Raw genomic sequence first — 1153433 nt, 5'->3', positions numbered from 1 at the left:
TAGGCAAATGAATGAAAGAAAAATGGAGGGATATGTGGGAGGGAAGGGTTAGATTGATCTTGGTTGACACAACATTGTGGGCCAAAAGGCCTGCACCATTCTATGTTCTAGGTTCTAAACTACTTACAAGTAAAGGAGCAGTTTCCTATCCAACACATCAATCACCTTTCTTCAACCCTAAGGTTCAGAGTAGTCTGATCTTTACTACTGACACATCATCTTCTCATGCTGAGCAGCAACCGTGCAAGAAATTGAACATTCAACGTTTTGGGTCGAGACACTTAGTCTGGACTAAAGGAAAGGGGATAAAGAGCCAAGTTAAAAAAGGTGGAGGGAAGAGGTGGAACAAAAGTGATAGGCAGATGTGGAGTAGACTCGATCGGCCAATGACCTAACTCTGCTCCTATGTCCTTATGAGGGTTGGAAATAGTGACAGAAGTTAGGAGATAATAGATGTAGATGAAAGTGCCAGAGGGCTGATACTGGTGTAATCTGATTGGAAAGGAACATGGAGCATGGAATTACTGTCTCTGTTTCTACACTCCCCTTCCCCTTCTGCCCATTATCTCTCAAATACAACTCACATTTTGCACCAGAAGATGAGATTGTCATCACCACATGATGGTTGGATTCACATAGTCATATTATAAATGTTAGGGTTCTATATAAGACCATAAAGAATTAGGCTATTGCTATTTCATCAAGGCTGATCTATTTGCCTTTCAGCCCCAATCTCCTGCCTTCTCCCCATATTCCTTCATGCCCTGACTAATCAAGTATCTATTAACCTCTGCCTTAAATATATCCAAACACTTGGCCTCCACAGCCACCCATGGCAATGAATTCCACAGATTCACTGCTCTCTGGATAAAGAAATTCCTCATCTCCATTCTAAATGAACGTCTCTCTATTTTGAGGGTGTGTCTACTGGTCTTAAACTCACCCACCATAGTAAACATCCATTCTGTAGAGGCCTTCCAATATTTAATAGGTTTCAATTAGATCGCCCCTCATAGAAAATTCCAGTGAGTAGAGGCCCAGGGCCATCAAACGTTTCTGATACGATAAGCCTTTCAATCACAGAATCATTTTCATGAACCTCATTTGAACCTCTCCAAAGTCAGCACATCCTTTATTAGATAAGGAGCCCAAAGTGCTCACAATACTCCAAGTGAGGCCTCACCAGTGCCTAAAATACGCCAACATCCTTGATTTTATATTCTAGTCCTCTCAAAATTTGCCTTCCTTACCACCAACTCAACCTGCAAATTAACCTTCAGGAAATCCTGCCCAAGGACTCCCAAGTCCCTTTGCACCTCAGACTTTTGAATTTTCTCTCCATTAAGAAAATAGTTTATTTCTTGTACAAAGTGGATGACCGTGTACTTCCCAACACTGTATTCCATCTACCACTTCTTTGCCCATTCTCCTGATCCAAGTCCTTCTGTTGACCTAGAGATGGCCTTCACTTCTATACTACAAAATCTGACTCCAGATTCTGCACAGATCAACATACCAGCTTGGAGGCGGTTTTCCACCCTCTGTGAAATTTGCAGAACTGCTCACCACCCAAGTATCTCCTTGTGTCCGTGTCCATCAATCGTTTCCTATAGGCGGCCCTTACAAAGTTGTTTGGAGTGGCATGACCTCCAGAACAAGAATTACCCTTCTCTTCTAGGTCATACATGCACCATGACCCGAATCCTTCTGCCACACACACATTGCCAGTGCCTGAGTTGAACTGATGGCATTGGACTGAGTGATAGGTGTTACCTTCAGTGCCAACTTCTGGCTCAGCTGCCGCTACCAAGACAAATTAAAGTTCTTAGATATAGAATCAGAGAGACATGAAGGTTTGGCTGTTGTTAGACAAGAAATTTAAGAGGCAGGTCCCAATACAATCTACATCCTGAGACAAGATAGATCCTGCACCTTACTGTCTGCTTGTTGCACTTTATTCTGCTTTCTGTTATTGCTTTACCTCATACTACCTCAGTGCACTGTTGCAATGAATTGAATACCTCAGCACACGTGGCAAAAATAAAACACTCCATTTTCAGCCGCCACTACCGAGACAACTTGAAGTTCAGAATCAGATTCAATATAAGCATATGTCATGAAATTTGTTAACTTTACAGCTGCAGTTCAGTGTACTACATGATAGATATAGGAAAAAACGGAATTACAATAAGTGCAAAAATAGAAATAAAAAGTACTGAAGTTGTGTTCATGGGTTCTCGGATATGGAATCAGAAAAATGCAAGGGTTTGGCTGTCGTTGTTGGGAAGAGAAGGATCCCAATTCACATCCTTTACATCTGAAGAGATTTTGAAACGAGAGTTAGTGGGGTTAGAGGAATCCAGAAGGTGAAACAGAATTAATGTTTCAGGTCAAGATCCTTTGTCAAAACTTCACCTTAATTGCTGAGTGTTTCCATAATATTGTTTTTTTTTATTATTTCAAATTTCCAGTGCCTGAAGTTTTATTTTCTATACCCCCTGCCCCCCCCCACCCCCTCTACTCAGTTTCACAGCACCTGAGAACACCCTCCAAGTAATCTTGGAGCTCATGCTTTCTTTAATATGTCCTGAAATTATGTGCTTGCACAACACAATATGTCCACAGACTTACAAGTCAGCTGCTACAGAACTTGGAGGGGGCTGAAAGCAGTGGGAGAGGTGCTGGGGAATAACCTGCTTGCAACTATGACTTTGCAATGAACTTACTGGTGATCTGTGATGATGCTTCTGTTGTGAAAGGCATCCTTCAGAATTCCTTCCTTGAGCTGAGGAGAATCCGTACTCCGGCAGATTGGGACAAATCTGAAGAAAAGCAGGCAGAGAATTCCATACAGGCACAGCATCTTCGGCCCACTCTTTTGTTGTCGGCTCATTCTGTTGTATTGCTCCACTGCAGATGGACAACTCCCACAGCACCTTTATCTGTGTTGACATTAAACTGCAACTTTTTCCACTTGTAGTTCAGCCAAGTTACCAGTTAATAGATCCAGAATGTGTCCTTCACTTCGGTGTGACAAACTTCTCAGCTTCCTCTGACTGCAAAAATGTAACCAATTGAGTCATAACAGCATTTCCCATTAAGAGGCAAACAGCCCATGTTATGCTTACCAATCTGAAAAAAAAATCTTACTATTTGAGTAAAATAGTGTTTAAAGCATAATTTCCAAACCTTATTGTTATTCAGGGTGATTGTTAAAACTGGAGGCTCCTTATGGAGTCATAGGACACTACAGCACAGAACCAGACCCTTCAGCACACGTAGTGCCTGCTGAACTATTAATCTGTCAGTTACTTACTCCTTTATTTATATTTACTGATTATTTTTTTCTGATTGGAATCATACTTGGAATAGAAACATAGAAAATCCGCAGCACAGTACAGGCCTTTTGGCCCACAATGCTGTGCTGAACATGTACTTTCTTAGAAATTGCCTGGGATTACCCATAGCCCTCTATTTTTCTAAGCTCCGTGTACCTATCCAGGAGTCTCTTAAAAGACCCAATTGTATTCGCCTCCACCACTGTCGCCAGCAGCCCATTCCACGCACTCACCACTCTCTGTGTTAAAAAGTTACCCCGACATCTCCTCTGTACTTACTTCCAAGCACCTTAAAACTGCCCTCTCGTGCCAGCCATTTCAGCCATGGGAAAAAACCTGACTATCCACACGATCAATGTCATCATCTTAATACACCTCTATTAGGTCACCTCTCATCCTCCATTGCTCCAAGGAGAAAAGGCCAAGTTCACTCAACCTATTCTCATAAGGCATGCTCCCCAATCCAGGCAACGTCTTTGTAAATCTCCTCTGCACCCTTTCTATGATTTCCAAGTCCTTCCTGTAGTGAGGCGACCAGAACTGTGCACAGTACTCCAAGTGGGGTCTGACCAGGGTTCTATATAGCTGCAACATTACCTCTCAGCTCCGAAACTCAATCCCACAATTGATGAAGGCCAATGCACTGTATGCCTTCTTAACCACAGAGTCAACCTGCGCGGCAGCTTTGAGTGTCCTATGGGCTCAGACCCCAAGATCCCTCTGATCCTCCACACTGCCAAGAGTCTTACCATTAATATGATATTCTGCCATCATATTTGACCTACCAAAATGAGCCACCTCACACTTATCTGGGTTGAACTCCATCTGCCACTTCTCAGCCCAGTTTTGCATCCTACCCATGTCCCGCTATAACCTCTGACAGCCCTCCACACTATCGACAACACCCCCAACAAAATTCAATCAAATTCCCCAAGAAAGGGGGTTTGTGGAGTCCCTCCAAGATGGATTCTTAGAACAGCTTGTACTGGAGTCTACCAGAGAGAACCCAATTCTAGATTTAGTGTTGTGCAATGAACCGGATTTGATCAGGGACCTCGAGGTAAAGGAGCCATTAGGAGGTAGTGACCATAATATCAACACACATCAAAGTTGCTGGTGAACGCAGCAGGCCAGGCAGCATCTCTAGGAAGAGGTACAGTCGACGTTTCAGGCCGAGACCCTTCGTCAGTGACCATAATATGATAAGTTTTAATCTACAATTTGAGAGGGAGAAGGGAAACTCGGAAGTGTCAGTATTACAGTTGAACAAAGGGAACTATGGTGCTGTGAGGGAGGAGCTGGCCAAAGTTCAATGGAACAATACCCTAGCAGGGATGACAGTGGAACAGCAATGGCAAGTGTTTCTGGGAATAATGTGGAAGGTGCAGGATCAGTTCGTTCCAAAGAGGAAGAAAGATCCTAAGGGGAGTAAGGGGAGGCCGTGGCTGACAAGGGAAGTAATGGACAGTATAAAAATAAAAGAGAAGTATAACATAACAAAGACGAGTGGGAAGCCGGAGGATTGGGAAACTTTTAAAGAGCAACAGAAGGTAACTAAAAAGGCAATACGCGGAGAAAAAATGAGATACGAAGGTAAACTAGCCAAGAATATAAAGGAGGATAGTAAAAGCTTCTTTAGGTATGTGAAAAGGAAAAAAAAACAGTTAAGACCAAAATTGGGCCCTTGAAGACAGAAACGGGTGAATTTATTATGGGGAACAAGGAAATGGCAGACGTGTTGAACAGGTACTTTGGATCTGTCTTCACTAGGGAAGACACAATCTCCCAGATATAATAGTGGCCAAAGGAAAATTGGGTAATGGATGAACTGAAGGAAATTTATATTAGGCCATTAGCTTTCTTCACAGCCTGCTGTACTTGCATGCTTGCTTTCAGTGACTGATGTTTGAGAACACCTAGATCTTGTTGTACTTCCCCTTTTCCTAACTTGACTCCATTTAGATAATAATCTGCCTTCCTGTTCTTACCACCAAAGTCGATAACCTCACAGTTATCCACATTAAACTGCATCTGCCATGCATCTGCCCACTCACCCAGCCTGTCCAAGTCGCCCTGCATTCTCATAACATCCTCCTCACATTTGTGAGGAGTTGGATAGACTGTTGGGTCTGAAGGCTGATAAGTCCCCGGGACCTGATGGTCTGCATCCCAGGGTACTTAACGAGGTGGCTTTAGAAATCATGGACACATCAGTAATCATTTTCCAATGTTCTATAGATTCAGTATCAGTTCCTGTGGATTGGAGGGTGGCTAATGTTGTCCCTCCCTTCAAGAAGGGAGGAAGAGAGAAAACAGGGAATTATAGACCAGTTAGCCTGACGTCGGTAGTGGGAAAGATGCTGGAGTCAATTATAAAAGATGAAATTACGACACATCTGGATAGCAGTAACAGGATCGGTCCAAGTCAGCATGGATTTACAAAGGGGAATTCGTGCTTGACTAATCTTCTGGAATTTTTTGAGGATGTAAATGAAAATGGACAAGGGAGAGCCAGTGTATGTAGTGTACCTGGACTTTCAGAAAGCCTTTGATAAAGTCCCACATAGGAGATTAGTGGGCAAAATTAGGGCACATGGTATTGGGGGCAGAGTACTGAGACATGGATTGAAAATTGGCTGGCTGACAGAAAACAAAGAGTAGCGATGAATGGGTCCCTTTTGGAATGGCAGGCGGTGACCAGTGGGGTACCGCAGGGTTCGGTGCTGGGACTGCAGCTGTTTACATAGAAACATAGAAAATAGGTGCAGGAGTAGGCCATTCGGCCCTTCGAGCCTGCACTGCCATTTATTATGATCATGGCTGATCATCCAACTCAGAACCCTGCACCAGCCTTCCCTCCATACCCGCTGATCCCCGTAGCCACAAGGGTCATATCTAACTCCCTCTTAAATATAGCCAATGAACTGGCCTCAACTGTTTCCTGTGGCAGAGAATTCCACAGATTCACCACTCTCTGTGTGAAGAAGTTTTTCCTAATCTCAGTCCTAAAAGGCTTCCCCTTTATCCTCAAACTGTGACCCCTCGTTCTGGACTTCCCCAACATCGGGAACAATCTTCCTGCATCTAGCCTGTCCAATCCCTTTAGGATTTTATACATTTCAATCAGATCCCCCCTCAGTCTTCTAAATTCCAATGAGTACAAGCCTAGTTCATCCAGTCTTTCTTCATATGAAAGTCCTGCCATCCCAGGAATCAATCTGGTGAACCTTCTTTGTACTCCCTCTATGGCAAGGATGTCCTTCCTCAGATTAGGGGACCAAAACTGCACACAATACTCCAGGTGTGGTCTCACCAAGGCCTTGTACAACTGCAGTAGTACCTCCCTGCTCCTGTACTCGAATCCTCTCGCTATAAATGCCAGCATACCATTCACCTTTTTCACCGCCTGCTGTACCTGCATGCCCACTTTCAATGACTGGTGTATAATGACACCCAGGTCTCGTTGCACCTCCCCTTTTCCTAATCGGCCACCATTCAGATAATAATTTGTTTTCCTATTTTTGCCACCAAAGTGGATAACTTCACATTTATCCACATTAAATTGAATCTGCCATGAATTTGCCCACTCACCCAACCTATCCAAGTCACACTGCATCCTCTTAGCATCCTCCTCACAGCTAACACTGCCACCCAGCTTCGTGTCATCCGCAAACTTGGAGATGCTGCATTTAATTCCCTCATCCAAGTCATTAATATATATTGTAAACAACTGGGGTCCCAGCACTGAGCCTTGCGGTACCCCACTAGTCACTGCCTGCCATTCTGAAAAGGTCCCGTTTATTCCCACTCTTTGCTTCCTGTCTGCTAACCAATTCTCTATCCACATCAATACCTTACCCCCAATACCGTGTGCTTTAAGTTTGCACAGTAATCTCCTGTGTGGGACCCTGTCAAAAGCCTTTTGAAAATCCAAATATACCACATCCACTGGTTCTCCCCTATCCACTCTACTAGTTACATCCTCAAAAGATTCTATGAGATTCGTCAGACATGATTTTCCTTTCACAAATCCATGCTGACTTTGTCCGATGATTTCACCACTTTCCAAATGTGCTGTTATCACATCTTTGATAACTGACTCCAGCAGTTTCCCCACCACCGACGTTAGGCTAACCGGTCTATAATTCCCCGGTTTCACTCTCCCTCCTTTTTTAAAAAGTGTGGTTACATTAGCCACCCTCCAATCCTCAGGAACTAGTCCAGAATCTAACGAGTTTTGAAAAATTATCACTAATGCATCCACTATTTCTTACAATATATATTAATGATTTAGATGAGGGAATTAAAAGTAAAATTAGCAAATTTGCTGATGACACAAAGCTGGGTGGCAGTGTGAAATGTGAGGATGTTATGAGAATGCAGGGTGACTTGGACAGGCTGGGTGAGTGGGCAGATGCAGTTTTATGTGGATAAATGTGAGGTTATCCACTTTGGTGGTAAGGATAGGAAGGCAGATTATTATCTAAATGGAGTCAAGTTAGGAAAAGGGGAAGTACAACAAGATCTAGGTGTTCTCAAACATCAGTCACTGAAAGCAAGCATGCAAGTACAGCAGGCTGTGAAGAAAGCTAATGGCATGCTGGCCTTCATAACAAGGGGAATTGAATATAAGAGCAAAGAGGTCCTTCTGCAGCTGTACAGGGCCCTAGTGAGACCACACCTGGAGTACTGTGTGCAGTTTTGGTCTCCAAATTTGAGGAAGGACATTCTTGCTATTGAGGGAGTGCAGTGTAGGTTCACAAGATTAATTCCCGGGATGGCAGGACTGTCACATGTCGAAAGATTGGAGCGACTGGGCTTGTATACTCTGGAATTTAGAAGGCTGAGAGGGGATCTTATTGAAACATATAAGATTATTAAGGGATTGGACATGCTAGAGGCAGGAAGCATGTTCCTGCTGATGGGTGAGGCCACAGTTTAAGAATAAGGGGTAGGCCATTTAGAACGGAGTTGAGGAAAAACTTTTTCACCCAGAGAGTGGTGGATGTATGGAATGCTCTGCCCCAGAAGACTGTGGAGGCCAAGTTTCTGGATGCTTTCAAGAAAGGGATGGATAGAGCTCTTAAAGATAGCGGAATCAAAGGTTATGGGGATAAGGCAGGAACTAGATACTGATTGTGGATGATCAGCCATGATCACAGTGAATGGCGGTGCTGGCTCGAAGGGCTGAATGGCCTACTCCTGCACCTCTTGTCTATTGTCTAAGCTTGTCAGGCATGACCTGCCTTTGACAAAGCCATGCTGACTATTCCTAATCATATTATGCCTCTCCAAATGTTCATAAATCTTGCCTCTCAGTATCTTCTCCATCAACTTACCAACCACTAAAGACTCACTGGTCTATAATTTTCTGGGCTATCTCTACTCCCTTTCTTGAATAAGGGAAAAACATCCACAACCCTCCGATCCTCCAGAATCTCTCCTGTCCCCATTGATGATGCAAAGATCATCGCCAGAAGCTCAACCATCTCTTCCCTCACCTCCCACAGTAGCCTGGGGTACATCTCATCCTGTCCTGGTGAGTTATCCAACTTGATGCTTTCCAAAAGCTCTAGCACATGCTCAAGCTTTTCAGTCTGCTGTAAGTCATCCCTACAATCACCAAGATCCTTTTCTGTAGTGAAAACTGAAGCAAAGTATTAGAAACATAGAAACATAGAAAATAGGTGCAGGAGTAGGCCATTCGGCCCTTCGAGCCTGCACCGCCATTTATTATGATCATGGCTGATCATCCAACTCAGAACCCAGCCTTCCCTCCATACCCCCTGACCCCTGTAGCCACAAGGGCCATATCTAACTTCCTTTTAAACATAGCTAATGAACTGGCCTCAACAGTTTGCTGTGGCAGAGAATTCCACAGATTCACCACTCTCTGTGTGAAGAAGTTTTTCCTAACCTCGGTCCTAAAAGGCTTCCCCTCTATCCTCAAACTGTGACCCCTCGTTCTAGACCTCCCCAACATCGGGAACAATCTTCCCGCATCTAGCCTGTCCAATCCCTTTAGGATCTTATACGTTTCAATCAGATCCCCCCTCAATCTTCTAAATTCCAACGAGTACAAGCCCAGTTCATCCAGTCTTTCTTCATATGAAAGACCTGCCATCCCAGGAATCAATCTGGTGAACCTTCTTTGTACTCCCTCTATGGCAAAGATGTCTTTCCTCAGATTAGGGGACCAAAACTGCACACAATACTCCAGGTGTGGTCTCACCAAGGCCTTGTACAACTGCAGTAGTACCTCCCTGCTCCTGTACTCGAATCCTCTCGCTATAAATGCCAGCATACCGTTCGCCTTTTTCACCGCCTGCTGTACCTGCATGCCCACTTTCAATGACTGGTGTATAATGACACCCAGGTCTCGTTGCACCTCCCCTTTTCCTAATCGGCCACCATTCAGATAATAATCTGTTTTCCTATTTTTGCCACCAAAGTGGATAACTTCACATTTATCCACATTAAATTGCATCTGCCATGAGTTTGCCCACTCACCCAACCTATCCAAGTCACCCTGCATCCTCTTAGCATCCTCCTCACTGCTAACACTGCCACCCAGCTTTGTGTCATCCGCAAACTTGGAGATGCTGCATTTAATTCCCTCATCCAAGTCATTAATATATATTGTAAACAACTGGGGTCCCAGCACTGAGCCTTGCGGTACCCCACTAGTCACCGCCTGCCATTCTGAAAAGGTCCCGTTTATTCCCACTCTTTGCTTCCTGTCTGCTAACCAATTCTCCATCCACATCAATACCTTACCCCCAATACCGTGTGCTTTAAGTTTGCACACTAATCTCCTGTGTGGGACCTTGTCAAAAGCCTTTTGAAAATCCAAATATACCACATCCACTGGTTCTCCCCTATCCACTCTACTAGTTACATCCTCATTAAGTACCTCTGCTATCTCCTCTGGTTCCACCGTCACACTTGATTGGTCCTGTTCTCTCAAATCTTATCCTCTTGCTCTTCACATACCTGTAGAATGCCTTGGGGTTTTTCTGAATCCTGTCCACAAAGGCCTTCTCATGGCCCCTTCTGGCTTTCCTAATTTCATTCTTAAACTCCTTCCTGCTAGCCTTATAATCTTCTAGATCTCTATCATTACCTAGTTTTTTGAACCTATCGTAAGCTCTTCTTTTCTTCTTGACTAGATTTACAGCAGCCTTTGTACACCACGGTTCCTGTACCCTACCATCCTTCCCGGAACATACTTATGCAGAACTCCATGCAAATATCCCCTGAATATTTGCCACATTTCTTTCGTACATTTCCCTGAGAACACCTGTTCCTAATTTATGCTTCCAAGCTCCTGCCTGATAGCCTCATATTTCCCCTTACTCCAATTAAACACTTTCCTAAATTGTCTGTTCCTATCCCTCTCCAAAGCTATGGTAAAGGAGATAGAATTGTGATCACTATCTCCAAAATGCTCTCCCACTGAAAGATCTGACACCTGACCAGGTTCATTTCCCAATACCAGATCAAGTACAGCCTCTCCTCTTGTAGGCTTATCTACATATTGTGTCAAGAAACCTTCCTGAACACACCTAACAAACTCCACCCCATCTGAACCCCTCGCTCTAGGGATATGCCAATCAATATTTGGGAAATTAAAATCTCCCATCACAACAACCCTGTTATTATTACACCTTTCCAGAATCTGTCTGCTCCTCAACGTCCCTGTTACTATTAGGTGGTCTATTAAAAAAAACACACCTAGCAGAGTTATTGATCCTTTCCTGTTCCTAACTCCCACCCAGAGACTCCATAGACAATCCCTCCATGACTTTCTCCTTCTCTGCACTATCTCTGATCAACAGTACCATGCCCCCACTTCTTTTGCCTCCCTCCCTGTCCTTTCTGATACATCTAAAGCCTGTCACTTGAAGTAACCATTCCTGCCCCTGAGCCATCCAAGTCTCTGTAATGGCCAGACCATCATAGCTCCAAGTACTGATCCACGCTCTAAGCTCATCCGCTTTTTTCATAATACTCCTTGCATTAAAATAGACACATCACAAACCATCAGTTTGAGCGCGTCCCTTCTCTATTACCTGCTTATCTCCCTCTCGCACTGTCTCCAAGCTTTCTCTATCTGTGAGCTAACTGCCCCTTCCTCTGTCCCTTTAGTTCGGTTCCTACCCCCAGCAATTCTAGCTTAAACTCTCCCCAATAGCCTTTGCAAACCTCTCCACCAGGATATTGATCCCCCTGGGATTCAAGTGCAATCCGTCCTTTTTGTACAGGTCACACCTGCCCCAAAAGGAGTCCCAGTGATGCAGAAATCTAAATCCCTGCCCCCTGCTCCAATCCCTCAGCCACACATTTATCCTCCACCTCATTCGATTCCTATACTCACTGTCACGTGGGACAGGCAGTAATCCCTAGATTACTACCTTTGTGGTCCTGCTTCTCAATTTCCTTCCTAACTCAGTAGAGGCTGTCAGCTTCAATGTTTTCAGGACCTCCTCCCTTTTCCTACCTATGTCATTGGTACCAATATGTACCACGACCTCTGGCTGTTCTCCTTCCCACTTCAGGATATCGTGGATGCAATCAGAAATATCCCGGACCCTGGCACCTGGGAGGCAAATTACCATCCGTGTTTCTTTCCTGTGTCTACAGAATCACCTGTCTGACCCCCTAACTATAGAGTCCCCTATCGCTGCTGCCACCCTCTTCTTTTCCCTACCCTTCTGAGCCACTGGGCCAGACTCTATGCCAGAGGTGCGACCACTGTTGCTTCCCCCAGGTAGGCTATCCCCCAGCCCCCAACAGTACTCAAGTAGGAGTACTTATTGTTAAGGGGGGACAGCCACGGGGGTACCTCTCTATCCTCTGACTCTTGCCCTTTCCTCTCCTGACTGTTACGCACTTATCTGTCTCCTGAAGCCATCTAACTTTTATTTAAAGTGTCAGGCTATGTTGCCAAATTATTTTATTAAATCCCTGCCCTGATCCATCATTTGGTTAGGTCAACAATTTGAGATCTACCTTCTGCAAGATGGTATGCTGGGTTAATTAATCTTTTTCTAGGAGGTAGTGATGGCTACAAATGTATTCTGTACTTAGGCTAAGGAGGGAAGTTCCAGGGTTTCCATTGCTGATAATCTATTATCCAACGTTTCACAGTGGGTGCAGTACTTTCCACTGTGAAATGCTGAGATACAAGGTTGGGTACATTGTAATACCATCCCACTCTCAGAACACACAGTAAGTCAGCCATGATGGTGCTGACTCAATGGGCTGAATAGTCTAATTCTGCACTAAAGTCTTATGGACAGCTAACATGTGGATGCTTAATAGCTCTCAATTAACAAGAATAGTCCTGAATGAGGAGCGAGAGGGCAAACAGCACCAGTTCTCCCCACTGTATATGCAGACTTCTTCCCAGTTTTGGATTTTGTTTCTGTTGAAGGGTCAGTAGATGCTGTCAGCTTCAATGGTAAGATTTCACAGAACTCAGACCCTGTCCTTTGTGCAATTAAATCATTAAAAATAAATTCATAAATAAAATTTACAAATTGAAGTACAAACCCCATTTCCAGAAAAGTTGGGATATTTTCCAAAATGCAATAAAAACAAAAATCTGTGATATGTTAATTCATGTGAACCTTTATTTAACTGACAAAAGTACAAAGATAAAATTTTCAATAGTTTTACTGACCAACTTAATTGTATTTTGTAAACATACACAAATTTAGAATTTGATGGCTGCAACACACTCAACAAAAGTTGGGACAGAGGCATGTTTACCATTGTTACATCACCTTTCCTTTTAATAACACTTTTTAGTCGTTTTGGAACTGAGGATACTAATTGTAGTAGATTTGCAATTGGAAATTTTGTCCATTCTTGCTTGATATAAGACTTCAGCTGCTCAACAGTCCATGGTCTCCGTTGTCTGATTCTTCTCTTCATGATGCGCCATACATTTTCAATAGGAGATAGATCTGGACTGGCAGCAGGCCAGTCAAGCACACGCACTCTGTGTCTACAAAGCCACGCTACCGTGCAGAATGTGGTCTGGCATTGTCCTGCTGAAATAAGCATGGACTTCCCAGAAAGAGACATCGCCTTGATGGCAACATATATCTCTCTAAAATCCTAATATACGCCTGAGTCAATGGTACCTTCACATACATGCAACTCACCCATGCCGTGGGCACTGATGCACCCCCATACCATCACAGATGTTGGCTTTTGCACCTTTCGCTGATAACAATCTGGATGGTCGTTTTCATTCCTGGCACGGAGAACTCGACGCCCGTTTTTTTCTGAAAACTAGCTGAAATGTGGACTCTTCTGACCACAGCACACGGTTCCATAGTGTTTCGGTCCATCTGAGATGAGCTCGGGCCCAGAGAACTCGTCGGCGTTTCTGCATAGAGTTGATGTATGGCTTCCTCCTTGCGTAATACAGTTTCAAGTTGCATTTCTGGATGCAGCAACGGACTGTGTTGAGTGACAATGGTTTTCCAAAGCACTCCTGAGCCCAGGTGGCTATAATTGTAACAGTAGCATGACTTTTCTGTGCATTTTCAATCTTATTTTAACTCTGTCCCAACTTTTGTTGAGTGTGTTGCAGGCATCAAATTCTAAATTAGTGTATATTTACAAAATACAATTAAGTTGGTCAGTAAAACTATTGAAAATCTTTTCTTTGTACTTTTGTCAGTTAAATAAAGGTTCACGTGAATTAACATATCACAGATTTTTGTTTTTATTGCATTTTGGAAAATATCCCAACTTTTCTGGAAATGGGGTTTGTAGTTTTGAAAAGATAGCATTTGCGAATGAATGATTAGAGTGAGTTTTAGCTGAGGCAGCATCCACTGAGTTTGAGCCTGCTAACCCCAGGAAGAGTAGAAAAGAATTGAAGCACTCTAATCAATCTTCTTACCAAAGCTGAATGCTCGTGTGTTCTGGGATGCAGCTTACATCAGAGACAAATCAGAGTACATTTCATAAATAACTTGAATGAGGAAGTGGAAGGGTGAACTTACAAATGGCATGGGGTTGTGGATAGCGTAGAAGGTTGCTATAGGTTACAAGGGGACATTGACAGTATGCGGAGATGGGCTGACAAATGGGAGATAGAATTCAATCTAGAAAAGTGATAAGCAATTCACTTTGGAAGTTTGAACTTGAAAGCAGAATAAAGAGTTAATGGCAAGATTCTTAGTGGAGTTGAGGAACAGAGGGACTTTGCGGACATATTCATAGATACCCCCAAAGTTGCAGCACAAGTTGATAGGGTGGTTAAAAAGGTGTACAGTGTGTTGACCTTCATTAGTTGGGGGATTGAGTTTCACAGCTATTAGCTAATGTTAAAGCTCTAAAACTCTAGGTGGACAACACTTGGAATAGTGTTTGGTTCTGGTCACTTTATAGGACGTACAGCAGTACAGCACAAGAACAGGCCCTTTAGCCCACTATGTTGTGCCAGACCAATTAAATTATTAATGAAATGGTCAACTAAACTAATATCTTCTCCCTACACAATGTCCGTATCCTTACATTTTCCTCACATTTACGAGCTTATCTAAGCATCTCTTAAAAGTCTCTAATGTTTCTACCTCTACCACCAACCCAAGCAGCGCATTCCAGACACCCCACCACTCTGTGTAAAAAAAACTTGCCCCTCACAGCTCTTTTGAAATTACTTCCCTCACCTTAAATGAATGCCCTCTGGTATTAGACATTTCTACCCTGGTAAAAACATACTGTATTGTCTGTTTACTCTATCTATGCCTCTCATTACTGTGGAGTAAAGGGAATTACAGAGGCATGAGATGGCAGCAGAGCATCAATGGCTGGAATTTCTGGAAGCAATTCAGAAGGCGCAGGATATATACATCCAAAAGAGGAAGAAGTATTCTAAAGGGAAAGTGATACAAGCATACTAACAAGAGAAGTCAAAGCTAACATAAAAGCCAAAGAGGGCATATAATAGAGCCAAAGTCAGTGGGAAGTTAGAGGATTGGGAGGCTTTTAAAAACCAACAGAAGACAACTAAAAAGTCACTAAGAAGGTAAAAATAGATACAAAAATAAACTAGCCAATATACTAAAGAGAATACCAAAAGTTTCTTCAGATACAAAGTGTAAAAGAGTGGCATAAGTGGATATTGGACTGCTGGAAAATTATGCTGGAGAGTTAGTAATAGGGGGATAACAAAACGGCGGACCAACCGAATAAATATTCTGCATCAGTCTTCTCAGTAGAAGATACTCACAGTATAATGGAAGTTCCAGGTGTCAGGGGTCATGAAGTGTGTGAAGTTAGCATAACTAGAGAGAAGGTATAAACCCCAGAATTCTGAAAGAGGTGGCTGAAGAGATTGTGGAGGCATTAGTAACGATCTTTCAAGAATCACTAAATCCTGGAATAGTTCCAGAAGACTGGAAAATTTTAAATGTCACTCCATTCTTCAAGAAGCGAGAGAGGCAGAAGATAGGAAACTATAGGGCAGTTATTCTGACCTCAATGGTTGTGAAGATGTTGGAGTCGATTATTAAGGATGAGGTCTCAGGATACTTGGTGGTGCATGATAAAATAGGCTATGGTTTACTCAAGGGAAAATTTTGCCTGACAAATCCATTGAAAATCTTTGAAGAAATAACAAGCAGGATAGACAAAGGAGAAACGGTTGACTGTGTGTACCTAGATTTTCAGTAGGCCCCTGACAAGGTGCAACACACGAGGCTGCTTAATAAGCTATGAGCCCATGGTATTACAGGAAAGATTCTAGCATGGATAAAACAGTGGCTGATTGGCAGGAGGCAAAGAAGGGGAATAAAGAGAGCTTTTTCTGGCTGGCTGGTGGTGACTAGTTACATTCCACAGGGGTCTGTTTTGGGATCAATTCTTTTCACGTTATATGTCAATGATTAGGATGATGGAATTGATGGCTTTGTTGCAAAGTTTGCAGATAATATGAAAATAGGTGGAAGGGCAGGTAGCTTTAAGGAAGGAGAGTGGCTACAGAAGGACTTGGACGGATTGAGAGAATAGGCAAAGAAATGGCAGATGGAAATACGGTGTTGGGAAGTGCGCTTCGGTATAAGAAATGAAAGGGTTGACTATTTTCTAAATGGAGAGAAAGTACAAAAAATTAAGGTGCAAAGGGACTTGGGAGTCCTTGTGCAGGATTGTATAAGGTTAATTTGCAGGTTGAGTCTGTGGTGAGGAAGGTAATTGCAATGTTATCATTCATTTCAAGAGGACAAGAATATAAAAGCAAGGATGTAATGTTCAGACTTCATAAAGCACTGTTCAGGCCTCACTTGGAGTACTGCGAGCAGATATGGACCCCTTAACTTGGAAAGGATGTGCTGAAAATGTAGAGGGTTCAAAGGAGGTTCATGAAAATGATTCCAGGATAAAATGGCTTGTCATATGAAGAGCATTTGATACTTTGAGCCTGCATTTACTAGACTTCAGAAGAATAAGGGGTGACTTCATTGAAACTTACTGAGTGGGCAAAGGCCTTGATAGAGTGCATGTAAAGCGGATGTTTCCTGTGGTGGGAGAGTGTAAGACCAGAGGTCACAACCTCACAATAGAGGTTATGTATGTTTAAAGCTGAGGTTGATAGACTCTTGAATGGTCAGGGTATGAAGGGATAGGAGGAGAAGGCGTGAGATTGGGGCTGAGAGGAAAATTGGATCAGCCATGATAAAATGGCGGAGCAGATATGATGGTCCAGATGGCCTAATTCTGCTCCTATATCTTGTGGTCTTATAATCTTATAAACACCTATTGGATCTCCCCTCAGCCTCCATTGCTTCAGAAAAAACAACTCAAGCTTGTCCAGCCTGTTATAGTATGTGTCCTCTAATTCAGGCAGCATCCTGGTAAACCTCTTCGGTACTCTCATCAATGCCTCAATATTCTCCCTATAATGGGGCAAACAGAAATGTATGAAATACTCCAGATGCGGTCTAACTAGAGTTTTATAAAGCTGTAACATACCATCCTGACTTTTGACCTAAATGTCTCAACTAATAAAGGCAAGCATATTATATGCCTTCTTAGACACCCTATCAACCTGCGTAGCCTCTTTCAGGGAGCCATGAACTTGGACCCCAAGATCCCTCTGCTCATCAACACTTAACGATTTTGCCTTTAATAGTGCACTGCCTCTGCATTTGACCCACCAAGATGCAACACTTCACTTTTGGCTGGGTTAATCTCCATCTGCCATTTCTCTGCCCTTATCTGCATCTGATCTATATTCTGCTGTATACTTTGTTGGTCGGCCATGCTATCCAGAACACTATGGATCTTCTTATCATCTGCAAACTTACTAACCCACCCATCTACATTTTCAACCAGGTCATTTATATACATGACAAACGGCAGAGATCCCAGTACAGATCCCTGCGGAACACCACTAATATCAAACGTCCAGCTAGAACAGGTTCCTTTGACTAGTACTCTCTGTCTTCTATGGGTAAGTGGCCAATTCACCATGGATCCCATGCATCTTCTGGATGAGCCTCCCATGAGGGACTTGTCAAATGCCTTACAAATGTAAACAACATCCACGTCTCTACTCTCATTAATCACTCTCGTCACCTCATCAGAAAACTCAATCAAGTTAGTAAGAGGCAACTTGCCCCAAAGTTATGCTGACTCTCCCTGAAGGTTTTCCAAATGCTCATAGATCCCATCCCTAAGAATTCTCCCCAGTAATTTCCCTACCACTGATGTGACTCACTGGTCTATCCAGGATCATCCCTCATTATCAGAGAGGATGCAGAAGAGATTTACCAGGATGCTGCCTGGATTAGAGAACACGTCGAGTGAGCTAGGGCTTTTCTCTTTGTAGAGGAGGAGATGAGAGGTGATTTGATAGAGATGAAGCATAAGTGACAGCCAGAGGTAGGCTTTTTTTTTGTACAGAGTGGTAGGTGCATATAGGCTTAAATATTAGAGACATTTAAGAGATGCTGAAATCAGAATCAGAATCAGGTTTACTATCACTGGCATATGTCATGAAATTTGTTTTGAGGCAGCAGTACACTGCAAACATAATAAAAACTATAAATTGCAATAAGTATACACTGTATAAAAAAGAAAATTGAATTAAATAAGTAGTGCTTAAAGAGAAGAAAAATATTTAAGTAGCATTCATGTGTCATTGTCCACTCAGAAATCTGATGGCAGAGAGGGAAGAAACCCTCTGAAATGTTGAGTGTGTGTCTTTAGGCTCCTGTACCTCCTCCTTGATGGTAGCAATGAGAAGAGAGGTACATGAGAAAGAAAAATCCCTCTGCCACTTCTTTGTCCTGTCTCCCAATCAGTCCTAGTCCTTCTGTAGACTCCCTCGATTCCTCAACACTATCTGTCCCTCCACCTATCTTCACATCATCTACAAACTTAGCCACAAAGCCACCAATTCGTCATCCAAATCATTGACATATTACATGAAAAGTTCCCAACACTGACCTTTGTGGAACACGACTAGTCAGCACCAGCCAACCAGAAAAGGCCTCTTTTATTTTGACTCTTTGCCTCCTGCCTGTCAGCCAATCTTCTATTCATGCTAGGATCTTTACTGTAATACCATGGGCTTTTATCTTATTAAGCAGCCTCATGTGCAGCACCTTATCAAATGCCTTCTGAAAATCCAAGTAAACAGGTCAACTTCTGCTGACTCTCCTTTGTCTACCCTGCCTGTTACTTATAACCATATAACAATTACAGCACGGAAACAGGCCATCTCGGCCCTTCTAGTCCATGCTGAATGCTTACTCTCACCTAGTCCCACCAACCTGCACTCAGCCCATAACCCTCCATTCCTTTCCCGTCCATATAGCTATCCAATTTAACTTTAAATGACAATATCGAACTTGCCTCTACCACTTCTGCTGGAAGCTCATTCCACACAGCTACCACTCTTTGAGTAAAGAAAGTTCCCCCTCATGTTACCCCTAAAATTTTGCCCCCTCTCAACTCATGTCCTCTTGTTTGAATCTCCCCTACTCTCAATGGAAAAAGCCTATTCATGTCAACTCTATCTACCCCCTCATAATTTTAAATACCTCTATTAAGTCCCCCCTCAACCTTCTACGCTCCAAAGAATAAAGACCTAGCTTGTTCAATCTTTCTCTGTAACTTAGGTGCTGAAATTCAGGTAACATTCTAGTAAATCTTCTATGTACTCTCTCTATTTTGTTGACTTCTTTCCTATAATTCGATGAGAGAACTGTACACAATGCTCCAAATTTGGCCTTACCAATGCCTTGTACAATTTTAAAATTACATCCCAACTCCTATACTCAATGCTCTGATTTATAAAGGCCAGCATACCAAAAGCTTTCTTCACCACCCTATCCACATGAGATTCCATCTTTAGGGAACTATGCACCATTATTCCTAGATCCCTCTGTTCTACTGCATTCTTCAATGCCCTACCATTTACCATGTATGTCCTATTTTGATTAGTCCTACCAAAATGTAGCACCTCACATTTATTAGCATTAAACTCCATCTGCCATCTTTCAGCCCACTCTTCTAACTGGCCTAAATCTCTCCGCAAGCTTTGAAAACCTACTTCATTATCCAAAACTCCACCTATCTTAGTACCATCTGCATACTTACTAATCCAATTCACCACCCCATCATCCAGATCATTAATGTATATGACAAACAACATTGGACCCAGTACAGATCCCTGAGGCACACCACTAGTCACCGGCCTCCAATCTGACAAGCAGTTATCCACCACTACTCTCTGGTGTCTCCCATCCAGCCACTGCTGAATCCATTTTACTACTTCAATATTAATACCTAATGATTGAACCTTCTTAACTAATCTTCCGTGTGGAACCTTGTCAAAGGCCTTCCTTAAGTCCATGTAGACAACATCCACTGCTTTACCCTCGTCAACTTTCCTGGTAACCTCTTCAAAAAATTCAGTAAGATTTGTCAAACATGACCTTCCACGAACAAGTCCATGTTGACTCTTCTTAATCAGACCCTGTCTATCCAGATGATTATCTATACCATCTCTAAGAATACTTTCCATCAATTTACCCACTACTGACGTCAAACTCACAAAGAGTTACTTCCATTACTTCCTCAAAGAACTCCAACAGATTTGTCAGGCAAGATTTCTCAAGGAAACCATGCTGACTATATCACGTACCTCCAAGAACCCTGAAATCTTATTCTTAATAATGGACTCCAGCATCTTTCCAGCCACTGAAGTCATGCTAACTGGCCTATAATTTCCTTTCTTCTGCCTCCATCCCTTCTTAAAAAGTGGAGTGACATTTGCAATTTCCACACCCCCAAAAGCAATACAGGATCTAGTGATTTTTGAAAGATCATTACTAATGTCACCACAACCTCTTCAGTTACCTCTTTTAGAACCCTGGGGTGTAGTCCATTTGGTCTAGGTGACTTATCTATCTTCTGCTGTTTCAGTTTCCCAAGCACCTTCACCTTGGTAACAGTAATTACACTCATTTCTTCCCTGACACTCCCAAATTTCTGGCAAAATGCTGGTGTCATCCACACTGAAACCTGACACAAAATCCTTTGGTATTTTCCAGCTGTTCAACATCATTTTGTTGCATGGGACTCCTTGTATCAATGCCTACACTAATTTTAATGTCATCTGCAACAATATATTTCTGAATTTTACAATTAGTAATGAGCTTAAGGACTGCAATAGGTGGTTGGCTATTTCCAAGATATTAAGTAATGTTTGTATGACTTGCTAATAAAATGTACTAAGGTTTATCTGTACTCAAATCATTAAATGGGAGATGATTTTGGGACATTGGGTGACATGCATATTGCTGTTCAACGTAACTGCCAGTCTTTTAATTTCTTCTTCCAACTGTCTAAGTGTCTCTTGCTGGGATTTATCTAATAATGGGTAATTAACGGCTGAAGGTTGTCTAATACGTGTCTCCGCATAAAACTTGTTATTTCTAGTCTTTTTTGTTCAGAAATTAGTAACGATCCATTCCCAAATTAAAATATGAAAATGGGTTGCACCAACCCTTTTATTAAACATAGGCATTTAATGAACTGATTTACATTAATAATCAAAACAACAGTTGGCTATCTAGCTCTTCAAGCTCGCTTCCCTATTTATCAAGATTCCACCACCTCAATACCATTTCCCTGCTCGATCCTAAATCACATATTAGCCATTAGTCTATAACTAACTCATTGTCATGAACTCCTACAGCTCCCAGGGTGTTGAATTCACTAACCGCTGTGTGAAGGAGTTTCACGTCACAATCCTACTTGGTTTATATAACCATATAACAATTACAGCACGGAAACAGGCCCATCTCGGCCCTTCTATTCTATGCTGAACTCTTACTCTCACCTAGTCCCACCGACCTGCACTCCGCCCATAACCCTCCATTCCTTTTCCATCCATATAGCTGTCCAGTTTAACTTTAAATGACAACCTTGAACCTGCCTCAACCACTTCTGCTGGAAGCTCGTTCCACACAGCCACCACTCTCTGAATAAAGAAGTTCCCCCTCATGTTACCCCTAAACTTTTGCCCTTTAACTCTCAACTCATGTCCTCTTGTTTGAATCTCCCCCACTCTCAATGGAAAAAGCCTATCCACCTCAACTCTATCAATCCCTCTCATAATTTTAAATACCTCTGTCAATTCCCCCTCAACCTTCTACGTTCCAAAGAATAAAGACCCAACTTGTTCAACCTTTCTCTGTATCTTAGGTGATGAAACCCAGGTAACATTCTAGTAAACATTCTCTGTACTCTCTCTATTTTGTTGACATCTTTCCTATAATTTGGTGACCAAAACTGTACACAATACTCTAAGTTTGGCCTCACCAATGCCTTGTACAATTTCAACATTACATCCCAACTCCTATACTCAATGCTCTGATTTATAAAGGCTAGCATACCAAAAGCTTTCTTCACCACCCTATCCACATGAGATTCCACCTTCAGGGAACTATGCACCATTATTCCTAGATCCCTCTGTTCTACTGCATTCTTCAATGCCCTACCATTTACCATGTATGTCCTATTTTGATTAGTCCTACCAAAATGTAGCACCTCACATTTATCAGCATTAAACTCCATCTGCCATCTTTCAGTCCACTCTTCTAACTGGCCTAAATCTCTCTGCAAGCTTTGAAAACCTACTTCATTATCCACAACTCCACCTATCTTAGTATCATCTGCATACTTACTCATCCAATTTACCACCCCATCATCCAGATCATTAATGTATATGACAAATAACATTGGACCCAGTACAGATCCCTGAGGCACACCACTAGTCACCGGCCTCCAATCTGACAAACAGTTTTCCACCACCACTCTCTGGCGTCTCCCATCCAGCCACTGCTGAATCCATTTTACTACTTCAATATTAATACCTAACGATTGAACCTTCCTAACCAACCTTCCATGTGGGACCTTGTCAAATATAGACAACATCCACCGCTTTACCCTCGTCAACTTTCCTAGTAACCTCTTCAAAAAATTCAATAAGATTTGTCAGACCTGACCTTCCACCCACAAATCCATGTTGACTGTTCCTAATCAGACCCTGTCTATCCAGATAATTATATATACCATCTCTAAGAATGCTTTCCATCAATTTACCCACCACTGACATCAAACTCACAGGCCGATAATTGCTAGGTATACTCTTAGAACCCTTTTTAAACAATGGAACGACATGAGCAATACGTCAATCCTCCGGCACCATCCTCGTTTCTAATGACATTTGAAATATTTCTGTCCCTGCTATTTCCACACTAACTTCCCTCAATGTCCTAGGGAATATCCTGTCAGGACCCGGAGACTTATCCACTTTTATATTCCTTAAAAGCTCCAGTACTACTATCTTCTTTAATCATCATAGTTTCCATAACTTCCCTACCCATTTCCCTTATCTTACACAATTCAATATCTTTCTCCTTAGTGAATACCGAAGAAAAGAAATTGTTAGGAGTTTCCCCCATCTCTTTTGGCTCCACACATAGCCGTCCACTCTGATTCTCTAAGGGACCAATTTTATCCCCCACTATCCTTTTGCTATTTATATAATGGTAGGAACCCTTGGGATTTATTTTCACCTTACTTGCCAAAGCAACCTCATATCTTCTTTTAGCTTTTCTAATTTTTTTCTTAAGATTCTTTTTACATTCTTTATATTCCTTAAGCACCTCATTTACTCCATGCTGTCTACATTTATTGTATATCTTTCTTTTTTTTCCAAAGTAAGTTTCCAATATCCCTTGAAAACCATGGCTCTCTCAAACTTTTAACCTTTCCTTTCAACCTATCAGGAACATAAAGATTCTGTACTCTCAAAATTTCACCTTTAAATGACCTCCATTTCTCCATTACATCCTTCCCATAAAACAAATTGTCTCAATCCACTCCTTCTAAATCCTTTCGCATCTCCTCAAAGTTAGCCTTTTTCCAATCAAAAATCTCAACCCTGGGTCCAGATCTATCCTTCTCTATAATTATATTGAAACTAATAGCATTATGATCACTGGACCCGAAGTGCTCCCCAAGACAAACCTCCGTCACCTGACCTATCTCATTCCCTAACAGGAGATCCAACACCGACCCTTCTCTTGTTGGTACCTCTATGTATTGGTGCAAAAAACTATCTTGCACACATTTTACAAACTCCAAACCATCCAGCCCTTTTACAGTATGGGCTTCCCAGTCTGTGTGTGGAAAATTAAAATCTCCCACAATCACAACCTTGTGCCTGCTACTAATATCTGCTATCTCCTTACAAATTTGCTCCTCCAATTCTTGCTCCCCATTTGGTGGTCTATATACACCCCCATAAGTGTTACTTCACCTTTCCCAACCTTCAATTCCACCCAAATAGCCTCCCTAGACAAGCCCGCTAATCTATCCTGCCAGAACACCACTGTAATATTTTCTCTGACAAGCAATGCAACCCCTCCCCCTCTTGTACCTCCACTTCTGTCACACCTGAATAAATTAAATCCAGGAATATTTAGTTGCCAATCACACCCCTCCTGTAACCATGTTTCACTAATAGCTACCACATCATACTTCCAGGTATCAATCCATGCTTTAAGCCCATCCACCTTTCTTATAATGCTCCTAGCATTAAAATAAATGCACTTAAGAAATTTTCCACCTCTTATTCTCTGTTTATCACTAACTATGCAAACAATTTTATTTTCTTTTTCTTCCTTCTTCCCTACATCTGTTCCTACACTCTGGTTCCCCTCCCACCTCCTATCTAGTTGAAATCCACCAGAGCCTCTCTAGCAAACCTAACCGCAAGAATATTTGTCCCCCTCCAGTTCAGATGTAGACCGGCCCACCGGAACAGGTCCCACTTTCCCTGGAAAACTGCCCAATTATCTATAAATCTGAAGCCCTCCCTCCTGCACCATGCTTTCAGCCACGTGTTGATCTGCATCATCTTACTACTTCTAAACCCCCCTGCACGTGGCACTGGTAGCAATCCTGAGATTGCTATCCTGGAGGTCCTGTCCTTTAACCTGGCGCCTAACTCCCTTAACTCACCTTTCAGGACCTCCACACTCTTCCTACCCACGTCATTGGTCCCTACACGGACCACAACATCCGGTTGCTCACCCTCCCTCTTGAGAATACGGAGAACTCGATCCGACATATCACGGACCTTGGCACCAGGGAGGCAACAGACCATCCGGGATTATCCATTTACCTTATTCTTAAGAAAAAGTGCCCTAGTCCTAGACTTCTCAGCCAAAGGAAGCATCATCCCTGCACCCAACCCATCACACTGTTATGAGTTTTGCATGTTTCAATGTACCATGTTTTCTCATTCTTCTTCGCTCTAGAAATTGCAGCCTCAGTCTCAACTCCACTCAAATGGCAAATCTACCAGTGCTAGAACCAGACCAGTGAATCACTGCTCCATTTCCTCTTTGAAAAGTGCACCACTTTCCAGGTAATACTGCCAAAAAATGTACACAATACTTCACACAATGTCTAACTAAACAGCTTGTATAACTTCAGTAAGACAGCTTCACTCCTATACCTGCATTGAGGAGTGTTTAAGATGAATACAGCATCAGTTTAACCATTTTTTGCAGTGAGGCAGTGAACAAAGGACATACCCTTAAAGTTACAGCAGCATGTTCAAGAATGAAGTCCTACCAGCTGACAAATAGTGACATGACAGATGGCAGTTGTGGGAATCTGCATCAAACTAAATACTGGAAGAGCTCAATGGGTAAGGCGGTATCTGTGGAGGGAAATGGACAGTCAACATCATTTCCCTCCATAGATGCAGTCTGATCTGCTGAATTCCTCCAGTATTTTGTTTAATACTGAGAAGTATCCTCTAAGGAGCGAAAATTGTCAGGTTTACTCAGTCTTGTTGCTGGTGCCACGGTAAAGTGATCATTGTCTTCTGAAATGGCTTCGTAGTTAAGGATGGCCCATAAATGCCAGCCATGTCAAAACTGCATGACTAGATGAAACGTTCACAAAGTGTGCACTGAGCACTTTTTCACTACATCTTATTAACAAACAACAATTAACTCAGAGTGGATCAATTATAAGCAGGCTTATTTTACTTGCAAGGGAAGACCAGCACTGCACAAGAGCTGCTGATAGCTTCAAAAAACAGACAGCACAGTCACACCTATCTACACACGTACAGCTACTGCAAGCATATGGTGCATTATGTTCCACTGCTTAATCAGTGTATTTGGTATTCTTCCAGTAACCAAATCCACTTGTCTGCAGTTTATTCAGGACTCGGGTTTCATCGGCATAATGTTGCATGAACACTATTAGCAAAGCACTCTGGTACAATACTGGTTCCATTTTGTCAAAGTTGAAAATTCCACATGTGAAATCTGAATTTCTCTTCCAAACCCTGTATGTGATAATCAAATAAGAATTTCAAAGCACATTAATACAGAGGGTATAAGAAGTGTATGAAAACTAGGTCTATTAATAGTGGAAATACTGATCAGCTGTGATTTACCTGAACTGGCTTGAGAATCACAATAACTTCCTGTTGTTCCTGGCTTCATACTGGTCCTAAACTTGAGAACCATGTCAAAACTGTAGATGCTGGAAATCCAGAGTAACACACACAAAATGCTGGAGCAACTCAGCAGGTCAGGCAGCATCTATGGAAATGAATAAACAGTTGACTTTTCAGGCTGAGACACTTCATCAGGATCATATTGACCTTTCTCTCAGAGAAGTACCATTTGTCATAGTGGAGAGACTTGAGTTCCTGAGATTGATGCAATCTGGATCTTAGCTCCTGGTAGGATCACTCATGGTATAATGGTATAAGGCATCGGTCAGACCACACTTGGGGTACTGTGAGCAGTTTTTTGCCACTTAGATAAGAAAAGATGTACTGACATTGGAGAGGGTCCTAAGGAAATTCGCAAAAATGATTCCAGGAATTAAAGGGTTAACATATATGGAGAAATTGATGGCTCTGGGCTGGATAAAATCACTGGAGTTTAGAAGAATGTGAGGGGATCTCATCGAAACTTATTGAATATTGAAAAGTCAAAATAGTGTGAATATGGAGAGGTTGGTTCCTATAGTGGGGAGTCAAGGAACAGAGGGCACAGCCTCAGAATAGAGGGACATCCATTTAGAACAGAGATGAGGAGGAATTTCTTTAACCAGAGGAAGGTAAATTTGTGGAATTTATTGCCACAGATGGCTGTGGAGGCCAAGTCATTGAGTATATTTAAAGCAGAAGTTGATAGGTTCTTGATGTCAGGGAGAAGGCTACAAGAAGGGGGTTGTGAGGGATAATAAATCAGCCATGATGGAATGGTGGAGCAGCTTCAAAGGGCCAAATTGCCCAATTCTGCTCCAATGTCTTATGGTCTTAAGATGGTACAGTCAAGGGGGGGGCGGGTAGGGAGGGGAGGTTTCAAAGAGTAGTCCATCATGAACTCAACAGTGGAACTGGCGGAAAATGACACATTGCAATGGCATTGAAAGCAGAGGAAGGCTGCAGCTGTGATGTGTCCCCAGTCATCTTGCATGCCATTCCACTGGATCCTGATCTCGATCTATCAAGTACTGTGTGATGGCAACCTGTGCATCAGCCTCCCCACATTAAATAAAGTCACACACAGGCATGCTCCATTAAGGGAATGACTGCTTGGGAGGAACATCATAGTTGACTTGAGCAATCGCAATACTGCATCAGAGACATTTCTTGCTATCTGTATTTATAAAATACACTGAAGTATGCATACTGTTCACGCCACAAAATGTGTAAATCGAGTTTTTATTTTTTCTCAAATGGTTCCATTATGAAATAAAATTACTGCCACAAACCTTACAAACTGTCAAAGATATACGATAAACAAATTAAAACTATCACCACTTAAAAAGACCAATGTGCTAGGTTAAAATTAGAAAAAAATTCTCATGTCACAGACAGTTAGTTCCCAGCTAATAAAACAATACCAAGTTACAAGAGTATTACTACAACACCAATGTGTACACACAGGCATGCTTGGTTCAACAGAATCTGCAGATACTGTTAGAAGGCGCTATGTTTCAGCATAGTTCCAAAAATTGCTCATGCAACCATAATGACGTGCATTTGCCAGTTCTGCCTCCTGTGCTTCATTCCATGTCCATCCATTTCTGTAAATCTCATGATGGTACAGTGTAATGATGTTGCTCTGCTCTGCATGCAGCAGTTAGTTCACTGAAGCTTTCAGCCAAAAACGTTAGCAACTGTACCAAAATTGTGTTCTCATCACAAAACTGCTGCATGCAGTGGAGTTCAATATAGTGTGAACTGGTTTCCCCCTCATGTTTGGAGATTTTAGTACTGTTTTTGTTGATAATCTTGGCAGTAAGAGACAAGAAGGACAAATGAAACATTAAAATTATCTCTATTGTATCTCAAATGAATTCACGGTACATACTCAGTTTACAAACATGATCAGCATGCTGCCGTCAATTAACACATGGGCTAAGCACCTACACAATAATATTCTCCTATATCCACCATTAAGAAATATATAATTTAACTAGACTGCTAATAAACCTATTAACATTGATTGCACATGATTAGCATAAATCAGAAAAGTACGTTAAATTAATTGAGACACAGAATGAGTACAAAACATTCTACAATACAGCCCATTGTACAGAATCCTGCTCATTGGGCCCAGTTTATACTGATTAGTATCCTGATGAAGTCAACATTATTTTGTAAATTCAGTCAACTTCCTTTTTCTGGACAAAAGTGACCTTGATGCAGCATATTAATACTCAATTGAATTTAAGACTCAGTCTTGATCCTTCAGCTTTCAGTTAACACTCATTGAAGTAATTATGTCTTCACCTCAAATAAAAATTAACTTTCAAAGTGATCCATGGGGGAAGTTTACTTTTTCCATTAGAAAATAACATAAAGACACATGAATTTTGAAAGGAACAGACAGGAAGACCAGTCCATTTCAGTTTATGCAGAGCAATGCCAGAAATTCTTTAATAAACATTGGTATTTCTCAATCTAACAAGTTATGAGATGGAAGAAGCTATGTTTTTGGCAGACTAACTCCTCCATTATTAAATCTAAACACTATGGGAGAATATTCAAAAACAGATCACACAAATTTACAGAATTCTTTTTGATCTATAATCAAGTGCAACACAATGATTTACATTTTCAAACCTTGCACTCATTTAACACCCCAAAAAAGTGAGAAAGTGAGCATTGTATTAAAGGAGACACAATCTCCGGGGGGGGGGGGGGGGGAGAGAAGAGGAGATGTCTCAGTGGTGCAGTTAAACCATTTGTTCCCTTTTTAAAAATTAGCTGAATTGGAATAATAGAGGTACAGATTTACTGCTTATGGATTGGTTAAAACAAACCTATTTACATCCACTGTTTCTTGAACAGTTTCATCAATGATAAAAAGTTAACCTCTGGATTCTGCACATTGTAAAAATAGATATTACACTGCTAATACAATACTCATGTTTAAAAGTGTACAGGCATTCTTTTGTTCTATGCTCTAATAAAAACAGCAGCTGGGGCATGGTGCTATTATCTGTACCTGCAACTAGCTTGCCTAACACTGTTTGTTAAATGGGTAAAGAGGTTTGGTGGGGTGGGAATATGGAAATCGTCTCTGATTGAACTACTTCTCCATGGACAAGTTAGATTAAATGAAGGAAAGCTAAGCAAAATGCTCAAGAAGGGAGATTAGTTCACAAGGACTTCTGGGTAAAAAAACATTTTCCTTCTTCACAGGAGTTAGCAGAATGAGGTCTTGAAGCCTGTCTGATGTGAAGGCGAGTTGCTGGTTTTAAGTTGGGCAGAGCACTGCAAAAAGAATAAAAACATATTAATAACATATTTGTAAAATCAGAAAATTATATAACAATGATTCATCTTGGAAAAGGAATGGTGCTGGAAACGAAGTGGAGGAGGTGTGCATACACTGGAAAAAAAGCTAAAGGAAATGGGAAACATTTTCAGCCATTCTGTTGGTATTGTTCACTTAAAAGACCAACAAGGAACACACTGAGTACAGTTTCCTTGTTCAACATTCTAGTGTCATTCTGGGCAGGTAAATGGGTAGTGCATGCATAAGAACAACACAGAAAAAAAAACACAATATGAAAGTATTAAAGTCCATAATGAATTCCTTAATCCATTAGCTGCAAAAAAAAATCGTCATTCAACTGAAATTAATGCAAAAAAAACTTATTTTATATCCTAGGACCTTGAAATAAATGCTGGTGCCAGAACACAATATTCTCTGTCTCTGAGTTGTGCACACATGGTCTTTATTCAATAGAAGACTAAATGGATGAAGCTAATGGATGACTGATTTCTATATATGTTTAAACTTATTTAGTCTGACATAAGTGGAGCTTCATTGTGTTGTTGGCAAAGTAGATGGGTTTGATGATAAATAAATGAGCTTCAGATACCTGGAACCCCAAGTATTTGTCCTTTTCTTTATGCCATAAAGATTTTGACTTCTAGATGGTGTACGGTCTGTGAAAATGACAGTTGTTCTTTGAGGAACAGCTGTCATTCTCACACATCCTCCTTACATAAAGTGAATATTTTAGTTCTGCCTTGACCAGAGGGAGCACATTTTTGAGAAATTATGAAAATTATACACTGTTTATAAATATACAAAAAAACCATTTAGTGTTTATAGCCATAGAACCCTACAGCACAGAAACACCTAGTCCATGCTAAACCATTAACCTGCCTAGTCCCATCGGCCCGCACCTGGACCATTATTGCCCTCCATACAGCTCCCATCCTTGTACCTATCCAAATATCTCTTAAATGTTGAAGTTGCCCCCGTATCTGGCAACTCGTTCTTCACTCTCATCACCCAATTGGGGGGGGGGGGAGAGAGAGTTCCCTCTCATGTTCCCCTTAAACATTTCACCTTTTACCCTCCACCCATGACACCCATGATCTCTAGCTCTAGTCCCTCCCAACCTCAGTGGAAAAAGGTTGCTTGCATTTACCCTATCTATACCCCTGATTATTTTGTATACCTCTGTCAAATCTCCCTTAATCTTCTACAGTCTAGGCAATAAAGTCCTCTTCAACCTTCCCCTATAACTCAGGTCAAGTCCTGGCAACATTTTCTCTGCGCTCTTTCAACCTTATTTATATCTTTCCTATAAGTAAGTCACCAAAACTGGACACAATTTTTTTTTGGATCCAAAGATGATCTCACATTTCCCTATAGAGATCTCAGTTTTTGTTTACTGATTTACATTGGAACTTTCTACTTCTATTGACACAGCTTACTAGTCTTTTAATCATGAAATTCATCTTAGGTACTTTGTTTCTTGAACACTTAGGATCTCATAAGTGCATGAGCATGGACTGAAAACGGGGTGGCATGGTTATGTAGCAGTTATCACATTGTTATACAGTACCAGACATCACCGATTGGGGTTCAATTCCTGGCGCTGTCTGTAAGGAGTTTGTATGTTCTCCCCATGACTGCATGAGTTTCCTCTGGGCGATCCAGTTTCCTCCCACATTCCAAAGATGTACAGTTGTGGACATGCTATGTTGGCACTGGAAGCGTAGTGGCACAAGTGGGCTGCCCAGCACAATCCTCGCTGATTTGATTTGAAGCAATAAAATCAGATAAGATCTCTGTTGCAACATTTCGACGTAGTACATATGACAATGAAGCTAATTTTTAATCACATAGAAGACAGAGTTGGAATAGATGTCTCTTTTTAAGGCTGGAAGGATGCCCCAAGGATCAGTTCTTAGCCCTCAGACTTTTACTATTTAAATATAAGGTAACCCAAATTTGCCAATGACACTAAAGTTGGTCTCAGTAACAGAATATAGAGTAAGTGGGCAATAGCTTGGCAAATGAAGTTTAATGTGGGAACATGAGAACATGCACTTCACTCAGAGAAATCTAAAGGTAGATTATTGCCTAAATGGAGAAAAATTACTTATGTTTGGAGTATTGAGGGATATAGCTGTTCATGTACACGAATCATGAAAAGTTGGCAAGGACTTAAGGTGGCAAATAGCATATTGGCCTTTATTGAAGGAGTTAGGAGATTACAAATAGGGAAGTATCATTATAATGAAAAGTCCAGAATCTGACATGTTAACTGCTTCCTTTTCCAGTGACATCACCTGACTTGCTGAGTGTTCCCAGCATTTTTTTTATTTCAAGTGTCTGTCGCCTGCAGCTGTTCATTTTCATTTTTACAACTGTACAGAGTAGAGTTGGTGAGGCCACACTTAGAATACTGCCGCAGATTTGGTCCCTTTATTTAAGGGAGCATTTAGTATTGGAGGTAATCTAAAACAAATTCAGTAGCCTATTCAGATCACTATCCTATCACAAGCATCTAGTGAAGTTAGATATTTTACTCTGGAGTTTAGAAGAATGCGGGGGAGGTTGCTTGATAGGATAAATGTTGTAATACTTCAACTAGTGGGAAGTTTTGAGCAATGGGACATATGTAATTACAAAGGGTTGGTCACTGAAAACTGAATTTCTCCTTGCAGAGGGTGGTGAATCTTTGTACTTCTCTACTCCTGAGAGTTGTTTTGGCTGGATTATTTGAAATATTTAAAGAGGAGATTGACATATTTTTGAAAGATCGAGGAATTGATGGCTATAAGGAGAGGAGTTAAGGACTGAGCAATCAGCCATTTTTCATATTGAACGTGGAAGGCTTGTAGGGGCCAAGTGGTTTACACGATTATATTTTCTTGTAGAGGGAACATGGCCCAGATATTGGAGAACAACACCTAAAGAAACATGTCTATTATTTATGCACTGGTGAAAGAGTAGGTTTTAAATATCTACTTCTGTTTTTCACAACAGCCACTTCTATTTTCACCAAGAAAGAATTCCATCCCTGAAAAGTTCTGTAAAGAAACAGGTACAAGGTATAGGTTGTGACGCTTGTCATTAAACATCTGCAATTATAAACCTATAAAGGAATTATCCCTTGCATTACTAATCCCCCTCACCCTCCCATCCAATGAAGACCTAATGCTAGAAAGCCTCAAACAGGAAACAGATCGTTCAACAAATGTCCTTTGATTTCCTTGAATGTACAAATATATTTGAGACCTTAAAATTTATTTTAAAAAGCACAGATCCTTAAAATGCCGTATTTGTGCTAATACCTGAAGCAGAATTAGGAAACTATTTTAGATTCCAGCCTTTGTGATTTACATTTGGCTGTATTTTCTTTAATTAACTGGTCTTAAACATTATTAGGAATTTCCAATTATCACTGCATTTTTTTCAAATTAGCAGGTATGTTTACATGAAAATGAGGAAACACTTTTCACAAAGATTAGGGGGATTATCACAGCTCTAATTAATTGCATTCCCAGTTCTCATTTCATACCAGTCAAACATCAATAAAGATCTGTGTCCCATCCATGCATGCAGGAAAAACAGGGAGATACATTCATGTGAAGAAAAGAAAACCAGATGATCAATAACATGCACGTGATTTCAGATTGTAATGAACATCATTCCACCAGCAGTATTTCAATTAAATGAATCTATTAACAAACCAAAATTTTAAAAATGATACACATTATATGAAACAAATGGACTGGTTAAAAGGTAGTTAATTAGTTTTTAGGGTTCTGGTGAAGAGACAGACATGCATGAACCCCTTTATTAAACTAACCACCACGTAATCAACCATGATTTCAGAAACCAGTGAACCTTTAAGGAGTGAAGATACTAAATGCTAGGAACTGCACAAATATACAAGTACTGATTACAACAAATACCCATTTCCATCTGGGGTGCAGATAGTATGCACAAACCTCAGTCAATCCAGCCTTTATACGAATGGTAGCACAACAAAAAAGCAAAACAAAGTCAGAGAGGAAAGGAAAGAAAATTTAGATTTAAATTTAATAGGAACAAAAATCAAAAAGGAACATAAAGAGAAAACCTGAGGCAAATGCAGTGGGAAAAAAATTGCAATCCACTGTTATTAAATTGGCTTGGGTGAATTAAGACAAGTCTTATTTGTATCATATAGCATCTTTCCATTTACAAATGATTCGCTATTAAGATCAAGGGTCCTAACTCTAAATCAGAAAGAAAGGCAAAACTTGGCCTCATAATGGCACAAAACTACTGCTATGCAACAAGAAGCGTATGTGCATAGAGTGGAACAAAGCCATAATGAATCCCTCATCTCTCTGCTGGTATACCATCTAATTGTTAAATTGACCTGGGCAGCTGAAGAGTCCAGCGTGCTGAGAACACTAATATCCAATTGTCACCACATTGGATTAACTCTATTTTTACTTTAATAGCGCAATTGCTTCACCCGCTAAAAGCCATTGCAATCCTCCGTACCAAATAGTTGAGGCACTTAACAACATTTAAAGGGAAGCTGGACAGATACATCAATCGGGAAGGTTTAAAGCAATATGAGCAAATGGGACTAGCTTAGATGAGAACCTCGTCAGCGTAAACCAGTTGGGACAAAGAGCCTGTTTCAATGCTGTACAGCTTTAAGGCTTATGACAAAGATTTAATATTTAATTAAGTCACACAACATGTAACATATGATTTTAGTTTTGCAATTTATGGGCTTCAAATAATTCGATGCAATCTGTTCCTGGGTGAAGAAGAGGCTAGGACCTAATTGCTGGACATAGTGAGAAGATGTCCCTACTTAGACAAGGGCTTCTATCTGATATTGTGAACACTGGTTGGAGACCTTGCAGTCAGTCACCAAAACCCGTGTTCTGCCTTCACTTTTGGATGCAGGCCGCTGTGGAGGAAAGACCAGGCTTACACGAAGAGCTTGAACCTCCAGAAACTAAGAGAGCATACACTTTGGGTGCAGTTTGCTCAACTTGTGGCTATATAGAATGCAAGTGGAAATACAAGAACAACATGGCCCTAACATTTCAAAAACTTCTGATAAAATTTTCATGAAAATTACTAATCCTTTTTGTAGTTCCTCATCTTATTAGATTAAGGAATTCTCTATTACAAATAATAATATCCCAAACAATTATCACCCTATCCACCCAAACCTGCGGTACAAATGTCCAGATATTTAACCAGTAATATGTCACTCATTCAGTACTAAATTACACATTCCTAAATATTCACTGCAATGAAGGTGGAATAAACTCTCTTGGGCACAATTAATAATAAGATGCATTTATCTTCCTGCTCTGCTCTTCTTTTGGTTATTTTCCTTTGAAATCTTCACTGATAAATATCTCATGTTTAGAATCAGCCCGCAATAAAAAAAGCTGAAGATAAATTTACAATAATAGATTTGCTGGTAGGCAAATCGGCACTACACTCATTTTTTTTTTGTTGGAGGATTTATGAACATTTGGAGAGGCATAATATGATTAGGGATAGTCAGCATGGCTTTGTTAAAGGCAGGTCATCCCTTACAAGCCTGATTGAACTTTTTGAAGATGTGACTAAACACATAGATATAGTGTATACGGATTTTAGCAAGGCATTTGATAAGGCACCCCAAGCGAGGCTTATTGAGAAAGAAAGGAGGCATGGGATCCAAGAGGACTTTGCTTTGTGGATCCAGAATTGGCTTGCCCATAGAAGGCAAAGAGTGGTTGTAGATTGGTCATATTCTGCATGGAGGTTGGTGACCAGTGGTGTGCCTCATGGATCTGTTCTGGGACCCCTTCTCTTTGTGATATTTATAAATGACCTGGATGAGGAAGTGGAGGGATGGGTTAGTAAATTTGCTGATGACACAAAGGTTGGTGTTGTGGATAGTGTGGTGGGGTGTCAGAGGTTACAGCGGGAATCAATAGGATGTAAAACTGAGCTGAGAAGTGGCAGATGGAGTTCAACCCAGATAAGTGTGAGGTGGTTCATTTTGGTAGGTCAAATATGATGGCAGAATATAGTACTAATGGTAAGACTCTTGGCAATGTGGAAGATTAGAGGGATCTTGGGGTCCGAGTCCAGAGGACACTCAAAGCTGGTGCACAGGTTGACTACGTGGTTAAGAAGGCATACAGTGTATTGGCCTTCATCAACTGTGGGATTGAGGTCAAGAGCCAAGAGGTAATGTTGCAGCTATATAGGACCCTGGTCAGACTCCAGTTGGAGCACTGTGCTCAGCTCTGGTCACCTCACTTCAGGAAGGATGTAGAAACTATAGAGGAGATTTACAAGGATGTTGTCTGGATTAGGGAGCCTGCCTTATGAGCAACGGAGGATGAGAGGTGATCTGAGAGAGGTGTATAAGATGATGAGAGGCATTGATCATGTGGATAGTCAAAGGCTTTTTCCCAAGGCTGAAATGGCTAACACAAGAGGGCACAATTTTAAGGTGTTTGGAAGTAGGTACAGAGGAAATGTCAGGGGTAAGTTGTTTTTTTTTTTACGCAGAGAGTGCGGACTGTGTGGAATGGGCTGCCAACGACGTTGGTGGAGGCAGATACAATAGGGTCTTTTATGAGACTCTTGGATAGGTACAAGAGTCAATGGTGTTTCTACAAAGAATCAACAAATTCTCACTCTGGAAACAGAATCTACCCTATGCTGCCCAAGAAATTCAGAAAAATCTGTATAACTTCTACCTGCAATTAGAAATGAATGCAATAGTCGGTGGTGATAATAGAATTCATAGTGCTGAAATCTTATTAATATTTAGGGATATCAATACGGGCAAGCACTGAATAAAACTAGTTTGCAACAACTACACTTCAAACATAAGTTCAGTTGAAGTAAATTAGAAGACACTGAAATAAGATACTGAAGCCAATATGAAAGTATGGATCAGCACAGGTCAGCACCTGTCAGTCAAACCCATCAGCGAAAGATGCAGAAGAAAATTTACACTTACCTTTAAGAATGTAATCTGTTAACAAGGTTGGCACTCTTTCACTATCTTCCTTCATTGCCTGGAGAACTAAAAGTGAATGCCAATTAGATTTTCAAAATTCGTTTTATAGTGAGGCATAAAAGAAAGAGGACTATGAAGCACAAATACCTATAGAAATTAGTTTTGTACTTGGAAAAACTATTCGTAATCTACCAAGCTATCAGTAGATTCAGATTTAGCATTTGTATATTTTTTTAAGACTGAAGGTTGTAGAGATGGATTCTAATTTCATTGTGGGTGGTTTTGCAAACCTTAAAGTAATAAATTGATAATCATTTTACACTCCATTCCATTCTTTTTTTTGCATTTCAAAGGGAAAACAAAATCAGGCAGGGTAAAAAGTACCATGACTTTCGACTGGAATCTCCCATGTTTAAATCTAATGGAAAAGTACATTGGTTTCTACTTACAGGTTTCAATAATAATGATGCCTAACATGATAGAGGAAATTATAAAATTGTGCTACAGAGTATAGGAACAAGCAAATAGGTTAGTTAAAGGTGTGGCTAAAGGGACAATACAGGAGGAAGGGCTTTGAATTTCCAGATCACTGGATCTACATTATTATTGAAGAGAGCTTTACAAGTGCTTTTGGGGAGGATTGTAATGCAAGGCTAAATTGCATCTATCTTAATGCAAGGAGCCTGACAAGCAAGGCACATGAAAAGTGTTGATCAGCACTTGAGAATATGATTTTGTTGCTATCACAGGGATTTAGACAAAAGTAGAACTCAATATTTTGTGGCATAGAATTCTCAAGTGTGCAGAGGAAGAAAAGGAGGTTGCATTGCATACTCATTAAAGAGTATGTTAGTGTAGTTATAAGGGTATCCAAGAACCCTCTTTAAATAAACCTTTAAGGATAGAGGTGAGGAACAAAAAGGGGGGTGGTCAGCAGGAAGCAGAGAATCAGATACGAGGACAAATTATAGACATATGATAGATAGATAGATAGACATACTTTATTGATCCCGAGGGAAATTGAGTTTCGTTACAGCTGTATCAAACAAGAACAGAGCATAATTATAGCAATACAAAAATCAACAACAATATGCAAGCTATGCCAGATGGAAATAAGTCCAGGACCAGCCTATTGGCTCAGGGTGTCTGACCCTCCACGGGAGGAGCTGCAAAGTTCGATGGCCACAGGCAGGCACAACTTCCCATGATACCCAGTGTTGTATCTCGGTGGAAAATGGCCGGAGTCCAACAGCAAAAAGTTCAATATCCGGGCTACAAACACGTTCCTCAATCATAATAAGGCCAGAATTGCACCATCCGTTGTTAACCAGAACAGCAAGCCCCCAACTCCTTTACGCTTACCACTCTCAGTGCACTTCCGGTCAGCCCGAACGGTCCGGAAGCCTGCCATGGAAAAGTTTTGGTCGGGTATGTCCTCATGCAGCCACGTTTCAATAAAACACATAACATTGCTCTCCCGAAATGTTCTCCGACTCCTGGCTAGCACCGTCAACTCGTCCATTTTATAACCCAGCGATCTCACATTGCCCATAATGAGACAGGGAAGACACGGCTTATAACGCCTCTTCTCCATAAGTCTCTGTTGTCTCGACCCGGTCCTCTTTCCTCGCCTTTTTGATCTCCCACTGCATCCTCTGTGTGTTTTCCTCCAGATTTCAGCAGGGATATCCGCCCCTCTGTTCGCTAAACCGGCCGGCATAAACACAATCAGCTGGTCCCTGGAATAAACAATGCGACCATACTGCTGCCCCGCTAATGAGATGTGTCCGAATGTAACTATAAAAGAGCAATAGTTATAGTAGTTGGAGGTTTCAGCTTCCCAACACATACTGTATTTACTTTAGTGTGAAAGGTACAGAAAGGGATGGAATTTTTCAAGTGCATCGACAAGAAAATTTTGAGCCAGTCTGTAGAAAACCTGACTAAAGATGGAAAAGTACTAGGGAATTCAGCTCTGCAAGTGGTTGAAGTGTCAGTGACGGACAATTTGGAACAGTTCTTGTGGGAAGGTCTAGATCTGACATAGAGGAATCATTCAAAAATGAAATAATGAGGGTTCAGGGCTAAAGCGTTCCCATAAAAGTGAAAGGTAAAGACAAGGTCCAGAGACCTCAGATGTTAAGAGAAAGGGGGCTGGATAAAGAGAAAAACAAAGAAGCAAATGGCAAAAATAGAGAACAGAGTAGAGGAAGCCCTTCAGGAGAACAAAAAATGTAGAGTACCACCAAAAAGAACTAGAAGGGCAAAGAGAGGGCATAAAATATCACCAGCAGACATGATTAAGGAAAATCTTAACGCATTTTATAAGTACATTAAGGCAAGAGAGTCAGTAACCAGGGAAAGAGTAAGGGGCACATGGATCAAAGTGGCTATCTGTGCATGGATCCAGCAGATGGAGGTGAAGTCTGAAAAATGTACTTCTCATCTATATTAACGAAGGAGAAGGACAATGTAATTGGGGGTGTTCTTCGAGGATGGTAGTGAAAATCTAGAACATATTATCATCATGAGAAAGGAGTCATTAGACTTCCATACTTATATAAAAGGTAGAAAACTGCAATGGAAACAAAGTTACAGGGACTTGGTTATGTGAGATATGGGAGGTGATTGCTGGAGCCCTGACAGAAATGTTCATATCTTTGCTGGTCACAGATGAGGTGTTATTTTACAAAACATTTTCAAATCCAAATGATCTTATGACTCTTTGAAGTACAGGTGTCCCCCGCTTTTCGAACGTTCCCTTTACGAAACCTCATTGTTACGAAAGACCTACATTAATACCCTGTTTTCACTTTCAGAAGGTGTTTTCACTGTTACGAAAAAAAGCAGCGCACGGGGAAAATCAGTGCGCAAAAAAATCGGCGCACGGTAAAAGGCAGCGCACCGAGCAGCCACTCTCCCCGGATTCGGAACAGCATTCTCACCGGCATTGCTTAAACACGTGCCTGTGAGCAGCCGTTTGCAAGATGAGTTCAAAGGTATTGGAAAAGCCTAAAAGAGCTCGTAAGGGTGTTACACTTAGCGTAAAACTAGCCATAATTAAGCGTTTTGATCGTGGTGAACGAAGTAAGGGCTAAGTGAGTTTGGTTTGTGAAAGCTGACGAAGATGATGTTGAAGAGGTTTTGGCATCCCATGACCAAGAACTGATAGATGAAGAGCTGATGCAATTGGAAGAAGAAAAGATAACAATCGAAACCGAATGCAGTAGCGAACTGAACGTGAAGCAACTGCGTGAGATTTTCGCTGCAATGATAAAGTACGACTTTAATTTTGAAAGGGTACGTAGGTTTAGGGGATATTTACAGGATGGTTTGAGTCCTTATAAAGAACTGTATGATAGAAAAAATGCGCGAGGCTCAGCAGTCAAGCAAGCCCTCTGCATCAGCCACAGCAGATGACGAACCTCGACCTTCGACATTGAGGCAGGCAGGCAAGTCACAGGAGAAGATGAGCTGCCTGCTGTAATGGAAACAGACGACGAGATGACACCCCAGTGTCCCACCACCCCAACACCCAGGCCGCGGACAGATACTGTACCGATTCGTGGAGAATGCAGCAGTAGCCGGGAGGCACACAGCACATCTTTAAGAAAAAAGACAAAATAAACATGCTAATTAATTAGGTGCCGCCCGACACGTAATTAATTAGCATGTTTATTTCGACTTTTTTCTTAAAGATGTGCTGTGTGCCTCCCGGCTACTGCTTGACCCCTGCATGCCTCGCGGCAATGTATCGCTCGGCGGCCTGGAGGGTGGGGGCCACTGCACCACCCAACCTGCGACGACTCAGTCTAACACACCATCATCAGTGTGTTCAGCGCTGAACCAATTCCGGTAGTGATACTACACTGTACATATATTAATTCTACTTTATATAGGCTGTGTATTTTTACATGTTATTTGGTATGATTTGGCAGCTTCATAGCTTAAAGATTACTGGAGAGCGCTTGCGCCGTGTTTTTGCCAACAGCGCTTGCGTGAGATTTTCTGCCGAGAGCACTTGCGTGAGATTTTCGCTATGGAGAACAGTTCAGTAATGATTGTGGAGAAGTATTTCTACTTTATATAGGCTGTGTATTTATCATATCATTCCTGCTTTTACTATATGTTACTGTTATTTTAGGTTTTATGTGTTATTTGGCATGATTTGGTAGGTTATTTTTGGGTCTGCGAACGCTCACAAATATTTCCCATATAAATAAATGGTAATTGCTTCTTTGCTTTACGACATTTTGGCTTACAAACCGTTTCATAGGAATGCTCTACCTTCGGATGGCGGGGGAAACCTGTATTACATAAAAAGATGTTGAAAAATCCTGCAACTAGAATTAAAAACCAAAATATCTGGAAACAATCAGCACATCAGGCAACATCTGTGGAGACAAATGAAATTAACTTTCAGGTCCATGAATTCTCTTCTGAGGAAAGATGTTTCAATGAAAGATCACTGAAGGTAAAATGTTTTAATTTTTTTTCTCTCCCCACAGATGCTGACTTACCTGCTGTGCATTTCCCTGTGCATTTCTGTTTGCCAATTTCACAAGGCTTTATCCCATGCCACAATGCTACCAGATGTATGTGTAACATAATAGGTTATGTAATACTCAAAACACAAGTACAAAGTAAATTTATCAAAGTACATATATATCATCATATACAACCCTGAGATTCATTTTCTTGAGGGCATACACAGTAAATTCAAGAAACAAGAGAAATAATAACAAACAAGCAATAAATCGAGAACATGAGATGAAGAGTCCTTGAAAGTGAGTCCATAAATTGTGGAAACAGTTCACTGATGTGGAAAGTGAAGGTGAATGAAGTTATCCTCTCTGGTTCAAGAGCCTGACGGTTGAGGAGTAAACACTGTTCCTGAACCTGGTGGTATGAATCCTGAGGCTTCTGTACCTTCTTCCTGATGGCAGCAGCAAAAAGAGAGCAGGGTTTGGATTGTGGGCTCTTTGATGATGGATGCTGCTTTCCTGTGACAGCACCCCTTGTAGGTATGTTCAATGTGGGAAGGGCTTTACCTGTGAAGGGCTGAGCTGTATCCACTACTTTTTCTAGAATTTTCCATTTAAGGGCATTTCTGTTTCTATACCAGATCATGATGTAACCACAAATAAAAATCAGGTTTAACATCACCAGCATATGTCATGAGATTTGTTGTTATGCAGCAGCAGTACATTGCAGTACATAATAAAAACTGTAAATTACAGTAATTAAAAGTTAAATTAAGTAGTGCAAAAAGAGAAAAATTAATTAGTGAGGTAGTGTTCATGGGTTCAATGTTCATTCAGAAATCTGATGACAGAGGGAAAGAAACTATTCCTGAATCACTGAGTCTATGCCTCCAGGCTCCTGAAACTCCTCATTGATGGTAGCAATGAGAAGAGGGCATGTCTTAGGTGATGGGTGTCCTTAATGATGGTTGCCTTCTTTTTGAGGCATCGCCCCTTGAAGATGTCCTGGATGCTGTAGAGGCTAGAGCCCATGACCAAGTTCACAACTTTCTACAGCTTATTTCAATCCTCTGCATTAGCCCACCTCCCACTGGACGGTGATGCAGCCAGTTAGAATGCTCTCCATGGTACATCTGTAGAAATGTGGAAGTGCCTTTGGTGACATACCAAATCTCCTCAAGCTCTTAATGAAATATAGCTGCTGTGGTGCCTTCTTTGTAACTGCATCAACGTGTTGGGCCCAGGATAGATCCTCAGAGATGTTGACACCCAGGAACTTGAAACTGCTTACCCTTTGCACCTACGATAACTCGATGAGGATTGATCATTGAGGGATTAATCAATATACTAGTATATTTTCCTCCTCACGTCTATAGAAGTTTTTCCAAAGTTTTTGGTGTTATAACATGATACAACAGTGGCCGAATATGACATTGAAGCTGTGCACCTGTGCTCATGGAGATTGTACTTTATACTTTATTGTCGCCAATTAATTGGTACTAGAACGTACAATCATCACAGCGATATTTGATTCTGCGCTTCACACTCCCTGGATTACAAATATTAAATATTAAAGATATTAAAAATAGTTAAAATTAGTAAATATTAAAAATTTAAATTATAAATCATAAGTAGAAAATAGAAAAATGGGAAGTAAGGTAGTGCAAAAAAACCGAGAGGCAAGTCCGGATATTTGGAGGATACGGCCCAGATCTGGGTCAGGATCCGTTCAGCAGTCTTATCACAGTTGGAAAGAAGCTGTTCCCAAATCTGGCAATACGAGTCTTCAAGCTCCTGAACCTTCTCCCGGAGGGAAGAGGGATGAAAAGTCTGTTGGCTGGGTGGGTCGTGTCCTTGATTATCCTGGCAGCACTGCTCCGACAGCATGCGATGTAAAGTGAAGGAGATGTTGCCAATCCAAACTGACTAGGGTCTGCACATGAGGAAATTGAGGATCCAGTTGCACAAGGAGGTATTGAAGCCAAGATCTTGAAGCTTATTGATTAGCTTGAGGGTATTGAATGCCGAGCAATAGTCGATGAAGAGTTTCCTAATGTAAGCATCTTCGCTGTTCAGATGTTCCAGTGTTGAGTGAAGAGCCAATGAAATGGCACCTGCTGTGGGGCTGTTGTGACGGTAGGCAAATTGGAATGGATCCAGGTTACTTCTCAGGCAGGAGTTGATGTGCTTTATCACCAACCTCTCAAAGTTCTTCATCACAGAGGATGTAAGTGCTACTGAACTGAGGAGATTATCTGTTATTTTAAGAGTTATCACTGATTTAACTGAATGCATTTTAACACAATGCAGTAACTAAGCAATAAAAATACAATAGACCACTATAATGAGTATAAAATATTCTGGTTATTCAGGGTGACCTCAAAATAACACAGATGTCAGAGGACAAATTCAACACCCACAATATAAGTTGTACTAACATTTACCTAATTTTGGAACCCTTCTTTCTCCTGTGTGTCAGTGCTATTTCCATGACAGGGCTCCATACAGATAGCTCAGTCCCCTTACCAATGTTAAAGTACTTAAAAAACAAGTGCATTCACTGTCTCAACAGATTTCCACAACTTCAACCCCTTTTCTCTCCACTCAATCCTTTCCCAGAATCTATTGTCTCTTCCTTAGTATAACAAATGCCTGTCACATTCTTCTGGGAATATGCAGAAATCACTGTAGTAATAAAATCCCACATAATTGTAGAAAGGTGCACACCGACTATCCCTGCACACTAACTTTCACCAGATATCATTTACAGACATTGATGTGATGAAGTACGGGTCCCCAGATACTGTAGTGTGCGAAAGTCTTAGGCACTTGGGTACAGTACTGTGCGAAAGCTGCGACTGGTGAAGCACCTGGGCAACAGTTGTTGTATGCACAGTTTCTCCCATCTCAGTCACTGAAGCTTGTACCTCCTCCAGAGTTGATATAGGTCTCTTGGTGGCCTCCCTCGCTAGTCCCCTTCTTGCACGGTCACTCAGTTTTTGAGGACGGCCTGTTCTAGACAGATTTACAGTTGTGCCACATACTTTCCATTCCTTGGTGATCGACTTAACTGTACTGCAAGGGATGTTCAGTTACTTGGAAATTTTCTAGTATCTATCTCCTGACTTGTGGTTTTCAATAATCTTTATGCGAAGTTGCTTGGAGTGTTCTTTTGTCTTCATGGTGTAGTTTTTGCCAGGATACTAATTCACCAGCAGCTGGACCTTCCAGATACAGGTGTATTTTTACTACAATCAATTGAAACACCTTGACTGTACCTGGTGATCTCTATCTAACTAATTATGTGACTTCTAAAATCAATTGGCTGCACCTGTGATGATTTGGTGTGTCATATTAAAGGGGGTGAAATCTTATGCAATCAATTATTTTGTGTTTTATATTAGTAATTAATTTAGATCACTTTGTAAAGATCTGTTCTCATTTTTTCTGTTGATCAGTGTCAAAAAAAAAAGCCAAATTAAATCTACTGTGATTCAATTTGTAAAACAATAAAACATGACAACTTCCCTGTGGGGGGGGGGGGCTTGAATACTTTTTATAGGCACTGTGTGTGTGTGTGTGTGTGTGTGTGTGGTAGATTGCCTAAATACTGCATATTGGTTAAAATAAGGTGGTGGTTAAGAAACAGAAATAAGAGTGCTTAGGTTTATAGTAGCTCAGTCATAAGTGTTATTTGGTAACTGGAAAGACATAATATATTGTACTGTGCAAAACTCTGAGGCACCCAGCTATATACATGTGCCTAACTCTTTTGTAAATTACTGTATGAATTCTCATGATTCTACACCGTCCAACATTAAACAATCCATTTGCTATGATTTTGCCTAGTTTATTCCATTATTCTTCTTTGTAAATCTAATACATTCTAATAAAGCTAGAAAACCTCATGTGATAATAATTAGCAGACTAGACTGTGTCCTCTACTTCGCAATGAAATAAAGCATACCCAGAGGAATGCAATATTATATCTCTTACAGTGTACTGAAACTGCAAAGTAACAAGTTTGTTATATCGAGGTTGTAGTGTTATTCACTAGAATTGACTGACGAAATCTTCCTCAATGTTTTAAAAGTTAAATCTAGCCTGATGGTGAACTCCATTTTTTAAAATGATCTTTACTCACTTTTTGTTAAAATTTGAAGATCTTCTACAGATGGGGGTCCAGCCTTCTTCTCATAAGGAATGACCGTGGTCAAATACTGTTAGAAAGAGTAAACAATAATGATCTGTCATTCATACACATTTGTTAATACAAGAGACAGATTTACACCAGCTATCTGTACATCTCCACTGGCTACAGGCTAAAACCAATGGAAGGAAAGAATAGAGGGTGGGGTCAAGTCCAATTTTTTGTTCCATTACATGCTTTTTTTATTTACATGCTAGAAACGGTCAATGTCCATCAATAAGCCACAGAAGTAAATAACTAATATATATCATAATTACCGCTCAAGCTGAACAGCAAAGCAAAAGACAGACAATATTCTTAGAAGATGCATTCCTATACATTGCACATCACAGAAAATGTGGGAGTGATTTAAATGGAACACAGAAAATAAAGAATGAGATGTGATCAGATGGTTGAAAAAGTTCTGTGAAATTTATAGTACTTCAGAGGAATATATGAAACTATGCTTCAAGTTCTTAAATGTTGAAAATTGAGCCATCAAGCGATCTTTTATATTGTGATATGCCAATCAGAACTGAGTTGCAGTCATCTCTCTTTAAATCAGTGATTTAGTTCTGTGTAATATGGGGGGGGAGGGGGGCAGGAAGCAAGCTAAAGTCAGTTCCTATATGACTATCAGTTGTCACCCCTGTCTTATATTTAGGGTAGGAATACACCATCTTGAGGTTTAATGTAAATCCATAGTCTGCATTCCTGTAACCACCCATATGGGATCTATCAGCCTTCTGCTAACATTTAGGAAAATAGAATAATTAGACTCTGAGGCAATTGTACTTTACCTATACATGGGACACTGAAGAAAGGACCTCATTAACTACAGCACCATAAAGATGATTTCATTTCTAATCAAGAACAAAGGATTCACTGCAGGGAAACTATATGCTTCTTAAAGAAGATCAAGAATTCCTCACGAATCTTGCAACAAAACCTGCCTAGATAGGAATCACTTCTTTCATAGGTCCATTGCCATGTTCTTTCAAACAGCAGACCACCTCATCCTTATAGAGTAGTACAAATAATGCCCAATCTAAAAAGGTTACATTACAAGGTTATCTGATCGGTAGGCTTGTACTCCTTTGACTATAGAAGTTTTAGAGGTGTTCTGTTCAAAATGATTAAAGGCTTTTATTTTCTCAATGTGAACAAATTACCTTTTCAAATGCAAATTCAGTAATTTTGTAAACCAATAGTTTTACCTTTTCCCTTACAGATTTACTAAAGTCCACATCAAGTATGGAATGCAAAAACAGAATACTAGAATCCTTATGATACACAGGAGTCAACCATGTGCCCAATTAGGTCCATGCTAAATTATTTAGGCTAACCTTTTTCACTAAAACCAAGAAACAATATTCCTTCCAGTTACACTAACTCTCATCTGAATGCCTTTCTCAACTACCATAGAATCATTCACCATGAAAACAGATGATTTGGCTCAACTCATCCACGCTGAGTATTAGTGTTCCACATTAACCCCATTGTCCTGTACTTGGTCCAGAACCCTTCGTACCCAAGTAAATCAAGTGCTCATCGAGACACTACCTAAATTCTGTCAGTGACCCAGTATCAACCACTCTCTCAGCCAATGCATTCCAGTTACTTACTTCTCTTTGGGTGAATAAGCCACCCTCATAGTCCCTCTTGCTCATAAGACCAAGCAGAATTATGCCATTTTGCCCATTGAGTCTGTTCCACCATACGATCATAATACTGTAGCTGATTTTATTATTTGCACTCAACCTCATTTGCCCATCTTTTTCCTGTAACTTCTGACACCCTTATCGATCAAGGAACTATCAACTTCAATTGTAAATATAACCACTCACTTGGCCCACAGCATCTGTGGCAATGAATTCTACAGATTTACAACACTCTGGCATAAGAACTTCTTCTTCATCTCTGTTCTAAAGGGATGTCCTTTTATTTCAAGAAAATGTCCTATGGTTCTAGACTCCTCCATGATAGGAAGCACCCTCTTCAAATCCATTCTATCAAGGCCTTTCACAATATTCAGTAAATTTTAATGAGTTCTACCCTTGCCCCCACCCAGCCCAACTTCATCCTTCTAAACTCCACTCTGCCAATCCACATCATCATTAATCCTCTCCCTCAGAACTTACTCCTGCATCTTCCCAATCTTTGATGTTAGACTTACAGGTTTACAGACTCCATGCTTTTCCCTGTTGCCTTTCTTGAAAAGGGGGATGGCGCTTGTTGGTCTCCAATTTGTTATTATCTCACTTGGAGGATTTAAAACTTCTAGAGTTCATTAAATCTCTTGGGGAAAAAAAATCTTTGGAGGAATATAGAAGTTATTTTATGCTCTAGATTCCAGCATCTGCAGTCTCATGTCCCCATCAATCTCTTCCCTTGCCTCCCACAACAACCTTGGAGTTCTCCTTTATCTTAAACCTATGTCCTCTAGTTTTAACTACTTGTTTTATGTGGAAGTCATTTACGTTATAATTAATTGAATCTCCACACTGGCACCCTTAGGACCTGACTGGTGCTGAACTATGGAACATGCCAAACCACAGAAATTGCCCGAATCTTCTTCCTCTGAACAGGAGAAATATTCCTTTAAGAACACACATTCTCCAGGTCATATAAGGGTCTAAGTAGGAAAAGCTGAGAGCTGAGATTGCAAAAGTTGCAATGGATGGCAAATTAGACACAGATTAGTATCGACCTTAGCTAATCTTAGTTAGAAAGTTAATGAGGAAATTTCATTCCCTGCACCAAATTGTTGATACAGATAATAGATAGCTGGCAGCCCACATACCAGAGCCTGTCATCCTGAGAAGGATATTGTTTATTCCTTTGTTGCTTTCTGTGCAATAACAGTTCCCATCTATATCAGCACATTAAGACCAATTTCCAATATCTAAACCTGTCCCCATCTTGTATATAGACATTAAATCTATTAACCATTTTTGCTAGAAGGTCAGTGGTTGATGGATTAAGATTAGAGTCCATTATTTCCCGTGCCTGAGTTTATGCTGTTATTCTACATGGATCCCACACTGACATAACGTATAACTCAATGAACGTATGCTGACGAATTTTATTACTGAATTAATGTCTCTGTCCCAATGATTCTAAACTTTAAAAATACAGAAAGCTAAAGGTACAGTCACAATATCAATACTGGTAGTTCTTGAGTTACAGAGGTTTGGTGCTGCATTCTTACTTAACGATCTGTATTTCAATTTTCTTAGCCATCTTTGTGCCATCTGTACATGCACAAAGAAATGTAAGTTTAAAAAAATGGTTTATCTATTTACCTTTATTCACAAATTCCACAAGTACTAATTTATCTCAATATCCTTATCTCAAATTTCTGGGTAGCAATTTGTGAACTCTGAAAGGGCAAATACTTATAACCAGAAAGCAATGCAGGAGATACCTGTACTAATTTTGTTGATAGTGGTTCTGTCTTCAGATACTCTTCACTGTTCTTGGAATTTGCCATCTTTACCCTATTTGCTCATCTCCAACCTCTCTTAAAATACGATATAGCCCCCTAAACTTAAGCTTATTGTAGCTGGAACTCCTTGCTCAAATCCTGCCAATCAGGCTTCAGGTGCAGATACAGTATTGAAATGGTTCCGATCAAAGTCAGCAGTAACATTCTATTATGACAAATCATGATCTTGAGACCTTGACCTAATGTGTGTGGAGGTTCAGGAGGTTGGTAAATTCAAATGGAATGTTTACTGAACAATAATGCAAACTACTGAAGCCCAGGACTCTTGCCTTTTGTCCTATTTGTTTTGTAGCTTGGTAATTATACTCTTCTAGATTAAGAACGAAGGCCATGAATCACAATTAGGCCTAAACGGACTCTTTCATGATCATGTAGAGAACAAATTGCCCAAGGCTTGTTGAATTCTTTGCCTATAGGTGGCACCATTTCATAGAAATGTGACCAACCGGCCTGCAATGTTGATAAAGCAATTCATAAAGCCTATTTGTTCCAATGCCCTTAAAGAAATTTATATGATCAATACATGAAAATGCTAAATTAATTATCCTAATCAATTCCTTCTCAGTTTATAAATGTTTGAGCTTAGTTCCTTATACATTACCAATAAATTGCTGGTTGCTATTAAAGATTAGCTTTATTTGTCACATGTACATTATCACTAGAACTTCAATTCATCAAAGGAAAGGACCAGCAATTACTAAAGCAAAACAGCATGAGAATGCCCAAGTGTAAAAGACTGCCTTGAATCACACTTAACTTATAAAAAATGAAACTTTTCTGTTTTCTGCTAAATTTATGGTGCAAATCAGACAGTTTCACTAGTTTAATAAAAAAAATGTACACCATCCACCCAGTACACAATCACAAAAGATGCACGTTGCAACCACATGAAGAAGTGACTGGAAGGGAACATAAGGCACCTGTTTCTCACCACCTGAGCTTCCAAATGTCTGGCGAAAGCCATTCTGAATGACATTTGAGAGTCCCTCCATGCTGAAACGCTGAAGCAGGAGAAAGCAGAAAAAGGACAGAGAGAGAAAGAGTATATGAAAATTACAAGCTCACAACTGACAGCACACAGTGGGGATGAAAGCAAGAAAATGCTAGACAAAGTCCAACCAGAAAACATAGCTGTTAACACATATTTAAAATGTCACTGTCAGTCTTTCAAAAATAGTAATTAGTACAATGAGGTCTCAGTTTCACTAAATTTCATACATTTGCACTTGCAGTTCTTTAACAGAGGAGCTTTTGTAATTGTGTAGAGATAAAATCTAAGATAGAGCTACAACGCTTGATGATACAATAAAAATGAAAGGATCACAGCTTATTAATACATGTATTCCATCCTACTAGCCTGTCCCTTTTGCTCAATCAACTTTTCTCTGAACCTAAAAAAATTGTTTTGTCTGAACACCTCGATTTCAATGAAAAGTTTAAAAAAATTGAAAACTTTACCTTTGTTTCTCTCTTAAATGAGTACTTCCATCATCTTTTTCTTTCATAACTTTGGAATTATCCAACTAAATGAACTTAATATATAAAACAACTAATATGGACAGGACATATTGATTGTATTGGGCTAACTATTTTAAACATTCAAGTAAACAGTAATTTTATCAAAATTCTTCATGACTAACAAATTTTTTATCTTAAGTATTATTTTTCCCAAATTCTACCTTGGATATTTTAGAGCTGCAAACAAGAATTTGAAAGATTAAGCAAAAAAGCTTGACCAAAAAAAAACTGGTAGAAATTAAATGGACTGAAACTTGTTTCCAGTTAACACAGAAAATAATTTAATGATTTTAAGATCAAACAGATATTGCAAGGAATATTTCATGGAATTTACTGGCCTCCTAACTACCATTTCTTCAGAAATGTTTCAACATATAACAAACCATCACAGTATCTTACACAAGTGTTTTGATGTTGAATTGTGCCCTTCAAGTGTAATGCCATCAAAGTGAGTTTGTACAGCTGAAGTTGTTTGCAGAGGTTCTGGGAAAACTAAGCACAGTCAGAAAGATCCAATACAAAAAAAGTGCTGGTCTGTGAGTTTAACTCTAAGTAACTGACATCAGATGCACTATATTTGTCATTTCTGACGATGAATTAAGGTTTGACAATATTTTAAGATGGACAATATTTTAAGTTGCATTTATTGCCATGAGGAAACTCTGGCAGTCCTTGACTGGCAAGGTTAGTTTTAGAGCATGCAACCAGGCACTTCAGCCCTACTCATCCATGCCAACCAAGGTGCCTTCCTGAGCCAGTCCCAAATGCCAGCATTGTCTCTCCTCAATTTTCCTCTAAATTTTGTCAATCCAGTCTCTCCTCATTACACAAGCCTTCCAATCCCAAGAAAATCCTTCTGAATCTTTCCTGCATCCTTTCTAGCTTAATCTTATCCTTCCTATAGTATGGCAACCAGAACTGCACATAATATTACAGCTGCAGTCTCACTAACGTATTAAACAGCTATGACTACCTAATTGTGGTACTCAGTACCCCAACTAATGATTTAACTTCCTCACTACCTTGTATAAATGTGTCACGACTTTCAGAGAACTACGTGCTTGTACCCCTAGTTCTCTGCGTTCTGCAAAACTCCCCAGGGCCTTGTCATTCACCATGTATGCTCTGCCCTGGTTTAACTTCCCAAAATGAATCACTTTGCACTTATCTGAGCTCAATTCCATTCACCATTTCTTGGCCTATTTTCTCAGTTGATCTAGATTCTGTTGCAAGCTTCTGTTCCCACCCACATTCTCGTCCACATTATTAATATAAACGACAAACCACAGGTGTCCAAAAGTATCAAACAATGATTAGATAGCAAACTCTAATTCACAAAAAAGGAAAAATAGTGATGCATGATCATGTAGGACAAAGAAATAAAAGGAGGTAACAACAAAAATTTTGGTCTCGCCTCATATTATTTCTGTACACATCAAAATATTTTGCGTATTTAAAGTTAACCTCACACATATAAATGAAGGATTTGTAAATCACTTATAATGACAGGATCTTACAGCTTGTTCTTAGTGCTGGAGAACACTGGAGAGGAAGTCATGTATCAAGCTATTGCTGGAGTAACGCACACAAAATGCTGGAGGAGCTCAACAGGCAGGCATCTACAGAGGGGAATAAACAATTGAGGTTTCAAGCCGAGACTCTTCTTCAGGACTGAAAAGAAGCCGCCAGATGAGGGGGAAGGTAAATGGGTGGGGAGGCAGGAGAAAAGAGAAGCTGTAAGGTGATAGGTAGAAACAGTAAAGGGCTGGAGAAGGAATCTGATAGGAGAGAAGAGTGGACCATGGAAAATAGGGAAGGAAGGCAGCACCAGAGGGACATGATAGACAAGAGCTAAGGTGGGAAGGACAGAATAGGGAATGAAAAAGAGAAGGGGGAGGGAAGAAATTAATGGAAATTAGAGAGAATGCCTTCAGGTTGGAGGCAACCCAGATGGAATATGAGATTTTGCTCCTCCACAGTCTTGGGTCCCATGCTACCAGATTCGGGAGCACTTATTGCCCTGCAGCCATCAGCCTCCTGGATTGGCTCCATTCACCTCAGCCGCTGAACTGACTTTGCAGCCCGTTGACTCACTAATGGGGACTCTGTAGCTTATGTTCTATGTGTTATTTGTTTACTTATTTTTAAAAAATTATTTGAATGATTTGTTCTCTTTTGCACATTGGATGTCTGGTAGTCTTTGTTGTGTGTGGTTTTTTGTAGATTCTACTGTGTTTCTTTGTTTTGTCGATGCCTACAAGAAGATGAATCTAAGAGTTGTATATGGTATATATACTTTGATAATAACTTTGAAGTTTGAACCTGAGAGTGGCCTCATCAAGGCAATACAGAAGGCCATAGACCAATATGTCAATTAGAATTGGGGACAGGAATTAAAATGGTTGGCCACAAAGAAATTCTGCTTGTTGCAATGGGAGCAGAGGTGCTCGACACAACCATCTCCCAATCTACTTCAGGTCTCAGTGATGTCGATGAGGCCACACTGGGAGCACCAGATACAGTAGATGACCACAGCAGACTAATTGGGGAAGTGCTCCCTTACTTGGGAAGACTGTTTGGGGACCTGAATGGTGGTCAGCAAAGTTGTTATTGTCTTTTTTAAACTTTTTTTTGTGATGGATATTAAGAACTTAAAAGTAATGCAGGTCCACATCATCAATGAGTTGCTCACTGTCAGGAAAACTGAAGAAGCTGGACTTGGTGCAGACCATGATGCTGCCTGCTACAGAGAAGCATCGGTGTCTCAAGGAGATGTGTAGTCGAACAGTGAGTGATTCTCTCAGTCACTTTCCTTGTGATTGCAAGACTCTGTTGGATATCAGTGGTATAGAATGCTGCAAGTTCAATTCATTGGTTTATTGGCGAATGGCAAGGGAGCTGCACGGCCTTAGTTATAGCAAGGACTAGGCCTCAAGCTGCGGTGTCACCTGTTTGCAGCCATCCGGACTAAGTGTTGGAGTCAGACACGCCAGCAGAGTCCAATGTCCATGATAGAGTCAGTGCTGCCCCCAGCATTCATTCAGCCCTCAGTATTTGACTGCAGACTGCTGAAACATTCATGAACTCAGGGACTTGGACTATATTTTTTTGTGTGACTATATGTGCTTGCCATCTTACATGTGCTATATGTGCCTTTCGCTGTGGATGACTGCTGGTACTGTGTCTTGCACCTTAGCCCTGGAATAATGCTGTTTCGTTTGGCTATAATCATGGGTGTTCATGTATGATTGACAGACAACTGAACAACAATTTAACTTGAGCTAGATGTGAGATATCACAAAGCAAAAAAAAATCTTTTTGAAGTTGAAATTTCAATTAAATTTATCGCGAGGAAATGCAATCATTTAAACCTGCTGGCCTTGGTCAAATAAATTTTGTCAGTTCTCATGGGCCGAATGGCCTCCTTCTGCTCCTATATCTTATGGTCTCCTTGCAGATCTAAAAGTCAAAACAGCAGTACTCCATCGATGCTGACATTGATAAGTCATTTATCGATAATGTCAAACCAGACAGAAACATTTACATGGGGGCAATACCTATCTAGGAATGTAGATAATAGAATTCTGACTGTAAAATATAAACTTAAAAGATCTCACTGGTAAGTAGTGTAGCTACAAAACATAACTACAAATTAATTTAGAAGCATTTTCACATAAAAGGTAGGAAAGAACTACAAGCTAATCTGTCTAACCCTTACTTTGATGTAGGGATGTAGTGGTGTTCTCATGCACAGGTCTACTGTTATGAAATTATCTCTCCTCTTTCAAAACAAACCTTCCAGCTTCTCCAGCATTATGAAATTGTCTCTCCTCCTTCAAAACAAACCTTGCAGCTTCTCCAGCATATGGAGCTATTCCTTTGACATGTTAATCTACTAAATTTGCTCAGTGGGAGAAAATTGTATATGGGCACTGGTTTCCTTGCTTAGTCTTCAACTAAGTTGTAACAAAAGGCCTGTATAAATTCTGTAATGTTAATCTGTATAATAACATGGAGGAAAGTCCACCGCAAGAAAATGAGATTTTATAATCAGACTTTAAATGATTCAGGATGAATAACCCTATTCATAGTCAACTTCATTATCATGCAGTGTTAACAAGGAAAATTCCACACAATTTGGCATGGCACCCACTGGAAACAGTCGGTATTCCCTGAATGATTAAAAAAAATCATTTGATTTAAGTTCTGGTCCTGGAAATAAACTTTAATCTCTTTAAATGTCAGCCTAGCATTCTCAAAACATTAAAGGTAATGAATCTGATGTCAGAAATCATATTATGTGGGAACTGCACATTCTAAAAAATATTTGTGTTGCAGCATTAAATGGACGCTGAAGTAATGAGAGTACTGGATAAAAGCAATATCAAAAAATGCTCAGTTATATTTCTATCCCCTGTTCTCATTATTAATCTGTTGGAGGCAATGTCTGAAAGTGCATCTCTGACAGCCTCCAGTCAACTAATAGGACAGCTCAAAGTCCCCTGTGACTAGATCAGTTTTACAGCCATGAAATTTTAAATTACTGCGTTTCCCTCTGCCCCTCCTCCATTCTCATCTCAAGGGACAGTCTAGATCTTTCGCTGCAGAATACTGTTCTATTACATGCTACAGTAAAGCCATGCTTCCTCATAATGCTGACTGATAAAACAGCATCCCTTTATCATTTTGTCCTTCAATAACATTTTTCTACAAATTGAATAAGGATGCTTCAATACTCTGAAAATAGTGTGTTGGCTTAATATTTTGAATAAGTTAATCACAGATAATGCCAGGAGATTTGCTCCTCTGCTGGTCCAGCCATGACTCACCGTTCCTGGCATGTGGCCTTTCTCTTGCTTTCCATTCTGTGGGCTTCCGTTCTTCTGTTTCTTCTTTTTCTTCATGGTTTCCCTGTGCTCTTTCTGTTTGTTTTGAACCTCAATGAGTATGGAAATGAAGCTGTTTTTCACCTCTTTTTCAAACTCCAGCTCATCACGTAAAGCGAGCTGCTGAATCAGCTCCTCTGAATAGTCTTTGATTGCACTCTCAATCTCCTCCAAAAGCTCATTTAATTCAGCCATAGGCAATCGCTTCACACCTGAAATAAAATGTTGAATACAACAGCTGAGAGGCTAAACTGAATGCACAATAAACAAAGAATTTGGTGACAGTTCATGGAATCAAATATTTAATAATTTGTGATTCACCAAATGACAATAACTATGCATCTGGATTATCAAATCTTTTTTTGAGAAATGCATATTTGCAGACACAAATAAAAGCAAGGAAAAGATTACAAACTTTAATCTAAATGTCAATTGCATTACCTCAGAACATACTGATAATCTAAGAACAAATATGATTCTCAATTAACTGGCTAGCCACAAATCAAAATGTATAGCAGAATAAGAAATGTTTATTCATTCATTCACTTATGTAAGCACACAGGAAAATTTATGTGGTTTAAAATGAAATAAAATGGCATTTGACCTCAGAGTGCACAAATAATTCTAACACAAATCATACTCCCTTTGAGCAAAATGCACATCCTTTATTTCCCTGTGCAGCATTTTCATTCATTTCTTTTCATCTACAAATCAGAATATGTATGCCTTTCACATCTCTGCCTGACTACTGAAAACTGTAGTTCAAGGATGTCGACCACCACTTTGTAATGTAGTAAGTATAACTGAGGATACCCTTTCTTTATCTGAGGCACAATTAAATAGCAGTGTTTTACACAAATAGATTTTCACAATGTCAAGCAAAATCCCTTCTCACTTCCTTTCTAAAAAGTTAATCATTGAATACAGCAATTTGCATTGTATTTTAAACAATATTTGTGTCGACCCTATTTCACAATATTTACTAAGATCTGTGGGAATGAACACTGTTGTGTTTTAAGAACAGCTCAGAGATAATATTATCCATGCATTGTTTAGCTGGATTTAGGTGATGGAACCAGGAATCAGTGATTTGTGGTAAATTTGCTGCTCCTGTAACACTGAAGGGAGCTCATGAGTAACTCATCCCAAAGAATATCTGATTATAATAATATTTATCTTTCATTTAACAAGTGGTGACAAAAGACGCCTGATTTGCTTCAGACTAACAGATTGGATGGCGTCTGCCTGGGAAACGATTCAAAATATTTGGTCAAACTTACCTAATAAGGAGCTATAACAGCGAGCAGCAGATACACTAATCCAGGAGTCCTGGGCCAAAATTACCCTTCTTAATGTTCTGAATAAAAGTCACCAAACTTCAAAAATAATTCATCATGGAAAGGCTGACACATTTTGATGTGGTATCATCCTACAAAAATGTCTTCTAAAATCAAATTAGACTTGGTATTGCATTCTTCCAGGGCAAATCTTCTGCTGTGATTAATACACAAGAAAGTGAAATTCACTTGCAAATTGTGCAAATGTATCAGGAAACGACTACTCACATTCACTAATATGCTGTGAAAAGCAGCAGCAATACAATTTCTTCAACTCAAAGATTAAAGTCTGGTAAAACATGAAAATGAATCTCAGGGCTATATATGGTGACATTTTATACTTCGATAATAAAAGTTTCTTTGAACTTTGAAACAACAACTGCTTCCCAAGTGTGAGGTATGGAAAGGAGTAGATCGGTCTGTACATTCTAAAACCAGCAAGCACCAAATCACAGCTTTGCATAAGGTGTAAATTATGCCCAAACTTTGCAAAATTTAAGGAACAGCCATATGATAGCTACTAACAAAAACAAAGGAGTTCTTTTACATTTGGCAGTTCGAGAATACTTTTTCTTGGACAATAGAATACTTTTTCAGATATTTAATGAATACTTTGCTTCAGTATTCAATATGGAAAAAGACCTTGACGATTGTAGAGATGACTTGCAGCGGACTGAAAAGCTTGAACATGTAGATATTAAGTTAGAGGATATGCTGGAACTTTTGGAAAGCATCAAATTGGTTAAGTCACCGGGACCAGATGGGATGTACCCCAGGCTACTGTGGGAAATGAGGGAGGAGAGTGCTGAGCCTCTGGCGAAGATCTTTGCATCATCAATGAGGACGGGAGAGGTTCTGGAGGATTGGAGGGTTGCAGATATTGTTCCCTTATTCAAGAAAGGGGGTAGAGATAGCCCAGGAAATTATAGGCCAGTGAGTCTTACTTCAGTGGTTGGTAAGTCGATGGACAAGATCCTGAGAGACAGATTTATGAACATTTGGAGAGACATAATATGATTAGGAATAGTCAGTTTGGCTTTGTCATAGCCAGGTCATTCCTTACGAGCCTGAGTGAATTTTTTGAGGATGTGACTAAACACACTGATGAAGGAAGAGCAGTAGATGGATTTCAGCAAGGCATTTGATAAGGTACCCCATGCCAGGCTTATTGAGAAAGTAAGGAGGCATGAGATCCAAGGGGACACTGCTTTGTGGATCCAGAACTGGCTTGCCCACAGAAGGCAAAGAGTGGTTGTAGACAGGTCATATTCTGCATGGAGGTCAGTGACCAGTGGTGTGCCTCAGGGATCTGTTCAGGGACCGCTACTCTTTGTGATTTTTATAAATGGCCTGGATGAGGAAGTGGAGGGATGGGTTAGTAAATTTGCTGATGACACAAAGGTTGGAGGTGTTGTGGATCATGTGGAGGGCTGTCAGAGGTTACAGCGGGACACTGATAGGATCCAAAATTGAGCTGAGAAATGGTAGATGGAGTTCAACCCAGATAAGTGTGAGGTGGTTCATTTTGGTAGGTCAAATATGATGGCAGAATATAGTATTAATGGTAAGACTTTGGAAGTGTGGAGGATCAGAGGGATCTTGGGGTCCGAGTCCAAAGGGTACTCAAAGCTGCTGCGCAGGTAGACCGTGTGGTTAAGAAGTCATACGATGCATTGGCCTTCATCAACCGTGGGATTGTGTTTAAGAGCTGAGAGGTAATGTTGCAGCTATATAGCACCCTGGTCAGACCCCACTTGGAGTACTATGCTCAATTCTGGTCGCCTCACTACAGGAGGGACGTGGAAACCATAGAAAGGGTGCAGAGGAGATTTACAAGGATGTTGCCTGGATTTGGGAGCATAACTTATGAGAATAGGTTGAGTGAACTTGGCCTTTTCTCCTTGGAGTGACGGAGGATGAGAGGTGACCTGATAGAGGTGTACAAGATGATGAGAGGTATTGATCACGTGGATAGTCAGAGGCATTTTCCCAGGGCTGAAATGGCTGGTACGAGAAGCATAGTTTTAAGGTGCTTGGAAGTAGGTACAGACGAGATGTCAGGGTTAAGTTGTTGTTGTTGTTTTTTTTTTACACAGAGTGGTGAGTGCGTGGAATGAGCTGCCGGCGGCAGTGGTGGAGGTGGAAATGATAGGGTCTTTTAAGAGACTCCTGGATAGGTACATGGAGCTTAGAAAAATAGAGGGCTATGGGTAAGCCTAGTAATCTCTAGGGTAAGGACATTTTCAGCACAGCTCTGAGGGCCGAAGGGTCTGTATTGTGCTGTAGGTTTTCTATGTTTCTATGACAATATATATGCACTTGAAATTAAAGCTAAAGGCAGCCTCCAACTACTAACAGCATTTTACACAGGATTACAGTTGTAACTGGGTCCATTCCAATGCAACAACTGTATCTAGCTTCCTTCTGAGGAGATTTATTAAACACTGTGTGGTGTGCTTAAAGAACATTTGAATGCACTTCATGCAACAATAAAATCCTATGATCTTTTGAAAGAATCTGGAGCCATGTGCTTCATGATGATAAGTACTGCATCTGGCAAAATCCCCCCAAATTTAAATGTGAAGATTAATTATTGTTTTTGCTTTTATTAGCTTGCCTCATAGAAGAAGCAAATGCTGGTGACAAGCCAGTTAACCATTGGTGATTTAGAAAACCATATGTCACTCTCCAGAAGATGAACAAAATATTCAAAGTTTCATAACAATGATTCTGAAATTCACGGAATACTATACAGGAATATTTTATGGGATTTCAGGAAGATACCTACAAACATCCAGCAAATGATCTAAAATTTGAAAGGCAGAAATTTTAGAAAAATTAATTGTTTAAAAGCATTTCAAACTATTGAAAACCTCTGTTGGGATCCGTGAAATAGGTTTAGAACGTCTAAATATCTGGGAAAAAAGAACTTAAAAACACTTCAATTTTATGCATACCTTGCTTTACCCAGGTACAGGTGGCCCCCGTTTTCTGAACTTCCACTTTACAACACCTCGCTGTTACAAATGACCTACTTAGTTACCTGTTTTCGCTAACAGAAGATGTTTTCACTGTTATGAAAAAAGGCAGCGCGCGCCCAAACAACCAAGCTCCTCCCCCAGAACTGCATTCTAGCCAGCATTGCTTAAACACGAGCTTTATCTCAATTTATTTTGTGCATCCATTAGCAAGATGAGTTCTAAGGTACTGGAAAAGCCTAAAAGAGCTTGTAAGGGTGTTACACTTGGCGTAAAACTAGACATAATTAAGCGTTTCGATCGTGGTGAACGAAGTAAGGACATTGTCCGCACGTTGAACTTGCCTGCGTACACCATTTGCACTATTTATACACAAGAGAGAAAGAATTTTGAAAGCTGCCGACGTTACTGTTGGTTCTGCTCGTAGCAAAGCGGTCTCTCTTAGTCGGCATCCAATAATGGATAAAATGGAAAGTCTATTGCTTGAGTGGATTGATGGGTGTACAAAGCGTGGTGTTCTGTTAAGTTTTCTTATACTTAAGGAGAAATCAGTCAGTCTTTTTAATAAGCTGAAACAGAAAGCACTGGACGATGGTGATGAAAATGTTGCAAAAGTGGAATTTAAAGGTAGTCATGGGTGGTTTGATCGGTTTCTGAGCCGAGGGCAGCTTCATAGTTTAAGCAGTGGTCCCCAACCTCCAGGCCGCCGACCGATACATTGCCGCAAAGAATGCAACGGTGCAGCGGTAGTCGAGACGCACCCAGCATATCTTTAAGAAAAAAGCCGAAATAAACAAGCTAATTAATTAGGTGCCGCCTAGCACGTAAATGTCGGCCCAGATCAGAAGCGATTGCCGATTGCATCAGGTGGTTATTCATATAAACAAGTGTTTAACTGTGATGAAACTGCAATTTATTGGAGTCTTCCCGATTCCAGTAAGTGAAACTACACTGTACATATATTATTTCTACTTTATATAGGCTGTGTATTTTTATGTGTTATTTGGTATGATTTGGCAGCTTCATAGCTTAAAGGTTACTGGACAGTGTTTCTGGCGAGAGCGCTTGAACCGTGTTTTTGCCAAGAGAGCTTCCATGAGGTTTTCGCTGCACTAGACAGTGCTGCAGAAAAGTATTTCTACTTTATATAGGCTGTGTATTTATCATATCATTCCTGCTTTTACTATTTATGTGTTATTTGGCATGACTTTGTAGGTTATTTTTTGGGTCTGGGAATGCTCAAAAATTTTTCCCATACTAATAAGTGGTAATTGCTGATTCACTTTACGACATTCCGGCTTACAAACCGTTTCATAGGAACGCTCTACCTTCGGATAGCAGGGGAAACCTGTATCATATTCTACTTGCATCAAAACTTTTAACAGCTGCTTAGTTCATTTCTGTGGGGGGCGGGGGGGCATCTTACATCAAAAATCCAAATTTATAAATTCAATTTCCTGATTTTGGCACCAAGCTTGTAAACTCAATCTCAAGTTAGTCAACAAATCTGTCTCTGGCAGCAAGGAGCTATTTAAGTATTGCAAATGTGAGAAGCCAGTCAACTATCCAAACTAAACTAGCATCAAAAGGAAATGTCCAAATGTCCAATGCAATTCCAGTTGAAGCCGTCATTCCTCCACACCTGACCTACAAGACAGTGGGATTTTCAAACTTTTGAACTTAAAACAAAAAGATTTTGTTCAGTTTAAAAATATTGTAAATTTTTCGTTAAATTTCTAACAATGAAAATCAAACTAATGGGAAAAAGAAAACCACAGAATAAAACTTGTATAACTATGGTGGTAAGGAAGTTGCATGTATTAAATTCTGCTTAAAGTACATGGCAATGCAAACACAACCTTTCACCTACTGGCAATAATGGTGGTGAGCAAGCAGGGTTTAGTTTCACTGGAGTTAAAGCAGAAGAATAAGAAGAGTTTTAAGATTTCTGTAAGGATTCTACTGACCAACTTTTCTTTCTTTTCTTTTTAAATCTTTTTATTAATTTTCAAAATTATAAACTCAATAACAAAGTTGATACAAAACGATTGGAATAATCTTAATCAGCATATACAAAAGGATTTTAAGTAACACAGGTATAACAGACTTCCAAACTCATAATGAAATTAGTCATAAAAAAGAAATAAAAAGAAAAAAAATATATATATATAAACAAAGAAAAATCCCCAAAAGAAAAAGAAAAAAAACCCAAAAAGAAACAGAACAGGGCTAGACCAATATCTTGAATCAGACATGTTCAGTAATGTAGTCAACTCCACTCCTCTATTCATATAATTTAAGTTAAAAAGAAAGATTCAGAAAGGTCAGATTACATCATATGAAAATGTTGCATAAAAAGTTTCCAAGTTTCTTCAAATTTAACCGAAGGGTCAAAAATATCACTTCTAACTTTTTCTAAATTTAAACTTAATATAGTTTGAGAAAACCATTGGAATGTAGTAGGAGGACTGATTTCCTTCCAGTTCAACAAAATAGATTTTCTAGCCATTAAAGTAACAAATGCTATTATCCAACAGGCTGAAGAAGACAAAGACCTATGTTCTACCATTGGCAATCCAAAAATTGCCGTAATAGGATAGGGTTTTAAATCAAAATATAGAACTGTTGAAATAATATCAAAAATATCTTTCCAATATTTTTCCAAAAGAGGACAGGACCAGAACATATGAGATAAAGAAGCCACCTCAGAGTGACATCTTTCACAAGTAGGGTTTATATGGGAATAAAATCGAGCTAGTTTATCTTTGGACATATGGGCTCTGTATACTACTTTAAATTGTATTGATGAATGTTTAGCACATATAGAAGAAGTACTAACTAATTGAAAAATTTTATCCCATTTCTCTATAGGTAGACAAAGTTGAAGTTCTCTTTCCCATTAATTTTTAATTTTATCAGATATACCTGACTGTAATTTCATAATTATATCATAAATAATTGCTATTAATCCCTTCTGAAAAGGATTTAAACCTAAAATTTTATCAATAATACCAGTAGGATTTGAAGTCGGAAGGTAGGCAACGTAGTATTTAAAGAATTTCCTATTTGTAAGTATCTAAAAATAATGGGATCTAGGCAAATCAAATTTCTTTGATAACTGCTCAAGACATAAAACAGTTATCCAGAAAATTAAAAAATTCGTTTTCCATATCAAAAAGGCTTGGTCCAGTTATCCAGACATAAATCACTGAAAATTCATTTTCCATATCAAAAAGGCTTGGTCCATTACCAAGGGTTGAAAAAAGAAATTAGATATAATAGGACTTGATAACATAAATTCGTTCAGGCCAAAAAATTTACGAAATTGAAACCATATTCGCAATGTATGTTTAACTATAGGGTTAAACTTTTGTTTATTCAATTTAGATAGTACAAAAGGAAGTGAAGTTCCTAAAATGAAAGCTAAAGAAAACCCCTGTATAGAGTGGCCTACATCAAAGTTGCTGGTGAACGCAGCAGGCCAGGCAGCATCTATAGGAAGAGGCGCAGTCGACGTTTCAGGCCGAGACCCTTCGTCAGGACTCCAGCTTTCAAATCCCTTACTCACTCTTCCTTCAGTTAGTCCTGACGAAGGGTCTCGGCCTGAAACGTCGACTGCGCCTCTTCCTATAGATGCTGCCTGGCCTGCTGCGTTCACCAGCAACTTTGATGTATGTTGCTTGAATTTCCAGCATCTGCAGAATTCCTGTTGTTTGCGTATAGAGTGGCCTTCAAGGTTTACCCAATATGGGCTTGGAGTTGTATTCCAATCCTGCGTCCAAAATATTAAATATCAAATATTAATTGCCCAATAATAAAATCTTAGGTTAGACAATGCCAAACCACACTCTTTCTTAGATTTCTGTAAGTATTTTTTTTACTTAATCTGGGATTTTTATTTTTCCATATATAAGAGGAAATTTTAGAATCAATAGTATCAAAAAAGGATTTAGGAATAAAAATTGGTATCGTTTGAAATAAATATAAAAACTTAGGTAAAATAATCATTTTAATAGCATTGATTCGGCTAATCAATGGTAGAGACAATGGGGACCACTTAGTAATCAGTTGTTTAACCTGATTAATTAACGGTAAAAGGTTAAAATTGAATAGATCCTTATGTCTCTTAGTAATTTTAACTCCTAGATAAGTAAAATAGTCAGCAGTCTCTCTAAATGGACAATTTCTATAAGTGGGAACCTGCATATTTAATGGAAAGAGTTCACTCTTACCTAGGTTCAACTTATAACCAGAAAAACTACTAAACTGAGCAAGCAAAGTTAATACTGCTGGAATAGATTTTCCTGGGTTAAATAGTAGATCATCTGCATATAGTGATAATTTATGAGTCTCATTTCCACGGGTAATGCCAAATATATTAGGGGAGTCACGAATGGCAATAGCTAGCGGTTCCAAAGCAATATCAAATAGTAATGGACTAAGAGGGCAGCCCTGCCTAGTACCACGGAATAGATGAAAAAGAGGGGATCTTTGATTGTTAGTAAATACCGAAGCCAAAGGGGTGAGATATATCAGTTTAATCCAAGATATAAATATCGAACTAAAATTAAGTTTCTCAAGGGTGTTAAATAAATATCTCCATTCAACTCTGTCAAAAGCTTTCTCAGCATCCAGTGAAATAACACATTCTGGAATTTTGGGTGAAGGCGTATAAACAATATTCATTAATCTCCTAATATTAAAAAAAGAGTAACAATTTTTAATAAATCCAGTCTGATCAGCAGAAATAATTTAAGGTAATACATTCTCCAATCTCATTGCCAATATTTTAGAAAAAATCTTAGAATCCACATTCAGCAAAGATATAGGCCTATAAGATGCACATTCAGCAGGGTCCTTATCTTTTTTAAGAATTTGGGAAATAGAAGCTCGATAAAAAGATTGTGGTAATTTACCTATAGATACTGCATCCCTAAAAACACTACATAGCCAAGGAGTCAGTGTAGTAGAGAAAAATTTTAAAAATTCTACTGTAAATCCATCTGGGCCAGGTGCTTTACCTGAGTTCATCAAAAAAATAGCGTTCTTTATTTCCTCTACTGTAATAGGTACATCTAGTTTTGAACATTCATTAGATGATAATTTTGGAATATTCACTTTCTTAAAAAATTCATGCATTATAGTAGAGTCATCAGGAAATTCTGATTGATAAAAGGAGGTATAGAATTCTTGAAAGGATTTATTAATCTCGTCATGGTCAACTGTCAAAGTGCCACCTTGTTTACGAATCTTAAGAATCGGTTGTTTAACCGAGGCCGATTTCAATTGATTAGCTATAAGTTTCCCAGTTTTATCACCATGTATATAAAATTGACTCTTAGTTTTGATTAGTTGACTTTCAATCGAAGATGATAATAAGAGATTATGTTCCATTTGAAGTTCAACTCTCTGTTTATAAAGTACCTGATTAGGAGCTATAGAACATTTCTTATCAATTTCTTTAATCTTGTCAACCAGTTTAAGTATTTCCTTATTAGTTTGCTTTTTTAATCCAGCAGTATATGAAATAATTTGTCCACGAATGTGTGCTTTAAAAGTATCCCAGAGTGTCCCACTGGAAATATCCTCTGTAGAATTCATTGTAAAGAAAAAATTAATCTGTTCCTCAATAAACCTAACAAAATCTGAATCTTGAAGCAAAGTGGTATTAATTCGCCATTGCCTAGAATTAGTAAATGTATCCCTTAAGTTAATAAATAATTTCAACGGTGCATGGTCAGAAACAGCAATAGAATCATATTCGCAACCAGTAACAAGAGGAATTAATTGAGAGTCATTAAAAAAAATAGTCAATTCTTGAATAGTGCTGATACAGACAATAGACAATAGGTGCAGGAGTAGGCCATTCGGCCCTTCGAGCCAGCACCGCCATTCACTGTGATCATGGCTGATCATCCACTATCAGTATCCAGTTCCTGCCTTATCCCCATAACCTTTGATTCCGCTATCTTTAAGAGCTCTATCCATCTTTTTTGAAAGCATCCAGAAACTTGGCCTCCACAGCCTTCTGGGGCAGAGCATTCCATATATCCACCACTCTCTGGGTGAAAAAGTTTTTCCTCAACTCCGTTCTAAATGGCCTACCCCTTATTCTTAAACTGTGGCCTCTGGATCTGGACTCACCCATCAGCAGGAACATGCTTACTGCCTGCAGTGTGTCCAATCCCTTAATAATCTTATATGTTTCAATAAGATCCCCTCTCAGCCTTCTAAATTCCAGAGTATACAAGCCCAGTCGCTCCAATCTTTCAACATATGACAGTCCCACCATCCCGGGAATTAACCTTGTGAACCTACGCTGCACTCCCTCAATACCAAGAATGTCCTTCCTCATATACATGTGAAAAAAATGAGAACTCTTTCTCATTCGAATGTAAGAATCTCCAAATTTCTGAGATTCCAGAGTCGGTCATAAAAGAGTTAAGAAGAGTTAATGATCAGAAGTGACGTTAGAGACAGAAAGGATTCTAAGAAGAAGAAAAAAACAATCCACTATTTTAAAATACTCCAGTAACATTTCAGAAAGAAAACAAGCATTAAAATTGTAACTAAATAACTTACAAAAAGTATTAAGAGTCAGATATACAAGATCACTAACAGGAAGCATAATATCATTTAACAGTATAAAGCAACCTACGCTGCAAGATCAAGGGAAAAACCCTCGAACTATACAAATCAAAGACAAGAGAGAAAACAAAATGATACATTAATCCTCCGCAGAGAGAGGCAGATCATCGAGAAAACTTTGGGCTTCCATTGGATTTTTAAGCAGGCTACGCGAGCTGTCCCGCATAACCACTCTCAGACGGGCTGGAAACAGTAGCACTATTTTATAGCCCTGACGATGAAGTTCTGCCATCTGTGGTTTAAAAGCCATTCGTTTTTTCAGTACGTCTTGGCTGTAGTCTTCAACAATCCTGAACTTGAATTCTTGAAATTGGATCATATCTTTCTTCCGAGCAGCTCGAATAACTCGTTCCTTATCATGGACATAATGAAACTGAATGATGATTGGTCTCGGTCTGGCCACATTTTCCGGATTAAAACGAAAAGAACGATGTGCACGTTCTAATAGTGGGGGCTCCTCCAATATATCGGAGCCAAACACATCCATTAGCAACGTAGAAAAATATTTGGTAGAATCTCCCGTCTCAGCATCTTCAGGAAAACCGATTATTCACAAATTCTGTCGTCGGGAGCGATTTTCGAGATCGATAATCTTAGCGTGATAACGTTCCAATTGCTGAGTTACCAAAGTTAAACTTTTTTCAAGAGCTTCAATTTTTCTATCCCTTTTGCAGCCATCTTCATCTAGTTCTGAGATTCTGACTTGATGTTGATCTATTTCACGTCTGAATATTCTTGATTCTTCTTGCATCGACTTCAACACTTCTTCAATTGCGGTGAGTCTTCGATTAACTGTATCTTCTAGAAGTTTCTTCATTAGTTCCATAGTTATTGGAGCTTCCTTCGATGTTCCAGAATCACCATTTTTTTTCTGTTCCCGCCGGAACCTTTCCCTTTAACTTCTCGTGCTCTGGTATTCATTTTCAGTAAGTAAAAGTCGTAATTCAATGATATAAATGTGATATAAATCGTTTAGTGTAGGTATAGGTAAACTGAATAAGAGGGGTTACACGTAAGAGAGTAAAGAGTACGAAGCGACTCCAAAATACAGCTCACTCCATGGGTCCCCTTCCGGAAAGTCCCTACTGACCAACTTTCAGTTTTGCAGGTTACATCTAGGTCACCCATCAATGCAAATCTCTTCAATTTGCTGCAGGTTCCTACCTATAACTCCTTTTGTTGCACATGTGTACGAGATGATTACAAAGAATAAAGACCACCTTAACTATCCATCCAAGTTAGTTTGAAAACCCTCTCACTGTAATATCTAGTTACTTCTTCAACACTAGTCAAAACTAGACATCGGGGTGACCTGTTGGGGCACCCTTTGAGAGAAGGGTAGTACAGTCTGATGTGACCAGAATGAATATTAAATTTTCCTGAATGCTATTGGTATCGCTTTGCTTGGAAATTGAAGAAGAACGACGCGTAGCAAGGCAAATATAGCTCCTCCTCATTTAACGAAGGACACATTTGATGGCATCCTTTCTGGTTGATCTGGCACCCTTGTGCCTCTCATTGTCATTCTGGAAAAGTGCAGTCCTTTCATCCGCCGTCTCCTCTTCTCTTCTGCTGTTTATTCTTTGTCTCTGATCTTGGAGACGTGTATTTCTCTGCTCCTTTGTCTCTTCCTCTCTTCTCCTTCTGTGCCTGTTTTTGTCATTCTGGAGACGTGCGTCCCTTTCATCCCCCATCTCTTCATCTCTTCTGCTGCTTGTTCTTTGTCTCTGATCCTGGAGATGTGCATTTCTCAGCCCCTTTGTCTCTCCTCCTTCTATGCCAGTTGTTGTCAGTTTGAAGACGTGCATGCCTCTCCTCCTCTGTCTCTTCTTCTCTCATCTTTTTTGTCCTGACTCTTTGATCCTGGAGTCATGTGGCCCTGGCCTCATCTGATTCTTGTTCTCTCCCTCTCCTTGCCGTTTCCCGACGACGTTTGGTGTCACCTCTTGACCATAATGTCCCCCTTCTCTTTCCATGCGGCATAATTAAGCTGACCATATCTTTTTTACCCTAATGCTGGATAGAAGATATGAAGCAGTAACACCAAAGCCTCCAGGATGCTGATTATTCTTGATGATGTGGTTGGCGCTCTCCTAAATGGACGTGATATAGTCACCGCTGTCCTTTGACTGCAGCAAAGGGTTTGATGGGTGTTTTGAAGTACATCGTTACAATAAGATTTAATTATCTCTTATTGATGGGTCTCAGTTTGATCTGTCCCAATCCTGCACATGCTGATGGTGATTAGCAGAATGTGACTGCTCGAAATAGAGCTGCCCTGCCCTGCCCTTTTGCTCCGGTTGGTGTCACTGCTGTGAGCAAAGTGAGTCACTTCTGAGGCTGGCCGTGTGCATGCGTCGCGGTGTCGCGTTGCAGTTTCCATCATGGCTGACAGCGGCTCTCGGGTGAAAGCGAGGCTGCTGATTTTGGCGAGTGAGCAATTTTATACCAATATATAACCCTGAACTTTGCTTGCATTCTGTAAGTTAGCGCATTTTAAGTCGACTTAGCCAAGAATAGTGCCGCTGTAATGCACCGTTTATGCTAATTGGAGGTCACAAACAGACAAACAAAGCATGAGAGTTTTAGCAGTATATAGATGTAAATCATTTGTTGGAAGGCAGTATTAGTTCTAGATTGTCCTATTAACTTGAACTGTATTCCTTCATTCAATTCCTACAACCAAATTTAAAGTAGTATTCCATATTATATTTTTCCCTTTTCTTTGGCTATTGTATTATGCCTCTGTAAGATCATGTTTGGCTTCAGAAATCTTTCTTCATTAATCAGCTCCTTTATGAAAGGGAATTTTTTCCCTAAGTCTTCTCCCGATTATACCACAGGTTTAAATATTTCCCCTCAGTTTTGGTAGTCAGAGCTGGGCACAACAGCTAGGGGTGTGATCTGACCAGAGCACAGTACATTTTGAGGTGAATGGAGTCAATTGAATGCACCTACTCCTCAACTGGCTAGCTGTCCTATCATAAAACAGGTGGTCATCAGGCCAGTTCTTTTCTAACCACTTCAACTGCTTTACCAATTACCTTCCAGTTATTAATCAAGTGTGTGAATATTTATCATTTACAATGCTCAGATCTATTCTCAACTCCTTACATGATGAAATAGGTTTTGCTGGTCCACACCAGGATTTGATTATCTTCCAAAATTATAAGAGAAACACAAATTACATTTACACAGAGAGCCAATGAGATGCCTCAGCCACTTCCTTTTTAACTTTCATCAGTGTCAGTATTGCCAAGTTCCCTGTAATCATTAATGCAAGTCTCTATTCACCAGAATCTCAAAGGACCAACTGTGTCATACAACAGATTCAAGCACAGGACAGAAGCCAGGTATTCTGTGAAGCAATCATTAAAGCAGGTGGTGTATTTATTATCATGTTGCACATAAAAAGGTGCAGGTTACAACAGAATTTCTAAGTTTTTGTCTTTAAATTAGACGAGACAGACCACAGCTTCCGTTTCTTTTCTTTGTGTCTCAGTAGTAAATACATGACCTGCTTTTACAGAATTGGTTTATCTAGGCATTTGTAGTAGACTAATTCAAAGACCAATGGCAGCAGCATCTTTCAGCTAGGTAATAATAAATGCATATATGACTATTACTTTAAATCAATTTATTTGATTGAATCAATTACTGTGTATGGTTTTTGCAATAAAAGCTAATCTGAAACTTATTTCTGACGAAAATAAGATAATTACTTTATAGCCTCTTAAAGAGTAATCTCAACATTTTTCAGAAATAATTAAAAACTCTCTTTATCTGAGACAGTTCAAATGGATATTACTAAATCCCAATGAATAAATCTTTTCCAAATCTGGTACAGCAAAAGATCAGGCACATTCTGACATCAAAGCCTAAGTAACATATTCAGTTTATTCTGTACTGATTCTTCTTTGAATTCAGCATACTAATCTTACTCGCATATGCTCCAGAAATAAAGGACAGACATGAGAAGCATGTGATGCTATCCAGGTCTTCCTTCAAGAGATTTTCAAAATCCAACAACCAGAATGAGTTACAATCAAGGCCAGTTTAGCATTTAAAAAGAAAAAGGCTAAAAAAAAAGGTCAGTAAATTACAATGCACATGGTTATGTTTTTAAGTGACTAAAACTTCATAATTAATTGAGATTGCTCAATGGTGTTTTAAAAAGGTTATTTTTTAAATCACCAGTGGTTTCTGGTTAATTGGGCCATCGGCTATTCACGGCAGCCATTTATTTAGGACAACTCTTAAAGAACTGAAAGAAAATCAAGAAAATAGCCAAGACTCCGTTTATTTGGGACACTATCCTATTTAATTGGGGCAGAAGACTGTTGCCGAACAGTGTCCAACTAGCTTCTGTGACAGGGTCCTGAATTACCCCTATGAACTGTGATTTGGGGGAGGGGGAGGGGGGGAGGGAGAGGGGGAGGGAGAGGGGGAGGGAGAGGGGGAGGTGGGGAGGGGGAGGGGGAGGTGGGGAGGGGGAGGGGGAGGGGGAGAGGGAGAGGGAGAGGGAGAGGGAGATGGAGAGGGAGTTGTTCAACATCAGACACCTCGTTATTGAGAGACAGAGAGAGGCGAAAACTGCTTTGAGATGGTGTTATGGTTTCTCTGCAGCATGTTTACACTTTACAAGGACACTGTCAGCTTCTGTGTTCTTACAGAGAGAGAAGGGAGGAGCTACTTGATGGATAGCTGGTGTTCAGCATGGTAAGATAAATAGAAGGTCAGCTGATAGACTGACAGACACATGGTTTTGGACACTGAATGAGCTTTGTTGTGCCCACAGAAAAGGTGGGTTTTTGGAGGATCGATCAAGCGGATCTATCAGTGGCTCTCACAGTGTGAAAAGGGTGTGACCGGTGGGGAGTTATTTCTGTGTCCGACCCTCGCCTGGGTTGATAGTTCCACCACAGAACGGTCCCCTTTGTTGTGGTCACAGTCAGTGACTTCTAAAGGATTACAGAGGACAATGGGAAGGTCGACGGCGTCAGCTTGCCTGAAGACTCAAACCTCTCTCTCTCCATCACTACTCAACTCAATACCACGAACTGAACTGAACTTTACTCATCATTGTAAGACTATCTAATTACCCCTAGATTTGAAGAAGCTTGGTTCTCATATATTTCCACACTTATACATATCTAATCATTGCTAACCTGTTTTATATATCTGATTTTATATTACTGTATTGCATAGTTACTAATAAATACCATTAGTTAATAGCAATACCGGACTCCAGAGTGTTCTCCATTTCTGATGGTTCTTTAACCCATCACAGGGTACGTGACACTTCATTCACATGCACTTGCATGGCTGTTAGACACCACTCCATGCTTTGAGCAATCAGTTTTTAAAATAGTATCACTTGCATGTGTTTGTGTTCAGAAAACAGTGATTTTTGTCACTGATAGTTGGGGAGAAAGAAGCATTAAGACAATTTGGAACTGTTTTGCTCACCACAGTTTCAAGCAGTCAGGCTTGGACATGCTGAAACACCCAGGAGTAACACTGAAACAATTTCACCACTTCAAGTTAAGAATTATGAAGAATTTGAAAGTATTGACAATCATCTTGAATGTTACAATTAAAATGAAGATTTGGAGGATGCAATCATCTTAAGTGTTGTATTAAGGCAGTCCATTATAAGACAATAAAATATAGGAGTAGATATCGGCTATTTGGCCCATCAAGTCTACTCTGCCATTTCATAATCCATTTCCCTCTAAGTTCCAATATCTCCTGCCCTCTCCCCGTATATCTTCATGCCCTGACTAATCAGGAATCGATCAACCTCTACCTTAAATATACACAATAACGGCCACCACAGCCGTTTGTGGCAACGAATTCCATAGATTCATCACTCTATGGCTAAAGAAATTCCTCATCTCTATCCTAAATGAACGTCTCTCTAGTCTGAGGCTGTCCTCTGGTCTCAGACTCCCCCACATTGGAACCATCCTCTCTACATCCACTCTATTGCGGCCTTTCAACATCTGAAAAAAGGACTTTTCAACATTCACAGGAAAATATAAGAAAAAAATCACAGCATGGTTCTTGTACACCCTTCAATGGCAAAGGAGAAGGTTACTTCCTTCTACAAAATGTTTCTAGCTGTAGAGGCAGTTAGGGATGGGTCTGTGGATAGTACTACAAATTAAAAGAAAATTTTCAAACACTGGTATTGCGTGTTTAATTCATCTTGAGTGCATAATTCCTGGTTATTTTATGCAGAGCATGGGTACATTAAAGAATAAAAAGTAAATAAATATAGGAATACAGCAATAAAGACAATTAAAGTTTGACTAATTATCCACAGCATGGGACTCAGCCATTAGTATCCTGGGACTGCATCACTTTGAGAACAGTTAGAAATATCAATATCATAACCAGCTTAAACTCTACCATGACACAAAGAAACCACTGTGCATTCCTATTTACTTCCTGAACCTTTATCAGGTCACCCCTTCATCTAATCTGGCAGATGTAAACTGCAAGGGATAATATTTCCATATTTTTATAATTTATAATGTTTGCTTTTTTTTTCAAGCTGCTATTTCACACACAGCTTCTGTCTGCAACACATACCAAATGCTGGAGGAACTCAGCAGGTCAGGCAGTATCTTAGGAAAAGAGTAAATGGCTGACCCTTCATCAGGAGTTCAGAAACTTCTGTCTTATTCCCGTCAGCCTCTCATCACCAAGAATAAAAATACCTTTTACAACATTGCAAACACATGTTGTCTTATTACAAAACTAAAAATATTACTTAGATTTTCTTTTGAAAAGAACCATCCCTACAACCCAACTTTAATTACTAGAATGCATAGATGCTTACGTTCTTCATAACTGTTGCTGGTGTTAGATCTCTTGAGTGTTTGAATTTCCTGGGAAAGTATGGAAAGTCTGTCAGACTGAGTGGGTGTATCATCTTCTTCAGGATCAGGAGATTCTTGCATCATCTCTTCTATTTCCTCAATTACCTTGTAAAGTAGCAAGGTATGTTTAAAGTTGCCAGTATTATATTATAATCACAATTAATACATTTAATAACTGCAACAATAATAATGTTCTTATCATAATAATTGGATCAACTGTTCCATTAATTATGTTAATTTCAAACATGCACAAACTTTTCAAATTCAAATCCAAATGGCCAGCTTTAGTAGTGTGACAGATCTCATTTATCTAGCTCTAAACTAAATTTGAAATTCCACTTGTTCACTGAGATAGAATTCAGAAGGAAACAATGATTTGGGAATCTGCCCATTTGTTCTTCTGTATGTTGCATATTTGAATGGAGCTCATCGAAATCAAAAATTTAAAAATGACACTAGCAAACTTGCGTTAAGAAAGAGCCTTTACACATTCATTCGGGGTCTCCTACATAACAGGAAGGAGAGAAAGGAGGAAGGGATTAGATTGATTTTAAGAGTAGTTTAAAATGTCAGCACAACATCGTAGGATGGAGGGCTTATACTGTTCTGTATTGTTCTACGTTCTAAGGTAATATCCTGCTTTCTCGAGTCTAGAGCCAATTAGTCTTGGTGAAATTCAAACAAGGCATTGGGGTGAGTACATGTCATCTGACTATATGGTCTACAACTGTTTTTGTCATTCTGCTGAAAATGGAAGGTAGACTGATTGGTAGTAACTAGCCAAATTGAATTGGTTTTGTTTTTTGTGAAAGAGACATAGATAATCAATTTTCTACACTGTTGATAGATGCCAGTGTTGCAATTATACTGGAGCAGCTTGACTAGAGGAGCAGCTAATTCCAGAGTTGAGATCTTCAGTTATGCATTTGGGGTGTTGTCAGATCCCATAATCTTGACTGCATCTGCTGCTCTCAGCAGTTTTCTGTTAGCATATAGCGAATCAAATTAGTAAAAGACAGAATAATATGATAGTGGAGATATCAGGAAGAAGCTATGTCCTTCAAATCCCAGCCAGGTTCCTAGCCACATTTAGTGACAGACACTGAAGACCTCACCCAGAGTACATTGTATACCTTATTACTTTCAGTCCTTCTTCCAGCCATTGCTCAATATGAAGAAGCGCTGATTCATCAGTTCAGGGAGGGCAGCAAGTAATAAGCAGAAGTTACTTTAGTCAGAGGGTGGTAAATCTGTGGATTATGTTGCCACGAGAGGCTGTGAAGGCCAAGTCATTGGGTGTATTTAAGGCAGAGATAGATAAGCTTTTGATTAGCCAGGGCATCAAAAGGTATGGGGGGATGGCAGGGGATTGGGGATGACTAGAAGAATTGGTTCTGCCCATGATTGAATGGCAGAGCAGACTTGATGGGTCGAATGGCCTACTTCTGCTCCTATATCTTATGGTCTTATACTGCAACGCCCATGTATGATTGAAAGCCATAATACTTTATGAGATCTGAAATCAACATTCAGGTCTCCTCAAGTTCACATACCACTATGCCAGCACCTCTGGTGAATCTATTGAACTGGTAAGAGCTGGTGCACTGCAGAATTATGACAAAAGAATCTGGCACATAGTCTGTATAGGATAATTCTATATCAATCTGTTGCCTCACTTGTCTGTGAAACAGAATTGAGATGCTAGATCCATATATTTGAGAAGAGAACTTTACAAAATTAGCTGAGCTGGAATCAGCACTTGTGCAAATTTGGTGTCAAGATCAATGCCTGTAGTTTGTCCAGTTTTATTCCCTGCTTGTTTAAACGTTCAATGAATTAAAATAGAACTCATAGCTTTAGCGACTCATTGAAACTAAGTGAATTCACCTGTTCAGCTGTGAAGAGCGGTTCATCATTTATACAGGAGACGATAATGGAATGCATGTCTAGCTGATCCCGTAGTTCCTCATCATCAGAAAGATCAAGGTTAAGGTTATCGTTCATCTAGAAAAACAAAATAAAATCAATGTCATTGGCTTCCAGTATTACCCTCTTGAACAACACTGATGTGATCAACCATTAGCTTCACTGGCATGACATTCTACAAGACCACATATGACTAATTCATTTTGAGAAATAATGTTTTTTCTAAACAGTGTTACAAATATTAACGCAGTTATCTTTCCAGTTCCGACACGATGGCAAAAACACAATTCTTAAATTCTTGCACTACAAGTAAAAGTGCACCTTTATTCAACTTAGGGAATGGTACAATAAATTCACGTTATCACTTAAAATTGTATGAAAGGATACCTCAATACCTATCCACATATCTTTACTAAACTGCAGATGTTACTTGCTGATGATATTAGTGCCTCTGTGCAGGTTAAGAATTTTTTTTAAAAAGTGAGTATCAAACTACAGGTATTCCTCCATATCAATTATAACAGCAATCTCAAATTCTCAATCTGTTCGCTACATTTCTGCAGCTGGTAATCATCTCAGTCATAATCTCATTTTTGTTCCCATGCCAAATACATCCTCATCCCTCACTCTTTTCAACTCAGTCCATATCCTCTGGTAATTTTCACTTCATCATCACGTAGCATTTCATAGCCTTTTTTTTTTGCAAGCTGAACTCCACCACCATTTGGTACCTCCTGGTTTTACTATTCCAGTCTCTTCCAATGGCTTCCTGCCAATCAATTCCTATAAACTTAACCTCAACCAAAATATTGTTCCCATATTGTAACTTATGTAAAACCTATTCATCTACTATCATGCTTGCTGAGCTATCCTGGTTTCCTGTTTTAAAATTCTGACCAATTTCAAAATCTCAATTTTGTTTTCAAATCAGCTCATGATGTTGTTCCTCACTCATTGTTACTTCCTCCAGTCCTTCAACTAATCCAAGATTTTCCCATTCCCCCACTGACATCTTTTATATTCCAGATTTTCTTTATTATTTGTGGCTTTTACTTCAGCCTAAACCTCAGATAAACCTAAACCCCTGTCTTCTATCAAAATATCCCATAAAGCCTAGAACTCTGATCAACTATGTAAATTCTTCAAAACACAGCTCAACTAGTCTTAAGTTTGAAATTAAAATCATGCTTATGAATCATCTTGGGTCACTTTATTTTGTCAAATAACTGCAAGTCATTGTAAATAAGATAAAAAAAATGAAAAGCATTATCTTACCACTTTATGCACATCAGCTTTTCCATAAGATTAACAAAAGCATTTTCAAGTTCTCTATAGTCTATATGACTTAAAATTCAGAGATATGGAACTTCCAAATATTTCCTACTTAAGAATAAAGATCCTACATTTATGTTCTCCTTTGCTTACTTTATCTCAAGTAGTTACTTTATCTTTTTATCTCAATATACAAATTGTATGAGTGATGACCATTCTAAAAGGCCTCTAAACAGGAATACAGGGAATAAAAATCTACAAATGGGATATCAAAATGGTATACTGTATCTCATAAGTCAAACGTCAAGATTTTATTGAGCAGGCATGACACGTTGTTTGTCTTGTGTTTGAACCAATGATATGCATTAAGAATGTTAACAATGAGCCTCAAATCCATGTACTGGGAGCACAGTAGAACCTCACCAAAGAGGTGCACTCCTTCGCAACCATCCAACACCCCACCCTGCCCTATCTGTGTTTCCTACACTAGCCTCTTCGGTTAGCACAGATCCAAGAGAACTGGAGCAGAAGACGTTCTCAATTCTGAGATCCAACATGATGGAGAAAATTAAGGTATTGGTTTTACTGAACACCTTTAGAAAGCTTTAAAAAAAGCCAGATCTCAAAAGTGGCAATTATCACCATTGCAACTATTTTACCATTCGATTACATCATGGCAGACTTGCATCCAAAGCCTGCCCAACTCACTTTTCCTTGCCATATACACTCAATGACCAATTTATTAGGTCCTCCTGTACCTAATAAAGTGGCCACTAAGTGTATGCTCATTGTCTTCTGCTGCTGCAGCCTATTCACTTCAAGGTTTGACGTGTTGAGAGTTCAGAGATCATCTTCTGCACACCGCTGTTGTGACATATGATTATTTGAATTACTGTCACCTTCCTGTCAGCTTGAATCAGTCTGACCATTCTCCTCTGACCTCTCTTATTAACAAGGCATTTTTGCCTATAGAACTGCCACTCACAAGATGTATTTTGTTATTTACACTATTCTCTGTAAACTGAAAATCCCAGGAGGTCAGCTATTCGATTTCGCAAACCATCTCGTTTGGCACCAATAATCATCCATTTAGATCACATTTTTCCCCCATTCTGATGTTTGGTCTGAACAACAACTGATCTTCTTAACCATATCTGCATTCTTTTATGCATTAATGTGGTGTACCTAATAAAGTGACAAGTGTATATGTTGGCTGGCTTGCTGAATGTTTTCAACATTCTGTTTTTATTGCATTTCAGTAATATTGTCTGTTGAGCCCGCAATTCAGTCCTAATTTTTTTTTGGAAACTCATCTCCAATTTAGGTAGGGCCTTACTCTTACTAAAAAATTTACCCCTTGCTGATATTAAGAAACATTCCACATAGTATGACAGCATTTGCTTTTGTATTCATAATTCAATAGGAACAGGAAGGTTTTCCAGACATCTGTCTTTTCATCCAAAAATGATTTTTCAATAGATGATCTCTCTGATAGTTATTTACTCCTATTTATTGCATCTTTGTTTTCAGTTCAACAAATCTGCTGAGCATGCTTCCAACTCCACAAGCCCTGCTATTGTGCAATCCTTTTTGGACAGCTTTTGAGGATCGAAGCATATTTCATCCACTGGTTTCCACAAATAATACTCATTACATTTTCAAAAGAAGCTTGATTTTCTTTCATAAGCCCATGCCAATTGAGCCTATTTATATGACAGTGCAGCACAGTTATTACATGCTGTGTCATATAATGCAGTCAATCATTTCCTTGACCATGATTGTTCTTGGCAAATTTTTCCACAGAAGTGGTTCGCCACTGCCTTCTTCTGGGCAGTGTCTTTACAAGACAGGTGACCCCAGCCATTATCAATACGCTTTAGAGATTGTCTGCCTGGCGTCAGTGGTTGCATAACCAGGACTTGTGATGTGCACCACCTGCTCCCATGGCTTCACATGACCCTAATCAGGGGGAGCCAAGCAGATGCTACACCTTGCCCAAGGGTGACCTGCATGCTAGCGGAGGGAAGGAGCGCTTTACACCTCCTTTGGTAGAGACATATCTCCACTTGCCACCTGTAGCAGAGTTAGAAGAGCTCAAAGCCACTCAGGTTCAACCTCGACCTGTGGTACTGTCTCTATGCATTTGCAGGGTCCCTATGTGACTCTTGAGTTTCCTTGGGAAGCTTCAGTTTCATTTCTCTCCTTCCCATCCTAATTAGCAGTGTGACATTCCAATCTGCTGTTACGGCTTCACAATTTTGGAAGATCATTACTGATGCATGTTGTCTGTCTTTGCATGCCATGAAGCCAAGGACTTGTCCAGATTTCTTTTTAGGGACAAAACACATTTGGGTATTAAAGGATGGATGGCTTCAGATTTTAACACACAGGGACTGGTTGTGGGAGAAGAGATAGGTATACAGGAGGAACACATTGTACCTGAACAAACTGGGATCAATGCTCCTATTGAAATGATTTAAACTAGCGGTCGCCAACTGGTTAATCATGATTGACCGGTTGATCTTTGAGACTTTCCCAGTAGATCTCGAAAAAAATTAAAAATAAATAAATACACAAGTACTGTTGTAATGTGAGCATTATAAAATAAGTAATACTAATTAGGATAATGGTAATATAGCAATACTCCAGCTACTGAAAGCTGTTTGTAAAGAGAGATTGTTTCCGGGTTGCGGGGTTTTAGTTCCATTCTTTCTGCCCAGAGCACATGTGTGTAGCTCCCCTGCTACGCACCACGGTAGAAAAGACCAAAAGTAAAACCCCGCAACCTGGAAGCAACCTCTCTTTACAAACAGTTTTCTATAGCCACGTAGCAGGAGTATTGCTATATTAACATTATCCTAATTTGTATTATCTTACCTTTATAATATTCACATTACAACACTTCTCCCCCTTTAAATTGCAACATTCCCCAAATGTAAATAATTGAGAAACAAAAAACAGTGGTGTCATTATCTTGCATACCTCTGAAACTTACACTAGTGTCTCAGTAACAGCTTACCAATACAAAACACCTGAAAAACGTGGCAGATACATTCAGTCTAACAAAGGAAACCGTCCATTCAAATATTCAGTCTGTCAGGAGGTTTGCGAGGGCACTGTGCTGCAACAGATGAAAATTATGAAATCTAAGTATAGGAGCTGTCTTACTGACAGATACCTCACAGACTGGCTGTCTGTAGTTATGAGCCAAATTTCCAGGAACTCGCAGAAAGTATTCAGCCCCAGTCATCACACTGAGTGCAATAGTCAATTTTTATTCATTTATTTTCGTGCTGAAATAAAATTAAATAATGAAACATAGAATTAAAGGTGTTGTAATGTGAGCACTATAAAAATAAGTAATACTAATTAAGATAATGGTAATATAGCAATACTCCCGCTACAGAAAGCCGTTTGTAAAGAGAGGTTGTTTCCGGATTGCGGGGTTTTACTTCTGGTCTTTTCTGCCCAGTGCGCATGCGTGTGACTAAACGATTTAGTAGTCCATCTTGCCTTTCACTAAGGCTGAAATATGGGATCTTGGGCTTAAAAAGGTTGGCGACCACTAATTTAAACCAACCTTGGAGAAGAAATAGAATTTAAAAAATAGAAGAAAGAACAGGAACCAAGACAGAATCAAAGATAGCAAAAAGAGTTATCAAATACTGAGGAAACGATAAGAGAAATAAAACGAGAAGGGTGAATGACCATATTAATTAAGGATAATATTATAGCTCTAAATTCAGTATCACATTAGCAGATAGTTATTCTAGTTCAGAGAATTTTCAGTATGGTAATTACTCATACACTACACTGAGAGAAAAACACAAGAAACAAAATAATAAGGGACGAGGCAAGAAGAAATTACTGTGAAAAGCATTCAGACCCTGGAATATGCTCATTTACCTGATTTTAACCTAGTAGGCAGCGGCAGCTGGCAATAATTAGCTAATCACAAAGATACAGCTCTGAAGTAAATTATACACTTAGCTAAAAATGGTGTCACCTATAGAAAAGAGATGCTAGGGTGTGTAAAACAGCCCGAAATTTGTTATTTCAGGAGCTGTGATGTAGTTTAAAGCAATGAATGGCAAAAGAAGCTTCAATTTTGTATCAACAATATGCAGTAGTAGCTGTAGTATTGACAGTGGCCATAAACACAGAATCAACGCATGGAGAATTTTACATTATTAACATGCATTTTGATGGAGCCACTACATGAGGATCAAGTAATAACTGGAATGCTAGCAAGAAAGCAAAATAAATTTCTGACATTTAGCTATTTCATGTAACTACCCAAAATGAGTAGGTGAAACACTTGTTAGGTGCTGAAAAGATAGAAGTTAAATCATATTATGTTGGAAATGAGTAAAAGGAAGCTTAATCAGAATCAGATTTATTACCACTTACTTATTTAACTTAAAATTTGTTGTTTTGCTACAGGAAATGGAGTTAGGTCACAGGTCAGCCACAGGAGTGGCCTGGGAGGAGCTGGGTTAAATGGCCTTTTACTTTTACTATATTTGAGAACCTCTCCAAGGAGCTTAGCAAGAAGAGTCGACTGTTTCAATCTCTAAATACTGAACTAATATCCAGTTGATATCCAAGTCCAAAAAGATTAGTTACTTATCCTCTCCCTTATGTCCAGCCAATTCTCCCATGTCAGTGTGAACACCTGCACTCATAAAAGGGGTACTGGTTATAAACCACCCAGGAAATGAAGAAACACAGAAACATAGAAAATAGGTGCAGGAGTGGGCCATTCGGCCCTTCAAGTCTGCACCGCCATTATGATCATGGCTGATCATCCAACTCAGAACCCTGTACCAGCCTTCCCTCCATACCACCCAATCCCTTTAGCCACAAGGGCCATATCTAACTCCCTCTTAAATATAGCCAATGAACTGGCCTCAACTGTTTCCTGTGGCAGAGAATGCCACAGATTCACCACTCTCTGTGTGAAGAAGTTTTTCCTCATCTCGGTCCTAAAAGGCTTCCCCTTTATCCTCAAACTGTGACTCCTTGTTCTGGACTTCTCCAACAATGGGACCAATCTTCCTGCATCTAGCCTGTCCAATCCCTTTAGGATTTTATATGTTTCAATAAGATCCCCCCCTCAATCTTCTAAATTCCAACGAGTATAAGCCTAGTCGATCCAGTCTTTCATCATATGAAAGTCTTGCTATACCAGGAATCAATCTGGTGAACCTTCTTTGTACTCCCTCTATGGCAAGAATGTCTTTCCTCAGATTAGGGGACCAAAACTGCACACAATACTCCAGGTGTGGTCTCACCAAGGCCTTGTACAACTGCAGCAGTACCTCCTGTACCCGAATCCTCTTGCTATGAATGCCAGCATACCATTCACCTTTTTCACCACCTGCTGTACCTGCATGCCCACTTTCAATGACTGATGTATAACGACACCCAGGTCTCGTTGCACCTCCCCTTTTCCTAATCGGCCACCATTCAAATAATAATCTGTTTTCCTGTTTTTGCCACCAAAGTGGATAACCTCACATTCATCCACATTAAATTGCATCTGCCATGAATTTGCCCGCTCACCTAACTTATCCAAGTCACCCTGCATCCTCTTTGCATCCTCCTCACAGCTAACACTGCCACCCAGCTTCGTGTCATCCACAAACTTGGAGATCCTGCATTTAACTCCCTCATCCAAGTCATTAATATATATTGTAAACAACTGAGGTCCCAGCACTGAGCCTTGCAGTACCCCACTAGTCACTGCCTGCCATTCTGAAAAGGTCCCATTTATTCCCATTCTTTGCTTCCTGTCTGTTAACCAATTCTCTATCCACATCAATATCTTACCCCCAATACCGTGTGCTTCAAGTTTGCACACTAATCTCCTGTGTGGGACCTTGTCAAAAGCCTTTTGAAAATCCAAATATACCACATCCACTGGTTCTCCCCTATCACTCTACTAGTTATATCCTCAAAAAATTTTATGAGATTCGTCAGACATGATTTTCCTTTCACAAATCCATGCTGACTTTGTCCAATGATTTCACCGCTTTCCAAATGTGCTGTTATCACATCTTTGATAACTGACTCTAACATTTTCCCCACCACCGATGTTAGGCTAACCGGTCTATAATTCCCCGGTTTCTCTCTCCCTCCTTTTTTAAAAAGTGGAGTTACATTAGACACCCTCCAATCCTCAGGAACTAGTCCAGAATCTAGTGTTTTGAAAAATTATCACTAATGCATCCACTATTTCTTGGGCTACTTCCTTAAGCACTCTGGGATGCAGACCATCTGGCCCTGGCGATTTATCTGCCTTTAATACTTTCAATTTACCTAATACCACTTCCCTACTAACATGTATTTCCCTCAGTTCCTCCATCTCACTGGACCCTCTGTCCCCTACTATTTCCGGAAGATTATTTATGTCCTCCTTAGTGAAGACAGAACCAAAGTAGTTATTCAATTGGTCTGCCATGTCCTTGCTCCCCATAATCAATTCACCTGTTTCTGTCTGTAGGGGACCTACATTTGTCTTAACCAATCTTTTTCTTTTCACATATCTATAAAAGCTTTTACAGTCAGTTTTTATGTTCGCTGCCAGTTTTCTCTCATAATCTTTTTTCCCTTTCCTAATTAAGCCCTTTGTCCTCCTCTACTGGACTCTGAATTTCTCCCAGCCCTCAGGCGAGCCACTTTTTCTGGCTAATTTGTATGCTTCTTCTTTGGAATTGATACTATCCCCAATTTCCCTTGTCAGTCACGGGTGCACTACCTTCCCTGATTTAATCTTTTGCCAAACTGGGATGAATAATTGTTGTAGTTCATCCATGCGATCTTTAAATGCATGCCATTGCATATCCACCATCAACCCTTCAAGTGTCATTTGCCAGTCTATCTTAGCCTTCTTTAAGTTCAGAACCTTTGATACTGAATTAACTATGTCACTCTCCATCTCAATGAAGAATTCCACCATATTATGGTCACTCTTACCCAAGGGGCCTCTCACAACAAGATTGCTAATTAACCCTTCCTCATTGCTCAATACCCAGTCTAGAATAGCCTGCTCCCTAGTTGGTTCCTCGACATGTTGGTTCAAAAAACCATCCCGCATACATTTCAAGAAATCCTCTTCCTCAGCACCCTTAGCAATTTGGTTCACCCAATCTATATGTAGATTGAAGTCACCCATTATAACTGCTGTTCCTTTATTGCATGCATTTCTAATTTCCTGTTTAATACCGAAACATCATTTCTGGAGGCATAGGACATATAAATATGAAGAATCACAAGTGATGATTTTTAAATACAAATGATTATATTGCATATGATCAAAGTAATTCATGGGAACATACAGTAAACTGCTTTTTATGGGGCCTGACAAGGCTTTGGCTCCCCTTGAATATTAAAGAAATTCTGAGTTTGACTCTCTTGAACTTTAATATTGGAAAAGTGACTACTACACTTCAAAAGTAGAGTACTTAATTGACAACAAAGTGATACAGAATGTTCTGAGGATATAATGTGTAAATTTCAGAATCTTTCTTCTAAATTGTTCTCAGTTTTTTAATAACTTCAGTCACTGGCATTAATAAATCTTGATTTCCAGCTGCTCCATCGTTGAAGGAAATAAACTGAGTAGCGCTTCCATCTCTATTTCTATGGAAGCAATGTTGACTTTTATCATTCATACTTCATAACTTCAATAAAATTGAAGAATTGAAAAATGCTCCTATAATTTAAAAAATGCTGGAAATACTGAACAGCTGCGCAAAAATGCCTTTATATTACTTTTCAGAAATACTAATGAAAGATCAACAACTTGAAACATTAACAATTTCTCTCTTCACAGATGCTCTTGATTGCTAAGTACTTCCGTAATTTCTGTTTTTATTTGAAATTTCCAGCATCTGACACCTTAGGACTTTTGAAAAACTGCTGTAGTTTCTTTTCAAAGATCATCTGATTTAAATAGAACAATACGGTGAATGAACAGACCTTTCTGCCCACAATGTCCGTGCTGAGCCTGGTGCCAAATTAAACCAATCCCATATGCCTGCACACAGTCGAGATCCATCCATTCCCAGCCTGTCTAAATATCTCTCAAACGTTGCTACTGTATCTGCTTCTACCCCCTCCCTTGGCACAGTGTAACACAACTTCCATAGTAAATCTCTTAATTTTACCCCCCTTGCACATTACAGCTATGCCCTTGCGTATGTGACATTTCCATCCTGGAAAAACTTTGACTATCTAACTGCTCTATGCCTCTCATAATTTTATATACTTCTATAAAGTTGACCCTCAGCCTCCAACATGACAGATAAAGCAAATCCAAGTTTGTCACGTCTCTCTTTACAGCTCATACTCTCGAATCCAGGGAACATCCTGGTGAATCTCTTCTGCATCCTGTCCACATATTTCTTGTAACATGGAGACCAGAAATATACAACTTATTTCCAAAAAAATAAGTAAAACATCAAGTATCCTAGCAGAAAGATATCACCAATTCTTCAATTCAGATACAAATAATCAGATACCTTTCTATATTGGTTTCTATATCCAGCCTTTTGAAACAAGTCATTTGTGTTTACCTAGGGTAATTCATAATTAAACAATAAACATTGCAAGAAATATGATTTTAAAAAAAGTTCTGCACTTTCCTATAGAAATAGACGGGATTTTAATTTAAGTTAAAACACTGAAAATTCTAGCACGAGGCTGCATTGCTTGCTTGACTGACCAATCTCTCACTGTCTTATAATGCTAAGAATCAAGGCTGTGCTCCTGACATACACATCATTTAAAATTTATAAACAGAATGTATCCTGTTGACCTGCTGACAATTTGACAGCTCAGTGTATTAGCATTCCCAGGGGTAGGTGGCAGGACTGTGCATGGAAACAGATCCCTTGACAATACATGGTCAGTAATCTTGTAATCACTTGTCTTCCACTTTCACAAGCCATATGTTATATGTTTTCTCTCCCTTGCATATTCTGACATAAATGTGCATAATTCACTGGGTCTTGCGAACTCTTATCCTTTTGTCTAATACTGACTTCACTTACTAATCATCACCTGGCTGCTTAACTAATCGCAGGTTGTAGATGTTACGTGGATGTAACCTTGCTGAGCAACTACAGTACAATTTGCTGGAGGAACACAGCAGGTCAGGCAGCATCTAGGGAAAAAGAGTAAATAGTCGACGTTTCAGGCTGAGACCCTTCATCTCCGCCCAAAATGTCGACTGCTTACTCATTTCTACAATTGTTGCCTGGCCTGCTGGGTTCCTCCAACATTCTGTGCACATTGCTTGGAATTTTCTCATGTGTGTATAGTACATTTTGTGGATGGCACAAACTGCATTCTCATTGGATGAGAGTGCATGAATCATGTAGACTGCTTTTGTTGAGAAATCATTTAATTACTTCTACTTGCACACACTGACCATCTAACATAGGTCATAAATAAAGTTAAGCACATTGCTGGCCAAATATGATACTGTTTCATTTAGCAATCTACACAATTCATTAGTTCAGTGAAAATGTTCACTTGCCCATGTGTTTCAATACATGAAACTCATTGTCATCCTTCGGCTTTCCAGCTTTTACTTTTTCCTTACACAGGTGAGAACGATTTACTTAAATCAATATTGTTTACGTAGTTAGTAAGATGACACCAAAACTGGTGGTGCAACAGACAATAAAGAGGGCTATGTAAGTTTACAACAGGTTCTAGACCAACTTCAGAAGCAGGCCAGACAATGCCAAATGGAATTGAAATCGCCTAAGTGCCAGACATTTTGGCAAATTAAACCATGGGAGGACTTGCATAGTAAAAGGGAGGGATTCGAAAAGAGGGACATAGGGGTACAGGTGCACATTTCACTGAAGTAGAGACACAGATAGACACGGTGGTAAAGAAGGCATTTTGTACACTTGCCTTCATTAGTTTAGACTTTATGGTTCAGCTGTACAAGGTGTTGCTTTGGCTGCACTTGGAATACTGTATGCAGTTCTGCTCAACTAGGTATAGGAAGGATGTCATTAAGCTGGGAAGGTGCAGAAGATTCACAATGATGTTACTGGGATCGAAGAGCCTGAGCTACAAGGACAGATTGTTTAGGCTGGGATTTTTTTTTAATACTGCACTGTAAGAGGCAAGTAGTAAACTTATTGAGGTTTACCAAATCATGAGGGGTACAGGTAAGATGAAAGCTCACAGTCCTTTTCTCCCCCAGATAGGAAAGTCTAAAACTTCCAGTCAAGAAGGCACTAGTGGACAATGATTCCTTGAGCGACATCCTTCAGATAGCCAATTATTTCACATTTTCAACATCTACTTATTCATTTTATTTTGGCTGTGTTTATGAAACTGTTGGAGCCTGTGACTTACAGGTGAGAATATTCCAGGAGAGGAGTGCAAGCACAAGCTGCCTTGAGCAGAAGCTTGAGACAAGGCGCGTGGCCATGATTGACTCAATTTCTCGCCGATTAAAGTGTTGAGGATGATTGAAACATTCAGTTGAATGTGAAGAGACTGAGTAGTCACTCTTTATGGAAGGCCACACTGCTGTATTCTGCTGACACACTCTATGGGAGACCATGCTGCTGTGTTCGGCGGTCACCCTCTGTGGAAGGCCACACCGCTGTGTTGATGCTGATGGAAGCTGCTACGGAAATTCTGAGAATGCTGTGATTATTGGTGGGGTCTGTACTTCATATTGGTCTCCTTCAGTTTTCTTTCTTCTTTGCAGATTGCTGGCGGTTGGAGAGTTGCCATTTTCCAGTAGGCGATACAAGACCATAAGATATAGGAGCAGGATTGGGCCATTTGGCCCATCGAGTCTGCTCTGCCATTTCATCACGGCTGATCCAATTCTCCTCTCAGCCCCAATCTCCTGCCTTCTCCCCATATTAGATAGATTACGCTCTGTCCGCCAGAGAAAGCAGGATCTCCCAGTGGCCACACATTTTAATTCCACATCCCATTCCCATTCTGACATGTCTATCCACAGCCTCCTCTACTGTAAAGATGAAGCCACACTCAGGTTGGAGGAACAACACCTTATATTCCGTCTGGGTAGCCTCCAACCTGATGGCATGAACATCGACTTCTCTAACTTCCGCTAAGGCCCCACCTCCCCCTCGTACCCCATCTGTTACTTATTTTTATGCACACATTCTTTCTCTCACTCTCCTTTTTCTCCCTCTGTCCCTCTGAATATACCTCTTGCCCATCCTCTGGGTTCCCCCCCCCCCTTGTCTTTCTTCCCGGACCTCCTGTCCCATGATCCTCTCGTGTCCCCTTTTGCCTATCACCTGTCCAGCTCTTGGCTCTATCCCTCCCCCTCCTGTCCTCTCCTATCATTTTGGATCTCCCCCTCCCCCTCCAACTTTCAAATCCCTTACTCACTCTTCCTTCAGTTAGTCCTGACGAAGGGTCTCGGCCTGAAACGTCGACTATACCTCTTCCTAGAGATGCTGCCTGGCCTGCTGCGTTCACCAGCAACTTTGATGTGTGTTGCTTAGATAGGTTAGATTCGATTCAACTTTATTGTCATTGTGCTGAGTACAGATACAAGGCCAATGAAATGCATTTAGCATCTGACCAGAAATGCAAAGAATAGTGTTATTTACAAAATAACTGTGAATAAAAAAGTGCTACAGCACACAAATATAAAAGTACTGAGACAGTACAATACGGATGCAATATTGCTTAGCGCTGTGATGAGAGGTTCAGCAGAGTCACAGCCTCAGGGAAGAAGCTCTTCCTGTGCTTGCCGGTGTGGGAGCGGAGGCTCTTATAGTGCCTACCAGATGGGAGGAGAATAAAAAGTCCATGGTTAGGGTGAGATGCATCCCTGATGATGCTTTTTGCCCTGCCCAGGCAGCATTTATGGTAGATGTTCTTAATGGTGGGCAATCGGGTGCCGATAATCCGCTGGGCAGTTTTCGTCACACACTGGAGTGCTTTGCGGTCCGTTACGGGACAATTGCCATACCACACTGAGATGCAGTTGGTGAGTATGCTCTCAATGGTACAGCAGTAAAAGTCCGTCAGTATCCTGGGACAGAGGTGAGCTTTCTTCATGCTCCGCAGGAAATAAAGGCGCTGTTGCGCCTTTTTGACCAGGATGGAGGAGTTCAGGGACCAGGTGAGATCCTCGGAAATGTGGACACCAAGGAATTTGAAGCTTGATACACGCTCCATTAAAGTTCCATTGATGTAGATGGGGACAGGGATGGGGATATGCCTTCATGCCCTGACCAAGCAAGAATCTATCAACCACTGCCTTAAATATACATAAAGACTTGGCCTCCACAGCCACCTGTGACAAAGAATTCCACAGATTTACCACTCTCTGACTAAAGAAATTCCTCCTCATCTCCATTCTAAAAGGAAGTCCCTCTATTCTGAATCTGTGGCCTTTGGTCCTTGACTCTCCCACCATAGGAAACATCCTCTCCACATCTACTCTATCAAGGGCTTTCACCATTCGATAGGTTTCCATGAGGTCACTCCTCATTCTTCTGAATTCTAGTCAATACAAGCCCAGAGCCATCAAATGCTCTTCATATGACAAACCATTCAATCTTGGAATCATTTTCATCAACCTCCTTTGACCCTCTTCAGTATCAGCACATCCTTTCTAAGACAAGGGGCCCAAACCAACTCACAATACTCCAAGTGAGGCCTCACCAGTGCTTTATAAAGTTTCAACATTACTTCCTTGCTTTTATATTCTAGTCCTCTTGAAAAATTAATGCTAACATCACATTTGCCTTCCTCACCACAGACTCAACCTGCAAATTAACTTTTAGGGAATCCTGCACAAGGACTCCCAAGTCTCTTTGCATATCGAATTTTTTCACCATTTACAAAGTAGTCAACCCTTTCATTAATTCTATCAAAGTATATGACCATATACTTCGCAGCACTGTTTTCAATGTCATTTCTTTGCCGACTCTCCTAATCTAAGTCCTTCCTTAGCCTCTCTACTTCCTCAAAACTACCTGCCCTTCCCCCGATCTTCATATTGTCCGCAAACTTTGCAACAAAGTCATCAATTCCATCATCCAAATTACTGACACATAACGTAAAAAGAATCAGTCACAACACAGACCTCTCTGGAACACCAATTGTTACCAGTAGCCAGCCAGAAAAGGCTCCCTTTATTCCTACTCTTTCCCTCCTGCCAGTCAGACACTATTTTATCCATGCTAGAATCTTTCCTGCAATAACATAGGCTCATAGCTTGTTAAGCAGCCTCATGTGTGGCATCTCGTCAAAGGCCTTCTGAAAATCCAAGTACAGAACATCAAACGATTCTTTATTTCTCCAAAGAACTCCACAGATTTGTCAGACATTTTCTCTTGAGGAAACCATGCTGACTATTGTCTACTTTATCACGTGCTTCCAAGTACCCTGAGACCTCATCCTTAGTAATCGACTCCAACATCTTCACAACCACTGAGGTCAGAAGAACTGTCTTATAGTTTCCTTTCTTTTGCCTCTCTCCCTTCTTGAAGAGTGGAGTGATATTTGCACTCTAGTGATTCTTGAAAGATCATTACTAATGCCTCTATGATCTCTTCAGCCACCTCTTTCAGAACTCTGGTGTGTACACCATCTGGTCCAGGTGACTTATCTACCTTCAGAAATTTCAGATTCCCAAGAACCTTCTCTCTAGTAATGGTAGCTTCACACATTTCCAGCATACTGCTAGTGTCTTCCACAGTGAAAACTGATGCAAAATACTTATTCAGTTCATCTGCCATTTTGTTGTTCCCCCATTACTACCTCTCCAGCAGCATTTTCCAGTGGTCCAATGTCAACTCTTGTCTCTCTTTTACACTTTACGTATCTGAAGAAACTTTTGGTATCCTCGTTAATATTATTGATTACCCTACTTTCGTTTTCCATCTTTACCTTCTTAATGACTATTTTTAGTTGCCTTCTATTGGTTTTTAAAAGCTTCCCAATCCTCCAACTTCCCACTAATCTTTGCTCTATTAAATGCCTCCTCTTTGGCTTTTATGTCGGTTTTCACTTCTCTTGTTAGCCACCGTTGTGTTATCTTTCATTTAGAATGCTTCTTCCTCTTTAGGATGTGTATATATATCCTGTGCCTTTTGCATTGCTTCCAGAAATTCCAGCAATTGCTGCTCTGCATAATCCCTGCCAGTGTTCTTTTCCAATCAATTCTGGCCAACTCCTCTCTCATGTCTCTGTAATTCCCTTTACTCCACTGTAATGCTGATACATCTGACTTTAGCTTCTTCTCAAATTTCAGGGTGAATTTGATATCATGATCACTTGCCCCCAAGGGTTCTTTTGCCTCAAGCTCTTTAATCAGCTCTGATTCATTGAACAACACTCAATCAAGAGCAGCTGATTCCCTAGTGGGCTCAACTATGAGCTGTTCTAAAAAACCATCTCGTAAGCACTCTAGAAATTCCCCCGCTGTAATCCAGCAACATGACTTTCCCAATCTATCTGCATATTGGAGTTCCCCATGACTATTATAACATTGCCCTTCTGGCATGCATTTTCTATCTCCTATTGTAATTTGTTAGATATATTGGTTTTCTGTGTGAGAGAGGGTTTGGGGATTTGGGGTTTGATGTTCTTGGTGTTTTTCCACGTGGATGATATTTTATGTTTTCATATATGAGAAAGGGGGTTGGGGGTTTGGTGTTATTGTTGACATATTCCAGGGGGTTGGGGCAGGGGACAATGTTAATTTTTTTGTGCGAGGGAAGGGGCTGGATGTTTGGGGTTTTCAAGTTTTTGTTCCTTTTTTGACTTGATAATAAGGAATGGTAAACAACAACAGATTCTGCAGATGGTGGAAAACTTGAGAAACACACAAAATGTTGGAGGAACTGAGCAGATCAGGCAGTATGTAAAGAAGGGAATAAACAGTTGATGTTTCAGACCTAGACCATTCATTAAGACTGGAAAGGAAGGGAGCAGAAGACAGAATAGTGTTATTTTTCTTGGTCAGGGTGATCTACAACAAGGAGGAGACCTGCAAGTTGTAGTGCTGTCATGAATCTTCTTGGTGGTAGAAGTCACTGGTTTGAAAGATGCATGTAGAGCAGTTTACACAAATAACTGCAATTTTCAGACAATACATAATGCAGCTACTGAAATAAATTAGTGTTTAGCATTGTGGATGGAGTACAAATCAGACGAACTGCTTAATCAGAGATGGTATCAAGCTTCAAGTGTTGTTGGTGCTACTTACAGCAAAATTGAGGGTATTCCATCACACTTCAAACATATGTTCCCTGACATAAATTCATATTGATTCTGGAAAATATTATTATTTTCTAAGTGTCCTCCAACATTTTCCCTACTTTTCCTTTCTCATATTTTCTACATTCAAAATGTTCTAAGATTCCCACCAACACATCCACTATTTCTGAAGCTTTCAAAGTCTTGGGATGTGTGCCTTCTTCATAATTTGTAATTGCATCAATATGTTGACACCCAGGAGCTTGAAGCTGCTCACCCTTTCCACTGCTTGCCCCTCAATGAGGATCAGTGTGTTCTCCTGACTTCCCTTTCCCGATGTTCACAATCAATGCCCTGGTCTTACTGACACTGAGTGCAAGGTTGTTATTGCAACAGCACTCAACCAAGCAAACTTTCTCACTTCTGTATGCCTCCTCCTTACCATCCAATATTCTATCAACAGCTGTATCACTAGCAAATTTACAGATGGCCTATGCGCTATGCCTAGCCACACAGTCACAGGTGCAAAGAATAGCACAGCTAGCTATGCACACATATTTGAGGTGCGCTGGAGTTGACAAACCACACTTGTTGAAAGGACCATTGTATACTACTGATTTTCAAGGACCTGTATCTCGGCTCCAAATATTGGCTATTTATTCATTGATGCTGCCCGACTTGCTGAGTTCCTCAGGACTCTGTTTGAACTGCCTAAAATATGTTCCCTCTCTTCATTGGGGCAAATGGAACTTTCATTAATTTTCAAATTAAATTAAACCCTTTGTTACAGAAAAGATTTATCAAGTGAACATTTGTTAACCAGCTGAGATTTGCACTACAGAAAGCTCTTACTCCATTGCTAAAATCCTTGGGAGTCCAATATCAGAGAACAATCATTGTATAGTCAAAAGTTCACAACTAATTGTTTTACATGGAAGTTAATGGAAATTTCAAGCCATTCATTTACAGATCTATTAGAGAGGTCTCAGAACACAAAGGTAGCTTATTGGGCAAGACCTCAAACATTAAATTCTGAACAAAAGAGGGAATCTGGAGAGTTCAACTCATTTGCTTTCATTTCTTCAACAGGAGGTTTTAGATGGTGCATCATGAAGGATTTTAGAAATGAAATAATCCACTCTTTGCCGTGGTTCCTCCTCATGGGACAGTTCTCTAGTTATTTCTCGAGAACGAGGACTGCAATGCAGAATTTCTACAACATAAAGTGCCAGGCTTTAACCAACACAAAGAAATACACCATTCACTTAAATTAGTGGGAAAGCATAGATGCAACTACTGTCAAAATAATTTTATTAAACCAAGAACAATAACAAAGCTGTAACTTGTTACATATAGACTTTATTACACAAATGCTGACTGATACTTCTACACTTTAATTGCAGAATTTTGAGTACACTGTTGTACCAAGTTTATTGACACCAGTGGAAACATAGGTAATAGGGAGAAGCATTCTTTCCATATTTGATTTACACAATGTTTATTACAGGCAGATAAAAAGAAGCCATCCTTCTGGTTCATTAATGCCAAGCTTTACATTTCCAATTGTAAACGATAGTTCGGGAAAGGAAAATGGAAGAATGCTCATTAGTACGGAGCTTGAACACATAAAAGTTTTCAGAAAATATCAGAGATGACTGCATTTTTTGAGGGAAAGATAAATATTTGGAGTTATTCAGATAAAAGTAAGAAATTACTAGCACACAAGAGCCAAAAGAGCAATCAGCAAGACAAACAGCAATTAAGCTGAATCTAATCAATAAAATCATCAATGCAGTATTCCAGCTTGATAAAATGAGTTGATACCATAGTAGAAAACAAAGATATTTTCACATTTCAGAAACACAACACTGCAGATGCTGATAGTCGAAAGCTGTAAGTGCATAGACACAAGAGCTGGGTCTGTCATTGATTAAGATCATGACTGATCATTTATTTCAGAACTATTTTCCAGCATTTGAGACTGCATACACTGGAATCTGGAGTAAGCAACAAATTGCTGGAGGAACTCAGTAGGTCAAGCAGCACCTATGGAGAAAAAGCATGGTCGATGGTCCAGGTCAAGACATAGCATCAAGATTCTAGTTGATGTAGGTTGAGGGAGATGGAGCTTAGGGAAAGAGGATGGTGAGTGATAGATGAAACAGAAAAGGAAAATAAAAGCAGATGGAGCCAAGTGGGGAAAGGGAAGTGTGGAGAGATGATGGTTCAATGGAACAAGAGGGTAAAAGACCAGAATGGGGGAGTACAAATTGAAGGGGAATGTGGCAGATGCAAAAAGTGGTCACAGTGGAGAATGAAGAAGAAAGAAATCCTTGTCAAAGAAATAGGTAGAGGCAGAACCCCAAGTCACTCTACTCGCTTGATATCCAAAAGTGTATCCCTCAGCTCTCTTGAATGAACACAACAACAGAAGCTCCACAGACTCCAGGATAGACACTTCTAAAGTTTCACCTCTGAAAGAATTTTCCCTACTCAGTTCTAAATGACTTACCCCATATTATTAATCTGTACCCTCAGGTTTTGGATCTTTCAAGAGGGTGAACCTTTCAAGATGTCAGGCCCTGGCAGTGTACCTGGTAGGGCTCTGAAAACCTGCACCAACTAACTGGCGGGAGGGTTCAAAGACATCTTCAATCTCTCACTGCTGGAGCCAGAGGTTCCCATCTGTTTCAAATGGATGACAATCATAACAGTGCCCAAAAAGAGTAGGATAAGCTGCCTCAATGCTTTGAGAGGCTGGTTATGGCTAGAATCAACTCCTGCCTAAGCGAAGACCTGGACCCACTGCAATTTGTTTATCACCACAAGAAGTACACAGCAGATGGAAACTCACTGGCTCTCCACTAGGCCTTGGATCACCTCGAAAATAGTAATACCCATGTCAGGCTACGAACTATTGATTACAGCTCAGCATTCAACAAAAATCATACCCTCAGTTTTAATCAACAAGCTCCAAAACCTGGGCCTCTATACCTCCCTCTGCAATTGGATCATTGACTTCTTCACCAGGAGACCACAGTCTGTGTCTCAAATAACATCTCCTCAATGATAATCAACACTGTCACACCTTAAGAATGCGTGCACAGCCAACTGCTCTACTCCTTCTACACGAAGACTGTGTGAGTAAGCACAGCTCAAATGACATCTATGAATTTGCTGCTGACACAACTATTGTTGACAGAATTTCAGATAGTGACGAGGAGGCTTACAGGAATGAGAAATTTCAACTGGTTGAGTGGTGTTGCAACAACAATCTTGCACTGGACGTCAGTAATACCAAGGAAATGATTGTGGACTTAACGAAGGGGAAGTTAGGAAAACACACAACAGTTCTCATCGAGGGATCAGAAGTGGAAAGGGTGAGCAGTTTCTCTCCTGGGAGTTACATCTCTGAAGATCTATCCTGGGCAACAACAAAGATGGCACAACAGCGGCTATATTTCATAAAGAGTTTGAAAAGACTTGGTATGTCAAAGACACTCACGAATTTCTACAGATGTACTACAGATTTCTACAGATATATATATATATAAAATTCTGACAGATTCCTCAGTCATGGGAAATACCTTCTTTATACTGAATCTCTCACCAATAGTAATTTTATAGATTTCCATGAGATTATCTCGCATACTTCTAAACCCCTCATAAGGCAAACCCACCACCCTGGAAACAGTCTAGCAAACTTTCACTGTGCTCCCTCAATGGCAAATTCCCCAGTCAGCAAACAGCTGCAAAGAGGAAATGAGGGTTAATAATTTATTTTGAAGACTCTTTTTAGACAAAAAAAACAAATACGGTTTTACATTTACTTAGTACTTTTCAAATCTGTCAGGACATACTAAAGCAGGAGCTCCCAACTTTTTTTTAATGCCATGGAGCCTCATCATTAACCAAGGGGTCCATAGACCACAAGTTGGGAACCCTTGTCTAAAGGTTTACAGTTAATTTTTTTTTGAAGATTGGTCATTTTAATTTGCACAGAGTTAAACTGTGGGTGCTTTTACATTAAAATTAATTTGCTCAAAAAATGTTTCAAGGAGATCAGTTGGGAGGCATAAATATTAGCCAAGACACTGTGATGACATTCGCAGGATCTTTTATACTCCACCTTTACAGATGAAATGGCAATTTTTTGTACATGCTTCTTTTAAGTGTGTGTTCATTCATTACCATGTGTCCTCCTCTGCAGTGAGAAGATGAAGGCAGACTTGGTTACCTCTGCAGAACACTCTTGGTCCCTGTGCAATTAAGCTGCTATGTTTCTCCCATCACAACAGTGAATAAAGCTCAAAAGTACTTTACTAACTGGAAGCTGGCTTGGGATATCCTGAATAACATCTGAAAGGTTCTACATAAGCTTAAGTTTCACTTTCCTGCCAGAATTTTCTTTTATGAATATCAGAGGATAAGCCATTCCTACCACAAATGAGAGAAAATCTGCAGATACAGGAAATCCAAGCAATACACACAAAATGCTGGAAGAACTCAGCAGGTCAGGCAGCATCTATGGAAAAGAGTAAACAGTCAACCCTTCAGGCTGAGACCATTCATCAGGACTAGGCTTGCTGAGTTCTTCCAACATTTTGTGTGTGTTGCTACGCCATTCCTACTTAGTCTTATATGGCTTCTCTGCATTTTGGCACATACTCGTCAGAGGTTCCAAAATGAAACCAAGGTATGTTTAATAATTTTGCTGATGTAAGCAGGCAAGAAGATGCAGTACCAATTAGACCTTTGCGGCATCAGTAAACAACTGCTTACTTTGCATCACTGCTCATTTCCACAAGCCTTGAATATCAGACAAAAGCATATCACTTTAGAATCAATGAGTGCACATGCTATTTCATCCAATGTCATGTTTAGGTCACATTCTTGCTGAGTTGCTTTTCCTAGAACTTAATAAGTACCAAGCTGTCCATTTTACTGGGTTTCTTCAGCTTCAGAAATTCGCTAGTCTAATAAGCCATTAATATTCAATTGTTTTCTTAATCAAACCAACCTTGGTTGAAAATACTATGTAAAATGTGTGTGCATCTATGTTTTTTGCAGCTTGAACAGCTTTGTTTGTTCTTAAATCTATGCAACTGTAATATTTCACACATGTCCATGCTACTGGAATAAAGGCATATGATGTTAACTTGAGTAACTATTACATCAATGTCAATCCAAAATAATCTAAATTTTCAGATGAACAGAATTCAACATAAAAGCATCCACAGTTCTACTCTGTGGGCAGTGCAGTTTTTACCAATATCTTACTGAAAAACACTTTTCCTGGGAAATTAAATTCTAGATAGTTGTTTATTTTTCTAGGCTTGATTGGGGTGTTTTTGAAGCTATTGACTAAGGTTTACTGCATGATATTACTATTACTTTAAGTCTATTTGCCCCACAGAACTTCAACTCCCAGCTTTTTTTAAAGTTACTGTTAAATTGGCAAATCGGTTTATTATTGTCACATGCACCAAGGTACAGCAAAGGTCACAAAGAGGGAGAATGAGGTCAGGAGTCTACCTTGGACTGCACCCTAGCACAAATACAGGGAGAAGACAGAAAAATAGTGTTGAGAGAGAAAATAAATCAGCCATGAACAAACAGAAGAGCAGAATTGATGGGCCAAATGGGCTCATTCTGCTCCTATGTCTTATGGTCAAGTTTTCCCACTGTTCTCTCCACCTCTCTGCAACTTAGCACACTTGTTTTCACATTTTTCCAGTTCTGTGGAAGGGTTCTTGATCTCAAGCACTGACTCAGGCTATGTCCACACTAGACCAGATAAATCCGTAACCAAAGCCTTCCCTCTTCGTTTTGACCCTCCGTCCACAATGAAACGGCATTTTCCTCCCCCAAAAATGGAGCTTTTCAGTAACGCTCTCCAGAGTGAATAAATCTGAAATGCTTAATATACGGCATACTGTGTATGGGGTAACCGGCTATTTTTAAAACTGCTGTCATGACGTGCTGGAACAAATGGTGGCGGTAGCGTGGCATTTCATTGTTTTCTTGAACGCAACCTCCAACACCACACCAAAATCTGACAATAGATGTGTAACAGCCTAATGTAACATTGTATGAAAATACAAGATTACACTGATGCAGACATGTTTTATACATTTAACAAGGTGCTTTATTAATGTATTGCTTGTACAAACATTCAATAGATGCAATTGTCACTTTTGCCCAGTAACTCGTTTTATTGCACGTTAAATACAGCAAAATAATACACAAAGACATGGCAAAAGTAAAGGCAAACAAATGAGGTAACAGCAAATTTCACTTTTGCCCAGTAACAAGCCTTACTGCATTTAGTTGTATGTGTTGTCCCTTTCATCGGTGAAGAGACTATGGCTCTAGGAAATGTTTCTGGACAAACTTGCACCAAGTCTTTCGTTTGGCAATTTCCTTTTAAGTTTTTCTAGGCTGTAACTGGACAAACTCGCACGAAGTATACCGTTTCCTCTTCGCTTGGCTTCTATGTGTCCTGTGCATGCCCAATAGGAGATTCGTCCAAATATCCATTTTAATGTGGACAGAGGTATTTTCAAAAACGCCTAGTGTGGACGCCTGTCATTTTTACGTGAAACCGGCGTTTTCAAAATTATCCGGTCTAGTGTGGACGTAGCCTCAGTTTCTATCCCTATGGCTACTGATTGACTTGCTGAGCTTCATTAGAGTTCTCATTGGGTAGACAGCATCACTGCTGGATGTTTGATTATTTGTAGCAAGTATTGTTTGGAGTATCTAGTCCAGATTACATATGGTGATACCATTATTCCCAGCCAGTAGAAAAGAGTGGCTTTACTTTTCACATGTACATCAAAAATATACAGTGAACTGCGGCATTTGGGTCAAAACAAATCAGTACGGATTGTGCTGGGTGCAGCCCACAAGCATCGCCACACTTTGGTCACCAACAAACACGCCCACAACTTACTAACTCTAGTCATACATTGTTAGAATGTGGGAGTAAACCAGAGCACCTGAAGGAAACCCAGACAGCCATGGGAAGAATGTACAAACTCCTTACAGACAGCGGCGGGAATGGAACCTCAACCAGTGAGCACTGGTGCTGTAAAGCCATTACCCAAACACATTACTGTGCTGCCCTATCAAAATGATGAACCAAGTCCTGAAAAATCATTGCTCAGGAAGACTGCTGTTTTTGTCATTGGAGACTCACAAAGTAAATAAGCCACGATACATGACACAAAGCAATACACACAAAACTCTAGAGGAGCTCAGCAGATCAAGCAGCAACTTTGGAAAAGAGTAAACAGTCTACGTTTCTCTCCTGATGAAGGGTCTCTGCCTGAAATGTTGACTGTTCTCTTTTTCCATAGATGCTACCTGGTCTGCTGAGTTCCTCCAGCATTTTGAGTGTATTGCACCTGCACCTGCAGATATTCTCTCATTTGTGACTCTAATACATAGCACAAACACGTCTTTAAGGCTGCTTGTCTGCTGGATGTCTCTTCATTTGATGTCTGGGGCTTGTCTGAACTATTCTCAACTGTTTTATCTTGGTCCATACATTTGTTCACACCATATAATGATTAATCACAAAAAATCCCAGGAGAAAAAACACGGAGGCAAAAGAATTCGAAACATAAAAGCCAAAGTAAAAGGTTGAAAAACATACCGCATATACGCCTCTTAATAGCTATAGAATTATTAAGTCATTCTTTAGTTACTGATTCCCAACTCAACAACAAAACCTCATGTTCATACATCACCTCTAATGCAGAAAGTCCTTAAATGGTTAATCAAAACAAAAAAATTATATTTGAATCACATATTATGGTAGGTGAGACATCAACAGAAGAACTATAAGGAGTAAAGTAAATGAGGAGAGATAGAGATCCAAAAATAGTTAATAATTCCAACAAATTTAGACACAGTCAACAAACATGCAGCAATTAAAACTAGAATTCATCAAGTCATTGGAACTGGAGAACAGAAATCTGAGAGTTGTATGGCCAGAGAGGATTCTGAAATGTGGGGTAATGGAGGAATTTTACAACAGGTGTGAGAAGGTAAAATTGAGATGATGCTCGATAGCAGCCAAGGCAGATTAGAAAGTATAAAAAGGTTGATGGACACATGCAGCTTGGTGGGAATCAGGACATGGGCAGGAATGTTTTGAAAAGTTAAAATTTTATGAAACTTAGAATATGGGAGGCCAGCCAGCACAGTGTTGGAATGCCGAGTTTCAGAGATAACACTCAGAAACAAATGAGCCAAAGCTGGATACAATTCAATGACATTGTGTGTGAGAATAGGTGGGCTTAATGATACATAGACAAAACCTGACCTTCGGATCAAACATGACAATATTGTTAACAACTAGACAATTCAGAATGATACTACAGAGCAGAGCCAAATTTAGTAATTAAGGAAGAAAGCTGAAGACGACCAAAAGCAGAGCAGAATCTGCAATTACTTGGAAGAAAATTCTGCTCATCTGGTGGTCATAAGTAATAAGGTTAACAAAACCTATCAAATATTGAAAGACCTTAATAGAATGAATATGGAGGGAATTTCTCCTGTAGCAGAGGAGTTTAAGATTAGAGGGTTCAGCCTCAGAATAGAGGGATGTCCATTTAGAACAAAGATGAGGAGGAATTTCATTAGCCAGAGAGTGGAGTATCTGTGGAATACATTGCTACAGAGGGCTGTGGAAGTCAAGTCACTGGATATATTTAAAGCAAAGTTGATAGCTTCTTGATTAGTAAGGGTGTCAAAGGCTACAGGGAGAAGACAGGAGAATGGGGTTAAAATGGATAATAAATCAGGCACGATGGAATAGCAGAAGAGGTTCAATGGGCTAAATAGTCTAATTCGCCATCCATGTCTTATGGTCTAAAAGTATTGTCAAAGTACAACCAGGTGCCATCAGTGTCAATCTGGACAGTATATGCACACTATGTTTTTAAATGTTATGAAGATACAGGTGAATAGGTGGGAGCCAACAATAACTCATCTGATGTGAACAGGAAGTGAAGCTATAATAACATACATTAATACTGACTGGATAGATATGAATGGAATCCCACCTAGGGGAAGAACTGTGAAATGGCAATGAGGGATTACCAATGGTATTAAAACTGCAAACTGAATATGCAAAACGGGGAAGATGAAAAAAAATCAAAATAATTCAGGGCTGATTCTATAAGTAGCAACCAAAATCTGCAAGTATGGTCATGCTGAGATTCAAAATGTCAAAACACTCACCACCTTTTCTGACAGATTCAGTGTTGGCAGGTGCAAAGCACGGGTATGGGATGTCTTCCAGTCCACGGCCATTACATTACCATAGTTATCAGTCAATGCATTCCAAATCCTAGAAAGAAAACAGGTGCATGAATGGAACATCAATGAAGAATGATACAGATGCAATCTGCCAGAAATTCAACTTTGTTTTAAACGCCTTTTAACCTGTAATTCAATGCAACAATGATTCCAAAAAACTTACGATATAAACCTATGCTTCACACGACTTTTCATAATTCTCCAATTTCCATAAAATTTTGGAATTTAAATAAAATTTGCAAAATAAAAAATTCAGATAGAGATCGAGTAGCATTGTTCTATGTATTTGTCTCAAATGGGTTTAAGAATAAACAAAAAAGAAACCAGGTAATCCATACAGCTCAAAAAGACCAGAGAGATTCTGTCTGCAGGACAATTTACAATTCATTAAGGAACAGTAATCTGATAAACCCAGTCAAGGATAACAGATCTAAAACTATGTACTCTGGAGCCTTGTGGCTCAAATCCACAAAATCAATGAAAAAGGGTATAGTAAACAGACCAATAAAAGCTAGACTGCACAGATGGGCACCCAGGTGTTGATGACCCATACCAGTGTACACTGAGGATAAAGAGAAACTGAACACTTCCACTGTTGTCAAATATGGAGTCATTTTCAAAGTTCAACATTCGAGTAATAGAACACTACAACACAAAAATCAGGCCTTCTGCTCATCTAGTCTGTGCCTAACCTTTCATCTGCCTAGTCCCATCAACCTGCACATGTACCTATCCAAACCTCTTAAAGGTTGAAGTCCACCCCATATACACCAGTTGTGCTGACAGCTTGTTCCACACTCTCAACACCCTTGAATGAAGAAGTTCCCCTTAAACATGTAATGCCTTGGTTAAGATTTCTACTGCTATTCTATAGGTATTTTATTTTAGTAGTTTTCTGCAAAAGCAGTGTCCTGCTGGTGGAATGTTTTGGTTTCAGCTAGAGATAAGACACCATCTTGTTCAACTTGCAAAGGTTGTGTCACCAATCAGGATGGTGGGATCGGGAGAAAATTCCAGGAAGAGTGGGGCAGAGATTTTTGTGACTGTCTGCCGTCTGGTTTGGGGTCTTTTGGCTGGAGCTGCGGAGCAGGAAAGGAAGGAAGGATGCTGCACAATGTTGTTGGAAGGAGAGTCTCTGTTGCTTTATGCAGGTGAATGGCTCCAAGCAGGAAGGGCCAATACTCCTGAGGGAGAAAGTGTTTGAAATGGACTTCGAGGGAATCTTGAAATGTGGCATGTGCTTTCATGCAGACCATGGGTCCAGCATGTGAGTAAAAGTCGACTCCAGTATAAGCTCCAACAGCCATATGCACATTGGACTGGTTTAATTGTAATGGACCCTTATTTTCTTTTTCTTTTCTCTTTCCTATTAACTATTTGATAAAGCTAAAATTTGTACATATACTTTCTTTATAATTTTATGCACTGTACGATCTATTATTTCTTGCCAACCAACAAGTGAGTAGGGCAACATTTACACAGTATTTGCTCAAATCAAGATTTCTTTAATAGGAACATCCCGATGTTGCTGTTTGGTTGAACACCAAATCACACCGACTCTAGATGTATATTATTTATGAAAGGTGGCCTTCTCACCACTGAATCACAAGGCTGTTAACAGAACTAGCTAATAAACCAAGTTTGTATACGAGCCCAGCGAGAGTGTTCTCTGAAGTCAAACCCACACCCGATGGGGAAGAAGAACATGAGGCTTGGGTGGAGCAGACACCTCAGTTAATGGATGAGTGGCAGTGTTCAGATAATATGAAAAATCAGAGACTTGTAGAGAATTTAAAGGGTCCAGCCACTGATATAGTGAGGTTCCTAAAGGCAGAAAACCCATCAGCCACCTCAGCTATTTAACTGGAAGCTCTGGAAGATGCTTTTGCCACTGCAGAAAGTGCAGCTGATCTTAGGATGAAGTTTAAGCACACATTCCAGGAGGAAGGAGAGAAGCTATCTGCCTATCTTTCCAGGCTGAAGAAATGGCTGCAGTGCTTGTGCCACCAAGGGGACATTCAACTGTGTTCAGAGCTGCTTTTCAGAAGATGCAAGTTCCTCCGAAGCAGGATGATGAACAGAAACAAGGAACTGTGCAGTACACCCACACTAAACCTGTCATGTTACATCCTGGAGGAGTAGCTGGACTGATAGGAATCTGCAAATTTGCAGAATGCCCAACGCCTCAACCAGTCAAGTGGATGTTTCTAATGATCAGGAAGAGGAGTGACACTTAGCTGCAGGAGTGCTGGTGAGATCTGAACTGCACAAATCTTCCGCAGTCTACACAAACAGGTTGACAGTGATGGTCAGGAACACCTCAGGAAGAGAAGTTACCCTCAGACGTGGGATGCTGATTGCCCCTCTTTTTCTTGTGATGGTACTGGCTAGTCTTCTGGGGGCACTGGAAGAGAAACAGTCTCCTGGATCAAGGAAGTTGACCTTGAAGTCATTCAACTTTGGTGACTCACTGATGCCCGAGGAATGGAAAAGGAGATTAACTGAGAAGTTGTTGGAATGCGGAGATGTCTTTTCTACTGATGAGTCTGATGCTCCAAGGGTACTTGCCACACTATTAGAGTCACTTTTGAAGGTTTCACACTTAACAAGTACACGCTTGCCAGAAAACCTGTCCCAATCCACACTTGCGAGATCCCTTCTGATGCCAACAAAATTGGCCATTCTCCAATTCAGAATCTCAACCAGAGGATCCTTTTCCGTAATTGCTTTGAAACTAATGGCATTATTCCTGCTGCTGTCTGTAAGGAATTTGAATGTCCTCTTGTGACCACGTGGATTTCTTCAGCGTGTTCTGATTTCCTCCCCAAGTCCAAAGGTGTACTGGTTGATAGGTTAATTGGTCATTGTAAATTATCCCAGGATTAGGCTACGTTGAATGAGGATTGCTGGGTAGTGGGTCTCGAAGGGTCCCAATAAATAAAATAAATAAAAGATCGTGAAGTGCAATATGTTTCCCTCCACAAACTTCTGTCACCTGCTCTGTCTCAATCCCTAATATCCCTAATTCTCTCTAGTTGGGACTTCTAAGGAAACTTTCCTATACAAAATTAAACTCTTTTCCAGTCAACCCTGTTACAGAATGTAGAAAGTTAAAATCACCTAGATGGATAGACATTTTATTGATCTCAAAGGAAATTACAGTGTCACAGAAGCATTACAAGTGCATAGATAGACAAATATTAGAAGATGAGTAAGAAAGAATAAAAACAAGCTACCACAAACAGTCTAACAGGAGGTGGTTAGCCCCTACTGCAATTAAGTCTCAATAATGGCTGTAATGTCATAATTCCACATACTCTTCCATGCCTTAAACTCATCCACGTTTTCTTGAATTGAAATATATGCAGCTCAAAACATTAGTCACCATGCTCAAACTTTCAATTCCTGACTTTGTATGTAGGCTTAACAACATCCTTCTCCACAACCACTCTACCATCTGTTCTGGCTCCCACCCCACTTCAACTCTAGTTTAATGTCTGCCCCCACCCCCATGCAGCATGGTGGGGGTGCTTGATGGATGCTGCTTTCCTGCGACAACACTCCATGTAGATGCGCTCAATGTTAAGTTTTCATCTGATCTATTGTTCACTGGCTTTGAGCAACTCCTCGACTAACAGTTTAAATCTCAATTTATGCAAGTGGAGTGTACCAGGATCTAGAGGCAGGGGATGGAAGACAGCTAATTTCAGGATCCAGGGAGGCAAGATGACAGGCAGATCAGAATGCAGCCGGGAATAGATATGGTTGTACCCAGAGAAGGTGGGAATTTAAGGGCTGAAAATGAATGGGTCTGTGCAAGGATATCTGAGGGCATGACTGAGGGAGGAGACAGAAAAATGAGTGATTATGTTCAGGGACAGGGAGGACTGAATCTAAAGGGGTGGTTGAAAGGAATGAAAAGAGGGAAGGCAATGGGTAACGGCACATGTGCCAAAGGCCAATCGAGAACTTTTGAAATGTAGCTATTTTAAAGCAGTCGGTTTGAGCTCAGCAAGATCCCACAAACAGCAAAGGGTGAAATGATTAGATAATCTGCTTTAAATAAAACTGTACTTTCGATTGAGCAATGATGCAGCCAATAACACAATATGATCATACTTCCTGGCATAGTTTACATAGTGATACATGCATTTATTTTGATTTCCTATTCAGAGCATTCCTTCAGTACCACACTTAATGATATTAAACAAGCTAATGGACTGCAGAATAAAACAAATGCTCTCACTTGGAGACTATCACTAAGCTAAAATTCACCCCATCTTTCACTGGTCATTAATCTTCCCCACTGCCACCTGCTCTCTCCAGGAAATTGACCAAAGATAATAAGAAAGAAAAGACTGGAAGCGAAAGGCCATTGATTGAATAGATTGAGACCTGCAGGTAATGTGTGGCGTCAATCAATGAGGAACTTGCTGGTAAAACTTTAAAACAATAGTAGGGCATGAATGAATAGAGCAAAGGCTGGAAAAAAAGCCAAGTGCTCCTAAGCATTCCCTAAGGCAATAAGTACCTGATATGTCCAGAAAATGACAATACAACATGAATGAATTAATTGCTTCAACTGGAAATGCTCTCATGGGACTTTCACTACATTGAAGATACTTACACTCAAAAAGAACCATTTACATACTGCCTTCTTCACCAAGATTAACAAAACCTTATGGGCATTTTGTGAAACTCCAATGATTAGCAGTTTCCTAGCAATTTTCAACATACAACATACAAAATTAAGTGGTTGCACAAAAGAAAGCTGAACAATTGACTGCAACTGGTAGCAAAGAACTCATGACTCATCTGCATGACTATTTAAATTTTTATCAATATAAAGCTTAAGCTGTCCAACCAAATGGTGTTAAGGATACTTAAATTGCTTGACTTTGCAATGGGTACTTAAATTTGCAATTTGCTTAGAACATTACTATGTACAGCAAAGAAACTGGTCTTTTGGCCTAGCTTTATTGACTTGCCTAATAATCCAAACTAATCCTATCCGCCCGCACATGATCTATATCCTTCTATTCCCTGGTAGTTCATATGCCTTTCTAAATCTGTCTTAAATGTCAAATAAACTCTTCTCTGGCTACTAGTCAGGTTTGGTACTAATTTTAACTGACGTTTTAATGACAAACTCCACCATCTTCATCAGGGAATATGCTCATGCACATCCAGTCCCGTGGTGTATATACCCCCATCGTCTGTCCCTCCTGATAGGTTATCCCTCATCCAATCAAGTTTCCACTGTCCCACGTTGTTAACAATCGAATTCCATTTCTTACTTGGGGCAAAACCTTTGACTTTGTTAAAATTCTCCTCTTCTAGTTTTATTTCAATGGCTTCCTTCTTTCTTCAGGCAGTCCCAAAAAATGCTGGCGCTTGGTGAGGGAAGGAAGCCACTGAAATAAAACTATGTTTTGTGCCATTGAAGTCAATCCTATGGCCATTGCGAACGCAGTGTTCTGCTGCCACCATTTTTTCTGCATAACCCAAACCAATATACTTCCTGTGCTCCTTGATGTGGGTTTCCACCGTGTGCACCGTCTGGCTGATATACGCTGCTCAGCATTAACAGTGAATCCTGTGAACAGTAGATGTGACATCAAAATGTCAGCTAAAATCAATACCTGTATCCAGCTGGTAGCCTGAGAAGAGTTTATTTGTCATATATGCCAGAAAGCACAAGATCCTTTTTCGTGTCTTAAATGGCATTACTCTATCTGCTTCCATTACTAACCCTGGCAATATGAAACAAAACTTATCTCAAATATCTCCTTTAAGCCTCCCTCTCCCACCTTAAAGCTCTGCCCTCGAGTATTTGACATTTTCAGCCTGGGAAAAAGATACACTATCTACCCTATCTATATCTGTCATACATACTTCTATCAGGTCTCCCTTCAGCCTCCGACACTCCAAAGAATCAATCCAAATTTGCTCCCTCCTCAAATTACTACTCTAATCCAGGCAGCATTCTAGTAAATCTCTTCTGCACCCTCTCCAAAGCTTCCACATTCTTGCAATGCGGCGACCAAAAATGAACATTGGTCTATCGTGGTCTACCCAAGGCTTTAACCAATTTCCCTCTGGGATCAATAAAGTATGACTATGACTATTATACAGTGGTATTATTTCTTGACTTTTATACTGAACACCCCAACTGATAAAAGTAAGCATATTGTACGCTTTTTTTAAACCACTCTATCCACTTGACACTGTACTTTCAGGAAGCTATCAACTTGCACCCTAAGATTCAAAAAGAACACTTTAATTTCTTAGATATAATAGCAACAACACTGAGCAGAATATTAGATAAAGCTCAACATACTTTAATCTAGTATAATACACATACAAAAAGCTTGAGGAACTAAGCAGGTCAGGCAGTAACCAAGGAAAGGAATAAACAGTTGACATCTCAGGCTGAGACCCTCCATTAGGACCGGAAAGAAAGGAGGAAGAAGCCAGAATAAAGATGTCAGGAAAGACAGGCAGGTGATGGGGCAAATTTGTAGCCATTGGGATGAGCTGCAGTGCAATAAAGTTGCAGTGAAATCAAAGCGAAAAGTACCAAATTCTGGTCTTAAGGTGTTATACTTAAATGCATGCAGCATAAGGAATAAGGTGGATGATCTGGTCGTACAGCTACAGATTGGCAGGTATGATATTGTGGCCATCACTGAGTCCTGGCTAAAGGATGCATGTCTCTGGGAGCTGAACATCCAAGGATACATGGTGTATCGGAAGGATAGGAAGGTAGGCAGAGGGGGAGGCATGGCCTTGTTAGTAAGAAATGATATTAAGTCATTAGAAAGAGGTGACATAGGATCGGAAGGTGCAGAATCTTTATGGGTTGAGCTAAGAAATAGCAGGGGTAAAAGGACCCTGATGGCCTCCAAACAGCTGCAGTGATGTGGACTACAAATTACAACAGGAAATAGAAAAGGCTTGTCAGAAGGGCAGTGTTATGATAATTGTGGGGGATTTTAACATGCGAGTGGATTGGGAAAATCAGGTCGGCACTGGATCTCAAGAGAGAGAATTTGTAGAATGTCTGCGAGATAGCTTTTACGAACAGCTTGTTGTTGAGCCCACTAGGGGATCGGCTGTACTGGATTGGGTATTGTGTAATTAACCGGAGGTGATTAGAGAGATTGAGGTGAAGGAACCCTTACAAGGCAGTGATCATAACATGAGTGAGTTCACTGTGAAATTTGAAAAAGAGAAGCCGAAATCTGATGTGTCGGTATTTCAGCAGAGTAAAAGAAACTATAGTGGCATGAGAGAGGAACTGGCCAAAGTTGACTGGAAAGGGACACTGGCGGGAAGAACGGCAGAGCAGCAGTGGCTGGAGTTTATGCGAGAAATGAGGAAGGTGCAAGACGGGTATATTCCAAAAAAGAAGAAATTTTTGAATGGAAAAAGGATGCAACCGTGGCTGACAAGAGAAGTCAAAGCCAAAGTTAAAGCAAACGAGAGCAAAAATTAGTGGGAAGACAGAGGATTGGGAAGTTCTTTAAAGCTTACAAAAGGAAACTAAGAAGGTCATTAAGAGGGAAAAGATTAACTATGAAAGGAAGCTAGCAAATATCGAAGAGGATACTAAAAGCTTTTTCAAGTATATAAAGAGTAAAAGACAGGTGAGAGTAGATATAGGACCGATAGAAAATGATGCTGGAGAAATTGTAATGGGAGATAAGGAGATAGCGGAGGAACTGAACGAGTATTTTGCATCAGTCTTCACTGAGGAAGGCATCAGCAGTATACCAGTCACTCAAGGGTGGCAGGGAAGAGAAGTGTGCGCAGTCAGAATTACGACACAGAAAGTACTCAGGAAGCTGAATAGTCTAAAGGTAGATAAATCTCCTGGACCAGATGGAATGCACCCTCGTGTTCTGAAGTAAGTAGCTGTGGAGATTGCGGAGCCATTAGCGATGATCTTTCAAAAGTCGACAGATTCTGGCATGGTTCCGGAGGACTGGAAGATTGCAAATGTCACTCCGCTATTTAAGAAGGGGGCAAGGAACAAAAAGGAAATCATAGACCTGTTAGCTTGACATCGGTGGTTGGGAAGTTGTTGGGGTCGATTGTCGAGGATGAGGTTACAGAGTACCTGGAGGCATATGACAAGACAGGCAGAACTCAGCATGGATTCCTTAAAAAAAAATCCTGCCTGACAAACCTATTACAATTTTTTGAGGAAATTACAAGTAGGCTAGACAAGGGAGATGCAGTGGATGTTGTATATTTGGATTTTCAGAAGGCCTTTGACAAGGTGTCACACATGAGGCTACTTAACAAGATAAGAGCCCATGGAATTACAGGCAAGTTACATACGTGGATAGAGCGTTGGCTGATTGGCAGGAAACAGAGAGTGGGAATAAAGGGATCCTATTCTAGTTGGCTGCCGGTTACCAGTGGTGCTCCACAGGGGTCCGTGTTGGGGCCGCTTCTTTTTACATTGTACATCAATGATTTGGATTATGGAATAGATGGCTTTGTGGCTAAGTTTGCTGATGATATGAAGATAGGTGGAGGGGCCGGTAGTGCTGAGGAAACAGAGAGTCTGCAGAGAGTCTTGGATAGATTGGAAGAATGGGCAAGGAAGTGGCAAATGAAATACAATGCTAGAAAGCGCATGGTTATGCACTTTGGTAGAAGAAATAAACGGGCAGACTATTATTTAAATGGGGAGAGAATTCAAAGTTCTGAGATGCAACAGGACTTGGAAGTCCTCGTACAGGATACCCTTAAGGTTAACCTTCAGGATGAGTCAGTGGTGAAGAAGGCGAATGCAATGTTGGCATTCATTTCTAGAGGAATAGAGTATAGGAGCAGGGATGTGATGTTGAGGCTCCATAAGGTGCGGGTGAGACCTCACGGAGTACTATGGGCAGTTTTGGTCTCCTTATTTAAGAAAAGATGTGCTGACATTGGAGAGGGTACAGAGAAGATTCACTAGAATGATTCCGGCAATGAGAGGGTTATCATATGAGGAACATTTGTCCGCTCTTGGACTGTATTCCTTGGAGTTTAGAAGAATGAGGGGAGACTTCAGAGAAACATTTCGAATGTTGAAAGGCATGGACAGAGTGGATGTGGCAAAGTTGTTTTCCATGATGGGGGAGCCTAGTATGAGAGGGCATGACTTAAGGATTGAAGGGTGCCCACTCAGAACAGAGATGTGAAGAAATTTTTTTAGGCAAAGGGTGGTGAATCTATGGAATGTGTTGCCACGGGCAGCAGTGAAGGCCAAGTCACTGGGCGTATTTAAGGCAGAGATTGATAGGTATCTGAGTAGCCAGGGCATCAAAGGTTATGGTGAGAAGGCAGGGGAGTGGGACTAAATGGGAGAATGGATCAGCTCATGATAAAATGGCAGAGCAGACTCGATGGGCCGAATGGCTGACTTCTGCTCCTTTGTCTTATGGTCTAAAGAGGTGAGGGGAAGGAGTACAAGCTGATAGATGACAGGGGGAAGAGGTAAAGGGCTGAAGTAAAAGGAATCTAATAGGAGAGGAGAGTGAACCACGGGAGAAAGGGAAGTATTTAATTTAGTTTGCTTATATCCCTAGAATGAAAGGCCATTGACCAATTTTTCATCAGGTATAACTTCACGATAAAAGTAAAACCTTGCCTGGCTGTTTGTGTTTCATGGAAAGTACAGATCTAAACAGCATTTTCCCTTCAGATATTTATGTACATTCATTCTGGTCGGGGCTACTGGATAGAAATTGGGAGTACGTAACGTGTAAAGGTTATTTTGGGAATGACTGAAATGAACAATTAAAAGTGCAAGCATGAGTTACCCATTTCTTTAGCCTGCAATTTGAGTTAATTAGCACAGCACGATTCAAATATGCCTGAATGGAATAAGAAAACCCATTTCCACTGACAGCAATGTAGGAACTGCCACCACAAAACTTTAAAAAGATAGAAAAGAAATAAACGATATAAGATCTACAGAGCAGAATGTTGAGTCCATCTGGGTAGAGATTAAGAATAGTAAAGGGGAAAAAAAATCACTGGTGGGTGTTGTCTATAGGCCACCTGATAAAAATAATGCAGTGGCAGAGGCAATTAACCAAGAAGCAGAAGTTAGAGAAGTCAACGTTCATGCCATCAGGTTGGAGGCTACCCAGATGGAATATAAGATTTTGTTCCTCCAACCTGAGTGTGGCTTCATCTTAAAGAACATTGACTTCTCTAAGTTCCACTAATGCCCCACCTCCCCCTCGTACCCCATCAGTTATTTATTCCCTTACATATACACACACACACATTCTTTTTCTCCCTCTGTCCCTCTCACTATACCCCTTGCCCATCCTCGGGGTTTTCCCTCCTCCCCCTTTTCTTTCTCCCTAAGCCTCCTGTCCCATGATCCTTTCGTATCCCTTTTGCCAATCACCTGTCCAGCTCTTGGCTCCATCCCTCCCACTCCTGTCTTCTCCTATCATTTTGGATCTCCCCCTCCCCCTCCCACTTTCAAATCTCTTACTAGCTCTTCTTTCAGTTAGTCCTGACAAAGGGTCTCGGCCTGAAACATCGACTGTACCTCTTCCTAGAGATGCTGCCTGGCCTGCTGCGTTCACCAGCAACTTTGATGTGTGTTACAACCACCCTCTGCCTTCTTTGGGCAAGCCAATTCTGAATCCACCCAACCAATTGTCCCTGGGTCCCATGCCTCCAGACTTTTTGAAAGACATGGGAATCCTTATCAAATACCTTGCTAAAATCTACATACATACATTGCTCTACCTTCATTGATGAGTTTTATTACATCCTCAAAGAATTCAAACAAGCTTGAAGTTTGACTTGTCCCTCACAGAGCCATGCTGACTATCCCTAATCAAACAATGCTTCTCCGAATGCCCGTGAACCCTGTCTCAAAGAATCCTCTCCAATAATTTGCCTACACTGAAGTAAGACTTGCAGGTCTATAATATCCAGGGTTATCCCTAATTTTTTTCTTAAAAGAAGGAATAATATTTCAAAGGTTCGAAGTATATAACATTGAAATTGTTCTTCTACAGATAGCCACGAAATCAAGAAAGAAAAGAATCGCAACACGATCATTAACCCCCCAAATCCCCCTCCCCCGGAGACAAAAGATAAGAAAGATTGGGTTAGAAACACAATACAAAAAACTATAAGACTGAAAAATGTCTGCAATCCAAGTCCACATCCAAACTGCAGAAAACCTGGGCAATATTCTCTCTCTCCATAGCAGAGTGATCTCATCAGCGATAAAAAGGCAGTCTCCCCTATCTGGCAGCAGAGCAATCTCCCAGTGATAAGACAGCATGCAACCAGCATTTCAATCTCCCTCATCGTTTAATTAGCAAAATGGAGTTGAACGCTGGCTCACAGCCTTCTCGTGACAAGGTTCCTACACGCTGCCTCTCTCTCCTGGAATCCCCTCAGAGAATGCACAATGCTAGAACACCCAAACGATCTCCAAACTGCAAATCCCAGGCTCCAACAGTTCCAGAGTCACATTCAAGATGAAGAACAAATGTAAAACACAAAAATTAAACATCTGGTTTCATGATCTATCCAGAAGATGTTGACCAAAGGAGCACTGCATGCAGGCACCGCCTTGACTGGAAGTTTGTCACCCTCCAATCATCTGGGACTATTTCTGTGGCCAGTCAGAATGCAAAAATTATCAAAGGCACAGCAACCTCTTTCTTTACTTCCTATAGTAACCCAAGATATATCCTGCCCAGTCCCAGGGACTTATCCATCAGCACATTCTCCTTCTTAACGTTGAGATGTTCTAGCTTATCAGCCTTTTTACAATGTCCTCACAAATGTCAAGGTTCCTCTCACTGGTGGATGCTGAAGCAAAGTATTCATTAAATACCTCCCCCACCCTCCTCCGACTCCAGACTTATTTCTTTTTCTATCCTTAATTCACAAGAATTTAACCGCTCACAAAAGCAATTTTAAAAAGTATGTATAAAATAAACAGAAAAATGGTTGAGAATTGGAGTAAAAAGCACTGTTGAAAAAGCCAGTTCAGGTGCAATGGATTAGATTTCAATAGTAAACATCTTTAATTCCCTAATCCCAAATTCAGCATAAATGGATAGAAATATAATTTAACATTGAAGAGGTCTATTTCTTTAAACTTAAAAAACTAAAATTTTCAATGAAACAAGCTTATTAGACTGAATAAAAAAAAATACAGATTACCTCAACATCATATGCCCTGGGCAAAGTGGTATTTATAGATGAAAGTCAAATCAATGACAGGCAATCTGCTATAAAAGCAAATTGCTAGAGGGCGGAATTCTTGGACGATTCATTTTTGCTTCAAAATTTCAATAAATGGGAAGAACATTTTTTACCCTTGAAAACCTTCTGCAAGGGGGCCCCATTTTCCTTAAAAATTAACCTGCAGGAAGTGGAATAAAATTATCCAAATTTATATTCAGAAATCAAAATTATCTGCATGTTAATTATTTTCAGGCAGATGTCAGAATCACTCATTGCAGTGCCACTGCTTTTGGCAATAAATGCTTAAAGTAATTAGGAAAATTAGTGCCCAAGATTTAAATATTTTACTAAAATACAAGTTTAAAAAACAAATTTAATAATCCTTTATATAACTACATTAAACAAGCTCTAAATCATGTTGGGGTAAAACACAACACTAATACTAGAAACAAAAAAAATTGTTTAATGAAAATTCCTCAGCTTAAAACAGCAAGTCTGATCTTTTCACAAATACAATCTGATTTCTGATTTTTCTGGCAGTTTGTTTTCATTGTAATGTGGATTGAAGTTTGACGGTAACTTTAAGAATAACAAGTCCTCTTAAAACCTAGCTACTGAAATTTCAGTGGTTATGTATTTTAAAATTCATTTAAATCTATTATAAAACTATAGATAATTCTTGCTATGCAGGACAGAATTGGAAAAGCACAAAAGATTCATGATTGTTAAATGTTATTTTCGGTACACGTACAAAGGAGAACAAAATAAATTGTTATTCCAAAGATTCAAAGTACATTTATCAAAGTATGTATACATTATACAACCCTGAGATTCGTCTTCCCACATATGGCCACAAAACAAAGCAAAACATCACCCCCTTATGCACAAAACAAATAATGTAAATGGCAGAATAAAACAAGTGAAAAACACCAACCCACAAAGTCATCGAAAGTCTAGGATCGAAAGAACTGAAATGTTCAGTTCAGCTCAGTTCCATTCAACCTAGCGCTAGGTTGTTCGTCATCTGTAGATCGCCTCGATCAAAATCGTACAAAATAGCAACAAAGTTAAAAGGAGCAACCAGGACAAACCTTGGTTGTTTTCTCTGTCAAGCCAGATGCTGCGGGGAGATCTGATAGAGGTTTATAACATAATGAGAGGCATAAAGAGAGTAGACAGACAATATCTTTTTTCCAGGATTAAAGTGTCTAAAGCCAGAGGCATGCATTTAAGGTGAGGGAGGCCACTCATGGGAGCTGTGTTTTTGTGTTAAAACGCAGAGTGGTGGGTGTCTGGAATGCACTGCCTTGCGTGGTCATTCAAGAGGTTCTTAAATTGGCACAGGAATGTGCATAAAAGGATATGGATATTGTGCGGATAGAAGGGATAAATTTAGTGGCCATTTAGTTACTAATCTACTTAGTTCGGCACAACATTGCGGGCTAAAAGACCCGTTCCTGTGCTGTACTGGTCTATGCTCTATCTACTAATAAAACACTTTTTTGCCATCGATGTGCAAACAAATTTGGAATTGCGCGTTGCTAGCTTGTAGGAAATATATCTGATGATGACAATGACAGAACCAAATGTATTGACTGTAATTAGAAACGTAGAGGTTGTAAACATGTTTGGTATCTATGATTAACTACACTGAATAATTTATTCAATTTATTTTGATGGACACTTTCACAAGGAGAGCAATCACATTTGAACAACTAACTACCCAAATGAACATGCAAGATGAACAACAGCCCAAAGCACAAATTGAAAAGCAATGAGAACCAGACACCTCAGAACTGTACAATACAAACCACATTCAAAGTAACGTTCTCACCTGCATTCAAAATGTCAAGTGGAAAGCAAATTAAAAAAAAATACTTGCAGAGAATAGCAGCCAAAACTAATACTTATTCCCAAGCACATCCCATTTCCGTGCTTTATTCTTAAGTGAATACAAATATTAAGAACAGAAATAGCATTTCTTTTTGCACTACAATGTTTGCCTTATTCTGCTGTATTGCTAAATAGAGAACTACTGAAACCGAGGACACTAATCAGGTGCAATCAACAATCTGCTGAAAGAACTCAGCAGATCGAGTAGCATCTGAGGGAGGAAAGAAACTGACAATACAATATTTTGGATTGAAGCACTAACCTGCTGAGTTCCTCCAGCAGATTGTTTGTTGTGCCAGATTCCAGTATCTAGTCTCATGTCTCTCGGCAGTAACTAAGTCGTGGCTTTCTTGATTTCATCTGACCTGATAACATGAGGTCTAGAGAATTTCTGAGGCACAAGAACCTATGGTATCACAGGAAAGATACTAACATAGATAGAGCATTGGCTGATTGTTAGGAGAGCACTCAGTAAGTACATTTCTTACATGCTTACACACACAAACACACAAATATTGCCTCGTCATTTATTAAGAAAAGTTATGCCCCTGCCTTTAGTGTTGACTATAGTCACGAAATACCTGTCGAATGTGACCATGGTGACTGGAAGTCTGAGCCACTGGCAGAACTCAATAGTGAGTTGGATATCCACAAATATTTGATGTAAGTGGAGTGTGCTGGAGAAACTACCAGTTGACATGATTCTGAGGTTGTTGCACAAGTTACTGAAGAAGGGAAATACCAATCACATCTATTTGTTACTTCAGGAGCAGATAGTGCTGCTTCTTATTTTGTCATGCATTCATGCTAAAACTAAAGCAATGGTTGGGTTACAATCACAAACAAGAAAAACTCTGCAGATACTGGAAATCCAAGCAACACACAAAATGCTGGAGGAACTTAGCAAGCCAGGCAATATCTATGAAACAGAGTACGTTCAACATTTTGGGTCGAGACCCTTCATCAGGACTGGAGGAAAAAAAAGATGTGGAGTCAGAGTAAGCCTCTGGCGGGGGGAGAGAGAGGAAGAAGCACAAGGTGATAGGTGAAACTGCGGGGGGGGGGCAGGGATGAAGTAAAGAGCTGGGAAGTTGATTGGTGAAAGACAGCGGGCTGGAGAAGTGGGGATCTGATAAGAAAGGACAGAAGGCCTCTCCCCCCCCCCCCGCCCTTTCGGCTTCTGCAGGGATCGCTCCCTATGCAACTCACTTGTCCATTCATCCCTCTCAGCTGATCTCCCTCCTGGCACTTATCCTGGCAGGTGGAACGAGTGCTACACCTGCCCCTATACCACCTCCTTCACTACCATTCAGGGCCCCAAGCAGTCCTTCCAGCTGAGGCGACACTTCACCTGTGAATCAGTTGGGGTCATCAACTGTATCCAGTGCTTCCAGTGTGGTGTCCTGTATACTGGCAAGACCCGATATAGATTGGGAGACCACTTCACCAAACAACTATGCTTCATCTGCCAGAAAAAGCCAGGTCTCCCAGTGGCCATTCATTTTAATTCCACTTCCCATTCTGACATGTCAGTCCATGGCCTCCACTACTGTTGCGATGAGGTCATACTGAGAAGGAGGAACACCTTATATTCCATCTGGGTAGCCTCCAACCTGATGGCATAAAGATCGAGTTCTCAAACTTCCAGTAATGCCCCCCTCCCTTAACCATTCCCCATGCCCTTTTCCCCCATCACCTTATCTCCTGCCTCCTTGGTTGGCTGCCGGTGACTAGTGATGTTCCACAGGGGTCAGTGCTGGGACCGATACATTTTAAGTTGTATGTCAACGATTTGAAATGACGGCTTTGTGGGCAGGTTTGTGGATGAAACAAAGACAGGTGGAGGGGCAGGTAGTGTTGAGGAAACAGGAAGACTGCAGAAGGATTTATATTAGGAAAATGGGCAAATGGAATACAGTGTCAGGAAGTGTATGACCATCCACTTTGGAAGGAAGAATAAAAGCATAGACTATTTTTAAATAGGGAGACAATTCAAAAATGATGCAAAGGGACTTGGGAGTCCTCATGCAGGATTCCCTTAAGGCTAAGGGAATTGGTGGTGAGTCAGACTGAGTCGGTGGTGAGGAAGGCAAACCCAATGTTAGCATTCATTTCAAGAGGACTGGAATATTAAAGCAAGGATGCAATGCTGAGCCTTTATAAAGCACTGGTGAGGCCTCACTTGGAGTATTATGAGAAGTTTTGGACCTCTTATTTAAGAAAGTATGTACTGACATTAGAGAAGGTTCACAAGAATGATTCTGGGAATGAAAGGCTTATAGTACGAGCAGTGATTGGTGGCTCTAGGCCTTTACTCGTTAGAACTAAGAAGAATGAGGTGGGGGGGATCTCATTGAAACCTATCGAAAGTTCAAAGGCCTAGATAGAGTAGAAGTAGAGAGTATGTTTCCTATGATGGGGCAGTGTTGAACCAGAGGGCACAGCCTCGGTATAGAAGGGCATCCATTTAGAACAGAGATGAGGAAGAATTTCTTTAGCCAAAGGGTGGTGAATCTCTGGAATTTGTTGCCACAGATGGCTGTAGAGGCCAGTTGGGTATATTGAAGATAGAGGTTGATAGGTTCTTGTTAGTTAGGGCATGAAGGAATATGGGGAGTAGGCAGGAGTATGGGGTTGAGAGGAAATGGATCAGCCATGATGAAATGATGGGGAAGATACGATGGGCCAAATAGCCTAATTCTGCTCCAATATCTTATGGTCTGATCTCCCTTCAAAGACCAGTGGGATATATTTAAGATTGAAGAAGGGGCAGTCGGTGAAATTATTTATTATGTGAGACTGTATTAGTATTCACAATTGAGGTATGTCTCTGGACATCCCCGAAGAGAATTAGAGAGAGAGTACAGAGCAGGCTCACGAGGTTAATTCTGGGAATGAAGGGGTTGACATATGAGGAGCGTTTGGCAGCTCTGGGCCTGTACTCACTGGAATTTAGAAGTAAGTGTGGGATTCTCATTGAAACCTACTGGAAGTACCAGTTGAAAAGACTAGATAGGGTGGATGTGCAGAGGACGTTTCCTATGGTGGGTATACGTGCATACGGCTGGGCGATCTGGAAGACCGTATGAGGAATCTGGAGCAGCAGCTGGATGACCTTCGACTCATAAGGGAGAATGAGGCAGTCATAGATGAGAGCTACAGGGAGGTAGTCACACCTAGGTTGTCGGAAGCAGGTCGTTGGGTGACAGTCAGAGGGGGGAAAGCGAAGGTGAGCAGACAGGTAGTGCAGAGCACCCCTGTAGCCATTCCCCTGAATAATAAGTTTACCGTCCTTGATACTGTTGGCGGGGACAACCGACCAGGTGTGAGCCACGGTGGCAGGGCCTCCGGCACTAAGTCTGACCCTGTGGTGCAGAAGGGTGGGACGGAGAAGAGGAGAGCTGTCGTCATTGGAGATTCTATAGTCAGGGGAGCAGACAGGAGATTTTGTGGACGTGAGAAGGACACCCGCATGGTTTGTTGCCTCCCGGGTGCCAGGGTCCGGGATGTCTCTGACCGGGTGCACGACATCCTGGTACGAGAGGGAAAGCAACCAGAAGTCGTGATACATGTTGGGACCAACGACACAGGCAGGAAGAGGGATGAGGTCCTGAAGTGTGAGTTTCGGGAATTAGGCAGAAGGCTGAAGAACAGGACCTCAAGGGTGATGTTCTCAGGATTGCTGCCAGTGCTACGTGACAGAGATGGTAAGAATTGGAGGAGATGGCAGTTGAATGCATGGCTGAGGAGTTGGTGCAGGGAGCAGGGTTTTAGATTTTTAGATCATTGGGATCTCTTCTGGGGAAGGTGGGACCTGTACAGATTGGATGGGATGCACCTGAACTCGAGGGGGAGCAATATCCCTGCAGGTAGGTTTGCTAGCATGGTTCGAGAGGGTTTAAACTAATTTGCGAGGGGGATGGGACCCAGAGCGATAGAGCAGTGAAAGAAGTGCATGGAGTAAAGCCAGATCTAACATACAGAGAGGCTTTGAGGAAAGAGAAGCAGAATAAACGGTGTAAAGACAGTAACGTAGCAGGGCTGAAATGTGTGTACCTCAATGCAAGAAGCATCAGGAACAAAGATGATGAACTGAGAGCTTGGATACATACTTGGAATTATGATGTAGTGGCCATTACAGAGATTTGGCTGGCACCAGGGCAGGAATGGATTCTCAATATTCCTGGATTTCAGTGCTTTAAAAGGAATAGAGAGGGTGGAAAAAGGGGAGGAGGGGTGGCATTACTGGTCAGGGATACTATTACAGCAACAGAAAGGGTGGGTAATGTAGCAGGATCCTCTTTTGAGTCAATATGGGTGGAAGTCAGGAACAGGAAGGGAGCAGTTACTCTACTGGGGGTATTCTATAGGCCCCCTGGTAGCAGCAGAGATACAGAGGAGCAGATTGGGAGGCAGATTTTGGAAAGGTGCAAAAATAACAGGGTTGTTATCATGGGTGACTTTAACTTCCCTAATATTGATTGGCACCTGATTAGTTCCAAGGGTTTAGATGGGGCAGAATTTGTTAATTGTGTCCAGGATGGATTCCTGTCACAGTATGTGGACAGGCCGACCAGGGGGAATGCCATACTAGATCTAGTACTAGGTAATGAACCGGGTCAGGTCACAGATCTCTCAGTGGGTGAGCATCTGAGGGACAGTGACCACTGCTCCCTGGCCTTTATAATAACCATGGAAAAGGATAGAATCAAAGAGGACAGGAAAATTTTTAATTGGGGAAAGGCAAATTATGAGGCTATAAGGCTAGAACTTGCGGGTGTGAATTGGGATGATGTTTTTGCAGGGAAATGTACTATGGACACGTGGTCGATGTTCAGAGATCTCTTGCGGGATGTAAGGGATAAATTTGTCCCGGTGAGGAAGATAAAGAATGGTAGGGTGAAGGAACCATGGGTGACAAGTGAGGTGGAAAATCTAGTCAGGAGGAAGAAGGCAGCATACACGAGGTTTAGGAAGCAAGGATCAGATGGGTCTATTGAGGAATATAGGGAAGCAAGAAAGGAGCTTAAGAAGGGGCTGAGAAGAGCAAGAAGGCAGCATGAGAAGGCCTTGGTGAGTAGGGTAAAGGAAAACCCCAAGGCATTCTTCAATTATGTGAAGAAAAAAAGGATGACAGGAGTGAAGGTAGGACCGATTAGAGATAAAGGTGGGAAGATGTGCCTGGAGGCTGTGGAAGTGAGCGAGGTCCTCAATGAATATTTCTCTTCAGTATTCACCAATGAGAGGGAACTTGATGATGGTGAGGACAATATCAGTGAGGTTGATGTTCTGGAGCATGCTGATATTAAGGGAGAGGAGATGTTGGAGTTGTTAAAATACATTAGGACAGATAAGTCCCCGGGGCCTGACGGAATATTCCCCAGGCTGCTCCACGAGGTGAGAGAAGAGATTGCTGAGCCTCTGGCTAGGATCTTCATGTCCTCGTTGTCCACGGGAATGGTACCAGAGGATTGGAGGGAGGCGAATGTTGTTCCCTTGTTCAAAAAAGGTAGTAGGGATAGTCCGCGTAATTACAGACCAGTGAGCTTAGGTCTGTGGTGGGAAAGCTGTTGGAAAAGATTCTTAGAGATAGGATCTATAGGCATTTAGAGAATCATGGTCTAATCAGGGACAGTCAGCATGGCTTTGTGAAGGGCAGATCGTGTCTAACAAGTCTGATAGAGTTATTTGAGGAGGTGACCAGGCATATAGATGAGGGTAGTGCAGTGGATGTGATCTATATGGATTTTAGTAAGGCATTTGATAAGGTTCCACACGGTAGGCTTATTCAGAAAGTTAGAAGGCATGGGATCCAGGGAAGTTTGGCCAGGTGGATTCAGAATTGGCTTGCCTGCAGAAGGCAGAGGGTGGTGGTGGAGGGAGTACATTCAGATTGGAGGATTGTGACTAGCGGTGTCCCATAAGGATCTGTTCTGGGACCTCTACTTTTTGTGATTTTTATTAACGACCTGGATGTGGAGGTAGAAGGGTGGGTTGGCAAGTTTGCAAATGTCACAAAGGTTGGTGGTGTTGTAGATAGTGTAGAGGATTGTCAAAGATTGCAGAGAGACATTGATAGGATGCAGAAGTGGGCTGAGAAGTGGCAGAAGTGGGCTGAGAAGTGGCAGATGGAGCTCAACCTGGAGAAGTGTGAGGTGGTACACTTTGGAAGGACAAACTTCAAGGCAGAGTACAAAGTAAATGGTAGGATACTTGGTAGTGTGGAGGAGCAGAGGGATCTCGGGGTACATGTCCACAGATCCCTGAAAGTTGCCTCACAGGTGGATAGGGTAGTTAAGAAAGCTTATGGGGTGTTAGCTTTCATAAGTCGAGGGATAGAGTTTAAGAGTCACGATGTAATGATGCAGCTCTATAAAACTCTGGTTAGGCCACACTTGGAGTATTGTGTCCAGTTCTGGTCACCTCACTATAGGAAGGATTTGGAAGCATTGGAAAGAGTACAGAGGAGATTTACCAGGATGCTGCCTGGTTTAGAAAGTATACATTATGATCAGAGATTAAGAGAGCCAGGGCTTTACTCTTTGGAGAGAAGGAGGGTGAGAGGAGACATGATAGAGGTGTACAAGATAATAAGAGGAATAGATAGAGTGGATAGCCAGCGCCTCTTCCCCAGGGCACCACTGCTGAATACAAGAGGACATGGCTTTAAGGTAAGGGGTGGGATGTTCAAAGGGGATATTAGAGGAAGGTTTTTTACTCAGAGAGTGGTTGGTGTGTGGAATGCACTGCCTGAGTCAGTGGTGGAGGCAGATACACTAATGAAGTTTAAGAGACTACTAGACAGGTATATGGAGGAATCTAAGGTGCGGGCTTATATGGGAAGCAGGGTTTGAGGGTCGGCACAACATTGTGGGCCGAAGGGCCTGTACTGTGCTGTACTATTCTATGTTCTATGTTCTCTGTATATTCAGAACTAGAAGGCACAGCCTCAGAATTGACGGGCAACCCTTCAGGACAGAGGTAAGGAGGAATTTTTTTAGTCAGAGAGTAGTGAATCTGTGGAGTGCCCTGCCACAGACTGCAGTGGAGGCAAAATCTGCAGGTATATTTGGCAGAAGTTGATAGATTCCTGATCGGTCAGGGCATCAAAGAATATGGCGAGAAGGCATGTGTATGAGGTTGGATGGATTCCGGGATCAGCCATGACGGAATGGTGGAGCAGACTCAATGGGTCGAATGACTTAATTCTGCTCCTCTGTCTTTTGGTCTAAGAGGAATGGCTCAAATGTATGATTATGAATCCAGTGCAAATATCAATGCCACACAATACATCAAGTCCAGATAGTACAACAAATTTTATACCAGCATTTTAATAGATTAGTACAATAAAGGCTTACCAGATAATTTCAGAGTATAGATAAGAATCAAAGTTGCTTCAAGTTCAAGAGTTACAGACCAATTTTTCATTCTAAATGTCATTACTGAGTCAAACATTCATAACAATACAATAGTAATGCACTAAAAATAAAATGAAAACTGATGTTGGAATCCTACAACACCAAATATTTTCCCCCTTCATGTTCTCATTCATGTACTTACTTCCCCTGCTCACAAAATATGAAATGAACAAACCTTCCAACAACTTCTTGCACCCAATACCACTAACTCTGTGCCTTCGTTTCTTTTAGCCTCTATCTAATCACAAACTGCCAACCCTATCTTTTAATCATCTTTATTTTCAAACTACTACTGCCAAAGCTGCTGCATACTTCTACCACTTTCCATTTTATTGCTGTTTCTAAGTTTCACATTACCCACTGTTGCAATCACTGAAACAGTGAGACCAATTGACAGCATTTACACTCATATTGCATTATTGGCAAAATAAAATTTCCTTTCTTAATCTAGTATCATGCTTGATATTATTTTTCAGTCTATTTGTGGACAAGCAAAAAAAATATTGATTGTGGACAAGGAAGAACATGAACAAACAAGGCTTTTGTTCCATATTAAAATTAGTTGTTTATCACTTTATTCTGTCAGACTATTTGTTACATTATCTCACATCAGTAAACTATAAAACTGTTGTTCCAACTGGGCACAATCCAATATGGTACCAGGCCTCTGCTGCTCCACTTCAAGGAAATGGAATACATTACTTTTATTTTCTGAGTCTCACGATGAAAAAACTGGTCAGCTTAATCCAAAGTAAGGATTTTCTGAAAGCAAGTGAGAAAACAAATACTGAACTTCACTTTTATATAATTTCCTATGATAGCTCAGTTCCAGGAAAGGAAATTTTAATTTGAATTGTAAATCCTTAAATCTATAAAGTAAATTCTGACACGCAGCAACGTGACAATATATATAGCTTAAGTAAAATGCTGCAAAATCTGTCAATGAATGAGTAGTTTTCTAGGATGTATAATTTTGATTAAAACCTCAGATAAGTCTCTTCACCATAACTAAAAAGCTGATTATCGACTACGGGAGGAAGAAACCAGAGGTCCATGAGACAATCCTCATTAAGGAATTGGAGGTGGTGAGGTCATTACTTTAAATTCCTTGGTGTAATCCTGGATATGCTGGTTTTAGGTCAGATCCTCAAATCAGACATGTGTCCTGGGACCAGCACGAAAGTGAGCAAATGCTATCACAGAAGGCAATACAACACCTCTACATTCTTAACTATTTGCAATTGATTCAGCATATCACCCAATTTTTTGACAAGCTTCTATAGATACAGAATGGAGAGCATCCTAACTAGTTGCATAATGGCCTGCTGTGGAAACACCAATACCTAAAACATGGGTATATGGGGTGTCAGGGAGGGGTAGCACCTCTGGTGGGGGAACATGTCGCGTCCTTTTCAGGGCGGTTAGTCCACCTTTGGTCCCCACCTGGCACTCAGCTCTCACCTGTGGCTCCCCGTAGCTGTTTGCATGCGACAGCGGCCACACCCCGGGCAATGGCTTCGACAAGCCGGCTAAAACAGGTGAGGGTAGCCAACGGGTCTCAAACCCTCGGTGAGATAGGGAGTTGTCTATCCCAGCATGTGAAGACAGACTCCGGTGGATTGAGCGGATGAGACCAATGGAAGGTCCAATGGTCAAGAAGGCGGTCTCTGCAAGTGTCATGGAACCTGTAGAGCAGGATAAGACACAGACGATGTCCTGGTCATCCACTGCGCCTAGTCCCATCTCCAGCCGTCTAGACTCTGTCTTGCCACTGGACCCAGATGGGAATTGGGAAGAGAGAGTGAGGCTGACGCTGCGCAACTCTCCCTCACTTAAATCCAAATCACGCGCTAGTCTCGACACCATCATTATGGTGTCGAGGTCCTCATCGATGTCAACGATGGATGAACCACAACAACCTAAAACAGAGAAGCCTCCAAAAAGTTGTGGATACAGCCAGTCCATCACAGGCAAAGACCTTCCTACCATTGAGAACATTTATATGGAGCACACCACAAAAAAAGCAGCATCCAATATAAAGGACCCTTATCTCCTCGCTACTACCATCAGACAGGTGGTACAGAAGCTTTAAATCCCATACCAGCGGGTTCAGGAATAGTTATTATCCTACAACCATCAGGCTCCTGAACCAGCGTGAATATCTTCACTCACAACTTTGAACTGATTCTAAACACTACAGTCTTACTTTCAAGGACTCCACAACTCCTATTTACAGTATTTTTTTATTTGCACATTTTGTCACTTTTGCACATTGGTTGTTTGTCAGTTTTTATGTATAGTTTTTCATAAATTATCTTGTATTTCTTTATTTTCCTGCAAGTGCCTAGAAAATCAAGGCAACATAAAAGAGTTAATTAAACATGTCAATACTTTTAAGCTTTGGAAATGGGCAAAACCTTTAAATAAAAGTTACAATGATTGTTGACGGCATAGATATTCTCAATGTAAGATCAGAAAAAAAGAATTCCTTCCACTTGACACTTGTGGAGACAGAAGTAATAAATACAAGAATAAACATGAAAGAAGGTCATTTAGTATGCCAGTTCATTGTTTACCCATTGTAAATCCATTGGCTCCATTTCCCATCAACCCTATTTCCAGCACAAATGGATGTACTTATCACAGGTAGATTGTAAGGAAAAATAAGGTTTTCTTGTCATGTTGGTCATTATGTCTTGCTGATCTCTTCTGACAGCTATATCCAAGACTTTGTCTGCTTACTCATTGATACGGCTACTAAACTAGTCTTGATGCCGACATTGAAGTCTACACTCAGAGTCCATTTTGTGATCTTGCTCAGTTAGTGGTTCTTAGTGGTTTTCCATGATCACTAGTTCATCATACCAAGGATGGCAAGTTATCAGGAGGTGGTTTCCTTAGCTATGTTTGATCAAATCGAAGCGAGGCCTTTCAGCAATATGGTGCCAGTGATCAAAGTGGCAAATATTGATGTCCTGCAGACAGTTCATAAAACTACTTCTCCTCCTCCTTTTAAATATACTTCTACTACTAATCTGTGTGTGATTGGAGCCTGTAATTTACATTTTGATAATGTGTTTTTGAACTGACTATGGGACCTGGCACTTTTGACATCTCCTAGGAAATTAGGTGTTGTTGACAGCAAGGTTGAGAATAGAGAGTGCAGCCTAATGGCAGAGTGTGAACCCATGAGTGGCTCTATTATGTGCCAATTAAAGCGTTAAGCAAGTTTGAAATCGAGGACAAGAGTGGAAGGCAAGCGTTAGCGCTGTGTGCCTGCATTTGCCCAGTCTCCCTCTCTTTCACTGCAGCCAGAGAAAAGTACAGGAGTCTTAGGCAAGGTTTGATCAGCGTGGCCCGTGGATTGGACTCGCTTTTAGAGGGCTAAGCAATCCATGTTACACGCGTTTCTGGCTAAGGACTCTGCGGTTTGGTATTTATGATTCTGTATATTATTTGCTCGATTTTTGCTGTTTGCGTGACTTGTTTTTTTTTTGCACATTGGGGGTTTGATGTTTTCTTTGAACAGGTTCCATGGTTACCTGCCAGAAGATGAATCTCAGGGTTGTATTCAGTGTAAATACTTTTGAATCAGATGTGTTGAGACTTCATGGGGTAGGGAGTCAATAAGGATTCTATGGGCTACTCCATCCCACCTGTCTGCTACTGTGGTAGTCACAGGGCTAAAACAGCCATCAGAAAATAGAAAAGACATCCTTAACATACTTTGCATATACATCGATGGTTGATCATTTGGAAAGTTCTCTGAAAACATTAAGAAAATAAGGAAATTTACTCAAAGGGGTGAATCTTTAATATTGAATCATAATATCTTGTATCAGGAATTGTTTACAACATTGATGGCAATTTGGACTTTGGGAAATAAATATAATATATGCAAGGTGCCAATATTTATACAGTAACCTTTTCATTTAAAAGAAAAGCAATTATACCTTTCACCAGTTGTCAATGGTTTTTCTCTCTAATTCAATTGTGACCATATCACAATGTCACCACCTCCAGTAGGATGACATGTACATACCCAGGAAGTATACTGCAGTAAGTATGAATATGCCAGTGGGACAACTCTCCTAACTTAGATGCTACATGTAAAATTTCTTTTCTCATGCCTCTGACTTTCTGCAACAATTTTATCAATTCTGCCAAACACCATTTTGGTCGATTTTTGATGCAGTCTATGACATTCGTCATAAAATTTCTATTTGCCATGCCACTTTATTTCCTATGTCTTCGTGGGAGCAGAAGCTCATTATATGGACTATATGTTTATGATAATAATCATAATGATTATATTATATGATTATGATAATATCATTACTCATTAGTTAATCACTAATTATGCATTTATATTATAGACCTCATGGTAAAATCTGGAATCTATTATGTTTTACTTAATCAAATGTGGGCATCACTAGCAATGCCAGAAGTTGCTGCCCATTCCTAATTGCCCTCAGTCTGAAGAGGGCTTATCAACCAACCACACAGTAAAGCATGATTGATAAATTTCTTTCCCCAAAGGACTGATGAACAAGACAGGTTTTTACAGTACTGTGCAGAAGTCTTGGGCACATATATATTGCTCTGTACTGCTGCCACAATAAAGACAAATTTCTTGACATATATGAGTGATGATAAACCCAATTCTGATATGGGTCTTTATTGTGTACCAAAGAGTGGGAGGGGGCAGGAAGAGGTGAATCATGGTTGGAAAAAAAGGAAAGGGAGAGGAAAGGGAGTGGGACGCACCAGAGAGACATTCTGTAATGATCAATAAACCAATTGTTTAGAATCAAATCACTTTCTTTGGTGTCTCAGGGGCTGGGTGTGACTGCACCTGCATAGCTCCAAGGAATGGAGCTATGAAGTTAAATTCAATTGAACAATGGTCCAACACGTTCTTCGCTTGAATATCTATATATTACTAAAACTTTCATGCGCTGTCTATCTGTTTGTGACCTTCAATTAGAGAAAACAGTGCATTACAGCGGCATTTTTTTTTTGGCTAAATTGAAATAAAATGCGCTAACTTTCAGAATACAGGCAAAGTTCAGGGTTATATATTTGTATAAAATTGCTCATTTGCCAAAATAAACAGGCTCCCTTTTAACCCGAGACCCAATCGGCCATCATGGAAATCGAGACGCAACACCCGGCGCATGCACACGGCCAGTCTCAGCAGCAACACCTACCGGAGCAAAAGGGCAGGGCAGCTCTATTTCACGGGGTCACATTCTGCTAATCACCACCTTCAGCATGTTCAGGATTGGGACAGATCTAATTGCCACCCATTAATAAGAGATAATTAAATCTTATTGTAATGACATACTTCGAGACACCCATAAAACCCTTTGCTGCAGTCAAAAGACAGCGGTGACTATACCACGTCCATTTAGGAGAGCACCAACCACATCATCAAGAATAATCAGCATCCTTTGGCGTTACTGCTTCATATCTTCTATCCAGCATTAGGGTAAAAAAAATGGTCAGCTTAATTATGCCGCGTGGAAAGGGAAGGGGGACATTATGGTCAAGAGATGACGCCAAACGTCGTCGGGAAGCAACAAGGAGAGCGAGAGAACAAGAATCGGATGAGGCCAGGGCCTCACGACTCCAGGATCAAAGAGTCAGGACAAAGAAGAGACAGGGGAGGAGAGGCATGCACCTCTCCAGGATCACAGACAAACAACAAACAGCAGAAGAGATGAAGAGACCAGGGATGAAAGGGCTGCATGTCTCCAGAATGGCAACGAGAGGCACAAGGGTGATAAGTAAACCAGAAATAATGCCATCAAAAGTGTTCTTCATTAAATGAGGAGCAGCTATATTTGCTTTGCTACACGTCGCTCTTCTTTAATAAACTGAGGTTTTCTACTTCAGTTTCCAAAGCAAAGCGATACCAATAGCATTCAGGAAAATTTAATGTTCATTCTGGTCACATTAGACTACACTACACTTCTCTCAAAGGGTGTCCCAACGAGTCACCCCGTTGTCTAGTGAGATTCTAAAATGTACCACCGCTAGACCTTCTCACGTATGAAATTGGTTCAATCTCCAACTTACACCTTCAATAAATATGTATTAGCTTTATACGAATGTCAACATAGATTTGACCAAATTAACAACCACTTCTTCTGTTGTCCATCGAAATCCGATGACGACGTCCACTCCTTTAACGGTGAGGTCTTTGATGACTATACAGTCCTATCCTGGACCCACAAGCTCTATTACAGGTGGGACATGTATATGTGGTAGTGGTGGCAACCATGGCTGCATTTCTCCTGGCTCTCTTCTGCTGTCTTCTGGTTGTTCTTTCCATCTCCAGAATACAAACTCCATTCCTACACAGCTGTCACCAAGTGGTACGGTCAGCAGCAACATCCTCCAGGTCCTCGGGTCTGATCTTGCACTTCCTTAAGGCATTCTTCATCTGATCCTTATAGCGCTTCTTTGGCCCTCCAGCTGAGCGTCGACCATGATGTAGCTGGTTGTATAACACTCTGCGGGGTAGCCAACATGGGGGCATCCTTATCACGTGCCCCAGCCACTACAGTTGACGCTGGGTGATCATGGCCTTAATACTTCTGCAGTTGGTCTTTACAAGTATTTCAGTATGAGGCAGCCGCTCACACCAGGTAATTCCCAGGATGCGCTGGAGGCAGCTTATGTGGAAGCGCTCCAAGGACTTGATGTGACCCGATCTTCACAGCTATAAAGGAGAATGGTGACACAGACTGCTTGGTATACGGTGACCTCTGTGGAGGGACGAAGGCTCCTGTTCTGAAAGACTCTACGCCAAAGTCTCCCAAAAGCAGCTGATGCCTATTTAATGCAGCTCTGGATGTCACTGTCAATGCCGCTATCCTCAGAGAGAATGCTCCCCAGATATTTGAAAGATGGCACTACTGACAGCTTTTCATCACTAACAGTGAAGGCAGGTAGAGTCGGCGGGGCACTGGTACTCCATTGGCAAACCACTTCTGTCTTGGTGGTATTGACGGTCAGCCCCATCCTGCTGTACGTTCTCACCGCCACAGCAAGGACAGTCTGAAGATCCTCCAGAGTATGGGCCACAAGAGCACAGTCATCTGTAGCACCTTAATGAAGATCAGCCCGACTTCGCAGCATGAAACTTCCCTTCAAGCATTACAGAATTCAACCATTTTTCAATGTATTCCATCTATTTTACCAATAGCCTTGAAGGCTTATCTTACATTCAGAAAAAAAAGTTATAATATAGATACAGGTAAAGTCAACCGACCCTGACTTTTTACTTTGACTTGAAAAAGCCTTTCTAACTCATACAAATACAATTCTGTGCCAAGATTAATAACCAAACGACTTATGGTCAATACATGCAGATTATCTAGATTCAGCAGCTATTTTGAAATTGCAATTAAGATGACATGCTCAAACTACACACTTGCCTAAATTATATCAATTTTAAGTGGAGAACAAAATGGTGATTTTTTTTTAAATGAGAAAGAAGAAGGGGAGTAAGGCTTACATAAGTGCTGATTCCAAAATGAGAAAGTTTCATCTTTTGTGTACCAGTATTTTAGATCTAAATGGTTTTAAGAAAATTGGAATGTTTGACTTCTATGCCAAGAGATAATCTAGTATAATTTCCAGAAACCACTGATCTTCACTTAAAATTTAAGAAACTCTACAGGTTCTACAAGGTAGGAGTGATTACCAGATATCTAGGAAAGCCAAGAATTTAACTCGAAGGGTTGGATTCAAAGGTAGTTTCCAACTACATCATCAAATAAGCTCAAAATGCACAGATTCTAATCATTCAGTTATTTTGGCTTCCATCCAAATTAAAACCAATTTTGACTTTGCCTTTTCTTATTTAAAATCAGAGTGAATATGCAGTTACTTGGAGAGACATGCTGGAATCTAAACACAGCATTTTTAATCTCACCAGAGTCATGATTATACATTTTGCATACATTGATAACTTGCTGCATGGGTACATGTTAACAGTAATTGCTCTAGAACGTAAAAGATCATTGACAAATCTGCCCGTCATCAGCAACCTTGCTACCATTCCAAATCAAATAATGCCAATTGCTATTATAGGAGGTATGAGATGGAAATGGAAAAGAAAATGAGAGGGGCAGGCAAGCAGAGAGAAAGAAAGAAATGGATGGCTAGGCCAAAAGATGAGGTTAGGCAAATTAAGATACAAAGAGCAAGAGAATAATGCCTTGTGCATTAATGCAAGCAATTAGAATATCGGGATTCCCTCTTTAAACTCAGTAGAACTGGCACTATGCAACAAAAACATTACTTACAAGGCAGAAAGAGTGGGGGTAAAATTACAAGTACCAAAATAGGAAGCTACTTTATAAGATGACCACTAGGCAATTGAAAGATTGTATTAATATCAAAGTTAAAAACAACAGTGAACAAAGAGGTCTTTCTCATTGAGATACATGTTTACAGAATTGTAAAGGACATCATGCTAATAAAAAAAAAACAGCCTTTCAGTATGGTTTTAGATATTCTGGATAATACACAGCATGAATATTAATTTACATCAGTTACGTCTTGACAGGCATCTCCTGAGCCCAAAGGCTTCATAATCCCTTCACAGCAGCCTTGTCTTTCTCATGGGAAATGGGGTCTAATCACATATGAGATAGAAGCTCGTTTATTTTCAGTGAATAACAGGCATCTATCTCTCCCAAAAACATGCAGCAGTGCAGACTTGAGAGGAAAATACTCAACAGGAAAATTACACATGCACAGCAGTTCAAGTGAGGAATACAAAATAGGTCACAATTGACAAAGTAGCAGAAAATTTACCTTGCTTTTAGTATTTTTTTTGTCTACTAGAGAGCCATGTGACATGGAAAAAAATCCACAATGAATTTTAGGAACAAATTTTGTACTATTTAAAATGCATAGATGCATGGAGATGGCAGATTTTTAAATACGATCACTGAGAACAAAACAGTTTATTTCTAATATCTCAGTGAAAATGGCATCACTTAGCAATTACGGCAAAGAATGCCAATGCACAACTTAAAGTCCACATGCATAATAAAAGTGAAAATGTTCATTTTGGATACAAGCTTAAACAGTGATACAGTCCTACAATCATTTCAGTCCTACAAACACTCTCTGCAAAGGCAGAAAAAATAAAAGCTGATTGGTGGTCCTTTATAAACATTTCAAACAAAGAAGTGAATCCTTTCAGGAAAGGAGATGGATCAGAACCACAAACAAGAGAAAAATCGGGAGATGCTGGAAATCCAAGCAACACACACAAAATGCTGTAGAAACTCAGCAGGCCAAACAGCATCTATGGAAAAAAGGACAGTCGACATTTGAAGCCGAAACCCTTTGCAAATGGATCAGAATCAATCACTTTATTGCTAGCATACACACACATCAGAATTGATTGTGGTTCAGTGCCAAGCATACAACACAGGACAATACATAACAGAAAACACAATAGCAACCAACAATTTATATCACAATAGTGAAAACAGCCATGAGCAACCAACAATTCAAATGTGCAAACATCAATAATCAAACTTAAATGTGAACATATGAAAAGATAAAATAATTATCAACAGAACAAGGACAAGACCACTTAATGGATGGATGAATAGTAGGAAATTCCCAAAATAAAATGTTATTTTATTTGTTATATTTGTGCAAGTACAAATGTGATTAGACCTCATTTCCCAATTCAAGAAAGAACAATTATACAAATTATCACCAGTCTTCCCTTGTATCATTTACACAAATAATTTTCTTAAACTTTGTTAACAATTTGTATGTCAACAGCCGTCTCTATTTCCTGAGGAGACTGAGGTCCTTTAACATCTGCCGGACGATGCTGAGGATGTTCTACGAGTCTGTGGTGGCCAGTGCTATCATGTTTGCAGTTATGTGCTGGGGCAGCAGGCTGAGGGTAGTAGACACCAACAGAATCAGCAACCTCATCCGTAAGGCCAGTGATGTTGTGGGGATGGAACTGGACTCTCTGACGGTGGTGTCTAAAAAGAGGATGCTGTCTAAGTTGCATGGTCAATGTTTCCCATCCACTACATACTGTACTGGGTGGGCACAGGAGTACATTCAGCCAGAGACTCATTCCACCAAGATGCAGCACAGAGCATCACAGGAAGTCATTCCTGCCTGTGGCCATTAAACTTTACAACTCCTCCCTTGGAGGGTCAGACAACCTGAGCCAATAGGCTGGTCCTGAACTTATTTCATAATTTACTGGCATAATTTACATATTACTATTTAACTATTTATGGTTCTATTACTATTTATTATTTATGGTGCAACTGTAACGAAAACCAATTTCCCCCGGGATCAATAAAGTATGACTATGACTAACAGAGAGAGCTATTTTCAGATGGATTAGGTCCCAACTCATTCATCCAAAGCTCTCATTTTCCTTGCCACTAGTGCAGTGCATTTGCTAGTATCTTCTACAACATGTACTGTAATTACTTCTTGATCTGGTTTTGTAATTGACTGGAATGCAGCAATTTAAAAAAAATGTCTCATCTCCAACCACCTTCTTAACAATTACGAAAAGACAGTAAGTTCTAATTTTGCAATTCACACAGAGGTGACTTGGAGAGGTGGGAGCATGGTTGTGTGGAGAGAAGAGGCATGGGGGAAGAGAGGAAAGAGAATGAAGATTTACTTTACTTAACATTCTCATGAATATCGAAATATACAATGAAATCCATCGTTTGAGTGAATGACACTACCCGAGGATATGATGGGGGCAGCCCACAAGTATTGCCATGCTTTCAGCTCAAACATAGCATGCCCACAACTTACTCACCCTAACCCATACATCTTTGGAATATATGAGGAAAGCATAGCACCCCCCAGAAACCCATGCAGAGAGATGGAGAACATACAAACTTCTTACTGATATTGGTGGGAATTGATTGCTGATCTGTAAACTGTTGTGTTAACTGCCAGTTACCATGCCGCCCCAAGTAAATCATATTCATCAAATTCTAGTGTAGTGTGTGGGTCATCAGCATGTATAATTTCAGAGTCTTTTCTACTTTTCAGCATCATCCAGAAATTATTTTTCCAGTCTGACAGGACAATAACCTAAAGAAAGGGAACTTTTTAATATTAGGGAGCTTAAGTTAAAAGAACCCTTAGAAATCAGTGCTCACAATATGATTGAGTTCAACTTGAAATTTGATAGGGAGAAAGTAAAGTCTGATGTAGCAGTATTTCAGTGGAGTAAGGAAAATTACAGTGGTATGAGAGAGAAGCTGGCCAAAGTAAATTGGAAGGAGCTGCTGGCAGCGACGTCAGCAGCGCAGCAATAGAAACATAGCAAACCTACAGCACAATACAGACTCTTCAGCCCACAATGCTGTACTGAACATGTACTTACTTAGAAATTACCTAAGGCTACCCATAGCCCTCTATTTTTCTAAGCTCCGTGTACCAATCCAGGAATCTCTTAAAAGACCCTATTGTATCCACCTCCACCACCGTCGCTGGCAGGCTATTCCATGCACTCACCACTCTGTGTAAAAAAAACTTACCCTTGACAGCTCCTCTGTACCTACTTCCAGCACCTTAAAACTGTGCTGTCTCGTGTTAGCCATTTCATGGCTGATCCATTTCCCCTCTCAACCCTAATCTCCTGTCTTCTCCCCATATCCCTTTATGTCCTGACTAATCAAAAATCTATCAACCTCTGCCTTATACGTACTTAAAGACTTGGCTTCCACAGCCACCCGTGGCAGCAAATTCTGCAGATTCAACACTCTGTCTAAAGAACTTCCTCATCTCTGTTCTGAAAGGACATCCTTCTATTCTGAGGCTGTGTACTCTGGTCTTAGACTCTCCCACCATAGGAAACATCCTCTCCACATTCACTCTATCAAGGCCTTTCAACATTCAATAGGTTTCAATTAGGTCACCTCATTCTTCTGAATCCTAATGAATACAGGCCCAGAGCCATCAAATGCTCTTTATAGGCATTCAATCCATGAATCATTGTCGTGATCCTCCTTTGAACCCTCTCCAGTTTCAGGACATCCTTCTTTGATAAGAGGCCCAAAACTGTATTCCAAATAAGGCCTCATTAGTGCTTTATGAAGCCTCAACATTACATCCTTGCTTTTATATTCTCATCCTCTCGACAAGGATAGGAAAGGTGTAGAGCAGGGGTTCCCAACCTCTCATGTCATGGAGCAATACCATTAACCGAGGGATCCCTGGTTTAGAGGGATATGGGCCGTGGGTAAAAGTGAGCAGCTTCGATGGTCAGCATGGACCTATTGGTCCATAAGGCTTGTTTCCATACTTTGTGACTGTGATGCCCACATTCTTGTGAACAAAATCCAAAATGCTGAAGTGCACTCACCACATCCCCAGCTCTGGACGGATCCTCCGACACTATTTCCAGTTTTGTCCGGAAACACCTTTGGAGATCTGAGCAATGGCATGTGTTTCTGGGAAAAATGAGGAAAGTGCAGGACATGTGTATTCCAAAAATGAAGAAATACTCAAATGGTAAAATAGTACAACTGTGGCTGACAAGTCAAAGCTATTGTAAAAGCAAAAGAAAGGATATACAACAAAGCAAAAATTAGTGGGAAGTTTTCAAAAACCTATAGAGAACAACTAATAAAATCACTAGATGGCAAAATAAGAAATATGAAAGCCAGCTCGCAAATACTATCAAAGTGGATAGTAAAAGTTTTTTCAAGTATGTTAAAAATAAAAGAGAAATGAAAGGGGATATAGGACCACTAGAAAATGAGGCAGGAAAAATAATAACGGGGGCAAGGAGATGGCTGATGAACTAAATGAATATTTGCGTCAGTCTTCACTGTGGAGACCCATGTTGTAGAGTGTGAAGGAAGAGAAGTGAGTGCAGTTACTATTATAAGAGAGAAGGTGCTCAAAAAGCTGAAAGACCTAAAGATACACAAGTCACCCGGACCAGAGGAACTGCACCCTAGGGTTCTGAAAGAGGTAGCGTTAGGGATTGTGGTGGCATTAGAAATGATCTTTCAAAAATCAATGGACTCTGGCATGGTGCCAGAGGACTGGAAAATTGCAAATGTTACTCCATTCTTTAAGAAAGGAGGAAGGCAGCAAAAAGGAAATTATATACCAGTTAGGCTGACCTCAGTGGTTGGGGAGGTGTTAGAGTCAAGTGTTAAGGATGAGGTGATGGAGTACTTGGTGACACAGGACAAGATAGTACAAAGTCAGCATGGTTTCCTTCAGGGAAAATCCTGCCTGACAAACCTGTTGGAATTCTTTGAGGAGATTACAAGTAGAATAGATAAAGGGGATGCAGTGGATGTCAAAGGCCTTTAACAAGGTGCCACACATGAGGCTGCGTACCAAGTTAAGAGCCCATGGTATTACAGGAAAGTTACTAACATGGTTAGTACATTGGCTGATTGGAAGGAGGCAGCGAGTGGGAATAAAAGGATCCTTTTCTGATTGGCTGCCAGTGACTAGTGGTGTTCCGCAGGGGAGAGTGTTGGGACCACTTCTTTTATGCTGTATATAAATGAATTAGATCAGTGGTCCCCAACCACCAGGCTGCAAAGCATGTGCTACCGGGCTACGAGGAAATGATATGATTTGGCAATATGACACCATATGAGTCAGCTGCACCTTTCCTCATTCCCTGTTGTGTACTGTTGAACTTGAACACCATTCTCTGCCCCCTGCCCCCCCACCGGTCAAATATTGCATATTCTCAATATTAAACTGGTCTGCGGTGCAAAAAAGGTTGGGGACCCCTGATAGATGATGGAATAGATAGCTTTGTTGCCAAGTCTGCAGATGATACGAAGATTGGTGGAGGGGCAGGTAGTGTTGAGGAAAGAGGTAAAATGCAGGACTGAGACCTAGTAGGAAAATGGGCAAGAAAGTGGCAAATGAAATACAATGTTGGAAAATGCATGGTCATGCGCTTTGGTAGTAGAAATAAATGTGTGGACTATTTTCTAAACGGGGAGAAAATCCAGGAATCTGAGATGCAGAAGGACTTGGAAGTCCTTGTGAAGAACACCCTGAAGGTTAACTTGCTGGTTGAGACGGTGGTGAGGAAGACAAATGCCATGTTGGCATTCATTTCAAGAGGTCTAGAATGCAAGCGCAAGGATGTGATGTTGAGGCTTTATAAGGCACTGGTGAGGCCTCACACCTTGAGTACTGTGAACAGTTTTGGGCCCATCACCTTAGAAAAGATGTGCTGGCATTGGAGAGGGTCCAGAGGAGGTTCACAAGGATGATTCCAGGAATGAAAGGGTTATCGTACAAGGAAAATTTGATGGCTCTGGGTCCGTACTCGCTGGAATTCAGAAGAATGAGGGGGAATCTCATTGAAACCTTTCAAATGTTGTAAGGCTTAGACAGAGTAGACGTGGAAAGGATGTTTCCCATGGTGGGAGAGTCTAGGACAAGAGGACACAACCTCAGGATAGAGGGGTGCACTTTCAAAACAGATGCGGAGAAATTTTTTTAGCCAAAGGGTGGTGAATTTGTGGAATTTGTTGCCACATGCAGCTGTGGAGGCCAGGTCGTTGGGTGCTTTTAAGACAGATTGATAGGTTCTTGATTGGACATGACATCAAAGGTTATGGGGAGAAGGCTGGGAACTGGATTCAAGAGAAGATAGAAAAAAGATCAGCCATGATCGAACGGCAGGCAGACTCAATGGACCAAATGGCTTAATTCTGCTCCGATGTCTTATGGTCTTACATATGAAAGAGAAGGATACCTCTAATGGTTACTGCAATTGGATACCATCTCCTTTTTTGAAAATAAGTGAAAATTACAGCCTCTGAGATCCCCAGTATGTCCCCCTCTTCACATGTGGTAGATGTGAGATAATTCAGTAAATTTGTGCTAGAAGTTCCTCTCCAGCAAGTTTTGAAACTTTAGTAGGGACTCCATATCTTCTTGCAGTCCTGTTTATAAGCTGACTTCTTTTCAGACTGGGACGACAACCAAGCTGAACCTAACTTCTGCCACCAGATTTCTGAATGGTCCATAATCTCATGAACACTACCTAGTTATTTGTTTTTTGCACTATTTGGTTTTATTGTAACTTATAGCAATTTTTTTATGTTTTGCACTGTACTGCTAACACAAAATAACAAATTTCACAACACATGTCAGTGATAGTAAAACTGATTCTGGTAACCTGTTCTGAGATGGAGTTGATAACACCCAGTTCAAAGATATGGTCACAGTTCAGAAGTTCTTCCAAATAGTGCTGACTGCCATTTCACAGCTCTCAGACAGATTGGACAATACTGAGGAATCAAAGAATGTGACGGTATCAGCAAGTTGCACCCACCATATGTTATTTGGCTCATGGGTTTTCTGTTGTACCTTTTTCTTCAGGTACTTTTAAAGCTGTCGCTTTACCCAAGAGGTTTAATGCCTTTCGTTCACAATTCCCGTCAGGTGGGAGTACTGTAAAACCACTGTAGGAAATATTAAGGAAGTTCATTTAAAATTATAAAAGCAAATTGATCAGGATCCATCAGTATCCAAAAAGACAAAAACAATGGCTGTGCAGCCCCTTCTCATAAATGAGATGCAAGTTGTGATAAAGGGTCACCAATCTGAGATATTAAACATTTCTCTTTGTGAAAGTATTAGAGTATTTCCTGGTTTTTTAAATAAACAAATGAATTATATCTATTTCACAAAAACTCTGGTTTGTGATGTAGCTCAGCAAACAGGTATATAATTAACACCTCGGAATTCTCAATGGAAAAATAACTAGAGCAATTATTTCATGCCCCAAAGGCAAGTTTGATTTGTAGCAACAATGTGTAGTAACAAACTCAGTGTCATTATGAAAGATATTACCACTGTTGTCCCCAGTCACTACAATCTTGTTTTGGACTGGGAATTACTGACCAAAACAATTTTTGAATTAAAAATTCTCTACTGAAATACTTTCCTTTTCTGAAACACTTCCATTCAAATACAGAGATGCAATAGTCTGCAGCTTCTGGAATCTGGAGCAAAAAGAAAGGGCTGGAGGAACTCAGCAAGTTGATCAGCATCAGTCAGCTGTGGGAGAGTGGGAATGATGTTCTTGATGCAGGTTCTCAATTTAGACCATCAACAATTCCTCCCGCACACCCCCTTCCCCAATGCTCTTTGACCCACTGAGTTCTACCAGCAGCTTGACTTTTATTTAGATTTTATCGCAGCGGATATATAAACCTCCATAAAAATCCACCACCATCAACTAATCAGGACAGAACTTGATGCCTTAAAACCCAACAAACAGCATAACCAAAATATCTGTTCCCCCAACCAATGGTGAGCACTGCCCCCTTAGGATGTTTATACCAAAATAAAACTTGCTTTTAATACCCCTTTTATTGTTCTCTCCAAAATCAGGAGGGAGGCAAAGTCGTAGAATCCTGCTATAACAAACTAAGCAGTCTAAATACCCACATAGCTAAGAGGCAAACAAAACAAAATCAGTGTCAAGGAACAATATTTAGTAGATGGGAACTCCAGTGCTGGATAATTGATATTCACAACCTCTCCAATACCACTTCCTTAAATATTAAATGGACAAAGACAAAGCATGGAAACTGAGATTTAAAATACCATCCTCCAATTTTCAGGAAGTGACATATATTTGTATCCTAATTCCTAATACCTACAGCAATGCAACAATATCAGTGGGAAACGAAGTTATAGAAAACTTCAATATAACTTATCTGTTTTAGTTTGCACGTGTTTATAGTTACATTGCATTAAGCTGCTAACCTACACTTCTAGATAAATATTTAAATATTCAAAAAGGAAAAATAATGTTGTGTTCATCATGTGCCAAAGCCGCCTGATGTAGTATATGCATCAGACTTGATGCCCTGTCATCTCAATGGAGAATGCACTGAAATGAAAACAAACATATCAATTTCACGTAAACAGTAATACTAAATTGCAATAGCAACAAAGCAATTCCAAGAATTTATAAACCCACCTGTTGTATATGTGGCCTGGTTACACAACAATGCTATTAATAAAAACGCTGAAGACAGGAGCTAAGGTTCATGGTTCTTTACTGGCAGAAACCGAACTTGGCACACACATACAGATCAATACTCGCCTAATAGCATATGCTCAATATGTGCCTAATAGCGCATTCAACGACGTGTTACTAAAACATAAAGTAGACCCTTATTATACTGTTTCACACAGAAGCTTCTTCTGCGTGGTTTCACAGTGCATGCCACACATTAACCTGTCCCGCAATGCGTCCAATAGACCAGCTCCAAATTGACAATGTTCTGATAATTTGCGCAATTCAGCACAATATTCAGAAATGCTTTCATTTTTGCTCTGATTCCATTTGTGATATTTAAATCTTTCAGCAATGACTAGTGGTTTGGGGTTTAAATGCTGTTGGAGAGTGTCTACTATTTGCTTGAACGTTTTGTCAGCTGGCTTTTCAGGGGTTAACAAGCTCCGTAGCAGGCCGTATATTTTTGCTCCCATAATACAGAATAAGGCACTGGCTTTCTTTTCATCCTTAACATCATTAGCCTCACAATATAACTCCACTCTTTCAATGCAAGTTGACCAGTCTTCAATGCCACTATCAGGTGCCGTAATGGTTCCAATCATCACCATCTTTGTTATGTTAATTTAGCCCCATTTTCCCCTTGTTTTCTTTTTGACCCACATATCCTTTTTGCTAGCGCCATGAGTGCACTCGATCTAGATGTGTGTGTGTCGTTCCTTTTTATCTCCCTTCTGGGGCAGGCAGACCCTCAGCCTCTGGGGGTCAATGCTGGCTGTGGTCTCGGCTGGATGTGCTGCGGCTCCGACTGTGTCTCTTGGTCTCCTGACGTTCCCGACCCTGGCCGTGCTCCCGCTTCCTTTCAGACTCGCAGCCTCACTCTGCTTCCTTCTCCCACTCCTTGGCTTGTTCCTTGTGCTCTTCTTCCGAGTGTCGTTATCAATTAAACACGGCGTTCCGATACAATGTAGGATTATTAACCTCGTCGCCAATTTGTTGTGTATGTGGCCTGGTTACACAATAATAAATTGCAATAGCAACAAAGCAATTCCAAGAATTTATAAACCCATCTGTTGTATATGTGGCCTGGTTACACAACAATGCTATTAATAAAAACGCTGAAGACAGGAGCTAAGGTTCATGGTTCTTTACTGGCAGAAACCGAACTCGGCATACACGTACAGATCAATACGCGCCTAACAGCACATTCAATGACGTGTTAGTACAACATAAAGTAGTCCCTTATTATACTATACGGTATACGGTATAGTACCGTATAGTATAGTACGGTATACGCTATACAGTACACCATCTTAATTAAAATACCAAATGAAGCTACCCTGTAGCAGTGTTTATAAAGTCGGTAACAAGCTTAGCCAAGCATACATTTTCTATGCACTGCAAATTTACAGGTATGTGACTCAAACAGACATCTGTTACCTGATATTAAAGAGGAAAATCAAGTTTACCACAAAAATATTAATATTCAGTACAGATGTTTTCTTAAATTTATGGGAATGTATGCTGGCAAGGCCAGCATTAATTGGAAATTCTTAATCACTCAAGATTACTGTGATAAGACATCTTCTCGAAATGGTGATGATATGCCTGGCTTTATTGATAAAGGATCATTTTGGCCCAGGTACAATAAAGGAGTGGAAATGTAATTACAATGAGGAATGGTGTTTAACATGAAGGAGATTCTGCAGCAATCTGGTACATGGAGCTTAGAAAAATAGAGGGCCATGGGTAACCCTAGGTAATATCTAAAGTATGCACATGTTCGGCACAGCATTGTGGGCCAAAGGGCCTGTTTGTGCTGTCGTTTTTCTATGTTTCTAATTATCTGCTGTGGTACTGCCAGAGTAGTTCAGGCAAGTAAATTAATTAGGTAATAGATATAGTTCAGGCCGACGCCATGGCATGCAATGACAGATGAACTAAATGCTGGCGGTGAACATGATACCAATCCAATAATTTGCATTGCCCTGGGTAGTGTTGAAGCGATTGAGTGAAATGGAAGTTTCATTCACCAAGGTAGGTGGGAAATATTCAATCACACCATTTGTATTTGATGCAAAGACTTTAGAGTCAGGAAGCCAGTCATTCATGCAGGATAGATACTCAGATCTCATGAATACTGACTCAAATATATTGTTAATGATGTTCCCAAGATGTTTATGGCAGAGAACTTGGAGACATTAAAGGATCTTAATAAATAGTTTCTCTTGACATTCCATGAACTATTATAGGAGGCAAGCTCTAATAGTTGATGACATGTCAAGAGCAACTATTATAGTTCCCCAGATTGGTACATCAGGTAGACACGCTGCATTTTATGCCAGTGTCCATTAAGGACATTGAAATCACCATGTGTTCCTCAGATTTAAATTATTTTTTAAAACACACAAGGATTTTATGTTCTGCATAAGTCTGGCAATAAATGCATTCTGTTGAATGGAATGCAGATCCTTCAAATTTAAAGTAGGCAACAAATTTTTTTAAATGATCTAAAAGAATGCAAGAGTGAGTACAGAAAAGGAGTACACAAGAGAACAAAGAACAAAACAGAAAAAAACAAAGGGGTCAAAGGCATAAGCATTGAAGAGATTGACAGAAAAAGCACGAGTGTGCACTCAGGCCAACCTACCACTCATTTTTGAAAAAAAGCACTGTAGTTTTATAGGTAAGCATGGCAGCTAATATAGAACATAGAATAGTACAGCCCATTACAGGCCCTTTGGCCCACAATGTTGTGCTGACCCTCAAACCCTGCCTCCCATATAAGCCCCCACCTTAAATTCCTCCATATACGTGTCTAGTAATCTCTTGAACTTCACTAGTGTATCTGCCTCCACCACTGCCTCAGGCAGTGCATTCCACACACTAACCACTCTGAGTAAAAAACCTTCCTCTAATATCCCCCTTGAACTTCCCACCCCTTACCTTAAAGCCATGTCCTCTTGTATTCAGCAGTGGTGCCCTGGGGAAGAGGCGCTGGCTATCCACTCTATCTATTCCTATTATCTTGTACACCTCTATCATGCCTCCTCTCATCCTCCTTCTCTCCAAAGAGTAAAGCCCTAGCTCCTTTAATCTCTGATCATAATGCATACTCTCTAAACCAGGCAGCATCTTGGTAAATCTCCTCTGTACCCTTTCCAATGCTTCCACATCCTTCCTATAGTGAGGTGACCAGAACTGGACACAGTACTCCAAGTGTGGCCTAACCAGAGTTTTATAGAGCTGCATCATTACATCGCGACTCTTAAACTCTATCCCTCGACTTATGAAAGCTAACACCCCATAAGCTTTCTTAACTACCCTAGCCACCTGTGAGGCAACTTATATGTACACAATAAAAACATGCTTTATATACCTTGAAAAGTTAAATGGTAAACATATTTTAGATAAATAAAATCTGTCAACAGCTCAGTTTATATTAGGGTAGATGAACAAAAACTTAATCAAGGAGGAACAGGGCGATACAGTAGCAAAGCCGTTCATACAATTGCTTTACAATGCCAGCATTCATCGATCAGGGTTTGATTCCCACCGCTGTCTGCAAGGAGATTGTACATTCTCTCTGTGTTTCCTCCCCATGTTCCAAAGACTTACAATTCAGGTTAGTGAGTTGGCACCACAGCTGTGGTCATTCTTGTGGACTGCCCCCAGCACATCTTTGACACAAACAACGCAGTTCACTGTATGTTTGAATGTACATGACAAAACAGCTAATCTAAGATCTCATATCTTTGAAAAGCAAAGAAGAGATTTTGGAAGTCTATGTTGGTCCTGTATTTGTACCACTAAGGATGTGCTTCCTGTTGCAAATAAGTCATGCTCTCAGCCCCTTTATCGCTCCAGATCATCGTTCCTTGTAAATGATGGGGAAAAGGTAAAAGGTTAAAAAAAATGACCACATTAAAGAAAACTGAAATGCACTGAAGCATTATATAACACCTGATAAAAACAAAAATTGATAGCCAATTACAAACAAAACAAAATCATAAAATATCTTGAAAATTATCTATTGATTTGATGCAAGTATGGAAAACAGCTCCATAAACAGAACCAACTCACTGGTTAATTAGCTGCACAATGAGTGAAAGCAAAGCTGCCTAAAAGTTCCTGCAACCATTCATATAAAATTCTAAAACCACCAATAACGTGATCAATAAACCAACAGATCGGCATCTGCTTTCTGCTCAATACTCGTGTGGCTCTACAAAAAAAAATCAAGAAATGTTATAAATTCCTTTTGAAATAAATTCCACTTCACTTAGTAGGAGCTAACTAATTTTTCAATACAACTGAAAGCAATCAAGCACAAAGGACCAAGAAGGTTCAGATTAAAATACAAAAGTTCCCAAATAGAAGTTGTAAAACGTTCTATGATAAATGTCGCCATCCCATTGCTGGAATAGATTAACTAATATAATCTGGCATGTTTCCACAAATCCTACATCTTTACAGCATGAATCACACTGTCTCTAAGTTATGAAATAAACAACACTGAATAAGGAAATTTTCATCTTTTGGTTAATATTGAAAAGTTTTCAGTAGGAAACAAGAGAAAAAAATTCTGTATCCACGGCATTTCCAAATTATTTTAACATACTTTATGGTCAAGATTCTGAAACTGAACTAGTCTTCAAAAGCTCTATCCATTTCTGCCAAACGAATTCCACTTTACAATAAAATCTTGAGAATGTAGTGATCTAAAATCAGTTTCAATGTACCTTATTAGCCATAGGCAGAAGTGATTTTAACGAGACTCACTACCACATGACAGTAATAAGCTCCCCAGGATATCCATGGTGCAAGACATGGCAACAGAATGTCAAGAAAATGCGTTGGAGAAGTTCCATTTTGTGCATACCTGTACTTTGACTCTGTCTTGTTCAGGCATGACCTGCTACATATGCTGTAGAGCTACCAATGGAATGAACTGTACAATCAGAGTTTATTATAGATGAAGCAGCTGTAAATGGTTTCCAGGATGCTGCCATGAAAAATTCCTGCAGTAATGGCCTGGAGCCAGGATGACTAACTTCTGATAATGACAACCGTCTTCCTTTCCAATCATTAGAGCATTTTCCCTTTGAAACCCACTGACTTTGGTTTTACCTGGATACCTTGATATATAGCCAGTCACAAGCTAACACACTCACTCTCATCTGATCTCGAGTACTGGTAAATTGAGTTCTTTGGTCTATGTTTGGACCAAAATTGCCATGACTTCTGCAATCATGAAGCTCTGTCTAAAGCCAAACTGGACATCAGTTACTAGTGAATAGGTGCTACTTGATCGCACTCCCACTTGACCAATGATTAACAGTACACTGCGAATGAGCTGTAATTAGCCAGATAAAATTTGACCTGCTTTCTATGAGCAGAACATAGGTAGGCAATTTTCTCCATTGGTCAGCCAGATGCCAGTGTTTTAACTGCACTGGATCAGCCTGCCTCAAGGTGTAGCTAATTCCAGAATCTGCTAACACTGCTGTTAGCCCAAATGCATTGCTAAATATAAATTGTTAAATTTCTAGAGAGACAAAGTTTAGAATTCATCTGCCCCTTCCCTCTTCGGGCCGGAGAATTCATCTGCCCCTTCCCTCTTCGGTCCTGACGAAGGGTTCCGGCCCGAAACGTTGACTTTTCTTTTCCACAGCTGCTGCCCGACCTGCTGAGTTTCTCCAGCGTATTGTGAGTGTTGCAAAGTTTAGAATTTTCTTCCACTTGTTCCAGCTTTATTTTCGGTTAGCTGACTTGTACAATCGGAGAAAATAAAACTGTTTCAAACCATGAAGCGGCATTTGTCCAGTCCATGGTTTGGCTTCGTGAACGAAGATTTAGGAAGGGGGCTGCCCACATCTGCTGCAGGCTCGCTGGTGGCTCACGAGGCCAATACGGGACAGGAAGGTCTGGTCACAGCCGCTGCAAGGGAAATTCTGTTCTGGATTTGGTGCTGCTGTGTCACGGTTCCTCCTCCTTCTCCTTTTGTCCTCAATGCCAGCCCTGCATGCGTTCTCGAAGGAGGAGACAGGCCTCACGATCGGAGGCTAGATTAGACCACTGGCAATGGTCAATGTGACAGGCACCAAGGGATTTCTTCAGAGTCCTTGTATCTCTTCTTCGGTGCCCCTCTGTCGCGCTGGCCAGCGGAGAGTTCGCCATACAGTACAATCTTGGGCAGGTGATGATCCTCCATCCTGGAGATGTGCCCTGCCCAGCGCAGCTGCGTCTTCAACAGCATGGCCTCGATGCTGGTGACCTCCGTCTGTTCGAGGACTTCGATGTTGGTGACAAAGTCACTCCAGTGGATGTTCAGGATGGTGTGAGGGCAACGCTGGTGGAAACACTCAAGGAGTTGTAGGTGGTTACGGTAGGTGCCCACTACTCAGAGCCGTACAGGAGGGTGGTCAGTACAACGGCTCTGTACGTACTGATCTTTGTGCCTTTCTTCAAATGCTGTTGTTCCAGAATCTTTTATACAGCCTGCCGAATGTGCTGTTTGCCTTTGCCAGTCTGTTGTCAATCTCTTTGGCGATCTTGGCATCTGACGAGATGGTGCACCCCAGGTAGCTGAACTGGTGGACTGTCTTCAGCTCTACCTCACCGATGGTGATGCGGGGAGGGTGGTAATCTTCCTGAGGTGCGGGCTGATGGAGAACTTCTGTCTTCTTCAAGCTGACTTCCAGTCCGAAGAGCTCGGCAGCCTCCGCGCTGCAGGGCTGTCTCTGTGTGGGCAACAAGGGCAGCATCATCAGCGAAGAGTAGCTCTCGGACAAGTTGCTCCAATGTCTTGGTGTGGGACTGTAGTTGCCTCAGGTTGAACAGGCTGCCATCGGTGCGGTATCGGATGTAGACACCATCCTTGTTGTCAAGGTCTTCTGTGGTCTTTTCCAGCATCATGCTGAAGAAGATGGTGAAGAGATCCGGCACGTAACTCAGCCAAAAACAGCACCCTACTTCTAATCCACAACATTCATTATAAAGGTTCACAAAACAAAAGAATTTCACATAGTTAGTAACTCAAGTCTACATGGGTTATCTAGTAGAAATTATGGCTAAAGTTTATTGCTGTGAATAGGGAATATTGTCCTTCAGCAATCAAGCTTACAATAATCACACTTACTTTAACCTCCATGTACTGAAGACTAACAATGGGTGACAAAAATGGTAAAGAATACCTCATTTTGCATCCCTGCAAAGGAAAACAAGATGCTGGGAATCTGAAATAATAAAAAAACAAAAAGCCGGTTCTATTGCAAAAGAAGTAAATAGTTTTCCTTGTACATAAATTCATCAGTCAAGATAGATTGATTCAGTCCCACTCAGTTAGATTATGAATAAGGCGGCTGCAAGGCAAGATGCATAGCAAACCAACTGCTCTTCCTTAAATGTAACACAAACTTTGTTCATTTCAAACAATAAAATAGCTATTAAATCCATAAGGATGACCCCATTCACTTCACCTCTAAAAAGTTTGTCGTATAATAGTAATTTTCCTGACAAAGATACAAGAGTAGACTATATACTGTTCACTACTCACTGCAACATCCCAAAGAAGAATGTTACAAAACCACTGATTTATAGATTATGACAAGTAAGGCAACATTTCCCACGTCACACAGTCATACCTCACTGGAATGAAGTATGTTACCAATTGAACTGAAAAAAATCTGGAAACAAAGTTCCTAAAACATTAACTTGAAATATTGTGTATGGAATGAGTTTTTTTCAGTATTTTGCTAGTTTAATCAGTGTATATTGACCTTTTCCTTTTCTCTCTCTCCAAATGGGATTAACACTTCAAGATTACAAGCAGGTAGAATAATGACAGATATTTCAAAAGTGAACAGATTTAGCCATCAAGATGGTGCAAGAAGGAGCCAGTGAAAGTAATAGGTTCCCTGTTTTACTTGATATGCACTGATGCTGAGAATACATTCTGTTGAGTGGTGCCATAACAGCAGCTCTCACTCAGCATCAGTAAAACTAAGGAACTGATCATCGAAAGGGAAGAAGGGTGAACATCCACCAGTCTATGGAACATTGGTGGATTTGTGGTGAAGAGTGAAAGAAGGTCTAAAGTCTTGGACCGGTCATTTCATATGTTAAGACAAGAAAGGCATTTGTTTTCTTAAGGAGGTTTGGCATGTCACCAAACACTCCAATTAACTTTTACAGATGTACATTTGAAAGTATCCTGATTGGTTGCATCATAGTCTGTATAGCAATTTGAATGCACAAAAATGCAAGAAGCTGCAGTGAGTAGTAGACTCAGCCTAACACACCATGGGAACATCCCTCCCTGCAATAATCTATGTACCTACATGAGGCACTGCCTCAATAAGACAGCCTCCATTAATGAACCCCACTATTTAGCCATGCCACCTTTTTGGAGCTACCATTAGCAGGAGATAAAGAACACTGAATCCAACACAACTACATTTAAAAGTAGTGACTGCCGTTCAACTGTTCAATTCTTGTACCGACCAGCACAATGCTAATCACTACCTCAGTAACAGCAACACTATGATTACCTTGCATTACAATGATCTCTGTTCTAATTGCGTTCTTTTTTGTATAATTTATATTTTTCATGACCCCTACCACTTAGGGCATGCCCTCTTCTCATTGCTACTGTCAAAAAGGAGGCACTAAGAAGCCTGAGAGCACACAATCAGCGACTCAGGAACAGCTTCTTCCCCTCCGCCATACGATTCCTAAACAGTATTTCTGTTTTGCACTTTTCAATCTATCCAACATATATATATATATTTACTGTATTTGATTTATTTTTCTTTCTACATCATGCATTGGATTGTACTGCTGCTAAGTTAACAAATTTCACGACACATGCCAATGATAATAAACCTGATTCTGATTCTACATGCCTGTGTAAACACTATATTTGAGTTAGAATGGTCAGTTACTTTGAGCGATCCTGCAAGCAACCATGTTCCAAAGTAGATACTACCCCTGTCTTTCTTGGCAGGTGTTGTCAGAATAGCCTAGGCAAAGAAGTGAACTACTTTTTTTGTAGCCGGTAATAAAGGTTTAAAGCAATTGATAGGGTACTAATCCAGCTATCTACTTTCTCTAATTGATTCTCAGCTACTAAAGTATTATTGGAGCTACTAAAGTATTATTCATCCAAACATGCCAAATAAAGTTTGAGGGAAGTCATGCTAAAGTAGTCGCAGCATGCCAACGTCAACCTATTCTACAATCTTAGAAAATTAAAATGAAAAAGTCTTGAGATCAGAAAGTAAGCATCTTCTGTTGTATAATCATTCTAATGTGGTTCTACAAGTCCATTTTGGCAATGAGTAAATCATCACAGTACCTGCTCCTATTCATACAGTTTACAAGCCTACTTTCAGAAAAATAATTCTGGATATTAATGATCTCCTCAATGAACCTTCTATAAGGTCCATCTTCTCCTCCCTGCCATACTTTAACTGCGATAGGAGGGTGACAGCTCATTAACTTCCATGACTGCAAGGCAATAAGGGATGCCAATACAGGTAGGATATACTAACACTGCACTAAGTGGCACTTCATATACAGTAAGACACTAACTTCTTCCACCTTCGTGTTGTTAATGCCGGGAATTCACACTTTTCTACAGAAGGACATCCTTTAAGAATAGAGATGAGGAGGAATTTCTTTAGCAAGAGGGTAGCAAATCTGTGGAATTCATTGCCACTGACAGCTGTGAAGCCTAGTTATTGGGATATTTAAAGCTGAGGTTAGTGAGTTCTTGAGAAGTCAGTGTCAAAGAATACAGGGAGAAGGCAGGAAAATGGGGTTGAGAAAGATGACAAATTATCCATGATAGAATGGTGGCCTGATCCTGCTCCTATGTCTTATGGTCTTAAAATTGTTGTGGAGAAAGTTCTGCACTTTGGGTACCACAAAAACACTCATGAAATTTATTGCAACCTCTCAAGTAAATATTTATCAACAAGCTTAAATTACAAGCTTCCCCCTCCTTCACCATTCCCCCATCCCCTTTTCCCCCTCTCACCTCATCTCCTTGCCCGCCTATTGCCTCCCTCTGGTGCTCCTCCCCCTTTTCTTTCTTCCATGGCCTTCTGACCCATTAGATTCCCCCTTCTCCAGCCCAGCATCTCTCTCACCAATCAACTTCCCAGCTCTTGACTTCACCCCTCCCCCTCCCAGTTTCACCTATCACCTAATGTTTCTCCATCCCCTCTCCCCACCTTCTAACTCTGACTCCTCATCTTTTTTCCCCCTCCAGTCCTGCTGAAGAGTCTCAGCCCAAAATGTTGACTGTACTCTTTTCCGTAGATGGTGCCTAGCCTGCTGAGTCCCTCCAGCATTTTGTGTGTACTGCCTAAATTATAAACCTCAATCCTATAAGCTTAGATTATTTTGAGAAGTTCAATTAGAATTAAAGTAATAAGTAATGAATACCATAAAATCAGTCAATAAGACTTAAATGTATATGGTGTATGTAGCATATAGACAGTACTTTCCAAAGGACTGTCAAAGGAGCACACAGATGTGACTGATTTTCATCAAAAAGATGGGTCATCAGAAAAAAAAATAGAGAGAAGGAAAAAATAAGATTTTGGCATAAACTGCACAAGGTTTTCTTATTTATATTTAAATCAAAACTTGAAAGTACAACCAAGTTTAGACTTGTTTATGGTTACAACACACCACTATAGTACAGGTACATTGGTTATAAACATAAGAAAGTAATTTGTCAAATATATAAAAAATACTTAAAAATGATAGCCACAGTCTTTTCTTTGAAGTCTCTCTCTCTAAATGATATCTATAGCAGAATTTCTCAAGAACAGTAAATTAATGACCACATAGCCTATTTTACTAGATTGGTTTATTATTCTCATGTACCAAAATACAGTGGAAAAACTTTGTTTTGCAAGGTTATCTATACAGATCATTCATCACATCAATACATTGAGGACATACAATTGAAAAATAATTCAGAATATAGTGCTAGTTACGGAGAAAGCGCAGTGCAGGAAAACAATAAGGTACAAGAACCTGATACGGTAGATTGTGAGGTCAAGTGTCTATCTTATCATATGGAGGTCTTTTAAATAGTCTTAACCATGGAGTAGAAGCTATCCTTGAGCCTAGTGTTATGTGCTTTCTGGATATTGTATTTTCTGTTTAACAGGAGAAGAGAGAATATCCAGGATGTGATAGGTCTTTAATTACATCACCTACTTCACTGATACAGTGAAAAGAAATAGTCTGGACATTAGAGATAATTCAGTCTTCCTTCAAGTTCTGCCAGAGGGCCTTACGTAGCAACTAAACAGCTTGATTTATTCTGTCATTAGCAAGACTGCCCCGTGCCAGCGGAACACCTTAGTACTAGTCTTCTATCTTGGACTCATTGCCAGAGAACTTTAAGGATAATCAAAAAAAAAATAAAAGCTCCTATAGAAGACCTGAGATTTAAAAACCACAGAAAAGCATCAGTATTTGCAGCATTTGTGTCACACAAAGCAATCATAAGAACCTGATGCCAGGTTAAATTCAGCTGCTGCAGTATTGCTGCATCCTTAGCTTCTAGCTCCAAGCAAATAACCTTGGTAGCACCTAAATATTATAGGATTTCATAAATCATTTCACCTCCAAGGTATTGGATAAATTTAATAAAAACAGATCTAATAAAAATCATTATTGCAGCTTGTGAAAGCAATCCTTCAATTGTTCCCTAGTTGTGATTTAGTACATACTTTTGATAATTGTGATCCCAGTCCTTTGTTTCTGAAATTTGGACTACCTAGGCAGGCACAATCTTCAAAATCCGCTTGAATAACCAATGCTAGTGGCTTTTCCAAGCCAACAGCACCAGCATTGCAAAGCTACTTATACAAACCTGACTCTGTCAGGCAAGCAATTACACTCACATGCCCAACAGGGTATGCCACTTTCTTTTTTCCCCATCCTATACAGTAGAAGATACACAAGACTGAAAGCATATGCCACCAGGTGCAATGGCAGATTCTGTCCTGCTGTTCTAAGACTACTGAATGGTTCCCGAGTACAAGAGGAATATTGACTTCACATTCTACCTTTCTATGACCTTGTACCTTACTGTCAACCTGCACTGCACTTTCTCTGTAACTGTAACACTTTATTCTGCACTACATTGAGTTCCTCTGTACTACCTCAATGTAATGAATCCATCTGCAAGATGAATTCTTCATGGTACTTCGGTATAGGTGACAATAATAGACCAATACACAATTTACCAAGAGCAGACTCCTAAAAATCAAGCTCAATGTTGTATGAAATTACCAAGTAGCCAGAGGGAATGATTTCAATGTTCTCAAAGCCAACATCCTGAATTCCTCCTGGAAATCCCTCACCTATGACAGCACAAAGTGGAGGGGCACTGAACATAGAATGGCAGTGCAAAAACAGGCCCTTCAGCCCACAATGTCTGTGCCAAACATAATACCAATCTAAACTAATCCATCTGCCTGAACATGGTCAACATCCATCCTTCCCTTGTCCCATTTACATGCCTTTCTAAATGCCTCTTGAATGTTGTAATGGTATCTGCTTCCACCACCTGCAAGTTCCAGGCTCCTACCACTCTTCTTGTCTCACACATCTTAAAACTTTCCTCATCTTTCCTTAAACCTGTGCCCACTAGTATTTAACAATTTCACCATGGGACAAAGACTACTGAGCTTATCCATGCCTCTCATAATTTTATATATTTCTATTAGGTCACCCCTGCAGCTAATCTGTTCCAGAGAAAACAATTCTAGTTTATCCAACTGCTCCAAGTAGTTAATACTCTCTAGTCTAATCAAAATCCTACTAAACCTCTTCTGAATCTCTCCAAAGTCTTCTGTAATGCAGCAACCAGAATTGCACACAATACTCCAAATGTGGTTTAAGTATGATACAGCTGCAATATGACTTGCCAATAGTTATACTTGCAGTGCTGACCAATAAAGGCCATGATACTGTATACTTTACTTATCATGCATAAACATAGGAGCACAATTAGGCTATTCAGCCCATGGAGTCTGCTCTGCTATTCTATCATAACTGATTTATTTTCACTCAACCCCATTCTCTTGCCTTCACCACAGAACCTTTGACACCGTTACTAGAGGAAGTTATCAACCTCCTCTTTAAATCTTTAAATGCACCCAATGACTTGGTCTCCACAACTGTCTCTGGCAATGAATTCCACAGATCCACCATATTCTGGCTAAATAAATTCCTCCTCTCTGTTCTAAAAGAACGTAATCAGAGGCCTGATGGTTGAGGGTTAGAAACTGTTGTTGAAACTGGTACCGCGAGTCCTGAGGCTTTCGTGCCTTCTACCTGATAGCAGCATTGAGGAGAGAGAATGACCTGGGTGGTGGGGATCTCTGATGATGGATGCTGCTTTCCTATGACAAGTGTTTCATGTAGATGTGCTCAATGGTTGGGAGGGCTTTACCCGTGATGTACTGGGCCGAATCCACACCTTTTTGTAGGATTTTCCATCCAAAGGCATTAGTGCTTCCATACCAGGCCAGTCAATACACTCTCCACTACGCACCTCAAGACGTTTGTCAAAGTTTAAGGTGTCATACCAAATTTCCGCAGACTCCTTAGGTAGTAGAGGCACTGACCTGCTTTCTTCCATCTATCACTTATTTAACCATCTCTTAATCTGTCCAAGTCCGTCTGCAGACTCACTGTTCCTCAACACTGCCTGTCCTCCATCTATCTTTGTACTGTCTATAAACCTGGCCAACGAGCCATCGATTCCACCATTCAGATCATTAACATATACTGTGAAAAGTAGTGCAAACACTGACTCCGTGGAATTCTATTCACCGGCAGCCAACCAGAAAAGGCCTCATTTATTCCCACTCTGACTTCTGCCAATCATCCTACCTAGTGATGCCATTTTCATGATCCCTCTGTATGTCAGTGCTCTCAAGGATCCTGCCATTTATTATACACTTCCCTCTTATTTGACTCCTAAAGTGCAACACCTAACACTTCTTCAGCTTAAACTCTGCCACTTCTCAGCTCATATTTTTAACTGATCGAGAGCTTGATATCTGTTGACAATCTTAATCACTATCTACAAATCCATCAATTTTTGCGTCGTCTACCCATTATTCCTTTTTCTTTGCACTATATTCGTTATAGTAATTTTATGATTTTGCACTGTACTGTTGCTGCAAAACAACATACAAGTCAGTGATAATAATCTACCATCAGAATCTGAATCAAGTTTAACGGTTAATCGCTCCAAATACACTGTTTAACTTACACAGTATTACAGCATTTATTTTTCTCATCATATTGTGTGTAGATGGCCTTCAAACCCTTGACCCAGAGGGTTGTGCAAGGCTGAAACATTGATGAACATTGAGCAGAGTCAAAACAGGAATAAAGGTGTTGTGCTTGGAAAAGTGTAAAGAGGCAACTTACACTGTGGCTTGAAACTCAGTCTACACCCAATCTCCATCTCTGACCTTATAAACTCGTCACCATATTAAAGATACAGATTAGTAAAAGATTTGAAGATCATATAGATTTTGTTCATACTTCTGGAATGGTGAATGGAACAAAAAGCTAGAAACCTAAAACCAGAAATTACTTGAAATAATTCAGTTCTGATGAAAAGTTATTGAACTGAAATTTTACCACTGCTTCTTATTGTCATGGTGATGTATGACTTGCCAGATATTTCCAACATTTTGTTTTACTTGGCTAAGAAAATGCAACCTGGTCTAAATGGGCTAGCCACCTACCTAAATGAACTCTGTGCTACCCCAAGCTTGCAGCTCCATAAGAAGCTAAACATACATTTAAGTGGATTTCAAACTACTAGAAGTGATATTGGTATACTAAATAAACCGAATTCATGATTTGCAAACTTTCATGATACCCTTCTGCAATGTTAATATAATTAGAATCATAATGCTTCAAAATATTGCTTGCAATATACAATCTGTAATAATTGGATTTTATTCAGCTTCCAAAATAACCTACACAACATACAGCTCAACGCAGTCAGCTTTGTTTACATGATGGTCATTTGCCCAATGCTTAATAAAATTTAATAACAATATTTTCATTTTAAAATATCACATTGCAACTCGCTATGCAGAGATCTCAGCATAACAAAAAAAGAACTTTCATCCAAGATTGCAGATTTACTGTTTAGTACCCAGGGTATCAATTTTGAAAAGAGCAACATTGGGTTTGTGAGTATATACAACAGTCTGTTGTAATTAGACAACTCAGAATTTTAGCTATCTGCTGCCAAAATATGAAATATCCAAGATGGGGTGGCATGATAGTGTAGTGGTTATCACAACACTTTACAGTACCAGTGACCAGGGTTCAATTCCACCGGTACATGTAAGGAGTTTGTACACTCTCCCTGTAACTGTATGGATTTCCTCCAGGTACTCCGGTTTCCTTCCACAGTCCAAAGACCTACCGGTTGGTAGGTTAATTGGTTATTGTAAATTGCCCCTTGATTAGGCTAGGGGTAAATCAGGGGATTGCGGGACAGCACGGCTTGAAGGGCCGGATGGGCCTACACCTCCCTGTCTCTCAATAAATAAACAAAAAAGACAACTCATTAACTGCAGACAGTGCATACAGCTTACCTAAAGATAAATCACTTTTGTAACAAGTACAAATAAAAGTTAGCTCTGCCTATGCAGGGCAGCCCTGTGGCAGAACTCGTCGAGCTAAGGCCTCACAGCATCAGAGTCCCAGGTTCAATGGTGACCCAAAGTACTGTCAGTGTGGACATTCTCCCTATGACTGTGTGGGTTTCCTCTTTGGTGCACCAGTTTCCCCTATATCCCAAAGGTTGGTGGGTTAAATGACCACTTTAAATTACCCTTGATGCATAAGTGAGCAGTAGAATATGTGCGTCTATTAAGATGTGTGGAAAATGTTAAAAATGCTACTAAGACAGGATTAGTACAAATGGGTGGTTGATGCAGACTCAGTGAGCCAAAGGGCCTTTTCTGTGCTGTGTCATGTCGTGCAAGCCTTTAACATATCGAGTATGGTCAATATTCAAAACTCAGCGAATAGCTTTGTACTATATATTTTAAAAAAGTTTTGTTACTATGGTATGTCTGCATTAAGGAAAATCAGCAGACCCTGAAATGCAACAAAATAGAAAAGGACACTGCAATTCTCGCAGCACCTGGAAAAGAGCTGCAGAGGGGGGATGGACCCACAAGCATAAAGCGTCGGTTCAATGGGAAGTGACCACACATGTGGAGAGGACAAAGTTTGCATCAATTCAGATTCACTGGGTGGATGCAACAACGGGTCCACCGAGACCGTTCCCCGCCCACCAACACTCGCATACCATGACATGACCCCCTGGCAACCCACAGCCCCATACTCACTCGTCGTCTCTCATGATGTTCTCCTCGGAAATAGGCTTGACCGGTGCAATGTTCTCCGTGTTGGTGTTGTAGTTCCGGAAACACACGGTGAGCTTCTCGTCGAAGTCATTGACCAGGTCCTCCATCGACTTGAAGCTGACGATCTCGCCGGAGAAGTTGTCGAGCTCGGAGAAATCTTCCAGGCTTTGCTCCAGCGTCCCGGTGCCGCCAGCCGGGGCCGCGACGCCGTTGGAGTTGACCTGGTCCAGTTTGAAACTACCCGAGGGTGCCTTGAACTCGTAGAAATCCTGCCAGTCCTCGTCGAACTGCGCCAAGGGAGCCGCCATGGCCACGGCACTCGGACCTCCCGACCGTCTAACCCCCCGCCCCCGCCAGCGCGCACTCGCCAGTTGACAGCGACAGCCGCGAGCGTGACGTCACCTCCCAGTACGCCATGACCTCACACGAAACAGACCGGCGAAGGAGGTGGGGTGAGCGCGCGGGCGGGGCGTGTCCACGTGACCACCACACCGATGCCAACCGTGGAAACCCGGGGCGCGAGCCGGAGCTACTGGATCGTGGACGCGCTGGAACATTCGGCCCCTCCAAACTATCCCGCCCTTCAAAATAAAAGCAAACATTGCTAGCCTGAAACGTTAACCCTGTTTCTTTTTGCACCAAACTCTCTTTGCAGTTATAGAGGAATACTCTTCCCCTCTGCCAGCGCTACTATTTAATTTAATTGTTTATTATTCATACTTCTTATTGTAATTTGTGGTTTTAATTATTATGCATTGCAATGTACTGTTGCAGCAAAAACAACATGTTCCAGTGATATTAAAACCTGATTCTGATTCTGATTCCAATGCAGGCATTTTGGCCAAAAGAGTTCATGTCGACAACGTTTTTCCAATTAACTAGTCCCCATTTCCTGCATTTTAAATCTTTAATTACTCTGGTATTCAATATCAGTCATTATTGCAACTGAGCATTAAAGTTATGAGTAGAGACTGAATAGACTGGGTCTGTTTTCCCTAGAGAAGAGGAGACTGATGGGGTGGCAGTATTATATAAAACTATGAGAAGGAATTGTAGTACTCTTTGTACTCCCCAAAGGTTGTGGTGTCTAAAATAAGAGGACATTGGTATACAATGAATGGTAGGAAGTGTAGACTGATTGGAGAGGGAAATTTTTCAGCAGGATAGTGGTGGGCTCTGGAATGCACTGCCTAAGAGAATGGTGGAGCCAGTGATTCTCAGAATTTTTAAGCAGCATCAAGATGAGCACTTGAATCACAGAGGTATAAAAGGCCACAGACCAAATTCAAGTAAATTGTACTAGTGTAGATAAACAGTCAGCATGGATGTAGTGGGCCAAAGGGCCTGCTTCTGTGTTTTATGACCATGACTCAGAGCAAACCTACATCTCAAGCTCACCTTCTGCACCGATTCCCATATCCTCCAATTCACTTCGCGTCTCACAATTTCAACAGCGGAAACAAAGCTTCCACAGGCCTCTAAACTAGAGAGTTTATGATCCTCTGTAATAATAACAATAGATTTCTCAACTCGGTTGTAACTGGCTGGCACTTTATTCTGAGACCCACTGATGCTTCCCCAACAGTGGAAATATCTTCACACCAGCTAACCTAGCAGTCCATCACAAATCCTCCCCCACCTCTGATTTTTCTAAGCAGTAGTGTTTTTATCAAACATGGTAGATAGAACAGTACAGCACAGTATAGGCCATTTGACCCATGATGTTGTGCTGACTTTCTAACCTACTCCAAGATTAATCTCCCACATTGCCCTCCATTTTTCTTTCATCCACGTGATGAGGAGTCTCTTAAATTTCACTAATGTATAAGATCGTTAAGTGCCATATGGTATGACGTAAGCGATCACAGTCTCTCCATGCCCCTGGTTGCTCTTGGCAAAAACCTCTACAGAAGTGGTTTGCCATAGTCTTCTTCCGGGCAATTTCTTTACAAGACGGGTGACCCCAGCCATTAGCAATACCCTTCAGAGATTGTCTGTTGAGTGTCAGTGGTCACATAAACACAACTTGAGATGTGCACCAGCTGCTCATACGACCACCCACCGCCAGCTCCCATGGCTTCACGTGACCCTGATAAGGGGGCTACGCAGGGGCTACACCTTGCCCAAGGGTGTCCTGCAGGCTAGTGGAGGGAAGGAGGGCCTTACACTTTCTTTGCCAGAGATGTATCTCCACCCTGCCACCCATAAGACCTAAGAGCAGAATTAGGCCATTCAGCCCATTGAGTCTGCACTGCCATCTCATCATGGTTGATCCATTTCTCTCTCAACCCCTTTCTCCTGCCTTCTCTCCGCAAGCTTCCATGCCCCGGCTTATCAAGAACCAATCAGCCTTAAATACACCCATTGACCTGGCCTCCACAGCCACTTGTGACAATGAATTCCACAGATTCACCATTTCCAGCACCACCTCTAGCAGTGAGTTCCATACACTTACCACTCTCTGACATCTTCCCCTAAACATTCCATCAATCATCTTAAAATATTAGCCATTTGCTTGGCAAGTAATCCCTTACTGATCAATCAATCTTATGTATCTGTACTGCACTAATTCCAAAGTAAATATATCTTTCTTTACAAATAAAACATCTTTGCTGCTGGAATGGAGAAGCAGGTCAGACAGCATCTGTGGTAACAGAAACAGAAATGTTCAGGTCCTTGACTTTTCAACTTCATTAGCATCACACAACGTAGTAAAAGCCACGTCATGTTTGCATACAAGCAACCACCTATACTAACTATGTTTACCAGCACATGGTCCGTAACCTACACCTTGGTGATTCAAATGTTCATCTTGGTACTTCTGTCAATGGTGAGGGAGTGTTTGATCTCCACCACTCAGGCAGTGCATTCCAAATTCCAACCATTCTCTGGGTGAAAAGAAATACTCCTCTGAGCCCACCAAATCTCTTAACATTATCCGGAAGCGAGAACCTCTGTTATGAGGTAAGGTCTATCAATATCCCTCATAATTTAGTACACCACTTTCTCATCTTCACTCCTCCGCCCCCCCCCCATCACTTTGTGCAAAAAAACCTTGCCTATTCAGAGTTTCCTCTTAACTGAAAGGCTCCATCCCGGGTAATATCCAAGTGAATCTGCTCTGCATGGACTTTGTCCGCACTTTTCCCTGTCTCAGTAAAGTAGATATGAAAGCCTGAAAATACGTACCACCAACTCAAGGAGAGCTTCTAAACCACTGTCATAAGACTATTCAATGGTTCCCTAGTACAGTAATATGGGATTCAGGAACAGCTTCTTTCCCTCTTCCATCTAATTTCTGAATGGATATTGAACCCATGACCACTACCTCACTACCTTTATATTTCCTTTGGTTTTGCTCAACTTATTTAACTGTTTAATATATATTTATATACTAAATGGGGTGTCAGGGAGGGGTAGCACCTCTGGTGGGGGAACGTGTTGCTTCCTTTTCAAGGAACAACAATACTAACTGTAAATCACAGTTTTCTTTTTTTCCTCTTTACTATCACGTACTGCATTGTACCGCTGCCGCAAAGTGAACAAGTTTCATGAAGTACGCAGGTGATATTAAACCTGGTTCTGATTCCGATTGTCTGCCTGCACTGCACTTTCTCTGTAACTGTAACACTTTATTCTGCATTGTTATTGTTCTCCTTTGTACTACCTCAAAGCACTGATGTGATAAATTTATTGTGTGAATAGCACGCAAAACACAGCTTTTTACTCAGAACTTGAGACAATAACAACTAATTTGTCTATTTAGGACCACTGCTTTTCCTGAAATATATTAATAAAGGAACTTGATAACTATTATTTCCAGTGGTTTAGTATTGGAAATCTGAAACAATGAAGATAAATATAGTGATTTAATGCAGAAAATAATTTTAGTTTTCAAACTGTATCAAACCTTATAAGTTTTGAAGTCAGTGGTAAATACCTATCTAAACACAACCTAATGAGAGCCAATCCAAACCCAACCCAATCCCACTTATTGCTTTTTCCATACCTGACCCAACCATTCCCGGACATGCAACAATTTTAAAAACTTACTATTGATCTGTTTGAAGCTGGAATACGAAATATTGATCAAAAATAGGGGACACATGTGGTAATACCAAGTCAACCAAATTGGTTTTGGCAAACTGTAGCATGGCTTGGCCCTACCCAACCTAGAATTTAGTGGCAACACACACACAAAATGCCAGAGTAATTCAGCAGGCCAAGCAGCATCTCTGGAAAAGAGTAAACAGTCAATGTTTTGGATTGAGACCCTTCATCAAGACTGGAGAGAGAGAGAAGTCGGGGGAGGAAGGTGGGGGAGGGGAGGAAGAAGTGCAAGGTGGTAGGTGATAGGTGAAACTGAGAGGGGGAAGGGGTGAAGGAAAGAGTTAAGAAGTTGTTTGGTGAAAGAGATAAAGGGCTGAAGAAGGGGGATCTGATAGGAGAGGACAAAAGACCCTGGACTCAAGGGGAGGGAAGGTGAGGGCAAAGATTTAAGGTGAATGGCAAAGGAAAGATAAGTATGGGCAGCTGCATTGTTCACATAGAGTGGAAACATGGACATGAGGCATTCTATCTGTTTTAGAACAGATACTCAAGTTTGAACGGGGAGAACAATCAGAATTAGGCCACTTAACTTTTCACATGCAACACTCACAACAAGCTGGAGGAACTCAGTAGGTCGGGCAGCATCCGTGGAAAAGATCGGTTGACATTTTGGGCCGGAACCCTTCGTCAGGACTGAAGAGGGATGGGGCAGGGGCCCTATAAAGAAGGTGGGGAAGGGTGGAAAGGAGAAGGCTGGTAGGTACCAGGTGAAAAACCAGTAAGAGGGAAGATAAAGGGGTGGGGAAGGGGAGCAGGGAGGTGATAGGCAGGAAAGGTGAAAAAAGAATAGGGGAAAACACAATAGGTAGTAGGAGATGGAACCAAGAGGGAGGTGGTAGGCAGCTGGGGGAGGGGACAGAGTGACATAGGAATAGGGGAAGGGAGGGGGAGGGAATTACCAGAAGTTGGAGAATTCTATGTTCATACCAAGGGGCTGGAGACTACCTAGACGGTATTATGAGGTATTCCTCCTCCAACCTGAGTTTAGCCTCATCATGGCAGTAGAGGAGGCCATGTATGGACATATCTGAATGGGAATGGGAAGCAGAGTTGAAGTGGGTGGCTACTGGGAGATCCTGTCTGTTTTGGCGGACGGAGCGGAGGTGCTCCACGAAGCGGTCCCCCAATCTGCATCGGGTTTCACCAATGTAGAGGAGGCCACACGGGGAGCACCAGATGCAATAGATGATCCCAAAAGACTCACAAGTGAAGTGTTGCCTCACTTGGAAGTACTGTTTGGGGCCCTGAATGGTGGCAAGAGGGGAGGTGTAGGGGCAGGTGTAGCACTTACGCTTACAGGGATAAGTGCCAGGTGGGAGATCCATGGCGAGGGACGTGTGGACCAGGGAGTCACAGAGGGACCGATCCCTGCGGAAGGCGGAGAGGGGTGGAGAGGGAAAGATGTGCTTAGTGGTGGGGTCCTGTTGAAGGTGGCGGAAGTTGCGGAGGATAATGTGCTGGATCCGGAGGCTGGTGGGGTGGTAGGTGAGGACAAGGGGAACTCTGTCCCTGTTGTGGTGGCGGGAGGATGGGGTGAGAGCCGAAGTGCGGGAAATGGAGGAGATGCGAGTGAGGGTATCATTGATGACGGCAGAAGGGAAACCACGATCCTAAAGAAAGAGGACATTTGAGATGTCCTGGAATGGAAAACCTCATTCTTGGAGCAGATGCAGCAGAGACGGAGGAACTGGGAATAGGGAATGGCATTTTTGCATGTGGCAGGGTGGGAAGAGGTACAGTTGAGGTAGTTATGAGAGTCAGTTTTCACATGGCTATTTAATAAAATCATGGCTAACCTGATGGTAACCTTAATTCCGCATTTCCGTATACCCATGCCATTGCTTATCAAGAACTTATTTACCTCAACCTCAAGCATTCAAAACCCAGCTTCCATCACCCTTTGAGAAAGAGACACAGAATTTGCTGAGGAAAAAAAACTCATCCTTGTCTATATTTGAACTGTGCCACTACAATACTAGATTCTCCCTCGACAGGAAACATTCTTTCCACATCCACCCTATGAAGACTCCTCAGGTTCTTAAATGTTTCAAATAAATCCTCTTTCATTCTTCTGAACTCCAGTGTTTACAAGACTAAACTATGTAACCTTAGCTCATTTGACAAGCTATCTATTCCAGGCATTAATCTAGTAAACTTCCCTGACATGCTTCCAATGCATTAGAACCTTTTCATAAATAAAGAGAGCAGCATTGTACATAGATCTTCAGATGCGTTCTCACTAACGTCCCATATAACGGAGGCATAACCTCTCTTCTCTTGCATTTAGAACTTACCCTTCCAACTTTTGTATTCATATACCTGAAAGAAATAGTGCAAAAGTGTATATATATCTATATATTTATATTTAATTGTCCAAAAGAGCAGCACAAATAAAAATTTAAGGTTCATGTTGTAGCAATTACTTGTATAACCCGTACTCCTCTAAGCAACACCTCTGAGGGAGTGTTTCAAAGAATCTGAAGGGAAGAACTTTGTACAACCATCAGCAAAAATCCCCATTTATGATTTTGTCAAATGGAAGAGTCGTAGAGAGCTACAGCATGGAAACAGATGTGTCAGCTTACCAAATCCAGCCGTCCATCATACATACACTAGTAGACAATTGCTACTCTAACCCACATTAACGACCCTCACCATCACAAGATCAATCACTATCAATGGAACACTCGAGACAAGGACTGTCAAACAACAAATGTGCAAAAGAAGACAAACGGTTCCAATACAAAGAAAAAACATATTAATACTCATCATCATCATTGTGTTGGGTGTGTTACATACCCCGTGGGAATCTTGTGACTGTCTTATGAGCATGATGTAATGGTCTTGTGGAGGTCACATGATGTAATTTTCCCACCAGTGTGAGGTCACATGATGACCTGTTCTCAACAGGTATATAAAGGGAAACCCTGGTGACGCAGTTAAGTTCCTGGTTACTTCATTAGTTACTCCGTTATGCTGTGTATTTGTCATGACGCAGTTTTGTTTTAAAACGGAGTTTTCTTTTCTATTTTAAGGTGCAAAAATTGGTGCTGGCAATTTCGCCAATTGCTGCCAGGTTTGTGTGTTGCATCTATAACTTTCCCTTTTCAATAGTGTTGGAGAGTGAAGACTTTATTAAAGGATGGGAACCTGAAGGATTGGAATAAAGTTGGAGTCGTTCAGCGGCTTTATGAAGGATCGACCATATTGAGGATTCATTCATAATATAGTGACCTGTATCCGAGATAACTCCTGCAAGAGCGGGGAAGTTGTGCAGTGTTCACTCACCAGGAAAGGATCAGTTCCTTTAAGCCGTATTATTTCTTTCGTCGTGAATCCTTTGGAGAATCAGCAGCCATGTCACGTCTTCGAAGAAATCTGTTTCCAGAGAAGTCTCTCCTTATTGACTGTGTAAATCACTTGGACTTTTGAATTTACCATTTTAAGACTGGGTTTGAATTTACCACTTTAAGAACAGTTTTCGCATTTACCCTTTTAAGAACTGTTCCAGAGTTGCCCTATAGCAGTTAACTTCCGGTTATGTTAGTCGTTTGAATACTTTTCGCTATTTGTTGAGCAGAGTTTAATAAATGTTTGTTTGTTTTTATGAAACCTGCCTCAATTGATAATTCATCGTTGCCGATCACGTGACAGGTGTCATATGACATAGGCGATCATGGACTCATGATCATGAATGTTCTTGGCAAGTTTTTCTACAGAAGTGGTTTGCCATTGTCTACTTCTGAGTCCCAGCCATTATCAGTACTCTTCAGAGATTGTCTGTCTGGTGTCAGTGGCTGCAGAATTAGGATTTGTGATACGCACCAGTTGCTCAAACGACCATCCATCCCCTGCTCCCGTGGCTTCATGTTATTATGATCAGGGTGGGGGGGGGCAGAGCAGGGGCTACACCTTGGCCAAGGATGGCTGCAGGCTAGTGGAGGGAAGGAGCATCTTACATCTCTCTTTTGGTAGAGTCGTATCTCCACCCTGCTACACGGAATAATAGTAATAATAGATCTTAAAAGGCGGGGCAAAGTCAAGATGGAGCTTAACAGCGACTCCTTCGCTTGTATCTTTGGAAACAGCTTTATTTCTATATTTGATATCTCTTTTTTTTCCTTTTCAGGGTGTGGGGGGGGGTTCTTTTGAAGACCCTGACGTGGAGTTACACTTTGACTTCAGTTCTTTGCGGGAATGGGACCCACTCTCAGGGCCTCAGGAGTGGCCACTTTTTGATATCCCATGGATGCAGCCTGGAAGACGAGTGTGCCTTCTGAGTTCCGGGATTTCGTGGCTGTGGGGACGTGCTGGTTCCAGGCCGGTGCCCCTGCCTGAAGCATCGCAGGAGCTGCTGGGGTTGTGCGTCCAGAGAGCATCGCAGGAGCTGCTGGGGTTGTGCGTCTAGAGAGCATCGCAGGAGCTGCTGGGGTTGTGCGTCCAGAGAGCATCGCAGGAGCTGCTGGGGTTGTGTGTCCAGAGAGCATCGCAGGAGCTGCTGGGGTTGTGTGTCCAGAGAGCATCGCAGGAGCTGCTGGGGTTGTGTGTCCAGAGAGCATCGCAGGAGCTGCTGGGGTTGTGTGTCCAGAGAGCATCGCAGGAGCTGCTGGGGTTGTGTGTCCAGAGAGCATCGCAGGAGCTGCTGGGGTTGTGTGTCTAGAGAGCATCGCAGGAGCTGCTGGGATTGTGTGTCCAGAGAGCATCGCAGGAGCTGCTGGGGTTGTGTGTCCAGAGAGCATCGCAGGAGCTGCTGGGGTTGTGTGTCCAGAGAGCATCGCAGGAGCTGCTGGGGTTGTGTGTCTAGAGAGCATCGCAGGAGCTGCTGGGATTGTGTGTCCAGAGAGCATCGCAGGAGCTGCTGGGGTTGTGTGTCCAGAGAGCATCGCAGGAGCTGCTGGGGTTGTGTGTCCAGAGAGCATCGCAGGAGCTGCTGGGGTTGTGTGTCCAGAGAGCATCGCAGGAGCTGCTGGGGTTGTGCGTCCAGAGAGCATCGCAGGAGCTGCTGGGGTTGTGCGTCCAGAGAGCATCGCAGGAGCTGCTGGGGTTGTGCGTCTAGAGAGCATCGCAGGAGCTGCTGGGGTTGTGCGTCCAGAGAGCATCGCAGGAGCTGCTGGGGTTGTGTGTCCAGAGAGCATCGCAGGAGCTGCTGGGGTTGTGTGTCTAGAGAGCATCGCAGGAGCTGCTGGGGTTGTGTGTCCAGAGAGCATCGCAGGAGCTGCTGGGGTTGTGCGTCCAGAGAGCATCGCAGGAGCTGCTGGGGTTGTGCGTCCAGAGAGCATCGCAGGAGCTGCTGGGGTTGTGTGTCCAGAGAACATCGCAGGAGCTGCTGGGGTTGTGCGTCTAGAGAGCATCGCAGGAGCTGCTGGGGTTGTGCGTCCAGAGAGCATCGCAGGAGCTGCTGGGGTTGTGCGTCCAGAGAGCATCGCAGGAGCTGCTGGGGTTGTGCGTCTAGAGAGCATCGCAGGAGCTGCTGGGGTTGTGCGTCTAGAGAGCATCGCAGGAGCTGCTGGGGTTGTGCGTCTAGAGAGCATCGCAGGAGCTGCTGGGGTTGTGTGTCCAGAGAACATCGCAGGAGCTGCTGGGGTTGTGTGTCCAGAGAACATCGCAGGAGCTGCTGGGGTTGTGCGTCCAGAGAGCATCGCAGGAGCTGCTGGGGTTGTGTGTCCAGAGAGCATCGCAGGAGCTGCTGGGATTGTGCGTCCAGAGAGCATCGCAGGAGCTGCTGGGGTTGTGTGTCTAGAGAACATCGCAGGAGCTGCTGGGGTTGTGCGTCTAGAGAACATCGCAGGAGCTGCTGGGGTTGTGTGTCCAGAGAGCATCGCAGGAGCTGCTGGGGTTGTGTGTCCAGAGAACATCGCAGGAGCTGCTGGGGTTGTGCGTCTAGAGAGCATCGCAGGAGCTGCTGGGGTTGTGTGTCCAGAGAACATCGCAGGAGCTGCTGGGGTTGTGCGTCTAGAGAGCATCGCAGGAGCTGCTGGGGTTGTGTGTCCAGAGAGCATCGCAGGAGCTGCTGGGGTTGTGCGTCCAGAGAGCATCGCAGGAGCTGCTGGGGTTGTGCGTCTAGAGAGCATCGCAGGAGCTGCTGGGGTTGTGTGTCCAGAGAGCATCGCAGGAGCTGCTGGGGTTGTGTGTCCAGAGAGCATCGCAGGAGCTGCTGGGGTTGTGCGTCCAGAGAGCATCGCAGGAGCTGCTGGGGTTGTGTGTCCAGAGAACATCGCAGGAGCTGCTGGGGTTGTGCGTCTAGAGAGCTGCGCAGGAGCTGCTGGGGTTGTGTGTCTAGAGAGCATCGCAGGAGCTGCTGGGGTTGTGCGTCCAGAGAGCATCGCAGGAGCTGCTGGGGTTGTGCGTCCAGAGAGCATCGCAGGAGCTGCTGGGGTTGTGCGTCTAGAGAGCATCGCAGGAGCTGCTGGGGTTGTGTGTCCAGAGAACATCGCAGGAGCTGCTGGGGTTGTGCGTCTAGAGAGCATCGCAGGAGCTGCTGGGGTTGTGTGTCCAGAGAGCATCGCAGGAGCTGCTGGGGTTGTGCGTCCAGAGAGCATCGCAGGAGCTGCTGGGGTTGTGCGTCCAGAGAGCATCGCAGGAGCTGCTGGGGTTGTGTGTCCAGAGAGCATCGCAGGAGCTGCTGGGGTTGTGTGTCCAGAGAGCATCGCAGGAGCTGCTGGGGTTGTGCGTCCAGAGAGCATCGCAGGAGCTGCTGGGGTTGTGTGTCCAGAGAACATCGCAGGAGCTGCTGGGGTTGTGCGTCCAGAGAGCATCGCAGGAGCTGCTGGGGTTGTGCGTCCAGAGAGCATCGCAGGAGCTGCTGGGGTTGTGTGTCCAGAGAGCATCGCAGGAGCTGCTGGGGTTGTGTGTCCAGAGAGCATCGCAGGAGCTGCTGGGGTTGTGCGTCTAGAGAGCATCGCAGGAGCTGCTGGGGTTGTGCGTCCAGAGAGCATCGCAGGAGCTGCTGGGGTTGTGTGTCCAGAGAACATCGCAGGAGCTGCTGGGGTTGTGTGTCCAGAGAACATCGCAGGAGCTGCTGGGGTTGTGCGTCCAGAGAGCATCGCAGGAGCTGCTGGGGTTGTGTGTCCAGAGAGCATCGCAGGAGCTGCTGGGATTGTGTGTCTAGAGAACATCGCAGGAGCTGCTGGGGTTGTGCGTCCAGAGAGCATCGCAGGAGCTGCTGGGGTTGTGTGTCCAGAGAGCATCGCAGGAGCTGCTGGGGTTGTGTGTCTAGAGAACATCGCAGGAGCTGCTGGGGTTGTGCGTCCAGAGAGCATCGCAGGAGCTGCTGGGGTTGTGTGTCTAGAGAACATCGCAGGAGCTGCTGGGGTTGTGCGTCCAGAGAGCATCGCAGGAGCTGCTGGGGTTGTGTGTCTAGAGAACATCGCAGGAGCTGCTGGGGTTGTGCGTCTAGAGAACATCGCAGGAGCTGCTGGGGTTGTGTGTCCAGAGAGCATCGCAGGAGCTGCTGGGGTTGTGTGTCCAGAGAACATTGCAGGAGCTGCTGGGGTTGTGCGTCTAGAGAGCATCGCAGGAGCTGCTGGGGTTGTGTGTCCAGAGAACATCGCAGGAGCTGCTGGGGTTGTGCGTCTAGAGAGCATCGCAGGAGCTGCTGGGGTTGTGTGTCCAGAGAGCATCGCAGGAGCTGCTGGGGTTGTGCGTCCAGAGAGCATCGCAGGAGCTGCTGGGGTTGTGCGTCCAGAGAGCATCGCAGGAGCTGCTGGGGTTGTGTGTCCAGAGAGCATCGCAGGAGCTGCTGGGGTTGTGTGTCCAGAGAGCATCGCAGGAGCTGCTGGGGTTGTGTGTCCAGAGAGCATCGCAGGAGCTGCTGGGGTTGTGCGTCCAGAGAGCATCGCAGGAGCTGCTGGGGTTGTGCGTCCAGAGAGCATCGCAGGAGCTGCTGGGGTTGTGCGTCCAGAGAGCATCGCAGGAGCTGCTGGGGTTGTGTGTCCAGAGAGCATCGCAGGAGCTGCTGGGGTTGTGTGTCCAGAGAGCATCGCAGGAGCTGCTGGGGTTGTGTGTCCAGAGAGCATCGCAGGAGCTGCTGGGGTTGTGCGTCCAGAGAGCATCGCAGGAGCTGCTGGGGTTGTGCGTCCAGAGAGCATCGCAGGAGCTGCTGGGGTTGTGCGTCTAGAGAGCATCGCAGGAGCTGCTGGGGTTGTGCGTCCAGAGAGCATCGCAGGAGCTGCTGGGGTTGTGTGTCCAGAGAACATCGCAGGAGCTGCTGGGGTTGTGTGTCCAGAGAACATCGCAGGAGCTGCTGGGGTTGTGCGTCCAGAGAGCATCGCAGGAGCTGCTGGGGTTGTGTGTCCAGAGAACATCGCAGGAGCTGCTGGGGTTGTGTGTCCAGAGAGCATCGCAGGAGCTGCTGGGGTTGTGCGTCTAGAGAGCATCGCAGGAGCTGCTGGGGTTGTGTGTCCAGAGAACATCGCAGGAGCTGCTGGGGTTGTGCGTCCAGAGAGCATCGCAGGAGCTGCTGGGGTTGTGTGTCCAGAGAACATCGCAGGAGCTGCTGGGGTTGTGCGTCCAGAGAGCATCGCAGGAGCTGCTGGGGTTGTGCGTCTAGAGAGCATCGCAGGAGCTGCTGGGGTTGTGCGTCCAGAGAGCATCGCAGGAGCTGCTGGGATTGTGTGTCCAGAGAGCATCGCAGGAGCTGCTGGGGTTGTGCGTCCAGAGAGCATCGCAGGAGCTGCTGGGGTTGTGTGTCCAGAGAGCTGTGCCTTTTTGGTGCCGACTCTCCGGGCTCAGAGCTCAGAAAAAACGACACAACAGACTTTTAACATCATAAATCAGTGAGTTGTTTGTTATGTCTCCCCTCTCGCTGTGAAACGGGGACACCTCTTTTTCCCTTATTAGGGAAAGAGACAGCCTGTGGCATGTCGAATTACCGGGTGAACAAGCAGTCTTTGGGGTACTGCAAGTCTACATCTTCATTGATGCTTTGCTGCACGCTTGAGTGCTTGGTGGAGGGTACTGAGGGTACTGAGGGTACTGAGGGTACGGTTGCATTGATAGAATGTTTTGGGAAACAAATAAAACAGCAGATTCTGGAATCTGAAACAAAAGTAGAAATGCCTAAAGAACACATCCAGTCAAGCAGCTTCTGTGGGAAGTGAAACCAGTCACCATTTCAGGTCAGGGATGCCTCCTCAGAACCGGGAAGAGTTGATGGCTTCTAGTTTTCAAATCAGAGCTGGTGGAATGGGTGGAGTGTAAGACAAAGACCACATGGAAAGCATTTTTTTGCTTTTGTCGTAGAACATGGTCGCAATCCTATTTCTCATTTCCACATTTATCCCAGCTATTCCTCAGGATGTGAAAACAGTTCTAGTCGCATACGACTACTTTATTTTTACCCAAACAGGTGATGTAAGACTAAATTGTGTTTTGCTTTACTGTCTATTAAAACTGATTTGCAATTATGTCAATCTTGCAGCACAATTTTAGCAGGGGCTCAGGTGAACGGAACTGTCTTGATTTCTGATTCAATAATTATTGACAAAGGCAGTCCTATTTAGTCAAAGAGAGCAAGCAGTATTGTTAAAAATGCTCAACGCAACACTGTCTTGCCAGTCATTTTAACAGTTTTTCTTTCTGTATTTTCTGACAAGGATTTACTTATCATTTTTGGATATGCATATGAATGTAAAATAAGTAGCAAAGATTTAAATATGAGGAAGAGAAATTGGACGAGGGGGAGAGCTCTTGACTTAGCCAAATTGCTACCATGTGAAATAAATGAAGCAATATTTTTCCTTGGATCCAAGTCTCATATTTTATTACTGTAATAAAGAAACACACTGGGAAGAAAAGATAAGAAAATGGATTTCAATATAACTCAATCTTAAAGTGATGAACAGTTTTCTAAATGCAGCAAAGGATATTGGCTTTATAAATCAGACATGGAGTGCACATGGGTGGCAGGGTGGAGATATATCTTTACCAAAGGAGATGCAAGGCACTCCTTCCTTACACTGGCTTGAAGGTCACCCTGGGGCAAGATGTAGCACCTGCTTAGCCTTCCCCCCACACCCCACCTGATCATAGTCACGTGAAGCCACGGGAGCAGGTGGTGGGTGGTCGTATGAGCAGCTGGTGCACATCACAAGTCCTGCTTATGCAACCACTGACGCCAGGCAGACAATCTCTGAACAGTATTGATAATGTCTGGGGTCATCCATCTTGTAATGACACTGCTCAGAATAGGGCAATGGCAAACCACTTCTGTAGAATAATTTGCCAAGAACAATCATGGTCCGGCGACCACGATTACCTACATTATACAACATGACACATAATGAATGAATGATGGTGATTTGCAACATTGGGCAGGTTCACTTGGCCATTTTACCTGTGCCATCTCTTTGATAGTGCCGTTCAATAAGTTCTGTATCTCTGCATGCTCCATGCACCACGGAAAGCATAACTCATCCTTGTAAAGGGTCCATCTCCATTTCACATTAGACACTGCTCAAAAGGCGGCAATGGCAAACTATTTCTGTAGAAAAATTTGCCAAGAATAATCAGTCATGTAGACCACGATCACCCATGTCATACAACGCGGCACATAATGATGATGATGGAGTGCATAATCTTATTTCAGGAACCTTAAACCCTCTTACAAAAGAGAGCACCGAAGATTGCACAGTAGGTCTCCGTCATAAAGCTGCAGATTCAAAACCAGTTCCAAAGAAACAAAATGAAGATCAACTCTAAAATCCTGGAAGTGCTGTCTTTTGGATTATAGGTTAATCTCAGATCTTGTCTGTGGTCTCAGGTGAGGAAGAGCAGGGAAACCATTCTATAAGCCCTTGGTCATTATTATACTCACCCATCCATGCTAAAACAGATTATATAGTCGTTATCGTTACAGTCATCACTCTGCAGTTTGTGAGCAGTAATCCACCTGCAAGAGTGATTATATTTCAAAAGTTCAGCTGCAAACTGGTATGGATCATCTATTGGTGTTGGTACTGGACTATTACTGGAACTGGTTTATTATTGTCACGTGTACCAAGATGCATTGAAAAGGTTTTCTTGCAAATTGTTTATTTGGATCAAATCATTAGAAAGAGCATTGAGCTGGAATAAGGTCAAGCAATAACAATGCAAAATAAAGTGTAAAAGCTACTGAAAAATTGCAGAGCAGGTAGATGATAAAGTGCAAGATCATAACAAGCTAGACTATAAGGCTAGCAGTCTTATCTTCTCGTATAAGTGGTCCATTCCAGAGATCTGATAACAATTGGATCGAAGCTGCCATTAAGACTGGTGGTACATGCTTCACAACAGGAATTCTGCAGATGCTGGAAATTCAAGCAACACACATAAAAGTTGCTGGTGAACGCAGCAGGCCAGGCAGCATCTCTAGGAAGAGGTGCAGTCGGCGTTTCAGGCCGAGACCCTTCGTCAGGACCCTTGGTACATGCTTTCAGGCTTTAGTGTCTTCTGCTTGGTGGAAAAGGGGAAGTCGATAAAAATTGTTCAGACAATGTATTAGTGGGCTTAATTGTATGTCATCAACATGGTTGGAACAGGATAGGCTATGGCTGATGTTCACACCTAGGTACCTGAAGTTCTCAACCTTCTCAATCTCAACACTGGATATAGATAGGAGCATATGATTCACTTCCCTTTATGAAGGCAATGACCTGCTCTTTTGTTGGCATTGGAGTTGTTTTCATGTCTCTATCGCCTTCCGGTACTCCGACACACCATTATTTGAGATGCAGACCACTACAGTGATATCATCTTGAGCTACAGAAACAGGAAGATATGATGTATAAATTCATGATTTTGCTTATAAAGGGTTATTCACCGATACCCTGCAGAGCACTGATTTACTGTAATGTTTTTGGTCCTGGAGTTAGAACACTTTCAAGTACACGTAGTGTGGATTTTTAAAAAAAGATATCTACATGGGCTGTGCACTGTGGTCCTGGGACCTGGAGTGAACCCCTGCTTCTACAGTGAAACGGTGTTCTCATCACCACTTGACTCACTGTGGAGTGAAGCTCCGAGGCGTTGTGCAGAGGCTCTCTGAGAGCGAGGGGGTGAGCCATGATTTGGAGTTCCAGGCTGTATCGTGTCTGGCACACTGAGTACAGTCATCGCTGAGGAATGACAAACCGCCCATCCTGTCTCATCATCGCTCTTGTTCATCTGCACTCTCACAAAACATACGCTGCAGGCCTGTACAGAAGGATTTTCTTGCCAGAGCTTTTGCACACCATCCATATATGATTTGCTTGCTAAATGGCACTTTAAAAAGTCAAGTTTCCAAATATCACTTCACTTCTTCCCACTTGCAAATTCTCCAGCAACTTTTGCATCACAACAATACATGCAGGTAACACCAGTTTCTGTATTGCACATAACTATTTCTTGTAGCTACACGTTCCTGACCTCATGAGCTTTCAGAGTAGCAGTTTCTACTGTGTCACTAAGCCATTCTGCTTAATTAAGCAGTTCTTTTGCGCTTCACACCCTCTGCTTCTTTGGAATTTGACATAGTGAATCAATAATTTCTTCAATTAAAACTGTATAAATAAGCCAGTTCTAAAATCTGCAGACAAATCATCACCAACTCCACATTGTCAACATTGTCTGCATCAGAAACCAGAAAAGGAAATGTGATTGTGTATGATTGTGAAATGTATTTAACGTGGCAATGGGGTGGAGGGTGACAAGCTTTTGTGCGGAGTTTAAATTCATTTGTGCGCGTGCACATGCACACACCTTATTGGGAACATTGGTGGGTGGAGGTGTTGATCAGCCTTACTGCTTGGGGAAAGTAACTACTTTTCAGTCTGGTGGTCCAGGTGTGGATGCTACGTAACCTCCTCCCTGATGGGAGTGGACAAACAGTCTATGAGCAGGGTGGGTTCGATCCTTTATGATGTTACTGGCCCCGTTCTGCCACCTTTTAAAAATGTATAGAAGAAAAAGTATATAAAAGTAAGTTTGGAGATGTCTATCTGGTAACAAACTCAACGGCAGCAGCCACCCTTGAACCTGCTATCATATAACACTAAGAGCAGGGAGGTCTTGCAGTCAGATAAAGAGAGGGAGGTGGGTACGACTGCATTCAACAAGTGCTGATGAGACAGACGGTAGGATCTAGGGGTCTGTCAATAAATGGAACAACTGTAGCTAGTTCTCATCCAGCGTGCAGCTCTGTATCTCTAAACTGCTTGCCCCAACTCTCCCGCCACAGGTAGTCCTTACACGCTCCATTCATGACTCACTCCACGCAAAGCCATGCACTACCAAGGCCTGAGGCCTCAGCCAAATTCCTGGCAGAGTGGAGAGCCGGGCAGGATTTGCAGCTGGCTCCCTGCACAGCTAGGTGGAGGGATGGAGATACGTCTCTACCAAAGGAGGTGTAAAGTCCTCCTTCGCTCCACTAGCCTGCAGGTCAACCTTGGGCAAAGTTTAGCACTAGCTTAGCCCCCGATCAGAGTCACGTTATGCCATGGGAGCAGGTGGTGGATGGTCATATGAGCATCTGGTGCTTATCACAAGTCCTAGTTTTGCGACTGCAGACGCCAGACGGACAATCTCCAAAGAGTATTGGTAATGGCTGGGGTCACCTACTGTATCTTGTAAAGACATTGCCCGGAGGAAGGCAACGGCAAACCACTTCTGTAGATAAGTTTGCCAAAAACAATCATGGTCATGAGACCATGATTGCCCATGTCGTATGACATAACCTAATGATGATGCTCCCAATGCAACAGCATCAGTAAACAGTCCTCTCTAAGGATTCTCTGGAAAATGTTGAGAGTGTTTTGTGTGAAACTACTTTTTTGGTAGTCATGTTCCCTGGTCACTGCAGGATCAAACGGGTTGGAAAAGGAAGTACTGGTGAAAGGAAGTACTTTCCACAATGAGCTTCTCTTTTCTTCCTGCTGTTGCTAGGGGCCCACAGTGTGGCTTCCGCGTTTCAGCAGAAAACTCCCAGATGGCACAGCTTCAGAATAGAAGATATCCCTTCAGAATAGAGATGAAGAGGAATTTCTTTAGCCAGAGGGTGGTGACTTTGTGAAATTCATTGCCACAGACTGCTGTGGACCCAACTCATTGGGTAAATTTAAAGCAGAAGTTGCGAGGTTCTTTATTGGAAAGCATGTCAAAGGTTATGGGGGATAAGGCAGGAGAATAGCATTGAGAGGGATAATAAATCAGTCATGATAGAATGGAGGAGCAGACGTAATGAATCAAGTGGCCTATGTTTGCTCCAATGTCTTGTGATGATCCCATTAGTTTGGAAATGCATTTCGAGCACTAAACAAGGTACCAAAGTACACCCATTATTGTATGAGAAGACAAAAGGTACTTTAGCTATGAGGAGCTGACAAAGGCTCTTCGACCAGTAACATTAACTCTATTTCACCTCCCACAGATGTGACCCGACCTGCTGAGTGTTTCCAGCATTTTCTGTTCCTTTAAATTTAGATTTCATGCTATCTGCTGTCTTTTGTCATTGAAGATTTATGAAGAGAAGTGGAATCATTTAGGTCTTTAAGATATACTTCTTTAAGTGTCGGGCACATTCCGTCCTTTGAAGAAACTTGATGGCTTAGATACAGAGCAAGACTTGCAGAGCCGAATTCATCCAATTGACAAGTATGATTAATTGTGGGCATTATGGTGTCACCCAGTTTATCTACTACACTGTAGGTCACACAAAGTGTGACCTCCAGAATAGTTAGTTAAGTCACTGTGAAATATATGAAGTATATAGTTACCTAAGCCAAATAATTGAGCTGGACAAATAACTTAAGCAGAATTCAGGTCCCTGTGATTGATATCTCCTCACTGAGGTGAATGTGTCAAGCTGCAGTTTATGGCAACAGCGGAAATGTTATGAATAGATTGGTTACTTTCTGATGAGCAACAACAGCTTGCTATTTTATAAAAAAATATTTTTCATGGATATATCATCCTATGAAAAGATATTATCTTTTCCCTGAGACATAAAGATGCACCAACAACAAGCCAAAGAATCGGGTATCAGGACAGTTGATTAATAGCTTGTTGAAAGGATAAATATTAAATAAGGTCTTGAGGAGGGAGCAGTGGAGAGTTAATGTAATTTATGAATAATATTCCAGACTGCAGCAATAAATACATCAAATTATAGGAATCTACAGTACTGTGCAAAAGTCTTACACACATATACAGAATATAGCTAGGGTGCCCAAGACTTCTGCACAGTACTGTGTTTGTCAATGTGGAGCGCAGAGCGACTCTGTAAATCCGGCGAGAGCAAAGGACGTTGGGGATGGCGAAGTGATTCGCCGCGGGAGGGGTTTGGGACAGGTGGCAGAAAAAGAGTGCCTAGAGTGGCAGGGGGTGGGGGGGTTCTGGCACGCGGATCAGGGACACCCAGTTCTGAAACACCAGGCAAGGTCAATTAACTCTAAACAATTGGTTTATTGATCATTACAGAATGTTTCTCTGCTGCTTCCCACTTCCCCCCCTCTCCCTTCCCCTTTGCCCAATGATGATTCCCTCTCCCTGGCCCCTTCCCACTCTCAGTCCATAATAGAGACCCATTTCAGAATCAGTTTTATCATTACTCACATATGTCATTAATCTTGGTTATTTTTTGCGGCAGCAGTACAGAGCAATACATAAAATTACCACAGTACTGTGCAAAAGTCTTTGTATAGGTTTATATATGGTATTTTCAGGACAACACTGCTCATCCTTTGATAGGGAGGGGCCTAGAAAAGGTGGCCTAAACATTGCCTGCCCTATAGACAGATAACTGGCCAGCTGGCGGCGGCTGGCAGTTCATCCGCCAATGCGGTTACACTCAAAGGAGAAGAAAGAAACTTCTGTTAGGATCATGGAATTTCCGCACACTCATGGACAGAGAGAACTCAGCAAGACCCCAAAGAAGAACAGCCCCTGTTGCCAAGGAACTTTCACGCTACAACGTCGACATCACAGCCCTAAGTGAAACAAGGCTTGCGGAGAAAGGATCCTTGACTGAAACCACCAGCGGCTACACTTTCTTTTGGAAAGGAAAAGCGCAAGATGAAGAGAGAATTCATGGAGTTGGATTTGCAGTCAAGTCCAGCTTCCTGAAACAACCCTCCAACCTGCCCGTAGGAGTCAACGAAAGGCTTATGTGGCTGCGTCTGCCCCTCAGCCACAAACGTCATGCAACAGTCATCAGCGCTTCTGCCCCCAGCATGACCAGCAAATACGAGACCATTGAACAGTTCTACGCCGACCTTAGCTCTGTTCTGTGCTCAGCCCCTGCCAATGACAAACTAGTCCTGCTTCAATGCCAGAGTAGGCTGCAATCACAGTCGCTGGGAAGGGGTTCTAGGCAAACATGGTATTGGCAATATGAACAGAAATGGCCTCTTGCTCCTTAGCAAATGTGCAGAATACGGCCTCCTCATCACAAACACGTTGTTCAGGCTGGCGAACACGTACAAGACAACATAGATGCACCCAAGATCCAAACACTGGCACACGATCGACTACGTTATAGTACATCGCTGAGACATCCGGGACGTCCTCATCACCAGAGCCATGCGAGGAGCAGAGTGCTGGACTGACCACAGGCTTGTCTGCACCACATTGAATCCCAGTATTGCTCCCCACCATCCCAAGTGCCCTAAGTTCATCAGAACAGGTTATAACACCGCCAGACTCCAAGAGCTGCTGTATCTTTGCAAGTTCCAGATCACCCCTGATGAGAAGCTGTCTGCCAACAGACCACTAACTGGTGGGCCAACCCAGAAGTGGAATCAGTTTAGAGAGATGGTGATGGAGACAGCAAAATCAGTCCTTGGCCCCAAGGACCGGAACCACCAAGATTAGTTTGACAAGAATGACAGTGCCATCAAAGATCTCCTGGCCAGGAAGAACAAAGCATTCATGGAGTAGCAAAACGATCCAAGCTCCATTCCCAAAAAACAGCGGTTCAAGTCCCTTCAGACCCATGGCCAACGGGAAATTCGCAAGATGCACGACCTGTGGTGGGATAGGAAAGCTGAAGAGGTGCAACGCTTTGCCGACATCAACAACTCAAAGCTGCTCTTCAACTCCATCAAGATGATCTTCGGCCCCTCAAGATCTGGCTCATCTCCACTGTTGTCCGCTGGTGGAACCACACTGCTAAAGGACAAACAGGGCATCCAACACAGATGGAAAAAGCATTTCAGACAGCTCCTGAACCGCCCTTCATCAGTCGACCAGTCTGCTCTGGACCAAATCCCCCAACAGCCTATTCATGAGGAACTAGATGATCCTCCCTCAATAGATGAAGTCAAGAAGGTTATCACGCAGATGAGCAGTGGCAAGGCGCCCGGCAAGGATGGAATACCTGCTGAACCGTACAAGGCACTCAGCAAGGAGTCGCTTGAGGCTTTCCACAGCACCCTGACTAACATTTGGGAAGAAGAAGAGATGCCCCCTGACCTCAGAGACGCAACGATAATCGCCCTCTACAAAAATAAAGGTTCAAGGACCGACTGCAAGAACTACAGAGGCATCTCACTACTTTCCATTGCCAGAAAAATCGTCGCCCACATCATCCTCAACAGACTGATTCCAACAGTGTCAGAAGAGAACCTTCCCGAGTCACAATGCGGCGTTCGTCCCGAACACAGCACTGTCAACATGATCTTTGCAGTGAGACAGATACAAGAGATGTGCCTGGAACAAAACATGACATTATACTCTGTCTTCATTGATCTGACGAAGGCGTTTGACACAGTCAACAGAAACCTGCTGTAGATCATCCTTAGAAAGCTTGGCTGCCTGCAGAAATTCACTACACTCATCCGCCTGCTCCACGATGGCATGACAGGAGAAGTGTTCTCAAATGGTTCCCCATCTGAGACTTTCAACATCTCAAATGGCATGAAGCAAAGGTGCGCACTTTGGGATACTCAAATCACCCCATCTGGCACCAACAATCATTTTCACAGTCATAATCACTTTGATCACATTTCTTTCCCATTCTGATGTTTGGTGTGAACAACTGAACCTCTTGACCATGTCCGCATGCTTTTATGTATTAAGTGGCTGCCACATGATTGGCTGATTAGATATTTGCATTAACAAGCAGGTGTGCAGGTCAATGTTCCCTCTAATTTTTAGTAGTCAGTGTGCACAAATCTCTTATGTTGTGCAAATTTTTTTCCTGTGACAAAAGTATGTGTGCACTGAATGCACACATGGCACAGTTTATGTAGGTTTACAAAACATTTGACATAAAACTGCACAGAATAACAACAAAATAACATACATATTTAAGTCACTCAGTTATTTTTTCTCTCTCCTGTCTTTGGCATTTACCCATTCTTTGTAAACTCTATCTAGACTAATAGAATTTGCATCCAATTGACAGCTTTTGATTCTCATTAACATATCCAAATAACAGTCACCTAAACGGTTTCTCAGCTTGTTTTTGAGTTGATTCATTAAGCCAAAATCTCACTCACAGTCCGCACTAGACACAAGAAAGGTTCCCCCAATGTCCATCAACTGTGCAAGGTCTCAAAACTGTTCATTTTGAAGTACAAATGCCACCATTTGAGCAAAGTTTGAAATCAGTTTGGATTTAACTTTTTCTTGCACAGAAAATTTGAAATCATTAAACTGTCTAATTATTACAGTATTTTCAGCTAGAAAATCATGATATTCTAGACATAAGGCATTAACTTGCTCATCGCCAAATGTGAATTCACAATCTGCAACTGGGGAGAAATCAAAAGCTGACTATTCTTGTACCTCAACTTTGATCTCCTCTGGGTTTGATCGTTTTCGCTCTCACTCATCTGCACTCAACCTTAACATGTGTAGCACTCCTGTAGCGGGTAATGACGGGTTCTGTTGCCTGAGCTTTTGTACACCGTCCAAATGCGATTTACTTACCAAATGATGCTTCAAAAAGTCAAGTTTCCAAATATCATCCTACTTCTTTCCACTAACAAATTCTCCAGCAACTTTCGCATCACGACAATACAAACAGATGATTCCAGTTTCCGAATCATACATAAATATTTCTCGTAGCTGAACGTTCATGACCTCACGAGCTTTCGGTGTAGCAGTTTCTACTATTTTGTTAAGCCATTCAACTTTAAACAAATTTGCAGTTCTTTCGCACTTCTCGCCCTTTGCTTCTTTTGAATTCAAAATAGTGAATCAATTATCTCTTTCAATAAAAACTTAGTAAACTATCTACAGGATTTGAAACAGATCTTTGTAAACTTTACGATATGAACACTGTTTGCCAAACATGGCTGACGCCGTGATGCAGCTGTACAAACCGGAACAGGAAAGGTGAGGTGACGTAAATTAACGATGTGCATTGTGGTATTTGAAAAACCGACTAACTAGTTAACAGAAACAGTTAGCTAAAATATTATTTTCAAAAAGTATAACTATTAATTACTACATTATTTTAAATGACTAACCTTTTGTGTGCACATTAATTTCCTTTGTGCGCTGGTTGAAAAACGTGTGTGCACACGCGCACACTCGCACAGCTTAGCGGGAACTATGGTGCAGGTGCACCTAATAAAATGGCCACTGAGTGTTCAATAAAGCTTTGTTATCCAGCATATATTGAACTAGACCATTGTTTGTTAATCAGATGTGCCAGTTAACCCATTATTACCCAGGCACCTGATCAACACTACCCCTATTGGTAGCCGGATTTCCCCTTCTGAAGTGCCGGTTACCGGAGCACGTAATTTAATGAAATGCCAGATAATCAATCATTGTATAATTTTGCCTCTGAATACCTTTACACCTCGAACTCAAGGGATTGTTTGGAGGAGTGAGATTCATTGGAAAAGTCTTTGTCCTCTAAAACTAGATGATGGACAAACAACCTGCCTTGATAATGGGTCAAAAGATAGAAGGAAAGTGGCTTCTTTAATCTGAGCCCAAAAACAAGACAAAACGTCCCTTATTCCTTCTCCTCCTGGTTTCTGTCCCCTTTCCTGATGAAGGGTCTCAGCCTGAAACATCAATTGTTTATACCCTTCCGTAGATGCTGCCTGACTGAGTTTGTGCTACACTGTACGTGGCGTTGCTCAGGATTCCCAGCATCTGAAGAATCTCTCATGTTTATAGAACATTTCTATATTTTTCTATTATGTGAGAAAAATTATTGAGGCTACTGATGAAAGTGCTAACAGGCAGAATTATAGAGGTAGGAATGTTTTGTGAAGGGTACACTTATCCTGTCTCCAACAATGTTCTTCAAATTGACGTAAAAAATAAAATTACAAGTTCCCACGAAATTTCTTTTTCTTTTCCAAATTGATTGAGGTGCAGAGCTTCAATTTTATGTCTTTATTTTACTTTCCACCATAAATAATTTCCCCTTTAAATTGCAAATGTTAGTAATCTTCCTGAACGACACCTGGTAGTCCCAGGGTTACAGAAATCTCAGACATATTTGTTTGCTTCATCATCCTCACAATACCACATTGTGATATTGATTTTCTCCATTGTCTCAATGCAAATCGTGAAGGGAAATTAATAAGGAAAAGAAATAGTAACCCACGTTGATATCAGTGGAGTTTTTTATACCCTAGGTAAAATCGCCTACCCTTTCTTCAGATTAGTTTCCATTTTATTTCCTTGTGTAACCCTCCCCCTCCCCAAGTACAGGAAGCAGTGATGGGTTTTATTTTACTGTGTTATGTACTTGAGTTTATTTACTGTTCTGAATTGATTATGTTGTTGTGCTCACCTCGTTTTGCAATATTGCTTGTGAAAAATGGTGAACCTCCTCCATTTACACACCTTCCCCTGACTCTCACCTCTCTTTTCAAATCCTCACATATTTATCTTTTAGTCTCCCGGCTGTGATGCTTTTTAACAGCAGTCACGTCCTGACGATGAGACGACCCTCAGAAATCACAGGACATCTTCCGCGTTTGTTTTAGCCCGCAGTAACCAGCTCTGCTCTCTGCAGGATTGCAGGAAAAGCCGAGGTCACAGATGTAGCGGTAATTCACTTGGCTGGTCTTAAGCTTCCTTACTGGTTAAGGAAAGATCGAGAAAGTAAAATAAGCTCCCTCAAGCTGCAAAACATTAAATGTGTTATACATATGCTCATGTTACAACAATGACATTAGGAGTTAACAAGAGATTCATAAATAATGTGTTCTACTCTGGAAAAATGGTACGTGAAAGATGGTTGAAGTTAATGGCTGGTGTGTTGGATACACAGCCTGTGTTTGCCCTGACTGTTCATTGCCCTGTTTCTTATAAAGACGACATACATTACTGTGTCAGACTGTCAACATTGCTTCATACACACTGTGTGTAGGAACCTGTGAGTCGGCTGCATGCCAGATACATTACTGAACTGCAAGAGATCCTTATGCGTGTTCATCTCTTATGTTATTAGGATCACAGCCTCATTCATATTCACTGAATCATTTCCCCTGAATGCAGCAATCAATTAACCCTTTTACTAATGTACTGTCCCATGAGCACCTCACGCTCCCACTAAAGACCCTGAGGTTATTTAAAAAATGATAATTTTGTTAGCTGACAATCAGAACAGCTAGCATCTATTCCTCTTGAAGTGTGCCTTTTGGAGTTTCCCTGCACCTCAACCTGAGATTGCTTGTGAAATTGTGCTGCCACGGATGGGTGGTTCTCTTTCTCCATGTTGCAGAACAGAGACTGCTGGCAATTGCGCACAATATCACCAGATTCATGAACAGAGGAAATGCAAATTTAATTTTCCCAAAAATGCAGTTGTTGGACAAAATTGGTTAAATTAGCATAGAAAGTGAAGTTTACATTGCACGACGTGTTAGATTATACGTGTTTATGGGTCTAACAATGATCCCACTTGACAAGTGGCATCAGGATTACACAGTTTTATAGAATGTAAAGTAATCCTGACAAGTTACAGCATTTCATTGCTTTTCTATTTTGTGCCAGAAATTCAGAAACATGCAAAAGGCATATTTTAATTTTCTTATTTAAAGCAAGTGGAAACACCCATACAATAATGAATCGCTTCACAAATATATTCTGACTCTCTCTCTCGCACACACACACATTCTCCCTCTCTTTCCCTCTTACACACATTTGCACTCATACAAACACATTCACACACACACTCACACACATACAAATACATTCACACACACACACACACATACACTCTCTCTCTCTCTCACACATACAACCACATTCACATACACATTCTCTCTCTCTCATATACACACAAATCCCTTCACAAATACATTCTCTCCTTTTCTCTCACACAGACATTTTCTCTCTCTCTCCCTCTTAGACACATTTGCACACATACAAACACATTTACACACACATTCTCTCTCACACACTCACACATTTGCACACATACAAACATATTCACACACACATTCTCTCTCACACACATTTTCACACATACAAATACTTTCACACACACACATTCTGCCTTACACACACACACACATGCATACTTTCTCAGACAAATGCAAATATATTGACACACATACTCTTTCTCTCTCTCGCACACATATACACACACAGGCAGACAAACACACACACACACACACACACACACAGATGTCATGGGCAGGGGCCCTGCTTCCACCTCTCTCCTATCTTTGCTCACCAGCTCTCTGCAGGAGACAAAGATGGCAGCTGGTCTCTGGCGGACTGTATTTTGGCGAAATGAGGCTCCATTAAACTGAAGGTGGTAAATATGATGCCCTCATTGGGATTTCTCATGCAGGCTTCAAGAAATTCAGGGAGTTGTTAATTCAGGCAGCATCTATTGAAGAGAATAAACAGTCAATATTTTGGGCTGAGTCATAGTCATAGTCATAGTCATACTTTATTGATCCCGGGGGAAATTGGTTTTCGTTACAGTTGCACCATAAATAATAAATAGTAAATAGTAATAGTAATACTACTATTAGTAAATAGTAAATAGTAATAGTCATAGAAATAATAACTAGTAATGGAATAGTAATAGAAAAATAGTAATAAATAGTTAAATAGTAATATGTAAATTATGCCAGTAAATTATGAAATAAGTCCAGGACCAGCCTATTGGCTCAGGGTGTCTGACCCTCGAAGGGAGGAGTTGTAAAGACCATTCATCCATACGGAAATTTGACTGTTTACTCTTTTCCGTGGATGCTGCCTGGCCTGCTAAGTTCTCCAGTATTTTGTGAGTGTTGCTTGGATTTCCAGCATCTGCAGATTTCCTCTGTCATTGTTAATCCATCCTATTTGCACATACGGTCCCCATGTCATCCTCAGATTCAGAGGTGTCGATCACACGTACATTCAACCTTCCAGTGAAACATTATCAACCAACACAACCTGGGGATGTGCTGGTGCAAGGCCACAAGTACCGTCACAGTCTGCGGTGCCAACGCAAGTCACAGAAATAACAGCAACAAAACTATAACGGCAAGACAAGCCCCTTTCCTCTCTTGACCAGAAGTAGGAAGACTGGCAGCTGGCATCGGGTGCCAATCAGTTTATCGCTACAGATTCTGGAGCTCTCCTACCTGGATTTAACCTGTCATCTCCATAGCACAATCAGTCAGTACTATCGGGTGGCAGCATTATGTATGCAAGATGATAGTGTGAGTGTGTTACACTATGACTCCACATCCAATTGGACTGACTACTCTGTCACTAATTTCAGTCATATTGGTTCTGCCATAAAACATATTTGGTGCTGATGTATTTCAGATTCAGATTTATTTATTTATCATATGTATATTGAAACATACAGTGAAATGAGTCATTTGCATTAACAACCATCACAACCTAAGGGTGTGTGGGGGCAGCCCACAAGTGTCACCATTTATTCGTTATAACATGCTCATCATGCCTGGCAGAACAACACAGAACACAACCAAACAACATCAAGACAAGCCCCTTTCTTCCCCCCTAGCCCCCACCCACCCACACACACACAAACAATCCTCCAACTCCAGAAGAGTCTTCCAGGCCTCCAGTCTCCAGTCTCCAGGATTCAGCCATTGGGCTTCCGGACTTTTGGACTTCCAATCGAACTTCTGGCTTCAAGCTACAATACTGAACTCCTTATTAGCCCATGACAGGACTATGAAGTCCAGGCTCGGCGACTCACCAGCCCTTGTGCCTCCTGTTTGCATGGACGTCTGATTTAAGATGGTTTAAGATGGCGCTGGTGAAGCACGGTGTCGACTTGCCAGTAGCAAACAAAACTAAAAATTACAGTATTAATAACACTTTTTCTTGGAGTTGATCACTATAATCAATAGCCTGTAACCTCCCTTTCCGGGCTGAGCGTTTGAACCGCCTGAGCAACCTGGCACTTTTGCCATGTGAAGTGAAGTCTTGAAGTTGCAGGACGATTCTGGTGCCGCGTGTACAGGCCAAGACAAAGCAGCAGGGTACAGGCCTGAGAACGGTGAATAAAGCTGTCACTCTGTTCGGACATGACCCAAGTGCAGAGTGAAAGACACTGAAGCAGGTCAACAGTTCATAGACTTTAATGCGAACAGTGTAAAGGGAAAAGAAAACAATAAATGCTAAGCCAAGCAGGGCTGTTAACTAAAACTCTCAAATAGAAAACAAAGCAAACACTGCGGCTAAAAAGAACTATTAAGAATAAAACAAATACTGCTAGCCTTCAGAGTCAACAGACAATAGACAATAGACAATAGGTGGAGCAGGCCATTAGGCCCTTCGAGCCAGCACCACCATTCACTGTGATCATGGCTGATCATCCACTATCAGTATCCAGTTCCTGCCTTATCCCCATAACCTTTGATTTCACTATCTTTAAGAGCTCTATCCATCTCTTTTTTGAAAGCATCCAGAGACTTGGCCTCCACAGCCTTCTGGGGCAGAGCATTCCATATATCCACCACTCTCTGGGTGAAAAAGTTTTTCCTCAACTCCGTTCTAAATGGCCTACCCCTGATTCTTGAACTGTGGCCTCTGGTTCTGGACTCACCTATCAGCGGGAACATGCTTCCTGCCTGCAGCGTGTCCAATCCCTTGATAATCTTATATGTTTCAATAAGATCCCCTCTCAGCCTTCTAAATTCCAGAGTATACAAGCCCAGTCCCTCCAATCTTTCGACATATGACAGTCCCGCCATCCCGGGAATTAACCTTGTGAACCTACGCTGCACTCCCTCAATAGCAAGAATATCCTTCCTCAAATTTGGAGACCAAAACTGCACACAGTACTCCAGGTGTGGTCTCACCAGGGCCCTGTACAGCTGCAGAAGGACCTCTTTGCTGTTATACTCAATTCCCTTTGTTATGAAGGCCAGCATGCCATTAGCTTTCTTCACTGCCTGCTGTACTTGCATGCTTGCTTTCAGTGACTGATGTACAAGAACACCTAGATCTCGTTGTGCTTCCCCTCTTCCTAACTTGACTCCATTTAAATAATAATCTGCCTTCCCGTTCTTACCACCAAAGTGGATAACCTCACATTTATCCACATTAAACTGCATCTGCCCACTCACCCAGCCTGTCCAAGTCACCGTGCATTCTCATAACATCCTCCTCACATTTCACACTGCTTCCCAGCTTTGTGTCATCGGCAAATTTGCTAATGTTACTTTTAATTCCCTCATCTAAATCATTAATATATATTGTAAACAGCTGCGGTCCCTGCACTGAACCCTGCGGTACCCCACTGGTCACCGCCTGCCATTCCGAAAGGGACCGTTAATCGCCACTCTTTGTTTTCTGTAAGCCAGCCAATTTTCTATCCCTGTCAGTATCCTACCCCCAATACCATGTGCCCTAATTTTGCCCACTAATCTCCTATGTGGGACTTTATCAAAGGCTTTCTGAAAGTCCAGGTACACTACATCCATTGACTCTCCCTTGTCCATTTTCACAGTTACATCCTCAAAAAATTCCAGAAGATTAGTCAAGCACGATTTCCCCTTCATAAATCCATGCTGATTCGGACCAATCCTGTTACTAATATCCAGATGTGTCGTAATTTCATCTTTTATAATTGACTCCAGCATCCTTCAGTAGACTCGACAGTCCAATTTCTCAGGCAAAGCAGAATGCAAGCAGGCAGCAAAGCATTGCTGTGTCCAAGTCTCGACAACCACTATGATAGAATGGATGGAGTTAAATACTATCACTATGAAATAATAATTACCCGACAGATGCATATTCGTGAGCGCAATTGCCGAAACTGCTGCGCTGCCGAATCTGTGGTTGTGACAAAGCCAATGCTTGGCCATTGCTGGAGCAGACTTTGAGGAGATTTGATGTGGCAGAAACGAGGTGAAGTGAGCGGAGACAAGGCAGAGTTGAGACAGTTTCAGGGCTCAGGTCTGAAAGAGCGAGAACAACCCCAACTTTGGCCGATTTGAGTGCCAGGCCAGATGGAAAAGGTCAGGGTGTCTGAGCTGGAGGCAAGGGACGGACCGATATTCAGCTCGCTGCTTCACAAGATTTACTCATCTCTGCGCTGGACTGAGGCTGTGGCCAGCAACTAACTGGCTCCTGAATCGCTGCAGTGATGACTGGCTTCGTGGCTGTGGACTCACTTTTGTGAACTGCAGTTCTGAATGTTATTCGCTTTTATTGTTTGCATGACTTGATTTTTTCTGCACTTTGGTTGTTTGATGGTCTTTTTTAAATGGGTTCCATTGAGTTTTTTTGTTTTGTGGCTGCCTGTAAGAAAACAAATCTCAAGGTTGTGTATAGTATACATATTTTGATAATGAATGTACTTTGAACTTTGAAATCTGATCCTGGGACAGCCCAACACCATGGATGCCCTTCACCACCTGCCTATTACGCTGAACTGGTAGATGTTCCAGACCAGGGGTTCCCAACCTGTGGTCTATGGACCCCTTGGTTAATGGTCGGGGTCAACGGCATAAGAAACGTTGGGAACCGCTGATCTAGACAATAGTTTCTATCATATTCATTCAGCTTACTTCCTTAATCATCTTGTGCTGAATTAGATCAAAGGCTTAATATTCTAAGCAAAGTATAACCTTGGTTGATACAATCTGCGTTTATCATTTTAACATCTGTATCTGTATCATTCCGAGGAACCTGTGCCAGTATGCCTCTGAGAGAAGTACATTTTCCCTGCAACATCACAGCAACACAAAGTGCTGGAGGAACTCAGCAGGTCGGGCAGCATCTGTGAAGGGAAGTAAAGAGTCCACATTTCAGGCCGAGACACTTCACTTTCCTGGCATGTTGTACAAAGAACTGGAAGATCATTAACGGGATCTCACCTGAGCTATGCATACCACAGAAGGGTTTTCATGAAATTGTGTTCCAGACTCCTCAAAATAAAGACTGCCTTTCTTTAATGTTTTTCGTAATGTCCATCTGCTGCGATGGGAAAATATGAGCAGGTCTCTAATGTGGACCTTTGGAGAGTGATGGATACAGTCAAATTGCATTAGGTGTGCATAAAGTTATATTTTGAACTCACAAATGATGGAAATCTTGAGCAACACAGACAAAATACTAACAGGTCAGGGAGCTGAACTATTCCCTGTTTACTTTGCCTCCATAGATGTTGTCTGGCCTGCTGTGTCCCTCCAGCAATTTGTATTAGTCGCTCTATATTTTTTGATCTCCTCCTCCAGTGCTAACTACGGGAATGCCCATTTTGAATGCTTCAATTTAAATTTCACAAGCACCCAAGAGTAATGGAAGTAGCGAGTGTGAACATTGTGGCTGAATGCCGTTGAGTCACCGTCGACTCATGGCTAGAGTAGTTGTTCATAGGGTTTTTGTGGCAAGATATGGAAGTAGCAATTTCTCTCACACAGATACTGCTGCTGCCTAAGATTCGAACTCAGCACCATCCACCTGTAAGTCCAGTGCTGATGCCACTACACCACCGGCTGGCCCATACACAAGTAATAATATTGACAAGCCACACTCCAAACTCAGTTGGTGATGGGGAGAAACACGTGTGCTGAAACTCAGAAAGTAAAAGTTGAACAGCACACCAGAGGGCACCGTACCATTATGTTCGTATGTGCTGCGTCATACCATGATGAAACTTCCCATATATGAAATTCCAGTGTTAATTTTATTCTGTCCTGTGCTCCAAACTTTGTCATTTCAATAAATATTCAATGCAAATTGTGTTTACATGAATTCATGGTATTTGTGTTCTTCCCCAAGTTTCAGCAGCATAAACTGTTCAAAAGAATAATTTGACTGAGTGAGGTTTCAAATGATACTTTTTAATTATATTCTAATTCGATGGTGATTGGTTTGCTTCCATGATCATGAGATAATTTCTTGACGCAATTTACATACAAAGAAAGCATGAAGAAAGCTATACATCATTAGGAGTTGAGGAGATTTGGTATGTTACCAAAGACACTCGCAAATTTTTACAGGTGTATCGCGGAGAACTGGCTGCATCACTGTTTGGTATCGGGGGATAGTGGGAAACGCAGCACAGGATCAAAATATATTGCAGAAGTACGTAGTCAGTTCCATCATGGGCACTGGCCTCCTCAGCATCCAGGACATCTTCAAGGAGTGATGCCTCAAAGAGGTGGCATCTATCATTAAGGACCCCCATCCCCAGAACATGCCCTCTTCTCAGTGCTACCATCAAGGAGGAGATGCAGGAGCCTGAAGGCACACACTCAATGATTCAGAAAAAGCCCTCTGCTATCAGATTTCTGAATGGACACTGAACCAATGAACTCCACCTCACTACTTTCTAATTTCTATTTTGGCACTACTTATTAAATTTAACTTTAACTTGTCTGGGAAATGAAGGTGATACCGTTGAGGATATCATCGATGGTAGAGGAAGGGAAACATTTGAAGATAAAGGACAACTCTGATGTTCTGGAATAGAAAGCCTCATCCTGAGAACAGGTGTGGTGGAAACTGAAGAACTGAGAGAAGAGAAGAACATTTTTATGAGTGACAGGATGGGAAGAGGTATAATCAAGGTAACTGTGAGAGTCCGTTGATTATTTGTCTGCAAGAGAATGGTTTTGAACAATTAAAAGGACAAAAATGAACTGGTGTGACTGTACATACAACAGTTGATCACTGGTGTGACTGTACATACAGTATATGCATACAACCTTCTGTCACTGGGGCAATTGTACATACAGTATGTAATACAACCTTTGGTTACTGGTGTGGCTGTACGTATGGTATGTGTGCATTGAAATCAGTGGTACTAATGCACAGGTGATTCTCACCTTTATGTCTATTGCTAGAGATCAAAGTATTCCTCTCTGCCATTGAATTCAATCTTACAGCCTGTGACAAAGTCGGCTTTCATTCATGTGGGACCCAACACCCTGACCTGTTAGCAACACTCTCAACACCTACTGATTTATTTACCATTTATGTTTCCCACAGGCCCTCAACAGCCACGCAATGCTGGAGGCAACATTTTTACACTTGCCAAGTATCAATGTTTTTACTTCGTATTCCATCTGGGTAGACTGTAACCTGATGTTTCTGCTGAGGACTCATCAGTTTCTTGTGTTGAGAGACACATGTGACCAAAGGTTCTCATGTTGTTGTTCAGTCGTTAAGTCGAGTCTGACTCTTCATGACCTCATGGACTGAAGGGTCCATCAGGTTTTCATGGCAAGATATGGAAGCAAATTGCCAGACCTTTCTTCCATGCTGCTGCCCAGGTTGGGACCCGGCTGGGTTTGAACTCAGGACCATCTGCCTTGAAGTCCAGTGCTGATGCCACTACACCACCAGCCTGCCTGGTAATTTCTTCCCCCTCCTTTCTTCTCTCTTCATCCTTTCCCCTTCTGGTTCCCCTCCTCTTTCCCTTTCTTCCATGGTCCACTGACCTGTCCTATTAGAGAGCTTCTTCTTCAGCCCTTTACCTCTTTCACCTATCTCCTCTCAGCTTCTTACTTCATACCCACTACCCCACCCACCCACCCCAGATTCAATTATTTATCACACGTGCATTGAAACTTACGGTGAAATGCGGCACTTGCGTTAACAACCAACAAAAGCTAGTGATAAATATGATGGGGCAGCCTGCAAGTGTCACCACACATTCTGGCACCAACATGGCAAGCTTAGGGTACTCGCTCTCCCCTCATCTGGTCTCCCTATTACCTGCCAGCTTGAGCTCCTTCCTCTCCCCCGCCCCCCCACCTTCTTATTCTGGCTTCTGGCCCCTTCCATTTCAGTCCTGATGAAGAGTGTGGGTCTGAAACGTTGACTGTTCATTCTCCTTCCCAGATGCAGTCTGGCCTGCTGAGTTCCTTCAGCACTTTATGTGTGTTGCTCAAGATTTCCTGCATCTGCACAATATCTTGTGTTAATGTTTACAGGAAATTTTTAGCCTTACGCTGGCAGAGCTGGTGTGTGATATATTGTGGACTATCGTAGCTGCAGTCACATAATTTGTTTATCCTACTGTGCCTGTATAAAACTGGGGATATTGTTTCTGTCAATGGTGGTTAGCTATCTTTTAATATATTAAACTCACAAGAGAAAGCTAGTTAAATATCTTATTCACCACGCACATTAAATTAAATATCTTAATTCACTAAGATACGTTGACTGTTTATTTCCCTCCATAGATACACCTGAGTTGCTGAGCTCCTCCAACATATTGTCAAGATTTCCAGCAGAAACTCTTGTGATTAAATATTATAATTATGAAGGTCATGTAAATTTCTTAACAATCTGGCTGCATCACAGATAGAGCACCGACTAATTTCTAAGCCATAAATTGCCCTGATTTAGATGCCCCAGGTATATATCCTTACGGTACCGGATGGGGAAAACAACAGCAAACAGAAAAATAGCCTCAGAATACAAGGGCATCCCTTCAGGAAAGAGATGAAGAGGAGTTTCTCTAGGCAGAGGGTGGTTTATCTGTGGAATTGATCGTCACAGATGGCTGTGGAGGCCAAGTCATTGGTATATTTAAGGCAGAGGTTGATGTGTTTTTGATTAGTCACGGTGTCAAGGAGCGGAGTCTCAGAAAGGCATTAAGGACCCCAGCACCCAGGGCATGCCCTTTTCTCACTGTAACCATCAGGTAGGAGATACAGAAGCCTGAAGGCACACACTCAGCAATTCAGGAACAGCTTCTTCCCCTCTGCCATCCGATTCCTAAATGGACATCGAACCTGTGAATACTTTTTAAATATATATTATTTCTGTTTTTGCACGATTTTTAATCTATTCAATGTATAGATACTGTAACATATCTATCTATTTATTTATTTGCTCATTTTCTTCGATATTATGTATTGCATTGAATTGCAGCTGCTAGGTTAACAAATTTCACGACACATGCTGGTGATAATAAACCTGATTCTGACTCTTACAGGGGGAAGGCAGGAGAGTGGAGTTGCGAGGGAAGTTCAGCTCCATCATGGGCACTAACATTGAGGACATCTTCAAGGAGCGATGCCTCAGAAAGGCGGCGTCCAACATTAAGGACCCCCATCACCCAGGACATGCCCTCTTCTCATTGCTACCATATGGAGGGAGGTACAGGAGCCAGAAAACATGAATTCAATGATTCAGGAACAGCTTCTTCCTTTCTGCCATCAGATATCTGAATGGACATTGAACCCATGAACTCTACTTCGCTACTCTTCTTTTGCATTACTTATTTAAGTGAACTTTTTAATATAACTGTAAATCACAGTTTTTATTATGTATTGCAACATACTGCTGCCACATAATAACAAAATTCACGACATATGCTGGTGATATTAAACCAGATTCTGAAATCTGCCATGATGGAGTGGTGGAGCAGACTCAATGGGCTGAATGGCCTAATTCTGCCCTATGTCTCATAGTTTTATATTCTATTGACAATATTGTTGCTGGATTTGGTACTTTAGTAGCTCGTTCACTGGATTAATGACAGGATTGTGGCTCAGCTGAAGGACGCCTGAGGTATTATTGGTCACATGGTAGCCAAATACCCACGAGGCCAGGGAATGATGCTAAGATGGCCATGCCTGATTGCACATCAGCTTCCCTGCTCTTTACTCATAGTAGAAGCAGAACTTGCCTTGATCTTTTCTCTGTGAAATGGCAGATGGCCTCTTCCTCTTCTGCTACCAGTGTAGCTCTGCTGACTAGCTCCCTGCTGTTTACTCCTGGCTCAACTCCCATTGCCAATATCTGTCCATAGAGCAACACTTCCGAACAAATTATCAGCTCGTTGTCACATCACTGTAGGTGGGACTTGGCTGGAGGGCAAATTGGGTGCTGGATTTCCCACATTATGTCAGTGGCTGAACTTTTACAAAGAAGAGAAAATCTGCGGATGCTGGAAATCAAAGCAATACACACAAAATGCTGAAGGAACTCAGCAGGCCAAGCAGCATCTATGGAAAAGAGTACACAGCTGACATTCATCAGGGCTTTTACATCAGCTGCATCCAATAGCAATGCTGCAGCCTGGCAGTATGATGATGATTGGGTGACTCACCTGTCAATCAAGCAAAATGGTCACACTTCTCTAAGTTACTGAGAGCGGCATTATGCATATAATTTATCTGTAACTATTGCATATTTTTTTGGAGGAATAATTTGTTGTTATTGGGAAATTCTGTTATAGTTTCTATTTCCTTCAGTATCTAAACCGACTTCAGCTTTTGTGTGACATAGGCACGGTAGCATAGTAATTATAGGGAGTTCAATTCCTGCCACTGGCTGTATGGAATGTGTACGTTCTCCATGTGACTGCGAGTGTTCCCTGGGTACTCCAGTTTCCTCCCACATTCCAAAAGGGTTAGGGTTCGTAAGTGGTGGGCATGCTATGTTGGCGTCCCATAGCAACACTTGTGTGCTGCCCAGCACAGTCCTTAAACAAGAAAAAACCTACAGACGCTGGAAATCCGAGCAACACACACAAAATGCTGGAGGAACCCAGCAGGCCAGGCAGCATCTATGGTATGGGAAAGAGTACAGGAGAGAATCTCGTTTCGGGAGAATCTACTCCTCAGCTTTTTTTCTCCAGTCCTGCCGAAGGGTTTCGGCCCGAAACGTCAGCTGTACAGTTTTCCGTAGATGCTGCCTGGCCAGTTGAGTTCTTCCAGCATGTGAGAGTGTTGCTCAGCGCAATCCTTGCTGATTTGATTGGACGCAAATGACGCATTTCACTCTATGTTTCAATGTACATGTGACAAATACAGGGTAAAGCTAATGTTTAACCTGAAACACCCTGGTTTCCTTGGCTGCGTAAATCCAGGGAAGACACTCTCAAGTCCCACCAAACTCATGAGATTGAGATGGCTCATCCCACCCCAAAGCCTGGTTTGTGTGGTTGCTGTGCAATTTGCTACCCTGTTACAAATTAGTGCCACGAAATAACAAACAGTACACTGGATATGATTAAAGGAATTACATTTATGAATCTTAACTGAAGGGTTAGTAAAGAATAGCAAAAAAGAAAAGGGCCCATTCTAATTAAACAGTCAAATATGTGCAAGTTGGAGCTCATCTTGAACTTCTGTGTCACTCACGTGCTGGGCCCTCGGTCAACGTGAAAGCACACACCACCTTCCGAATGTCACTCGCAATCCATTTCAAACAAGCGGGTCTCCCACCGGATCATATCCTACGACCAGTTCTCCCCAGCGTCCTCTCTCTCCATCTCCTGCCGAACACAAGCCCAAGACCAATCTTATTGTCCCTCACCAAGAAAACCTCCCACTAACGGGATGGCACACATTCCACATGATCTTTTATCTTCAACAATAACCCAACAGGCTGAAAGCAGAACAGGCAGTTCCTACAGAAATACAGACAGCATAACAGTAAAAATATGAATCAGGGCGTTACAAACTTTTAACCTTTAATTTTACTTGCTGTATAATAATGTTTGTTGTAGCTAGGTTGGCTATCTATAGCCAATAATGATCAATATCAAGTTCAAATTCAGTTTATTGTCATTCAAGCGTAAACACGTATACGCCAAGCAAAACTATGTTCCTCCTGACCAAGGTGCACAATGCAGTACGTATAACTCACACACATAGCACTACGAGACGGGGTGCAGGACAATGCTCAATCCCATTTCGCTGATTAATGCTTCCATTATTTGTCAATTAAAGTGATGAGGGAGATTGAAACAACGAGGAGAACGTTGGCGCCGACTACCTGCCTTTTGTTTGCTGGTATTCACTCTTGTAACTCAGGTTAATTAAACCCAAAGGTGTAATGTTAGAAAGCTCCACCAGTGGAGGGATGAAAATGAGGTTTACTGAATTTAAAGAAAGAGGAGACTTGGAGAAAAAAGCTATGCGAGAACAAGACGTGGCTGACGCAGGTGTGGACAAGCGACAGAAATGCAGCAAACTGTAGAAACTAACTAAAGATATAAATACACAAACAACAGGAATTCTGCAGATGCTGGAAATTCAAGCAACATACATAAAAGTTGCTGGTAAACGCAGCAGGCCAGGCAGCATCTCTAGGAAGAGGTACAGTCGACGTTTCAGGCTGAGACCCTTCGTCAGGACTAACTGAAGGAAGAGTGAGTAAGGGATTTGAAAGTTGGAGGGGGAGGGGGAGATCCAAAATGATAGGAGAAGACAGGAGGGGGAGGGATAGAGCCGAGAGCTGGACAGGTGATAGGCAAAAGGGATACGAGAGGATCATGGGACAGGAGGTCCGGGAAGAAAGACAAGGGGGGTGGGGACCTAGAGGATGGGCAAGGGGTATATTCAGAGGGACAGAGGCAGAAAAAGGAGAGTGAGAGAAAGAATGTGTGTATAAAAATAAGTAACAGATGGGGTACGAGGGGGAGGTGGGGCCTAGCGGAAGTTAGAGAAGTCGATGTTCATGCCATCAGGTTGGAGGCTACCCAGACGGAATATGAGGTGTTGTTCCTCCAACCTGAGTGCGGCTTCATCTTTACAGTAGAGGAGGCCGTGGATAGACATGTCAGAATGGGAATGGGATGTGGAATTAAAATGTGTGGCCACTGGGAGATCCTGCTTTCTCTGGCGGACAGAGCGTAGGTGTTCAGCAAAGTGGTCTCCCAGTCTGCGTCGGGTCTCGCCAATATATAAAAGGCCACATCGGGAGCACCGGACACAGTATATCACCCCAACTGACTCACAGGTGAAGTGTTGCCTCACCTGGAAGGACTGTTTGGGGCCCTGAATGGTTGTAAGGGAGGAAGTGTAAGGGCATGTGTAGCACTTATACCCCCCCACTCTCTGCATTCCACAGAGATCGATCCCTACGCAACTCCCTTGTCCATTCGCACCCCCCCATCCCTCCACACTGATCTCCCTCCTGGCACTTATCCGTGTAAGCAGAACAAGCGCTACACATGCCCTTCTCCTCGACTTCTCTAACTTCCGTTAATGCCCCACCTCCCCCTCGCACCCCATCTGTTACTTATTTTTATACACACATTCCTTCTCTCACTCTCCTTTTTCTCCCTCTGTCCCTCTGAATATACCCCTTGCCCATCCTCTGGGTCCCCCCCCCCTTGTCTTTCTTCCCGGACCTCCTGTCCCATGATCCTCTCGCATCCCCTTTTGCCAATCACCTGTCCAGCTCTTGGCTCCATCCCTCCCCCTCCTGTCTTCTCCTATCATTTTGGATCTCCCCCTCCCCCTCCCACTTTCAAATCTCTTACTAACTCTTCCTTCAGTTAGTCCTGACGAAGGGTCTCATCCTGAAACGTCGACTGCACCTCTTCCTAGAGATGCTGCCTGGCCTGCTGCGTTCACCAGCAACTTTTATGTGTGTTGCTTAAAGATATAAATAGTAGTTAGTATCCCTACCCTAATTACTGGAAATGCTCAGGGTGATACCCCTGGAGCAGAGACAATAGCGATAAAAGATCTATTGCAGCCTTGGCTATAACAAACAGCAGCTGTAACGAGAAAATATTGGCAGAGATGAGTGTCCAAGATCTCTACTGTGTAACCGGGAATTAGTTCTGTTAAATCATACCAAAAGGTTTTGTGAGTTAAAACACTTTTACTGTTCCAAGTGTGTGAAATAGTGCTGTAACTGAGAAATGTTTGGAAATGACAGTGTGATATTGAGTTATTTTGAAATAGAAAATAGAACGTGTATAAGAATTTATGGATTGTAATCCTGTTGAGTACAGGTCAGATTTTTTTGCATTTGTTTTGTGAATCAACTTTCCATGGATGACCAACTATTTCATCCAACAAACCAAGAAATAAGATGGCGAGCCACCCAAGATTGAAGAACCTGCGCAGGAACAAAAAGTTTAATAACTTAGAGGATTTAGTACGGTTGGATGTATAAGTTCATTTCTCATTTGAGGGATCTGAATTTTCCACAAGAACTGCTTATTTTTGCAAAGACTTTGATAAGTTACTGAATGAGATATATTTTGTTTAAAAAGGTTGTGATGTTGGAGAATTTGTCGTGAAAAACGTTAAGCTGCATACATATATTTTTTGGATTATAGACATACTGACCTGGAACTGAAACTCAAGTTAACCGTAATACTTAAGAATAGGAATTCAATTAATTTTCTAACTCACTAGGGATAAATAGAAAGGCAATTATTGGTCTGTAAACCTTTAAATAAGGAATAACACTAGATTGAATTAGTTAGAAAAATTGGAGTGATGGAGGTTATTCTAATGAATCTCACTGACTCTAACTAAAAAGGAATTCTGCTTTAGATTTGATATCTGAAATTTGGAACCTAAAACAGAACGTTAGAATTTTGAAATGTTCTTACTCGTTAATATTTTGTATATATTGTTATTTTTTAATAAACAAACTTACCTCCAGAAGTGTGTGTTTTCTATTCATTGCCTCCTTTTGATATCTAGAGCTTCTGCTGGCTTTAGCACCTAGTGTGGTACTATGTAAGTAGATTTTCTCATAATGAGGGCAGCGACCAGTCACACGAGATAAGACAAGCACTACACAGGCGTCACACTCTGCTGCTGGAGAAGGAACCTGTGAGGCCTATCGCTGTGCCCAGAGGGAAGGTCTCTATGTTCAAGTGGTATCTCTCTCTCAAAGTTCAAGATTCAATGTATACTTATTATCAAAGTATGTATACATTATACAACCTTGAGATTCGTCTCCTAACAGGCAGCCACGAAACAAAGACACCCAAAAAAGAACCTATATGTATATAAGTAAAAGGAGACTCTCTAACACTCAAGGTGCAGAGAATAAAAACCACATCTTGCCCAGAAAAAAATAAAAGAATAAAGTAACCCATAAAGAAGACAGTTGAACACCCAATGTGCAATTCAAACAGTAACTGCAAGCAAATAGTGTTTCTGAACTGAAATCCGCGAGAAAGTCCAATAGTTTAGCGCAGAGCCAAGTAAATATTGTGGAGCACCAATTGAACCGCCCACACCTTGCCTTGAGTCCCTGAACCGTAACCTTTACAATCTAGCCTGGCGTTTCTCTCAGTCGGAACATTAGGTTCTGCCTATTCGATCAGCCATCAGAACTGCCCATACCTCGCCTCCGGCCTCAACACCCTGAACTTTTCAATCCGGCCCAGCGCTTAAATCTCCTTCCGAACAACAGGTTCTGCTGCTTGGAAACACTTGACTTTGCCACTTCGATTCAGCCTGTGAATCTCTGTCCGCAGATGGTGCTCAGTCCCAACCGGCACCTTGACCCCGCGGCTTCGATTCAGCTGTAAATCTCCATCTGCAGGTTGTGCTCAGTCACGTTGATACCCTTTCGATGATGCCAAAGGATGCTACCGACCTACTGCGTTTCTGCTGAACTTTTTCAGTCTTACGGCTTTTATATTCTGTGTTTTTGCCCGTTCTTTCTTGTTGTTCTGTGCGGGGGAGGGTGGTTTGGGGGTTGATGTTCTTGTTGTGTTTTAGTTTGTATTTTGTGCAGGAGAGGGGGATTTAGCGGGTAATGTTGTTGTGTTTCATGCGGGGAAGGGTGGTTTCGGGGTGGGCCGATGCTCTTGTTGCATACTGAGCAAGGGAGGGGGTGTTGGGGGGGGGTTAATGATTGTGTTGCTGTTCCTTTTTTATCTGCGGGAGAGGGTGGGTTTGCTGTTTCTCTTTAAAGTGACTTGCATGGTTTTCTTTGTTTCATGGCTATCTGGAAGAGAAGAATCTCAGAGTCATATACTGCTTACATATTTTGATAATAAATGAAACTTTGAACCTTTGAACATAAAGTAAATATTACCACAAATAAAGTAACAAATAATAAGGTGCATTTACGACACAGTATAATGCTCCTGACGCTTCATGAGTGGTGGAAGAAAGTTCAGTAATCTCACAGCCTGGGGCAAGAAACTGTTCCCCATCTTAACAGACAATACGAGGATGGGTGGAGGGGCAGATAGTGTTTAGGAAGCAGGCTGCCTGTGGAAAGACTTAGACAGACTGGGGGAATGGGCAAAGACTGGCAGATGGAGTATGGTGGAGGGAGTTGCATGGTCATGCATTTTGCCAGGAGAAATATACGTGTGGACTATCCTCTAACAGGAGAACATTCAAAAATCAGAGGTGGAAAGGGACCCAGGAGTCCTCGCGCGGGATTCCCTAAAAGGTTAACTGGTAGGTTGAGTTGGTGGTAAGGAAGGCAAATGCAATGTTGCAGGATTCATTTTGAGAGAACTGGAATACAAAAACAAGGATGTAATGCTGAGGCTTTATAACTGGTCACAATACTGATTCCTGCGGCATACCACAAGTCACTAGCCCTCTTTATTCCAACTCTTTGCCTGAGGCTTTATAAGGCATTTGTCACACCACACTTGGAGTATTGTGAGCAGTTTTGGTCCCCTTATGCTGGCATTGGAGAGGGTCTGGAGGAGGTTCACGACAATGATCCCAGGAATGAAAAGTTAACATATGAGGAGTGTTTGATGGCCCTGGGCCCGTACTGTTTAGAGTTTAGAAGAATGGGGGAGGGATGGAGGGATTCTGATTCTGATTCATCACAAAGTATTGAATATTGAAAGGCATAGATAAAGTGGATGAGGAGAGGGTGCTTTCTACAGTGGTGAAGTCTAGGACCAGAGAGATTCCATCAGGATTGAGGGATGTCCATTTAGAACAGAGATGAGGAAAAATGTCTTTAGCCAGTGGGCAGTGAATCTGTGGAATTCATTGATACAGATGGCTGTGCAGGCAAAGTCATTGGGTGTATCTAAGGCACAGTCAAGAGAATATCTGCAGATGCTGGAAATCCGAGCAACACACACAAAATGCTGGAGGAACTCAGCAGGCCAGGCAGCATCTATGGAAAAGAATACAGTCGACATTTCTGGCTGAGACCCTTCATCTGGAGTGGAGAAAAAAAGTGAGGAGTAGATTTAAAAGGTTGGGGGGAGGGGAGAGAGAGCCACCAGGTGATAGGTGAAACCTGGAGGGGGGGGGTGAAGTAAAGAGCTGGGAAGTTGACTGGTGAAAAAGACAGAAGGCCATGAAAGAAAGGAAAGGGGGGAAGCACACCAGAGGGAGACTGTGGGCAGGCAAGGAAATAAGATGAGAGAGGGAAAAGGGCATGGGAAATGGTGAAGGATGGAGGGGGTGAGGGGGGCATTACTGAAAGTTTGAGAAATTGATGTTCATGCCAGAGGGTTGGAGGCTACCCAGACGGCACACAAGGTGTTGTTCCTCCAACCTGAGTGTGGCCTATCCCGGCAGTGGATGGGAATGGGAAATGCAATTAAAATGTGTGGTCATCGGGAGATCCCGCTTTTTCTGGCAGACGGAGCGTGCATGCTCGGCGAAGCTGTCTCCCAATCTATGTCAGGTCTCACCAATGTACAGGAGGCCACACTGAGAGCACCGGACACAGTAGAAGACACCAACAGACTCACAGGTGAAGTGCTGCCTCACCTGGAAGGACTGTATAGGACCCTGAATAGTAGTGAGGGAGGAGGTGTAGGGGCGGGTGTAGCACTTGTTCTGCTTGCATGGATAAGTGCCAGGAGGGAGATCAGTGGGGAGGGACGACTGGATAAAGGAGTTGTGTAGGGAGCGATCCCTATGGAAGGCAGAAAGTGGGGTGGCGGGCTAGGGAAAGAAGTGCCATGCGGTGAGATCCTGGGATTCTGTTGGAGATGGCGGAAGTTTCAGAGAATTATGTGCTGGACGCGGAGGCTGTTGGGGTGGTAGGTGAGGATAAGAGGAATCCTATCCCTGGAAGCGTGGAGGGAGGATGGGGGTAAGAGCAGATGTGTGTGAAATGGAAGAGGTGCGTTTGAGGGCAGCATTGATGGTGGAGGAAGGGAAGCCCCTTTCTTGAAAAAGGAGGACATCTCCTTCATTCTAGAATGAAAAGCCTCATCCTGAGAGCACATACGGTTGAAATGGAGGAATTGAGAGAAGGGGACGGTGTTTTTTACACGTAGTAGTGTGGGAAGAGGTACAGTCCAGGTAGCCGTGAGCGTCCATGGGTTTATAATAGACATCAGTGGATAAGCTTGGTCTGGAGATGGGGACAGTGAGATTCAGAAAAGCGAGGGAAGTGTCAGAAATGGATCAGGTGAATTTGAGGGCAGGGTTGAAATTGGAGGCAAGGTGGATAAAGTCAACAAGTTCAGTCAGGCGCAGGAAGCAGCACCAATGCACTCGTCTATGTAGTGTAGAAAAAGTGCAGGTCAGTCACCAGTGTAGGCTTGGAACATAGACTGTTCCACGAAGCCGACAAACAGGCAGGCATAGCTGGGACCCTTGTGAGTGCCCGTGGCTACACCTTTTGTTTGAAGGAAATGAGAGGAGCCAGAGGAGAAATTATTTAGTGTGAGAACAAGTTCCGCTAGACGTAGGAGAGTGGTGGTGGAGGGGAATTGCTTGGGTCTGGTGTCCAGAAAGAAACAGAGAGCTTTGAGGCTTTCCTGGTGGGGGGTGGAGGTGTATAGGGACTGGACACTCACAGTAAAAATAAGATGATGGGGGCCAGGGAACTTGAAATCATTGAAAAGATCCAGAGCGTCTGAGGTGTCATGGATGTAGGTAGGAAGGGATTGAACTAGGTGGGATAAAACAGAGAGGAGGTATGCAGATAGAAACATAGAAACATAGAAACATAGAAAACCTACAGCACAATACAGGCCCTTTGGCCCACAAAGTTGTGCCGAAAATGTCCCTACCTTAGAAATTACTTGGCTTACCCATAACCCTCTATTTTTCTAAGCTCCATGTACCTGTCCAAAAGTCTCTTAAAAGACCCTATTGTATCCGCCTCCACCACCATTGCCAGCAGCCCATTCGATGCACTTACCACTCTCTGCGTAAAAAACTTACCGCTGACATCTCCTCTGTACCTACTCCCCAGCACCTTAAACCCATGTCCTCTTGTGGCAATCATTTCAGCCCTGGGAAAAAGCCTCTGACTATCCACATGATCAATGCCTCTCATCATCTTATACACCACTATCAGGTCACCTCTCATCCTCTGTCACTCCAAGGAGAAAAGGCCGAGTTCACTCAGCCTGTTTTCATAAGGCATGCTCCCCAATCCAGGCAACATCCTTGTAAATCTCCTCTGCACCCTTTCTATGGCTTCCACATCCTTCCCATAGTGAGGCGACCAGAATTGAGCACAGAACTCCAAGTAGGGTCTGACCAGGGTCCTATATAGCTACAACATTACCTCTCAGCTCCTAAATTCAATTCCACGATCAATGAAGGCCAATACACCGTATGCTTTCTTAACCACAGAGTCAACCTGTGCAGCTGCTTTGAACGTCCTATGGACTCGGACCCCAAGATCCCTCTGATCCTCCACACCGCTAAGATATGAGTTCAGTGGGGCAGAAACAAACTGAAACAATGGGTCTACCTGGACATGCGTGTTTGTGGATCTTGGGTAGGAGGTAGAAACAGGAGGATTATATTTAAGGTGGAGGTTGATAGGTTCTTGAATAATCAGGGCATCAAAGGTTACGGGGAGAAGGCAGGAGAATGACTTTGAGAGGGATAATAAATCAGCCATGATGGAATGGTGGAGTAGACTTGATGGGCTAAATGGCCTAATTCTGTTCATATGTCTTATGGTCTAGAACTGAACTGAATCTGCTACCATGACTATGCTGCAATGCCATTAAAAACTCAGTCAGAAACATGCAGATTTTCTCTTTCGAGTCCCATTTTTTTCTAATTTTTTTTAAACCCTCTATGATTGATGTGGCTTTTAAAGAATGGGATAGATTGAGTATTAAATGCTTTCAGGACTTGTTTGTAGAGGAAAGTCTTTTTATGTTTGAACAACTGTCATCTAAATATAGTTTACCCAGAACTTTTCTTTTGCGATACCTACAAATAAGAGATTTTTTACAGTCTCAAATAAGTACATTTCCTAAAAGTCCTGATAAGAATCTACTAGATGTAATCTTTAATTTGAAACTTTTTAAAAACGGATCTATATCTAATATTTATAATGTGCTGTTGGGAATGAGAAGTGTTCCTTTAGATAACAATAAACATCTTCGGGAACAAGTTTACAGACTTCAATTTCTGAGGAAACTTGGAATCAAATTTTTAAATTGGTTAACACTTCGTCATTATGTGCTCGCCACTCTCTCCTACAATTTAAAGTGGTCCATAGGCCCTATATGACTAAGGATAAGTTGTCTCATTTTTATTTAGATATATCTCCATATTGTGATAAATGTAATACTGGAGAAGCTTCACTTATTCATATGTTTTGGACATGTCCGAGTCTTGGAAAATTTTGGAAAGAAGTATTTCAAACTTTTTCAATACTTTTTAAAGTAAACTTTAAGCCTAATCCTTTGACTGCTTTATTTGGTATTGTTGGAGGAAAGGATATTATTTTGGAGTCATCTGACTTGCACAATTTGGCTTTTATGTCTCTTATGGCCAGAAGGACGCTTTTGCTTAAATGCAAAGATGCGGCCCCTCCTATTCACACTCAATGGTTACGTGATGTGACGTCATGTTTAAATTTAGAGAAGATTCGATGTTCAACCTCTGAATCTAGCCAAGACTTTCAAACATTGTGGGGACCTTTTCTGAATTATTTTCAAAACCTTTGATTTGCTGTTAAAGCACAGATGATGACTAGTAATATTTTTTTCCTTTTTTTCTTTACTAATCAGTTTCGGTCTTGGTACTGGGTTAGATTTTTTTATGTAATAAAATTACTATATTTCAATGTTACGAATTAATTAACTTGTATGAATATAGGGTAAGGAGTCTTTATATGCGAATTAATATAATGTATTGATATATTTTTTTTCCTGTACTCTGTATTCTTATATGTAAATTAATTAATAAAAATATTGGAAAAAGAAAAGCAGTTAGTTCAGATCCATTTATTTATTTCTCACATGTACATTGAAACATGCTGTGAAATGTGTCATCTCTGTTAACAACCAACACAACCTAAGCACATGCTGGCAGAAGCCCACAAGTGTCATCACACATTCTGGCACCAACATAGCGTGCACACAATGTTCAGTAGAATAACACAAGGAACAGCAATGACGGCAGCAAGTCGAGCCACTTTCCTATCCTCCCTCTCATCCACTCACCCACTCACACACCTAGACAGACCTCCAGATCCAGCACAGTCTATCCCTAGGCCTCCAACCTCTCCAGTCCTTGGCTCTCAGACTCACAGACATCAGGCCTTCATCCTCCCAGTCCCTGACATTCTTTGGAGACAGATCTCTGGTTGGCCGTACTTCCCCTGTGAGTGCCTCCAGACCCACAAGTGTGGTTGAAAGTTGATTCTTAATTGTATTTTGCCATGCTACTCATTCATCTGAAGGTACAGTTAGTGACTGACAACACAGGCAGGCCTCATCAGCAACACTAATTTGTCATGAGCGAATGTAGAACTAAATGGCCCAGGAGAGCAGCTGTAAGTAGATCATCAAAATGCCATGGTGATAGAATGAAAATTGTTCAGAAGTCTTGATTGCAGTCCACTGGAAAAGAATCAGAAAGTGCCCAAGCCCTTTTTAAACCTCGTGCTGCATCACCAAGGAACGAATTCTCGTGCTGATTGCAGCCTGCCCTAAAAGCAGTTTTCTAGGTGCCGCTCTCAAATTCAATCTCATACTTCCACATTAATAACCCAGGCCTTTTGAAATTACCCACTAGGCTACCAGCTCCCCTTAGATTCCTACTGCTTCTTATGAAAGTCTTTAATTGGCTTGGAGAATTGCTGCAAAAATGAGCCCATCTGTGAACTGCAAAGAACCTGAATGATGGGTAAAGAGTATTTCATAAATGGCATTTTTAATGCTATTAAATTATTTGCCCAAGTCATAATGACCTTGTGTTAGATTCATTTACCCTTATATTTCACTCTAAAGATTTAGCCACATTTTACAGTACATAACATCAATCAGCAAAACAGATTATAACGCTATATTGAGGAATGAAGCGAAGCTTAGCATGATTATATTTCTATTGCAGGAGATGTTCTAATATTCTTAACACCGTATTAAACCAACAGCATGAATCACTTTGCAAAGCCCATTTAATTGAAGAATAGAGCCAGAAGATTGGTAAACAGAGAATTTTATTTCAAACTATTTAAAAGTTCTGTGGCAAATTGTTCCACTAGCTGGGCATCTAATGTGTGAGAAAATATTGGTACCCTTTACAAACAAAATAATTCATATATATCTGATAAAGTGGCAAATGATGCATTCAAAACAGCATGGATGTATTAATTGTAAGACTCGATCAGTAATTTATTGTTATTCTTTGGGAGTATTGAGAATACATAAATAAAGGTGATATTCCAGAGGAAGCTGCCTACGTTCTCGTTCTCTCTCTCTCTCTCTCTCTCTCTCTCTCTTCCTCCTCCTCCTCCTTTCTCTCTCCCCTACCTCACTTGATGCTGCTGGAGGATGGTGCCGGAGATCTTGAGTTTTGGGGGAGGTTTAAGCGACATGGTTTGTGGACTGGACTCTGTAGTTCACATTATGGTGTGTTTCTGGCTTCTGGTCACTGTTCTGTGCAATTTTGGTTGGGCAGGTTAGCACTGCAGTCTGGATGTGGCGCTGGACTGAACTGAACTGAATATGCCCAGACTCTTTCAATGTCTTTGTGATTTGGTGTTTTGTGTTCAGTGTTTCTCACTCGCTCTTTTTCTTGCCATTTCTGCGATTTGTTCTTTGTGCATTTGCGGTTTTGATGTTTTTCTTTAAATGACTTTCATGGTTTTCTTTGTTTCATGGCTATCTGTGGGAAGACAAATCTCAGGGTCGTATACTGCATATGTACTTGGATAATAAATGTCCTTTCAATCTTGTATATATTCAAAATGAGCTGAGTGATGAAACGTTCTCTACTGGCCTGGATGGGTGATGTTCCAACGACACTCAAGAAGCCAAAGACTATCTAAGGCAGAGCAGCCCATTTGACAGCTACCCTGAAAATGTGTTACCTCTGCTACCAGCACACCAGCCTCAGTGCTAACCAGTGGTAAGTTACTCACCCGGGCTGATCTGTCAACCCCTGACAAACTACCGATGAGAAGGATAAAAGCCTTGAACACGATGGCGTGCAACAAACCAAAGAACACAGGAACTCGGCAGGTCGGGCAGCATCTGTAGAGGAAAATAGACAGACATTGATTGAAGCCGAGGCCTTCACCACATTCATGTTTCAAGATTCAAGATTGCTTATTGTCATTTTTCCGCACACGAGTGTAAAGGAGAACAAAATGATTGTTACTCCAGATCCGGTGCTGCATTAAAAAAACATAATAAGCATAAAGATCACAATAAAAAAAGCAAAAAAACCCCACAATAAATGTAAAACTCTGTTTAATTCATTGCTACAGACAGCTGTGGAGGCCAAGTAATTAGGTATATTTAAAGCAGAGGTTGATAGGTTATTGATTAGTATTAGTATTGATAAAACATTACAAGGAGAAGGCAGGACAATGGGGTTGAGAGGGATAATAAATCAGTCATGATGGAATGGCAGAGCAGACTTGATGGGCAGAATGGCCTAATTCTTTTGCTATATCTTATGGTCTAAAAGTAATCCTATAAAATACAATGTACAAGTAACTGTTATTGCACTTCGATAGGACCAACCAAGGTAAGTTTTACACTGAGAATGGCAGGGCACTGAGGATAGCTGTGGGACAAAGGGATCTGGGAATTTAGGTCCGTAATTCATTGAAAGTGGCCGTCACAGATAGGTAAGATATTGGTGAGGCTAATTTGAAGTACTCTGCGCAGTTTTGGTCACTACCCTACAGGAAAGATGTAAACAAGGTTGGAAGAGTACAGAGAAAATTTACAAGGATGTTACGGGTACTGGAGGACCTGAGTTATAAGGGTAGATTGAATGGACTAGGACTTCGTTACTTGGAACATAGCAGATTGAGAGGAGATTTGATAGAGGTATGCAAAATTATGTGGGGTGTAGATAGGGTAAATGCAAGCAGGCTTTTTCCACTGAGATTGTGTGGAACTACAACTAGAGGTTATGGATTAAGTGTGAAAGGTGAAAAGGTTACAGAGGAACATGCGGGGAAACTTCTTCACTCAGAGGGTAATGAGAGTGTGGAATGACCTGCCACTGTTATTGATGCATACAAGCTCAATTTCAACATTTAAGATAGGACAGGTACATGGATGGTACGGGTATGGAGGCCCAGTGCAGGTCGATGGGAGTAGGCAGTTTAAATGGTTCAGCATAGGTGAGATGGGCTGAAGGGCCTGTTTCTGTGCTGTGCTTCTCTATGAATTTATATGCAGGCTTCCCTTGAGGTTGCACACATTCTTACTGGTTACTGCATCATTGTTCCATCGTCAGTGGGTCTGAATCCAGTAACTCCCTCTTTCATTGTGGGACTATATTCACAAGATGATCTCCAGAGGTTCAAAGTGGTGATTCACCCGTACTTTCTCAAAGGCAATAATCGTTGCCCTCGCTCTCGACACCTGCACCATGAGCATGGAGGTGGAAGCCATCTTGGGACGGCCCTCGTGCTCTACCTTGCTGCGGCCGTGGTTTCTCATTTGCCCATAATGTTTAGAGAGCAGCTGTCTGGGGACAACAGCCTCACCGATTAAGGAGGCAGCTGGTGACCCTCAGGTGGTTAGACAGCGTGTCTTTCGAGCGAGCTGGTGCCTTTCTCTTTGGAGTGAAGGAGAGTAAAACTTGATGGAGGTGTATAAGATGAAAGAGCCATAGATGGAGTGGACAGCCTGAGGCTTTTTCCCGGGGTTTCAATAGTTAATCTGAGGCTTTTCCCCGGGGTTTCAATAGTTAATGCAAGAGGGCATAATTTTAGGGTGATTAGAGGAAAGCAGAGGGAGGATATGAGAGATATTTTTTTTTACACAGAGTGTAGTTGGTGCGTGGAAGGCACTGCCAGGGTGATGGTAGAGGCAGGTAAATGAGGGACATTTGAGAGACTCTGAGATAGGCGCATGGATGATGGGAAAGTGGATGGCTACATAGGAGTGAAAGGTTCGATTGATCTTAACAGCAGGTTAAAACAAGTTCATTTTCAAGTTTATTGTCACCTGAGTGTGCACATATACAACCAAGTGAAACAACATTCCTCCGGACCGTGGTGCACCCTCGAAACAAATATTACATAGAACATATGAAACAAAATATTACCACAAATAAGTTCATAAAATATAATGTAGTGTGCAGCACGGGTAGATAGTACAGTAAACAGCTCTCTGTCTGAGCGATGAGTCCTCGGTGGAGGTAGAATATTCACTAGTCTCACAGCTTTGGGGAAGAAGCCGTTACCCAGTCTGCCAATCCTAGTCCTGACGTCCCTGGACCTCCTCCCTGACAGCAGTGGTCAAAGAGTTTGTGGGATGGGTGGTAGAGATCCTCGGCAATGCTTTGGATTCTTCATGTATGGTGCTGTTCTGTGTTCTGTGATACCAATTTTCAAGTTTAAGTTTAGGATTGTGACGAGCATTCAGTCCTTGTTTATCTCGACTGATGCCTTTAACCAGCACAAAAACAGACCGGGCTCTATGACCCAGGGAGGGAACCCACTCAGTCTCATACAGACAGGGGAGGTGATTATCACACATCCCAGTTACAGTCAGGGTAACTGATACACTATCAATTACTCCAAAAGACTGGAAGTAGAGTAAATACTGAAAGGCTTTTATTAACAGTAAATGGACCAACGTCCTTGCTGAATAACTGTCCTGGACTGAGGGAGGAGCAGTGACACAATCGCCTTTATTCAGGGGTCTGTGGGAGGAGCCACGGGAGCAGTCAGCAGAGGGGTGTGTCCAGACAGGTAACCCGGTTACAACCTATATACATGGTTGACCACAGTAACCCACAAACACACACGTGAATAACCGTATAACCCAAGCTAAAATGTAACAATAAGTGAGCGCGAACTTCCCACGAATGCATTTTAGAACAAGAACAATAAATAATGCTGGCCACTAGGAATGCTGGGGCAGGCTGTCGACCACGCCCCGGAGCACCACACTGCCCCCACCTGAGGGGTCAGTCGTCCCCTGCAACCCCAGAGTCAATGACCAAGTCCATGACTGGTGGCAGTCGAGGCCGTCGCCTGGTACGCTGTGGGGTGTCTGTAGCCACGGGAGGCACGGTTTGCTGAGGCAAGAGGCAGGGCACCCGAAGTATCACTTCCTTCCTTCAGCCTCGCTGGGTCGGTGGTGGCTGAGGGAGGATAGGGTGCCAGTCAGTCCCGGTGCAGCGCGACTGCCTTCCGCCGCTCAGGCAACCGCACCCAGTATACCACGTCGGAGACGCGGTCAAGACCTCTCCCGGCCCCTCCTAGTGGCTTTCCAGCCTGGGGGATAACCCCTTCTTCTGGGTGGGACAGTAGACCCATACTCAAGTCCTCACCATGCACTGCTGCATTACTCTGGTGGCCCGGCCCCTGCTGGGACATGCAAGTGTTGCCGCAGTGCACGAAAAGCTCCACGTCCTGCCCGCACCCAGGCCAGCAGAAGCCCTCGCCAAGCTTGCCCAACATCCTTGCGACCCCAACATGGCTGCCCCCCCACCACCAGCCCGTGCACCAACCCCAGCACCATGCAGTGGAGCCCCCGAAGGACCACCGTGAGCTACATGAGATGTCTGTCACCGTCAGAACAGCAACCTGTCACACATCCTCAGCGTTCCCCACCGCAGGTTTAGGGCTTTGGTCTCTGGATCCAGCGCAGAGACCTTTGCCCACTCCAGCCGTCGTCCCACAGACCGCCATCCCCTCATCCGGGACAGCACGGGACCGCTCACCCGCTCGCTGGTCCACCTCACCGCCTGCTGCCGCCACCGCTGCTTACCCCCGGTTCTGTGGCGTTGTGCCAGGCTGCTGCAGGGTGGGCTGCACTGCAGAAGGCCGCTGTGGAACTGGTGGTGCTTGCTGTGCCCGGCTGGTCTGCTCCCTGGAGCTGCCCTGCTGGAGGGCCACAGCTGCAGAACCGAGGTAGAATGTTGCCCCCGGCACATCCACACGGGCCCCCCCAGTGGGACAGCAGGTCCAGCCCAATGATGCAGGAGACCCAGATGTCGGCGAGCCACATCTCGTGCTCCTCTGTGTTTTTCCTCACTGCGATGCGTAGCCTCCTCTTCCCTCGTATCGCTGCACAATCTCTGGTGACCGTAGCCAATTGGACCGCTGTCGTTGTCCACCCAGGCAGGGATGGCTGGTCTGTGTTGGGAGAACACCAGGACGCATGACGGTGATGGTTGACCCCAGGCCCACCAAGGCACGGCATCTGATGCCCTCCACCACGCAGTCCACGTATAAGCCTTGCTGTTCACCCACACGGCACACCCGGACAGGCAACAATGGAGGGATTCCGCTGGAGGTCTCGGGTGGCACTGCCCACTCGGCGTTTCCCCAGTGGCTGCACTGGGCTGTGGCGTGAGGCTGGTGTGGGGCAGTCCCAGGTCACATAGCCTGTCTTGCCACTCTAGTAGCAGAGATCGTTCCATGGCACGCAGTGGAACCAGAGCAGTGCTGGTCGTACCTGTCTCACGGGCTCCACCTCATTAATTTCTTCCTCCGTCTCGGTGACACAAGCCCAGGATCACTGCACGCGGGGTGACACTGGAATGCCTTGGGGGGCTTCTGCCCTCTCTGCCACAATACCATGCCTTGGGTGTAAATGCATGAAAGGCACCATAGTATATTACAAACATGGCAGACATAAATTAACCTAGACTTAAATTTAACATAATACTGAGATACGTCCTGGTGATGAGTGATGTATCCTGGGGTCTTCAGGTGTTTCTGGTCTTTCCATCTCAGACACCTTCACCCAGGCGACCCGATCAGAGTTGATCAGGCCCCAGCAGCACTGGTCCACGGGTCAAACCTCTTGATTAGATTAGATTATGAGGACACTCAGTCCTCATTTATTGCCATTCAGAAATGCATACATTAAGAAATGACACAATGTTCCTCCAGAGTGATAGCACAAAAAAAAGGACAAACCAAGACTAAAACTGAGAAAACCACATAATTATAACATATAGTTACAACAGTGCAAAGCAATACCGTAATTTGATAAAGAGCAGACTGTGGGCATGGTAAAAAAAAGTCTCAAAGTCCCGATCAACTCCCGATAGTCCCGATAGCAGGTGACAAAAGGGAGAAACTCTCCCTGCCATGAACCTCCAAGCGTCGACAACTGCCGATGCATTGGAAGCACCCGACCCCAGCCGACACTGAGTCCGCCCGAAATCTTCGCGCCTCCGACCAGCCCCTCCGACACAGCCTCTCCGAGCACCATCCTCTGCCGAGCGCTTCGACCCCGCCCCGGCCGCCGAGCAACAAGCAAAGCCGAGGACTCGGGGCCTTCTCCTCCGGAGATTCCGGACCACACAGTAGCAGCAGCAGCAAAGCAGGCATTTCAGAAGTTTCTCCCGATGTTCCTCTGCACTCTCACGTCTGAATCCATCAAATCAGGATTGTGCACAGCACCCTACTTGACAAATAACAGACACCACCACCGGAGTGGCCGCTGCGAGCTGTGTTGCGCCGCCATCTTCTCCTCCCGACATCCCGATCCATAGGCATCTGGAGGCTCGCACAGCAGCCTCTGTGATGTCCCTGTTGGCTCTTCTCTTTGCAGCCCTGAAATGCTGAGGAGAGAGGAGGTTCTGCAGAGCGAGCAGCCAGAAAAAATCTCTACACCCCACCTCTGAAGGCTCACATTGTGCCCTCCACCCTGTCTCTGGCACTGCTCCACCAGCTCTCGGTTTTGGCTTCCTTATGCTAAAATATATGCAACTTAGATGACTGAACAAACTGAAATAAGCATAGTGACATGAGTGAAAGTTGAGAGAAAAAAAGAAGTACAGTCCTTGATGATGTTAGGGTTTTTCAGGGCAGTTCCAGAACCCGATGGCAGTGAGGAGGAAGCTGCTGTTGAACCTTGCGGTGTGAGTCTCTGGTTTCCTGTATCTCCCGTCTGATGGCAGCATTGTCCCACTGCTTCCCCCACCTTCGTTGGCACCTTACTCCTCACCCCTTCATGTTCAAATTCCATCGGGGAGAAACTAAGCCTATGTATACACAGTTTTCTATTAACATGAGTCATTGCTAAAATGGATCACCTGGACAATGCAAATACCCATGTCAGGATGCTGTTTATTGACTATAGCTCAGCATTTAGCAGCATAATACCTACAATCCTGATCGAAAAGCTGCAGCACCTAGGCCTCTGTACCTCCCCCTGCAACTGGATCCTCATCTTCCTAACCAGAAGACCACAATCTTTGCAGATTGGAAATAACATCTCCACCTCGCTGACAATTAACATTGACACTCCACACAAGTGTGTGCTTAGCCCACCGCTCTACTCTTTCTACACACATGACGGTGTGACTAGGCATAGCTCAAATTCCACTGATGATACAACCATTGTTGGCAGAATTTCAGATGGTTATAAAAGGGCGTACGGTTACTTGAGTGATGTCACAGCAACAACATTGCACTCAATGTCAGCAAGACCAAAGAGCTGATGGTGGACTTCAGGAAGGGTAAGACGAGGAATCACAAACCAATCCTCATAGAGGGATCAGAAGTGGAGAGAGTGAGCAGCTTCAAGTTCCTGGGTGTCAAGATCTCTGAGGACCTATCCTGGGCGTAACATATTGATGAAGCTCTAATGAAGGCAAAACAGCGTCTATATTTCATTAGCAGTTTAAGGAGATTTGGTATGTCACCTAAAACACTCACAGATTTCTACAGATGTACCATGGAGAGCATTCTAACTGGCTGCATCACACTCTGATATGGGGAGGGGGGTGGTGGGAGCCGGCTATTGCACAGGATCGCAGTAAGCTGCAGAGAGTTGTAAAATTAGTCAGCTCCATCATGGGCACTAGCCTCCATAGTATACAGGACATCTCCAAGGAGCTGTGCCTCATAAAATGACATCCAGCATTAGTGACCCCCGTCACCCAGGTCACGCCCTCTTCTCATTGCTACATCAGGGAAGAGGTACAGAAGCCTGAAGGCACACACGCAACAATTCAGGAACAGCTTCTTCCCCTCTGTCATCCGATTTCTGAATGGACATTGAACACATGAAGACTACATAGAACATAGAACAGTACAGCACAGTACAGGCCCTTTGGCCCACAATGTTGTGCCGACCCTTAAACCCTGCCTCCCATATAACCCCCCACCTTAAATTCCTCCATATACCTGCTACCACACTACTTCTATTCTTTCTATTTTTGAACAAATTTAACTTATCTCTTTAATATATACATCCTTACTGTAATTCACATTTTTTCCTATTATTATTATTGCATTTTACTGCTGCTGCAAAATTAACAAATCTCACAACATATACCGGTGATATTAAACCTGATTCTGATTCTGATTCTGAAGGGAGCAAAGGAACAAAATGGAAAATGAAGTTAATGGTTTACATAATCCCTTTAAAAGTTGCTGGTGAACGCAGCAGGCCAGGCAGCACCTCTTCCTAGAGATGCTGCCTGGCCTGCTGCGTTCACCAGCAACTTTTATGTGTGTTGCTTGAATTTCCAGCATCTGCAGAATTCCTGTTGTTGTTTACATAATCTCTTTGTTCCTTGGCATATAGCTTATGTGTGAAGAATGGCTGGTTTAATGCTTGAATATTGTTGTTAAACGGGATCTTTTCAAGAAGAGGATATCTGTCTCATTAGGAGTCAACAGCATCTTTCTGGGGTTCCAGCTGCAGTAACAATGACCAGGTGGACAATTTGCAAGTTGGATCTGGTGTCAAATTGAGTTCACACACAGCTGAAGACCTGTTGCAGCCAGCAATGCCCTCCCACAGGTCCAGCAAGTGCTTGTTCACATGTAGGGGGGTCCACAAGTTCAGTGTTTGTAAGGTGGGGTGGATCTGCTGATGGAACTTGAAACTGTGGTGGGAAAGAAAGCACAGGAGGTTGACTAGCTGGAATGTTGGGTTCTCCATATTGTTGTATCTCCATTTATTTTCTGATCCTTAGGGTTCTTCTGGGAGTCAGGAATTATGAGTGGTTTTAATTCTAGGATTTCAATTATTTTAAAGTACAAACAAACAAATAAAGAGTTGAGAAACAATGCGGAGAGGAAAATGGATACAAAGATAGAGAAGAAGCCAAGATGGTGCCTCTGAAAGATCCACCAATTTTATAATAAGATAAAGAAAAATTCCTTACATAGGAGTGAACTAGTTAATGGGCTACATAATTATAAAAATTACATCATGTGGGTAACGGGCTAATACTTAGTCAATGAAAAATGAAAAAGGTGAAAAACCGTTAGTTTAGTTGCTATACCGCTTTCTGCCAGTGAGTGGGGATGAATCATCACATACTGTGTAAAATATATGAGTTTGTTAACAAGGGAAAATCTTGTAAAAAGTATCTGTAACTGTCAGGTTCGACTAGTGGCTTAATCTAGGGGAAGACACCCTCCAGCCCGGCCAAACTTGAGAAATCTTGTTTGTATGGATGCTGTGTGATGTGTCCCCGTTACAAATCAGTACCACAAAATAACAAACAGTGCACAATATGCGATTAAACGATTGAGCTTTATAATTCTTAATTTGACTATAGGGTTAGTAAAGAAAACAAAAAGAAAAAGGGCCAATTCTCATGAAACAATCTAATGCGCAACGTTGAAGCTCACGGTTTTCCCGTCTGTTCATTCTCCATTGATTTTCTCCCGGGCATCGACTCCCGACCCCATTCCATGTCCACTCTGTCCTGCAGTCTACGACTTCCCTGTTCTTGCATCCTCTCTCTCCATCTTCCGTCGAACAAAGGTCCGCGAATCCCTCGCTCTCCGGCGCACAAGAAAGAAAAACACTCCCCTCATTGGACACCGCACGTTCCAAAGCCCCCTGTTATCTCTAGTCATAACCCAAACACTGCGCTACAGAGAAACCATTACATTAGCAGGGAAACCTTTCCCAGGTCGTTACACTCTTCCCCCACCAAATTTAGTCATGTCCACATGACTTTGAGATAATTTGCCAACCCTTCCTGCAAAACACAAAGTCCAACCCAGGTGTAAAAGGCAGTGACATAGCTCCCCAAAACGGTAGGGGCCACATTCTGTTCCCCCAGTGCTACATAGGCCAACCTATCTGGTGGTCTCCTAATTCTCTGAGACTTGTGTTCCCCCTCACCTAGCTCCTCAGGTTCCAACACTACTTGGGATACTTCTGGTCTACCTGGCGAGGCCTCCTCCAGCCTATCACTTGTGTCCACTGGCAACTCCGGCCCATCTGTCCCATGGCCAAGTCCCACTTCATCCCTTGCAGGGTCCCACTACAACCCAAGCTGTCCGCAGATATCCCCCGCAATTTCACCTGACTCAGCGGGAGAAGGGCTGGGAGTCTCTTTCTCAATCACTGGGGAGTCAGCAAAAGGCAGCATATACCACACATCCATGTCCTCATCCTCCGAATCAGTATCCCTCTCAGGGGTAGGGGCCAGCTTAACCTCTCCTGCTGTTGGCCCTGCAGTCGCCCCACATTTCCGCAGAGTCCTCTTACTAGGTGTAGGCTCCAAGTCGGGCTCTGGGTCTACCTGCACCTCTTGTCACGGGGCAGCAGGTGGTTCCGATGGAGAATCTTGACAGGGCCATTCCCATCCTCTGATTTCACCCAGAAAACTGGTAGGTTTTGTATCTGACTCTCCACCACATGGGGCGTAGCCGCCCAACGGTCAGCCAACTTATGTTTCTCAGGTAGCCTCAAGTTCCTTATGACGACTCAATCTCCCAGCATGAGTTGGGAGAACCTCACCTTTTGATCATACCTCCTCTTATTTCCTTGATTCTGCTTGGCAGCCGTGACCCCAGCTAATTCATTGGCCCTTTTCAGCTCTCTCCTCATATCAGACACATACTTCAGATAAGTCTTCAGTGGTAAGTCACCCTCACCCATCCCAAAACAAAGGTCAACGGGCAACCTCACCTCATGCCTAAACATCAGATAGAACATAGAAAACCTACAGCACAATACAGGCCCTTCAGCCCACAAAGCTGTGACGAACATGTCCTTACCTTAGAACTACTGAGGCTTACCCATAGTTCTCTATTCTTCTAAACTCCATGCACCTATCCAGGAGCCCCTTAGTATGGCAAGTACCCAATAGCTTCATTCCAGGAACAGTTGTAACTGTGGACCAGATGTCCAATATGTTGACTCCACCTGCTCTTCTTGCTGATCTCCAGGGTCCCGAGCATGTCTAGCAAGGTCCGATTCAACCTCTCGGGCTGGGAATCACCCTGTGGGTGCTAGGGCATGGTCCTCAACTTCTCGACTCCAAGCATGCCCAGTAACTCATGGATGAGTCTGCTCTCGAAATGCCATCCATGATCACTACATATCCGTCTGGGGAGGTCATAATAAATTAAATACTTCTCCCATAAAATTTTCGCCACTATGGACGCCCTCTGGCCCTTGGTAGGAAAAGCCTGTGCATATCTGGTGAAGTGGTTCATGATGACTAAGACATTCGCCGTGTTCCTGGCATCTGGTTCTACAGATAGGAAATCCGTACACACTAGGACCAGGGGCCCTGCACTCTGCAGGTGGAACAAGGGAGCTGCCCGCATAGGCAACGTCTTCCGCCGTATGTATCAGATGCATGACCTGCAGCATTCCTCGACCTCTGACTTCATCCGGGGCCAGTAAAACCGGTCTCTGAGCAATCCATAGGTCTTGTCCACCCCCAAATGTCCAGAATCATCATGAAGTGATTTCAACGCCATCCTCCGATACTTCTCCGGCAGAACCAGCTGGGGGTGACGTGACCTGGTATAAGATCTGGTTCTTCAACTCCAACCGAGGCCATTCTTGCAGTAACGGAGGCACCGATGCAGATTTCGTCTTCTCTGCCTGAGCCATGTCTCCCTTTTTGACCGTTGGCCAAATGGTATCAATGCCCGGATCATCTCGCTAAGCAGCTACCACTTCCCCAGAACTCAATTCCGGCAGCTGATTTGTCTTCAGAGCAGTCAGGTTACAGTGAGCTTGGGGTATGGCGTCATCAGAAACCCCCAATTGATCCACTGCTCGATCCTGCCCCTCCTTTTCCTCTGCCTTTACGGTGATAGCAAACTGGCACACGGCCTTCACCCCAGGGGCAGGCACGGTCTCCCACTCCTCGTCCCTGTCCAGTCCCTCATGCACCCGTCGGGACAAAGCATCCGCATCAATGTTCCAGCTCCCCGGCCAGTACTTCAGGCTGAAATCATAGGGAGACAACGCCGCCAGCCACCAATGGCATGTGGCATCCAGTTTCGCTGAGGTCAGGATGTAGGTGAGCGGGTTGTTGTCCGTCCTCACCTCAAACTTGGCCCCATAGAGATAGTCACTCAGCTTATCCACCACCACCCATTTCAACGCCAGAAACTCCAACTTGACCCCAGATCTCCAGTTGACTGAATGGAGTCAATGGTAAATGCTTCAGATACTGGTTGTAAAGCAAGTGGTACAACAGCGTGACCTGCGACCTGGTGTTGAGTATGGCTTTAGCATTAATACCCTCTATCCGTAGCGACACACTGGAGCGTGGTCCCACTGAGCCTTTAGAAATAGGGTCTATCGCTTTTGGGAGTTCCTCGGTATATGGCTGGGAACGTATTCTCCCAGAGACACCAGGCCGTTTCCTCACTGGGTCTCCTCTAAGTTTTCCCAATGACTCTCTCTGTGTAGGTACCCAGGGGCTCACTCTCCTTCTCGCGTGACACCGGCTGCCAGCAGCCCTCCGCATTGTTCGCCCCCCCTAGGGGATACACCCCTCCCCCATCAGCTCCATCATATGGGGGGGGGTCACATCCGCTGATAACAGCTGAGACATCTCAGTTCTCAACTCTGCCACAATCTCCTCTACTGCTCCCCGGGGCAGGCTATCTGTGGTCACTTCACCGCAGGGGACCACTACCGAGAACTGTACCCTGCTGACGGAGCCCTCCCGCACCTCTGACATGGTCTCCTCCTCCCATTCCTCTCTGATCAGCTCAACAAAAGAGAGAGGGGTGTGTCTTAGGAGTGTCGGGGACCCCACGCAATCCGGTGTTGGGACTGGGCGCCCCTGGCTATCTGGTCCATTCTTAACTGATCCACCTCAGCCGCCTGAATGGCTCCTCTGCACTGCAGGCAATTTAGCTGCCTCTCTAGCTGAAGTATGTAGGCAGAAAGCCTCCTCTGTCTCCTGAGGCAGGTTCTGAAACACTATCGTGAGCTCCATTGGGCTTGCAGTCGTGCCAAAGGCATTGTCCAGTGCTTGCATGTAATCACTCGTAGTTGCTAGGGGATACCACAACCTGACGGCTCTCACAACATCAGCAGCCCGCCAACTCAAACTCTCAACCAATTTCTGTCACTCTACGTCATCAGAGCACTGCCACTCATCTAACAACTGAGAGGTCTTCCCTGCCCAAGTCTCATACTCCTCCTCCCCCTCAGGGGTGGGCATAATTCCAGAGCCTATACTCCGGAACTTTGAATCTTTGAACCTGGACATTTTTCCATTTATTCGCCAGAGAGGTAAGGGTGGATACTACCTCAGAATTCTAACTCTTCCCTGGGGGACGGGAGTAATTAGACATTCCAAATCTGACCACTCCTTCCCCTCACTCCTCAGAAATGATAGAACCCTGTCTTTGAAATCTCTGCCCCCAGCTACGGAAAACTCGACTTGTGATTCGGCCCGCCCCGCTACCGTTACGTCAGCGCTGGTCTGTATTAAAACAAGAGCTGCGTCCGCCATTTTATCAAACCTCTGCCCACAGTCGCAACTTTAACAGTACCTAACAGGCAAATTAACAATTCATCCGGAGTGCAAATATCTACTCCACTGGTTCAATGCTCAGGGTAATCACGTAGCATCCAACGGAATCAATCGCAAGCGATGCCCCCACAAGTGTAACCTCCGGTTTCGCTAGTGGCTTAATCTAGGAGAAGACGGCCTCCGGACCCGGCCAAACTTGAGAAACCTTGTTTGGGTGGATGCTGCGCAATGTGTCCCCTGTTACAAATCAGTAGCACCAAATAACAAACAGTACACAATGTGCAATTAAACGACTGAGCTTCATAATTCTTAATTTGACTATAGGGTTACTAAAGAAACAAAAAAAGAAAAAGGGCCCATTTTCATGAAACAGTTCAATGCGCAACATTGGAGCTCACGGTTTTCCCGTCTGTTCGCTCTCCATCGATTTTCTTCCTGGGCGTCGACACCTGACCCCATTCCAAGTCCACTCGGTCCTGCAGTCTACAACTTCCCCGTTCTGGCATCTTTCTTCGCTGTCTTCCGCCAAACAAAAGGCCGCAAAACCTTCGCTCTGGCCAACAAGAAAGAAAAACATCTCCCCTCATTGGCCAGTGCGCATTCCAAAGCCCCCATTATCTCTCGTCATAACCCAGACACTACGCTACAGAGAAACCATTACATCAGCAGGGAAGCTTTTCCCAGGTCATTACATATCCTTTTAAAAAAAACAGTGGTTTCCAACAGCATCATTTTAAGTAATAAAAAGAGCAGGGTGTTGGAAGTCATCGCAGGAAGGGATAGGTCAATTCCAGGTGTGTATAATATCTGAATGGTTTTGTACTCTTTTATATTCAGCAACAATTATTACCCTACAACCATCAGATTCCTGAACTGGCGCGGATAACTTCACTCTGAACTCATTCCACAATTACTTTCAAGAATTCTACCACTCATGTTCTCAGTATTATTTATTTATATTTGCTCAGTTTGTCTTCTTTCGAACATTGGTTGTTTGCTGGTCTTTATTGATGCATAGTTTACCATGAGCTCTACTCTATATCTTTATGCCTGCAAGAAGTTGAATCTCAAGGTAGTGTGTGGTGACATGCACGTACATAGATTATAAATTTACTTTGACTCTCAGCCTCTTCCTACTTTTGATAGGGGTCCAAAGCGAAATAACATGAGCATTCATCTCCTATTTAAACACTTTGCACTGGTTCCAATAAAGAAGACAGCTACTGCCAGCAAAACTGTGTGGAGAGCAATTATCCCAGATTTAACACGCCTTCAGAGCAATTTATTGTTTGGAGTCAGCTCTGCAGTGGCATTTTCATTCTGTCCTAGTGTTGTTTTTTTCCTTATGACCAAAGAGATTATTCAGCCCTTTCAGTTCGTGCTAGATATTTATTTATTGAGATACAGCATGGAATAGGCCCTTCTGGCCCTTTGAGGCCACGTTGCCTAGCAACCCCTGATTTAACCCTAACCTAATCATGAGACAATCTACAATCTCAGCCTACCCACCAGTAGGTGGGAGGAAACCAGATCACCCTGTGTAAACCCATGTGGACAAGGGGAAGAACATAAAAAACTCCTTATAGGCAGAGCCGGGAATTGAACCCGGGTCACTGGTACGGGAGAATGGGCAAACACTGAGCTGACTGCTTTGGGCTGGACCTGACCTCCAGAGCAGTACCATTGTGTGCGTCAACACAGACCTCTCGATCCTCTTTGCTTACGAAGGCGCCACAGCAGTGTTGCGGTTAGCGCCACACCTCACAGGGGCCAGTGATCACGAACCGGAGTTCACTGCCGTCTGTAAGGAGTTTGTACCATAAGACCATAGATATAGGAGCAGAAATAGGCCATTTAGCCCATCGAGTCTGCTCCACCACTTTTTCATGACTGATTCATTTTCCCTCTCAGCCTCAATATCCTGCCTTCTCCCCGTACCCCTTCATGACCTGACTAGTCAAGGATCCATCAACCTCTGCCTTAAATATGCATATGAAGACTTGGCCTCCACAGCTGCCTGTGGCAAAGAATTCCCCAGATTCGCCTCTCTCTGGCTAAAGAAATTCCTCCTCATCTCTTTTCTAAAAGGACATTCCTCCATTCTGAGGCTGTGTCCTCTGGTCTTAGACTCTCCCACCATAGGAAACATCCTCTCCACATCCACTCGATCAAGGCCTTTCAACATTCAATAGCTTTCAATGAGGCCACCCCCCATTCTTCTGAATGCCAGTGGGTACAGGCCCATAGCCATCAAACGCTCTTCATATGAAAAACTGTCCAATCCTGGAATCGTTTCTGCAAACCTTCTTTGAACCCTCTCCAAAGTCACCACATCCTTTCTTAGATAAGGGGCCCAAGGCTGCTCAGGATACTCCAAGTGAGGCCTCACCCGTACATTCTCCAAGAGACTGCGTGGGTTTCCAAAGACCTACAGTGAGGGTTAGGGAGTTGTTGACATGCTATGTTGGCCCCGGAAGAATGGTGACACTTGCGGGCTGCTCCCAGAACAATCCTCGGACTATGCTGGGCGTTGACGCAAGCTTTGCATTTCACTGTATGTTTCAACGATTTTGTGTACATGCGACAAATAAAGCTAAGCTCTCTCTCTATCTCTGACTATTGGAACAGAAGGAATCCATAAACCCCAGGTCCAATGGATTTTTGAAGTAAATTTGCACAGATTTCGGATATGCCTCCATAACCCGAACAGTGGATTACTCCTCTGAGCTCAGCAGATTAGGATCCTGAGGCGGTGTGTTGGCAGCTGAGAATGAATGTGAAAAATGATCAAGGAAACACTGGGCAAAGTACTACTTGAAATGAGAAAAAACCAAAATGAATGAAAATGAGAGAAAAAAAATGAATGAAAGACAAACAAAGGGCTATGTAGGAGGGAAGGGTCAGATTGATTTTTGAGTGGGTTGAAAGGTCACCACAACATTGTGAGCCAAAGGGTCTGTATTAAGACCATAAGATATAGGAGCAGAATTAGGCCATTTGGCCCATCGAGTCTGCTTCAACATTTCACCATGGCTGATCCATTTCACTCTCAGCCCCAATCTCCTGCCTTCTCCCCATATCCCTTCGTGCCCTGACTAATCGACAATCTATCAACCTCTGCATAAATATACCCAGTGACTTGGCCTCCACAGCCGCCTGTGGCAATGTATCATGCTGTACTGTTCTACGTTCACTAGAAGAGAGAGGGTAAGAATGCAGGAATCTGGATGGAAAGTTGTGCTTGTTTGAATTTATCCTAGGTATTCATTTCTTAGATGGGCCTGACATCATAGAGTGTCTCATAACACAAAAAGGAAATCATTGACGTTGACATTTTTCTTGTGCCAATCAGAACTTGGTTACCACTTCATTCACATTTGTAATGTAGCCTTCTCAAAGTAAATCACAGCAGTTCACTGAAAGCGTGAGAAAAAGATGAGAGTGTCGTCGAGGGTTAAAATGGATCTCCATGGCTCGAGAAGGGTTAAAGCAGATTGTAGACAGAAGAGATTCTGCAGATGCTGAGAGTCTTGAGCAACACATACAAAATGCTGGAGGAACTCAGCAGGCCAGGTTGTCTGGAAAGTTGTGTAGTAGATTGTGCAGCAATGATTATGCCCTTTCTTAGAACATACGATAAGTATTTGAAAAAGACATCTAGTGTGATGAGTGAACCACTTAACATGGATCGATGTGTGGTCATGTAAAGTTTTGTGGTCCTAGTTCTATTATCTATGCAATGTGATGTGATTCTCTGTATATATCTTAAGGTATTTACTCCTTAAACAAATGTGGTTTGTTTGGCCATTAAATATCATTTTCTTGTGCAGTATCACGAATAAGCATGCCACCATCACAAACCAGAATAACAAAGTAATCCTGGAGCCACACGGACAAGCCAGAGTGATTTTAAACGGCGTTCTCGTTGATACCAAAGTTCAGCTCAGACACTTGGCAGGTCTCTCACTCTTAGAAGAAATAGTAGTTCTGGATATGTTCCATTCTGCTAGGAGCCTACAGTATGTTCTCATCCTAACTTGTTAAAGTATATTGTAATAATGTTTCACAAACAAGAGAAAATCTGCAGGTGCTGGAAATCCAAGTAACACCCACAAAATGTTGGAGGAACTCAGCAGGTCAGGCAGCACCCATGGAAGGTAATAAACAGTTGACGTTTCGGGCTGAGACTCCTCATTGGGACTGTTGATATAACAGTTACAGTGTTGGTGCATTTATTTATTTATATATTGAGATGGAACATGAAAGAAGGCCCTTCCTGCCCTTTAAACCACGCCGCCAGCAATCCCCCCAATTTAATCCTAGCCTAATCATGAGACAATTTACGATGACCAATTAACCTACCAACCGGTACGTCTTTGGACTGTCAGAGGAAACCAGAGCACCACAGAGTCACAGGGAGAATGTACCAGATCTGTACAGGCAGTGACGGGAAGGAGTCTACTAACTTTGGGTAATGGATAGTGCAGAGTCTTTATAGAAGTACAAATACTGACCACATCTCACAATATGTTCTCAGCTGGCGAAGATATAAAGTGAGCAATGTGCAATTGTTGTGAACCATGTTCCTAGTCCTTAATCTTCCAGATCATTAGCCAGTGGGTAGGTATAATGGTCTCTTCTGTAAAATCAAAAGTATCTACAGACATTGGAAATCTGAAATTAAAATGGGAAATGCTGAGAACTCACAGCGGATCAGGCAGCATCTGTGGAGAGAGAAACAGGTAACATTTCAGCTTACGTTCCAGCATCTGCAGATTTCTTCGTGTTAACATTTCAGCTTGGAGACTCACTGCCATATTGGGGAGAAAGAGAAGTAAACAATGTTCTATGTCAATAGAGTTCTGTGTTCTAATGGGTTTTTCGGTGAAGGGAAGGATGGATAGAACAAAGGGAGTATCTCAAATCAATGTGTAGAGTTCAGGAGATGGGATGTTATGTTGAAGTTCTAAAAGACATTGGTGAGGCCTAATTTGAAGTATTATGTGCAGCTTTGGTCAATTAGCTACAGGAAAGATGTAAAGAAGGTTGAAAGGGTACAGAGAAAATTTACAAAGGTCTGGGAGACCTGAGTTATAAGGAAAGATTGAATAGGTTAGGACTGTATTCTTTAGAATGTAGATTGAGAGATTTAACAGAGATACTGTATACAGAATTATGAGGTGTATAGATAGGGTAAGTGCAAGCAGGCTTTTTCCACTGAGGCTGGGTGGTTCTACAGCCAGAGGTCATGGGTTAAGGGTGAAAGATGAGAAGTTTAAGGGGAACATGAGGAAAAACTCCTTCACTCTGAGGGTTGTGAGAGCGTGGAAAGTGCTGCCAGCACAAGTGGTCTTGCTTTGAACGTCGAAGAGAAGTTTGGATGGGTACATGGATGGTAGGGGTATGGAGGTCTATGGTCCGGTGCAGGTCGGTGGGAATAGGCAGTTTAAAAGGTTTCACCATGGACTAGAAGGGATGGAGGGAATCTTTCTATGCTGCACTTCTCTATGACTCCCTGAAAGGATGCAGCCAGAGAGGATGATGTGGCTGCTGAAGAACATAATGTTCCTTTACAAGTGTGAAGTTGCTGATTTTGGGTGTGTAGGGCATGCCTGTCAGGCCAGTAGGGACGACCCTCTCCTTTTGCTGAACCCGCACCGTGACGGACCCCAGTATCTTCTGTTCTAGTTCAGCTCTTCTACAATAGAGGCAGGCTGTGGCACGAGATCAGCTACACTGCTTTGATTGCTCATCGATACAATCTATCTGCAATTGCATTTTCGCCACACCAGGGGCAAGTAATTTCAATGAACAGCTGAGTGGCTGCAACTAATGAGATCTGTTCTTAAAATTTAGATCAATTGGCATCCTTGGAGCAGTACGAGTAATCTATCCCCATTGTCTTTAAGTCAATTTGACAGAAACACTTGAATACAGAACATAGAATAGTACAGCACAGTACAGGCCCTTCAGCCCACAATGTTGTGCCGACCCTCAAACCCTGCCTCCCATATAACACCCCCACCTTAAATTCCTCCATATACCTGTCTAGTAGTCTCTTAAATTTCACTAGTGTATCTGCCTCCACCACTGGCTCAGGCAGTGCATTCCACGCACCAACCACTCTCTGAGTAAAAAACCTTTAATATCCCCCTTGAACTTCCCACCCCTTACCTTAAAGCCATGTCTTCTTGTATTCAGCAGTGGTGCCCTGGGGAAGAGGCGGTGGCTATCCACTCTATCTATTCCTCTTATTATCTTGTACACCTCTATCATGTCTCCTCTCATCCTCCTTCTCTCCAGAGAGTAAAGCCCTAGCTCCCTTAATCTCTGATCATAATGCATACTTTCTAAACCAGGCAGCATCCTGGTAAATCTCCTCTGTACCCTTTCCAATGCTTCCACATCCTTCCTATAGTGAGGTGACCAGAACTGGACACAGTACCCCAAGTGTGGCCTAACCAGAGTTTTATAGAGCTGCATCATTACCCCGTGAATCTTAAACTCTATCCCTTGACTTATGAAAGCTAACATTCATTATTCATTGATTCAGTACTCTATCTTAAGTAAGTGATAAGAAGTCAGATCAAAATCTTCCCTTCACTTTTATTTCTTTAAAAGCTTCACAGAAGTCAAATCCATTCAATCACATTAAGCCCACTTTAAACACAAGCAATTTCTCTACAAAGTAAAATTCACAAGATGAGAGTCCTGAATTTGCTATTGTCACCTCTGAAACTGCAGGAAAACGCTAAGGATTTGAGCAGCATTTTAATTTGTAATGTTTTAATTTTTGAGGGGAACTCCCTGCAAATCGCCCACACAGCTCTGCATAAGATGCATATGTGCATCACACAGACCGTTTGTCCTCTTCCCTTTTTAGGCTAATGGCTCCACCCAGTGGACAAAGGTAGAATCCCAGCTTTAACAGTCTCGCCCAGCAATTCAGAGTTTTCTCCTTTCAAATGCCGCTATTTAGTTAATTTGTTACTCTCCACACGAATGACATATGGCTCCATTAGTAGTTCCTGCTAACAAGTTGGGATGGCATGGTAGTGTAGTGGTTAGCACAACGCTTTATGGTACCAGTGACCAGGGTTCAATTCCCACTGCTGCCTGTAAGGAGTTTGTACGTTTGCTCTGTAACTGTGTGCGTTTCCTCCGGGTGCTCCAATTTCCTCTCACAGACCAAAGGCATACCAGTTGGTAGGTTAATTAGTCGTAAATTATCCCATGATTAGGCTAGGGATAAATTGGAGGGATGGCCAGGCAGCTAGGTTCGAAGGGCCGATTCCACGCAGTATCTCAGCAAGTGAAAGAAATTTCCAAACAACAAACATCCAGACACAGCACTTACAGATACATTTTCAACAACTATAAACTGATTGCAAAGTACATTTTGCATTTAAACAAATCAACATCGGGGGCAACTCACAACAAAATCACAAAACACCTTCAAACACCTTTGTTATTGTACCGACAAGAACTGTCCTTTGTTATTCAAATAACAAGCCATGGGTGACCAAGGACATTAAGGACATCCTGAACCCTAAAAAGAGGGCGTTTAGAGATGGAAATAGGGAGGAGCTGAGGGCAATACAGAGGGACCTGAAAGCCAGGATCAGGGAGGCTAAAGACAGGTACAGGAGGAAGCTTGAGTGGAAACTCCAGCAGAACAACATGAGAGAGGTCTGGAGGGGGATGAGGACCGTCACTGGGTTCCGGCAAACGAGCAACAGAGGAGCTGAAGGCAGTGTGGACAGGGCCAATGAACTTAACCTGTTCTTTAACAGATTTGACATTGTGACCCCTCCCCATCCCACACATGAACCATCTGTTGTCGGCCCCCAACCAACACATATTCCATTCTCCCCTCCTAACCCTCCTCACAGTCCCCCACCCTGCTTTCATGACTATACCCCTTCCCCACACGAAACCACCATGGTGGGCTTCACAGCTGAACAGGTGAGAACACAGCTGAAACATCTCAATCCAAGCAAGGCTGCAGGACCAGATGGTGTCAGTACCAGGGTGCTCAAAGCCTGTGCCCCTCGGCTATGTGGAGTACTTCGCTATGTATTCAACCTGAGCCTGAGGCTCCGGGGGGTTCCTGTACTGTGGAAGACGTCCTGCCTCGTCCCTGTGCCGAAGACGCCGCGCCCCAGGGGCCTCAATGACTACAGACCCGTGGCATTGACCTCCCACATCATGAAGACCCTGGAGAGACTTGTTCTGAAGCTGCTCCGGCCTATGGTCAGGCCACACTTAGATCCCCTCCAGTTCGCCTACCAGCCCCGACTAGGGGTTGAGGATGCCATCGTCTACCTGCTGAACCGTGTCTACGCCCACCTGGACAAGCCACAGCGAGCACTGTGAGGGTCATGTTTTTTGACATCTCCAGTGCATCCAACACCATCTGCCCTGCTCTGCTGGAGGAGAAGCTGACAGCGATGCAGGTGGATGCTTCCCTGGTGTCATGGATTCTTGATTACCTGACTGGCAGACCACAGTACGTGTGCTTGCAATACTATGTGTCCGACAGAGTGATCAGCAGCACTGGGGGTCCACAGGGGACTGTCTTGTCTCCCTTTCTCTTCACCATTTACACCTCGGACTTCAACTACTGCACAGAGTCTTGTCATCTTCAGAAGTTTTCGGATGACTCTGCCATAGTTGGATGCATCAGCAAGGGAGATGAGGTTGAGTACAGGGCTACGATAGGAAACTTTGTCACATGGTGTGAGCAGAATTATCTGCAGCTTAATGTGAAAAAGACTAAGGAGCTGGTGGTAGATCTGAGGAGAGCTAAGGTACCGGTGACCCCTGTTTCCATCCAGGGGGTCAGTGTGGACATGGTGGAGGATTACAAATACCTGGGGATACGAATTGACAATAAACTGGACTGGTCTAAGAACACTGAGGCTGTCTACAAGAAGGATCAGAGCCGTCCCTATTTCCTGAGGAGACTGAGGTCCTTTAACGTCTGCCGGACGATGCTGAGGATGTTCTACGAGTCTGTGGTGGCCAGTGCTATCATGTTTGCTGTTGTGTGCTGGGGCAGCAGGCTGAGGGTAGCAGACACCAACAGAATCAACAAACTCATTCGTAAGGCCAGTGATGTTGTGGAGATGGAACTGGACTCTCTGACGGTGGTGTCTGAAAAGAGGATGCTGTCCAAGTTGCATGCCATCTTGGACAATGTCTCCCATCCACTACATAATGTACTGGGTGGGCACAGGAGTACATTCAGCCAGAGACTCATTCCTCCGAGATGCCTCACAGAGCGTCATAGGAAGTCATTCCTGCCTGTGGCCATCAAACTTTACAACTCCTCCCTTGGAGGATCAGACACTCTGAGCCAATAGGCTGGTCCTGGACTTACTTCATAATTTACTGGCATAATTTACATATTACTATTTATTATTTATGGTGCAACTGTAACGAAAACCAATTTCCCCTGGGATCAATAAAGTATGACTATGACTACGACAAACCAAAAGCACAACACGTTCCAAATAATTCATTTTATTTTTTATAGGCTTTCTATAACTTTAAAGCAGTCTCCAGAGAGAATGTAAAAAATTCAAATTAATAGAAGTTAACAAAAATGTCTAGGTTAAGAGGAAAGGAAAGGTGCGTCGCATCCGGAGTTTCTCCACGCCTCTCTGACATAGTGAGGAACAGCGTACGAGGCAAGTTACAGCAGTGGTTTGCCATTGCCTTCTGCCAGCTGAGTTTCCAAAGAGATCACCAGCTCGTAACCCAGCACGGATGGAAAGCGTGCAGGGGAGCTGGCTGAATTTGAACTCGGGACCTTTCGTCCCGAAGTCCAACGTTGATGCCACTATGCCACCAGTCAGGTCCTAGGTTAAGAGAGGGGGTAAAATTCTGGTATCTTGTGGCAACAGCAAAAAAATTTTTGGAAATTATAACTTTCAAAGTCACATATCCCCACACTATTGGTTACAGTATCCATAGGAAATGTACAGATGGTACAATTGCCTATTAATTTGACCAATGAGTATTCTATCAATCTGCTCTTATCATTTGCAAAGTGATGTCTACATTCATTCTCTACAACTTCTCCTCCTTAAGTATACAAGTATATGTTTTCATTGCACATCTGTACTTCGCATTGTTACTTTTTCATGCACATTTCGTATTTTTTTCCTTATCTCAATGCTTACATTTTAAAGTATATATTTCTGACTGACCTTGCAACCACAGTTTCCTTGGGGACAAATGAAGTTTTATCTTATCTTAGGACTGCCATTATGTTTACGTCTTTTTGGATTTTTTTTCCCAGAGGATGTGTTGATCCATTCTCAGCTGCGCAAAGTTTTTATAAAACTTAAAATGCAAACACTTTTTTTTTGCTACCACAGGACAACAAATTTCATTACATATGACAGTGATAATAAACGATTCTGATTCCCTTCTTTACTCCTGCTTATTCAACAGAAGACCCAAAAGAGAGGCCAGATAATCTCCATCTAACATCCATGATAATGACAACTGCCTTGCCTTTTTGGGCGTAGATGACAACAAATCTCACTGCAATGACCTGCAATTGTCCTTGTCTAGGGCACAGACGGAGAGTGTCTGGGATACAGCGATAGCACAGTACACTACAGGCAGCATTCACCCATTGTGATGAATTGCAGGAGATTTTGAATTTGATTTGTTTCTGACAAGGAGCAACAAAAGAAGTCTGAACGATTGCTACAGCATTAAATGTTGGGGGTAGGAGAGTTAAAAGAGGCGAGGAGAAACTATGCTTAACATTATAGACATGGAATTGAAAAGTCATAGGGCAACTTGGCCCTGCACCCAGAATATCAAGCTGCCTTTTCCTGGTGGATCATATGGTTCCTTCCATTTTTTTAAGCTGTGGGCTTCAAGCCAGAGGATTCTGAGCATATAGTTCTAAATGATCAGTTCTTTAAAAATATTAATCTTTATTTATCAGTTTTTGTTGCCTTCTTTACGCCTTACAGTACAGGTCGTATTTTAGTTTTGCTCCCAACTTAGTGCCTGCTAAACAACTTTCAAACTTGGCATCCATCTCTCGACTTTGTTCTTCGGTGAAAAGGGTTCTCCAGTCACCAACCACACCTAAGTTTAAAAAAAATATATAAGTATATTGCCATGTACAGCCAAATAATTACAAGTATTGACTGGTTCCCACAGAACAGAGTAAATGGGTGGGTATTGATAAAGAGGGTGGCGTTTTCACCCTAATGTGCACAATGGGGAGAAGTTCCATTGCTTTGAACAATATCCAGCCCTGTTTGAACTCTCTAAACATCTTCATCATCACTTCTCTCCCACACATTCTTTTTCAAATATTTATCATTCTTTATGAAAGTGGTTCCCTTGAAATCTATTAAAAAGGCACTTAGACAGATATGGATGGAAATGCTTTAGAGCAGGGGTCCATGGACACCTTGGTTAATGATAGGGGTCCATGGCATAAAAAAGTTTGTGAACCTCTGGTTTAGAGGGATTGGGGTCCAACATGGTAAACAAGATGAGCTTAGGTGGGCAACTTAGAAAGGTCTGTTTCCATGATGAATTAATCTATTGTTCTTTGTCACAAAAGCAAAAGAGAAAGTATAGCAAAAAATAGTGGGAAATTGGAGGATTGGAAAGCTTTTAAAAAGCCATAAGGTGAGATAAGTTGAAATAAGAAGGTGAGCTAGCCAATGATATAAAAGAGGGTACTAAAGGTTTTCAGATATATAAAGGGTAGAATTGAGGCAAGAGTGGATATTAAACAGCTGGAAAATTGAAATTGGAGAGGTATGATAAGTGTCAAAAATGGCAGACAAACTTAATAAGTATTTTGCACCAGTCTTCATTGTGGAAGACACTGGCAGTGTGCTAGAAATTCGAGAGCGTTGGGGGGCAGAAGTGAGTTTAGCTGCTATTATGAAGGAGAAAGTGCTTAGGAGGCTGAGAAGTCTGAAGGTAGATATGTCACCTGGACCAGATGGACTACACCCCAGTGTTCTGAAAGAGGAATCTGAAGAGATTGTGGAGGCAGTAGCAGTGATCTTTCGAGAATCACTAGATTATGGAATAGTTCCAGGGGACTGGAAAATTGCAAATGTCACTCCACTCTTCAAGAAGGAAGAGAGGCAAAAGAAAGGAATTTATGGGCTAGTTAGTCTGACGTCAGTGGTTGGGAAGATGTCGGAGTCTATTGTTCAGGATGAAGTTACGGGGCACTTGGAAGCACATGATGAAAATAGGCCAAAGTCAGCATGGTTTCCTTAAAGGAAAACCTTGCCTGACAAATCTGTTGGAATTCTTTGAAGAAATAACAAGCAGGGTAGACAAAGGAGAATTGGTTGATGTGGTGTACTTGGATTTTCAGAAGGCCTTTGACATGCGGCTGCTCAGTGAGATGAGAGCTAATGATGTTACAAGAGAGATGTTAGCATAGATAGAAGATTGGCTAACTGGTAGGAGGCAAAGAGTTGGAATAAAGGAAACCTAATCTGGGTGGATGCCAGTGACTAGCAACGCACCACATGGGTCAGTTTTGGGACCGCTCCTTTTCACATCATTTATGTTCACATGACGTAGATTCATGATTTGAATGACAGAATCGAGGGCTTTGTGGCCAGTTTTCCAGATGATATGAAGATATGTGAAGGGACAGGTAGTGCTAAGGAAACATGGAGTCTGCAGAAAGCCTTAGGCATATTGCGAGAATTGGCAAAGAAGAGGCAGATGGAAAATAGTGTAAGGATGCGTATGGTCATGCACTTTGGTAAAAGGAATGAATGCACAGACTGTTTTCTAAATGAAGTGAAAATTCAAACATCAGAGGTACACACGCACACGCCAGGGATCAGCAGTGGAAAGGGTGAGCACTTTCAACATCTCTGAAGATCTATCCTGGGCCCAACATATTGATGCAGTTACAAGGGAGACACGCCGGTGGCTATATTTCATCAGGATCTTGAGGAGACTAGATATGTCACCAAAGACTCTCGCAAGTTTCTTTGTAAAACAATAAAGGGTGCAGTGCAGGTAAACGATGAGGGCAGGAGCAGAACGAGGTAGAGTCCATCTGATAGTCATTTCTGAGACGGGGAGTTTAGATTTAAAAGAGTAGAACAATTGTAGTAGAAGTAGTGAGTGGGTCTGCAAGGAGCTGGTTGCGTAGGACACAAAGACTCCTGAACCTCCCACCTGGCGGTAGTAGTGAGAAGAGAAGAAGTCCAGCTGAACGCAAGCAAATGTCGCTGGGTATCTGTTAGCTCTCCACTCTCATCCTCAATGATTTTAATCTAGTTCAAAGCTTTAATCGGCGTGGAGCAATGGAACCGACCACGGGTTTGTTCTCCGCTATCAGGCCTTGAGGTGCTGTCTGCCGCCAGCAATGGGCACCCTGGCTGTATCTGTACTCTCGAAAGCCTAGTTCAGTGAATCTTCCAGGAGATCACAAAAGCACCAGATCATTTAGCCAGTTTGGAAGCTCGTCCTTAAAAGGGAAATTACAGGCTGCAGACTCCAGCAATTGCAGTTCAGAAGAAGTTTATCTACTAGAGTACACAGTGGTTTTATGAGCCGTCTGCAAAATGTCTCTGTTGCCTGCTTGCAAGAACCTATCAACCCTGGCTTTAAATATACCCAGTGACAACCTCCACAGCCGTCTGTGGCAACGAATTCCACAGATTCACCACCCTCTGACTAAAAGAATCGCTTCTCATCTTTGTTCTGAAGGGACGTTCCTCTATTCTGAGGCTGTGCCCTCTGGCCCTAGACTCTCCCTCTACAGGAAACATCTTCTCCATGTCCACTCTCTATAGGCCCTTCAACTTTCTGAATTATATACTGTTGTCACTTTAGTGTTTCTTCACGGACTGTTTCAGTTTGTACAACCATTCTGTTCTGTTCTGCGTTTGTCTCCATATAACCATATAACCATACAACAATTACAGCACAGAAACAGGCCATCTCGGCCCTTCTAGTCCGTGCCGAACTCTTACTCTCACCTAGTCCCACCGACCTGCACTCGGCCCATAACCCTCCTTTCCTTTCCTGTCCATATAGCTGTCCAATTTAACTTTAAATGACAACATCGAACCTGCCTCAACCACTTCTGCTGGAAGCTCGTTTCACACAGCTACCACTCTCTGAGTAAAGAAGTTCCCCCTCATGTTACCCCTAAACTTTTGCCCTTTAACTCTCAACTCATGTCCTCTTGTTTGAATCTCCCCCACTCTCAATGGAAAAAGCCTATCCACGTCAACTCTATCTATCCCCCTCATAATTTTAAGTACCTCTATTAAGTCCCCCCCCCAACAACCTTCTACGCTCCAAAGAATAAAGACCTAACTTGTTCAACCTTTCTCGGTAATTTAGGAGATGAAACCCAGGCAACATTTTAGTAGATCTCCTCTGTACTCTCTCAATTTTATTGACATCTTTCCTATAATTCGGTGACCAGAACTGTACACAATACTCCAAATTTGGCCTCACCAATGCCTTATACAATTTCAACATTACATCCCACCTCCTATCCTCAATGCACTGATTTATAAAGGCCAGCATACCAAAAGCTTTCTTCATGTGTGAGATAAAACTATTTAACTATCCCATTATCAATTTACTTTCTGGAGATACATCTGAATTACTACTTCAGAGCTCTTGGGACAGAGTCCACAGCGAGAATACGCTTCACTATGACGTGCAACTCTACTGTTGTTCCAAATAGATGAAATTCAGAACAGGTCCAGCAGTTGAAGAACTAGATACCTATGAGGCAGGAAAGCCATCAGCTATCCAAATTCATGGTTTGTTAAATCCCTCAACTACCATCAAGGTAAAATGACAGAATCAGCTTAGCTCAATTAGAGTAGAGGACACCAGAAACAACAGAAGGGATCTTTAAAAATGTGGTGACAACACAGGACTGCATTCATACTAAACAGTGATACAATCAAGATACAACCAAGTTCTGCAGCATGTTCACATTGAGAAACAAATAGTAATAGCCAATTTAAAAAGCAAATACTGCAGATGGAAAAAAACCTCCCTGAACATCCACAGCTTCAGAATCAGGTTTGATATCGCTGGCATATGTCATGAAATTTGTGGCTTTGCTGCAGCAGTTCACTGCAATACATAATAATAAAAACTATAAATTACATGAAGTATATATAAAAAATAAATAGTGCAAAAAGAGTGGGGGGAAATACTGAGTAGGTGTTCATGGGTGCATTGTCCATTCAGAAATCTGATAGTGGAGGGTTAGAAACCATTCCCGAAATGTTGAGTACGTGTCTTCTGGCTCCTGTACCACCTCCTTGATGGTAGCAGCGAGAAGCGGGCACACAACATGGGTTGATGGGAGTCCTTAAATGACGGACGCCGCCTTTTGAAGGTGTCCTGGATGCTGGAGTAGCTAGTGCCAATAATGGAGATGGCTGAGTTTACAACTTTCTCCAGCTCTTTCCGATCCTGTGCCGTGGGCCCTCCATAATAGATGGTAATGCTGCTAGTTAGAATACTCTCTATTGTACATTTGAAGAAATTTGATGACATTGGTGGCTTACCAATTCTCTTCAAACTCCTACTGAAATACAGCTGCTGTTATGCATTCTTTGCAATTGTATCAATACGTTGGAACCAGGATAGATCCTCAGAGATGTTGACACACAGGAACTTGAAACTGCTCACCATTTCTACTTCAACGAGGACTGGTGTGTGTTCCCTCAACTTCCTCTTCATGAAGTCCACAATCAATTCCTTGGTCTGCTGACACTGAGAGCAAGGTTGTTGCTGTGACACCACTCAAGCAGCTGATCTATCTCACTCCTTTATGCCTCCTCATCGCAACCTTTTAAAATCACTATGGTCACATCAAAAACCTCAATCTCACTGTGTAATATTAATAAACAGAATAGCTACCTGCTCTTCATAGCTTGCAATATGTGCGTAAAAAGATATACTGTAGTAAAGTTGAAAATGAGGAAAGCGCTCTCTTAATGTCCATATTTCCACAATTAGTGATGAATTTGGAGGGAGCCATCTGGAAGCATTTGAATGCTCTTTATCCCTAACAAGTAGTGAAATACAGAGAGACCCTTTGTAGTTTGGTAACAACAGTGTGCAAATATGTAATAGCCTCTTCCAGTAAAACACATTGTATCTGTAAAATTAACCATGTTACATTTCAACTATTACAATGACAAACAAACTTCATTTCTTAAAATTGTTTACCAACTCATTTACAGGCTGAAATAACACTCAAAACAAAGACTTCAATAACTACAAATTCCTTCTACAACAGCTATACAGTACTGCATCGTCATGGTTAGAATGTGCAGACTCGTCCTCTATTCTTTCTTTGTTTTGAGTGTCATTTCAGCATGTTAATGAGATGGTAAACAATTTTAAGAAATGAAGTTTGTTTCTCATTGTAGTAGTTTAAATGTAACATGGTTAATTTTACAGATACAATGTGTTTTACTGGAAGAAGCTATTATATATTTGCACACTGTTGTTACCAAACTACAAAGGATCTCTCTGTATTTCACTACTTGTTAGGGATAAAGAGCATTCAAATGCTTCCAGATGGCTTCCTCCAAATTCATAGCTAATTGTGGAAATATGAACATTAAGAGAGCGTTTGGTTTTCAACTTTACTGCAGTGTATCTTTTTAAGCAGATATTGCAAGCTGAGAAGAGCAAGTAGTTATTCTGTTTATTAATATTACACAGTGAGATTGGGGTTTTTGATGTGACCATAGTGATTTTAAAAGGTTGCTCAGAAGTTAATCAGACACTATATTAACCCAGGTGTGTAGATGAGGGCCGGGTCTGTTTTGTGCTGCACGGTTTTGAAGGTAGATGTTAAATCCTAAGGAGGAGGACACGTGGAACATTCATTTGATACTGGATAAAGACAGCAGCAAATGCCTCAGGCTTGCCTTTTATTTTCACACCTGGGTTAATATAGTGTCTAATTAACTTTTGAGCAACCTTTTAAAATCATTATGGTCACATCAAAAACCTCAATCTCACTGTGTAATATTAATAAACAGAATAACTACTTGCTCTTCATAGCTTGCAATATGAGTGTAAAAAGATACACTGCAGTAAAGTTGAAAACGAGGAAAGCGCTCTCTTAATGTCCATATTTCCACAATTAGTGATGAATTTGGAGGGAGCCATCTGGAAGCATTTGAATGCTCTTTATCCCTAACAAGTAGTGAAATACAGAGAGATCCTTTGTAGCTTGGTAACAACAGTGTGCAAATATGTAATAGCCTCTTCCAGTAAAACACATTGTATCTGTAAAATTAACCATGTTACATTTAAACTATTACAATGAGAAACAAACTTCATTTCTTAAAATTGTTTACCAACTCATTTACAGGCTGAAATGACACTCAAAACAAAGACTTCAATAACTACAAATCCCTTCTACAACAGCTATACAGTACTGCATCGTCATGGTTAGAATGTGCAGACCCGTCCTCTATTCTTTCATTCCACAAACCAACTTACAAACTCTTTACAAGCAATGACATTTTTCACTGAAACACAATTTGTAAGATGTAATAATATAAATCACATTGGTAAATATTTAGAATTACACCAGACAATATTTTTTCTACCTGTCCAGACATAACAAGTTTTCCACCATGTAATTGATCTTTATTGTACTATTTGCATATTCAGCAAAAGGTTTTCAACAGTTAAGACATCAGTAACTGTACAAACACTGTCAATATATCATTGTCATGAATTGTATTGATTATTGATTACTGTATTGATTTCGGGTAGATGGAGCTCATCAGCCTGGGAAGGCAGTCCATCTAAGAGAGGGAAGACTCTGATTTCAAACCTCTGCTGCCTTGCGGCCATACCCACTCCTGGGAAAGGCTTCGGGAGTAAACCCTGAGGACAAATCCGGAGCTGGAGTCCCTAAGGCAGTCCGACGTTGCCCTCAATCTCGTTCTGGCAACTCCTGCGACGACACCGGTGCCAAGCTGTATTGGCCCTTGCCCTTTCCTTGGACAACATCGGTGGTGTGGAGAGGGGAGACTTGCAACATGGGCAACTTGCCGGTCTTCCATACAACCTTGCCCAGGCCTGCGCCCTGGAGAGGACACTCCAGCGTCGCCTCACCGCGACGGCACAGAGACTTTCCAGGAGCAGATCCACAGTCTAACGAGACTAACGGATGCCACCAGTATGTGATGCTGCTTACTTTGTGAGATTCATGCTAGCATGGAATTCCATTGTCCCACTGTACATGACAATAAACTGAGCTGACCTGATTTGAAAATATTTCGGGATTCTATTTCCACTAACTTTTGAGGAACAGAGTGGCACTCAGAGAAAAAAGAATCTGCCTCAGCTTGCCATATTTTCGAAGAGTTGTAGGTTCTCTCACAAGAGGATGCATCCTCTCCACAACTAACACATATCAATGGCATTTTGTTAAACTGTTTCCCAACTTCACTCTGAATGACTCAGCCCTTATTTCAACACTAAATCCCTGCTTTTAACTCTACTCTCGCACCACTTCTCACTCCAACCATATGCCAGAGGAACCTGATTTAAACACAGAAAATGGCAGACATCCCTCAACATCGGTGGAGAGAGAATTTTGATCAGTATTGATCAGTTTCTCTCCACTTGGCTGCTGTTTCTTTCACTTTGTCCTGTCAAATGTTATGAAGCTTCAACCATTTGACATTCTGTCTAACTGCGTTTTACTCTAAAGTAAATGTAAATGAGATTAGATTACATGCTAAACAGGTCACAGATTATCTTTTTGGTGACACCCTCACAGGCCAATTTCAATCAGAAGAGGTTACTACCGAAAGACTCACAGAGTTGACAAAAATATTGAGGTCTGTGTGGTAAACGTCATGCAATGAGTTCAAATGAAATTCATAGCTAAAGACCACAAGGCATAGGAGCAAAATCATGCCATTCGGCCCATTAAGTCTACTCTGCCATCCCATCATGGCCAGTCTATTATCCTTCCTGACCCCATTCTCCTGCATTCTCCCCATAACCCCTGATGCCCTTACTAATCAAGAACATATCAACTTCCATTTTAAATATACTTTGGCCTCCTCAGCTGTCCATGGCAATGAATTCCAAAGATCCAATACCCTCTGGTTAAAGAAATTGCTCCTCGTCTCTGTTCTAAAGGGACGTTCTTCTATTCTGAGGCTGTGCCTCTGATCCCAGACTCACGCGCTGTGAGAACTGTCCTCTCACATCCACTCTATCTAGCCCTTTCAATATTCCATAGGTTTCAATACTATCCCTACCCTCCCATTCTTCTAAACTCCAACGTGTGCAGGCCCTTTCATTCCTGAACTCGTCCTCATGAATTTCCTCTGGACCCAGCCTAAGGAGGTTGTAGAATTGTTAGAGCATAAAAGGGGACCCTCATCCCATTGATTTAGAGCTGGCTGACTGGGAACTAAATCTGTCAATCCCATACACCTGCCCTTTCCACAACACCTTGACACATATCCTCCTTCAAGTCCTTCCCCAATTCCCTTTTGAAAGCTTTCAATGATTCAGGCACCTTCACTGGCAGAGAGCACAGAGAATCAGCTGGTCTAGGCACTGCTTTGCCATTCCAGTGACTCTGGCACTGCCTGAGTGGAGCTTAAATGATCACCCTATGACCAGACGGTTTCTCAACTTTCCCCAGTATGAAAAAATAGCATGTTGACGTTGGAAGGGTAATTGGCCCTAGTGTGTAAATGAAAACTAGGAGCCGGGATTTACTAATAAAGATGAAAGATAAACATTAGCTTTACTTGTCATAGGTACATTGAAACAAACACACAGTAAAATGTGTCACTTGGACGTCATTCAAGAACGTCCAATTAGAACAGAGATGAAGAGGAATTTCTTCAGCCAGAGGGTGCTGAATCTGTGGAATTCATTGCCACTGATGCCTGTGGAGGCCAAGTCATTGGATATATTTAAAGCAAAGGATGATTGGTTCTTGATTAGTAAGGGCAAAGGGGATGGGGAATGGTGAAGGTGAGGGGGGCATTACTGGAAATTCGAGAAATTGATGTCCATGCCATCAGGTTGGAGGCTACCCAGAAGGAATATAAGGTGTAGGGGCAGCTGCAGCACTTGTTCCACTTGCATGGATAAGTGCCAGGAGGGAGATCAGTTGAGGGGGACGAATGGACAAGGGAGTCGCATAGGGAGCGATCCCTGCGGAAAGCAGAAAGTGAGGGGGGGAGGGGCAGATGTGCTTGGTGATGGGATCCTGTTACAGTTGGCGGAAGTTGCAGAGGATTATGTGCTGGACGCGGAGGCTGGTGGGGTAGTAGGTGAAGACAAGAGGACAAGAGGAACCCTATCTCAGGTAGGGCGGCGGGAGGATGGGGTAAGAGCAAATGTGCATGAAGTAGAAGAGATGCGGCTGAGGGCTGTGTTGATGGTGGAGGAAGGGAAGCCCCTTTCTTTGAAGAAGGAGGACATCTCAGGATAAGGATTATCATTCCAGAACAAAGGAGATGTCCTTCTTCTTCAAAGAAAGGGGCTTCCCTTCCTCCACCATCAAGTAGAATTCAGAAGGATGAGGGATGACCTTATTGAAACCTATCAAATGGTGAAAGGCCTTGATCGAGTGGAAGTGGACAGGATTTTCTTTTGGTGAGAGAGTCTAAGACCAGAGGACACAGCCTCGGAACAGAGGGGAATCCTTTTAGAACGGAGATGAGAAATTCATTTAGCCAGAGATAGGTGAATCTATGGAATTCTTTGCCACAGGCAGCTGTGGAGGCCAAGTCTTTATGTATATTTAAGGCAGAGGTTGATAATTAGTCAGGGCATGAAAGGATACGGGGAGAAGGCAGGAGACTGGGGCTGAGAGGAAAAATGGATCAGCCATGATGAAATGGCAGGGCAAACTCGATGGGCCAAATGGCCTAATTCTGCTTCTCTATCTTACCGTCTTAATCCAAGCCTAATTGGGGACAATTTACAATGACCAATTAACCTGTCAACTGGCACATCTTTGGACTGTGGGAGAAAGCAGAGCACCGAGAGGAAACCCACATGGTCAAGGGGGAATGTACAAACTCCTTACAGCAGTTCAACCAGGGTAGCCTTTTCTGGAAAGCATAGTGTTAATCACTACGGTGCCACCCCATTTTACATGAATAACAGCAGGGTTGAATTACCGGTTTGTAATGTAGGATTAAACATACTTTTCAACTTGGGATTTGGTTAGTTGGAAGGGCATCACACAGTGCGAAACTCCCTCACTTTGCCTGCCAGCGTCTTTTTGCTTGTCTTCAAGCAGTCACTACAAGGCGCCTTGGGTAAACATTAACTGGATGCAGTTTAAAGTTCAACAGTTACAGATAACTTGCCGACTAACAGTAAGTTACACGGCACCTCATTTCCTTCCAAGCTTTGCTCAAAGAAGAACCACTCCCGTCCAACCCAGCGTCTGAAACAGAGGGGGGGCAAGGCTGAGGTCAGAGACAGAGGTCACTTCTGGAAGATCCTAATTACTTCCCGATTTAACACAGGCTCCATATGAAACACGAAGACTGAATTTCTGTCAAGTCATGCCCTGATCAGCCCCGCTGCTGATCTTGCACAATATGTGTTTTTCCGGTGTTACTACATTCAGCAAACCACATTTCCCCAAGTCGGTCAATGAGTCAGGTTTGGCACGAGATGTCGTGCACGAATTTAGATCAAGTAAAGCCACTGGTAGCCACGGTAGCATAACGGAGCTGGGAGTTCAATTCCGGCACTGTTCTGTAAGGAGTCTCTGTACGTCCTCCCTGTGGAATGCGTGGGTTTTCCCCGAGTGCTCTGGTTTCCTCCCACAGTCCAAAGCCACTCCAGTTCGGTGAATGAACTCTTCTCGGGCTCCCAGCTGGGTACAGGTATCAATTTTAACCGATGTTTCACTGGTAAACTCTGCCATCTTCAACAGGGATGATGCCTGGGCATATCTCATCCTGTGGTATATGTACCCACTAGACAATCCTAGGCATCACCCCCGATGACCATGGCAGAGTTTGGTATTGAAACGTCCTTTAAAATCGATATGTGTACCCGCCTGGAAGCCCAAGAAGAAATTATTCGTCATATACACCGGGAAAGCACGAGATCCTCTTTCACCTTCTGGGTAGGTTAGCTGGTCATTGTAAATTGTCCCGTGATTAGGTTAATTAGGGTTGTGTGACGTAGCTTGAAGGGTCAGAAGCGACTACCTTGCACTGCAACACTTAATAAATGAACAGACAAACAAATAAATAATAAGCGCGTTTGGCAATGTCTCCCAGGAGAACGACTACACAGTTTCCTGGGCCACTATATCTGATTTTACCTACCTTTGCGGAAAAAGACGTTGCCAAGGTTGAAGTGGGTTTTCTGTGAGTTGGCACTCATGGCTTGGAAGGTGCCCTTGTCGGCAATGTTTTGAATCTGTTCTTCACTCAGTGAGAAGCCATAGAACTCTGCTATCCTCCGCACTCCCCCTGCCAGGTCCTAGAGAGTTGGGGGGGGGGGGTGGAAAGAGGTAAACAAAAACACTTTAATAAACCTGTCAAACGGCAGAATGAAATAGAACTTCGATACAACAGAGGGGTGTCCACTTTGATAGGGTTTTCTCTCGGATCTCTGGGTCTCCCCTCCAGTCCTCGAGTTTCTTCCCACACTCCACAGATCACCAAATTGCTAGGTTAGTCCTCTGCTTCTTAAGCCCGTCACCTCTACCGGGGCACAGGCCGCCGACAGCAGAGTCCTCTGCCTGGGGCCGATGGACGGTCGATTGGCCCTGTGACTTCCAATTAGGTTAGTTGGCCATTGGAAATGGCCCCCAGCCTGCAGGTGAGTGGCAGAATCTGGGGGCAGTTGATGAATTTGGGAAAGAATGGGATAATGGTGTAACTGGGCGATTGATGGTGAACACAGCGAACCATTTGCGCAGCATTCGTTTGCATTGCTTCCTTGTAGAAGTGAGTGCCTATGGTTATCTAGTTAGATAGCTTTGTGTATGTAGGGCTTGACAGGGACACTGCGGTTATCAGGAAAATAATTGGTAAATGTTGTGAAATTTGTTGTTTTGCGGCAGCAGGACTGTGCAATACATGAATTACAATAAGAGTAAGACTCCCGTACCTCCTTCAGCTCTTCAAATGTGATAACCATAACACCTTCATCGTCAATGTACTTGTCCGAAACGAGAGCGTGATCAAAGTAAGATCCCCAGGCCACTGGTTCAGAAAAATGTCACAGAAGGAAACATTAACCGTTTATGGATTTTCCATGACTTTTGGGTCACATTTTCCTTCATTTTCAGAAGAGGCACAAGACAGCACTAGAGGCATCGTCACACTCCCCACCTCTCCCATTTTGTTCCATCTCTTGTTTCCCTTTTTCTGGTCTCTTTGTCTGTCTCTATCTATCAGTCACCCAGCTTCCCCTCCCTGGCACTACCAGTTTGTCATCTCACACCCCCTACCCAGTCCACAGATCAGCTAAGTCCTTTCTTGCTGCTCCCCATCCATGAGACACAGGACCATAAGACATTGAAGAAAAGTCTGGTCATCTGCTCCACTGAGCTTGCTCTGCCATTCCATCATGCCTGATTTATCATCCTCCCGCCTTCTCCTTCTAACTTTTGAAACCTTTACTAAACAAGAACCCTACAACCTTTGCTTTAAATATATCTAGTGACTTGGTTTCCACAGACAGCTGTGGCAAAGAATTCCACAGATTCAACTCTCTCTGGCTAAAGAAATTCCTTCTCATCTCTGTTCTAAATGGATGTCCCTCTATTCTAAGAGGATGCAGGGTGACTTGGATAGGTTGAGTGAGTGGGCAAATTCATGGCAGATGCTATTTAATGTGGATAAATGTGAGGTTATCCACTTTGGTGGCAAGAACAGGAAAATAGATTGTTATCTGAATGGTGGCCAATTAGGAAAAGGGGAGGTGCAACGAGACCTGGGTGTCATTATACACCAGTCATTGAAAGTGGGCATGCAGGTGCAGCAGGCGGTGAAAAAGGCGAATGGTATGCTGGCATTTATAGCGAGAGGATTCGAGTACAGGAGCAGGGAGGTACTACTGCAGTTGTACAAGGCCTTGGTGAGACCACACCTGGAGTATTGTGTGCAGTTTTGGTCCACTAATCTGAGGAAAGACATCCTTGCCATAGAGGGGGTACAAAGAAGGTTCACCAGATTGATTCCTGGGATGGCAGGACTTTCATATGATGAAAGGCTGGATCGACTAGGCTTATACTCTCTGGAATTTAGAAGATTGAAGGGGGATCTGATTGAAACGTATAAAATCCTAAAGGGATTGGACAGGCTAGATGCAGGAAGATTGTTCCCAATGTTGGGGAAGTCCAGAACGAGGGGTCACAGTTTGAGGATAAAGGGGAAGCCTTTTAGGACCGAGATGAGGAAAAACTTCTTCACACAGAGAGTGGTGAATCTGTGTAATTCCCTGCCACAGGAAACAGTTGAGGCCAGTTCATTGGCTATATTTAAGAGAGAGTTAGATATGATCCTTGTGGCTAAAGGGATCAGAGGGTATGGAGAGAAGGCAGGTATAGGGTTCTGTGTTGGACGATCAGCCATGATCGTAATGAATGGCAGTGCAGCCTCAAAGGGCCGAATGGCCTACTCCTGCACCTATTTTCTATGTTTCTTTGTTTCTATTCTGAGGTTGTGCCCTCTGGTCTCAGACACCTTCACACCAGGAAACATCCTCTCCACATCCACTCTGTCGGGGCCTTTCAATATTTGATACATAAGGGAGAAGGCAGGAGTATGGAGCTGAGAGGGTTGGTAAGTCAGCCATGAAGGAATGGCGGAACGGACTCGATGGGCCAAATGGCCTTGTTCTGCTACTATGTGTTAGGTTCTAACAGTAACATCACATAGGCTGCAGGTATTGAAGGACCTAAAGCAGTGTCCTCTCCATGCGAGGAAGTGGTTGTTGGTAGCTGCAGGTTATATGAAGATGCAGAATTAAAACTGAGGTACTTAGGAGATGTAATTTCGTCAAAGTTGCATTTCTCAGCAAAGTAGTTGGAATGATTAGCATTCCTGCCAATAGTTAGCATTATTGCACAGCCAGAAAGCTAGAATAAGAGGGAAATTTGGATTCCATCGGGAAATAAAAGGCAGGTAATAACACGGGTTTCTCTCAGATAATTTCCTGCAATAGGAGGGCCTCTGTTGCTTTGCTGTTCAAGTGCATACATTTCCCTATAAACAAATGATTTACATATATACAGCACTTCTCACATCACTCCAAAACACTTTGAACTTGTCTATTAAAGTCCTGTGATGTAAAAAAAACACAGCAGCCAATTTGTCCAAAGCAAAAAGTTATATGATTATGACCAGATCATTGGCTTTAGTAATATCAATGAAAGTATAAAGTGTCTTAAATCTCACAACCTTCTGACAGAGAGTGGTGGAGGCAGAGGGAAGATCTGACGGAGGCTGATAACACTTTGACGGGCATGGTTAGAGAAGATTGACAGTATCTTTCTCCTCAGGGTTGAGATATCTAATACCAGATGGCAGGCAATTAAGCTAAAAACAGGTAATTTCAAAGATGGGTGGGGCAAGTTCTTTTTACATGCAAAATGGTGGTAGACACAGAAACATTAGGGGCTTGTAAGGCCATTTAGATAGGCACAGGAATGTGAGGGAAATGTAATGATATGGACATTGTGTAGGCAGAAGGGGTTGGTTTAGTTGGCTACTTGATTACTAATTTAATTGGTTCGGCACAACATTGTGGACCAAAGGCTCTGTTTCTGTGTTGTTCTCTGTTCTATGAGGGGGAATGACTAGGGCGACCCTAGATCAGGGGGTTCCAAACTGGGGACCACGGACCCATAGAAACACAGAAAACCTACAGCACAATACAGGCCCTTTGGCCAACAGAGCTGTGCCGAACATGTCCTTACCTTAGAAATTACCTGGGGTTAACCACAGCCCCCTATTTTTCTGAGCTCCATGTACCTATCCAGGAGTTTCTCAAAAGACCCTATTGTATCTGTCTCCACCATCGTCGCTGGCAGCCCATTCCACGCGCTCACCACTCTCTGCGTTAAAAAACCCTCGAATAATGCTAAGGGTCCAGGACATAAAAAAGGTCAGGAGCCCCTGCTCTAGATATTTGAAAATTTGCCATTGGAAATCAATGTTTTGCATTTATACCATCAGCCAATGCTGGTATTAAAACACAACAGAGCCCATGCATTTGGTTAAAATTGACTAGAAGCTACCGAGACACGTACCTTCTCCAGCCATGAACTTCTTGAAGAACTCATCCCAGGACGTAGGGGTAGGCAGTAAAGGGTTTTTCTGACAGAAGTGATAATAGGAAACAGCGGTATCCTTGGGATTGCGAGATACCACCAGGATCTATGGAGAGGCCATGAGCATTCCACATTTTACTCCAACACCGGGCAGATCAATAAGAACAGTACAATATACTCACAGTGGCCACTTTATTAGGTTCGTGGTCTCCTGCTGCTGTAGCTTTCCACTTCAAGGTTCGATGTGTGCACAGAGATGCTCTTCCTCACACCACTTTGTAACACATGGTTATGTGAGGTACATTCACTTTCCTGGAACCAATCCAGTCACTTCTCTCTGACCGCTCTCATTAACAAGGCGTCTTTGCCCACAGGTCTGCTGCTAACTGGATGCTAACTATGCTTTCTTTGCACCATTATCTGTAAACTCTGGACAGCGTGAAAATCCTAACAGCGGATTCTGAGATACTTAAACCACCCCGTCTGGCATGGACAATCCACGGTTGAAGTCACTTAGATCACATTTCTTCCCCGTTCCTATGTTTGGTCTGAACCTCTTGACCTTGCCTGCATGCTTTCATGCACTGAGTTGCTGCCACATGATTGGCTGATTAGATATTTGCATCATTGAGCAGGTGTAGAGGTGTACCTAATAAAGTGGCGACTGCATCTACATTGCCCTCCCAATCCCTTCAGCATGGCTGGCAGACCTGATTCCAATCAGCACTGAGTAGACAGATGGTAGGGGAATGGACGGCCACGGTCCTGGTGCAAGTCGATGTGACTTAGCAGTTGAAATGGTTTTGCACAGATTAGATGGACCGAAGGGCCAGTTTCTGTGCCGAGGTTTCCTATGACTCTATGAACCCCATTTCTTCAACACTAACAATTCTGTTTTCACTAATTTTAGCCTATCATTTCAGTTTTAAACATTAGCACAACGCCTCTAACACATATTGCTTTTATTTGTCGCTGGTTTTTTTTCGTTTCCTCATTTCATAGTGAAGCTGTATTCAAGATTCAAGATTGTTTATTGTCATCCTTCAGCGCACGAGTGTAAAGGAGAAGGAAATAATTGTTACTCTGGATCTGATGCAGCATAAAAAAGCACAACGTACAAGTAACTGTTGAGTGTGGCCCTGGATAGAGAAGATTGCTTTACACACGTGGGCTGATTGTACATAAAGTGATGCAGGGTGCAGATGTATCTGAACTTGAGATGACTGACAGAAAATGATAGGTGACAAAGTGACTCTTGACAAGAGGAACTCTTCTAAGTAGCAGTAGATTATGTCCTCTCCAGTGTTTCAGTCTGCTTTTCACAATATGGGCCCAGCCACCGATAAAGCAGGGTCTCAACAATGTATCACCATTTATATCGTTTAGATTTTACACAACATACTTCTAGTAATAAATCTTAACCTTTTATTAACCTGTTTTAACATACCCACCCTTCATTAAGAACATGTTGACTTAAAACACTTTAAATCCCTGTGTGTTTTTTTCCCAGCTAAGTGGCATTATGTAGAAATCCAAATCGTTGATGTGCTTGAGTCCGGATGGTGCTTACAGCAGTAGCTCATGCCTACTAGTACTGAAAATTTATTTTCTACTCTCTTTACTAAACAACAATCGTTTCTCATTACTTCGCTGCAAGAATTTCCTATGTTGTAGTTTGTCAAAGAATTTCCTCAGTTTCTTTCACTGAACTTTCTAATTATCTTGTCCTTTAACAAATAATGTTCATCAAAAGTAATTGGCTCTTTTGAAATCCACACAATCTACTTCTTACTCTTGCACCTATCAAAGTTGGTGTAATTTTCTGTCATATCTAAATAAGTTCCCCTGACACAATTACTGAAAAAACTAGCTTGCAATTATTCAGTTTAGTTATGTCCTCATTTTTGAAAATGAGTGTTACCTCGCCTCAGCTCCAATTGTCTGACAGGCATTTACTCTTAATAGTACAACCTCTGGGCTCCACTAATTGGAACTGTATGATTCTAATCTCTTATGAAAAGCACCTTAATGCCAAGTTTGGATTTCTTGTCTTGCAGCTTCACTGGAAGGTAGTGAATTGTGAACAGTATTTTGAACTGCTAACGAATACTGGTCAGTGCAATTTGTTCAAGACATGCATCAACCTGGGGAGCTGCTGATAGTGTAAATCCTGGGACCTCATTCCGCTCTTCCTGAAATATTTACTTCATTTGGCTCTGTTCATCCAAAATGCTCTTCCTGGCCATTGTAAACGCCTCCTTGTCCCACTACACCTCTTTCATCCCTTTCAAAATTTTACCCCTTATCAGATGCTTGAAGTGTGAAACAGAGAATAAGTTCTCCAAAGTCCCTGCAAACATGCCATCCAGTTTTATTTTCTTTCTGTTTGTGGTTTTCCATTCCCAGGATAAAGACCTGGTCAAACAAGCCCTTTTAAGATTAGTTTCAGAGACCAGCCTTTTGTTTAGTCGCACATTCTCGCATTTTGTTATTGAGTAGTAACCTAGCAACCTTACCTTCGTTTTCTTCTCAATTATAGATGTTGGTAAATCTTCGTAATGGAAATGTGTTCCATAAACCCGTGGTGATTGCTGGTTTTTAAACAGCTGAAATAAACAACCAGAGAGAGAATAACTCATTAAGGGTATTTGGATGCGAAAGAAAGCCAGATTCAAGATTGCCTCATGTCGTTTGCAGTACACAAGTGTACAGGAGAACCAAGTAATTGTTACTTTGGATCTGATGCAGCACAAATAAAGACTCTATTACATAAAAAAACATAATAATTAAAGATACAATAAATATGAATACATAAGATAGCTTATATACATAGATTTATTACCTGTCCACAAAGTGATACTAGGCACGGAGGTGGCTCTGCATAGTGTGACTCTGACAGGAAACGATAAAGTTGTGGTGGGGGGGTATGAAGGGGTGAATTAGTGGGAGGAAGTGTTGATCCACCTTACTGCTTGGGGAAAAGTAGCTGTTTTTGAGGTGGTGGTGGATGCTACATAACCTCCTCCCTGATGGGAGTGGGACAAACAGGGTGGGTGGGATCCTTCGTGATGTTACTGGCCCTATCCCAGCACCTTTCTATATGTTTGTCCTTGATGCTGGTTAGGCCGGTGCCGGTGATGTGTTGGGCAGTTTTGACCACCCGTTGTAGAGACTTCCTGGCCGCTGCAATGTGGTTCCCGCACCGTGCAGTGACACAGCATGCTAGCCACTATAACATTTCACCCTCTGCAAAGTACATTAATGCAAAGCAGTCCTGCACTCGTCTTTCAAGGGCCACCTAAAGAAAACATTGTAAATAAGCCCGGCCCAAAGAGAATAATGTAAATCCTGCAGAAGCTATAATAACTTCTTTCCAACAAGCAATGCTTGGACCACACTACCATTGTGATTACTACATGGCGTATTATACTGACAAGCTGTCCAAGGCAAGCCTTTACAGATAAAAACTAAATATCACGCAGATGCAGCTACACTATAAAATAAGAGGCTCTGAATTAATCCATTAATCAAAGCTTAATTATTATAGTAACCTGGAAGGACAAACTCCAAGGCAGAGTACAAAGTAAATGGCAGGATACTTGGTAGTGTGGAGGAGCAGAGGGATCTCGGGGTACATGTCCACAGATCCCTGAAAGTTGCCTCACAGATGGATAGGGTAGTTAAGAAAGCTTATGGGGTGTTAGCTTTCATAAGTCGAGGGATAGAGTTTAAGAGTCGCGATGTAATGATGCAGCTCTATAAAACTCTGGTTAGGCCACACTTGGAGTACTGTGTCCAGTTCTGGTCACCTCACTGTAGGAAGGATGTGGAAGCATTGGAAAGGGTACAGAGGAGATTAACCAGGATGCTGCCTGGTTTAGAGAGTATGCATTATGATCAGAGATTAAGGGAGCTAGGGCTTTACTCTCTGGAGAGAAGGAGGATGAGAGGAGACATGATAGAGATGTACAAGATAATAAGAGGAATAGATAGAGTGGATAGCCAGTGCCTCTTCCCCAGGGCACCACTGCTCAGTACAAGAGGAGATGGCTTTAAGGTAAGGGGTGGGAAGTTCAAGGGGGATATTAGAGGAAGGTTTTTTACTCAGAGAGTGGTTGGTGCGTGGAATGCACTGCCTGAGTCAGTGGTGGAGGCAGATACACTAGTGAAGTTTAAGAGACCACTAGACAGGTACATGGAGGAATCTAAGGTGGGGGCTTATATGGGAAGCAGGGTTTGAGGGTCGGCACAACATTGTGGACCGAAGGGCCTGTACTGTGCTGTACTATTCTATGTTCTATGTTTATATAACTGCCATTTCCATGGGCTCAAATACCTGGTGTTTAACAGTATGATAGCAGCCAAATGATTGCAGGCAATAGGTTACAGCAACATTAAGGGAACTTTTGCCCTCATCAGTAATCCTTGCAAGTCATTTTATTGCCTCTGGATTACACACAGTTCAAAGAAATTGGACTTAATTTCTGGGACAGAAGTGATTATGTGTTCTTGATAGTTTGGAATAGTACACCTCAAAAGGACATCAATGCCAAAGTGACGAAGAGTCAACTTGCATTAAAAATATCTTTTTATTTGTATGAACTTTAACTTGTATGAAATCCTGCACGATTTCATAGAGCATGCCACATCTAATGAGGTGTTGTTAGTGTTGTAATGTAGGATATTTGCACAAGTAGGGGAGTACTCAGGATAAGCAGGACATCCTATTTAAATAAATACAAGAAACCCCTCTGATGCCCTTTGGAGTTGGTAATGTAGACTCAGCACCATGCACAGATTAAGCCCAAATCCAGATTCCCATGAATCACAGCACAATGGAAATTGTCCATCACAATTTGAAGGATGTGAACCGCAGATTAGTTGTATTTGAAACATCAAAACATACAGTAAAATACAACCATGTACTGGGGGCAGCCCATACATGTCTGGCGCCAGCATAGCATGCTGACAATTTATTATCCCTAACCCTTTGGAAGGTGGGAGGAAACTTTGTCGGCGATGATATCACGAGCACACCATAGACATCGAGGGTTGCAGGTTGTCTCCAGGTCTGGTGGTTGGGTCCCAGTGATGTGCTCAGCCATCCTAATCACCCATTGGTGTGCTATGCTACGTAGCTGCTGGAAGCATGGTGACTCTTGGGGGCTGCCCCCAACACATTCTCAGACTGCATGGGTCATTGACACAAACAATGCATTCCACTCTAAGTTTCGATACAGATGTGACAAATAAAGCTAATCTCTCTTTAATGTGCAATGGTGAACTGCTCCCGAAACAGGAGAGGACATGGTAGGTGACGCATAGCTCAGGACACATGGTACGTGACTAACACACACCAAGCACCACCTGGCAAATACGGTTTCTCAGCTGATGCTAATCCAGCACAAACTCCCTGTGGGAAGGTTGTCCTGTGTGACCTGAGCAACGAGGCAGAGCAGCTAAACCTGTAATCTGACAATCCCCACGAGACATTTCGAAAAGGTTTCATTGAATTCATGGCACAAAGCTGATTTGCCAGGTATAGCCTGCCTCTTTGTTCTTACCTACACTCTCCCCAGAGCACACCTGTATGATGGATACTGAACCCATGACCAATTACTTTTTCTCCCTCCAATACTCTGAGTAAAAGGACTCGTGAACCTACCTTGTGTCTATCAGCATTTGCAAATTCCAGTATCACGACTTTAGGTTCATTTTCTTTCTCTTCTTCAGTTTTATTCTGAACGGTAGAGGCAATACCACAAAGTAGCTGAATTACCCAATTAAATCCTGCAGCACACAATTTAAGATAAAAGATTATAGAACCAGTTACGTGTAATAGTGCAACTGGATTCCAGGTACAGGAACAAATGTCCTGCCCTGATGCAATTCTGAACTACACACATATACATACACAATTCATACATGTGTGAACATAGAACAACATACATAAACACATACAATATTGCGTCAAAGTCTCAGGCACGTGTAAAAAATGTGCAAAGTGAAAATGATTTCAAAGATAATGAATTGAAAAAGTTTCTAAATATCAAAAGAATAACTATAAAAAGCAGTAAACAGTAAAAAAACTAAATCAAGTCAATATTTGGCGAGATCACCCTTTGACTTTAAAACTGCTTTGATTCTCTGAGGTGCACTGTCATGCCGTTTTATAAGAAAATCGGCTAGTAGGTTGTTCCAAGCATCTGAGAACTTCCTACAGTTCTTCTGCAGACTTTGGCTATCTCCCTTGCTTCTGTCTCTCCAAGTAATATCAGCAGCCCTGATGATGTTGAGATCAGGGCTTTGTGAAGGCCACACCATCCGAAACCGTGTAAAAATCTCGGTGCCCAAGACAATAGCTCAGAACTGTACACACAGACAGATACAAATGCACACACACACACACACACACACACAAGAACACAACACATACATACAGAATGTGAACACATACACTCACATATACAAACACAACACACACAAGCACAGATGTACACTGACAGTAAATGAAAGGAGTTGCTTTTCTGGTAACTTTAGCTCCTGGTGAAGACGTTGTACGTTCGTTTCTACCCTCCTTGGAGAACAGAAACACTCAATATTATACTGCACTCCAGCGGAGCGATTTGGCTCTTCCTCCTTTTTGCTCTTCACCTCCTAGAACCTGCAGCCTCGCCCCAGCCCAGCCCTCTTCCCCCCCCCCTACACTAACTTACCCAAACTTAGCCCAGAATCCTGAAATAAAACACAGAATATAGAACATTACAGCCCTGGAACAGGTCTTTCAAACCACAATACCTCTGCCAACCATGATGCCAGCTTATAGTGCACATCTGCCTGATTGTTATTTGGAATAAGGAGGGTGGGGCAAGTTCAGTTAAAACAATGAAGTACAGAATGTATTATTTATTTATCTATTGAGATACAACATAGAATAGGCCCTTCGAGCTGCACCACCCAGCAACCCCTGATTTAATCCTAGCCTAATCACAGGATCATATATAACCATATAACAATTACAGCACAGAAACAGGCCATCTCGACCCTTCTAGTCCATGCCAAACTCTTACTCTCACCTAGTCCCACTGACCTGCACTCAGCCCATAGCCCTCCATTCCTTTCCTGTCCATGAATCTATCCAATTTAACTTTAAATGACAACATCGAACCTGCCTCAACCACTTCTGCTGGAAGCTCGTTCCACACAGCCACCACTCTCTGAGTAAAGAAGCTCCCCCTCATGTTACCCCTAAACTTTTGCCCTTTAACTCTCAACTCATGTCCTCATTTGAATCTCCCCCATTCTCAATGGAAAAAGCCTACCCACGTCAACTCTATCAATCCCCCTCATAATTTTAAACACCTCTATCAAGTCCCCCCTCAACCTTCTACGCTCCAAAAAATAAAGACCCAACTTGTTCAACCTTTCTCTGTAACTTGGGAGATGAAACCCAGGCAACATTTTAGTAAATCTCCTCTGTACTCTCTCAATTTTACTGACATCTTTCCTATAATTCGGTGATCAGAACTGTACACAATACTCCAAATTTGGCCTCACCAATGCCTTATACAATTTCAACATTACATCCCAACTCCTATACTCAATGACCAATGATAATTTACAATGACCAATTAATCTTCCAACCGGTATGTCTGGAAACCAAAGTGGTCACGGGGAGAATGTACAAATTCCTTTCAGAAAGTGGCAGGAACTGAAGCCGGGTCGCTGGTAATGTAAAGCGTTGGGTTATCCACTACGCTACCGTGCTGATTATGTACTCTACGGGCAAATTACCAACCCTTCTTCCCCAGGCATCCAGCAACCCTGTAGGTGAAACGTACAGTGCAGAGAGGATGTATCCCTTTCTGAGGAGAGTTGAACCAAGGGTCATGGTCATAGAATACGGGTTGGGACTGAGATGTGGAGAAACTTCTTCACTCAGGGGTTCAAGAATCACTGGAACTCTTCAGCTGGATCTACAGCGTAGAATTAGTAACTGAATTCGTCCCAAGCAGAGATCAGTGGGTTTCTGGATATTACGCGAATTTCAGGGAGACGGCAAGTAAAGGGAGCTGATACAGACCAGCCATGACGTTGATGAACAGTGCAGCAGACCCGAAGACCCAGACGGGTGTCCCATGTTCCTAATTCTGTGAGCTGCCACATGCATATTTACAAGGAGTGTCGCTGTAAGAAAACAGCATCCATCATCAAAGACCCCCACGATTCAGCCCATGCCCTCTTCCCACTTCTACCAAAGGGCAGGAGGTACAGGTGCCATGGGTCCCTCACCACCAGGTTCAGGAACAGTTATTACCCTACAAATTTCAGGCTCCTGAACCAGCATGGATAACCACATTCCCCACAACACTGGGCTGACTCACTCTCAAGGACTCTGTAATTACAACTCATGTTCTCAGCATTACTCTTTATTTGCACTGTTTGTCTTCTTTTGCATGTTGCCTTTCTTCAGATTTTGTCTGTTTATGTATAGTTTTTGTAAATTCTATTGTATTTTTTTCTTTCCAGTAAATGTCTGCAAGAAAATGACTCTCAAGGTAGTATATGTTAACATATACGTACATTCTTTGATGATAAATTTTCTTTGAAACATAGAAAACTTACAGGCCTTTCGGCCCACGATGCTGTGCCGAACATGTACTTACTTTAGAAATTACCTAGGGTTACCCACAGCCCTCTATTTTTCTAAGCTCCATGTACCTATCCAGGAGTCTCTTAAAAGACCCTATCGTATCCACCTCCACCACTGTTGCCAGCAGCCCATTCCACGCACTCACTACCCTCTGCGTAAAAAAACTTACCCCTGACATCTCCCCTGTACCTACTTCCAAGCACCTTAAAACTGTGCCCTCTCGTGTCAGCCATAAACTTGAACTTTAATTATTATATCCTTGTGTTGTGACCCAAACAATATCTGCACCATCAGTCTTGTCCACCAGTTCTCAGCCTATCTTCAGCAGTGGGTGTCTCGATTCACTCTCCCCATTACAGCCGCTTGCTGAGATCAGAAAGGGATGGATTGGAAAAAGCCCGCACACCTCAGGCTAGGGAAAGGAGCAGACCATGCCAGACCCTAGCTTGTGATTTTTTTTAAACCAATCACATAAAGTGCAGGGCTCTCCTTGGGAAGTCAAAGCCAGGAAGGCAGACTCTAATTGGGTCAAAGGATGTGGGAGCCAGGTAGAAGAAGAACATTCAATGCCAATTTGTCTTGCTCAAGGAAACTAGGATTCATCTGTTTAGAAATTATGTATTTGGCGCATCACAATTTCAAATATGGCTTAGCACTGGAATACCAGGATATTGTAATGCTGGAAACACTCAGCAGGTCAGAAAGCTCCTGCGGAAAGAGAAATAGAGTTACTATTTTCAGTCAGAGACTTAGGGGTTTTAACCTGACACATTAATTCTGTTTCTCTCCCCACAGTTGCTGCCTTACCTGCTGAGTGTTTCCAGCATTTTCTAGCTTTATTTCAGGTTCCCAGCACCTACATTTTCTAAGATCAACCAGGTATTGTTACTGCTGCAATTGTAAACATTAAACTAAAAGACAGACACAGAGTTAAGCAACAGCAAAAAAAAATCACAGCCATGCAAAATGAAACAATCTAAAATGTCTACCAATAACAAAACTTTTGGAAGAATTCAGCAGGTCATACAATATCTGTTTCAGATTGACACCCTTCAATCAGGGGTTGGGAACCTGGGATCCATGGACCCCTGGGTTAATGGTAGAAGTCCATGGCATAAAAAAAAGGTTGGGATTCCCTACTTCAACTGGACGCTGATAGAAGGGGTCCAGATAGAAGGTCTGGACCAGAGATGTTGACTGTCCATTTCTCTCCACAGATCACAAACACACAAAATTCTGCAGATGCTGGAAATCCAAGTAACACACACACAAAATGCTGGAGGAACTCAGCAGCATCTATGGAGGGGACCTGATGAAGGGTCTCGGCCCAAAATGTCGACTGTTTACACTTTTCCATTGATGCTGCCTGGCTCGCTGAGTTTCTCCAGCACTTTGTTTTGTGTCCATCCCTAGATGCCGCCAGACTCCCTGAGCTCCCCCACAGTATGATATTTTGCTCCAAGTGGAGGTACAGGAGTCTGAAGACCACCATACAGAAACAGCTTATTAACAAACCAGAGGAAATCTGCAGACGCTGGAAATCCAAGTAACACACACAAAATGCTGGAGGAACTCAGCAGGCCAGGCAGCATCTATGGAAAAGAGTACAGCTGGCGTTTCAGGTTGAGACCCTTCACCAAGAATGGAGAACAAAAGATGAGGAGTAGAGTTAAAAGGTGGAGGGGGGGGGGAGAGAGAAATACAAGGTGATAGGTGAAACGAGGAGGGGGAGGGGTTGAAAATTAAGAATGTAAGAAATAGGAGCAGGAATAGGTAGTCTGGCATGTTGAGCCTGTTGGCAGTTCAATAAGGAGATGGACTCATCTCCACCTACCTGTCTTTTCCCTATAGCTTATAATTCTGCTGCTATGCAAAAATCTATCCAACCTTGACTTAAAATATATTTACTGTACTGAGGTAGCCTCCACTAGTCCATTGGGCAGAGAATTCCACAGAATCACCACTCTCTGGGAAAAGCAGTTCCTCCTCATCTCCGTCCTATATCTCCTCCCCCAAATCTTGAGGCTATGTCCCCTCCTGCCAATAAACCCTTCGCTATTCATTTTTTCCCCACTATTTCTTTTGGTAGGTTTATGTCCTTGCACCGACTTGCTGTCCCAGAACATTAACTTTCAGGTCATCCAAGTCAGTGGAGACGTATCTGATTCGGACTTCCTAAAAATGTTCTGCTGTGGACCAGAAACACGGGCACATTTTTGTCGACAGTAACTAAATTAAATTAAACTGCGCTCAGCTACGGTTCAGCTATAGCGACAGCCGTCCGTCTCACCGCATTTGGGATAGGAAACGAGGCACATATCTTCAGGATGAGCTTCGAACTTTGAAAACTGTTCTAGGTTGTGCTCGGTACACAGTAGCGAGGGGAAGAGCATCCCGTTGCGGCGATACAGCAGCTCCTCCGGCTTCAGCTCGCTTGCCTTCTTCAGCAACCCCAGAAACCTGCCGTCGGCGTTTCCGTGTTGTCCCGCCTGCTCGCTCGCCATTTCCAAAGCCTGACAAAGAACCGGCGAGGATGCTCTTTATAGTGAACGCGAGTTCGGTCCGGGTGGGGGCGAGGGGGCGGGGAGGGCAATATGGCTTCATGCCAGTCCCTGCCCACAGGCGGTTGCAACAGCAAGTTCCCTCCATCCGACTGTCTCCCGCTGTTTCGTAATCTTCTGAATATCTGGCGTCAAGCCGCGCCTCACTTGATTCAGAGCTGTTAGTTTACGTTCCTTTCCAAATTCCTGATCATCAGATGCAGACTTTGACGCTACCATGCGAAAGAGTTGCCGAGTTATCAAGAAGCTAGAGGTTCGTGAGACCATAAGAGATAGGAGCAGAATTAGGCCATTCAGCCCATCGAGTCTGCTCTGCCATTCCATCGTGGGTGATCCCGGATCCCACTCAACCCCGTACACCTGCCTTCTCGCCATATCCTTTGATGCCCTGACCAATCAGGGAACTATCAACTTATGCCTTAAATATACCCACGGCCTTGCCCTCCACAGCAGTCTGTGGAAGAGCATTCCTCAAAATTACTACTCACTGGCTACAAAAAAATTCTCTCAATCTCTGTTCTAAAGGGTCGCCCCTCAATTTTGAGGCTGAGCCCTCTAGTTCTGGATAACCCCACCATAGGAAACATCCTCTCCACATCCACCCTATCTAGTCTTCTCCGGTAGGCTTCAATGAGATCCTCCTCTCCCCCTCCCCAATTCTTCTAAATTCCAGTGAGCACTGGCTCAAAGCTGCCAAACGCTCCTCATATGTTAACCACTTCATTCCCGGAATCATCCTTTCTGAGATACAGGGCCCAAAACTGTTGACATTACTCCAAGTGCGGCCAGACTGGTGTCTTATAAAGCTTCAGCATCATCTCCTTGATTTTAAATTCTATTCCCCCTGAAATAAATGCCAACATTGCATTTGCCTTCTTTATCACAGACTCAACCTGTAAATTTCCTTCTGGGAGTCTTGCGCGAGGACTCCTAAATCTCTGCACACCTCTGATATTTGAACCTTCTCCCAATTTAGATAACAGTCCGCACTATTGTTCCTTTTACCAAAATGCTTTATCATACATTTCCCAACACTGTATTCCATCTGCCACTTTTTCGCCCATTCTTCCAATTTGTCAACGTCTTGCTGCAATTTCATTGCTTCCTCAATATCATACACAAACTTTGCCACAAAGCCATCAATTCCATTATGTAAATCATTGACAAACAATGTGAAAAGCAGCGGTCCCACTACTGACCCCTGAGGAACACCACTAGTCACAGGCACCCATCCAGAAAAGGCCCCTTTTATTCCTATTCCACTACCTATGCCTATATCTTTCCTGTAACACCATAGAATTTTATCATGTTAAGCAGCCTCATGTGTGGCACCTTATCAAATGCCTCCTGAAAATCCAAGTAAATGACATCCACTGCCTCTCCTTTGTCCAGCCTGTTTGTTACTTCCTCAAAGAACTCTAACAGATTTGTCAGGCAAGACTTCCCTTCACAGAAACCATGCCAACTTATTTTTATTATTAATCTCCAAGTACCACAAAACCTCATCCTTAATAATAGACTCCAACACTTTCCCAACCACTGAGGTTAGGCTAACTGGCCTATAATTTACTTTATTTTGCCTTCTTCCCTTCTTAAAGAGTGAAGTGACATTTGCAATCTTCCAGCCCTCCGGGGCCATGCCAGAATCAAGTGATTCTTGAAAGATCATGACCAATGCATACCTCATCTCTTCGCAATCTCTCTCAGGACTCTGGGATGTAGTCCATCTGTTCCAGGTGAATTAACCACCTTAAGGCCTTTGATTTTGCCTAGCACTTTTTCCTTTGTAAAGACAATGGTACTCACTCCTGCTCCCTGACACTCACAGACCTCTGGTACACTGGTAGTGACAACAGATGCAAAGTACCCATTAGGTTCATCTGCCATTTCTTTGTCCCCCACTACTACGTCACCAGCATCATTTCTCAGTGGTCCAATATCAACTCTCACCTCCCTTTTACTCTCTATATAACTGAAAAAATGTTTGGTGTCCTGCTTTATATTATTGGCTAGTCTGCCCAAACAGAACCTCTTCTTGCCACTTGTGGAAGATCTCCCCTGCATTTATGTAATATTAACCATCAATCAGTACAGTGGATTCCAGTTAATTGGGGCACATCGGGACAGAGCATTTTGGCCCAGTTAAGCAGCTGCCCCAATTAGCAAAGTTTCATGCAAACAGTTAAGAAGAATAAAAAATGACAAGCTAACGTTTAACTGAGTAACATGTTATGTATTTAAGTGAATTACAGAATAAATTAAACACTACCAATACTACTACAGTACTATAAGTCTGTGTAAAACACACAAAATGCTGGAGGAACCCAGCAGGTCAGGCAGCATCTATGGAAATGAATAAACAGTCAACGTTTAAGCCTAGACCCTTCATCAGTACCAAAATGTCAACTGTTTATTCATTTCCATCGATGCTGCCTGACCTGCTGAGTCCCTGCAGCATTTTGTGTGTTTTGTCTTGGAATTGCGGCATCTGCAGATTTTCTCGTGTTTGCTATAAATCTGTGTATTCATTCCTAATAGCCACCAATGGAGGAATTCATGGCTGAGGTGTTCTTTTTATTGATTGTAAATGAACAAAATCAGCACAAACACCAAGTGTAGATAGTGCCTTCAAACAAAGCTTTTGATGATTGCAACTTCCAAATCATCGTTTTCATTGTAACATTCAAGATGACTGTTGATACCTTCAAGTTCCTCATAGTTCCTAACTTGCTGAAGCAGTGAAATCGTATCATTTTCACTATCAGCCACTTCTGGCATCTCCAGGCCTGAATGCTTGAAACTGCAGTGAGCAAAACATTTTTGAATTTATTACTCATCAACGATTGGTGACAAAATCCCTGCTTTTTCAACACAAACATGCAAGTGAAGTTATTTAAAAACTGTTTGCTCAAAGTGAACAGCCGCACAACTGACGTTAGTTAGAAACTGTTCGGCAGCATTCTCCTGCCCCAACTAAGTGGCAGAGTGTCCCGAATAAACAAAGGGAATCCCGGCTATTTGATCGATTTGTTTTTGTTCATTAAGAACAATCTAACCCCCCACCCCCACTGACTTCCACATAGCCCTCCATTTCTCTGTCATCCCTGTGCCTACCTAAACGTCTCTTGCATGTCCTTAATGCATCTGCATTGACCACCACCCCTGGCTCTGCATTCCACACATTTACCACTTACTCTGTATAAAAAAAAGCTACCTTTGATATCCTCCTATACTTTCCATCCAACTCCTTAAAGTTATGCTCACTTGCACTTCTGCCTTTGGAAAATGTTTCTGGCTATCCACTTGATCGATGCCTCTATCATCTTGTACACCTCTATCAAGCCACATCCGATCTTCCTCTCAAAGGGAAAAGCCCTAACTCACTCAACCTATCATCACAAGACATGCTTCCTAATGTTGGCAACATCATGGTAAATCTCCTCTGCACCCTCTTCAAGTATTCCATATCCTTCCTATAATGAGGTTACCAGAACTGAAGACAATACTCCAAGTGTGGTCTAACCAGAGTTCTATAGAGCTGCAACTTTACCTCGTGGCTCTTGAACTCAACCCCCCGCCTAATGAAGGCCAACACATCATATGCCTTGTTAACCATCAACTTGCACACCCACAACCCCCACCCCCACAAGTGGAGCCTTAACTTCCTGAACAACAGATCAACTCAGTATGGCTAGGCAGCAGCAGCTCTACTTTGTATGCAGCATGGTAGTGCAGTGGTTAATGTAATGCCTTACAGGTCCAGTGATCAGCAATCAGAGTTCAGTTCTCACTGCTGTCTGTCAGGAGTTTTGTACATTCTCCCTGTGACCATGGGGGTTTTCCCAGGGTGCTCCAGTTTCCTCCACATTCCAAAAATATACAGGTTAGGGTTAGTAGGACATGGCCATGCTGTATTGGCGGTGGAAGTATGGTGACACTTGCAGGCTGCCCCCAGCACATCCTCAAACTGTGTTGGTCATTGACACAAATGGCGCATTGTACATTTCGATTGAGCAATCTACATGAAACACTGTTGTAGGAAAGCAGCATCCATCATCAAAGATCCTCACCGTCCAGGCCACGCTCTTTTCTTGCCGCTGCCATCAGGTAGAAGTTACAAGTGCCCCAGGACTCACACCACCAGGTTCAAGAACAGTTACTATCTCTCGACCATCAGGCTCTTGAGCATAACAGGATACCTAGACTCATCTATTGAGATGTTCCCACAGCCAATGATCTCACTTTACGGACTTTTTACCTTGCTACTTCATACACCTGTCATTTATCGCTCTTTATTTATTTTTGCATTTGCAAGATTTGTTGCCTTCTATGCTCTTGCTCTTTTGTTGATCCTGTTTAAAGTCACTATTCTATAGATTTGCTGAGTATGCCCGCAGGGAGAAGGATCTCAGAGCTGTAAGTGGTGACATGTATGTACTCAGATTTTTAAAATTACTTTGAATAAAGCTAATTTTCTCTGATTCTCCTCCACAAGGCCACACCTCCAGCCCCTGCTCTACTCCATATACCCTCACGATTGTGTGGCCAGGTATACTCTAAGTCTGTCTGCAAGTTTGTAAATGACACCTCCATTAGTGAGCCGGAATTTAAACAACAACAAGGAAGGAGATGGAGGGCCTAGTCACGTGGCGTTATGACAACAATGTCAGTGAAACAAAAGGGCTGGTCATTGAAGCCAGGCACAGTACATGTATCTGTAACAGTGGTGCCCAGGTGGAGATGGCTGAGAGTTTCAGTTTGCCAAGCGTAAGTATCACCAACTTGTTCTTGTCCAGCCGAGTAGATGCCATGGACAATTAAGCACAATAGTGTCTCTACTTCCTGAAAAAGCTAAGGAAATCTGGCATTTCCATAATGACCCTCAACAACTCATCCAGTTGCTCCACTGAGAGAATCCTACCCAGATACAAAACAGCTAAGATGGCATCTGCTTTGCTTAGGACCACAAGAAACTGGAGAGAACTGTGGACACAGCTCAGTTTATCACAAAAACTAGCCTTCCCTGCATGGACTCTGTTGATACTACTCACTGTCATGGGAAGGCAGTCAGCATCAAGGACCCCAGCTCCTACCCTGATATTCTTACTTTGTCAGATATGTAAGCCTGAGAACATGCACAATCACGGTCAAAGACAGCTTCTATCCGCTGTTGTAAGAGTCTTGAATAGGCCTTTGCTGATGAGGATAACTCTTGATCCCTCAATCTACCCTGTCGCGGCCTTTGCATTTTATTTGTCTGTCCACACTGCACTTCATCTCTCACTGTATTCTGTATTCCATTTCTTCTTTCCCTTTTATAATACCTTGGCCTACTTACACATGGAATGCTTTGTCTGGATGGCATGCAAGTGCAAGATTTTCGCTGGTATCTCAGCACATGTGATACTAATAAAGCAGTTACCCATCAAACCTTCCTTAATGTCAGTCCTCACTGGGATAAGAAACACTCACAACACACTGGAGGAACTCAGCAGGTCGGGCAGCATCCGTGGAAAAGATCGGTCAACGTTTCGGGCCAGAACCCTTTGCCAGGGGTCCTGATGAAGGGTTCCGGCCCGAAACGTCGACCATCTTTTCCACGGATGCTGCCCGACCTGTTGAGTTCTTCCAACTTGTTGTGAGTGTTTCTTTGACCCCAGCATCTGCAGAATATTTTGTGTTTACAATTCACTGGGATAAGGTCTGTTGTTGAACCACTAGGTTGGGATCACACCATTGTGTAGTAGAGATGTGGAACTGTGATGACTTCAGGCAGACTCTGAGTGGATCCTCCTCTCAGATCATTGAGTGGAAAACTGTTGTGAGGATGAGAGTGGATCTGCCTGAAGATTAGCACTGGTCTTTACGTTCTTTGGAAATAGATTTCTTCCTCTTGTCCGTGAGAGGTGGAATCTGCTTTGCAACTCTGGGAGGAGTTATTCGGCCACAGTTCAGAGGGGACTGAGAAAGATCCGTGCCATGACTAAGCAGATAGCAAAGAAAACGCTTTGTGGTTCTGGTAGTCCACTTCATATACGTCCCACTTAGCCAGCTGCCTACTGAAATGGATTGAGGCAGTTGTCCATTTGGCTTCAATTTGGCATCCTGGAAGTTAACAACTGGATTATATATGGCTGGAAAGAGGGGGAGCGACACCAAAGGATCAGATTCAGGTTTTTCCAAACCAGAAGAGCCTATTATTATTATTTAACAATTGGAGCTATTTAAAATCCCCCTCTTTACATATCACATACATTGGGTGGATAGAATTAAACTTTTTCCAAGCTGTTGCTTGATGACTTTCAACATTTCTTGTCAAAAATTGCATTAATCTTGTCAGAATCTCTCTCTCTCTCTGTCTCTGTCTCTCTCTCCCCCCCTCCTCTCTCTCTCTCTCTACCCGTCCCCCCCCCCCCATCCCTGGTTACATAAGAACATAGGAAACAGGAGCAGGAGTAGGAGCAGGAGTAGGCCATCTGGCCCTTTGAGTCTCCTCTGCCATTCAATAAGATCACGGCTGATCTGACCATGGTCTCATCTCCACCTACCTGCCTTTTCCCCATTACCCTTAATTCCCTTACTATGCAAAAATCTATCCAACCTTGTCTAAAATACATTTACTGAGGTAGCCTCCACTGCTTCATTGGGCAGAGAATTCCACAGATTCACCACTCTCTGGGAAAAGCAATTCCTCCTCATCTCCGTCCTAAATCTACTCCCCTGAATCTTGATGCTATGTCCCCTACTTCTAGTCTCACCTACCAGTGGAAACAATTTTCCTGCCTCTATCTTATCTATCCCTTTCCTGATTTTATGTTTCTATAAGATCTCCTCTTGTTCTTCTGAATTCCAGCAAGTACAGTCCCAGGTGACTCAATCTGTCCTCATAGTCTAACGTCCTCATCTCTGGAATCAACCTGGTGAACCTCTGCACTGCCTCTAAAGCCAGTATATTCTTCCTCAAGTAAGGAGACCAGGACTGCACAAAATACTCCAGTTGTGGCCTTACCAGTACCCTGTACAGTTGCAGCATAACCTCCCTGCTCTTAAATTCAATCCCTCTAGCAATGAAGGCCAACATCCCATTTGCCTTCTTGATTGCCTGCTGCCCCTGCAAACCAACCTTTTGTGATTCAAGCACTCGCAAGTCCCTCTGCTAGGCAGCATGCTGCAATTTTTACCATCTAAATAATAATCTGCTCTTTCATTTTCCCTTGCAAAGTGGATGACCTCGCATTTACAAACATCGTAATCCATCTGCCAGACCCTTGCCCAGTCACTTAACCTATTTATATCTCTCTGCAGACTCTCCATATCTTCTGCACAATTTGCTTTTGCACTCATCTTAGTATCATCAGCAAACTTAGGTACACTACACTTGGTCCCCTCATCCAGATCATTAATGTATATTGTGAACAGTTGTGGGCCCAGCACCAACCCCTGCAGCACCCCACTCACCAATAATTACCAGCCAGAGTAACAGCCATGTATCCCAACTCTCTGCTTTCTATCAGTTAACCAATCCTCTATCCATGCTAATATATCACCCGAAACTCTATTCATCCTTATCTTATGGATGTCTTTTATGTGGCACCTTACCGAACGCCTTCTGGAAATACAAGTAAGTAACATCCATTGTGCTTGTTATATCCTCAAAGAACTCCAGTAAGTTTGTCAAACAGGATCTGCCTTTGCTGAATCCATGTCGTGTCTGCCTGATGGATCCATTTCTTTCCAGATGCCTCACTATTTCTTCTTTAATGATAACTTCTATTTGTGCTCTTTCTTACAAAAGGTGGGTATGATTTACATTTATGTACAGATTTTCTTGTGAACACTGTTGTTATGTGTCTGTGATTCTGCTGCAAGAAGGTTTCTCATTGCACCTGTGCACACATGCACTTGTGCAGATGACAATGAACCTGACTTTGACTTTGAAATGGCCATTTAGAACTTGAGGAGAAATTTCTGCTGGCACATTAATGGAAAATGGAGTCCAGTTCTGCTAAGTGTAAGGCAATGCATTGTGGAGAGAAAAGAGCACGGGAAAGACAGATGAACAGTAAGATAACAGGAAGTGCAGATAGCCAGAGAAACTTTAGAGCACGTTTCTGCAGATTCCCAACAGTAACAGGGCGTCACAAATAAATCTCTGCCTACAAAATAGTTGGTTTGCTTGGAATTAACAACACTAATTAGCATGAAATTAGCATATAATTTGACCCCCTGTGTTGCAGGCAAACTAACAACTTTCCAAACAAGTCTATTTGAATCGGGTTAAAATTCCTATTAGTTCTGTTGATTACAGACATGCTCAATAACTAATCCAGGAATTAATTGACTGCATTCTTGGGCAATGCAGTAGAGTAGAATCCCCTTACTTGCTCAGGGCTGATAGTGCTGGCTTCCAGAGACGTCAGAATGGTTAAAATCTTGTTTGTACATGTAATATTATTTCCTTCCTGACTCTGTACTGGGTGGATGTTTCAATTTTAAAATAACTGGCTGGAATTTCATTTCCCTTTTTACCCTTCAGCTGTATGTTACAAGCCTGCTCCCAGACCGATTAGACTTTGAATCTGGATCTCAATAACCCCTCACCTTTGTATTAGATTCAGATTTATTTATTACGTATACATTAAAACATACAGTGAAGTGCAAAACATGAGCATTATTAAACTTCTACACATCCCCAGCATTTTAACAGTTCCTAATCAGACTGAGACTGGTGGAGGCCAGAGAGCCTTGCGTTATGCCATTATACTGTATACTTTACACTTTATTGTCACCAAACAATTGAAACTAGAGTGTACAATCATCACAGCGATATTTGATTCTGCGCTTTGCGCTCCCTAGAGTACAAATGGATAGTAAATATTAAAAATTTAAATTATAAATCATAAATAGAAAATAGAAAAGGGAAAGTAAGGTAGTGCAAAAAAACCGAGAGGCAGGTCCAGATATTTGGAGGGTACGGCCCAGATCCGGGTCAGGATCCGTTCAGCAGTCTTATCACAGTTGGAAAGAAGCTGTTTCCAAATCTGGCCGTACGAGTCTTCAAGCTCCTGAGCCTTCTCCCGGAGGGAAGAGGGACGAAAAGTGGTGTTGGCTGGGTGGGTCGTGTCCGTGATTATCCTGGCAGGACTGCTCCGACAGCGTGCGGTGTAAAGTGAGTCCAAGGACGGAAGATTGGTTTGTGTGATGTGCTGGGCTGTGTTCACGATCTTCTGCAGCTTCTTCCGGTCTTGGACAGGACAACTTCCATACCAGGTTGTGATGCACCCTAGAAGAATGCTTTCTACGGTGCATCTATAAAAATTAGTGAGGGTTTTAGGGGACAGGCCAAATTTCTTTAGCTTTCTCAGTATTTACCAACACTAGAGTATCTGCAGATGCTGGAAATCCAGAGCAACACTCACAAAATGCTGGAGGAACTCAGCAAGCCAGGCAGCATCCATGGAAATGAATAAAGATTCAACGCCTGAGGCAGAGGCCTATATTCCTCTCCATAGATGATGACTGACTGCTGAATTCCTCCAGCACTTTGCGTATGAAGCCCTTATTTATTCCTGGCGGATGCATGTAATGATTAGTAGTTAGAGATCTTAGCTCTGGAAAAGCATTATTTTGATACAATAAATGTCCTGTGTGAAGTAGTGTGCTAACACAGTTTCCAGTACTGCTGAAGCACATCCTGTGAGCTAACCCATCCTCAGTGATTGTCCTGCAGTGTGCAAATAACATTCGTGCTTGTGTGCATTCAGAGGCAGACCTGCAAGTCACTACCAGCTCTTTCACCCAAGTGTATGAGTGGGTGAGTCTAACACTCAACATACACAAGACAAAGGCCCTCAACGAAACCTCTCAATGGCGCCATGCTGCTTACCAATGATAAAGATTTGTAGCAAGATCTGGGACCATCTTTCCATCACTTTGGAATCACCTCTCAGTCTATCCTGAGCCCTAGCACGGGAAGAGATCATAAAGTGGGCAGACAAACAAAACATCTGAGAGAGGTATACAAAATTATGAGGGATTTAGATAGGGTAAATGCAAGCAGGCTTTATCCACTGAGGTTGGGTTAGACTGCAACCGGAGGTCATGGGTTGAGGGTGACACGTGAAAAGTTTAGGGAGAACATGAGGGGAAATGCCTTCACTCAGAGGGTTGTGAGAGTGTGGAACGAGCTGCCAGTGGAAGTGGTGCAAGCGAGCTTGATTTCAATACTTAAGCGAAGTTTGGATAGGTAGGTCGATAGTAAGGGGCATGGAGGGTCATGGCCCTGGGTGCAGGTGGACGGGAGGAGGCAGTGTGGACTAGATGGGCCAAAGGGCCTGCTTCTCTGCTGTACTTTTCTGTGACTCTTTGACTCTAGGTGCTCAAGCTTGTAACATATTGTATGTGAATAAGTTTGATGTGGATGTATGAGGCATGACCAATAAGTTCAATATCAATGTATTGGTGAATGAGCTGATAAATGGCTGGTGGAGTTTAATTCAGATTATTGTGAGGTAATGTATTTCAGAACCATTAATAAAGCTAAGACAGACACAATGAATGGTAGGGTCGGGGAACATTGATGAACAGAGGGACCTTACTTTACAAATCCAAAGATCCTTGAACTTGACAACTCAGGTAGATGATGTGGTGTTAATCCACTGCAGCCATGTGCTGATCCAATGAATAGTCTGTGTTAAGATCCAACACAGTCTGCTGATCCATCAATGTAATGTGCTAGCATAATAAATCCGCAAACCCTTTTAAATGGTTTCCCAAATCAGAAGCCGTAGATCAGCCAGGAGATTCACAGACTGCTGAGTACTAGTTCAAGACCAGTGATCCAGAGCTCTACAAGAATTTGGGGTACAACCTACAGGATGTCATTGCGAGAGCAAAAAGGAAATTCTGTGTGAAATTAGAGACACAATCTTTCATTAGGAGCTTGGGGGGGGGGTGGTTTAATATGTCACCAAAGATGCATGTAACTTTCTATAGATGTATGGTGGAGGGTATTCTGACTGGTCGCATCACAGTCTTATAAAGAAAGGCTTCAATACACAGGATCACAAGAGGCTGCAGAGGGTTGTAGATTCAACCAGTTGTCTCCAGGGCACAACCCTTCCCACCATTGAGGACATCTTCAAACGGTAGTGCCATCCATCACTCAGATCCTCACCATCTAGGGTATGCCCACTTCTCGTTACTACCAACAGGGAGGAGGTACAAGAGTGTGACAACCTTCACTCAGTGATTCAGAAACATCTTATTCCCCTTCGCCATCAAATTTTTGGATGGTCTTCGATGCAATGTGCCAGCATAGTAAATCTGCAAACATGGACATTGCCAATTTAGTCATAGTCATACTTTATTGATCCTGGGGGAAATTGGTTTTCGTTACAGTTGCAAGGGACAAGGGAAGTCAAAGCCAATTTAAAAGCAAAAGTGAGGGCAAGATTCAGAGATTCAAAGTACATTTATTATCAAAGTATGTACATAGTATACAATCCTGAGTTTTGTTCTCCCCCACACACAACCATAATTCTAAGAAAATCAAAGAAATCTATGGAACCCATTCAAAGAAAAAGCCTCATACACCACGCACAAAAAAAACTTGCACAAATGGTAACCAAAAAAATAGTAAGCCAAAAACACCAAATGAAAACGCAAAATCAAAAGATTATTTCAGCTCTGTTCACTATGTGCAGGCTGCCACGATGAAAATCACCCAAAATGGCAAAACTAAAGAGTGACCAGAAACCAAAAACTCATCTAATGTGAACTATAGAGTCTAATTCACAAGCTGCATCGAATAAACCTTGCCCAAGACCCAGAAATCTGGCATCACCCTTTGACAACATCGAGGGGCAATGACTATTCGTATGCAGGGACCTTCCTTAAGGAGCAGTGAGCAAGAGGGAGAGAGGACGAGAGATCATCACACACACAGACACCTTCAGGCAGCTCTGGATACTCCCTTCATCCCCCACATTCACCTTGATGATTTCAGTCTTCCTCGGAGCTCTTATCAGCGAGATCGGCGGAAAATAGTCCATCATGGGCTCGCACCCTATCTCTAAGCTTCTTTCTTTGAGGCTGCACATTTCACTCAAAGCCTCATGGAACCCTCCCAGAGACAGCAAAGTGCCAGATCACTCAATCGGCCCCAAAACACCCCACCAAAATGTAGATCACAGGCTCCAGCAGTAGCAGAACCACATTTAAAAGAAAAATAAGATGTAAAAAGAAGTGAAAGAAGTAGTTTCGTGAACCGTCTGGGGGATGTTGCCCTTGGCGGTGTTCCATCTTCTGAAAGAAGTCAAAGCCAGCACAAAAGCCAAAGAGAGGGCATATAATACAGCAATAATTAGTGGGAAGTGAGAGGATTAGAGAACTTCGAAAAACCAACGGGAGGCAACTAAAAAGCCATGGGGTGGGAAGATGAAATATAAAGGTAAGTTAGTCAACAATATCAAAGAGGATATCAAACATTTTATTCAGATGTATAAAGAGTAAAAGAAAGGCGAGAAGGGATATTAGATTGCTGGATCATGTTTGCTGTTGTGTGCTGGGGCAGCAGGCTGAGGGTAGCAGACAGCAACAGAATCAACAAACTCATTCGTAAGGCCGGTGATGTTGTGGGGAGGGAACTGGACTCTCTCACGGTGGTGTCTGAAAAGAGGATGCTGTCGAAGTTGCATGCCATCTTGGTCAATGTCTCCCATCCACTACATAATGTACTGGGTGGGCACAGGAGTACATTCAGCCAGAGACTCATTCCACCGAGATGCAACACAAAGCGTCATAAGAAGCCATTCCTGCCTGTGGCCATCAAACTTTACGACTCCTCCCTTGGAGGGTCAGACACCCTGAGCCAATAGGCTGGTCCTGGACTTATTTCCTGGCATAATTTACATATTACTATTTAACTGTTTATGCTTTTATTACTATTTATTATTTATGGTGCAACTGTAACGAAAACCAATTTCCCCCGGGATCAATAAAGTATGACTATGACTATGACTATGATGCTGGAGAGATAGTAATGGGGACAAGGAAATGGCGGATGAACTGGAAAAGTATTTTGCATCAGTTTTCACTGTGGAGGACTGTGGAGCAGTATGCTGGGAATTCAGATGTGTCGGGGGCAGAAATGAGTGTGGTTGCTTTTACAAGGAAGAAGGTGCTTCGGAAGCTGAAAGGTCTGAAGTTAGATTAGCCACCTGGAGCAGATTAAATACACCCTAGCGTTCTGAAATAGGTAGCTGAAGAGAGTGAGGAGGCATTACTAATGACCTTTCAAGAACTGCTGGGTTCTGGAACGATTCTGGAGGAATGGAAAATTGCAAAATGTCACTCCACTCTTCGAGAAGGGAGGGAGGCAGAAGAAAGGAAACTATATGCCATTTAGTCTGACATTGGCGGTTGGAAATTTGTTGGAGTCGGTTGTTAAGGACGTGGTTTCAGGGTACTTGGAGGCACATGATAAAATAGATCAAAGTCAGCATTGTTTCCTTAAGGGAAGATCTTGCCTGACAAATTGTTCTATTGAGGAATATAGGGAAGCAAGAAAGGAGCTTAAGAAGGGGCTGAGAAGAGCAAGAAGGGGGCATGAGAAGGCCTTGGCGAGTAGGGTAAAGGAAAACCCCAAGGCATTCTTCAATTACGTGAAGAAAAAAAGGATGACAGGAGTGAAGGTAGGACGGATTAGAGATAAAGGTGGGAAGATGTGCCTGGAGGCTGTGGAAGTGAGCGAGGTCCTCAATGAATACTTCTCTTCGGTATTCACCAATGAGAGGGAACTTGATGATGGTGAGGACAATATGAGTGAGATGCTCCATCGCTCAAGATCGTGTTTGATTTTGTCAAATAACTGTGTAAAGTTAGCTTTGAACAATTGATCAAATGTAGGTGTGATAAATATGCCTAAGTAAACAAAACCTGTTTGCAACCATTTAAAGGGGAAAACACCCTGAGTGTCAGGTACCTACTGCAGATTCCCCAGAGGCATAGCCTCTGATGTAGTAAAGTTGATTTTATAACCTGAAAAGGTGCTAAATGAGATGATGCATTGTATAAGGTGGTGCAGGGTTTGATAAGGAAATTAGAGCATCGTCCGCATACAAAGTAATTTTATGTGACTTTAGTCCTATGTCTGGAGCAGATATTTTGGGGTCTTCAGTACCTGATGTTAATGAATTTTTTGCAGTTCATGAATTACTGGCAGCAAAGACAGTTAATGTTCTCTAAATACATGGTGAAAAATGCCATTTACCTGTTTCACAGTGATAAAGATTTGCAGCAAAGCAATCCAGAATCAGATAGTAACAAAATAATTCAGCCAGATTTCCTTTGTTCCCTCTCCAAGTGCCTGATAGCAGTGCCCTTTCCCCAACTAAATGAAACCTTAAACGATATGAGGGACTGCTGTTCTTCAGATGAAATATGACACTCTTTCCAAAGGCTCAGATGACAATAAAAGCCTGAAAAAGTAACAAGACTCTCCTATTCTGATCTGCATTCCTGTCTCAAACAGCCCCACTAAAGCAAGGTGAAATGTTCGTGCATTTTGTGACTTTCATGACACTTTGCAGGTGTGGCTACGTGCCTGTCTAACAAATGTCGTCACCCTTCAACAAAACCAGTTCATCGCGTGCAAAGCTGAATTTCAGAGATCTGATAAGGAAAGCTACACAATCTGAATCCTGGGCAATACAAATAAAATACTGGAGGAACTCAGCAGGTTAGGCAGCATCTATGGAACTAAATAAACAGTCGGAATTTTGAGGTGACAACCTTCTTCAGGAGTGTACAGGAAGGGGGAAGACACTAGAATAAAATGGTGGAGGAGGGAAGGAAGATAGCTAGATGGTGAAAGGTGAAGTCAGATGGATAGGAAAGATAAAGGGTTGGAGAGAAAGGAATCTGATAGAGGAGAATGGACCATAGGAATGAGGAGGGTCTCCAGGGGAACGAAGATAGGCTGGTGGGAAGAGGTAAGAGGCCAGAGTGGGGAATAGAAGAAAAAGGGGAGGGGAAGAGAAAACATTTATTACCAGAAGGAGAAATCGATATTCATGCCATCGGTTTGGAGACTACCCAGATGGAATATAAGGTGTTGCTCCTCCACCTTGATGGTGGCCCCATCTTGGCACAAGAGGAGGTCATGTTGGAATGGGAATGGGAATCAGAATTTAAACCTCTGGCCACCAAGAGTTGCTGCTTTTGACAGAAGAAGCAGAGGTGCTCAAAAAAGCGGTCCCCCAATTGACAATCGATCCTACCAGTGTAGAGGAGGCCGCATTGGGAGCACTGGACACAATAGCTGGCCCCAGCAGATTCGCAGGTGAAGTGTTACCCTCACCTGGAAGGGCCGTTTGGGGCACTGAATGGAGCTGAGCGAGGAGGCGGATGAGTAAGTGTAGCATTTTGGCTGCTTGCAGGGATAAATGCTGGGAGGGAGGTTAGTAGGGAGCGACAAATGGACAAGAGAATCACAGAAGGAGAAATCCCTGTGGAAAGTGGAGGGGAGGGGGAGGTAAAGATGGTTGAGCAGAGTCCTTCCTTCAAGCTACACAAATTGTAGGGGAATATTTTTTGTTACTGTTGACTTCAACTACATTCGCTGACTCATTGTTCCGATGAAAAATGGACTGAGGGTTAGGGATATCCTCTGCCTGCTGGTCTGGATGGCCATCCCAAACATGGAGCACATCTACGTGAAAAGTTGTTGTTGGAAAGCAGAATCCATCATCGGGGATCACCACCACCCAGGCCATGTTCTCTTCTCACTGCTACCATCGGCTTGAAGGCACAAGAGCCTCAGGACTCACACCACCAGGTTCAGGAACAATTACAATCCCACAATCACCAGGCTCTTGAACAAAAGGGGATAACTACCTTCATTTGCCCATCCCTTGAAATGTTCCCACAACTAATTGATCTCACTTTAAGGAGCCTTTATCTCATTATCTCATGTTCTCATTATTTATTGCTATTTATTTATATCTGCATTTGCACAGTTTGTTGTCTTCTGCACTCTGGTTGATCTTTCATTGATCCTGTTATGTTACTCTTCTATAGATTTGCTGAGTAAGCCCGCAGGAAAGTGTATCGCAGTGTTTTATATGGTGACATATATGTACTTCGATTTTTAAAAATTCCTTTGACTTTGGCATGGTAGCGAAGTGGTTAGCACAATCATTTTACAGCACCAATAATCTTCGATTGGTGGTCAATTCCTGGTCTGTCTGTAAGGTGATGGTACATTCTTCCAATGATTGCCCAGGTTTCCTCCGAGTGCTTTGGTTTCCTCCCACTGTCCAAAGACATACGGGTTAGGGTTTTAGTGAAGCTTGGGCACCGAAAACATGGTGGCCCTTTCCCCCAGCACATCCTCGGGCTGTGTCGGCTGCTGACACAGAACTGCACATTCCACTGTCTGCTTCGATGTTTCAGTGAACATGTGACACAGAAGGTGGATCTTTACAACCCCAGCAGCTCCCGACTGGGTCAGACGCATGGCCAGGACTCAACCCCAATGGCAGCCTCAGTTGCCATAATCTCTTCTAACAGATAATCTGGAAGGACTCAGAGGGTACTTGCAAGGGACGACACATGCTTGTGGGCAAGGCTTAGACATGCTTAAGGAGGCTCCAGAGAGAAAATCAACCGTAGCATGGGGGCTGCTCAGGATGCGATTGTGAAGACAGGTGTGGGGAAGATCATGCCGTGGTTGACTAGGCATTTGGACAGACTTATCAGGGACAAACGCTTTCCACCGGCAGCAGGGCTATTAACCAGGAGCAGAAAGAACCTGAGGGGAGATGATGACTCAGCTTAATTGTCTTTCCTTGATTCTGTTATGGTTATTATTCTACTATAGATTTGTTGACTATGTTTGCAAGAAAATTAATCTCAGGGTTGAATAGTGACCTATATGTACTTTGATAATAAATTTACTTTGAACTCTGAATCTATCTCGTTCCTTTACACCTCCTTATCACCATCTGAAACTCTGCCAACAATCGTCGTGGCGTTTGAGCTGTGCCTAGTCACACAATCCTGGGTGTAGGGAGAGAAGAGCAGTGGGTTAAGCACGCATCCTTGAGGTGTGCCGGTGTTGATTATCAGCGAGGTGGAGATGTTATATCCGGTCCGCACAGACTGTGGTCTCCCGGTGAGGAAGTCAAGGATCCAGCTGCAGAGGGAGGTAGAGAGGCCCCGGGTTTTGGAGTTTGTTGATTAGAACCGAGGGTATGATTGTGTTGAACAGCAGTCTGAAGTGGGTATTACTATTGTCCTGGTGATCCAAGGCCTGGTGGAGAGCCAGTGAGTTTGCATCCACTGTGGACCTATTGTATGGGCAAATTGCAGTGGGCCTGGGTCCTTGCTTAAGCAGAGTTGATTCTAACCATGACCAACCTCTCAAAGCACTTCATCACAGTAGATGTGAGCGCTACTTGGGCGATAGTTGCTGAGGCAGCTCATCCTGCTTTTCTTGGTCAGGGAAGGTTGGTCCTTTCAAACTGAGAGGCATTTAAGTCTGCTTGTTGAGGCTGATGGCTTGCTGCAGACCTTTGCCTGAGAGAGTTGTGAAGTCTGGATTATTAGGGGAATATAAAGAGGAAGCAGACACGAGAAATGTTTTTGAAAGATCAGGAAGCAGAATGCTGTGGAGACATGGCACGGAACAGTTCTAGGCCTCCACACAAAACCTATTGGTTCAAAGGTTTAAAAAGGTTCAAAGGCTCATTTATTATCAAAGTAGGTATGCAGTATGGAGGTCATTTTCTTTTTCTTCGTGGCTATCTGGAGAAGACAAATCTCAGAGTTGTATACTGCAAACTTCTCAGAGACCTGACACAGAACAGTTCATGAGGCCTAGAGCAGGGCAAGCTTGAGGGGCTGACTGACCTACTTCTGCTCCTGTTTTGTTCTCAAGTTGAGTGAAGTGAAACATGAGAATAGAATTGTTGGTGCGATATGGGGCAAATGTTTGCTTCTTGTGTTCCTGATCCTGAAACAATTCAAAACAGTATTTACACTGGATCTGTCACAAGGCAATCCAGCCCACCCTGATAAAGAGCATCGATTATCAACCTCCCCTTTCTCTAGCCAAGGTATTGATCGTTGCTGGTGTCGAGTTTCATGGACGCTGGCTGCTTCCCAGGACCTTGTGGTGCTGTTGATACTTGGAAGGGTTGAATGCACTAGATTATTGAACTCACATCTTTGCTGCTCCCTAGCTGATGACGCCAACACCAGCAGCAGGAAACAAAATCCATTACGTGATACATGATCTATTATTGTAATCTGCTGCCAAATTATTTAGTAAGTATTTTATTTCTAATGCTAGAGCAACTCAAAAAGTGCTACAAGAACTCTGCAGGCCAGGCAGCGTCTGTGGAGGAAATGTACAGGTGTACTTAATAAAGTGGCCACCATGTGTATCGAATACATTTGTTATAAGAGTCAATGTTTCAGACCCTTCAATAGGACATTGTCACATTGTTAAAGAGCCCTGACGGAGGGTCTGGATTTGAAGGTCTTAATGCTAATATCTGATCAGCCAATCATGTGGCAGCAATTCAATGCATAAAAGCACATAAACATGGTCAAGAGTTCAGTTGTTGCTCAGACCAAACATCAGAATGAGGAAGAAATGTGATCTAAGTGACTTTGACTATGGAATAAAGGTTGGTGCCAGGTGGAGTGATTTGAGTTTCTCCAAAGCTGCTGATCTCCTGGGATTTCACGCAAATACAGTCGGCCCTCCTTATCCGCGAGTTCTGCATGCGCGAATTCAACCAACCGCGAATCGAGAAAACCCAGAAGTGCTCTTCCAGCACTTGTTGTTCGAACATGTACAGACTTTTTTTTCTTGTCATTATTCCCTAAACAATGCAGTATTACAACTATTTACATGGCATTTACATTGCATTAGGTATTATAAGTAATCTAAAGATGATTTAAAGTATATGGGAGGATGTGTGCAGGTTTCGAGGATCAGGATTAAAAAAAAACGTAAGTTCTCTTACTAAGTAAGTCGGAACAGGTACATCCAGTATTATTTAGCGTCAGTTAGTCAAATGTTTGTCTTAATATATAGTATATATTTTACCTTTCTATGCATATAAAACACTTAAAGAAACGTATGTTTCAGCGCCAGGTGATTCAGTGACAGACTGCTCTGGAGCGTGCGCTCCATCCACATTTGATGTGGATGATCAAAAAAACCCAAAACCCCAAAACCCAATAATTAAAGCACTGCGTTGCTTAGTAATAACTGTAGCTTTCATTGGGGCAGGGCCTTTTTCACTTTATCCTTTAAAATTGATCCAATCGTTGACCGACTATAGCCTAGTGCTTTTCCAATGAACGATGGCATTTCACCTCTTTCCAGTTGCTTTATTATTTCCACTTTATTTTCAGTCGTGATCGTGATTATTTTCATGAACAGAAACACAGCAGATTCAGAGCTCTGCCACCGGGTCCTAATGCCCACCGCACTGAGACAGGTTAAATAAGGTTCGGGGTTCCGCTGGGTCCTAAGGTCCACCATATTGAGCCAGGTTGAATAAAGGACTTGAGCATCCGCGTTTTTTGGTATCCGCGAGGGGTCCCGAAACCAATCCCTCGCGGATAAGGAGGGCCGACAGTGGTCTCTAGAGTTTGCAGGGATTGGTGTGAAAAACAAAAAAAAATCCAGTAAGCAGCAGTTCTGTGGGTGAAAATGCCTCGTTAATGAGAGCAGGCAGAGGAGAATGGCCAGACTGGTTCAAGCAGACAGGAAGGTAACAGTAACTTAAATGACCATGCGTTACAACAGTGCTGTGTGGAAGAGCATCGCTGAATGAGAGTGGGCAGTTTAAATCAATGGGAGCTGATAGTTTAAGTGGCTTGATGCAGACTAGATGGGCCAAATGGCCTGTTCCTGTGCTGTACTTTTCTACGTCTTTGTAAAATTCCAAATATTGAAATGGATGGGCTACAACAGCAGACGGCCACAAACATACACTCTGGCCACTTTATTAGGTACCTCCTGTACCTAATAAAATGGCCACTGAGTGTATGTGATGTAAATTGCAACAGCAGTACAGAGCAAGTCATAAAAATCACTATATTTTACAAGAATAAATAAATTCTGCTGAAGTCAAATAATGAGGTGGTGCTGATGGGTTGACAGTCGGTTTGAGGAACCAAATCTATGAAATCCAGTGGAATTTAAAGGAACCATCTACAAGGAATGTGTCACCTCACTATGCCTTCCCATTGTCCACTTCCTGCCGCAAAGCCTCCAGTTCCCAAACTGACCTCATCAGCCACCTCAGAGGTGGATGCAAGTTGTCCTCAGTCTTGAGGGACAGATAAGTTTTGAGATCACTCCTCTGAGACACAACAAACTTGTAATCCCTTCTCATGGAGTGTACAACTGAAGTAGCTGTACTAACGTTTTTAGGTCTAGAACCTTAAGGAAGGATTCTGTCTGTAGGTCTATTTTGTATCTGTCTTCTGTTCACTGAACTAGATTAGGAGGAACAAAGAGTAGAAAATAAGTACCTGTGAGCCTGCCTCAACGACCTGGCGAGCTATGTTGGCTGGAGTCAGGGCTTTATGCTTTGTGTCTTGGTAGGGTCACCCATGCCAAACAGGTCAAATGGTCAAGGCCAAACTAATACTGATCTTGAGGTTCAAGGGTTCAGCTCAGGGCTAACAACCTTGATTGATAAAACAAAACTGTTACGTAAACAGCAATAAAGATTCCTTCTACATCTGAGTGTGACAATATTCCTGAGTCTCCACCTGGGACTTGCATGACTGACAGTGGTGAAAATCAAGAGGAAACCACTGACATGATGAAGGAAGCCCTGAACACCTCCAGAGATGGAGGACCTTCATTGCTGCCCTAAACACCATATATATATATACATCATAAATAGCAAAGGTCCCACTACAAATCCCTGCAAAATACCACTAATCACAGACCTCCGGCTAGAATAAGTCCCTTCAACCACTACCCTCTGTCTTCTGTGGGCAAGTTCTGAATCCAGATGGCCAACTCCCTATGGATCCCATGCATCTTAATCTTCTGGATGAGCCTCCCATGGGGGACCTTGTCAAATATCTTACTAAAATCCATGTAACCAACATCAACAGCTCTACCTTCATCTGCCACCCTGGTCACCTTGTTAAAAAGCTCAATAAAGTTACTAAGATATGACTTGCCCCACACAAAGTCATGCTGGTTCTCCTTAATATCACTAAGAATTCTCTTCAGTAACATCCCTACTACTGACATGAGACTCACTGATCTATAGTTTTCATAGTTTTTTTTTAAATCCCTGGCTCCTTTCTTGAATAATGGAACAATATTAGCTGCTCACCAGTTCTCTGGGACCTCACCTGTGGCTAGAGAGAACAGAAAAATATTGGTCAAGGCCCCAGAATGCTTTCCTCTTGCCTCTTTCAAAAAATCTGAGGTATATTCCATCAAGGCCTGAGGACTCATCCACCGTAATGCTCTTTAGGAGAGCCAGCACTACCTCTTTTTTTACTTTGAAATGCCCTAGCAATTAACATGCACTGGTCTCCCTATCCTCCATATCCTTCTCCTTGTTAAATACTGATGTAAAGTACTCATTAAAGACCTCACCCAGATCTTCCACCTCCGAGCAAATGTTCCGCCCTTTACTGTTGAGTGGCCCTACCCTTTCGCTAGTTATCCTCTTGCTCTTGATGTATGAATAGAATGCCTTGGGATTCTCTTTAATCCTACTTGCCGAAGCCTTTCTACGGCCCCTCCTGGCTTTCCTAATTCCCTTCTTGAGTTCTTTTCTGGCTTTCTCAAGGGTTCTGTTTGGCTCTTGCTTCCTAAGCTTTACATGCTTTCCCTTTTTCTTCTTGACCAAGTTCATCACCTCTCTCAACATCCAAGGTTCCCTTACCTTGCCATCCTTGTCCTTCCTGCTGGCTAAAACATACCTGTCCTGTACTCTGTGCAGTTGGTCTTTAAACACCCTCCAGGTGTTGGATGTGGACTTGCACAAAAACAAATATTCCCAATGAACTCTGCCATGTTCCTGCCTAATGCCCTCGTAATTTGCCCTACTCCAATTTAAAAAACTCTCCCACAAGGACCATTCCTATCCTTATCTATAGCCAACTTAAAACTCAAGAAGTTGTGGTCACTGTTCCTTAACTGTTCACCCACTGAAAGGTCAGTCACCTGGCCAGGCTCGTTACCCAACACCAGGTCCAGTACAGCCCCTTCTTTTCTTGGACTGTCTACATGTTGATTTCGGAAATCCTACTGAAAGCAAATTTTGCCCATTCTAAACCTCCTGCACTAAGAAGCTCCCAATTTATATAAGGGAAATTCAAGTCCCAAATGACAACAACCCTATTGTTTCTACACCTTTCTTAAATCTACCTGCATATCTGTTCCTCATTGTCCCAATGGCTATTGGGGGCTCGACAGTACAATCCCATCAGAGTGATTACACCTCTCCTATTTCCATAGACTCAGTGGATGAGCCCTCCATTATGTCCCCTCTGAGTTCAACTGTGACATTGTCCCAGACTAGTAGTGTATTCCCCACCCCCCACCACTGCCCTTACCCCCCCCCACCTTTCCTGTAATGTCAATACCAAGCACCCATTCATGTTCTTCTCTCAACTAGGTCTCTGTAATGGCCACAACATCATAGTTCCATGTACTGATCCATGCTCTAAGTTCATTGCTTTTACAGAATACGCTTAGGTTTAAAATACCTAATTTTAGTTTAAGCACAGTTTAAGGATAAACTGTTTAAGGGGTCACAGTTTAAGGATAAAGGGGAAGCCTTTTAGGACCAAGATGAGGAAAAACTTCTTCAGACAGAGAGTGGTGAATCTGTGGAATTCTCTGCCACAGGAAACAGTTGAGGCCAGTTCATTGGCTATATTTAAGAGGGAGTTAGATATGGCCCTTGTGGCTACAGGGATCAGGGGGTATGGAGAGAAGGCAGGTACAGGATTCTGAGTTGGATGATCAGCCATGATCATACTGAATGGTGATGTAGGCTCGAAGGGCCGAATTGCCTACTCCTGCACCTATTTTCTATGTTTCTATGTTTCTATACACACACGTCTAACTCTCCATCCCATCATATCTATTACTTTGGTCCTGTCTGCTTTTACTGTCCCTGACATTTACTTTTCTCTCCATCCCTCCACTTTCTGACCGGGTGCTCTGGTTCCCATCCCCCTGCCAAACTTGTTTAAACCTTCCCGAGTAGCACTAGCAAACCTCTCAGCCAGGATATTGGTTCCCCTCCAGTTCTGTGCATCCCATCCCTCTTGTACAGGTCACTCTTGCTCCAGAAGAGCTTTCAATGATCCAAGAATCTGAAACCCAGCCTCTTGCATCACTCTGTCAGCTGCTCATTCACCTGTACAATCATTCCATTCCTGTCCTGACCCGCACACGGCACTCAAAGTGATTACTACCTTGGCAGCCCTACTCTTCAGCTTCTTTCCTAGCCCCCTCTACGTACTGTGCAGGACCTCGTCCCCCTTTCTACCTATGTCATTGGTGTTAATGTGCACCACAACATCTGGCTGCTCACCCTCCCCCTTGAGAATCTTCTCAGACATCCTGAACCAGGCACCCGGGAGGCAACCTGCCTTCCTGCCTTCTCTTTCACGGCCACAGAACCTGATATCCGCCCCCCCAGTTATTAGATTATTAGATTAGATTAGATGATGAGGACATGCAGTCCTCTTTTATTGTCATTTAGTAATGCATGCATTAAGAAATGATACAATATTCCTCCGGTGTGATATCACAGAAACACAGGACAGACCAAGACTGAAAAACTGACAAAAACCACATAATTATAACATATAGTTACAGCAGTGCAAGCAATACCGTAACTTGATGAAGAACAGGCCATGACACAGTAAAAAGTTCAAAGTCTCTCGAAAGTTCCACATCTCCCGCAGATGGGAGAAGGAAGAAAACTCTCCCTGCCATGCCCAACCACAGTCCGACTCTGAGTCGTCCAAAAACTTCGAGCTCCGACCAGCCCTCTGACACCGAGTACCGAGCACCATCTCTGCCGGATGCTTCGACCCCAGCCCCGGTCACCAGCAGCATTGAGTCTCATATCACTATCATTCTGCCTGACTTTACCCTTCCCTGTTGAGCCTTGGAACCGGCCACGGTGCCACTGGCCTGGCTGCTGCTGCTGTGCCCTGATAAGGTCATCCCCACCAGCAGCATGTTGCTGAGGGGAATGGCCGCAGTGGAGTCCTGCACGGACTGCTTACTCCCCATCCTCCTCCTGGATGTCACCACCTGCTGTCTGAAACCTGCTCTCTGGGTGTGACCACCTGAGCAAAAAGTCTCAGAAAGTCTGTGAGGTTTTTCAGCCTCCTGGATAATCCTGAGTACATCCAGCTCCATCTCCAGTTCCTTGACCTCGCCAGTGAGAAGCTGAGGTCTGGTGCACTTCCTGCAGATGTAGTCATCAGGGGGAGCATTAGGTACCCTGAAATCCCACTACCACCCTGCCTACACTGAATTAAGGACTAAAGACTTACAGACCACAAGAAGAAGCTTACCCGCTCCTACCTTATGCCTTTCCTCTGAAACCTTTGCGTTTTGCACTCACCAAAGGCACTTAGTCAGCCTCTTCATGCTGAGCTTGCTACACTAGTGACTCTAATTTCTCAAGGCTACGTTCTACAATCAAAATAAATGACCCAGAAGCACCCTTAGCCTCCGTGCGTTCACGCTGAAGCCTGTTGAGCATTAGCCCCCCACTCTAACCCTGACCCACTCCAAGAATAGCCGCTCCCACAATGGCTGCTCCACTTACACCTTGCTTCTTTTTATTGGCTTAAATAAAACTCACAAATAGAAACAATGAGCCTTGTTTTTTAAATGGCCTCCGCTTTCAATGATCTCACTCTCTCACTCGCTCCTAACGAGTCCTTATTTATTTATTTTATGTATTTTATTTTATTGAGATACAGTATGGAATAGGCCTTTCTGACCCCACGAGTCATGCTGCCCATCGATCCCCTGATTTAATCCAAGTCTAATCATGGGACAATTTATAATGACCAATTAACCGACCAGCCAGTATGTATTTGGACTGTGGGAGGAAACCAGAGCACCTGGAGGAAATCTTAAGCAAGGAACACAAAATGCTGGAGGAACTCAGCAAGCCAAGCAGCATGAAATGTGGAATAAACAGTTCATGTTTTGGGTTGAGGCCCTGATGAAGGGTCTCGGCCCGAAGCATCGACTGTTTATCCCCCCTATAGATGCTGTCTGATTTGCTGAGTTCCTTCAGCGTTTTGTGTGTGTAACTAAAAATTAAGCTTGAAATCAGCATGGTGAGCCAGGAAAACAGAGGTGTCACTGCCTTTGTGACATAAATATTTTTCCAGCACATATGTTTGGCAAATCTGTTCCCCCACATGATTTGCCAAGAGCTTTTACTAGTAATGATGTTCAATGTGGAGTAATTCAATACATTACAACATCAGCAGGAAGGGCTCCTTGAGACATGGCCCAGCACTGCGTAATTTTACAGTGAGAGATTATACTAAGTCAGTGCAGGGTGCGTGAACAGGGACACAGCCAGGACCTACAAGGACTGATTCTTGTCACGAGGTTGGGAGGGGCTCCTGGCAGTCTTGTTCACTGCCGCTCTGTTAAGTCCATAAAGGTAACAGCTGTGGTTCAGCATGAGGCACCCTGCCCCTGAGGCAGAACTGGGTTCCAGTTCAATTTCTGATCCTCACTCCCGTGATTGTGCTGACACTCCCTGGCAGTACTGAGGAGCGAAATGTTGTGGGAAGTCCCGTTAGAATGAAGCCCACATACATGTAAGGATCTGATGATAGCTATTTTTTTTTAACAGTAGATATATATTGGATCATAAATATTTTAAAATTTTAGTTTCAAGATACATTATAGTTACAGGCCCATCTGATCCAATGATTCTGCAACTCCCATTTACATCTATGTGACCAATTAACCCCGATTTCCTTTCTGTGTAAGTCTAGGGAATTCAACCTCCAGCCCCACCAAATTCATGAGATTGAGACGTGCTTGATCCCATCCCAAACCTCGGTTTGTGTGGATGCCGTGTCACCTGCTACCCTGTTACAGATTAATGCCACGAAATAACTGACAGCACACTACATATGATTAAAGAAATTATATTTATGAATCTTAACTGAAGGGTTAGTAAAGAATAACAAAAAGAAAAGGGCCCATTCTAATTAAACAGTCAAATGTGCACAAGTTTAAGTTCATCTTGAACTTCTCTGTCACTCACACCCTGGGCCTTCGGTCAACGTGAAAGCACCTTCTGAACGCCGCTCGCAATCCAGATCGAGCAAACGCATCTCCCACCGACCGTATGCTACGACCAGTTCTCCCCATTGTCTTCTCTCTTCATCTCCTCTCGAATAACAAAAGAAATCCTCAAGCCCAACCTTAGCGTCCCTCACCAAGAAAACCTCCCGCTAATTGGACGGCACACGTTCCACATCACCCCTTATCTTCAACAATAACCCGAACAGGCTGCTCTCACAGAACTGCTAAATGAAACACCTACAGCATAACAGCAAAGATGTGAACCAGGGCATTACATAACCAACTAACCCTTACGTCTTTGGAACGTGGGAGCAAACTGGAGCGCCCAGAGGAAATCCATGCACTTACAGAGAGAATGTACAGACTCCTTACAGATAGTGGGACTTCAGCCCAGGTCGCAAACTCCTGCGTTACCATGGCACCCCTTTTCCAGTCCACGTGTTGGCTCAGTTTGTAATGTAAACATTATCAGAAAAGTTGCCTGCTTGTTTTCATGTTGCACTCTGTGGGGGCGGGGGGTGGCGGTGGTTGTTGTGGGAGAAATTGGGTGAGACTATATAACCATATAACAATTACAGCATGGAAACAGGCCATCTCGGCTCTTCTAGTCCGTGCCGAACTCTTACTCTCATGGGTTAGGGGTGAAAGTAAAATAAAAAATCAAAGTAAATGTATTATCAAAGTACATATATGTCACTATATGCGACCCGGAGATTCATATTTTTTGCAGGCATGCGCAGTAATTCCAAGAAACACAATAGAATCATCGAAGGACTGCACCAGCTGGGCATTCAACCAGTGTGCAAACAGCAACAAACTGTGCAAGCACAAATAATAATAAATAAACAAGCAATAAATACTGAGAACATGAGCTCAAGAATCCTTGAAAGTGAGTCCATGGTTTGTGAGAGAAGTTCAGTGATGGGGCGAGTGAAGTTATCCCCACTGGTTTAAGATTCTGATGCTTGAGGGGTAGCAACTGTTCCTGAACCTGGTGCTGCAAGACCTGTGGCTCCAGTACTTTCTTCCTGATGACAACAGCGAGAAGGGAGCATGTCCTGGGTGGTGGGGTCCTTGATGATGGACGATGCTTTCCTGTGACAGTGCTCCATGTAGATGAACTCAGTGGTGGGGAGGCCTTTATCTGTGATGAACTGGGCCATATCCACTAATTTTTGTAGGATTTTCCATTCAAGGGAATTGGTGTTTCCATACCAGGCCGTGATGCAACCAGTCAATATACTCTCCATCATACATCCATAGATGTTTGTCAAAGTTTCAGATGACATACCAAATCTTCACAAACTTCTAAGGAAGAAGAGGCACTGTTATGCTTTCTTCATAAGGCACTTATCTGCTGAACCGAAGACCAATCGTCTGAAATGATAATACTGAGGAATTTGAAGCTGCTGACCCTCTCCACCTCTGATTTCCCAATGAGGACTGGCTCATAGACCTCCAGTTTCCTCTTCTTGAAGTCAATAATCAGCTCCTTGGTCTTGCTGGGGGACATCAGGGATCAAGGGGAACTTCATCACTCAGAGGGTTGTGAGTGTGGACCGAGCTGCCAGCACAAGTGGAGGATGCAGGTTTGATTTCAACATTTAAGAGACTGTTGGATAGGTACATGGATGGGAGAGTACAGAGGGCTTTGGCCCATGTGCAGGTTGATAGGACGAGACAGATTAATAGTTGGGCGTGGGCTAGATGGGATGAGGGGCTTGTTTCTGTGCTGTATTATCTATGACTCTATAAAATTGCTCAGAATCAGACTTACCATTCTCACTTGATGTGAAATATGTTCTTTAATGGCAGCAGTACAGTTGAAAGAGAGGGAATATATAGAATGTCTACGAGATGGCTTTTTGGAGAAACTTGTGGTTGAGCCCAGCAGGGGAACTGCAATTCTGGACAGGGTGTTATGTAATGAATGATGTCAAGTTAGGAAAAGGGGAAGTACAACGAGATCTAGGTGTCATTGTTCATCAGTAACTGAAAGTAAGCATGCAGGTATATCAGGCAGTGAAGAAAGCTACACTCACAACACGCTGGAGGAACTCAGCAGGTCGGGCAGCATCTGTGGAAAAGATCGATCGACCTGCTGAGTTTCTCCAGTGTGTTGTGAGTGTTACTTTGACCCCAGCATCTGCAGATTATTTTGTGTTTAGTGAAGAAAGCTAATGGCATGCTGACCTTCATAACAAGGGGAATTGAGTATAAGAGCAAAGAGGTCCTTCTGCAGTTGTACAGGGCCCTGGTGAGACCACACCTGGAATATTGTGTGCAGTTTTGGTCTCTAAATTTGAGGAAGGACATTCTAGCTATGGAGGGAGTGCAGCGTAGGTTCACGAGGTTAATTCCCGGGATGGCGGGACTGTCATATGTTGAAAGATTGGAGTGACTGGGGTTGTATACACTGGAATTTAGAAGGATGAGAGGGGATCTGATTGAAACGTATAAAATTATTAAGGGATTGGACACGCTAGAGGCAGGAAACATGTTCCTGATGTTGGGGAAGTCCAGAACCAGAGGCCACAGTTTAAGAATAAGGGGTAGACCATTTAGAATGGAGTTGAGGAAAAACTTTTTCACATAGAGGGTTGTGGTTCTGTGGAATGCTCTGCCTCAGAAGGCAGTGGAGGCCAATTCTCTGGATTCTTTCAAAAAAGAGTTAGATAGAGCTCTTAAAGATAGCGGAGTGAAGGGATATGGGGAGAAGGCAGGAACTGGATACTGATTGTGGATGATCAGCCATGATCACAGTGAATGGCGGTGCTGGCTCGAAGGGCAGAATGGCCTACTCCTGCACCTATTGTCTATTGTCTATTGACAGACAATTTGTATCTTGAAGCAGGTGGTAAATCTGTGGAATTCTTAGCAACAGGCAGCTGTTGGGGATATTTAAGGTGGAGTTTGATAGGTTGGGTAGGGTATCAAAGGTTACAGGGAGAAGGCAGGAGAATGGGTTTTAAGAGGGATAATAAGTTAGCCATGATGGAAGGGCAGAACAGACTCAATGGGCTGGATGGACTAGTTCTGCTCCACTACCTTATGGTCTTGTGAAAGACATCAAATGACTGTGAATTACAAGATACTGCAAAAAAGAAAGTGTCCATAAAAAGCAATACTGAGGTAGTGTTCAAGGGTTGGTAAGTCATTCAGGAATCTGATGATGGAAGGGACGATACTGTTCCTGATTCATTGAGTGTGAGTCTTCAGGCTCCCGTAACTCCTCCCTGACAGCAGTGGTGAGAAGAGTGCAAGTCCAAAGCACAAATGTTTCCTCCACAGAAATAACTACCTTTTTAACATTTCCTCAGTGACTCAGAGCAGTTTGGAATTCCCCTAGGTTGGGAAAAAATGTTAAAGAATTTCTTTCACTAAGCACAGACAGCAACCCTTTCTTGTTTAGTACAAGCGTTCCACTCATGATTTTTAAAGAGAAGAGATTCTGCAGATGCTGGAAATCCAGACTGATATACACAAAATGCCGGAGGAAATCAAAAGGTCAGGCAGCATCTACAGGAAGGACGTTTTGGCCAAGACCCTTCATCAGGACACATGACTGTTGTACTACCTTATGGGCTCTGAATGCCCAGAACCAGAAACCAAAGAGCAGAACACCATAGCTGCTAGAAAGGAGAAATTAAAGGATAGACACAGCTGCAAGTTCCCAGCAGATCAGAGAGGATGGTTCTCCTGCGAGGTCCTTGACTCTGTTTCTCTCTGCACATATGCTGCTTGACCTGCTAACTGCTTTGAGAATTTGGAGATGCAAAAGATTTTGCAGTTACTGCAAACCTGGAGCAACACCAAAAAATGCTAGAGGTACTCAGCAGGTCAGGCAGCATCTGTGGAGATAAATAAAGAGTCAACATTTCAGATCAAGATCAGAAACGTTGATAGTCCAGTTCTCTCTATAGATGCTACCTGAGCTATTGAGATCCTCCACTATTTTGTGCGTTACTTTCAGCATTTTCTGTTCTTTTAAATTTCAGAACTAGTAATTCTTGCCACCGGAGTGTGGTGGATGGAGACACAAGAGATCGAAGATGCTGGAATCTGGATCAACGCACATGAAGGTCCTCCACCTGAAAAGTCAACCGTCCACTTCCCTCCATAAATGCTGCCTGACCTGCTGAGTTCTTCCAAGTTTTTCGTATGCTGTATTGGATGGAATTTTATGTATTAATAGCAGAACATCATGGAAGTAAAAAGAATTGGGAATTATAAGATAAGATCAGGAATGCTATAAAGCCCACTTCTTTATCTCTCACTATGACAATGACCAAAGCAAAATACTGCAGTTGCTGGAATCAGAAATATAACAGGAAATGCTGGGAATACTCAGATTCTGTGGAGGGAGAAACAGAGTTTCCAGTCAAGAACCTTTTGTCATATTTGGTACAAGGACATCAACCTCAATTAGTTAACTCTGCCACCCGATCATGTTTGACATAAATTCATTTTCCTCTCTCACCACAGAAACGTTAAATTCTCAGTTGTTGCAGAAACCTCTGATCTGTATGTTCTCAAATAATCAAGGGTGGATCCAAGTTTGTCTGGAGATGTGAGTTCTAAAGGCCACTACATTCTGAGGCTCTCTGCATGAGAATAAAATAGAACAAGTCAGTGACAGAGATGTGACATTACAGCAAGTGTTTGAAGACAGTATTATTTTTAATTCATGGAACAAAGACATTTCCTGCAATGCTGGTCTATCCCTCCTCATTGTCCCCGAAGTGAGGCAGCTAAGAACTGATGACATTGTTCAAAGTTCAAAGGTCAAAGCAAATTTATTATCATGTACATATATACAACCCTAAGATTAATTTCTTGTGGGCATACTCAGTAAATCTAATAACCATAACAGAATCAATGAAAGACCACATCAACTGTGCGTACAACCAGGCTGCAAACGACGATGAACAGTGCAAATACAACAAGAAATAATGATAATAATAATACATAAATAAGCAAAAAGTGTCGAGAACATAAGATGAAGATTCCTTGAAAGTGAGTCCGCAGGTCGAGGGAACATTTCAGTGATGGGGCAAGTTAACTTCCGTGAAGTTCTCCCCTCTGGTTCAAGAGCCTGATGGTTGAGGGGTAATATCTGTTCATGTATTTTTTCCTGATGGCAGTGGCGAGGAGAGAGCATGGTCAGGTGGTGGGGGTCCCCTGTGGCGGATGCTGCTTTCCCGCAACAGCGCTCCATGTAGATGTGCTCAATGGTGGGGAGGGCTTGACCTGTGATGGACTGGGCCACATCCACTACTTACTGTAGGATCTTCCATTCAAGGGCATTGGTGCTTCCACACCAGACCATGATGCAGCCAGTCACTGGTGGATTAGAATCATACAAAGTCCTGATTTTCTGCTAATTCCCTGCAACACAGAGCATCATAGGAAGTCATTCCTGCCTGTGGCCATCAAACTTTACAACTCCTCCCTTGGATGGTCAGACACCCTGAGCCAATAGGCTGGTCCTGGACTTATTTCATAACTTACTGGCATAATTTACATATTACTATTTAACTATTTATGGTTTTATTACTATTTAATTATTTATGGTGCAACTATAACGAAAACCAATTTCCCTCGGGATCAATAGCGTATGACTATGACTATGACTATGATAAAGGTGAAGTGGTTATCTAATAGTTTACCCTTTCATATATTAACCACTCAATCTAATCGCTTGTGTAATTGAACCACTTTGACTAAACCCGAAAAGTAAATATTGGAAGGATATTTAACTTCATGTGTACTTCACTGTCACGTTATCACCCTATCTGAAAGTGACAACACAAGTGGATAAGGTGACAAAGCGTGCGTACGGTATGTTTGTCTTTGTGGCATTGAGTATAAAGATTGATTAGTCATGTTGCAGCTATGTGTGACTTGGGCTGGCCACATTTTGGGTATTCTGTACAGTCCTGGTTTGCCTCATCACAGGCTTTAATGCTTAAGAGGCATTTGGGCAGACACATAAACAGGCAGGGAAAGGAGGGATATAGTTCAAAGTTCAAAGTAAATTTATTATCGAAGTATGCATCTGTCACCATATGCTACACTGAGATTTATTTTCTTGCGGGCATTCAGTCAAAGCATGTGCAGTTAGAATATGTGCAGACACGATGGGATTAGCTACTTTGGCATATTGGCCAGTGCAGACACGATAGGCTGAAGGGGCTCTTCCTGTGCTGTATTTGCCAAAGGTATGTGAGGTTGAGAGTAACCAGGTCAGAGACAGGAGACAGGATGTGCAGTCACTGGTTTGCAGACTGCACTCCCCCGAACTCTCAGGCTTCCCTCTCCCCACTCTGCACCCACCCCACATTCTCATCAATCTCTTCCCCACCGTTCCTCCAAGCTCCACCGATTCCTCTTCTGCACTGTCCCCGAGTTCCCCAGACCCCTCTCTCCCAGTCTCCCCTCAAACTCCCAGGTTCAGTGTCTCTCTTGCAATTTCCTCGGACTTTCTGGGCCCTCTCTCCCACATTCCTCCCCAAATTCTTTGAACCCTCTTCACATGTCCCCCCACCAACTTTCAGGGCTCTTTCTCCCTCACTTCCTCAATACTTCTCGAGTTCTCTCTCCCTGAGCTCTTTCACACTTTCACCCCTTCCCCAAAGCTCAAGTCAAGCCATCAATTTCATTGTCATTTAACTATATACATGTATATAATTTATATAATCATATAATGTATATAGAAACGAGACAAAGTTTCTCCAAACCAGGGTGTAAAGCACAGTAGCACACATAACACATATAGCACACAATAGCCTATGAAGGTAAGGATAAAATCTATGGATAAATCACACATAAATAACCAACTAAAGTGCATTAATATTAAATATTGTAAGGTACAGAAGAGATTAGCCAGTGACACTTCGAATACAACCAGCAGGAAGTTCAGAAGTCTAATGGCCTGGGGGAAGAAACTGTTTCTCATTCTAACCATTCTTGTTTTTTTACACTGTAGTCTCCTGCCTGATGGTGCAAAGTCAAAGAGGATGCTAGATGGATGGGTGGGATCCTTAATAATACTAAAGGCCCTGTGTATGCACTGCTCTGATAAATGTCCCCAGTGGATGGTAGGAAGACCCCTATGATCCTCTCAACCATTCTCATCGTCCTTTGTAGGGACTTCTGGTCTGATGCTTGGCTGCTCCCATACCAGATGGAGATGCATTTTGTAAGGACGCTGTCAATGGTGCTCCTGTAAAATGCAACTAAGATGGTGACTCCCAGAGTCTCTCTGTCTCTGCCTGTCTCTCTCCCCAACTCTCTTTGGGTGCCTCTCCAGTGCTTGTTCCAGTCTGCTGAGGCCACTCACTTCCCCTTGTCTGCAACCCTTGGGCCCCACATTGCTGACCATTGCCTGAGCCATTGTGGCAGCCCACCTTCAGAACTGCCACTTTGCAAACCAGAGTTTCAGTGACACTAATGGGTTTTTACAATCTTACACTTTTGTGGTGTTATCAGTGATTCCACACTTCACCGAGTTTAAGTTCCCCAGCTGCCCTGACGGCATTCAAACTCCTGTCCCCGGTACAATGCTAATCGGCAGCGTAATAAGTGAACAACTATGTTATCATAACCCCCAGGCTGTGAGTGAGCGATTGACTCAGTTCGTGACTGATTCAGTGAGAGCGAATGAAATGGTGCCTGTGAATCGGAGTGAATGAATTTGAGTGCTTGTCTGTATGAGTTAGTGTAAGTGAGTGCTGAACGGGACACCCGTCATTACCATTCAAAAACTTTCTGCTTTCCCTCTGGACAGCTGCTGAAATCATTCGCAATGCCATCAGTCACCTGCCTTACTCACAAGCAGAGCACATCGGACAACACATCACTCCCGGCACAACTCCTCGAGAAAACTGACTGAGTAGAAGATTGGACAGGGGCAAAGCAGACTATCAATCTGTTATCGCCTGAAACGGGCTGAAGTAAACGATATTCAAAGGTCTGCAAGTGCTGGAAATATAAAATAAACACATACACAAAAAGCTGGAAGGAGTCAGCAAGTCAGGCAATATCTGTGTAAAGATAAACAGTTAATGTCTTAGGACAAAGAATCTTTATCAAAATAGTTCTGAAATGTTTTCAATGTGAAAAGTTAACTGTCACATACAATAGAAAATCTGTAGATGCTGTAAATCCAAGCAAAACACACAGAAAGCTGGAGGAACTCAGCAGGCCAGCCAGCATCTATGGTAAAGAGTAAACAGTCAATGTTTCAGGCCAAGACCCTTCATCAGGACTTTCTGCAGACGTCACCTGACCTGCAGACGATTTCCAGCCTTTTAAATTCTTTAAAATTTGTGCTCTCAAAGTAGTTAGCAGACCACCTGAAAGACTGAATATTTCTTCTGGTTTCTCCATCTTCCTTACCCACAGAAACTACATTAACTTCCCTAGTGTTATGCGTACTCCTTTCCCCCGACAATGTTGGTTGAACAATAGACACTGCTGAGTCCTCCCTGAATTTGGCCACTAGGTGGTGGAATACTCCCTCACTGCGGAAAAATGTTAACCCTCTCACTCTCAAATCCTGTCCATGTCCACACAGACACAGACACACACACACACACACAATAATTGATTGCATAAATATTCACCCCCTTCAAGTCAGTAGCAGATGCGCCTTTGATGGCGATTACAGCCTGAGCCTGTGTGAAAGTCTCTATCAGCTTTTCACATCTGGTCACTGTGATTCAATGTTGTAAAACAATAGAAGATGAAAACTTCCAAGTGGGGGGGGGGTGGTGGTGAATACTTTTAATAGGCACTGTATACACACACACGTGCACACACAGGCATACACCCAGGAGGTGAAAATAAAGGATGTCAGAGTGCACTCAAGAAGGAAATGAAGATAGTAAAAAGGGGTCATGAGATCTCCCTGTAACGGAGAATTATAAGAGATACTATATATACAGTGTTAAGAGCAAGCGGATAACGCGAAAGAGAGGAGGACTCCATAAGGATCAGTCTGGTAATCTATATGTAGAGCCACGACAGATAGGAAAGGTCTTAAGTGAATATTTCTTGTCTGTTTTTACTGCGGAGAAGGTGATGGAAGCTAGTGAGATCGTGGGTGGGAACTATGATATTCTGAATCATATCAGCATGATGAAAGAGGAGGTGTTGACAACCTTGTATTGCATAAATGTGGATAACTGCCCAGGGCCTGATCAGATGTCCCATCCTGGGGATTTACCTACCTTTATGTACTTCAAGATTTGTGGGAAGTGAGGAAGTTGATTTTTGGGAACCTTGGCAGGGACTTTTTGTCTCATCGTTACCACAGGTGAGGAACTAGAAGACTGGAGGATAGATAATGTTGTACCTTTATCTAAGAAAGGCTGCTTGGACAAACCAGGTAACTACATGCTGTTGAGCCTTGCATCAGTGGAGACAAAGTTACTGTAAGGGATTCTGAGGGACAAGATTTATTTGTGTTTGGAAGGGAAAAGGTTAATTAGGGATAATCAACGTGGTTTTGAGTGTGGGATATTATGTCTCATCAACCAGTGTGGACAACTTCACTCACCACAACATTGAAATGATCACTGAACATAACCTATGGACTGACTTTCAAGGATTCTACAACTCATATTTTTAACAGTATTTATCTATTTATCCAATGAATTAATGAATTTACTATTAAAGTATTTTTTCTCAGCTCATGCTGGGGTACAGGCATAGCCAAGCACACTCATTTCTCAATTGCTAGGAACTTCTGGACTATTCTGGTGGCTTTCTGGAGATTTACATAGATGTTGCTGTGTAGCCCTAATTTTTTTCATACTGTTATATAGTGACTTTGGGATGATACCAGTTGTAGATATTACCATTGGGCAATGTATACCCTGTTCATGTTCCAAAGTCTTTCAATTTCGACTTTTAATTCAGCATATTTCTGGCATTTTTCACTTACTGATTTCACTTATTGACTTATTGTTTGGAATGGCTATATCTATTAAGTAAGTTGTTCTTGCTTGCTTATCTTGTAATATCATACCTGGATGGTTATAATGGATTGTCCTATCTGTAATAATGGATGGTCCTATATAATTTGTGGGAGTCTGACTCTAAAACCGGATCAGACTTGTATTTATAGTAAGGTGCAGTGTCTTTTATGAGTTTGTATTTTAAAGCAAGATTTTGGTGAATGATGTTTGCCACTAGTTTGTGCCTGAGTATGTAATCAGATTGAGTTAAACTGCTGCAGGATCCTGTAATGTGTTGCATTGTTTCTGGTTTCTGTTGGCATTTTCTGCATTTATTGTCTTGAATTTGTCTTTTATTGTGTATTTTTGATACATTTTTGTGTTAACCACCTGGTCCTGTATTGCCACAAGGAACCCTTCTGCCTCTGTGAAGAGGTCTCCAACTCTGAGCCAGGCGTTCAACACTTTCTTGTCGACCTCTAGTCTGATCAGATCATGGGGATATGTTCCATGGAAGCTCATGAAAATAACAATCATTATTTTTTTGGTATTTATTTGCAGTTTTTCTTCTTTTGCACATTGGTTGCTTGTCAGCCTTTGGATGGATTCTGTTGTTTTTTTTTGTTCTACTGCATATGCCTGCAAGGAAATTAATCTCAGGGTAGTATTTGGTGACATATATGTAGTTTGATAATATATTTATTTTGAACTTTAAATATGGATTTTGGCAAGGCCTTTTGACAATGTCTTGTGTGGCAGGATGGTCCAGAAGATTAGGATACATGGAATCCAGGGTGAAAGAGCATATTGGATAAAAAAATGGGCTTGGTAATAGAAGGCAAAGGGTAGTGGTAGAGCACTGTCCTTCAGACTAGAGATTAGAGATAACCAGATGTGTACCACAGTGATTGGTGTTGGAATCTATTGGTTGTTATACATATTCATGATGTGGAAGGGAATGTAGGTAGAATGATTAGTAAATTTGCAGATGACACCAAAATTGCTGGTAGAGTGGACGGTAAAGATCACTCTATGTCACAGAGCTCTGTCCAGCAAAAGAAGTGAAATGCCACCAATAAAATAGAGTTGGCCATTATAAAAGTTAGTGTCACTCAAAGACAGGAGGTCAAAGAAGACCATGAAGAGAGAGCTTTCCTTGGGGCTCTAGGTCCAAATAGGCAAGGCTGGTGTACGACGGTTCAGTTGTAAAATGAGGCAGAGACAGTCAAAATGGACACTGGGGCAGACGTTACAGCCATCCTCAAATGTCTGTTCACAAAACGGGCGAAGAAAATAGGCATGACAGTAAACCCAACAATGAAAGTGCTCATGGGGCCAAAAGCTCAGTGTGGAAAAAATGTTTACTACTTCTATCCGTAAAAACTGTGAGAAACAGTGAAAAGATAATGTCTATGTTGTTCAGAATCTCTTCTCGCCCCTACTGGGACGATATGTCACGAAGAAACTGAACCTCATTGCAAGGTTGGATTTGCTAAACAATGTTCAGTGGCAGGAGAAGTACCCGGGGTTGTTCACAGGCCTGGGGGTACTGAAAGACGAGTGCACTATCCAATTGAGGCCAGGGGTGACATCATACTCTCTGACTACAGCAAGGCGTCCACCAGCATTAAAGCTGATCTTGAGAGAATGGAGGCACTTGACATCATAACTAGATTAGATTAGATTAAATTAGATTATGAGGACACTCAGTGAATGGACCTAGAGTGAATGGACCTACTGACTGGAGTGTGGGCATTGTTCCTGTTCCCAAGCCAGACGGCACACTGAAGATCTGTGCTGATCTAACAAAATTGAATAATACAGTGAGGTGGGAGAAGTTTATTCTGCCCTCTACTGAGCACATAGTAGAGCAAATTCCTGCAAAGATTCAGAATGAGACTTATGTGATGCTGTTAGACATTGAACACATCCCGGCAAATCTTTCACATCATCAGATATTCTGTCGAGGATGCCACGCAAAAGTGAATGGACAGAAGCTGACTCCGCCCTCGTAGAAGACACCGATATCTACTTTGCTCAGGTACGTGAAAGCTTTCCTGCACCACAATGTAAACTGGATCAAATTCATGCTGAGCTGAAAAAGGACCAAATCTGCAGCAAAGTCATGTATTACTGTGAGCATGGACGGCAGTTGTTCCAAAAGGAGCTCACGAATTCAGTCCTTACTGCACACACTCACCATTCTTGATGGGTTGCTGCTAAAGGGCTCCAGACTTATTCCTGCTTCTATGCATGCCAAAATCATCAGTCAAATCCACCGAGGACACCAAGGCAGAGAAAAATATCTTAAGAGCAAGGCAGTCCATGTGTTGGCCTGGTCTGAGCACACAGCTGGGAGATTACGTAAAGCAATATGAAGCATGTAGAAAACTGCACAAAAACCAGACCTTCCATGGCAAATCGAAGGCACAGGCATTTCCGAGCTGAAAAGAGACAAATATCTTCTCACTGTGGATTACTACTCACGGAATGTTGAGATGTCCAAGCTGTCCTCCACATCTTTGGCAGCAGTTATACAGCACCTGGAAACTGTATTCACTTACCATGGAGAATCAGAGGCACTTGTGTCAGACAATGGGTTCAGCTGCTCAGAATTCAAAGCCTTTGCTAAGGACTATGAGTTCAAGAATCAGACAAGCAGTCCAAGGTAGCCACTAGTAAATGGAGAAGTGGAAAAAGCAGAGCAAACTGTAAGAGTCTCCTACTGAAGGGAAAAGAGCCTTATAAAGCACTGCTAGCTTGTCTCTCTATGCCTCTTACAAATGGCTACAGTCTGCCAGAGCTGTCAATGGGCAGGAGACTGAGAACAAGCCTGCCTGTTCTTCTTCCCCTTATCCAACCTCACTTACTGGACTGAGGCAAAGTCTGCTTCCTTGTCATCTTCTATGGAATAAACATTTCACTTGTATTTCTCTATGATACTGAAGGAGGCCATTTGGCCCATTGAGTCTGTACCAATCCCCTTTATTTTTCCCTGTGACACAATCTCTTCTCACATGCCAATCAGCTGCATTCTGAAACTCGGATGCGAGAAGAAACAGGAGCAGTCAGTGGAAGCTCATGCAGTTACAAGCCTTTCTGCATATCTAGACTTTGCTGACCTGGTCTTCTGCGTAGTACCATCTACCTTCACCTGGACCATTGCCCTCCATATCGCTCCCATCCATGTACCTATCCAAACTTCTCTTAAAAGTTACAATTGAACCCATATCCACCACTTCCACTGGCAGATCATGCCACACTCACACCACACTCCTTGGGGTCCATATGAAGCATCTCGACTTGAACCATAGACGGTCCTGAGAGTCATAAAGTCATTGAACACTACAGCACAGATACAAGCTCTTCAGCCAGTCTAGTTTATGGCAAACCATTATTCTGCCTAGTCCCATCGACCTGCACCTGGACCGTACCCTTCCCATCCACGTACCTATCCAAATTTCTCTTAAATGTTGAAATCAACCCTGCATCCACCACTTGTTTTGCCAGCTCATTCAACACTCACACCGGATCGCGCTTTTCAAACTTGGAAGACTAAGGGTATTTTACGGTTTTTGGATTTATTTTTAGATGGTTCCCTTATGTCTTTTGAACAATTATCTAATAAATATAACTTATCAAGAATACATTTTTTTAGATATTTACAAGTTAGAAATTTCCTAAGTACTATACTTTCTTCCTTTCCAATGCTTCCTCCTATATATATTTTAGATTCGATAATTAACCTTAATCCATGTCAGAAAGGTGCATCGGCTATGATTTATAATATTATTATGAAACTTAGGAAAGCTCCATTTGATAAGATTAGGGTAGATTGGGAACAGGAATTGGGGCTTACCATTTCTGTGGATGATTGGGGGCAGATTTTACAATTAGTTAATACTTCCTCTATTTGTGCTAAACATTCCCTAATTCAATTTAAAGTGGTTCATAGAGCACATATGTCCAAAGATAAGTTAGCGCGTTTTTACTCGCATATTAATCCTTTCTGTGATAGATGTTCGGGGCAGATAGCCTCTTTAACTCATATGTTTTGGTCTTGCCCTACTTTGGAAACTTTTTGGAGAGATATTTTCAATATTATTTCTAAGGTATTAAATATAGATATCTCTCCTCACCCTATTACTGCTATCTTTGGACTACCTAAAATTTCTAGTAATCTTTCCCCTTCAGCCCGTAGAATGATTGCATTTCTTACTTTAATGGCGAAAAGATGTATTTTACAACATTGGAAAGAGCTTAATGCTCCAACTACCTTTTTTTGGTTTTCTCAGGCAATTTTATGTTTGAATTTGGAGAAAATTAGAAGTAACCTTTATGATTCTTCATTTAAATTTGAACAGATTTGGGGACCTTTTATTCGATATTTTCATTTAATGTAATATTTACCCTTCTTGTTTTTTTTTTCACTGTTTTAATGGAGGTCGGGATTGAGGACGTGATTTTAAGTTTAACTCTGTTTGGTTTCAAGTTAGCCCATTGCTTTGCTTTGCTTTTAGTTAGCTGCACGGTGGGTTTTTTTTTGGGGGTTTTTTTTTTCTTTTTTTCCATTGATATATATAAAATTTAGTATACTATTATGTTATCTTGGTTTCTTATGCTTAAATTACATTGTTTGTAGTATTTTCTTTTTGGTATTGTTATCTTTTGGAATTTTATTATACTTTAACATTGTATTAATGTTTATATGGTTTACCTTTTTTGTATACTTACTCAATAAAAAGATTTAAAAAGAAAGAAAGAACACTCACACCACCCTCTGAGTGAAGAAGTTCCCTCTCAGATACCCCTTAAATATTTCACATTTCACTCTAAACCTACGATTTCCAGTTGTGGTCTCACCCGATCTGAGGGGAGGAAGCCCACAAGCCTAACTATACCCCTCACAATCTTGAATGCCTCAGTCTCCACTCATTCACCTGAGCTCCAGTTAGCATTAAAGTCCCTATCCATTCAACCTTTACTTATAACTCAAGTACTGGCAACATCTGTATCAATTTTCTCTGCACTCTTTCGAGGTTATTGATGTCTTTCCTGCAGGTAAGTGACCGGAGCTGCACACTGTACTGCAATGTCTTAGTCAACTTCAACATAACATCACACTCTGAGTCACCTCCCCTGGCGCCCCTCCTCCTTCCCTTTCTCCCATGGCCCACTCTCCTCTCAGATTCCTTCTTCTCCAGCCCTTTACCTTCCCCGCCCACCTGGCTTCACCTATCACCCTCTAGCTAGTGCTCTTCCTACCCCCCACTCCCCACTTTTTTATTCCAGTATCTTATTCCTTCCTTTCCAGTCCTGATGAAGAGTCTTGGCAGAAAACTTTGACTGTTGATTCCCCTCCATAGAGGCTACCTGACTTGCTGAATTCCTCCAGCATTTTGTGTGTGTTGCTCTGGATTTCCAGACTCTCTTGTGTTTATGGTCCCGTACTTAATGGTCTGGTTTATGAAGGCCAATGTGCCAAAAGATCTTTTTACAACCTTATCTACCTTTGATGCCATGTTCAAGGAATTAGGGATGTGTATTCCCAGGTCCATTTGTTCTACTGTACTTTTCAGTGTAAGTCTACCCCGGTTTGTCCTCCTAAATGCTGCTGGCTTGAAACAGGCACCTGGTTATGTGTTATTTGTTCCTGCCCAAAGTAGCCCTGTGTGAAATGTGATGCGGTGCCACAGATACCGAACACGGTGCAAGAGTTGAAACCTATGCCTGGGTCCAGAGAAACCAACAGTACAGTTACTCACCGAAGCATCACACAAACGTTTCTTTCTTTTTTTTCAGTGAAGCAAAGGCAAACAAAGGGTTTTGGCAGACATTGTTGCTCAGACAGTGAGTTGTACCTAAGCAGGGTAATTATTTAATAATAAAAGATAGAACCTAAATGTGATTGTGAATGCCTGTGATTTACAGAGAAGCCAAGATTGACAGATGCACACACATAACAGGCTGAGACGGACATGGTCCTGTTACCCATACTCTCAAAAGGCAAACATGTACAACAACACAATTTATTCAGGAATGGCATCTTGGCAAGCTCTTCAACCATCGATGCCACTGCTTGGAAGACAGTCCTGCCCTAACCCCAGTCTCAACGTGCACATTTGCTTGGCTACAATCAGGGCTCTAAAAACTGGGTGACCGTTCTTTCTCAGGACAACACAAAAAAGGGCACCAGAGAGGCAAGTTTTTCACAAAGAGAGCACCAGGTATATGGAAGGAGTTTCCGGGAGTTGAGGAGGGTCGTAGAGGCAAGTTTGACTATAACATTTAGAAGTTATTTGGACAGGTACATAGACAGGAGAGACTTAGAAGGAACTGGGACAAATATTGACATAGAAAAGTACTTTGGTCACTAGGGACAATTTGGGATGAAGGTCCTGTTTCTGTACAGTACAACTCTATGAATCTATGCTGCACGGACAAACTGTTATACAGCAAATCTGTACATGTAATTTTAGTCTTATTTTGTAGATCTTGAAGCCACTTGCAGCCTCGACTTACAGCTTGACCATACATTGTGACCTTTTAGTGTAATGGGGAATTCCCCTTTGTTAATTCGCTTACTTCATTGCCTCAACACAGCAATCATAAATCATGAAAAACTAGTGTTCAGAATCAGAATCAGAAACAGGTTTAATATCACCAGCATATGTCACGAATTTTTTATCTTTGCGGCAGCAGTACAATGCAATACATAATGATAGAAGAAAACATGAATTACAGTAGGTAAATATATATTAAGTAGTTAAATTAAATAAGTAGTGCAAAAATGGAAATAAAATGTAGAGAGGTAGTGTTCAAGGATTCAATCTCCTTTTAGAAATTGGATGTGGATGGGAAGAAGCCATTCCTGAATCATTGAATGTGTGCCTTCAGGCTTCTGTACCTCCTTCTGGATGGTAGCAATGAGAACAAGGCATGACCTGGATGAAATATTGTTTAATACCTCAAACAATAAAAAAAAGTTTCATTTTCTGCTGCAGCAGATGAAGGAATCTGTTGTGTCTGAGGGTGTGAGTGTGAAGTAAGAACGGCGAACTGTTCTGTGAAAGAAAATGGGATAAACAGACTTTCCTCTTGTTGGTGCTGACATAGAAGTCTTCTCCACCAGCTTTTCCTGTGGTTGGAGTTCCCTGTTCTTTCAACCACAGCCTAGTGGTCATAGTTAGTCACAGACTCATGCCACACAGATACAAATCCACTGACCACCAAGAACCCATTTACACTAAACCCTTTATTAAATTCTCCCCAGATTCCAACTGGTGTCCCCAGATTCTGCCACCCCTTCCACCAGGGGCTATTTACAGTGGCCAATTAACCACCGCAATCTTTGGATATGGGACCAGGCCTGCCTTCACTGAGTGTTGGCTCCTGAGGGAAGTTGTTCGCATCGTCCAGAGCTTTGCCACGAGCCTCTATCGTCAGAGAGAAGAGTGGTGCAGTGTTGCTGATTGTGTGCCGCAGGAATTGGTGCTGGGGTCCTTTATGGTTTGTCAAACACAAGACCACAAGACATCGGAGAAGAACTAGGCCATTCAACCCATGGAATGTGCTTCGCCATTTCATCATGGCTGATCCCAGATCCCGTTTAACCCCATACACCTGCCCTCTCACCATATCCTTTGATGCCCCGACCAATCAGTAATCTATCAACTTCCTGCTTTAAATTTACCCAGGAACTTGGATTCCTACGCAGTCTGTGGCAGAGCATGCCACAAATTCACCACTCTTTGGGTAAAACAAAATCCTCCTTACTTCTGTTCTAAAAGGTCACTCCTCAATTTTGAGGCTGTGCCCTCTAGTTCTGGATATCCCCCACCAGAGGGAACATTCTCTCCACATCCATCCTATCTACTATTTCCAACATTTAGTAGGTTTCAATGAGATCCCCACGCATTCTTCTAAATTCCAATGAGTACAGACCCAAAGCTGCCAAATGCTTCTCATATGTTAACCCCTTCATTCCCAGAATCATCCTCGTGAACCTCCTCTGGACTTTCTCCAATGACAGCACATCCTTTCTGAGATAAGGAGGCCAAAACCATTGACAATACTCCAAGTGTGGCCTGACCAGTGTCTTATAAAGCTTCAGCAATATTTCTTTATGTTTATATTTTATTCCCCTTGAAATAAATGCCAACAATGCATTTGCCTTCTTTACCATAGACTCAACCTGTAAATTAACCTTCTGGGAGTCTTACACAAAGACTCCTAAGCCCGTTTGCATCTCTGATGTTTGAATTTTCTCTCCATTAAGATAACAGTCTGCACTATTGTTCCTTTTACCAAAATGTATTATCATACATTTCCCTACATTGTATTCCATCTACCACTTTTTTTCCACATTCTTCTAATTTGTCCAAGTCCTGCTGCAATCATACTTTTTCCTCAGCACTACCTACCCCTCCACCTATCTTTGTATCATCCACAAATTTTACCATAAAGCCATCAATTCCATTATCTAAATCATTGACAATGTGAAAAGTAGTGGTCCTAATACTGACTCCTGAGGAACAACACTAGTCACTGGCACCAACCAGAAAAGGCTCCTTTTATTCACACTGGCTGCCTCCTGCCATTCTGCTATTCATACACCTTTCCTGTAATGCCATGGGATTTTATCTCGCTAAGCAGCCTCATGTGTGGCACCTAATCAAACGCCTTCTGAAAATCCAAGTAAATGACATCCACTGCTTCTGCTTTGTCCACCCTGCTTGTTACTTTAACCCTAACAGATTTATCAGACAAGATTTCTCTTTACAGAAGCCATGCTGACTTGACTTACTTTATCATTAGTCTCCAAGTACCTTGAAGCCTCATCCTTAACAATAGACTTCAACACTTTCCCAACCACTGAGGTTAGGCTAACTGGCCTATAATTTCCTTTCTTTTGCCTTCCTCCCTTCTTAAAGAGTGGGGTGACATTTGCAAACTTCCAGCCTTCTGGGACCATGCCAGAATCAAGCGATTCTTGAAAGATCATGATCAATGCATCCATTATCTCTTTAACAACCTCTTTCAGGATGCTGGCATGTAGTCCATCTAGTCCAGGTGACTTATCCAGCATAAGACCTTTCAATTTGCCTAGCACTTTTTCCTTTGTAATAGCAATGGCACTCATTCCTACTCCCTGACACTCACAGACCTCTGGAACACTCTAGTGTCTTGCACAGTGAAGACAGATGCAAAATATCCATTAAGTTCATCTGCCATTTCTTTGTCCTCTATCACTACCTCACCAGCATCATTTCCCAGTGGCCCAATATCAACTCTCACCTACCTTTTGCTCTTCATATAACTGAAAAAACTTTTGGTATCCTGCTTCATATTATTGGCTAGTCTGCTCTCATATTTCATCTTATCCCTTCTTATAGCTTTTTTAGTTGCCTTTTGTTGGATTTTAAAAGCTTCTGAATCATCCAACTTCCCACTTACTTTTGCTACCTTATATACTCTTTCCTTGTCTTTTGTGCAGTCCTTAACTTCCTTTGTCAGCCACGGTTGCCTACCCTGCCATTTGAGAGCTTCTTCCTCTGTGGGACATACCTATCCTGTGCCTTGTGAACTATTCCTAGAAACTTCTGCAATCTCTGCTCTGCCGTCATCCCCGACAGTATCCTCCACTAACCCACCTGGGCAAACTCTTTTCTCATGCTTCTGTAATTCTTTTTATTCCATTGCGATACTGAATGCGTAGGGGTGGGCAATTACCAGAAGATCAAGAAATCCATGTTCACACCATCAGGTCGGAGGCTACCCAGACAGAATATAAGGTGTTTCTCCTCCAGCCTGAGTGTGGCCTCATTGTGGCAGTAGAGGAGGCCGTGGACTAACATGTTGGAAAGTGAGTGGGAAGTAGAATTGAAATGGTTGGCTTCTGGGAGATTCCACTTTTCCTGGCAGACGGATTGTAGGTGCTCAGAGAAGAGGTGTCCCAATCGACATCGGGTCTCACTGATATACAGGAGGTGACACCGGGAGCTCCAGATCCAAGTGCTTTAATATCTCTGATTATAATTGTCATCTTTTTTACCTGTTACCTGTGCAGGCTCACAAGGACGTATCAGCAGGTGTCTATTTTTACCATGGGATAATAGGCAAATAGCTATACTTGATGTGATCAAGAGTTTATGAAACATGGCAGGCCAGCAGAGAGGTCAAAGCCAAAAGGACATCAAACTGAAAGTTTAACTCTGGGGGCACAAAGTGCTGAAATCTGTGGGAGTCTGAAATTAGAACTTTTGTTTCCGTCTCCACAGATGCTGCCAGACTTTCTGAACATTTCTAACATTTGCTGTTTCTGTCAGATATACAACATCTGCAGAACTTTGCTTTGTTAAAGAGCCACAAACCCTTTTGGAACTCTTGATGGAGACTGTTTGCTCTGAAAAAGATCCATACAAGGGCAAAAGTTTGAAATATTTAAAGGGAACCAGAGGGGGGTCTTCTTGACTAAGAGAGTGGTGAGAGTGTGGAACGAGCTGCCAGTGGGAATGGTGGATATGTGTTTGGTTTCAACATAGATTAGTACATGGATGGGAGGGGGACGGAGGGCTTTGGTCCAGGTGTGGGTCGATGGGACTAGGCTGAATAATCGTTTGGTATGGACTAGATGGCCTCTGTACCTGCTGCAGTGTTCTATAACTCTATGACTTTAAATCATCCTTGTCAGGAGGAGGAGGTCCTGTTTTTGGAGGTCAGCTTGCCATTGTGATTTCTGTTGTTCTGGATTCCTGTTCAGAAGTAATTGTAGGCTTGTCACATTTCATTAGAGCACCATCCAGCATTTACTCCCAGTTATTTCTTTTAATTATTCCCATTAATACATGCTTCTCAGCACAAACGTGTAACATCTGTAACAGTCCAACATACCATATGACAGAGTATTCCTTCATCGCAGCAATTAGGGTAAAAGCCATTACTTTCATGGACTCCAGCGATCTGCAGAACATTGGGTATGCACAATGGGAGTCAGTACGAGCACTTATTCTGCAGATCAAATGCCCCCTTTTCATTGCTCTGCCCCTGGCAGCCATGCCTTCAGACCCTAAGCACTGGAACTCCCTCCTGAAGCTTTCTCTCCTTGAAGACTCTTTTTGATGACCAAGACTATGGTGGCTTATATGGCTGGGTATCAATTTTTCTTGCAACACTTCCATGAATGCATTGGAGTCTTTTGCTATGTTAAAGGTGATATTTAAATACAAAGTCAATATTCTTTCACTGTGAGGTATTTTGCGGAGTGCATAAGTAATCCTACATATTTTTCCATTTTGAATATGTTGGAATTGATACCATTGTTTATCGGATATAACTGCAATACCCTGTGAATACAAAACGAGCAATACATGCAGCAAGTACAGCTCCCTATTCAGCTCTACACAGGAGTATCATGCAGTATTCTCATGCAGCGAACTTTGGTAACTAGAGACCTGATTTAGACATTGTATATCAATTTTAAATGAGTTCTGCTTTTAGAGTTACTCAACTTGGCTAAAAGTAAAGAATTCCTGTAAACTGTACAGTATTCATAAATTGATTTCTGTTTCTACAGTGTTATTCAGATTTGTCTGGTTTATTGTATTGTCTGCATTGACCAATAAAGAGTAATCCGAACTGTAGTTACAATAGTGACAATCCATAACAATGCAATAAGATTGCTTTTATCTGATTGGTTATATCCTCTAGAGAAGAGTAAAACGTACTGCTGGAGACATTTGTCCTGGAGCCCTTTACAAAGACTGTTAAGATAATTGAATAAAATGCAGACTGACTTAGGTAGTACCTCCTCTGTGTGCTTGACAGTATTGGATAAGCCGTCCATTACACACCCTGCCCTGTTTTGCCTGGCTTTGACATCAACAGGAAAGAAGAGCTATGGAGTATTAAATGTAGGAACACTTTGATATTGACAGAATTAGTTGAGGCAGGTTGCATTGATACATTAAGGAAAAGTTAGATATGTAAAGGTAATGTTATGGGGTGGGGGTGGGGAAGAAAGAACAGGAGCAAAATCTGATAGGATTACAGAGCAGAAACTGGCCAATCTCATACTTACAAGTACAGTGAATCAGATCACCTGGATAGCCAATTTCAAATACACTAAGTAGTGACTCTGTTTCTTTATGTTTGTCTCTGCTTATCTGGAACACACTTATTATTATCATCTGTATGATCACAGAGAGGAATTCATAATGAGCACTCACCCAAATACCAGTAGCCCAGGGGTCACCAACCTTTTTTATGCCATGGACCAATACCATTATGCAAGGCTTCTATGGACCCCAGGTTGGGAACCCCAGCAGTAATCTGACCCAAAACCTATCCTTATGGATCGGATTATTAACCAAAGTCTAACTCTTTTAGTGATCAACATCTCATGGACTCAGCACTAACAAGAATGCTGATTGACATTAGAGATCAACTAAATGGACTAAAGGAGGCAATGTTTTCGGGGAGAGTGCAAATAGTGCATCCGGTGATACTTAATGGGTCTGTTGAAATGCTGAATGCATATACTGTTTTGCAGGGTTTTTAATCATTATGATTTTTCTAGAAAAAATATTGGTCAAGAAGGACAAACCTCAAATGCACCAAAGCTGAAATTGCAAGAGAAAATGCAGAGTACTGGGCAAGCTATGAAGATAGTAGAAACAGTGGATGTCATCTTCTAAAATTCCATGACTATCACCATAGGCTGGAACATGTAATCTTACTACTTAATAACAGGCAACAAACAAGAGAGAACTATAAACCAGTTAGCCCAATGTCAGTGGTAGAAAATATGCTGGAGTCTATTATTAAGGGAGTGATAGCATGTGTTTGGAATACCAAAACATAAGAAATAGGAGCAGGAGTTGGCCTCTGACCTATCGAGTCTGCTCCACCATTCAATAAGATCATGGCTGATCTGGCTATGGACTAAGCTATACCTATCTGCCTTAATCAAGGGTTAAACATAACCTTTAATTCCCCCTGCTATGCAAAAATCTAACTATCTGTGCCTGAAATACATTTAATAAGATAGACTCAACCACTTCCCTGAGCCGAGAATTCCACAGATACTCTTGGAAAAGCAATTTCTCCTCATCTCTGTCCTAAGTCTATTCTCCCAAATCTTGAGATAGTAAGAATGGGGAGAGTCACCATGAATCACATTGAAAGTTCTCTTGGGAGCTTTTTGAGATTGTAGATTGGGGGGGGGGAACAGATTAATGGGGTGTACTTGTACTTTGAGGAGGCTGATATCAAGTTGTGTTTCAGGTCCTATTAAAGTTAGAAATATGTCGTGGAAGTCATATACTGCGGCAGGTGAGGACTCTTTCGTAAAGAAAGTCAAAATAAACGGGCCTTTTTTGGGAGACTGCGAGTGGTGGATTGTGATAGGTAAATGATACTAGAATCCGAGCTTTTCTCACAATTTACATCAATAGCTTTGATGAGGAGACCAAGCATGATGCATTCAAGTTCTCCGGTGATACTAAGATTAGTGGCAGAGTGGCTCGTGAGGAGTTTGCAGAAAGCACCATGATGAAAATGGAAGAAGTTCATTCTCACCCCTGTGCAGTAGTGGTTGTGCATGACACTCTGGTTACAAAACTAGATTCCACTGACTTATTTGGAAATTAATTTTTAGCTGGAGTGTAACACACAGTCACTATTATGTAGTGTGATAAGTTCAATCAATAGAAGTTCAAAAATTTTTTTTACTGGTATGCAGTTTTCAACTTGGGATGGTCATGGAGGTAATCTTCAGTTTATGAATGCTGAGGGAGGATGGGTGAAGGGGGTGGTAAGAAATTGTTAGCATCCTTCTCAGAGTTGAAATTGGTCCATTTGTTGTTCTAAAGAATGAGACCCCAAGTGTGGCAACTGGGACAAATATCACAGTCCAAGGCCACCTGGAACGTACGGGAGCTGTGAGGAGCACTCTAACTGGTTGCATCACCATCTGGTATACAGGATTGGAAAAACTTTACAGAGGGTTGCAAACTCAGCCCGCTCCATCATGGGCACTAGCCTCCCCTGAATAGAGGACATCTTCAAAAGGCGATGCCTCAAAAAGGCAGCATCCATCATTAAGAACCCCTACCACTCAGGATAGAGACTCTTCTCATTGCTACCATCAAGGAGGAGGTACAGGAGCCTGAAGACACACACTCAGCATTTTAGGAACAGCTTCTTCCCCTCCACCACTGGATTTCTGAATGGGCAATGAACCCATGAACACTATGTCAGTATGTTTTGCTCTCTCTGCACTACTTAATGTTTTAATATATTTCTTATAGTATATTTTATGCATTGCACTGTACTGCTGCCACAAAACAACAAATTTGAAATATGTCAGTGGTAATAAAACTGATTCTGACCCCACATCAAGTTGGGTAACTATTCAGGCTTTCTTGGAGATTGTCTATGTGGGTGTTAGTGTCTTGAACAGGTTATGCTGGGACGAGAGTGGGTTTAGGACCCCCTTTTGAAAATTGACCGACATGGCTCTGATTTTCAGGACTAGCTTAAAATGTGGACAGAAACAGAAGCTGTTGACATTGCTAGATGATTGGAACACTGATTGAATTTTCTGGGGAGGTAAGAAGAAACTTCTTTTTCCTTAGGCATGGAATTCATCACATATGAGGACCATGAAAACAAAGTTGGTGTTGATGGAATTGGATGGACACATGGGAAAGAATAATTTGTAGGCAAATAACACAGAAAGAGAAGGGGTACACCTCTCAAAGTTAAACCCTATGCACCCGTTGTGAGAGGAGGAAATGGGTCAGGCCAGCCAACAAGACTCTTGTGAAGCTGTACAGGCCAATCCCCTGTGCAGTGGATATAATGAATTACAGAAACATTGATGAACTCCAACCAGACCATTGACTTTGGACAATGGAAACGGGAGGTCATCAATGGCCTACGTTCCACGGAGATCTAAGGGTGCCAAGAAGAAGAAGGGGAATGGGGCTGAAGAGCCTTCTCCACCAGGAGCAAGCCATAGTGATCACCTTCTACATCCTAACTATTCTGTGCCTCTGTAATTCATGACTTCAACAGAGCCTAACAAGTGGCTGTTTCTAAAACAGTAAAAGCAGGAGCTGGAGCCAGAAAGGGAGAGCAACAGAGTTCAAGATGATTTTCCACATAAATACTTAGGTGTTTTAAGGCTTGAATCTTTTGGCTTTTCAACTAAAAACCAAAAAAACCTCCAAAAGCATACTTAAAAATATCAATTTTTATTTTTTTTACATTAATAGAATACTATGTCGGCATATATTTGGTAACAACAACCATGCATTTTGTTTTCAGAATGTGGTTTTCAAAGTATTGACACTGTGTGCATGGACACCAACCAACAGTACATATAAATCCGTTTATGATCACTTCATGAAATGCACTGGCCAGTGAGTTCGGGGTAACCACAGGGAAAAAAAAACCCATAGGCAGACATGAATAGTTGTAATTTAATGTCAGAAGCAATTTTGATGCAAACTGAAAATTGATGCATGTAACTAAAATTCTACCCGAAATTTTCCAACTAAATGACCTTAAACGGAACTATATAAAAAAAACGCCAAGAAATTCAAGCCATTTGCAGCATGCACCCAGCAAAAATAATGTTTCAATTTTGCCCTTTTGGGGGGGGGGGAAACGGCGGTTCATCAGCTGGTTGTACACTCATAATATTTATGGTTCATGGTTTTAAACTGTTGTCACCTTAGGGTTAGGTTTAAGTTAACTCTAAAACAAGGGCAAAAATCGCTGGAGAGACCCAGTGGGCTCAGCAGCATCTGTGGAGGTGAAGGATAAGATGTTAGCCCTGATGCACAGTCTCAACCCAAAATGTCGATCATCCCGCTGCCTCCACAGATGTGACTCAACCCGTTGAGGTCCATCACAGATTTTCTTTTGCTCTGGATTGTAGAATCTACAGTATCATAGGTCCTCGTTAGGAACAGAAGTGGCAGGAGTAGGTCGCGGCGCCTCGAACCTCCTCTGTCACTCAACTATGTGTTAGGGCTGCTTGGAAATTGGCCCACAACTCTACTTTCCTGCCCAGTTCCTCATAAATGTTTACGCCTCCTTTAGACCAAAGATTGCTCACTGATTTAACCTCCAGCACTCTCTCAGGTAGAGAATTCCAAAGATTCACAGGGTACTATGAGAGAAAAATAGGCTTCTTTTCCATCTGAAATACATGACCCCTAATTCTGAATGATTCTCCTATTTTTACTCCCAGCAGGGGTAATATCCTTTCAGCATCTACCCTGTCAACTTCCCTCAGAATCTTGGATCTTTCAGTAAGATTGCCTTTCTTCTGACAGCAACATACACAAAATGCTGGAAGAACTCTGTAGGCCAGACAGCATCTGTGGAGGGAAATAAACAGTTGATGTTTCAGGCCGAGACTCTTCATCAGGACATCAAGCCATTCATCCATAAACTCAAACTGGTGAATCATCTCTGCACTGTCTCCGAAGTAAATGTTTTTTGATCCAGGAGACCTGCTAAGTTCCTCCAACCAACACACATCAAAGTTGCTGGTGAATGCAGCAGGCCAGGCAGCATCTCTAGGAAGAGGTATAGTCGACATTTCAGGCTGAGACTCTTCATCAGGACTAACTGAAGGAAGAGTTAGTAAGAGATTTGAAAGTTCCTCCAGCATGTTTTGTGTGTTTACCAAAGCTGGCTGCATTTTGTGGTTGTGCTTTCATAATAATCTACTTTGCAGCCACAATGGTTACTAGGCATTGCTATCTACACTCAGAGGCCACATTACTAGGCTTGTTAATGCAAATATCTAATCAGCCAATCATACATAAAAGCATGCAGACATGGTCAAGAGGTTCAGTTGTTGTTCAGAGCAAACATCAGAATGGGGAAGAGTTGTGATCGGTTACTTTGACCATGAAATGATTGTTGGTGCCAGATGGGGAGGTTTGAGTACCTCAGCAACTGCTGACCTGCTGGGACATTCATGCACACAGTCTCTAGAGTTTACAGAGAATGGTGTGAAAAATAAAAACATACAGTGAATGGCAGTCTGTGAGTGAAAACGCCTTGTTACTGACAGTGGTCAGAGGGGAAGGGCCAGACTGGTTCAGGCTGACGGGAAGGAGACAGTTACTCAAATAACCACATGTTACAACAGTGGTGTGCAGAACAGCATCTCTGAATGCACAACATGTTGAACCTTGAAGTGGCTGGGCAACAGCAGAAGAAGACCATGAACATAAACTCAGTGACCACTTGATTAGATATAGGAGGTGCCTGATAAAGTGGTCACTGAGTGCATCTACTCCGTCCCCTTCTCCACAAAGGCCAATGTTCCATTGGCCTCCCTAATCACTGACTGTACGTGCATGAGGACTTCACTGTGTTTGCACCTGGAAATGGGTGAACTGGGGGCACTGAAGGTGCAGTCAACTTCTCCAAGATACTGATAAGAAACTTACGGCACAATATCTGTCGATCATGAACTCTAGAATTCACCAATGTATGACGTGGGAGGAGACACTACACCGCGCGGTCCAGTTTCAACTGCGTTGTACTGCCTGGCTGCTATTTCCAACTTGTTCCGATAACACGGTCAAACAGACACTGCTTGGTTTTACTGAAGTGCAAGGGAGAAGTGGGAGCAGTGAGACATGCCAGCTGTAAAGAGTGGTGGGGTGGGAATGGGCACCATGGGCAGCTCATGGCTCAGATACCTGGAGATGGCCCCTCTGATGTGAGGAGTGCACTGGATTCAGAAATACCTTCATATCTTAATGGTGCCTTAATAAAATGGACAAATAAGTACCTTGCATTTGGGTGGAGCTCTGACCTCCTATGCTAGCTACAATACTGATGATGTTCCTGGTAATCCAATCCAATCAAAAATATTGACCATAGAATAGTATAGCACAGGACAGGTTGTCTGGCCCACGATGTTAGAACATAGAACACAGAAATCTACAGCATATTACAGGCCCTTCGGCTCACAATGTTGTGTCGACCATGCAACCTACTCCAGAAACTGCCTAGGATTTCCCTACCACAGAGCCCTCTATTTTTCTAAACTCCATGTACCTATCTAAGAGTCTCTTAAAAGACCCTGTTGTATCTACCTCTACCACCATTGCAGGCAGTGCATTCCACGCACCCACCACTCTCTGTGTTAAAAACTTAGCCCTTATATCCCCCTGTACCTACTGCCAAGCACCTTAAAACTAAGCCCCCTTGTGTTAGCCATTTCAGCCCCAGGAAAAAGCCTCTGACTATCCACCCAATCAATGCCTCTCATCATCTTATACACCTCTATCAGGTCACCTCTCATCCCCTGTCACTCCAAGGAAAAAAGGCTGAGTTCACTCAACCTATTCTTATAAGGCACACTCTCCAATCCAGGCAACATCCTTGTAAATCTCCTCTGCACTCTCCCTCTGTAGTATCCACATCCTTCCTGTGGTGAGGTGACCAGAAATGAACACAGTACTCCAAGTCGGATCTAGCCAAGGTCTTCTATAACTGTAACATAACCTCACGGCTCTTGAACTCAATCCCATGGTTGATGAAGGCCAACATACCATAGTTGTGCCGAACTAACTAAAGTGATTAAATGCCTAACCAAACTAATCCTTTCTGCCTACTTAATGCTCATATCCTTCCATTCCCTGTCTATCCAGGAGCCTTTTAAATGCTCTAATAGTATTTGCCTCCACCTCCACCTGGCAGTGCAGTCCAGACATCCTCCCCATTCTGTGTAAAAAAAACTTGCCCCACACATCTCCTTTGATCTTCCACCTTAAAAGCAAGCCCTCTGGAATGAGATATTTCGACCCTGGGAACAGGTACTGGCTCTCTACTCCATCCATATTTTCATTATCTCATGATCTTCTTTCAGGTCTCACCTCAGTCTCCAATGCTCCAGAGAAAACAGCCTAAGTTTGTCTAAGCTATCCTCACAGGCCATGCCCTCTCATCTAGGCAGTATCCTAGGAAGCCCCTTAGAAACATAGAAAACCTACAGCACAATACAGGCCCTTCAGCCCACAATGCTGTGCTGAACATGCACTTACTTTAGAAATTACCCAGGGTTACCCATAGCCCTCTATTTTTCTAAGCTCCATGTACCTATCCAGGAGTCTCTAAAAAGACCCTATCGCATTCGCTTCCACCACCGTCACCAGCAGCTCATTCCATCCACTCACCACTCTCTGCATAAAAAACCTACCCCTGACATCTCCTCTGTACCCACTTTCAAGCACCTTAAAACTGTGCCCTCTCGTGGTAGCCCTTCTGCACCCTCTGCAAAGCTTGCACATCCTTCCCATGACGGGGTGACCAGAATTGAATGCCATAAAATAAATGAAGGAAGAAAGTTGGAAAACATTGGAAAATGGGTTGACGTTGTGTTCTACAAGCAGCTGATAATAGGACTGCTATTTTATTTAGCAGGTATTCATTAGAAAGCTTTTTTCTACTTGGGGTATAACTGGAGGTGCTACTCTGTGCAATAAATAATAACTGGAGCGTTATCCTATTTAGCAGCCAGCCCAGTACAGGAGAATCAGCTGTAAGTACTACATCACATAGAGAGAGAGGAATAAAAAGATGGCAACATCTGTAAAGATGGAGCGTCTATTCACAAATGATTATATCCAGAAAGCTTCAGTTTGGCTCTGTTTGAGTTGTCATTGTGCTGTGTTGTGTTAATTACATGGACATAAATCTGATGAAAACAAGATGCCCGGTTATAAATGTAGGAATGCCATTCGACCATAAAACATAGGAGCAGAATTCGGCCATTTGGCCCATGAATTAATGCCTCATGTCAATTGTTCAGTAAGATTTCACCTCATTTATCTTATATTAAACCCATGTAACTAAGTCATTCCTCTCTGGTTACATAGAGAGGGTATCCAGACCACTGAAACTCTACCTTTACATTATTACATTAAAGCTCTGATGATCCACTATCTCACTATACAGAAATCCCCATGGTTTAGCATCATCCCAGAGAGGGTGATATTTCCCTGCTCAGGTTTCTGAGTTCCCTTTAAACTTGCCGTGCTTACTGGAAAATTTATTATAATACTGTGTAATGTCTAAAAACAATGAATTAAACATGTGTTGGTGTATTAACTGTATCCAATAGTTCATAAAATCCGCCAGTCCAGAAACAGCAAAATGCCAGATTATTGGAGTTTAATAAAGTTCAGTCAATTTGGAAGTAGATTGGATAAACTGTTTCTCCTTACCCAATTCTCAAGCTCCTGGATTCTATCTTCCCCCTTTTTACTTCCTGTGTGCCTTACACTCCACTGTCTCTTCCTCAAATAAACTGGTTATTAGTCCTCCAGTCTAAATTAAGATGTTTTGTGTTGATATTTTTTTAAGGTTCAGGCATTCCAGAAAGGTATTTATTTCCAAACGTTGGGCATATTTGGAATTCCAGTCTCTCTCAAACAGTGCTTGAAGATCCTCGTGAATTGATGTTGGGTTCTTTAGCCATCTGCTCCGTTTGTGTTCAATGACCAGGCTCACGCCTGTATTTTTCATATAGTCATTCCCAACCCAGTCAGAGGTACCTGTAAAGCAGTACAAGAGAAGCCTTGGTTAATGACCTTATTTACCAATCCACAGCCCAGTTATCAAATCATTCACCAATCAAAATACTCACTTAATAATCCACTCTTCAATCAAGCGTTTCACAATTAATAACTATGTCAAAGCATTGTCAAAGACCCAAAGGATCATAAGACCACAAAATATAGGAGCAGAATTAGGCCATTCGGCCCTTCGAATCTACTCCACCATTTCATCATGTCTGATTTATCATCCTTCTCAACTCCTGCATTCTTCTCGTAACCTTTGATTATTATCATTATGAGGACACACAGTCCCCTTTTATTGTCATTTAGTAATGCATGCATTAAGAAATGATAAAAATGTTTTTCCAGAATGATATCATGAAAACATGTGACAAACTGACTTAAAAACTAACAAAAAACACATAATTATAACATATAGTTACAACAGTGCAAAGCAATACCGTAATTTGATAAGAACAGACCATGGCACAGTAAAAGTCACAGAGTCTCTCGAAAGTCCCATCATCTCACCCAGACGGTAAACCTCCAGCGCCGCCAACTTGCCGATGCAGCATCCCGGAAGCATCCGATCACAGTCCGACTCTGAGTCCGTCCGAAAACTCTGAGCCTCTGACCACCTATTCAACACCAAGCACCAAGCACCATCTCTGCCGAGTGTTTCGACCCCGGCCCCGGCAACAGGCAATACGCAAGGCGGGGGATTTGGGGCCTTCGTCTCCAGAGATTCTCGATCGCACAGTAGCAGCGGCAGTGAAGCAGGCATTTCAGAAGTTACTCCAGATGTTCCTCTGCATTTTCACGACTGTTCCCATCAAATCTGGATTGTGCATGGCCCCTAGTTACACATACGATATTCGTTCTGAACGGCTGCGTGCGCTGCGTCACGTCGCCACCTTCTCCTCCCTCCCTCAAGAACCTATCAATCTCAGCTTTAAGTATACCCAATGACTTGCCTCCCCAGATGTCTTTGGCAATGAATTCCATAGATTCACCACCCTCTGACCAAAGTAATTCCACCTTATCTCCCGCTATAGACAACATCCTCTCCATCTAGGCCTTTCAACATTTGATAGGTTTCAATGAGACCTCTCTTCATTCTTCTAAGTTCTTTTTATTCATTTATGGGACGTGGGTATCACCAGCTAAGCCAGCATTTATTGCCCATCCCTAGTTGCCCTTGAGAAGGTGGTTCCAGAAAGCACAGGCCCAGGGATGTCAAATGCTCCTCATATGATAATCCTTTCACACCTATAATCACTTTCGTGAACTTCCTTTGAACCCTCTCCAATGTCAGCACATCCTTGCTTGGATAAGGGTCCCAAAACTGCTCACAATACTCCAAGTGTGGCCTCACCAGAGCCTTATAAAGCCTCAACATTATATCCTTGCTTTTAGATTCTAGTCCTCTTGAAAAAAATGCTAACATTGCATTTGCCTTCCTTATCAATGACAAAACCTGCAAGTTAACCTTTAGGGAATCCTGCATAATGACTCTCAAGCTGCTTTACACCTTCAGTTTTTGAATTTTCTCCCCACTGAGAAAATAGTCACTTGCATACATTCGATCAGTCCACAGTATGTATATTATTTATTCCGCGATATAGCACAGTGTAGGCTCTTTTGGCCCTTCGAGCAACACTGTCCCAGTAACCATATATATATATATACATAAGATTAGCTAATTATACATAAAATTAGCTTATGTAAGCTAATCTTGTATAGTGCCAGGGTAGCAGGGCGCCATTGCAGCACGGGGCGAGCCAGATTTCGGAGTTCAATTCCAGTGCCATTCTGTAAGGAGTCTCCCTGTGGAATGCGCTGGTTTCCCCCGGGTGCTCTGGTTTCTTCCCACAGTCCAAAGGTGTACCAGGTAAGTTAATTGGTCATGGTAAATTGTCCTGCAATCAGGGTTGGGTTAATTGGGCTTGTCAGGGGCTGCTGGGGTGGCGAGGCCTACTCCGCACTGTATGTCAGTTAATAACTAATGGAATAAACAAACAAATAGATGATTTGCATACATAATGTAGACTGACTGAATGCACGCAATTGACGGGAAATGATGAAGTGACAAAGTGACTCTTGGCGAGAGAACTCTTCTTGGCAGCAGGAGGACATATTAAACCACAGCAGGACAGTGTGAAGTGTGGAGTGGAAGTGCAAAATGACAGTGCATAAGGGAGATGAAGGGTGCTGAGGGGCCGTGGAGAAGGATGGGGGGGGGTGTGTTAATGGGTGAAGGTTTTGATCAGCCTGATGGCGAGATGTGCATTCCCAGGAGTTTGAAACTAATATTTCCGTTCCCTGGATTACACGTCCAGCCACATATCTACGAAAGTACTGTGGCCTTTGCTGTATGACTGTGCCGCATATTTTCATCCTGAGACCATGCAATTGTAAATAATAACATTGCATTGTGTGAGACACATTTTCCAGTGGTACAAATCAAAACAATTGGCAATAGGATGCCACCCAACACGAAATGCACTAAATTACTACAGAACATGTGATGTCAAAGCTGAATATCCACTTGTCACACACACCACTGCTCGCACTTCTCTGCTGAACTTATAAGCTCTGCCAGGATTCTCAGCTAAATATATTTTGTGGGTTCTTATGCCATTAAGTGTTTGCTTTATATCTGAAAGCCTATCATACTTGATTATTTTTAATGGTCTTACAGTACTAAGACAGAGAAACAGGCCCTTTGTCTCAGCAAACCTGTGCCAAACAATCATTCTGCCTCTTCCCATCGACTTGCACCCGGACTATAGTCCTCCATACCTCTCCCATCCATGGACCTATCCAAATTTCTCTTAGATATTGAAATTGAACCCACATCCACCATTTCTGCTGTTCCACAATCTCACCACCCTTTGAGTGAAGAAGCTCCCCCTCATACTCCCCTTAAGCATTTCGTCACCCTTAACCCATGACCTCTATTTCTAATTGTGGCATCACCTGTGTGAATCTGAAGGGTTAACTCCAGTTATTTAACAGTGATTTTGGTCAATAGTAGATAATTGTCGGTAACATGACTTTGACAGACGGATTTAGTATCATAAGTCTTTAGTTTACTGATCACTCTCTAAAGACGCTTAGATTCCAATGTATACGTTAAAGTGCAGCCCATGTTTCATGGACAACAAACTTTTTGCTAAGTGTTCCTTCTCAGAATTTTTTTGTTTATGACAGACAGCTTGAAGTTGAAATATAATTTCAGACTACTTGTATCACATGAGAATTTGGAACACACCTCTATAATCAGCCAATTGATCCGCAAGGCCAGGCAGAAGAAAGGTGACCTGACAGTCTGCTGGTCAGACCTAGCCAATGCCTACAGATCAATTCCACAAGTCTTCTTCTAGGCTGACCTAGACCACTACCTTGTCCCACCAGTAACATGAGACATGATCACCAGCTACCTAGGAGGAATCAAGCTATGCTTCACTTCAGCCCACTTTACAACCAGGTGGCAATACCTCCAAAAAAGGATTCCAACCGGCTGTACCATCTCCCCCGTCTTCTTTGGCAAGGGTATGAACCTCCTCATATCAGCAGCAGCAGACGTAACCCAAGGCCGGTGTTAGAGCCTGGCATTCAACAACCTGCTGTACAGTGGTTCATGGATGACTTCACTGTAACCCATGTCCAAGCAAGACGGGTATTGCAAACCCTGGACGATGTAGCTACCTGGGGTAGGATGACCTTCAAGGCCAGGAAGTCCAGATGCATGGTGATCAAAAAGGGCAAGGTTACTAGCAAGTTCAGTCTTCAAGTACAGGGAGAAGTACAGTTACCTCATCAGGTAACTGTAGAGAACACCCCGGTGTATGATGCAGGTATCGCGTGGGAATTTGGAGGAGCAAGAAATTAACTTTTATTGAATATAAGATGTTTAATTGCATAATAGTGCTGACACTCAGCAATAGTTCAACTAAGCCAAAAATGTTTTGTTGATGATTTTCATTTCTACTCTGAGGCTTTTCGCTTAAGTGTCCAACAATAATCAGCCAGCATTGATGATTCCATTTGCCCTTATACCGTTTCTCCATGACTACAATGGCCTGGTGAAACCTTTCACCATGCTTATCACTGACAGTGCCGAGATTTGCAGGGAAAAAGTCTAAATGGGAACGTAGAAAATGAATCTTTGGTGACACGTTGCACTTCATGGTTCTGTTTGCTTGAAGCATGTTGTCAACCTGCTGCATGTAGTTTGGTGCTCTGTAGTTGCCAAGAAAATTTTCAACAACACCCTTGAGTGCTTTCCATGCAATTTTCTCCAGTCCCACTAGAAGTTCTTCGAATTGCCTGTCATCAATGTTTGATATGTGGACCAACGAAAATGCCTTTCTTAATCTTGGCATCAGTTATTCTGACTTGAATGATTAATTGAAATAACAATTATAGGCGATTTTTGAAAAAAGTGGCGCGTGATAGGGAAATTTCATGGTGATTTTCATGATCAGCAGCCAGAAATCCATAAGATTCATGCAAAAGTATTTAAGAAGCAAAATCTTTGTCGTCCAGTGATATCAGTGAATGACCGAAAGGTGAATGAATAAACTGCAATCAACTTCACTGCAGAGGAAGACAAGAGGAAGAGCGATTGTTCTGAGTGTTTTCACCACCTCTGTACAAACATCACGGCTACATCATGTTTTATTAAATGCCATTTGGATAATTGAAGGCCTGGATCTTGGGTGCAAGTTTGGATTGAAGATACTGCATCTCCCGACTCAAGCAGGAAATTTTGACAGTGCTGAGTATGACAGGGCACCAGCCAGATCTCTTTTGACTCTGACGTTCAGAAAATGCTTCTCTCTCTCTTCAGTGTCCATGGCAGCAGAGAAGATGGAGCCAGAGGGAAGAGTTTTCAACGACACAATTGCTATTGACTCTGCTCTGTCTATACAGCAGGGGTTCCCAACTTTTTTTATGCCATGGACCAATGCCATTAGGCAAGGGGTCCGTGAACCCCAGGTTGGGAACCCCTGCTCTAGAGGAAATCAGGACACAATGTAGGTCCCACGATTGGCACCGGGTCATGGTCATGAACCAAAAGACCCCAGAAAGGCGGCAAGGACATGTTGTCAGTTGTAATTATGCTATGAGAGGTAATCTCGTAGTGTGGGATTGTGAAAGGTACGTGACTTCTTTTCACCTCTAAGCCTGCAATTTTTTTTGGATTGGGTAAGATAATCACCCTCCCTCCACATCCTAATCAGAACGCTAGTAGTATATTTCCACCTTAGCAATAACTAGCCACCTGAGCCCACCCAGATCCCAGCAAAGCGAACACCATAGTTTCTGGTTCTTTGAAGCATAATGCCTATTGTATACATTTATTTAGTGATACAGTGAGAGGAGGCCCTCCTGGCCCTTGGAGATATGCCACCTCACAACCCTGATTAACCCTAACCTAATCATAGGACGATTGACAATGACCAATTAACCTACCCAGTGTGGTCTTTGGACTGGGGGAGGAAACTGGAGCACCTGGGGAGAACCCACACATTCCACGGAGACTCCTCACAGAACGGTGCTGGAATTGAATGGCAAACTCCGGTACGCCAGAGCTGTGACAACGGCCTTGCCACCGTTCTTCACAGAGGAACTTTGTATATTGGACGCAAACGTAACCAGTTTGTTTAATTTAGCTCTGCTCACTGGGAGTGGAAAAAAAGATTTATATACCATCATTAGTTCCACATAATAAGACTGGATGCAAATTATTTAATGGAGTCCCTGAGTTGTACAGCACAGAAACTGGGCTCTTCATACCATCACATATTTGCAGATCTTTTTTGGCCATTTCCACTCATGCTATTTGTCTTCATTAGGTTTGTAATCTTCCATGCCTTGCCAGTGTAAGTGCCTAAATGTCTCCTAAATGGAGTCATTATATCTGAATCCATTTCCCTCACCGGTGAGTTTCAGATGTCAACTACTCCCTGGGTGAAAACCTTGCCTTTAAGTCCCCTTTAAGACACCTTCCTCTTACCTAAACCCCTTGTCTGTGACACCTCTTCAATGGAGAAAAAGTTCTGACCGTCCAACCCACCTATGCTTTTTCAGAATCTTATATACTGTCAGATCACCCCTCAGCCAGTTTTGCTTCAGGCAAAACAAACTCATCTTATCCAACGGAAATGGATTAAACAGTCACTTACTTCCTTACTTCCCACTCCTGAAGAAGGGTCTCAGCCCAAATCATCGACGGGGTGCTGCCTGACCAGCTGTGTTCCCCCAGCACTTTATTTATTTTTATTTCATGATACAGCGCAGAGTAGACCAACCAGCCCTTTGAGTCACGCCGCCCCAACAACCCTACTACCCCAATTAACCCTAACCTAACCACAGGGTAATTGACAATGACGAATTAACCTACCCAATACACCTTTGGATTGTGGGAGGGAACCAGACCACCCGGGGAAAACACACGCATTCCACGGGGAGGAAGAACAGAGCCTCCTTACAGACAGCGCCGGAATTGAACTCCAAACTCCAGAACACCCGAGCTGTGATGGTGTCGCTCTAACTCCTACGTTACTGTGGCGCCTGTGTCTGTTGCTCTGGATTTCCAGCATCTGCTGAGGTGCTTGTGTTTTTCACCTTATCCAGTCTCCCTCCACACCTGAAGTCCACCAATCCATGTAATGTCCCAAGTGAATCTCCTCTGCACTCTCTCCAGTGCTACCATGTCCTTTCTGTAATGTGATGATCAGAACTGCAGACAATACCCCAAGTGAAGTCCAACCAGTGTTTTGTGAAGTTGTAATATAATATCTCAGATTTCTGTGTCATGGCCTATGGAGACAAGCCTGACACCAGCCTCCTTGCTGTTCTGCCCTCTAAGGCTGCCAATTACAAGGAATTTGTGAATTTGAATCCCAACCAGCAAGAGCAGAGCTAGACCATTTGGGCCTATTGAGCCTGTTCTGATATTCCATCATGGCTGATTTATTATGCCTCTCAACCCCATTCTCCTGCCTTCTGCCTGTAACCTTCGACGTTGTGACTAATCATGAACCTATCAACCACTTTAAGTATACCCAATGACTTAATTTCCATAGCCATCTGTGGCAATGAATTCCACAGATTCTCCACCCTCTGGCTAAAGAAATTCCTTCTCGCTTCTGTTCCCTGTGTTCTAAAGCTCTGCCCTTCTGTCCCAGACTCCCCCACTACAGGAAGCATCCTCCACATCCACTCTATACAAACCTATCAATACTCAATAGGTTTTAATGTGATATCCCCCATTCCTCTAAAATTCTAGCAAGCACTGGCCTGGTGCCATCATATACTCCTTATACGTTAACCCTTTCATTCCTGGAATCATTCTTGTGAACCTAAAAACTCTCACAATACTCCAAGTGTGGTCTGACTAATGCCTTACAAGCATTACATCCTTTCTTTTATATTTTGGTCTGTTCTAAATGAATGCTAACATTGATTTTTCCTTTCTTACGACCGACTCAACCTTCAAGTGTCCTAGCCCCTACCTGACTTCATGCATCACCTCATGTTGTTGGGATTACACTCCACCAGCCATCGCTCTGGCAGTTTAGATTATAGAAATTCTGTAGAGCAGAAAGCAGCATTATTTTTCTTAAGATTATGAGGACACGCAGTCCTCTTTTACTGTCATTTAGTAATGCATGCATTAAGAAATGATACAATGTTCCTCCAGAATGATATCACAGAAACACAAGACAAATCAAGACTGAAAAACTGACAAAATCCACATAATTATAACAGTGCAAAGCAACACCATAATTTGATAAAGAACAGACCACGGGCACGGTAAAAAAAAAGTCTCAAAGTCTCTCGAAAGTCCCATCGTCTCACGCAGATGGTAGAAGGAAGAAAAACTCTCCCTGCCATGAGCTTCCAGCGCCGCAAACTTGCCGATGCAGCACCCTGGAAGCACCCGACCACAGCCGACTCTTGAGTCCATCTGAAAACTGCGAGCCTCTGACCAGCCCTCTGACACCGAGCACCATCTCTGCCGAGCGCTTCGACCCTGGCCCCGACAACAAGCAATAGGCAAAGTCAAGGATTTGGGGCCTTCCCCTCCGGAGATTCTCAATCGCACAGTAGCAGCGGCAGCGAAGTGGGCATTTCAGAATTTCTCCAGATGTTCCTCCGTGCTTCTCACATCTGTCTCCATCAAATCAGGATTGTGCACGGTACCTACTTAACAAATACGATATCATTTTGGAGCGGCCGCGCGCGCTGCATTGCGCCGCCATCTTCTCCTCCCCTCCAAGCTGAATTACATCCTTTTTTTTATATTTTAGTCTGTTCTAAATGAATGCTAACATTGATTTTTCCTTTCTTACCACCGACTCAACCTTCAAGTGTCCTAGCCCCTACCTGACTTCATGCATCACCTCATGTTGTTGGGATTACACTCCACCAGCCATCGCTCTGGCTGTTCAGATTATGGGAATTCTGCAGAGCAGAAAGCAGCATTATGTTTGGGAATCTGAGTATTTATGACTCAAGGTGCTTAGAAATGTTGGATCAGAATTTCAATGGGATTAATGCCAATTCCTGTCTAAATGACCAAGAGCGCTATAGATTATAACTCTACTTAGTAATTTGTAGAACATTAGTGAATTACTGCAGCAATGAATTCTCTTATATTCAGATCATAAGGAGGTACCATAAGACCTTAAGACAAAGGAGAAGAATTAGGCCATTTGGCCCATTGAGTCTGCTCTGCCATTTCATCATGGCTGATATATTATCCCTCTCATACTCATTCTCCTGTCTTCTCCCCATAACCTTTGACACCCTTTCGGCACATAAAAAGGCCCTTCAGCCCACCGAGCCTGTGCTATGCATCATTTACACAAATCATACATTAATCCAATCTTTTTTTAAAACTTTCCCCATGTCCTGATCAACTTCCCCAGATTTTCATAACAGCACTACATATTAGAGTCAATTTATAGTGGCCATTTATCCTGCCAGCCAGTGAAGACCCACAGAGTCACAAGGAGAATGTGCAAACTCCATATAGCGAACACTTGAGGTCTGAATTCTGTTAAGTTTTTTTAACTCCAAAACATAAAACTAACTGAAAGAAAAACACGGAGCCAGGGATAACATGTCTTAGTTTCGTTTCACTTTCTAGGGAGGCGTGCAAATATGATATGGTGGCATCATGACGTATTGTATGCCATTCATGTACTTTTACATATAACCCATAATGAATCACGTAAACCAGTGGTTCTCAACCGTTTTTTGGCCACGGCTCCCTTAAGAACTCTTCTCAGGTTCCAGGGCCCCCCTTTCAAACAGGGATACAACATGAACAGATAGACAGAAAATCATTTATTATTGAACACCAAGAAAACTTGACCATTCCGACATATTGGACAAAACTTAAAAAAAGACTGTATGAAATTAAACATCTATCAGGCCCAATGCGATCCTTGAGCTTGGTGCTTTTCTGCAAGTTTCATGATATCGGGCTCCAAATTAGACAATGACAGTAATAAACACTTTTCACAACCCACCTTAACGTATAATATATCCAAACAGATATACTTTAAAGTTACTAGGCTAAAAAAGGCCTAGCAAGACACGCTGATCCTCAGAGAATGAAGTATGGCGATAACGGATGCGAGAACCCTTGACCGAATACGCTGACCTGGTGCAGTCTGATTCGCGACTGACTCTGAAGTGAGGCTGTGTGGGAGGAGCTTAAGCAATGAATTTACCAGATGCGCTGAATTGAAACGGTGTGTTAGAAAGATATTATAAATAGGAGGGAAACTATTGACTCCAATGAAGGTTGCTGCTTGGGTATTTCATCGGTTCAGTTACCAGGGCCCTCATAAACTCTTGGGGCTCCCCTTCTCACAGTTTTCAGTCGGTGGCCCCCTCCAAAAGTGCCAGGATCCCCAACGGGGCCATATGGCCCCTGTTTCGAATGGCTGATGTAAACAACAGAAAATGCATAATCAAACAATATATTTACAATATTACTCAAATATTATTGAAATATTAAATACACAGCAAACCTCCCTGCTTAGCTATAAACTCCAACTCAATGTAGAATGCATCTCAACTTTCTACACAATATACTAGATAATACAACTTCTACACAGACTTCTACAGTAGAGTAAATTTAAAACTGAACCATTCTGGCCTAAAGATTTAATCATTGTGGAGGATTTCTTAGTCCTGTGAGGTAGAAGTTACTTCTGGTAAGACGGCGGTGAGTTTGATCGCAGCGCCTTTTATGGAGTCAACCAAAGGTGTTATTGTCCTTTTAAAATGTATTTTTTACGATTGCAAGACACTCTTGGACATTAAGAACTTCAAGTACTGCTGGCCCACCCCATTAGCGAATCGCTCATTGGCAGAGAAACAGAAGGAGCTAGACCTTGTGTGGACTGCATGAAGCGATGGAGGAGTTGGTGTGTGACGGAAGTGTGCGGTCTAGGGTTGCCAACTGTCCCGTATTAGCCGGGACATCCCATATATTGGGCTAAATTGGTTTGTCCCATACGGGACCACATATTTCTCCCGCTAAGGTAGAGTGTTGCGATGAAACTATTCGTAAGCCAAAATGGCGTAAAGCGAAGAAGCAATTACCATTAATTTATACTGGAAAATTTTTTGAGCGTTCCCAGACCCAAAAAATAACCTACCAAATCATAACAAATAACACATAAAACCTAAAATAACACTAACATATTGTAAAAGCAGAAATGATATGATAAATACACAGCATATATAAAGTAGAAATAATGTACCTACAGTGTAGTTTCACTTAACAGTATCGGGAAGATTAAGCCAAAACCAATTTGTAGACAAAAAATTGGCATGTACACGCATGCGCAAGGCTTCATGGTCATGGTAGTCTTTCTTGGGGTAAACACAAGTGTCCCGTATTTGACTGCTACTTTTGTCCCTTATTTGGGAGTGAGAAAGTTGGCAACCCTAGTGCAGTCCAACAGCGAGTGATCATCTTAGTCACTTTTCTTGTGTTCGCAGGACCCTCTTAGACATTGTTAGTGTGGAATTCTGCAAGTCCGGTTCACTGATTTATTGGCAGATGGCAGGGGCGGACAACAGGGGAGCTGCATGGCCATGGTTTTAGTGCCGACTAGGCCTCAAGCCACCATGTCGCCTGTTTACAGCCTCCTAAGAGAGAGGTGACAGAGTTGGTGCACTCCACTGGGAGCAGTGTGGTGCAGTGTCCAAGCTGGAGTCCACATTGCCCCTGCAGTGTTCGCTCGGCTGTATTGTGATCAACTGCAGACTGCAGCTACATTCATGGATTCAGGGTCTTGGACTATAGTTTGTTTTGTGTGTTTTTTTTACTTATGTGCTTGCTGTCTTACATGTGCTATATGTGCAGTGCATGACTGTTGGTACATCAAGTTTTGTACCTTGGCCCCAGGGTAACGCTGTTTCATTTTGCTGTTTTCCTGTATGGTTGAGTGTAAATTAAACTTGAACTTGAATTTAATGTCTTCCCTGACAAAGAGGATCCCTCTGTTTGGCAGCAGAGACTTATAACTGTGAAACTATCTCAGGTTCTGGGGCCTCCTCCGTGGTGGTTGTAGGAGTTGATTCTGGGACTGCAGGAAGTGGTTCTGACAGCTGTAGACACTTTTCTTTAACAATTGCTGTTGCTCTCCTCAACTTGGTGATGTGTCGTCTCCAGATGACATCAGATGCAATCTCCACTGTGCAGGAGAGTGGTCCAGTTCTGTCCTTAATCTTCCCAAGTACCCACTTTTGATCACCTCTGTAGACCCTCACCAGGACTGTTTGTCCAGCAGTGAAACATCAAACCCCCTTGTTTGAGGAGCCCTCGATTTGCCTCAGCTGTTTGTCCTGCATATTCCTTCTGAGATTGGGTTTGAGGAGATCCAAGCTTGAGCACAAGGGATGACCCAGGAACAGCTCAGCTGGTGTGCTGTTGGTTGAGGAGTGTGCTGCATTGTGATATGCAAGAAGAAAACTGACGAGCTTTCTATTCAGTGTCAGTGTAGCATAGTCTAATGATGTTGCTCGTAATGTGTTCTTTAGACTCTGAACAAATCTTACCACCAAGCCATTTGTAGCTGGATGGTATGATGCAGATGTAGTATGTCTCATCCGTTCATTTTCAGGAATGACTAAAACTGTTCCACCACAAAATGTGGTCCATTGTCACTAAGTGTTCTGGAACACCAGTCCCTAAGAAGAGGCTTGTTAACACATCAGCAGTGTGTATTGGAGGTTATTGGGAATACTTCTGACCACTTTGTAGCTGCATCCAGTACTATTAAGAAATTTGTGCCCATGAATAGTCTGGCAAAATCCACGTGAATCCTCTGCCAGGGCAATGCAGGCTTTTCCCAGGGATGGAGAAGCACTGCTCTTGGCATCTTCTGGATGTGTTGGAATCACACACAGTGCATGGCATGCTGCTTGATCTGGTGATCTATCCCAGGACACCAGACCATACTTCGAGCCAACACTTTCATTTTTACCAAGGCTAGAAGCCAGGAATGTAGCTCCTCCAACACTTTAGCTCTCAGTTTGGATGGTACATTAACTCTCAATCCTCACATAAGACAATGCACGTCAAGGGCAAGTTCATCTTGGCATTGGTAAAAATGGGGGAATGGGAATGTCTGCTGCACATCCTTGCTCTTCTGAGTTGCCATGTAGACCTGGGGTCTTTTCTGATTTCTCTTTGGATCATCTCTGCCACAACAGGAGAATTTTGATTTACATTAAGGAGAATACATCAAATGGAGTGTCCTCTTTGGAAAAATTTCAGTTATTTCCTTTTCTAAAGGTAAATAGGACAATCCATCAGCATTTCAAAGATTAGTTGTCCTCTTGAATTCAATCCTGTAATTATATCCTCCATGAAACAGAGCTCATCTCTGTGTTCATGCTGTCGCTGTTAGTGGAAAACACTTCTGTGGTTTGAAAATGGACGCGAGTGGTTGATGATCAGTAATGAGGATAAATCTCTCCCATACAAGTACTGGTTGAAACATTTTACACCCCAAACCAGACTCGAAGCCATTCTGTCAATCTGTGTGTAATTTTTCACACGTGATGCAAAAGCTATGGACTGTTCACTTCCACTACTCAGTACATGTGACATGACTGCACCTATATCATAAGGCGAGGGGTCATAGGCAAGTTGCATTGTATGATGCATAATGTGTGAGTACAGATGTCACCATTCCCTTTACCTTTTGGAAAGCCACCTCACACTGCTTTGTCTATTGCCATTTCTTTCCAATCTGTAATAAAGAGTTCAAAGAGTGGAGCACAGTGGCCAAGTTTGGCAGGAATCTGTTATAGTAATTGACATATCCTAAGAAAGACAGCAACTGTGATACATCCTTTGGCCTTGGGGCATCCACCACTGCTTGAATGTTCTCAGCACACTTGTGTAAAAACTTATGCTTCAATGGGGTGACTACAGTAATTGATGCTTAGTATAAAGAATTCACACTTGTTGTGTTCTGAGCCCGTAATCTTCAAATCCTTTTAAGACTGTATTGGAATTTTGGAGATGTTCCTTGTCTTCCTCACTGGAAACAATGATCTCATCTGGGTAACGTGGAGTGCCTGGGCAATCTTGCAGCATCTGGTCCATAGCTTTCTGCCAGGATGCAGATGCAGATGCTATTCCAAAAATAAACCTATAATAGTGATAAAACACTTTGGACTCCTCTTCCAACTCCATCACTTAGTTTGCTGAAGTGTTTTCCTCTAGAAAGGTTTTCAAAGATATCCTCTATCCCGGACAGAGGATTTTGATCTACTTTCAGTATTGCGTTTATGGTGACCTTAAAGTCACCACAGATCTTGACAGACCCATTCTTCTTGGCTACTCAGACCATTGGCATTGCCTATAAGCTCTACCCAACCTTGGAAAGAATTCCTTCAGCCTCCATCGAATTCTCTGGCTACTTTAGCACAGATGGTATAAGGAACTGGATGGGCTTTGGAAAACTTGGGTGTGGAGTTTTCATTAAATACTGTTACATACCCCGTAACGGGTTAAAGAACCAGCAGAAATGGAAAACACTTTGGAGTCTGATATTGCTATTTACTAAAGCTCATTTATTAGTAACTATGCAATACAGTAATATATAACCAGATAAATCAGACAGGTTAGCAAAGTTCATGCATATATAAGTGTGGAAGTATATAAAAGCCAACCTTCTTCATGCTTAGGAGGTAAATGAATACAGTCCTATGGTGATGGGTAAATGAAATTAGTTCAGTTCGTGGTATTGATTTGAGTAGTGATGGAGAGAGAGAAAGAGAGATGTTTATTTCTTCAGGTAAGCAGATGCCATCGATTCTCCGTTGTTCTCTGAAATCCTTAGAAGTCACCAAATGTGACCACAACAAGCAGACAGTCTTCTGTGGGTAAGTTATCAACCCAGGCGAGTGTGTAACAACCAGCTGACCTTGCATTTATCTCAGCATGCTGAACACCAGCAGTCCATCAAGTAGCTCCTCCCTTCTCTCTCTGTAGGAACTCAGAAGCTGGCAGTGTCCCTGCAGAAATCCCAAACAAACTGTGAGCAGTCTTTGCCTCTCTCTCTGTCTGTCTGTAGGAAGCTGTGTGTGCTGTACAGCTGCACGCTCGCTCTCTCTCTTTTTAAAGGCACAGTCCATAAGGGATAATTCAGGATCCCATCACAATAATATTTTAACCTTGATATGTTTTGAGTTTTCCAATACTATCCTTGAACACTGCTGTGCCATCAACCAGTACCTTTCTTAATTCGTTATCAGTTGACTCTGTTGCAGGGGATGTGATGTGTAAATAGTGGATGGATTTCCAATCAAGTTGTAGTTGTCTCAGCCACTCATGTACTCACATCTCCATATTGCTGCCCCCACCTGTTTCTACCACATACAAGCCCAATGTGCCTTGCTGGTTGTTGTATTTCACTGTTATGAATGCCATTCCCACAGGAGTTACCTCTTCTCCAGTATAAGTTCTTAGTTGGCTTCAGTGCAGTATCTTTGAAATGGTGTTCAAACTCATTTTGTGGAATGACTGAAACAGCCAAGCTAGTCCAATTCCATTTTAATTCATTTGCTGTTCACTTCTGGTGTAAGCCATATTGCCTGTCTCTTGTTAAGTTTCACACTGTAAATCTCAAGGCTACCGGTCCTGTGTCACACTCATCAATATCAGATTTTTCATCAACAGCATGCAGATCAGGGCTCCTTCTGAAACTGCAACTTGACTTTTTACCTTTTCCTCTTCCTGTGCAGTCCATTTATTTTTCTCTACCCGGCAGGCTTTTTATATGTGTCCTGCTTCGTTTCATTCTCTGCGAGCTTCACCTTTAAACCTACATTGGTCTGGTGTATGAGAGCCCCTGCTACAACTCGTAATACAGTTTGTTTGGCCCGGCAAGTCTCCGTCTCGATTCTGCAATTTTGTTCAGGCTCACTTCCATTCCCGACTGCAACTCAATTGTGCCTCTGTCTGTTGTTTCCATTGATACAGCAATTTCAACTGTTCTTTTAAATCATAGTTGGCCCTCAGGAGCTTTTTTAAAAATGCTTTTTTTTTGGTAAGATTCCACAAACTAAATAATCTCTCATTGCATCAATAAGCCCATTTCTGAACTGACATTGCTTAGACAATCTCTTCAATTCAGTCACATATGCTGAAATGGACACCCCTTCCTTTTGATTCCACTTATGAAACCTAAATCGTTCTGCAATCAACAATTGTTTTGGCTCTAAATGTTTCTGCATTACTTTCACAATATCAGCAATCCTCATTTTGGCTGGTTTGTTTGGAGTAGTCAATCCCCTAAGCAAACTGTATGGCTTTCCATTCGACGCACTCAGCAAGATGGGAACTCGCTTTACATTGGCCATTTCATTTGCTTCAAAATACTGCTCAATTTGTTCAGTGCACAATATCCAGTTATCTCTTGAGCAATCAAAAACTCATGTCTTTCTGATGTAGCCAGCAACTCCTGCTTTTTAAAGAAAATTATTGCATTCATCCATACTCACTGTTTACGATCCCATGAATTTCAAACAATTTCTGCCTCTTTGAACAAACTCGACCATGTCTCTCCTTTCCTAAAGAAATCATGTGGGTGCACTTCAACAGGTAGGCAGTCGCGTTGGGTTCATTTTAAAACTTATTCATCACCACTGTTAAGTATAGCAACTACAAAGTATAAAACTAATTGTAAAAACAAACACCAAGCTGGGATAACGTGTGTTAGTTTTGTTTTACTTTTTAGAGAGGCACGCAAATATGATGTGGTGACATAATGATGTAACCTATTCATGTACTTTTACATATAACCCATAATAAATTATGGAAACAAACAGAGAATGCTTAATTAAACAATATATTCACATTATTACTCAAATTTTACTGAAATACTGTATTAAATACACAACAGATTCAAACTGGGTCTCTGGCATAATGAGGCAATGACTCCATAGTTAATTTACTGTACTGCTCAAAACAGTGACTTTAATTTAGAAAAATTTAGATAATTAACAATAAAATCTGAAAATAATATCAATACTTATACAGATTCCAATTCAGTTTCATTTATTTATCACATTTATTCTTTACGCAGAGAATGGTGAGTGCATGGAATGGGCTGCTGGCGACGGTGGTGGAGACTCCTGGACGGGTACATGGAGTTCAGAAAAATAGAGGGCTATGGGTAACCCTAGGTAATTTTTCAGGTAAGGACATGTTCAGCACAGCTTTGTGGGCCGAAGGGCCTGTATTGTGCTGTAGGTTTTCTATGTTCTATGTTCTATCTACATCAACACAGACAGTGAAATGCATCATTTCCAATAACAACCAACTGGATAATCTGGGGCAGCCCACAAGTCTGCCTGCAGCACATTGCTGAATGTTGTTGGCCTTCGAGCGTGGAGCAAAGGTCTAGACTCTGGCTTGACCACTAATTCTTCCACATCTCTGTCCCTAAGCCCTAATCTGACTCTTAATTTCCCCCTCTGTTTCCCAAAGCCATCCCTACAAACTTAAAAAAAAATAATTAAAAATGAGCCACAACCTCAACAGAGAACGCAGCTTGGCACCATGTTGGCCAGAAAAAAAGCACATTGCAGTATACAGTAAATCTAGCATAAAAGAAATGTTTTGAATGTTCTTGCATCTAAATAGCCTTGAAAATGGAACACAGATGTTTTGATGAAACCCACCTGCTGAACATTTATAATGTAAAAGAAAATCTGAAATATTCTTAATTGTGTATAATGATGTTAAAGGCTCCATACTCTTTGCTCTTCTGATATATCAAATGTTTAATCCTTCAAACAGCTTAAGCTTGGTGGCTATAAAAACAAACTTTTCCTGATTCAGTGTGCGGACTGGAACGAATACTGGAGTTTGTAGCCAGTATTCATCAATCACCTAAACTGCTTGTTGACAGAGCAATTTTTCTATTTTATTTTATTCTATTCAGAGATGCAGAGTGGAATAGGGACTTGTGGCCCTTCAAGCCACATTGTCCAGCAACCCCTGACGACCCGATTTAACCCAAACCTAATCACGGGACAATTTACACTGACCAATTAACCTACCCGCTATGTCTTTGGAAGATGGGAGGAAACCAGAGGACTGGCTACAAACATTTTATAATGGCCTTCATGAAATATAAAATCTTAACTTTGTAAAATTAAAGTACATAATTTGCAGTTTTGAACTGGTCCTGGTCCAATACAGCTGCAGGGTATGGGAAAGTTTCCATAAGACCGTAAGACATAGGACTAGAATTAGGCCATTTGGCCCATTGAGTCTGCTCCATCATTCAATCATGGCCGATCCTTTTTTCCTTTCTCAGCCCCACTCCTTGGCCTTCTCCCCATAACCTTTGATGCCGTGTCCAATCAGGAACATATCAAGCTGTGTCTTAAATACACCTCAATGACCTGGGCTCCACACAGCCTGTGGTAACAAATTCCACAAATTTACCACCCTCTGGCTAAAGAAATTTCTCCACATCTCTGTTTTAAATGGATGCCCCTCTATCCTGAGTCTGTGCCCTCTTGTCCTAGACTCTCCCACCATGAGAAACATTCTTTCCACATCTACTCTGTCTAGGCCCATCAACATTCCAAAGGTTCCAATGAGATCCCCTCTCATCCTTCTAAATTCTAGTGAGTACACACCCAGAGCTATCAAACATTCCTCATATGATAACCCTTTCATTCCCGGAATCATCCTTGTGAACCTCCTCTGAACCCTCATCAATGCCAGCACATCCTTTCCAAGATGAGAAGCACAAAACTGTTCACAATACTCAAGGTGAGGCCTCACCAGTGCCTTATAAAGCCTCAGCATCACATCCTTGCTCTTGTATTCTAGACCTCCTGAAATGAATGCTAACATGGCATTTTCCTTCCTCACTACTGGCTCTACCTGCAAGTTAACCTTTAGGGTGCCTGCACAAGGACTCCCAAGTCCCTTTGCATCTTAGATTTTTGGATTTTGTCCCCGTTTAGAAAACAGTCTGCACATTTCTGCCTGCTACCAAAGTGTATGACCACGCATTTTCCAACATTGTATTTCATTTGCCACTTTCTTGCCCATTCTCCTAATCTGTCTAAGTCCTTCTGCATCCTACCTGTTTTCTCAACACTACTTGGCCCTCCAACAATCTTCGTATCATCTGCAAACTTGGCAACAAAGCCATCTATTCCATCATCTAAATCATTGATATACAGCATGAAAAAAAGTGGTCTCAACAATACCACTGGTCACTGACAGCCAACCAGAAAAAGATCCTCGTATTCCCTCTCACTGCCTCCTACCAACCAGACAATGCTCTAAACATGCCAATAATTTTCCTGTAATACCATGGGCTCTTAAATTGGTAAGCAGCCTTATGGGTGGCACCTTGTCAAAGGCCTTCTGAATACAAAATCCACTGCATCCACTTTATTTATCCTATGTGTAATCTCCTCAAAGAGTTTCAACAGGTTCATCAGGTAAGATTTTCCCTTAAGGAAACCATGCTGACTTTGTCCTATCTTGTTCTGTGTCACCAAGTACTCCATAATTTTACCCTTAACAATTGACTCCATCCACTGAGGTCACACTAACTGGTTTATAATTTCCTTTCTGCTGCATTCTCCTTTCTTAAAGTGTGGTGTTGCCCCTGTAATATCTTAATAAAAAGTACAATATTTCAAAACAAAATTCTGTTTCTCAAAACTGTCTCAGAAACTGCATTGCACCTTAAAGCAGACTCTTCCCTCCGCATCTATATGTAAACCTGTTGGATAGAAGTGTCACATGTTCTGTCCACTTGGTGGTAATATATTGGCAGAGAGAGTCTGGAATATTTAGTCTTCACCATCAACTTAGAGAGTCAGGTTGTAAATAACTCAAGTGTGCTGCTTTTATAAACAAATCTGGAGCTCAGATAGACAGCATATACACTCAGTAGCCACTTTATTAGGTACCTCCCCTGCCGAATAAAGTAGACATTGAGTGTATGTTCATGGACTTCTGCTGCTGTAGCCGATCTACTTCCAAGGTTCGATGTGTTGTGAATTCAGAGATGCTCTTCTGCACATCACTGTTGTAATACATGGTTACTTGTCTTCCTGTCTGCTTCAATCACTCTGGCCATTCTCTTCTCTCATTAACAAGGCATTTTCGCCCACAGAACCATTGCTCACTGGATTTTTATGTTGTTTTTCCACTCCATTCTCTGTACACTCTACAGACTGTTGTGCGTAAAATCCCAGGAGATCAGGAGATCAGGAGTTCCTGAGAAACTCAAATCACTCCACCTGGCACCAACCTTTATTCCATAGTCAAAATCACTTCGATCACATTTCTTCCCCATTCTGATGTTTGGTCTGAGCAACAACTGAACTCTTGACCATGTTTGCATGCCTTTCTGCATAAAGTTGCTGCCACATGATTGGCTGATTAGATATTAGCATTAAGACCTTCAAATCCAGACCCTCCATCAGGACTCTTTAACAATGTGACAATGTCATATTGAAGAGTCCCCACCTGAAACGTTGACTCTTATAACAAACATATTCGATACACATAGTGGCCACTTTATTAAGTACACCTGTACATTTCCCTCCACAGACGCTGCCTGGCCTGCTGAGTTCTTGTAGCACTTTTTGAGTTGCTCTAGCATTAGAAATAAAATACTTACTAAATAATTTGGCAGCAGATTACAATAATAATGAGATCATGTATCACGTAATGGATTTTGTTTCCTGCTGCTGGTGTTGGCATCATCAGCTAGGGAGCAGCAAAGATGTGAGTTTAATAATCTAGTGCATTCAACCCTTTCGAGTATCAACAGCACCACAAGGTCCTGGGAAGCAGCCAGCGTCCATGAAACTCGACACCAGCAACGATCAATACCTTGGCTAGAGAAAGGGAAGGGTGATAATTGATGCTGTTTATCAGGGTCGGCTGGATTGCCTTGTGACAGATCCAGTGTAAATACTGTTTTGAATTGTTTCAGGATCAGGAACACGAGAAGCAAACATTTGCCCCATATTGCACCAACAATTCTATTCTCATGTTTCACTTCATTCAACTTGAGAACAAAACAGGAGCAGAAGTAGGTCAGTCAGCCCCTCAAGCTTGCCCTGCTCTAGGCCTCATGAACTGTTCTGTGTCAGGTCTCTGAGAAGTTTGCAGTATACAACTCTGAGATTTGTCTTCTTCAGATAGCCACGAAGAAAAAGAAAACGACCTCCATACTGCATACCTACTTTGATAATAAATGAGCCTTTGAACCTTTTTAAACCGTTGAACCAATAGGTTTTGTGTGGAGGCCTAGAACTGTTCCGTGCCATGTCTCCACAGCATTCTGCTTCTTGATCTTGCAAAAACATTTCTCGTATCTGCTTCCTCTTTATATTCCCCTAATAATCCAGACTTCACAACTCTCTCAGGCAAAGGTCTGCAGCAAGCCATCAGCCTCAACAAGCAGACTTAAATGCCTCTCATTTTGAAAGGGCCAACCTTCCCTGACCAAGAAAAGCAGGATGAGCTGCCTCAACAACTATCACCCAAGTGGCGCTCACATCTACTGTGATGAAGTGCTTTGAGAGGTTGGTCATGGTTAGAATCAACTCTGCTTAAGCAAGGACCCAGGCCCACTGCAATTTGCCTATCATACAATAAGTCTACAGTGGATGCAAACTCACTGGCTCTTCACCAGGCCTTGGATTAGATTAGATTATGAGGACACGCAGTCCTCTTTTATTGAAATTTAGTAATGCATGCATGAAGAAATGATACAATTTGTTCCTCCAGAATGATATCACAGAAACACATGACAAACCAAGATAAAAAAACTGACAAAAACCACATAATTATAACATATAGTTCCAACAATGCAAAACAATACCGTAATTTGACGAAGAACAGACCATGGGCACATAAAAAAAAGTCTCAAAGTCTCTCGAAAGTCCCATCATCTCACGCAGACGGTTGAAGCGAGAAACTCCCTTCCATGAGCTTCCAGCGCCGCAAATGGAAGCATCCGACCACACCAGGATCACCAGGACAATAGTAATACCTGCATCAATTTGCTGTGTATTGACTACAGTTTAGTATTCAACACAAACATACCCTCAGTTCTAATCAACAAACTCCAAAACCCAGGGCTTCTGTATCTCCCTCTGCAACTGGATCCTTGACTTCCTCACTGGGAGACCACAGTCTGTGTGGACCGGATATAACATCTCCACCTCGCTGATAATCAACACCGGCACACATAGAACATAGAACATAGAATAGTACAGCACAGTACAGGCCCTTCGGCCCACAATGTTGTGCTAACCCTCAAACCCTGCCTCCCATATAAGCCCCCACCTTAGATTCCTCCATATACCTCTCTTAAACTTCACGAGTGTATCTGCCTCCACCACTGACTCAGGCAGTGCATTACACGCACCAACCACTCTCTGAGTAAAAAACCTTCCTCTAATATCCCCCTTGAATTTCCCACCCCTTACCTTAAAGCCATATCCTCCTGTATTGAGCAGTGGTGCCCTGGGGAAGAGGCGCTGGCTATCCACTCTATCTATTCCTCTTATTATCTTGTACACCTCTATCATGTCTCCTCTCATCCTCCTTCTCTCCAAAGAGTAAAGCCTTAGCTCCCTTAATCTCTGATCATAATGCATACTTTCTAAACCAGGCAGCATCCTGGTAAATCTCCTCTGTACCCTTTCCAATGCTTCCACATCCTTCCTATAGTGAGGTGACCAGAACTGGACACAATACTCCAAGTGTGGCCTAACCAGAGTTTTATAGAGCTGCATCATTACATCGCGACTCTTAAACTCTATCCCTCGACTTACGAAAGCTAACACCCTATAAGCTTTCTTAACTACCCTATCCACCTGTGAGGCAACTTTCAGGGATCTGTGGACATGTACCCTGAGATCCCTCTGCTCCTCCACACTACCAAGAATCCTGCCATTTACTTTGTACTCTGCCTTGGAGTTTGTCCTTCCAAAGTGTACCACCTCACACTTCTCCGGGTTGAACTCCATCTGCCACTTCTCAGCCCACTTCTGCATCCTATCAATGTCTCTCTGCAATCTTTGACAATCCTCTACACTATCTACAACACCACCAACCTTTCTGTCGTCTGCAAACTTGCCAACCCACCCTTCTACCCCCACATCCAGGTCGTTAATAAAAATCACGAAAAGTAGAGGTCCCAGAACAGATCCTTGTGGAACACCACTAGTCACAATCCTCCAATCTGAATGTACTCCCTCCACCACCACCCTCTGCCTTCTGCAGGCAAGCCAATTCTGAATCCACCTGGCCAAACTTCCCTGGATCCCATGCCTTCTAACTTTCTGAATAAGCCTACCATGTGGAACCTTGTCAAATGCCTTACTAAAATCCATATAGATCACATCCACTGCACTACCCTCATCTATATGCCTGGTCACCTCCTCAAAGAACTCTATCGGGCTTGTTAGACATGATCTGTCCTTCACAAAGCCATGCTGACTGTCCCTGATCAGACCATGATTCTCTAAATGCCTATAGATCTTATCTCTAAGAATCTTTTCCAACAGCTTTCCCATCACAGACGTAAGGCTCACAGGTCTATAATTACCCGGACTATCCCTACTACCTTTTTTGAACAAGGGAACAACATTCGTCTCCCTCCAATCCTCCGGTATCATTCCCGTGGACAACGAGGACATAAAGATCCTAGCCAGAGGCTCAGCAATCTCTTCTCTCGCCTCGTGGAGCAGCCTGGGGAATATTCCGTCAGGCCCCGGGGACTTATCTGTCCTAATGTATTTTAACAACTCCAACACCTCCTCTCCCTTAATATCAGCATGCTCCAGAACATCAACCTCACTGATATTGTCCTCACCATCATCAAGTTCCCTCTCATCAGTGAATACCAAAGAGAAGTATTCATTGAGGACCTCGCTCACTTCCACAGCCTCCAGGCACATCTTCCCACCTTTATCTCTAATCGGTCCTACCTTCACTCCTGTCATCCTTTTTTTCTTCACATAATTGAAGAATGCCTTGGGGTTTTCCTTTACCCTACTCGCCAAGGCCTTCTCATGCCCCCTTCTTGCTCTTCTCAGCCCCTTCTTAAGCTCCTTTCTTGCTTCCCTATATTCCTCAATAGACCCAGCTGATCCTTGCTCCCTAAACCTCATGTATGCTGCCTTCTTCCTCCTGACTAGATTTTCCACCTCACTTGTCACCCATGGTTCCTTCACCCTACCATTCTTTATCTTCCCCACCGGGACAAATTTATCCCTTACATCCCGCAAGAGATCTCTAAACATCAACCATATGTCCATAGTACATTTCCCTGCAAAAACATCATCCCAATTCACACCCGCAAGTTCTAGCCTTATAGCCTCATAATTTGCCTTTCCCCAATTAAAAATTTTCCTGTCCTCTTTGATTCTATCCTTTTCCATGATAATTAGAAAGGCCAGGGAGTGGTGGTCACTGTCCCCCAGATGCTCACCCACTGAGAGATCTGTGACCTGACCCAGTTCATTACCTAGTACTAGACCTAGTATGGCATTCCCCCTGGTCGGCCTGTCCACATACTGTGACAGGAATCCATCCTGGACACACTTAACAAATTCTGCCCCATCTAAACCCTTGGAACTAATCAGGTGCCAATCAATATTAGGGAAGTTAAAGTCACCCATGATAACAACCCTGTTATTTTTGCACCTTTCCAAAATCTGCCTCCCAATCTGCTGCTCTGTATCTCTGCTGCTACCAGGGGGCCTATAGAATACCCCCAGTAGAGTAACTGCTCCCTTCCTGTTCCTGACTTCCACCCATATTGACTCAAAAGAGGATCCTGCTACATTACCCACCCTTTCTGTAGCTGTAATAGTATCCCTGACCAGTAATGCCACCCCTCCTCTCCTTTTTCCGCCCCCTCTATCCCTTTTAAGGCACTGAAATCCAGGAATATTGAGAATCCATTCCTGCCCTGGTGCCAGCCAAGTCTCTGTAATGGCCACTACATCATAATTCCATGTATGTATCCAAGCTCTCAGTTCATCACCTTTGTTCCTGATGCTTCTTGCATTGAGGTACACACATTTCAGCCCTTCTACCTTACTGTCTTTACACCGTTTATTCAGCTTCTCTTTCCTCAAAGCCTCTCTGTATGCTAGATCTGGCTTTACTCCATGCACTTCTTTCACTGCTCTATCGCCCATCCCCCTCGCAAATTAGTTTAAACCTTCCCGAACCATGCTAGCAAACCTACCTGCAAGGATATTGCTCCCCCTCAAGTTCAGGTGCAACCCATCCAATCTGTACAGGTCCCACCTTCCCCAGAAGAGATCCCAATGATCTAAGAATCTAAAACCCTGCTCCCTGCACCAACTCCTCAGCCACGCATTCAACTGCCATCTCCTCCAATTCTTACCATCTCTGTCACGTAGCACTGGCAGCAATCCTGAGAACGTCACCCTTGAGGTCCTGTTCTTCAGTCTTCTGCCTAATTCCCGAAACTCACACTTCAGGACCTCATCCCTCTTCCTGCCTATGCCGTTGGTCCCAACATGTATCACGACTTCTGGTTGCTTTCCCTCTCGTACCAGGATGTCATGCACCCGGTCAGAGACATCCCGGACCCTGGAACCCGGGAGGCAACAAACCATGCGGCTGTCCTTCTCACCACCACAAACTCTCCTGTCTGCTCCCCTGACTATACAGTCTCCAATGACGACAGCTCTCTTCTTCTCCGGTCCCACCCTTCTGCATCACAGATTCAGACTCAGTGCCGGAGGCCCTGCCACCGTGGCTCACACCTGGTCGGTCGTCCCCGCCAACAGTATCCAGGATGGTAAACTTATTATTCAGTGGAATGGCTACAGGTGTGTTCTGCACTACCTGTCTGCTCACCTTCGCTTTCCCCCCTCTGACTGTCACCCAACGACCTGCTTCCGACAGCCTAGGTGTGACTACCTCCCTGTAGCTCTCATCTATGACTGCCTCATTCTCCCTTATGAGTCGAAGGTCATCCAGCTGCTGCTCCAGATTCCTTACAGGGTCTTTCAGATCACCCAAGGATGCGTGCTTAGCCCACTGCTCTTCTCTCCCTCCACCCACGATTGTGTGGCGAGGCGCAGCTCAAACACCACGACTATTGTTGGCAGAGTTTCAGATGGTGATGAGGAGGTGTAAAGGAACGAGATAGCTTCAGAGTTCAAAGTAAATTTATTATCAAAGTACATATACGTCACTATACAATGCTGAGTTTCATTTTCTTGCGGGCATACTCAATAAATCCATAATAGAATAATAACCATAATAGAATCAACGAAAGACCATCTGGTTGAGTGGGGTTACAGCAACAACTGTGCATTCAATGCCCGTAAGACCAAGGAATTGATTGTGGCTTTCAGAAACAGTAAGATGAGAGAACACACACCAGTCCTCATTGTGGGATCAGCATTGGAAAGGGTCAGTAGTTTCAAGTTCCTGAGTGTCAACATCTCTGAGGATCTATCCTGAGCCCATCATCATCATCCTCATCATCATCATCATCAGGTGCCATGCCCAGTCTGAGCTTTGACTGCCATGGCCCTCACACTCCTGTTTCGGGTCAAGTGGATCAACTCATTGGTATTCATTTCCAGTTCTCAGGCTGCTGTCTCCATCATCATTTGTCTTTATCTTCCTCTTGCTTTCTTCCCTTCAATCTTTCCCATAATTACCGTGCATTCTAACTCCTCCTTCCTAATCACATGTCCAATGAAGTTACGTTGCCTTTTCATGATCTCATACATTATTTCTCTTTTTGTGTTTGCTCTGTTCATTACATCCTCGTTAGATATTTGTTTCGTCTATGATATTCTTTGCATCCTCTTCAAAACCCATATCTCTGCTGCTACAATTCGTTTCCTTATGTTACTAGATATTGTCCAACATTCTGAGCCATATAACATAACTGGATAAACATAACATTTCAGTACTCTGAGGCGGGTTGTCATGTCTAGTTTCGTATTGGTCAGTATACTCTTCATTCTCGTAAAGGTGTCTTTTGCCATCCCTATTCTTCTTTTGATGTCCAAGTCGCACCTGCCATCTGATGTCACCCAGCTTCCTAAGTAGCAAAAGTTCTGTACTTGTTTTATGTCTTCCCCATTTATTCTCAGCCTGCAGATAGGATTCTCCTTCTTTTTGGATATCACCACACATGCTGTCTTTTTGCAATTGATAGATAGACCCATTTTTGCACTTTCTTCAACAATTATATCAATTAAGTTTTGTAGTTCTTCCTCCATACTTGCAACTAACACAGTGTCATCTGCATATCTGAAATTATTGATGTTTTCACCGCCAACTTTGAATCCCAAGATGTCTCTTATTTTTTGTAATATTGTTTCACTGTACATATTAAATAAATCAGGGGAGAAAACACACCCTTGTCTAACGCCTCTCTTGATTTTTGTAAACTGACTCACTTCTCCATCTATTCTTACAGTGGCAGTTTGTTCCCAGGACAGATTTCTGATTAGGCAGAGGTCTTTCAAATCTAGATCTAGAGTTTTCTGTAATATTTCAAATAATTTATTGGGCTTCACTTTATCAAATGCTTTCATGTAGTCGATGAAACAAACAAACAAATCTTTTTGCACTTGGATAGCTCGTTCTGATAGTATCCTTAACATCGATATTGCGTTTCTTGTACCTTTGTCTTTCACAAAACCACATTGTTTTTTGCCTATTTCAGCTTGCATCTTACTTTTAGCTCTTGTCATCAAAATTCTTATTAGTACCTTGGTGATATGACTCATTAAACTTATGGTCCAACATACTGATGCAATTACAAAGGTGGTACAACGGCGGCTATAGTTCATTAGGAGCTTGAGGAGACCAAAGACCAAATGTTACCGAAGACACTCACAGATTTCTATAGATGCACCATGGAGAGCATTTGAACTGGCTGCATCACCTTTTGGTATGGAGGGGCACTGCACAGGCTTGGAAAAAGCTGCAGAAAGTTGTAAACTCAGCCAGCTCCATCATGGGCACTAGCCTCCCCTGCATTGAAGGCACCTGCAAAACGTGATGCCTCAAAAAGGCGGCATTCATTATTAAGGACCCCCATCACCCACGACATGCCCTCTTCTCATTGCTACCATCAGGAAGGAGGTACAGAAGGCTGGATACACACTCTACATTTCAAGAACAGCTTCCTTCCCTCCACCATCAGATTTCTAAATGGCCAATAAACCCTTCGACACTACCTCAGTATTTTTCCCTTTTTTTTGCAGTACTTATTTAATTTATTTATACACACAGTAAAATGCTTATTGTAATTTACAGTTTTATTATTATGTATTGCAATGCTTCCACAAAACAACAAATTTTACGACTTATGCCAGTGATAGTAAAACTGATTCTGATTCTGACGTTGCAATTTAAATCTCAGTTTGGATTATATGAAAGATAAAATTAGCTTTATTTGTCACATGTACATCAAAACATACAGTAGGATGCATTGCTTGCAGCAAGTCAAATCTGCGAGGATTATACTAGAGAAAGCCTGCAAGAGTCACCACGCTTCTGGGCCAACGGAGCATGTCCACAATTAATTAACCCTAACCCTAACTGAATATGGGGGAATCCCACTTGGTCACAGGGTGAACGTACTAATTCCTTACAGACAGTGGCAGGAAACGAAACCCATTTGGTAAAGTGATTGTGCTAACCGCTAAACTACCGTCCAATATGAACAATTCTCTCCAGTCATTCTTTAACCCAAAAATGTTAGCAAGGAGCCAAGCCTGGGGCTTAAGTCTCACATTACCACCTTCTGTGTGGCTTCACCTCCCAACATTGTTCCAAATTGCTCATATCACCATCTGCATTCCTTTATTATCATCAGTCCCATTCCCAATCTGATGAATATTCTACTCTTCTGCAGTCCTGCACATTCAAGGTAACAATATCTGGCACAGGTATTAAGGGTTAATCTTAAAAAAATGAAGGAATTTGAATTAATTATTGGGTTAGCAGCTCATGGACAATATACACCCGGGCCCAGTTGCAAGTATCAAGTACCAATGATCATTGGATGAAGTGTCCTTTCTTTTACACCCTTGGGAAGGCAGCTAAAGTAATCAAGGAACCCCTCCCACCCCACTCATTCTTTCTCTTTCCCTCTCTCACCATTAGGCAGAGTAAAATTTTATTATCAAAGTATATATATGTCACCCTTTACAACCCTGAGATTCATTTTCTTGTGGGCATACTCAATAAGTCTATAGAATAGTAACTATAACATAATCAATGAATGACTGTCCAACTAGGGCGTTCAACCAGCGTGCAGAAGACAAGAGACTGTGCAAATGCAAAAAGAGGGGGAAAAAATAATATAGATAGATAAACAATAAATATCAAGAACATGAGATGAAGAGTCCTTGAAAGTGAGCCTATTGGTTGTGGAAGCATTTCAATGATGGGGCATGAAGTTGAGTAAAGTTATCCCCTTTGTTCAATCTGTCCCACCACTATCAAACTCATGAATGGACCTCTCACACACTAAAGTTTGGAATCCTGATCTCCTAATCTACTTTGTTGTGTTCCTTACACTTGATTTGCCTGCACGTTCTTGATAACTGCAGCACCATATCCTACAATTTGATTTCTTTCTACTACAGTATCTTCATGTAATTATGCACGGCATGATCTATCTGGATGGCACACAAAAGCTCTTTAGCCAGAGGGTGGTGAATCTATGGAATTCATTGCCACAGATGGCTGTGGAGACCAAATCATTGGGTATATTTAAAGCAGAGGTTATGGATTAGTCAGGGTGGCAAAGGTAACGGGGCGAATGGAGTTAACAGGGATAATAAATCAGTCATGCTGGATGGGCCAAATAGACTATTACCAGTCTTATGACTTGAGGTCTTTTGGTCTGAAACAAAAGGCTTTCAACAAAACCGAGATGCAATTGTTCTCAGTACACACTATAATCAAACTTCTGATATTATTACATATACCGAGAACAAAAGCCTCTCAATCGCAGTACCCATGATAATAAACCAAAACCAATACTATTCGTAGCTCCAGAAAGACATTTTCTTTATTGCAGATTCTTTCATTACCTCTTCACGTTATCCCATGTCCTGTCCAGGCCCAGGAGAGGAGGAGATGGTGACATATCCAGGAAGTAGAGGTGCTCAGGACACAAAACCTTCCCATATTTGGACCAAGTCGCTGTCTTTAGACTCACTGTCAGTCTACAGATTAATATCCACCTGACACCAGGCCGGAGCAGAAGAGTGGGTGGGGTAGTACAATGCAAATTGGAACAAACATGGAGCCACATCCTTTGGCAGCAAGTCAGGATCATTTGTTCCTCACCAGTCAGTTCCCTTCATCCGAAGCTAAAAGATGACGAGATGCTCAGAACCTCAGTGTACAAATCTCCAGGAAAAAAAAACACCTGTATGACCCTATTCTGGTAACGACTTTTGTACATCAGGCTATGTACCCTAAGTACTCAAACACCAAGTGCCGTTAGGCCATAAGACACAGGAGCAGAATTAGGCCATTCGGTCCATCGAGTCTGCTCTGCCATTCCATCGCGACTGATATATTATCCCTCTCAATCTCGTTCTCCCCCCTTCTGCACAAAACCTTCCATGCCCTTACTTAATGACGAATCTATCAACCTCCGCTTTAAATATACCAAATGCCTTGGCTTCCACAGCCATCTGTGGCAATGAATTCCAAAGATTTACCATCTCTGGCTAAAGAGATTTCTCATCTCTGTTCTACAGTGATGTCCTTGTATCCTGAGGCTATGCCCTCTGGTCCTCAACTCCTCCAATATAGGAGGCATTCTCTCTACGTCCACTCTATCTAGGCCTTTCAATAGTCAATAGGTTTTAATGAGATTTCCCCCTCATTCTTCTAAACTCCAGCAACTACAAGCCCAGAGCTATCAAACCCTCCTCATACGTTAACCCTTTCATTCCCGGGATCCTTCTCATGAACCTCCTCTGAACCCACTCCGTCGCCAGCGCAGTCTTTCCTAGGTAAGGGGCTCGGAACTGCTCGCAATGCTCCTCATGAGGCCTCACCAGTGCCTTACAGAGCCTCTACATTACATCCTTGATTACATATTCTAATCCTCTTCAATGTGCTGAGATTCTCTGTATTCAGAATTGCAAAGTCATCTTGACCAACGTTATTTTCGGTTAAACCATTCTGTACCACCTGTCCCCACCTATGGGGTGAAAGCAGGAGAATGGGGTTGAGAGGGATAATAAATCATTCATGATTGAATGGAAGAGTAGACTCGATGGGCTGAATTGCCTAATTCTGCATGAAATTTTATGGTTTTATGGTCTTATATAACACCTTATCACCAAGAACAACCACGATCTTGAATAAATTAAGTTATGCACTAACCATGAACGCAGTCCCACTGGAGGTGGTGGGGTTCTCCAAGCAGACTGTGAATGTCATTTCAGAATGCCTCATCGTCAAAGCTTTCATGCAAGTGCCATGACCTTGCTCAGTTGCTGGTGAGAAAGGCCCTCCCCATCAGATCTTCCATGTTCTGAACGGTCAGGATATTGGTCCGACCTCACAATGGCCATAGTGGAGGTGAAACTATTATTTGATGGACTGAATGGCCTCCTTCTATAGCACTGGGGGGGGGGGGGGAATGGCACAGTAGCGTAGCAGTTAGCATAAAGCTTTTTGGCTCCAGTCCAGTTCACTTTCCACTGCTGTCTGTAAGGAGTTTGTACATTCTGCTCGTGGCCGTTCCTCCAGTTTCCTCCCACATCCCAAAGTTCAAAGTAACATTTACTATCAGAGTACATACATGTCACCACATACATCCCTGAGATTCTGTCCCTGTGGGCATACTTAGCAAATCTATAGAAAAGTAACTAAACTGTAAACACCGAAAACAAACTGCAAATGCAGGTATAAATAAATAGCAATAAACAAAAGCATGAAATAACAATATAACGGAGTCCTTAGTTATCCCCTTTTGTTCAAGAACCTAATGGTGGAGGGGTGGTAACTGTTCTTGAACCTGGTGGAGCAAGTCCTGAGTCTTCCCGATGGCAACAGCGAGAAAAGAGCACGTCCTGGGCGGTGAGGATCTTTGATGAAGGATCCTTCTTTTCCACGGCAATGTTTCATGTAGACGTGATTGATGGTTGGGCAGGTGTTACCCATGATGTACTAGGCCGAATCCACTACCTTTTGTAGGATTTTCCGCTCAAAGGCTTTGGTGTCCCCATGCCAGGCTCTGATGCAGCCAGTCAGCACACTTTCCACCATACATCTATACAAGTTTGCCAAGGTTTTATTTATTATCTCTGACATAGATTGTGAAATATGTTGTTTTGTGCAAGGCATAAAAGATTACTATAGTTACAGCAGCAAACCAAAATAAGTTGTGCAGAATCAGTCCATTTGGCCCATCGAGTCTACTCTACCATTTCATCATGGCTGATCCATTTTCCCTCTCAGCCCCAATCTCCTGCCTTCTCCCTGTTACCCTTCATGCCCTGACTAATTAAGAATCTACCAAACTCTGTCTTAAATATTCACAGTGATGTGTCCACAGCTACCTGTGGTGATGAATTTCACAGATTCACCACCCTCTGGCTAAAGAAATTCCTTCTCATCTCCATTCTCCGATGTATAGGTTAGTAGGCTAATTGGTCACATGGGTGTAACTGGGCGCTACGGGCTCATTGGGCCAGAAGGGCCTGTTACCATTCTGTACCTCTAAATAAGAATAAAACAATGAATGTGAATAACCTACAGAAAAAGATGTCCCAGTTTACTTAGAGGCTATCTATTTACCACCGATTTCACAGAGACAAGCTCATTTGCATGGAAGGGAGATGGAAACTTTGCCGGTACTGCATTTGGATTCAATGAAGGGATTACAAAGATAAACTTTTGAACTTAATTCACCTCAGAGAGCTCCAAGTTCTTCTGAAGAGTAGTAAAGGTGAAAGTAAGCCCCATCAGTGTGGATCGCTGCTCAATTTAGGGAAGGAATAGAAGAAAATCTTTTATTTTTGTAACTTGCGTTCATGACTTCAGAAAATCTCCAGAATCAGTATCTGGCTTATTATCTCTGACACAGGTCATGAGATGTGTTGTTTTGTGGCAGTAGTACAACGCGAGACGTTAAAAAATTACTGTAGTTACAATAACAAACTAAAATAATTATGCACGAAAGAAATAGTGAGGTAGTGCTTATGGCGGAGGGGAAGAAGCTGTTCCTAAAGCATTGAACTGGCATCTTCAGGCTTCTGTACCTTCTCTCTGATGGTGGCAATGTAACGAGGGCATGTCCCAGATGGTGAGGGTCCTTGATGATATGCCACTACCTTTTGGAGCTGATCTCGATGCTAGGGAGGGTTACACTGCTGAGTCCACAGCTCCTTCAGACCTGTGCATTAGAGTCTCTATACCAGGCAGTGATGCAAGCATTCAGAATGCTCTCCACAGGGCATCTGCAGAAATCCGCTACAGTACTTGGTGATATCTCAAATTTCAAACTCCTAATGAAGTATAGCTGCTGACGTGCCTTCATGGTTGCATCAATATTTTGAGCCCAGGATATATCCTCTGAGATGTTGAGGCCCAGGGAATTAAAGCTGCTTACCCTTTTCACTGCTAGCCCTCAATGATGACTGGTGTTGTGGACCTCCACTTTCTGAAGTCCCACAATCAATTGCTTGGACTTGCAGACACTGAGTGCAAGGTTGTTGCTGAGACGTCACTCAACCAGCTGATCTATATCACTCCTGTACACCTTCTCATTATCATTTGATATTCTGCCAACAGCAGTAGTATCATCGGTGAATTTATCGATGGCGTTTGGCTGCGCATGGCCACACAATCATGACAGTAGAGAGTATAGAGCAGTCGGCTAAACACAAATGTTAAGGTGCATCTGTGCTGACTGTTATCGGCGAGGGGATGTTATTACCAATCCACACTGTCATGGTCACCTGATCAGGAAGTTGAGGATCCAGTTGTTGAGGGAAGTATGGAGGCCCAGATTTTGAAGCTGGTTGAGTACAACTGAGGGGAAATGCTTTGCAGTTACTGAAGAAGTTTTGAAGTATAATCTCTACCATGAGAATACAAATGTAATTTGTTCAGAGGCAGCTCCTACAGAGTACCCCCTCTCCTAGTTTCTTAACCTCCCTTAAGTATGAGAAACAGAGTCAGGCTTATTCTCACTGACCAATGCTGTGAGATGTGTTGTTTTGTAGCAGCGGTACATCAGAATTACTATAAATTACAAACAAAAATAATTGGCATAAAAGACTAAAAATGAGGTAGTGTTCATAGACCGTTCAGAAATCTGATGGAAGACTCTGTTCTTCAGAATCAGGTTTAATATCACTGGCATATGTCATTGAATTTGTTAACTTTGTGGCAGCGGTACATTGCAATACACAATAATAGACTTCTGCATCTCCTTCCAAATGGCAGCAATAAGATCGTAAGACCATAAAATATAGGAGGAGAAGTAGACCGTTTGGCCCATCGGGTCTGCTCCGCCATTCAATCATGGGCTGATCCAATTCTTTCAGTCATCCCCACTCCCCTGCCTTCTTCCCATGCCCTGGCTAATCAAGAACCTATCTATCTCTGCCTTAAATGCACCTGATGACTTCGCCTCCACAGCCACTCATGGCAACAAATTCCACAGATAAGAAGAGGGCATATCATGGGTGATGGGGGTCCTTAATGATGAAAGCTGCCTTTTTGAGGCATTGCTCCCTGAAGACGTCCTGGATGCTATGGAGGCTGGTGCCCATGATGGAGCTGACTAAGTTTGCAACTCTCTGCAGTTAACTTCGATCCTGTGCAGTAGTCACCCCACCTCCTGCCCCCATACCAGACAGTGATGCACCCAGTTAGGATGCTCTCCATGGGACATCTGTAGAAATTTGTGAGTATTTTAGGTGACAAACCAAATCTCCTCAAGCTCCTAATGAAATATAGCCACTGCCTCGCCTTCTTTGTAGTTGCATCGATATGTTGGATCCAGGTTAGATCCTCAGAGATATTGACACCAGGAACTTAAAACATTGAGCATGGGTTGTCAGGCTCCTATTGTATTTAAAACCATCCCTTATTGATCCTAGCTTACCACACCACATCATTTCCATTAGTAGATGATATAATTTTCAGAGTCCATCAAGGTCATATTGGCAACATATTATCCCCCCTATGGCTGTCTCCTGGTGCATTTTGTCATTAAATCATTTAACATATAAAGCTCTTAAATAGCTGACTGTGTTTTATCCTACCTCATAAAGCAATGAGAGTCATTTGCAAGTATGCTGAGCACATTAATATCTTGGCAAAGTTGAACAAGAGACATCTAATCAGTGGTAGTCAGATTCAATTTGGTCATCTATCATATTAAGTACCCAATTCCACCCAAATATTCCATGTTGTTTCCAAATCAGAGGAAGGCTTTTTCTGAGGAAATCTGGCTGACTTCTAATAAAAAGACTAACTTTAAGACCATTCTAAACAGCGTTCTTGTTCATAACACAGAAGCAGCTGTATATTAAGAAGAATATCTCAGGATTTTTATTAGAGCTTCCAGTTAAACTCAACAGAAGTGAGATACTGGAGAAGGATTAGATTAGATTAGATTATTGTCACATACACCAACTGCAATGGAATTCCTTATTTGCATGAAGTTTACAGATTATATAGTGTACAGCATATGGCAACAATAAATACAGAAACAAGTGAAAAACACCAGAAAGATGCCAAGATTATAGTGCAAATTTAAAGTAGTGTGAAAAAAATCACGGAAGTGAGAATGGCCAAAAACCAAGAGAATGTGGTTAAGAGTTTGAGAACATGGCAATTTCACCAGACGAGGGCTGTGAAAGAGGTGATTTGTTCAGGAGTCAGTGTGGGAGATCCTGTACTTAAATCTGGACGTCTGAGCTTTCAAGCTCCTGTATTTTGTTGGCTTAAAGGCTCCTGTACCTTATTTGCTTCAAGGACAAAAAGAAACCAAAGTCGGAAGCACATTCAGTCTCAATATCTTGCTTGGGGCTACCTCAGAGGTAAAACCTAGCAATAAAGTTTGTCATGTATTTGGGAGACAATTGTAGATTGAAATATTTTGCGAGAATGCTAAAAAAGTTATTCCTATTCAGTAGCACTAATATGCCAACAGCTATAAATTGTACTTCAGAAACTTGGCAGCACTGACTTTGGAAATTTTTTGACTTAAACCCAATAAAACCCTAGAACGTGAAAGGTTGCAACCAAAGGTTTGATATAGTTGGTTATAGTTGATATAGCGTGATGGTGGATATAACTTCCAAACTCCTGAGTCTCCATAAAACCATAAGTCTCAAACATTTCCCTCAGTCTGGAAGGTAATTAAGGGAATCCCACTATTTAAGAAAGGAAGATGGGAGAAAACATGGAACTACAGACCAACTCAGTGGATATCAAAGGTAAGGAAAATGCTAGAATTAATACCTGGAGGAAGTGGGTGGGGGGAGTGGGTACAAGAAACTAAGAAAAAAATACCCAAGTTATAGGGAAAGGTTGAATAGGTTAGGACTTTATTACCTGGAGCACAAGTGAATGAGTGGAAAATTCAAAAAGTTCAAAGTAAATTTATTGTCGAAGTATGCATATACTACCTTAAATTCATTGTCTTGCAGGCATTTATATGAAAAAAATGTTAAAACACAATCAAATAAAGACTGACAAACAACCTTTGTGCAAAAAAAGACAAATTGTGCAAATATAGGGGAGATCTTATAGAGGTATAAAAACTTATGAAGGGAATTGATAGGGTGAATGCATGTAGATGAAGGAAAGGCAGTAGATGTTGTCTACATGGACTTTAGCAAAGCCTTTGACAAGGTCCCGCATGGGAGGTTGGTCAAGAAGGTTCAGTTGCTCAGCATTCAAAATGAGGTAGTAAATTGGATTAGATACGTATCAGCTTTGTGGGAGAAGCCAGAGAGTGGGAGTAGAGGGTTGCCTCTCTGGCTGGAGGCCTGTGACTAGTGGAGTGCCGCAGGGATCAGTGCTGGATCCGTTGTTGCGTGTCATCTGTATTAATGATCCGGATGATAATGTATTACACTGGCTCAGCAAATATGTGGATGACACCAAGGTTAGGAGTGAAGTGGACAGTGATGAACACGATCTAAAATCCAACCAGTGTAGGTCTTACACAGGAAACCAGTGGTGTTCCACAGGGATCAGTGTTGGGGCCGCTTCTTTTTACATTGTACATCAACGATTTGGATTATGGAATAGATGGCTTTGTGGCTAAGTTTGCTGACGATACGAAGATAGGTGGAGGGGCCTGTAGTGCTGAGGAAACCTAGAGTCTACAGACAGACATGGATAGATTGGAAGAATGGGCAAAGAAGTGGCAAATGAAATACAATGTTGGAAAGTGTATGGTTATGCACTTTGGCAGAAGAAATAAGCAGGCAGACTATTATTTAAATGGGGAAAGAATTCAAAGTTCTGAGATGCAACAGGAATTGGGAGTCCTCGTACAGGATACCCTTAAGGTTAACCTCCAGGTTGAGTCGGTGGTGAAGAAGGCAAATGCAATGTTGGCATTCATTTCTAGAGGAATAGTGTACAGGAGCAGGGATGTGATGTTGAGGCTCCTGGTGAGACCTCACTTTGAGTACTGTTCGTTTTAAGAAAGGATGTGCTGACGTTGGAGAGGGTACAGAGAAGATTCACTAGAATGATTCCGGGAATGAGAGGGTTAACATATGAGGAATGTTTGTCCTTCTTGGACTGCTCTTGGACTGTATTCCTTGGAGTTTAGAAGAATGAGGGGAGACCTCATAGAAAGATTTCGAATGTTGAAAGGTATGGACAGAGTGGATGTGGCAAAGTTGTTTCCCATGATGGGGGAGTCTAGTACGAGAGGGCATGACTTAAGGATTGAAGGGCGCCCATTCAGAACAGAAATGCAAAGAAATTTTTTTAGTCAGAGGGTGGTGAAGCTATGGAATTTGTTGCCATGGGCAGCAGTGGAGGCCAAGTCATTGGGTGTATTTAAGGCAGAGATTGATAGGTATCTGAGTAGCCAGGGCATCAAAGTGAGAAGGCGGGGGAGTGGGACTAAATGGGAGAATGGATCAGCTCATGATAAAATGGCGGAGCAGACTCGATGGGCCGAATGGCCGGCTTCTGCTCCTTTGTCTAATGGTCTTATGGAACAGAAGGGCACTAAGGAGTGTGGTAGAACAAAGGGACCTATGAATGCAGGTCCATAATTCCTTGAACATGGCGTCACACGTAGATAGGGTCGTAAAGAGAACTTTTGGTACACTGGCCTTCATAAATCAATGTACTAAGTAGAGGAGATGGGATGTTATGTTCAGGTTTCATAAGACATTGTTGAGACCTGATCTGGAGTATTACGTGCAGTTCTGGTCACCCACCTACAGGAAAGATATAAATATGATTGAAAGAGTGCAGACAAAATTTACAAAGACCTTACCAAGACTTGAGAACCTGAGGTATCGGGAAAGGTTGAATAGGTTACTACTTTACTCCCTGGAGCGTAGAATGAGTGGAGATTTGATAGAGATGTACAAAATTATGAGGGGTAGATAGGGTAAATGCAAGCAGGCTTTTTCCTCTGAGGTCGGGTGGGACTAGAACTAGAGGTCATGGTTTAAAGGTGAAAGGTGAAAGGTTTAAGCGGAACCTAAGGAGGAACCTCTTCACTTAGAGGGTGGTGAGAGTGTGGAACGAATGCCAGTGGAAGTGGAGGATGTGAGTTTGATTTGAACATTTTAAGAGAAAATTGGATAGATACATGGATGGGAGGCGTATAGGGGGTTATGGTCCTGGTGCAGACTGGACGAGGCATATTAATAGTTTAGCATGGACTAGATGGGCTGAAGGGCCTGTTTCTGTGCTGCAGTGTTGTATGACTCCATGACTCTTCTACTAGTGTCAGCTGAGGATGGCTTGATAGACAAGAAACAGAGCAGGAATATACAGTATGGGTCATTTTGGATGGGAATCCTGAGACTAATGGGGGTGTCACAGCAAACTGTAATGGGGTTCCAGCTGTTTCTTATATGAACCAACAATTTGGATGAGAGGCTAAGTTTATTATCATTATCCATCTTGGTATAGAAAGCTGTTCAGCAGTCTGATAGACTTCAGAGAGATATCGAGTGGGCAAGGATCTGGTAAATAAAACATACAAATTGGAATATATGAGATGACACAGGGAAAGATTGAAATGCATTCATGTTCAGAAGGATCTGTGTGCCTTTGGTATTTGAATCACTGATAATTAATGTTCAGATGTGTCAAGCATTTAGAAGGTCAAACTGTATTACAAGGGAATTGAAATACTGGAGGGAAGCTATTTGACTGTGGAACTTCACCCTTGTGAAGTTGCTTTGGCATAGGTAAAAGTTTGATCCTTCTACCCAAGGAAGGATATACTTGTACTTGCAATATAAAAAGTGCAATAAAGATTCATGATTTCTGCCAGGAGTATGTTTGTCACTTGAGGATTGTTGGATTAGTGTGTAGAATTGTTATTTTCCTTGTATCTTTCCTGTAGTTCAATTTTCTTTTGCTTGTTTTGTATAATCACCTATATATGTGTAATTGTTCAGTGAATTTTCCAGTAAATGTGGCATGGCTGCTTCTGCATTTTTCTAGAAACTTCTTAATTTTTCTGTAGCAGGTGTCATGGCACTTGAATTTGTCTATTTTATAGTCTAATTCTTGTCACTGGAATGTTTTCTTTAGTTCAGGCTAGTTTGTGTACAAGCTGACTATCATTTCTTCATTCTCTTGGCTCTTCTTTGTTTTTTTTTTGTAACAGTTAATAGGAAGGCCATAAGCAACAATTTTTATGTTTTAACCTTGATTTCTAATGAACATCTAAATCGCTAAAACATCAGGATCCAACAGGGGAGGTGAAGCAGACTGAGCCTACAGTTTGGACTCTGGGAGAATGAAAATACAGATTTCTTACAATGCTTAAGTGGGTAGATGTTTCCTTCGGCTAGGATTCCTAGAACCATGGGCACCATCTCAGGAAAAGAAGTCGACCGTTCAGGGCAGAGCGGAGAAGAAACTTCTTCACCTGGAAGTGGCACGTCCTGGGAACTGAGGGGCGAGAGGGCTTAGTAGCTGAGTACACTTAAGACAGAGATCAAAATACTTTTTGGATATTAAAGGAACCAAGGGAAATGGGGTTACTACATGGGGTGACACACAGTTAAAAGTTAAGCCTTGATCTCTGACCTTTGATCCTTGATGGGAGCCTTAGGTCCCACATCACCAGGTTCAGGAACACCTATTACCTTACAACCATCAGGCTCCTAAACTAAAGTAGGTAACTTCACTCGCCCCAACACTGAACTGATTCCTCAACCTATTGACTTGCTTTCAAGGATTCTACAACTCACGTCATCAATATTATTTATTACTTATTTTACTGTCATTATTATTTTGCTTTTCTTTTTGTATTCATACTTCTAGGCATCTGTTAGTCTCGTGAGACCATGGATTTGCGCCTTGGAAGGTTTCCAGGGCACAGGCCTAGGCAAGGTTGTATGGAAGACAGGCAGTTGTCCATGCTGCAAGTCTCCCCCTCTCAACGACACCGATGTTGTCCAAGGGAAGGGCACTAGTGCCGATACAGCTTGGCACCAGTATTCATACAGTTTGTTGTCTTTTGCACATTGATTGTTTGTCCATATTTGTGAGTAGTTTTTCATTGATCCTATTGTGTTTTTTGAATTTATGCTGAACAGCTGCAAGAAATTTAATCTCAAGGTAGTATATAGTGACATATATGTACGTTGATGTTAAATTTACTTTGAACTTTGATTGGGTGGACCAGGTGTGAGGTCTGAACAGACTGTTCCTGCTTCTATTTCTTATGTCCTTTTGCTCCAGAAGCAATGTCCAAAGAGTTTCCACGACAGGCCGAGTGCTATTGATTGAGGATCAACCTGTAGGTGCATCTCTGGTTGAGAGAACATGAAGCAGCTTTGCAGGGTGGAGTAATAGATGTTAAAGTCAGTGGTAATATGTTCAGGGTTAGTTAAGGAGAGGAAGAATGCAATAATTGTGAAAGAAAACCAGTTTCCTTTAGAGGAAACTGACAATTTAGAGGATTTCCAAATTACTAATGCTAGGCAGAAAGGCCGATGCCTCTGCTGTCATTGGTTAGTTACATTGAAGGCAGCCCTTAAAAAATGTATGCATCCTTAACCCTAGCCCGTACAGACCTCGCTCCTCCATACAAAATGCCGGAGGAACTCAGCAGGCCAGGCAGCATCTAGGGAAAAGAGTATAGTCCACGTTTTGGGCTGAGACCCTTCATGAGTCCTGATGAAGGGTCTCGGCCCGAAATGAAGACTGCACTCTTTGCCATTTGTGTGTGTTGCTTAGATTTCCAGCATCCGCAGGTTTTCTCTTGTTTGTCATTGCTCCTCTATCATCACCAAGTTATCTCTTGCTTATTCACCCTGAAATCTGTAGACCCCACAGGAAAGGTATTGACTGGCCACTTACTGATATACGCTGCCTTATCCGTCACCATGTACTTGTTGCGATTAACACTGGAAAATAGGACCTCATCCCCTTCGGAAGGTGGAACTACAAAATATTTCTGAAAGAGATCAGCATAGAACAAAACCTTAATAGACCTAGCAAACCAAGCAAATTTTTTCGTACCTCTGCAACTAAGGAAGAAAATAAAGATAGTGGGGTAGTCTGCCCTGGTGTAAAGACAGTTAGATGTGATTTGTCCTTGCCAAAATAAAATGGAATTCTGTAAGACAAAATCGTATTAGCTTGGAGTGGGATTGTTTTGAGAACCAATGCACAGCAATGTTTTGAGAATGTCATAGGAGTACAAGTCTATAGCCATAACAGCGGAAAATGATGAAAAACATGTTTGTCTGGGGAAGGAGAGATCATTGTGCTAGTGCAGGTACCAAATGCATGGGAATGCTTGGGAAAGTATGAGTGTAAGGGGTTTGAAGGGTATAAAGAGGGGCACTTCCTTTGTGCAGGTGAGAATTTTGTTTTAGGCTAGCTGACGACCAGTGCTAGTGTTAAGATGACAGGGATAAGTACACAGAGAGTAGGAGTATGTCCAATCAGTTAGAGAGAGAAAGAAAGGGCTGCAAGAAAGTTTGTTACCATTCCGCAGTTCAGGTCAATTTGTGGATGATAAGTATTATTTTGATTTCTGTACTGCTACTACTGTAAACATTTCCTTCTCTTTCTGTATGCATTTGTGCCAGTTTTAATGAAGTGTTTCCTTGTGGTTTAACACGTGCGCAGTGCCTCCCTTTGTTTGTGAAAGTATATGCAAATGTACTGACCTGAATCAGAAAAGAACAAATTTCAAAATATTTTTGTTACACATTTGGTGTAGTCGGCAGGATTCAGCATAATGGGAGTTCTGATTTGCAAACAACAGGACATACTCGAAGATGAGGCTGAGATTAAGGTACTCTCATGAATGGACTGCACCTATGGCTTTGTGGCAATGGCCAACATCTTGTCTGTGTGTTGCAGGGCGCTAGCGGACCTGGGTTTGCTGGAGGAGGATGATGAGCTCAACTAATGTCCAGCAGCAAACTTGGCAGGTTTAGATGAGGATGAGAAGATATCAAATCAGGAGCACATAAACAGGATTGACAATGGGGAAAACAAGTGCCAGAGTTTTGAAGTCAAAGGAAGAGATGGGCTGCATTAAAAATAATGAAGGCAGTAACCCCCAGCTAACTTGCAGGGAGATGTTTCAATCCCTGTTAGAAGCAAGAGGGATTAAGTGAGGTTTGATGGTAGGTCACAGAGCCATGTATGCCTTATCGGAACATCATTGTAATAATAAAGGTTTAGTCTAGTGCCCCTCGCTTAGAAGAAGAATCCATCACCTCAGCTGAAGTGGAGAGACTGATGGACTTCAGGGCATGAATTTTGATCCAGAGTGGAGTAGCCAAAATTCCCCCAAACTCTCGCATGGGGATAGGGTCAAAGTCCACGAGCAGTCAAAATCATGAAGCCTCTCCATCGGGAGCTGTGTCCTTTGCGATGGGGAGGTGAGAACCATCAAAGGGTTAATACTTTGTTGGACATGGGTGCCAGCCGCGGTATATATTTATTAGGTTATTTTTTTCATGCCCTTTATGAAAAGTTTAATAATATTCTAAGAATTGCTGCATTATGGTGGATGGCGCAGCAAATAATTCACACAAATACTCATTATTTGCTCAATAAACCCCCCTCCTGCCATGCAATCAGTGAAGTTTTTAAATGATGTTGTAGAATACATAATTAAATTGAAAAATTATTTACTTTGTCATTAGGAAAAACTAAGTCATAAAAAATAATAGGATGCTTAAAATTTCACATCTCCTTCACATGAGCTACTCAAATGAAGTTCAAGCCTATTCCAAAAGACCATAAGACCATAATATATAGGAGCAAAACTCGGCCATTTGGCCCATCGAGTCTACTCCGCCATTTCATCATAGCTGATATATTTTCCATCTCAGCCCCAATCTCCTGCCTTCTCCCCGTATCCCTTCATGGTCTGACTAATAAAGAATCTATCAACCTCTGCCTTAAATATATCCAATGACTTGGCCTCCACAGCCGCATGTGGCAACAAATTCCACAGATTCACCACTCTCTGGCTAAAGAAATTCCTCCTCATCTCCATTCTAAAAGGACACCCCTCTATTCCAAGGCTGTGTCCTCTGGTCTTAAGACTCCTCCATCATAGAACCATAGAACCATAGAAACTACAGCACAGAAACAGGCCTTTTGGCCCTTCTTGGCTGTGCCGAACCATTTTCTGCCTAGTCCCACTGACCTGCACACGGACCATATTCCTCCATACACCTCCTATCCATGTATCTGTCCAATTTATTCTTAAATGTTAAAAAAGAACCCACATTTACCACCTCGTCTGGCAGCTCATTCCATACTCCCACCACTCTCTGTGTGAAGAAGCCCCCCGCTAATGTTCCCTTTAAACTTTTCCCCCCTCACCCTAAACCCATGTCCTCTGGTTTTTTTCTCCCCTTGCCTCAGTGGAAAAAGCCTGCTTGCATTCACTCTATCTATACCCATCATAATTTTATATACCTCTATCAAATCTCCCCTCATTCTTCTACGCTCCAGGGAATAAAGTCCTAACCTATTCAACCTTTCTCTGTAACTGAGTTTCTCAAGTCCCGGCAACATCCTTGTAAACCTTCTCTGCACTCTTTCAACTTTATTTATATGCTTCCTGTAATTTGGTGACCAAAATTGAACACAATACTCCAGATTCGGCCTCACCAATGCCTTATACAACCTCATCATAACATTCCAGCTCTTATACTCAATACTTCGATTAATAAAGGCCAATGTACCAAAAGCTCTCTTTACAACCCTATCTACCTGTGACGACACTTTTAGGGAATTTTGTATCTGTATTCCCAGATCCCTCTGTTCCACTGCACTCCTCAGTGCCTTACCATTAACCCTGTATGTTCTACCTTGGTTTGTCCTTCCAAAGTACAATACCTCACACTTGTCAGTATTAAACTCCATCTGCCATTTTTCAGCCCATTTTTCCAGATGGTCCAAGTCCCTCTGCAGGCTCTGAAAACCTTCCTCACTGTCTACTACACCTCCAATCTTTGTATCATCAGCAAACTTGCTGATCCAATTTACCACATTATCATCCAGATCATTGATATAGATGACAAATAACAATGGACCCAGCACTGATCCCTGTGGCACACCACTAGTCACAGGCCTCCACTCAGAGAAGCAATTCTCTACCACCACTCTCTGGCTTCTTCCATCGAGCCAATGTCTAATCCAATTTACCACCTCTCCATGTATACCTAGCGACTGAATTTTCCTAACTAACCTCCCATGCGGGACCTTGTCAAAGGCCTTACTGAAGTCCATGTAGACAATATCCACTGCCTTCCCTTCATCCACTTTCCTGGTAACCTCCTCGAAAAACTCCAACAGATTGGTCAAACATGACCTACCACGCACAAAGCCATGTTGACTCTCCCTAATAAACCCCTGTCTATCCAAATGCTTGTAGATTCTGTCTCTTAGTACTCCCTCCAATAACTTACCTACTACTGACGTTAAACTCACCGGCCTATAATTTCCTGGATTATTTTTCGATCCTTTTTTAAACAACGGAACAACATGAGCCACTCTCCAATCCTCCGGCACTTCACCCGTAGACAGCGACATTTTAAATATTTCTGCCAGGGCCCCTGCAGAAACTTCCTCTCCACATCCAATCTATCAAGGCCTTTCAACATTCAATAAGTTTTAGTGAATACAGGCCCAGAGCCATCAAACACTCCTCATAGGATAAGCCTTTGAATCCCAGAACCATTTACATGAACCTCCTTTGAAACCTCTCCAATGTCAGCACGTCCTTTTTTAGATAAGGGGCCCACAACTGCTCAGAATATTCCAAACAAGGCCTCACCAGTGCTTTATTAAGCCTCAACATTACATCCTCACTTTTATATTCAAAATGAATGCTAACATTGGATTTGCCTTCCTCACCACTGACTCAACTTGCAAATGGACCTTTCAGGAATACTTTTCCCTTTTCACATCTCATTTTCGAATTTTCTCTCCATTTAGAAAAGTCTATGCTTTTACTTCTTATACCAAAGTGCATGACGATACACTTAGTGACACTACATTCCATCTGCCACTTCTTTGTCCATTCTTCTAATCTGTCAAGGTCCTTCTGTAGCCTGTCTCCTCAAAACTACCTGCGCCTCCACCTACCTTCATATCGTCTGCAAACTTAGCCACAAAGCCACCAATTCCATCATTCAAATCATTGATATACAGTGTAAGAAGAATCGGTCCCAACCCAGACACCTGTGGAACACCACTAGTCACTGGCAGACAACTAAAGGCTCACTTTATTCCCACTCTTTTCTTCCTGCCACTCAGCCAATGCTCTATCCATGCGAGTAACTTTTCTGTAATACTATGGGCTCTTAACTTGTTAAGCATTCTCATGTGTGGCACCTAGTCAAAATCATACTGAAAACCCAAGTACACAGCATCAACTGATTCTCCTTTGTTGATCCTGCTTGTTGTTTCTTCAAAGAATTCCAACAGATTTGTCAGGCAAGATTTTCCCTTGAGGAAACGATGCTGACTTTGACCTATTTTATCACGAGCCTCCAAGAGCCCCGCAACCACACCCTTAACAATTGCAAATTTCCAGTCCTATGGAACCATGCCAGAATCTATTGATTCTTGAAAAATCATTACTAATTCCTCCATAATTTCTTCAGCCACCTCTTTCAGAACCCTGGGGTGTAGACTGTCTGGTCCAGGTGACCTACCTACCTTCAGACCTTTCAGTTTTCCAAGCATCTTCTTCCCTAGTAATGGCAACTTCATTCACTTCTGTCCCCTGAGACCTTCAGACTTCCAGCATTATGCTATTGTGCTCTACAGTAAAGACTGATGCAAAATACTTATTCAGGTCACCCGCCATTTCCTAGCTCCTCCATTACTACCTCTCCAGCATCATTTTCCAGCGGGTCAATATTTACTCCTATCTCTCTTTTACACTTTATATATCTGAAGAAACTTTTTGTATCCGCTTTAATATTGTTGATTAGCTTACCTTCGTATTCCATCTTTTGACATTTTTGGTTGCCTTCTGTTGGTTTTAAAACTTCCCAATCCTTGAACTTCCCCCTAATTTTTGCTCTATTATATGGCCTCTCTTTTATATTGGCTTTAACTTCTCTTGTCAGCCACAGTCGTATCATCCTACCTTTAGAATACTTCTTCTTCTTTGAGATGTATGTATTCACCGCCTTCCGAATTATTCCCAGAAACACCAGCCATTGATACTCCGCCATCATTCCTGCTAGTGCTCCCTTCCAATCAATTTTGGCCAGTTCCTCTCTCATATCTCTGCAATTCCCTTTACCCCACTGTAATACTGATACATCTTACTTTAGCTTCTCCTGCTCAAATTGCAGGGTGAATTCTATCATACTATGATCACTGTTGCCTGAGGGTTCCTTTACCCAAAGCTCTCCAATGAATTCCAGTTCATTGCACAACACCCAGTCCAGAATAGCTGATCCCCTAGTGGGCTCAACCACAAGCTGCTCTAAAAAGCCATCTCATAGGCATCATAGAAACCCAGCACCAACCCAATTTTCCCAATCTACCTGCATATTGAAATAACCCACCACCATTGTAACATTGCTCCTTTGACATGCATTTTCTATCTCACGTTGTAATTTGTAGACCACATCTTTGTTACTGTTCTGAAGTCCATATATAACTTCCATCATGTTTTTTTTTAATCCTTGCAGTTGCTTAGCCCTATCTACAATGATTCTACATCTGCCAATCCTATGTCACTTCTTTTTAATGATTTGATTTTATTTTTTACCAACAAAGCCACCCCTCCCCCTCTGCCTAACTGCCTGTCCTTTCGATACAATGTGTATCCTTGGATGTTAAGCTCCTAGCAATAATCTTCTTTTAGCCACAATTCAATGATACCCAAAACATCATACATGCCAGTATGCAACTGTGCGTCAAGTTCATTGACCTTATTCCATATACTATGTGCATTCAAATATAAAACTTTCATTCCTGTATTCATCACCCTTTTCAATTTAGTCCCCCTTTTATATTCCAACTCTTCCCATTCACTACAATTTTGCCCTATCATCAGCCTCTTCTGACACCAATCTCACTACACACCGTCTCTGTTTGTAAATCAACTACCCCACCCTCAGCACTACCACTCCAGTTCCCACCTTCCCCCACCTCCATTAAGTTAGTTTAAACCCTCCCCAACAGCCCCAGCAACCCTGCCCACAAGGATATTGGTCCTCCTCAGCTTCAGGTGTAACCCATCCCTTTTGTACAGGTCATACCTTCCCCAGAAGAGATCCTAGTGATCTATAAATCTGAAATCCTACCCCCTGCAGCAGCTGCTCAGCCACACATTGATCTGCAGAATTATCCTATTCTTATCCTCACTGTACAGGCAGCAATCCAGATATTACTACCCTGGAAGTCCTCCTTTTCAGCTTTCTATCTTGCTCCCTAAAATATCTCTTTCGGCCTCCTCACATTTCCTAGCTATGTCATTGGTGCCAATATGCGCCAAGACTTCTGGCTACCCAACCTCCCCCTTCAGAATGCCATAGACCTGATCCAAGTTGTCCCTGACCCTGGCAACATACCACCTGGGCATCTCTATCATGTCCACAGAATCTCTTCTCTATTCCTCTAACTCCTATCACTACTTCAGCCCTCTTCACCTCTCTTCCTTTCTGAGCCACAGCACCAGACCCAGTGATAGAGATCTGGTTGCTGCAGCTCCCTCCCTGGTAGGTCATCCCACCACAACAGTATCCAAAGTGGTATACTGTACTTATTATTGATGGGAATGGCCACAGGGGTACTCTGCACTGGCTAGCCATTACCCTTCCTTCTCCTGACAGTCACCCTCCCTGTCACCACCTGCGTCCTGCAACCTAGGGGTGACTACCTCCCCGTAGATCCTATCTACCGCTTCCTCAGTCTTCCACGAGTCAAAGGTCATCGAGCTGTTCCAGTTCTTTAGCACGTTGTCGGAGGAGCTGCAGCTCAGTGCACCTGGTCCAGATGTGGTTACCTGGCACATCTCACACACAGACCAATGCCCCTGGAGCCATTCTCACTGCACTAACTGTGCCCAAACAGACAACGAATGAAGAATAAAGAAGAAACTCACCAAATACTTACCTCACCCAGGTTTGATGAGCCAAAGCCTGATAAGCCAAAGCCACTCCAACACTGACCCACTCACACAATGGCCACTCTGCTTGCCCCTGCCTTATTTTTATTCACCCATTCTAATAAATCCCGCTCACTGATTGGGCGAAGTCCAACTCAAAAGCTGCCATAAAGCCTTGACTTTTTAAAATCTTCAGCCACGGACCTAAATGAAATCATCACTTCTTCGCAAGTTTCTGCTCACTGATTGAGTGCAGTCAAACTCCCTAAAGCTTTAATACTTTTATCTTCTATGAACTGCACGACAACCATGCCAATGACTGGATCTTCCACAGAGATTCTGCTGTTCTTCCACCATATCGCCACTAAGCAAAACTCGGGAGAGATTGACTAAATAGAGAAGAGTTTTACTTCTGCTAAATTTACAGCTCCCTGTAAATTCTCTTGTTGCCATGAGTCACACTGCACCTGACTTTTATTCTGAACTTATTTTGAATTCATTTCAACTTTTCAGTGAAGGTGGGAGGTGCACTTTTGTTTAAAACTATCTTTCAGCTTTTTGTTGAAAAGAGACACAAGGGCATCCAGGGTGCATGCCCAGAATCAAATGTTAGTGATTTGTATCTGCAATCATCTAGCACGTTACAATGAAAATGAAGATTTAGAGGATGCAATCATCAACAGTATTGTATGAAGGCAGTCCATTATCTGCACTAGGCTTCCACGCTAATTTTTTTCATTTACAAAAGAATATGACATGGATGAATTTTTCCGTCGATAACTATTAGGAACCAATAGTACTGCAATTGTATTGGTAGTGGTCTAATTAGTCCCAGATTTCATTTAAATACATAATTTTTTACTCACTGTCTTTTTTATACTTTTAAAATGGTTTCCATGAAACTTCAGCTAAGTGGGACAAAACAGTAAACCCTAACAACCAGAATCCGCTGTATATAAAATAAAACAATACAAATAAAAATGAAGGTAACCTAAGTCGTATATAATTATATATATTTCACAAACAACAGAGTACTTTTACTTGTGGACCATCACAGACCTCAATTAGAGAAATTCTCTTCTAACTATCCATTAATCTTCTATAGCCAAGTCAATTATAACATATTACAGCACCAGTGATGGGAAGATCAGAGTTCAACTCCTGTGGATGTCTGTAAGGAGTTTGTATGCTCCCTCTGTGACAATGTGGGTTACCTCCCACATTTCAAAGATGTACAGATTACGGCTACTAAGTTATGGGCATGTTATGTGGGTGCCAGAAGTCTGGCCACACTTAGGCTATTAGCCCATAAGACTATAAGATATAGGAGCAGAATTAGGCCATTTAGCCCATCAAGTATCCTCCACCATTTCATCATGGCTCATCTAATTTTCCTCTCAGCCCCAATCTCCTGCCTTCTCCCTGTGTCCTCGTCTCCCTTCATGCCCTGAACAATCAAGAATCTATCAACCTCTGTCTTAAATATGCATAAAGATCTAGCCTCCACAGCCGTCTGTGTCAAAGATTCCTCATCTCTATTCTAAAAGGACGCCCCTCTAATCTGAGACTGTGTCCTCTGGTCTCAGACTCTCCCACCACAGGAAACATCCTCTCCACATCCACTCTATCAAGGCCTTTCACCATTCGATAGGTTTCAATGAGGTCACCGCTTATTCTTCTGAACTCTAGTGAATACAGGCCCAGGGTCATCAAACGCTCTTCATATGACAAGCCATTCAATCCTGGAATCATTTTCAAGAACCTCCTTTGAACCCTCTCCAGTTTCAGCACATCCCTTCCAATGGGACCAACATTGCTCAAAATACTTCAAGTGAGGCCTTACAAAGTCTCAACGTTACATCCTTGCTTTTACATTCCAGTTTTCTTGAAATGAATCCTAACATTGCATTTGCCTTTCTCACCACTGACTCAACCTGAAAATTATTCTTTAAGGAATTCTGCACAAGGATTCCCAAGTCCCGTTGCGCCTCAGTTTTTTGTATTTTCTCTCCATTTAGAAAGTAGTCAACCCTTTCATTTCTTCTACCAAAATGCATGACCATACACTCCCCAACACTATGTTCCATCTGCCATTTCTTTGTCCATTCTCCTAATCTAAATCCTTCTGTAGCCTCTCTACTTCCTCAAAAATATTTGCCCCCCCCCCACCAATCTTCATATCATCTGCAACAAAGCCATCCATTTCATTATCAAATCACTGACATATAACATAAAAGAACTGGTCCCAACACTGACCCCTGTGGAACATTACTAGTCACCAGCAGACAACCAAGGGCTTGCTTTATTCCCACCACTCCCTACTCTCACCACCATCCATGCATTTTTCCTCAGTGAATACTGATGTAAAATACTCATTAGGGACCTCACCCACTTACTCTGGCTCCACACATAAATGTCCTCCTTTATTCTTGAGTGAACCCAGCAACAATCTTGCACCTATATCCATAAAAAAATTTCCATCCGATTCTCTTTGAAAAAACATTTCATGGTCCCTTTCAGTCTACCTAATTCCTTGTTTAAATCCTTTCCAGCTTCCTTTTCATCTCTCCAGGTCCATGCCTGATTTCACCTTCCTAAACCATATACTGTATATGTTTCTTTTATTTCTGACTGAACTTACAATATCTTTTGTCATCCAAGGTTTCTGAACTTTGCCATCTTATTTTGCAGGGACATGCTGGTTCTGAACTCTAGCCAGTTGGCCTCTAAAAGACTCGTGCAATGATTCGTTAATGTATACAGCACTGGAAAAGGCCCCAAGGCCTCACTCATCTGTAACCTAAAAGGCCCTTCCAGAGCTAGTCCAATTTGCCTGTATTTGGCCCACATTCCTCTCCACCTTTCCTGTCCAATGGCCTTTAAGTGTTGTAACTGTACCTGTCTCTACCACTTTCCAAATATCCACCACCCTTTAAACCTTTCTCCTCTCTCCTTAAAATGAACTTTATACTCCCTGACCCTTGGGAAAAGAATGTGACCATTTATATTATCTAGTCCATCATGTTTTTTAAAATTTTCTATCCTATTTATCTATTTATTCAGATACAGCGCGAAATAGGCCCTTCCCGCTCTTTGAGCCACGCCGCCCAGCAATTTGCTGATTTAATCCTAGCCTAATCATGGGACAATTTATCATGACCAATTAACCTACCAACAGTACGTCTTTGGACTGGGAGGAAACAGGAGAATCTGGAGGAAACCCACACGGCCACGGGGGGAATGTACAACCTCCTTGCAGGCAGCGGTGGGAATTGAAACTGAGCTGCTGGTACCTTAAAGTGTTATACTAACCACTAATGTCATTGTGCCGCCCTACCCCTATAAACCTCTATATAGTCCTGACGAAGGGTCTCAGCCTGAAACATCGACTGTTTATTTCCCTCTATAGATGCTGCCTGAACTGCTGAGTTCCTCCAGCATTTTGTGTGTCTTGCTCAAGGTTTCCATCATCTTCAGAATCTCTTATGTCTATGGTCAACCTTCAGCTTGCTACGCCCTAGAGAAAACAGCCTCAGCCCCTAGAACTAAGTCAGTCAATATAACAGATGTGAAAATCAAAACAACAGTTCTGCTGTTTTCACAACTTTCCATGGTCTCTGCTCCTTTAGCTCCAGCTGGCTATTGAGAGGCATGTTGTATGATCCCAGCCTCTATGACTGCAGTTTTCCTATTCCTGAGTTCAACCCACATGACCTCGCTGGATGCTCCCTCCAAGCTGTCATCCTGCTGAAATCATGGAATTTTGTAAGTTTAGTACACTAAGCGTACACGACTTGTTCGTTCATCATGTGCCGTGTCATAATACGCAGGTGATCATGGTCTTGTCATGACCATGATTGTTCTTGGCAAATTTTTCTACAGAAGTGGTTTGACATTGCCTTCTTCTGGGCAGTGTCTTTACAAGATGGGTGACCCCAGCCACTACCAATGCTCAGCAGAGATTGCCTGCCTGGCGTCAGTGGTCACATAACCCAGACTTGCGATATGCACCAGCTGGTCACACAATCATTCATCGCCTTCTCCCATGGCTTCATGTGACCCTGATCGGGGAACTAAGCAGGCGCTACACCTTGCCCTAGGGTGACCTGCAGGCTGGTGGGGGGAAGGAATGCCTTACACCTCCTTGGGTAGAGATGCATCTCTGCCATGCCTTGGGTGGCGGGGTGTAGATAGAACTCTACATGACTATAATGCTCATTTAGCATCCTGACCAGGGGTGAACTTCACCTCAAAAATCTCTTCCAGATGGAAATTTAAAAAAAAAATTGGATAGTGGCAGGTTTAATGCTGTTTCAAAGTCTAATTAGCCACTATCAAAATCTGAATGTCAAGAAGTAAAAATTAATCATTAAATCTGCATACTTGGCATTGTAGCAGGCTTAATACTCATTCTGTGCTGTGTTGCTTAATTAAGGGCCACAGAGGGTGAAATAGAATAAATGCATTTTCTACATTTAGAACAGACAGATTGTTCAATTGATAAAGGGGATAATTTGAAGCAGTCTTAAATAACACGATTTCATAATATTTTAGCACGGGAGGTTGCTGAATTTAGGCTTTAAAGCCAGTGCTGTAATTTTGGAGTGTAGTCATGGTTGGTGAAGTCGGGAAAGACAATGGATGAGTTGTACCCCACAATTTTTTTTTACAAGCAATGAAATCGTGATCAGTTAATTTACTTTCCATTCAATGGATTCATGTCACCTTTAGGCCAGAACTCTTTTACTGTTTTTAAATAACACCACAGGTATCCTTTATATCCACTTGAGAGGGCAGAGCAGACTTTGGCTTAAGGCCTCATAAAAATGGCACCTCCAACTGTGTAGCACTCAGTAGCACAGTACAGAGCCAGGATTATGCGCTCAAGACTTCACAGACAGCCTTTATCTTGCAGCCTCCTGTCTCAAAGTAACGATCAAAGGGTGAGGCTTTGAGTTATTCCTTATGCAGTTTTAATGAGATCATCCGAATCCTGCCATTTCAGAATTATGATCAAAAGAAAATATTCCATTTTCCTCTTGTAATAATGTATTTTGGAAAGGTTTTAGACAAGGAGAACATGACACCGTTAATGATCAGAGTGAGTTAAAGACATCAGTTGCTCCTCAATTAAACTCTTGAGTAAACCAGTAGATTTGGAGTTGAGAGTTCTCAGGTTTGCTGCCCTGGCAAACAGCCATTTTTTAAACTCCCATTTCCAATACATTTTAATGCAGTTTTATGTTTTATGAGGCCTATGTTTACAACTTTATTGAGTTAAGCAATTAATAACCAGTCGTATCATGACAGTAACACATTAGGAAGCTTTTAAGATAGAAATCATCCGCTTTCTAAATGAAGTTAGCTGTGGCAGGTTTATACCATCACTTGGGGGTGGCTTGGCTGTGGGGGAGGGCGTGTGCACATTACTTCTGCCCAGGGACAACAATATGGGAGTATTGGACAGAGACAGTGTTGACGTGTCCAACTGCAGATTATATATATTTCTCTGGAACTAGAATCAGTGCAAGTCACTTGAAGCATGGCATATTGCAAGTGAAGCATGCCTAGGGAGAGGTGGGGGGAGGCAGATGACTTGGATTCACTGTTGCTTTCCACGTAAGCTTACTCCTCAATTGCCCCCTGAACTGAGCATCTTGTTAGCCCATTGTCAATCAATCACACTGATGGGTCTGAAATCCGTTGGAAGCCACACTAGGGATGGATGACAGATCTCTTTCTTCACACTTTGTGAACCTAATGGTTTGAGGACCCAAGCGGAAAATATCTGGCTGCCATTTGAAATCTTCAGGCATCTGGATATTTGTCCAGGAGAGGAAATCCGAGTTACCACATGAAGTCAATTGCCGTAGCTAGTTAGTATGCCATTGTCACATAATGCAAAGCCCATGAGTGACTTCGGTATTTTTCTATGCAGAATTTATTTGTTGATTGGTACATTTCTGAATACTTAGAACGTATAACAGTACCACCCAGGAAAAGGTCATTCAGCCCACAATGTGGGGAGGGGCAAACATGATGCCAACTTAAACTAATCCCTTCTGCATGTGATTCATATCCTTCTATTTCCTGTATGTCAAGGACATAACGCAGAAAGGTGCCGGGAAAGGGCCAGAACATCATAAAGGATCCCACCCACCCTGCTCATGGACCGCGTGTCCCACTCCCATCAAGGAGGCAGCTACGTAGCATCTACGCCAGGGCCACCAAACTCAGAAACAGTTATTTTCCCCCAAGCAGTAAGGCTGATCAACACTTCCACCCACTAACTCACCCTTCCACACCCCCAACCACCACTACTTTATCATTTCCTCTTAGAGTCACTTCATATACAGACACTCCTGTGCCTAGTGTCACTTTATGGACAAAAAAAATTATGTATATAATCTATCGTATGTATATATATTTATTGTGTTCTTCAGCTTATTGTGGTTTTTTTTTGTGCTACATGGGATCCAGAATAACAATTATTTCATTCTCCTTTAACATTGTGTACTGGAAATGACATTAAACAATCTTGAAACTTGAATTTGTGTGCTCATCTAAAACCCTGTTTGAAGACCATTATTGCATCTGTTTCTACTGCTTTCCCTGGCAGTACATCCTGGCACCTATCATTCTCTATGTAAAAAAAAACTTTGCCCTACATAACCCTCTTAAACTTTTTCCCCTCTTACCTTAATGCCATGCCCTATCGAATTTGATTGCACATCTTTTATGACTTTCCATTACTGAAAACAGACCATCCATAATCCATTGAAGAGTTTAGGCCCTCCATGGTTATTGTGTCCTAACTTTCTATGCAATCTGCAAGCCAGTACACAAGACGGGGCAGTACAATAAGCAGAACAAGCTGCTGCCCATGCGGCAGGCTCCCCCTCTCCACACAGCTGATGAACCCAAAGGAACGGCAGAAACTGATACAGTTTGGTACCAGCAGCATCACAGGAGTTGCCAGTCAGCGTTGAACTCAACATTGGTCCACTTTAGGGACTCCAGCTCCAGAGTTTCCCTTTGTGGTTTACTCCCAAACCCTTCCCCATGTGGTAACGATAAGGCAGTGAAGGTTTGAGATCAGAGTTTTCCTTCCCCTAGATGAGCTGCCAAACGGGGCTGATGAGTCCCATCTGCCCGAAGCGACTGACTTTAAGGCACCAGTAACCCATCTTTTCCCCTTGTCCTGTCAGTAGAAATGGTTCCACCAAGCTAAGCCACATGTGAAGGGCCAGGAGCTGAACTTGGTTGTCAGAGGCTATTAGAGATATACGCCTTTGGGAGCATTTAATAGGTAGTGGGAGCTTGTCCCTACTACCTCCCACAGGTATGGCAACCTTAAGGAACCCATTGAAAAGTAGAACTCCAATATCATGTTTACTTTGTATTCACTCTGTCACATGCTCCTAATATCTTCTCTCCACTCCTTTGGAAGAGGATTATCACGGACAATGATCCCTTTGTGGTCAGATGAGTCCATATCACCTTTTTGCTGATAACGCTTCCCACTGATGGACCATACAGACTCCATTCACTAGATCCATTTGGTCTTGCAGTCCAGATATCACATCCCCACTCACCATCCTGCCATAATGTAAAGGTCTCTTAACCTTTATTTAGTCCCACTGAAAGATCAGTTCCACTTGGTTGACACCACATTACTCCTCCATCACTCTAACTATATTTGGTAGAGATGCAAAACAGGTATCTGTTTTACTAGCCATACAGAGTGTTGGAGGAACTCAGCAGGTCAGCCACATCCATGGTGGAAAATGGTCAGATGATGGATCTCACCCCAAAACACTGACTGTCCAATTCCCTTCATAAAATGCTGCCCAACTCAGTGAGTTCTTCCAGTGGTTAGAGTGTTGCTCCAGATTCCAGCACTGTCTCTTGTGTCTTCATCATATTCACCAGCACCTAGTTAATGCCGAGCATGACATTTTAAAACTACCAATTCCCATCGCCATCATATCAGCGTAGACTACCACCTGAGTTATCAAACCTTGCTTGGGTGATGAAAAACCAAGATAACTGGATTTCATCCACATCATAAATGTTGGCTGAAAACTGTTACTGTCGACATTGTGGTTCTATAATTAGATTATTAATACCAAGGCTTGGAGAAATGAAGGAGACAAAAAATTCAATTGCCATCAATTCTGAGCACAAGTGAATTTATTAGCCAATTCAATAGTCTCAAAGTAAAATAATGAAACTACTGAATTGCTATTTAAAATAATCTGGTTCAGAGAAGTGTGTGTGTCTCTATGTGTGTTTGTCTGTGTGTCCATCTGTGTGTGCATGGACGTGCATATACATGTGTGCCTGTTGTCTCTGTGTGCGTCTGATATGGGTCTGTGTGCACCTCTGTCCGTGTGTGTGTGTGTGTGTGTGTGTGTGTGTGTGTGTGTGTGTGTCTGCCTGTCTGACTGTTTGTGTGTCCATCTGGCTGTTTGTGTGTGTGTATGTTTGTATGTGTGGGTGTGTGCATGTGCGTGTGTCTACCTGGCTGTTTGAGTGTGTGTGTGTGTGTGTGTTGTGTCCATCCATATGTGGGTGTGTGCATGTGTGTCAGGGTATGTGTCGCTCTGTGTGTGTCAGTGTGTTTGTCTGCCTGTGTGTGTGGATGCATGCATGTGTGTCAAGGTGTGTGTGTCTGTGTGTGTCACTGTGTGTTTCTGTGAATGTGTTCGTGTGTGTGCGTGCGTGAGAGAGTACGCATGTGTGTCTCAAGGTGTGTGTGTCTGAGTGCGTGGCTCTGTGTGTGTGTGTGTGTGTGTGTGTGTGTCAGGGTGTCTGTGTGTGTCTGTCTATGTGTGTGTCCTTCTGGGTGGGTTTGTGTCTGTCTGTCTGGGTGTTTGCGTGTGTGCGTGTGTGTGTCTGTCTGTCGGTCTGTCTGCCTGGGTGTTTGTGTGTGTGTGTGTGTGTGTGTGTGTGTGTGTGTGTGTCTGTGTGTGTGTGTGTCTGTCGGTCTGTCTGTCTGGGTGTTTGGGTCAAAATCCTTCATGAAAGGTCCTCCAGCAATTTGTTTGTTGCTCTATATTCCAGCATCCACAATCTCTAATGTCAACATAAAACAGAATAGGTTACAGAGGGGAAAAGTGTGGAAAGGGATTGATAGGATTACTCAGAGTACCAGCATAGACTCTGTAGGCTGTTTGGCCCCTTACTTTGTCATGAGAAACATGATTTAGTGCCTTTAACTGAGTAATTATTTGGCACTAAACTAACAAACAGTTTTAGGACGTTTAACGACTTGCCTGGGGCTGAAGGAGCTGCAGGAATGGTTGTCAGCCATGTGGCACTATAAATTAGGCGTGTTCAAGGGAACAGGAACCGCTGCTGTCGGCTGTACTCACCACATCAAAGCTGCAGTTGATGGGCTCGATGCAGAACATTTTGAGGGACCACAGAAAGTTGAGCATCGGTGCGTATGTTTCCTTCCAGCAGCTGACCAACAGTCGCACCTTCACGTTGCGCAGGAAGAGAGCTTCTCGCAGCTCTTTCTCTATCGCGGGCCAGTACCTGAAACAAATAAAGTTATTACTTTCCCCAGTGGAACAAGTGTAGGCTCCTGTCTCTGGTGAGCTTGGTTCCCACCTGCTGCACCCCGGGACTGGTGATTTCAACAGTTAACCAATGGATTTAATGGAACTGTGAGCTGCACCCAATAGAACATTTCCTCCATCCAATAATAATGGATTTTTTTTCCCTTAAAAGAGTCATACAGCTTGGAAACAGGTTCTTTTATCCAACTTGTGCATGCCAACCAGTGCCTGTGTCTGACCCACATCCCTCCAAACTCCCACTATTCAGAACCCTACTTAAAAGTCTTTCAAACATTGTAATTGTACCCACCAATTCCTCTAGCAGCAGATAGGCACCAAGCTCTGTGTGGAAAAAACTTGCTCCTCAGATTCCCTTTAAATCAGAGGTTCCCAACCTGGGGTTCATGCACCCCTCCGTAAATGGTAAGGCTCCATGGCATAAAAGAGGTTGGGAACCCCTGCTTTTAAATCTTTCCATCTCACGTTAAACCGACACCCTCCAGCTTTGGAAAAGCCGATGATCTTCCACCTTGTCTATTTCCCATGTGATTTTATAAATTCCCGTATGGTCACCGCTCAGCCTTCTTTGCTCCAGGAGAAATAATCCCAGCATATCCAGTTTTATAAGGGATGCCCTCCAATTCATAAGACCATAAGATAAAGGAGCAGAATTAGGCCATTTGGTCCATTGAGTCTGCTCTGTCATTTCATCATTTTCTCCCTCTGTCCCTCTGACTATATCCCTTGCCCATCCTCAGGCTATTCCCCCCCCCTCCCCCTTTTCTTTCTCCCTAGGCCTCCTGTCCCATGATCCACTCATATCCCTTTTGCTAATCACCTGTCCAGCTCTTGGCTCCATCCCTCCCCCTCCCGTCTTCTCCTATCATTTTGGATCTCCCCCTCCCCCTCCCACTTTCAAATCTCTTACTAGCTCTTCCTTCAGTTAGTCCTGACGAAGGGCCTCGGCCTGAAACGTCGACTGTACCTCTTCCTAGAGATGTTGCCTGGCCTGCTGCGTTCACCAGCAATTTTGATGTGTGTTGCTTCACAACATATATCAGTGATTACTACCCCTCAACCATCAGGCTCTTGAACCAAATTGGATAACTTCACTCAACTTCACTTGCCCCATAACCAATGGACTCACCTTCAAGAACTCTTAATCTCATGTTCTCTATATTTATTTATTATTTTTGCATTTGCAGAGGTTGTGGTCTTCTGCACTTTGGTCAAACACCCTGGTTGAGTGGTCTTTCATAGATTCTGTTATAGTTATTATTCTATAGATTTATTGAGGATGTCCACAAGAAAATGAATCTCAGGGTTATATATAGTGACATATATGTACTTTGATAATAGCATTTACTTTGAACTTTGAAAATAAACCTGGTAAGATTAAGATTAGGTTTATTTGTCACAGGTACCAAGTACCAAGTTTCGTTTATTGTCATTTAGAAATGCAAGCATTAAAAAATGATACAATGTTCCTCCAGAATGATATCACAAGAAAACACAGGACAAACCAAGACTAAAACTGACAAAACCACATAATTATAACATATAGTTACAACAGTGCAAAGCAATACCATAATTTGATAAAGAGCAGACCATGGGCACGGTGAAAAAAGTCTCAAAGTCCCGAAAGACTCATCATCTCACGCAGTCGGCAGAAGGGAGAAACTCTCCCTGCCATGAACCTCCAAGTGCCGCCAACTTGCCGATGCAGCACCATTGGAAGCACCCGACCGCAGCGGACTCTGAGTCCGTCCGAAAACTTCGAGCCTCTGACACAGCCTCTCTGAGCATCATCCTCTGCCGAGCGCTTCGACCTAGCCCCAGCCGCCGAGCAACAAGCAAAGCCGAGGACTCGGGGCCTTCTCCTCCGGAGATTCTGGACCACACAGTAGCAGCAGTAGCGAAGCAGGCATTTCAGAAGTTTCACCAGATGTTCCTCCGTGCTCTCATGTCCGTCTCCATCAAATCAGGATTGTGCACGGCCCCCCACTTGACAAATAACAGACATCACCACCGGAGTGGCTGCTGCGAGCTGCGTCGCGCCGCCATCTTTCATCAAACCACCAAAACATACAGTGAAATGTGGCATTTGGGTCAATGACCAATATAATCTGAGGATTGGGCAGGGGACAGCCGTCAAGTGTCGCCACACTTCCAGCATCACCACTGCATGCCTACAACTCACTAACTCCAACCTGTACATCTTTAGAATGTGGGAGGAAACCAGAGCACCCGGAGGAAATCCATGCAGTCACAGGGAGAACATATAAACTCCCTACAGACAGCGGAGGAATTGAACGGGGTTGCTGGTGCTGTAAAGTGATTGCACTGATACACTACTGTGCTACCGTCCAAACCTGATGTGTACAAGAGAGTAGTAGGACATGGGTGGAATTGACAGAAATGCAGCAAGAGTAAAGTGGGAACGTGTGACTGGATGCACAATGAATGATGTAGACTCAGTGGACCAAAGGGCCCCTTTCTATATTGTGTCACTCCATGACTCATGACAAATACTTCTACATCCCCTCCTGCCATTGTTTATCTTCATCAGTCTGTACCTCTTAAGTTCCTGAAATGGGAAAGGGCACAGTTAAAACTTCCTAAAGAAGTTTTCCCACTCTAGAGGCTGATTTATACTTCTGTGTCAACTGGACGCCATAAGTACGGTGTCGCCGCAAACCCTACACAGAACCTACGTGGATCCCTACACCGTAGCCTGGCGTGCACCTCTCCCAAAACGTAACTACGCGTCGCGGCAATGCAGACCGAACAACTGTGATTGTTCCGCTTGGTAGCATCGCATTTCCTCCTACGCTGCAATAGCTTCCCATTGGGTGACTGAAGGGCAGGGAAGGAACTCTGGCTGCAATGCTTTCCATAAAGCTTTACAGACCTCCGAAATTATGGAGGACACATTTCACTTTTATGAAAAAAGACGCTCGCTTTAAACTTGTTTACCCCGAGAAAGACTACCATCACCATGAAGCCTTGCGCCGGCAGGTGTGCGTGCATGTGCGACGTGCGTGAATTGCAGAGCAATGCAGACACACCAACGCACAAGTATGAATGCTCACAACACACATAGGCCACTTGCGTAGGTTACGGCGTCGAATTGACGCAGAAGCAGAAATCAGCCTTAAGAAAGATATGGAGAGTGGGGAATAAGAGGAGATGGTTGCTTGCTCCAACAGGAATTTGTAGGACAGAAGGCAGTGGGGGTGGGGGGGGGATGAAGTGAGGCTGGAACACCATGGTTGCTGATGGTTTGGGCCCTGCCGTACACATCACAGACATGCTCCATCACCTTGACTACAAGGGGGTTAAGGCACATGGGCACAAGCACTTCACCTCGAGGCAGCGCTCAGCATCTCCTTGAAGGAGGTGGGTCAGTGAGTGTCCGACGCCTCTGGGTGCCATGGCTCAACAACACTCAACACGTGTGTTGTGCAAGTAAGACAGCAGCAGTGCACCATGCGCAATGGTGAGATGCAGCATACAAACGTTACTGATGCCTCTTACGTGAGAGAATTCTCCTGATGAATTGAGCAAAGTCTGAGACTGGCTGTGTAATTGATCAGATGTGACACTTGGAGATGCATTCATTGATCTGGACAATTTTGCTTGGTGACTGAATTTCTTGCCACTCTATTCATGTTCAAGGCCAGGTGTTCACAGTCCCAGCTGCTCAGCTTCCGCACTCCCCTTGAGACCACCCAACCACCTCCATCACCAAAAGGATTCAATGCAGAGTCTGAGAACTTAGAAACCTGCTCTTTTGCAATCCTGAATTTATTGCCAGGTCAACTTCTGTTACAGGAAATGTAGCTCCCCCTTGGGAGGGAGGCTCTCAGAGATACTGTAGTCTTTCACAGATGCTGGTCACCCACCACATGGGCTCAGTGCTGAAGCTGCCTTCCCGAGACATCTACCGTTAGTCATGTCCAGGCTCTGCCATCATTCCGATGAGGAAGACACTGAAGCTGGTGCATTGACCACTTTGAGTGAAAGGGTGAAATTAACTATGGATCAGAGTCCTCATCCAGCTTTGGGGTGGGGGGAGGCCTCCTGAACTTAGCTTCTAACAAGGACCCTCATTAAACAAGGCCTGTACACAAGACGCTGATGTGCATTCATATTTGCTACAAATGGAGCAGGCTTTGGGGGACCACTTTGTCAAGCAGCTTTGCTCCATCCACAACAAGCAAAATGTCCAAATGGCCAACCATTTTAATTCCAATTCTCATTCTCATTCCAACACATTAGTCCATGGCCTCCTCTACGGCCACGATGAGGACACTCTCAGGTTGGAGAAGCAACACCTGGGTAGCCTCCAGCCTGATGGCATGAACATAGATTTCTCTAACTTCTCGTCATTTTTCTCCCGTCCTCTTCCTTTTTCCATTCTGTCTACCTCATACCCCTTCTCTTCTTCTCACCGGCCACTCCCACTGGTGTCCCTTCTTCTTCCCCTTTTCCCATTCTCCACTCTCCTCTCCTATCAGATTCCTTCTTCTCCAGCCCTTTAACTTTTTCACATCACCTCAGCTACTCAATTCATCCCCCTTCCCCACCTACCTGGCTTCACCTATCCCCCTTTAGCTTGTTCTCCTTCCCCTTTCCCTCCTCATCCTCACTTCTTCCCCCTTCCTTTCCAGTCCTGTTGATGTGTCTCAGCCTGAAACGTCGACTTTTTATTCCTTTCCACAGATGCTGCCTGACCTACTGAGTTCCAACAGTATTTTGTATGTGTTACTTTGGATTTACAACATCTGCAGAATCTCTTGTGTTTCTATCATCCATATGTCTATTTTTTAAAAAGGTGCTCCTCACGGCATGCGCCTCAAATAACCCCTGACAACCAAGTCCAACTCCTGGCCTTCTCATGTGGCTTAGCCTCTAAGCCTGGCAGAACTGTTTCTACTGACAGGAGAAGGGGTGAAGGAGGGTCCTGGTGCCTTAAAACATGGGCTTCAGGTAGATGGAGCTCGTCAGCTTGGGAAGGCAGTCCATCTAAGAGAGGGAAAACTCTGATATCAAGTATCTGCTGCCTTGCGGCCATACCCACTCATGGGAAAGGTTTTGGGAGTAAACCCTGAGGACAAATCTGGAGCTGGAGTCCCAAAGGCAGTCCGACGTTGCCTTCAACCTCGTTCTGGCAACTCCTGCGACCGGTGCCAAGCTGTATCGGCCCTCACCCTTCCCTTGGACAAATTGGTGTCATGGAGAGGGGAGACTTGCAGCATGGGCAACTGCTGGTCTTCCATACAACCTTGCCCAGGCCTGCACCCTGGAACTTACCAGGTGCAGATCCATGGTCTCGCGAGACTAACGGATGCCACCATGTCTAAGTCTGCCTTCATATTTCACTTTTTCCCTTCTTATAGCTTTTTAGTTGCCTTTTGTTGGATTTTAAAAGCTTCCCAAACATCCAACTTCCCATTCACTTTTGCTCCCTTACATGCCCTTCCTTGGCTTTTACGTAGTCCTTTGTCAGCCACAGTTGTCCACCACTGCCATTTCAGAACTTAGAAACAGAAAAAACCTACAGCACAATACAGGCCCTTCGGCCCACAAAGCTGTGCCGAACATGTCCTGACCTTAGAAATTACCTAGGGTTACCCATAGCCCTCTATTTTTCTGAGCTCCATGTACCCGTCCAGGAGTCTCTTGAAAGACCCTATCGTTTCTACCTCCACCACCGTTGCCGGCAGCCTATTCCACGCACTCACCACTCTCTGAGTTAAAAACTTACCCCTGACATCTCTGCACCAACTTCCAAGCACCTTAAAACTGTGCCCTCTCATGCTAGCCATTCCACACTATCCACAACATCCCCAACCTTTCTGTCCATAGAAACCATAGAAACTACAGCACAGAAACAGGCCTTTTGGCCCTTCTTGGCTGTGCCGAACCATTTTCTGCCTAGTCCCACTGACCTGCACACGGACCATATCCCTCCATACACCTCCCATCCATGTATCTGTCCAATTTATTCTTAAATGTTAAAAAAGAACCCGCATTTACCACCTCGTCTGGCAGCTCATTCCATACTCCCACCATTCTCTGTATGAAGAAGCCCCCCCTAATGTTCCCTTTAAACTTTTCCCCCCTCACCCTAAACCCATGTCCTCTGGTTTTTTTCTCCCCTTGCCTCAGTGGAAAAAGCCTGCTTGCATTCACTCTACCTATACCCATCATAATTTTATATACCTCTATCAAATCTCCCCTCATTCTTCTACGCTCCAGGGAATAAAGTCCCAACCTATTCAACCTTTCTCTGTAACTGAGTTTCTCAAGTCCCGGCAACATCCTTGTAAACTTTCTCTGCACTCTTTCAACCTTATTTATATCCTTCCTGTAATTTGGTGACCAAAACTGAACACAATACTCCAGATTCGGCCTCACCAATGCCTTATACAACCTCATCATAACATTCCAGCTCTTATACTCAATGCTTCGATTAATAAAGGCCAATGTACCAAAAGCTCTCTTTACGACCCTATCTACCTGTGACGACACTTTTAGGGAATTTTGTATCTGTATTCCCAGATCCCTCTGTCCCACTGCACTCCTCAGTGCCTTACCATTAACCCTGTATGTTCTACCTTGGTTTGTCCTTCCAAAGTGCAATACCTCACACTTGTCAGTATTAAACTCCATCTGCCATTTTTCAGCCCATTTTTCCAGCTGGTCCAAGTCCCTCTGCAGGCTCTGAAAACCTTCCTCACTGTCTACTACACCTCCAATCTTTGTATCATCAGCAAACTTGCTGATCCAATTTACCACATTATCATCCAGATCATTGATATAGATGACAAATAACAATGGACCCAGCACTGATCCCTGTGGCACACCACTAGTCACAGGCCTCCACTTGGAGAAGCAATTCTCTACCACCACTCTCTGGCTTCTTCCATCGAGCCAATGCCTAATCCAATTTACCACCTCTCCATGTATACCTAGCGACTGAATTTTCCTAACTAACCTCCCATGCGGGACCTTGTCAAAGGCCTTACTGAAGTCCATGTAGACAATATCCACTGCCTTCCCTTCATCCACTTTCCTGGTAACCTCCTCGAAAAACTCCAACAGATTGGTCAAACATGACCTACCACGAACAAAGCCATGTTGACTCTCCCTAATAAGTCCCAGTCTATCCAAATGCTTATAGATTCTGTCTCTTAGTACTCCCTCCAATAACTTACCTACTACTGACGTTAAACTTACTGGCCTATAATTTCCCAGATTACTTTTCGATCCTTTTTTAAACAACGGAACAACATGAGCCACTCTCCAATCCTCCGGCACCTCACCTGTAGACAGCGACATTTTAAATAATTCAGCCAGGGCCCCTGCAATTTCAACACTAGTCTCCTTCAAGGTCCGAGGGAACACCCTGTCAGGTCCCGGGGATTTATCCACTTTAATTTTCCTCAAGACAGCAAGGACCTCCTCTTTTTCGATCTGTACAGTTTCCAGACATCAAGGACCTCCTCCTTTTCGATCTGTACAGTTTCCAGACATCAGCAAATTTACTAAACCATCCCTCCACCTCCTCATCCAGGTCATTTATAAAAATCACGAAGAGTAGGGGTCCCAGAACAGATTACTGAGGCACACCACTGTTCACCAACCTCCATGCAGAATATGATCTGTCTACAACCACTCTTTGCCTTCTGTGGGCAAGCCAGTTCTGGATCCACAAAGCAATGTTCTCTTGGGTCCCATGCCTCCTTACTTTCTCAAAAAGCCTTGCATGGGGTATCTTGTCAAATGCCTGGCTGAAATCCATATGCACTACATTTAATGTTCTACCTTCATCTATGTGTTTAGTCACATCCTCAAGAAATTCAATCAGGCTCGTAAGGCATGACCTGCCTTTCACAAAGCCATGCTGACTATTCCTAATCATATTATGCCTCTCCAAATGGTCATAAATCCTGCCTCTCAGGATCTTCTCCATCAACTTACCAACCACTGAAGACTCACTGGTCTATAATTTTTGGGCTATCCCTACTCCCTTTCTTGAACAAGGGAACAACATCCGCAACCCTCCAATCCTCCGGAACCTCTCCCATCCCCATTGGTGATGCAAAGATCATCACCAGAGGCTCAGCAATCTCCTCCCTCCACTCCCACAGTAGCCTGGGGTACATCTCATCCGGTCCCGGTGACGTTATCCAACTTGATGCTTTCTAAAAGCTCCAACACATCCTCTTTCTTAATATCTACATGCTCAAGCTTTTCAGTCTGCTGCAAGTCATCCCTACAACCGCCAAGATGCTTTTCCATAGTGAATACTGAAGCAAAGTAGTCATGAAATACCTCTGCTATCTCCTCCGGTTCCATAAACACTTTTCCACTGTCACACTTGACTGATCCTGTTCTTTCACGGTTATCTTCTTGTTCTTCACATACTTGTAGAATGCCTTGGGGTTTTCCAGAATCCTGTCCGCCAAAGTTCCAGCACATCCTCTTTCTTAATATCTACATGCTCAAGCTTTTCAGTCTGCTGTAAGTCATCTCTACAATTGCCAAGACCCTTTTCCGTAGTGAATACTGTAGCAAAGTACTCATTAAGTACCTCTGCTATCTCCTCCGGTTCCATACACACTTTTCCACTGTCACACTTGATAGGTCCTATTGGTCGATAAAAAACACCCAGCAGAGTTATTGACCCCTTCCTGTTTCTAACTTCCACCCACAGAGACTCTGTTGACAATCCCTCCATGGCGTCCTCCTTTTCTGCAGCCACGACACTATCCCTGATCAACAGTGTCACGCCCCCACCTCTTTTGCCTCCCTCCCTGTCCTTTCTGAAACATCTAAAGCCTGGCAGTCTGAGTAGCCATTCCTGCCCCTGAGCCATCCAAGTCTCTGTAATGGCCACAACATCATAGCTCCAAGTACTGATCCACGCTCCAAGCTCGTCCGCTTTGTTCATGATACTCCTTGCATTAAAATAGAGACATCTCAAACCATCGGTCTGAGTGCATCCCTTCTCTATCACCTGCCTATCCTCCCTCTCGCACTGTCTACAAGCTTTCTCTATTTGTGTGCTAACAGCCCCTTCCTCCGCCTCTTCAGCTCGGTTCCCACCCCCCAGCAATTCTAGTTTAAGCTTTCCCCAGTAGCCTGCCAGGAAGGACATTGGTCCCCCTCGGATTCAAGTGCAACCCATCCTTTTTGTACAGGTCACTCCTGCCCCAAAAGAGGTCCCAATGATCCAGAAATCTGAATCCCTGTCCCCTGCGCCAATCCCTCAGCAACGCAATTATCCTCCACCTCACTCTATTCCTATACTCACTGTCATGTGGCACAGGCAGTAATCCCAAGATTACTACCTTTGAGGTCCTGTTTCTCAACTTCCTTCCTAGCTCCCTGTAGTCTATTTTCAGGACCTCCTCCCTTTTCCTACTTATGTCGTTGGTACCAATATGTACCACAACCTCTGACTGTTCACCTTCCCACTTCAGGATATCATGGACGTGATCAGATACATCCCGGATCCTGGCACCCAGGAGGCAAACTACCATCCGTGTTTCTTTCCTGCCTGCACAGAATCACCTGTTTGACCCCCTAACTATAGAGTCCCCTATTACTGCTGCTTTCTTCCTTTCCCTATCCTTCTGAGCCACAGGGCCAGACTCTGTGCCAAAGGTGTGGCCACTGTTGCTTCCCCCAGATAGGTCCCCCCCCCCAGACAAGTACTCAAACAGTAGTACTTACTGTTAAGGGGGACAGCCACAGGGGTACTCTCTAGTATCTGACTCTTTCCCTTCCCTCTCCTGACTGTTGGCCACTTATCTGTCTCCCGAAGCCCCAGTGTGACTACTTCTCTATAGCTCTTATCCATCACCTCCTCACTTTCCCTGACCAGACAATGGTCATTTGGCTGCATCTCCAGTTCCCTAACCCAGTTCCTAAGGAGCTGCAGCTTGACGCACCTGGCAGATGTGGCAGGCCAAGAGGCTGGGAGTCTCCCAGACATCCCACAGTACAGAACACAGGCCTCACAGACATACTTCCTATTCCTCACAAGTAGCTTACCTCACCTTGAACCGTTATCGCTGAAGCCCCGTTGAACCAAAGCCCTCCTACTCTGTCTCCCTCTACTCTGTTGCTCACTCCTCTGAAGCCCGCTCTATAAAGCTGTCTTCTTTTAAATCCTCCCCACTGGTCATACTTGCTGACGTCCACGTGCTCGCGCAGTCATGCCTCGATCAAACTGCTGAGGAAAAAACTGTCTTCTTTTAAATCCTTCCCACCAGTCAAACTCGCTGATGTCCACGCACTTGCACAGTCATGCCTTGATCAAACTGCTGAAGAAAAAAACTGTCTTCTTTTAAATGCTTTCAACCAGTCAAACTTGCTGACATCCAGGCGTTTGCGCAGTCGTGCTTTGATCTCCCATTACAATTGTGTGATTTCCCTTATTACATGCTTTTTCCAGCTCCCTTTACAATCTCAAACCCTCATCTTGGCTACTATTTGGAGGCCTATATATGATTCCCATAATTGTTTTTTTCCCCTTTGAAGTTCTTAACACCCACAAAGATTCAACATTCTCTGACCTTATGTCATCTCTTTCTAAAAGATGCAACAGAGCCACACACCCACCTATACCTTCCTGCTTGTCCTTTCGATATAAAGTATATCCTTTGATGTTAAACTCCCAACTATGGCCGTTCAGCCACGACTCAGTGATGCCCACGATGTCATACCGACCAATCTCTATTTGCACCACGAGTTTGTCGACGTTATTCCGCATATTATGTGCATTTAGATACAGCACCCTTAGTCCTGCATTCTTCGCCCTGTTGAATTTTGCCTCTGTGGTACAATTTAACTCTTTGCTCTGTCTGCATTTATACCCAATCATTGGCTGGTCCTTCCTTACATTCATGTTACACCCATCATCTACTTGTAAACCTGCTGGCTGATCCACAGCTCTATCATACTGGTTCCTATCCCCCTCCCCTATTAGTTTAAACCACTCCCATCAGCTCTAGTAAATCTGCCCACAAGGATATTGGTCCCCCTCAGATTCAAGTGCAACCAGTCCCTTTTGTACAGGTCCCATCTGCCCAAGAAGAGGTCCAAATTATCCAGAAATCTGAATCCCTGAAACAAACATCATGATTTTTCTTTACAGCAGCAAAACTGTATGTTCTATGTTCTAAATCACTTAATGCATGGTTTATTTTTACTGCCTTGGAGAGGTGTGTTTGGGGGCTGGACAACAGGGGAGTGTGATCAGGAGTGGGTAGGCCATAATCTTAACTGTGGTCTTTGTGTGTGTTGCTGTAGTGTTAGCTGCCACTGACATTCCCAGGGACTGGCTGACCTGCTCCCAAATGTTCACAGCAACGGTTGTGTGCTGCAAATCGAGTCCTGTTGTAGCCGCAGTAAACTGATAAGCCCTGGGTTTGTGAAAGGTCCTCACTGCATAATGCAAACTCAGTCAATGAGGTACAATTTAACACCAGGTTCAAACCTGATCCCAAGTGACTCCTGCACAATGGATCGGATTACAATCAATTCTGCCATCTTGGCTAGCAGCATGGAGCTGGAGAGATAAGTGGGGGAAAGTGCAGTGAAGAAAATGGAGAGCAGCAAGTTCAAACCTTCTTGAGAATATATAGCACTGTGTAAAACTCTTAGGCACATATAAATTGCTAAGGTGATAAGACTTTTCCACAGTAGTATAGTAATTTTATGTATTGCATTGTACTGAAGCCATACAAAAGAAACAAATTTCATGACATATGTGTGTGTTGATAACCCTGATTCTGATATAGGTATCACATACAAAATGCTCCAACACCTCCTGCGATATGGGCCTCGGTTGTGGACTGAGAGCGAGAAGTGGGCAGGGAGAGGGGAATCATGGTTGGGAAAAGGGGAAGGGAGAGGGAGAGGGGAGGGAGTAGGAAGCACCAGAGAGACATTCTGTAATGATCAATAAACCAACTGTTTGTAATCACATGACCATGCCTGGTGTCTCAGGGCTGGGTGTGTCTGTACCCACGCCACCTCCCACCCCTTCTCGACTCCTTCTCTGTCACCTAGTCCGCACCCGTCCCACAGTGTTCCACCTTCACCATTACTGATCAGGAACCTATTGACCTCCACTTTAAATATACCCAATGACTCGTCCTCCACAGCTGCCTGAGGCAATGAGTTCCACAGATTCAGCACCCTCTACCTAAAGCAATTCCTCCTTGTCTCTATTCTAAAGGGGCATCCTTCTATTCTGAAGCTGTGCCCTCTGGTCCTTGACTCTCCCACTGTAGGAAACATTCCCTCCTCATCCACACTCTATCTAGGCTTTTCAATATTCGACAGGTTTCAACGAGATCCCCCTTCATTCTTCTAAACTCCAGTGAGTACAGGCCGAGAGCCATCACTCTTCACACTGTACGTCTTCATACAGGAGTAAAAGGGAAGAGCAAAAAGCATGGGTAAGATAATACTGAATTCTTCTGCATTATTTATTTGCTGGCATCAGTAGTGAAACCACTAATGGTCACGGCTGTTGTCGAGTACATGAAGCTGTTGTTACGTGACAACATTTTTTTTACTGCGAGCGTCATTTTAAGCGCCTGGACGAGGCGGGTGGATAACATCATTATAAAAATGCGGACAGGTTTCTGGGACATTTGGCAGAGAAGGAACAGCGGACTGCGAGATACCAGCAGGACAGCGAGCTGGGTGGAGATAGATGAAGAGTTCGCTACAGCAGCGGACGAGTCTAATCCTTCTCCATGTCCAGAGGATTGTGATAATGAGTGGCACACAGTGCATATTGTTTATGTGACTGTCACTTTACATGATCCATACTTTGATTTCTGGAGTATTCCTGTGGCAACCACTTTTTGTTAACACATACATGGGTCTGGGTGTGTTAGGTGGCAACCACTTGTGTTAAGGAATATTCCGTGACCGTCACCTTGTGATATCCCTAGGTGGATTTTGGAAGGCTACTCAACGTCTGGAACCTGCTGTGACTGCTATCTTGTTTTCCCAGCGTGGATCCTCTGGAATTTTCCGTGATCGCCGCCTCGTGTCATCTTAGTGTGGATTTACAAGTTTCTTTCCCTCACCTGTTTCCGTGGATTTCTGGAATCATCTGGATTGCCATTTATGGGACTGTGTTTGCGTAAGATTTGAGGAGAACTCTTCCCAAACCTGACACCGTTTGTGAGCTACAAATGCATAGAACTGTTAATTTTTGTTTAGGGGAGTAATTTGTTTAATTGTCTGTATTTTGGGTAGATACTGAAAATATAACTGTTTAACATTAAAAACTGAGTCTGTGGTCTATTGCTGCTGGCACGTAACACTGTATTTAACTATGTCCTTTTGTGGTGACACCTATGAAGAGTTAATATTACTAGCCCAGGAGAGGTTTCTCCAGAGAACAGGGAAGGACGTTCACTGGCAGTCTTTATACTCCCATGCTGAATAAAATAAGTGAAATATAGAAAATCTAATAACAGAATCCATCCAGCCAGGGATTTTAATCAGTTTAGAACAGATCCCAGCATGTAAGGGATACTGATCTCTTGTAAGTAAATCAGTCTCCCTTGCCATCAGTATTCTTAAGGTCACCATTAACTGTAAGCTTAATTAACAGGGATATAAATTATGTGGCAACAAAAATGTTTCAGAGGCTGGGTATCCAACCAACCTTTCCAATGCGCTTCCACTCAGACAATGAACAAGCCAGGAGCACAACCTAGACTTCTCCATTAGCCTGGGTGAGTGCGTTCCTAGAGCGAGTCTGAGCTTCGGGGCCTGGGTCTGAGAGTGAGGAACGACCCGAGGTTTGATCGATTTAAGTGCCGGGCAAGATTGAAAAGGTCAGGGTGTCAGGGCCGGAGACGAGGGACAGGCTGGTCGAGCTCGCTCCTCCCCGAGGTTTACTCGGCTCCGCGGTGAACTAAAACTGCTCCTGAATCTGCTGCAGTGTTGCTCGTCTTCGTATCTGAGGACTCGCTTCCACGAACATCAGTTCTGAATGCTATTTGCTTACTTTTATTGTTTGCAAGATTTGTTTTTCTTTTCCTCTCTCTGCACACTGAGTGTTTGACAGTCTTCTATTTTTTTTAATGGGTTCTATTGAGTTTCTTTGTTTTGTGGCTGTCTGTAAGGAGACAAATCTCAAGGTTGCATAAAGTATACATACTTTGATAATACATGTACTTTGATCTTTGAGAGCAGCTCCTACGATATTCTAGGAGCTTCACGCCAGCCATGGGAAAAACTTGCCCCATTAAACATCAATCACTTCATTCAAGTACATGAACTTCCCTGAAGGGGGTCTCAAGGGCAGACAGGGAGGCACAGAAGGCTTTTTACACACTGGCCATCATCAATCAGGGCATTGAAGTTGGGATGTAAAGTTTGCAGTTGTACAAGATGTTGGTGAGGCTGCAGTCGGAGTACTGTATTCAGTTTTGGCCACCTTACTACAGGAATGATGCCATTCAGCAGGACAAAGAACGGAGAATTGTTATGACCGGAGTCAAATTTCAAAGTCAGTTTATTATCAAAGTTTGTATGAGGCCATCCACTGGTCGGGTTTGACCATGGACGTCGTGTCCTAGCTGTCACACGCAGGCTAGGACAGTACATTATGGAGACCATGTAGGAGGCTCCCCCTCTCCACACAGCTGCTGAGTCCATAAGAAGGGTCGAGACCGATACAGTTTGGCACCAGCAGTGTCGCAGGACTTGCCAGTCAGCGTTGAACTCAATGTAGGATTGCCTTAGGGATTCCAGCTCTGGAGTTTTCCTCGGGGTTTACTCTCAAAGCATTCCCCATGAGTGGGGATAGCCATAAGGCAGCAGTGGGTTGAGATTAGAGTTTTCCTTCTCCTAAATGAGCTACCAATCACAGCTGATGAGCCCCATCTCCCTGAAGCGACTGGATTTAAGGGGCCAGTAACTCACCTTTGCCCCTTCTCCTGTCAGTAGAAATGGTCCCACTGAGCTTAGTAGCCAAGCCACACATAAAGGCCAGGAGCTGGACTTGGTTGTCAGAGATGCATGTCACTGGGAGTATTTAAAAGGTAGTAGGAGCTTGTCCCCATTACCAAGCCAGTTACAACAGTCTTAGAGAACCAAAGAATAGTATATGATGAGTTAAGGGAAGTAGTTGAGCAATTTGGGATTTCTTCCATTATAGCCTAGGAAAATGAGCAGTGATCTTTTAGAAGTGTATGAAATCTTAGAGGGCGGCATGGGAGCGTGGTAATTGGCACAACACTTTACAATGCCGGCAACCCTGGTTCAATTCCGGCCAGTGCCTGTAAGGAGTTTGCATGTTCTCCCTGTGACCATGTGGGTTTTCTCCAGCTGCTCCGGTTTCCTCTCACAGTCCAAAATTGTCCCGTGATTAGGCTAGAGGTAAATCGGCGCGGGGGGGGGGGGGGGATTGCTGGGCCGTGCAGTTCGAAGTGCCAATGGGCCTATTCCATGCTTATTTCAATAAATAAATAAATAAATCATGAGGGGTATAGGTAGGGTAAATATCCATAGTCTTCCCCCCTCCCCCAGAGTTGTGGAATCAATAACTAGAGTTCATGGGTTTAAGGAGAGGGGAGAGGGATTCCGTAGGAACCTGAGAGGCAGCTTTTCACCCAGACGGTGGTCAGTTTATGGAATGAGCAGCCAGAGGAGCTGGTTGAGATATTTAAAAAGACGACGCTTGTACAGGTCGATGGATAGGACAGATTTCGAGGGATATGGGCCAAATGCAGGCAATGGGATTAGCATAGATGGAATTTTGTTCAGAATGGACTGGAAGGCCAAAGGGCCTGTTTCCATGCTATGTAGCACGATTCCATTATATAACACGATATAACCACTATAGAACACGATTCCATTCATTCCCTCCACCACCACGGCTACAGGACACACTGATACAGCTCAACAAAATGTTACTGACACCAGATCCCAATCAGTTTATTGCCATGTACTCCAGGGTACAATAAAATACCTTGCTCACGTGTATATATATACACGCACGGCAAAAAATACAGTGAAGAACACAAGATCAACGGAATAGTGACGGGTATGAGAATGAAAATAATAACCCTAAAGTTCACCATAAATGTATTATCAAATTACATATATCTCACCCTATACAACCCTGAGATTCATTTTCTTATGGGCATATTCAGTAAATCCATAACAGAATCAATGAAAGACTGCACCAACTTTAGCTCTCAACCATTGTACAAAAGACACAAACTGTACAAATACAAAAAAATTTTTAAAAAAATAATAAATATCAAGAACATGAGATGAAGAGTCCTTGAACGTGAGTCCATATTGGTTGTGGGAGCATTTCAATGATGGGGCAAGTGACGTTGAGTGAAGTTATCCCCTTTGGTTGAAGAGCCTGATGGCTGAGGGGAGTAACTGTACATGAACCTGATGGTGTGAGCTGGTGTGGGTCCTGAGGCTCCCGTACCTTCTTCCTGACGGCAGCAGTGAGAAGAGAGCATGTCCGAGGCGGTGGGGATCCCTGGTGATGGATGCTGCTTTCCAGCAACAATGCTTCATGTAGACGTGCTCAATGATGGGGAGGGCAAAAAGAAATGCTATGGCAACAGTAATGCAGCTGGCAGAATTTAGGATTTAGGGAACATGGCAGCACCACTGGGAGTCAGATGTGATTCTATTAACAGTGGGGAGGAAACTGTGCCTGAGTTTGAACATCCGGGCTTTCATGCCCTTCCTGTTTGTTTGGCCTCCATTGCCCAGAAAGAGAAGGTCAGAATTCCATCACCCACAGCTTTATCTCCATGCTTCATAACATTCGGATTTGCAAATATAAAGCTTCACCTGATCTTCTCAAATTTCCTCCCTATTTACACGATGGCAATACTTTTACCAGTATGGAAATTATTTATCTACTCTTTAAAACGGTGCCAGGTACAGTTATCCAACATTGAAACAGGCCCTTCAGTCCAAATTGTCCATGCCAAGCAAAGTGCCAAGCAAAGCCAGTCCCATATGCCTGCATTTGGCCCATTTCCCTCTAAACCTTTTCTGTTCATGTACTGTTCCTCTCCAATGCCTTTTAAAGGTTGAAACTATACCCAGCACTGCCACATCCCCTGGCAGCTCTTTCCACGTACAGTATATTCACCTCAGGATTGCTTTAAATCTTTTTAGATTATGAGAACACTCAGTCCTCTTTTATTGTCAATGAGAAATGCATACATGCATTAAGAAATGATACAATGTTTCTCCGGAGTGATATCACAGAAAACAGAACAAACCAAAGACTAACACTGACAGAACCACATAATTATAACATATAGTTACAGCAGTGTAAAGCAATACCATAACTTGATGAAGAACAAACCATGGGCACGGTAAAAAATGTCTCAAAAGTCCCCGAGTCCCCGATAGCAGGCAGCAAAAGGGAGAAACTCCCTGCTATAAACCTCCAGGCACCATCAACTTGCCAATGCCTTGGAAGCAGCCGACTACAGCCGACACTGAGTCCATCCGTCCGAAAACTTCGAGCTTCCGACCAGCCCCTCCAATACAGCCTCTCGAGTGCCATCCTCTGCTGAGCGACTTCGACCTCGCCCCGGCCGCTGAAACAAGCAAAGCCAAGGATTTCGGGGCCTTCTGCTCCGGAGATTCCGGTTACCACGCAGTAGCAGCGGCAGCGAAGCTGGCATTTCAGAAGTTTTCCAGATGTTCCTCCGTACTCTCACGTCTGTCTCCATCAAATCAGGATTGCTTTAAATCTTCCCTCCTCCCTCGAGAAGTAGTCTTTTATGTTTGCCTGAGGGGTCTTTGTTTAACCGAAGAGAACACATGCACTCAGGGATGCACTGAAGGGTCTGATTGGATAGTTGAAATCTCCTCCTTCTGACCCAGGTGAGAGTGCTAACCACTCTGACCGCACTGACCCACAGCTCATGATGAACACTCAAACTCTTCAGATGCCCAGGTACTTCTCTTGCTCATCGAGGAGGTGCCTATCTGCTTGGAAAATTAAGTACAGTTTTTATTGATGTAGCTAACCCTAACTTCCCTTATTCCAGGAAACTCTTGAAAAACATCTTGCCCTATAAATCAATCGATTCTCAGATATTCCTGCTGGCAGAAATCAAAAATTCTGGAAAAACAAAATAATTGGAAACATTCAGGTCAAGAAACACTCCATGGAAGGATCTTGTCCTAATCAATATCCTCGATTCCTTTATCAGTAAGGTGAAGGATCTTTGAGCTGACACATTAACAGTTTTCCTTCCACATAGCGTGTGTCTGTTTCCTTTATTTTCTCTTCTATTTTTCTGTTTGAATCTTTGTTCCAATTGACGAAATTCAGAAAGAGAATTTTCCCAAGTCCATAGCTCATAGCTCAATGAAAATGGCCTCACAAGCAGATATGGTGCCACATGGCGCTTGGCACACTTGCCTTCATTGGTTGGGTTGGGGCATGGAGCATATCAGAATCAGGTGGTCACATCGCAGCTATATAAAGCCTTGTTTCTGCTGTACTTGGAGTAGAGTGTGTATTTACAGGAATGATGTAGAGTTCTTGGAAAGGATGCGGGAGATTTCCAGAATGCAGCCTGGATTAGAGGGCACAAGCCACAAGAAAAGTGTGGAAAAACTTGGGTTGTTTTCTCTAGTGTTGAAAGCTGAGGTGAGATCTGACAGAATTTTATAAGATTATGAAAGGTATAGATAGGGTAGGCAGTCAGAAGCTTTCTCCCATGGAAAGATGTCAAATTCTAGAGGGCATGCATTTAAGGTGAGGGAGGAAAGTTTAAAGGAGATATACAGGGAGAGTTGTTGTTTTTTTGCCCAAACAGTGTTGAGTACATGGAATGGTCTGCTAGGGGCAGTGATGGAAGCAGATATAATCGTGGCATTTAACAGGCTGCGAGCAGGGAATGGAGGGATATGGGTAATATGCAGGTAGAAGAGATTTAGTTTACTTTGGCATTGTGTTCAGCGCAGATGTTGCAGCCCAAAAGGCCTGTTCCTCTGCTGTGCTGTTCTATGTTTAAAGAACATACGAAGTGGGAGCAGGAAGGAACCACTTGGCCTCCTAAATCAGCCCAAACACTCATGAGGATTATGGCTGAGTTTCTATCTCAAAACCACTTTCCAGCTTTATCTCATAGACCTCGATTCCCTTGACATGCAGAAATCTGGCAATCTCTGTACTGAATGGAAGTGAAGACTGAACATGCACAGCCCAGGATACAGAATTCCAAAGGTTCACCATCTTCTGAGTGAAAAATTTTCTCCACCTCAATCCATAATTATCTCCTCCTTACTTTGAAATTGAGAAAACTAGTTCTAGTTACCTTAGCCAGAAGAAGCATTAGCCCTGTACCTACCCTGCTGAGCTTCCAAAGAATTTTCTATCACCATTCGCTCTCCTAAAGGAGAGGTAGAGCCAAAATCTACCCAAACTCTCCTCACATGCCAAACGTGCCATCCCAGATGAACTGTTGCTGCACTCCCTCTGTAGCAAGGATATCCTTGGTTTGAAGGAAAGGAAGCCATAACTGTACATAATATTTTAGATATGGTCTCCAGGCAGAGTATCCCACTTCCAACATTTAATATCAGCTTTCTCCTCCCTCAAGCTGTGTCACAACTGAGCTCTCTGGTACACAGAAAAAAAAAGCTATTCGCCCCATTGTGGCTGTGCTGTCCCTTGTCCTGTATACCTTCACCGTATTTCCTTCAAGTGATTTCTATGTCACTGCTATGAGACTCTTGAATGGAGCTCTTGTACACTGAAGATGACCACTTGTCCTCATCATCTTCTTCATCAGGGTCTGTGCCCCTTATTGTCTAACTGTAACTGCAACCTTAACATAATATTCTGCATTGCACTATTTCTTTTCCTGTGCGCTACCTCAAAGTAATTATATTTTGAAATAATCTATATGCATGACTTGCAAAACTAACGTTCTTTTGACTGTACCTAAGTACATGTGACAATCTTAAGCCGAAAGCAATACACCACCTTTGTGGTCTTCAGTGCTTCAGTAATAATATTTTTCTTATGGTCTGAACCTCTGTGATTAGATTTACTGTCAGAAGTCTGCGCACAAATCTAATCCTAGTGTCCAGGACTGTACACACATGTAAAGACACTGTTCTGGATTACATACAACAGATCCAATCGCAGCACAGGAGTCAGAGAAACAGAGAAAAGTACAGCAAAGAAACCGACCCTTCAGCCCATCTAGTCTTTGCCGAACCATTTAAACTGCCTACTCCCATCAACCTGCACCAGGACAATACCTCTCCACCCCATATCGTGACAGTCCATGTACCTATTCAAACTTCTCTCAAACAATGATATCGAGCTCACGTGAACCACATGTGCTAGCAGCTTGTTCCACACTTGCATGATCCGCTGAGTGAAGAAGTTTCCCCTCATTTCCCCCTTAAACTCCTCAGTGGAAACAGCCTGCTTGTATTTACCCTATCTATATCCCTGATGATTTTGTATACCTCTATCAAATCTCCTCTCAATCTTCTGAGGAATAAAATCCTAACCTATTCAATCTTTCCTTATAACTCAGGTCCTCCAGACATGGCAACATCCTTATAAATTTTCTCTGTACTCTTTAAACCTAATTTACATCTTTAGGTAAATTTCTTGCTATCCATCTGCAAGAGTATAGAATTCTAATTACACACACAGGGTGAAATGAAAGATCTATTTCCAGTACATGGGGCTGCCGACAAATCTAATTTCATTTCACAAATCAAGGAATAGTGCATTGAACTGAACACCAGAACAACCGAAAAAAAGTGGGGGCATCTGGATCAATACTTTGTACAAGGTAATCAAAACTTCCTCTGAGGCTGAATAACCAGTGTTTCAGCAGGTGTGATCTCACTGCTAAATGAATACCCCACCTTTATAATGAATGAGAATCAAACCATTCAGGTTGTAGAAAATATTCCATTAAAAGTTATGACTAATAACACTGGATAACAAAGATTTTACTTTTGGGTGTATCTTATGGATTTTGGGCTGCTGATCATGAGAATCACCATGAAATTTCCCTATTGCACACCGTTTTTTAAAAATTGCCTATATTTGTTTTTTAAAATTCATAATTCAAGTCAGAATATCTGATGCCAAAATTAAGGAAGGCATTTTTGTTGGTCCACAAGTCGAACAGGACATTGATGGCAAGGCAATTTGAAGAACTTCTAGTGGGACTGGAGAAAATCGCATGGACGGCATTCAAGGATGTTGATGAAAACTTTCTTGGCAACTACAGAGCACCAAACTACATGCAGCAGGTTGACAACATGTCAGTAAAGATTCATTCTCTGCATTCCCATTTAGACTTCTCCCCTGCAAATCTTGATGCTGTCAGTGACGAGCATGGTGAAAGTTTTCACCAGGACATTGCGGTCATGTAGAAATGGTATCAGGGCAACTGGAATCCATCAATGCTGGCTGACTATTGTTGGACACTTAAGCAAAAAGCCTCAGACACTGAGTACAAATGAAAGTCATCAATAAAACACTTTCAGCTTTGTTGAACTATTGCAAAGTATCAGCACTGTTATGCAATTAAACACAATATATTCAATAAAAGTAATTTCTTGTTTCTCCAAATTCCTACGTGATACAAGTAGTCTGAAATTAAATTTGTGTTCAGCTTCAAGTGGTCTATCACAAACAAAAAAACATTGTGGCCCAGTGTAATTGCTCTCCACCATGAAAGTGACTATAGTCTGGCACCAGCTTACTTTGGAGACGTGACCTGACTGCACACTGCAGTCAATACATTACCATTCATGAAGTTAGTTTCAGCGGGGCCTTTGCATTCTGCAATAAATCCAAAAACAAAATCAAAAATGACTAATATTACACATCAGGAATATAGGCTGAACATTTCAATGTTAACCTCATCAATCCTTCCAGGACTGGAAAACAATCCTGCTAATGACTCTCTAAGTAGTTTTGATTAGTGATTAAATAATCTGACTTTTATCCTGATGTTCTGTATGCAGCCATCATTATCAGAATTAATTTGTTAACAATAGCACAGAGCATCAACAAGTCATTTCAGAGATGCCAAATGCATAAATTGTATTGATTTGTTGAGGCTGGCGTATAAACAGCATCTGGATTCATGTTGCCAAGTTGCTGAGGTGTGGTTGGTGCATAGTGGATGTAAAATGTTAGATTCACCACAGTCAGTCTTATACGGTAAATTCTGTTTAGTTCATCAACCTCCACTCAGCCTACCTCCTCTAGCCCTCTTTTGAAGAAATTACCTGACAATGGGGCTTACCTATAGAATGCCATCAAATAACCCAAGTGTCCGTTCCTTCGCACATGACCAGTGATGGACCATTACACTAGCAGGTTCAATTCAGATGTCTAGAGAAGCCCAGTCATGCACAGAATAGGCCAAGAGTTATTACCCTGCTTCAGTTTTGCAATTTCTTTCCACGGTTGATACTATATCCACCACCAAGAGCCCCCACTATCTAGGCCATGCTCTCTTCTCCCTGCTGCCTTCAGGAACGGGGTACAGGAGGCTCAGGACCACCAGGTTCAGCAACACTTATTACCCCTCGTCCACCTGGCTCTTAAGGCAGAGGGGATAACTTCACTCACCCCATCACTGATCTATTCCCACAATCTATGGGCTCACTTCCAAGGATTCTTCTTCTCATGTGCTTAATATTTATTACTTATTTTTATTTTTTCTTTCTTTTTGAAGTTGCACAGTTTGTTCTCTTTTGCACATTGTACAAAATGTGTTATTGTAATCAAATTAATTCTGATAACGATGGCTGCATACAGAACATCAAGATAAAAGTCAGATTACTTAATCACTAATTAAAACTACTCAGAGACTCATTAGCAGGATTGTTTTCCAGTTCTGGAAGGATTGATGAGGTTAACATTGAAATCTTCAGCCTATATTACTGATGTGTAACATTGGTCAGGTTGTTTGTCCATCCTGTTGATTCTATTATTTTTCTTGTACTTACTGAGAATGCCCGCAAGAAAATGAATCTCAGGGTTATGTATAGTGACATGTAAGTACTTTAATAATGTATCTCCTTTAAATTTTGATTAAGGACCCTCACAATCCAGGACATGCCCTCTACTCATTACTACCACCGGAAAGAAGGTACAGGAGCCCAAATACTCACAATCAATGATTTAGGAAAAGCTTCTATCCCTCTGCCATCAGATTTCCAAATGGTCCATGAACACATGAACACTACTTTGCTACTCCTTTTGTTTTGTACTACTGTCTTTGCATTGCACTACTGGTAACAACAACACTTCATCACATTCAGTAACTGTGCCAAAGTCTCAGGCACAATATATAGCTTGGCTGCCTAAGACTTTTGCACAGTGCTATATTTGACAATGTGGAGTGGACAGCGAGTTTGTAAATCTGGCGGGAGCAAAGGATGTTGGGAATGGTGAGGGTAGAGCGCTGTAGGAGGGTGCGTAGTGGGGGGGGGGGCGAGTGGCGCATTTGCAGACATGTCCAGTCCTGAGGCACCAGGTAAACGATTTTGATTCCAAACTATTGGTGTATTGATCATTACAGAACGTCTCTCTGGTGTTTCCCACTCTCCCCTCTCTCCCTTCCCCTCTTCCCAACCATGATTCCCCTCTCCCTATCCCTTTCCCACTCTCAGTCCACAATAGAGACCCATATCAGAACCAGGTTTATCATCACTCACACGTCATGAAATTTGTTTCTTTTTTCAGCAGCAGCAGTACAGTGCAACACATAAAATTACTACAGTACTGTGCAAATGTCTTAGGCACCCTAGCTGTCGTGACGGGACCCTGAATTACCCCTACAAACTGTGCTCGATGACCCCTATTAACTGTGCTTTTGAAAAGAGAGAGAGAGTTATTTAACATCGATAGCTCGTTTGTAGCAGAGAGAGAGAGATGAATTTTAACTATTGGACTGTCACTTTAAGGCACTGGAATTAACTTTGGATTTCTACTGAGTTGGAGTTGGAGACAGCACCGAGCAGCTCGTAAGTTGCTATGGTGACCAAAGGCAGTGTTATTTAATGGACACTCGATGTTATGATTTTCGGCAGGTTGTTGACACTTTCTTCAAGGATTTTTGCCTGCTTGCATTTCTTCACAGAGGGAGGAAGGAGGAGTTATTTGAATGACAGTTGATGCTCAGTACGGTGAGATAAATAGGAGGTCAGATGATACAGACCTCAGACACTTGTTTGGACACTGAATGAGCATTGTTGTGCCCGCAGAAAAAATGGGTTTTGGAGGATCAATCAGGCGGATTGATCCATCGCTCTTGCAGTGGAAAGAGGAAAAGGGTTGACTGGTGGGGAGTTGTGCATATGTCCACCCTTGCCTAGGGGATAGCTCCACCACAGAAAACCAGTCCCCTTTGTTAAAGTCACAGTCGGTGACTTTGAAAGGATTTCGAAGGACGACAAGAAGATCGATGGTGTCAGCTCACCTGAAGACTCAAATCTCTCCCCCTCTCTCTCTCCATCACTACTCAGCTAAATAGCACGAACTGAACTGAACTTTACTCATCATCGTAACACTGTATCTTTTTACCCCTAGACTTAAAGAAGCTTGGTTTTTCATACATATATATTCCACACTTACTTTTATGTAATCATTGCTAACCTGTTTGATTTATCTACATTTATATTACCGTATTGCACAGTTACTAATAAATATTATTAGTTAATAGCAATACTGGACTCCAAAGTGTTTTCCATCTCTGCTGGTTCTTTATTCCCGTCACGGGGATCGCGACACTATATACTGTACATGTGCCTAAGACTTGTGTACAGCACCGTACAATTTAGTGATAAAAAAATCCTGATACATATTCAAACATTCTTTAACTTCACCAGCCCCTAATTCATCACCAAGTGTAAATTAAACTCATAACCTCATGGCTTAGTAACAGTGCAGGCAATCTAAAGAAATGTTAACAAAAGCCAGTGCAAATTTACAGAGAATATGGAATAGTGTGTTACTAACTGAAAGTGAGTTACTAACCTCTGATCTTTGGTGTTGTTGACAAGAGGCAGAAAATCCATGACAGCTACATGTATAAATCTCTGAGCACTGGCAATAACACTGAGAACAGCATCGATGTCTGTGGTGCGACCGTTGGGGCACAGGAGTTTCGGAGAAGTCTAATGGGAAAGAAAAAGTGTGATTTAATAGGCGGGCTGTAGAGTTGCAAGAGAATATCAAATATTGATCACCGCTTTGCCTAGGTTTCATTCTTTTATTTGAACTTTGCCTAAAGTATGAGCAATGTCTTAGGTGCCATGTTGACTCACCTCACCTGTGCTTTTGAGTCCATTTTGGAAACAAGCATCTTTGGCTAATAGTCTCACACAAGGGGGGGTGGGGGGGGAGAGAAGTGTGTGTGTGTGTGTGTGTGTGTGTGTGTGTGTGTGTGTGTGTGCGCGCGCGCACGCGCGCATATTAATCCCCCCCATACACAGACTGGACCAAAGCTCAACCTACCAAGGTCGAATGGAAGCCAGTGTACAACAGGTATCTTCAGCTGACTAAGGTATGTGGAAGAACAATGAATTAGATTTTTCCCCAGTGACAAGCCCACTTTAGTCTGTGATTGTCTTTGTGTCCAGTCATTGTCTTTGCAAGACAGAGCAATGGGGCTCGGGGCTTTCACTATGTAAGCCAGCACTACCCGACCCAGTAGATGTGAAAGCCTGACCTCCAATGATAATCCAGCTGCACTCGGTAACTAATGCTTATAAAGTATGCTTGGGATTATTCTGAGGTGTGGATTTATTACAATGAGAACTTCCAACTGATGCTTTGTGGTTTAGAGAAACTAATTACTGGGTGTAGGATATTCTAATTCTGTCTATTGAAACTACATAAGGAAGACAATAGATGTATGCATACAAAATGCTGGAGGAACTCAGCAGTTTGGCAGCACCTATGGAAAGCAATAAAGAGTCAATGTTTCAACACCCCCCCCCCCATTATAACTTTGTTAAAGGTGTACATTGTGCAGGACAGACACTAAGGTGCCACGGTAGTGTAGCAGTTAACAGAGCTTGGAGATCGATTCTGGCGTCCTCTGTAAGGAAGTTTGTACGCCCTTCCCATGGTGTGCGTGTGTTTCCAGGTGCTCCAGTTCCCTCCCACACTCCAAGGACAGAACGTTTAGCAGGTTCTGTGATCATTATAAATTGTCCCGCGTTTAGGCTAGGGTTAAGCCAGTGGGTTGTTGGTTAGTGCAGCTCAGTGGGCCAGAAGGGTCTGTTCCACACTGTATCTCGAAATAAAATAAACAGATCTGTTTCGTCGCTTAACCTTCCGGTTAGTTGTATATTCATGGAGCAGTCTTTCAACACTGAAACAAAAGGGGTATCTTTTGTGTGTCTGGAGTTGGCACTCAGAGGCATTTGGAACAGACACCAGTATTGAATATACGAATAGATTCTGCTACCATTGTAAGTATGTAATTCTGTAAATTTACCTGACTCATTTCAAACAGGTACTTTGGATCTGTCTTCACCAGGGAAGACACAAACAATCTCCCAGTTGTAATAGTGGCCAAAGGACCTAGGGTAATGAATGAATTGAAGGAAATTTATATCAGGCAGGAAATGGTGTTGGATAGGCTGTTGGGTCTGAAGGCTGATAAGTCCCCGGGACCTGATGGTCTGCATCCCAGGGTACTTGAAGGAGGTGGCTTTAGAAATCATGGACACATTGGTAGTCATTTTCCAATGTTCTATAGATTCAGGATCAGTTGATGTGGATTGGAGGGTGGCTAATGTTGTCCCTCTCTTCAAGAAGGGAGGAAGAGAGAAAACAGGGAATTATAGACCAGTTAGCCTGACGTCGGTGGTGGGAAAGATGCTGGAGTCAATTATAAAAGATGAAATTACGACACATCTGGATATTAGTAACAGGATTGGTCCGAGTCAGCATGGATTTACGAAGGAGAAATCGTGCTTGACTAATCTTCTGGAATTTTTTGAGGATGTAACTAAGAAAATGGGCAAGGGAGAGCCAGCGGATGTAGTGTACCTGGACTTTCAGAAAGTCCCACATAGGAGATTAGTGGGCAAAATTAGGGCACATAGTATTGGGAGCAGAGTACTGACATGGATTAAAAATTGGCTGGCTGACAGAAAACAAAGAGTAGCGATTAACGGGTCCCTTTCCAAATGGCAGGCAGTGACCAGTGGGTTACCGCAGGGTTCAGTGCTGGGACCGCAGCTGTTTACAATATATATTAATGATTTAGATGAGGGAATTAAAAGTAACATGAGCAAATTTGCCGATGACACAAAGCTGGGTGGCAGTGTGAAATGTGAGGAGGATGTTATGAGAATGCAGGGTGACTTGGACAGGCTGGGTGAGTGGGCAGATGCAGTTTAATGTGGATAAATGTGAGGTTATCCACTTTGGTGGTAAGAACGGGAAGGCAGATTATTATCTAAATTGAGTCAAGTTAGGAAAAGGGGAAGCACAACGAGATCTTGTACATCAGTCACTGAAAGCAAGCATGCAAGTACAGCAGGCAGTGAAGAAAGCTAATGGCATGCTGACCTTCATAACAAGGGGAATTGAGTATAAGAGCAAAGAGGTCCTTCTGCAGCTGTACAGGGCCCTGGTGAGACCACACCTGGAGTACTGTGTGCAGTTTTGGTCTCCAAATTTGAGGAAGGACATTCTTGCTATTGAGGGAGTGCAGCGTAGGTTCACAAGGTTAATTCCCGGGATGGCGGGACTGTCATATGTCGGAAGATTGGAGCGACTGGGCTTGTATACTCTGGAATTTAGAAGGCTGAGAGGGGATCTTATTGAAACATATAAGATTATTAAGGGATTGGACACGCTGGAGGCAGGAAGCATGTTCCTGCTGGTGGGTGAGTCCAGAACCAGAGGCCACAGTTTAAGAATATGGAGTAGGCCATTTAGAACGGAGTTGACGAAAAACTTTTTCACCCAGAGAGTGATGGACATATGGAATGCTCTGCCCCAGAAGGCTGTGGAGGCCAAGTCTCTGGATGCTTTCAAGAAAGAGATGGATAGAGCTCTTAAAGATAGCGGAATCAAAGGTTATGGGGAGAAGGCAGGAACTGGATACTGATTGTGGATGATCAGCCATGATCACAGTGAATGGCGGTGCTGGCTCGAAGGGCTGAATGGCCTACTCCTGCACCTATTGTCTATTGTCTATTAAAATGTTATACTTTATATTTTAAAGTCTGAGGTTGGAACTGTAGTTCATTGTTCATTGTTATCTTTGTGTTGACAAAGGAGAGTGTCCGGAAAGTGAGATTCTCCTGGGCTAGCTCTCTCCTAGTGGTTCAATGCATGAATAAAAACATATTTCCCTGTTTCTGTGTGTCTTGGGTTTAGTCTGTCACAGCACCTTCAATGAGTGATTTCACAAACGGTTTAGATGCTCTATCATAGTCATAGAAACAGGACTTTCCGCTCATCTGGTCCATGCCGAACTATTATTCTGCCTAGTTCCATCGCTCTCCTCACCTGGACCATAGTCCTGCATAACTCTCCTCACCCGGACCATAGTCCTGCATAACTCTCCTCACCTGGACCACAGCCCTGCATAACTCTCCTCACCTGGACCACAGCCCTGCATAACTCTCCTCACCTGGATGGACCATAGCCCTACATAATTCTCCTATCTATGTTTCCATCAAAACTTCTGTTAAACTTCTGTTGGAGAGGGTTCAGAGAAGAGTCACGAGAATGATTCCAGGAATGAAAGGGTTACCGTATGAGGAACGTCTGGCAGCTCTTGGGCTGTATTCCCTGGAGTTCGGGAGTATGAGCGGGGGATCTCATAGAAACATTCTATGAGATCCCCCGCTCCCTGAACAGATTAGATATGGCAAAGTTATTTCCCATGGTAGGGGATTCTAGGACAAGAGGACATGATTTCAGGATTGAAGGACGTCCATTTAGAACAGAGATGCAGAGAAATTACTTTAGTCAGAGGACGGTAAATCTGTGGAATTTGTTGCCACGAGCAGCTGTGGAGGCCAAGTCACTGGGTGCATTTAAGGCAAAGATAGATAGGTTCTTGATTAGCCAGGGTATCAAAGGGTATGGGGAGAAAGCAGGGGTGTAGGAATGACTGGAAGAATTGGATCAGCCCATGATTGAATTGCAGAGCAGACTCAATGGGCCAAACGGCCTACTTCTGCTCCTATATCTTATGGTCTTAAATGTTGCAGTTGAACCTGCGTCCACCACTTCTACTAGCAGCTCGATTCACTCCCTCATCAGCCTTTGAATGAAGAAGATGCCCCTCAAGTTCTCCCTAAATATTTCACCATCCACCCTTAAACTATGACATCTAGTTCTAGTCTCACCCAGCCTCAATGGAAAAAAGCCAAAACAACAAACACCAAAACTGTACTCACAGCCAGGTAGACCTCAGCTTCAGCCTCGTTCAGCTGTAACTTGAGAGGCGAATGCTTACTGGAGATGGCGAATAGTTTCTTTGACCAGATTTTGGGCACTGTGTCTCGATACTCCAGCTGCCAATAGACGGAGAACACTTTGTGCAGGTCCAGAGCCAGGCAGCTGCAGTTGTACATAATAATACCCAGCTCCTTCATCTGTAGACACAGAGTGACACCTGCTTAATCCAAATGAGGACATTTCAGTGTTAACCCCCACTTGCAATGCACACATCAACAACCAAAAACAACACAGACATCCCACCCTGCAAAAACTCATTTCAGGGAGGTAGTACCATCAATTTGCAGGAAACTCCCGAAACTTCCGGGAGAGGTGGGATGTCTGCAATAGAGTAGCTCCTTAGTAGCTAGCCAGCTAGTTTAAATAACGTTAGCTATGCTAATGAACGAATGACACCTGTTAAACTCACCTCAACATGTCTTTTACAGTCTTAACCCACCATGGGCAATAGAAAAGTCACTGTTGCAAACAGTGCAGTGAGCAACATTGTCATTATTTTTGACCCCTATTAAGCAGAGGTACACTTTAGTGTAGTCTGGGGTGAAGTATGTTTTATATTTTCTTTTTTTGGAACACTTTGCCATGGCGCTCTCTCGCTCTCGCGCTCACACGCTCTCTCAAAAATCGATTTCTGGGATATTGTACATAATTTGTGGGCATCAGGGAGCCGCTATCAATATGCGGGAGACTCCCAGAACTTCCGGGAGAGGTGGGATGTCTGACGACAAGACAATGAAATGGAAAGCCTCCAGTCTGTGTACTGTGACAGCTTTGCCTCAGCCACAGGCATTCAGTCCACTGATATGCACCAAGACCTTCAGGATAAAATCAAATGTACTACTATGCTTGGGTTGGCACTGAAGCATAGCGACTAGCTCAACACTTCACAGCACCAGGTGTAAGATCGGGGGTTCGAATCCCACTGCTGTTTGTCAGGAGTTTGTACGTTCTCCCCATGACTCCATGGGCTTCCTCCAGTATTTTAGTTTCATCCCGTATTTGAAAGATATAAAATTAGGGTTAGTGAGCTGTGGGTATGCTGTGTTGGCACTGGAAACATGGCGACATTTCAGGCTGCCCAGAACAATCTTCGCTGACTTGTTCTTCTGTGAAAATTAAGCAACTCATTGTATGCTTCGATGTACATGTGACAAATAAAGTCAATCTTTATACAGCTGGAATTTCTAGAAGATTACAAATAAAACATAGATTCATAAAGGTGAAAGGATGAAGGTTTATTGCTATCTTGGATGTCCAGAACACAAGCAATGATGGGAACATTAATGCAGTTTTTATCCTATGGGATCCAGTAGCATATAATGCCAGTGATATTAAACCAGATTAAACCAATTGGCTTTATTACTGAGTGACCAAGAAATGCTGAATTTGAATTCAATTAATTCAATAACGCTGGTATACTGTCACCAACTAGAAGTGGAAATTTGCTGCCCTTACCCTTTACAGGCCCACAGCAATATACTTCCTTAAATAGTTCCATGGGAATTACGGAAGGGCAAGAAATGTTTGCCAGCAAATCCCCTCTCCCATGAGAGAATAAGACGTTGCTGCCAGCACTAAGCACCAGTGCCAAGCAGGTGGCAAGAATAAATCTTTTAGTTAATTTATGGCAATCCTTGACTCCGTGTCCTATTTGATGATTTGCTAACATTTTTTTTTTGTTTGGGTAATTAAATTGTGGGCTCACTACGTTGGCATCCGAAGCATCGTGACACTTGTAGGCCTCTCCCGGCACATCCTCGGACCGTGTTGCTCGTTGATGTAAAAGCATTTCACCGTATGCTTTGATGTTGCATGTGACAAGTAAAGCTGATCCTTAAATTAATATAAATCTTTATATTTTTCTTTCATCCATGTGCCTATCTAAGGGTCTCTTGCATGTCCCTAAAGTACCTGTATCCACCATCGGCCCTGGCAGAGCATTCCATGCGCCAACCACTCGCTGTGTAAAATACTGCCTCGGACATGAAATACAACATTTGGGATTGATAAACACAAGAGATCCTGGAAGTTTGGCTCATCGCCGATCTTGGCAAAATGTCTTCAGACGTTTCAGCTCCAATTGAGAAGCCATCATCAGTGTGCAGTCCCCTCAGAAGGCCGGCTTATATACTCCCCCAGGGTCCGAATGGATATTGAATAGACATCATGATCTGGCTGGCTGTTTCAAAACACTGAACAGTTTAGCAGTGGAAGATTCTGTTTGGTTAGCCTCGAGGGAGGTTTCTTGGAAGTGTTTGCTTTGCTGTCCAGATCCCGAGATTACCGGCGATTCATTGATTGTTGACGTCATTGTTTCTCTTTTCTCCGTCAAGGTTGCTATGCCAGATCTATGTCAATGTGTTCATTAATGTAGAGAAACACGCTTCCAGAAATTTCCATTCATTTCTTGTTCCTGCTTGAGTTAAGGCTCTGGCTGCTGTCCAGTTGAAATGCTGCCCTTCTTCATCTTCATGAGCCGATACTAGTGAGCGTAGGCCGCGTCTTCTGCTCGCTAGCTGATGCTCGTGTAGCCTGGTCGATAGTTTTCTTCCTGTTTGACCAACATAGTACTTGTCATAGTCACTACACTTGATTTTGTAGGTAACATTTGTTCTATCAGTCACATTTTGTTGCACTTTGAGTTTTGATAGATTCCTCCTCAAAGATGCAGTCGGTTTGTGAGCAGCTGTGATGTTGTGTTGCTGAAACAGTCTCACCATAGAACCATAGAACCATAGAAACTACAGCACAGAAACAGGCCCTTTGACCCTTCTTGGCTGTGCCGAACCATTTTCTGCCTAGTCCCACTGACCTGCACACGGACCATATCCCTCCATACACCTCCCATCCATGTATCTATCCAATCCATTCTTAAATGTTAAAAAAGAACCTGCATTTACCACCTCATCTGGAAGCTCATTCCATACTCCCACCACTCTCTGTGTGAAGAAGCCCCCCTTAATGTTCCCTTTAAACTTTTCCCTCCTCACCCTTAACCCATGTCCTCTGGTTTTTTCTCCCCTTGCCTCAGTGGAAAAAGCCTGCTTGCATTCACTCTATCTATACCCATCATAATTTTATATACCTCTATCAAATCTCCCCTCATTCTTCTACGCTCCAGGGAATAAAGTCCTAACCTATTCAACCTTTCTCTGTAACTGAGTTTCTCAAGTCCCAGCAACACCCTTGTAAACCTTCTCTGCACTCTTTCAACCTTATTTATATCCTTCTTGTAATTTGGTGACCAAAACTGAACACAATACTCCAGATTCGGCCTCACCAATGCCTTATATGACCTCAACATGACATTCCAGCTCTTATACTCAATACTTCGATTAATAAAGGCCAACGTACCAAAAGATCTCTTTACAACCCTATCTACCTGTGACGACACTTTTAGGGAATTTTGTATCTGTATTCCCAGATCCCTCTGTTCCACTGCACTCCTCAGTGCCTTACCATTAACCCTGTACGTTCTACCTTGGTTTGTCCTTCCAACGTGCAATACCTCACACTTGTCAGTATTAAACTCCATCTGCCATTTTTTAGCCCATTTTTCCAGATGGTCCAAGTCCCTCTGCAGGCTCTGAAAACCTTCCTCACTGTCTACTACACCTCCAATCTTTGTATCATCAGCAAACTTGCTGATCCAATTTACCACATTATCATCCAGATCATTGATATAGATGACAAATAACAATGGACCCAGCACTGATCCCTGTGGCACACCACTAGTCACAGGCCTCCACTCAGAAAAGCAATTCTCTACCACCACTCTCTGGCTTCTTCCATCGAGCCAATGCCTAATCCAATTTACCACCTCTCCATGTATACCTAGCGACTGAATTTTCCTAACTAATCTCCCATGCTGCCATTTCCAAGATGTTCTTTATGTACAGCAATACAATTCCTTTACTCATCGATCATGCAGTTTGTTTATTCGGGATTCTGACCTTGAGCTATCTTCAGATGAAGCTTCTTGAATATCTATTCTGTTGAAAGGTCTTGAAAAGGCACTTTTCTTCTTCCAGTTTTGTGTCTGTGGTGTTGCAATGGGACTCAATCCTCTTGAATAAATTCAAAGTGTTCACAGTGTTTTGAACCAGCCAACTATATCATGACGTCTAATCAATATTTGTTCGGACCCCAGAGCAGGAGATAAGCTGGCATTTCGAGGAGACAACACCCTCAGCTGCGCATTGATGTTGGCATCTCAACTGGAGTCAAAATGTCTGCAAACATTGTGCCTAGCTCGGCGATTAACCAATCTTACAAGTAGCCAACCCGAGCTATCAATATTCCACAATATTTCAAATAAGAGATTCTGCAGATGCTGGCAACTCAGAGTAACACACACAAAATGTGGGAGGAGCTCAGCAGGACAGGCAGCATCTATGGAGAGGAATAAAGAGCTGAAACCTTAAGAATTGACAGTTGGGCTGGAAGTTAGTGCTAAAGAGCAAACCACATGCATTTCAGATTGAAATCATGATTTCACTCTGAGACACACGTGAATCTACGACTCAGTTTCTGTGCCCAGAGACTAATTTCCTTTGGTTTCCATTTGGAAGCAGTACTGGATATTGTATCTACTCATAAATCTGTGAAAAATAATTTTTAAGAAGTAACCTGCTTGCCCTCATTTTCAAACCTTGGCTAGCAACATAAGAAGTGTGAACAAAGTACATTTTTCTTCTCAGCGTTAGGTTTAGAGAGGCTTCTTCCAATGAATCCTTTTGCTTCTGTGCACCTAACAAAGAACGTCAGATCCCAGTGTGCAATGCAGGTGGTTCACCAGGAACCGGAAGTGTCGTTGGTGAGCTGGTCGCACGCGCTCGCGTCGAGCTGGAGCCATTCTGTAAACACACATGCGTTAGTTTTACCCACACTAAGTTTCTCTTTTTATCAAGGACAAACATAACAGCTCCAGCTCCAGTTTCCACCCACACCCCAAAGATGTATTGATAAATTAAGTGACAGGCAAGGCAGTTAGTGCAATCTCTTTACAGCACAGTGACCACCAGTTGTGCTTGATGCCCCATAGTTGTCCGTAAGGAGTTTGCACATTCTCCCTGTGACTGTGTGGGTTTCCTCCAGGTGTTCAGAATTCCTCCCACATTCTTAAGATGTATGGTTGGAGTTAGTGAGTTATGAACAAGCTATGTTGGCGCTAGAAGCGTTACGATATTCTTAGCACAATACTCGGACTGTGTTGATTGTTGATGTGAAATAGCACACTTCACCGTATGTTGTGCACGTGATAAATAAAGCTAATCTCTAAGCGTAGGGAAGTGGCGACAGAGCAAAAGCGGAGATGATGGGCATGTGAGGGAATACAAGTTGTGGAGCCACAGGAAAATAAAGAAAAGGGGGAATGGGGTTGCTGTGTCCCAGCATGGACTCAATGGGCCGAAGGGTCAATGTCATTATCAGAAAGTTTCAAGGTTGCAGCGATGATCGTTGTTCCTGTTACTGCAAAAGAGGTCCTAAAATCACTCCCTGAGCTTCAGTTCGAGTTCATTTAGTTTTCATTCAACCATTCGCATGAAGACAGGCAAACGAAACAGGGCTTCTCTGGGGCCAGGTGCAAAACACAGTACCAACAGTCACACACAGCACGTAGCACAAATAGCACATGTAATTAACAATATCAGAAAAATGATAATGTAGTCCAATTTCCTGAGTGTCTTGGCCTGAAGACTGATGGCGTGTGGATGTTATCCAGGAGCCACGCTTCTGCAACAACAAGCCCGCAGCAGTTTCTCATCTCGAGCAAAAGCAGCTGCAGGCGAACACAGTCTGTCTCGTCTTCCTCTGGAGGGCAGCACCAATGGGAGGGGCCGGCCCCAAACCCAGTACAGCATCCAGCAGCACACAACCAGCTTTGGCATCACTGTAGTCAGGTACTGTACGTTCACGTCTGATTTCCTAGCAGTGCAGATCTGTCATGACTGCGTAGGAGGTATGTCACACTTGGACTCCTCACTTTGACTTAGGGAAGGCTAAAAATACAAAATAATGATTCAAAGTGCACACAGGTGGATATTGAAGGGGCTGTGCTGCCCCCACCCCTTTTCTTTGAAATGATTCACATATGAGTCACTTCAGCAGGGGGCTGGAGAACAAGAGGAGCCTTTGGAACTGTCACACAATCAATGCCTTCAGAGGGGAAAAGGAGAAAGAGGAGGGAAATAAAAGAAATTCTGCTGTGTTCACAAGTAACACACACAAAATGCTGGAGGAACTCAGCAGGTCTTGTAGCATGTATGGAAAGGAGTAAAGAGTCAACATTTCCAGCGGAAAACCGTTCATCAGGACAGGAAGATTAAGTCAGATTAAGAAGACTCAGTCCTGATGAAGGGCCTCAGCCAGAAACTTCGATCGTTTATTTCCCTTCATAGATGTTGCCTGACTTGTGAAGTTCCTCCAGCATCTTCTGTGCACATTGCTCAGGGTTTCCAGCACCTGCCGAACTCTCTTGTGTTTATGAATTCACATTTTTCATTTTGACATTGTGGGGTCCAACGTGCACATCTCTCTCTCCCTCCTATGGATATCCACCATCCTGCGTCAAAGTGTTCTATTCTGTAGAATTCCTAGAGTCAGCGTTTTGGTTGTGGCAAAACCCTTAGATCATGTGACTGAACCCTATGCGACAGATAACACCTAGGGTAGCACGGTAGCGTAGCAGTTAATGTATCACTGTTACAGTGCCAGCAACCTGTCTGTAAGGAGTTTCTACGTTAATTGGTCACATGGGTGTAACTGGACGGCGCAGACCCATGGGCTGGAAGGGCCCGTTACTAAGCCATACCTCTGAATAAATAAAATTACCCTGGCTGATGCTTCAGTGCAGTTCTGTTGTTGAGGGGTTAAATTAAGGCCCTGCCCAATGAAGGGAAGCTGGGGAATTTTCCTTGGGTATTTATGCCTCAGCCAGTGATTGAATAGGGGCTGTGACATTTATTTTGTTTCAATGTATAAAATATTGCCAATTACAAATCGGCTGCTAGATTCCAGCAGTACCTCATTGGTTGGAACATAATAAGGCAGGGGTTCCCAACCTTCCTTATGCCATGGACCAGTATCATCAAGCAAGGAGCCCCAGGTTGGGGACCCCTGCAATGAGGGCATCCTGACAGGAAAGGCACAGATAAATTCCAGTAACTTCTTTTAATTTTACATGGGTTTCATACAGTCTGTGCCTATGATAGTTAACTACCAATAATACTTTCATTTTTTTTACCAGGTGCTATAATTCGTCCAGTCACCACAATGGGCTGTAAAGCTCAAAAGTTAATCACAACATGTTGGTGCAATACCCACGACAAACATTAACAACACTTGGTTACGAACCAGTATAATTTTTGATTGATATCATATTTCCTAACTGACTCAAAACTGCAGCATCAGGAAATTCTGGACCCAATTACTGTTGCTAGAGGTCAGGTTTTTGGCTGGGCCAATTTCCAACGTCACATGAAATGTGATGTTTGTCAGGTATCTGTTCCTGGCTTCGGTCTCGATTTGACTTCTACAATCATTCACTCTGAACAAAATTTGGATGTCACACTGGATGTTGAAACCAAAAAGGCCGTGTAGAAATGTACCCTATAATCTTATATGCAAGACAAGCATTTCACTGCATCTTGGAAATTCAGTTCCCTTGGCAAGTTTAGGTCTAACTCATGTACATTATCACTAGTGCATACAACAGCATAAATTTCTACTTCAAATTTCACTATAACATGAATCGCTGCCAACATTTCTCAACCTTCACCAGACTTTTTCTGGAACTGTAATGCTATACTCCACACACTGCTTTATCTTCCTTTACTACTATCTCAGGCTACGTCCACACTACGCCGGATAATTTTGAAAACACAGCTTTTTCTCTTCGCTTTGACCCTCCGTCCACATTGAAACGGCGTTTTCATCCCCCAAAAACGGAGCTTTTCTAAAACACTCTCCAGAGTGTGTAAATTTGAAAACGATTGTTGTGCGTTCTAGTGTGGACGGGGTTAAATAGAAATATTTAAAAACGCTGTCATGACAACATCACAACAACAATGTTTTTTCGGCTTCTGCTTGGTACTGCGCAAGCACTGCCGGACGACTGTTATAACGCGCAGTCGGTGTGAACGGCGTGAGAGTTAAATTGCAAAGTGAGCTTCTTTTGACTATTTAAAAACGCTGTCATGACGTGCCGGAACAGATGGCCGCAGCGCATTTCATTGTTTTCTCGAACGCAACCCCCCACACAACCTAACGATTTCAGAACAGACGGCAATGAGACTGAAGCCAGAGCAGTTAGAAATGTACTCACCAAATACTTTGACCCATAGCTTACTAAATAAATAAGTATACTCATTTTGCCCTGATTTCTGTCCTTGCTTGTATGAAGGTGGTTTACCTATTTATGCAAGTACTTCTCTGAGAATAGATGTGTAACAGCCGAATGTAACGTTGTATGGAAATACAAGATAACACTGATGAAGACATGTTTTATACATTTAACAAGGTGCTTTATATATTTAACAAGGCCTGAGGCCATTCCGAATGAATATCAATTATGTGTAACTAGGAGGCCGTGCACAATCCGGATTTGATGGAGACAGCCGTGAGAAGCGCAGAGGAACATCTGGAGTAACTTCTGAAATGCCCGCTTCGCTGCCGCCGCTACTGTGCGATCGAGAATCTCCGGAGACGAAGTCCCCAAATCCTCGGCTTTGCAAATCACCTGTTGCCGGGGCCGTGGTCGAAACGCTCAGCAAAGATGGTGCTCAGTGCTCGGTGTCAACGAGGTGGTCGGAGGCTCGGAGTTTTCGGACGGACTCGGAGTCGGACTGTGGTCGGATGCTTCCGGGATGCTGCATCGGCAAGTTGGCGGCGCTGGAGGTTCACCGTCTGCGTGAGATGATGGGACTTTCGAGAGACTTTGAGATTTTACCGTGCCCATGGTCTGTTCTTATCAAATTACGGTATTGCTTTGCACTGTTGTAAGTATATGTTATAATTATGTGGTTTTTGTTGGTTTTTAAGTCGGTTTGTCATGTGTTTTCATGATATCATTTTGGAAAAACATTTTATCATTTCTTAATGCGTGCATTACTAATTGACAATAAAAGGGGACCGCGTGTCCTCATAATCATAATAATATTAATGCAACAGAGTTAGTCAGTTTTTCAATGTTCGTCATCAGCCAGGTCATACTGTCTGTGAACTCCCTGTCGGTTGCCTCCATACGCTCCAGTATTTGTTGTTTTTTAGTTTTAAGTCCTCCTGCACGAGAGCAAACAGCAATTCCTTTAAAGTTTTTCTAGACTGTAACTGGACAAACGCGCACCAAGTATACCATTTCCTCTTCGCTTGTTTTCTGTGTCCTGCGCATGTCCAGTAGGAGGAGATTCACCCAAATATCCGTTCTAATGTGGACGGAGATATTTTGAAAAATGCTTGGTGTGGACACCTGTTGTTTTTGCTCGAAACTGGCGTTTTCAAAATTATCCGGTCTAGTGCGGACGTAGCCTCAGTGTAGTAATATATGGAACAATCTGTCTGGATGGCCACAAACAAGAGCTTTTCACATTATTTGATTATGAGATACATCCTAGGATGCACTGGGACACAGCATCAGTGATATCATCGGCTGCTTTGGGCCTGTCAACAACAGTCACTCTCACCCAGGCGACCCAGCCGGGGTTGATCAGGCCCTGGTTTGTGTCCCTGCAGCACTGGTCCCTGGGTCACACTTCTTGATCCATAGCCATCTGAAAGCTCATTCAGCAGCCTCTGTGACAGTCCTGATGGCTCTCCTCTTTACAGCCCCCTGTAATGCCAAGGAGAGAGCAGGGTCTACAAAGCAAGCAGCCAGCAAAGCCTCCAGACCTCACTTACATAGGCCCGCATCGTGCCTCCACCCCAGCCTTTGGCATTGCTCTACCTGCTCTTACAATCAAACGTCTCCTCAATCTAGTCTTCCTGAGGAACTACCATGGCCATCTGCTTCAAGGTTTCTGACAGAATGACCATGTCAGGCCTCAGTGATAACGATGTGATGAGGTCAGGCTTCAAAGGTTCTAAGATTCATTTATTATCAAAGTATGCGCCTCTGAAATTCTTCAATTCTCCGGGTAGCTATGGAACCAAGAAAGAAAGGCAGCAAGATCCTCAACCCCAAATACCGCCTCCCCGCAAAAAGAAAAGCGAACAAAAACTGAACAGGCACATCAACCCCAAATCCCTCCTCCCACACAAAAAAACAAACAAAAATGGATCAGGCACATTGACTCCCAAACCCCACCTCCCCACAAATAAAACCAACAATAACAGAACAGGTCATCAACCCCCAAATCCACCCTCCCACACAAAAAAGAGCAAAATGGATCAGCTACTTTTACCCCCAAATCCCTCCTCCCTCACAAAAATATGAACAAAAATGGATCAGGCACATTGACTCCCAAATCCCACCTCCCCACAAATAAAACCAACAATAACAGAACAGGTCATCAACCCCCAAATCCATCCTCCCATGCAAAAAAACAAACAAAACTGATCAGGCACGAGAAAAAAAACGAGAACATTGAGTGAAAAAACACAGAATATAAAAACTATTAGATTCAAAAGGCTCGTCATGAGGCACATCAAGACCCTGCTGCCCTCCTCACTGGACCCCCTGCGGTTCACGTACCATCCCAACCGTTCAACAGACGATGCCATTGCCATCACTCTCCACCTGGCCCTAACCCACCTGGACAAAAAAGACACGTACGTTCGAATACTGTTCATAGACTTCAGTCCAGCATTCAACACAATCATTCCTCAGCACTTGATTGGAAGGCTAAGTCTACTAGGCCTGAACACCTCCCTCTGCAACTGGATCCTAGATTTCCTGACTGGGAGACCTCAGTCAGTCCGGATTGGAAGCAGCATCTCCAACACCATCACACTGAGCACGGGGGCCCCCCAGGGTTGAGTGCTCAGTTCACTGCTGTTCACTCTGCTGACCCACGACTGTGCTGCAACACACAGCTCGAACCACATCATCAAGTTCGCCGATGACACGACCGTGGTGGGTCTCATCAGCAAGAATGATGAGTCAGCATACAGAGAGGAGATGCAGCGGTTAACGGAATAGTGCAGAGCCAACAACCTGTCTCTGAATGTGAACAAAACAAAAGAGATGGTTGTTGACGTCAGGAGGACACGGAGTGACCACTCTCCGCTGAACATCGACGACTCCTCCGTAGAGATTGTTAGGCGCACTAAATTTCTTGGTGTTCACCTGGCGGAGAATCTCACCCGGTCCCTCAACACCAGCTCCATAGCAATGAAAGCCCAGCAGCGTCTCTACTTTCTGCGAAGGCTGAGAAAAGTCCACCTCCCACTCCCCATCCTCACAACATTCTGCAGAGGTTGTATTGAGAGCATCCTGAGCAGCTGCATCACTGCCTGGTTCGGAAATTGCACCATCTCGGATCGCAAGACCCTGCAGCGGATAGTGAAGTCAGCTGAGAAGATCATCGGGGTCTCTCTTCCCACCATTAGAGACATTTACACCACACGCTGCATCCGTAAAGCAAACAGCATTATGAAGGACCCCACGCACCCCTCATACAAACTCTTCTCCCTCCTGCCATCTGGCAAAAGGCACCGAAGTATTTGGGCTCACATGACCAGACTATGTAAGTTTCTTCCTCCAAGTCATCGGACTCCTCAATACCCAGAGCCTGGACTGACACCAACCTACTGCCCTCTACTGTACTTATTGTCTTGTTAATTATTTATCGTAATGCCTGCACTGTTTTGTGTATTTTATGCAGTTCTGGGTAGGTCTGTAGTCTAGTGTAGTTTTGTGTTGTTTTTTACGTAGTTCAGTGTACTTTTTGTATTGTTCATGTAGCACCATGGTCCTGAAAAACGTTGTCTCATTTTTACTGTGTACTGTACCAGCAGTTATGGTCGAAATGACAATAAAAAGTGACTTGACTTAACTTGAAAAAATAGAGTCTATAGTCCAAGTCCACATCTAAAATGTAGAAAAACCTGAACAACAGTCTCCAGGCACAGTAGCAGGCTCTACCCTCTCCGGTACAGAACAACTGATCAAAAGGCAATCAGCCGGTGCTCACCGTCTGCACTTGCCTCGATGCTTCAATCTCCCTCGTCACTTTAATTGGCAAACAATGAAAGCTATAATTGCTGAAAAAGGGCCAAACATTGGCTTGCAACCTGCCTGTTACAAGGTTCACGTACACTATCTCTGCCTCCCTGAATCCTCTCGGAGACTGCAGAGCGTTGAAACACCCAATCTCCAAACTCCTACACTCGCCTTGATGTTTCAATCTCCCTCACCGCTTTAATTGACGAGTGACGGAAGCCATCTGCAAAATGGGGTCAAACATCGACTCACGCACCATCCTACAGCCTTCTCACTACGGGGTTTGCTCACGCTGCCTCTGCCTCCCGGAATCTCGGAGACTGCAGAGCACTGAAGCACCCAAACAATCTCCAAACTGCAAATCACAGGCTCCAACAGTTCCAGAATCACATTCAAGACAAGAAACAGACACAATAGAAATAAAAGAAAGATGGTTTCATGATCTATCCAGAAGATGTTGACCAAAGGAGTACTGTACGCAGGCGCCACCTTGACCATAAATGTATGTAACAAAAATAAACAAATTACTAATTTCCTGATGAAAATCTCACCACATCTCATGGTTAATGCAGCACCTCATGATCCAAAAGGTTATAGATTTTCAGCAAAATGTCACATTTCTGAAATCCTACAAAAGGTAGTGAATCTGGCCCAATACATCACTGGTAAAACCCTCCTAATCATTCAGCACTTCTACATGAAACGTTGCTGTAGAAAAACAGCATCCATCATCAAAGATCCTCACCACCCAGGCCATGCTCTTTTCTCACGGCTGCCATCGGGTAGAAGGTACAAGAAGCTTCAGGACTCGCACCAACAGGTTCAAGAACAGTTACTATCCCTCAAGCATCAGGCTCTTGAACAAAAGGAGATAACTACACTTATTCTATTTCTGGTGTTCCCGTAAACGATGGCCTCATTTTAAGGACCCTTTATCTGGTTATTTCATACTCGTTATTTATTGCTATTTATTTATATTTTCATTTGCATAGTTTGTTGTCCATTGATCCTGTTTACAGTTACTGTTCTCTAGGTTTGCTAAATATGCCCACAGAAAAGGAATCTCGAGGCTGTAAATAGTAAAATGTACGTACTCTGATAATAAATTTTACTTTGAACCTTGAAATGTTGAAGTCCAATGAATCAATTCCTGAGCAAAAATAAACCTTGCAGATGATTAAATGTTATTATAATAAATGTTCTACATCTTCCACTACAAATAAAGATAGCAGTAAACGCGTCAGTTCAATCCACAGTGCAGATTGCAAAAATACTTCAGTGCAGACCCAAACCATCTAATTATAGTGGATCCATTCCTAAAGGTGGACATCTTTGCCAAGTGGGCGCCACAACAATTCAGAGTCCCACATTACCACCACGACTCTGGACAGAAACCTGGAGAGGTCTATTTATCTGTGCGATGAGATCACCTCCATTACATGTGAAAGCAATCTAGTTACAAGATTTGCAGTGAGGAGTGGAGGAAGTGGGGTGTGTGGGCAACGAGAACCCAAGGCTTCAGATTTCTGAAACATTTCAGCAGACACGGTGTCATGGACAATGTTCACTGCTACATGGAATGGAACCTTAAAAATACAATAAATCTTCTTGTGGATCATATTTCTTTTAAGTACTCCTAAAATACTATTGAATAAACCAGTGAAACAATAACCAAGTTGTTCTCCTTCATAAAATTAACTCTGAAGTTTCCATCTCTGTGCGCCATGCTTCTCCTAGACAACACACACAAAATGCTGGAGGAACTCAGCAGGCCAGGCAGCATCTATGGAAAAGAGTAAACTGTTGACGTTTTGGACCAAGACCCTTCATCAGGACTGGAAAAAGGAATGAGAAGTCAGAGTAAGAAGATGGGGGGAGGGCTGCCTGGCCTGCTGAGTTCCTCCAGCATTTTGTGTGTGTTGCTTTGGATTTCCAGCATCTGCAGATTTTCTCATATTTATGTTTCTCCTGGAGACTTACTCTTACATTTCTGTCTCCTAATCTCCTGCCTCTCCAGGGGGTTGCCTACTCCAGTCTGACAAGAGAATCATAGAGCCATAGTCATACAGCATGGAAATAGGTCCTGTGGTCTAACTGGGCCACCACAAACACAGTATCGTCCCTGCTGGTCCCAGTTGCCTGTGTTCGGCCCAGAACACTCCAAGCCCTTCCACTCGCATGAACCTATCCAAATGCCACCTGAATGTTGTAACTGTATCTGCCTTGACCACTTCTTCTGGCAGCTCTTTCCAGGTTCTCACCATCTTCTGTGTAAAGAAGTTACCCCTCAGGTCTCTTTTAAATGTTTACCCTCTTTCCTTGTAGTTCCCTCCAGTTTTGGACTCTCCAAACTTCGAGGAAAAGACGACTACTGTCCACCTTATCTATACCCCTATGATTTTATAAACTTCTACAAGGTCACCCCTCATTCTCTTGCACTACAGGGAGTGAAGATCCAGCATAGCCAACCTTTCCCCGTAACTGAGACCCTGTAGTCCAGGCAGCATCTTCGTGAATATATCAGCATCCTCATAAATCTCTTCTCACCCTATCCAGCTTGAAAATGTCTATCCCATAACAGGGTGACCAAAACTGCAGTCAACACACAGAGTGGTTCAATAATCAGATATGAATTGAATTGAATAGACTTTATTTCTTACATCCTTCACATACATGAGCAAAAATCTTTACATTACATCTCTGTCTAAATGTGCAACCATAGTAATTTATAATAAATAGAACAGTCAATGTAACATAGAAATACACTCAAATCAGCATGAGTTCATCAGTCTGATGGTCTGGTGTTAGAAGCTGTACTGGAGCCTGTTGGCCCTGGCTTTTATGCTGCAGTACCATTTCCCAGATGGTAGCAGCTGGAATAGATTTTGGTTGGGGCGACTTGGGTCCCCAATGACCCTTTTTTCCACACCTGCCCTTGTAAATGTCCTGAATCATGGGAAATTCGCAACTACAGATGCGCTGGGCTGTCCACATCACTCTCTGCAGAATCCTGCGATTAAGGGAGGTACAGTTCCCATACCAGGCAAGTGATGCAGCCAGTCAGGATGCTCTCAATTGTGCCCCTGCAGAAAGTTCTTAGGATTTGGGGGCCCATACCAAACTTCCTCAACCGTCTGAGGTGAAAGAGGTGCGGTTGTGCCTTTTTCACCCCACAGCTGGTGTGTACAGACCATGTGATGTGGATGCTGAGGAGCTTAAAGCCACTTACCCTCTCAACCCCAGATTCACTGATGTCAACAGGGGTTAGCCCGTGTTCTTCTCTTGTCAATTGACCTCTGTGAGGCAGCTTCCACTTGCCTCAGCACGTCATGCTCTGGCACAGAGGTGAGGCAACGAGGAGAGCTGCTTCCTCACAGCAACAGAGACTCAAGTTCAATCTTGACCTTGGGCCATGTGTAGGTGGAGTTTACAGCTTCTCTCTATGAAGTATGGGTTTACTCTGGGTGCTCCTATTTCATCACTGCATCCCAAACACCTACTAGTAGGTAGGTTAATTGACCATTGTAAATTGCCCCTTAATTTGCAGACAAATGGCAGAATAGAGGAAGAGGTTGATGAGGATGTGAGGAGAATAAGCAGGAGTGGCACAGTAGCATAGTGGTTAGCACAAAGCTTTACAGTACTAGTGATTGGGGTTCAATTCCCACCACGGCCTGCAAGGAGCTTGTACGTTCTCCCCATGACTGCATGGGTTTCCTTCAGACTCTCTGGTTTTCTCCCAGAGTCCAAAGACGTACTGGTTGGTAGGTTAATTGGTCATTGTAAATTGTCCCGTGATTAGGCTAGGATTAAACAGGGGGATTATTCCCCCAAGGGCCTACTCTGCACTATATCTCAATAAGTAAATAAATAAAAATCATGATTCACGTAGGATTATTGTAAATGAGTAGTTCATGATTGCACGAGACATTTACCTGTAGACCATAGCTGCAAACTAATCTGAATACACCAAAAAAAAAAGCATCAACTTTTCTCCATGAATGCCACGTGAATGTTTTATCAAGTTTGTTTTAATGTTCTTGGACTGGTCTGCAGTTGGATGCCAACAGCAAATTCGCAATAAATACTAGACACCAGCTGCCTTCTCACACTCTGGCAGCCTTCCTATACAAGGAACTACAAAACGGAATAGGTCGTCTGGCTATTTAATATGGCATTTACCAGCAGACTCGATGGGCTGAATGGCTTAATTCCGGATGGCCCAATTGAGCAGACTTGATGGGCCGAGTGGTATAATGATTGGGGCTGCTCTGGGGTTCTGACCTGAGAACCCAATTTCGGTCCTGAATGCTGTTGTTCGCTTCAGTTGTTTGCATGATTTGTAAATTTTTCTTTCTCTTGTGGATCGAGTGTTGATCTTCTATTTTTATTTTTTTTTTAAATTTGATTCTTTCGGATTTCTTGCTTTGTGGCTACCTGTGAGTGAGCCAACCTCAAGGTTGTATAATTTATACATTTGTTTTTATTATAAATGGATCTTGAATCTTATTTCGGCCCCTAAATCTTATGGTATATGGCACTTAATAGAAGAACAACACATTCACCATTTCTGTAGCCAACTGGATTTTCACTAATGGGACTTGAATAACATTTCTGACCACATGCTCTTTCTAATCTATTGAGTTAGTTTAAGTCATTATAATTGAAATTTAGTTCTATTGATTTGTGAGGAGCAACTTAAATTATTCTCCAGTTTCTAGTCAGACTGTAAAACAATCAGAGTTTTTATTCCCTGCTGCTGGAAATACTTTCTCCAAGGTTACCGAACAGCAGCTTTCACTAATTGACTTGCTAGAGATGTACAAGATGGTAAGAGGCATATGACTTCATAGCAGGTGTACAAGATGATAAAGAGGATCGGCTGAGTGAATAGCCAGAGATTTTCTCCCAGTGCAGAAGTGGAGGAGGGCATTGTTTTAAGGTGACTGGAGGCAAACATAGGGAGATGTCAGAGGCAAGGTCTTTACACAGGGAGCAGAGGGTACACGTATGATCAGCCAGGGGTGGTGGCGGAGGCAGGAGTATTAAGGAAACTCTTAGATAAGTCCATGGATGATAGAAAAATGGAGGGCAACGAAGGAGGGAAGGGTTAGATTGATCTTAGAGTTGGCTAAAAGGTCAGCACAACAGGGTCTATATGACCTGAAAGTTTTCTACGTTCTATGTCCTTCAGTAGACTAAGTTGACACTGGGATCTGGATTTAATGCCATCTGTCTAATCTATATCTTACTGATGGAAATGAAATTTTCACCCTCTCTTGCAAATGTGGAGCATTTCAAATCCATTTATCTCATTAAAGTGTTCTGATTATGTTTAGTAGGAAAACATCTCCAATTAGCAGCCTTTGTAAGGATTAATTCTCATCTAATTGTATCACCGAACTACAAGGACATTATCATAGTTTGCACTCCATTACGAGGCAAACTGGTCAAAGCTTTTTTTATTTTATCATTATTCGGAATACAGTTGGTCACTAATAAAGCTGCTATTTATTTAACACCTCTAACTGCCTTTCAGAAGGTACCCCACAATTGTGGATCATCAATAATTCCAGGATTGAAATCTGGTGATATTGATATGGTTACAAGTCTGGACAATGTACATCTTGGGGGAAGAGTGGTGAGCAACCTGCCGTTGGTATATTCCCTGGTGGCCTGGGTGCAGAAGTGGATGCTGCCTGAATTGGAAAGCTTGTCTTAACAGGAATAGTTGGGGGAGTTAGGACTTTTCCCTTTGGAGCCAAGGAGGATGAGAGGATGATAGAGATGTACAAATTACCAAGAGGATAGCAGAGTCTTTTTCCCCAGCACAAAACTGACTAATAGGAGAGGGCACAATTTTAAAGTGATTGGAAGATAGTATGGGGGTGAATGTCAGAGGTTAAGTTTTTATTTTACAGAAGTAGTAGTGGGTGCATGGAATGGAGGTGGCGATAGAGGCAGATACATTAGTGAGATTCAAGAGGCTCTTTGATTAGGCATGTGGATGATAGAACGGTGGAAAGCTATGTGGGAGGAAAGGGTTATATTGATCGTGGGAGTAGGTAAAAAGATCAGCACAACATCGTGGGCTGAAGACCCTGTACTGTGCTGTGGTATTCTATGCTCTCTATTCTTGTTCTTTTGGTAGTGGAGGCTCTGCATGTGGAAGGTGCTGTCAAGAGTAGCCTAGGCAAAAAGTGCAATAGTTTTCACTTATAGTAACCACATGCTCCAGTGGCGCAGGGAATGAACGTTGAGAATACTAGACAGGACGCCGATCAAACTGGCTGCTTTCTCCTGAATACTGCCTAATGCCTTGACTTTACTGGACTTCAAGGAGGCTTACTAAATAAAAACATAATTGATTCCAGCTTACAGGAAGTTGCTGCCTTATTTCTCAACAACAGCTTGGATGAACCAGATTACCCTTTCACATACAGTAGATAGTTGGAGCAACCTTGTTATTTTGCTTTTCAGTCGATCATTTACCAACACGTCGATTTCATATTGCCTGGGCTTGTGTACTGAGTGCCTACATGCATTTTTCTAAGTCGATTATTTGTGTACCATCACTGAACATTACCGGATTAAGCTATTTTTCATGGAAAGTTCACCATATTCAAGTATTAAGATGCATCTGACTAACAGCCCATTATGCCACTGGCATTTAGGACAGCTATGAAGGTCCTCCATCTCTAGAGGTGTTCAAGGCTTCCTTCATCGTGTCGGTAGCTTCCTCTCAGTTTTCACTACTGTCAGTCATGCTTATCCGGGGTGGAGACTCAGGAATACCATCACACTCAGATGTAGGGTTCTTCACTGCTGTTTCCATAACAATTTTGCTTACCAGTCAGAGTTGTTAGCCCCTAGTTGACTGGAGGACCAGTGAACCACTCTTACTCTAGCCTCTAACCTTTGACCTTTTGGCATGGATGACCCTACCAAGAGCCAAATCGTAAAGTCTTGACTCCAGCCAACATAGCTCTCCAGGTCATTGAAGCACGCAAACCTCCACGACAAGGTGGTGGTCCTTTTGGAGGATTAAAATGCAAGCAATCACCAAAATGTCCAATGATCATTCTTTTTGGAAGAATGAAGGGAGTGACCTCATTGAAAAGTACTGAATCTGGAACAGCCTAGATACAATGGCGTGGAGAGGATGTTTCCTATAGTGGGGGAGTTTAGGACCAAAAGACACAGCCTTGGAATAGAAAGACATCTGTTTAGAATAGGAATGAGGGGAAATTTCTTTAGCTAGAGTGTGACGAATCTATGGAATTCATTGCCACAGACGGCTATGGAGGCCAAGTCATTGGATATATTTAAAGTGGAGGTTGTTCAGTTGTCTATTAATCAGGACATCAAAGATTATAGGGAGAAGGCAAGAGAATGGGGTTGAGGATAATAATAAATCAGCCATGACGGAATGGCAGAGCAGACTCAATGGACCAAATGGCCGAATTCTGCTCCTATGTCTTATGGTATTATGGATCCATCAAAAATTACCTGAGTCAGTGAGCGCCAGTCCATGTAGGCACTGCCGATATAAATGTGCTTCTTGTCCACCACCCAAAAAGAAGAATGGAGCTTGCCATCAATAATAGGAGTCATGTTGATATATTTCACCAAAATACCTGTGTCAACAGCCAAGAAATAGTCATTAGTTGCTATAAGCAAAGATGTAGAAGGTAACAGATAGAATGCACAATGGGGAATCACTTACAAATGTTCAAATATTATGATTTTGATGACAATGCAATAAATATCACCACATAAAGCTCTTTAAAATACTTGCATGCTTAGAAACCATGGGACAAATCCAAAGGGTTGTGCTCCAATGTGTTCACCCTGTAAACTAATTGCTTATAAAAAGCTGGTTCTTGCCTGAATGAAATCACCATTTTAAAAAATGCCTAGTTAAAGTACTATTGCATAAAATTGCATTGCATAGCGTTGCTTTAATCAATGTTTCTATAAGAAAACTGATTATTTCTGGAGTTGAATGTGATTGCACTGACTTCTGGGTCAAGTTGCACTATGCAGAAATTCAGTGGGGCATTTCTGATTGCAAATTGAGCTTGCATCAGTGAAATACTTCCAAATGAATGAGAATTCAATGACACCATCTCCCATGCTGTGCTGGCTCGAATGTTACCAGGAGAATTCTAGGCGCCCAGTCTTTGGGCACTCTCCGACAAGCTAGTTTCCCTAGAAATGGGCAAAGAAGAGAGCTGCTTTCGACCTTAAGTAGACCAAAAATTGTTTGCAATCAGCTACAGAACAAATGAGTTGCTACTTGGCGGAATGACTGCTCAAGGATCAACATCATCAGGGAAATTACAACTGCTGTCTGAATCCCAGTGCGCAAATGCAGATGAGTTATGAGCCAGCTGCAAGTTTGGCTAACTAGGGAGATGATAGTGCCACCTCTCCACGTCCATAATTACTGATGACACTTTTGATGTGGATCATTTAAAGTAGGCGCTCAAAGAGGGAATGCAGCAAGCTGGTGAATTGTTGTCGTTGGGTGTGCTGACAATCTGCCTGTCTTTAGCATGAGATTGAATAGGGAGGGAAAGACTGAACATACATTTGCATATACACACACACACACACACACACACACACACACACAGTAACAGACACAAAATACAGGATGAACTGAGCAGGTCAGGTGCCGTCTGTGGAAAGGAATAAAGAGCCAACGTTACGGGCCGAGACCCTTCATCAGGACTAGAAAGGAAGGGAAGAGCCTCAGCCCAAAATGTTGGCTGCTTATTTCTTTCCACGGATGCTGCCTGACCTGCTGAGATCCTCCAGCATTCTGCATGTACATTCACACAGGGCTTCTCATAGCTTGAGCCAGCAATTTACTCGGCATAGTTTTAAGGAGGGAATGACACAAAGTGAACTGTTACAGATGCTGTAATCTGAAATAAAAATAAGTTCAGCAGGTTAAGGGGTATCTCCATTTTATCTCTGCAGAGTTAAAGTGTCAGGTGAATGAACTTTCATCAGAGATAGAGAACTTTCATAGAACCATAAAACACAACAACACAGAAACAGGCCCTCTGGCTCATCTGGTCCATGCTGAACTGTTAATCTGCCGAGTCCCATTGACCTGCGCGCGGACCATAGTCCTCATACACCTCCCATCCATGTACCTTCCCAAATTTATCTTACATGTTGAAATCGAACCCAAATCCAACACGTCCACTGGCAACTCATTCCTCACTCTACTACCCTCTGAGTGAAGTTGTTCCCCTCATGTTCCACTTACACATTTCACCTTTCACCCTTAACCCATAGCCTCTAGTTGTAGTCTCACCCAACCTTAATGGAAAAGGCCTGCTTGCATTTACCCTCATAATATTTTAAACTACCTTTCAAATCTCCCCTCATTCTTCTACACTGTTGCTCGCTTCTATTGTTTGAATGATCTTTTTTTTCCTCTTCCTCTGTGGGCACTGGGGTTGGTTTTATTTTTTTTTATTAGGTTCTTTCGGGTTCCTTGCTTTGTGACTGCCTGTTAAGCAAACAAATCTCAAGGTTGTATGATTTATACTTGATAATAAATGCACTTTGAAACTTGAATCTTGTGAAATAAAGTCCGAACCTTTTTAATTTTTCCCTATAACTCAGGTACTCAAGTCCCAGCAACATCCTTGTAAAATTTCTCTGCACTCTTTCAACCTCATGGATATTTTTTCTGTAGGAAAGTGACCAAAACTGCACACAATACTTCAAATTAGGCTTCACCAATGTCTTATACAATTTCAACATAACATCCCAACTCCTGTACTCAGTAGATTGATTTATGAAGATTCTTGATTTATGATATATTTATACCTGTGACTTTCACCAGCTCTGGTATAAGATTTGTGTCCAAAACGTTTCTCTCTCTTCCAGATGCTGCTCGACCTGCTGAATACTTCTAGCATTTTCTATTTTTACATGAGAAAATGATGATATCCACAATTTTCAGTGAAATTAGCTGCAGCCAAGGTTTTACATGAGTTTTAAGATCAATCACAATTTTCCACCACGTGTTCCATCTCAGGCAGAACTGCTACAAGCTCATAAGAACGTCCTTCGTATCTGTACCAGAAAAGTGAATCATTATAGCGGGTGGTTAAATGATATGGAGCAGCAGGATCCTGTGGTCAAGCTCTGGTCCTGCCAGCCCCTGTAATCCACTTGGTGAGGGAACAGAACTCACCTCAATTTTCCCTTTGCCTGCTATCCACCGACCCTTTATATACCGTGTCATATGACATTGCGATCACGATCTTTCGATGACCATGATAGTACTTGGAAAATTCTTCTACAGAAGTGGTTTGCCATTGCCTTCTTCCGGGCAATGTCCTTACAAGAGGGGTAATCCCAGCCATTATCAAAACTCTTCAGAGATTGTCTGCCTGGCATCAGCGATCATATAACCAGTTCTTGTGATATGCACCAGCTGCTCATGCGACCATCCATCATCTTATATGCAGTCTGCGTGTCAGAATAAGGGAAAAGAACTCCAACAATCCTTCAAGATTAGTTTGGTTTTTAACTTTATCACTCACGTCAAAGCATCCCTGAGTGGATTGTTGAGAGAAAACTCCAGGCAGGAAGACTGCAGTGGCAGCCGAGCTGAACTAATTCCCCCTTCCATTTAAAATATAGAAATCAATCCAGTTGCATTAGGACTCATCGACACAAGAGATTCTGTAAATTAGATTAGATTATGAGGACACTCAGTCCTCGTTTATTGTCATTTAGAAATGCTTGCATTAAGAAATGATACAATGTTCCTCCAGAGTGATATCACACAAAAAAACAGGACAAACCAAAGACTAACACTGACAAGACCACATAATTATAACATATAGTTACAGTAGTGCAAAGCAATACCATAATTTGATAAAGAGCAGACCATGGGCACGGTAAAAAAAAAAGTCTCAAAGTTCCGATCGACTCCCGATAGTCCCGATAGCAGGCGGCAAAAGGGAGACACTCTCCCTGCCATAAACCTCCAGGCACCGACAACTGCCGATGCGTTGGAAGCACCCGACCACAGCCGACTCTGAGTCCATCGGAAATCTTCGAGCCTCCGACACCGAGCACCATCTCTGCCGAGCGCTTCGACCCCGCCCCAGCCGCCGAGCAACAAGCAAAGCTCAGGACTTGGGGCCTTCTCCTCCGGAGATTCTGGATCACATGGCAGTGAAGGCGACACTTCAGAAGTTTTTCCAGATGTTCCTCTGTGCTCTCATGTCCATCTCCATCAAATCAGGATTGTGCACGGCACCCTACTTGATAGATTACAGATATCATTCACCGGAGTAAATGCTGAGCTCACACAAAATGCCGGAGCAGGTCAAGCAGGATGTGCGGAGGGGAATAAACAGTTGACATTTTGAGCTGAGACCCTTCATTGAAGCATTCTTTGTTTTTATTTCAAAAGGGGTTGTAATTCTCTCCAGGAGTGATGAGAGATTAAAGAATCCATCCTGCACTCAGTGATGGGCACTGAGTGCTGGTGGGATTTACCCCTATATCCTCACAGCAGAGTGGATGGAGTTAATGGTGGAGAGAAGAGACGGGGATAAAATAGGAAGAAGAATATCCTGACAATAACCATGGTATCGATCGACAAGAGGAAACTAATTAATGTATATTTTTTCAGATTTATCCTCAAAGTTTTGATTGATTGATTGGTTGTCCATCATATGCGACATTGACAGGTGAAACCTGTACAGGAGAGTATTTGAAGAGGAAAAGTTGTTGCGCTGGGGCAGTTTGACCCCCTCGACCTCAATGGTCTGGATCTAGTGGTACGAGTCGTCGTCACAACCAAGGCTTCCCTGGTTGCAGTGGATGACCGTGACTTATTCTGTGCCTTGTCATGCCCTTCGCTCTCCACGTAACATTGCAGAACTGCCTTCTTGGCCGTTGGGTTTCACTGTTGATATCATCCCGCCCGCTCTGCCGGAGCTGGCTTTGCATGCTAGGACAGGGTGCAGTCGCTGTCGCACGTGAGCAAGCAGCTACTTGGAGCCACGGCTGAGAGCTGATTGTCCGGTGGGGACCAAAGGTGAGTGAGCTTCCCCAGATTGGACATGACAAACACCTTCAGCAGAGGTGGTACCCCTTCATGTCACCCCATACACCCTGAAACTTTTACAAAGGGTATAAATATAGGAAAGTGACAGTTCATTAAATTGCTCTTGACCTAAGAAGAGACAGGCTTCAATCAACCCGAGCAATCAGTTGTCTGGCTGAGGTGACACAAAGTTTATTTAATTTATTTTATTTAGACATACTGTGCAGTGTGGAACAGACCCTTCCAGCCCAACAAGCTGTGCTGCCCAGCAACCCACCTATATTTAACCCTAGCCCAATCATAGAACAACTTACAATGACCAAATTAACCTACTAACCGATACTTCATTAGACCATGGGAGGAAACTGGAGCAGCTGGAGATAATCCACGCAGTTCAGAGGGAGAGCACACAAACTCCTCAAAGATGGCACCGGAATTGAATTCCAAGCTCTGAAATGCCCCGAGCTGTAATAACATCATGGTAACCACTACACCACTGTGGTGATTAAAAAGAGCTTGGGGTCTCTTAGGACTTTTTGGTAGGCTTCAATCCTAATGATCTATTAGGCACTCCGCAAAGACCAATAAAAAGAAGCAAGAACCAAGGTGTAAGCAAGAGTGGCCATTGTTGGAAAATGACATTGGAGAAGTAGTAATGGGGGGCCAAGAAAAGGCAAACAAAGTTTAGAAGTATTTTCCATTGGGTTTTACTGTGGAAGACACTACAAGTGTGCCAGAAATTCAAGACTGCAAGGTGGCAGAAGTGATCGTAGTTGCTATTACAAAGGAATTGGTGCAGGAGAGAGGGCTTCAGATTTTTCGATCATTGGGCTCTCTTCCAGGGAAGATAGAACCTATACAGAAGGGAGGGTTTGCTTATGAACTGGGGGGGGGGAACTAATATTCTAGCAGGATGGCTTTTTAGCGCTGCACAGAGAGGGGTTTTAAACTAGAGTTGCAGGGGGATGGGAACCAGAGTGCCAGACCAGGGAGTGAAGTGGTTGTGGAGAAAGATGTTGTTAAGCCTACAAAGCCAGGAATCAAAGGATTGATCACGGTGGGACTAATGTTCTGAGCTGTGTATATTTCAATACAAGGCGTGTGGTAGGAAAGGTGGATGATCTTTGGGCATGGATCAGCATGAAAATTATGGCATCGTAGCCATTAATGAGCCATTGGTTGCAGGAGGGGCAGGACTGGCAACTCAGTGTTCCGGGATTCCGTTGTTTTAGATGTGATAGAGCAGGAGGAATTAAAGGGGGAAGGGTGGCATTACTAGTCCAGGAAAATGTCAGGGTAGTGCTCAGTTAGGACAGACTGGATAGCTCGCCTAATGCGGCTTTATACATACAGCTGAGGAATAAGGGAGGTATGACAATGTTAACGGGATTATATTATAGACCACTCAACCATCTGTGGGATTTACAGGAGCAAATTCGTAAAGAGATTGAAGACTGTTTCAGGAAACATAAGGTTACATAAGATGATATTAACTTTCCACATATGATGCTCTATCATCCCTGATGAAGATGGTAGAGTTTGTCTTCGAAACATCAGTTAAACGATATTTGTACCAGCTGGAAGCTGGAGAAGAGTTTATTAGCATCTGTTTGTGGAATATTTAGTTCTGTGGTTCGTATAACTTGGGGGATCTTAAAGGTTTGGTCAAATATTTTTATTGTTTGTAAATGATTAAAATACTAATTTGCAGTCTGTATTTTCTGTCTCACTCACCAAATTCATGAATCCACTTCCACATTATACAAGGTAATTATGGAGAATGATAGGTCTGGTCCTCGGGCTGAGATTCTAAATTGGAGAAAGGGCCATTTTGATGGCATCACAAAGGATCTGGCAGGTGTGGGCTGGGACAGGTTGTCTTCTGGCACTGCTGTATTTGGCAAGTGGGAAGCTTTCAAAAGTGAAATTTTGAGAGTACAGAGTTTGTATGCTCCTCTCAGAATAAATGGCAAGAATGACAGGTTTAGGGAACCTTGGTTTTCAAGATACTGAGGCCCTGGTTAAGAAAAAGAAGGTGGTGCATAGCAGTTATAGACAGGCAGCAATAAATGAGGTACTTGAGAAGTATAAGGAATACAAGAGGAGACTTAAGAAGAAAGTCAGGAAGGCTAAAAGCAGACATGAGGATGCTCTAGCAGACAAGGTGAAGGAGAATCCCAAAGGCTTCAACCAATATATTAACGGCAAAAGGATTGCAAGGGACAACATTGGCCCTCTGGAAGATCAGAGTGGTGATCCATGCATGGAATCAGAACAGATGAGGGAGATCTTAAATGGATTTTTTGCATTTGTATTTACTCAGGTGACGAACACAGAGTCCACAGATATAAGGCAATGAAGAAACGAGGTCATGGAACCAATATAGATTAAAGAAGAGGAGGTGTTTGCAATCTTGAGGCAAATTGGAGTGGATAAGTCTTCCGGGCCTGACAATATGTTCCTTTAACCCTATGGGAGACTAGTGCAGAAATTGCAGGTGCCCTCACATAGATATTTAAAGCATTCTTAGCCATGGGTGAGGGGGCAGAGGATTGCAGGATAGTTAATGTTGTTCCATTGTTTAAGAAAGGCTCTAAGAATAAGCCAGGAAAATATAGGCTGGTGAGCCTGACATCAGTAGTGGGAAAGTTATTGGAAGGTATTCTAAGGGACTGGATATATGAGTATTTGGATAGACAGGGACTGATTAGGGAGAACCAAGATGGCTTTGTGCATGGTAAGTCATGTGTAACCAATCTTGTAGAGCTTTTCAAGGAAGTTGCCAGGAAAAATAATGAAAGCAAGGTAGTGAATGTTGTCTACGTGGACTTTAACAAGGCCTTTGACAAGGTCCTGCATGGAGGTTGATCAAGATGGTTCAGTCGCTCGGTATTCAAGATGAGGCAGTAAATTGGATTAGGCATTGGCTTTGTGGGAGAGGCCAGAGAGTGGTAGAAAATGGTTGCCTCTCTGACTGGAGGCCTATGACCAGTGGTGTGCCATAGGGATTGGTGCTGAGTCAGTTGCTGTTTGTCATCTGTATCAACGATATGAATGATAATGTGGTCAACTGGAAAAGCAAATTTGTGGATGACACCAAAATTGGGGGTGTAGTAGACAGCGAGGAAGACTATCAAAGCCTGCAGGAATATTTGGACCAGCTGGAAAAATGGGCTGAAAAATGGTTTATGAAATTAGGTGACAAGTGTGAGATGTTGCATTTTGGAAGAACCAACCAGGGTACGTCTTACACAGTGGCATTACAGGTAGATAGGGTCGCAAAGAAAGCTTTTAGCACATTTGCCTTCGTAACTCAACGTACCTAGTGGAATTGGGATGTTATATTGAAATTGTATAATCATTAGTGAGGCCTGATTTAGAGTACCTACCTAAAGGAAAGATGCCATTTTACAAGTATGTTGCCAGTACTTGAGGATCTGAGTTCCCGGGAAAGGCTGAATGAGTTTGGACTTCATTCCCTGGAGCATAGAATAATGAGCAGAGATTTGATAGAGGTACACAAAATGATGAGGGATATAGATAAGGTAAATGCAAGCAGGCTTTTTCCACTGAGGTTGGGTACAGCTATAACCAGAGGTCATCAGTTAAGGGTGAAAGGTGAAAGTTGAAATGCTAAAGGGGAACTTGTACATCCAGTCCCCTAGGCTAGCTTCCAATAACTTACCCAGCACTGATGTCAGGCTTACTGGCATATAATTTCCCTGTTTATACTTAACAGTCTTTCTTAGACAAGAGAACAACATTTGCTATCCTCCAATCCTCCAGCACCACACTCATGGCTAAGAATGTTTTAAATATCTCTGCTTGGGCCCCTACAATTTCTGCCCTAGACTCCAACAAGGTCCAAGGAAACACCTTGTCAAGCCCTGAGGATTTATCCAGCCAAATTTGCCTCAAGACAGCAAACACCTCCTCCTCTGTAGCCTGTACAGGGTTCATGACCTCACTGCTGATTTGCCTCACTTCGCACAGAGATAGACTCTGTGTCCATGTCCCAAGAAAACACAGATGCAAAAGATCCATTTAAGATCTACCCCATCTCTTTCAGATCCATGCATAGATGGCCATTCCTGATCTTCCAGTGGACTAATTTGGTCTCCTGCTATCCTTCTGCTCCTAATATATCTGTAGAACCTTTGGGATTCTCCTTTACTTCATGTCTGGTTTTAGACCTTCTTGATTTCCTTCTTTTGCATTTCTTATACTTGTCAAGTACCTCATTGTTCCTATCTACCTTTATTTGCTATGCACCTTCTGCTTAACAGGGCCTTAATATCTCTTGAAAACCAAGGATCCCTAAACATGTTATCCTTGCCTTAATTCTGACAGGAGCTTACAAGCACTGTATTCTCAAAATTTCACTTTTGAAGGCCTCCCACTTACCAAGTACATCTTTGCTAGAAATCAGCCTGTCCAAATCCACACTTGTCGGATCCTTTCTGCTACATCAAACTTGGCCTTTCTCCAATTTAGAATCTCAATCCGAGGACCAGATGTATCTTTCTCCATAATTATCTCGAAACGTATGGCATTACGATCACTAGCTGAAAAGTGTTCCCATACACAACTTCTGTCAACCACCCTGTCACATTCCCTGATAGGAGATTTATTATTGTATCCTCTCTAGTTGGGACTTCCAAGTACTGATTAAAGGAAGTTTCCTGAACACATGTGACAAATTCTTTCCTATCCAGCCCTTTTACAGTATGGGAGTTCCAGTCAATATGTGGAAAGTTAAAGTCACCTGGTATCACAACCCTATGTTTTTTGCAACTGTCTGTGACCTCTCTACAAATTTGCTCCTCTAAATCCTGCTGGGTGGTCTGCAAATTAAAGTTTTCGTCCCTTTCTTATTCCTCAATTCCACCCAAATAGCCTCAGTAGACGAGCTCTCCATTCTGACCTAACTGAGCACTGCTGTGACATTTTCCCTGACTAGTAATGCCACCCCTCCTCCCTTAAACCCTCCCCCCATTCTATCACGTCTGTAACAATGGAACCCTGAAACACTGAGCTGCCAGTCCTGCTCCTCCTGCAACCAAGTCTCACTAATAGCTACAATGTCATAATTCCATCCATACCCAAAGCTCATCTGCCTTTCCTAGATACTCCAGGCATTGAAATATATGCAGCTCAGAACATCAGTCCCACTTTTTGATTCCCGAAATTGTATATAGGCACCTTTCTCCATAACCACTCTGCTATCTAGTCTGGCACTCTGGTTCCCATCCCCTTGCAACTCTACTTTAACATCAGCCACCACCCCCCCAACCCCCATGCACCAATAGCAAACCTTCCCACTAGGATACAAGTCCCACTTGTACAGGAATTTCTTTGGCCAGAGGGTGGTGAATCTGTGGAATTCATTGCCACTGATGGTTTTGGAGGCCAAGTTATTGGGTATATTTAACACGGTGGTTGATCAGTTCCTGGTTAGTCAGGGTGTCAAAGGTTATGGGGAGAAGGCAGGAGAATGGGGTTGAGATGCATAATAAATCAGCCATGGCAGAGTGGCGGAGGAGAACCATGGGCCAAATGGCCTAACTCTGCTCCTATGTTTAATAGTCTTATGGCCCAAGGTGTCTTTGTATTAGGAAGGAGATATCAGCAGGTACTTGAATGCATTTGACAAGCAGTGTCGGTGTGAACTCTCAGAATGCTTCAAACCAGTGGTTCCCAAAGTAGTCAATATCACCCCCAACCCCCAGGAGCGTTAGGAGTTTCAAATGGAGAATAAAGTTAAGGGGGAGATGGAGAGGTACTTGGTAGCAAGGGGGGAAACAGAGAGATAACAGGCTTAATTTAATAAATGAATCACTTATTATACAAATTTGATCTCAGTGTCTCATAATTGATTACAATGATCATGTAATTACCTCATCTCTTGCTAACCCACCGTTCTTTTAGACTTTGCTCAAAGCGCATTATAGTTGTTGAAAAGCAATGTGATACTTCTGTATTTAGCATGTCATGAGAAATCTCGACTGCAGAAATTATATTTCCATTCAATATAAATGCACTACTGTAGAACAATTCCCATACTCTAATCATGCAGAGACGCAATTCCTGTGAATTAGGGTATGGTCTTCAATGGGGTAAAGTTTAGAATCTGCCCTTTCGAATGGTCTTGACCACATTTCTCTCACCCATGGCCCAACTGAGTTATCGCTGCCCTGTTTCACGTACCTTCAGGCAGAGTCAGGTTTTTCCTGAGCTATGATGACATCATAGCTTTCCCCGTTATTGATCACAGCGCTTGAGGTTAGAGTTAATCAATAAGCAATTGATTGTGACCATTAATCCATAACGAAAATGACAGAAGCAGACCAAATGAAACAGAAGTGTAGACAGTATAGTCTGGAGTATCTGAAATATGGATTTATACCAGCAGCAAGCAACCACCAGCAGCCAACGTGTCTGTTGTGTGAAAAAGTGTTTTTTTCAAATAAGGCAATGAAACCATCCAGGCTCTTTGAGCATTTGAAGAGAATATACTCTGATAAAGCAAACAAGAACTTGGCTTATTTTCAGTCACTTTGTGAAAACCTTCAGAAATGGAAAACACTTCAAATCATGTTTGCCAGCACTTCGCAATGAAACTGTGCTCAAAATAGCTTACAAACTGTGTTAAAGTAGGTTTGCGTGCTTCAGACAACAGTTACAACTCACGATATGACAGTGGTGAGGATCATCACCAACAACGAGATGGCCTACAGAAGGAGATTAAAGAGCTTGGGGCTTGGTGCCAGGCAAATAACCTCTTCCTTAATGTCAACAAGACAAAGGAGGTGGTTATTGACTTCAGGAGAACTCACTCAACTCACAACCCCCCTCCTTACAATCAGTGGCACAGCAGTAGACACTGCAGGCAGTTTCAAACTCCTGGGAGTCCACATCACACACAGCCTCTCATCGTACACATCATACACAATCAAGAAAGCTCACCAACACCTCCAATCTCTGAGGGGGCTGAAGAGAGCTGGACTTGGCACACCCATACTCATGTCATTCTACAGATGCGTAGTCATAAGCATCCTAACAAGCTGCATCACTGCTTGGTATGGAAAGTGCACGGCGGCGAACAGAAAGACTCCGCAATGCATTACTAGCACCAGCCTACCTGCCAAAGACATATATACAGAACAATGCTGGAAACGGGCCAGAAACATCACAAAGGATCCTGCACACCCTGCTCATGGACTGTTTTGTTCCACTCCCAACAGGGATGAGGCTACCTAGCATCCACGTCAGGACCACCAGACTCAAAAACAGTTACTTTCCCAAGCAGTAAGATGGACCAAAACCTCCACCCACTAACTCCTACACTAATTTATTATTTCCCATCAGCCCAGTGTCACTTTATGGACATACAATCAATCTATTTATATAGGCTATTTTATGTATTTATATCTATTCTGTGTTTTTTTATTATTATTATTGTGTTCTTTACCTGTTGCCCTTTTTTTGTGCTGCATCAGATCTGGATGAACTACTTCATTCTCCTTACACATGCGTACAGGAAATGACATTAAATAATCTTGAATTTCATTGTTCATTGCTAAATCTGTAAAGCCCCACACAATTGGAGAAGAATTGATTCTGCCAGCTGTAAGGGACGGTCTGAGTACGGCTTTGCACAACTGATCAGACCAAATAATTAAAATGACTCCATTCAGTCACAACACGATTCAAAAGATGAATAGATGGAAGGTCTGAGATCGTGGAAGACACATTGTGCAACATACTTAGAATCTGCTCTGAAGTTGGATGAGTCAACTTTTCCAGGCAACAAATTTTTGCATCTTGGTTATGTTCGTGTCATAGAAGACAAAAGTATGGTTCAAGAGCTGTTATTTGCAAGGGGATTAGAAGCCGATACAAAGGGGGAACCAGTATTTCAGATTGTTGAGCAATTTTTCAAAGAGAAAGATATTCCGCTCAACAACATTCTTACTTGTGCAACAGACGGGGCACCATCAATGACAGGACACCACTGTGGGGTTATTACTTTCTTGAGAAAAGCTGTACCTAACACACTTACCATTTACTGTGTAATTCACAGTAATATCTTTCCATAAAAAAACCTTAAGTGATCAGTTGTGCAAATCGTTAAATCTGTTATCTCAGCGGTAAATAAAATCTAGTCCTATGCTCTCATTTCTCAACTATTTCGAGAGCTTTGTATTGAGAATGATGAACAGTTTGAACACCTACTGTTGCACCCAGAGGTCAGATAGCTCTCAAAAGGAATTGCTCAAGAAGACTTTATGTGATTTTTGAAACTCTAATGATAAAATTCTTTGAAGATTCATTGCTACATGCTCGGTAATCATGTCAAGAATATTAGGCTTCTTTGCTTCATTGCTTCTTTGTCAGAATGGTTCACAAAATTTAATGAAATCAATCTTCAAATTGCAAGGAAATGATGTGAACCCTTTCTAAATCAAATCAATTGTCTCTACAATTCTGTCCAAATTAACCCTATTTAAGTACAACATTGGCTGTCGTGATCTCTTCCAATTTCCAAGTCTCTCCGAGTTGGAAGAGAAAGAAAGAGTACCAGATGATGATCTTCAAATATATTGCACCCACCTGTGTCAGCTGCATAAAGACATGTCAGAGAGATTTCAGCTTCACCTCTCGATCCAAATTCCAGGTCAGGTTATAAATCCATTCCTGAACACTTGTAATGAGGAATTAATGGGAAGAATGGAGCAAGAACTGATGTTGCTGAAAAATGATTTTGAGATGAAGACAAGGTTTTCTGTGCTCGGTGTCAGATGTGGGAGGTCCTGGAGTCTCCCAGACAGCCATATCTGCATCCAGTGTGTCGAGCTGCAGCTCCTAAGGGATCGCATTAGGGAACTGGAGATGCAGCTCGATGACCTTCGTCTGGTCAGGGAGAGCAAGGAGGTGATAGAAAGGAGTTATAGGCAGGTGGTCACACCGGGGCCACAGGAGGCAGACAAGTGGGTCACAGTCAGGAGGGGGAAGGAGAAGAGCCAGGTACTAGAGAGTACCCCTGTGGTTGTATTCGTTGACAATAAGTACTCCTGTTTGAGTATTGCTGTGGGGGACAGCCTCCCTGGCGGAAGCAACAGTGGCCGTGCCTCTGGCACAGAGTCCGGCCCTGTGGCTCAGAAGGGTAGGGAAAGGAAGAGGAAGGCAGTAGTGATAGGGGACTCTATAGTTAGGGAGTCAGACAGGTGATTCTGTGGATGCAGGAAAGAAACTCTGATGGTAGTTTGCCTCCCAGGTGCCAGGGTCCAGGATGTTTCAGATCGCGTCCTAGATATCCTGCAGTGGGAGGGAGAACAGCCAGAGGTCGTGGTACATATTGGTACCAATGACATAAGTAGGAAAAGGGAGGAGGTCCTGAAAAAAGACTACAGGGAGTTAGGAAGGAAGTTGAGAAGCAGGACCGCAAAGGTAGTAATCTCGGGATTACTGCCTGTGCCATATAAAAGTGAGCATAGGAATAGAATGAGGTGGAGGATAAATGCGTGGCTGAGGGATTGGAGCAGGGGGCAGGGATTCAGATTTCTGGATCATTGGGATCGCTTTTGGGGCAGGTGTGACCTTTACGAAAAGGACGGGTTGCACTTGAATCCCAGGGGGACTAATATCCTGGCGGGGAGGTTTGCTAAGGCTTCTTGGGAACCGAACTGAAGAGACTGGGGAAGAGGCGGTTGGCCCACAGAGAAAGCTTGGAGACAGTGTGTGAGGGAGGATAGGCAGGTGATAAAGAAGGGATGCGCTCAGATGGATGGTTTGAGATGTGTCTACTTTAATGCAATGAGTATTGTGAACAAAGCGGATGAGCTTAGAGCGTGGATCAGAGTGTGGATCAGTACATGGCGCTATGATGTGGTGGCCATGACAGAGACTTGGATGTCTCAGGGACAGGAACGGTTACTTCAAGTGCTGGGTTTTAGATGTTTCAGAAAGGACAGGGAGGGAGGCAAAAGAGGTGGGAGCATGGCACTGTTGATCAGAGATAGTGTCATGGCTGCAGAAAAGGTGGATGTCATGGAGGGATTGTCTACAGAGTCTCTGTGGGTGGAGGTTAGGAACAGCAAGGGGTCAGTAACTTTACTGGGTGTTTTTTTTTAATAAGCCGCCCAATAGTAACAAGGATATCAAGGAGCAGGTAGGGAAACAGATCCTGGAAAGGTGTAATAATCAAAGAGTTGTTGTGATGGGAGATTTTAATTTCCCAAAAATCAATTGGCATCTCCCTAGAGTGAAGGGTTTAGATGGGGTGGAGTTTGTTAGGTGTGTTCAGGAAGGTTTCCTGACACAATATGTAGATAAGCCTACAAGAGGAGAGGCTGTACTTGATTTGGTGTTGGGAAATGAACCTGTTCAGGTGTCAGATCTCTCTGTGGGAGAGCATTTTGGAGATAGTGATCACAATTCTATCTCCTTTACCATAGCATTGGAGAGGAATAGGAACAAACAAGTTATTAAAGCGTTTAATTGGAGTAAGGGGAATTATGAGGCTACCTGGCAGGAAATTGGAAGCTTAAATTGGGAACGGATATTCTCAGGGAAAAGTACGGAAGAAATGTGGCAAATGTTCAGGGGATATTTGTGTGAGTTCCTCGTAGGTACGTTCCAATGAGACAGGGAAGTTATGGGTTACGGTAGGGTACAAGAGCCGTGGTGTACAAAGGCTGTAATAAATCTAGTCAAGAAGAAAAGAAAAGCTTACAAAAGGTTCAGAGAGCTAGGTAATGTTAGAAATCTAGAAGATTATAAGGCTAACAGGAAGGAGCTTAAACAGGAAATTAGGAGAGCCAGAAGGGGCCATGAGAAGGTCTTGGCGGGCAGGATTAAGGAAAACCCCAAGGCATTCTACAGGTATGTGAAGAGCAAGAGGATAAGATGTGAAAGAATAGGACCTATCAAGTGTGACAGTGGGAAAGTGTGTATGGAATCGGAGGAAATAGCAGAGGTACTTAATGAATACTTTACTTCAGTATTCACTATGGAAAAGGATCTTAGTGATTGTAGTGATGACTTGCAGCAGACTGAAAAGCTTGAGCATGTAGATATTAAAAAAGAGGATGTGCTGGAGGCTCTGGAAAGCATCAAGTTGGATAAGTCACCAGGACCAGACAAGATGTACCCCAGGCTACTGTGAGAGGTGAAGGAGGAGATTGCTGAGCCTCTGGCAATGATCTTTGCATCATCAATGGGGACAGGAGAGGTTCCGGAGGATTGGACGGTTGTGGATGTTGTTCTTTTATTCAAGAAAGGGAGTAGAGATAGCCCAGGAAATTATAGACCAGTGAGTCTTACTTCAGTGGTTGGTAAGTTGATGGAGAAGATCCTGAGAGGCAGGATTTATTAACATTTGGAGAGATATAATATGATTAGGAATAGTCAGCATGGCTTTGTCAAGGGCAGGTCTTGCCTTACGAGCCTTATTGAATTTTTTGAGGATGTGACTAAACACATTGATGAAGGAAAAGCAGTAGATGTAGTGTATATGGATTTCAGCAAGGCATTTGATAAAGTACCCCATGCAAGGCCTATCGAGAAAGTAAGGAGGCATGGGATCCAAGGGGCCATTGCTTTGTGGATCTAGAACTGGCTTGCCCACAGAAGGCAAAGAGTGGTTGTAGACGGATCATATTCTGCATGGAGGTCAGTGACCAGTGGTGTGCCTCAGGGATCTGTTCTGGGACCCTTACTCTTTGTGATATTTATAAATTACCTGGATGAGGAAGTGGAAGCATGGGTTAGTAAGTTTGCTGATGACACAAAGGTTGGAGGTGTTGTGGATAGTGTGGAGGGCTGTCAGAGGTTACAGCGGGACATTGATAGGATACATTGAAAGGTGAAAGAGCAATAAAGCAATGAGCAGTTGGATTATTAATGTATAACCTAAAATTGTTGATCAAAATTGTTTTAACTGTATTAAATAAAGAAATAATTTTATTGGTAACTTTGTAGATATGAATAAATTTTGCAAATATTTGACACTGCTTTGAATTTACAGTTCCTATTTTCATTCACTCGACATCGTAAATCAAAATTCTTTATAGTTTTTAGGTAATGGCCAGAAAAGGAAAGGGGGTTGCTGGGGATGTGGTCTGGAAGGAGACAGTAACCCAAAAAAGTTTGGGAATCACTGCCTTAGATGAAGAGAGAAAGGAAAACATAATGACCTGTCATCCCAGAATAAAATATGACCTTCAGTTTCAGAGGAATACAAATAAATCCGTGCCTACTTGGCAATCTATGAGATTATCCATACTGTCATAAGTGCCTGTCTACACAGAAATTGCATCTCAGAGTTATTTCCCTTTAATTCACTGGAATTTGTCCTTTGGTTCTGACAATCTATCTAGAGATCTACCAGAGGAGATGGCCAAGTGGGACTTACGCACAGTGATGAACTACTACAAAAAACATTTGTTCTGATTTTGTATATACTACATGCCTCAGTAGTGGCGTACTAACTGAAAGGCAACATCATGTTCCATCGCAGAATGAGGGGGGAAATGAAACTGGGATTAAGGGACGATTAGTGTAAATAAGATGAAGATGGGTTGTGCAGACTCAGTGGACTGAAGGGCATTCGAACCAGAGTTGTTTTATTATTGTCGTATGTACTGAAGTACAGTGAACCATTTGTCTTGCATTACTGTTCATACAGATCAAATCATTACAATGGTGCATTGAGGCAGAACAGGCTAAAACAATAATAAAATGTAGAATAAAGTGAATCAGCTGGAGAGGAAGTGCAGTGCAGGTAGACAAAAATGTATACGGTCATAATGAGTTAGACTGTGAGGTCAAGAGTCCATCCTTTCATACTAAGGAACCGTTCAGCGGTCTGTTACCATGAGGTATGAGTCTTTGATTCAAATGCTAAATCTAGGCTCGCAGTCCAGTGAAGTATACCAGAGTGTTGCGCTGTTGGCAACGCACTGTTCAGACGAGATATTGAGTCAAGGCACTATTTATCTTCTTGGACTGTCACTCAAAAAGGCAACAATTATACCACTGTCTAAGAAGAATAATTGAGCTGCCTTAATGACTATCGCCCAGTAGCACTCACATCTACACTGATGAAATGCTTTTGAGAGGTTGGTCATGACTAGACTGAACTCCTGCTTCAGCAAAGACCTGGACCCATTGCAATTTGCCCATCACCGCAATAGGTCAATGGCAGATGCAATCTCCATGGCTTCAGACCACCTGGATAACACAAACACCTACTGAATGTCAGAATGCTGTTCATTGACTATAGCTCAGCATTTAATACCATCATTCCCACAATCCTGATTGAGAAATTGCAGAAACTAGGCCTCTGTACTTCCCCCTGCGGTTGGATCCTTGACTTCCTAACCGGAAGACCACAATCTGTGCGGTTTGGTGATAATATTTCCTCCTCGCTGACGATCAACACTGGTGCACCTCGGGGTGTCTGCTTAACCCTCTGCTCTACTCTCTATACAGGTTTCCCCCGCCATCCGAAGGTAGAGCGTTCCTGTGAAACAATTCGTAAACCAGAATGTCGTAAAGCGAAGAAGCAATTACCATTTATTTATATGGGAAAATTCTGTGAGCGTTTGCAGACCCAAAAATAACCTACCAAATCATGCCAAATAACACATAAAACCTAAAATAACAGTAACATATAGTTAAAGCAGGAATGATATGATAAATACACAGCCTATATAAATTAGAAATACTTCTCTGCAACAATTGCCTGCACTGTTCTCCGTAGCGAAAATCTCACCAAAGCACTCTCGGCAGAAACACGGCGCAAGTGCTCTCGGAAAAAACACTCTCTCCAGTAACCTTTAAGCTATGAAGCTGCCAAATCATACCAAATAACACACAAAAATACACAGCTGATATAAAGTAGAAATAATGTATGTACAGTGTAGTATCACTTACCGGAATTGGGAAGACAGCGCCGAACACACTGATGATGGTGTGTTAGGCTAAGTCGTTGGAGGTTGGGGTGGTGCAGTGGCCCCCACCCTCCGAGCAACAAACAGATACCGATCCGTGAAGCATACAGGGGTACAGTGGTAGCTGGGACGCACCCAACACATCTTTAAGAAAAAAGCCAAAATAAACAAGCTAATTAATTACGTGCCGCCCGGCACGTAAATGTTGGCCCAGATCAGAGGTGACACAATCGGCAATCGCCTCTGATCTGGGCCGACATTTACGTGCCAGGCGGCACTTAATTAATTAGCTTGTTTATTTCGGCTTTTTTCTTAAAGACGCGCTGGGTGCCTCCCGGCTACCGCTGCATTCTCCACGAATCGATATCTGTCCGCGGCCTGGGGGTTGGGGTGGTAGGACACTGGGGTGTCATCTCATCGTCGTCTGTTTCCATTGGGGCAGGCAGCTCATCTTCTCCTATGACTGCCCGCCTCAACGTCAAAGGTCGAGGTTGGTCGTCTGCAGTGGCTAATGTGGAAGGCTTGAAAAACGACAGTATGCTTGACTGCTGAGCCTCACGCATTTTTCTATAATACAGTTCTTTGTAAGCACTCAAACCATCTTGCAAATATGCCCTAAACCGATGTACCCTTTCAAAATTAAAGTCGTACTTTATCATTGCAGCGAAAATCTCATGCAGTTGCTTTACGTTCAGTTCCTGGACGATTTCACTTTCGGTCCGTTCGCTACTGCATTTGGTTTCGATTGTTATCCTCTCCTCTTCCAATTGCATCAGCTCTTCATCTATCAGTTCTTGGTTTTGGGATGCCAAAACCTCTTCAACATCATCTTCGTCAACTTCCAAAAGCCAAACTCACTTTGTCCTTGCTTCGTTCACCACGATCAAAACGCTTAATCATGTCTAGTTTTACACTAAGTGTAACACCCTTACGAACTCTTTTAGGCTTTTCCGGTACCTTAGAAATCATCTTGCAAATGGATGCTCAAAATAAATTGACATAAAGCACAGATTCTCACAGGCACGTGTTTAAGCAATGCCGGCTAGAATGCCGTTCCGAATCCGGGGGAGAGCGGCTGTTCAGGGTGCGTGCTGCCTTTTATCGCGCGCTGATTTTTTTCGTGTGCTGCTTTTCTCGTAACAGTGAAAACACCTTCTGTTAGCGAAAACAGGTAACTAATGTAGGTCTTTCGTAACAGTGAGGTTTCGTAAAGCGAACATTCGAAAAGCAGGGCACACCTGTATACCCATGACTGTGTGGCTAGGCATAGCTCAAATATCATCTATAAATTTGCTGATGATACAACCATTGTTGGTAGAATCTCAGATGGAGACGAGAGGGTGTACAGGAGTGAGATATACCAACTAGTGGAGTGGTGTTGCAGCAACAACATTGCACTCAACGTCAGTGAGACGAAAGAGCTGATTGTGGACTTCAGGAAGGGTAAGACGAAGGAACACATACCAATCCTCATAGAGGGATCAGAAGTGGAGAGAGTGAGCAGTTTCAAGTTCCTGGGCGTCAAGATCTCTGAGGACCTAACCTGGTCCCAACGTATTGATGCAGCTATAAAGAGGGAAAGACAGCAACTATACTTCATTGGGACCTTGAAGAGATTTGGTATATCAACAAAAACACTCAAAAACTTCTATAGATGTACCATGGAGAGCATTCTGACAGGCTGCATCACCATTTGGTATGGGGGGCGGGGCTACTGCACAGGGCCGAAAGAAGCTGCAGAGGGTCGTAAATTTAGTCTGCTCCATCTTGGGTACTAGCCAAGGACATTAAGTATCCAGGACATCTTCAAGGAGCGTTGTCTCAGAAAGGCATCGTCCATTATTAAGGACCTCCAGCACCCAGGGCATGCCCTTTTCTCACTGTTACCATCAGGTAGGAGGTACATCTGAAGGCACACACTCAGCAATTCAGGAACAGCTTCTTCCCCTCTGCCATCCGATTCTGAAATGGACATTGAACCCTTGGACCTCACTTTTTTAATATATGTCATTTCTGTTTTGCGTGATATTTAATCTATTCAATATACATATACTGTAATTGATTTACTTGTGTATTTATTTTTACTTTTTGTGCATTGCATTGAACTGCTGCTTCATGACACATGCCAGCGATAATAAACCTGATTCTGATTCTACAGACTTCTTGTATGAAGAGATGGACTCTCGACGTCACAATCTACAGTCCTTGTTAGAATCTTATATTTTATTGTTTACCTGTTCTGCACTTTCTCTGCAGTTTTTGCACTTCATTCTGCATTGTTATTGTTTTACCTTCTTCTCACTTAATACGCTGTGTAATGATTTCGATCTGTATGAGCAGTATGCAAGACGAACTTTTCACTGTACCTTGGCACATGTGACGTTAGTAAACCAATGTCTATGATGTTTATCAGGTATCCCTTGGCACAACTTTGAAGGCAAGTGTATAAAGATGTTTGTAACTGAGGAGATGAGTAGATTTCTATCTCAGAATTTTTTTTTATTTAGAGACACACTTTGAGTTAGCAGGCCCTTCTGGCCCAACAAATTTTAAAGTTCAAATTTCAAAGCTCAAAGTAAAGTTTATTATCAGAGTGCATATATTTCACCATATACAACCCAGAGATTCTTTTTTCTGCCGGCATACTTAGCCAATCTGTAGAACAGTAGCTATAAACTAAACACCAGAAACGGTTAACTGTAAACTAACTATGCAAATGCAGATATAAGTAAATAGCAATAAATAATGAGCATGAAGTAACAATATAACAGAGTCCTTAAATGAGTGTAGTTATCCTTTTTGTTCAACAGCCTGATGGTTGATGGTTGAACCTGGTGGTGTGAGCCCTGAGGCACCTGTAGCTTCTACCTGATGCCAGCAGTGAGAAAAGAGCATTGCCTGGGTCTTTGATGATGGAGGCTGCATTTCTATGGCAACCTTTCATGTAGATGTGTTCAATGGTTGAGAGGGTTTTACACGTGACGTACAGGGCCAAATCCACTACCTTTTGTAGGATTTTCCGCTCAAAGGCATTGGTGATGGTTACTCTGATGATTACTGGCTCATGGACCTCTAGTCCCCCTCTCCTGAAGTCTACAATCACTTCCTTGGTCTTATTGACATTGAGTGAGAGGTTGTTGTTATTATACCACTCAGCCAAGTTTTCAATCTCCCTCCTGTATGCTGATTCATCACCTCCTGTGATACGGCCCACAACAGTGGTGTCATCAGCAAACTTGCATATGGTGTTGGAGCTGTACTTAACCACACAGTCACAGGTGTAAAGCGAGTAGAGCAGAGGGCTAAGTACACATCAGTGCTCCCGTGCTGATGGAGACTGTGGAGAAGATATTGCTGCCCAATTACACTCATGAGACCAATTAACCTACTAATCCCATACTTTTAGAATGTGGGAAGAAACTGGAGCACCCGGAGGAATTCCATGAGGGAGAACGTACAAACTCTGTTACATATGTGTGGAGGAAGAACTACAATTTTACTGAGTCACATTAGTACGGTACGTACAGGGCAACCTACAGTGTGGAGCTACGAACCGGGCCTGTCGAGACTAAAACACGTACCCTCAAATGCCCGTGCCAAAATGAGAGTGCCTCCTACTTGGAGGAGGCCCAATCGATTAACAGTGCAATCGATTAGCTTCGTGCACTCACCACATTCTCACAATTGATCTGATATGATACAAACTCCTGACAGACAAAGGCAGAATTGAACCCGGGTCACTGGTGCTGTAACAGTGCGATGCAAATGCTACACTACCGTACCACCCAAGCCAATTTGCGCACATTCAGTACTTGGTGGATTTCTGTTGTTCAAAGATGGAAGAGCAACAACCATTGCTAACTGATGCTCCTAGAGAAGCCTCGCTCAATAAAGATGGAGCTACGAGACTGAAGATAATTCTCCACTTACCATTGGCTTTCAGATCCCTTATATCCCGGGACTCAGACTGAAACTTATTGACTGGGATTCGCAGGCCAACGTTACGAGACTGTAGCTGCAGCAGCTTCTCAAATATCTTTTCGCCCTGATAAAGAGCAGTTAAAAAGTCAGAGGAATGGCTTTCCAAACCTTACAAAACATCTCAGTCTCAATCCAGCACGCCCCATTTGTCCAGGTGCAATTTTTCCTGAATTTATCCCATTTTCACTATGCTTACATGTATCTCATTGTTACGAATCACCTGAGGTTGATCACCTTCCCCCAGGAGCAGACCAGGCAAGTCACATTGTTCACAATGGAGAATGAACGCAGTCACTGGGAGAATGTACAAATTCCTTACTGACAGAGGCAGGAATCGAACCCAGCGTGTTGCTGTGGTTATAGCTTTATGCCAACTGTTATGTTACCATGATGCATCCAAAGCAACTGTGTGTTAAACTCCATTATTTTACCAATTTGATATCTTTGGTCCATCCATTTCCTCGACCTACTATTTTCTGTATTGCCTGCATTGAAAAGAGTGCAACAGTCCTGGGTCATAATTATTAGCAATGGCTTGGCCATTCACATTTATACCTCCTCTACACCCAACATGTGTTTCCATTGTAACACACACAAAATGCTGGAGGAACTCAGCAGGTCAGGCAGCATCTATGGAAAAGAATAAACAATCAACGTTTTATCCCAAGGCCCTTCATCACGACTGGAAAGGAAGGGTGAGAAAACCGGAAGGGTGAGGGGGGAGATGAAGTACAGGCTGACAGGTGACAGCTGAAGCCTGGTGCAGGGGGAGGTAGGGTGAAGTGAGAAGCTGGGAGGTGACTGGTGGAAAAGGTATGGTGTTGATTGGAGAGTGGAACATGAGGGAAAGTGAAGGAGGAGGAGACCCAGAGGGAGGAGATGAGAAGAGAAGGGGTAAAAAAGGGAGCCAGAACGGGGAACACAAATCTGTTTCCAGCCTTGTCCCATTTCTACCCTCCCTCGCACTACACCATCGGTCTTTTTGATGGTGCTGCCCTGCGGAAAGTGAACTAAGACCCATCTGGTTCCTGCGGCAGCTGCTGCCTTTAATTTCCAGGCTGCAGTTTTTAAAAACGTTCCCGTTTAGGAGAGAAAATTAGATCCCAGAAGATCAGCCAATATTAACCAGGTAGGTTTCTGCAGAGGTCGGAGCCTGCCAGCTTCACTGCTAGGATTCATCTGTCAGAGCTTAATGAGCTTGTACGACACCACCTTTCTCCAAAAATAAAGGTCATGTTTTGACATTGTAACAAGCACTAATCTGGCGATATTTCAGCTTTGTGGATAACAATGTGCCGATGGTCATGATGCTCGCAGAGGACAACATCTAATAGTGGGATCTGCTGTGTCACTTACCCTGTGAGCAAACGAATGGTTGTGGTCCAGTTTCCCAATCCTCAGAGCCCAATTAGAAGAGACGATATCAACACTGTACAGCGCAGTATCCAGCAAATCCATCCATCCCTGGAACAGGGAGGTGTGCCTGCTGGAGTTGTCAATGCCATCCAGGCCATCCGGAATGTTCTCCACAAGGTGGACTCTGAAGAAAAATGACAAACTGCTTCAGGGTTTCTGCAGACGCGGGACTAAATGAAACTACTTTCTTTTCTCTCACTCAAAAAATGAAAAAGCATTTCCATGAAGATATTCCTACACATAACAGCGTGCACCAATTTTTAACCAGCATGCTTGACTGACATACAAATGGAAATAGGGTAGCAAGGTAGCATAGCGGTTAGCACAACGCTTTATGGTACCGGCGACCCAGGTTCAATTCCCGCCGCTGCCTGTAAGGAGTTTGTACGTTCTCCCCATGACTGTTGTGTTTCTTCCCACAGTCCACAGATGTACTGGTTGGTCATTGTAAATTGTCCTGTGATTAGGGGAGGGTTAAATTGGGGGATTGCTGGGCAGCGTGGCTCGAAGGGCCGGAAAGGCCTACTCCGCCCTCGATGCGCACTCATAAAACATTGAACGTCAAATGCAGTGATCATGCATGGTGCAGAACTGCTCCCTTGCAAATAGGCCAGGACTGAAACACATAAAGAAGAACTGAAGGAAGATGTCTAGAACTTCAAAAGCAGCTGTTAAGTGTTGTGCTGTAGGAAATGAGTGACGGTATTGCTGGAATGAGGGAAGCAAAGTGTTGACCCCACCTACTCAGTCAGTTACTCACCCCTACTGAAACCACTGGGGTGGGAGGGTAGGGGGGGGTGGATTCATCTGCTACGTTGTTATCCTGAGCAAGTGGGTTAGGCAGCAGGCGAAAGTCACCAGCGTCCTGCTTAGCAGATAGCCATCTTCAGGGTCCAGCTGCGCTATGCACAGAGTGGTCTGAGCAGGGGAAAAGCAGTAGGTTTCTCTCTCGGGATAACTCAGCGAGGAAGTCCACAGAAGCCAGAGGAGACATGGGAAACTGGTCACTGTTTTACCACCCCTGCACATTCAGTTCTGTGGTATCCAACAGATGTACAAAGCTGAGTACAACATTGTGGGCTGAAGGGCCTGTACTGTGTTGTAATGTTCCCTGTTCCGAGTAGAATCAGGTTTATTATCACTGCCTATTCGACATGAAATTTATCATTACTGTCTTACATGATGTGAAATTTATTGTTCTGCAGCAGCAGAACCCTGCAGACATAAAATGACTAGAAATTACAAAATAACAGAACGAACAAAGAGGAAGAATGACCATACACAACTAATACGCGTTCGTGGACCATGATGGCAGGGGAGATGAAGCTGTTCGTGAATGGTTGAGCGTGGGTCTGCAGTTTCCTGTACCTACTCCCTGAAGGTAGTGACAAGAAGAGGGCACGTCCTGGATGGTGAGGGTTATTACTGATGCCCCACTCTTGAGGCTGAAATATGCTCCCATTTGCTTAGTTCCAGAGGTGAGCACAGTTTTACATTTTATTTAAAACACACTTTTGTTGAATTAGGAGCATGAGGACTTCTTCTGATTCATTTCTTTCAACCCTCTCCACCGGTCCACATTTCATTCCATTGGAAGCACGCCATTTAGTCCTCTCACTGCTGCTGGGATCTTGCTGTGTGCAAAATTCAGGCGGCAAGGCAGTGTAGTGGTTAGCCCAACACTTTACAGTACCAGTGACCCAGGTTCAATTCCCACCGCAATCTGTGAGGTGTTTGTACATTCTCCCCGTGACCACATGGGTTTCCTTCCACAGTCCAAAGAAGTACCGGTTAGTAGGTTAATTGGTTAATATAAATGGTCCCATGATTAGGCGAGGGTTAAATCAAGGGTTGCCAGGCAGTACAGATCAAAGGGCCAGATGGGCCTACTTTGTGCTGTATCTGAAGAAATAAGTCAATAAATTAGCTACACTTTTCCTTCAGTAAAAGAATGACTATGTTCCAAAAAATCATTCCTTGCCTATAACGTGCTTTGGGAATTCCACTGGGAACTAATATACTACCAAAATGGAAGTCATTCTGTTCTAAGACATTTTTGACCTACTGTAATTAAGGGTTATGAGGAGGAGAAGATGGCGGCGTGAGGGCAGCGCGCGCGGCCTCTCTGGTGATGAATATGTTATCTGTCAAGTAGGGACCATGCACAATTCTGATTTGATGGAGACGGACGTGAGAGTACAGAGGAACATCTGGAAAACTTCTGAAATGCCCACTTTGCTGCCGCTGCTACTGTGTGGCAACCGGAATCTCTGGAGCCGAAGGCCCCGAAATCCTCGGCTTTGATTGTTTCAGTGGCCGGGGCGAGGTCAAAGGCGCTCGGCAAAGGATGGCGCTTGGGAGGCTGTATCGGAGAGGCTGGCCGGAGGCTCGAAGTTTTTGGACAGACGGACTCAGTGTCGGCTGTGGTTGGCTGCTTCCAAGGCATCGGCAAGTTGATGTTGCCTGGAGGTTTGTGGCAGGGAGTTTCTCCCTTTTGCCGTCAGCTATCGGGGACTTGGGAGTCGATCGACTCGGGGACTTTTCAGACTTTTTTTTTTACTGTGCCCATGGTTTGTTCTTCATCAAATTATGGTGTTGCTTTGCACTGCTGTAACTATATATTATAATAATGTGGTTCTGTCAGTGTTAGTCATTGGTCTGTCTTGTTTTCTGTGATATCACTCTGGAAAAACATTGTATCATTTCTTAATGCATGTATGCATTTCTAAATGACAATAAAAGAGGACTGAGTGTTCTCGTAATCTAACCTTATATTGTCCTTTCAACAGCTCCAATTGGACAACGCATCATAGAGACATGGAAAATATCAGGAGTGAGCCATTGAAACCTGCTTCACCATTGGACATGACCTTGGCTAATCATCTTGAGTGTCCTGTTCCCGATTTCTCTTCATATCCCTTGATCCCTTTGGCATTGATATATTTATTAGTTTCTTTCTTGTAGATATGTCAACTGAATTCATTGATAACAATCCAGGAGGTATCAGGAATAAAATGAGAGCAGGATGTTAAAATACCCCCCAATCTCACTCACCCAGAATGTGTACGGCTGATCACTGCACCACGACACGGTGACATGGTGGTCAGCGTAACGCTTTACTGTGCCATCGATTACAATCAGGTTCAATCCCTGCTGCTGCCTGTAACCAGTTTGTACATTCTCCCCGTGATCACATAGGTTTCACCCCAGTGTTCTGGCTTCCTCCCACATTCCAAAGACATATTAGTGTCAGGGTTGGTCATTTTTGGGCATGCTGTGTCAGCACAGGAGGAATGGCAATACTTGTGGGGCTAGCCCTAGCACATGCACACACTCTGTTGGTTGTTGCTGCAGACACACTGCACAATCTATTTCGATGTACATGTGACAAATAAAGCTAATCTTTATGATCAAAAGACTGATGATTAGAAATCCAGTGGTTGTTTTATTTACCCGTGGGCTATAGGGATCATTGACAAGACCAGCATTTATTGCCCGTCCCAAACTAAAGCTGGTGGAGAGTCACCTACGTAAACTGCTACAGTCCTCCTGGTGAACATGGTCCCAGACTGCCACTGGAGAGGCAGATCCAGGTATCAGACCAGGCAAAGACAAAGGACATTCCCAATTAGGGTGGTGTGTGACTCGGATGAGGAAAATAATGGGAGCACACTTCCCATTTGTTAACGATCTCCAAGGATGGGACTAGGGCCAATAACTAAAGGTCAGGAAATGATTTTGTGTGCTGCTGTTAATGTCAGCTTGAATAAACAGAATTGGAATCAGGTTTAATAGCACTGGCATACGTCATGAAATTTGTTGTTTTGTGGCAGTACACTCCAATACATAAATAACAAAATCTATAAATTACAATAAGTATACATGAAAAAGAAAATTAAATTAAATTAATAGTGCAAAAAGAGAGGAAAAATACTGAGATAGTGTTTATGGGTTCATTCTCCATTCAGAAATCTGATGGCAGAGGGGAAGAAGCTGTTCCTGAAGTATTGAGTGAGTGTCTTCAGGCTCCTGTGCCTCCACCCTGATGGCTGCAGGGAGAAGAGAGCATGCTCTGGGTGATAGGGGTGCTTAATGATGGATGCTGCCTTTCTGAGGTATTGGCTTTTGAAGGAGTCCTGGCTGATGGGGAGCCTAGTGCCAATCTTGGAGCAGGCAGAGTTTACAACTTTCTGCAGCTTTTTCTGGTCCTGTGCTGTGGCCCCTCCATACCAAAGGGTGAGGAAGCCGGTTAGAACACTCTCCCCGCTACATCTGTAGAAATACGCGAATGTCTTTGGTGATGTACTAGTTCTCCTCAAACTCCTAATGAAATATAGCCGCTGTCATGCCTTCTTTGTAACTGCATCGATATGTTGGTCCAGCGTAGATCCTCATAGAGATGTTGACGCCCAGGAACTTGAAATTGCTCACTCTTTCCAGCTTCTGACCCCTCAATAAGGGCTGGTGTGTGTTCCCTCAACCTCCCAGTCCTGAAGTCCTCATCAATTTGTCTCATTCATATGTAATGCCACTGTAAATATAATCTGACAGGCTCTACAGTTAGATTCATTGGTGCTGCTCACCCAGCAGTGAGACTTACTTAATAAGGAATCATTCTGTGATGTGAAGTCATTCTCTGGAGCCATCAGTCTGCAGAAACAACCTCAATTTTCCAATCTAATCCATGCCGTGGTGGGATGGGAGGGACCAGTCAGCACCGTGAGCCCAGTCAAATTATTCCTGGCCGGACCGCGAGAGGAGGGAGAGTGCTTTGGTCCTCGTGCGGAAGAAAAGCTGGGCCCCGGGAGTGTGGGGGTGGGGTGGCGTGAGGTGACAAACTGCTTGCTGCTTAAAGGACTGAGCAGGCCTAGAAGCAGGTCGGTGGCAGAGAGGCGTAAGCCTGCAGAGGACAGTGGGAAAGCAAGCATTCTGCCACACGTTTACTGCTATTAGCAGGATCTGAATTAAAACTCGTGCCAGTCCAAATTTACTACTTTATACTTAATTGTCGCCAAACAATTGATACTAGAGCGTACAATCATCACAGCGATATTTGATTCTGCTCTTCGTGCTCCCTGGAGTACAAATCGATAGTAAATATTAAAATTTTTAATTATAAATCATGAATAGAAAATAGAAAAGGGAAAGTAAGGTAGTGCAAAAAACCAAGAGGCAGATATTTGGAGGGTACGGCCCAGATCCGGGTCAGGATCCGTTCAGCAGTCCTATCACAGTTGGAAAGAAGCTGTTCCCAAATCTGGCCGTACGAGTCTTCAAGCTCCTGAGCCTTCTCCCGGAGGAAAGAGGGACAAAAAGTGTGTTGGCTGGGTGGGTCGTGTCCCTGATTATCCTGGCAGCACTGCTCCGACAGCGTGCGGTGTAAAGTGAGTCCAAGGATGGAAGATTGGTTTGTGTGATGTGCTGGGCCATGTTCACGATCTTCTGCAGCTTCTTTCGGTCTTGGACAAGACAACTTCCATACCAGGTTGTGATGCACCCTAGAAGAATGCTTTCTACGATGCATCTATAAAAATTAGTGAGGGGACAGGCCAAATTTCTTCAGCTTCCTCAGGAAGTAAAGGCACTGGTGGGCCTTCTCAGCAGTGGACTCTGCTTGGTTGGACCAAGTCAGGTCATTTGTGATATTGACCCCGAGGAACTTAATGCTCCTCGGTGGAACCCAAATCACAGGATCAGGAGTAGGTCACCAGTACTCCCCAGGCCTGCCCTGCCAGTCAATATCACCATAGCTGATCAGTAAGGCCAAGGAATTGATTGGAAACCTCAGGAAGGGATAATTAGGAGAACACACACCAGTTCTCATCGAAGGGTGAGCAGTGGAAAAGGTGACCAGATTCAAGTTCCTGGGTGTCAACGTCTCTGAAAATCTATTAGGAGCCCTACATATTGATGCCATTATGAAGAAAATATGCCAGTGGCTATATTTCATTAGGAGTTTGAAGAGATTTGGAATGTCACCAAAGACGCTAGCAGATCTCTACAGGTGTACGGTGGGGAGAATTCTGACTGTCTGGTATGGAGGTGCCAATGCACTGGATCAGAAAGAGCTCCAGAGGGTCGTAGACTCAGTCACCTCCATCACGGGCACCAGCAGCTCCCACCGTCGAGGTCATCTTCAAAAGGCAATGCCTCAAGAAAGTGGCGTCCACCATCATTACTTCAGACATCCGGGAGGAGCCTCAAGACCCACACTCAGCATTTTATGATCAGCTTCTTCCTCTCTGCTATCGGACTTCAGGAGGGTCCATTAACTTGTGAACACCATCGTACTATTTCGCTCTCCTTTTGCACTATTTATTTATTGTTTGTGCATTCTTATAGCAATCTCACCGTACTGTTGCCACAAAACAAATTTCACAGCACATGCCAGTGATAATAAACCCGATTCAGTTCTGCCCAAATTCTCTGCTCCTCCTCCATGTCAGATCCCCTTTGTCCCCAATCCCACCATCTTCCAAAAATGCACCTACATCTATTTTAAATACCACTAATGATCTTACTTCCTCAGCTCCCTGGGGTAAAGAATTCCAGAGATTCACCATCCTCTGTGAGAAGAGATTTCTACGGCCACCCCCTTGGTCAATACTCTCCACTAGAGCAAACAGCTCAGGGTCTACCCTGTCAACCCCCTGAGGATCTTTCTTCTAAACTCCAATGGATACAGACCAAAGCAGCTTAGCTCCCCTTGACAAGACATCCTAAGAATTAGCTTGGTGAATCCTTAGACCGCCTCTAATGCTATTTTATCCTTTTTTTGTGGTTTCATCAATAATCTGTGAATTGTAATAAAACTTCCCCATTTCTGAACTCCAATCCATTTGCAATAAAGGCTAATATGCTGTTTGCCTTCTTAACTACTTCCTAACTTTTAGTGATTTATGCAAAAGACCATTTAGATCCCTTTGTATCTCATGATTAGCATGAGGGTTGTTTCAGCCTTTTACGGCATTCATGCATTTCAACAAATAGAACACTACAGTTTTCATGGGGAGTATATATTCCAGAAGTTAATGTCCTCCCTCATACACCAGTGACTACAATGGATCCAAAGTGATGGCACATCATAAGGATTCTTCACCCCCTCACCCTCTCCCGGTTTCACCCATCACCTTGTACTTCTTCCTCCCCTACCCCCATCTTCCTACTCTGTCATCTCCTCTTCCCTTCCGGTCCTGTTGAACAGTCTTGGCCAAACGTTGACTATTTACTCCTTTCCACGGACGCTGCCCAACCTGCTGAGTTCCTCCAGCATTTTGTGCATGTTGCAGCAGAAGGAAGATGCTAGTTAGACCATTTATAAGGTACAAAGCACAAGAAAACCTGCTCCAAAGTGCTGGCACTCTCCAGGATAGTATGTTACTAAATGGTGCCAGGGTCAAGGATGTCTCCAACCAGTGACAGAAGTTCCCAAGGGGAGAGTGGTGTCCTGTGGGGGCGTGCCTAATTCTGATTGCCGAAAGTGGATGCTTCCATTGTGATTGTTTACTTTCGAAGCTGAAGCTGCTTTTCCCATTGGATAGATGCCTGGTATTCAGTTTCAAACATCCTGGGTATATAAAATAACAACGTGGAAGGGGCTTGCTCTCTTCTTCCTTTGTTTAAGGCAAGAATGCACATAATGATTGAGAAGGTATTCTCTTCATGAACCTTTAACCAAGTATGCTTGTTGAATGTACATCTGTTTGTGAGTAGTCAGCTTTGTCATGTCTGTAACTTGGGGAACATGAATAGTCCGTTGGATTTTTACTGTTTGTAAATAAATGATTAATATACCTATTCACAGAGAATGCTTTCTGTATCACTTGCCAGACCCACAAACCTGATTGCACATTACAGGTGGGCAGCCAGAGATTGTTGCACACATCAGGACCATTGACATGGGTAGGAAAAAAGTTATAATGTCCGGCAGGGTTAATACAGAAAGTTAGGCAGAAAATTAATAAACTCGACTTCAGGAACAGTCATCTCGAGATTACTCCTGCGGCCATACATAAGTGAGGGTAGGAATAGAAGACATGGCAGATGACCGCGTGGCTGAGGAGCTGGTGCAGGAGGGAGGAATTCTGCTTCTTGCACCACTTGGCCCTCAGAGGCAGCCCGAACTTTCTCATCTGCCGCATTACTCCCAGTGGTGTTCTACAGGGATCTGTGCCAGGTCCACATTGTCTGTAATACACATTGACAATTTAGATGAGAATGTAGGTGGCATGATTAGCAAATCTGCAGAATTCACCAAAACTGGTAGTGTGGTAGACTGTGAAGAAGGCTGTCTCAGGTTACAGTGGCATTTAGATCAACAGCTTACACTGCAGCGGGAAAGTGAGCTAAGAAATAGCAGATGGAATTTAACACAGACTAGTGTGAAGTAATGCAGTTTAGTAAATGAAACCAGGGCAGAATACACATAATGAATGACAGAGGCTGAAGGAGTATCGTAGAGCAGACAGACATATGGGTATGAGTACCTTGTTCTCTCAGAGAGATTAAAGTCTAAAAAGACTTTGGATAGGCTACAACTGTTTTCACTGGAACGAAGCAGACTAAGGGGTAACCTGATAGTGGTTTAAAAAATTATGAGGATCTAGATAAAATGGATTGCATAGTTTCTTTCACTGGATAGAGGAGTCTAATCTAGAGGGCATAGGTTTAAGATGAGAGGGGAAAATCTTAAAGGGCTCAGGGCAAGTTTTCTCATACATAGAGTGACAAGTTTATAGAGTGAGCTCTGGGGAAAGTGGTAGGGGGTTGTTAAAGTTACAAATGATAGGAAGAATTGAGAGGGATATTAGCCAAACTCTAGCAACTAGGACTAGCTCCAGAAGGCACCTTGGTTGTCATGGATAAGCAGGACCAAAGGGTCTGTCCCTGAGCTGTATAATTCTGTGACTTTATGAGTCTATGCTATTTCTTAGCTGACCAAACTTCTGCTTCTTGGTAACCCAGCTTGGTAACACAACTTTACATCTTTCACTGGAAACCACATACATTCACACTCCAGCATACACTTTGTCTGCAACGTACAAGCGGAACTCTCTGTAGTATCTGGAATGAGATTGAATATGTGGCCGAGCTATGGCTGTTCCAGTGAACTACTCAGGTGAGAAAAATTATCCGGTGGGAAATTTTTCTCCCTGCAATCCAGAGGCAGCTGGGTTTTCCTCATCCATGAACATAACTCAAACTGGCTAGGTCTTGGTGACGGAGAAAGGATTAGCAAACAGAACTTGAGGAACAGACTCAGCAGGTCAGGCAGCATCGATGGAGAGGAATAAAGAGTGAATGTTTCGGATGGAAATGTAAGGAGTCCTGATGAAAGGTCTTGGCTCAAATTGTTGGCTCTATTCCTCTCCAAAGATGCTGCCTGACCTGCTGAGTTCCTCCAGCATTTTGTGTGTGTTGCTCTAGATTCCAGCGTCTGCAGAATCTCTTGTGTTTATGACGAGGCATACACACCTTTAATATTTAGGCTGTGAGTACTGTACTGGCATCAATTATTGAAAGGGTTTCTCTGGCTTCAAGAAAGCTACCAGGAATTGCATTAACACATATAGTGGTTACAATAGCTCTTGGGGAATAGTGAATGTTCTGGAGACATGCAATGAGTTCAGAACAGAGTCAGCAAGTTCAAGAAGCAGTTTTCCAGTAGCATTGAACCTCTCTATTACCTTAGTGCCAACGTTGCACACCCAGTCTTTAACTTTTAGAATAAACCGCAAGATGTAGGAGCAGAATTGCTCCATCATTCCATCGTGGCTGATTTATTATCACTCTCAACCCCATTCTCCTGCCTTCTCCCCAGGGCCTTTGCCACTCTTACCAATTAAGAACTTAACAACTTCTGCTTTAAATATACCCATTGACTTGGCCTCCACCGCCGTCTGTGACAATGAATTCCACAGATTCACCACCCTCTGGCTAAAGAAATACCTCTTCATCTCTGTTTTAAAGAGATGTGTTTGTATTTTGAGGCTGTGCCCTCTGGTCCCACACTCTCACACTATAGGAAACATCCCCTCCACATCCACTCTATCCAAGCCTTTCAATATACAATAGGTTTCAATTAGTTCTCCCCTTATTCTTGTAAATTCCAATGAAAGTAAATCATTTACCGTCTAAAACACCAGTAACATGTTTCAATCTACCTAGTGTGAAAGTTACTGAGTAGATGAGTTAAAGGGTGGACATAGTTCAACTGATTTTTAATGGAATTGATAATTGGAAATAATATTTAGTGAGGTGTCAAGTAGACTTTGCACATCTTACCCAATAACCTGTAGCCAAAGTAACACAATCAATTCTTAGGTATGTGACAGAAACTGATTATTTTCATCTTTATCACTCTCCTAACGAGATATAAATTCTAACTCTTGTTTTTTTTTGAAATCTCCTATTTCACCTCTAGTTGGATATCCCTCTGTGCAATTATTCTACCATAATCCATCATCAGTAAGTGCTTCATGATTTTCCGAATGAAGTCTACAGAGAACAAATGGCTGTCCACAGGCACCACAGAGCAAGGAATTTTATCATTAATTTTCATGATCTGAGCATTGCTGGAAATGTTAGGATTTATTGCTGTTGAAAAGGTAGGGGTGAAAAATATTCTTTCATACTGCTGGTAACTTATGAAGAAGATACAATATCACAGGAGGCTTAACAGAATTAATTTGTCACAGTGGATGAAGAACTACCAACTTTCTGAATCTATCAAGTATTTTCTTTCCTCAGACCACGTACAATGTAAACCATTATCAACCCTATTCTTAAATGTACTGACTTCATTTTTTTTTTAAAAAAGGACCTAGATGTTGCTGGCAATCCCCAGCATTTATTCCTCTTCTCTAATTGGTGGTAGGATGGAGATACATCTCTACCAAAGGAGATGTAAGGCCTTCCTTCCCTCTATTAGCCTGCAAGTCAACCTTGGGCAAGGTGTAGCACCTACTTAGCTCTCTGATCAGGGTCAAGTGAAGCCACGGGAGCAGGTGGTGGATGGTTGTATGAGTAGCCGGTGCATATCACAAGTCCTGGTTATGCGACCACTGACACCGAGCAGACAATCTCTGAAAAGTACTAATGATGACTGGGGTCACCCATCTTGTAAAGACACTGCCCAGAAGAAGGCAATGCCAAGCACTTCTGTAGAAAAATTTACCAAGAACCATGATCACCCTCATCATACCGAAATCTAACTGCCTTTGAGAAGGCAGTGGGGGGCTTGGACTTGGACTCATGCTGTCCTTCTAGTGAAGGCATTCCCAGAATGTTGTTAGGGACGGAGTTTGAGGATTTACACCCAATGACAATGAGGGAAACATCAATAAATTTCCCAGACATAACAGTGTGCAGCTTGAGGAGGAACCTAAAAGATAAAATAAGCTTTATTTGTAACATGTACATCAAATCAAACATGAAGTACATTGATTGTATCAAATCAAATCAGAGAAGATTGTGCTAGCCCAACATAGCACATCCACAACACACTAACCCTGACCGTACGTCTTTCGAATATGAGAGGAAACTAGAGCACCAGAAGGAAATGCACACAGTCACGGCGAGAACATGCAAACGTCTTACATGCAGCGACATGAATTGAACCCCCCCCGGTGATAGCTGGTGCTGTAAAGCGATGTGCTAACTGCTATGCTACCATCCTGCCTACGGGGGGCAGTGTACCTGTAATCCCTGTCCCTTGGTGCTAAAGCTCATGGGCTTTTGAAAAGTGTAATCACGATACCCCGGGCAATTAATTGCAGTGTGTTTTGTACACAGTACATTCTGTTATCACTGCACAGTGGAATAGATGATTAGCCTGATTAACAGGGAGTGAATCAAAGCAACCTGCTTTTTTTCCTGGAATGTGCTGAGCTTCCTGAGAGTTGTCCATACTGCATTGATTCAGAGAAGCAGAGAACATTCCATCGTGCTTCTGATTTGTGACTTATAGAAGGTGTCATGGCTTTGCAGTGTTAGGAGGTGAGCCACTTATCTCAGGATACCCACTCCCCAACCTGTTCTTCCAGCCTCAATATTTATACATCTGGTCCAAATGAGTCTCAAATCAACTGTGATTATTTATTTATTTACAGATACAGCGTGGAACAGATCCTTCATGGTGAAAGACTCGGCAATTATAACACCATTGAATGTCAAGGGTAGGTGGCTAAATTCTTGTGATGCAGGTCGACACTGCTTGACGTTTTTGTGAGGTGTGTGTCACCTGACATTGATCAGACCATGCCTGAAGTTTACTTAAGTCATGCTGCATGCATTTGTGAGGAGTTGCAAATAGGATTTAATGTTGTGCAATCATCAATGAGCATCCCCACTCACGATGGACAATAAGGTCTTTAAAAAAGTAGCTAAAAGTGGCTGTGCCAAGTGCCCTGAGGAACTCTTGGAGCAAAGTTCTGGAGCTGCGATGATAAAAACTCGAACAACTACAATGACTTTGTTCAAGGCATTATTCCAGCCTTTGACTTTTAGTTCAGAGCTTCTTGCTGATACACTCTCTCAAAGGTTCATGTGGCAGTCACGTCCACCTCCCCTCCGGAACCCAGCTCTTTAGTCTGTAGTAACACACACAAAATGTTGGAGGAACTCAGCAGGCCTGGCTGAGCTCCTGAAGAGAGTGAACAGTTGACGCTTCGGGCCGGAGTCCCTTCAGGAGGACAGATGATGAAGGGTGTCGGCCCATAATGTCGGCTGTTCACTCTTTTCTGGAGCTCAGCCTGGCCTGCTGAGCTCCTCCAGCATTTTGTGTGCGTTGCTCGGATTTCCAGCATCTGCAGATTTCCTTGTGTCTTTAGTCTGTAGTTGGACCAAGGCTCTGCTGGTTTCTAAAGCAGAGTGGACCTGACGTAACCCAAAATGGGTATCAGTGGGCAATTGGTGAGAAAATGCTGCTTGATACATAATGCTATCAATAATGTTCTCCTTTACTCTTGTGTACTGGAAATGGCCTTAAACAACCTTGAATCTTGAAATGTAGTATCTTCTCCAAACTACCCATCTGTTGCCTCTTTCTTGTCGAAACATTGTTTTCTTTGCTGCATTATCTCTAAAGCAATCCTCCAGAGGCCCATTAAAAGAGATGCAACTTTAAATTAATTATCACAATTGATTTTTAAGATAGACTAATAACATTTCCTGTTAAGTGTTAGGTTGCCAACTCAGATATTATTTACAAAGCTTTTCAAGATCTCATGGACAACAATGCTTGGACCTTGCCACTTGATAGAAGCTAACCTAGTAGTCACAAAATAATTAATGTTAGAAGGCTATTTGGTGGGGTCTTTCATGACTTTGGAAGGAACTGACAAGATTATACTTGGCCAGGAACTTTCTTTCCCCACTGGCAGCTGAGTTTAGAACGCACAGACAACACCTCAAACTCTCAAATAGAAAATCTTGGAAATATTCAGCAAGTCATGGGGCATTTGATGGGAGAGGCCTCAAATTCAGCTCCAACCCTTTCAGCAATTAAGAAATACTTTTCCCCACAGTGGATAATACAGCAAAACTTCCTCCTACAAATAGCAGTATGGTGGATTTTGGTTAATTGGGCCATCAGTTAGCCAGAGCAGCCACTTAATTGGGATAGTTCTTAAAGAACAAAAACTAATCAAGAGAATAGACAGGATTCCCTTTCACAAGGAATTCTGCAGATGCTGGAAATTCAAGCAACACACATCAAAGTTGCTGGTGAACGCAGCAGGCCAGGCAGCATCTCTAGGAAGAGGTATAGTCGATGTTTCGGGCCAAGACCCTTTGTCAGGACTAACTGAAGAAAGAGCTAGTAAGAGATTTGAAAGTGGGAGGGGGAGGGGGAGATCCAAAATGATAGGAGAAGACAGGAGGGGGAGGGATGGAGCCAAGAGCTGGACAGGTGATAGGCAAAAGGAATATGAGGGGATCATGGGACAGGAGGTCCGGGAAGAAAGACAAGGGGGGGACCCAGAGGATGGGCAAGGGGTATAGTCAGAGGGACAAAGGGAGAAAAAGGAGAGAGAGAGAAAGAATGTGTGTATATAAATAAATAACGGATGGGGTACGAGGAGGAGGTGGGGCATTAGCAGAAGTTAGAGAAGTCAATGTTCATGCCATCAGGTTGGAGGCTACCCAGACGGAATATAAAGTGTTGTTCCTCTAACCTGAGTGTGGCTTCCCCCCACCCCGCCACCCCATGATCCTCTCATATCCCTTTTGCCAATCAACTGTCCAGCTCTTGGCTCCATCCCTCCCCCTCCTGTCTTCTCCTATCATTTTGGATCTCCCCCTCCCCCTCCCACTTTCAAATCTCTTACTAGCTCTTTTTTCAGTTAGTCCTGACAAAGGGTCTTGGCCCGAAACATCAACTATACCTCTTCCTAGAGATGCTGCCTGGCCTGCTGCATTCACCAGCAACTTTGATGTGTGTTGCAGGATTCCCTTTGCTTGCTTGGGACACTGTTGCTACACGGGGCAAGAAACTGCCAAACAGTTCCTAACTAGCATCAGTCGCATACACTTGTGCGGCCATTAGACACTACACTGTGTTTAGAGAAAACAGTTTTTAAATAACATCAGTTGCATGTATTTGCGTTTGTGTCTTCCATCATTATCACAGATAATTGGTAAAAAAATAAGCAGTAAGATAATACAAAACTGTTTTGCTCACTGCGGTTTTAAGCTTAGAGAGGCCAAAAACGACTAGGAGTGAAAATAAAACGTTTTCACTACTTCAACACATTAGAAACAATAAATAATTTGAAGGTATAGATGAACCTCTTGAACGTTACAACGAAAGTGAAGATTTGGAGGGTGCAATCATTGTATAAAGGCAATTCATTATCTGCACTAGGTGTTTGTGCTGATTTTGTTCATTTACAGTCAAAAGAATTCAATGTGGATGAATTCCTCCGTCAATACGTATTAAGTTCAATTGTCATTCAACCATACATGAATACAGTCAAATGAAACAGTGTTACTCTGGAGCCGAGGTGCAAAACACTGTCCATGCACAGCACAAAGCACATATAGCGGTAAACATACAAAAAAAAACAACCCAAGTCCCTGAGGCCATGAACGTAGTCATTAAGAGCAAGCCTGTAGCAAACTGCAGATCAATGCAATCCAGCCTGCCTTCCACTGAGTGAATACTGGAGAGCAGTACTAACACCAGTATGGATGCCATGCCGCACCAACTCCAGATCCTCCTTCCTGGGCGCCTGCAAGCACCACGGCATCAGTTGTCTGTACTACAACTGACGGCACACAGCTTCCCCGGACGTCGGTCCACCAATGAACCAGTGAACCAGCCTTGCAGCTTTCCGCATTACCAATGTCCAAAAAGGTCTTGCAATCACAAGAAAAATGACTAAGATTCGCTGATAGACTGCACACCGCCCTCATCTGATGCCTTTCTGTAGCAGGCAGCAACAGCACCTCCAGCAACAAGCAACTCGCTGACCGACGGACCTGCATTGCCTGAAGCTCATAATGCCCAGCAGTGTCTTGTGATCATAAAAAAGACAATAACACCTTAGCGGCTGCTGCTTCTGAGCATGTCCCCATCTTACTGAAAACCCCCTAAGGAACTAATACACAGTTTGTGGTACTGTAGTAGTATTGGCAGTATTCTAATTTATCCTGTATTTCATTTACATTCATAATTTGTTACTTGGTTTGTTTACTTAAATAGCTCTTTAACTAATTCCACAAAACTTCAGCTAATTAGGATAAACAACAGGAATTCTGCAGATGCTGGAAATTCAAGCAACATACATCAAAGTTGCTGGTGAACGCAGCAGGCCAGGCAGCATCTGTAGGAAGAGGTGCAGTCGACGTTTCAGGCCGAGACCCTTCGTCAGGACTAACTGAAGGAAGAGTGAGTAAGAGATTTGAAAGTTGGAGGGGGAGGGGGATATCCAAAATGATAGGAAAAGACAGGAGGGGGAGGGATAGAGCCGAGAGCTGGACAGGTGATAGGCAAAAGGGATACGAGAGGATCATGGGACAGGAGGTCCGGGAAGAAAGACAAGGGGGGGGGTACCCAGAGGATGGGCAAGGGGTATATTCAGAGGGACAGAGGGAGAAAAAGGAGAGTGAGAGAAAGAATGTGTGCATAAAAATAAGTAACAGATGGGGTACGAGGGGGAGGTGGGGCCTTAGCGGAAGTTAGAGAAGTCGATGTTCATGCCACCAGGTTGGAGGCTACCCAGACGGAATATAAGGTGTTGTTCCTCCAACCTGAGTGTGGCTTTATCTTTACAGTAGAGGAGGCTGTGGATAGACATGTCAAAATGGGAATGGGATGTGGAATTAAAATGTGTGGCCACTGGGAGATCCTGCTTCCTCTGGCAGACAGAGCGTAGATGTTCAGCAAAGCGGTCTCCCAGTCTGCGTCGGGTCTCGCCAATATATAAGAGGCCACATCGGGAGCACCGGACGCAGTATATCACCCCAGTCGACTCACAGGTGAAGTGTTGCCTCACCTGGAAGGACTGTTTGGGGCCCTGAATGGTGGTAAGAGAGGAAGTATAAGGGCATGTGTAGCACTTGTTCCGCTTACACGGATAAGTGTCAGGAGGGAGATCAGTGGGGAGGGATGGGGGGGACGAATGGACAAGGGAGTTGCGTAGGGAGCGATCCCTGCGGATATGGGCACCCATACGGGTCCTAGTTATGCCTGCCTTTTTGTTGGGTTTGTGGAACAATCTATCTTCCGTGCCTATTCTGGTATCTGTCCTTTGCTACATCGACGACTGCATTGGCGCTGCTTCCTGCACGCATGCAGAACTCGTTGACTTTATTAACTTTGCCTCTAACTTTCACTCTGCCCTCAAGTTTACCTGGTCCATTTCCGACACCTCCCTCCCCTTTCTAGATCTTTCTGTCTCTGTCTCTGGAGACAGCTTATCCACCGATGTCTACTATAAGCCTACTGACTCTCACAGCTATCTGGACTATTCCTCTTCTCACCCTGTCCCTTGCAAAAACGCCATCACCTTCTTGCAATTCCTCCGTCTCCGCCGCATCTGCTCTCAGGACGAGGCTTTTCATTCCAGGACGAGGGAGGTGTCTTCCTTTTTTAAAGAAAGAGGCTTCCCTTCCTTCACTATCAACTCTGCTCTTAAACGCATCTCCCCCATTTCACGTACATCTGCTCTCACTCCATCCTCCCACCACCCCACTAGGAATAGGGTTCCCCTGGTCCTCACCTACCACCCCACCAGCCTCCGGGTCCAACATATTATTCTCCGTAACTTCCGCCACCTCCAACGGGATCCCACGACTAAGCACATCTTTCCCTCCCCCCCTCTCTCTGCATTCCGCAGGGATCGCTCCCTACGCAACTCCCTTGTCCATTCGTCCCCCCCATCCCTCCCCACTGATCTCCCTCCTGGCACTTATCCGTGTAAGCGGAACAAGTGCTACACATGCCCTTACACTTCCTCCCTTACCACCATTCAGGGCCCCAAACAGTCCTTCCAGGTGAGGCAACACTTCACCTGTGAGTCGACTGGGGTGATATACTGTGTCCGGTGCTCCCGATGTGGCCTTTTATATATTGGCGAGACCCGACGCAGACTGGGAGACCACTTTGCTGAACATCTACGCTCTGTCCGCCAGAGGAAGCAGGATCTCCCAGTGGCCACACATTTTAATTCCACATCCCATTCCCATTCTGACTTGTCTATCCACGGCCTCCTCTACTGTAAAGATGAAGCCACACTCAGGTTGGAGGAACAACACCTTATATTCTGTCTGGGTAGCCTCCAACCTGATGGCATAAACATCGACTTCTCTAACTTCCGCTAATGCCCCACCTCCCCCTTGTACCCCACCTGTTACTTATTTTTATGCACACATTCTTTCTCTCACTCTCCTTTTTCTCCCTCTGTCCCTCTGAATATACCTCTTGCCCATCCTCTGGGTCCCCCCCCCCTTGTCTTTCTTCCCGGACCTCCTGTCCCATGATCCTCTCGTATCCCCTTTTGCCTATCACCTGTCCAGCTCTTGGCTCTATCCCTCCCCCTCCTGTCTTCTCCTATCATTTTGGATCTCCCCCTCCAACTTTCAAATCTCTTACTCACTCTTCCTTCAGTTAGTCCTGACGAAGGGTCTCGGCCTGAAACGTCGACTGCACCTCTTCTTACAGATGCTGCCTGGCCTGCTACGTTCACCAGCAACTTTGATGTGTGTTGCTAATTAGGATAGCCGCTTAATTGGGCCAAAATGTACTGGTCCCGATGTGTCCCAATTAACCACAATCCACTGTACTTGATAAACTGATAAGTTTTAAACCAGAGGTTAGCAGATTTTCTGCCAAAGAAGGCATAAAGAGATATTGTGCCACATGAGCAGTTGTTAAAATGCAGATGGGACCAAGACTGGGAGGCAGTATAATCTCAAGGGGCTGAATAGCCTTACGCTATTCCCATGCCCTATAATTCTATAGTCTTACCTGTGTTATTGTGGGATACCGCATTCCTCAACAATGGAAGAAAATGAAGGGTCGGTTGATTGGAAGAGAAGGAAACAACAGCGCCTTCTCAAACTAAACTTGAAGCGTCAACACGGACTGACCCTGAAGTGTCTCCTGCCCTCAGATATACAGTAAATCTAATGCATCTAACCTTGTTTCCAGTGACGTTTACTTTTTGATTTCCCTCCCCCCCCCCAACTTCTGAGAACAGCTTACGACTGCCTACCACGTCCATCATCGTAAGCCTTCCTGTTATTCCCCTCCCAACACTTGAGCAATTGTGTCTAAAGGGTTTGGGTTGAATGGAAATTTGAATTTAAAGTAGGCTTTGTACAAACGTCAACAAAAACCAAGCTTAACAGATCAATAGGATATAAAGAGATTAGCACACAGGAAGGAAACATTTCAACTCTGAAATATGACGTGCCAGCTTGTTAATCAGTTGACAAGAGGCTAATGCAGTTTGAACCTGCCTCAGTGGAAAGAGAAATAGAACAAGGATTTCCGTGTGTTTGTTCTGATAAATACGACCATAAACAATGTGGTGCTGTGACCAATGCATTCCCTGGTGAGTTAACAAGACCTGCAGCTAGAAAAATGACTAATAGTCAACTCTGACCCATACTCAGTGAGCTGACCTGAGTGGGAGCAATTTCAGTTGGACTACCAGCCATCTTAAAATGGAATGAATCTCAAATGGCTCTGAGAATGTGAGGTAAGCAGGTGGCCCGATAGTGATCCAAGACCCCTGTGACACTGTGGAGAGTTGAGTGGAACTTGGGATCTTAAGTGTTTAGCATAATCGCACGAATTTAGCACACACAGTGTGCCACTTGGATGATGCAGATTCAGGATGCATTGAGCACAATCTGATGTCATGGCGGCATTGCAAACCCATTTGTTCAGTTACAAAAGGTGAACCAAGACAATGTAAATGAGGGTCAATGTATCCATTCCCCTGTTGTCCCCTTACCGGCAGTTCCTATTGCAGTTGTCCTCTGTAATGAATTCTGTGTCGCTGCTGCTACCTGGAATATCCACAGCTGAAAATATCAGCGCAACAGAGATGGCAAAGCAGCACACGAGAGCAAACCCTACGATGCACTTCTGCTGTGACTAAAATGGAGCAAACAAAACAGAGACAAATGAATATATCTTTTCATAATAGCTTCTAACATTTTCTTCAAAACAGATGTTACGCCACCAGGTCAGTAGTCCCCATCCCATATTGCTGTATCACTGGCCAACGCTGACACTCCTACCAGTTCCCCACCCAATCAGAGACATTCATTATCACCTAACCCGCAAAGTGACAGCCAAGACTCAGCTTTCAGCAGAAGGCAATGCTCAGAGTGGGAAAATGGCAGGATATCAAAGCCTTTTAATAAACATCCCAAAATGGAAGCTCTGATGCTCACTGAGAGAGCCAGGAGTCCATGAAACTGTTACCAGTATGCCACAGGCTCCAGGAAAGAAGGGTGGAAAAACATCTACAATACATGTATGGATCCATTCTTATGCCTACATGCAACGGAGTTCAAAGAAAATTTATTGTCAGAGTATATATATGTCACCACATGCATTTTCTTGTGGGCATACTCAATAAATCCATAATAATAACCATAATAGTGTTCAAGCATTGTGCAAAAGAGAACAAACTGCGCAAGTACAAAAAGAAAGGAATAATAATGGTAAACAAATAAGCAATAAATAGAGAACATGAGAGATGAAGACTCTATGAAAGTGACTCCATAGGTTGGGCGAACATTTCAATGGTGGGGCGTGAAGTTGAGTGAAGTTATCCCCTCTGGCTCAAGAGCCTGATGGTTGAGGGGTAATAACTGTTCCTGAACTGGTGGTGTGGGTCCTGAGGCTCCTGTACCTTCTTCCTGATGGCAGCAGTGAGAAGAGAGCATGGCCTGGGTGGTGGCAGACCCGACGATGGATGCTGCTTTCCTGTGACAATGCTCCACGTAGATGTGCTCAGTGGTGTGGAGGGCTTTATCTGTGACCGATTGGGCCATTGGGAACAGAAGGAAGTCATTTCCCCCCTGCAGCATAAATACCGGCCCTTTAGTCTAACGAGCGCACGTCACCCACAGTGGGCACTGAACTGGTCCCAATGTCCAGTTTTTGATCCCTATCACTCCAGGCCCCATCCCTCCACGTGCCCACCCAAATGCTTCTTTAATGATACCATTGTACCTGCCTCAACCACTTTCTCTGGCAGCTCGGTCCACATATTCACCACTCCCCTGTACGGGAAAGTTAAGCATTTCTGTAAGGTCACCTCTCATCCTCCTGGATTCTAAGGAATAAAGGCCTATCTTGGCCAACCTCTCATTATAACTTAGATCCTCCAGCTCTGGCAACAGCCTTGTAAATATTTTCTACACTTTTTCCAGTTTACCCATATCTTTCCACTAATAGTGTGGCCAAAACTGCACACAGGCCTCTATAAGTGCATCCACACCAAAATGACTTGTGCAACTGCAACATCATTGCCCAACTCCTGTAATTAATTCCCTGACTGTTGAAGGACAGAGTGGCAAATGCCTTTTTCACCAAGGAGGCACAAGAGATTCTGCCGATGCTGGAAATCCCCAGCAACACAAAAAAACAGGTGGCTTGCTTCTATTGTTTGCAAGATGCTCTTTTTTTTTTAAAACTCTTTCTCTGTGCAGTGGTTTTTGGTCTTTTTAAAAAAATTGGGTTCTTCAGGTTTCTTACTTTGTGGTTGCCTGTAAGCAGACAAATTTCAAGGTGTATAATTTATACATTCTTTGATAATAAATGTAGTTTGAATTTTTGAAGCTTTGAAATGCTGGAGGGAATCAGCAGGTCAGGCACCATCTATGGAGGGGAATAAACAGAAACGCCCAAAACGATGACTGTGTGTGTTGGTTTTTCACTACCACGTCTACCAGTGATGCTGCTTCCAACAAATTACATACATGTACTCCTAAATCCTGTTCCATTACACCTCCTAGAGCTCTGAACTGCCTGTAATCTACATTAATCACCTTCACTGTCAACAAATCCGCCTAATTTCATGTCGTCTGCAAACCAACTGATCAAGCCTCACAGATTTGCATTCAACTCATATTTATAAATAATGAATAACAAGGGTCCAAACAGTAACCCCTGCAGCACACCACCAGTCACTGGCCTCCATTCTGAGAAACAAGCTCCAACCAGCACCCCCTGAATCCTACATACAAGCCAACTTGTTAGCACTTAACCAGCTCCCCTTGAATTCCATGCAACCTAGCCTACCATGTGGGGCCTTGCTGGCGTTTAGAGCTGCAATGAAGGCCCTCCATCTCTGGCAGTTTTCAGGGCTTCCTTCATCATGTCAGCAGCTTCCTCTTGGTTTTCACTACTGGTAGTCATGCAAGTCCCGGGTGGAGTCTCAGGAATACTGTCGCACCCAGATGTAGGATTTTTCATTGCTGTTTCTGTAACAATTTTGTTTTACCAGTCATGGTTGTTATCCTTTAGCTGAAGTCCAAGTAGACCACATCAATTGCTTTATCTTCATCCATCTTTTCAATGACCTTTTCTTAAAACTCAGCAAGCACAGCTTCCCACACACAAAGCCATGCCGACTCCTCCTAATCAGCCACTGACTATCTAAATTCTGGTAGATTCTATCGCTCAGAATACCCTCCCGTAACTTCCTACTACTAATCTCAGGTTGACCAATCTGTCGCTCCCCATCTTGTCATTACCAATCTGTTTAAACAATATTAGCCACCTTCCATTCTTCAGGAACGTCACCAGCAGCTAATGATGAGGCAAATATTTCTGCAAGGGCCTCTGCAATTTCCTCCCTAGCCTCCCACAAACTCCGAGGGCAGTCAGGCCCTGGGATTTATCCACCTTAATGCGCTGTAAGGCTGCAAATATATCCTCAGTGTCACTGGAAGTTCCTATAAGACATCTCTAAACTTTAAAACTAGCTCCATAAATGTCTACAGTGCAACATCAGGAGTAAAAAAAGAGTAATTCCTCCCTCTGGGTTAACTCACCCATTTAAAAAGACAACACCATCATGCACTTTTTCCTCATTCACTGTTCCTGCTCCCTTGACACCTTACCTAACAAATTTCCATCTTGAAGCCCTAACTATCCTGGCCTTATGATGGAGAATATCCTAGATTTCCCATATGTTTGATTTTATTCTTGAGTAGCCTAATGCTTATTATAAGATTGTGCCTCCTGCAAGTTCTGGGCCAATGGGTGCAATTTTAATCCAATACAGAAGTCCATAGATGCGAGTGCAACACCAGCATTCTGTTCTGCCAAATGTTATTCAACAGAGTGGAATCAGACAGGATGTAAAGCCAGGACTGGGACCTGGTCCTTGACAGAGGGGTGAGGGTTTGACTAAGATTGCTCCTTGTGCACTAATACTTCCAAATGCCCTCACTTATGATCTTTTCCTGGAGAACAAGAAGAGTCTAACAAATTCCTCAAAAAGTCAAGCACAAGAATCTAGGTTGTTATTGCAGGGCAGCACCTTGAGGAGACTGGTGTCCTTTAGATTGGGAGTAGAGTCAAAGCTGTGTGTTTGTTTGTTTGTTTACTTATTGAGGTGCAGTACAGTAACGGGCCTTTCCAGCCCAATGAGCCTGCACCACCTAACTACGCCCTGTGACCGATTAACCTGCTGACCCATGTGGGAGGAAACCGGAGCACCTGGAGGAAACACACATGGTCACAGGGAGAACGTACAAACTCCTTACAGACAATGGTGGATTTGCACGCAGGTCACTGACACCGTAATAGCATTATGCTAACCCCTATGCTACCGTGTGGCCCCAAAGAGAGTGTTTGTGCTCCCAAATGGAGACACACACACACAACACAAAAAAAAAACAATCCCGGCACTTTATTTTGAAGAACGGGTAACGACATTACTTCAATATCCCGGACAATATTTCTCTCTCGGTCAGTATTACTAAATTTGAATTATATGGATGGACATCATCACGTTGCTGTGCATGGGAGCTTGCTGCGTGTAAATTGGCTGCCATCTTTGCTACATCCCAAATCTGCCCAGCATAGTATTACTACAGGTCCAGTGACACCGGTTCAATTCTGCCTCTAACTAGTTTATACATTCTCCCCATGACTGTGTGGGCGCCCTCTGGGTGCTCCCGTTTCCTCCCACATTCCAAAGACACACAGGTGAGTATGTTAATATGTCACAAAGGTGTAATTTGTCGGCACTTGTTAGGCCAGAAGGGCCTGTTACTGTTTCTGCGTTTATAAGTAGATAAAAAATAAATAAATCTCTTTGGAGGATGTCCTTACTGACTAAGATATTTTTTTATTCTAGACATTGGATTTTTAAGGTTCTGTGTAGCAGGCAGCTCAACTGCAAATCAATCCTTGTAAAGCAGACGTGCATGAGCAGAGGGAATTCAAAATGGCTGTTTTCATTCACATCACACCGAAACAAACATTTGGTTTCAGAACACATCAAGGCCCAGTGAACAGGGAAACTGGAGCTCATCTCATCTCCGTACTTATTTATTACTCTGTTGCGTGCTTTTCGCCACTGAATTCCTCATGATGCTTTAGTCTCAGAACACCAAAAGCCGATCTGTCCCACCGTTAGCACTAGAGCAAGGGGTACAAATGGCAAATATAACCTACCATGTGTCTTGTCCCACTGAAATCCGTGTACAAATAAAGCAACTATTGTCACTCAGGCTGGTTCAATGTATAGTGTGCGAAGCTAATCTGATTCAAAAGATTTCTTAATAAAAACAAAATATTTTCAGTCATGAAGCACCTTTCATAGCCTCAGATGCTCTAAGTACTTCATAGACAATTAATTCAACATAGCAAAGTTATTAATATCAATGGTATCTCATTTAAACATTAATATTAGGAATTTTTCCCAATGCTCTACCTAATTAGACATAATAGAAGAGTAAATGGAAGATACAATCCTGATTGAATTATACTCTGGTGATATACAATGTCTTGTGATCGATGATTCATACTCAACCAGTAGTTCATCCAGCAGTCAAAAGCATCCTTGCTGATCGTTTGCTTCTGAAAAGATACTGATGGATGCACTGAACCCAGAAAGCCAAAACTCCTGGCTTGGGGTAAAAAAAACTGGTCTTCCAGAGCCACTGAGGAAAAGTCCATGAAAATCCCTACCTAACACCAACGGACCATCTTGACTACATAGAATGAAACACTTTCAAAGTTCAAAGGAATTTTTTATCAAAGTATGTATATGTCATCATATAATGCTCCAAGATTCGTTTTCTTACAGGCATTTATAACAGAATAAAGAAATACAACAGAATCATTGAAAAACTATACACAAAGACTGACAAACAGTAATCACCACCAACCAACCTCTCAGCAGGGTTAGGGAGGTGTAAAAATGCTGACCTTGAACTAATGCTTACTTTCTCTCTATCAGAATCTTTTGCAGCTCTGTTATTATTTTGCTTTACTCTTGTAGTTATTATAAGCAAAATGTACACTTCAGTGCAATGTGCAATATTTTACTGTTCATCAGCCCCATTATTTATTGGCACACAGTGTGGAATAGGCCCTTCAAGCCCCACTGCTCAGCAACCCCTGATTTAATCCTAGCCTAATCACGGGACAATTTACAATGACCAATTGATCAACCAACCAGCACGTCCTTTAACTGTGGAAGGAAATCCGAGACCCGGAGGAAACTCACGTAGTCACAGGGAGAACATACAAACTCCTTATGGACTGTGGTAGGAATTGAATTCAAATCACTGGTATTACAATACCGTGCCACCCCAATCTCCTCTTTTCTCAACTTTAACCTTTCTTGCTCATACACTCAACAAGAGCTAAGCGAGACAAGAAATTTGATTCTCAGGACAGGACGTCTGCTGCTTAAAAGGATTTCTTGTACAATGGTAAATTATCAGTTCGGCACCTATTTAGTGGCTCTGCTTTCTGCTACCAATGAACACTGGTTAGGAGCAGAGGAAGGTCTGTTTTCGTTTCATGAAGTATTCCCCACCCCACCCCCCAGCACTATCTTCAATGTGCAATGAGCAGAAGTACTTCTGTTGTTGAGAAACTATTAAGAATCAAGTTCTCATATGGACTAGAATTCCATGGAAGACCTCAGTGCATTTAAGGGACAACAGAAATACATATTACAATCGTCTTCACTGAAATTTATGATTAAATCAAGCAATTATTTATGTTCTTCTGATAGGAACAGTAAAAATGGAAATTGGTATTTTATTACTCCCTGGAGACTTCCTTGTATCTATTAACTGGAATGGAACCTACACCCATAAAGATCCTCAACCTGCCAAGAAATAGAATTCTCCGAGCACAATGCTCTACAGGGCATCTATTGGAACGACTCATTCATACGATCAATTACTTCCTTCTTGTCTTTTATCGCTCCTCCTCTTTGCTCCTTTAAATCAGGTACCCTTCTTTCTTATAGGAGGCTGGAGCTGGAAGCCTATCCTGGGGTTGAAGGACTGTATATGTGGGAGGGAGGAACAGGGCTTGCTCAGCCGTGGTTTATTGTCTTGCTTGTTCTGCTCTGTGGTGCTCAGCGGAGCCTTGTGGGCATGCTACAGTGGAGCTGGAACATGTGGTGACACTTGTGAGCTATCTGCCCCAGCACACCCTCAAGTGTGTTGGTTGTTAATGCAAATGGTGTTTTTCCCTATGTTTTTGATGTACACGTATCAAATAAACCTGGATCATGGAATACTGCTCTTTCCACTAATCATGGAAGCATGTAGCACAGAAATGTGCCTTTTCAGTCCACATTATCTACACTAATCCCATTTGCCTATCTTTGCTCCTATTTTCCAGCCTGCACGTCTCCAAATGCCTTCTAAACAATGTAATTCTATCTGCCTCTACCACCTCGTCTGGCATCTTGTTCTAGATCACAGGTTCCCAACCTTTTTGTGCCATGGGCCACTACAATTAACCGAGGGGCCCATGGACCCCAGACTGTGAACCCCTGTTCCAGATACTTAACAACCTCCATGTGAAAAACTTACCCCACAGATCTCCTTTTAAGATTTTTCCCTTCCACTATTAAACCTACGTCCTCTGATCCTCGACTCCCTTGTTCTGAGAACAAGATTCTGGCTTCTAACCCCGCTCTTTCCAGTCCTGATGAAAGGGGTCGGCGTAAAAAGTCAACTGTTTATTCCCTTCCGTAGCTGGTGCCTGACCTGCTGAGTTCTCCCAGTGTTTTGTGTGTGTTGCTCAAGGATTCCAGCATCCGCAGAATCTCTTGTGTTTAACACTCTACCTATCCTATATCGGCATCCTTTATAATTTCATAAACATCTATAAAGTCACCTTCATCCTCAATGTTTCAGTAAGAATGAACCCAGCCTACTAAATCTCCCATTTTTTCTACAACCCTCCATTCAGGCAATATCCTGGTGAATCTTTCCTGTACTCTCATTTTTGCTACCATGCCCCGATTATAGTGTGGTGTCTAAATTTCCAGTATCTGCAATTGTTCTTTTAGTTTTTATTTACTGTAACAATCTGGTAGATTTCAATCATTCACATGCTCATATTCTAGGTGAAGTCCAGCCAACGTTTCTATAGCTGCAACACAATGTCCTGAGTCTCTATCTCAACACCTCAGCTTTTGAAGGCAGGTGTACCAAGTGCCCTTTTCATTACCCTATCTATATACCCACTGTGTCGCCACTTTTGGGGAGCTATGTACTCGCACACCAAGGGCTCCCTGTATACCAATGTTCCTTTGGACTCTGTCATGTACAGGTATTAACTTTGTAGAAAACAGGATGTCAAAATGACTATAACAAAAGGCTATAGGTTTAAGGTAAAAATTAAGAAGATTAGAGGCAATATAAGGTTTCTTTCAACCAACCAGAGGGTGGTTAAAGTTCAAAATGCACTGCCTGCGAGAATAATGGAGCCAATGATTCTCACAACAGTCAAGTTTCTGGATAAGCATTTGAAGACAGTGGGGTAAGTGTAGGAAAATGGGATTAGTATGGATGGATGGATGATACCAATCAGGAACAGGTTCTGGAATAGATATGACCCTTCAACCATCAGGCTCCTGAACCTGTGTCAACAACTTCACTCACAACACTGAACTGATCACTGAACACAACCTGTGGACTCACCTTCAAGGGCTCATGTTCTCAGTATTATTTGATTTAATTACAATTATTATTTGTTGCTGTTTTGCATTTGCAGTTTGTCTTCTTTAGCACATTGCTTGTTTGTCTGCCTTTGTTCGTGAGTAGTCTGTCACTGATTCTATTGTATTTCTTTGTTCTACTGTGAATGCCTGCAAGAAAATTAATCTCATTCGATCTTGGCAAGCAACCAAAGTTCCCCGACCTCACCACATCATTGTCACTGAGGCCTGACATGGTCATTCTGTCAGAAACCTCAAAGAAGGTGGTCATGGTAGAACTGACAGTGCCTAGGGAAGACCAGATTGAAGAGGTGTTTGAGTGTAAAAGAGCCAAGTACCAGGAGCTGGAAGAGCAGTGCCAGAGACAGGGGTCGAGGGCACAATGTGAGCCTATAGAGGTAGGGTGTAGAGGTTTTACTGGCTGCTCGCTCTGGAGAAACTACTCTCTCCTTGGCATTACTAGAGCTGCAAAGAGAAGAGCCATCAGGACCATCGCAGAGATCGCTGAGCGAGCCTCCAGATGTCAATGGATCAAGAGGTGTGACCTGTGGACCAGTGCTGCTGGGACACAAACCAGGGTCTGATCAACCCTGGCTGGGGTGTCTGGGGAACAGTGTCTGTTATTGAAAGACCCGAAACACCCGATGACCCCAAGTTACATCACTGATAGTGTGCCCCAGGGCATCCTATCATGCTGGGATACATCCAGCATCAGGGCGGTACTTGGTGACATATGTACTTTGAACTTTGATGGTTGGTGTGGACAGGTTGGGTCAGAAGGCATGCTTATGTGCAGTTTGATTCTATTAAAGGGGTCTTAATTATCTAGAAACCTAATCAGTAAGAGAGAATCTATACAAGGAACTAAATGACAACAGTTTACAGTCCACTATTCACTCTACATTTTGAGAGAAATACCTAGCTGTTCATTATATACAGGAGGGCATTATAGTGTTCATAACTAGTGCAGTTGTGGTTTTCCAATAAATAGGGGACAGTCAGAATGTTAGGAGTCATGTTCCTCTCTGTGATGGAACGTAGGCACACATTTAATGAACTGTTCTATGGTAGTCAGGAACCAATTTATTTTAAATGTGTGATCCTATTCTGTTAAAATAGGTTTGACAAGAATTTAACAAGGACACATTAACCAGTGCACTAAAAATACCAGAGTACCTTAAACGGAACCAAGTACCATCTTTGATGCATGGTTCAAACACAGATCCTGGTTGGGTATCATCTCCCACTAATTGTGCCAGTGCTAAGATTGATCCATTGTCTGACCAAGTTGATTTTTATTAGGAGCAGTAGTGCTTCATTCTAAATGCTATTTGTTTACACTTATTGTTTGCACAATCTGTTTTTTCCCTCTGCACATTGGGTATTTGTCGAGTAATTTTATAGGCTCTTTTGGGTTTCTTGTTTTGTGCCTGTAAGGAGACAAATCTCGAGGTTGTATAATGTAAGCATACTTTGATAATAAATGTACTTTGAACTTTAACGAGCTTCCTGGACAAGACAGAACAGAAGAAACAAGAGCAGGACTGGGACCAGCTATTAAACCTCTTCTTTCATTCAATAAGGTCAAGGGTGATCCAATTTTGGTCTCAACACCTCTTCCCCATTAAAGCCCATATCATAGGACTCATTTGTTGTTAAACAGTCTGTCACTCCCTGCTTGCAAAATTGTGGGGAGGGGGAGGGGGAACTCCATACTCACCAACAAATGTCAATATACTCTATGATAAATACACTAAACTCTTATAGTGTGCAGTAACCTTTCGTGCATCACCATTTTAAATGTCTTCTAGAAATCCAGATACATACCATCAGCTTGCATTGGAAAGCTGCTTCATCGGGCACCAACACTCCGTCCGCCAGAAAAAGCTGGATCTCCCAGTGGCCACCCATTTTAATTCCACTTCCCATTTGACATGTTAGTCCATGGCCTCCCTTACTCCTGCGATGAGGCTATATTCAGGTTGGAGGAGCAATACCTTATATTCTGTCTGGATAGCCTCCAACCTGATGGCATGAACACAGATTTCTCGAATTTCCAGTAATGCCCCCCACCTTCATTTCCTTTCTCATCTTATGTCCTTTCTGCCTGTCACCTCCCTCTGGTACTCCTCACCCTCTTCTTTCTTCCATGGCCTTCCGTCCTCTCCTGTCAGATACCCCCTTCTCCAGCCCTGTAGCTCTTTCATCAAACAACTTCCCAGCTCTTTACATCAATATTACCCCCCCCCAGTTTCACCTATCACCTTGTGTTCTTCCCCCACCCCAGCTTCTTATTCTGACTCCTCATCTTCTTTTCTCCAGTCCTGCTGAAGTGTCTCAGCTCAAAACGTCGACGGTCCCCTTTTCCATATATGCTGCCTGGCTTGCTGAGTTCCTCCAGCATTTTGTGTGTGTTGCATTAATTATCCCACATGTTATAACATCAATGAACTTCAGCCTATATAGTTTAGCTTATGGAAAGTAATTCCTGAGTTGCAGCTGTCTTCAAGATGGCCATCATTACCAGCAATTCTCTTTGACCTGGGAAGGGTATGACAGATCATATTAATTGAAGCAGTGAGATACAACTGAGTGAGATGACGGTCCACTTCACAGGGCAGTTCACAACCAATCATGTTGATGTGGGGCTGGAGCCATGCATTGGCCTGACTAAACAGAGATGGGCATCTTCATTCCTTCAAGGATACGAGTGAACAGAGGTGTTTTCAAATAAGACACAAAAGCAGAATCAGGCCATTCAGCCCATTGAGTTTTCTCCACCATTCCATCATGGCTGATTTATTCTCTCTTTCACTCCCTTTCTCTTGCTTTCTGCCCATAACATTAGGCGTCCTTACTAATCAAGAACCTATCAACCTCCACATTAAGTATACCCGATGACTTGGTGTCCACAGACCATCCACGGCAATGAATTGCACATATTCACCACACTCTAGCTAACAAAATTCCTCCTCACCTGTGTTCTGAAGGGACATCCTTCTATTCTGAGGCTGTGCCCTCTAGTCCTAGACTCCCCCACTATAGGAAACATCCTCTCCACGACTACTATATCCAGGGCTTTCAATTTTCAATAGGTTTCACTGAGATCCCACCCCCCTCCCCCCCCCCATTCTCCAGCGAGTACTTGCCAGACCAAGTACCAGTGTGTTATCTCTAACTATGCCTATTTTTTAAGTATCTCAGGCTCGGTTAAAGGTAGTGTTCTCACTTCTGATCCAAGGGCCCAAGCACCAGGTATGGGGTGAGCACATAATGCAGGCTGGAACGCCAGTGAATCACAGAGACCAATGCACATCTTCTTCAGGATGTGATTATAAAGTAAAACCGTTTGTCTGTATTCTCAAATTGGCTCAACACATCTCTGGGCACCATTACTATGAAAGGGAATTGGCATACTCAGCAATACAGTTTGCACAACCCGCATTGCCAGCTGAAGAAAAAAAAACTTGCATTTATATAACACCTTTCACATCTCTTTCCAGACACTCAAAGCACTTTCGAGTGTAGTCACTTCTAAGGTGTAGGAAGAGTAACAGCCGATTTGTACACAGCCATCTCCCACAAAGAGCAAAATGAAGTTCACATTGTTGATAAAAGTTAAATACTGGATAATAAAAAGGTTCAAAGGTTCACCTATTATAAAAGTATGTAGGCGGCATACAAATCTGAGATTCTTCTTCTCCAGATAGCCACGAAGCCAAGAAAAAAAACTATGGAAGTCAGTTCATAGAGAAACAGCAAACCCACCTCCTCCACCCACACAAAAAAACAGTAACACAATCATCAGCACTCCCCTCCCAAGCCCCTTCCCACCCATGCAAAACACAAAGAATATCAGCCCCCAAGCACTCCTCTCCCCACACAAAAATCTAATAAGAACACTGACCCCCCCAGACACACCCCACACAAAACACTTCAACCCCCAAATCCCCCAACCCCACACAAAAAAACGAGAAAGAACACAGATAACAATGACAAAAATCTGAAATAAAATCAGAAAAAGGGGAATACTGGAATTCATCATTTGACAAATGATTATCAACCTGATACACCAACCGTTTCTTTCCTCATGAATTCTGCCTAACCTGCTGAATATTTGCAGTATTTATTATTTCTATACCTTGAGAACTAGTGGTTAGCTCAACACATTACGGTGCTAGCAAACCAGGTTCAGTTCCTGCCGCCGTCTGTAAGAGGTTTGTATGTTCTCCCCGTGACCGTGTGGGTTTCCTCCGGGTGCTTCGGCTTCCTCCCACAGTCCAAAGATGTACCGGTTGATAGGTCAATTGGTCATCGTAAATTGTCCTCTGTTTAGACTAGGGTTAAAATCGGGGGTTGCTGGGTGACACAGCTCAAAGGGACAGAAGGGCCTATTCTGCACTGTATCTCAATAAATACTTCTTTTGAAACTGCAGATGCTGGAGGTCTGAGACAAGAACAGAAAATGCTCTAAAACTCAGCAGGTCAGGCAGCATCTGCGGAGAAAGAAACTGGATAAGTGCAAAAAGCAAAATAATGCTGGTGCTAGAAATCTGAAATAAAAACACAGAACATTAGAATCAGTTCTGATGAATTGTTTTCAGTCTGAAATGACAATTTTGTTCTCATTCCACGGCTGCTGCCTGACCTGCTGAGTCTTTCCAGAGCTTCTTCAGTTTTATAAGGTACTTTAGTTTTTATTAGTGAACAGACAAAGCCTTGGTCTATACAAGTCATCTCCTTGTAGCGCTGCATAGGAGCAGTATCCCAGATTATGTGTCAAAGCTTCAACAGGTGAATTGGAATTTACAACCTCCTGACTTGGAGATGAAAGTGTTAGCCATTGCACCTGACGTAACTAAAATAGTAAGGAGGCTCAACGTCCCCAGGCTGCTGGCTGTACACAATCCGCCTCAGTCTCTGCTTGAACTGCGTTGCTCTCAAATCCTAAATACAAGGGTTCAAATAAAATAAAATGCATTGCAAACTTGGTGTCATTTAAACTACCAAATGTACTGTCAAGACTTTCAAGTAATCTTTTTATCCACATGCGTTTTGTCAGCTTTGCATAACCTGATGCTAATAATAAATGATTACAGGCAGAATTCTTTTGTACTTTGAAATCTTTAATACTGACCTTCATGCCTCCTGCTTTCTCCACACGCTCCCAAGTACAGTTATATCATATGCACAGACTCCAACATTATCATGATAGAGACAAGCCATTTAGTGGCTTACACATAATACATCGACTCTGTCATCTAAATCTCTCCCCTGCCCACTGACGCCAACTCATAGCCCCCATAGTTACTGAGTTCGCCTTCAACTTCTTCAATGCTTTCCCTGACACCTCAGGAAAAGCGTCAAACAAGACGAAAGCAAAGCCCGCAATTATGGGGGCTGTGAACCTCACGCCCTGTTCTTGCACATCCACTCTCAAGGAACATGTCAAAGTCCGGTGTTGCAGCCCCAAATCCATGTGCACTGGAGGCCGGAGTACTTGCCTCGGGTTAAAGGACTGTTTATGTGTGTGGGTGGGGGGGGGGGACGTGGGAAACTCCATTTTGCCACTTGTTTTGTTATATGTTGTGCTCTGTGTTGTTCTGCCGAGCATCGTGGACGTGTAATGTTGGCACCAGAATGTGTGGTGAGGCATGCAGGCTGCCCCCAGAGCACCCTCATCTGCATTTCTGATCACCATCCAAAGATGAGTGACACCATTTGCAATCTCTGTCTTAGTTCTGACCGCAAGTTGAGCTTTTGATGCTCCATCCTGTCCATGATGTTTCCATCATGTAACAGGTGAACACAAGAACATTCAAATTAGGGGCATTCAGCAATTTAAGTGCACCGTTCAATAATTATAGCTGATCTGATTGGAACCACAGCTTTACATTCCCACTAACCCTTGGTAGGTTTTCATGCAATTGTTTATAAATTCCTCCAATAATATTCAAACATTCTATTCTTATTGCCTTTTGATAACCAGAGCTTAGAAGACTCATGGCCCTCTAAGAGAGAAACAAAAATCATGTCCTCTATCTTAAGGAACAACTCCTACGAATAGATTCTCTCAAGAGGGAAGACGTCCTCTCTGCATCTGCCTTGTCCAGACCTCCCTATAGACCTCATGTTTCAATCCAATTACTTTTCATTCTTCCAAACTCCAGTGGATACAAGACCAACCCATTCAGTCTTTCCTCATGATAACTTTCTCTGAACTACTTCCAGCCTTAATATGCTCCCTTACAATAAGGAGACCAATGCTGTGCACAGTTCTCTAGATGTGATCTTACCAAAGCCTTGAACAACTGAAGCATAACCTCCCCCATCTTGCATTCAACTCTCTCACAATTAGTTGTATTGGTTTTCTAAATCATTTCCTGTAATCTTTTGAAACTCATGCACCAGGATACCAAGGTCTCTCTGCACCTGGGAGCTTTGCAATCTTTCACTATATAAAGGTTTCACCCTGCCCCCTACCACCCCACTTTCCTGCTAAAACAGAGAATACATTATCACACTTCCACCCATTAACCCATCCTACCACACCCTCCCCTACACACCACCACTACCTTATCATTTCCTGTCAGTCACCTTTTGTACAGGCAGACAATCCTATGCCTTGTGTCACTTTATGGACATACAATCAATCAATATAAATTATATTTATTGGTTTTTTTATTATTGTGTTCTTTATCTTATTCTGATGTATTTTTTTTGTTTTGCATTGGATCCAGAGTAACAATTATTTTGTTCTCCTTTACACTTGTGAACTGGAAATAACATGAAACAATCTTGAACCTTCCTGATGACAGATTTGCACTCATTCACTTAAGCTAAGTTCCTCTCCCTTGCCTTGCTCTCCCCATCATTTTAACTCTCTCCAGTCCGACAGCTTCATCTTGCCACACTGTGTATATCCTTCTCGCCTTGCAGTGCCACTAGGGAGATAGACACCACTCCCTTAGTCCACCATCCTGCAGATATCATTTGATCAAATATCTCCTTTTGCTCTTTGGTTAGTTTCTCCATTACACATTGGTAAAGTGTCCCTAAAACTTTGCATAAGAATCCAAATGATGTTTCTGTCTCTTCATCCCGACCATCTCCTCAGACGGGTGATCTTCTCCCCTACCCAAATAGTCCCAATTTGCACCCTTCCCCAATGGGAACATGCAAAGAGATATCTTGATATCTAGGAATGCTGCCCACGGTTGGCAGTGACCATGTTTAGACAGAGGCAGACATGGCAACAATTACATTCAATTAGACCATGAGAGCAAAATTAGGCCCGAGTTCCGCTCCGCCGATCAACCATGGCTGATTTATTTTCCCTCTCAACCCTATTTCTCTTGGAAACATTCAGCCAGTCTTGTGTCACCTGTGGGAAGAGAGCAACAAAACTATGCTGGGAGAACACAGCAGTGGGCCAATGGCATTGGGGTTTTTGATCCGAAACACTGACAAATCCTTTACTCCCACAGATGCCACCGAGCTTTTCCAGCGCATTGCTTGCCGCTCCAGATTCCAGCATTCTCATTCTCACGTGAGGGAAGGGAAATTGAAACGTCGGTTAACCCAGCAGATGGTCAGCCCAAGTCCAACACCTTGTAAGTATTTCTATCGGAATATATGCCCAGTGGCCACTTCATTAGGTATACCTGCTCGTTAATGCAGTTATCTAATCATGCCAATCGTGTGACTGCAACTCCTTGCACAGAAGCATGCAGTCATAAGACCCGAAGACCATAAGATATGGGAGTAGAATTAGGCCATTTGGCCCATCAAGTCTGCTGTGCCATTTCATCATGGCTGATGCAATTTCCCTCTCAACCTCAATCTCTTGCCTTCTTCCAGTATCCCTTCATGCCCTGCTTAATCAAGAATCAATCAACCTCTGCCTTAAATATACCCAACGACTTGGCCTCTACAGCCACCTGCGGCAATGAATTCCAAAGATTCACCATTCCCTGGCTAAAGAAATTCCTCATCTCCATTTTAAAGACATCCCTCTATTTTGAGGCTGCGTCCTCTGGTCTTAGACTCTCCCACAGTGATGAAAATCCTTTCCACGTCCCTTCTATTGAGGCCTTTAAACATTCAGTAGATTTCAATATGATATCCCCCATTCTTCTGAATTCCAGTGAGTACAGGCCAAGAGCCATCAAACGCTCCTCATTAGACAAGCCTTTCAATCCCCGAATCCTTTTTGTGAACCTCCTTTGAACCCTCTCCAAAGTCAACACATCCTTTCTCAGATAAGGGACGCAGAACCGTTTACAACACTCCAAGTGAGGTCTTATAAAGCCTCAACATTACATCCTTGCTTTTATACTCTAGTCCCCTTGAAATGAATGCTAACATTGCAGTTACCTTCCTCACCACCAACTCGACCTGCAAATTAACCTTCAGGGAATCCTGCACGTGGACTCCCAAGTCCCTTTGCAACTCAGATTTTTTTCTGTCCATTTAGAAAATAGTCTATGCTTTTATTTCTTCTACCCAAGTGCATGACTATGCACTTCCTGACACTGTGTTGCATTTGCCATTTCTTTGCCCATTCTTCTAATCTGACTAAATCCTTCTATAGCCTCCCTACTTCCTCAGAACTACCTGCCCATCCACCTATCTTTGAATCATCTGCAAACCTGGGCACAAAGCCATCAATTCTGTCATCCAAATCAGTGACATATAATGTACAAATAAGCGGCCCCAATATGGATCCATGTAGAACACCACTAGTCACTGGCAGCCAATCAGAAAAGTCTCCCTTTATTCCCACTCTTTGCCTCCTACCAAGTAACCACTGCTCTATCCATGCTAGTATCGCTCCTATAATATCATGGGCTCTTAACTTATTAAGCAGTCTCACATGCAGCACCTTGTCCAAGTACTCAACACCCATCCATTCTCCTTTGTCTATTCTGCTTGTTATTTCTTCAAAGAATCCCAACAGATTTATCAGACAAGACTTTTCCTTAAGGAAACCATGCTGACTTTGGCCTATTTTATCATGTGTCCAAGTATCCCGAAACCACATCCTCAACAATGGACTCCAACATTTTCCCAACCACTGAGGTCAGATTGGCAGATTTATCATTTCCTTTCTTCTGCCTCTCTCCCTTCTTGAAGGGTGGAGCCACTTGGTCAAGAGGTTCAGCTGTTGTTCAGAATGGGGGAGAAAGATGATCTAAGTGGTCTTGAGGCGCCATGATTGCTGGTGCCTTACGTGGTGGTTTGAGTATCTCAGAAATCGCCGATTTTGGGGGGATTTGCAGGCACATCGCTGTCTAGAGCTTACAGAGAATGTTGCGGAAAAAAAATCCAGTGAGCGGCAGCTCTGTGGGTGAAAACATTTTGTTAATGAGAGAGGTCAGAGGTGAATAGCCATAATGGTTCAAACTGACAGGAAAATGACAGTAACTCAAATAACCACGCGTTACAAAGACCACACCGGCTTCCACTCCTGTGCCTATGAAAACTGGCCACTGAAGGCGAACCTGCCACTTTCTAGTGTGATTAGCGGACATAATCAATTAAAGCCACCGCCAGGATATCACTCGCGCCAATTCGGGAGGTGGAATTTGGTCACCCCTCTCCCTCAGCCAAAATCTACATCAATACCTGCATTTTCCTGGGGATTACGGTGTTGGGGAGTTTCAGCAGCCCCCTGACATTTACTCAGCCGCTGCATTCCCAGAGCAATCAGTTCTCTGTTCCCCGCCGCCGCTGCCCGAGGTCGGCGTTAAAAGTTACACGATGGAAACAACTTTAATTCAAAAGCACTACGCTATCTCCGAATATATTTAGGCGCCATTTCAAGAAGAAAAAAATAAGATAATCGAAACTTTCCTGTCAGGATTATTTTTCACGCTGTTATCGCGTATTAAGTGCGTATACATTATTTATCACACAATCGATGGTCCAATTGTCACATCCCATTATAAAGGGCTCCTGAAATCCCTCCCTCTACGTTAAATATAAAAAAAGGTAATTTAACATTTGACAAATTGCTCACATGCTCGCTCTTTGTCCTGTGATGGAGGTAGACAGACATAGTGTAATCCTTCTTTTTGGCAGTGCTGTACAAGTTGGTAGCCCCCCGGGGAACGCTCTGGGTGGCTTCCCTGGCTCCGGGCTTTAATTTCATCTGATCGTAAGGCTCCTCCGGCAGACGGTCGTGCTTAACTTCCACGTTCTTGTTCCAGTCAGTCATTGCCGAGTCCTGCACCCCTAGTAAAAAGGGGTCAAAGAGAGACAGAGGGAGGGTAAGTCAGGGCAGCCAGCAGAGAACTCAGGTACGGCTGTCACTCAGCCGACTGCAGTTCATACTGGCTGGGTAGCTGCAGCAAAAAAAGGCACCGACCGAAAAGCAAAGGACTGCCCAGTGGGAGGGGCACACGTTATATCTGCGTATGGTGCAGTGAACTGCAGAAAGAAGGGGGGAGAAAGAGAGAGAGAAAGAAAAAAAACACTATTGTGAGGGAACGGTGGGGCGAAGTTCTGGGAATAAGCTGCTCTCCTGCCTGCAGATACCCGGTAGACAAATAACGGGTGCAGGGAACTCAGCTGCAAGCAACACCCTCTCCCAGCCACCGGTTCATCCATTCGGAACATTTTCGTTTTAAAAAGGACCATCTTCTTCGCAACAGATTGTAAAATCGGGCTCCAAAAAAAAAAGACCTCCACTAAGCCGGGAGCAATTGAGTCCGGATCCCCAGAATGCCGCTGATAGTAACTGATAGCTAAGACTGGTAATTTTGAAATAACAGGTTCAAATCCCCGCGCAGGAACGAAGGAATTAAAATTCGGTTAATTAAGTAAATCTGACATTTAGAACTAGTATTGGGAATGGTGCCCGTGGAGGTGATGCATCATTGTTACAAGTTAATTTAGGAAGGAATTCCGCTGCCTTTGCTGATCCGGTTTATCTCCCCTTCTGTTTCCCTCAAAGTGAAAATTAAAATGCTGCAGATGCCAGACATGTGAGACAAAAAAAAACAAAAAGCGCTGGAAACGCTCAGCAGTCCAGACAGCATCTGTGGAAGAAGATATAGACTTAACGTTTAATGAAAAGTGGGAAACGAGTTACTTTTATGTCAAAAGGTTGGGGGTGGGGGGATTGATAGGGCAAAGGGAATGTCTTTGATCTTTAACTTCGCTCATTAATATAATAACCATGAACACAGTAGACATAACCTAAGAACCCTGGTTCCACTCTATCAGAGATATTCCCTTTGTCCTACCCATTCCTTCCTTAGCTTCTCTCCATGTTAAAATTCACTTATTTTCTTCTTTTCCCAATGCTGCTGTCTGGTTTTCAACCTGAGACTTTTACTGTATATCTCTGCACAGAGGCTGCCTGATGTATTGAGTGATTCTACCGTTTTCAGTGTTCATGCTCTTCCCACAAAATTGTGCTGACTCTCAGCAGCCCACCTAAGTGCACTAGAAGATGGTCTGCTTCAAGGGACAACTAGATGGGCAGTAAACTTATTCATCCATCAGGTTAGTGAAAACAAAATGAATCAGTCCTTTCAGAGGGGAACTGAATAAGCACTTAGGGACAATAACTTGCAGAAGAACAGGACTGATGAGGTTGCTCTACTAGGACCTAGCATAGATTCCAATGATCCAAATGGCCCATTCTATGCTGTAACAATTACCTGCTCTATTAAATGGGTGGTGGTGTAGAGATACGTCTCTACCAAATGAGATATAAGGTGCTCTCTCCTTCTGCTAGCCTGCAGACTACCCTGGGGCAAGTTGTAGTACCTGCTTAGCCCCCCAGTCAGGGTCATGTGAAGACACAGGAGCAGGTGATGGATGGTTGTACGAATTGAATTGTATTGATTTTATTTCTTACATCCTTCACATACATGAGGACTAAAAATCTTTGTTATGACTCCATCTAAATGTGCAATGTGCGATTTATAGTCATGTATAATAAATAGTATGTACAATAGGACAGTAACAATAGCTGTTAAATATGAGCAGTCATTATAACAGAGAAATACAGTTTTGTCAGCATGAATTAATCATTCTGATGGTCTGGTGGAAGAAGCTGTCCCGGAGCCTGTTGGTCCTGGCTTTTATGCTTCAGTACCATTTCCCGGATGGTAGCAGCTGGAACATTTTGTGGTTAAGGTGACTCGGGTCCCTAATGATCCTTTGGGCTCTTTTTTACACACCTGTCTTTGTAAGTGTCCTGAATAGTGGGAAGTTCACAACTACAGATGCGCTGGGCTCTCCGCACCTCTCTCTGCAGAGTCCTACAATTGAGGGAATACAGTTCCCATACCAGGCAGTGATGCAGCCAGTCAGGATGCTCTCAATTATGCTCCTATAGAAAATTCTTAGGATCTAGGGGTCCATACCAAACTTGTTCAACCGTCTGAGGTGAAAGAGGCACCGTTGTGCCCTTTTCACCACACAGCCAGTATGTACAGAGCACGTGAGATCCTCGGTGATATTTATGCCCAGGAACTTAAACCTGTTCGCCCTCTCAATCCCAGATCCATTGATATCAATAGGGGCTAGCCTATCTCCATTCCTCCTGTCATCCACAACCAGCTCCTTTGTTTTTGTGACATTGAGGGAGATGTTGTTTCCTTGACACCACTGTGTCAGGGTGATGACTTCTTCCCTGTAGGTTACCTTGTCATTATTTGCGATTAGGCCAAGCCGTGTAGCGTTGTCAGAAAATTTAATTAGCAGATGGGAGCTGTGGGTGGGGACACCGTTATGGATATACAGAGAGTAAAGGAGGGGGGCTTAGTACACAGCCCTGAGGGGCACCTGTATTGAGGGTCAGAGGGGAAGAGGTGAGGGAGCCCACTCTTACCACTTACCAACAATCTGATGGGAAGTCCAGGATTCAGCTACATAAGGCAGGCTGAAGGCTAAGGGCTCTGAGCTTCTTGTCGAGTCTGGAAGGAATTATAGTGTTGAATGCTGAACTGTAGTCCAAGAACAACATTCTCACATAAGCGTCCTTCTTCTCCAGATGTGTAAGCTGGTGCATATCACAAGTCCTGGTTATGTGACCACTGACGTCAGGGAGACAATCTCTGAAGAGTATTGATAATGGCTGGGGTCACCCGTCTTGTAAAGACACTGCCCAGAAGAAAACAACAGCAAAACAATTATGTGGAAAAATTTACCAAGAACAATCATGGTCATGGAAAGACCATGATCACCCATGTCATACAACGTGGCTCATAATAAACAAATGAGCTCTTTTAAGCTCCATACTAATGGTGCTGATAGCCTTTGAATGACTCAGTGATCATCATGAAAAACATATTCGAATTTCAATATAAATTTATTATCAATTTACATATTGGTGTCCAAATACTACCTTAAGATTCAATTTCTTATAGGCATTTACAGGAAAAACAGACAAATACAATAGAATCTACAAGAAACCACATATAAGCAAAGACTGACAAACCACCAGAAGAAGACAAACTGCAAATAAAAATAATTCTGAGCACATGAATATAAAGAGACCTTGAAAGTGAGTTTATCTATCTATCTATCTATCTATCTAGAGTCAGTACAGAATTGAGTGGAGTGAAGTTTTTCATGCTGGCTCAGGAGTCTAATGGTTGCAGGGGCTACAGTTTACAGTTTTTATGCCAACCTTTTTTATGGCATGGGCCGCTAACATTAACCGAGGAGCGCAGGCCGGGAACCCTTGGTTTAAACATAGTGGTTCTCTTTTATGCAATGACTCATGTTAACAAACGATTGACTTTTCTGTGAAAGAGCAGAAGGCAGGCATTGGGAAGATAAGGATTCAACCTTGCCCCCCTCTGCTGCTTGCCTCCATCTTCTTGTCATCATTCACTCTTCCTCGGTCACCTAATGCCCAATGTCTCACCAGTCCCTCTCTGTCTTTACACTTGCTGTCTTTCCCATTCACTCATAGTCATAGTTATACTTTATTGATCCTGGGGGAAATTGGTTTTCGTTACAGTTGCACCATACATAATAACTAGTAATAAAACCATAAATAGTTAAATAGTAATATGTAAATTATGCCAGTAAATTATGAAATAAGTCCAGGACCAGCCTATTGGCTCAGGGTGTCTGACCCTCCAAGGGAGGAGTTGTAAAGTTTGATGGCCACAGGCAGGAATGACTTCCTATGATGCTCTGTGTTGCATCTCGGTGGAATGAGTCTCTGGCTGTATGTACTCCTGTGCCCAACCAGTACATTATGTAGTGGATGGGAGACATTGTCCAAGATGGCATGCAGCTTGGACAGCATCCTCTTTTCAGACACCACCGTGAGAGAGTCCAGTTCCATCCCCACAACATCACTGGCCTTACAAATGAGTTTGTTGATTCTGTTGGTGTCTGCTGCCCCAGCACACAACAGCAAACATAATCGCACTGGCCACCACAGACTCATAGAACATCCTCAGCATCGTCTGGCAGGGTTTCAATCTGAAACATCAGCTATGTCTTCCCCCCACAGATGCTGCTCGACCTGTTGAGTTCCTCCAGTGGACTGCTTGTTGGAATAAAACATACTTAATTTCCTATCCCTCTAACTTAATTAACATAGCAGAAATAGGGGGAGCCTAGGACCATAGAACACAGCCTCAGAATAGAGGGACATCCCTTTAGAACAGAGATGAGGAGGAATATCTTCAGCCAGGGGGTGGTGAACCTGCGGAATTCATTGCCAGAGATGGCTATGGAGGCCGTCATTGGATATATTTAAAGCAGAGGTTGATTCGTTCTTGACTAGTAAGGGCATCAAAGGTTATGGGGAGATGGCAGGAGAATGGGGTTGAGAGGGATAATAAATCAGCCATTATGAAGAAGTGAAGCAGACTTAATGGCCAACTAGGCTAACTCTGCTCCAATATCTTATAGTCTTAAATAAATTACCCCAGAAACTGTAATGAGTGAATGGGTTCCATCCCCTGTGTAGTTTACCCATAATGTCATCCAAAATACAGCTAAATCTCAATTTAGTAGGCAGCCTATTTAGGAATTCCGGAAATGCTTCATTTCCAAATAAGTATTGCACTTCCTAAATGTGAGCATATTGTAATGTAGGATACAAGGTAGTCAGTTTACAAAAAACAAGCTGTCACAAACAGCACCAAGAGAAGGGCCAAATATGCTTCTGTTACGATGTTAATATGGGGATGAATATTGTCCTCCACCATACTTGAAAGGATTCACTTTTTGTTTTTCAAAATAGCAGCCTGATTTGAATTCAAGTTCAAGTTTTTTGTGATTCAACCATACACATGTAAACAGCTAAATGAAACATTGTTCCTCCGTGGCCAAGGTGCAAAACACAGTACATACAGTTATGATCCCGCACATAGAAGGGGTGATTGATAAGTTCAAACCTAGCAGATTTATTTTTCAACATAGTCCCGTCCTACATTTACACACTTAGTCCAGCGGTCGTGGAGCATACGGATCCCTTCTTTGTCGAAGTGGTCCACAGCAGGGGTGATTGATAAGCTCGTGGCTTAAGGTAAAAGGAGATGAGTTGTTATCTTCAAACTTTCTGCATAATCACTCAAAGAGTTGAACTGCACGTGCACGTAACGAGAGCATCTTGGACCTCCAGGTGGTCCACAGCAGGGGTGATTGATAAGCTCGTGGCCTAAGGTAGAAGGAGATGAGTTATACAGCTCTCGTTACATGCACGTGTAGTTCAATTCTTTGTGTGAAAACGCAGAAAGGTTGAAGTTAATAACCCATCTCCTTCTACCTTGGGCCACGAACTTATCAATCACCCCTCAGAGAGCCGCAAAGTAATATTGGCACAAGTCCCCAGGTGACGTGGCCTGAAGACTAGCGGGTTGGCATAGAGTGCGAGGGGTGTGTTGATGCAAGTCAGTGTAATGTTACTGGCACTATTGTAATAAAACAAGTAGTCGTGTATATATGCGAAACAGCAGCAACAGAAGATGGACCGTGTCCAGTGCAGGAAGGGAGTTTGTCTGTGAGTTGAGGAGTGGGAGCAGCAGGGCTTTCAGCTGGGGTGTACCGGTGTGCTGGCCAGCAGCAGGCAGGGTGAAGAGAAGTCTAACAGCTTGTGGGAAGAAGCGGTTACCCGTGGCATTCTTCGTACCCAGCTGAGAAGACAGGAAGGTCTTGTTTGGGAAAACAGCTTACACTCTCAGAAATGTGCTCAGCTCTTAACTTGGAAGACTGTACTCAAGTCTCCAGTGTGCAGCCTTCTCAAGACCTGCTCTTTCAGGGGTGACAGTGTAACCCACAGAGCAGCAGCTGTCACCACATGATTGATGCCAGCCTGATTTCCATTTTAACAAACCTCTTACCTAATGAAATGGAATACTGAGCAATAAATAATACGATTATAGAACGAAAGGATAAAAATGATAGTTTCCCGCCCCTCCTGTTGCTTTTAGAACCCATGTCTCTCGCCATTTTTCAATTTAACCCCTTCCCCTTCCCTTTATTGAGGGGGTACTGTCATTGCAGTTTATTCTCATTCTAAATGTTGGTTAACTACCTGACATCATGTTATCTTCCCTAACAGCAACATGACGGATGTTAGATGAAGTTGTGTTAATTCTCCTCACCAGCTATAATCAGTGAAATTCCCCTTCCAGTCCAAATATAATCAATGCCAATTAAGTTAAATTTACATTTGCAGTTAATCATACAATATTTATGCAAGAAAGATTTGTATTTATATTGCTCTTGCAAGAATACAGGTGCTCTGAAGCTCTTTCTGTATTTCTGAAGGGTAGATACTGTTGTAGCATTAGAAACATAAGACCATAAGACATAGGAGCAGATTTAGGCCACTCAGCCCATCACTGTGGCTGATTTACTATCCCTCTTAACCCCATTCTCCCACCTTCTCCCCACAATATTTCACACCCTAACAAACCAGGAACCTATCAAACTCCACTTTAAGTATACTCAATGACTTGGCCTCCACAGCCGGCCGTGACAATGAATTCCACAGATTTACCACCCTCTGGCTAAAGAAATTTTTTCCCATCTTTGTTCTAAATGGATATTCCCTAGTCTGAGCTGTGACCCCTGGTTGTAGACTCACCCACTATAGGAAATCCCTTCCATATCCACTTTATCTTGGCCTTTCAATGTTCGATAAGTTTCAATTAGTCACTCCTCATTCTTCTACTCCAGTGAGTACAAGCACAAAGCTCCTCACAGGTTAACCATTTCATTCCCAGAATTATTCTTGTGAACTTCCTCTGCACCCTCTCCAATGCCAAAACGCATCATTTCTTAGATACGGGGTCCAAAACTGCTCATAATACTCCAAGTGCAGTCTGAAACTCACATCACATCCTTGCTCTTATATTCTAGTCCTCTTGAACCAAATGCTAATGTTGCATTTGCCTTCCTCACCACAGACTCTACCTGCAAGTTAACCTCTAGGGAATCCTGCACAAGGACTCCCAAATCCCTTTGCATCTCTGATTTTTGGATTTTCTCAACACTTAAGAACTAGTCTCCACCCTTATTCCTTCTACCAAAGTGCATGACCATACACTTCGCTACACTATATTCCATCTGCCACTTCTTTGCCTATTCTCCTAATCTGTCCAAGTCCTTCTGCAGACACCCTGTTTCTTCAATATCACCGGCCAGTGCCAGTCCATCTATCTTTGTATTGTCTGCAAACTTGGCCACAAAGCCATTAATTCCAAATCGTTGACATATAACGTGAAAAGAAGTGGGCCCAATACCAATCCCAGCAGAACACCACTAGTCACCGCAGTCAACCAGAACAGGACCCTTTTATTCTGTGTCTTTGCTACCTGCCAATCAGCCAATCTTCTATCCATGTTAGTACCTTTTCTGTTACGCAGCCTCATATGCAGCACCTGTCAAAGGCCTTTTGAAAATCCATGTAACATCCACTGACTCTTCTTTATCTATCCTGCTTGATATTTCCTCAAAGAAATCCTATAAATTCGGCAGGCAAGATTTCCCCTTATGGAAACCATGCTGACATTGGCCTATTTAATCTTGTGCTTCCAAGCACCCTGAAACCTCATCTTTAATGACGGACCCCAACATTTTCCCAACCACTGAAGTCAGGCTAATTGGCCTACAATTTCCTTTCTTCTGCCTTCCTCCCTTTTTAAAGAGTGGATTCACTTCCAGTCAAGATGGCGCCAGTGAACAACGATTCCTCAGGCGACATCTTCCAGGTCGCAAATCTTTCCAGTTATTACTCTTTTTCTGTGCCTTCTGCTTTCTCTTTTTGTCTTGTTTGTGTTGCGGAGACTGTTGAAGCCTGTGACGTACAGTTTGAGTCTCAATCGAAGGATGCAGCGCTGTGCTGTGTCTGGAGAGCTGCCTCGTGGAGGTCAGAGATTGGGGGCGGGGGGGGGGGTCGAGAAGGTCCGAGGAATCAGGCTGACTCACGGAAAAGACCAGAGACAAGGCGCAGGGCCATGAACGACTCCATCTCGAAGCGGTGAGGAAGAATGAAGCATCGAGGTGAATACAGAGGGGTCAGCGATAGCCTCAACAGAGACAGTCAGCAGCCAGATCGGTGAGTTCAGCCCCAGATGAGAATGTTTGACCTGGATCAGCGGTGTCCAGACCCAGGTTAGCGGTCACTCTTTACAGATGGTCTAAGTTCATGCAGCTGCTCTCTTCATATGCAGACAAAAAGATGTTTCCCGTAGTCTGAGATCCATGTGACTATGTGATTGGTTTCCTTCAGTTTTTTGGTGTTTTCTTTTTTGTGGACAATTGGTGGTGGGTGATCTGTTAATTTTTTGTGTGTATGTGGGGGTAGGAGTTTGGTGCTACTGTCACTGTTTATTTCTATGAGTGAGGGGGTCAGGATTGTTAAGTATAGGGTGTTGCTGGTTGTTATTGTGGCTGTTTTTTGCTGTAGATGAGGGTGGGATTTTGGGAACTGTGAATTTTATTTCTTTTCTTTTTCATGCCGGTTTGGGGGGGGGGGGTGGTGGTAGTTGGTGTCTTTTCTTTCATCAACACCCAGGGTCTTTCTGTATTTCATGGCTATCTGGAGAAGATAAATATCAGAGTTATATTGTTCATGGATACTTTGACAATAAAATGTACCTTTGAACCTTTGGAGTGAGATTTGCAGTTTTCCAGTCCTCTGGAACCGTTCCAGGATCTAGTGATTCTTGAAAGAACATTACAAATGCCTCCACAATCTCTTCAGCTACCTCGTTCAGAACCCTGGGGTGAGCCCATCTGGTCCAGTTGACTTATCTACTGTACCTTCAGACCTTCCAGCTTCCCAAGCACCTTCTGCTTAGTAATTGCAACTACACTCACTTCTGCTCCTGACACTCTCAATTTCTGATATTCTGCTATTATCTTCCACTGTGAAAACTGAAACAAAATAGTTTGTCAGCCATTTCTTTGTCCCTAACTACTACCTCCCAGCATCATTTTTCCACAGTCCAATATTCACCCTCGCCTCTCTTTTACTCTTCATATATCTGAAAGTTCTTTTGGTATCCTCTATCATATTATTGGCTAGCTTACGTTTGCATTTCATCTTTCCTCTCCTTTAAAGCTTCCCAATGCTCTAACTTTTCCACTAATTTTTGCTACATTATTTGCCGTCTCTTTTCCTTTTATGTTGTCTTTGACTTCCCTTGTCAGCCGTGCTTGTCTCATCAGAGGTCCATGAGCCAGTCCTCATCAGAGGATCAGAGGATCAGAGGAGGAAAGGGTCAGCAAATTTAAATTTCTCAGTGTTATCAATTCAGAGGATCTGTCCTGGGCCCAACATATAAAAAGGAAGCTCAACTGTGCCTCCAGTTCCTTCAGAATTTGCAAAGATTCGGCATAACGTCTAAAACTTTGACAAACTTCTTTAGATGCTTGCAACACACATCAAAGTTGCTGGTGAACGCAGCAGGCCAAGCAGCATCTATAGGAAGAGGTACAGTCGACGTTTCAGGCCGAGACCCTTTGTCAGGACTAACTGAAAGAAGAGCTAGTAAGAGATTTGAAAGTGGGAGGGGGAGGTGGAGATCCAAAGTGACAGGAGAAGACAGGAGGGGGAGGGATGGAGCCAAGAGCTGGACAGGTGATTGGCAAAGGGGATATGAGAGGATCATGGGACAGGAGATCCGGGGAGAAAGACAAGTTGGGGGGGGACCCAGAGGATGGGCAAGGGGTATAGTCAGAGGGACAGAGGGAGAACAAGGAGAGAGAGAGAAAGAATGTGTGTATAAAAATAAGTAACAGCTGGGGTACGAGGGGGAGGTGGGGCATTAGCGGAAGTTAGAGAAGTCAATGTTCATGCCATCAGGTTGGAGGCTACCCAGACGGAATATAAGATATTGTTCCTCCAACCCGAGTGTGGCTTCATCTTTACAGTAGAGGAGGCCGTGGATAGACATGTCAGAATGGGAATGGGATGTGGAATTAAAATGTGTGGCCACTGGGAGATCCTGCTTTCTCTGGCGGACAGAGCGTAGGTGTTCAGCAAAGCGGTCTCCCAGTCTACGTCGGGTCTCACCAATATATAGAAGGCCACATCAGAAGCACCGGACGCAATATATAACCCCAGCTGACTCACAGATGAAGTGTCACCTCACCTGGAAGGATTGTCTGGGGTCCTGAATGGTGGTAAGGGAGGAAGTGTAAGGGCATGTGTAGCACTTGTTCCGCTTACAAGGATAAGTGCCAGGAGGGAGATCAGTGGGGAGGGATGGGGGGGGGGGAACAAATGGACAAGGGAGTCGCGTAGGGAGCGAAACGCACATCAAAGTTGCTGGTGAATGCAGCAGGTCAGGCAGCATCTCTAGGATTGTTTGCATTCTTTAGATGCTTGCTGGAGGGTATATTGACATGCTACATCACAGCCTAGTATGGAAACAGCAATGCCCATGTACGGAAAATCCTACAAGAAGTAGTGAATATGGCCCAGTCCATCACAGGTAAAGCCCTCCCCTCCATAGAGTGTTGTCGCAGGAAAGCATTATCCATCATCAGGGATCCCCCACTACCCAGGTCATGCTCTCTTCTCACTGCTGCCATCAGGAGGTACAGGAAGGTATAGGAGCCTCGGGGCTGATACTACCAGGTTCAGGAACAGTTATGACCCCTCAACCATCAGGCTCTTGAACCAGAGGGGATAAGTTCACTCAACTTCACTTGCCCCATCACTGAAATCTTCCCACAACCTATGGACTCACCTTCAAGGACTCGTCATCTCATGTTCTCAATATTTATTGCTTATTTATTTATTATTATTGTTTTTGTTCTCTTTTGTATTTGCTCAGTTCTTTTGCACTTTGGTTGTTTGTTTATCCTGTGGGGTATGGTCTTTCATTGATTCTGTTATGGTTCTTGGATTTACTGAGTACGAAACTCAGTGTTGTATAGGTGGCATATACAGTGCAGTATGTACTTTGATAATAAATTTACTTTGAACTTTGATAACACCCGGGCAGCACACCCAGGCCACACAGCTCCAGTTTCTTAGCTACAAATCTCCCATGTCCCCTGACACCATCACAACCTCGTTCAGCCCCATTCTGCCCTGCCAATTGCTGTGAATTTTTGCCTGCGTTATCATCTGCCCCAGCAGTGATTAGGTAAGGGATCAATCCTTGGTTAAATGAGAGCTGCAGAAGGGCTTGTCAGGAGCGGCACCAGATGTATTTAACAATGAAGCACTAACCTGGTAGGGCACCAGCACAGGACCGCAGGGGACTAAACAGTAGAGTGTCCAGATGGTCTGTCGTCAGCACTGAGTCCTGGAGTCCTTCAAAAGCAGTGAATTAGTGTGCCCTCAGGTCTTTGAACTCACAAGGGAACTATCTGAGGCACTGGATTCATTTCAGGGAAGAGGGAGATCAGGGGTTTGTGATCTGTGTAAATAGTGCTGTGCTACCCATAAATGTGTAGAACTCCTGCACACCACACGTGGTGACTAGACCTTCTCTTTTTGCTTGACTTCACACTTGCTGTCAATACTCTGGATGTAAGCCACAATCTCCCACCTGACGGAACAATAACCTCTGTGCCTTGAAGGAGAACATCAATTATATACATTCAATTTCATACGGTACATTACCATATAAATTATATACAGCGTTACAAGTTAGACAGATGCTTGATAAGTAAGAAAATGAAATGTTACCATGGGTAGAAGGGAATGTGGAGTTGAAGTTACACCCCGATCCGTCATGGTCCTTGATCATTTATGACCTTAGTAAATGTGGACTTGAGGGATGCACCCCACTCCTTCACCTCATTCGTGAGTTTGTAAGATCTCAGCTCAGCCATCTTCAGCTGCTTTGCAATGACTTTCCCTCCATCAGTAGAGATGATCAATGTTCAATTCTACTCGCAACCCCTCAGCGGCTGAAGCAGCCCATGTCAATGTGGAGCAAGGCCCAGCCAACATTAATGCAGTGGCAAGTGACATTCATATCTGAAAGTGTTAGGGATTGACCATCTCTGACAAAAGAGTGTAAGAACATAAGACATACAATGGGAACAGAGTTCAGCCCATTCCATCAAAGCTGATTTATTATCCCTCTCAATCCCATTCTCCTGCTTTCTCCCCATAATCTTCAATGCCCTTACTAATCAAGAACCCATCAACCTCCGCTGCCCAGTGACCAGGCCTCCAGCCATCTGAACCTATGAATTCCAAAGGTTCATCACCCCCTGACTACAGAAATTCCTCCCCATCTCTGTTCTAAAAGGACATCCTTCTATTCTGAGGCTGCACCCTCTCGTCCTAGACTGCCCCACTATAGGAAGCATCCTCCCCATGTCCACTCTATCTAGGGCTTTCAATATTCAGTAGGTTTCAATGAGATCCCCCCTCGTTCTTCGAAACTTCTCATAATGCTTCTCATATGTTAAACTTTTCACTTCCAGGATCATTTTCATGAACCTCCTCTGGACTCTCACCAATGCCAGTAACTCTTTCTTAGATAAAGGGCCAATTGCAGTCTGACCAATGCCTTATGAAGCCTCAACATCACATCAGAGTTTTTGTATTCCAGTCCTCACGAAATGAATGCTAACATTTGTCTTCTGTAGCATCGACTCAACCCGCAAGCTAAACTTTAGGGAATACTGCACAAGGATTCACAAAAGAAAATCTCTCCACCAAAAGAGAGTCTGAACACCTCCTCATAACATTCAATGGCATCCCCTTCATTGACGCCTCCACCATCAACATAATAAAAGTCATAATTTAACAGGCATTCGATCAGACCAGCCACATAAATTAAAAGATGACAAAAGAGAATTAAAAAAGCAGGTCAGAGAGTGCGTATCCTGTGGAAAATGACTCAACACCTGGAACCTCAAAGCCTTTCCACTGTCTGCAAGGCACTGTTTAAGAGTGAAATGTATTTCTCTTCATTCGTCTGGATGAACTCTTACATGAGAATACTTAGTAAACTTGACTCCATCCAGATCAATGTAGCCCATTTGATCGACTCCTCATCCTTCACACTAAATGTTCCTTCTGTCCGTATTAGCGTGTATCAGTTACAAAATCCACTGTAACTACCTATCCGGGCTCTGCTAACAGAACCTCCCAGACCTACAACCTCTCCCACCAAGAGAAGCAAGAACTCCAGGTAGATGGAGGACAAGGTGTCTCCGCAGACACCCCTCCATGTTACACACCCACCTCTCTCTTGGAAGTACTGGTCTACCCCGATAAGCAAACAATCACTTCATGAATTTGCTCTGTAACAAGGGGTTCTATGCAATTTCACTTGTCACTTGGAGCTTTAGGTCACTTCATCAAAGTTAGGGAACACACTTGGAGAAGGTTTGTCAAGCAAGGTTTGCTTTGGAGTTTCTGCTGGGAGGAGATTAACCGGCATCTAACTTCTTATAGTGACATTCACAGCGATTGGTAAAGGGTTCACAGTGTCTCCCACTATATGAAGTTTTGCATAACGAAGGACCTTTTTTAGGAACCTAACCCCTAATAAGGCTTGTTTCTGCAGGTGTTTGGATCAATTTAATTGAGTAATTAACATAGCTCCATATCACATAACCTACTTTAAAATACATTAAACTGTAATAAGTTCCAAATATCTCAAGGATGCACTTTCTCGTAATTCCTTAAACATAAAACAGTACAGTACAGGAACAGGCCTTTCGGTCCCACTATATCTGTACTGACTACAATGCCAAATTAAACTCATCTGCTCACCTCTGGTCTGCTGAATTGTTGAGGCTACCCCTCAACGGTCCAGGAGCAGCTTTTTCCCCTCTGCCATGCGATTTCTGAACGGACAACGAACCCAACACTACCTCACTACTTTTTTTTTTCTCTTTTTGCATTATTTACTTAATTTAAAATTTTAACATCTATACTTAGAGTCATGGAACATCACAGCACAGAAAAGACCCTTCAAACCATCTAGTCTGTGCCAAGCTATTAACCTGCCTAGTCTCATTGACCTGCACCAGGACCATAGCTGTCCATATCCCTCCATTCCACGTAACTATAGATTCATACCCTTTACTGTCATTTACAGTTTTTATTATTATCTATTGTGATGTACTGCTGATGTGTAACAACAAATTTCACAATATATGCCAATAATATTAATCAGGCCAGGCAGCATCTCTAGGAAGAGGTGCAGTTGACGTTTCAGGCCGAGACCCTTCGTCAGGACTAACTGAAAGAAGAGCTAGTAAGAGATTTGAAAGTGGGAGGAGGAGGGGGAGATCCAAAATGATAGGAGAAGACAGGAGGGGGAGGGATGGAGCCAAGAGCTGGACAGTTGATTGGCAAAAGGGATATGAGAGGATCATGGGACAAGAGGCCTAGGGAGAAAGAAGAAGGGGGGGGGAACCCAGAGGATGGGCAAGGGGTATAGTGAGAGGGACAGAGGGAGAAAAAGGAGAGAGAGGAAAAGAATGTGTGTATATAAATAAATAACGGATGGGGTACGAGGGGGAGGTGGGGCATTAGCGGAAGTTTGAGAAGTCAATGTTCATGCCATCAGGTTGGAGGCTACCCAGACAGAATATAAGGTGTTGTTCCTCCAACCTGAGTGTGGCTTCATCTTTACAGTAGAGGAGGCCGTGGATAGAGATATCAGAATGGGAATGGGATGTGGAATTAAAATGTGTGGCCACTGGGAGAGCCTGCTTTCTCTGACGGACAGAGCATAGGTGTTCAGCGAAATGATCTCCCAGTCTGCGTCGGGTCTCGCCAGTATATAGAAGACCACATCGGGAGCACTGGAGGCAGTAAATCACCCCAGCTGACTCACAGGTGAAGTGTCGCCTCACCTGGAAGGACTGTCTGGGGCCCTGATTGGTGGTAAGGGAGGAAGTGTTAGGGCATGTGTAGCACTTGTTCCGTTTACAAGGGTAAGTGCCAGGAGGGAGATCGGTGGGGAGGGATGGGGGGGAAAAATGGACAAGGGAGTTGCGTAGGGAGCGATCCTTGCCGAAGGCGGGGTGGGAGGGAGGGAAAGATGTGCTTAGTGGTGGGATCCCGTTGGAGGTGGCGGAAGTTATGGTGAATAATATGTTGGACCCGGAGACTGGTGAGGACAAGGGGAACCCTATTCCTAGTGGGGTGGCGGGAGGATGGAGTGAGAGCAGATGTGCGTGAAATGGGGGAGATGCGTTTGAGAGCAGAGTTGATGGTGGAGGAAGGGTAGCCTCCAACCTGATGGCATGAACATTGACTTCTCAAACTTCTGCTAATGCCCCACCTCCCCCTCGTACCCCATCCGTTATTTATTTATATACACACATTCTTTTTCTTTTTCTCTCTCTCCTTTTTCTCCCTCTGTCCTTCCCTTGCCCATCCTCTGGGTTTTCCCCCCCTCCCCCTTTTCTTTCTCCCTAGGCCTCCTGTCCCATGCTCCTCTCATATCCCTTTCGCCAATCAACTGTCCAGCTCTTGGCTCCATCCCTCCCCCTCTTGTCTTCTCCTATCATTTTGGATCTCCCCTCCCCCCCCCCACTTTCAAATCTCTTACTAGCTCTTCTTTCAGTTAGTCCTGACGAAGCGTCTCAGCCCGAAACGTTGATTGTACCTCTTCCTAGAGATGTTGCCTGGCCTGCTGCGTTCACCAGCAACTTTGATGTGTGTTGCTTGAATTTCCAGCATCTGCAGATTTCCTCGTGTTTGTGCCAACAATATTAAACCTGATTCTGATTCTGACTCCGATCACTCCATTCTCTGCCTGTTAATGTGTCTTTCTAAAGTCCTCTTAAAAATTATTGTCATATCTGCTTTTACCACCTCCCTGGCAGCTGATTCCTGGCACCTACCAATCTCTGAGCAAAGAAACTTGAATCATACATCTTTTTAAACTTCCTTCTGCGACCCCCCCCCCACCCCCCACAAGGCTCAGGACAGACTTTAACTTTAACTTTCTGCGACCCCCCCCCCCACCTTAAACCTATGCCTTCTTGAGGCTCTCCCGTTGGTCAGGTTCAACCATGGATGTTGTGTCCCAGCTGCTTACATGATGTACAAGCCAGGGCTGTACAATATGGAGACCAAGATGTTGCCCATACAGCAGGCTTCCCCTTTCCACCAGCTGATGATTCCAAAGGAATGCCAAAGACCAATACAGTTTGGTACCAGCAGCGTTACTTCAGTTGCCAGTCAGCATTGAACTCAACGTAGGACTGCCTTAGGGACTCCAGGGCTATGACAACCTTAATGAACCCTAGCCCTCTAATATCTGTCATATCCACCCTGGAAGAAAGATTATCTACCCTATCTATGTCTCTCATAATTTTATATACTTCTTTCAGAGCACCCTCAGCATTTGATACTCCACAGAAAACAATCCAAATTTGACCAACTGCTCCCGCTAGTAAATACACTACAATCCAAGCAAAATCTTCCTCAACCTCTTTGCGTTCTTTCCAAAGCCTGTATATACCTTCATTAGATCGGCGATCAGAACTGCACACGGTAATCCAGACACGGCCTAACCAAGATTTTATACAGCTGCAACATGACTTGGCAACTGTTAGACTCAATGGCCAATTGATGAAGGCGAGGGTGCTGTATGCCTCCTTTTCCAACCCATCCACTTTCAGGGCTCTATGGACTTGCACACCAAGATCCAGCAGACATCAATGTTCCATGGTTTTCCACTTACTGCAAAGATTCCTCTTGCATTTGACCTCTCAAAATGCATCAGTTGCATTTATGCGGTTTAATATGTGACTGAGGAGTTGGTGTAGGAGGAACAGCATAAGCTTTTTGGATCATTGGGTTCTCTTCCAGGGAAGGTGAGACCTGTACAGGAGAGATGCACTTGAACTAGAAGGGGACAAATATCCGAGTGGAAAGGATTGTTAATGCTATACGAGGGGAAGTTTAATCTCGAGTTGCAGGGAGATGGGAACCAGCGTGCCAGAACTGATAATGGCGAAGTTGTGGAGACAGATTTTGTTCAGACCTCAGACAAAGTCAGGAAACAAAAGGTTGAGTATAGTGCACCTACTGTCCTGAGCTGCATATATTTCAATGCAAGAAGTATTGTAGGAAAGGTGGATGAGCTCAGGGCATGGATCAACAGCTGGAATTATGATATTGTAGCCATTAGTGAGACTTGGTTACAGGATGGGCAGAACTGCCAGTTCAGTATGCTGGGATTTCTGTTGTTTTAGATGCTACAGAGTGGGAGGAATTAAAGAAAGAGAAGTGGCGTTACTAGTCGAGGAAAATGTCACGGCAGTGCTCAGCCAGGACAGACTGGAGAACTCGTCTGGTGAGGCATTAAGGGCGGAACTATCAGAAAATTATGACCAGATTAATGGACCTGTACTACAGAACACCCAACAGTCTGAGGAATTTAGAGAAACAAATCTGTAGACAGATCACAGACTGTTACAAGAAACAGAAGGTTGGGACAGTAGGTGATTATATCTTTCCATATGTTGACTGGAACTCACATACGGTAGAAGGACTAGATGGGAGAGAGTTTGTCGAGTGTATACAGGAAGGTTTTCTTAACCAGTACATACAAGTTCCAATGAGACAGTGTGCAATACTTGGTCTGTTATTAGGGAGTGAGACAGTGCAGGTGACGGAGGTTTGTGTAGGGAAACACTTTGCATCAAATTATCATAGTTCATGGACTCTATACAGATTACAGAGGAGGAGATGTTTGCTGTCTTAATGCAAATTAGGGTGGAAGAATCCCCAGGGCCTGACAAGGTGTGCCCTCGGATCCTACTAGAGGCAAGTGCACAAATTGCAGGGGCCCTAGCGAGATATTTAAATCATTCCTAGCGACAGATGAGCTGCCAGAGGATTGGAGGATAGCCAATCTCGTTCCAATGTTTAAGAAAGGCTCTAAAAATAAACCATGAAATTATAGGCCGGAGAGCCTAACATCAGTAGTGGGAAAATTATTGGATGGTACTCTGAGGAAGTGGATATATAAATATTTGGATAGACAGGGACTGATTAAGGATAACCAGCATGGCTTTGTGCATGGTAGGTCATGTCTAACCAATCTCATAGAGATTTTCGAGGAAGTTACCAGGAGAGCTGATGAAGGCAAGGCAGTGGATATTGTCCCTATGGACCTTAGCAAGGCATTTGACAAGGTCCCACATGGGAGGTTGGTCAAGAAAGTTTAGTAGCTAGGCATTCAAGATGAGGTAGTAAATTGGATTGACCATTGGCTTTGTGGGAGAAGACAGAGGTGTAGTAGTAATAGACTGGAGGCCTGTGACTAGGGAGTGCCATAAGGATCGGAGCTGATCCCATTGTCATTTGTCATTTATGTCAATGATCTGGATGATGATGTGGTTAACTTGAGCAGCAAATTTGTGGGTTACGCCAAGATTGGTGGTGTAGTGGACAGCAAGGAAAATTATCAGATCTTACAGTGGAATCTGGACCAGCTGGAAAAATAGCAGATAGAATTTAATGCAGACAGGTGTGAGGTGTTGCACTGTGGGAGGACCAACCAGAGTAAGTCTTACAGAGGGAATGGTAGGGCACTGAGGAACAAAGGGATCTGGGAATACAGGTCCATAATTCATTGAAAGTGGCGTCACAGGTTGATAAGGTCATAAAGAAAGCTTTTGGCACTTTGGTCTTCTTAAATCAAAGCGTTAGGAACAGGAGTTGGGATGTTATGTTGAAGGATATTGGTGAGACCTAATTTTGAGTATTGTGCTGTTTTGGTCACCTATCTACAGGAAAGATGTAAATGAAGTTGAAAGAGTACAGAGAAAGTTTTACAAGGATGTTGCTGGGTCTGGAGAACCTGTATTATATGGAAAGATTGAATAGGTTAGGAGTTTATTCCTTGGAATGTAGAAGATTGAGAGGAGAGTTAATAGAGGCATGCAAAATTATGAGGGGTGTATCGGGTAAGTGAAAGCAGGCTTTTTCCACTGAGGCTGGGTGGGACTAAAACTAGAGTTTATGGGTTAAGGGTGAAAGGAGAGAGTCTTAAAGGGACCATGAGGGGAAACCTCTTCACTCAGAGGGTCATGAGAGTGCAGAACAAGTTGCCAGTGCATGTGGTGCATGCAATTTTAATTTCAACGTTTAAGAGAAGTTTGGATAGGTAATAGGTACGTGGATGGTAGGGGTATGGAGGGTTATGGCCCTGGTGCAGGTCACTGGGAGAATGCAGTTTAAATGGTTCGCACAGACTAGATGGAACGAAAGGCCTGTTCCTTTGCTGTACTCTTGATGACTCTATGAACTCTATACTTGTAATACAGCACCTCCTGTGCTGTTTAAACGAAACAGGGATTCCCATCCAGAGTTCCAAGGTTTGGTGCTTTGCTCTTTTTTGAAGAGATCACCTCTCACATCTGCTTTGATCTTTTCTGTTATGGTCATATTTCCTTGATTTACAGAGATAAGTTATCCTCTATTGTGGATTTATAGACTAAGATAATTCTTACTGTAAAACTTACCATTTTTAATATAAAGTTTATTTAATGGCATGTATTCATCGTGCCATTAAATAATTAATCAGTAATTTAACCTGTATTTGGGTGCCAGAAATGGGCACAACATTAGTCAATTTAACAAGGTAGAATTTATACATCTGTTCATGTAATTTATGTGTAGAGTGGCTGAATGAGTGAGTACGTAGGTGGTTGAAGATTACTTAGGATCCTATCTCAGAAGCAGTTACTTAAATTTGCCAGTCTTTGGAGGGGCCTTCACAAGTGCCTAAGTACTACAGTGTAACCTTGTGTTTGTCTGCCTATAACACCTTACCAATTTGTTTGAATGATTATGGAGAGTCGACCCTTTGATCACCATCTTCTGTATGTCTCTTGTGACAGGATAACAGGAATATAAGACCGTAAGGCCATAATGCATTGGAGCAGAATTATGCTATTCGGCCCATCGAATCTGCTCCGCCATTTTATTTTATCCCTCCAAATCCCACTTTCCTGCCTTCTCCCGTAACTCTTGACACTGACACCAATCAAGAACCTGTCAATGTCCACCTTGAATATACCTAATGATTCAGCCTCCAGATTTATCACCATCTGCCTAAAGATATTCCTCCACATTTCTGTTCTATGTTACCATTGTTACCTCGTGCATCTAGATTAGCATTGCTGTGTTTCTGATGACAAGTTGAAAGCATAAATTTCTGCTCTCCCTTCACCACACCACTTTGTTTTAATCTCTTGAATATTGTATCAGCATTTCCAGGAATAGAACTCCAGTCACTATCCAGGAGTCTAAATGTTTATACCTATTGTCAGTTGGCTGTAATATTCAGAACATTTAAAAGTAAATGATTGACGATGCAAAGGAGCCATAATGTAGGCCATCTTAAATATTTTGAAGACAAGAAACAAAATGAGGTCACTAAATAAAGTGATTCTTTTAGCATCGACACTTTAAAACCGTGTAAATTAAAACCACAAGACCATAAGACATACAAGCAGAATTAGGCCATTCAGCCCATTGAGACATATGTGCCATTTAATCATGGCTGATTTATTATCCATCTCAACCTCTTTCTCTTGCCTTCTCCCTGTGCTTTTCAATACCACGACTGTTCAAGAACTTATCAGCCTCTACTTTAAATATTCTTAATGACTTGGCCTCCACAGCCAGCTGTGACAATTCACTATACATCCACTATCCTCTGGCGAAGGAGATTCCTCCTCATCTCCATTCTAAAGAGATGTCCTTCTATTCTGAGGCTGTGCGCTTTAGTCCAAGACTCCTCCAAATCCTTCCCAGATCCACTCTATCCAGATCTTTCAATATTCAATAGGTTTCAGTGAGATCCCCCTCACTCTTCTAAACTCCAGCAAGCACAGGCCCAGAGTCTGCAAACGTTCCTTACACGTTAACCCTTTGATTCCCAGAATATTTTGTGACCCTCCTATGGACCCTCTCTAACGTCAGCACATCCTTTCTTAGATAAGGTGGGGGGGGGGGGCAAACGCTCCTCATACAAAAGTCATAACGTAATTACAACTTCTTCCTTCAGTGAGAAAAGAAAAATCTGAAATAAAAACAGGAAATGCTGGCAATGCTCGGTAGGATGGGACACACCTGTGGGTTGATGAAAGATCTTTAACCTGAAACATTACTTCTCTTTGTTTACCCACAGATGCAGCCTGATCTGCAGAGTGTTTTCACCATCTTCTGTTCTTTCGGTGAGTACAATTAGCAGTAATAGATTATTAGCAGATGCTGGAACTGCAGGTGAGGTGCTGAGAAACGTTGCCTTTGACCTTTGAATGTGTGTTACAGTTTGGACCATATGTTTGCTGAGAGTCTGGGTTGCTATTGTACTGTCATCCATTATTAAAATGAATAATTGCCTGCTGGCATATCTTATAATAATATAACAGCATTACCTGCATCTGATGCAATTACATTGAAATGAGATGCATAAACAGATAATCATTTCATGAAGAAGTAAATCAGATTAAGCAACAATAAAAAGGAAAGCCTTGAAATCTGAGCAATTCATTGTGGTTGGAGCCAGGACAGAGGTTGTTGTATATATTGGCACTAACCACATAGAAAGATAGAGGTCCTGCACAATAAGGTTCAGCAGTTAGGCAGAAGGTTAAACTCTGGGGTCATAATCTAATGATCACTCATTAGTGAGTGTAGGGGAGGGTAAGGTAGGACAGATGAACAATGGGCAAAGTACTGGTGCGGGAGGGAGGGCTTTAGGTACTTGGATCCCTGGCATCGTTTCTGGGGTTGGGTGGGACCTGTGCAAGAAGGGTAGGTTGCACCCGAAGTGGAGCTGGACCAACATCATTGCAGAGAGGTCTGCTCACCCTGCTCGAGGGCTTAAACTAATTTGGATGGGAAGCGTGGTGGGGTGAACGGGAGGTGGGAAGCAAACGAGCATTGCAACAGCTGGGAAGGGAATGAATCAAGCAAGTTCAGTGGGCAGAGCAGATAGGGGTAGGTTAGGGAAGAGAAGTCCAGTGTTCAAAGGCCAACAGCAGAGGCCTGGAAACTGGAGCCCCAGAGTCCTGTCCTGGGGTTGAAGGACAGTCTGTGTGTGTTGGTGGGTGGGAGAGAGGAAAGGGACTTGAGTTGCTGCTCTGTGTTGTTCTGCCGAACATTGTGAACATGCTGTGATGCCGCCAGAACGTGAGGCAAGACTCGCAGGCGTGCCCGCAGCACACCCTTGGGTGTGTTGGCTGCTAACGCGAACGGCGCATTTCTCTGTATGGTTCCAAGCTCAGTACATGTGGTAAATAAACCTGAATCGGAGGGCTGCAGGGCAACTGGATTTTAATGCAAGAAGCTTCGTAGTTAACAGCTGAAGTTGGAGTGCGAGCAGCACTTGAATTTATGATGTTATTTCTGTCACAGAATGTAGTTGAGAGAAGAGTGGGACTGGCAGCTTAGTGTTCCGATATAGTGAAGGACTAGATGTGATGGAGGGGAAGGCAGAAGAGGAGGAAGAGTCATACCACGGATTAGGGAGAACATAACTGAATTATTAAGCGAGGATATTGCCGAGGGATCGTCCAATGCAGCCATAGGGGTAGAATTTAGAAATAAGAGAGTGGCAATCACTTTTGTCAGGGTTATACCACAGGCCTCTCAATAGTCAGTGGGACCGAGTGGAACAAATTCTGTAAGACAGCTGCTGAAAGGTGTAAGAGCAATAGGTTATAGGAGAGAGGGAGTTTAATTTTCTCAAGGGGAAAGAGACTTTGATGGAGAATTTGTTATGTCCAACGGAAATTTTTGCAAGTACATAGAATCTGTCGAGGGGAAGAAATCATGAAGAAGGCACCCCAGTGGCTATACTTCATTAGGAACTTGAAGAGATTTGGAATGTCACCAAAGGCTCCAGCAAATTTCTACAGATGTAGGGAGGGTAATCTGATTGGTTGCATCACCATCAGGAATGGAGGCTCCAGTATTCAGGATCAACAGAGGCTGCAAAGGCTGTAAACTCAGCCAGCTCCATCACGGGTGTAACCCTCCCCCACATCGAGAACATCTTCAAAAGGCAAACAACAGGAATTCTGCAGATGCTGGAAATTCAAGCAACACACATAAAAGTTGCTGGTGAACGCAGCAGGCCAGGCAGCATCTCTAGGAAGAGGTGCAGTTGATGTTTCAGGCCGAGACCCTTCGTCAGGACTAACTGAAGGAAGAGTGAGTAAGGGATTTGAAAGTTGGAGGGGGAGGGGGAGATCCAAAATGATAGGAGAAGACAGGAGGGGGAGGGATAGAGCCGAGAGCTGGACAGGTGATAGGCAAAAGGGGATACGAGAGGATCATGGGACAGGAGGTCCGGGAAGAAAGACAAGCAGGGGGGACCCAGAGGATGGGCAAGGGGTATATTCAGAGGGACAGAGGGAGAAAAAGGAGAGTGAGAGAAAGAATGTGTGTATAAAAATAAGTAACAGATGGGGTACGAGGGGGAGGTGGGGCATTAGCGGAAGTTAGAGAAGTCAATGTTCATGCCATCAGGTTGGAGGCTACCCAGACGGAATATAAGGTGTTGTTCCTCCAACCTGAGTGTGGCTTCATCTTTACAGTAGAGGAGGCTGTGGATAGACATGTCAGAATGGGAATGGGATGTGGAATTAAAATGTGTGGCCACTGGGAGATCCTGCTTTCTCTGGCGGACAGAGCGTAGATGTTCAACAAAGCGGTCTCCCAGTCTGCGTCGGGTCTCGCCAATATATAAAAGGCCACATCGGGAGCACCGGACGCAGTATATCACCCCAGCCGACTCACAGGTGAAGTGTCGCCTCACCTGGAAGGACTGTTTGGGGCTCTGAATGGTGGTAAGGGAGAAGTGTAAGGGCATGTGTAGCACTTGTTCCGCTTACACGGATAAGTGCCCTAAAGCAGCCCTACATTGAGTTCAATGCTGACTGGCAACTCCTGCAGGTGCCAAACTGTATTGGTCTCTGCTGCATGGGCTACAGCTTGCCCGCCCTATCGTACTGCCCTGACTTGTGTATCAGGTAGACAGCAACATCCATGGCCAACCTGACCAACAGAGGCTCTCAAAGGCATTCTCCTGCTTCTGTTTGTAATATTCTATTCAGCTTCTTCCTGAATAATATAGAGCAGGGAAAGAGGGAAACTTTGCCCAATTAAAGGCTGATTTATACTTGTGTGTCAAATGTACATTGTAGGTACCGCATACCCTACGCCATATGGTGACGTGCACCTCCCCAAAAACGTAACTCACACGTTGTGGCGACGCAGACCACAACTACTGTGATTGATCCGCTTGGTAGCATCGCATTTCCTCCTACGCATTTCCGGTTGCTTTTCTCCACCACGTCTGTACACTGATGCAAAATAAATGGTTGGAGACGATGAACCAAATTGTCAAACCTACCTGCCGACATCCAAAAATACTTGAAGTGCTTTTCCTTGTCCATGTCTCTCACGAAGAAACTCAACACAGAGGCATAGAAAGCCCACCACCAACTGGCGTTTTGGCGGTGAATTGCAGAGTGATGCATGCTCACTATGGTGTATGGCTATGCAAAAATATAAATCAGGCCTACGGCGTAGGCTACAGCATAGCCCGTACGCACAAGTTCACACCCACAAACGTAAGTTCTACACTAATCCCATCCCATATCATTCTCCCCATATTTCTATCAACTCCCTTCAGATTCTACCATTTGCCCACACATGTAGGGAAATTTACAGGGGCCAGTTAACCTACAAACCTACAATTCCTGGGATGTGGGAGGAAACAGGAATGCTGGCAAGAAATCCACAAAGTCACAGGTACAACATGCAAACTCTGCACAGACAACCCATTAATTATAGAGTTCATATATTGACAGATTGGTGGAGTAAATTAACTACATGCATGATTTCGTTCATTTGGAATCCTTACTCCACTGGCTGCCGATTCAAATGTAATTATTCACCTTGGTTTGATACCTTCCTGTAAACTTGGCCAATTTCCAAGAAGTTTCTGAATCCCAGGTGGTTTAGTGTAAAACAGAAAAAAAAATCAGCACACAGAGAAGATGAACTTTTGGAGCATTTAACAGTGCAATAAATCCTCTCCTGCTTCTTTAACCATTTTCTTTTTCATTTTCAGACTGTTTCTGCCCTCTAGTCTCTTTTAGAATTTCAGGGCTAAGCACAATCAAAGATTGATGACTGAGGCAAGGTCAAGGGGACAGCTCTTACTTTTTCTAGCTAATGTCTTGCTTTACCCATGCCCAAGTGCTTCATCTCAAGGCTGGAATTCTCAGTTCTTAGTTCTCAGAGGGCTGAGAAAGGGCCAGACTCACACGATGCGTGGAGAAGCAACAAACTCCATCGAACTTGCTGTAGCACCTCACAGGGATCTTGGGTCAAAATCTTCCAATAGTTCACAAGAATGACAACAGGAATGACCTCCAATAAGATGGTGGCACATATAGATGCAATGGCCTCTTGGGGGTCAATCAAAGGTGCTTTTATTCTTTAGTTAAATGTTTTTTTATATATTGTAAGTCTTTACTGGGCTCCAATAACTATGAGTACAGCAGGTCTACTGCATCAGTGAGCTATTCGTTGTTCAGAGTAGCATCTGGGGTGCCGTGGGTGCCGGCTGGCAGTTCAGAGAAGGGAATGCCAGCTGTCAGGCCACGGGAGGAGAGTCGGGCCACCGGGCCGAGGAATTAGCTGGATTGGGTTTGGGGGGAGCTGACCTGCGTGAAGGCCACGTTGCTGCCTACTACTGGAAGGCACCAGAGTTGGTGTGTGAAGGCAGCGTGCAAAGAAGCCGTGAGTGACCGTCTGGGACATTCCTTTTGCGATCGCAAGACCCCGTTGGACATTGATTGCCGCAAGCCTGTTTCCCTTGTTTGGAGGGGAGGCAGGAGGCGAGGCATTAGTGTTGCCTCTGTTGTAGTGAGGACTAAGATGCAAGCCATGGGCTTGCCTGCTACCACAGTCCTGGTGAGGAGGAGACGCCAGGGGTTGTCAGTTGGGGTGGGTGGGGGGGGGGGGTGTTCTGCTCCTGTCAGTGCTGCCCTCCAGTGTTGGATCACTGGAATTACAGGCTGGACTGCCTGTCACTCAGGGTCTTGGACTAAAATGTGTTTTTTTGGCATGACTATGTTCTTTTTTTCTCTCATTACATTGAATGTGCATGTGTATTTTTGCACCTTAGCCTCAGAGGAACGCTGTCTCGTTCAGCTGTATCCATGTATGATAATTAAACTTGGTTTAATTTGATTTGAAGGAATGGGTTAAAGTATGAGAAACATTTCATGCCTCTTTGACATTTCGATGAATGAAGGAGGATCTCATTGAAACCTATTGAATATTGAATAGGTCTGTCATGGGGGAGACTAGGGTCAGAGGGCACAGCCTCAGAATAGAATAGTAGTGATCAGGATAAACTTCTTTAGCCAGAGGGTGGTGAACCTGAGGAATTCATTGCCACAGGTAGCTGTCTTTGGGCATATGTAAAGGTTCTTTATCAGTAAGGGCATTAAAGGTTATGGGGAGAAGGCAGGAGAATGGGTTTGAGGGATAATAAATCAGCCATGATGGAGTGGAGCAGACACAATGAGCTGAGTGGCCTAATTCTGCTCCTGTGTCTTATGGTCTTTAACTTTTCCCTTCATTTAAAAAGAAAAACGTAGACTCAAATTAAACAGGTCACAGATCTCTAGCTGATATCCGGGAAGGCACTCACGCCTCTGAGTGAGAAGGTTGAAAATTTCAAATCCCTCTCCAGAGACCTGAGCACAGTCTTCGCTGACGCCATGCTGACGGAGCGCTTTCAAAGGAGATATCAAACCAAGACCGTGTTTTCTCTCCTGCATCAATACAAACTATTGCATAGTATTGTTTTCAATGGAGGAGAATTACCCGCTGTTTCTGCCCAATATTTATCTCTAACTAACTTCACTAAAACAGATGTTCTGCTTATCATCGTACCATCCCATCAGCTGTACAAAGATTGCTTGCTAAGTTGGCCACATTACAGTTGATTTTAACTGCTTGGTACACCCTGACAGAGTCCAAATCCAAATTTTTCTCTATAAGTGTTACCACAAATATTTTGAAAACACCCCACTTACAGATTAGCTTTACCATTAGTCACAAGCGCATTGAATCATCAAAATCTACAGTGAAATGCATTGTTCTGCATGGAGAAATCCTTGGACTTGGGGCCAGCCGGCAAGCCTTCCCACACTTCCCACACCAACATAGCTTGTTCACAACTCATTTACCCTAACCATACATCTTTGGTATGTGGGAGGAAAGCCACGCAGACATGGGCCGAATATACAAACTCTTTACAGGCAGTGGAGGGAATCGAACTTTTTCCACGACCGTTGACCTTGTAAAGTGGTTGCACTGACTGTTATGCCAACATGCCGCCCCATGGTAATCTGTACGGGGAACATTACCATCTTTGTAGATCCCTGAAAAGCAAGAAGCACAAAGAGTGTAAAAAGCCGATGTCAGCTGTTGGATAACAGTCGTGATTTTATTTAGAGATGTTGGCTGGGGGCTGGGAGGAGCGATGGTGGCACATCTTGTTATAGTGAATGGATATCATGGAGGGTGTGATCTGTGAGCAGGGAGGAGGTGATGTAGCAGGTTCCCGGGGAGATGGTGGCATGGAGGTAACTGTAGGTCAGTTACAGACTCAGGGAAGAGCGGGATGAAGAGTGATCATTACTTGCATGTGTGATGCTACAGAGGCAGACTGTAGGAATGCTGGTGGAACTAAGCAGGTCAGGCAGCATTATTGGAGAGGAATAAACAGCCAACGATTTGGCTGAGACCCTTCACCGAGGCATTCAGTCATTCACGAGTCCTAATGAAGGGTCTTGGCACGAAACATTAACTCTTTATTCCTATCCATAGATGCTGCCTGACTTGCAGAGTTCCTGCAGAATTTTCTATGCATTGCTCTGGATTTCCAGCATCTGCAGAATCTCTTGTGTTTGGGAAATGGAAGCAGATTACCCTGGAGTGTTACCAAAGGCACCTGCCCCTCCAAACCTTCAAGCAGGTCTGAATTACTTCATCAAAAGGGAAAAATGTCAAAGGTGCTGGGAATCTGAAATGTAATGAAAAATCCTGGCTCACTCAGCAGGTCTGACAGCATCCGTGGTGCAAGAAGAAAAGGGATAATGTTTCAGGGTGATGATCTGAGAATTATCAATCCAAAACATGTTCTCTGTTTTCCCTCTACAAGAGCAATGTGCCAATAAATTCCAACATTTTTTTTTCTGAGTAGGTTCACCGGGCTTGAAGGACCTGCTACCATGCGGTATCTCTAAATAAAATTAAATTAAAATTTATAAATAAAGTTCAGCACAGCTGACTCATTTGAAATTATGATCTGGGAAATCTAGCCTCAAGCTGTTAAAATCATATCAGTGCGAAACCAAAAATATGCAATTCGTTAACAGACAAACAAATGGCACCCTCTGGAGAGCAGGTGAGATGTCTGACCTCCCAGCCTCCTGCTTTAGGGTTGGGTTCATTGTGCTGAGGAGCTGGAGCCAGATCTTTCCCCTCACCCCACCGATCACTGAGTTGGGTGTGGTCAAAATCTGTTCTCCATGTCGGGCGGAAGAGCCTAAAATCGCTTACACCAGAGATTCTACAGCTGCTGGAAACCCTGGGCAGCACCCACAGAAAGCTGGAGGAGTTAGCTCAGCAGGTCAGGCAGCATCCATGGAGAGGAATAAACAGTCGACATTTCTTCATCAGCATTAACAGGCAAAATAAAATTGCATGTGTGTGCAACGCCCAGGCAGGTTTAGTATGGGGGGGCGAAGATGTGATGGAGGGTTTACTGTGTATATAAATCAGGGATAGGCTCACATTTCGTTGAGAATCAGCTAGGAGGTGTATGATAGAACTGGCAATATGTACATGGAATGTGATGCACATATTTCACTAAAGAGGTTTGCAGCACTGGGGTATTGCAGCTGTAATTAGATTCTTAATGTCTGGGTCATTTGTCATCTTGCCAAGCAGGCTGCCACACATTGCAGCCACCTTCAAAAATAAATACTTACTCCCTCTGAAGTTCCCTGAGATACATTATTGCAGGTGACATTCACTGAGCCCGAGTCTCAGATGTTAATCCTGGCAGAGAATTCGACTGCAGGACCTGCCATGCCAGTTCCCACTCTGTCCTCACCTGGGCACTTCCTTGCGGGCTTGCCCTGGCCTTCCTGTCCTTCGTCCAAGTGGCACTGCGGGTTTCCAGATTACGTGGCTTAGAATCAGAATCAGAATCGGGTTTATTATCACCGACACATGTCACGTAATGTGTTGTTTTGTGGCAGCCGTGCAGCACAATAAATAAAAGTACTATAAATTACAATTATATGTGTATAATTAAATATGTTTAAATTGAATAAGTAGTGCAAAAGAAAAAGCAAAGATAGTGAGGTAGTTTCATGGTTTCCTTCATTGTCCATTCAGAAATCTGATGGCGGAGGGGAAGAATCTGTTCTTAAAATGTTCAGTGTGTCTCTATTGATGGTAGTAATAAGGAGAGGGCATGTCCTGGGTGATGGGGCTCCTTAATAATAGATGCCGTCTATCGACTGTTACCAAAGGTTCCAACTTTACCCTTTGCGCTGAGTGGTGTGATAGTATGATCCTCCTGTTTCTGTTGTCGCAACAACCCCTCTCCGGTGGTTGATGTTTGCATCTCAGAAGCTGCTCTTCTCAATTAAATTCTTAAGTGAAGCTTGTAGTGGGAGTTAAGGGGCTCATGTCTCAGCAAGATGTAGTAAAACTCGTCCTTGCATTTATTTTCAGTAGGCTTGACTACTCTAATGGTGTTTTCACAGGTCTCTGTAAAAGATCCCTCAGACAGCTGCAGCTCGTTCAGAACGCTACTGCTAGAATCCTCACTAAGAGCTAGAAAGTAGAACATATCACTCCAGTTCTCAGATCGCTACACTGGCTTCCTGTCCGTCCGAGGATTGACCTGAAAATGTTACTACTGGTTTACAAAGCACTGACTAGTCTAGGGCCAAAATACACCTCCGATCTATCGCTGCATTTTGAACCTTCCTGAGGCTCTCAGGTCATCTTGGGCGGGTCTTCTTACCGTCCGCAGGGTCAAAACTAAACATGGTGAAGCAGCTTTTAGTTACTATACTCCACATATCTGGAATAACCTTCCAGAGAATCTGAAGTCTGCACCAACTCTAACACCTTTTAAGTTGAGGTTTAAAACCCATCTTTTCACTGTAGTTTTTAATTAGAATCTCCCGCACTGTAACTTCTATTTATCATATCTATTTTTGTGTGATTTTATTCTCTTATATATTGTCTGCAATATGATGGCTTGATTTTTATATCTTGTTCTATGTAAAGTGCTTTGAATTGCCTTGTGTTTGAAAAGTGCCATACAAATAAAATTTGTTTGTTCGCTTGTATTTCATCAGAATGCCCAGTGGTGCATTCTGCGGGTGTAAAATATACACACCCTTGGTATAGAAGTACAGGATCTTACAGTAGAGTATGTCCTTGATCAATTACACCTGGGTTGGCTCTGAAAAAAATCTCATCTGTTCAATACACTTTACTCTATGGTGATTGAATTTCTGTACCCAATCTCCTTTTTTCACTGTCTCTGTCTCTTTCACACACACAAACACAAGAACATAAAGAAATAGAACCAGGAGTAGGATATTTATTCTCATCCCTGATTCATTATACAGTGCCCATAAAAAGTATTCAACCTCTTTGGAAGTTTTAATGCTTTATTGTTTTATAACATGGAATCACGGTGGATCTAATTTGGCTTTTTTTTGGCACTGATCAACAGGAAAAGACTCTTTCATGTCAAAGTGAAAACAGACCTTTATAAAGTGGCCTAAATTATTGGATAAGTATTCACTCCCTTTAATAAGACACACCAAATTATCACTGGTGCAGCCAGCTGGTTTTAGAAGTCACAAAATTAGTTCAATGGAGATCACCTGTATGCAGTCAAGGTGTTTCAATTGTTTGTAGTAAAAATACACCTGTATCTGGAAAGTCCAACTGCTGGTGAGTCAGTACCTGGTGAAAGCTATACCATGAAGACAAAGGAACACTCCATGTAGCTTTGCAAAAAGGCGACTGAAAAACACAAATCAGGAGATGGCTACAGGAAAACTTCCAAGTCACTGAATATGCCTTGGAGTACAGAAATTAATCATCGAGAAATGGAAAGGATATGGCACAGCTGTAAATCTGACTAGAGCAGGCCATCCTAAGTGACTGTGTAAGAAGGGGACTAGTGAGGGAGGCCACCAAGAGACCTATGACAACAATGGAGGAACTACACATACAACAGCTGTTGCCTGGGTGCTTCACCAGTGGCAGCTTTACGGGAGAGTGGCAGAGAGAAAGCCACTGTTGAAAAAAACTCACGTGCATCCTCAGCTAGAGTTTGCCAGAAGGCATAAGGGAGACTTTGAAGTCAGCTGGAAGAAGGTTCTATGGTCTGATGAAACAAAAATTGAGTTTTTTGGCCATCAGAGTAAACACACCATCCCTACTATGAAGCATGGAGGTGGCTGTATCACACTGTGGGGATGCTTCACTGCAGCAGGCCCTGGAAGGCTTGTGAAGGTAGAGGGTAAAATGAATGCAGCAAAATACAGGGAAATCCTGGAGGAAAATCTGATACGATCTGCAAGAGAACTGCAACTTTGGAGAAGATTTGTTTTCCGGCAAAACAGGGACTCAAAGCATAAAGCCAAAACTACACAGGAATGGCTTAAAAACAACAAAGTTCATGTCCTGGAGCGGCCAAGTCAGAGTCTGGACCAGAATGTAATTCAGAATTTGTGGCTGGACTCACGATCCCCATGCAATCTGACAGAGCTCGAGCAGTTTTGTAAAGAAGAATGTGGAAAAATTGTAGTGTCCAGATGTGCAAAGCTGGTAGAGACCTATCCACACAGACTCAAGGCTGTAATTGCTGCCAAAGGAGCATCTACTAAACACTGACTTGAAGGGGGTGAGTAATCATGCAATCAATTATCTTGTGTTTAATAATTGTAAAAAAATTTAGACCAATTTGTAAACATTTGTTTTTACTTTGACATAAAAGTGTAGTGTGTCAAAAGTGTAGTTTTTGACACAAATTAATCAGTGTCAAAAAAAAACAAATTAAATCCACTGTGATTCAATATTATAAAACATGAAAAATTCCAAGGAGGGTGGACACTTTTTTTAATAGGCACTGTATAATATGATTATGAATAATCTTATCTCAGAGCCACTTTTCTGTATGTACCCGGATCCCTCATAACTAAAAACCTATCATCTCACTCATAAAAAGCCTGAAGTATTTTATGGGTTTGGTGCAAGCACAGTGGTAAACGTAGTGGTTCGCGTAAGGCTTGACAACGCCAGCGATTGGGCCATTGCCTGTAGTTCTCGCTATGACCATGTGGGTTTGCTCTGGTTTCCTCCCACATTTCAAAAATGTATGGGTTAGCAAGGGTTAGAAAGTTGTGAGCTTGATATATTGGCTAAGGAAGCATGGCAACACTTGTGGGCTGCCCCCAGCTCATCCTCGGACTGCGGTCATTGACACAAATGACCTCTTTCACTGTATATTTCAAAGTAAATGTGACAAATAAATATCCCTTTTAATCTGGTTTCTTAGCAGCCAGGACTTAAAATCCAGCAACCAGAGTTCAAATCCCACCACAGTAGCTATGGAATTTAAATTCAGTTTATAATTCTGAGGGGGCAAAAAATATGAGTCCTGGTAATAATGATGAGAAAAGCTATTGGAACATTTGTGGAAAAAGAAACCCAACTTCACTGATGCTCTTCCTTGAGTCTGGCCCTTGCATGACTCCTGACCTACCCTTGGACATCATGGTAGAGTAGCCAGTAACTCCTAGAACCAAATGACACCACTCAGTACTACCTTCCTAAGGGCAACAAGGAATGGGGAATAAATAACAACAACAATGTTGAAAATGAATTGAAATTGTCCTTGACAGCCTAAACTAGAAAGGAGGGAATCCATCACATTGTCTGTTCCTATTAATGACTTGGATGAGGGAATTAAATGCAGCATCTCCAAGTTTGCGGATGACACGAAGCTGGGTGGCAGTGTTAGCAGTGAGGAGGATGCTAAGAGGATGCAGGGTGACTTGGATAGGTTGGGTGAGTGGGCAAACTCATGGCAGATGCAATTTAATGTGGATAAATGTGAAGTTATCCACTTTGGTGGCAAAAATAGGAAAACAGATTATTATCTGAATGGTGGCCGATTAGGAAAAGGGGAGGTGCAACGAGACCTGGGTGTCATTATACACCAGTCATTGAAAGTGGGCATGCAGGTACAGCAGGCGGTGAAAAAGGCGAACGGTATGCTGGCATTTATAGCGAGAGGATTCGAGTACAGGAGCAGGGAGGTACTACTGCAGTTGTACAAGGCCTTGGTGAGACCACACCTGGAGTATTGTGTGCAGTTTTGGTCCCCTAATCTGAGGAAAGACATCTTTGCCATAGAGGGAGTACAAAGAAGGTTCACCAGATTGATTCCTGGGATGGCAGGTCTTTCATATGAAGAAAGACTGGATGAACTGGGCTTGTACTCGTTGGAATTTAGAAGATTGAGGGGGGATCTGATTGAAACGTATAAGATCCTAAAGGGATTGGACAGGCTAGATGCAGGAAGATTGTTCCCGATGTTGGGGAGGTCTAGAACGAGGGGTCACAGTTTGAGGATAGAGGGGAAGCCTTTTAGGACCGAGGTTAGGAAAAACTTCTTCACACAGAGAGTGGTGAATCTGTGGAATTCTCTGCCACAGCAATCTGTTGAGGCCAGTTCATTAGCTATGTTTAAAAGGAAGTTAGATATGGCCCTTGTGGCTACAGGGGTCAGGGGGTATGGAGGGAAGGCTGGGTTCTGAGTTGGATGATCAGCCATGATCATAATAAATGGCGGTGCAGGCTCGAAGGGCCGAATGGCCTACTCCTGCACCTATTTTCTATGTTTCTATGTTTCTATGTTTCTATTACTCACCTGATTTCTTTTGGAATGGATTTGAAAGAGAAAGTAAATAACTAAACTTTACAAATATTTGAACATTGCTTTCAAGATAGTTGATGTAATTATTAAATGATCAGAAGAACTGAGTTTAATATCACTATCATTGAAATTTGTTTATTTGTGGCATCAGTAGACTGGTGGAGTATATATAGTGGTGGAGTTCTCCTTCCCTCTGCTAGACTGCATGTCACCTTTGGGCAAGGTGTAGCACCTGCTTAGCCCCCCTGATCAGGGTCAAGTGAAGCCAAGGGAGCAGGTGGTGGATGGTTGTACGAGCAGCTGGTACATATCACATGTCCTGGTGATGTGACCACTGATGCCAGGGAGACAATCTCTGAACAGTATTGATAATAGCTGGGGTCACCCGTCTAGTAAAGACACTGCCCAGAAGAAGGCAATGGCAAACCACTTCTGTAGAAAAATTTGCCAAGGACAATCGTGGTCATGGATAAGACTGTGTTATATGACATGGCACAGGAGTTGGAAGACACACACACACCATCAGATATCTGAATGGACAATGTACCAACTCATGAACAGAAGTAGTGAGATGGTGTTCATGGGTTGGTTCATTGTCCGAGGTGTAATTTGCAGAGGCCAATTCCAAACTGCATGTTTTTGGGTTGTGGCAGGAAACCAGAGCACTATTTATATAAAAAAAACACACGGCCACAGAGAGAACATGCAAACTCCACAGAGACAGGACCTGAGGTGAGGATTGACCCTGGGTGCTCTACTAACTGCACCACCAAGCTGCCCAATCTCAGCTGATTACAATTGCTGCGTTTTTAGTTTAAACTGGGCACCAGCAATTGAAGTCAGACTGCTGCAGACAGCCATAGCAGGGACGTGAATTGTCATTTGAAAGCAACTTCATTCAGCATTGCAGGCACATGTTTCATATAATTCATTTTCCAATGGCTATCAACAGAAATGAGCGAAAGAATTCCTTGGAGACCCACAAATGCACACTCGCATGACTTAGACATCCATTTAAAAATGTCCTGAGGACACACAAAGAAACAGGATATGCAAAGACCAACGACTCTTGTTTTGTATTTGATAAATCATCACTCGAACTCGGTATGCTTTCCTTACTGGAAGCCATCTCCCTCGCACCCGGATATCACACAGTAATTAACTTGATTTGCGGGCATTTGGGTCAGGAACAGATCTTCGAGTTACCATTATTGACAACTTGTAGTGTGCGGGGGCTGGCTTCAGATGAAAGGTGCAATGATGTGTGACTTCTCATGACTTCTGAATTTTCCCAAGTAACGAGAATCATTCTGCATTTCTGCCATTGTTACAATGTAGGCAATGCAGCTGCCAATTTAGGCCTGGCAAGTTCTGGAAACACAATGATTTAAAGATCAGATAATCCATTATTAGTGACATTGATTGAAGAGTAAATATTGTCTAAGACACCAAGGTAATTCCTGCGCTGAGAGTGCAGATGAGTTTAACATCAGATCTAAAAGATGCAGCTCTGTCTCCATACTGACCTGAGGGGTCAGCCTGAAAAAGTTCATTAATTTTTAATTATAAAATTGAAAACACAGGACAGGAGTTAAAGAGCTGGCAGAGAGTAGTATCCTCTGTGGATATGAGCTGGCATTGCTGATATGAATTAGCAACATTAAATAATCTGTAGTCAGAAATTTTACAGGCGGTATTGAGGCTAGATTTACTTTGACAAAGAAACCAAGTGAAGTGTACATACAAAATGATTTGGGAATACAGAGACGTTAATTCACAAATGTGATCATTTGTACTCGGTTGCAAATATCTAATCAGCCAATCGTGTGGCAGCAAGTTAATGCATAAAAACATGCAGACATGGTCAAGAGGTTCAGTTGTTCAGACCAAACATCAGAATGGGGAAGAAATGGGACTGTGACTGTGGAATGATTGCTGATGCCAGAAGGGATGGTTTGAATATCTCAGAAATGGCTGATCTCTTGGGATTTACACACCACACACCACACACCACACACCACACACCACACACCACACACCACACACCACACACCACACACCACACACCACACACCACACACCACACACCACACACCACACACCACACACCACACACCACACACCACACACCACACACCACACACCACACACCACACACCACACACCACACACCACACACCACACACCACACACCACACACCACACACCACACACCACACACCACACACCACACACCACACACCACACACCACACACCACACACCATCCTCCAGAATTTACAGAGAATGGACTGAAAAACAAAAACAAATTAACATCCTGTGGGCAATAACACCTTGTTAATGAGAGAGATTAGAGGAAGATGGCCAGTCTGGTTCAAACTGACAGGAAAGTGACAGTAACTCAAATAACCACAACATTCATCTCTGAATGCACAACATGTCAAACCTTGAAGTGGATGGGCTACAAATGCAGAAGATCATGAACATGCATTCAGCGGCCACCTTACAAGGTACACAGGGTACCTAAAAGAGTGGCCACTGAGTGTAGGTTAAGGTTTTAAAGGATATCAATAAATTACAATAATTAGTAGGAGTATGGAATAGAAAAGCCAGGTGGTAACTCTAGATTCATATAGAGCTCTATTGTCACATTTACGTAATTGTACTGGTACAAGATCTACAAATTGGTAAATTGATTTGTTATTATTGCATGTACTGTGGTGTTGGCACATGGCCAAGTGGTTAAGGCATTTGTCTAGTGATCTGAAGGTTGCTAGTTCGAGCCTTGGCTGGGGTAGCGTGTTGTGTCCTTGAGCAAGGCACTTAACCACACAGTGCTCTGTGACGACACCGGTGCCAAGCTGTATGGGTCCTAGTGCCCTTCCCTTGGACAACATCGGTGGTGTGGAGAGGGGAGACTTGCAGCATGGGCAACTGCTGGTCTTCCATACAACCTTGACCAGGCCTGTGCCCTGGAAACCTTCCAAGGCGCAAATCCATGGTCTCATGAGACTAACGGATGCCTATTAGTACTGAGGTACAGTTTAAAAAAAACTTTATATTGTATGCTATCATACAGGTAATTTTATTACAACAGTGCATAAACGTCGTACAAGGGAAAGCAATAACAGAATGCAGAATGAAGTGTCAGAGTTACAGAGAAAGTGTAGTGGAGGCAGACAGTAAAGTACAAGGCCACGATAAGGTGAATTGTGAGGTTAAGAGTCCCTGTTATCGGACTGGGGAACTGTTCAATAGTCTTATAACTGTGGGTTAGAAGCTTTCCTAGCATACAGTATGCTTTCAGGTGTTTATATATGTGGGGGTTGAGACAGGAGAGGGATCGTCCAGCGTGTGTCAGCTCTTTGATCATCCTGGATGTTTACTGATGCAGTGAGAATTGTAGATAAGAGTCCATCAAAAGAAGGCTGGTTTCCGTCATGTGCTGAACTGTGTCCACAACTCTCAGCAGTCTCTTGCAGACCTGGGTAAAGCAGCAAATCGAGTAGCTTTTGAGGAAAGGGAGACAGAGTTAAAGGGTCTTTCACCCGAAGCACCGTCAGAACTAGGAAAATGAGAAAACAAGTTGACTTTGAGTTGAAAAGAGGCTCCAGGGTGGGGGATAAGGGGTGAGGGGCGGATAGGGGAAAGAGAACATCTACGACAGGCTGAGCCCGCAGCTGCTGGGGAGTTAAATTCTGGAAATGCTCCAGTCAATGAGAGGATAATAATGCATACAATTTAGTAAAATGCAAAACTGGTGGATGAGCCCAGCAGGTCAGAATGTGCTGACGGAGAGAAAAAGTTGAATTAATATTACAGATGAGTGATTTACAGTCGAAATACTTGGCTTTGATACAGAGAAAGTGATATTCTTTAACTTGTACAATTCATTAAGGAGCCAGAAGACTGCCAGGTGCTCGGAATGGAAAGGCTGGATGAGAAATCTCCCAGAGGTGCAATGCTTTGTTTGATGTACAGTACATTGGGGACTTGACTATGAGCATGTTCTACAAAACCTTGGAGATGCGGAAAGCATTGAGGAGGAGAGTCATAGATTGCATGTGGTCTTGGAACTAGTGGTTAGCATAACACTTTACAGACCAGTGACCTGGAATCAATTCCTGTCGCTGTCCGTAAGGAGTTTGTATGTTCTCCCAGTGAGTGCGTGGGTTTCCTCCTGCAGTCCAAAGACATACCAGTTGCCAGGCTAATTGGTCATTGTAAATTGTCCCGTGGCCAGACCAAGATTAAATTGGAGGTTGCTGAGCAGCACGGCTCAAAGGACCAGAAGGGCCTATTCCGTGGTGTACTGAATGTCAATGAGTAAATAACAGATGGACATAATGCAGCTGAATTTTCTACAGAGAGTTGTGAAGTGATCCATGTCAGTACGAGACAACACAGACTGAACTGCCCTGTCCCAAAGGATGCTCAGGAACAGAAGCATCTTTGTGGATAATGGGTGTAAATCCCCGGTGGCCAGGCTTGTAGAACGAATGGCCAGTGAAGATTAATTGAAGCAACATACATCAAAGTTGCTGGTGAACGCAGCAGGCCAAGCAGCATCTATAGGAAGAGGCGCAGTCGACGTTTCAGGCCGAGACCCTTCGTCAGGACTAACTGAAGATTAATTGAACACAACTTTCATAAATAGAAGCACTGAATTCAAAAGCAGGGAGGCTGTGTTGCAATTTTATTTTACACGAGTTAAGTCGCAAGTCTGTTCAGCATATTTTGGTGAGGATGTAAGAATCCTAGAGAGGGTGGGCAAATGATTTGGTAGAAGGAGTGAAGGATTTCAGCCACAAAGTTAGACTGGAGGAACTGGAGTTATTTTCCTTACAGTAAAGTAAGTTGAAAAAGGTTCTACACAGTTGTACAAGATCATATAAAGAGGCTGTTCGCATTAGCAAATGGCCCATGGACGAGAAACAGAAATTCAAATTCATGGACATAGATGAAGGGGATACAAAGAAGGAGATATTTTATACATGGAATGGTTATGATCTGTAAGTCTTTGGCTGTAGATGTGGTGGAACAGAGCCTATCAGGCCTTTCATAAGAGAACTAAATAGACACATGAAGAAAATAACTTGCAGAGCTATAGGGTAAGAATGAAAGAATTGGGCTGATTGGATTACTCTACTGAGAGCCAGCATGCTGTCAACTAAATGGTCTCCTGGTTCAAACAGTTTATTTATTTTACATACAGAATGCAGGACAGGCAGCATCTAAGGAAAATAATAAACTGCCCTGATGAAGGGTCTCGGCCCAAAACGTTGACTGTTTACTCTTTTCCATAGATGCCACCTGGCCTGCTGAGTTCCTCCAGCACCTTGTGTGTGTTGCTTGGATGTCCAGCATCTGCAGGTTTTCTTTGTTCATTTATTTTACTTAGCGATACAGCACGGAACAGACCCAACCAGTGTGCCATCCAGAAACCCACCTGCTTCACCCTCACCTAATCCCAGGTCAACTTGCAATGATCAATTAACCTACTAACCAGAGTCTTTGAAAACTGGGAGGAAGGTGGATCACCCTGAGGACACAGAGGACTACAGATGCTGGAATCTGGAACAAAGAAAAACAAATTAAGTGAGTCAGTCAGTATCTTTGGAACATGGACAACTGATATTTTGGGCTGAGATGAAGAGCATCAATATGTTGATTGTCCATTTCTCTCCAAGATGCTGCCTGACCCATTGAGTTAACGTGGCAGCTTTTTTTCTGGTTATAAATTTACTGCTCGTTGTTCCTGAATAATTAATTGCGTATGCTAGGCTACTACTTTTGTGACATTTTGACGTACAATGGATTTTTAAATTTTTGTTATTTCTACCTCTATTCACATGTGACAATCATTATGTCAGATTATATAAAATATTTAGATAATTTGGTGAGAATAGTGCTTTTAACTTTCTGATTCCTTTCTGAAAATTCTACAGTGAGCCAGCCTCCCCTCTACAAAATCTGTCGATACTTCTCACTGCCCCAGTAAAGTAGCTGGTATAATCAAAGACGCCACCAATCCTGCTCATTCCCTCTTCTCCCCTCTCCCATTCGGCAGAAGCTACAAAAGTTTGGATGCACATACCACCAGACTCGAGAACAGCTTCTATCCCACTTTTCTTGAATAGACTTCTCAGACGATAAGATGGCCTCTTGGCCTCACAATCTACCTCACCATGATCTTGTTCTTCATTGCGTACCTGCTCTCCATGCTTTCAGTAGCTTTCACATTTTATTCTGCATCGTTACTGTTTTAACTTATTCCAGCTCAATACACTGTGTAGTGATTGATCGGTATTTTACGCAAGACAAGTTTCTCACTGTATCTTGGTACGTGTGACAATAATAAAACATTACCAATGTGATTAGTCACTCAGTGATTAATGGCTCATTCACTAGGACTGTCCGACATATGGAAATCCAGACCAGGAAGATTTCTTGGTTTTGGTCTGCACACTGAGCACTGACAGCCACACAAACTTACACGGACACACTCTGCATTCAACCACAGGCTTGTGCACCGCGATGCAGCAGAAACCCTGTGCTCAAATCTGACACTCTGAATTGCAATTGCTGCTCTCAGAGGATGAGAAAATTATCACAGTCTTGACTATCTAAGCTCTGTCATTTCTACTGAGATAGAGTGACATTAAAATCGCTGCAGTGGATGGTCCCTAGCCAGGCTGTAAGAGGAGGAGGGTCGGGCAGGGGGCTAGCAACCCCATCCCGTAAAAACCAGAGCTACAGAGGCTCCAAATACCTCATCCCTGGGAAAAGAAGGACCTTTGAAGATGGCATACAGTAGTGAGGTCGTGTTGGTGGGTTCAATGTCTATTCAGAAGTCAGATGTCAGAGGGAAAGAAGCTGTTCCTGAATCACTGAGTGTGCCTTCAGACTCCTGTACCTCTTCCCTGGTGGTAGCAATGAGAACAAGGCATGACATGAGCGATGGGGGTTCTTACTGATCCATGTTGTCTTTTTGAGGCATCGTTCCTTGAAGGTGTCCTGGATACTACAGAGGCTAGTGTCCATGATGGAGCTGACTGAGCTTACAACTCCTGAAGCTTATTTCAACCCCGTGCAGTAGCCCCTCCACCCCCACCCCCCAATACCAGACAGTGATGCAGCCAGTTAGAATGCTCACCATGGTGCATCTGTAGAAATTTCTGAGTGTCTATAGTAACACACTAAATCTCCTCAAACTACTAATGAAATATAGCCACTGATGTGCCTTCTTCGTGACTGCATCAATATGTTGGGTCCAGGGTAGATCCTCAGAGATGTTGACACTCAGAATTGATTTTGCTCCCTCTTTCCGCTTGCGATTCCTTCAGTGAGGACTGGTGTGTGTTCCCTGGCTTGCCCTTTCTGAAGTCGACAATCAGTTCTTTGGTCTGACTGACGTTGAGTGCCAGGTTGTTGCTGTGGCACCAGTTAACTAGCTGATATATTTTGCTCCTGTCATCACCCATGGGGACTTCTTGAAAGACTGGCCCAGGACAGAAGACTCTGGTGAGCTGCTGTCAGCAGCCCGTTCCCCAGTAGGGGTGAAGGACTTCAGTAAATGTACGGAAGCACATTAAAGGCTGTTAATTTATTTGATTTGAGTAGCATCAGCCACTGATTGGCCATCACATCTGAATATTCAGTATAATCTAATTAACACCTATTATTGAATTCAATGAACCAGTCAATCTAGTAAAGAGATGGCAAAGATATAAATGGGTGTGATAATTTTCTTTATATCTTTGCCTAGTTTTTACCTATGACCAGCAAGGAAAAATCCACTAGTTATATTTCACAAATTTTCAAATTGTTCTGCCCACCCTTTTGGGGATTAGATTACAATAATACAATAAAGTTAATTTTTGTTAAGCTTATATAAAAATGAAATACTTCTAGTGGTAACATTTCAAAACGAGTTTTCCATAATCTGGCACTTGGTTTTTGGCAAGTCCTTGGCCAATTTGATTTTGGAGCAAAGTTCATCCTGTTGAAAAAATTACTTATTGCCTAAATCTAAGTTCTTTAGAAGCCCCAGTATTTGCTTTCAGGATCCCCAATATCTAGTTTTAAATGCAATCAGAATCAGGTTTATTAGCATTGGCCAGTGATGTGAAATTTGTTAATTTAGCAGCAGCAGTACAATGCAATACATGATAACATAGAAAGAATAAAATAAATACGTAAATTGATTACAGTAAGTATATATGTATATTAAATAGTTAAATTAAAACTAGTGCAAAACAAACTATATATTTAAAAAAATAGTGTGGTAGTGTTCATGGGCTCAATGTCCATTCAGAAGTCGGATGGCAGAGGGAAAGAAGCTGTTTGTGTGCCTTCAGGCTTCTGGACTTCCTGATGGTAAAAATGAGAAGAAAGCATACTCTGATGATAGGGGTCCTTAATAATAGACGCTGCCTTTCTGAGGCACTGCTCTTTGAAGATGGATTCTACAGAGGCTAGAACATGAGATGGAGCTGACTAATTTTACAGATCTCTGTAGCTTCTTTCGGTCCTGTGCAGTAGACCCCCCCCCCCCATCCCAAACAGTGATGAAGCCTGTCAGAATGCTTTCCACGGTACATCTATGAAAGTTTTTGAGTATTTTAGGTGACAAACCAAATCTCGTCAAACTCCTAATGGAACATAGCCGCTGTCTTGCCTTCTTTAGAACTGCATCGATATGTTGGGACCAGGTTAGATCCTCGGGAGATCTTGACACCCTGGAACTTAAAATTGCTCACTCTCTCCACTTCTAGTCCCTCTGAGCATTGTTTCATGTTCCCTTGTCTTACCCTTCCTGAAGTCCACAATCAGCTCTTCCATCTTACTGACATTGAGTGTAAGGCTTTTTGCTGCAACGCCACTCAACTAGCTGGTATATCTCGCTCCCGTACACTCCATCTGAGATGCTACCAACGATGGTGGTATCATCAGCAAATTTATAGATGGTATTTAAGCTATGCCTAGCCACATAGTTATAGGTATAGAGGGAGTAGAGCAGTGGGCTAAGCACACACCCCTGAGGTGCGCCAGTGTAGATCATCAGCGAGGAGCAGATATTATCACCAATCCGCACAGATTGTGGTCTTCTGGTTAGGAAGTCGAGGATCCGATTGCAGAGGGAGGAACAGAGGCCCAAGTTCTGCAACTTCTCAATCAGGATTGTGGGAATGATGGTGTTAAACACTGAGCTATAGTCGATGAACAGCATCCTGACGTAGGTGTTTGTGTTGTCCAGGTGACCTAGTGTCATGTGAAGAGCCATTGAGATTGTATCTGCTGTAGACCTATTGTGGCAATAGGCAAATTGCAGTGGGTCCAGTCCCTTGCTGGGGCAGGAGTTCATTCTAGCCATGACCAACCTCTCATCATTTCATCACAGATGTGAGTGCTATTGGATGATGGTCATTAAGGCAGCTCACACTACTCTTAGGCAACTGCTATAAGTGTTGCCTTTTTGAAGTAGGTGGGAACTTTTGACTGTAGCAGTGAGAGGTTGAAAATGTCTTTGAATACTCCCGCCAGTTGGTTGGCACAAGTTTTCAGAGCCTTACCAGGTACTCCATCAGGGCCTTCCATCTTACGAGGGTTTCATCATCATCATCATCAGATGCCATGCCCAGTTTGAGCTTTGACTGCCATGGCCCCCACACTCCTGTTTCGGGTCAAGTGGATCAATTCATTGGTATTCATTTCCAGTTCTCAGGCTGCTGTCTCCATCATCATTTGTCTTTGTCTTCCTCTTGCTTTCTTCCCTTTGATCTTTCCCATAATTACCATGCATTCTAACTCCTCTTTCCTAATCACATGTCCAATGAAGTTACGTTGCCTTTTCATGATCTCATACATTATTTCTCTTTTTGTGTTTGCTCTGTGCATGACATTCTCATTAGATATTCACTTCGTCGATGATATTCTTTGCATCCTCCTCAAAAACCACATTTCTGCTGCTACAATTCGTTTCCTCATGTTACTAGATATTGTCCAACATTCTGAGCCATATAACATAACTGGATAAACGTAACATTTCAGTACTCTGAAGCAGGTTGTCATACCTAGTTTAGTATTGGTCAGTATACTCTTCATTCTCGTAAAGGTGTCTTTTGCCATCCCTATTCTTCTTTTGATGTCCATGTTGCACCTGCCATCTGATGTTACCCAGCTTCCTAAGTAGCAAAAGTTCTGTACTTATGTCTTCCCCATTTATTCTCAGCCTGCAGATAGGATTCTCCTTCTTTTTGGATATCACCATACATTCTGTCTTTTTGCAATTGTAGATAGACCCATTTTTGCACTTTCTTCAACTATATCAATTAAATTCTGTAGTTCTTCCTCTGTACTTGCAATTAACACAATGTCATCTGCATATCTGAAATTATTGATGTTTTCACCGCCAACTTTGATTCCCAAGATATCTTATTTTTTGTAAATTTGTTTCACTGTACACATTAAATAAATTCAGGTTTACCCGCCTGAAAGCCAGCCTGACATTGGCCACCAAGACAGAGGTCACAGGGTCACTGGATGCAGCAGGAATCTTCACAGCTGTAGTTACATTTTCCCTTTCAAAGCGGGCATAGAAGGCGTTGAGTTCATCTGGCAGTGAAGCATTGCTGGCATTCATACTATTGGGTTTTGCTTTGTAGCAAACCCTGCCAGAGTCGATGTGCACCTGATGTTGCCCCCAACCTACTCGGAATTGTTTCTTCGCTCTTAAAATAGCAATCCGCCATCATAAAATCATACAGCCTGGTATGGAATAACCAAAGGCCAAGAACAGGGAAGCTTTCAAAACGTGGTGAATACAGCCCAGCCCATCATAGATAAACACTCCCCATCACTGAGCACATCTACAAAGAATACTGCCACAAGAAAGCAGCATCTATCAACAGGAAACCCCGCCATCCAGGTCGTGTTCTCTTCTCGCTGCTGCCATTGGGAAGGAGGTACAGGAGCTTTGGGTACCACACCACCAGGTTCAGGAACAGTTACTTCCCTTCAACTATCAGGCTCCTGAACCAGTGCAGATAATTTCACTCACCTCAACTCCGAACTGATTCCACAATCTATAGATCCACATTCAAGGGCTCTACAGCTCAAGTTCTCAGTATTATTTTTTAAAATTAAATTAACAGTAATTTACTTTTAAAAAATTTGTTCAATTTATCTCCTTTTGCACATTGGTTGTTCATCAGTCTTTGTGTGTGGTTTTCCATTGATTATGTTGTAATTCTTTGTTCTGCTGTGAATGCCCACAGGACCATGAATCTCAGGTGACATATATAGATTAGATTATGAGGACACTCAGTCCTCGTTTATTGTCATTTAGAAATGCATACATGCATTAAGAAATGATACAATGTTCCTCCAGAGTGATATCACACAAAAACAGGACAAACCAAAGACAAAACCACATCATTATAACATATAGTTACAGCACTGCAAAACAATACCATAAATTTGATAAAGAACAGACCATGGGCATGGTTTAAAAAAAAAGGCTCAAGTCCTGATCGACTCCTATAGTCTCTGATAGCAGGTGGCAAAAAGGGAGAAACTCCCCTGCCATAAACCTCCAGGCACCGACAACCGACAATTGCCGATGCATTGGAAGCACTCGACCACAGCCGACTGAGTCCGTACGAAAACTTCGAGCCTCCGACCAGCCCCTCCAGTACAGCCTCCCGAGCGCCATCCTCTGCCGAGCGCCTTCGACCTCGTCCTGGCTGCCAAAACAAGCAAAGCCGAGGACTCGGGCCTACTCCTCCGGAGATTCCGGACCACACAGTACCAGCGGCAGCGAAGCGGGCATTTCAGAAATTTCTCCAGTGCTCTCACGTCTGTCTCCATCAAATCAGAATTGTGCACGGTATCCTATTTAACAAATTAGAAGTTGATAATAAATTTACTTTGAACTTTGTAATCATGTTTTACTTTGAGTAGTGTGTTTTTAGTGCTTGCATTTTCTGGTTATAACCAATAACTTTTTTTTTAAATGCCCATTCTGGAAGAATAATGCAAGCATTATCTTCCCCTCCAAACTAAAACTTTGTGCAAAGAAAACACAATCTGATGAAGGTGCCGGAACTGAAGCATTACAGTGTTTCTCTTTCAACAGATGGTGCTGGACTTGCCGAGTGGTCTATGTTTCTTTCAGAATGCTGCGGGATTTGCTGGCCAACAATATAATGGTATGAGAAAAGAACAAGAAGAGCTAAGGTGTCAGTAGATAAATGGTGATAAACTAAAAATATGCAAAATACATTAAAAATACCAAAACTTTGCCAAAGATCTTTCACACTGTGCATTCCAACAACTAATAACGTTGATTCATTTAGCAATTATACTCTGTGTCATCTAGCAGAAATCTCATCTACAATTCAATTAAATAGCTAAGTGAAAGAAAAAAAACAACTAGACAATGAGACTCTCAGCATTACTTAGGAGCTAAACCGTATAATGGAAAGCTATAAAGTAGGAATTACTCCAACACCTAAAAATGAATAAAATACCATTGTGAGATTCACTTGCCCAGCTGTTGCAAAGCAGCAGAGTTAAGACCAGCTTTTATCAGTGTGTCTACCAAGGGACGGAGATCCCATACTCTAAGATCAGGGTGAACAGTTTCATCAGGTAGCTTGCAGAACCAACACAGATGTATCACATCAGTACATAACATTTTGAATAGACTGAACAGCTGCCAAGCAGCGCTGCCAGAAAAGGAACTTCACACTTGCACGAATTCACATTTGGCCATTACAGCACCCCTCCTATTTTCTTCTTCTGGTCATAGAACATAAACCAAGATAGTTGCAAACTGAATCACTCTGAATCTCAGCACTTCCATCAAGGGTAATGTTTTGTTTTTATATCCACTATGTTTTCAATGCATAACAAATCATTGTGAAAACCTTTGGACTATATTTGCTGTACTCAAAAGATACAGCTCTCTGAGCAGAAGTCCTTCAGCAAAGCTGTTCTCCAAGGGAATTTGTCACTTGGTCCAGTGTAAAACCTAACTGCATAACTCTGTAAGCAACATTGTAGATGACACTCCCTTCATCCCCAAGTTTTAAGACCATAAGATATAGAAGCAGAATTAGGCTATTTGGCCCATCAGGTCTGCTCCATCGTTTCATCAAGGCTGATCCAATTTTCCTCTCGGCCCCAGTCTCCTGTTTTCTTCCCATATCCCTTCATGCCCTGAACAATCAGGAATCTATCGACCTCTGCCTTAAAAATACATAAAGACTTGGCCTCCACAGATACCTGTGGCAAAGAATTCCACAGATTCACCATTCTCTGACTAAAGAAATTCTTCCTCATCTCCATTCGAAAAGGATGCCCCTCTATTCTGAGGTTGTGTTCTCTGGTCTTAGACTCTCCCACCACAGGAAACATTCTTTCCACATCCACTCGAGCAAGGCCTTTCACCATTCGATAGTTTAAAATTAGGTCCATAAGACCATAAGACATAGGAGGAGAATTAGTCCATTCAGCCCATCGAGTCACCTCTGCCATTTCATCATGGCTGATCCTGGATCCCACTCAACCCTATAAACCTGCCCTCTCACCATATTCCTTGATGCCCTGACCAATCATGAATTTATCAATTTCCACTTTAAATATACCCACAGACTTGGCCTCAACCACAGTCTGTGGCAGAGCATTCCACAGATTCACCACTCTTTGCCTAAAAAAATTCTTCCTTCCCTCTGTTCTTAATGATCGCCCTTCGATTCTGAGGCTGTGTCCTTTAGTTCTGCATACCCCTACCAGAGGGAACACCCTCTCCATATCCACCTTATCAAGTCCTTTCAACAATCAGCAGGTTTCAATGAGATCTCCATGCATTTTTCTAAATTCCACTGAGTACAGGCCCAAAGTTGCCAAATGCTTCTCATATGTTAACCCCTTCATTCCCAGAATCGTCCTTGTGAACCTCCTCTGGACTGTCCAATGATAGCACGTCCTTTCTGAGATAAAGGGCCCAAAACTGTTGACAACACTCCAAGTGCAGCCTGATTACTGTCATATAAGCATCATCTCCTTGCTTTTATATTCTATTCCCCTTGAAATTAATGCCAACATTGCATTTACCTCCTTTACTACAGACTCAACCTGTAAACTAACCTTCTGGGAGTCTTGCATGAAGACTCCTAAGTCCCTCTGCACCTCTGATGTTTGAACCTTCTCCCCATTTAGGTAATAAATTATTGTTCCTTTTACTAAAATACATGGTTCTGCATTTCCCAACACTGTATTCCACCTGCCCATTCTTCCAATTTGTCTAAGTCCTGCTGCAGTCACACTGCTTTCTCAGCACTACCGACTCCCCCACCTACCTTCCTATCGTCCATGAACTTTGCCACAGAGCTGTCAGTTCCACTATCTAAATCACTGACAAACCATGTGAAAAGTAGCAGTCCCAATACTGACCCCTGAGGAGCACCACTAGTGACTAGCAGCCAACCAGAAAGGTCACCCTGTATTCCCATTCATGGCCTCCTGCCTGTCAGCCATTCCTCTATCCATGCCAGTACGTTTCCTGTAACAGTGTAGGATTTTATCTGCCCTTCCACCTATCTTCACATCATCTGCAAACTTGGCCAGAAAGTCATTAATTCCATCATCCAAATCGTTGACATATGATGTAAGAAGAACCAGTACCTACACAGACCACTGTAGAACACCAGTATTCACTGGAATTTTTATATCATTTTATCTACAGTTTTTGTTGGCAATTTAATGTACGAAACATTGTGAAACTACTCTCAAATCTTAACACAAGGGTTTTCTGATAACTGTATGGCACATGGAAAGTAGTTTTCTCTAAGAGAATGGTGCAGGACACTGTGAATTAATTCATCTTAATAACTTTTAATAAGTTTTTTGATAACTAAAATTGGGGTGCCACAGTAGCATAGTGGTTAGCACAACACTTTACCCTACAGGCGACTTGTGTTCAATTCCTGTCGCTGCCTGTAAGGAGTTTCTACGTTCTCCCCGTGACTGTATAGGTTTCTTCTGGCTGCTCTGGTTTCTTCCCACATTCCTGAGATGTACCAGTTAATTAGTCATTGTAAATTGTCTCGTGATTAGGCTAGGGTTAAATCAGGGGTTGCTGGGTAGTGTGGCTTGAGGGGCCAGAAGGGCCTATTCCACATGGTATTCAATGGAAGAGCAAGAGGATAAGACATGAGAGAATAGGACCTATCAAGTATGACATGGAAAGTGTGTAAGGAACTGGAGGAAATAGCGGAGGTACTTAATGAATACTTTGCTCCAGTGTTCACTACGGAAAAGGATCTTGGCGATTGTAGGGATGACTTGCAGGGGACTGAAAAGCTTGAGAACGTAGACATTAAGAAAGAGGATGTGCTGGAGCTTTTGGAAAGCATCAAGTTGGATAAGTCACCGAGACTGGACGGGATGTACCCCAGACTACTGTGGGAAGCGAGGGAGGAGATTGCTGAGCCTTTGGCAATGATCTTTGCATTATCAATGAGGACAGGAGAGGTTCCGGAGGATTGGAGGGTTGTGGATGTGTTCCCTTATTCAAGAACAGGGAGTAGAGTTATCCCAAGAAATTATAGGCCAGTGAGTCTTACTTCAGTGGTTGGTAAGTTGATGGAGAAGATCCTGAGAGGCAAGATTTATGAACATTTGGAGAGGCATAATATGATCAGGAATAGTCAGCATAGCTTTGTCAAAGGCAGGTCGTGCCTTACGAGCCTGATTGAATTTTTTGAGGATGTAACTAAGCACGTTGATGAAGGTAGAGCTGTAGATGTAGTGCATATGGATTTTAGCAAGGCATTTGTTAAGGTACCCCATGCAAGGCTTATTGAGAAAGTAAGGAGGCATGGGATCCGAGGGGACATTGCTTTGTGGATCCAGAACTGGCTTGCCCACAGAAGGCAAAGAGTGGTTGTAGACGAGTCATATTCTGCATGGAGGTCGGTGACCAGTGGTGTGCCTCAGGGATCTGTTCTGGGACCCTTTCTCTTTGTGATTTTTATAAATGACCCGGATGAGGAAGTGAAGGGTTGAGTTAGTAAATTTGCTGATGACACAAAGGTTAGGGGTGTTGTGGATAGTGTGGAGGGCTGTCAGAGGTTACAGCGGGACATTGATAAGATACAGAAACTGGGCTGAGAAGTGATAGATGGAGTTCAACCCAGATAAATGTGAGGTGGTTCATTTTGGTAGGTCAAATATGATGGCAGAATATAGCATTAATGGTAAGACTCTCGGCAGTGTGGAGGATCAGCGGGATCTTGGGGTCCGAGACCATAGGACACTCGAAGCTGCTACGCAGGTTGACTCTGTGGTCTTCATCAATCGTGGGATTGAGTTTAAGAGCTGAGAGGTAATGTGACAGCTATACAGGACCTTGGTCAGACCCCACTTGGAGTACTGTGCTCAATTCTGGTCGCCACACTATAAGAAGGATGCAGAGGAGATTTACAAGGATGTTGCCTGGATTGGGGAGCATGTCTTATGAGAATAGGATAGATATGAAGAGAAGTCCACTTTTATTAAGGAGAAGGAGACTTTTAGATTCTAACCGGGTAAATACAGGGGTGCATGGGGTGTCCAGGGAGGGGTAGCACCTCTGCTGAAGGAACTTGTTGTGTGGCTGTCTGCATGCAACAGCGGCCACACATTGGTACACTGCTTCGACAGGCAGCCTCATACTCGGGTGAGATGGGGACATGCCTGTCCTGGCACAAGGAGGCAGCTCTGCAGGTCTGAGCGGATGAGATCCACAGCGAGATCCAACAGCTAGGAAAATTGTGCTGCGAAGCTCCGTGGAGAGTGAAGGACATGTCAAGTCACAGAAGATGTCACGGTCATCCACAGCAACCAAGGAGGAGCCCAGTCTGTAACACTTGTTCATGCAGCTGGACCCAGACTTCTGGGTTGAGTGAGTGGAACTGCCCCAGTACAATGGCTTTTCCACTTGAATATACACCTGCTCAGGTTTCCTGTCATCCTCTTCATCATGATGGGCAGTCACCACCATTCAACTAGACTGGGTGCTTGGCCACCTCTGGTGAAGATTTTGGAGAGGACACTGTGGTTGAAGAGGACTGTCACACTGCACTCACTATGATATGAAGCAGTTAAAAGGTTATATGTGCTTTTTATGATAATTGTAGACAACGTAACCCTGCCAGATCTGTTGTTTGTTTTCCAAGCTAGCTGTGTGTTAGTTCTGCAAAATTCCATCCCCCATGGACTGCAGGAAGCAAAGACAGAGGAATACTAGGAGGTATAACACAACTGGGAAGCTTTGCTGTTGATGAGGCAATGTGGACATTGAGGAAATGTAACAGCTTTGTTTATCAAAGACTGAGTGAGTGAGGCCTCCGTCGGTCAGGGTTCCAGATGTTCTGTCCTAGCTGTCTAGATATGCAAGCCTGGGCAGTACAATCTGGAGAGCAAGCTCCCCATCTCCAGGCATCTGATGAACCCAAAGGAACGGCAGAACAGCAGTCTGGTTCGAGCAGCTTCGCAGGAATTGCCAGGTAGCATTGAACTCAATGTAGAATTGTCTTAGAGACTCCAGCTCCAGATTTTTCCCTCAGGGTTTACTCCCGAAGCCTTGCCCATGAGTGGATATAGTCACAAGGCAACTGAGGTTTGAGATCAGAGTTCTCCTTTTAGATGAGCTGCCAATTAATCAAAGATTCATTGATACCAATTTAAGAGGAGATTAGAGTATATTTTCTGCAATGAGCCCATTGTAGAAAATACACCCTAATCTCTTAAATTTTAAATTTCCCCTTGAGGTTATTGAAGAAATGTGTAACTAAACAAATGGAAATGTAATTGCAAATGACAGAGAAACATGCAATCTCAAACTATATCAGCTAAAAGTGAATGTTTTTCATTGTTATTTCTAAGTTCCAGGATGGAATTTTGTAACAGGTGGAAACATCAACTGTCCATTTCGCAACGTAACTCTGCCTTAAGTAATTAGGGCTGTGTTCCATTGGGTAAACCAGAGAATTCTTTTTACCACTGATATGTAGGCCATTGCAGGCAAAATATCTAATTTAGGCTGAAATAAAGTAACAGATCCATTAACAGAATAGGGACAGAAACACCAAAACTTCAAAGCTCAATGAGATTGGGACAGGCTATTTTTTGGCAAAGCATGCTTGGTAAGTGGGAGGCCTTCAAAAGTGAAATTTTGAAAGTACAGAGTTTGTATGTTCCTATTAGAATAAAAGGTAGGGATAACAGGTAGAGGGTACCTTGGTTTTTGAGAGATATTGAGGCTCTAGCTAAGAAAAAGAAAGAGTTGTATAACTGGCATAGTCATAGTCATACTTTATTGATCCCAGGGGGAAATTGGTTTTCGTTACAGTTGCACCATAAATAATAAATAGTAATAGAATCATAAATAGTTAAATAGTACTATGTAAATTATGCCAGTAAATTATGAAATAAGTCCAGGACCAGCCTATCGGCACAGGGTGTCTGACCCTCCAAGGGAGGAGTTGTAAAGTTTGATGGCCACTGGCAGGAATGACTTCCTATGACGCTCTGTGCTGCATCTCGGAGGAATGAGTCTCTGGCTGAACGTACTCTTGTGTCCACCCAGTACATTATGTAGTGGATGGGAGACATTGACCAAGATGGCATGCAACTTAGACAGCATCCTCTTTTCAGACACCACCGTCAGAGAGTCCAGTTCCATCCCCACAACATCACTGGCCTTACGAATAAGTTTGTTGATTCTGTTGGTGTCTGCTACCCTCAGCCTGCTGCCCCAGCACACAACAGCAAACATGATAGCACTGGCCACCACAGACTCATAGAACATCCTCAGCATCGTCCGGCAGATGTTAAAGGACCTCAGTCTCCTCAGGAAATAGAGACGGCTGTGACCCTTCTTGTAGACAGCCTCAGTGTTCTTTGACCAGTCCAGTTTATGGCATTGGTAGCAAGGAACAAATGAGGTACTTAAGGAGATTAAGAAATACAAGAGAACCCTTTAGATAGAAACCAGGAGGGCGAAAGGAAGGCATGAGGTTGTTCTAGCAGACAAGGTGAAGGGGAATCCAAAGGGCTTCGACAGATATATTAAGAGCAAAAGGGTAGCAAGGGACCAAATTTTTCCTCTTGAAGATCAGAGTGGTCATCTATGCATGGAGCTAAAAGATGAGGGAGATCTTAACTTTTTTTTGGCATCTGCATTTACTCACAGACGTAGAGTTGATAGAAGTGAGGCAACACAGCAGTGAGGTCATGGAATATATATGCATTACAGAGGAGGAGGCTCTTGCTATCGTGACAAATTGATGATGATGGCATCCGTCTGTCTCAAAGGACAATGGATAGTGGCACTGGAGTGACCTCTCCAGGGCACAAACCTGGACAGAAGGTATGGAGATCCTGGGATACCCAGTTGTCAAGATCCCCCCCTTGGCAAATTGGGGTGGATAAATCCCTAGGGCCTGACAAGGTGCTCCCTTGGACCTTGTGGGATGCTAGTGCAGAAATTGCAGGGGCCCTAACAGAGATATTTAAGACATTCTTAGCTACAAGTGAGGTGCCAGAGAATTGGAGGGTAGCTAATGTTGTTCTGTTGTTTAAGAAAAGCTCTAAGAATAAGCCAGGAAATTACAGGCTGGTGAGGCAAATGTCAGTAGTGAGTAAGTTATTGGAAGGTATTTTAAACGAAGTATTTGGATAGACAGGGACTGATTAGGGATTGTCAAAATGGCTTTGTGTGTGGTAGGTCATGTCCAACTATCTTACAGAGTTTATCAAGGAAGTTACTGGTAAAGTTGATGAGGTGGATGTTGTCTATATGGACTTTAGCAGCCTTTTTAAAAGATTGGTCTCAAGAAGTTTAAGTCAGTTGGCATTCAGGATGAGGTAGTAAATTGGGTTAGATATTGGCTTCATGGGAGAAGCCAGAGACTGGTAGTAGATGGTTGCCCCTCTGACTGGAGCCCTGTACAGGTTACTTGTCATTAATAGTCAATGATCTGGATGATATGGTAAACTGGATCAGCAAATTTGTGAATGATACCAAGAATGGGGTGCAGTGGACAGCAACTAAGGCTATCAATACTTGCCGTGGGATCTGGATGAGCAGGAAATATGGGCTGAAAAACGGCAAATGTAATTTAATGCAGACAAGTGTGAGGTATTGCACTTTGGGAGGACAAACCAGGGTAGTACTTACAAAGAGTGGTAGGGCACTGAAGAGTACAGTTGAACTCCTGGGATCTGGGTATACAAACCCATAAATCGTCAGAAGTGGCATTACAGGTAGAAAAGATCATAAAGAGAGCTTTTAGCATGTTGGCCTTCATAGATCAACATATCACATACTGGAGCTGGGATGTTGTATTGAAGTTGTACAAGGCATTAGTGAAGCCTAATTTGGAGTACTGTGCTATTTTGTTTATCTACTCACAGAAAAGATGAGGCTGAAAGAGACCAGAGAAAATTTACAAGGATGTTGCTTGGACTTGAGGGCCTGAGTTATACAGAAAGGTAGAGTAAGTTAGGATTTTATTCCCTGGAGTGTAGGAGAAAGAGGGGAGATTTGATAGACATATTCAAAATTATGAGCGGCACAGATAGGGTAAATGCAAGTAGACTTTTCCCACTGAGGTCATGATTTATGGGTGAAGGGTGAAATGTTTAAGAACATGAGGGGGAACTTCACTCAAAAGATGGTGAGAGTGTGGAATGAGCTGCCAGTGGAAGTGGTAGATGCAGGTTGTATTTCAACTTAAGAGATATTTAGATAGGGACATGGATGGGAGGGGTATGGGGTGTAGGTCAATGGGACTAGGCAGCATAATAATTCTCACAGACTAGATGGGATGAAAGGCCTGTTTCTCTGTTGTAGTTTTGTATGGATCTGAGACAGATTATCCAACATTAAGCTCCATATTTGAGTTAAATGTGTATTGCCTGCACTTAATTTGGAACAAAAAAAAGTGAAATGTCTTCATAACTAGCTGAAGCATGATTAACTTTTAAGGTGACACTCAATGACACAATAGAATTACCTGCATATGAAAACCAGTCAATTTGTGAATGACAGCAAATTAATTCCTTTTCTCCAATACATTTCCTTCAATCAAATAAACACCCATTTTCTTTACAACTTTGTTCTTTTTCCAATAGAAGACCAATCCTTTGCACGAGTACCTTAATTTTACACTAGATACCATGAAAGGGAAAGCAACAAACTTTTAGATTACATATTTGATTTTTTTTATTATTGATCATCGTCAACCATCACTCCATCGATCAAGGCTTGAGCTCCAGCCACTGGGACTTTATCTTCCTCTAAATTATACAGCATCAGTTTGGTCTGCTGTAGAATCCAGTATATTTAACCTTGCATGCTTTGGAAGTACTGGAAGTGCTTTTGAAAACAAAATTTGTTGAAGTAAATACTGTCCTATTTGTAAAACTTAATACATTTTCCATCACATAGTCACAAACCCTGTGGAATTTAATCCTCTTAAAATCCTGTTAGTACAATTAACTAATGCTATTCAATTGATGTGATAAGGCACACTCCAAATTTTTTTTGAATTAATGCTACATTTGTTTAACTAAGGAAGAATTTTGAATCATTGTTTTCTGAAGATAGTAATGTAAATTTAATAGAGCAGAGGTAAGGGGCTGGCAATTTGCACCAAGCCAGTTGTGAAAATGTGATTTATTGCCTTCTGCATCAGCTTAAGATAACAAACCTTAGTTAGAATCATTTCAACAGCTAGGGCTAATCAGAACAGACTTCAATGATTCCATGGAGGGAAGAATTCTGATGGCTGGTTGTTTTGATAGCTTATCCAACCAAAGCTTGGGCATGTAGGCTGTTAGGAGAACAGTGTAAGCCTTTAACCCATTAATCCCCTGTCCCAGTATGAAGTCAAGTTGGAAGTGGATAATCTGGTACTGCTACCTCACATAGTGCAAGGGTTTGTTGCTTAACATCCCAGGTTTCCATTTTCAGGGAGTGACATTGGTCCACTTTGTAATTCTCCACATTACAAAGATCTATTAAAGTAATTATAATTCACATCATTGTATTTAGTCAATGACTCTGGGTTATAATTGGTTTGGTGTCATGTTAGCTTTCTTGAAGGTTATATTATCCAGTTTGTAGCTCCCAGCTTTCCTGATTATTTGCGACAGGATAATATTGCTGAAGATTACATACTGCAAGTCAGAAACTGCTAAGCAATGGCTTTACACAATATAAACTAATACTATTGCCCTCTTTAATCTTACTGGTGGTCCATAAAACTCCATTATTCAGAGGGGGAGTAGGCAACCTGCAACCTGGTTTCAACTTAGTAAACTCTTTGCTCCTTCCACTTTTTGCCAAGTGGAGAACACCCTCAATCCAATTTGATTTTGGTACACTGAAGGCTATTTCAGGAAATACAGGGTATAGAAGGGAGGAACTAATAGATTGACAACTTTAGGTAGGTAGAACATTAGAAAAATAATTTCCTTTTCCAAAATCCCAGTCCAACCAAAACAGTATTAGTCAGGAATTGACTATCTGCTATCTGAAAGATCATAGAACAGTAGGACCCTTAGCTCACATTATGCCAAGCTTTTAAGCAAATTCACAGTCAATCTTAACTTTTCCCTCTGACATACTCCACAACCTTGCATTTTCCTTTTATCTATATACCTACGTATCAGGCTCCACCATCCCCGCAGTGCATTCAGGCACTTAGTGTAAAAATGAACTACCTCTAACATCTCTCCTGAACATTCCTCCACTCAGCTTAGAGTGATATTCTTTTGTATTGGCTATTGCTACCATGGGAAAAACAGCACTGGTTTTCAGAGCTTGGGAGAAGAGTTCAGATATCACCTTCCCATTCCACTGATTCCCCACCCCAAGCTTTACAACAGGGATGGCTGCTGCAGAAAATGGGTTCAGTTCATTTAGTGGTTTAGATTATTTGATAACTTAGTATCTTCTTTATCTTCTAATTATTCTAAATAATTTGAAGGAAATCAAGATGGATGGAAGACAGTTAAAAGCATAATAATTCCTTAACGGCCTCTATGCTGTTGCTTGCAACCCCTCTGGTAGCAGGATAGGGGTGGAATGGAGGTGGAGGTGGTGCAGAGTTCACCCAGCCTTTTTCATTTGGAGCCAAAGAACTGCAAATGACACAGAGAAACAGAGCTTTCTGCACATGTTCATGCCAACCATGAGACCATCCACACAAATCCTATTTGTCTGCATTACGCCCATATCCCCCAACACCCGACCTTTAGTCATTGTAATTGTATCTGCTTCCACCATCTCTCCTCTGGCAGCTTATTCCATATAAATACCCACCTTGGATAGAAATTTGCCCTCTCACATTTAGGATGATAATCATTATAGGTGGTGGACTGGATTGAGCACAGCTGCCTTATGAAATGGCCATATCAGGCTGCATACTCATCAACACACCCATGAACTTTTGGTCTCTTCAATGATCACACTGACACAAGGAGCATGAAGATAGAGTGAGGAAAAAGATGAAACTGAATTTGTTCACACAGATTTAATCCAACTTTTGTCATGTCTTTTAGTTTTTGTTTTAAACACATTTTCTGTGGCAAATATAGGGAGGAATTTTTTTATTTGAAACAATAAAAATGTAAAAATACAAATGAACATACATATAACCAAATAAAAATAAATAGGGCTAACAGAGTTCATACAAAATCAGGAAAATCATATAACTGTAAAACAAAGATATTACAAATTACAACACAAATGTGTAAACACATAAACCAACACAATAAAGTGGTGTTTAGTTAGCACATTTAGGAATTGGAAAATTCACTCCATTGATATTTAGTAGTGAAGTATCATATACCAGCCAATCGCATTTCCATCTATAGGGCAAAACTGTTATTACTGTAACAATTATTAGCCAGATTGGGGGGAGGGGGGAGAAGAGAGAGAAAGTACAGGCAATACTTGGTAATCTCAAGCAAGAAAGAAAAATGATTTTTCACCAAACCATTCAAGTTATTTTGGAAAAATTCTATATTGCCAATCTAACGTTTATTGCATGTTACCATGACCTTAATATTGCACAGTATTTTGCTTCACTGAATTCACATCACAAATTAGTGAGAATACCCTGATCAATTTTGGGTATCAACATTATGGTCTATAATAAATTAAATCCTAGAATCATATGCACTACGGCACATGCATCTTGGAATATAATGGTGCAACTGACAGAAATATGTAAAATGTCAATGCAAACATTTTCAATAAATGTATACCTTGACTATTGCTCAGTTTATTCAGCTTTGTATTTATCAACTGCTTCAGAATAAAATTTACCAGTTAGTGTGATAATCTTGACTGATTCATAGCCCTGTAGAAGCTATAGTAACTGAACTGAAAATACTACAGAAACACACCTTACTTATATACAGGGACATTGGCAATTAACTTGTCAATAATAAAGTGGGTTGGGTTATCGATTTTAGCACTTGGATCATGTTAACAGAAATGTAACAACAAATGAAGATACTACAATTTAAAAGTATCTGGATTATTCACACTTACAAATGATCTGATCATGTGCGAATCATAAACGATCGTTGTTGCTCTCTCTTCCCCCATCTCCCCACCCCACCAAATCTCTTGAATCACTGCAAAGACGATGTACTCCTTTTCTTCCAAGGTTACACCATGCTTGTAGAAAAAGCAGTCTATGTGGCAATAAATAAAAAAGCAAGGCAGTGCCATGAGTGATTTGGCCACAAAAATAGCTTCATTCTTGAAAATATTTCAAGGCAGCTGATCTACTTAGTAGGAGGTTAATTTGTACCAGAGCTATACCCACTCAAGACAACCTTTAGCAAGTGACTGATGCAACATTCAGCCCATTGTTATCATTTAAGAGCAAGCTTGTTGCTTTCTGCAGAGAGCCGAGCAGGGTGTGATGCACATCTGTCAGGTTCAATTCCAGCTTTCTTCTTAGAATGGCTGAAAAGTAAAAGGGAGAGGAGGAGCGGCTATACTTTTATTTCCTGGTGGCAAACACAGTCACATTAGTTTAAGGCCCAAAGTGTGTTCTGTAATCTTTCTGAGCACTGATATTTGATTCAGGTAGGCAGTTTGGAACTAGAAGTACTCACTTAACAAAACACAAACATTAAGTTAACCTAGTCAAGACATAACTAAATATTAATGTTGTTCTGTGATTAAACATTAATTAGGTTTAAATTACTGTTTCCCTTATAAATGAAAGAGCTGTACTGTTGATAATGCTGGTCAATACAAATATCGTGGTGGAGAATGTCTCAAAGACTTTTGATATCCAGAACAGACAATAAATGCTTTCATGGAAGCTTCTGTACAGATCTCTCCACCTTCTCCCAACTAATATCTTAAATGCAACCTCAAATACATATTCTATTTGCAGCAAATGGCTTCCACTTTTCATTGCATGCATTTCTATGGCTTCTCCAAGTGTCATTTCAAAATAATGCTGAATAACAAAACATTCTGTATAATGACTTTATAACCATTAAGAAATTGATAAAGTTAATTTTACTTGAGGAACATTATTCCGTTTTAACTTTTACATGATGGATGGAGACTAGTTATTAAAATCTCATTGGAAAGGGGGATATCAGTGTGGTGAAGGGAACATATAGTGAGCAATAAACACTCAGATCTGGTACTGCAGAGTTAAATATAGAACGAAGCTGAGTATACCCAGTATAATCCAGTAGGATTTCGGTACCACTTTTCCTTTCTACTCATGCTACACTGCTACAAGTCATCTGAATTGATCAGTTAGATTTTATGAACCCCTGCCAAAAATAGCATGGAAAATGTCCTAAACTAATTTCACATCAAGTGAATGCACGTGAAGAAACTTTTACTCCCATTTTCGAATGGATGCAAAACCATGCCAGATATGTGAATGTGTACTGCTTCACTAATCCAAAGGGTTGCTTTAAAAATGAAAGACTAATTTCCACTAATGCAGTACAACTTGTTAACCAACTGAAATTTTGATAGGAGTCAATCCCTAATAGCCATTGATTATGAGCACTCTTCCCAATTGGTTAATCACTCTATTGTAACAGAACTGAAAATATACAGATTTTCCTTTGACCTAAATGTTACATAACCCTTCAATGAAGTTCTATAAAGTCAATGCAACATTTGCTATTTTTGATAGTTGTAGTTTTGTTTAAATGCGACAAAGAAATAAAAATGAAATACCAATGCAATGCTCCCGTCCTGCAGATCGTGTTGTTAATAGTGCAAAAATGTATGCTAAAAATGTTGCAATCAACAGGACTTTGCAGTATTATCAACTTCTGACCAGAGCATAAAGTACAGATTTTTCTCATATTACAATAATTGCTGAATATGTTTTCTACTTTATACAGTTAAGGAATATCCTATGTAGAATTTGTGGTTTACATGTTAAACACACATAAATAACAAACACCAGTCCTTGATACAACATAACATGTGCTTCAAACTGACCAATAATGAGCAGCTTGGCACTAACGCTTTGTTTTTCAGTATTCTTGGCTTGTATTACCAATAAATTAGTCCATTTTACACTGCATTTTTATTCCAGTTTTAGTAATAATGCCAATTTGCTTCTCCATTTCATTTTGAAGATGACTCCTGAATCTGTCAATGTGATTCACATTTCACTGCACACCAATGTGTGTAACCCCATCCCATGCCCCCCCACCCCAATTTACCCCATCCTAATGTTCCATTACTGCATGGACGCAAAGCTTACAGCTCTAGCAAGAGTAACGTGGTAACAAAAGAACCACGGAAAGCAGGAAAATACCTTGAGGCTACATAATTAAATGGCAAGCAAATGTTCTCATTAACACAGGCCAAATCAAAAATGTGGTCTGTTGATATGTGCTTTGCCACTTTAAAAGAGACTACAAAACAATGCTACTCATGCAAAGAATTGTCTTTATCTTCTCCATTATGTTTGTACTGGCTTAAATGGTTGCTGTAGTCAGAGTCGGAGGCTGTGATACGAGAATGGTGGGTTGGACTGCTCTTCAGTTTGGGCTGTCCAGGCAAACTGGGGCTTGTTATTTTCAGGCCACATGCTGAATCCAGTGCACCATCTGGATCAATCATCACGTTGATGGCTAAAAAGTGAAAACATAGCAACCGTAAAAGAGGCATCACTTCAATCACAATAATAAAGCTGTCAAGACTTCACAATTTGTATTCAAAGTTCAAAGCAAATTTATTATACTAGACACAACCTTGAGATTCACAGGAAAATAAATACAATAGAATCAATAGAAAACCATTCATAAAGACCAACAAACATCCAATGTGCAAGGGAGGACAAATTGTGCAAAATAATAAAAAGCAGGGCCCTTAATATTATTAAGGATCACACCTATCTATCCAGCATACTCTTTGACTTTCGACCATCAGGCATGAGACTCCGATGCATAAAAATAAGAACGGTCAGGATGAGAAACAGTTTCTTCCCCCAAGCCATTAGGTTTCTGAACTCCCTGCCACATTTTATTTAAAGTGTCACTGGTTAATCTGTTCCTTAACTTACAGTATTTAATATTAATGCACTTTAGTTTGTTATTTATGTGCGATTCATCTGTAGATTTTATTTTTTGCTTCATAGGTTATTGTGTGCTATGTGTGTTACGTGTACTACTGTGTGAAACATTGTCTCATTTCTATATACATGATATGGTTATATACATTAAATACATGTACATAGTTAAATGACAATAAACTTGTCTTGACTTAACAGGTGCAAAATCCCTGAAAACAAGTCCACAGACTGTGGAGTCAGTTCGGTGCTGAGGCAAGTGAAGACATCGACGGCACTTCAGGAGTCTGATGGTTGTAGGGCAATAATTGTTTCTGAATCTGGTAGCCTGGCACTCGAGGCTCCTGCACGTCCCACCCGATGTCAGTAGTGAGAAGAAAAGGAGATGTGTCAAATGCAGGCAGACTTGACAGGCTCCTGTGGGGGAGTCATTTGAGACACCTGGGACTATAATCACTGGAATTCAGAAAAATGAGAGGAGATCTTATAGAAACATATAAAATTATGAAAGGGATAGATAAAATAGAGGCAGGAAAGCTGTTTCCACTGGTAGGTGAGACTAGAACTAGGGGACATAGCCTCAAGATTAGAGGGAGTAGACTTAGGATGGAGTTGAGGAGGAACTGCTTTTCCCAGAGAATGGTGAATCTGTGGAATTCTCCGCCCAATGAAGCAATGGAGGCTACCTCAGTAAATATATTTAAGACAAGGCTAGGTAGATTTTTGCGTAGTAAGGTAATGAAGGGTTATGGGGGAAAGGTAGGTAGGTGGAGATGAGTCCATGATCAGATCAGCCATGATCTTATTGAATGGCAGAGAAGGCTTGATAGGCTAAATGGCAGACTCTGGCTCCTATTTATATGTTTTTATATTCTTTATGTTCCCCCTCCCATAGTCCAGCACAAACCTGTTTTTCCAAATCTGCAACCCCATGACTACTGTAACATTGCCCTTCTGGCATGCATTTTCTATCTCTCGTAATTTGTAGATCACATCCTTACTACTGTTTGGGGGTCTGTACACAACTCCCATCAGGGCCTTTTTACCCTTGCAGAGATATTTAGATGGGTACATGAATGTGATTAAAATGGAGGGATATGGACATTGTATAGCGTAACATAGAACATAGAATAGTACAGCACAGGACAGGCCCTTCAGCCCGCAATGTTGTGCCGACCCTCAAACCCTGCCTTCCATATAACCCTCCACCTTAAATTCCTCCATATACCTGTCTAGTAGTCTCTTGAACTTCACTAGTGTATCTGCCTCCACCACTGACTCAGGCAGTGTATTCCATGCACCAACCACTCTCTGAGTAAAAAAACCTTCCTCTAATATCCCCCTCAAACTTCCCACCCCTTACCTTAAAGCCATGTCCCCTTGTATCGAGCAGTGGTGCCCTGGGGAAGAGGTACTGGCTATCCACGCTATCTATTCCTCTTAATATCTCATATACCTCTATCATGTCTCCTCTCATCCTCCTTCTCTCCAAAGAATGAAGCCCTAGCTTTAATCTCTGATCATAATCCATACTCTCTAAACCAGGCAGCATTCTGGTAAATCTCCTCTGTACCCTTTCCAATGCTTCCACATTCTTCCTATAGTGAGGCAACCAGAATTGGACACAGTACTCCAAGTGTGACCTAACCAGAGTTTTATACAGCTGCATCATTACCTCGCGACTCTTAAACTCTATCCCTCGACTTATGAAAGCTAACACCCCATAAGCTTTCTTAACTACGTTATCTACCTGTGAGGCAACTTTCAGGGATCTGTGGACATGTACCCCGAGATCCCTCTGCTCCTCCACACTACCAAGTATCCTGCCATTTACTTTGTACTCTGCCTTGGAGTTTGTCCTTCCAAAGTGTACCACCTCACACTCCTCCAGGTTGAACTCCATCTGCCACTTCTCAGCCCACTTCTGCATCCTATCAACATCTCTCTGCAATCTTCAACAATCCTCTACACTATCTACAACACCGCCAACCTTTGTGTCGTCTGCAAACTTGCCAACCCACCCTTCTACCCCCACATCCAGGTCATTAATAAAAATCACGAAAAGTAGAGGTCCCAGAACAAATCCTTGTGGGACACCACTAGTCACAACCCTCCAATCCAAATGTACTCCCTCCACCACGACCTTCTGCCTTCTGCAGGCAAGCCAACTCTGCATCCACCTGGCCAAACTTCCCTGGATCCCATGCCTTCTGACTTTCTGAATAAGCCTACCGTGTGGAACCTTGTCAAATGCCTTACTAAAATCCAGATAGATCACATCCACGCACTACCCTCATCTATATGCCTGGTCACCTCCTCAAAGACTTTATCAGGCTTGTTAGACACGATCTGCCCTTCACAAAGCCATGCTGACTGTCCCTGATCAGACCATGATTCTCTAAATGCCCATAGATCCTATCTCTAAGAATCTTTTCCAACAGCTTCCCCACCATAGACGCAAGGCTCACTGGTCTATAATTACCCAGTCTATCCCTACTACCTTTTTTGAACAAGGGGACAACATTCGCCTCCCTCCAATCCTCCGGTACCATTCCTGTAGACAACGAGAACATAAAGATCTTAGCCAGAGGCTCAGCAATCTCTTCTCTTGCCTCGTGGAGCAGCCTGGGGAATATTCCGTCAGGCCCCGGGGACTTATCTGTCCTAATGTATTTTAACAACTCCAACACCTCCTCTCCCTTAATATCAACATGCTCCAGAACATCAACCTCACTCATATTGTCCTCACCATCAAGTTCCCTCTCATTGGTGAATACCGAAGAGGAGTATTTATTGAGGGCCTCGCTCACTTCCACAGCCTCCAGGCACATCTTCCCACCTTTATCTCTAATTGGTCCTACCTTCACTCCTGTCATCCTTTTGTTCTTCACATAATTGAAGAATGCCTTGGGGTTTTCCTTTACCCTACTCGCCAAGGCCTTCTCATGCCCCCTTCTTGCTCTTCTCAGCCCCTTCTTAAGCTCCTTTCTTGCTTCCCTATATTCCTCAATAGACTCATCTGATCCTTGCTTCCTAATCCTCATGTATGCTGCCTTCTTCCACCTGACTAGATTTTCCACCTCACTTGTCACCCATGGTTCCTTCACCCTACCATTCTTTATCTTCCTCACCGGGACAAATTTATCCCTAACATCCTGCAATAGATCTCTAAACATTGACCACATGTCCATAGCACATTTCCCTGCAAAAACATCAACCCAATTCACACCCGCAAACTCTAGACTTATAGCCTCATAATTTGCCTTTCCCCAATTAAAAATTTTCCTGTCCTCTCTGATTCTATCCTTTTCCATGATAATGCTAATGGCCAGGGAGCAGTGGTCACTGTCCCCCAGATGCTCACCCACTGAGAGATCTGTGACCTGACCCGGTTCGTTACCTAATACTAGATCTAGTGTGGCATTCCCCTAAGTCGGCCTGTCAACATACTGTGACAGGAATCCGTCCTGGACACGCTTAACAAACTCTGCCCCATCTAAACCCTTGGAACTAATCAGGAGCCAATCTATATTAGGGAAGTTAAAGTCACCCACGATAACAACCCTGTTATTTTTGCACCTTTCCAAAATCTGCCTCCCAATCTGCTCCTCGGTATCTCTGCTGCTACCAGGGGGCCTACAGAATACTCCCAATAGAGTAACCGCTCCCTTCCTGTTCCTGACTTCCACCCATACTGACTCAAAAGAGGATCCTGCTACATTACCCACCCTTTCTGTAGCTGTAATAGTATCCCTGACCAGTAATGCCACCCCTCCTCCCCTTCCCCCCCTCTATCCCTTTTAAAGTACTGAAATCCAGGAATATTGAGAATCCATTCCTGCCCTGGTACCAGCCAAGTCTCTGTAATGGCCACTACATCATAATTTCATGTATGTATCCAAGCTCTCAGTTCATCAGCTTTGTTCCTGATGCTTCTTGCATTGAAGTACATGCACTTTAGCCCTTCTACCTTACTACCTTTACACCCTTTATTCTGCTTCTCTTTCCTCAAAGCCTCTTTGTATGTTAGATCTGGCTTTGCTTCAGGTCCCATCCCCCTTGCAAATTAGTTTAAACCCTCCCGAACCATGCTAGTAAACCTACCTGCAAGGATATTGCTCCCCCTCAAGTTCAGGTGCAACCCATCCAATCTGTACAGGTCCCACTTTTCCCAGAAGAGATCCCAATGATCCAAAAATCTAAAACCCTGCTCTCTGCACCAACTCCTCAGACACGCATTCAACTGCCATCTCCTCCAATTCTTACCATCACTATCATGTAGCACTGGCAGCAATCCTGAGAACGCCACCACTGAGGTCCTGTTCTTCAGCCTTCTGCCTAGTTCCTGAAACCCTCACTTCAGGACCTCATCCCTCTTCCTGCCTACGGTGTTGGTCCCAACATGCATCATGACTTCTGGTTGCTTTCCCTCTTGCACCAGGACGTCATGCACCCAGTCAGAGACATCCTGGACCCTGGCACCCGGGAGGCAACAAACCATGCGGTTGTCCTTCTCACGTCCACAAAATCTCCTGTCTGCTCCCCTGACTACAGAGTCTCCAATGACGACAGCTCTCCTCTTCTCCGTCCCATGTATTAGTTTAGTTAGCCATTTTATTACTAATGTATTTGGTCTGGCACAACATTGTGGACCAAAAGTCCTGTTCCTATGCTGTACTGTTCTATGCTCTATTAATGCTTAATGCTCATTTTGAGGAAGGATTTATTTTCTTCAAGCAGTTCATCTTCATTTTTTGAAGCATATCTGCAAATTAGCTAGATTCACTAAAATCTAACTATTTATAACATTTAAAAAATATTCTTTAAGTTTGGAACAGTTCATGAGATGAAGAATTTTACAGACTAAGTGCATGGTAGTAACAGATCTCAGTCAAGATACTTGCAAAAATATTGTGATGAATGAAGAGGTTAAAGCTTTGAGAAGGTTATTTTCACTCAAGCTGAAGATAAATACTACAGCAGTTTGAATAAGGTACACTGGAGATTGCATGCAAGTTCAAATTATACAGGAGAGATAAAACAGAATAATGATGTTGTTTCTTTGATTTATTTGTAAAGTAATATGATTAATAGTACAATAACTGCAAATCATAAACACAAGAGATTCTGCAGATGCTGGAAGTCCAGGGTAACACACAAACTGCTGGAGGAACTCAGCAGGTCAGGCAGCATCTAGAGAGAGGAATAAAGAGTTGATATTTCAGGCTTGATGACAAGTCTCGGTCTGAAACGTCAGCTCTTTATTCCCTTCTATAGCTGCTGCCTGAACTACTGAGTTCTTCCAACACAACTGCAATGTACTTCAGTTGCCTTAATTCCATTTGTTTTGGTAATGAGACAACTACTCATAAACTAAAATTTCTCCAGAACTGCCAGCACTCCAATGGTTATACTCTGTGGAGATCATTTAGCTTACTATCTTGGACCAAGGCAGCCAGAAATAGCAATAACTGAACTATATTATGTTGAGCAAGGGCCCTTAGTATTGTTAAAGATTCCACCCACCCATCCATTCAGCATCCTCTTTGACTTTCTACATCAGGCAGGAGAACCTGATGCATGAAAACAACAGTCAGGATGGGAAACAGTTTTCCCTCCGGCCATTAGGCTTCTGAACTGCCTGCCACATTGCATTTAAAGTATCACTGGTTAATCTGTTCTGTACCTTAAAATATTTAATTTATGCAGTTCAATTTGTTTATTTATGTGTAATCCATCTGTAGCTTTCATCCTTACTTTCATAAGTCATTGTGTTATGTATACTATAGTGCTTTACACCCTGGTTTGCAGAAACATTTTCTGTTTGACAGTATACATGCATATAGTTAAACGACAATAAATTTGACTCAACTAATCTAATTATTCGTTGGTTGCATTACAGTGAGATTGCAAAAAATTGTTTTACCTTGGAGTTGTTTCTCTACTCTTTTCAGCTCCTGTAGGATCAGTGAAATCTCCTTGAAGAAGGGAAAAAGAATCAAATGAGTTGAGAACAAAATCTTCAAAACCAAGTGGAACATATTAAATATTTTGATATTTTCAAGACATTTTTCTGACAAAATTGTTCAAAGTAAATTTTATTATCAAAGTACATATACAACACTAAGATTCATTTTCTTGCAGGCATATCCAGTAAATCCAAGAACCATAATAGAATCAATGAAGGACTGCACCCAACAAGGCGGACAAACGACCAACATGCAAAAGACAACATACTATGCAAATGCAAAAACAAAGGTGAAATAATAATAAATAACCAATAAATAGAGAACATGAGATGAAGAGTCCTTGAAATTGAGTCCATAGGTTGTGGGAACAGTTCAGTTGAGTAAAATTATCCCCACTGGTTCAACAGCCTGACTGTTGATTGTACTAAGTATCCTTGAACCTGGTGATGTGGGTACCTTCTTATTAGTGGCAGCAGTGAGAAGAGAGCATGACCTAGGTGGTGGGGGTCCCTGATGATGGATGCTGCTCTCCCGCAATGGCACTCTGTGTAGATATGCTCAATAGTGATGAGGGCTTTACCTGTGATGGACTGGGCTGTATCCACTAATTTATGTAGGATTTTCCATTCAAGGGCATTGGTGTTTCCATACCAGGTTGTGAAATTGAAAGACTAACTGCACTTTGGAAAAGATTGCAAAGTTAAAGACTTCATATCGATATGGAGGAAGGCATGAAATAATCAAGGATAACTCTGCACAAAGCTCACTACGTATAAACGGAACATGATTCAGCAATTCAAATTATTTTCAGACTTTGTAAAGAAAGCCAAGATATCTTTTCATTAGAAATAGTCCTGGCTAGGAATTGCTGCTCGGATGGGATATAATGGTTAATGATAAAGACCAATTTTACTAGAATTCTAGAATCAATTACTAATTGTCACTCCTGTAAAACATTATTCATTCGCAATATCGAAAATAAAATTCGTACTGACCAGTGACCAATATTGTCTGGACTGTTTAAAATGACTGCATTGTCTGATTGCAATATTAATGAGGAATTGCACATAGGTATATATGCTTTCAGAAATATAACATAAATAGGCATCCGTTAGTCCCGTGAGACCATGGATTTGCGCCTTGGAAGGTTTCCAGGGCACAGGCCTGGGCAAGGTTATATGGAAGACCAGCAGTTGCCCATGCTGCAAGTCTCCCCTCTCCACGACACCAATGTTGTCCAAGGGAAGGGCATTAGGATCCATACAGCTTGGCACCAGTGTCATCGCAGAGCCATGTGTGGTTAAGTGCCTTGCTCAAGGACACAACACACTGCCTCAGCTGAGGCTCGAACTAGCGACCTTCAGATCACTAGACCGATGCCTTAGCCACTTGGCCACACGCCAACACGAAATATGACATATAGCTTAATTTTCAGCTTTCTATCTATACAAATAGAACAGCATTTTAAAATGACAAATTTTCCCATTCTTGCCCTGTTAAAAGAAAATCTAGCTGGTTGTATTAGAAACAGAGGAGACCATCTCTTTGCCAAAATTAATTCAGTTGATAACTGGTGCATTCCACAGGTAAACAATAAAGGAAAGGGAAAACAAAATATAAGATCAGTAGCTTAATCAATCAAGTCTGCTCTTTGCGTTATCACAACAATTTAAAAAGTACGATAATTACACTGTTACCAGCATGTAAAACTTCAAATTTGTAATTTCACTGCAGTTAATATATATATTTTAACAATAGCATTAAGGAGGTGAAGTGCTTTGCTTGTAGTAGCACTGGATCTGGATAACTAACTGTGCTTCACATTTCTTGAAGTAATTTAACACAGGCACCATATTGTTGAGAATAGAAATCTGTATTTACAATTGTTCTTAACAATAAAACATTTTCTGAATCCTATGTAATCAGTTGAATGCAAGCATGTACAGTTCATTCCATTTTAATTATCTGAAAATTGGCAATGTGCCACATTTTATACTCCTACTAAATCACAGCTTCATGCCACATTTTTAATTAAATTTATCTGATAATTGTCATCAATCTGTGGAAGATAATATTATTCAAACATTTTACTGTAAAATTTCTTCAACTCAGTCACAGAAGTTATATCACTAGGGACACATTTATAAATAAGGCTGACTACTTATAAGCACACACAATGTCCACAAAATTGTAATCACAGAATTATGAGATCAGATTATCTGAAACGTGCTCCATCTTTTACGTACTTTTAGTGCCAACCATTTGAAAATACAAAGGTATAGATTTTATTAAAAAGTTAATATTAATTAACAATTATTTATAAGGATTTAGGAAATTCTTTTACGTACTAAGTTATAATGTGGAATTCTCATGGAATCACCAAAGTAGCAGAAACCTGCTCCAAGATGATTTAGTATAAGAGTATATTGAATAATAGCCAATATTCAATAACTGTCAATTGCCAATATAAACAGGTTTAATTGTGATTAAACCGTGTGGAGAGGGCCTAATTTTATCAACAGCTTTCTCTTTTCCACCCCGCTACACCTCCCTACCCTCTCTCCCCGGATCTGGATTTAGCTCATCCGCCAGCTCATGCTCTTACTCCTCCTCCAACTGTTCATTCGTGCTTTTGCCCTCTTTCTTTCTTTCTAGTCCTGATGAAGAGCCTTGGCCCAAAACGTCAACTGTCTAATGCCCTCCATAAATGCTGCCTGACCTGCCGAATTCCTCCAACATTTTGTGTGTGTTACATAATTATCATGTCAGCTTGCCACCTGTGTGGAAAAGGCCCTAGTACGTAACAACCTGCTGTAAATCACACTTTCCATTGAAGATTGTGTCCTGCACCATACAGGAAGAATCATTCCAAAGCACAGGTGGCTGGCCAACTCAACTTATCAGAAGATTTACCCATTAGAAACAGTCATAGTACAAGAAACCTGGCTAACTTGATATGGACAGATATTTGCATACCATGTACAAATTCTAAAAGGTACAAGATGAAAATAACTTCCAAACTAAACAAAACTTTAAAATAAGGACTCAAAAAAAACAAGTACTCCAACTAACACATCTTGTAAATAATACAGTGACAGTAATATAATATCTAATATAAATATCAGCAATAATAAAATATCTTTTAAGAATTGTGATATTTTGATTGCTCTAATTATAGTGTTTAACTAAAGCTTCATGTTCCATCATTTTCTTTTTGCTGCACAACTTACATTCTGGCAACAATTATTTTTCTGATTTATAAAAATTACTAACTTTTTGAAACCGTATTCCCATAATATACTAATGTAAATATAAGATATATATAAATATAGGTACAAATATAAGAGGTAGAAGGGCAAAAAATTGAGAATGGAAGGGAGATGGAGAAAAAATGAATTGCTGAAATTCAAGTAAATAGCCTGGGTCATGCAGCAAAAAAAATTCCTTTATCTGAAATTCTGAAATCCAAAAAGCTCTGAAAACAGAAGTTTCTTTTGCCAACAGCTGACGTCACTCAGGTGTGACGTGGCAGCACGAGCAGAGGCCACCAGACGTCAGTTGTGGCTCAGTGCTCGTACTGGTTACACGTGCATTTGCTGTGCGCTGATATTTTGTGTTCACTCTTGACTTTGTATTTAATTTCACTGTGAAAATGTCAAAAAGAGCTGCAGATACCCCTATGGGTAACAATGAGAAAAAGAGAAGGAAGCATCTATCATTATCAATGATGCAGAAAGTGGAGTTATTGCAGATCCTTGATTGTTACTGAAGAAAATGGAGTCAGAACTACCACTGTATATGTTTTAAATAAAGACAAGTTGCTGAAGTTTTACAGTGACAATGACGTTCTACATTTATTCCAATAAATCATTTACCATGTGTTTGATTCGGTTCATTTGAAGCTGTATATTTTTATATTTTATTGAATGTTTTGTTGGAAATAACTTTTTTTCTTGTCATTATTCCCTAAACAATACAGTATAACAACTATTTACATAGCATTTACATTGTATTAGGTATTATAAGTAATCTAGAGATTAAAGTATACGGGAGGATGTGTGTTGGTTTGGTGCGCCGCCGGGTCCTAAAGTCCACCGCACTGACACAGGTTAAATAAGGAACTTGAGCATACGTGTTTTTTTGGTATGGGGGGGGGTCTGAAATCCGAAAAATTCTGAATTCCGAAATACAACTGGCCCCAAGGATTTTGGATAAGGGACTGTGGACCTGTACTTGCATACTTTTTTTCCTCATCAGCTAGTTGGCCCTTCAAGTCTATGTTGTTCTCATGGCAACTGTATCAATCCCATTCCCACATTTATTTCCCTGTATCCTATTCTTTCACACATGCCTATTAACACTCCAATTACCCCCCCCCACCCCATCTACAGACATAATTTAAAGTAGCTAATTACTCAATCAACCACCAGGTCCTAAGGCTGTGACAGGAAAGGAGCACTGGAAACCCACACACTGGAAACCCACACAAAGGGACAAATTACATACACCACAAGGACAGTACTGTAGGTCAGAAATGAACCTCGGTCACTGCACTTGCCCAAACTACAGCATCAATGTGTTGCCTAAAGCATTGAAACTGAAACACCTCCTCAACAAACCTCGGGGGGTGGGGGGAGTATCAATGATTCAGTGGAATTCTCAAAGTTAGTAGATTTGGAGAGAGGGTTATGGCAATATCAATAGTTTGTTCAAATTTTATTCTATGGACCTGGACACAAAAACAGTATGCATTCAGAGGGATGCTCAACTATCTTTCGCAAGAGATACTAAACTGAAGTCTTGTCTGTTGCTTCAGGTGAATGCTAAAAGATCCCTCTGTTAGCTTTGGAAGTCAAAGAAGCGAAAAGAATACTTGTCTTTCATTTAACAACACAAAGACCCTAATGTGATTATAAAGTCACTGGGAAAGCCTGCTGCATCCTTAATTGGCAGTAAAGCATCTCATGAGATGCATAGTTGTATTTTTTTTTCTTATGTCTGTCTCATTTTGGGAGACCAGAATATCATATTGTTTTTCAAACGTTATTTTGTTTCATAATACAACACTCCAGTAGGCCCTTCCTGGACCTTTTGAGACCCACCACCTCAGCAAGCCCACAACCCCGATGAACCCTAACCTAATCATGGGACAATTTACAAAGACCTATTAACATACTTGGCACATCTTTGGACAGTGGGAGGAACATGGGGGCTCCAGAGAAAACCCACATATTCCACGGAGAGCACATACAAAGACTCCTCACAGAATGTTCCGGAAATGAACTGTGAAATGCCCCAAGCTGTAATTGCATAGCGTTAACTGCCAACGGATTGTTAAAACAAAATTAAAGAGCATTGCACTGGAAGGAGCATATTGGCATTGATTAGAGGTTGGTTATTGTGTAGAATACAGCAGTTGTCTTAATAATGGGTTGTGGGCAGTGACCCGATGATTGGTGCTGGTCTCTGAAGGGCCCCTGCTAGTTGGATGAGGAGATTCAATTGCAAATTTGCCAACATACAACTAATTGGTGGTGAAGACAGTGCGGAGGATGCATGAGGGCTTCAGTGGGGTGAAAAGCCAGATTTCATGTGAACAACAGAAGATGCGACAAATGGAAAATTATGAGGGCAAATGAGGTCAATCAATCAAGGTAAAGAAATGGATATCAGGGAATATTTCAAGGTGAGAGATTAAAAGATTCTTGAGTCCAAGAAGAACTGAAAATTAGCATCCATGTACAGCAAATAGTTAGCCGGCGAGTGGTGTAGTGGCATCCACACCGGACTTCAAGGCGAGAGGTTCTGGGTTTGAATCCAGCCAGATCCCTGCACACTTTCTATCTGCACTGGGTTGAGCGTTGAGTTAGCACTTGGCCTTGTAAAAAATAAGACAAAAATGCTAAAGAAACAGCAAGGTTGCGAAACAAGGCACAGAAAGGAACAGCAGCAGCAGCAAACAATTAGGAAGATAAACAAAACGCCATTCTTATTGGAACAACACTGTTTACAAGACTAGGGATACTCTGCTCCAATTATACAGAGCTACAGTGAAATCTACAAGACTTGGGAAGGATATAGACATGATAGGAGGACAAAACAGGTCTACCACACTGATCTAGCATTTTGTATAGCCTCACTCAGGATTGTAATTATAGTACCTCAATGAAACCCTCATCCTGTTCTATTATAACTAGCACTTAAAAAAAGCAGAACAATGCACAATGCAATCTTAAACCATTCCAGCTTTCCTCTTAAAGGGTTGTTTGTGCGTTGATGATAAACTCATGGTTAATCAGTGAGAATAACAGCAATTACTGTAAATGGAATATAAAAAAAACTGTAGGCACTGCAAGTATGAAACAAAAATGGAAAATGCTGGAAACATTCACTATCTTGGGGAGCATCAGGGAAAATCTTAGGTCTGTAGTTTTTTGGTAGACCCTAAGATTTTCCAGCATTTTCTGTTTTTGTAATTGTAATTATAGCACTTTAATGGAGAAATAGCAACAATAAAGAAATAAAGAAAACATTTCTATTGAAATAGAAATATATTTTCAAACAGTTATTCAAAACTGCAATGCCATTATAAACAAAGTCTAGGACATAACTGATATAAATACATTGACATCTTTATTACAGTGACAGATTACTAGTTTTAATGATACCAAATTGAGTTTTTCTTTTTCACAATTTTGAAGTCTGTGTCCATCTTTTAATATCCTTTGACAGATTATAAAGATCTTATTCTCTTACTATTCTGGTCTAGATCTGGTCCTAGGGTTGAGGTTCTGAACTGGAAGGCGGCCAAATTTGAAGAAATGAGAAAGGATCTAAAAAGCGTGGATTGGGACAGGTTGTTCTCTGGCAGGGATGTGATCGGTAAGTGGGAAGCCTTCAAAGGAGAAATTTTGAGAGTGCAGAGTTTGTATGTTCCTGTCAGGATTAAAGGCAAAGTGAATAGGAATAAGGAACCTTGGTTCTCAAGGGATATTGCAACTCTGATAAAGAAGAAGAGGGAGTTGTATGACATGTATAGGAAACAGGGAGTAAATAAGGTGCTTGAGGAGTGTAAGAAGTGCAAGAAAATACTTAAGAAAGAAATCAGGAGGGCTAAAAGAAGACATGAGGTTGCCTTGGCAGTCAAAGTGAAGGATAATCCAAAGAGCTTTTACAGGTATATTAAGAGCAAAAGGATTGTAAGGGATAAAATTGGTCCTCTTGAAGATCAGAGTGGTCGGCTATGTGCGGAACCAAAGGAAATGGGGGAGATCTTAAATAGGTTTTTTGCGTCTGTATTTACTAAGGAAACTGGCATGAAGTCTATGGAGTTAAGGGAAACAAGTAGTGAGATCATGGAAACTGTACAGATTGAAAGGGAGGAGGTGCTTGCTGTCTTGAGGAAAATTAAAGTGGATAAATCCCCGGGGCCTGACAGGGTGTTCCCTCGGACCTTGAAGGAGACTAGTGTTGAAATTGCAGGGGCCCTGGCAGAAATAGTTAAAATGTCGCTGTCTACAGGTGAGGTGCTGGAAGATTGGAGAGTGGCTCATGTTGTTCCATTGTTTAAAAAAGGATTGAAAAGTAATCCGGGAAATTATAGGTCGGTAAATTTAACGTCGGTAGTAGGTAAGATATTGGAGGGAGTACTAAGAGACAGAATCTACAAGCATTTGGATAGACAGGGACTTATTAGGGAGAGTCAACATGGCTTTGTGCGTGGTAGGTCATGTTTGACCAATCTTTTGGAGTTTTTCGAGGAGGTTACCAGGAAAGTGGATGAAGGGAAGGCAGTGGATATTGTCTACATGGACTTCAGTAAGGCCTTTGACAAGGTCCTGCATGGGAGGTTAGTTAGGAAAATTCAGTCGCTAGGTATACATGGAGAGGTGGTAAATTGGATTAGACATTGGCTCAATGGAAGAAGCCAAAGAGTGGTAGTAGAGAATTGCTTCTCCAATTGGAGGCCTGTGACTAGTGGTGTGCCACAGGGATCAGTGCTGGGTCCATTGTTATTCGTCATCTATATCAATGATCTGGATGATAATGTGGTAAATTGGATCAGCAAATTTGCTGATGATACAAAGATTAGAGGTGTAGTAGACAGTGAGGAAGGTTTTCAGAGCCTGCAGAGGGACTTGGAACAGCTGGAAAAATGGGCTGAAAAATGGCAGATGGAGATTAATATAGACAAGTGTGAGGTATTGCACGTTGGAAGGACAAACCAAAGTAGAACATACAGGGTTAATGGTAAGGCACTGAGGAGTGCAGTAGAACAGAGGGATCTGGGAATACAGATACAAAATTCCCTAAAAGTGGCGTCACAGGTAGATAGGGTCGTAAAGAGAGCTTTTGGTACATTGGCCTTTATTAATCAAAGTATTGAGTATAAGAGCTAGAATGTTACGATGAGGTTGTATAAGGCATTGGTGAGGTCGAATCTGGAGTACTGTGTTCAGTTTTGGTCACCAAATTACAGGAAAGATATAAATAAGGTTGAAAGAGTGCAGAGAAAGTTTACAAGGATGTTGCCGGGACTTGAGAAACTCAGTTACAGAGAAAGGTTGAATAGGTTAGGACTTTATTCCCTGGAGCGTAGAAGAATGAGGGGAGATTTGATAGAGGTATATAAAATTATGATGGGTATAGATAGAGTGAATGCAAGCAGGCTTTTTCCACTGAGGCAAGGGGAGAAGAAAGCCAGAGGACATGGGTTAAGGGTGAGGGGGGAAAAGTTTAAAGGGAACATTAGCGGGGGCTTCTTCACACAGAGAGTGGTGGGAGTATGGAATGAGCTGCTAGACGAGGTGGTAAATGTGGGTTCTTTTTTAACATTTAAGAATAAATTGGACAGATACATGGATGGGAGGTGTATGGAGGGATATGGTCCGTGTGCAGGTCAGTGGGACTAGGCAGAAAATGGTTCGGCACAGCCAAGGAGGGCCAAAAGGTCTGTTTCTGTGCTGTAGTTTTTCTATGGTTTCTATTTAATATGGTTAAAATAATAAAAGCATATTATTTAAATGATGCAAACAACAAACAGCTGGAAGAGTTCATCAAAATCATAAAAATCAAAGCTTTGTGGGTAGAATTTTAACCATCCTGTTAGAAATTTAATTGAATTGAACTCTGGAGGAATAACAGTAGTTGCATCATACTTTGTTTATCGAGTATATGGATTTTTTTTTACCCTCTCCCTATTCCAACTCTTCTTCTAATCTTTAATATAAGGAGAATAACTTTCTATTGATGAACATGTAGCAGTTAATAATAAAATAAGTTGTAACTTTCATTAACACAAATAAGTATTTATTCATATCAAATCTGGAACTGGAGTCAAAGAAAAGAGCCACATGCTTTTCATAAGAAACATAGAAAATCTACAGCGCAATACAGGCCCTTCGGCCCACAAAGCTGTGCTGAACATGTCTTTACCTTAGAACTACCTAGGCTTGCCCATAGCTCTCAATTTTTTCTAAGCTCCATGTACCTATTCAGGAGTCTCTTAAAAGACCTTACACTTTCCACCTCCACCACCATTGCCGGCAGCCCATTCCACACACTCACCACTCTCTGCGTAAAAAACTTACCCCTGACATCTCCTCTGTACCTACTTCCAAGCACCTTAAAACTATGCCCTCTCATGCTAGCCATTTCAGCCCTGGGAAAAAGCCTCTGACTATCCACATGCCTCTCATTATCTTGTACACCTCTGTCAGGTCACCTCTCATCCTCCGTCGCTCCAAGGAGAAAAGGCCAAGTTCACTCAACCTATTCTCATAAGGCATGCTCCCCAATCCAGGCAACATCCTTGTAAATCTCCTCTGCATCCTTTCTATGGTTTCCCCATTCTTCCTGTAGTGAGGTGACCAGAATTGAGCACAGTACTCCAAGTGGGGTCTGACCAGGGTCCTATATAGCTGCAACATTACCTCTCGGCTCTTAAACTCAGTCCTACAGCTAACGAAGGCCAATGCACTGTATGCCTTCTTAACCACAGAGTCAACCTACGTAGCAGCTTTGAATGTCAAAGTTACATGTATTATTTATTTATTATCATTTAGTGTTATGCCCCTAACACATGTTTGAAGTTTAATACTGTCAGCAATCTCTGCAAGGTGTGTACAGACAACCCCACTGTGAAAATAAACCTGAAAAACAGGCAGAGCAAACATCTCTACCTCAATTTCTAGTAAAAAATTTATTCACCAACAGTAACATGGAATTATACACAAAGGTAGAAACTATCAAACAATCAATTATCAATATTTATAGCTATCCATATTATCAATATATAAATCCATAGGTTTATCACCTTCCTCACCTTATTTGAGGTTTTCAGGATAGGAACTTCACTGTCAGACCGCATTTTGCTTTCTATTTCTTCCCAGTTTCTCTCTTCATTTTTAAACAAAATCCTATAAACAGAAAGTGTAAGCTTCCCTTAGAGTCATTGTTAACACAATAAAAATGAAAAAGATCAATTTCTCTTTGTGGTTTTGTTACTTAAATCAATTACAAAATATCTTTCCCCTTTACTTCTACTTTACTTAAGTGTTCCTCACAGGACAGTCTTCAGCAATAAATCTCAAACAAAGGTTCATAACACTTGTCCAACAGGTATGACATTTCTTTTCCTTTAAAAGTCACCAATCATTTATTTCCTGCTTTGTAATATGCTAAATTCCACCATCCCCAGTCCACCTCCCAATCTGTGTCTTGCAGTGGAAAACTAAACCTCATCTCCAACCTTCACTTTACATTAAAAAGGTCCTGGTGACTTAAATTAATTTTCAGTCAGATAAAGACCATAGGATAAACATCCTGTAGGCACTTTCAATATAATATTAACAATACGTTAAGAGGATAGAATTTTTTTCAGGATTATTAGTTCTTTAAATATACAAGTTAAAATTGTTACTATTAAGCTAAATGGATATAATTTGTATGGAAATGGGATATTGTGGCGACCCACTTTCTACGCAGGTAAACCAACTCACAAAATGGCGCACGCGTCAGCAGAGAGGCCAGCCCCAAAATGGCGCTGGGGCGCCTTCTTCACCAGCAAGGGGTGAAAGCCTGCGCGGGAAGAGACTTTTGTAATGCACCTTTGACGTCATTTCTGCCCGGAGAGGGCGGGGACGGAACTGCGTAAAAGCCAGTGCCGCGAAGTTTGAATAAACTAGTCTCAAGTGCAACTTACAGACTGCATGTCGTTATTTCTAGATCTGTGTGTAGCACATTGCTACAATATAAAGAAGAGTACTATTCTTGAATCTTTTTTTATTGATAAAGATGTTTATTTATCTGCCTTAAATGGAAATATGAATCAGACAAGAACAGTTTTCTTGCCTTCACACAGAATGCAAGAGGTGCAATGTTTTCAAAGCCACAATTTCAGGTATGCTGTACTGTGCAAAAGTCTTACACACATACAGTATATATAGTTAGTGTACCTAAAACTTTTCCACAGCACTGTAGTACGTTTATGTATTTCACTGTACCGCTGCCGCAAAGAAAAAAGAGCTAGTGAGGCGAGAAACAGTTTAACACATGGTTAAGTAATTGGTGTAAGAGAGTGGTCATCAGATTTTTGAATCATTCCAGGGAAGGTGCGCCCAATACAGAAGGTTCTGTTTGCACCTGAACTGGAGGGGGCGAATATCCCAGTGGAAGGTTTGCTCCTGCTGCATGGTGGATTTAAACTAGAGTTGCAGGAGGATGGAACCAGAATGCCAGAACAGTTGGTACAGAGGCTGTGGAAACAGATATTGTTAAGACTTCAGACAAAGTCAGGAATCAAAAGGTTGAGCATGGAGCGACTAATGCTCTGAGCTGCGTATATTTCAATGCATGATGTATTGTAGGAAAGGCAGAAAATCTCAGGGAATTGATCAACACATGGAATTATGATATTGTAGTAATTATTGAGACTTGGTTGTAGGAGGGGCAGGACTGGCAGCTCAATATTCAGGACTTCTGTTGTTTTAAATGTGACAAAGCAGGAGGGATTAAAGGGAGAGGGGTGGCATTCCTAGCCAGGGAGAATGTTACAGCAGTCCTCAGTCAGGACACAGGAGAACTCATCTAATGAGGCTTTATTGATGGAACTGAGGAATAAGAAAGGTATGACCACATTAATGGGACTATATTACCAACACCTAATAGTCCGCAGGATTTGGAAGAACAAATCTGTAGAGAGATCACAGACTGTTGCAAGAAACATACGGTTTTTAAAGTAGATGATTTTAAACTTCCCACATATTGACTGGGGCTCCCATATTGTAAAAGGACTAGATAGGATAGAGCTCGTCAAATGCGTTCAGGGAAGTTTCCTTAAACATTACTTACAAGTCCCAATGAGAGAAGATGTGCTATAGTCAAAGTCATAGTCATACTTTATTGATCCCAGGGGAAATTGGTTTTCGTTACAGTTGCACCATAAATAATAAATAGTAATAGAATCATAAATAGTTAAATAGTAATATGTAAATTATGCCAGTAAATTACGAAATAAGTCCAGGACCAGCCTATTGGCTCAGGGTGTTTGACCCTCCAAGGGAGGAGTTGTAAAGTTTGATGGCCACAGGCAGGAATGACTTCCTATGGCGCTCTGTGCTGCATCTCGGTGGAATGAGTCTCTGGCTGAATGTACTCCTGTGCCCACCCAGTACATTATGTAGTGGATGGGAGACATTGACCAAGATGGCATGCAACTTAGACAGCATCCTCTTTTCAGACACCACCGTCAGAGAGTCCAGTTCCATCCCCACAACATCACTGGCCTTACGAATGAGTTTGTTGATTCTGTTGGTGTCTGCTACCCTCAGCCTGCTGCCCCAGCACACAACAGCAAACATGATAGCACTGGCCACCACAGACTCGTAGACCATCCTCAGCATCGTCTGGCAGATGTTAAAGGACCTCAGTCTCCTCAGGAAATAGAGACGGCTCTGACCCTTCTTGTAGACAGCCTCAGTGTTCTTTGACCAGTCCAGTTTATTGTCAATTCCTATCCCTAGGTATTTGTAATCCTCCACCATGTCCACACTGACCCCCTGGATGGAAACAGGGGTCACCGGTACCTTAGCTCTCCTCAGGTCTACCACCAGCTCCTTAGTCTTTTTCACATTAAGCTGCAGATAATTCTGCTCACACCATGTGACAAAGTTTCCTACCGTAGCCCTGTACTCAACCTCATCTCCCATGTGTTACTTGATCTGTTCTCAGAGAATGAAACAGGGCAGGTGACAGAAGTATGGATTGGGACAGGCTGTTTTCTGGCAAAGGTGCACTTGGTAAGGAGGCCTTCAAAAGTGAATTTTTGAGAGTACAAAGCTTGTATGTGCCTGTCAGAATAAAAGGCAAATATAACAGGTTCAGGGAACCTTGGTTTTCAAGAGATATTGAAACCCCGGTTAAGATTTTTTAAAAATGCAATGCATTGTAGGTATAGGCATGTAGGAACAAATGAGGTACTTATGGAGTATAAAAATACTAAAAGAGAACGCTTAAGCAATCAAGGAGGGCTAAAAGGCGGCATGAGGTTGCTCTAACAGACAAAGCGAAAGAGAATCCTAAGGAATTGTACAGATATGTTAAGAGCATAAAGATTGCAAAGATAAAAAAATTGGTCTTCTGGAAAATCAGAATGGTAACCTATGCCTGGAGCCAAAAGAAATGGGGGAAATGTTAAATGGATTTTTTGCATCTGCATTTACTCGGATGACAAGACCAAAAATCTACAGAAGTGAGGTAAAGCAGTGATGAGGTCATAGATCATATACAAATTACCGTGGAGGAGCTGTTTGCTGTCTTGTGGACCTACCCTGTGGGAGGTTAGTGCAGAAATTGCAGGGGCTCTAGAAGAAGTATTTAAATCATCCTTGGTGACAGGCAAGGTACCAGGGAATTGCGGGATAACTAACATTATTCCACTGTTTAAGAAAGGCTCTAAAGGTAAACCAGGAAATTATAGGCCAGTAAACCTGACATCAGTAGATGTAAAGTTATTGGAAGGTATTTGAAGGGACTGGATGTATGAGTATTTGGATAGATATGGACTGATTAGGGACAGTCAGCACAGGTTTGTCATGGTAGGTCATATTTTTTAGAATTTTGTTTTTGAGGAAGTTACCATGAAAGTTGACAAAGGCAAGACAGTGGATGTTGTCTGCATGGACTTTAGCTAGGCCTTTAGCATGGGAGCTTGGAGGTTCAATTGTTTGCCATTCAAGATGAGGGAGTAAATTGGATTAGACATTGACTTTCTGGGAGAAATCAGACAGTGGTAGTAGATGGTTACCTCTTTGAGTGGAGGCCTGTGAGTAGTGGAATGCCGCAAGGATTGAGATGTGTCCATTGTTGTTAGTCTTTGTCAGCTATAATCAATGATCTAGATGATAATGTGGTTAACTGGATCAGCAAATTTGCAGATGACACCAAAATTGGGGGATGTAGTGGACAATGAGGAAGAACAGAATTTGCAGTGGGATCTGGGCCAGCTGGAAAAAGAGTCTGTAAAGTAGCAGATGGGATTAAATGCAGACAAGTGCGAGGTTTTGTACTTTGGGTAGACGAACCAGGGTAGGTTTTACACAGTGAATGGTAGGGCACTGACGAGTGCAGCAGCACAAAATAATCTGGGAATATAGGAGTACAATTCATTGGAAGTGGTAGCACAGGTAGATAGGGTTTAAAGAAAGCTTTTGGTACTTTGGTTTTCATAAATCAAAGTATTGAGTACAGGAGATGGGATGTTTTGTTAAAGTTGTATAAGACATTGGTGAGGCCTAATTTGGAGTATTGTGTGCAGTTTTGGTCACCTACCTACAGGAAAGATATAAACAAGGTTGAAAGAGTACAGAGAAAATGTACAAAGATGTTGCCAGGATTGAAGGACCAGAGTTATAAGGAAAGCTGGAACAGGTTTGGACTTCATTCTTTAGAATGTAGAAGATGGGGAGGAGATGTAATGGAGGTATACAAAATTATGAGAGGTATAGATAGGGTAAATGCAAGCAGGCTTTTTCCAGTGAAGTTGGGTGGGGCTACAACTAGAAGTTCTAGGTTAAGGTTGAGAAGTGAAATGTTTAAGGGGATCATGAAGGGAAACTTTAGAGGGTTGTGAGAGTGTGCAACAAGCTGTCAGCACAAGTGGTGCATGTCAACTCAATTTCAATGTCTAAGAGAAGTTTGTATAGGCACATGGATGACAGGGGTATGGAGGGCAATGGGACTAAGCTGTTTAAATGGTTCAGCATGGACTACAGGGGCCGAAGGGCCCGCTTTCTTTTCTATGACTAATTTCATGATATATGTGAGTGATGTTAAACCTGAACCTGATATGTGTCTTTTTGTAGATTGAGTGGGAAGGGGGCAGGAAGAGGAGATTCATGGTCGAAAAAAGGAGGAGAGAGAGGGGAGGGGGCAGGAAAACCAGAGAGACATTTTGTAATAATCAATAAATCAATTGTTTAGAATCAAATTACCCTGCTTTGGTGTCTCAGGGCTGGGTGTGTCAGCACCTGCACCACCTCCCATCCCGGCCCCTCTTCTCTGCCACCTGTCCCTCGTACCTCACCCCTCCCAAGGTGCCCCACCCATACCATCCCCAACATCCATTGCTCTCATCAGATTCATAAACTTGCTCTCCGCTCCACGTTGACAAATGCAGTGTTGTGCAAAAGTCCTCGGCACCCTAGCTATATATATCCACCTAAGACAACTGCACAGTACTGTACGTCAGATCATGGAACGAGCAACGGAGGAATGAAGATTAATTAATAATATGAATATGAAGCAGTTAGTTGTTCTGAGCTTCTCAGTATTAGATATAATTATTATTGCTATGGAGATCAATATACAAGTAGTGACCTGATATATATAAACAGATGATTATGTTGCTTTCTGTACAAATTACACTCATCTTTCAGATGCACACATTGATTTCCAAAGGATGGAAATGGAGAAGTACTTTTGCAATATGATAGTAATCACAGGAATCATTTAACCACCTTGCATAACGTAAAACACTAAATGAATCATTGCTACTTGGGGCCGTACACAAGCTTTTGACGCTAGAGCATTTCACAGCTCCATAAGTAATGGAAAGCTTGACCAGTGAAACACTCTTAAGCTCCATGCTATCCCAGACCTTATAATTAATTTGTCACATTCCACGTTTCTGAATATCATACCCATTTACTTCTGCTCTGTACTGCTAATTATACTGCAAAGACCTTTAGTGCCATCTAGAGGTGCAAACATTCAAAATGTTTTCTCTATTACAAACATACAATTATGCAGCTGCTGGAGATCCAGAACACACACAGGATGCTGGCAGAACTCAGCGGGTCAGGCAGCAATTATGGAGACGAATAAGGAGCCGGCATTTTGTGCTGAGACCCTTCATCAGGATTCAGGAAGGGTCGTGATGAAGGGTCTTAGCCCAAAACTTCACCTCCAGCATTTTGTGTGTGTTAATCCTTTTGCAAAATGTGAGTGGACAATGAGAAATATCGCTGTATTGGCAGTACAGAAAGGAATCCTGTAACCTATCCCACGCCTACTTCTTGCTGGGGAAATCCAAAACAAATCATACTGATATGTTAGAAGGTCGAAATTTCATTTAGTTTTGCAATTTTTTCCCCCCAATGTACTGTGAAGCATTGTGGGCTTATCTTGCTGTGCTAATGATGCTAGAGAAATGAAACAGCTGCTTTTTGTGAAACAATTTACCTGACCATGGAGGCGTGACTGATGAGAGGATTGCCATCAGCAGCCTCTACAACAGTTGAAAAGTAATTACAACAAAATTGGAGGAAATGTAAATTGCAGTTTGTGTTTAAATCTTCAGCTACAGTCCACATTATTTTTACTAGCTATCTCCTAAGACAGTGATTATGGATTATGTGCTTACGAAATGCTGTTTATTCCTTTGTAATATACACTTAGTGGCCACTTTATTAGGCGCACCTGCTTGTTAATACAAATAACTAATTAATCATTCACATAGCAGCAACTCAATGCATAAAAGCATGCAGAAATGGTTAAGAGGTTTAGTTGTTGCTCAGACCAAACATCAAAAAGAAGAAGAAATGTAATACAAGTGACTTTGACCGTGGAATGATTGTTGGTGCCAGACAGGGTGGTTGGAGTATCTCAGAATCTGGGATGTTCAGTCCCTAGAGTTTACAGAGAATGGTATGAAAAACAACAAAAAAAACATTCAGTGAGCCTCACTTTTGTTGGACATAAACACTTGCTAACGAGAGAAGCCAGGAGAATGGACAGACAGGTTCAAGCTGACAGTAAGGCGACAGTAATTTAAATAACCACGTGTTACAGCAGTGGTGTGCAGAAGACCATGGACATACACTCAGTGGCCACATTATTAGGTACAGGAGGAACTTAAAAACGTGGCCACTGGGTGTATAACAAAATTACTGATATACAGTGGAAAAGGGATTTTAAGTTCAGAATTAGATCTGAACCACAAAGAAACTGAATGCATGTGTAATGATTGGCAAGTTGAAGATAAGGTGGCTATAAAGGATAAAGGGCAGATTGAATCCAAGATCAGACTGCCAAAAAGTTAAGAAGACAGAGGTAAAGCAAAATTAATACAAAACAATAGCTGAATAATTACACAGTATAGAGTCATAAAATACTACAGCACAGAAAGAAGCCTTTTGGCCCATCTAGTTTGTGCCAAATCATTACTCTGCCTAGTTCCATCAAACTGCACCTGGACCATAGCCCTCGAAACCCCTCCCATCATGTGCCCCTCCAAATTTCTCTTAAATATTGGAATCAAAGTTCAAAGTAAAAGTTATTATCAGAGCACATACATGTCACCACATGCAACCTCAAGATTCCTTTTTTGCAGGCATACTTAACAAATCTATAGAACAGTAATGGTAAACTGTAATCACCAGGAGCTGTAAACAAACTGTGCAAGTGCAGATACAAATAAATAATGAGCATGAAATAATATAAAAGATTCCTTAAATGAATGTAGCTTTCCAGTTTTGTTCAAATCAACATTGCATCCAACACTTGTGCTAGCTGCTCGTTACACACTCACATCACCCTCTGGGTGATGAAGATCCCCCTAATGCTCCCCTCAAATATTTCACCTTCATCTTTAACTCTAGGTACAGTCTCATTTCATTTGGAAAAAGCCTGCTTCCATTTGTAAAATTTTGTATACCTCTATCAAATCTCCTCTCAACCTTCTACATTCTAGGGTATAAGGTCATACCCGAATCAACTTTCCCTGTAACTCAGGTCTTCAAGAGCCAAAAACATCCCTGTAAATTTTCTGGTGAACACAGCAGGCCAGGCAGCATCTCTAGGAAGAGATACAGCTGACGTTTCAGGCCCAGATCCTTCATCAGGACGAAGGGTCTCGGCCCGAAGCGTTGACTGTACCGCTTCCTAGAGATGCTGTCTGGCCTGCTGCGTTCACCAGCAACTTTTACATGAGTTGCTTGAAATTCCAGCATCTGCAGATTTCCTTGTGTTTGCGCTTGCAAATTTTCTCTGCATTCTTTCAATCTTATTAACATCTTTCTTTCAGGTAGGTGATCAAAAACTGGACACAATACTCTAAATTAGGCCTCACCAATTTCTTATACAACTTTAATATTTCACCTCCTATACTCAATACATTGACTTATGGAGGCCAATGCGCCAAAAGCTTTAATGCTCCTATCTCTTTGTGATAACACTTTAAAGGAATTTCAGTATGCCTTTGTTCTACCATATTCCTCAGTGCCCTACCTTTTGCTGTGTCAGACCTATCCTGGTTGATCCTCCCAAAGTGTAACAACGCACACTTGCCTGCATTATATTCCATCTGTCAGTTTTCAGCCTTTTCTCCCCCCAGCTGGTTCAGATCCTACTGTAAGATTTGATGGTCTTCCTTGTGGTCCACTGCACCTCCAACCACGGTGTCATCCACAAATTTGTTCATCATCCAGCACCGATCCCTGCGATACCACTCACTAGTCATAGTCCTCCAGTCAGAGAGGCAACTATCTACAACTACTCTCTGGATTAGACATTGGCTTTGCAGAGGAAGCCAATTTACTACCTCATCTTGAATGCTGAGAGACTGAACCTTCTTAACCAACCTTCCATGCAGGTCCGTTCCAAAGGCCTTGCTAAAGTGCATATAGACAATATCCACTGCCTTGCCTTCATCAAATTTCCTGGTAACCTCCTTGAAAAACTAATTGGTCAGACATGACTTACCACACACAAAGCCTAATCACTCCCCGTCTCTCCAAATACTTATATATCCGGTCCTTTGGAATACCTTCCAGTAACCTTCCCACTACTGATGCCAGGCTCATGGGCTTAATTTCCAGGCTTATTCTTTGAGCCTTTCTTAAACAACAGAACAACACTCACTATCCTCCAACCCTCTGGCTCCACCGGCACTTGGGAATTCTTGTGCAGGATTCCCTAAAGGTTAATTTGCAGGTTGAGTCTGTGGTGAAGAAGGCAAATGCAATGTTAGCATTCGTTTCAAGAGGACTAGAATATAAAAGCAAGGATTAACGTTGACGCTTTATAAGGCACTGATGAGGCCTCACTTGGAACTTGGGAGTATTGTGAGCAGTTTTGGGCCCTGTTATAATAATAATAACAATAATAGCATCAACAACTTTATTAATCCTGAATGGGAAATTTTTTTTGCTACAGCAGCAACATTTAAAAACTTAGCAGACTTTAATAATAAAATAATATACACAATAATTTACCAATATGCAATAATAATGTACAAAATAATAAAACAGAGACTGTTATACTATGATGTGTGTTCTCCTGTTGCACAGTGATGAACTGTCGTATATGCTTATTGCATTTGGTAGGAAAGACTTTCTTAATGATCCTTATGACAGCAGAGCTGAATAAGTGTTCGAAAGGGTACTCCACTGCTTATCTAAGAAAGGATGTGCTGACATTGGAGAAGGTTCCGGGATTGAGGAGAGTTTGGTGACCATAGGACTGAACTCACTAAAACTCAGAAGAATGAGGGATGACCCAAGTGAAACTTATCGAAACTCCTTGATGGAATGGACGTAGAGAGAATGTTTCCTATGGTGGGAGAATCTAAAGACCAGAGGACACAGCCTCAGAATAGAGGGATGTCCATTTAGAAATAGAGATGAAAAGTAATTTTTTTTTAGCGAGAGAGTGGTGAATCTGTGGAGGCCAAGGGATACAGGGAGAAGCAAGAGATAGAGAGATAGGGGCTAAGAGGGATATCGATCAGCCATGATGAAATGACAGAGAAGACTTCATGGGACAAATGGCCTAACTCTGCTCGTGTATCTTATGGTCTTACCTCAGTCAAGACAATTCTCAAAAAGAGTCAGAAAACTACAGGCAAGTATTAAATCTGAAATACGCTTTCCGCAGGCAGATTTCTCTGTCCATTTTGCACCCAATTGGAAGACTGCTGGGGTTCATAATTTGTGCATATAGATGACTTATGAATTTGGGCAAATTCATGGAGGGGATAATCTTTAAGGAATGTTACTAATTGGCAAACTAAATCAAGCCAACCTGAATTGCAACAGCTTTAAAATCAATTAACTAAATAAACTGAATACAGCAAGCTCTATTTCTTGTGAAAATGAATTGATTTATTTTAATCTGTCATGTATACAGGATGTTTGGCATTTACAACAGCCAAAAAAATAACATTTGCAGCGTGGCATATTTTACCTTCTGGCTCTCCGATGATTGGAAGGTGACTAATATGGTAACTTGTTTGGCTGTATTTTTTGTATATTTTAATGAGCAATCTCTCCAGCCACAAAATAACTTCTCTAGTGAAGCCGCTAAGTCTAGCAGACTGTGAACATTGTGGATGGCCATAAGATAGAGGGGCATAATTAGGCCTTTCAGCCAATCGGGTCCATTCACTATTCAATCATGGCTGCTTTTTCTCTCAACCCCCATTCTCCTGTCTTCTCAGTGTAATCCTTAACTCCCTTACCAATGAAAAACCTATCAAACTCTGCCTTAATTACACTCAATGACTTGGCCTCCACAGCCCTCTGTGGCAACGGGTTTCTCAGATTCACCAGCCCCTGGCTGGAGAAACTCCTCATCATCAGTCAGAGTTGACCATGGATATCGTGTCCTAGCTGTCTAGATACGCAAGCCTGGGCAGTACGATACGGAGAGCAAGCTGTTACCCATGTAGCAAGCCCCCCATCTCCATACACCTGATGAATCCAAAGGAATGGCAGAGACTGATAGTTTGGTACCAGTCAGTGTTGAACTCAATGCCTTAGGGACTCCAGCTCTGAATTTTTCCCTTAGGGTTTACTCCCATAGCCTTCCCTGTGAGTGGGTAGAGCTGCAAGGCAGCAAAGGTTTGAGATTAGAGTATTCCTTCTCTAAGATGATCTGCCAACCATGGCTGACAAGCCCTATCTGCCTGAAGACTATATATCACTGTAATATAGGACTGCCAATGTGGAATTTTTGACTGAAGAATCTCATTACATTCTCCATGTTCCCATTATCATTTACATTCCCATCTTGAATGCAAAATCCAGCATATCTGAGTTTCCTTCCATTCTTCCTTTATGTCTGCTGCTCCATTCACTACGCTGATTAGATAGGAATTTAATTACTGTACTGACCTTTGCAAATTATTAGCGAAACAACCATTTGCCTCAGTGTGTAGACTTCCTATTTTCTGAATGGAATTTCAAGACAAGCTTATGGAGTTATTTCATGAGGTTACTACCTCATTAATGCTATGGCCAGGGTTTGATGTCCTCTTCGATGCTTCTGGATGGTGAGGATTCCTGACATCCCTTGAATTGAATTGCTTAGGTTTCCTTCTTGTATTTTCCATTCCCAAACATACATGAATCTTACAACTATGATCAGACTACAATGTATGTCACTCCCTGCAGATCTCCTCTAATAACTTTACAACATACGTAATTATCATGAAAGCACTCAGTGTCGCCACTGTAATGAACTACAATCTCTGCCAGTCCTCCCGACCATTGAGCACATTTCACAAAGAGCGCTGTCACAGGATCATCAAGGACCCCCACCCTCCAGGACATGCTCTCTTCTCACTGCTGCCATCAGGAGGGAGGTAAAGGAGCATCAAGAAACAGTTATTCTCAGCCATCAGGCTCTTGAAGCAAAGGGGATAACTTCACTCAACCCATCACTGAACTGTTCCCCAAAGTTACAGACTCACTTTCCAGGACTCTTCATCTTGTTATCGCGATATTTATTGCTTATTTATTTATTTTTTTTAAATTTAGTTTTCTTTTTGCACAGTACTGTAGTATTTTTTGTATTGCACTATACTGTTGGCACAGGAAAATAAAACAAATTTCATGACATATGTGAGCGATAAGCCCGATTCTGATATGGGTCTCTACTGTGGACTGAGAGTGGGAAGGGGGCAGGGAGAGGGGAATCATGGTTGGGAAAAGGGGAGGGAGCAGGAAGCAGCAGAGAGACATTCTGTAATGATCAATAAACTAACTTGGAATCAAATGACCGTGTATGGTGTCTCAGGGTTGGGTGTGTGAGCACCGTACCACCCCCAGCCCCTGGCACTCCTCCTTTTCCACCTGTCCCACACCCCTCCACCCTCATCATTCCCAACATCCTTTGCATTTGGTCACATTCACAAACTTGTGCCTGATCCACGTTGACAAACACAGAGCTGTGCAAAAGTCTTGGGCACCCAGGCTATATACTGTATTATGTGCCTGAGACTTTTGCACAGGACTATACTTGCACAATTTGTTCTCTTTTGCACATTTGTTGTTCGTCCATCTTGTTACGTGGAGTCTTTCATAGATTCTATTTATTTCTGTTTATTCACTGTGAATGCCCACAAGAAAATGAATCTCAGGTTGTGTATGGTGACATATATGTACTTTGATAATAAATTAACGTTGAACTTTGAGTCATCTGGAAATTAAAGATTTTGGCATAACAATTCACACAATGGTATCTTGCATAGGCTCTTAATCACTTAATTGCTCATACCCTATTTTAACTATTCTGTGCCTTTGGAGTTAACAACCTTTGAAGTTGTCAAAAGCCACAGAGTCCTTGCAGTGTTACTGCTCCCACAGTGGACTAGGAATTTGACCCAGAGGTTAAGTTGTAGCTTGAGAGACTGAAGTCCCCAGGACCATTTTAACATTCACTTTGCATTGGTTGTACAGCAAGCATTTTTCTATTGCAGATTCCTTGGGTGACATCCTTCAGATAGCCAATCTCTTCAGTTATTTCATTTTTTTCTATGACTTCTGTTTGTTCTTTTTGTCTCATTTGTGATATGGAAACTTGGAGCCTGTGACATGCAGTTTGGAATTCAAGCGAATGATCTAGCGCTCTGCTGTGTCCCCAGAGTGGCCTCGTGGAGAGCAGAGACAGGGACCAGAAAAGGACTGAGAACACGAGCTGACTCGTGGAAAAGACCAGGATCACGTGACTGACTCAATTTCAAAGCATTGAGGAAGATTGAAGCATTAAGGCTAATGTGGAGGATGTCATCAATTGCTCCCAGCGGAGGCCACCGCAGCAGCCAGGTCAGTGGAATTCGGACCCAATGTGGTGGTTGCTCTTCACGGAAGGACTGAATTCGTGCAGATGCTCTCCTTGAATGCTGACGGGTAGATGTTTTCAAAATTCTGAAATCTATGTGATTATTGGACCATACTTTATATTGGTATCCTTCAGTTTTTTGGTGTTTTCTTTCTTGTGGTCGATTGGCAGGTGGGTGATCTATTAGTTTTCTCTGTGTGAGATGGGGATTGGGGGGGTTTTGATGTTATTGTTGCTGTTCTTTTCGGCAAGTGAGGGGGTCAGGGATTTGATGTTATTGTCGCTCCTTTTCTTCTACGGGGCCGGGGTCGGGGATATGATGCTCTTGTTGCTGGTTTTTTTCTGTGAGGAAAAGGGTGGGGGTTTTGGGTTTTGCAAGTTTTCTTTTTCTTTTTCGTGCTGGTGGAGGGGGGAGTTGATGACTTTTCTTTCAAGAACACCCATGGTCTTTCTGTATTTCATGGCTATCTGGAGAAGACGAATATCAGAGTTGTATTGTACATGCATACTTTGACAATAAAATGAACCTTTGACTGATTTGTCAACATGTATCACAATTCAATCTGGCCAATTCATACCTGAGCCAAGCCATAAAAGTCTGTTAAGGAAATAAAACCATTTTTTCACTGTACAGTATTGAATTGTTTCTTCCACTATATACACATAAAGAAATACACAAAGCTCCTTTATTACCTGATCTTCAGAGCGGTTTTCTCCATCGCATGCCGTATTTTTTGTGACAGCTGGGATACAGAGGTCAGCATCAAACTGTCTAGAACAATCTAAAATATAAAAAACATTACTAAGGAACAACAGATACTAGATTTGCTTCCTGCATTACATTTTAATAAGCAATAATGTTTGTTTGAATAATCTCATTAGAGCTCTGCCAGTGATCTAAAAGGTGCAACAGAAAGTCAGGAGACTTCCATCAAAATACGTTATGGCATTACCAAAACTACAACTAATCAGATCTCCGCCACTGGTGAATAAAATTGCTAATATTAATCCACAAAACACCAACTTGCAATTTGCCGAAATATTTTGAGCACAAAAATAAAATTCAGCGTCTTCTTTATTTATTAATTTGTAAGTATGTTGGCTTCGATAGCAAAGCCAGCATTTATGTACTTCCCTAACTGCCCCTTACACAGTTGGTGACAATAAATCAATGGCTTGTTAGACGATTTTGAAGAGCATTTAAAGCCAAATACATTGCTGTGGATCTGTAGTAACATAGGCAGATTTCAGCCTTTGAAGGACAGTAGTGATTCAGTAATTTGTGTGGTGATTATTAAGTTCCCAAGTTCCAGTACAATAACTAAATTTGACTTCTATTGGGTGGAAACATTGGCCCTCTTCACATCAGCGTGGTCATCTAAGCATGGAGCTGAAAGAAATGAGGGAGATCTTAAATAAATATTTTGCATCTGAATTTACTTGGGAGGCAGACACAGATCTATAAAACTGAGGCAAAAGAATATTGAGATCATTGACTGTATTGGGATTATAGAAGAGAGGAGGTGCTTACTATCTCGAAACAAATTCGGGTGGATAAATCTTCAGGGCCTGACCAGGAATCCCCTTAGACTGTGTGGGAAGCTAGTGCAGAAACTTCAAGGGCCTTGGCAGAGATATTTAAAACATCCTCGGCCATGGGAGAAGTGCTAGAGGACTGGAGCAGAGCAAATGTTGTTTCATTGTGGGTGGTATGTGGGAAGAATTCAGTTCAAAGAAATAATCTGGGGGATTCTGATCTAGATGTGGTCAAAGAGAAGGGATGCAAGTCATTAAATTCTGGGACAAGAATTTATAGCAAAATTGTTGGAGAATCTGAATGCAATGAGCCTTAACAAGAACACAGATGCCAGTGAGCAGTTGAGTTAACAAAGCAGTTAAGGGTTTCAGTGACCTTTAGATTGGAAAATGGGAAGAAGTATTGTATATGTGACGTAACAAAGCAAAAGCAGGCAGTCCTTGAGAAGTAGAATACAGGTCCAGCAATAATTTCAGTTCCTTTTTAAAAAGGGTCCAAGAAACACATTTTCCCTTTAGGGCAGGGGTTCCAAACCTTTTTTATGCCAGAGACACCTACCATTAACCAAGGGATCAGTGGACCCCAAGTTGGGAACTCCTGCTTTAAAGCAATGAAAATCAGAAGCCCATCCACTGACCAAAAATCAATGGATGTATGAAATTTTCAAAACTGATATTAACAAACTCATTCAGCCAGGACATTAAGAAAAGGCAGGTGAATGAAGTGGAAGTTGCTATAAAGTTCAGCCCTGATCTGAATGGCACAAGATATTCAAGGCGGTGTTGCATCTACTTCTGCAGCTATTAATCAAGGTTACAGATATTAATCAAGAATTATTTTCCCCAGTATCATATTGTTAGAATTCTTACTTCATCTCTATTCCAGGTCTTCCTCTTCGTAGCAACCTGCTCTGCAGCTTCTAAAATCCGAGATCTGGTTTCACTCAGTCGACCATTCCCAGCTGCTGCTCTTATACTGGGCACAGGAGGGATTTTTCTGAAGTTCAAACTTTCATCAAAAACACGATCAACCAACTGACCAAGATTTAAAAAAGAAAATGAAAAGGGTTACTGCATCTCCTAGGTAATAATGGTATATGTGTCTGGATTATACCAGCTAATAGAATTTAGGGTACAAGCATCCAAAACTCATTCTTACAATTTAAAGGCAATGTAAATTTATACTGGGTTGATATTTTGCAGTAGAAAAGTCTGAAAGATTCCATATCTGCAATCATCTCTTCCCCTACTCCCAACACTATGTCAGAAATCAAAGTTTTCTTGTTAAACAACCGAAGTACAAATTTTGGCTAATATTAAGAAAACATTAGGATCAATTTTCTTGTCCTTCAAACTTTTCAATTATCCTCAACAGCCAAACCTGTACTGATTATTCATTTAAGGTTATTTTGTGGTTATATTAACATTTCACTTTTTAACCAAAGATATAAAAATTATCTTCAAATTATAAAATAAGTTGAAATGGGAATAATTCCATCATTGACTCGTGGAGTAAGTGCAGTTATACTAACTTATAGAACGATATTTTACCTTGCCAGCTGACCCAATAACTGTTTAGCACAGGTTTCACTATTTTCAGTGAGTGAAATGCAAAATATACCAAGCATTTACATATTATAAATGGTCATGTGCAGTAAATTGTGATGCTTTATGATAGATAATCTGGGGGAAAAGTTGCTTTAAATGGACCAAATTTAAAAGAAATTCTCTCAATTTTTTAACTATCTATGGGAAATAGTCAAAGGCCTAAAATTTGAGAGTAATGCAATTTTCGTCATACATTTAACTTTTTCCCCCAATGTCACCACGTCCTGTTTATAATCATAGTATTAAGCAGTAGCTGGTGAATGTAACACCATGACATGATCACAACATCTACAGAAAAAGGTTTGCAGTTGACTGATTATTCAATGGCTGAACTACTAGTTTGCAGATTGAGAGTGGGACAGAAAACAAGACACTGTCATTCTACGTTTAACCCAGTTGAGTTTTACGTCCCTGAGGGCAGCAGGAATTCCTGTACTTCAGTGATGACCCTCCCAGATATGATGAGCTCTTACTCTTGAAATCAGTTCTGATTTCAGGAGTAAGAGTAGTGAGTTGGAGGCTCTGTCAAAGTGAACTAGCTCTGGAACTCATTCTGCGTCTCAAACTTAACGTAGGTTAAAATTCCTCATTGCACTGACAAGTTAACTTTAGGCCGCCACCCAGTGCGAACAGGAGGCAGCACTGCTGACCCTGGACATGCTCTTTTCAAAGCTGTGGCAGTATTACAAGTGTTCCTGAAAGCTGCTGAGGTTACTCAAAATAGTCTGACAAAGTGGCACCGTGTAAAACTGGATATCCAGCAGCTCCTGCTCCAGTTCATGTGCAGTGTTAAAAGTCTCATTAAGATTCTGGAGGGAGGGCAGGTCTTCAAGATAAGAGTTGGAAGGTGTTCAACTGCCCAGGTGCATGGTTCACGTGGATTTGCAGAAGATTTCTTTGATGCAGAGGTTAAGAGGTGAAGGTGATCACCTGGTAATCGCAGAGAGTTACGAAGGATGACTGTTGCTTGGTCAGTATTGTCTATGGTCATATCTCTTTCTAGCAACCAAGATAATCAAGAGTCAACTGTAATACTTTTGGGGAATAAAGTCTCAGCTCTAAAGCTGCAGCATAAACCAAATGATAAATGAGTATGAAATTACCAGGACACATGCCCCTGCATTTGTTTCTGGAATTGTATTCAGAGAAACACAGCTGAAGAGCATGATTTCAAATTAATATTTCAGACAAAAAAAAAAGCTCAAATTTTGGCCTATGAATTTGTACTGTTTTTGTCTGAATGTAAGAGAATACAAAGGCTAATAATAGTTTTTGCATTCTTCCACATAAACAAAAAGCCTCTCATTCAGCACCACAAATAAATTGAGTCAAAGAATAATACTCCAAATATTTGCCATCAGAAAGGAAATTGAGCAGCATGGAGATTAAAATTTAAAGCATTCACAAATTTTTACATATTAATAAATATACTATTTACAATTCCGTCATAGAGCAAGGAATACTCCCACTGCTGAATGGATATCTATAATAAACGGTATTTTGAGAAATTTTCAATCTAAAAATGATTTAGGAAAATTATAGACCCAATTTAAATAATAAATACTACACAAGCAACGTCAAGATTTTGCCAAAATGATGGCATCCTATTAGGAGTTAAAATACTTACGAATGGCAAGATGAGTAGCTATGCTAGTTAATGATGGAAAAGACAAAACAGATGGATATAATGTTCAAATGTTAATGCAAAATACGATAAACACTTCAATTTTGCTATCAATTTTCCAATTTCTCACTTGAGCAACTATTGCAATTTAGTTTGAAAATTTTAATGTCAAACATCTATTACTCAAGCAAATAATGTTATTGCACATTTTTATAAAAATGAACCAAATAGTCAGAAAAGTCAATTAAAATGAAATGTGTTTATAGTATACAGGATGGAATGCTAGAACAAAAAAGAAATAAAAAAGCAAGAACCTTAGGCATTCCTCCATGAAGGTCTCCTACCTCTTCCCTTGTGTCAATGGTTGAACCAGGGGTGGTGGCAGCAGTGCTTACTGTGGTACTAGGGGCTGTGCCCGACGAACTCACAGAATCAATCTCACCTGCCACGTCATGGATTTCACGTGCAAGGATGGCTAGATCCTTGGCCAGATCTTGACTGATCCTGATCGTGAAAAAGAAATGCAGAGCAAATCCTGAAGTATTACCCATTATAATTCAACAGCAATGAACAGAAGTTTCCTTAAATAATAAAGCAGCTCAAACTTTAAGTGCTTCACAATTGACTACAGAATGACTTTGGTCACCTCCCTTCCTCTCAAAATAAAAATGTATATTGCAAATTGAACTACAAGAGAAACCTCTCCTCCAGACACAGTACAATTACAGCCCTATTTCTTGTTATTCACATGACATTTTGTTATTCTATTAGAAGTGATCATGTACTGAAGGCACGTCATTTCATAATTTGAAAGAAATTTATCTTCCATTTACAATTAGTAACTTATCCCAGCAAGTTAAAAGACACGCTTAGTCATAGTGAAAAACTTGAACCCATGCCAGTTTGATCTGAGGTGCACACATTTTAAGTGAAACAACTTCTGTGTAGAACTCAGCACTCAAACAGCCATTTTTCATATTGGCACACAATAATGGAAGGCAATTTCACTCACCTCCTGCAGAACAATGATACAGCTAATGTGGGCCCAAGCTACACCTGTTTTTTTTTGTTGGATATGTAGAATACGCCTGTTTTCAATCCTTTGTGCCCCACTCATCTTTACCAGTATACTGATGACTGAATTGGAGCAGCTTGCTGTATTCATAAAGAACCCCAACCAGTTTCATTACTTTCCCTGTCAATTTCCAGCTTGCTCTCACCTTCATGTGATTCTGTTCCCCCTTTCTTTATTGTGAACCCTTCTTCTTCTGATTATCCTGCATTCAATATAACATTCTTTTCAATTTTTGGACCCTTATATGAGATTCCATTATACATCTACTATTTCCAACCCCCCCCCACCCCACCATAACCACATCAGCATTTAAGGATCATTCTCCCTGTTCCCCTCCTCCTGTTCTACCAATCATTCCTTCTCAAGCAATCACAGGAGATGAAACATCTGCCCTTTTACCTCTACTACTCCAATGATTTGAGGCTCATAAAGCCCTGCTGGATAAAGCAATGATTCACTTTGCACTTCTTCCACTCTAGCTTGTTGTAAAAGGTGACCATGATGCAGTCCACTGTACATTGTGGAGTTACCAATCACCACTCCAATCTTTGTGCAATGTGATGTCAAGGCCCATCAGAAGCCCAATGAATAGCATCTTATTTTTCGTCTGGAAGGTTGTACACTCCTATCTTCCAGATCCTATATTTGACCACAGTCAGTCCGTGTTGGCAGGAACATCTCTGACTCCATCACACTGAGCACTGGACCCCACAAGGCTGTGTGCTTAGCTCATTGCTGTTTACACTGCTAACACATGACTGTGCAGCCAGATTCAAGGAGAACCTGATCATTAAATTTGCAGACAATACCACAGTGGTGGGGCTCATCAGCAAAAATGATGAAACAATGTACAGGGAGGAGGTCAAACACCTAGAGAGCTGGTGCAGTTATAACAACTTGATGCTTAATGTCACCAAAACCAAGGAGATGATCATCGATTTCAGACGGTCTCAGCCTGAGCACACACCCCTCAGCATCAGTGGCTCCACAGTGGAGAGAGTGGAAAACATCAAGTTCCTTGGGGTGCAGATCTCGGACAATCTCACCTGGTCCAGGAACACCACTGGGATTGTGAAACGGGCCCAGCAGAGATTGCACTTTCTGAGGAAGCTTCCCACTAACATCTTAACTACATTCTACAGAGGCATGGTTGAGAGTGTGCTGACCTTTTGCATCACAACCTGGTACTCCAGCTGCAGTGCTGTCGACAAAAAAGCCTTGCAGAAGGTGGATAGGGGAGCAGAGAAGGTTACTGGGGACTCCCTACCTTCTGTCCAAGACCTCTTTCAGAGTAGATGCCTCCAGAAGACACAGTACATCATTAAAGACCCCTCACACCCTCTCCATGAACTGTTTGTTCTTCTGCCATCAGGCAAACGTTACAGGAGCATCAAAACTAAAACCACAAGGCTACTAAACAGCTTCCTCCCACAGGCAGTCAGACTGCTAAATAGCTGCTCCACCTGACTCTGCTTTGGACACTTTTAACTTGCACTGGACACATATAACTGATTTAACTGACATGTGGCTGTTGTGTTTTACTACTTACTGTTATGTTTATTATTTAGTGTTGCATTTGTTATGTTATGATTGCACTGCTCCTGAGAAACGCTGTCTCATTCTGCCCTGCAGAGCTGATGAATGGTTAGAATGACAATAAAGTTTTTTGAATCTTGAATCTTTTTCTATATAGGTCAGATCTGCTGCAGGTTACCCATCTGTCATTTTAACTTAATTTTCATCTCTCCAATTAACGCTGCCCGATCTGCTGGACAGCGCCCACATCTCTGCATTTCATTGCTTTTACATGTTTAGGTTTGTTTTTTTTGTTTTTTCCATCTCTAACTTCCTTCGTTAACTGAACAGCAGGACAGCATCAACACCAGCTTATCACAACGGCAACTCTGACCTCATCGTTAGTGAAATTTCCTTTATTCTACCTGTACCTACCACTCAACCCCACCCCACACTGCAACTTAAAACTAACTTGTTTTCTCTCCTTCCCAACTCTGACAAAGTAGTTTTGACTTAAAATTTTGTCTGGTTTCCTTTCCAAAGATGCTATGGGGCCTGCTGTTTGCTTTCAGCATTTAATGTTTTAATTGAAAAATTTCATCTTTATGTTATGGCAGAGATCTAAATGGTTCTTAAGGGGTTGGTGATAACTGTCCACAAATATGGCTAGGAATAATTTGAAAAGATTGGGAACTTTCACTGCAGCTACTGCAAACCAGCACTGGAACAAGCACTCAAATTCTCACATTCATCCTCAAAGAGGACGACAGAGTTGTCATACATTTTCAGGGGCTCAGGAAATCCCACAGAAGGTGGGGGAAGATGTAGTGACTGGATGGCTTAACATCTGGAATAATGCTTCAAGTAGATGGTTGAAAGTACGGGAAAAAATTTAATACCCTCAGAGCAGTTGAAGACAAATTCTATCCATACTCACCTGGTACTCCATGAAATTTAGCTTTGCCATTCTAACCTAAAGTTAATATGTGCACCACAGAAACACATCTTTTACATTAGTTATTTAAATATAGCAGGGATATCACAGAGATACAGTGCAAAATTTTCAAACAGTAGGAAGCAGAGAAACACTATCAACAAATCCTGACTGATACTCGGGTAAGTGTGGAAAAGCCCAGCCATTTGGAAGAGAAGGCTGTGATTAAGGAATCATCCACCACAGAGAATACCACTGTAAGTGCAGTAGAGATTGATAAAGATTTTGGTTTCTTGCTTCTATCTTTGCTCAAATCTTATCATTCCTGCTCCAGCTTGATCATTTTCACTTGGAAGAGCCATTTTCAGGATGGAGCAGAAGATCAAGTGCATTACCAAAATTCTTCTATACTAGTGCTCAGTAGCTACTGGGAATATCGTTGGGTGTATTTAAGGCAGAGATTGATAGGCTCTTGATTGGACGTGGCATCAATGGTTACGGGGAGAAGGCTGGGAACTGGGGTTGAGGAGGAGACTAAAAGAAAAGGATCTGCCATGATTGAATGGCAGAGCAGACTTGATGGGCTAGATAGCTTAATTCTGCTCCTACATCTTATGGTCTTATATACAGTAACATTAAATGACATAAATTGCTCAATTTATATCACTTGAATAAAATAAAATTCCTCCATGATCTAGTTTAGCTGAGTAATGACCCTGGCACTGAATGCAGAAAGAGGTCAGAACTGGAGAACTGAGATGTGCTTTAGTTTCAAGGGACAAGATCCTATCTGAGTATAGTAGTGCATGTCATCCACCTTCCTTGATGTAGGAAAGGAAAATTAATCAAATCCCTGCCACATCATGGAACTATTTGTAAAAACTGATCCAATTCACTAATGGGTAAAGAAATAATTCATCCCTGCCCAGAATAGCTAAATTGTGACTCTGAAGCCATCAATTCCTGAGCTACATCCGTTACATACTTAGCCATTGATAACAGATGCCACCAATGTTCAACCCATCCTCATAACCTGGCCCTCCCCAACATCGTAACCCTCTCTAGCAAACTACTCAAAGTTCATGGCATCAAATAGAAGTGCAGTATAAGTAACTGGCCTAAAGTGGATCAATATGAGAAGGAAAAAAAAATCTCAACCAGATTACTAGTGGGTGATATTCATATTAAAAAACCTGACATAATCACTTAGCACACCATATTAGAGAAAGAAAAAAATTATAAGCAGTTAGAACATTCTGAAAGCTATGTTAAACATGTTGACAGGTAAATCATAATGTACAATAAAATAACTTATGATTTAATAATCTATAATTGTTGCACTTGTTTTCCTCGTTTTAATTTCAAACTGAGAATCTTAAAAGCACATACATAATTTTTTAAAACATAGCTTTCAAAAAGTGGAAGTGCTACATTGTTCAAGAAACAGATCTATAGTTTTGAGTGAATATTTTCTCATAATTCAACTGATGTATGACCTGTGTTCTTCCCCCAGCTGCTGCCTAACCTGAGTATTTCCAGCATTTTCGCTTTATTCCAGATTCCAAGCATTGCAGGGTTTTCCTTTTATATGGTGCTTTACTATGTTCATACAGCCTGTAAAAACACTGTGACTAATGTTAAAATAGATGGATTCAGATTTATCTTTAAATTGTTAAATAGATTTCATTGGAACAAGTTAACCATTCATCAGGCAACATTGTCCAACTCAACCACCATAATTGCAATAGTCTGACATTTTGATGGAAAATTCTGGCAGCCAAGAGGATAAATATACCTACATTGCACTAGAAATATATTTTCTTGTTGTTTTAAGCAACTTACTATATAGTATAGAACATACTACATAAGTAACTATATTTGAAACAATATTTTATTGCCAAAATTTTCTTAATATTTGCAAAAATTAAATTAGGATCTTCTATAAAATGGACTTCCAATTTATATAATACATAATTTTGAAAATTTAACAATAGGTCACAGATCTCATCATGTTACAAATTTGTGACGGAGTATTTTAGCCTCCATTTGGTTCAGTGGGAAACTTCTAAGGCCAACAAGAAGTCTTGAAATGTAATCAGTGACCTGTACACGGTTATCTGATCTTGTGGTTGTGGACATGCTTTAACTTGCATCAGGAAAAGGGTAGCACTGGCCAAGATTTAATCTTAATAGAAATGTCAGATCAAAGTCATGGTCTACTGCAACAGCTTTCACAACTTATTAGCTCACTCTAGCCAACATGTATCAAAGAGCTAATTAACTAAGGCAGAAGGATGAGATTGTCCAATGAACTCCATATATAACTGCTCCCACTGATTAAAAAAAAAATGTGGAATTTAAAAAAAATCAAAGAATTGGTCATGATTAATTAATCATTCAAAAAATAAAACTGACCAAAAATTTGCAGTCCAGATTAGAAGATTCCAATTTATGTTTACATCAACGGTTATTAACAAAATTAGAACATAGAACACCTACTTTGATATTGAAAGATACCTGGCAATTTCCTCACTGTGAGCTGTCCAGTCCCTTATGTAGTCATCCTGTTCCTTCATCTTATTTTTCAGGAGCATGTTAGTTGATTGGGTTACATTACTACTTTGCAGTTTAGCACTCCTCAGTGCAGTGCTGGTTCGTAAACGGCTATGCTTGGGTGAACTACGATTTGACCCAAATTCATCTTCCGAGGTTGAAGCATAATCTGTAGGAAAGCGCCTCCATCTTGGACCTTGCAACAAGACTAAACATATAAACAACAAGGACGCAATGGGTATACCAGTGTGTAGAAGGAAATAACAATTCAAAGATTACTGATAAGTATTTTTCTATCCAGTTTAAAACCAGCAAGCTTTAAAATTACAAGATATCCTAAGAAGCTAACCCTCTATTTATTTGGATGTCATAACATACAACATATGCACTTGTATTACATGTTATGGAGAAAAAATGCACATTGAACACAAAATAAAACTTCTACGTTTAAAAATACTTGTCTATTTAAAGATATTAATTTTAAATAACAAATAAATGGACAGCTAATCTTCTTTAATATAATGTCATACATCGATTGCTTCTTCCAGCATCTAATAAACAAAATATACATACGATAGTTTAATGGTTTACCTGATGGGGAGCCTGGACCCATTGCAGACACTTTGCCTTTTGAAGAATCAGGCATTCTTGAAATGCTATTAGCACGAAGTCTGGGCGGCACTTTGCTATCTGCCAGTGAGGTGCCACGCAAGTTGCCCCGAGTGGAGGAGTCACCACTTCGACCAACGCTACTCCGAGTTATTGTTGCTTCAGAGTCACTGCGAGCTGATATTGAACCTAGTCGGCTGCGGCGTGGTTGTGCAAGGAGATCTAATCTAGAGGGCGCTTTTCTGCCTGTGGGTGGCTTTGATGTAGTTGAACTGGTTGTCGATACCTCAGACACCACTGAAACTTTGTCTGCATCAGCTAGTTCATTATCCGATACATCTCCGAGGCGTGCCCTGCGTAAAATAGATGCCCTGGTTGGCCGTGGCTTGGGTAGCGTGGTTGATTTGCCGGCTGAGCCGACTGCTGTAGTTTTTGTCTTGGATAATTTATTGCCCTCCAGTTTCGAATGCAGCAGCTCATCAGTGGATGTGAATGATGTCCGCCCTTGTGACCGACTGGAATAAGTCTCCTGATCTGAAGAAAGAAAATCAGAGATTGTAGACTGAGGTAAGCTTGAGGTTTGGTCATCATCAGTCAAGTCAAAAGAGGCCTGTCTTGCTCTTCCAGTGGGCTGTACTGATCTGCGTGGCTCTGTTCTAATATTGGGGTCTGAAGCACGACTTTTGGTTTTTCTGTCAACAAGTTTTTCTCTAGCATTGGTTGCAACAGCCCTAGACTGATCCTTAGGAGTTTTTGTGAAGCTTTTTTCCTTATGAAGATTACTCAGAGTTCTCCGTTTTTGAAGAGATTTCTTTTCTGCATCTCCGCTAACTAAGCTGATAGTACTTGCAGTGTCAACATCCGACTCAGGGGAAATGGAATCATCCCTGTGGTAGCTTGGAGTCTCTGCTTCACCATCCAGCTTGTTCTCATCCTTTAGCTTTGCCTCAAGGAAAGCCATCACTGCCTCAGTATCCTTCAACAATGCAGTAGTGCCACTGGTAGAGTCTGCCCCAATAGAATTACTCCTTTCTTGACTGCGTATGCTTTTATGTGCATCACCAGACGAAACAGACTGCTTGCTAATTCGAGGTATGAGTTCTAAGGGCACATTACCGCTTGGCTTCTCTATAGTGAAACTTCCCTGTCTGACCAAAGGTCTGGGAGAATCCTTTTTCTCTGCATCTGCACCTTTAGAACTATGCCCTCTGACAGGCTCTTCTAACTTCTTCTGTTTTCCGTCACTCTGAACTTCTGTTTTGTCTGAAGCACTTGTGGCGACAGCTTGTTTGGATTCCCGCAAGTGAGGTTTTTGGGATGTCACTTGTCTTGGTGATGTTTCTTTGCTTTTATCAGTTTGCAAAGGCTTACCAGCAGTCATTGTTTTAGAAGAACTCCGATGGTGCAAGTTTTCTTTGTAACCCTGTTGTTGAGTTTTGGGTGAAGATTGTCTTGCTGCTGATAACGCCCTGACAGCATCTGCTTTCGCTTTAATAGACTGTGTGGAGCTACCAGAATGAAACACCGCAGTTTCCTTGCCATTTGCATTTCCACCGTGAGTCTCCCCAGCACTGCTAATTTTAACACCAGAGCTGTCGGCAGGCCAATTTGTATTGGTGTAATCCTTTGGTTTGTCTTTTTGGTGAGGTGGAGTTGTAGTTTCTTTCTCAGGGAGCTCAGTGTCTTGTTTTTCATCTATTTCCCGTCTGGGTTTGGCTAGACTTAAAGTGAGGGGATCTTTTGACCTTTGGCCTTCCAGTGTTTTGTCCTCCATTGGAAGCTGTGGGAGTGTTCTCCTCTTTCTCTCGGCCATACAGGCTGAAGCTGTTTCTGATGTTGTCAACACGCTCTTTGCTGAAATACCGGATTCACTGATATCTGCATCTATGGCCAATAAACAATGTTACCTTGAATTGTTAGGAAGTGTCAAACAACAGCTTCAATTCACATTCCCATCCAGGTATCAGAGGGCAACACAAGTTTATTTTGGGACGAAAATATCATGATATGCATGTGCTGGAAAACCCCCATTAAAATAACAAAATACATTTTGGTACTTATTTAGCAGGAATGACATCTAAAATTTAAAAATAGTGCAGTAAACACCAAAAAGGTTACTAAATTAAGGTACATAAGCAAGTGGAAAGATTAATTGGCAAGAAGATGCTGGCTCTTTCAATCACTTGTACAGTAAAACTCACTGCACTGGTGATGATGGATATCTATATTGTGAATGTCAATTTTCTCCTTAGTCTTTTCTTACCTTGCTTTGCATATTTTCTACATGATATTATATATATGCACTTTGGTCAAATTATTTCTACTAATAATACCACAAAATACAGCATAACAATTAAGCTGCTTTGTTTTATTCAAATGGTATCTCACCCACATTTTCTGGCTCCAAGCACAAATTTTCTTTTTTGTCCTTGAATAGTCCCTAGCTATCTCTTGTTGGCCATGAAGGAATTAAAATATGGGAGGAAACATCAAAGTCGAATGAGTCAAGGACAGTGGAAGTGGAGAAACCAATTGTCCTCATTCTTTCCACATGGTTGAAGGAATGGAGGTGCCATTTTGTGAAGCTTCTCTGTGACGTCTATTTTGTGAGCAGTCTTGTGAACTGGTTTTGTTGAGGAATAGCTGTGATTTAAAGTGGACACAGTGATGTACCTGATAATCTGCTGAACTAGATATCCTTTCCAAAAAGTTATTTGTGGAGTGTTCTTTGGTAGGATAGGATAGCAACTGGCCAGTCTGCTCTGATTCAGACAAAGGGACAATAATTACAAGCAACACACACAAAAAATGCTGGTGAATGCAGCAGACCAATTACAAGTTGTCACTTGTGAAAGGGCAATAAAATGGTGCTGGTTGGACCAGAGCCAAGGGGAAAATGACACGAGTTAGCCAGATAGGCCAGGACCAATAAGATTAAAACACAACATTTGAACTGATACGGAACGTATTTCAGTCAGAGGCTTTAAATACAAAGCAGTTCAAACTCTGAAGACTAACTATCGCAAGGAAGGCCTCCCATGCCAGGGGCTGGGAGAAGGATCAATCATATGGCTAATGGAAAATCCTCAATTTTAATGTCATAAATTGGAGAAGTGGTCTGAGTGAGTATTAGCGCAGAGGAAGCAGCAGAATTAATGTTTTAAGTTGTTGCCCCAGGGTCAACATAACTATGTTGGTGTTTTTGCAGAGACAATGAAGTGCAAGCTTTGATTAAAAGTTGTGCAGTGAATTGCATAACCTAGATCAATTGATAATAGTCAACACTCCTGTTTTAAATCTATGTACAAAATGCCTGGGATTCTCCTTAATCCTATTTGCCAAGGATATATCAAGGCCTCTGTTGGTTTTCCTGATTATTTTTACATTCCTTGAGAGCTTCGCCGAATTTCATCATCATAAACTTTATACATGCTTTTTTTCTTTATCAAATCAACAAAATTTACAACATCTCTCATCATCCAAAGTTTCTGAACCTTGACATCCTCATTTTCCCTGTTAATGGAGTATGCTGGTCCTGAATTCTGGTCAGCTGGTCTTTAAAAGACTCACATGTCAGATGTGACTTATCCAACAACGCCTGCTCCTAATCTACTCTTGCCAAACATTGCAGTAATTAGCCTTCTCCCAATTTAGCACTCCCACCCCTACGCAAATCCAGCACTATACTGATCCATAACTATTTGAAAACTTAAGGAGTTATGATCACTATTCTCAAAGTGCTCTCCCAGTAAAACTTTCATCAATTCAGTAGGCTGATGGATTGTTGACCTTTATTGTCAGAGTTATGAATATAAGAGAAATTTTGATGCATCTTTATAAGATGGTGGTGATAACATTCTTTAAGAATTATCTACAATTAAGGAAGATGTACTTATGCTGACTGTGACACTGTTGACTGCTGAATAAAGTTAAGCTGAGCAGGTTGGGCCCATAGAGAGGATTGACTTGTGATCTTATTTAAGCATCTGACATTGAGGGGGTGCATGTCAGGGGTTGTTCCCCCTAGTCAGGGTATTTAGAACTAGTGGGGGCATAATTTCAGAGTAAGAGTTTACCCTGTTTCAGATGGAAGTGATAAAGAATTTTTTCTCTTGGAAGGTTGTGAATCTGTACCTCCATAGCTCACCAGGATAGAATTCCAATCAACATGTATATTCAAGGCAGAGATAGAACATTTATTTTACAAGGCATTAGAGAATTATATGGAGAACGTAAAAACATCATGCAAGGCCAAGTAAATCACTTAAGATCTCAGTGATCAGGGAGAAGACTCAAGAGGACAACTCTTGCTTATATATAAAACATTTAAATACCCTGTGCAACAATATATAAAAAAACTAATTCTTCTCCTCTTCTAATTACGTTTTTCTAATTATGATGAATGATTACCTGGAAATTAGGAATATGAAAAAGCTATTTACCTGTAACTAACTTCACTAAACTTAATGTACTTAACTTTTAGATTAATAAACAAGCAAACTTTGAAAGAAAATTAAGGAGAACTACCTTGATCTTGACCAACGGAAGTAGGTGCTGCCACATCATTGGCAGCTAAATTTGCCCACTGTGACACCCACTTGGGAGAAGTCGGTGCAAAGGAGCCTTCAGGATGAATCTGGAAAAATAGACAAACATCAACTGTGATTATTTTGCAAGTGAGCAACAATTGAACTTCTGCAAATATTATAAGCAAAGTTTGAATCCAAAATAAATTCATTTAACAATCGATTAAAATTTAATTTTTTGCAATAATCATGCTTTAATAATTAGTACAAAACAATGAAATTTTGGACTTTTAAAGCTTTGGTTACTAATGGTACTTGACTTTCCTCACTCCACCACAGAAAGGGAAAAATCCTTTATTATCACCAAAGGAAGAAGTTAATTGACTGTCAGTACTCAGCTTCAAACAATTCTGAAATTATTTTATTTACTTTTCTCATTCTCTAATTGCATGAACTTCAACAGGACATGGAACTCCACAGGTTTAATGACCACCTTTTTTTTTGTTATTTAACACAAAGCATGCATTGCTTTTCCCCAGGGGAGAATTGCCACTTCCTTCCATTGTGAAGATCACTGAGAAAATGCATCAAAAATTATTTCATGTACAGAAAAAGTTCCTTGGAAAAGGGCAAGTTGGAAAGATGGAGGGAGATAAAGGAAGGAGATAAAGAACGGAGAAAGGCCATGAACAATGTCAGTGAGAGGAAGATGAAGCCAGCCAGTGTTGTCAGAAAACTGAAGGCAATATCTAACAGAGGAAGGTGGACACGATTATTCTAGTAGCAACTTGGGTAGACTGAAGTCCTCAAACTACTGGCAAGACTGGAATTAACTCTCCAGTTAAGAAGTTTTCATTGTCCTTCTAGGCCTCATATAGACATTAAGATTTTGTGCAAATTATGTCAAAATAGTGTTGCCTGCAGCTTAGCTTCACCATGTACCCAGCAGACATAGTGTGCTGGCTGGGTATGTGCATAAAAGTGTCTGCAACAATTTTATTCACTTTTATTTAGAAATACAGGCCCTTCTGACCCAACAAGACCATGCTGCCCAAATACACCCATCTGACCAATTAACCTACTAACCAGTATGCCCTTGGAATGTGGAAGGAAACTGACGTGATCATGGAGAGAACGTACAAGCTCCTTACAGACGGTGGCCGGAATAGAACCTGGGCTGCTAGGGTTGTAATGCATTACACTAACTGCTATGCTATTCATGCTGCCCCAATGATGTCTCTGCATTCCATGGTATTCTACTTTGACTTGCAAATAACCTTCTAAGGACAAGTTTGGCTAAGCCTGCCTTAGACTAGATCACCTGCAGAGACAACATTTAAGTACTGGAGTATAATAACATACAGCATACATAATGATCAAATATGCCAAATGAACAGTCCATGACTAGATACCAATTTCACTCAAGAATAGCAATTCGAAAAGGTACATTCAAAAATGAGTAAAATGGTGCAGTCTGTTTCCTGGTATAGCAGTGATTCAATCATCTAATTTTGTCACTAACCAGATATCCTGATGTTTTTGACCTACTTCTTTTAAAGCCTCAGTTTATGGGGCAGGATGGTGGCGCAATGACATCAGCGCCGGACTTTGGAATGGAAGTTCCCGGGTTTGAACCCAGTCAGAGCCGCTCCCGAGTACGCTTTCCATCCGTGCCGGGTTGAGGGTCGAGATCGCAACTCAAACTCGGAAAATAAAGGGGAAAATACGGCGAAATGTCTGTGTGAGGAGTGGCGCACAACACAGTCTCTCTCTCTCTCGCTCTGTGCCTTGTAAAGGCATGAAAAAGACATCATCCCGCCAACATCGCACATGCACGGATGCACGCAGACACACACGCACACGCCAAAAGAAAAGAAGTCTCAGTTTATGGGCAAGTTTGGAAAGTCCATTTTTAGCTGCACCAAAAAACTTAGTTCCAAATATTGACTAGCCTTAATAAGACTGAGCAATCTCCCCTTTAATAATTAAGAGCAAATCAGTCTCACACCTTCAGGTGGACAGGAAGATGTTCTTGACAAGGGATGCAGGAGATAGAAATACAAAGATAGTACAGTTGAATGTGTGGCTAAAGAGGTTATGTAGTTGGAAGGGCTTCAGATACTTGGACCGTTGGGCTCCCTTCCAAGGCAGATGGGACACATACAAAAATGAAAGGTTGCAGCCCAAACTGGAGAGGCTCCAATATGCTTGCAGGGTGGTTTGTTAGTGCTACTCAGGAGATTTAAACCATATGGTAGAAAGTGGAGTATCAGTCAGCAAGTGGTTAGATTGAGGTAGAGATTGTCAAATGAGAGGAAGTTCAGGTAGGGCCAGATTAATAAACACAGTGGATGTGAATTTATTTTAATACAAGGAGGAGAACTGATAAGGCAGATGAACTTATAGCCTGGATTAGTTCATGGAACTATGATACTGCAGCTATCAGAGAAACTTGATTAAGCAAAGGGTCGGACTGGCAGTTCTACATTCTAGAGTACAAATCTTTCAGAAATGATTTGAGAAGAATGTAAAATAGGTGAAGGAATTGAACTCGCAAACAACAGGAATTCTGCAGATGCTGGAAGTTCAAGCAACACACATCAAAGTTGCTGGTGAACGCAGCAGGCCAGGCAGCATCTCTAGGAAGAGGTGCAGTCGACGTTTCAGGCTGAGACCCTTCGTCAGGACTCACGAAGGGTCTCGGCCTGAAACGTCGACTGCACCTCTTCCTGGAGATGCTGCCTGGCCTGCTGCGTTCACCAGCAACTTTGATGTGTGTTGGTTGAGGGAATCGAACTGCTGATTAAGAAGAATGTCACAGCTATACTGACAGGGAACAAACAGGAGAGCTTATCCAGAGGAGGAAAGGAGCAATCATTATGATAGGCGTATACTATAGACCTCCTAAAAGCCATCTGCAACCAGATGAGCGTGTATAGGCGGATAATATAAAGACAGTAAAACAACAGTTATTATAGTGGATGATTTTAGCCTCCCTAACAGAATGCAGAATAAAGTGTAACAGCAACAGAGAAAGCACAGTGCAGATGAACAATAAAGTACAAGATAATAAATAGATTGATAAGTGATAAACAGTCTTACAAACAGCAGGGCAGAAGCTGTCCTTGATGCTGGTGGTATGTATTTTCAGGCTGGGTGGGGGCCTTAGATTATGCTGGCTGCTTTATTAAGGCAGCAGAATTTGAGGTCATGTGCAGAGTATTAACATATCAATTCATTTTGAATCCAAGTAGGATACTTTCAATTATGCATTGATAAAATTGGTAAGGGTTGATGGGAACATGCCAAATTTCTTTCGCCTCCCGAAGAAAGGCATTGATGAGCTTTCTTGATCTTCGCTAGTTCCAAAGCAGAACTTGATCTTCACTGCTCAACAAGAGAAATACAAGAAGCAGCACCAACCACAATACATTGCATTTTTTGACCTCACTTAAGATTTTAAACTTAATTTTAAAAAAATGCTCCGTCCCAGACAACATGCAAGCAAATTGCCATTAGGTCCTTATAATGTATCACAGACCCTCCCAGTTTACCTCCCTCGAAGAGTTTGTGAAATATTCTTCTGAAATACAGCTACCCATAGAAATTAGTCTCTATTTTACATTTTGTGACAGTGGGGAAGGCATGACCCTTAATCCTGAGAAAATACAACATCCCTGTTAACGTAAGACCATAAGACATAGGAGCAAAATTAGGCCATCTAGCCCATCGAGTCTGCTCTGCCATTCAATCATGGCTGTTCCTTTTCTTTTAGTCTCCTCCTCAACCCCAGTTCCCAGCCTTCTCCCCGTAACCTTTGATGCCACGTCTAATCAAGAACCTATCAATCTCTGCCTTAAATACACCCAACGACCTGGCCTCCACAGCAGCATGTGGCAACAAAATCCACAAATTCACCACCCTTTGGCTAAAGAGAATCTTCCGCATCTTTGTTTTGAAAGGGCACCCACCCCTCTATCCTGAGCTGTGCTTTCTTGTCCTGGACACTCTCACCATGGGAAACCTCCTTTCCACATCTACTCTGTCTAGGCCTTTCAACATTGAAAAGGTTTCAATGAGATCCCCCCACACCCTTCTGAATTCCAGCGAGTATAGACCCAGAGCCATCAAACATTCTTTCTATGATAACCCTTTCATTCCTGGAATCATCCTTGTTAACCTCCCCTGGACACTCTCCAATGCCAGCATATATTTTCTAGGTTGAGGGGCCCAAAACTGTCCACAATACTCAAGGTGAGGCCTCACCAGTACCTTATAAAGCCTCAGCATCACATCCTTGCTCTTATGCTCTAGACCTCTTGAAATGAATGCTGACGTGAAACATTAAAGCACTGGAACAGGCCTTTCAGCCCGATGCCTGTGCATGATGCAAATTAAACTAATCCCATATGCTTGCGCCAGATCCATTTCTTTCATCCAAGTCTGTTCTCATGTCTGTCTACCTTCCTCTTAAACACCATTATTAAATCTGCTTCGGCCTACTCCACCCCCAGTAGCAAGTTCCAGGCATCTACAATAAGAAAAATCTCTTAAACTTTCCCATCTCACTTTAAACAGTTCAGTTTAAAGCTTATACATTATAACAATAATAAATTTTTCTATAACAATGGTTTCATCTAAATAAAAATGTTTATGCTAGAGTATAACTTGGAAAGTATATACAGTACTTCTATTTTTGTCAAGTATGTTAGACCAAAAAGTAAGAATCTTGACCATGGATATTTCTCAAAAACTTTATATGTTTAAATCTTCTCAGTTCCTAGAACTCATACTGCCCTCTGTTGGAAAACACCACATAAAATTAAAAATCCATCTAACTAATGACTAAACAAAACACAGCTTAAAAAAATACCCACACTAAAACCTAACACTGTTCTTTTCCTACAACAGGTCATTCCCTCCATACCCCTCCCATCCATGTACATTTCCAAATCACTCTGAAATGTTGAAATCAAACCCACATCCACCACTTCAAGGTAGGCAGCTCATTGCACACGCACCATATGAATGAAGAAATTCCTCCTCAGGTTCCTCTTAAATATTTCACTTTTCCACCTTTAATTTTGACCTCTAGTTCTAGTCTCACCCAATCCTCAGTGACGATAGCCTGCTTGCGTTAGCCCTTTCTGTAACCATCAAGTTTGTACACCTCGATAGAATCTCCTCTCATTCTCTTCTGCTTCAGGAAATAAAGTTCTAACCTGTTGAATATTTCCCAGTAACTCAGGTCCTCAAGTCCCGGCAACATCCTTATAACGTTTTTTTCTGTACTCTATGGGCATATTACAATTAAGATATTCATTAGCTGCAGTCCTGACTCATCAGCAGAGCCTCTGTCTAATTATGTGTTCATTTTATTGCTAAACTGACACATATATAATTACTTCTGTATTAATTTTAAAATAAAAAATTATAATTAAAAAGTTTTAAAATAACTTTCAATTATTTTTTTAATTGCCTCACTTTATGATAAGTAATTAAGGTGTCAAAGTTAATTAATTCAATTTTAAATGAACCACAAAAAATATTACACAGCCAACTTATCTTTAAATTTAAAGACAAAGCAAAGAAAGAATACTTTGAAAAGAATGCCCTAGCATCATGCAGCAGAGAGAGGCCACTTGGCCATCATACTTATTTTGCAGCATTGACAAGACTACATAATTAGACTCATCTGTGCTCATTCCTTAAAGCCACAGGAAGTTGCTGTTTTAGAAGTTTTTTTGCCTTGATCAATCAAAATCCACACCTGTTAAATATCCATTGCTTTTAAGAGCAATTTTTTTTTTAAGAAAAAGCATACCAACTTAACACTGACAACAATTTTAACCCTGATAATTAAATGGTACAGTATCCTCTGGGTAACACCCCAAATTATCAACAGGGCCTGCTATTTCTACTGACTCAACTTGAGTATATAGCCAACAATAGAGTTCCACCTAGCAACATGTTGTTGTTCAGTCTACAGACATCTCTTGGGTTTACAGCTGTTGAACTTTATTTTAAAGTTTATGGCTAAAGTTGGTGTGTTCTAAAATATAAAGTGGCAAGGTTGCAAACAAGAGAAAATCTGCAGATGCTAGAAATCTGAGCAACACACAGAAAATGCTGGAGGAACACAACAGGTCAGGCGGAATCTATGGAAAAAAAGTACAGTCGACGTTTCAGGCCGAAACACCTTCCACACACAAAATGCTGGAGGAACTCAGTAGGTCAGGCAGCATCTATGAAAAAATAGTACTGTCCACACACAAAATCTGTAAGGGTTTTGGCCCGAAACATCGACTGCACTTTTTTCCATAGACGCTGTCTGGCCTGCTGAGGTCCTCCAGCATTTGTGTCAGCAGTAAGGTTGTTTTACATTTTAAGATGCATCAGCTTTCTGAATTACAATTTTTAAATGATGGTTTTCACCAGGTACAAATGTTCATTTCTAGACATACTCAAGACCCGTCCCTAAAATAGTCAAGCTACATGTTCTTTGTTCCCACCTTACTTTGATCAACCTTTCAAGCTTCTGCTACTGATTACCAGTTTACAATTGCAATTAATTGCTTCTATTCAACTCCTTCAGAGAACTGTCCTACCTGTCATTTTCCCCTTCAAATGTTATTTTGATGTAATTTGTGTAATATCTACAAAAAACCAAATCCATTCCCTCAATGAGCATTGATAAGATGCATGACAATGGAAGGCAGGACAGGTTGGATTACAATACCCCTTCAAATGTGGTATATTCTGTATGGAACTGTAATGGTCATTAGAACGTTGCCAGATTAAAGTCAGAACAGACAATCAGATAATTGATTAAAGGTGGTGGTTTTAAGAAAGCTTGAAAAAGGGAGTCAGTACAAAGGCAGAACGGGGGTATGATAAAACAGAACAGCAGAGGAACAGGACCTACTGTCCACATGTTGTGCCAAACCAATTAAATCAGTAATCAAACAGCCCTCAACAGTATGCGGTACTCCAGATGCAGCTGAACTAATGTTTTATAAAGCTGCAACATAGCTTCCTGACTTGTGAACTCAGTGCCTCAACTAATAAAGGCAAGTATGTCATTTGCATTCTTAACCACCCTATCAACCTGTGTGGTCATTTTCAGGGAGCTGTGAACTTAGACCCCAACATCCTGCTGCTCATCAACACTGTTAAGGCTGTTGCCCATAAAAGTGTACTGTCCCTTTGCATTTGACCTAACAAGCTGCAACACTTCGCATTTGGCCAGGTTAAACTCCATTTGCCATTTCTCCACCCACATCTGCAATGTCAGTAGTAGGTAAGTTATTGGAGGGAGTACTAAGAGACAGAATCTACAGGCATTTGGATAGACAGGGGCTTATTAGGGAGAGTCAACATGGCTTTGTGCGTGGTAGGTCATGTTTGACCAATCTGTTGGAGTTTTTCGAGGAGGTTACCAGGAAAGTGGATGAAGGGAAGGCAGTGGATATTGTCTACATGGACTTCAGTAAGGCCTCTGACAAGGTCCCGCATGGGAGGTTAGTTAGGAAAATTCAGTCGCTAGGTATACATGGAGAGCTGGTAAATTGGATTAGACATTGGCTTGATGGAAGAAGCCAGAGAGTGGTGGTAGAGATTTGCTTCTCTGAGTGGAGGCCTGTGACTAGTGGTGTGCCACAGGGATCAGTGCTGGGTCCATTGTTATTTGTCATCTACCCCCATCAATGATCTGGATGATAATGTGGTAAATTGGATCAGCAAATTTGCTGATGATACAAAGATTGGAGGTGTAGTAGACAGTGAGGAAGGTTTTCAGAGCCTGCAGAGGGACTTGGACCAGCTGGAAAAATGGGCTGAAAAATGGCAGATGGAGTTTAATACTGACAAGTGTGAGGTATTGCACGTTGGAAGGACAAACCAACGTAGAACATACAGGGTTAATGGTAGGGCACTGAGGAGTGCAGTGGAACAGCGGGATCTGGGAAAACAGATACAAAATTCCCTAAAAGTGTCATCACAGGTAGATAGGGTCGTAAAGAGAGGTTTTGGTACATTAGCCTTTATTAATCGAAGCATTGAGTATAAGAGCTGGAATGTTATGATGAGGTTGTATAAGGCATTGGTGAGGCTGAATCTGGAGTATTGTGTTCAGTTTTGGTCACCAAATTACAGGAAGGATATAAATAAGGTTGAAAGAATGCAGAGAAGGTTTACAAGGATGTTGCCGGGACTTGAGAAACTCAGTTACAGAGGAAGGTTGAATAGGTTAGGACTCCATTCCCTGGAGCGTAGAAGAATGAGGGGAGATTTGATAGAGGTATATAAAATTATGATGGGTATAGATAGAGTGAATGCAAGCAGGCTTTTTCCACTGAGGCAAGGGGAGAAAAAAAATCAGAGGACATGGGTTAAGGGTGAGGGGGGAAAAGTTTAAAGGGAACATTAGGGGGGGGCTTCTTCACACAGAGAATGGTGGGAGTATGGAAAGAGCTGCCAGACGAGGTGGTAAATGCGGGTTCTTTTTTAACATTTAAGAATAAATTGGACAGATACATGGATGGGAGGTGTATGGCAGAAAATGGTTCGGTACAGCCAAGAAGGGCCACAGGGCCTGTTTCTGTGCTGTAGTTTCTATGGTTCTATGATCCCACTATATTTTTTGCTAGTCTTCTACCCTATCGACAACAGGACTAATCTTCACATCACCTGCAACTTAATAATCACACACCTACATTTTCATCCAGGTAATTTATATACATCACAAACAGCAGAGGTCCTTGTCCAGATCTCTGTGGAACACCAGTAATCACAGACCTCCAGCTAGAATAAGTCCCATCGATCATAGAAACATAGAAAATAGGTGCAGGAGTAGGCCATTCGGCCCTTCGAGCCTGCACCGCCATTCAGTATGATCATGGCTGATCATCCAACTCAGAACTCTGTACCTGCTTTCTTTCCATACCCCCTGATCCCTTTAGCCACATCTAACTCCCTCTTAAATATAGCCAATGAACTGGCCTCAACTGTTTCCTGTGGCAGAGAATTTCACAGATTCACCACCCTCTGCGTGAAGAAGTTTTTCCTCAGCTCGGTCCTAAAAGGCTTCCCCTTTATCCTTAAACTGTGACCCCTCGTTCTGGACTTCCCCAACATCGGGAACAATCTTCCTGCATCTAGCCTGTCCAATCCCTTTAGAATTTTATACGTTTCAATAAGATCCCCCCCTCAATCTTCTAAATTACTGCGAGTATAAGCCTAGTCGATCCAGTCTTTCTTCATATGAAAGTCCTGCTATCCCAGGAATCAATCTGGTGAACCTTCTTTGTACTCCCTCTATGGCAAGAATGTCTTTCCTCAGATTAAGGGACCAAAACTGCACACAATACTCCAGGTGTGGTCTCACCAAGGCCTTGTACAACTGCAGTAGAACCTCCCTGCTCCTGTACTCGAATCCTCTTGCTACGAATGCCAACATACCATTCACCATTTTCACCGCCTGCTGTTCCTGCATGCCCACTTTCAATGACTGGTGTACAATGACACCCAGGTCTCGTTGCACCTCCCCTCTTCCTAATCGGCCACCATTCAGATAATAATCTGCTTTCCTGTTCTTGCCACCAAAGTGGATAACCCCACATTAAATTGCAACCGCCATGAATTTGCCTACTCACCTAACCTATCCAAGTCACCCTGCATCCTCTTAGCATCTTCCTCACAGCTAACACTACCGCCCAGCCTTGTGTCATCCGCAAACTTAGAGATGCTGTATTTAATTTCCATGTCTGAGTCATTAATATACATTTGTATATTGTTATCAACTGGGGTCCCAGCACTGAGTCTTGCGGTGCCCCACTAATTACTGCCTGCCATTCTGAAAAGGTCCTGTTTATTCCCACTCTTTGCTTCCTGTCTGCTAACCAATTCTCTATCCACATCAATACCTTACCCCCAATACCCTCATGACCCTCTGTCTTCTATGGGCAAGCCAGTTCTGAATCCAATTTGCCACTGATAAAGCTTAAAGGCAAGGTAGACACAGTATTGGATGCATAAGAGACTGCAGATGCTTAAATCTAGACAACAGACCACCTGCTGGAAGAAATCAGCACATCAAGTAGCATCTGTGAGAGGGGAAGGGGATCTGATGAAGGGCTTTGACTTGAAACATTCACAATTCTTTCTCCTCATAGATGCTTCTTGATCTGCTGAGCTCTTCCAGCAGATTGCTTGTATTAAAATTATTGTTGCCAATACTACATAGTTAAAATTGGGGACCAATTCAAACAGGAACAGAATAGCAAAATCAACAGGATTGTATGAAGAAACACAAAAGATTCTGCAGATGTTGGAAATTCAGTGTAACACACACACAGTGCTGGAAGAACTCAGCAGGTCAGGCAGCATCTGTGGAGAGATGGTTTGGGCACTGACCCTTCATGAGGACAAGCCTTGGCCCAAAACATTGACTATTTATCCCTCTTCACAGATACTGCCTGACTTACTGAGTTCCTCCTGCATTTTGTGGCCATGTGAAGATACAGAGATTGAAGCAATGTTTTGAAGAAAATTCAAAGTAAAAATAATGTTTTAAAATCAAGGCAATACAGTTTAGAAGTCAATGTTTGTAAGGGCACACAAAAGCAATAGCTAAACAGTACCTTGACTGTAGCGTTCACATTAACAAACATTGGAAAGATGGGAGGCCAACTCAGGTCACTGAAATAATAGTTTTAAAGTGAAGTTCTGGTTAAGAGTTTAAGCAGAAAACAAACTGAGCTATAAGCTATTTTGGTTGATTTTATGTTTGGACACGGATTGTTTTGATTATATAGTCACAAACTCAAGTTAGGATTTAAAATGAAACCATGGAGTTTTGAGTGTTTGTTGCGAAGATCATAGAAAAGAGCTCAGTTCTTCAGTTAGTGCTCAGACCTCAGATACTGGAAATCCAAAATAAAAAACAAAGGGAATTCCAGAAATTCTCAGGTCAATCAGTATCAAGGAGTTGATGAATAAACTTGATATTTTGGGTCAAGTTCTTTCATCAGAGATAGAAAAGTGAGAAGGCCAGTGAGTTTTAAGTTCCAAAGAGGGAGAAAGGTGGAGAGAATGAAGGGGATATCTGTAATAGGCTGCAAACCAAATGCAAAAAAAAAATTATTTTTAAAACTGTTAGTTGGAACAAAAATTATTCGGTCTACTGAGCATATTCAACATTTTGTTTTTGCTTCAGTTCTTCAGTATCTCCAGTTCTGGATAACTGACAATTCTAAGACATTGGCGAGGTCAAGAGAAATAGTTGCCAGGTTTGGCTTGAAGTCAGTGGGACTAATGCCATCCTCATCAATATCCGAACAGCACATTTCCAGCACAAGATATCAAAACATATCAGTAGTAGGCCAATACCGCCATCACTCAATTAACACATAATTTACAAATATTGCCTGACTGATGACTGATAACAGCTCAGGTAAATATTGGATGGAACTAGCTTAACTACTTGTATAAAGAAACTCTCAACATCTAGAAAATAATCAAGCCCTTATTTGCAATATTACAGGCTGCATCCATAAGAATAATTTTGGTTTAAAACATTTGGAAGTACCTCCTGTACCTCCTCCAAGGGCAGTAACAGGCTTGGAAGTAAGTACAGAGGAGATATCAGGAGTAAGTTGTTGTTGTTTTAACGCAGAGAGTGGTGAGTGTGTGGAATGGGCTGCCAGCAATGGTGATGGAGGCAGATACGATAGGGTCTTTTAAGAGACTTCTGGACGGGTATAGGGAGCACAGAAAAAGAAGGTTATGGGTAACCCTGGGTAATTTCTCAGGTAAGGACATGTTCGGCACAGCTTTGTGGGCCGAAGGGCCTGTATTGTACTGTAGGTTTTCTATGTTTCTATATCCTAACAGTACAGGATACATTAATTCATGCAAATACTAGAAATTTTGTCTGGTTTTCCATATGACTCACCTCAGAGTCATTCAAAAGTTCTTTACTGAGTTCTCCATTTCTTGCACCTGTTTCTTGTTCAGCAATATTATGTTTCCATTTGGTTTTTTGTTCAGCAATGACTGGTCTTGTTATACCACAGCCAGTGTAACTGGGGGACTCCACGACTCCAAACACCTATTTTTATAATAAGAGAAATTTATTAGAAATATGAGCTGCACAAATTAAACAAGGGCCATATTGTGGCTCTTTATCCTCAAATGCATATAATTAACCTTAGCATACTACTCTACTTCTAAGACTGTGTAAAATTAAAAGTTAACATATATACACTCAGTGGCCACTTTATTAGGTACAACAGCTTATTAATGAGAATACCTATCAGCCAATCATATGGCAGCATCTCAATGCATAAAAGTATGCAGACATGAAGAGGTTCAGTTGCTTTTCAGACCAAACATCTGAATGGGGAAGAAATGTGATCTCAGTGACTTTGACTGTGGTATGCTGGTGCCAGGTGGGGTGGTTTGAGCATCTCAGAAACTGTTGCTCTCCTAGGATTTTCACACACAACAGTCTCGAGAGTTTACAGAGAATGGCATGAGAAAGCAAAAAAAAAAAAAAAAAATCCAGTCAGTGATAGTTCTGTGGGTGAAAACACTTTGTTAATGAGAGTGGTCAGAGGAGAATGGCCAGACTGGTTCAAGCTGACAGGAAGCAGACAATAACTCAAATAACCACGCATTACAATTGTGGTGTGCAGAAGGGCATTTTTGAATGCACAACACATCAAACCTTGAAGTGGATGAGCTACAGCAGCAGAAGACCACACCTGATTTTACTCCTGTACCTGAAGGCCATAGACCATAAAACAAAGGAGCAGAAGTCAGCCATTCGGCCCAATGAGTCTGCTCCGCCATTTTATCATGAGCTGATCCATTCTCCCATTTAGTCCCACTCCCCCGCCTTCTCACCATAACCTTTGATGCCCTGGCTACTCAGATACCTATCAATCTCTGCCTTAAATACACCCAATGATTTGGCCTCCACTGCTGCCCGTGGCAACAAATTCCACAGATTCACCATCCTCTGGCTAAAAAAAATTCTTCTCATCGCTGTTCTGTCTGAATGGGCGCCCTTCAATCCTTAAGTCATGCCCTCTCGTACTAGACTCCCCCATCATGGGAAACAATTTTGCCACATCCACTCTGTCCATGCCTTTCAACATTTGAAATGTTTCTATGAGGTCCCCTGTCATTCTTCTAAACTCCAAGGAGTACAGTCCAAGAGCAGAAAAACGTTCCTCATATGTTAACCCTCTCATTCCCAGAATCATTCTAGCGAACCTTCTTTGTACCCTTTCCAACATCAGCACATCCTTTCTTAAATAAGGAGACCAAAACTGCCCACAGTACTCCAAGTGAGGTCTTACCAGTGCTTTATAGAGCCTCAACATCACATCCCTGCTCCTACACTTTAGTCCTCTAGAAATGAATGTCAACATTGCATTTGCCTTCTTCACCACCAACTCAACTTGGAGGTTAACCTTAAAGGTATCCTGCACAAGGACTCCCAAGTCCCATTGCATCTCAGAACTTTGAATTCTCTCCCCATTTAAATAATAATCTGCCCGTTTATTTCTTCTACCAAAGTGCATAACCATACACTTTCCAACATTGTATTTCATTTGCCACTTCTTTGCCCATTCTCCCAATCTATCCAAGTCTGTCTGCAGACTCTCTGTTTCCTCATCACTACCGGCCCCTCCACCTATCTTTGTATCATCAGCAAACTTAGCCACAAAGCCATCTATTCCATAATCCAAATCGTTGATGTACAACGTAAAAAGAAGCGGCCCCAACACAGACCCCTGTGGAACACCACTGGTAACTGGCAGCCAACCAGAATAGGATCCCTTTATTCCCACTCTGGTTGATTGGCAGGAAACAACGCTCTATCCACGTATGTAACTTTCCCGTAATTCCATGGGCTCTTATCCTGTTTAGTAGCCTTATGTGTGGCACCTTGTCAAAAGCCTTCTGAAAATCCAAATATACAACATCCACTGCATCTCCCTTGTCTAGCCTACTTGTAATTTCCTCAAAAAATTGCAATAGGTTTGTCAGGCAGGATTTTTCTTTAAGGAAACCATGCTGAGTTCTGCCTATCTTGTCATATGCCTCCACGTACTTCATAACTTCATCCTTGACAATCGACTCCAACAACTTCCCAACTACCGATGTCAAGCTAACAGGTCTACAATTTCCTTTTTGCTTTCCTGCCCCCTTCTTAAATAACGGAGTGACATTTGCAACCTAAAGAAATGGCCACTGAGTGTAAATGTACATCAAGACTTGTTGCAGGATATAGATTTAAATAGTTAAAACTTATAACCATAAAAATTGGTATGACTGATTTAAAATTTAAACAGGGGATATGCTTCACATGGTGTGGCACTACCAACATTGTGTCACTGAAAAAGGAAAGAACTAGCAGCCCAGTCGATATATCCATGAAACACCGTAGCCAATAACCCCCTAAATTGTATTCATCCATCTGGAGATCAACACTGGTTTATTGCAGGTTGAGCATGAATAAGACAGGCACACACTTTAATGAGATACCAACCTAGTTGAACAATTATATTATTTAACTGAATGACCTCTGGATGTCTTTAAACATCTATGTAGTCTTTTAATCAAGACTTGGAGCACAGTTGATCACACTTCATCTCTTAAAACCTCCAGCATTTCTGAATAGTCAGAATGTACAGCTAGCATGGATTAATAGATTATGTTTGATACAGACAATTTTATTTTTTTCTTTAATGGCAGTTAATCTTTAGGATTAAAAAAGCTTCCATAATGTATTAAATAAATATGGAATTACAGAAGTAACTTGGCAAGAGTACATTGGTTAAAAATTCACAAAACTGATGCAAAACAGTTGCAGAAATATTGGGTAAATAGTGTGGATTCCAGTAAATTGGGACACATTGAACTAGTACATTTTGGCCCAGTTGAGCAGTTGCCCCAATTAACAAAAGTTTCATGGAAATAGTTTTTAAAAAAAGTATAAAAAGGACAAACTACAGTTAAACTGAGTAACAAATTATGCATTTAAATGAAATACAGAACAAATCAGAACACTACCAATACTACTAGAGGTTGTCAGTCGTATCCAATGATGATAGGAAACCTGTGTGGGAGGGTTTTTAAAGTGGAAAAGCCATTGCACTCGGGCATTGCTACTGTCTTGACCTCAGAAGTCCTGATCAAGTGGTACAAACAAGCAGCACAACAGTGGCTGCAGTGGATGACTATGACTTCTTCTGTGTCTTGTCATAGTCTTCACTCTGCATGGAGCGTTTCAGAACCACCTTCCTGACTGTGGATTTCACTGTGCAGTTGGCCGGAGTTGTCTTTGCACACAAGGACAGGAATGTTCCCATCTCACTGGGGTACGAGACCCAATGGCTATCCTTACCTTGTTTAGCCCGCTTGTTGAAATGGTGTACTGCCAATCATCAGTGACAAAGATCATGACTTGTTCAACACACACAACTGATGCCACTTAAAAACTATTCACTCCAAACATGGTGTAGAGTCTAACCACACAAGTACATGCGACTGATGCTAGTTAGAACTTGTTTGCAAGTCTTCTTCCCCAATTAAATGGTATAGTGTCCCAAATAAACGGCTGTCCTGATTACCCAATGGTCCAATTAACTGGAATCCACTGTATTTAAATTGGTAAAATGTAGCAAGTGAAAGGGAGAATAAAACCACAGCTATGAGGATCCATGCAGCATTCGGTGACCTTGTGATCTCTGTCTCGGAGTCCGATATCAGGCTGTTTTTCAAGAGGGTGAACCCTTGCAAAGCCACAGGGCTTATTGGAGTACAAGGTAAGGCTCAGAAGACCTGTGCCAATTAACTTGCAGGGGTATTCAAAGACATTTTCAGTCCCTCACTGCTACAGATGGGAGTTCCCACCTGTTTCAAAAGGGCAACAATTACACTAATGCCCAAAGAACAGTAGTGTCAGCTGCCTTAACGACTATCCTCCAGTAGCACTCACATCTATGGTGATGAAATGCTTTGAAAGATTAGGCATGGCTAGAATCAACTTCCGTCTCAGGAAGGACCTGGACCAACAGCAATTTGCATACCACCATAACAGGTCTACATCAGATGCAATATCAATGGCTTTCCATGCAGCCTTGGATCACCTGGACAACGCAAATACCTATGTCAGGATGCTGTTTATTGACTACATCTCAGCATTTAACACCATCATTCCTACAGTCCTGATCAAAAAGGTACAGATGCAGAGGCACAGCTCAAATGCTATCTATAAATTTGCTGATGATACAATCATTATTGGCAGAATTTCAGGTGGTGATAAAAGAGTGAACAGGAGTAAGATATACCAGTTAGTTGAGTGGTGTCGCAGCAACAACGTCAGCAAGACTGAAGAGCAGATTGTGGACTTCAGTAAGAGTAAGAAGAGGGAACACAAATCAATCCTCAGAGGGATCAGAAGTGGAGAAAGTGAGCGATTTCAAGTTCCTGGGTGTCAATATCTGAGGGCCTAAACTGGACGCAGCATATCAATGCAGAGACAAAATCAGATTTATTATCAGCATATGGCATGAAATTTGTTAACTAAGCAGCAGCAGTTCAATGTAATACATAGTATAGAAGAAAAAATAAAACAAAATAAAATGATAATAGTAAATAAATAAATCACAATATACGTATATTGAATAGATCAAAAATCGTGCAAAAAAACAGATACTATGTATAAGAAAAAGTGAGGTAGTGTCCAAGGATTCAATGTCCATTTAGGAATCGGATGGCAGAGGGGAAGAAGCTGTTCCTGAATCACTGAGTGTGTGCCTTCAGGCTTCTGTCCCTCCTACCTGATGGTAACAGTGAGAAAAGGGCATGCCCTGGGTGCTGGAGGTCCTTAATAATGGACGCTGCCCTTCTGAGACACTGCTTCTTGAAGATGTCCTGGGTACTTTGTAGGATAGTGCCCAAGATGGAACCAACTAAATTTATGACCCTCTGCAGCTTTTCTCGGTCTTGTGCAGTCGTGCACGCACCCCCCGCCCCCCCCCAATACCAGAGAGTGATGCAGCCTGTCAGAATGCTCTCCATGGTACATCTATAGAAGTTTTTGAGTGTATTTGTTGACATACCAAATCTCTTCAAACTCCTAATTAAGTATAGCCGCTGTCTTGCCTTCTTTATAACTGCATTGATATGTTGGGACCAGGTTAGATCCTCAGAGATCCTGACACCCAGAAACTTGAAACTGCTCACTCTCTCCTCTTCTGATTTCTCTATGACGATTGGTATGTGTTCCTTCAACTTACCCTTCCTGAAGTCCACAACCAGTTCTTTCGTCTTACTGACGTCGAGTGCCAGGTTGTTGCTGTGGCATCACTCCACTAGTTGGCATATCTCACTCCTGTACACCCTCTCGTCACCACCTGAGATACTACCAAGAATGGTTGTATCATCAGCAAACTTATAAATGGTATTTGAGTTATGCCTAGCCACACAGTCATGTGTATATAAACAGTAGAGCAGTGGGCTAAGCACACACCCCTGAAGTGCACCAGTGTTGATTGTCAGTGAGGAAGATATATTATCACCAATCCGCACAGATTGTGGTCTTCCAGTTTGGAAGTCGAGGATCCAAATGCAGAGGGAGGTACACAGGCCCAGGTTCTGAAACTTCTCAATCAAGATTGTGGGAATGATGGTATTAAATGCTGAGCTATAGTCAATGAACAGCATCCTATATATATATATATATATATATATATATATATATACACACACACACACACACACACACACATTTAATGTAATTCAGTTTTTTCCTCTATATTTATCATGCATTTCATTGTACTGCTGCTATAAAGTTAACAGATTTCATGACATATGCCGGTGATATTAAACCTGATTCTGATGTGGAATCTTGTAAGGCTTTTGTACCATTTCCCATATTAATACAGGACTAAAAACCAGGTTTGTTCTGTCACACACATGAGGCAGTATTGCAAGCTGTACAAACTGGTGTACTAAAGTATAAAACCATTAATAATTTAACAGATTAGGCCATGGTAAAACACTGACTTCAATCCAGCAAACTCTGAAGCTACAAAAGGGGAGAAATGCATTTTCTGAACAGTGACAAGCAATAGTGGTCTGAAGTGATGATGTTCGCGTCATTAATATGACATGAACAAGTACAGTTAATCCAACAGGTTTATCCAATAAGCAGGCCTTTATATAAAATGGACACATGCAGAAGTTATGCAGCAACTCAATGAAGACACTAGGACAAGTGACATTCTGCAAGGATAGATTAGTCTTAGAGAAAAATCAAGAGGGAAGAACCAAAACTAAACTGCCTGAAAATGTTAAATTCCAGGAGCAAAAACTAACAAAGTGCTCTCTAGAATTTAGGAAGTCATCGAATAATTTTATTGAAATTTCTGAAGTATTAAAGGGAATGCATAACTTATTTATTTAGCAATACAATGCAAAGTAGGCCCTTCGATCCACACTGCCTCAGCAACCCTCGACAAACCCAAATCTCCTGATCCTAATCACAGGACAACGTAGCTACACTACCTTGGCACCAATAATAGATGAATGTAACTTATTTCTGCTTTTGGGGAGGCTGAGTCCAGAATTTCAGGCTTAAGCTGCAGAGCTAGGCCTTTGAAAAATGAAATTAATTAACATCTATTGTCACAATTAACCAGCATTTCAATTCATTATCTAAAAGTTTAATATACTGTATTCAAAAAAGAGATTGTCAGAATCAGAGGTTTTAATGCTAGCAACAAAAATGCCCCAGTGTCAAAATTAATTTTTATTTGTAAGAATGACAAAACCACTGTTAATGTAATACCATGACACGTGATTACTTGGGATAAGCTACAAAGAAAATTATTGAAGGAATTCTCAAAAAAAAAGGACAAGTACATTAAAGTGAAGGCCATTAAAGAGCAGATGAATTAAGGAATAAAACAGAAGACAAAACAGTTAAACTCTGCGAAGTGTATGAAGACTTTTCAGCTCTCAAAAGAAACTGACACACTTCAAGATTTAAAAGCATTCATAAGTGCTGTTAGCAAGACTACTTCTTTTATCCAAAATAGATGGAATAAATCTATTCCTTATTAAACTTAGTCCAAATGTACTAACAAATATAAATCAATGGCCTGCTAGAGGGCATTAGAACAATTGTGACCATTCAGACCTCAGCTGATAAAAAATATCTACATTAACCTCACACAATATACAACTTCCTTTCTGGATGGATTATATACAACTGCGGATTGCCCATGCAAGAAGATGAGAGAGAGCAGAAGGCCATGGAAGGCGCTAAGAAATTCAGTCACCATACCGTAGTCATAACAAATCAAACAGCCTTATTTCTGACAACACACTTCAATTTTTTTCCAGAAGAAATTGCTATTGAGGCCAACCTGAGATTACGTAGCATCCGAAAATAAAAACAAACTAAGTCAGTGAATGAATGTAGGAAGGACTTTTGCTCAGAGAAACTGAATGTGTGTTTGTCAGATGTCAGCAGCTTTTCTGACAATGTTAATTGCAAATGAAAACAGCTTTCTGAAAAAAGTTATCTAAACTGTAAAAGAGCTCCGAGATGCATAGGGCTATGGATGGCTAGCGAGGACAACATATGATTTGCAATAGTTTGGTCTTGAAATATATGATGAGGAATGTTATTGTTAATTATTGGGACAGTTGAATATGAAAGAAGAAAAGGCTATGTTTCAATGACAAAGGACATCGGTGAAACCTATTCTGTAGTATTGTGTACACCATTAGACTCTTACTTGTGGATGTCAATACCTGTATGATACAAAGATTTAGTATACTAGCACTTGGGATGGATTGTCACATGAGCGGGAGTTGGACTAAGCTGCACAAGCTCGAACAGAAACAAAACATGCTGGAGGTACTTAGTTGGTCAGGTATCAGAGAAGAGAACAAATAGGGCCAATGTTTCAGGTCAAGGTCCCTTCATCAGAACTGGAAATGTGAGAAAAGAGCAGTTTTCAGTTTCAAAAGAAGAGAAAACAGAAAGAACAACCAAAAGACCAGTGGCAGGTTACAAACCAAAGCTGTCAAGTAAACAATTATTTTAAAGGCCACTAATCAGAGACTTAAAAAAAACTTTTAAAAAAAAGTACAACCACTTCTGTAGAGAAGAAGGAAACTAGTAACATTGAAACTAATAATTTCATATTACGTCATGAGACCTGCACCATGCCCAGATGGATGATAAAGTGACATTCCTTTATTAATGGTTGGCATGGTAGCTTAGTAGTTAACACAATACTTTACAGTGCAGGTGACCCGGGTTCAATTCCCACTGCTGTCTGTAAGGAGTTTGGCCATTCTCCCCATGGCCACGTGGGTTTCCTCAGGTACTCCAATTTCCTCCCACAGTCCAAAGACTTACTGGTTGGTAGGTTAATTGGTCATTGTAACTTGTCCCGTGAATAGGCTTGGATTAAACTGGGGGATTGCTGAGTGGTGTGGCTTGGGGACTGGAAGGGCTTATTCTGCACTATCTCAATAAATGAAGAAAATAAAAATTACTCTGTGTATCACTGGAACAACCTACGAGGCCAAGGACCAAAGTCAGAAGAAGCATGGGATGAAGAATGAAAGTGACTAGTGGCTGGAAGTTCAGGGTTGTGCTAGCTATTTAACTTTAACACTAGGAAAAAGCTGTTACATAAAAAACCCACACTTTTAACAAAAAACTGAACTGATGCTGACAGCAGGAGTTAGGGAACTTGAATACATTTCCAGAACTATCAACAGAGGAATATAGTTGATTTGCGTAGACAAACTGTCAAGTGACCTTGGTTACAGTAGTCTTTCTGCACTTCATATGCAGCTGAAACAAATAAGGAAAAAGTAGGAATATGTTTTTTTTCCAGGTATTACACAACAATCTGTCACGACTTTTCAGATTAAAGGGTGCTGAGACAGTTGCACACGATAATCACCTGGCTTTAATTCATGCTAGACTTGAGTGCACAACCTGGGATGTGGCTTTAACCATAATTGTTCATTAACCACAGAACAAGGTTTCAAGATCTAACTTTGAAAGCATGGTCAATTTGACATTGAAACTATTAATCTCATCTGAACATATATCAGTACAATAAGTTAAACATTTACCACGAGTACTACAAATACTTTATTCCTAAACCGTCTATAGAACTCAGAAGATATTTGAAACAAAACCAAATGTTTGATGGTAAAATGTATTATGTATTTAGGTTACGTTCAGGTATTCTTATAGAATTCTTTTATGACTTGAACTCAAAAATCAAATGCAAAAGTCTTCATCAGTCCTGACAAAGGGTTTCGGCCTGAAACATTGACTCTATTCTTTTCAGTTGATGCTGCCTGACTTGCTGAGTTCCTCCAGCATTTTGTATGTAGACCTTGCCGAATTCAATATGGAAGTAGGATCATGCTCAGTGGTATGGTCAGTCCCAAATCCACTAATCAGTAAGTATATTTTGAGATCAAGTGACTGTACTTTATCATTGTACTTATGATCATACGAATACAAGTTAATACTGAACAGGTGATTTTCGCTAATTAATTGCCACCTGCTGAATATCTTGTCATCTATATACTATTAAAACTCTCATGCTCTGTCTGTCTGTTTGTGACCTTCAATTAGTGCAAACGCTGCATTACAGTGGCACTTCTTTCCACTAAATCAAATTAAAATGTGCTTACAGAATGCAGGCAAAGTTCAGGGTTATATATTCATATAAAATTGCTCATTCGCCAAAAATCAAAGGGCTGCCTTTCACCCGAGACCTGATCGGCCATCATGGAGACCGCAACGCCACACCACAGCGCATGCGCACGGCCAGCCTCAGCAGCGCCTCACCATGCTCACAGCAGCCACACTGACTGTAGCAAAAGGGCAGGGCTATCACGTCCATTTAGGAGAGCACCATCATCAAGAAACAACAGCATCCTGGAGGCTTTGGTGTTACTGCTTCCTATCTTCTATCAAGCATTAGGGTAAGAATATATGGATAGCCTAATTATGTCGCGTGGAAAGAGAAGGGGGACATTATGGTCAAGAGATGACGCCAAACATCGTCGGGAAGCGACAAGAAGAGGGAGAGAACAACAATCGCATGAGGCCAGGGCCGCATGACTCCAGGATCAAAGAGTCAGGACAAAAATGATGAGACAGAGGAGGACAGGCATGCTCATTTCCAAAATGACAACAATAGGCACAGAGAGAGGAGGGAACAAGAATCCGATCAGGCCAGGGCCGCACGACTCCAGGATCAGAGGGAAAAAAACAAATGATAGAAGAGATAAAGAGATGAAGGATGAAAGGGCTGCGCGTCTCCAGAATGACAAAACCAGGCAGAGGAGGAGGAGAGGGGAAGAGACAGAGGATAAAAGGAAAGATCAACTTGAGAATATGCGGCACAGAGTAATTATTGCAAGAGATGTGGTCATAAAAAGTGTCCTTCGTTAAACGAGGAGGAGCAATATTTGTCTTGCTACGCGTCTTTCTTCTTTAGTACACTGAGTTCTTCTTCAATTTCCAAAGCATATCACATCACGTTGCACTACCTTTCTCTCAAAAGGTGCCCCAACGGGTCACCCAGTTGTCTATTCATATTAAGAATCAGTGTAACCATTTATTTACAACCACTTCCCAAGGACTGACTTAGGAAACATCAAAAACAGATTTGTTTCTTATTAACAAATTGGGGTGGAGGAGAAATTATTATCAAGATTGGTGTTCATTCCACTTTCTTAACTGGTTTTAAACTTACAACTTTCTAGTCTATTTTAGAAGAGTTGTTTTGTAGCAAAATATAGAGCAATTATTTTCCTTACAGGACCATCAATGAAGCATATAGATTTTTAAAGCAGTGGTTATATGGACGCAACTTCTGACACTACTAAATTCTAAATTTAATTAACTCCATTTAAATTATCTATTTGCCATGAGGTTTGAACTCGTAATCTTAAATTAGTCTAGGTTTCTAATTCAGTAACATACAGTTTTACCATACCTATAAGGACATAGCATTTCTTTTGCACTCAAGGCAAATGTCACAATTAGATTTAGACATTTTGAGTAGCATTTCATCTGATGATGCAGAGTACATATTGAGTGTTAATAATGTGCTGCAACTTCTGGAGAGCAGCAAATGATGGGATGGGACATCCCATACTTTTAGCAGTTGTTAAAGACTCCCTGCCTGTTCCCTATTTGACTACAGACCAACCAGATTGGCAGAAGTTGGAAGGTTTTAATTGCAGACACAAAGAGGAAAAAAAGAGGTCAGGGAACAGGACACCAGATGAAGTTGGAAGTAGAATACATTTTAAAAATAATTACATGACAAAGGCACAAAAAGGACTAGTGCAGCTATAAATGACAACTACGTAAGTATGATTAGCCCCAGGTATTGAACAAAAATGGGAGAACAGTTGACATCCTAACCAATATTTTCCCCCTGTACACCACCTCATATAATCCAGACACTATTCTTCCTCCCTCCTCACCCCATACCAGTTTCCTCCATCTAGATGCTTAAAATACATTATCCTGAACAATAGAAACTGGAAATATATCAATGACCTGAAGCATGGATCTTCAAGTTCAAGTTTATTGTCACCCGACTGTACATTAATACAGCCAAACGAAATAATGTTTCTCCAGACCATGATGCACCCACAAAACATTTCATGCACAGTACATAAACCAAAAAGTATCATTAATAAAGTTAATAAAATATAATTTCTCATCTACAGCTACAAGAAAAGTTTGTGAACCTTTTGCAATAACCTGAATTTCTGCGTTAATTACTAAAAAAGTGGTCTGATCTTCATCTAAGTCACAATAATAGACAAATTCAATCCGCCAAAACTAATAACACACAAGTAATTGTACTTCTCATGTTGTTGTTGAACATATGGTTTAATCATTCACAGTCCAGTCGGTAAAAAAGTATGTGAACCTTTGTATTTAATAACTTATAGAATCTTCTTTAGCAGCAATAGCCTCCACCAAACACTTCCTGTAGCTGCTCATCAGACTTGAACAATGGTGAGGAGGAATTTTAGACCATTCTGCCATACAAAACTGTTCTAGTTCCACAAGACCATAAGATATATGAGCAGAATTAGTCCATCTGGTCCATCGCGTCTGCTCCGCCATTTCAACATGGCTGATCTAATTTTCCTCTCAGCCCCAATCTCCTGCCTTCTCCCCATATCCCTTCATGCCCTGACCAATCAGGAATCTATCAAACTCTGCCTTAAATATACAAAGACTTAGCCTCCACAGCTGCCTGTGACAATGAATTCCATAGATTCACCATGCTCTGGCTAAAGAATTCCTTCTCATCTTGGTTCTAAATGGACATCTCTCTACCCTGAGGCTGTGTCCTCTGGTCTTAGATTCTCCCACCATGGGAAACATCCTCTCCACATCCACTCTACTGAGGCCTTTCAACATCTGATAGGTTTCAATGTGATCCCCACTCATTCTTCTGAATGAAAGTGAGTACAGGCCAAGAGCCATCAAACGTTCCTCACTAGACAAGCCTTTCAATCCCCAAATCATTTTTGTGAACCTCCTTTGAATTCTCCCCAGTTTCAGCATATCCTTTAAGATGTGTGACCCAAACCTGCTCACAATACTCCAAGTGCGGCCTCACGTGTGCTTTATAAAGTTTCAACATTACATCCTTGCTTTTATATTCTAGTCCTCTTGAAATGAATCCTTCCTCACCAAGAACTCAACCTGCAAATTAACCTTCAGGGAATCCTTGCACAAGGACTCCCTAGTTCCCTTGCACCTCAGATTTATGTATTTTCTCTCCATTTAGAAAATAGACAACCCTTTCATTTCTTCTACCAAAGTGCATGAGCATACACTTCTCCTCACTGTACTCCATCTGCCATTTCTTTGCCCATTCTCCTAATCTGTCCACTCCTTCTGTAGCCTCTCTACTTCCTCAAAACAACCTGCTCCTCCACCTATCTTCATATCATCTGCAAACTTTGCGACAAAGCCATCAATTCCATTATGCAAATCATAGACACATAACCTAAAAAGAATCGGTCCCAACACTGACCCCTGCGGAACACCATTAGTCACCGGCAGCCAGCCAGAAAAGGCTTCATTTATTCTTTCTTTCTGCCTCCTGCCAATCAGCCACTGCTTTTTCCATGCTAGGATCTTTCCTGCAATACCATGGACTCATAGCTTGTTAACTAGCCTTATGCATGGCACCTTGTCAAAGGCCTTCTGAAAGTCCAAGTACACAAGATCCACTGATTCTCCTTTGTCCAACCTGCTTGTTATTTCTTCAAAGAATTGCAACTGATTTGTCAGACAAGATTTTCCCTTCAGGAAATCATGCTGACTACGGGCTACTTTATCAGTGCTTCCAAGTTGACGTCATGTGGAGGCTTGCATGCTTCAAGGACTCCATCAGGCAATGCCAACTCAGGGAAACTCACAATGTAACAGCTGTGGACGAGATGCCAGACGAAGATTGATCCAATCCTGGCTCCCAACTAGACAGACTTGCGTCTGCTCCTCCTGGGCCACACTTCATCATGAATCAGCCAACCAATTAGAAGTGTGAAGAGAAAACCACCTGGCATATGAAACAACAACAACAACAAATACCCTGAGACCTCATCCTTAATAATTGACTCCAACATTTTCCCAACCACTGAGGTCAGACTAACTGGCCTATAGTTTCCTTTCTTTTGCCCCTCTCCCTTCTTTAAGAGTGGAGTGACATTTACAATTTTCCAGTCTTCTGGAACCAATCCAATATCTAATGATTCTTGAAAGATCATTACTAATACCTCTTTCAGAACTCTGGGGTGTACACTGTCTGGTCCAGGTGTCTTATCTACCTTCAGACCTTTCAGTTTCCCGAGAACCTTCTCTCTAGTTATGGTAGCTTCATATATTTCAACTCCGCCCCCCGCCCCCCCATCCCGCAACCTGGAACTTCCACCAAACTGCTAGTGCCTTCCACTGATGCAGTGAAGACTGATAAAAAAACACTTATCCCATTCCGATATGTCTACCCATGGCCTCCTCCACTGTTGTGATGAGGCCACAACTAGAGGAACAACACCTTATATTCCGTTTGGATAGCCTCCAGCCTGATGGTGTGAACATCAATTTCCAAACTCTGGTAATGTCCTCCCACACCCCCCGCTTACCATTTCCCATTCCCTTTTCCTCACACACCTTATCTCCTTGCCCACCCATCACTTCCTTCTGGTGCTCCCTCCCCCTTTTCTTTCTTCCATGGTCTTCTGTCCCTTTCACCAATCAACTTCCTAGCTCTTTACTTCACCCCTCCTCCTTCAGCTTTCACCTATCACCTTGTGTTTCTCTCTCTGTGGATTTATGGAATTCGTTGCCACATACAGCTGTGGAGGCCCGATCTTTGAGGGTGTTTAAAGAGGAGATTGATAGGTATCTAATGACTCAGGGTATCAAGGGATATGGGGAAAAAGCCGTAAGTTAGAACTAGATGGGAGAATAGTTTAGCTCATGGTGGAGTGGTGGAGCAGACTCGATGGGCCGAATGGCCTACATCTGCTCCTTTGTCTTGTGATCTCCCAACCCCCACCTTTTAAATCTACTCAGCTTTTCTCTCCAGTCCTGCCGAAGGGTTTCGGCCTGAAACATCGACTGTACTCTTCTCCATAGATGCTGCCTGGACTGCTGAGTTCCTCCAGCATTTTATGTGTGTTACAAAATACTTATTCAGCTTTTCTGCCATTTCATTATTCCCCATTACTACCTCTCCAGCATAGTTTTCTAGCAGTCTGATATTCACTCTTGCCCCTTTTACACTTTACGTACCTGAAGAAACTTTTGGTATGCTCTTTAATATTATTGACTACCTTACTTTCGTATTCCATCGTTACCTTTATGACTTTTTTTTAGTTGTTTTCCGTTGGTTTTTAACAGCTTCCCAATCCTCTAACTTCCCATTAATTTTTGCTCCAATATATGCCCTTTTTGGCTTTTATGTTGGTTTTGACTTCTCTTGTTAGCAACGGTTGTGTCATCTTTCCTTTAGAATACTTCTTCCTGTTTGGGATATATACATCCTGTGCCTTCTGAATTGCTTCCAGAAATCCATTGCTGCTGTGCCGTCATCCCTACCAGTGTTCTTTTCCAATCAATTCTGGCCATCTAATCTCTCATGCCTCTGTAATTCCCATTACTCAACTGTAATGATAACTGTTCATCAATATTTCTGGGATACCTTGTATGAACAGTCCTCTTCAGGTCATGTCACAGCATCTCAATTGGGTTAAGGTTTGCACTCTGACTTGGCCATTCCAAAAAATGAATTTTCGTTTTAAACCATTCTCTTGTTGATTTACTCATGTTTCAGATCATTGCCTTGTACATCCTCCAGGTGATGGACCGCTATCCTGACATTCTCCTGTAAAGTGTCTTGATACTACTTTGAATTTATTGTTCCTTCAACGATTAAAAGCATTCCAGGCCCTGAGGCACCAAAGCAGCTCCAAACCATGATGCTATTTCCACCATGCTTCGTTGGGATGAGGTTTTGGTGTTGATGTGCAGTGCCCTTTTCCCTCCAAACACAGGGTGTGCATTTCTGCCAAAAAGTTCATCTGTCCACAAAACATTGTCCCAGAAGTGTTGTGGAACATCCAGGTGGTCTGTTACAAACTTGAGACATGCAGCAATGTTTATTTTGGACAGCAGTGGTTTCTTCCGTGGTGTCCTTCCATGAACGCCATTCTTGTTCAGTGTTTTTCTTATTGTGGGCACATGAACGGAGACTTTAGCAAGCTCTAGAGCTTACTGCAGATCTTTTGCTGTTACCTTCAGGTTCTTTTACGCCTCCTTTAGCATTGCACATTGTGCTTTTAATTTGATCTTTGCAGGATGCCCACTCCTAGGGAGAGTAGCAACAGTACTGAATTTCCTCCATTTGTAGATAATTTCTCTTGCCATGGACTGATGAATGCTCAGATCTTCAGAAATCCTTTGGTAGCCTTTTCTAGCTTCATGCATCTCCACAATTCTTCTTCTAAGGTCCTTTGAATTAGAATTTTATCTCCTACATCCATCTCACAACATGAGGGAGTAAAAATCTTTAAGTTGCATCTCCGTCACAATGTACAAGCAATAAGGAAGGAAAATATGGGAGGATATTACCCAAAAACTAAGATTGTATGCATAATTGTTTTGGATACTTGTATGTACAGTCAGATCGCAATCAGATTAAATGGACAGTCAGATATGCAATCAGATCAATGTGTATTGATAAATCTGATGGCCTAGTGAAAGAAGCTGTCCCAGAGCCTCTTGGTCCTGGCCTTAATGCTGTGATACTGTTTGCCAGATGAAAGCAGCTGAAACAGCTTGCAGTTGGGGTGGCTGGAGTCCCTGATGACCCTCTGAGCCTTTTTTTTTACATACCTGCTGCTGTAAATGCCCTGAATAGAGGAAAATTCACATCCACTGGGCTGTCCGCACCACCCTCTGCAGTGCCCTGCAATTGAGGGTAGGACGGCTCCCGTACCAGTTGGTGACACAGCCAGTCAGGATGCTCTCGATGATGCCCCTGTAGAAAGTCCTGAGGATATGAGGACTCGTGCCAAACTTCTTCAGCCATCTGAGGTGAAAGAGGCACTGTTGTGCTCTTCTCACCGTACAGCTAGTATGTACAGTCCAGATGAGATCCTTGGCACACCAAGAAATTAGAAACTACTCACCCTCTCAACTACACCCCCATTGATATCAACAGGGGCTAGCCTGTCTCTATTCCTCCTGTAATCCAGGACCTGAAAGTTGTTTTGATCAAGGCATGGTGCACATAAACAGATGTTTCTTAAAAAGAGCAGGCTCTATCAGTAACCTGACTGTGCGTCTTTTTTTTTAAATAGGGTAGGGCACTTCTACAATCCACGCCTCCAAACTCATCTCATTGACTCCAAATAGCTTTTGTAGAAGGCATTATCCCAGAGGTTCAAATATATTTTTAACCTAGACTGCAATTGTTTTAACGGTGTACTTGGTATTGATAAGTAGTACAATTCCTTGTGTGTGATTAGTGTAGGAAGATGATCTTATTATGACTTAGATGAAGATCAGACCACATTTTATAAATAATTAATGCAGAAAACCAGGTAACTGCAAAGGGTTCACAGCTTTTTTCTTGCAACAGTATATAATGATCTGGATGATAAGGTGGTAAAATGGATCAGCAAATTTGCAGATAACACCAAGATTGGGGGTGTAGTGGACAAAGTGGAAGACCATCAAAGCTTGCAGTGGGATCTGGACTAGCTGGAAAAATGGCAGATGGAATTTAATGTCATTTTGAGAGGTGCTGCAGATGGAATTTAATGCCATTTTGAGAGGTGCTTCACTTTGGGAAAACCAACCAGGATAGGTCTTACAAGGTGAGAGGTAGGGCATTGAGGAGCACAGTAGAACAGAGGAATCTGACAAATCACAACTATAATTCCTTGAAAGTAATGTCAAAGGTAGATAGGGGTCAAAGAAAGCTTGTGGCACATTGGCCTTCATAAATCAACATATTGAGTACAGGAATTGGGATGTTATATTGAAATTGTATAAAAAGTTGGTGAGGCCTAATTTCGAGTATTGTGTGCAGTTCTGGTCACCTACCCACAGAAAAGATGTAAACAAGGTTGAATAAGTGCAGAGAAAATTTACAAGAATGTTATCGAGACTTGAAGACCTGAATTATAGGGAAAGGTTGAATAGGTTAGGACTTACGAGGGGCATAAGAGGAATATAAATTTGAGGGAATGCAAGCAGACTTTTTCCACCGAGGTTGGCTGAGACTACAACTTGAGGTCACACGTTAAGGGTAAAAGATGAAATGTTTAAGAGGAACACGAGAGAAAACTTCTTCACTCAGAGGGTAGTGAGAGTGTGGAATGAGCTACCAGTGCAAGTGGTGGATATGGGGTCAATTTCAACACTTAAGAGAAATTTTGATTGGTACGTGGATGGGAAGGGTATGGAAGACTATGGTCCAGCTGCAAGTTGATGGGACTGGGCAGATTAGTGATTTGGTACAGACGAGATGGGCTGAAGGGCCTGTTTCTGGTGATGTAGTGTGTTTTATGACTCTAATTGAAAAAGCATATAGTGTACAGCACAGGTAAACAGCTCGTTGTCCCAATGAAGAGAACTCGGTGGTGGCAGGCTATTCATTAGTCTCACAGCCTAAGAGAAGTTTTTTGCACTCCACAGATCTCGTCTGATAATTATATAACATGGAAACAGGCTCTTCAGCCCAGCTCTTCCATGCCAACCAAGTAGCCGATCAAAGCTGTTTTCACTTGTCCACATTTGACTCACAAGCCTCTGACCATTTTTAATCCATAAATTTGTTCAAATAACTTCTAAACGCTATTATTATATCTACCTCAAGCATTTCCTCTGGCATATAGACATGGCACATGGAAATGTTGCTCCTTACATTTTATTAAATCTTTCCCTCTCATATCTATGCAATCTAGGTCTGGCTTCCCTTTTCTTGGGAAAAAAGATTGAGTATTCACTCCATACATGCTCCTCGTGATTTTATACACCTCTAAAGGTCACTCTTTGGTCTCCTATGCTCCAAGGAATAAAGCCCCAGCATGCCCAATCTTTCTTTACTTCAGTCTCCTGAGCCTTGACAATATCCTCAAATCTTTCCTGCACTCTTTCTACCTTAAGTATCATTCCTACATCACAGTGACCAAAAACTGAATACGATATGCTAAATGTTGAATATTTCAAGTTATTGTAAAAGCAATTATTTGGTCATAATATGCTGAAACATGCCCTGTACTTGAAATGCTAACAAATGCAGTCTTTTTTGTTGGCTATTTTTCTAGTGTCAGTGTGGAAAAGAATCTCCAGATTTATTACATTTTGTTTCAGAACTTGCTATTCTACCACCACATTATAGTACCACTAGAAAGGTGTGCACATCCACTATAGTAAAGGCAAATTGATGCTTAATTTTAAAATAGCATTTAAAATAGCATACAAAAGGTTTTAAGAAAATCAGCATCAACTTAAATAATCTTGTCTCATAGTCACAGCAATGGCATTTCTGTTCTGAACCATAACGGGAGCCATTTATAATCATCTAAAAAGATTAAGTTAAGTAGTGTTACCTATTTTTATTCTTCAATGAGTATAAATCCACTGTCTCTTATTAATCTAAATAATTATCTTGAATAAACAACTTGATAAAATTGAAAACTGGAAACAGCACCATAAATTATGAAAGTGAGACATTAGTTTTGGACAGATTTCAGCAATACCATACTCATATAAAGTGTTGCCTCAAATGAGGAGGCACAGCTTGGTCATTGTTTTCCTGCCTTAGGCACATCTATACCTTAACTGCCAAGGAGCCATGTCTAACTCAGAATATCCACTGTGTATTAGACACACTTGATGTGCAACCTGACAGTGCAAGCTACTTCTGTTTGTTCTCCCTGGCACCTCAACCATTTGTTTGTGGAACTTTGCAGCTAGTACTCACAAAAACTACAATATGGGAAGAAATTTCTAGCAGCTCATTGTTCAATGAAAGCTCAAACAATGATCATTTAAGATATTCATTAGCATTGGAATATTTAAATGCCTGAACTTCTTAATTAATCATCAAGTGTCAGGGACTCATGGATCTTCCTGCAAATTCAAAATGATTCAGTTAGTCCCCTCTCCCATTTCCGCCACTTCCCTCTAGTGCAAAACATTAGGTTCCCTTCCAAGTCCCAGCTCTGATCTTGCATCCCTCTCTAGTTTCTACTTCCCCTCAACCCCAATTCAAGTATGAGACCCATTTCTTGCTCCCACATAACTACTCACCCATAACTACTCACCCATATTGTTTACACTCTCTAGAACGTAAAGTGAACTAAGAAATCAATATTGCGGGTACAAGAACAATTAAGACTCCCCCTACTAATATTTTCTTTTCACATCTATTTTCTCAAAAAAACGCTAATCCTGCTTCTTTTCCTCGACTAAATAGAACTTCTACAAAATGATCTATATTAAAAATCATTAATGCCATGCAACAAAACCGTAAAAAAACAATTCTACCCACCCCGATTCTGAATCATTAGCAGGTAACATTTGCACCAGGCACTAGCCATCTTCAGCACAACTATGCCCAGAATAAATACAAGCTCCTGCTTCTGTTTTTAAACTCGTGCTGCACATTTAGTATGCGGTATTTGAGAGTCATTTTATTTGGAGTTGGTTATTTGAGACTACCTTAGGAATTCATACACTTGTATTATAGCTAATGCTATTTGGGCTTCTTCACCTTCCTTCCCAGTCCTGATGAAGGGACTTGGCCCAAAACATCTACTGTTTATTCAGATGCTGTCTGAACTACTGAGTCCTCCAGCATTTTGTATGAGTTGTCCTGCATTTCTAGCATCTGCAGAATCTCCTGTGTTTATAGCTAAAGCTTCCCATTGCAATACTTTTAGAGATCAAAGGAAAATAGAAGTTCATGTATTTAGAAACCCAATTCAGTTGCAAAATGCTACATAGTTATACCAATTCTTAAAATCCAATTATTTATGATGCTATAAAAAATTTTCAAAACAGGTCTTGCCAAACATAAATGTTCAAAAGAAAATGTTCTATAGGGAATGAAGTGCCTGCTTACCGTGTCAATCATTCTACGAGCTTCCTCTTCCTCTGCATTGGAAGTTTCAAGTTCAATTGTGTATGTTCCTTTATCACTTTGGTCATCGTCAATTTCCTTTGACGCAGACGGTGAAATTTTTGTTTGTTGCTCCATCTGACTTTGGTTCAGTCTTTGTCCAGTGCTACCAGAGCTCCTTTGCAGAGGTACTTGAGCAGTAACTAAAGGAACTGATGATTCGTCAGATTTTTGTTTTTGTAAATGTCTTGTTTGATGAACGTCGTGCATAACGTGTGATGATTTAGCATGAGAAGGGCTTAATTGATGTGGTAATGAAGCTAGCTTTGATTCAGCCATGCCAGCTTTTGACCGGTCTGGCTTTGCAGGTGGATATGGATGAGGACCTTCCTGAGGCACAGCTGCAGCAATCTGCGTGAAAGAATAGGATCGTCTCTTCCGTGGGTTATCTTCATCAAAGAACTCAATCATAAAGGCAGTCCGACTCATTGAAGAAACATCATGGGCCTTTTCTGAAGTTGTAGTCTTCTGAAGATGAAGCCTCTGTTGTTCAGCACGATACATCCTCAATTGATCTTCAAGTGCAGCATGTTTGTGGGCACGCATTTGACCATTTCCATTTTCCGTATCACTTTGTGTTCCATCATCATGTTTATTTCCTAAACAACAAGTTAACCATGAGAATAATTCCTAGAAGTAACTTACAAGAGAAATAAGACCATGCAAAACAACATTGAGTAATTACCACACAACTATACAACATCAGAGTCAGAATTTGCTGTGCTGATGGTGATAAACAACAGCATCCAAACAATAACCCTTTTAGGAAATGGCTAATAATTCAGGCAGAACTGAATTGCTATTATTGTTCAAATTCTTTCTATTCAAATCTCAAACTGATTTCCCATTGTATCACAGACGAGCCAATGAGACCAGCTGCATCATTGTTACTGTATACAAGTTCTCAAGCAATGCCTAATTTATTTGGGAAGGAGAAAAAAAGGAGCAGTTACAACAGTTTTTCAATAGGAAAACAAAAATTATAGCAAGATATACATGTCTTACGATGCAATTATTTGTTAAAAGTGACACTTTTAACACAAATGCATATAATGTTTATCAAATATATATTTCATGAATAACAAAGTCTTTAAGGAACTCCATTAAACATTGTTGAAGTGCACTTCCACCCATTGTTTTGTTTCTTTGACTCCTGGAAAGTGCCAAGTTTGTCAATAAAAGGACAAATGGAAAATTTCTACAAAATATGAAATTGGAAATGCAATTGTACCAAAGCCATAAAGCCGTCACAAGCTTTTACAATGGCATGGTGATTTCTTTTATAACTGGGTTAGAAGCAAAATAAAATGGTTGTGAACTTTATAAGTATTAGAATTTTGACAAGAATAGGTACTATTTTTTATATTAAAACTTAATAGTACTGATTGCTGGTTCAGAAAGTCTAAAAAAAATTTGATGGAAGTTCTTTTGATATACTTTGCAGAAAAAAATAAAACTTTATAGGTCAAATATTATTTTTTAAAATGGAATGACCAATAATTCTCAAAGATATCAAGCTATCAGTCAGTTTAGCTTAACTAAATCCGCAAAGTACAATTAGATTTAAGTAATTCAAAAATAATGAGTATTGCAGATATCATAAAGTATCCAACGGCACATATGTTGAACTGCTGCTTGGTGTCACTGTAGTGATATATTAATTATCCAATTTATCATGTTTGGGGAAATGACGTTATCTTTTTGGAAACAACAGGAATTCTGCAGATGCTGGAAATTCAAGCAACACACAACAAAGTTGCTGGTGAACGCAGCAGGCCAGGCAGCATCTGTAGGAAGAGGTGCAGTCGACGTTTCAGGCCGAGACCCTTCGTCAGGACTAACTGAAGGAAGAGTGAGTAAGGGATTTGAAAGTTGGAGGGGGAGGGGGAGATACAAAATGATAGGATAAGACAGGAGGGGGAGGGATAGAGCCAAGAGCTGGACAGGTGATAGGCAAAAGGGGATACGAGAGGATCATGGGACAAGAGGTCCGGGAAGAAAGACAAGGGTGGGGGACACCCAGAGGATGGGCAAGAGGTATATTCAGAGGGACAGAGGGAGAAAAAGGAGAGTGAGAGAAAGAATGTGATGCATAAAAATAAGTAACAGATGGGGTACGAGGGGGTGTTGGGGCCTTAGCAGAAGTTAGAGAAGTCGATGTTCATGCCATCAGGTTGGAGGCTACCCAGACGGAATATAAGGTGTTGTTCCTCCAACCTGAGTGTGGCTTCATCTTTACAGTAGAGGAGGCTGTGGATAGACATGTCAGAATGGGAATGGGATGTAGAATGTGTGGCCACTGGGAGATCCTGCTTTCTCTGGCGGACAGAGCGTAGATGTTCAGCAAAGCGGTCTCCCAGTCTGCGTCGGGTCTCGCCAATATATAAAAGGCCACATCGGGAGCACCAGACGCAGTATATCACCCCAGTTGACTCACAGGTGAAGTGTTGCCTCACCTGGAAGTACTGTTTGGGGCCCTGAATGGTGGTAAGGGAGAAAGTATAAGGGCATGTGTAGCACTTGTTCCGCTTACACGGATAACTTTTTGGATTTGGGTTTGACTACTCTTCTGCTGCCCTGATAGACATGAACATTCTCTAGGTTTATTCATTCTATTTTGTTAAATATTTTAAATAGTCTAGAAATACCCTCAAATTCCTCTTTTTTTTTTCTATAAACAGCACTGGAATTTGGAGCTGAAGTGTCCTGATGCTGCAGGATTTCTGAAAGCTGGAGATGGTTTTGCACAGTGCACGCAGCTCTCCAGTGACTGAAATGCAGTGAGTAAAATTCTCCATTCAACACCTTTTGATATTCAGTTAGCTTTTCATGCAATATTAGCAAGGAAGACAAACAGAAAAAACAACATAGGCTGCTTCTCACTGCAGAGAAGAATTTAGACAGTCTTCTTACAGTCCCCAAAATCTTAATTTTTATTAGGTCAAATTTACCTGCTCCAGAACAAACCCTGAGATTGAACTCTGTGACTTGGGATACAGATGGATGAACACAAGACTTATTCACTCAAAGCTCTCTTCTCCACCGTCGCAGCATCCCTTTAATTTATACAGGATTGCCCAGATAAACAAGACAAGAATTCTTGCATCTTCAGGACTACACAATTTTGGGATCATCTTGTGCTCGATCTACCTACCTTCCACTACTACTACTACTACTCCTACTCCGTTGACTCAGGCCTAGGGGGCCGGTGTCGGACACGATGACGGACTCTCCACTTCTCCCTCTCCCTCATCAGTGTGTTCAGTTCATCTACATTAGCCGTGCCGCTGTCTTCTAGGAGCGTGTTGACCATAGTCTTGGGAGGGCGCCCAGGGTTCATCCTCCCGTGCTTGGGCTCCCATATGATGACTAGGCTGGCAGGTAGCTCGGGGTGGCGTAGACAGTGCCCCGCTAGTTGCAGTCTTCTCGCCTCGATTTTAGTGGTGATTTTACCTTCCTCACTCCCCCCCCCAAAAAACTATCATTACTGTAAATAGTCAGTTTCTCTTTAATTTTAAAAATCAGAAAATGCTGAAAAACTACCACAGTTGCAAAAGTGAATTATTTTTAAAGAATACTTTTCCTAACAAGGTGAATAATTTTGCATTTTTTTAAAAAAAGAACACATTGTACTCTGCTTTGTCAGGTCTTTGCTCACTCATTTAATCTGCCTCCTCCACTACAGGGTGTTCCACAAGAGTTCCATCCGTGAGAACTGTCAGTAAACTGAATTTTGCATTGTCGGGATTTTAAGAACTGGCAAAATGAAGTAGCTTTGCTATTTAAAAGAAAAGTATTGCAACAGTGAGGAAAAAAATTAACTTGAATTTTGTGAAATCTGTATTGACAGAGTTAAGAGATATCAAAGGGCAGTAAATGCAAAGTGGGGGTTGTATACAGACGCCCCACAGTTGTGATATTGAGAATAGGTTGGACAGACCATTACTCTGAGGAAGCAGGCCATTCCAAACTAGATATAGTGTAATGCAAAAGGATTAATCAGCAGTTTGTTTCCTTGGAGAAAAGTGGCCTTAATATGATTATTTAAAAACACAAACATGAAGAATTCTGCAAATGCTGGAAATTCAAGCAACACACATCAAAGTTGCTGCCTGGCCTGCTGTATTCACCAGCAACTTTGATGTGTGTTGCTTAATATGATATAATTCTTCATTAAGATGGAGTGCTGCATTTCATTTCAAGACCTGGGTGCTGAATTTAAATACAAACAACTACACAAATATTTGGCAAGAGTTGGCCAAGGTATACTGGCAAACATTAGTTAAGGCTTTGAAGGTGAATGAGCAATGGCAAACATGTACAGCTATTGTTTATTCATGATAGCATGAAATCAAAATGAAAAGATGGTTCAACATGGCTAACATGGGAAATTATGGATAGCACCTAGATCCAAGGAGGAGACATTATAGTTGATTAAAGAAGCAAACCTGAATATTAGGGAAAAGTCTAGAATGCAACAAAGGGAAGGACCAAGAGATTAACTAAGAGGGAGAAACAGGGTATGAGGGTATATTTTTATAAAGAGTGACCATTAAATCATCATTACATACCTGAAAAGATTAGCTAAGACAACTGTAGGTGATTTACAGTCAAAAATAGGCGATTTATAATGGGGAAGAAAAGACCAAAAGAACAAATACTTTGATTCTGGCTTCAGAAAAAAAGAGACCCAAATAACTTTCTAGAAATGCCAGGATACCAAGCGTCGAGTGAGAGGGAGAAACTGAAGTCTGAGAGACATCTCAAAGTAGTTAAAGAAGAGCCCACGAAACAGGGAAGCGAGCGTGTATTTGGGCAGCCTTGATGCAAAGAACTTCGAGACAGGGCACAAGCCATTATTCAACTCCATTTCATTGGTTAAAGAGTCCATTAATTGCTGATTAAAGCATGGAGGAAGATTGAGACATCAAGTCGAATGTGGAAGGCGAATGAGAGTTTTGATCGTTGCCGGAGAAGGAACCGGTGAGCGGCTTATTGCTATGTGGCTCACTGTGGCAGGTGGGTAGGCCTCTCTGCCTTGTGTGTTATCCCTTTCTTTCGACGAATGTTGGTGATATTGTGGTTTTGCGTTTATGGATTGGACCGTGGACTGGGAACTTGTTTAGACTTATGGTTTTTATATTCTATGTTTTTTTAATTGCCCATTCCTTTTCTATTTATTGTGAGAGGGGAGGTGTTTGGGGGTTGATGTTCTGTTGGTTGTTTTTCATGCGGGAGTGGGTTTTTTGGGAGTGTCAATGTTCCTGTACCATTTTGTGTGGGGGGGCAGGGGGATTTTGGGAGTCTATGATTGGGATGCCATTTTTTTTTTGTGTGTGTGGGGGGGGTGATGTTTCCCTCTGAACGACTTTCATGTCTTTCTTTGTTTTCTGGCTATCTGGAGAAAACAAATTTCAGAGTTGCTTTTGGACAGATACTTTGATAATAAATGAACCTTTGACTGATTCTTGGGATGGCAAATTGGCACATGTAAAGATACTGGGATGATCTGCCCTATATTTAAATGGAATTTACATTGACTCCATTGGAATCAATGCAGGGGATATTCACCACAACCTTGTATAAAATACACATGCTGGAAATAAAGAAAAATATAGAAAATGCCTGGAAGCACACAGCAGGTTAGATAGCATCTGTGCAATACAAATAGTGGTAACCTTCCAGTCGGAGGTCCTTCACAACAGCTGGAAACAGGAGGGGTATGAAAAATCAACTGTTTCTCCTTCCACAGATGCTACCTATCTGTTGGATGTTTCCAGCAATTTGTGCTTTTTACTTAATCAATATCTCACCTGAGATGAAGCGTTCCCGTTATGATGAAAAACTTAATAGGTTCAGTTGTGTTTCCTTGGAAATGACAAGTTTCAGGGAGAACTTGATTTCTGCCTAAAAAGTTACACAGGGCTTCATTTTGGTAGATAGTAAGAAACTTTTTCCACTTGAATTGCTAAGGTATAAAGGACTAAGGGCAAGTGCAGGGCAATGGAATTAGAAAACATGGCTGAAGGTCAGCATGGAATAGTGGGCTGTTTCTAACTAGGTGCAAGACAATGTTCCCATTGGTGGGGAAGTCCAGACCTAGATCACAGTACAGGGATATGCAATAGACCACTTAAGATTAAGATGTTGAGGATTTTCTTTACCCAGTGAATACAAAAGAAAACAGTTGAGACCAAATCATTACATGTATTTTAGAGAGAGTTAGACATTATTCTAAAGACTTAAGAAATAAAAGCGCATGGGGTGAAACCAGTAACAGGCGATTGGATTTTTGTGATTGGCCATGATTATATCAAATGCACAGTTGATTCCTACTACTATTTCCTGGTTTTAATACTTCTGGCTATCTTGATATTTTATTTTGATTTTTCTTTCTTTACTAATATTTTAATTTATTCTAAACATTTTTATTATTCAGTCTAATTTTCTGATCTTTGCACTAAAGCATCAGCTAGTCCTCTAGACATATTCCTCATAGTTCTGTATTTAGTTTAAATGCCCTAGGGTCTTTCCATTTCCTTCCCTTAACAATACAGCATTTTATTTCTAGTTTATTCTATGAAAGTAGGAGCTGGAAAACCTGCAAACTTCCTGTTTCGAATTAAGATGGCATTTGTGATATACTTTGTTTCAGTATTTTCCACCTAAGATTTAAATACAACATTACTCATTTGTTGGCAGTGCATCATTCAGTACAAGAATAAATAGGAACATTTATAAGGGAAGATCAGTCTCCCGAGTGACTACAAAGCTGCAGTTGATCACAGAGATGTTACAAAGTACTTAAATAATCTCTACTCAGAAGCACAAGTACATTTTGATACTTCATAAAAATGGATTCATTTTTGTTGTATCAAAATGTGCTGAAGCCAAATCACACAATTTCACACATATTGTCAGCCTGATCAATACCAGAATTACAAATTAATGGAATAAACTTCATAATGGAATTCTATTCAAAATTAATTTTATAATTCATGCCAACATTAGCATAACCCTACCTCAAATAGGAATCATCCGGAATAAAAATCTAGCATCAGCTCATTCAGCACTCATGAGCACAGTGTGAGCAGAATATAATAAAAAACTTCCTGGTTCATGAGCATCCTTCCAGAAATATGCCAGCCTTACCTAGGCTGGTCCTGTGACAGCTCAACTTAAAATGGTCTTCAAGACATTTTATCTAATAACATTTAGGGACAGGCTATAAATGCTAGTACAATCAATAATATCCACATCTAGTGAATGAACCATTCTTGTGAAAAGTGTCGAGGTACAGCCATAGAATATCACAGCCTTTTGCTTCAAGTTCTGGATAATCAACCACAGGGTGTAAAAAGTTATCTGAGCTTGTCAGATAATGTGATTATGTTAAATGATGTTCTGTGATTATTGCTCATTTATTTGATTTTCAAAATATAATAATATTATTAAAAACAGACACACACAAAATGCTGGAGGAACTCAGCAGGTCAGGCAACATCTATGGAAATGAAGACTTGACGTTTCGGGGCGGGACTCCATCAGGAAAAGAAGGTGGAAAACAACAGAATAAAAAGGTGGGGGAGGGGAAGGAGGAAAGCTAGAAGGTGATAGGTGAAGCCGGGGGGTGGGAAAGGTAAAGGGCTGGAGAGGAGGAAATCTGATAGGACAGGAGAGTGGACCATAGGAGAAAGGAAAGGAGGAAGGTACCCAAGGTGAGGTGATAGGCAGGTGAGAAGAGGCAAGGGGCCAGCGTGGGGAAAAGAAGAAGAGTGGAGGGGGGGAAAAGAAGAAGAGTGGAGGGGAGGAAAAAACTTTTTTTGAACCAGAAGGAGACATCGATATTCATGCCATTAGATCGGAGGCTTCCCAAATGGAATATAAAGATGCTGCTCCACCACCCTGAGGGTGGCCTCATTGTGGCACAAAGAGGATGCCACGGACTGACATGTTGGAATAGGAATTGGAGTTAAAATGTTTGGCCACCAGGAAGTTCCGCTTTTGGCGGATGGAGCGGAGGTAGCAGAAGTGCTTGATGAAGCGGTCCACCAATTTACGACGGGTCTCACCAATGTAGAGGAAGCCACATCGGGAGCACCAGACACAATAGATGACCCCAGGAGATCCGCAGCTGAAGCGTTGCCTCACCTGGAAGGACTGTTTGAGGTCCTGAATGTAGATAAGAGAGAGGAGTTGATGGGCAGGTGCCTCCTCTTATGCCATGATGAGGCCACCCTCAGGGTGGAGGAGCAAAACCTTATATTCCATATGGCTAGCCTCCAATCTGATGGCATGAATATCTATTTCTCCCTCCAGTGTAAAAAAAATTCCATTCCCCTCCCCTCTTCCCTCCTCCCCCACTCTGGCCTCTTACCTCTTCTCACCAGTTAATCACCTCTCCCTGGGTCCCCTCCTCCTTCCTTTTCTCCTATGGTCCATTCTCCTCTCCTATCAGATTCCTTGCTCTCCAGCCCTATAACTTTTCCACCTACCTATCACCTTCTAGCTATCTTACTTCCCCTCCCCCCACCTTTTTATTCTGTTGTGTTCCCCCTTCTGTTCCAGTCCTGATGAAACACCTCGGCCAAAAACATCAACTGTTTATTCATTTCCCTAGATAATGCCTGACCTGCTGAGTTCCTCCAGCATTTTGCATGTGTTGCTTTGGATTTCCAGCATCTGCAGATTATCTCATGTTTATCATTTTAACAGAATCTCACCATCAATCCATACATGTATCAAACTGGTTGGTATCTTTATGAAGAGAGCTAGCATTCTTAAATAAGACCATAAGATATGGGAGCAGAATTAGGCCAACTGGCCCATTGAATCTGCTCCGCAATTTCATCATGACTGATCCAATTTTCTTCTCAGCCCCAGTCACCTGCCTTCTTCCTGTATCCATTCATGCCTGACCAATCAAGAATCTATCAACCTCTGTCTTAAATATACATAAAAACTTGACCTCCACAGCTGCCTATGGCAACGAATTCCACAGATTCACCGCTCTCTGGCTAAAGAAATTCCTCACCTCCATTCTAAAAGGACGCCCCTCTATTCTGAGGTTGTGTCCTCTGACGTTAGACTCTTCCATCATAGGAAACATCCTCTCCACATCCACTCTATCAAGGCCCTTCCCCTCATTCTTCTGAATTCTAGTGAATACAAGCCCAGAGCCATCAAAGGCTCCTCACATGACAAGTCACTCAATTCTGGAAACATTTTTGTGAACCTCCTTTGGATCCTCTCCAGTGTCAGAATATTTTTTCTAAGATAGGGCCCAAAACTGCTCGCAATACTCCAAATAAAGCCTCACCAGTGTTGCATAAAGTCTTAACACTACATGTTTGCTTTTATATTCCAGTCATCTTGAAATGAATGCTGACATTGTATTTGCTTTCCTCATCACAGACTCAACCTGCAACTTAACCTTTAAGGAATCCTGCACAGGGATTCCCAAGTCCCTTTGCACCTCAGTGCTTTGTATTTTCTCTCCATTTAGAAAATGGAGGTCTCCCTGCCTTGCCACAAACCACAAGAGGAGCATTCAACTATCTTGCCTGGCATCTCTACCAACCTAGTTGAGCAGATACAAAGAAGGGAAGGAAAAAAAAACCTTAACCTTGAGCTTTTCTTTCCTTTGCTTTCTCTGACCAAACTCTCTCTTCGCGGAAGCCTCGAAGAGCTAAAGCCAGAAGATCACTACCCCGACTCTGTCCAGACAATGGCTGCAGCAATGGTTTTTAAAATGTATTTTAAAAATGAACCAAAATAATAATACGAAGTGGATAAAAACATTAGGTGCTACAACACAGAAGAGATAGCATTTGCAGAAAGGGAGACTGAGTTAAAGCTTCAGGACTAAGACTCTTCACCATGGGGAAAGCAGTTAACTTTAATTTGCAGTGAACATTGGGAAGTGGAGAGGAGAGAGTATTTATAATTTGGTTGTTGGTTGAAGGTAGGGTTGTTGTGGAGGAAAGTTGTTAATGGGGAAGGTAGAGGGTGTCAAAGAATGGTTAATGTGTTGTATTAGTAGAGTAAGGTGTGCAAATGGATAGGTACTGGATTCAGATACATAAAGAAACTGAATCAAGAACACTCCATACTGCCTCTCTGAGAATACCCACCTCTATCACTCCTTCAGGCAGTTGGTCACCCCATAGCTGATGAAAGTTCACTTCAAATCCCCTTTAAACTTCCTACCCCTAATTTCAAACCTGCACATTTCCCATTTGCTATCTTTTCTAGGCCCTTCAATTCTGTATTCCTTAATATGGTTTTCCCATCAGTCTTGTCTGCTACAAGCAAATCAAGCCCAGCTGATCCAGTCTCATTTTATAAAAATGAAATTGTCTATCCCAGAGAAGATCCTAGTGTATTTTCACTGCATCCACTCCAGTCCAAACTCTGTCCTTCAGAACTACATGAGATTAGAACTACATACAATAGAACTACTCAAGCTGTGGCCAAACCAAAGTTTTCTACTATTGTACCATAACCTCACTAGCCTTATGCTCTTTGCCCCGACTAATGGAGACAAGTACTCCATTGTAGATATCTCGTTTACCTTTGCCGATGCCCTCACAGATCCTTGGCCATGTCTGCTAAGGTGCTTGTTCCTCAGGATACTATTATTTGTTTTGTACATCTTTGCCTTATTTGTCCTCCTTTAGTGCATCACTTAAATTCAATTTCCCTTTGCCTTTCTCATTTTACCAACATACAATTATGATTCTGAGGTTGAACATTATCATCCTCACTGTCAATAACACCAATTTTCTCATCATCTGCAGACATAATCATATCACATACTATTACATCCGGATCATGTGAATGTATATCACAAATAGCAAAAGGCCCAGCACCATTCTCCATGGCACCTGATAGTTCATAGGTTTCCAGTTGTAGAACATCTCTCGCCATCATCCTCTACCTCCTATAAACAAATCAATTGCAAATAAATCCGCAAAACTGTCTTGAATCCCATGAACCCTTAAAGATCTTCTTGCAGTTCACTTAGAATACATGAACCATGTTTCTCATCAATGCACTCTGCCACCTCTAAAAGTCAGTTCAGTCATTCAGACAAGACCTTCCCATAACAAAGTCATGTTAGCCATCTTTTTTTTGATACCACAGACTGTTTTACCTTTTAATCGTCTCATCTGAATTGTGAGATCACTCTTTATGCTTTTGGAATCTTCGTCCACTGAGTCCCGTCTCATTCGGGGTGGATCATTTTGTGCCAACCAATCAGCTACTTTGCTTTCTGCAGCTATCATCGCAGCCTGGAGTCCAGACAGCTCTTTCGTGGCTGGTGGAGACTTCCTCAATTTCTGGCGTTGTTCTGGAGTGAATTTAGTGACATGATCTTTGATTGTTACTTTGCCTGGGGTGTGGTCATCAAATTCTATTGTAAATGATGCATGTCCTTGAACTATTGCACGTGAAGCTTCTGTATCTTTTGTTGGGATTTCATGAATTGAAGTTTCCACTGATGGGACAGACTGGTGAAATTCTTTAGTAGGAATTTCAAAATAGCTTGGTTCTCTGCAAAATGGATAAATTACTTCATCTTGTAAGTTTTTGCTGTCTTCAGTTTTAATAACTTCCTTGGCATTTGCTGGGGGAGAAAAACAGAAAGTCAGTGAAATTCACCACTTAACGGCAGATTAAAATGACAGCAAATTTATAGCATTTCTAGAATAAATTTCCAAAGAATTTCTTTTCAGACTCTATGGCATCAGAAGGGACAAGATTAAAACCATTCAAGATTTGTATGAGGAACAAGTGAGGTACAAAGTAAAAAAAAAAATTAATTCTTACTTATATTTTAGTGGTTATTTGCTACTTTCTTCAGATTTTATGAAAATTATACAACTACTACCCTAAATATTGAAAATACATTGAAATATATTTACATCAATGAATCATACTTTAAAATTAATACTTGCATTATACAGAAGCTGACCAAACAATGGAACAGATTAATATGGCAACCTGATACATTGCAGGTTGGTACTCTTAATTGTTCTACAGTGGAAAGTTCCAACAGAAGCTGAGTACTTGCAAAAAGTCCAGAGGAATCTTTTTCAAAGTTTTACTTTATAGAGACAGCACAATAGTTGGGAGAAAAATACAAAGCAATTGAAAATAAATAATCAGTACACCACTGATAGTCTCAAATAAAAATGTCATTAAACTGTTTACTTGAGTCCCTGATTTCTTACAGTCCCTTCCCCATATGTGGGAAATGAGAAGCAAGATTGCTGCAGCAAGATTAGTGTTAGATGTTAATTTTTTAATTGAATTTTGGATTTTGGGAAAATATCTGCAAATGCCCCTCTGTCCCAAGCAACAAACAAAATTTTGGAGGAACAAGTCAGGCAGCATCTCTGGAGGGAAATAGACAACTGATGTTTTGGGTCAAGAGCCTTCATGTCAGGGTCCTGAGGGGGTTAATTCAACCTGACTACTGGATCCTCTCTTAGAGCTATCTGAAGAGGGTATTATTATTTTATATTATATATTTATCAATTGGGGGGCTAAGCAGACTCTGCACCTTGCCCAGTGGAGGAAAAGGAGTACCTTACACCTCCTTTGGTAGAGACACATCTCCACCCGACTAGCCGTAGCTTAGTTCCCCAATCAGGGTCATGTGAAGCCATGGGAGCAGGTGGTGGTGGATGGTCATATGAGCAGCTGGTCCATATCACAAGTCCTGGTTATATGACCACTAACATCAGGCAGACAATCTCTTAATAGTATTGATAATGGCTGCGGAAACCCATCTGAAGACCACAAGACAGAGGAGCAAAATTAGGCTGTTCAGCCCATAGAATCTGCTTTGCCATTCCATCATGGCTGATCCCGGATCGCACTCAACCCCATACACCTGCCTTCTCACCATATCCCGTGATGCCCTGACCGATCAGGAAAATATCAACTTCCGCCTTAAATATACCCATAATCTTGGCCTCTACCATAGTCTGTGGCAGAGCGTTCCACAGATTCACCACTCTCTGGCCAAAAAAACTCAAGTCAAGTCAAGTCACTTTTTCTCCCCCCACCCCCCCACTTTGGCGAATCGACCCGGACAGACAGGAACAGCAGGGCTCACACAGCTAATGGTATGAGCTAATGGTTTAAAGAGGATATAGAACAGTTGCCAACATGGGCTAGAAATGGCAGATGGAGCTTAATCTAGCCATGTGTCAGATGTGGCATTTCAGGAGATCAGATACCAAGTGTAGGAAACCTTGGTTTTCAAGAGATATTGAGGCCCTAGTTAAGAGAAAAAGTGGGTGCATAAGAGGTGTAGGCAGGTGCGAATAAATGAGGTACTTATGGAGTAGAAGAAATGCATAAGAACACAAATAAATCAGGAGGGATTCTACAGATATGTTAAGAGCAAATGGATTGCAAGGGACAAAGTTGATCCTCTGGAAGATCAGATTGCTACTCCATGTATGGAGCCACAACAGATGGAGGAGACCTTAAATAACTCTTTTGCATCTGTATTTACTCAGGAGGTGGTCACAGAGTCTATAGAACTGAGATAAAACAGCATCAACTTCATGGACTCTGTGCAGATTAGAGAGAGAGAGATGTTTGTTATCCTGAGGCAAATCAGGGTGAATAAATCCCTAGGGCCTGACAAAGTGCTCCCTCAAACCCAACGGGAGGCAAGTGTAGAAATTGCCGGGGCCTTAGCAGAGATATTTAAATCATCCTTAGTGACAGGAGAGGTATGAGAGGATTGGAGGATAGCCAACGTTCTTCCGCTGTTTAAAAAAAGGCTCCAAACATAAACCAGTTGATTGGTGTGTCTAACATCAGTTGTTAGAAAGTTATTGCAAGTTATTCCTAGGGACCAGATATTTAAGTATTTCTATAGATTGGTGTGTCTAACATCAGTTGTTAGAAAGTTATTGCAAGTTATTCCTAGGGACCAGATATTTAAGTATTTCTATAGACATGGACTGATTAAGGATAGTCAGCATGACTTCATGCCTGGTAGGTAATGTCTAGCCAATCTTACCAGTATTTCAAGTTACCATGAAAGTGGATGCAGGCAAGGCAGTGGATGTTTCCTACATGGACCATGGAAGGTTGGTCAAGAAAGTTCATTCACTCAGCGTTCAAGATGAGGTAGTAAATTGGATTAGATATTGGCTTTGTGGGAGAGCCAGAGAGTGGTAGTAGAGGGTTGCCTCTCTGACTGGAGGCTTGTGACTAGCGGTGTGCTGCAGGGATCAGTGCTGGGTCCTTTGTTATTTGTCATCAATAATCTTGATGATGTGGTTAACTAGACTGGCAAATTTGCGGATGACACAAAGATTAAGGGTGTAGTGGACAGTGAGGAAGGTTCTCATGGCTTGTTGAGGGATCTGCATCAGATGGAAAACTGGGCTGAAAAATTGCAGATGGAATTTAATCCAGACAAGTGTGAGGTATTGCACTTCGGTTACAGGGCCATTATTTGTTGAAAGTGGTGTCACAGGCAGATAGGGACTTAAGAAAAGCTTTTGACACATTGGCCTTCATAAATCAATGTATTGAGTACAGGAGATGGGATGTTATGATGAAGTTGTACAAGATACTGGTGAGGTCATATTTCGAGTACTGTGTGCAGTTTTGGTCACCTACTCACAGCAAGGTTGAAAGAGTACAGAGAAAATTTACAAGGATGTTGCCGGGTCTGGAAGACTCAAGTTATAAGGAAAGATTGAATAGGTTGGGACTGTATTCTTTAGAACGTAGAAGATTGAGAGGAGATTTGATAGAGGTGTACAAATTTATGACGAGTATAGATAGGGCAAATGCAAGCAGGCTTTTTTTCCCACTGAGGTTGGGTGGGACTACAGTTAAGAGTGAAAGTTTAAGGGAGTATGAGGGGAAACTTCTTCACTCAGAGGGTTGTGGAAGTATGGAATGAGCTGCCAACACAGAATTTCAATGTTTGACAGAGATTTGGATAGGTGCGTAGATGGGAGGGATACGGAGGGCTATGGTTTCGGTGCGGGTCGATGGGAGGAGGAAGTTTAAATTGTTTCAGCATGGACTAGATGAGCTGAAGAGCCTGTTTCTGTGCTGTACTTCTCTACGACTACATAAAAGGACAGTTCACAATTACAGCAGCATTATTCAGTGTTGATGTACAAAGGCATCGTGGGATCCAAGACTCAAAGAGCATCATGGCTAATGCGTTGCTAATACAGCTCAGGCATTCCTGAGTTCAGAGTTCAATTCAGTATCATCTGTAAAGAGTTCATACGTTCTTCCTGTGGACAGCATGTGTTTCTCTCAGTAGTCCGGTTTCCTCCCACATTCCAGTAGGTTAGAGGGTTCACTGGTCATTGTAAGTTGTCCTGTGATTAAGCTAGTGGTAAATAGGTGGGTTGCTAGACAGCCCAGTTCGTTGGGCTGGTAGGGCCAGTTCCACACTGCATCTAAGTAAAATTTTGTAAAAAGCCCACTGCTTCCCGAAAGTGGCTGCACAAGTTGACAGGGCAGTTAAAAAGAGGCACGTGGCATGCTTGCCTTTACTAGTTAAGGCATTGAGTTCAAGAGTCAGGAAGTTAATGTTGCAGCTTTATAAAATACTGGTTAGGCCCGCATCTGGAGTATTGCATTCAGTTCTGGTCACCCGGTACATGAAAGATGTGGAGGCTTTGGAGAGGGAGCGGAAGAGGTTACCAGGATATGGTCTGCATTAGAGGGTATGTGCTATATTGAGAGGTTGGTCAGATTTGGGCTGTTTCCTCTGGAGCAGTGGAGGCTGAGAATAGAAGTTTTCAAGGATCATAGCTAGAATAGACAGTCGGCAACTTTTTTCCAGGGTTGAAATGTCTAATACTAGAGGGCGTGCATTTAAGGTGAGGGGAAAAAGGTTCTTTCTTATATGCAGAGTGTAGGTGCCTGGAATCAGCTGCCAGTGTAGTGGAGGCAAATATGATGGAAGCATTTAAGATAGACACAGGAATGTGCAGAGAACAGAGGGATATAGGCACTGTGTCGACAGAAGGGATTAGTTTAGTTAGCCATTTATATTTGCTTTAACATCCTGGGAAGAAGGGTCTGTTCCTGTGCTATACTATTCTATGTTTCAAGTGTGTTGATAAGGTTCAGCTACAAACTAGTTTACCGGTAGCATAAAAAAAAATTGTCACAATAACTGTTGAACAAGTTGACACTCCAGAGACTTACTGCTTGGGTTCCTATCTCCTGTAGCACTGCTTTCTGCCTTCACGCTTACTGGCTTGGACTCCTGTTTACTTGAATTCTCATCATCGGCATCATCTTCACCCCACCAAGCAGGTTGTCCATACAGAGGAGTACCTCGGGCTACTGGTACAGAAGTAGTATCTACTGTCCACCAAGGCAATAAGTAAAGCAAGGTACATTAGCTCTCAAGAACTATTTCTACGAGCAGAAAACATCAAGTACAAACCCTAATCTAATAGCTTAGTGCATCTGTAGGCCAACAATTTAGAGGTGAATTATTGCAGGAAAACTATTTCATTTGAATCATATTGAGCTCATCAAATAACTTTAAAAACATTCACTAAGTTTATAATATCTAGCCAAGCTTAGTATTACGATACAGTCAGTTACTATGATGCCTCAAGACACACCTTCCCAATCACAGAACTAAATATGAACTTTTTAAATGAATGTTTATTTATAACTTATTGTTTGGTCAATACATTGTCAATGCTCAGAATCTGATGTTCCCAATAACAGATAGCTGAAGAAACAGAAGGGGGAGATTCAAACAAGTGGCAAAAATACAGGTGAAGGGAAAGGCTGTGGGCAAGTGAGGAAAAAGACAAGTAAATGATCTGGAACTCTGCCTGTAATATTAATTCAGAAAGGAACTTGATAGCTAAGGGAAAATAATTTAAAGGGTTAGGGGAAATAAAGCAATTGGATTGTTCTCTAGACAACCTGCATAGACTCAATTCCGTAATTAAAGATTCCTTCTTGAATATTATTACAACAGCCAACTGTCTGTGTAATCATCAGGAAGTTGATTGGTTCTGGAAACGTTGCTCATATATGCCGTAACACTTTACAACTGCTGAATGTATCTTATAAACATTGAGGACCTTATACTTATTATAAAATCAAAAACAGACTTAAAGCTTGGAAAGAACAAGTACAGGGGAGGAAACCCACATCATCAAACTCCATATGGAGAACAGCAGATGTCAGGAATGAACCTGGGTTGCTGGAGTCACGAGGCAGCAACTCTGCCAGCCTTTCTATTGTGCCACCTATTCTTCAGTGAAAAATTCTTAAGATCTGCAAAGATACTTTAAAAAACTTCTCTATTTCCACCCCCCAGTGTGACCAGCAAAACAGATATTCATTGATGGGTGGAAGAGTTGATAAAAGTGAAAGTTAAAAAGCATAGAAGTCATTATGTACAATGTATAGGCTATAATCATACATTAGTAGCCGCAATTTAAAAATTCCTGGTAAAATGGATGCAAGAACAACTGACAGAATTTTAAAGTTTCAATGTTTGGTAAAACTCTCAAGAAGTGATGTATTTTTTTCTGCATTTTTATTATAACACAAAATACTGCAGATGTACTTTGCACTATATGTCATTCTGCTTTGTAAACTCTAAACAGTTTAAGCTGGTTATTGATTATCTATGAAACTGCAAAACATGATAAGAAATCATGCCGCTAAAGACCTTAAAACTAAAAGCTTTTGTGGAAAAATCTCCACCTATCCTTAAAACATAGGAGGAAGCTATTCTTCTCCCAGGCTGTTTGACTTCTTAACACTCCGCTGCCATCACCATCCCACCACACTCTCCAACTCATCCTGCACTGGTCACTTCTCATCTTTTCCTGCTGCTGTTTCAAATATTTATATGACTGTTTTATTATAGCAGTGTCAGTAACTGGCTTACATAAACATACATCTTACACATTATGTCAACCTGTCAATCTGCAATTCATGCCTCTCAGGGACTTGTGCTTATATTATTTTGTGATTATATGTGCTGGATTGTAATGAAATGCGCTGTGTGTGACTATAAGTAAACTGCATTTTGCACCTTGCCCCAGAGAAACGATATTTCGTTTAGCGGTACACGTGTATGGTTGAATGACAATAAACTTGAACTTTCCCTAGAAACAAGGAATTCTGGATCTTTGTGCTCTATCACACTCTTCAGTGCCCTACCACTTGTCATGCAAGTCCTATCATGGTTGGTCCTCCCAAAGTGCAACACCTCACACTTGTCTGCATTATCTGCCATTTTTCAGCCAGTCCAGATCCCATTGCAAGCTTTAATAATCTTCCTTGCTATCCACTACAACCCATTCTTGGTGTCACCTGCAAATTTGCTGATCCAGATCATTGATATCGATGACAGCACCGACCCCTGTGGCACACCACTAGTCACAGGCCTCCAGTCAGAGAGGCAACCATCTACTCCCACTCTGAACATCAGACCCTTTGACAGTGACCTGCCTAAGCAGGTCAGCCAAGGGAGTGACAGAGGCAGGCAGTGTGAGAGGAACCAGAAGCTTGACAAGAGAGCTGGGGTACTCGCAAGGCTGAGAGCTAATCCGACCAGATGGGCGATGCCATCACTTGTCCTGGTCAACATCCGCTCGCTAGATATTAAAATGGACTTACTGAGACTAAGAATGAACACACCGAGATGAGAAACTGCTGCACTCTAGCTTTCACCAAAACACGGCTAAACAGCATCATGCCTCACTTGGTGTTTCAGCTCGATGGGATGCCTCTGTTCTGCGCAGACAGAAACTCCCCATCAGTGAAATCCAAAGGAGGTGGAATCTATGGGTACATTAAACAAAGGTTGGTGCACAAACTCACCTGTGGTTAGCAGTCACTGTTCTGGGGAAATTGAGCACATTATAATTAAGCAACTACATTACCCGCTCAAGAGGTTTACTGTTACGTTCATCACCGCTGTCTACATTCTCCCCGAGCACCAAGGATGCACTGAGAGAGCTTTACAGTATCATCAGCTCTCTACAAAACAAGCATCTGGATGATGTCTTCATAATTGCAGGAGACTTTAATCATGTTAACTGCAGGATGTTTTACCCAAAGTCCTACAACACGGCACTATGGCCACTAGCAAAACAAACAGACTCCACAACATTTATACAAACAGATATAGTACTTACAAAGCCATCCCACATCCTCATCTTGCCTCTCTGACCATGCCTAGGATGCCACAGCACCATAGCCGTTAGTACATCGCCATTATAGCGCGTTCCAGAGGCGTTCCAGAGATTAGAGTTCAACTCCAGTGCTGTTTTGTAAGGAGTCTCAGTACGTCCTCCCTGTCGAATGCGTGGGTTTTCTCTGGGTGCTCTGGTTTCCTTCCACAGTCCAAAGATGTACCAGTTAGAATGTTAATTGTTCATTGTAAGTTGTCCTATGATTAGGGGTTGCAGGGTGGCATGGCTCGAAGGGCTGGAAGGGCCTATTCAGCACTGTATCTCAGTAAGATCACAAAAATCCACAGACTTCTTTATTTATTGCATCACCATAGCATAGTGGTTAGCACAACAATACGACAGCTTCGGCTGTTGAAGGATGCAACTTAGGTGCCAGTCTGTAAGGAGTCCCTGTACGTCCTCCTTGTGCATTTCCTCCCACAATCCAAAAGAAGGTGAACTGGTCGTTGTACAATGTCCCGAGATTAGGTTACGGTTCATTAGGTTTGTCGGTGGTTGTTGGGGTGATGCGGCTTGAAGGGCCGGAATAACCTGCTCTGCGCCGTGTCAGTAAGGTAAATAAAAATTTCCACAATGTTAATCCCAGCAATTTTACCAACCATCACTGAAAATGGAGAAACAGGTCAAGAAGACCATCATTGTATGACCCAAAAAGGCAATCTCTATGCTTCAAGACTGTTTTGAACTGACCACTGGCAGATGTTCAAAAAGGCTGTCACCAACTGAGTAGATACAGGTCTCAAGGAATATACCTGATCTGTCATCGACCACATCAGTAAGTGCACAGACGACATTGGAACCTCAAGAATGGTCATCTCACAGCCGAACCAGAATCACTGGCTAAATGCCGAGGTGCCTTCCCACTAAAATCACAGGACACTGCCTTCATGTCCAGTGACAGAACAGTTCTCTGAGCAACCAAGAGAAACCTCATCTTCGGCATCGAGAGGGCAAAGACCATCTACGCACAAAGAATTCAGATGATGCTTTGCTACTGCTTCTGCATGGGAGGTGCTTTTGGGGTGCTACTTTTTTATGCCATTCATTCCTTGGGGTTTTTCTTCTGTTTTGTGGATTCTGCAGAGTAAGAATGTACACTGTATACATTCTGTGATATTAAATTGAACCACTGAACACCTTTCTGACAACAATCCACAGAGTATGTGCTGGGGCATCAAGCTCATTACTGACTGCAAAGAAAAACAGCACAGACTGTACCACTGGTGCCTCCCCCCACCGCACCCCCCTCCCCACCAATGCTCTAAAACTTTTATACACGTTTCGAGGCCTGCAATACAACGCTGGCCATAAAAGTTATTTCACCCCACCCCCAATTCCCAGATGCGAGAAGGATTCCGCAGAGTTAATCCTCGTAAGGCAACCAGACCAGACAATACCCCAGGCTGAGTACTCAGGAAGTGTGCACAGCAGCTCACTGATGCTTTCACCGACATCTTCAACACTTCACTCATCCAGGCTGCTGTCCCCACATGTCCCCAATAGGCTGGTCCTGGACTTATTTCCTGGCATAACTTACCTATTACTATTTAATTATTTATGGTTTTATTACTGTTAAATTATTTATGGTGCAACTGTAACGAAAACCAATTTCCCCTGGGATCAATAAAGTATGACTATGACTATGCTTCAAATCAGCCACCATTATTCCTGTACGGAAGAACTCTACATCTTCAGAACTAAGTGACTATCGCACAGTGGCACTTCCACTGATTAAGTGCTTTGAATGGCTGATAACGGTATATATCACACACTCCGCTGGTGCCACACTGGGCACTTACCAATATGCTTACTGACAGAACTGCTCAATGACAGATGCCACAGCCTCTGTCATTCACCTGGCCCTGCCACACCTAGAAAACAAGGATACTTGTGTCAGAATGCTGGTTTTGGATTTCAGTTCGGCATTCAACACTATTGTCTCTCAGATCTTGGTGAACAACCACCTACTCCTCGGTCTCCTACTCCAAGTTCTAGGTCAATAGACCTCAGGTTATAGATCATAGAACATAGAATAGTACAGCACAGTACAGACCCTTCGGCCCACAATGTTGTGCCGACCTTCAAACCCTGCCTCCCATATAAGCCCCCACCTTAGATTCCCCCATATACCTGTCTAGTAGTCTCTTAAACTTCACTAGTGTATCACCACTGACTCAGGCAGTGCATTCCACGCACCAACCATTCTCTGAGTAAAAAACCTTCCTCTAATATCCCCCTTGAACTTCCCACCCCTTACCTTAAAGCCATGTCCTCTTGTATTGAGCAGTGGTGCCCTGGGGAAGAGGCGGTGGCTATCCACTCTATCTATTCCTCTTAATATCTTGTACACCTCTATCATGTCTCCTCTCATCCTCCTTCTCTCCAAAGAGTAAAGCCTTAGCTCCCTTAATCTCTGATCATAATGCATACTTTCTAAACCAGGCAGCATCCTGGTAAATCTCCTCTGTACCCTTTCCAATGCTTCCACATCCTTCCTATAATGAGGTGACCAGAACTGGACACAATACTCCAAGTGTGGCCTAACCAGAGTTTTATAGAGCTGCATCATTACTTCGCGACTCTTAAACTCTATCCCTCGACTTATGAAAGCTAACACCCCATAAGCTTTCTTAACTACCCTATCCACCTGTGAGGCAACTTTCAGGGATCTGTGGACATGTACCCCGAGATCCCTCCGCTCCTCCACACTACCAAGTATCCTGCCATTTATTTGGTACTCTGCCTTGGAGTTTGTCCTTCCAAAGTGTACCACCTCACACTTCTCCGGGTTGAACTCCATCTGCCACTTCTTAACCCATTTCTGCATCCTATCAATGTCTCTGTGCAATCTTTGAAAATCCTCTACACTATCTACAACACCACCAACCTTTGTGTTGTCTGCAAACTTGCCAACCCATCCTTCTACCCCCACATCCAGGTCGTTAATAAAAATCACGAAAAGTAGAGGTCCCAGAACAGATCCTTGTGGGACACCACTAGTCACAATCCTCCAATCTGAATGTACTCCCTCCACCACCACCCTCTGCCTTCTGCAGGCAAGCCAATTCTGAATCCACCTGGCCAAACTTCCCTGGATCCCATGCCTTCTAACTTTCTGAATAAGCCTACCATGTGGAACCTTGTCAAATGCCTTACTAAAATCCATATAGATCACATCCACTGCACTACCCTCATCTATATGCCTGGTCACCTCCTCAAAGAACTCTATCGGGCTTGTTAGACACGATCTGCCCTTCACAAAGCCATGCTGACTGTCCCTGATCAGACCATGATTCTCTAAATGCCTATAGATCCTATCTCTAAGAATCTTTTCCAACAGCTGAATCTTTTATCAGGATGCACCTTCCTCCCCATCATCCTTAACACGGGTGCCCCTACCAGGGCTGTGTGCTGAGCCCACTGCTGTACACACTGCTTACATGACTGCACAGCCAACCACCCAAGCAATCACACAATCACTGGAAACTGCATGGCGGCAGACAGGAAGGCTCTGCCAATGGGTAGTCAAAACTGCCCAATGCATCACTGGTACCAGTCTACCTGCCGTCAAGGAAATATATACAGGAAGGAGCTAGAACAAGGCCAACAACATCATGAAGGATCCCACCCACTCTGCCCATAGACTGTTTGTCCCACACCTATCAGGAAAGAGACTACAAAGCATCTACGGTAGGACCACCAGACTGAAAAGCAGTTACTTTCCCCAAGCGGTAAGGCTGATCAACACCTTCACCCACTAACTCTGCCACTACTACTTCATTTTTCATTAGTCACCTTACGTACAGCCTAGTGTCACTTTATGGACATACAATCAATCTATCTATATAAAGCTTTATACTGATGGTGTTTTTTATTATTATTATTTTTGTGTTATCTTTTGTTTTTTTTTGTACTGCATCGCATCCAGAGTAACAATTATTTCATTCTCCTTGTGCTTGTGAACAGGAAATAACATTAAATCTCTAATCGAAATACGGTCCATGACCTCAGTGCTGCTTTGCCTCACTTCCATAGACTGCTTCTGTCTCTAGAGCAAAATACAGATACAAAAATCCATCCACGGTCTCCCCTACTTCTTTCAGCTCCATGCATAGATAATCACTTGATCTTCCAGAGGACCAATTTTATCCCTCCTATTCTTTTGCTCTTAATGTACATACCCGTAGAAGTCCTTGGGATTCTCCTTCAACTTGTCTACTAGAGCAACCTCATGTCCTCTTTTAGCCCTCCTGATTTCCTTCTTAAGTATTCTCTTGTATTTCTTATACTACTTAAGTACCTCATTTGTTCCTTCCTGCTTATGCCTGTGATGCACCCCCTTCTTCTTCTTCTTCATCAGGGCCTCAATATCTTTTGAAAACTATGGCTCCCTAAATCTGTTCTCCTTGCCTAGTATTCTGACAGGAACATAAAAACTCCATACTCTCAAAATTTCACTTTTGAAGTCCTCCCATTTACCATGTACACAGTTGCTAGAATACAACCTGTCCCAATCCACACTTGCCAGATCCTTTCAGATAACATCAAAATTGGCCTTTCTCCATGTTAGAATCTCAGCCCAAGGGCCAGATCTATCCTTTTCCATAATTATTTTGAAACTAATGCCATTATGATCACTAGGCGTAAAGTGTTCCCTACATAAACTGCCATCATCTGCCCTGTCTTATTCCCAAATAGGATAGCTTGTACTGCACTCTCTCTAGTTGGAACTTATGAACTGATTAATGAAACTTTCCTGAACACATGAGGAACTCCATCACATCCAGCCCTTTTACAGCATGGGAGTCCCAGTCAATATGTATGCAATGTTCAAATCACCTCCCATCAAAACCTTAGATTTCTTGCGACAGTCTGCAATCTCTCTATATACAAATAAACTTGCTTACTTAGAAATTTTCTCCTCTAAATCCCACAGACTGCTGGGTGAACTATTATATTATTTAACCAATTTCCCCCGGGATCAATAAAGTATGACTATGACTATATAATCCCATTAACATGGTCATCCCTTTCTCATTCCTCAGTTCCACCATAAAACCTCAGTAAACAAGCTCTCCAGTCTGTCTTGACTGGGCACTGCCATGACATTTTCCCTGACGGGTAATGCTACCATTTCCCCTCTAATCCCTCCCACTCTATAAAGTGTAAAACAATAGAACCCTGGAACATTAGCCTGCCAATCCTGGCCCTCCTGCAACCACTAATAGCTACAATGTCACAGTTGCACGTGCTGATCCATGCCCTAAGCTCATCTGCCTTTCTTACAATACTCCTTGCATTGAAATACGCACAACTCAGAACATTAGTCCCACTATGTTCAATCTTTCAATTCCTGACTTTGTATTTAGGCTTAAACTTCTTTCCACACAACCACTTCACTATCTGCTCTGGCTTCTATCCTCCTGCAACTTAAACTGTACCCCCACTCACATGCAGCACAAGCAAACCTCCTGCTAGGATCTTAGTCCCCTTCCAGTTCTGGTGGAAACCATCTCTTCTGTACAGGTCCCACCTTCCCTCGAAGAGAGGTCAAATGATCTAAAACTCTGAAACCCTCCCTCCTGCATCATCTCCTTAGCCATCTGTTAAACTGGATGACCTTCTCATTTCTGGGTTCAGTAGCACATAGCACAATTAGCAATCCTGAGATCACAGTTCGTGCAGTTTTGGTCATCTACCTACAAGAAAGATGTCAGTAAGATTGAAAGAGTGCAGAAAAAATTTACAAGGATTTTGCCAGGACCTGAGAAAATGGGATGCAAGGGGAAGGTTGAATAGGTTAGGACTTCTTTCCAAGGAGAATAAGCGGAGGTTCAATAGAGATATACAAAATTACAAGGGGTATAGATAGAGTAAATGCAAGCAGACTTTTTCCACTAAGGTTGGGCGAGACTAGAACTAGAGGTATGAGTTAAGGGTGAAAGGTGAGATATTTAAGAGGAATATGAAGGGGAATTTCTTCACTCAGCAGGTCGTGAGAGTGTGGAATGAGCTGCCGGCAGAGGTGGTGGATGCAGATTCCATTTTAATATTTAAGAGAAATAGGGCCCGTTTCTATTACTCTATTCCTTCATGAATTTTCAATGCAACTTATTCTCCTCACATTTGCACAAGCCCAGTCATCCATCTTTAATAGTCAATTGATGTACCAACATCACGTCTCTCTCATGTTCTGGTTTCCTCCCATATGCCAAAGGAAATTCACACAGACATTAGGGAGAATATGCAAACTCCACATAAATATCAAAGGTCAGAATTGAACCCTGATTACTGTAGACACAACACCACAGTTTTGTTAGCTGTGCCACTGTCCTGCCTAATCTTGAAGGACAAATTCTAAAGATTTGCAAATACTTCAGAGACTTCTCACTATTTCCAACTCCAGTGTCTCAGCAAAACTAGTATGTTTACTTGTAAAGCACATGTACAACTAGAATTTATGTAATATGTTCCAAGATACTTCAAAAATAACTTAACATTAAGCAAACTGCCTTTTTAAAGTAAAAATACAGTAAAGTTTGAATAAATTCTGGAGGTACAAATAATAAATCGCTATATTACAGAATAAATAAATTACTTATATTAGTTATACATTGACATTTACAAGGAAGATTTGAAAATTGAGAAATTCCAAAGCAAATTTTCTCTAAGCATAAGAAACTCTAATTTTATTTTGGGCAGAGGTTATTTTAAGCTCCAAATATCTGATGTATTTTGGAATCAGTTTAACACAACTGATTTAATTACAGAATCTGCCACAGCACATCATGATGGATAGCTGAGATGATTAGCAACTTTTACAAAGTTCCAATTTAATGACTCTACAACTGAACAGTACAGCATTAAGTATATATAAATGCTAAACCATCTTAGTCACCTATATTTTATTATTTTCATCTGTTAATTATATTAATTGCTCCATATTCAGTCCCATTAAAATATAAATATACAGAATTTATGCAAAGTGAACTGACCGCATGCTCAGATACCTCCAACAGTGAGCATATGTAATAAACAGCCCCAAAGAGTAATAATGTGAAAGCGATGCATTAAAATTTTAATGCAATATTTTGCAATGACTGATAGGTACAATTAATAAGCAATATCTATCTAATATTATATTAAGTAAGAAGCAAAGTACCTGCAGCCTTGTGCAAATCTACTGTACTGACAATCATATCTGCTCTGGCCTCCACAGAACCGTCCATCATCTCCTTTGATTCTTCAGCCTCTGGAGGTTTCTGTGGTAACTGCAACTGGCTTGTAAACTTTTCATGCTAGAAACAAGATTCAGTTATTTCCAAAAGTTTTACTTTTAGTGCAGAGATGTTATGGCGTAATAGTACTAAAATGGATGCAGAACATTATATCGTGTAACTTAATACTGATAGCCCTTACCTTAAGTGCTTCTTCAGGGACTCGCAGTTCCCCTCTCACCACAGTAAACAAATTAGTATGTGAAGCATATTAAGGAAACTTGGGAACAAAAGAACAGCATGCAAATCAAAATATTTTTAACTGCTGAAAAGTAATCATCAGCATTTCTAATTGTTGTGGAAGGTGTGGCAGGAAAATCAGCTGTAGCATGATGTATAATGGCTAATGCCTTTAAATATATTTACAAGCAGTGCTATCACTGTTTATTAAAGAGACACCACTAGATAATGGCCCACATATCCAGACTGTTGATTAACAGAATTACACAGTAATCTCAAAAGGCTAAGAGTTGGTTTTATAAGCAACACACATCAAAGTTGCTGGTGAACGCAGCAGGCCAGGCAGCATCTGTAGGAAGAGGTGCAGTCGACGTTTCAGGCCGAGACCCTTCGTCAGGACTAACTGAAGGAGGAGCGAGTAAGGGATTTGAAAGTTGGAGGGGGAGGGGGAGATCCAAAATGATAGGATAAGACAGGAGGGGGAGGGATAGAGCCAAGAGCTGGACAGGTGATAGGCAAAAGGGGATACGAGAGGATCATGGGACAGGAGGTCTGGGAAGAAAGACAGGGGGGGGGACCCAGAGGATGGGCAAGAGGTATATTCAGAGGGACAGATGGAGAAAAAGGAGAGTGAGAGAAAGAATGTGTGCATAAAAATGAGTAACAGATGGGGTACGAGGGGGAGGTGGGGCTTTAGCGGAAGTTAGAGAAGTCGATGTTCATGCCATCAGGTTGGAGGCTACCCAGATGGAATATAAGATGTTGTTCCTCCAACCTGAGTGTGGCTTCATCTTTACAGTAGAGGAGGCCGTGGATAGACATGTCAGAATGGGAATGGGATGTGGAATTAAAATGTGTGGCCACTGGGAGATCCTGCTTTCTCTGGCGGACAGAGCGTAGATCTACGCCTATCTATGTCTATCCACGGCCTCCTCTACTGTAAAGATGAAGCCACATTCTTTCTCTCACTCTCCTCTTTCTCCCTCTGTCCCTCTGAATATACCTCTTGCCCATCCTCTGGGTCCCCCCACCTGTCTTTCTTCCCGGACCTCCTGTCCCGTGATCCTCTCGTATCCCCTTTTGCCTATCACCTGTCCAGCTCTTGGCTCTATCCCTCCCCCTTCTGTCTTCTCCTATCATTTTGGATCTCCCCCTCCCCCTCCAACTTTCAAATCCCTTACTCACTCCTCCTTCAGTTAGTCCTGACGAAGGGTCTCTGTCTGAAATGTCGACTGCACCTCTTCCTACAGATGCTGCCTGGCCTGCTGCGTTCACCAGCAACTTTGATGTGTGTTGCTTGAATTTCCAGCATCTGCAGAATTCCTGTTGTTTGAGTTGGTTTTATAAATTACATAAATTTTAGAAAACAAGCGAAATCTAATGAGATTACATGTTGTTTGGCACTTGACTCTTGACAAGGCCAAATTAAAATAATAATTAAAAATTCACATATATATATTTTTTTTAAACCCAAAAGTGCTATTTACTGGTAGGAATAGATGAGAGAAAAAGAAATACATTTAAAGAGAAGCTTGATGAATGCAAAGTAGATTGGAATAAGAGGATGTTAACACAGCAAGATAGAGAGATATAGGATGTTTGTGTGAGAATAAATATCAGAACAGACAAACCTGATTGAATACCCTATTTCTGTTTAGTAGGCTGCAGATCAATTTGTAAAATTTCAATGTTCACTAAGAAGGATATCATAACCAAATCGAAGTTTGTCATCAATCTTCAGAGTGATGTAGGTCTGCTCTGGTATACGGGTTTCATTTACGAATGTCTGTGAAAATACAGGCGTTTCAGTTAGGAACCAGTAACAGACTATTTCTCATACCTCAAAATACAATTTGTTAAATAGAATTGCTTTCAAACTTCCTGGATATAAACAAAGATAGTTAACTACAAAATTACATTTTTTTTAAAAACAGCAAATGGAATGATATCCTTCTTCCCCTCCCCCACCTTTTTATTCTCACTTCTTCCTCCTTTTCAGTCCTGAAGAAGGGTCTCGACCCAAAACGTCAACTGCTTATTCATTTCCGTAGGTCCTGGCTAACTTGTGGAGTTCCTCCAACATTTTGAGTGTGTGCTTTAGTTTTACAGCAAGCTTGAATGGAATGCACACAGTACCTTGTAAAAGTATTCAGCCCCTAACCCTTTAGTCACACAAATAACCAGAGATTTTCAATTACATGCTCCTTTTTGACACTGTAGAGCCCAAAATACAGGGAAAATTGTAAAGCATAAAAAACTAAATATTCAGAAACTGAAATGTTAGCAGTTCAAAAGTATTCATTCCCCTTAGTTGAACAACCTCTCACAGCCATTACAGCCTGTAGTCTTTTTGGGTAAGTCTCAATTAGCTTCTTACAATGTGATGGAGCAAGATTTGCCCATTCTTTCTTCCAAAATTGCTCAAGCTGTGCCAGGTTACTGGACAGTAATCTTGAGCTCTTGCCAGAGATGCTCAATCGGGTTAAAGTCGGTATTGCGACTGGGTCACTCAAGGACAACAATTTTCTTCATTTGAAGCCACTCCATGATTGCTCTAGCAGTGTGCCTTAGATCATTGTCCTGCTGAAAGATGAACTTCCTCCCCAATTCAAGCTTTCCGGTAGAGACTACCAGGTTTTTAAATCCAGAATCTCTATTTAGCAGCATTCATCTTCCCTTTAATCCTGACCAGATTTCCAGTCCCTGCTGTTTAAAAGCAACCCCATAGTATGATGGAAACTCCACAATACTTTACAGCAGGGATGGTGTTACCTGGTTGATGCACAATATTAGGTTTCTATCACATGCTTAGTGTTGAAGCCAAAAAGTTCCAATTTTGGATCAGCAAATTTGCTAATGATACAAAGATTGGAGGTGTAGTAGACAGTGAGGAAGGTTTTCAGAGCCTGCAGAGAGACTTGGACCAGCTGGAAAAATGGGCTGAAAAATGGCAGATGGAGTTTAATACAGACAAGTGTGAGGTATTGCACGTTGGAAGGACAAACCAAGGTAGAACATACAGGGTTAATGGTAAGGCACTGAGGAGTGCAGTAGAACAGAGGGATCTGGGAATACAGATACAAAATTCCCTAAAAGTGGCGTCACAAGTAGATAGGGTCGTAAAGAGAGCTTTTGGTACATTGGCCTTTATTAATCAAAGTATTGAGTATAAGAGCTGGAATGTTATGATGAGGTTGTATAAGGCATTGGTGAGGCCGAATCTGGAGTATTGTGTTCAGTTTTGGTCACCAAATTACAGGAAGGATATAAATAAGGTTGAAAGAGTGCAGAGAAGGTTTACAAGGATGTTGCCGGGACTTGAGAAACACAGTTACAGAGAAAGGTTGAATAGGTTAGGACTTTATTCCCTGGAGTGTAGAAGAATGAGGGGAGATTTGATAGAGGTATATAAAATTATGATGGGTATAGATAGAGTGAATGCAAGCAGGCTTTTTCCACTGAGGCAAGGGGAGAAAAAAACCAGAGGACATGGGTTAAGGGTGAGGGGGGGAAAGTTTAAAGGGAACATTAGTGGGGGCTTCTTCACACAGAGAGTGGTGGGAGTATGGAATGAGCTGCCAGATGAGGTGGTAAATGCGGGTTCTTTATTAACATTTAAGAATAAATTGGACAGATACATGGATGGGAGGTGTATGGAGGGATATGGTCCGTGTGCAGGTCAGTGGGACTAGGCAGAAAATGGTTCGGCACAGCCAAGAAGGGCCAAAAGGCCTGTTTCTGTGCTGTAGTTTCTATGGTTTCTATTGTCTCATCTGGCCACAAGATTTTCTTCCACATCTTTATAGTGTCTTTTAAGTAGCTCTTTACAGGCAAGGATATGCTTTTTTTTTCCAGAAAACCTGGGCTTCTTCCTTGCCACTCTTCCATAAATACTCTTTTTGTACAAGGCCTTAGATATTGTGGAGCCATTTGCAGCCACTGACTTCTGCGGCTCACCCTGAGTGACTGTTGGTGTCTCAGTAGCCTCTTTTACAAATGCCATTCTTCTCCGGCAACTAACATTAGAGAGGCAGCTTGACCTAGGTAGTGTAGCTGTGGTTTCACATTTTTTTTCCCACTTTTTTTTAAAAGATGGACTGCACTGAGCTCTGAGGTATGTTAAGTGCCTTTGAGGTGGTCTTGAACCCTTTCCCAGATTTGTGCTTTTTTATTATAATTTCCCTGACATGTCTTGAATGCTCTTTTTTTCCTTCATTTTGGTTTGATCTGTTGAAAATCTACCCATGATCATTGAAAGCAGGTGATCCTTCAATTTTCTACATCAACAAATTGGGTGAATTGGTAAAGTAATATACTGTATTGCATTAGTGGAAAGTTAGCGTAGTAATTATAAAGGAGATGATCACCTTTTCAGCCTCACAATATTGATTTCTAATTTTTAGTGAATTATTGACAGGTTTTGGAATTTTTCTTTTGATTTGACATGATGCACAATGTTTTGTAGATTAGTTAAAAAACCCTACTTCAATATATTTTAAATTTAGAAAATGAGACAGTAAAATATGAAAATAGCTGTAGGAGTTAAATACTTTATCAACACACTATATGTGAATCCAAGCACTGAGGATCAACCAATTCACATAATCAGAAATCCAGTCCATCACTCGATTTATGTCTTTAGAGCAAATGGAATTATATGGGTCAGAATTTACATAACTATAAAGACAGCAGAACTTTTGGCATTCAATTTCAATACATCCTGAAAATGACAGCAACTGTGGGTTAGGACCAAACAAAACTCAAACGTAGCATTGCAAAGCAGGCTATTATTGAAAAAGCCTTTATTATCTTGCTAATGATTGAGAATATGACTGGATACCAATTAGCTGGATCAGATTTTTCCTTTTTTTAAATTTGTGAACATGACAGAACTTGCTAATTTTATAAATGTCTAGATATCTTTAGTATTGTAAATGTAGTCAACAATCTTAATTAGGGCTCAGCTAATTCTGTAGTATACACTTGGAATGCTGACTACAGCAATATCCACAACCTATTTCTTGAAGAGTAGATCTAATTGACTGAAAACTGGCTTCTTTCACATTAAGAATTCAAGTCAGATCATTCACTTGGTATTTCTGCTCACTGTAGTTTGTTTTTAGCTCTCACATTCCAGGCACTGCCATTGTTTATCATCTCTATTTCTCCTGATGCTTGTTTTACTGCCCACCACCATTCACAGCTAGATGCAACAGGACTGCCAAGTATTACTCTGATGGTATGGAAACACTTGGCTCTCTCCATTTTCGGCTGTTTGGCTTCTTGTCACACTGAGTCTTCTGTTGGGAAGTTGTATAATTAGCATTTAACACAGCACAGGAAAAGGCCCTTCAGCCCATGATGTCTATATGGGCTAAGATGCCAATTTGAACTGCATACTTGTCTGCATGTGGTCTATATCACCCCTACTTCCTGCCTGTTAAGGCTCTAAACATTGCTATTGTGTCAGTTTCCACCACCTTCCCTAGCAGCAGGTGCCAGGCACTTACTATTGAATAAAATAACTTCCCAAATAAATTGCTGCTCAACTTTCCCTCTTTTCATCGTAAAACTTCTGCCCTCTAGTATTTGACATTTAATCTACCTTGTCTGTGCTTATTATAATTGTTACATTTCAATTAGTGCCTGATGCCCCACAGAAAACAGTTCAGATTTGTCCAACCTCTCCTTAGTTAACACTTCTAATCCACACAGCATCCCGGAGAACATCTTCTGCATTCTTTTGAAAACCTCTACTTTCCCCTATAATACTGCAAACAAAAATGCACACGATACTTCAAACGTGGCTTAAATCTTATAAGCTGCAATGACACACCAATTTTCATACTCAAACCTAAGTATGACATACGCAATACACACAAAATGCTGGAAGAAAAGCTCAGCAGGTCAGACAGCATCAATGAAGGGAAATAAAGTCAATATTTTCACCCTAGACCCTTCATAATGTCTGCTCGAAATATCAACTGTTTATTTCCCTCCGTGTGTATCTCGCTCCATCTACAGTTTCAGGTGGCGCCAACCATATTATATGCCTTTTTCACCATCCTATTGACTTGAGATGCTACCTTCAGGGAGCTACTTTCCTCAAAATCCCTCTGTATCAATGGGCTCATGGGTCCTGCCATTTACTGTATACTTTTCCTTTTGTATTTGACTACCAAAAGAACACCACACATTTTCTTTGGGTTTGCCTAATGCTGCTCTAAGCATGCCTTCCTGAAATCTGTATTAAACTAGGGTTGATCCTTTGCCCTTTTGTAATATGCAGGGTGACACAGTAGCGAAGTGTCTAGTATAATATTTAACATCACCAGCAATTGAGGTTCAATGCCTGCTACTGTCAGTAAAGAGTATGTAGATTCTTGATGTAGGTTTCCTCTAGGTGCTCTTGTTCCTCCCACATTCCAAAGACATAAGGGTTAATAAGTTGTGGGCATGCTAAATTGCTGCTGAAGCATGGCGACACTTGTGAGCTGCCCCCAGCACATCCTCAGACTGTTGGCCATTGACACAAACGATGCATTTTACTCCATGCTTCCATGTATATGTGACAAGTAAAGCTGATCTCATTAAACCAGGGATGATCCACTGCCTTGAAGTTAACAGTAGTATTAATGTGCTCAAACAGATTATAGGTTGTAGTGGAAAACATTTCTGCTGCTGGTAATAACCCACCTTGCCTGATGAATACCCAGTTTTGTGCTGTCAGATGTATTCCTAGTCTATTTGAGATAGCACAACAGCAATGCCACAGAATGCTATGATGGAAGGTATCTCCCATATGATGACAGCCCCAACAATACTGCCATGTAACATAAGTGCAGCAGGTAGGTTAGCAAAGACAGGGTTCATCATAAAACCCCTTGTCTCATCGAGTCTGCTCCGCCATTTCATCATGGTTGATCCATTTCTCTTTCAGACCCAATCTTCTGACTTTTCTCCATATCCCTTCATGCCCTGACTAATCAAGACTATATCAACTTCTGCCTTAAATATACCCAATGACTTGGCCTTCACAGCCGCCTGTGGCAATGAATTCCACAGACACTCTGGCTAAAGAAATTTCTCCTCATCTCCATTCTAAATGGATATCCCACTATCCTGAGGCTGTGCTCCCTGGTCCTGGACTCCCCTACCACAGCAAACATTCTCCACATCCACTCTATTGAGGATTTTCAACATTCGATTGATTTCAATGCGATTCCACCCCACCCCCACCCCCTATTCTTTTGAATTCCAGGGAGTACAGGCCCAGAGCCTAAAATCAGTCTTCATTTACATTCCCATAGTCATCCTCTTGAATTTCCTATGAACCTTCTCGAATGTCAGCATATCCCTTCTTAGATAAGGGGCTCAAAACTGCTCACAATACTCCAAGTGAGGCCTTACCGGTGCCTTATAAAACCTCAACTTTAAATCCTTGCTTTGATGTTCTAGTCCTCTTGAAATGAATGCTGACATTGCATTTGCCTTCCTCACTACCGACTCAATCTGCAAGCTAAACTTTAGATCAGGGGTTCCCAACTTGGGGTCTACAGACCCTTCGGTTAATGATCGGGGTCCATGACATAAATAAAAGGTTGTGAACCTCTGCTTTAGGGAATCCTGCATGAGGACTCTCAAGACCCTTTGTACTTCAGATGTTTGAATTTTCTCTTCATTTAGAAAATAGTCTACCTTTTTATTTCTTCTAGCAAAGTGCATGACCGTACACTTCCCATCACTGTATCTATCTGCCACTTCTTTGCCCATCCTTCTAATCTGTCCAAGCCCTTCTGCAGCCTCCTTGCTTCCTCAACACTACCTGCCCCTCCACCTATCTTTGTATCATCTGCAAACTTGGCCACAAAGCCAGCAATTACTTCATTGATATGTAACATGTAACATAAAAAGAAGCAGTCCCAACACAGACCCTTGTTGATCAGCACTAGTCACAGGCAGCCAAATCAGAAAAGACTCCCTTTATTTCCACTCTTTGCCTCCTGCCAATCAGCCACTGCTTTATCCATGCTGGCATCTTTCTTGTAATACCATGGGCTCTTACTTGTTAAGCAGCCTTATAACAGCTTTGAAAATATAACAACTTCATAACAACTTCTGAAAATCCAAGTACACAACATTCACTGATTATCCTTGTTGAATCTCTTGCCACAGACTCAGCTTGACAAGTATGTCCATCACCATTCAGCTTTCTAGGGTCCTTGGTGGTGCTACCATGCTAACATACCTTCTTTGCCCTGGTTACTCAGTGTCATTTCCAAGTTTTGTTTAAAAATGGAGGAGAACTGATTTATCACCTGAGGTAGATGACAGGCATTTGACCTGATGCTATAAGACTTCTTGGGGTCTGGTACCACTCATTCACCTGTATTCCATTGAACAATTAGCTGAGAGTCAGTTCTGCCAGTGCAAAGGAATTATCCTAAGTTTGTGTTGGAGTGATCTGGCATGCTGTTTGCAAGGAGCGATTCTGTGAGTGCAACTATATCAGGCCCTCACTCGGGATACCTCTCCCAATTTAGACACCAGTCCCCACATGATCACCAGGTCAACAAGGTTGGGAATGACTGCAGTTTCTGAATTTAGGGTTTAGGCCATTGCCAGTTATTCAGCCTGCTTTTATCCTTTTTATGCTTTAATAAAGTTCTTTTTTTGTAACTGGATGACTGATCACAAATCCCATGCCTGAAATATTTTCCTCTTTCCACAGATATTTTCTGACCTGTTTTTTCAGCATTTTTCATTCTTATTGTGAATAGCTTCTTTCGTCATTTCAGAGGGCAATGTGGCCACAAGTCAGACTTTGCAAGGGGAACAGAATTGAATTTGATGAAAGAGATTAGTGAACCAGATTGTTCAGAGAGCATCATAACCAGAATTCCCTGCAAAGTGAGGTCTGATATCAATCAATGTTCGAAAGTTTATGTTAAGAAAGATTAATCTTGGGTGGTAGATTGAAAGCCTGGGATAAATATTATTATTCTACAAAGTTTATATTTTATTCAGATACAGTGTTGAATAAGCCCTTCCTGTCCTTTGACCTGCACTGCCCAGTAACGCCCGATTTAACCCTAACCTAATCATGGGACAATTTTACAATGGCTAGTTAACCTACCAACCAGCATGTCTTTGGGCTGTGGGAGGAAACCCATGCGGTCACAGGAAGAATGTACAGACAGCAGCGGGCATTGAAGCCATGTTGCTGGTACTATCAAGAGCCGTGCTAACCACTACACTACTGTGCTGCCGCTATTCAAGACCAATATGTTCTTGAAAAATGAAAAACGTGAAGGAGGTATCAATTTTAACCGACATTTCGATGACGAACTCTGCCATCTTCATCAACGGCAGAGTTTGTCATCAAAACGTCAGTTAAAATTGATACTATGCCCAGCTGGAAGCCTGAGAAGAGTTTACTCATAATTGAAAATGTATTACAATTCATAAAGAAAATAAGGTAGAGAAACTGGGAAGGATTACAGGTTTCCCCCGCCATCCGAAGGTAGAGCGTTCCTATGAAACGGTTCATAAGCTGAAATGTCGTAAAGCGAAGAAGCAATTACCATTTATTTATATGGGAAAATTTTGTGAGCGTTCGTAGACCCAAAAATAACCTACCAAATCATGCCAAATAACACATAAAACCTAAAATAACAGTAACATATCATAAAAGCAGGAATGATATGATAAATACACAGCCTATATAAAGTAGAAATACTTTTCCACAATCATTACTGAACTGTTCTCCGTAGTGAAAATCTCACACAAGCGCCGTCGGCAGAAAATCTCACGCAAGCGCTGTTGGCAAGAACACTCTCTCCAGTAACCTTTAAGCTATGAAGCTGTCAAATCATACCAAATAACACGTAAAAATACACAGCCGATATAAAGTAGAAGTAATGTATGTACAGTGTAGTGTCACTTACCGGAATTGGGACAGCGCCGAGCACACTGATGATGGCGTGTTAGGCTGAGTCGGAGTTTGGGTGGTGCAGTGGCCCTCCATCCTCCAGGCCGCCGAGCGATACATTGCCGCGAAGCACACAGGGGTCCAGCCGTAGCCAGAAGGCACACAGCACATCTTTAAGAAAAAAGCCGAAATAAACAAGCTAATTAATTAGGTGCCGCCCGACATGTAATTGTCGGCCCAGATCAGTGCCAATTTCCCATTGCGTCGTCTCTGATCTGGGCCGACAATTACGTGTCGGCAGCACCTAATTGATCAGCATGTTTATTTCGGCTTTTTGCTTAAAGATGTGCTGTGTGCATCCCAGCTACCGTTGCATTTTCCGCGAATCGGTATCTATCCGTGGCCTGGGGGTCATCTCATCGTCTCTTTCCATTAGAGCAGGCAGCTCATCTTCTTCTATCTCTGCCCGCCTCGATGTCGAAGGTGGAGGTTCGTCGTCTGCTGTGGCTGATGTGGAAGGCTTGCTTGACTGCTGAGCCTTGTACATTTTTCTATCACACAGTTCTTTAATAAGCACTCAAACCATCCTGCAAATATCTCCTAAACCGACGTACCCTTTCAAAATTGAAGTCGTACTTTATCATTACTCATTCGGTTTCGATTGTTATCCTTTTTTCTTCCAATTGCATCAGCTCTTCATCTATCAGCTCTTGGTCATGGGATGCCAAAACTTCTTCAACATCATGTTTGTCAGCTTCCACAAGCCAAACTCACGTTGTCCTTACTTCGTTCACCACGATCAAAATGCTTAATTATGTCTAGTTTTACCCTAAGTGTAACACCCTTAAGAGTTCTTTCAGGCTTTTCCGATACCTTGGAACTCATCTTGCAAACGGCTGCTCACAGGCACGTGTTAAAGCAAAGCAGTTCCGAATCCGGGGGAGAGCGGCTGCTCGGGGCGCGCTCTACCTTTTATCGCGCGCTGAATTTCTTTTCGTAACAGTGAAAACACCTTCTGAAAGCGAAAACAGGGTACTAATGTAGGTCTTTCGTAACAGTGAGGTTTCGTAAAGCGAACGTTGAAAAGTGGGGGACACCTGTATCTAGAATTTGGTCATCTAGCTGACATTCAGGAAGTGCTTAAGCGCTTAAGTGGAAGAGTTTAGATGACAAGCTCCACAGCACTCATCTAAACTCTTGTACCTCCCAGCCCTGCATACAAATTACTTCAAAAGCACTAGATAGAGGCTGCTGGAAACACAAGCAGAAAACTCAACAGGTCAGACAGGATCAGTACATAAAAAGTTTGAGATCAACAGAAAAGACATTTTGACACATAATGATTAAAATGAATCAAATTAAGTTCCAGCAAAAATATAGTGTCAGTCACTGACTATCAAAGGCTCTCTTACCCCATTTAGACTACCAAGGTCCTTAACTTTATGCTCATCTTCAGTAGAGTTATAGTTGATCACTGCATGTTGCTTGTCCACACTGCGGGACTGTGAAAAGAGAAAACAATATTTTCCCACAAATTTTATTTTATTCAGAATAAAAACAATCTCATTTCACGTTTACTTGAAGATTTCTCAAAACCAGATTCACTTCACTCCACTACAGAGTCCTTTAATATCATTCACACTATCTTTAATGATATGAAATCTACCTGTAATACAGAATGAATTGTTTATGGTCAACGTTTCATTCTCCTGATCCTTGGTTGATTTTAAGGATTGTTTTCAATATCCTCCCCTTTGATTTTGCCACTCATTTTTATGCTTTATTTTCTTTCCAGTTTGCATCCTACTTTTTGCAAAGCAACCCAAGAAGTCTTCTTGCAGAAGAACAACATTACATCAAAATATATGCAAGGATCAAACCTCTTGCCTACTCTGAGGGCCAAGATCTTGATTTACATAGAGGCCAACCTACTCAGGATCTACAAAATCCAAAAAGCAATAAAGCACAGAAGCAGGCCCTTTAGCCCAACTAGTCCATACCCTCCCTGCTAGTCCCAGTTGTCCACATTCAGCCCAGATGAGGAATAAATTTTTTATGATGTTTATGTACTGTAATCAAGATACCTAATAGGTATCTGGTCTGCATATATGGCAGAGGAATTTTATAATCATGAAATCCCTTGCAAGACAAAAAGGTAGATGTCCTGAAAGTTTAATTGGATACTTTTTCTGCCAGCTATTTGAAAATGAGGCATTAAATATTCACATATACGGTAAGAGAAGTTAAACAACAAACTTTATTACAAAGCCTGGTAATACAGAAGTAGAACTGTGTGGTGGTTTTCATGCAAGTTGGCAATATAAAACTTTTTATGTAAGGCCTAATTCTGAAGTATAATGGGTTTCAACTTGAAGGAACATCAAGCAGCTATTCAAGATGGCAATCCATTTAACAGACTGCTGTTTATCTCTGATCTTTCTGGAGGCTCACTGGGCACAAACTGCCCCTTCCCACAAAGCAATGACTGCAAATGACAATGCCAACCAAAATGGAAACTAATAAACATGAACTTTTTAATCCCAGGCTTGTCTCCATGTTATTTTACAATTTGATGATTAAGGTCTTGTGTGGTGCACCATCCTATCTGATGAAATCACCCAATTCTATGCTGCAAAATTCTATGCATTCATCTGTACTGAGAAGCGAGAGAAAACATTTGGAAATGTGGACTTACTTTATTTACCTTTCTGCTAAATATTCCATGCATGCTTTGCTTTAAAAATACAGAATACTTTTCACAGATTAATATGGAGAGTAAACAATGCATATAATTAGTTATCTACATTAGACCACTGATATCAATCCTTGGAACAGTTAGTCAGTTTCATATTGACTAAAGGTGAAAAGATAGTAAAGACTTGTTGCGAAAGCAGATCTTCAATAGGTGATTTAATTGTACTATTGCCAATGGTCGCAATTGAAAAGACAACCAATAAGTAAAGATGCATGCACATGGGGGGGGGGGGTGGTGGATAAACACAAAAAAATTTCTTTATGCTGATGTCAAAAGCCCTTTATTGGGTCAACAAAGGAAGAAAAGTGCAAATGTCATCCATAGTGGTGTAATATCCCAATGTGAACTTATGGAAGAAAATATGTTAGTTAGTAAACCCAAAAGGAAGATAACGTCCACACATGGAAAGCCAACAACTGACAATTTTTAAGCATCTTTTCCAGCTCTGACATGTCTGAGTCGGCAATATTTCTACTCACATTTAAACGAAGATTTTTTTTTTCCTCAGGAGACAACTGGCTCAACAAAACATGCATGACCACGTTTAAAGGTCAAATTAGTGGTATATTGACAACTTTGATAAATTTTATTTAGAACAAAGTCCTGAAATTGTAGAAATCTTTTAATTGGACAAAAAGCAAAAACGTAATTTTTTTTTGCATGCCAGATCAATTGGAAAAGCGTCACGTATTTTAAAATCAAAGCTGCAAAACTAGAGGATATCTAATGTATGATTATCTCTAGTAATTTAAAGCAAACTCTCTAAAGGACTTTTATTCTAGCCACAACTTAGTGACACATTGTTTACTGTATTCATACATCTGTCTTCAGCATCCACATGAATGCATTGTAGATTCCAGGCAAAAAAAAATTGAGTCTAAAGATGACTGTCCATATCTGTAAATTAAAGTCATTTAATCAGATTAGCTGAATAATTTGAATGTCAGCACTATTGTACTATTCTACTGAAATTGCTTACCCTGAGCTAAAGAGAAATTACTGAATACAAACACTATTTTTATGATGATATAATTTTTCTTTGTAACATTTAAGATGATGCCTGAAAGAAAACAGGCCAACATATTTTTTTTTATATAGACTAGGAACCCAACTACCAAAATATACTGGAAACACTCAACAGTTTAGGCTACAACTGAGGCAAGAGTACAGGGCTAATGGTTCAGATCAAAGATGCTTCATCAAAACCGGGAAGGAGAGAAAAGTTTGTCAAGCTGCGTGAATGGTAAAACTTGGCTGATCAAATGGGGTAGGCTACAAATAAATTTACTTTGCCAATGAACAAATGGAAGCAGCAAGAGCGTGGGAGCATAGGCAAAAACAAACACTAATGGAGTTGCAAAATTCTGGATGTGTCCTCCATTTACAGAGAAAATGAGCCAATGACATGGATGGATTACTGATACAGCCACACTGAAAATGCTGGAAATACTCAGCAGGTCAGGCCACATCTACTGGTCCGATGGCCCAGTAGAACTTCTTCAGGGTAGACATTCCTGGATGAAAGGTGGCATTGGAGTCAATTGAAAAATAATCAAAAAAGATCTGCAGAAATGCAGAGACACCTGCATTTTCTGCTTGTGCTTTAGATTTCGGCATTTGTAGACTTTCTTAAAAATTCAAATTACATTACCAGAAATTCTAGAATTCAAGACCAAGTCCGGAGGACTGCAATGTCTCTGGACGGAAGATGAGGTACCGTCCCTTAAGCTTGCAGTGCTGGCTGACTTTCAAAGCGCAGGAGGCCGCAGACCAACAAGTCAGAGTTGGAGTGGGATGGAGGTTATCAAGTGAATTACATTCGGTGTTCACAATGTAATCTCCTCTATAGGGAAGAAGCCAGATGCAGATTGGACTGCTGCTTTGCAAAGCACCTGCATTCAGTCTGCAGAGAGGAACCCTGAACTTCCTGTTGCCTACCACTTTAATACCTTATCTCTCTCTGTCACTCTGATCCATTTGCCTCTGGCCTCCTGCATTGTTATAATAAGGACAAGAGCAAACTTGGGAAACATGACTGCACCTTCCATCTGGGCAAGCTGCAGCCTTCTGGACTTAATACTGAATTCTAAAACTTCAGGTAACTTGATAGCATAGCAATATATGCTGTTTGTGCTATGTGCTGTTGGTAATGTGTTTTGCACCTTGGCCCCAGAGGAATATTGTTTGTTTTGATTGACTATATTCATGTATGGTCGAACTTCAACTTCGCTGCTGTCAGTACCAGTGATCCGTCATGTTGGCTCAGCTTCTTTTCTTCTTTTTCTCCCCAGAAGTGGATTACGTGCCCAGTTTGATCTTCGGGGCACATCTTACTGCTTGCATTTCAAACTTTTGTCTGTGTTCTCACTCTCTAACTGCCTCCATTGGCCAGATTTTCTGTTAAACTGTTGTCAATTTAACCCTATGCTCACCCTAGTTTTACTCTCATCAGGGAAATACCTCCAACTCCACCTTCCTGCAATTTAATGATTTAATTCAATATTATCTCTCCTTCCCAGTTCCTCTGAAATGTCAGCTTTGTTTCCCTTCCCACAGAATGTGGCCTGACCTGCCGCACATTTCCCAGCATTTTTCAATTTATATTGAAAAATAAGTTTGTCTTTTCTTCACTTGTTAATGGATATTATTTTTAAATAAATAATATAAAAAGGCACCTTTCTTCAGTGTCAGCAGCAAGTGCTTCTAACACATATCTAGCAACAACCTGCCAGAGTAATTCTATAGGACTACATATGGCAACCACGCAACAGTTCCACTTCTCACACCAAACTTCCTTATGAGTTCTCTGAAATAAATTTATCATGTGAAATTAGAATCTGATTTTCAGCATACATCTTTTGTGCTAAAAAGCTCCTAAATTCCTTTTACCTAAAACCTTTGAAGCCAGGACAAACAGATTGTATTCTAAACTCTTTCTACTATACTTGGGGCCAAGTAGGAGGCATATTACAATGAAATCATTTATGTGGCAAAAAAGATGCTTTTACAAGTGAGTTTGAATAAAGAGAATATGCATCTTTAAAAGTGGCAAGTAGTAATTACCACTCATCTCCAGTTTTAAACTAAAAGGCTCATGTCCACACATATTTGTCGCTAAGGGAGGAGAAAGAATACAAGAGAAGTTTAAATGTGATTTACACTGTACTATGTATTTTTTTTTAAAGTTTTATTTCACTAAAATCTGTCACACAACTTTAGGAAACAAATTCCAATCCTAAAGAAATAACACTTGTTCATATATTCTTCCTACTCACTCGTATCTGCAGGACTTTGCACACTTTGGCCATCTGGAAAAAATTTAAAAATGAAGTTATCCAAAATAAAAGTGCATGAAAAGGAGGGGAAAGAAAACAAAAGAAAGCTTTATAAATGCTGGAAAACACTTGGGTTTAATTTCTGGCAAATAATAAAAACAAACTTCTGTGGCATAGATAAAGATGATAATGAATTAAAGTTTTAGGGAAAAATATCATTTCACCACTGGCCCAAATACATCTGATGTCATGAAAGTTGGAATCCAAACAAATATTAGATGTGGCAACATTCATTTTGGACTGTTTCAGATCTGCAGCTTCTCTCTTCAAAGCTGAGCACACACAGAAAGGAAAAGAGTCACATTCATGTCTAAAAACTTTCATTCTAATTAGACAATGTAGTCTATTGTAAACAATCTAAATAACTTTAATAAATTCTGTCAAAGGATGCAAATAAAATCAGTTAATCTGAATTGCTTTGCTGAGCTCAAGTCTCAGTTCAGCTGAAAATACAGAAAAAAAACTGCATCATCCCTTCAGTCAGTTACCTGCAACATCAATTCACAGTCATCCCGGCCTACAAAGATCATTTCACGTGGTAGGCGGTGACGAATACCTCCGCTGCTCACCAAAAACCAGGATGTCAAGCTCATTTCTGCTGCTGCTAAATCCTGATTGAAGGTTACGTCATCCTGAGGAATAAAGAAAATATATATTTTAAGGTTCACTTATTCTTTGCAACACGACGAGAACCATACAATGCACCCTGCCATACACATTGGTGCATTCTGTGCTCTGATTAAAGCCAAATGTCTGAAGATATCACAGGAAATGACAGAGGCTGCTGGATTTGAGGATGGCTGAAAATTTATACTCAAGCTCCCAGCTGTTAAGTGTACAGCTGCATGATACTTGTAGTTCCAGAACAGCAAAAGCAATTAAATGCATTTTTTGAAACATTGATCTGACTTCCCATGAAATATCATTGAGCATATTTCAAAATTCTTCTTACAAAACAGCAAATCAGCACATCAAACCTAAAAACACTATACTTAGTCACTTCTATTGGTATTAATGTGGAAATTTGCAATTACTTCACAAAAGGTTCTGAATGACTATCAAATAACTACATCATTGTTGCACAAGTGTCTGCCACCACGAACACTGATTTAACGTGTTATGATAGTTGTAATATTTTCCCACAATTGACATTTAACAAGCTAATTTATTATTTTTATTTAACAGAATCATAGCATAAACATTTATAGGATGTTTTCCCTTCTTAGTGTATATAATTGGCAACCTTATTTATTCTTTTTTTGCCCAACGTACATAGTATAAAATGTAATTGAGTTCATTCCAGAACAAAGTGCTTATTGGGTAAAATATCTCATTGGAGGACAATTCAGAAGTCAACAGAAAACATTTAAGACACTTGATTTTCATGCTTTTTTTCAAGATACTTCAGGTATTGATACTTTAATTTTATACCACAAGATTCTGTAAGGCAGAGCCTTTAGATTTTTTTTAAGCCAAAATTAAGAAACCAACAATGAAACATTTCATTCATACTTTAAAAAGCTGAGTGAAACAAAGACTCCTTTGCACAGAATTCTTTAAAGTTTAGTCACTGGTGTTCTGCCATGATCCCTCATGATTAAAGTTGAATTGTTCAATGATGTCTGCAGTTCAAGGGGAACTGAAGTGGCTGATGAGTCGAAGGAGGGAACAGCAGATTCCTCCATGGATGAGATAAGAGGTGACTGGTGGAGCAGATGAATGAGCAGATTGTTAAGTAATGTGCTCCTTCCAGCATTTACTCTGAGCATCTGACCTCCTGATGCATGGACATTAAGGTTCTCAGTACAAATATTCCTGATCCATTTGAATGGATAAGGGCTACAGGGTTCTTACGGGGAAGTTGCACATTTCCTCCCCCCCAAGGAGGCTTTAAGAATACCCTTAAATTATTTCCTTACAATCTCTGTCCTTGACACATGCAATAATGTAGCCTGTTCACAGTGAAAAAGAAACAAGGATGGTAGTTTACCTCCCAGGTGCCAGGGTTCATAATGTTTCTGAGCACATCCACAATATCCTGAAATGGGAGGGTGAGCAACCAGAAGCCGTGGTACATATTGGTACCAACGACATAGGTAGAAAAAGGGCGGAGGGCCTGAAAGCAGAATGCAGGGAGTTAGGAAGGAAGCCAAGAAGCAGGATCTCAAAAGGTAGTAATCTTGGGATTGCTGCCTGTGCCACGTGACAGTGAGTATAGGAATAGAATAAGGTGGATGATAAACGCGTGGCTGAAGGATTGGAGTAGGGGGCAGGGATTCAGATTTTTGGATCACTGGGACCTCTTTTGGGCAAAGGACGGGTTGCACTTGAATCCGAGGCAGACCAATATCCAAGCAGATTTGCGGGGGTGGAAACCGAAGTGAAGAGGCAGAGGATGGGGAGGTTGAAGCACAAGTAGAGCAGCTTGTAGAGAGCTTGAGAGGAAGGATAGGCAGATGTCAGAGCAAAGATGCACTCAGCCTGATGATTTGAGATGTGTCTATTTTAATGCAAGGAGTATCATAAAAAGGTGGATGAATTTAAGAGCTTGATTCAATATGTGGAACTATGACGTTGTGGCCATTACAAAGAATTAGATGTCTCAGGAGCAGGAATGGCTGCTGAGTATGCAAGGCTTCAGATGTTTCAAAAAGAACAGGGAGGGAGGCAAAAGAGGTGGGGGCATGGCATTGCTCCTTAGGTATAGTGTCACAGTTGCAGAAAAGGAGGAAGTCATGGAAGGATGGTCTACTGAGTCAGTGTGGGTGAAAGTCAGAAACAGGAAAGGGGCAATAACTCTACTAGCTTTTTTTTTATATAGACCCCCCCCCCCCCAATAGTAACAGGTACGTCGAGGAGCAGATAGGGAGGCAGATCCTGGAACGGTGCAATAATAATAATAGGGTTGTTGTCATGGGAGATTTTAACTTTCCTAATATTGATTGGCATTACCATAGTGCAAGGGGTTTAGATGGGGTGGCGTTTGTTAGGTGTGATCAGGTTGGTTTCCTGACACAATATGTTGATAAGCCAACTAGAGGAGAGGCTGTACTTGATCTAGTATTGGGAAATGAACCTGGTCAGGTGTCAGATCTTTTGGTTGGAGAGCATTTTGGAGGTAGTGACCACAAATCAACTTCCTTCACCAGAGCGCTGAAGAGGGATCGGAGCAGACAATTTGGAAAAACATTCAATTGGGGTAGGGGGAAATATGATGCTATAGACAGGAACTTGGGAGCATAAATTGGGAGCAGATGTTCTCAGGGAATTGCATGGCAGAAATGTGGCAAATGTTCAGGGAACATTTGCATGGAGTTCTGCATAGATATGTTCCATTGAGGCAGGGAAGGGATGGTAGAGTTAACGAACCATGGTGTACAAAGGACGTAAAAAATCTAGTTAAGAAGAAAAGAAAAGCTTACGAAAGCCTCAAGAAACTAGGTACTGTTAGAGCTCTAGAAAATTATAAGGTTGCAAGGAAGGAGCTTAAGAATGAAATTGAGAGCCAGAAGAGGCCATGGGAAGGCCTTGGTGAGCAGGATTAAGGAAAACCCCAAAGCATTCAATAAGTATGTGAAGAGCAAGAGGATGAGCCGTATGAGAATAGGACCAATCAGGTGAGAAGGTTGAAACATGTGCATGGAGTTGGAGAAGGTAGTGGATGTACTCAATGAATACTTGGCTTCAGTATTCACCAGGAAAAAGACCTTGGCAATTGTGCAGATGACTTACAGCAGACTGGAATACTTGAGCATATAGACATTGAGAAAGAGGATGTGCTGGAGTTTTTGAAAAGCATTACGTTAGATAAATCACTGGGACCGGATGAGATATCCCCAGGCTATTGTGGGAAGCAAGGGAGGAAATTGCTGAGCCTCTTACGAAGATCTTTGCGTCATCAATAGGGATTGGAGAAGTACCTGAGGATTCCAGGGCTGCATATGTTGTTCCCTTGTTCAAGAAAGGGAGCAGAGATAACCCAGGTAATTATAGACCAGTGAATCTGTGGTGGGAAAGTTGCTGGAGAAGATCCAGAAAGGCAGGATTTATGAATATTTGGAGAGATATAATCTTTTTAGGGATAGTCAGCATGGCTTTGTCAAGGGCAGGTTGTGCCTTACGGGCCTGATTGAATCTTTGAGGTTGTAACAAAACACATTGAAGGTAGAGCAGGGGATGTAGTGTAAATGAATTTCAGTAAGTCATTTGATAAGGTTCCCCGTGCAAGTATCCTTCAGAAAGTAGGGAGGCATAGGATCCAAGGAGACCTTGCTTTGTGGATCCAGAATTGGCTTGCCTATGGAAGGCAAAGGGTGGTTGTAGATGGTTCGTATTCTGTATGAAGGTCGATGACCAGTGATGTTCTGCAGGGATCTGTTCTAGGACCCCTCCTCTTTGTGATTTTTATAAATGACCTGGATGAAGAAGTAGAAGGGTGGGTTAGCAAGTTTGCTGATGACACAAAGGTTGGAGGTGTTGTGGATAGTCTGCAGGGTTATCAGGATTGCTTCCAGTGCTACGTGACAGAGATGATATGAATTGGAGGAGATGGCAGTTGAATGCATGGCTGAGGAGTTGGTGCAGGGAGCAGGGTTTTAGATTTTTAGATCATTGGGATCTCTTCTGGGGAAGGTGGGACCTGTACAGATTGGATGGGTTGCACCTGAACTCGAGAGGGAGCAATATCCTTGCAGGTAGGTTTGCTAGCATGGTTCGGGAGGGTTTAAACTAATTTGCGAGGGGGATGGGACCCAGAGCGATAGAGCAGTGAAAGAAGTGCATGGAGTAAAGCCAGATCTAACATACAGAGAGGCTTTGAGGAAAGAGAAGCAGAATAAACGGTGTAAAGACAGTAAGGTAGAAGGGCTGAAATGTGTGTACCTCAATGCAAGAAGCATCAGGAACAAAGGTGATGAACTGAGAGCTTGGATACATACATGGAATTATGATGTAGTGGCCATTACAGAGACTTGGCTGGCACCAGGGCAGGAATGGATTCTCAATATTCCTGGATTTCAGTGCTTTAAAAGGGATAGAGAGGGCGGAAAAAGGGGAGGAGGGGTGGCATTACTGGTCAGGGATACTATTACAGCTACAGAAAGGGTGGGTAATGTAGCAGGATCCTCTTTTGAGTCAATATGCGTGGGAGGCAGGAACAGGAAGGGAGCAGTTACTCTACTGGAGGTATTCTATGGGCCCCCTGGTAGCAGCAGAGATACAGAGGAGCAGATTGGGAGGCAGATTTTGGAAAGATGCAAAAATAGCAGGGTTGTTATCATGGGTGACTTTAACTTCCCTAATATTGATTGGCACCTGATTAGTTCCAAGGGTTTAGATGGGGCAGAATTTGTTAAGTGTATCCAGGATGGATTCCTGTCACAGTATGTGGACAGGCCGACCAGGGGGAATGCCATACTAGATCTAGTACTAGGTAATGAACTGGGTCAGGTCACAGATCTCTCAGTGGGTGAGCATCTGGGGGACAGTGACCACCGCTCCCTGGCCTTTATAATTATCATGGAAAAGGATAGAATCAAAGAGGACAGGAAAATTTTTAATTGGGCGAAGGCAAATTATGAGGCTATAAGGCTAGAACTTGCGGGTGTGAATTGGGATGATGTTTTTGCAGGGAAATGTACTATGGACATGTGGTCAATGTTTAGAGATCTCTTGCGGGATGTTAGGGATAAATTTGTCCCGGTGAGGAAGATAAAGAATGGTAGGGTGAAGGAAGCATGGGTGACAAGTGAGGTGGAAAATCTAGTCAGGAGGAAGAAGGCAGCATACATAAGGTTTAGGAAGCAAGGATCAGATGGGTCTATTGAGGAATATAGGGAAGCAAGAAAGGAGCTTAAGAAGGGGCTGAGAAGAGCAAGAAGAGGGCATGAGAAGGCCTTGGCGAGTAGGGTAAAGGAAAACCCCAAGGCATTCTTCAATTTTGTGAAGAAAAAAAAGGATGACAGGAGTGAAGGTAGGACCAATTAGAGATAAAGATGGGAAGATGTGCCTGGAGGCTGTGGAAGTGAGCAAGGTCCTCAATGAATACTTCTCTTCGGTATTCACCAATGAGAGGGAACTTGATGATGGTGAGGACAATATGAGTGAGGTTGATGTTCTGGAGCATGCTGATATTAAGGGAGAGGAGGTGTGTTGTTAAAATACATTAGGACAGATAAGTCCCCGGGGCCTGACGCAATATTCCCCCGGCTGCTCCATGAGGCGAGAGAAGAGATTGCTGAGCCTCTGGCTAGGATCTTTATGTCCTCGTTGTCCACGGGAATGGTACCGGAGGATTGGAGGGAGGCGAATGTTGTTCCCTTGTTCAAAAAAGGTAGTAGGGATAGTCCGGGTAATTATAGACCAGTGAGCCTTACGTCTGTGGTGGGAAAGCTGTTGGAAAAGATTCTTAGAGATAGGATCTATAGGCATTTAGAGAATCATGGTCTGATCAGGGACAGTCAGCATGGCTTTGTGAAGGGCAGATCGTGTCTAACAAGACCGATAGAGTTCTTTGAGGAGGTGACCAGGCATATAGATGAGGGTAGTGCAGTGGATGTGATCTACATGGATTTTAGTAAGGCATTTGACAAGGTTCCACACGGTAGGCTTATTCAGAAAGTTAGAAGGCATGGGATCCAGGGAAGTTTGGCCAGGTGGATTCAGAATTGGCTTGCCTGCAGAAGGCAGAGGGTGGTGGTGGAGGGAGTACATTCAGATTGGAGGATTGTGACTAGTGGTGTCCCACAAAGATCTGTTCTGGGACCTCTACTTTTCGTGATTTTTATTAACGACCTGGATGTGGGGGTAGAAGGCTGGGTTGGCAAGTTTGCAGACAACACAAAGGTTGGTGGTGTTGTAGATAGTGTAGAGGATTGTCAAAGATTGCAGAGAGACATTGATAGGATGCAGAAGTAGGCTGAGAAATGGCAGATGGAGTTCAACCCGGAGAAGTGTGAGGTGGTACACTTTGGAAGGACAAACTCCAAGGCAGAGTACTAAATAAATGGCAGGATACTTGGTAGTGTGGAGGAGCAGAGGGATCTCGGGGTACATGTCCACAGATCCTTGAAAGTTGCCTCACAGGTGGATAGGGTAGTTGAGAAAGCTTATGGGGTGTTAGCTTTCATAAGTCGAGGGATAGAGTTTAAGAGTCGCGAGGTAATGATGCAGCTCTATAAAACTCTGGTTAGGCCACACTTGGAGTATTGTGTCCAGTTCTGGTCACCTCACTATAGGAAGGATGTGGAAGCATTGGAAAGGGTACAGAGGAGATTTACCAGGATGCTGCCTGGTTTAGAAAGTATGCATTATGATCAGAGATTAAGGGAGCTAGGGCCTTACTCTTTGGAGAGAAGGAGGATGAGAGGAGACATGATAGAGGTGTACAAGATAATAAGAGGAATAGATAGAGTGGATAGCCACCGCCTCTTCCCCAGGGCACCACTGCTCAATACAAGAGGACATGGCTTTAAGGTAAGGGGTGGGAAGTTCACACTCAGAGAGTGGTTGGTGCATAGAATGCACTGCCTGAGTCAGTGGTGGAGGCAGATACACTAGTGAAGTTTAAGAGACTACTAGACAAGTATATGGAGGAATCTAAGGTGGGGGCTTATATGGGAGGCAGGGTTTGAGGGTTGGCACAACATTGTGGGCCAAAGGGCCTGTACTGTGCTGTACTATTCTATGTTCTATGTTCTATGTTCTACAACGGGATATCGATAGGATGCGGTACTGGGCTGAGAGTGGCAGATGGACTTCAACCCAGATAAGTGTGAAGTGGTTCATTTTGGTAGGTCAAATTTGAAGAAAGAATATAATATTAATGGCAAGACTCTTGGCAGTGTGGAGGATCTGAGAGATCTTGAGGTCCATGTCCACAGGACATTCAAAGCTGCTGCGCAGGTTGACAGCGTTGTTAAGGTGTATGGTGTGTTGGCATTCATCAACCGTGGGATTGAGCTCAAGAGCCACGAGGTAATGTTAGAGCTATACAAGACCTTGGTCAGACCCCACATGGAGTACTATATCCAGTTCTGGTCACCTCACTACAGGAAGGATGTGGATACTATAGAGAGAATACACAGTAGATTTACAAGGATGTTGCCTAGATTTGGGGGCGTACCTTATGAGAAAAGGTTGAGTGAACTTGCACTTTCTCCTTCGAGCGACGGAGGATGAGAGGTGAAATGATAAGAGGTGTACAAGATGAGGGGCATTGATCGTGATGATAGCCAGAGGCTTTTTCCCAGGGCTGCAATGGCTAGCACGAGGGGATGCCAGGGGTAGGTTTTTCCCACACAGAGAGTGGTGGATGCGTGGAATGCACTGCCGGAGACGGTGGTGGAAGCGGAAACAATATGGTCTTTAAGAGCCTCTTTGATAGGTACATGGAGCTTAGAAAAATAGAGGGCTCTGTGGTAGGGAAATTCTAGGCAGTTTCTGGAGCAGGTTACATGGTCGGCACAACATTACGGCCAAAGGCCCTGTAACATGCTGTAGATTTCTATGTTCTATGACTAAGTATTAACTTGGGCCTCCATTCTGGGTATGCTGGGCTAGGAATGGGAGTTTCCTGATGTTTATTCAGTTTTCCTTCAAGGGAATTTGAAAGATTTTGTTGAAACAGTATTAATGGAAACCTCCCAGTGTGTAGTGTGTTTACTGTCGATAGCCCCCAGTCTTAGGAGCACACAGAAAAACATGATCACAGCATCTGTGCCAAGTTTGAGGGCTGGACCTTCAAGCAGCCTTTTCCTCGTTTGTCTAAATTGAAGATAATGAAATAATGCGAAGATAATCTAGGGATAATCTAACCAAATATTTTGGAAATAAACACTGGGTTTACCAGTGACATACTAATCTCAAGTACATAGTAGCTAATCGATATTTGTGGGATGACTGTGAAAGAAATTAAACAGGACACCATGCAAAATGCTCTTGCTCCTATTCAAAATAATGTCAAGGCTTTTGGTTTAATATTTCATCTTAAAACTGGGATTTACCACAGAATATCTTTCATTGTACTGCATTCACTGGATGCCTAACTACAAGAAAGAATCAATCATACTGCTGATCTGGTAGCCACTTCAATTAAATGAATTAACAGCGAAAGGAAAAGCACCTCAAGTTGAAATCATTAGTAAAGTGGATATTAAATGCATATAACAACAGGAATTCTGCATATGTTGGAAATTCAAGCAACACACAAAGTTGCTGGTGAACGCAGCAGGCCAGGCAGCATCTCTAGGAAGAGGTACAGTCGACGTTTCAGGCTGAGACCCTTCGTCAGGGTCCTGAGGGTGATCTCATCATTCTTGAACCTGGTGGCATGGACTTCAGGCTTCTGTTCTCCCTTATGGTAGCTGCAAGAAGATACCATGGCCCAGATGGTGGGGATCACTAATGGTAGATAATGCCTTCTTCAAAATCAAGTTTATTATCACTGCCTTATTTGAAGTGAAATTTATTGTTTTATAACAGCAGTAAAAACATAAAATTACTACAAATTACAAAGTAGATAGTACAAGGAAAGTACAATGAGGTGGTGTTCATGGACTGTTCAGAAATCTTATAGCAGAAGGAAATAAGCTGCTTCTGAATCACTCCAACTCCTGTACCTCCTTCCCTGATGGTAGTAACAAAAAGGCGGCTTGAGGCAGTGTCTCCTGTAGCAAGTGCAGGTATAAAGTAAATTAAATTGTGTTTTATTGGCTTGGCCAACTAGACCATTGCAAGTAATTCTGGGAAGCTGTTTACAGGAAGGATAGGATTTACAGTTTGAAAGAAAGATCAGAAATAACAGGTCCTTCTCGCTGACAATCAACACTGGCACACCTCAAGGATGTGTGTTTCGCCCACTGCTCTACTCTCTCTACACCCACAACTGTGTGGCTCAGCACAGCTCAAACGCCATCTGTAAATTTGTTGACGACAACTATTGCTGGTAGAATTTCAGATAGCGATGAGGAGGCATACATAAGTGAAATAGATCAGCTGATTGAGTCAGTAAGACTAAGTAACTGATTGTGGACTTCAGGAAGGTGAAGTCAAGGGAACACACGCAAGTCCTCATTGACGGATCAGCAGTGGAATGGGTGAACAGCTTCAGGTTCCTGGGTGTCAACATCTCTGAAGATTTATCCTGGGCCCAACATATTGATGCAATACAAAGAAAGCATGACAGCAGCTATGTTCCATTAGGAATTTAAGGAGACTTGGTGTGTCATGAAAGACTCATGCCCTCTTCTCATTGCTATCATCAAGATGGTGGTACAGGCACCTGAAGACACACAACTTTTTAGGTACGGCTTTTTACCCTCCACCAGAGTTTTGAATGGACAATGAACCCATGCCACTTTCTCACTAATTTTTCCCCTCTTTTGCACTACTTATTTAATTTTCCGCCCATACAGTGGCATGCAAAAGTTTGGGCACCCCGGTCAAAATTTCTATTACTGTGACTAGCTAAGCGAGTAAAAGACGAACTGATTTTGGGCACCTTCCATGGCAGTACTTTGTAACACCCCCTTTGGCAAGTATCACAGCTTGTGAACGCTTTTTGTAGCCAGCTAAGAGTCTTCCAATTCTTGTTTGGGGGATTTTCACCCATTCTTCCTTGCAAAAGGCTTCTAGTTCTATGAGATTCTTGGGCCGTCTTGCATGAACTGCTCTTTTGAGGTCTATCCACAGATTCTCGATGATATTTAGGTCGGGGGACTGTGAGGGCCATGGCAAAACCTTCAGCTTACGCCTCTTGAGGTAGTCCATTGCGGATTTTGAGGTGTGTTTAGGTTCATTATCCTGTTGTAGAAGCCATCCTCTTTTCATCTTTGGCTTTTTTTTTTAAACAGACGGTGTGATGTTTGCTTCCAGAATTTGCTGGTATTTAATTGAACTCATTCTTCCCTCTACCAGAGAACGTTCCCCATGCCACTGGCTGCAACACAAGCCCGAAGCATGATCAATCCACACCCGTGCTTAACAGTTGGAGAGGGGTTCTTTTCATGAAATTCTGCACCCTTTTTTTCCCAAACATACCTTTGCTCCCCAATTCCTTCTCTGCTACATTATCAATTGCACTGATGCTGCTTCATGCATCCATGTTGAGTTCATCAATTTCATCAACTTTGCCTCTAACTTCCACCCTGCCCTTAAATTCACTTGGTCCATTTCTAATACCTCTCTCCCCTTTCTCAATCTCTCTGGAAACAAAATGTCTACTGACATCTTTTATACACCTACCCATTCCCACGTCTATCTTGAATACAACTCTTTGCACCCTGGCTCCTGCTAAAAATGCTATTCGCTTTTCTCAGTTCCTTTGTCTCGACTGCATTGGTTCTCAGGATGAAGCTTTCCTTTTGAGGACATCAGATCTGCCTTCCTTCTTCAAAGGACGGGGTTTCCCTTCTTCCACCACTGATACTGCCCTTGCCCACATCTCCTCCTGGACATCCATGCTCACCCCATTTTCCCACCGCCTAAACAGAGACAGAGCTCCTCTTGTCCTCACCTACCACCTCATGAACATCTGCATCCAACACATCATTCTCTGCAACTTCTGCCGACTTCTTTATCTTCATCTTCCCCTCCCTCCACACAACTCTGTGCAGGGGAAGCTCCTTTCCGTGATTCCCTTGTCCCTCCCCACTAATTTCTCTTCTGACACTTATCCCTGATTCTGATAAAGGCAATGTTGAAAGCATACCTCTCTTTACTCAACACCAGAAGATATAGACACAGGATTATAAATAGAACTTCCTAAATGTAGTATTCTTTGGAACATTTCTTTTACTCTTATTATCAGCTACATTATGAATGCAAGTCCTAATCTTTAACAACAGGCCAACTAACGATTCAATCAATGCAGACCAGGGTCAGACCAGGCCATTCCACTCCATTACATCAATGCCTCATGAATTTTCCTGCAACAATGCTGTACCTCACCTCTGACAAGTTATTGTTAGAGCAGAATTAAACTAAAGCACAAAAAGGGAAACTTCTACTGTGCCTCCTCCAGTCATTATGGTCAAAATTCCCCGACATTTCCCCAATATCTGTCCCTTCTGATCACCTTTTCATGTGCTTTCCATATAGGCACTGAGCGAGTGACCTCTCCCAAGTTAACATCTCCAACACAGAAGTTCCAAACATGCTCAAACAACTCTTGTATGCAAGCTACGTTGTTCATGTGCCTGACATCAGACTTCAAAAATATTCTACTCCAAAAGTCTCTACAGCAAGAGATTAGAGGACAGAGAAAGTACTTCTTATGGAACTAGAATCAAAGAAAATCAGCACTAAAGTTTCATCTAAGACAATGGCAAACTGAGTTGTAAACTGAAAACGTACAAATAAGAGGATGACACAAAGTATGCAAGAAAGGAATCTGTCGATTAATTGATAGGGCATAGACTACAGAACATTAAAAATGGCTCTGTTACAGTTCTGTGCTGTACATCTCAATACAATTCTACACAAGTCTTTATATAAAATTTTGTAGACCATTTTTGTCCACAAAACTAGTCCAAAACTTTTTAAACAAAGGAGAGGTCAGGAATAGCTGAGATTAAAGACTTGAAGAAAAATAAGCTATTCAAATTTAAACAAATTAAGGTTAAGGTGAAACTGAATTGATGTTTGCTCAATTATGAAAATAACTTCTGCTTACTTTTAACACCCCTCCACAAGGTATATCAGAATATGGAATGATATATGATTACACAGTTGCAACTACTATTCAGAGTCATTAGAAAAACACTTGAAAAGATGATCAGAAGAAACAGATATTGGGAAATGGCAGGGTATTAGGAATAATGATAATTCTAAATTAATTACCACACATATATAAAATTAGAATAAAGATTTTTAAATCATAGCATATTATTGAAAACAGACGAAAGGAAAACATCAGAAAATATCATATACTGTGCTCTCCGCTTCCTTCATAACAACAGTAACTGCATTAGAAATTTTAATTTGGGACTTCCCAAGTTCATAAAACGCCCAGTTTTAAGTCCTACGACTATAGAAACAAAAAACCTACAGCACAATACAGGCCCTTCGGCCCACAATGTTGTGCTGAACATGTACTTACTTTAGAAATTACCTCCCGTTACCCAAAGCCCTCTATTTTTCTAAGCTCCATGTACCTATCCAGCAGTCTCTTAAAAGACCCCATCGTATCTGCCTCCACCACTGTCGCCAGCAGCCCATTCCACGCACTCACCACTGTCTGTGTAAAAAACTTACCCCGACATCTCCTCTGTACCTACTTCCAAGCACCTTAAAACTGTGCCCTCTCGTGCTAGCCATTTCAGCCATGGGAAAAAACCTGACTATCCACACAATCAATGCCTCTCGTCATCTTATGGACCTCTATCTCCTCCATCTCTCCAAGGAGAAGAGGCCGAGTTCACTCAACCTATTCTCATATGGCATGCTCCCCAATTCAGGCAACATGCTTGTAAATCTCCTCTGCACCCTTTCTATGGTTTCCACATCCTTCCTGTAGTGAGGCGACCAGAACTGAGCACAGTACTCCAAGTGGGGTCTGACCAGGGTCCTATATAGCTGCAACATTACCTCTCTGCTCCCAAGCTCAATCCCACTGTTGACGAAGGCCAATGCACCGTATGCCTTCTTAACTAAAGTCAATCTGCGCAGCAGCTTTTAGTGTCCTATGGACTCTAACCCCAAGATTCCTCTGATCCTCCACATTGCCAAGAGTCTTACCGTTAATACTATATTCTGCCATCATATTTGACCTACCAAAATGAACTACTTCAGATATATGATGACACCTCGATGTTTTCTTCAGTCTGCCACACAGCTTATTAGGCATATTGTATTTGTTTTAATGTCTTTAATTGTTTTAACTGTACTTCCAGGTTGCTTTTAAATTACACTTGCTTCTTGGTCTCAGGATGAGCACAGCCTGCAATATTGGCAAAACAAATTCCAGAGGTGGTCAGTCCAGGGTAAATGTGCAATGTAAACAGTACACAACTCTTAGGAAAACCTCCCACAAATTTTCAAATTATCCCATAGACTTTACCTTGCCTTTCAGTCACTTGTACCACCCTCTATAGCCTTTCAGGACCTTCTGCAGTCTTTCAATTCTGGCATTTTGTAGGACCCTGAAAATTGCCTTTAACATGAAAAAAAAATGCAAGGACGGCCAGCCATTGTAGTCTTTGCCAAACATCCAACAGATCATGAAGCCAGAATTCTTCCAGTTTTTAGTCTGGCAGATTAACAGACACACAGCTATAGAGTACTAATACATTCTTCACAATGTTGTGCTGTTTGATGTGAATCAAAATATTCTGTATGTTGGTTCAGTAGTGCAAAAGGGTGGCCATTTAAAAATTTTAACTGAACAAATATATAACCACCACATTACTATCAAAGTCAACTGTTACAAATTTTTAATGATCCAGTTGAGGTATTAAGATTACCAATCAATATCACATGAATATTTAATTTCAATGCTTGGAGTGAAAGAGAACATTCTTAAATAAGAGATTCTGAAGGTGCTGGACATTCAGAGCAATACACACAAAATGCTGGAGGAGCTCAGTAGGTCAGGCAGCATCGAGGAAAGTGAATATACAATCGACACTTTGGTCCAGACACCATCAACAACAGAAAGGACCAACAATTTCACATCACATAAAACAGTGAAATAAACCTGATTCTGATTCTTTGATTATGCTGGCTTTTTCCTGAAGCAGCAGAAAGTGTAGACAGAATTATTGGAGGGAACATTAATATTTGTGACAGACTGGGCTGTGTTTCCCACTCTGCAATTTCTTAGAAGCAGAGGTGCTGGTGTGCGTTTTTGGCCAAAGCATTTACGTGGTTGGACCAGGAAGCGCTACTGAATATATTTACACTTGGTATGTCGAATACCGGGTGAACTGCAAAATCTTTGGGGTAACTGCAAGTCTGTGTCTTTGCTGTTGCTTTGCTCACGTTTTGAGTGCTTGGTCTTGGGCACTGATGCTTTTTTTTGCCAGTGGGGGGAGGGGGGATTGTTGCTTGCTTCTGCTTATGCGTGGAAGGGGGGTGCTGGGGGACACTTTAGGGCGCTAACATTTAACTGTTGTTCATTCTTTGGGGCACTCCTCTGTTTTCGTGGATGTTTGCGAAGAAAAAGCATTTCAGGATGTATATTGTATACATTTCTCTGACATTAAAGTGTACCTTTGAAACCCTGAAACTTAGGAACTTGAAGTTAACAACCATTTCCACATCAGAACCATTGAAATAAAAAGATGTGTATTAAACACTGCTTCCTGAAGCTGACAACCAGCTTGTTTTACTGACATTGAGGGAAAGATTGGTGCCTTGATACCATACCTCTAGGTTCCTTATTGTTAATTGAGATCTAGCCCTCTACAGTGGTGTCATCTGCAAACTTCTAGACAAGCCAGAGCAGAATCTGGCCATAAAGTCATCAATGTATTGGAGTAAAATAGGGAGCTGAAATCACAGCCTTGCAGGGTAACAGTGTTGAGGATAATTGTGGCAGAGATATAGTATTGCTACCTGCCCTTACTGATAGCTGTTTGTTGGTGAGAAAGTCAAGAAACCAGTTGCAGAGGGAAATACAGAGTCCTTTTTTTTTGGATTTTTGAATTGAGTTTTTTTCGGCAGGGTGATTTTTGATTTAATTTTAAAACAAACACAGTTTTCCAAGAACTTCAAGAGTAAAGACAAACTCTTTACACAAAACAATGTACTTAGTTTTACAATGATAAAGATTGTTAGCACAAGTTTGCTGCCTTCCTCATTTGGGCAATCAATGACTACGCGAAGCAAACTTGTCACTTACTCATACAAGAGTGTACTAAAAGTGATCAATTGTCCTTCCCCATTACAAAAATGAAGTCATCCAAAACTCCAATTCAAGTTACAATTTTTAAAATATAGAAATGAATGCAATGCCTTTAGGATTTCAGTTCCTCTGCATGTTTAAACACAAAGGCAGTCCTGTTCAATGGCTTTAAAAGCAGTCAAATCAACATAAAAGAATTCAATCAGCTGAGCACTGTGCCTCACCATTCACTGGGACATCTTAACATTTTTTGAATATCAATTTTTCTTTCCATTTACTGCCATAAAGTTATTTTCCTATCATTATTTAATTAAAAGCGCAAAATGGAAAATATAGTAGCAATTTAATATAATTTTATATTTGTTACAGTAACTGCAAAACTACAGTAAAATAACTGATTGAGTAAGCCAAAAGTAAGCAACAAATTCTTTCTGCAAGAGCCTTATTACCCATAGAGACCGGGGAGGGCGAGGGAAAATATTGTTTTGAGAAAAATTGTGCTGTAGCTGGATGATGCAAGAGCCTGCAACTGGCCAACATCATCATTACTTCACTCGTTACCCACAAATCAGTGCATTACCCTTCTTTTGCAGCTTATTCATCAGCCGGTTACTGTTTCAACAACCTTCACATCTCATTTGTTATGCAATCTACAAAATGATCATAAAGACACAAAAATAAAATTCAAAGTGTTCAATGTGATTCCAAGCATTTCTTACGAGTGAAAGAAAAACAAAAAAATGCAAGTACATCAATATTCTAATGTATTTAGCCAAATTGTTCTAGCACAGTTAGAACAGTAGCTTTTATGCGACAATTGGAAAAAGTATCCAGGGAATATCCTGTTGACAAAAAGCAAGACAAATTCTGCCTATCTCATCATAATCATCCACAATATTATGGAAAGTAGCAATGTCGGCACTCAGTATTTGCTCACTAAATCCAGTTCAGTTTCCAAAACTCATACATTTCAAACCAAATTAACCAATTTACCAATTCAGAGACTTGTCCAAACGTTGATTAAAGAGCTGAATTCCTGAGATAAGCCATGAAGCGATAGTAACTGGCCTTGACACAGAGTAAGCATTTAACATGCAAGATCAAGCAGTATTGGTAAAAGTCACAAAGGCAGATCTGTGAGAGAGATTTAAAAAGGAGCATTCGCGGGTTTGCAGGCAGCCCAATCAAATCACAATTCATAGCAAAGACAAATAAAAATAAGGCCAGGACAAGCAGAGCAGCCGTTGTTGGAACGAACCAATTTCAGAGTGAGGAGGCTTGGGTGAGAACATACAAGAGTGAGGTAAGTATTTGGTAAATTTCTTCTTCATTTTTTGGCTGTAGGTACATAGTTAAAGCAGTGAGAATGGTTCCAGGGGCTGTGTTGTCTTCCTTCTGTGAGTTGTGGGAATTCTAGGAAACCTCCAGCCTCCCAAAAACCACATCTGCACCAGATGCACTGAACTGCACCTCCTCAGAGAATGTGTTAAGGAACTAGAGCACCAGTTCGATGACCTTCAGCTTATACAGGAAACTGAGGAAGTGACAGAGAGGAGCTACAGGGAGATAGCCACCCCAAGTTACAGGAGGCAGGTACCTGTGTGACTGTCAGGAGAGGGAACCCCTGTGGCTATTCCGTTCAATAACAAGTATACCAGTTTGGATACTGTTAGGGGCCGACGACCTACCGGGGGATGACAGAGACTGGGTCTCTAGCACCAAGTCTGGCACTGTAACTCAGAAGGGAAGGGAGAGAAGTAGACTGCAGTCGTGATGGGGGATTCCATAGTTAGAGGGGTAGACACGAGATACGATGGACTCAATTTAAACACCTGGATGGTATGTTGCCTCCCAGATGCCAGGGTCAGGGATATCTTGGATTGGGTCCATGGGTGAGTAGCCACAGGTCTAAGTACATATTGGCACAAGTAACATGGGTAGGAAAAAGGAGGATATCCTAAAGAGAGAATTTAAGAAGCTTGGTAGAAAGCTGAAAAATAGGATCTCCAAGGTAGTAATCTCTGGATTGCTGCCTTTGACACGTGCCAGTGAAAATAAGAAGAGGTTGATTTGGTGGATGAATGTGTGGCAGAAGAACTGGTGCTGGGGGCAGGGTTTCAGATTTTGGGATCATTGGGATCTCTTCTGGGAAAGGTATGACCTGTACAATAAGGATGGGTTACACCATGAAACCCGCAGATAAGGGAGGTGCTGTAGTATGGTGTACTGACCTCCACCTTGCTGATGCCCAGAGCCAACTTTCAGCTACCTCCTCTTACTTATCTCCTCAAAAAGGACCCCACTAAAGAACACCAGGCCATTGTCTCCCACACCATCGCCAACCTTATTCACTCTGGGGGGCTCTCCCATCCACTGCCACCAACCTCATAGTTCCCGCACCTCGCACCTCCCGTTTCTACCTCCTACCCAAGATCCACAAACCCGCGACCAGGTTTAAGGTTGAAGCAATTGTTTCAGCTTGCTCCTGCGCCAATAAACTCATATCCGCATACCTCGACTCAGTTTTAACCTGCCCCCAGTTCAGTTCCTTCCTATCTACATCTGCGACACTTCACAGGCTCTGGAACCTTTCAAGGATTTCAAGTTCCCTGGCCCCCATCATATAATTTTTACTATGGATATCCAGTCCCTATATACCTCCATCCCACACCAGGAAGGCCTCAAAGCTCTCAGTTTCTCTCTGGACACCAGACACTACCAGTTCCCCTCTACCACACAGAACTTGTCCTCACTCTAAATAATTTCTCCTTTGGCTCCTCCCACTTCCTTCAAACAAAAGCTGTAGCCATGGGTACTCACATGAGTCCCACTATGCCTACCTGTTTGTTAGCTACATGGAATAGTCTGTTTCAAGCCTACACTGGTAGCCATCCTGCACTTTCCCTACGCTACATCGACGACTGCGTTGGCACGGCTTCCTGCACCCACGATGATCTCGTCGACTTCATCCACTTTGCCTCCAACTTCCACTCTGCCCTGAAATTTATCTGGTCCATTTCCGACACCTCTCTCCCCTTTCTTGATCTCACTGTCTCCATCTCTGAAGACAGTTTACCTATTACAATACCTGTAGATGTCTATTACATTGAGACACCCCGGCGGCCTCAATGACTACAGACCGGTGGCATTGACCTCCCACATCATGAAGACCCTGGAGAGACTTGTTCTGGAGCCGCTCCGGCCTATGGTGAGGCCACACTTAGATCCCCTCCAGTTTGCCTACCAGCCCCGACTAGGAGTTGAGGATGCCATCGTCTACCTGCTGAACCATGTCTTCCCACCTAGACAAGCCAGCGAGCACTGAGGGTCATGTTTATTGACTTCTCCAGTGCGTTCAACACCATCCGCCCTGCTCTGCTGGGGGAGAAGCTGACAGCAATGCAGGTGGATGCTTCCCTGGTATCATGGATTCTTGATTACCCGACTGGCAGACCACAGTACGTGTGCTTACAACACTGTGTGTCCTACAGAGTGATCAGCAGCTCTGGGGCTCCACAGGGGACTGTCTTGTCTCCCTTTCTCTTCACCATTTACACCTCGGACTTCAGCTACTGCACAGAGTCTTGTTATCTTCAGAAGTTTTCGGATGACTCTGCCATAGTTGGATGCATCAGCGAGGGAGATGAGGTTGAGTACAGGGCTACGGTAGGAAACTTTGTCACATGGTGTGAGCAGAATTATCTGCAGCTTAGTGTGAAAAAGACTAAGGAGCTGGTAGTAGACCTGAGGAGAGCTAAGGTACCGGAGACCCCTGTTTCCATCCAGGAGGTCAGTGTGGACATGGTGGAGGATTACAAATACCTGGGGATACGAATTGACAATAAACTGGACTGGTCTAAGAACACTGAGGCGGTCTACAAGAAGGGTCAGAGCCGTCTCGATTTCCTGAGGAGACTGAGGTCCTTTAACATCTGCTGGGACGATGCTGAGGATGTTCTACGAGTCTGTGGTGGCTAGTGCTATCATGTTTGCTGTTGTGTGCTGGGGCAGCAGACTGAGGGTGGCAGACACCAACAGAATCAACAAACTCATTCGTAAGGCCAGTGATGTTGTGGGGATGGAACTGGACTCTGTCACGTTGGTGTCTGAAAAGAGGATGCTGTCTAAGTTGCATGCCATCTTGGTCAATGTCTCCCATCCACTACATAATGTACTGGGTGGGCACAGGAGTACGTTCAGCCAGAGACTCATTCCTCCGAGATGCAGCACAGAGCGTCATAGGAAGTCATTCCTGCCTGTGGCCATCAAACTTTACAACTCCTCCCTTGGAGGGTCAAACACCCTGAGCCAATAGGCTGGTCCTGGACATTTCATAATTTACTGGCATAATTTACATATTACTATTTAACTATTTATGGTTCTATTACTATTTATTATTTATGGTGCAACTGGAACAAAAATCAATTTCCCCCGGGATCAATAAAGTATGACTATGACAAACCCATGGATTCTCACAGCTACCTGGACTATACCTCCTCCCACAATGTTACTTGTAAAAACGTCATCCCCTTCTCTCAAATCCTCTGTCTCTGCCGCATCTGTTCTCAGGATGAGGCTTTTCATTCCAGAACAAATGAGATGTCCTCCTTCTTCAAAGAAATGGGCTTCCCTTCCTCCACTATCAACACTGCCCTCAACCGCATCTCTTCTATTTCATGCATGTCAGCCTGAAACGTCAACTGTACTCGTTTCCATAGATGCTGCCTGGCCTCTCGAGTTCCTCCAGCATCTGCAGATTTTCTTGTTTGTGACTGGGTTACACCTGAAACCAAGAAGGACCAATGTCCTTGGAAGCAGGTTTGTTAGAACTGTTGGGAAGGTTTTAAGCTAATTTAGCAGGGGGATGGAAAAACTGAGCAAAAGGGCCAAGGATGGGACAATTGGTATACAACAGAGGCATAGTAAGACTGAAGGACAGCCAGTTCTGAGTGAATTCCCGGAAACTGTTGTTGCCCGTTACATCCGAATAAATCCATACAGCTGGAATGGGAGCCTGTGCATGAGAATGGAGGTGCTTGCCTGTCTGCTGTCAGGTGAGGATTTCCTCTCTTGCGAGAAAAGAAAATCTGTTTATCTGCCACATAATATGAGCAATGTAATAATTACAGGAAAGTGACTGTGTATTTCGGCAACTAAAATATATTCTAATAGAATGTAAGAATTTAGAAAATCATTCTGCTTGTATACATTTCTCAATATCATTGCTTTTGTTTGAAAGACAGAGAAATGCTATTACCTGTCTGACTACCCATTTACATGCAAGCATTCTGATAAAACTGCAATGATTTTCTTCCAACTCCATCTATCTTTGTCCAATAATAATCAATTTGTTTATTCAACGTTTCAGGAACAATTTCTTCCCCTCCACCATCAGAATTCTGAATGGACAATGAATCCATTAGCACTACCTCATTATTTCTCTTTTTGTTATATATACTGATTGTAATTGAAAGTTTTATTATGATGTATTGCAATGTACTGCTGCCACAAAACAACAAATTTTACGACATACAGTGGCATGCAAAAGTTTTCTCCAAACATACCTTGGCTCATTGCAGCCAAAAAGTTCTATTTTAACTTCATCAGTCCACAGGACTTGTTTCCAAAATGCATCAGGCTTGTTTAGATGTTCCTTTGAACCTTTTGAATAGAACTTTTTGGCCGCAATAAGCAAAGGTATGTTTGCGAAAAAAGGGTGCAGAATTTCATGAAAAATAATAATGTAACAGAGGGACCAAATGGAAAAGGTTGATGAATATAGGGCTGGAGGTGTTATATTTAAATGCATGCAGTATCTGGAACACGGTAGAAGATCTTGTAACACAGTTATGGCGTAGTGGGCATCACTTGAGTCATGGCTGAAGTTAGATTACAGTTGGGAGCTATAGTTTTGAGGATACACAATGGATTGAAAGGACAGGCAAATGGGCAGAGAGGGAGGTCTGGCTCTGTTGGTTAAAAATAAAATCAAATCCTCAGAAAGATGAAGCATAGGATCGGAAGATGTAGAATCATTGTGGCTAGAGTTAAGGAAGTGCAAGGATAAAAAGATGTTGATGGGAGTTATATATAGGTCTCCAAACAGTAGCCAGGATGTGAAGTACAAATTACAATGGGAGATTTAAAAAAAAGCATGTCAAAAGTGAAATGTTATGATAATCATGTGGGATTTCACTATGCCGGTCGATTGGGAAAATCAGGTTGATGTTGATTTTGGATCCTAAGAGAGGATCTGTAGAATGCCAATGAGATGATTTTTTGGAGCAACTTGTGGTTGAGCCCATGAAGGGATCAGCTATTCTGGAGTGGATGTGTGTAATAAACCCATTTTGATTAGGAAGCATAAGGTAAAGGAACACTTAGGAGACAGCGATCATAATATGGTAGAATTTCCTTTGCAATGGCTGAAGTTTCTGGGAGCAATTCAGAAAGCACAGGATAAATACATCCCAATAAAGTAGCAGTATTCTAAAGACAGATGATGCAACCATGGCTGACACGGGAAGCCAAAGCAAACATTAAAGCACAAGAGAGGACAAATAATAGAGTAAAAATTAGTGGGAAGTTTGAGGATGGGGAAACTTTTAAAAACCAACAAAAAGCAACTAAAAAGACATAAGGAAAGAAATGTACTATGAAAGTAAGCTAGCCAATAATATCAGAGGATACAAAAAGTTTTTTCAGAAAAATACAGAATAAAAGAGAAGCAAGAGTGGATAAGAGACTGCTGGAAAATGAGGCTTTTGAGGTAGTAATAGGGGACAAGAAAACGGCAGATGAATCGAATAAGTAATTTGCATCAGTCTTCACTGTGGAAGACACTATCAATATGCCAGATGTTTGAGAGTGTCAGGGGGCAGAAGTGAGAACAGTTGCTATTACTGAAGAGAAGGTGTTTGGGAAGCTGAAAGGTCTGAGGGTAGATAAGTCACCTTGACCAGATGGATTACCCCTGAGTTCTAAAAGAAGTAGCTGAAGATATTGTCTAGACATTAGTAATGGCCATTCAATAAACACTAGATTCTGGCATAGTTCTGGAGGACCAGAACATTGCAAATGTCACTCCATTTTTTAAGAAAGGAGGGAAGCAGAACAGAGGATAAGAATATTATAGGTCAGGTAGCCTGACTTCAGTGGGGGGGCGGGGGGAAGATGTCAGAGTTTAAAAATAGGCCAAGGTCAGTATATTTTCCTCAAGGGAAAATCATTGCCAGACATATCTGTTAGAATTCTTTGAAGAAATAACAAGCAGGATAGACAAGAGAAAAATGGTGGATATTGTATACTTGGATTTTCAGAAGGCCTTTGACAAGATGCAGCAAGATGACAGCCCATGGTATTATGGGAAAGATATGGCATAGAACATTGGCTGATTGGCAGGAGGCAAAGAGTAGAATGGGGGAGGAGGGTGGTGTTGATGTTTTTCTTTGAACGGATTCCACTAATTTCAGGGCATACATACTTCGATAATAAATGTACTTTGAATCCTTTAAAGAGAACCTTTTCTGATTGGTCGCTGGTGACTAGCGGTGTTCCGCAGGGTTTGGTGCTAATTCTATTTCTTTTTACATTGTACAGAAAGTTAATGAATTTTGATGATGGAATAGTGGCCAGGTTTGCATACAATACGAAGATACTGTAGGTGGTAAGGCAGAGAGGCTACAGCAGGACTTAGAGTAGGAGAATAGCAAAGAAGTGGCAGATGGAATCGTGTCAGGAACTATATGGTCATGTAGAAGAAATGAAAGGGTTGACTATTTTCTAAATGGAAAGAAAAGTCAAAAATCCGAGGCGTAAGGACACCTGGAGTCCTTGTGCAGGACTCCCTAAAGGCTAACTTGCAGGTTGAGTCGGTAGTGAGGAAGGCAAATGTAATGTTAGCATTTATTTCGAGATGACTAGAATATAAAAACAAGGATGTAATGATGTGGATTTATAGGGCACTGGTCAGGCCCCACTTGGAGAATCGTTGCAGTTTTGGGCCCCTTTTCTCAGAAAGGATGTGCTGACATTGCAGAGTACTCAAGGGAGGTTCATGAAAATGATTCAGAAATGAAAGGCTTAGAAGAGATGTGTCTGATGGCTCTGAGGGATCTCACTGAAAACTGGTGAATGTTGACAGGCCAAGATAGAGTGGATGTGGACAGGATGTTTCCGATTGTAGGAATGTCTCAGACCAGAGGACACAACATCAGAATAGAGGGAAGTACATTTAGAATGGAGAAGAGGAGGAATTTCTTTAGGCAGAGGGTGGTGAATCTGTGGAATTACAAACCCCATTTCCAGAAAAGTTGGGATATTTTCCAAAATGCAATAAAAGCAAAAATCTGTGTTATGTTAATTCATGTGAACCTTTATTTAACTGACAAAAGTGCAAAGAAAAGATTTTCAACAGTTTTACTGACCAATTTAATTGTATTTTGTAAATATACACAAATTTAGAATTTGATGGCTGCAACACACTCAACAAAAGTTGGTACAGAGTTAAAATAAGATTGAAAAGTGCACAGAATATTCAAGTAACACCAGTTTGGAAGACTCCACATTAAGCAGGCTAATTGGTAGCAGGTGAGGTATCATGACTGGGTATAAAAGTAGCGTCCACCAAAGGCTGTCTTTGCAAGCAAGGATGGGTTGTGGTTCACCCTTTTGTGCCAAAACTTGTGAGAGAATTGTTAGTCAGTTCAAAAGGAACATTTCTCAACGCAAGATCAGGAGTACTTCGGAAAACCATTGTCACTCAACACAGTCTGTTGCTGCATCCAGAAATGCAACTTGAAACTGTATTACGCAAGGAGGAAGCCATACATCAACTCTATGCAGAAACGCCGGCAAGTTCTCTGGGCCCGAGCTCATCTCAGATGGACCGAAAGACTGTGGAACTGTGTGCTGTGCTCAGATGAGACCACATTTCAGCTAGTTTTCCGAAAAAACGGGCGTTGAGTTCTCCGTGCCAAAGATGAAAACGACCATCCAGATTGTTATCAGCGAAAGGTGCAAAAGCCAGCATCTGTGATGGTATGGGGGTGCATCAGTGCCCACGGCATGGGTGAGTTGCATGTGTGTGAAGGTACCATTGACTCTGAGGCGCATATTAGGATTTTAGAGAGACATATGTTGCCATCAAGGCGACGTCTCTTCCCAGGACGTCCATGCTTATTTCAGCAGGGCAATGCCAGACCACATTCTGCACGGGCTACAACAGCGTGGCTTTGTAGACACAGAGTGCGTGTGCTTGACTGGCCTGCTGCCAGTCCAGATCTATCTCCTACTGAAAATGTATGGCGCATCATGAAGAGGAGAATCAGACAACGGAGACCACAGACTGTTGAGCAGCTTAAGTCTTATATCAAGCAAGAATGGACAAAATTTCCAATTGCAAATCTACTACAATTAGTATCCTCAGTTCCAAAATGATTAAAAAGTGTTATTAAAAGGTGATGTAACACAATGGTAAACGTGCCTCTGTCCCAACTTTTGTTGAGTGTGTTGCAGCCATCAAATTCTAAATTTGTGTATATTTACAAAATACAATTAAGTTGGTCAGTAAAACTATTGAAAATCTTTTCTTTGTACTTTTGTCAGTTAAATAAAGGTTCACATGAATTAACATATCACAGATTTTTGTTTTTATTGCATTTTGGAAAATATCCCAACTTTTCTGGAAATACGGTTTGTAATTGCCACAGGCGGCTGTGGTGACCAGGTTGATCGGTTCTTGATTAGTCAGGACATGAAAGGTTACAGGGAGAAGGCTGGAGAATGGAATCAACATTGAAATGGATCAGCCATGATCAAACAGTGGAGCAGACTTGATGCTCCTCTGTTTTGTGGTCTAAAATATTCTAGTTCTCAAGTCATAATTCACAAAGGAAGAAAGCTGTTTTTTTTTGCACTGAAATAGATTCTGTATTTTGTTGTAATTGTGCTTTTTTTATATAAAGAATATGTACAATTTATGTTTAATTTATATTTCTATTGAGAATGCTGCTTATGTGCCTGTGATGTTGCTGCAAGCAAGTTTCTCATTGCACCTGTGCATACGTGCATGTGTGCATATGACAATAACTCGACTTTGACTTTACTGAGTCAGCAATCTCAGCCCAGCAACATCACTGCAGGAGCTTGAGGCCTTTCAATGCTTCATCAGCAACTTTCTTTCCATCAACTGGTTAGAAGGAATACATAATTGTACAATATTAAAATCAATTTACATCTATTCAGCACCCTACCAGTCCGCTGCTCCATGCAGGAAGACATGGATAACTTTCAGGCACGGGTTATAGTGAAGTAGGAAATATTTCTGACACAAGTGAACATTCCCAAAGTCTAAAGACTTAACCTTTACATTAAAAGATATTACATTAGGTGCCCCACCAACAAGCAGCTCACTCATGGCATACTTCACCGGAACAGAAAAAGGATATACTTACAAAATATCATGTTGGGATATGTATAATATCATAGTAAATATCATATGTATAATATCATAGATAGCTTGTATATACATATTACTTTTGTCTAGATTACATCCAGTGGAGTATAGCTGATTATAGAATCAGAATCAGATTTATTATCACTAACATGTTGTTAAATATTTTTAAACATTTATTTACTGATATCTAGTGCAGAATAGGCCCTTCTGGCCCTTCGAGCTGCACTGCCCAGCAAACCCCTGATTTAACCTGAGCTGAATCACAGGTCAATTTACAATGACTAATTCACCAACCAACCAGTACATCTTTAGATTGTGGGAGGAAACTGGAGCACCCAGAGGAACCCAACGTGGTCACGGGGGGAGGGGGGTGCGTACAAACTCTTTACAGGCAGTGGTGGGAATTGAGCCTGGGGCATCTGTGCTATAAAGTGTTGTGCTAACCACTATGCTACCGTGCCGCTCCACGGCAACAGTGTGCAAGATATGAAAATTACCCTAAGTTACAATAAGTAATAGAATAGAGAGGTAGTGTTCATGGACTGCTCAGAAATCTGAATGGCAGAGGGGAAGAAACTGCTTCTAAAACGTTGAATACAGGTCTTCAGGCTCCTGTACCTCCTCCCTGATGTTGGTACTGAGAAAAGGGCTGCTCCAGATGGTGAGGCTTCCTAATGATGGATGCTGCCTCCTTGAGGGACTTCCTTTTGAAGATGTCCTCCATCATGGATTATAATGTGGTAAACTGGTATATGTGATAAATTTATAATCCAAAGTATTAAGATGACAAACAGACCCAGCACTGATCTCTGCAGCGCACTATGAGTCATAGGTCTCTAGTCAGAGAGACAACCATCAACTACCACTCTCCGGCTTCTCCTGTTAAGCCAATGTCAGATCACCTCATCCAATGCCAAGCAATTCATCCATCTTGACAAGCTTCACATACAGACTTTGTCGAAGGCCTTACTGAAGTCCTCAGACAACATCCACTGTATTTCCTTCATCGAATTTGCCTGTCCTGTGACCCATAAGGCCAATGTGGCATTGTATCAAATGAGGGAGTAAGTGGCTGAGAAAACAAATTGGCAGATAGATTACGAAGTGATGCATTCCATCCATCAGTTCAACAAGCACTCCCCAAGTTACAACAGGGTTTCAATCCTGTGAATGGCTCACAACCTGGACAGTTGAACATTAAAAATGAAGTTGCAAACCGTGTTTCCACGCAGTAAAAGATGTTTACAGCCCATCATCAGCTAGCAGGTCCATTTTACCGGTCTCCCAAATGCTCATATGTACAAGTTGTGCCAAAGTCACCTGTTCATAAGCTATGGAGCACCTATATGGGAGTTTTTGTATGTTCCTGTGCTTCTATCCCCCAAAGTTCTTGGTGCCACCTTGAATGCTGCTTCCCCGAGCTAGCAAGTCAGAAGGCCTGACAACTTTCTCTGCAGAACACACAGGAACAGTCCTCTGTAGAATGGAGTCAGATTAGCCCATTTCTTTTTTGAAGATGGTCATGATAGCAGCACCTAAGGATTCACTTACATATCCATCTCTTCTCAAATTCTGGTGATGAATTTATAATTGAAAACTCTCTCTACTCAGTTCTAAAACTATAGCTGTGATACAATCTGCTTGCAAGGTATTACTGTCATTTAGTTAGCATATGGCCTTCTTAAGTTCTTATTTACTAAAGTTGTTGGCCAGACTGGAAAGTAAAATTGCTGTGGTGTAAGGTCAAAGACATAATCATAGTTGAGAAAATCCTCAAAATGTTCCTTGCAACAGGCATTAATTACTTCACTCTCCTCAATGAATTCCCTTCCATGCCTGTTAGTGGGACGGGCCTGTGGTGTTTGGGCTTGAGAGGGCCTTGATAACCCTGAAGAATCATTTATATCATGACTGTTAGCAAGTTACTGCATCTCATGTTCACTTTTCATTCACCAGCTGTTATTCATGTCACGGGTTTTGTGTCCTCAGATGGCCTCAGAGCTCTTCTTCCCCCCTTGACACAATGTTGAGGTTCCAACCCAGAAACTGACTGCATTGAGGGTGTCAGCCCGAAACGTCGACTGTACCTCTTCCCAGAGATGCTGCCTGGCCTGCTGCGTTCACCAGCAACTTCAATGTGTGTTGCTTGAATTTCCAGCATCTGCAGAATTCCTCGTGTTTGCATTTGCATTTAATCATTTCCTGGACTTCTACATCATTCTTTTCAAATTAGGCCTGATATTTGTTACAGAATAGAGTCTCTTCGCAGGTGTTAGTTATAGTAGACTTTGGGTTCCCCAGATGCTATGGACATTTTACAGTTCGTGTCAGCTGAGAGCTGCAAATTTCCAGCATGTGCAATATTTGGTTTTCATTTTCTTGTTACCATTTCTTTGCTTCAAGGATAATGAAAATAACAGAGCAGATTGAACAACAATCATCCAAGAGTTATGCCGTAGCTGATGCAGGCATCCCATGCATTTTAGTAACAAAATTATTTTACAGGTAACACACACAAAATGCTGAAGGAACTCAGCAGGCCAGGCAGTGCCTATGGAAAAAAGTACAGTTGACGTTTCGGGCCAAGACCCTTGAGCAGAACTGGAGAAAAAAAGATGACGAGTAGATTTACAAGGTGGGGAAGGGGAGGGAGATACAGAAGGTGACAGGTGAAACCGGGAGGGGATGGGTGAAGTAAAGAGCTGCGAAGTTGATTGGAAAGAGATACAGGACTGGAGAAAGGGGAATCTAATAGGAGAGGACAGAAGACTACGGAAAAAAGAGGAAACTTCCAATAATGCCCCCCTTCACCACCGCCCATCCCCCTTTCCCTTCTTACCTTATCTCCTTGCCTGGCCACTGCCTCCCCCTGCCCTTTTTTCTTTCTTCCATGGCTTTCCTCAATCTCCAGCCCTGTATCTCTTTCACCAATCAACCTCCCAGCTCTTCTCCCCTCTCCCTCCTGGTTTCACCTATCACCTTGTGTTTCTCTCTTCCCTCTTGCCATCTTTTAAATCTACTCATCCTTTTTTCCCCCTCCAGTCCTACTGAAAGGTCTCAGTCCAAAACGTCGACTGTACTATTCTCCATAGGTGCTGCCTGGCCTGCTGAGTTCCTCCAGCATTTTGCGCGTGTTGCTTGGATCTCCAGCATCTGCAGATTTTCTCCTGTTTATTTTAAAGGTACTGGTGTTAGGAAAAGACACACCCTTGAGACATCTAGTGAAGGCATGGTAAGCAGAAAAGGGGGTTGATTTGTGAGCAAAATTCATACATAGGAACCTCAAAAGGTCATTACCTTGTGGAGTTTTCAATACCATAAATCTTTTTCCTCTATGCAGAATCAACAATCACCCTAATGGGCCTAATGCAAGCAAATTGGATTAGGTAGGCATTGCAGCTACCGTGGATGGGATGGGCCAAATGAGCCCATTACTGTCCTATATTTCTATGATTCTATGAATAGTGCAATCACAGGTCAACCAATCAATGAATGGTAGAATGGTGGAGGCTCAATGCGTTCATTTTTATGCTAATTTTATCAAAAAATCCCATAAAACAACATGTTACCGACTTATTTCACAGTGGCATGCAAATGTTTGGGCACCCCAGTCAAAATTTCTGTTACTGTGAATTGTTAAGTGAGTAGAAGATGAACTGATCTCCAAAAGTTATAAAGTTAAAGAGAAAACATTCTTTTCAACATTTTAAGCAAGATTAGTATATTATTTTTGTTTTGTACAATTTTAGAGTGAAAAAAAGGAAAGGAGCACCATGCAAAAGTTTGGGCACCCCAAGAGATTTGAGCTCTCAGATAAATTTTACCAAGGTCTCAGACCTTAATTAGCTTGTTAGGGCTATGGCTTGTTCACAGTCAGCGTTAGGAAAGGCCAGGTGATGCAAATTTCAAAGCTTTAGAAATACCGACTCCTTAAACCTTGTCCCAACAATCAGCAGCCATGAGTTCCTCTAAGCAGCTACCTAGCACCCTGAAAATTAAAATAAATGATGCCCACAAAGCAGGAGAAGGCTACAAGAAGATAGCAAAGCGTTTTGAGGTAGTCGTTTCCTCAATTCGTAATGTAATTAAGAAATGGCAGTTAACAGGAACGGTGGAGGTCAAGTTGAGGTCTGGAAGACCAAGAAAACTTTCTGAAAGAACTGCTCGTAGGATTGTTAGAAAGGCAAATCAAAACCCCGTTTGACTGCAAAGACCTTCAGGAGGATCTAGCAGACTCTGGAGTGGTGGTGCACTGTTCTACTGTGCTGCGACACCTGCACAAATATGACCTTCATGGAAGAGTCATCAGAAGAAAACCTTTCCTGCGTCCTCATGACAAAATTCAGCATCAGAAGTTTACAAAGAAACATCTAAAAAAGCCTGATGCACTTTGGAAACAAGCCCTGTGGACTGATGAAGTTAAAATAGAACTTCTTGGCCGTGATGAGCAAAGATATGTTTGGAGAAAAAAGGGTGCAGAATTTCATGAAAAGAACACCTCTTCAACTGTTAAGCACAGGGGTGGATCGATCATGCTTTGGGCTTGTGTTGCAGCCAGTGGAACGGGGAACATTTCACTGGTAGAGGGAAGAATGAATTCAATTAAATACCAGCAAATTCTGGAAGCAAACATCACACCGTCTGTAAAAAAAGTTGAAGATGAAAAGAAGATGGCTTCTACAACAGGATACTGATCCAAAACGCACCTCAAAAGCCACATGGACTACCTCAAGAGGCGCAAGCTGAAGGTTTTGCCATGGCCCTCACAGCCCCCCAACCTAAACATCATCGAAAGTCTGTGGATAGACCTCAAAAGAGCAGTGCATGCAAGGTGGCCCAAGAATCTCACAGAACTAGAAGCCTTTTTTTTTAAAACACTAGATTATGAGGACACTCAGTCCTCGTTTATTGTCATTTAGAAATGCATGCATTAAAAACGATACAATGTTCCTCCAGTATGATATCACAGAAACACAAGACAGACCAAGACTAAAACTGACAAAAACCACATAATTATAACATATAGTTACAACAGTGCAAAGCAATACCGTAATTTGATAAAAGCAGATCATGGGCACGGTAAAAAAAAAGTCTCAAAGTCCCGATAGCCCATCATCTCACGCAGACTGTAGAAGGGAGAAACTCTCCCTGCCATGAGCTTCCAGCGCCGCAAACTTGCCGATGCAGCATCCTGGAAGCACCCAACCACAATCTGACTCGGAGTCCATCCGAAAGCTTCGAGCCTCTGACACCGAGCACCATCTCTGCCGAGCGCTTCAACCTCGTCCCCGGCCTCCAAGCAACAGGCAGAGCCGAGGATTCGGGGCCTTCCCCTCCAGAGATTTTGGATCACACAGTAGCAGCGGCAGCGAAGCAGGCATTTCAGAAGTTTCACCAGATGTTCCTCCGTGCTTCTTCACGTCTGTCTCTATCAAATCAGGATTGTGCACGGCCTCCTACTTGACAGATTACAGATATTCATCACCGGAGAGGCCGCGTGCGCTGCATCGTGCCGCCATCTTCTTCTCCTCCTCCGTCCTTTTACAAGGAAGAATAGGCGAAAGTCCCCCCAAAAGAATTGAAAGTCTCTTAGCTGGCCACAGAAAGCGTTTACAAGCTGTGATACTTGCCAAAGGGGCTGTTACTAAGTACTGACCATGCAGGGTGCCCAAACTTTTGCTTCGGGCCGTTTCCTTTTTTGTTATTTTGAAACTGTAAAAGATGGAAATAAAAAACTAATCTTGCTTAAAATATTAAAGAAATATGTCATCTTTAACTTTATGCCTTTGGAAATCAGGTCATCTTTTACTCGCTTAGCTATTCACAGTAACAGAAATTTTGACCAGGGGTGCCCAAATTTTTGCATGCCACTGTATGTCCACATACTGCACATCTACAGTCTTAGTTATTAGAAAAATCCCTTGGCAAGATAATGCAGAAAATTATTTTTAAAAAATTTGCTCATCATGACATGTATTGCTGGGATGATGACACTGTACAATTTAAAGAACTGAACAGAATATGTTACAAGTTAAAAAAAGGCAACTGGAATTTTCAAGATAATTGTACAAAACCTAATAAAAATAAATCGCTCATAATGTCTTGATTCTTCTTTCTCTATTCCTTTAACTAATAAACTTCACCAGTACACCCTCCATCTATTTTACATTTTTTTTCCCGCAGAGGAAAGAATATATTGGGCTATATGGCATAATCACACTTGGAGAGTCTGGATTATTAAGTTGTCACATAACTGAAAAAAACTGCTATTAGCCAGGAAGATTGTTACAGGCATTAGGTTAAAAAAAAACAGGATTTTTCATAACCTAGGTATTCTGAAGATAACCACAGCAATTATCTGGGCCACAAGCCAAAGCCTGACATACTTGCCGAGCATTTTCATTAATTTTTGTTCTTATTTTAGAATTTCAGCATTTGCATCCATTTTGCTTTCTGATTAATGTTCTAATGCCTTGAAATATCACCTCAACCACAACAAATCAATAACATGTTGTTCAGAGAATAACTCAATCTACATGGTTAAACTACACTCCTCTCCTATCAGATTCCTTCTCTTCAGCTCTTTACCTTTCCCACCCATCACCCCTCAGTTTCTCATGTCATCTCCCCCCTCGCTCCCCCAACTCGCCTCAACTGTTGCTCTCTAGCTTGTATTCCTTCACCACCCTCTACCACCTTATTCTGGCTTCTTTGCCCTTTCTTTCCAGGCCCGATGAAGTGTCTCACCTGAAACGTCGACTCCTTATTCCTTTCCATAAATGCTGCCTGTCCTATTCAGTTCCTCCAGCATTTTGTATGTGTTACTCTGGACTTGCATCATCCGCAGAAATCTCATGTTTATAAACTACAGTGTGTTCTTTTTATTTGTTAAAACAAATGCCATTTACTTTCTGCAGTTTAAACATACCGGAGAGCAATGAGGGACAGAATTTCAAGACAGAATGCAAGATAATCAAGAGCAACTCAAAATTAAATCAGGTACACACAGAACAATGGTGGACTTAAACGCTGCCTGACATCAGCAGTTCTGAACCTAATTGCTGGTATTCAATCCTCCTACTCAAATAACCCATCGTATGACCAGAAACTGGTAATTGACAGATGCTGATACATCTGGCAGTAGTATCCACTTCCCAGGTCCTATACTAGCCAAATCTATAGACCCCATTGTTTGGCAAAGGAGTATTCTGGATCTGGATAGCAAGAAGAAAAAAGATGAGTTTTTAATTTTTCAAAGTCTTTAATGTTTTTAACACTATTTTTAAGTTTAATTTTAACATTTGGAAATTATATTAATATGAAATGTTAATATCAAGTTTTAAAACTCCTAGCTAAGTTAAAAAGGGAAATCACTGTTCCAACTTTACCTTTTATCAAATGGCACGAGAAAGAGTAACAAGGAAGATATTTTATTGTACAAAGACACAGGTACAGTGAAATTAGACAACACACCTGAAAAACAAATTTAATTTACCCTTATTAAAAAAGAACTGACCAAGTTCGCCAGATTCTACCAGAGACAGTGCATGAACTGCATTGTTACCCAATTGTCTATCCCAGCATGTGAAGACAGACTCTGGCGGATTGAGCGGACGAGACCAATGGAAGGTCCAACGGTCAAGAAGGCGGTCTCTGCAAGCGTCGTGGAACATGTAGAGCAGGACAAGACATAGAAGACGTCCTGGTCATCCACTGCACCTAGTCCCATCTCCAGCCGTCTCGACTCTGTCTTGCCACTGGATCCAGATGGGAATTGGGAAGAGAGAGTGAGGCTGACGCTGCGCAACTCTCCCTCACTTAAATCCAAATCACACGCTAGTCTCGACGTCAACGATGGACGAACAACTACCCAATATGCAAGCAAACAGTGAGACAGGGAACCACCTTAATTTCAGGGTAAGTGAATGAGATAACATCCAGGGAATGGAAATTATTTCACCATAATGAGCAAGTTCAAATTTAAAAAAATGAAAAGTAGACAGAAATAGTGCCAGGTATTTTTTTTTAACAGAGGAAAGAGGAATTGAATTAAAGACAAATATTTAAAAATTGGCAAATATTTCATAGCATTTCAAGGACAAATAGTAAGACAAACCGCTGATCGAGCAGGAATTTTACAAACTAAACAAGTATAACCTCACCGATTAAATAATAAAGAAACCAAACAAAATAAATAGAACATTGAACAGAACAGCATAACATGGGCCCTTTTGCCCACAATCTGTGCTGAGCTACTGTATATAAATCTAATCCATGATTGATCAATCCCTTCTCTCCATCATAGCCCATAACCCTCCATTTTTCTTACACCCATGTGCCTGTCCAAGAGGCTGTTAAATGTCCCTATTTTATCAGGCTCTACCATCACCCCCATGCACTTACCACCCTGTTAAAAAAAAACCTCTGACATTTTGCTTAAACGATCCTCCACTCACTTTAAACGGATGTACTCTGGTAATGGGCACTGCCAACCTTGGGGGAAAAAAGAAGCTGGATGTCCACTACATCTATGCCTCTCAATCTTATAAACCTCTATCAGGTCATCTCTTAACCTCCAACACTCCAAAGAGAAAATAATTTTGCCCGCTCAAACTTCCTTCGTAAAACACAATTATAATCATCAATCCTGCAGGAAGAAAGGTAAAAGAACATCCAGGTGAAGAATAATATTCAGAAATGTTACAAAGGTGATTAAAAAAAAGGAGTTTGGGAAATTAGTGCAAAGCAATATGGAGAAATTCTTACAATAACTTTGTTTTGAAAATTAAAAAGTATGCTAAAATATACATCTGACAGATTTATCAGGTAACACTTCAAATATTTACAGCGAAGATGCAACAAATGTGTCCTGCATAATCAAAAAATTAAGAACGGAATTAAAATAAAATCAATTTTAAAACAACTGGAGTTTTACCAATGAAACAGCAACAGATGTGTTGGTGTTCAGCTTTGAACCTGTTTTGCCATGCTAGGGTAGAGAGATGCAGAACAAAACAGTTACTGGAAATGTGAAATAAAAGAATGCTCTAAATTCTTGGCAAATCAGGTAGCATTAATAGAGAGAGAGAAGAGTTAAAGGTTCTGACACAGACCAGTTCTGACACAAAAAAGTTCAGAGTAAAATTTATTATCAGAATACATACATATCACTGTCTACAACCTTGAGATTCTTTTTCTACAGGCATACTTGGCAAATCTATAGAACAGTAACTATAAAGAGGATCTGTAAACTGGAAATATCAGGAACTGTAAACAAACTGCATATGCAGATAATAAATAAAAAGCAATAAATAACAAGCATGTAATAACAAGATAAAAGAGCCCTTAAGTGAGTGTAGTTTTCCCCCTTTTGTTCAAGAGCTTGATGGTTGAGAGGTAGTAACCTGGCGGTGAGAGTCCCGAGGCACTGTACCTTCTACTTGATGACCGCAGTGAGAAAAAACCATGGCCTGGATGGCGACAATCTTTGATGATGGAGGCTGCTTTTCTACAGCAAAGTTTCATGTACATGTGCTCAATGGTTGGGAGGATTTTACCTGTGATGTACTGGGCTGAATCCACTACTTTTTGTAGGATTTTCCACTCAAAAGGCATTGGTGTTCCCATACCAGGCCATAATGTACCCAGTCAGCACACTTTCCACAACACAAATCAAAGTTTGCCAAGGTTTTTGATGACATGCCAAACCTCCACAGACTTCAGAGGAAGTAGAGGTGTTGTAGTGCTTTCTTCACGATTATATTTATATGATAGGTCCAGGACAGAACAAAGCCTTATCTTCTGAAACAGTTGAATTATAACATGTCCACAGGGCTAGAACTTGCCTAAAAGGAAACCTGGAGGAAATCTGCTTAGGGAAATGTGCAACAGAGAGCAACCTCCATGTGCCGCAAAGAACAAGAGGCAACTGTGAGAGAACAAGCAACCACAGCCACCACTTACTCTTGCCTCCAATGCACCAGAATATGTGGAACCCGAATCGGCCTCTATAGCCACCAATAGCCACCTTAAGAGAACATCCTGCTCAACATGAGTTATTTTACTGCTATGATGTTGGGGATAGTGTAGAAGAGACAATTGCCAGAGTGGAAATAGAGTGAGTCGGACTCGGTGTTCGACGTACCCTGTCAGATGCAGAGTTCTTAAGGTGTGGGCTCACCAAAAGCCCTAATTTCTACAAAATTTCTTCATTTTTGTACTCTGACATTGTTGCACTAATGGGCCAATGTAAGCTTTGGTTTTCCCAGTCAAGTCCATAGTTACCGCCTCCAAGTACAACTAATTACCGAACTTGGGGGATGGGGATTGCGTTTAGGCACACCGAATAAATGACGGCCTTGCTAGTTTCAGTCACACCCCATAGACAGATAAATAGAACACATCACATCCAAATGATTTCCAATAGGGATTGTAAGACTACAGATAACACTGAATGGTAAATCCAGATTTAAAATTCTTTTAGTTTTGTTTAACATCTTTAATATTATAGTGAAATACAGGGAAACAGTTCCCACCAGTAGAAGACTGTGTTGGATTGGGCTATAAGAACTGTTATTTTTCTTGTAGTTTAACTTTCCTGTGCTTGCTTGTATTTTTATGTAATCACTTATATACATGTGCTTGTTCAGTGAACTTTCCAGTAATGTGATGCAGTTGTCTCTATTCTCTGGAAATTTCTTGATTTATGTGGCGGGTATCTTATTACTTGAATCTGGCTTTCTTACTTGGTTAATAGTTATCCCAGTCTGGGATGAGAATACCATGACTACCTTTCAGTCTTTTTTTGGCTCTCTCAATGCTTCTTCTTCGCCCTTGCAACACTTAATAACATGATTGTAAGCAACAAGTTTTCTTGACTTCCGAAGAACCTTTGGATAGCAAAAGCTTCAGGATACAACAATTGAAAGACTCGTGAACATAGCTACAGAATTCTGGGCAACAGATAAAATGATAACAGGAGGATTTTCGTAACAAAGATAGTTATGATTTGGAATTCACTATCTATAATGCTGGTGGAAATAGTGCCAATGAAAAAGGAATTGGAAAGGCAAAGGAGAGAATACATTTCAGCGTGATGGTGAAATAGTCATAGTCATACTTTATTGATCCCGGGGGAAATTGGTTTTCGTTACAGTTGCACCATAAATAATAAATAGTAATAGAATCATAAATAGTTAAATAGTAATATGTAAATTATGCCAGTAAATTATGAAATAAGTCCAGGACCAGCCTATCGGCTCAGGGTGTCTGACCCTCCAAGGGAGGAGTTTTAAAGTTTAATGGCCACAGGCAGGAGTGACTTCCTATGACGCTCTGTGTTGCATCTCGGTGGAATGAGTCTCTGGCTGAATGTACTCCTGTACCCACCCAGTATATTATGTAGTGGATGGGAGACATTGACCAAGATGGCATGCAACTTAGATAGCATCCTCTTTTCAGACACCACCGTCAGAGAGTCCAGTTCCATCCCCACAACATCACTGGCCTTACGAATGAGTTTGTTGATTCTGTTGGTGTCTGCTACCCTCAGCCTGCTGCCCCAGCACACAACAGCAAACATGATAGCACTGGCCACCACAGACTCGTAGAACATCCTCAGCATCCTCCGGCAGATGTTAAAGGACCTCAGTATCCTCAGGAAATAGAGACGGCTCTGACCCTTCTTGTAGACAGCCTCAGTGTTCTTTGACCAGTCCAGGTTATTGTCAATTCGTATCCCCAGGTATTTGTAATCCTCCACCATGTCCACACTGACCCCCTGGATGGAAAAGGGTCACCGGTACCTTACTCTCCTCAGGTCTACTACCAGCTCCTTAGTCTTTTTCACACTAAGCTGCAGATAATTCTGCTCACACCATGTGACAAAGTTTCCTACCGTAGCCCTGTACTCAACCTCATCTCCCTCGCTGATGCATCCAACTATGGCAGAGTCATCCGAAAACTTCTGAAGATGACAAGACTCTGTGCAGTAGCTGAAGTCCGAGGTGTAAATGGTGAAGAGAAAGGGAGACAAGACAGTCCCCTGTGGAGCCCCAGTGCTGCTGATCACTCTGTAGGACACACAGTGTTGTAAGCACACGTACTGTGGTCTGCCAGTCGGGTAATCAAGAATCCATGATACCAGGGAAGCATCCACCTGCATTGCTGTCAGCTTCTCCCCCAGCAGAGCAGGGCGAATGGTGTTGAACGCACTGGAGAAGTCAAAAAACATGACCCTCGCAGTGCTCGCTGGCTTGTCTAGGTGGGAAGACACAGTTCAGCAGGTAGACGATGGCATCCTCAACTCCTAGTTGGGGCTGGTAGGCGAACTGGAGGGGATCTAAGTGTGGCCTGACCATAGGCCGGAGCAGCTCCAGAACAAGTCTTTCCAGGGTCTTCATGATGTGGGAGGTCAATGCCACCGGTCTGTAGTCATTGAGGCCGCCGGGGCGCGGCGTCTTTGGCACAGGGATGAGGCAGGACGTCTTCCACAGTACAGGAACCCTCCAGAGCCTCAGGCTCATGTTGAATACATGGCGAAGTACTCCACATAGCTGAGGGGCACAGGTTTTGAGCACCCTGGTACTGACACCATCTGGTCCTGCAGCCTTGCTTGGGTTGAGACGTTTCAGCTGTCTTCTCACCTGTTCAGCCGTGAAGCCCACCGTGGTGGTTTCGTGTGGGGGAGGGGTACAGTCATGAGAGCAGGGTGGGGGACTGTGAGGAGGGGTAGGAGGGGAGAGTAGAATATGTGTTGGTTGGGGGCCGACAACAGATGGCTCATGTGGGGGATGGGCAGGGGTCACAATGTCAAATCTGTTAAAGAACAGGTTAAGTTTGTTGGCCCTGTCCACACTGCCTTCAGTTCCTCTGTTGCTAGTTTGCCGAAACCCAGTGATGGTTCTCATCCCCCTCCAGACCTCTCTCATGTTGTTCTGCTGGAGTTCCCGAGTGCATCAAATGGCAGTGATCTACTTGACAGCATGACCCCAATACAGTATATATTGCACGGCATGCTGTACCATCATAATTCCTTACTACCTCCTTAAAAAAAATCAATGAAGTTTCCATTGACAGGAAGCCCAAATGACTTAGTACTGCCGCAAACATGCTTTCCCCATGAAAAACACAAAAAAACTAACTTAAACAATATAAACAGTCAAAGAACCTCAGCTGCATCAGCACGAAGTAAATCCAGGGCTGAAGTTTGAAGGCCCTTATGCACACAGAGTGATCAACAAATGGAAAGAAAATTATTGACAACAGACTGGAGAAAGAGTTCTGGTATCATTTAAGAAACAGTTACATTTCTGGGGATGATTAATAGTTCAGTCTGGATTGATCTGTAAATTAACGATGCATCCCTCTTCTTATATTTTCATAAGTTTTCCAAATAGTCCATGAACCAGGACCCCAAATTTGGGCCACTGGTACCATCTGGGGGGAATAATTCTTATAGTGATTTTTGGCAAGGTATACACTTCTAGTGCGAGAAAATATGTGATAGCATTGCAGCGGGGTAGCTTTCTGTGAGGGGGACTGGGAGTTGCACCTCCATGCTATAAGAACCATGACCCCATGGTGCTTTGCTGATGATAAGATGAATTATGCCAGGTACCTGTCCCCTTACTTTGCTCAGATGATGAACCTCCCAGAGAAGAATCCTTCTGTGTATGAGGCCTTCAAGACAGGCCAATTCTCAGTGCAGCTGTCAAGTAACAACCCCTTTGGGTAGATCCCTGTTGACCAGGCTATTGAAGCCACAGTGAACAAAGACACACAGACTCCTGGAGGCACATCATGGTTCAGCCTGAATGCTGGAGCTATCAAGCGTTACTACATAACAGCTGGGCACCGCAGTGCATTCCTGGGACAGTTAAGGGAGATGGTGCAAGGCAACAAATCAGAGCTTTGTCATGCGGAGCTACGGTGGCCAAAAATCCAGAAAGATGAGGAAGCAGTTTCAGCAACGGTTAGCCTCATACATGAAGGGGTCAACCCATTTGCAGAGAAGCGGGACCTCATTAGCATCTCTATGGCAAAAGCAGCCGCCAAGGACATTGCCTCCAACCTGATGAAGGCATATGAGATTGGTGAGCAACGTTATGCAATCTTCAAGGATGAGATACTAGAGGAAGACCCACCAGCAAAGAAATTCCATGACCCAATGAAAACCAACAAGCTGAAAACACTCAGTGATATGTGTAAGAAGAGAGAAGTGACATCATCTTGAAAGCAGACAGGTCTTTGTTTGGACACATCATAGTGATGGCACAAGGCTGCAGCCTATGTATGGAGGATATCCTTTCTCATCCCCTTGGACCATTGCCCTGGGCCCTATCCACACCAGAACGATTGCTGAGAAAGACAAATAAATCTACTTTAGCCACAACCTTGCAGAAAAATATAGCAGTGGAAGAGCAACTCCCAGGAAACTCTGCTACAGTGGTTGATGGAACGAACTTGGTCCAAAGAGTGAAAGGTGATCGTTACTTTCAGAGATATTGTTACAATTTTGGGTATGGCTCTGAAGGAAGGCAGTCAGAGTAGCAAAATAGATGTTGTGTTCGACACATACAAGGAGAACTATCAAGAATAGTGAAAGATCTCTGCGGGGTGAAGAAATTGGTCATGAGTTGCAGGACATCACAGGCACACAGATGGTGAGGCAGTGGAGGAGCTTCCTGACCAAAATCAGTAACAAAAATAGTCTCATTAGCATCATAGTCCATGAATGGAGGAAGGCGGAGTACAGAGCAAAGCTACAGGAGAAGATTCTGCATGCAACTGTGAATGACAACTGTTACAGAATCACATCTCAAGATAGTGAGGAGGTGTCAGCTCTTCAGTGTCAACAAGAAGAAGCAGATGGCCACCTACTTCTCCATGCTGCCACAAGAGAGGGATACCAATCTGTCGTGATCTGCTCAGAAGACACAGATGTCTTCATCATGTCTTCAGCATTTTGTGACAAGATTGAGGCCCCATTGTTCCAGAAGTGTGGCACTAGAACCCATACGAGGCTTGTAGACATCAGGAAGGTTGCTGCCACTGTTGGCATAGAGATTTGTAGGGCTCTCATCGGGTTGCACGCATATACAGGATTTGACACTGTAAGTGCTTTTGCAGGCAAAGGGAAGACAAGTGCCCTAAAACTTCTGACCAGCAACAGGGAAACTCAGGACACATTCTTAGAGTTGGGTCAGGAATGGGACCTCTCCCCAGAACTGATGGACAAACTGGAGGCATTTACATGTCTCCTGTATGCCCCAAAAGCATCGACCACCAAGGTCAATGAGCTCAGGTATCACCTTTTCTGTGCCAAAAAAGGTGAAATTGAAAGTCATCAACTCCCACCATGCAAGGACTGCTTAACAAAACATGCACAGCGAGCCAACTACCAGGCTGGTATATGGAGAAGATGTTTGGAGAAGGACCCACAAGTGCCAAGCCGTGTTGGCATAGGATGGAAGATGGAGAGAGAAGAGGAAGCTGAACAGTTGGTGGTGCACTGGATCGAAGGCCAGCCAGCACCTGATGCCGTCCTCCTGGATCTACTGGCCTGTAACTGTCAAAGAAAATGTTCACTCCCAAGGTGTATGTGTGTTGGAAATGGCCTCAAGTGTACTGACATGTGTAGACTGGCAGACTGTGAGAACCAGGCATCCACCTCAGAGAGTGTGGAAAGTTCAGATGAAGATGTGGAAGACGTGGAAGACTTGGAAAATTATTAAGATTATTGATAGGTTATGAAAGCATGGAAAACAAAGTATGGAAAGCAGTCTTTGATTAAATATATTCATTTTACAACCAAATGGGGCCTAGGTTATGGCCATGTGGAAACCCACATTTGAATTATTGTACTGTAATTCTATATGCTATGACAAAAGCTTAAGATTGTTTTGATTTGATACAACAATATTGAAAATATCATGACATTGATAAAACTCCAGAAATCTCTCCAAATGAGGTTTTTTACCTTTGTGGGGTAATATTTTCTGCTGTACTGATAATACTGTATGTTAATATGGAATATATATAAAAAGTGATTACTTATTTGAATTCCTGAAAAAATTCTCTACAAATCCATTTGATTATATGTGTCTTAGGGATTTTACTGACTTTTCCAAAATAAACAGACAAATATTTTTTCTAAAAATGAAATGATTCACTCTACTGAAATTGGACACTGTACTGCGAGTGCCACCAATGACATAGTTTTCATTCTCAATGTAGAATTTTATAACAAGATTTGATGAAAAGTGCTTGAACTCAGCTATCATTGTGACAAATTTCAATGTTGAGGGATCACTGATGACAAAATACCACTAGGTTGAATATATGTGTTGTACTTTATATTGGCCACTTTTCAGAAATGCTTATTTCAGGGTAGTGTTATAACATGCATGATAGCACACATAAAGCTACCACAGGTTCAATGCTATCATATATTTTCTAAGTCTAGAGATGCATACCTTGCCAAAAATCACTACGAACATTATTCCCTTCAGATGTTACCGAACAACCCGACTGGCTCACGGACAAAGCCCATGATATGACAAAGGAGAAAGGTAAAAAGATGATGGTAGGTTGGGTGGTGGGCGGGGGGAGGGATAGTATTAAAAACAAGGATCCATGTTTCGAATGAGGTAAGTTAAAGTAGACTTTCTAGTAATAGAGTTAATTAAGCTTAGTTGCCAGTTAACTACAGAAATGCAATCTAATCAATATTGATGCAGCAACTTTCAAATTAAAATAGCTGTTAAACAACATGCTGCACTGCTTTGTATATGTGGTTAACCAGATAACCCAAGAGTTGTCATCTGTCCATTTAGGAAACATGACACATGGTGAACACTTCTTGCACCTTCAGGGCAGTTGTTACACTACATACATTGTTCAAGGTATTCTTTTCAGTAAATGCAGAGATATTCTATCAACCATATGAAGGAACAAATTAGAAAGGAGAACATATCTTACTGAAAACCAAAATTATGTCTGTGTAAAGGCACAAAACATGTATAGCACTGAATGAATAATTCTGTCAGAATGGAAGGAGGATTTGATATAGGAAAATAACTTTGGTATCAGAAATGACAGAAAGCAACAACATGATGTACTAAAAGGTATTTTATCTTTAAAAGATAATTTAAAATGATCTTCTATCTTTGAAGTGTTTGGTTGGGTAACATGTATCCTGGCTCTTAAAAGTAGCAAGGGGAAATAACACAGGGTATGATTACAATTTTCTGTTCTTTGTCACAGACATGATGTCCAGATTAGATGTATAGCGCTAATATGATGACTTTGGTTAAAAAGGACAGACTGAGAAACTAAAGGCGAATGAGTCCGATGTTTCATGGGCAAATAGTTGGAAAAAAATTCTGAAGAAGGGCATTATCCAGTATCTTGAGAGGCACAAGCTAATTAAGGTCAGCATAGGTACAGGGAAGTTTGTGACTGAATAATCTAACAGATATTTTTGAGGGTCTAATAAGGGATAGTCTAATTAAATTCACTGACAATACTACATTGATTGGCCTAATCTCATATAGTAACAAGGCAACCTGCAGAGAAGTAGTTATCACCCTGACACAGTGAAAACAACCTCTCCCTCAATGTTGCAAAAACAAAGGAGCTGGTTGTGGCCTACAGGAGGAATGGAAACAGTCTAATCCCTATTGACATCAATGGATCTGGGGTTGAGAGGGTGAACAGCTTTAAGTTCGTCAGCACACACATCACCAAGAATCTCATGTGTGGTGAAAAAAGCACATCAGCGCCTCTTTCACCTCAGACGGTTGAAGAAGCTTGGTATAGGCCCCCAAATTCTAAGAACATTCTACAGGGGCACAATTGAGAGCATCCTGACTGACTGATCACTGCCTGGTACGGGAACTGTACTTCCCTCAATCGCAGGACTCTGCAGAGAGTGGTACGGACAGCCCAGCTCATCTGTAGTTGTGAACTTCCCACTATTCAGGACATTTACAAAGACAGGTATGTAAAAAGGGCCTGAAGGATCATTGGGGACCCAAGTCACCCCAACCACAAACTGTTCTAGCTGCTACCATCTGGGAAACGGTACTGCAGCATAAAAGCCAGGACCAACAGGCTCCGGGACAGCTTCTTCCACTAGGCCATCAGACTGATTAATTGTATTTCTATGTTATATTGACTGTCCTGTTAAAGGCATCCGTTAGTGTTGCAAGACCATAGATCTGCACCTGGACAGTCTTCACTCTCCAGGGTGCAGGCCTGGGCAAGGTTGTATGGAAGACCGGCAGTCGCTTATACTGCAAGTCTCCCCTCTCCACGACACCGATATTGTGCAAGGGCCGATACAGCTTGGCACCAGTGTCGTCGCAGAGCACTGTGTGATTAAGTGCCTTGCTCAAGGACACAACGTGCTGCCTCGGCTGGGACTCAAACTCACGACCTTCAGATCTCTAGTCCAATGCCTTAACCACTTGGCCACATGCCCACACATGTCCTGTTGTACATATTTATTACAAATTACTATAAATTACACATTTAGATGAATACAAAAATTTTTACTCAAGTATATGAAGAATGCAAGTAATAAAGTCAATTCAATTCAATGATGATGGCACTGCATTAGTTGCAGGAAATAATTAGGCAAGGCACTTGGCAAAGGTTAACCAAATTAGATCCAAGGAAGAGGAGCAAATTAGATCAAAAACAGGCTCAGTGGCAAAAAAAAACAAAAGAGCAATTGTTGAAGGGAATTTTAGTGACCAGAGGGGTATGTCCAGAATTCTACCAGACTCAGTGCCAGGCCACTTGTATTTTTCTCTGGTACATATTTTAATTGTAGGTTCTCATTTGTATATCTCATTTTATGTTTGCAAAAAAATAACAATTAACAGGGTGGTTGATAACAGAGAATCAGACTTAAAAGACTATCTGGACCAAGTTCTTTTAGAACAAAGGTGATTTAATTGGAATATGCACAGCTATCTGATATCTAGAGTGGGCAAGTTCTAAACAGGCAGAACAGTAACAAAAATCAGATTTAAGTAAATCTCCAATAATCTGCTATATGATTACTTGGAAATGCCGATGGCTCTGCATATGGTGCACCAGGTAATGTTTCCCATGCTCTCTGCTCTTTGGGACATAACCATAGCCTGTGTTGCCCTCATTCCCATGAGATTTTCTTGTGACTGACAGAGAATGTAATATAAAACTGTAAAATATCCAGTAAAAACTAAATGTGTTGGTATATTAACATAAATTATATCCAATTGTCTAGAACATCTGCCAACCCAGTTTTATGTCCCGAAAGCTCCAGATGACTGGAATTTAACCACAGAAGGATTCGAAGGGCATTAGGTACAGTCTATTTCACCTAATGAATGGTGAGACTCTGGAATTCACTGCCTGAGAGGGTGCTGGAGGCAGATATCCTCAAGATTTAGATAAAGTACAGTAACTGTGCAAAGAGTCTTTCGCACATATAGATAGCTAGGATGCCTAGGGCTTTTACACAGTTGTAGTAATGTTATGTATTGCACTGTTCTGCTGCAGCAAAAAAAAATATCATGACATATGTGAGTGATGATGATAAAACTGATTCTGATATGGGTTTCTATTGTGAACTATGAGTGGGAAGAGAGCAGGGAGAGGGGAATCATGACTGGGGAAAAAGGGAATGGAGAGGGGAAGGAGCAGGAAGCACCAGAGAGACATTCTGTAATGATCAATAAACCAATTGCTTAGAATCTTATGTCTCAGGGCCGGGTGTGTCTGCACACATGCCACCCCTGTCCCTGGCACTCCTGTACTGTCACCTTTCCACACACCTCTCCATTCCCAACGTCCTTTGCTCCCACCAGATTTACAAACTTGCTCTCAACTCCACATTGACAAATAAAGTCTTAGGCACCCCGGCTATGTACACGTGCCTTAGATTTTTGCACAGTGCTGTACCTGGAAAAACAGTTGAGGAGCCACAACTGATAGAGTCTACAGAACAAGAACAGGTAAACAAATTTAACTTAAATTTCATTTTTGACCAATAGAGTGCAAAAGGTTGAATGGATTCCTTAGCCATAAATTTCTACAGCTCAGTAGCAAATTCTTCAACAATAGTTGATTACTCCTGACTGCAGCAACATTAACAGAATGCTCCTACTGCTCCACGCCCTACCAAAGGCTCCAAAAACGAAAGCCTGGTTTCATAATTAAACAATAATGTTTATAATTCAGAAAATTAAACTTATTTCAAGGCTCCTTTGATAGATTGCACTATTCCTCATAAACAGTCACACATGCTGTTCATCTGGACAGCTTCAACTACAAATATTGGCTTGTCTGATCTTGCTTTAAAAGACTTAGCCATGGGTCCAAGCTATAGTCATCTTTGTGTGATAGATAGAACATTCCTTATTTCAATCCTGCTCAGCTACTCTTCCTTCACTTTCACAATATATTGATGATTGAATTTGATCCCATTCTAACTTAGAACTCAAAAATTTTATTGCCTTTACAGCCAACAGCCACTTGGCTCCCATCTTCATTTGGTCAGTCTCCAACTTTTTCTTTCTCTTCAACAACAGCTTACATTTTATTTTGGAGCATGGGTTACCCATCAGCCCATGAACTTCAATATAGTCGCTTTCATACCCTGCCTCTGGTAAACAATCTATGCCAGATGTTCCATCACATTGACAGTGATCTCATCACCACTGATTCTAGTCCTTACATTGTACCTTCATCCTGTCTTCTCCTATCTAGATCAAGGACAGAGCTTCCTTAACCTTGAGCTCCAAATTAAAAATTCCCCACATTCCATGGATAATCCTTTATTGCTCTCAACAGCTTCAATATCATGTCACCCCAGGTGTCTTCTCTATGCCACCTTCAGATATCATTCTCAAGGTACTGTTCCCTTAGCAATGCTTCTTTCCATCCCTACTGTTAATCACTGGAGGAGATGCAATACAATTGCTGTTACCACATCCCTTGCCATTTTCCAGTGATCCAAACATTCCTTCCTTTCGAAGCAGATTTGCTTGCATTTCATGCAACTTAATAAACTGCATTTGGCGCTCCTACAGATTGGGTGACCATTTTGCAGAACACCTCTGAACATGACTGCTCCTCCACTTCCGGCTACTTGCTGTTTTAATTCCACATCCAATTCCCACTTGAGACACATGTTTACTTCCTTGTGTCAGCCAGTGTCACCACTTTGTCTCATCTAATTTTTTCTGGTCTTCAGCCTATCAAAAACTTACTCTACTCTCTTCACCTCTCCCCATATATCCTACATCTTAAAACTTGTTATTTTTCTAACTTTTCCCATTTTAATGAAAGGTATTAAACCTGAAATAACTCAATTTTCTTCCCACAAGTATCTCCAGCATTTTGTTTTTAATCCATACTCTGCAGTTCACTGATCAGAGCAAGAAAAAAAAAAGCTCCAGTTCTTAATGCAAGAGATCAAGGGATATCAACACAGAAATTCAATTGCAATTTTGAGTACAAAATCTTAAACACTGCATTACCCTCAGATAGCCTTGATGAACATTATGTAATCCATCCCAAATCACATTCATAAGTAATTTCACCCCACTTCTCAATTCCAATGGGATCAGTTGAACTTTGATGTAAGGGAGATATTTTTAAGATGCAACAGCCATTGACCATGTAAACAATAGATAATGTTTAGAAGTCTGAAATTATTTTACACTGGATTTTTAATTATCAATGGTAATCTTGAGTCTGCAGCCTACACATTAGCTGTCTCAGTTAAGTGATACTACAGCAGACCTACATGGTCAATCAAGTTTGTATACAAGATAATATTCATATAATTTATTATGACTGACATCACAGAAAAATATGCTTCCAAAAATTGCTATCATTGATTAAAATGACTTGCAGGTATATATGAAAGTTATATTTAGGAACTTCAGAATACATAACCAAAGTATTCACATTACATCAGAAGGTAATGTAGCTAAAAGGTACATGTCTACATAATCAATTATTTCCATTTATAATTTAACTGAACTGGTTTAGACTCAATTCCACAGGGTGGTTCTTCAGAAATTCTGACTACAAAGGCATCCTCAGAGACTGGCTGAAGTATACCACCGAAGGTTCTACACTGAGTATTTGTTTCTTATTTCATGATAAATTGCTACATTTTGAGGCTAGTAAAGGCGTTACAAAATTGAAATTCTCCCTTAATACATCTTATTTGATGTAATTTAAGATACGATTTTTTTCCCAACACCTTACATGCATTCTGTAATTACAAAGACATACTGGTTGGTAGATAAATTGGTCATTGTAAATTTTCCCATGATTAGGCCAGGGTTAAAATCAGTGGGCTACTGGGTGGTAGAGCTCAATGGGCTGGACTAAATAACTAAATTCCAATGCATGCCCATCTAGTTAGGGTTGCAGTATTTACGTCATTTACACACTAAAATTTACTGCTGAATTTTCTTGGTATAATCTGGACCATGGCTTTAGATTAACCAATAATGAGGATGACAAAAAAAATCCCCAACCTGGTCTCACTGTAAAATACCCTAAAAATATTGCATCTGTTTGCATGAAGTCCACATGACTTTTTAAAAGTGTGCCAAGTCATAATTACTGTTCTGCAAACTCCCCTAACCTAGGAAAATATTTTTTTCATATGTTGTACATTTCCAAAGTCCAAAATTATATATTTGAAATTTCTTACTTTCTGAAAGATTAATTGAAAACATTTCAGGTTCTACCTTAACTGCATGTTCCAATCTTCCATTATAACACTTGAAAGATTTCCTTTGTGTTTCAACTTCTGTGAGAATTCTTTAATATTATGGTTTTTGACAGTTGTATGGCATCACGGCTATGAGATACTAGGAACCTCCACAGAGCTAAAACCTGGCAGCACCAATGATGGAAATGGAGACTCATTTTTAACAACATTTCTAACTAAACATTCCATTGGAAGACACAGTATATTGTCTGCATAGTTAATATCTCAAGCTACATTTATTACTTCAGGTATTTATAAACTTAAGCTCATTGTAACCTGCCCATTCCAGGGTGTAATCAGCTAGTAATCTCCCCTACCCTATTGCTACTAAATTAAAGTTTGAACCCATGTAGCCAATATCCTTTCACAGCACTGATTTTACCCCTTTGTGTATCAATTTTTCTTGGTTGGTATATTGAAAAATGTTGGGTATTTAATATTTCAGTGATATTTGAGTAATATTGTAAATTAAGGCATCCGTTAGTCTTGTGAGACCATGGATCTGTGCCTGGAAAGTCTTCACTCACCAGGGTGCAGGCCCGGGAAAGGTTGTATGGAACAGCGGCAGTTGCCCATGCTGCAAATCTCCCCTCTCCACGTCACCGATGTTGTCCAAAGGAAAGGCAAGGGCCGATACAGCTTGGCACCAGTGTCATCGTAGAGCACTATGTGGTTAAGTGCCTTGCTCAAGGACACAACACGCTGCCTCGACCTTCAGGTCGCTAGTCCAATGCCTTAACCACTTGGCCACGTGCCCACAATATTGTAAATACCTTGTTTGATTAAGCATTCTTTGTTTAAATAATTCATTACAGATTATATGTAATAGTACATGAATGGCATACATCATTACTTTGCCACATCATATGTGCACACTTTGCTAAAAATAAAAACGAATACGCATGAATTATCACCCAGCTCTGTGTTTTTATTTCTATTAGCTTTATGTTTCGGAGTTACAAAACATAAGCAACAAAACTGAAAATTAAAACTCTAGCTTTGAGATGGATGACAGACTTTTTTAAAAAAAGTCCTTAGATCAGGAGTTCCCAACCTGGGGTCCACAGACCCCTCAGCAGGTTAAAAAAGTTTAGGAACCCTGTCTTAAATTGATTCATGGATGAATTCAAGGTAATAGGAGTAATAAGAACAATGAAGGGCTGGAGGGAGTGGGGAATAGCAATACTAATAAAAGCAGAGACAGTCTAATGGACAGAGCATATGTATGCTTGACAAGACACATGGACAAAATGCAAGGAGACTGACAGACAAGGCGAATTAACTGAGGGCATTTGACAATATTGTATTATTATTGTCAAAATAACATGCAACTCAACATTTCTGGGTTATAAAACCTGTAGCCATGACAAGCAGACGTAAAAGAAGTGGCATTAATCCCAGATTACATGACTACTGTGAGGAAAGAGGATATTCTGGAAGGTTCTTAAAATAATACCAAATGCATGAGACACAGTTGAGCAACACTTTGCCTGCAGGCCAGCAAACAATCAGAAAGATGTAAAATAGATATGCAGTCAAAACAGAGAAGTGCAAAAATAATAGGATTATAGTATTAAGGGACTTCAGCTTCCGAAATGTTAAATACAATCACCTTAGTGTGAAAGGCTTAGATGTGGCTGAAGTTGTAAAAGAAACGAGCAGAGCTGAATAGCTAGATTATAGATTCCTATTTGAGAAGAGATGGTACTGGATCTAATCTTTGGGAATGTAGCTAAGCAAGTGCAGGAGATATCAATGTGCAAGTTTTTCTAGAGTATGATCATAACTCTTAAGTGTTAAGGTTATTAGAAAGATGGACAATGATATACCCAGAAATTAAGATCCTGAATTGGGGGAAGGTTGATTTCAATACAAAAAGACAGGACATACAAAAGCAAGCTAGTAAGTCCACAGACAGCTTGTCAGAATCATTCAATGATGGAGTATGTACTCAGGGTCAACCTGTGCCTGCAATAGTGAAATGAAAGGCCAACAATTTCAAGGACAGGGTTGAATAAAAAGGGAGGTGAAAGTAGCTTACCCCAGGTTTCGAGAACTGAAAACAGATGTTAACAGGGATACAGAAGTGGGGGATACAGTACTAGAGTAACAAGGAAGGTGAGCAGTATTGGATCTGACTGTTCAATTCTTATACTATTCGATTGTTATTCTCTTTGCAGTTTAATAATTAATTATCTGCTTGTATTTTAAGTCATTCTTATATGCATGTAACAGTTTACTATACCTCCTAGTGGTCACAATATGCATATGCAAATTCAGTGTGTTCCCCAAGTGGTATATGGTACCTATATTGGCATGATTCTGGAAGCCTCTCTTGGTACTGCATTATTTGAATAAGAGCTATCTCAAGGGCTTATTTTTATCTACAAATTTGAATGGAATTCTCCTTACCTATGGGTATAAATATAGTGGACCACAAGGCCATACCATCTTAGCTCTTTTGTCTCTCTCTTTGCTTAGCAGACCTCTATCACTCTTTGTTCTATCAATGCTTAATAAAACAAACATCAAGCCACAAGTTTTGTGGCTGTCTCCTGACTTCTGAAAGTACCTTGGATTAAAACATCAGAATCCAACAGCAAGGAGACAGGAAATAGCTAGGGCAAGCAAGATCGGGGAAAATCTCAAAGGCAATTTATAAGCATATCGGGGGAAAGCAGAGAAACAGTTGGCTTCATTAGGGAACAAAAAGGCAACCAGTGTATGGAGTAACAGGACATACAGAGGTGCTAGAAAGTTTGTGAACCCTGTGCAATTTTCCCTTTTTCTGTACAAACATAACCTAAAATGTGATCAGATCTTCACACAAGTCCTAAAACTAGATGAAGTGAACCCAATTAAATAAATAATACAAAAAACATTATACCGTTCATTTATTTATTAAGAAAAATAATCCAATATTACATGTATTTGTTGGAAAAAGTATGTGAACCTCTGGGATAATGACTTCTACAAAAGCTATTTGGAGTTAGGTGTAACAACCAGTGAGATGAGATTGGATGTATGGGTTGTAGAGGTGCCCTGCACTATAAAAAAGACTCACAAAGTCAGGTTACTGACAGAGCCTGCCCTTCAAGAAAGATCTGTTTATGTGCATCATGTCTCAAACAACTTTCAATGGACCTTAAAGAAGAATTGTATAGATGCATGAAGTTGGAAAAGGCTACAAAAGCATTTCGAAAGACCTGAGTGTTCATCAGTCCACTGTAAGAGAAAATGTCTACAAATGGAAGAAACTCAGTACTGTTGTTATTCTCCCTTGGAGTGGACATCCTGCAAAGATCACACCAACAGCACAACGTGCAATGCTGAAAGAAATGAAAAAGAACCCAAGGGTAACTACAAAAATCTCTAGAACTTGCTGAAGTCTCTGTTCATGCGTCCAGTATAAGGAAAAGCTGAACAAGAATGGTATTCACGGAAGGACACAACAAAGGAAACCACTGCTCTCCAAAAAATCATTGCTGCATGTCTCAAGTTTGCAAAATACCACCTGGACATTCTACAATGCTTCTGGGACAATGCTCTGCGTATAGATGAAATGGAAGTTTGACTTTTTGGCAGAAATGCACATTGCTATGTTTGGAAGAAAAAAAACATTGCACACTAACACCAAAACCTCATCCCAACTGCGAAGCATGGTGGAAGGAGCATCGTGGTTTGGGGCTGCTTTGCTGCCTCAGGGCCTGGACAACTTGCAATCATTGAGGGAACAATGAATTCAAAATTCTATCAAGGCATTTTACAGGAGAAAATCAGGGTAGCAGTTTGTCACTTAAAGTTTAATAGAAGATGGATAATGCAACAAGACAATGATCCAGAGGACAACAGTAAATCAACAACTGTATGGTTTAAAAAGAAGAAAATTTATGTTTTCGATTGGCCGAGTCAAAGTCCTGACCTTAATCTTATATAAACGCTGTGGAAGGACCTGAAGCAAGCAATTCATGCAAAGAAGCCCACCAACATTCCAGAGTTGAAGCAGTTTTGTAAGAAGGGATGGCCTGAAATTTCTCCTAGTCATCTGCAGGACTGATCAACAGTTACTGGAAATGTATGGTTGAAGTTATTGCTATACCAGATTTTGGGGGGGGGGGGGGGGAGGTCGGGAGGGAAGGTTGTCACACCAGTTACCGAAAGCAAAGGCTCACATTCTTTTTCCAACAAATACATGTAATATTGGACCAGTTTTCTCAATAAATAAATGAACAAGCATAATGTTTTTTTTGGGTTATTTATTTAATTGAGTTCTCTTTATCTAGTTTTGGGACTTGCGTGAAGATCTGATCACATTTTAGGTCATATTTATGCAGAAACAGAAAATTCTACGGGGCTCACAAATTTTCTAGCACCACTATACCTCAATACCTCACATCTATATTCACTATGAGAAGGATATAAGGAATTTAGAGAGGAGACAGTGTGAAATTTTACAATTTGCCATTGTCAAAGAGGAGGGAGTAAATGTTAAATCTATGTATATTTACATATATGTATAGTTAAGGCAGAGGTTGATAGATTCTGGATTGCTCATGGCATGAAGGGATACCCCAGGGAGGGGGGGGAATGAGATTGGGGCTGAGAGGAATAACAATCAGCCAAGGTGAAATGATGGAGCAGCCTCAATGGGCCAAATTCTGCTCCTATATCTTATGGTCTTATGACCTTTTCTTAATTAAATTTGTATTTGAGGATACGTGGACTGATCAAAGAGTCAATGTGGCTTTAAGGGAAAATACTTCTACATTGATTGAGGATTTGTTTGTATACTATGTGCCATGTCATATGATGTCTTTCCATGACCATGATTGCTCGTGAAATATTGTTCTACAGGAGTGGGTTGCCATTGCCTTCTTCTGGACAGTATCTTTGCAACACAGGTGACCCCAGCCAGCATCAATACTCTTTAGAGATTGTCTTCCTAGTATCAGTGGTCGCATAACTAGGACTTGTGGTGTGCACTAGCTGCTTATATGACCATCCACCATCTGCTCTCATAGCTTCATGTGACCCTGATCGGGGGTGGGATGGGGGGGGGCAAAGCAGGTGCTACACCTCGTCCAAGGGTGGAATGCAAACGAGTTGAAGGAAGAAGTGCCTCACACTTCCCTTGGTAGAGACGTATCTCCACCACACCACCACGATTGAGGATTGTGCAGCTGATTTTGTTTACATAAACTTCAGTTAGGGCTTTGACAAGGTAAGACTTCAGAGAATTGTTCAGAGGAACCCAAGGGACTGAGCAATTTGGAGAGGTGGATCCAAAACTCGTGGTGGAGGCAGAGGATGATGGCTGAGAATCCTGTAATATTTCCCATTGGAACCCTGCATCACCTGCTGCTGGTACACATGGAAACGCATGCATGCATTAGCAAGATAGGAATGCAAGAGCTATGATTACACAAAAATTGGTGCCATTGTCAATAATGAGGGGAAACATAGAAAACCTACAGTACAATACAGTCCCTTCGGCCCACAAAGTTATGCCGAAAATGTCCCTACCTTAGAAATTACTTGGCTTACCCACAGCTCTCTATTTTTCTAAGCTCCATGTACCTATCCAAAAGTCTCTTAAAAGACCCTATCGACCCTATCACATCCAACTCCACCACCGTTGCCAGCAGCCCATTCCACGCACTCATCACTCTCTGCATAAAAAAAACTTACCCCTGACATCTCCTCTGTACCTATTCCCCAGCACCTTAAACCTGTGCCCTCTTGTGGCAGCCATTTCAGCCCTGGGAAAAAGCCTCTGACTATCCACACAATCAATACCTCTCATTGTCTTGTACACCTCTATCAGGTCACCTCCCATCCTCCGTCGCTCCAAGGAGAAAAGGCCAAGTTCACTCAAACTATCTTCATAAGGCGTGCTTCACAATCCAGGCAACATCCTTGTAAATCTCCTCTGCACCCTTTCTATGGTTTCCACATCCTTCCTGCAGAGAGGCGACCAGACTGAGCACAGTACTCCATGGAGGGTCTGACCAGGGTCCTAGATAGCTACAACATTACCTCTCAGCTCCTAAATTCAATTCCACGATTGATGAAGGCCAATACACCGTATGCTTTCTTAACCACAGAGTCAACCTGTGCAGCTGCTTTAAGCTTCCTATGGACTTGGACCCCAAGATCCCTCTGATACTCCACACTGCCAAAGAGTCTTACCATTAATACTATATTCTGCTATCATATCTGACCTACCAAAAAGAACCATTTCACACTTATCTGGGTTGAACTCCATCTGCCACTTCTCAGCCCAGTTTTCCATCCTATCAATGTCCTGCTGTAACCTCTGACACTATCCACAACACCTCCAACTTTGTGTCATCAGCAAACTTACTAACCCATCCCTCCACTTCTTCATCCAGGTCATTTATAAAAATCACAAAGAGTAAGGGTCCCAGAACAGATCCCTGAGGCAATCCACTGGTGACTGACCTCCATGCAGAATATGACCCGTCTACAACCACTCTTTGCCTTCTGTGGGCAAGCCAGTTCTGGATCCACAAAGCAATGTCCCCTTGGATCCCATGCCTCCTTACTTTCTCAATAAGCCTTGCATGGGGTACCTTATCAAATGCTTTGCTGAAATCCATATTCACTACACCTACTGCTCTTCCTTCATCAGTGTGTTTAGTCACATCCTCAAAAAATTCAGTCAGGCTCGTAAGGCACGACCTACCCTTGACAAAGCCATGCTGACTATTCGTAATCATATTATACTTCTTCAAAAGTTCATAAATCCTGCCTCTCAAGATCTTCTCCATCAACTTACCAACCACTGAAGTAAGACTCACTGGTCTATAATTTCCTGGGCTATCTCCACTCCCTTTCTTGAATAAGGGAACAACATCCGCAACCCTCCAGTCCTCCGGAACCTCTCCCGTCCCCATTGATGATGCAAAGATCATCACCAGAGGCTCAGCAATCTTTTCCCTACAATCCACAGTAGCCTGGGGTACATCTCATCCGGTCCCAGTGACTTATCCACAGGAAGTCTTTAGCTACAGAATAGTATTAAGAGCGAGACAGAAAATGTGATTAAGGTGGCATATGGAATCCATATCTTTATAGTTGGTGCTTTTTATAACTGTGGTCCAGCTTTTAAACAGAAACAGTTGCAGCTCCAGCCCCAACACTATAGGAAGCTTGAGACTGTACTAGAGAGAATGCAGAGATAATTCACCAGAATGTTAGCTGGGATGGAACGGTTCAATTAAGAAGGGAGAACAGATAGGCTGAGATGTGTTTTCCTTCTAAAGACAGCTAGCAGCAGTGGGGGGGGGGGTGCTTGGAGGAGGGGTGGAAATGTGACCAAGCTATACAAGTGAGGGACATAATAGCGTATTAACAAGCTTGTTCCCCTCAGCAGAGATGTCTGTAACCAGAGAGGGTACTTTTAAGGTAAGGAATTATGAGGAAATTTTTTTTTCACCCAGGTGGTTAATGTGTGGGACACACTGAGACAGCGATGGAGGCAATTACTCTGATTATGGTGCACTTATACAAAAATGTCACGGCATGTAAGCATTACTGGAGAACAGGATTAGTATAGAAAAGTTTATGGTCAAAATGGCACGAAGGACCAGTTTCCTCGCTACCCATTCCTACCTCATTTTAAACCTACAGTATATCTACCATATACATGACAAACCAGTTCTACTTGCTTAATCAGAGGGTCTGCCAAGCTTTTTAAAAAATATTTTGGCCTACTCAGGTGCCATTACAAGAATCTCAAATCCCAACATTAAATTTCAATGTGTTACTATTTTTCTTCAGCATACTATTAATAGTGCAGATGCTGAAAATCAGAAAATTTAACTTATGCTGGAAATACTAAACAACAGGCAGCATCTGTAAAAAGAGAAGCAGAGTTAATGTTTCAAGTTAACAGTCTTCCATGATAACACAAAGTATTTTTAACACGAGAAAGTCTGCAGATGCTGGAAATCCAAGCAACACACAAAATGACGTAAGAATTCATCAAGCCAGGCAACATCTATGGAAAGGAGTAAACAGTCACAGTTTCAGGCCGACCCTTCATCAGGACAGGTTTTGAACCATCAGAAAAGATACAAATTATCTTTTACTTGAATAACCTGAAATTACATTTTTCCTCTATGCTGCATCACCTACTTCAATATCCTACAATTTCTGTTTTTGTCATTAATGCGTACATTTCAAGTTCTGATTTCAACAGAAATAGGCATTTCAACTTACTAACTTTTCCCAAATCTCTGATTCAAGCAGAAGAATCTGAGAAGCAATAGCCAGTTACCCACATTTCAATGACTAATTTGCCAGAGCACAAAGCCACACAGCGGCCAATACAAAGTTTTAGGCATTGCTGGAAACCCAATCTCGTTTACTGTTCAAAGCATTTTTGTCCCAGAGAGAAGTCTTATCAAATCGTTATAGTTTAGCAGCTTTTTGTGAGAAAAGTAACTAAGTTTTATGACAACTAACTTTAATTTCCTTGCCATTCCCTTTATAAAGCACAATGCTCCATTGTTTCACTGTCAAAAATACGCAAAATATCTGACTCGAATGAATTGAGCCCAACCACCTTCAGAATGCTTCGACAGAAGACACACAGGCGTACTTGAAAGCCAAAAAGGAAAGAATCCAGCCAGTTTCATGTGACCCAACTCCTCAGCGGGAAACGGAATGTACAGGAAAAGGAAACATTTCCTGTGAAAACGCATCAGATGAATTTTATAAATCCAATGTGCCCCGCTTTCAAGGCAGCACAATATTTTATTTCCAGAGGCTAAAAGGATATGATCTGATCAGCATAATTCAATATTTCAAAATGGAAATTCATAAAAAATCTGTTCTATAAGACTGCCATATCCCTACTACTCTACTGGCAGGCTGCCAGCAATGTGCTAATAGTTGCCAGTGATATCTGTGATCTGTGCACTACTGTATTCTTTCGAGCAATCCCCCAACCGTTTCGATTGCAGGATCACTGATCGCATCTGTTAACAGAAAATCTGGCGTTTCTCTGCATAGCATATGCCGCCAATAAGTGGAAATAAAAGCTAAATAAATCGATGGAAATTCTCAGCTGAAACGCTGTGTGTCACAACCCCTTTTGTTTAGGGAATGAAAGAACAAAAATGTAATGATAACGTGCCGATTGTGTCCATTTGACGTATTAAATTACAAAATAACTCAATTTACTGATGCTTAATTAAAAACTTGCAACAATAAACTTGAGGAAGAGGAGGTTGGAAGTCAGTGCAAAAAAAATAAGACCTTGGACTTGCTTTTATGTTAAATTAATTAGACTCGCAGCATAAGCGTGATCTACACATCTCCAGCTTGCGAACGGAATATGTTGGCGAAGGCAGCCCTGATGAAATAACAACGTCCTTTAAGTAACGGATTGTCATTTGAACCCAAACCGCCTCGCTGCATTAGGATGCAGAGGGAAAGTGCATACGTCGATGACAATAATAAGACGAAAATAAAAGTCAGCCGGCCAGACATCAGCTCCCCACCCCCAACCCCGGCGCACGGCAGTATTTCACACACAACCGTTAGCACCGCTATTCCATTCCATTTCAAACTGTGCGATCCACTCCAAAGTGGGCGCGCCCAGATTGCCCTGATATTACCTTCGGAAATCAGTAAAGGCCCACTCACCCTAGGAGCGCAGCCGCCCAGCCTAGACTCAAGCAAACATCATCAACCGTTCCCGTTGCTCGGCAATAACGTTATTACTCCACATAGTGGAGTCGCAAGCCGAAAGAGACGAGCCCGGCCCACACATGCGCCCGGCTCAAAGACACCAGAGGGCGGCGAGTGGGCGTGCCGCCGCTCCTGACTGACACCAGCTCCCACCAATGACGAACGGGCAAGGCGCGTCACGCTGCCAACGGCAGGAGTCGGGAGCACGAACAACGGGACAGAAAAACAGCGCAGGCGCCTGCTACGCTGCGTTTCCGGGCGTTGTAGTTTCAAACGCAACTTTGACACAGGGCAATTCGGAGCGCTGAACTACATCTCCCAGCACGCACAGCGGGGCAGCTGCCCTCTCCTGAACCTGATGTCTCTATGGTGAAGGAAGCCGAAAGTTTAATTTGAATCCGCGCTGATTGGTCCAGGGGCGGTGTCCTGTTCGCAGCGCTGGAGTTAAACCAAAATCCGAGCCCCTCAGACGGAACGTTCTTAAAGTGGAAAGGTGGTTTCAGCCTTTCTGTTATTCTTTCAGCCCATATGAAGCCCTCCTGTGACTCTGATATCGAAGAAGATCTGGAAACGTATCTGAAAGGTTTAAGGGGTAAGTGATTTGATGGGGTTCGAGTGCATCATAGATGTCGGTTAAAGGCGCAGACAGTGAAGGCCGAGGTAATTGTTGACGGATTATACCTTGAATTAAACTCACGTTGTGTCGTGTAGATGGTTAATTAACTAAATTACTTTTTTTTTGTGTATCGGTTTAGCGTCAAAGTGTTTACACTGGATTTAAAAGCAACGCACACAAAAATACTGGAGGAACTTAGGATGTTGCTCAAGGTTTCCAGTATCTGCAGAATCTCTTGTATCCATGGAGAGTTAAAGCTGCTAGTTTTCTGGAATTTCTGAATTACGGATTGGTTGATTGTGTACGCTATATATTCAGGTTACAGCACACACAAAATGATGGAGAAACTCAGCAGGCCAGGCTCTATGGAATCACAGGTGCCGAGACCCTTCTTAACAAATATGCAGTAAATATTGAGAATATGAGGCAAAATCCTTGAAGTGAGCCCACAAATATGGGGCAAGTGAAGATGAGTGAAGTTATCCCTTTTAAGGGGTAATAACTTTTCTTGAACCTGGTGGTGACGAGTCCTGAGACTTCTGAATCTTTCTGATGGCGGTAGCGAGAAGCGAGCATGATCTGGGAGGTGGGGGCCGATGATAGTGGGTGCTGCTTTCCTGTGACAACACTTTATGTCTATGTGCTCCGTGGCGGGGATATCCTTATCCGTGCTGGGCTGGGCTGTATCCACCCACTACTTTTTTTAGGATTTTCCATTAAAGGGCATTGGTGTTTCCATACCAGGCTGTGATGCAGTCAGTCAATATATTCTCCATGATTCCAGATGTCATGCTGAATCTTTGCAACCTCCTAAGGAAGTAGACACTCTGCTGTGCTTTCTTCGTAATTGCATTCGTGTGCTTGGCCCAGGCCAGGTCTTCTGAAATAATAACACCAAAGAATTTTATGTTGCTGACCCTCTCCACCTCTTATCCTCTAATGCGAACTAGCTCGTCGACTTCTGATGTCCTCCTCTTGAAGTCAATAATCAGCTCCTTGGTCCTGCTGACATTGAGCAAGAGGTTGTTGTGGCACCTCTCAGCTAGGTTTCCAGTCTCATCATCACCTCTGATTCAGTTTACGACAGTGGTGTCATCAGCAAACCTGAATATGGCATTGGAGCTGTGCTTAACCACACAGTCCTAACTGTAAAACAGGTAGAGCAGGGGGCTAGGCACACAATCTTGTGCACCTGTGCTGATGCAGATCATGGAGGAATTGTTGCCAATCTGAAATGACGGGTCTGCAAGTGAGTAAATCGATCATCCAATTGCACAATTGAGACCAAGGTTCTTGAAGCTTATTGGTTAGTTCCGAGGGGATGGTACATTAAATGTTGACTCATCTGTGTTCCTTCCTGCTCTTCTAAATTCCAACAGAGACAAATCCTTACAAGATACAAATATCCAAACTTTTCTTCAAATACAGCATACCATACCAGCGACTGACTAACAAACAATACCTCTATTTAACCTTCTGCCTGAATTGGGAAACAAATACTCTATGTGGTATTCTAGACAGGACTGCGCTGAGAGCTGGCTTAGCCTCAATGAAATGAATGATCTCATTCTATGTTGTGGGAAAATAGATAGCACTTCTGATAGTACTGTTTGATAGGAAATTCTGGGTCTGAGATTTGCAATGAAGGAAAGTGATATCTTTTTAAGTCAGGATATTGGTGACACTGGGGAAAGTCTGGTGTTCCCACGCACCTAGTTCTTGATAGAAACCAAGGAAGTGCTGTCCAAGTAGCTTCAATGAGTAACTGCAGTTCACTTTGCAGACGGCATGCATTGCTGTCTTGATGGTTCAGGGAGTGGTGAATGGGAGACTGGAGGATATGGTGCCAGTCAGTAGTCTCCTTTGGTGCTGAACATTGCCAAGCAGAGAGTATTAGGTGTTCTTCTGGTTGACGTCATGTGAGTGGTGTGCAAAGGGATTGCTCCAGTAGTCTAAAAATGTTTGGCATATGTATACTTGGATGAAGGCACAAAAGCTTTGCTTGCTAAATTTGCTGATAACAGAAAGCTGAGTAGAATACTACATTGTGATGTTGACAACAGGAGACCACCAAGGGAGTGGACTCAAATTTGGAAACTGAAATGTATTCTAAATTGCTGGGGAATCTCTGCTCAAGACCAATATTTAGGTACCTTAAGGTAGTTATGAAAGGTAAAGGAATGTTTTGTTTATCAGTAGGGGAATAGGTACAGCATTGCTGCCACTGCAACTGGAGTATGGAGTGTGCAGTATGGATCTTCTTACTGAAGGAAGGATATTAATGTGTTGAAAGTATTTCAGAGAAGATTTGCTGGATTAATCCCTGGAAAGGGTGGAATAAACAAGAACAAAGTCAGTGGATCAGGGAGAATCTGTAGAGGAAAATGGACAGTTGATGTTTCTGATTTTGATCCTTCAACTGATTAAGATTCAGATTTATTTACCACTTCTGTATGTCGGAGCATACAGAGAAGCATTGGTGCTAACAAGCATCACATAAGTGTGTGCTGGGAGCAGCCCACAAGTGTCACCACGCATTCTGGCACCAACATAACTTTTCCATAATCTTCATCAGCAACAGCAAAGTAAGCCCCTTTCCCACCCACCCTCTCTCACACACACAGGCAGGCATCCTGTCCTTAGCTGCAGACTTGTCGACATCAGGCTTCCAACCTTCAGCATCTGGCCCGCACTTCCAGACTCAACCTTTGGGCTTCTACCTCCAGACTCACTGACTTCAGTCTTTGACCTTTTGGGCTTTTGACCTTCCGTCTCTCTGAGATCTAGACTTCAACCTTCAACTTTGCCCCTGGACTTCACCAGCCTCTAGGTATTGACTCTGGGCTCGCCAATCACAGGTTTGACCTCAGTGATTGCTGACCTTCAACAGCAGAGTGCTACTGGCTTCAACTTGTGGACTTGCATGGACCCTGGATGCCAGTAGCCTGGAGAGTTGGGGGGAGGTCACCAGCTCTCATGATTCCTGCTCTTATGGACCTTTGATTCAGAATTCACCAACGTGGGGATTACTGGTGTCCTCAGTACCTGTAAACCCAACTTCCAGATTAGTGATCTTTGACTGCAGAACATTCTAACCTGTGCTCCTGCCCCTATCTCTTCATCCACTTCCCTAAATCCTGCCTAACCTGACAGTAAATTCCTGCACTATTCATTAAACCATCACTATGAACCTAAAAAAGGAACACACAACTAAGTCTGAGCCATGGCTTGGGCCTTAGCAGAGACATTTAAATTGCCCTTAGTGACCAAAGGATTGTGAGATATCCAATGTTGTTCTGCTGTTGAGGACAGTCTCCAAAAATAAACCAGAAATTTATTGGCTGGGGAGCCTGACACCAGTAGTTAGAAAGTTATCGGAAGGCATTTTAAGGGACCAGATATATGAGTATTTGGATAGACATGGACTGGTGGATAGTCAGCATGGCTTTGTGCATGATAGGTCATGCCTAACCAGTCTTATAGAGTTTTTCAAGGAAAGTACCATGAAAGTTTTTTATGCCTTACAAGGCGTGAAACGAAAGACTGTGTGGCGTGCCACTCCTCACACAGACAGTAGGTGGCTGTTGACTCACAAAGAGTTCATCTGCCTTTTGACAGGTTTTTTTAGTCCTGCTGGGTGCTGGATGCTGGATGCTGAGTATGTTCTACGAGTCTGTGGTGGCCAGTGCGATCATGTTTGCTGTTGTGTGCTGGGGCAGCAGGCTGAGGGTAGCAGACACCAACAGAATCAACAAACTCATTCGTAAGGCCAGTGATGTTGTGGGGATGGAACTGGACTCTCTGACGGTGGTGTCTGAAAAGAGGATGCTGTCCAAGTTGCTTGCCATCTTGGACAATGTCTCCCATCCACTACATAATGTACTGGGTGGGTACAGGAGTACATTCAGCCAGAGACTCATTCCACCGAGATGCAACACAGCGTCATAGGAAGCCATTCCTGCCCGTGGCCATCAAACTTTACAATTCCTCCCTTGGAGGGTCAGACACCCTAAGCCAATAGGCTGGTCCTGGACTTATTTCTTTGCATAATTTACATATTACTATTTAATTATTTATGGTTTTATCAATATTTAATTATTTAAGGTGCCACTGTAACGAAAACCAATTTCCCTCGGGATCAATAAAGCATGACTATGACTATGACTATACACACCCTCCTCCCTGGTTAACTAAAGTACACCAGTGGGTGTGCTGGTTGAGTCGCCGGCAACCCGACCCGAGACAGGTAGTACAGGTTTCCCCCGCCATCTGAAGGTGGAGCGTTCCTATGAAATGGTTCGTAAGCCGAAATGTTGTAAAGCCAAGAAGCAATTACCATTTATTTATATGGGAAAAATTTGTGCGCGTTGGCAGACCCAAAAATAACCTACCAAATCATGCCAAATAACATATAAAACCGAAAATAACAGTAACATATAGTAAAAGCAGGAATGATATGATAAATACACAGCCGAGATAAAGTAGAAATACTCTTCCACAATCATTACTGCACTGTTCTCAGTAGCGAAAATCTCACTCAAGTGCCGTCGGCAGAAAATCTCACGCAAGCACTGTTGGCAAAAACACGGCGCAAACGCTCTCCAGTAACCTTTAAGCTATGAAGCTGCCAAATCATACCAAATAACACGTAAAAATACACAGCCTATATAAAGTAGAAATAATGTATATACAGTGTAGTATCACTTACCGGAATTGGTTCAGCGCCGAGCACACTGATGATGGTGTGTTAGACTGAGTCGTCGCAGGTTGGGTGGTGCAGTGGCCCCCACCCTCCAGGCTGCCAACTGATACTGATCTGCGAAGCATGCAGGGGTGCAACAGTAGCCGGGAGGCACACAGCACATCTTTAAGAAAAAAGCCGAAATAAACATGCTAATTAATTTGGTGCCGCCTGGCACATAATTGTCGGCCCAGATTAGTGCCGATTTCTGATTGCATTGTCTCTGATCTGGGCCGACATTTATGTGTCGGGCGGCATCCTAATTAATGAGCATGTTTATTTCTGCTTTTTTCTTAAAGATGTGCTGTGTGCCTCCCGGTTACCACTGCGTTCTCCGCGAATCGTGGGGTGGTGGGACACTGGAGTGTCATCTCATCGTCTGTTTCCATTAGAGCAGGCAGCTCATCTTCTCCTATGACTGCCCGCCTCGATGTCGAAGGTCGAGGTTCGTCGTCTGCTGTGGCTGATGCGGAAGGCTTGCTTGACTGCTGAGCCTCGCGCATTTTTCTATCACACAGTTCTTTGTAAGGACTCAAACCATCCTGCAAGTATCCCCTAAATCTACGTACCCTTTCAAAATTAAAGTCGTACTTTATCATTGCAGCGAAAATCTCATGCAGTTGCTTCACGTTCAGTTCGCTACTGCATTCGGTTTCGATTGTTATCCTTTCTTCTTCCAATTGCATCAGCTCTTCATCTTTCAGTTCTTGATCATGGGATGCCAAAACCTCTTCAATATCATGTTCATCAGCTTCCACAAGCCAAACTCACTTTGTCCTTGCTTCGTTCACCACGATTGAAACGCTTAATTATGTCTAGTTTTACGCTAAGTGTAACACCCTTACGAGCTCTTTTAGGCTTTTCCAATACCTTAGAACTCATCTTGCAAACGGCTGCTCACAGGCACATGTTTAAGCAATGCCGTTACGAATCCAGCAGAGAGCGGTTGCTTGGGGCACGCGCTGCCTTTTATCGCGCACTGATTTTTTTTCCTAACAGTGAAAACACCTTCTGAAAGTGAAAACAGGGAACTAATGTAGGTCTTTCGTAACAGTGAGGTTTCACAAAGCGAACGTTCGAAAAGCGAGAGACATCTGTACTGGGCTATGTGGTACTATTAGCAAGGCAAGGCCCTGACCTGATTGGCCCCCTAGGCCTGAGTTGTAGTAGTAGTAGTAGTAGTACCATGAAACTGGATGAAGGTAAGGCAATGGATGTTGTTTACCTAGACTTTAGTAAGGCACTTGACAAGGTCCTGCATGGGAGATTGGTCAAGAAGATTCAGTTGCTTGGCATTCAAGTTGAGATAGTAAATTGAATTAGACATTGGCTTTGTGGGAGCAGCTGGAGAGTGGTAGTACATGGTTGCCTCTCTGACTGAGACCTGTGACTAGTGGAGTGCCACAGGGATCGGTGCTGGGTCCATTGTTATTTCTCATCTGTGCTGAAGGTCTGGATGATTATGTGGTTAACTGGATCAACAAATTTGCAGATGACACCAAGATTGGGGGTGCAGTGGACAGCTTGCACTGGGACCTGGACCAGCTGAAAAATGGCAGATGGAAATTAATGCAGGCAATTGTGAGGTGTTGCACTTCGGTAGGACCAACCACTGTTGGATCTCTGTTTGTTTTCTGATCCTTTCCAGGAGTTAAGTATGATGAGTTGTCTTAATTCTAAAATCTCCGTTTGTTTTAGAGTACAAACAAAACATACGAATGTTAAGCAAACTAAATAAAGAGTTATGAAACAATGCTAAGAGGTGGAAGACAAAGGCTCTTTTAGAAAAGTCCATCACTTTTACAGATGAGACCAATTCCTTAGATCAAGATAAATTGGATAATAGGCTAAATAATTAAAACAATTGCATCACGTGGGTAATGTGCTAATACTTAGCCAATGAAACATGAAAAAGGTGATAAACTGTTAGTTTAGCTGCTATACCACTTTCTGCCAGTGAGTGTGAAAAATACATGAGTTTTAAAAAAAGCTTTTTTTTAAAAAAAAGCAATGGTTTTCAACAACAGTGTACGGTCGCACACTGAGGAGTGCAGTAGAACAGGGGTCCCCAACCTTTTTTGTACTGCGGACCGTTTTAATATTGACAATATTCTTGCCGACTGATCAGTTGGGGGGGGGCGGTATTCAAGTAGGGTTAAACTCACCTCAACATATCTTTTACAGTTAGGGTTGCCAACTTTCTCGCTCCCAAATAAGGGACAAAAGTAGCAATCAAATCCTGGCGAAGGGTCCTGGCCCGAAACGTTGGCTGTACCTCTTCCTATAGATGCTGCCTGGCCTGCTGCATTCACCAGCATTTTTTGTGTGTGTTGACGGGACACTTGTGGTTACCCCGAGAAAGACTACCATGACCATGAAACCTTGCGCGGGCACCTGTGTGCGCATGCATGACATGTGCATATGTGACGTGTGCATGCGCGTACGTGCCGATTTTTTTCCCACAAATCGGTTTTGGCTTAATCTTCCCAACTGCACTGTACATACATAATTTCTACTCTATATAGGCTGTGTATTTATCATATCATTAATGCTTTTACTATATGTTAGAGTTATTTTAGGTTTTATGTGTTATTTGGTAGGTTATTTTTTGGGCCTGGGAACGCTCAAAAATTTTTCCCATATAAATTAATGGTAATTGCTTCTTCGCTTTATGCCATTTCGGCACAAAAGGTTTCATAGGAACACTCTACCTTAGCAGGGGAAATACGGGGCAAGGGCGGTCCCATATGGGACAAACCAATTTAGCCCAATATACAGGATGTCCCGGCAAATACGGGACAGTTGGAAACCCTATGTTCAAGTTCAACAGTGCGTGACAGGGAATGAGGAAAGGTGCAGCTGACTCGTATCGTTTCCTGGCGGCCCGGTAGCAGTCCGCAGCCTGGTGGTTGAGGACCGCTGCAGTAGAACAAAGGAATAGAGATATGTAATTCCTTGAAAGTGTCATCATAAGGTTGTAAAGAAAGCTTTTAGCACATTGGCCTTCATAAATCAATGTATTGATTTGAGTACAGGAGATGGGATGTTATGATGAAGTTGTATAAGACATTGGTGAGCAGATAGGACTGCTCAAGGAGAAAGAAGAGAATGTGCTTTGAGGATGTGGGTGAGGTTCTAAATGAGTAATTTGTATCACTATTTGCCTAGGCCAGAGGATTCCCAACCTGGGTGCACAGATCCCTTACTTATTGGTTTTTGTCCATGCCATTTAAAAAAAAAGTTTGGGAAGCCCTGACCTGGGAGAAGGGTGTGGAGGATAGTGAGCGTGCTAATTTGCAAGATAATTTGCATTTTGAGATAAAGTAGGAGGTAGTGGTGAGTCTCTGAAAGAATATTGGCGTGGTTAAGTTTCCAGAGCTTGCTGCGGTGTATGTTAGGTTATTAAGTGAGGCAAGAGATGAGATTGCTGGAACCTTGACCAATATCTCCATGTCCTGTTTAGCCACAAGTGAGCCCTGGTGGACAAGCAAGTAGCTAATGTTTCATTATCCGAGAAGGAAAATGGGGATAATTCTGTAAACTATTGATCAGTGAGTCTTGTGTCTATGGTACAGAAGTTAATTGAGAGAGTTTTTTGGGGTAGGATTTATGAGCAATTAGAAAACCATGGACTAATTAGGGACTGTCTTGGACGTTTTAGTTTGATTTTCACTTTGTTCTATAGATTGATTTTAGTAAAGTATTTGACATCGTATTTCATGGGAGGCTCACCCAGAAGATCAAGATCCATGGAATCTTCAGTGAATTAGTCATTTGGATTCAGAATTAGCTTGCTCGGTGAAGACGGCAGTGTCAATGGGACTTATTCTGACTGGAGGTCTGTGACTACTAGTGTTCTGCAAGTACCTGCAAGGTAGCATGCCTGAATGATGCAACCACCCAGACTGGACCCCCTACAATTCACCTACTGACAGAACCAGTCTACCAATAATACCATAGCCACAGCACTACACATCGTTCTCGCTCACCTGAAGAAGAGGGATGAGACAGCTGACAGAGGAGAGGTTGACACCCTGACACAGTGGTGCTAGGATAACAACCTCTCCTTTAATGTCCAAAAAACAAAAGAGGTGATTGTGGATTACAGGAGGAACAGAGACAGGCCTGCCCCGATCAACACCAATGGGTCTGCAGTCGAGAGAGTGAGTAGGTTCAAGTTCCTTAGTAGTATACACATCACCGATGATCTCATGTGGACTGTGCACACTGACTTTGTGGCAAAAAAAAACACAACAGCGTCTCTTCAACCTCTGGCAACTGAGGAAGTTTGGCACGGGTCCCCAAATCCTCAAGACCTTGTATAGGGGCACCATTGAGTTGTTTCAAATGTTTTTTTATTGTGATGCAACATCAGCTTAACCACAACTGACAATGTCCTAAAATACAATGCCTCTTTTTTTCTTTTCCTTCTTATAACAACATAATGAAAATCAAATGAATTATATATAGTAAACAAGCAAAAAGCAAAGGAAACCCTACCACCCCGTCTCCTTTCCCCTTCCCAGCCCTACCCTCCCCTCACCCCTCCCGTATGTGCTGTTTCGGTCCTACCGCACCCCCCCCCCCCCACACTTAGTTCAGCTGTCGGTCTCTTCTAAGTACAACAGTAATGGTTGCCAGATTTTTTCAAATTCCTTGAGTCTGTTCTTGATAACGTATCTTATCCTCCCTAGATGCAGAGTATCCATTAATGCAGCCAGCCATTGTCTGAGTGATGGAGTTTCCTCCTTTTTCCAGATCATCAGTATGAGTTTTTTTCCATTAAGTATGCCATAGGTCAGGAGTTGTTGCTGAGTAGCCTGGAATTTATTTGACCTTGCAGAAGTTCCAAAAATTATTAAAATGGGGTCTGGTATTTGAAGCTTTAATACCTTTGATAGGACCTCAAATATTTGCTATCAATACTTTTGTATCCTGGGACATAAAGCATATCTATGTAACAAATTTGCCTCTGAGGACGGATTTCTCACACACTGGGGACACCTCTGGGAATATTTTATGAATCCTTACTTTTGAGTAATGTAGTCTATGTAGGATCTTAAACTGTATTAAACATTGTCTGGCATTGATGGAACAGGAGTTAACATGCTCCAAAGCCTCATTCCATACAACCTCCTCTAACTTTGTACCCAACTCCTTTTCCCACTCTTTTTTAATATTATCCATTGTTGTATGGCACCATACAGATAGACAATGATGTGTTCTGTCCCTAAACATGATCTTAAATGATTATCTAATTTATCAGGTTCAGCCATCTCAAAACCAAAAAGATGTGGTCTTATATAGTGTCTTAGCTGGAGATACATGAAAAAATGACTCTTTTGCAATCCAAATTTTTCCTGGAGCTGCCGAAATGACGCAAAAATCCCTTGTTTGTCTAAGTCTCCAGTGCTGCGTATCCCTAATTCTAGCCATGCATCAAAGGCCCCATCTATACATGAGGGGGATAAAAGAGGGGTTCGCTGATATAGGTTACAATAAAAAATAATGATCTGAGTTTCAAATGCTTCCCCATTTGTCTCCACATCTGTATGGTGCTACGGGTAATGGGATTGCCTCTAAAAACAGGCTTTATTTAACTGAATAGGGGAAATAATGATTGCCCCTATGGAATATGGTGGGCAATCCTCAGGCTCCATCTCCAACCATCCGGGAAGTACAACTGTATCATCTATCCAGTATGCTATATGGCTGACGTTAGCAGCCCAGTAATAAAAAAAATAAAGTTGGGTAGTGCCAGCCCCCCACTGGTCTTATCCTTGCAGAGATGTTCTTTCCTAATTCAATGGGCTTTATAATTCCATATAAAAGGTCGAATTATCGAAACTAATCCTTTTAAAAAGGTTTTGGTAAGATAGAGGGGCAGGTTCTGAAATAGATAGAGCAGTTGGGGAAGAGAGATCATCTTGACTGCATTTACTCTACTCACTAAAGAAATTGGGAGTGTCTTCCAAAATTCCATTTTCCTTTTAATCTTTTCAATTAGAGGGATAAAACTTGCTTCAAATAGAGAACTATACTTTTTGGTTATTGCAGTTCCAAGGTAAGTAAACTTCTCAAGGGTTATTTTGAATGGAAATTGTTTAAGCCCCTCCTGTTTTTCTACTCGGACCAGGAATAATTCACTTTTCCCCCAATTAATCTTATACCCCGAGAAAGTGCCAAATAAATTGACTATTTCCAGCAAAACTGGAATAGTAATATATGGTTTTGTTACAAACAAAACATATCTGCATAAAGGGAAATTTTGTTGATAGTATATTCTGGATTGTACCCATAAATTTCGGGGTGAGAACGTATAGTCTCTGCCAGTGGTTCCAGGGCCTACGCAAACAATAAGGGACTTAATGCACAGCCCTGTCTTGTGCCCCTGTACAAACTGAATGATTCCAAGAGTGTCTGATTAGTTAGTATTTTAGCACTAGGGTTACTGTACAGTAGCTTAATCCAAGTTATAAGTTTGTCTCCCATTCCAAATTTTTTCAAAACCTCATAGAGGTATTGCCATTCCACTTGGTCGAATGTTTTCTCAGCATCTAAACTTAATATTATAAGGTCTTCCTTAGGATGTCTTGGGGAATGCATTATATTAAGAAGGCACCTGATGTTATGGAAAGAATTCCCTTTAGGGATAAACTCTGTTTGATTTGAGTGTACCAATTTTTTTTACCTGCTGACTGAGTCTCCTTGCCAGCGTTTTAGCCAAAATTTTCTGATCCGAACTTAGCTGTGAAATCGGCCTATAAGATCCTACCTCCTCTGGGTCTTTGTCTTTCTTTGGAATAAGTGTGATAATGGCCTCGTTCAGGGTGTGGGGTAACCTGCCAGTTTCAAACAACTTTCTATACATCCTTACCGTATGCTAATAAGTCACTAAACTTCTTATAAAACTCATTACCTATTTCATCCAAACCTGGACTCTTGTCATTTTTCAGGGATCTTACTGTTCTTACTATTTTGTCATTTGTAATCTCTGCTTCCAAAGCTCGACACTCCATCAGATTGAGTGAAGGTAGCCTACAAGTGTCCAGAAATGTATGCACGCGCCCCGTCGGTACATCAGATTGAGATGCATGTAATTTTTCATCATACTGACGGAATCTTTGATTAATGTCTTTGTGTGACATCAACAGAGCGCCCGAGTCTGATTTAATTTTATGATTGGCCCGATCACTTTCCAATTTGCGTAGCTGTCTTGCCAGCAATTGTGCGATCTATCACCAAATTCAAAGAAACTCTGTTTTGTAAACGTAAAGGCTCTGCACATCTTTCTGAGCGTATTTGGTTAAGTTTGTATTTTAATGCTGAAATTCTGTTGTATGTCTCTGCGGATGGTTGTCGCGCATTCTCCGTGTCCAGTTTACGTATAGGGGCACCACTGAGAGCATACTGACTGGCTGTATCACTGCCTGGTACGGGAACTGCACCAACCTTGATCGCTGGGCACTGTAGTGAATTTACATCCACATCCACTGGGCTGTCCGTACTTCCCTCCATTGAGGACATTTTATAGTAGTAGGTGCAGAAAGAAGACCTGGAAGGTCATCAGGGGCACTAGTCACCCTAACCATAAACTGCTGCGGCTGCTTGCATCTGGCAAACGGTACCACAGCATTAAAACCAGGAGCAATAGGCTACGGGACTGCTTCTTTCTACAAATTCACGTGTCTGTATGTTGCAACCGAGTCACAATTTTTACTCCCTCGCGTTGTGGGATAGATGTAAGATTTAAATAAATTCTAATTCTTCATTCAGGACCCCAAACAGTCCTTCCAGGTGATGCAACACTTCACCTGTTGAAATCATCTTCTATGTCTGGTGCTCTCCTCTACATTGTTGAGAACCAACGTACATTTATTTATTTATTGACGTACAGTGCAGAGTAGATCCTTCTGGCCCCTTCAAGCTGCGCCGCTCAGTAATCCCCTGATTTAATCCTACCCTAATCATGGGACAATTTATGAACTCCATACAGGCAGTGACAGGAATTGAACCTGGGTCACTAGTACTGTAAATCTTTGTGCTAACCACCACTCTGACGTGATGACCCAATTGAGATTTCCATTTTAATTCCAAACTCCATTCCCATTCTGACATGTCGGTCCATGGCCTCCTCTTCTGCCACAATGAGGCCAATCTCAGGTTGGAGGAGCAACACCTCCTATTCTGTCTGGGTAGCCTCCAACCTGATGGCATGAATTTTGATTTCTTCAACTTCTGGTAGTTCTTTTTCCCCCTTTCCTCTTCTTTAATTCCCCACTCTGGACCCCTCTTACCTCTTCTCTTCTCTTCACCTGCCTATCACCTCCCTCTGATGCCTCTCCTGCTTCCCTTTCTCCTATGGTCCGCTCTCCTCCTTTATCAGATTCCTTCTTCTCCAGCCCCTTGCCTTTTCCACCAATCACATCCAAGCTTCTCACTTCATTCACCCTCCTCCACCCAACTGGCTTCACCTATCATCTAGCTTGTACTTCTTCCCCTCCCCCCCCCATCTTATTTTGGCTTCTTTCCCCTTCCTTTCTAGTCTTGATGAAGGGTCTTGGCCTGAGATGTTGATTTTTTATTTATTTCCATGGATGCTGCCTGACCTGCTCAATTCCTCTAGCATTTTGTGTGGATTAGAGGGCAAGTGCTATAGTGGGAGATTGGACAAACTTGGGTTGTTTCCTCTGGAGTGTTGGAGGATGAAAGGAGATGCGATAGAAGTATATAAGATTATAAGAGGCATAGATAAAATAGGCAGCCAATATCTTCTTCACTAGGGTTGAAATGTCTAATTCCAGAAGGCATGCATTTAACGTGAAAGGAGGTAAGTTCAAGAGGCTCTTAGATGCATGTATGTGCAGCAAATGGAAGGATATGGATATTGGCAGACAAAAGGGATCTATTTAGTTGCAAAACACACAAAATGCTGGAGGAACTCAGAATCCCAGGCAGCATCTATGGAAGAGAGCATAGCTGACATCTGGGCCAAGACCTTTCAGCAGGACTGGAGAAAAAAAGATGAGAAGTAAGAGTTAAAAGGAAGGGGTAAGGGAGAAAAAAAAACACAAGATGATAGGTGAACCAGAAGGATGGGAGGAGGTGTGAAGTAAAGAGCTGGGAAGTTGGTGAAAGAGATACAGGGCTGGAGAAAGTGGAATCTAATAGGAGAGGACAGAAGGCCATGGAAGATAGAAAAGGGGGAGGGACACTAATGGGAGGTGATGAGCAGGTAAGGAGATGAGGCGAGAGAGGGAAAAGAGAACAGTGTGGGGGGTGGTGTGGGGCGTTATCGGAAGTTTGAGAAGTCAATGTTCATGCCATCAGGTTGGAGGCTATCCAGATGGAATATAAGGTGTTGCTCCAACCTGAGTGTGGCCTCATTGTGACAGTAGAGGAAGCTGTGGACTGGCATGTCAGAATGAGGAGTGGAATTAAAATGGGTGACCACTGAAAGATCCTGTTGTTTTTCAGGCCGGTGGGGTGTTGGTGCTCGATGAAGCAGTCTCTCAATCTATGTCGGGTCTCACCAATATACAGGAGGTCACACGAGGAGCACCAGATACAGTAGATGACCCCAACAGGCTCACAGGTGAAGTGTCACCTCACCCGGAAGGACTGTTTGGGGCCTGGTGTGGTAGCGAGGGAGGAGGTGTAGCACTCGTTCCACTTGCAAGAATAAGAGCCAGGAGGGAGATTAATGGGGAGGGGTGAATGGACAAGGGAATTGTGTAGGGAGTGATCGCTGCGCAAAGCAGAAAGTGGGGTGGGTAAGGGAAAGATGTGCTTGGTGGTGGGATCCCATTGGAGATGGTAGGTATTGCGGAGAATTGTGTGCTGCACATTTGATTACTAATGTAACACAATATTGTAAGGCCTGTTCTATGTTCCACGTGTTAGTAAACTAAGTCAATTGTAATATTGTTTTGTACGTCAGACCATGGGCTTTTTTTGATTTTCTCATATTACTGTTATACACAGAAAGGGCCAACATGAGCATCCAGAAACTGAAATGTACTCTGGAGGGAAAACTTCAGGGAGAATCCTCTGAACCATCTGCAGTGGATGGACCTGATACTGTCCAGGGAAACTCTGCAAATCCCTCAGAGAAAGGGGAGTGTCACAGTGAAATGGCATGGCAGGAGTTACAACGTAGTCATGCAGGTGACCTCTCAAATTTATTCCTAAATATATATCTTTTTGGAATAGATTTTAATCATTGAAACTTTTCTCATTTTGGAATGATTCTGTAAAATTAATGTTTCTCTGGATGAACTGTGTCTTTCATGTCTAAATAGGATATGAAATAATCACGGCATTATACAAATTTGCAGCAGGAACTTGTTGAATAATTTTTTGTTGCCTCCTTTTGAAATTCAGTTTTACTTTGATAGTTTACCTTTGCAGTGTGGTGTCACACCAGCGCTTCCGCTCAATGGATAATATGGGGCAGCATGTGACACAGCTGGTAGAACTGTTTCCTGACAGCTCCAGGGATTTGGGATTAATACTGACTTCGGATGCTGTCAGTATGGAGTTGACATGTTCTTGCTGGGATCCCATGCATTTTCTCTGAGCTCCAAAGACGTAGATTGGGGGAGGAGGTTAAATGGCCACTGCACTTTACTCTAGAGGAGTGGTAGAATCTTGGGGCGGGGGTAGGGGAGTTGAGAATATGGGGAGAAGAAAATGAAAGGAATTAATGTAATTGGCTCATAGATGGTCAGTCTGTGCTTTAGCCCTATGTCTCTCGGTCACTTAAAACAAATCTGAGAAAGGAAATGGGTTACTCCATCAATCAGATTCTGGTTCATAGAATGGAGGGGCATAGGTTGAAGGGATGATTATTAGAAGATAGGGACCTTGGTATTGTGCTTGAAAAAGTGCTCACACAAGTGAGTATTATAATCAGGGATTTTGATCAATTTAACTGAGAAATTTTATTTATAATTTTCATGCTCCTCTTTTCCACAGTAGAGCCCCAAAATGGGAAAATTGTAAAGCACGAAAAACTAAGAATTAAAAAACTGAAATGTCAGCTGTTCAAAGGTATTCATGCCCCTTTGCTCAGTTGAACCACCTCTCGCAGCACAATTTACTTAAATAACGTGGCGGAGCAAGATTTGCCAATTCCTCCTTACAAAATTGCTCAAGCTGTGCCTGGATAGTTGGGGAGTGGTATTGGACAGCAGTCTTGAGGTTTTGCCAGAGGCATTCGATCAGGTTACGGTCAGGACTTTGACAGGGCCACTCAGTAACATCAATTTTCTTCATTTGAAGCCACTCTTATGGTTGCTCTGGCAGTGTGCTTTCCATCGTTGTCCTGCTGAAAGACTAACTTCCTCCCCAGTTTATTCTTTCTGAAGCCAGCAGGTTTTTATCCAGGATATCTCTGTATTTAGCAGAATGTAATTAGGACCATATTTCCAGTCCCTGCTGCTGAAAGGCATCTGCATTGCATGATGCTACCTCTAACATACTTTCCAGTAAGGATGGTGTTGCCTAGCTGATGTGGAGTATTAGAGTTATGCTAATGTATTCCTTAGTGTTGAGGCCAAAACATTCCACATTAGTCTCATCTGTCCACAAGACCATCCTCCACAGTAACTTCTAAGCAATGCTTTGCGAAGTCTTTAAGGGCAAATATAGGAAACCAGGGCTTCCTTCTTGTCGTTCTTCCATAAATACCCTTTATCTGCAAGGTCTTAGAGATTTTGGAGCCATGAACTTCATTTCCAGTTGCAGCCACTGACTCCTGCAGTTCACTCAGAGTGACTGTAGTAGCCTCCCTTCCAAGTGCCATTCTTCTCCAAAGACTATGGTTATCGTGACAGCCTTTCCTAGGCAGTGTGGTTGTGTCTTCATATTTTTTCCACTTCTTCATGGACTACACTGAGCTCTGAGGTATGTTCATTTTCTTTCTGATGGACTTCTATCCTTCTCCAGATTTGTTCTTCTCTATTATCATTTACCTGACTTGTCTTGAATGTTCTTTTGTCTTCATTTTGGTTTGATCTGTTGAAAGTTTAACATACCGTTGCACTGTATAGAGAAAGAGAGAGAGGGGATATTTACAATATTATTATAAATTCATTGAAAATGGGGATCCTCCAATTTTCTACATCACCAATTGTGTGAGTTGGTAAGGTAATATATTGCATCAGAAGAAAGTTGATGTAGTAATTACAAAGAGGATGAATACTTTTTCTGCCTCTCAATTTTGGTTTTTAATTTTTAATAAATTGTTGACAGGTTTTAGAATTTTTCTATGATTTGACATGATGCACAATGCTTTGTAGATTAGCTCAAAAATCCTAGTTCAATATATTTTAAATTTAGAAAATGAGACAATAAAATGTGAAAATAGTTGTGGGGGCTGAATACATTTTCAAGGCACCGCATATCCTTACCATAGATGAAGTTAGATGGTTTCCCCAGGGAGAATGGAGACTACTCCCTTACCCACGCAGTTTGCGTTAAACTAGTTCAAGTACTGGAAATTCATCTCAATTGAATAAAAATCCATTCATTCATCATATACACCAGGAAAGTACTAGATGCTTTTTCCATCTTTATGCACTTTATCTGAGAGAGGAAAAAAAAACAAATAAACTAACTTTGGACGTGTAAATGATGTGGCTGCACGATGCAGAAAATCAGGAAACAGGTAATTTAATAGGGACACAACTCTCCCATAAATGTCTGGTTTGCTGTAACCAAATATTGACAACCAATCCATTTATGTATTAGGTACACTTGTATATTGCTTTTTGGGTCTTGGGGAGTGATGCATGGAGTAAATGACAAGCAAGAAACCCTGGTTGCCTTTTTTTTTGGAATATACCTAAAGGAACTGTGAAGCATATTGACAGCAGATGCTGTGCCATTGTGATTGGGACTGCTAAAGAAGATGCAATTGGCAATTTGAAAAAATTAGTAAAGAGCTGGTGTTAATTTTATTTTTTTGAGGCATTGTGAGATTTGAGTTAAGAGTCTTGCCCTCATTGCTAGAAAGATAATGTGGGATAATTTTAGTTGAATCAAACTCTGACTTTACCAACACCACAAATGAAAATTGTATAACAGTGAATATATTGGTATGTGGCAAATGACCTGTAAAATAATCAAATCCTTTGTTCCCTTATTCAATTTGAAGTTGTGCCAAAATGATTTGTGGTGCATATTTGTATATTTGCCTGTTTTAGCATGCAAAATACCTGTTTGTATTCACTGAGCATTGCTCAGTTATTTAAAATGGACTGTGTCCAGTAATGTCTTCTTTTTTGAAACAGTGAACGAGCTCAGGGCCCTGTTGCAACAACAAGAAATTAGAGAAAGGACATGTTCAACGTCTCCAGCCAGGACAAGTCGTATGGTAATATGCATGTAAATTTGAGTACCTTAATTTAAGCAAGGAAACATATTTGTCATTTTACATTGGTTCCACTTGGATCTTGAAATGCAAATCTTTTTGAATTTACATTTTAGTAATAGGCTAAAAAATATAGATTATCTAATGATTCATTTTGCAGGAATAATCAACTTTCTGACAAATTCAGTTTGGGTTGCCCCTGAATTGCAATTCCGGGAAGATTCGTAATCTAACACTATCATGTACTGGCTCTCTTTTCCTTTAATATCCTCCAAAATTGCAACAGTACTAATCTTTGGATAGGGCTCTGTTGAATTTTCCACTATCCTTTCCATGTCCAGCTTGTCAATACCCCTCAGGGTTTTGTATCTTTCAATAGGTAAAAATTGTAGAAAATATAAAATTATTTCAATACTGGATTGGTTGATTGAAAATGCTTAGAACGGTAGCATCTCTGAAATCCTGTGGCTAATCCAGAAGTGTAAATGCTCAATGGTTAACTATTTTTCCATATCAAAAGAATGTTGGAGGAATCTGACTTCAGTACGATAATTCCAAGCAAGCTCATTACCAAATCCACACCCTGGGATCTGTGAGTTCCTGACCAACAGTTTGCAATCAGAAAGAATGGGCAGCAATACCTATGCCACAATTATCCTAAATATTGGTCCTCCACAAGGTTACGTTTTTTAGCCGTCATGACCGTGTGGCCGGATACTGCTCTAACTTCACCTAAATGTTTACAGATGATACCATGTGGTGGGCCATATATCAAATAATGATGTGCTGAAGTACAAGAAGGAAATGGAGAGCTTAGTAACATTGTGTCATAACAATAACCGTTCTCTCAATGTCAGCAAAACAAGAGCTGGTCATTGACTTGAGGATGCAGGGAAATGTACAAGCCCTTCTCTATATCAATGGTATTAAAGTTAAAAGGATTGAGAGTTTCAGGTTCTTGGGTGTGAACATCACCTGTAGCCTGTACCTGTTCATCCACATGGATGTCTTAACTAGGAAAGCTCACCAATGCCTCTACTTCCTCAGGAGTGTAAAGAAACTTGGCATGTCTCCATTGACCTTACCAATTTTAACCATATAACCATATAACAATTACAGCACGGAAACAGGCCATCTCAGCCCTTCTAGTCCATGCTGAACTCCTACTCTCACCTAGTCCCACCGACCTGCACTCGGTCCCTAACCCTCCATTCCCTTCCTCTCCATATATCCATTCAATTTAACTTTAAACGACAACATTGAACCTGCCTCAACCACTTCTGTTGGAAGCTCGTTCCACACAGCCACCACTCTCTGAGTAAAGAAGTTCCCCCTAAACTTTTGCCCTTTAATTCTCAACTCATGTCCTCTTGTTTGAATCTCCCCCACTCTCAATGGAAAAAGCCTATCCACGTCAACTCTATCAATCCCCCTCATAATTTTAAACACCTTTATCAAGTACCCTCTCAAACTTCTATGCTCCAAAGAATAAAGTCCTAACTTGTTCAATCTTTCTCTGTAACTTAGATGAAACCCAGGCAACATTTTAGTAAACCTCCTCTGTACTCTCTCAATTTTATTGACATCTTTCCTATAATTCGGTGACCAGAACTGTACACAATACTCCAAATTTGGCCTTACCAATGCCTTACACAATTTCAACATTACATCCCAACTCATATACTCAATGCTCTGATTTATAAAGGCCAGCCTACCAAAAGCTTTCTTCACCACCACATGAGATTCCACCTTCAGGGAACTATGCACCATTATTCCTAGATCCCTCTGTTCTACTGCATTCTTCAATGCCCTACCACTTACCATGTATGTCCTATTTTGATTAGTCCTACCAAAATGTAGCACCTCTTTCTTTCAGTTAGTCCTGACGAAGGGTCTCGGCCCGAAACGTTGACTGTACCTCTTCCTATAGATACTGCCTGGCCTGCTGCGTTCACCAGCAACTTCTGTACTGACCAGTGTTGTGTCATCGAAGAGACACTGAAGCTAGTGGTTATAGAAGTGTTTTATTCAACAAAAACGAGCAACAGGCATCAAATTGAAACACTCTTGGAAGAAGAGGCCTGCTTGACAATATCACATGACATTTTTAGATGCTAAAGATCAAAGGCAACAGTTGGACAATTCCATAGTTACAATGTACCTACACTGCTTCCTCTGAACTACATATAGTTTTCAAACCACCACCTTCTTCACACACATGCTGCAGACACAAAAAAAGTTCATTCCCATCAACTCTGGGCTACATTCATGTATATGCAGGCTTCTATGGTCAAATGGAATGCCATGGTTTAGATCTGCATTTTAAATTCAATCTGCGATCCATGTTCAGGTCTGAAGACTGGCTGCTGTTAAAATTAGCATTTATTATATACTATAACTCTAGAATATGCCCTAACAACCACATTCATCATTGTCTCTCTCTCTGATGAATACTGAAGCAAAGTATTTATTAGGGACCTCTGTACCTTCTACTCCAGGCAAATGTTCCCCCTTTTATCCCTGATTAGTCTTGCCCTCGCTCTATTCATTCTCCTGTTCCTCATGTACATGGCAGATGCTACAGGGGTTTTCCCTATTCATACTCAGCAAGGCCTTCTGATGTACCCTTCTAGCTCTCTTAAGTCCCTTCTTAAGATCGTTTGTGGCTACCTTATTAACACTCAAGAGCCCTGTCTGATCTTTGCTTCCTAAACATCAATTATGCTTCCTTCATTCCCTTGATTGAATGTTCCACCTCTTATATCAACCATGATTACTTTCCCTGCCCCAATAGGACAAACCTGTTCAGAACCCCATTCAAGTATTACCTAAGCAACTTCCCCTTTTCTATTGTAGATCTCCCTGAAAGCATCTGTTCTCAATTTATGCCCTCGAGTTCCTGTCTAATAGCATTATAATTGGCCCTCCCCTAATTAAATACTTCCCATACTGCTTCTATCCTTGTCCAAGGCTATGCGTGAGATCAGGGAGTTGTGGTTACTGTCTCTGAAAGGCTCACCCACTGACAGTTTGGTTACCCGACCAGGATCATTGCCTAGTACTACATTCAGTATAATCTCTCCTCTACAAAACCAAATTTCCCTCTGGATTAATAAAGTCTGTCTGTCTGTCTGTCTGTCTGTCTGTCTGTCTGTCTGTCTGTCTGTCTGTCTGTCTGTCTGTCTGTCTGTCTGTCTGTCTGTCTGTCTGTCTGTCTGTCTGTCTGTCTGTCTGTCTGTCTGTCTGTCTGTCTGTCTGTCTGTCTGTCTGTCTGTCTGTCTGTCTGTCTGTCTATCTATCTATCTATCTATCTATCTATCTATCTATCTATCTATCTATCTATCTATCTATCTATCTATCTATCTATCTATCTATCTATCTATCTATCTATCTATCTATCTATCTATCTATCTATCTATCTATCTATCTATCTATCTATCTATCTATCTATCTATCTATCTATCTATCTATCTATCTATCTATCTATCTATCTATCTAATCTGCTTGTCCACAGTGGTTGGGAATTCTTCCTGGACATATCTGACAAATCTGCCCCCATCTGAACCACTTTGATGAAGGGGGAGCCAATCAATATTAGCAAAGTTGCTTTGAAATACATGTGCATTTACAGTAGTTATCTATCAGCCACAGCATTTATTATATATATATATATTCAAAATGGGCACAATAAATACTAAATATTTCCTAATGTGACATGAAAAACTTCTGGTAAATTTTAATTTGGCATAGAAATCTCTCTGAATATTGTCATCTACTTGGATTATGTGCACTGTTTCTGGATGAAGTTTTTAGAAGTCAAGTCTTCCTTTCATTTAATTGGCTGTTTTTTCTTCCCCATTTAACACTAATGTTCTTTATCGCCAGTTGTGTCTCTTGTTAATTGCCAGGCTAGACTCCAGTACATTGACAGTATAAACATATTCAGCTGTCTTAAACCTGTATACCATCAAAAGGTTTTCTTCCCAATAAATTATTACAAAGTGATTTATAGTTTGTTTATTTAAGTTAGGTTAAAATAGTTGATATTTGGTGCAGGTCTGGTGTTCTGTCGTTAATCCTTTGCAGAAAGAATTTTTTACGGCTTCCATGTTGTGTTCTGTATTTGAGATGCACATCTGCTAAAAATGACTGGCTTCAAGATAACTTGGATTTAAAGTGCAAGTGTATGTATGTGAATCAATGTATTTATAAGTATGTTAAAAATCATTAAATCATCTTGTGCTGATTTATTTAAAGACATTAAAATATGCTAGTTTGTCACAAAAAAGAATCTGCTGGACATAAACACAGATTCTGCAGATGCTGGAAAGCCAGAATAACACTCATAAAATGCTAGAGGAACTGAGCAGGTCAGGCATCTATGGAAAGAAGTAAAGAGTTTGTTTCTGGTTGAGACCCTTCAAGAATCTAGTGGAGGAACTCAGTAGGTCAAACATCATCTGTGGGAAGAAAAGAATTGTTGACTTTTATCCTTTATGCTTACTGATGCTCCTCGAACCCCTAAGTTCCTCAAGCAAATTTATTTTTGTTCCAAACAGCTCAGAAAGTCTTTTCAGCCCAACTCATCCATGCAGACCAAGTTGTCTCCTTAAGCTGAAAGTAATGCACTTGAGCTACTAGCTACATTCGTATCCATTGCCAATTCATAGTTTGTTTTACTTTCAAGATTCAATTTAAGCTAAGTAGGTCTGTTATGGTACAAGTCAAAGTAGAGTTTATTGTCACATGTGGATGCAGTGAAATACAACTTACAGCAGTACTCCAGGCATAGAGCATCAGATTGAACGGCCTTCAGAAGAAAAGTATGAATTACATATTAAATAGACACAACAACTATTCTGCAACTTTCTGCATATTTGAATTGCCTTATCAGACCATGATGCAACCAAGTTCAAATTTAATTCTCATTCAATAAGACATGAAATAGCCCAATGAAGCAGGGTTCTTCTAGGGCCAAGGTGCAAAACGCATTACCCATAAAACACAGCACATAACATATATGGCTATGCTAGCAGAAAACATACAGTCACAAAAAACAATAATACAGTCCAAGCCCCTGAATGGCATGGCCTATAGAATGATGGTGCAGGGGATGTTGTTCTGATACAGATTGTTTTTCCTCGAGTGAACACCAGAGGACATCGCTAAAGAGTGGGGTCAGCCCCCAACCCAGTACGGATTCCAGCAGTGCCATTCAGTCCCTGGCTGTCTCCCACACTGCTTTGGTGTCTCCTGGGCGGCTGCAACAAGCGACCCCACAATCCGAGGGCCTAGTCCTCACAACAACCCAGGCAATGCAGCTCCCTGCTGTCAGTCTTTCCAATAACCAGTGAACCTGACTTGCAGTATTCTACGTTACAGGTGGTCGTGATCACAAGAAAAATGTCCAAGGCAATTGCTCGCACCATTTTCAGACCACACCCTGCCTTAGCACATCAACAGTATGCAACAAGTCCAGGCGACAACACATCTATGGTACATTAAGTCCAGCTCCATCACTGTCGAGCAACTCGCTGTTGGGGTAGACCTGCTGTTCTCATTAACTTGCATTGTCTTATGATTGTAGAAAAGACATGAAGGGTGAGAAATTGCACCTTTGATCGGACCTGGAGCGACTGCTATGTCCAGGTGCGCTGCCATTTTACTGAAAACCAGTCAGGGTGCTTTCAGCAATTCATAGTCATAGTCATACTTTATTGATCCCGGGGGAAATTGGTTTTCGTTGCAGTTGCACCATAAATAATTAAATAGTAATAAAACCATAAATAATTAAATAGTAATATGTAAATTATGCCAGGAAATAAGTCCAGGACCAGCCTATTGGCTCAGGGTGTCTGACCCTCCAAGGGAGGAGTTGTAAAGTTTGATGGCCACAGGCAGGAATGACTTCCTATGACGCTCTGTGCTGCATCTCGGTGGAATGAGTCTCTGGCTGAATGTACTCCTGTGCCCAGCCAGTACATTATGTAGTGGATGGGAGACATTGTCCAAGATGGCATGCAACTTGGACAGCATCCTCTGTTTCATCTGTGGGAGGTTGTTAGTGTTCAGTGACATTTCAAACTTTCTCAACCTCTTACGAAAGTAAAGTCACAGGCACGCTTTCTTCAACATTGCATCAATGTGCATATTACAGGACAGGTCATCCTTAAAACTGCTTCATTATCTCCACTGCCTATCAACCAACGCAAAATGTGCACGTGTCCGCTCTCATTCCCCTTTCTGAAGTCAACAATCAGCTCTTCAGTTTTGCTGGTATTGAATGGGTGGATATTGTTGCAGCACCACTCAACCAAGTAGCTTGTAGTTAGCCGACTCATCACACCTGTGATTCATCAAACAACAGTCGTATTGTTGGCAAATTTATGGCATTGGTGCTGAGCTTAGCCACACAGTCTTCTATGCATTGAGTAAAATAAGAGACAAAGCAAGCAGTGGTGTGGTGCGCCCTGCGTTCATGGCCTGTGAGCAAAAGTTGCTTCCAATTTTCTCTGCTAAAGTCGAGTGTCCATTTGCAGAGGGATACTCGACTTTTCCCATTTGCTGTTCCAGGTTTTGAAGGTTGATGAGTTTGGATTAGATGTATTTGTTAAAAAAACATTGATTTATAAAATAAGTTGCCTCCAGTAAAAGAAACGGTATTTAGCAAGTCAGTCAGTTCTTTGAGACGTTAGAAACTTCGAGTGCTCATGGAGTGTGTGCAGATTCCCTTTCTTCTGATTAAGACTGTTCTCGTCGTAGCTTTAGAAATCAGTAGCTTACTTGCTTCTATTCTTTCAAAAACACACTTTGTACATCTTTGATTACTTGTGCCATTTCTTCTGTAGATTGAGCCTCTCCTATTCTCATTTCTTACTCGCTTGCACACTGAGTGTTATCCTTTTACAAGTGGTCTAACATTTTTATCACAAATGTCAATTGCTTCAAGTTCTCTTTAGTGCTCTATATCTGTTAATCTGCTTTCTGACCCTATACTCTGGTTCGAGTACAATGCATTGTTGATGCATGATCCTGCTACATATCATGCAGATGTTCTGTCTGAGACAACCTATCTGTTTGAAACATGATACTGCAGTCTAAATGAATGTGCTGACTTTCATATTCTGCAAGGTTTCAGCCTATTCTTTACAGTTAGCATTTTTTGATATAACTGAGCAATGTGTTTTGCTTCTGAAGGCTGATTTATACTTCTGCGTCAAATCGATGCCGTAACCTATGCGTGTTGTGAGCATTTATACTTGTGCGTTGGTGCGTCTGCGTCGCTCTGCAATTCGCGCACGTCATGCATGCGCACACACCTGCCCGTGCAAGGCTTCGTGGTCATGGTAGTCTTTATCGAGCTAAACAAGTTTAAAGCGAGCGTCTTTTTTTGTAAAAGCAAAATGTGTCGTCCATAATTTCGGAGGTCTGTAAAGCTTTATGGAAAGCATTAGAGCCAGGTTTCCTTCCCTGCCCTTCAGTCGCCCGATGCTACCAAGCGGACTAGTCACAGCTGTTGCGTTCTGCGTTGTCGTGACGCGTAGTTACATTTTGGGAGAGGTGCGCGTCCGGCTACGGCTAGGGATCCGTGTAGGCACTGCATAGGGTTCACGGCTACGCCATACCTACGGCGTCAATTTGACACAGAAATATAAATCAGCCCTTAGTCTTGCACCATTTTAATGCGGAGTTAATATCTGCTGTCTTTTCATTTACTATTTTTACAATATCTGTCATCATTATCAAACATTAAGACATTATAACGTGTTAAAATAGGCTAGTGTATCTAAAAACAGCATAATTATTTTTTTGAGCTACTTACCAAAATAGCAGAAGTCATTCGAAAACAAGAGAAAATCTGCAGATGCTGAAAATCCAAGTAATGCTGGAGGAACTCAGCAGGCCAGGCAGCATCTATGGAAAAGAGAACAGTCGATGTTTCCGCCAAAACCCTTCGGCCCTCTTTTGTTTAGCAACAATAACAAGGTCACGATTCTGATGTAAAATGACAATTACCAATTTTTTACCAGTAGATCCTTTTGTACAACATCCTATAAGGATGGAGGAGAAACTAAATTGTGTAGAAAGTAAATCACTTGTATTTGTGAAGTTACTTAAATTGTTAAGTTTGGTAAATAGAGAATAATTATTTACAAATGTTTTGACTTATTTTATATACAGAGACCAGAAGAAGATTCCGATCACTCACCGTCTGTTCAAGATCTGGTACGTATTCTTAACAACCGATCAGAATACATCCGGCATTTGGAGGCAGAGGTCAAACTTTTCAAGGTTGGTTCCAGTGTATTTATTTCTCAAATAAGTTAATAATGAGCTGTTAGCTCTTTGTACTTTTAATTAAAAATAATTTTTCTTCTCGCCGAAACAATATAGCAAAGTAATAATGTATTTCTACTATCCTTGTGTGCCAGATTAAATTTTAGGCACTTCTACAGTCAGTATCTATTAAATGAACAAACAGGGGAACAAGCAAAAGAAGCTATCCTTTCTTCCCTATTTTCGTTAAGAATTCAAAAGGATTTTGCCCTTTTCCCAAATATAAAACCTTCTTCAAATTTGCAATCCATTTTAAATTTTTCTGTTGACTTGATATCTATTCTATAGTTCAGTCAATTTGAATGTGAAGATATGGGGCCAGAAGCTCAATTTTGCTTACACTGAATTGTTGCTGAACGAGAGATTTGTTCCATTTTGTTACGGGCAGAGATGTACATTGTGAAATAAATTATGTATTTATACAACACCAATTGTGACCTTTGTATTACCCCTTACTAACCACTGGTAATATCCACAGGTCCAGAAAATTGTTCAGATTACCTCTGAATTTGCTACTCCACTTTACAGAAGGAAATGTTGACAAAGGTGAAACACACACATGTGGTGCAATTCAGGGTGTGACCAAGGTCTAGGCTACAATACCAGCCAAGGAATTTAGCTAGGGAGGTACATGGACCAAGATGAAAATGCGTTTAACATGTGCATGCTGTTAAGATTGTGCCCATGGCCTATAGCACTTAGCCATTGATACCCCAATTCACATTCACTTCCAGCCATTCCTGCAATGTCACAAAGACTTATTATTATATATTAAATAATATATTTTTATAAGGGATTGTGATATTCAATCACATCTACAGCAACAGGCAAGATGTGGCTGCTTTGTGGTCACAGATTTGCTCACTAGTTTCCCAATTATAAAGATGGCATTATTTTCATATGTAAATCTCTTAGTTGTATTACACTGCTCTGATGCCTTGATCTGCTTTGGACCAAGCAAGTGGCTAAATGTGTATCCTTGTTACCTTGTCCATGAACATAATGTTTTACACTTGTCATTTCGAAGACCCAAATGATTCCACTTGTCCGATGACCTTTTTAGAGGGAAGTACCACAATGATGTACAGTATTTGATAGTTGCATTCATTAGTTCAAATCCAACACTGTGCATTGGTAGTTAGCAGGCATGTGATTGGCAGAAAGGTCACGGGAAAAAAGCTCTTGCCTTACCCTCTCACAGTTTGTCTCCGAGTCAGCTGATGGACACAATGGCCACGATTCTATACTGAGCCACACATGTTATTATAAATAATTGAAAATCCACCTGAGACGATCCTCCCACTGAGTGCTTCCGTGAGCTGCTTACAAGTAGTTCTTATTCTTTCAAGCACATTCTTGACATGCCATCATTAACCTACACTAAACTCAGTGGCGGTGCCAGATGTTTTTTCTTGCTGGTGCTACAGTGGGGCTGAAGTATTCAGTGATGGTGCTGAGGGATGTACCCTATGGTAATATGTATTCGCAAGGTCAGACACGTGGCATTCAAAAGTCAGATTCAAGCATTATATGCCTACTATAAATGCCTCTGTTGATTCACAAGCAACAGCAATTGATAGATATAATATAGAAGTGAACTGTGACAGTGTCAACAGCATTGGAGACAACCTGGGCCACATACAGCATAAATAAACAAACAACAGAGCATCCGACCCACAGCGCACAACGTGAATCACGCACCAATCCCGCAATCAGCGTCAAATGCCTGCTTTTCGACTGAAAAACACACTAACCCACAATGTCCACTGTTATTCGCATTACATAGATCGACAATGCCAAAAGATACACTGTTATTAAAGTCAAATAAGGCAAACAACAGATGCAAGGCTTTACCAGGAGTTGGATAAATCGTACTCTGACCCTGCAATACCTCGATTAATTCAGCTACTTAATTTAAAACAAAAATCAACAGAATCACCGCTTGGAAGTCTAAGCAAAACCAGTAGGCTTAATAGCAGTAAATGTAATATTTTAGGATTTACAGGAAACATAAGGACTATGGGGTATCCACCACAAAATAATAATAATAATCAGCATTAGTCTTAGCCCAAATTTTTACAAAATCAACTGCATTGACCATTGATGTTTTCAGAGAAGCACAATCCGTCTGTTGTTGTGATTGGTGGTAAAAGCATCAATGATTTTCTGGATGTCAAGTGCTTTGGTCCTCTGGCTGTTTATGGCCAACAGGGCCAAGTTGCTGTTCCGAGCATCGCCGCTGCTATTCCTCAGGTAGTTTTTGAGGCGTCTGAGGCAAGAGAAACTCCATTTGCATGAGGCAGATGTCACAGCTACAGTCAGTGATACGCAGATTAGTTTGTATAAATCTATAAATGCATCGTGGTAGGGTCTCATTAGAGCTAGAAATTCCACTGTGTCATTCTCTGTCTGTCCTTGCCAGAGACTCAACCACAGCTCTCATATACTCACGATTTTCTTGGACAGTCTTTGCATGTCCTTTGTCAAGCATATTTCCCAATCTTGAACTGTCTGGTTTTCTCAATCTGAATTCGGCCCGCACCTCCATAGCAAACTTATGAGCTGCACTTACATGGTGGATTTTGAAAGCTGTTGTCGCCTTCCACCAGTTGCGGAAACTAGTGACAGTGAAGGTGGACTCAGAATGGAACCCATGTCCTCCACTCAGGAAATGCCTGCATGTGAGGCAGAACGTAATATCTTTCGTGATCGAATATTCCAGTCAGTCAAACCAGCCACGAATAAAATTCCTTTCTGATTGTCAAACTTGTTGCAAGCAGTGAAGTGTACTTTTTCAATGCTGGCTGATGGGGTCCTTTCTCAGGCTGCTGGCTAACATCACTAACAGTATTCCCACTAGCACTAGGAGCAGCTTTATCCACGTTCTCTTCCGAATCCCACTCCGTTTCTTGTTCCTCTACTTCGCCCTCACACTCCTTCGATGAACTGCTGTCGTCTTCATCCCCACTTGCTACTTTCTGCATATCACTTTCAATTAAGACATGCTCAGGCTGGGACACCACTGATTCCTCTGGATGAGGTCATTTTCTCACTAAAAATCGATCCATTTTTCACGCCACCAAAATAATGCAAGTGCCAGGCCCACGTTAGCTTGTAAAAGTACTGTGTGTGTGTGTGTGTGTGTGTGTGTGTGTGTGTGTGTGTGTGTGTGTGTGTGTGTTCGTGTTCTGTTAGCCTCGTGAGACCATGGATCTGCGCCTGGATGTATACTATCAATCTCTCGCGTGAGTGAGAGTGAGTGACATCACCACCTTAAGTGATCTTAGATCAGCTTAACTGATCTGAGGACAGCAATGGCAAGACATTGACAATGAATCTGTGAATCTGACAGTGGATCTGACAGAGTTTATAACTTTATTGCTGTGTGGGTGTTATGGTAATTGGGGGCACTGTTTCACTAGATCAACTGGAGAAACAAGCTGTATTCAAAACTATACAGAGAAAACAAAGCAGCTGCAATTTGTATGTGAAATTTCAGTTAATTTCTTGGTGGTGCTACGCTGGTGCTATTGCAATTTCTGCTGGGGCCATAGCACCACCTTAGCGCCGCCCCTGACTAAACTCAATTTTCCCTCATCAAAATGTCTAAGAAAAAGCCAAATTTTCATGATTTCGATTAGGGAAGAATTACAGTGAAAAAATGGAATTAGGCATTACAATGACATTGACTTTGAATATACAAATTGAGTAGGTTTACAGGTATACCTACTTATGAAGTAGTCTTCAATTGTCATTCCATGTGACTGATAATCATTCTATACTGCAAAAGCACAATTCCATAGCCGTTGGAAATCCAAAATAAGGAACTCTATAGAGTTGTCGACACAGCACAGCACATCATGGAACCCAGCCTTTCATCCATGGACTCTGTCTATAATTCTTGCTGCCTCAGTAAAACAGCCAGCTACCCCAGACAGTCACTCTTCTCTTCTGCCCTGCTGTTATAGTTCTGTAGTATGATAAAATGGGCTCTTGACTTGACAGTCTATCTTGTTGTGATCTTGCACCTCATTGTTCACCTGCACTACACTTTCTCTGCAACTGTTACCCTTTATTCTGTTATTGCTTCACCTTGTTCTATCTCAATGCACTGTGTAATGATTTGATCCATATCAATAGTATGCAAGACTAGTTTTTCAATGTATCTTGCTACATGTAATGATAATCTTCCAATTCCAAATAACTGTTCTGGGTTCATCTTCAGAGGAAGAAATAGTTATATCAGGTTAGTATCTTTTACAAGAAATGGTCCACTTGTGTTTTGAGCATTTTTATGTTTTAAATCTATTCTAGGTTATTTATATCAACTCATTGTGTGGCAGATTAGTGCAACGGTGTGAATAATGAGACAAGCTCGTAGGAGCAGCTAGGTGGACTGGATGGGAGGAAGTGACTGAGAATTTGTAAGGATGTTCTCTAATTCATTGTCTTTAAGTCTCCCATCAATACTCTGCAGCAATACTCTACTCCCATGCATGCAACTGTGTTGTTAGTGATATAACCTGAATGCTGTTGAAGAAAGGATTATAAAACAGGTGAAGAAAGGAAATTTCAGCTGGATGCATGAAGCTTTCGTTAATGTCAGTAGACAAAATCCTTCATAGCCTACAGCCTTTAATTGCTTCTTGAATGTGTGTCTTGCTAGAGCCCCTCTGAGATGCTTTCCACCAAGAAATGCTGAGACTGTATTCCAGATGGACCAGCATCTAGAAATAATAATAAAAACAGGAAATGGTGGAAACACACAGCAGGTCAGGCAGCAGCTGTGAAAAGAGAAACAAAGAATATTTGCAAAATATTAAATATGTTTCTTTTCACCAACGATAATTGATGTGAGATTTTCACTTTTTTAAATTTCATAGTTCCAGCATCTGTAGTATTCGTTTATTCAAAAAGTAATGAGTTAATTTTCTTGATCTCCTAGCCTGAAACAAGAATTTGGAGAGATGACACAGCCTGCACACATACTTCAGTGATAGTTGTGCAACACAGAAACAAGTGCTTTAGCTATCACAACAATGACTACTTTTTGCCCATTTACATTAATCTATTTACCCACATCAACTCTGTAATGTTCAATACCTTACCTGTTTAAATGCCTTTTTAATATCTCCTAAATATAGTGATTGTATTTGACTCCTGATGTATCTCCTTTGCACTCTGTCCAGCACTGCTGCATACTTAATGTGTTGACCAGAACTGCACATGTTACTTCAACTGCAATCTAATCAATGTTTTGTAGAGTTGACCCATGATGTCTCTACTTTTTTATTCTGCCCGAACCTACGAAGGGAAGCATGTCATAAGCATCCTTCTCTACCCTGTCCAACTGTGACTTAATTTCTTGTGATTGGAACTAAGACCAACATAGGAAGTTAGGTTACTGCTATGAAACTGTAGCTGAACTGCATCTATGTTTGGTAATAGCCTTGGCAAAAACACAAAGGAACAACTGTCTAAACCCATTTGTTATTTCACACATACTTGTTACCAGATGCAAAATTTCCTTGTTGTATATTTAAAGGGCTTGAATTTTTCAGTTTTGATTTATGGTTCAGTTTCTGGGTACTTTTTTTAGTTATTGCTTATTGCAAAATCAGTTACTTTCAGTTATTGTAAAAAAAAACTTTGGATAAATGGATCAACTATGATAAGTTGCTAATTATAAATAATATATCCTCTTGACATCTACATTTATCTAGGTTTTTTTCCCACTGTCTGGTTTCCTGATTAACGTCCATGACTATTTATATTACCAAAAACTAATGACATTTATCATTAGTCTGAGAAAAATATTTGCCATTTTGACATTTACGTTCCTAAAAGTGATAGATTTCTCTTACATTTGTGAAGGTTGGTACTTCTGCAGGCAGATATCTGAACATTTATTTCTAAATCTGCTTGAAAAAAATCATCTTCATAATGTTTTTGTTTGTATCTATGAGAAGTTAAAATGTGGGGAGTTATCATGTAGTATTGCAGCTGAGAAAAATGAGAGAGATGGGGAGGCATAACTGGAGAAGAGATGGCTTCTTAAACTGGAGAGTCTGCAATGAGATGGTATTATCTCATTGTGATAAATTGACCTTTAAAAATAAAGGGAAGAAACTCCTTCATTTGGGGGTTTGTGAGAAGTCATGTCTATTTAAGTTGTTGGAAGAAGTAATACACTGTGTGGTTAAAAGGTCAGCCAATGAATGAACTCTTGGATTTCCAAAAGGCATTTGATTGGGATGTTATTGCAAAGTAAAAGCCATAAGACTATAATATATAGGCCATTTGGCTCATCATGTCTTCTCTGCCATTTCAACATGGGTGATCTGTTTTCCCTCTCAGCTGCAATCTCCTGCCTTCTCCCCATATCCCTTTATGCCTTGACTAATTAAAATGTATTAATCTCTGTCTTAAATTTACCCAATGACTTGGCTTCCACAACCTCCTGTGGTAATGGATTCCACAGATTTCACTACTCTCTGACTAAAGAAATTCCTCATCTCTGTTCGAAAAGGACACTCCTCTATTTTTAGGCTATGTGCTCTGTCTCAGACACTCCCACCATAGGAAACATCCTCTCCACATCCACTCTATCAAAGCTTCCACCATTCAATAGGTTTCAATGAGGTCACCCCTCATTTTTCTGATTTCCAGTGAGCACAGGCCCAGAATCATCAAACACTCTTCATACGGCAAGTCTTTCAGTCCTGGAATAATTTATGTGAACCTCCTTTGAACGTTCTTCAATGTCAGCACTATCCTTTATTACAGGGGTCCCCAACCTTTTTTGCATTGCGGAACAGCTGACCCCGGGGAAGTGGGGAGGAGTAGGGTTGCCAACAGGATAGAGTAGTAGTCAAATAGGTTGTGTTTACCCCGAGAAAGACTACAATGGCCATGAAACCTTGCGCGGCACCAGTGCATATGCGGGTACGTGCCGATTTTTCTTTTCCTGTTTTTAGAGATTCTGTTTGGGGGGGGGAGGAGTGTTAATCACGACCAGAATATTGGTGCTAAGTGGCTAATACACTCAATTTTGTTTCTAAAAGGGTTTATCTAATGAATTTAATATTAAACACAGCACATATTTTCCTCGCATGAATATAGTGATAAGTCAATTATCAGGGAAGGACAGGAGAGCTTGAAATAAGTGTTGAACGAACTTCCAGTAGAAGTGGTAGAGGCAGGTTCGATATTATCATTTAAAGAAAAATTGGATAGGTATATGGACAGGAAAGGAATGGAGGGTTATGGGCTGAGTGCAGATCGGTGGGACTAGGTGAGAGTAGCGTTCAGCATGAACTAGAAGGGCAGAGATGGCCGTTTCCGTGCTGTAATTGTTATATGTTTGTATAAGTCAATAGCATCATAACATTTTATGTAACGTTTGGATATTAAACACACAGCACATATTTTCCCCGTATGAACATATAAAATCATTGCAACACACCAATATCGCTGAATCAGTGGGAGCCCTGGGCCGAATACTTGTTTTCCTGCAACAAGGCGGTCCCATCGAGGGGTGATGGGAGACAGCGATACTCGAAGGGGGGATCCTTATGTCCAGTCTATTCTGCAATTTAGTTTTTGTTGCATTCATTGTAGAGATATGTTGGAAATGAAAGCAACATTTTCAGTGTTTTCGTGGCTATCTCAGGATATTTAGCCTTGACTTTGATCCGGAATGCCGGCAGAGATGTTATGTCAAACATACTTTTCAGCCCACCATCATTTGCAAGCTCGAGGAGTTGATCTCCTTCCCGCGCTGACATGGATGACGCGTGGGTAATGACCTCGCGTGTGTAATGACCGCGCGTGCGTTCAAGCTCAACAGTGGGCGTGACAGGGAATGAGGAAAGGTGCAGCTGACTCCTATCGCCGAATCATATCGTTTCCTCGCGGCCCGTACCGGTCTGCGGCCCAGTGGTTGGGGACCGCTGCTTTATTAGATAAGCAGCTGAAAACTGCTCACAATACTCCAAGTGAGGCCTCACCAGTGCTTTATCAAGTTTCAACCTTGCATACTTGCTTTTATATACTAGTCCTCTTAAAATGAATGCTTACATTGTTTTCGCCTTCCTCACCATAGTCTCAAGCTGCAATTAACCTTTAGGGAATCCTGCACAAGGACTCCCAAGTCCCTTTGCACCTCAGATTTTTGAATTTTCTCTCTATTTTGAAAATAGTCTATACTTTCTTCCAAAGTGCATGACCATACACTTCCCAATACTGTATTCCATCTGCCACTTCTTTACACATTCTCCTAATCTGTCTAAATCCTTCTGCAGTCTATCTACATCCTCACCTATCTTCATATCATCTGCAAACTTTGCTACAAAGCAATCCGTTCCATCACCCAAGTTATTGACATAGAACATAAAAAGCAGTCCTAACCAAGACCCCTGTGGAATACCAACCAGAAAAGGGTCCCTTTCTTCCCACTCTTTGCATCCTGCCAATCAGCCAATGCTTTATCCATGCTCATATCTTTCCTGCAATACCAGTTGCTCTTAACTTGATAAACAGCTTCATGAGTGGCTCCTTGTCAAAGGCCTTTGGAAAATCCAAGTGCACAATATCTACCGATTCTCCTATGTCCTCCGTGTTATTTCCCCAGAGAACTCCAACAGACTTGTCAAGCAAGATTTTCCCTTGAGGAAAGTGTGCTGACTTTGGCCTATTTTATCATGTGCCTCCAAGTACCTCGCAACCACATCCTTAACAATCAGCTCTAATATTTTCCCAACTAGCATCTCTGACTGGTATGGGGCGGGGGGGGGGGGTGCATTTTGCTCAGAATCGAATGAAGCAATGGAAAGTTGTAAAATTAGTCAGCTAGTCTCTGTAGTATCCAAGACATTTTCAAAGAGTAATGGCTCAGAAAGGCAGCATCTTGTGCTTGTGAACCCCGGTGTGATCCCGGTCATATTTCTGCGAAAGAATGAATTTGCAGTCCAGACATTGAACTGCTTGCTGTGAGTTTGTGTATGTTTAATGTACTGCATGAGTTCAGCCATCCCATATTGCTTGCTGTCTACATTCCGCCATCCTGATGCTGTGTGTGATATCATGCACACTATCATCGTGAGACTCCAGACTCAATACCCTAATGTGTTCATTGCAGTGTCAGGAAACTTCAACCATGTTTCTCTTTCGATAACACCAATCCACCTGTGATCACTATGTCAAGTGTCATACAAGAGAAGATAAACATTGGATCTCCTGTATGCAAATGTTAAAGATGCATACAGCTCCACAGCTCTCCCCCCACTTGGAAGATCAGATCATAACCTGGGTCACCTCATTCCCTTGTGTGAGCCCAAAGTATAGCAACAGCTAACTACTACCAAGATGGTAAAGAAATGGTCTCCAGAAGCCATTGAGGCCTTGAAGGGCTGCTTTGAGGTTACTGTTTGGAATGTGCTTTGTGAACCATATGGGGAGAACATTAATGGATTTACTGATGGCATCACTGACCACGCCAACTTCTGTGCAGACACTGTAATACAGTCAAAGACTGTTTGCTGTTTCCCTAACAAAAAACCATGGTCACTAGTATTCAAATTGCTCTTCTCAACCACAAAAAGAAAGCCTTTTAGATCAGGAGAGAGGGAGGAATTGAAACTTGTGCAGAGGGAACCAAAGAAGAAGATCAAGGTGGCTGAAGAGGAATACAGGAGAGAGCTGGAGAACAAGTTTGGGCAGAGTAGCACATGGGAGGTGTGGAGAGGCACGAAGAGCATCACCGGCTTCAGTCAGCCTAGTTGTAGAGCCTCGGAACACAGTCATGAATGAGTTAAACCAATTCTTCAAGAGGTTTGACAATTGCTCTCCTGTACAACACCCGCTCCCCCCCCAACACATCAGTCCTGGTGCTGAGGCACCCAATGCTCCCTCAGCGCTTCCCCTCCTCCTTCCTCCCTCCTCCAGTTCAATACGTGGTTGAACAACACAGACTACCACTGTCTACATCCCCTCATCTTCATGTGCCCTTCATCTACCATCCACACACCAACTGCTATCATCCCGATCTTCACCTCCCCCAGACCCCACTTACCACCAACTCCCAATCATTATGAACCCACCTTCACTATTGAGCAGGTGAGATGGGCTCTCGGGAAACTCAGACACGTCAAAGCATTGGGACCAGATCGTGGGAACTCCTACGTCCTGAAGGAGTGTGCTGAGCAGCTGTCTGGAGTTCTCCAGCGTATTTTCTATCTGAGTCTCAGCCTGGAAAAGGTCCCAACAGAGTGGAAAACATTTTGAGTACAGGGACCACACATGATGGGCCAACCGAAAGTCGTGAATGACTACCATCCAGTAGCCCTGACCTCACACAGCATGGAAATGATAGAGACGCTGATCCTGGCTCACTTCCAACCCCTGGTCAGATCAACTCTGAATCCCTTGCAGTTTTCATACCAGGAGCACATTGGAGTCGGCGAAGCTGTCATTTACCTGCTGAACAGAGCCTACTCCCATTTAGGTAAGCAGGACAGCACTGTGAGGATCATGTTTTTTGATTTCTCAAGTGCCTTCAATACCATACAACCCTCATTTCTGGGGGAAAAGCTCTGTTCAATGCAGTTTGGCACTACCATTGTACCCTGGATAATGGACTATTTGAATGGCAGACCACAGTTTGTGTCGCTTCAGAGCTGTGTGTTAGACATGGCTATAAGCAGCTCTGTCAGCAGGGGACTGTTTTGGCTCCCTTCCTGCTTACCCTGTATACCTCAAAGTTTAGATACAACACTGAGTCATGTCATCTGCAGAAATTCTCTGATGACTCAGCAATAGTTGGGTATATGAAAGGAGGACAAGTAGATGAATATATGGCCCTGGTGGAGGACTTTGTCGAATGGTGCAAGCTGAATGACCTGTAGCTCAACTTTAGTAAGACAAAGGAAATGGTGATGGACTTTAGGAAGACTAAACCTGCATTGCTCCCTGTTACTATTGATGGTGAGGATGTGGATGTGGTGAGGACCTACAAGTACCTTAGGGTGCACCTGGATGTCAGACTTCAGTGAAGCACCAACAGAGAGGCTGAGTACAAGAAGGGCCAGAGTTGCTGTACTTCCTGAGGAGATTGAGGTCCTTTGGAGTACACTAGTCTCTCCTTCACGTGTTCTATCAGTCTGTTGTGGCCAGTACAATCTTCTATGGGGTGGTGTGCTGGGGCAATGGCACCAACACGGGAGATGCCAACAGGCTCAATAAAGTGATTAGAAAGGTAGGCTCTGTTAGAGGAGTCAAACTAGACACACTGGAGGCTGTGGTAGAACAAAGGACCCTATGGAAAATCCTGGCAATTCTGGACAATGTTTCACACCCTTTGCAGAACAGAGGAGCACTTTCAGTAATAGACTAATACAACTGTGCAGCTCCAAAGAACCATTCTTGCCCTGGGTCATTCGGCTCTATAATAGTCAATATTGTAGCCATGGAAGTAACCTCCTGTTAGACTGTTTGAGGTAACTTATTTTTTTATTCTTTCTTACTTCTCTTCTAATACTTGTATATCTGTACTTGTAATGCTACTGTGACACTAATTTCCTTTGAGATCAATAAAGTACCTATCTATATCAGAGGTAGGTTTTTTTACACAGAGTATGGAATGCACTGCCACGGATGGTAGGAGAGGCTGATACAGTGAGAGATTCCTAAGTGGGCATATTGATGGAAGAAAATTGGAGGGTTATAGGCTCTGCAGGACAGAAGGGTTAGATTGATCATGGAGTAGGTTTATTTCGGTTGGCACAACATTGTGGTCTGAAGGGCCCATCCTGTGCTGTACTGTTCTATAAATATTGCTGTGAAGCTTATGAAATAATAGACCAAATTATTCTATGAAAGCAGGTCATGATGGAAATATTTAACAGGTCAGCAACAGCTATGAAGAAAAAATACAGAATTAATGTCTTAAGTTACAAAGTGGTAAAAGCAGACAAATCAAAAAGTTTTTTAAGATGGAGAAATAGGCTAAAGGAGTTTAAAAAAAACTTTAGAATGGAAGGCAGCAGATATTAAATAGCAAAAGAAATGAGGAACCAAGACAAAAGCAGATGGTCATAATTTGAGTGAAAAAACAAAAAGAAAATGAATCTAGATCAAGCATAATTTGGTATTCCGGAGACCTTATGGAACCTGGAAAAATCCAACGTGCTTAGTCAAAAGATGAGATACTGTGCTTCTAAATAATATGTATCTTTATGGGAACCATAACGTTGAGACAAAGTGTTCAGAGTGGGAATGGAATAAAGTCATAACTGACCAGAAACTTGGGGTCATTTTTACAGTCTAGTTGCAAAAGTGGTCGCCATATATTTTCTGTCATCCTTTTTCAGAAGATACCACATTACAGTCAGAGAATATAATGCACTAATTGATAAATGTACAAGTTAATTTATCTCTTGCCTGGGAAAAGAAATGCCTATGGCCCTAAATCGTGGGAAGGGTGAAGATTAAATGGGCAATTAATGTTGTAAGTTAACAGTACAAGAAATAAAATTGTCAGAAATTTTAATTTCATGACTTTAATTGTAATACATGCAATACAGAATCAGAGTCAGGTTTACTATCACTGGCAACATCATCTTCTTCACATGCCTTGCGCGTTACACACTTGGGTGCTCATGGCTGTCCACATCGAACGATCCCTCGCAGCAACAATGATATCTCGCACACTCAGATCTGTTAGTTCTTTCACAGTGTCCGTATATTTTCTTCTTTGCCTTCCTCTTCCGTGTTTCCCAGGCATACGACCTTGTAATGTAAGGCATTCTATTTCTCCCTTTCTGATGACATGACCCAGGAATTTAAGTTTCCTCTCATTTAATGTTCTCATTAAAGATCTTTTTGTATGTGTACGTTGGAGTACTGTCTCATTGGTTACCCTATCTCTATATGATATTTTCAGCATTCTTCAAAGAAACCACATTTCTGTTGCTTCTAAGTTTCTTTGGAGTTCTGGTGTTATAGTCCATGTTTCGGAAGCATACAGTTGGGAGTATCCTGATGTTTTGATATTACCATACATTTGGTTTTTTTAACAGTTGATAGTTAGACCAAAATCTGCACTTGTTTGTACTACTTTATCTAGAAGGATTTGTAGGTCTTCTGCAGCACTTGCTATCCGGATGGTATTGTCTACATATCTTATTGTTGATGTTAACACCTCCAATTTTTATCCCATCTAGGTCTTCTATTTCTCTGATAATCATTTCACTATAGATATTAAATAATTCCGGTGAGGCAACGCATCCTGTCTAACTCCTCTGAATTTTAGTCCAACAACTTATATTATCATCAATTTTTACCACACCGTTTAATTCCAATATAAATTTTGAAGCAGTTGTTGGTCCCTTCCGTCAATGTTTAGCGAGAATTTGAAATAATTTTTCATGTTGCACTTTGTCGAATAATTTAGTGAAATCAATAAAACATAAAAAGACATCATTTTGATATTCAATTGCTCTTTCTGAAAGCATTCGTAGTATGAAAATTGCGTTCCTAGTTCCTCTATCCTCAATAGACCCATATTGCAATTTAGAAGTTTCTGGACTTGTTTTTAATTCGACTCAGAACAATTCTTAACAAAATCTTTATTATGTGACTCACAAGACTGATTGTTCTATAATTTTCGCAGTCAATAATTCCAAGAATTTTTAGCAGAGTTATAAATACTGATTTCTAGAGATCGTCAGGCAATATACCAGACTCATATATGCCATTAAACTTCAAAAAGAATATCTATGCCCAGATCTTCTAGGGCTTGTATCATTTCCACTGAAGTTTCATCAGGTCCAGTGTCTTTACCATGTTTCATGCTTTTCATTGCTTTAGTTATTTCTTCTTTGGTAATAGGTGGCTCTGTCTATCTGTTTGTGACCTCCAATTAGCACAAACGGTGCAGACAGCAGCACTTTTTTTGGCTCAGTCAAATTAAAATGCGCTAACTTACAGAATGCAGGCAAAGTTCAGGGTTATATATTCGTATAAAATTGCTCAATCGCCAAAAATCAATAGGCTGGCTTTCACCCGTGACCGGATCGGCCATCATGGAAATCGGGACGCAACAGCCCGATGCATGCACATGGCCAGCCTCAGCAGCGACACCTACCGGAGCAAAAGGGCAGGGCAGCTCTATTTCGAGGGGTCACATTTTGCTAATCACCATCAGCATGTGCAGGATTGGGACAGATCAGACTGCCACCCATCAATAAGAGATAATTAAATCTTATTGTAATGATGTATTCGAGACACCCATAAAATCCTTTGCTGCAGTCAAAGGACAGCGGTGACTATATCACATCCATTTAGGAGAGCACCAACCACATCATCAAGAATAATCAGCATCCTTTGGTGTTACTGCTTCGTATCTTCTATCCAGCGTTAGGGTAAAAAAAAAATGGTCAGCCTAATTATGCCGCATGGAAAGGGAAGGAGGACACTATAGTCCAGAGATGACGCCAAACATCGTCGGGAAGCGGCAAGGAGAGGGAGAGAACAAGAATCAGATGAGGCCAGGGCTGCATGGCTCCAGGATCAAAGAGTCAGGACAAAAAAAGATGAGAGAAGAAGAGACAGAGGAGGAGAGGCATGCACGTCTCCAGGATCAGAGACAAACAGCAGAAGGGATGAAGAGATGGGGGATGAAAGGACTGCACGTCTCCAGAATGACAACGAGAGGCACAAGAGTGGCAGATAAACCAGAAATGATGCCATCAAAAGTGTCCTTCATTAAATGAGGAGGAGCTATATTTGCTTTGCTACGCATCATTCTTCTTTAATAAACTGAGGTTTTCTACTTCAGTTTCCAAAACAAAGCAATACCAATGGCATTCAGAAAAATTTAATGTTCATTCTGGTCACATCAGACTACACTACCCTTCTCTCAAAGGGTGCCCCAACGGGTCACCCCGTTGTCTAGTTATTTCTAAAGCATTCATTGATGGTAATGGAACCACTGTTGAAATTTCCACCTAGTCAATCATGGAAAGAAGCAAAAGAAGGGAACCAGACAACAGTGTGAATAGGGTTGATACTAATCAACAGATCACCTCGCTAGGTAGGGGTAGTCATGTGCTGCAGATGACACCAGACTGTCATCCAGAGACTGTAAGCAACAGGGAAAGGCTAAGGGTAGCAACATGGAACATCTGTACACTTTACCAGAAGGAAAGTTGGACAACACATTAAATGAAATAAAAAGGTTGGAAGTTGATATCTTAGGCCTGTCAGAAATTAGATGGACCGACAGTGGAAAATTCATTAAGAATAGTTCTCTGATGATGTATTCTGGAGGTCAACAGCATATGTATGGAGTTGGAATTATTTTAAACAAACAAGTATCAAAATATCTTATGGGATTTTGGGCGATATCCGATCAGCTGCTTTTAGTTAAATTAAGGGGTAACTCTTTTACTATTAGCATAATCCAAGTCTATGCGCCAACAAATGATGCGGATGAAGAGGATATCAGCAAGTTTTATGAAGATCGGTGTGTCAGAAACAACCAAGTGATCACCAATACTTGGTGTAAAAACCATCCACGTAGATTGTGTACTTGAATCACCGGCATATGTCGTGAAATTTGTTAACTTACTATTTGTTAACAACTTATAAAATATTGTTGCATTTTCGTGAATCTCTTGCAACATGGAATTATATTTCAGTTTTATCCTTCTAATAACAAAAGCAATTTAAAAGCCACATTCAAATCATGAGGGGCTTTGCTACAATGCATAATGTTACGGATAGGTAAAAAAGCTTTCCTCTGACTTTACACTTGTCAGCAATATTCATTCAATAATGATGTGGCAGTTAATAAATAGAAGGGAAAAGGCAGCATTGCAACTCCAGCCTTGATGCTTTCGAATTATCATTGCACTCATTACCAAAGATTAATTCTCCTGAGCACAATAAATTAGAAGTTTCAATATGGTGAAATGCTTAGAAACCTGGGTTTTAAATATTTTTGTTCAGATTTTCTTGTGTTCCGAAATTAAGTATAGTGCAGCAGTTGCACATGTACTTACAGAAAATATATTGAATTATTCTTGCATTCAAAATTTATATCTTCTGGTTTTAAAAATGTGATAAGATTAAAGGGTATAAAACTGCAATATAAAATTAAAATTAGGTATCAGTGTAGTTAAATAGATTTTGTTAATCTTTAATTCCTATCACACAGTAGTTGATGTATGTAATGCATATAAATCATATTACATGGTTTAATTGGTCTCTGAATAGTTTCAATATGAATGGACATAAATCAATGCAATAACTTGACATTGTAAATTGCCACAGACATTGTCTATAGTTTCAAGTATTATAGTGATATTTTATCTCTTAATTTGTGCTTCTAGGTGAACTATAGACGTTTAATGCTCTTCCATCACTGAAAAATCGGGTATATTTCAAAATAAAAGTCTCATTTCATGTTTGTAAAGTAAATTTGAGCAAAATGTTCAAAATAACCAAAATTAATATATTAATTATTCATTATTGCTTTAATTCTCAATGGGGAAAATGGAATTTTAAATATTCTTTACTAGACAAAGAACCTAATCTTAGTTCATTCACTGTTAAATGTCTGACATTGCATGTTGTGTATTTTACCAATTCAGGAGGAGTTTACACAAGTGAAGCAACGGGTACAGGTTGTTGTGGTTGAAAATGAAAAGCTACAGGAAGAACTAAAATCAAGAGCAACTTGCAATGCTGTGAATGAAGCACCAGTGTGCTCTTTTCCAGTAAGTCTGAATCTCCCAGGGCATATTGTATTTTTCAAGATAAGAGTAAATGTGGAGAGGACGATTTCTGTAGTGGGGAAGTCTTGGACCAAAGGGCATAACCTCAGAGTATAGGGATGTCTGTTTAAAACAGAGATGAGGAGGAATTTTCTTAGTCAGAGGGTGGTGAATCTGTGGAATTCATTGCCACAGATGGCAATGGGAGGCCAAGTTGTTGAGCATATTTAGAGCAGAGGTTGATGGGTTCTTGGTTAGTAAGGATGTCAGAGGTTACAGGGAGTAGACAAGAGAATGGAGTTGAGAGGGAATGTAAGTCAGTCATGCCATGCCAGAACAGACTCGATGGGCCAAATGGCCTAATTCCACTTCCTTTTTTTGGTCTAATATTTTAATAACACTATATTTGTTTTTAAATTAATAGTTAAAATGAGAGGTTCATGAAATGAAGTTTAAGTATGAGGGATTTGCTTGTAATCTGTATCTGGTATGCTGGGATTTGGCAAACTAAGACAGTGATCATTGTTACATGAATATTTTTTACATTTTTACATGAATACTTGCATGAATTATTTTCTCAATTCCACAGTGGCCTAATAGATTCCATTGTGTAGAAACTTCCATGCAGAATGAACTTTTATACTCAACCAGGTCACCTGAAGTGGGTTGCTCAGTAGGACTCACATTGATTAGTGGCTCTGTTTAAAAGTTATCAAACTTGGATTGTTTGTTTGCTGAATGCTGAAAGTCCTTAACGATTCATGCATGACATACAAAACCTTCTAGAGGCATCAGTGTAGTTCATTGTGTGCTGCATATACTTGCAAGGGAACTCTTTATCTATATTCAAATGATTAACGTTTCCTAGAATGCAAAGGGCATTTGCATGTCAAATGAGATTCTTCATGTGGACATCAAATGCCATTTTGCAGTTATTTGAGTCCTAAATTATAGAATGTGCATTATTTAAGTCAAATTATTTATGGATATGTACAAATGTTCCTTATTCTTAAGAATAAATCTAATGACTACATTTTATTCATTTTGTCCTTGATCATATTTTGAGCCCTTTTTAGATATGTAATACAAAGGTGATGATTTAACCTTTCATAGCTGGTGCTTTGAAGAGCTACTAATTAGTCCTATCTCAAAGCTCTTGTAGAACAGGTTTTATTTTTTTAATCAATATACAGTGCCTATAAAAGGTATTCACCCCCTTGGAAGTTTTCATGTTTTATTGTTTTACAACATTGAATCACAGTGGATTTAATTTGTTTTTGACACGATTAAAAGTAAAAGGCTTGTGTCAAAGTGAAAACATCTCTATAAAGTGATCTAAATTAATTACAAATATAAAACAAAATAATTGATTGCATAAGTATTCACCCCTGTTCAAGTCAGTATTGTCACGTACCCCATGACGGGGACAAAAAAACCAGCAGAAATAGAAACCACTTTGGAGTCCAGCATTGCTATAAACTACTAATATTTATTAGTAACTACACAATACAATAATATCAATGTAAATAAATCACACAGGTTAGCAATGAATAAATATATATGTACATAAATCAGTAAGTGTGGAAATATATGTATGAAAACCAAGCTGCTTTAAGTCTAGGGGTAAAAAGATACAGTCTTACGATGTTGAGTAAAGTTTAGTTCAGTTCAGTTTGTGGTATTTAGTTGAGTAGTGATGGAGAGAGAGAGAGAGTGTTGAGTCTTCAGGTGAGCTGATGCCGTCGATCTTCTCGTCATCCTCCGAAATCCTTCACAAGTCACCGACTGTGACTTTAACCAGGGGGACCAGTTTTCCTGTGGTGGAGCTATCACCCCGGCAAGGGTGGGCACATAGACAACTCCCCACCAGTCAACCCCTTCTTCACCGCTGGAATAGCAATTTGGATTGATCCACCTGATCGATCCTCCAAAACCCACTTTCTCTGCGGGCATAACAATGCTCATTCAGTGTCCAGATCATGTGTCTGAGGTCTGTATCATCTGACCTCCTATTTATTTCTCTGTGCAGAGCATCACCTGTCATTCAAAGAGTCCCTCCTTCCTTTGTCTGTAAAGAAATGCACAAGCAGGCAACAAGTCCTTGAAAGTAACATCAACAACCTGCCTGTCGGTCACCATAGCAACCTTCGAGCTGCTTGGTGCTGTCTCCAAACTCAACTCAGTAGAAATCCAAAGTTACTTCCAATGCCTTAAAGTGACAGTCCAACCATCAATCTTCATCCATCTCTATCTCTCTCTCTATCTCTCTCTCTATCTCTCTCTCTATCTCTCTCTCTATCTCTCTCTCTATCTCTCTCTCTCTTTATCTCTCTATCTCTATCTCTCTCTCTCTCTCTATCTCTATCTCTCTCTCTCTATCTCTCTCTCTCTATCTCTCTCTATCTATCTCTCCCTCTCTATCTCTCCCTCTCTATCTCTCTCTCTATCTCTCTCTCTCTTTATCTCTCCCTCTCTATCTCTCCCTCTCTCTATCTCTCTCTTTATCTCTCTCTTTATCTCTCTATCTCTATCTCTCTCTCTCTCTATCTCTCTCTCTATCTCTCTCTCTATCTCTATCTCTATCTCTATCTCTCTATCTCTATCTCTATCTCTCTCTCTATCTCTCTCTCTATCTCTCTCTTTATCTCTCTATCTCTATCTCTATCTCTATCTCTATCTCTATCTCTATCTCTATCTCTATCTCTATCTCTATCTCTATCTCTATCTCTATCTCTCTATCTCTTCAAAAGTAACATACTGGTAGTAAATAACTCTCTCTCTCTCTCTCTTCAAAAGCACAGTTAATAGGGGTACTTCAGGATCCCCTCACAGTATTTAGTAGATGGACCTTTGGCAGAAATTACAGCCATGAGACTGTCTGGAGTCTGTAGGTCTCTATCTGTTTTGAACATCAGGACACTGCAATTTTTCCCCTTTCTACTTTACAAAACTGCTTAAATTCTGTCAGATTGCATGTAGATTGTGAGTGAACAGCACTTTTCAAGTCCAGCCACAAATTCTCAATGGTATTGAGGTCTGCACCCTGACTTGGGCATTCCAGGACATTAACTTTGTTGTTTTTAAGCCATTCCTGTGTAGCTTTGGCTTTATGCTTGGGGTCATTGCTCTGCTGGAAAACAAACCTTCTTCCATGTTGCAGTCCTCTTGCAGACTGCATCAAGTTTTCCTCCAGGGTTTCCCTGTATTTTGCTGCATTTATTTTACCCTCTACCTTCACAAGCCTTCCAGAGTCTGCCTATGCCAAACAGCATTTAATCTGATGGCCAAAAAGCTTTATTTTGGTTTCATCAGACCATAGAACTTCTTCCAATTGACTTCAGAGATTCCCGCATGCCTTCTGGCAAGATTTCATGTGAGTTTTTTTTTCAAAAGTGACTTTCTCTCTGTCACTGTCCCATAGAACTGCAACCGGTGAAGCACCTAGGCAACAGTTGTTGTATGCACAGTCTCTCCCATCTCAGCCACTGAAGCTTGTAACTCCTCCAAAGTTGTCATAGGTCTCTTGGTGGCCTCTCTCACCTGACCCCTTCTTGCATGGTCACTCAGCTTTTGAGGACGGCCTGCTCTACGCAAATTTACAGCTGTGCCATATTCTTTCCATTTCTTGTTGATTGACTTAACTGTACTCCAATGAATATTCAATGACTTGGAAATTCTTTTGTATCCATCTCCCACCTTGTGCTTTTCAATAACCTATTTGCAGAGCTGCTTAGAGTGTTCTTTTGTCTTCATGGTGTAGTTTTTACCAGGGTGCTGACTCGCCAACAGTTGAACCTTCAAGATACAGGTATAGTTTCTTTACAATCAATTGAAACACCTTGACTGCACACGGTAACCTCCGTTTAACTAATTATGTGACTTCTAAAACCGATTGGCTGCACCAGTGATGATTTATTGTGTCATTTTAAAGGGGGTGAATGCCATCAATTATTTTGTGTTTTATATTTGTAATTAATTTAGATCACTTTGTAGAAATCTGTTTTCACTTTGACAAAGAAGTGTCATTTTCTGTTGATCAATGTCAAAAAACCCAAATTAAATCCACTGTGACTCAATGTTGTAAAACAATAAAATAAATAAACATCCAATGAGGTGAATACTCTTTTTTACGCACTGTACTTTTCCACCTACTAAAGGAATTGAATCCATCACCTTTACAGTAGACAGTCTTGATCATCATGAAAAGTAATTCTAATCTTTTTCTCTCCTCAACTTCTTTCATCAATTATTTCCGAATCAGAATCAGGTTTATTATCACGGGCATGTGAAGTGAAATTTGTTAACTTAGCAGCAGCAGTTCAATGCAATATATAATCTAGCAGAGAAAAAAAAAAGTAGGAATAAATAAACAAGTAAATCAAATATGTATATCGAATAGATTTTTTTTTAAAGTGCAAAAAACAAAAATACTGTTTTTTTTTAAAAAGTGAGGTAGTGTCCAAAGATTCAATGTCCATTTAGGAATTGAGGGGCAAAAGCTGTTCCTGACTTGCTGATTGTGTGCCTTCAGGCTTCTGTACCTCCTACCTGATGGTAGCAATGAGAAAAGTGGAAACCCTGGGTGCTGGAGGTCCTTAATAATGGACACTGTCTTTCTGAGACACAGCTCCCTGAAGATGTCCTGGGTACTCTGTAGGCTGGTACCCAAGATGGAACTGACTAGATTTACAATCTTCCGCAGCTTCTTCCGGTCTGTGCAGTAGCCCCTCCATACCAGACAGTGATGCAGCCTGTCAGAATGCTCTCCACAGTACAACTATAGAAGTTTTTGAGTGTATTTGTTGACATACCAAATCTCTTCAAACTCCTAATAAAGCATGGTCTCTGTCTTGCCTTCTTTGTAACTACATCGATATGTTGGGACAAGGTTAGATCCTCAGAGATCTTGACACCCAGGAACTTGAAGCTGCTCACTCTCTCCACTTCTGATCCCTCTGAGGATTGGTACATGTTCCTTCATCCTACCCTTCCTGAAGTCCACAATCAGCTCTTTCGTCTTACTGATGTTGAGTGCCAGGTTGTTGTTGTGGCACCAAACCACTAGTTGGCATATCTCACTCCTGTATGCCCTCTTGTTACTGCCTGAGATTCTACCAATAATGGTGGTGTCATCAGCAAATTTATAGATGGTATTTGAGCTAATCCTAGCCACACAGTCATGTGTATATAGAGAGTAGAGTAGTGTGCTAAGCACACACCCCTGAGGTGTGCCAGTGTTGATCGTCAGCGAGGAGGGTATGTTATCACCAATCCGCACAGATTGTGGTCTTCTGGTTAGGAGGTTGAGGATCCAATTGCAGAGGGAGGTACAGAGGCCCAGGTTCTGCAACTTCTCAATCAGTATTGTGGGAATGATGGTATTGAATGCTGAACTATAATCTCAAATCTGTATTAATCCTAATGATATTGCTGATCACTTTCTACTTACCAACTCTATTTGACTGCCATCACCCGGGTCATGCCCTCTTCTCATTGCTACATCAGGGAAGAGGTACAGAAGCCTGAAAGCACACACTCAACAATTCAGGAACAGCTTCTTTCTCTTTACCATCAGATTTCGGAATGGACATTGAACCCATGAACAATACCCCATTACTTTTTTTTCTCTCTTTTTGCCCTACTTATTAAATTTAACTTTTTAAATACTTCATTTTACAGTTTTTTATTATGTATTGCAATGTACTGCTGCCTCAAACAACGAATTTCACAACAAACCTATCCTAAATTTCAATGCCTCTCACAAAATTTTCCCTGCCCTCTGCTCTTGGACAACATCTCTGCACTTTAAAACCTAGATACTATTTTGATAGTTTCCTCTGCACTCCTTCTAAAACACTTTTTTGTTGAGTTTTTTACTCTATGGGTAAATACCATTGATAAATGTGTTTTATTTCCTTCAAGTTTTTCTGATTTCTAACACTGGGCAACTTTTACGAACCTTTTCAGCAACATTCAAAAAGTGCATGTCCAGGAGATCAAATCCCCACCAGATCACCCAAGGTATATCAGACTTCTTCACCATTGAATCAACAGGATCAGCCGTGTTCAACTCTGCCGCAACATGAGTACAGTACGATTGCAGAAGAAATCAAGAAGTGGCAACGAGAAGTAGTGAGTACATTGTGTGTGTGTGTGTGTGTGTACTTAGTTTTACTGGACTACAGATGCTGAAATCTGGAGCAACACATAAAATGCTAGAAGAACTCAGTGGGTCAGGCAGCATCTGTGGAGGGAGATAAACAGTCAATGTTTTGGGTTGAGACTCTTCACCTGATCTGAAAGATTGAGAGGAGGAAACCATTATAAAAAGGTCGAAGGAAGGGGTGGAACAAGTTGATCGAGGTGGGTGGGGAAGCAGCTCAGGGTGGGGAGAGTGGGAATAGCATCAGGCGCTTGGCGGTGACAGATGGAAATAACAAGGGGCTGAAGATGATGGAATCTGATAAGAGAGGAGTGAGGAGAAATGAGTAAAGGGAGGGAGGTGAGAAGGGAAACCTGTGGGAGGAGTGTGTGATTGACAGATGGAGAGGGGAAAACAACGTGGTGATAGGGGCCTTGGATCAGGAGGAGAGAGAAAGGGGAAACGGTTACCACAAGTTGGAGAATTTAATGTTCATTCCACCTGGGTAGCCTTCAGTTGAGTGTTTAAGCATAAGTCAAGGAAAATTACTGATTCACTGTCTCAAACTCTTCATAAGATTCAGAGAAGGATAATTAAAAACATACTGCCAGAAATGCTCAGCTGTTTATTGAAGGAATAACAGTATTTCTGGTCAGTGACCCTTCATCAGAACTAAGCTGTAATGTGATTGGAAACCTCACTTGCAAGTAACTTCACTTTCCTTTTCAGGAAAATCTAGAGAGTCTGTACGAAGGGAAGACAGCAACTCTGGAGGTACAAGTTTCATTATTAAGGTAATAGAAATTTATTGAAATAAAGTTCCCTTCATTTAATATGGAACTAGTGTAGTCACTCATGATGCATTCTGTTTCAATGCTGCTCTTTGTTTCCTTGCAATCAAATGTGATTAATCTCCACTGTAATTCTATGGGTTTTGAGATAATGAAAAAAGCCACAAACAAAAATGTTAGGCAGACTCAGCAGGTCAGGTACCAAATGTTGAAAGAGAAACATTGCATAGAAAATGAAGTATTCAATTCTACTTTTCTTTGCTCAGAGTGCCTGATTTGCTGAGTGCTTCCAACATTTTCCGTTCCTGTTTTAGATGTCCAGCATCTGTCAAGCAAGAGATGCTTGGGGTATAGGTGAGTCAAAGTCAAATGTAAATGTGTTGCCAAGGTACATATATGTCACCATATATATACTACCTTGAGATTTATTTTCTTGCAAACATTTATGGGAAAACAAAAGGAATACAGTAGAATTTATGAAGATTACGTAAACAAAGACTGACAACCAACATGCAAAATAAGACAATTTGTTCAAATAAATAAATTGTATTGAAAGCATGAGTTGTAGCGTCCTTGAAAGAGTCTGTATGTTTTAGAATCAGTTCAGTGTTGAGGTGAGTCAAGTTATCCACACTGGTTCAGGAGCCTGATGGTTGTAGGGTAAAAACAGCTCCTAAACCTGGTGGTATGGATTGAAAGACTCCTGTGCTTCCTGCTTGATGGTAATAGTGAGAAGGGAAAATTGGGAAGTGTCAAGGCACTTTTCTTGACAGTTACACTGGGTTTCTATGTGCTCCCTACAAATGGTCTCAGGGTTCACAATATCATCCCAAATGCTTCTTCACTCTGAGAATTGCTTAGCCAGTGATTCCCACCAGTCAGAGTGTATAGAACATAGAACGTGGAAATATACAGCACACAATGTTGTGCTGACCATGCAACCTACTCTAGGGACTGCCTAGAATTTCCCTAGCACATAGCCCTCTATTTTTCTAAGCACATGTACCTATCTTAGGGGCTCTTAAAAAAAACTCTTGTATCCACTTCCACCACTGCTGCTGGCAGTACATTCAATGCACCCACCACTCTCTGTGTGGAAAAACTTACCCCCTGACATCCCCTTGGTACCTATTTCCAAGCACCTTAAAACTATGCCCCCCTCATGTTAGCCATTTCAGCCCTGGAAAAAAGCCCCTGGCTATTCACATGATCAATGCCCCTCAAAATCTTATACACCTAAGGAGAAAAGGCCAAGTACACTCAATCAATTCTCATAATTCTCAACCCTCCAATCCAGGCAACATCATTGTAAATCTTCTCTGTACTCTCTCTATTGTATCCACATCCTTCCTGTAGTGAGGTGATCAGTACTGAACACAGTATTCCAAGTGGGGTCTGACCAGGGTCATATATAGCTGTAACATTACCTCACGGCTCTTGAACTTAATCCCATGGTTGGTGAATGCCAACACACCATACACCTTCTTAACAACACTGTAAACCTGCGCAGCAGTTTTGAGTGTTCTATTGACATGGACCCCAAGATCTCTCAGATGCTTCAGAATGCCAAGAGTCTTACCACTTATGCTATATTATGCTTTGGAATTGGACCTACCAAAATGAACCACTTCATACTTATCTGGGTTGAAGTCCATCTATCTGCCACTTCTCAGCCCAATTCTGCAACCTATCAATGTCCCACTGTAACCCCTGACAGCCCTCCATACAATCCACAACACCCCCAATCTTTGTGTCATCAGCAAACTTACTAACCCAACCTTCTACTTCTTCATCCAGGTCATTTATAAAAGAGGAAGTGTCCCAGAACAGACCCCTGCAGAACACGACTGGTCACCGACCTTCATGCAGAATATGAACCACTTATAGCCACCCTTTGCCTTCTGTGGGCAGCCAATTCTGGATCCACAGAACAAGGTTTCCTTGGATCCCATGACTCCTTACTTTCTGAAGGAGCCTTGCATGGGGAACCTTATCAAATGCCTTACTGAAATCTAAATACACTAGATCCACTGCTCTACCTTCATCAATGTGTCTTGTTACATCCTCAAAGAATTCAATCAGACTTGTAAGACATGACCTGCACTTGACAAAGCTGTGCTGACTATCCCTAATCAGATTATGTCTCTTCAAATGCTCATCATTCCTGCTTCTCAGGATCTTCTGCAACGACTTGCCTACCACTGAAGTCAGATTCATTGGTCTATAATTTTACTGGGTTATCTCTGCTCCCTTTCTTGAACAAGGGAACAACATTTGCAACCCTCCAATTCTCCAGCACTACTTCTGTCCCTATTGATAATGCAAAGATCATTGCAAGAGGTTCAGCAATCTACTCCCTTGCTTCCCATAGTAGCCTGGGGTATATCTCATCCGGTCCTGGTGACTCATCTGACTTAATACTTTTCAAAAGCTCTAGCTCATCCTCTTTAGTAATGTCTATGTGCTCAAGCTTTCAGTCTGCTGTAAGTCATCCCCACAATTGCCAAGGTCTTTTTCTCTGGTGAATACTGAAGCAAAGTTTTCATTAAGTACCTCCGCTACCTCCTCTGACTCCATGCACACGTTTCCACCATTCCGTCAGATTGGTCTTATTCTCACACAGCTCATCTTCTTGCTCTTCACGTGTTTGTAGAATGCCTTGGGGTTTTCCTTAATCCTGCTGTCCTAGGCCTTCTCATGGCGTCTTCTGGCTCTCTTAATTTAATTCTTAAGCTCCTTCCTAGCAACCTTGTAATTTTCTAGAGCCTTTTCTAGGCTCTAACAGTACCTAGTTTCTTGAGCCTTTCGTAAGCTTTGCTTTTCTTCTTAACAAGATTTTTTTACATCCTTTGTACACCATGGTTCGTTAACTCTACCATCCTTTCCCTGCCTCAATGGAACATACCTATGCAGAACTCCATGCAAATGTTCCCTGAACATTTATCACATTTCTGCCGTGCATTTCTCTGAGAACATCTGCTCCCAATTTATGCTTCCAAGTTCCTGTCTAATAGCATCATATTTCCCCCTACCATAATTAAATATTTTCCCAAACTGTCTACTGCTATCCCTCTCCAGCATATGGTGAAGGAGACAGAGTTGTGGTCACGACCTCCAAAAAGCTCTTCCACCAAGAGATCTGACACCCGACCAGGTTCATTTCCCAATACCAGATCAAGTACAGCCTCTCCTCTAGTTGGCTTATCTACATATTGCATCAGGAAACCTTCCTGAACACACCTAACAAACTTCACCCCATCTAAACCCCTTGCACTAAGGAGGTGCCAATCAATATTAGGGAAGTTAAAATCTCCCATCACAACAACAGTGATGTTACACGTCATCAAACACTCTTTCACTCTTGCTAAGATCAGAAAAAATATTGAAAGAGATGTGAATTTCATCAATATTTGACTTTGCTTAGAGGTGGTTCCAAAGGTATGGGAAGCAGTACATATTTTCCAGCGTCTCATCCTGGGAATTCTTGATCAAAGCTGAAAGACAGAGTCATAAGATAGTACAGCACAAAAACAGGCCCTTTGGCCCATCTATAGTCATAGTCATACTTTATTGATCCCGAGGGAAATTGGTTTTCATTACAGTTGCACCAACCAAGAATAGAGTATAAATATAGCAATATAAAACCATAAATAATTAAATAGTAATATGTAAATTATGCCAGGAAATAAGTCCAGGACCAGCCTATTGGCTCAGGGTGTCTGACCTTCCAAGGGAGGAGTTGTAAAGTTTGATGGCCACAGGCAGGAATGACTTCCTATGACGCTCAGTGTTGCATCTCGGTGGAATGCGTCTCTGGCTGAATGTACTCCTGTGCCCAACCAGTACATTATGTAGTGGATGGGAGACCTTGTCCAAGATGGCATCCAACTTGGACAGCATCCTCTTTTCAGACACCACCGTCAGAGAGTCCAGTTCCATCCCCACAACATCACTGGCCTTATGAATGAGTTTGCTGATTCTGTTGGTGTCTGCTACCCTCAGCCTGCTGCCCCAGCACACAACAGCAAACATGATAGCACTGGCCACCACAGACTCGTAGAACATCTTTAGCATCGTCTGACAGATGTTAAAGGACCTCAGTCTCCTCAGGAAATAGAGCCGTCAGAAAATCTAGTCCATATTGAGCCATTTAAACTGACTTCTCCCGTCGATTTGCACCAGGACCATAGCCCTCTATACCCCTACCATCCATGAACCTATTCAAACTTCTCTTAAACATCCTAACCTAATCAATCTTTTCTTATAACTCAGGTCCTACAGATCCTGCAAATTCCTCGTAAATTTTCTATGTACTCTTTCAACCTCATTTACATCTTTTCTGTGGGCTTATTCAAGCCTGTGCGTTAACTGCATCCCACCCCTCACAATACCAGACAGTGATAAAGCCAGTTAGATTGTTCTCCACGATACGTCTGTAGAAATTTGAGAGTGTTTTTTGTAACAAACCAAATCTCCTTAAAGTCCTAATGAAATATAGCTGTCATCTTGTCTTCTTTATAGCTGCATTAGTATGTTGGTCCAGCTTAGGTCCTCAGAGATATTGACACCCAGGAACTTGAAATTGCTCACTCTCCCCACTTCTGATCCCTCTATTTGGACTGGTATGTGTTCCCTCATTTTACCCTTTCCGAACTCCGCAATCAGTTCTTTGGTCTTATTGACCAAATTCCTCTCAATTGACCAAGGTCTTGGAAAAGTCCACAGATAGTGATGTTGCTCCTTGCTTTTCTCTTGGTGTAGACACAAGGCAAGGAATGTACGCATCCTAGATGTTGGATTCAGGAGAAGCTATTCTGCCTCTGGAGGAGCTAATTTAGTAGAACTCTGATAATGGCACTGACAATCAAGATCTCCCTTGTGAAGTTGTGAAATCAGATTAGTCTCCTTTATTAGCAGCATCTATAATAATGGTGCTTTGGTGCCACTCCAGCATGTTGGCTTCATGTATGCTACCCAAATTAATTTTCATTACCATGCTATCATGAAAGCTTTATATTTGATTGCCTTTGTTTGGGTTGTGCTTTATTTTATATGTAATTAACAATGAATGTAATTATTGAAACATTTCATTTATTGTTCAATACTAGGAAAGATCTATTGGAATCTCAAAAGCAATGTCAAGAGTTCATTGAACGATTAAAACACCAGGAGCTGCTGCTTGCTGCAAACAGTGCAGATCGTGTTGGGGGCTTGTGTTTGAAATGTGCCCAGCATGAGGCAGTTATGGCCCGGACTCATAGCGACGTACACATGCAGACTATAGACTCGTTGAAAAAGTAAGTATGCACCAAACTACATATAATTCCATATTTAGGAATTGTCCTCTCTTTGTTTGTACCTGATTAATTAACATACATAATGAACAAAGTGGCCACTTTGTTAGGTACTGTACACCTGTATGCATGCTGGTTAATGCAAATACCTAATCAGCCAGTTATGTGGCAACAATTCAATGCATAAAAGCATGAAGATGTGAGAGGTTCAGTTGTTGTTCAGACCAAGCATTGGAATGGGGAAGAAATGTGATTTAAGTAACTTGACTGTGGAATGATGGTGATGCCAAATCGGGTGGTTTGAGTACCCCAAAAACTGCTGATCTCTTAGTATTTTCAGATACAACAGTCTCTAGAATGTACATAGAATGGTGCGAGAAGCTGAGAAACATCCAGCGAGTGGCAGTTCTGTGGACAAAAATGCTGTGTTAAAGAGAGTGGTCAGACTTGTTCAAGCTGACAGGAAGGCAACAGTAACTTAAATAACCACGTGTAAAAACGGTGGTGTGCAGAAGAATGTAACATTTCCAAACCTTTTGCAGCAGAAGATCACACTAGGTTCTACACCCAGTACTGAATAAAGTGCAAACACGTTAGGTGTGTTGACTGAATAAAGTGACTGGCCACTGAGTGCATATGCTGAATCATTAACAGGTGGACATTGTTCAGATTTATAGCTAGCCCATTCATGAATGATATCAGACCATATATTCATATTAAGGTATTAGAAATAGGGTATATCCTCCCCCCTCCCCCAAGAAGTTCCAGTGGCTGGGATAGTTGGAATGAATTACATTTTTACTGCATAGTTGTACACTGAGAAAATTGAAGTTCAGAGCACCCTTGAGCTAATAAATTGGGGAACTGTACAGGAGCTTGAACATCTGTTCAGGATGCATCTGTTATTCCTAGTATTTTTCTAAACATTAATAAAATGCTGAATGGAAGGCTAAACCCAGAGCACTTTGGATGCTTCTGATTTATATCCCTACAACACTACTGCCATCATCCTAATAATTTCAGTTAACTACTTATTCACCAAGTTAAATTATTTACTTTGAATTTAAATCTCACCCAAACTTTGCTCCATTCATCAGTTTTTTCTTTCCCTGGTGTGCTAGATTAATCACATGTACATTGAAACATACAGTAAAGTGCATCATTTGCATTAACAGCCGTCACAATCTAAGGTGCAGTCGACGTTTCAGGCCGAGACCCTTCGTCAGGACTAACTGAAGGAAGAATGAGTAAGGGATTTGAAAGTTGGAGGGGGAGGGGGAGATCCAAAATGATAGGAGAAGACAGTAGGAGGAGGGATGGAGCCAAGAGCTGGACAGGTGATAGGCAAAAGGGATACGAGAGGATCATGGGACAGGAGGTCCGGGAAGAAAGACAGGGGGGGGGGGGACCCAGAGGATGGTCAAGGGGTATATTCAGAGGGACAGAAGGAGAAAAAGGAGAGTGAGAGAAAGAATGTGTGTATAAGAATAAGTAACAGATGGGGTACGAGGGGGAGGTGGGGCATTAGCGGAAGTTAGAGAAGTCGATGTTCATGCCATCAGGTTGGAGGCTACCCAGTCGGAATATAAGGTGTTGTTCCTCCAACCTGAGTGTGGCTTCATCTTTACAGTAGAGGAGGCCGTGGATAGACATGTCAGAATGGGAATGGGATGTGGAATTAAAATGTGTGGCCACTGGGAGATCCTGCTTTCTCTGGCGGACAGAGCGTAGATGTTCAGCAAAGCGGTCTCCCAGTCTGCGTCGGGTCTTGCCAATATATAAAAGGCCACATCAGGAGCACCGGATGGGCCCCAAACAGTCCTTCCAGGTGAGGCAACATTTCACCTGTGAGTCGGCTGGGGTGATATACTGTGTCCGGTGCTCCCGATGTGGCCTTTTATATATTGGCGAGACCCGACGCAGACTGGGAGACCACTTTGCTGAACATCTACGCTCTGTCCGCCAGAGAAAGCAGTATCTCCCAGTGGCCACACATTTTAATTCCACATCCCATTCCCATTCTGACATGTCTATTGAAGCCACACTCAGGTTGGAGGAACAACACCTTATATTCCGTCTGGGTAGCCTCCAACGTGATGGCATGAACATCGACTTCTCTAACTTCAGCCAGTGCCCCACCTCCCCCTCATACCCCATCTGTTACTTATTTTTATACACACATTCTTTCTCTCACTCTCCTTTTTCTCCCTCTGTCCCTCTGACTATAGCCCTTGCCCATCCTCTGGGTTTCCCCCCCTCCCCCTTGTCTTTCTCCCCGGGCCTCCTGTCCCATGATCCTCTCCTATCCCTTTTGCCAATCACCTGTCCAGCTCTTGGCTCTATCCCTCCCCCTCCTGTCTTCTCCTATCATTTTGGATCGCCCCCTCCCCCTCCAACTTTCAAATCCCTTACTCACTCTTCCTTCAGTTAGTCCTGACGAAGGGTCTCGGCCTGAAACGTTGACTGCACCTCTTCCTAGAGATGCTGCCTGGCCTGCTGCATTCACCAGCAACTTTTATGTGTGTTGATTGAATTTCCAGCATCTGCAGAATTCCTGTTGTTGTCACAATCTAAGGTTGTGTTGGGGGCAGCCGCAAGTGTTGCCATACAATCTGTCACCAACATAGCATGTCCATAATATTCAGCAAAACAGCACAGAGCACAACAAACAACCAAACAACAACTGCAGAACAAGCCTCTTCCCTCACTCCCACCCAGCCACACACCCGCTCACACATACAGACAGTTCTCCAACCCCATGTCAGGCCTGCAGTCTCCAGTGCATCTGCGGACTCGCTGACAGATAGTGGGTGACTGCCTTTTCCGGTGGACGTAGACTCAGACCCAGGGCATCAGTTATTGGGCTTCAACTTCTGGATTTTCGACTGACCTCCAGGCTTCGATATTCTGTACTGATCATGGGACCCGGAACTCTGGGCTCGCCAATGGCAGGGCCCCATATTTTTAGCTATTTTTTATTTTGTTTCGAGATACAGCGTGGAATAGGTCCTTCCGTCCCTTTGAGCTGCAATGCTAGCAACCCCCAGATTTTTTACTGTACCCTGATCACGGGGCAATTTACATTGACCGATTAACCTACCAACCGGTACATCTTTGGAATAGAGTAATAGAAAAGTACAGCACTAAACAGGCCCTCTGGCCCATCTAGTCCATGTCAAACCATTTAAATTGCCTACCTGCATCGACCTGCAGTCTGACCATAGCCCTCCATATTTCTACCATCCATGTACCTGTCCAAATGTGCGAGGGAAAACTGGAGGAAACCCACGCGTTCCAGGATGCCTGGATTGAACTCTTAACACCAACACCCCGAGCTGTAAGAGCATCGCACTAGCCATTATGCTACCAAGGGGCACTATTCCAGGCCTTGAACTCCTGACTCGCCAGCCCTAGTGCCCCCTGCTTGCATGGATGTCTGATCCCGGGACACACTAATCTGGGAGGACAGCTGGCCTGGTGAGCCACCAGCTCTCATCCTCGCTGGTCCTCATCCACAGCGCCTGTCAACCCAACATCGATGGATGTCCATCAACAGTCACTTCACTGGCCCTCAAGTGCGGAGTGGAAGCCTACACCCTGGATGCTTTCTCTCCCATGTCCACATTGCTGGTCTTCGAGTGCAGAGCGGATGTCCTTTATCAACCGTCCATGTTGCTGGCCTTAAGTATTCTGTGTATTCCTTGTATGTTCCAATATTCCTAGTCAACCTTATCAACTTGCCCATGTATTTTGAAATTGTTTCTGTTCCTCAAAACCACGCCCATCTCTCCTTTCTGAAAGTTTCCCCAAAACTTAACTCCTCAAATTCTCCTCTATCTTTCTTCTCCATTATCAGTGTTCACTATTGTCTGTATTTGCTGGCTGGTGGTGTGGTGGTATCCACACCGGACTTCGAGGCGAGTGGACCCAGATTCAAATCAGCCATCTCCTTGTATGCTTTCCATCCATCTTGGGTTGAGCATCAAGCTAGCAACTCAGCCTCGTAAAAAAACGGACTAAATGGTAAAGAACTGGCAAGGTTGCTGCCAGATTTGCCACAAGGCGCATTATCTGTATAAAGACAAAAAATAGTAGGCTGAAATGCGCAAATTATTGCACAGATAATAATGTTTGCATTTCAGATGACTGTCTCTTAAGATAATTCTACAATGGCCTTCAAAAAAAAATGCACAGGATACCCTGGAGGTTTTGCGGGGGGGGGGAGGCGCGTGGGTGGGGGTCAGGTTTGGGAAGGGATTTGAATTTGCAAAGCTGCACCATCTACACGTGTCAGGAAAAGCAAGTTGGGAAAAAATAGTGTCTATTTATTTGTATTTAAATTCTGTGAGTAAATTTTATCCTGTATCTCAATTAGTTATTTGTGAATTCTGTAAACATGTTTCTGTAACCCAAGCACACTGGTTGCTCGTATGTCAAAGCCTTCCTTATTTGTATGACAAGTTATCAAAGTTTGGAAGCATATTGTTATTTTTTAAGCTACCAGCAGTTCATCTGTAACTTGTGATGATAGTAATCTTTTGCAGGGTTCCCACAGTTTATAAAATCCACAATATTTTAAACCAAATAATGAGTCTCACAAGAAAAATCTAAAACACCATCTGCCAAGAGCAAAATGTTTATTCTAGCAATAAAATGTAATGTATTGGAAAATAAGAGCAATGTATACAATCATCCCTGGAGGCAAATTTGTAGCGGACTAATCGATTCGAAGAGAGAGAGAGCTTTGTACAGATCGAGGAGAAGAGTTTAAAAAAGGAGTGTTTCACGGGGCTCGGCACACTAGTGGTGGACCAATCAATTCATGGAGAGAATGAGAGCTTTGCACAGGTCAAGGAGAAATGTTTTTAAAAAAAGGGGCGTTTCATGGGGCTTGGCACATTAGCGGCAGTCCAATCAATTTGCTTGCGGAGAGAGAGAGGGCTTTGCACAGGTCGAGGAGAAGAGTTTAAAAGAGTGTTTTGCGGGGCTTGGCGCATTAGCAGCGGACCAATCTATTCAAAGAGAGAGAGCTTTGCACAGGTTGGGGAGAAGAGTTTAAAAAAGGAGCGTTTCGCAGGGCTCATCGCATTAGCAGTGGACCAATTGACTTGCCATTCATTAACAGGGAGCAAATAGAAGTAAAGCAGGGTCAAAGCAGAGCGGCCATTGTGTGAGGGGACCGGTGTAAGAGTGGGAACTTGAGGCTTTGGATCAAGAGGCTTCGGCGAAGAGGCACAGGTAAGCGGCAGGTATGGCTTTTGTAGTGGTAGTCACTAAATTACAGCTAATTAAATAAAGTAGGGATGATGCCTACTCCAGGAGGAGGAGAAGATGGCGGCATGACGCAGCACGCGGCGGCCACTCCGTTGAATGCTATCTGTAATTTGTCAAGTAGGGTGCCGGGCACAATCCTGATTTGATGGAGATGGACGTGAGAGCACGGAGGAACATCTGGAGAAACTTTTGAAATGCCTTCTTCGCTGCCGCTGCTACTGTGCGATCAAGAATCTCCGGAGGGGAAGGCCCCGAGTCCTCAGCTTTGCTTGTTGCTCGGCGACCGAGGCAGGGTCGAAGCGCTCGGCAGAGGATGGTGCTTGGGAGGCTGTATCGGAGGGGCTGGTCGGAGGCTCGAAGTTTTCGGACAGACTCTGAGTCGGCTGTGGTCGGGTGCTTCCAATGCATCGGCAGTTGTCGGCGCCTGGAGGTTTATGACAGGGAGAGTTTCTCCCTTTTGCCACCTGCTATTGGGACTATCGGGAGTCGATTAGAACTTTGGGCCTTTTTTTTTTTTACCTTGCCCATGGTCTGCTCTTTATCAAATTATGGTATTGCTTTGCACTGCTGTAACTATATGTTATGATTATGTGGTCTTGTCAGTTTTAGTCTTTGGTTTGTCCTTTTTTTTGTGATATCACTCTGGAGGAACATTGTATCATTTCTTAATGCATGCATTTCTAAATGACAATAAACGAGGACTGAGTGTCCTCATAATCTAATCTAATCTAATACCGGATCAGATGATGTGCTGTAGCTGTATGATGTGGGGGATGGTGGACTCCATTGTGGTTCCGGATGATCACATCTGCAGCAAGTGTTGGCTGCTCGAGGAACTCAGGCTCAAAGTTGATGACCTGCAATCTGAGCTTTGAACACTGCAGCACATCAGGAGGGGGAGAGTTACCTGGATTTTCTGTTTCAGGAGGTAGTCACGTCCATTAGATTAGCTGCCTCAAAGTCAGTCTGTGGTCAGGGACAAGAGAGAGTGACTGTGAGTAAGGAGGATAGAGTGTCCTGAAGCCTGTGTTGCCTACCTGGTACCCAGGTTCAGGACATCTTATATGAACTGCAGAGGAATTTGCAGTGGGAGGGGGAAGATCCATTTGTCATGATCCATGTGGTAGAATGAGGAAAGAGGTTCTGCTGGGGGAATTTGAGCACATAGGGACTAAATTGAAAAGCAGAACCAAAAAGGTTAGTAATCTCTGGATTACTACTTGAGCCATATGCATATTGACATAGGGTGGTTCAAGGATTGGTGTAGGAGAAGTGGTTTTGAATTCATAGGAAATTGGCACCAGTATTGATTGGTTGGTAACTGGAACGGGTACCTTTAGCAATATTTACAACACTTCAGGTTCATATTTTGTTTAAAAGAAAATCCTGGTGTAAGGAAGGAAAGGCCAATCAAAGAAGCCATCTTTCTGTCAATACTGCCATTAGATTTATTTGTCTTACTGGTTGAGTACAGGTGTATGGAAGGTAGAGGCAATCGTGCAAACCATGTTTCCATAACTATTGCTATCCAATTTTTGCTGGTCGAGTGGTGTTGCAACAGCAGCTTCACTCTCAATGTCAGCAAGGCCATGTGAGGGGGAATTGGGAGAACACACACCAGTCCTCATTGAGGAGTCAGTGGTGGAAAGGATGAGCAGCTTCAAGTTCCTGGGCATCAACATCGCAAAAGGTCTATCCTAGGCCCAATACTCTGATACAGGCACAAAGGCTTGCCAGCTCTACTTCATTAGGTGTTTGAGGATATCTGGCCTATGACCAAAGACTTGCAAATTTCTACAGACGTATGTTGAAGAGCATTCTGATTGGTTGCATCACAGCCTGGTGTGGAAGGTTCAATTCTTGATCGTAAGAGACTGCAAAGGGTTGTAGACTCAGCCAGTTCTATCACAGACGCAAACATCCTTGCCTTCGGGAGCATCCTCAAATGGCGATACATCAAGCGCAGCATCCATCATGCTGTCTTTGATTTCCTTCCATTGAGGAGCTGCTACTGGAGTTGAAGACCCATATTCAATGTTTTAAAAACAGCTTCTTTCCCTCAGACATCAGATTTCTGAATGGTCCATAATTGCATGAATATTACCTCATCGTTCATCTTTTGCACTATTTATTTAATTTTACGACTTGTAGCCATTTTATGTCTTGCACTGTACTGCCGCCAGAAAACAACAAATTTCACCAGATTACCCAGATTATCTCTGACATAAAATGATACTTTTAAACAGAAATTTAGGTACCTTTCCAAGTAAATTTTGTAGAACAAGAAATCCCATAGGATCTGAACATCTTTGTTCAAAGACTTAGCATCTTCATACAAACAATATAATTTTTCTTTTGGTTACTTGCTTGAATTATTAGCATCACGGAATTATTAGACAGCACTGAAACGGGCTGTTTGGCCGATTGAGTCTGCACTAACCGTTGGCCATGCACTTATGCTAATCTTACTTTATTCTTGTCATAGTCCCCACGTTCCCATGAACTCTTTTCAGATTCTACCACTCACCTACATACTATGGCCAATAAATGTCCCAGCAGGCCTTTGGGATGTTGCTGGAACCTGGAACACCTGGCGGAAACCCATGCAACCACAGGGAGAACGAACTCCCACACATAACAGACACAAGGTCAGTACTGAACGTGAGTCTTCCATGCCGTAAGGCTGTGGCTCTGCTGGCTGCTATTTTTGCATTTTCAACTTCCCTAATTTTGTTACTAAATGAATTGGATTAAATGTAAATGGATGATTTAATTCCTTCTAATCCGATTCTGTGAGTTTACAATTGTCAGCTTTACCCAATTGTAAGGTTTATAATTGCAAGCAAAAACATGTATTCATACAGTGCCTTCCTTATGGTTTTCATTTCTCGTTTATTTAGAAAGAAGGAATACAGGAGGAGGAGCAGACTTTTGCTCTTCTAGGCTGCTCATCAGTCAAACAGGGTTGGTTAGCTGCTTCCCCAACCCACTCCTGCCTTCTCCTGAGGTCTCTTGAGCTGTTAGTCATCAAAAAATGTATCTACTTCCTCCTTGAATATACTTAATGACTTACCCTTGCCTCCCCCCCACTTCCTACTCTGGTAGAGAATTCCACAGAAAAACCACTTGCTAGGTGAAACAATCGTTTGATCATAGCTCCAAATGGCACACCCTGTGTCCTGAGTTTGACTGTCCAGCCATTGGGAAGATGTGTAGTCTGTCTAGTCCTGTTAGAATTTTATGGATTTCTATAACATTCTTAGTGCCCATAGGCCTAACCTAACCAAGCTCTCCTAATAGATCAGGCCACTTACTTCTGCTCTCAAGCTCTCTTGCAATTAAGGTCATTTACCATTTCTATGGTTTCTGGATAACAGCAATACCTATATCAGGCTGCTGTTTAATGATTACAGCTTGATGTTCAACACAATTTGCCCTCAGTTTTAGTAAACAAGCTCCAAAATCTGGGCCTCTGTACCTCTCTGTGCAGCTGGATCCATGACTTACTCGTCGGGAGACCACAGTCTGTGCAGATCAGAAATAACATTCCCTCCTCGCTCACAATCAACACTGGTGCACCTCAAGGATACGCGCTTAGCCCACTGTTCTCTCTCTACACCCACAAATGTGTGGCTAACAAGGTCAAACAGCATCTGTAGATTTGCTGATGACACAACTATTGTTGGCAGAATTTCAGATGGTGACAAGGAGGTGTGCAGAAGTGAGATAGATCAGCTGGTTCAGTGGTGTTGCAGCAATAACCTTTCTCTCAATGTCAGGAAGACGAAGGAATTGATTCTCAACTTCAGGAAGGGAATGTTGAAGGAACACACACCAGTCCACATTGAGGGGTCAGAAGTGGAAAGGGTGAGCAGTTTCAAGTTCCCGTGTGTCAGTTCTCTGAGGATCTATCCTGGGCCCTACCTATTGATGCAATTACAAAGAAGGCATGTCATCAGCTACATTTCATCAGGAGTCTGAGGAGACTCTCGCAGATTTTTTCAGATGTATCATGGAGAGCATTCTAACTGGTTGCATCACCGTCAGGTATGGAGGGGTGACTGTACGGGATCAGAAGAAGCTGCTGAAAGTCGCAAACTCATCCAGCTCCATCATGGGCACTAGCCTCCCCAGCATTGAGGCCATCCTTAAAAAGGCTGAATCCATCATTATGAGTTGCCATCACTCAAGGCATACTCTCTTCCCATTGTTACAATCAAGTAAGAGGTACAAGAGCCTGAAGACACACACTCAATGCTTTAGGAATAGCTTCTTCCCCTCCACTGTCAGATTTCTGTATGGACAATGACCTTTTGTACACTACTTCAATGTTTTTTTCAGCACTAACTAGTTAATTTAATTCACAATGCGCTGGAGGAACTCAGCAGGTCAGTCAGCATCAGTTGAAAAGATTAGTCGACGTTTCGGGCCGAAACCCTTCGTCAGGACTGAAGGAAGAACTTTGGGGAGGGTTTGAAGAATGCTGGTAGTTGAAAAAAACAGTAATTTGAAAGACAAAGGGGTGGGGGAGGGGAAGCAGGGAGGTGATTGGCAGGAGAACAATGCGCAGTAGTAGAAGGAGGCGGAACTATGAGGGAGGTGATGTGAAATAGGGATAGAGGAAGAGAGGGGGAGGGAATTTCCTGAAGTTGGAGAACTCTATGTTCATACCAAGGGGCTGGAGACTACCTAGACGGTATATGAGGTGTTGCTCCTCCAACCTGAGTTTAGCCTCATCATGGCAGTAGAGGAGGCCATGTATGGAGATATCTGAATGGGAATGGGAAGCAGAGTTGAAGTGGGTGGCTACCAGGAGATCCTGTCTGTTGTAGCGGACGGAGTGGAGGTGCTCGACAAAGCGGTCCCCCAATCTGTGTCAGGTTTCACTGATGTAGAGGAGGCCGCACCAGGAGCACCGGGTGCAGTAGATGACCCCAACAGATTCGCAAGTGAAGTGTTGCCTCACCTGGAAGGACTGTTTGGGGCCCTGAATGGTGGCAAGAGAGGAGGTGTAGGGACAGGTGTAGCACGTACGCTTACAGGGATAAGTGCCGGGTGGGAGATCCGTGGGGATGGACGTGCGGATAAGTGAGTCGCGGAGGGATTGATCCCTGCGGAAAGCGGAGAGAGGTAGAGAGGGAAAGATGTGCTTAGTGGTGGGGTCCTGTTGAAGGTGGCGGAAGTTGCGGAGGATAATGTGTTGGATCCGGAGGCTGGTGGGGTGGTAAGTGAGGACAAGGGGAACTCTGTCCCTGTTGTGGTGGCAGGAAGATGGGGTGAGGGCTGAAGTGCGGGAAATGGAGGAGATGCGGGTGAGGGCATCATTGATCACCCTCATAGTTCCGCCTCCTTCTACTACTGCACATTGTTCTCCTGCCAATCACCTCCCTGCTTCCCCTCCCCCACCCCTTTGTCTTTCAAATTACTGTTTTTTTCAACTACCAGCATTCTTCAAACCCTCCCCAAAGTTCTTCCTTCAGTCCTGACGAAGGGTTTCGGCCCGAAACGTCAACTAGTCTTTTCAACTGATGCTGACTGACCTGCTGAGTTCCTCCAGCACATTGTGCATGTTCCTTTGACAACAGCATCTGTAGATTATTTTGTAGTTAATTTAATTCTTTTAAAAGATATTATTTTGTCATTGTAACTGATTTTAATTTAGAGTTTATTATTATAATGTATTGCAATTTACTGCTGCCATTAAACAACAAATTTCACAACGTATACCAGTGTTATTAAACCTGATCTGATTCTGATTCCTACCTGCCTGTGTTCAGCAATTGCGTTTTCCCATTTTCTGAGATTTGGTCATAATTAAAACCCCTCTTTATCCCCCTCAACTATTTTCCATTCAACCAAGTTTTATCCTAAATCAGAATAAATGCTTTTTGATTAGTTTTCATGGCAAAAATTCTAAATTCTAAAGTTCTGAGTAAATAAACTAATGAAAATTCCATGGGTAACACATATTGAATGTTGGGGGAACTGAGCAAGACAGGCAGCATCTGAACAGAGAGCTTTTCAGGCCAAAACCCTTCATTGGAACATTGGGGAAGGTCTGTGTGTTTTGCTCCACATTTTCCAGCATCTGTAGAATCTCTTGTGTCCAAAGTTTTCTTTTCTTTCTTTTTAAATCTTTTTATTGAATAAGTATACGAAAAGGTAAGCCATATAGGCACTAATACACTGTTAGAATATAATAAAATTACAAGAGATATTAATACAGAAAAAAAAGTGATACGAACAATGTAATTTAAACATAACATACTAAGGTAACATAATAGAATACTAATTTATATATATATATATATATATATATATATATATATATATATATCAATAGAGAAAAGGAAAAAAAAAACCCCCAAAAAAACCCCACCGTGTAACTAAACTAAAAGCAAAGCAAAGCAATGGGCTAACTTGGAACCAAGTAGAGTTAAAGAACTTAAAATCACGTCCTCAAACCCGACCTCCATTAAAAACAGTAAAAAAAAAACAAGAAGGGTGTATAAATATGGAGCAAAAAAGAGAAGAAAAAAAATTACATTAAATGAAAATATTGAATAAAAGATCTCCAGGTCTGTTCAAATTTAAGTGAGGAATCATAAAGATTGCTTCTAATTTTCTCCAAATTCAAGCATAATATCGTCTGAGAAAACCAAAAAAAGGTGATTGGAGCATTAAGCTCTTTCCAATGTTGTAAGATACATCCTTTCGCCATTAAAGTAAGAAATGCAATCATTCTACGGGCTGAAAGAGAAAGATTACTGGAAATTTTAGGTAGTCCAAAGATAGCAGTAATAGGGTGAGGAGAGATATCTATATTCAATACCTTTGAGATAATATTAAAAATGTTTCTCTAAAAAGTTTCCAGAGTAGGACAAGACCAAAACATATGAGTTAAAGAGGCTATCTGCCCCGGACATCTATCACAAAAAGGATTAATATGAGAATAAAAACGAGCTAATTTATCTTTGGACATATGAGCTCTATGAACAACTTTAAATTGAATTAGGGAATGTTTAGCACAGATAGAGGAAGTATTGACTAATTGTAAAATCTGCCCCCAGTCATCCACGGAAATGATAGAACCCAATTCCTGTTCCCAATCTACCCTAATCTTATCAAATGGAGCTTTCCTAAGTTTCATAATAATATTATAAATCATAGCCGATGCACCTTTCTGACATGGATTAAGGTTAATTATAGTATCTAAAATGTATGTAGGAGGAAGCATTGGAAAGGAAGAAAGTATAGTACTTAGGAAATTTCTAACTTGTAGATATCTAAAAAAATGTATTCTTGATAAATTATATTTATTAGATAATTGTTCAAAAGACATAAGGGGACCATCTAAAAATAAATCCAAAAACCGTGAAATACCCTTAGTCTTCCAAATTTGAAAAGCACGATCCGTAAAAGAGGGAGGAAAAAATATGTTACCTAAAATAGGAATCGCTAGCCCAAATTGGTTAAGATCAAACAATTTTCTGAATTGAAACCAAATACGTAAGGTATATTTAACTATCGGGTTAGATAACTGTTTGAGGCGTTTCAAATCAAAAGGAAGAGAGGAACCTAAAATAGAGCCAAGTGTATAGCCCTGAACAGATTGTAATTCCAATGCTACCCATTTAGGAATGGATAGTATATCCTGGTCAAGTAACCAAAATTTCATATGTCAAATATTAATTACCCAATAATAGAATCTAAAGTTAGGTAATGCTAAACCTCCATCTCTCTTAGCTTTCTGTAAATGTATTTTACCCAGTCTCGGGTTTTTATTTTGCCAATAAATGAAGAACTTTTTGAGTTAACTTTATCAAAAAAAGATTTTGGAACAAAAATCGGTAATGCCTGAAATATATATAAAAATTTTGGCAGAATAAACATCTTAACTGCATTAATATGACCAATCAAAGTTAAATATAAAGGAAACCATTTAGATGAAAGTTGAATAATATGGTCAATTAAGGGTAAAAAGTTAATCTTAAATAAATCTTTGTGTTTACAAGTAATTTTAATCCCAAGATATGAAAAATAATTATTAATCAATTTAAATGGAAAGTTATGATATAAGGGAAGTTGATTATTAATCGGGAAAAGTTCACTCTTACTAAGATTTAATTTATAACCTGAAAAGAGACTAAATTGTGCTAATAACTCTAAAACAGCAGGGATGGATTTTTGAGGATTAGAAATATATAAAAGTAAGTCATCAGCATAGAGTGATATTTTATGGGATTTTAAGCCCCGAGTTATCCCAGTAATATTTGGAGATTCTCGAATGGCAATTGCAAGAGGTTCTAATGCAATATCAAATAATAAAGGACTAAGAGGACAACCTTGTCGAGTACCTCGAAAAAGAGGGAAAAAAGGTGAGCTTAGAGAGTTAGTACGGACCGAGGCCACAGGAGAATGATTATAACAGTTTGATCCAGGATATAAATTTCGAGCTAAAATTAAACATTTCAAGCAGTGTCCAAAGTTTTTATGGGGATATGGCATATATATTCTGGCCTACATGTTACCTAAGTCACATTGGTATTTTTGATTGTTTGAACAGCTGAAAGCATATCTTTAAAAACAAATCTCTTATTAGTTTGTATTTTACTAGCAAACATATGAATATCTGTTCTCACACCAACATCTGGTTACTCCAGTGTAAAATTGTCCTGGCACACTTCTCCAATCAGAACTAAACTGGTAGCTATCATTTTCAGCTGCTGTTTAAAATTCAACAAAAATTCCCTGCTGCAATAAGGGTGGTCAGCTAAAGTTGTGATTAAGGTGTATTCAAGCTGCAAAAGGGTGACTTTAATGTCTGACCTGTTGCCTATGTTATACTGGTTCAAGTAGCACTTTATGGGAATAGCAGGATGCCTACTGTGGGAAAAGTAAGTTCCTCATTTAGGGGACTGATTATCCCCAAAATGAGGAACTATGGATATTCATATTTAGATTTAATAATAAAATATCAAGACCAGTAGCTCAGTTGTCTGCCTTTGAGAGTTGCCGCGGTAGTGTAGCAGTTAGCACATTATTACAGCTTGGGGAGTCGGAGTTTGGAGTTCAATTCTAGCGTTTTTATGTTATCCCCGTGACTGTCTGGGTGCTCTGGTTTCCTCCCATCTTCCAAAGACACTCTGATTAGTAGGTTAATTGGTCATTGTAAATTGTCCTGTGATTAGACTAGTATTAAATAGGTGGGTTGCTGTGTGGCACAGTTTGTTGGGCCAGAAGGGTCTGTTCCATGCTGTATCACTAAATAAATAAAGAGATTTCCATTGTGATTGGCAACAGATATCCTTTGTTCAATGAGTTTATATTAATTCAGCAGATCGCACTATTGAGTACTAAATATACCTCAATAAAAGTACTCAGGAAAGGTGGGAGAGGATGAAAAGCCAAAGGACACTGGTGGATGGTAGTATGAATTAAGGGGAGATGTCTTGGAGCAGTCAAGGACAGAATGTATCTGGTTGGAATTAAGAAACAGTTGAGATGGTAAGATGGTATCTTATTGGGAGTGTTCTCTAAGTGCCATCTAGTGGGGCATGGAGGAGTAAGTTGCGGGGAAGTAACTGAACTTGCAAAAGGTTATAACAGTGTTATAACAGTCTATCTGTGAGAGTAATAATATAAGGAGCAAAGAGAAGTCAGGATTTCTAAACTGTGTTCCAGATAATTTTCTTGACCAGCACTCTTCAGGCACAATGCCGAAGGAAGCTTTGCTAGATTTGGTTCCAAGCCAAATGGGACTGAAATCAATTTTGGGAAATTGTATCATATGCTTTAGAGTAGTCACACAAAAGGAAATTATTCTCTCTGTCCTCTATTTTGTCAATCATTCTTGATTTTAAATGCTTTAATTTCATCTCAATTGACTTCAGTCAATAATTAACTGAGAGAATCAGAGTTTAAAATCAAGAAAGATGTACAAACGTACAAAAAGCAGACAAGGGAAAACTTATTGGTGAAAGCATCACAAATGAGAGGGTATGAATGATAGTCTAAATGACAAAGTGAAGTGTCTCTTTTATGTTGTAATTGGTTAAACTCCATACTGCCAGCAGAAATTAAGGCGGATTCAATCAAAAAGGTAATTGTGAAAGTACGTGAAAGGAAAATATTTGAAAGACTATGGGGAGAAAAACAGGAAGTGGGACTAGTTGGATTGCTCATGCTTACAGTCTGTGTAGGCTGAACTGCTTCCTTCCACGCAGTACCCATCTGTAATTATGTCACAGTTTGTATTTAAGAATGAAGTAACCCATTTCATACATCTCCCCCTGCTGGGAAAGGCTATTAGTACAAATATATCAGATTAAGAATAGGGTTTAGTATCACTAGCATATGTCGTGAAATTTGTTGTTTTCCGGCAGCAGTACATTACAAGACATAATGAAATCTATAAATTACAAGAAGTGTGTGTGTGTATATGTGTATGTATATGTATACAATATATGTATATGTGTGTATATGTATTTATAGTAGTTCAAAAAGAGTGGGAAAAATAGTGAGGTAGTGTTCATGTGCATTCAGAACTCTGATGGTGGAGGGCAAGAATTTGTTCCTGAAACTTTGAGCATCTTCGGGCTCCTGTGCCACCTCGGTGGTAGCAATGAGAAGAGGGCATGTCCTGGGTGACGGGTGTCTTTCCATGAACGATGCCACCTTGAGGCATCACCTTTTGAAGATGTCCTCAATGCTGGGGAGGCTAGTGCCCATGATAGAGCTGGCTGAGTTTACAACTTCCTGCAATCTTTTTTGATCCTGTGCAGTGGCGCCTCCATACGATACAGTGATGCAACCAGTTAGAATTCTCTCCACGGTACACCTGTAGGGATTCGCTGTTGTCGTTGGTGACATACCGAGTGTCCTCAAACTCCTAATGAAATATAGCCGATCTGCTGCCTTTGTATTGTATCAATATGTTGGTGCCAGGATAGATCTTCAGAGATGTCGAAGCCCAGGAATTTGAAACAGTTCACCTTTTTCACCGCTGATCACTTGATGAAGGCAGGTGCGTGTTCCTTCGGCTACTTCTCCCTGAATTCCACAATCAATTCCTTGGTCTTACTTACGTTGAGTGCAAGCTTTTTGTTGCAACACTGCTCAACTAGTATCTCGCTCCTGTGCATCACCTCGACGCCATCTGAAATTCTGCCAACAATAGTTGTTTCATCGGCAAACTTATAGGTAGTGTCTGAGCTGTACCGAGCCACATAGCTGTGGGTGTAGAGAGAGTAGAACTGTGGGCTAAGCACGCAACTTTGAGGTGTGCTAGTGTTGATTGTCAGTGAGAAGATGTTATTTTTGATCTGCACTGACTGAGGTTTCTTGGTGAGGAAGTTGAGGATCCAATTGCAGAGGGAGGTACAGAGGCCCAGGTTTTTGAGCTCGTAAATTAGAACTGAGGGTATGATTATGTTGAATGCTGAGCTAGTATTGCTATTGGCCAGATGGAGAGTGAAGAGCCAGTGAGATTGCATGTGTTCTAGACCTCATGTGACAATAGGCAAATTGCAGAGGGTCCAGGTCCCTGCTTGGGTATGAGTTGAATCTGGCCATGACCAGCCTCTCAAAGCACTTCACAGTAGATGTGAGTGTAATTGGGTGATGGTCACTGAGACAGCTCACTATGCTCCTGGGTGCTGATACGGTTGTTGCACTTTTCAAATAGGTGGGAACCTCGCATTGCAGCAGCGCAAGTTTGAAGATATCTTTGAACACTCCTACTAGATAGTTTGCACAGATTTTTTTTGCTCTACCAGGTACACCATCAGGGCCTGGCACCTTGGAAGGGTTGAAACTTTTTGAAATATCTTCTGAGACAGATTGCAAGGTCACCTGATGCTACAGGGATTCGTACAGGTGTAGTTTTATTTGCTTTTTAAGTGTGCATAAAAAGCTTTGAGCTCATCTGGGAGCGAAGCAACACAGCCATTCATGATGTTATGTTTTACTTTGCAGGAAGTAATGGCCTGCAAACCCTGCCAGAGCTGGCGTGCATCTGATTCCTTCTATAGTTTCAATCAGAATTGTTTTATTGTTCTTAAAGTAGCCTTTTGGAGATCTTACCTGTACTTCTTGTAGAGTTCTGGCTCACCAGTCTGAATGCCTTTTGGAGATCTTACCTGTACTTCTTGTAGAGTTCTGGCTCACCAGTCTGAATGCCGCTGTGCTACTGCTCAGCAGACTACTGGTTCATCCACATCTTTTGATTTGGGTTCGCCCAGTATGTCCTCAAAGGCACACACTCATCCACACAGGCCTTGATGAAGTGGTGACAACTATGGCATATTTATTCAGATTAGAAGATGAATTCCTGAATATTGGTCAAGGATTCATAAATCATTTCAAAATCTGACAGAGGGGAAGGAACAGTTTCTGAATTATTGACTGTGAGTCTTAAGGCTTCTGAACCTCATCCCTTATGGTAGTAATTTGAAGAGGGCATGTCCAAATGGTAAATATCTTTAGTGATGAATGCCATCTTCAGGCACCCCCTATTGAAGGTATTGTTAATGGTGGTAAGGCTTGTGCCTACAATGGAACTGACCGAGTTTGTAACTGTCTGCAGCCTATTACAGGCCTGTGCATTCGTGCTTCTGTATTAAGTTGTGATACAATCAGTCAGAATGCTCACCATTTCACATCTAGAAATTTGAAAGAGACTCTGCTGAATCTCCTCTTTTATGCAACCTTCATGATTTCATCGGTGTGTTGGCATCAGAATAGATCCTCTGAGGTGTTACAGCCCAGGAACTTGAAACTACTCACACTTTCAACTGCTGATCCCTCATTGTGGACTTCAGCAAGGGTAAATTAAAACACACACCAGTCCTCAATCTTTTTCTTTGATTTTCTGAAGGTCTCTGGTGAAGTACTTCCACCAATTTTACAGCCAAGGTGTTAAATAAATAAGTCATTCCAAGAGATACTATCATAGTGAAATCTCAAGTTCAAGTGAGCTGTCATTCAACTATATACCTGTACACCACCAAACGAAACAGCATTCCACCAAACCAAGCTGCACAACTGTATAATTCACACACAACACAAAGTAATATTACCACAAATAAATTAACAAGTCAGGTGCATTTACAACACAAGTTAATTTATTGTAAATAGCAGAATGCTATTGGCGCTTCACAAGCAATGAGACCAGGGTGGTGGCAGAGAGTTCAGTATTCTCGGGGCCTGGGGGGGAGAAGCTGTTTCCTATCCTAGCAGTCTTTGATCTAATGCTACAATACTTGCTGCCTGATGGTAGGTGGGTCAAAGAGATTGTTGGACAGATGGGATAGATTATTGACAATACTAAGATCCCTGCGTATGCAGCCCTCCTGATAAATATCCGGGATGGGTGGAAGGGAATTCCCAACGATTCTCTCAGCAGTCCTCGTAATCTTTTGTAGGGCCTTGTGATCAGATGCCCTGCAATTCCCATACCAGATGGTTATGCAGTTGATCAGAATGGTGCTCCTGTTTTAAAAAAAATGGTTAGAATGGTGTTAGAGGAGTGGTGATTCTTGCTCATTTGCGCGCCTTCAATCTGCTCAGGAATTGGAGACACTGCTGTGCTTTTTGACTAAGGGAAGTGGTGTTGAGGCATCAGGTGATGTCGTCCATTATGTGTACTGCCAGAAATTTGGTGCTCCTAACTCTCTTCACGGAGGAGCCATTTATGTGCAGTGGGGAGTGGCCAGCCTGCACCTTCCTAAAGTTCTCTTTGATCTTGTCCACATTGGCTCAAGTTGTTGTGCTCACACCATTCTACCAACCGCATTACCTCATCTCTGTACACTATCTCATTATCGTTGTGCCATCAGCGACCTTGATGATTTGAACTGGATCTAGCAGTGCAGTCATGCGTCAGCAGCAAGCAGCGCACACAGCCCGGTGGGGGGGGGGGCGGTTGTTGGCAGCCACTGGTGCTCAGCACGATGGAGCGAGAGATCTTGCTGCCAGCATGGACTGACTGATCTTTCTATCAAGAAATCTAAGATCCAGTTTTACAGAGAGGTGTCAAAACCCAACAAAAACAGTTTATCCAGCAGCTTCTGAGGGATGGGCAGAGTAAATGCTGAGCTGGTCAATAAACAGCATCTGGGCATATTAGGCACCATTTTTCGGGTGGGACAGGACTGTGGAGTACAGAGGCTATAGCATCATCAGTGGACTGATTTGAGTGATAAGTGAACTGGAAAGGGTTAATTAAAATATAATTTAAATTCTTACCTTCCTTCCCCATTCAATTGAACTAGTTGGACTTTTAACAAAGCATGGAATTGGAATAGATACCTCTGGATAAGCATTGGGATAGCTCATCAAAATCCTGTTCATTCTTTGGGAAGTTTAGCAGAAGTCCAAAGCAGCTTGGCCATTAGGTTAAATGATTCTGGGGTTATTCACGTGTCCTGAATGTGAGTCACACCTCTGTGGTGTACTGTTGGCAAAATCCAGGCCAGTGAATTCCAGCTGCTTCTTGATTTTGAGAAACAGCTGAAATTAAATGATACTGGGAAACTTTTCATACTGGAACTTATTGAAGGATTTCTGGAAATCTAGTTTTTAAACATGGTATACAGTTCCTTGTGAAAACTCTAACGAGCCTGAAACCATCTGACTTCCCATATTTCAATACCAGTTTGTCAAATGGTGACACGGTCTACCCTTATTTCCAGAAATAGTAATTATGACTGTATTGTATTTGCAAAGACGTATTTGTTTCCTAACCAAACAGAAAATTGTTTTTGTACTTTGAGTGCCTCTTACAATAATACTTAGTTGCAAATTATACTTTAATTGTTGATTTAATTTTCTTTTGTGCAGGGAAAGAGATGAACTGATGTGCATGCTGTCAAATATGCGAAGCTCTCTTTCTGAAATGCAGGCCAGGGAAAATTCTGCATATCAGCAGGTGAAACGGTCTACAGAGATAGCAGAAGAAGCTAATTTGGAGAAAATACAGGTAATAAATAAAAGCATGTTGACCAACTGTGTCATGCTGTCCTCCTCCGTGAGGGATAGAGACATGGACTTCTTGCAGATAACAACAAAAACAACTTTTCTCAGTAACATGTCTTACTGTGTTCAAATACCTGAAAGGAGGTGGTGTTAACTGGCAAATTACTTTGATGGAAACTTGTAAATGCTGATCAGTTTTGGAATCACAAAGTGTGAAAATGCTTTCAAAACAAAACTGCAGTCTATTAAAGCCTCTAATGCAAGTGATCTGCATGTTTATATAATGATTAGTCCCTCAATTTTTACATGTATGTAGCTCTGCAGATGACAAATCAGAGTACAATACTCATTGAGATAAGTAATCTGCTCCTCTGGACAGTCAACAGAGAATACCACATTCATAGAGAGCCTCATAATCTCAGATTTGACTAGTGTCACCTAGCAACAGGTGATTTTAACATTTTCTCAGTGCAATTTATTATACTTGCTTTGTGCAAATTATTTCCTTATTATTCATTCATCAGATGTTCATGTTTCTGGTGCTGCAAGCATTTAGTATTTATCTCCAATTGTCTTTGCATAAATAAATGTCATCTACTTTCTTGAACTGCAGTACTATTGATTAGGTTGATCCATTCAACCTAAACATATATTCCTCTACCAGTGGTGCACGGTTGCTACATCTGAAATGGCTACAAAATTACCTGCCCATGCTGTCCCATGAGCACCTTGTAAATCCATTAATGAGATCAGTAGGCACAAGGGAACATTACCATCTGTGACAATAAATGGTCTGCTGGAGGAACCCAGTGGATCGAACAGGAATTGTTGATGTTCTGGGTTGAAGCCCTGTTTGACCCGCTAATTCATCCAGTAGATTGCTTATTGCTCCAAATCTCAGCATCTGCAGTCTCTTGTTTCACTCTCCTCTGTTGGTTTGTTCCAAGTTGCACCTGGTACTGATTTGGAGAAACATCCTTGTTCCTTCACTGCTGGGTCAAAATCTGGCAGGTCAATTTCCAACGCAACTTGTTCTGATGAAAAGCCACAAGTACTGCTGGGTCTACTGCATCAATGCAGCTCTGTTTCATTAGGAGTTTGAGGAGATTTGATATGTCACCGAAGACGAACAAATTTCTACAGAGGTACCGTGGAGTGCATTCTAACTGGTTGCATCAACACCTGGTATGAAGGTTCTCATGTGCAACATCACAAGAGGCTACAAGGGGTTGTAGGCTCACCCTGCTCCATCATGGGCACAACCCTTCTGGCCACCAAGGACCTCCTCAAAAGGCAGTGCCTCAAGATGTCAGCATCTATCATTGAGGATCGGCACCACCTGGGGCACGTTGCCTTCTCATTACCACATTCAGGGAGGAAGCACATGAGCCTGAAGACACACGCTCAAAAGTTTCAGGAACACTTTCTTCGCCTCCACCATCAGAATTCTGAATGGCCCATGAACGCTACGTCACTTTTCTTCTTTTGCACTATTTATTTATCTATCGTAACTTAACAGTAATATTTTTAATGTATTGCAATGTACTGCTGCCACAAAACAGCTAGCTTCACAATATATGTCAGTGGTAGTAAACCTGATTGTGATTTTCTTTTCTTCTTTCAAGTCTCCAGTATTTGCAGCTTGTTGCTTTTCACTATAGAAACAGGCCCAACAACCCAAGTCCATCATGCATCTGCACCAACCCTGCACTGATCAACATTCCCAGACTCTACCATGATTACACTGCACGATGGGCAGAGGAGATTCACCATTCCGTTGCAAGGGCTGGTGCATTTCAGATATGAAGTTGCATAAGATGGGTTTGTTTTCCTTGAAACAGAGGAGGCTGATGGAGAACCTGATAGAGATATACCAAATTATGGGGTGCACAGATTACATAGATAATAGGAATCTTTACTTCATAACAAAGGTAGTTTTGGGCATAGGTTTAGGGTAAGAGGTGAGAGGTTTAGAGAGGATCTGAGGAAAGATTTTTTTTCACCCAGTGCATGTTTGGAATCTCCGACCTCCACCCACTGTATGAGTGCTTGAATCACCAAGGTACAGAAGGACCAAATGCTGATAAGTTGGATCAGTATAGTTAGGTACTTGTTGTTGGGCTGAAGGTCCTATTTCTGTACTCCTACTATTATATGTCTGTGAGAGACAGGCAGGGCTCAAGTTAAACTTTTATGGAAATAAATGAGTTGCTTATAACTTTGTTACAACTAGTTCTCCAGCTCTTCGGTCTTGCCAGGTGGTCCATATGGTTTTATTTCTCATTTTTCTGGTGTGGTTTTGCTGTGTCATTTTAGAAGGCAACTATGAATTGATCATACTTTTGTGTCTTGAAAGTAATGAGGTTATACATAGTCCCATAAAGAACATTAGTGAAGCAGATGGACTTTTTAAAAAAAAACTTGGCTACCATTATTTTCTTTAATTTTTTTCTATTTAGAGATACACAATGTAACTGGCCTTTCTAGCCCAATGAGCCCACACTGCCCAATTATACTCAACTAACTTCCTAAGCCATATGTCTTTGGAATGTGGGAGGCAACTAAACCACCCTGAGAAAACCAGCGTGGTCACTAGTAAAGTGTACAAACTTCTAACACTGAAATTGAACTCAGGTCGCTGGCACTGTAATAGCATCACGCTAGCCACTACGGTACCGTGCTACCCATTTGTACAAGCTTATTCCAGATTTACTTAATTCATCAAATTTTGATGTCAATGATACTTTATACTTTATTGTTGCCAAACAATTGATAGTAGAACGTACAATCATCACAGCGATATTTGATTCTGTGCTTTCTGCTCCCTGGATTACAAATATTAAATATTAAAAATAGTAAAAATGATTAAACATTAAAAATTTAAATTATAAATCATAAATAGCAAATGGAAAGTAAGGTGGTGCAAAAAAAAACGAGAGGCAGGTCTGGATATTTGGAGGGTACGGCCCAGATCCAGGTCAGGATCCGTTCAGCAGTCTTATCACAGTTGGAAAGAAGCTGTTCCCAAATCTGGCCGTATGAGTCTTCAAGCTCCTGAGCCTTCTCCTGGAGGGAAGAGGGACGAAAACTGTGTTGGTTGGGTGGGTCGTGTCCTTGATTATCCTGGCAGCACTGCTCCAACAGCGTGCGGTGTAAAGTGAGTCCAAGGATGGAAGATTGGTTTGTGTGATGTGCTGCGCCGTGTTCACAATCTTCTGCAGCTTCTTTCGGTCTTGGACAGGACAACTTTCATACCAGGTTGTGATGCACCCTAGAAGAATGCTTTCTACGGTGCATCTATAAAAATTAGTGAGGATTTTAGAGGACAGGCCAAATTTCTTTAGTTTTCTTAGGAAGTAAAGGCGTTGGTGGGCCTTCTTGGCAGTTAACTCTGCTTGGTTGGACCAAGTCAGGATTTGTGATATTGACCCTGAGGAACTTAAAGCTTTTGACCTCTTCCACTTGCGCAGCACCGATGTAAATTGGGTCGTGCGGTCCGCTACTCCTTCTGAAGTCAACAACCAATTCCTTCGTCTTACTGACGTTGAGGGATAGGTTATTGTCTTTGCACCATACCACCAGGCTCTTAATTTCCTCTCTGTACTCAAACTCATCATTACCCGAGATACGGCCTACAATTGTTGTGTCATCAGCAAACTTATATATTGAGTTATTTATATTTTTGTCCATGCAGGTTCTGTTGAATGTCTTGTATGAGCAATGATCTGTTTACCAATTTAGCATATCATTTGTAAGGAACACATGCATGAGACTTTGCTTTGAGCTTTTAGCTCATGTAAAGAAAATAAATACATACATTGTATGGTTTAAAGCATTTGCACTTCAAATATTCTGTTAGGAACCCTTGGCTTCATTTCCCCCTCAGTCCATTTAGCATTGTTATCACTTCAATAAGCTATTGGTTAATTTCAGGTAACAGTAACAGGTCCTTCTGGCCCAATGAGCCCATTCTGTGCGATTACACCCATTTGACCAACTAACACATACTTCTTTGGAGTGTGGGAGGAAAACAGAGCACTCAGAGGAAGCCCACGTGATCACAGAGAGAACGTACAAACTTCTCACAGACAGTGACAGAAATTGAACCCAGGTCATTGGCACTGTAATAACATTAAGCTAACCATCACCCTAACATTAAAAGATTTGAGAGGAGTGAAAGTAGATCTGGCGTATTCTTAAGAAAAAGGGTAGAATAAGATCGATGAGCCAAATGGCCTGTTTCATGCCACATTAATTATATATAGACTGCCTTGACTACTTTCTGACACAGGCTTCCATTATTATGAGCACAATTTTAGTTCAATGTTAAGTTCTGTATGATTTCACGCATAATTCTTAAAGTGAAGGTGGTTTTGTGCATTTTGAACTGCTTTTAAAATACAGCTGTAATCGCAATAGCTGACTATTTTTCAGTTGTCCCAAAATATTATTTCAGAATTAGTCAAGGGCAGTATTTATCAATGTAACGTCTCCAATGTCTTATTGAGAAATGCTAATGTATATGACAGACAAAATGTTTCTTTCCCAAGGTAAAATTATCTTTTATGGTACATGTGAAGCTGTTTCCATGGAGTACAGAAAGTACACCATGTGCCAACCTACCTGGCGTCACTTTACAAACATTTTTTTTAACATAGAAACAAGGCTGTAAATTTAACGGTTCAGTGTTTTGGGAACTCGAGACCATTTACAGTTTGGACCTCTCATGACTCTGCAGTCTGGCTCCACTCCCAAACCAAAGAGCTATGCGATAATCTATGAGCTTGTCATGTTCTGTTTAGCTTCAAATCGCAGCTTGCTTTTCTTTTTCTTTAGGCTGTGGTCCACTGTGAGCAGCTGAAGAGCGAGCTGATGCGCCAGAAAGAGGGGCTAGAAAGGGAACTAGCTTACCAGCAAGAAAAAATCGCAATTGCCAAGAAAGTTGTACAGGAAGAAATGAGGAAAGAGAGAGAAGAGTTGGCATCAAAGGTATGAAAGGCAAATGCTACTACTTAATATTCATAAACCATGATTAGCTGGATGCATGATTCTCCCACCTTCATAAATCCTCACTAAAATCCTCACCTTTTTTTTGATATTATAGTCCATGAACAAATTTTATTTCACTAGCAGAAAGTGAAATAATGGGAAATGTGGGATTTAATTATATGCAAATCAATAACCTTGCAAAATATTGCAAGGTGCTATTTCAACTATGTCCAGTAGGTGGGGGTGATGGCTGATGAATGGAATTTACTTCACAGCAATTTTATTGACACCAGTTTATATTATCACCAACTAAAGTGGTGTTGTGTCAAGGGATAAGCTTTGTTCTTGCTGCAAACTCCTGTAGCTTAGAAGCACAGCAATGAAGATGCTTACTATTTGTCCTGTTGTAACCTACGACAACATTCTATACTATCCACAACACCTTCAATCTTTGTATCAGAAAGAGTTCAAAGTAAAATTTATTATCAGAGTATTTGCATGTCACCACATACAAGCCTGAGATTTTTTTCCCCCTGTGGACATACTCAGCAAATCTATAGAACAGTAACTGTAAACAGGATCAATGAACAACAAACTGTGAAAGTGCAAATACAAATATAAATAAATAGCAATGAGAGCATGAAATAACAAGATAAATGGTCTTTATAGTGAGATAATTGGTTATGGAAACACCAGAAATAGATTGAATGTAGTTATCCTCTGGTTGAGGGGTAGTAACTGTTCATGAATCTGATTGTGGAAGTCCTGGGGCACCTGTACCTTCTGCCTGATGGCAGCAGTAAGAAAAGAGCATTGCCTGGGTGGTGAGGATCTTTGATGGTGGGTGCTGCTTTTCTACAGCAACATTTCATGTAGTTTTCATTAGTGGTTGGGAGGGCTTTACCCATGATGTTCTGAGCCAAATCCGCTACCTTTTGTAGGATTTTCTGCTCAAAGGCATTGGTGTTCCCATACCAGGCCATAATGCAGCCGATCAACACACTTTCCACCACACATTTATAGAAGTTTGTCAAGGTTTTTGATGTCATGCTGAATCTCTGCAGACTCCAAAGGAAGTAGTGGCACTGCTGTGCTTCCTTGGCAATTACATTTATATGATGTGTTCAAGACAGCTGCTCTGAGATAATGACACCCAGGAATGTAAGGTTACTAACCTTCTCCTTCTCTGATCTTTCAATGAGTACTGGTTCATGGACCTTTGGTTTCCCTCTTCTGAAGTCTATAATCAGTTCTTTGGTCTTGTTAACTTTGAGAAGTTGCTGTTATGACACCACTCAGCCAAACTTTCAATCTCCCTCCTGTATGCTGATTCATTATCACCTTTGATTTGGCCCACAGCAGTGGTGTCATTAGCGAACTTGTATATGGTGTTGGAGCTGTACTTAGCCACACAATCATCCGCAAACTTACTAAACCACCCTTCTCTGCTTCCTCATCCAAGTCATTTATGTAAGTCACAAAGAGCAGGAGTCCCAGACCAAATCCCTATGAACATCACTAGTCACTGACCTCCATGCAGAATACTCTCCATCTGTGGGCTATCCAATTTCAAGTAGGAATCAGAATCAGGTTTATTATCACCAGCATGTGATGTGAAATTTGTTTACTTAGCAGCAGCAGTTCAATGCAATGCATATCTAGCAGAGAGAGAAAAAAAGTAATAATAATAAGTAAAATAAAACATAATAAATAAACAAGTAAATCAGTTACGTATATTAAATAGACTATTAAAAATGTGCAAAAAAATAGAAATACTGTATATTTAAAAAAAAGAGTGAGGTAGTGTCCAAAGATTCAATGTCCATTCAGGAATCAGATGGCAGAGGGGAAGAAGCTGTTCCTGAATCGCTGAGTGTGTGCCTTCAGGTTTCTGTATCTCCTACCTGATGGTAACAGTGAGAAAAGGGCATGCTCTGGGTGCTGGAGGTCCTTAATAATGAACGCTGCCTTTCTGAGACACTACTCCCTTAAGATGCCCTGGGCACTTTGTAGACTAGTGCCCAAGATGGAGCTGACTAGACTTACAACCTTCTGCAGCTTCTTTCGGTCCTGTGCAGTATCCCTCCATACCAGACAGTGATGCAGCCTGTCAGAATGCTCTCCACAGTACAACTATAGGAGTTTTTGGGTGTATTTGTTGACATGCCAAATCTCATCAAAACGCCTAATAAAGTATAGCCACTGTCTTGCCGCCTTTATGACTACATCGATGTATTGCAGCCAGGTTCCTATTAACCCCAAGTGTCATGACTGTATTGATTTGGGTGAAAGGGCCACATTAATGTATCCAGGTTTGTTGATACAATGTTTGCTGGTAGTGTGCCTTGTGAGGAGATGTTTCAGAGGGATATAGGTAGGCTAAGGAAATGTGTAAAGACATGACAGATAAAATATAATATGAAAAAATGTACAGTCATCCATTTTGGCAGAAAGGCAGAATAAGTTTCTAAATATTGAGAGTTTGAAAGATGTCTGTGGTCATTGGGGCCTTGGTATGAAATACTGCAAGTTAGAGTGCAGTATAAATTCAAAAAAGCAAATATAATGTATGCATTGAGTGCTCAAATGCTTTTGCAGTCGAGTAAAGATGTCTCACTCTAAGTGAATGAAGTGAGATGGAGAACTCCACATCTGGAGTATTACATACACTTTGTGTCTCCCTAGCAAAAGGACCAGCTTGTGACAGGAGGTGAGCAAGTTTATTTCTGGGATGGGGATTTTTTTTTATTTGGAAAGAATGAAAAAGCAGAATGAACCTTTACACTCAAGTGTTGAAGGGACTTGACAACATGGATGCTGGAATGACTTTTCCCTTTTCTGGAGTACAGTATCTGAAATTGGGAGATCACTGTCTAAAAATAAGAGTTTGCCTTGTCTTGGATGGCATCAAGCTCCATAATAGTTGCTTTCCTCCAGAAAGCTGATAAACCCCACTCAGGACCATTAGGTCGTTGTCTCCTACATCATCAACTCTGAAGACTTCCCATCCACTGCCACCAAACTTATAGTTCCTGTATCCCACGCTGCTCATTTTTATGAACTACCTGTGTCCAACTGATTCTGTAAATATTCCATCTTTCTCCTTTCTCTTCCTAATTACTTTCTAAAAGCCTAGGGTGTCAGAGGTCAGTGGCTTACTGCAGGACACCCAGCCCTTATAGCTACTGTATTTAAGTGGCTGATCCAGTTGGGTTTCTGGTCAATGGTCACACTAAGCAAACTGGTAATGGCAGACCTGATTGCTTTTGACAGAAATAGTCATTATTTGGCATGTTTGTGCCAAGTGTTATTTGAAACATATCAGCTCATATCCAAATGCTGTCTTTTATTTAAATATGATGCTGAAGACAATCTGACAACCCTGGAGAAACAGGATTATAAAGCACCATTCATTTTACTAATTCTTGTATTAATCAATGAAATCAAAATATTAAGGAAAGAGAATATTTAATATGAAAGATCAAGTCTGATGCATGAGATACATCTGTTTTCTTCTCACACTACAAATGTTTGTTCAGCTTTTAAGGTGCTTATTCCAAAATCTGTTTGTTGACAAACATCCAGTTTTTATTGCACTGACTATTCTCTGGCTGATACCCCCTAAATTTAGTTGTAACTGTACTGTGGTGTCATCTGCTGGAGAAATAAGATACTTATTGATGTACGATGATCAGTATAGCATTTGTTCAATTTACAAGATGTTATAAAATTAAATATCACCTCAAATTAATTTATTACTCTTCAAAAAAAAAGTGAGTTTTGTTGCTGTTTTGGCTTTGACGTTGCACTGTGTGGATAATATATACTTTAATGCTTCCACTACAATAGTAGAGAAGGAATATTGAACACATACGAAGTTCAAAGTACATTTATTATATTGGATAACAAGGATTTTGCTTCCTGAATACTTTTGGATGTATCCTATGGATTTTGGGCTGCTGATCATGATAATCACAATGAAATTTCCCTATTAAGCACCAGTTTTAAAAATCGTTTATATTTGTAAATTCAATTCATAATTCAAGTCAGTTAAAATGTTACCCACAATGTAAGCTGAAAGGTTTTCTATCTTGTCCAGGCATGCCTGTGTATGCTTAGGCAGGACGGATGCTGCATGGCACCACAGGTTTTAGAAACTCTATAACTTTCCGTAAAGGATGTCGATATTTGAATAGATGTTTCCCAGAATAACTGAAGCCAAGATTAAGGAAAGATTGGTCCACAAATCAAACAGGCCATCAATGACAGGCAATTCAAAGAACTTCTAGTGGGACAGGAGCAAATTGTATGGAAGGCATTCAAGGATATTGTTGAAAATTTTCTTGGCAACTACAGAGCACCAAACTATGTACAGCTGGTTGACAACATGCTTCAAGCATACAAAACCATGAAATGCAACATGTCAGAAAAGATTCATCTTTTGCACTTCCAGTTAGATTTCTTCACTGCAAATCTTGATGCTGTCTGTAATGAGCACGGTGAAAGGTTTCACCAGGACATTGCGGTCATGGAAAAACTATCAGAGCAACTGGAATCCATCAATGCTGGCTGATTATTGATGGACACTTAAGTGAGAAGCCTCAGACACTGAGTACAAATGAAAATCATCAACAAAACATTTTTAGCTTAGGTGAACTATTGCAAAGCATTAGCACCTTTATGCAATTATATTCAATTATATTATATTCAATAAATTTAATTTTTTGATTCTCCACATTCCTACATGATACAAGTAATCTGAAATTATATTTGTGTTCAGCTTCAGGCTGTCTATCATAAACAAAAAGAAAATTTCTGAGGTAGCAACACTTCCAAAAAAAATTGTTGTCCAGAGTTATCTAAGTGTATATATACTGCATACAACAAAGAGATTCATCTTCTTGCCGGCAGCCTCAAAACAAAGAAACACAATAGAACCATTTTAAAAAAACTCACACAACAAAAGACCGTCAAACATCGAATATGTGGGGGGAAAAAAGAACAAATTTGCAAACAATATAAAAGCAAGCAAATATCTCACAGAATATTAACTGGAGAATCACTGAATGTGAGTCCACAGCTGCTGAGCTAGTTCAGCGCTGAAGCACCTTGATAAAATTATGCAAATAGTTTTCTAAAATGTAAACAAAAACTGCAGAGTTCCTGAAAGAGAATCCACAGCTGCAGAGCCCGTTCAGAGCTGAGAGGGGTGAAACCCGACCAGGAGCCTGATGGCTGCAGGGCAACAACTGCTCTCAAACCTGTCAGTGTGGCATGATGGTGGTAGTGAGAAGAGATGGAGACCAGTCAAGTGCAGGGCAATGGTGCTGAGCACCTGTTCATTATCCATTCTCATCCTTGATGATTTGAATCTTGCTCGATTTTCTAGTCAGCCTGGAGTATTGGAGGCAACCATTGAGTTTGACTTATGCCCTGAGGCATTGCTGTAGCGTACAACCCTAGCAATGGCCTCACTCTCGGGACTCTAGTTCACCGAATTCCCGAGAGACCGCAGAAATGCCAGATTGTTTAGTCCGCTCAAAAGTACATCCTTAAAAAGGAAATTGCAGGCTGCACTCGATTGCAGTTAAGAAGGAGAGTATCTTTGTAGTTTTGTGAGCTGTCTGCAACATGTCACTGTTGGTTGGTGGTGCCATTTATTATGTTTTGTATTTATTTATTTAGCGATACAGTGTGGAGTAGGCCCTTTCGGCACATCGAACTATGCCATCCCAGCAACCCCTGACAAATCCGATTAACCCTAACATAATCACGGGACAGTTTACAATGACCAATTAACCTACCCAGTACGCTGCGGACTGTGGGAGGAAACTGGAAGACACAGAGAAAATGCACGCATTCTATGGGGAAGGTGCACAGAGACTCTTTACAGAACAGTGCTGGAAATGAACTCTGAACTCTGGAACACCCCAGCTGTAATAGCATTGCACTAATTGCTATGCTGCCATGGTGTCCGTCTTACCCACATGATGCTTTCACTGGTATTCAGGCTATTAACTTAAGAAATCCTAGCCTTTGTATAATTAATGATTTTTTTTCTCGTGTCTCAGAGCTGTCAACATTGTTCTTTATTGAAGTATCTTTTGTACTTTTAAGTTGTCATTGTGGACCAGACCCCTCCAATGCATTCCTCAATGGTGTCCTTAGCATTATTTTCCACAGACTGTAACTTGTGAAAATAAAAACAAACCATCTAAGCTCTGTCTGATTTAAGCAGATTGTCACTTTCATCTCTAAACTCACAGGCCTATTCTGGAGATTTTTTCTGCCCTCGTTGAGAATCCAGGCTGACTGTTGAATTAGTGAGAGTCTGGTTGCCACTCTAAATCTGTGAGAAAACACTCAAAAGATTATTTGTTTGCCAGTTTTGCAGTGAGCCATACTCTATCCAATCGAGATTCATACTTCCTACTCTCTGTTCCACTTGTGCTGCTATAATTATTTGCAGGGCTGCTTGCCAACTTTTGATTGCTATTGATGTACAAGCAAGTTGCTGGAGAGTTCACAACAGGAGTCTACGTTTCGTTTGGTTCCCTTTTTTATAAATCCCCCAGGGGATATATCACGGTAAATCATGTTTGCTATGTAATTATATCACCGTAGTATTTTCTATCAGTAGATCAGGAGCCTGGGCTCCACAGGTAGGGTGTGCATAGACTCAGGCTGAGTGTTTTAGAAGTACACTGGTACTTCACAGTAGGGATTTTGTTGTACTTCAAATAAACTTATTTTATAACAATGGAAGATTAAGATAACTTTTTTTCTTTGTTGTCAACGACATTCTTTCTGACTATATATACTCAGTGGCCACTTTATTAGGTGCTGTACCTCCTGTACCTAATAAAGTGTCAACAGAGGGCATGTTGGTGGTCTTCTACTGCTGTAGCCCATCTACTTTAAGGTTTGACGTGTTGTGCATTTAGGGATGCTCTTCTGCACAGCACTGTTGTAATGCATGGTTATTTGAGTTATTGTTGCCTTCCTGTCAGCTTGAACCAGTCTGGTTATTCTCCTAGCAACACACATTAAAGTTGCTGGTGAACGCAGCAGGCCAGGCAGCATCTCTAGGAAGAGGTACAGTCGACATTTCGGGCCGAGACCCTTTGTCAGGTTATTCTCCTCCTGTATTTCTCAGTAGCAAGGTGTTTATGCCCACTGGATTTTTAAAAATAAAGGCATCCGTTAGTCTTGCGAGACCATGGATCTGCGCCTGGAAAGTCTTCACTCTCCAGGGCGCAGGCCTGGACAAGGTTGTATGGAAGACCAGCAGTTGCCCACGCTGCAAGTCTCCCCTCTCCACGACACAAATGTTGTCCAAGGGAAGAGCATTAGGACCCATACAGCTTGCTACCAGTGTCGTCACAGTGCAATGTGTGATTAAGTGCCTTGCTCAAGGACACAACACGTTGCCTCGGCTGAGGCTCGAACTCACGACCTTCAGGTCGCTAGTCCAATGCCTTAACCACTTGGCCACATGCCCACATTTTTAAAAATATATATATATTTGTATGTATAAAAGTTGGTCAGATCTGGAATAACAACTGTGAGCAGCACATGCTAATAAATAACATTTATGTTACACTGTTTATTTACAGGTGAGCTGTTTGTCAGAGAATGTTGCACGTCTTGAAGGTCAGTTACAGAAGCTGATAAGAGAGAAGGATTCAGCATGCAGCCAATTGGAAGCAACTCGGAAGCAACTAAAACAAACCGAGATGGAAGTTAATAAGGTATAAAGTTAAAAGTTATCTGGAGTTGGTAACATGATAATCCTATCATTGTAGTCTTTGCTGGTTGAATGTTTGTAAGTAAATATATACTGCGGTATTGTAGGGTCAATCTCTCTTGCATCCATTTACCCTTGGGAATATTATTCATTGTAACCGAGTGAACTGGAATTGTTTTGCATTGAGAAACTATAAACCAGCAGATGTTGGAAATCTGAAATAAAATGGAAAATAATGAAAATTGGTAAAAGATCCTGATGAAGAATCTTAGCCTGAGATACTGAAAATATTATAACGTCAGGATATCGAGAGGAGAAGAGCAGTTAGCATTTCAGATGAATGACCTTTCATCAGAATTGAGTGAATTTCATTTCTTGTGGATTCCCTTGTACTGGGTCCAACTTGTATTCTACTTGATAAGTATTCACACAGAGATAAATTATGTACCTTGTTTATTTTTTGATAAATAATTCAAAATTTGTTAAAATCACCTTTGCTCACCCACTGTGGTCAAGTGATGCACAATTTGATATTATTCTTCACATGTCTCCTTGTGAAAAGTATTGGTATACTTTTGTGTGTGTGCCCCCATTCTATAAAAATAAAATACAGGCAAGCAGGAAGAAAGTAAGTTATTTATGGCAAAAGGGCAGAACTGATTGAGCAGCTGTGACAGGGTGCCCCAAAGTACTAGCCTAGGCATTAACCAGTGTAAATTCATTATTTTTAAGCTTTTATATTAAATGACTTATAAAATTCAAAAATCTGTTTTCATAGTTTTATTCACTTTAATTGCACATAATGTATATTCACATAACTTGCATCGCCTATCTTGAGGGCCAAAATCTTGGGTCGAGGCTAGCAGTTTCAGGTGGAACAGCTGCCATTCAGTTATTCAGATTGAAGCAAATCTGAAATTTATGGAGAGATTTGGGAATTACTGCATTTTGCTGGGGAATTGTCTGTTAGATCTTGTGCCAGTCAGACCCTTGTGATTTTCAGAATTTATTGGGGATTCTAGGTTTGTAGATTAGGAGTAATTGGGAAATATAAGTCTATTAATAAACATTATAGATTAATCAGTGCTCTTAGGTTTTAATTACCATTTTAAATTATTTACTTCAATCTCAATAATTCTTAAGTGTCTCTGAGTTGACTTCAGCAGACAGAAGGTAAAGCTCCATCACCATTATTTCATCAATGCATATTGGACTGCTCTCTTAGTGGAGTCTCAGTAGTATACCACTCCATGACTTAGTAGTCATTTTGACAATGCTGCATGATTCAAGGATGCAATAGTCTGGCAAGAGTAGCCCACCACATCTGGCCCAAGGGTATGTGAAGACAGTGTGTTGTGATTCAGTTTGATGGTCTGGTCCATCAAGATCTTGCCCAAGGGCTTTCAGAATCATCTGTTCAAACTTCATCTAACATTTATTTTCAGTATTAGAATTATATTTTGTCATAGTGCTTCAAAAATCTAGTGTTAATTTAATATAGTCTGGATCACTTCTGAAATGTTTCTTCTTCAAATGACTTTTCCCCAATTCCATTTGATTTTCATTATTCTTCTGTTGCAGTTAGCACATTATAATTAGGCACTTCACATTTCCCTCTTGAACTGACAATTGCCATTTGAGAAATGATGGGCAGAGATGATTTATTTTGTGCTTGCTGATGATTTCCATGCAATGTCTTTTGTCTTCGATGTATTCTGGTCCACAGTCACGACTGACGTGTCGTTCTTTGTCTCAGTAACAATAGCCTTGAGGTGGCTGAGCATGCTGTGAAGCCTGAAGGATGAATAACAAGCTACAGTTTGATAGTTGAAGTCTCCTGGTTCCAGTTAGAAAGAAATTGTTAGAGCAGTCTAACCACTTTAGAGGATTGACTGTGTTTATAACAAGAAATAAAATGTGAATTTGAGCTGCATGAGTTCAGCTTCTCCTAAAAGTGTTTTCTGATATCCTTTTTGTTTCTAGAGTGGAAAACTACCTCAGAATAGATTTTTTTTGCCAATAAATTGCATGGAAAAGTAGATAAAGATGTCATTTCACATATCGGTTATATAGCTATATTGAGCTATGTCAAAATCCATTGATATTAATATTTCAGTGAATACCACTGTAATGTTTTTCAGCAAATGATTAATGATCTTGTGTCTTCAGCCACTGATTAATGACCTGTGTTTTTATTTGTTGAGCAAATTTTCACTTGTTATAAAGGTTTCATTCTTTTACTTTATGAATTTTAAGTGATGAATCAGTAAAATGTTGCAGAATTATTATAATTATCTCTTTATTAAAGCAAACAAATTGTCATTGAGGCAATTTTAATATATTTTTAATGTTTGATGTTTAATCTCTATAAAACAATTTAAGAGTAGTGCATGAAGAACTAGAGGGAATGCAAAAGGTGCATTACTTTCGGCTAGAATCATTTGTTCATATACCTGAAAATTTTAATGTTGTATTGTGGCCCAAAAGTTAATGTTCATTGAGTTAATGTGCTTGACATTCATTTTAATTTCCAATATCAGTTATCCATTTACCATTCCCACTGACAGTATCCTATTAATACAGTCAGGTAAATTTCCCAAAAGTATCATCTTGCAAGAAATACCTGATTGCACTGCTCTTCTCAATCAATAATTCCTCGTATTATTTATTCAGTCATTATTATTATTAAAGAATATTGCAACATGAGGGGCTATGCTTATTAAGTTCAATCATAAGTAAATGAATACCAGCTGGAAAGTACCGTGTCATAATCCATACTCAGTTTTCATGTATCCGTACTCACAGCAGTCTGTAAAAGCCATTTAATCTACCAGAACATCTTTGAGATCTGGGAGGGAACCAGAACACTTGGGGGAACCAATGAAAGGAAACATGCGTATGGGCCACAAGAAGTTTGGAATTGATTCCCAGTCCATGAAGCTGGGAGGTGTCAGCAGCAAATGTACGGCACTGACATGGCTCTTGGTACAACCTAACAGGTGCTGGTCCCTGATTCAAGAGTGTTGCATTGAACTTTGGTAGGTGCTTGTGTGACAAAACATGCTGTTGATTATGACAAGACCATGTTTTAAGCATCTGATCAAGAGGAGAATTCCACTGCAGTTAGCTTTCCTTGCTCCTTTCCTGCCAATCACCTTTGCAGAACTCAAATCCTTTCCAATCCTGGCAATGAAGCAGTATATTTCACCTAGCTCTCAATTTGATCTGATCCACAGAGTATCACCTTTTCCTGCTCAATGCAAATCTTGTAAGAGTATTCTCTCACTTGTAACTTTCAATCCCCTGCATAAAGGGAGGCTCCTGGAGAGGTGGAAATGTAGAGCAAGTGTTTCATCACAACACGTGACTAGCTTTGTGCTTTTGGTCAATTAAATTGGTAAATTTGTTTATTATTGTGCCTTGCAAATTGTTCATTCAGGTCAATTCATTCCAATGGCGCTTTGAGGTAGTACAAAGTAAAACAAAAACAGAATGCAAAATAGAATGTTACAGGTGCAGAGGGACTGCGGTGCAGCTGGGGAATAAGGCACAAGGTTATACTGTAGATTGTGAAGCTAAGAGTCCAAGAGTTCCACTGGGGAACTCAGTGAAAACAATCAAAGTTGGTCCAGAACATTTGAGATTCTGCAGATGCTGGAAATCCAGTGTTACACACACAAAATGCTAGAGGAACTCAGTGTCAGGCAGCATCTATGGAAAGGGACAAACAGTCAATGTTTTGGGCCAAGACACTTCATCAAAACTCCTGAATTTGGTCCAACCTCCTCGTCTAGCTCATCCACTCCAATGCAGGCAACATCCTGCTTCACCTCTTCTGCAGCCTTTCCAAAGCCTCCACATCCTTCTTATGATATAGCAACCTGAACCGCACAATTTTGCAAATGTGACCTAACTGATGTCTTAGACATAAATAGTGTCACAAGTTAACTACACAAATGATCACTCCATTCATCTCTAACAATGTTTCCTCTTTTGCCTTCTTCATGACATATCACAACGAGAGCTCTAGCCTCTCAAGAGAGCATAACCTTTATATTTTCAATAAGGCCAAGGTTTTGTAGATTGGGAAGAGGACTCTTTATATCGATTGCCTCATCCCAATGGAATCTGTCCTCCCCCTTGTGTCAGAAGGCCACTCTACCTAATGAGGAGATGCTGCTAGCAGGCTACCTGATCAGCTCACTAGTAACATTTCATGGTGATTATCACATCCCCATTGTTTTTTTCTTAAATTTATTAATTTCACATGATTTATGCTCTTATCAAGGCCGGCATTTATTGCTTATTCCGCAATTGTTCTTGGTAAGAGGAGTCACTTTCCTAAACTCCTGCTGTTGTTCTCTTTTACTGCAGATGGTTCATGAGTTCCAAGGTTTAGTCCAAACAACAATGTAGCACTGGACATACTGTGGACTTTTTAAGTTGTACATAATACAGCCACTGTTTGTCCATCAAAGAAGGGAATGGCTTGAATGACCTGGATCTCCAGGCATTTCAAAAGGTTTTTGATAAGTTGCCACACATGAGGCTGCTTAACAAGATAAAGTCTTATAAGGTTACAGGAAAGATACTGGCATGGATAGAGGAACGGCTGATAGGCAGGAGGCAGGCAGTGGAAATAAAGGGGGCCTTTTCTGGTTGGCTGCCAGTGACTAGTGTTCCTCAGGGGTCAGTATTGGGACCGCTACTTTTCTCTGGTAAAGAAGGCAAATGCAACGCTCGCATTTATTTCAAGGGGTATAGAATGTAAAATCAAGGAGAAGATGTTGAGGCTTTATAAGACTAGTCAGGCCACACTTGGAGTATTGTCAACATTTTGGACCCCATATTTCAAAGGATGTGTTGTCATTGGAGAGAACGAAGGGGTTAACATATGAGGAGTGTTTGACAGCTTTGGGCCTGTACTGACTGGAATTTAGAAGTATGTGGGATTGGGGGGATCTCATTGAAACCTACTGAATGTTGAAAGGACTTGATAAGGTGGATGTGGAGAAGATGTTTCCTATGGTGGGGGTATCCAGAACTAGAGGGCACAGCCTCAAAATTGAGAGGCGACCTTTTAGAACAGAGTTGAGGAGGAATTTTATTTAGCCAGAGAGTAGAGAATCTGTAGAATGCTTTGCCACAGACCGTGGTGGTGGCCAGGTCTGCGGGTATATTTAGAGCGGAAACTGATCATTTCCTGATTGGTCAGACTATCAAAGGATAGGGCAAGAAGGTAGGTGTATAGGGTTGAATGGAATCCAGGATCAGTCATGATGGAATGATAGAGCAGTCTCAATGGGCTGAATGGTATGATTCTGCTCCTACGTCATGGTCTTATGGACAAGGGAGCAAATTTCATCAAACATCTGAATTGTGAAGCGTTGATGCTGGAAAAGCTTTGGATGTTGGTTTGCAAGTCGGTTGCAACAGGATAACTGGTACCTGACCTCTGCAGTTTCAGTGATGGTATTTATGTACCGCATGCAGTTGAGTTTCTGGTCAAGGTAACCTCTTGGCTATTGACAGTTGTGAATTTTACAAAGATAATTTTTGTCTGAATTCTATGTTTAGATCAATGACAGGTGATCAATTGTTTCTATTTTTTCTGCGTATGAATGTAGGGTAATGGTTAACCTGAATGGCTTGCTAAGCAGTAATAAAATTCAGAATGTTGTGTTACAGTTGCAGAGAAAGTGCAGCACAGGTAAACATCAAAGAAAAAGGTTCATGATGAGTTAGATTGTGAAATTAAGAGTTCATCCTCAATAAACGAGGTCTGTTCAAGAGCCTTTTAACAGTGGGGTCAAAGTTGTTCTTAAGCTTTGTGGTGCATGTTCTCAAACTTTTAAATCTTCTGCCTGATGAAAGGGTGGGGAAGAAGAGAGAACGTCTGAGGTGGGAGGGATCTCCAAATATATTGACTGCTTTTCTAGGGCAGTGAGAAATATTGACAGAGCCCATGGAGGAAAGGCTGGTTTTTGTAGTAGTGTGGATTTCTTTTTGACACATCTTGTCAGATAACGAATCTTGTTTTTGTACCATTTCTTCATGCTGAGACTTTCAGTCCGACTGCTTTAGCCACTTCCTGTCAGGTGTCTCTAACTGTGACCCTATCAGGTCTCCTGCCTTTCATACACTGTTCCTCCCTCCTGAATGATATTCCTTTCATGGAATCTGGGAGCTCCTTTCTCTCCTTTGCAGACTCCCATTTCTTCTTGGAAACTGTAATGTCTTTTGCTGCTGCCTGGCAGCCATATGGAGTGTGACTTTTCAGGGTTGATGCCCTTCTCTGTTTGCCATGCAGCGAGGTGTCAGCAAGTGCATTCAGCTGAGCCTAGTCCAGTTGTGAACCACACGTCCTTTTAGTGCTTGTTTCTAGCTGTAGTTTATCTCAAACTGGAAATTGACTGCTTTTGTGACATTTTGCAGGGGATGTAATTTGGCATTAGCGCTAAACACAGCCATATTTTAACGCACCAAGAATACTCACGCTCCATTCTCTAGAAAATTTCTCTCTGTATGGATGATCCTTTGAATATTTATAGACCTACCTCTTTTTATAGCAGATTTCCAGAATCTACAGTTTGTATTTTGCTTTTATTTTAGATTATCAGAATCAATGAACTATTGAGCGGAGTATGGGTCTCCAGTGTCTTAACCTTAAATGTACTGCTGGCAGCTTTCCACAATTTTTTTTAAATTTTTCTATCTGGGAAAAAAAAGAAAGGAACAGAAGTGTTCTTTCTAGCTTTGCAGAATCAATTCCGGCACATATCACCCAATTCCTAATGTGCTCCAGACTGATATCTTAAGGAAAATATTTATATTGTGCGGGCTTTATCCCAGCCCGAGGAGCACATAGAATAGGCTGTTCTAGGGCTCTTGAGGTATCTGTCAATTTCTGTTTCCATTTGGAAACTACACATTTTTACATTCCTGCTCGTACAATATATTGTATATACTCATGCAAAATTCATCATGCAGAAGGAGGCCATTTGTTCCACTGAGTCCAAGCCACTTGGTGGGAGAAGACTATCCTTCTCTTCATACCTTCCAACTTCCATAGCTCTGCAGGTTACAGCTACTCAAATACACATCAGAGGGTCTTTCTGATGCAATGTAGCTTCTGCTTCTATCTCTTTCAGGCAAGGTGTTCCAGACTCCTACCACCATCTGGATGAAAACGTCTGTCTTCATCTTTCCCTTAATCCTTCCACAAATTACTTCAGATCTGTGGCTCAAATATTTGAACTCCTGCTAAGGGAAATATATCTTTTCTGTTTACTCTACACTAAGCAGTCCTCTTGGAATTTTATATTCCTCAGTTAAATCGCCCCACAGCCTTTTCTATTCCACCCCAGCTTATTCAATGTATCCTCTTAGCTAAACATTTTCCAGTCCTGACACATTTGACAGATGGTTATATTTGCATGCATTGCCTTCATTGACAGATTCCTTCATAGATAAAACTTACACACCCTTGCTGTGAGCATATGCATGTAGAAGCAAGTGTAAATCTACACATTGGGCAGTACTATGGCAGATGCTATACAAGTCCATTGGCAATTGAATCTGGTTCAAATGGTGATCTGAGAGCCTTCCCTCTGTGATGGGGGTTTGTAGTTTATTATTCACCACTCATAGACGATTGTACAAGTATTAAGGAAATCTCATTCTCTGTAGTCAGTATTGTGAGGATGAGCAAGACACCTGCAAGTGGATTGGGTTTTCAGGAAAAGAATTAGGATGATTGATGTGCATCATGCTGCTTCAACACTTTGCCAGAATAAATTTGTAAAGCTCCAATTGAACATTGGCACTGGTAGAAGCAAAATCTCCAAGACACATCTACCTTCATCTTCTTTCTAAGGGCTTAAACACAAATACCATTTTAAAAGTTTCTCTTTACTAAAAACTCTGGCAAGTTAATAATGCCTCTCATTCTAAAAGAAAGTAAAGAATCAACTCTTTCCGCTGAGGGGAAAAATATGATAGATCTGTCTCATGAAGGCTGAAAAAATAGCATTCCCTCAAGTCACAATGTCTTCCTCCTCCAGTGTACAGAAATTAGAGTGAGTTTATGTAAGCAAGACACCATTTTCATAAGATCTATCTCTGTAACATCATGGAGTGCACCCAATTTTATCATATTTAAAGCTTAACAGTTAAAATTAATGGAAGTCCAGATCATTTCGTTCACATTGAAGTAATTTCTTCCTTATACACAATCTGCACTGACTTTACAAAATCTCCAGTAGGTATTGTCTTTCTAAGCTAGTAAACAATTTGATTATATTGGACAGAATGTACAACAGATACCTTGGGCCACAGTGTTCACACCTGGCAGACTCCAGCAGTACTAGTAACTGAGATTTATTCATGTGTGAGCTTGTATATATGTATTTAGTTCTAGCCATGCCTTGGTAGTTACATTACTGGCACCTAGAAAATTATGAGGTGAAGTCCAATTAAAACAAGATTTAAGCTGTCACATCCTTGCAGATGCTGCTGGTTTGTTATGATTTTATCTGGCATATTTCTGTGCTGTATGAAACTAGACTAATTTGTCTGGTTAAGTGGATGTAAATATTTTTGTTAATTTTATTTTTCTGCCTGTGGCTCTGGCCAACACTGATCTATCATCAACATAACCAAACCCATTTTAACTGTTTATTTACATTGTACTTTTTGCAACATTTTGTAATCAACAAGTTTGTTGCCACATTTTCACACAGCGCTCAATCATCCTTCCAGAATAATGCTGGTTATGAATTGTTTTGAGATGTGTTGGAAACAGTGAAACTTCATGGACGAATGCATGTATTTCCTTTTCCCCTCCTGCATGAGTAATTTTTAGTATTAGGAGAGGTCAGGCAGGGACATTCCTTTATGACTGAAACTAAAAAAAATTTTCCTCTACTACGTTAGATAGTGTCCTCACAAACTCTCTCAATCAATTTAACTATCCCATGGAGATGAGTTCTCTTGCTTTGGTGAACCCAAAAATTTAATCTTTAGCTTGATTTTCACTTCCTTTTACTTTGATGCACATCACATCAATTAGAAGTGTTAATATAATTTTATCTTTAAACTCTGCTGCTAGATGCAGTATGAAGTATTTACTTCTGTGTCATCAGAAAACTCATTTCAAGACATAAGTGAAAAACACTGTACTGCTCTGTTAAAATACAGCCTGTTGCACTCATCCAGATGCTTACATTGTTCTGTGAATTTTAAAGCAATGTTTAATTTGCATCCATTTGAACTATTAGAACTAGCTGTATGGAATAAATGTCAAATCCAATTGAGAATGGATGCAGTTTGATTAGTTTCTTCCTACCAGTTCAGCTGTTGATTGTATTAGCTACCTAATTAAAGGTCTTGCATTGAATGGACGTCAGTTTGAGGAAATAGATAGAGAATCTATAACTTCTTCTTTGTTCTCTGCCTTTTACAGACTCTCTCCTTTTCAAACAGCAGAAACTTTAGTTTTGTCAGGGTCATGACTTTCAGTTCAATTAATAGTACACTCAACTAACCTGGTAACTCTAAAATTAAACCACATTATTAATAACAGTATGTTTTTTTAAGAGTACAAGAAGAGGAGAGTTTTTTATTTGCAGACAGTGCTTTTCAATTTCTCTGTTGGGCGGTCCTTACAATCACGTTCTTCACTGCTTCTCATTAGCATTTTCACTTCTTTATTTCTCTTTGATGTCAATGATCCAGGCACTTGTGTTTTTATTGATTTGATTAGTCTTTATTTTACACAAAGAGATTAACTGTACAATTCTTTCTTTCAATGTTTTGTTTTTTTTGTTTCACCAACTTCTCCACCTTGATCTTAAAAGTACTAAATCTTGACTTGAGAGCCATTATTGTAAAAAGCGAGAAAACTCAAACCTAATTTGCCTATGTAATGTTCAAATTTTTCAAGGTTATTCAACTTTTTTTATCACTTAACTTCCCACTCTAAACCTATTGTTTCACTATTACTTGTCATGGACTTGGATCTGTCTGGCCTTTGCCAGCAGTTACAAACAGAACTGTCAGTGCTCAACCATTTAATCTGCTGTAAGCCTTGAACCTCCCAGTATACTGGACCTTCAGGCAGATTCTGAATACTGGCTGTTGGAAGTGGATTTGATAGGAACTTTCAAATGAGACTTGAATAAATAATTGAAAGGGAAAATGTGGAGGGCCCTGGAGAAAGACCAGGGACGTGGCCTTATTGGAGAGCTCTTCCAAAGAATTGGCAAAGGCACAGATATCATAAGCTGGTGAGCTTTTGTCTGGGTATCATGATCCTTTATATGCATGAAGCCTTGAAAAGACTTTGAAAAGTGCATTCTGAATCACTGTGGTGTTAGCTTTTAGATAATTTACTGGTTCGAAAACTTGATTGGTCTTTATTTAGAAATTAAACAAAGAATAAAAGTCTGCTGTTATCTTTGTTTAATAAAAACACAGATAAAACAAGATAATCATAGATATTAAGATAATCAAATAGTTCTAGAGAGGAATAAAGGCAGATCAGTCTTTTCAAAGTACATTTATTATCAATGTACTGTACATATACATTATACAACCTTGAGATTCATCTCCTAACGGGCAGCCATGAAACAAAGAAACCCAAAAACAAACTCCAAATATATGAAAAAAACCTGTCTAGCACCCAATGTACAGAAAATAAAAAAAAGATCATGCTCATAAGACAATATAAGAATAAAATAGTAACCAAAAAAAGACCATCGAACACCCAATGTGCAATGAGAAAAATTATATCATGCAAACAGTAACTGCAAGCAAATAGCATTCTGAACTGAAGTCTGTGTGAGAATCCAAGATCCATAGTTCAGCTCAGAGCAGCGCTTTTAATCAGCCTGTACCTCACCTCGGGCCCTGACCCCTTGACCTTTTCAAACTGGCGCAGTGCTTAACTCATACTTTATACTTTATTGTCGCCAAACAATTGGTACTAAAACATACAATTATCACAGCGATATTTGATTCTGCGCTTCACACTCCCTGGATTACAAATATTAAAGATACTAGAAATAGTTAAAATTAGTAAATATTAAAAATTTAAATTATATATCATGAATAGAAAACAGAAAAACGGTAAGTAAAGTAGTGCAAAAAAACCGAGAGGCGGGTCTGGATATTTGGAGGGTACGGCCCAGATCTGGGTCAGCAGTCTTATCACAGTTGGAAAGAAGCTGTTCCCAAATCTGGCTGTATGAGTCTTCAAGCTCCTGAGCCTTCTCCCGGAGGGAAGAGGGACAAAAAGTGTGTTGGCTGGGTGGGTCGTGTCCTTGATTATCCTGGCAGCACTGCTCCAACAGCGTGCGGTGTAAACTGAATCCACGGATGGAAGATTGGTTTGTGTGATGTGCTGTGCCATGTTCATGATCTTCTGCAGCTTCTTTCGATCTTGGACAGGACAACTTCCATACCAGGTTGTGATGCACCCTAGAAGAATGCTTTCTACAGTATATCTATAAAAATTATTGAGGGTTTTAGGGGACAGGCCAAATTTCTTTAGTTTTCTCAGGAAGTAAAGGCGCTGGTGGGCCTTCTTGGCAGTGAACTCTGCTTGGTTGGACCAAGTCAGGTCATTGGTGATATTGACCCTGAGGAACTTAAAGCTTTTGACCTCTTCCACTTGCGCACCATTGATGTAAATTGGGTCGTGCGGTCCTCTACTCCTTCTGAAGTCAACAACCAATTCCTTCGTCTTGCTGACGTTGAGGGATAGGTTATTGTCTTCGCACCATGCCACTGGGTTCTTAATTTCCTCTGTACTCAAACTCATCATTACCGGAGATACGGCCTACAATTGTTGTGTCATCAGCAAACTTATATATTGAGTTTGATGGAAACTTGGCTACACAATCATGGGTGTACAGTGAGTACAGCAGGGGTATGAGTGCACAGCCTTGTGGGGCACTTGTCCCCTATTTTTACAGCCTGGGTCCTGTCTGTGAGGAAGTTGAAGATCCAGCTGCAGATCTGAGTGCTAAGGCCCAGGTTCCGGAGCTTAGGAATCAGTTTATTTGGAACGATGGTATTAAAGGCAGAGCTGTAGTCAATGAAAAGGAGCCTTACGTAGGCGTCTTTATTCTCCAGGTGTTCTAAGGAGGAATGTAGGGCCAGAGAGATAGCATCTGCCGTTGACCTGTTGCTCCGGTAGACGAATTGCAAAGCGTCGAGGTTGACCGGTAGGCTGTGGTTGATGTGTGCCAAAACCAATCTCTCAAAGCACTTCATAGCAATTGATGTCAGAGCCACAGGTCGATAGTCATTCAGGCATGCCACCTTGCTCTTCTTCGACACTGGGGTTATCATTGCCTTCTTAAAACACGAGGGTTTCTTAGACTGAAGCAAGGAGCAGTTGAAGATCTCAGCAAACACTCCTGCTAGCTCGCTTGCACAGGCCCGGAGAACCCGTCCTGAGGCGCCATCTGGGCCCGTCGCCTTCCTTGGATTTATCTTCAGGAAGGCCCTTCTAACGTCCTCCTTGGTGACAATGAATCTCGATGCCACCAGGTCCGGTTCATCCGGAGGGAGTGGGACGCTCCTCTTCTGTTCGAATCTTGCGTAGAATACGTTAAGTTCGTCAGGAAGAGAAGCCCCACAGTTATTGATATTCCCAGCCTTTTCTTTGCGCCCAGTGATCTCATTTAGATCCTGCCATAGTCTACTGGCATCCCTTTGGTTAGCCTGCGCTTCCAACTTGGCTCGATATTGTCTCTTGGCGCCCTTAATAGCTTTCCGGAGCTCGTGCCTGGATTCTGTGTAGCAACTGGTATCCCCGGACCTAAAAGCCACAGCCCTAGCCTTTAAAAGGGACTTGACCTCATAATTCATCCAAGGTTTCCGGTTAAGGAATACCTGGATCATCTTGCGACACACACAGTCCTCCGTGCATTTCCAAATAAAGTCCGTGACAGCTGAGGCACACTCATCGAGGTTAGTTGCCGAGTCCTTGAATACTAACCAGTCCACCGATTCAAAGCAGTCACGGAGGACCTCATCCATTTCCTCTGTCCAACGCGACACTACTTTTGACGCCATGACCTCCCGCTTCAGTTTCTGTTTGTAAGCCGGGAGGAGGAGTACAGCCTGATGGTCCGATTTTCAGAAGTGCGGTCGTGGGACGGAACGGTAGGCATCCTTCACTGCTGTGTAGCAGTGGTCAAGTATATTCGGGCCTCTAGTGGGGCAGGAGACATGTTGGTATAACTTTGGCAGCGCCTTTCTGAGGTTGGCCTGGTTAAAGTCCCCGGCTGTAATGACCAAAGCCTCCAGATACCTTGTCTCAAGTTCACTGATGTTGGCATACAGTATGTTCAGAGCACACTCCACATCTGCCTGTATGTAGACCACTGTCAGTATGACCGAGGTGAATTCCCGTGGCAGATTGTGGACGACACTTCACCAACAGGTGTTCCAGGTCCGGGCTGCAGGAGCTTATCAGTGCCACTGTGTCCGAGCACCACCCAGTGTTGATCAGTAGGCAGACACCACCTCCCCTCGTCTTGCCCAAAGATGCCGTGCGGTCCATCCGATGGATCGAAAATTTCTCCGGTCGGACAGCACAGTCGGGGGTGGCAGGGGAGAGCCAAGTCTTGGTCAAACAAATACACAGCAGTTCTGCTTCTTCTTGTAGTAGGTGAGTCTCCCTTTAAGATAATCCACCTTGTTCTCTATAGCTTGCACATTAGCTAGTAGGATGGTGGGCATAGGGACTCTGAAGCCCCTCAGCTTCAATCTGACCAGCAGCCCAGCTCTTTTCCCATGCTTCCTCGGTAAGTAGTGCATCTTTCCAGGTCTCCATTGATGCACTGTGGTGTTGTCAACTCTTTGATGTTGATGGACGCGTCCCGCGGGAATCGATCGGCGGGTCACGTCGTCGTGCGCTCCCAGTCGGGCCGAGTAACAGGGGAGGCTCCGCTGCCACTTCCAGCTGCCGGGGGCCTGGGCTGTCCATTGGGTCAGGCCCCGAAGCCGACACTTAATCCCGGATGGCCGGGCTCCTTGCTGAAACAAGCCCTTAAGCCGAGTCACGGTTGCGGTGGCCTCTGCTCCAGTCGAGCCTCGGGCTCAATTTCCGAGGTTGGTGGCAGAGGCCTCACTTCCGGCAACTGTGGATGACCACCAACGGGGCTTTACGATGGTCGCTCTGGGGGAGCGTCTGGGGCATCTTGAGGTCTCCGCCGTCACTTCTGTGTGGTCGCCTGCTCCGGAGAGGTGCTGGTCGGAATGGGCCGTGTCTCCAAGCGCTCCGGCACGGTAGCAGACCGCAGGTCTCTGGGAACGTCGTGCACCTCGTTGGTCGGGTCCAAGTGAGGTCCAGAGTTTAAGAAGCAGTTCTGGCGCGGTGGTCTCCAGCTGGGTCAGTAGGTTCGCCAGGGTGTTGTTGATCTTTATCTTGCTAAATTGAAGGTTTAGGAGGGTTTCTCGGGTATAGGATAGAGGAGAGGGCTGTTTGCTCGGGAGAGTACGCGCTAAGTCGCCAGTTACCGGCGCTATCTTTAACGTTTTTTTAACTCTACATCTGATCATCAGGTTCTGCCACTTTGGGCAGCGATCAGAACCAGCTTGCCCCTTGCCACCCTGACCTTTTCAGTCTGGCTTGGTGCTTAAATCTGACCAACATGTTCTGCCACTTGGATACACTGTACTTTGCCACCTCTATTCGGCCTGTAAATCTCCGTCTGAACATCATGTTTAGTCACGTCGATACATGCTGGAGCCTTGACCTTGTGGCTTTGATTTGGCCTGTGTACAACCTTTCACGCTCTTGCACACTCTCAGCGACGGGCCCACTACCTCGGCTTGCCTTGGTTCTGCAACAACGAATTGCCTCCAAGTCCAAAGGGAGGTTACAGACTATTACTTGCGATGATCGTTTGCCAGAAAAAGTGTGGTCTAGTTGCTATCCTTGTTTCATTAGTTACCAGCTAGAAGCCGCTGAGGGTCACCAGCGCCATCTGAAACCAGAAGTACAGAAGCATTAAATCTCCTTTGAAAGTACTTCACACATTGTGGGGTGGGATGGTAGCTTGACAGTTTGCTGTTATAGCACCAGCTGTAAAATGGGGGTTCATTTCCTACTGCCATCTGTAAAGAGTTTGTATATCTTTCATCTGACTCTGTAGGTTTCCTCTGGGTGCTCCAGTTTCCTCCCACATTCCAAAGATGTGCAGTTAGGACTAGTATGTTGCGCGTTGACACTTGTGAGCTGCCCAGCACAATCCTCGCTGGTTTTGTTTGACTCAGACAAAGCAATTCACTGTAGTTTTAATATACATGTGACAAATAAAGCTAATCTTGATTTCTTTCTTTAAAAAGATGAGCAGTTCAAAATCAAGTTTAGTTGAAGTGTAACATGGCAAAAATTGAAAAGAGTGACGAATACAGGACTAAGGGTGTTATATTTGAATGCACACAGTATACAGAATAAGGTAGATGATCTTGTTCTGCAGTTAGAGATTGACAGGTATGATGTAAAGATATCACTGAGTCGTGGCTGAAAAAAGATCTTATTTGGGAGCTTAACATCCAAGAATACACATTGTATCAAAGGACAAGCAGGTGGGCAGAGAGGGTGGGATGGCTCTGTTGGTAAAAACTAACATCAAATCCTTAGAAAAGGGTGACATAGGATCGGAAGATCTACAATCATTGTGGGTAGAGTTTAAAAACTTCAAGGGTAAAAAGAACCTGATGGAAGGCATGTAAAATGGGTAATGTTACAATAGTCAGGGGGGATTTCAATAGTCATAGTCATAGTCATACTTTATTGATCCCGGGGGAAATTGGCAGGTAGAATAGGAAAATCAGGTTGGTGCTGCATCCCATGAGAGAGAATTAGTAGAATGCCTCTGAGGGCTTTTTAGAGCAGCATGTGGTTGACCCTACTAAGGGAAAGGCAATTCTGGATTGGGCATTTTGTAATGAACCAGTTTTGATTAGGGAGCTTAAGGGAAAGAAACCCTTTGGAGGCAGTTATTATAATATGATAGAATTCATCCTGCAATTTGAGAGGAAGAAACTAAAGTATTATAGAAACATAGAAACATAGAAAATAGGTGCAGGAGTAGGCCATTCGGCCCTTCGAGCCTGCACCGCCATTTATTATGATCATGGCTGATCATCCAACTCAGAACCCCGCCCCAGCCTTCCCTCCATACCCCCTGACCCCCGTAGCCACAAGGGCCATATCTAACTCCCTCTTAAATATAGCCAATGAACTGGCCCCAACAGTTTCCTGTGGCAGAGAATTCCACAGATTCACCACTCTCTGTGTGAAGAAGTTTTTCCTAATCTCGGTCCTAAAAGGCTTCCCCTCTATCCTCAAACTGTGCCCCCTCGTTCTGGACTTATGTATCAGTATTACAGTAGAGTAAAGGGAATTACAGAAGCATGAGAGAGGAGCTGGCCAAAATTAATTGGAAGCGGGGATGATGGGAGAATAGCAATGGCAGGAATTTCTGGGGGCAATTCAGAATTGCAGGATGGATCCCAAAGATTAAATTTTCTAAAGGGAGGGTGAGGTAACCATGGCTCACAAGACAAAATAAAAACCAAAGAGAGCGTGAATAATTTAGCAAAAATTAGTGGAAAGGTAAAAGAATAAGGAAGCCTTTAAAAAAGAACAAAAGGAAACAAAAAAAACATAAGGAGAGAAAAGATGAAATATGAAAGTAAGCTAGCTAATAATATAGAGGACACTAAAGTTTTTCCAAATGTATAAAGCGTAAAAGAGAGGCAAGTGTGGAGGTTGTATAGCTGGAAATTATGCTGGAGGGGTAGCAATGGGGGAATATTTTATGTCATTCTTCACTGCAGAAGATATGAGCAGAATGCCAGAAATTTGAGAATGCCAGGGGGCAGAAGTGAGTGTAGTTGCTATTACTAAGGAGAAGGTGCTTGGGAAGCTGAAAGGTCTGAAGGTAGGTAAGTCAGCTGGACCAGATGGACTACCCCATAGGGTTCTGAAAGAGGTAGCTAAAGAGATTGTGGAGGCATCATTAATGATCATTCAAGAATCACTGGATTCCAGAATGGTTCCAGAAGACTGGAAAATTGCAGATGTCACTGCACTCTTTGAGAAGGGAGGGAGGCAGAAGAAAGGAAATTATAGGCCACTTAGCCTGACTTCAGTGGGAAGCTGTTGGAGTTCATTATTAAGGATGACGGTTCAGGGTACTTGGAGGCATATGATAAAATAGGCCAAAGTGAACCTGTTTCCCTGGAGGGGAAATCTTGCCCGACAAATCTGTTGGAAGTATTTGAGAAAATAACAGGTAAGAGATACAAAGGAGAGTAAGTGGATGTTTAGTTAGATTTTCAGAAGGCCTTTGACAAGGTGCCACACATGAGGCTGCTTAACATGGTATTGCAAGAACAATGCTAGCATGAATAAAGCATTGGCTGATTTGCAGGAGGCAAGGAGTGGGAATAAAAGCAGCCTTTTCATATTTGCTTGTAACCACTAGGTGTCCTGCAACGGTCGGTGTTTGGGCGGCCTGTTTTCACGTTATGTGTCAATGATTTGGTTGATGGAATTGATGGCTTTCTGGCCAAGTTTGCAAACGATATCAAGATGGGAGGAGGGGCAGGTGGTTTGAGGAAGCAGTGAATCGGCAGAAGGAGTTGGACAGATTGGGAGAATGAGCAAAGAAGTTACAGATGGAATATAGTGTATGGTCATGCACTTTGAAAGAAGGCATAAAGTCTGTGCTGGACTGGGGCTTATCCACTACCTTCAGTACGATTTTCCATTCAAGGGCACTGGTGTTCCATAACAGGCCATGCTGGAACCAGTCAATATACTCTGCACTATACATCTAAAGAAGTTTTAGATATCACGCTGAATCTTCGCAAGCTCCTGAGGAAGTAGAGGCACTGCCGTGCTTTCTTCATAACTGTACTTGCATGTTGGGACCAGGAAAGGACTTCTGAAATAATAACACCGAAGTCTCTCTACCTCTGAATCCCCGATGAGGAGTGGCTCTTTCAGAACGTCCAGTTTTCTCCTTCTGAAGTCAATAATCAGCTCCTTGGTCTTGATGACACTGAGTAAGAGGTTATCGTTATGGCACCACTCAAACAGATTTTCAATCTCCTTCCTATCCACCTTTGATTCGGCCTATAATAGTGGTGTTGTTATCAAACTAAAATATGGCATTGGAGCTGTTCTTGGCCTCAAGTATAAAGTGAGTGGAGCTAAGCACACAGCCTTATGCTGATGGAGATTATGGATGAGATGTTGCCAATCTGAACTGATTGGGGTCTGCAAGTGAGGAAATTCAGGATCCAATTGCACACTGAGGTATTGACGCCAAGGTCTTGAAGCTTATTGATTAGTTTTGATGGGATGATGGTATTAAATGCCTTGCTGTGGTTGATAAAGAGCATCCTGATATATGTATTTATCTTTGTTGTCCAGATGTCCAGCATTGATTGAAGAGCCAATGAAATGTCATCTGCTGTTGACTTGTTGTGATGGTAGGCAAATTGGAGCACATCAAAGTCGCTTTTCAGGCAAGAGTTGATATATTTCATCACCAACCTCTCAATGCACTTCATTACAATGGATGTAAGTGCTACTAGATAATAGTCATTGAAACATGTTATCACCTTTTTCTTAGGAACCTGTATAATTGAAGCCTGCTTGAAGCTGATGGGTACCTCAGACTGCCAAAGTGAGAGGTTAAAGATATCGGTGAACCCTCTGGCCATTTGATCAGTACAGGCCTTTATAACTTAGCCAGGTTACTCATTTGGGCCAAAAGATTTCCGTGGGTTCACTACTGAAGGATGCTGTACATCAGCTTCAGAGACTGAAATCACAGGGTCATTGGGAGCTGTGGGGTTCGTGGAGGTTCCTCCATGTGTTTTAGCAGTCAAAGTGAGCATAGAAGGCATTGATCTCATCTGGAAGCAAAGCCCTGTTGTCACTTATGTTGCTTGGTTTCATCTTGTTAGAGGTGATAGCATTCAAGCCCTGCCACAGCTGTCAAACATCCTTCAGTGATTCAGGTTTGGTTTAGAATTGCCACCTCACACGTGTGATGACTTTTCAGAGATTGTACCTGGACGACTTGTATCTTACTTGGTTGCCAGACCTGAACACCACTGATCGGGCCCTCAGCAAACTGTGGATCTCATGGTTCATCCAGGGCTACTGGTTGGGCAAGTCTCTGAATAATTTTGTGGGGAAGCACTCATCTACAACTGTTTTTGTACGGTCCATGATGACTATAGTGTATTCATTCAGATCTTCTGATGAGTCCTTGAACACTGCCCACTCCTCCGACTTGAAGCAATCCCCCTGCCACCCACAACCACCTCTTTGTTGTCCTTAATTCGGAGCCTTGCTCTTGAGCCTCTGCCTGTACACAGCGAGGAGGACAGTGAAGTGATCAGATTTCTGGAAAAGCGATCTATGCATGGAACAGTAGGCATTCCGAATTGTAATATAGCAGTGATCTAGTGTGTTTGGACCCTGGTACTACAGGTTATATGCTGATAATAATTCAGCAGAGATTTCTTCAAACAAACCTGACTGAAGTCTATAACTATAATTTGAAATGCATCAGCATGGACTGCTTCTTGTCTGGTGATGGCAGCATTCATTATCTCGAGTGCCTAAATACATCGGCATTTGACGGTTTATAAACTGCGGTCAGGATCATGGAGGAGAACTCTCTTGATAAGTAGAACAGTCAGCACTTAATTGTTAGATGTTCCAGATCGGTGGGAATAAGAGTATGACAAAACCACCACATCCAAACACAACAAGGAATTTATCATGAAACACAAATCCCCTCCTTTTTTCTTCTTTAAATCAGTAGTTCGGTCCATCCTGTGTATCAAGAAGCATTCTGGTCTTAGCAATGCATCCAGCATGTTCAGAGTCAGAATGCAGCAATTCCTTATTTCCCTCCAAAACAACAATCTTGCTCTTAGGACCTCAGTCTTGTTCTCCAGTGACTGTACATTTGCTAACAAGGTGCTGGGTTAGAGGGAGTTTCCATCCCCTGCGTTTCAGCCTGGCTTCAGACCTCCTCCCTCTCTTCCAGATGTGGTGATGTCCCTCAAAGTCATAAAAATGTACAACACAGAAACAGGCCCTTCAGCCTATCTAGTCCAGGCCAAAACCATTTAGACTGCCTACGCCCATCGCCGTGCACCCTCCATAGGCATACAAACCATGTACCTATCCAAACTTCTCTTAAACGTTGAAATCAAGCTCACATGCATCTCTCGTGCTGGCAACTCACTCCATGCTCCCATGACCCCCTGAGTGAAGAAGCTCCCTCTCATGCTCCCTTTAAACGTTTCACCTTTCACCCTTAACCCATGACCTCTGGTTGTAGTCCTACCCAACCTCAGTGGAAAAAGCCTGCTTGCATTAACCCTATCTATACTTTTTGTATACATTTTGTATACCTCTATCACATCTCCTCTCAGTCTTCTAAGGAATGCAGTCCTAACCTATTCAATTGTTCCTTATAAATCAGGTCTTCCAGACCCAGCAATATCCCTGTAAATTTTATCTGTATGCTTTCAATCTTGTTTACATCATTCCTGTAGGTAGGTGACTAAAACTGCACACAATACTCCAAATTAGTCCTCACCAACATCTTATACAAATTCAACAAAGCATCCCATCTCCTGTACTCAATATATTGATTTATGAAGGCCAGTATGTCAAAAGCTTTCTTTAAGACCCTATCTGCCTGTGATGCTACTTTCAATGAACTATGGACCTGTATTCCCAGATCCCTTTGTTCTATCATGCTCCTCAGTGCCCTACTGTTCACTGTGCAAGACCTACCTTGGTTGGTCATACCAAAGTGTAAAGCCTCACACTTGTCTGCATGAAATTCCATCTGCCATTTTTCAGTCCATTTTTCCAGCTGATGGAGATCCCTCTGCAAGCCATGATAGCCTTCCTCGCTATCCACTACACCTTCATTCTTGGTATCATCCACACATTTGCTGATCCAGTTGACCAGATTGTCATCCAGATCATTGAGGTAGATGACAAACAACAAAGGACACCGCACTAATCTCTGCGACACACCACTAGTCACAGGCCTCCAGTTAGAGAGGCAACCAACAACTACCACTCTCTGGCATCTCCCACAAAGCCAATGTCTAAACCAATTTACTACCTCTTGAATGGCGAGTGACTAACCTTTTAAGCCACCCTCCTATGTGGGACCTTGTCAAATGCCTTGCTAAAGTTTATGTAGACAACATCCACTGCACTTCCTTCAGCTACTTTTCTGGTGACTTCCTTGGAAACTCTATAAGATTGGTTAGACATGACCTATCATACACGAAGCCATGCTGACTATCATTAATCAGTCCATATCTATTCAAACATTTATATTTCCTGTCCTTTAGCATACCTTCCAATAACTTTTCCACAACTGATGTCAGGCTCAATAGCCTATAATTTCCTGGTTTATGTTTAGATTTTTTCTTAAAGAGTGGAACAACGTTGGCTCTCCTCTAATCCTTTGGTACCTTCATCTGCTTAAACGTGCCGTACCTGTGAACGTGAAAGTTAAATCAGTTGAGTCCTTCAGTAGATCAGGAAATTGCTAGTTCATTAGGACGATTCAGAAGTACTTTGCTTAAAGGGAAATCACAGGCTGCAGATTGCATTGAGAATAATTCAAGAGGTATATTTAGAATTTTGTAGCCAGCCCACTGCACATCACTGTGGTTCACTGGCACCATCTCTCTTGACACTTCTTTAGATCTTTAAAGATTAGCTTTATTTGCCACATGTACATCGAAGCATATGGTGAACTGGGTCGTTTGTGTCATATCAAATCAATGATTGTGCAGGGCAACCTGCAGATGTTGCTATGCTTCCCGCACCAACGTCGCATGCTCTGCTTTAATGAGATGTATATTTCCTACTGGTAAATCTTTGGAATGTGGGAGGAAACTGGACCACCTACAGAAAAAACACACAGGAGTGGGGGGAATGTACAAAGACTGGCCATCAAAGACCTTCTGAATTATTGTGAAAAGTCTCTGATATTTAAATAGTTATCAGTAATTATTTAAAAAGTAAGAAAAGAAATATGAAAAGTAAGTTAAGAACATTTTCTTGACAGAAACCAATAGAAGATATAATTATAAAGTAAAAGCAATGAGCGTGCCATTAATTAGTCAGGTCATCCAGCCCCTCATTTTAGTAAGTTTTAGACAGTGCTGAGTCCAGAGTGAGAAATCCAATATGCCTCCACTCTACTCAATGCTACTCTTCGACTTCCATTTTGCAGTTTGTTCTAAGGTGACATTGCTGGCAATTAGCTGTGGAGTTCAGCAAGCCATTCACTTTGGCTCGATATGTATTCATTCTGTAAAATGGTAGCATACAAATTCCACAGCTGTGAAATAGTTGTAACTTAAGAACACTGTTCTAATTGACAAGCTCAATTTCCCTTATGTTAAGCACAATAAAGCAAGGAATTTACACATTAACTTTCTTTTGTTGAAGCCATCGGTTTCACTCTGACTTGAAAAATGCACACATCAAGTATTCATGAATTGCTCAAATTAGAGTAAGAATAATCACCCATCTGCTTGTCCCAGCAAGGCAAAGTGTGAAAAACATTAAGCCAGTGATGGTCCCTGTTGGCTCATATCACAAAGCACAGTCCGTACTGCAGTGGCCACAGTTTGGGAAAGGGATAGTTGCCAGCTTCTGCAGCCTGTGTAAAATCCTAACATCTGGAACTATTGGCATCTTTTCACTTTTTAAGAGCCGCAGTAGTTTTTCAAAAAATATGAGTATTTTTGTTTGTACCAAAAGAACATTTTTCCTCCCTCCCTAAATCAACAAAGTTTCAATTAACTTTAAACATGGTACTTAGAAAGAGAAGGACATTGACTGAGCTCAATTTACCAGAATTCCGATATTCTGATAGTTGTCTTTCATGCTGCTGCTCACCTGATAATGTCGAATTCAGAGCATGATTTTCCTGTTTAGGAGCAAGTCATACTTTACCTTTTTAAGAAGCATTATCAGAGGGTAGTTAGTCTGAGTAGCTTATTGTTAATTCATGGCCATATACTTGATGCCAATTTTCTCAAGGTACCTTACGCCAGTAGTAAATTGGTGGGGTTTTTTTTGCATTATATAGAAAAATTGGACTAAGACTTTTTGCTTTTCCTCAATTTTAGTGCTGTATTTCTTTTCTCTTCCCATACTCCCTACATCCAGAGATCTTTCTATTCCTTTCTTAAACATAGTCAGTAGCTTGGCCAGTTTGGCCTTTGAGTTACAGAATTCCACGGGTTCACCGCCTTCTCCATCTGTATTTCTGAATGGGTGAATGATGTATCATTGAAGTTCACTGCAGCAAGGAAAATGCTGGAGCCTATTATAAAGTATGAGATAATAGGACACTTATGAAATATCAAAGGGATTAGGCAAAATATGGATTTGTCAATATGGTCAATAAGGGTTAGTGTGGAACATTAGGTCACATGGGACTGATAATATGGTGACATGCAATGAAAATTAGTTTGCAGAGGAAACAGAGCAGGAATATATGGGTGTTTTTCAGAGATAGCAGGCAGTAATGAGGCTAATTTAGTGATCAGTTCTAATAATCCCAACCATTCACAAAATATAATATTGATTTGGAGGACAGAATTAAATACAACTTTTTGCTCTTTGCTGATGACATAAAATTAGGTGGGATTGTGAGTTGTAGGGAGGATATAAAGAGACTTCAAAATGACTTAAACAAATGAAGTAAGAAGTCAGATAAATGGCAAATGCAATACGTTTGATCCATACATTACATCGTGGAAATGGAGCCCTTGGCCACATCAACCATAAACCACTCAACGTGCATGAACCAGAAGTTGTCTATCTTAGTAGGACAACACAAGGACAGAGAATGATTTAAATGACAATAGATTGGAGAATGTTGATGTGTAAGAGGGATCTGGCATCCTTGTACATCAAACAGTGAAAGTAAGTTTGTGGATAAGAAGTCAAATGGTGGGAGGAGAAGAGGGCAGCGCGCGCAGCTCTCCTGTGAAATGATATCGAATTTGTTAAATAGGGGCCGTGGACAATTCTGATTTGATAGAGACAGACGTGAAAGCACAGAGGAACATTTACAGAAATTTCTGAAATGCTGGTTCGCTGCCGCTGTTACTGCGCGATCGAGAATCTTCCGGAGGGAAGGCCCCAAAATCCCTGGCTTTGCCTGCTGCTGGCGACCGAGGCTGAGGTTGAAGTGTTCGGATAGAGATGGTGCTCGGTACTCGGCGTTCGGAGAGCTGATCAGAGCTCCAAGTTTTCGGACAACTCAGAGTCAGACTGTGGTTGGGCATGGTAGGGAGAGTTTTCTTCCTTCTCCCGTCTGCGTGAGATGTGGGACTTTCGAGAGACTTTGAACTTTTTTTTACCGTGCTCATGGCCTGTTCTTCATCAAGTTATGGTATTGCTGGCACTGTTGTAACTATATGTTATAATTATGTGGTTTTTGTCAGTTTTTCAGTCTTGGTCTGTTCTGTGTTTCTGTGATATCACACCGGAGGAATATTGTATCATTTCTTAATGGATGCATTACTAAATGACAATAAAAGAGGACTGCGTGTCTTCATAATCTAATCTAAAAAAAATGGTCTGTTGTATGAACCAAGAATGTCACATTGCTACTAATAGAGTGTAGCAGGGTCATGAGTAATACACTAGGATTTTTTTTCTGCGGAATTCTCCATTTCCACAGGAAATGGCAAAGCCCTGGAATGTGCTGAAGAACAGAGAAACTTAGGGGTACAGTGACACAGGTAGACAAAGTGGTGAAGATTCTGTATGGCATGCTTGCTTCCATTTGCTGGGTCAAGAATGTAAGAGTACGAGACTTGGGACATCACATTACAGCTGAACAACCTGTTGGTGAGACTACACCTCAAAGTTCTAAGTAAATTTGTTATCAAAGTGCATATACATCATAATGTATACGACGCTTGAGATTTTAATTTCTTGCAGGTGTTCACAGAACAAAGAAATACAATAGAATCAATGAAAATCTACATACAAACAAAGACTGGCAAACAACAAATGTACAAGTGCAAAAAGAAAAAATATAACAAATAAATGATACTAAGAACATGAGTTGCAGAGTTGGTTTTTAGACTCAGAAATGATATGCTATCAAAACAGGGTAACGTTTAGGGAACTTGAAGGTGGCACTAGTCTCGTACATTTGTTGTCCTTGTAGTTCTGACGACTAAATACGGAGGCTTTGGGGGATCCTATAGTACGTTGATAAATTGCTCACAATTGATTTACTACAGTAGTGACAGAGGAAATGAATATTTAGGATGGAAAGTTTGGTGTGGGTCAAGTGTCCTGTTTTTCTCTGGATATTGTTGAGGCCACTGCTGAAGCCACTCGTACGTGAGCATGTAAAAAGTATTTCATCACGCTCTTATCATGCTCTGTAGATGGCGGAAAGGCTCTGGAACCCTGTAGGTGAGTCACACTACAGGATATCCAGTTTCTGACTTTTTCTTTTAAATCAGGTTATTTAGATGTCTGGTCCATTTTAGATTCTTGTTAATGATATTAATTATTTGCAGTTTCCAGAGTGTTGATGGTCAGGTCTCACTATTAATAAAAAATTATATAAAGGGATATTGATTAGTTGGTTACTTGTGTAGGGCAAATATTATTTGCTACTTATCAGCCCAAGCAGCAATGAGGATGACATCACAGGAAATAAGCACTGAAGGAATTGCACAGTACTCCTGTATCTAACAAATGCTAACAAGAAAGCAGGAGATTGCTTTAACTGGTTTATTCATATTGCAGCAAGAGAGAGAGAGAGCACAATGCGTATGCGTAGACAACAGCACATGTGCAGACAATAGATCAATAAGGGGAGGTGGGATCATTGCTCGAAAAAAAATAGATCCATGCATTACACTACCTCCCCCTTTAGATTAATGCAACATAAAACTGTATATGTACAAACATTCAATTTCCCTTTCATAAACCCATATTCCAAATAAATATGTTTTCACAATAACAGTTCATTACTAACTTCACAGTTCAAAAGGTGCATTCTTTTGGGTGGTGCTCTGTTTCTTTTAGGATAGCAGCTCTGGACCTGTGGATTGGCATCAGGTTTGGCAGGTGCCTTGTCAACGATAGCGTCCTCATCATGCCTCTGGACCTGTAGAGTAGCATCAGGTTTAGTAGGTATCTTGTCTAAGACAACGTTCTCGGTTTCCAGTGCCATGTTGCTGTAAGTGACATCATCACTGAGAGATACCGGTGCTTGTAATGTGTCTGTCCAACATCTCCTGTGTACATCAGTGGTCCAGTTCTTGTAGCTATCCTACCGGGTGTCCATTTGTCGTCTTGGTAATCACACCCTAGGGCTTCTTGTCCAATCCTGAAGCTCCTTGCTTCTTCACTTGGCAACTGGCTGAACTGTTTATTCTGCACTTCCCTCTGTAGATCTGGTTTCAGGAAGTCTATGTGAGACCTCGGATTCCTGCTCATGAACAGCATTGCTGTTGTTTGATTTGATACATTTGTTCAGATACACATAAAGGAAATTGTCCACCTTGTGCTGTAGAGAAATGTCCTCCTCGTCCATCGCTCTAATCATGGATGTTTGGATAAACCTTCCAGCTAACCCATTCATTGCTGGGTGGTGAGGAGCCAACTTGAAATGTCTGATGCCATTGTTCTTCATGAACAGTCAGAATTCTTCTGATGTGTTGTGGTCCGTGGTCACTCGCAATTTGTTCAGGAAAGCTGTTTCTGGTGAATATGGTCCTCAGATTGGAGATAGTCTTTGCTGACGTGGTTGATTTCATTGGTATAATTTCCAGCCACTTCGAATGAACATCCACAGCAATCAGAAACATAGAATCCATGAATGGCCCAGCAAGGTCAATATGTACTCTTTGCCATGGTGATGACGGCCCACGGGTGTAACAGTGCCTGTGGGGGTGCATTTTGAACTTTTTGGCATCCTGAACAGCTTTTGGCCAAGTGTTTATCTATTCCCTTCTCAAACACCTTCTGATTAGCATTAAGCAGCTGTGACAGCCTCTGGTTAGTGCTACCATTTGGACTGCAGTTACTTGTTGATGTCATACTGAGAGCTTTGATTAAGTGCCAGTCTAGTTGTATTTTGCTCAACCATTCACGTCCGAAAAGTGCGTCTTTTCAATACATGAAGCTCTAAATGTTGTGTTTGGCCTCCATATGTCACCTTTACTTTCAGTTTGCCTTTGGGAGACACTTCTTCTCCTGTATAGGTCTTTAGCATAACTGAGGTCTTCTCTAATGGTATCTTAGAAAACAGTCTGTTGTAGTCAGCCTCTGGAATTCTAGACAAAGCTGACCCTGTATCCAAAACACAAAGTAATCTGTAGATGCTGTGGTCAAAGCACCATGGATGCTGCCTGACCTGCTGAGTTCCTCCAGCATGTTGTGACCCTGTATCCAGCTCCATTTTCAGTTTTACACCAGTCACATCTATTGTGATCTAGATGATTTTGTGATCTGCTTCAGTTGTACTATGCAGTTCTGGGCATGACAGTTCACCTTTGTCAGACTCTGTTGTCTGATTCTGTTTTACATTCAGTAACTTTATGCATTTGCTTAGTTTTATGTTTGAGACTTTTCACTCAATTGCGCTTAATGTCTGCTTTGCACACTCTCTCTATGTGACCTTGTTTATGACATTTTCTGCAGACTTTTTCTTTGAACCACCAGTCATTTGTATCATGGGAGAATTTGCCACATCAATAACATCTTTGGCTTTTTACACCATTCAGGGACATTTTGTGTATTTCACATTCTGTAATTTAGCTGCATCCTTTGTTGCAGTCTCTAATGATATTGCAATGGTCAGTGCTTGTTCCAAGGTTGGGTCTCTTTCTTCCAGTAACTTCATTTGAGTGTCTTGGCTATGCATGCCACATTCAAGCCCATCCCTTAATGCATCAGAAAGTCATGGTACTGAGAAACTTTGCACAATTCTGCAATATATTCAGAAAGGCTTTCAGCTTTTGACTGGTTCCTTTTAGTCAAGCGTCATGAACAAAGCGATGAGCTTAGAGCCTGGATCAGTACTGATGTTGTGGCCATTACAGAGACTTGGATGGCTCAGGGGCAGGAAGGTTACTTAGAGTGCCAGGCTTTAGATGTTTCAGAAAGGACAGGGTGAGGGGGAGGCAAGAGAGGTGGGGGTGTGGCACTGCTGATCAGAGATAGTGTCACGGCTGCAGAAAAGGAAGAAGTCTTGGAGGGATAGTTTACTGAGTCTCTGTGGGTGGGAGTTAGAAACAGGAAGGGGTCAATAACTTCACTGGGTGTTTTTTATAGACTACCCAATAGTATCAGGGACATCAAGAAGCAGATAGGGAGACAGATTCTGGAAAGGTGTAATAATAACAGGGTTGTCATGGTGGGAGATCTTAATTTCCAAAATATTGACTGGCATCCCCCTAGAGCAAAGTGTTTAGATGGGGTGGAGTTAAGTTAGGTGTGTTCAGGAAGGTTTCCTGATACAATATGTAGATAAGCCTACAAAAGGAGAGGCTGTACTTGATCTGGTATTGGTCAGGTGTCAGATTTGTCAGTGGGTGAGCATTTTGGAGATAGTGATCACAATTCTATCTTCTTTACCATAGCATTGGAGAGGGATAGAAACAGACAAGTTAGGAAAGTGTTTAATTGGAGTAAGGGGAAATATGAAGCTATCAGGCAGGAGCTTGGAAGAAAAAATTGGGAACAAATGTTCTCAGGGAAATGTACGGCAAAATGTGGCAAATGTTCAGGGGATATTTGCATGGCATTCTGCATAGGTACGTTCCAATGAGACAGGGGAAGGATGGTAGGGTACAGGAACCGTGGTGTACAAAGGCTGTTGAAAATCTAGCAAGAAGAAAAGAAAAGCTTACAAAAGGTTCAGAAAACTAGGTAATGATAGAGATCTAGAAGATTATAAGGCAGGAAGGAGCTTAAGAATGAAATTAGGAGGTTCTGGGACCCCTACTCTTCGTGATTTTTATGTAGCCCCCCAGTAAGCCTCAGGCTTGCTCAGCTCGCTTTCGTCGAGGGGGAGCAGCCTTCAGCCCCGCCAAACTGGGTAATCAAGTTTGTGTAGATGCTGTGTGATTACCCCACCATGCCAAATAGCAGACAGTACACCATATGTGATTAAATGATTACACTTTATAACTCTTACTTTGACTATGTAGATAGTAAAGGAACAAAATAAGAACTGTTTAACTGTTTTAAAAAAAAAAGAAAGAAGCACCATTATTATTAACCAGTTCGTGCACACATTGTTGGAGCTCTTACAGAACCAGGTCCCCCTTCCTCCAGTCAATGCCCTCCGAACTCTGCCGACCCATGAATGAGACCACCCTCGGTGGTCGACCAAATGCTCTACTCGAGTCTGTCCTCGCCTCCTCTCCTCGCCGAAGACCCTGGGCCTCGGACTCCCTCTCGGGGTCCAATCCTTCGCCCAGCTTATGGCATCGCGTCTCCTCTCTCTGTCCCCATCCACCTTCTGCCTAAAGCCCGCGAAAACAATAGCTTACAGACACACAAGAAAGAATAACATCTATCCCATTGGTTAGCAAATGAAAACAATTCTCGTTATCAGTAATTATAACCCTAACAAGCTGCTACCATTAACTCAGCAGTTAACATTACAGAGAAGCCATTTTATTTTTAACATAACAAAGAAGCCATTTTATTAGCCTTAGCAATAACATAAAAGAAGAAACCACTTACATTTATAAATGACATGGATGAGGAAGTGGAGAGATGGGTTAGTAAATTTGCTGATGACACAAAGGTTGGGGGTGTTGTGGATAGTGTGGAGGGCTGTCAGAGATTACAGCGGGACATCGATAGGATGCAAAACTGGGATGAGAAGTGACAGATGGAGTTCAATCCAGATAAGTGTGAGGTGGTTCATTTTGGTAGGTCAAATATGATGGCAGAATATAGCATTAATGGTAAGACTCTTGGGATGGCAGAATATAATATTAATGGTAAGACTCCTGGCAGTGTGGAGGATCAGAGTGATCTTGGGGTCCGAGTCCATGGGACACTCAAAGCTGCTGCACAGGTTGACTCTGTGGTTAAGAAGGCATACGGTGCATTGGCCTTCATCAACCATGGGATTGAGTTTAATGGCCTAGAGGTAATGTTACAGCTGTATAGGACCCTGGTCACACCCCACTTGGAGTAGTGTGCTCAGTTCTGGTCGTCTCACTACAGGAAGAATGTGGAGTCTATAGAAAGGGTGCAGAGGAGATTTATAAGGAGGTTGCCTGGATTGGAAAGCATGCCTTATGAGAATAGGTTGAGTGAAGTCGGCCTTTTCTCCTTAGAGCGACAGAGTGTGAGAGCTGACCTGATAGAGGTGTATAAGATGATGAGAGGCATTGATCGTATGGATAGTCAGAGGCTTTTTCCCAGGGCTGTAATGGCTAACTCGAAAGGGCACAGTTTTAATGTGCATGGAAGTAGGTACAGAGGAGATGTCAGGAGTAAGTTTTTTACGCAGAGAGTGGTGAGGGTATGGAATGGGCTGCTGGCAACGGTGGTGGAGGCGGATATGATCGGGTCTTTGAAGAGACTCCTGGATAGGTACATGGAGCTTAGAAAAATAGAGGGCTGTGGTTAACCCTACGTAATTTCTAAAGCAAGTACGTGTTCAGCACAGCATTGTGGGCCAAAGGGCCTGTATTGCGCTATAGGTTTTCTATGTTTCATAACATCTAAATCTCTCAGCTATCGCCAGCGGGTTTAGGTCTCAATTTGTAAAATTGTACCAATTTCATCGAACATCTTGCTTATTGGCTTTTCAAGGGTTACTAGGTTGTGTAAAAGATTGTATGTCCTTGCACCCATTAAGAATCGCTTGATTCTGGCATGGTCCTGGAGGACTGTAAAATTGCAAATATCTGTCCACTCTTTAAGAAGGGAGGAAGACAAAAGAGAGGAAATTATAGGCCAGTTAGCCCTCACCTCAGTGGTTGGGAAAGTGTTGAAGTCTATTCTTAAGGACGAGGTTTTGGATACTTCGAAACTAAAGATGAAATAAGTTAAAATCAGCATGGTTTTTCTGAAGGGAAATCTTGCCTGATAAATCAGTCGAAATTCTTCAGGGATGTGACAAGTTCGGCGGACAAAGGAGAGACAGTGGATGTCATTTACTTAGATTTCAGAAGGCATTTGATAAGGTACCTCACCTGAGGCTGCTTAACAAGATAAAATCCTATGGTGTTACAGGAAAGATACTGGCATGGATAGAGGATGGCTGACAGGCAGGAGGCAGCGAGTGGGAATAAAAGGGGCCTTTTCTGGATGGCTGCCAGTGACTAGTGGTGTTCCTCAGGGGTCAGGGTTGAGACAACTGCTTTTCATATTGTTTGTCAATGACTTAGATAGCTTTGTGCCAAAATTTGAGGATGATACGAAGGTGGGTGGAGGGTTAGGTGGTGCTGAGGAAGCAATGTGATTGCAGCAGAACAGACAAATTGGAAGAATGGGCAAAAAGGTGGCAGATGGAATACAGTGTTGGGAATTGTATGATAATGCATTTCGGTAAAAGGAACATTAGTGCAGACTATTGTCTAAATGGAGAGAAAATTCAAACATCAGAGGTGCCAAGGGACTTAGCAGTTCTCGTGTAAGATTCCCGGAAGGTTAATTCACAAGATGAGTCTGTGGTAAAGAATGCAAATGAAATGTTGGCATTTATTACAAGGGGGAATAGAATATAAAAACAAGGAGATAATGCTGAGGCCTTATAAGACACTTATCAGGCCGGACTTGGAGCATTATCAGCAGTTTTGGGTCCCTTATCTCAGAAAGGATGTATTATCATTGGAGAGAGTCCAGAGGAGGTTCACGGGGCTGATTCCAGCAATGAAGGGGTTAATATATGAGGAGCATTTGGCAGCTTTGGGTGTATACTCACTGGAATTTAGAAGAATGCGTGGGGATTTCATTGAAACCTACCAAATGTTGAAAGGACTAGATAAGGTGGATGTGGAGAGGATGTTCCCTCCGGTGGGGATATCCAGAACTAGAGGGCACAGCCTCAAAATTGAGGGGTGACCTTTCAGAACAGAGGTAAGGAGGAATTTTTTAGCCAGAGAGTGGTGAATCTGTGGAATGCTCTGCCACAGACTGCAGTGGAGGCCAAGACTATGGGTATATTTAAAGCGGAAGTTGATAGATTCCTGATTGATCAGGGGATATGGTGAAATGGCAGGTGTATGGGGTTGAATGGGATGAAGTGGTGGAGTGGTCTCAGTGGGCTGAATGGCCCAGTTCTGGTCCTATGTCTTATGGTTTTTTTAGCTAAGAAGTGAAGGGGCTTTCATTTGCTGCTCCATGTTGTTCGTGTTACAATACAACCCTCTTAATATACAACTTACAGCCTTCATTAGTGCTCTCAAATTCATCAATTTTCCCAAATGAAGCCATCAGCATGTTATTTTTATTTTAAATTCTTTCACGGTTACTCACAGGTCCTTCGGCTCTCTTGTGCTGTTTAACCGTCGCTGTTTTGTCCCGTAACTGTCAGTGCAGTTCGTGATATTCTCTGACATTCAGGTTTGTCCTTGTCACCAATTTGTTGTGTCTGTGCCCAAATACATATGATTTAAATAAAGCATGCACGCAGGAGATGCCTTTAACAGGTATATTCACATTGCAGTGTGAGAGAGAGAGAAAAAAAAGACCAATATGCACGCATATACAACAATGCATGCATAGACAACAGGTCACTACATAGTGCTGGGGGAAGGGGGAGTCATTGCTCTAAAATAAATTGGTCCATACATTGCAACCTCCATCTTAGGAAATGGGCAATGCATGTTGTTTTTGCCAGTGATACCACTTTTGAGTAATACAAAAATAAAATATGGAGCAAACAAAAGCCTCTCTGGATCTGCTGTCAGAGTCAATCCAATTGTCTGGAGGTTCTCTCAAGGACAAAGTTCCAAAGATTTTGAACTCGTCAAGGTTGTAAATATTAAACTGAGAAGTTTCTCTGACAACACCAGTCATTTCCAACTAATTTTTAAGGACCTATGACAGGATCCTGAAGCAACAGGACTGTTCTATTTACCTTCAGTTGGATCTCAACAATGTGGAAAGCCTTCAATTATGTCTGCTTAAGAAAGGACCAGCAATATCACTCAAGCCTGGACAAAACAAGTGATCCTTTGAGGAATGTAATATTACCAGGCATGTGATGTGGAGCAAAGGCGAGAAAAGGGCACGCTTGCTAAATATTCTTTCTTTCTGATTTTATTTTTGTCTCTGGAAGGGAGTACAGTATGTACTGGTATTTCATATTCAAGAGAGCAGGTGAATATATTTGCTACCTCATTTATTCGGAGGTTATGGTAACATGGCAATAAATACTAATTCATTGAAATCATGTAGTTAAGAAAGTATTAAGAATACTTCCATGCACTTGTCATGGTTGATCTTACATTTGGGAAACCTTTTCAAGGCAATGTATATCACTTGGTTATGCCAAACAAATATCACGCTTGGGAAAAATAATGTCCAAGTTCAGCTATCATCATTGGTCAAGGGAAGCAGAATTGAAAATACACGTGGACTAAGATGTTAGCTGTCCTGTGCTGTCACCAGTGGGATCATCAGTTAATCTGCCACCTGTCTTCAGGAGTTTCGGCCGGCTTATGGTCAAGACTCCCTCGAGGTGGTGGGCCAGCAGCGCTAAAGCACCACCTCCCACTGGTGAGCTTAAAAACTTGGCATCTGCCTCTATCAGAGTTGTTGGTCACTTCCATCCAACAGATAGTCTGCTCTTCAGGTGTCTATGCAACTACTGAAGGGTTTGCAAGATATGTGTACACTGTCTGACTATCTGCCCCTCTGGACATACTTGGTCCACACCCATGCTGATCCTTTCTCTGCTGCCTGAGCTACAGCCCTGCTAGTTGACTTGATTTCTCTTCTAGTGAAGCCAAGGTCAGGCAGCCACTTCTGGAAAGTGAATGCAATAAACCCACGGCAGCCTACTTCGAATGGATAGCATGAGACCTTCCACCCTCTGTCTCTGCACTCTGATCTTGATTCTGCATATTTGATTAACTTGCGCTCATGGGCTTCATCGATGTTGTCTTCCCAGGGGACTGTGAGTTCACCAATAACCACTTCTCTACTCATGTCAGACCATACGATTATATCTGGACGCAATGTTGTGAAAGCTATTTGCTCCTGGAAACTGCCTTTCCCGTCCAGGTCGGCCTTGACACACCAATCATTGGCTGAAGAAAGTATGCTTGATCGTGAGCCTGCGCTGTACACCCTTGACTTGGTACCTTCTTTCACAAATGATATGCGATGTTCTGTGCAGCATGGGGCATGAGATAAGTTATGCTGCAGTACTCTCTGCTCAAACGCTTCTGTTACAACTTTGAGAACGTTGTTATGTCTCCAAGTGTACATGCCGCTGGAAAGATTGACTCTGCATGCACTCAAAATATATTGAAGCGTTCCCTTCTTGCCACAAGCAGCACATCTGTCTGTCTTATCTTCATACCAGGTGCTGAGGTTGGCAGGTGTTGGGAGCAGATCGTACGTTGCTCTGCATAGAAAAGAAATGCGGAGCGGTTCCATCTGCCACAGAACATTCCAAGATAGATGTCGTCGTTCAACACTTTCCCAACAGGTCCAAGCCCCTTGTCTCTAAAAGAACAACATTGCATGACTGGGAGGTGATAGGTAGAAAAGGTTAAAGGGCTGAAGAAGAGGGAATCTGATGGGAGAGGAAAGTGGACAATGGGAGAAAGGGAAAGAGGAAGAGCACCAGGAGGAGGTGATTGGCAGGTGAGGAGAAGAGTCAGTGGTAAGAGGGGAGTCAGAGTGGAGAATGAAAGGAAGAAGGAGGGGAAAAATTATAAGAAGTTAGAGAAATTGATGTACATGCCATCAGTTGGAGGCTACCCAAATGGAATATGAAGTGCTTCCCCACCAACCAGAGTAGCCTCATCATGGTAGCAGAGGAGGCCATCGACTGGCATGTTGGAATGGCAGTGGGGATTGGAATTAAAGTGGTTGGCCACTGGGAAATATATTTATTTATTTCTTTTATGCTTAATTTACTGTTGTGACTGTTAATGCCCTGAATGCATGTCCATTCTGCTCCTGGTTCAGACTGAGTTGTATTGCACATCAGATAATATCTCAACTAATATTTAACATTTCATTCAAAGTTCAAAGTACATTTATTATACTATATATAACCTTGAGATCATCTCTGTACAGGCAGCCAAAAAACAAAGAAACCCAATAGAACCCATTTTTACAAAAGTCCATCAAACACCCAATGTTAAAAAAAAACAAACATTCAAACAATAAAAAGTAAGTAAATAATATTTAGAACTCCATTTCCTATTCTCTTTCATGAAAAGTGAGTCAACAGCCAGTCATCGCTGTATCTGATCCAGGAGCCCATTTGTTGCAGGCCACAGCCTCAGTTCAGTGTGGAGTTGAGAAAACCTAGCCGGGCAGTGAGCTGAACATTGGCCTGTCCCTCGCCTCTGACTCTTTAAATCTGGCCTAGCACTTAAATAGGTCAAACCTCAAGTCATTCCTCATTCTCAGACCCGAACCCTGCCACTTCGATACCCTCTGGGACCCAGGACCGCCTCTTGATTTCACACGAATCTGACCTTTACCAATCTAGCCTGGCGCTTAAATCAGTCAAACATCAGCTAATTCCTTGCTCTCACTTTCGTACCCGAGCCCTTCCGCCTCAACTTTGCCCTACCTTGGATTTGCCGCTTTAAATGGGTTCCAAGCCCACTCCTGCAGTGGCCAAACATTGGCTCGTTCTTTGCTCTCAGGCCCAGGACGCACTGCCTTGATTTGGCTGGTACACACCACTCCACAACTGTCCTGCACCTTCGAGTCTTCAGTTCCCGCTACAGTTCCCACTGCATGCTCTGTAAGGCCTTTCTAGTTGTGATGTATATCCTATCCTTATTTGTCCTCTCAGAATGAATAACCGCAAGATTAAATTCCATTTGCTATTCTCGTTCCTGTGACACTCCACTATGTATCTCAAGATTGTGTGCATTAGTGCTCTACAATTACCAATTAAGTTCTTGATAAACTTTCAAACAACACTACCATCCCCAACATATTCATCAAAATAGAGAGAGAGTTCTTTTAAGGGAGAGGTTGCCAACCGTTTTTATGCCATGGACCCCTACCATCAATCAAGGAGTCCATTGACCCCAGGCTGAGAACCCTGGCCTTAAACTGTGCTGTTCATTTGTTGCCACCAAGTATTGATTCTACTTTAATATAAATGTTGGTGAGCTAGGTTTCAATAGTGGATCTGACTTTTATTTAAAACAAAATAACTACCCTTAATTCAGTGTGATGAGCAGTTTTACGGAAGATTTTGTTTTCTTGTTTCACAAATAAGCACACACCTAAAAGCCTGCTGAAATAATCATTGGTAGTCAATAGTCATCACAGACATCCCACCCTGCAAAAACTCATTTCAGGGAGGTAGCACCATCAATTTGCGGGAGACTTCCGGGAAAGGTGGGATGTCTGCAATAGAGTAGCTCCTTAGCAGCTAGCCAGCTAGTTTAAATAACGTTAGCTATGCTAATGAACGAATGACACCTGTTAAACTCAACACGTCTTTTACAGTCTTAACCCACCATGGGCAATAGAAAAGTCACTGTTGCAAACAGTGCAGTGAGCAACACTGTCATTATTTTGACCCTTATTAGGCAGGGGTACACTTCAGGGTAGTCTGGGGTGACGTACGTTTTATATTTTTTTTGGAACACTCTGCCGTGATGCGCTCTCGCTCGCGCGCTCTTGCTTGCTTGCTCTTGCTCTCACGCGCGCTCTCTCTCTCGTGGTTGCTCTCGCGCTCTGTCTTGCTTTCTCTCGCTCGCTCTCAAAAAATTTGATTTCCGTGATATTGTATATAATTTGCGGGCATCAGGGAGCCACTATTAATATGTGGGAGACTCCCGGAACTTCCAGGAGAGGTGGGATGTCTGTCATCATCTGCAGAATTTCTTCTGCACTCTTTCTACGTCTACCTCACCTTTCCCAGAGTGCAGTAACTAGAATTATATGCAATATAATAATATAATAAACAAACCATTATAACAGTATTTATAGTGAGGTCATAGGATTCCTTGCCTTCTTATTTCAAGATTACAACTTGAGAGCGTTATAATCCAGATTTATTTACATTTAATCTGTGGTTTTGGATTGTTGGAGAAGCACCTTTGAATAGGCTTCCAGTTGGATGTCTCATTTGTCGACCTAGATTAGTGAGAGATCAAATAAATTCTAATTTGCAGTTGTAAATGAATGTTTTGATTGCTGAGCTAATAGCAAAGTGCCAGTATGTCTACAGGTTTGGATATCTAATTATTTAAAGCTCAAGTAATTTCCTTTAAATTCCTCTAGGTGGCACTGAGGCCATTTTGTTAATACAAAATTTGTAACGTTTCCTGAAAAATTTGGAACTCACGAATGAACAATTATTTTCATTTTTCTTTAACCTTAAGGAATCTGGTGAATTGCGATATCAATTGAATCAGGTCAAAATGAAGAAAGAGGAGGCCGAGAAGGAATTCAGAGAGCACAGAATGAAAATGTCTCGAGAATTAGAACTCCAAGGACAGGTAGGAGCCTTTATAGACGGATTGCGAAAGCTTTCCTGAAAGTTACAAACAAATTCAGAATGTGGTAGCAGGGGGTATGCGGGGGAGGTGTGAAAGGGAAATGAAAATGACAACAAGTGGAACATTGTTTTTATGTTCTTATGGATCTTGAAAAGGCCTCATGATCTAAAGAGTGGTTATTGTTAATTGATTGCCTTTAGCCAGTGATGGGGTAACATTCCAACCAAGGAAAACTGGCACATCTGCAGAAACTCATCCTGCCATTGCAGAACATTGGGCTCTGCCTTCGGGTTTATCATTACAGAGTTTTTGAATGATCGAAAGCAACTTATACGATGCTTATGACTTAGTTGTGGTAGTTCGTTTAAGATTTGTTTGGAAATTATGGTTCTTTGATTTTAACTGATATGCATTTGATTAGATTGATAAGACCTTTTTTGTTTACTATAGACATGGATTTGTCTGGTTGCCATAAATAGTTAGATCGTAAATATTAACATTTTGGACGTATTGTGAACTTGAGAAAACATGCAATTGATATTATAGACTGATTTTAGTGTTACAAGATGACCATCAATATCAGTGTTAGAAAGTAAAGTTTGGTTTAAAGTTTCTAGTACATTTTTACCAGTAATGTAACTGGGCAAAGCTGATAGATGAAATCTGTACTCCAAAGAGTGACGGTGACAAGATGTGGAAAACAATGTTGCTCCTACCAGCAAGCAGTATTTCATGCTTATGCTTGCTTCCCCATACTTTTTTCATAACTTCAAACCCAAATTTAAGTACGTGTTGGTTGCGAAGCTATAAATAGTTTGGGGAAAATAAGAATGAAAAAAATAAGAAAATATGAAGTGAAAGAAAAATAAGAACATAATTAGAGGAGCTCAACAAATACAATACAAGGACAATGTGCTTAAGAATATTGCATGTACTAGTACTGCCAAGTTTGCTGATATTTATACAGAGCATATCTTTTCACTAATTGCTTCTATACTATGACGAAGCTTAAAAATAGTTACATTATACCAACATATTGCAATTAAGTTTGAGACTACACTACTTTAGAAAACAAGATCGGACATTAGTAAGATTAAATAATTATTTTATGATCATCAAAAGACCAAATGTAAATTGCTTTGGTGTGCTGAGTTTGTGACAATTGCATTATTATTCAATAAAATGTTACGAAGCTTGTACAGACTTAAAAAGAAAAGGAATTGGATTTTTTTATTCCTACCTGCCTATGAACAGCTACAGGTATTATGTTCCATTGTTATCTTATTAATAGTTATTTCCTTTTATGTATATTCCTTAGGAAATATTACCATTTGTTTTCTCTTTCATTACTTTTGTATTATCATCTTTCTTATGTTGATAGTATGGCCAGAAACATCCTCTTCTTTGTCTTAAGATTTCCACTCATATCTAAATGCTTTACAGTTTTAATTTCTACTCTGATCAGTAAATGTTCTGTCAATAGCAGACTCAGGTAAAGATACGTTCTTAGAGATAATTATTAAAGTCACCAGAGGTAACGTGGCATCATTTTGAATTTCATTGGGCCATTCCATTCTGGCACTGTTGCAATATAAAGATTAGCTTTATTTGTCACATGTACATAGAAACATCAAAGTATACAATGAAATGTGTTATTTTATGAAATCGACCAACACAGTCTGATTATTGTGGGTTGGGTGAGGGGTGGGGCAGCCCATAAGTGTACCTTTAAGTTTTCGTGATGTGATGTCATGTTTAAATTTAGAGAAGATTCGATGTTCAATCTTTGAATCTAATCAAGACTTTCAAACGTTGTGGGGACCCTTTTTGAATTATTTTCAAAACCTTTGATTTGCTGTTAAAGCACAGATGACGACTAACAGTCTTTTTTCTTTTTTTCTATTAATCAGCTTCGGTCTTGGTAGTGGGTTAGGTTTTTTTATATAAAAAAATTATAATTTTTCAGTGTTATGAACTAATTGATTTGTACGAATATAGGGTAGGGAGTCTATATGCCATTTAGTTTAATGTATTGACATTTTTTTCCTGTACTCTGTATTCTTATATATAAATTAATTAAAATATTGGAAAGAAAAATACTGTACAAAATCATTACGTATTTGTTTTCAACTGTTTCTTAATATGTGTGATCACCAGAAACTTTGGAAACATTGAAAAAGATTTCTGATGCACACTTCTGGCACCAACATAGCATGCCCACAACTCACTAACCCTAACCGTATGGCTTTGGACTGTGGGAGGAAACCAGAGCACCCAGAGGAAGCCCATGTGGTCACGGGAAGAACGTAGACACTCCTTACAGGCAGCGGCAGGAATTGAACTCTGATCAGTGATTGCTGGCGCTGTAAAGTATTATGCTAACCGCTTAGCTATCATTCTGCCGTAACTTGGCTCAGACATACTTCCAACATTCCTACTCTAGCAATGAGCGTCACCAATGATGCAACTACAGACCTGGTGGCCTTCTGATATCACGTGTATCAAAAGTCTTTTTCACTGTTTCCAAATGTCTCTGATGATCACACATATTAAAAAACAGTTGAAAGCAAATACGTAATGAAATTTTAACACTTTTTAAAGAAAGAAAACCTGAAGCACATTTAACTGATGTAAATTAATTAAACACATTAAAATAAAAGAAATCAAGTCATATGTCTGTATTTACCTAATTAACATAATTATAACTGGGGGCAAACATGAGGCTGAGGTGCCAGGTACAAAGTGTATCTGGCCACTCAACTCAACAAATTACTAATCTCTTTGTACTTCATGCATAGTTCATTGGCAGAATAAGAGGAGAAGTGTACCAAAGTGTGACCTGCAGTGTGTTCCATACTTCCATTTTGGAGTGCTTAGCACAGAAGTATAGAACACACTGACTGACACATTGTTTTTCATTATACATTGATACAATCTTTCTCCAAAAAAATTGTAGTTACTAAGAAATAAGTATTATTGAAAGAATATAATTTAAGGAAATAAACTGAACATCGGATTAGTGACTTGGAAGTGTGGATTACCCTCCTAAAATTTTTGGTCGTTTATGTGGTATTGATGAACTAGCATAATTAAGACTTCTTTGAAATGCAGTATTTTTTCATTTATGAGCGTAAATGTAAAGTGATGGACCCCTAATTAATTTTCATATTTTAATCTTAATCTTCCTTTGCACCTAAATATTTATATTTCTTGCGTTCTAGTGGATACGCGTTATGTTTTTTGTCTCTCACTTTCATCTTCATTTATCATCTCAGAAACACTTATCGACAACTTTTTCTTGTAAAGATCCTTTCGCATTATGAAACTTGCCAAAATGTTTCAGAGAGGTGGCAGATGAAACAGGATCAATTTTCCTGGTCCCCTAGTTAAGAGAGATGATGTCAGGTATTTTCAACAACAGTAGGTGTGGTAAGAGGAAAGGTTGGAATAGTTCACGAAGGGAATTCTGACCTGGCATGGCTGGAAAAGTTTCTGCCACTGGTGGTGCAGCTGTAGGAAGAGTAAAATTCGTGTTTTTTGTGTGATGGTTTTAAAAAATAAAGTTAAAATCTGAAAGTATGAATAGGGATTATTTACTGAAAACTGAAATCAATGATTGTCTTGACTCTTGAACCTTAAACTCAACATTAATAAGATCAAGGAACTGATAGTGGATTTCAGGGAGGGGAGGTCAGGAGAACACACACCAACCCTCATCAAGGGATCAGCGGTGGAAAGGGTGGACTCCATCACCTTACAGGATCTATCCTGGCACCGAGACATTGATGAAATTGTGAAAGCATGTCCCCAGTTATATTTTATTCGGAGTTCAAGAGATTTAGTACATCTACAAAAACTAGCAAATTTCTACAGAGGCAGATGCATCAGGGGGTATTTAAGAAACTCTTAGATAGGCACATAGATAATTGAAAAATTGAGGGTTATGTAGGAGGGAGCAAGTAGATTGATCTTAAAGTAGCTTAAAAGGTCAACACAACTTTGTGGGCCAAAGGGTTTGTACTGTGCTCTAATGTACCGTAGAGAGCACGCTGACTGGTTGAATCACCACCTGGTATGGAGGCTCAAATGCACAGGATCGAAAAAGAATGCAGAGGGTTGTGATCTCAGCCAGCTCCATCATGGGCACTAGCCTCCCAACTGTCGACAGCATGTTCCAAAGGTGCTGCCTCAGGAAGACGTCATCCGTCACTAAGGACCCTTTCCATTTAGGACATGCCCTCTTCAAATTACTTCCATTAAGAAGGAGATACACAAGCCTGAAGATCCACACAAAGTTTTAGGAACAACTTCTTCCTCTTGCCCATTAGTTTTGTGAACGGGCTGTGAACCAATCAATGCTACTTCAGCATTTCTTTTTTTCCTGCTAGTTATTTATGCTTTAAAATATTTCTTGTTGTAACTAATTATATTTTTATGTATTACACTGTACTGCTGCCGCAGAACAAATTTCACATATGTCAATGATAATAAACCTGATTCTGATTCTTTGAGAAATTGGCAGAATAAAACTAGGAATCAGATGTGAGAGACTTAATTCTGAGCATATTGGAGTCTGTGGAGATGGATCTTGGAAGATGGTCAGGAAAGCTTGGGAAGATTTAAGTCGAGAGATATATAAGAGAATTGATACTGGTATAGTGATGTGTTTTATCTCGAGGAAGCCCATACTGGAATGAAATAGTAAGTATTAATACATAAGAACTAGGAACAGAAGTAGGCCACTATGCTCCTCGTGCCTATTCTGCCGTTTATTTTTGCTTCTGCACCATTTTCCTGTGCCAACACAATATCTTGATTGCTTTATCTAAAAATCTGTCAATCTCAGACTTAAATATGCATGGTGACAGAGCCACCATATCCATCTTGGGTAATGAATTTCAAATGTTCAGTATTTCTGAGTGATGAAATTGTGTCTGTCCTGTCTCATTGGTCATTCATTTTCTGGCCATTAATTTTCAGGATACATGAAGAGAAGTTGTTCTAGTCATCTCAGCAGAAGAAATATCTTCCTTGCATGTAGCCAGCCATGTCTTGTAATGACATTATCTGTTTCTTCTAAACTCAAGTGAGCATCTACCTAATTTGTTTATACTTTATCAAATTAAGCAAATTTCCGAAACTAGGAATCACTCTAGTGAAGACTGGATGCACTCCCATTCCCTCTGTCATGTTTTCCATACCTTATTGTGTCTTTCCTTGGGTATGGGAACCATTCCTGTATGCAGTACTTCAGATGCAATCTCATCAGAGTTCTATATAATTGGAGAAGGACATCTCTACTTTTGAGCTCAAATCATCTTGCAGTAAAGATATTAACTTTCAGCGATGCGTACAAGGCCAACTGCTCCCTCTGGACAATCGCTCATCATTTAAAAAAAAGTACCCTAACTTCTAAAGTTAATCACCTCACATTTTTGTACAGTGTATTCCATCTGCAATGTTCCTGCTCAGGAAACATGGATATATTACAATCGATCCCTTCATTCACAGGTAGTGAACATCTAGGGCTCCACTGCTCATTCCTGTAGTACCTCAATACTTACAGCCTCCCTAACCAAAACTGACATCTTTATTCTTAGCCTCTATTTTCTGTCTATTAACCTAGTCTCAATCCTTACCAGTATGTTACCTTATACTGTGCACTTTAATTTTGATTAATATTCTCTTTTATGACACTTTATCAAAGGTATTTTGAAAGCAAATGCACGCTACATCCAGTTCACTTGCACTTTTTTCGTGAATTGTTGCAAAGAAAAAGCAGTTCAGGATGTATACTGTATACATTTCTCTGACATTGAATTGGACCTTTGAAACTTTGAACCTTTTGTATAAATTCAAAAAATACAGCAGATTTTTCAGATGTTATTTCTTTTTCATTAGTCCATGTTAGCTCTGTTCAGTCCTTTCATGAATCTTCAAGTGCACAGTTACAACTTCCTTGATAACAGATTCTAGCATCTCCCTACCACTAATATCAAGGGGATTAATTTATAGTTCCCTGTTTTCTTACAGGCAGGTTTACAAGAGCTGTTGGGAGTGGTTTAAGCTAATATGGCAGGGAGATGTGAATCAGTATGATAGAGCTGAAGATGAGCCAGTAAGTTTACAAGTAGATGATGGGTGTAACATGAATGTAAGGAAGGACAAGCCAGTGATTCGGCACAAATGCAGACAGAGCAAAGAGTTAAATTGTACCACAGAGGCAAAATTCAAAAGGGCAAAGAATGCAGCACTGAAGGTACTGTGTTTAAATATGCGTAGCATTCGGAATAAGGTGGATGAACTCGTAGCGCAATTAAAGATTAGTTTGTATGACGCTGTGGGCATCACTGAGCCATGGTTGAAAGAAGACCGTAGTTAGGAGCTTAACATCAAAAGACATACTTTGTATCAAAAGGACAGGCAGGAAGGCATAGGCAGTGGTGTGGCTCTGTTGGTAAGAGATGGAATTACATCTTTAGAAAGAACAGACATAGGGCCAGAGAATGTTGAATCTTTGTGGGTGGAGTAAAGAAACTGCAAAGGTAAAAAAAAATTATGGGAATCATATATAGGCCTCCAAATGGTAGCCAGGATGTGGGGTTGAGATTGCAAAGGGAGTTGGAAAAGGCATTTAATAAGGGTAATGTCACAATTGTAATGGAGGACTTCAATATGCAAGGGGATTGGGAAAATCAGGTTGGTGTCATATCGCAAAAGAGGGAATTTGTTGAATACCTACAAGATGGCTTTTTAGAGCAGCTTATGCTTGAGCCTACAAAGGGAAAGGCTATCTTAGATTGGGCATTGTGTAATAACCTAGATCTTACTAGGGGCTTAATGTAAAGCAACCCTTAGGAGGCAGTGATCATGATATGATTGAATTCATACTGCAATTTGAGTGGGAGAAGCGTAATTCACATGTATCAGTATCACAAAGGAATAAAAGAATTAAAAAGGAGGCATGAGGGAAGAGCTTGCCCAAGTGAATTGGGGGAGAATGCTGACAGGGATGACGGCAGAGCAGAGGTGGCTAAAGTTTCTAGGAAGCATTCACAAAATGTAGGATAGATATGTTCCACAGAAGTAGTAGTTCTCAAAGGGCAAGATTAGGCAACCGAAGTTAAGGGCTGTATAAAAGCCTAGGGAAGGGCATATAAGGAGCAAAAGTGAGTGGGAAGTTGAATGATTGAGACGCTTTTAAAATCCAACAAAAGGCAACTAAAAAAGGTATAAGAAAGGAAAAGATGAAATATGAGGACAAACTTGCCAAAAATACAAAGCAGTATTTAAAAGGTTTTTTCAGTTATATAAAGAGTAAAAGGGAGGTGAGAGTTGATATTGGACCACTGGAGAATGATGCTGTTGAGGTATTAATGGGGGCAAAGAAATGGCAGATGAACTTAATGGTACTTTGCATCTGTCTTCACTGTTGAAGACACCAGCAGTGTGCTAGAGGTCTGTGAGCATCGAGGAACAGGAATGAGTGCCATTGCTATTACAAAGGAAAAAGTGCTAGGCGAAATCAAAGGTCTTAGACATAGAACATAGAATAGTACAGCACAGTACAGGCCCTTTGGCCCACAATGTTGTGCCGACCCTCAAACCCCGCCTCCCATATAAGCCCCCCACCTTAGATTCCTCCATCTACCTGTCTAGTAGTCTCTTAAACTTCACTAGTGTATCTGCCTCCACCACTGACTCAGGCAGTGCATTCCACGCACCAACCACTCTCTGAGTAAAAAACCTTCCTCTAATATCCCCCTTGAACTTCCCACCCCTTACCTTAAAGCCATCTCCTCTTGTATTGAGCAGTGGTGCCCTGGGGAAGAGGCGCTGGCTATCCACTCTATCTATTCCTCTTATTGTCTTGTACACCTCTATCATTTCTCCTCTCATCCTTCTTCTCTCCAAAGAGTAAAGCCCTAGCTCCCTTAATCTCTGATCATAATGCATACTTTCTAAACCAGGCAGCATTCTGGTAAATCTCCTCTGTACCCTTTCCAATGCTTTCACATCCTTCCTATAGTGAGGTGACCAGAACTGGACACAATACTCCAAGTGTGGCCTAACCAGAGTTTTATAGAGCTGCATCATTACATCGCGACTCTTAAACTCTATCCCTCGACTTATAAAAGCTAACACCCCATAAGCTTTCTTAGCTACCCTATCCATCTGTGAGGCAACTTGCAGGGATCTGTGGACATGTACCCCGAGATCCCTCTGCTCCTCCACACTACCAAGTATCCTGCCATTTACTTTGTACTCTACCTTGGAGTTTGTCCTTCCAAAGTGTACCACCTCACACTTCTCCGGGTTGAACTCCATCTGCCACTTCTCAGCCCACTTCTGCATCCTATCAATGTCTCTCTGCAATCTTTGACAATCCTCTACACTATCTACAACACCACCAAACCTTGTGTCATCTGCAAACTTGCCAACCCACCCTTCTACCCCCACATCCAGGTCGTTAATAAAAATCATGAAAAGTAGAGGTCCCAGAACAGATCCTTGTGGGACACCACTAGTCACAATCCTCCAATCTGAATGTACCCCCTTCACCACCACCCTCTGCCTTCTGCAGGCAAGCCAATTCTGAATCCACCTGGTCAAACTTCCCTGGATCCCATGCCTTCTAACTTTCTGAATAAGCCTACCGTGTGGAACCTTGTCAAATGCCTTACTAAAATCCATATAGATCACATCCACTGCACTACCCTCATCTATATGCCTGGTCACCTCCTCAAAGAACTCTATCAGGCTTGTTAGACACGATCTGCCCTTCACAAAGCCATGCTGACTGTCCCTGATCAGACCATGATTCTCTAAATGCCTATAGATCCTATCTCTAAGAATCTTTTCCAACAGCTTTCCCACCACAGACGTAAGGCTCACTGGTCTATAATTACCCGGACTATCCCTACTACCTTTTTTGAACAAGGGAACAACATTCGCCTCCCTCCAATCCTCCAGTACCACTCCCGTGGACAATGAGGACATAAAGATCCTAGCCAGAGGCTCAGCAATCTCTTCTCTCGCCTCGTAGAGCAGCCTGGGGAATATTCTGTCAGGCCCCAGGGACTTATCTGTCCTAATGTATTTTAACAACTCCAACACCTCCTCTCCCTTAATATCAACATGCTCCAGAACATCAACCTCACTGATATTGTCCTCACCATCATCAAGTTCCCTCTCATTGGTGAATACCGAAGAGAAGTATTCATTGAGGACCTCGCTCACTTCCACAGCCTCCAGGCACATCTTCCCACCTTTATCTCTAATTGGTCCTACCTTCACTCCTGTCATCCTTTTTTTCTTCACATAATTGAAGAATGCCTTGGGGTTTTCCTTTACCCTACTCACCAAGGCCTTCTCATGCCCCCTTCTTGCTCTTCTCAGCCCCTTCTTAAACTCCTTTCTTGCTTCCCTATATTCCTCAATAGACCCATCTGATCCTTGCTTCCTAAACCTCATGTATGCTGCCTTCTTCCTCCTGACTAGATTTTCCACCTCACTTGTCACCCATGGTTCCTTCACCCTACCATTCTTTATCTTCCTCAGCGGGACAAATTTATCCCTTACATCCCGCAAGAGAACTCTAAACATCGACCACATGTCCATAGTACATTTCCCTGCAAAAACATCATCCCAATTCACATCAGCAAGTACTAGCCTTATAGCGTCATAATTTGCCCTTCCTCAATTAAAAATTTTCCTGTTCTCTCTGATTCTATCCTTTTCCATGGTAATGCTAAAGGCCAGGGAGTGGTGGTCACTGTCCCCCAGATGCTCACCCACTGAGAGATCTGTGACCTGATCCGGTTCATTACCTAGTACTAGATCTAGTATGACATTCCCCCTGGTCGGCCTGTCCACGTACTATGACAGGAATCCATCCTGGACACACTTAACAAACTCTGCCCCATCTAAACCCTTGGAACTAATCAGGTGCCAATCAATATTAGGGAAGTTAAAGTCACCCATGATAACAACCCTGTTATTTTTGTACCTTTCCAAAATCTGCCACCCAATCTGCTCCTCTGTATCTCTGCTGCTACCAGGGGGCCTATAGAATATCCCCAATAGAGTAACTGCTCCCTTCCTGTTCCTGACTTCCACCCATATTGACTCAAAAGAGGATCCTGCTACATTACCCACCCTTTCTGTAGCTGTAATAGTATCCCTGACCAGTAATGCCACCCCTCCTCCCCTTTTTCCGCCCTCTCTATCCCTTTTAAAGCACTGAAATCCAGGAATATTGAGAATCCATTCCTGCCCTGGTGCCAGCCAAGTCTCTGTAATGGCCACTACATCATAATTCCATGTATGTATCCAAGCTCTCAGTTCATCACCTTTGTTCCTGATGCTTCTTGCATTAAGGTACGCACATTTCAGCCCTTCTACCTTACTGTCTTTACACGGTTTATTCTGCTTCTCTTTCTTCAAAGCCTCTCTCTATGTTAGATCTGGATAAGGTAGATAAATCACCTGGGCTAGATGGACTACATCCCAGAGTTCTGAGAGAGGTTGTTGAAGAGATAACTAATGCATTGGTCATAATGTTTCAAGAATCACTTGATTCTGGCGTGGTCCCAGTGGACTGGAAAATTGCAAATGTCACTCCACTCTTTAGGAAGGGAGGAAGGCAAAAGAAAGGAAATTTTAGGCCAGTTAGCCTAACCTCAGTGTTTGGGAAAGTGTCGGCGACTGTTATTAAGGACGAGGTTGCAGGATACTTGGAGACTAATGATAAAATAGATCAAAGTCAGCATGGTTTTTGTAAAGGGAAATCTTGCCTGGCAAATCTGTTAGAATTCTTTGAGGAAGTAACAAGCAAGGTGGACAAAGAAGAGGCAGTGGATGTCATTTACTTGGATTTTCAAAAGACATTTGATAAGGTGCCATACATGAGGCTGCTTAACAAGATAAAATTGTATGATGTTACAGAAAAGATACTGGTATAGATAGAGGAATGGCTGACAGGCAGGAGGCAGTGAGTGGAAATAACAAGGGTCTTTTCTGGTTGGCTGCCAGTCACCGGTGGTGTTCCTTTGGGGTCAGTATTGGGACCACTACTTTTCACATTGTTTGTCAGTGATTTAGATAATGGAATTGATAGCTTAGAGTTAAAGTTTTCAGATGGTACGAAGACAGGTGGAGGGGTAGGTAGTGCTGAGGAAGCAATGCAATTGCAGTAGGACTTAGACAATTTAGAAGAATGGGCAAAAAAAGTGGCAGATGGAATACAGTGTTGAAGAATGTATGATAATGCATTTTGGTAAAAGGAACAATAGTGTGGACTTTTATCTAAATGGGGAGAAGGTTCAAACATTAGAGGTGCAGAGGGACTTGGGAGTCCTCGTGAAAGACTCCTAGAAGGTTAATTTACAGGCTGAGTCTGTGGTAAGGAAGGTAAATACAATGGTGGCATTTATTTCAAGTGGAATAGAATATAAAGCAAGGAGATAATGCTGAAGCTTTATAAGACACTTGTCAGGCTGCACTTGGAATATAGTCAACAGTTTTGGGCCCCATATCTCAGAAGGGATATGTTATCGTTGGAGAGAGTCCAGGGGAAGTTCACGAGGATGATTCTGGGAATGAAGGGGTTAACATGAGGAGCATTTGGCAGCTTTGGACCTCTACTCACCGGAGTTTAGAAGAATGCGTCGGGATCTCATTGAAACCTACCAAATGCTGAAAAGACTAGATAGGGTGGATGTGGAGAGGATGTTTCCAATGGTGGGGGTATCCAGAACTAGAGGACACAGCCTCAGAATTGAGGGGCAACCTTTTAGAACAGAGGTGAGGAGGAATTTTTTTTTAGCCGGAGAGTAGTGAATCTGTGGAATGCTCTGCCACAGACTGCGGTGGAGGCTAAGTCTGTGGGTATATTTAAGGTGGAAGTTGATCATTTCCTGATCAGTCAGGGCACAAAAAGATATGGCGTGAAGGCAGGCGTATGAGGTTGAGTGGGATCTAAGATCTGCCATGATGTATTGGTGGAGCAGACTCGATGGGTTGAATGATCTAATTCTGCTCCTGTGTCTTATGGTCTTGTAGTCTTCTTGCTGCCTTCTTTCTTCTGTGCTCGATTATATTAGCTACCTTTGAATCTGTACGGACCTCAAACCTCAGAAATTTTGGAAGATTACAGCTCTTGCATCCACTTCTTTATAGCCAGCTTCTTTAAAAGCCTCCAATGCACGTCATCTGGTGCAGAGGGTTTGCTGCTTTTAGTCATTCTAGTATTAATTAGGAATGAGTTTGAAAAATTAGTTTATTGCAGCTCCTCATTCACTCTTGGCCTGTAACTCTCCTCAATTTCCAGGTTGTCTGTTATCTGTCATCATAGAAGAAGGACGATCAATATCTATTCCATTTCCACATTCCCAACATAGTTTTTCTGGACTCTCTGGAAAGGACTCTCATTAAGTTTTGTCGATCTTTTTTTTACATATCTAGAAGAGCTCTTCCAATCTGTTTCTACATTTCTTGGAAGCCTATCCATACTACTCTTCATATGTCCTTCCTTATGCTCCATAGATGTTCCTCCAGCATTTTGTGTGTGTCACATAATCTTTCAATTTTAGCTGTGACTTGGTACTCTATTTCTGACTTTCCAACTAGGGTATTCAATCAGAATACAGAAGACAACAAACTGCAAATACAAAGGAAGATATAATAATAATAATAATAATAATAATAATAAAAAATGAATAAATAAATAAATAAACATTAAGAACATGATATGAAGAGTCGTTGAAAGTGAGGTCTGTAGATTATGGGAACATCTCAAATGATGAAGCAAGTGAAGTGAAGTAAAGTTATCCCCTTTGATTCAACAGCCTGATGGTTGTGAAGTAATACCTGTTCCTGCACCTGGTGATGTGAATCCTAAGGCTCCTGTTCCTTCTTCCTGATGGCAGCAGGGAGAAGAGAGCATGTCTTGGGTGTTTGTTGCTCAACCCACTGATCTAAAGAGCCCATTTCTTATACACAATTTTTCTAGATGCTCCTTACTTTTACTGCTAACTTGGTTCAATTAAAGTGACCATATTGTTTTTATCTCTAATGTTAAGTTGTACAGCACAAAATAGATCCTTTACTCCACCATGCCTATGCCAACCTTTTTTGCCCATCTAGGCTAATGCCATTTGCCTTAATTAAGAACGTTTTCTATCATGTCTTTCCTATCACTACATTTAGCTTCTTGACTGTAGTGATTGTATCTGATTCCACTGCCCACCCAAAAGCAAGTTCCAGATATCATCTATTCACTGTGTAAACAAAACTTACCTCGCAGATCCTCTTTATAACTCATTCCTCTCACCTTAAATTTTCACTTTCTTGTGTTTGATATCTCTACTATGAGAAAAAGATTTTGACTATCTACCATATCTATCAAATCTTGTATGCTTCTATCAGGTTACTTTGTAGCCTCTTTCACTCTGGAGAAAACAAGCACAGCCAATCCAATCTCTTCCCACAAATAAAATCTCCAGTCCAGATAACATCTTGTTGAATTTCCTCTGGATTTTCTCCAGCATAACCATATCCTTCCTCTCGTGTGGTGACTAGAATTGCACACAATACTCCAAGTGTAGCCTAAAATTGCAACATAACACACCAAATCTTATATTCTATGCCCTGAACTACGGATGCAAGCAAGCCATATACCTTTTCAAAGTTTAAGGTAAATGTATTATCAAAGTACAGATATGTCATCATCTACAACCCAGAGATTCATTTTCCTGTGGATATACATTGTAAATCCAAGAAACACAATAGAACCAATGAAAGACTGCACCCAACAGGACAGACAAACAGCCAATGTTCAAAAGACAACAAACTCTGTGAATACAAAAAAAAATCATCACCTCACATTACCACCTTTAGGAAACTTGAGCCCCGAGCCTCTGTACTGATTTAAATACCATGCCCTATAATGTTGTTCATTGGGAAATAAATGGGCAAAAAAGTGGCAGATGGAATACAGTGTTGGCAAATGTATAATAATGCATTTTGGTAAACAGAACAATAGTGTGGTCTATTATCTAAATGAGGAGGAGTTTCAAACATGAGAAGGTTAATTTACAGGTTGAGTATGTGGTAGAAAAGGTAAATGCAATGTTGCCATTGATTTCAATGGGAATAGAATATAAAAGCAAGGAGATAATTGAAGGGATTGAAGGCAGATAAATCTCCAGGGCCAGATGGTCTGCATCCTAGAGTGCTTAAAGAAGTAGCCCAAGAAATAGTGGATGCATTAGTGATAATTTTTCAAAACTCGTTAGATTCTGGACTAGTTCCTGAGGATTGGAGGGTGGCTAATGTAACCCCACTTTTTAAAAAAGGAGGGAGAGAGAAACTGGGGAATTATAGACCGGTTAGCCTAACATCGGTGGTGGGGAAACTGCTGGAGTCAGTTATCAAGGATGTGATAACAGCACATTTGGAAAGCGGTGAAATGATCGGACAAAGTCAGCATGGATTTGTGAAAGGAAAATCATGTCTGACGAATCTCATAGAATTTTTTGAGGATGTAACTAGTAGAGTGGATAGGGGAGAACCAGTGGATGTGGTATATTTGGATTTTCAAAAGGCTTTTGACAAGGTCCCACACAGGAGATTAGTGTGCAAACTTAAAGCACACGGTATTGGGGGTAAGGTATTGGTGTGGGTGGAGAATTGGTTAGCAGACAGGAAGCAAAGAGTGGGAATAAATGGGACCTTTTCAGAATGGCAGGCGGTGACTAGTGGGGTACCGCAAGGCTCAGTGCTGGGACCCCAGTTGTTTACAATATATATTAATGACTTGGACGAGGGAATTGAATGCAGCATCTCCAAGTTTGCGGATGACACGAAGCTGGGCGGCAGTGTTAGCTGTGAGGAGGATGCTAAGAGGATGCAGGGTGACTTGGATAGGTTGGGTGAGTGGGCAAATTCATGGCAGATGCAATTTAATGTGGATAAATGTGAAGTTATCCACTTTGGTGGCAAAAATAGGAAAACAGATTATTATCTGAATGGTGGCCGATTAGGAAAAGGGGAGGTGCAACGAGACCTGGGTGTCATTATACACCAGTCATTGAAAGTGGGCATGCAGGTACAGCAGGCGGTGAAAAAGGCGAATGGTATGCTGGCGTTTATAGCGAGAGGATTCGAGTACAGGAGCAGGGAGGTACTACTGCAGTTGTACAAGGCCTTGGTGAGACCACACCTGGGGTATTGTGTGCAGTTTTGGTCCCCTAATCTGAGGAAAGACATCCTTGCCATAGAGGGAGTACAAAGAAGGTTCACCAAATTGATTCCTGGGATGGCAGGACTTTCATATGAAGAAAGACTGGATGAACTGGGCTTGTACTCGTTGGAATTTAGAAGATTGAGGGGGGATCTGATTGAAACGTATAAAATCCTAAAGGGATTGGACAGGCTAGATGCAAGAAGATTGTTCCCGATGTTGGGGAAGTCCAGAACGAGGGGCCACAGTTTGAGGATAGAGGGGAAGCCTTTTAGGACCGAGATTAGGAAAAACTTCTTCACACAGAGAGTGGTGAATCTGTGGAATTCTCTGCCACAGGAAACTGTTGAGGCCAGTTCATTGGCTATATTTAAGAGGGAGTTAGATATGGCCCTTGTGGCTACGGGGGTCAGGGGGTATGGAGGGAAGGCTGGGGTGGGGTTCTGAGTTGGATGATCAGCCATGATCATAATAAATGGCGGTGCAGGCTCGAAGGGCTGAATGGCCTACTCCTGCACCTATTTTCTATGTTTCTATATTTCTATAATGCTAAGACTTTATAAGACACTGGTTAGGCTGCACTTGGATTATTGTAAACAGTTTTTGCGCCCCATATCTCGGAAAGGATGTGTTGTCATTGGAGGGAGTCCAGAGGAGGTTCATGAGGATGATTCTGGCAATGAAGGGGTTAACATATGAGGAGCGTTTGGCAGCTTTGGGCCTGTACTCACTGGAATTTAGAAGAATGCGGAGGGGATCTCATTGAAACCTACCGAATGTTGAAAAGACTAGATGGATTGGATGTGGAGAGGATGTTTCCTATGGTGGGGCTATCCAGAACTAGAGGGCACAGCCTCAAGATTGAGTAACGAATTTTAAGCCGGGGAGTTGTAAATCTGTGGATTGCTCTGCCACTGACTGCAGTCGAGGCCAAATCCATGCATATATTTAAGGTGGAAGTTGATTGTTTACTGATCAGGCAGGACATCAAAGGATATGGGGTTGAGTGGGATCCAGGATCAGCCATGATGGAATGGCGGAGCAGACTTGATGGGCTGAATGGTCTAATTCTGCTCCTATGTCTTATGGTCCTGTGGTACAGAAAATTACATTGTCTTCCACCCATTGATATTTCTCACCTCCTCCCAAAGAGCACTTCTTTATTTCCTCTCTGCTATCTTGATCACATTCTTTAAGATCATGACAGCCCCATTTCTTTCTCTATATTTGTGTGGTTCTTCCAAAATTTAAGTTTCCCAGAATTTCAATTTCCAACCTTGTATATACACTTTGAAATCACTTATCTACAATGGTTATTTAGTCATATATATTTATTTCTATTGTGTGCACATTATCATAAGCATTACTAGTCCTCAAGTAAAGAACCTTACATTTTGCCTTTGTATCACATTTCCTTGCTTTGACTTAATGAAGATATACTTTTATATTTGCACACACTATCCCTTCCTGTCAGATGTTGGTTATTTATATCCATTTTGCTTCCCTGCTTTGTTTTTTTTTACTTAAACTTCCTAAACTCAGCAGAATCTCCTGCTTCACCACTCCCATCAAGAATGCTTAGTTTAAAGTTCTCATGTATAGCTCTAGCTATTTAATTCACTTGAACTTTGGTCCCAGCATGATTCAAGTAAAGCACATCCAAATGGAGCAACTCGCTTCCCTGCCCCCCACCATCCCATTCTGATGTCAGTGGCCTATGATTAAACCCTTTTCTCCCATTTGGAACATGCCTTTAATTCTCTGATCATAGTTACCCTATGCTGCCAATTCATACAAATGTAGTGATCCAGACATAGTCACTTTTGTAGTTCTTATTTTTAAATTAAATCCTGATATTCATACAGCAGAACAAACACATTTGTTCCATCTAAAGCATTGTTTGCCCTATGGATCATAGTTTTACAGCACAGAAACAGGCCATTGAGTTCAACAGCTATGCTGACCAAGGTGCTTGGTCACTTTGAGCTGGCCACTTTGCCTATGCTTGGCGCTTATCCCTTTAAATCTCTGTTATCCATGAACCTATCCAAATTGCCATTAAGTGTTGTAATTATGAACCTCTACCACTACCTTGCTCTATTAATCCACTACCCTCTGTGGCAAAACATGCCCTTCAGAGCCCTTTCCAATCTTTCTGCTCTCACCTGTAATCCATGCCTTCTAGTTTTAGACTCCTCCACCCTGGGAAAATATCTATGACCATCCACCTGTTCTGTGACCATCCACCTTATCTACGCCCCTCATGATTTTATAAACCTCTATACAGTCACCTTTCAGTCTCCCCATTCTCGACACAACAAGCCCTCCTCATAAAGAGACCATCCAGCAGTCTCAGCAAAGTCCTTGTGAATCTTTTTCTACACCCTCTCTAGCTTAATCATATCTTCCTATCGTGTGGTGATGAGAATTGTATATACTGTTCTAGGTGTGGTCTCATCAGCATCCTGTAGAGGTGACACAATCTTTGGGACTCATAGTTGTGGGTACAGAAAACAGTATCTATCCCACTGTCCTCTTTCTACTATATTCCTTTTCAAAGGTTCAATTTAATGTCAGAGAAGTGTATGCAATATACATCCAGAAATGCTTTTTCTTCACAAACGTCCTCGAAAACAGAGAAGTGCCCCAAAGAATGAACGACAGTTAAATGTCAGAACCCCAAAGTGTCCCCCAGCTCTCCTCTCCTGCGCGTAAGCAGCAGTGAACAACAGTCTCCCTTCCCCCCACTGGCAAAAAATAAGCAAGCATCAGCACCGCCACTGGGCACTCAAGTGTGAGCAAAGCAATAGCAAAGACACAGACTTGCAGTTACCCCAAAGACTTCGCATTTCATCTGGCATACCACATACCTAATGAGGGAGAGGGAGGTGTCTCCATTTTCCCAGCGAGCGGGGAGACATAACAAACAACTCGCTGGTTTACGATGTTAAAAAGTCTGTTATGTCGCTTTTTTCGAGCTCTGTGCCTGAAGATTGCAAAGATCCCAGGTCTTAGGGCACACAGCAGCAGTAGATTTCCCAGCTCCCTTGACGACACGCGGGTCTCCTGCCATGACACCAACCCTCGATCCGCCCATCTCCAGAGCCCCAAGATCTTAGGCTTCCAAATATGAGCTGGACTCTCAGGCTGAATCCTTGGCGTGCCGAACAACGACCAGTCCTGAAACCCAGAGAACGGGTCCCATTCCCACAAAGAACTGAAGTCAGTGTTTAACTCCAGGTCAGGGTCCTCTAAAGAACCCTGAAAGGGAAAAATAAAGATATTAAAGGTGGAAATACAGCTGTTTCCAAAGGTGCAAGCAAAGGAGTTGCTGTTTAGCGCCATCTTAAGTTCTCTTCCATCTCCCCTAGCTTGAATGATTCCCGACACCACAGTGCTGTGGTCAGTTTGTTCACCCACTGTGCAATCTCTTTTCTCGTCCCCTCCTGCTGTAAGAACCTCATACTTACATTAATGTACAAGAGCTGAGATTACAACAACTCTACCTTCTGAATTCCTTTGTCAACTTCACTATTAGTCACATTGAATTGAACTGAATTGACTTTATTTCTTACATCCTTCACATACATGAGGAATAAAAATATTTACGTTATGACTCCATCTAAATATGCGAAGTGCAATCATAGTAATTTATAATAATTTACAATAATTATTATTCTGTTCTGGAACCTCTACTTTTCGTGATTTTTATTAACGACCTGGATGTGGGGGTAGAAGGGTGGGTTGGCAAGTTTGCAGACGACATAAAGGTTGGTGGTGTTGTAGATAGTGTAGAGGATTGTCAAAGATTGCAGAGAGACATTGATAGGATGCAGAAGTGGGCTGAGAAGTGGCAGATGGAGTTCAACCCGGAGAAGTGTGAGGTGGTACACTTTGGAAGGACAAACTCCAAGGTAGAGTACAAAGTAAATGGCAGGATACTTGGTAGTGTGGAGGAGCAGAGGGATCTCGGGGTACATGTCCACAGATCCCTGAAAGTTGCCTCACAGGTGGATAGGGTAGTTAAGAAAGCTTATGGGGTGTTAGCTTTTATAAGTCGAGGGATAGAGTTTAAGAGTCGCGATGTAATGATGCAGCTTTATAAAACTCTGGTTAGGCCACACTTGGAGTACTGTGTCCAGTTCTGGTCACCTCACTATAGGAAGGATGTGGAAGCATTGGAAAGGGTACAGAGGAGATTTACCAGGATGCTGCCTGGTTTAGAAAGTATGCATTATGATCAGAGATTAAGGGAGCTAGGGCTTTATTCTTTGGAGAGAAGAAGGATGAGAGGAGAAATGATAGAGGTGTACAAGATATTAAGAGGAATAGATAGAGTGGATAGCAGCGCCTCTTCCCCAGGGCACCACTGCTCAATACAAGAGGACATGGCTTTAAGGTAAGGGGTGGGAAGTTCAAGGGGGATATTAGAGGAAGGTTTTTTACTCAGAGAGTGGTTGGTGCGTAGAATGCACTGCCTGAGTCAGTGGTGGAGGCAGATACACTAGTGAAGTTTAAGAGACTACTAGACAGGTATATGGAGGAATCTAAGGTGGGGGCTTATATGGGAGGCAGGGTTTGAGGGTCGGCACAACATTGTGGGCCGAAGGGCCTGTACTGTGCTGTACTATTCTATGTTCTATGTTCTATAAATAGAACAGTCAATGTAATATAGAGTACACTCAAATCAGTGTGAATTCATCAGTCTGGTGGCCTGGTGGAAGAAGCTGTCCCGGAGCCTGTTGTTCCTGGTTTTTATGCTGTGGTACCGCTTCCCGGATGGTAGCAGCTGGAATAGATTGTGGTTGGGATGGCTTGGGTCCCCAATGATCCTTCAGGCCCTTTTTACACACGTGTCCTTGTAAATGTCCTGAATCATGGGAAGTTCACAACTACAGATGCACTGGGCTGTCCGCACCACTCTCTGCAGAGTCCTGCAATTAAGGGAGATACAGTTCCCATACCAGGCAGTGATGCAGCCAGTCAGGATGCTCTCAATTGCACCCCTGTAGAAGGTTCTTAGGATCTGGGGGCCCATACCAAACTTCCTCAACCGTCTGTGGTGAAAGGGACGCTCTTGTGCCTTTTTCACCACACAGCTGGTGCGTACAGACCACATGTGTGTACAGCCGGTGATGTGGATGCCGAGGAACTTAAAGCTGTTTACCCTCTCAACCCCAGATCCATTGATGTCAATAGGGGTTAGCCTGTCTCCATTTCTCCTGTAGTCCACAACCAGCTCCTTTGTTTTTGCGACATTGAGGGAGAGGTTGTTTTCTTGACACCACTGTGTCAGAGAGATGACTTCTTCCCTGTAGGCCACCATGTTATTGTTTGAGATTAGGCCAATCGGTGTAGTGTCGTTGGCAAATTTAATTAGCGGATTGGAGCTTTGGGTGGCAATACAGTCATGGGTATACAGGGAGTAAAGGAGGGGACTCAGTACGCAGCCTTGAGGGGCTCCTGTACTGAGGGTCAGAGGGTTGGAGGTGAGGGAGCCCACTCTTACAACCTGCTGTCGATCTGACAGCAAGTCCAGGATCCAGCTGCACAAGGCAGGGTCAAGGCTGAGGTCTCTGAGCTGCTTGTTGGGCCTGGATGGAACTATGGTGTTGAATGCTGAACGGTAGTCCAAGAACAGCATTCTCACATAAGCATCCTTCTTCTCCAGATGTGTAAGGACAGTATGTAGAGCAGTGGCTATTGCGTCATCTGTCGATTGATTGTGTCGGTAGACAAATTGTAGGGGGTCCAGTGTGGGTGGTAGCAAGCTGCAGTTGTAATCCTTGACCAGCCTCTCAAAGCATTTGCTTATTATTGAGGTGAGTGTGACAGTACACCAGTTATTCAGGCATGTTACCTTGGTCTTATTTGGTACAGGGACAATGGTGGATAACTTGAAGCAGGAGGGCACTCTACACTGGGAGAGGGAGAGATTAAAAATGTCAGTAAACACTCCTGCCAGTTGTGCTGTGCACATCCTAAGTACTCGCCCTAGGATGCTGTCCAGTCCCGCAGCCTTGCAACTGTCCACTCGTTGGAAACATCTGCCTGTCTTGTCTGACCAGTTCTGTTCTTTTTAATCTCAAGGTTATGACAAGGTAACATACCCTTAGCCACCATGGGCCAAAGGACTTATCTCTTTGCAGTGCTGTTCTTTGAATTTCAGGCTCCAGCTCATCAACCCTGTTGAAGTTCCTTGAGCTGCAGACCTGTCCTGCAAACATAGTCACCATGTTTCCATCAGCTGTCATATACTACAGTTGCAAAACTTCTCTTGCCCTGCTATATCTGTCTTAAAATATTCATCTAACTTAATCAAATTTTTAAAATTCTGTCACCGTTGTTCCAACCTTGTCAAATTCTTTGCGCCCTTTACTGTGCCAGAAACATACTGTGTTTCAGCTGGGGACTCTCAAATTTACATTCCTAGGTATAAAGACCTCTTTGTCACCTGCCTTCAAGCAAATGGTTTAAGATTGTCTCCCATTTACTTAGGAAATGAAAACTATTTATTTAACACGTTTCTCATTGCTGTTTAAATGTACACATTTAATAAAACTTAACTATAAATCTAAATTTAATCAATATTCTTTTAAACAAAAATTAAATCCGCTCTTGCACTTTAAAGTCTCTGAAGTGTTTTGAGGATAGCATGCTCAAAAACACTCGAGAATAATTCAACTAAAGATGCATTGATCTATTTCTTCACATATCTGATGATTGCACTCAATCTGTAGAGTTGCCAGAATTTACCAGGCAATGAGCCCATCTCACTTATCTTACCCTCAGGAGCTCCTCATTGTCAGAACTAGGCAGGAGGTGTGTGTTGGGGGGGTGGTGGTGTTTGTGTAGTAAGGGTGGAACCAGTTGAACTTTTGTTCTCAGACTGTGAAGCTCTACAGGGCAAATTTCATTATTGCATCTGTGTAGGGATTTACATGTGTCTGTTTATGCCCAAGTTTATGTTCTTTATATGCAGATAAAGTCTTAAAGTCTAATCATAGTCTCAATATCACTTCACTGAAACTCTTTCAGTACTTTTTTTGAACTCTTTTAAAATTCTGTTGCTACTTCTGAATGTTACTGACAACAAACGATTCGAGAAACGTCTTCTGCTGTTGATTTCATTATGGTTCCCACCATTTTCATCATTGTTGCCTTGGTATTGCCACAGAAATCACATCCCCAGCTGTTAACGCAATTCAAACCAGCATCATGTAATTCTTCACTGGGAACATGGGTCTTTCGCCAATTTTCAAAGCAACATCTGCTGTCTGGAATTGTTTCACCATACATCCTGGTGACAAATTAAAAACATTGCATTCACACTATAAGAAAAGTATTATTGAGGCAGACAGAAGGCTCATTTGGGAACAATCACATTAATCACAACACCTGCAATAGTTTGTTTCTGTGGCACCATGTCAGAATGGTGTTGACAAGGACATTTAGTGCAGAGAAAGCAAGGAACAGGGAGTTGCTGTGCTAGTGGCAGTAAAGGCAGTGGATATTGGTAAGGGTAAAGGAGTGACAGAGCGGGGACTAGAGTAGTCAATGTGTTCCAAACTCTTTACTTGGTAAATGGTTCCATTTTGGTAATTTGACAGCAGAGATAATTGCTACAGACGGTAGATATGCAGGATGTTGATTGCAGTAATGTATGCTGTTTTACGCACACATACTAAATCTTATTATATACAAGATGTTAATGAAGCCTCTGAGAAAAGGATCAAGAGATCCCCATTCAGAATGACAGGATCCTCCTGACTAGTGATTCCCGTTGCTTTCAGACTCAGAAAAAAATGTGAAACTGGTGTATGCATTTTGCACCAAAAGTCTCTGGAATGAATCATTGTTGGGCAGGAGCTTCTAGAAAAATAAAGTGACAATCAAGGAATGATGAGGCACGATGATATATGACTTCGAAGGCTAGCTCCCTGTGGTGATGTCATAGAATGCCCGCTATCCTTGTGCTTCTGCATTGCGAAAGACATGTTTAGATGATGCTGCCAGTAATATTTATATGTACAGTTTTTTGTACATTATTTGGATCTTTGACTCCCTCATCAGGAGACCACTTTCAGTGCAGGTCAGTGAGAACATCTCCTCGCTGACTGTCAATACGGCTGCAACTCAAGGATATGTGCTTAGCACACTGCTCTACTCTCTCTACACTCAAACACCATCAAACCATCAATAGGTACAGCTCAATACCATCTGTGAATTTGTTGGCAGTGGCTCAGGTATCGAAGAGGAGGTGAACAGGAGTGAGATAGTGTTGAGTAGTGTTGCACCAACCTTGCACACAGAATCAGCAGATCAAGCGATTGATTTGTAGACCTTAGGAAGGAGATGTTGAAGAACATACACCAGTCCTCATTGAGGGGTCAGCAGTGGAAAAGTGAGCAGCTTCAACGTCTCAGAGGATCTAACTGAAGACCAACTTATTGATGCAATCATGAAGATGGCACACCAGAAGTTATATTTCATTAGGAGTATGAGGAGATTTGGTATGTCACCAAAGATTCCAGCAAGATTCTACAGATGCACTGTGGGGAGCATTCTGACTGGTTTCATCACTGCCAGGTATGGAGGCTCCAATGCACATGATTGATTGAGGCTACGGAGCCATCATTAAGGACATGCCTCCTTCTCAGGACATCAAAGAGGAGGTACTGGAGCCTGAACATCCACATTCAACATCTTGGGAACAACTCTGCCATCAGGTTTCTGAACAGCCCATTAACCCATGAGCACTATCTCCCTATTCCTCTTTTGCACAAATTATTTTATTATAACTTAATTTTATGTCTTGCACCGTACTGCACTGTACCACAAAGCAACAAATTTCACAACCTATGTCAGTGATAGTAAGCCTGGTTCTGATTCTGATAAATCATTAAAAACCATCAATAACTGAAGTAGAAACCTTGGAATTTCCGAAGTTGCAATATCTTAAACATCTTTGGAAAAACACCTGGGGTCAGTAGGATCTGATGAATAGCAAGTCCACAGGTTAAACAAATCAGTTACTCACAATGATTGTTCTTGAAGGTTAAAGGAAATTTGATTGAAGTTTATACAGTTCTTTTTAAGACATGGTGCTTAGAAGAAAGTTGTTCTGAGTAGTATAAGGACTCGGATCATATACTTAAAATTTTGGATATCAAATGTAAGGGAAAGCAAGAAAAAGCATTTCTATTTGGAACTCGCTCTCTATAAGTGTGATGGAAATATTAACAACCAGTACTTTCACAAGAGAACAGGAAAGGAATAAGAGAGAATAGTTTGCAGGGGTCTATAGAAACAGTGGGAAATAGAATTGCTTAACTAAGAAATGGTACAAACTCAATGTACTGAATGGTTTCTGTGCTGGAGAAGCTTTATTATTTTCCTCACACATTTTTATGGAAAGTGAGCCAAAAGTACTCCACTGATGTTTTATCAATAAAGAAAATAGTATAATTTCTTAGCAAGTAAGGCAATATGCATGTACAGAAGTGCAATCATATGCAAAAGACAATGTAACACCCTGGAAAAGGTTCCATTACTAATGTAATGGTCTTTCTGTAGGAGCAGTGTTTGGTTATGGTTAGAGGTAACGGGTGCTTTGGAATGTGAACCGTCCAATGAAGGGAGTGTGTTTTTCATGTTATGTGCCTGACACCAGTGTGAGCTTGGTCTTTAGTTCAATGGGAGATGAAGGTAGAAGACACCAGAGAGAAGGTGTAGGACTCAACCCGGAGCGGGGCCATGATTTGACAAAGCCCAGGGAGATCGAAGGAAGATCAGCGAAGGGGAAACCATGAGCTCCAATTTCTGCACATTAGACTGTTTTATTAAAATAAGCCCTTCCTTTTTTTTTTTGCTTTTTTTTTTAAACTAACCCTTTAGTCAAGTTAAGAAATATAAAGCTAAATCGCTTAATTGTATGCAATGTACTGTCCATTATTTTGTGGTACTTATTTGTAACAGGGTAACAAATCACGTAGCATCCACACCAACAGGGAGTTTTGATGGGCTTGCGCTTCGATCTCCCACATTTGGCGGGGCCGGAGATCGTCTTCCTGAGACTTACGCAGCCAACAGAACCAAAGTGTTTCAACAAGAAATTATGCAAGTACAAAAGAAAAATAATAATAACAACAATGCTTCAGCATTCCATGTGAGCATACGCAATTCCAATAAGAAGTACACACCACTAAACTTAAATGGAAGCACAACCAAGAAAAATTAGGTAATTAACATTATGGAAGAAAAAGTGATCTACTGGAAGATCATGACCCTCCATGGAAGACATACCCATGCATACCAGATGTCAACAAGGAAGCGCCGAATGCCTGGCTCAGAGCTGGAGACCTTTTCATGGAAACAGACGGGTTCCTTGTGGAAATACAGGATCATCTGGTAAACACAAACAGTTATTAAAAAAAAATCCATAATAAAAGACCAAATTCAAGACAATAAATGCAGAAAATGTTAAGAGAAACCAGAAGCAATATACAACACATTACAGGATCCTGCAGCAGTTTCTCAACTGTCATTCCTTTACTCGCATTTCCCCATTTGATCCTGTAACCTGTTGTAATCTTAGAGAACTTTCTTCACTATCCACTATAACTGCAGTTTTGGTGTCATCTGCAGACTTACTAATCTTTCCACCTACATTCCCATCCTAATCACAGATATAAATGCAAAGCAAGAGAGCTCAGAAGGTTTCTCGCAGTACACCACTGATCACAGCTTCCAGTATGAAAAATGGCCATTGTGCTTTGTGCCTTCTACCACCACAGCAATTCCGTATACATTTGGCTAACTCATCCTGGATCAGATGTGAAATGACACCTTGTTGACGAGCACCTTAAAATTGTCATAAAATTTAGGAAGGTCATTGATGAGGTTTGCTGTCCTACCCCACGTCAATGTTCCTGGTTTGCTCTTCAATAAACTCAACTTTATTTATTTATACACAAGTAAATAAATTTCTAGCTTCTTCAAGTGATTGTAATGAAGGGGTTAAAGATATACAATAAGATATTTTCTACCAAGTTTTCATTTCCGTGCACATTAGCTCAAATTATTTAAGGGTAGAAAATGGACTAATACTGATGCATTCATAGTAATTATACCACTCAGTAAAAAAAAACATTTGTATGCAGGCCTGGACATTCTTGCACAAGTTTGCACACTATGTGCAAAGCACACTAACATGGCACTAAACAGTTCTGAGAAATAGTTCTGATATTTTTTGGTGGGAACTACAGAGTCTAGCACCGTTGGTGGAATTTTCAACATGCACCTGAGCAACTAGAATAAACAGGTAGATGCTCAGTTTAATGCAGTTAATATTGTATTAAATAATGGTGTAATTTAGCTCTGGTTTTTTACATTGTCAGTTGTACCATTATTCCATATCTTATCTCTGGTTCTTAATGAGGGCTACCTTCATCTGCCTAAAATTTGCATTTTACTTTCCTCTGGTGTTAACTCCAAATTACTGTAGGTCTTCCTCAAAAAACAAACAAAATTTTAGGTTAGTTTACACACAGGAAAAAAACTTATGGAAACCAATGGAGGTACCCATACAGTTTTTTTAATAAAGCCTTGGTTATTGTCTGTCACACAGTGACTACTGCTGTAGGTGATACCTAGTAGGAACATACAAATGGAGATTATCAGAAGTCTAACTACTTTTCCTTCAGTGTTGACTTGCCTTGAACCAGCCAGAAATCTGGTCTTTGTTATGTGGGAGCAGCAGGAATCTCTAATGAATCAATATACCACCAAGAACATAGACACATAGAAAATCTACAGCACAATGCTGTGCCAAACATGTACTTACTTAGAAATTACCTAAGGTTACCCATAGCCCTCTATTTTTCTAAACTTCATGTATCTATCCAGGAATCTCTTAAAAGACCCTATTGTGTCCACCTCCAACACCATCACTGGCAGCCCATTCCACGCACTCACCACTCTCTGCGTAAAAAAACTTACTCCTGACATCTCCTCTATACCTATCAGTAACAACCTGATATCTTCACTGAGAAGGAAATGCCTTTGGGATTGGGTTGTTCATCTGAATGGCGACTGGGCTGTAAGCATGCAGTTCTATCAGAGCAAAGGCATTCACCACACAATCAGCAAGCAGTTCACATTATCAAAGAGATGCTGTACATCAGCGGATTGTTGTTCTGCATGAGTTAGATGATGTCAAACTCGGGCAGGTTGCTCACCGAGAGAAGAATGGACATGGCATGATAGAAGTCATCTTCCCTGTGCAGGAGCTAGTCGCATGCCCTCTGTCACTCTGAATAGAATTCTGCTCAGATGTGCTGCTACTCCTAAGGGGAATAATAAAGACAGCACAGACCACACATGAACAAATTGGTTTCTGTTGAAAGGGCTGTCTTCACTATAATTTGGTTTGTTAGCTGGGTCATACCTTTATCACATGAAAGAAAGATTAGCTTTATTTGTTGTAAGTGCTTGAAAACATTGAAACATACAGTGAAATGTGCCATTAGCATCAACAACCAATGCAGTTCAGGGATGTGTACACACGTGCAACCATGCTTCTGATGTCAACATAGCATGCCCACAGCTTACTAACCCTATCCTGCATGTCTTTGGGACATGGGAGGAAATCCAGGTGGTCAAGGGAAGAACATACAAATTCCTTACAGGCAGTAGTGAATTTGAACCTGGGTCGCAGGTGCTGTAGTAGTGTTACGCTAACTATTATGCTATCATGCCACCTATAGTGCAATAGGGGTGCTGTTATTGCAGAGGTTGCTGCAGCTGCCTGGTGAAAGTCACCTGGACTTTGACCTCTATAGGGAGAGTATTCTAGATGGGAGAGTCAGCAAGTCGTATACCTTATAGAGCAATACAACATGGAATGAGTCCCTTTGGCCTAACTGGTCTACGCCAATCAAAAAACCTGTCTAAGCTTGTCCCATTTGCCCATGTTTGGCACGTATCACTCTGAACTTTTCCCATCTGCCCACCTGTTCGTGTGTCTTTTAAATGATAATGTACCAACCTAAATCTCTTCCACTGGCAGCTCATTCCATCTGGGTGAAAAAGGTGTCCTTTGGATTTCTATTAAATATTTCAAATGTAGCCTCACCAAATGGATTCCACCACTGCATCATAGCACCTCAACATTTATAATCAATGCCCTAACTGATGTTGGCAAGTGTGAAAAATCTCCTCCATTACCCTGCCTACCTGTGAAGCTACTTTCGGGAACTATGTACTTGTACGTGTAACTGGGTCTTGATTATACTGGCTGCTGAGGTGTCTAAAATGGCTTTTCTGTAATAATGACTGCGATGTAAGGAGTTCTCTTGCTCCCCGCTTGTTTGGGTTATATTATTGATAAGGGAGAAAACGAATCAATGAGTGTCCATGTTATTCTTTTTGTGGGTGATATTCTGTCTCATATGGCTGGGAACTGTGTGGTTTGGTGGGTTTTTGGGAGGAGAACCGAAGAGGAAGACGTGCTGGACGCGCTCTGGTTGACCACCGTGGTTGGTCCCAGACGGCGGGTCGAGGGGGTCGGAGGGAATCGAATGGTGGAAAGAAGACTCCGTTAATTGAGCTCCAACGGTTGTGCACGAAATGGTTGAACTCTGATAAGTTTAGCGCCTTTTACTTTCCTTTTATATTGTATCTCTATTAATTACATAGTTCCAGTAAGATCTATAAATTGTAATCTGTAAATCGTACATTGTGTGCTGTCTGATATTTGATGTGTGAGTTTGAGCCAGGGTGCATTACATAGCAACTACGCAACATGTGAGACATGGTTTGGTGGGCGGACAGAGCTTCCCCCAGATGAACACGAGCCAACAGACCTGAGCATTACATACTCCTAGGTGCCACTGCTGCACAACACTCCCCAGGGGCCTGACATTTACAGGAAAATGTTATTCTGACATCTTCCCAAAAGGCAACATCTCACACTTATCTACATTCTTCAGCCCACTTACCTAGCTGATAAAGATCCACCAGTAATTCCTAATAACCATCTTTATTTTTATTCCTATCTTCTCACTTACCTATTTTTTGTGACACTTACAAACTTACTAGCTATGCGTTGTATATTCTCTTCTATATTGTCGATATGACAATATGACAATTGTAATGGGCTTAGCATAGAACTTTGAGGCATGCAACTGGGCATGGGCCTCCAGTCTGAAAAATAACCTTTCACTAACACTCTCTGCATCCTATATCAAGCTAATGCTGTCTTCAATTAGCAGATTCGCCCTGGATCCCATGTGATCAAACTTTCCATAGCAGCCTCCCATGCAAATCCTTGTTGAAGGCCTTGGGCAGGACAATTGACAATGTTTACCACCCTGCCCTTATTGACCTTCTTGATTACTTCTTCTAAGAAATTAAATAAGTTTATAAACCATGATCTCTGAAGCTCAAAACTGTGCTGACTATCCCAAATCAATCCCTGTCTTTTCATATTCTTGTAAATCTTGTTCCTTCAGACATCCCTCCAGTAACCCATCTAACACAGAATTTGGGTTCACTGGTTCAAGTTCAAGTTCAACCATAAAAATAAATGGAGCCAAACGAAATAGTGTTCCTCTGAGGCCAAGGAGCAGTCACATATAATTACAATGAGTGTCATGGCCTGTGTATTGATGGTGCATGTTGGGATGTTGGCTTGGAGCCACGTTTCTGCAATAACAAGTAGGCAGCAGTTCATCATGCGCTAGTGCAGCTGCAATTGCAGTCCAGCTTGTCTTCCACCATGCAAACACTAGATGGCAGCACCCAATCCAGCCCACCCCACACCACATCAGCTCTGATGTCTCTTCCCCTGGGCAGCTGCAACAGGCAACCTATTGAAGGCCTGGTCTGCTTAACAGCTGAGGCCATGCACCCCCCACCCCCGCCATCGGCCTCGCTAATGAGACAATGAACTGGACGTAGTATTCTACATTACCAATGTCCAACAGGGTCTTGCAGTCACAAGAAAAATGTCTAAGACAATCATTTGCGCCATTTGTCGGGCCCAACCAATCTGTGTAAGAGAAAACCCACGTGGTCATGGGGAGAACTTATAAACTCCCCACAGACAGTTTTCTTTTTGTTTAAGGTTAGGCCAAGTCTTTCACTCTCTGTGTTGATGGTAGATACTAGTTTCTGTAAATTTACTTCACTTTGCTATCAGTACTGTATCATCCGCATAGCAGAGGTTGTTGATATTTTATCCTCCTATATTTATTCCAGGTAGGTCTTGTATGGTTCTCATGATGTTTTCACTGTACAGGGAGAACAGGTCTGGTGATAGAACACAACCCTGTCTGAATCCTCACTTTACCGGCTGATATTCACCAATCTCGTTGTCTATCCGTATGGCTGCACTTTGTTGCCAATAGAGATTCCTGATTATTCTTAGATCTTTTCCGTCGATATTAATATCTTTAAGCATTTTCATGATGACTTGGTGTTTCACTGTGTTAAAGGCTTTTGTGTAGTCAATGAAACAGAAGTATAGGTCTTGTTGTACTTCTATTGACTTTTCGATAATATTCCTGAGAATATAAGTGGCGTTTGATGTTCCCTTGCCTTCGACAAAGCCGCACTGTTCTTCGCTGATCTCTGGTTTAATTTTGTTTCTTATTCTGAGCATAATGATTCTAAGTAGAATTTTTGTGAGGTGGCTCATTAAACTAATTGTTCTGTGTTGTCCACACTCTGTTGCACCTGGTTTCTTTGACAGTGCAATAAATACTGCCTTTAAAATATCTTCTGGTACTTTGCCACTGTTGTATATTCTATTCAATAAGATTGTTAATTTCTCTACACCAAAATCTTCTAGTGCTTCATACAGTTCAACCGGAATGTTATCTGGTCCTGATGATTTCCCCTTTCGCATTTTCTTCATAGCATGTTCCACTTTTTCTTTCAGTAATGGTAATATCAAAGAAACCTGATATCCCAAACTATAGGATCATATTGGGAAATGAAATCCTGAAACAAGTTCACAACTTCAAGTACCTTGGATCATGGGTAACATCTGATGGCAAATGTGAAACAGACATAAAAGCAAGAACAGCATTTACAGAAATGAGAAACATCCTAACGAACAAGAGAATAGCAATTGACGTCCGCCTTAGAACTCTCAGCTGCTACATTCTTGCTATATTGATGTGTGACTGCGAGTCATGGACCATCACAAATGCAATGGGAAAAAAGAATCAATGCAGCAGAGATGTGGTTTCTCAGAAGAATGCTATGCATATCTCATACGGACAGAATAACCAACAAAGAAGTTCTACAGAGAACGAAAACAAAATGTACATTACTTTAAAAAATCAGAAAACAGCAATCAAAATTCTTTGGATACGTCATGCAAAGAGAGACATTAGAACATTTATTTACAACTGGAAAGCTGGAAGGAAAAAGAAGCAGAGGCAGACAGAGAATGAAAATGATAGATGGAATAACATCTTGGTTAGAAACAGGGGAGGCAACAACTACAATTTGGAGGGTCAGGGACCGTGATAGATGGCGAGACATGATCACCCATGCCGAATGGCAAGGCACCTGAATAAATATATATATTACAGACAATGGTGGAATTGAACTGGGTACTGGAAAGAGAAAAAGAGATTTTCTTTCAGGTTGGCCACCTTTATCAGATCAGGAGAACTGTCAAAGGGTATCTGATCTGAAAGATTAACTCTGTTTCTGTTTCCACAGATAAAGGATAAAGGAACTTCAATAAACTTGTTGAATAGATTTTGTTTTGACTCTGCTTGACTGTATTATTTTCTAAATGCCCAGTTACTACTACTGTGCTTTTGGAACTCCCTCCATCATCAGCACAGATTTTAGCATTTCCAAATCACAGATGTTAGGCTTACTGGAAAATAGTTTCTTGAAATTGCTCTCTGTCTCCCATTCTGTCCTTATCCTTAAATAAAGTTACAGGGTGAGTAGCACTTACCGAAATGCTTGGGTGGAAAGTGTTTTAGATTTTGGAATGTATAATGAGATGGCTTGGGATTGTCATCATTTCTGACTCTGAATTTACGTGCTGCCGGTAGGTGGTCTCTGTCTTACACTTGTTCATCACACATATGTTCTTAACAGTAAAAATTATTACATACCATTAATTGAATAAAAATATAATGTGTGCGGCGTAACAAAAGCAGCATAGCAGCATCGGGAGAAAACCTGAATCAGCTGTTCAACAACAACAAACAACAGCAGGTTTTCAGTCTCCACCTACTATGTTGTGTTTTGATTAATCTGTATTTGTATTTTAGTTTATTTAGGTTTTATGTAAGATATAAAAGCAACCAGCATTGTAGACCTGTTCTGGTGTTAGATTTTCATCAGCAAAGCTTTAAGAATGCAATGCCATTATGTAAGGTATAAAAACCATTAGCATTACAGACTTGTTCTGGTGCTAGATTTTCAAGATCAGCAGACACTTTAGGAATTTAATGCTGTGCCTTTTCTTAAATTTCTGCAGCCAGCCTCTGAATTTTCATGATTACCTTCAAATTTCAGTTCATTATGATAGATCTTTGCTTATTTCATGATCAGCACACCGTTAGCAGCATATGTTCACTCTGACGCTGACAATACATGATCAAGATCTTCATTTTTTGCATTATGCAGTGTTTTTTTATTTTTCATTAACTTCTGTTCATTATATATGTGTGGTCACTTCTCAGAACTATCTGTGGTGTGCAAAGACCTGCACATGGCCTGGGAACCTTCCCAGTGTCTTGTGGAATTTTCAGCTTGTGATAATGTCAGTGCTCATATGAATTTGAATTTCAGTATTTCAGATAAGGGGTAATCGACCTGTACTACATTTCAGAATTTCCGATTGCCAGCACTTTTACAGAGTCAAGGAAACTATGAAAAATCATGTCCAATAATCCACTGCTTATATAGCCACATCTTTTAAGACTTTAGTGTACTGCCTATAGGTTTCTTTTTATTGTTTCTTGTAATAGCAATTAAAAAGACATAGAAACTCTGAAGTAAACAGCAAAGTTGCAAAGTCACATTGCGATATAAACCAGTTCATTCCTTTAGGACTTTATTCCTTGGGACATAGAGATTGAGAGGAGATTTGATATAGGTACACAAAATTATGAGAGGTATAGCAGGCTTTTTCCACTGAGGTTGGGTGGGGCTACAACCAGAGATCATGGGTTAAAGGTGAACATGGTGACTATCTCAGGGGAACATGGGGAACTTCATGTGAGAGTGAGGAGTGAGCTGCCAGCTCAAGTGGCGCGTGCAAGCTCAATATCAATGTTTGAGAGCAGTTTGGGTAGCTACATGGAAGGTAAGGGTATGCAGGGCTATGGTCCCAGGTCCACGGGCGTAGACAGTTTAAATGGTTTCACATGGACTAGATGGGCAGAAGAGAGTATTTCTGTGCTGTTCTTTTCTATGACTCCATGACTCCAGTTCTTGAAAGGCACTCTACATATGAATATGCACAGCATTACTTCCCTTCTTAAAAGAGAATAAGTCTATGCAATCAATTACATGATTTGCACAACTAACGTTATGCATTTCATTCAATATTTACATAGTCATAAATACAACATGTTATCGTTACAGAGAATGTGCAGTACAGGCAGAGAATAAGATGAGATAGATTGTAAGATCAAAAGAAGCTTATGAAAGGTTCAAAAAACTAGGTAATGATAGAGATCAAGAAGATTATAAGGCTAGCAGGAAGGAGATTAAGAATGAAATTAGGAGAGCCAGAAGGGGCCGTGAGAAAGCAGTGGCAAACAGGATTAAGGAAAACCTCAGGGCATTCTACAAGTATATGAAGAGCAAGAGGATAAGGCGTGAGCGGATAGGACCAATCAAGTGTGACAGTGGAAAAGTGTTTATGGAACCGGAGGAGATAGCAGAGGTACTTCGTGACTACTTTGCTTCAGTATTCACTATGGAAAAGCATCTTGGCGATTGTAGTGATGACTTACAGCGGATTGAAAAGCTTGAGCATGTAAATATTAAGAAAGAAGATGTGCTGGAGCTTTTGGAAAGCATCAAGTTGGATAAGTCTTTGGGACTGGATGAGATGTACCCCAGGCTACGGTGGGAGGCGAGGGAGGAGATTGCTGAGTCTCTGGCAATGATCTTTGCATCATCAATGGGGATGGTAGAGGTTCCGGAGGACTGGAGGGTTGCAGATGTTGTTCCCTTATTCAAGAAAGGGAGTAGAGATAGCCCAGGAAATTATAGACCAGTGAGTCTTACTTCAGTGGTTGGTAAGTTGATGGAAAAGTTCCTGAGAGGCAGGATTTATGAACATTTAGAGAGGGATAATATGATTAGAAATAGTCAGCATGGCTTTGTCAAAGGCAGATCGTTGACTCTGTGGTTAAGAAGGTATATGGTGCATTGGCCTCATCAACCATGAGATTGCATTTAAAAACCGAGAGGTAATATTACAGCTATATAGGAATCTGGTCAGACCCCACTTGGAGTTCTATGCTCAGCTCTGCTCACCTCACCAGAAAGGTGTGGTAACTATAGAAAGGGTGCAGAGGAGATTTACAAGGATGTTGCCTGGATTGGGGAGCATGGCTTATGAGAATAGGTTGAGTGAACTTGGCGTTTTCTCTTTGGAGAGACGGGGGATGAGAGGTGACCTGATAGAGGTGTATAAGATGGTGGGAGGCATTGATCGTGTGGATCGTCGGAGGTTTTTTCCCAGGGCTGAAATGGCTAACACAAGAGGGTGCAGTTTTATGGTGCTTGGAAGTAGGTACAGAGGTTTTGTTAGGGGTAAGTTTTTTTACATAGAGAGAGTGGTGAGTGCGTGGAATGGGCTGCCGGCAACGGTGGTGGAGGCGGATGCAATAGGGTCTTTTAAAAGACTCCTGGATAGGTACATGGAGCTTAGAAAAATAGAGGGCTATAGGTAACCTTAGGTAATTTCTAAAGGAAGTACATGTTCGGCACAGCATTGTGGGCTGAAGGGCCTGTATTATGCTGTAGATTTTCTATGTTTCTATGTTAAGAACTGTTTATTGTCCTAAGGGTCTGTTCAATGGTCTTTTAACAGTAGAATAAAAGCTGTCCTTGAGCCTGGTGGTATGTGTTTTCAGGCTTTTGTATCTTCTGCCTGATTGGAGGGGGTAGAAGAGGAAATGTCTGAGGAGAATGGGATCTTAGATTATGTTGGCTGTTTTATCAAGGTAGCAAGAAGTATACACAGAGTCCATGAAGGAGAGGCTGATTTCCGTGATGTGCTGAACCTTATCCACAGCTCCAGGCAGAGCAATTACCATACCAAGCTGTCATGCCTCCAGATAGGATGCATCAATAAAAATTAGTGAGGGTCAAAGGGGACATGCCAAGTATCTTCAGCCTCCTGAGGATATGGTGTGCTTTCTCAGCCTTGGTATCTACATGGTTAGATGACGGCAGCCGGGTAGTGATATTCACACCAGGGAACTGGAAGCTCTCAACCTTCTTTACCTCAGCACCATTGATGTAAACTTTGAGTACATACACTGTCCCCTTCCAGAAGTCAATGACCAACTCTTCTGTTTTTCTGGCATTGATTGAAAGGTTGTTGTCATGGCATCATGCTGCAAGTCTATCTCCTTCCTGTACTCTGGCTCGTCATTATTTGAGATTCAGCCTACTGTGGAGGTTTCATCTGCAAGCTTGCAGCTGGAATGCAACAGAATCTGGCCACAGTTGTAAGTGTATAGGGAATGCATAATCCTCTACTTCAGTTGTTTCTAGGTATTCTGTATCTTTGGAATCACCCCACCTTGCAACCTGACTTCCCTTCTCCTAAGGCGTATTTCTTTCCTTCCCTTTGCTGTAGTCCATTATTTCCTTTCCCCTGAACCTTGACATCTATCTTTGCCTCTGCCCCCGGAAAAACACTCCGCCTTCAGTCTTATTGGGCTGCGGCTACAGCAGACTGAAAAGAGTCATGATTCACTGCATGCTTGCTGTCTGATGATCTCCCATCACCAGATTTGGCAGTTCTTCTGTAGGCTAAGTTTTCTCAATATAAATTTCTTCGAACAGCACATTTGCATTGTGTAGTGAATGATGGGTGTCAATATCCATGTTCTCTTTAGATTTTTTTCTCTCTCAGTGTTCTTCTGTCTTTTCACCAGTGTTTGTCTCATCAGCATGACATCAGGATGTATACAATTTTCCAGTCCTGCATCTGCCATACTGTCACCACTTTTGCCCTTGATTTGTGATCAGCTTTAGTTCTTAAGCACACAAGACCTCACTAAAGTGATTCCTTAGGACACTGAAGAAAATTGGCACGTCCCTATCATCCCTTTACCAATTTTTATTGATGCACCATTCTGTCTGGATGCATAACAGCCTGGTATGTCAACTGCACTGCACGCGACCACAAGAAACTTCACAGTGTTTGGACACAGCTCACCACACCATAGTCCCTTCTATGGACTATGTCTGTACTTATTGCTGCCTCAGTAAAGCAGCTGACTTAATCGAAGACTCCAGCCTTTATACTTTATTCTGTATTGTTATTATTTTACCTTTTTCCGCCTCAGTGCACTATGCAGTGATTTGATCTGTTTATATAATACCCAAGACAAGCTTTTCACTGGATCTTGGTACATATGACAATAATAAACCAATACCAATACAAATACCAGAGGGTATTTTCAAACAAATGTAGGGCCAGATGCCCTGTCAGTGAAAATTTGGATCGAATACTGAGAATACATTTGTGTGCCAAGTTTTAATTTCACTTATTACTTTTCAATATATTTTAAGCTGTTTCAACTTGCATTGTGGCAACATGTTAATCTTTAACTCTGTAGTATTGTGGTAAAAACATATATTGATACAGTCAACACACATCAAAGTTGCTGGTGAATGCAGCAGGCCAGGCAGCATCTCTAGGAAGAGGTACAGTCGAAGTTTCAGGCCGAGACCCTTCGTCAGGACTACCTGAAGGAAGAGTTAGTAAGAGATTTGAAAGTGGGGGGGGGAGGGGGAGATCCAAAATGATAGGAGAAGACAGGAGGGGGAGGGATGGAGCCAAGAGCTGGACAGGTGATTGGCAAAGGGGATATGAGAGGATCATGGGACAGGAGGTCCGGGGAGAAAGACAAGGAGGGGGGGAACCCAGAGGATGGGCAAGGGGTATAGTCAGAGGGACAGAGGGAGAAAAAGGAGAGTGAGAGAAAGAATGTATGTATAAAAATAAATAATGGATGGGGTACGAGGGGGAGATGGGGCATTAGCGGAAGCTAGAGAAGTCAATGTTCATGCCATCAGGTTGGAGGCTACCCAGACGGAATATAAGGTGTTGTTCCTCCAACCTGAGTGTGGCTTCATCTATACAGTACAGGAGGCTGTGGATAGACATGTCAGAATGGGAATGGGATGTGGAATTAAAATGTGTGGCCACTGGGAGATCCTACTTTCTCTGGCAGACAGAGTGTAGGTGTTCAGCAAAGCGGTCTCCCAGTCTGCGTCGGGTCTCGCCAATATATAGAAGGCCACATCGGGAGCACTGGATGCAGTATATCACCCCTGCCGACTCACAGGTGAAGTGTCACCTCACCTGGAAGGACTGTCTGGGGCCCTGAATGGTGGTAAGGGAGGAAGTGTAAGGGCATGTGTAGCACTTGTTCCGCTTACAAGGATAAGTGCCAGGAGGGAGATCAGTGGGGAGGGCTGGGGGGACGAATGGACAAGGAAGTTGCATAGGGAGCGAGCCCTGCGGAAAGCAGGGGGGGGGGGAGGGAAAGATGTGCTTAGTGGTGGGATCCTGTTGGAGGTGGCGGAAGTTACGGAGAATAATATGTTGGACCCGGAGGCTGGTGGGGTGGTAGGTGAGGACGAGGGGAACCCTATTCCTAGTGGGGTGGCGGGAGGATGGAGTGAGAGCAGATGTGCGTGAAATGGGGGAGATGTGTTTGAGAGCAGAGTTGATGGTGGAGGAAGGGAAGCCCCTTTCTTTAAAAAAGGAAGACCACTCCCTCATCCTGGAATGAAAAGCCTCATCCTGAGAGCAGATGCGGCGGAGACGGAAGAATTGCGAGACGGGGATGGCATTTTTGCAAGAGACAGGGTGTGAAGAGGAATAGTCCAGATAGCTGTGAGAGTCAGTAGGCTTATAGTAGATATCAGTGGATAAGCTGTCTCCAGAGATAGGGACAGAAAGATCTAGAAGGGGGAGGGAGGTGTCGGAAATGGACCAGGTAAACTTGAGGACAGGGTGAAAGTTGGAGGCAAAGTTAATAAAGTCAACGAGCTCAGCATGCATGCAGGAAGCAGTGCCAATGCAGTCGTTGATGTAGCGAAGGAAAAGTGGGGGACAGATACCAGACTAGGCACAGAACATAGATTGTTCCACAAAGCCAACAAAAAGGCAGGCATAGCTAGGACCCATACGGGTGCCCATAGCTACACCTTTAGTTTGGAGGAAGTGGGAGGAGCCAAAGGAGAAATTATTAAGAGTAAGGACTAATTCCGCTAGACGGAGCAGAGTGGTGGCAGAGGGGAACTGATTAGGTCTGGAATCCAAAAAGAAGCGGAGTGCTTTGAGACCTTCCTGATGGGGGATGGGAGTATATAGGGACTGGGCATCCATGGTGAAAATACAGCGGTGGGGGCCAGGGAACTTAAAATCATCGAAAAGTTTAAGAGCGTAAGAAGTGTCACATACATAGGTAGGAAGGGATTGAACAAGGGGGGATAAAACCGTGTCGAGGTATGCAGAAATGAGTTTGGTGGGGCAGGAGCAAGCTGAGACAATAGGTCTGCCAGGACAGGCAGGTTTGTGGATCTTGGGTAGGAGGTAGAATCGGGAAGTGCGAGGTGTGGGAGCTATAAGGTTGGTAGCAGTGGATGGGAGATCCCCTGAGCGGATAAAGTTGGTGATGGTGTGGGAGACAATGGGCTGGTGATGGTGTGAGAGACAATAGCCTGCTTGAATTTCCAGCATCTGCAGAATTCCTGTTGTTATTGATACAGTTATGGGTTTAGATTTGAATTCCTTTTCATACACAATTTCACATCTAGGATAAATTCTGGCTTTTGTAGGCGGCTGAAAGATGATTGCTGTGAATCATGTTTTTTTAAATATGAATTGTATAAGCAATCTGCTAGAAGTATATACCTGTAGATGCCTCATCAGCATCTTATACAACTTCCACATAACATCCTATCTCCTGTACTTGGAATACTTTGATTTATGAAGGTCAATGTGCCAAAAGCTTTCTTTTCAACCCTATCTACCTGTGGCATCACTTTCAATAAATTATGGACCTGTATTCTCAGGTCCCTTTGTTCTACCTCGCTCCTCAGTGCCTATCATTCACTGTGCAAGACCTATCCTCGTTGGTCCTACTGAGGTGCAATACCTTGCACTTGTCTGCATTAAATTCCATCTGCCTTTTTTCAGCCTATTTTCCCAGTTAATCCAGATTTCTCTGCAAGCCATGATAGCCTGTCCTTAATGTCGACTACACCCCTAATCTTGGTGTCATCGTAAATTTGCTGATCCAGCTAACATTATTATCTAGGTCTTAGATATCGATGACAAACAACAATGGACCCAGCAATGATCCCTGCAGCACTCCACTATTCATAGGCCAGTCAGAGAGGCGTCCATCTACCACTCTCTGGCTTCTCCCACAAAGCCAATGTCTAATCCAATTTACTACCTCATCTTGAATGCCGAGCAATTGAACCTCCTTGACCAACCTCCCACGCAGGACATTGTCAAGTACCTTGCTGAAGTCCATGTAGACAACATCCACTGCCTTTCCTGGTAGCTTCTTTGAAAAACTCTGAGATTGGGTGGACCTGACCTACCACTCATGAAGCCATGCTGACTATCCTTAATCAGTCCATGTCTATCCAAATACTTATATATCCAGTCCCTTGGAATACCTTCTGACAACTGATGTCAGAATTTTTTTCAGGGGTCCTTCCTAGCGTGTCGCACCAGACAGTCAGCTATTCTTGTCTGGCGTGTAGTATCAGGATTGGTCTCCTTTCGGATTAACCAGGTCACGATATGAATATTCCTGACTCAACCCTTGTTTTTTACGAGGCCGAGTGGCTAGTTAGATGCTCAACCCGGCACGGATGGAAAGCGTGCTCAGGGAGAGGCCTGACTTGGATTCGAACTTGGGAGCCTTCGCTCCAAAGTCCGGCGCTGATGCCACTGCACCACCAGCCAGTGAAATGAGAGCATAACTTTCTGGGTATGAAATGAGAGCATAGCTTTAAGGTTGTGGAGGGGGAGCTTTTCAAGGCAAAGCTTTAAAGAAGATTTACAAGGCAAAATATAGATTGGGACGTGCATGGAATACTCTGCCAACAGATAAGATAGCAACATTTAGACAGATGTACAAACGAGGGAGGGAGGGAGGGAGGGTCAGAGGGATATTGATGATGTGCAGACAGGTATCCAAATCAAATGTGGTGATGAAACGACATATAGGAGAGAGATTGAAAATCTGATCGAATGATTCCTCAACAATAACCTCTCACACAACATCAGCAAAACCAGAGAGCTCATTATTGACAACATGAGGAGCCCTCACGAATTTTTATAGATGCACCGTAGGAAGCATTCTTCTAGGGTGCATCACAACCTGGTATGGAAGTTGTCCTGTTCAAGACCGAAAGAAGCTGCAGAAGATCGTGAACACGGCGCAGCACATCACACAAACCAACCTTCTGTCCTTGGACTCACTTTACACCGAACGCTGTTGGAGCAATGCTGCCAGGATAATCAAGGATACGACCCACCCAACCAACACACTTTTGGTCCCTCTTCCCTCTGGGAGGAGGCTCAAGAGCTTGAAGACTCGTAAGGCCAGATTTGGGAACAGCTTCTTTCCAACTGTGATAAGACTGCTGAATGGATCTGGGCCGTACCCTCCAAATACCTTACTTTCCATTTTTCTATTTTCTATTTATGATTTATAATTTAGATTTTTAATATTTACTATCGATTTGTAATCCAGGGAGCGGGAAGTGCAGAATCAAATATTGCTGTGATGATTGTACATTCTAGTATCAATTGTTTGGTGACAATGAAGTATAAAGTATAAAGTTCCACGAGCCAGTCTTCATTAGAGGATTGGAGATAGAGAGAGTTAGTAACTTTAAATTCTTTGGTATTATCATATCAGATGATCTGTCCTGGGGCCAGCACTTAGGTGCCATCACAAAGAAGGCACCACAATGTCTGTACAGTCTTAGAAGATTACACAGATTTGGAACGTCATCTAAAACTTTGATAAACCTCTGTGGGTGCGCAGTGGAGAGTATCCTGGTTACATCACGACTTTTTAGAAACGCCAATGCCCCTGAATGGAAAAGCCTACAAAAAGTGGTGGACACTGCCCAGTCCATCACAGGCAACGCCCTACCACTATTGAGCACATTTACAAAGAGTGCTGCCACAAGAAAGGAACATTCATCATCAACGATTCAAGCCATGCTCTGTTCTCACTGCCTCCATGAAAAAGGTGGTACAACATCCCTAGGTCCCACACCATCAGGTTCAGGAACAGTTATTACTCTTCAACCATCAGACCATGAGAGATAGAAGCCGAATGAAGCCATTTGACCCGTCGAGTCTGCTCCGCCATTTCATCATGGCTGATCCATTTTTCCTCTCTGGCCCAATCTTCTTCCTTCTCCTGTATCTCTTTATGCCCTGACCAATCAAGAATCTATCAACCTCTGTTTTAAATGTACATAAGAACTTGGCATCTACAGCTGCCTGTGGCAACAAATTCCATCAGGTTCCTGAACTAGCATGAATAACTTCACTCACTTCATTTCTGAACTGATTTCACTGACTATGGACTCACTTTCAAGAACTCTGTAACTCATATACTCAGTATTTTTTTTGTATTTGCACAGATTGACCTCTGTTAGATATTGGTTGTTTGTCAGTGTGTATATAGTTTTTCACTGATTCTATTGTATTTCTTTGTTCTAATGCGAATGCCTGTAAAAAAAATTAATCTCAAGGTTGTTTATCATGACATATATGTACTCTGATAATAAATTGTCGGCACAAACATCATGAGCCAATATTTCTGTTTCTGTGCTGTTCTATGTTCAGTGAACTTACGGTTTTGGTATGTACTTAGACATAGATATATTTTATTGATCCCGAGGGAAATTGAGTTTCGTTACAGCTGCACCAACCAAGAATAGAGCATAAATGTAGAAATACAAAAACCACAAACAATCAAACAACAATATGCCATAGATTTATTCCATAGAACTCATGATTGCTATTTGGATTATATGTTGAGTTCCAGCTATCATCAATTTATTAACTGGAGCCAGTATCCAGGAATGTCAAGACATTTAGTGAGAAGAACAATTTATGAATAGATATTGTTCAATGCACCTTCAGAAGATTTTGAATGAAACTCTTGGAGGTAAGTTAGTTCAGAAAGGGATCTGCAGTCAGTATGCATCCAACTGTGAGAATCTGTTTTTGTTTAGCTCTGTAAAAGTGGTAAAAAGAAAATTTGTTTTAGGATTTGTTGTAGGCAGAAGGAACACACTTTTGATCCCTTGATTTTAGTTGTGCTGTTCAGGAAGCATGATACCATTGTGATTGAAATGTATGTGTTGATTTAAAATCAGAAATTAAATACTTGACAAACCCAATCCACTCAAAGGTTCACTGAAACTCATACACAGACTAAGTACTAAGGCACCTTGCCACATTATGTATTGTTTGGCTGCGTCCCCAGACATTCTGTATCCTGTGTATTCAAAAGCTTACTTAAGTAAGTAATTTGAACCTATTGTAAGTCTGTCCTCTATGTCCTCTTATAATGGATAATTATCTTTCTATTGCACTGATTTATATAGAATTGTTTTAAGTCAACACCCTATCTGCAAAGATTCTCATTGAAATATTTTCATTCCTTCCCTTGTCTTCACCACTTTTAAACACAAGTATAAAGGAGCTAATGGACTTCAACAGTGCCTTTCTATTCTTTAGCATGCCTGTTCCAATCTTGCTTATCCAGTCTTGGCCAAGGAGTACTTAGTTATCGATATTGAGTAGAATCATGCAGCAGCATGAGATGCAATGTATTATCTGTCTTTTATTTTCAATTGTTCTTTGATCTCTGATCAGACTATCACAAACCCAAACATTGGATAGATAAGGACGTACTTCATTTTAAAGGGAAATAGCTAATGATATTGATTCAGAGTACAACATATCATGAAATATTTAAAAATCTGAATGGTATCAGTGGAATCCTATAACTTGTCACAGCGGCAATATCCAGGGTCTTGAACCTATTAAATTTTATTTGTTTAAAATGAATTCCAACACTGTGCCAATTTTTGCTTTTCCACAATGCCACTCTAGTGGCTTAATAAATTTTGCTGTGAAGTTCATTTAAAAAAGATTAAGTACAGCTGTTACATCAAGGATTTTCGTAAATGTTGATGCCCAGATGATTTTGGCCACCAACGATATTTTAATAAGCTTTGTAACAGAGATTTTGTGAGCTGTTCAAATAATTTCAATTAGAGCACTAAGGAGATTGGTATCAGAAGTTTTTTAAAATTAACACTTAGACGTTCTTTTACATGACAGGGGCTATTTAAGAATGTTCCTAAAGTTTATAGATTTTTGAAAAATCAGATTTTTAAAATTACCAAATCATTATGTTATAAATGTCATCTGTAATTCCTGTTTTTGGTCTTTGGCAGATAAGGTATGTTTTACGTATAAATAAATTATAGTCTATATTAAAATATTTCATTTGTGCCCAACTTTAAGATGCACTTTGGATGTAAGTAAAATGCTAAAGTATCTTGTGTAGTAGTCTTTAAAATGCAACTTTATGAAGGTATTCTGCTGTTCCAGTGTGTCAATACATAATTCTTTCCTTTCTGAATGGAAAGCTTTTAAATTCATTTTAATCTTAACACTGTTGCATTGTATGAATAGTGAGTGAAGAAGATAACAAGGCATCCTTATTCTTTCAATAATTATTGTCACCATTTAGAACTTTCTCTTAGCCAAAGGCTACAGACTGGCTAAGACCTCTGAGGAGGATTAGTGTCCTATGGCAACACTCAAATTGACTGCCATAATTGACTTTGATAACGACTGTAGTCTGCTGTATTAGGAGCAGAACACTGATTGGTAGGACTTAGGCATGGATATGGGCTGGTAGTTCGACAGGACAGAGGGCAAAGTGTTGTGCTTACTGTAACCTGAGCCATTAACCAATTGACAGTAACTTTTATTCAATGCACATTATATTAAATGGTTGTTATTCATCTGATAAATCTTTTCGAATAGCAATACTAAGTGAAGAATTACTTGTTTTATTAATTATCTGCTTAGCCTTCCCTTCCAAAGGAACATGTCTATAGTTTCATTGATATTGCTTCCTCTGTCCTAAACCGAATAAGGTCAAAAACAGAGATAAGTTTATTGTCATATGCAAAAGTACATAAGGCCATCGGAGCAGAATTAGGCTATTTGGCCCATTGAGTCTGTGCTGCCATTTCATCATGGCTGATCCATTATCCCTCTCAACCCCATTCTCCTGCCTTCTCCCCATAACCTTTCATGCCCTGACTAATCAAGAACCTATTAAACTTAAATACACCCAATGACCAGGCCTCCACGGCTACCTGTGGCAGTGAATTCTATATATTCACTACTTCCTGGCTTGAGAAATTCCTCCTCATCTCCATTCTAAATAGTCATCCCTCTATTCTGAGGCTGTGCCCTCTGGTCCTTGAGTCCCCCACTATAGGAAACAGCCTCTCCATATCCATTCTAGCAAGGCCTTCCAGCATTCGATTGGTTTCAAATAGATCCCCCCATTATTCTTCCAAGTTCCAGTGGTTACAGGGCCACAGCCATCAAACACTCCTCATTTAATAACCTTTTCATTCCCAGAGTCATTCTTGTGAACCTCCTCTGAGCCCCCTCCAATGTCAGCACATCCTTTTTTAGATAAGGGGCCTAAAACTGCTCACAATACTCCAAGTGAGGCCTCACCAGATCCTTAAAAAGCCTCAGCATTACATCCTTGCTTTTATATTCTGGACCTTTCAAAAAGGATACATATATTGCATTTGCCTTTCTCTCACCACCAATTCAACGTGCAAATTAACCTTTAGTGAATCCTGCACAAAGACTCACATCTCTTTACACCTCAGATTTTTGAATTTTCTCCCCATTTAAAAAATAGTCAATGCTTGTATTCTTTCTACCAAAGTGCATGACTGTACACTTCCTGACATTGTATTCCATCTGCCACCTCTTTGCCCATTCTCCTAATCTGTCTAAATCGTTCTACAGTCTCCCTGCTTCCTCAACACTACCTGTCCTCCACCTGTCTTTGTATCATCTGCAAGTATGGCTACAAAGCCATCAAATCTGTCATCCAAATCATTGACGTATAATATAAAAAGAAGCAGTCCCAACACCGACCCCTGTGGAATACCACTAGTCACCGGCAGCCAGCCAGGAAAGGCTCCCTTTATTCCCACTCTTTGCTTCCTGCCAATCAGTCAATCCTCTATCCATGCTCGTATTTTTCCTGTAATACCGGGTGCTCTTATCCTGTTAACCAGCCTCGTGGTGAAGGGATGGCAATATATTTTCTAAATCAGAATAGTAGTGCCTTGGATGACAACTTCCAGATGGTGTGCACCCTTACTTTTGCTGCACTTTTCTTTTGAGCTGTTCTCTTAAGAGTCAAAGAAAGGTGCTGCAGTGCATCCTCTAAATCAGGGCTTCCCAACCTTTTAGAGTAGGTGGTGAAGTGAGTGATGGTTGAGGATGGGGTGCCTATCGGCCTGGGGGTTCGTGACATAAAAAGGTTGGGAACCCCTGCTCTAAATGGCATAAACTGCTGCTATTGTAGCAGGTGAAGCGAATGAATGGTTGTGGATGGGGTACGTATCAAAAGGGATGGATGCTATGTAAGAATATTGTGAGCAGCTTTTGGGCCCGATATCTATGAAAGGATGTGGTGGCACTGATACAGTCCAGAGGAGGTTTACAAGAATTATCCTGGGAATGAAAGGGTTAGCACATGAGGAGCGTTTGATGGATCTTGACCTGTACTCACTGGAGTTTAGAAGAATGAGGGGGGATCTCAATGAAACATATTGAATATTGAAAGCTCTGGATATAGTGGATGTGGAGACGATGTTTCCTATGGTGGGAGAGTCTAGGTCCAGAGTGCACAGCCTCAAGAGGCCTTCTGAAAATCCAAGTATACAACATCAACCGATTCACCTTTTTCTATCCGGCTTGTTATTTCCTGAAAGAATTTCAACAGATTTGTCAGGCAAGATTTCCTTTAAAGAAACCATGCTGACTATGGCCTATTGTATCATGTATCTCCCAAATACCCTGAGACCTCATCCTTAACAATCGACGACAACATCTTCCCAGCCACTGAGGTCAAGCTAACTAGCCTATAATTTCCTTCCTTATGCCTCCCTCCCTTGAAGAGTGGAGTGATATTTGCAATTTCTGAGTCCTCTGGAATCATGCTAGAATCTAGTAATTGTTGAAGGATCACTATTAATGCCTCCATAATCTCTTCAGATACCTCTTTCAGAACCCTGGGGTGTAGTTTATCTGGGCCAGGTACCTTTATTTACCTTCAGAGCTTTCAGCAATCCAAGCACCTTCTCCACTCAATTCTGTCCCCTCACACTCTTCAACTTCTGGTATATGCTAGTGTCTTCCGCAGTGTATACGGGTACCATGAAAATCTTATTCGCAGAAGCATCTTACTTGAGCCACATAGCATTAGATTCCAAGAAGCCATATGTGAACCCAGCCAAAGTTTGGCTGAACAATATTATTACAGAGTCCAGCCATAGGCAGTCATTGTAAGATGACTAAGGACTACAAATAATAGCTGGAATTTTCCTGCTTCAGACACCAATGATAAAATCAAACTGCTGAGTTCAACTATTTTAAACAATGACCAGAAAGCAAACTGGAAGTCTGTGTGGAATGGAACTGTTGAAGATAACCTAATTCAAAACAAAATGACCCAACTGAGATTCATTTAATAAATATATTTAGCAAGTATTTGTGAAATTATATATTGTGCAATGTACTTTTTAATATTTAAAATTATCTAATACACAGCTTAAAATGTAGAGTTTGCTGTTGTGCTTTATTCTTCTTTTTATTTTAATTCTTCCTCCAATGTTGTATGTTGAAGTGCCACTTTGTAGTTTTGGAAATCATGTCAGTACATCACCTCATAAATAATAATTCACCTTAAGTAATAATTCCCACAGATAATTTGGCAATTCCTAAGATTGCACACAGTAAAATAAACCATTTTTTTCTAGGAGCCATGTCTCTGATGTTCATGTTTGCATTTTGAGAGATACATACATCAGCTATCTGTTGGAACACCCTGACCATCTGTTCTGAACAATTTTATGTAAAGGCCAATGACATTATCTAAGATAGATGTCCGGTTATCTATCTGTAGGATGATATTTATGCAGGAGCAGCAGGAAGAGAACTTACAGTGTCTAATTAGTTCCAAGATATCACAGTCAGTACTTGCAATGGTTCTGTTAATGATCTTTATCTTCATTCCCTGGTAATCACAATGCTCACTGTCCTAGATGGTCTTCTGTAAATAGATTTGTGTTTCCAGTACCCAATTTGAATTACAGAGGAGCATTTTAAAAACAGTGCTGTGTACTTATAGCACTACTCTCCAGCCGTTACGGCTCTTCTATTTAAACCTGCCCTAATAACACACTGGTGTTTTCCCAGTTCAAAAAGGTAAAAAACAAAAGTCTATTGTATGCTGCCAAAGGCTTGCTAGAAGGCTAAAGTAAATTGTCCCTTACCATAAGTAAGTGCCAAAAGGATTCAAGAGTAAGTTGATAGGCATGTACACTTTAAAAGGTACATGGATGAAAGAGATTTAAGGGCTAAATGCAGGCAAATGAGACTAGCTTAGATGAGAATCATGGCATGGACTATTTGAGCTGAAGGGTCTGTTTTTGTGCTATATGCCTTTATGTGCAAGGTAAAATAAGCTGTAAGGCTTCAGGGAAATGAGGAGGAGGAAATGGGTCCAATGATTGCTCTGTTGGGAGCTGACATTGACCCAATGTATTGCAGTAAGTATGCTGATAATCTTACCGCCTGGAATATTTCTCTTCTCTTCTCTTCCTCGTCCTCTCCTCCACTCATGAATGCATGCATGCAGCGATTGATGTACATATTTTTGGTTACTTTCAAATGTTTGTCTCTCCCTGTCATCACAATTATAGAACAATGATTGTTGAAGTACTCTCACAACACGCTGGAGGAGCTCAGCAGGTCGGGCAGCCTCCGTGGATGCTGCCGAACCTTCTGAGTTCCTCCAGCGTGTTGTGAGTGTTGCTTTGACCCCAGCATCTGCAGATTATTTTGTGTTCTTGAAGTACTCCATGCTCAATACTGCTAAAAGTGTATCTGAATGTAGTCTAAGTGATAGTCATGTTTGTGTTCAGGACTAACCATCTTTCCTGCTGTTCTTAGTATCAATTGTCATTTTCAGAAGAGAGCTCTAAATTTCTATTACCCTCTGGATGTCTACTATTCTTATCTGATGGACACACCATCAATATCTGAAGTTTAAAGAAGCTGGAGTTTAGAAGAATGAGGGGAGATCTAATTGAAAACCTATCGAAACTGAAAAGCCGAGATAGAGTGGGTGTCAAGAGGGTATTACCTGTACTGCAGGAGTCAGGCACCAGAGGGCACAGACTTGGAATAATGGGACTTCCATTCGGAACAGAGATGAAGAAAAATTTCTTTAGCCAGAGGGTGGTGAATCTGTGGAATTCGTTGTCACAGACAACAGAGCTGGCCAAGTCATTGGGTTTATTTAAGGCAGAGGTTCATAGATTCTTGACTAATTCAGGTGTCTAAGGTTACAGGGAGAAGGCAGGAGAATGGGGTTGAGAGGGATAATAAATCAGCCATGGTGGAATGGTGGAGCAGACTCAATGGGCTAAATAGTCTAATTTTGCTCCGATGTCCTCTGGTGTAATATCCTGTGGGTTACCATTGAACAGAAACTGAAGTGGGGCTGCTGGATACAGAATGTGGCTACAAGAGAAGGTCAGAACATAGGAATTATGAAGCAAGTAACTTGCCTCTTAACTCCCCAAAGTTTGTCCATCATCTGCAAGGCTCAAGTCAGGATGAATGCTTTCCTCTTGCCTGGATGAGTGCAGCTCCAGCAACACTCAATAAGCTCAATGCCACACAGGCATTAGCATAGGAGAAGAATTAGGCCATTCAACTCATTGAGTCCGCTCTGCCCTTCCAACATGACTGATATATTTTCATACTCAACCTCATTCTCCTGCCTTCTCTCTGTAACTTTCACAAATCAAGAACCTATCAACTTCTGCTTGAAATATAGTTAATAACTTAGCCTCCACAGCTGATTGTGGCAATGAGATCCACTGATTCCCCACCCTCTGGCTAAAGAAATGCCTCTTTTTCTCTGTTCTAAAGGGACATCCTTCTATTCTGAGGCTGTGCACTCTGGACCTAGACTCTCCCACCATAGGAAACAGCTTCTCCACATCCACTATATCCAGACCTTTCAATATTCAAGCAACACACATAAAAGTTGCTGGTGAACGCAGCAGGCCAGGCAGCATCTCTAGGAAGAGGTACAGTCGACGTTTCAGGCCGAGACCCTTTGTCAGGACTAACTGAAAGAAGAGCTAGTAAGAGATTTGAAAGTGGGAGGGGGAGATCTGAAATGATAGGAGAAGACAGGAGGGGGAGGGATGGAGCCAAGAACTGGACAGTTGAATGGCAAAAGGGATATGAGAGGATCTTGGGACAAGAGGCCTAGGGAGAAAGAAAAGGGGGAGGGGGGAATAAAACCAGAGGATGGGCAAGGAGTATAGTGAGGGAGCCAGAGGGAGAAAAAGGAGAGAGAGAAAAAGAATGTGTGTATATAAATAAATAATAGATGGGGTACGAAGGGGAGGTGAGGCATTAGCAGAAGTTACAGAAGTCAATGTTCATGCCATCAGGTTGGAATATAAGGTGTTGTTCCTCCATCCTGAGTGTGGCTTCATCTTGACAGTAGAGGAGGCCATGGATATGCATTCTGACAACTTTTATGTGTGTTGGTTGAAATTCCAGCATCTGCAGATTTCCTTGTGTTTGTGCTTTCAATATTCAATAGGTTTCATTGAGATCCCCCCTCATTCTTCTAAACTCCAGTGAGTACAGGTTGAGATCCATCAAACGCTCCTCATGTGCTAACCCTTTCATTCCCAATATAATTCTTGTAAACCTCCTCTGGACCGTATCAGTGCCAGCACATCCCTTCATAGATATGGGGCCCAAAAGCTGCTCACAATATTCTTACATAGCATCCATCCCTTTTGATACGTACCCCATCCACAACCATTCATTCGCTTCACCTGCGTACAATAGCAGCAGTTTATGCCATTTAGAGCAGGGGTTCCCAACCTTTTTATGTCACGAACCCCCTACCGTTAACTGAGGGGTCTGTAGGCCCCAGGTTGATAGGCACCCCATCCTCAACCATCACTCACTTCACCACCTACTCTAAAAGGTTGGGAAGCCCTGATTTAGAGGATGTACTGCAGCAACTTTCTATAACTCTTAAGAGAACAGCTCAAAAGAAAATGCAGCAAAAGTAAGGGTGCACACCACCTGGAAGTTGTCATCCAAGGCACTACTATACTGATTTAGAAAATATATTGCCATCCCTTCATCATTACTGTCTCAAAATCCTGGAACTTTCTCCCTAACAGCATTGTGGGTAGCCCCACCTCTCAAGAGTTCAACAAAGCAGCTCACCCACCAGTCTGGTCTGCTTTCTCCTTCCCAAGCTGCAACCTTACAACTCCATAATATTACAAAGGACAGTCTGATTGCATCACCCCCTGATGTGGAGTCTTCAAAGCATAGGATCAGAAAAAGACGTAGAGCGTTGTAGACTCTGCCAGCTTCACTATGAGCACAAGCCTCCCTCCCATCAACCAGTGAACACCACCTTACCATTCCTCTTTCGCACACTTTGTTTATTTATTTGCTTTTATTGTAAGTTATAGTAAATTTTTATGTCTTGCACTGTACTGCTGCCAGATAAACGAATTTCAAGGCCTATGTCAGTGATAACAAATCCGATGCTGACTCTGACCTAAGTAACAATGAGGGCAGCCAGCACTTTAACTGTATTTGCTATTGAACTAAATTCATTCTAGTTCATATGTATTCCTTTCATTGGATTAGTCTAACTGTGCTATAACTAGGGGTGATGAATAAAAGTACTTGGGCACCTAAGAAAGTAAATGATCTCTTTTCTCAATGCTGTTGTATTGTTTAACAAACAATCAAAGCATAAGTAGTTAAACTTTTATATATATTCATATCAGGGAACTAAATTAGTTGTTCATATCGTTGGATATTTTTGAGTGCAAAATTATCATTATTCTACATCATATATTATCAAAGGCAGAGAAATCCGAATCAGAATCAGGTTTATTATCACTAGCATATGACGTGGAATTTGTTAACTTAGCAGCAGCATTTCAATGCAATACATAACATAGAAGAGAAAAAAAAATAAAAATAATAATAATAAATAAGTAAATCAATTACAGTATACATACATTCAATAGATTAAAAATCATGCATAAAACAGAAATACTATGCCTTTCTGAAACACCGCTCCTTGAAGATGTCCTGAGTACTTTGTAAGCTGGTACCCAAGGTGGAGCTGACTAGATTTACAGACTTCTGCTACTTCTTTTGGTCTTGTACAGTAGCCCCCCAATACAAGACAGTGATGCAGCCTGTCAGAACGCTCTCCATGGTACATCTATAGAAGTTTTTGAGTGTATTTGTTGACATACCAAATCTCTTCAAAATCTTAATGAAGTATAGCCGTTGTCTTGCCTTCTTTATAACTGCTTCACTATGTTGGGACCAGGTTAGATCCTCAGAGATCTTGACACCCAGGAACTTGAAACTGCACATTCTCTCCACTTCTGATCCCTCTATGTTCCTTCGTCTTACCCTTCCGGAAGTCCACTATCAGCTCTTTTGTCTTACTGATGTTCAGTGCCAGCTTGTTTTTACAACACTACTCCACTAGTTGGTATATCTCACTCCTGTATGCCCTCTCGTCACCACCTGAGATTCTACCAATAATGGTTGTATCATCAGCGAATTTATAGATGGTATCTGAGCTATGCCTAGCCACACAGTCATGTGTATATAGAGAGTAGAGCAGTGGGCTAAGCACACACCCCTGAGGTGCACCAAGGTTAATCGTCAGTGAGGAGGAGATGTTATCACCAATCCACACAGATTGTGGTCTTCCAGTTAGGAATTCATTGATTTTCAGGGCATCTGTTGCAAGTAGATGCACATTTATCGATCTATATCAAGTTTATTTTAATTGGTGATATAGAGGAATCGTAATTTGGGTAAAATAACTTGAAAACAATTTAAAATTATTTTTCTTACTTTTTGCAGTGATTCATACGTTTTCTTATATTTGAAGTTTTATAATGTTTTCCCTTTTTATTAGTACTTGAATTAACTAATATTGCTGGGAGGGGAACTGTACTCCAGGTGCAAAAATGATCTCTGTATTTGGCTTTACACTGCCACCTGTCACTGTTATGAACAATAAGCAAAACATTTTTAATTCATCAAATTGCTCCCAGAGCTGATCCAGGTCCGTAATTATTCACTAATAGGCTCAGCATTCTATAATCTAAAAGGGAATGGTCATGATATACCAAAGTGCAAGGTTTTGTCAAAGTACACACATGTCATCATATGCTTCCTTGAGATTCATCTTCTTGCAGGTATTCACAGTAAATACAAAGGAACACAGTAGAGTCAATGCTGGACCCAGGACATACAGTGGTGCTAGAAAGTTTGTGAACCCCATAGAATTTTCTCTTTTTCGGCATAATATGACCTAAAATGTGATCAGGTTTTCACGTAAGTCCTAAAACTAGATAAAGACAACCCAGTTAAATAAATAACACAAAAATTATTATTGAGAAAAATGATCCAATATTACATATGTGTTGGAAAAAGAATGTGAGCCTTTGCTTTCAGTAACTGGTGTGACCCCCCCTGTACAGCAATAACGTCAACCAACTGTTTTCGGTAACTGTTCATCAGTTCTGCACATCAGCTTGGAGAAATTTTAGGCCATTCCTCCTTACAAAACTGCTTCAACTCTGGGATGTTGGTGGGCTTCCTTGCGTGAACTGCTTGCTTCAGCTCCTTCCACAACATTTCGATAGGACTAAGTCTGAGGCTTTAACTCGGCCATTTTCTGTTGTTGATATACTCTTGTCTTTTGGATCATTGTCTTGTTGCAATGTCCAACTTCTATTAAGCTTCAGGTGATGGACTGCTACTCTGACATTCTCCTGTAAAATGTCTTGATACAATTTTGAATTTATTGTTCCCTCAACGATTGCAAGCTGTCCAGGCCCTGCGTCAGGAAAGCTGCCCCTAACCATGATGCTCCTTCCACCATGCTTCATGCTTCACAGTTGGCATGAGGTTTTGGTGTTGGTGTGCAGTGCCATTTTTCCTCCAAACATAGCAAAGTGCATTTCTGCCAAAAAGTTCAACTTTTATCTCATCTATCCACAGAACATTGTCCCAAAAGTGCTGTGGAATGTGCAGGTGGTCTTTTGCAAACTTGAGATGTGCAGTAGTGTTTTTTTTTTAGAAAGCAGTGGTTTCCTCTGTGGTGTCCTTCCATGAATACCCTTCTTGGTCAGTGTTTTTCTTATAGTGGACACATTAAGTTCTAGAGATTTCTGGTGCTTGTTTGTTGTTACCCTTGGGTTCTTTTACATCTCCTTCAGCATTTCACATTGTGCTCTTGGTGTGATCTTTGCAGGATGCCCACTCCCTAGGGAGAGTAGCAACAGTACTGAGTTTCCTCCATTTGTAGACAATTTCTCTTACTGTGGACTGATAAACACGCGGGTCTTTCAAAATGCTTTTGCAGCCTTTTTTTTTGCATAGTAGTGGAATTAAGGGTTATGGGAAAAAGGCAGGTAGGTGGACGTGAGTCCATGGGTATATCAGCCATGATCTTACCAAAGGGTGGAGCAGGCTCGATGGGCCAGATGGCCTACTCCTGCTCCTATTTCCTATGTTCTTACGTTCCTTTCCAACTTCGTGCATCTCTACAATTTTTCTTCTAAGGTCCTCTGAAAGTTGTTTTGATTGAGGAATGGTACATATACTGTAAACAGATCTTTCTTGAAAAGAGCAGGCTCTGTCAATAACCTGACCTTATGTGTCTTCCCATAACTCCAATCTCATCTCATTGATTGGAATACCTGACTCCTAACAGCTTTGTAGAAGGCTTTACCCCAGAGGTTCACCTACTTTCTCCAACCAATGCATGTAATACTTGATAATTTTTCTCAATAAATAAATGAACAAGTATACTATTTTTGTGTTATTTATTTAATTGGGTTCTCTCTGTCTAGTTTTAGGACTTATGTGAAGATCTGATCAAATTTTAGGGTTCATATTTATGCAGAAACAGAGGAAATTCTGCAGAGTTCACAAACTTTCTTTCTTTTCAAATCTTTTTATTGTATATATATATATAGGAAAAATAACGTGAGTACATCGAAGTAACAACACTTACAATGCCTCAAAAAAAACCATCATCTTAAAGATTGAAAACAAAATTTTGTGATAACAAAAAAAACCTACTGAGCAGGAAAGTGAGAAAAAAAAAGAGAACCCATTAGGTGTACAACCCCGGAGCCATGCGTCATACAAAAAGCTTCTAAAAATAAACATCAAACCGCCAGTAAGAAAAGAAAATATACTAAAAGAGTTAACAATTAGATCGTGGAAAAATTATATCAATTAACTCAAATGATAATAACGAGCAAATGAGCCCCATCTTTTCTCAAAATCGTTCACAAACTTTCTAGTACCACTGTATCCTCTGAAATGATAACACTGAGGAACTTAAAGTTGCTGACCCTCTCCACCTCTGATCCCCTGATGAGAACTGGCTCATGGACTTCCAGTTTCGTCAATATTATGTGGTTTTTCATTAATGGATATGACTAAGCAGACCAAGTAAAGAGAAGAGCTAGGTGTGTGACTTCTTTCAAAAAAACAGCAAAATGTCTTGATTACTTCTTAATGTCTGATTTTGCAGTTTCCTTCTGACAGTTTCAATTGTTGCAACTTCCTTCCTCTTTTATTCCTTTCTCTGCCTTTTTCAATCAAATCATAAGCAATTTACCTAACTATTGTATTTTTTGTATGTGATTTAATTTTGAATAATGTAATTCTAGGATGTGGTTGCTGTCGCATGCAAACAGCTACTTGGAGCCACAGGTGAGAGCTGGGTGTACCCTGGTGAGATAGGGACAGGTCTGTCCTAGCATGTGAAGTCAGCTCTGGAAGACCAGGCAGATGAGATCTACAGTGAGAACCAATGGTTAGGAAGGTAGTTCTGCAACAGTCCAAGGAGAGCAAAGGATATGACAAGGCACAGAAGACATCATAGTTATCCACTGCAACCAAGGAAGACCCAAGTTTGTGATGCAAACAACCGGAATTCTGCAGATGCTGGAAATTCAAGCAACACACATCAAAGTTGCTGGTGAACACAGCAGGCCAGGCAGCATTTCTAGGAAGAGGTACAGTCGACGTTTCAGGCCGAGACCCTTCGTCAGGACTAACTGAAGGAAGAGTTAGTAAGAGATTCTACTTTGATGTGTGTTGCCCAGGTTTGTGATGCTTGTTTGTACCACTGGACCTGGACTTCTGAGGTTGAGAGAGTAGAACTTCCCCAGTGAACTGGCTTTTCCACTTTAAAAACTCATCTGCACAGGTTTCCTGTCATTGGTGGATGTGATGGACGACCGCCATTGTAATTCATATTTTGTTATATTCTCAACATATATCGGATTGCAAAAGCAAAGTTGCACAGGTGCTTGTGTTCTGAAATAAAAGCAGAAAATTAGAGAAACATTCATTAAGTAGGGCAACATTCAAGAAAAGAAAAAAGATGTATTTCAGGCAAAAAACATATATATCAGAACTAAAGATAATAGCAATAAGTTTTAAGGTGCAGACGAATGGTGGTGAGGGGGGGGGGTGGTGTAGGAGAGAAAATAAATGGCATGCCTTTGATAAATAAGACCAGTTAGGAAAGTAACTGATATGGTTGGTCTGTTGGGAGTCATTGTGGACCAAATTGTTTCCTTCTGATTTGAAATGAATATGTTTGAAAAGATAAGTAGGGTACTAATGAAATGTATCAAGAACAAAAATATGGCCTAGAGGAGTTAAAATACAAAGATTTTACTTTTTGGAAATGAGTGTTGAATCTGGTAAGTTGGAGTGTGCTGAAGCAAGAAGATGTGCTCTTTCTTCAGCTTACATTGAGCTTTGTGAGAATAGTGTAGAAGACTAATAGAGAAAAGTCAGAGTCTGAGTGGGCAGAGAATTAAAATGACTGAGGATGTGAAGCTTGGTTGCACTTGATGACTGAGTAAAGGTGTTAATACAAACCAGTCAATAAACAGGCTTTTAATCTCCCCAATGTGGAGAGGATTGCATTGAATGCAATAAATCAAATTGAAAGAAGTATGGATAAATTCATACTAACACCTGAAAAGATCCTCTACATAATAAGAAACAGTGAAAGAGGGGGATTGCATTTTCTTACTCTTGCACTGCTTTTCCATCCACACCCTGCCCTCCTTTTATGTTCCTGACCCGACGGTTGCCTGAAACAGCTGCTTGGACCACCACTGCTGTACTCATTAGGAGGTATTTTAACTTCTAAGAATGAATCTAATATCCTATTTTCTTTTGATTTTCAAGAAGTTAAGACCGCGAGCCATTCTTATAGCAACTTTACAGCATTCTGAAAAGATGAAGGACTTATAAATAGATTATCCCTTTTGATATTGTAGTCGTAGCAGGTGGATATAAATTACTGGCTATTCTTTATTCTAAAAATAGCTCTAACCTATAAAGCTCATATGCTTAATAATTGGTTCCTTATGGTGTTGCCTACATATTCTTTTAGTTGTGTAAGCTTAAATGTGTGTTCTTCAAGACCATAATGGTTCTCCAGTTGATTAAGTGAAAAATTAAGCAGAATTAATGTGCGACTTGATGACCCAAATGGTGTATGATGCCGTTCTGTCATGCTGTTTCTGAACTTGCACTTACTTGTTAGAATCAAGCAAAAGGACAGCATATGGTCTTCAACAGACTTAAGATGTGTATGTGCTTCTTGGCTGGCAGCTTTTAAGACTACACTCAGCTGTCTTTTCAGAATAATATGGTGTACACTGTAATAATTCAAATGCTATGGGCATAAATCAGTCTGCAATAAGGAGATAAATTTGGCTTAAATGTCATGTATTTCAAGATAGCAAATCCATAACAATTGCCTGGTTATGTTGACTTCTAAATATCAGCATCGATGGAGGATTCATTGGACACCTTCATGAAGGTGTACAATTATAAGATAATTATGAAAATATACACTCAGTGGCCACTTTATTAGGTAACTCCTGTATCTAATAAAATATACACTGAATGAATGTTCATGATCTGCTGCTGTAGCCCATCCACTTCAAGGCTGGATGTGCTGTGCGTTGCTCTTCTGCACACCACTGTTGTAACGTGAGGTTATCTGAGGTACTGTTGCCTTCCTGTAGCTTGAACCAGTTTGACTATTCTCCTCTGACCTCTTTCATTGACAAGATATTTTCACCCACATGACTGCCACACACTGGATTTTTTTTTTGTTTTTTGCATCATTTTCTGTAAACTCTAGAAACTGTTGTGCATGAAAATCACAGGAGATCAGCAGTTTCTGAGATACTCAAACCACCCCATCTAGCACCAACAATTAATCCACAATCAAAGTCACTTAGATCTGTTTGGTTTGAACAACAACTGAACTGCTTGACCATGTCTGCATGCTTTTATGCTTTAAGTTACTGCCACATGATTGGCTGACTGGATGTTTGCATTAACAGCAGATGTACATAGTAAAGTGGTCACTCAGTGTATATTGCCTCCAATATTCGCAAACATTATCAATATCCAGTGTATTCCAAATTATGACTCCTTTAAACTCATTGACCCATGCATCTGGGAAAACATGAAGTATTTCAGACAGTGATAGCTTTCAGTTAAGAAAGCTGTTCTCAAATGTTCTCACCTGGTACTGCATTATTTTACATTCTGTCAGTGTAAGGACCTGCCATCACACACAACACATATTTGGGCTGTTTTCCTTTCAGCTGCCAATATCAGGTAATTGCGACCTAAATGTGAACCATCATCAGCGAAAGGTGTAAGTGTAAACAAGGAAAATTACAAATCATATATAGAATATAATGTCAAGATTTAAGATTTTCAAAGTGGTTAGAAATTGGAAACAGGATTAGCAGCCAAGATAAAGTGTTAAAATGTGGGAAAATTGGTAAAGCAACCACAGAGAAAATAAAAATAAGTCTGGTGAAGATATTTATGCAAATTCAAGTTATTAATACTAAATCTGTCTTTTAAACAATGATAATTGAAGTCAATAATTAAATGACATAAAAATACTAAACATCTTCAATAGAGCTTAACTTTGAATGTATGGTTTGATAATTTAGGCAAGTGAGCAGAGTTATCTTTCTTTGGAACAACATTTTCAGGTACCCTGTGCCACATTTTTGACAATGTGCAACCGAACTAGAGCCAATTAAATGTTATCTCTAAAAAGCATTTTATGAATATTACACTATTTAGCTCTGGTGTACTACTTCCATGAAGGTTGGTTTGTGGCCAACGATTGTATAACCTAACTGCACATTGTGGAACTGAATGCTTTATAATCTCTGCTTTAATTTTTTTATGCTGGTTGAACATTAGTATGCTTCTGTTGCTACCTTGCTTGCTAATGAAAATAACCTCAATGTTATTTACCTTACAAAATCTAGCATAATGTCTTTTAGTTTCTTCCTGGCACATCACCATTCTAGTGATAAATGTCATAACTTCTCAATTCTTTTCTTTCATCTCTCCTTCCCCCATATCCTAATAAATATACATCGCATTTTTCCTCTGCTTTTGTATCTTTCCTGTAAGCAGATTCCCAAAAATGTACACATTTCCTGTACTGAAACTGCCGCTTAACCAAGGTTTTGTATCAAGTCAAGATTAGCTGCTTGATTTTGTGTTATGTCATTTAATTAAAAGGGCAGGTTTTGAGTTTGCAGTTTTTATGACCTTTTCTATTTGGATAGACACCTTTAATTATCTGAACATTTGTAGTATAAAGTCTCTTTATTCCTCTAAATTCTTATCGTTTAGCTGTATTTCCTTTTCCCATTATTTCTTCCTTTTAATTTGCTCTATCACAGAACTTCTCATATAAACATGATTTGATGTAAGTTACTTGTTTCTTGATTCCAAGTCATATGCAATTACTAAATATAAATGACTACATCAGCAGGGATTATGGATTATCATATAACTGCCCTTCAATTCTAAGAAACTGCCCTTATATTTTGCTCACACTTCTTTAGTCAGTTAGCCAAATAAGAAGCTAAAGATAATATAGATCTAAAGAAAAGCCTTATAACATTGCCTAGAAGAACAGTAAGCCTGATAATTGGGGGGGGGGGGAATCAGAATTCAGCAAAAGAGGACAAAATAATTGATAAGGAAGAGAGAGTTGAATAAACGGGAAGGCTGACAAGAAACATGACAGTAGACTTCAAAAGTTTCTTTAAATAAGAATTAATTAGCAGTGGTTAAAGTGGACCCCTCACAGATTGAAACGGGAGAAATTCTATCAGAGAATAAAAAGAGACAAAGGAATTCATTTTCCTGTGTCATTCTTTGAAATATCATGCAGAGGGAGAGGTGAATTAAGTTTCCAGGTAGACCATTTAGATTTGATGGCATGTTGGAAGAAATTAGTATTGATTAAAAAGATGTATTGGCCAATTTAAGAGGGGTGAAAACAGTGGCTTTGGAGGTGGTATTAATTTCCAAAAACAGGTCCAGGAGATTGGAAGGCAGTAAATTTAATTAAGTGGGGGAGAGAAAAGAAAAACCAAAAGATCAGCTATCCTGAAGACAGTAGCAATGGAAATGGTGAAATCTGTATTTAAGGAGTTAGTAGCAGGACATTTAGAAACTAACAACATTCAACAAATCAAGGTGGATCTATATTAGGTTTTTTTTTAATATTACCACATATGATAGAATAGTGATACTGGGATAAAAGATCATCTATGATATGTTGAAAAACAAGCAGGCATAAGCAGTAAGTGCCCACTTCTACTTTTATTTTTTGTATTCTTATGTTGTTATCATTTCCTCTTGTAGCTGTATTTTTCAGAGTCAGTGGATTATGACTTCTACTACAAAGATACCAAGAGTATTTTAGAAATCCGTAAGAAGGCAATTCTGCTGAATTTTCTTTTGTCTAGTTTGGCCAGTGTGTCTCAGTACTCTTTAGAACTAGGCATACACAACTATTATTTTATAAATACCAACTTATATCCAAGATCTCAGCTATGGCTTTGCTGGACTCATCGCATCTCAAGAAATGAAAAAAAAGGAAGAAAATACTGCTGTATTTTATACTTAAGTTTTAATATCTATTTAGTTGTTACAAATTGGTAATTTATTAATTATCATCCATTGCTGTCAAAGGACTTCTCTGTCCTTTCTTGCAGACCCTGGCTGGAGTACTCCTGCTCCAGTTCAATGCGCTTCCTGTTTTCCCTCTTGTTGCTGGTTCACAGGCAGTGATTTGCACCTGCTGGCTCACAGCTTTTTGATCTTCCTCCTTCCAATGCAAGTTTCTAAGAAGGTGATTAATTTTGGTGGATGAACAAAATAGGGAAATGTAAGAACAATAGCAAAAATATTTTTAAATACATTATCTTATTGTTTTTTTTGTGCAAGATCCAGAGTAACAATTATTTTACTCTCCTTTACACTAGTATACTGGAAATGACATTAAACAATCTTGAATATTTGAATATTCTTGAACAATTGAACAAAAAATCTATAACATGTGTTAATTGCTTCATGCCTCTGAATAAAAAGGGAAATTAATATATTAAATTATATTTAACAAAAAAGAATCAAAATCAGGTTTATTATCACTGTCTTATGTATCAGAAACCTGAAGCCAAACTAGAACGCTGTAAAAGCATTCAGCCTTTTGAGTAAAATGAAAAATCTTTAGCTCTGCGAGTTTTCATCAGAGCCAGAAATTAAAGCAAATTTTACCTATTGAACAATGTACTGTCGAACAGAACTCTGAAAACCCTAAAGGATCATTAAAAACTTGAACTTGATGCCACATGATCAATAACTTTAGCAAACCCAAGTCTATGCACTACCTGATGGGATAAATTTACAGACACTGCTTGCCAAACGGTTTATTTTTGGGTGCAGGGTATGTTTCATACTCAGGAATTTCTGAAGGCAACCAAATATTAATGTTTCCTAGACTACTTTCTGTGTCTGATCCATCGAGCCTGAAATGGCCTTTCTATTTTGATAAAAAAATGTTTCAATTTGTTCCTTAATTTTATCTTTTTGTTTTTATTATAAAAATTAAACATTTCAATGATTATGTCAGTTTAATGTGAAGGACTATTCAAGTTCACTCAGTCTATCTTTATAGAATTGTATATAGATAATTAAGAATTATCTTTTAAAGTATTTCTTGTTACTTTCAGCCCTTGTACAAAATAGTCAGGATGAAATCCAACTAATTTAAGTGAAGAGGTTTGAAATAGTGGTCAAAGGTCAGAGTGTAATGTGAACAATGACTAGTATCTTTCCCCCTCTTTCCTTTTTAGAACCTGATCACTTTTTTTGTTTTGGTAGTTTGAGGACAAACAGTGCAATTGTAGCAACTTTGTCACAAACCCATGTAAAATCTACTAGCTCAGTGCTTAGCTAATTATTGGGTAAAATCATAGAGGAATTCCTAAAACGCTTCTAAATTTTAAAATTTAGAAATTAACAAATTATAACAAAATCATTAAAATTCATAAATTTGGTATTTTACAAACTGTTAGAAGTTTACATAATAATGCTATGATTGATGTTTGTATTTTGGCAGTATTTTCATCTTATTACATGCAGGCTGCAAAAGGTGATCTTGTTCAAATGAATTTGCATCAGATGATCACATAAGAGAAATATGTAAGATAATAGGTAGGATAAGTTGAAAGAATAACTTATTGCATTTGTAAGAATTAGTAAGTTCAGTTGTCAAAATTATAAATAAGAGCAGGCTGTAAAAGAATACTGATAACTCAAATGTTTATATAATTCCAAATTGACAATTGCTCTGCCAGTGTCTGAAAATACCTGGCTTGTGGGAAAATTACATTCCACATCAATGAATTTTTCCCTGTGGCAAACCATCATGTTCTTCAACATCTTTAAGTATTCTTCTTTCTACTTAACATTTTTGTTGTAGGCACTAAAATGATCTAATGGTAAGTGTCAGCGTATTCCAACTAGAACATAAAAACAAATGGAGTGACATTATTTCAGCCATTTGCCCAGCATTAAGCAACAGAAGGCAAGCGGCTGGAGGACTGTATGGATCCCAAGCAGATCTTCTGATTTGCCCTCTCAACACCATCTTGACTTGAAAATAAAAAGAGGACTGTACAGGCATGCCTTGAGCAAACAGAATGGCCACAATGAGAGAATAATAGTCGTGACAATGTATTAGGAATCCTTCTTGCCAGATGCCCGAATCTGAAGTGTGAATTCCGATTTCTTCAAGAGTTGTTGTGAATTCTTTATCTTTTGCTGTGCACATCTGAAGTGGCAGCAATAGATAACATGATGGTGTTGGAATAGAATCAAATTAAAGACGAATTTTGTTATGTTAAGGAATTTAAATATTTTTCCCCATAAACAAAGTCTCCTTCCAGTTAGCAGTCAGGATCATTCTTGGTCTAAACTTTGGCATAAACATTGTTCAGAAGTAGCCATTGTTCAGGTCATTCTGGATCTGAGAGAGGGAAATGTATCCAATGTTTCAGTGTTCCAATCTACTGTTAATGCTTTAATGGTATTGTTGTGGGTTGGAAAGTTAACTGTTCCTTGGTCATTATACTGGCAGCTGGCCAGTGATATGGGCCACGATATCTGATGTACCAAGGGTCCAGTTGAACTTATTGTGGTATCAGGAAAGAGGACACATTTCAAACTTAAATATTTCGGAAGACAAGCCAATTTTGGAAGACGTGCCTCTCCTGCATCCTATTTTGTAATGTCATGTTCTCCCATCAATGAAGACTTATAGCTGATATTTTAATTTGATTGATCAATTCACAAAGCTGTGCATTTTTTCCTGACATATTAACCTGACCCTGGAGCCTCTTTTGTCATATGTACATAGATGCAATGTGTCAAAAATATATGTCCAGATAAAGAAACACGAAACACGAGAAATACTTCAATAATGACTGAATGCTTTTTCAAAAATGTTGTAAGTTCGATGTTCTTGTATAGATAAAAAATAAATCGTGTGATGCTTTAGCTGATAGATTTTTGATTATTTTTAATATTTGTTTTAGCGCAGTCAAGCAGCTTATAAATGCAGTAAACAAAGACAGACAGCACCAGATGGAACATGAGCTGTTAGTTAGTGAGACGCATTGCGGGATGGGGCATAAGCCAGCAGTCAATAGGAGAATAAAGAAATGTGGAGGAAGATGCAACACCCTGGTCCAACTGGGATCAGATGTTCTCTCTCCACCCCCAACCCCCCACCCCACCCTCATTTAACTAGTGTAAAGTCTGTGATTATTAATCCCTGTTATATTAAAGAAGCCAGCATGAGTAAGGCACATTAAGCAAAATCATTTCAGTACCTCCAGTTGGGTTTGTCAATAGCGCTGTGGTTCCTTTTAAAGTCTGAAGCAGTAATTTTTATATGCAGGCATTTCACACTCCTCAGAATGGTGCAAGAAAGTACCTGTGCTTACTCCTCCTCCCAAGTTTTGGAGGAGACGAGAGCATCCTGCCTGTGCACTCACTTCAACTGCCCGTGTACACCTATTGATCAGTTACTTTGCACTAGCAATTAAATGGGAGAATTACACTTTCACATCGCACATTGGTTTCTGAAGGGCTGTGCCAGCTCCAGATCCTATCATGGAGTTGGCATATACTGCTGCTCCTGCATCAAGCCACCTATTTCTGTGTTTCAGTGGAGCCAGGCCAGCCAAATGAGAATGCAGTTCCGGTGCTCGATACCAAGTGTTTCACACTGAATCCATGCTGTTGCATAAATTAAACATGAAAATATTATTCTAATATACTGGCTGATGTATTCTGGATTTTGAATAACGTGTTTCTTAATGCTTAAGAGAAAATTCAATTTGTGAAGGAGAAATGCTTTTCGAGTGCTTGGAAAGAGCAGTATTTTTTTAAAGTGGATATTTGATGGTGAATGGGCTAACAGTATTAAATTCCAATGAAATGTTGTAGAATTAAAATCCCGGTGCCCTCCCTAAGGAGTTCGTATATCCTCTTCATGAAATGTGTGGGTTTTCTCCAGATGCTACAGTTTCCTCCCACATTCCAAAGGCATATTGATTAGTAGGTTAATTGGTCATCATAAATTGTTCCGTGATTAGGCCAGGGTTAAATCCGGGGTTGCTAGCAGCACAGCTCAATCACTTAAATAAATAAATAAAATGTAAAGTTTATTCTATTCTCCGCAGATTTTGCTTCATCTTTTGAACATTTCCAGTTTTCTATCTCATTATTTAGACATAATTTAACTGGCTTTAAATCATGAATTTTTAAAAAATTTCTTCCCTCTCCTGATCCTTGCCAACTTCCATGAATGCTGAAATATTCTCAGTACTTTAAGGAGCAGAATGAAATCTTTAAGACTTTTCTTTTTAACAGGACGTAACTAGAACAAAGTAAGTAATTTTTCTATATTCAGATTGTTACCAAGGGAGTGCCATGTTATAAAATTATCTTCTTTTGTTGTAGAACAGCAAAAAAGAGCATTTTCAGAAGTGACACACATAAAAAAATGCTGGTGAACGCAGCAGGCTAGGCAGCATCTATAGGAAGAGGTACAGTTGACAACTCGGCCCGAAACATCAACTGTACCTCTTCATATAGATGCTGCCTGGCCTGCTGCGTACACCAGCACTTTTTATGTGTGTTGCTTGAATTTTCAGCATCTGCAGATTTCCTCGTGTTTGCGATTTTAAGAAGTGAGACTGTTGTGCGGAGGAATTTGCACACAAATCACATAAAATTAACGTTGGGCAACAGGCAATTAAAATGCAAATGATATGTTAGCATTTATTACATTAAGGCAAGAGATGCGAAATTCTGTTACAGTTATACAGGACTTGGTTGAGACTTGGAGGAACACGTGGCGTTGATCTTCCTCAGAAAGGATGTTCTTACCTTTGAATGGAGTACAATGTCTTAGTTTTCATCCTAGGATTAGAAAGGTTGTCCAGTAAGTGGAGATTGAATACAATGAGGCTATTTATCTAGAATTAAGAAAATAAAACATGATTTTATTGAGACTGTAATTCAAACTCACCTCATTGGTGAAAGACGACTGCTTCTCCTAACCAAAGGACTACAAGGATCAAGAATCAATTTGATTCGCTGTTTGCATTGGTGTGTATTGGGAATTTGCCATGGTGTTTTGGCATGACATGCAACAAAGTAAAAGTAGAGAAAAGGAAGAAATATTTGACCATAGAATTGAGATGAGGATAAAATTCCTTTTTTAGACGGTTGTATCCTTGGAATAATCTCCAGAGGGCTATGGATGAAATTATTTTGCTTGTATTCAAGACTGAAATCAATAGAATTTTGGACTTTGAAGATGAGCAGTTTCAAGTTCCTGGGTGTCAATATCTCTGAGGATCTACCCTGGGCCCGAAATATTGATGCAGCTACATAGGCACAGCAGCAGCTAAATTTCTTTAGGAGTTTGAGGAGATTTGGTTTGAATGGACATTGAACCCACAAACACTACCTCACTACTTTTTTTTTCTCTTTTTGCACAATTTGTTTGATTTAACTAATATACACATTTGCTGTAATTTACCATAATAGTTATGTTTTTATTATCATGTACTGCTGCCGCATAACAACAAATTTCAGGACATGCAAGTGATATGAAACCTGATTCTGATTCTGATATGAAATATGATGGAAAAGCAGAGGTTGGTTTCCGTGATTCTGCTGAAAGGCAGATCAGTTTCAATTGACCAAAGGATCTATTCCGACTTGAGTATCATGTGTTCATTGTTAAACATGATCTATTACCCAGTGCCTAGGCAAATAATGTTTTCTAGTATGAGTCATTGGAATCTGGTGGGAGATGAAAAATTGCTGTTTCTGGAAACTTTTGTCTGGACAAATCAGTTAAACTATTGATAGAAACAGGATATCAAAGAAACAAAGTTGTTGATGCCTGCGATGAATAGAATGCTTGTATTCTTCGTGATACTGTTGAATGCAGAGTCAAAGGAAAACTGCATGCATTGCATAAAAATAAAATGTCAGCAGGAAGATGTTATTGAACCTTTCCTAAATGAAACAACATTCCTCTGGACCAACATAACTCATATACAGTTGAAGTCAGAAGTTTACATACACCTTGGCCAAATACATTTAAACAATTCCTGACATTTAATCCGAGAAAACATTCCCTGTCTTAGGTCAGTCAGGATCACTACTTTATTTTAAGAATGTGAAATGTCAGAACAATAGTAGAGAGAATGATTTTTTTTTTGGCATGTGCCTGTGTGCGTGCGAGTCTGTGCGTCTGCGTGTGTGTGTGCGTGCGTGTGTCCGTGATCATGTCTTTTACAAGGCGCGGAGTGAGAGAGAGACTGTGTGAAGCACCACTCCTCACACAGACATTTTCACAGTATTTTTCCTTTGATTTTACAAGGTCGAGTTGCGATCTCGACACTCAACCCGGCACGGATGGAAAGCATACTCGGGAGCGGACCTGACTGGTTTCGAACCCAGGAACCTCCGCTCCCGGGTCCGGCACTGATGTCATTTGCGCCACCAGCCAGCCCTGAATGATTTATTTCAGCTTTTATTTCTTTCATCACTTTCCCAGTGGATCAGAAGTTTACATATACTTTGTTAGTATTTGGTAGCATTGCCTTTAAATTGTTTAACTTGGGTCAAACTTTTGGGTAGCCTTCCACAAGCTTCTCACAGTAAGTTGCTGGAATTTTGTTCCATTCCTCCAGACAGAACTGGTGTAACTGAGTCAGGTTTGTAGGCCTCCAGGCTCACACATGCTTTTTCAGTTCTGCCCACAAATAAAGTAATGATCCTAACTGACCTAAGACAGGGTGTGTTTTGTAGGATTAAATGTCAGGAATTGTGAAAAACTGAGTTTAAATGTATTGGCTAAGGTGTATGTAAACTTCTGACTTCAACTGTATCTCATACTCACAACACGTGAAGTCATGTTACTGTAAGTAAATTAACAAATAATTTTTGTTTTGTTAGTGGGGGGAGGGGGGATTGTGTCTCGCTGCCGCTCACACGCAGGAGGGGGGAGCTGTGGGGGACTTTGGGGTTCTCACATTTAACTGTCATTCAGTCTTTGGAGCACTTCTGTTTTTGTGGATGTTTTGCGAAGAAAAAGTATTTCAGGATGTATATTATATACATTTCTCTGACGTTAAATTGAACCTTTGAACCTTTGAAATAATAAGGTGCATTTATGACACAAATTTAAAAAGTAGCTGGTATAAATAACGTTTCTAGCACTTCATACGTGATGAGACCTAGTTGAATAGGGGAATAGAATATAGAAGCAAGGAGATAAATCTGACCATTTATAAGACACTGGTCAGGCCTCACTTGGAGTATTGTCAACTGTTTTGGGCCCTATATATCAGAAAGGATGAGTTGCCATTGGAGAGAGTCCAGAGGAGATTCACGAGGATGGTTTCAGGAATGAAGGGATTAACATATGAGGAGCATTTGGCAGCTTTGGGCCTGTATTCACTGGAATTTAGAAGAATATGGTGGGGGATATCATTGAAATCTACCGAATGTTAAAAGGACTAGATAGAGTGGATGTGGAGAAGATATTTCCTATGGTGGGGATATCCAGAACTAGAGGGCACAGCTTCAAAATTGAGGGGTAACCGTTTAGACCAGAGGTAAGGAGGATTTTTTTAGCCAGAGAGTAGTGAATCTGTGGAATGCTCTGCCACAGATTGCAGTGGAAGCCAAATTCGTGGGTATATTTAAGATGGAAGTTGATAGTTCCCTGATCAGTCAGGGCATCAAAGGATATGGCAAGAAGGCAGGGGTATGGGGTTGAGTGGGATCTGGGATCAGCCATGATGAAATGGCAGAGCAGACTCAATGGGCTGAATGGCCTAATTCTGCTCCTATGTCTTATGGTCTTATGGGTGGTGGCAGAGAGTTCAGTATTCTTATGCCCTGAGGGAAGAAGCTGTTTCCCATCCTAACAGTTTTTATCCTAATGCTACGGTACCTCCTGCCTGATGGTAGTGGGTCAAAGAGATTCTTGGATGGATGGGAGAGACCATTGACAATGCCAAGGGGCCTGTGTATGCATTGCTCCTGATAAATATCTCCAATGGGTGGAAAGAAATCCCAATGAACCTATCAGCAATCCTCATAATCCCTTGTAAGGGACTTGTGGTCAGATGCCTTGTAATTCTCATACGAGACGCCGATGCTGTTAGGACACTCACAACAGTGCTCCAGTAAAAATTGGTTAAAATAGGGGGTGGGGGGGGTGCCTTGCTTAACTCTATCTCCTCAGGAAGTAAGGTCAGAAATTGTGTACAGTTTATAACATTTGAGTTTAATTGTTCCATTGAGAGAAATTAACATTTCAATATTTTGAAGGAATTGTGTTTAACATTCTTGCTTTCCACTAAAACTTCAAAAGTCACCTTGGCATTTTGAACTTCTACATGATGCCTGATTGAAGAGACCTAACAGTTGCAAACAAAGAGAGTTCAAAAAAGAAAAGGTATATGTAACAAAACATAACTGTAACTAAGGAAAAGTGAAGAATTTTGTAGCTATACTAGGCTCCTAAAGATGCGATGAAGGTTTGTTACAGTTTTAATTCTCACTCTTCCACCTTTTCCAGAACTGAAGCTGTAACATCCCCTTACTGGCTGACTTGTCACATTAATACATTAAAAATGAGCCAGCTGGCATTGTCTGAGTACTTGGGCAAAGTTTGCTTTGGGGCTCTGTCAGTGAAGATGATTGAAATCATTAAAAGTAAAATTTTGCAAAAAGAAACAAGCATTCTAATGCATTAGCATGTACTGCAAATCTACTGATCATTCTGATGGGAAACGTATGATTAAGTTGTATGTTTCCACTTTTTTGTGGGGAGTACAATCTGTGGTAGTGTATTTTTCTCGTATAGTCTCTGGGTGTTAGATTTTTTTTATTGAAAAGTCCATATGAAAATGTCATTGCAAATGAATTCCTTTAGGTTTGTAAAATACTTTAGCAGCTAGAAAGTAAACCCTTTAGCATTAATCAGCAAATGGTTCTAGAATTTGGAGAACATTTTATCATTCCGAAACAAAGGAAGAACATTTAGTAGGAGAGTTGTTGTTGATGTAGCTATTAATGAAACATCACAACAGGAGATGCTGTGCAAGCAACAATTATTCAAAGCATTTTGCATAGATAGGATAATTGGCTCGATGGTGCTGGCTAATAGCCAGTAGTTCTGAAGGCAACCACCGGCAATTAGCCATTCATAGATCAGCATGTCTCAGACTTCTGCAGTAAAAGGTGAAAGACGATAGGTATAAGGTGGAGGTTTAAGACATGCTGTAGGTCAGATGCTCGAGTATCTGACTCTGCTTTACTGCTGGTCTCAACATTGAGCCTTATGAAAAGCGGTGTAATTCATTTGAATGGGGTCACTAAACTTGTGCAAAAAGTTAAATGCTGGTAACATTTTAAAATTTTATTTTAGTGTTTTAGTAATTCGCTGATATTTTGATAAATAAATTAATTAATTCTGTTTTGAATGGTTTTTAGTCATTGCTATGAGACATTTTATAACTGTTTATAAAGCTTTGGGCAGCCATTTTCTGTGACCCACTTGTCATTTAGACCCCTCTTCACCTAGCCACGTGCCTGTACTGTCCAGAGGGTCAGCTCTTTTGGCCCACTGTACAGGGACAATAAGGCAGCAGGTGGGCTGGTCTGTGACAGTCCGACCCGAAGTTTTAGATTTTCACAGTCAACCTCTATATAGTCTTAAGAAAATAATATCTGTGGGGAAAAAATAAGAAAATAATATTAAATCTATGTTCTTTGGGGAAAAAGAAAGACATTATGATTATGTAAACCTAATGATCTTGGTGGCTGCAATTGCACAGCAAAGGTCAAGCTGAAGATTTGATTTTGATGGCCTCCATACCCCCCCCCCCACCCCATCTCAATGCATAATTCCGAAGTCAGCATTTACTTTATCAGTATGTGCTTGTGTGGAGGTTGTATGGTTTGGAATGATTTGATATGGCCTTGTATGAGAAACTGCCAACCTAAACTTCAACTTGAATTGGCTAAATGGCAGGAAATAGAGAGTAGAGATAATAACTGGTACACTAATTGGCTGGATGCAGTTTGTGATGCCCAACAATGATCAATGTTTGTACCCCAACCCTTCACCATATTTATCAGCATCTTGGAGAATAAGATAGAAAACCACATATTTAGACTTGTGATGACACAAAAAGAGGCAAAACTGTATAGAAGGCAGTACAAATCTCACTCCACTCTTTAAGAAGGGAGGAAGGCAAAAGAGAGGAAATTATAGGCCAGGTAGCCCAACCTCAGTGGTTGGGAAAGTGTTGGAGTCTATTATTAAAGATGAGGTTTCAAGGTACTTGGAGACTAATGATAAAATAAGTCAAAGTTAGTATGGTTTCTGTAAAGGGAAATCTTGCCTGCCAAATCTGTTCGAGTACTTTGAGAAAGTAGCAAGCAGGGTGGACAAAGAGGAGGCAGTGGATGTCATTTACTTAGATTTTCGGAAGGCGTTTGATAAGGTGCCACACATGAGGCTGCTTAACATGATAAAATTCTATAGCTTTACAGGAAAGGTACTGACATGGATAGCAGAATGGCTGACAGGCAGGACGCAACAAGTGGAAATAAATGGAGCCTTTTCTGTTTGGTTGCCAGTGACTAGTGGTGTTCCTCAGGGGTCAGTATTAGGACCGTTGCTTTTCACATTGTTTGTCAATGGTTTGGTTAATGGAACTGATGATTTTGTGGTAAAGTTTGTGGATGATACGAAGGTGGGTGGAGGGGTAGGTAGTGCTGAGGAAGTAATACGATTGCAGCAGAACAAACAAATTGGAAGAATGGGCAAAGAAGTGGCAGATGGAATATAGCGTTGGGAAATGTATGATAATGCATTTTGTTAAAAGGGACAATGGTGCAGACTATTATCTAAATAGGGAGAAAGTTCAAACACTGGAGGTACAGAGGGACTTAGGAGTCCTTGTGCAAGACTCCCAGAAAGTAAATTTACAGGTTGAGTCTGTGATAAAGAAGACAAATGCAATATTGGCATTTATTTCAAGGAGAATAGAATATAAAAGCAAGGAGGTAATGCTGAGCCTTTATAAGACACTAGTTAGGCCGCACTTGGAGTATTGTCAACAGTCTTGGGCCCCATATCTCAGAAAGGATGTGCTCTCATTGGAGAGAGTCCAGAGGAGGTTCACGAGGACAATTCCAGGAACGAAGGGGTTAATGTATGAGGAGCATCTGGCAGCTTTGGGCCTGCACTCACTGGAATGTAGAAGAATGCAGGGGGATCTCATTGAAACCTACCAAATGTTGAAATGACTGGATCAGGTGGATGTGGAGAGGATGTTTCCTATGGTGCGGATATCCAGAACGAGGGCACAGCCTCAAAATTGAGGGGCGACCTTTTAGAACAGAGGTAACAAGGAACTTTTTTTTTTTAGCCAGGGAGTAGTATATCTGTGGAACGCTGTTGCCACAAACTGCGGTGGAGGCCAAGTCCGAAGGGTATATTTAAGGCAGAAGTTGATCATTTTCTGATCAATCAGGATATCAAAGGATATGGCAAGAAGGCAGGTGTACGGGGTTGTGGGATCTGGGATTAGCCATGATGAAATGGCGGAGTAGACTCGATGGGCAGAATGGCCTAATTCTGCTCCTGTGTCTTGTGGTCTAATGGTCTTATATTATAAATGAGATTAAGCTAATAGTTCAGCCAGTAGCAAATACATTTCAACGTCGGAACTGCAACGGTCTAAGCAGGTGGAAAGTACTTCTACATAACTGATGTTGTAAGTGGTGGAACAGCTTTTTGTAGTGATGAAGAATACTGGAGGACACCTGCTATAGGCTACCTAGCCTCTTTGCTCATGTATCCACGGTATTTATGATTATGCACCAGCTAATCTTCAGATCACAGGTGAACTCCCAAGATATAGATAGTTGAGATTAACCAACTAGTGCTTTCAAGTGCCATAAAAATACGTTTGGAGGTGAACCCACCTGACTGAATACCCCCTGCCTTTGTAGCCCAGAATCTCAGACACCTTGACACTGATATTGCCATCCTTACTAAGACATGACAGGCAGGCAATGGCCAATTCCAACAAAAGGGAAAAGCTGATGAGCAACACCATCTTCATGAGATAGATTTTGCCTTCAACATCTGGCATCCTAGCTCCCGTTGTAGGTAACAAAATCTGTCACAACACTCTGCTTCCCTCTAAGACAAATCTAGCAGACTGTAGTCATGAGTACATATACTCTGCGGCCACTTTATTAGGTACACGTGTGCACCTTGTTAATGCAAATATCCAATCAGCTAATCATATGGCAGCAACTGAATGCATAAAAGCATGCAGACATGGTCACAAGCTTCTGTTGTTGTTCAGACCAAACATCAAAACGGTGAAGAAATGCGATCTAAGTGATTTTGACTGTAGAATGATTGTTGGTGCCAGATGGGGTGATTTGTGTATCTCAGAAACTGCTGATCTCCAGGGATTTTCACGTACAACAGCCTCTAGAGTTTACAGAGAAGGTGTGATAAACAGAAAACCTCCATTGACTAGCAGTTCTGTGACTGAAAATGCCTTCTTAATGAGAGAGGTCCAAGGAGAATCGCCACACCAGTTCAAGCTGGCAGGAAGGCAACAATAACTCCAATAACCACACATTCACGCATTACAACAGTGGTATGCAGAAAAGCATCTCTGAAGTCACAACACATCAAACTTTGAAGTAGATGGGTTACAGCAGCAGAAGACCATGAGCAGACACTCAGAGGCTACTTTATTAGTTACAGGAGTATATGTCCCAACCCTGAAACCTATAGTTGAGGAACTATACTGATCTTAAAATAATTGTGAAATAAAATCAGAAAATACCGGAAATACTCAACATCCTTGAAACAAGAAACAGCGTGTTAATCTTTCAGGTTAAAGTCCCATTGTCTGAGAGAAAACAAGTTGGTTCAAGTTGCAGGAAGACTGGACTAGCAATGGATTGGACAAAATTAATACCGTTGATACTGTATGACGACCTACCGATGCTCACCACTAAAATCGAGGCGAGAAGACTGCAACTAGCGGGGCACTGTCTATGCCACCCCGAGCTACTTGCCAGCCTAGTCATCATATAGGAGCCCAAGCATGGGAGGATGAACCCTGGGCGCCCTCCCAAGACTATGGTCAACACGCTCCTAGAAGACAGCGGCGCGGCTAATGTAGATGAACTGAACACACTGATGAGGGAGAGGGAGAAGTGGAGAGTCCGTCATTGTGCCCGGCGCCGGCCCCCTAGGCTGGAGTCGACGTAGTAGTAGTAGTAGATACTGTGAGGCTAGGCTTGCCAATCAGCTGAGTAGTAGAAGTCTTCCAAGCAGTGGCAAAATGGAGGAAGTTGGGGAGAGAGAAACAGGACAAAAGCTATGAAATGTGATAGTTAAAGAGTGTGATCACAAAGAAATATAAATATCACAAAGTATGAATGGAGAAACAAAAATGGCCAGTATCACAGAGTCACAGCAGAAATGAAGCACAGAATAGGGCAGCATGGTAAAAGACCTTTGCCCAGTGGTATCTGTACATGTTGTGATGTCATAATGGTATAGGTACATGTCATTGGGCCAGCCAGTGGTGTGGTGGCTTCAGAATTGGACGTCAAGTCCTGAGTTTGAATCTGGCCGGGTCCCAACCTGGGCAGCAGCAATATCTGCACAGAAGAAAAGCCTGGCAATTTACTTAAATAGGTTCAATAGGTGCATTTAATATCCGAGAAATGTATACAATATACATCCTGAAATTCTTTTTCTTCGCAGATGTCCACGAAAACAGAGGAGTGCCCCAAAGAATGAATGACATTTCAATGTTAGAACCCCAAAGCACCCCCCCCAGCTCACCCTCCCATGCACAAGCGGCAGCAACAAGGCGATGACCAGCCCCCTCCCCCACCAGCAAAAAAGCATCTGCGCCCTCCACTAAGCACTCAAGCGTGCAACAAAGCATCAACAAAGACATAGACTTGCAGTGCCCCAAAACTACCCTTCACCCAATAAGTCGACATACCACAAGCTCTCTCTCTCTCTCCCCCCAATAAGGGAAAAAGAAATGTCCACGTTTCACAGTGAGAGGGGAGACATCACAGACAACTTGCTGATTTACGATGTTAATAGTCTGTTGTGTTGCTTTTTTTGAGCTCTGTGCCCAGAGAGTCGGCACCAAAAAGGCGCAGTTCTCTGGGCACACAATCGCTGGCAGCTAACCCGCTGCCCCCATGTTCCGTGTTCTCCCACACTCCTTCAGTCAAGGGCACCAGCCCAGAATTAGCACATCTCCACAGCCATGAGATCCTGGAACCCTGAAGGCACGCTCGCCTTCCAGGCCTCATCACTGGGATATCAAAAAGCAGCTGGTCGTGAGGCCCTGAGAGTGGGTCCCATTCCTACAAAGAACCAAAGTCCAGGTCATGGCCTTCAAAACAACTCCCCACGTCCTGAAAAGGAAAATATCAAAGATAGAAATAAAGCTGTTTTCGAAGATTCAAGCAAAGGAGTTGCCATGTAGTGCCACCTTAACTTCGCCCTACCTTCTTCCATATCTTCTATACCTTGCTATGATCGTTTTGTTTGGAAGTATCTAACTCCACCAAAAAAAATAGTGACCATAACATGCACATTTCACACCAAGGTGAAGGTGCATTTCTTCTCTCACTGGAACATGAAGCTATTGAGCTCTCTATCCCAGAGATCTGTGGAGGTGGAGTCATGGAATATTTTTAAGGCATAGTTTATTGTACATTTCAACTACCTGAGATGTGAGGGGGTATGGATAAAATCTGGAAAGCATTGTCGAAACCCAAGATTGATTGGTGTCTGGCCTGCTGAGTTCCTCCAGCATCTTGTGTGTATTGGATTGAATGATGAAGCAAACTTGACGCACTCTACCTCATGCTTTTTAAGATCTTCTGCTGCCAAAATCTGCATTGCTGTCAAAATCATCAAAAATCCAGACACTGATAGCTCTACATTGCTGAGTCAGGAATTGAAAAAAGGTTAACAAGGACAGAAAGAAGTAGTACTTGCTGGAAGGAGCACCTCAGAGAACCTCAAAATTGAGTCTTTCCATGACACATGTTGTGACAATAGTCCACGGCAATCTACAAACATTGTATTTAGTCTGACCTCTTCACCACACCAAGTCAAAATTGGCCAAATGCCAAATGGAAACAATAAAGAGCTCATGAGTAGGAGAAATCCCTTCAGAACTTATAAAACCTGGCGCAGAAGTTACAAATTCACAGCCTGTGATGGGTGCCATAGACGTGCTGTAATCTTGCACGTCTATAGGAAAGGAGATAGACCCAATTGTGATAACTAAAGTGGGACCCTGTAGCTAGCCTAATTCTGAGTCTATGTCTTATGGTCTTATGGACTGCCACAGGGAAGTCCCTGCCAAGAACTTCCCCAGTGCCCTCTTGGTGGCCAAAGGACTGCTGCCCGATATGGATTTCAGCCATTGAGAGGCAGAATGGACATGGTCGTCATAAATTTCAACCTCAAACCAGGTAATAAAAACATGGCATTTTTTGACCCAAAAAATATTAACTGCCAATCAAAAGGGACTGTGGAACATCTTTCTCAATTAAAACTGTCTTCAAAAATTCAATTCCGCCCTGCATCTGCTCCACCATAAGCATACAAGTCAGGATCTTAACCAGCATGTCTCAATCTCAGTGCAGATTGGATTTGGCACGGCTGCAAAATTGCTTCAGCATTTTTTTAGATCATTCTCAGTGCGTTGCTACAACTGACCTCCAAGATGCTTTTTGCTGGAGTGATGCTGATCTACAGGTCAAATGAGAAGAGAAATGGTCATTGTCTGGCACCTAAATTGCACAGATGTTGCCTCCTATCAGACAGCTCATGGCTGAACATAATCCAAATCTCAATGTATGTTAACACAGAATATTTTAAATAGAGCTGAAAATTTAGCACTTATCAGATGTTTCCATTTCCACTTTATGCAGAGGAAAGGTTGGCACCACAACTTGAGAAAAAAATTGTGTATCCAGTGGCTAAAGTCATCATTTGGGTATGAGAAGTAGTACCCAGATGATTTAAAAATCCCAAAGCATATTCACGGCATAAATTAAGAAAATACCTATTGCTCTGTTTAGGATCAGGATTCCAGACTGAGATATTGCACAATTAAAGTAATTTACGATTCAAAATTTCATGATTTGCTCTGTTTGGGCAGCACCCTTTTAATAAATTGAAGTTACATACATTAAATATGCAAAACTCATGAGAAAGGTGTATTAGATTGAGATAAGCCTGCTAAATCCACATATAAGATAAGCATTGAACTTAAAATAGGATTGAGTATCTTCGTCAGCATATCTATTCACACAGTTACGATCCATATGGTTATGATACCATAGTAGGTCACAGACTGTTTCTGTAAGCAACGTATTGTTCTCTCATTGACCAAGAGGCCAGACCAGCTGTTAATATAGTCATGACAGTCATTGCATGGTATTGAACAGGTGTCAATAACTAGAGGGAGCATGCATTTAGTTGATCTATTTTTGTTGAAACATGGTGTAAATTATGGTAGCTCTCCCACTATTTCATTCACATCTAAGATAACACCACAGATAGGAGTTTCTACCCTACTGTTTTTTTTTGTTGATGAGGAAGTTTAACATTTAAACAGTAAGGATATCTCTGATTTTCCATCTTGGCTCATTCATTGGTAATTGGTTTACTACTGTCACATGCACGGAGATATAGTGGAAAACTTTGATTTGTATGCCGTCCGGACCGATAATTCCACTCACGAATAGGTTGAAATAGTCCAAACTGAGAAATAATAGCAGAATGCAGAATATAGCATTTTCGCTATAGAGAAAGGCCAGTAGGCAGATAAGGAGCAAGGGTCATGATGAGGTCGGTTGTGAGATTCAGAGTTCCTCCGTAGCATACAGAGGTCTGTTCAAGATTCTTTATAACAGTAGAATAGGAACTGTCCTTGAGCCTGATGTTACAAGTTTTTAAGCTTTTTTTGAAAGGAAGGGGGAGAGGAGAGAATGTCTAGGTGGTAGGGGTCTTTTGTTATGTTGGCTGCTTTGCCAACGCAGTGGGAAGTGTTGACAGAGTCAATGGAGGGGAGGTTGTTTTTTGTGATAAAGACATCGTTGTTTGGTACAAGTAGGTGCACAGCAGAAGCTAATATAAATCTATCTTGTTATTGTTGTTATTACTCTCTGCACCTTTTTTTTAACGAGGCCGAGTTGCTCGCTTGTTGCTCAACTCAGCACCGATGACAAGCGTCCAAGGAGCTGGCTGGATTCGAACCCAGGATCACTTGCCTCAAAGTCAGGTGCTGATGCCACTACGCTACCGGCCAGCATAGATCTATCTCAGTTTTGTGTAGTCATTAGTAGAGTCTAGAATCTCTCTTCTGTGCTTGTCGCTTTACCTTTGTGGTGAGGTCGTATTCAAAGGCTGAACCATTTTTTCTGAGGCCTGCCTCCTACTCTGTGAACATAATCACCCCTGGATCTTTTCATCTGAACTTCCTTCCTCTGTAGCTAACCTGAAAGGTGCTGTTTTTTTTTCAGACTTGTACCATTGGTATTGGATATGTGTTATTTATTAGTAGCCTTGCATTTATTTAGTTTTATTTCTAAACTGTAATTATCACTAATAGGTCGATTGTTACCATAGTTGATAACTTAAAATTCACGGAAACTGAAAATGTGACTCTTCAGAAATAGATATATTAATATCCTGGAGCTAACCTCTTTCAATTACTTCTCAGTTCAGTGTCTGGCATTTGGAAACTGAGTTGAAAATTTATGTGATCTAGAGGGTGAATCCAACTGTCTCAGTAAGAGACCGAATATGTTACTTAAGTAATGTTTTGAGACCACAAAAATATTGTAAAGGTAAAATCTGTTGTCAGTTTTTTTTAGAGCAGTAAGTAATGTGATGATTGAATCATGTATGTCATCCATATGTATGTGAGTCTGTTGGGCTTAGGCAGCAAATTTGTCAGATTGTGGACTGCAAATCACTGCCAAACAAGGCTGCTAAAGATTTTTTCTCAAAAGTGTTGTGAGCTGCTATGGGTTGGGAGAGGTCCCAATATATCACTCCAATGCTACTTCTGTTTATCAGTATTGCTGTTCAGATGTCAGTGCCAAATATGCTGAAACATCTGTCAGTTTCACTGAACTGCAGTCTGGAATTTTCGTGTTTGCAGAGCTGCATTTTTCCTTCGATTATCCAAAAGTAGGGGTAACTGCATTATTGTTCAGAGCAAGCACTGTTAAATTGGTAAGTTGATGAAACAAAAAAAAGTAGGAATGTTTTGTAATATTGTTATAATTTCACTATGAAAGTGAAAAATACATTTCATCTACAGTATCAAATCTAACCAAAAAATAATGGCACCCTGTATTCCAGAGTGAAGATATTGAGCCAGCAAAGGCCGTGAATTCCACTCCATTACTGCACAATTGATTTTATTTTTTTCACGTTAGCCCCATGGAGTAAAAATGGGATAATTAAAAAGGTTTAAATGGAGGAATTTAAGGTGAGGGCTTATATGGGAGGCAGGGTTTGAGGGTCAGTACAACATTGTGGGCCAAAGGGCCTGTACTGTGCTGTACTATTCTATGTTCTATGTACTGTGTTCAAACGGCTAAGGAATATAATGCAACTTCTAACAGCATAATGTACCCGGGTGGTGGGGTGGTGATACATCTCTATCAAAGGAAGTGTAAGGTGCTCCTTCCCTCTGCTAGCCTGCGGGTCACCTTGGGCAAGGTGTAGCACCTGCTTAGCACCCTACTCCCTCCAGTCAGGGCCATGTGAAGCCATGGGAGCGGGTGAATGGTCGTAGGAACAGCTGCTGCATATCACAAATCCTGGTTATGTGACCACTGATGCCAGGCAGACAATCTCTGAAGAGTATTGATAATGGCTAGGGTCACCCATCTTGTAAAGAAGCCGTCCAGAAAAAGGCAATGGCAAACCACTTCTGTAGAAAAATTTGCCAAGTAAAGTTATGGTCATGAGATCATGATCACCTATATCATACGACTTGACACGTAATGATAATGATGATTTAGTGAGAAATAAATTAAAAATTGGCTGTTGCAAGTAATCTAACCTGAACATAAAGAGCATATTTTCAAAAGCTGACAAGATGGTGATTGGTAAGCATTCTCCGATAATAAGCTATTCATTACTGTTAGAGCTTGTTTTGATAAGGAAATACCCAATGCTGAGGTCCAGACTGGGGTTTAAGTAGACAGGGGAATAAAACCTGCCTCCATCTTTCTTTCATTAATTTTATTTAGTGATGCAGCACTGTAACAGGCCCTTCTAGCCAAACAAACCCGTGCCACCCAATTACACCCATATGACCAATTAAGCTATTAACCTGTATGTCTTTGGAATGTGAGAGGAAACCAGAGCACCTGGAGAAAACCCACACAGTCATGGAGAGAATGTACAAAATCCTTGCAGATGATGCCAGAATTGAACCTGGTTCGCTGGAGCTGTGATAGCTTTACACAAGTGCTAGCATGCTGTTGTGCTACACCCCAGTAGTCTTCTACATGCTGCTTCATTGCCTTGTGCAACAGTCCGGACCCTGCGTTGATTTATTTGCGGTTTTGCCTTATCTTCTGTCAACAAAGCAAACCAGGACAATTAATTCTGTTAGATGTCATCTTGGAAGTTGTAGAGGAACTGTTTGGCTGAACCTGCAGTGAATTCTTGAGGGCAACAGCGAGGATACTGTCTGAAACATTGCCTTCCTTGTATTCAGAGCACCCAGCACCTTCAGAATCAGAATCAGAATCAGATTTGTTATCATCGGCACGTGATGTGAAACTTGTTAACTGAGCAGCAGCAGTTCAATGCAATACATAATATAGAAGAAGAAAAAAAATACTAATAATAAATAAATTACAGTATACGTATAATGAATAGATTAAAATCGTGCAAAAAGCAGAAATAATATATTCTAAAAATGAGGTAGTGTTCATGGGATTAATGTCCATTTAGGAATCGAATAGCAGTGGGGAAGAAGCTGTTTCTGAATCGCTGAGTGTGTGCCTTCAGGCTTCTGTACCTCCTTCCTGACAGTAACAGTGAGAAAAGGGCATGTCCTGGGTGCAGGAGGTCCTTAATAATGGACGCTGCCTTTCTGAGACACCACTCCCTAAAGATGTCCTGAGTACTTTGTAGGCTAGTACCCAAGATGGAGCCAACTAAATTTACAACCCTCTGCAGCTTCTTTCATCCTGTGCAATAGCCCCCCCATACCAGACAGTGATGTAGCCTGTCAGAATCGTAAACACAAAATACTCTGCAGATGCTGGGGTCAAAGCAACACTCACAACACGCTGGAGGAACTCAGCAGGTCAGGCAGCATCCATGGAAAAAAACAGTCAACGTTTCGGGCCGGAACCCTTCGTCAGGACTGAAGAGGGAAGGGGCAGAGGCCCTATAAAGAAGGTGGGGGGAGGAGGCAACACCTCGTATACCGTCTAGGTAGTCTCCAGCCCCTTGATATGAACATAGAATTTTCCAACTTCCAGTAGTTCCCTCCCCCTCCCTTCCCCTATCCCTATTTCACGCTGCCCCCTTCCCCAGCTGCCTATCACCTCCCTCATGGTTCCGCCTCCTTCTACTACCCATTGTGTTTTCCCCTATTCCTTCTTCACCTTTCTTGCCTATCACCTCGCTGCTTCTCCTCCCCCACCCCTTTATCTTTCCCCTTACTGGTTTTTCACCTGGAACCTACCAGCCTTCTCCTTCCCACCCTCCTCCCACCTTCTTTATAGGGCCTTTGCCCCTTTCCCCTTCAGTCCTGACGAAGGGTTCGGGCCGGAAACGTTGACTGTTTTTTTCCACGGAGTTCCTCCAGTGTGCTGTGAGTGCAGCCTGTCAGAATGCTCTCCATGGTACACCTATAGAAGTTTTTGAGTGTTTTTGTTGACATACCAAATCTCTTCGAACTTCTAATGAAGTATAGATGCTGTCTTGCCTTTTTTGTATCTATATCAATATGTTAGGACCAGGTCAGGTCCTCAGAGATCTTGACACCCATGAAGGTGAAACTGCTCACTCTCTCCATTTCTGGTCCCTCTATGAGGATTGGTATGTGTTCCTTCGTCTTACCCTTACTGAAGTCCACAATCAGCTCTTTCATCTTACTGACATTGAGTGCAAGGTTGTTGCTGTGACACCACTCCACCAGTTGGCATATCTCACTCCTGTAAGCCCTCTCATCTCCATCTGAGATTCTACCAACAATGGTTATATCATCAGCAAATTTATAGATGGTATTTGAGCTATGCCTAGCCACACTTGTTGTTGCTGTTGTTGTTGGAATGAATCAAATTGGATGAAGATCATTTCAGTGATGATGAGGTCCTTGGAAGGAAAATAATTACAATAACCTCTTTCTTAAGCAAGAGAAAATCTGCAGATGCTGGAAATCCAAGCAACACAAACAAAACGCTGGAGGAACTCCGCAGGTCCAGCAGCAGCTATGCAAAAGAGTACAGTCGATGTTTCAGGATGAGACCCTTTGGCAGGATTGAACCTCTTATTGAGGAAGAACCTTTTTCACATTGTTTGCAAGACGAAGGAGCTGATTATTGACTTCAGCAGAAGGAAACCAGATGTCCATGAGCCAGTCTTCATTGGAGGATCAGAGATGGAGAGGGTCAGTAAACTTAAATTCCTTGGTGTTATTATTTCAGAGGACCTGTCCTGGGCCCAGCACGTATGTACAATTACGAGGTAAGCATGGCAGCGCTCTCTACTTCCCTAAGAGTTTGTGGAGATAGGCATGACATCTAAAACTTTGACAAACTTCTATAAATGTGTAGTGGAGAGTATATTGACTGGCTGCATCATGGCCTGGTAGGGAACACCAATGCCCTCAAATGGAAAACCCTACAAAAAGTCATGGATACAACCCAGTCTATCATGTGTAAAGCCTTTTCCACTATGGAGGGAGCACATCTACATGATATGCTGTTGCAGGAAAATAGCATTTATCATCAAGGATCCATACTACCCAGGACATGCTCTCTTCTCGCTGCAGCCATCCAGGAGCTTCAGGACTCACACCCACCAAGTTCAGATCAGTAATGACCGCTCAACCATCAGGCTCTTGAACCAAAGGGGATAACTTCACTTGCCCCATCATTGAAATGTTCCCACAACCTTGGCTCATGTTCAATGGCTCTTCATCTCATGTTCTTGATATTTATTGCTCATTTATTTGTTAATGTTATTTCTTTCTTTTTGTATTTGCACAGTTTGTTTTCTTCTGCACGCTGGTTGAATGCCCAAGTTGGAAATTCTTTCATTGATTCCATTATGGTTATTATTCTTTAGATTTATTAAGTATGCCCAAAAGAACATGAATCTCAGGGTTGTATAAGGTGAAGTGAATGTACTTTGATAATAAATTTACTTTGAACTTTGAATTATAAGTGGATTTATTTATCTTTCATGAACTATCCTATGCCATCAATGAGGATAGTGATGCTCATGAATTTTCCTCTTGATTGCTTAATTCCCACTGCTATTCATAATTGGATCTGGGAGCATTATAGAATATTAATCTATCCAGCGGGTTTGGGATTGCTTAGCTCTGTCATAGTGTAGTTATGATTCTCCAATATGTACTTGACAAAATGAATTTCCTTTTAAAAACCAAAAATTCTTATTCAAGCCAAGACTCAGTTCTTACTTCCTTTGTTTTCTAAAAATTTCTCAGCTTAATTAATATATCTTACTCACTTATATTTGTAATCAGAGTTCCTTTTGTTAAATTGGTGCGACCATTACAATTTGTGTGAATCAACATAATTGTTTTGAAATCATGTGAAATTTTCCTCTTCTTCTTTGTAACTGTTTTCTTTTCTTTGGGCAACTCCTCAGAATGTAGGATGATTTGTTAGCACTCTGGTTTGGTGCATCCTGATGTGGCCGACATGGGCTATCTAGGAGTTGTAGATTTGCCGACAGATGGGGCATGGGAGAGCTGATGGGGTGGACAGGTGGGTAGATTGTGAGGTGCTGTACTTACTTCTTCTGCTTTTACGTCTTTGTGCTCCCAAAGTTTCTCGATGCTATCCTGAATTCTCTTTCTCCACTCTGAACAGCCATAGGCCAGAGGAAATTTGGAGAGCATTCTAATTGCGTGCATCACTGGTGTGGAGGGTCCACTGCACAGGAGCAGAAGAAACTGCATCCATTAATGAGGACCCTCACCATCCAGGACATGCCCTCATCTCATTAATACCATCAGAGAGGAGGTATAGACACAGACTTTTCTCCTCTGACATCATATTTCTGAATGGACCATGAACACTACCTTACTACTTTCGCTCTCTTTTGGCACTAATTATTTAATTTTTTATTATATATTTTTATTATCATTTATTGTACATTTTATGTATTGCACTGTTCTGATTCTGCAAAACAACAGATTTCATGTATGTCAGTGATAATAAACTGATTCGGAATCTGGAAGAGCTTGTGGTACCGAATCAACCACTTCAACCTATAAAACCAGAGTGCAAGCAAATCATCTTGATCTGAGAGGTCTGCCTAAGAAAGTGAAGGAAGTGCAAACAAACAGAGGAAACTATCGCTAAATGTAGGGTTCTGATTATTAATATCATTGGATCAAAGCAAGTTTCACAGCACAGAAAGTCTAAGCTTTAACCCTTGGCTTCGCTCCTATTGAAGTGTAGTGGAGAGTATATTGACTTGGCTGTATTCCAGTCTTGAATGGAAGCACAAGTGTCCTTGAACTGAAAACTCTACAAACAGTACTGGACGCAGCCCAGTCTGTCACGGGTTAGACCTCCCAAGCATAAAACACACCTATGTGAAACACTGCAGCAGGAAAGCAGCGTCCGTCATCAGGGACCCTTACCACCCAAGACATGCTCTCTTCATCAGGAAGAAGGTACAGCAGCCTCAGGATCCTCACACCACTAGGTTCAGAACAGTAACTACCCCTCAACCATCATGCTCTTGAACCAAAGGGGATAGCTTCACTCAACTTCACTCGCCCCATCATTGAAATGTTCCCACAACCTTGACTCATGTTCAAGGACTCTTCATCTCATGTTCTCAATATTTATTGCTTATTCATTTATTATTATTGCTTCTTTTGTATTTACATAGCTTGTTTTCGTCTCCACTTTCGTTGAATGTCCTAGTTGGGCAGTCTTTCACTGATTCTGTTACGGTTATTATTCTGTAGATTTATTGAGTATGCCCACAAGAAAATGAATCTCAGGGTTGTATATGGTAACATTTATGTACCTTGGTGATAAATATACATTGAACTTTGAACTAGTGACAGACGTAATATTGTTACACTCCCCAATAAAGCAAAAGTACAGAGAAGATAATATGGAACAGGAATCTGGAACTATTTTTACCGAAATCAAAATCAGGTTGTTTGATCTCCTGCTGCTTGGCCAGAAGGGAGCTTTCCACTTCAAGTTATCTGTTCTAATATATAGAACTTAATATTTTAGTCCATTGAGTCTATAATGGGATCCAGAGCAATTTCAACAGCGCTATCCCTCTTATACTTTCCTGTAACCTATAGCCACATGCCCATCAGTACCCCCTGCTGATTTTCTTGCCACCCACTTACGCTGGTTTAATTCACTGTAGACTAACAACCTACCAACTAGAATGTCTTTGTGATGTGGGGAAAAAGTGGAGCACCCTCAGCAGACCCAGGCCGTCACGGAGAGAGCATGCAATCTCTACAGGGACAGCACTGAATGGCAGAAGTGAACCCAGGCTGCTGGAACTGTGAGGCAGCCCCATCTGCCGTGTCACTGTGCTACCAACACAAGTAGATTTTAAAATGAAAATGTAATTGCAAAACGGTTAATTATTTTCAGAAGTGTGTAATCTATTTCGTGCATATCAGTAAATCGAGATGTTTTCCACAGCACTCAATGCTAGTTCAGCCCCTTTGTGCGTCATGTATTTAAGACAAGTTTATCTTCTCAAAAATTTAAATCATGCATAATTACCTTTCCACTGGATCTTCTTGCCTGGGATTCTTAGGAAAATAGACATGTTTGCACCTAAATGTGATTAATACGCTGCCGCGGCTGCTGCTGCAGTAACTCAAAGCATTTCACCACATCTTCAGCAAATGTCAGAACTGATTTCCTTTCATCACGCTCAGATCTTAACACCATTCTCAATGGTTTTGTGTTATGTTTTTGCTGAAGATTGCTAATTTTATAACTGTGAGATAAAGTTTAGAAAGTTATTTGCATGACCTTTATACTGCTATGGTTTCCATTTGGAAACAGTACAAGTAGTCTGTTGAAACATTCATCAACATCTGCTGAGTTATATACTCAGTGATTGTGTAGCAAAATAGTGAAGTACTACTATTTGCAAATTCCTAATTAAATCCATGTATAGGCTCATCCAACATGATAACATACACTTAGGCAAGAAAAGATACAAGAGTATTATTAATCAAATACAGGAATATGCAACAGTATTTAGAAGAAGGTTTAAAAAGAACACTAAATTCCAAAGCTACATGTTGCAAAACTCATCTAGTTAGCATTTATGAATATGGAAATCCTACCAGACAGTGACAGCCGAACAATGAGCTTTTCAGCAGTCATGAATGCAAGAATAAAATGACTGACTCAGATGAAAGATCTTTCTTGGTGCTGTTTATGAAAAAAAGGATATTCTCCTGTTGACGTGGTGTAAAATCTAACGCAGCCATTGTGGTGAATTCAAAATTTCAGGATTGTTTGAACTCCTTTCAGTGGGTGGGGGTTTGGGGGTGGTGGGAAGTAAACCAATTTATAATGTAATGAACTGAAAGAATATAACTGGGATTGTTGGAATTTCTAAACTATCTGACACAGGTCTTTTAGACACTAATGGGGAAGAGGAGGGAATAGTTTCTGTACCCTGCAAATTGGCAAAAATTGGGTTAGGCAATTTGGATAAATTTCCCCTATAAGTTTATCCAAATTCACTACTTAAAAGAATACAGGCTTTGTCCTATTGTGCTGTGGAATGTGTTCCTTCCTCTTTAGGCAGTGGAATCCTTTGGCTGTGTCTGATAATTATTAATATATCATCATCTTCATTTGACATACTGAAGAGCCGTCAATTAAACCAGCACCCAATTAAACTGAATGCAAGAATCCAAGCGTGCCTTTAATTGCACTGAGGATAGGAATTTTATACTTTAGTTTCAGTATTTAAAGGGACACAAGAACAGAGCTTATTCCTAAATAAAGAGAAAAAATTGAAACTTGGGATTAGGAGAATATTGTTGAACTAAGAAATGAAATATAGTTATTGAGACGTGAGAGAGAGAATATGACTGAATGCTGTGCTAAGGCACAACAGATGTAAGATCCTTCTGCTTTTAACTCATTAAACAGGATTGAAGAGACTTTGCTGTACTGTGCATTCACTTCCACCTAACCTCCTCAGGCAAATCTCCTTCTTCGTCTGTTGGAAATCTAGGTCCCGTATGCATCCTGCTTTACAAAAGCATGAGGTGAAATCATTGGAAGCGAAAAGCAAGAAAGAGAGGAGGTTGGAATATGCACTTCAATTTTTTGAGGCCGATATGTCTGCTTCAGATCTGATTAACTAGTTAACCAGGTACATGTGGAATCATGGATGCCCAGAAACTATAAATCGGCTTCTCTGCTGCTACAAAAACTCTACCTTTAATTGCCTGATGGTCTAAAGTTAGACCAGATGGTAGAGCATGTAGGGATGAAATATCCTAGTCCGCAAAACCTGAAAATGCCTGTTGTTTTTCTGTGCTGGAATGTGGGATAAGTATCCTTCGGGTCCACAGCACAGAGATAGCTGTCTGGTTGGATGACTTTCCTAACTACGCTTAGGGATGCAATATTAAAATATTGTGCAAAGATGCTTGTTTGAATTTATGAGGTCAAATATAGGGCAATGTGTTTCTGATGCCTTGCACATTGATAAATACCTGAACTAAAAGCTGTTATTCAAAGACACAGCTTGTACATTCTGCAAATTTAACTGCTAATTTTCTTTGCAACATTTGGTGGTTTATTAATTTGATAATTATAATTTTTGCTAAAGTAGTTGATATTTATTTAAGTATGCTTAATTATTTATTTCTGACCATTTTGATAACTATTTGGGTTATTGTTCAAGCAGAAGGCATCCTCTGACTCATATGGGGTAGGAATTACCATACTGTGATTACAAATTTATAAATAAGTTTAACAGAATTTTGTTTTTGTCAAGATAAAAGATCTTGAATCTGGAGAAAGCTATGATCACAAATGCAGAAGAGATTATTAGTTCAGTATTTTAATGTTGTGCTGCACTACTGTTTCCTTGTCCTTCAGCTGGGATGCAGTTCTTCAGGTTGTCAAATGACTCTCAGTCTAGCTCCTGAGCAATCACTAAAGTACAAGAAGCAAGTTACTTAATGATGGAAGTGTGTGTACGTGGGCGTTGAATTTGTTTTATGCATGTTGATATTTTGCATTTTTTAAAATCATTTTAACTCAATAAGTACTGAGGAGAGATTGAAGAATTTTCTTGTTTTCCATTTGTGTTGTATGAAAGTCATTATTGTGCCTCACTTTTTTCTGTATTTCTATGGTAAATATTGTAAAGTGAAGAATATTAAAATAATGTAAAACAGTATATCAGAGGAGAGTTTTCCTCTATGATAATCACAGGAAGTGTGGAGGGTGATGGATGTTATGTTCTCAATGGCATGTTGACTTCACCATTGCAACACATCCACTCAAGACAGAAATGTTATCTGAAATAATAATAAGAGGTCTAGATTCTTAAATTGGTTTATAAGTTCAATAGTAATTTTGTTTTTTTTATGATATCTTTCCTGACCTTAAAATGATTCAAAGAGCCTTTAGAGCTAAATTTTGTGTTATTATATCAATAAACGCAGCAGTAGAATTGCTGCAGAGTAATTTCGTTCAAACTTTAATAATGACAGATTTTTTTGTGTTTATTAATATATTGCTTAAAGGATAAACATTGGTTAGGATAACTGGGATGACTCCCCAGTACTTTGGAAAAAATGGCATGAAGTCCTTTAATTAAAAAAAGTTTAAAACTTCTGAAACATTACAATCTAATTAATTAATTTCCTTTTTCATAGAACTTTATAGTTTTAAAGTATGTATACAGAATACAACTCTGAGATTTGTCCTTCTGCATGCAGCCACAAAACAAAGAAACACCATGGAACCTGTTCAAGAAAACTTCAAACACCCAACACATGAAAAAAAGAACAAATTGCGCAAACGGCAAAAAATGAGTAAACAACACAGAGTATCAAACATCAAACCAGAAGTCCAGTCATATTCAGTTTAGTTCCGTTCAGCACATTGCAGGCCACAGGGTCATTCTTCGCCTCTGCTCTCCAGTCCGCTTCGATCGTCCTGATCAGACCACTCGAAAACAGCAAACCAAAGAGTAACCAGAATGCAGCAACACACGCAAAGTCCCCCAAAACAAACCCACAGCCTCACTGATCAATCCTTGCACATGGATCCCAAGACTCCTGCACCTTTCTCCAACAGCTAGCGAGGGGGTGAGGAAGACCAGTCAAATGCAGGCAGAGACGTACATTCACCAGTCTTCCACTCTCATCCCCATCGACCTCAACCTTGCATGACACCTCAATCGAAGATAAGCAATAGAGTTGATCATGGGCTGGCACCCCATCGCCAGGATTCCAGGCCTACAAGCTGCACACTAAGCTCCAAACCTGAGCAAACTGCCAGATCACTCAATCGGCCCAACGCACACCACCAAAATGTAGATAGAAGCTGCTGGTGAACGCAGCAGGCCAGGCAGCATCTATAGGATGAGGTACAGTCGACGTTTTGGGCCGAGACCCTTCGTCACGACTAACGAACTTTTATGTGTATTGCTTGAAATCCCAGCATCTGCAGATTTCCTCGTGTTTGCGTTATCAAAATGTAGATCACAGGTTTTAAAACTATATTAATAGCTAGAGTAAGTGAAAATCAAAAAAAAAATTGAAGGTGCTGGAAATTTGAAATATAAACAGGATCTTCTGGGAGCAGTTAAAATATTAGATAGTATCAGTGAAAGAGAAACTGAGTTAACATTTCAGTTTGAAAGTCCTTTGCCTCTGACCTGAGTGCAAACCTTGGCCAAGATGTGGATTTCCTGGATTTTGGGTGGGAGCAAAGAGGTGGAAGGGTTGGGGGAAAGAATGATATTTATTGGCCTGATTTCTAGTATTATAAAAACATGATTGTTTTGTGCGTTCTTAACAAGGAATGCCTCTTGGAGTAAGTAATAATATCATCCTCTGTAAGACTGATAGAGAAATCATTTTGAGCATACAAAGGAGATTATTCTGGAAGTGTCCAGCCAAATTTCTGGAGTGACACAATTTAACTTAGAAATGGTCTTCATTGTGTTGCACTCCAAAAGTAAATTATTTTCAGATACTTAGCGCTTAAAAAACTATGATACGCAACTGAATGTCTAGGCCAAGATCTTTCTGGCTACACATTCATGTTGTAATCAGGAGCATCCTAATTCAGCAAGTGCAACTGACTTCTTGTTTCTGTTTGGGACAGTGCCCAGCATCTTTCTAAAAAGCCTGGCAGGATCCTAATTTTGATTTGAGAGAGATTTCAGGCATTACCGCTGCATAAAAGAACATGTCCGATAGAAACCTATTCTTTGAAATTGTAAATAAATGGTGATTTATCACATTTAAAAGCAAAAGTCAAGAGATTGGGATTTAAATATTAAAGGTAGATTTTGAGTGGGATGTGGAGTTTGAATTTCTCTTTTCAGGTAGGGGACACCTTGCTTGTATAATATGTTACTGAGAAAGATCAATGATAATTATGGGTACAGAATCCAGCTCTATTTCTTGAGTATATTGGAGGGTATGGGAGAAGGTGAGAGTCAGACCCATCAATAGGTTTATAAGTTAGGTAGACTTCCCATCTTGAAAACAATGTTTGTTAGCAGTAAGTCACTGCTGCATTTGGGTTTTATGCAACAGAGAACATTTTTTTTTGACACCAGCTTTACATGGTAGTATTTATACAACATTCTTCTTCGATTAATTGCAAAGTGGTAGTTTCAAGCTGATTTATACCGTTTGCCATGCAATATTATGAATTGAATTTCAAAGAGTTGCAATGCCAGTGACCTGGTAACATTGTAGTGCATGTGAATTATAGGACACATAGTAGATTGGTCAGCAGAGCTGTCACTGTCAGTAATTGTTTCTTTCACTTAAATGCAGTACGGTAGAAAAGTAATAAATACTTAAGTTGCCAAAAAAGCATCCACGTCGCCGCCAGAAATATATTTGAATCAGAATTTCTGTAAACTGTAGATTTTAAAAAATTGTGAATCTTTGTACCACAGCATATTAAATGTTTCATTCTGGCATTTCATTGAAATAAGTGAAGGAGGAACACTTTACCAAAGCATATATTTTACACTGAAATGATTAGACTTGCAAAATATACCTTCTGTGGTTACATTTGGCAGCATATTGACTAGGCTTTGTGCAAGCTGATAATTTGGGACTGTTTGGATCATAGCAGTAGAAAGTAGGAAAGATTATTTGAGACACTGGAATTTTAGGATCAATTTTTTTTTAAAGTTGTTTCATTTTGTTGTATATTTGATAGTTTAATATGTGAAGCAGAGAAGTTGGATTTGATGGAAAAATCACAGAGATGAGATAACTATTTTTCAAACATTTTGGCCAAGATAATTCTCTAAAAAACCCTTGAACAGCCCTACTTTAAAAAACACTTTTTTTGACAAAATTGGAAAACATATGGCCCCTTGTGCCTATGTATTAAATGATATAGCAGGCACAAGGAGCCATATGTTTGATATTGGGCACTGATATGATTTTGGGATCGTCTTCACTTTCCTACCTGTCCCCCATAACACTTGACTCCATTATAGACCACAAATCCATCTGAGTCTTGAAATATTCAATGGTATACCTTCAGCAGCTTTCTGAGACAGAGACTTCCAAAGACCTGTGGCCGCCCCGAAGGAAAAAAAATCTATCTTAGAAATAGGTAACCACTTCTTCTGAAATTAAGCTCAGTAGTTCTAGATTCCTCATCAGGAAAAGCATCCTCTTACCTTCTATCCCATTAAACCCCTTCAGATGTTATGTTTCAGTAAAAAGATATCTTATTACCTCACATCTTGTTTTTCCTTTCCTCATAAGGCAACCCTTTCAAGTCAGCAACTTGTTCGAGTGAATTTCTTGCAATGCAAACATATCACTCTTAAATAAGCAGGCCAATATTGTGTATAGTACTTCGGATGTAGTCTCTATCTGCAGCAAGACTGTGCAACTTTCATACTCCATTCCCTTTACGATAACGGCCAACATTCACTTTGCGTCCTTAATTGCTTGATGCATCAGCATGCTTCACACATGAGAACATCCAGATTTTGCTATATCACAGAATTTTGTAATCTCTCTCCATTTAAGCAATCCTGTACAGTTCTCTCCTTCATACTAAGGTGAGTCACCTCACATACGTACTACTCCATCACCCAAATGTTTACCGCTCATTTAACCTATTCATATCTTTTTGTAGACATCATGCCCTCCACACGTCTTGCTTATCTTCAGCAAATTTAGTTACGGAAATAAAAATAAAGTCACCAGAAATCTTTATACATGTAGGCTGCTTATAGGATCGGTGAAAATAAGACCATAAGATATAGGAGCAGAAGCAGGCCATTCGGCCCATCAAGTCTGCTGCGCCATTCGATCATGGGCTGATCCAATTCTTCCAGTCACCCCACTCCCCTGCCTTCTCCCCATACCCTTTGATGCCCTGGCTAATCAAAAGCCTTAAATGCACCCAATGACTTGGCCTCCACAGCCGCTCATGGTAAGAAATTCCACAGATTTACCACCTCTGACTAAAGTAAGTAAAATGAATGGATTTTTTTTCATGAAACATCCAAACCTGGCAGTGCACGAGTCTTCACGTTTTCTGTGGTTACATTTTACAGAAAAATAATGTGATAATAACAATGACATTAAAATTTTAAGAAAGTAAGTTACTTTAAATACAATGTGCAGGATGAAGTGCATTTTATTAAAAGGAATTTTTACATTGTACATTGCCGCCATGAGGTATGACTGGGGGAGAAGATGGTGGTTGGTATGTTGATCTCTGCTGCAAGAATTTAGAATATCATTGCATGTGATCAGCTAATCCAAGGATATATAAATCCAACTACGTTTAACCCATGAATATTTAATGCTGACACCAAGAAATACAACAATGTGGTTAAAAAAAGCCATAACTCCCAGTTCCTTGGGACCAAAATGAAATCATTAACAGTAAAAAAAAATAAATTGTCACAAGTAAATTATTTGTATTACTCATGTACTGGCTCAGCAGCAGTTCAATTGATAATCAGCATTTTATGTTTGAACAAGTCTACCAATTTAAACATCATTTAATAGGTTGATTATTATACAACAGTTTCCATACTTTCTCTTTTGAATTTTAAAGTTTTTATTTCTCCTACTTTTTCTGGTATCAATCAAAGATCCATTGATGGTAGATTAGGCGCTGATTTTCACCATGGTGTTATTTGTTAAAACATGACTATACTCTCTGTTGTATTCAAATATTGATAGACTGTATAAGAGCTGAAAATGAAATTTTATTTATCAACTATAGAACAAATTATATCCACACAATGACAAAGTCACTGTATCCCACAGATCACAACTAAATGTAAAGAACTATTGTTAAAGCTTGTTATTGAAGTTAAGTTATAACTCAACTGTTTCAATCTACCTATAACATCATTTTGGTAAAAGTTAACAAATATTTTTAAAACAATAAGATGTCAGGGCTTCAGACTAGTTGATTACAGAGTTCAATTGAAGAGTGTTAAAATGGGAACTGTTGAGAAATAGCGTGAAAAAAATTATCACTGGGTAAGTAAGCTGAGGGTATTCAATGACCTATTGGTTGCAACATCTATTTCATATTTAAAGTTTGTGAAAACAACAAAATTCTCATGTTTGTGAGTTCCTGCTATTTTGCTTCCCAGTTAATAGAGGATCGTCATTGCACTACTGAAAGTTAATGTAATTAAAGAAAAACATTTTCACTGATATTTTTCACAAGTTTTTGTATATATAGTGCTCCCAACATGATAGTGTGGTTCTGTTTGCTTAACTGAGATTTTCATGTATCACAGTTTTACAAGATGATTTTTGTTGTTTTAGAATCAGTTTTTTAAAATCTATGTTTCCTCCTTAGGAGCAACACAAACTTGAGCTGGAAATTAATGAAACTAAGTGTCATTTGGAGCGTGTCCAGCAGGATGCAGCAAAAACGAAGGATGAATGTCTAAAGCTGATGGAACTACTGAGCAAAGCCGAGCACCAACTGCACCTCACCAGGTACAAGTAATCCTGTTATCTGCCAGTGGCAATTCATAACGCCAGCATCAAGCTGCCTGTCTCTACCGCAGGCAATAAAACATTTTACAGATATTTTTGGTGATTTGCAATACCAACTGTTCACATTTTTGCCTACTAATTGCTGCAGTATTAACAGGTGAAGCTATTAAAAAACCAAACTGCAGGTATGTAATTATACAAAACCAAATGTGATGATTTTTCTAATCTGTCTTAAGGGAAAAGCAGCATGATGTTTGTAACATATGGACGGGTGATGGGATTACCAGATGTTCTGAGGTTTTTGTTTTTTTTAATTCTAAGATCTCTTGTATTCTGTCAGTTTGAGTTGTAATGATGTGGGAACAGCACAACATATGATATTGTATCATGATAAATAGCCTTAATAAGTGGTTGTTATAACAGGATGTCATTAATTTAATATCTTTCGCATTTTTTTACCAACTTGAAAACTTTTGTTTATTTTTCCTGTTTTACCAACAATAACAGTACCCGCTTAAATTATCACGGCCCCATCTGTGCTTGGCAAAGTCACAATGAATTCAGTTTTCAACTGTCCTATATTTGGCCATATTTTGAGAAGATAAAATCTCTGTCCAGTTTCCCTTCATTGATGGTAACCATTTTCAAATTCAGTCAGATTTTTCAAAGATTCATTGACAGGCTGTGGATTTTGATGGCATCCTGGCATTTATTGTTCATCCCTAAACCTAAACTCAGGAGACAGTTCAGACTTAATTAGGGCTGGAGACACATATAGGCCATATCGTATTGGGTTGGCAAACTTCTTCCTTGATTATGTTCTTTACAGCAATCCAGTAGTTTCTTTGTTACAATTATTGATAGCTTTTCTTGGACATTTCTTATAATTTATATTCTCCGGCTACCATCTTGTGATTTTGAACTTATGTCTCTGGATGATTAGTGCAATACTCTGATAGTAATGTAGCAACTTAATCATTCAGCCACAATGCCCAAATTATACATAAAAATCTTCAGTCTTGAATTTTCTTTACAGTTGTGACTTTTTTTGCTATGATTTCTACTGTGTCGCTCTTCCCAGACAAGGTCAATCACGCCAACTTACTGTTCTTTGCACTTTAAATCTAGCATTTTGCCTTCACTAAAAGAGCAATGCAAGGATGTCAGGAAAGAGCAAGGTTTTGTTCTCCCCTGAAAATCACTCCTCCCCCACCTCCATGTCCCCTCACTTCATGCAGATGTTCAGGATAATTGCAGCATCCTTACTGCTGAACCAGCAGAGACAAGTTAATTCAACATGGCATTAGTGAGTTTTCATTGAGGAGTCAATATAACTCATGAGCTGGAAGCTCTTTCAAGGGTAAATTCTACCTAAGGTATATTTTCCATGAAGAACTTGTACCACTGATAAGAGTGATTGGGCAGTGTACTTTCAGACTGCCACCAGACCTAATCTTCAGTTGCTGCCAGTCATGCCTGAAAATGCTCATGATGACTGTCCTTCAATTTTCCTTTTTGCCTGCACCATGGACCTTTACACACATAATTTCAGATTGCAGCACCTCCTCACACTTTTTGGAAGCTTATTGTTCAAGACCCAAAGTAGAGAATTGAGTGCAAAATTACTGCTTACACTCTTGTGCGGTATTCAGAAACTGCTATGATGGTGGAGTTGTTAACTTCTGAATAAGATGTTAAACAGGGCCTGCCTTCTCTGTCTTGTGGATGTGAAAGGAGTCCATGGTTTGAAGAAAAACAGGCGAATGATCCAAGGCCCGTCTCTCATCAACAGAAAATATCTGGTCATTATTACATTATCGTTTGTGGAACATAACCTGATCATCATGTTTCCTACTTTGGAAGGCCATTCTATTTCAGAAATATTTGCTTTACTATATAAAAAAAATCCTGGAACTTCTTTAGAGGATCACAAAAGACACAGTACAAATTTTCTTTTATTTTTCATTCAACATCCATGAAGCTACTTTTGAGAATTTGACAGTGTAGGGATTCATGATACAAAAGTCTAAATCCAAATCTCCTTGGTGCAACTCACTGACATTTCAATACCTTGGCGGTTGCACACTTCTCTTCTAACATTTCTGGCATCGCAATAACTATCTAAGTAACCTGTCAGCAGTAAACGAGTTGCCTTGACTGGCAAAGTTAATTCTAAAATATAAAGCATCCCATTATCCATGTAGTCAATTAGCTATAAGAACTCTGAATGTAATTGGGACTAAGTCAGGGACCAGCATTAAGTTGAACAAGATCAGAATCTTTGTCACATCTTTGCAAAATTCCTCTGGGCTGTCAAGGCCCACAAAAGATGTGAGCATTTTATAACAAAGCAAGCTGTATTAGGCACATTGCAGCCAACTTCATCACAATTTAACTGGCCTGACTTCAACTGGTAAATACCTGAGAAAATAATCTTGCATTGGATTCAGCCAGAAAAATAAACATCTCCTGCTCTTCTCCATCTTTTACCATACTATTAATTTTTCCCCTAAAGTTTTGTGGGGGGGCATTAAAAAGCAAAAAGTATTTTTTTCCAAAACACTACAAAAAGTTCAGATTGTCAGTGAGCAGACAAATTACCTTTTATGGAAAAATTTGAAACTTAGTGATTCTAATTATCTTTTAGTTTCAGTTATTTGCCAGAAATTCTGTTCATTACAGTGGACAATCAGGGATGCAGAAAATATCCTCTATAGTACCAAAAAAAAGTACAGAAATTGTAACGCATGGAGCAACATTTTATGCCCAGTGCAATTGAGTTTTGCCAAGAACACATTCGTATTTTGTGTACTGGTAGCATGCTTCAGGAAATTTGTTATATAGAAAATATGTACATACAGAAATGTTAATTAGCATGCAGGGTCCCTATTTTGCACAAGCAAAATTCCTCTGGGCTCATAAGGCCCATAGAAGATGTGAGCATTTTCAACTGAAACAAGCTGTAGTAGGCACATTAAACCTGACTTCATCGTGTTTAAGTAGCCTGACTTTAACTGGTTCATAACAGAAAGTTCAAGGCTTTTCTTGTCTTTCAGAAAGATGTTGATTTAAGTGGGTTTCTGTGGATTCATTCACCTTCAACTAACGCCAATGGTGCCAGCCTGCTCAGGATCTACGGTTGCCTTTTTCCACGTTCTCCTTTCTGCCTAAAGTCCAGTCCAATGCCACTTCCCCACTCCATTCAACACACACAAAATGTTGGAGGAACTCAGCAGGCCAAGTAGCATCTCTGGAAAAGAGTACAGCCAACATTTCAGGCCAAGACCCTTCATCAGGTCTTTGACTGTTTACTCTTTTCCATAGATGCTGCCTGGCCTGCTGAGTTCCTCCAGCACTTTGTGTGTGTTGCTTTGGATTTCCAGCATCTGCAGACTTTCTCTTGTTTGTGATTCACCACCCCTTTCACTATTATTCTCTCAACCACCAGCAACTTTCTCCACCGTGGCAGAACTAGCAGAGGGAAGGCTGTTGGGTGTTAACATTGCTTAAGGGCAAGTGGCCTTGAATGTCATTGTTTGGTGTCTGTCAATTAAGAGCTTACACGTGAAAGATTTTAATAAGATTGAAAGAGTGTGAAGAAAGTTTACAAGGATGTTGCCAGGACTTGATAATCTGAGTAATAGGGAAAGGTTGAATAGGTTTGGACTTCATTTCCTAGAGCACAGTAGAAAGAGGGGAGATTTTGCTAGAGGTATGTGAAATTATGTGGGGTATAGATAAGGTAAATGCAAGCAGGCTTTTTCCGCTGAGGTCTGTAAGACTAGAACTGGAAGTTATGGGTTAAGGATGATAGGTGACTGTTTAAGTGGAACCTGAGGGGTAATTTCTTCACTCAGAGAACGGTGAGAGTGTGGAATGAGCTGCCGGTGGAGGTGGTGGTTGTGGGTTTGATGTCAACACTTGAGAGAAATTTGGATATGTACACAGATGGGAGGGGTTTGGGGACATGGTCAGGGTGCAGGTTGATGGGTCCAGGAAGAATATTAGTTCAGCATGGATGAGTTGGGCAGAAGGGCTTGCTTCTGTGTTGTAGTGTTCTAAGACTCTATGAAAGTGTACTACGTAATACTATGGAAACTCAAGATAGATCTAAGGAATAATAAGGAATTGACTGAAGGATTAAAACTGTTGTTTTGTTATAAGAGTTAAGTCTATATTACATAATGTATATGATGCCACTACTTGGAATTTACAACAGTGCTGTGGATTCAGAACTATAATATAATTTAGTTATTGTACTACACTTGGAGGGAACAGTTGGTTCTGAAAAGAGTTGGTGAAATAGAAAGTGAATTGAATAACATGATGGGAAGACAATTGAAATTTAAATCTCATGGACAAGCTGTAAGTGCAGAATAAAGGAAAGGAATGCAGGGAGCACATGAACATGAATAACCGAGGATGAAATTGAGTAACTTCAGGTAATCTTAGTAGGCTTAGACTATAGTTCCTGCATTTGTGCTTCTGAGAATAATAGCATATTATGAATGAGATATTATTAAACTGATAACTAGGACATCTTTTACATAAGAGGATAACTCCACCATCACTATTGCTGAAGCAGCTAATGATATTTAATTGTCAGATTCCCCTAGAAGTCAGATTTATGTCATTCAGGCTTAGGAAGGGATGTATTTTTTAAAAAAGAAGAGTGCTTAATGATGCCACACTATATCTAATACCGTAAAATACATTTGAATTCAAGCCTTTTTTCATTCAGCATTGCCTAACAGTCTTGAGATGCTATCATTTACTGTAATGTTCTTCTAGATGCACTGTTGCTGGTGGGAAGCATTTTCATGGTTATATTAGTCTAGGTGAAGCATTCAACTTTGAACACTCATAACATTTTCATGTTCTTTTTTGTTGTTTCCTGTCACCATTGTGTAAGTGAGTTCAAATCTGGTTTGATATTATTAGTCTGTCAATGACAGTATTCATTAGAAATGAACACGCAGTGCCTTTGGCCAGTTTTCCTCTTTGGCTGGTAACATTAAGGTTCAAGGTTTCATTTTATTATCAAAGTATGTATACAAAATGCAATTCTGAGATTTGTCTTCTCCAGGTAGCCCATAAAATACAGAAACCATAAAAGTAGTTTAAAGAAAGGCATCAATAACCACCCCCCCCACAAAAAGAAAAAAAACTTACAAACCCTCTCTTGCACAGGAACTAACTAGATCATCCACATGGGGGAACAACAGCAGCAACATCAAACCCCAAACCCCCAACCTCCATTCGGCAACAAGAAAGAATGGGAGAGAACACAAACAAAAACAAGAGACTAATATGAACTACAGTTAGTTTGAACGATAGTCCAGTCCATAAATCTCAGGATTCTGATAATATCTCCAAGAGCATTGGGACCCAGCAGCCCCTCCATGGGAAGCGACTTGAACCAGCAGCCCCTCCGAGAGAAGCGACTCAAACCAAGGGCTCCTCCGAGGGAAGCGACTCGAACCAGCGGCCTCTCCAAGGGCGGCAACCTCTTCAAAAATTGTTCGCTCTCCTCTGCATTTGCCTCTATGTTTCCGGCTTCCCTGGCACTTTAATCTGCAAGAAATGCAGTTGATCGTGGCCCTTCGCCTCATCTCTGAGCTCCTCCTCATGGAAGCTTGTGCTTGCATTTCTTTCCTGGCGTTTTCTAGGGGACAGCAGAGTGTTAGCTCACTACATCAAACTATGGACTGTAAGTCACGAGCTCCAACAGTTTCAAAAACAAAATTAAAATGAAGAAGAATAAATAGAAGACATAGAACAACTGACATCTAGAAGATGTCACGCCTGAGAAATCGTTGTTCGCTTACACAATCTTGACCAGGTTTAAGATAGGAATATTTTAGTCCATTCATCAGTGAAGGTAGTAGGTTACATGACGTTAAAATCGTTTTTCTCTTAAATAAATCAGGTAATTTTAAAAAAAAGCATATAATAATTCAAATAGTGTGCTGTTATTCTACACAGTATTATATGCATGTGCAAAGTCTGTGTGTACAGACACACTTATTTGTCTTGAGTGCACGTGTAATTTAAAGGTTGTGTGCCTGTTCATTTCTGCTTCTTTCTCAACTTCCAAAGTCCCAAAGCTCCACATAATATCCTTCCCAAATGAATTGAAAAGTGTTTTAGAGAATTTAAATGAATTCTCCAGATGGACAAAAGAAATGAAATCTCTAATTAAATCCTACAACTAAGAGGAAGAATATGTGCAATAATGGCATTAGGGTTAATAGAAGAAGATTTAGAGAACCATCTAAAACAACAAACGTCACATCACTTTCAAAATGAAGAGCAAATGAAAAAGCAAGTGGAATCTGGTGGATAATTTGAATAGCAGGGGCCTCAGTGGTTATGATGAAACTTTAATATGTGTTCACGCATCCTCATGTGGAATACTTTGAGCACTTTGGTGGTCACAGGTCAGTACGAAGGCTGGACAGGAGAAATAGGTATAACCAGAGGTAAAAACATCAATTATGAGGAAAATTTTAATGTTTATTCTAGAGAGAAGATTAATGGGAGAAGGAGAAAGCTTCTGACTAACATCAGATTTAAAACTATTACCCAGAATGTTACTTTGATGTGAGCAAAGACTGGAGGTAACTTCTTAAAAATAAGTTTGAAATGGAGTTATCTTTTATAATCAAAATGGAGACTGGAGTTGAGGGGAATAATAAATTAGTCATGACAGAATGGTGGATCAGACTTGATGGGCTAAATGGCTTAACTCTGCTCCTATGACTTATGGTCATGATCTAAAATATTGCTATTGCTTGAGTGTAAGCTTTCTTTTATCCATTCATTATTGGGGATCCCGTTTCATTGGCAAGACCAGCATTTTATTTCCATCCATAATTGGCCTTGAAAAGATCCCACTTTGCTAAACTATTACAGATCTTCTAGTAATGGGTTTCACTGGAAAGAAAATTCCAGGATTTAAGCCCAGCAGTGATGCAGGAATGTTCATACATTTTCCAAATTAGGAAAACGCATGGCAAGAATTAAATACCTTAAAATCAAAAAGTTGTAGAACAAGCAACAGAAAACCATGTAATTGGACACTTACTCAACTGTGTGCTTCATTGCATCCTTAGAGCAGTGCTTGTAGCAGAAATGCTGTTACATATGTATGCCAATAATTGCTGATTGAAATTTCAAATTGTTATTTTTTACTTGCGGTAGCCGGTGAAAAGTAACCACTGCCTCACTACCTTTTTTCTATTTTTGCCCTACTTTTTAATTTTACTGTTTAATATGTAAACTGTAATTCATGGTTTTTTCTCTCTGTTATTATGATCTCAATGTACTGTTGCAACAAAGACAACAAATTTCACGAAATATGCCTGTGATATTAAGCCTGATTCTGATAGATCAGAGATCAGCATAAACTTCAGACATGTTCTCAGATGCCTTCTACTCCAGGAAAGCAGTTGGGATTATGTCCCTAGTTAACCTACTGGTTGCTCCATCATTTAACATTTAATTCTAACTCAAATTTCTGAGAATAGGCAAATACCATATAGGGTTCTCTGTAATGAAAGGATTTAACTAGTATTCATTGGTCCAATAGTCTAGCTGAAGGGGTAGAAGAAACTGCATAACTTGAAAAAATAGCATGAAGAACTAATCCATTGGCAGAAAACTTAATTGGTTATCAATATCCTCTTCTCAACCAACATCTCCATCAATGGTCTTTGATGCTACTCAGCCAATTCAATAATTACATCCCATGCCAGGTTCCTATATAGACACCCTACCCTATTCTGAAGGATCATAAGAATGTTCTCAAAACTTCCTTGAAGTGGTGACATCCCCACCAAGTCCTGGTAGTCTCTGCCCCATTACTACTCAAAGTAGGCTGACAAAATGCAGTCTGACACTGAGAACCTCAGTTCTTTGCATCAGGAGCAGGTGGAAGCCCAACATAAACAGTGAAGGAGCCTATCACCTCCTATGCCACCTACCCTACCAGCCAAATAAGCATCCCCAGCTGTGACAATCTCTGTAGATCCAACATCAACTTCATCAGACACTTAGGAGGCAATGCGATTGCAGCGGGACTTAGACAAATTGGAAGAATGGGCAAAAAATGGCAGATGGAATACAGTGTTGGGAAATGTACGATAATGCATTTTAGTAAAAGGAACAACAGTGTGGACTATTATGTAAATGGGGAGAAGGTTCAAACGTCAGGGGTGCAGAGACACTTAGGAGTCCTTGTGCAAGACTCACGGAAAGTTAATTTACAGTTTGAGTCTCTGGTAAAGAAGGCAAGGATGCTGTCTAAGTCGCATGCCATCTTGGTCAATGTCTCCCATCCACTACATAATGTACTGGGTGGGCACAGGAGTACATTCAGCCAGAGACTCATTCCACCAAGATGCAGCACAGAGCATCATAGGAAGTCATTCCTGCCTGTGGCCATCAAACTTTATAACTCCTCCCCTGGAGGGTCAGACACCCTGAGCCGATAGGCTGGTCCTGGACTTATTTCATAATTTACTGGCGTAATTTACACATTACTATTTAACTATTTATGGTTCTATTACTAGTTATGGTGCAACTGTAACGAAAACCAATTTCCCCCAGGATCAATAAAGTATAACTATGACTATGACTATGAAATGCATTGTTTGCATTTATCTCAAGGAGAATAGAATATAAAGGCAAGGAGATAATGCTGAGGATTTATAAGATATTAGTCGGGCCACACTTAGAGTATTGTCAACAGTTTTGGGCCCCATATCTCAGAAAGGATATGTTGTCATTGGAGAGAGTCCAGAGGAGGTTTACAAGGATGATTCTGGGAATGAGGGGGTTAGCGTATGGGGAGCATTTGGTAGCTTTGGGCCTGTACTCACTGGAATTTAGAAACATGAATCTCATTGAATCTACCGAATGTTGAAAGGACTACATGAGGGGAGGAGGAGAGGATTTTTCTATAGTGGGGTATCCAGAACTAGAGGGCACAGCCTCAAAATTGAGGGGCAACCCTTTAGAACAGAGGTTTTTTTTAGCCAGGGAGTATTGAATCTGTGGAATGCTCTGCCACAGACTGCAGCGGAGTCAAATCCGTGGGTACATTTAAGGCAGAAATTGATAGTTTCCTGATTGGTCAGGGCATCAAAAGATATGGGGAGAAGGCAGGTGTATGGGGTGGAGTGGGATCCAGGATCAGCCATGATGGAATGGTGGAGAAGACTCGATGGGCTGAATGGCCTAATTTTGCTCCTATGTCTTCTGGTCTTAACCCACAAATTGGATTGGAAGTGAGCCATCTTTGACTCCAAATGGAAACTAAAAAGTAGAAAGAAAACAATTAGGTTGTTGGTTTGTAAATTCCTTGAAAAGTCTTTATGATAGTTATGATAATCATTTTTTTATTTTTGTTGTCTTTATATCCGAATAGAGGTTTTTCTTTGAGAAGGTCTATTATCCATTCCTTAACATGTGATTCACTCTTTAAACTAATGCAGGATGATTTGAACTTCCTCCCTGAAGTACACTGTCTTCCCCATTATGGGAGTCAGTCAATATATACCAGGCTATTTAATTTTCACTTTTCTCACTATACCTTGCATATATATTTTAGTTAGTACAGCAATCATGACTATTATTTGTTTCATGTGCCAGTTCTGATAAAACAGGAGAGAGAACAGAGAAGTTTGCTCAGTTACATTGCTTTCAGTATGAACCAGCCTGAACATAATGGACTAAATCATCTTCTGTACTATATAGTTTATCCAAAATGCTAATGTGAAAGCAAGATTCCTGCATTTTCTTAAGGGCAGCAGAATGGATAATTGGACCTTCAGAAAAACCATATCACTTCCCAGGGTTAGTGTTATACTTTTAATGGAACATCAGATTATGTGCTTGCTGTGTGAATGGCCATGATGATCTTGTGCCAATATAAAATAATAAGCCTGTCATTAAAGCAGAGTTACTGGGCAACTTGTTAAATTATCTGCATCCAGTCTGGGAGAAGGGCCCAGTTAGGTCACTCTTCTAGTACCCAGCTTACGTATAAGAGAAACTTAAAATTATCATTTATTATATGCGATCTGCTACTGCAGTAATATTGCAACTTATCAAAGTTATGCAGATTCTTCTTTATCTTAGGCGGTCCTTCAAGTTGCAGATATCTTACATCCATTTCTGGCCTGGAGTGCAATACAGAATATGTAGACTCTGGCACAGATGGGTCAGGTGATGCTCTATGAGGTAATCAATGATGTGTCTGGTTGGCTACATTTTTACTGTTTGACCCTCGCCACCATGTGCTCCAGCCATAAAGACCTCCAGTCCGAACCAGCTGCATCAGTGCTTGGTATGGAAACTGAATTGTGGCAGACAGGAAGGCTCTACAATGTATATTCGAAACTGTCCAATGCATCACTGGCATCAGTTGACTCGCTATCAAAGACATATATACAGAAAGATGGAAAAGGGCCAGCAACATCATAAAGGATCCCACCCACCCTGCTCATGGACGGTTTGTCCCACTCCCATTGGGAGGAGGCTATGTACCATCCACGCCAGGACCACCAGACCCAAAAACAGTTACTTTCCCCAAGCAGTAAGGCTGATCAACACCTCCACCAAACCCCACCATTACTACTTTGTCAATTCTTGTCAGAGTCACTTTAGGTACAGACACCCCTATGCCTAGTGTCACTTTCTGAACGTACAATGAATCTTATATATTTATATTTATTGTGTTTTTATTATTCTTTATCTTATTTTTTGTGCTACATTGGATCTGGAGTAACAATTATTTCTTTGTCCCTTACACTTGTGTAATGGAAATTATATTAAATGATCTTGAATCTTGAGTCAATGCAATCCTTGACGGTCATTCACCATTTTGAGAGGTCATGGGCCAGAGAGGATGTCATATTTTTACAAGCCGACTTTGAGCAGGATTTGAAACATTTTCATGTCTTCTTGGACATCTCTAGTCATAGTGGAGGTTAGGATAGAGGCTTCAGGATTCTAGTATGCAGATGATGTAAGTAGCCCTGCACAGCTCGTTAAACGTGACTAGAGCCTGATGTTGGATAAAGTTCTCAGTAAGCTTATTATCAAAGTACATATATGTCACCAAGTACTACACTGAGGTACATTTTCTTGTAGGCATTCACAGTAGAAAAAATAGCTACAAAAGAATCAGTAAAAAAACTACACATAAATTGGGCAAATACAAAAAGAAACAAGTCATCATAAATGAATAAATAAGTAAATAATGCTGAGAACTTGAGTTGTAGAGTCCTGGAAAGAGAGCCCATAGTTTGTGTTCAGTGATCAGTTTAGTGTTGTGGTGAGTGAAGATGTTGTCCTGGAAGAGGACCTTGATGTTAGCTCTCTTATCCTTCCAATGAATATGAGGATTGTGCCAATATAGGTAGTATCTTGGGGATGTAGACAACCCTTTAGTAGGTTTACCCAGTTGGTTGAATGCTTTGTTGGTGTTCTAGAGACAATGGTGAATTACACAGTAAATATGTCTTTGAAGTCCTCCATCCCTGAGAGCTCGCTGCAAGAAATGGAGAGAATTCCATGTTTTCTAGGGTCAACTCATGGATTTTGATTGTTGGAGGCAGTGCTTTGTTTTGATGAAGCAGGTTATCTTCCAGATGTCAGTGTAAGGCCCATTCTAATGTCCATGTTCAAGTTATGTTTACACTAGCATTGCCTACATATTACAAAACTAATAACTAATATTGGGAATAGCTTTCTTGTGGAATGGATTTGATGAAAGTTGAGCAGTTTTCCATTCCAATGTAGAGTTTGTAGGAGATTAATTTGAGAATTACAATGAAAAAAAGGGGCATTGATTAGGTTCAAGACAGTTACATTTAAGAAGGTTTCACCATATTGTTAGATGTTATTTGAGTATCAACTAGTCAGAAACTGTATAACTCTGAAAAGTAACACCTACAGGAAGTCCATGGGCAGTATATGAGACCTAAACCCAGGCCAACATTCCCAGCATAGTACTCTATTGGATTCAGCCAGCTCCGATGAACAGGTCATTTCATGACACCAATTAAGTATTCTGCTCTCAGAGATTTCCAGGACATCAAGAGAAATACTTTAAGGATGTCCTCAAAGCCGCAAAAAATATAATATTCCCTATTGACTTGTGGGGAACCCTCCCTTATGATTGCTTAGTGAACCATTTGAGGCAGGACCAAATGCAAGTCTCTTTGATGGGAACAAAACTGACTGGTTGGCACAAGGAAGACAGAACCTGCATACAACACACTCACTATCCCATTAAATGCCAGCTGCCCTGCCCGAATCAAAAGCCTGCAGATCCTGCCCAGGAACTATTAGCCCAAAACCCACAGAGCCGAGTTGGAAGCAGGTAGTCTTTCACCCCTAGGGACTGCCTAAGAAGTAATACACCCTCCGTTTTGGGACTTCCTTCCACCTCAAATGGTACTATGTAATTCAGAAATATTTGCTTTGCTTCAAGAAAAAAGAGGGAATATTTGCCATTCAACCATTATAGACTCTATAAGAGGGCAATCTAACTCTGAAAATTTTGTAGATTAAGTTATTCAATAAAGGCTTTGACACATTATGTTATATTTTGCTACTAAATATACTGAAACTCTAAATCTCAAAATGGTACTCTGCCCTCCAGTTAACAGCTAACACGTTTTAAAAATAAATAGCAAATATCTCTGGAAAGATTTAGATAGCTAAAAATATAAAATGTTCTTTTCTGGGGGAAAAAAGCATTAGTTTTCAAATGCCTTGTTGAGATTGTAGCTGTTATTTGATGGAGGTCAGTAAGATTTAACGAAGTGTGCAAGTATTTGGTTAAAAAATGGGAGAGCCCCTCTGAAAACAAATCTAAAAAAAGTTCCCACATTGACGGATTTAGCAGAAAGAAGCAATAGTGTATGAACTTCAAGCCTCCTCAAAATACTTTCCCAGATGTGGGATGCTTTAGCAATACATTACAGGATAATGATTTCAAAGTTCAGTTCGGTAGGCTTGTAATTTATGCAACACACCTGGATTTTTACCAGGGTTATGTCAGGCATGTCTATAATATTTAATGGTTTGCAGAACACTACTAGATTAGAGAGGACAAGCCTGTTCAGAGTATGAAAGATCAAACTTAATGCCATTTTCCCTTAGCAAAGGGAAGAAGACATCAAGGATTTATCAGTGGCCAGTATAACAGAACACCATTATTGCACACACGTCATTCGAGGGTATCACATTTGGAATGCTTACCTCTTTTTTTAAAATGTAGCAGGCCTGCACACGCATCCCATCATACGTTATGTTATCCAAACAGTGATGTTTTTATTTTGTATCAGTTTGCCGTGTCCTTCCTTTTGAGTTGTTGCACCAGCCAAATGTGACCATTTGCAGTAGTCCACTCTCGTACTTGAACAGCTTTTCTGATTCACTCAATGCCAGCAACATTCCACTAAACTCCTCGACCCCTCCATGATATTTCACCTCTAGCGAAGGCCAGAGGTGGTGGCAGGGCAGGGACCTTGATCAAATACAGGCAAAGAAAGCTTAATGTAATAGTTGAGCCAATAGGCTAGTCCTGGACTTATTGAGCCAATAGGCTGGTCCTGGACTTATTTTCCATCTGGCATAGTTTGCATTTTGTTGTTTGATTGTTTGTGGTTTTTATATTGCTATACTTATGCTCTATTCTTGGTTGGTGCGGCTATAACGAAACCCAATTTCCCTCAGGATCAATAAATTATATCTATCTATCTATCTAGTTACCAACAATTTGTTTTCCAGCTTGCTTCTCTTCCTTGTTGTAGTGACATGGTGAAATTGCTCATCTTCATGATGAGAGTAAGGGCACAACATGTTGTTTTGGTGGGGATTTCAATGCAATCCAATAGGGTCCAGGAATAAACCCATAACAAAGATAACCAAATCATGAAGGACATGCATATCAGACAATTGAGGCAATTGAAAAGCAAAAGAACTGCAGATGCTGGACACCTCAAGTAAAAGCAGAAAGATAAAGCAGCCACGGAGCATCTGTGGGGTGTAAAACAGATAGGTTTTCAAGTCAATGACGCTTCATTAGAAAAGAAATTTATTTCCATTTTGCTAAATGTGCTGAGGCATTTTATTTTGGATTTTATTTCATGGATATTTTTGGTAGGTGATTGGAGGATCAGAAATGGAGAAGATCAGCAACCTTAAATTCCTCAGTGTTATCATTTCAGAGGATCTGTCCTGGTCCCAGCACATAACTGCAATTTTGAAAAAAGCACGGCAGCACTTCTACTTCCTTAGGAGTTCGCGAAGATTCAGCAGGGCAATTAAAACTTTGACAAGCTCCTATGGATGTGTGGTGGAGAGTATATTGACTGGCTACATCACAGCCTGATATAGAAACACCAATGCCCTTGAAGGGAAAATCCTACAAAATGATGTGCATGCAGCCCATTCAATCCCAGCTAAAGCCTTCCCCACCACTGAGCACATTGTCACAGGAAGGTAACATCCATTATCAGTGGCCCCACTACCAAGGTCATGATCTCTTCTCGCTGTTCCCATCAGGAAGAAGGTGTAGGATCTTCAGGACTCACACCACCAGATTCAGGAACAGTTATTACCCCTCGACCATGATGCTCTTGAACCAAAGGGGGTAACTTCACTTGCCCCATCACTGAAATATTCCCACAACATATGGACTCATTTTCAAGGATTCTTCATCTCATGGTCTCAATATTTATTGCTTACTTATTTTTTTCTTTTTGTATTGGTACAGTTTTTCCTTTGCACACTAATTGAACACCCAAGATAGTGCACTGTTTCGTTGATTCTATTATGGTTTTAATTCTAAAAGGGATTTATTGAGTATGCCTGCAAGAAAATGGATCTCAGGGCTGAATGTGGTGACATATATGTACTTCGATAATAAATTTTCTTTGAACTTTGAATAATTGTGATGTGGTTCACTATGGAATGTCTGATGTCATAGTGGTACTTGGTGATAAGTTACAGTTCAAGATGTACTCACAGATCTTAGGTCATTTTCTTGAAACACTCTTAATGATTAGTTTATTATTGTCATATGTATCAAGATACAGATTTCCCTGGGGGATGTGTACAGTCATGGTCAAAGCTCGTATCTTCTCCCAATGCTGCCAGGAAAGCTTCCTTGTCCCCTGTGCAAAGAGATCTTTCATCCTCACCTCATCTACCAAGGCCTGTCATGCTATGATTTAAAAAATATGACTGTCCACTCTAAATCATGTTAACTGATAGCTTCCAGGAACTCTCCAGATCTGGATGGGGCAGCACTGCCAGTTCCAGTTAAAAACACCTGCCCCTGAAGAGGTGCAGGCTGCCTTTAATCTACAATAACTATCTGGCTGGAATTCATGCCAGCCACTTATGAAATTGGGCCCCATGGTGATGCAATAAGGCCATAAATAATGAATTTAGCATTGTGTTGTCATTAAAGTAATGATCACGAAGGAGCAGCACAAATTTTGTATGTGTGGCCGGCATTAGGTTTACTTGGGCGCAGATCAATCACATACAGATGTCCTAACATGTTTTCATTGCCTTCACAATTTTTAATGGTAGTAGGTGATATTACAATTTTTGTTTTATTTTTGCTTTTCCAGTGATATGATAGTCAAATAGCTTTTTCCTCTCTTTGGTGATGTGTGTTTCTCACATTTGATGCCAATCCCCTTCTTGTCCTTGAGAAGGATACAATGTTTCTGTTTAAGGTACTACCATAGTGCTTTTGGGTGGAGAGTTCCATTTCAACCCAGAGTGCATGAAAGAAATGCAATATATCCTTTATCCTTCTTGATGGCACCTGTGCACTGCCCCCCAGCAATTCCATAAGGCATGTTAGTTGTTAACGCAAATGATGGAATCGGACGCACGTCAGCTCTGGCAGGGTTTGCAGGCCGTTACTTCCTTCAAGGCAAAACCTAACACCACGAAAGGCTGTGATGCTTCACTGCCAGATGAGCTAAATGAATTTTATGCACACTTTGAAAGGGAGAATAAAACTTACACCTCTGTGAATCCCTGCAGCGTCTGGTGACCCTGTAATCTGTGTCTCAGAGACTGACATTAGAACAGCTTTCATGAGGGTGAACACTCGCAAGGCATCAGGCTGATATTGTATCTGTTAGGACACTGAAAACCTGTGCCAACCAACTGGCGGGAGTGTTCAAGGACATCTTCAATCTCTCACTGCTGCCTTCAGAGGATCCCAACTTCTTCAAAAGGGCAACTTTCATACCAGTGCCCAAGAGGAGCAAAATGAACTGCCTCACTGGCTATCCCCCAGCTGCATTCACATCTAATGTGATCAAATGATCAAGTGCTCTGAGAGGTTGACCATTACTAGAATCAGTTCCTACACTGGTTCTCCAATCGACCTTGTATCACCTGGACAATAGCAATACTTACATCATTCTGCAGTTTCTTAATTACAGCTCAGCGTCCAACATCATCATACCCTCAATAATAATCAAAAAACTTTAAACTCTGAGCCTCTGTACCCCCATCTACAACTGAATCCTTAACTTCCTCATCAAAAGACCACAGTCAGAGCAGATTTGAAATAACATCTCCTCATTGCTGACAATCAATGCGGGCGCACCTCCAGGATGTGTGCTTTGCCCACTGCTCTACTGCCTGTACACCCACATCTGTATGGCTAGGCACAGCTCAAGTGCCGTTTATAAATTTGCCCATGATACAACTATTGTTCGTGAAATTTCAAATGGTGACAAAGATGTGTACAGAAGTGAGCTAGTTTGGCTGGTTGACTGGTGTCACGACGACAAACTTGCACTCAACATCAGTAAGACCAAAGAATTGATTGTGGACTTCAGGAAGGGGAAGCTGAGGGAACACACACCAGTCCTCTTCGAGGGATCAGAACGGAAAAGGGTCAGAAGTTTCAAGTTCTTGGGTGTCAGCATCTCTCAGGGTCTATCCTGGGCTCAACATATTGATGCAGTTACAAAGAAGACACAGTAGTGGCTGTATTTCATTTGGAATTTGTGGAGATTTGGTATGTCACCAAGAAATCGCACATATTTCTACAGATATGCCATGAAGAGCATTCTATCTGGTTGCATCACTGTCTGGGATGGAGAGGCCACTGCACAGGATCGGGAAAGTTGTAAACTCAGCCAGCCGCATCGTGGACACAAGTCTCCCCAGCATCAAGGACATCTTCAAAAGACGATGCCTCTAAAAGGTGGCATCAGTCATTAAGGACCCCCATCACCCAGGACATGCTCTCTTCTCATTGCTGCCATTAGTGAAGAGTTACAGGAGCCTGAAGACACGCACTCAATGTTTTGGAACAGCTTCTTTTCCTTCACCATGAGATTTCTGAATGGACAATGAACCAATGTATACTACCTCACTATTGTTTTTTTTTCTCTCTTTTGCACTAGTTATTTAATTAAATTTTTATATATAATTCTTATTGTAATTTATAGTTTTTATTATGTATTGCAACACCCTGCTGCTGCAAAACAGCGTATTTCACGAGATGCAGTTGTGTGCCAGTGATACTGAACCTGATTCTGGTTCACTGTCTGTTCCATTGTTTGTTTTTGTGTGCCATACCTTGCCAGAGCCTCGGAGACCACTTTTCAAAGATTCTGTAAGTGGTCCCCCACGTCCTTGTCACAGCGCAGTTTTTATTTTTACGAGTTTGAGTTGTGAGCTCGACACTCAACCCAGCGCGGATGGATTCAAACTCGGGAACCTTCGCTCCGGAGTCCGGCACTGATGTCACCGTGCCATCAGCCGGACTGTTCCAATGTACATGTGATAAATAAAACTGAATCTGACTCAGAGATGATACGTTTGAGAGGCGTTGTCAGAGTACTTAATATAAGTGACTACAGTGTATTTTGTAGGTGTACAAACTTGCAGACGGAGTTTGCCATTGATGAAGGGAATGGATGTGGATGGGATGCCTGTCAAGAGATGACAAAACTTCTCAAGTATTGTTGGAAGTGCACTCACCCAGGCAACTGGAGAGTATTCCATTCCATTCTTGTGGATTATAAATGATTGAAAAGGGCATTAGGGTGTGAGTCACTTCCCACAACATATCAGACTGTGACCTACTTTAATTACCACAGCATTCATTTGATTATTTCACTTGAGCTTTTGATCAATGGTAATTTCCAGGGGATATTCATGACAGGATGTTCTGAAATGGTAATACATTTGAATATCAGCAATAGATGATCAGGTACTCTTGCTGAAATCAGCTATTGCTTGGCATATTTGCAGAAGATATGTTACTTGCCTGATATCAATCCTGGTCTGAATTATATCTGAGTCTTGCTGCATGCAGTCTTGAATTGCTCCCGAGGAGCTGCACTGTTAACTGAGCCCAGGACTCACCTATCATCAGAATCACAATCAGGCTTATTATCACTGGCATATGATGTTAACTTGTGGGCACATGGCCAAGTGGTTAAGACTTTGGACTAGCGACCTGAAGGTCGTGAGTTCGAGCCCCAGCCGAAGCAACGTGTTGTGTCCTTGAGCAAGGCACTTAATCACACATTGCTCTGCGGCGACACTGGTGCCAAGCTGTATGGGTCCTAATGCCTTGGACAATTCCCTTGGACAACATCAGTGTCGTGGAGAAGGGAGACTTGCAGCATGGGCAACTGCTGGTCTTCCATACAACCCTGCCCAGGCCTGCGCCCTGGAGAGTGAAGACTTTCCAGGTGCAGATCCATGTTAACTTAGCAGCAGCAGTTCAATACAATACATAATATAGAAAAAGAAGAAGAAAAAATATAATAATAATAAGTAAATCAATTACAGTATACATATATTGAGTAGATTAAAAATCGTGCAAAGAACAGAAATAATATGTATTTAATAAGTGAGATAGTGTTCATGGGTTCAGTGTCCATTTAGGAACATCTAACAATTATCTAGGCATCTAACGATTATCTCACTTTGTGTGAGATATGGATAGAACATGGAACATAAAATGTAGTGCAGGAACAGGCCCTTTAGCCCAGTAAATTGTACTAATAAAATCCCTTCTACCTGCAAATGGCCGGTATCCCTTCATTTTCTGCATATTCATTTGCCTATCTAAGAGCCTCTTAAATAGCTCTATCATATCTGCTCCACCCCATGAAATACATTCTGGGCAGGCACCATTCCCTGTGTAAAGCAAACCTGACCCACACAGCAACTTTAAACTCTTAAATGCATGTTATCTATTATTTGACATTTTGACCCTTGGGATAAAAAGATGATGGCTGTGTATTCTATCTTTGCCCCTCATAATCTTATACACTTCTCGGACTTTACTGCTGCAGAGAAAACTGTAATTTGTCTAACCTCTTCTTAAATCAATAAAGTATCTATCTGTCTTATAGGACACACTAACTGATCCAGGTAGCATCCTGGTAAATCTCTTCAGCACTCCTCTCTAAAGCCTCTACATCCTTCCTATGAAGGAATGACCATAAGCGAATATATTGCACAATGTTCGGCTCCCTTTGCAGCTCTTCATGTTCATGGTTTCATAGACTGTTCAGAAGTCTGATTTTGGAGGGGAAAAACCTGTTCTTAAAACCTTGAGTATGGGTCTTCAGGCTGCTCCATCTCCTCCCCGATGCTCGTAATGCGACGAGAGCATATCCAAGATGGTGAGTGTCTTTAATGATGGATGCCGCTGCCTTGAGGCACTCCTCTTGAAGACGTTCTCGATGGCAAAGGGAGGGTTCTGCCCATTATGGAATTTCCTGAGTCTACGACCCTCTGCAGCTTCTTGTGATTCTGGGCATTGCAGGTTCCATACCAGGCTGTAATGCAACCAGTCAGAATGCTCTCCATTGTACATCTGTAGAAATTTGAAGTCTTTAGTGGCATATAAATCTGTGCAAACTTAGTAACCTCCCTATCAATATATTATCAATTATATTATCACCATCAGCAGAGTGGCAGTGTGGATCCCTGTGGATACAAACAGCAGAGGTCCCAGTATTGTCCTCCAGCTAGAATAAGACCAGTCGACCACTACCCTTTGTCTTCTATGCACAAGCTGTTTCTGAATCCAAAGAACCAAATCAACGTGGATCCCATGCATCTTAATCTTCTGGATAAACTTATCGTGAGGGACCTTGTTGAAAGCACGTGGACAATATTGACAGCTCTGTCTTTGTCACCTCCTCAAGAAACACAATGAAGTTAGTAAGTCATTACCAATTCCCCTTGCTGCCCATTGGTTTTAGTTTCATGCTTTTCCACCATCAATAACGTGCAGATCTAGAGCATGTTAAATGAGTGTATCTTCACTCAGATTACTACTTTTGTTAAAAGCAAATCCTACAAAAAGTAGTGGATGCAGCCCAGTCCATCACAGGTACAGCCCTCCCCACCTTTGTGCACATCTACTTGGAGCGCTGTCACAAGAATGCAGCATCCGTCTTCAGGGACTCCCACCACCCAAGCCATGCTCTCTTCTCACTGCTGCCATCAGGAAGAAGGTACAGGAGCCTCAGATCCCATACCATGAGGTTCAGGAACAGTTATTACCCCTCAACCATCAAGCACATGAAACAGCAGGGAAAACTTCGCTCACCCCATCATTGAACTGTTCCCACAATCTATGGACTCACTTTCGAGGACTCTTCATCTCATGTTCTTGATATTTATTACTTATTTATTTATTATTACTATTTCTTATTTTTCTTTTGTATTTGCGCAGTTTGTTGTCATTTGAACATTGATGGTTTGTCCATCCCATTGGGTGCACTTTTATTGATTCTGTTGTGCTTCTTGGATTATGAGTATGTCTGCAAGAAAAGGAATCTCAGAGTATTTTGAACTTTGAAATGCTGGCTTGCTGTCACTCTCACTTCGCCTCAGTTCGGATCAAGGGTACAATGAGGTCTGGAATCAAGTGTTCCTAGCAAAACTCTAGATCCTGATTCTGATGTATTTATTAGATGAAAATAGGAACATACAGTGAAATGCATAACTTGAGTTAACAACCAACACACTCAAGGATGTGCTGAGGGTGGCCCTCAAGCGTTACCACACATTGCAGTGCCAGTGCAACTTTGCACGTTCTTGGGTAGATGCTGTTGTTGTGACTATATTTGGGCAGCTTGGTCTGAATTACAGCACATCTTCTATATTACAGATGGGATGCTGTCTTTATTGTATTAAGTGCTGTCAGACATTTCTTGATATCCCATGGGATGAATCACATTAGCTGAGGACTTGGTTCCATGAGGGTGGGAATGGTAAGAGAAAGCTAAGGTGGATCATCAATTCTGGGAAGACTGGGGCTATTAACTCAACCTGACACTTGGATGAACTTGGACTTGATGATCATAGTCTTACTGTTGTGGTTACCCAAAGGTTAGCTTCCAACCACACACTTAATTGTCCAAAACTGCATATTTGCCACTGCAGTATCTTCCAGTGTTACAAATCTGTACATCATCTATCTGTTCTCACACAGTGATACTATTAGACTTAACCATTTAATTTCTCTCCAGGTTGGCCTCCCTGTTTCCATGCACATAAATCTAAGCTATCCTGAACTCTGTGGACTATATTTCAACTTATTTGTTGTGATCACACATCACTCCTCTGCTCACTGACCTGAATTGGCTTCTGGTCCAGCAAAATCAAAATTTTAAATACTCCTCATATTTGTTTTCTTAAGTCCATGTTATCACCAACATTATAAATGGTTGAGATTTTGACATTCCTGTGGACATTCGTACAGGATCAATTTAATCAACACCATGAAAAGCATGCTTTCAGCCACCTTGCCCCTTTACTCAGGAATTCCCTTCCAAAACTCTCCACATCTATGTCTTTAAGAGTACATTGAAAACCTACCTCTCACCGTGCTTTTGGCTTCCATTGCAAAGAGTCAGGAATGTTTGGCGTTTATACTGCTCATCAATACATTTTGCTGGATTGAAAATGATGTATAAATGCAAATTGTTATATTTACCTAAGATTTTGATTAATTTTTTAGATTGCCTATCAGTTAAGACATTTTCGTTTGACAGATTTATCCCATGCTTTATTTAAGCACACACTCACAAAGGCACAGAAATTTTCTTTGAGCTTGAAACAAAGATATGCTGGCATTATTGGCATTCTTTTTAACTGAACTAATTAAACATTTCTTTGGGTGCAATATACACAACAGATTGTTGCATAGCTTTGACTATGATGTGTTTGAATCTAGGAAGAGGCAATGCACGAAAAGCATAGTTACTTCATTCAGTAAATTGACATATTTCTTATTTAATTTTGTGGGGGAAATTGTTATTTCTGAATTATAATTATCTAATCGTGGAAGAGGAATGATGCATCTCTTTTTGCTGAAAAGGGTGGGAATTTGAAAATTAATAAAAAAAAGGGAACAGATGCAATAATATGCCAGAGGGAGATTAATGTGGAGAGTAAAATCTGTGTGCAACAAAATGCAGCAAACATAGTCAGTGGGAGGTGGTTGTACAATCAGAACAGGGATAAAAGAGAAATTACAAACAACCCTGCACTTGTCAAAGTAGTAGTAATGAAATCCTGATTGTGCCAGCAGCAGGAACCTGTGTTAGCTCTTTAGGGTAAGGCAAATAGCTGGATGCCAGGTAGGAGGGCAGCATGCATTGCTGGGCAATAGCCATGTTGTTTATAACAGATGGCAAGCAAAGATGGCAGGGGAGGGGCTGCTTAGCAGAACTAATCAGACAGTAACAGATAGGGCAGCTGGGAGGACTGACCACAGAGATGGTCTCTGCTGGGTGGCTACAGAGGGGAGTGATGTTTGCAGTGGTGTGCCTGGTGGCCTTGGATAAGACCTTGCATTGTCTTCAGTGATTGTTATTTTCATTCCAAATCCAGAAAAAAGAGAAATAGCCTTGACATCAATAACCCACTGTTAAGTTATTCCCACATAAAAGTTAAAATCATCAGTAGCTGTTAATTACAGAACTAACCCTTTGAGTATTCACACATTTGTAGCAACATGTTTCTGTGGTAAAACTCTGGTTTCATTCTTTCATATTTTTAATTAATTTTCCAAAGATCAGGAGGTGGGTAAATAAAGAAGAATATTGTTTTCACAGCATTTGTATAAAATTTAAATATAAAGTTTAGGAGAAAAGAGAATATGCTGATTTTTGACCGGTTATTACAGTAGTTAATCTATGTAAGGTACAATTAAGAGAGCGTATTGTGAAGTGATGGGAGGGGGGGCAGAAATAGAAGTGTAGAGTGGAGCAAGCAGTGTGGAGAGATTTTGTCTATTGCTGTGAGAGTTAATGAATAATCTGATTCTTTACCCTGAAGGGAAAATTAACTGGATAGATGAAGCCAGCATTAACCAACCCCTTTTAATTAAAAGAAGAGCTCAGGATAAAGAAACGTTGAAAACATGTAAAATGTATGGTGTTACCATTTTACAGAATATTTTTAATAAAACTAAAACAAGAATGGTTGCTTATTGTGCTGCATATTGCAAAATAAATTCTTCGATCAAATAGATAATGAAATCTGCTCAAGGGGAAAATGAAATGCTGAGTTTGATGCTGTTTTACTAAAACAAGATATATCAGTGTACCCTTCCTGGATTTTAGCTTACTGGATCACTGTCAGAGAGCTGTATTCTAAATTCTCCAACTAATTGATAAACCATGACATTGCAGTATGAGGTTTGACAGATCAGTCTAGTAGTCAACACGCCAACATAGTTCTACAGCCACCACAAAAAAAAATTGCAAATCATATTTGTAAAATTATAATTGAGTGATGCAAAATTGACTGCTTGACAATCACTCACAGATAGATAAAGTAAAATCTTGAAAAAAAATCTGCAGCTACAAATTGTCAAAAGCATTTTTCACACAGAGGTGTCAGAACAATTGTAATTGTTTTGCACTTCAGGAATAATTGAAGACCATTCCACTGGGGGTGTTGCAGTGGGTTATCACAAAGTTCTATCTTTGAAAAAAGTCTCAATTGTTATTTTTGTCTCTCCTGTGACAGTATGTGCTCTATGTGAAATTAAGCGTTAATCCTGTTTCCTCTGTGTAAAATGCCCCACAACTCTACATAAATCTGTATTGTAACTGAGAGCTCATAGGATATGTAACATGCGAAATGGAATCCTTGACCCTGGTTTACTCAAGGATATTCGGTAGAAGTTCAGAGCTTGTTATAATATTGGGCTAAGATGGAAAGGCTGGTTCTTCAAATCTTTATGTGTCATATCTAATGTAAGATAGTGAAAGTGGAAATGTCTTCCATTGTGACAGGCAACATATTCACTGCTTTTAACCTCCACTCTGAAAATCTAGTATTTGCAACAGTATTCTGTTCCCTAAAGGCCACACTGACAATGTACAACCACAGACCCAAGTGCCAGCGCAAATCAACTTCTTGGAAAGTCCATATGCTAACTTAAAAAAAATACATTTAAATATTGTATCTGCATGCTGAAGCAGTTGAATTATTGTCTTGAAACTAAATCTTCTTCAGAAGTAACAAAATACAATTGAATTAAAACATTGCTCTGAAAATGAAACAGAATAAAGCATGATTTAAAGAGTGATGTCAATGTGATATGATACTCATTCAGCTGGTAAACCAGCAACTGTAACTCATAACTACTTCACTCGTGTTAAGCAGACATGATAACTCATATAAATATCATATCATGCCAAGAGCCATTGGGTATGTGCTGTTCGAATTGCACATCAAGCTTGCACTGCAGATGTTCAGTGTACGACAACCTTTATGCATCTTTACACTTCTCGTCTGTAAAGTCTATGTCTGTCAGATGGCTTAATGGCTGCCCTGGGGCATGCAAGGGAAGTTAAATTTGACCGCTTTTGGAGGGGCACATTAGGCATTCACATTATGCTCGTACACATGTGCTCCTAACATGCTTAATGATTAGTGTTCGGGGTAAGTGGGTTGCCTGTCCTCCTGCTGGACCCCACCCTGTGAACGCTCGGGATTCCTGATGCTGAACCTTGTAAATGAGAGTACTAAGTAAGGAACGATTAGGAAGTGATGCATGATAGAATTCACCTTCAACGATTATCTTCTATTCTTTGAGTTCTGAATTACTTCTGTGTTAATAAATAAATCTACGTTGCCAAAATCATCTAGCTCACTTTGTTTAAAATATTGATCTCTGCTTTAGATAACCTAAAAAAAAATCTGTTTCTGTCTGTTGCAGAGGCTTCAAAAGATTGTTGTCACTTGGTTAATTTTGCAAATATGTCCTAGCGTAGCACTTTGTTCTGTTTGGCTAACAGATTTGAATGTAAATTGACCAAAAGATAGTGCATTTTCCAGTGACCTTGAGGAGCTTTACTACTTCAACAAGCAAGAAGTAGCTTGTGGTAAACAAAGTTCACTTCTGACAGATGGATTGAATGACAAAAAGATTGTGTGTGCCAGAATAGCCCTGGCAGAGGAGGAAATCTTTAGTGGAATCCAACAGGAGAGGAGGTGTGAACAGGTGCGGGACTGCTGACGGAAGGGGAACCAGATGGAGGGAGCCAGAGCCAGTTTAGTTAGAGGAAGAGAAAGAAGGAAAGGCTATGGGATAGATGGCTAAATATATGCACAGAGGAGGGTAAATAACACAACAATCAAAGCCACCCGTGGGGTAGGAGGTTTAAGTGCTTCGTATCACAGAAACATATAGAAGGGTTTAGTTAGATTAAGGTTGTTTCTGCATAAGAAGCAGATGATTAATGTGTCGAGCACCATGTAAAAAAATACAGTCAAATTAACAAAAGTAAAATTGTTTAAATTAGGTCTCTGAACTATTCAGTGCTGTAGCAAGTTCTGCCTGCTGTTGGGATTTTTTTCATTAATGCATGGCGTACACAGTAAAGGATGTTGGTTTGTATTTTACTTTCAAAGAATATTGATTTAACACAACTAAGTAGAATGAATGCTATGCATTTATTTTCTGTGCAGCATCTTATTTCTAAGATCCTTGCTATACATATTCCATAGAGGGAGAAGCAGTGTCTAATCAGAACTGGGTAAAGTTACGAACAAAGCAAGTTTTATCATTTTAGTTCCATTCTGTGTTCAGCAATTTCAACTAATAATTCTGCTATTCCCATTTTCTCTCTTTCTTGCTCCATTTGTTATTTCATTGCATCTCATTTTGTTCTGCACTATTGTTGCTTTTGTAATTTAATCTCTCCTGACTTTCATTCCATCTCAGACCTTTGCCTTTGTTTCGTTTCTGTTTTCTGTGCCCCATTTATGGCTTAGAAATTGAGTCAATGCTGTCTTTTCCATTTCTGATGAAAACCCATTGACCTGAGAAGTTAACTCTGTGGAGGCTGATATAGTTGTGTACACTTAAAATAAATATTTATGACAAGAATCTTGTTTACTTGCTTGGTTCAGTTGATGGGGATTTCAGAAAGATCATCTGAATCGTGAAGTCATCAAAATCATCACCATTGTGTACATCTTGCTGCTAATTATTAATCACATTCAGCAACCTTGTATAGAGAACAGCCTCACATATAACAGGGTTGTTAAACAAATCTCAGGGTGACATTTATATACTTTGATAATAAATTTACTTTGAACTTAAAACAGTGTGTTATTTAGAAGCAACTGAAAATACTAACATACTTCCAGCATCCCCCATACTAAAATCTGAAAGATAATGTCTGCAATCAATACAATAATAACTGCTGAAATCACAGACTCTCAACTGTTAACAACAAAAATACAAGGCCAATATGGGTACAGTTATAGAAGTTTAACAACAGAAGGCTGATAAGAATGTCTTAATATAAAAATCTGTTAATAAGCATGTATTTGTGGTTGCGGAATATTTGAATGCACTCTTGTTGCGCAGGGGTTCCACTGCCATAGAAAATGGAAATAGTTTGGAGAAAGGTTGTTCTTTAGAGCACTCAGATGAACCCCAGTGATCAATTAATCAACCTAAAAGTGATATTGGGAAAGAAATGGTGATAAATTATTTGACATATTAATTTACCATTCCACTCCCACACTGACTTGTCTATTTGTGGTTTCCTGCACTGTTACAAGGTCTACTGCAAGCTTGAGGAACAACACCTTACCTCTGTCTGGGAATGTTGCAGGTTGCAGGACTCAATAGTGAATTCTCTAACTTTCTGAATGTATCGGAAATGGCCATTTCTGCCTCTCATCGTTTTGGCTCAGTTTCCTCATTCTACTCATATAGACTGGCTTGTTGGTCATTTCCAACAGCCTTGACATTTACAACACATTGCACAGACAAGCTGTGGTGCTAGTAACAAACTCCATTAAACCTTTTGGACTCACCCTATCAATGATATTCCCTTTGTCTTACCTAACCCCTCTGCCATCTTCTCTGCTACCTGAAACTAACTTGATTTTTCCCTCTTTCCCAGTTCAGACAAAACATTAACACAGATCCTGCCTAACCTGTTGTGTGTTTCCATTATTTTGTGTTTTATTTCAGATTTCCAGCATCTGCAATTTTTTTAAAAAAAATTAGTTTATTAGCCAATCTTCAGCTGCAGAAGAATGCACAGAAATCCTAAAAAAGGCTAAAACAAAATTGCAATATGGAGCAAAATCATCTCTCCACTTATGCAATGACCTCAAATCTGGCAGCCAAATGTGTGCATAGCAGGGTTCCGCATAAGATGTAATGACCACATAACTTCTTTAAAGTGATGAGATTTGGGGAATAAATATTTGCCAAGATATTAGATACTTGCCCTCCTTCAAAACACATTACAAAATCTTTCACATACTCCTGGGAAAGCAAATGGGACCTCTGTTCTGCACTCTCTCAGTACAGTAATGAAGTGTTTGCCCAGATTATGTGCTCTGGGGTAAGATTTGAACCCATTACCTATCTGACACAAGAAGTAAGTATTCTACCAGTGAGCCGAACAATGATCATACATGTCTTTAAGCTGTAGTAACTTAAACATGCACCATAATTTGTATTTTAATTGCAATAGTTTATTGCTTCTGCTTAAGAACATTATTGACTTTTATTGTGTCAATTATAGTTGCTAAGGTAAACACAAAGCTCTAACACTGTTTAAAAATATGTTGTTTTCGACTTATTAGAATAAATTAAATTCAAATGATATTTGTAATCAGATGTTCCTGATTGATTTCACAGAATTAATGTAGCTAATATTTTAAAAATGAATGGGAAAGAGGATAAGTGAAGATGTTTCTAATGTATGAATTATCTTTTTTTTTGCCCTTTACTTTTGACCTTGTTGCCTCTTTCAGGATGGAAAAGGATAGTCTCCTCCGTAGTCACAGTGATGATGTCAAGTCCCTGGCCTTTCAATCTAAACACCGTGAGCAAGAGCTTACAGAAAAGATACAGCAAATGGAGGCCCAGCATGATAAAACTGGTAGGTGGTAGGCATAGATTAGAGCCAGGACACCTCTCTTGCAGGCCAGGCCCACACCTCACTGTGAAATGACATCAGGAACACCTGTAACCTTTGGCTGGCCAAAGGGAGCAGATGCTAACTTCACCGGAGATCCCGAATTACATATCAGTTAGCGTTTAAAAGGGAAATGCAAACCATTGCCCACTGTCTGTTGATCTCACAGTGCTGCTCTCACATCTGTTGCACCATCTGGATTATGAGTTTATTTACCTGTGTTAAGAAACTTAAAGCAGAGCATTGCCAACATAAAGTACAGAACAAAGGGGCTTCTCTTGGCGTGATTTTAGGGCACACATGTTACATGTGGAAAATCGCATCAAAAGCTCAGCGGGAAATGCTGCAGGCTTATGTTTAAAACTCTGTTTGAATACCATCTTGCATTTGCCACATAAATTTGGAATAAATATTCTTAACAGGTTGACAACTTGGAATTGGTTTCTGAATTGGAGTTACAGTTAGGTTTCATCATTCACTATGTCAATTACATAAAATTAGTACAATTTTTTAAAAAGTACAGTAAACTATCTTAAATTTGCTTTATATTACTAAGTGTTATTTTAGTCATTATATGAGCATTGTACATGAAGCTGACTTCATTATTTTTCTCTGAATGAAGAGTTAATTGTAGTGTCTGCAGTCTGGCACACCGAGCGAACATGTCTTCCTTTGGATTTCATAATGCTGCAGTATAAGCAAGCTGAATTACCAGAGGAAAACTCAAGGCAGCTTTTTTTAATCAAGATCATATCAATGTAAATGTTTTAAAATCATACACCATCTTGTGAAAGTGAATATGAAGAGTAAAACTGATGAGTCCTCAGTTGTGAGTCAGTATGTTCATCTTATAATTTTTTCTAGCGGTGATTCTAAATGCAGACGTGAAAACAGGACTACCTCAGCTGTGTTCTTCTCTATTTCGCTTTTATCATTAATGAAGTAATTCAAAGTTCGCAGAAAACTTACTGACATCTTTGTGAATTAACAATGGTGCAAGAGCATCTATTAATGAATAAAATTACAAACTTATTAAGTTTGTTCCAATGAAATTAACAGTTAAAATTCCTCATTCTGATGACTTCCAATTTTTTTACTGCAGAGGTAGGAGTTGTGAGACTGCTAGAGGCTGTTGAGATAAAGCTTCAATTGCATAACTTATTCTTAACTATCTTGCAGTTGAAGATAAGTGACTCCTGTCCAAAATGTTTGCAACAACAACTATCATCAGGGCATTTGCCAGCACTCTGGATATTCAACCAGACACTACTGGGTATGAAAAGCCCTCTACTTGAATTCCACATCACCAGTGAGCAGCAGGTTGTCAGTCACCACTGCAATGATCCTTTTGGGAAATTCCTTATGAATTTAGACGAAATTGTCCCCAGGGACTTCCAGAACAACCTCTTGTATAGTGAACGACACTTAACTTGAATGCCTGCCAAGGAAGTCAGTAGAGTTCATAGAGACTATATACAGCATGGAAAAAGGCCCATACCTTCATTTTCTGGGACTTTCCACCTTCCCTTCCCCTCCCCAACACCCTTCAAGCTACCACCCTATATCTTTTTTCCTTTAACCATCCAGAGCCAAAATTGCTGGTAAAATTATTTTTCATTGCTTTGCATCCACCCAAGCATCTGAATGACTACCTGTTTCCCAATAATCTGTTCCCTTCTACTAGTTGTGACCATTCATTGATGGCCATCCATACTCATTCTCTAACCACAGCACAGATCCAATCAAACCCATGGCTGCCAACTGCCCTGAGCCCAATGAAACTGAGTGCACAGTAGAACATGCCAATCATTGGTGCCTTGCCACAGTCTGCATCTAGCTCACCCATTGGGGTATGTTAAGATACCTTGGCAAACCTTTTTACAGATCACACTTAAACAAAGAACATAGAATAGAGAAGCACATAACAGGTCTTTCAGCCCAAGATATTGTGCCAAACTTTTAACTTACTCCAAGATCAATCACACTCTTCCCTCCTGCATTACCTACTTACTGAAGTCCATCACCCCTACTGGGGCATAGCTCATCAAAAGCATTTTGCCGGAGACCTCTATACTGGGCCGGTCTTTCAAGGTGTCCCCAGATGTAGCCCATCTTTATATGTATCCTTCCTTGGGATGAGGTCTTTGGAACTTCTGGTGACGTTTCTGTAACTCTGGGTTTTTATGGGATGGGGTTGCTTGCCCTATTCCCAAACCTCCTCCTTTCGCAGCCAGGCTTGGGACTGTCCTTGGTGGAGTTTTCCCAAACTGCACACACAACATGCTGGAGGAAATCAGCAGGCCAGGCAGCATCTATGGAAAAGAATAAACAGTAGACTTCTCAGCCTGAAATGCTGACAGTTTACTCTTTTCCATAGATGCTGCCTGGCCTGCTGAGTTCCCCAGCATTTTGTCTGTGTTGTTTTGGATCTCTAGTATCTGCCGAGTTCCTTGTGTTTGCAGAGTTTTCCCTCCTGCATAGTCCTCCATTTTTTCTTTCATCCAATTGCCTTTTGAAGAGTCTGTTAGATGTGCCTAATACAGGGGTTCTTAACCTGAGGTCCATGGACCCCTTGGTCAATGGTGTGGGGCCAAGACGTAAAAAAGGTTGGGACCCACTGCCCTAATGTGTCTGCTTCTACCAGCACCCCCTGGTGGGTGCATGTGAAGTGCCGCCAGACATGGTGATAGAATACCAACCTCTGACCTTCCCCTATACCTTCCTCCAATCTTCTTAAGAATTGCTCTGTCATATTAGCCAATTTCTAACCTGGGGAAAAAGCATTGGTACTGTTATCAATCCCTCTGAGAATCTTATACATTTGAATGCAATTAACTTTAAAGCCTATTTTCAAGATCACCTTGTTGGCACAATTGGTAACGTAGAGGCAATTTGCAGTTTGAAATAGAGGATCCTAAAAGTCTGTGAGGCATTCTGGGGCAGGAGAATTTACAGTATGCTAAAATTTCCTTTAGACTTGAAAGTGGGGAAGATAAAGGTATTATCCTTCCTTTAATACCTGTTCTTTGTAAAATCTCTCTTGCCGAATCCAGTTGATAGAAATGTGTTGCTTAATTCAGGATGACCATCCCTTTAAACAAAATCTACAGATACATAGAACAGAAGAACAGCAAAATAGCTGGGACAGACAGCATCTACAGTAAAATTAGAAAGGAAGATTGTACCTGGGATGTCCTGGCACAGTGCAGCCACTTTTAGCAGACTAGTCTGTGGCACGTGTACAGCATATAAAACAATGTGCATGTAATTACACGGTTATAGATTCATGCTGTTGAAGCATTCAGTATTCAGTAACACACTTCTATCAATCTTCTTAATAAACGTTCAGTTTTGTTGAGGTCACTGAATGGTACAAGTATGAGTATTTGGTGGACCTTGGATGCATTTTTGGGGCAGTCCAGACACACATTTTTCTTTTCCCCCAATTCAGCTCCAGCTTCTAACTCCTATTTTCTCATTATCTCAGCCTTTCAGGCTCTGTCTTCCCCTGCTCTGACCTCCTATTTCCCCTCAGATTTTCATTCTTCTCCCAGCTCTGACCTCCTGGCAAGCAGCAAGTTGATATAAAGGGAAAATCGGGCAGCAGGGGAGAAATTTGCTTCAGGTCATAGGCTAGGTCGCAGGATGCAGCTGGTCACATCTGTTGCTTCAGCTGTGGGTGTACATGAGCAGCTCTGGTGGGGGGTGGGGAGGGTGGTATGTAGACTATCCGGAATGCACTTTTGCAGAAGAACCCATGGTCTTCGTGCTCACAGATGCTTCTGATCCTGAGTGTGAGGGCAGTTAAAAGGCAGCCACAATATACTGAGCCGCAGGATACACCATGCAGGCTGGTCAGAGACCTTCACCTGTGAGTCGGCTGAGGTGATATACTGTGTCCGGTGCTCCCGATGCGGCCTTCTATATATTGGCGAGACCCGATGCAGGCTGGGAGACTGTTTCGCTGAACACCTACGTTCTGTCCGCCAGAGAACGCAGGAGCTCCCAGTGGCCACACATTTTAATTCCACGTCCCATTCCCATTCTGATATGTCCCTCCACGGTCTGCTCTACTGTCAAGATGAAGCCACATTCAGGTTGGAGGAACAGCACCCTATATTCCGTCTGGGTAGCTTTCAACCTGATGGCATGAACATTGACTTCTCTAACTTCCGTTAATGCCCCACCTCCCCTTCGTACCCCATCCCTTATTTGTTTATTTATTTATTTATTATTTTTTTCTCCTTTTTTTTCCCTCTGTCCCTCTCACTATAACTCCTTGCCCATCCTCTGGGCTCCCCTCCCTTTTCTTTCTCCCTAGGCCTCCCGTCCCATGATCCTCTCCCTTCTCCAGCCTCGTATCCCTTTTGCCAATCAACTTTCCAGCTCTTAGTTCCATCCCTTCCCCTCCTGTCTTCTCCTATCATTTTGGATCTCCCCCTCCCACTTTCAAATCTCTTACTATCTCTTCTTTCAGTTAGTCCTGATGAAGGGTCTCAGCCCGAAACGTCGACTGTACCTGTTCCTATAGATGCTACCTGGCCTGCTGCGTTCACCAGCACTTTTTATGTGTGTTGCTTGAATTTCCGGCGTCTGCAGATTCCCTCGTGTTTGGTCAGAGATGGGAACTGGTTTATTGGTTTATCATTGTCAAATGTACCAAGATACAGTGAAACGTTTTTCTTGCATACTGTGTATACAGATCAAATCATTACACCGTTCATTGAGGTAGAACAACGTAAACCAATAATAAAATGTCAAATAAAATCTAAAAGCTGTAGAAAAAGTGTTGTGCAGGTATACAGTAAGTGTAATATCACCACGAGATAGATTGTGAGGCCAAGATATCCATCTTACTGTACAAGAATCTGATAACAGTGGGATAGAAGCTGTCTTTGAGTCTGGTAGTACGTGTTTTCAGGTTTTTGTATCTTCTGCCAAATACAAGAGAGGAGAAGAGAGAATGTAGAATGGCTGGGGTGGGTGGGGCCTTTGATTATGTTGGCTGCTTTACTGAGCAGCAAGTTCAAGTTCAGTTATCATACAACTATACATGAATGCAGCCAAATGAAACAGCATTTCTCCTGGGCCAAGGTGCAAAACGCATTACCAACAGCACACAGCACACTGCAAATAGCACATAGCACAGATAGCACGTATGGTTACAATTTCAGAAAAAAATTCTGTTATAAATTTTAAAAATAACCTAAGTCCCTGAGTGGCATGACTGTAGATTGTCCTGGTCCAGCTTGTTCTTCAACTGTGTGAACACTGGAGGGAGCACAGAGGAACACCAGAGGGCAAGACCAAGCAAACTCCAGAGGGCAGCACTGAGGAAACATTGGAGGGCAGCTCCAAAAGGAGGGGCCAGCCCCCAACCCAGCACAATTCCAGCGTGCCCAGCAAAAACTCCTGCTCTCTCCCCTGGGTAGCTGCAACAGGACGCTGTGTCCAAGTTGGCCCTACGGCCAAGACATAGTCCTTGCCTCAAGCAAGGCAATGCAGCTTCCCTGCCGTCGGTCTTGCTAATGAACAGACGCAGTTTTCTTTGTGTTACTAATGTCCAACAGTATCTTGCAATCCTAATAAAAACGTCCAAGATAATTACTCACTCTCTTTGCTGGATCGCACACAATGGTACCCAACAAATCCAGATGACAACACTACAACGATACACAATACATCCTTGTCCATCATCTTTCGAACAATGGGATAGTCCTGCAGTACTTGATGTTGTTAGTGTCCAGCAGTGGATTGTGATCATAAAAACGACTTACAAGACAAATCAATGCACTTTTGATTGGACCTCCAGAGGCTGCTGCATCTGAGTGGCGCGATATCCTACCGAGTCCATGTGTACATATGTACTGAGTCCATAGAGGGGAGACTGGTACTGAGCTCTGCCCACAATTCTCTGCAGTTTCTTGTGGTCACGTCTTGGCTACGCCAAGCCATTATGCATCCTGATAGAATGCTTTCTATGCTGCAGTGATAAAGATGGCAGATCTCCTTCCCGGATCCAGCAGTGCTATAGACTCAATTACTGATTGTAGCTTCCAGTATTCGAGTGCGTAGGTTCTCTCATGGTATTTGACTGTTTGGATCAGGTCTTGAAAGTTGTTTATTATCCCTTGTATCAAACCTCCGTCGCGGTAGAGGAGGCAAGAATATCTGGGAATGAAAATCTTCAGTTAAATGTGGCAGGACTGAAGAATGTTAGAAGTATTCAGTAGGTTGGGTAACACCTGTGGAGAGCAAAACAAAATTCTGGTCAGTAGCTGCATCGCTATGAAAAATAGCCAACATAAAAACAACAACCGTATTTAATATTGCATAGATTTGTAAAATATCTAGGGATGTTTGCAAGACATTAACTTACAATTTTTTAAAATTTCTTCTATCATGTGATCTAGGTGTTGCTGGCAAAACTGGTATTTATTGCTGCTGTACTGACGAGTTAACTGCAGGGGGTACATTTAGATTCACATGTAGGCTGGACTGGGCAAAGATAACATATCATTTTGTGAAGTAAATTAGTGAACCAGATGTGCTTTTACAAGAACCTAATAGTTTCCTGACCACTATTGCTACCTCTTTATTGAATTCCTTAAATTTAAATTCCCCAGCCACTGAAATGGGATTCAAATACATGTTTCTAGATTAATAATTCAAACATGTGGGTACTGTTCAAATAATGTAGTCACTATGTGACTGAACATTACACATTATGCTTCATATAATTTGTAGATTCTGGGATCATTTAACTTTCAACACAGCAACTTGGGCTATAATCAGTTTAATTGATTATCGTTATTAGACTCTAACCCCACAAGGAGTGTAGATATTAGCTTTCAGAACCAATGGGAGAGAAGTCTAATGTATTAATTAACAATCTATTGCTAATAAAGCTGCCAAAGAAACCACAGGGCTATATTAGCAGTAACTCAAATACATCTTCTCGTTTGAATGCAATTTAAATTCAGTATTCAAATGTAAAACAGCCAAATACCATAGAAGCTGGTAGTCTGAAATAATATGAGAAAATGCTAGAAATACGCATCATATCAGGCAGCTTCTGAGCCGAAGAAAACAAAATGAACGTTTTGGGATGCTGTCTTCTCATCAAAATAAGCCATTATTAAAACAGAACCATGTTCATTCACCCAAGGGAGCTTTGCCTGCCTTTTTGTCGGCTATGTGGAACAGTCCACGTTCCAAGCCTACACCGGTACCACTCCCCAACTCTTGCTATGCTTCATCGATCAGTGCATTGGTGCTGCTTTCTACACCCATGCTGAGCTCGTCGACTTCATCAATTTTACCTCTAACTTTCACCCTGTCTTTATATCTGGAGACAGTCTATCCACGGATATCTTTTATAAGCCTACTGATTCTCACAGTTACCTAGAGTATACCTCTTCCCACCCAGTCACTTATAAAAATGCCAGCCCCTTCTCTCAGTTCCTCCATCTCCACTGCATCTGCTCTCAAGATGAGGCTTTTCATTCCAAAACCAATCCTTCTTCAAAGGAAGGGGCTTTCCTTTCTCTACCATCAATGCCTCCCTCACTCGTATCTCTTCCATTTTGTGCATGTCTGCCCTCACATCCTTCCTACCACAGCAACAGCAGGGATGGGGTTCCTCTTGTTCTTACCTACCACCCCATTAGCCTCCACGTCCAGCACATAATTCTTCATAACCTCCACCACTTCCAACGGGATCCCACAATCAAGCACATCTTTCCCTCCCCCCTACTTGATGCTTTCCGCAGGGATTGCTCCATAGCTCCCCATGGATCTCCCTCCTGGCAGTTAGCCTTGCAAGCGGAACGAGTTCTACATCTGCCCCTACACCTCCTCCCTCACCACCATTCAGGGCCCCAAACAGTCCTTTCAGGTGAGGTGACACTGCACCTGTGATTCTGCTGGGGTCATCTACTCCATCTGATGCTCCCAGTGTTGCCTTCTGTGTATCTGTGAGATCGACGTAGATTTGGAGACCACTTCACTGAGACCTACACCAGTAAAACTGATACCTCCAGTAGGCATCCATTTCAATTCTATTTCGCATTCCCATTCCAACAAGTCTGTCCATGGCGTCCTCTACTGCCGCAATGATTCCATACTCAGGTTGGAGGAGTAACACCTTGTATTCTGTCTGGGTAGCCTCCAACCTGATTTCTCGAAATTCCAGTAAATGCCTCCCTCTTCACCATTGCCGATTCCTGCTTTCCTTCTTTCACATTTTTCCTTATCTGCACATCACTCCCACCCCTCTGGTGCTCTTCCTCCTTTCCTTTCTCCCATGATCATCTAGCCTCTCTTGTCCAATTCCCCCTCCTCCAGCCCTTTATCTCTTTTATCAATCAACTTCCCAACTCTTTACTTCACCACTCTCCCAGTTTCACCTGTCCTATCCCTCCACCTTCTTGCAGTGACTTCTCATCTTTTTATTTCCAGTCCCGATGAAGGGTCTCGGTGGAAATGTCAACTGTTTATGCATTCCATTGATGCTGCTTGACTTGTTGAGTTCCTCCAGCATTTTGTGTGTGTTGTCTTGGATTTCCAGCGCCTGAAGATTTTCCCATGTTTGGGACTCTGTTTCTCCCTTCATGGGAATTGCCTGAATTGCTCACTTTCTTCAGCACTTTATGCTTTCACTCTACGAAACCATTGATGGTTGTAAGTCATTGTGATTGACTCTATAATGGAATTTAATGATATGGGGTGCCATGGAAGTGTAACGGTTAGTGTAATGCTTTACACCGCCAATGACCTGGATTCAATTCCTGCCACTGTCTGTAAGGAGTTTATACACTTTCCCCATCACTAAGTGGGTTTCCTCTCATATCTCAAAAGATTAATGGGTTAATAGGTTAATTAGTCACATGGGTGTAATTGGGCAGTGCAGGCTTGATGGGCCAGAAGGGCCTGTTACTCTGCTGAATACCTAAATTAATAAAAAGTATCTTAGATTCCCACACAAATTCCGATGAATCTCTCTGAATCATTAGTAGTTCTATGTATTACTAACTGATTTGCTGTGCATTACACTAACAATAACTATTGCTAAGTTAGGATTTCCCTTGAGGGTGCAGTGCAAGACATAATAAACAATGGCTTCAGTGCAGTCAATATCTATCAGGAAGGAACCTCTGCTCCTAGTACTGGATGTTGGACACACTGACTGTCAAATTACAAATTTTAAGAGAGGTAGAGATGAGTTGGAGCTTAATGCTGAAGTTGTCAGGATAAATTTAAGATAAATATTTGGAATGTTGGTGATGGGGTGGAGATACATCTCCAACAAAGGAGATGTAAGTCGCTCCTTCCCTTTGGTAGCCTACAGAATCACCCGTGGGCAAGGCGTAGCACCTGCTTAGCCCCCGATCAGGGTCACGTGAAGCCATGGGGGCAGGTGGTGGATGTTGGTATGAGCAACTGGTGTATATCACAAGTCCTGGTTATGCGACCACTGACGCCAGGCAGGCAGTCCTTGCTGAGTATTGATAATGGCTGGGGTTACCTGTCTAGTAAAGACACTGCCCAGAAGAAGGCAATGGCAAACTACTTCTATAGAAAACTTTGCCAAGAGCAATCGTGCTCGTGGAAAGACCATGATTGTCCACATCATGTTGTTCGTCCATCGTTGACGTCAATGAGGACCTCGACACCATTATGATGGTGTCGAGACTAGCGCGTGATTTGGATTTAAGTGAGGGAGAGTTGCGCAGCGTCAGCTTCACTCTCTCTTCCCAATTCCCATCTGGATCCAGTGGCAAGACAGAGTCTAGATGGCTGGAGATGGGACCACATCATACGACATGGCACATCATGACGATGACGACGATATTATGTATTTTAAAAGACTGGTATTGCCCCTGCCTAATATAGAGAACAGATGATATGTAGAGTAATTAAATAGCTAGCCTAGCTACCACACCTTAGTTCATGTGACAGTATGACCTCTGTGATATGGTGTATGGCAGCAATGTTTGAAAATGTAAGAAAGTGAAACTCAAAAAGAGAATAGTGTAGAAAAGTAACACAACCTTGGATTTTGAGAAAAATGTTGGGAAAAGAGGCTTCCAGAAAGGAAAATATATCACAAGGGGGTTTGATTTTGTATTTCACTAATGTCATTAAAATATTACATATTAGTTTATTAACCTTGAATATGTTCTACCTTGTGACATTGTCTTAGTTGAAATATTAACGGTGATGAGTGAAGGAGGCATCATAAAGAGGTTAATATTAGGAGTGTTGAAGGAGAAAGTTATGAAGTCCTTTGAATTCTTCTTGTTCTGTATATGAAAATGGTCACATGTTTGAACATTGTTCTCTATAACTTAAACATCAATTCCACAGAACCTCCTGTCCGTTCCTCTAACAAATCCCCTATCACCACAATGTACCTTTTCTCCCACTTCCGTTCTGAGTCACCGAGCTGGAAGTAATGCCAGAGACCCAACCACTGTGTCTTTCCTCTGTTAGGTCAACCTCTCCAAAGTGATATACCTGTTGTTGAGGGGGATGGCCACAGGGGAACTCTGCCACTACACCTTAACCCCTTTCCCGTTCCTGACTGTCACCCAGTCTCCTGTGTACTGCACCTTCGGTGTAACTACCTCTCCATATGTCCTATCTGTCACCCCTTCAGCCTCCCAAATGGCATCTCTACTGTCCTAGCTGAGCAGATATAAAGAAGGGAAGGAGAAAAGAAACTTAACCTTGAGCTTTTTGTTTTTGCTTTCACCGATGCCTTGACGAACTTAAATTAAAGGCATCCGTTAGTCTTGCGAGACCATGGATCTGCGCCTGGAAAGTCTTCACTCTCCAGGGTGCAGGCCTGGGCAAGGTTGTATGGAAGACCAGCAGTTGCCCATGCTGCAAGTCTCCCCTCTCCACGACACCAATGTTGTCCAAGGGAAGGGCATTAGGACCCATACAGCTTGGCCCCAGTGTCGGCACAGAGCAATGTGTGATTAAGAGCCTTGCTCAAGGACACAACACGTTCCCTCGGCTGGGGCTCGAACTCACGACCTTCAGGTCACCAGTCCAATGCCTTTACCACTTGGCCATGTGCCCACTTGACGAGCTAAAGCCTCAAGATCACCACTCTGACTCTATTCACTCCGATGATGGCCACTGCGATGATGGCTGCTGCACCTGCCCTGTCCTCATTTAATTTGTTCTTGCTAATCAATCTCAAACATGAATTAGTTGCTGGTTGATATTCTATTACTCTGCCATGGTCCACTGCTCCCTTTTTCTACTCAGACAGTGGACCAGAGTGAAATACCCTCCTAAAGCGAAAAATGAAAGTCTCGATCATGTACAATCAGCATCAGAGTGAACACGTGCCACTTAACGGTGTGCCGATCATGAAACAAACAAAGATCTATCACAATGAATGGAAAATTGAAGGTAATAGTGAATATTCAGCAGCTGGTTGCAGCAATTTAAGAAAAGGCATGGTATTAAATTTTTAAATTTTTAATGTAAGTACATAAGTGTGTATGGTGAACAAATGTAAGACAAAGTCTGGTTACCAGTCGCACATAAATTCAGAGTCGGAAATTACGACGATCCCAAGCTATCTCATCATAGATTCCAAAATTGAAAATCCAAAGTATTTCAGATAAGGGATACTCAGCCTGTATTAAAAAAAACTATAAATTACCAGATATATAAGAAAAATTGAAATAAATAAGCTGTGCAACTAGAAAAGGAAAAATAGTGAGTTCGTGTTTATGGATTCACAGGCCATTTGGAAATCTGATGGCAGAGGGGAAATCTGAGTGGGGTTCCTTAATAATGAATGCCGCATTTTTTGAGGCATCACTTTTGGAAGATGACCTCGATGCTGGAGGGGCTTGTGCCCATGATGGAGCTGGCTGAGTTTACAACTTTTTACACTTTCTTTTTCTGATCCTGCCCCTTCATACTAGACAGTGATGCAAATAGTCAGAATGCTGTCCTTGGTACATCTGTAGAAATTTGTATGTCATTGATGACGTACCAAATCTCCTCAAGCTACCAAGGAAATATAGCTACTGTTGTGCCTACTTTGTAATTGTATCAATATATTGGGCCTAGAATAGATCCTCAGAGATGTTGAAACTGAGGAACTTAAAACTGCTTACCCTTTCCTCTTCTGATCCCTCAATGAGGACTGGTGTGTTCCCTTGACTTTCCATTCTTGAAGTCCACAATCAACTTCCTGGTCTTACTGACACTGAGTGCAATGTTGTTGTTGCAATACTACTCAACTAGCCAATCTATCTCGCTCCTGTACACCTTCTCGTCACCAACTGAAATTCTGCCAGCAATAGTTGTGTTTTCAGCAAATTTATAGATGGTGTTTGAGCTGTGCCTAGCCACACAGTTATCGGTGTAGAGAGAGTAGAGCAGTGGGCTGAGCACGCATCCTTGAGGTGCACCTGTGTTGACTGTCAGCCAGGAGGAAGTGCTAGAACTAGAGCTCATAGGTTAAAGGTGATAAGTGAAAGGCTGAGGCAGAACATAAGAAGAAACTTCTTCACTCTGAGAGTGGTATGACTGGGATGATTTGCCAGCAGAAGTAGTGGATGCGGGGTCAATTTCACCATTTAAGAGAAGTTTAGAAAGTACATGGTAGCAGCTGGAACAGTTTGTGGTTGGGGTGACTCAGGTCCCCAATGATCCTTTGGGTCCTTTTTATGCACTTGTCTCTGTAAATGTCCTGAATAGTGGGAAGTTCACATCTACAGATGTGCTGGGCTGAACGCACCACTCTTCTGCGATTGAGGGAAGTACAGTTCCCATACCAGGCAGTGATGCAGTCAGTCAGGGGGCTCTCAATTGTACCCCTGTAGAAAGTCCTTAGGATTTTGGAACTCATGCCAAACTACTTCAACCTTCTGAGGTAAAAGAGATGCTGTTGTGCTTCTTTCACCACACAGCCAGTAGGTACAGACCATGTGAGATCCTCAGTGATTTGTATGCTGAGAAACTTAAAACTGTTCACCCTCTCAAACCCAGATTCATTGATGTCATTAGGGGTTAGCCTGTCTCCATTCCTCCTGTAGTCCACAACTAGCTCCTTTGTTTTTGCAACATTGAGGGAGAGGTTGTTTTCTTGACACCACTGTGTCAGGGTAATGACTTCTTTTCTATAGACTGCCTCATTATTATTTGAGATTAGGCCAATCAATGTAGAGTCGTCAGCAAATTTAATTAGATTGGAGCTGTGGGTGGCAACACAGTCATGAGTATACAGAGAGTAAAGGAGGGGGCTTAGGACACAGCCCTGAGGGGCACCTGTGTTGAGGGACAGAGGTGAGGGAGCCCACTTTTAGCACCTGCCAGTGATCTGACAGGAAGTCCAGGATCCAGCTGCACAAGGCAGGGTGAAGGCTGAGGTCTCTGAGCTTCTTGTCGAACCTGGAGGGAATTATGGTGTTGAATGCTGAACTGTAGTCCAAAAACCGCATTCTCACATAAGCATCCTTCTTCTCCAGATGTGTAAGGACAGTGTGTATAGCTCTGGCTATTGCAGTGTCCAGATGTGCAAAGCTGATAGAGACCTATCCACACAGACTGAAGGCTCCAGTTGATGCCAAAGGTGCATCTACTAAATAGCGACTTCAAGGGGGTGAATACTTCAAGTCAAGTCAAGTCACTTTTTATTGTCATTTCAACCATAACTGCTGGTACAGTACACAGTAAAAACAAGACAACATTTTAAAGGACTGTGGTGCTACATGAACAATACAAAAACTACACTGAACTACGTAAAACAACACAAAACTACACTAGACTACAGACCTACCCAGAACTGCATAAAGTGCACAAAACAGTGCAGGCATTACAATAAATAATAAACAAGACAATATGCACAGTAGAGGGCAGTAGGTTGGTGTCAGTCCAGGCTCTGGGTATTGAGGAGTCTGATGACTTGGGGGAAGAAAGTGGTACATAGTCTGGTCGTGAGAGCCCAAATGCTTCAATGCATTTTGCCAGATGGCAGGAGGGAGAAGAGTTTGTATGAGGGGTGCGTGGGGTCCTTCATAATGCTGTTTGCTTTACGGATGCAGCGTATGGTGTAAATGTCTCTAATAGTGGGAAGAGAGACCCCGATGTTCTTCTCAGCTGACCTCACTATCTGCTGCAGGGTGTTGCGAATCGAGATGGTGCAATTTCCGAACCAGGCAGTGATGCAGCTGCTCAGGATGCTCTCAATACAACCTCTGTAGAATGTGGTGAGGTTGGGGGATGGGAGATGGACTTTTCTCAGCCTTCGCAGAAAGTAGAGACGCTGCTAGGCTTTCTTTGCTATGGAGCTGGTGTTGAGGGACCAAGTGAGATTCTCCGCCAGGTGAACACCAAGAAAGTTGGTGCTCTTAATGATCTCTACCGAGGAGTCGTCGATGTTCAGCAGAGAGTGATTGCCCCATGTCCTCCTGAAGTCAACAAACATCTCTTTTGTTTTGTTCACATTCAGAGACAGGTTGTTGGCTCTGCACCAGTCTGTTAACTGCTGCACCTCCTCTCTGTATGCTGACTCATCATTCTTGCTGATGAGACCCACCACGGTCGTGTCATCGGCGAACTTGATGATGTGGTTCGAGCTGTGTGTTGCAGCTCAGTCGTGGGTCAGCAGAGTGAACAGCAGTGGACTGAGCACACAGCCCTGGGGGGCCCCCGTGCTCAGTGTGATGGTGTTGGAGATGCTGCTACCAATCCGGACTGACTGAGGTCATCCAGTCAGGAAATCTAGGATCCAGTTGCAGAGGGAGGTGTTCAGGCCTAGTAGACTCAGCCTTCCAATCAAGTGCTGAGGAATGATTGTGTTGAATGCTGGACTGAAGTCTATGAACAGTATTCGAACGTACGTGTCTTTTTTGTCCAGGTGGGTTAGGGCCAGGTGGAGGGTGATGGCAATGGCGTCGTCTGTTGAACGGTTGGGATGGTATGTGAACTGCAGAGGGTCTAGTGAGGGGGGCAGCAGGGTCTTTATGTGCCTTATGACGAGCCTCTCGAAACATTTCATGATGATGGATGTGAGTGCAACAGGACAGTAGTCGTTGAGACAGGACACTGAAGACTTCTTCGGCACGGGAAAAATGGTGGTGGCCTTGAAGCACGCTGGAATGATGACGCTGCTCAGGGAGATGTTGAAGATGTCAGTGAGAACACCTGCCAGCTGGTCTGCATATCCGCTGAGCACTCTGCCAGGAATATTGTCTGGTCCAGCAGCCTTCCGTGGGTTGACTCTGCACAGGGTTTTCCTCACACCGGCCACGGTAAGACACAGCACCTGGTCATTTGGAGGAGGGGTGGTCTTCCTCGCCACCACGTCATTTTCCACCTTAACACGAGCATAGAAGTTGTTCAGCGCATCTGGGAGGGAGGCATCACCTGCACAGTCAGGTGATGTTGTCCTGTGGTTTGTGATGCAATCAATTATTTTGAGCTTTATATTTGTAATTAATTTAGATCACTTTGGAAAGGTCTGTTTTCACTTTGACCTGAAAGAGTCTTTTCCTGTTGATCAGTGTCAAAAAAAGCCAAATTAAATCCACTGTGATTCAATGTTGTAAAACAATAAAACATAAAAACTTCCGAGGGGGCTGAATACTTTTTATTGGCACTGTATACCACTCATAATTTTGTAAACCTCTATCAAATATTGTCTCAATCACCTACACTCCAGGGAATAAAGTTTTCAGCACTGGGCCAGAAATTCAAATCCCCATATAAGCAATTACCACTATGACCACCACCACTAACACTAGCATTACTACCAGTACTACTACCACCACTGTTACCAACACCATTACCAACACCACTACTACCCACATTGCTACTGCGACTACCACTACTATTATAAATACCGCTACTCTTACTACTACTGCTACCACTCTAATACCACGACTACTATACCACTGCTACCACTACTACTTGACTTTCTGCCAATAGGAGTGCTGCAGAGCAGGTTGACATTTCCACCCTTGTCCATTTTGTACATGTCACCATGCAACTCTGTAGAAACAGAGTTAAGCTGTCTTCAATCCTACCTGGGTGTAAGTTCTTCTTTGTCGTTCTCAGTATATCTGTAATCTGTGTATACCTATATTTAGGTAGAATCTGCAGGAATTCCTTCACATTAAATTATTCATGTGGCCAGGTGATATATCTGAATAGTTGCACTCACAGTAGAGGGATTTAGCCTGAATTTGTGAGACTGGATTTTCTGTGGCAATATTTTGCTGTTAGTGTTTTCAAAAGCAATCTGAATTTTTTTTTTAAGCTGACTTCCTTTTCGTGGCTTAAATTTGAATAGGGAAGGATAACAGCAAAAGCAAGAAACAACAACAGCCATGTTCTGGTTGGTATTGATGTGAAAAAGTGGCATCCCACAGCTCACAGCAGTATGTCAGTACATTTCAGAGTTGGCTTTTCAATAAACTGCTGCTTTGGAGAACTGCTTCCTTTTGCGGGTCATTGGTTTCTTTCTCTTATTCACCTTCTAACTTTTTTCTTCCTATTTGATACCCACTTCTCATTCATGAGGGCTGATTTATAAGTGAAAGTTGTTTCTGTTGTTGAATGAGCCATGAATCCTTTTCCCAACAATCTAAATAAGTGTAATGACAAGCACAATCTACTCTAGAATATTAGCATACCCATGCAAATACTTCCGTTAAAAGAATCAGGGATATAGATATTCACAGTATTTTCATAACATGTCTTTATTGAGTTACCCTTCCTTTAAGTAACTTACAGTACGCATTCAAGTTCAAGTTTATTGTTATTCAACCAAACACACTTATATGGCTAAATGAAACACCGTCCCCTGGAGCCAAGCAAACATAGTACGTATCGTCACACGCCACACATATAGTTACGATCCGGCACATGCAGTCACACAGTAAAATTGGCACGGCCCTGAGGGGCATGGCCTGAAGGTTGACCAGTTGATAAGGAGTGCAAAGTGCATGTTTATATAAGACAGTATAATGTTACTGCCACTATTGTAATAAAACAAGCAGTCGTATAAATTGTAAAACAGCACAATGAAAGATGAAAAGTGACAAGTGCAGGATGAGTGACTTGTGAATTAGGGAGTGGAGGTATTAGGCGGCAGAAGATATAGACGTGTACATGTGTGCTAGGTGGCAGAACATAGGAAAATTGTAACGCTGAAGGCCACTTGGTCTATTTAATGTAGGCCGGCTTTTAGCTAAAGCCGTCCTATCAAATTTCAAAGTAAGTTTATTATAAAAGAACTTGTATGTCACCATATACGTCCCTGAGATTCATTGTCTTGCGGGCATACTCAAAAATCCATAATAGAATAATAACCATTATAACAAGACCATGCCAAATTGGGCATTCAACGATTGTCCAAGAGACAACAAACTGTGCAAATACAAAAAGAAATAATTAATAATAATAAATAAACAATAAATATCAAAAACATGAGATGAAGAACCCTCGAACCTGAGTTCATAGGTTGTCGGAACATTTCAATGATGGAGCAAGTGAAGTTATCCCCTTTCGTTTAAGAGCCTGATAGTTGAGAAGTAATAACTGTTCCTGAACCTGGTGGTGTGAGTGCTGAAGCTCCTGTACTCCTTCCTGGTGGCATTAGCCAGAAGAGAGTATGACCTGGGTGGTGGGGGTCTCTGATAATGGATGCTGCTTTCCTGCAACAACATAGGATGAGCTCAATGGCAGGGAGGGCTTTACCTGTGATGGACTGGGATATATCCATTGCTTTTTGTAGGATCTTTCATTCTAGGGTACTGGTGCTCCCAGACCAGGCTGTGATGCAGCCAGTCAATATACTCTCCACCACACACCTACAGAAGTTTGTCAAGGTTTAAATGTCATGCCGAATCTTTGCAAATTCCTAAGGAAGTCGAGGTGAGGTGCTGCTGTGCTTTCTTTGTGATTGCAGTAATGTGTAGGACAGATCCTCTGAAATGATAACACTGAGGAACTTAAAGTTGCTGACCCTCTCCCCCGATGAGGACTGGCTTGTGGACCTCTGATTTCCTCCTCCTGTAGTTAATGATCAGCTTTGATTTTGCAGACATTGAGTAAGATGTTGTTGTGGTGAACTTGAATATTGCATTAGAGCTGTGCTTAGCCACGTAGTGATAAGTGCAAAGGAAGTAGAGGAAGGGGCTAAGTGCACAGTCTTGTGGTGCGCCTGTGCTAATCTCCATCAACGCAGCTGACTAAATTCCTATGGAACCTCACTTCTCTTTCCATTTAGCCCTGCAACTGTTCTTTCTCACTTGTCCCTTTGATTCCTTTGCCACTTGCCTATAATGCAGGCTAACTACAGTAACCATTGATAGTAACTAATTTGTTCATTGGTGGGAAACTGGAGCACCCAACAAAACCTGTATAGCAAATTCCACCGAGACAGCATCTAAGGTTAATATTATATCAAGGTTGCATTTCTACCCACTGCACCACCATGATGCACTATGACTTAAAAAAAAATGATAGAGTGGAAGATCTAGGTAACATGTAGAAGAAAAGTGCTTTTGTTTTTACCATAATAGATACTGAAAAATATGATTCAGTGATTACTTTCTATTATTTTTATAATTTTATTCAATACACAACTCATGGATTGCTGTGATTTCCTTACAATTGCACTTACATGCTGCACTCATGGATTAAAATGTATCGCGTAGAAGTTATATGTAAGCAGTGTGCCTTTGAGAATTTTTATGCTATGTTCATCCAAAAAGTTGGTTATAAATGTTATAATTTACCATTTAACCTCTCAGTTTATCCTTTCAGAGATATCTCTATTCCCCTACCATCCTAACAGCTTAACAAGCTGTTTTCTCCTTCCCGGTTTTGATAATGGGTCTTCAACCTGAAACATTATCCTGTTTGTCGTCCCATATATGTGGCCCGATCTGCTGAGTATTTCTAGCTCTTTCTGTTTTTATTTCAGATTTCCAGCATCTGCAGATATTTTGATTTTCATTTGTACTTTACCAGATATGGATTTTTTTTCAGATTCAGTTCTATCACATGTACATCAATGTAAATGGTGAATTGTGTCATTTATGTTAACAGCCAACACACCCAATGATGTGCTGGGGGCAGCCCACAAGTGTATATATTCCAGTGCCAACATAGCATGCCCCCAATGTTTAGCAGAACAAAACAAACAGCAACAACAGTAAAACAAAACAAGGCAACAACAGCCAAACGTACACAGAGAAATGCAGACAGCCTCCAACCTCAGGACAGGCCGACACCAGACCTCCAGTCCTTGACCCCGGACTCACAAGCTTGCAGACATTGCTCATGCCCTCATTTTATACTTAGAGATACAGCGCAGATAGGCCCTTCCAGTCCAAAGAACCATACCGTCCAGCAACCCACCTATTTAACACTAGCCTAATTACAGGACAATTTTCAATGACTAATTATCCTACCAACTGGTACATGTTTGGACTGTGGGAGGAAACCAGAGCACCCAGAGGAAACCCATGCAGTTCACAGGGAGAACACACAAACTCCTTGCAGATGGCGCCAAAATTGAACTCCAAATTCCAGAATGCACCGAGCTGTAATAGTGTCGTGCTATCCACTACACCACCGTGGCACCAGTTAAATTTGAGCAATCAACCATTTTTACCAAATAATTTTCCTTAAGCAATTAGATGTAATAGAATAGTGTTGAGATGAAATAATTCAAGGATGGTCACCTTGTTTTGTGAAATTATTATAATAAATTCTTATTTATAGGTGTGAAAACTGTTACAAATACTTGCATTAACTCCATTTTAAACCTAAGTTATCTTCAAAAGTGTGGTCACTATAAGAATGAGAACGATCTTGACTATTATATAAGGATTTGCTGATTGTAATGATATATGTGATTATTGTGAGTTTGTGTTCAAGATTTGTCTTTTTCAACTTCATCTGCGAGTTTCTAGCAATTATTTTTTTAACATTTTTATTGTCATACAGGTGGAATTTTTTTTTCAAACTCTAACAAGAAGAGCTGAGTAAAATTAGACCAAATTTATACTATAAGCATAGTGCAATCTATCACAATAATGATTTCTTTGCCTAACTCTCATTGCTTATAATGTCCAGAGTGTTTTACAAGGTTAGGATTTAGGGTGGATGGAGAGAGGTCAACATGGCAGTTTATGATTAAACAGGAATTTAAGAGCATTAGAGAAGTGGAAGAAGATGCATTTGCATTGAAAAAGGAGATACTATAGATTATGGGTTCCCAATCTTCTTTTGCAATGGACCCCTGTCACTAGCTGAGGGGTCTGTGGACCTCCAAGCTGGGAAACCCTACTCTAGATAGACACATTTACAGCAACTATATTAGCTTAAAAGTGTTCCAGAGCAATGGCATTATGCATGGAAATAAATAACCTCAGCATTATTCAGGAATAAATTCCTTCTTTATTTTTTATGTCATTTTTATTCCGATATAGTAAATGCTGGATTTCAGGAATAATGTGCCCTGAACTTGATATTGAACTTGTGTTAAAGATTGCTTCTATGAGGTCTACATTGAAAAATGATTTGTCATTAATGAACATTGATTCTCTTGCTAAACTACACCATGCCAGGGTAAACGATGTCATGGAGAAGATGCATTATGTTTTTCAGGCAGTGAATCAAAGCTGTAGTACCAACAACTGATGTACGCTGCTTTTCTGAAACAGCACTCCAGTTGTTGTGCTCAGTGGAGTGGATGGTTTTACCCGTGATGGACTGGGCTGCATCCACTACTCCTTGTAGGATTCTCTTTTCAAGAGCATTGGTGTTCCCATATCAGACCGTGATGCAACCAGTCAATATACTCTCCACCACACATCTATAGAAGTTTGTCAAAGATTTAGATGTTATGCAAAATCTTTGCAAACTCCTAAGGAAGTAGAGGTACTGCTGTGTTTTCCTTACAACTGCACTTACATGCTGCACCCAGGACGGGTCCTTCCTCTGCCTGAAGTCAATAAATCAGCTTCTTGGTCTTGCTGACATTGAGTGAGAGGTTGGTGTTATGGCACCACTCAGCCAGCTTTTCAATCTCCCTCCGATATGCTGATTTGTCACCACCTTTGATGCGGCCAGTGACAGTAGTGTCATCAGCAAACTTAAATATGGCATTGGATCTGTGCTTAGTGAGTAAAGTAGGGGGCTAAGCACACAGACTTGTGGTGCATCTGTGCTGATGGAGGTTGCCAATCCAAGCGGACTGGGCTCCACAAGTGAGAAAATCAAGGATACAATTACACAAGGAGGTATTGAGGCCAAGGTCTTGAAGCTTATTGATTAGTTTTGGGGGAATGATAGTACTGAATGCCAAGCTGTAGTTGATAAAGAGCATCCTGATGTATGCTTCTTTGCTGCCCAGATGTTTCAGGGTTGAGTGAAGAGCAAATGAAGTGGCATCTGCTGTGGACCTGTTGTGCCAACAGGTAAATTGGAGTGGATCCAAGTCACTTCTCAGGCAGGTGCTGATGTGTTTCATCACCAGCCTCTCAAAACATTTCATCACTGTGGATGTAAATGCTACTGGATTATAGTCATTGAGGCAAGATGCCATGTTCTTCTTAGGCACAGGTGTAACTCAGGCCTGCTTGAAGCAGATTGGTACCTCAACTGCCGAGGTGAGAGATTAAAGATGTTGGTGAACTCTCCAGCCAGTTGTTAAGCACCGGTCTTAAGTACTCAGCCAGTTAATCCATCTGTGCTGGATGCTTTCAGTAGGTTCACCCTCCTGAAGGACGATCTCAGGTCGATCTCAGAAACTGAACTCACAGTGTTATCAGGGGCTATGGGAATTTGTTAGGGTTCCTCCACTGGTCAAAGCAATCATAGAAGACATTGTGCTCATCTGGAAGCAAAGCTCTGTTGTCACCCATGTCCAGTAAGAGGTAATAGCATTCAAGCCTTGCCACAGCTGACTAGCATCCCTCATTGATTCAAGCTTAGTCCAGAATTCCCACTTCACCCGTGAGATGTTTTTCTGGAGATCGTACCTGGACCTCTTGTAACTCTCATCTGGCCCTTAGCGGATTGCAGATCTCATGGTTCATCCAGGGTTTCTGACTGGGGAAGATTCTGTATGATTTTGTGGGGACACACTTGCTTAAAGCTGTCTTTATAAAGTCCATGACAACTACTGATGATTCCTCGAACACGGACCAGACCACTGACCCAAAACTATCCCACAGCCACTCCTCTGCCTCCTGCGACAACCTCTTTGTTGTCCTTATCTCTGGAGTTTTGCTCTGTAGCCTCTGCATGTATGTAGGTAGGAGAAGGATAGCCTATGTCCTGAAATGGGTTCTGGACATTGAACGGTAGGCATTCCTTATTGGAGTATAGCAGTCATCTCGTGTGTAAGGATCCCTGGTGTTGCAGGTTATATACTAATGATAATTGTTCAAATGTGCTTGAAGTTGTTGACTATGATTTGAATTACATCATGGTGGACAATTTCTTGTTTGGTGGTGCCAGAACACATTATCTCAAGTGCCTGATAATAGTCAGCTGATGGTGGGAGTTAAAAATGAAATAAATTGGATTTAGGGAGTACTGAAGACACATAAGACTGCAGATGCTGAAATCTGAAACAACCAACAATTAGCTGGAGGACCTCAGAAGGCAGAGCAGCATCTGTGGGGGGCGGGGGGGGGGGAGGAATTGTCAACAGATTGAGTCAAAACCCCACATTTGGAATGATAGAGAATTCCAACCCAAAATGTTGACAATTCCTTTACCCCCACTGATGCTTTTTGATTTGCTGAGTTCCTCCAACAGATTGTTTGTTGAATCATAGCTTAAATCGCAGGACAGAAGAGATGATTTCTTGGAGCATGAGTCAAAAGGTGTTCATTCAAACTTGGATGGACTCTGGATGGACCACTCACGTTTGGTGAGTCTGGAATCCTATTAGAATTTTGGCGCTGATAGCACTTGTCTGGACTTTCTTGCTAACATTTCCTATACAGCAGTTCTCACCAGCTCACTTCCTTTTCAGAAAAAAAGAGCCACCAACAGCTTTCCCACTCCTCAGACCAGTTTAGAATTCTTTTGCACAGCAATTAAGCTCCCTAGGGAGAGTTACGCATACATCACTGTGGAAAATGCCACTGAAAAGCCTCTGAAAATGAGGCTCCGGAGCCTGCACCTGGGCAGGCCCTCCTTTGGTATATTCTCACCTTTTCCTTGTCTTCTTCCACTCACCTGCCTCTGTCTCCAAACTTCACCCTTTCTCCTCACCCACCTGTCTCCATCTGCCCATCATCCTTCACCCCTCATCTCCCCCTTCCCCTCTCCTTATTACACTGGCTGTCTCCCCTCTGCACCCTCGGTCCTGAAGCAGAGTTGATCAAGAAATGTCAGGATGCTGCTCCTTCCACAGATGCTGCTCAACCTATTGAATTCCTCCCGCAGCCTGCTGATGGTACTGGAAGGAATTTACAGCTGGACACAAGACGCTTGCAAATAAATCCTTGATCCATCTACTGAATCCCTGAGTAGAAATTTAGCAAACTGGCTTGCTGAGATAGTTTTTGCCTGTGTAGGGTCACCTGGCATATCATTTGGGGATGTGAAGTTTATTTATGCATTACTCAGATGAGTGGGGATTCTCACAGCTGGGAGGACCAGTTGGATCCACCTTCAGCCGGGCTGTTCTTATTGATAAATCTACAGTTCCTCTTGGGGTCTCTGGTTAACAGGACACCTCTCCTGGATTTAGCTCACTAATAGAAATGCCAAGTTCCTTTCAGTGAATCTCGGGGATCTCTCCTGCAACTTTCCCCTCCTCTGCACTGGCCATTATGAGTCATTGCTGCTGTCTCATTGGAGTGGGCTGATGTGATGGCTGTGTGGCTGTCAAAAATGACCAGAAGCTGTGTTCAATTGAACCTGGTCTTGAAAGGAACTGTCCAAGGTCTTTCACTTTAGCAGAAGATTCTGGCTGCAAGCCGCCATAAACCCTTTTCTCACACAATCTCATGAGTTTTATTTTCAGGCAATCTGGTGAGTCGTTAAGAAACCAAGAAAGAGCAAAGTTCATGGAATCTTGAAGTCATACAGCACGAAACTATTTCTAGGCAACTTGTCAAGCAATCGTATTATCTGTTAGACATTTTAGTCTGATTGTGGGTAAAGAATTGTCATGACGACTATAACTTGGAAGATTTATTTTGACCTCATTGACTGGGAAAAAATGTTTCATGTCTTATGACTTGTACATAATAAAGTAGAAAAAACAATTAAAGGGGGAAACATACTTAAATAAAGGAGTTGTGGGAAAAGAAAATAAACAAGCATTTTTGTTATCAGAATGACAGTTTTACGATATTTAAAAGATTGCATTATATATCCTGAAAAGCAGGAATTGGTGTTATATTCTGACATAAATCTGGCATTCGACTAGCGACCTGAAGGTCGTGAGTTCGAGCCCAAGCCGAGGCAACGTGTTGTGTCCTTGAGCAAGGCACTTCATCACACAGTGCTCTGCAATGACACCGGTGCCAAGCTGTATGGGTCCTAATGCCCTTCCCTTGGACAACATTAGTGTCGTGGAGAGGGGAGACTTGCAGCATAGGCAACTGCCGGTCTTCCATACAACCTTGCCCAGGCCTGCACTCTGGAGAGTGAAGACTTTACAGGCGCAGATCCATGGTCTCGCAAGACTAACGGATGCCTTAAATTAAATCTGGCACAGATGTAAAGGGCCAAATAGCTTCCTTCTGTGGTTCTGCAAAGCAAGGTTATAGTAATGTAAAGCAGTGTTATAGGGAGCTCCAAGGATAACATAGTAAACTTGGGAGAAAATTATCACAAGCTGTCCAAATGATTGTTTTGTTTAAGTATCAATCTTTCTGTCATGATTTTCATGCATAATTATTGCTATAGAATTACAAATGATTAAAACAGGTTTGGTTGGTAAAATGACTTCCAAAAAGTAGCATGCATAGATAAGCGTCCAGAAACTGAGTTGAATTTTATGACTTAGTAACCAAACAAACTTGGTGGAAAGAATTCAAAATCCTGAAATAACAGGCAAGATTACATCACATTTTTAAATGACATTCAAACATGATTAATCTAACAGAATGGTTTACTTCAACTGTCCATAAATTAATCTTCAGGATATAAGCAAACAAATAGGAGAACACAGTATAGTTTATAAATAAAACATTGCAGATGCTGTAAATATGAGAGGCCCTCTGTTGGTCCGGGCCAATCATGGATGTTGTGTCCCAGCTGTCTATGTGATATGTAAGCCAGGGTAGTATGATATGGAGAGCAAGCTTTTGCTCATGGAGCAAGCTTCCCTTCTCCATGCAGTGGATGAATCCAAAGGAATGGCAGAGACCAATACAGTTTGGCACCAGCAACATCGTGGGAGTTGGCCGTCAGAGTCGAACTCAACATAGGACTGTCTTCAGGGCTCCAGCTCTGGATTTTTCCTTGGGGTTTACTTCAAAGCATTCCCCACGGGTGGGTACAGCCGCAAGGCAGCAGAAGTTTGAGATCAGAGTTTTCCTTCTAAATGATCTGCCAATCAAGGCTGATAAGCCCCATCTGCCCGAAGTGCCTGGTTTTAAGGCACCAGGAACCTGCCTTTTCCCCTTCTCCTATCAGTAGAAACAGTAACGTTGGGCTTAGTAGCTAAGCCACACATGAAAGCCAGGAGCGGGACTTGGTTGTCAGAGGCTATTTGAGCTTTCAATAGGTACTACCACCACTGGCTATAACAACCCTAAAGAACCAGATAATGAAATAAAAGCAAAAATACTAGAGGTACTCATAAAGTCAAGGCCACATCTGAAAAGCAGAGTAGATTTCAGGTCAACGAGACTTCATCAGGACTGAAAAAATGGGAAAAAACCTATAATAATGATAATTCAATTGAACTGTGAAGATTCACAGTTTCCTATTTGATGTAGCATTATAGAAGCTAAATGGTCATCAATTACAATGAATGAATCACCATTGTTACTACGATTAGAAATTAAATCTTGGAGTGCCATGGTAGTGTAGCAGTTGGTGCGATATCATTAGAGCTCATGGCATTCCAGAGTTCAGAGTTCAATTCCAGTACCATCTGTAAAGGGGTTTGTACTTTCTCTCCATGAACCTTGTGGGCCTTCTTCAGGTGCTCCAGTTTCCTTTCACAGTCCAGAGACATGCTAATCAGTAAGTCAATTGGTCATTGTAAATTGTTCTGTGATTAGACTAGTGTTAAATAGGTGGGTTGCTGTTCAGTGGGGCTCTTTGGGCTAGAAGGACCTGTTCCGTATCTCTAAATAAAAAAGTAATAAGAACCTTACCTATACATATTTACAATTTTAAAATTTCACAATTATATTGTCAGTGAGAGAGGGATTGTGATACAGGAATGTAATTCAAGACAAAGATCAGTTTAATCCCGGTTTAACAGACCATAATGTAAACTTTTCTCTTTTTACTCTAGTTAATGAACTGGAGACACTACTCAGATCTCAGAGTACACTCACAAACAAGTTGAAAACAGAATGTCACACTTTAAGCCAAAAACTACAAAAGATCACAGAAAAAAACAGGTAGGTATTATTTCTGGCTTTATATTAAATCATGATTTATGGTCATTGCTAAAATTAGAAGCAATTTCTAACTACCTCAGTGTTGCTTTTGTCGGATTTGTTTATTTACAATTGTTTATATAGACCATTGAGCAGTACAGCAAGGAACAGGGCTTTTCCCCCACAATGTTGTGCCAGATTTATTAAATTAGTAATCAAATGCCCAGCTAAAACTAATTCCTTCTGCAATGTCCATGCCCTTCTTTTTCCTATACATTAATGTGCCTAAGAGCCTCTTGAACGTTTCTATTATATCGCCTTGGGATTCTCTTTAATCCTGCTTTCCAGGAATTTTCAAGGCCCTTCCCTTCTTGAGTTCTTTTCTGGTTTCTTTATAATCCTCCAGGGTTCTGTTTAATTTCAGTTTCCTAAGCTGTACAAATACTTCTATCTTCTTCTTGACTGAATTCACCACTTTACTTGAGATCCAAGGTTCCCTTACCTTGCCATCCTTGTCCTTTCTTCTTACTGGAACATACTGTAGCTGTCCTGTATCCTGTAGCCCTTTATCTCTTTCACCAATCAACTTCCCAGCTCATTACTTCACCCCCTCCCCTCTCCTGGTTTCACCTATCACCTGCCACCTTGTACTTCTTCCTCCTCTCCCCCCATCTTCTTATTTTGACGTCTCCCCTTCATTTTTAGTCCTGATGAAGGGTATCAGCCCGAAACATCAACTGTTATACATACTGCCCGGCCTGCTGAGTTTCCAGCATTTTGTGTGTATTGCTTTGGATTTCCAGCATCTGCAGATTTTGTTGTGTTTGTCCTGTATCCTTTGCAGTTGGTCTTTAAATACTCTCCACCTGTCAGATGTGACTTGCCCAAAAACAGATGTTCCCAAGTAATTAGTTACTGTTTAAGACTCTTGCAGGTTACCTTGTTCTGATTTAATACTACATTGCAATTACTTACCTACAGCTATCTTAAACCTCATGAAAAGACCATGATCGCCCACATCATATGACACGGGACATAATGAACGAATGATAAATTTTAGGGTGTTATTTGCAAATTTGTAGTCATTGAAAATGAGACAAATCAGCGAGACTAATACAGAATAGATGAAAGATGTAATACAGGAAATATATACTGGAGACTGTAGAAACTTTAAAATGACAGTAGGCTATTTGAGTTTTTTTGTGTCTTTATATCTGATCAGCTTTTTTCCCTTTTTCCTTAATACCTTTGGTTGTCAAGAATCTATCAATCTCAAGTTAAAGTATGTTAACTTTTCAACATCATGATCAGTACATATAACTATGATGTTGTGGCCATAACAGAGACTTAATTGAGAAAGGGACTGAATTGGATGCTTAATCTTCCAGGGTTTTGATGTTTTAGAAGAGATAGAGAAGGAGGGGCTGGTGGAATTGCACTGTTAATCAGGAACAATATTGCAGCTGCACTTAGGATAGACATAATGGAGTTCATCCATTAAGTCTTAAGGGTAGAACTCAAAAATATGAAAGGGGCAATCATTTTGTTGGGATTATACTACAGACTTGCCCATTACTAATTGCCACCAGGACATCGAGGAACAGATATGTAGCCAGATTAGCGAAAGATGTAAAAACAACAGGGTTGTTACAATGGGTAACTTCAACTGCCCTAATATAGACTTAGTGTTTGGTTTACATGGGGTATAATTTGTTAGGTGCCTCCAGGAGGGCTTCTGAAATCAATATATAAATAGTCCAATAAGAGGAGCTATATGGACCTCCCTTTTGTTGGGTAATGAGCCTGGCCAGGTGACTGACCTTTTAATGGGAGAACAGTTGGGCAACAAGGATCAAATTCATGAATGTTAATATAGCTATAGGTAAGTTTGGACCTTACAGTATAGTATTAAATCAGAGCAAGGTATCCTGCAAGAGTGTTAAACAGTAACTAATTACTTGGGAACATCTGTTTTTGGGCAAGTCACATCTGACAGGTGGAGAGTATTTAAAGACCAACTGCAAAGGATACAGGACAAACACAACAAAATCTGCAGATGCTGGAAATCCAAAGCAATACACACAAAATGCTGGAGAAACTCAGCAGGCCAGGCAGTATGTATAACAGTTGATGTTTCAGGCTGAGGCCCTTCATCAGGACTAAAGATGAAAGGGAGAAGTCAAAATAAGAAGGTGGAGGGAGAGGAAGAAGAAGTACAAGGTGGCAAGTGATAGGTGAAACCGGGAGAAGGGAGAGGGTGAAGTAAAGAGCTGGGAAGTTGATTGGTGAAAGAGATAAAGGGCTACAGGATACAGGACAGCTATGTTCTAATGAGAAGAAAGGACAAGGATGGCAAGGTAAGGGAACCTTGGATCTCGAGTAAAGTGGTGAATTTAATCAAGAAGAGAAAAATAAATATTTGTATAGCTTAGGAAGCATAAAATTAAACAGAAGTGCTATTCCGTTTTATTTCTGTTGCTGATGTCCTTCTCCTTCTTTTATGTTGAGAATAATATTTTGAATTTGCCTAACGATATACCCAATATTTGAAGCTACAGTGTACTGTACTTGTCAGATTCTAGTCTGACAAGTTCAGAGTTTTCACAGGCTCTCTCAAAATGACCAACAATGCTTCACAATCCCCCACCCCCCTTAATTCTCTGTATAATTAAGCCTGAAGGGGATCTGCAGTATATTTGTGGATTGCCTGTGCAACATTGAGTTTTATAGGATCTCCAGTACCTTTCCAGCTACAGGTGTCCCCCGCTTTTCGAATGTTTGCTTTACGAAACCTCACTATTACGAAAGACCTACATTAGTTACCTGTTTTTGCTAACAGAAAGTGTTTTCACTGTTACGAAAAAAGGCAGCGCGCGCCCTGAGCAGCCGCTCTCCCCCGGATTCGGAACTGCATTCTCGCTGGCATTGCTTAAACACGTGCCTGTGAGCAGCCGTTAGGAAGATGAGTTCTAAGGTATCGGAAAAGCCTGAAAGAGCTCGTAAGGGTGTTACACTTCGTGTAAAATTAGACATAATTAAGTGTTTCGATTGTGGTGAACGAAGTAAGGACAACATGAGTTTGGCTTGTGGAAGTTGATGAAGATGATGTTGAAGAGGTTTTGGCATCTCATGACCAAGAACTGATAGATGAAGAGCTGATGCAATTGGAAGAGGAAAGGGTAACAATCAAAACCAAATGCAGTAGCGAATGGACCAAAAGTGAAGTCGTCCAGGAACTGAACTTGAAGCAGCTGCGTGAGATTTTTGCTGCAATGATAAAGTACGACTTTAATTTTGAAAGGGTACGTAGGTTTAGGGCAGATTTTCAGGATGGTTTGAGTGCTTACAAAGAACTGTATGATCTAAAAATGCGCGAGGCTAAGCAGTCAAGCAAGCCTTCCACATCAGCCACAGCAGATGACAAACCTCGATCTTTGACATTGAGGAAGGCGGACATAGAAGAAGATGACCTGCCTGCCCTGATGGAAACAGATGACACCCCAGTGTCCCACCACCCCAACCCCCGGGCTGCGGACAGATACCGATTCGCGGAGAATGAAGCGGTAGCCGGGACGCACCTAGCACATCTTTAAGGAAAAAGCTGAAACAAACAAGCTAATTAATTAGGTGCCACCCAGCACGTAAATGTTGGCCCAGATCAGAGGCGATTGCCGATTGCGTCGCCTCTGATCTGGGCCGACATTTACATGCTGGGCGGCACCTAATTAATTAGCTTGTTTATTTCGGCTTTTTTTCTTAAAGATGTGCTGAGTGCGTTCCGGCCACCGCTGTACCCCTGCATTCTTCGTGGATCGGTATCGGTCGGCAGCCCGGAGGGTGGGGGCCACTGCACCACTCCAACCTCCGATGACTCAGCCTAACACACCATCATCAGTGAGCTTGGCGCTGTCCCAATTCCGGTAAGTGATACTACACTGTACATACATTATTTCTACTTTATATCGGCTGTGTATTTTTAGGTGTTATTTGGTATGATTTGGCAGCTTCATAGCTTAAAGGTTACTGGAAAGCGCTTGCGCCGTTTCCGCCGAGAGCGCTTGCGTGAGATTTTCGCTACGGAGAACAGTGCAGCAATGATTGTGGAAAAGTATTTCTACTTTATATAGGCTGTGTATTCATCATATCATTCCTGCTTTTACTATATGTTACTGTTATTTTAGGTTTTATGTGTTATTTGGCATGATTTGGTAGGTTATTTATGGGTCTGCGAACGCTCACAACTTTTTCCCATATAAATAAATGGTAATTGCTTCTTCGCTTTACGACATTCCGGCTTACAAACCATTTCATAGGAACGCTCTACCTTCAGATGGCGGGGGAAACCTGTATTCATGTATCTGATATCGTAGCCTCTAGAAATCTACTCAACTGTAATATAGCATGGGATATTTGGAAGATCCAAACATAGAACATAGAAATCTACAGCACATTATAGCCCTTTGGCCCACAATGTTGTGCCAACCATGTAACCTACTTTTGAATCTGCCTAGAATTTCCCTACTGCCTAGCCCTCTATTGTTTTAAGCTCCATGTACCTACCTAAGAGTCTCTTAAAAGACTCTATTGTATCCACCTCTACCACCATCGCCAGCAGTGCATTCCACGCACTCACCACTCTCTGTGTAATAACTTACCTCTGACATTCCCTCTGTACCTACTTTCAAGCACCTTAAAACTATGCTGCCTTGCCTTAGCCATTTGAACAATGGGAAAAAGCCTCTGGCTATCCATATGATCAATGCCTCTCATCATCTTATACCCCTCTATGAGGTCACTCTTCATCCCCTGTCGATCCAAGGAGAAAAGGCCAAGTTCACTCAACCTATTCTCATAAGGCACGCTCTCCAATTCAGGCAACATCCTTGTAAATCTCTTCTGCACTTCTCTATAGCATCTATGCCCTTCCTGTAATGAGTTGACCCAAACTGAACACAGTACTCCAAGTGGAATCTAACCAAGTCTTATATAGCTGTAACATTACCTCACGGCTCTTGAACTCAATCCCAGGGCTGATAAAGGCCAGCACACCATATGCCTTCCTAACAACACTGTCAACCTACGCAGCAGCTTTGAATGTCCTATGGACACAGACCCCAAGATCTTGCTGATCCTCCGCACTGCCAAGAGTCTTACCATTAATATTATATTCTGTCTTCAAATTTGACCTACCAAAATGAACCACTTCACACTTATCTGGAATGAACTCCATTTGCCACTTCTCAGCCCAGTTTTGCATCCTATCTATGTCCTGCTGTAACTCTGTCAACTCTCCAGACTAACCACAGCATCCCCAACTTTTGTGTCATCAGCAAACTTACTTACCCACCCTTCAACTTCCTCATCCAGGTCAGTTATAAAGATAACGAAGAGTAGGGGGTCTCAGAACAGATCCCTGCAGAACACCACTGGTCACCGTCCTCCATGCAGAATATGACCCGTCTACAACCACCCTTTGCCTTCTGTGGGGAAGCTAATTCTGGATGCACATCCCAGATAATGATCATTCTATTCACTGATTGTTCCAAGATAGTTGCCATCAATACCTTGTACTTTTCTAGGGTTTGCTTTCCACCACACTTTTTCTTTAACTACGATTATTCTAACCCTCCAAGCTCATTCTTTTGAAAATTGAGACAAACAAAAGCCAGAGAGAAACAGCCTCAGCCTTACAATGAGATCTCTCTGAGTTTTGCTGATCAGTTGTAGATCCATCCCAGACAAATCAGAAGGATGGGGACAGCCAGTTTGCAGATGGATAAGTTACCATGGAATAGACTGAAAGAGAACTAGGCGTACTGGTTTTCCTGTGCATATTGGGAGTAAATCATAAGAAGCTAAAAAATAAGTATGATCCAAGATTACATTGTCTTACCAGTTGCATTCAGGCTGCAAGAGCATGTTTGCTAAGCTTGCACGTGGAGCACTTTCTGGTTTCAAAAGGCTGAACTGTTTAAAAATTATAACTATTACTCATCCGCATCAGATATGTTTGTGGGTTGTTAATTTGTGCTTTTAATTTAGCAAAATAGAGAAAGTAAGCAAGAGCAGTTGACTGGCGTTACCTTGGAATGGTGAGCCACCATGACAAATCACTCTCCCACCGGCTAGGTCCACACGTCCATGGAATGGATCTTCCAGAGGCAATTTGCTCTATGAAGTCAGCTCCAACCTGATTGCCAAATCCTTGCAGAGGGCAGGGACTTAATAACTATGAGGCGTGCCCCTCATTCCACAGACACTAATACTTTGACAAGCCTCACATACATGGACACTTTGATAAAGAGATAAGTCATGACCCTGGCTAGGCAGCTTTCAGAACTGCATCAGCTCATGATCCATGCAAAGGAATTCGAATGAGAAGGAGTTTCTTCAGCCAGGGGAAGGTGAATCGTTGCTACAGACAGCTGTGGAGGACAAGGTTTAGAAGTTCTTGATTGGTAAAGGGGGGGGGTCAAAGGTTACTGGGAGAAGGCAGGAGAATGGGTTTGAGAGGGATGATAAATCAGCCAAGGTGGAATGGCAGACAGACTCAATAGGGCCAAATGGCCTAATTCTGCTCCTATGCCTTATGTTCTAAAATTTAATCATGCTATTAAATAATTCGACAAGAATTGAACATAATTAAATGTAAAGGCTATTCAGTGAAAGTACTTTGTATTTTTAAGTAATGTTTAAAGATTTTATTTTGAATATTTAATCATCTGTTCCATCTCCTTGCAATACCTTTGCTCCTTTCATTCATTCTACAGAATTGCGAAGGGGATTAAGATCCCTTGGCAAAAAAAACTGAAGTAATTTAGATAGTAAATTTTAACATTGTAAGTTATGTATAATCTCTCATTATGGCTGTTCCTCTCCCTGGAAACGACTGAACTAATTGAACCTGCTCCAGCTCCAGCCTGGCATGATCTCTGCCAGCACATTTCCCAGCATAACTACAGAAGAACTGCTTGAAGTTGGTACTCTACCATTTCCTTTGAATGGAGAGCATGCTAGGGCAGTCAGAATGCGAGGAAGTTTGCGCGTTCCATGTTAGCTCTGGAGTTATTAGAATTATATGAAGAAATGCTTTCAGTTATTTGAGAAATCCATTTGGGTTAATAATTTTAGAAACACAGGTAGAATGTGTGGATAAAAAACAGTAATATGAAAGCACATGTTTAGGATACACAGCAGGAGTGTTTCTTTAAAAAGATATCCAATAGTTGGTTTGTCAATAGGTACAATTGAGGCTAGTATACTGGGCTAAATTCAATAATCATCAATCAATTGAGATCAATTCTGGAAAGATGAAATCAGGTAAACAGAAGGGCCATTCATGAATTTTCTGACATCAGACCACAAACTAATTGTCCTGTAGTGATTTCAACCTCTCAGTCTTGATTACAATTTCATCACCCTATCAAGAATTTCTTCATTATGTCCTTTACCAAGATTTTACAAACAAGTTGAAGTTCAAGTTTAATTGTCATTCAACCATACATATGAATACAGCCAAACGAAACAGTGTTCCTCAGGGGCCAAGTTGCAAAACACAGAACCAACAGTCACACACAGCACATATAGCACATATAATCACAATAACAGAAAAACATTGTTACAAATAATATATTAGAAGTAATAATGTAGCCCAAGTCCCTGAGTGTCATGGCCTGTAGATTGATGGTGCGTGGATGTCGTCCTGGAGTCATGTTTCTGCAAGAAGGGCCTGCAGCAGTTCCTCATATCACACAGTGCAGCCACAGATGAACACTGGAAGGCAGCACTGACAGAAGGGACCAGTCTCCAACCCAGCGCAGAATCCAGCTCCAGTGTCTCCTTCCTCGACAGCCGCAACAGGCGATGCTGAGGCATGAATAAGGTCTCTACGCACCAAAACTGAGGCTATGCAGCTCCCCTACAGTCGGTCCCACCAATGAACCAGTGAGTTGGTCTCACAGTATAACACATTACCAATATCCAAAAGGGTCTTGTGATCACAACAAAATATCTAAGGCATTCACCGGCAACATCCATTTGAATCATGTACCGCCACTGACGGTGCTTTCTTCCCTAGGTGGCTGAAGCAGGCTGTGACCTGGTGAGCAACAAGTCCAGGTCCTCCACTGTCTACTGGGGTAGATCTACAGTACTTGATGTCCTTGATAACCAGCGGTGTCTTTCAATTGTAAAAAAAGGCATAAAGGATGAACAATTGTACTTTTGGTCGAACTCAGAAAGGCTGCTGCACCCAAGCACAGCACCATCTTATCAGAGATAGTTCAGTGGCTCCTTCATAAATATATTTCTGTTAAAATTTTGAAATCTTTACTCCATTAATCAATCATACTTTGTTCCAACGTATTGTAACACTTTCCCTTTTTAAAAAATTGTTCACAAGCACTAAAGGGATCACAATCCTAAACCTATATTCCCATCAGTGCCAGCTCACACCCTCCTATTCATTGTTTATGCAGACCTTAGTTATCATTTGGTCTCCTTCATTGTAAGGAAATCATTTTACCTTCCCGACAAGCAAAAGCTTCTCTCCTAGAGTCTGGCACCGTGAAAGATTCAGCCTCCAGCTGCTGGCTTGGCTGTTGAACAGGAATGGTTAAAAAGCCCAGGGCTTCTGAAAAGAAGTGATAGAGATCATCATAGCTGCAAGGAAATCTTCCACACAGTCTGTTTGTAACAGTAAGTGGAAAAGGTTTGCCATCTGGTGCCAAGATCATGGACAGGATCCCGTGCTGTGTAGGATCCTTGTGATTCTCGACTATTTGGGTATTCTGGTAGAATCTGGACTGCAGCCCAGTTTGATCAGAGCACACACAGCAGCTTTCCTAGTGTTAGTATAAAGGAGCCAGGTGGGTGTTCATCCTATGTTGTCACAGTTTACAAAAGGAGTTTGGAAAGTCAGAACTCCATGTAAGTCCTTCACTTCCCTGTGTGAGCTAAATCTTTCTTTCCAGGTAATTGAATTAATTTTATCCCCCTTTTCCCTCTTGTAGTCATTCATCTGGATCATGCACACTCCCCAGATGAAGGCCAGGATGTGAATTTCTTCCTGGATCTTCACTAACTCCCCTCTGTACCCAGCCACCAGGAGATGTGTGAGTGTGACTCAAGGTGACAGGTCTGTCTATTTTCCTTCCTTCCCTGTGGAGAAGCACCTGTCCCTCTCTCAGTGGTTTTCCAGTGTGGCCCCACTAAGGGAACAGATCATAAATTCACCCTGGGGTAGAAGTGTTCTAACGTGTTTTCAGTTTTATTACACATAGTAAATGCAGTAATTTTCTATTCCATTCCACCCGCCCCCCACATCTCCTCCTATGTCAGCTCTTTCGTTATAATATGAGAAAACCTTGGCATGGCTTACACTGCTTTGCAAAGCAGAACTCCAATCCACTGCATGGTTCCAAAATTATTAGGCTCTTGTAGCCTTTTTTGTGGCTCATGGAAAGCATGCATTCCTGTTCAGTGAATGCTAACTTTTAGTAATGAATATCATTGTATCTATTTTTCATTGTAACACTCTGAATTACTTCACAATGTTAATCAGTTTCAAAACAATCTCTGCAACCTCTCATATGACCATCAGACATAGGAGCAGAATTCAGCCACTCAGCCCAACAGGTCTGCTTCGCAATTCCATCATGGATGATTTAGTATCCCTCTCAACCCCATTTTCCTGCCTTCTCCCCATAACGTTTGATGCTCTGAATAACCAAGAACCTATTAACCTCTGCTTTAAAAATACCCAATGACTTGGCCGACACAGCCAACCATGGCGATGAATTCCATAGATTCACCAAAGAAGCTCCTTCTCATCTCTGATCTAAATGGATGTTCTTCTGTTCTGAGGCTGTGCTTGTGGTCCTAGACTAACCCACTATAGGAAACATCCTCTCCACATCCACCCTATCCAGTCCTTTCAATATTCGATAAGCTTCAGTGAGATTTCCTCTCATTCTTCTAAACTCCACTGAGTACCAACCCAGAGTTATCATACATAAAACCTTCTATTCCTGGAATCATTTTCGTGAACCTCCTCTGGATCCTCACCAATGCCAACATTGATGAGGGGCCCAAAACTGCTCACAATATTCCAATGTCCCTTTGCACCTCTGATTTTTTAAAATTTTCTCCCCGTTTGGAAAATAGTCTTTGCCTTTATCCCTTCTACCAAATTGCATGACCACACACTTCCTACACTATATCACCTGCCGCTTCTTTGCCTATTCTCCCAATCTGTCCAAGTTCTTCTGAAAGTTCCCTGCTTCTTCAACACCACCTGCCCATGCACCCATCTTTTTATCCTCTGCAAACTTGGCTACAAAGCCATCAATTCTGTCATCCAAATCATTAACATATAATGTGGAAAGAAGCAATCTCAACACTGATCTCTGTGGAACACTGCTAGTTAACAGCAGCCATCCTGAAAAGGCCCCTTTTATTCCCACACTTTGCCTCCTGCCAGTCAGCCAATCTTTGTCCAGGATGATTTCCCCTTAAGGAAACCAGGCTGATTTTGGCCTACTTTATCATGTGTGTCCAAGTACCCGGAAACCTATCCTTAATACTGGACTCCCAACACCTTCCCAACCACTGAAATCAGGCTAACGACCTTTACTGTTTGTAATGTATATGAATCGTCTGGATGAAAACATAGATGGGTGGGTTAGTAAATTTGTGGATGATACCAAGATTGATGGAGTTGTAGATAGTGTAGAAGACTGGTGCAGCACAATATAGATCAGTTGCAGAAATGACCTGAGAAATGGCAGATGAGCTTAACCCAGATAAATGTGAGGTGTTGCACCTTAGTAGGGCAAATGCAAAGAGACACAGTACACTGTTAAGGGCAAGGTCTGAGAAGGCAGGTGTTTGGAGTTGAGTGAGATCCAGGATCAGCCACAATGGAATGGTGGAGCAGATTCGATGGGCTGAGTGGCCTAACTGTGCTCCTATGTCTTATGGTCCTTTAGAGTGTTGCTGAGAAGAGAGATCTTGGGTTCCAAGTTCATAGCTCCTTGAAAGAGGCTGCACAGGTCGATAAGATGGTTAAGGAGGCTTATGGAATGCTTGCTTTTATTAGTTGAGATACTGAGTTCAAAAGTCAGGAGGTTATATTGCAACTTTATAAAACTCCTGTTAGGCCACATCTGGAGTATCGCATACAGTTCTAATCACCCCACCATAGGAAGGATGTTGAGGCTTTAGAGAGGGTGCAGAAGAGGTTTAGCAGGATATTGCCTGGTTTAGAGGGCATGTGCCATCACGAAAGTCTGGATAAACTTGGGTTGCTTTCTCTGGTGTGGCTGCAGCTGAGGGGGGATCTCATAGAGGTTTATAAGATTAGGAGAGGCATAGATAGAGAGGACAGAGAGTATCTGTTTCCCAGGGTTGAATAATACCAGAGGGCCTAAATTGAAGGTGAGAGGGGGTAGGTTCAAGTGGGAAGTATTTTACTCAGAGCGTAGTGGATGCCTAGAATTCACTGCCTGGTGTGGTGGTAAATGCAAATATATTAGAGGCTTTTAAGAGACATTTGGATAGGCACATGGATATAAGGAAGATGGAGGGATATGGACATTGTGTAGGTAGGAATGGTTGGTGTTTGGGTATTTTTGATTTGCTTTTTAGTGGTTTGGCACAACATTGTGGGCTGAATGGTGCGTTCTTGTGCTATACTCTTTTATGTTCTGTGTTCTAGCCTATAATTTCCTTTCTGCTGCCTCCTTCCCTTTTTGAAGAGTGGAGCGACATTTGCAATTGTCCATTCCTCCGGAACCATTCCAGAATCTAGTGATTTTTAAAAGGTCATTGCTAATGTCTCCAAAATCTCGTCAGAACCCTGGCGTATAGTCCATCTGGTCCAGGTGACTTATCTACCTTCAGACATTTCAACTTTCCAAGCATCTTCTTAATAATAACAACTACACTCATTTTTGGCCCCTGACACTCAAATTTCTGGCATACTGATAGTCTTTCACAGTGAAGACTGACTCAAAATACTTATTAAGTTCATACGCCATTTCTTTGTCCTCCATTACTACCTCTCCAGCATAATTTTCCAGCGGTCCAATATCCACTCTCCCGTTTCATTTGCTCTTTATGTATCTGAAAAAAAACTTTGGTATTCTCGTTTATATTTTTTATTGACAGTGCTGCCCTACCCCTCTGTCAACCTGCTTATCCTTTCGATACAAGGTGTATACTTGGTTATTAAGCTCCCAACTATAACCTTTTAGCTATAACTTAGAGATGCTCACAACGTCATACCTACCTTTCTCTAACTGCACTACAAGATCATCTGCCTTATACCACATACTGCGTGCATTCACATATAACACCTTCAGTCCTGTATTCACTCTTTTTGATTCTGCCTCCATGTTACACTTCAGTTCATCCCACTGATCTCAATTTTATCCTATCATCTGTCTGTCCTTCTTCACGGTCTCACTACACACGGCACCAACTGTACCGTTCTTAGCCCTGTCACTCCTGTTCTCATCCTCCTGCCAACCTAATTTAAACTTTCCCCATTAGAAAACCTGCCACGTGGATATTGGTCCCCCTCAGGTTCAGGTGTGACCTGTTTTTTTTTGTACAGGTCATACCTTCCCCAGAAGAGATACCAATGATCCAGGGATCTCAAAGCCTGCCCCCTGCACCACTTCCTTGGCCACACGATAATCTGTACGATCATTCTATTCCTGCCCTGACGAGCATATGGTACTGGGAGTAATCCAGAGATTACCATCTTGGAGTTCCTCCTCTTCAGCCTCTTCCGTAACTCCCTGTGCTCATGTTCACCGCACGGGACCCCTTCCCCCTTCCCCCTTTCTCCCTACGTCATTGCTGCCAATATGCACCACAACTGTTGGCTGCTCACCCTCCTCCTTGAGAATCTTCTGAAGCCACTGTGAGACATCCTGGACCTTAACACCTCAAAGGCAATGCACTCCTGGCTTCTCTTTTGCAGCCACAGAATCTGCTGTCTATCCCCCTAACTATTGAGTCTCCTATTACAATCACTCTGCCAGATTTTATCCTTCTCTGCTGAGACTCAGTCACAGTACCACTGGTTTGGCTCCTGCTGCTGTTCTCTGAAAGGTCATTCCGCCCTCCCTCCACCCAGCAACAATTGCCAAGGGGAATGGCCACAGAGGAACCTTGCACTGACTGCTTACTCCCCTTCCTTCTCCTGGTGGTCACCCATTTACTATCTGAAGCTTGCACGCGGGGCACCTCAGTAAAAATATCATCTATGAAGTCTTCAGCCTCCCATTGAGCTTAAAATATCAAACTCCAGCTCCAGTTCCTTGACCTTGTCGATCATGAGCTGAAGTTGGGTGCACTTCCTGCAGATACAATCATCAGGAAGACCAGTAGGTATCCTGCAATCCCACATCTCAACAGATGAAGCATTCTACTGCCTGAACTTCCATCCTGCCTACACTTATTATGCCTCTAACTTCTGTCAAACTTCAGTACTAGCCTGCACCTGTTCTTGCCAAAGCCTGTTAGGCCAAAGCTGACTACTCTGACACTGGCCCACTCACAAAATGGCCTCTCCACTTAAACCTCACTTCTTTTTATTGGCCCTTGCTAAGTTATTATTAACCTAAGCTCTGCAGACAAGTCCTGATAGGCCCCGCTCGCTTTTTAAAACTGGCGCATGAAGTCCCCAAGGAACTATCTCCAACTTATTCCATAATCTCCCACTCTGCAGACTCTTTTGGTCATAAATGATCTTAGGTTTGAGTGAAAAAGAATGTTCACAGATTGTGGATGATGCTTACACCAATGTTTTACTGCCCCTAAAGTGGGTACCTTACCAGACAATTGCAAATGGTTGTGAAAGGTCAGCCATTTTGGGTGGGAGTGAAGTCACAAGAAGGAAGACTGGAAGAAACCACTGAGCTTAAAGTAATCCACTCATTTTTGTTTCTTATTAGAAGGTCGACCTATTTATTCTGAGTTCTATGGAAGTTTTAGGCATAGTCATAGTCATACTTTATTAATCCCGGGGGAAATTGGTTTTCGTTACTGTTGCTCCATAAATAATAAATAGTAATAGAACCATAAATAATTAAATAGTAATATGTAAATTATGCCAGTAAATTACGAAATAAGTCCAGGACCAGCCTATTGGCTCAGGGTGTCTGACCCTCCAAGGGAGGAGTTGTAAAGTTTGATGGCCACAGGCAGGAATGACTTCCTATGACGCTTAGTGCTGCATCTCGATGGAATGAGTCTCTGGCTGAATGTACTCCTATGCCCACCCAGTACATTATGTAGTGGATGGGAGACATTGACCAGGATGGCATGCAACTTAGACAGCATCCTCTTTTCAGACACCACCGTCAGAGAGTCCAGTTCCATCCCCACAACATCACTGGCCTTACGAATGAGTTTGTTGATTCTTTTGGTGTCTGCTACCCTCAGCCTGCTGCCCCAGCACACAACAGCAAACATGATAGCACTGGCCACCACAGACTCGTAGAACATCCTCAGCATCATCCGGCAGATGTTAAAGGACCTCAGTCTCCTCAGGAAATAGAGACAGCTGTGACCCTTCTTGTAGACAGCCTCAGTGTTCTTTGACCAGTCCAGTTTATTGTCAATTCGTATCCCCAGGTATTTGTAATCCTCCACCATGTCCACACTGACCCCCTGGATGTGACCATCTCTAACAAAAGAGTGTTTAATCATCTACTCTTGGTGTTCATTGGCATTTCTGTGGCCAGATTCCACACTATCAATATCTTAGCGGTCTCTGATCTGAGACTCAACTGATTGTCATATAAATATCATGAGACATGAACAAGGATAGATCTGGTCCTAGGGTTGAGGTTCTTAACTGGAAGAAGGCCAAATTTGAAGAAATGAGAAAGAATCTAAAAAGCGTGGATTGGGACAGGTTGTTCTCTGGCAAGGATGTGATCGGTAGGTGGGAAGCCTTCAAAGGAGAAATTTTGAGAGTGCAGAATTTGTATGTTCTTGTCAGGATTAAAGGCAAAGTGAATAGGAATAAGGAACCTTGGTTCTCAAGGGATATTGCAACTCTGATAAAGAAGAAGAGGGAGTTGTATGACATGTATAGGAAGCAGGGAGTAAATAAGGTGCTTGAGGAGTATAAGAAGTGCAAGAAAATACTTAAGAAAGAAATCGGGAGGGCTAAAAGAAGACATGAGGTTGCCTTGGCAGTCAAAGTGAAGGATATTCCAAAGAGCTTTTACAGGTATATTAAGAGCAAAAGGATTGTAAGGGATAAAATTGGTCCTCTTGAAGATCAGAGTGGTCGGCTATGTGCGGAACCAAAGGAAATGGGGGAGATGTTAAATAGGTTTTTTGCGTCTGTATTTACTAAGGAAACTGGCATGAAGTCTATGGAATTAAGGGAAACAAGTAGTGAGATCTTGGAAACTGTACAGATCGAAAAGGAGGAGATCCTTGCTGTCTTGAGGAAAATTAAAGTGGATAAATCCCCGGGACCTGACAGGGTGTTCCCTCGGACCTTGAAGGAGACTAGTGTTGAAATTGCAGGGGCCCTGGCAGAAATATTTAAAATGTCGCTGTCTACAGGTGAGGTGCCGGAGGATTGGAGAGTGGCTCATGTTGTTCCGTTGTTTAAAAAAGGATCGAAAAGTAATCCGGGAAATTATAGGCCAGTAAGTTTAACGTCGGTAGTAGGTAAGTTATTGGAGGGAGTACTAAGAGGCAGAATCTACAAGCATTTGGATAGACAGGGACCTATTAGGGAGAGTCAACATGGCTTTGTGCATGGTAGGTCATGTTTGACCAACCTATTGGAGTTTTTTGAGGAGGTTACCAGGAAAGTGGATGAAGGGAAGGCAGTGGATATTGTCTACATGGACTTCAGTAAGGCCTTTGACAAGGTCCCGCATGGGAGGTTAGTTAGGAAAATTCAGTCGCTAGGTATACATGGAGAGGTGGTAAATTGGATTAGACATTGGCTCAATGGTAGAAGCCAAAGAGTGGTAGTAGAGAATTGCTTCTCCGAGTGGAGACCTGTGAGTAGTGGTGTGCCACAGGGATCAGTGCTGGGTCCATTGTTATTTGTCATCTATATCAATGATCTGGATGATAATGTGGTAAATTGGATCAGCAAATTTGCTGATGATACAAAGATTGGAGGTGTAGTAGACAGTGAGGAAGGTTTTCAGAGCCTGCAGAGGGACTTGGACCAGCTGGAAAAATGGGCTGAAAAATGGCAGATGGAGTTTAATACAGACAAGTGTGAGGTATTGCATGTTGGAAGGACAAACCAAGGTAGAACATACAGGGTCAATGGTAATGGAGTGCAGTGGAACAGAGGGATCTGGGAATACAGATACGAAATTCCCTAAAAGTGGCGTCACAGGTAGATAGGGTTGTAAAGAGAGCTTTTGGTACATTGGCCTTTATTAATCAAAGTATTGAGTATAAGAGCTGGAATGTTATGATGAGGTTGTATAAGGCATTGGTGAGGCCGAATCTGGAGTATTGTGTTCAGTTTTGGTCACCAAATTACAGGAAGGATATAAATAAGGTTGAAAGAGTGCAGAGAAGGTCTACAAGGATGTTGCCGGGACTTGAGAAACTCAGTTACAGAGAAAGGTTGAATAGGTTAGGACTTTATTCCCTGGAGCATAGAAGAATGAGGGGAGATTTGATAGAGGTATATAAAATTATGATGGGTATAGATAGAGTGAATGCAAGCAGACTTTTTCCACTGAGACAAGGGGAGAAAAAAACCAGAGGACATGGGTTAAGGGTGAGGGGGGAAAAGGTTAAAGGGAACATTAGGGGGGGCTTCTTCACACAGAGAGTGGTGGGAGTATGGAATGAGCTGCCAGACGAGGTGGTAAATGCGGGTTCTTTTTTAACATTTAAGAATAAATTGGACAGATACATGGATGGGAGGTGTATGGAGGGATATGGTCCGTGTGCAGGTCAGTGGGACTAGGCAGAAAATGGTTTGGCACAGCCAAGAAGGGCCAAAAGGCCTGTTTCTGTGCTGTAGTTTCTATGGTTCTATGGTTCTATGAGAGCAGGTCAGAGGTAGGATATCCTGCAGCAAGTGGTTCACCTTCTGTCATCTCAAAGGCTTTGATATCACCTACTGGGTAAGCTCAGTGGTTTCTTTCAGTCTTCCTTCTTGTGACTTCACTCCCAGCCAAAATGACTGACCTTTCACAACTCTTTGTAATTGTCTGGTGAGATACCCACTTTAGGGGCAATAAGGCATGATAGAACACCCCCATCCCCACCTACATAATTGACTGCAGCACCAACAATACTAAAGTTTGACACCATCCAGGACAAAGCAGCCCATTTAACTGGCACCCTATCAACATCAATAAGTATAAACTTCCTCCCACTGTAAGTATACCATCCACAAAATGCACTACAGTTACTTACCCAGTTATTGTCAACGTGCTATTCTGACGATGCTTTCCAAATCGGCAACCTCCACCATTAGGAAGGACAAGGAGACCAAATGCACGAAAGCACCACCATCTGCAGGTTCCATTACAAGTCAGACATTGTTCTGTCTGATGTGTAGGGGAAACAGTGGTAGGGTGAAGGAGCCATGGTTCACAAAAGAGGTGGAACATTTAGTCAAGAGGGAGAAAGAAGCATACTTAGGATTTAGGAAGCAAAAATCAGACAGGATTCTTGAAAGTTATAAAGTAGTCATGAAGGTGCTTAAGAAGAGATTTAGGAAAGCTAAAAATGACCATGAGAAGGCTTTGACGAGTAGGATTAGGGAACCCCTAATGCATTCAACATGTATGTGAAGAACAGGAGGATTACTGGAGTGAGAGTAGTATGGATCATGGATAAAAGAAGAAGTGTATGTCTGGAGCTGGAGGAGGTAGGGATGGTCTTTATTAAATACTTGCTTCAGTATTCATCAGTGAGAGGGACCTTGATGAATGTGAGGTCAGTGTAGAACAAGGTAGAACATGTTGACATTAAGAAATATGTAGTTTTGGATCTTTTGAAAAGTATTTGGAGAGTTAAGTCCCCAGGGCTGGCCAGAACATATTCCATTTTACTATAGGAGCAAGGGAAATGATTGCTGGCAATGATCTTTGTGTCTTCACTGTCTACAAGAGTAGTACCAGAAGATTGGAGGTAATGTGGATAATCCTGGGAGTTATGGACCAGTGAACCTTACATCAGAGTGGGAAAACTATTGGAGGGGCTTCTTGGAGACAAGATTTACAAGCATTTCAAGAAGCATAGTCCTGTCTGGCTTTATATGTGGCAGGTTGTGCCTCACGAGCTGAATGATATTTTTATAAAAGTGACAAAACTAATTAATGATGGCAGAGCAGTGGATGCGGTGTGTATGATTTTAGTAAGGTGTTCCACAAGGTTCCCTATGCTCTCCTCTTTCAGAAAGTTAGGAGGAAAAGGGATCTAGGGAAACTTGGCTCTATGGATTTAGATTTGGTTTGCCCACAGACGCAGAAAATGGTAGTAGATGGAACATACTCCCCCTGGAGATCCATGACTAGTGTTTTTTTAATTTATTGAGATAGAGCACAGAGTAGGTCCTTCCGGCTCTTTGAGCGGCAGCACCCAGCAATCCCCCAGTTTAATCCTCGCCTAATCATGGGACAATTTACAATGACCAGTTAACTTACCTAGCATCTTTGGAATGTGGGAGGAAACTGGAGCACCCAAAGGAACCCAAGTGGTCACGGGAAGAGCACACAAACTCTTTATAGGCAGTGGCAGGAATTGAACCCAAGTCACCTATACTGTAAAGCATTGTGCTAACTGCCAGGCTACCATGCTGCCCCTGCACTTTCTGAGATTTATAAATGACGTTGATGAGGAAGTGGGCGGGTTAGTAAGTTTGCAGCTGACACAAAGATTGGTGGTGTTCAGGACAGTGTACAAGTTTGTCATAAATTACAATGGGACATTGACAAGATGCAGAGCTGGACAGAGAGGTGAAAGATGGAGTCCAGAAAAGTGTTAAGTGATGCACTTTGGAAGGTCAAATTTGATGGCTGAGTACAAAGTTAATAACAAGATTCTCAGCCGTCGGAAGGAACAAAGGGATCTTGGTGTCGATGTCCATAGATCCCTCAAAGTTTCCACACAGGTTGTTAGGGTGGTTAGGCTGGTGTCAAGCCGTTGAATTCAAGAGCTATAAGGAAATGTTGCAGTTCTATAAAACTCCAGTTAAGTCACACTTGGAGTACTGTGTTCAGTTCTGGTCACCTTGTTAAAGGAAGGATGTAGAAATGCTGCCTGGCCAGGGCAAAAAGCATTATCAAGGATGCACCTCACGCTAACCATGGACTTTTTACTCTCCGCTCCCGCACCAGCAGGCACAGGAAGAGCTTCTTCTCTGAGGCTGTGACACTGCTGAACCTCTCACCACAGCACTAAGCAGTATTGCATCCATATTGAACTGTCTCAGTACTTTTATATTTGTGTGCTGTAGCACTTTTTTTATTCTCAGTTATTTTGTAAATAACACTATTCTTTGCATTTCTGGTCAGATGCTAAATGCATTTCTTTGGATTTGTATCTGTACTCGGCACAATGACAATAAAGTTGAATCTAATCTAATCTAATCTAATCTAGAAGCTTTAGAGAGGGTGCAGAGGAGATTTACCAGGATACGGTTGGTCTGGATTAGAGAACTTGTCTTACTACAAAAGGTTGAGCAAGCTAGGTCTTTTCTCTTTGGAGCAAAGGAGGAAGAGAGGTGACTTGATAGAGGTGTGTAAGATGGTAAGAGGCCAAACAGAGTGGACAGCCAATGCCTTATTCCCAAGGTGGCAATGGCTAATATGAGAAGACATACACTTAAGGTGATTGGAGGAAACTATAGTGGTGAATGTCTGACCCAAGTTTTTACACTGAGAGTAGTGAATACATGGAACACACTGCCAGGGGTGGTGGTAGCGGCAGATACATTAGGGACATTTAATAAACTCTTAGATAGGCACAAGGATGAAAGTAAAATGGAGGGCTATGTGAGAGGGTTGGGTTAGATTGATTTTAGAGCAAGTTTAAAAAGTCAGTAACAAATCTGAGGGCTGAAGGGTTTGTATTGTTCTTTGTTGTTCTGTGTTCTTTCTTGACTTGGGAATATATCACTCTCAGTGTGCTCAAAACAGTCTTGAAAAGCAGCGATGGCTCCTGCTGACCAGGTTTTCACCTGCTTCAGAACTGGTCTGGAGTGTCCGAACAGCGGTCTGTATGCTGGGATTAACATACTAGAGATGTGGTCTGAGTAACTGAGGTGGGGGCGGGGCTCCTCCCGGTACACGTCATGTTGGTGCTTCATTTTGCTATCCATCCTATCCTCCTCCACATAGAAAACCTTCCCTACCTTGTCATTCTCTTGTCAGAAGCAAACACCAACTCAGAGTTCAACCACTGCCTGAGTGGTGCTAGTGGAGCCTATGCAAGATTAAGGAAAAGAGTCTTTGAAGACCACGACCTACAGGTCCAAAAAAAACTTTTTGTCTATATAGTGGTCATTCTTCCTGTATTAGTGTATGGAGCTGAATTATGGTCCATCTACAGTAGGCACCAGAATATGTGGATCCCAGACTGGTCACTTTAGCCAATAAACAACCCCTTAGGAGAACATCATACTTGACTTGAGCGATTACATTCGTACTTTCTTTTTCCAACTCTTCTTAAGTGCTTTCCCACTATATGGTTACTCTGCACCTCAAAAGCACAGAAATTAGCTCTTTGGCCCACTACATCCATGCCAAACATTTTGTCTGCTGTATGTGTACTAATCTTCTTTGCCTGCATTAGGTCTATATCCTTCCATGTCTTGCCTATTAAGTTCAAAGTAAATTTATTTTCAAAGAACATACATCCAGTTTTTGAGTCAGAATCCCACAAAATATATTACAGCTGATCCATTACTACAGATAGGACAATCCATAATAACCTTCTGGATATAATAATACAGGATAAAGAAGCAAGAACAACTTATTTATTAGATATAGCCATTCCAAGCACACCTAGCATGCAGAAATCAATAAAAGAAAAACACGGAAATATGCAGAATTAAAAGAGGAAATTGAAAGACTTTGGAACATGAACAAGGTGTACAGTGTCCCGATAGTAATATCTACAATTGGTATCATTCCGAAGTCACTACACAGTAGCATTAAGCAATTAGGAATACACAGCAATATCTATGTAAATCTTCAGAAAGCCACAATACTAAACACCCCCAGAGTAGTCCGAAAGTTCCTAGCAACTGAGAAATGAGCATGTTTGGCTATGCCTGTAACCTCAGATTTTACCAGCTTGAGCTGAGAAAAGGTTAATAATAATAACATTAATAATAATACTGAAAACATGAGTTTAAAGAGTCCCTGAAAGTGAGTCTGTAGGTGTAGAATAATTTCAGAGTAGCGGTAAGAGAAGTTTTCTACGACGGTTCAGGAGCCTGATAATCTGTAAGTCAATAACTGTTCATAAACTTGAGGAAGCCTTGATGCGTTTGTACCTCCTTTACAATGTATTAATGAGAAGAGGGCGTAGCCTAGATGGTGGGAGTCTTTGATGATGGATGCTGCTTTCTTGTGGCAGCACTCCATGTCAAGGTACTTAATGGTAGAGAGTGTTTTTCTCTGGAGTTAGCAGATCTTAGAACAGTGATCATCAAGATCAGCTTGATAACAAGAAACTCAACTGAAAATCCCATCCATGAAATGGAAGTCAAACAAAATAGCCATACAGCTGCAGAACATGTATAAAATACCATTGGGAGAGCTGTGATGAATAATTTAAGTGTCACTATTATTGTTGACTAATTCTTTCCTCCTCCATGTATTTAGAAATTTGGCAGCACAGTTTTGTTTTCATTTGATAGTTCTAAAATTACTTAGTTTAGACGAGCCAGATGCTCCAGCTTTTGCACTTGTCCTGTTTTATGCAATGAATCATTGTTCTCAGAGCAGCTGATTTTCCTTTCTTTGCTGTCCTGTATCTTGGAGATTATACAGTAGTTCAACAAGTCATTTGGACATTATCATGTTGATTTTTAGACAGTGAGATTCATCTTCTCACCCTGCAAGCATATCTATTCTTAGATTAATTACTTTGTTCTTTAGCTCTTTCTGATAGGAGAAGGCTTACATGATTTCAAACAATTTTAACTGTAGTTATCAAACTATTCTTTGGTTACACAATGACTCAAATGGAGATAGAATGTTTCTGGTCATGCTTCAACATAATATGTTTGTTTATAAAAACGATAAGGAAGCTGATAACCAAAGGAAGTGCTGAAAACATTTGGCAAAAAACCAGAAAGATTAGAATGCTTTTTAACATGGTAAATTATGATATAAAATTTATCCCTGAAAACATGGTATCAGCATATTTAGCAGTTCTTTTCAAAAATTTGCCACCTTGCTGCTTAAATAATCTTTCAGAGAGCTGATACAGGTATGATGAGCTGAATTCTTTGTTTTACTATTTGGTGTACAATTATTTGAGCTCAGCAAATTAATTGTGGATTATCTGTAAATTATGTCAGTATTAAATGTAAAACAGTCAGATCAAAGATTGTTCTGTTACCTTACAATATAGTCTTAACATATGACCCCTACTAAACCAGCGTGAATTAATCTAACTTCTACAACACAAGTGTAGTTTATGAGTGGGAGTATCAACTAAATGCAGACTTGTGGCAAATCATTCCCACTGCTATAGTGTGAGCTTGTGTCTAAAAGACATTTGAAATAAAGAAAAGGAAATACAGGAAATAGTCAGTTTGTCAGGCAACATCTTTAGAGAGGGAAACAAAGCTTTTATTTTCTGATTAATGACTCATTGTTAGAACTAATGGAAAGAAAAGAAGAAATTCTATTAGGGACTTTGTTGAATCTGGTCAAATTTAATCCACACAGTACTTAGGCAGACTGGAGAGAATGAATGATCGTCCCAACTGCATGGGTTAGCTTTGGATTTCTAGGATACAATCTGCACTGTTCTATTATTTGGTCTACTTCATATATTAAAATAAAAACAGAAAATGCTGCAAATAGTCAGAAGGTCAGTATCTATGGAGAGAAAGACCAATTACTCTTCAAGTCATTGAACCTGAATTAGTTTTTGTAGATCATCGGATTCGTTCTTCCAATCTTTTCTGAAGATCATTAGTTAGACCTGGCTGAGATGCTGCATTGTGTCCACGTGCTCAACTGAATCTTAAAATGTTTTTCGATATCATAATAGCTATTTATAAATTTTCCAGAGTAACAGTTAAAATTATGAATAGTAATACACAGTCAAAAATGCATAGTGTATTGAGAGTAATTGGGAAATTATTAGAGATAATTCTGAGGGATAGGCTATAGTTTAGGCACAGGTTGATCAATGACAGTCAGTATAGTTTTATTTGGGCGAAATCCTGACAGTAATTTGACTTTTCTAAGAAGATTGAGAGATTGGGATTGGGGTAGTGGCAAGAGGAGGCATTTTCAATACAGTCAGTAGTAAAGCAATTTATAAGATCCTTTGTGGTAGACTGGTCCAGAAGGCCATGGCACATGGGACCCAGAGCAACATTATTGGAACCAAAATTCATTTGCTAGGAGACTGAAAGTTGCTATCCTGAATGGAATTCTGTGCCCAGGTATTGGTGCTGGGACATTAGTTTGTGATATATAATAATGACTTGGATATGAGTGTGGATTAAGTTTGCTGATGACATTAAGTTGGTGGTGTTGTGGATAATAAGTAAGGTTGTCTGAGGCTTCAACAGGATATGGATCAGAAAGAGAGGTGGACCGAGCATTGGCAGGTGGAGTTTAATTCTAACAAGCAAGAGATGATGCATTTTGGAAAGTAAACTAAGGTAAGTCATGCATAGCAACTTAGAGAACATAAAGCGGTGTTGATGAACAGAGGAGCCTTGGGATTCATATTCTCTACTTCCCTGAAATGGGCAGCATGAGTAGATAGTGTGGAGAAGAAGACATATAGGTTCTTCTTAAGATGTGGCATAGAGTAGTAAACCTGGATCATTTTGTTACAACTTTACAAGCGCTGGAGAGAATGCAAAGAATATTCACCAGAACTTTACCTGGAGACACGAGAAAATACAGAGGATAGTCACCAGGGTGTTACCTGGAGACATGAGAATGCAAAGAATATTCACCAGGATGTTATCTGGAGACAAGAGAATGCAGAGGATATTCACCAGGGTGTTACTGGATACACAAGAGATTGCGGAGAATATTCGCCAGGATGTTAGACACAAGAATGCAGAGGAATATTCACAAGGGTGTTACCTGGAGACATGAGAGAATGCAGAGGATATTCACCAAGGTGTTACCTGGAGACATGAGAGAATGCAGAGGATATTCACCAAGGTGTTACCTGGAGACATGAGAGATTGCAGAGGATATTCACCAGGATGTTGTCTGGAGACATGAGAGAATGCAGAGGATATTCACCAGGATGTTGTCTGGAGACATGAGAGAATGCAGAGGATATTCACCAGGATGTTGTCTGGAGACATGAGAGAATGCAGAGGATATTCACCAGGATGTTACCTGGAGACATGAGAGAATGCAGAGGATATTCACCAGGATGTTGTCTGGAGACATGAGAGAATGCAGAGGATATTCACCAGGATGTTGTCTGGAGACACAAGAATGCAGGGGATATTCAGCAGAGTGTTACCTGGAGACATGAGAGAATGCAGAGGATATTCACCAGGATGTTGCCTGGAGACACGAGAATGCAAGGGATATTCACCAGAGTGTTACCTGGAGACATGAGAGAATGCAGAAGATATTCACCAGGATGTTATCTGGAGACGAGAGAATGCAGAGGATATTCACCAGGATGTTACCTGGAGACATGAGAGAATGCAGAGGATATTCACCAGGATGTTACCTGGAGACATGAGAGAATGCAGAGGATATTCACCAGGATGTTACCTGGAGACATGAGAGAATGCAGAGGATATTCACCAGGATGTTACCTGGAGACATGAGAGAATGCAGAGGATATTCACCAGGATGTTACCTGGAGACACAAGAGATTGCAGTGAATATTCACCAAGATGTTAACTGGAGACACGAGAATGCAGAGGATATTCACCAGGATGTTGTCTGGAGACACGAGAGATTGCAGAGAATATTCACTAGGATGTTAACTGGAGACACGAGAATGCAGAGGATATTCACCAGGATGTTACCTGGAGACACGAGAATGCAGAATATATTCACCAGCATGTTGTCTGGAGACATGAGAATGCAGAGGATATTCACCAGGATGTTACCTGGAGACACGAGAGAATGCAGAGGCTGCCATTTGGAACAAAATATGAGCCGCTGGAGGAGCTCAGCAGGCCTGGCAGCATCTGTGAAAGGAAATGAGCAGGCAACATTTCAGCTCGAGACTCTTCCTCTGAACTTGAAGACTAGAGGGACTAGCACCTCATATTCCATCTGGATAGACCACAGCCAAATGGCATGAACATTGAATTCTCTAATTTCAAATAATCCACTCCTCTTCCGCCCCTTTCTCTTTCCTTTTGATCTACCCAGGTCCTCTCTCACACATACTCTTCTTTACAAACCCCAGTCCCCATCACCCAGTTTCTGCTCCCCTCCCTCCCCCCCACCCCACAATACAGACCTAACGCAGCCAAATAGCATTAGGACAAAGTTGGTATGGACTTGTTAGGCCAAATGGCCCATTTCCATACAGTACCATCTAGTGACTAATTATAATAGACCAGGGTAACTTGGTCCACAATTATTTGGTAATATAACTCATTTTACCATCTACCATCAACAGCATAAGTAAATGCAAATATCCATATTAATAGCACCACCTTTACAAATGCACAGATGACACACACAGTTTCCTGTATACCCGATAGTTTCTATTACTTTTTGTAAGAAAATAAAACTGCTCTCATTCCAGCCTGGTGAAAGATGGTTGAGTTTTTTAAAGTTAGGTAAAACTATTCTAGCCTGAGTTCTTAATTCAGAACTTATTTGTTCTTCCATAAACCAAAGTTCCCACTATACCATTCACATAGTGTCCACTCTATTAGGTAGCTCCTGTACTGAATGAAGTGACCTGTGAGTGGAAGTTTGTGGTTATTTGCTGCTGTAGCCCATCCAACCACTTCTGCACACCACTGTTATAACGCTTCGTTATTTGAGTTATGGTCACCTTCCTAACACTTCATTATTTGACTTACGGTCACCTTCTTGTTAGCTTGAACCAGTTTGGCCATTTCCTTTGACCTCTCTCATTAACAAGGCTTTTTTGCCCACAGAATTGTCGCTCTTTTTTTTTTGTTTCTTGTACCATTTTCTGTAAACTCTAGAGACTATTGTGCTTGAAAATCACAGGAGATCAGCAATTTCTTAGATTCTCAACCCATAGCATCTGGCACCAACAATCATTTCGCGGTCAAAGTCACTTAGATCATATTTCTTCCCCATTTTGATGTTTGGTTTGAACAACAACTGAACCTCTTGACCAGGTTTGCATGCTTTTATGCGTGCCACATGATTGGCTGACAAGATGTTTACATTAATCAGCAGATGTACAGATATACCTAAAAAAGTGGCCACTCTGTGTAAGCCAGCCTTAAATGTGGAATATAATGAGTAACTATAGATTTTTTAAAAAGTAATTGCCTCCAGGGAAACCACTTTTGCAAAGGGCTCTTTAGTTTGTTTTGCTCTTTATGCGGGTAAACAAAGCGTAAATCAAAATGAAAAAAAAACTGCAGACACCGGAATTCTGAAATTACAACAGAAAAAGCTGTTTAATTCAGCAGACAATTGCTTCAAGCGCAGTTCAGCTCACTTACGTAATGTGTAAGTATATGTTGCCAGTCGTATTGTTTGTTTTATTGCCTGCTTTGTGCAATAAAGTCAATAAGCATTAAAAATAATTGAACATAATTATAGCATACAGAGGTGAGAGATTGTAACATACTTCTGAACTTCGATGCTGGTGTCAGTTGTCAGGCTTTTGCAAGTTCTGAATCTTGTTATTCCAGTTGCATTTAGGGGTGCTTTCACTTTCTTTTTATATTCAAAATCAGATTTATTATCACTGATATGTGATGTGAAATTTATTGCTTTGCAGCAGCTGTACAATACAATATATATAAATAAATAAATAGTGCAAAAAAAGGGAATAACAAGGTAGTGTTCCTGGGTTTATGGACCATCAGCTATCTGCTGGTGAAGGGGAAGAGGCTGTTCCTGAATCATTGATCATAGGACTTCAGCTCCTGTTCCTCTTCCCTGATGGCAGTGATGCAAAAGGGCATGTCGTGGATGGTGAAAGGTTTTCAACTGAGGCACCGCCTTTTGAAAATGCCCTGGATGGTGGGGAGGATTCTGCCCGTGATGGAGCTGGCTGAGTGCATGACCCTCTGCAGCCTCTTGTGATCCTGTGCATTGGAGGCATGCAAGGTTGTTGTCATGGCACCATTCAACCAGCTGATCCATCTTGCTCCTGTAAGCCTCCTCACTGTTATCTGAGATTCTATGAACAACAATGGTATATTTTGTCAAAAGACTTCAATGACCAAGTCACTATGTGTTTCTTAAGTTGGCACCATAGTAATTTTAAATTGGGAAAGAATGTATTGTACAGTAAAAAAAACTGCATTTATCTAAAGGTCCACATGACTTAGTCGCTGCATGAGAACATGCAATTTGCTTCACTGTAATTGTTCAATTGTGACATTAAGGCAAATGACTTGAGGTTTATAAAATTGGACAACAGCAAAGCTGAAAGACCAAAAGGCGTGAGATAAATCACAAAGTAGCAAGTAGGTAATTATAAAATGTTATTTTAGAATGCCTGGAACTTGAGTAGGAAGGGAAAGAATGAAGGAGGCAATAAATTTAACAGATCTAAGTTCCTGTGAAAGTAAAAGTTAGAATAGGAGTCTGTGCAGTGACAGCAGTGCCAACACTTGCAGTGTTTAAGGGAAGTCCCGTCTCAACAAGCTGGAGCATTAAGGTTCCACTTCCTCCAGACTCCTGGCTGGATGCTGCACCTACAATCTCTGTCAGAATCATAAATGTTGCTGACACTGGATGAGCCTTGATTTCAACAGATTGGCAAAATAAGGGAGAGAAAGAGCACAGCAGATGGTGAATTTGCAACTTTGCAGGAAACAGAAAAGAAATTTCAGAAAACTACTCAATACTAATAATGAAATAAGAAAACAATTATGATTGGACAATGGATGAATTGCCTAACAGACGACAAGCTTTTTCTTGTTTCCTATCCAGGGAATTAAGAGAGAGAATAATAGATCCTTCGTAGCAAAGGAGCTAATATTTAGGTGGGAGTTAGAGAGGGTTCATACTTACAAGGAGAAAACATGTCTGATATAAAGGAAGAAATAGAGCGTCCTGGGGAAATCATCAATTGTGGGTGAAAAATGAGACCTATCAGAACAAGAATACCACTTGAAGAAGAAAAACTTAGAGTTGAAATTCTTGTTGAATGCTGCTTTTGTTGGATTTACATATACTGACAGGACTGTGCAGTAAAGGATTAAAGGAAACTAGGCATACTTGAAAAAAATGAGGAAAATCACAAAGAACTTTGGAATGGAAGAAGAATTGGCACTCTTCATCCTGTGTGTGTAATGGAAGTTGATGAATATGGAGTAGAATTATCAAGGAGGAGATAAAATTGGTATTTCAGAGGAGGTGACCATTAATATGAGGATTGTGTGGAAGAGGAGAACCATTCTGGGTTAATGGAAATGAATCAGAGAATGAACTATCAACAGCATTACAAATCAAACAATGTATGATAAAAACAGGGAGTTGTGAATATAACCGTGAGAGGTTATATGACTTCATTCTCTATAGAAATGCCAACAGCAAAACTGATTAGAGACTTGGAGATGTTTAAAGCAGTAACAAGTAGAACATCCACTTTTCTGCGGTTGTGTTCCAAAAAAGACAATGTGATCACTAGTAGCCAGTTATGTGGGCATGAAGATAAGGCTAGCAGTATCATGGACTTTCGAAGGGCAGGGGTTTACTATAACTAATAATGTTAAGGGTTAATTAAAAACTTAGCTAGGTTTACTCATTGGATTTTTTTTGCTTGTTTTTCACACCATTCTCTGTAAATTCTAGAAATTGTTTTGTGTGAAAATCTCAGGAGATCAGCATTTTCTGAGATACTCAAATCATGCCGTCTGGCATCAACAGTCAATCCATGGTCAAAGTCACTTAGGTCTAATTTCCTTCCTATTCTGATGTTTGGTCTGAACACCAACTGAACCTCTTGACCATGTCTGCATGCTTTTATACACTGAGTTGCTGCCACATGATTGACTGATTAGATATTTACATTAAAGAGCAGGTGTACCTAATAAAGTGGCCACTGAGTGTGTTTATAAATGGCCTTAATATCCCTTTTCATGAAAGGATAAAAATGTCCAAGAACTCTATTCCTGGTGGTTGTATAATAATTCATGTCCTAGTAAAATTGATGAAAGCTCTATGAAAAGAACATCAGAGAATCACCACAACTCCAAATCCCCAACCCCCATTGGACTGATGGCTTCAGGAGCTAAAGACTTGGCAAAAGATGCAGACTATTATTTTTATTACTTGGGTTGTGATTTAGAACCATAGTTAAATTCAGCTGATGTCTTATTTGAAATACGTGCAGTTTTAACCATATAAGAATGCATGCAGAAAGGGATGCCTAAGCTACAGCAAATTTTTAGTTATTAAGTTAAATATATGAGAAAGTTTTGACAAATGTTGTAAATGAAGTAAAATAATACAGTATGTAAATTGCATGGAAACCGCTTTGATCCAAATTGGATGCAGAACTTTTCCATGGAAGATTTGAGATTTTTTTTCAATGTTTTCAGTGGTTTTCCTCATCCACTCTTGTTGGTCCCAGATTGTTTGGCCCTTTGCCTTTTCAGAATTCTCTATTTGATAGAGAATGCTTTTCTTCACTGTTACATCAGTGTGACAGGTCAAACAAAAATTCAAGTTGGATGATTTTATTAATTAAAAATTTTAAATAACTGCTAATGCTAGAAATCTAAAATAAAAACAGAAAATGCTGGAAATATTCCGCAGAGTAAGCTTCATCTGTGGGAAGAGAACCACAGTTAATGTTTCAGGTCAAATTTCTTTTATTAGAACTAAAGAAGAGAGAAAATAAGCTCATTAAGCTGCAGAAAATTTGGGGAAAAAAGGGTATCTCTGTGGGTGTAAAATTGCAGTATCCAGGAGATAAACCTGTAAATAAGGTTATCTTGTCATTGAGTGAATGAGAGTATTTAGAAAGTGAGTATATAGAGTAAGATATTTGTCTCCTCTCTGGCTAACAACTAGCATCTATTATGGTTCCCCACTCCCATAATCATTAAGGCTGGGCTTCATCTCTCCCTGCCTCATATAAGGACTTTATTCTGTTCTCCTAGTTCCCCCAACTCCATCATCTTTGTTCCAAGGATGACACTTTCCGTGCAGGTGCCTCTGGAATGCCTTCCTGAACCCTGTAATCCCTACACTATTTTTAACAAGGCCTTTGACCACATCTTATCCATTTATTATGATTCTGATCCAATAGAGTTCCCCTGGTCATTACCTTACAACCCACCAGCTGTTTCATTCAACAGATCGTTCTATATAATTTCCACCACCTTCACTAAGACTCCACCATGAGAAACATCTTTCCCTCTCCTTCTCTCTTCAGCATTTCACAGAGACCATTGCCTTCATGACTCATTGATCCTTCCCCACCAACCACTCCCCTTCTTCCTTTGCAACACATCTTTCTACCTCTTTTATTCATGAGGACTATTCTGCCCATTGCATATGTTCCGCCATTTGATTATGGCTGATTTATTATCCCTCTCAACCTCAATCTCCTGCCTTCTCCCTGTAACCTTAGATGCCCTTACTAATCAAGAACTTACCAACCTCTGCTTTAAATATACCCAATGACTTGGCTTCCACAGACATCTGTGGCAAAGATTTCCACAGATTCACCACCCTCTGGCTAAAGATATTCCCCCTCATCTCTGTTCTGAAAGGACCTTCTTGTATTCTGAGGTAGTGCCTTCTGGTCCTGGACTGTCCCACTTTAGGAAACATCCTCTGAAAGTCCATTTTATCTAGGCCTTTCACTATTCGATATTCCCAATATCCCAGAATCAAGTCTGTCCAAATGAAGCAGAGATTCATTTACATTTCTTCCAATTCAGTGTTCACAATGTGACCTCCCCTACATGAGAAACCAAGCATTGCTTGGGTAACTACTTTTCAGAACACCTGCGTTCCATCTGCAGGAGCAAACCTTGGCTTCCTGTCACATTAATTCTCCATCCCACTCCGACTTATCGGTCTGTAGTCCTCTCTTATTGGAAGCATCAAGAACAGCACCTCACCTTCCTTCTGGGCATGTTGCAGCCTTCTGAACTTTATACAGAATTCTCCAACTTAAAGTACTTGATTTTTTTTCTCTCTCTATTCCACTTACCCATCTGTGATATTGGCTCAATCTGTTTGTTTTTAGCTGCTTCCCCACACCCCCGCACCCCTCCCCCCCCAACCACCCTCCCTGGAAGTAGAAGCTCAGCCTGAACTGCCAGTCATGTCTTCTTGCTCTGCACTTTACATTCTTTTACCGTTCAGCTCACTTTCTAAATGCTCCCAGTCTTTCATTGACCAGATGACATATGCTCATAGTCATCCTGGTGTTACCCCACCAGAGACATTTCCCTTCCATCCCTCCCATTCAGCTTAACAACCTTCTTTTGTCTCCTTCGCATTTATGATGAAGGACCTTCAATCTGAAACGTTAACTCTGTTCTCTTCCCACAGATCTGGCCTGACCTTTTGTGTATTTCCAGCATTTTCTGATAATATTAAATTGCCTGGTTAATAGTAAAATTTAATTATTGTGTATGGTAAATGACTGTTTTGGAAGTAGTGTGCTTTTTTTTTGCTAAGCAGGCAAAACAGCCTGACAAATTGAATATGCTCATGGAAAAAAAAAGACACTTACTGATCTTTGTAGATCCGTAGAGTGTTGTTTTTAGCCACTATTGTTTGATATTTCTAGGAAAGTAAGTTTCTTCGCTCATTAGTGAATGAAAAAAATTTCTGAGTAGATTTTAATGTATGTGTTTTGGATGGTTTTCTTGGAATTGGTATCCTCTTTAAATGTTGTAGCCAGATATGGTTACACTGTAGCCAAGGCATCTGTTAACTAAATAGCAGCAGGAGTCGGTCCTGAGTTAAATAATTCTGAATTGATTACAGGACAGTTTTTCTTAATGTTATTGCCCATACAACAGTTGTGCAGATGTCTGCACATGTGGTATTGCAAATGATATGTAGCCTATTTCATACAAGCCTACCATAATTTGTTTCATCATGAGTGTTGCCAGCTGTCTTTAGGACATGAAAGAAATAGATTTTTTTTTCATGGAAGAATTAATTTTGTTACACTTCGACCATATCATATTCACAGAACCACAATATTTGCGATCTTGACTTTATTGTAATGATGTAGATAATTTTGGCAGCATCATTTTTTCTCATATCTAACTATTTAACTCTCTCTGCTTTCTGCTCCGACTCTTACTTCAAACCAGTGCAAAGAGATCGTGGACGACTCTATCGCCAGCCTGAACTGTGCTGCACACTCTGTTCCCCTCTTCCCATCAAATGAAACCACCTCTTAGGACCCTCAGTCCTAGCTTCTGTTTCCCATCTCTCCCTTTATGCGCTCTAGAAACTTGACTCATCCATGAGGCACTTCAACTTTCTAGTCCTATTTTTACTCTGGCATTAAGTGCCTAATGTTCCACTGTCTCTATCAACCAGTCCACATCACCTGTTTATCTGATTTTTGGTCCTAGACAAACTGCAACGTCTTCCATTTCAATATTGGGATGTCTGTACATCCCTACACAAATTGCATTCTCTTTGCCACTACGTTGTCTGACTTTCCTTGATTGTAATTGAATTGAGTTCCTTGTATCATTACTATCCATGTTCACCCTGATTAACTATCATCTCTGCTCATAAAGACTCTGCAATAACCATTTGGTAGGTAATAAGCCAGAGTTTGCTACAGTAAGAATCAAAATGATCGTGATTTTTGTGCAGAGACTGATGTAAAACATTTAAGATTATAGTTTATGGTAGTTCAAAGCAGTTAAAATCATTGTTCTTATTGGCTTGATTTCCAGATGCCGGCCTTTAAGGCTTTCAACAGAAACAGTGAGTGGTGGTTTCTGCTACAATTTCCTCAAAGGAGCTCTATAATACACATCTGCTCATAAACTTTAAAGGAATCAATCTTAAAAATTGCAGTTATCACAATTTAGAACAGTAATAAGCAGGAAATGAGTCTCGTGAGACCCATAAGAAAGGAATCAATTGCCAGTTTAAAAGACTTGCTTTTATATAATACCATTCAAATTGATTTGAAAGGTCCCAATCACAAATTGTTTACAGCATAAGGAGGCACCATTTGGCCTATCAAGTCCTTAACAGCAAGAATAATCCAGCTAGACCACTTGTCCCACTCAAAAAGAGTTAAGCAGTATTAACATGTGTGTGCAATAGCCTAAACAATTATGATTAAATTGAAAGAAAAGACATTTAAGGCTACTGGTAAGATAAAAGATTGACAGGACCTTAGAACCAGAGAAGGATGATTGAAGAGGTAATAAAGGGGGGAGTAAATGGATTATGTGTGAATAAAGAAGAAATACATAACCAGTAGGAGTTTCAGCAAATGTATAGAAGAGAAAAAAGTAACTGAAGTAAGCGGTGGTTCTTGAGAACAGTGTTTTAAAATTGTTTTATTGGCATCCCACTTTAAGCAAATGGTTCTCGTAAGTAACAAGATAATAACACACCAGCTATGAAATTGAATATTGGTGCAAGCGAACTACCTTTGCTAAACCCGAAAAAGCAGTCTTAAGAAAAGGTATCTCATGCATAGTCTGTTGCTTGCTATAGGTAAGATGAGAAGAAATATCTTCATTTAGAAGATATATCTCTCGTGGACTGTGGAGGTTTACTTCTTGAGTTCATGCAGAAGTGTATTGCACACTGCTATTGCTAACCTAGATGGCCTCAGAGTAAACAGGGCAGTAAAGGGATGGGTTGTTCTTCAGTATGTGGGCCTACTCTTTCCCACACTCCCACAGGCACCCCAACCCTCATCCTGCTCATGCTTTTAGAGAAAAAAGCATGTCTCTGTGTGTCTCTCTCTCTCTCTCCCCCCTATATTCCCATATAAAGTCTCACACTGCCAGGATCAACTTCCCTTTAACCATTTGGCTCTTCAGCAAAACTCTAATCATTGCAGTTCAACAACACTTTGCATTGAAATGGACTTTCTTTAATTTTATTCTAATTGAGTCTTCTTGTTTAAAAAAGTGTTTAATTTATGTTAATTTGTTATTCTTGTGAATGCTGCTTATATGAATCTATGTACTTGTGATGTTGTGGCAAGTGAGTTTTTCATTACACCTGCGCATTTGACAAATAGCTCGACCTAGACTTTGACTTTGATACAAACACCCATAGTACCTTCAAGAGTGATACTGCATCTCTTGCGGAAGATATCCTTTCACTTCTTCCCTTCCTACCATGCAGGAACCCAAACTTCCTTGCCAGCACTTCATCTAATCTTAGTGTATTCAGTGTCTACAATGTGGTTTCCTTTACGTTGAAGAAACCAAATGCAGATTAGGTGATCATTTTGCAGTGCACCTCCAAAATGATTTACAGGAATCAATTCTCTGTCTGAGTTCCATTCTGACATCTACATCTGTGCCCTCCTGCACTGTAGCAATGAAGCAGAACACCTCAGCTTCCTTATAGACACGTTTCAGGCTGCAGGACTCAATCCAAATCACCAACTTTAGGTAATTTGCTGTTTCTTTCTTTCTGTATCAGAATTAGCCATTTCTGTCAGTCATCCTGTGATCTCCATCTATTAGTGGAGAAACGTGCTCAGCCTGGCTGCTGAGCATGTTCCATAACCCTACCATAAGCAACATAACCAAAAGAAATTTAATGTGCTTCTAGATACCGAATTAATTCATTTGGTCTCACTTTATCAGAAATGCTCTCCTTATTCTACTCACCCTTCCCCCATCTTCTCTGGTACTGTTTTTTTTTTCTTTCGCAGTTCTGATGAAGGGTCTCGGACTTGAAATTTTAACTCTTCATCTTTTTCCATAGATACTGCCTGACCTGCTGATCCTTTCCAGCATTTTTTCCTGCAGTTTTCTTTGATTTTCATTGGTAAAATGGGGAGAGTTTGTAGCGTTATCTAGGGGTCCTGGTGCATGAGGTGCACGAGTATTAGCATGCAGATACCCAAAGTAATGAGGAAGATAAATCGAATATTAGTGTTTACTATGAAATGGAATGAGAACGTAAAAAAAGTCCTACTACAACTATACAGTGCTGTGGTGCAACAAGAAAGGAACATTGTCACAAGAAAGCAGCAACCATCGTCAAAGACCCCTACCTTCTTCTCATCTTCTTGCTATTACAAACAAGAGAAAATCTGCAGATGCTGGAAATCCGAGCAACACACACAAAAAGCTGGAGGAACTCAGCAGGCCAGGCAGCATCTATGGGGAAAAAAGTACAGTCAACATCTCAACCGGAAACATTGACTGTACATTTTTCCATAGATGCTGCCTGGCCTGCTGAATTCCTCCAGCTTTTTGTGTTGTTTCTTGCTACTACCATCGGGCAGGGGGTACAGAAGCCTTAGATCCTATACCACTAGATTCAGGAACAGTAATTACTCTACAACCATCAGACTCCTGAACTTCATTCATGGATAACTTCATTCACAACTACTCTGAACTGATCCTATAATGTACAACCTACCCTATTTCAAAGGCTCATGTCCTCATAATTGTTTTTATTTGTACAGTTTCCCTTCTTTTGCTCATTCATGATCGTCAGTCTTTGTTTATGTATAATTTTTGTAAAATTCTATTGTATTTCTTCCTTTAAATGCCTGCAGGAAAATGAATCCTAAAGTAGCATATAATAATATATGACTTTAATAATAAATTTACTTTGAACTTTGAACCAGATTATGCTGCCAGCTGGACACCAGTGCATCTGACCTCTTGTTTTGCCCCAAACTTGCACTCTATCCTCAAGTGTTTCTTAAATTATTGAGCCAAATACACTTTGTATCTGGGCCCTCAGCATGCCTCATGCACTACCCCATTCATTTGAATAAGCAGATGCAGTCTGTTAAATGTTCAAGACTGATGTACATTTTTGGTCTATAGGGTGGCTGAGATGTATGGGAGTCTGGAAGAAAAATACTGTCATCAGCTTACCCTATTTCAAATGCTTTTTTTACACACACCTATGTAATACAGGATCAATTAAATCCGGAATAAATTAGGTTCACTATGTATGTGTAACTGCACCAATCGGAAAATTGGATCAGGCAATTATAGTCAGAATTCATACCCACCATATCCAGCAATTTCCCAACAAAGTTTTTTCTAGTGTATACTGGAATTTCCAGTTCCATTTCTAACCCACTGAGGTCTACATTGGCAAGCCACTTAGGGGGCCGTGGTTGATAGCAGGATATTTCATAGACTAGTTTTAAAGCCCAGAAGATTTCTCATATCCCTCCCACAGTGTTCAGACTGTCCTCAAAGTAATGAAGAGTACTCTTTAGAGAATTTATGTTATGGAATTCATTTGCTGCATTGCTTAATGTTCCCTCAGCATTCCTCCTGGCCCTGAAAAGGAGAACCCTCTCCTTCAGCCCGAGGGTCCTGCACCAGAAAGTGACTCCCTTCTTATCTAGGTGGCCTCCCTGACAAGTTTTGTATCAGTAGAGGAAATAAAGCAAGTAACTTCTTAACACATTTTTGGGCTCATTGGTGGGGCGGCCTAGATATGGTGCAAGTAAAGGCAAAGATCAAAGGGGAGAGGTGTATGTGTGTGTGTGGGGGTGGGGTGTTGCTGTGTTTATTTCAGTGTGTGTGCATCTGTAACATAGGAAAGAACTATGGTTCATCCAGTTAAAAAAGAGTGACTAGCCTGATGGAGCAATGCTGCAGTACATTTGACCCACTTAGCTCAAGCAAGTTTATGTGAGTGCCTGCTTATTTCAACAAAGCTGTGAAGGCCCAGCTCCTCTCTCACGTGTTAGCACCAAACATCAACTAATTACAGTATGTTGCTGTTCACATAAATCTGGGATGCTTAATTTAACAGTTTTTTTTTAAATTGCATAACAGAGCTAAAAGCTTTATTTTGTTATCACTCATGACGAAAGGCTCTCGCTGTGACAATGTGGAATAGGAAAGTTTCTTGAAATGAGGCAGAGAAACAAAGAACAACATTGCTTACACACCAAGAAATTCTGCAGATGCTGGAAGTCACAGGTACAAAATGCTGGAGGAACTCAGCAAGTCAGGCAGCATCCATGGAAGTAAACAAGCAGTCAATATTTTGGGCCGAGACCCTTCTTCAGGATGGGAGAAGAAGAGGGAAGATGTCAGAATAAAAATGTGGGGTGGGTGGGGAAAGGAGGATAGCTAGAAGATGATAGGTGAAGCCAGGTGGTTGGGAAAGATAAAGGCCTGGAGAGGGAGGAATCTGATAGGAGAGTGTACATAGGAGAAAGGGAAGGAGGAAAGGCACAAAAGGGAGGTGATGGGTAGGTGAAAAGAGATTAGGCCAGAGTGGTGAATAGAAGAAAAGGGAAAGGGAAGGGAAATTTTTTTAAACCATAAGGAGAAATAGATATTCATGCCATCAGGTTGGAGGCTACCTAGACGGAATATAAGGTCTTGCTCCACCACCCTGAGGGTGGCCTCATCGTAGCACAATAATCAGAATCAGGTTTATTATCACTGGCATGTGACGTGAAATTTGTTAACTTAGCAGCAGCAGTTCAATGCAATACATAATATAGAGCAGGTATAAATAAATAAATAAATAAATAGATTATTGTATATGTATTTTGGAGATTAAAAATCATGCAAAAACAGAAATAATATATTTTGAAAAAGTGAGGTAGTGTTCACAGGTTCAATGTCCATTTAGGAATCGAGTGGCAGAGAGGAAGAAGCTGTTTCTGAATCGCTGAGTGTGTGCCTTCAGGCTTTTGTACCTCCTACCTGATGGTAACAGTGAGAAAAGGGCATGTCCTAGCTGCTGGGGGTCCTTAATAATGGACGCTGCCTTTCAGAGACTCCGCTCCTTGAAGATGTCCTGGGTACTTTGTAGGCTAGTACCCAAGATGGAGCTGACTAGATTTAAAGCCCTCTGCAGCTTCTTTCGGTCCTGTGCAGTAGCCCCACCCCACCCCACCCCCTATACCAGACAGTGATGCAGCCTGTCAGAATGCTCTCCACGGTGTATCTATAGCAGATTGAGTCTTTTTATTGACATACCAAATCTCTTCAAACTCTTAATGCAGTAATGACGCTGTCTTGCCTTCTTTATAGCTGCATCTATATTTTGGGACCAGGTTAGGTCCTCAGATCTTGACACCCAGGAACTTGAAGCTGCTCATTCTCGCCACTTCTGATCCCTCTATGAGGATTGGTATGTGTTCCTTCACCTTACCCTTCCTGAAGTCCACAATCAGCTCTTTCATCTTACTGACTTTGAGTGCAGGTTGTTGCTCTGGCACCACTCCACTAGTTGGCATATCTCACTCCTGTACACCCTCTCATTTCCATCTGAGATTCTACCAACAATGGCTGTATTATCAACAAACTTGCAGATGGTATTTGAGCTATGTCTAACCACACAGTCATGGGTATAGAGAGAGTAGAGCAGTGGGCTAAGCACACACCCCTGAGGTGCACCAGTGTTGATTGTCAGTGAGGAGTAGATACTATCACCAATCCTCACAGACTGTGGTCTTCCGGTTAGGAAGTCGAGGGTCAACTCAACGTCTGGTTAGGAAGGCCATGGATCAACATGTTGGAACAGGGATGTGAATTGGAATTAAATTATTGGCCCACCAGGAAGTTGCACATTTGGCAGATGGGGTGGAGGTGTTCGATGAAGCAGTCCCCCTATCTACAACGGGTCTCACTAATGTACAGGAGGCCACTTTGGGAGCACTGGTGACCCCAGTGGATTAGCAGGTGAAATGTTGCCTCACCTGGAAGGACTGTTTGGGGCCCTGAATGGAGGTGAGGGAGGAGGTGAATGGGTAGGTGGCCACTTTCAGGGAAAAGTGCCGGGAGGGAGATTAGTAGGGAAGGATGAATGGACAAGGGTATCACAGAGGAGGGAGGGGGTGGAGTAGGAGATTAGTGGAGAGAGACGAATGGACAAGGGTATCACAGACGGAGCGATCTCTGCAAAAAGCAGCTTCTAATTCTTTTGCTGTTGCCCTTTAAAACAAGGGTTTCTCTTTTAGAGAGTACTGCTAAATTTATCTGCAGACTGGCAGTCAATACATAAAACCAAACAAATAAGCCATTTATCAAGGCACCTCTTTGTGTTATAACTCTGATAACTTTTTATTTCTGTGATTGCAAGAGAAAGTAAATCCCTAGGCGATTCTCTGCGTTGACCAAGAAGCTCAGGGAATATAATTGAAACAAACCATTGAAAGGAAGAGGATGAAAGAATATATAAAACTCAATTGAGTGGTTTCCCTAGTTGATAAATGGGTTATTAGTTTGGTATTGGTTTATTATTGTCCCATCTACTGAGCCCCAGTGCCCTTGAACACAGATCCCGCACCAGCAGGTACAGGAAAATATTACCCCTCAACCTTCAGGATCTTGAACCAGGGTGGATAACTTCACTCACCCCAACAATGAACTGGTTCCACGACCCATGGACTCACTTTCAAGGACTCTACCACTCATTTCCTCAGTATTATTTATTTTGTGTTTATTATTATCATGAGCAGTACAATTTGTCATATTTTGCACATTGGTTGTTTGTCCGTCTTTGTTGTGTACAGCTCTTCATTGATTCTATTGCATTTCTTTGTATTTACTGTGAATGCCAACAAGGAAATTAATCTGAGGGTTGTATACGGTGACATATATGTACTTTGATAATAAATTGACTTTGAACTTTGAGGTACAGGGAAAAGCTTTTGTTTGTATTCCATCTAGGCATAATTTCACACATATGTAGACTGAGGTGGAAAAAGGGAAAGCAGTGCAGAATATTGTGTTACATTTACAGAGAAAGTGCAGTGCAAATACTGTAATGAGATAGGTCGAAAGATTAAGAGTTCATAAGATACAGGAGCAGAATTAGGCCATTTGATCCATCAAGCCTGCTCCAGCATGCATTCATGGCTGATATTTTTCTATTTTTTTTCTCAATCCTTTCTCCCCTTGACCTATCTTTTGCTTCCTTCGCTTCTTATAGAGGAGTGTTATGTTTGTGATATTCCAGTCCTCTGGAACAGTGCCTGATTCCAGCGATTCGTGGAAGATTACTGCTAATGCATCCATAATCTACCTTCTTTAGAACTCTGATAAATAGTCCTTCTGGTCCACGTGATTTATTCACCTTCAGACTTTTCAGCTTTCTCACCACCTTCTGCTTAGTAATTACCACTACACTCACCGTCTTCTCTTTTAATTTTATTCTGCCCTTGACATCGCTCATCAGGCCTGGTTGCCATGTCCTTCCCTTAGTAGCTTCTTCTTTGATTTGAAATTCTGCGATGTGTACCAAATTGCTCCAAGTAACTCATGCCATTGCCAGTCAACTCTGGCCAGCTCCTCACTCATATAACTCTTCACTTTTTGCTCAACTGTAATGCCATTACATCTCATTTCTGCTTCTCTCTCTTAAGTTGTCAGGTGAATTTTATCATGTTATGGATGCATTAGTAATAATTGGATGCATTAGTGATAATTTTTCAAAACTCGTTAGATTCTGGACTAGTTCCTGAGGATTGGAGGGTGGCTAATGTAACCCCACTTTTTAAAAAAGGAGGGAGAGAGAAACCGGGGAATTATAGACCGGTTAGCCTAACGTCGGTGGTGGGGAAACTGCTGGAGTCAGTTATCAAGGATGTGATAACAGCACATTTGGAAAGCAGTGAAATGATCGGACAAAGTCAGCATGGATTTGTGAAAGGAAAATCATGTCTGACGAATCTCATAGAATTTTTTGAGGATGTAACTAGTAGAGTGGATAGGGGAGAACCAGTGGATGTGGTATATTTGGATTTTCAAAAGGCTTTTGACAAGGTCCCACACAGGAGATTAGTGTGCAAACTTAAAGCACACGGTATTGGGGGTAAGGTATTGGTGTGGGTGGAGAATTGGTTAGCAGACAGGAAGCAAAGAGTGGGAATAAATGGGACCTTTTCAGAATGGCAGGCGGTGACTAGTGGGGTACCGCAAGGCTCAGTGCTGGGACCCCAGTTGTTTACAATATATATTAATGACTTGGATGAAGGAATTAAATGCAGCATCTCCAAGTTTGCGGATGACGCGAAGCTGGGTGGCAGTGTTAGCTGTGAGGAGGATGCTAAGAGGATGCAGAGTGACTTGGATAGGTTGGGTGAGTGGGAAAATTCATGGCAGATGCAATTTAATGTGGATAAATGTGAAGTTATCCACTTTGGTGGCAAAAATAGGAAAACAGATTATTATCTGAATGGTGGCCGATTAGGAAAAGGGGAGGTGCAATGAGACCTGGGTGTTATTATACACCAGTCATTGAAAGTGGGCATGCAGGTACAGCAGGCGGTGAAAAAGGCGAATGGTATGCTGGCATTTATAGCGAGAGGATTCGAGTACAGGAGCAGGGAGGTACTACTGCAGTTGTACAAGGCCTTGGTGAGACCACACCTGGAGTATTGTGTGCAGTTTTGGTCCCCTAATCTGAGGAAAGACATCCTTGCCATAGAGGGAGTACAAAGAAGGTTCACCAGATTGATTCCTGGGATGGCAGGACTTTCATATGAAGAAAGACTGGATGAACTGGGCTTGTACTCGTTGGAATTTAGAAGATTGAGGGGGGATCTGATTGAAACGTATAAAATCCTAAAGGGATTGGACAGGCTAGATGCAGGAAGATTGTTCCCGATGTTGGGGAAGTCCAGAACGAGGGGTCACAGTTTGAGGATAAAGGGGAAGCCTTTTAGGACCGAGATTAGGAAAAACTTCTTCACACAGAGAGTGGTGAATCTGTGGAATTCTCTGCCACGGGAAACAGTTGAGGCCGGTTCATATGGGCTACTGAGGTGACTTTAAACTAGAATGGTTGGGGGGTGGGAATCAAATTAAAGCGGCTAGGTGTGAGGAGGTTAGTTCACAACAGAGGGATGGGAACCAGTGCAGAGAGACAGAGGAGTGTAAAGTGAGCGTAGAAGCAAAAAGTACAAAGGGGAAAAGTAAAAGTGGCAGGCCGACAAATCCAGGGCAAGCATTAAAAAGGGCTAAGAGAGTTGTAAAAGAGCGCCTGAAGGCTTTATGTGTCAATGCAAGGAGCATTCGTAATAAGGTGGATGAATTGAAAGTGCAGATTGTTATTAATGATTATGATATAGTTGGGATCACAGAGACATGGCTCCAGGGTGACCAGGGATGGGAGCTCAACGTTCAGGGATATTCAATATTCAGGAGGGATAGACACGAAGGAAGGGGAGGTGGGGTGGCGTTGCTGGTTAAAAAAGAGATTAACGCAATAGAAAGGAAGGACATAAGCCGGGAAGATGTGGAATCGATATGGGTAGAGCTGCGTAACACTAAGGGGCAGAAGACGCTGCTGGGAGTTGTGTACAGGCCACCTAACAGTAGTAGTGAGGTCGGAGATGGTATTAAACAGGAAATTAGAAATGTGTGCAATAAAGGAACAGCAGTTATAATGGGTGACTTCAATCTACATGTAGACTGGGTGAACCAAATTGGTAAAGGTGCTGAGGAAGAGGATTTCTTGGAATGTATGCGGGATGGTTTTTTGAACCAACATGTCGAGGAACCGACTAGAGAGCAGGCTATTCTGGACTGGGTTTTGAGCAATGAGGAAGGGTTAATTAGCGATCTTGTCGTGAGAGGCCCCTTGGGTAAGAGTGACCATAATATGGTGGAATTCTTCATTAACATGGAGAGTGACGTAGTTAATTCAGAAACAAAGGTTCTGAACTTAAAGAGGGGTAACTTTGAAGGTATGAGACATGAATTAGCTAAGATAGACTGGCAAATGACACTTCAAGGATTGACGGTGGATATGCAATGGCAGGCATTTAAAGGTTGCATGGATGAACTACAACAATTGTTCATCCCAGTTTGGCAAAAGAATAAATCAAGGAAGGTAGTGCACCCGTGGCTGACAAGAGAAATTAGGGATAGTATCAATTCCAAAGAAGTAGCATACAAATTAGCCAGAGAAAGTGGCTCACCTGAGGACTGGGAGAAATTCAGAGTTCAGCAGAGGAGGACAAAGGGCTTAATTAGGAAGGGGAAAAAAGATTATGAGAGAAAACTGGCAGAGAACATAAAAACGGACTGTAAAAGCTTTTATAGATATGTAAAAAGGAAAAGACTGATAAAGACAAATGTAGGTCCCCTGCAAACAGAAACAGGTGAATTGATTATGGGGAGCAAGGACATGGCAGACCAATTGAATAATTACTTTGGTTCTGTCTTCACTAAGGAGGACATAAATAATCTTCCAGAAATAGTAAGGGACAGAGGGTCCAGTGAGATGGAGGAACTGAGCGAAATACATGTTAGTAGGGAAGTGGTGTTAGGTAAATTGAAGGGATTGAAGGCAGATAAATCCCCAGGGCCAGATGGTCTGCATCCCAGAGTGCTTAAGGAAGTGGCCCAAGAAATAGTGGATGCATTAGTGATAATTTTTCAAAACTCGTTAGATTCTGGACTAGTTCCTGAGGATTGGAGGGTGGCTAATGTAACCCCACTTTTTAAAAAAGGAGGGAGAGAGAAACCGGGGAATTATAGGCCGGTTAGCCTAACGTCGGTGGTGGGGAAACTGCTGGAGTCAGTTATCAAGGATGTGATAACAGCACATTTGGAAAGCGGTGAAATGATCGGACAAAGTCAGCATGGATTTGTGAAAGGAAAATCATGTCTGACGAATCTCATAGAATTTTTTGAGGATGTAACTAGTAGAGTGGATAGGGGAGAACCAGTGGATGTGGTATATTTGGATTTTCAAAAGGCTTTTGACAAGGTCCCACACAGGAGATTAGTGTGCAAACTTAAAGCACATGGTATTGGGGGTAAGGTATTGGTGTGGGTGGAGAATTGGTTAGCAGACAGGAAGCAAAGAGTGGGAATAAACGGGACCTTTTCAGAATGGCAGGCGGTGACTAGTGGGGTACCGCAAGGCTCAGTGCTGGGACCCCAGTTGTTTACAATATATATTAATGACTTGGATGAGGGAATTAAATGCAGCATCTCCAAGTTTGCGGATGACACGAAGCTGGGTGGCAGTGTTAGCAGTGAGGAGGATGCTAAGAGGATGCAGGGTGACTTGGATAGGTTGGGTGAGTGGGCAAACTCATGGCAGATGCAATTTAATGTGGATAAATGTGAAGTTATCCACTTTGGTGGCAAAAATAGGAAAACAGATTATTATCTGAATGGTGGCCGATTAGGAAAAGGGGAGGTGCAACGAGACCTGGGTGTCATTATACACCAGTCATTGAAAGTGGGCATGCAGGTACAGCAGGCGGTGAAAAAGGCGAACGGTATGCTGGCATTTATAGCGAGAGGATTCGAGTACAGGAGCAGGGAGGTACTACTGCAGTTGTACAAGGCCTTGGTGAGACCACACCTGGAGTATTGTGTGCAGTTTTGGTCCCCTAATCTGAGGAAAGACATCCTTGCCATAGAGGGAGTACAAAGAAGGTTCACCAGATTGATTCCTGGGATGGCAGGTCTTTCATATGAAGAAAGACTGGATGAACTGGGCTTGTACTCGTTGGAATTTAGAAGATTGAGGGGGGATCTGATTGAAACGTATAAGATCCTAAAGGGATTGGACAGGCTAGATGCGGGAAGATTGTTCCCGATGTTGGGGAGGTCTAGAACGAGGGGTCACAGTTTGAGGATAGAGGGGAAGCCTTTTAGGACCGAGGTTAGGAAAAACTTCTTCACACAGAGAGTGGAATTCTCTGCCACAGCAAACTGTTGAGGCCAGTTCATTAGCTATGTTTAAAAGGAAGTTAGATATGGCCCTTGTGGCTACAGGGGTCACGGGGTATGGAGGGAAGGCTGGGTTCTGAGTTGGATGATCAGCCATGATCATAATAAATGGCGGTGCAGGCTCGAAGGGCCGAATGGCCTACTCCTGCACCTATTTTCTATGTTTCTATGTTTCTATGTTTCTATATTTAAGAGGGAGTTAGATATGGCCCTTGTGGCTATGGGGATCAGGGGGTATGGAGGGAAGGCTGAGGCGGGGTTCTGAGTTGGATGATCAGCCATGATCATAATAAATGGCGGTGCAGGCTCAAAGGGCCGAATGGCCTACTCCTGCACCTATTTTCTATGTTTCTATGTTTCTATCTCCTAAGGGTTCCTTTACCCTCAGCTCCCTAATCAAGTCACCTCATTACACACCAAATCCAGCAGTGCCTGTTCTCCAGTGGGCTCTCCCACAAACTGCTCTTGAAAGCCCTCGTGTAGGCATTCCATAAATGCTTTTCTTTGGTGTCTACTACTAACCTGATTTTCCCAGACTACCTGCATCTTGAAGTTCCCTATGACTGTTGCTTTACTTACAATCCTTTGGTGTACTTCATACCCCATGCCTAGACTAGAGCAGCATGGTAGCATAGCAGTTAGCCCAACATTATTACAGTACCAGTTATCAGCAATCAGGGTTCAATTTCCACCGCTATCTATAAGGTGTTTGTGCATTCTCCCTGTGGCCACATGGGTTTCCTCCGGGTGCTCCAGTTTTCTTGTACATTCCAAAGACGTACAGGTTTGGGTTAGCAAGTTGCAGGCTTGCTGTGGTGGCACCGGAAGCATGGCGACCCTTACAGGCAGCCCCAGCACGGTCGTGACACAAACGAGACAAGGTTCCACACGGTAGGCTTATTCAGAAAGTCAGAAGGCATGGGATCCAGGGAACTTTGGCCAGGTGGATTCATAATTGGCTCGCCTGCAGAAAGCAGAGGGTCATGGTGAAGGGGGTACATTCGGATTGGAGGGTTGTGGCTAGTGGTGTCCCACAAGGATCTGTTCTGAGACCTTTACTTTTTGTGATTTTTATTAACGACCTGGATGTGGGGGTAGAAGAGTGGGTTGGCAAGTTTGCAGATGACACAAAGGTTGGTGGTGTTGTGGAGGATTGTCAAAGATTGCAGAGAGACATTGATAGGATGCAGAAGTGGGCTGAGAAGTGGCAGATGGAGTTCAACCCAGAGAAGTGTGAGGTGGTACACTTTGGAAGGACAAACTCCAAGGCAGAGTACAAAGTAAATGGCAGGATACTTGGTAGTGTGGAGGAGCAGAGGGATCTTGGGGTACATATCCACAGATACCTGAAAGTTGCCTCACAGGTAGATAGGGTAGTTAAGAAAGCTTATGGGGTGTTAGTTTTCATAAGTCGAGGGATAGAGTTTAAGAGTCACAAGGTAATGATGCAGCTCTATAAAACTCTGGTTAGGCCACACTTGGAGTACTGTAACCAGTTCTGGTCGCCTCACTATAGGAAGGATGTGGAAGCATTGGAAAGGGTATAAAGGAGATTTACCAGGATGCTGCCTGATTTAGAGAGTATGCAATATGATCAGAGATTAAGGGAGTTTAGGGCTTTACTCTCCGGAGAGAAGGAGGATGAGAGGAGACATGATAGAGGTATACAAGATATTAAGAGGAATAGATAGAGTGGACAGCCAGCGCCTCTTCCCCAGGGCATCACTGCTCAATTCAAGTGGACATGGCTTTAGGGTAAGAGGTGGGAAGTTCAAGGGGGATATTAGAGGAAGGTTTTTTACTCAGAGAGTGGTTGGTGCGTGGAATGCACTGCCTGAGTCAGTGTTGGAGGCAGATACAGTAGTGAAATTTAAGAGACTACTAGACAGGTATATGGAGGAATTTAAGATGGGGGGTTATATGGGAGGCAGGGTTTAAGGGTCGGCACAACATTGTGGGCCAAAGGGCCTGTACCGCGTTGTACTGTTCTATGTTCTATGTTCACTGTATGTTAACTTCTGAGGCCTTACATAACACCATCTTTACCTTTATGGTAACAGCATCTTTTTGCCTTTGCAGTTCCTCAATTCTACGCACGAAGGTTCCAAATCTTCTGATTCTATATCGCTTCTTGCTAATTGAAATTATCAATTTAATTTCTATTTTTATCAGTCAGATCATCCCTCCCCCTCTGTTTGCCTGCCTCTCTTTTCAGTCAAATGTGTATCTTTTAATGTTTAGCTCCCAGCTCTGATGGTCTTTTGTCCATATTCTGAGCTGCACACATCATCATATTTTGATCTGCACTATAAACTCATTATCTTGCTTTGTACTGTGTGCATTCAAATAAACACCCTCAGTCTGTATTCACCAATCCCCTCCTCAAAGTCACCCTGTGTTGCCAGAAGTTAGATTCCTAACCATTTCTAAACTCTGTCCTATGTTTTTTTTTTATTCTGGTGTCATTGACAACTTCTTTAGCACTTTGCTTCCCTTTTAACATTTTCCATTACTTTTCATGCTGTTGAACTTCCCTCCCCCCCCCCCGCTTTCATTATTTAGTTTAAAATCCTATCTATAGGGTCAGTTACAGAACTCACCAGGACTGTGGACCCAGCATGATTCAGGTGGAGCCCCATCCCATCGGAACAGCTCACTCCTTCCCCAGTATTGGTGCCAATGCCCTATACATTCAAACCTACTTCTCCCACACCAATCTTTTAGCCATATATTGCCCTCTTTAATCTTGTTGACCACCTGCTAGTCAGTGCATGGCTCAGTAATCAGGGACTTCTACCGTTTTGGATCTGCTTTTTAATTTTGTCTCTTAACTGCTCACATTCCCTCAACAGAGCCTCTTTCTTTGTTCTCCCTATTACTTTGGTACCCACATGGTCCTTGACAACTGGATCTTTCCCATCCCACTCCAAATTCCTCTGCAGGCCTGATGAGGCGTGCTGAACCTCAGCACCAGGCAGATAACAAGGTCGACAGGAATCTCAATCCTGGGGTTCATCATGTAGCATGTAAGACGTTTATTCAAGAGTCTAATGCAGTGCAATACAAGATTTTGTTGATAAGGTTAGAATGGACCATAAAATGCAACTGTACCAACATTAATAAAGATATAAAAAAGAAATGTAAGCCATTGCAAACATTGCAGAAGTAGTTGTATGAGTCCAGCTTTCTAAGAAACAAGTCAGTATGAACTCAGAAAGGGAAGAACCCATTTGTAAAAGCAGTAGCTGCTTTGAACCACATTATCTACTTCCTGCTTAGTTTATTTTGGAAGCTTTTTATCCTGTTCCCTATGACTGACCTATAAAAGTAAAACTGTATAAGTCCTAAAGATATGTACAAGTTGTGCATGCAAGCTTGACTTCAACATGTTAAGAGAAGTTTGGATAGGTCCATGTATGGTAGGGGTAATGAGGGCTATGGTCCTGGTGGAGGTCGATGGGAGTAGGCAGTATAAATGGTTTGGCATGGACTAGATGGGCTGAAGGGCCTCTTTCTGTGCTGTACTTTTCTGTGACTCTATATCAACTAGCATATAATAGTCAATATGGAATTGGAAACAGAGTACTTAAAGAAAGTTGAATGTGGTAAGAATCGTTACGCTAATTTTGTAATTGTACAGAAGTCCAGGATACAGGAATGATAGAAGCTTGTGAATTCCAAAAAAATCCCAAAAGACTCAGGAAATGCTATTAACAATTTCCAAAATAATTTGCATTAGAATCGGAATCACTTTATTGCCAGTATGTGAAACATACCAGAATTGATTGCAGTTCGGTGCCAAGCATAAAACACAGGACAATACCATAACAGACAACACAACAGCAACCAACAATTTACAAGACAATAGTGCAAACAGACATGAGCAATCAACAATTAGCAGAATGGTCACATGTGCAAATGTCACTAATCAAACTTAAATAAATGTGAACATCTGACCCGATTAAATAATTATCAACAAAACAAGGTGAGCAGAAAAGAACATTTAATGGATTTTGTGCAGGGACAATTAGGATATTACTCTTGAGTGAGTTTTGTTGAGAAGCTGGATAGTTACAGGAAAAAAGCTTTGGAGATGGTAATAGACTGGTAGTAATTTGGTGAATAGATAGCTGCTAGGGTGGGTGCAGTCAGCAGTAATTTTTTCAGCTCTTTGCTCTGGCAGTGAACATGTCTTCTAATGAGTGTAGCTAACAGCCAATGATCATCTCCGCTGAGTGGACCCCTCACTGCAACCTGGAGCTGGAGAGGGTGGAGGTAGCAGGAAACTAGGTAGTGACGGAGGTGATCACAACACTCTCAATGATGGCTCAAGTACATACAATACATTCATATGATTAAACAGGTGTTGCCAAACTGTTTTGTATATTAATTAAAAGAATGCCATGTGTGAAATTGATAAGAAACAAACTAATAAGAGCTCTTAGTAAGTGAATGGGCAGTAAAAGATTTGCTCTTGGTATAGAGAAGCAACAAAAAGCGAGTTTTTAGATACAGTTAGAATACTGGTCTTAAAAATCAGACCCATGTAAACTGTGCAGTGTGAAGTAATGAGTTTAATGTAAAAGGATAAGACGTAAGCAATGACAAAAAAAGCTTAGTCTGCCGAGTCCAAAAAGGAATTATCAATGAAAACTAATGTGAAGCAAAGTGTAATGCACTTCTGAGTCAAAGAGAAAACTTCGCCAAAACAGCCAGGGATTCATTCCTGCTCCAGTGTTTTTTATAGAACTTTGCTCTTTGAAATGTATTACATTAGAGAGTTAAAACTATGTTCGTGAGTACATGGCCAATCTCCAGTGATGATAAGCAAACAAATTAACTGTATCAGAGAAATTTGACCAGCAGATAGTAAACTTCAATCTTCATCATGGTTGACAACACTTAAACACTAATATTCAGTATATGAATAATTAATAAACAAGCTTAACTACTGAAGTAAATGTTACTGAAGTAATTCTGTTCTCATAATTATTTGGCAATGCACAGAAACTCTGAACAAATTTACAGTTGAGGTTAATATCTGATTGATTGAAATTGATAAGATTAATTTAGAATGACCCTCCTCACACACTTGACAAATTAACAGCATTAGCAGCCAACATCTTGAACAGTATAATCTGTTCGCTTATAGTAACTTTTTCTGATCTAATATGTAATCTCACATGCTGCACGGATGAACAGGTTCCCTGTCTCTCTGAAAGCATGGTGTTAATCTTCTGAGACGTTAAAGTGATGAACCGCCATCTGTAGAGGTGATATTCATTCCTCCTGGATCCTCTGCTCCTGGGAAAATTCACCTTCTCTGTTTGCTGTATCTAGGCTATGTGGTTTAATTCTCACCTTCTTTAATCTGATGGAAATTTATGTTTATGCATATAAGTTACACCCCTGTATCAAATTTATATAATTTCTGCATTTGAACGAACGTAACTTTCCTCTCTGTCTCACCCTTCTCTTTCCATTACTGACTGCACTCTGAAGACAGATGATGGTTAAGGTGATTTAGTTGAGAAGTTAATGTCAAGTGATTCTGTCCCAACGATGATAAATTATAAGTACAGATCTGTCTGAATGGGAGCTGTTTGGTTTCAATTTTATCAACCCCCTCTTTTTAATTTTTGACATAATTTGAGACTTTTCAAATTAGCTTGACACATTTAGCAGTTTCAAATAATTTTAGAAACATAGAAACATTGAAAATCTACAGCACAATACAGGCCCTTCGGTCCACAAAGTTGTGCCAAACATGTCCCTATCTTAGAAATTACTAGGGTTACCCATAGCCCTCTATTTTTCTAAGCTCCATGTACCCTATCCAAAAGTTTTTTAAAAGACCTTATCGTATCCACCTCCACCACCGTTGACGGCAGCCCATTCCACGCACTCACCACTCTCTGGGTAAAAAACTTACCGCTGACATCTCCTCTGTACCTACTTCCAAGCACCTTAAACCTGTGCCCTCTTGTGCCAGCCATTTCAGTCCTGGGAAAAAGCCTCTGACTAACCACACGATCAATACCTCTCATCATCTTATACACCTCTAACAGGTCACCTCTCATCCTCCGTCGCTCCAAGGAGAAAAGCCAAGTTCATTCAACCTGTTTTCATAAGGCATGCTCCTCAATCCAGGCAACATCCTTGTAAATCTCCTCTGTACCCTTTCTGTGGTTTCCACATCCTTCCTGTAGTGAGGCGACCAGAACTGAGCACAGTACTCCAAGTGGGGTCTTGCCAGGGTCCTACATAGCTGCAACATTACCTCTTGGCTCCTAAATTCAATTCCACAATTGATGAAGGCCAATACACCGTATGCCTTCTTAACCACAGCGTCAACCTTTGCAGCTGCTTTGAGCATCCTATGGACCTGGACCCCAAGATCTCTCTGATCCTCCACACTGCCAAGAGTCTTACCATTAATACTATATTCTGCCATCATATTTGAGCTACCAAAATGAACCACCTCACACTTATCTGGGTTGAACTCCATCTACCATTTCTCAGCTCAATTTTGGATCCTATCAATGTCCCACTGTAACTTCTGACAGCCCTCCACACTATCCACAACACCTCCAGCCTTTGTGTCATCAGCAAACTTACTAACCCCATCCCTCCACTTCCTCATCCAGGTCACTTATAAAAATCACGAAGAGTAAGGGTCCCAGAACAGATCCCTGAGGCACACCACAGGTCACTGACCTCCATGCAGAATATGACCCGTCTACAACTACTCTTTGCCTTCTGTGGGCAAGCCAGTTCTGGATCCACAAAGCAATGTCCCCTTGGATCCCATGCCTCCTTACTTTCTCAATAAGCCTTGCATGGGGTACCTTATCAAATGCCTTGCTGAAATCCATATATACTACATCTACTACTCTTCCTGCATCAATGTGTTTAAAAAATTCAATCAGGCTCGTAAGGCACGACATGACCTTGACAAAGCCATGCTGACTATAAATGAAAATACTATAAATTTTGCCTAGTACTTTCAAAGCATTAACCAGGTTCTGGCTTGGTTGACAAGAATATAATTTATAACCACTCTAAAAATTAATTATAATTTACAATTTCAAGTGGAAAACCTATATTATTTTCTTTGCACAAAGAATTAGTATGGTCTATAAATATATATTGTTTCTGTACTTACATTCTTTAGTGTTCAATAAATCTAGCCTAATGTTTATAAGGCCATAACATATAGGAGCAGGATTAGGCTATTCAGCCAATCAAGACTGCCCTACCATTCCATCATGCTGATTTATTATCCCTCTCTACCCCAATCTCCTGCCTTCGCCCCATAACCTATCATGCCCTGACTAATCAAGAACCTATCAACCTCCAATGACTTCACCTCCACAGCCTTCTGTATCAAAGAATTCCACAGATTCACTATCCTCTTGCAAAAGAAATTCCTCCTCATCACTGTTCTAAATGGAAATCCCTCCATTCTGAGGCTGCGCCCTGTGGTCCAAGACTCCCCCACTGTAAGAAATATCTTTTCCATATCCACTCTATCTAGACTTTACAACATTTGATCAGTTTCAATGAGATCCTCCCTCATTCTTCTAAACTCCAGCAAGTACAGGCCCAAGGCTATGAAACACTCCTCATACACTAACCACTTCATTCCTGGAATCATTCTTGTAAACCTTCTCTGGTCGCTCACCAACGCCAGCACATCTTTTCTCAGTTAAATATCACACCATGGATGTATGAGGTACTAGAAACTAGTCAGCTAAATCAAACTATTAAACTGGGCTACTAAAACCAAAACTTCACATCATGATAAAAGTTTTCTCCCCTGATCCAGAGCCCTTCTAACTGATACCCTCATCACTGCAATGTAGACTCTTTAAACTACCTTTTATAATGCTATTGACATTGTAAATACATGTGGTATTTATTTATGCACATTTTATTCCATATCTGCCCTTTAACCTCTAACTATTAGCTTTTAAAAATTATAAATATATTTTATATATATATTAATTTTAATATAATTCTTTATTCTTTATAATTGTTTCATGTTTATTTTGTTGCATGTCATGCCTACATACCACAGCAAATTCCTAATACATGTAAATGTATGTATGTATATGCCGAATATGGTTCATCCATTAGGATTCCTTTGATCAAGTTTTCTGTCTTGTATCTTGATTATGCCATCAAGAGAGATGAGAACACCTGGAAGAAAAACTGATGCCAAGAAATAATCTGAAATACAGAAGTTGATATATTTGATTTGATAATGATAAAAACAGAACTTGAAATGCAGCAGACATTTGTAGTAAGTTTAACTATTTGTTCCTAATGCTAATTAAGATATTTTTATTATCCAGTTTGACATGTATTTGGAAGGTAGTGATAGCTTTCTCCTGAGGTAGTATGACCTATGAACTATTTGGATGAGGAGTCAGGGCATTTGAGAACTAGAAACTGTTGGTGAGCTCTAGGTGGTGGAAAGAGGTGGAGAGCCAGAGTAACATCTAAGAGCTTGACACTATCCAGGATAAGGCAATATAGTGCAGTCCTTAAAGGTATTGTGCCCAAAATCATGTGAATTATTAGAATTACACACAGGACTCTCATGCAGCAACAATGAACAGGACTCTGAGGTGATCTTCCCATGTGACGATGTTTACCTCCTGATTTTCTTAGTGGTAAATGTTGCTGTTCTTGAAGTAGATTGGGCAATTTGGTCTACCATATGCTCCAGTTTTTCAAAGTTCAAAGTAAATTTATTGTCAAAGTTCATATATGTCATCATATACCTTTGCCTTTTCTCCTTGGAACGATGGAGGATGAGAGGTGACCTGATAGAGGTGTACAAGATAATAAGAGGCATTGATCGTGTGGATAGTCAGTGGCTTTTCCCCAGGTTGAAATGGCTAGCACGAGAGGGCATAGTTTTAAGGTGCTTGGAAGGAGGTACAGAGGAGATGTCAGGGGTAAATTTTTTATGCAGAGTGGAATGGGCTGCTGGCAGCGGTGGTGGAGGCAGATACGATAGGGTCTTTTAAAAGACTCCTGGATGGGTACATGGAGCTTAGAAAAATAGAGGGCTATGGGGAAAGCCTAGGTAGTTCTAAGGTAGGGACATGTTCGGCACAGCTTTGTGGGCCAAAAGGCCTGTACTGTGCTGTATGTTTTCTATGTTTCTATGTTGCTATACAACCCTAAGATTTGTTTTCTTGCGGGCATACTAAGTGAATCCAAGAAACGTAATAGAATCAATGAAAGACAATGAGCAAAAGATAAACAAACTGTGCAAATACAAAAGAAAAATAATAAATAAATAAATAAATAAATAAGCAATAAGTATCAAGAACATGAGATTAAGAGTGCTTGAAAGTGAGTCCATAGGTTGTAGGAACAGTTCAGTGCTTCTACAACCTCTGTAGCGGAGTGTACAGTACCTCTTTAGTGGAGAGTGTAAATATTGAGATCAGAGGCAGGGCTCCTGAGCAATTATTCTTCCTGGATGATATTGAAGTCCGAAGTATTTGGAAAAAAAGAAAATAATGCAGAGAGATTGACCAGTGAAAACATTAAGCTCTTGACATAGAGCCTGTACCTTTATTTTGCAGTCACAACATTGATATGGCTTGTGCAGAAAGTTTATGGGGATGCTGGTGGGGAGAGGACCTAGGTGACTGTCAAGTGATGCAGCTGGTTTCCACTCATTGGGACTCATCATTAACTGGCATTGATGTGGCTCAATTGTGACATATAATTGCTGTCCAAGTCTGAATGCTGTTCATTTCTTGCTGTAAATGGTATTGCTCCTCAGTGGCAGGAGTTATGAAAGAAAATATACATTGTAGAATCATCAGAAAATAGACTCACTCATAACTTTAGGACAGGGGAAAAGTCAAAAAAAAAAACTCCCTTAAAGAAGCTGGCGACTATGATCAGCTTCCCACAGAAATGATCACTTGCAGGAATATACCCAAAAACACAAAGATTTCCCTTCAAGACCACTGTTTAATTTACTTCTGCAAGTCAGCCTGAGTTATCCTCAGTCAAAAGTTGCCTTGTTGATAAATGAAAATACTCCTAGCTGTTCTCATATTTTCTAACTTTGGTAAATTTGAAATCTTCCAAAGGCCATTGTTTCTGTATATGCCTCATTGTATATTATGGTTAATCGGATTCCTTTTTCTTTAAAAGTGCTGTATACACTGCCTATAAAAAGTACTCACCCCCCTTGGAAGTTTTCATGTTTTACTGTTATGCAATCAATTATTTTGTGTTTAATAATTGAAATAAATTTAGACCAATTTGTAGAAATTTGTTTTCACTTTGACCTGAAAATCTTTTTCTGTTGATTAGTGTCAAAAAGGCAAAATTAAATCCACTGTGATTCAATGTTGCGAAACGATAAAAGATAAAGACTTCCAAGAGCGTAGGTGAATGTGTTTTGTAGCCACTGTAATTACACATTGCTGTCATTGCTATAACATCTCCTCAAAGCATGGTCAAATCAGAATTAGATTTAATATCACCGGCATATGTTGTGAAATTTGTTGTTTTGTGGCAGCAGTACATTGTGATACATAATTTAAAAAACTATAAAAGAATTATATATAATTTAATTAAGTAGTGCAAAAAGACAGTTCAAAAAAAAGGAAAAAAAGATAGTGAGTTAGTGTACATGAGTTCATTGTCCATTCAGAAATCTGATTGTGGTGAGGAAGAAGCTGTTCCTAAAACATTGAATGTGTGTTTTCGCACTCCTGTATCTCCTCCTTGATGGAAGTAATAAGGGGGCATGGCCTGGGTGATGGGGGTCCTTAATGATGGAAGTCAGCTTTCTGAAGCGTTGCCTTTTGAAGACATCCTCAACGCTGGGGAGGCTAGTGCCCGTGATGGTGCTTGCTGAGTTTGCAATTTTCTGCAGTTTTTTCTGATCCTGTGCAGGGGCACCTCCATACCAGATGGTGATACAACCAGTTAGAATGCTCTCCATCTTACATCTGTAGAAATGTGTACAAGTCTTTGGTGACATACCAAATCACCACAAACTCCTAATGAAATATGGCCACTGTTGTGCCTTCTCTATAATTGCATCAGTAAGTTGAGCCCAAGGTAGATCTTCAGAAATGTTGATACCCAGCAACTTGAAGCTGCTTACCCTTTCCATTGCTGATCTCTTGACAAGGACTGGTGTATGTTCCCTCGACTGCCCCTTCCTGAATTCCACAATCAATTCCTTAGTCAAATATTTCAGAGTCAGGCATTTTGTAACTATTATTGTATCTTCTCATTCCTCCTCTCTTCGTTTTTTTTACCATGATGATGTTTAGTGCACGTGCTATTTTTTAATTCTCATTTGGCCTCTCCTCATTTCTCATCTGCTAAATTATGTATTCCAGAGCAGAGGTTGGACAACTTTGCCAGGAGAAAGAATACTTGCAGGAAAGGCTGGAGAAACTGCAAGCAAGAAATGATGAAATGGAAAAGCAGTGTGTCCAGCACGGAACAATGCACGAAAGAATGAAACAGAGGTACAGTATTCAGCATTTCCACACTATTTGTTGAGAGGTCTTAATCTGAATTTATTTACCAGCATTTTCTCTATTTTGCGTTGATGGGAAAATACATTCTTATGATCGAGTAAAAGTCTAGTTCAATGCAATAGAATGCTCCGAAGTGTAGTTACAAACAGGTAACTTTTATCTGAAGCCTCAAAGAGAAAAAAACTGAACACTTCTGATGAATGAAATCTCTATGAAAGCATAGAACCCAGATAGTCATACGTAATGGCTTTGATTATGTATAAATTCTGGTCTCAACATACACCTTTGAGGGTCATTAGTAAATAATTCTGACTAAATATATATTTTAAAATGTTGTAACATGAAATGAAGTTTGAAAATTGTATTCTTCAAAATGCCATATGCATTAAGATTGATTATGACAACTACAGTTTAGGGTTTCAATCACTGGACATTGAAACAGGTATGGCTTATTTTATTTCTTTCCAGTGCTTATTTTTTAAAGAAAGCACATACTTTAAGAACATAATTGCTTCTTAATGTACTTTTGTTGATCTTGGACTTCCTTCATTTAGCATCAAGCCGTTTCTGGACAGCTACTCATTATGACTGTGGCAATAAGACTGCCTAGACTGGTAAAACACAATTCCTCCAAGTTACAACAGGGTTCTGTTCTGAGGACTGTTCAGAAACGCAGCTACCCAGCAAAATATTTAAATAAAGACATAAATAAAGGCAACATGTACTTAAGCCAAGGCATTTAGCTCAACTATTCAGATGTCTTTTCAAGATGCATCAATATTACCATGGACTGAGTTTCCATACAGCAGAAGATGTCCACGGCCAGCAGGTCTACCCTAGCAGTCTCAGAAGTGTTCATTCCTATGTGAGGGTAGTACATGTCAGGCACACATAATCCAAGGAAGACCTGTAATATAAGAGTCCAATCACAAACAAGGGAAAATCTGCAGATGCTGGAAATCCAAGCAACAAATATGAAACACTGGAGGAACTCAGCAAGCCAGGCAGCATCTATGGAAAAAAGCACAGTCGACATTTCGGGCAGAAACCGCTCACTAGGATGGAAACATCGACTGTACTTTTTTTCATAGATGCTGCCTGGCCTGCTGAGTTCCTCCAGCATTTTATGTGTGTCACTGTAATGTGAGACATCCGTTTTCTTCCCTCTACATGTAATTCCTATCAACACAGGCCTGTATTTACAAAAATAAATTGTCATTTCTACCCCCCCCCCACCCCAGGAAACAGATGTGAGTCCTACTTTATGCCCATTTGGTAACAGAAATTTCAGCATTACAGAATTCACAAATCACCACTCAAAATTTTGAGAAATAGAATAAAATTTCTCATGGAATTCATGGGAAAAAGTAAATAGAGTCAGAGTACTATGGCACAGAAACATGCCATTCAGCCCATCCATTATATGCCAACCCTTTTTGTGCCCAGTCCCATCTACCTGCACCTGAACCTGAACCATAATTCTCCATAGCCTGGATTAACCCTATTTATACCCCTCATAATTTTGCATACCTCAACAAGATCTCCCCTCCTTCTCATATACTCCTAACCTATTCAACCTTTCCCTATAACTTGGGTCCTTTCTGCCAATACGACTGAGGTTGTTGTTCTGAAGCATGTTGATATTAAGGGAGAGGAGGTGTTGGAGTTGTTAAAATACATTAGGACGGATAAGTCCCCGGGGCCTGACGGAATATTTCCCAGGCTGCTCCACGAGGCGAGGGAAGAGATTGCTGAGCCTCTGGCTAGGATCTTTATGTCCTCGTTGTCCACAGGAATGGTACCAGAGGATTGGAGGGAGGTGAATGTTGCCCCCTTGTTCAAAAAAGGTAGTAGGCATAGTTCGGGTAATTATAGACCTCTGAGCCTTACGTCTGTGGTGGGAAAGCTGTTGGAAAAGATTCCTAGAGATAGGATTTATGGGCATTTAGAGAATCATGGTCTGATCAGAGACCGTCAGCATGGCTTTGTGAAGGGCAGATCGTGTCTAACAAGCCTGATAGAGTTCTTTGAGGAGGTGACCAGGCATATAGATGAGGGTAGTGCAGTGGATGTGATCTATATGGATTTTAGTAAGGCATTTGACAAGGTTCCACACGGTAGGCTTATTCAGAAAGTCAGAAGGCATGGGATCCAGGGAAGTTTGGCCAGGTGGATTCAATTGGCTTGCCTGCAGAAGGCAGAGGGTGGTGGTGGAGGGAGTACATTCAGATTAGAGGATTGTGACTAGTGGTGTCCCACAAGGATCTGTTCTGGGATCTCCACTTTTTGTGATTTTTATTAACGACCTGGATGTGGGGGTAGAAGGCTGGGTTGGCAAGTTTGCAGATGACACAAAGGTTGGTGGTGTTGTAGATAGTGTAGAGGATTTTCAAAGATTGCAGAGACACATTGACAGGATGCAGAAGTGGGCTGAGAAGTGGCAGATGGAGTTCAACCCGGAGAAGTGTGAGGTGGTACACTTTGGAAGGACAAACTCCAAGGCAGAGTACAAAGTAAATGGCAGGATACTTGGTAGTGTGGAGGAGCAGAGGGATCTCGGGGTACATGTCCACAGATCCCTGCAAGTCGCCTCACAGGTGGATAGGGTAGTTAAGAAAGCTTATGGGGTGTTAGCTTTCTTAAGTCGAGGGACAGAGTTTAAGAGTCGCGATGTAATGATGCAACTCTATAAAACTCTGGTGAGGCCACATTTGGAGTACTGTGTCCAGTTCTGGTCGCCTCACTATAGGAAGGATGTGGAAGCATTGGAAAGAGTACAGAGGAGATTTACCAGGATGCTGCCTAGTTTAGAGTGTGTGCATTATGATCAGAGATTTAGGGAGCTAGGGCTTTACTCTCTGGAGAGAAGGAGGATGAGAGGAGACATGATAGAGGTGTACAAGATAATAAGAGGAATAGATAGAGTGGATAGCCAGCACCTCTTCCCCAGGGCACCACTGCTCAATACAAGAGGACATGGCTTTAAGGTAAGGGGTGGGAAGTTCAAGGGGGATATTAGAGGAAGGCTTTTTACTCAGAGAGTGGTTGGTGCATGGAATGCACTGCCTGAGTCAGTGTTGGAGGCAGATACACTAATGAAGTTTAAGAGACTACTGGACAGGTATATGGAGGAATTTAAGTTGGAGGGGGAAGGATTTTTTTAAATCGGGAGGAGAAATTGATATTCATGCCATCAGGTTGGAGAGAACCTAGGTGGAGCATAAGATGTTAGTCCTGCACCCCCATTGTGGCCTCATCTTGGCACAAGAGGAAGCTATGGACTGATATGTCGTAACAGGAATAGGAATCAGAATTAAAATGCATGGCTACCAAGAATTTCTTTTTTTTTTTATTTTATTTTTATTTGGATAAGGAATTCACAATTATCATGTACTTTTTTCACACATATAACCTTTTCCATTTTTTTATATGTATAAAACTACAATTATTTATACATTCTTAAGTACACATTGAGATGATATAAAAGGAAAATAAACATTTAAATAGATAATTATGTACTGTGGTAAATCTAACCTATTAGGCTAAGTAATGAAATTAGTTGTTAAGAAAAATGGTAATAATAGTTTCCATACAACCCTTCTGGACCATTTCTACTGGTCCAAAATGTTGCATACAAGCCTATATACCAACCATTGTAGGTGCTTATATCCCAATTTGTTCGTGCTTGTTCCTGCCCGCAGACATAATTATCCAATCCCTATGTACTTATTTACTTAATTTTTTCATTTTTTTTTATCCCTTTCCCAAATCTTTCCCTTTACTTGTGTTAATTCTCTATTTTCCAAAAAAAAACAAACATTTAGACTAGGGGTGCTTACGTTAGCAATATTACTGTGTTGATGAGAAGAGCAATATAAATCATTAGGAGAGTCATCTAAAGTCTGCTCGCATTGGGGTTATATATTCAATCCATTTATTCCAGATTTGATAAAATGTTTCTTTTTGAGTTCTCAGAGAGTAAGTCAACTTTTCCATTTTAAATATTTCCAAGATAATTTCGTACCAATCTTCTCATGTAGGTGGTATTGGATTTAGCCATTTTCTAGTGATTGATTTCTTACTTGCCGCTAAGAGGGCCTGCAGCAACTTTATATCTTCCTTCTGTTCAAGGAACAATACATGCCCCAAATAGAGCGTCTCAAAGTTCAGAGGTATCTGGGACCTAAGTACCTTAACTAATGTTCTATGAATACCTTCCCAAAATAGACTTAATTTAGGGCAATCCCAGAAAATATGAAAATGATTTGGCTACCAAGAATTTCAACTTTTGGTCGATGGAGCAGAGATGCTTGACAAAGACCTTTATACAAAACTGTTCTAAGTGCAACCTTTTATGGCAAATGTGATCATTAGTCCAGAATCTCAGATCAAACATATCAGAGTATGAAAGGTAATAATCTATTCCACTTTAGCCGTATTGTTCATTTATCAAGTTTGTTGTGAATTTTTTTAAATTACAAATCTCTCAATAGAAATTTAAAAGTAGTTTGTTTACTTCTTCACTCTAAACCGTATGCTCATCACCTTTGCACTAAATATCTCATTAGTTCTAATATTCAATTATTTAATGTTATTTCCCATACAAAAGTATAAAGGAGAATGAAATAATTGTTACTCCAGATCCAATGCAGCTCAAAAAAAAACATAAAGAACGTAATAAAAAAACACAGTAAATATAAATACACAAGTTAGCTTATGTACATTGATTGTATGTCCATAAAGTGACACCAGGAACAGGAGTATCTGTTTTTAAGTCTGGTGGTCCTGGCATGGATGCTATGTAGCCTCCACCCTGATGGGAGTGGGACAAACAGTCCATGAGCTGGGTGGGTGGGTTCGTTCATAATGTTGCAGGCCTTTACTAACACCTTTCTATGTGTGTGTGTATATATATATATGTCTCGATGGTGGGCAGGCTGCTGCTGGTGATGTGTTGGGCAGCTTTGACCACCCATTGTAAGGCTTCTTGTCTTCCTCAATGCAGTTTCTGTACCATGCACTGATGCAGCATGTTAGGATGTTCTCTACTGCGCATTTGTAGAAGAATGTGAGTATTAATGTGCATGTCCAGCTCTCTTCTGCCTCATCAGAAAGCTGGTGAGGTTTGTTTGTTGGTATGGAATGTGTTCTGGGATGATGAGAGGTTGTGTGAGATAAGCACTCCCAGGAGTTTGACACTGCTCACAGTTTCCATAGCTGTGCTACCGACGTAAAGAGGGGCGTGAGTGGTGCGAGTTCTCTTGAAGTTGATAACCATCTCCTTTGTCTTGTTGACATTGAGGAGGAGGTTATTTGCCTGACACCAGGCCTCGAACTCTTCCACCTCATCTCTGTAGGCTTGCTCATCGTTGTCGGTGATGAGCCTCACCATTTTGTCGTGTCTGTAATGGAAAGAAGGTTAGATAGTGTATCAAGTTATAAGGAGCTTTTTTGCTACGAATATGACTTACTATTTGACTCTGTGTTCACAGCTAACACCTAATTATTTACCTTTAATTTATGTTGTTACTTGTTAATAGTTTATTATATTTCCTATGCTGTGTTTTACTTCAATTTATTTAGCTTTATCCGAATTATGTATGTATACTGTATATCTTCATGCAATTAGTTATAATTGAATCACACTTCCCAAGATAGTCACAGATTAAGTTGGAAATTGGACTATAGAATGTAATCTTGAAAGATTTTGGTCATATATTTTAAGTCATAGTCCAGATGATCATAGATGCAACTTTAGGAAAGAAAAGAACAGGACTTTTATTTATATAGCACATTTCATGATCTTCAGTGTTTTACAGTATAAGTGAATCAATTATTGTGTGGCAAGCTGAACTGTATTACCTTATCTCACCTCCATATTGCTTAACAATATCATAGAACTAGGCTCAGTGACCAATGTCAGAAAGTGGCAAGGCAAGATTACAGCATATAATCAACGTATGACCATTAACCTTGCAGCACTTGGCTATAATATGAGCTCTTGGCCTTTGTCATTCACCAAGGTTGGCTGCTGTGGCATGAGGTAGCAATATTTTCTTGTGGGATACTTCGCTATACTATTTAAAAGTTGCTGGTGAACACAGCAGGCCAGGCAGCATCTCTAGGAAGAGGTGCAGTCGACGTTTCAGGCCTCTCGTATCCCTTTTGCCTATCACCTGTCCAGCTCTTGGCTCCACCCCTCCCCCTCCTGTCTTCTCCTATCATTTTGGATCTCCCCCTCCCCCTCCAACTTTCAAATCCCTTACTCACTCCCCCCCCCCTTGCCTTTCTTCCCGGACCTCCTGTCCCATGATCCTCTTGTATCCCTTTTGCTTATCACCTGTCCAGCTCTTGGCTCCATCCCTCCCCCTCCTGTCTTCTCCTATCATTTCGGATCTCCCCCTCCCCCTCCCACTTTCAAATCCCTTACTCACTCTTCCTTCAGTTAGTCCTGACGAAGGGTCTCGGCCTGAAACGTCGACTGTACCTCTTCCTAGAGATGCTGCCTGGCCTGCTGCGTTCACCAGCAACTTTGATGTGTGTTGCTTGAATTTCCAGCATCTGAAGAGTTCCTGTTGTTCGCTATACTATTTGCTTACATAGGTTATGAGTCTTCACTCAGTTATTTCCAAAGCATCTCTTTGCCTTTTTACTTTTGTTGAAACATGCACTGAACATTACTCCAATATGTTATTAGATCATTTAGGTCTTATTCATAACCAACATAGCGGTCCTGCTTTGCAGGATTTGATGAATTAGTAAAAGGCTATCAGTCAGCTCACTACCTTCCTATGTTAAATGAATCCAATGCCCCAATTTCAGCTGTTGATCACTTTCTGAAAACACAGTATATCTACCCAGTAAATACAGCAAGCACCTTCTCTCAGCCTCCATCCTTGTGAAAATAGTTATAAACTATCACTGAAGAATTGCCATTAAAATTGGAGCTGTCTTTTTAAAAACTGGGGAAATTCACTAACGCCATCTGAAAGGTAGTCACCTCCACAAAGGTACGTGTTTCATACTGTGTCAGTTCTTGCTCTGAAGGACTGACAGGGTGCCACAAAACATGTATAATGTAAATTCACCCTCCATGTGCCAGGTATGAATGACAGGCAATTTTGTTTACAAAATATTGGGCAAAACTTACTGCTAGGGGGTTGCTTGTTGTCAATTTACACTAAATCTACCTTTACTCAGCGAGGTCTGGTGCAACGCTTGTTTGCATGAGGGCAATGATTTATCATTAGCAGGTGGAGAGATAGAACAGGCTCAACAGCTAGTTAAACCATATCCCTAGCTACAAACTTGAAACATTAAAAAGCATTAAATTATTCAAAACCTACAAAAATTGAATTAATAAAACATTTAGAGAAGGTTAAACATCATTAAACATTAAAATAAAGGAAAAGTCCACAAGAATCAGAAAGGGCTTCAATGTTAAGAGATAGTTTCTCTTTGCCAAAGAGTTTGAACTGGGAGTGTGATCTCATATTCAGTGGTCATTCAGATTAAATAGGATCAGATGAAACATCTTCATCTGGATGGTTGTAGATATTTGACATTCAACATCTCAGAGAGTTGAAAATATTTAGACATTCCCTAAAGGTTAATTCGTAGATTGAGTCTGTGGTGGGGAAGGCAAACGTAATGTTAGCATTCATTTCAAAGGACTAGAATAAGGATGTAATGTTGAGGATTTATAAGGAAATACACAGAAGATGCTGGAGGAATCAGCAGGCCAGACGTTTCATGCCGAGACCCTTCATCAGGACTGGAAAGGAAGGGAAGAAGTTAGAGTAAGAAGGAGGAGAGAGCAGAGGAAGAAGTACAAGGTGGTAGGTGATAGGTGAAACTGGGAGAGGAGGAGGGGAGGGTGAAGTAAGGAGCTGGGAAGTTGATTGGTGAACGAGATTAAGGGCTGGAGAAGGGGGAATCTGATAAGAGAGGACAGAAGACCGTGGAAGAAAGAGAGGGGGAGGAGCACCAGATGGAAGTGATGGGCAGGTAAGGAGATAAGGTTGGAGAAGGAAACAGGAATTGGGAATGGTGAAGTGCGGGTGTGGAGCATTACCAGAAGTTCGAGAAATCGATGTTCTTGCCATTAGGTTGGAGGCTACCCAGATGGAATATAAGGTGTTGCTCCTCCAACCTGAGTGTGGCTTCATCCTGGAAGTAGAGGAGGCCATGTACTGACATATCGGAATGGGAATGGGAAGTACGATTGAATTGAATGGCAACAAGAGATCCTGCTTTTTGTGGCGGGCAGTGAGAATGTGCTCAGCGAAGCTTTATAAGGCACTGGTGAGGCCTCACTTGGAGTAGTGTGAATAGTTTTGTACCCCTTATCTAAGAAAGGATGTGCTGACATTGGAGCGGGTTCAAAGGAATTTCACAAAAATGATTCTTGGATTGAAAGGATTATTGTATGATGAGCGTTTGATGGCTCTGGACCTGTACCGTTTTTAATTACCCACAAAGTCAACTTAAGAATACACATGAATTAGAATATGATGCTCTCCACAATGTAGTTACAATCATATTACCAAATAAACAGAAGTACCTATCTTAAATACAGAAAACAAACAATATATACACATTTACACATCCCATTGCTAAGGAAATGGAATATTGCACTGCGTATTAATCAGCATTTGGAGAAGCATAGTCTGATTAGGGTAGTTAGCATGGCTTTGTGAGGAGCAGGTCATGCCTCAGGAGCCAGATTCAATTCTTTGAGGATGTGACAAAGCACATTGATGAAGGTAGAGCAGTGGATGTGGTGTATATGGATTTTAGTAAGGTCTTTGACAGGGTTCCCCATGCTCAGCCTGAAAGTCATGAGGCGTGGAATCCATGAAGACCAGAGTGCATGGATTCAGAATCCGTGTTCTCACTCCAAGTCCTGAGTCCGGTAAAGATAAACCCATAAGTAACATTTTAAAAAAAAGATGAATTAATGTGCTTTAATAGGAGTCTTATCCAAAAGTCCAGAAAATCTATCAGTGCATTGGCACCAAATCCAATGGATGCATTATTAGATTTTATTGTATTTGCTGTCAAGTGTTTTCCAGTGGATATAACAGGTATTTACAAATCAAAATATAAGTATTAGCGGATTTGCCTTGAGCAGAGTCTGACTTCTTATCAGATTCAGGAATTTCCTAGTAAAGAGATTGCTGAGCCTCTGGCTAGGATCTTTATGTCCTCGTTGTCCATGGGAATGGTACCGGAGGTTTAGAGGGAGGCGAATGTTGTCCCCTTGTTCAAAAAACGTAGTAGGAATAGTCCGGGTAATTATAGACCAGTGAGCCTTACATCTGTGGTGGGAAAGCTGTTGGAAAAGATTCTTAGAGATAGGATCTATAGGCATTTAGAGAATCATGGTCTGATCAGGGACAGTCAGCATGGCTTTGTGAAGCGCAGATCATGTCTAACAAGCCTGATAGAGTTCTTTGAGGAGGTGACCAGGCATATAGATGAGGGTAGTGCAGTGGATGTGATCTATATGGAATTTAGTAAAGTATTTGACAAGGTTCCACATGGTAGGCTTATTCAGAAAGTTAGAAGGCATGGGATCCAGGGAAGTTTGGTCAGGTGGATTCAGAATTGGCTTGCCTGCAGAAGGCAGACAGTCGTGGTGGAGGGAGTACATTCAGAATGGAGGATTGTGACTAGTGGTGTCCCACAAGGATCTGTTCTGGGACCTCTACTTTTCGTGATTTTTATTAACGACCTGGATGTGGGGGGTAGAAGGCTGGGTTGGCAAGTTTGCAGACGACACAAAGGTTGATAGTGTTGTAGATAGTGTAGAGGATTGTCAAAGATTGCAGAGAGACATTGATGGGATGCAGGAGTGGGCTGAGAAGTGGCAGATGGAGTTCAACCCGGAGAAGTGTGAGGTGGTACACTTTGGAAGGACAAACTCCAAGGCAGAGTACAAAGTAAATGGCAGGATACTTGGTAGTGTGGAGGAGCAGAGGGATCTCAGGGTACATGTCCACAGATCCCCGAAAGTCGCCTCACAGGTGGATAGGGTAGTTAAGAAAGCTTATGGGGTTTAGCTTTCATAAGTCGAGGGATAGAGTTTAAGAGTCACGATGTAATGATGCAGCTCTATAAAACTCTGGTTAGGCCACACTTGGAGTATTGTGTCCAGTTCTGGTCACCTCACTGTAGGAAGGATGTGGAAGCATTGGAAAGAATACAGAGGAGATTTACCAGGATGCTGCCTGGTTTAGAAAGTATGCATTATGATCAGAGATTAAGAGAGCTAGGGCTTTACTCTTTGGAGAGAAGGAGGATGAGAGGAGACATGATAGAGGTGTACAAGATAATAAGAGGAATAGATAGAGTGGACAGCCAGCGCCTCTTCCCCAGGGCACCACTGCTCAATACAAGAGGACATGGCTTTAAGGTAAGGGGTGAGAAGTTCAAGGGGGATATTAGAGGAAGGTTTTTTTCAGAGAGTGGTTGGTGCGTGGAATGCACTGCCTGAGTTAGTGGTGGAGGCAGATACACCGGTGAAGTTTAAGAGGCTACTAGACAGGTAAATGGAGGAATTTAAGGTGGGGGCTTATATGGGAGGCAGGGTTTGAGGGTCAGCACAACATTGTGGGCCGAAGGGCCTGTACTGTGCTGTACTATTCTATGTTCTATGTTCACCCGTTAATACCACTACTGGGACTTTGAATCACCAACAAGTTATTTGAATGTTTATAAAAAGAACACATATACTAACAGCACAGGGACTGTCAAATTGAGTTTCTGCAAGGTGATTCTGATGATGCCATCTTTATTGAGGATGTCCTTGTGACTGAGCTGTTCAGCTGGGAGCAGTAATTTCATACACGTTGATGAGACACTGCAAAACCCAGGAAAGCGTGCTACAGGCTAAGCAACAGAATGTGGGTTAATGGGTGGTATTTTAATATTCATTGTTCTGGGGAATCGGAAACCAATCTCTGGTGATGAGGATAGAGTTATGCTGGAATTGGGAGGGGATATTCAGTAGCTGCCTCAAGGATGATTATTTGAATCATCTTTATTTCTAACTTGTACAAATGTGGAAAAGTACCACTTAAAGTGGCTCCTCAAAATCCTTCAAATCTACTGACTGATCTAAACAAGCCAACTCACACATTGACAACCCATGCATCAATGCTCAGCTGACTCTCATGGACAGCTTGCATCACTCACTTGCCTGACACCAGACTTCTGAAGCAGGTGTCTACTCTGAGCTCCACCGTGGCAGAGATTACCAGGAGGACTGAGAAAATAGTTCAGGTGATTTTCTCAAAGCCTTCTTGAAAGAAATGTCTTTTCTCACACAGAGAGTGGTGGGTGCATGGAGTGCACTACCAGCGGCGGTGGTGGAAGCAGATACAATAGGGTCTTTTAAGAGACTCTTAGATAGGTACATGGAGCTTAGAAAAATAGAGGGCTATGCGCTGGGGAAATTCTAGGCAGTTTCTAGAGTAGGTTGCATGGGCCTGTAATGTGCTGTAAGCTTCTATGTTTTATGTATAAATGTAACCTCCTCACTGAGAGTGGAGATCCTTAGCCCAAAACCACACTAAATGGGGAAAGGTTGGCACTGAGATCCCCAAATCTCTCTCCTGAATCCAGAAAACACTGCAAAAATAATGGAAGGAGAGTCCGACTCATTTACTTTCTCGATTGATGAAGAAAAAGTGTGAAGAAATAGGTTATACGGCGCAAGAGCAGGTTGAAACAGTGGTCAGCTGGACAGACCTGTTTGTAATCTTGAGGCCAGAATCTGTGAAGTTCAAAATAAATGTATTTTCACCATATACCACATACAACCTTGATTCGATTTAGAACATAGAACATAGAAAACCTACAGCACAGTACAGGCCCTTTGGCCCACAAAGCTGTGCCAAACATGTCCCTACCTTAGAAATTACTAGGCTTACCCATAGCCCTCTATTTTTCTCAGCTCCATGTACCTATCCAAAAGTCTCTTAAAAGACCCTATCGTATCCGCCTCCACCACCGTTGCCAGCAGCCCATTCCACGCACTCACCACACTCTGCGTAAAAAATTTACCCCTGACATATCCTCTGTACCTACTCCCCAGCACCTTAAACCTCTGTCCTCTTGTGGCAGCCATTTCAGCCATGGGAAAAAGCCTCTGACCATCCACACGATCAATACCTCTCATCATCTTATACACCTCTATGAGGTCACCTCTCATCCTCTGTCACTCCAAGGAGAAAAGGCCAAGTTCACTCAACCTGTTTTCATAAGGCATGCTCCCCAATCCAGGCAACATCCTTGTAAATCTCCTCTGTACCCTTTATGTGGTTTCCACATCCTTCCTGTAGTGAGGCAACCAGAACTGAGCACAGTACTCCAAGTGGGGTCTGACCAGGGTCCTATATAGCTGCAACATTACCTCTTGGCTCCTTAAATTCAATTCCACAATTGATGAAGGCCAATACATTGTACGCCTTCTTAACCACAGAGTCAACCTGCGCAGCTGCTTTGAGCATCCTATGGACTCGAACCCCAAGATCCCTCTGATCCTCCACACTTCCAAGTGTTACGTACCCCGTAACTGGGTTGCCAAACCAGCAGAAATGGATCACTCAGTTGGAGTCTGGAGTACTAGAACTAAGAAAGTTTTATTAAAGAAACAAGCAACACATTAATCGAAAGGATAATAAATGCAACAGTTCAGCGATGATAAACGCACATGTGCACAGAATTAAGATAACAGCATCAATCAAGCTCTATCGTTGTCTAGGGGTAAATGACCAATTTCAAAATGACTCAAAGTTCAGTCCAGTTAGTAGTTCAGTTCGCAGTAATCGTTGCCATGGCGATGGACAAGGTGGGGGAAGAGAGACATAGAATAGGAACAACTGATCATTCAGAACACGGCTTCACTCACAGACCAGCGAGATGGCTCACAAACAGCTTTTGGGCGGGTCCTTGGTGATGTCACCTGAGGTCATCGACTGTGACCCCTCCTCCAGATGCGGTCGATCCTCTGCAGTGAACCCGGCACCCAGGCAAGGGCGGACACACACCGGGTTCCCGCTGATCGTACCTTTCCACCCTTGTCGTTGTCTGATACTTCTCACCCACTCGTGAGAGGCGCACCACTTCCAGGGTCTCGTTACCTCGGGTGGCGTGTGTCCCTGTCTTAGCGGACCTGTCCCCTTTTTATCCCCCTGCTGGGGTATCGCCTGTCCATCACTTCAAACAGTTCAGGGTTCAAAGGGGGAGCCGCTCCAGACAGCTCCCTCTCCCACGTCCCTCCATTACACATCTCCAGACGCTGCTCCATTGTTCCTTATCTCTCCTTCCCCTGAGGGCAGGTGGCAGACCAACTGCTGATGCCACTGATGCTAGCCCAGGCCAGCAAACATCTTAATTTTATGTGTATTCTCGTAACACTTCCCCCCTTTAAGGATTTTTACCGGGAGGTAAAAATTACAAACATGACTACATTATCTGATACATACACAATATACATCTTTAACAGTTATTTAGCTAATACAGAGAATTTGAAGCTGTCAACACCTTGACAGACAGTCATCACATTTTCTGTTCCTTTTACACGTGTTATTAATAATCCCTTAGACCAGGCTCCAACTCAGCAAACTTCATAGTGGCCAAAAACACTGATGAATTGCGACCAATGTAACCTCTCATTTGGTTTTGTCCCGGACCACAACAACAAGGGTCGTCCCATTCCGACTCAATTTTCTCTCGCAAGGGCTTAGTAGGAGGGGGACGGGTATTGACCGCAGAGTTATTGCAAAACTTCCTGCAGTACCCCACCATCTCCAAGAGCCTTCTGAGGGCCCTCTTGTCTGTCGGGGTTGGGAGGTCAGCGATAGCCTGCACTGTAGCTTGCATCACTGCCAGCTGCCCCTGTGTCACCACAATTCCCAGGTAGGTGACCCTCGTGTGGCCGAATTCATTTTTTTCAAGGTTCACTATCAAACTGGCTTCAGACAGCCGTATTAAATTGCCAATACACACCTCTGTGGTCATCAGCCCTTTAGTCACTGAATTACTCAATATATATGAGTGTTCTTTACTGGGCTGCCCTATTGTAACAGACATAACCCAACGTCCCAGTTCTTTGCATTTCCTCGGGACAATCAAACACATAGGTGCGAGTCGTTTAATTACTCCTTCTAAAGATTCGCTTTGTTCGGGGATTAAGGGAGAGACCTTATCAGTAGACCTGGCCAAAACAATAGCCTTCTCCCATCTGACCGATCCCATCCTAATCTTTTCAAAATGGTTTTTTTCTCTTATCAAGGGGTCCCTAGCTTTATTGATTTCCACGCTAACACCGACTAGGTTTGTTAGCATATCAAAAGCCGGTGACCGTCTCAGTTCGCGTCGGTCATGATCAATAACATTCTTCCCCCTGGGCAGCCGGTAAATCTCTTTCATGATTCCACCAACTGTTTCCTCCAGCACCGCAAGATGTCCACCGGGGGGTACCTCGTGGGCCATGTTAAAAACCTCATCCCCATAACTCTTTTGCACCACCCCCCACTCCTCATCTGCGGATGCTGTACTTGATTTCCCTTTCTTCCTTAGCACTTCCTCATCCGCACAATAGCTTGTCAAGGCTGTGTCAGAGAGAGCGGTCTCGGCAAAAACCATCAGCCCCTCGTCTCGCTCCTGCGTCTGCACAAATTCTTTCCTGGCTACTGCTACGTCCGTCCCAGCTCCCTCACTACCTCTTATCTCACTACACCCTGTCTCATACAAGGTTGGCAGAAATGTTTCAGCCAAATTCACCATCGCGGGCGGGGCCTCCATGTTGGCAGGCTGACCCGTCAATCTCACGACTGGGAACACGATTCCTCCAGCGATGTCATTACCGAGCAAGACTTCCACGTCTTTCATCGGTAATTCGGACCTCACCCCGATCGTGACTAGTCCAGAGACCAGGTTGCTCTGTAAATGTATCTGGTGCAAAGGGACTGACTCTGTCCCTTCCCCAACACCTTTGACCTCTACCTCCCCAGTCTGGGTCTCTGAGCTAAACTCTAATACACTCTTCAGTATTAGTGACTGACACGCTCCCGTGTCTCTCCAGATCCGCACTGGAACTGGTTTTAACCTCTCCTTCACTGACACCAGTCCGGCCGAGATAAACCTCTCGCGCCCTTCCTGGACTTTTTCAGACCTGTCCTTCCCTAGCGGTTCGCTTAACAGCTCAATACAGCCATTCAAAATTTCCGCTTTTCCTTTCCCCGTCTCCTTCCTTGGGGCAAAGCACCTGGACGCAAAGTGTCCGACTTTCCCACAATTATAACAGACGACCCCAGGAGACTTCCTACCAGACTGCTCCCGGTCTACCTTATCCTTTTCACTAGTCCCCGGCTTACTTTCTGACTTTTCCGGTGGACTCTCCCCGCCGTCCTGACGACCCTTCTGGTAGCCTTTACTCGGGGCAACCTTCATTTTATGCGTCAACGCATACTCATCCGCTAACTTAGCAGTTGCGGCTAACGTGGCTGCCTCTTTCTCATCGAGGTAGGGTCTCATACCCTCAGGGACACAACCTTTAAACTGCTCAATCAGAATCAGCTGCAGCAGTCTGTCATAATCCCCCTCTACCCCTTTCGAGGCGCACCAACGCTCACAATATGTTTGCATCTCACGAGCAAACTCCAAATACGTGCGGTCCCACTGCTTCCTCGCATTCCGGAACCTCTGCCGGTATGCCTCCGGGACCAACTCATAAATCCTGAGGATGGCCTCCTTCACCACCTCATACTTCTGGGCATCTTCCGCGGATAAAGCGGAGTAAGCTTCTTGGGCCTTCCCTTTCAGTACACTCTGAAGTAAAACAACCCACTTATCCCTCGGCCAGTCCTGACTTATAGCCACTTTTTCGAAATGGAGAAAGTACCGATCCACATCGGTATCGTCAAAAGGGGGAACCAGCCTTACCTCCTGGGTCGCCCGGAACCCTCCACCTTGGTTCGGCACGAGCCCCTGCTCGGCCCTTATCTTTAACTTCTCCAGCTCAAATTCCCTTTCCCTCTGTTTCTCCTCTCTCTCCATCTGTCTGTCCCTCTCTTTCTCTTCGTGTTCTAACTGCCATACCCGGAACTCGTGCTCGAGTCTCAGTTTTTCAAGCTGTACCTGTACCGCGTCTCCAGCAGGTTTTTCAATAGACACCTCCCCCAGCTCACCTTGGGGAAACACACCTTTAGATACATAGTGCTCTACAATAGCTCTGTGTATCTCCTCTCTCCTCATTGTCGACTTCACCTTGGCAAGATTCACCCGTTTGGCCACAGCTATCAATTCCGATTTCCTGGCATCCTCTAATGCCTCCAAGGTCGGCGCCTTTATAAATTCCTCAACCTCCATTTCTGCTGTTTGTCTTTTCTTTCTTTCGGGAATTTTAACCCAATCAATTTACTCCGTCCCAAATTTAGCGTTCAGAATCGCGGACGAGAACCCCACTTATGTTACGTACCCCGTAACTGGGTTGCCAAACCAGCAGAAATGGATCACTCAGTTGGAGTCTGGAGTACTAGAACTAAGAAAGTTTTATTAAAGAAACAAGCAACACATTAATCGAAAGGATAATAAATGCAACAGTTCAGCGATGATAAACGCACGTGTGCACAGAATTAAGATAACAGCATCAATCAAGCTCTATCGTTGTCTAGGGGTAAATGACCAATTTCAAAATGACTCAAAGTTCAGTCCAGTTAGTAGTTCAGTTCGCAGTAATCGTTGCCATGGCGATGGACAAGGTGGGGGAAGAGAGACATAGAATAGGAACAACTGATCATTCAGAACACGGCTTCACTCACAGACCAGCGAGATGGCTCACAAACAGCTTTTGGGCGGGTCCTTGGTGATGTCACCTGAGGTCACCGACTGTGACCCCTCCTCCAGATGCGGTCGATCCTCTGCAGTGAACCCGGCACCCAGGCAAGGGCGGACACACACCGGGTTCCCGCTGATCGTACCTTTCCACCCTTGTCGTTGTCTGGTACTTCTCACCCACTCGTGAGAGGCGCACCACTTCCAGGGTCTCGTTACCTCGGGTGGCGTGTGTCCCTGTCTTAGCGAACCTGTCCCCTTTTTATCCCCCTGCTGGGGTATCGCCTGTCCATCACTTCAAACAGTTCAGGGTTCAAAGGGGGAGCCGCTCCAGACAGCTCCCTCTCCCACGTCCCTCCATTACACATCTCCAGACGCTGCTCCATTGTTCCTTATCTCTCCTTCCCCTGAGGGCAGGTGGCAGACCAACTGCTGATGCCACTGATACTAGCCCAGGCCAGCAAACATCTTAATTTTATGTGTATTCTCGTAACACAAGAGTCTTACCGTTAATACTATATTCTGCCATCATATTTGACCTACCAAAATGAACCACCTCACACTTATCTGGGTTGGACTCCATCTGCTATTTCTCAGCCCAGTTTTGGATCATATCAATCTCCTGCTGTAACCTCTGACAGCCCTCCGCACTATCCACAACACTTCCAACCTTTGTGTCATCAGCAAACTTACTAACCCATCCCTCCACTTCCTCATCCAGGTCATTTATAAAAATCACGAAGACTAAGGGTCCCAGAAGAAATCCCTGAGGCACACCACAGGTCACTGACCTCCATGCAGAATATGACCCATCTACAACCACTCTTTGCCTTCTGTGGGCAAGCCAGTTCTGGATCCACAAAGCAATGTCCCCTTGGATCCCATGCCTCCTTACTTTCTCAATAAGCCTTGCATGGGGTAGCTTATCAAATGCCTTGTTGAAATCCATATACACTACATCTATACTTTTCCTTCATCACTGTGTTTAGTCACATCCTCAAAAAATTCAATCAGGCTTGTAAGGCACGACCTGCCCTTGACAAAGCCATGCTAACTATTCCTAACCATATTATACCTCTCCAAATGTTCATAAATTCTGCCTCAGGATCTTCTCCATCACCTTACCAACCACTGAAGTAAGACTCACTTGGTCAATAATTTCCTGGGCTACCTCTACTCCCTTTCTTGAATAAAGGAACAACATCCACAACCCTCCAATTCTCTGGAACCTCTCCCGTCCCCATTGGTGATGCAAAGATCATCGCCAGAGGCTCAACAATCTCCTCCCTCGCCTCCCATAGTAGCCTGGGGTACATTCATCCGGTCCAGGTAACTTACCCAACTTGATGTTTTCCAAAAGTTCCAGCACATCCTCTTTCTTAATATCTACATGCTCAAGCTTTTCAGTCTGCTGCAAGTTATCACTACAATCACCAAAATCCTTTTCTATAGGCATTTAGAGAATCATGGTATGATCAGGGACAGTCAGCATGACTTTGTGAAGGGCAGATCGTGTCTAACAAGCTTGATAGAGTTCTTTGAGGAGGTGACCAGGCATATAGATGAGGGTAGTGCAGTGGATGTGATCTATATGGATTTTAGTAAGGCATTTGACAAGGTTCCACACGGTAGGCTTATTCAGAAAGTTAGAAGGCATGGGATCCAGGGAAGTTTGGCCAGGTGGATTCAGAATTGGCTTGCCTGCAGAAGGCAGAGGGTGGTGGTGGAGGGAGTACATTCAGATTAGAGGATCGTGACAAGTGGTGTCCCACAAGGATCTGTTCTGGGACCTCTACTTTTCGTGATTTTTATTAACGACCTAGATGTGGGGGTAGAAGGCTGGGTTGGCAAGTTTGCAGACGACACAAAGGTTGGTGGTGTTGTAGATAGTGTAGAGGATTTTCAAAGATTGCAGAGAGACATTGATAGGATGCAGGAGAGGGCTGAGAAGTGGCAGATGGAGTTCAACCCGGAGAAGTGTGAGGTGGTACACTTTGGAAGGATAAACTTCAAGGCAGAGTACAAAGTAAATGGCAGGATACTTGGTAGTGTGGAGGAGCCGAGGGATCTTGGGGTACATGTCCACAGATCCCTGAAAGTTGCCTCACAGGTGGATAGGGTAGTTAAGAAAGCTTATGGGGTGTTAGCTTTCATAAGTCGAGGGATAGAGTTTAAGAGTCGCGATATAATGATGCAGCTCTATAAAACTCTGGTTAGGCCACACTTGGAGTACTGTGTCCAGTTCTGGTCACCTCATTATAGGAAGGATGTGGAAGCATTGGAAAGGGTACAGAGGAGATTTACCAGGATGCTGCCTGGTTTAGAAAGTTTGCATTATGATCAGAGATTAAGGGAGCTAGGGCTTTACTCTTTGGAGAGAAGGAGGATGAGAGGTGACATGATAGAGGTGTACAAGATAATAAGAGGAATAGATAGAGTGGACAGCCAGCGCCTCTTCCCCAGGGCACCACTGCTCAATACAAGAGGACATGGCTTTAAGGTAAGGGGTGGGAAGTTCAAAGGGGATATTAGAGGAAGGTTTTTTACTCAGAGAGTGGTTGGTGCATGGAATGCACTGCCTGAGTCAGTGGTGGAGGCAGATACACTAGTGAAGTTTAAGAGACTACTAGACAGGTATATGGAGGAATTTAAGGTGGGGTCTTATATGGGAGGCAGGGTTTGAGGGTCGGCAAAACATTGTGGGCCTGTACTGTGCTGTACTATTCTATGTTCTATGTTCCATAGTGAATACTGAAGTAAAGTATTCATTAAGTACCTCTGCTATTTCCTCCAGTTCCATACATACTCTCCCATTGTCACACTTGATAGGTCCTATTCCTTCACGACTTATCCTCTTGTGGGAGTACACAGAAAGTCCAAGAAACATAACATATTTAGTGAAAGACTGCGCCCAACACGATAGACAAACAAAGCAAAAGACAACAATCTGTGCAAATACAAAAGAAAAAAAAAATTAATTAATTATTTAATAATTATTGCGAACATGAGATGAAAAGTCCTTGAAAGTGAATCCATAGGTTGAGGGAACAGTTCAGTGATGGGACGAGTGAAGCTGAGTGAAGTTATCCCCACTGATTCAACAGCTTGAAGGTTGAGGTGCAATAATTGTTCCTGTCCTGAGGCTCCTGCACCTTCATCCTGATGGCAGCAGCGAGAAGACAGCATGTCCTTGGGTGGTGAGGGTCCTTGATAATGGCTGCTGCTTTCAAACAACAGTGCTCTGTGTAGACGTGCTCAATGGTGGGGAGTGCTTTAACCTTGATGTACTGCACCATATACGCTATGTTTGTAGGATTTTTTTGTACCTGGACATTGATGTTCCATGCCAGGCTGTGATGCAGCAGTCAATATACTCTCCACCACACATCTATAGAAGTTTGTCCAAGTCTTAGATGTTATCTTTGTGAACTTCTCAGGAAGTAGAGGTGCTGCCATGCTTTCTAAGTAACTGCATTTATATGCTGGGCCCAGAACAGATCCTCTGAAATAATGACACCTTCAGCTGCTGACCTCTCCACCTCTGATCCCCAGTAAGAACTGGCTCATGATCCTCTGGTTTCCTCCTCCTGTGGTCAATAGTCAATTCCTTGGTCTTACTGACATTGAGTGAGAGGTTGTTGTCCTGGCACCAGTCAGCCAGATTTTCAATCTCCCTCCTATATACTGACTTCTCACTACCTTTGATTTGGCCTATGACAGTGCTGTCATCAGCAAACTTAAATATAGCATTGGAGCTGTGCTTAGCCTCGTAGTCATAAGTATAAAGTGAGTAGAGCAGGGGGCTAAGCACACAGCCTTGTGGTGTACCTGTACTAATGGAGATTGTGGAAGAGATGTTGTTGCCAATTGGAACTGACTGGAGATGAAAGTCTGCAAGTGAGGAAATCGAGGATCCAGTTGCACAAGAAGGTATTGAGGCCAAGGACTTGAAGCTTATTCATTAGTTTTGAGGGGGTGATGGTATTAAATGCAAAGCTGTAGTTGATAAAGAACGTCTTGATGTATGCTTCTTGGCTGTCTAAATGTTCCATGGTTGAGTGAAGAGCCAAAGAAATGGCATCTACTGTGGAACTGTTGTGCCAATAGGTCAATTGGAATGGATCCAAGTCGTTTCTCAAGCAGGAGTTGATATGTTCCATCACCAGCCTCTCAGAGCATTTCATCTCAGTGGATGTAAGTGCTACTGGACAATAGCCATTGAAACAGGTTACCAGGTTCATCTTAGGCACCAGTGTAATTGAAGCCTGTTTGGAGTGAGAGGTTAAAAATATTGGTGAAAACGCCAGCCAGTTGATCAGCACAGATCTTTAGTACTCAGCTGGATACCTCATTTGGGGCAGATGCTTTCCACAGGTTCATACTCCTGAAGGATGCTGTCATGTTGGCCTCAGAGACTGATATCACATGGACATCAGGGGCTGTGGGAACTTGGGAAGTTACCTCCATGTTTCAATGGTCAAAGCGAGCTTACGAGGCATCAACATTTGGGAGTGAAGCCTTGCTGTCACCTATGTCATTTGGTTTCACTTTCTAAGAAAGTCAGGAACGTTCATATCGTGACCTGGTTAATCCGAAAGGAGACCAGTTCTGACACCACACACCAGGCAAAAATGGCTGACTGTCTGGTGCGACATGCAAAAAAAAAACAACTTTTTAAGAGGTAAAAGCCCTTCCACAGCTGTTGAGCATCCTTCAGTGATTCAAGTTTGGTCCGAAAGTGCCACTTCACACGTGAGATGGCTTTCCAGAGATTGTACCTAGACCTCATGTATCTTACATGGTCACCTGACCTAAATGCCACTAATGTGGCCCTCAGCAGATTGAGGAGATGGGGAATTTGGTCCTTGACTGTATTGGAGACAATGGTCTGATGTTCAGTGATGGAGTCATGGTCCAGAGAGAAGTGCATCAATGTATCTGAGAATGGAAATCTGGCCTCTGCAATACAGAGATAAGTTCTCCAGTCCACAACAACACCATCCTTGTGTGTTTGATAATAATATCAGGGTTGGTTCTTAGTGACAGTCAGAATCTGTTCCCATGGTAGAAATGTCAAACATCAGAGAACAGTCTTTTAGGTAGGGGGAGGGGCATTGTGAGGGGCCAGATTTTTATGCAGAAAGCGGTCAGTGCCTGGAATGATTTACTGGCGTAATTGTAGAATCAGTGAATTTGACAGAGGTTAAGAGACTTTTATACAGATATATGAATGTGAAGGGAATAGAGGGATATGGATGTTACACAGACGGACATTTAGTATAAATCAGCATCTAGACTGGCACATCATCATGGGCCAATTGGCCTGTCCAGTACTGTACTGTTTGACAAATGGAAGGTCATAGTTCAAAAGGGGGTAGATTAGAATGAATGAAAAGATAGTAAAAGTCAAGAAAATTAATAGTGAGCTGGTAAAAGGCCAGGGAATTGCAATTGGTTCATGTACCTCGATAGCTGTTCATACAGATTAAATCATTACACAGTGCATTGAGGTAGAACAAGGTAAGACGTTTACAATGCAGAATAAAATGTAACAGCTACAGAGAAAGTGCAGTGCAGGTATAAGGTACAATAAACACTAATGAGGGAGTCTAGTTCAGTTGGGAATTTTGAAGATAAGCAAAAGAGGCAGGGATGGTAGAAGAATAATTCAGTATTATGAAGAGCTTGTAATTGATTGAGATGATTCTGCTGTGTTTTCATCATCCTTTCTTATATTCCTCTCTCTGACCTCAAATGATCAACTCTCATCAGTTTTGCCCCCTATATCTTAGCTGGGGTGAGTTTGGTTGGGGAAAGTGAAGAAAAAGAAATATCAGGAATGGTACTGGAATTCAAGAATTGTTGAAACCTGTAATCTTTAAAACCTGAAAGGGAATAATATGTCATATGTTACACGTGATAAAAATAAAGTGGAACTATGCATCATAACAATCTTAAGATAGAGTGAGTTAGTAGGGTTGCGAAGAGCAGTCAAGAGCATATAAGTGGATGTGGCATTTTGTGTGTATCTCAGGATGTTACACCTCACAAAGCACTGTAAAGTACCAATGTGCCAGTGATCCTATTTGGATGCAAATTGTGAAGGTTAGGATTTCAATTGGATTCCATTTGGGATGAGTTGGAGTTTATAACATCCCCAGAACAACCCTATCCTCAAACCATCAGACAAATTCCCCTGTCCCTTTCCTTCCTCCCCGAGCTTGTCTGCAATTTATAACTAACATCTTGCTTTTGCTCTTTCCTAGTTCTGTTGAAGGATCTTCAAAGTGAACCATTCATTTTGTTTTTGTTGTTGGACCAGTTGAGTGTTTGCAGTTTTTATTTCAGAATTCCATCATCTGCAGTTTTTTCTATGATTTTCATTTGCCATCAATGTCTCTTGTACTTGACACTGTGCCTTTTGGAGCTCTGAGAATCTCATCACTAATTAGCACAGTTTATATTGTATGTGATAAAATTAAATCGTTTGGGAATATTCTGTAAAACGAGCCTGTAAATTAGTTCTGTTAACTGCATGTCTATCAAAGAGAAATGCAGTTTTTTAATGCTGAAAATGATGGAGCATTTTTGTATTTTGTTTGCGTTTTTCAAAATGCTTCTCATCGTGCAACTTGTGTTCCCAATTTTGTCAAATTTCTACTAATAAATCCCTAATGTTAAGAAAGAAAATGTTACAAAACAAAGCTTATTCCCAGTCCATGCCAACAACAGCAGTGTCTATTTCCTAACAGCACCAACAAGATGTAATTATGACAAAATTTTACAGAGTAGTTCCTGAGATGAAAATTGGTGTTGCAGTTTGTTTCCTCTAGGTAAGTAAACCTGAAAAAGATTTGTGACATTTAAATCACCACAATCTAATCAAAATCTGAGGGAAATGCCTTAGTGAAGGGATAGGGAGATACCCTCTATTTTTCACCATATATTTGATAGAGTGGATTTACTTCAGCCGCTCAATTGACAAACACTACACAGAGTGGCTGCCATAGGGAAGGAGGCCTTTACACATGTCAAACTAACAGCTAGTCCTACTCCCCCACTCTGTCCCCATTCTCCTACAATTTATTTTCCTTTCAGATACTTACCCAATCATTTTTGAATGCTGAAATTGCATTTGCCTCCCTCACTGGCACTTGTATTCAAGACCCTAACTACTCCGTGGGAAAAATAATTTTCCTTGTGTCACTTTTGGTCCATTTGCCCATCACCTTTATTCTATGTCTGCTGGTTGTTCAGAACAATCTCCCTCTTTCAAGATGCTAAAAACACTTCCCTATCTCATCAGAACATCGTGCATTCCAAGGATAATAGACTCAGCGTTTCTTTCTGTCCACATAACTTGCGTCCTTCAACCTGGAATTACTTTTGTAAATCTATTCTGCACCATCTGCAAAGCCTTTACATAACTTCTTAGAGTCTGGCACCCAGAACTGCATACAATATTCCAGTTATGAATTAATCATTGTTTTACAAATGCATTTTGTGAATTTGTTACTCTTATATTCTACGTCCAAAAGGGTTTTTAAATTACTACTTCTTAACTAGGCACATATACTAGATCACCGTTTTCCTGTAAGCACTTTAGACTTCTGTCTTCTAACTTGTATGGTCTCTTCCTATTCTTCCTATTCTTCCTACTAAAATGTAATACTAACTTCTCAACATTAAATTTCATCTGCTTTCCACCCCCCCAATCCACTCCCATTTCAAACCTGTCTATATCTGCTTGAATTCTATTATGATCCTCCTCACAACTTACTGTCTCCAAGTTTTGAGTCGTATGAAGATTTAAAAATTCACTCAATGTACAGATAGCTATATATTAAATAAAATATTGCCTCTAGGATCAAATCCTGAGGAATTCCACTGTACACATGCCTCCCATTTGAAAACAATGTTTAGCTACTGTTTTGATTTCTCTGAATTAGCAATTTTTTTAAATCCATGTTGATCAGCTTATGTTGCAAGCCCCCTTTTGCCTTCAAGTCTTTGTGATGTCTTCAAGATGTCTTTATGTGACATCTTATTAAATGCTTTTAGAACTGCACATGAAATATATTAACCACATTCCCTCTGTTATCTCAGCAAAAATCCATATTAATTGTTTGAAGCACTTACCCCAGCACAAGATTGAACTGACTGGTCTGTAGCCACTGGGTATATCTTTTCCAGTCCTTGTACACTAACTCTGAAACTATAGATGTCTGGAGGACAGTAACAAGGGCTTCTGTGTAATTTTCAATGTTTCTTTCCTCAGCAAATTAGAACCAACCTACTTGGACCAGTTTGGTTTTTTTCACTGTTGAGTTCAGATGATGGAGTTTCGGATAGCAAGGAAGATACAGCATGATAATTAGATCAGTTTGAAAATGTTGTCAGAGAAATGGCTGATGGGGTTACATGTGGACAAGCATGAGGTGATGCATTTTAGGAGGTCAAATGCAAGAGGAAAGTACACACTTAATGGGGCATTGTTGTACTGAGGTACAAGTCCTTAGCTCCCATATAACTGCAACCCAAGTAGAGAGGGTGGCGAGGAAGGTGTATGGCACCCATTGATGAGCCCATGGAGCATAAAATCTGGCAAATCATGTTGCAGCTGGATTAAACTTCAGCTGGGCCGCATTTCGAGTATTGTGTGCATTTCTAGTCGCCTCACTACAGGAAGGATGTGGGGCTTTGAAGAGGTGTAGATTGGAGCTATGAAAATAGGTTAGAAATAATAGTATTGTTTTCTCTAGAGCATTGGACACTGAGGAGTGAATTGTCAGAAATTTATAGATAAGATATATTGTCAGAGTTTTTTGCCCAGGGTAACAGCGTTAAATACTGGAGAGCACAGGTTTAAAGTAAGGGGCAGAAAATTTAAAGGAGATTTGTGAGGCCAGCTTTTTTTTATGCAAACATGGTAAGCTGATGGATCTGTTCCTGTGCTGTATCATTCTATTTTCTAGTGCCTTCTCCTAAGCAATGTTTAGCCATCTGGAGTCTCAATTGTATTTTTATTGGTGAGACTCCAGCAGCAGCACCTTCCTTGCTGAAATATCTGTCAGTATTTCAGTCATGCCCTCTGCTTCCATGATCACATTTCCTTTTAGGTTTTGAAAATGTCCTTCTCTCCTCTTAAAACCCTTTTCTTTGGAATATATTTGGGTTTTATAGAACAATGCAGCATAGTACAGGCCCTTTAGCCCATAATGACGTTCCAACCTTTTAACCTACTCTAGATCAATCTAACCCTTCCATCCTCCATTTTTCTATTATTTATGAGTTTCTTATATGCCCCTACTGTATCTACCTCTACCACCACCTCTGGCAGCACGTTCCACACACTCACTGTGACATTAACTTACCTCTGACATACCTGCTATACTTTCCTCCAACCACTTTAAAATTATACCCCCTCGTATTAGCCATTACCTCTTGGGAAAATTTTCCTTTTTAAGTTTGCTGCCAGTCTCTTCACTTTCCCTCACTCTGTCTCTTATTTCTGTGAAGTGTGGTTCTCACTTATGTTAACAACCAGGCATCTATCATATGCTCTTTGTTCCATATTTGTTGCAGTCTACCAACCAAAGCAACAATGACAAAAGACAGGCATTAACTTCAGCACCAGTATTTACAGGGAACTTGGGAGCATGGCTTTTGCTGTGCTGTTTATATTGCTACAGGCTAAATGCATCTCACAGCCATCAGCACATCCCAAGCATCAGTTACAGCAATGTATGCTGCTCCCCCAATGCTTGCTGCATGACTTTCCTTTAGTCAAGTCAAGTCACTTTTTATTGTCATTTCGACCATAACTGCTGGTACAGAACATAGTAAAAACAAGACAATGTTTTCCAGGACCATGGTGCTACAAGAAACAATACAAAAACTACACTGAACTACGTAAGAAAAAACACAAAAACTACACTAGACAACAGTCCTATCCAGGACTGCATAAAGTGCACAAAACAGTGCAGGCATTACCATAAATAATAAACAAGACAATAGGCACAGTAGAGGGTATAGTAGGTTGGTATCAAGCCAGGCTCTGTGTAGTGAGGAGTCTGATGGCTTGGGGGAAGAAACTGTTACATAGTCTGGTCGTGAGAGCCCAAATGCTTTGGTGCCTTTTTCCAGATGGCAGGAGGGAGAAGAGTTTATATGAGGGGTGCGTGGGGTCCTTCATAATGCTGTTGGCTTTGCAGATTCAGCATGTGGTGTAAGTGTACCTGGTCATTGTCTAAAGAAATATAATCTTCTCTTGCACCCGTGTCTAGCCATCATAGTTGTGATGTGGAGCAGGCAACTCTTTGGGACTCTTTGAAGGGCTCTGCAGTCACCACACTTAAAATGCAATTCCAGCATTCCAGTGGCTCGCTGTAGTTTCTGGCTGGGCTAGGTTGTGGTATTCCTAAAGATTAAAGATTGGCTTTATTTGTCACTGTACATCAATTGCATCAACGAGCAACTTAGTTCAAAGATGTACTGGGACAGCCCGCACATGACGCCTTGTTTCCGGCAGCAGTATATCATGTCCACAACTTACTAACCTATAGGTCTTTGGAATGTGGGAGGAAACCAGAGCACTGGAGGAGACCCACAAGGTCATGGGGAGAATGTACAAGCTCTTTACAGACAACAGCAGGAATTGAACCATCTTTGTTGGCGCTCTAAGTTGTTATGCTAAGCACTCTGTTTCTGAGCCACTCTAGGTTGTTGAACCAGATTTTTCAGATGGTAATATTTGTTCCTTGTCAGCTGTTGGTGCAACTGGAGAACAGATTAGTGAGTTTGGAGTGGCATATAGTAAAGGAATCACAGCAACTACCTGTCTATCTTGCACATGTCATTTCTTGCGTACTGCAGGACAATCTTGCCTGCCTTGATTGCCATCTTGCACCTATGGAAGTCCAGCCAAAGTAATGATCCAAACTCCACCTCATCCTGGTATGTGAAACCCTTGGTAAGTTTAAAGTACACAGCAGCCATTGGTGTCTTTTGCTTGCCTTGCTCATCTATGTTTTGTAGACTGAGATGTCTCCAGCCAAGCCCTGAAGTGATCTTAATACATAGCGCTCGAGGCCTGTATTCGCAATGACAACTACCATCTTTGTGTTCCCACCAAGATCAAGGAATCTTTTTCAAGGAGACTTCAGCTATCCGGAGCCCTCGGCACAATAGCTGGATCCTCCTGATACATACATTTCTGACATATTAAACAAGAACATGAGATTTGCAAATGCTGGAAGTCTTGAGCAGCACACACAAAATGCAGGAGGAACACAGCCAGTCAGGCAGCATCTATGGAGGGGAATAAACAGCCAATGTTTTGGGCTGAAACCCAAGTGTTATTTCATCTCATAGGTGCTACCTCACTTTCTGAGTTCCTCCAGCCTTTTGTGTGTGTGTGTTTAAACAAGTACAGCTTCCTAAATTCCCACTGATTTCATTTGCCCCCCCCTCTTGTGACTCAGGATCTGATGGTTGTCCAGGCCAGCCCGTCCCTGGTACCCATAGTTCTGCTCAAGTGCACCCATTTTCAAGTCTTGGTGGAGATCTGTAAGACCATCCAAAGTGGACATTTTGATCAAAATGTTTAATGTAAAAATTGTTGAGTCCTGAAAGCTTTCTTTGCAAGTTTGCAAAGGAAATAACTAAAAACTGTCCAATAGCAGAACAACTGTGAAAGTACACTTGTTACAGTGAGATTTTGTTGTCATCTTCTAGGGTCCTCTCCATTGACACACCACTAAGGTTTCACTTAGTTGTTAGCTTACCTTTTCCTGGATGTTCAAAGTAAATTTATTATCATAGTAAGTATATGTCACCATATACAGCCCAGAGAATCACTTTCTTGCAGGGATTTGCAGTAGAACAAAAAAAAACAGCAGAATTAATGAAAAACTATACACAAACAGAGACTGATAAAACAATTAGTGTGCAAATTGTGCGCACTGTCCAAATTTTAAAAATAAGTAAATAACTAATACTGAGAACATGAGTTGTAGTGTCCTCGAAAGTGAGTCCATAGGTTGTGGCATCATTTCAGTGCTGAGGTTAGTGAAATTATGCACGCTAGTTTAGGAGCCTGATGGTCAAAGGTTAATAACTGTTCCTGAGCCTGTGGTGTGGGACCTAAGGCTTCTGTGCTTCTTCCCAATGGCAGCAGCAAGAACAGTGCATGGCCTGGATGGTAGGAGATCCTGATGATTGATGCTGCTTTCTTGTGGCAGTGGCCCTTGTAGATGTGCTCAATGGTGCTGATGTTTCATTATCACGACAAAAAGCAGTAGACTTAAATTGAAATATCTTTAGCTGGTTGTCCCACAGTGTGTTTTAGTTAACTCAACACCTTGCCCATTATAAACTCAACCATTCTGTAGAATTTCCTAGCCCTAATGTTAATGATTATAAGACCCTCATGTTTTTTAAATGGCTTTCCAGATCCTCTTCCTTTTCCTTTGCAACACTCTTTAAATATTAGGCCATAAGATATAGGAGCAGTATTAGGCCATTCAGCCCATCGAGTCTGCTCCGCCATTCCATCACGGCTGATCCTGAATCCCACTCAACCCCATACACCTGCTTTCTCACCATATTCTTTGATGCCCTGACTGATCAGGAAATGATCAACTTCCACCTTAAATATACCCAGGGATTTGGCCTGCACTGCAGTCTGTGGCAGAGCATTCCACAGATTCACTACTCTCTGGCTAAAAAAAAAATCCTCCTTACCTCTGTTCTTAAAGTTTGCCCCTCAGTTTTGAGGCTGTGCCCTCAAGTTCTGGATACGCCCACCATTGGAAACATATGAGATTTCACAACATTCTTCTAAATTCCACTGAGTCCAGGCCCAAAACTGCCAAACACTCCTCATATGTTAACACCTCCATTCCCAGAAGTGACAGTGCTCCAAGTACGGCCTGACTAGTGTCTCATAAAGCCTCAGCATAATCTCCTTGCTTTTATATTTTATTCCCCTTGAAATAAATGCCAACACTGCATTTGCCTTCTTTACCGCAGACTTTCTGGGAATCTTGCACGAGGACTCCTAAGTCCCTCCGCACCTCTGATGTTTGAAGCTTCTCCCCATTTGGATAATATCCACACTATTGTTCCGTTTACCAAAATGCATTATCATACTTTCTTAAAGAGTGGAGTGACATTTGCAATTTTCCAGTCCTCCAGGACCAGGCCAAAATTAAGTGATTCTTGAAAGATCATGACCAATGCATCCGTTATCTCTTTAGCAACCTCTCTCAGGATTCTGGGATGCAGTCCATCTGGTCCAGGTCCCTTATCCACCTTAAGACTTTTCAGCTTGCCCAGCACTTTTTCCTTAGTAATCGCAATGGCACTTGCTCCTGCTCCCTGACACTCACAGACCTCTGGCGTACTGCTACTGTCTTCCACAGTGGAGACTGAAACAAAATACTCATTGAGTTCATCTGCCATTTCTTTGTTCCCCATTAACACCTCACCAGCATCATTTTTTTGTGGTCCAATATCAACTCTCACCTACCTTTTACTCTTTATATAACTGAAAAACCTTTTGTATCCTGTTTTATATTATTGGCTAGTTTGCCCTCATATTTCATCTGAATATTGGTCCCCTTGGATTCAAGTACAACCCGTCCCTTTTGTACAGGTCACATCTGCCCCAGAAGAGGTCCCAATGATCCAGAAATCTGAATCCCTGCCCCTGCTCCCATTCTTCAGCCATGCATTATTTTTTTTTAATTCATTTGTGGGATGTGGGCATTGCCAAGTAAGCCAGCATTTATTGCCTATTCCTAGTTGCCCTTGACAAGGTGGTGATGAGCTGCCTTCTTGAACTGCTGCAGTCCCTGACGTGTAGGTACACCCACAGTGCTGTTAGGGAGGGATTTCCATGATTTTGACCCAGCAACAATGAAGGAACGGTGATAGGTTTCCAAGTTAGGATGGTGAGTGACTTGGAGGGGAATTACTAAGTAGTGGTAGTAGTGGTATCCCAGGTATCTGCTGTTCCCTTCCTTCTAGGTGGTAGTGGTCTTGGGTCTGGAAGGTGTTGCCTTAGGAACTTCGGTGTGCTGTTGCAGTGCACCTTGTAGATAGTACACACTGCTGCAACTTTTCGTCAATGGTGGAGGGATTGGATGCTTGTGGAAGGGGTACCAATCAATTGGGCAGCCTTGTACTGGATGGTGTCAAGCCTCTTGAGTGTTGATGGAGCTGCACTCATCCAGGCGAGTGGTGAGTATTCCATCACACTCTTGACCTGAGCCTTGTAGATGGTGGACAGGCTTTAGAGAGACAGGAGGCAAGTTGCATGCCACAGCATTCCTAGCCTTTGACCTGGTCTGATAGCCACAGTGTTTAATATGGCTAGACCAGTTCAGTTTCCTGTCAATTGTAACCCACAGGATGTTGATAGTAGGGGATTCAGTGATGGTGATACCACTGCATGTCAAGGGACGATGGTTAGATCCTCTCTTGTTGGAGATGGTCATTGCCTGGCAGTAGCGTGGCTTGAATGTTAGTTGCCACTTGTCAGCCCATGCCTAGATATTGTCCAGGTCCTGTTGCATTTGGTTATGATCTGCTTCACTATCTGAGGAGTCACACATGGTGCAGAACATTGCTAGGCCATGAGGTTACAGATTGTAGTTGAGTACAATTCTGCTGTTGCTGATGGCCCACAGCACCTCATAGATGCCCAGTCTTGGGCTGCTAGAACTGTTCGAAGTCTATCCCATTTAGTACAGTGGTAGTGCCACACAACGCGGTGGAGGGTTTCTTCAATGTGGAGACGGATTTAGTCTCCACAAATACTGTGCGGTGGTCACTTCTACCAATGCTGTCATGGACAGATGCTTCCACAGCAGGCGATTTATATCCGTCTTATTCTATTCTGGCTGTTGTGTGGCACGGGCAACAATCCCAAGATTACTGCCCTTGAGGTCCTGCTTCTCAGCTTCCTTCCTAACTCCCTGTATTCTGTTTTCAGGACCTCCTCCCTTTTTCTACCTGTGTCGTTGGTACCAATATGTACCACAACCTCTGGCTGCTCACCCTCCCTTTTCAGGATATTGTGGATGCGTTCAGAAACATCACGGACCCCGGCACCTGGGAGGCAAACTACCATCCGTGGTTCTTGTTTGCATCCACAGAATCATCTGTCTATCCCCTGTTACTGCTGCCGCCATCTTCAGTTCCCTACCCTTCTCATCCACGGGGCCAGACTCAGTGCCAGAGGCACAGCCAATGTTTTTTACCCCCAGGTAGGTCTCTCCCTGTCAATAGTACTTATTGTTGAAATGGACAGCCACATGGGTGCTCTCCACTATCTGACATTCTCCCCTCCCTCTCCTGACAGTCACTCATTTATCCGTCTCCTGTAGCCTTGGGGTAACTACATTCCTGTAGCTCCTGTCTATCAGCTCTTCACTTTCCCTAATAAGCCAAAGGTCATCAAGCTGCAGCTCCAGTTCCTTAATGCGGTCTTTAAGGAGCTGTATCTCAGTGCAGGTGTGGCCATCAGGGAGGCTTGTAATCTCCTGGAAATCCCACATCTGACACCCAGAACAGAACACTGGCTCTGTAGACATCAAAGGTTTCAAAGGTACACTTAATGTCAGATAAATGTATACAATATACATCCTGAAATGCTTTATATTCACAACCATCCACGAAAACAGAGGAGTGCCCCCAAAGAATGAATGACAGTTAAATGTTAGAACCCCAAGGTCCCCCCCAGCTCCCCTCCCTCCTGCGCATAAACAACGATCCCCCCTCTCCCCACCAGCAAAAAAAAGTATCAGCACCACTGAGCACTCAAGCAGACAGCAAAGACACGGACTTGCAGTACCCCAAAGACTACTCGTTTACCCAGTATTCGACATACTACAGGCTCTCTCTCTCCCTAATAAGGGAGAAAAGAGGTGTCTCAGTCTCACAGTGAGAAGGAATACATAGCAAACAACTCGCTGGTTTATGATGTTAAAGGTTTGTTGTGTTGCTTTTTCTGAGCTCTGTGCCTAAAGATCTCAGGTCTCTGGGCACACAGCCAGAGATATTCCGACTCCCACAACACACCAGTCTCCTGCCGGGTCACCAACCTTTGATCCGCCCATCTTCAGACTCACGAGATCTCGGACCGCCGAAGGTGAGCTAAGCTCTTAGGCCGTGTCCTTGGCGTGTCGAATAACGGCCAGTCGTGAAACCCCAAGATTGGGTCCCATTCCCACAAAGAACCGAAGTCAGCGTGTAACTCCAGGTCAGGGCCTTCAAAAGACCTGACCTGGAGGGAAAAATAGAAATACTAAAGATGGAAATAGAGCAAGCTGAAGATGCAAGCAAAGGAGTCGCCATTTACAGCCATCATGACTAAGCTCTGCCCCCTTCTCTATGCCCCCCATTCTCTCAAGACTTAAATAAGAAAAAAGAAATATGAAATAAGGAATGAACTTACCTACTTACCCTGCCTCTGCCTGTTCTCACCGAAGCCCTGTTGAGCCAAAGCCTACCACTCTGACTCCGACCACTCTAACGATGACCGCTCCCACAATGACCATTCCACTAGACAGTCCAATTCTTGACCATCTGCCCCAGTATCTCCATCTATGAGTGGGTGTCAAATTTTGTTTATTCGTGCTCCTATACCTAACCTTGGAATGTTTGATTATATTACTAGAATTATAAGTACTGTATGTGTAATTTATTAATTTCCTGGTCTATATTGCTTTTATTTCAGCTCAGAAGAGAAATCTTGGTAGGAATTAGCTACTGATGCATGAGTGGTACTTTGTTTTGATTAAATTTGATAGTGACATTTTTAAAAGGAGTATGATTTATTTCCTCCAAATACTTTATTCTTTTCCCAATAGCTGATTTGTAAAGAATAACAATCAGCATACTGTACATAGAAAGCAGTTTGTTTTCATGTGATAATTTGATTTAGCAAGGTGTGAAGGTAGTGCTGATGGTTGCTGTGTAGGAGACATGCCATATGGTCTTGTGACCAGTCAGTCTATCCATTCCCTTCAGTACGTCAATACCATTCATACTAATGGCTTATTAGTGGAGTCATTTTAATTACTTTGATAAAGAAAGCTGATAATGTCAAGAGCATAGGCAATACATAAACAGTACACAAAATTCTGGGTGCTGAGGAGGGTAAAAATAGGCATTTTTATAGCTTAGAAAGTTCTCATTTAATAAAATCTTAGGATTTTATACTGGATTCAGTTTATTAAGAAGATTATGGAATGTGATGAGATAAGATATTTTTATATATTGCTACATACATCAAAGTTGCTGGTGAATGCAGCAGGCCAGGCAGCATCTCTAGGAAGAGGTACAGTCGACAGGGTCTCGGCCCAAAACGTCGACTGTACCTCTTCCTAGAGATGCTGCCTGGCCTGCTGCGTTCACCAGCAACTTTGATGTGTGTTGCTTGAATTTCCAGCATCTGCAGAATTCCTCGTGTTTACATTTATATATTGCTATTTTATTTCAGTTAAACTTTGTGTGGCACTAACCAAAGCACAGATTGTGATTCTACCTGCTTTAAGTTTATTTAAATCCATTTATTTTACAGGAAAGAATATTATACAGAGTTAAAATGTTATGTGGCAAACAAATGAGAAGTACTAGAAATGTGCCCCTGGGTCAGGTAGTACCTATGGAGTGAGAGTATAAAAGTTAATGTTTGAGTTTATCTCTCTCCAAGGGTTGGTTGTTGAGTGTTTCTGGCATTTTTGGCTGTAATTTCAGATTTCCAGCGCACTTAGAACTTGCTTTGTAAAATTTTATGTGAATGTTCTTACATGTACATCCTCACAAAGTCATAAGACATGGGAGTAGAATTAGGCCAATCGGCCCATCAAGTCTACTCTGCAATTTAATCATGGCTGATTTATTTTCCCTCTCAACTCAATTCTCCTGCCTTCACCCCATAACCTTTGATGCCCTTATTAATCAAAACTTATCAACCTCTGCTTAAGTATACTCAATGACTTAGCCTCTACAGCTGCCTGTGGCAATGAATTCCACATATTCACCACCCTCTGTCTAAAGAAATTCCTCCTCTTTTCTGTTTTAAAGGGACATCTTTCTATTCTGAGGCTGTGCCCTTTGTTCCTAGACTCCCTCACTATTGGAAACATCTTCTCCAGGCCTTTCGATATTCAATAGGTTTCTTCCCCATTCTGATATTTGGTCTGAACAACCATGTCTGCATGATTTTATGCATTGAGATGCTGCCACGTGATTGGTTGATTAGATATTTGCAACTAACCAGTAGGTGTATAGGTGTACCTAATAATGTGGCCACATTATCATAATAATGTGAGTGTAAGCACGGATATGTTATAAAAGAAACCATGATGGTAATATTATTTATTACCATATTGTGCATATTATAATGACAAAGTACTCAGAAGAATTCTTACATAGTTACTTATTCACATTTGCACCCCTGGAAGAAAGTCAAGGTAGTGACATGGTAGCAATGTGTGGAAGTTAACAAAAACAATGTCAAGCTGAGTCATCTGATCGTACAGAATTTAATGAATTTTATGTACAGCTAAGGTAAAATATGAGATAAGAACCAAAAGTCTTAGAGAGTCTCAGCGGGTTAGGCACGTTCTCTAGAGCAGGAGTTCCCAACCTGGGGTCCACAGAGCCCTCAGTTGATGGTTGGGCTCCATGGCATAAACACGATTGGGAACCCCTGCTTCAGAGGAAAATAGGCAATGTTTCAAGTCAGTGACCATCAGAAAAATGTTAGTGATAACACCGTCACTTGCCTACATATCTATTGAGAGTTCATTTGATGAGTATTGCTTATAAGCATAGTGGCTGCAGCAGCTGTCTGCACTCTTGTCTCCAACGTGGTGCTATCAGTTGCAAACGTACCCATGATACAAGTTTTCCTGTGCAAAATGCGCTATGTTCCTTATAAGAGAAATGCAGACATATAGCTTAAAATAGCTTGTACAAACAACCAAAGAGACTGGATGGTGAGACTTCACACTTCCCCTATATTCCTGCTCAGAACGTTGTGCAGGAACACCAACGGGTACCATTCAGTAAAAGTTATGCGCAAGTGGGTGAGATTGCACCGTGGCTGTATTTACCTTCTGAAGTCCCAGCATCCTGCAGCTGTTCTGTGGGCTGGAGTGGGGGATTAGGTCACAAAATCCACACACGGACCACCCTGATGGCCTCCACTCAGCTTGAGCTGTCAAAAGTGGTTTTTTGCTGATGACTAGAAACAGTTGAAAATCATTTACATTAAATCATGTATACCAATTAACAAAAATATTGATCATTGAAAACCATATTCAACTTATGTAAATTAATTAGATGGTCAGTAAAATACTATAAACAAAATAAAGAAACCACTTACTTTACAAACCTTTCTGAATAAGCAAAGCCTCACTGGAGGACTGGTGTAAAGCTTAAACACTAGAGCCTCTGCAGATGACAGAAATCCAGAGTAACACATACAAAATGCTGAAGGAATGTAGACCTGATAAAGGGTCTTGGCCTGAAATAATGACTGGTTATTCCTTTCCATAGATGCTGCCCGACCTGCGAGCTTCCTCCAGCATTTTGTGTATGTTACTCTGGTGTAACGCTGAGGGGCCAGACACAGGGTATATCCAACCCCACAGCTCAGTACATTATGGAACTACTACTGAGTTCAGTGCCAACACCTGCAGCAAGGCAAGAGACTGGATGCACTGCTGTCTGACCCCAGGATATTCTGTATTTAAGTACTGCATTGTGCAGGCGTGTAAATCTGGAACAAGTGCCGGCAACTGACTGGGGGCTTTACTATGCAAGCCATCATTTCAGTCATATATGTAACTGCGTCTAGTGAGAGCTGGCAACAGCCCTGAACCGAATGAGCTCACAGCGATTCTGCTTAAGATACCCCTGGCAGCAGTGCATGTGAATCAGCATGAGCTGAAGATGTACAAGATGAGTTTTGTGTCTCTCATTCACCCAGCAAGCATCCTCATTTAGTGCAACACTGCATTGTTAGTTAACCAGAAGGTACGGGAGATTAAAAGAAACTCATGACATATTAGACATAGGCACAAAACTGAAAAAATAATGTAATATTTACTTAGGAAATTATTTTACAAATCTATTGATTAAGAAGTAGCAATATCTGAGGAACACACATAAAAGTTGCTGGTGAACGCAGCAGGCCAGGCAGCATCTCTAGGAGGAGGTGCAGTCGACGTCTCAGGCCAGGACCCTAGTCCTGACGAAGGGTCTCGGCCTGAAACGTCGACTGCACCTCTTTCTAGAGATGCTGCTTGGCCTGCTGCGTTCACCAGCAACTTTTATGTGTGTTGCTTGAATTTCCAGCATCTGCAGAATTTCTGTTGTTTGCAATATCTGAGGAATAGTTTTTAAAGCCATGTTTCGAAGGAGGTCAGTTAATTTTGTTTTGGAAGGGTATAAACTGTCTCCTTTATTTGGACAATCATAGTTATAATTAAAAATAAGTTTTCATATTCATCCAAAGCAGAGCTTTAAAGAATCATTAAAGGATAAGATTTCCTGACGAGATTCAGATAATCTGTGTTTTGACTTCTGGAGATTGTACTGCTGCTGTTAAGTTAACAAATTTCATGACATGTGCTGGTGATAACAAACCTGATTCTGTTTGAATCCATCCCATTATGAAAGTCTTTTTGACCATCCATGAAGGTTTAATAGTTCTACAGTGTCACTAATGTGTTGTGTGTGAGTTATAAGTATTGTGTTATGCACCTTGGTCCAGATGAACATTGTTTCATTTGGCATTATACATGTGTACTGCTGAATGATAAGAAACTTGATGTCACCTGATACACACATCCAATTTATCAGTTTTAGTCTTAACTACTCAATTTTTTTGTTGCTGTTTTGGGCAATTTTGATCAAGGCACGCTGCAGTTAACGAACTAGGCTGAACTGGATATGCCTGGACTCTTTCAATTTTGTGTTTTATATTCTGTGTTTTTCCCTCTTTTTTTCTTGCCACTTGCACGATTTGTTTTCTTTTGCTTGTGAGGGCGGGGGGTTGATGTTTTTCTTTCAACGGGTTCCATGGCTTTCTTTGTTTCTTGGCCGTTTGTGGAAAGATGAACCTCAGGGTTGAATGCTTCATACAAACTTTGACAATAAATGTACTTCGAATCTTTTATGCTGTATGTGCTGCAATGCCATGGAATTATTTGAATTAGGGGTAAAGCCAGTGAACAATGTAAAATGCCAGGGTGTAATGGGTTAGCCAGAGGGCCATAGTGATGGGAGAAATAAATCATAGATTTTAACTTTACCTATATAATTCAGCACCTGGTAGAGGAAGTTCAGTTCCAACAACCTGTGGGTGGTATTTTACAGTGATATCCCCAACTTTAATTCTCCTATGTTTAATGAAGTTCATTCACTTAATTTCTTTTAGTGGGTGAGAGGCACACCTGGGCAGTCCAATTCCACCTATCCATAGAGCTGGAAAGTCTGGTAAACTCTATGTCTGGAAAAGTGATTCCAGAATAGTTTGGATATTATACTAAGTCATTATTACTTGTGCATGCATAAATTTTACCTCCAATCCCTGGACTGAGGTTGGGAATTGGAATTCTCACATACTCAGCTGTCGTCAAGGGTCGGCTATGATCAGCTAATTCAGCTGAGTCCAGTGATCAATGCTGAGCAATTGTATGTCTCTGTATTATTGCCGTTCAACGCTTATCCCGCTGAGATAATCTTGGGAGGAGAAAAGGAACCTTTTGTCTCTATTCTTTTTAGAGATGCTGTTGGGATACCAGTTCATGTTTAACACAGAGTCCACTCTTTGTGCTGAGTATTATACTTGACAGAAACGGGAAATAAAATGAAATCTTCTTAAAAGGTTGTAAGAGGATCAACAAAGAAAAAATCGTGCATGCAGGCATACGTGGTATAATCAGACATGCAGTTAGCAAGCATAGCTAAATGATCATTAATGACTAATGCTTTTTACCAATATCTTGTGTTTTCACCCCAGGTTGTGGATATGTACTTAAAACACACGAGGAATAAATAAGGCTGATACTGGAAACCTATATGTTACAAACCAAATCAAAGCTTTAAAATCACACTATTCCATATGAACTAAAGAAAGTCTGTTGCCATAAGAACTATACATCAGTACCTGATATATTTTGTATGTGTCCTAGAATTGCAACAAAGAAAATCTGTGATGTTGAGTCTTCAGCCATTTCTTCACAACCTGTTTTATTTCTTTTAGACACAAGAACAAAATTAGGCTATTTGGCCCGTCAATTCTTCTCTGCCATTCCATCATGGCTGATTTATTATCTTCTGCCTTCTCCCTGTAACCTTTGATGCCCTGATTAATCAAGAACCTATCAACCTCCACCTTAAATACAGCCATCTGTGGCACTCTCTGGCTAAAGAAACTGTTCCTCATCTCTGTTCTAAATGGATGTCCCTATATTCTAAGGTTGTGCCCTCTGGTTCTGGACTGTATAGGAAACATCCTCCCCACATCCACTCTTTCTAGGACTTTCAATATTCGATAGGTTTCAATGAGCTCCTCCTCATTCTTCTTAACTACAGACTCAGGGCAATCAAACATTTCTCATATGTTAACCATTTCTTTCCTGGGATCGTTCTGATGAACCTTCTCGGGATGCTCTCCAATACCAGCACATCTTTTCTTAGATAAGCGACCCAAAACTGCTCACAATGCTCCCAATGGTCTGACCGATGCCTTATAAAGCCTCAGCATTACATCCTTACTTTTGTATTCTAGTTATTATTTGATGGACCTACTGTGTGTTTTCAATACTTAATGCTTGTACTTCTCATAATTAGTTCATTACATCTGTTCTATAAAAATGTTTTCTTCAATCATTCTTTTGTGTGATGTCTTCTTCGACAACACTCTAATGTTTTAACCACCCATGGTGTATAACCAAAGTTTAAAATTCGAAGTAAGTTTTTTTATCAAAGTGTGTATACTTTACTATTATACTCCTTAGAGAATTATTTTCATGCAGGCACTTACAGGAAAAAAGAAATACAATTGAATTTTATGAAAAACTACACATAAACATACGGACTGACAAAGAAACAATGTGCAAATGAGGACAAACTGTGCAAATAACAAATAATACTGAGACCACGAGTTGTAAAGAGTCCTTGAAAGTGAGTCTGAAGCTCATAGAGTCAGTTCAGGGTTGTGGCGAATGAAGTTATTTTTGCCGGTTCAAGTTCCTGATGGTTGTAGGGTAATAACTGTTCCTGAAACTGATGGCGTGGGACCTAAGGCTTCTATACCTCTTGCCCAATGGTAGTAGTGAGAAGAGAGCATGGCCTGGATGGTGGGGTTTTTGATAATGGACGCTGCTTTCTTGTGGCTGTGCTTCATGTAAATGTACTCAATGGTGGGCAAGTATTTGCTTAAGATGGACGGGGCTGTATCCACCACTTTCTGTAGACTTTTCCGTTCTTGAGTGTTGGTGTTTCCATACATGGCTGTGATGCAGCCAGTTAGGTTACATTCCACTGTGTATCTATAGAAGTTTGTCAAAATTATTGGTAGCAAATTCCAAATCTATGCAAACGTCTAAGAACGTAGAGGCACTGGTGTGTCTTCTTTGTGATGACATTTATGTGCTGGTTCCAGGACACATCCTCTGATATGTTAAGGCCAATGAATTTAAAGCTAAATAAATAAAGGAGATATGCATTTTAAATTTCAACCAAATCATTATTTCTGATATTACAACATAAGTGCTAGCTTTTTCTTTACTGAAATTTAAACGCTGTGAGGTCAATAGAGACTGGAGTTGTATGTTGAACAAGCAAAAGCTGAAAAGTGTCTATTGAACAGGTTTCCAACAGAGTGCTGCATGTGTATTGATGTCTATTACAATAAGTTTCAAAACCCTGCAGTCTTTTAGGAGTTACTTTATGGGCTCTCAGTACACATTTGGTTTCTACCTGCAGCTTAAAAAGAGAATGCTAAAGTATGACTGATCCCTCGAGTGAAAGAAGTATAAGGACTAGTCCATCTTCGCACTCTCCCAAGGCATAAACATGGAAAGAAATCTCCTGCCTTCAACGAATCTGCTGTTCAAAAACAGTCTCAATTACGAATAAAAATAGTTGTACTTATGTGAACAGGTTTTACGATCTGTGAAGTTTATTGTAAGGATAGCACATGATATAACCTTGCAAACAAAATGCCACAAACAGGAAAGAAGTGAATAAGTAGCCACCCAAGACTTATTTGGTTAGGGGGAAGAAAAATATGAATACTTCATGTAACATTCGGTTAAGGACCAACATTTTTGGCAATGCAACATACACTCAGTGGCCACATTATCAGTACACCTGCTTGTTAATGCAGATATCTAATCAGCCAACCATGCAGCAATGATTCAATATATAAAAGCATGCAGACATGGTCAAGAGGTTCAGTTATTAATCAGACCAACCATCAGAATTGGGAAGAAATATGATCTATGTGGCTTTGATTATAGAATGATTGTTGGTGCCAGATGGGGTGATTTAACTATCTCAGAAACTGCTGATCTTTTGGGATTTACAAGTACAACAGTCTCTAGAATTTACAGAGAATGGTGTGAAAAACAACAATACATCCAGTGAATGGCATTTCTGAGGGCAAAAACACCCTGTCGATGAGGGAGGTCAGAGGAGGATTGGTTCAAGCTTACAGGAGGGTGACAGTAACTCAAAAAGCCACATGTTACAGTAGTGTTGTGCAGAAGAGCATCTCTGAATGCACAAACATCAATCCTTGAAGCGGATGGGTTAGAGCAGCACACACTCGGGGACCAATTAATCAAGCACAAGAGGTACCTAATAAAGTGACCACTCAGTTTAGTATCAGTAACCAATCTATGAGAAAGATTACCGCGATCTTGAACTGACAAATCCTTTTATTCAGAGGTGGATGCCCCATTAATGTTGGAGGGAATACCTACAGAATCGTTGGGAGTTAAATACTAACTTTAACTGAATAAATTGGTGAATGCATTACTAATATTCAACAATTATAGCTTTCAAAAATAAACACTGCGACTTACTTTATACTTCAGCAGGATTTTCTGAAGAATTATTTGAAGCATTGAACATTCCCAAATTTGATGTAAGATCTCATTACAGTTCTAAAACAATTAATTTTAGATGTACCTGTTAAAATTTTCAGGCAGCATCCATATATCAAGGTTTTATTCTGTGATTATGAATCTCTTATTTTAAAATTAAAACAACTTGGAAAAATACTAGCTACATTAATAAACCGTTATTTCAACTGATCTGAGTAAAACTTAATAAAAATTTAAAAATGACTCCCACCCAGTTGATTTTTAAGCTGCAAATAAGAAAGTTCCAATGTATGAAAATATTTAAAATTAATGTAAACTAGTGAAATATCTCTACACAATATCTTAATTGATATGCAGTTTGCACTCATTTGATTTTTTTAACCAAGAATCTACTAAATAGTATTGTAAGTACATCTAAATTGATAAGTGCATTGGTATCATTTTACAAATGCCGAATATGTTGATGACTACCTTGCATAAAGGTAAAAGCTTTACTGCTCCTATTGAAAGAGAGTGTGCAAGAATGTCAGGCAAGCATTCAAAGCCGCTGTACTTTAAATTCGCAGTCACTTCTAGGCTGTGAATATATGTAGCATATTGTGCATGAGATGAAATTCCTTGAACAAAATTAAGTTATTTTTTTTCAGAACGGAAGCCTGTTACCAGGTGTCATTACTAATTCCATGCTCATACAAACTTATTTACATAACACAATTTATCCCCATGTTATTTTCTCCTTTGCAAGTTGTGAGCCAGACTATTATTGTGCAATGAAACTAAACAGAACTAATCAGCTTCCTAGGTTGATGTTATCCTTATTTTTTAAATGCATTTTGCAGAAGAATTTCTTCTTTTGATATATACTCTTGCATTGAGGTTTCTTCTGTCAAAATATTTTCAGTAACACTGTCTCATCTTCATTGTTCACACATTTCTTAAAAAAAGCTGAGGACCTTTAAGGGGAAAAAAAGTAATCTACAAGCAGATGTGCTGCTAAATCTACAGGCTTCTGCCAACCATATGGCAATTTAAAGAAAGATGGTTCGAGCGTCTGGATTAGCAAAGAGTCAGAGTGGAGAGCCATGTGTCGTTTTGGTGCAGGCAGTTGTTGTAGCTCTACTGAAAAGGCTTCAGGAGATTGTGTAATGGAACAAATGGCATTCGCAGCTATAACAGCCTTACCGCTGCTGGAGAGGCAACCAGCCCGAGGCGGGTACTGCTTCATCTGGTTCTCTTTTTTTTAACCTAGAAGAAAGCTGCAGGAAAACTTTCAAATGTTCAGGAAATTAGTGCTCAAACTTTTGCCTGCTTGTCTGAAAGCTGATGATGAAAAAACATTGCAGTGAGGGGGATGTTCATGCATGAAGAAAATTTGTAATCACAGTTAGTACCCAGCTAAATTCAGTTGTGTAATCAGAAATCATAATGTTTTAGTGCTTTAATAATTGCATTGTTATAGTGGTAATAAAATAATTCTGGTATTTATCTCCATTTCACTTTTATGATATTTGCCCTGGATTTTAGCATCCTTCTTTAGTTTAACTTCATTAGTTTTATTTTTCTCCTAATTACAGGGCAATGCATATGAGGAGATGTACAATAGCTTTGTGTGAATCTCATTAATATGTGGAAAAATTCATGTACCAGACTATTAGATTACTATGATTTAAAAATACCATAATTGAAGAACGTAACAGGATTTATTTCCCAAATACACCCCAGCTTTCTTCAACCCCTCCTCTCAATCTCACCACTTCTAGTGGCATTTGTGTTCCACTGACAGGAGAGGTTGATTGGTCTGGGAAAAGATAGAAAGCTGTTGAACTTGTTTGAAACTCAGTTTTTAATGATACTTTAAATTGGATGTACTTTTGGTCTGTTTGGGCACATCAATACGTTGTTTTCTGTACGAACATCCATAGCACTCCCTGTTTTTGATTCCCCCCACTCCACACAGTTCCGTTGCCCAGCAACTCACGGAGCTCCGCAGCTGTCCTTTGCTGATCCTCCGAGTATTTTCCCCACCCCACCTCACTTGACTGGACAAATCCAAATGCCGTGCATTTCTACAACTTTTCCTGAGATTTCTGCTCCCAAGATTCTGTGTCCATATTGGGGAAGGTGACACTAAAGAAATGAAGCTGTTTGGAGTACAGATATGTACAGGTTCTTGGTCGCATCCATGTGACTGAACTCTCTAACATGATTTTTTTTATCATTCTGGCTAATGTATTAAAATGTCCATTTACATCACACAAGAGACCCGTGGGTTATTTTCTCCCAACTTCTCCGGAGTGGCAGAGGCCAAGGAGAAACCTGAAGGGGGTTTATAAGATTATGTGAAGCATAGACAGAGTAGACAGTATCTTTTTCTATGGGTTGAAATGTCTAATACCAGAGGGCATGCATTTCGGGTGAGAGGGGGTAAATTTCAAAGGAGATGTGAAGGACAAGTTTTTACACAGAGAGTTGTGAGTGCCTGTAGGTAGAGGCTGTTACACTAGGGTCTTTTAAGAGGCGTTGAGGTAGGCACAAGAATGTGAGGAAAATGGAAGGTTATGGACATTATGCAGGCAAAAGAGATTAGTTGGCCATTTGCTTACTAATTTAATTGGTTTAGCACAATGTTGTGAGCTGAAGACCCTGTTCCTGTGCTGTACTGATCTGTGTTCTATGTTCTAATTTAGACATAATGCTGAATATTTGTAGAACAATAGTGTGTTACTTTGGTTGAATTTGATATTTGCTTTCTTTTGATGAGTTGCTTTTACTTCCCCTAAAACATTGAATCTGACTTTTGTAAAGTGAGTTCTATACATAAAAGAGCATTTAAAATTATGACCTTTGTACCCATTGAAAATCTTTTTCACATGTTTCAGTGTTAACTATGAAAAGAATACCATTACAACAGTATGTTTCCTTGCTGATCCCTCAGTGGTTAAGTGCACCACCTGGTGTGGATCTGGGCCAAGAAGCCTGGAAAATCCCAGGTTCAATCCCTGATATGAACTGAGTTTGAGTTTGCCAGTTTTAACAGGGGAACCCTTGCATTTGGCCTTGGATGTATTTAGCTAGAGAAGGGAGAAACTGGCCAAGGATTGTACTCCTGATCTCAGCCAGACACTGGTTGAGAACAGGACGGATTTCAGCTGTGTCCAACCCCCTGCAGTTCAACAGGCTGCTGAGACTCACTGATGAGAAATGGCCGCACAGACATGTTACCAGTACCGGTGGAGCTTTAGCCAGCACCAGTCTACATCGTCAGAAACAGAACAACATAAAACAAATCCAGACTTGGTTTTCTGAAGAAGCCATTCAGCTGATTGCAATATTTATTGATCATATCAAGATTGTCCACAGATTCCAATTCACCCAATGTTGTTTCCTGGTCCTCGCCACTGTAGCTGTTAACAACACTGTTCCAGTGCCAGCAGCTCGGGTTCAATTCTGCCGTTGCCTGTAAGGGGCTTGTATGATTTCCCGGTCTCTGCATGGGTTTCTTCCAAATGCTCTGGTTTTCTCCCACATTCCAAAGATGTACCAGTGAGTGGGTTAATTGGTCACGTGGGTGTAATTACAATGAGCACAGGCTCATTGGGCCAGAAGTACCTGTTATTGTGGTGTACCTCTAAATAAAATAAAAGTTACTTTATGCATACAGGAGTAAGTATCAAAGAATCAAACGTCTTCATTTAAAACAAAGAACAAGTGAAAAGTTTACATTTGTCATGATATTATAGGCTGGGGTGGTTATAGACTGAAATGTTGAATTTTCTGACTGTTTTTATCTTTCTGGTAAAGGGCTGTTAGCATACAACAAGATAGCAAATATTAAACTCACTGTGCTGTGGTGTTAATTTACCGGAATACTTTGCCTGGAGTGAAAGCTCACAAGTTTTTGGCTGTGATTACCCCACACAGCGAGTTCCTGACCCCAGTTTAGCTGTGATGTCAGAGGCCAAGTGCTTTCCTGTGACAAGGGAGAAGGCAGAGGGAGCAGGTCCACTTGAGCTGTTCCTACACAGCTACTGGCAGCTGGAATAATCACAGTGGGAGAGTCCTGTGAGCATTCCCAAGTCTTTCGAGCCCCATCTCCGAGCATTTGCCAGTCAGGGGATGGGACGTCAAGCAGACACCCCAGCCAGACAGTATTTAACTTGCACAAGAGGAGTAAAAAAATGTCTCATTATTTGTAGCTGGATGGTTTTTAAAAAAACTACAAATACTGGAAAGACATTGCAATAAACAGAAAATGCTGACTTTTCACAATTGTTATCAACGGCGTCAGAAAAGAGAAAGCGACATTTCAGGGCATGCTTTTAATCTTTTCAGATGCTGGAAGACCTGCTGTTTTAGGCATTGTCAGCTTGTATACAATCATATGACTGTATATGTTTATGCTATAGTTGCAGAAATTACTTCAACAACGAGGGATCTCACATTGCACTGGGGACACCAGTGTACCAACAGTTAATAACATTTATCTCAAGTCTGTCTCCTCATTAGTTTTCATTGGAATAGATGTTTGTTAAATTACATGAGGAGGACATTTCAGGGAAACTTCAACCAATATTAAATCAATAGCTCAGGGGTGCTACAGTTAATGTTCTAGGGACCCATGTCTTATTCTGACTTCAGACACAGAGTTTGCAAGTTCTTTTTGTAACTTTGTGGGCATCCCCCTCACATTCCATAGATTGGGAACTGTCAAATGACCCTCTAGGCTTATGGCAAAAAAAATGTAAGGGAGAGTTGATTGTGATGATATTAACATGACCTAATGGGCTGAACAGCCTCTTCCCAATGGCTTTATCATTGATTCCATTAGCCCTCATCATCCGTCCTGATGAGTGGTTTCACCCCGAAACGCCGACTGTTTACTCCCCTCCATTAATGCTGCCTGAGCTGCTGAGTTCCTCCAGCGTTCTGTGTGTGTGCTGAAGATTTCTAGCAGAATCTCTTGCGTCTTCATTAGCACTCTAATGTATCCTGAGCACTAAGTGAGGCTTTAGTGTTTCATAGTCTGTTCAGTCTATTCCTCTGCTCCATACGTTCATGCAGATACAATCTGTGTGGATAACTGTGTGTGCGCATGTGTAGGTCTGTCTGCACATCTATGCATGCTTGCCTGTGTGTGTGTGGTCCACTCTGTCTCTGTGTGGACAATTGGGATGAAATTACTCACCTCTGAGACGGTTAATGTGCGAGTTATTTCCAGTTTGGGTAAAAGGCAAGGGTTAAATAGAATTAACGAAGGAGGAGGGAGTCGCTCTCTCAGGTGAAAGGGGGAAATTGAATAGCCAAACAAAGTCAGCGTGAATTATCACATTTTTGGAGCACAAATTTGAAACATATATTCCTCCTCAAAGAGATAAAAAAGGTACACGTGAGACTTAAGTTGCAAGACTTAAATTAGAACCAGGACCTAAAACCTGATAGTTGAACCCAACACGAATACATCATTACGCAGGAATGCAAGTGTAGGAACATATTTTTCAGAATTAACTCCACCTTCACCAGATGGTTTGTCGTTTTAGGTCCAGAGTCATCAGTTATATCAAAAGAAAGGGAACTGGGAATTAAACTACTGAACTATAAAAACAAACTGCTGGAGGGACTCAGCAGGTCAGGCAGCATCTGTGGAGGTAAAGCGATGGTTGATGTTTCCGGTTGTAACCCTGCAGGACTGATGATCACACTCAGCTATCTTACTCAAAGCGCCTACAGTGACGTGATATTTAACTAGAATGATGTGATGGAAGTAATTTTAACTTAAAAGTACTTTTCGACCATTCCATAAAATAATTAGATAATACCTCCTACTTGGAAAAGCTACATCAGCTCTTATGAGAACAGACCTATTGCACATGCATAGTGACTCTACCATATGTACTCTCGGTTATGTCAAACAGGGTATTACAAATAAACCATTCTTAAATGACAATTAAAACTAAACTTGTAAACTGCTCGCAGTTAGAGGCCTGCTGGAGTCTAAAATGGAATTTCTCCTCTTAGATAAGAAATGTTACGTTAGGTCTGTATTTCCTGGGCCGCAGAAGTATGAGGGGGGATATGATAGAGGTATACAAAATTATGAGGGGTATGGATAGGGAGAATACTTGCAGGCCTTTTCCCCTCAGGTTGAGTGAGACTAGAACTGGCGGTCATAAATTTAGGGTGAAAAGTGAAATATTTAAAGAGAATCTGAGAGAGAGCTTCTTCACTAAGAGGGTGGTGTGAATGTGGAACAAACTACTAATAGAAGTGGCAGGTACTATTTTGGTTGTAACATCTAAGAGAGTTTTTTTAGGTACAGGAATGAAATAGGTATGGAGAACTATACTCTGGTTACAGGTAGATGGGACTAGGCAGAAGACCAGGCTGACATAGACTAGATGGGCCAAAGGGCCTGTTTGTGTGCTCTGTGCTCTATGACACAAGTAAATTTATCACTGCCACCATTGACTGCCATCAGGTGTGACAATTTATGGACAATGCAGTTCACAGAGATGCAATTCAAAATTCTGCATTTGGAAAATAAAGGGACGGAGAGGCCATTTTGTCATGCCCGATTTTTACTTGTATTTGTATATATACACACTAAACCATTTTTTTAAACCATTGCTGGTGCAATATCCTCTTTCCAAAAGATTAGTGATTAGCTAGATACGCAAAAGTACTGTCTTTTGACCCTGTAATCCCATGTACACATACACAGATAGTTTACTCCACAGGACAGAGCAGAGTGTCCAGAAAATGTAATGCAGGCAGAACAAATTACTATCCAGCAATTATAGATCATGTTTTAACAGACCAATTTCAATGCCACTAATCTCCTTTCTGGGATATTAAATATGAAACCAGTACAGGAGCAGGTTCCAGAACAGTGGGTTCTGTACCCATTTGGCACTGATATTGATTAATTGGAAGAATGCAGTGATCCAAGTAATCCTGTGTAAATGAGGCTTGAGAAAGCTTTCAACCTGCAAACCTTGTCAACAACTTATTCATCATTCATTTAGATGATAGCTGATCATCACTTTCAGAAATAAATTGTTAGCTGGGGCTACTACTAAAGCTCGACTATATACAAGTTACGGACGCCTACATCCCTACTGAGATAGACCATGTTTAGAGGATGAGTGTGCCAAAAAACTGCATCTACTGCAAAAACCAGACTTTAGTCTGCAATCTTTCCCATAGTTCTCCTGAAATTAAAAAAGGCATTTTTCACCCACTGAACTACTGCTTACTGGATTATTTTTGTTTATCGCACCATTCTGTGTTAACTCTCAAGACTCTGGAGATCAGCAGTTTCTGAAGTACTCCAACCAAGGTCAAAGTCACTTAGATCACATTTCTGCCCCAACCTGATGTTTGGTCTGAACAACTGAACCTCTTGATCATGTCTGTGTTCTTTTATGCATCGAGTTGCTGTCATATGATTGGCTGATTGCCTTCATGAGCAGGTGTCCTAATAAAATGGCCAATGGGTGCATTTTTCAACCTTAGGAGCTGTTTACATGAAAAATTTTCCATTGGAGGAGAGATAAGAGTACTTGCTTGTATTTAGGTAGCACCTTGTCACATCAGCAAATATCTCAATGTATTTAACACAAATAATTATTTATTTGAAACAGAAAGGTAGTGATTATTTTTTGCATAGGTAAATGCAGCAACTACTCTAAACCAACCATAAGCCAATCAATTTGGTCTCCTTTCTTTTACTAATATTGAGGATGGAGGAATGGTGTACAGGAATGTCAGTCTCATCTGGACATGAAACTACTGTTGAGAAGAGAAAATTCCTTTGAAAAGTTTCAGAATTAAAACGTTGCAAGAATTAGTAAAACCTTATGAAAAAAAAAGTGATTGTAATTCAACCTGTCTTCAACAAATCTCATTTTTGTATTAGTAGGTGAGTGTTTTCAGTTTATTTAGTGCTGTGGGGTTTCGCATTGGTAACCTAATCTCTGATGTATGGTGACAGGTTTTATTACTTGTTTTATTACGGAATTTTACAATGGCTTGTTTGTCAGCAGTTTTCTTATCTATTCGCCATGGCACCTGACTTAAAGCCTACAGTGAGCAAGGGAACCACCAGATGGGGTCCTTTGACAAGGGTCAGCAGGGAAGCTAATGCTGCTGTTGCAAAGGGTGTAACTCAGGGTTGCGCATTCAGGAATAACAACAATGCTTTGTTTGGCCAAGGGTAGTTATCAGCTTTTCTGCATTAAAACCTAATTAAGATGTGTGCCAGTAAAAGGAAGGCAGTTATTGTATTTGTTAGTTTAGCTCTTGGACATTGATATAATTTAATCAGCCTCCTACAGTGAACTCTGCCTCATAGAATCTCTTGTGAGCATCTAAGCAAGGTTTCCTTCAGAAATAAAGGCTGAATAAATTATAGCTTTAACCTGTAACATTTGTGTCAGTGACTGACAACTGCAGGATGTTGAAAAGCAGAACTAACCCCATGAGTACTCTGCCAATATGTTGCTCTACAGTCACAAAATGTGAAGGAGATTGAGCTCCAGCAATTAAGTGTTAAAAAAAGAATGCAAGAACATGATGTGTGTTACTGCTGTTTTATGGAGGTGGTACAGAAAAATCTCTCAAAAATTAATAAAAGAATTTGAGAGTTAAATTCTTGCCTTTTAAACAAAGTGTTACTTCAATTTACTCCTCGGACTTGTGCTATTGATCACAATAATTACTAAATCAGTAAACCAAACCTAATCAAATTACTAACGCAAACATGAGGAAATCTGCAGATGCTGGAATTTCAAGCAACACACATCAAAGTTGCTGGTGAACACAGCAGGCCAGGCAGCATCTCTAGGAAGCGGTACAGTCGACGTTTCGGGCCGAGACCCTTCGGTCCTGATGAAGGGTCTCGGCCCGAAACGTCGAAGGTACCTCTTCCTAGAGATGCTGCCTCAAATTACTAAACCTATTTTGCTTACAAAAGTCTAAAATGGTTTAGCTCAGTGGTAGCCTCTTGAGTCATAAGATTGTAGTAACATCAAGCGTGGGACTTGAGTGAATAATTGAGACTGACACTTCTGTGTACAAGGAGGAAATGCTGATGTTGTAAGATGTTGTAACAGAATGTTTGAAAGTTTTAGTACAATCAAAGACTTTTTGACCCACTGTATCCATGCTGGCTGAAGTTACCTTTCCTGTCCTGGGCCGATTGCCTTGTAGCTTAAATATATCAAGTTTGAGCTTTTACCTCAATCAGTGTTTCTGCTATGGGTTTCCAAATGCTCAAAGATTTCCTTCATCTTCAACTCCATCAACATATTGCACTCCTTTGGTTCTTATTTGAAACTATTGGTTTTTTTCCTATCTAAACAAAGACTTACTGTGATAGAGCTCGTGGGGTTTATGGGTAACTGTCACTGGTAAAACTGAGAAAAGTAAGTTATTAAAATTCTGAGAATAGTTCATCAAAGTTTAGATGGGAAATAGCAATGATGGAAAGAAAGCCTGTCATTTCAAGTCCATCAAAAGCATGTTATGGTTTTTACAGATTTTCTAATTAGGATTCGGTTATAGTTGTGCACAATATATAAAAAAACTAAGTTCATGACCTATATGAGTGATAATAAACCTGGTTGTGATATGGGTCTCTATTGTGGACTAGAGTGAGAAGGGGTAGGGAGAGGGGAATCATGGTTGGAAAAAGGGGAAGGGAGAGGGTAGGGAGCAGGAAGCACCAGAGAGACATTCTGTAATGATCAATAAACCAATTGTTTAGAATCAAATGACCTTGCCTGGTGTCTCAGTGCTGGGTGAGTCTACATCCACACCACCCCCTTCCCCTGGCACTCCTCCTCCGCCACCTGTCCCACACCCCTCCCGTGGCACTCCGCCCTCACCATTCCTAACATCCTTTGCTTAGGCCAGATTTACAAACTCACTCTCTGCTCCACATTGACAAAAAAAGTCTTGGGCAGCCTGGCTATATATATGTCTAAGACTTTGGCCCAGTACTGTATGTATGATGGGAAAATCATCTACTATTCCAAGATCATATATTATCTAAACTCTGCACCATGCTGTTTCTTCCAGTGTAAGTGACTTTATCAACAAGAAATACTAAGGGTCGTACCACCTTATCCTACCCGGTATCCACCCACTTCACATGCTTGATCTTCATTACTTCTTGTGTGTCAAAAATTTTAAATAATACTGAAAAAGTACATTTAGATTTTAAAATAAAACTTGTCTAGAAATTGTAAGAGAGACTTGGACAGATATATAGATAGGAAATGTTTAGAGCATTACGGACCAAATCCAGGCAGATGGATGAGCTTGGTAACTTGGTTGGCATTGACAAGTTGGGCTGAAGGGCCTGTTTCTGTGCTGTATAACTGAATAGAAGCACACAGAAAAACATATTTAAATTAACTAAACCTCCTTCTTCCCTTCCTCCTGGAAGCTTATTTCTCCCACTTAGTTGACTGGGACATGTTAAGCTGAGAGTTGGGAAGTTTATATAAGTTTGTGCTGTTTTGGATTTTGGACCTGATCAGGCAGTACAGAATTCCTAAGGCCAGTGGGGTGCTGCATTTATGGACCCCCCAGCGCAAGAGTTGGCCCAATGTCAGACAGGAATGCCAGCCTACATTCCTTTGTATTGCAGTGGTCTAAAATGAGATTTTAGAAAGGGTTAACAACAAAGAGAGTATTTTGAAAGAAGTTGTTTTGTTTCTGAATGAAGTTCAAGAGCCCAAGTTAAAGCAACTCAAGATGATCACTTTAGTAGGAGGAAAGGGGCTGCACAAGAGTTAGAGGAACGCTGACCTCAGGCAGAAGAGTTTCAAAGATCAGAGGGGAGGGTATGGTGAAGCCATGTAGGAATTTTAGCACAAGTTGTTTGTTGTTGATCTAACAGCAGTTTCCTGGGTATATTCCAGCAGGTCGCCGACTGATTCACAGCCATCCGCAGTCAAACTGGTAGTGCTGTGGAGTAGCGGAGGGTGCAGCCAATTCCTGCCACCCCCGCTGGGTTAATCAGCCCTTTGCAGAGGACTGATTCAGGCAAGGCGCTGCACAGCAAACCTTTTGACAGCAGGTGGGGGTGTTCGCAGGAAGCATAGTGTTCATGTAGCAAATACTATCTGACAGAAAAAGTGTTGGGAGGTCTGTGTGGAATTATATATTTATGAATAAGGCACTCAGAAGAACTGACAGGACATCTTGACTTCTTCCGTACAGATAGTGTGCTTGTGATTTATTTCAGCTAAGAATGAATGTTCCTTCCGTCATTAGAGGGGAGGTAGAAGAAATGAATTTCAACGTATTTCCTCTCTACAATTATATTGTTTTACTACAATGTACCTTGTGATGTTCTGTATCTGTACTGGCAGCACAGTAGCGTAGTGGTTAGCGGTACAGTACTGGTGATCGTGGCTCCATTCCCTCAGCTGCCTGTAAACAGTTTGTATCTTCTCCCTGTGACTGCGAGAGTTTCCTCCCACAGTCCAAAAACGTACTGGTTGGTAGGTTAATTGGTCATTGTAAATTGTATCGTGATTAAATCAGGGGATTGCTGGGTGGCGTGGCTCAAAGGGCGAGAAGGGCCTATTCTGCACTGCATCTCAATAAATAAATATGTTTCCTACAGGCTCAAGGGAATTTCAGGTTGAACTTTTTTTTAGTCATGTTGATAGTATCTTTTAAAAGCTGAAGATAAATTATTTCGTAACACACACAAAATGATTATATTTTCTTTTTCACTTTCTATACTTCCCAGGTAAGTCTCTCAAACTTCATGTAGGCTGGTGCACAGGAGGGCTACACAATATCCCGTTCCCTGTGTTCGTTATCTTGTTGGAGTGATGATTCACTCAGCAAAGTGGAAGTTTAAATCTGCATTATACCAAGTGCCAACTATTCAGTCCTGGATGCCTCTGTTTTACATTTCTAAAATTATTCACATCTGTTTAAGCAATTTCCTGGCTTGTACATTTGCCTATTTTTAACCTGTGAAAATTTCACCAGTTTAGGGCTTTATGTCCTCACAAAAGTAGGTACGGATATTGTGTATTGGTGTAATAGGAGAAATATGCTGAGAGAGCTGTGTGGTATTGTTGTCACATTGATACATTACCCACCTCGCCACCAAACTTTCAGTCATGACTGGATGCTCAAATGAGCCGTGACTCTGACATATGATGGTAGTTTATATTATAGAACAGCTTCCAGTGGCAGAGTAATGGGGCTATTTACCCTATCTATGTGGATAAGCAAATTCAACATACAGGTTGCAACATGCCAATGTCTGTGCAAGATCAATTGTACACAGTTGAATTTGCAACAGTCCCTTCTCAGCATAGAGAGGAACATTTGGATCCTCTGATTTCACCACCATTGGTTCTTGGCACTGTCATCTTTCTCTGAACCTCCAGGACAACACCTGGGCTTGAATTAATTTATGACTTAGACTTGACTCAACCCAAAAAAGTTGACTTCCCATTTCCTTCCATAGATACTGCCTGACCCATTGAGTTTCTTCAGCTCTTTTGTGTGAGCACTCACTGTTTACCTTGAGGAAGTCTCCACAAAGACCCAGCGATCTTTGTAGTGTGGTTTTCCCTTTCCTGATGTTAAGCTTGTCAGATATGCACGGTGATAGATTGCAGCAGGATGCAGACAAGCTGGTGGAATGAGCAGATGCTTGACAGATGTTTAATGAAGAGAAAAGCGAGGTGATGCAGAGGAAAGGCAATATGTTCTAAAAGAGGCGCAAGAGCAGAGAGGCGGGGTTATCTACGCACAAATTATTCAGAGTGGCAGGATAGGCTGAGAAAACAATAAGTATACATAATTCAAAGCTTTATCAATAGAAGGATAAAATTTAAAAGCATAGAAGTCATGCAGAACCTATACTATATGCAAGTCTGACCTCATCTGGAATATGGGGATCAATTCTGGGCACCACATTATCGGCAGGATGTGAGGGCTTTAGAGAGCTTCTAGAAAAGATTTATGAGAATGATTCGTGGGATGAGAGACAAAAATAGATTAAATATTCTGGGTCTGTTTCTTCGAAGAAGAGGAGGGTGAAGGGAAATTAGAAAGTGTATAAAATGAGTAGAGGTCTTGACAGGGTACATAGTAGGAAACTGTTCTTTAGGCAGAGGAATCAAGGAATAGTGATCACAGGTATGCAACAATGAGGAAGAGACGATGAAGAGAAACCTTTTATTTACACAATGAGGTTTCAGTCAGTAAGGTGTGTGGACTGGGATGCATAGAGAACTTTGAGCAGTACAGCACAGGACAGATCCTTTGGGCTACTATGTCTATGCCAACAGTGATATGAAACACACTGTTCAATATTGCTACTTCATATGATTGTTATTCAGATTTCCAGTTTTCAATAATGTTTTTGGATGTAGGTAAGGTTTACAAAATAACTCAATTGAATAAGTAAGTTTCTGTAGCCTTTCATTTTAATTCTCCATCCCACTACCTCTCTGATCTCTCCATCACTCTCCAACAGTGCTCCAACAAACCCAATGCATCTTCTAAAGTAACACACACAAAATGCTGGGGGAACTCAACAGGCCAGGCAGCACTTATAGAAAAAAGTACAGTCAACGTTTCGGGCCGAAATCCTTCAGCAGGATGCCTACGTTGACTGTACTTTTGTCTACAGATGCTGCCTGGCCTGCTGAATTCCTCCAGCATTTTGTGTGTGTTGCTTGGATTTCCAGCATCTGCAGAGTTTCTCTTGTTTGTGATTGTATCTTCTAAAGTCATTAGTGACTGCAACCATTTCAGTTCATCAACCATTCAGCCTTGACTCTGGAATTTCTGTATACAGTTTTTCTTAATCTTACCGATTTTATCCTAGTAACATCTCTCTCAAAGCTACTCTTTCTCTCCCTGGCCTTTCCTACCTCTTTCACCAGCAACAGTTGTGTTTTTAAGTCACAGACCTTTGTTGAATTCCCAGCTCCTCCCCCACTTCCTCTGCAATTTTAAACCTGTTTTATCTCGCTTTTCCAGTTCCGTTGAAACTTCATCTCTGCCCATTGATGCTATCTAACTTGAGTATTTGTAGCATTTTCTATTTTATTTTGGAGTTCCTGCTTCTGCAGTACTTTTTATTTGCACATTTCAGCAAGGGGGTTGTTAAAACAACAAATATGACCTAGTACACCATTATAAAGTCAGGTATAACTTGTGCAGCAAAGTGATTTTTTTCTTGCTTATCATGTAAATCGATGCAGTTCTCTTGAATTCACTGACTGCTGCTTCACCACAGATAGTACTGGGGTGGGGGGGAGGCGTGGAGGGAAGGGGTGGTGATGATGATATGAGAGATGATACAAAGCTTCTGCATGTTTCAATGACAAGACTTGACACCTTCCCAAATGCTCCTCTGTTTAATCAGTCACAGGCTAAGAATCCCTAAAGTGATGAGAATCTTGCTTCCTTTTTTAAGTAGGCTTTATTTAGAGCCTTTATTCTGTCGTTTCTAATATTCTTTTGTCATGCTGAACCTTAGAGTCCTGTCTTGGAAGATTGGTTGGGACAATCAATTACAGTAACTATATATGCATTTAAATAATTAAATGAGAAGTAGTGCAAAGACAGAAAAAAAGTGAGGTAGGGTTCAATGTTCATTTAGGAATCGGGTGGCCAAGGAGAAGAAGCTGTCCTGAATTGCTGTACCTCCTACCTGAGAAGAGGGCATGAGGAACCTTAATAATGGTCGCTGCCTTTCTGAGGCTTTGCTGCTTGAAGATGTCTTGGATACTATGGAGGGCAGTACCCATAATGGAAATGAATAATTTTACAACTTCCTCTAGCTTCTTACAATCCTGTGCAGTAGTCGACCCCCCCCCCATACCAGACAGTGATGCAGCATGTCAGAATGTTCTCCACGGTACTGTAGAAGTCTTTGAGTGCTTTAGGTGACAAACCAAATCTCCTCAAACTCCTGACGAAGTATAGCCACTGTCTTGCCTCCTTTATACCTGCATCAATATGTTGGGACCAAGTTAGATCCTCAGAGATGCTGACACCCAGAAACTTGAAATTGCTCACTCTCTCCACTTCTGATCCCTCAATGAGAATCATCTTCCCCTTTCTGAAGTCCACAGTCAGCTCTTTGGTCTTACTGGTGTTGAGTACAAGGTTGTTGCTGCAACACCACTCAACTAGCTGGTCCAAGGGGGACCAATATTGTTGTGGGCTGGTTTATCAGAGCTGTTGGGAGTGGTTTAAACTAATATGGCAGGGGATGGGAACCAGTATGATAGAGCTGAGGAGGAGCCCGCAGGTTTACAAGTAGATGATGGATGTAACGTGAATGTAAGGAAGGACAAGCCAATGATTGGGTACAAATGCAGACAGAGGACAGAGTTGAATTGTACCACAAAGGCAAAATTCAAGAGGGCAAAGAATGCAGGACTGCAGGTTCTGTACTTAAATGAGCATAGCATTCGGAATACGTTCGACAAACGTGTGGTGCAATTAGAGATTGGTCAATATGAGGTTATGGGCATCTTGAGTCATTGCTAAAAGAATGTTGGGAGCTTAACATCAAAGGATATACTTTGTATTGAAAGGACAGGCAGGAAGGCACAGGCAGTGATGTGGCTCTATTGGTAACAGATGGAATTACATCTTTAGAAAGAGGTGACAGGGTCAGAGAATGTTGAATCTTTGTGGGTGGAGTTAAGAAACTGCAAGGGTAAAACACCATTATGGGATTGTATATAGGCCTCCAAATAGTAGCCAAAATGTGGGATTGAGTTTGCAAAGGGAGCTGGAAAAGGCATGTAATAAGGGTAATGTCACAGTTGTAAAGGGTGACTTCAATATGCAAGGGGTTTGGGTTTAATCAGGTTGTGTCGGATCCCAAGAGAGAGAATTTGTTGAATGCCTACAGGATGGCTTTTTAGAGCAGCATGTGCTTGAGCCTATTCAGGGAAAGGCCATCTTAGATTGGGTGCTCTGTAATAACCCAGATCTTCTTAGGGAGCTGAATGTAAAGGAACCCTTAGGGGGTGATTGAATTCATAACCACACAGATATGGTTATAGAGAGAGTAGAGCAGTGGACTAAGCACACATCCCTGAGATGCACCAGTGTTGATCATCAGCAAAGAGGAGATGTTATTACCAGTCTACACAGATTGTGGTCTTCCGCTTAGGAAGTCAAGGTTCCAATTGCCAGGGGAGGTACGGAGGTAGAGAGGCCCAGGTTCTGTAGATTTTTGATCAGGACTGCAGGTATGATGGTGCTAAATGCTGAGCTAAATGCTAAATGAACAGCATGCTGACATGTGTGTTTGTATTGTCCAGGTGATCTAAGGCCATGTGAAGAGCCATTAAGATTGTATCTGCCGTAGACCTGTTGTGCCGTTAGGCAAATTGCAGTGGGTTCAGGTCTTGGCTGAGGCAGGAGTTGATTCTAGCCATGACCAACCTCTCAAAGTAGTTTATCACCATAGATGTGAGTGCTACTGGACAATAGTCATTAAGGCAGCTTACACTACTCTTCTTTCGTATGGGTATAATTGTTTCCCTTCTGAAGTGTGTGAGAACTTGCGACCGTAGGAGTGAGAGATTGAAAATGTCTCTGAATACACCCACCATCTGGTTGGCACAAGTTTTCAGAACCTTACCAGCTACTCCAACGTGGCCTGCCACCTTGCGAGGGTTCACCCTCCTGAAAGACAGCCTGATCTCAGCTTCTGAGACAGAGATCACAGGGTCACTGGGTGCAGCAGGGATCTTCACAGCTGTAGTTATATTCTCTCTTTCAAAGCGGGCATAAAGGGTGTTGAGCTTGTCGGGTAGTGAAGCATTTCTGCCATTTATACTATTGGGTTGTTTTGTAGGAAGCAATGTCCTGCAAACCCTGCCCGAGTTGATGAACATCCAATGTCGTCTCCAACCTCGCTTGGTATTGTTTGTTTTCTCTTGATCATGCTTGGTTTTTTTGTACAGACCTGGGTTGCCAGACCTAAATCCTTTCAGCAGACGACGAAGTTCCTGGTTCATCGATGGATTTTGGTTTGGGAAATCACAACAAGTTTTCATATCACACAGTCATCCACACAAGTTTTAATGAAGTTGGTAACAACTGCAGCATTCTCATCCAGACTCAAAGATGAATCCCTGAATACAGTCCAGTCCACCGATTCAAAGCAGTCCTGTATGGGCTCCTGTGCTTCCCTTGTGTGTACGTTCTTGGTCCTCACTACTGGTGCTGCAGTCTTCAGTCTCTGCCTGTACTCAGGGAGAAGTACAGCCAGCTGATCAGACTTTCCAAAGTGTGGTGGTCCAGTGTGTTGTTTCCTCTGGTACTACAAGTGATTTGTTGATGACAATCATTTAGTGACTTTTTCAAGCTGGCCTGGTTAAAATCTCCCAGAATGATGGTGAAGGCATCAGGATGTGCTGTTTCAAGCCTGTTGATCACATCGCTCATATCATCTAGAGCCTGTTTGACATTGGCCTGAGGTGGAATGTACACCACTACCAAAATGATCGCTGAAATCTCTTAAAACCCTAAATCTTTAGGAAGTCCATGTTTCTGAAATATGCAGAAGGACGAAGATTATTGCTGCATACTAGACCGCAAAATTAGTTCTGGGTCTTGCAAACATTGAGTACATCTACATGAAACCTTGCTGTAGAAAAGCAGCATCCATTATCAAAGATCCTCACTACCCAGGCCGTGCTCTCTTCTTGCTGCTGCCATCAGGTAGAAGGTACAAGAGTCTCAGGACTCACACCACCAGGTTTAAGAACAGTTACTGCTCCTCAGCCATCAGGTGCTTGAACAAAAGGAGATAACTACTCTAATTCTACTTCTCAAGCAAGAGAAAATCTGCTGATGCTGAAAATCCAAGCAACACAAACAAAATGCTGGAGGAACTCAGCAGGCCAGGCAGCCTAATCTCAAATAATAATGAGGCAGCCTACAGAGAAGTAGTCCTCACCCTGACACAGTGGTGACAAGAAAACAACCTCTCCCTAGATGTCGCAAAAACAAAGGAGCTGGTTGTGAACAACTTTAAGTTCCTCAGCATAAACATCACCGAGGATCTCACGTGGTCTGGTAATACCAGCTGTGTGGTGAAAAAGGCATAATAGCTTTACTTTCACCTCAGACGGTTGAATAAGTTTGGTATGGGCCCTCAACTCCTAAGAGCTTTCTACAGGGGCACAACTGAGAGCATCCTGACTGGCTGTATCACTTGCTGGTACGGGAACTGTACTTCCCTCAATCGCAGGACTCTGCAGAGAGAGGTGCAGACAGCCCAGCGCATCTGTAGATGTGAACTTTCCACTATTCAGGACATTTACAAAGACAGGTATGTAAAAAGGGCCCAGAGGGTCATTGGATACCCGGAGTCACCACAAACTGTTCCAGCTGCTACCATCTGGGAAATGGTACCGCAGCATAAAAGCCAGGACCAACAGGCTCTGGGACAGCTTCTTCCACCAGGCCATCAAAATGCTTAATTCATGCTAACACAGCTGTATTTCTATGTTATGTTGACTATCCTGTTGTACATACTATTTATTATAAATTACTATAAATTGCACATTGCACATTTAGACAGAGATGTAACGTAAAGACTTTTACTCCTCATGTATATGAAGGAAGTGAGTAATAAAGTCAATTCAATTCATCTATGAAAGAGTATAGTTGACGTCTCAGCCCGAAACGTCAACTGTACTCTTTTCCATAGCTCCCTGGCCTGCTGAGTTCCTCCAGCATTTTACTCATTCTACTTCTGGTGTTCCCACTTTAGGAACTCTTTATCTTGTTATTTCCTGCTTGTTATTTATTGCTATTTATTTATATTTTCATTTGCACAGTTTGCTGTCTATTGATCCTGTTTACAGTTACTGTTCTATACACTTGCTAAGTATGCCTACAGAGACAGGATCTCAGGGTTGTATGTGGTGACATGTGTGTACTCCTATAATGAATTTTACTTTGAACATTCTTTTCTCCAGATGTTCAAATGCTGTATTGTCACACGGCTGAATGTCCTCTTTCAGTGACGTAGCCCTCAAGATATGATGAATGGGCCACATTTCCCGAGGTCTCCCGTGATCCTTTACTGTATAAAGATAGCAACACACATCAAAGTTGCTGGTGAACGCAGCAGGCCAGGCAGCATCTGTAGGAAGAGGTGCAGTTGACGTTTCAGGCCGAGACCCTTCGTCAGGACTAACTGAAGGAAGAGTGAGTAAGGGATTTGAAAGCTGGAGGGGGAGGGGGAGATGCAAAATGATAGGAGAAGACAGGAGGGGGAGGGATGGAGCCGAGAGCTGGACAGGTGATAGGCAGAAGGGGATACGAGAGGATCATGGGACAGGAGGTCCGGGAAGAAAGACGGGGGGGGTTGACCCAGAGGATGGGCAAGAGGTATATTCAGAGGGACAGAGGGAGAAAAAGGAGAGTGAGAGAAAGAATGTGTGCATAAAAAAGAATAACAGATGGGGTACGAGGGGGAGGTGGGGCCTAGCGGAAGTTAGAGAAGTCAATGTTCATGCCATCAGGTTGGAGGCTACCCCTACGGAATATAAGGTGTCGTTCCTCCAACCTGAGTGTGGCTTCATCTTTACAGTAGAGGAGGCCACACTCAGGTTGGAGGAGGCCACACTCAGGTTGGAGGAACAACACCTTATATTCCGTATGGGTAGCCTCCAACCTGATGGCATGAACATTGACTTCTCTAACTTCCGCTAGGCCCCACCTCCCCCTCGTACCCCATCTGTTACTCATTTTTATGCACACATTCTTTCTCTCACTCTCCTTTTTCTCCCTCTGTCCCTCTGAATATACCTCTTGCCCATCCTCTGGGTCACCCCCCCCCCCCCGTCTTTCTTCCCGGACCTCCTGTCCCATGATCCTCTCCTATCTCCTTTTGCCTATCACCTGTCCAGCTCTTGGCTCTATCCCTCCCCCTCCTGTCTTTTCCTATCATTTTGCATCTCCCCCTCCCCCTCCAGCTTTCAAATCCCTTACTCACTCTTCCTTCAGTTAGTCCTGACGAAGGGTCTCGGCCTGAAACGTCGACTGCGCCTCTTCCTATAGATGCTGCCTGGCCTGCTGCGTTCACCAGCAACTTTGATGTGTGTTGCTTGAATTTCCAGCATCTGCAGAATTCCTGTTGTTTGCTGTATAAAGATAGGTGGTTTTGTGGAGTGGGAGCAGGATGGTGGAGAAATAATGTTGACAATGATGCAACATGGAGACTGACCTCTGAACATGAACAAACGCAAGTGGCAGCTGCATGTTTCAGCTGGGTAACTGAGTTTCGAATGACAATGGTTATGAAGTGGAAGCAGTGGATGTTGCCTCCACTTCAAACCCATGACCAGTAAGGCTTTCATTTTCTGTAGATTTGCTCCACTCCTGCAGGAAGTTTGTTAAAAATGATGTTCAGTATTCAGCCAAGAAAAATCGAAAGTGTTGCAACAATAACAAACACTCTTACTTACCCTGCAAAGGGATTGGGTCTGTGGTGTACTCCTTCCAAACCATTTAGTGGAGATCCAGGAGGGATCCCTGCTATATTCAGAGTGACTACCAGCACTTGGGTGAAGCCAATCTCAAATGATTTAATTACGTGCTCCTGCCTGTACTGCTGCCAGTACTCATGGTTATATTGCAGCAAGTCTGACAGTAAAGGCAGGAAGACACAAGGGGAAAAAAGTCCAAAGATTGCCTGAACTGCTTCTTTACTCTATTATTCCCTTCACAAATTTCAAGCCAGTAGGATTTAAATGGCACAGCTAAGTTGTAATATTATTGGACAAGTGCTGCTAACTCCAGAAATTAAGATGCTTACTGGTGGTGCCAAACTGTAGACACCGGGTAATTGTAGAACAGTTATTACAGAAGGGTTAGTATTACTCGGTTGTTAAGTTGTAACAGTCCCTAACTGTTCAACCCTTTAATTATATTAATGCACAATAAATTACTGCAACAGATTAATGCTAGTGGAACGCAGCAGGCCGGGCAGCATCTATAGGAAGAGGTACAGGCGACACTTCGGGCCGAGACCCTTCGTCAGGACTCTTCGTGCTTGAATTTCCAGCATCTGCAGATTTCCTCGTGTTTGCGATATTAATGGATGTAATAGATTTTTAAAAGTAGCAGTAACACTTATTAGTGTTCTTGTGGATAGGTTTTAAATGGCAATGCGCAAACCTATACCTATATACAGAGGGTCCAGTGAGATGGAGGAACTGAGCGAAATACATGTTAGTAGGGAAGTGATGTTAGGTAAATTGAAGGGATTGAAGGCAGATAAATCCCCAGGGCCAGTTGGTCTGCATCCTAGAGTGCTTAAAGAAGTAGCCCAAGAAATAGTGGATGCATTAGTGATAATTTTTCAAAACTCGTTAGATGCTGGACTAGTTCCTGAGGATTGGAGGGTGGCTAATGTAACCCCACTTTTTAAAAAAGGAGGGAGAGAGAAACCGGGGAATTATAGACCGGTTAGCCTAACGTCGGTGGTGGGGAAACTGCTGGAGTCAGTTATCAAGGATGTGATAACAGCACATTTGGAAAGCGGTGAAATGATCGGACAAAGTCAGCATGGATTTGTGAAAGGAAAATCATGTCTGACGAATCTCATAGAATTTTTTGAGGATGTAACTAGTAGAGTGGATAGGGGAGAACCAGTGGATGTGGTATATTTGGATTTTCAAAAGGCTTTTGACAAGGTCCCACACAGGAGATTAGTGTGCAAACTTAAAGCACACGGTATTGGGGGTAAGGTATTGGTGTGGGTGGAGAATTGGTTAGCAGACAGGAAGCAAAGAGTGGGAATAAACGGGACCTTTTCAGAATGGCAGGCGGTGACTAGTGGGGTACCGCAAGGCTCAGTGCTGGGACCCCAGTTGTTTACAATATATATTAATGACTTGGATGAGGGAATTAAATGCAGCATCTCCAAGTTTGCGGATGACACGAAGCTGGGTGGCAGTGTTAGCAGTGAGGAGGATGCTAAGAGGATGCAGGGTGACTTGGATAGGTTGGGTGAGTGGGCAAATTCATGGCAGATGCAATTTAATGTGGATAAATGTGAAGTTATCCACTTTGGTGGCAAAAATAGGAAAACAGATTATTATCTGAATGGTGGCCGATTAGGAAAAAGGGAGGTGCAACGAGACCTGGGTGTCATTATACACCAGTCATTGAAAGTGGGCATGCAGGTACAGCAGGCGGTGAAAAAGGCAAATGGTATGCTGGCATTTATAGCGAGAGGATTCGAGTACAGGGGCAGGGAGGTACTACTGCAGTTGTACAAGGCCTTGGTGAGACCACACCTGGAGTATTGTGTGCAGTTTTGGTCCCCTAATCTGAGGAAAGACATCTTTGCCATAGAGGGAGTACAAAGAAGGTTCACCAGATTGATTCCTGGGATGGCAGGACTTTCATATGAAGAAAGACTGGATGAATTGGGCTTGTACTCGTTGGAATTTAGAAGATTGAGGGGGGATCTGATTGAAACGTATAAGATCCTAAAGGGATTGGACAGGCTAGATGCAGGAAGATTGTTCCCGATGTTGGGGAAGTCCAGAACGAGGGGTCACAGTTTGAGGATAGAGGGGAAGCCTTTTAGGACCGAGATTAGGAAAAACTTCTTCACACAGAGAGTGGTGAATCTGTGGAATTCTCTGCCACAGGAAACTGTTGAGGCCAGTTCATTGGCTATATTTAAGAGGGAGTTAGATATGGCCCTTGTGGCTATGGGGGTCAGGGGGTATGGAGGGAAGGCTGGGGCAGGGTTCTGAGTTGGATGATCAGCCATGATCATAATAAATGGCGGTGCAGGCTCGAAGGGCCGAATGGCCTACTCCTGCACCTATTTTCTATGTTTCTATGTTTCTATATAGAGGATTCTTGCCTACAATAAGGAAAAATAAGAATCTAGCTCATTTATCCCATTATGGGCTTAATTACAGGTTAAGGAATAGGTCACTAAGCCCAACAAAGAAATTATATTTACTTCTGTAAAAAATGCTCGCAAAATGGACTTGCAGCCTTCTAGCTCCTTCCACAAATTATCATTGTTCAGGTCAGTGTCAGTCACAATGAGCAATTCTGCCCTCAAACCTGGCAAACACTTTCCAGCAGGGGTCACTGGATAGCTAGCAGAAGTGGGAAGTGTGGCTGGTTTTATTTATTTTTATTTGGCTGTTATCAGGTGGAATGTTGCTGCTCAATAGCTGCTTCCCCAGGATTATCTGAAATAAAGTCCTTTACTCATTTGACAGTTAGAAGTGCTTGGCTGATGGAGGCATAACTCAGAGTGACTCAAAAGGAAAGGACAAAATAATATGGGATTTTCAATTACAATTCCCTGCTGGTTTACCTCCCCCCACCGCCCTCTCCCCCTTCAGTTTAAACTATGTTGATTTTAGCATTAACAGCTATTCAGGGAAGGCACGGCAACAAAAACTTGTCTATGTTTTCCCTTTTCTAGTAATCACTTGATCGTGCAAATCTCTGGCTTTTGATTCAAAAATAATTGGTCTATTTTATCAAAAAATATCTTTATAATATCAAAGACTTTTTATTGTAATCCTCTTCCCACCTTGATTACAACATACTTTCATCAAGAATGTTTTAAGTCCATAATATGCCAATTACCTTAACAATGGAGTTAAAAGTAATTAAATTGAACAAGTTTAATTGCTTAACCTTGTTGAACCTATATTAATAATCTTCAACATACACACCTCCTAACTCACTCACTGTGGCCAAAGATTTTAACTATATCAGAAGGATTAACAGACATCCCTCTGCACTGTTTGGCAAACAAATTCATCTGATTTGGTACGAGGGTCGAAAGCAGGTATTCTTGGTTCACTTTTCCATTGTGTAGACAGGAATGGGAGGATAAGGCTGGTTGAATTAGGGTTAAAACAATCACATGAGAGATTTTCCAACAAACATGGGAACTTATACAGGAAATGTCAGATTTGTCATTTCTGACAGTACGATGCCTCAGTAACCTAGTAGAGTAATTATTATTCCTGGCCGAATTTGGACAGCGTTAGTAGGCTTATCCAACATTGGGCACCATAAAAAGAACTCTGAGCTCCCTCAGCAAGTTTGTAAGGTGAATAAGTGAGCTTCTAGTTTTGATACCCTCACTGCTGTTTTAGCTAATATGATTACAGTGGTGACAGGAGCATAAAACTGGTTTGGGGAAGGGAAATTGGCCAGGGTTCCCACTCCTGTAACTATTTCACTGAATAAACAATAAACTCATACAAAATGTTGGTCAAATATTATTCCTGGATGCAATTCTACACTCAGTCTCTACATCTGTATTAGAATCCTGCCTAAGTGGAAGTGGTTTTACTAGACTGATTTTAAAACAGCAACTCTCTCACTCGGTTCATGCAGGACAACATTCTGAGGTGTTTCACAGAATCAATCAATTAAGATTGGATACGGTGCCAAGGCAAGAATGTTGGGAGGACTGACCAAGAGCTTGGTCACTGAGGGTTTCAGTGAGGAGAACTGTGGATGTGAGTGGATCAAAGGGGAAGGCAGTGGGAGAAGCGAGCAAATGGGAACTGTGAACCTGAGATAACTTGTAGGTTCAGGGTTTATGCAAGGGAGAACCAGTGAAGATTTAGCTTGACAATCAAAGGGAAGGGAGTTAGTGTCAGTTATGAAGATAATGCTGTAGTATGACAAGAAACCGAGGCCCCTGGATTGTGCCGAGGCAAAATAATATCTAGGAGTAAATTGGGGCTCAGCAACAGAATTAATAGTTTTGGCAATAAAACTAAAGTGAGGAAGTGGTTAAGTTTTAAAAAAAAGACCTGTCAAATAAAGGTCAAAGACTGAGATTTAGAATATAGAGGGAAAAAAAAACTGGGTTGGAAATGGACAGCTCGTTTGGAATGCCAGCAACACGTAGTAGAGAGGAGTTGGTAAATGGCAATAATGTGTTACAATAGCAAGAACAGGCTAACCTCCTACCCTCAATATTCAATACTAACGGAGTTCTTCAGTGTCAACATCCTGAGGGAGCATCATTGACCACAAACTCAACTTGACCAGCCACATAAACATCCTGCCAACGCAAGGAGGTCAGGGACTGAGATCTCGCAGCAAGCAACTTCCTTACATCCCTCAGGTCTTTTTAGGTATGTCAAGAGTATGATGGAATTTAGTAACTAATTAAACAAATTAGTAAACTAGTTTGGCAGGGGGATGGGAACCAGAATGATAGAGTGGAGGAAGAGGAAAACAGAAATAAATCTAAGATAGTGAGCAGTAAAGATGTCAGGAAAGACAGGCAGGTGATGGGGCAAATTTGTAGCCATTGGGATGAGTGGCAGTGCAATAAAGTTGCAGTGAAATCAAAGCAAAAAGTACCAAATACTGGTCTTAAGGTGTTGTACTTAAATGCACGCAGCATAAGGAATAAGGTGGATGATCTTGTTGTACAGCTACAGATTGGCAGGTATGATATTGTGGCCATCACTGAGACGTGGCTAAAGGATGCATGTCTCTGAGAGCTGAATGTCCAAGGATACACTGTGTATTGGAAGGATAAGAAGGTAGGCAGAGGGGGAGGCTTGGCTTTATTGGTAAGAAATTATATTAAATCATTAGAAAGAGGTGATATAGGATCGAAAGGTACAGAATCTTTATGGGTTCAACTAAGAAACACAGGGGTAAAAGGACCCAGATGGCAGTTATTTATAGGCCTCCAAACAGCTGTGGTGATGTGGACTACAAATTACAACAGGAAATAGAAAGGGCTTGTCAGAAGGGCAGTGTTATGATAATTGTGGGGGATTTTAACATGCGAGTGGATTGGGAAAATCAGGTCGGCACTGGATCTCAAGAGAGAGAATTTGTAGAATATCTGCGAGATGGCTTTTTAGAACAGCTTGTCGTTGAGCCCACTAGGGGATCGGCTGTACTGGATTGGGTATTGTGTAATGAACCGGAGGTGATTAGAGAGATTGAGGTGAAGGAACCCTTAGGAGGCAGTGATCATAACATAATTGAGTTCACTGTGAAATTTGAAAAAGAGAATCCGAAATCTGATGTGTCGGTATTTCAGTGGAGTAAAGGAAATTACAGTGGCATGAGAGAGGAACTGGCCAAAGTTGACTGGAAAGGGACACTGGCGGGAAAGACGGCAGAGCAGCAGTGGCTGGAGTTTATGTGAGAAATGAGGAAGGCGCAAGATAGGTATATTCCAAAAAAGAAGAAATTTTCGAATGGAAAAAGGATGCACCCGTGGTTGACAAGAGAAGTCAAAGCCAAAGTTAAAGCAAAGGAGAGGGCATACAAGGAAGCAAAAATTAGTGGGAAGACAGAGGATTGGGAGGTTTTTAAAAGCTTGCAAAACGAAACTAAGAAGGTCATTAAGAGGGAAGAGATTAACTATGAAAGGAAGCTAGCAAATAATATCAAAGAGGATACTAAAAGCTTTTTCAAGTATATAAAGAGTAAAAGACGGATGAGAGTAGATACAGGACCGATAGAAAATGATGCTGTAGAAATTGTAATGGGAGATAAGGAGATGGCAGAGGAACTGAACGAGTATTTTGCATCAGTCTTCACTGAGGAAGACATCAGCAGTATACCGGACACTCAAGGGTGGCAGGGAAGAGAAGTGTGCGCAGTCACAATTACGACAGAGAAAGTACTCAGGAAGCTGAATAGTCTAAAGGTCGATAAATCTCCCGGACCAGATGGAATGCACCCTCGTGTTCTGAAGGAAGTAGCTGTGGAGATTGCGGAGGCATTAGCGATGGTCTTTCAAAAGTCGATAGATTTTGGCATGGTTCCGGAGGACTGGAAGATTGCAAATGTCACTGCGCTATTTAAGAAGGGGGAAAGGAAGCAAAAAGGAAATTATAGACCTGTTAGCTTGACATCGGTGGTTGGGAAGTTGTTGGAGTCGATTGTCAAGGATGAGGTTACAGAGTACCTGGAGGCATATGACAAGATAGGCAGAACTCAGCATAGATTCCTTAAAGGAAAATCCTGCCTGACAAACCTATTACAATTTTTTGAGGAAATTACCAGTAGGCTAGACAAGGGAGAAGCAGTGGATGTTGTATATTTGGATTTTCAGAAGGCCTTTGACAAGGTGCCACACATGAGGCTACGTAACAAGATAAGAGCCCATGGAATTACGGGAAAGTTACATACGTGGATAGAGTGTTGGCTGATTGGCAGTAAACAGAGAGTGGGAGTAAAGGGATCCTATTCTAGTTGGCTGCCGGTTACCAGCGGTGTTCCTCAGGGGTCCGTGTTGGGGCCGCTTCTTTTTACGTTGTACATCAACGATTTGGATTATGGAATAGATGGCTTTGTGGCTAAGTTTGCTGATGATACAAAGATAGTTGGAGGGGCCGGTTGTGCTGAGGAAATGGAGAGTCTGCAGAGAGACTTGGATAGATTGGAAGAATGGGCAGAGAAGTGGCAAATGAAATACAATGTTGCAAAGTGTATGGTTGTGCACTTTGGCAGAAGAAATAAACGGGCAGACTATTATTTAAATGGGGAGAGAATTCTAAGTTCTGAGATGCAACGGGACTTGGGAGTCGTTGTACAGGATACCCTTAAGGTTAACCTCCAGGTTGAGTCGGTAGTGAAGAAGGCGAATGCAATGTTGGCATTCATTTCTAGAGGAATAGAGTATAGGAGCAGGGATGTGATGTTGAGGCTCTATAAGGCGCTGGTGAGACCTCACTTGGAGTACTGTGGGCAGTTTTGGTCTCCTTATTTAAGAAAGGATGTGTTGACGTTGGAGAGGGTACAGAGAAGATTCACTAGAATGATTCTGGGAATGAGAGGGTTAACATATGAGGAACGTTTGTCCGCTCTTGGACTGTATTCCTTGGAGTTTAGAAGAATGAGGGGAGACTTCATAGAAACATTTCGAATGTTGAAAGGCATGGACAGAGTGGATGTGGCAAAGTTGTTTCCCATGATGGGGGAGTCTAGTACGAGAGGGCATGCCTTAAGGATTGAAGGGCGCCCATTCAGAACAGAGATGTAAAGAAATTTTTTTAGTCAGAGGGTGTTGAATCTATGGAATTTGTTGCCACGGGCAGCAGTGGAGGCCAAGTCATTGGGTGTATTTAAGGCAGAGATTGATAGGTATCTGAGTAGCCAGGGCATCAAAGGTTACGGTGAGAAGGCGGGGGAGTGGGACTAAATGGGAGAATGGATCAGCTCATGATAAAACGGCGGAGCAGACTCGATGGGCTGAATGGCCGACTTCTGCTCCTTTGTCTTATGGTCTAATGGAATACTTCTCACTTGCCTGGGTAAGTGGAGCACTAACTACTTTTAAGAAGCTTGGCACCATCAACATTACAACTCTATCACCATCTGGGTTAAAGCAGCCCACTTAATTGGCCCAAACACGAGGAAATCTGCAGATGCTGGAATTTCAAGCAACACACATAACAGCTGCTGGTGAACGCAGCAGGGCAGGCAGCATCTCTAGGAAGAGGTACAGTCGACGTTTCAGGCCAAGACCCTTCGTCAGGACTTAATTTTCTGCCCATCAACCACGCTGAACAGTCATTCCCTCCACCGCCAATGTACCATGAGTACAGTAGTACTATCTCAAAATGCTTGACAGTTCCTCAGCCAGGATTCTCCAGCAGCATCTTAGAAAGAAAGAATGAAACAAAGAAAGAGAGAGAGGGAGAAATATTAGCTTTATTTGTCACAGGTACATCAAAACAGAGTGAAGTGCATTGTTTTGCATCATTGTTTGCAGTGTGCTGAGGACAGCTCGCAAGCCGTGCCAACATACTACGTCCATGGCTTATTAACCATAACCATACAGTACATCTTTAGAACAAGGAGGAAACTGGAGCAACCAGAGGAATCCAGCCAGTCATGGGGAGAACGTACAGACACTGGCAGGAATTGAACCCATATCTTGCAATCACTGGCGTGGTAAAGCATTACGCTAACTGCTACGCTTTTGTGCTGCCCGTCGCCTCTGCTATCAGAAACAAGAGGACAGTAAGAGCAATTGGAACACAGCCACCTACAACCTCTCCTCCAAGAGGTGCACTCTCTTGATTTAGAAACACATTGCTGTTCTTCAATCATCTCTGCGTCTAAATCTCATCAGTACTTTGAAGTTATCTTCGCTGGAAAGGGTTAGAAGTTAATCCAAGTTAGAGATGAAACATCAGTGCTGATGTTGGCAGCAGTATCCTCATCCCAAAACATAAGTAAGTATTTATATAACAATATTTTTGTGTGTGATGGGCACCTTGAAAGAAATAGAGTCACAGGAAATTACAATTGTCCAATTCTATCCCAAATCATTATCTATTATATGTGTGCCTTTCCTGCAGGCTTATTGGACAGGAATTTGAAATAGGAATTCTGGCCAGTTTCCTCTCCCTGAAGCCTGTGGTTGTTGCTCCAAGCTGGCATAGGGCAGGGATCAAACTTAGAATCTTTCTGTCAGCTAACCAGTTCTCCGACCACCACCAGTTATTTTGTGCAGTGATCATCCATGTGGCACCTTATCAAATGGTTTTTGGAATTTCAAACACACCACATCCACTGGTTCTTCCTTGCGTATAGGGTTCATTGGACAGGAATCTAGAATGGGACTTCTAGCCAATTTCTCCTCTCTGGGGTCTATGAAAATACACCTACGACTATATCATTTGGCATTGCCTACAGATCAAAACTGGTACTGTGCAGATATGCGGAAAACATTCTTAAGATTTCTTTAGCTATACTAAACTGAGTACTCCTGATTATTGCCTTTTTAAATTGGAATTTAGATATGTATCAGTGATTTGTGTTTTGCCTGCATGATTATGTTAGTTGCTTTGGCAAGCAAGCTCAGGGCACTGAGGGTAGGTATCACAGAGCCTTAGCAAAGTGGTTTACTGTTTCCAGTAAACCTGAAATATGATGAAGGTGATTTGAGAATTGTTGTACATTAACCCCCCATGACTATTCCACTGAATAAATAATAGGCTCGTAAGGGACGTGCTTGTGTTTTTATAATAGTTGAAAAGAAACACACACAGATAGCAGAACCCAGCCAGCTGAGTCCTGATAAATGTGTAAGTAATTTAACAAGAAATGTTATGCTTTAATTAGGATTTCTTACAGGTTGCTTGTGTAAAATAACCAATTTGTACTGAAATCCATCTAATGATTCCTTCTGCAAGTGAAGCTAAATTAAACAACATGAACACCAGTTTTCTAACATATTCCTGCCTTACTGTGAAACTGAAAGATGGATTGATAATAATTAAGAGTGTTGAACATTGATAGCTTGAATAGGGAAGCAAAACACTAGCCCTGGTTGAAATTTCACTCTTTTGCTGTTACATTTGGATTAGACTTCTAAACAAAAAGGATTGAAAAGAAAGTAATTTCAGTAAAATGGAATTGCGAGTTGGGATAACCATTTATTTAGCAGGCAACCCCTCAAATAGTAATGAAAATCAAGGTCTTATTCACATAGGCTATGGCCAGCCCTGATAGTGCATAGTATTCATGAAGAAATTCATGAGGATATGATTGTCTCCAAGTGTCTTGAATGTTCCTGATATTAATGGTCGTGCCATGTCTTGGTCTTACCATCAGAGGACCAAGAGAAAACCAGCGTGCGTACACTCAGTTGCCACTTCATTAGCTATCTCCTGTACCTAATAAAGTGGCCACTGAGTGTATGTTCGTGGTCTTCTTCTGCTCTAGCCCATCCACTTCAGAATTCAATGTGTTGTACATTCAGAGATGCTCTTCTGCACACCACTATTATAGCACGTGGTTATTTGTGATACTATCATCTTGAACCAGTCTGGCCATTCTCCTCTGACCTCTCATTAACAGTGTGTTTTCTCTCACAGAACTGCTGCTCACTAGATGTTTTTTGTTACTCACACCATTCTCTGTAAACTCTATGCATGAAAATCCCAGGAGATCAGAATTTCTGAGATACTCAAACCACCCCAATTGGCACCCTATGGTCAAAGTCACCTTGGTCACATTTCCTCTCCCCTCTGATGTTTGGTCTGAAGCTCTTGACCATGGCAGTATACTTTTATATATTGAGTTGCTGTCATATGATTGGCTGATTAGATATTTGCATTAATGTACAGAAGTACCTAATGAAGTGGCCGGTGAGTGTAGCTTGGAAACGTGTGATCCCAAGACTTTGGTAACTAAAACAAACATCCAAAGACACATTTCTCATCCATTACATATAGAGAGGCTCCTTATGATCATCCTTATTTGAAGACTGGTGGCATGGACATTGCAGCAACTACCACACATTGAGGACCACAAACATGTGGAAGACAAGAGGTCAGGTTCTTCAGTGTTCTGGTGCAGGGCATTTGATATCTATGAAAAATAAGGGGCTAATAATGAAGTTACAAGAAGTTGCTGTTCATCCTCATTGTAGGGCTGTGAATAAAACAGGACTATGATGGTTGGTCCCATTCAGCTTGTTGGTGGTGGGTCAAGGAGTGGGAAAGGATTGAGTCTTTAATTGCCAAGTCTAACCACATTGCAATAATCTTACTGTGCAGAGGTGAGTTGCATCAGGAGTCATTCACTTAAAATTAAGAGAAGGATTTACTTCTTAAAGGATGTTATCAATCTTTGCAACCATGTACCATTGGAAGTAATGGATGTCATGTTATTAAGTCTATGCAAAACTGGAACTGATTTTTGGACAATTGGGGTATTGTTGGAAGTGTTGAAGCCAAAGATTAGATCAACTATTAACTTATTAAATAGTGGAGCATGCTTGAAGATCCTCATAACCCATTCCAGTTTCTGTTTATTTAGCAATATAGTGCAGAGTAGCCCCTTCCAGCCCCCCCCCCCCAGCAACCCTACAACCCTGATTAATTCTAACCTATTCATGGGACAATTTACAATGACCATTTCACCTATCCAGTAAGCCTTTGGACTGTGGGAGGAAACCAGAGCACCTGGGGAAAACTCGTGGATTACATGGGGAGGACATACAGAAACTCCTTACAGAACTGTACCAGAATTGACCTCCCAACACTGGAATGCCCCGAGCTGTAATACTGTCACTCTAAGCTCTCGATGTATTTGATGGCTGCCATGAAGTTAAATGTTGTCCATATTTATATTTTACTTGGAAAACCACTTAACCAACCTGACGCTGCACAAAGAGCAAATAGTCATGGTAAGAAACAGGTCCTTGCCCACCATGTCCATGCCAAGTAGCCATCTATCCTAACTCCAGTATTTGGCCATTGGGCCCTGAGTACCCTGGCACCTCAAGGTACGTCACAGTACTCATTTGGAAAATGATGAGGATGTGATTATTCCTTTTAACATCTATAATGTTCTTGATCTCATAGTATACTATCTGGACAATTGATTTTCTGCAATGTATCTGTTAATGTTCCATACATCTGCTGGCAAAAAACATCAGGAGCAAAGTATAATGTAGAAACAGCAAGCAGCAGAGACTATCTTCATCTGCAACGCCAACTGCGAGTTATTCTCCTTCTGAAAGTAGTTTCAATCTGTAACTATCAGATAGAGAAAGATGGACATTAATTAACTTACCAGAACCAAAACAGTAACAAATTATACATTAATTAGCTGTCTAATCCATTGGCCTGAAACACAGCCAAGATCAGATGAGATTTAAATGAATGCACAAAGGAAAGCTGGCCAATTTAAATTGATATTGAACTCATTTAAATTATAAAATTGTATTAGCACCACTTACTGGTGACAGTAGCTGGGATGCTCTGTCCTTCTCTCTGCACAGTTCAGTCCTCTAGCACTGATGTGTGATGTTGGTGCTGGTCATGATTACTAAACAGTTACAATCCAACTGCTTTGTCACCAGCAACAGAACAAAGCAACTTGGTGTTTAGATATCCCTGCATTGGATAAGTGAAAGAAGATCACGGATGAAAGGTGTTTGGCTGATTGGAGTTAGATAAAAGAATGGTTTCTGTTCTGCGCAGCTGAGGCCTCTGTTGGTTGGAGTTGACCATGGATGTTGCACCCCAGCTGTCTACATAATTTTCAAGCCAGGCCAGTACAATATGGAGAGCCCATGTAACAGGTTTCCCCTCTCCACGCAGCTGATGAATTCAGAAGAATGGAAGCAACCAGTACAGTTTGGTACTCGTGACCTCACAGGAGTTGCTAGTCAGCATTGAACTGACTGTTAATGGCCAGTAGGACTACCTTAGGGACTCCAGCTCTGGATTTTTCACTCAGAGTTTACTCCCAAAGCTTCCTCCATGAGTGGATATAGTCACAAGGCAGCAGAGATTTGAGATCAGAGTTTTCCTTCTCCTAAATGAACTGCCTATCATGGCTGATGAGCCCCATCTGGCCGAAGGGACTGGTTTTAAGGCACAGGTAATCCACCTTTTCTCCTCCTGTCAGGAGAAACGGTTCCACCGGGCTTAGTAAATGCCAGGAGCTGGACTTGGTTGTCATGGGCTATTTGAGACGCATGCCATTAGGAGCATTTAATAGATAGTTGAGACTTATGCTGACTACCACTCCTGGCTATAACAACCTAAAGGAACTACAGTTATTGGAAATAATAATAGCTACTTATTATCTCTTATTATCAAACCTGATGTGCTCTCGAACTTCCAGTAATGACCTCCCCCACCTTCACCATTCCCTATTTCCATCTTATCTCCTTACCTACCCATCACCTCCCTCTGATGTTCTTCCTCTTTTTTCCGTAGCCTTCTGTCCTCTCCTGTTAGATTCCCCCCTTGCCAACCCTGTATCTCTTTCACCAATCAACTTCCCGGCTCTTTACTTCACCCCTTACCCCACTTCCCGGTTTCACCTATCACCTTGTGTTTTCTCCTCCCCTGCTCCCACCTTCTTAGGCTGACTCTTCATCTTTTTTTCCTCCAGTCATGAAGGGTCTCAGCCCAAAACGTCAACTATATTCTTTTCCATAGTTGGTGCTGAGTTCCTCCAGCATTTCAACTAATCACTGACTAATAGTAATCTAAAAGTAATAGATGGTGATTAATAGATATTACTTTGATTATAAATTTACTTTGAACTTTGAAATGTTCTTTACCACTGCTAGTTGAATAGATGTAAACAGATCAGTGGGACATATCTTCCAAGGATATTTGCAGATTCAATCCCCACTATTATCAGTGCCACACATGCCCAATGTAAGGTGAGTGCACTCGTGTGGCAGCCACGCTGTTGTACTTAATAGCTCTTTCTCCCCCTTTATTTATAGTTTAGTGCCATGAGTTTTGTTGATAGCATACTTCACGGACCAGGGCAAAATCAAATGATGCATTTGCTCCTAATAGTTGCAACAGATTGTTAAAAAGGAACTTGTTTTAATAGAAAGATCATTTAAAGCCACAGCACTGGGATATAAAAGTAAAAGGAGCATTGACTGAGATGTCTCAGATTTTAGGTAGTTTTTAGCTCAATGGTCTACTTCCAGGGACCCACAAAGATTTTAGATATGATTATAGATTCAATTTCATCTGCAAGTCACACAACACAGGATCGGACCCCTTCAACCATGTCTTGTTTGTTCTTAAAAATAAACTTGGTGTGGGTTTACACTAGATCATTTTATTATTGACCTGAGCATGTGCTACCTGGTCAAAATCGCCATTTCGGGTTCAAGGTGAACTGCCTGCAGTGCCCACTGGGAACTGAAGTTCTTTATTACACACATGATAACACATCTTCCCCCTTTAAAGAAAAAGAAACAATACCATGTCCTCATAAACCTGCAAGGAACGATAATCTTTTCCAACAAAGATACCGATATTCGAGTCTAGCTGGTCCCTTCGCTTTTTTTCCAACTTCAATTGTAATGAGCAACTACAGTTCCTTATCCACTATCAACTCTCAGTCAGTCTCTGAGGTGGTTTAATTATCCTCTTTGGTCTGCTATTTGTTTCCATAGGTCTATTACTTTAATTTTGTGTGTTAATATTTGTGTTGTTCTGAGAACTCTGATTAACATGTTCATTTTTTACATCAGCTGGCCCCTTTGGTGTACTGACAGGTGACATGTCACAGCTATGGATTGGAGCTTGTGGCCGTAGATCCACACAGTTCCTTCTCCAAGGTGTCTCTTGCATCATCTGAATCACAAAGGAACATGGAGCTGCTTCCTCTTGCATGTATCCTTGCATGGACCATGTGCCAGAATCATGATCTCGGATTCGCACTTAATCTCCAGGCTTCAGGACTAGTTCGACCAAAATTAACATCTAAGCTATTTCTATATCCCTCAAACCCAGGGATTCCCAACCTGGGGCCCAGAGACCTCTTGGTTAACGGTAGCAGTCCATGGCATAAAAAGGTTGGGAACCCCTGCTCTAAACCTATCCTATCCACGTACTTTTTAAATGTTGTTAATGCACCTGACTCAACCACTTCACCTGGCAGCTGATTCCATGCACGTAATCTGGGTGAAGTGGTTACCTCTCAAAGTTCCTCTTAAATCTCCTCGCTCTCACCCTAAACATATGTCCCAAACCTGGGAAAAAGACTGAGTGCATTCACCTGATCTATGCCCCATATGATGTTATACTCTTCTACAAGATCACATCTCATTCTCCGCCACTCCAAATGAGTCAAAAAGACTTAAAACAGAGAACAAGTTTAACAGCAGTTTACATTATACCAGATGATATTCTGAAACATTTCTGGCTGTTTTCTCTTTACAGGCTCCAGCAGTTGGACCAGCACAGTCAGGCCAGTGCACAGCAAGTGATGGAATTGCTGCAGAGGCAGAACGAGCTGATGAGGGAAAGACAGATCCTACTGGAAAAGTTACAGTGCCTTCAGTCGTCAGGAAATGTCACAGACAAAGTAGCATTCTTCTGTTACCTATTTCACATTAACCTAAGGTCACTGTAGTAAACAGATGGTATCAGTCACAGTATTCCAATTAAGGTGCAAGACAGCAGTCTCTTGTACCTTTCTTACTAAGCAGCTTAATCCAAGTGGAGGGAAGTTGACTGGAGATGACATTTTATTTGGAGTCATAGAGCACTACAGTACAGAACCAATCCCTTCAGCACAATCTGTCCATGCCAATGTCAAAGAATTATGGGTCTGTATTCCACATCCCTCTGTTTTCTTGCACTCCTCAGTGTCCTCCTGTGTATGTCTTACCCTGGTTAGTCCTCCCACAGTACAAAACATCACACTTGTCTGTATTAAATCCCAAGATCCATTTTTCCAGCTGGTCAAGATCTCACTACAAGCTTTGATAGACTTCTGTTCAATATTTTGCACTTTTAAAAAAATCTCTAAAATTATGGTTCAAATGGCTGTGTAGGGTCTGGAAATTTAAGTGTGCCTGGGAGGTATGCCGCCATGGGGCAGAGGTAAGGGGCAACCACCACTTTGGTTGATGGCCCACCTCAAACAATTTAGTTTAGACCTTCGCCTGTCCGAGGCCAGGCTTGGTAGTAGGCATGGTAGCTGCAGGCATGTGGGCATCAGAGTTTAGTACATTGGTGGAGCAGGAGGAGGGGATTGGGCACTGGGAATATCTACAGACTGACTGGTGGCCAGCGTGGAGACTGCAGACTGGGCAGAACATTTCGGTAAAAGTGCAAACTGTTGAGGGGGTCAGTGGGGATTGACCCTAGCAACATATAGGAGAAGGAGAACTGGCTGGGAGTTGGGGGCTGGAGGTAAGTGTTGCACTGTTGGGATGGAACGGGACCCAAAAATGTAAATTCAAAGAAATGAAAACTTTTAAAAGAAGTCTGCATTTGGAGATCTGAATTATAAGTAAGGTCAAGCAGCAACTGTGGGAAGAGGAGCTGAGTTAATGTTTCAAATTGAAGACTGCCTGTCACTACTTACCCCAGGATCACAAGGGTGATTTGTAGCAGGAAATGCCCAGCTGAATATTTGAAGAGCTACAAAATGATCCAGAAGTTGACATTATTGTGCTACATTCCAGAAAAAAAAATCAATTTTCAGTTACATAGTGCCAAAGGAAACAGCTTGATGCAATTAAATTTCTAGGCAACAGTCTGTGTCTTCTTTTACAATAGGCTCCTACTCTCAATCGACTCAGTGCAAAGATCTGCACAGTGATATTCTCTATTTGCTTGTACTCTTCACCTGCTCTCCATAACACTCTCCTCAACGGCTTTAGTCTTGTTCTCGTCTATTTCACATCTCTCTCTCTCTCTCTCCTTCCATCTCCTACACCAGTGCTGATTCCTCAACAGACTTAGTTTAGTCTCAGTCACTTTGGGATGAGCCTAACCATCCCCAACTGCCCCACAAATAAATAAAGTTAAAAACAGAGGCTAATTCTATAGGAATTATTTCATGGAGAAGTTTTCTGGGCTTATCACATCCACAAGACTATGGAATGTTATGTCTAGTAAAGACCAGTGCCTTACATGATTACTCTGGTACTTGGAGGTTGTGCTGGAAGAGTCATCAAACATAAAACAGAACAGCACAGTACAGGCCTTTCAGCCCATGATGTTGTGCTAACCAATATAAACCCACTCCATGATCAGTCTATCCCCTCCTTCCCACATAGTCCATAACCCACCATTTATCTTTCTATCATATTCCTATCTAAGAGTCTCCTCAATGTCTCCAGTATATCAGCCTATAGCACTAATCTCAGCAGTGTGTTCCAGGTATTTACCACTTACTGTGTGTTTAAAAAAAAATTACCTCTGACAACCCCTATACTTTCCTCCAATCACTTCTCTATTAGCCATTGCAGCCCTGGGAAAAAAGGCACTGGCTGTCATTCTGTCTACACTCTTATCTTGTACACTGCTATCAAGTCACCCCTCATCCTCGTTCACTGCAAAGAGTCATAGGGAGAAAAGCCTCAGCTTACATAACCTTTCCTGATGAGACATGCTGTCTAGACTGGACAGCATCTTGAGAGAAGTTCTCTAATATGTCCCTCTCTACAGTAGCTGGTCTCTGTTTGCCTGTTCTTCTTCCATTCCTCAAGTGGCTGTCCAAGCACAATGACAACACTTTTTGCGCGCAACTATACAAGCTCAATAAAATCAGTGGCCCGGCCCGCTTTTAAAAGTGTAAGGAAAACTTCCAGAATTGTGACAATGTTGAGGCTTTGATAAGCTTTCTGAGCAAATCTCCCAGCAAGGTTCAACATTTCTTCTGAAACTTCCAGAAGCCCCTTATCCTCACCTGTGACTTGTTTACTCCCAGTCATGTAGTTGCTTTTGGAAGAGGATAATAAAGCAAGCACCAAAATGCATGGCCTCAATACACCCTGCAAACCAAGGTTCCCCAAACTGTTAGCCTTGCCTTTTATTCTGACAGGGACATGCAAATTCTGTACTCTCGAAATTTCTATCTTGAAGGACTCCCATTTACTAAGCTCACCATTGCCAGAAAACAACCTATCCCAACCACACCTGACAGATCCTTTCTGATACCATCATTAATGACCCTCTAGGTAAAGGTCCAATCACTTTACAAAAATGATATCATGCTTGTTGTGGCAGAATTGACCTTTCAACCTGTGATTTCACCTTGATCTTCTTGAGTTCCCTTTTACCGAGTAATGACTTGGATGTCATCCTTTACTGAGAGGTTCAAAGTGAGATTGGAAGATGACAGTGCAGCCCGATCACCCAGACTCCCTACGTTCCTGATGAATGTACTGAAAAGCAAGAGGTGCTCCCAAGGTTAGGAAGATCTTCACACTCAAACTGTCAATCAAAGTGATGGTTAAAGTCACAAAGCACTGATTTCCTGATCCAGTTTTTAATAACTGTGGGACAAAGCAAATCTGCCTTTGTGGGCAATTTCTACTTTTCCCAGTGGAATGACAATAAAGCTGAATCTTGACATTTGTAACACTCGTTAAATATTCCACATAAACAGAGGTCACACATTTCCTCTGAAGTCTGTGAATTTATTCTCTCTCGCCCAGCGAGTCTGCTCTCAGCTGTCACAAGACCACTTCTTCACTTGATCAAGAAATGACATTGCCACATATTTCCATCAGACTGTAGAACGGACAGAATCCTTACAGTTGAAATGAAACAGACCCCTGATCAAATGCAGCTGCTTTTGGGGAAATCCTCAGAATGACACCAGAGGATGGTCTCCTGTTCTCTTGACACAGCTGCATACATTGCAGTACCAGGCAATCTGCCAGCACACTGACTGGCCGCCAGCCTTCAGCTGAGTTCCATATTTCATGCACACATGACTGAAGGAACAATATAACCTCATCCTGGTTTAATATTAGAAGTCCAGGTGTCACCTTAAATGCACCCTTGTGAAACTAAACAAAGTCTATTAACATTACTTGTTTTACTTTGAATTGTTGAATTAGTATCATCTTTATTTAGAAGCAACTTTTACTGGCATGTTTGAATATAAGGAACAGGAGCAGGAGAAGGCACCTAGTTCTTCAAACCTGCTTCCCCATTCATTGCCTCACACCTGATCTTCCTCAGCACCTCCTTCCAACACTATCCTCATACCTCTGGATGCCAATAATACCCAGGAATCTATCAATCTCTGCTTTAGGGATAAAAACAATCCTCCAGAGAATTCCAAAGGTTTACCACTCTTTGGGTGAAGAAATATTTTCTTATCTCAATCTTAACTGTTTCTTTATTGCTCTGAGTTCAATGTAGAGAGCATAGCTTAAAGGTTAGAGGAGAGAAACTAAATAGAAAACTGAAGGGTAGTTTCCCCCTCTAACCAGAGTGTGGTCAGTATATGGAACGGGCTGCCAGAGGAAGTGGTGAGTTAGGTACAATAACAACACAGCACATGTTCAGTACATGGATAGGACATTTAGACAGATACATGCTAAATGTAGCAAATGGGCATCTTGGCCAGCATGGACCAGTTGAGATTGAAGGGTCTGTGTCCATGATCTATAACCCTGTGACCCAAAAATGGTGTACTCTGTATTCTCAAACTGATCATAGGACAAGTTATCATCTGTCCTTCCATGCTGTCAAGCCTTTTCAGTTTCTCATTCTGCTAAACTCTAGAGAAGACAGGCCCAGTCAACTAAATCTATCTTCATAGGGCAAACCCACTATCCCTGACTTACATCCTTACTTAGGCAAGAAGACCAAATTGATACAGTGTTCCAGGTCAAGTCTCAGCAAGGCCCCATACAATTTAGCTAACATTTGTCTAACCAATAACCAAACCCTATCATTATAAAATCAAGCATAGTGTTTTCCTCTTCATCACCTGCTGTACTTTCATGCTGGTCTTCAGTGATCTGCCTACAGTGAAATCCTAGCAGAACCAGTAACATTACCCAAGCTTTCGGTCACATTTGTTCTCCCCCAATCCACAGAAACAACTCCAGATTTTGTGGAGCACTTGAAACAGAACATTCAAAATTAATTTATTATCAAAGTATACAATTCTGAAATTCTTCTTCTCCAGATAGCCACAAAACCAACAAAGCAAAGACAGGCAGCACAATCATCAACCCCTAAATCACCCTGCCTGCACACAAAAAGACAAAAAAGATCAGGCGAAAAATACAGAATACAAAAAAAAACCATAAGTCTGGAAAAAATAATCCACAGCCCAAGTTCACATCCGAAATGCAGAACACCTGGGCAACATTCTCCCTCTCTGTAGCATAGCGATCCCACCAGTGATAAAAAGGCAGTCTCTCCTCTCTGTAGCAGAGTGATCTTACCAGCGATGAAAGGCAGTCTCCCCTCTCCCCCCTCAAGAGATCAGTGATCTCTTAAGTCATTTTCTTCAAAATTCTGCTATGTGCAGCATCATAATCATGGTATTAACTACCCTACCCTTTCTCTGCTCCTCATAAGTTTAGAGCACTTTATAAAGGTGATCAAGTCTCCTTCACTCAATGGAAAACAAATCCATCCTAATCCAATTTCTCCTTATAGATCAAGCCCTCCGGATTAGGCCACATTCTTGTGCATCCTTTGTAGCGTAATCACATCCTTCGAAAGCACAGTGGCCAGAAATGCACACAATACTCCAAGTGTGGCTTAACCAACACCTGTATAACTGCAACATGATATCCCAACTCCCATTCTCAGTGGCTCAGCCTCTTCACGACTCTGTCTATACATGTTGCTACTATCATGGAACTATGTACTTGTACCCTAAGGTCCTCAGGGCCTGGTCATTCACTGTGTATGTCCTACACTAGGTTAACTTCCAAAGATATATTTCTTTGCACTCGAGTCCTGATGCAGGGTCTCAGCCCGAAACGTTGACTGTCCCTTTGCCTCTACAGCTATTGTGTGACCTGATGAGTTCCCGTGGCAGTTTGTTTTTAGCTCCAGATCCCAGCATGTGCAGCTTCTCATAACTCACTGTGCACTTGTCTGAGTTAAATTCTACCTGTCACTTTCCGACTTCATCCTTAAACAATTTCCTTCACTGTTCACTGTACCAGCCACCCCCACATCACAAGGGTTGCACTCGTAGAAAACAGTCTGTATCTGTATCATGATTTTCCTTCACAGAAAGTCATTTTCCATCATGGGAACCCATTTCATCTGTGTGTGTGTCAAGAGACACAAGTTGAAATAAAAATGTGTTAATTTATTTGATTTATTTAATTTTTATTCCCCCCCCCCAATAAATTTTGTGAGAATTAACTTTATTCCATATCTCAAATGTTCGGGTTGTAATTAGGGTGAAATCCTATAACCCGAACAGCCAGAACACAAGGTTCATCTGTATCACCAATTTTGGTGCCATCTGTAAGCTTACCAATGACACCACTAACCTTCACCCTCCAAATTGAATAAAAGAGGACCCTGCTACAGGTCTCCAAACTGAAAATTAACCCTCTGCTATGACCCTCTGCCTCCTACCACCATTTCACGGGCTTAACCCTGATTCCCATATATTCTAATCTTCTGAACTGGTCTAGCATGTGGGACCTTGTCAAAGTCCTTGCTAAAGTCCACGCAGACAATATTGACCTACCTGCCTTCGTCAATCCTATAGTTCAGGGGTTCCCAACCTTTTTTTTAATACCATGGATGCCTGCCAGAAACCTAGGGATCCGTGCATCCCCAGTTGGGAACCCCTGCTTTAGGTCACCTCCTCAAAAACCCCATTCAAATTTGTGATACATGATCTTCCACCAGCAAAGCTATACCAAATACCACCGAAAGTGCAATAAACAATCTTCCCACCACAGCAATGAAAGCCCCTGGATCAACATAAACTGCTTTAATATAATTTGGTGACCAAGACAGTAAATTTAAAGGGGGATCTGTGAATGCACTTAAGAATTAACGAATTTTGGAGAAGTATAAAAGTAATTGTGAGTTCAAAAATTTGGACTTGCGGTTAACTTGTGTAAAAATGCAGTTATCTTGTATAAAAATATGAATAACAATGAAATCAATAATAGAAAAAACAACAGTACATCATCATTGTCTACGCATTGTGCAGACTAGGCAAGGCTGAGTTAGTAAGGATTTTTCTCCCTAGCAGAAAGCACAGTGCAAGTGTAAGAGATCAGCTCCTTATAATGGAAATGAAAATTCTTCCCTTATGAGTTTGTGGAATGGCGTACCCCAGAAGATTATGGATGTTAATTTTCACTAATTGGTATAATATCAAACAAGTAAACATGGAGTTATACAGCTCAGAAACAGGCCCTTCAGCCCATCTGATCTGATCTGATCCAAGCTGTCCTATCTCCATTTACCAGCATTTGCCCATAACCACCCAAATCCTTCCTATTTATGTACCTGTTCAATTGTATTTTAAAAGTTGTATAATTATTCTTGCTTCACCTACCTGCTCTGACAGCTCATTCGACATTGATGCTACCCATTATTCAAAATTTACCATTCAAGTTCCTATTAAATCTGTCCCGTCACCTTAAATTTATGCCGTCTAATTCTTAATTCCCCTACTCTGGGGGAAAAAGCTTTCACTCCATCTGTGCCTCTCATGTGTTTATACACCTCTATTAGATCACCTCTCAGTCTCCTATACTCCAAGCAATAATGTCCTAGCCCGTCCAGTATCTCCTATAAATCAGTCCCTCAAGTCCTGCTAAATTCCTTTCAAATATCTTCTGTAGCACAAGAGATTCTGTAGATGCTGGAAATCTTGAGCAACACAGACAAAATGCTTGAGGAACTCAGCAAATCAGGCAGCATTACTCACTTACTCAGCAGATCAAGATCCCCCTGCAATTTTTGATAATCTTCTTCACTATTCACTATACCATTTGTTTTAGTGTTGTTTTCAAACTTACTAACCGTGCCTAGTTCATTATTATCCAAATTGTTGATATAGATTTACAAACAATGAGTCTAGCACCAACCCCTGAGGCAAACCATTAGCCACAGGCCTCCAGTGCATATTATATTTGTTCTTTAACTCTGGAAATAATTTTCCTCTGCTTATTTCATATTTTGATAGTTGCATGTTTGAAAGGCCAGAGGGAGAACAATATTCAGTTATCACTGGTGTACACCCTTGGCTCATTTGAAAATCACTTAATACCAATCTTAGAAAATGTTAGTGCTTTTAAAGTCAGCTTTGAATTATCAGGAGTCGGATGTGTTGTAAATTGCTTACTGGGAATTCTCTCAAGGTGTCGTTTTGCTCAATGTGTTCAGTGAGATGGAACTGTGAAGGTCAGAGTGTGGGGTGTTCCTGTGGAAAGGGTATTAACACGAAGGTACATATGGGAATCTGCCCTTCTGACTGAAGCAGCTCTCTAGTCAAAAAACATTACACTGATGTATCCCAAAAGTGACCTAAAATGGAATTGCTATTTAGATATTTCAAAACAATTAACAGGAAAAATAGGACATAGCTGGAAAGAGTCTGTTATTTTTCTGTTACTGCCTGTTCCATTCAGACTGACAGCTGGGAACAGCGACATCTTTTTTCATGAAACAGGGCAAAGAAAATGTGATTTTGAGATTTTTTCCTCCTTCATTTCTCTCTCTCTCACTAATCAAGGAAAAATCCAAACTGATGAATTGAAAATGGAAATTTTCAGCCAGTCAGTCTGCATTCAACTGAGAAAAGATGAGTTAATGCTGTCATAATTCTCAACATTCTTTTTAAACATATTATTTAAAACTCAAATACCTTTTCCTTAAAAGTCCTGTCTAGAGAACAAATTCTCACTTTTATTCTAAAATGGGTCAAATAAGACAGAGGTTGTATAAAGACTGAATTCTATGAAACCCAACTTTGCTGCGGCAACACTTTTATGTGTCACCTTGGCTCATTTTGCAAATAGATTATTGCTTCTAATCACAAAATTCCTGACGTCTTAAAGTTTTAGGTGTTAATGTGAACCACAACAAATTATTCTCTGAAATTTCTGTATTCTCTCCATGTAGAAACATAGAAAACCTACAGCACAATACAGGTCCTTCAGCCCACAATGCTGTGCCGAGCATGTACTTGCCTTAGAAATTACCTAGGGTTAACCATAGCCCTCTATTTTCCCAAACTCCATGTACCTAACCAGGAGTCTCTTAAAAGACCCTATCGTATCCACCGCCAGCAGCCCATTCCACGCACCACGCTCTGCGTAAAAAAACTTACCCCTGACATCTCCTCCGTACCTACTTCCAAGCACCTTAAAACTGTGCCCTCTCGTGATAACCATTTCAGCCCTGGGAAAAAGCCTCTGACTATCCACATGAGCAATGCCTCTCATCATCTTATACACCTCTATCAGGTCACCTCTCATCCTCCGTCCTTCCAAGGAGAAAAGGCCAAGTTCATTCAACCTGTTCTCGTAAGGCATGCTCCCCAATCCAGGCAATATCCTTGTAAATCTCCTTTGCATCCTTTCTATAATAGTTTCCACATCCTTCCTGTAGTGAAGAAGAAGAAGAATATCTTTATTGTCATTGTTGTGGAGAAATGAAACACAGTTTAGCAGCTCAACGTTTTCCAGCATGACAAAGGATATATACATAAAATAAACTCTAAAACCTCAGGAGTGCAGTGCAAAATTAATAATATATGGATGGGGGGGTGGGGGTAGGACTATTGCACACCTGCCATTCCTGGAAGTGTGATGCATTTAGTTGCCACCGTCTTAGGAGGGGGGCAGGAGAAGGGAAGGGGGTGTTATACATTTCACTGCTTGTGGGTAGAAGCTGTTAAGGATTCTATTTGTTTTCGTCCTTAATGCTCTGTATCTCTTCCCAGAAGGTAGAGGGGAAAACAGGTGATGTCTAGGATGAGTGGGATCCTTTGAAATACAAATAGCCTTCTTTTGAAGTCTGCCAGTATAAATGTCTCTGAGGGAGGGTAATGTTGTGCCAATAACCTGCTCTGCTACCCTCAGCATCTGCTGCAAGTCCTTCCTGTTCTGTTCTGTGCAGCTGGCAAACCAGGTGAGGCGACCTGAACTGAGCACAGTACTCCAAGTGGGATCTGACCAGGGGCCTATATGGCTGTAACATTACCTCTTGGCTCTTAAACTCAATCCCACGGTTGATGAAGGCCAATGCACCGTACACCTTCTTAACCACAGAGTCAACCTGCGCAGCAGCTTTGAGCGTCCTATAGACTCTGACCCCAAGATCCCTCTGATCCTCCACACCGCCAAGAGTCTTACCATTAATACTATATTCTACCATCATAATTGAGCTACCAAAATGAACTACCTCACACTTATCTGGGTTGAACTCCATCTGCCACTTCTCAGGCCAGTTTTGCATCTTATCAATGTCCCGCTGTAAAATCTGACAGCTCTCCACACTATCCACAACACCTCCAACCTTTGTGTCATCAGCAAATTTACTAACCCATCCCTCCACTTCCTCATCTAGGTCATTTATGAAAAGAGAAGGGTTCCCAGAACAGATCCCTGAGGCACACCACTGGTCACCGACCTCCATGCAGAATATGCCCTGTCTACAACCACTCTTTGCCTTCTGTGGGCAAGCCAGTTCTGGATCCACAAAGCGATGTCCCCTTGGATCCTATGCCTCCTTATTTTCTCAAAAAGCCTTGCATGTGGCACCTTATCAAATGCCTGGCTGAAATCCATATACATCTACTGCTCTACTTTCATCAAACTGTTTAGTCACATCCTCAAAAAATTCATTCAGGCTCGTAAGGCACGACCTGCCTTTGACAAAGCCATGCTGAATATTCCTAATCATACTATGGCTCTCTAAATGTTCATAAATCCTGCCTCTCAGGATCTTTTCCATCAACTTACCAACCACTGAAGTAAGACTCACTGCTTTATAATTCCCTGGGCTATCTGTACTCCCTTTCTTGAATAAGGGAACAGCATCTGCAACCCTATAATCCTCTGGAACCTCTCCCATCCTCATTGATGATGCAAAGATCATTGCCAGAGGCTCCTCCCTCGCCTCCCACAGTAGCCTGGGGTACATCTCGTCCAGTCCCAGAGACTTATCCAACTTGATGCTTTCCAAAAGCTCCAGCACATCCTCTTTCTATATGCTTAAGCTTTTTCAGTCCGCTGTAAGTCATCCCTACAATCGCCAAGGTCATTTTCCATAGTGAATACTGAAGCAAAGTATTTATTAAGTACCTCAGCTATCTCCTCCAGTTCCATACACACTTTCCATGTCACACTTGATTGGTCCTATTCTCTCACATCTTATCCTCTTGTTCTTCACATACTTGTAGAATGCCTTGGAGTTTTCTTTAATCCTGCTTGCCAAGGCCAATCCTTCTGGCTCTCCAAATTTCATTCTTAAGCTCCTTCCTGTTAGCCTTATAATCTTCTGGATCTCTATCATTACCTAGTTTTTTGAACCTCTAGTAAGCAAGATGTCTGTTATCCTCACATATGTAGCCACAGTCAGTTCACGTTGACAGGTACAGTAATGCATGTTTGACTCTCCTGACTAGATTACTATACACACCCATGTTTGCTGTGTCTCCTGTGCAGTCTTTTGCCTCACAATCCCAAGTTCCGAGCTACAAACCTTCAAAGAAATGTTATCATCCCACTTCCAGTGTTGAGTGGTGGACACCGAAGATTCCTACCCTTGCAGGTGGCCACCATTTACTAACACAGGAGATTCTGCAGATGCTGGAAAGCCAGAAGCAACATGGACAAAATGTTGGAGGCACTCAGCAAGTCAAGTAGCATCCATGGAAAAGAACTGTCGATCTTTGAGGCTGAGACCTTTCAGTCAGACTGGAAAGGAAGGAGGAAGATACCTGAATAAAATGTGGATGGGGGGAGAAGGATGACTAGCTAGAAGGAGGTAGATGATGCCAGGTGGGGGGGAAAGCTAAAGCACTGTATATGAAGGAATCTGATTGGAGAGGAGACTGGACCATGGGGGGGGGGCACCAGCTGGAGGTGATAGGCAGATGAAAAGAGATAAGAGGGAAGAGTAGGGAATAGTATAAGAGAGGAGGGGGAGGGATTTTCCTTAGCAGAAGGAGAAACTGATATTCATGCCATCAGGTTGGAGGCTATCCAGATGGAATATAAGGTGTTGCTCCTCCACCCCGAGAGTGGCCTCACCATGTCCCAAGAGGAGGCCATGGACTGGCATGTTGGGACGGGAAAGGGAATCAGAACTTAAATGTTTGGCCACATGGAAGTTCGCTTTTGGTGGATGGAACTGAGGTATTCAATGAAGTGGTTCTCCAATTTACAATGGATCTCACCAATATGGGGGTCACACTGGGACACGAGATAAAATAGACAACTCCGGCAGATTCACAGGTGAAGTGTTGACTCACCTGAAAAGACTGTTTGGACCCTGAATGGATGTGAGAGAGAAGGTGAATTGGCAGTTGTAGCGCTTAGACTGCTTGCTGAGATAAGTGCCAGGAGGGAGATTAGTGAGGATGGACAAATGGACAAGGGAATCACGGAGGGAGCAATCTCTGCAGAGAGTGTGGGTAGAGTTAAGGCAATGGGAAGATGGGGTGAGCAAGGATGCCTGGGAAATGCAAGAGATGCATTTGAAGGCAGCTTTAATGGAGGAAGGAAAGCCCCATTCTTCGAAGGAGAACATCTCTATAATAATTATATACAAATACAAAAATAATATAACTATAAAATATAGCAAAAATAAAAGTTAATTCAAGTTAATTATGAAATAATTACTGTAATTCCATTATTCAATTAGTTCAATTAAGGTGAATATTCAGTGAGATGAATAATAAAACAACAAGTGCATCTAGAGTGATACAATATGGAGAAATAAACGTAGAGACAGTTCTCAGGAACAGAAACCTTACATAACCTGAAGACTGACTGAATTTGGATGGACACTCAGTGTATTGTTAGTAAGTGTTGGTGCACAAAGGCATTGGTGCTGCTGGCTCTTGGTTCAGTTATACGTCTGATGATAGGTTGGGCTTGGGAGACAACCTGCCTGGAAAGAAATACAAGCAGAAAAGTAGAAGTTTTTTTTTTAAAGTGTTGGCCCTTCAGTTGACTGAATGTTCCCTTGCAACAGATGGCACATTTCTGTGAGAGACTCCCTGCTGAATGAGAAGCTGCTTAGACAATTATCCTCAGTCACTGCCAGGTGTATGTTAGGACCTGCAGGCGTAATTGCTAGTATATTGGTGAAGGTGGGCATTCTGCCTCTGGTATCTAACAATCCTCCTGCCACACCTTCTTTCAAGTTGTGTCTTTCAACACCAATCTAGAATTAATGATTAGTTTTGAAACACTAAGTTGATTTGGTTATTTGCATAGGGTATCCTGTCATCGGATTCCTTTATCAGGCCAGAGAGCACCTATAGTGACCTCTAATTTCATGAAGTTGTGCTCTGATTCTGTTGATTGTCCACCAAGAGTCATCTGGGATTCGTTACATTGGTTTTTATCACTTCAACAGAAACATCATGTGTCTACGTTTGTTTACGTGTTTACAAATGTGAGACAGAAAGAAAATGAATAAAACAACACAATGAATTAAATGCAAACAAAAACTAGCATCCAACCCACTGAAAAAGCAAAGATATGGTCTGGCCACAACATTTGCCCAGGCAAATGCATAGCACGATCCAAAGATACACTTCATTCATAACATTTAATTGATTACACAACTCAGATTAAGTTGTTATACATTTTCTGTTCAGGAGCGTCTTTAGCTGGACCAGACAATTGAAAGTGTTGTGAATGAGCTGATGATCCCATGTGCAAGGGATTCCCTGCCTGAATTTTGTTCAGTGTCCTCCAGGGACCAAGTCAACAGATGGAAAATATACCCAGTCTTACCAACAGCCTATTAAAGCAGGTTACTGTTCTTCAATAGACTGAAATAAATTGTACCACTCAACTGTAAATTTTAGCCTAGTTTTTTTGAGGATTTTTGCACATCTGTCAGCTTTCCAGTCATCGTCATCTTGTTTTCTTGCAGATCAGATTAAATTACCAAGTTGATGAGCTAATTTTATCAAGAGTTTGCAGTCTTTCTATAGAGGTGCTTCGTGGGAGAGTGAAGGCAAATGCGTCACAGCCTCTTTGTCTCGAACATTATTGACTGAATTTCCAAAACAAGCATGGAATTTTCCCATGTCATTTGTATAGTTCTCAGATTTAAACTATGGGTCACCACTTGGCTTTCAGAATGGGATTTTATCAAGAGATGGTTGTGTTTGTGACTGAGATATCAGCTTTATATTAAGCCATTATTTCCAGGTTGTACATAATTATTTCTCTATGTAGTACCCTGAGTTTAACAAAGCGCTGCAGTACTTCACTCTCAGAACACAAAGAACCATGACAGCACCATTATCTAAAGTGATGTATGTACAGTACGTGACTACATTTCTATATAAATTGTCGGGCAGAATTCAAGCTAAATTATAGCATGTGTGTTTAAGATAATATTTCTTTACTAACTAAGTGATAAAGTAGGATTAAATGCTTTTAGCTTCAGCAACTGAAAAAGACTGATGTGGTCATAGTTTCAAGAGGTTAATTAATGTAAAGGAATGAAGTCACTACATTATATAATGTTTATTAGGTTTGGGGTTTCACTCTTACTTAAATATATTGTTTAGTGACTGCTTGCCGTGTACAATGTTGTAGACCATGGTTTCAGCATGCACTTTTTAAGGTCCAGCATTGTAGAGAGCAAGAAGTATAATCATGTAAGATTTGAAGCAAATATTTTAAAGCCAAAAATGTTAATTGTAGTCCTCAGAAATGGCATCAAGACCGAGAAAAGTGTTGGCTGTACTTTCGGCTGTTGGGCATTTACCTGAAGTGCAGAGTCATGGACTTTCTGCAGGAGGTTGTAACAGTGATTAGAAGAGGAAGCATTCATTGAGCCTTGGCTATGGGATATGGACTGCAACACACACACAGGGATGGATTGTAAGACCTGCCAGGTCTTCAGACCACTGTGGTTATGTAAATAAACACCTCAGAATCAGTAAACTCAACACCTTCCAAACCGCAAGTTGAACAACAACTTCATCTCCCAGGACACTTCAGACTTTTTTTCCTTTGTCTTGTCAAACCAGTTGACTCAATTGTCCAGTTAAAAAAGATTTGGACTTTACAATAAAAGATGAACCTGCACGTCTTAATTTAAAAGGATAGCAAAATCCTCTTGTTAAAAACAGTGCAGCAAGCAGTCTGCACTTCCTGTTTTGTACAACCTGATGCAAACCAAGCCACTCACAGTAAATAAAACTGCAAATAAATGTGTTCCATTCCTCGAAACAGGAAATTCTACAAAACGTACCTGAAAGGAACTTTGCCACCAATTGATTTCACTGCTTCAAACAACACAATTATGTCACCAATGAAACATCTCCGTTTGCAACAGTTCCTTGTACACTGCTGATTTATTTTAAAGATGAAAATCAGCAGTATAACAATCTGTTTTAAGGGAGGAAGTTTACGTGGGACTAAAATGTGAGGCTTGTTTACTGAAATAGCAAATCTAACCGCTGGTGAAATTCTAAGAATCCTGCAGATGTGGGAAGAGGTGCTGGGTTACTGAAAACTAGACTTAAATTATCCCTTTTCTTTCTCCATTTTTAGCCTCCTGTTCTGTCGTAACACCAGAGAACCCACGAATATTCAACTTGGATGTCAGTCTGAAAGAGAAATAGAATTTTTACTTTATAAAATTCTGTACATATTTTGATATAAAATGTTTTTAACAAAGTTTATGTTCATTTATTTTAACTGCATCCTTGCCATCAGGTGAGGAAGGAATAATTTACTATTTACCACCACTGCTTTGAGGATCACGACAATATTGTCGTGATCCCCATGTACAAATGTTTTCAGTTGTAAATTAATAAGTATGCTCTTATTTTGTCACCTTATTTCAGATTGTTTCCCAAAGTGATATATACAACCTGGTAAAGAGTCTTGATGCCTCTCTGCCTCATTTTAGCTGGCAACAGTATATTTTAAATGGAGTCTGTTTTGCTGTGAGCACAGCAGCAAATGTCAGCGTTGCAAAGATGGCAGCAGAGTTGCACTCATAATACTCACCTTATATCTTTACCAGTTGTGTGACATTTAACCTGACTTTCATGGACAACCTGATGACCATGAAGCTTCACTCTTTTGATTCTGTTCTGGAGATATTTGTGTAAAACCATTCTCCTGTAAGTTATTTCATTTATCTTAATTTATTCCATATTTAATTGAAGCAGTTAATGTGAACCTTCAGATGCTGTCAATTCAAACTGTGCGTAAAGTGATAACTATTTTGATGTTTACATTAAAATTTATTTTCCTACAAGCACAAGGAATGTGTTACATTCCTGTGTAGTGCCTGATGCAAAATGTGTACCAATGTGGAATATTTTAACACTTTTAGTTTTGTGTTTCCAGTGGGAATATGTCCTGTGAAATAGAGCACAATTGAACAATTAAAGAAGTTCTTTTTATTCCATTTCCTTACTATAGTACAGATTTTTCCAAATTATTTTACTATGTCTGGGTAAGCAAGGATGACATGTAAGTGGAGAAATTCTTTCCAGTGTTGTTAGAAACATAGAAAACCTACAGCACAATACAGGCCCTTCGGCCCACAGAGTTGTGCTGAACATGTCCCTACCTTAGAAATTACTAGGCTTACCTATAGCCCTCTATTTTACGAAGCTCCATATACCTATCTAATATGGTAACCTCATACGGTAACCCTTTCATTCCTGGAATCATTCTCGTGAGTCTCCTCTGAACCCTCTCCAATGTCAGTATATCCTTTCTGAAATAAGGAGCCCAAAACTGCACAGAATGCTCCAAGTGTGTTCTCACGCATGCCTTATAGAGCCTCAACATCACATCCCTGCTTTTATATTCTATACCCCTAGAACTGAATGCCAACATTGCATTTGCCTTCTTCACCACCTACTCAACCTGGAGGTTAACCTTTAGGGTATCCTGCACAAGACTCCCAAGTCCCTTTGCATCTCTGCATTTTGAATTCTCTCCCCATCTAAATAATATTCTGCACGTTTATTTCTTCCACCAAAGTGCATGACCACACACTTTCCAACATTGTATTTCATTTGCCACTTCTCTGCTTATTCCCTGAAACTATCCAAGTCTCTCTGCAGGCTCTCTGCTTCCTCAACCTCAACACTACCTGCTCTTCCACCTATCTTTGTATCATAGGCAAATTTAGCCACAAATCCATTAATCCCATAGTCCCAAGAATTGACATGCATTGTAAAAAGCAGCAGTCCCAACACCGACCACTGTGGAACTCCATTGGTAAATGGCAGCCAGCCAGAATAGGATCCCTTTGTTCCCACTCTTTGTTTTCTGCGAATCAGCCAATGCTCCACCCATGCTAGTAACTCCCTTGTAATTCCATCTCTTATCTCGCTAACCAGCCTGATGTGCAGCTCCTTGTCAAAGGCCTTCTGAAAATCCAAGTACACCACATCTACTGCATCTCCTTTGTCTACCCTGCTTGTAATTTCCTCAAAGAATTGCAATAGTTTGTCAGGCAGGATTTTCCTTTCAGGAAACCAGGTTGGTTTTGGCCTATCTTGTCATGTGCCTCCAGCTACTCTGTAATCTCATCCCTAACAATCATTTCCAACAACTTCCCAACCACTGATGTCAGGCTAACAGGTCTATAGTTTCCTTTCTGCTGCCTCCCATACTTCTTAAATAGCAGAGTAACATTTGCAATTTTCAGTCATCCGGTGCAATACCAGAATTTAGATTATGAGAACACTCAGTCCTCTTTTATTGTCATTTAGAAATGCATACATGCATTAAGAATTGAAACAATGTTTCTCCAGAGTGATATCACAGAAAACAGGACAAACCAAAGTTTAACACTGACAGAACCACATAATTATAACATATAGTCACAGCAGTGCAAAGCAATACCATAATTTGATGAAGAACAAACCATGGGCACGGTAAAAAAAGTCTCAAAGTCCCTGAGTCGATCAACTCCCAAGTCCCCGATAGCAGGCGGCAAAAGGGAGAAATTCCCTGCCATAAACCTCCAGGCACCGTCAACTTGCCGATGCCTTGGAAGCAGCCGACCACAGCCGACACTGAGTCCATCCATCTGAAAACTTCGAGCTTCTGACCAGCCTCTCTGCTACAGCCTCCCGAGTGCCGTCCTCTGCCGAGCGCCTTCGACCTAGCCCTGGCTGCTGAAACAAGCAAAACCGAGGATTCGAGGCCTTCTGCTCCAGAGATTCCGGTTACCACACAGTAGCAGCGGCAGCAAAGCGGGCATTTCAGAAGTTTTCCAGATGTTCCTCCGTACTCTCACATCTGTCTCCATCAAATCAGAATCGTGCACGGTCCCCTACTTGACAGATTACAGATATCATTCACTGAAGAGGCCGCGCGCACTGCCGTTGCACCACCATCTTTTCCTGAGTTAATTCTTCTCTATTGATTCTTGAAAGATCATTGTTAATGCCTCCACAATCTCTCCAGCTTCTTCCTTCAGAACTTAAGGGTGCATTCCATCAGGTCCAGGAAATTTATCCACCCTCAGACCATTAAGCTTCCTGAGCACCTTCTCAGTCATAATTTTCACTACACATACTTCACTTCCCCGACACTTTTGAGTGTCTGATATACTGCAGATGTCTTCCACTGTGAAGACTGATGCAAAATACACAGTTTTTCTGCCATCTCTGCGACTCATTACAGTATCTCCAGTGTCATTATCTACCCTCAACTCTCTTTTACCTTTTATATACTTAAAAAAGCTTTTAGTATCTTCTTTGATATTAGTCACCAGCTCCCTTTCATAATTCATCTTTTCCTTCTTAATGACCTTCTTAGTTTCCTTCAGAGATGGATAGTAAATGTGGCCTTGCCAGTAATGCCCAGATCCTGAAAATGAACAAATAAAATATCAACATATGCTAACTCTTAGGACTTGGAATAGTAATAAACAAAGCAACATACACAAAATGTTGGAGGAACTCAGCAGATCAGGCAGCATCCATGGAAATGAATAAACAGTCAACATTTCGGGCTAAGACCCTTCTGGAAAGGAAGGGAAAAGATGACAAAATAAAAATGTGGGGGGGGGGGGGAGAAGGACTAGCTAAAATGTGATTGGTCAAGACAGGTGGGAGGGAAAGGTCAAGGGCTGGAGTAGAAGGAATCTGATAGGGGAGAAGAGTGGATGGTAGGAGAAAGGGAAGGATGAGGGGACCCAGGGGGAAGTGATAAGCAGGTTAGAAGAGGTAAGGGGCCAGTGTTGGGAATAGAGGAGAGGAGGAGGGTAATTGCTTTTTCACA

The 1153433-nt window shown here is 41.9% G+C and overlaps 6 protein-coding genes and 1 long non-coding RNA gene across 23 annotated transcripts in view; 2 read left to right on the top strand and 5 right to left on the bottom strand.

Annotated features, from left to right (window-relative positions):
• Positions 1-2863, bottom strand: part of LOC134351043 (multiple coagulation factor deficiency protein 2 homolog) — a 27739-nt gene extending 24876 nt beyond the window's left edge. The window contains exon 1 of the mRNA XM_063057045.1: positions 2727-2863. Coding sequence (XP_062913115.1) covers positions 2727-2863 — 137 coding nt within the window. The remainder of the gene's footprint in view (positions 1-2726) is intronic.
• A 24763-nt stretch (positions 2864-27626) lies between these two features.
• On the bottom strand, positions 27627-156363 carry LOC134350389 (fasciculation and elongation protein zeta-2-like). Of its 4 annotated transcripts, XM_063055523.1 has the most exons (10): positions 155957-156363; positions 100848-100956; positions 75054-75170; positions 73127-73271; positions 55260-55528; positions 49833-49913; positions 45360-45435; positions 36732-36797; positions 33697-33711; positions 27627-29706 (listed from the first exon to the last, which is right to left on the bottom strand). In XM_063055523.1, the coding sequence occupies exons 1-9, from the start codon at positions 156280-156282 to the stop codon at positions 33698-33700; spliced, it is 1203 nt and encodes a 400-aa protein (XP_062911593.1). In that variant the 5' UTR covers positions 156283-156363; the 3' UTR covers positions 27627-29706; position 33697. The 4 variants fall into 4 exon arrangements, with proteins under 4 accessions (XP_062911593.1, XP_062911591.1, XP_062911592.1 ...); XM_063055521.1 differs by lacking the exon at positions 33697-33711; XM_063055522.1 differs by lacking the exon at positions 33697-33711 and having other exon boundaries at positions 100851-100956.
• Positions 156364-228078: 71715 nt separating this feature from the next.
• sult6b1 (sulfotransferase family, cytosolic, 6b, member 1) lies at positions 228079-255765 on the bottom strand. The gene is made up of 7 exons (XM_063055520.1): positions 255517-255765; positions 250239-250363; positions 247090-247179; positions 244553-244679; positions 241405-241499; positions 240615-240771; positions 228079-229359 (listed from the first exon to the last, which is right to left on the bottom strand). The coding sequence occupies exons 1-7, from the start codon at positions 255728-255730 to the stop codon at positions 229229-229231; spliced, it is 939 nt and encodes a 312-aa protein (XP_062911590.1). The 5' UTR covers positions 255731-255765; the 3' UTR covers positions 228079-229228.
• Positions 255766-291379: 35614 nt separating this feature from the next.
• On the top strand, positions 291380-383934 carry LOC134350387 (uncharacterized). The gene is made up of 3 exons (XR_010018881.1): positions 291380-291480; positions 329364-329475; positions 383739-383934. It is a non-coding gene; the product is annotated as an uncharacterized LOC134350387 (long non-coding RNA).
• Positions 307415-481821, bottom strand: LOC134350386 (inactive phospholipase D5-like). 2 transcript variants are annotated; one of them, XM_063055517.1, is made up of 10 exons: positions 481537-481821; positions 463305-463447; positions 443782-443965; positions 442375-442489; positions 419905-420032; positions 400175-400372; positions 395778-395917; positions 370502-370667; positions 353873-353969; positions 307415-312717 (listed from the first exon to the last, which is right to left on the bottom strand). In XM_063055517.1, the coding sequence occupies exons 1-10, from the start codon at positions 481732-481734 to the stop codon at positions 312491-312493; spliced, it is 1596 nt and encodes a 531-aa protein (XP_062911587.1). In that variant the 5' UTR covers positions 481735-481821; the 3' UTR covers positions 307415-312490. The 2 variants fall into 2 exon arrangements, with proteins under 2 accessions (XP_062911587.1, XP_062911588.1); XM_063055518.1 differs by lacking the exon at positions 353873-353969 and having other exon boundaries at positions 312563-312717.
• A 57757-nt stretch (positions 481822-539578) lies between these two features.
• Positions 539579-723604, bottom strand: cep170aa (centrosomal protein 170Aa). Of its 12 annotated transcripts, none has more exons than XM_063055504.1 (20): positions 723485-723604; positions 665215-665358; positions 664667-664699; positions 660049-660138; positions 650413-650491; positions 648668-648726; positions 648411-648546; positions 638217-638378; positions 633157-633630; positions 621945-622600; positions 601148-601303; positions 589196-589304; positions 584651-586552; positions 584006-584267; positions 578297-578486; positions 575621-575785; positions 573908-573996; positions 559911-560013; positions 549553-549604; positions 539579-543189 (listed from the first exon to the last, which is right to left on the bottom strand). In XM_063055504.1, exons 2-20 carry the CDS (start codon positions 665317-665319, stop codon positions 542984-542986), a joined length of 5028 nt encoding a protein of 1675 aa, XP_062911574.1. In that variant the 5' UTR covers positions 665320-665358; positions 723485-723604; the 3' UTR covers positions 539579-542983. The 12 variants fall into 12 exon arrangements, with proteins under 12 accessions (XP_062911574.1, XP_062911576.1, XP_062911580.1 ...); XM_063055506.1 differs by having other exon boundaries at positions 559920-560013; XM_063055510.1 differs by having other exon boundaries at positions 578327-578486.
• Positions 723605-723993: 389 nt separating this feature from the next.
• Positions 723994-1150559, top strand: sdccag8 (SHH signaling and ciliogenesis regulator sdccag8). Of its 2 annotated transcripts, XM_063055502.1 has the most exons (18): positions 723994-724121; positions 738871-739053; positions 742182-742264; positions 750443-750553; positions 767251-767376; positions 773341-773505; positions 774245-774309; positions 779415-779603; positions 799716-799854; positions 804687-804839; positions 812456-812590; positions 850240-850356; positions 944739-944881; positions 973223-973350; positions 999878-999986; positions 1056570-1056701; positions 1134439-1134583; positions 1149726-1150559. In XM_063055502.1, exons 1-18 carry the CDS (start codon positions 724058-724060, stop codon positions 1149741-1149743), a joined length of 2205 nt encoding a protein of 734 aa, XP_062911572.1. In that variant the 5' UTR covers positions 723994-724057; the 3' UTR covers positions 1149744-1150559. The 2 variants fall into 2 exon arrangements, with proteins under 2 accessions (XP_062911572.1, XP_062911573.1); XM_063055503.1 differs by lacking the exons at positions 1134439-1134583; positions 1149726-1150559 and adding an exon at positions 1095604-1095725.
• Positions 1150560-1153433: the final 2874 nt, after the last annotated feature.

This window comes from Mobula hypostoma, chromosome 8 (genome assembly GCF_963921235.1).
Source record: "Mobula hypostoma chromosome 8, sMobHyp1.1, whole genome shotgun sequence".
Lineage (NCBI taxonomy): Eukaryota > Metazoa > Chordata > Chondrichthyes > Myliobatiformes > Myliobatidae > Mobula > Mobula hypostoma.
This window is presented reverse-complemented; position numbering and strand designations above follow the sequence as displayed.

Coding starts and splice junctions, on each gene's coding strand:
- LOC134350386 (XM_063055517.1), bottom strand. CDS start 481,734: ATGACTGACTGGAACAAGAACGTGGAAGTTAAGCACGACCGTCTGCCG. Junction 395,918..400,174: donor AAGCTGAGGTCTACCTGGCT/GTGAGTACAGTT, acceptor CTTTCCCATTAG/ACTTCTCCGAAACTCCTGTG. Junction 353,970..370,501: donor TCAACTGCAGCTTTGATGTG/GTGAGTACAGCC, acceptor GATCTCTTTCAG/AAATATTTTGTAGTTCCACC.
- LOC134350389 (XM_063055521.1), bottom strand. CDS start 156,282: ATGGCGGCTCCCTTGGCGCAGTTCGACGAGGACTGGCAGGATTTCTAC. Junction 55,529..73,126: donor CAGCAACAGTTATGAAGAAC/GTAAGCATCTAT, acceptor ATTTTATTTCAG/GTGTGAAGCGATTGCCTATG. Junction 49,914..55,259: donor AAGGCCACATGCCAGGAACG/GTGAGTCATGGC, acceptor CTCCTGCTTCAG/CGTTTCAGCATGGAGGGACT.
- sdccag8 (XM_063055502.1), top strand. CDS start 724,058: ATGAAGCCCTCCTGTGACTCTGATATCGAAGAAGATCTGGAAACGTAT. Junction 799,855..804,686: donor CTAATTTGGAGAAAATACAG/GTAATAAATAAA, acceptor CTTTTTCTTTAG/GCTGTGGTCCACTGTGAGCA. Junction 812,591..850,239: donor CCGAGATGGAAGTTAATAAG/GTATAAAGTTAA, acceptor TTTAACCTTAAG/GAATCTGGTGAATTGCGATA.
- sult6b1 (XM_063055520.1), bottom strand. CDS start 255,730: ATGGCGAGCGAGCAGGCGGGACAACACGGAAACGCCGACGGCAGGTTT. Junction 250,364..255,516: donor CGTTTCCTATCCCAAATGCG/GTGAGACGGACG, acceptor TGTGTGCTGCAG/GATTTAATTGGGTAATTCAG. Junction 229,360..240,614: donor CAACGTCTTTTTCCGCAAAG/GTAGGTAAAATC, acceptor TTTTAAACTTAG/GTGTGGTTGGTGACTGGAGA.
- cep170aa (XM_063055504.1), bottom strand. CDS start 665,319: ATGAGCTTGACATCCTGGTTTTTGGTGAGCAGCGGAGGTATTCGTCAC. Junction 549,605..559,910: donor CCTCAAATAAGGTGAGGAAG/GTGATAAACCTA, acceptor CCCTTCTTCAAG/GAGATTTCACTGATCCTACA. Junction 543,190..549,552: donor AGTAGAGAAACAACTCCAAG/GTAAAACAATTT, acceptor TTCACTTTTTAG/CCATCAACGTGATGATTGAT.